At 38.3% G+C, this 1,011,843-nt stretch overlaps 6 protein-coding genes and 3 long non-coding RNA genes across 16 annotated transcripts; 4 read left to right on the forward strand and 5 right to left on the reverse strand.

The window, feature by feature from the left end:
* The first annotated feature begins 73,840 nt into the window (after positions 1-73,840).
* On the forward strand, positions 73,841-579,193 carry GALNTL6 (polypeptide N-acetylgalactosaminyltransferase like 6). 4 transcript variants are annotated; one of them, XM_039551174.1, is made up of 16 exons: positions 73,841-74,074; positions 238,050-238,158; positions 259,003-259,141; positions 276,093-276,259; positions 439,067-439,252; positions 446,577-446,760; positions 477,581-477,698; positions 484,498-484,605; positions 497,695-497,916; positions 504,924-505,040; positions 510,976-511,125; positions 517,010-521,944; positions 527,775-527,929; positions 529,266-529,360; positions 571,569-571,654; positions 579,142-579,193. In XM_039551174.1, the coding sequence occupies exons 1-12, from the start codon at positions 73,937-73,939 to the stop codon at positions 517,175-517,177; spliced, it is 1,806 nt and encodes a 601-aa protein (XP_039407108.1). In that variant the 5' UTR covers positions 73,841-73,936; the 3' UTR covers positions 517,178-521,944; positions 527,775-527,929; positions 529,266-529,360; positions 571,569-571,654; positions 579,142-579,193. The 4 variants fall into 4 exon arrangements, with proteins under 4 accessions (XP_039407108.1, XP_039407107.1, XP_039407106.1 ...); XM_039551173.1 differs by lacking the exons at positions 571,569-571,654; positions 579,142-579,193 and adding exons at positions 535,143-535,267; positions 545,398-546,842; XM_039551172.1 differs by lacking the exons at positions 571,569-571,654; positions 579,142-579,193 and adding exons at positions 542,254-542,377; positions 545,398-546,842.
* On the reverse strand, positions 475,972-517,014 carry LOC109144932. Its single transcript, XR_002045990.2, has 6 exons — positions 516,386-517,014; positions 512,340-512,451; positions 496,375-496,452; positions 480,360-480,391; positions 477,960-478,109; positions 475,972-476,819 (listed from the first exon to the last, which is right to left on the reverse strand). It is a non-coding gene; the product is annotated as an uncharacterized LOC109144932 (long non-coding RNA).
* LOC109144931 lies at positions 544,559-549,043 on the reverse strand. Of its 2 annotated transcripts, none has more exons than XR_002045988.3 (2): positions 548,668-549,043; positions 544,559-546,996 (listed from the first exon to the last, which is right to left on the reverse strand). It is a non-coding gene; the product is annotated as an uncharacterized LOC109144931 (long non-coding RNA). The 2 variants fall into 2 exon arrangements; XR_002045987.3 differs by having other exon boundaries at positions 544,559-547,010; positions 548,668-549,040.
* On the forward strand, positions 547,965-619,756 carry GALNT7 (polypeptide N-acetylgalactosaminyltransferase 7). The gene is given in 13 exon segments (XM_039551171.1): positions 547,965-548,033; positions 548,035-548,091; positions 579,142-579,596; positions 594,459-594,625; positions 600,414-600,544; positions 600,778-600,857; positions 603,047-603,229; positions 606,796-606,913; positions 608,787-608,909; positions 610,976-611,194; positions 613,329-613,427; positions 614,688-614,816; positions 617,520-619,756. Coding segments are annotated over 13 exon segments (1,968 nt in total). The 3' UTR covers positions 617,658-619,756.
* A 9,581-nt stretch (positions 619,757-629,337) lies between these two features.
* HMGB2 (high mobility group box 2) lies at positions 629,338-631,719 on the reverse strand. 2 transcript variants are annotated; one of them, XM_039551178.1, is made up of 5 exons: positions 631,628-631,719; positions 630,949-631,119; positions 630,636-630,781; positions 630,368-630,542; positions 629,338-629,881 (listed from the first exon to the last, which is right to left on the reverse strand). In XM_039551178.1, exons 2-5 carry the CDS (start codon positions 631,096-631,098, stop codon positions 629,726-629,728), a joined length of 627 nt encoding a protein of 208 aa, XP_039407112.1. In that variant the 5' UTR covers positions 631,099-631,119; positions 631,628-631,719; the 3' UTR covers positions 629,338-629,725. The 2 variants fall into 2 exon arrangements, with proteins under 2 accessions (XP_039407112.1, XP_039407110.1); XM_039551176.1 differs by having other exon boundaries at positions 631,551-631,684.
* Positions 631,720-644,142: 12,423 nt separating this feature from the next.
* SAP30 (Sin3A associated protein 30) lies at positions 644,143-651,172 on the forward strand. The gene is made up of 4 exons (XM_039550974.1): positions 644,143-644,716; positions 645,963-646,085; positions 648,696-648,794; positions 650,838-651,172. The coding sequence occupies exons 1-4, from the start codon at positions 644,414-644,416 to the stop codon at positions 650,958-650,960; spliced, it is 648 nt and encodes a 215-aa protein (XP_039406908.1). The 5' UTR covers positions 644,143-644,413; the 3' UTR covers positions 650,961-651,172.
* Positions 651,173-653,791: 2,619 nt separating this feature from the next.
* SCRG1 (stimulator of chondrogenesis 1) lies at positions 653,792-660,956 on the reverse strand. Of its 2 annotated transcripts, none has more exons than XM_010401442.4 (3): positions 660,802-660,956; positions 656,115-656,753; positions 653,792-654,602 (listed from the first exon to the last, which is right to left on the reverse strand). In XM_010401442.4, the coding sequence occupies exons 2-3, from the start codon at positions 656,348-656,350 to the stop codon at positions 654,548-654,550; spliced, it is 291 nt and encodes a 96-aa protein (XP_010399744.3). In that variant the 5' UTR covers positions 656,351-656,753; positions 660,802-660,956; the 3' UTR covers positions 653,792-654,547. The 2 variants fall into 2 exon arrangements, with proteins under 2 accessions (XP_010399744.3, XP_010399746.3); XM_010401444.4 differs by having other exon boundaries at positions 656,115-656,377; positions 660,802-660,955.
* Positions 660,957-739,840: 78,884 nt separating this feature from the next.
* On the reverse strand, positions 739,841-742,242 carry HAND2 (heart and neural crest derivatives expressed 2). The gene is made up of 2 exons (XM_039551627.1): positions 741,669-742,242; positions 739,841-740,649 (listed from the first exon to the last, which is right to left on the reverse strand). Exons 1-2 carry the CDS (start codon positions 742,221-742,223, stop codon positions 740,551-740,553), a joined length of 654 nt encoding a protein of 217 aa, XP_039407561.1. The 5' UTR covers positions 742,224-742,242; the 3' UTR covers positions 739,841-740,550.
* On the forward strand, positions 741,681-748,993 carry LOC109144885. Of its 2 annotated transcripts, none has more exons than XR_005601856.1 (4): positions 741,681-741,773; positions 743,683-743,775; positions 747,898-748,047; positions 748,855-748,993. It is a non-coding gene; the product is annotated as an uncharacterized LOC109144885 (long non-coding RNA). The 2 variants fall into 2 exon arrangements; XR_002045926.2 differs by lacking the exon at positions 741,681-741,773 and adding an exon at positions 742,892-743,255.
* Positions 748,994-1,011,843: the final 262,850 nt, after the last annotated feature.

A 1,011,843-nucleotide genomic window follows, 5' to 3' on the forward strand; every position in this document is an offset into this window, starting at 1 on the left:
TCCTTTCAGTATGGGCAAGGAATATTTTAAGATAGATTGTCACTTTCCTTTCTGGCAGAATTCAACTTATGAATACAAATGGCCTCTCTATCTAGTTTGCTAATAGTAAAAGGCTAGAGGATGCCTTTGCACCCACTGCTGGCTGAAAAAGAACATGCATGATGAGGAGGTCACAGGCTGCTTCGGGGTATGATGTTTCATGTGGAAACAGTTAAATTTATAAGTTTGACTGATATCAGTTCCTGGTTGATACACCACAGCTCAGACCTTCATTCGTGTGCATTCTTCCTTAGGTTCACTTCTTCTCAGGAATTTATTTATTTTCTGAGCTCAGTCATGTCTTTTTACTCTCAGGCTTTCAGTAAGCCTTCTACTTCACTTGTGCTTGAAGTAAAAATTTTCTTCAATATTTCAGGAGTCCTACAGTGTTTCTACTGTCCTATTAAACTTCAGGTGCTGGGGAGGTTGGCCTTTATATTTTGGGGTGGGTTTTTTTCAGTCAAAATGTAAGCCTTCCTCTTCTGTATGATTTTTGAAATTTTCCCCAGTGTCTGAGGAAAAAAATCTTCCAGACAGCTTCAAGCTTCTTACTCTTTCTTTTCAACTCTGTACACAACACATACAAAAGTTTCTGTCTCAGCCTTTTTTTTCCCTCTTTGGAAATAAAGTCTTCAGAAACACTGCCTTTTTTTTTGCTTGCCATCTAGTTGTCTTAAACACTCTTTCATTTGAAGTATCTAGGTAGAGCCGAGTCTAATAGAAATGTCTATTTTTTTTTATTTGCTTTCAGGTAAGACTTGATTATCCCATGATGTCTTGCATTAAAGTTTGAACAATAAAGGATGATGCTGTCTACACACTGAGCACTGTGTGCTAAGGTAGATGTCTAAGGATTTGATGTGCCTGATGTGCAAACCTTTCTGAGATCCTCATGAACGTCACATACCTTCTGTGTCCCCAGTTCAGAAAGCATGCTAGGAAACTACACATAGCATGAACTCAGCAATGCTGCAGCAGTGTGATTAGACTGTGAGTCCTGTATTGGGAAAAGTGATCTTTTAATTGCTGATTTGAATTCAGAAATTACACAGAAAAGCATTGTACCAGGTGTTTTAGACTGTGAAATTAAGAGAGGAGCATCTGCCAACTACTGAAATAAAAATGGGCCATTCTTATGCCTGTAGTTTTACTGAAAAAGGTATGTTATCGATTTCACAACATTGCCATGCTGACTCCTGTGTACATAAACTCTAACTCAAAATATCACCAATTAGAATCAGGACATAGACACAGACAGTTAGTTATCTCATATAACCTTCTTCAGGAGAATGGATTTTGGCAGGTCAGTACACCTAAAATTGTTCTGTGGTAAACCCCTGGTTTTGTGAAAGTGATCTGTTCCATAAAGTTTAAGTCGTCATTATTAGTCATGTCACTTTCTTGGTTGGTGATCAGCTGCCAAATGTTGGAGTGACATATATTCATCTCTGGGAAGTGAGACGAGTCAGTTTGGGTGAACTGGATGCTCTGCTTTTCTTCAATTGCTTTAAATCAGGAAATCAATGACTATAAGAAAAAGCTCAGAAAATGCTTCTGAGACAACCATTTTCTCCAGAAAGGGCAGTGAGTGATGCATGCACCTGCAGCAGAATCCAAGTTCATGCAGCTCCTGGCAAAAGGAACTCCAGAGCCTGGCAAGTTCAGTGTCTGCCTAGGGTCATGAAAGATGTTTTCAGGCCTTTATGTAGGCATTTAGTCCTGTATTTCCTGGCTTTGTGCTCTGTGAACTCATAATGGGTAGCACAGAGTTTAACTTCACTCTGTGAGTCCTCCTAACTCTGTCTGGTTATGTTGCATACCTTGCTGTCACATATCTTTTCAGACTCTTTTCAGGCATCCAAGCTGATGACACCTAGGCAGTCACAGCTCCACCTTGCTCAGAATTTTACTGGGAGCCCCATTATTGGTGGTACTTCACATAATTTTGATATTCTGAAAATGGTGAAAAAAGTAATGGTTTCAGTACAGAGGAAGAAGGATCAAGTTTACAGGTAGAGAGGAAGCACTGGAAAATCCTGGAGATTTCATGTAAATATTCAACACATTTTGGATCCCAAATTAATAGCTGATAATCAAATGATTAGATTGTATTCAGTTTAAGTAAAATTTTTTAAATAGTGCAAAGTTTCTAAAATACTAAGCAAAGAATTTTATTCAGACATTAGATTTTTTGAAAAAGGAAAACAACTTTCAGTGCAGACACTCTGGAAAACATAGTAAAAAATAAATAAATCATATCATCATGAAAAAAAGAAACAATACTAAAGGAACATTTAATTTCCTTATGTATACACAAAGAAAGAACCCATACTGCTTTAATCTGGGGTTGGATTGGTTTCAGTTGGCTCCAGTGATGTATCAGGACACAATTATTTGCGACAGATATGAATTTCTTGTAGGTATTTTATATAAAAACACAGAGAAGTGACAAGAAACCTAATAGGTATTTGGACCACAGCAGAAGTTTAATCTAGCTTTGAACCACATTTAGTTCTGTAGGAGTGTACTGCACTCATCCCTGGATGAGATTTAGTTATTTTGTGCACAGATTATGATATCACCACAATAAGCATGACAAATGCTCCAATTTGAGCAGGAATCCTGTCTGAATGTTAAAGATCACCTTCTAGGCATGCCTCTGGATTTCTAATTTCCTAACCATACTCATTATGAAAAATATATGAGACATCAGCAAATCCATTTTTTAATAAAGAGCAGGAAAAGCATCCAATTAAAATTCTCTGAGAGAAAGGATTTTAGCCTATAAACACTCAGATGCATGTGCATCCACACAGACCCTTTCTCCATTCCAAAATTTTTAACTGTTTTGTGTCCCTCTCCAGTAAAAGCTCCTCATGGGGGTCCTGACCAATAGTGTGTTTTGTCAGGTGCTCATAAAAGTATTTACTGTACCATCTCTGTAGATCAAGCAGGTCTAGTCTGAAAAATTGAGTTCAATGTAACATGGTGAAATGTGGAGATATTTTCTGACAGCAAAAATTTTTTCACATGATATGCAGGTGAAAAATTTATAGTTTTTCATCGGGTCTCAAATGTATATAACCTAATCTTCTTCCAGCTCAAGAATGGTGATCACTTCTGAAGATTTACAGAGAAATGAGAAGAGGAGGTAACATAAAGAAAATAGAAAAATATTTTGCATGTTTGAGTTTATTTTTGAGGCAATACAAAAGACATTAAAGGACTTGTAAAAGTTCTCAAATATGGCATCACAAGGCACTGCTGAGACCTATGATTAGTGATTGTGGCCTAAAAACATCCTTAATCTGAGCATACTTGTTATTTTTTTAATATGCATACCTACCTTGCTGAGATTTTCCTTTTGTAATTTGTTTTTACACTTTCATATTTTGTGAAATTATTCCATAGCTTGAGTCTGAGGTAGAGGTCTTATTTTGATCCACTGTTGCTTGTTCACTGTTATTTTAAACATTATTATTTTCCTTGTGTATAACAGCTTTTTCTTATAAAATACCTGTCTGTAATAAGAAGGTTCTACTGAAGTTGAAAAACTTTAATGAAAATTTGAACTGTGATACACTGGCTGATGACCTGGAGTGTGAGCTGGGCTGTGTGGTCTTCTTTATGGTAAGGTGAGTTATAAAACCTAATTTATTTTTTTAACATATTGTCATTAAAGATTTTGCAAAATTTCTCTTAAGATTACTTGCACAAACCTGGTTATCCTGTGCAAAATTCAGCCCAGTTCCACAAACCACTACTTTCTTTTGGCTAAGTTCATATGGTACACAAAATGATACCTTTATGTGTACACTACATAACTTGTATTTTCATTTTTTAAATTACTTTGATTAGCTATTTGGTGGAAATTAAGATTTGGTGGAACTGACCAGAAGCAAGATGATTCTAACAGAAAAGTTAAACTGTAGTACCTATTTAGTAATAACTGTAAACTTATTTATTAATAAAAGTAAATTTTTTATAATTGGAAATGATCAGTGTGTTTCATGTAATCTGGCAGGAAATGTCTCTGCACCCACAGGGCTACTTAAGTTCAAAACTAATTTGGTAATTTTCCAGCTGGAAATTACAATAAATTAAGGTCATTTCTCCAAGCAATGACAAAAACAGTAAGTAGTGGAGCTCCTTCCTTTATGTGGAATTACATAAGTAGAATTAGAGCCTACTTAATTACATCTATTGTTGAATGTTTTGATCAGACATTTAAATACCTGCATCAGGACTCACAATCACATTTCTCTTTGCTGAGCTGGAAACATTAAACCCCCAAGCAATCAGGGCAGGCATATCTGTTCTGCACAAAAGGACATAGGAGAATACTGGCTAACTAATAAAGATACAAAGGGGAAAAAAAAAGGTGAAAAAGTGCCAAGGCCTACATATTGCGGATTTTTACATTTCATTTAAAATATATAATGTCTATTGATGTTGATGTCTATTTTTATACCTTGCCATTACAGTTTGTGTTTTATTATTTTCAAAAAGTATAAAGGCCTAGGAAATAAGGGTAAGTAGGTGTTTTTCCTTCTTATTTCTGCACATCTCCATGTAATTTTGCAAGATATACTGTATCCTCAAAGGAGAGGCTGATCATTGCAAAGTACTTTGTGGGGCAACACAGTTAGATTGTCTTTATCTTCTCTGAACATCAAAAATGACATTATGTAAATACACTCACCTTCTAATTTGACTACATGCAAAAAATCCTTTTGGTACTCAAAATTTGCTTCTTGCTACTTTTCCTTTACATCATCTTTAATCAACCATCAAAGTTATTCAGTGTCACAAACCCAGGTTTTTGGAAATAAATGTGTAGTCCTTAAGTATCTACAGTCCTTGATATGTTTTGCATGTGTCATGGTAGCCCGAGTATGACTTTTGAGATTTGCTCAGGTTTTCTGATAGTAGTACTGCACTAAGAAAGCTGATTTAACTCGAGGCCACTGTGTCTCTTCTAAAAGAACAAACAGAAGACTTTTGGGGGAATTTTTCGCCTTCAGTTTACTCAGTACCTTAGTTTTGTACTCCACAATCCCTTGTCTTCTTTCTTATTTAAGGCAATAAGAATAGAAAATATTTTCTCTTGGGGCTTGGAGAGGTCAAAAGGAAAGACCACAGTGCACTGTCCAGATGAGATTTTGTAGAATTCATTCAGGCTATTAGGCCTCAGACACTAAATCCACAAATATATGTGAAATTCGTGTTTTTCATGTTTAAAATCTTTGGCCTATTAGATAAACAGGGATGCAATAAGTTGACTCGAGAAATGCAAAGAAGGACTACATTCAGATGGATTAGCTGGAAAAGCCTGTGCAAACTGTAGTTGATGTTGACAAGTGAACTACGGAGTCTGAGTTTTATTGAATTTTGTTCAGTTAAATAATGTATGAAAGTGACAGAAGGAAATATATTAAACTTATACATATGGATGTTACAGTCATGCATGAACATTTTGGACATAAAAAGCTACTTAATCATCTTTCTCAGATAATAATGTTTGATGTTGTTCTCAGAAGCACTTTAAATATAAGCAGATAGTATTAATAAAGCAATAGAATTGAATTTTAACAGGAATTTTAGCTAAGTTCATGAATATTCATCCAGGTAACTTCTGCCTCTGGACTAGACAGCCGTGATTTTCAATGCCTGCATAGCATGACCATAGTCCTGACTAGTCAATTAAAACCTTATTATTCACAACAAAAGGTGAATAAACCAAGACCTCCTACATGGATACAAGTCTCTACTGTTGTAAGAAACATTCGATTTTTTGTAGACAAAATTGGAAGTTTCTGAACAGTAATTACGCTTTTGTGTTATAATTGGACAAATAAGGTTGAAAATGCTTTCCTATTTATATTCTGTAGAACAGTGATGAGTGAGATACACTAAAAGTACATGAAATCAATTTCTCTTACTTATTTCACATGGAATTTTATGTTTCATTGTATATTTATAATTAGACTTTTTGAATATGCAAATGATACGAGTGAAAAAATGATCAATTTTAAAAAACACATAATTATAGTAATATTTAAAAACTTTAAAAATATTTATACTCCTACTATATGTCATTATCAGTGAGTGAAATGCTGGGTTTCAGAAAATGGAAAATCCATTCATTGTGCAAAGATTATAAAAGACTCTACATTTACTTAATCCTTGCTTAAGGGTTTGCAAATTCACTCTCTATTTTATCTCACTGGTGAGATACTTCTTTATTGAAAGAAGAAAGGCTTGCCATTGGCTTCAGCAGAAACCAGAATTTTTCCCCATGAAGTGCAGAGTATTGTAGATATATCATTTATTTTCCCAATAGGGTGCTTATTATAAGGTATTAGAGAACTTTCTCCAGATCTGTAATCAAATAAATTTTACCCCATCAGTATAAAATATCATAATGACATTCTGAATTCCAGGAACTAAATTCTTATTTAAGAAGGATTGAGCCAATATATTCAAGTATCAGGAATTTTAAAATGCTGTGACTGTGTTTCGGAATCCATTTCAAACACAGGTGGACTTACCTCTCTTTTCAGATTCAGTTCAACTCCCCTTATCTGGCTGAGTGGTCCCATCTATCTGGAAATTTCCACAGGATTTCACATGAATCCCTGTCTTGTCTCTCATAGGGTTTTTACGTCAGCGGTGCTACTTAGTTTGAATCTCAGTACTCAGCAGCTGGCACCTGAGTAGAAATGTTAAGAAACACTAACATACATGTCAAAACAGATTTGATTTAAGGTGCATGTAAATTAGTAATACTTTTAAAGTGATGACTGTGTGCTTTTGAGGCATATTGTTTTACAATTGAAAAGGTTATATTTTGTGTTTCTGCATACAAAGCATGCATCAGTCTCCTCTAACAGGCTCATTTGAAAGCTTAGCTAAATACAATTAGATTGTAGCTTTCTTAATAATGAACTGTGCTTTGCTGTGAGACTAGTCCTTTCCTTACTCAGATATAAAGGCATGCTTGAACTTAAGGAAATGCTTTATAACATGGCAGTAGTCATGGTTCACTTTATCTCACTTTAATTTAAGTGAGGATTGGAAGGGTTTCTGTACTGATTGTATAGATTTTATGGGAATGCTAAAATATAAACAAATTATTAAAAGGAGCATTTGCTTATTATATATTGGTGGTCTGAAACCAAGCATCACGTGCCTGAATGGTTGGTTTATGTTCAAAGTTGCTGATCATGGAGATGATTTTAAAATTCTGGCAATAAAATAAAGGAAAGGTTAGAATACTTGTTGCACTTTCCCCCTCCTTTCAGTATTTCATTATTAAAGTGCTCCTGACAGAAGTAGCTTTTCCATTATGTTTCTGTGAATATGCCTCCTTTAGGACAGACCTTTTCAGTCTTGAAAGGCAGAGAAAAAAATTTAAAGAATCAGAAGATCTCAGAAAGATCTTACCCCTGCTAACTCTGTATATCATAAAGTGTAAAACTGATACTTCACTTTAACCATCTGTTAGTGTTTCTATTGCAGCAGCGTCCCTCGAGTGTCTGATCAGTGATTCCTCTGTGCTAGACATTTTACCCCATCGTACAATACAATCCTTCCTCCAACAGCTTATGATCTTATGATCTAAGGTCCTACTCTTGCAATGGATCCCAGTAGCCAAATGGAGCACAGAAAAGCCTAAAGAAAAGCCTGTAATATCCAAATTCATGGACCTTTGATTGCAGAATTGTAAAAGCAATAAGCAGTGCTAGCAGCAATAGGGAAGAAAAATTTCAAGCTCCTTTTGTTAGTTCATAACAAGGACCCCATTCAGCAGTGTCTGGTGTGCCAACTAGCAGACTAGGTCAGAGTACTTTATGCAATTTCATTATAAACCCTGCTATTGAGAAATTTATAAGACTGCTATAAAACTTCACTCAGGGCTGATCAGTGCCAAAGGACATTCCTTTCCCACTCAAAAATAACATGTGGCTGCTGTTGATAAATGATAGGGTTGCAAAAGTGGAGACAAAGAGAAATTTGCAAAGGCATAAATTGGGGTTGGACACCCATTCTCCCTGTCTTGGAATAGCAGCCAATAAATTCAAAACAAGGAGAAGCAAAAAACTTTTACACAATTCCTGTGTAACAAAGCATAAATTTTGATTAATAGGAGGAAGTAGCAATGGAAATTTTCCTGCATAAATTTTTTCCCCCTCAACCGGAAATCCTGATTTCAACTCTGTCTTTTAAAATTGTAATTAGAATTTGGATTATGCTCTTTTGGTGATTGAAACTTTAAAAGGACAAGTTGCTAGAGTTTCAAAATTATCTTCTATAACTTCTCCTTCATATAATTTTATACCTGCCCATATTGTCATTTTAACAACTTCCTGCTGTGATAAATTGTAATGACTATCTGCCCATGATCACCTGTCAGCTATAAAATATTGCAATATACATTTTGAAATTGGACAAATTAATCTTTACGTGATGGACTTTTTCACTGTCTTATTTCTTATATACCTCTGTAATATTTCTTCTTCTAAATTTGACTGCCTTTTAATTAATAAAATTAGGTAAGAAGAGTTAGACAAAGGAAATTAAATTTCAGGTTGCCAAAGGACAAAGAGTTTGAGCAATATACACAAAAAGAATGGCAAATCAGAGTTCTTGTTGCACCTCTGTTCTTCAAGGATTTAGAGATAATAAAGGTTATAAAATCTGTTAAATTTTTTTCTGTTTTAGAATGAATAGTGCATATGCACAGTATTATTAAGTGTGTATTGGCTGGATATGTTTTCCCCTTTCCATCAACAACACTCTAATTTGTAGAAAGGTGCAGTTGGTCCTCACTGACTTGGATATAACAGACTCCCTCTAAGCACTCTGCCTCCTCTCCAAGAACAAATTTATCTTGTGCTTTTGCAGCACGTTCTTAACCCAGGCACATGAAAAGAAATGGTAACTCCAGACGTGAACAAAAGGAAAAGGTGATGTTTAGGAAAAGCTCTTTCTGACTATTAGTCTAAAATGAACAACTGAACAATACCTCTCTTAACCACTCTGCTGGTTTTAACTTCCTTTCTTTTCTCTGGTGTTTCAACTCTCTATGATGGAAGATTAAGAGAATGTTGCTTGTGGAAGACAATTTAGTAAAACGGAATGAATGCAGACATATCACTGTTATCTAAGTTCTTGTAATACAGCTAGGGGATGGGATGCTTTGGCAAATTACCTCCAGCCTTCTGAGTCCTTACGTTTTGTGGAAACACACTGACTAACAGGGTACAGAACATCTACCTTCTCCCTCTAAAATCCTCTGACATTGAAAGAAAATTCCATAGAATTGCCTCTGGAGAAGACATAAATTATGTCCAGATAAATAAAATTTCTTGAGACATCTTCTAGTTGGAGTTAAACTGCTGTCCAGGTCAAACTGGGAATTAAAACCAGCCTTGTACCCCATATCACATGACAGAGTTTAGTACAAAGTTCCTAATTAATTTTAGAAGAGAACAAAGGACCTGTTAGAAAGGTGAGGTTAGTCTTACCTAATTTAGAATTGTGATATCTCACTGTTCTCAGATATATATTCTATACATGAGGAATAAAGGAGGAATAACATTGTTGGATTTTCCTATACTTTTCATTCATAATTTCATACATACATTTATATATATTAAAAAGTATTATGTGTGCTGTGTGTAGAGATGTTTTGTTGTGATGTGGGAAATCTGCTTTTCATAGTAATAAATGGTGGCAGGAATTTTTTCTCCCATGTATCATATGGCACTGAAATATGAGGAGCATGATTTTGCAGGAGAATAACAGTTTTAACTATATTACATGTTTAAAATCCCAACTGAACATAATATAACTTTACTAGCTCATTTCTCCTGAGGCATCAACACCATTTATCACTACTACTTCCATCTGGCATGTCTGAACTATCACGATCAGCATTTTATGGGGAAATGAAAGCATTCAATATGGTCTCTCTTCTCTAATGCTCTTAGGTCAGATACCATACTGCTGCAGGGAGCGAAGATGCGCTTTTATCACACACTTGGGAGACATCCATTTGACATACTTTATATTTTTCTAGGCTAAGACCAGCCAAGCTTTTCCTTATTTGCACTGACCTGGCATGGGGTCATTTGCTGTAATAACAATATAAAATTAATTTCAGGTTTTTTATACTGCAGTGTTACAGGTTTGGCACATACAGGCAAATATTTGGGGGCTGAATCCCAAACTCTAGTACAGTTTTTGCAAATCTTAGAAAGGCAGTGGAATCTCTTGCCCAACGAGTTTTTCCCCCAGAAAATGCTGCATGTGGTTTTCTTAGCTGAGGTCTTTCTGAACAGGTGTTAATTGCTCTTATTTTCTCATGGACTGTGGGCTGATAATTAAGTGCTTCTGGTAGTTTCAATTTAAAACTTGAATTCCATTGAGTAAAAATACGTGGCTGTTCCTTTTTACACCACAAATTCATGAGTCTGTCAATTTCTAAGCCTCAGTAAACCATCATGTGAGAAGCAGTGTTAGCACAAATATGTTTTATCACCAGCTCCTTCACAGCCATTTGTGATCATTTTAAGATAGAGAAGGAATTATGGAATAAAATATTAGTCTATAACTCTTCACAGATCACACCATAATCCTTAAATTCTTTAGAATTCCCCCTAATAACATATACCTACTTACATAATTTCAAACTCCATTTTTCAGTGCAACATTAAAATAAAGACATCCTTTTTATTAACATCATATAGGCCATGAAAAAACACAGGTAAATTTAGTGTAACAGGATGTGGTGAGTACATGGGAGGTTATGGATAAATTTTGCTCTTAGCATTGCTTTTTATTGCCTCGTGCTTTTTGTTGATTGGAAATTATTGCATTAAGGCAAAGCATCTTCCAAAAATTGTCATTTATATGATCACCCTCATCTCTCAAATTTCTCTTTCACTCTTGTTTAGTATTGCAACTGAACCAAGTCTTGTCATCATCTGCTGTAAAATGGCTAATCAGGTATGTCTTGCACAGGATTGTGGCTGTATTTCTTTTACATATGTAAGCACTGATTATGTCAGCTAAAAGCAGCTCTTCTTTACATAAATCCAGGTCCATCTTATGTTAGTGCATAGCTAATACCAAGTTGGGGCCTGAACTCAAATTCCATAATTGCACTCTACCAGAAAATCTGGAAGTATATACATGGAAGACTGGTGGTTTTTCTAAATTCCTTGTCTCTACAGAGAAACCTGACTTAAGCATCCTATTTTAGGGGTTTGCATAAAGGGGTTTGAGCAGAGGAAGAACCTCTCTCAGCCCAGGTTAACACTTGTGAGCAAGAGGGAAACCGTTCCAAACCCACAAGTTCTCTGGTGACCTCTCAGCTGCATTCCACTCCTCCAGGTGGTGGCACACGACTCCACTCCTGCCTTATGATATTCTGCTTGCTGGGAGAAAGGAATCCCAAAGTGTGACCCCACTGTCAGTGGGAGCATCCAGGGGACCAGGAGCCTGAAATGAACCACTACATACCAGCTTTCCAGTGTGGATAGTTTTGATGGTGTCCAGGTTTGACCTTTCCTTCCATATTTCTCTTCCATGTAGTTCAGGTATTGTATCACTAAGGTCAAAATTCTTCATTTTTCTTCTTGGAAAGAAGAAAAATGGTCACTTACACTCAGATCAGAAATCCAGTTAGAAAAACCTCATTTTGAAAGGTAAAATTTAGAGATGGCTTTGAAATCAAGTGCTTAGTGTTCGTTCAATAGCACACAGATGCCATGCCAACCTTGAGGAGAAAATGACAATCACAAAGCACTAAAATCAGTTATGAACTCTAAACTCAGCTGTGTTAATTCAGCTAGTCCTCTAATACAGACATTTAGTTTACTCTTAGATAACAGATAATTCCAGAAGAGAGGCAAAACCGACAGGCCCTGACTATTGCTACAACTTCTGTTAATAGAATGAAAATTACTTCTTATATATTAGAATTATGATACCAAAACCAAATATATTTACAGTATCACAACTGTTCTGCACAATTTTTTAAAACATCCCTATCTGTTAATACTGAAGAGCTGAATAACCTACTGCCTAGCTATTAATACTTCCAAATAGCTTTTCACAGTTTCTGGAAACATACATTTCAGTATCTGTTGAAGGAATTAAAATTAGCAGAGCTTTGGAGAATTAAACCTAACTGACTAGGATACCAAAAAGTCCTGAAGGAATGATTCTCCACAGGTTTGCAAAATACTGTTGGAAACCTCTGGAAAATAACTAATCACATGGGGTTTTCTCTAGCTTCACATATGCTTTTATACTCTTCCCAAGAGATAAACAAGTTTTATACACTCTCTAAAGGGAAGAAGTAATGGCTTGACTTATCTATATTTGTTTTTTAAAATCTCAGGCTTGGAGTTCTTTGAGCAGTCAAAACAAAATGAAAATTCTAAAAATCAAAAATCAGAGTTCTTAAATTTCTAACATCCCATTCAAAAACAGGTGTTTGTGTGACAGCCAGTGACAGAACTGTAACTGCTTTAGGCATTCAATCAAAAGCAGATACTTATTATAATAAAAAAACCCTGGAATTCAGCACAAATATCTTCTATTTGACAAGAAAAGATTGGTGTAATAGTGTATACAAAACTAATTCATCAGTAGAATAATTATCATTTTTATACTGATTTCTATTTTCTTCCCAGTGGTTTTATGTGACTTATATACAGGAATCATTTTGCTGTGAATTATTGTTTTGAGCTATCATCTCCCTGAAGGCTTTCAAAGTTTTGTTTGACATGTCTTTATCACCCTTCAAGCATACTTATTGAATATTCATTTTCTTTTGTTTGTTTGAGTTTTTTTAGATGCAAATAAGTAATACATTGAGAAAAACTACAGAAATTACCACAGAATAGCATGCAGACTTAAGTGAAAAGTGCTTGTACTTTAAAAGTTTTTGTTTAATCTGAGTTCATGTACCACTTACCTAATATACAAGATACTGCTCTAAATCCCCTGTCCTCAGGCAGAACTGAAATGTCAGTTGATGATTGGTGCAATATTACAGCTTTTGACTGGATGGAAATGGAATGTGTCTATAAATCTACCTGCTAAGAAGATGACACCAGCAGTTAACTTGGGGGTTTGCTATCCTTATTTGGAAATCGCATGTCACATTAAAGACATCTATAAATCTAAATTTCAAATGCCTATCAAATTACATGCTGTTCCACAGAAGCATCAACAAGAGCTTATTTTTCACTATTTTATAGTATCTAACCAATGCCGTTTTATTGCAGAAAATGTGCATCACAAACAAGATGAGACAAGCTAAGCAAACTTCTCAAAATCTAGGACATGGCATTCACTCTCTGTGTGTGTTCTACCCTTTGAATAAGCCCGAATGAAATCCATTATGTCATCACTGTTCAATGAGGCTAGAGAAAGCAAAAACATTAGCATCACTGAACTGTCAAAAAGAAGACCTTGTTGCCAGCGTTGAGTTTGAAGAACAGAAGGGAAAGTTTTGCACAGGATCACCAGTTTTGCCTAGTAGAGGCATGCTCAAGATGTGGGCCAAAAATGTTTCTGGCACCACAGCTTAAAGGACATATTTCACAGCATGTTCATGTCTCAATATTTCCTAGGTTTTTATCATGTTTCAGAGCAGTATATGGTGGAGAGATGGTACAGGACAGGAACCACCTCTAAAATCAGTCAAAGCAAGGCTGTGTCCATCACTTCGCTTCAAAAGTAGTTTTTTTAATTACAGACAATATCAGTTAACAGAAAATACAGTTTATAATTCTCTGTTTAAAACATGCTGCAGCAAATAACAGACAGTACTATCAAAGTGTCAGTAATAAAATGTCACTGCATACCTGCACTTCAAGATCTTTTCATTGGGCTTCTGATTGTTGTCAGTGAAGCTAATAGCTTATATTAAAAGCACGTTTAGAAATACAAATCAAAACACAGGATTGTTTGTAGAAGCAAGGTTCTTTTTAATTAATGCACTGGGACAGTTCCCACAGCAAGGTGCCATAACTCTCTCCATTACCGTGAACATACTTTGGTGTTCATTTATTGGAAAAAGCTTTGGCTAATAAAGAATAATTATTTGGAGAGATTGAACCTAGATTGTTCTTCAGAGGTTTTCCCTGTGAAATGAAAATGTTACCATTTTCTTGCTTTCATTCTTTGTTTTCCTTATGTAAAATACATGTAAAACATTTATACAGTGAGATTATATGGTTCTAGATTTTTTGATTGAACACCTGTCACACAAATTACCTTACTTCAAGAAATGTGAAATGCTTTTCTTGCAAAGGGAAGTTGATATCTGCAAAAATGGTTGCAAAAGAATTTTCCAAAGAATCTGAGTCTCTGTGTAAATACTGAAAATACCAGCAAACCACTGTGAAATTTAGAATTCATATGGCACAGCATTGCCAGCTGGTTGAGGGACATGATTGTCCTGCTATGCTCTGTGCTGGTGCAGCCTCACCTCAAGTCCTGTGTGCAGTTCTGGGTGCCACAATATAAGAAAAATATAAAGTTATTAGAGAGAGTTCAGAGGGGACAATGAGGATGGTGAAGGGTCTAGAGGTGAAGCTATATAAGGAGCATCTGAGTTCAATTGGTCTGTTCAGCCTGGAGAAGAGGAGACTGAGGGGAGACCTCATGGCAGTCTGCAACTTGTGAGGGGAAGAGGAGGGACAGGCACTGATCTCTGCTCTGTGGTGACAGTGACAGGATCTGAGGGAATGGTCTGATGCTGAGTCAGGGGGGATTTAGTTTGGATATCAGGAAAAGGTTCTTCACCCAGAGGGTGTTTGGGCACTGGAACAGGTTCCCCAGGGAAGTGGTCACAGCACCAGCCTGACAGAGTTCAAGTGTTTGGACGATGCCCTTGGGCACATGATGTGACTGTTAGGGTGGTTGTGTGCAGGGCTGGGAGTTGGACTCAATGATCCTTGAGGGTCCCTTCCAACTCAGCATATTCTGTGATTCTATGATCTCATTATAACAATGCTGATCTAGTGAAAAGTAAGAAAATGGTTCAATATTATTTATTTTGTCTCTAAGAGAAACTGAAAACCTGATTTTGAAAGTCAATTCTTAAAAGCACTGAACAGCACAGATACTAGTTTTCCATAGTTTCATTCACCTTCTTTCTGTTCTTGCAAACTTCTCCATTCCAGATAACATTTCCCATATTTGCTGTAGTTAATGTGTCTCCTGAGGTTGGATATGTATTCAACTATTCCCACCTACTTCATAAAGCCTACAATTAAGGCTATATCTCATTTTTAAAACTCATCTATTCTTTGAAAGAATTTTGAGCTTCTACTAATCAGCAAATGTAGCAAAATAGTTGGTACATTACCTTTGCACAGAGAATAGAATGTCAGTTAAATATGACAACTTGGACCAATTTTGTTTCACCTTTCGTAAAATCTTTTATAAAATGCTATTCTTTGATTGCTTCCACTTATATCTTCTCTCATGTGACTTCTTTTCTGTTCTTCTCAGTCTTTCCTTTTTGCTGCTGCTTCTCACCTTCTTTCAGATTTCTACTGTTGCTTTTTTGCTGGGTTTCTGTTGAAATATTTGGTGTTCATAATCTTTTGGATTAAAAACTTACCATGGACATAGATTAGTTAATATTTGCAATATTGATAGATCATGATGCAATTACAATGCTGAGAATTCTTGGCAAAATTTATGTAAGATAATTGTTTATCTAATGTACTTAACAAACTGTTACTTAACTGACAGGTCTTGGAGGCTTTACTTCCAAATCTGTATGTTATCCATATTGTCAATAACAAAGACAAAACTCAAATTAACAAACAAGATCATGTAGTTAGATAGTTAGACCTAAAAACTGCAGATCAAAACAGTAGGTAGTACCTTGCTGTTTCTTTAACTAAGTAGGCATCCAGATAGTAGTAGAGCTGTGAAAATCCACGGATTTAATTATTCCAGAGCTGCTAAACAGTCTTGAAGAGGAGCCATAGATTTTGTTGTCCTTGAAAAGGTATGATCATGAAAACTAGAAATAAACTAGACATAAAACTGGAAAAGTTGACATAAATTTTAAACAGCTAAGTGAAAGTAATACTCTTAAAGGCCAACATAGAAGGATAATTATTCATGTTGCTCAGTTCATCATTTAATATGTTTGTGTAGGGAAGTTAGGGTGCAAATAGATTTACATCTTTTAAATCATGACCACAGATTTACACCTTAGCTATCCAGTAGCAGAAATAATGTTCCTTTTGTTTTATACAGGTCTAGAACTCTGACCTTACAGGTCTAGAACTCTGACCTTGCTTAGGGTTGTGGAATTCAAAACTGAATATCTAATACCTTTAGCTTCAAAGGTTTGATATCTGAAAAAGAGCTCTGTATAAATCCACGCTAAGTTTTATAGAGGCACTGGAACTACTTTGCTGAAATGAAGAAGATAAGCCATGAGTCCTGAGCTCGGCACAGAGACAGCAATGTGAAAATACTAAGAAAGTAATTTGAGTAAAAGAAGATAGTAGCGAAAATAATTAATTAGAGAAAAAATTAAAGAAATAGGGAAGAAAAAAACCCATAAACTACAGTATATCTTCAATATGCACAGGTGAAGAGCATGCTACTTAAAAGAAACCAAGTGGGTTTTAATACACTCTATGTACTTAACATTTTTAAGTCTCATAAAAGAGACCAAGTATAAACATATGCTGCAAAAGTTTGAGAAGTATGGCACTGCACATATAAATGAAATTTTTTTATATGTCAGAAGTTTTAATCATTCTGACAGAGTCAAGCTTGTGCTGAGACCTTACAATTTCTTCCCTAGTTCTGGTTTCATAAGTAAAGCTCATAATGTAGAATGTTGTTTGATGGGCATGAAATTATGTTTGTGGTCAAGTGTGGTTGTTCTACCATCACAACCTAACAGTGAAAAAGGCTCAAAGTAATAAAAGAATGATTGGCTACAGTTGTATTATCAGAGTGAGCTGAATTTGACATTCCTAATTTATAGGGAAAAAGCAACCAAATGTGTGTTTCAATGCTTACAGAAATTTTTATGGCAAATTGGGAATTTCAATGCTTGTAATAGATGCTGGTGTTAGATAAACTGAGAAATTATAGACACGTTAAGACTCAGAGTAAGACTGGAGAAGAAAAAAATACCTGAAATCACTTGTGCTTAGTGACAAGCCTATTAGTAATAGAATTTTTTTTGTAGGGGTATGACAAAAAGTAGTCACTTTGAAATTCATAAGCAAAGTAATTTCTAAAACAGGGAAAAAGCAACATGTTGAATTTCAATTTATTTAGTTAGAAGACTGGCAAGAAGAGAGTGGATGCATTACCCAAAAGGTAAATTATCATTTTAGAATGGGGGATTTTTAATATGCAGTTTTATTTCCCCTCCCTATTTCAGAAAAGGTCGGTGTTCCTGAACACGCCTTGTAAGACAGCTGAGACTCTCACCCTCATTGCCTGAAAGTGATTGTGCATCTCTTGACAGCAGTATGAGTGACAGACAGCATTATGTATTTCAGAGGTTAAATGGCATTAATAAATTCAGTCAGTGGGTAGATTACAAGTATTTCAAATTACACAATAGGGTTCTGTAAAGTGTTGCCTTCTTTGCCTGGAAAATAGTGACGTGAAATTAAAACTCACATGGTCAACAAGTGCCCTAAATGCCTTAATTCCATTCAAACCTCATATTTTTGGCTGGTTAGATTTTTTCTAGTACCTTGATTTGTTTAGGGAATGTGAGCATGAAGCCACAGAAACTCATGGATAACTCATGGGTCAAACTGATCATCAGTTAGCAGGTACATTTCTTCCAAGTATGTTGGATCCAAACTGATTTTCTACTGAGAGACAAATGTCATAATATATGAGATCCAAGACCTTACTAAACCATAATAAAAGCAAAAACCCCATAAGATAGAGGTCTTTGATAGCAGCAAAGCATTCATCTCTCTGGGGGTGATTAATTAAATTTCTTTAAGGTTATTTCTTCCTACATTCCTGCCCACTGTAAGATGTAGACAGGGAGGATTTAAAGCAGCATTTTCTTCTGTGTAGACCCCTGTGAGGTCTCCCCGTGAGCTGCTCCTCAGCTCAGGAAACGGCCAGACTTCTCCAGGCTTGTAGAAATGGAGTCAAACTCATGGCTAAGTTAGCCTGACTTCTACTCCTTGCATTCTCAAGAAGATGGATGGATGAGCTAATTCATGCATTCTACTAGAGATTTAGGTTTTGACAGAGTGCATTACACACAGCTGTGGTGTCTCATCAAAGCTAGTCCCCTTCTCTGTTCTGCATAAACCATTCTCTACTACGACTTCACTCAATTCCCCAGTCATCCTTCTCTTCCTTTCTACCTGATGCAGAGAAGTGTGATGTGTTAATTAGGTAATTAACACATCTTCTTTGTAATTAACATGGCCTTCTCTTTACCCTGGCTACCCACACCATAAAGGATGATGTCAGGTAGATCAATTTACAGCAATCTAAGCTGTTTACAAGCACATAGGCAGCTTAAAACAAAGCTTTTAAGGTATCTTAAAAGGGCCTCAATTGGGAAAAAAGAAGTTTCATTAGCACCTACTGAAGTAGCAAAAAAAGGCATTTTCATTAGGATAACATCTATGTTTTACTCTCAAATGCCCAGCTGGTGAAAAGCTGAGGAGCGTTTTCTGGAAAAAAAATTGGGAAATGCTCCCACTGGGCAGAAACAGGGAAATGGAAGGGTGCAGGTTCAGGGAAAACATTTCCTGACAGCAAGCTTTGGGTGAGGCATTAGTCATTCTCTCCTGCTTGGAGCATGATGCTTTGTGTAGGTGAGTCTCCTGGGGGAAAGAGTGATTAAGGAGCAAGCAGTTTTCAAGGTTAGACTATTTGACTTATTCTATTTGGTTCAGCTAGGTATTATGATGGAGAGATTTTATTTTTAATTTGTATGGTTGTGAATATAACAAACTTTTAAACAACTAGGGCTAAATCAAAAAAGAGAGTTATGTATTGTTAAAAAATACTGTTAGTGCCTTACCTTTAAGTCATTGATCTCCTGAGTGGAAAACAAAACCTGAGAGGAACTTTTCAGTATAGACATGTATATTATATCCATTCCCTCTCCAGAGCGTACCTGTCAGACCTACCTATCAGAGTAGGCTCAAAGTTTTAATTTTCTCTACTGTGGAACTCTGATGTGGAACATTTTGTTGACAGTTCTCCTTTAAAAAGAAACATTAAAGACAGGGAAAGGGGGAGGGATGAGCCAAACAACCCAGTAATTACAATTCTGTGATATCAATTGTAGCTGATTACTGTGAGAAGTCTAGTGTGTAGTATTTTACATATCTTACACAGTTAATGTTTCATGAAAATATATAAATAGTCTTGCCACCTAGAGCTTCCCTTTACAGGTAAGTTACTTTTTTCTTTTTCTTCCACGGTTGTATATGGGTTTTTTGTTTGTTTTGGGTTTGGCCTTTTTTTTGTTGTTCTATTTTTAGACTCACTAACAACTGAGTTGCTACAGGAAGTTTCTTGATAATATTTTTCCAAGCAATTTTTAGAAGAATTAAGACACCTCTAATAACTTGACTTTATGGGTAGCTTTATTCTGAAGGCATTCTGTGAACACTTTCAAGTGGCAAGAATCACAGGGGCAGGGAAAAAACCCAATTTTTTTTATATGGTATTAGGTTTAGGAGGGAGGTTGTATGATCTGTCTACTCAACACTATCAGGACTGAGGTTTTGTGGAAATACACTGAAGAAAAACTTTCAGCTCTTGAGAACTTATTGAGTTAAAGAAGTGGAGGCAGCAATGACAATTGGAAGTGTTCTAAGTGTGCTGAGGTAGATAAACAGGACCTTCTAGAATTATAAATTCTGAAATAAGTCTCTGTCTTCTGTCTAATTTGTGCTTCAGATGCTGAAGTCTTATTTTAAATCAAGATTCTAAAGCTTAGGTAGGAGTGGTATAAAATAATTCTATATTGCTTGGGTGCAGTGAAGAACAGACTGAGTTGAGTTTAAAAAGGCTTTCAGAAAGCTTTTTCAGCTTATGTCTAGAATTCGAACAGTGTTCAAATGCAATGTAGTAATTAACTCATCCTCAAATTAGGTGATTCTGCAGATCTTTTCTAAAGATAAAGTTCTTTCTATTGGAAATGAAATGTTAGGAGCATTCTCTTGCGTGCAGTGCACACATGGCATGAAGGATGCAGTCCATGTGTTGCTGTGTGACTCACAGGGAAAAAGGTCCTCAGTGCAAGGGAATGCAGTCAGTTGATCCTGATTTTTAAATTTGCGTTCATTTGCTCTAGCTGCTCTTCTGAAAACATGATCAACTTAAAATTAGTGCTCAAGTCACCTTTAACAGATTTGTGTACTTAGCTGAAGGAAAGCAAAACCCCAAGACATTTTTCACTTTGTTCTGTTGCAGTAATCTGTCTTGGCCAGTGTAAGACTGAGCCTGTAGACGTTATGTGTGGTCTTATCTACAGAACTAGTTAGAATGGGAACAAAGTCTGTCAGAAATCACTTTGCATAACTCCAAACTTTGCTAGTTCCAGAACAAATACAAAGTGTCTTTTTGAGATATGTCATCAGGAACGGATGTTAATGAGCCCAGACAATCAGTGTGCTGCAGGACCAGACGACCATCCCTTGTAATTGTAGGGGATGGGCTTGTTCAAGCATGCACAGATAATGTTCTCTGGGTGGCTTTTGAAAGTGCATCTGTGTGACTCTGAAGCTCCTTACCAGCTCTGGGAACCATGGCAGTGAGAGCTGCTGTCTTAGGAGATGTGTGCACCAGCTTTTGATATCGACTCCTTTGTTAGGGTGGATCTGTACCTTTGAATCCTAGCTAAGGGCTGGCTGCCTCCAGACAGGAAAAAATTGGGTTCCCAGTGTTCATCTAGGGATGCTCCCTGCCTCACACCTCTTCTTGGGTGTTCTTCAATCCACTTTAAAGCAGCATTAGGAATTTTCATTCATATGGGAGCAAACAAATGTTCATTGAAGACAGCAGTGGCCTTTCATCTGTACTACCTGCTGCCTTTACAGTCAGCATCCAAACATGCAGCACTTGAGAATGAAGTTCTCTGAAAGTCTTACAGTTATTGGGTTTTTTTTTCAAGAACATTACTGTTCCAAAACAAAGGGAAGATATGACAAGCATGGATAGTTATGTATGTCTAAGTTAAAAAATTGTGACCAATAAAGAGTGAAATAAACTGCATGTTATATGCTGGGCAACAGCCAATTAAATCACCCCTGATTATTCCTGACATCAGCCTCAGGGATTCCCTCTTTTCTCCTGAACTCTGTGCTCTATGAAGAATTTGCAAAATAAAAAAAATTGCCAACTGCTATTCAAATGATAAGTGGTGCATGCCAATTACATTTTATATGGTGATTAATTAAAAATATCCATGCAAATGTCTAATTTAAGAGTCACTCAATTCAGTAAGTCTTCAGACGCTGCCTAGCTGCCCTAGGCATTCGGTGGTTAGGCAATTTATTCAAGCTTTCAAAATATTCTCAGAATGTCTAAGATAACGAAGCTGCTTGAAAAAGTTCCAGCTAACTTGGAATATATAAACAGAGGTTTCAGAGCAGTAAAATAGCACTGCATATATTTGCACTTTTTAGACAAAGTACTCTGTGTATACATAAAAATAGACCAGGAAAGGAATAATAGAGATCCTAAATAATATGAATATTTAGCTTCACGGCACATAGCAGACTAGTTCACAGATTATCTCAGGAGCAGAAGAAAATTAAATATAATCTTATATCTAACTTCTTTGCATAGAAAGACTTTGATTCTCATGTAGATGGGGTCTTTGCTTTATTTACACATATACATAGCTTTATCAGGAGAGCCATTTCATAACTGTGATTTGGTTCAAATATACTGAGCATTAATTCATGGAGTATGCAATTTACAGAACAGATTACAATGGCCTGTCATATGGAAGAATAAAATATACAATATGAAGAACATTTTCAGAAAGTAATTAATAAAAAAGAGGTATAATTTACTTTTTTTGCTAATAGAAAAATAATGTTAATACCTGAATTGCTATTTTGTGATCTGATTCTATATGACTATTTTTTTGGTAGAATTTTTATTGAATTTGGTCAATAAATAACAAAAACAAGCAAAGAAGGAATGTGTCCAAGAAAACTCCTGCATTTAATTTCATGTTTCTGCTTAAGTAGAAAGCGGTAATCCAATGAATATTACCAAAATTCTTCCTAGACAAAATGCTTGATGTTTTTGTATCATGCAAGAGAATTTATGCTGTCCCACAGCATCCTATTCCCAAAACTTACCTTTCTAATTTTAAGTCTCTCTAAAAGAAACCGAAATATTTTTCACTGGGGTGAATGAGCCTTGGATTATGACAAATGGTCTTAAGACCATCCTCTGCACTGGAGCAGCTTCACTCCAGTAAAGGAATAACCAATACAGCCATCTTGGGGAAGAGAATTATGTAAAGGCTTTAGCCATGTAATTCTGGGCCAGTTGAAAACTGTTTCATCTCTGAAACTTTTTTGTTAAATTTTATGTTTACAGCAAATTAGTCTGCAGGAATATTCTGGTACTAAACCAGAAGAATTTAGATCTATAACTGCTGCCTATTCTGATCTGTAACCAAATGTACTTATTTTTCCATGCATTAGGGATATACCTACTGCTCTCCAAAGATTCCACTTCTAAAAAATTAATTCAGCAATAACAGGCACTCTGAGACTGTTCTGTTTCGCTACAGAAAGCCATAAATGGTCTTTAAAGCCTCTGTCTCTGCAGACACTCCTACCTGCACACACTTTACAAACAGAAAAGTAAAATTAATTATTTGTAGTATTAATTATGAAGAATTATTACAGGTTTTATAAATAGCAGGTTTTTTTGCCGCATACAGTGAAACAATATTGAACACGATATCTGAGATTATATAATGAAACTTTTCTATAAAAGGAGTTTTATACACAGAATAAATATTTTACTTTTGAATGTTTAAATAGTTTACTTTTTAAACACATCACATAGCAGCTGCATAGAATTGTGAATAATAGAGATGGAAAAGACAATGTGTTCGGGTCTTTATTATTTATCCTTTGTTCATACAAATTGGTTACCTGTTTTTTAAAAAAATAAGTCGTTGGGGTTTTTTTTTAGTTTCAAATGACTAGAATTTCAACTGATGGAATGCAGGTTGCTTTCTACTGGCAACACCCATTGTAGGTGCATCAACACTGGATGCATGAGTCTAACGAACTCCCTCTTTGTACATCCAGCAATTATGTTTGGTGTCTGTTATTCTGCTAGCATCCCCAGTTTAAAGGAGGTTTTTCAGTTTACTAATGATCTGCCAGTGGAGGTGTCTGGAGTAGTTTGAGACTTTACTAGGTGATATTTCAAATACTGCACTAATTACAGAGAAGTATTCAATAATCGCTGTCGTCTCAAAGTATTCTCTAGTCTCAAATGAAGTTACTTCATGGAGATAAATTTCCCAGTTTTCATAAGGAGTGCATTTAATCCATAATTTCTTTAACTTCAGATGAGGTGCCAGAATATATATTTATAGCATTCTCCAGATTTGCAAATACAACTCAGACCCAGTTTTTGGACTCTTAATGATCAAAAACTGTTTTTTGCAGTGGCTGTTTTTCCAATATAAATTAGCTGTATAAAAATATCCTAGATCTCACAAGTAGCCCAATAATTAGAAGAGATTCCTTGTTTCTCCAAATTTTTTCTCTACATTTGAATAAGAAACTAAATTAGAATTTTTTTTAAAAAAATCTGTAGAATAATAAAATAAGAGGGAAAATTTAATACATACCTTCAGCAAAATATTCTATCACTCTCCCATGTTTTGACCAAATACTCCACTCTGAAAGTGCACCAGATGTGTTACACCATAATGTTAGTCAGAATAAGTTATGACCTTAGGTCAAAATATGTGCTCATCAATTGAAAATCTGCAGTGTGTAAACCAGAGTATATCTACCATTTCTCTTTTCTCATGCATTTTTGGACAGTCACAGGAACTTTTATTACTTCAGGATCATAAGTATGATTTATTTCCACTTGATATCTGTCAGATTGACTCTCAGCATGGAAATTATTTCCTGGGAAGCTCAAAAAGTCAATTGAACCATTGCAGAGAACCAACAAAGTAAGGATCAGAGTTGCTCCTTCTGTCAGAGCACTATATATTCAACATTAATAAGGCCTGTTTCACATTGGTCAGCAACACAAAAAGACCAGGTTAGGAACACAAAGCAGTCAGTGAATCAAAAGCATCAATGTCTTGTCTTTCAGCTGCTCTCTCTTTGTTGAAACAGTGACAAAAGACAATGCTTAGACTGCTCCGAACCCATGCCTGTGTAGTCCAGAAGTCCATGACTTCCCTCTCTCATCCTGCCAGCGCCTGCTTCCACGCCATTCTGGTAGCCCCTACAGGTGTGGTTCCACCCAGGCTTGGTGTGGGCAAACACAGGCAGCCAGTCTGTGTAAGAGTGACTGCACTGGGCAGATGGGAACCCCATTTGTCCCAGGCATTGTCTCCTGTGTGTGCATGACACTACATTTAACTTGCAGGACAATACCATTCAACCAAGTTGCTAATTCCGATGAGCCCTAAAAACTGCTGTTAGTCAAAGTACTATTTCAACTGCCTGACTGTGACTGATCTTTTTCTTTTTTTTTTTGGCAAATTTTAAAATTAGAATTAAATGGGAATCTGGCTAATAGGATATCTTACTGAGCTTGTTCTCCCTTTTCTTTCAGAGTATGCAAATTTTACACATCTGTTAACATATAAAGAGTGTAAAGAAAAATAGGTGTTTATATTTCAGAACATTAATGATCACTCTATCTCTTTGTAATTCTTTTGTTCCATATTTTATCCTCAGAATCAGTTCAGAAAAATTTTAATGGGAAAACTGAATGTAAAAAATTCTACAGAGAAAAATACCTAAACATTTTGTAAGCTCATTTGCCCTTTTCACAGATCCTGTTACCATAACAACTTGAACTGTCACTATAGTAATATTCTTTTATTATGAAACACAGTATTTTTTTTTGTATGCAAAGTATTTTTGTAAATATCTTGACCTCCAAAATTAAAATTATTTAAAACATTTTCTGGAACGTATTTTGCAGTTTCATAGGACAGTACATGCAAGGGATAATTTTGAAAAAAATATAGTTTGATTTCTATTTAGGAAAAAACAAAAAGCTTCTCCTAAGAATTAAATGAAATTTTACATACTTATATTGTGAGGTCTTTACTATCTCCCTACAAATTTACTTTTCTACTCCCTTAATTTGTTGGCTTATGAAAAACAGAAAATGTAAAGATATTTTTAAAAGCTTATTTTTGCTTTTCATGTTTCTCTTCTCACCTTTATAAGAATGATGAGTGATAAGTGTTACTTAAAAGCTGATAATTTCTTTTTATATATGTACGAACCTAAGGATCAAAAAAAAAAAGTGTTTAAAAATATCTTCAATTTAAAAAACAAACCAACACTATAGTAAAATAGTAATATATGAATTTAATTTATATAAATAATAGAATATACATTATTTCATAGCATATGTAATTTATAAATATTAACAGCTTTCCCCTTCTTATACGGCTTTTATAGGTTCTGAGAGAAAAGTCTAAATTTTCTGGATCCAAATAATGTATTGTAAGTATATTATATTTTTCTACCAGCTTCTGTTTACTTTTCCCATTGCAGTTTCCAATTTTTTTCCCTTTGTGAAATTTTGTCTTGCTTCTTCTGTGTAATGAGAAGCTGGTGCCCAGCTCTCACACTAGGTCTCCAAGGATAGAAGACTATACTCTAAAGAGAACCTTGGCAAATAAATCAAAGCAGTTAAAAGTTAGGTTCTTTAGAGCAAGCTGTGTTTTTAAAAAACAAACAAAAACATAAAAAACCCCACCTGAAACAATAGAAGTGACGTTTTCAGAGAGATGCTATTTTTAAGCAAGGCATTTTAAATAATTTGTATATAAACTCCATCAGAATTCTAGTGTTTGTTAAAAAGAAAATTGGATCAGGAGGTCGATAACGCAAATTAGGTATTTTCATTTCATCAGGTCTGATTGTATTTCTGATATCTATTGCTAGACTAATCTTTTCCCTACAGGTGTGCCCTGCCTGAGGGCCACTTGTTTTGAAGATGCTGTCCTCAGAGGTGAGAGGAGTGGAGAACTGCACGTGTTTCCCCCATTACAACCTGCCCCTGAAGGCAAGGGTAGCTCAAGTCTTGTTAATAGATTCCCTGCTGCAGATGAGAGTGAAACAAAACTGAATGATCAGTGCTTATAAATATATATATATTTATTTTAGAACAGTTTGGTTGCAATGGAAACAACGTATGTAGCCATTTTGGTTATTATCTATAGAAGTACCGCAATATGAAAGCCTAAAAATAACACTTAAGAAAATGTATAAGGAAAAGAAAGCATAAGACTAGAAAAATATCACCACCTGAAGATCCAGTGACGAGACTTGATTGTTGCAATATTGATGTCTGTTCATCAAAGTGCTGATCACTGTCCTGATCCTTCAGGGGTGGGGAAAGCCCACAAAACATAGAGTTCAATGGTTAATTTAAGTTCAGATTTACGTGGGAATGCCCAAGTACCTCCCCAAAGGGGGAGTTCTATGATGTCTGTCACAACAGATCTGTTAGAACATTGGGATCATGCATGGTCCTCTGGTGAGGAACGTTAAGATCAAAAACTTCTTTAGAAGGCAATATAATTAAGCTGTTGTAAGATGGAATTTTGTTGCAGTGGGGATTACTGTAACACACATATGTCAAACCAGGAATCCCGTGGAAAGGAAATATATATGGACAGACAGATTCTTGGTAGATGTTTCAGAGATGTTTATTTCTCCAGCCGCATGGCCGGAGCTCTGCCCAGGAACTGTTCCAGTCACGGGACCAAGGGTCCTTCTGCCCGCGCAGGGAACACAAACCAACCAATGGGAACGAGGCTGAGCAGGGGCAGGGAAACCCCGTGTCTGTGCCCTCAGGGCCCCTCTCCCAGGGCTACACAGCGGGGGAGGAGACCCCGACAGAATTTGAGGCAATTTGGTGCTTGAATTTTGTACTTGAACTGCTGGAAAACTCAGCCAACTCCTGATTCAGATGTCTTCCTTCCTAGTGTTAGTGATTACAAGTGGTGCAAGGTTAGAAGTGTTGGTATATTTTCTCTGTGACATCATGTAGAGACTGCAGGATATCTTTGTTCTGGTGTCCAGTATCTCAACATTGAAGTTTTCTGGTACTGAACATCTGTTTTAGATGACACTTGCTGCTTTAGCATAGCCAAAGCTGTATCCTCCATAATGAAGCCACTAAGCTTGTTCATTTATCTCTTGTTCATATGCAACTCTTTTCTTGGATTTTGTGTGGAAGACTACAGTCATTCATCAGACACTCTTTATCTGAGCAAATTTCCACTTCTCTTGTTATGAATGTATTGACCTACGTGTATGTAACATTGTGAAGAATGCTGGACGTCATTTTTTAATGCATTTTAATGCCATAATTGCGAAATCTACAAGAGTGTACATTTTCTATAAAGAAAGCCTGTAATTTATACACGTCACGAAGAATTTCCAAATGACATTGTTATTTTCTGTTCACACATTTAGCGTCTTTTTTCATGTTGTACAGTCTTTTACAAAATATACACACTTTCAGTAATTGCACTGATAAAACACCAAAAGGACTTCCAGTACTGTATTTTGCTATTTTTCATTTTCATCTTACCATTATTATCTCATTTCTCATTGCTGTCTAGTCTGATACTACGTAATAGGTTGTCAGGACAGAGTGGAAGTTTTCAGGTAGGTATGAGACCGTTTTTATTCATATTATTTAACTCTACGAGAGTATATCTGCTGTATAGACACTTGGCAGTATGTGTGTATAATACATTATTAGTTATATATATAGAAATTCATAGTGGGGATAACACCCTGTGTCTATATAGTGTTCTATTCCTATATAACATCATAGATAAACTCCTGGAACAGTACTACAGTTGTAAATTTATGGTCACAACATAGACATTCTGAAGCAGTTACACTGATAGGTCTTAGTTTTAATAATGTGAAAATTCATCTTTTACATGTTGAGAGCAAAAGTTGAAGAGTAGCTGCTCTACTACCTTTTCTGATAAATTGTTGTAAGAGAGGTATTAAGCCTTTAGTTTTAATGTTTACATTAGGGGGTATGCTACATTCAAGAAGGGTTTAAATAGTGTATATCTGTAAAATATTTTTATGCCTTGAGAGGGCCTGGATCATATTCAATGTCAGTTACTCATATCCAGGAATATTTCACTTTTGTTACTGGAAACAATGAGGGAGTTCTTACATCAACAAAAATTAACTTACCTAATAAATTACGGGAAAAATCAAGTCACCTCTATAAGATCAAGCTCTGATACTAGGGTATAGTCTGTACAGAACTGTGGTTTACTCCCAATTTTGTCTTGTGCCCAAGCTGTTGGAATACAAAATTGTGCTTACGATGCTGTAGGGGAAAATTTGTGTGCAGGAGCCAAAAAGCACTCCTGCTTGTAGAAGCCAGGCAGATGTACAACTAGCCCAAGCTTGCCACTGTATATTTCTTCTGTCCTTGCAGCAACATCAAATGATCAACATCATGCAGAAAATCTTAAACCCTGGAGGGGTTCCAGTACTGGGTTTGCAAAGGGTGGTAAGATGCTTAAGTCAGCCTGTGCTCGGGTGGAACAGTTTGGCTGCTCTGGATGAAACTAGATGTCATTCTGCTACTAATATAGGTGCCTGGAGCAGGGCTTAGGGCAAATGCTATGCTGTAACCTGTTTTTTAACATATATAACTCCTAAATTTTTGTGTTTAATGAGTGGAGTGAACATTTATAAGACAAAGTAGATTGACTTGATTTTTGTGTACTGTCATCCACTTATTTCCTTAACAACGTTTGTGTGGAAGGAATCTTCTGGGTTCCCCCTTTTTTTTCCACATCTTGTTTTGCACTTGGGATACTGTAGTAATGCTGTTTACAAGTCTGTGCTGTCCTTTGCATCTGAGATACTAAAAATGCTAATTAATGGGCTTTCTTTTCAGTCCCACCTTTCTCTTCATTTGAAAGTGTTCTGCAAGCCTGCCAGAACAGTCATGCATTACTTGACAAATATGTGCATTAAGAATTAGCTTGTATTTTCAGGGTAAGTTTGGAAAAAAAATGTTTATGTTATGAACTTCCTAAATACAGTTAAGTAATTTTTTGGGTCTTATTTTGCTCTCTTACCATGCCCATTCACAGGCTTCAATGAAAAACCTACTTATAAGTAAGGCTGTACAATTAATTCACTACATTATTTTAAGTGTGAAGGGGAAAATATGTAAATTTGTTGGGCTTTATAGGTAATCATAGGATTTTTCTACAAATAGAACTAAATGGTTACACCTAAAATGAATCCCAAATTTCAAGTTCTAAAAATTATGTTTTATCTTGCAGTGCTAGTGGAACTAGAGACCCAGAGCATTAAATTTAGTACCATAAAATTCCACTTAGACATCTGAATTTAAAAATACAGTGCATTACTACTCAAATCTTGATACCAGAATAAGTAGTATGAAGGCAGTAGGTGATTTCACACTCCTCAGAAAGACCTAACACTTGTCCAGGTAGTCTGTGGAAGAGAACAAAATGTCCCATCACATTATAAATATTACAGTTGTGAGGGTCTTGGGGCACTGGTGTCAAACCACGGGTGTCCTGGTTTGATCCACAAGAGAGTTAATTTTCTTTCTGGTAGCTGGTATGGTACTCTGTTTTGGATTTATTTTTACCTTGTTACACTAAAATTAAAATGATGACACTATTTAATTCATTATCCAGGTTACCGTGAGAGTCATCATTTCATAGAATGGTTTGGATTGGAAGGGACCTTAAAGATCGCCTTGTCCCAGTCCTCCCAACGTGGACAGGGACACCTTCCACTAGGCCAGGTTGCTGAAAGCCCCATCCAACCTGGCCTTCAACATTTCCAGGGACGGGGCATTCATTTCTTGGGCAAGCGGTTCTAGAACCTCACCAGCTCACAGTAAAGAATTTCTTCTTAATATCTAATCTCAACCTGCCCTCTTTCAGTTTTAGGCCGATATTCCTTGTCCGATCCGTACCTGCCCATGTCAAAAATCCCTCTCCAGCTTTCTTCTGCAGGCTGAACAACCCCAATTCTGTCAACCTGCCCTCATATTGGAGATATTTCATCCCTCGTTTTCTCCTGTTCTTAAAAACGACATCCTTGAATGCTAGACTAAATTATACTCCAATTCTACTTCTGTGTATTTCCCAATAAAATTTTTAAAAAATTAGTTAAGTCACTTCAGCTACTCTTTCTTATGCCAATATTAACTAGTGCCCAGTATGGCCAAGTTTATCTCTTTTGACAATTAAGAAGTGTATCTACAAGTCTACATTATGTGGTATTTTATTACCTTACTAAAATTTTTTTAATATAATGTCTATCCAGCTTTAGGCAACTTAAAATAACACTTCTAGAACCACCTTGCTGAATTTAAGAAATTCAGTTTCCCATGTAATAGTGCCCATAGGTGACTAACTAAAGATTACCTGAAGCTAAAATGATGGAGGAGAACTGCTAAATCCTAAATCTTTTACAGTTATATAGACCTTCAGCCATCCAAAACAACCCTTTAAGGGGCTAATCTCAAACAGCATAAGCTTGCCTTTGATTTCTGAAGGCAGAGCATATTTGGAAAGGGTGAATAGTCTTAAAATGCTTGTTGAGAATCAGAGATAAATTAGAGTTTAAGGATTGCCTTAGAAGTGGATCATTGTGAGAAGGGAATAGGATGAAAGTTACCTTTGTGATATTGACATACAAGGAAGAATTCATAAAAATAAAGTATACTTGAATAATTTTGAACTAATTTGAATAATACTAAATTGGAAAGAGGGCCTAACAGTAAGAATTTGATACAAATAAACTCTCAAATTTTCATTACTCACATCCTTGATTCCCAATGATTCTTAGCTCTCTAAAATACAATGAGTAAGTAATGACAGCTCAATTTCATGCTCTTCAGCAGTAGTAGCTGGGTCTTACTCAAAAATGAGAAAGCTGGAAGCCCAAATCATTCCAAAGTTCCCCCTGCAACAGTGACTGTGCATTTACATTACTGTTCATGTTTTCTGTTGAGAGCCAACAACCCATTCAGTGCCTTCTGCAGCACAAGTGTTTTATTTTTAAAAGATTAATGGTTCTGCAGAGTGGTAACACACATAATTAGGAAGCTTGTATTCCCACATTTAACCTGATTCAATGCCCTTCACTTGAAAGAAATGTAGAATTTGGCATTCTAGTTGAGTTCTGTCAAAACATGAATCAAAAGCAGTTTAGTTATAAAAGAAAGTAGAATGAAAGCAAGACCAAAATTAGCTTGATCTAGTTAGAATCAAAGGCACCTTTTCTTCAGTAAGACAGGTGAAATTATGAAGAACAGTGATATAATTGTTGAATGTGGAAAAATTAGGAACAGCATCACATAAGGAAGGCTATGGCTAATGGCAGCATTTATGATAGGTACTTGAAAGGTAATGGAGCCTGCAGTGGTTAGCATGGCAATAAGCTAAAGCTAAGCCATTATATTCAAAATACTATGTAACGGTAACCAGCAGGTACCCATAAATTATAAGATTACTGCACAGAATATTTAGAGCTGTCTGAATAGCTGTTTCTTGTTTAACCATAAGAAACACAAACTACAAACACACCAGAGAGCATCAAGTGTAACTATAACTTTTCTTCATATTTGTATTTTCTTTGATTCATGTGATGGCTTTTATTTCCCCATTAATGTTTTACTTTTCCCCATTAAGACTATGTTTGCAATTAAATTGGTCCTGATTATGTCTGAAACCAGGAATTGTAAAGGAATACAAATATGATATGGTATGCAGAAGTTTAGCATATTTCATCCAAGAGTTTTGGTTGAAATATGGGTTATAACAACTTGTTATAAAACTTGTGTTAATCTTTTTTCTTTTACTACTATTCATCCCTGAGACTACTTTAATGATTGAAAAGTAATTCTAACAGTGCGAAAAATATTTAGTTCATGTAAAGATTTCAGAGTAGTGCATGTATGTGAGGAAAAAGAAGGGGGAAAGCATCCTGTGAAAAACCAGGACGCAGTAAGTAAAATACAGATATCATGGGAGGTAAAGTATCTAGCAAATTGTAGGGACAAGAAATTTGGGGTTAATAAACATGCAGACAAAATTCTTAGCTAGTTCTAGAAGTTCCAAGGGGAACTAGCATCTTTCTAAGTAATAATAATTTCTTTAATAATGTGCTTGAGTAAATTGCCAAGAAGTGCAAAACATTACGTTATGCACAAATATAAGGATATTGAAAAGATATCAAAAAGCAAATTCCCTTTGAGAAAGGTTTTCCTAGTTTTTATGGGTAGAATAATGATCTTGAAAACACAGATGATTCCTCTCCCCTCTGCTGGTGAGATATGTCTGGAGTGCTCTGTTCAGGTCTCCTCACTAGGAAAAAGTGAAGCCAGTCTAGCAAAGCACATGAAGATGATTAAGGTCTTGCAGCACCTTTCATAAGAGGAGATGCTGAGAGAGCTGGGACTGCTCAGCCTGGAGAAAAAAGGCTCAGGCTTATCCATGTGTACAAATACCTGAGGGCAAGATGGGGAGGGAAGCAAAGACAACAGATGGTATTTACTATGGCCTGTTTTTATGAGTACCCCTAATGGATGTTGCACAAGAAAGTTAGGAGTCTTGGTAGATGTATGCAGCTCAATTTAAATAATTAAATAATTACAGATAGTGTAAAAGTTACATATATGATTAGGAAGAAAATGTTTGTATGATTAGGTTAGTGAATGTGAAAAGGAAGAGTTCTGAAAATTTCTTCTGTGTAAGAAAATGTGCCATGATAAAAAATAAAATAAATTGTGTACAACCTCTTCTGCTGCAGAAATAACAGATTGGAGTGGGCATAGTCTTCATACATTGAATTCTTGCTGATGTCTGCCATCTCTGTAGTAAATACTCTGGTAAGGCATAGGGAGAGGGAAGGAAAAAAGCTGGTGAGTATTAACAATGTTTGGCAAACCTTCATGAAAGGTATGATAATGGCAATTATGATACAAATATCTACAGCAGTGGAAGAGTTCAATGGATCTCTGATAATAAATATAATTTGTAAGAAGTCCAGAATGGACATTGACTGTAATCTGTGTCCTAGAAGGGTTTTGTTTCCTTTTTTTTTAAACCAACCATGCTTACATTAGTAGTTTACACACTAATTACTCACAGGTCTTGCATATTTCTTGACCCAGCTACTACATGATTCAATTGTATTCTATTACAGAGCATGAGGCTATATTGTATTACTGCTTGTTATGGGATCATATTTTTAGTTCTTGTCAAGATGCATTATTCAAACAGTAACACTCACACAATTTTTCAGTGTAAAACAGCTCCCACATTTATGTTATTTTCTCAAGACCGTAGGTTTGGATAGCAATCTTGATTCACAGAAGAGGTTTCCAGCTGAAATGTGCTGTCCTAAGGAGAAATGGCATGTGAAGGCTTTTATATTTTCAGCTGCTTGACTAGAGTGCTGCTTTTAGATCATTAGACTCTGCTGACAGAAAGGTACAGCAGTACCTTTTCGTCAATTTAAAAGTTTGCTTTACAGGCACATAGTGTTTCTTCAGCTTGCTTACTAAGTGAAGCTCTTCCTAAATAGTATGACAATCCTTCAATGCTTTCAGTAAAACAAAAAGCAAGGAAACCTTGGAAGCCCACAGAAACACCTGTAGAATGAGCTAACAATCTTTCTGGCTATCAGTTGAGGACAATGTATGGTAAGGTGAACTTGGGCATGTGCTGAAAAACTAAAACAATAGTCTGGAATGGTGGTGCAATCTAAAAATCTGATACACAACAGGATCAAAACTAGATAATTTATATATGTTATTTAGTGATTGTTATACCTTTCAGTATTTACTTATCACATAACACAGAAGAGGATTTTTTTACCATACCCCACAGGAGAAAATACTTGAATATGACTTGTTAAAATTGACCTTTACTTACACATTGTGACTTTTACATGACAGTATTATGATAAACTGACTCTAGCTTCAGATTTATTACTCAACCCTGACCTTTGGTTATATTAGAATATTGCTTTCAACCAAACTAAATAATAATGTCTCTGTGAATGTAAGGAACTGGCAGATCCGAGATGTCAATTGCCAGCTCAGTTTTCCTTTCACCTGGGAGTACAGCATGTCACCGTGCTTTATTGATCTAAGAGTCATTAGAGTTCAGTGTTACAAGTCTTCAGTTTTCCACACAGAGCAGTACAGTGCTCTGTAAAAGGGATGAAGCATGAACTGGAGCATGGCTCCAGTTGAGACTGGTCAAAATCTGGAATGTTTATTTCATCAGAAATAAGTATAGTGATTTTGATTTTTTCTTTTCTAAGTTGGAACATGCAGCCAAAATATCTTTGGAAAGATATTCAAAATGATACTTCCAAAATGATTAGTGCAGAGTATTTAGTATACTGGAAAAAAGCCTGTTCTTGAGATTTAAGTGCTTAGTTTTGATGTTACTGGAACACTTCAAGCAATAGCATTGTTGCAACTACATTGCACTCCTATTTAGTATGGCATACTAAAATATTTCAATTTCATGATTTAATGTAATATTCAAAATGAAAGATACCATTATATTTCAAATTGACTTCTTGAAAACTTTTTTCCTATATGTCAGTGAAGTAGATAGATTCTGCTGATATGTTTTGATTTATTAAAATCAGTATCCATTGTTAAAAAGTGTTTAGATAGTCAAAAAAATTTCAATCTGCTGTAAACTAGAGCATAACAATGAATAAAAGCACCTTCTTGCGACTTCCACTCATGATGCTTCAGAAGAATTAATGTAATGGAATGTCTTTCGGGTGGTGCAGCAGCTTCACGTGGGCTTGCTTTTCAGATAGGGACTGAAGTCAGTAGGATTCTTTCTTTAGAAAGGACTATGATTATAATCCCAGAGAAAGTTGCATTATCAAAATAATAATTCATTTGTGTAACGTGTACATAAAGATTAAAGAGCATGACATACTAGTTTTGTTATGCTATTGGTGCTGGGATTCTTCCAGATACCAAAGCATATCTCTGCTGGCATTCAGGCCTCAGCCAATTTTTAAGCATAGAATCATAGAACAGTTTGTGTTGGAAGGGACCTTGAAGATCATAAAATTCCAACCTCGTTGACATGGGTAGGGACACCTCCCACTATACCAGGCTGCTCAGAGGCCCATTCAACCTGGCCTTGAACAGTTCCAGGGATGGAGCATCCCTGATAAGGACAGTAGAACACGACAGCATTTTACTCATTTGATAAGGATAGTAGAACAGCACAACCTCTACTCTTCTCAAGGACAGTAGAACACAACAGCACCGCTTTGGAGAAATAAATAAAGGATGCAACTTAAGCAAACAGAAATCATGCAAAATGCAAGCAGGGTGCCTGCTCAGCTCTGCAAGGCTGACAAAGCAGAAGGTATATGGAATGACAATATTGAGCTCACTCAAATGCAGGGGTCAAGGAACACTCGCCTAAAAAGGACTCTAGAGGTTGAAGACAGACCCCCAAAGAACCACACAAGGACTTCTGAGTTATGGGCCAGACTTCTGTCTTAAGGGTGTGACTATGTAAAATAAAGTCAAGGAAGTGGGGTAGCTAGTGAGTATGTAACCAACGTGTATGATAAAAACTCTGTTCCAACACTTGTCGCACATGAATGGAGGAGGGATCCCCCAAGTGGCCAGCACGCTGTAATAAAGAACGCCTGCTTTCTAATACTCAAAACTGTTAGAAAGCTTCTATCCAGCTGGTTTTGGTATCACCACAACCTCCCTGGGCAACCTGTTCCAGTCCCTCACCACCCTCACAGTAAAGAATTTTGTCTATATATCTAAGCTAAGTTTCCTGTCTTTCAGCTGACCATCACTACAGTTCCTGATGAAGAGTCCCTCTCTGGGTTTCTTCAGACACTGGAAGGTTGCTATGAGGTCTCCACCCAACCTTCTCTTCTCCAGGTAGAACAACTCCAACTCTCTGAGTCTGTCTTCATAGCAAAGCTGCTCTAATCCTCTTATCAACTTCATTGCCTCTTCTGGACTTGCTCCAAATGTTCCATGTCCTTCTCATGTTGGGGACACCAGAACTGTACATATATTCATAAAGCTGTTTGCTATTGCATCTTACAACAGCCTGTCATATACTTCTGCCTACTCTGTTTCTGCATGGATGTCTTCTCTACCCAAATTATTTTTAAAGCTTTTGCATTTATTGAATATGTAACTTAAGTATGTAGGTATCCATAATATAGATATATTTTAACAATATTTTAACAATATGTTTTCTAGAAGACATATCATTGAATTGTTTTATTTGTTCAGTGACATTTAATTAACAGTGAAAAAAGAAAGAATTTCTCCAGAGATTAGCAGTATATATTTTTGTGGTTTAATATTTTCTTCAAATGAATTACATATTGGTGGGGTGTTTAATATTTTAGACAGTGTTGTGTGATTATTTTAAGAGTACATTCTTTCTTTCTTGCTCAGGGTGGATAAAAACATACTTTAAAGCTACCAGAGCAACTTAATAAGAATGGAGGTGATAAGTGAAATAAAAACCACTGATACTGTCTTACGAATAGCAATCTCCTTCAAATTCACATTTGTTAAAACCTAATTTTGTAATTAGTATAGTTCAATACATACTTAGGTACTGTACATAATGTTTTATGCTTCTAAACTTCATCTAAAAAATTCGCTAGTAGTCATTGAACCATCACAAAGAGGTCTCCAGTAACCTTGCTTTAAAATCAGAACAGTTTACAACTGATACAGGATTTTATTAGTTTGATGGCAGCAACAAGGTTACCTTTAAAATATTTGTGTTAAAACAAATGTGTTTTCTGGAAAAAAATTCAGTATGTGATGCATTGAAAACAGCCATCAGTCAGCAAAATGGTCGTAGAAAAGATTCCAACAACTCTTGTTCACTTTATTTGACTGATCTGGTAAGGCCCGTATACCAGAACCAGTTTGTTATTCTAAGAGCTCTAACCTTCCTCTCACTTTAGGAAAAAAATTTTAAAAAATCAGTTGTCATTTTCAGCTCTTTAGAAGACTCTGCATCTTATTTCAGAAAGCAAATACTTGTTCCTATTATGATGGAGGAAATAAAAATGCAACTTCTGTCTAGAAGTTACTGCTTAGCTTATTTCTACTTTATGAGCGTTTCTTCCCCCTGACTGAGAACGCAGCTTAATTGCTCAATAAAAGGGTAAGGTTTTAAGACAAAAAATCTACTATAAAATTAAATGAGATTTAAAAAATGTATGCTAAACAATGTGTCAGTTCATTGCACCAGAGGTGGTGGCTTTGAGAGCAGAGAATTAGTGGGTCAGATTCATTAAAGCTGTATTGATGTCATACGAAGTTGAGGGAGCATTTTGTCCTAAGTTTACAACATACTCAAATTCAGAAAAACTGACACAAAAATCTTGTGGAAATGATCACTACTGGGAATATGAGGTCTTTATTCACAGATAACCACATCTTCCCAAATGAAAGAAAATTCAGATTGCAACACTTTGTTGTTAGGGGACTTTGGGCTCTGTGGTGTTTTTTTCTGCGAATTTCATTTATTGGGCAGTGACAAGGTAGAAAAATTGAATTCTCCCTGTGTGCTCTGCTATTCAAAATTAATGAGAAAATACTGTAAAGCCTAGATTTTAAAGCTCCTGAGACGAGAATGTCGGAGATGCACCACAGGGGAAGGATTTTTGCCTGTAGCATTCGTAGAGATTCACAGATTTGCGAATAAAGCCAGTGCCTGACAGTTCGAGAAGATGGCACTCAGCAGAAACTCCTGTCAGCTATTGCCTTCACCTCACGAGGCACTTGGTATTTCTGTGCTGGAAGAAATGCTCCGGCTCTTTAACCTCCAAACCATAACCAGGGCATGTTTTCATATCGATTTCAGCACCCTGTCAAATAAGAGCAGCTTTTCAGAGACTGTGACCAAAGAGTGGTCAAAGCGACTGGTCCACGACTGGGGTCTAGACAAGGTTCTCCCCTTGCTCTGCTTGTGGAGGAGATGGACACTCCTGGTTCAGGTGGGACTTTGGTGGCAGGAGGCCATGACCCCTGGCAGGCTGTCAGCAGGGAGCAGCAGTGCAGAGAGCAGACCTTGAGAAAGAATTGATGAGACAAGTTGAGGTCAAGCAGAAGCTTCCAGTTTCATTTTGATATAAAATCAGAAAACCTGGGGGTGATTGATATTGTGAGGTTTTTTAGAATTACTTATATATACCAAAGCAAATCAGGGGTTTTATAAGCCAATGTGATATTAAATTTTAAATTATAAATCCTTTCCATAATCCTTGCCAGGATTAAAGCATATCAGTGAGTGAAATATTATGGACATTTTTACACATATTTGCTTTCAGTTTTTTAATATATATTTCATTGTCTGCTAAATCCTTGCACCACTAGAGAGCCTAAAATAGCTTGCTTCTAAAGCTGAAGCCAAACAGACTTCATTATAGTAGAAATGGCATAGTTTATTCTTCATTATTATTTTTTGTTTCACTGTTAAACTTTGTACCTCATAGCTTTCTGTCTGCCACTTATCTTTGTTCTGCAGGCTAGAGAAGAAGGAATTCCATACTAGTAAATCCAAATTGATTAACAAGTTAAACTCACTGGCCCTACCATCATTCTCAACCAGGGAGAAAGGACATTTTCTTACAGGTTGCACCCTTGAGTCTCAGTTATACTTGCTGTCAGAGAAGTACAAATCTTGCTGTCAGAATCTCTCACAGTTCTCATAATCTGTTATTAAAATTCCGTTTTGTGGGTATTTCATGAAATTAGGGATTTCCTCCTTGATGAATGGTTACATCATAACACACAGCTGAGCAGAAGGTGGCACAAATTTTGAGTCATGGACTGATTGAGGAGGAAACATTTACCAGTAAGGAACACTTATCTGGACTTTGGTTACTCTGTTTGATGCCTCTGTTCTTCTGAGATTAATTCTGTTTTCATATGGCCTCTGAATATTTGTAGGGATAAAAATACTTGCATAAAGCATGTGGAAAAATTCCTCTTCAAGTAATGGAAAAGAAGAAAAAGATCCCGCTTGGAAAAGCTCTGGGTAATGAAAACTGTTGACGTTTCTCTCCAAAAAGAGAAAGATTAGATCCTATTTTATCTGTTGCAACCTTGTAAAATGCCAGTAAAAGTAAGCTGGAGTTTCAATTCATGTTTACAGTTCCTCTAACATACCTTTCATACCTGAAAGAAAATAAAAAATAGTTATTTTCATTTATGCTTTTTAGAAACAGTGACTTTGAACATGGAAAAATTAATTATCTGGTGTTGCAGTTCCAGAGCAGAGAAGTGTTGCTGACTTGCATGGGAGTTCTCAGATTGCCGCTGAAAAATTTAATTTTGGATTGATCTGATGCTTTTTCTCCTTCTAAATGTTTCATTTTATGTATAAAAAAGGTGATGACACTCATTTTTCTAGCTATTTCTAGAACTTCAGAAGAACCCAAAACCATCTTTCTTGCTTTGTTTTAGAATCTGGAACCTTTCATTAAAAAAAAGAAGTCCTGATATCCGGACAGTACATATTACGAACATTATGTGGAAGTTAAAACTATTATGTCCATTTTTAAAACTATATGCTTTCAGTTTTCTATGTATATATTTTTTTGTCAAACCCTTGCATCACCAAAAAGAGCCTAAAATACCTTCAGGTCTATGTAGGCCAAATATTTTCCTTCTCTGTTCAACAGTCCCTAGTTGGACCAGGGGCTTTTAATAGCTCTTGATAATTGATTATATAAAATGAAATAGTTTATTTTTCCAACTGGAATTGTAGCCAGATGCTTATTTTTTGCTTAATTTTCCATGATTTTTTACATATTTTTGTGAGTCAAGGTAGTTAAATATTTATTAGTGCAATAAGATATGATTGTAATATAGGCATCTGAGTAAGAGGTGTATGCCTTCCTCCATAGAACTTTTATTAAGAAATGCTCTATGATTCTCTGAATAATTAATCATTGACAATTTCAAATTTTTTAAAATAATATTTAAGTAACTCAGTGTTTTACCAAAGAATCCTTTCACCCACTTTGATATTCCCAAGTCTTTTAATTGCTTGGCACACCGAGAAAGCTTCACAGCAACTGATTAAGGTTGTGGATGACTTAAAACATTGTGGGAATTACCTTCTATCCTGATAAAATCATATGGTACGTAATGCACTCATTCATTTTGAATAAACTTTCAAAATTTGAAGTTAGTTGGCACTGATTCTCCCACAATGTCATTTTCTGAAGCAGCCTCAGTCTGAAGCAGTCTGCCATGCTTTTTGCTGCATAAATTATAAAGTTGTAATTTGACGTTTTATTTCATTTTAGAAAATATCAACCGCCAGTTGGAAGGAGCCCTACTGTTCTTCAGTATATGTGGGACCCAGCAGACAGAAGTGAAGAAAGTTTTTTATGTTGCTCTGCCAAGACTTGGTCAGTCAATGAAGCAGGCAAAATATTGAAGAGGTATCCACCTTCACACTAGAACAGAGAGAGATAATTCTTTGTTCTTGGTTGCTGTATTTTATGTAATTACAAGATATTTTTTCAATCATTCTGGATGCATTCAAGTTGTAAGTGGCTCAGGATGCACATAGTGAATTATTAAAATGTTGGCCTATACTGGAAGCTTTATGAGCTGTTCTGCCTCCTGATTTGTTAGAGGAAGATGAAACCCCATAAAAGTCAAGCTGAAAGCTACAAAAAAACATTAATGCTTTGTTTTTCCTATTTATGAAGCACTGAACTGTAGAGTACTCTAATGATAGCTTGTATTAATTTTAACAAACTTGAAAATCTTGCTGACTAGTCTAACATTTAGGTGCTTTTTCATTCTGTTTCTCATCAACCTTTAGCTTTTTTGCTGGAGGCGCCACATTTGTTAAGTTAGTGTAAATAGATAATTACAAACAGTGGTAAAATGAAACACCACCACTGGTAAAGCTGAGAGGCTTTTAAAAGTTTCATCCCACTCAGATACAAAAAAATTAATTTAAATTAAAATATATGGATTGTGAACATATCCATTTTATTAACAAAAACCTCTTTTTTTTTGTGTGTGTGTGTGCTGCTTTTTAAATAGCTTCAATTCTCTTAGAAAATATAGAAAACATTCTGTTTCCTAAAACTAGCATTTTCTGGCTCTTGTTTTCTACTTACACATGAACAGTGGAATTTGCCTTCAGAAACTACCCATGGGATTTTGGGGGAAAAAAAAGTAATGCCTCTTCTCAGAGATTGGTCTTTAACTGAAGGTTAAACTGTGTAGTTGAAACCCAGGTGATCCCAAGTTGTCTGTTGGAGGTGATCTTTAGCCTTTTGTAAGCAGGGCTTTATTTTGCAAAGACACAGGGGATGTGTTGTAGGGGAAGTGGGTTATAATGCCTGATGTGTTGTACTGGAGACCTGAAGAAGAGAGTACTAAAGAGGGAATAGTAAGTGTTAAGAGAATAGCATGGGCACAGCAAGTGCCTCCTTCGCAGTTAAGTTCAGGACATGAAAAAACCTGCTGTTGGTTCATTTGGAACATTAACCTGCAGCTGCACCTAGTGATGCTGCTTCAAACTTTATTTATGTCTAGTCAGAATACTCTTTATATATGTGCTGTAAACACTACAGCTCTAAATGCTTTCTTTGGCCTTTGTTCTATATTCCATTATCCTGTGTGAAATTCATCCTGGGAGCAGACATTGGGCACAACATTACATGAGACTCAATGAAGTTGTCATATTAAAATTAAATGGGATGTGGACTATGTGCTGGCCCTTTTCCAAGGATGAATTTTACCATTTTTGGCATGAATTTCTGATTTCTTCCTTTGTAAAAGGTTCTCTCTTTCTGTTAAGGTGTCCTTATGCTCCTTAGAAATTAATACATATTTTAGTCCTTTATTAAAAATGTGACAAGAATACTGGGAACAAGGTTTGCTTTTCTATACTTTTATCTTAGTGAGACTAGTTGCAGAAAAGGAAAAAGAAGGAAATACACATTCACTGGCGCTTCATAAATATTATTTGTAAATAATATTCTCAAAATCATATTCTTCCTTTTTTTTTCCTGTCCCGTTTTAAGATCAGCATATGCCCCAGGGGACCTTACAAAAATTTTAAATATCTTATGACAACTTTTTTTTATTTCCATGGTATGCAAAAGAGTAATCAATATTGCAGCAATGTAGTTCTTTGATCCCCTGACTTTATTATGCATGGAGAATGCATATTGCATCCACAGGTGTTCACTAAGCTTGTCTTCATATGATTCTTGATAAAAGTAAGAATAATAGCCTGTCCTAAATCTGCAGACAGGGATGTATTTTATAATAATCATTTTCTAAACATCAAGTTACAGAATTTGCTTTTAGTCTGCTTAGCGCTGACCTATCAATACTTGTGTATTATAATTTAATTAATTTTATGTTTTTTTCAATTATTATGGTAATTTTTAAAGACTTTTTTTCACACAAAAAGTGTGTATGCAAGTACTTACGCATATTCAATTTTCTGTATGCTTCATGGAGGTCACATTTCCAAGCAGAGCAGATAGCTCAGGAAAAAAATTCCTACACATAAACACACACTCAGGCACAAGTGCTATATGTATGACATAGTTTATTCTGAGAGAAACAGAGATCAAGTATATTGAGTGAAAGGGAAATTTTTAGACAAAAGAAAAAAATACTTTAGTTGTTGTCCTTGCATTAAGATGAGAAACAGTAACCATATGCAGGTTTCCAGGGATATTAAAATAGACTAGTGTTAGAACTGTGTAAGCAAATGTGAATTGTAGTATAGGAATAAAGCATATGGCAAAGTGGTTGAATAGCTTATTGCAAGAGTTGTAAACTGATTTCAATTTAGGTCAGTTATTGACATTCCCCAGACCTCAACCATAGCTTCAACAATCCTTCTTTAGCAATATTCTTCATTTGCCTCAAATATGGTGTATTGTTAATTTTTTTTTAAAAGAGGAAAAATGTCCTTGCATTTTCAAAGTAGTTTTAAGATGTAAAAACAAAAAGGAAGTGCTTTATATCAAGCTAAATAAATGACTGAAAAAAGAGATGGTTGATTCTTTCCAACTTCTTTCTTATGCCACAGCTTCAAAGTGTGATTAACTGGTTGTTACACTCTGTAATAAATATGCTTCAACTGAAGAAGTGTTCAATTGGCTGTTAACACTTTAAATTAATCAGTGTGTACCTCACAGCCAGCTAGAATTCATTTTTGTGACTGTAAAGTGCCATCTCTGTCATCTTCTAGTACAACATATATACACACTATTCTCTACAATACCTTTAAAATAGCTCTGAAGTGATCTCCAGGGACCATACTTGTCATGAGATAATTACTGTCCTGTGCTATATGAAACTCTTGACTGCTCTTCCTGTTTTAGGATATCCCAGGAGAATAATCACTGTATAACAATGTCTTTTCTATTGTGATTTAATATCTTACGATGATTGACAAAGCAGTCAAAGATGAAATTAATTTATCTTGTACCAGTAGTTTCTTGGCACAGTTTGAAGCAAAAAGACATTGGGTAATGCTGCTCAGAAGTGTACTAGTCCTCCTTTCTGAAAGCAGGCTTCAGCTACCTACATTTAAAAAAGTATGAAACATGACATCTGGTAAATTCATTTTTCTCAACCACTTTTTGTAATCAGGTTTAAGATCTCACTGGATACTTCCTAGCTGAACATGCACAAAGCATAGCTGCTGACATGGTTATTAGATCTTTACATACATATGGGGTATATAAACACACAGGTGGAGAAGATGCTGATATTCAGCACCTGAGCAATTCACAGTTTGGGTCTTATTGGGGTTAGGTCACCACTTCCAGATGGGGTTGGGTTGTGCAAAGGTAATCCAGATCCCCGAATACAGGAGGAAGTAAATCAGGAAAAACTGTGCAGGCTGACTTCACTGAGCAGTGAGGGAGAGGGAAATTGCTGAGGAAACCTCTGTGGTTATGTGTACCCTTTTCCTGGGAGAATGGTACAACTCCTTCTCCTAGGCTCTCCAAGGGATGGGATATACATCTTGGTCAGACTAAAACTTGGAACACAGCTTGTGGGGCTAAAAAGCTGCTGTTTCTGGCCGCTTGTTACCAGCACTACGGTTCAGGGTTTTCATGGAACAGTATTTCACCTCGCTCCCCTCCCAGCCTCTGTGGTGCCTAGGTCCCAGAACAGCATCTTCTCATTCAGGGGGCAAAGTCTGCTAATTTTTGTAAGTTTCTCTGACTTATGTCAGTAACAAGACATGGTATTTTGAAAGGAAAAGGGAGCCAGGTCAGGGGCAGCTTGGAAAGCAGAGGAGGAAAAGAAAAAGCATTCAGAAATCCAAATTAGTATTTTAGTTATCAAAGGAAGGATGACTGCTTCTTAAAGATAGGAGTTTAGTTTTGTGAATGTTTTTGTGACTACATGTTCTTTTGAAATATATGCACCCCTTTTCACGAAAAAAAGAGTAACAAAACCCCAAAACTGATGCCTTAATTTATATTTCTTATATAATGCAGCAAGGAAGCATATGAAAAGAAGGCTGTAAACCATTTAAATCATTGTTTGACTTATTATGAGAAAAAAAGTAGTTATGTGAGAATTTCTGATTCCTCACTCTCCAGCTGAAAGAGAAAAAAAATAATATACCACTGATTCATGACGCAATTCTTGATTTGCCCTTAAGATATTTATGAAACTATTATCTTTATTTCCCCTTTTTCTTCTCATATTATTTGATTTGTGTGAAAATTAATAGAAGAAATTACATACACAAAAGCAGTCCATAACTGCTGCATACTCAAATTGATAAATGTGAACCATACCCAGTGTGATATTTAACAGAAATGAAAATATGAAGGTACTAAAGTTATATCTCTTTTTTTTTCTCTTCATTGGTTCTGTTATTAAATGAAAGGAAATCTGAATATTATGTATCTTGACAATGGACTCTTACATAGTGAAACGCCATTAAGTGTTATTAAAATGTGAGTTATTCTTGTAATTGAAATTTTTTTCAACACTAAAACAGTGATTGATGTACATAATATTCACTTGATAATTCACAGAAAATATAGTAACAGTAAATTTCTAAAAGCAATTAAGTTGTCTTTTGTTAACATCGAAATTACAAGCAAAGAATACTTATTAAATTAATAGAAGTGATGCATATATAATTTAGATTGAGGTAGAAACTAATATAAACTGAATTAAAACATATTTTTACATATAATAAGCTTCTAGTAATACTTCTGCTTGCCTAGACAGGCAACCACAAGCTCAATCTAAACACCTTAATGCAGAAGGGAAAATATATTTTAGGTTAAGCAATGCTAAGTTAATGGTTGTACTCAACAGTCTTAGAGGGCTTTCCCAACCTTAATGATTCTGTATCACTGAAAAACTCATCACAGGCAGGAAGTTTTATAAGTGGAAAAGCCAGCCCAGTGCTTCTTTCTTTCATGCTTTAGCAGAGTGGTTTCTCGGTTTTCTATGCAGAAAATAAGAACTTTTTGCCACCTTATTGTTATCTTGGTCTTCATCTGTATAAGATCATAAAGATCATAAAGAAGGTCTCAGATGCTATGGTAACAGTGACTTATGAGCCTGACGAATCACTAAAAACCACTTTATCATTTGAATAAAATGAAAAATATATTTGCTTGTAGAGACAAAATTAAAAGAAGGCAGAAAAAGCCTGGAAGGATGATGGGCACAAAGCAAAGAAAAGCACAGCATGTAAGTGAAACACTGTTGTGGTGACATGCAATGAAGACTTTTATAGATAATCAAAAAAAGTGACTTCCAGAATCACCTTAAAAGCAGGAATTATATAAAGCCTTCCCATTGTGGTCAATTTGCCATACTTTGGCAATGCATGTTTTGTGGTTGTTATATACTTTACAGAAAAAATGTTTAGAAAAGACTCTTTTAAATTATTTTTACCACTGGTTTTTGTGATTATTTTGTGACTATTCTTGATCATAAAGACTGAATGCTCAGTCTGTGAGGCAAAATATATAGTAAGTATACTTCAGAAATCTCTGAAATTGAGGTGAAATATGTCCCTGCCCATGGCAGGGGCACTGGAATTAGATATCTTTAAGATCCCTCCTAACCCAGTCCATTCAATGACTCTATGATGATTCTATGAAAAGCTTCATTCTTACTGCCATAATCCAAAGTTTCATTACCTCTTTATAGGTTATAAAAGAGAGGCTTTTTGTGCTTTTGGGAACTTAGACTTCTTAGAATCCAATTATTGGGAGATCAGTGAAGTATCATGTGCCAAATATTTCTCTAATGTTGCTAGTTTAGTATTGTTTCTTGGAGAGAAAATTCCATGTGTGAAAGCAAAGCACTTTCTTTCAAACACTGTAGTTGTTTGAAGCTATTCAAAGTTTATACCCTAGCTTAGTCAAATTTTCCTAGACAACTTCCTAAAGTGTGTGTCTAAGTAAATGATGTATCTGTTGTGTGCATAGGTAGGCATGTTATTTCTAGGTAAATAGTGGCACTGAAGTCCTGCTCTGTTTCCTTCCGGAATTCCGAATAATCTTCCTAAAGCAGTGTTTTCTATCCATGCTCAGGCTTTTGGCATAATGAGTAAGAGAACCAAAGTGCAGGAAAGGATTTGCATAAAAGAGATCAGAGACTCTAGGTTTCTATGACTTATTCCAAAATACTCCACATTAATTTACCCAGATGAAGTGATAACAACAGGAGTTTTGCCATTGTTCATTGGGATCAAGGCTTCTCACCAAACCACTGCCCATAATTCAATGGCACAGCATCGGCAGCAGAAAAAGGCCAGCCTTTTCTCCACATATGACTTGCCTGCATCTTTGCTTTCTACTGCTTTGCAAAATAAGCGAAATATGCACACCTGAGCATCCAGCTGTTACTGTTGGCAAGCCTCCACTTGCACGAACTATAGAGGCGCAGGGTTACAAACTAACACCATCATGATGGGAAAGTGGTTCCTGTGTTCTTTTTTTATTATTATTCCAAGTTTCTTCAAGTGTAGCAAAGCATAAAACTATGTTTTTGTTCTTTCCAGGATGGCAGGACTGACCTTCAACCAATTGCTTAAGGTACTCTGCAGAGTCTGATGTGCTCCACACTGCATGATTTGATGGGAAGGAAGCCTACCTCTACAGGAGGGCATTTAGAAAGTAAGATAAAGCAGCACTCTGAAAGGAACAGCAGCAGGATATATCTCAAAATATTATCAAAGGACAACTGTTTTCTTAAAGGGCAGCACCCTCTATTGCAGAGGTAATATATTTGCATTGCAACACTTTTAGAAGGTATGTGATTTTCAGTGTGGTGTCATGGCATTCAGACAAAATGCCACACAAAAAAAGAAGTATTTATAACCTATTGTATGTTTTTAAAACCTGCCTGAAAGTGTGTCTGCCACTATGAAGTACTTCAGCAATTTAAAGAGAAGTTCTGCAGCTTTCTCACCCAAACAAAAAAAAATACTTCTTTCCCCTTTAAAGGAAAGGACACAGATAAGTATTAGAAGTAATGGCTGGAACTTTAACTATAGATGTTGCATAGGGAAGACATGGTAACAGCACATTATAGAAAATATTTCTTTCCAGTCTCATTTATTTTCTTCAGAATGTATTTCTGAAGGGACCATTAGGGTCTTAGATGTAAATGTCAGGAACAATATTTTTAAAGAAAGAATTCATAAAACTTACTTAAAACTGAATTTTGATAGTTACACACAGACTGTCATACAATATTTCAGAGTGCTTTTATAAGATGTTGGAATGTTCTATGATTATCATACTTGAATGTATAACATCAAGACTGAAGGCAAAGGAATGTCAGAAGAAATACATTATGAGAATAAAAATTACATAAAACTAGCCTTCTAAATAAGTAACAGTCAGGCATGGCAGTGGCAAATGTCAAAACACATAATGATTATCATGTTCAAATTCATATCTGAATTCTGCTACCGAGCAACTGTGCCATGAACCCTGTACCTTGTCTGAATGTTACATAATCTCTCCCTCAGATTTAGCCAAAATTGTTTGCATTACTAGGCATTAATTGTAACATGATAAAATGAACATAAACATCTAAATTTAAATGACCTGCATGCTAGGTGTCCTGTTTAAAGAAAAAGCTAACACTCTCTCCCCCACAAAGTAAAAACCCACCTCCCACTTAATAAAAAATATATCCATGACTAGATTTATTAAAAATGTTAACTGAATTATCCAGTTATTGACAAACACATTCTGACTTCAAAATTCAACTAAAAGTATAGGATATCAGCTCTTAACTGTCCTGGTTTATCTGAGCATGATTTGCCTTAGCATCCTCTTCTGCTGAAGTGCTGTAGCATTAGAAATGTAGCAATACAGTTGCTGATAGTCCTACTTGTCAGAGCAACAGTCCTCCGCTGCTGAATGCCATCTCTGACCAGTCACAGGTGCACAGGGAAAGCATATTGAACATATATCTAGAGTAGATGCATGATCCTTCAGTGCTTCCTCCAAAAGTCAATAATTTATATTTTATTATAATTTTTTCTCCCATATCATGTACACTAAATTTTGATGGATGTTTTTTTATTACTTCTTTAATCATTTCTTAACCCATTTTGGTTACTGATAAATGCCATGACAAAGTTATATAATTAACAATTGTTATTTTCTTTCACTTGCTTTAAATCTGTTGCTTGATAGTTTAAGGGCATCAAATAGTTCAGGTGTTTCAGCATGAAAAAGTAAATAGATTTTTTTTCCACTTAATTCAGAGCCTTCATAAGCCCATAGGGCTCAATCAGATTCTCTCCAAGCCACCCCTTTTTCAAAGTGGATAATAAATTGCTGCCTATATATTTTTATATGGAAGTTACTCAATGGTTTGCCTCATCACCTTTTGTTTGATGTCTAGGGGTTTTCTTTTAAATTAGTAATTGAAGTGTGTGTAACAGAATTTATCAATTTTCTTTGTGCATTGTTGCAGAATAACCTAAATTCCTCTAGGAAGCTGAAATTCCAGCAGTGATCTTCCTTTTCTCTGGCAGTAAAGCTGATTGAAAGTATAACTAATCTACTTAACATGCTGGCAATTTCACATTGAAATATTGAGCAAATATCACATGATCTGTCTGATTTATTACTATTCCATTTATTGATCTCTTATTGAAAATGATTTATTAGCATGTCTGACTGAAACAATTCCTCAGACTTATCTCCTTTAAGGAATGCTCTGTGTACGAGCTTCCCTTAGCTTCTCCATATTGAAATGCTCAAGTTTTCTGTGATGGTTTTTTCTTCCCATAGCATTCTTTTCTGTACCTACAGATCCATTCACTTAAAATCACAGATCTTTGGCAAAGGAGTGAAAGGCCATACAGCTATTGGGACGATTCTATGCTTATGAAAAGTCTGTAAAATTATTCATACCCTTGGACTATTTACTAAGACATTCCTCAAATCTTTTATTTGTCCTGCATTGTTAATGGTTTCATATTTATGTTATGAAAGGTAATGATTCTCCTGGCCTGATTTACTTGTAACTTTCTTATCTCTGATTTATTTTTGCTGTAAGGTCCTCCTCTTTCATTATAAATGGCCCCTTTTTTCAGAGATGGGGCCTTTTACATAGGCTTTTGCTGCAATATTATTTTTATTCTGATTGCCTAGTGTGGTGCCTTGATCTATTTTCCATTATCTATTTTACCCTGTCAGCTGCTCTTTTTGATTTCCTTTTTTTTCAAGCTTCTCATTTTTATATACCACTGCTAATTGAAGGCAAGCAACTATGAATAGTTGATACTGTTTCTCTCTGTTCTATAAGCATATAGGTGACCGTCACAAAGTCACTGTTTGATTTGAACCAAATCCCATCCTTGACCCAGAACTAAATCAGGTTGGTTTTTCTCTCTTTTTGCAAGTTCTGAAAGAAGTTGCTGTGAGTAGCAGTCATATATGATATAAAAAACATGTACTTTAATTTATATACCATCTGATGTTAGTCCACTTTGGATTATATTTTCATTTTTGGTTTTATTGACCATTTGGAACAAGACATACATTAAGCTGTCTAACTGAGGCTTTCTTCTGACTTAAAAATAGATCAATCAAACTTCTGATCCTGTTTACTTATATACAGTGAACTGTAGTTACTATTGAAATACATCCCGGAATTACTTTGGGAACCTTAAGTTCTAAAGGGTTAAGGGAAAACTAGTCCACAGACAAGGAATGAAAAGAGACTGGTTTTTAAACAGGGAAGGAAGAAATTTCTTCCATAAACTGAAGAATTTGATATCAGGACAACACTTTCAGGCCCATGGTGTGATTCTTGGGGTGTTCTGTGCAGGGCCAGGAGTTGGACTCAATGATCCTTATGGGTCCCCTCCAACTCAGCGTATTCTGTGATTCTGTGATTCTAAGAGATGCTTGAAGATTGAAGCAAATTTCACAAAAGAGCAGACATAGGGATATCCCACAGAGGAACTGTGGAGTTCTGCAAGAGCGAAATAAAATTGCCTACAGAGAATAATGGTGAATATTGTAAACCTTACTGGGTTACACAATAATCAAAATCTCCTTTTTCTCCCCAAACTGCAGGATAGAAAATTGTTTGTATTGGGAGAAATACAAGCTGGCAATTGTGCTTTAATTTAGACTTTTGCCATGTGGTGTATTTTGTAATTTCATGTGACAGGGTTTCAAGATAAATTGAAGAAATAAGTATTTTCCCAGATTACTAAGGTTGTGCTGACCCTGTGCATTTGCTACATTAGACTTGTACTAGACTAGACTCCAGTACTCCTTCTCTGAAATGGCAAACATAACCATGGTACTCCATACAAAATTCCATTGTAAATGAAATGCTAAACTAAAGTACTCACTGTGAATTGCCTATCCATGTAATCTGTGAATTCCTTTCAATAATCCATAAAAGGAAACAGACCATGCTATGTTAAAGGTTTTTGCTGTATCTCAATGAGCGCAGCTCTGCAGTTGCACTTATTCACTCTGGGAAAATTTGTTAATGCTTCAAGTGAAGAAAGCATCTTATCCTTGTAGTCCAGATCTCCAAGACTGAGAGAAAAAGATGTTCCTGTAGTTGTTCAGACAAAATAGTCTCCCTCTTTGACAGAAAATCCCAGAATGAATAGTTGAAGTTCGGGGAATAGCATGGCACTACTGAACAGGGAAGAAATGGAAAGCGTATCATGTCATTCTGATTTACACCATACCATAAACACATGTTTCATATGAAAAAACTCTGCACAGTGAAATGGTTACTTTGAGGCCTTTCTTTCGACTTGATGTACTCAGAACTCTCTTGATGCCATGCTTCAGGCAGTGTTACTATGGAACATACAAGTGCCATAATCCCGCCCCTCCAAAGAACACAACCAGGCTAGTTCATTAGAAAAGGGATCTCTTGTAAAGCTGGTGTCAGACCTTAGAGCTGCTCTATATACTAGTCAGCCTTAGTCACTGAGGTCTACTCAAGTGTTTACAGTGAACTACAAAAAAATTTACAGGATCATTGTGAGAGAGAAAAAAACAATCTTTGTCTTCAAAAATGCTGACAGTGTCATAATACAGAAAGACATGTAAGGGTGCTTTATAATCCATATCAGAGGAAGATTTCAGCATTGCTGATATCTTAGTACAGCTGCATAAGAAGAAACAGTCAAAAGAATAAAATTACATGGCTGAGATTCAAATATGCTCATAAAGCACAGAGTTTGGATGCTCAGTGAGCTTTGTAGCCCCAGTAATTCTCACTTGTGTAGTATCAGATGCCTTAGGCACTCCTGTCCTATGATAACATCTTGTTAGCAAGCAGCAGACCCCAGCAGAAACAAAGGCTTAGGGCAGCTCTGCCTAACTGCCCATGAACTCCTGTTTCATTACAATTCTGCCTAACAAGAGACCCGGTTACTAATTTAATTTGTAGAAGAGAAAACTCTGGCAAATTAAAAGCAGCAAACATTCCCAAGTGATTTGCTGCAAAGTAGAATAAATGAGTAACTGCTTTAAAGGAATCATATTGCATTAATTTTACATAACAGCAAGAGTAGTTGGGTTTTTTCCTCGTTTGTGGGTGAAATTGTGTAGTTTGAAAAGATCCATTATTGGAAGTATTGGTATTAAAGGGGGTTTATAGAAAATACTTGATTATAGAAGTCCTTGATGCAAAAGTTGTGATTTAAACAGTATTATCAGTGTCAGGGTACAAACAAGCAACCATTGCCTTACTCAAAAATTGCTTCAGAGTTCAGGAGAGAAATGTATTTGGAAAACAGTAGGAAGATTTTAATGCTTAACATCCTTACAACACAATTACAAAGTATGAGAAATATTTCTCACATGGATGTCTCACAGTCTAGTGAAATAATTGCTCTAGCAACCAGATTCAAGATCAAACAACCTGGGCATACTCAAAGTATATTTTGCTGTTGTTTTCCCCATATGAGTTTTACAAGACATTGTAACAAGAGTTAACTGCAATAGAAGAAATTAAACAGATGAAAACTGGAACAGATGGGTCTATTCTAGGTTTTGACAGATAGAAGAATTTGAGAATCCAAGGTGCCTTGACCTATTTTGTGGGGTCAGAGCTAAGGCAAAAGTTCTCAATAATTCTTGAAATAGCAACAGAAATACAGAAAAAGGAGGACTTCCAGCTATAATGCTAGATAGAATGAAACATTTCTCTTAGCAGCAGCATGCTGTGCTCTTAGTCATCATTCATTCTCCACCATCTTAATGCTTTTCTCTGCCATTTCCATCACTCTTCTGTAAGCAAAATAAAACAAATGTGTCAATTTTCACATAGAAATTTCTTCTTTTGGTGCTCAGCATCACTGACTGTTTTATTTTCCTTTCCCTTCAAAAACTTATTTCCCGTTAAAGCTAAGATAAAGCTTAAGTTGTAAAACTTATTCCCCTCCTGGTTTTAAAAGCAGTTTATTAATCTTTACTCACCTTAGAAGTGTCACTACAGTGTAGTGCTTAATTTACATTAATAATCCCAATTACTTCATTTTGTTCCTGTTGTGGGCCTGAAAACCAAATAGACACCTATAATCACATGTCTGATGAGTCCATTTGGTATTCCATCCTGCAACAGGAACCAGATTAACTAATTTGGATTATTTATGCAAGTTAAACATGTAGGTATTTTCTGGACAAATAGTTAACTGTACTTAACTGTTTCTCACAGTCTGTAGAAATAACTAAAGTGAATTGTGATTATTTTATAATTTCTAAAAATCATGGAAGCAAAACACAAGTTCCTTCCTCAGAGGCTGTTTAGGATCCTAGTACTTGTAAGGTGGTAGGCATTACTTTATGGCCAAATAGCTGTAGAGCAGCAGGATTGTTCAGACATGCATATTTCTATTTACTATGGTTATTGTAACACAAGAGTAGAACAGTGAGAGTTGATGGTATCTATTTTTAATATAGCCTTCTTGATAACCATTACCCACGAGAGGGAGCTGATCTAGAAATGATTGAAAAATAGTTTAATTGTTAATTTTGGTTTCAAGATATTATTCTTCCTCACCTTCAGCCTAAGGAATAGGGATGTTTTAGAAGTATGTGTACTGAAGTGAAAGATCAATCTTAATAGATGAAGCATGCCTTTTTATAACCATGTGTCATGCTTTTATCCTTTTTATAAACAACTTTCAATCCTAGAGTTCATGAGAAAAGCTAATGTGCAGGGCTCTGTGCCAATCTAAGGGCATAGTTATTAAGGTATGATATTAATGGAAATGACCCCTGTCAGTAAGACAGACTAGGCTTGCTTCTGAAGCCTACCTGGTCTTTACCAGTTTTATATTTCAGTTGTTCCCTTAGGCCCATCTGTGCACTGGCACATAAAGTTACAGAATTAAAGGAATGTAAATTCTACCAGTAAAAGTATTCCTATAAGTAAAGTAAGTTAAAAAGTTCAAACTTGATCAAAATTTGTTGAACCAATGACTTCAGAATACTAAAGACTCTTTTCTAAACGTTAGACTGGACTCTGAAAGAATCTTTCACTATTGGACTAATTTGATCTCTTGTTTCGTGGATATGGTATCTTCCTTTTTCTTTTCTTTACTTCCTAGTGCTCTGGAAGAATCCTTCCAGTTTATGGATAAATTTTATTATATTTAGTTATAATTAAAATCTAGTCTTAGGAATAACCCTATGAATCCTTAAATTTAAATAAATGTATAATCTTATCTTAAGTTGCTCACCTTTACACCAATTATTTCTGAAATCATCACTTTTAAGAGGAAATTACAAAGCAACTTAGGTCAGGTCCACAGTTTTTAAATTGCAACTATTTTTCTTGGTCACCCTTTGGATTATTATTTCAGGTATGTGTAAATTAATAGGTATTTTTAAAAAATTAGTTGCTGGGAGTGTTTGAATTTGCTTGGTTTTCCATTGAAAGCAAACAATCATGTTTAAGGTAATTTTAGAGTTTTCGCTTCACACTTGAGGTGGACTCCATATCTTTAGGACAAACTGAAACAGCCCTTAGAAAATATTACTGTGTATATAAATTTCAAAGTTCCATGTATGTAAAACAGAAGTAGAGTAACTAGGTGCACTTTACAGTATCTATTTTATCTGTCTCACTCACAAAGAAATATAATTACCTATCTCTAGAGTACTATGAAAAAGGACAAAACCCAAAATTCTTTGAGAGAAATACCTTAACATCCTGGGACTAAATTTCTTGGCTTGAATGATAAAACAGTAGTATCTTATTTCCTAAGGTTATATAAAATAGTAATATATTCTAAATGTTTTGATGCTTTATTATCTACAGAAAATCAGTATTTTTTACAAGCTGCTGCTGACATTCATCAGTTGTTCATCCACATTCTGCTTCAAAGCCAGTGAATGTATTTTTACCTAAGATCTTTTGTATCAGTCAACAGATTAAATGTAATTTATTGAGATTGAGTTTGAGGCAGATTTCTGAGTCAACTTGCCAGCTGCATCGTTTTGAAAATCTACAGGTAGCTGCAGTGAGAGGCATTTAGAACTTCCAATAAGCTTAAATCTAAACGATCAGCAGCATGCCTGGGGCTGTGGTGAAAAACTAGGGCAGATTCACTGCCTTAGAAGCCAATAAAGGCAAGTTTGCTACATGCTACAGCTACTGGCAAGGGAGCACATCCATTCAGTACCTGCCGTGGTTCAAGCTCCATTGAGCTTCTTCTGGGCAGCTCATCAGATAGCCCTGAAGGAGAGTTTAAATTTTAGTTAAGTCCAAAGAAAAATCAAACAAATGTTTTGTGCCTTGAAGCATATAGATAGAAAGAAATTTTATATATTGCATAAAGCAGATACAGATTCATATATGCTTTGCATAATTTAATAAGTTAATCTTCTGCTTAGCTGACAAAGGGAATGCCAGCAAGCCTGACACCACAGCTTTTTTCACCACCCTAGCAGTAGATGGAGGCACTTTGGATGCACTGTGATGTGAAGTGTTCTTTCCTGGGAGCATCCTTAGTGGTCACAGTTCCTAAGAGTCCCAATCTTAGGAACAGTGGATTTTGGTCTTTAAACATAAATTTATAATAAGAGTTATGATTACATTTACAGTTGTAATTTCCACTTTAATTTCTTTTCTGCCTTGATTCATCTTATAAATTCTAGGTAAAGCTTCCACATTGGGAAAGATCATCAAAGCATGTGCTTTGATGCAGGTGACCCCCATCATAATGGCCTTCTTAAATTGGGACCGGTTGTCCCAGCTTCACACCAGATTATCAGCAAAGTATACAATTTCTGCCTTAGGCTTTCTTACCAAGAATTGTCCTTTAATTTAATTTAGCATTATCAGCTCATGACATGGTATTCCAGAGAGAAATGTCATGTTTTAGACACAAGCTGTGATTTTTAAAAATATTATTTGTCTTGCCTTTTTCTATATTCAACAGCAGAGATAAAACTGCATCAAAATAATGTGGGTTTGTTTTTTTTTTTTCATTGCAACTGGTCAAATTAGAAAGGTTACTGAGGCACTTACAGCAGAAGGATATTTCAGGAAAAGGAAATTTCCTTTTTCTATTATTTTTCATAGAGACAACTTTCTCTGAAGTGTTATTAGAGGTGAAGAAAGAAAAAGAATTGGAAGGAACTGAAATTCTTCTGGAAAGCAGTTTCTAAGTTACTGTGGAGGAAGGGTTTTTGAAGCCTCCCACAAAATTGAAGTTTCTCTCCAAAAGTTGTGTCTGCTCATTCAGATTTGAGAAAACTGAGATATGCCTGAAACCTTGAAATCTTAAAAGAAGAGAAGATGTTTTATTTTCTCAGCACAGAGAAAAGCTATAGATGTTTCACAGAGATATAAAGGGGGAAAAGAATATTCTGAGACTGAGGCAATTTAATCAATATATTCTCTAAGGGAAATTACAAAGTGATTAAGAACGTTAAGCAGACCCAGGGCATACAGCCAGGGATTTATCTCCTCTAATAAGTAAGACAAGAGAAGGGGCTATTGCAACGATATTATTCAAAGTTTCACTGAATGCAGGTATTATTGGAACATTTGGCCTGACCTTTATAGTAACTGGTCCTTCTCTTTCGCCAAGATACCCTGTACTGAATCAAAAAAATATTCCTGAATAAAGCATGTCTCCCAGAAAAACAGCAGGTGTGTCCCAATCCTATTAATTAAAGCATGGTAATGCTTAATCCCACTCATTGTTGAAAATGCATGTACTTTCTCATATGAGTTTCTGTGATTTTAGATTTCCAGTGCCTATTTCTTAATCTTGTCCTTTTTAAGTGTCATGCAGTGTTTTCACCCTGTGAAGATACTTAAGCACTACTTGAATTACCACTACTGCTGGTGGGGGCAAATGGGAAAAAACCAGCAGTTGCAAGGTCACTCACTGCAAGGTGTTAGTTTGCCATGTCCACTAGAAAATACACCTAATTACTCACCAATACATTTGTTGTGGTGACATTTAAATCTTCTTACTAACATTAGTTAAGCCCATTCTACCATGCATTTTTCATAATGCCTCTAAATTCCTTTATCAGATATCTGTATCCTGTATATGTTAAGTTTATATTAATTTATCTTCTGTTTCCCTCTCACTTTTTTCTTATACTGTTAAGTACTGTCCTCACGTTGTGCTGGACCAGGACACACTTTGGATGTCATTCTCACCTCGATATTGTTACCACATGATTCTTGCTGTCTAGCAGCCATCTTATTTTAAAACAGTTTCCAAATTTCTTTTGACATCTTTCTCTTTAAATATTGTTCTCTAACTCATTTGACTTACCATGACCTTATTTTGGGGGAAATCACTCCTTTGGAAATCTGTGTATTAACATAATTCTTAGTGTCTGGGACTATATTCTTTTTCCTTATGGAGAAATAGGTGGGCAGCTGCATTATTACTGTTGGTCTGTAGGGTTCAAAAAAATATCCACTTCTGTTATTATTAATCTTTAGTCAACATAATGATGTCCAAATTATAATAGAATTGCAGTTAAAACAATGTCTCTTGAGCTCGAACGTTATAGTTTTTTATTTAGCATTGCTATAATTGTCCTGTTTGCTATCCTACATGCTTTAATCAAACTATTTCCCAAAATCCAATTTTACTTTATGCACGTCAGAAAAACAGTTAAGAATTACTTTATCTTGGTACTGTTTTCAATTATTTTTATCATCGTTCTTAATTACCACGGTTTCCTATAAATGTTTTTTAAAACTCTGTATCTTCAGTGATTCATATGCATTAAGGTTTTGCACTATCAGTACGTGATTTAGGTACAGGTTTTTCACGTACAGAGGGAGTCCCTCTTTTTTTACCACCTTCTTTGTCTTGGTTAGCAGCATTTCGGTGACTTTTTAACATCGCACTAATCTGACTTGTTCTCACAGATTTCGGGCAACTCCTTGGCTCTTCTCATGAGTCATAACAATACTTTTCCTTAGCAAAACGACTGGCAATGGATCCATAGGCAGTTTTATATTCTTTGTCAGCTCAGCTGAACTTGTTTGCAATATGCTGAGTAGATGTTTGCATGACAGTTGTCATCTCAGCACCCTTTTCTCCCTGTTTCTGATACAACAGCCTCCTTGAGATCCAGCTAGTCTCTGAGACCACTGGTTCATAATCATAATCAGTGGAAATGCAGCCTGATCTCATTGGCTAGCCTCCTTCCTTATGGGGATGTGGCACACTCTTTTGCAAAAACAAATCTTACACTTTGCACCAGTTATGCAAATAGTAGCATGTGTGTAGCACTCACAATAACGAATCGTGCTGCAATAAAAACTTTGCTAATATCCTGAAATCTTCTGCTATTGAAGTGGACTCTGGCAAAAGTATGTCATTAGAGGCAGCATACAATTTTAGAATCTCATGCAATTTAGCATTGCATTTTTACTTTTGCTGTAGGCAATTAGCACAGTATCTTGTACTTACTCCCGCCAGCCTTCACTCTCTCCTTAGCTGTAGCAATGCTTCCAGCTTTTTATCTCCCACCTCTGAAATACTGCGTAAGTAGATGCATCTCTTAACTGAAGGGCTTGCAAATTAGAAAGGTATCTTTCAGTTCAAACAGTACTTCTCAAGATTGATCTTACTTCAGAGCTTACTTAACCTCTAACACTAAGACAAATGGAAATTCACTACTAACTTGCAATGTATGTTTCAACGGCTAGCGTTCCCTCAAAATTAAATGAATGTTTTCAATGAATGGAGATGGACTGGGTATGATAGACCAACAGCTGTGTATGAAAATGTACTCTGTTAACATTCTGTATCTACCTCTGAATAGCAAGCACCCGTTCCAAAACGGGTACAGGATGTGCATGCCCATTGCATATGCAACATAAAACTGGATATTCTCCCTAATTGCTAGGATACTGAATGACTGGCACACACACAAACAAACACAACCCGTTTTAATAGCTCATTTGCTTTTATAAGTATTTTTAAAGGTCATAGCCCTGAAAATTCTATCTCCAGAAAGTAGCAGAAGTGACACGCTGTTGCCACTCTTAAATGAGAAATAAATGTCATTGCTAGAGTGTTAATTACCAATGAGGATACTGTCAGAGAAACATGGGAGGATGCTGTTAATTCTTTACATCAGCCAGGCAAAACCTGGGCAATGTCAAAGGAATCTTCTGAATCTTCTCCAGATATTACTAGGAATTGAAACCTGGGCTCCTCAACTGAGTGTGCTCTGTGCTTGCTTCAGAACAATAAGTAACCCACTGTAGCCAGAAAGAAGTGAGTTCTTCTGATAACATAATTTTTATAAATTTTCAAAGTGAAGGTTCACAAAGCCATAAAAGTGTACGGCCCTGTGCAACAAGAAGCAGCCCTCTCTCTCAAATGCTTTTAATTGGTTTAAGAGACTGTCCTCCTATGCCTGCACTAAATAGGTTGAACTGTCTGTGACACTCAGTGGTTTGTCCAGATTAGTAACTTGGCATCTGAACTCTGTTCCCACTAATTCAAAAGCAATGTAGTAAACTGCTAGGGCATTTTCTTTTGGGCATCCCAAATGTGACATGAAGAAATGCATTAGGAATCACCTATTCTCCTTCTAAGGATGATCTATCCTGAACTGGACATGGGGAGCAGATTCAAGCTTCACTCATGACCTTAGTTTTGATGCTTTTTTATTTTTCTTTAAATAACTGTACATCACTAATACAAAAACAACCTATAATTGTTTTAATTTTGTCATTATTTTTTGCTCATATTATTTTAATGTGTATCTGAACACTAAAGTCTATAACACTTAAAAAGTAATAATTTCAAAGAACAAAACAGCTTTCAGTTTTGAAAATGAGATTAATGCTTCAGTAAAAACTGATGTATATGGTTCTTTGTATTTTAAAATATGCTTGTGAATAGGAAAAAAAAAATTGCTTTACGAAGCTAATTTTGGGATGATACTTTAGTAAATGAATGACTTATGCACTTCATCTCAATTAAGATGTTTTATACTGAATGATAATTTTCTTTGGCATAGGAAGGTATTTATCTAAAATCAAAGATGCTGATTGTCCCCAGGACACTTGATTATAGTCTGAAATCTTTGTGGAATGGCTTTGTTTGTATTATTTCTTTTCTGAAATGGAAATTTCCCCCTTGCTGTGACATACTTATGATATAATCTACACTCAGCAGCAATGAAACTTGATGACTGGCACTCTACAAAAACAACTAGCTATTTCAGTTAATGAAACAGACTTCCTGACACACTTCAGTTGCAGCTTAGTTTAAGAAATCGCTTTTCTGTAGGGTATACTGGAACTAAGTTACCCTGTAGGAAGCTGGATGCTCTCACACTTACATTACGTTTCTGATTCTCTCTCAGCAGTAAGTGCAAAGCTCATGCTTTTGGCTCCACCATGGAGCTACCAATTGTAACTGCAACTGCACTGTTGACACTCATCATACCACTTGAATCTTAAACTTAAATGTCTTTGTATTACTATCTCTACCCTACCTATGTATAGTATAACTTCAGAGTCACAAGATTTTAAAGCACATGATGCTTTACTGAGAAATACTTACTAAGAGTAGAAAGGCTGCTAAGCTATCAAAAGTTATGTTTGCAAGTTAATGCATTTTCAAGACATTATTTAGAAATACAAACATGACCAAAAAAAAATCTTTTAAATTATCAGTGAAGAAGCTGTTTTAGTACATTCCTATTCATCAAACAGCTCTAACTTTCTAAAGTTCTTTAACCGCACCATCACTTTCCTATGCTTATGAACTTTTGCTAGTCACAAAAATATGATTGCTTACTAATCTGTCTCAGTATATATATATCAAAACTGTAGAATTCTGGTCTGCTTTGGTGAAGATTTTTCTTGTTTCCCTCTTGAAAGCTTTTATATATGATTTATTTAATGTTTCATACTGTGTTGTTTCCACATTAGCCACAGCTATTAAATTCTATTGCTATCTTCCACAAAGGGAAGTCCTTCCTCCCATGCCTTTAAGAAAAATACCTTTGAAAAATAACCTTTAATGCAATTTGAAATACAACAAAATGATCACACGTACTGACATGCCGCATACTACTCATCCCCTAGTATTCCCTCAAACGAGGACACAGCACAGTTCACATTGTTAGGCTCACTGTATCTGAGACAGAGGCAACTGAGACAGCAGTTATTAGCCTTAGGACATGCTTTGTGTGTATGGGAAGGATTCATCAGTTGTTCTACCTGATACAGATTTGGGTGTGGACTAACTAAGGAGGATTACGAACCAAGCCTGCCCATGATCACCATATTTCAAAACAGATTCTTCTGCTCCAAAATATTGGCAACTCATGCATGAGTCACTTTATGAAGTTCAATTTTTCAGAACTTGAAGCATTTTGTGACTATGTCATATGAATAAAATAGAAGTATGTAAAGTCTAGTTTCACCTTACTTCAGTCACCCTCTTTCTAAAGTAGGCTCTCTGAGAGATCATTTTCTGAAACTTACTGGCAAGCAGTGTTTTGCTGAACTTTAGTGGAGCTTTGGCCATGCATAGTGTCTGACATTCCAGCCATGATAAAACACAGTATTTGAGACCTTTTTAAACTGGGAACTTTATGAGGTGGATTCCTACCAAAAGTAGAATTTTCATGTTTGAATTTATCATGATATACACTGAGGAACTTTGACACTTTACAACTTAGCATCAGTGTCCTTCTACAGTGACACTGACCAAAACTACTCAGGCTGTGGATGCAGCTTTCCTGGTTCAGAAATAAGCAAACAAACTAACATCTAAAGAGCTATTTTGTCTTCTGATTCTGGACCTTTGATCTGAATCAGCTAGAGACGAAATAGTAGACTTGTGTGACTCAGTACATAGTAAGTGACCCAAAAAGAAGAAGCAGCATTGTTTCTTCCCTTAAAAGGCACTTTGACCCTTGGTTCAATAGGGTTTCAGTTGGGCAGAAAAAATACTTCTTTCTGTGCTATACCTGCTCCCCCTTCTTTTCATTTAGCAGCTGATTTGTCAAAGGGACTAAGCCATCACAACTTTGAATTGTAAGAATTCTCAAAAGGATCCAGTTTAGAAATACTAATTCTTAAAAGAACAATTGGAAAACTAGGTAAGAAAGTACTCCTGGCTCTTGAAGGGCAATACAGAATTTGGAGACTTTCAGACAGAGATGAGAGTAGCATTAATCAAACAGCTGCAACAAGTTTTAAATAAAATTAAGTTGCTTTCCTCTAATTCTTGATGAAATTTTAGTCTAATAGCCAAATTTTCAGTCCCAATTTTCATGATTTTTTTTTTCTGGACATTTTATATATGATATTTTCCCAAACTACACTCCACTCAGTTTCGCTTTTATTATTCAAGTCCCCAAGTTATTCTATTTTTTCCTATATGCCTAAACTTCTCCTTTATTTCTGATGACTCTCAAAATGTCATTTGCATATACCTCTTTTTGTGCCAAGATTTAACATCATATTCAGCAGCATTTTTACCACAACTGATGCTTGATCAGCCTCTACAAGAGCTGAATTTTACACAGTGAAGATAGGTTTATGAAAAAAAAAAAAAAAGGAAATTTATATCTCAATTATAATCTGAAATAGGGCATACCCCCTAAAGATGTAAGTATATTTCTCAGTTACCTTGATAGAATACAGTCAGAGGTTCAAGAATAGAGATAAAGGAAAAACAAAATGCCAAACAACTCATGCCAGTAATAAAAAGTGCTTCTAAATAGAGGCCTATATACAGTTGGCTCCCCTTTTCTTTCACAAAAACATTTCATATGGGATATGGGTGAAATTTTTTTGAATAAACTATTGACCAACACCACACTGACCAATGACTGACTGATACCATGAAGATTTTTTGCCTTTTCTTTTATACTGCTGTTATACCTTTTTTACAACTTCTGTATTCTTAGTGCTTTTAGCCTACATTCTTGGACTTGTTTGTCAAGCTAAGAGACTAAACATTTTAGAAGCTTCGTAGCTAGGGATCAGTGCGCCCCAGACCCCAAGGTCCTCTCCAGAACACATTCTGTAAACCAAGATAGAACCATCCAGGGCAAGGCTCCTTGGGGAGGGGGGCTCACTTGAGCCTCTCATTGGGGAATCTTTGATAGATATGCTAATTAGTAAAACCTATAATGTTATACCAGATCTTTTGGGGTGGGCATTCTTTTTGTGGGGTGCATTTCGATGCATATGACCTGGATGTGTGCACCTAAGGATCCTTAAAATAAATACCAAGGTAAAATCCCTTTTCCCCTTCTATCCATGCATGACTCTTGATTTTAAGACCAGGAAAAGGCATCATGACATAGTGTTACATTATTAATAATAAAACTAGGTAAGCTTGAGGTAAGCTTTCCTTTCTTGGAATTATTTTCCCCTTGTCTTCTGCACTGACAAACAGGTAGGTGTAGTCTTTCTGAAAATTAGGTAGTATAGATGTGCCTCTATAATGATATTTATGCAATTATTTTTGTTAAACCTACCAAGAAAATCACTCACAGCAGCAAAAGCACTTTTTCTACATGCTGTCTGTGAGCATCTCCCCCAAAACATACGTCTCTGCTATGATTTTTTTATACTTTTCAAGGTGTTCAAAAACTGTGATAAAGTAGCTTTTTAAGTGCAGATGAATCAAGATGGCCAAAAACTATGTATTAAAAGTCGTTGGAACACAGGTACAGAAGAATCTTTCGTGTGAAAGCAGGGGTGATGGTTACAAACCAGACTTGTGTGAAAACAGGTCCTTAGTTGCAGTGGCCTCGGTCAGCAATTACATGGTAACAGCAATAAGCAGGTTCATTGACTCACACAAAATGGCAGTTCCATCCTCACTCAAAACCACACATAAGCAGTGCTTAGAAAACTCTTTAAACACTGAGAGATTCCCCCCCCTCCCCCCTTTATCATCAATAAAATTTGTGTCTCTCTGCAAGATATAAGAGTATGTGTCATTGTTATTCATGGAAACTGTCAGGCTTTTTAACTCTGCTGAGAAACAAGAAGAGTGAATGACAGATGGGGCCCGCTCTCTTGGCAAGGAAGTTCTCTGCTAGCAGAATGCCATACTATGAGTCCTGAAAGAGAGAAGAGATGACAATTTAACTTGTTCTTATACATAACCGCCATCTGAAGAGAGGCATTTCATGTGAAGTAGCCTGATTTGTCATATTAACTCCTATATATATAGGCTGATGCTGTCTTCAGTCTTAGCCTTAGATGCCAAATGGTCTTTAAAAGCTCGAAACATTTATATTAGGTGTAATACCACGAATGAAAGCTGCTTTTCCCAAAGGCTGGAAAGCATTAACTCAAGTGTGGAACCTTGAGAACATGAGCCTGAAGATTTTATAAGAAACTTCAATAGTCGTACCTATTGCTGAGGTGTTCAAACTGTAGTGACTCTTTATCTTGCTTAGTATGATATGCTTTCCCATGCTTATTATATGCTCTTCGGGTCAGAAACATGAATCAAGGGTAATAAACTCCAATATTACACATGTACATTCACCATGTGCCAAGGTCCTCAATGCAAGGTCGTGCAAAGCACGGGAAGGATATAAGTGAAAACTCCTCAACTAAGCATGTGTGTGTGGGAAAACAGGTGGGCAGGAGAAGAAGGCTGATGGCTGAAAGGAAAAACTGAAAAATAAAATTAATTTTGGGGAGCAAAAGCCCTCGTATTCATCAAAATGGAGTACTTTCTTTGAACTTTGTTTAAAAAGGTCTTAAGGTTTTTTGCCATTTCAAATTTTAAAAGTTCCTTTACAATGTTCATATTTTAGTTTTTTGTTTTCAGTTTGGTGGAGTGGGGTTTCTGTTGTTTTTTGTTTTTAACCAATCCATTTCCTTCCACATGAACTCAAATTCAGAATTATTTCCCCATTGGGTAGAATCTATAATTGCAACAGAAAGTTTCTTCTTTTTTTTTTTTCCTTTCTCCTCTAGTATGTATGAAATTGCAGATGTATGTACTTGGAAAAAGTTCTAGAGATTTTAGGATTTACTACTTGACAGACTTCATTAATAACTTCATAAAGAGCTCTTAATATTAGCTATTCTTAAATTTACCGTTAACTTCAGAATGAATGTTTTTTGAAAATCCATTTGGCTCTATTCTTAGCTATTTTTTATACTTGAACATGTAATGATTGTTTTGATATTGGACTAAAGGACTAAAATTAGCTCCCCAAGGTATGAAGGGTCTTCAGTATCTTAGTTATAAAAAAATGTTTCTTCTAAGTAATGAGGTGGGGAATTTTCTGAATTACATTTATTAGGATGGGACAATACCATGGAAATATGTCTCTCTTTCAGAATGTTAGCTTTTAAAAAAAAATAAGTTTGCCAAGCCATACAAACAAGTACTGGTTTTTTACCTTTAGCCTGATTAACCTCTCATTTGCTCCTGATTGCTGTAGCTAAAACGAAGGTGTTCTTGCTGTCACTTTTAGTAAAAACCTCAAGCCATATGAATGTGTTCAAGAGCTGTAACTCTGAAGTGATAGGACCAGACAAAATGCTTATTGATTTACATTGCAGCAGAGGATGTTATTGGCTTTCCCTATGTACATTTCAGTGTTGTCTATGCACTATCAGCTCTCAAGTAAAGTTACTGCAGTTCCAGCAGCTGGTGCTGCTTCCGATCTTACGGAGGCAAAAATTTTCTCTGCCCTCAGTTTCTTCATAGTTATTAGCTAGTCTTTTATTCAGCTTATGAGAACACTCCCCCCACCAAAAAAAACCCACAAAAAATTACCCCCCCCCCAGATTATTTAAATTTAGGACCACTTAGATACATGTAACATTTTTTTTTACATCTGATAGTCATTAATACTGTATTTTCTCACCTTTGAGCTAATATGAAACTCATTGAAATTAAACCATTTTGTTAAAAATTTTTTAGCAGCTTTTGATTAAACTCTTTGGCTAGTTTCACCCTTACTTCCTTCATAATATTCGGTGATGTCTGTATCTCTTCTGTTTGATCCTTTAATGTATTCTGAGTCCTACTACAGTGGAATATCCTATGAACCTGAATGGAGTCTGAGACTGAAAAGACAGCTTGTGATGTCTGAATTGCAATATCTGAAAAAGCCTTCCAGTTCTTTTGATGGCTATTCTGAAATATGAATAACAACTTCCATGAGAAATACAAAATATATGGTTAGTAAGACCATAGATCAACCTGACAGTAGCTATTGGTAATAAAGGTACTAGTAAGCATTTTTTCTGAGTGGCATTCTAGTCCTTTATGTTCTGCCTTGGCTTATCTCTCCTTTTCAGCATTTGCATGAAAAATGTCAAAGATGTTAATCACAGAAAAGCAGAAAAAGCTTACTAATATCCCTTACAAAAATACTTTCTAATATAAAGTACTTATCTTGAGCCTTGTTTCTTTCAGCATTTATTTTCTTACTTGAATATGGTGGAATCAATATTGCAAATCACATTCACACAGCTCATCAGAAATCACTGGATTTGGTGATTATAATTTTAAATAAAATGAAATTTTCTCCTTAATGATGGAGCACTACGCAGTCATTAGAACACAGGTTATGTAATTGCTGGGTTGCACCCAAAATGAAAGACCATCATCTTGCTTTCTGTGCCATCTATTATGCCTTTCTACAGTATATGATGGAATTCAATGAACTAATGTTGTAGAAATGTGCTGCTTCTTATTTGCCTCATGTTTTTATATACATGTATAGTAGAAATTTGCAGTGATGGAACTAGAGCTGTCAGCATTATGATCTTCATTTAAATTCTCTTTGACAGTTTCTTCATCTACAAATGCAGAAAGTATTTATACAGCATTCATTGTCCTAGGTATAATTCACAGGAATTGTCAACCATTGGTAAGGTAGGGAAATACTACATGTCATTTTGAACTCTAAGTAGCAAACCAACATTTTAGTGTGCCCACTTCTCAAGCTGTTGAGCTCTGTCTTCAGCTCTGGCACAATAGGGAGAGAAAAAGATGCAGGCCATTACAGTGTTTGAGGTGACATGAGGTCTCTGTGCAAGTCACTAAAGTGATTTTTTTCAGGCCTCAAAGACATGTAATGTACCCTAGGGAATGGCAGGAACATGACAGGGGTTTGGGGTCCGTGATGCTCAGCAAACTGGGAGTGCTTGAGGATGACAGAGGTATGAACAACCTGGTGCCGTCTCACCCACTCATCCTTACATATTTTTAACTGAAATAAATGATTCCCAGTGCAGGACCCAGGGTTTGTCCAGCCCAGCATCAGCCCAAAACAAAACAGAAGGCAAATGAGCAACTAAGAAATGTGGAGCTCCCTCTAGCCCATTCTGCTCTCCTATTTATCAGTGTAGACCTCTCCAAAGCTTGTTGGTGATGGCTCTAGTGAAAAATCGGAACTGAAGATGACATCTGTTACCTTTTTGTATATTCTGCATATTGGTGAGATGAGATTCAGTCTTGTTAAGGAAGCTTTGCAGAATTTACTGTTTTATTTCCAGTAATACGATGTTATTTTAGATCCAGCCTGGATCAGTTAGTGTGATAAAACTGTGAAGGCTCTGTGTGTTATCAGACAAAGGAGAATCCTGTGTGTTAAAACAGTAAAGTTGATGTGAGGCCTTACTAGATACTTGGAAAATGTATAGCAAGGATTCTGACATGGGACAGCAAGAAGACCAAAAAGGAGGGCTGGTCTTCAGAAAACCAAAATGCTTTTCCTAACTATCACGGAGCTGAGATTTTTCTGTTCTTGTAAAGCTAATGCTTCTGTTTGTTGAAAAAGATGATCTAAAAGAAGATAACTTTTTCTCATCCAAAATTCTGCAAATGCCATGTTCCTGTACCATATTTAGGTCCAAATTACTGTGGATTTGTGTGAAAGGAAGAATGAGCAACTATTTTTCCTGACATCAGTGTTTTATGATTACTGAGCTATTTAGAAATATTTGACATTGTACTGATTTTCTCTCCCAAAATAAACTTTTCTGATTACCCTTGCATTTCAGTGATTTCTTTTGTGAAGTAGTGAATCTGCAGCTTGTGAGGTAACTGCCAAAAAGTCTGATCCATCAGCATTTTTGTTTGCTTTCTTGAGTTTCTAGTGGCACAGCAACAATGAAGAAGCAATCATCCATCATCCAGCTAGTCAAACAGAACAAAGTTCTGAAAGTGGAAATAATTCATGGTGTTGTCATTATGCATTTAAATTCTATGTGACTTTTACTGGAGTTTTTCTTCAGAATTTTAACCAAACTTTATAATTCTGGAATAGGAATGATGCTATTTTCTAAATGCCAAAGGTTTGGGGGTGGGATGGGACACACAACTTCCCCAATAATATTTTCATATAATTTAGGTTTTTTATTTTTATAAAACTTTTTTTTTAAGGTAATGGACTTTAAGAGTACTACGACTAGAAAATTTCCACTAGTTAATAAGAAGCCGTCTTCAGATTTACATATGCTTCAATTTTAATAAATGTTTTTAGTATACTTTTCAAGTAAATTTTCTGTCTCTATGCAATAATGACAAACCTAGTAACTCAAAATACAAAAGCCAAAATCCAAAAATCTTGATAAAAGGAACTTCTCTCGAATTTGCTCTGGGAACTGAATTTCTTGATTTCCTATATGCATAGGAGGGTTCCTTGCTTTCCCTTTCAGCTGAAATTCTCAGTTGACTTTGAGAGCAAGAGTTTGATTCCAAGAAAACCCCAACAAATGAGAATTACAAAACATATTCCCACAGTTAGCAGCAGTACAAATATGTGATGAGGATTTTGAAACTTGATGACAAAACTGGAGACAGAGGAGGACCAAATGACTTAGAAAGAGAAAGTCAATAAAAAAATGTTATATGCATTGTTACTAATAGCCAGAGTCTACATATAAAAGAGCATTTCATTTTTTGGGGTGAATATGTTGAAAATTTTCTCTTCAGAATATATTGAAAATAAAGGTTCTCTGTGGGAGTCTGGAGGATCTCGAATTTTGAACTTTTGTAAGAGTACTTTTGTTTCATGTCGAATTTCCATTTCTACTATGCTATCAGCATCATGGCTTTCTCTTGAGGTTTAAGTGATCTTAAGACAAGTGATGGAGAGAGAGGGTGTGAGGTGCTCTGAGAGACCCTTGGATGTCTGAGGATGAAAACCAGGTGTGATAAAGCACATCAGCCCCCTAAATACCAGAATCGCCAATTGTTTGCAACTCTGTTTCAGATCAGAGTTGTATTAGCAAAAGGACAGATCCCCTTGCCCTTCTTCCTGCCTTTGAGGATGGTTTGCAATGCTCTCTCCCACTAAGCAGATTGAAAAAAATCATGGGAACAGATCTGATCATTTTACATCCTGAGTTACCTGGAGGTAAATACTATAATGAAAGCAAACTCCCACTCCATTACCTTTAGACACTCTTTTTATATGGCAATATTATAGATGGTTAATCATCATTTTACTAGATTCATCCTCTGCTTAGAGCACATCAACCTCTGATGTTTGTAACAGTGAATGTGAAGGTGGGTACTTGTCTTTCATGTGAGGGCAGAGTTTTGCTTCTGCAATAAATGCACTGAATAGTGGATTTCCTGCATGAGGAGAATTGATTAGCCGTGAGCTGGAGTCTCTTTCGAGTAATTCTAAACATAAAGAGTTTTCTGTGATCTCAGAAAATTTACCTTGGAGGACTTCAGCTTTTCGGTTGGAAATGCATGGCTGAACAGCTTTGTAGTTCTTATCTCTGTTAAGGTATTTTACACTCTTATTTTCCACCCTAGGTCATATCAGAAATCTTGGCAGAAGTTTTGTCTTAGGTGAACATGGAAGAGGGAAAATGAAAATATGTCCCCAATACACTAAGTTGTGGAGCCAACATGTGCATGGTTTCAGGATGCAGCTCTTTCATTATTTATCATTTATAGCTTGAGATTTCAAACATCAAATACTTGAAGGTTTGAACATATTCCCATGAAGAAACTGTATATTCTGCAGCTCCACTGCAAGTTCTTCTAGGGCAAGCATAAGTTATTGCCGCATGTCTTGTTGTATATTTCCAGCTTTTAACTCACACAACAGTGATGTTTTCTTTTTCCTTCCTTCAACTAGCTTAGTGCTTTAAAAATTCAGCACTGCCTAATAGGGCTAGGTGGCTTAAGACTATGTGAAAAAATATTTGCTGTAAAATATGCCTTTAATTCTTTACAAAGCAGACATGAATTTTCCAGTTGTGGCCCATGACCCTTACTACAAAATTTTTCTCAGGATTCAGGAAATTAAATTGAATTTCATCTCTCGAGAGTCAATGTCTGCATTCACTTCAACCTTCAGAGGCAGACATAACTGGCAAGCTGTGGAATTCCAGATGCAACCTCTCCTAAATCTTTCCTGCCAGTAGTCTTACTTTTTCTACACAATTATTATATGATCTCATAGCAATCATTTCTATACTTAGGATGGTTTTAGCTATTATGCTTTTTGCACTGAGTGGAAGAACATCAGGGCTGAATGTCTTCAGACAAAAAGGCAGCTGAATCAAAATTTCCAATATGCTTGGTAAATTTCCTAACTCTGGATGATGAACTAAAAAAGTAAGTGGAATTTCTGACAAGACCAATGCCCTTAGGTTTTTTGAGTATTTTAATCTTTGGATGGATTCATCTCTTGAATATAAACCCAAAGTTTTAAAATTCAGTTAAACCGAATAATTTGTTCGTTAGATGCAACAATAAAAAAGTGTAAATGCTTGCATAGACTTTTTGGTGACTTTGTGTAACATTGTTATAGCCTGGCAGGGGTGAAAAGGAACCAATGAATCCTTTATCACCAAGACAATAGAACAAGCCTTGCACATGACAATCTTCTAAGCAAGATTAGTTTACTTAGGTATGTCAAGTTGTCTGGAAACTACAGAGAGAGTAAAGTATCCATGGCATTCCCTTAAATGTAGGAACATACATTTTACAGAGCTCTGTGAGGAACTAAAGTTCTTGCTAACAGTCTGGATTGCAGAATTGAACAAATTTTGTACATTTGTATATGACAGGAAGATCGGCTTAAATTCAAAGTGTTTTTGACCAACTGGATAAATATTTTGGAAAAAAAAGTTATATTCAATAGAGACAGTACAAAAGGGAGAAATACTCAGTCATAGAAATATGAACAAAAGATTAGGTGATCTTGAGGGAAACAAAACCAACCAGAGCTTAAATTTTATCAAAAAGTGGTACTGCTGTTACAACCAAAGCTTGCATTCCATATGAAAACATGGAAAAAGAGTACACACTGTGACGTGCATGATTATCCTTCTTTCCTTATAAACAATTACAAGATCCCAAGTAGCTTATTTGCTCCAGCTTTGGACTTCAAATGAGATACAAATCAGTTGAAGACAGTCCTGATGAAGGCAAGAGCATACATCAGCTCTTGAGATGTCCTGGAGTGCCTAAAGAACAGTTTCTGGAAGTGGGCTTTACCTATGTAAAGACTGAAAGCAATACTCTGCTTGCTGTCCCTTTGGCAGCTAGTGTAATACTCTGGAATCACAGCAAGGAAGGTTCAGGTTGTACGTTAAGGAACAGTTTGACACACCAAGTCAAAACAGATTGCCTGAGGAGGCTGGAGTGGTGCTATCGCTGGAGGACTTCAGAATGGGTTAGACAAACACTTGTCAAGAATGGCACACATGTAGTTGATAGTACCTTGGGGCAGAGCCATGGAGGAGCTGACCTCACAAGGTCCCTTCCAGTCCTACTTTTACGTAAAGAGCATTATGCTATTTCCTCCCACCCCACCTTCATCGTTCAGAGTTTCCCTGTTCTGCTTTCAAGCTTTCCCTTATCGCCAGCTACTCCCCTAAAAACAACCTTTCTACTGCCCCTTTTACTATTTTATGCATATGTAAAAACTGGTTTTTTGAACAAGACAGTTCTGTGGATGGACAAGACTGATCTCATCCATGGAAAAGGACGGGACTATTTCTCACCATTTGTAGCTATGTACTGTGGTTACAGAAAGAAAATTCTTACTGCAGGATTAAGACCTAGACATTCAGAAATATTTTAGTCACCAACAGAAACAGGAACTGTGGCTGAAGTGACAGCTTTCTGTATGCAGGGCGGAAAAAAAGGAAGGGGTAGTTTTATTTTTCAGTCTTCATTCTGGACACACCAACATTACGTGTTTGGTACACATTTTCCCACTGTTTGATGTGACAAAGCTGAAAGGGCATTAGGTCCTAGTAAGTTTAACCTGAGCATCTTCCTGTTTTGCTGAGAGGAGTTAGTTTGAGAAGATAAGGTAATTGCACTGCGTAGTCAGAATGAGCAGCTGAACTCAGACCAGAAGTCCAAACGGGTCCGACTGCAACATGCTGGGTACAAATTGACAGCGCTTTGAACATCTCCCTCCCTCGGTGCTGCTACCGAAGTGGGGAGTGACCTCAGCCCCCGCGGTTCGGGGAAGGCTGCAGTTGCTCAGGTTGCGGCCGGGCGGGCTCGGGAAAGGCGGCGCTGCGAGGGGAGTCCGGGGACACCCCGGCAGGTGAGCGCCCCAGCACCACCTGGCGCAGCGAGCCGGGGGCCCGGGCAGGGAGCCGCCCGCGGGCTCTCCGCGCGGTTCCCCCCGCATTTCACGTAGCGCCGTGGAGGACGGACCGGAACGGGAATTGCAAGCCCCGTCCCCTATGCACGGCGGCGGCAGAACCAGCAGCAGCAGCACCGCCCGGCTCCGGCCCGCGGGCCCCGCACCGGGCTGTCGCTCACCGCCTCGCCCGCCGGGGGGAACGGCGCGGAGCCAGGGGATGGGATGAGGCGGCCGGGATGAGGGGGCGCGGTGGGGCGGGCCCGACACCGCCCGCCCCCGGCCCGGCCGGCGCACGTGGTGGCGGGGGGTGCGGGCCGCCCCTCCCTGCCCGCCTCCCCGGCGCGGAGGGACGCGTTGTGCCGCGGCGCCGGCATCAGCCTTCTTCTCCTGTTTTTTGGGGTTTTTTTTTGAACTCTTGCTTAGCAAATTGCGCGTGATGAGCTCATGATGCCGCGCCCCCCCGCCCGGGCCGGGGCAGGCAGGGGGACGTGAGGCGGGCGGGCGCGGCCAGCAGCGGGGGCTCCGCGCGGCCGGGAGGAGGGGGAGCTGTCGGTCCCACGCTGTTTACTGGACTCGGGTTGTGAGGCTTTTCCCTCCTTCTGTTTTTAAATATATATATATATGTATATTTATTTATTTATTTATTTTTTGCCCCTCTCCCGCTGTGTGGCGGGTTGTTTGCCGCTCTGTTCGCAGGTGGATCCATGAGCTCCCCCAAGAGCGGCACCGCCGCCGCGCAGCGCCGCGCCGGGGCGGGGGGAGCGGCCGCCAGGTTCGGCCCCGCTGCCGCTGCGGGGGGCGGCCCCGCCCGGGCTCCGGGTGGGCAGGCGTGAGGCGGGCGAAGTTTCTGCGCGGTGCCGGGCTCTTCCGAGGGACTGCGGGCAGGGAAGAACCTGGCCCCGCGGTGCTGCGGGAGTTGACACCGCCGCCGCCGCCAGCAGAGCAGCCCGGCTTTGGCCATGAAGAGGAAACAGAAGAGGTTTCTGCAAATGACGCTGCTCTTCACCGCGGCTCTGATTTTCCTGCCCGACATCGGCCTCTGGTCTCTCTACAAGGAGAAGCACCTGGTGAAGCCGCCCGAAGCCGCCGAACCGCAGGTAGGTGCGAAGCCGCCCGGGAGCACAGCCCCGCGCCGGGCGGAGGGAGGCAGCCGCCCCTCGGGGCACGGCCCCGGCTCTCGCCCCCTGCGGGGCTGCGGGGGGCCCGGCGCCGGCCGAGGGCGCGGAGCGGAGCGGGAGCGGCGGCACGTGTGCTTGTCCTACCGCCGCGCCGGAGAGAGAAAGTTGTGGGAGCATCTGAGTCTGCCGGGCTGGGCTTCCCCGGGAAGGGCAAGGGGTGAGCAGGCACAGAGGCCGCCTCTGAAATTAGGAGGACGTGGGATTTTGTGTGCTGCGTTGGTGACCTGAGGGTGATGCTGGGCTCTCATTTTCATTACAAGAAGTGGAGGTTTTACCGCAACTTTTGTTTGTCTGCCTGCCTGCAATACTTCTCGAACTGGTGTGTGGCTGTAGGTTCGCTGAAATTGCTTGGGGTCCGTGTAGATGTCTTACCACCGAGATTTTTTGTTTCCTTTTCTGTTGTAAATTCTACAGAAGTGACTGGCAGTGTTTTTTCTCTCTGAGTATTACTATTGTGACTTGATGCGGCGACGCTGTGTGTAACTGCTTGTCAGACTGATATCACAAAGAACTTTCAAATATTTTCAGCTTATAGTTTCCTTAATCGCTATTATTAATAAGAGCAGTTGACATAAGATGTTGTTTGCTTGAGTTATTCTTCAGCTTGCTGGGTTTATGTATGGCTCATAAATCACAGTATGACCTGCATTAAGTGAAGTTTAGTTTTAGGGAGTTGTTGTAATGCACTTCTTTATAACCCTGCCTGTAATTTACCAAAGTTTGTGTTTGTTCTGTTCAACAGTACAATGTTCCTACACTGTAATTGTCAGTATAATTTAAATGTAGCATGAATGTTTCATAGATTATCGGTAGAGAAATTACAGGATTGTATGATCTTTTAGCTTGTTTACCACTTACATTGCCTTAACGTTAGAGTGTATTAGATGGCATCATTTATCATTTTAGTCTATTAGTAGCCTTCATTTCAAGGGTCATCACCCATGTATGTAATGCACTTTCCACATACTAAACGTGTTTAAGTCAATGGCTTCAATTGGGCAATAACTTATTTGATTCTTTGTTAATAAGGGTATCCATTACAGGAGTTAGTCCTCCAAAGTATCATAACTTTCGCTAATGAAATATGCTGAATATTACTAGAGGAGGAAGTTAAGTGTAGCTTCTTAATTTGAAGCTTACTTTATGTTTCTGTGGGTTTTAAAATGCAGTTAGTTGTCAGGTGCTAAGATTTAGTTGGAAGTAATTTCTGCTGAAAGAAAATTATACATGATCATAAGTGTCTGTCATTAGTTTACAAGGTCCACACTGCAGTCTTTGTAGTTTCTAATTTACTTTGTGACTTAGGAAGGCTAAGGTATTCAATGCAAATAATGATTTCCATGTGCGCATGGCTCTTTAGAATACACATGCCTTGATGTAAGATGAAATTTCTAATGTTCAAGAGTGCACTCTAAGTAGAGCATGATTGAATAACACTGAAAGGGAGATAACTTTTTTTTTTAAGAAAAAAAAGGTTCTGGATAAAGTGATGTAAGAAATAAACAGCTAAGCATATGTGAAGGACTAGCGAGGCTTGCTAATGAGACCCCAGAAAATTTTACATTGTAAGTTTTCTGAAAAGGTCTTTTTACTAGCTTCCCTTTTTCTCCCCTTTTTTTTTCCCCCTTCCCTTTTCTCCCAGTCTGAATACTAATTGAGCAGTAAGGGGACTGTTTAATGGAAAAACAATAAAAATGAGCAGTGAAACTTTGAACCTTACAGTTGACTCTAATGTAATTCTGTTATCATTGTAAGTATTGAAATCATGTTGGCAATGTCATTACCCAGTAAGGATGGAAGGTTGAAGTACAGACAAGTAATGCAATTAGGGTACTTATGTCTTTTGATGTGCACATTATAACCCAAAATACTTACAAGGAACAGGGATTGAAATATGAGTTTGAGTTCAACTCCCTGAAATATAAAGAAAATTTTAAGACTTCTTTGCGACTGCCCTAGAAATGAGGTCATACTAGAAAAGACTGCATTAGAAATAGTATCATAGTAGAAATGTAGCTTCTTTTTCTCCTATTAAGTTAGTAGCAGATGCAAGAATTTAAACACTCAGCACAGTTATTCTTTGCCCTTGAGGTGTTCAATTTCTTGATACTTAGTGTGACTTGACACAAGTTTAGAGGTCAGTCCCACTGAAACTGCAGCAGACTTTTCTTATATATTCTAAGATCATGTTAGGTTACAAAGGTATGTGTGTAGAGTCAGCACATCATGCTAGTGACGTACAGTCGGACTGCTGTGGTGTGTCCTGACCACTGGAGAGAGCCAGAGTTGTCTGTGACTTCAATAATTTAGTTACAGGCTGAACTAGTTTTGCTCTCATGGGTAAAATGAGTGTCTAGTTGGTATTCTGACCTTGACAGTAATGTTTATAAATGTGGTGTCTTGTTTTAAGAACAGTTAAATTCATGTTATAGATCATCAGGTGGTTTTGAGGAGATGTCATGGTGAAATGATGTTTTGACTACTTATAAATTAGGCTTTCCCATTCATTGGTGAAACAAACATCCCCAAACTTCCCTGTGAATGAGGGCTCTGTCAGCCTCTCCCACCACCTCAGCTGCTTGCCACAGCACTGGAGTGAAGGAGGGATGGCAGTGTGATGGAGGAGGTATTGATCTCCTGACAGCAGTAAGCAGGGAAGCTGTTCAAAAGCAGTCCACAATGCAAAAACAGTCTGTTTCTATCAATGGTAGAACAGTGTCCCCTGGGGACTGTGTCATTTCCAGCGCCTAGAAGAGGCACTTGTGTTCTTTACTGCTATCTAGAAATTCTCATATGATGAACTAAGTTGACTTTATTTCCATGAAAATTGTGCTGCAATAAGTTACATAAGAATTTTTTTCATTGTGCAGATTCTGTCTCTGAACAGAGAAGCTCTTCTTTACAAAAAATTAAAAAATGAGAAAATGATACAACTATGATTTCAGACAACGTTAAAGATTTTGATCACTTTACATTAATTCTATAAAAATTATTAATCTCTATGAAACTTTGTTTCATATAAACTTTTTAAAGCTGTCATGTTTACACTTGAGAACTTGATAGGCTTGATTTTTATATTTTGCTTATTGTTATTTACTTTTGGTTTATCATATTATTTAAAGTGGAGCTTCAAGGGTAAAGGTATATATAAAGGTTCTGAATTATGTGGTGCAACAAGATTTCCATAAGATATAGTTTGTCATAAGTGGTAGACATGAGGAAAAAAAATATACTCAATTTCTAGTTTAATCTTTCTAAGACTGCCTTCCTTGCTATCCTGTGGGAATAAGGGAAATTGAATAGGGTATTTTTATTGCCTTTGTAAAAAAAAGTCTTAAAAATTCCTTTACACATTATTGTGTCCTTGAGTTTTGATTACAGTTTTTACAGTTAGTTTAACTTTAGAGGGTGAGTTTGTTTGTTTTTGTTTTGTCATTGAGATATTATGTATGTGATAAAAGTGTCTTGTCTGATCTTTTGATAAAATTCCAAGACTGGGTTCTTTGGATACGAAGTTATGCTGATAAAACTTTTAATTTCAGTTTTGTTTTCTGTGGAGGAAAAGCAACAATTTAGTGCAACGAGTAGGATGTAATCCTGGTCCAAACCTGATTATCTCATGCTATCTAAACTTAGTGCTCCTTTATTTGGCTACAGTAAGGCTTTACCTTTGTCTGTTCATACACTGTCAGTATATGAAGCATAACTTAATGTAAAAGTACCAAATTTCTTGCAGCAGTTTTCCAGTGTCTGTAATGTAGGTATTGTGATTTGTTTCTTTCTGTTCATATGGGAGGCCAGTGTGGGTGGTGACTGAAAGTCTAGTGAGCTAGCCCCTTATATATTTCAGCTTCATTTTGTATTTTTTTTCATTCATTTGTCACATCCCTGCTTCCTGGTGTCAAATCTCCTCACTTAAAATTGGATTGAACAGCAGCACCTCTTAGTCACAGATGCTCTGTAATACTTACAGGTGTATTACTGAAATGCTTTATGATGTGTAAAGTAAGGAAAGAAGGTGGATTTCTGGCTTCGTTTCACATATACACTGGGGCAGTGAGGTGCGCTGCTTTAACCTCCTGACTGAGGCACTTTTCCTGAGGAAACGAAACTGGTGATGATGTTGGCCCTTTTTTATTTTGATGTGTGCACAGTGTCCAGATCAAAGAGCAAAAGTGGTGCTGTGAGGGGGAAATGTTGTTCCGTGGGATAGTCATGGAACTCTCTTTCCATTGTCCTGTGAAGCCTGTACTTCTATCTGGTTAGCCCCAAGATTACACCTTTCCCATGGGATAGTGAGGTATGGATTTGAATGAACTCCTTAGGATAAGGAGAACTTAGTCCTTACAAATCCTAGGCCTCTATTGTAGTTGGCAAACAGGCACAAAATTGACTTACTAAGCCTGGTGGTTATGAAAGTACTGACTTTGTCTTCTGAATCCAGAAAGCAACTTCAGCCTCAATTCTGTCTTGCAAACAGTCATTAGCTTCTGAAGTCTGTGAAAGAAGTGAAAGAATAAATTTACCCAAGAATGCAATGTTTCCTACACAGCACACAGGTTCTGAAAATAATAAATTTTCCAGGACAGTTAACTCTGTTAACTCACTATTGGTGCCAGCAAAGTACAAAGCTTGGGTTGAATTCTGTTTCTGGTACATAAAAGCAGTATCTTGAGAGCAAAACTTTCTTCTCCTGCCCCCCTCCTTTAGCTGTATTTCCCTTGCTTTTCTGGTTGATTTCAACAGCTGCAAAATCTTGTACAAAATATAGTTTGGTTAGGACACAAATACGCACCTTTCTTTTATTACACTGTTAGGACACTGTCAGTTACTTATGCATTTAGTTCCACTGTCTCAATTATTTACCTTTGCTTTCACCACAAACTTACGAGGCAGGAGAGTTTTGTTTCTTTTTAGCAAAGAGGTAAATAAAGTATAGAGTGACAAACAGGCTCAAGTCTACAAAAGTAGCTGCTTGACTGTTGCTGACATTTATTTGTACTATTTTGGGTGAGTACCTGTCAGACCCTAAAAAATACTGATAATATGAAGCCTTACTTTCTCTGCTCAGTTTCTATGCATGTGCTGTTCCAAGCAAGTCCTCGTTTCTCTCCTCAGAGCAGCAGCTGGGACCTGGTGTGTTCAATCCCCTTTTATTCTGTGGCCCTGTTCATTGCTGTGCTGATTGCTGTGCTGGTGTTTCAGGTCCAAGAGTCCCCACACGTGGCATGACAAAACAGACCTTAGTGCCTTAAAATGCAGAGCATTGGCAACCTGAGATTGCCCTTTAGGTGTTTTAACTCACACAGTTAACACTTATGTAATTCAGTTCTTTTACCTAAATTGTTCATGTATAATTTCATTCCCTTGTATCTACTGAGGATAATATCATTTGAGTTCTAAAACCTTTGTTACTTTATTGCCAAAAATAGTACTGTATCTTAAAACAGTATGCTTCTGTTGTATTCAGTATGCCAGAGGGAGCCCTCCTGTGGTTAATTTAATACCTATCAATTTTCAGGAGTGTTACTAAATAGAGTGTATCTTACAGGATAAAATAGACTGGTTTCTATATTTGATTTTCTTTCTGTTTAACTCAGCATTTGTAATGCATTTCAGCTAATTTATTGTGCACAGTCATTTTGGATTAGTCCAAATCAAAACACAAGATCAAGAAACCTCAGTTCATGCCGACACTTGGACTTGTGGAAAGAATACTGTGATGAAGGGGATTCCATGGCCTTATTGAAGCAGTGGGGTGCAAAACTGCTCAGTTATTAAGGGGGAATACCCAAGCTGTGTTTTGTCCCCTCACTGGGACATGATGCTCAGTTCTTTCCTAAACTTCCTCATCTCCCTGTGCAGGGAATTTCTCTTGTGTTTCGCTGTGGAGAATCACAGTGGTACTATAGGTACCTGGTCAGGAGCCAGACTGCACTGTATGTACTGTGTGTGTAGGCAGGTTTCTGTTCACATAAAGAACAATTCAGCTTTTCTTCTGTTTTTAATGCTCAGACAGGTAACTTATGGTCTTTGTTTAGCAATATGCTGCTGCAGACATTTATAGCAATTGACTGCAGCAAGACTGTGTGTGTGCTAACAATTTTGATGGATTTGGGCCAGGAGTAGACATCTTGGCTACTTTAAATTAGTCTGAAAAAAATTAATTCATAAATCAACAAGTTAAATGCAATGCAACTCAGGAATCCCAAGCTAAAAATTCTGCATGTATTGTAAATGCTCCTCATGGTCTAAAGACTAAATTGCCCTGACTGAAAGAAATAGCAGTCCCATTCTTTTAATAGTTTCTTTAAAATGTGAAAAGGCTTCATTAGGAGATGGCAATGTTCTGAAACTTCTTTCTAAAAATTCCAGTGTGTCATGTTTTAACCTTAGCAGGCAACTGAGCACCACACCACTGCACTCTCACTCCCATCTAAGTGGGATGGAGGAGAGAATCCAAAGGGTAAAAGTGAGAAAACTTGTGGGTTGAGGTAAAGACAGTTTAATAGGTAAAGCAAAAGACCCACACACAAGCAAAAACCAGAATCAATTCTCCACTTCCCCTGGGCAGGCAGGTGTTCAGCCTTCTCCAGGAAAGTCAGGCTCCGTCATGCATAACGGGTACTTGAGAAGACAAATGCCATCACTCCTCTTGTCACCTCTTCCTTCTTCCTTCAGTTTTATTGTGACTCTGATGCCATATGGTAAGCATATCCCATTGGTTAGTGGTTTTCAGCTGTATCTTCTCCCAACTTCTTGTACACCCCCAGCCTCCTCAGTGGCAGGGAACTACAAGAAGCAGAAAAGGCATTGACCCTGTGTAAGGCCTCCTGAGCAACAACAAAAGCATCCTTGTGTTATCAGCACTGTTTCCAGCACAAATAAAAAATACAGGCCCCTACCAGCTACTGTGAAGAAAATTAATTTTATCCCATCTGCAATCAGCACATAATGTAAACAGGTTTTTAAGGTAAAGCTCTGTAATAATTAATTGATTTCAACCTGATTTTGACAATTGTCACATTTGGGAGGGTTTCACTGGATGATATACTTCTCTAGGTAGTCTTACTCAAAATATGTCTTCAACAGAGAAATAAATCCTTTCCCTCTTCATAAGAAACAGCTTGGGAGAGACCTGCTTGTGATGGTTTGCTCAAGAGGTAAAGAAGAGGAAGCAAATCTATTGCAGGGATTTAACAGGACTTCATGCTTATTTTTCAAATTCTTTACCTTAATTTCCATGATTTTCACACATTTTTCTATAACATGGCTCCAAGTCTATGCAAACACCCGGTGATTCAAGTCAGCTATTTAATCATCTGTCTTGGGGTGACTTCATGATGTTGTATCCCGCGTCACTGCCCAGAAAGTAATTATGTGCCTTTCTATGCCTTTAAACTGACCCTGAGAAGAGAAAAAACCCGACCAAAACTTTCAAAGCAGTTTGCAGTGTTTCAAGGACACACAGAGATAGAGACAGTTGTGTGCTGCTGTGGGGAGAGAGAGGAGCGGAGGAAGCACTGCTTGCTTTACAGCCAGCTTTCGGCCAGGTTTTTTCAGCTCCTTTTTCTCCAGAGAGAGACAGAGTTGAACTTTGCTTTCCTGGGACTTTGGTTTCTTTTTCTCCTCTTCTTTTTTGGACTGTTTCAACATCAGAATACATTGGGAGGACTTTCCACTGAGGCCTTGGCCCTGGAGGTGGGCCCACCACCCCCGTCCCAGCTCCAAGGAGGGGGAGAGAGTTCTACGGAAGGACTCTGAAATTTTCCCAGGTTTCTCTCAGCAGAGCGAGCGGTTTTATTATTTAGCATTATTATCCTTTTACTGTGTGTTTGTTAAATAAATAGTTTTTATCTCTTTCACTTTCCTTTGAGGAAAATTCATTTTTTCCTGAACCTGGTGGAGGAGGGATGGTTGTAACCTGCCTTCTCTCAGAGGATATATTTCCAAATTTGTCCAAGCCAGCACATTACCAAACTAATAACAAAGAGAATTGCAGGAAGAAAAATTATGAAGTGTATGTCCAGCTAACATAGAAATATGTAGGCCACAACATCCCACTCTTTTCTGGATGCTTGTATTCCGCAGGGTCAGAGCTGTCATGTTTCTGTTTGAGGTCATGTTTCACAGGAACAATGTTTCCTTATGCTGTCATTTTAAGATCTCTTGGCAGATCCTGTTGAAGGAATTTCTTATGATCTCTTTCTCTGGTCAAATCCTGTTTATTGAACACCTCTGCCCTTAGGAAGCAGTCACTAGCTGAAATATGAGGCTTTCTAGTCACATGTGGATTTAACAGATAACTAGAGCATCACTTTCCCCACTGTCACGTCCAGCTGTTGGTTACCTTCCCATGCCAGAAATTTTCAGCCAAATCCCTGATGACGGGACACAATGGTATTTGACAGATGCTTCATTGGATCATCTGAAACCACCTCCACAACAGTATAAGCCTATCTACCAGACTTTTCTCTGAAGAAGATGAAGAATATTTTTGTGTCATCTGCAGAGCCATGTGAACAGTCACTCCCCTGAGAACTGCAGCAACAAGAAGTTTGGAGATTGGTGCCATCTGGCAGTACTATGAATGTGCAGTGCCATGAAACTTGTCATGTTTGTTTCACCTGAGAGCTACCATGTCCAGTGCAGTTTTCTGTGAGTTGCCAATTGTTGTTTTTTGTTTGTTTCTTTTTATGCTAAATTTAAAGTGCAAATTGGATATGGTAGACTGGAAAATCTGGCCTGTGTGACTTAAATGTTACATTGATCAGTGATAAACCATTGATTCTGTGCTTAAGAAGCAATGGCAATTGAACAATTTTCTTCTTTGCTACACAGTGGTTTATGACAGCATGTGATACTGCTGAGAGGTTTAGCTAGGCAGAGTAATTATCTAAACTAGAATTTTGTCAGGACACCAGTATTAGTACAGGGTGCTTTAGAAATTGAATTGCTCGCTGAAGTGTGTAAGTGTAGATTTATCAGATTAACTTAAAGTGCTCATTTGCTTAAAGAAGCATAATTTTTCATACTTGTACTTAGAATAACAGATGCGTTTATTTAGAAAATTTTAGCCTGTTTACTTATTTTTGCTCTCTGAAAATAGTTTTCTATAAATTAAGTACTAGGAGAAGGCAAATATTTAGGACAAATAACATTTTATAGCAGTCTGTGTATGACAAGTTCCATTTATAGATGAAAATGGGGAAGAGGAAGGACTCCTTGTGTCTCTGTTTAGAGCCAATATCTGGGAAATACAGGCCCTGCAGTGTTACCAGCTCCTCTACTGTGAGATAAATATTTTATCCCATATGTTTTTGCCTCACTGTGATTAAAATCTCACAATTTTGCATTAGATGAAACAATTTTCTGCCACAAGCAGTTTGTCTTTCTGTTTTGTCATCCAGTCCCTGGGCTAAAACTTGCAGTTGTAATGTAACTTCTGGGTAAACTTTGTGTAACTTTGCTGAAGCTTTGTGGTTGTGTCCAAGTGGGCAAGGTCAAACTGTGCACATGGACTTGAGAGGTGAGACATTCCCACCCACGAGAGATAGCTCCAGCAGATACTGGCAACTGAAATCTCTACTGTACAGATTAACTTCACCTTTGGCAAAATTTTGCTTGTCCCTGGCAAAGCCTGTATAGATGCAGTAGTAGTTAGCCAGAGCTAGATAACTTGAGGAGAGACTGTAAATTGCACCAAATGTAGTGCTGAAGCACCATCCTTCAGTGGTTCTCCAGTTCTGAATCCTCAGTCTTGAACAGAATTAATACATGGTTTAATGCAATAGTTGACTTTTTTGATATATTTTTTTTTAATATGAGAGCACAATGCCTAATGTGGTTTTTCAGCTTTTGTTTTCAACATAGCAGCACACTTCCATCTCTTGCCTCTTTTTCTCTTTATTTGCTTTTTCTTGGGGGAAACCCCCCACATTTCAGATTATTTAATGGTTTTGATATCTCAGTTCCTGGGAAAATTACTATATTGGATTGAGTTGTGGAAATTTTTAGATTGCTTTTTCTATAGAGCAGTAATTTCACATTAGCATGGAGAATGCACTTAAAAGACACATTAATGCCATCCAACAAGCAATATATTTCTATTTTTCTCAGACTCTGATAAATGACTACATTTTGAGCTTTGTTATGGGTACAAAATGAATGACAGGCTTGAACGGATGTTGTTTTTCCAAAATTGCTCAGTATAAACTAAAGTGACATTCAAATTGCTGATCAAATTTTACAATTATAACACCAGTATAAAAATGTAAATTCAGAACTTTTATGATATTGAAATTCTCCACTAAAGTTACAGAATCATTAAAGACACAACATAGATGAAAGCAAAAAATACTTGTGATGGCTCTAAAAATTAGCATGAAACTAAAAAAATGACATAAAAAAGCCTCACAGCAAAATATTCCTGCAGTATATGTAACCTGTGTTTCACATCAGATTAAATCTTTTCCAGCATCCTTGGGCATCCTTGACATAATTCCCAATAATGGTGAAGCAGTGGGTATTTCTCCAAGCATATGGAGATGCTCCTCCATGGAGGTCAGACTTTATTTTGAGTGATATTGCTTGAACTATATAGCCTGAGAGGAGTGTGGTTTCATATCTATTTTCCCTAAAGTAATCAATTTAAGAAATAGAAGCCCAATGAAAGTGTAGCCAGAACATTTATATTAGCCTATGCTTTGCTAACATGAAAGTGAAGTTATGTTCAGCTCCACCAACCGCTTGTACTAATGGATTTTGAAAACTGCCATTTTTAGCAATGTAGACAGACATGCCATGTGAACAAGAAGTGCTTCAGAGGACAGGAAACTTCTGGAATTCCATAGGGAAAGCAGGAAAGCTGCAGAGGGATGGGGAATAAATTTGACTAGAAACACAGTCCGTTACCTTCTGTAATCTTTCCCTGTCTTTCCTGTCTGCTTGCTCCCTGAGGAGATGGTGCACCAAGAGCAGTAAAGATGCTGAGAGGTTGTTTAAACCATTCATACACAAAGTGTTGAGAGAAACTACTTGACAAAGAGTTATTAATGTGAGACTTACTTTCTATAAAACTGAGGTGGTTTCTCAGCAAAATTCTATGTGCTGTAGCGTGTGTGCAGATCCCACAACAGTGCAGTCACTGAAGTTAAAAGGTGTTTTCTTTGAAGCAACTTCAGTATGAACATGTGAGAGACATTTTTCTTCAAATGCTCAAGACTCACAACAGATGTCTCCATCAGAAGTAATGAAGAAAAAATGCATTTTATATTGGGAACAAGGAAATGGAGATGGCATCATGCTGAGCAGCAACCTGCTTCTGCATCTGGAATGGATGTGAATGACAGATGAACATGGGAGATTCTTCTGGTTTCAGCTGAGACAATTTAGAGTAACTTTCTTCCCAGTGGCTGGTATGGGGCTGTGTTTTGGATTTGTGCTGAACACAGGGCTGACAATATAGAGATGTTTCTGTTACTGCTGAGCAGGGCTAACACAGAGCCAAGGCCTTTTCTCCCTTTCATACTGCCATGCTGAGGAGGCAGGTGGGGGCTCCTGGGAGGTTGGGAGGGGACACAGCCAGAACGGGTGACCCAAACTGACCAAAGGGATATTCCAGCCCAAATGACATCATGCTCAGTATGTATGGAGGGAAGAAAGAGGAAGTGGAGCAACATTTGGAGTGATGGTGTTTGTCTTCCCAAGTCATCATTACATGTGATGGGGCCCTGCTCCCCTGGAGATGGCTGAACACCTGCCTGCCCGTGGGAAGCAGTGAATTCATTCCTTGTTTTGGTTTGCTTGCGTGCGTGACTTTTGCGGTCTCTATAAACTGTCTTTATTTCAACCCATGAGTTCTCTGGCTTTTACCCTTCTGATTCTCTCCTTGATCCTACTGGTGGGGGAATGAGAGAGCAGTTGTGTGGGGCTTGGCTGCTGGCTGGGGTTAAACCACGACAGTCCTTTTTGGTGAGCCAGACAGGAGCTGAACCATTGAGTTAGTGTCAGATTTGACTGGGATGTATTAGATTGAATTTATATCCCTTAGTGGTAGCTGGTAGTGAACTGGCTCCTGTGCTTGCCATGGGCTTGCTTTACTTACTGTATGTTAGAATATAGTGCTTGTTAGTGGCTGCTTTTTGCTTTTGCTGCTTGTTGTAGAGCTGCACTGTTTACTACCTGACTGAATTGTTCCTGGGAACATTTTAATAGCAGCCATGGCCATGTGGCTGGCCTGGAAGATGGCCAGGGTGTTGCTGCTGTTTTCTGTGCTGCTGTACTGGACAGGCTGGAACTCCAGTGTGAACCTGAGTTGAAGGGCCTGTGATGTGTGAGTGAGTCCATGATAGAGCAGCAGCCCATGGACGACCCCACCCCAGAGCAGGTGGATGCCTGAACGAAACTGTGACATGTGACCCTGTGAGATGCCTGTGATGGAGAAGGTTTGCTGTCAGGACTTGTCACCTCATGGGGGACCAACACTGGAGCAGTTTGTGAAGAACTGTGGCCTGTGGGAAGGACCCATGTTGGAGAAGTTCAAGGAGGACTGTCTCTTGTGGGTGGGACCTCAGACTGGAGTGGGGGAAGTAAAGATTACTGTGCAGACCATGGTGAATCAGGCTGTCCCCCAGCAGCCCATGGAGAGCTGTGATATGGACTATATGAATGGTGGACTCTAGCAGGAACCCCTTGTTGTTAGCCAGGCTGGAGGAATTCATTGCAATGGGTGTGCCTTTTAATTGTTGTAAGCCATGGTTTGTGTTACAGGAATTACTATAACAGGAAGCACCCGAACTAATGTAGGAAAAACAAGTTAATATCCTGGAGATGGCTGAACACCTGTCTGCTCATGGGAAGCAGTGAATTAATTCCTTGTTCTGGTTCGCTTGTGTGCATGACTTTTGCTTTTCCTACTAAACTGTCTTTATCTCAACCCATGAGCTCTTTTTTATCCTTCCAGCTCTCTACCTGATCCCACTGGTGGGGGAGTGGTCGAGTGGCTGTGTGGGGCTTGGCTGTTGGCAAGGGTTAAACCGCAACAGAGAACAAGGCCAAGACTGTGCACTTCGTAACGCCTTCAAAGACATAGATTTTGGAAAAACTTGCCACTTCCTTGTGTTGTGGAAATGTTTGTTCTGTTATAAAGTAAAATCTTTCTGAATTAAGTTTAAAACTAAAATTCAGTGAAACTTGAAACCCTTCTTCAATGCATTTTAAAGAAATTGCTAGTCGAATAGGTTGTTCAAAGATAGTTGTTAGTGTGGGTTTTGAGTTTTTCCTTTTACTTATATGTATACACACATACATATGTGCACTTGTGTATGTTTGTTTATGGGCAGAAGGTGAAGAGACCATCTTTGCTTCCTAGAGGGAGAGGAAATTTATTTTTCTTAGTGTAACATGCCAGCAATCTTGAGAGGAACGGAATAATTTTGTGAAAAACATCGTGCAAATACATGGAGAAGCATATGTTAATGACTATAAATTCGGTACAACCTACATTGCCTTTGGCATTTTTAAGTGGGGGTGGTGGTTAATAAATTTGGAGTCTTTTGTTTTGGTCTCTTGTCCCTCTTTAAAAACAGATTGTATGTGGGCTGACTTTACATTCAGTTTTTGAACAGCCATAACTTTCAACAATTTACTGAATGTTTTTTCCTTCTCTACTTGAGAAGTCTTGAAATCTGTAGTAAATAGTGATGTCTCATTTCATTTATGCCCTTGATTATTTCCAGTCTTTCCTGTTAGTCATGTCTACTCTTTAGAGAGTGGACTCACATACAGATTTTTTTTTATTTAGGAAACCATAGACAAGATTGTTCAAAAATACTTGCCCAAGGCTGCCATCCTTATAATATACTTTCCTGATCTGCTGGCCTCCTGGCATGTGTGATTTAAAATCAAACAACTGACCTTCTCTTCCATTTAGTAACCTTCTTCATATCGCAGATTGATCTCCAATTTACTCATCTGGTTGTTCAAGAGACCAGATACTATATTTTAATGATAGCGGAGAAGCTGGCAGAATGTTAGAATGGAAGTGATAGGAAGGAAACATGAAAGTAATGAAAATATACACCAAGGAAAATAATAAGGAAAATATATCCCATCAAATATATATATATATATATATATTTATATTTATATTTATATATATATATATTCTTGAACTTCTAAGCTGTGTTGCTGTCATGTTTCCTATGCCTTCTCTTTCATGTTCTAATCTGCATGTCTGGCATATTTTTCTCTTTCATGTTCTAATCTGCATGTCTGGCATATTTTGCTATCATATTATTATTTTTTTAAATGCATACTAACTGCAACCTTGCTTCTCTGTTTTAATTTATTGTAGCATATTAGTAAAGCTGCTTTGGAATACCCTGGATTAATGATGCATTTAAATTGTTTTAAAATGACCCTGGGCTAGGTCAGTTATTGAAGTAATGCCAGTGAGGAATATTTTATTTTGATTGCAGTAAGCTCTTAGTTTTATGTTGACTGGATCGTATAAACATGACCTGTGGGCTTTTAATGTTGTAGTGAATTGGAAACATGTGAATAAAGCATGCTTTATATTTGCATGGAGCAAACTAAGTCTCCTTCTTGAGAGGAGATTCTATCTTGTTTTCTTTTGTTGTACATGGGGTCACCTTTTTGTGCAAGTACTCTGAGAATACAGGGCACTTACATCTTTTTGATACAAAGGGAAGGCACAGTGAGGTGTAGGTGCTGCTTATGGCACGTTAGGCCTCACTGCAATCACCCCTTCTATATTCCCCCAAGTTTACACAGATCCATGGTACTATACCTGTACTCACCCTTTCTCTGCAGCCTGAAGGGTGGTGCAGTGGGAGAATTCTATGATACTGGTTATTTCCCAAAACTTCATTTGTAAAAGCAGTGCATTTAATTTTTTCTTGTAAAATTCCCAGCCTTAATTATTGCAATATTTCTTTTCCTTTTTGGAAGTGTAGTGTTACTTGCTGTGTTCTGCTTTAGAATTGAGTTAGAATGAGGGCTTATTATATATTTTTCAAAATGCGGGGATGTGGTTTTTCTCATCCCCAACATGTTTCTATGTTTTAATCTAATCTGCTTTTCTCTGTGAAACTGCACTGTAGTTGCTCTGCTAGATTCCAAGATGATGGGCAGCTTATGCTGCAAATTTAAAAAACAAACAAAAATCAGCTCTATATAACAAAATTTTAGTGGCACAAATTATGTCAATAAAACTAGTATCGACCGGTCTTCAACGATATTGGACTTCACAGGTTTGGCAGTGCTTGGGAAGCTTGACTTGCTCATGAAGTATTACAAGTAACTTTAGGCTGTGGCTGTTGTTTTTTGTTAAATAGGTTTTCTGGAAGAGGACCTGAAAACTGACTGCAGTCATGGCCTGAAAGTGCACCTATACCAAATGTTTAGACGTTTGCTTAAAATAAACAGGCAATACACTTGTCCAGAACAATGTTTTCAAATAGTTTAGTGGCCTATTAACTGTTTAAAGAGGGATAAAGCCAGTTTCTAATATGTTTCATACCTAGGAAACAGAGGCATAAAAAAATCATCTGTGCATTCAATGGCCAGTGTTTCACTATACATTATAGTGAAAAGATTTTATGTGATGGAATAGAGAGAAAATAAGGAAGTGGGAAGTTTGGGGTAGAATATGAGCAGAGTTTTGCTGCTGTATTTCAGGATCTCTCCATATAATCTTCTTTCTTTGTCTAGCCCTCTAAAGAAAAATGTGGATAAATTATAAAATAATGTTTATAGGGAAGTAAATAATCCTAGATTTACATATGCAGCAATAACTTTTGACACAGTAATTGCTACTCAGGAAGGAGCTCTTGATGCTTATATTAGTTTTATGAAAATGTTAGCTTTCATTTCAAAGAGAATAACATTGTTATGACTACTGCATAAATTCATTGTGTACTCTCAAATATTCTACAATTCTTGCAATCATAATCATCACAGATGGGATAGAAAAGATAACCTATTAAGGGAGACCACATTAAGTAAAGGCTTCATTGTTGTATGACTGATGAGAGGTCAGAGAATATGATAGGGGTACCTGAGAAAAGAGTAACATGGAAAAGATATGCAGGCATCACTTTATTGACTCTTTCTTTCAATAGAAATAATAGCATCAAATTTGATACTGTACTGATATCAAAACAAGTGGCAGGTAGAGGTCTGTGTACAATATATCATTAAGCTGTGGAGCTTTCTGATCCGGGGATTTTGGATGTTAAAAGCTTACATGGCTTTGAGAAACAATTGCATACATTCATGGAGGAAGAATACATTGGGGATAAAGACGGTGCCTCTGGCTTGCAGTGTCATTGAACCATCAGTTGCTGGCATCTGGAAGGATGTTGTAGGGAAGTTAAGTGGTTTGTTTGCCATGTATTTATATCTTTTTGTAGGATATGCTGTTGTTCGCTGTCAAAAACAGTTAGCTAGATGGACCTTTTTTGTGTAACTTAAAAAAGTCATTCTTAAACTAATAATGCGTAAGTTAAAGTCATCCACAGTAGTTGCTGATGGGAAATCAAGTTGTGGAACGGGAGCTGATTTTGAATGAGTTTCTTGATGACAGAGAATGTTCTGGTAAGCCAGAAAGAGTAGTATTGCCAGACAGGTTCAGTGTTGCTGCTCCACAATGAATTTGAGGTGTGGCACACTGAGAAAGCACATACCCTAGATTAAGTGTAACTGTAATAATATGCATTTTTCTATTATAAATGCATATCTTGGTGTATGAGTTAATATCTGAGGGAGATTAAAGATACAATTTCAATGTTTAAAACTTCAGTGGATACTTACAGGGGCACTTATCTCCATCCTCTGTTACCTGCTAGCAGTAGAATCCTAGAGTGTTCTGTGTAATTAGTTTGCTTTTACTTTTTATGCAACTTTTTCTCTATTCGAAATAATGTTAAATTATTCCTCCTCAGGTTGAAATGTTGAACATGGGCATGTTGAATATGGTAAAGTGTCATAAGAACACCTTCGGCCTGAGATCTTGGTATTGTTCAATATATGTGAAACAGCTTGGAGGGATTGTGGGTTTTGATTTCTGGTATTTTGTTTAATATTGAAGGAAAATATTTTCTTAAATCTATACATTGCATACAAAGAGGAGATTATGACCTTAAAATACTCACATTACTCTGAGAAATATCTACAGAACTGTGCATTCATTACCGTATAACCTGAACTCTTAGGTTCATAGATACGAAAGTGATAGTTTGCTATTTACAAAAGGTCCCCATTTTCCTGGTATTGAACTTTGTTTGATGTCAAGGTTATGTTTTTGATTTCAGTATGAATAAAATCTACCAGGAATGTGTATCTTAACCATACAGGACTAAAGAAAATATCTTTTCTCTTTTCTCCCCCCCCACCTCAGTAGAGATTACTTACAGGAAACCTTATTCATTAGGGTGCTATATGCTGTACTTGTCAGGGATTTGCCAGGTACTTACCAGAACAGTACTTAATAGTTTGCTGAGAGTAACTGGTGAAGATAAAAGCTCATCTCTTTTTTGCTTTCTTTTCTTTTTTTTACTTTTTTTTTTTTAAGTTGATAGCATAATGTGAAGTTGCTAATGCAAAATAGTACATCTAAGATGGAAAAGGTGTTTTTAAAGAATGACAGAGTCCTTCAGCTTGGAAAGATGTTTAAGATCACTGAGTAAACCATTAACCCAGCACTGCCAAGTCCACCGCTAAACCATGTCCCTAAGTGCCACATCTACATTTCTTTTAAATACCTCCAGGGATGGTGGTTCCACATTTCCCTGGGCAGCTTGTTGCAATGCTTGATGACTGTTTTAGTGAAGAAATTTTTCCCGATATCCAATATAAACCTCCCCTGGTGCAATTTGAGGTCATTTCCTCTTGTCATAGGAAGAGGAACTCCTGCTTGTTAGCTGGGAGAAGAGACCAACTCAACCCCTTGTCTACAGCCTCCTTTCAGGCAACTGTAGAGAGTGATAATGTCTCTCCCAGACTTCCTACAGGCTAAACAATCCCAGCTCCCTCAGCTGCTCTTTGGAAGACTTGTGCTCCAGACCCTTCAGCAGCTTTGTTGCCTGTCTGTGGACACACTGTAGCACCTGAATGTCTTTCCTGCAATGAGGAGCCCAGAACTGGACATATCAGTTGAGGTGTCACCAGAGTACCAAGGGACAATCACTGCCCTGGTCCTGCTGGCCACACTGTTTCAAATAGAAGCCAGGATTGGCCTTCTTGGCTACCTGGGCACAGCTGGCTCATGTCAACCAGCATCCCCAGGTCCTTTTCCACTGGGCAGCTTTCCAGCCACTCTTCCCCAAGCCTGAAACGGTGCATGGGGTATTCATGATCCAAGTGCAGTACTCAGCAATCTCCTAGAACTTAGTTTTAGAATCATAGAATGGGTTGGGTTGGAAGGTACCTTAAAGATCATCTTGTTTCAATGTCCTTGCCATAGGCAGGAACACTTCCACTTACCCAGGTTGCTCAGAGCCCCATCCAACCTCACCTTGAGCATTTCCAGGGATAGAACATTGTTGCTCTGAAAAATTTCTTCCTTATATCTGTTGTGGTTGAACAGCAGCGAGCAACTAGGAACCACACAGCTGCTTGCTTTCTTCCCTCTTGATGGGATAGGGAAGAGAATTGGATGAGTAAAACAGGGAAAACTCAAGGGTTGAGACAACTGCAGTTTAAGAAATGATACAGAAGCTGTGCGTATAGACAAGGCAAAACAGGGAGTTCAGCTGGGAACAGCCTGGGAAAACAGGGCTTCATCTCATGTAAAAAACACCATCACTCCAAATGTTCCTGCCCGCCTTCCTCCTTTTGCCCCCAGCTTTGTATGCTGAGCATGGTGCTGTTGCTTGTTATGTTATGAAATACCCCTTTGGTCAGTGTGAATCAGCTGTCCCACCTCTGTCCCCTCCCAACTCCTTGTGCACCTCCAGCTTCCTTGGGTGGTGGGACAGTACGAGAAGCAGGAAAGGCCTTGACTCTGTGTAAGCCCTGCTCAGCAATAATGAAAACATTCCTGTGTTATCAACGTTGTTTTCAGCACAAATCCAAAACTTAGCTCCACACCAACTACTAGGAAGAAAGTTAACTCTATCCCAACCTAAACCTGGACATACCTAATCTAAATCTATACTCTTTCAGTTTATAACTGTTGTCACTTGTCTTATCATTACATGCCTTTGTAAAAAGTCCCTCTCTGGTTCTCTTGTAGGCCCCCTTTAGGTACTGGAAAGTTGCTATAAGGTCTCCCCAGAGTCTTCTCCAGGCTGAACAACCTCAATTCTCTCATCCTGTCATCATAGGAGAGGTGCTCCAGCCTGTGATCATTTTTATGACCCTCCTCTGGACTCCAGCAAGTTCATGTCCTCCTTATGTTGAGGGCCCCAGAGCTGGACTCAGTACTCCAGATAGTCTCAACAGAGCAGAGTAGAGGGTCAGAATTGCTTCCCTTGGCCTGCCGGCCATGCTTCTTGTGATGTAGCCGAAAATTTGGTTGGCTTTCTGCACTATAGGTGCACATTGCTGGCTCATGGCAAGCTTCTTGTCAACCAACATCTCCAAATCCTTGTCCTCAGGTCTACTATCAACTGATTCTCTGCCCAACCTGTATTTGTACTTGGGATTGCTTTCAAGATCCTTCTGGATGCACCACACCAGGTTGGTGGTGTTGGCAAACTTGCTGAGAGTGTGCTCAATCCCACTGTCCATGTTGCCTACAAAGATGTTAAATGGCACCTTGTCTTGATACTGACCCCTGAGGAATGCTGCTTGTCACCATTCTCTGTTTGAACATTGTACCTTTGACCACAACTCTTTCCATCCATCCATCCAATTCTTTATCCACTGAGTGGTCTATCCATAAAATCCGTATCTCTTCAGTTTGGAGACAAGAATTTCACGCAGGACAGTGTGAAATGCTTTGTGCAAGTCCAGAACCATTGCATACTTGCTAAAATCTGCTCCTAGACTGCACTTCTGTGTATGATACAGAATTTTTTAAAATTTCTATCTTTCTTAAATACATGCCTACTATGTAGTCCCAGCTCTTACACACAAGTTGCAGTATGATCCAGTCAACTGTACTGTTGATCAGGTGTTAGGGCTTGAATTTAAAATCTATACAAGTTCTTGTAGAGTATTTAATCAAGATCAACAGGATTTTGAAAAAAACAGACTTCATTGGCATAATCCCCATTGCCAGAGTAAAGCTTCTGTTGCCTTCAATGGGAACTGAGTTTTGTAATCAGTGCTGTCAGTCACCATCTGGACTGACACAATTTTGCCATAGAGAGAGTCCGTCTTTTCTGGGATGCCATCTGTTAGGCAGTTTCTTCTGACTTGTTTGCAGTATCAACCTTTGTACCTTCTTTCATGTTCTCTTTTGTGCTCCAAGCAACCTCTCAAATCCTCATTCCCCCTGCTGTTTTCAAAATATGTTTTTGAACACCAGTGAATACAATGAAGTACCCTAGCAATAATGTCTGTTACTAAACCCTTGGCAACATCACGATCATCCAAAGAAAATCTGTTAGGAGACTAAGGCTTGGAAGGCGTTGATCCCAAACCCTTTTCTTATCCCTAAAAGTGATATTTCAAAGCAGTGGCTGGGGGAGAAGTTTAAACCACTGATTACTTTGAGTCTTTGCTGTGGACTAAAGAAATCAGTTAGTATGACAGCTAACCTACTAATATCTTACAAAAGTATCAGCTCTTGTAGGTTTAAAAATAAGATCAAGTAGCATTAATCTAATGGTATAACTGTTTTTCAAAGGCTTTTATTCAGTAAAGCCAGATTTATGAATTCTTAAAAAAAAAGTAATTTTGAGCTAATGGTTTCTCACAGTCCTGCACGCAGTGTTCTCACCTGACACAGTTAAATGCCAAGAATTTATTTGGCACTTCATAAGCAAATGGAATAAAAAGTGTGAATCCAAAACCTTTCAGTTTGAGAGAAAAAACAAAAGAATATATTAGAAATAATAATTACATAAGGGGTGCATCTTCTTAATAAAATAAAGAACAGTAGTTGCCATGTGGTTTCATTAATGAATTTTAAATATATTCACGCATGGAGGAGATGTCTGTGTATCTGAACAGCAGCCTTTCTTTCAAGTCATTTGAGGGTTGTGATTTTTCTGAACAAAATTTGAGTGAACTCTTCTTGGTTTATGAATTTGATTTGAACTGTAAGCAAGGATGATTCAGAGTTTCAAAGAGATAGAAGCAGTTACTTTCATAGTAGCAGCGTCTTTTAGTGTGTCTGTATATATCTATCTATCTCTGAATCTCTAAAAAAACCACCCACCGAAGTCTTTCACATTTTGGTCTACCTGTAGATAGCCTACGAGTAGAAACAAACCAATTGATGTGTTCAGACTGTATTCATTCTCCAGGAACAGCCCTGGCTATTTCAAAGGTGAGAAAATGTGGCAACAGACAATTATGTAACAGATAACGCAAATAGATTTTACAGGATCAACCTTGCCAACACCTTACGATGATGTATTTGCTTATGGTTATTTTGCATAAAAATTAGTAGTAGAATACTGTGTTGGAAAAGTATAACTACATTGCAGTGTAATTAAAAGCTGATACACAATATCTGTAGATACTCTCATTTGTTTAAATATATTGAAATGAGAATAAGCAATATTATTTCTGGGAAGCTAAGCCGGCATAAGATACCTTCCTTTTTCCCAAATATGAAATCTATTTCTTGCTGGGAAATAGTGTGAATGACCAAATATTGTCATGTTCCCTGATGACTGAGACTCTCTTCACGACTCTTCAGTCTCTCCATTTGTGATGTCTAGTTTTTATTTCATCTTTGTGTGATTAGCTTCCCTTATTTTTAAGATGCATCTGGGAGGTCTTCCTCTGAGAAGCAGTTCTCAATTGCAGATGAACGTTTCACACAAGAACCAGATGATCAATGATTATTGTGTGACTGATGTTACTGCTGAGCTTTACCTTACAATGGTTTCTTGAAGGCTTTTTCCTTTCTGGTAGATGCTACAGAGAGCTGGCTATATACAAACTGGTTTTTTCTCCTAGGATAAGATAGTTGTGTTTATTTTTCATTTCCACATGTATGGTGTTATTCTTCTACTGTTCCTCCTTTAGAGGAAAGTGAAGAAATGAGTCTGACAGAAAACTTAGAGAGGTTTTTCATCCACATTAGTGACACTGAAGTATTTTTCAGTCTTACATTAAATTTTCAAGGTTACCCAAGCAATCAATCTGGACTATTTCTGCTGTGGAAAATGGTCTGTTTCCTTCATTTTCCTTTTCCTTCTAAGCAGACAAATAGATGGGAGGGAAAATAAATTATCATTTGAACTTTGTCACTAAATTTACTTGAGGCGTCTTTCTGTGGAACAATAGTATGTGGGAGCGAGCATGAAAAATCTGGCTGCAGTATATCAGCTTTCAGCAGCTCTGGTAGGTTACCACACTCATATTTTTCAAGGCGAAGCTCCAGAAGGTCCTAATCTGACTTTTTTTCGGTCCGTCTCAGAATTTTCCTGATTCAGTTCAAGCACTCTTAGCTGAAATGGGGAAAAAAATTAAAGTCTGTGAAAAAACCACTGTCCTGTTGTCACCCAACTGCCTCCTTCTCCCCAGTCAAATTGCACAGGCTGGGGTCTGCCCTCATTCAAGTGGCCTATGAGCTTCTGATGTCAAAACCTACGTAGAAGGAGCACATTTGTCATCAGGTTTTCTTTCCAGGCAGTAAAATGTTTACAGTTAAGATGCTGCTTGAAATTGTCATAAAGCAGTGCATGGAAGTTTTTCACATGTGCCAGAAAGATTTGTTGTGGCTTCAGACTTTGTTGGATGTTTCTGAGTGATCTCTTGAAGTGCATTTTATCAGTATGGGGGCTTTCATTACACTTATTTGGGGACACAATTCCATAATTTTATCACTTTTCGTAGGCTAGGTGCTGAGCAGTTAAGAGCCATGATTCAGTCTTCCTGCAAAAGCAGCTGATTTCTAACACCTTCTATGATACGGTAATCAATTATACATGTAGTCATCAGGGAATTGTAAAAACACAAGTCATTTGATAGTGAGGGATCATACCTAAAGCTGACTGAGCTTCTTCATGTTGTTTAGTATTGTGCTGTGTCTTAGAAGTTCTCTGAAGCAGAGGTCTCCCAAGGAAAGTTCCCCACTTTTTAAAAATTAGGAACTAGGTAAATATTATTACTACTACTTAAATTTACTCTGTAAAAATTTTAATAAATATTGATTATCTTTTGTGTGTAATTATTATATTTAATTTGTAACTTTTTGCCTTTTTCGATTTATTTATAGTGAATAATCACAGTATATTTACAAAATATGAACTTCTCTGTTGGGTAAACTGGTTTTTTTATTTGTCTCATCAGCATCAGCCCTTCTCCAGCCCTGTCTAGTAAGAGGTGTTAGAGAGTATTTTTTTTTTTTTTTAATTCCTGGGATGGATGGTTATGGAATATCATGCTCACAGGGAAAATTATTTCTTCCTAATCCTTGTCAGTTAGTGGTTGGCTTATTTCCTGTAGTCTGAAGACTTATAGCCCATATTCTAGTTCATACAGTACTTCATTTTAGTTGACTTCAAGTTTTGTTCATTACTGACTTCTAGTTTGGCAATGTTATTATTCTTTATTGTCTGCACTTGGACAAAATCAGTCAAGAAACCATCATTCTAACAGAAAACTGTGACCAATTGCTTTAAAAATAAATGATACTTGCACTGACACAAGAGAGAAAAAAACATTCATTAAAACTCATGTTGGAGAACTCTCATCACTCTTTTCCGATTGCATTTGACATTGCCTGAAAGACTGTTATATATTATGTTTATTTTTAGAGACTATTGTTCTCTTTAAATCTGCTCTACAACCTGAGGAAAGCAGTAATGCTTTCGAACAGAAGTTTACAGAAGCAAGACATTGCATCCTTCTGTTGTAGTAAGGGGCTATTCCATGAAATACCTCTTTTAAATAAGTTTAACTTCGGCAAGGAAAGAAAAACCCCAAAATATAAGGAGAATCAGAGGCTGCTTTAGGGCATACAGACTGAAAACCTATGCACTTTTTCTCAAGAACATAATAACATTTGTAAGTGAGACCTTTAGCACGTCATGCTCTTTTTAGTAATTTCTTTTGAAGTGCTGAAAAGGCAAACTACTTTCATTTAGTTTACTTTTTACCTCAAAATTGGCCTACTCTTCTACTCAATATTCTGCTCATGTATGTAGCTCATACAAAACTAATGTTGTATTACACAAGAAAGACACTGACCTGTTGGAATGAGACCAGAGGAGGCCACTAATTTGATCAGAGGGATGGGACACCTCTCCAACAAAGACAGAATGAGAGAGTTTGGGCTGTTCAGCCTGGTGAAGAGAAGCCTTCAGAGAGACATTATGGCACCTTCCAGTAACTAGAGGGGTTCCAGTAACTCCCATACAAGTGGGCTGGAGAGGGACTTTTCACAAGGGTATGTAGTGACAAAACAAGGGGGAATGGCTTCAAACTGAAGAAGAGTAGATTTATACTAGACATTAGGATGATGCTCTTTCCTGTGAGGGTGGTGAGACCCCGTAACAGGTTGCCCAGAGAAGTTGTGGACTCCTTATCTCTGGAGGTGTTTAAGGCCAGGCTGAATATGGCTTTGAACAACCTGGTCTGGTGGGAGGCATCCGTGCCCATGGCAGTGAGGTTGGAACAAGAGGATCTTTAAGGTCCCTTCCAACCCAAACTGTTCTGAGATTCTATGATAATCACACACTTGGAAAGGCAAATATCTTTTCAGGGTTAAATGAATTGAAATATGTTTCATTTCATTTTTTAAGGAATTTAATATAAGCCAATAAGAAAATGACAAGTTATTTTGGTTTTATCATTGACTAAAGCTAAAACAGAGCCAGTTTCAATTAGAGCATATTTAAATATACTGAAAAAGGATATGGTATAACCAGACAAATTGTAAACAACCGCTTTCCTGCATTTTTCAAACTGGTAAACAGATTCAAGGAAAGCCACATATTTTGTGTGTGCTTGCCTCAATTTCTTTGTTCTCCTCAGTGTTTTGATAGTTCCTTTGCATGGAAAAAATACCAGTTTAAAAACTGCACTAGCTATTGCAGTAGCCTTGTTTCTCCTTTCAGGTTCCTTGTGGGTTTATCCCATACAGTAAACATTAAATGGAGTACAGGGTTGTGGCTTTCAGGGGCTGTGACTTCACCTTTGCAATCCTTTCTTTTCAGTCCTCAAGACTGACTTTTGGTCAGGTGACACAGAACACATCATCCTATTTACCTGTAAAACACACCAGGCTTCTCTCTTTTCCCTTTAATACCAGAGCATCTTGTGTTGCTTTCACCTGAAATGAACATTTGTAGGGAAAAAGAGATCCGTGACTAAATAAAAATTCAGAAAGTAAAGCTGTCATTATATATTCTACATTGCTGAAACAGATAACACATTAGAACAGCTGCCAAATTACCTGTAATGAACATCTACACAATAGAAGACAATCTGCATACTGATGAAATTGTGATTAACACCTATTAACAGGATGGAATTTGTCAATGAAAAAGTAAAGATGATTCAGTGCAATATTCAGAAAGAATTGCTGTCTGTGAAGCTTCCTGATTTTGGCGCATATTATTTTTAGATTGTTGTTGGAAATCTGCTAATGGTTTGAAAACATGCTTTGAAAAACTGTGTTCATAGCTGCTAAGAAAAGGAAATGTGTTGCAAAATGATGCTTTAATGGAAAAAGTAGTGGGTCTGTCTTTCTTGGTTTTTGCCCCACCCCCACTCAGTGGTCCCCACTTCTGTCTGAGTTAAATGACAAGAATTAAACCATCAGAATTTTTTTTTGGCATGTCAGGTCTCAAATCACCATGGAACTGTCTGTCTGGATTGTTTCTCTCTTTCCTTATTTTATTCTGCATTCAAGCTCTATAAAATTTGCTGTAGTAACCTATGATAGGAGGATACAATAATTACTGTAATACCAACCCTGTTAATACCCCTGGAATAATATAGAGAGCACATGGACTGCTCTGTAGAATAGTTAAGTTTGTTTTTTTAATGCTCCCAAAATCTAAGGAGATAAGCAGGGACGATGCATAGAGTATTACAATTACTTCTCAAGTAGAATGTGGGACTTCATGGCACAAAAGTCAGCTTTGAAACCTGTCTTGGGTTTTAACCAGCTGGGAACCCTAGGTTGGTGTCTCAGCTCTGGTAATGCCGTAGAAACTTATGAAACTATGATGATGACTCTATGAAATCCACTTTTGGAATTTGTGAGTTTGTCCTTTGATTTCTTTGGCTTAAGGCTTGATCCGAAAAGAGGTCTGAATGTTCAAAGTGCTGAGCTTTTTAACACATAGTGCTTAAAGAAAGTTCAAAGTGATCCAGAAGCCTGTTTCACCCTCAGGGTTAAGTATCTTGATCATATGCTTACTTGTGACCTACATGACTTAAAGAGCGGGGGAATGAGCCTGCATGCAAGTAGCTGGAAAAAATGCTGCTCAAGGCTGCTCAGCATGTGAATCCTTCATGGCATCCTTCTTAAGAAGCCAAGCTGAGGGGAGGTATCAACAGCTTTCCTCAGTGGTGACCGTGCAACTGTATTTTAGCATCCTTTATCTGGAGGAGATGTAGTGGCAGGTTTTTTTTGTCTTTTTTTTCTTTCCTTAGCATTTTTCTCTCAGACATTAACATAGCAATGAGAGCATGTGTAAATTCAGGTTCAGTTCCCTCCTTTGCCTGAAGGGAGCTAAGGGTCAGTTTTCATCTCTCTGGAGAGAGAAACTACAATTTTTCAGGCAATTTTGAGGTAAGAATGCTCACTTTTCTCCCTTCTGAGGGTACACATGAAGAGAATTCATCATTTGTTGGTTATCATCCAGGGACACTATGTTATTGCACTGTCTTGTCTCTCAAGTGGCTTAACTTTCAGTTAGCTCAGTATCCACATTACCTAACTGGTTGAAGAAACAGGGACTACTGATCAACTTCCACACAGGCTGTGGGAGTGAGGGGTTCAGTGCAGCTAGGTTAGCTGCTGAGCAGTTGAGAGGTAAGTGGGTTTCTGAACTAAGGAAGGCTTCAGATGAGGTCCTGAGTTCTGGAAATACAGTATCAAATCTCTTAGGCTTGCAACAAAAAATTTAGCTTGCTTACCGGGTTTTGTGAAATAGTAGGTATCAACAAAGCCTGTCCTAGAATACCCTCGCTGTGTTCTACTGAGACATCTCGTGTCAAGAGTTCCTAGTTACTTTTCTTTCTTGCAGTGTATTTTGTCAGATACTTTTTTAGACTCATTCATTGACAAAAAAGGGCTTGTCAAATCTTGTCATCATGGTTTAGAAAATGAATAAATTTAGTAATTTATTTGAAGATTAGTCAGTCTCTATGATAGTCTACTATGTTCTGCCAGCAGAGTAGCATCATTAGTCAGATTTGGTCTTTGTTTCATCTGTGTAATCCCTGCCAATGCTAACAGAGGCATACCACTGTAGCTAAGACGAATAACTTGAGCCAGAAAATGTAAAACCAAAATTCATATGCAGAGAACTATTATAGCAATGGTTTTTTTAATCATTAAATACTATTTAAACAGTGGTGGGGATCTTGGTTGATTTAAGAATGTGGCACGTTTTTTTCTTTTTTGTTTTTTTTTCCCTAATTCCGGGGACATGACAACTGGCAGAACTCATGTGTGGCTCTGATAAGACATCGGAGATAACTAACTTGGGGTTTTGGGCTTTTTTGGTGTATACATCTATCAGTATCACTGAAGCTCAGAAACTGGAAAAATGTATTTTATTAAGTTAGAAATATCTGAAATGTTTATAAGGGACAGGGAAGAGCTGAGTCTGATGTTATGTTATTAGACAAAATTGTATTGATGTAGTTCTTACATTTTTTTATAGATAGACATTTTAAATGTACAAAGAAAAAATATTCCCTGAAGTCAATAGGCACCCCTGTTAAAGGAAGATGAGTTGAACTTTATATATCTCCAGAGCTGTTCTGTGAAAATGAAGGCTGATGTTTTTAGGACTTCAAGAATTTTAAAACCTGGAGATCTCTATTTAATATGTGTAAAATCTCTTAAAGAGGCAAAGAGCATAATGTGGGGCACTTAAAAGCATCCAGCTCTGTAACTCAGCTATTCTAATGCTACCAATATATATATATATGAACTGTGTAGAATCTGCTGCCTCTTGTTTGTATGAGATGTACTTCCCTTGCACTGAACCAGTGACAGGACCTTGATGATCCCTAAAGCCTTGGTAACTAAAATCCCATTGAGATTGTTGTGAGGTTACTCAGGGAGAAAATTGGAGGCCACACCTCAAATGCTGTGTTCAGTTTTGGGCCGCTGCTACAAGAAATGATCGTGAGGCACCAGAACGTGTATGGAAAAGGGCAACAGAGCTGGAACACAAGTCTTGTAAGGAGTGGCTGAGGGAGCTGGGGGTGTTTAGGCTGGAGAAAAGAAGGCTCAGGGGGACTGCACAGTTTGGTGGGGATGGTGACCGCTGGCTGAGTTGCAAGCTGCTGGCTGTAGCTAAGCCTGCCCCTCCCCTCAGAAGGCCAATTAATCTCTGAGCAATGCCTTGTGCTTTAGCTGCTATGCTTTTATCATTAACCTACGATGGGAACCATTTCAGAAATGGAATAATGGGATTCGTGTCTTCTATATAACTTCTTTGGTAGTACTTGAAGGAACAACCTTAAGTATCATAATTTCTACAAACATATACATTGAAATGTAATAAAGTTTCAGACCAACCACAGAAAGCTACTGTGTCATCAAGGTTACTGCTCAAGTTTACTATTTTCTGGTTAGAATCTGAATAACATGCAATAAAGCAGTGTAGTTGTTTGGAAAATAATGTAAAACAATGGAATATGAGATTCATCCAGCAAATGGAGATAAGCATATTGCAGAGAAAGTGATTGATTTGGGGTTTTTCTAAGTGCTTTCAAGTTCGGTTCTCAAGGTGATTTTACATTATTGAAACTTTTCTACCTATTTTTCAAGGACCAAAGGATTCAATATTCTTATGCTGTGGGGTGTTTCTTGAGATTTTTTTTTTTGTTGTTTCATTTTTGCTTTAATCCACATTTTAAACATAAGGCACCAATTTTCCTGTGTGTTGTTTGGATTTTGGCTTGGTTTGGTTTTTAACCTTGTGTTGTCATTTTTGTGCTTTTAAAGTGGGAATAAAATTCTATCAGAATAGAACAGGAGTGTTTCACATATGCTTTACACCTGGCTCAGAAGGTATAAATCTTAACATACAGTACATACCATGGTCTTATTCTTCATTCTTGACCAGAATTTTTTTTCTTTTTTTTTTTTTTTCTTTTTTTTAGTGGGAAATAGAGCAACTTCAAATGTTTTTCTGTTTATTGCTGCAGGGAATTGCCAGATAAATGTTAACTTGTTTATAACTATAGTGGTAGGCCTTCACTTTTTGCTCAAATGAAAATTCACATATTTTAAAAATAAATAAAATCCAATCTGATCTAGGCATAGTTTCTTACGTTTGTTTTTGTAATGAAATAAACATGATGTGGAAATACACACAATCTACACTTAATTTCCATGCCATGATTTCATATATAGATATTTTGTCTGTTTGCACTGTGTGCTGACAAAACCAGAGCCATTAGAGATCAACTATAGACTTAACACCGGGATTTCATCAAATTTGAGGAATTTGATAAATTCAGATACTGCTGTTAGAACCCAATGCAATAGTGTTAGTTTTCTTTTTTCTTTTAATCCTCTTAATCCTCCTGTAAGGATAATATGGGAGTATTGCAATAATTTTTCTTCCTGTAGTATCTGACTATCTAGACAGACTAACCCTGAAATGTTACTCACAGTGTTACCTTTTGGAAGGCAGCAGCTGGTATTTTCTTCTCTCCTACAGGCTATGACAGTCTATTGCCAGATTGGGGTATTGTGTCTCTTGTTTTCAGATGGATTTGGCTAATCCATGAGTTTTCTGCTCTGGTGTCTGTCACCTCTTTGTAGCAGTAATCCCTCTACACCCATCTGTGCAGAAGTAAGAGGTTGTTCAGGTATTGGAGTGAGGAGGAAACAAAATAGCAGGTTGGATTAAGTGTAATTCACAAATTAATATGAAATGAAAAAATCTACCTGATAAAGAAACCTGTCTGGTGGAGAAGAGCACAGAAGGGGAGGGGATGTAACTGCTAAGAGCAGACATGGGTAAATTTTAACTTTGGTCCTTAACATGTCAGTAGTTTGCAATAAAAATAAAGGGTGGGAAGAATGCCATCTCTGTCTACAACCAAATATACTCCTTGCTCTTAAAAAAAAAAAAAAAAAAAAAAAAAGTATGATCTCATAAACCTTGTAGAACAAAATATAATAATCCATTTCTGCTTTGGAGAGTAACTTCTGAGCTGTATTTAAGTCCATGACTTGTAGAAATTGTAAACAAAATCATATATTTCAGGAAACCAAAGTGAATTCACTCCATTGCTATTGCTGATTGATTAGAAATAGTGTAAAGGATACAGAAAACTCATTATTTTAGGCTTTTTGTATTACCACACAGTGCAAGGCAATAAATTAATCAAAATAGTTCTGAGGAAAGTCCAAGACCTGCATTTACCTATTTGGAATGTATTTTCTAATGTAATTCTGTGTTGCTAAAGCAGCTTACTATACTGGATTCTCATGTGAAAAAATAAGTCATTATTTGTTGAGCTATACATGTTACTAAATAAAAACTCATACACTTTAGTTTCACTTATTTTATAATTTCATGTTTTAATATAAAGTCAGAGTTTATGCAGCTGAAGTTAGTAACTGAAGTTTTGCTTATCCTTAATGATTTCCTATACTTGTTTTTCTGTGGATTTTTTCCTCTTCTAATTTTGTAATGAACTTGACAGCTTTAGAGAAAGTTACACCATTCTTTAGCACACAGGGTTCAAATGCTTTTTTTGTCTTCTAAAAAAAGTTCCTTTAAACTCTGTTTTTGTATTATTAGCATTATTAATACTGTGTAGTACTTGAAGAATTGAGTGTCCTTTGTCATTATAACTCTGTTAAGATTGAGACACAAAAACTATTTTGTCTTGCAAATCTTCTATTGATGGAAAAAATCAACTTGTTTGTAGGAGTATTTCAGTGTATTTCATATCCTTCTCTCATGGATTATTTAATTACAGTAATATGTCAAAGATTTATATTTTTTTTAGAATGCCGTGGGAGAAAGAGTGGTCAGCATCATAGCTACTTGTCTTCTACTCCTTTGACTCTGCTCTCAGAACACTATCATAAATGGCTTGAGTTGAAAGGGTCCTTGAAACATCACCAAGTTCCAAACCCCCTGCTGTGGGCAGGGACACCTTCCACTAGACCACACTGCTCAGAGCCCCATCCAGCCTGGCCTGCAACACTTCCAGGGATGGGGCATCCACAACTTCACTGGATAACCTGTTCCAGTGCCTCACTGCCCTCACAAAAAGGAACTTCTTCCAGGTATCTGATTGAAACCTACTTTCAGTTTCTATTTTCAGGTCATTCTCCCTTCTCCTATTGCTAGATACCCTTGTGAAAAGTCCCTCTCCAGCTTTCTTGTAGGTTCCCTTCAGATACTGAAGGAAGGCTGCAGTTGGGTCACCTGGAAGCCTTCTCTTCTCCAGGCTGAACAACCCAGTTCTCTCAGCCTTTCCTCACAGGTGTAGTGGTTTGGTCCAAAATACTCATTACTGTTTATCTGCTGTGAGATAAGAATTAGGAGAAATGCAAAGCAGGCACCAAACTTGAAAGAATATAAAGAAGTTTATTAACAGACCTAAAAGAAGAAAAAAAAAAATTATACCACCTTCAGAACTCTCCTCCTCCCCCCACCTTCCTCCCTTCTCCCACTGACAATGTGAAAAGACAACCCTTAAGATGTTCAGTCTGTTTACCACTACCATAATAACCTTGTTCAGTCCATTTAGAAAGAGAAGTCTCTTCTTGCTCATGCTATGAAAACATTATCACAACGAGACAGCCACCCACTTCCAAATATTGTTCAGTCCATTTAGGAAGAGGAGTCTCTCTGCCTGCGTGTGGGTCCTTTCCCCCGACTTGCAGCTTTTCCCGCAACTGCTTTCGAGGGTCCACTCTTGAAGTTTTTTGGGGTACAATTTTAAGGTTGAGCCGTTCAGAAACAAAAACAGAGGCCCTTCTCCTTCCCTGGGAGCAAAGGGTCTTCATCATCTTCATCGTTAGGACTATCTCTGAGAGCATCTCTAGGAACTGAGGTTTTCTCCTTTCCCATTTGGAGCAAAAGTCCTCATCTGGTTCATCTCTACGGACTGAGGTTTTCTCCTTTCCCATTTGGAGCAAAAGTCCTCATCTGGTTCATCTCTACGGACTGAGGTTTTCTCCTTTCCCATTTGGAGCAAAAGTCCTCATCTGGTTCATCTCTACGGACTGAGGTTTTCTCCTTTCCCATTTGGAGCAAAAGTCCTCATCTGGTTCATCTCTCCCTGTCCAAACTTCTCATGAAATTACAGCTGCGTCAGCATCTGCCTATCTCAGCGCAGGTGCTTTTGCTCACGAGTTGAACACTCCACCCCCCATATCTTCATGAAATTACAACAGGATACTCTGATATATCATAGCTTCACAACAGAATTTCAGCTTTAAGCATCTCCTCTCTCTCTTCCCTCAGGTTTTCAGCTCTTCACAGCAATAAAAGGGTTAATCTCACCTCGGCCTTGCAGCTTTGCAGCTGGAATGTTGAATTTTTCTTATTGCAGTGGAGAGGGGGGAGAGCCGAGCCGCTCCGGCTGCCCACGGCAAGGCAGTGGGGGGGGTTCCATGGCTGGAACAGGTCCATGGCTTCAGGATGGCCGTGGCCCGGCCCGGCCTGGCCCAAGCAGGGCCTGGCTGGGCCCACTGGGCCCTGCTCGGGCCCCGCAGCCACCTGTCCCAGCGCCGGAAACGAGAGAGAGCTTGGAGGGGGAGTTTGCCTATTCTTAAATGTGGATCACAGAGGTGATCACAACTTTAAGTGGCTTAGAGAATTGTCCATATCCAAACTGGCCAGCTGATAGGTTCTTTCAGTTCCCAGAGGAAACTGTAAGCACCCCTTAGCAAGGACGTCCCTTCCGGGACTATGCTTGCTAACCTATGACAACAGGAGAGGTGCTCCATCCCTCTGATCACCCTGGTGGCCTCCTCTGGACTACTCCAACAGGTCCATGTCCTTCCTGTGATGGAGACCCAGAGCTGGATGAAGCCCTATAGGTGGGGTCTCACCAGAGTAGCACAGAGGGACAGAATCCCCTCCCTCTCCCTGCTGGCCACATTGCTTTTGATACAGCCCAGGACACATTTGGCTTTCTGGGCTGCAAGTGCACATGGTCAGGTCATGTCCAACCTCTCATCCACCAACATCCCCAAGCCCTTCTGGGCAGGGCTGCTTTCCATTTGTGCATCTCCCAGCCTGAGTTGATGCATAGAAATATATGCATATATATATATACAGATAAATATATACACAGAGATAAATATATATACACATTCCTGTTGAAATGGAATTCAGTGGCTCTACAAACATTTAACCATATGTGTGGGTTTCCATATGATCAGTCTAAAGGGCTTCTTATTGAATTTATGACTTGAATGAAAGATTGATCAAAAGGGGTATAAAGACCAGTAAACCTTGCTGAATGTAATTTCCAACACAACTGTTCAGAGGCATTTTGTTTCACATTTTCTCAGAGTTTAAAATAATAATAACATTTAAAAAGCAATTAAGATGTCACTATCCTTCCCTTCAATCTGGCCCAAATTTCTGAACTCATGTTCTGTTTGCTCAGCTTGGCTCACTGGTCATTAATGCTCCATGAAACATAAAAACCATTTGGCAAAGGTCTCTATGGGGTAATTCGAAATTAACCTATGTGAACTAAAGTTTGCTTATTCTATATTGCAGATTTTGGGGGTTTTACTGATTATGAGGCTGCAGACTTGTTGCTGCATTGCAGTTCTGAGTAAATGCTACTCTGGAAATATGCCGATAAAATTATGAACTTATTAAAATAACTTACTGATTTATGTAATTTATACAGGTTTTTTATTGCTTTAGTGTTGAATGTTAAATTTTCCTGCAGTCGCACATGTTTTAATATATTCTACTTGCCTCAAAAATGTTTCTTGTTGCATGCGTATTAGGCAGGTGGCAAAAGACATTTTTAAACCATGGTTCAGGGTACTTCACAACTGCCTCTGGAGAAAAATCTAAAATACTTTAGACTTACTTTCGCTGATGATGTTTTACTGAGCTCATGAAACATGAGTTACATAGGACCTGCACAGATGTATCCCTACACCATTTCAACAATCCCTCCTCTTGTTTTTGTATTTTTCCATGTTTTAACAAAATGATTTGCCAGTGTTGAATCCTAGATTTCATAGTCTGAGATTCTAGTGTTTAGCTGGGAATTAATTAATTTGGTTGGCTTCTGACAACTCTGTGTAATCACTGGTATTTTTAAGTATTAATCTTGTTAGGTGTCACCCTGACTGTGGTACCTGGCTATGGATAATTTCCTGTACTGTTCTAATGGAAATAGTTGTGCTGACAGTGTTTCAGTGCAAGCCCAACTCAATCCTATAGTTATGGGCTGCCCTGAAGGTAGAAAGTCTCTTTCAAAAGTAGGAAGTCAGCTGTCAGGAATATGGCTTTGATGAGAAAGTGCTGACTCAATAACTTGTGGCTGTTGATCACCTCCTGGAGAAACAGAAGGGAGTGTGTGTCTTGTGGGCTCCCTGTTGAGGTGACAAGGAGCAGAGGTGTTTGGGGGCATTAATCCACAGCACGTCATCAACCATACAGAACTGTGGAAAACAGGATCTCTACCTGAAACTATCCATGAAGGTGTTTGGACTATGTGCGATGGTGTGCCAAGCAAAAGAAACATCTGAAGTTAGGCACATGCAACAACCAAGATAATTTAAATCAGGTATGAAATATCAACACCAGCTTGAATAATCAGCAAGATGTGAATTTCCTTTCTGCAGACAACACAGTAGTTGGGGATACATAAACCCCATTTCAAATAAAACAGACTCTTTCTCAAGTGCAGGAGCTTGAGTTAGCCCATAAGTGCACTTCTGTTGGAAGACAATATATACTGTAGAATAAATATTATGGAAGCATTTCATCAAATGAGTCCTGAGTGGGTTAAATTGGCAGTTTTTACAGGTTTCTCCTTTTTAAGTATGACAGCACTGAATATATTTTGCACAGCTATCAATGTACTGTCACTGCACGTTTACTTTTTAAACAAAACCTTATTCCTGAAAATTACTCAGCGCTGGGGACTAAGTCTTTAACTCTGCTCTATAGCTTGAAATCATCCTGGCACTACAAAGAAATTTTTACATTGTTTTAATTGGACCCATGTAATTTTTTTTTGCTGTGATTCTATATCAGTGCTTAAGAGCTCATCACTGGTGTGTCCCTCACCTGTCAGAGAGTTGTAGTGGTTTAATCATTGGCAACAGAATAATGCACTTAAATTTGAAGATGCAAATGCAGTTAGGGTAGAATAATGAGTCAGTTCCTGAATTGTGTAGACAGGAGCAGCACTGTTGACTTCAGCAGACCTGTGCCTTTATACATCAATTGAGAATTTGACTCAAACCCTGACTAATGAACTCATTTAACTCCTGTGACTCAGAAATATGACTTTTTTCTCTAACTATAGCTTAAAGGGCAAGCTGTGTTTAAGCAGATTTAATTAACCTGTCTAAATTAAATCATCAGACTAATAGGTATTCCTGTTCACTTAGGGATGAGACAGAATCATTGTATTTTCTAATTAAGAACGAAAAGCTGTGTGCCCATTTTAAATATGTAGTGTTTGGATTGGAAGGGGAGATTTGGAAAGGAAAAGGAAGTTATCTGAACACTTAATACAAAAGAACTTGGCCAGGAAGGAAATATAAGCATTGCTGGTCATTACTCCAAGATAACAAGTGAATTAGAGAATATGCTTTTATTTCGTATATTTTGCAGTGGTTTTTTGTGAGGGCTTGCACACCTGGTGCAAATTTACATCTCATTCAATTTCTGTTGTTCTCCTTGCAAGAACTGAAACTGTGGGAAGACTGGGTTTAAGTTTATTTCTTTCAAGAGAGCTCTGATTCATCTCACTTCCTCCTCCAGCTTAAATAAAACATTTGTGGTGCTTTATTAAAGCACATGCGATTTTTCTTGCCATCTTCCCTGCTGGCCTTTGTTTTCTTTCCCTACTCTCCTCAGTTCCCTGTGCCTGACAGCTCAGGGTCTCCTTGTCTCCTCTACTGAACTCTACCACCTGCTTCTGTGCCCTTATGTGTTTTACCAGTTTTAGAGCTTCCATAGCATTTCTCTGAATCATGGGGAAATTCTCTCTTCACTCCTCTCCCCTATGGATCTTTGTTATCCCTTCAATTTCTGTTGTCTCTCTCTTTCTCCCCCTTCCCCCAAAGTACTGTTGTCTCTCGCTTTCTCCCCCTTCCCCCAAAACCATCATCATCATCATCATCTCCTCTGTGAGATGAAGTGATATTGGAAATGCTGTCTCTGTCTTGTTCCTGGTTGTTCTTGGGTCATTTCTTTGCCTCTGGGTCCCTCTGTGTGCTCTGACCTTGTTACAGCTACTGCTCTTCCTACTGTTATTCCTTTCCAGGATGCTCTGGAACTACTAGAAAGGATATTTAGGACAACACAGATTAGGCACATGAGCAAATCTTGATGATGCTGTTCCTTTATAAGCTGATAATAATCATCCTGATCAGAAAAGTATGCTGTCTTTGGCCTCCATTGTCACTATCTCTTGTGTTTGCATTTTTGTTACATGATGCCAATCTGAATTTCTGCTTTTTAGAGCCACTTTTCCTTTGTTGGATCCCTGTTTGCCATGGAGCAGTGGGAGGACTTCTCTGTTCTCTTCATTTCTCTCAGCTGGTGAGATTGATCTTATTGTACTGAAATTTGCTGTATTGAGGGCTTTCTGGAGGATATATTCTTTACAGTTTGTTAGCAACTGAAAAAGTAGGAGTTTGAATGAGCTTTAAAATAATGAATAATCCTGTACCCCTCTCATTCTCTGTATCATTAACGATTTTTAGAGATTTTCCACATCTGTATCTTTTCTCCTCAGTCATTATCTTCCCAAGCTGAAGAATCCCAGTCTATTTAATCTTGCCTTTTAAGAAGGAAAGTTGTGTGCTTGTTATCATCTCTTCCCAGCACTACTATAGTTTATGAAATTTCATGCATCCTTCAAAATGTAGTTAGACCTTGATCTACACAGCAGCAAAGTAATGTTCGTGTATTACCTTTCTAATAATTCTTGTCATTCTGTGTTCTTGAATACCTGCTGAGCACTGTCTGTAGTATGTACTTCACTTTTCCCTGGCACATATGACTTGTAATTTTGGGCAATAACTGAAGAGAATGGGCTAGTGCACTGACAATTTAGTAGGTAAAAATGCAAACCATGGCATTTGGGTAAAATACTGCAATGAATTGACTGGTATAACTGAGTTTGAGTATATATGTATATTTACATATATATATCTATATATCTCTAAATATATATCAGATAACGAATTAGAGATTGCTGTGATGGGAGTGCTTTAGAAGACTGATGTATCAGGCCAGTTCTACACTTTTTAAACTTTACTAAACTAGGCAAACACTAAGCACACCTGTTAAAAGTTTCTTGTACATTATGAATCTTTGCCCGTGTTCAATGTAGTCAGCCCTTAAAGTGTGCTTTCTGTGTAAGTTGGGAGTATACAACACTGTGCTGGTGCACCAGGAGATGACAAATGCTGCTTGCATGAACATCGCTAGTGTCAGCCAAGACAGCTTTAGGTTTTCCCACCTTCCCATTCCACTCTTTGACTTTTCACAGCAGGTCTGCAGGAAGTTTTCATTTCTCACTCTGAATCATAAAGAGGTGCTTGTCAGAGGGAAATAGTGGAAGATGGGTGGCTCAGAAGAGCACTCAGGAACTCAGAGGCAGTTGATCTTTGGATCGTTGTGACCTGACCCTACTTATGGCAACATGTCTAGAAAGATTCTATTTTGCTTTGGTGTCCTGTGAGTCCTTACAGTCCTCTGCTCTGTTAGTGGTAGATCATGTGAATCAATTCACCCAAAACCATGGAGAGAAGTTCTCTCTGTGTTTGGAGCATCAACTCTCAACTCAGCAGTCATTTAAGGCCAGCAGGCACTGGTTGTATGGTTTGTGGTGGCCGATACTAACTTTCTTAACAATAATGGCTGTTAATCCTGGAAAATTTTTGCGAATTCCAAGTTTTTGAGATTTAACAACATGAAAAAACTCCCCATTGAATTACTGGTACAATTGCTAGTGTTAGAAGAATTTTGCTTGAGGTGAAGAACCAAACTAAAGAAAGCCAAACTTATGCCGTGACTGATCTTCAGTTACTGTAGTTTGTAATTTCAAGCTAAGGGAGCTATAAAAGTTTATACTAGCTGAGAAACTCCTTAATTTTTTAAAGTACATTCATAGCACTAAGTTCTGTAAATATAGCATTTCAGCAGCCAGGAATAAGAATAGTGTAAGTTGATTCTCTGTACTAAACAGGTTAAACCTGCTCAGTGGGAATTCTGAATGTGATGAGCACTTCAGAATAAAAATCATATTTAGGGACTTTAGGCATGAAATCAAAATAATTTGGCTGTGTTTCTTGATGTACACACACACACATATGTATATTCTCTGCCTCTTTCTCTCATTGTATTCAGTTGCATCATCTAACCTGCAGCATTTTACCCAAATTGCGTGGTTTGCATCTGCAAACTTAAAACTGTCAAAATGTATTTGCAAATAATATGTCCATATATATGCAGAAATAGATGTCTTCCAGTAAAGATGCAAGGCTGTATTATAAATTCTTGCTAAATTCTTACCAGTACACAAGAATTACTGTATACAGAATTTTACATATGCACTTGAGAACTGAAGCTTTTAAAGTTAAAAGAAGAGAAAGCCAGGGGGTGGGAGGGAGAGAAATAAAGAAGAAGCACTAGCAGATTGGCAATAATACTTAATAATGCATTTAAAAATTTCACAAATTTTGTAATGGGAAAAATGATACTTTTTTCATTCAAAATGGAGAGAATTCAAAAAAGTGAGTTTAAAGCAACAGCTAATGGTCTGTGGCATACTCTCAGACTTGCAAGAAAGAGACTGATGTTGCTGTGACTTAAAATGTTGCTGGTTGCGGTTTGAAATACTTATTTGAGTATACAAATATTTGAGTTCAAAACAATTGTTTAGAAAAACATAATGTCAATTTTCTACTTTCTACAAAATCAACATAAAATTTTCCCTGAAAAATACAAAAATGAGCTTCTTGGAAAGCATTTTGAAAACTCCCATTTAAAGTTATATTTTTTTATATCTGTTTCATTATGCATCTTTACAAAGCCATTAATTAGGTGCACATGTAGCCATTTTCAAACTCCTTTAATACTGTCAAATTGGTATTGAGATACTTTTACTTGTGTATAGAGCTTATCTGTAGGTTATTCTGATTACAGTGTAAATTTTGTTGTTGGCATCAGAATTACTGTGAGGAGGGAGAGTTACCTGCTACAAATACTGTTAATTCTACTAATGCTGTTCTAATTTTCCACTTTTTTTTCCTATAGTCACATAGCACAAGCTCCAAAGCATCTGTACATTGTAATCACAAATGTTTGCAAAAAATTGATAATATGGAAGTACATCTGAAAATTACATGCACAAATTCTCTATTCATGATACTGATAAGCTGCTAGAACTGTATCATACTAATAATTTCATTGCAACATCGTGATGCTTCATAACTATGAAAAACTTAATTTTCTTGTAAAGTAAGGGACTAGAAATTGAAATTAAACCATATTCTACACAGATACATAAGGTGTTTTATCTCAAGCTTAAGAATTCTTTTAAAAAGGGCACATTGCCTGGAAGTGTCAGTTGAAAAAAGAACAAACCTAGTCTCACGAAATTATTAAATAATTGCAATCTGCTGATGTGATTCTGTAGGAAAAAGGCATGTGTGACTGCAATTTTATAAGGAAAGGGTAATGGAAGTGCTTCCACAACCCTACACATTGCTGACAGCATTGTATTCCTGAATGATGAATGTAAACATGTGCTGAGGGACCTCCTGTGTGACCAGAGGAGAGGAGGTGGAGCCCACGGGAGTAGATTAAAAGATCCTCTTGTGTTTTGTCGTTTTTGTCATTGAGGAAGACAAAAAAAACCCCACTACATCAAAAAGCCACAACCCACCTGCAAACATCCAGCACAGCTGCAGACTCCAAAAAGTTACAAATTGCTCAGGAGCAGATCGAGTTGAAAATGTGAAGGAGGTCGTTAAATATAAAAATCATGCAGAAATAATCTATCAGAGCAATAATTAAGGGATGAAGAATCCTTGAAGACTATGTTGACTAGTTTATGAAGTAGACTAAGCAGTTGTTGAAGTAATAGGCAGCAGGAGTCAGTGTCTTCAGGGATTCGCTGCTGTTTCTCACCTACAAAATACTTAGTTTTATTGAAAACGTACTCAAAATTTACTCCAAAAACTAGAGAGATCACAAATTCTAAAGGGCTTATTTATTTAATATTAAAGATTTGAGTTGGACAACAACTCAAAATACAAACTATTTATATTTTTGAATGACTTTCTAAGTCAGTGGTTTGGAGCTTTGTATTGTAATGCTCTGGATGCTTCTAATGCTGCAATGTTGTGGAAGTTCAGGGTGTCAGCCTCTTGCTTGGTTGTACTTTCTTTCATTTCTGATTTGGCTTGATTTAATTATGTTAGGTTTCTTTGAAACTGCCAAGTTACTCTGTGTGATAATACGGGTCTCTTATGCATAGGGGGTTGCAGACTTTGCATAAGTATTCAGAAAGGGAATTTTAATAAGCAGATTTACTATGTGTACCAGGAAATAATAGTTTACAACCTAATACCAACCAACTGTGTTTCAGGACACAGCTAGTGAATTAGATGTCAGCACTTGCATATTTCAGTGATGGTTATGTACTTTTTAAGAAGTCTTCTAAGCTCTTACATGCTGTTTAAATACTTAATTATTACAGGAAATCTGCCTCCTGGTTTTTAAATCTATTCACTGTCATTAAGAAAAGTCAGAAAAGGGGAGGACAGTTTGCTAGCAGTCTAAATCACAGAAATTAATTTATAAGAAATAGTCTAGGGTGTTTTTGTCATAAAAGATTCAGCCTGTTTTCTGAAGCTGACAATGTCATTCTGACATAAATACCTCATTAAAATGTTTCCACATTTATTATGTGAAAGGACCCCTCATACAAGTTTCAGGTCTCTTAAAGGGTGCCGGAAGGCATCCAAAGTTGGCTGTTTCTGGCTTGTGTAGACAGGGGAAGCAACAACAAAGCTTGGGCTGTGGCTGTGACGGCTTCATTCTGGTGTGGGCATTGCAGCACCAGTGATGCTCATACGGTTGATCCTAAACATTGATACACCCTTGTGTGCTGTAATGGTTGAAGCATCTTTATACCCAGTAAAAACAATGTTGTTATTGCTGATAACTGTGCCTCATGAGAAGAGGTATTCAGATAAACGTGCAGGGCCTAGCCCTGGCCTTTTGTTAGGCTCATTATCAACTAATTATGATGACTTGCTGTGCAGAGTGTTGTGGTGGCACTTGCTGCGAGGATGATGTACAGCCTAGGGGCTGGGGTAGCAGCAAAGGCTTTGAAAGCATGAGCATAAGAAGACCCTGTGCCCTGCTGATGGGCAGTGAAAAGAGCATCCTGGAGATCCAGGAAGAGGTTGGTCTTGTTTAAGGATATTAGCCAAGCCAAGTAGTGTGAGGCAGTTTCTGTGCCCTGGAAAAGAAGCACCTGGTGAGCACCTTGCAGCAGGTGGTATGGGCCAAGGGTTGGCGATTTTCTGCAAATTCAAATGTCTGACAAAAGGACAAGATTGCAAGTGCAAGTGTGAGAGGGGGCTGATCCACCTATTGACTCTCTCTCATCCCTTCTGGATGAGCTCTTTTCAGTCTGTGTGTTTTGCCTGTGAGGGTTGAGGCCATCAAAACTAAGGTGACCATCAGCTCAGTGGAATCAGAATGTATGTCCAAAAATCCCGCTCCAAAACCTTTCTTCTATGGTCTTAAAGTGAATGTGTAATGTCTCTTCATTGATAGTGTCATGTTTGTGTGAGCTCTCTAATACATCCACATTGCACCTTACTGACAGAATATCCTTAGCTCATATATTGCAAGTTGTGTTTGGCAGATTTTTGTTTATATCAAGCCCTGGGTTGCAGAGTAGCAGAGGAAGTCTGAAATTCAACAAGGACAAATGCAGGGTTCTTTACCTGGAGAGGAATAACCCCAGGCACCAGTACAGGCTGGGGGCTGAGCTGCCAGAAAGCAGCTTGTGGAGAAGGACATGGGAGTCCTGGTGGACACCAAGCTGTCCATGAGCCAGCAGTGTGACCTTGTGGCCAAGACCTGGGGTGCATTAGGAAGAAAATTCCAGCAGGTCAAGGGAGGTGATCCTGCACCTCTACTCAGCCCTGGTGAGGCCTCACCTGGACTGCTGTGTCCAGTTGTGGGCTCCTCAGGACAAGAGAGACATGGAGCTTGTGGAGCACATCCAGTGAAGGGTGACAAAGATGATTGAGGGACTGTAGTATCTCTCTTATGAGGAAAGGCTGAGGGAGCTGGATCTGTTCAACTGCGAGGGGACCTCATCAATGTCTGTCGGTATGTGAAGGGAGGGTGTCAGACGATGGAGCCAGGCTCTGCTCAGTGGTGCCAAGCAACAGGATAAGAGCAATGGGCAGAAGCTGATGCACAGGAAGTTCCACCTGAACACGAGGAAGAACTTCTTTACTGCACAGGTAAATGAGCACTGCAACAGATTGTCCAGAGAAGTTGTGGAGTCTCCCTCGCTGGAGATATTCAGAAACCATTGGGATGCAATCTTGTACCTTGTGCTCTGGGATGACTGTACTTGAGGGAGATCAGATGACCCCTGTGGTCCCTGCCAGCATTACCCATTCTGTGATTCTGTGATTGTGGGGGCACAGACACATCTGTTAGAGCAAGCTACACTGTAGTAGGCTGTAATAGGCATACGTGGGAAGTGCATGACTGAGGAATGGCATGCACAAAATGCAATATATACAAGTGTGCCGTAGGATTGACTTTGACATTCTGCAGAGTGCTTTGTTCTGGTCTAATACTTGTAACTGCAATGTGGAGCCTTTTTCCTGTCGGGCACTGACTACTGATCATTGCTTTCTGGCTACTAGCTGCAGGGAGGTGCCAGATCCAGTCTAGCTTCCAGCGGGAAAAACCTAGTTTGTGTGTAGAGAATTGCAATTCCAGAGGTGAAGATACTCCAAATCACTAATGATTACTCAACAACTTCCTTCTTTTTTTTTTTTTAACCATACTTTGTTCTATTTTCAATCATTTCCCTGTCCTAGATTATAGAATTGAGAGAGGGCTATTTTTCAGCATGACTGAGAACCAGTTCATATTACTATAGGGAGTCTGACTAATTTGTAAGCGAGAAGCAGGAGTGATCTGAAAGTTTCAAGAAAACAGAGTACTTTTTCTTCATGAGTTACTGAATATAAAAGACTGATTATGACTTCTGCTTTTGTGGAGGACAGAACTCATCATCACAACACTACCAACACCATCAATCTGAACAACCAGACAATTTAAAAATATTCTGTCATAGCTTGTGGTTGTGTAGTTGTTCAGCTCCTTTCTCTAGAGTGAAATAATCTAATGCAGTATTGAAACTGCCACCAAGAATTGTTAATGTATAATTTATCTTTGCAATTAAAAAGCATTTTTAACCAAGTGTCACAACACAGTGACAAGTAAATTAGGCTGTGATTTACATTACAGTACTTTGCAACTTGATTTAGTGTCACCCTGGAGGAACTGACAAACAGCCCCAGTGGAGTAAGACAGTGCTTTCAGTAAAGAATGAATTCATTTCCCATGTGTTAGCAAGGATTGAAAGATAGTTGCTGCCTGGTATTGAAACAATGATTCATATTTTTTGTTTGTTTTCTAGCATGTCAAGCAATACAATAGCAAAAATTTCTAGACTGAAAGAATACTTGGGTCAGACACAGTGACTGATAACTCAGTGTTTTTATAAAATAAGGCTTAATTAAGCTTTTTTCTTTTCTTGTTATAGTAAGAAAGGAAGATGAATCTGGTTATTTTTATATTTTCCTAAATTGGGAGCTCTGGAATTTCAGAATATGAAAACCATGAAGAAGAAGTCAGGTTAAATATTGCTAAATATAGTGCACCAAAGATAATTTAAGTAAAACACAATGCCATTTGATTTAGAAAAAAGACCAGTCTCTCCAAAATCATCAGTAATATCAAATCTTCACTACATTAGTATTTTGGGATATCATTCACTTTTGGTCTGGGACACTTCATTGTATTCATGTCTTAACTTCTTTCCAGTGAGACAGTACCATTATGGAAAATAAGTGTGAAGCTATAATGATGGTGGGATTTTTGTTGAGAGAAAAAGACTTATACAGTGAGCTAAATGAGTAATTAATTATTCTTATTAACTACAGTTAGCAGTTTCTATGGAAACTATATGAACAGGGTTAGAGTGAGGTTTACCAGTTTGTTCCAACTGTACTTGATTTGCTCATCACTAACTTGATAGTTACTGGAAGTTGCTGAATGAACTTCTCATTCCTGGCAATGTGAGAACTGTTCTTGCAGTCTGTGGGATAGTCACAGTCATTAGAGGTGGTTAAGCAAAACCATTCCTGCAGTGGGAAGGAATCATATAATCATAGAATATCCTGAGTTGGTAGGGACCCACATCATGAAGACATCCACAAGGAACTTGCGGCTGAATGAATATTGTGAGATATTTTCATAATGGTCCATCCTTTAATCCACAGTCACAGAGATTTTTCTCCTCAGGTCCCTTTAGATTCTCTTCAAGAATGGTGAAAAAATGAGAACAGATCAATATCATCCAAACAGTTGCAAACAAGTTAAAAAAGGTAACACTATTTCCACATTCTAAGTGCAGTAACTGCCTTTCACAGTGACTTATCACAGTGGATATCCATATACAAACTCACAGCAGCAGAGTGAACTGGTGAGTAGGAGCTCTGAGGGCAAGCTGTGACCTGCTTACTCTAAGGTCACGAACTCACAAGAGCCAGCAAGAAAAGTGTTTTTCACAGTTTACAGAAGTTAGTTTCCCCACTGTTTTTTTCAAATCAGAGTCTGAGCAAGTGGTGTCAATTTTGGCAAAAAGTGTAATCCTTTGTATGACAAAGTGATTTGGCATTACTGTGACTTGGTCTCAAGTGCCAGCTATTGCTGTACAAAATATAGGTAACAAGAAGACGAGTCTAGCACCCAGGGGTAGTTCAAGAGCATCTTCTTCTTGATGGGTTATTCCCATTGCTCTTATTCACCTGCGGTAGCCTTATTGCCTTAATAAAGTGTCCTCAAGGATACTGAAAGAAATAGACTAATTTGGAAGAAATTACATGGAAGTTTTTTTCCCCATGGAATATTAATTCAGCCCTAAATACAAATTCTTAGCTATGACTTATAAGGTCTTGTTAGGCAAATGTCTTGTCCGCAGGAAGAAGAGTGGTAGCAGGAAGGCAAGATATCAATTGTGAGAAGGCAGTTATTATTATTATTATTATTGGTAAAGCTCAGGTGTAGTAGCTTCATTTCCTGATTTCTCAGGCTGAAGGCTTGAGTACTTGGCACTCATAAGGTGATGTGTGCCTTGGTGTTGTCTGCTCCAGATCACTGTAAGCCAGAAATAAAAGCAGCACAGAGTGAATTTTCCTTCTTGAGGAAATTTATTTCTGTTCTGCTCCTGCTGTTAGTGGAGTCAATAACAGGACTGACTTCAGAGCTGGAAGTTGAATCATCTTTGGTCTTTGCTATACAAAAGTCAGGGAGCAGAACAATGATAAGACTGGAGCAAGAAGCATTTATTTTATACTGACATGCCTCTATTAGGAGGGCTATGCACTCTGTCACAGTGAAGAAGGAAAACCCTTCTCTGACCTGTCCAAAAAGAAAATCCCTAATCTTCTGCACTCTTTCAAGGTCTTGGAAGGTACTGATTTTCAAAAAGTTTTTCTTCACCTCCCCATGCCTTCCACCTTTGAATTCTCATAAGATTCTTTTTTGTATGTTGATGACCTAATAAATATATTGTAAAGATGTTAACAGAAATTGAACAGTGCCTATTTGCTGCCTTTTTTAAATTGATCAAATTAAAGTAATAGAGGTATAAATCCAGATGTGTGGCAAGCTTTGTAAAGTGAGAGCTTCATACTGAAAAGCTGGATTGACTAATAACTGTTCTTTCCCAGTTCTGCTATTAGAAAAATATATTTTCTACTAAAAAGAAAGTAGGTAAGTCCTCCTTTCAAAAGCTGTGAATTACTGTTGAGTGCACAGGAGCTAAGGTTGATGTTGCTGATTTTTATAGATGTGACTTGAAAGGTAGCCAGACTTTTGGATTTTCTCTGCTTCAGGTAATGAGTAACCTGCACTCATCTTGATTTGTGCCCTCCTTTCTTTTTCTCCATGGCATAGGTCAGTATTACAGAAAACCTCTTTTATATCCGTCTAAAGTGATTGTATTATGTGATTGATTTATGCATGAAATATGTCTGTGTTATTGTCCAATGCAAGACAGATTATAGAAGGGACGTTACCTGAATGTGCATTGTTTTCTCAAGGTACCTAATAATATCTTTGCAGTGCTAATGCCACAATGTGAAAAAGAAGAATAGGGGTAGCAAGCACTATAGAGAAAAGGCAAATCTTGTAGTTTGTCTTAAGTATTGAATAGAGGAGCTGCTAGCAAGCCAAGCCGAGGAAAGGGACTGATTTATTTACCTGTTTTGTGTGTGACATAGAGACACAGATATTTGTGGACTTAGATTTAGCACTGTACTTACAAAAATAAAATATAGGAGATATTTAAAGTTAATCTAGTTGAAACTAGCTGGGTGCACAAATGGGTGTCTCCATTCCTTTATCCCTGCCTTTCTCCAAAGATCTGAGAACTAGTAAGAATTAACTGCTTGGAGCTGGGCTCCATACTTTCCATAAGATTGTGTGTGGTTTATATGTTTATATGCAAAATAACCTGGTTATCTACTGTGATTTACTTTATGAGTTTAACTCATTTTCTGGTGCAGTTAGGGTGGATTAGAAACAGAAAAGAGGCAGTGGGAAGGGAGAAAAAGTAAAAGTGGTGGGGCAGGAGACTTCAGGAGAAAGGTGATATGACAGTAGCAGGAAAGAATCCTTCCTTAAAAAGGAAAGTGTTTACTACCAGTGAAAAGCTAAAGGTGCCTGGAACTGAAGGAGAGTGTAAAAAAAGCAAATCACAGTGCCTTTTGAATTTTCTGCTACAAAGGAGGTTACAGGACCTTTGTCATAGGACGTGGTGAAGGAAGAAGGAAGCAAAAGGAAGGTGAGGGAATTTGCTCTCGGAGGTGCTTTACTTGTTTCTGTTTAGTGTTTTAAAATATACACTAAATACACTACTTGCACTGTTACCATTATTGTTACAACCAACAATAATCGAGAGGCAGGTTTCTGTGATATATTTTTTCCAAACCAATTTGGGAAGGTGATAGAAGAAACAGGCATTTAAGAATTAAGAAACAAAATATTTTTGCAAAGTATATTAAAGCATGTATAATTTCCAAGGCAGTTTATGTAATTGATTGTATCACACACTGGTAATTTTGACTTAACCTCAGCTTGAGTAAACTAGAATGCACAATCTTTCCTTAAAAATGTTTAGATTATTCTTAAATTATAGGGACATTTGCAACAACGTTTGCATATAATAGGAGCTTAACTTATAATAGACATACTGTGAATATCTTGTTGCTTTATGTAATGATATACCCTTAGAGCTGTTTCATATGTGGTTAACTCTAGGGAATTTGAAGGCATTTAAGTTTGTACAATGTAAAGATAGATGAAAAAAGGAAAGGGTCTGCCTTGTTAGTATGTTTATTTTAGTAGGAAACAGCATAATGGTAGTGATTTGGAGAGGACAAAAATTGGTAACTGTTGGGATAAACTGTGGGATAATTTCTTTAACTAGGAAATTGATATTAGATGGGATGAAATTGTGCTTCTGTACTCTCAAATTCAGTTTGTTTCTATGTTCTAGTCTTTCAGTCTTACCCAAGTAAACATCTTTTGTCCTAAAATTTCTTGGCATACTCTTATGGCATGCAGTGAAAGTCCTCAGCACTGTGTTGTAAATGCACTGACAAGCTGCACCACAGCCTTCAGAGTGCGTGAAGTACATTGAATTGAAGAGCACAAAATTACATCTTGGCTCCCAGCTGGGGCCAAGAAGCAGCCAGGAAGGTTTTTCTGGGAGCAGTGTGCCTGTGAGCCACCCTGGCCTGAGAAGCCTCTTAGTTCTACTACCAGAGATTGTTGGGTGTGAAAACATTCAACGAGGTAGACACATCTCGGAAAGATCTGTGATGTAATCTGTTTGATTTTAAAATGGAGCAGAGTAGAGACTTGTTCTCAAAACCAGCAGCTGGTGTTCAGCATGGAGTTGGAAACTACCAGCACAGCAAAGCCCAAGTAAAATGTCTGCTGTCTCTCAGCTGATAGCAGTGCCTGTCTGGATGAACTTTTTTTTCATCTACTTCCATCCAGCTCAGAGAAGAGCTGCAGAAAGTGTATGTTAAAACAATCTGACATTTTGTAAAGCAGAGCAGAACTGAAACAGGCAGGAAATAGGAGTCACTTTTTGTAGGAAAATACAGAAGTATACAAATGAGCATTCAGGGACACATCTTACTGGGAAACTAACTGCAAGTAGTAACACAGAGAAAATGTTTGTCTGTGTGAAAGAGCAGTATTGTGTATTTTCAAGACCCAAGCTTACAATTACCTTTGTTATGCAATCAAAATCATGCTTTTCTTATTGGCATTCCTTCTAATTGTTGAGAATTTATTGTTTTGTTAGATTGTAATAGTGTATCTGAAATCTCAGAGTGGTACTTCCAGCATTTGCCAGTTTATATTGAGAAGTAGCTGCAGCATTTCATTCCCTTTTTGGTCCCCATTTCTCCTTCCTTTTTCTCCATTTATCTTTCTGGAGAAAACCATGGTAGATTTTGTATTTATGTACTAGATATGATTATGTTCAGCTGTGATCATAACATCCCAGCCAAAAGAGTCCATGATGTTCAGTGCCACGGGGGAGGAATGAGACAGGGATGATTCTAGCTGTTGTGGAACTGAAACTCAAAAGATAGAAACATTTAATGTATAAGATGTCTGCGATAGATATTAATGTTGGTGTATATAAATCTAGTAATTATTTTGTTTGTAAATACATTTTATTTTAGCTAAGAGAAATAAGAAAGAAAAGTGCTAATGGGAGGCATGCAATAAAACTATCTGATCTTGAATTAATATTTTTTTTAATATGCTGTAATATTCTACTAGTTGTAGTTTGGTTGCAGAATTGCAAGTTCCAGCCATATAAAAGATTATGACAACCCTAACAGTTTAAACAATTCACTTTCAATTAAAAAAAATATTCCAGAGAGATAAAAAATTGCAGACAAACACTTAAGACACCTGTATCAGTTTTTAAGTTGTATAAAATGCTGTAATTTTACTGACTTCAGGATTAATTCTAATGTGTTGAGAAACTTGTCTCTTTGAATCTTCAGTAATTTATCATACTAGCTGAGTTCAGGGAAAATTGCTGTTAAATTCCACAAACCTGAAAGAAAAACTGTAGTGGAAAAGAATATTCACATGAATGTTTACAATAATGGACATTTAACATCCTGTTCATGAACAAAAATGTTTATTGATGCAGTTTATATAATGGAATTGTATTTTAAAACTCAAAAGGACTTCAGAAACTGCTTAAGGAGAGACTGAGCAGGTTATGGTGGACCTTCTTAGGAGGAGGAATTCTTCAGTGTTTGGTCTTTCAGTAGCAGCTTCTTTAAAGATTCATGTGCTTTTGCAATATAATTTTTGATACACCATATTAAAAAAGCTGTGGTTGTAAAGCCTATCACTGAATCAAATCCCTACCATGAATACCATTACAGAACTTCTCTTTTTCCCCCTGAAATTCCAGTAAGTGATATATATGATGCTGATTGCTCCCTTCCAAAGAGACAAACAGGAGAGTTGTTGGACTCAGAGAAAACCTGTTTGAAGCATGGGAATATTTTGTGTGAATCCTCCTACACTGAAAGCAGACCCAGTGAGCATTAGCCAGAGATGCTGTGTGGTATAAAATGCTGTATGTGGAAGACTCAGTAAACAAAGCAGGGACATTAAAATGGTCAGTGAAATACGCAGCTTACAGGCTGGAAAAGGGACTACATCAATAAGAATAAAGTGGGTTTTTTCTTTCATAGAAAAATTAAGTAAAGTGTACAAGTGAAAACACTCGGAATGTCCAACAAAAGCACACAATTTTGTATGCCTCCGTGAAGTATTTTTCATGCAGTTTTGTCATTTTTATAGTTTTATAGTCAGTGGCTAAACAATGTAGTCCCTGGAGCTTTTAGAGGGATTTATTTTATCCTAAGGAATGATTAGGTCTGATAGTCAACAGAGGAAAGGAAGAAACAAGCAGATTATTGCATCTGTTCTTTGTAATCTGGATTACACAGAAACACCAATGGAAAGCATTGGAGTAATGGAGGAAGTAAGTATGTTCTATGTAGACACTTAGAAGTGAGTCAAACAACTCATAATAAAATCTTGTAGGCTGTAAACTATTTAAAAAAATAGAAATAGAAGAAAAATCCCTGACTTTGCAGATAAGGCAGTTGTTCTGGATGCTGTGATAATAAAAGATGATCTGCAGGAGGGGGAGTAACAGCAGTGCATTAATGAGCTCTGAAGGAGAGAGAATGGCAAAAAGAATTGTTAACTTACTGTTGCACAGATGTAGGACTTTTAATTGGGGCTGCATTGAATACTTTCAAGGACAGTGAGTAAGGGTTTAATTATTGGTTTTATGAAGACATCAACTGGGATGCCTCAACAGTTTTATTTTGAATATCATCCCTGCAATTTTGTGCAATTGATAGCATTCTGTCTTTCTTCCTTGATCTTTTCATGGTCATGTCACTTCTTTCAGAGTGTAAAAGGCCAGCTGGGGGAGACAGACTCCTGGTGTAATTAAACATACCATTTTTTTGTGTACAGATATTGTTGCAGTTCTGTGAGAATATGAAGTTACATTGTTGCACAGACTGCAAAACCAAACAAATAAAGAACCCCAAGCCAGACAGTGCCTAGCCTCCATGATTAATAGCAAAGGAATAGAGTTCTGAAACTGTAATCCATAAATCTGACCTGCTCATTGTTGAAAATGTCTTAAAACTTCTGGCTTGACTTGAGGGTCAGTGAGAGAGATTTGGATGGGAATCCCAATAAGAATTGGATTCCTTATTTCTGGTGGCCATCATTTTACAGGTTTTTAGAGAAAATCAGCAGAGATGCAATTGCACAGTGCTCCCAGTAATAGCTAAAAATACAACCTTCATGTTGGGAGAGAGAAGGAAAAATAAAATCTCTGCAAACCATAATCTTTATCCCAAAAGAATATAAGAGGTTTGCATGCTGTGAATACATCAACTATGTATGCTAATGCAACACTATCAGTACAGTGATCTCTAGCATTATTGAAGTACATTCCACATTTTGGGCTTATCTAAATTTGTTAATTAAATACTGCATTTAAAATCTGAAAAAGTATATTTTCTGTGCATTAAGGTCTAACAAGTGTGACACACTGCTTATCTTCTAGTCATCAGCAATTTGTCTTAAAGCAAATTGTAATGGAAGTCTCTGCTCTTTCCTGAGTACTTTGAAAGGGGACTTTAAAAATAGAAGCTGGAAGCTGTAGCTAGAGCAACTGGTAAAAGCAGCAAGGAACACCTGAAGAAGTTTTGTCAAATGTGGTATTTCAAAGTTCGTATTTGTCATCGTAACCAGGAATGCCAGATCTTTAACTTTTCTAAATATTAGTAGCTGCAGAGACTTGGACAGATAACAGTAGATTTTTCCTTCATAATAAGGTTCTTTAGATGTGCATACTTTTTCACTTGAAGAAAATCCCAGTGACATCCACTAGCATACAGCTGGTCCATGTGCCATTTGGCAGCAGGAGCTCTTTGAGATTCACACCTGATGAAGCACTTCAAAGCCCACTTACCTCTAAGCACAGGATTTTGATCCAGTGATTTCAAAATGAGACAGTGCATCAATTTTGATAAAATGAGGCGTGAGAAGATTTAAGTTTAAAAAACAGAAGTAGAAAAAAAGAACTTACCTACTATTCAGGTTCTGAAAGAGGCTCCTTCCAGAGCTTTGGTCTGGATGTGAGCAATGCACCACTGCTGCAGCTGAGAGGGATCCGAAGTTGTATTTGCTGTGTATTGCAAAGAAAACAAAAACTTTTGTGTGTTGTTTGTAAAATTCCAAATCTTTCTCCAATGTTTTTTCATTTTAACCTAGTGATAAGGGCAGATCTGTAGCACAGGAGTGTTACAACTTGAACAAGTTCAAAGCTATGTCCTACTTGATTAAGACAAGAATTATTTCCCTCAGCAACCCACCTAAAATGTCAGATACTTGGGTTGATACTGCCCAAGTAACTAAATATAACTGACATCAGTAATTATGATTGGAGATTAATAATGATGTGTAACAGAAACTGCTTCTGGGTTTGAAGTTGCATCTACCTTGCTTGTTTTATGGTGTGGTTTGGAGCCACCAGTTCATTTGGCTCTAACTCTGGTGGTTTTGGCCCATACTGTGTAAACCTCCCTGAGTGGGAACAGCAAAGACCAAAGTCTTCCCCAGATGAAAAACCATGATCACAGATCTTAAGGACAGAGAGAATTATTTCAGGCACAACACCAAACAATTGCATGAGGCATCATGACTGTAAACCTGTCATTTCATAGCAGGATTTGTATACTGTGTATGGTTTCCAAAGTGGCTGGAGAGAAAGAAGGCCATTACAGAAGATCTGTGATAGTGAAAACACTTGCTGAGTACCACTGAGTGGGATGGATGTTTTCCATTAATGGAGTTCAGTCTTTGTATGATAAAGAAATTACTCTGCCAACACTGAAATTATGTATCCAACTACTCTAAAGTGACCATTAGAGTTCCTTGTTAATTGAAGCCAGTGGAGATACACAAAACAATGAAGTTACTCATGTATGGGAGGATTTGCGTATCAAATATATAACGTCAGTGTTGGGGTGTTTTTTCTAAAAAAAAAAAAATCAATAATTCCCTGGTATATGTGTACTTTATAAGAAAAAAGATGTAATTGTGCAAAGTCAGGTGAAGGTATTTTGGTTCTAAAGTACCACAGAATAATCTGATCTAATCAGACAAAGTAATTTGTGGCATAAGGAATTTTTGTCTAGAGAAATTAAAATCTATTTCAGAGGTACTACTTGCTTGAAGATAATTTAAAAAGAAACCTCATACACACCACAGTTATCTAGCAAAATTTTAGAAATATAAAGCCAAATTTTCTTAAAGTTTCCATTATCTTTCTAACGTTGCTGATGATGTAATGTGTCTTCCTGCCAAATGGCCAGGGTTTACCCAGATGGATGTGCACAGCTGTTCACTCTGTAGGTAGTGACCTTCAGCGCAGAGGTATTTCAAACCCTCACAGATGTTTGTTTCATGACTATGCTGTGGAAATATGAAGTGCAAAAGGCAGATTTTTAACTAGAAAGTACCATCACAATCTTACAGCATTCCAGAGAAAACTTTGGAAAACATTTTTCCAGCATTTTAAACGACTAATTAATTAAATCAGCTAATGGAAATGATATTGAATTATTTCTTAGTAAATTTATTTAATTCATTTTAGTGGAAATAAAATGGTGTGGATAAAAGCATATATAATTATTAATGAATGCTACTGCAGTTAAAATCCTCTCTTCAAATGGGATATACTGTGTGTCTTAAATAAGATTTATTCTTAAGAAAATTTCTTCTTTTCCTGACATAGGATAGAATTGTTTGTGTCATTGCTTAGATCTGTCATTTTTATAACTAGATAACTTTGACGGACTTTGGCATTTTTGTTGTAAATTGATACATATGCATATCAGCCATCTTCCTAAAATGAAGTGCCAAGAACATCAGCTTTGAAACAGCAGAGACAGATTAGTGTATAAAGTAGGAATCTTTACAGTCCTTTCTAATATAGGCTTTTAAATGATTTGTAATGCTCCTTCTATATTATCAGCTATAGGAAAAACACATCTCTGGCAAAGTTTTAAAAAAGTTTTTATGAATCACCCTCTTCTGTATACACGTATCTACATTCAGTGGTAAACATACTGTTTTCTAACATGTTCTGAAACTGAAATTGAAAGTAGTTATTGCATCAAGGTATTGCTTAGGAACACAAGAAAATTACATTTTAAAAAAGCTACCCATGCTTAAGTGGAAGTAATGTATATTCCCTTATTCACAGGTGATTTAAACACATAAGATCCACATCCTTAGAGAATTAAATCTTGATTTTTAAATTCAGCTTGGGAGCCTAAGTCTATCTGAATAATGGAAAACAAGATCATATGTAAATCAGTAGGAGTCACCATTTTAAGTGCTTCCATTTGTATTTATAAATACTTTTCTGTATTTTATCTAAACCATATACATTTATCTTAAAATTTACTGAAAGAATGTGTATGTTTGGTAGCTTATAAATACACCTTTACAAATCTGAAATCATGTTAACTGATTTAATATGAAATTTTTATTCAGTTCTTGCTAATGGTTAATACAGTATGTTATAAGATCTCATCATTCTCTTCTGTGTAAAACTGAGCCATGCAATTTTCAGTGTGAGAGTTTAAATTATGAATTTCATCAGTTGATTACAAATTATTGCTAAAATGATTTTTTATAACCATCTATTTCTTACATTTTTAATTTTCTCAAATTGCTGGGTTCTTGCAATAAATTTCATAGGAGCCTTAAATGCCACTTGAAGCAGCTGTTCTTCCAGAGTACTGATGCTCCTTCTTGCAAGTTTGTTCTATTCTATTCTATTCTATCTCTGCTTAAACTTGTGTGTTGCTCAGTCCCATTATTTTAAAAGAATATGGCAAAGTGGACTGCTTTAAAATTGGAGAGTTCCCAAAGTTGCCTATTGTTGAGGAAAATAATGGGAAAATGATATTATGATGTCCCTTATTGGTTTTATATTTGATAAGCAGAAAAATAACCGTGATAAAGGTTTCATACTGCTGGCAACTGTTATCCCTAGGGCAAGATTGGCATGGCTGGTATCTTATATGCAGGCGTACAAGATTTGTTATCTAAGAAATATCATTGCCAAATGAGGCCTAAGATACAGTGAGGGCATCACCAGTGTTGCCATTCAGCTATAGAACAGAACAGTTATAGGATATTGTGTTCAATCTTAATTAACAGTGCCTTCAATTAGACCTGAGATTTGGTTGCATAAATGGCAAAATCTTCACTAGGTAGAGACATCAAATAGAGAAGGGTTTTCTATTCTGGGTTCAGATGCTTGTCTTTTATGTGCAGTTCTATTAATTTTCAGTAGTAGTAATTACTACTAAAATAAGGTGAGAAAAAGTGGCCATTTTAGTTATTTGTATTGTGGGTATGTGTTCCTAATTATGTGTATGTATACATCAAAATGATAGAGTTTATGAATTTGAGTAACTGCACGTTTTATTATGTGATATACATTATGTTTTACATTTTATTATATAAAAAATTTAAATAATTTAAAATTATATAATAATGCAAATAATTACGTAATACTTAACATTATTAAACTATTATAACTCTTTTGATAATATAAATATTGGTTTGCTACTGATACTAAAGTGTTCCTTACCTTTAGCGGATACAGCTGTAGTTGTTACCTGTTGTATTGCCTGGTAGAAAAAGAATGAATAAAATAAATGCAAGCAAAAGATTCTCAGGCCCAGAGTAAGTTTTGCGTGTTCAGACTGCAGTTCCAGTAAAGAGAGTGACATCTTGAGAATGGAAGCATAATGGCAACATGGATATAGTTTGGTGGATACTCCTGAAACAAAAAAATCCAAAGGTCTGAGGTGCCAGATTACCTAGGAGGTAGAGTAACCAAGGGTCATAAATTCAATGCTTAAAAGCCATCTGGAACACAGGAAGTTGAATGTCAATATAGGAGAAAGTGTGATATTCTTCATTACTTGGCTTGAGCACACTGTGTATGATGAAAGTTTTAACAGGAGACTGGGCTATTGCATTACCATCAGTTTTCAAGCAAGAATGTCATTCTAGGTATTTGTAAGTGAGGGCATAAACTCAAAATTACTGTGTAAAGAATTAATGTTTTCTGCTGTTTCAAAGCATATTTGTATTGTGTTTTGTTTTCAGCAGTGTCTCTTTTCATACACTTTTTCCTTAACGAAATTCTCTCTTCTGTGATAATGATTTGGTGAACAGAACTCCTAAACTTGACAAAGTCACGCTGGTACCCTAGAAGAATGGGTCAAAAAATTAGAATTTTTGGTATTTTCAGGATAACTTAAGGTAGTTTCTTTCATCTTTCTGGAAGCACCCAGAGATGATATTAAAGATTTCCCCTCTAGCTTTCGAAGTGCTTGTGGGGGATTCAGAAGAACATGGTGCTGACCCAGTTCTCTTAAGGTGATTTGTAGCTTCAAAGGAGATGTGCCTCACTGCTTTTCCTTTCGAAGTATAGGTGAGCTGAGGTCAACTGTCCTTTGAGCCCCCACAGTTGCCAAGAAGAACCCAAGGTGCTGTCTGCCTGATCTGGCCTCTTTGACCAAGCACTCCTGCCCGTCTTTGTGAATACATCTGAGAGTTGCCTTTGTGTAGTGTCTGTGTTGTATTTGTTAGTTAAATGGGTGTTAATATCTTAAACTGTTAAGCAAAAAATTGTTTTCTTTTGCCTTTCTTCCTTGCCCAATATCTGAAGAATTACATCCGTCAAGACCATACCAGTGTCCTGACCAATTAAGTGCTAGACAGTAATTCTGTTTAAACATAAATATATAAATACATATGTCAAGAATGTTTCCTTTCTTAAATAGGGAATTTATTTCCTCAATGTTTTATTCTGATTTAGAGTTACAAGTCTTTGTTCCTAGGTTAGTAACTGCTTTAGGCCCTAGGCTAAAAATGAGATATGCGCCTTTTTTTAACGTTTGAAAAGACTGGCGTATTGTACAATTTAAAAAGAAAAAAAATAAGGAAGTTCTATGAAAAACTGTGGTGTAAGCCTTGACCTTAAAAGCATAGTGTATAAATTATTTCAAAATTGGAGACTTAAAACCCCCCAAAATTCCTGTCAAAACTATATGCAACTTAAGCGGCAGACTGTTGGGCAATTTTAGATAAAATATAGCTATATCTTTGAGTAATCTTAAAGAGGTATTGGTTGTAAAGAGAGGAAGGCAGTGTATTAGAAGTTACTTTACCACACAGTTAAGTGTTCTTTCTCCAGAGATTAATGCAAAGTATTTGATTAGGGAAAATTTCATTTCTGTGGTAGATCACTTGTTTACACATTACTGAAACAGTCTTGTCCTTGAGCTTATTCCATTCAGTCAGAGCTCTCAAAGTCAGCAAGGTGGCTCACAACAGCTTGCAGAGGTGGGATGTTACGTGTAAATCCAGATGACCTAAATTACCCAGATCTGCACTTCACCTTTTTTTCTTTATTGACTGCCTGTAAGTCTCCAGAACCAAAGGCCTTGGGACCATAAATAGAATTCAGACTATCTGAGCCTGAGCTTTTGTTCTCAAGACAAAATGAGATTCATTGCATACACCAATTGGTGTTCATGTCCTTTAACTGATGTTCCTCATACACATGAATTTCACCCTTTAAAAATGCATTAGTGTCTTCAGTTCTCAAACGAGAGGTTTTTATCCTGAATTTTTGGGCTTTCTTTAAATAGCTCGATGCTAAACTTGTAGTAAGTAGGGAAAATTCTGCTTTCATCCAGTCTCATGTAACTTTTTTTTGGTAAATAAATAGCACTGAGAGAATACAGAAGCTGTGCCCCAAACAGACAACACATTCAATAGGGAAACTTGAGATACCTAATCTATCTACACATCACTTTTATTATCCCTTTATTTATTGTTTTTTTGTGGAGAATCTTGTGATTACCTGCATAAGAAGTCATATTCATTTTGCGTAGTCATGCCTGTGAATTCTCTCTTGAAAATAGCAGAGGAGTTGTTACACTGTTTTATATTTTAACTTACAGTGATCTTTTGAAAGGAGTTTACAGTCCTGGCTTTTGCACCAGGAGTAAAGTATTTAGGGGAAAAAAACCTGCACTTTCCAAAATACTTTGTTAAAAACAATTCTATGATCTCTCATTGGGCAAATGAAGAAAAGACTGAAGGCAGAATACTGCACAAGTTGCAAACTTCTTTTTAATTTCAGTGTTTAATTGCAATATGGTCTGGTTTTGTTATTATTATTTTACCCATGAGAACTCCTATGGTTAAAAAAATCATAATCACAGAATAGATACCCTTTCCTTTGTCTCTTTTACCTATCTGTCAATTAAAATTTAACTGAAATGGGCAAGAGTTTTTGCTCATTTTTTGTACTGTGTTATTTATTGTTAAAATGGTTTAGCATTTAACTTTGATGCTTCCCATTATTTTTTTTCCTCTCCCTCTTGAGATAGTACACTAGCAGTGGTTTTTGTTACCTTTCAGAGGATGCTCTGGAAAAGCCAGAAAGGTTCCAGCTTTGCTTTGGTCTCACGTCACATTGCATGACGTAGATAGTTCAGTTGCAAAAAGTATCATCTTTCTTAGATCTTTTTTGTCTGAAAACCAGTTCTTGGGATCAGAATTTTGCACCAATTAAGCTTAGAGCCTGAACCAGCCAGGAAGAAGACATGATTAAGCCAAGTGAGTTGGAAGTAGACTAACATATGTTATCATATGATAGTAGACATGTATATAAGTACCAGCATGTGCCCTGGTGGTGCCCACTGACAGGATGAGGAGCAGTGACTGTAAACTAAACCACAAGAAGTTTCACCTCAACATGAGCAAGAACTTCTTTACATTGAGGGTGGCAGAGCACTGGAACAGGCTGTCCAGGGGGGTCGTGGAGTCTCCCACTCTGGAGACATTCAAACCCCACCAGGACACATTCCTGTGTCATGTGCTCCAGGTGACCCTGCCTTGGCAGGGGGTTGGACTGGATGATCTCCAGAGGTTCCTCCCAACCATGTCAATTTTGTGATTCTGTGGTAATTTCTCTTTTTTTTCCCCTCTCCATACTCTTCTAAAACAAAACTCTATGTGTTATCTTTTTTATATCTGTAAGGTTGCTGTGCCTTACCCTTTGTTCCAGTAGTTTATCCATGTCCTTTTCCACAGGCTCAGTTGGTGAAAATGTGCTTATGGAACAGCCTTTGAAAGAGAAACGATGGTGATGTCTTGCATCACCTGACAGATGAAAAAGCAACAATGGAGAAATGAAGTAATCTCTTGCTGCTCCTCTTGCATCCTTACAGGAGAGCCAAGCAGAAATCAGTCCCATGTTAGTATTTGATTTCTCTTTATGTTGTAGTGGATAGGAGCAGATGTTTCTTGACTGAATACAGGTGAGATGAAAAAATACCTTTTTTTTCTCATACACTTGCAGTAAATACTGTCTTAATCTGCATTAAACTGCTGACATTAAAAAAATGTCTTTTACTTACCATGTATCAACTGTGACAAAGTATGCCAGAATCTCTTCCAGAGATTCCAATCAATGAAAGGCTTTCATATAGTTATTTTTAAAACTATGGTGCTCTAAAACAGTATTAATAACATAGGAAAATAATTTTATTTCCTGCTTCATCTTACAGAATGTTTCTTTCTAACATGGGGAAATAAAGAACTTCTAAAAATGAGTTACTGTGTTTTTTACAAGCAATAATACATAATTCTAGATATGTGTGTAGTGGATGCTACGAGGAGATAACATTTATGTTGATAGAAGAGTAGCAGGAAAACAAACATGCCTTGCCTTCCAAAGGTGCATGGAGACCTTTTTCTGAAAATTTCCAGTAAAAATCTTTGATCCTCAGATAGGAATAAAAGGGAGGTTTATGCCCAGTGTCTGTGTAATCTTTGCTGTAAGATCAGCAAAAGTCAAGAGTACAAAAATTAAAGCACGGTTAATAACCAAAGAGAAATGCAATGAATTGGTAGCATGAAGGCAAAGACAGAGAATATGAATAAAGATTAAATATTTTAAAACATAGGCTTAAAATGCTGTATTAATTAGAAATTGCTTAATCTCACTTTGGACCTAACTTACTCAAATTCTGTTCTTCTACTTCAATACTAATATATATATAATATATATAAAATATAGCAAGGTAAGAGTTAAGCTTTGTCAATACGGTTGGATGATTGACTATAAATGGAAAGGGAATGATGAGAAGTTCACTTTATTAATCTCCCATTATCTTTTTGTCTATTATAATGTAATGTCTTTGCCTTCTAGTGTTCCTAACAGTAGAGGATTATTAATACCTCCTCACTGAATAGAGCTGAAAAATTGGTCATATGCTTTTATTTTCCTATTGAATGCTTGTTTCCAAATAAATCTGCTGCAGAAGGACAATTGTTGTGAATCAGCAACTGCTATTATTACAAAATAGAGACTGTTGGTGACTCTGAAGAGAGAGTTTTCTAGTCTTTGTGTATGCATAAGTGTTTTTTCTGAATAGTTAAAATCTAGACATTTGGTGTTTTCATTTGGATCTTCCAGTTGGTCTCTTGTATTCATACTAGACTTACTATAATGCAGAGGAAATCTACACAAATACGTAAGAACAAATCATCTTCTTCAGTGGCTTGCAGATAGGATCTGGTCTTTCTCATCAAAGTCACTGACTATACTTAGAGGTATACTAAAACTAAAAAAACCCTGGAGCAAATATGGAATTTAAATTCACATCTTTTGTTCTTGTTGCCTTAGTGAGTTTGTTCCACAAAAAGATGCATGGTCTGAGCTCTCAGCTGGTGACAGCTTTCATAAAGAAGCTCTGGCTAAGAGTCATATAATTGGAGCTTTTACAAGAGGATTTGCTTTTCTCTCTGTGTGGCAACCCCACAATAACTAGTAGCAGGTAGAGAGCACCCTGCGAAGGTTCATGATCAATGAAGAGCAGCTGAACAAGGCAGCCCAAAGCCAGCAGGCTTGTTAAAACCTTTCAAAGGCAAAATCTGTCCTGCATGGGAAACAGCTGGTAAATGGAATGCCTTGTTTGTATGAAGATCTCCTGTTACACGGCTTTTCAAAGAAAGGGAAATGCTTTGGTGGCAGAATGGTCATGGAGAATTTTTTGGCATTGTTTGTAGGTTAAAACTCAAGAAAAGCTGAAAAAAATGAAATTAACATTAAAAAAAAAAGAGATTTAAGGAATGTTTTAGTAATAATAGATATGTAGGGGTAATATGTGAAATAATGATTCGATGTTTCTTAAATGTGTAATAAACCATAGGTATTTTAAAACAATGAAATTAATCACGTTTATTACAGCAATACTCAGTGAGTTATGTAGTTTTGTAGCTCTGTAATTCTCATCCCACCATAACTATAAACACAATAGTATATGCAGAGAAAGATGAGAGATAGAGACTATATAATGTACAATAGTGTGATTATTACACGTTTGAGGACTGCTGGGGACCAGAAAAGCCTGTTGTAAGTTGTCATGCAGAAGTTTTAGGGATGAGAGGCTGTGTTTTATACCAGTGATAAGGGCGCAAAATACTCTTCCTTTATCTTCCAAGTACTTCCATGACCTGTGTCAACAATATTGATGATAACTATGTCATTTCAAAAGGAAAAAGAGAATGCTAAATAAATGTGTGGCACAACTGGATATATTAAATGATTATACTTACAATAAAACTATTTGGTGTTTTCAGTACTAGCCTCAGTTTTATCTTGACCCCTGGTGGTTAGCTAAGTCATGATATTTCTTCTCCTTGAAAGAACATGTATGTTCACAAAACGTTCAGAGAGGAATCATGAGACTTTTCTGTTATTTATTTTCTGGAGAATTTGGACTGCTACTCTTTCATAGCTTGTTCACTGAGAAATAAGTTATTTTATGAAACACATGCACTTAGGCATTTTATGTGTACACACATTAATTCCCCATTATTTCTTGGATTTCTAACTGCAGTGCTTTCTATGTTCACTGCACTGATATTTTTGCAGAGCCAAGCCTATAATTCTGGTTAGCTTCAATGTTATAATGAAAGGTATAGTTTTTGTTGGTGGTTTTACTGTTGTTTCTTCCTTCCCAAATGTAGAAGTCCTGAAGAAAAAAATAGAGCTGTAGATTTTTTGTTTTTCTTACTTGCTTTTTTCTTTCTTTTCCTTTTCCATTTCCCTACCACTTCGGTCTCTGTTTCTTGTAGAATCAAAGCTAGAGCTAATCTTTGACTGAAATTGGTTTGTCTTTCCTAAGAAAATAAGACTTTTTCTTTTCACTGCTCCGACCTGCCTGGGTAGATAGGTCAACATTTATTTCACAGTAATTTTATTTTGAAACACAAAAAAAAGGTTTTCTGAGAAAATTATTTTTCCACAAAAGCAATGAATTAAAAGAAAAAAAAAAGAATACCTAACAAAATATGCAGTAGACATTATATGTACTTTGCAACTTCTATCTTCTTTTGCATATGATTCTTGGTGTGGTTTTGTGTGTGTAAAATTGCAAATGTGATACAAATAAATGCTACATACATACTGGAAAAATCCAATAATATTGGTGTAGTGATTACAGACACTGTTTTAAAGGGATGAATTAGGTATCTCCTTTTACCTTTATGCTCCCAAATATTTATTTTTTGCTTTGAATAACCAAAATTTAAATTAAACCATTTTGACAGGATAAAATATCATCTCTTCCTCTGCCTGTTCTTTGTTGTGTCTTAAAACTTCTACCTAACTAGGTCAGAAATTTCTGTCATATTCCATGTGAATTTTCCATGCAGTAAACTTTCTTTGTGGTGGGTGAGAATTTGAACAAAGAACAGACGTAAGATCAGCCTACCTCTGTGGAAAGATTTTGTATCATCGAAGCAAAATAGTTGAGGATGTGGCTCACAGTTACTAAGAGACTTTGTTGTGGTTTTTTTTTTATTGGTCTCAGGCAGCTCCATCACTGTGTTATATAAATGAACATGCCATGTTTAGTAGTAGTAAAACAGATGGATGTAGAATTTTTATCGAAATGGGCTGTATCAGGATCGAAGTTGTGTAGAATACCTTAGGCTAAGAACCTTCTTGTTCCTTTGTAACTGCATATGCAAATATGTATTCTCCAATATGTTTCTCTTCCAGCAGCTGGATTTTTTTTTTTGCCTTTATGTACAAATCATTGACTAAGAAAACATCAAAATACTGAGATGTGTGGAAAAAATACTGTGTACTATAAACATCTATACTGACAAGATTTACGTATAATCACTGTGAGAAATTTTGTTTATATTTTTTAAGGAATAGCTTTTGAGCAATTTACTTACCTACAGCAATGAATCAATAAATGTATTACATCTGTGAACAGATTTTGAAGTGTTCACTTGAACATAAAAAAATCTCATAGAAGTCATTATGTTCTGATACTGTAACATATCTTGAAAATTTTACACAAAATGTTCTTAATATAATCAGAAATGTTCACTGTAGTCACAAAAAGAATTGATGCTAATTTAGAAATTCAGTAATTTTCCCATGTAATGTCTGTGAATGGTTGAGGTTACATTTATAAGTATATAAAGTTTTTGGAAACAAGTTTATTTATGTAACTTTGGCTGAGTTCTGTGCATGTGTAGGCTGTGTTCTTTTAAACATGATGTTGTGCTTTGTGTTTACAAATGATTATTGCTCTCTCTGCTCTGCCCATAGTAATTCTATGATTCCATGGAGTTCATTAATAGAGTAACAGGAGTAGTGCCTGGTGTAGAAATATGTAAAAATAACTTCATTTCATCTGATTTATTTTTTTAATCCTTACACAGAAAACTATATTGTTCCACATATATGCATCCTAGGCTATAACATGTCTTTCTCTCCTCAGGAGGTTCCTTGATTTATTGTTGTAGAACTAATTTGTTGGAAAAAGAAATTCAAGCTTCAAATGTAGTGTTATTCCAGGTGAAATGCTGTGCATTTGACAAAGACAATAATCTTTGAGCATCAGAATTATTATTCTTTTTCATTTCCCTAGACCTTGTAATATTCTGGTTTCCAAATCACAGATGACAGTGTCTTTTTACCACTAGTATTAGTTCTTTATTACAAAACAGTATACACAAGGTGATGCAAAGTCATTGTAGCAACTTGAAGTCCCAAAATCTACTTTCGTCTTGTCTCATCTGGCAGACAAGACAGAGACAGGAGCAAGACTCCTATGTGATGCTGAGCTGTGTTAGCAAATCCCAGCTTGGAGTTAAAGTGTAAATGCGTGTATTCATAAAAGTCTTATGTATACTTTAGAAAGTGATTTAGGAACAAGTAAACTCCAAAATACAGTGCCATCTGCACAGTCTAAAACATTAAAGTGAAGAATCTTGTAAACATTGTATAAATCACAGTATGTGCAGGTTTCAACCTGGATTTAAGCTATGCCGATTTTTTTTTTCATAAATTTGCCAAATTAAAAGAAATATACGATTTTTTCAAAAAGCAGTGAGCTGGTCACTAATCCCTCTATTACCTATTGTGGATTCCAAAGATGTGAGATTTTGTTTTAAAAGTTTTTTCCCTGTTTTATCTGGCAATTCTCCACAAGAAAAAAATTTAATTTTGAATTAATATAAATTTTGCAGGGCACTGGGTAGAATGCCAGGGAGCTGATTACAAAGATATCCATAAAAGAAAAATACCAGTCTCATAATTCTGTAGTGATTACCTAAGCATTAGTGACTGCTGCACACTGTGTAGCAGCACAAGTGTGAATACTCTTTAAAAATTTTGTTGACTTCAACGTGACAGTTTTATTCTCACATTAGTAAATTGTCTCAAGAGTGCTGCCTTTTTCACATCTAGAAATTCAGTTGTCATTAACAGAACAAATGTTACATTGCAGGCATACTCTTAGCAACAACTGAGAGAGCAAAATCTCCATGTGCCTAAAGCTGCAGAGGAGCCTGCGTGCCTGGCTACTGAATAACTGAAAATGCTTTCTTGTAAATATTTCACTGTTGTTTATCAGGGCAGATGAAATCAGTTTCCCTTATTCCTCACACCCACCCAAGCCCCAGAATCCTGTGGTACGTGGTCTCCAAAAGACAAATAAGGGTACTTTTCATTATTAGTGACAATTTGTGGCTGCAGACAAGCTTTCCTCATCTAATTCCTGTTGATTTTTGTTCTTGACCTTTGCTGCTGTGCCTGCTGAATGGGCATCTAAACTCTGGTTCATTCCAGTGGACCAGATGCCATAAGGTACATCCCTCTTTTCATGATTAGGCTTAGTTTTTTTAAAAGTACCGCCATTTGGGTTGTAGCGGCTTTCTTACCTCCTGTGCCATAGAAAGGTCTCTAGAAATGACCAAAATATGACTCCTTTTTTCCCTGCTCCCCTCTGTTGGTGGGTATTTGGTCTCTCCCAGCTGACAGCAGAGTACCATCCACATGGTTCCTCCTGGAGGAGGTAGGGCTTTCACTACCCAGCTCCCTGTTATCTCCCAGATGCTTTGTATTTCAGTGTCAAGATAAGTCAGTTCTTTTGTAGGGCAGAGAAAGGTTCAAATGAAACATGATTAATTTCTATTGGTGGCGGCCAACTCATTACAACACACTCAATAGGATTATAGAACCGTTCCTTTCATACTAAATCAAACCAATGCTCCAGCCATTTTTAGTGTTCACAGTGGTTTTGATCTAGATATGGCTAGTACAAATGCAGAAACCTAGTGAACAATTAAAAACCAGCACATCTGAAACCTCTGTGAAACTATGTAGTCAGATTTGAGCCTCCTTATTTGTATTAATTTTTAAGTACCATTGTTTGTTCTTCTTTTTGTGTGTGGTTGGGGGGGGTGGGGGGGGGGGGAGTTGTCAGATTTTATTTTGTGGTGTTCTTTTTTAAGCTGGGGGGAGAAGAGTTCTTTTCCATGGGAAAGAACTGAGTATTTCCTTCTCCCCATCTTGTTTGTGACAGCATTGCAAGGAAAGTAAGGTTAGGAATAAAATACAATTTCTGTGAAAGTGACAGTACATTGGAAGGATATTTTATTTCTTTTGAACCAATAGGAGACATAAACAAAAAAGTAAATGCTGCTTTGAATCAGCCTATGGTACTTGTCTTCTGAAATAAAACTTTTGCAATAAAGTCTTTTTATTTGTTCTGGCATTACATATTTCTTCAATTTGAAACTAAAATAAGTAGCATATATGCCAGTGGATTCAGTACTGAAATACTGAAAAATTATAACTGAGATTAGAAAATATATGGTATGTTTATCAATGGTTAGAATCCTTAGGTTTGCTAACATAGACTTTTTTTCTTTGAATAAAAGAGTTTTAAAACATGTTCATTCATTTAAATTTGCTGATAATATCAATTCAGAATGCCTAAGTCTTTCATTTGCATGGAAGAATGCATGAGAATATTAGTTTTGGAATGCACTTTTTAAAAAACATGCTCAGTTTCTAAATGTGCTTTCCTCGGTGGAGTATCAGCAGTGATTAAAGCCTGTGTGTGCGTATTTGCGTGTGTTCCTTTGCATCTAGGGAGCAGTTATCCAGTTTGTGAGGAGGACTAATTCCAAAATATGTGTCTGGAGCAGCAAGATTCTTCTCTCCTGTAGACTAGAAACTGGTTTGACTTCTCTGTAAACTGCTTTTCCCTTTGAAGGCTTTGCTTCTTTGTTGTTGTTGTGAGTTGCTGCCAGAACCACTGTGTAGAGACAACCCTTCCCCAAGAGCGTGTGTTGTTGTGAATGTTTGCTTTTTGCATGACATCTGCCATTTCAGTGGCACTTGATGCTATCTCAGGTTCAGCAGGCTATCCAAATATCTCCGTATCTTCAACTACAAATTTAGGAGCAATTTTGTCCTTAAATGAAAATTAGAGTTTGCTTGCACCGTTTTCTAAATTGGTCGGTGTGCAAGGTAGTAAAAGGAGATAGGAACCCAGGCCTGTAATGTAAGGGTAGTCCTTAAATCTTAGAAGTTAGGGCTGCTCAGAAGATTTATTTTGTGATTTTTATTTTACTACTTCTGTGGATGTTGATATTTGAAAATGTTATCTGTTTCTTACAGATATCTTTTCTTCAAAGATAAGAATACTGATTTAATATCATTGGCATAGACAGAAGTCATATAAATATATTTATATACTTTATATTACCGTTATTTATAATGCAGGGAAAGCTTTTTGAGAACTAAAGTGTCATAATGCCTCTAAAATAGATAATGAAGGGAACACAGATAAAGAAAATTGTTATTACTATCCTTTCAAAAATAAAATAGATTGTGATCTCTGAATGAAGATTTCAAGGTTTGTTCATGTTATTTTATGGTATGTTCTTTTTTACAGACCTTTTTAAATCCTGTAACTTTATGTCATATATCATAAACTAAATCATTTACCTACTGCATACTTGTGTGCTAATCTTGGAAAATGAGGAACACTGCCAAAATATCTAAGGATATTTTTCCTCTATGTTCTTTTAGCAGACAAAATAGGTATAATTTAGAATGGATCAATTTCCTGGTTGTATTTGAAAGTCTTTACAGAAAACTAATAATTTTCCTTTTTTTCTCCCCCCTGTTTTGTTGTTTGTTTGTTTGTTTGTTTGAAATAAAACAGCTCTAAATGCTTTGTTGCTGTTGTGTTTTGGTGGCAGAGGTGCAGTGGAGCAGATGTCTCCACATCAGTATCAAGTTCTGCTGTAGAGGCTGTAGTTTGCTTATTTCTCTTACTAATGGAAGTAAGCAGGGCTGTAGGTCAAAATTTTATTCTTCAGAGTCAACTTTTTTTATGGCATCCTTATTATCGTTAAAATCTACCACTATTACTATTTCAAAATGTTGTCAAACAGCATTGATTACTTGGTAACTTGGATTAATTCCTTGTCAAAGCAGTGTTTGGTTTCGAGTAATTTGTTAGGATTTCATAACTTCTTTATCGTGACCCCACTACTGTTTTTTTCCCTGCAGTTTTAGGAAACCTAAATGGCAGCAGATCAGCAGTTACTCAGTTATGACCCTAACTAAAATGTGCTATGCAAGATGATATTGATGATTTACAGTTGACTTCTTATTTACTAAGTGTAGTGATAAATGTGTTCAGTCTTTTTTTCCCTCTAAAAGTGAAAAATTGCTAACATGAAGGGATAAATTCATTTATCTTATGTTTTGTTGGAGTTTTTTTCATGGTTTTTCTGTGTGTATGTGTGTGGTAGTGGTGGGTTTTGGGTTTTATTTTTGTAAAGAATTCTCTTTCCAATTCAATGTTAAAGTTCCTCTGCATTCACTTCTACTTACTTCACTGGTTTATGTGGATCGTTTTTTACCCTCTTAACATTAAGATGCCTGTATGGAAAATAGGAGAAATCTTTATGATAAGTTCTTTTTTTCATTGAAAGAAAAGCAACTTGCAGAAACTCTTAAAAGTGGAATGTAAAGTTAAGTTTCTTACATGGGAATGCTGCATCTGAGGGGCCCTAGAGTAACCTTCTGTAATCTGAAAGCTTTTGTTTTTTAGAATACCTGGGGGGAAAAAAAAAAAATAGAAGTTTCTACAAAACATAAGGCCTTTTAATGAATTTTTACTACTATCCAATATTTAGTAACCCTTTAAGAGCCTTCTAGGAATGTTTCCTTCAAGTTCAACTTTCTAAGAACAGGCACCATCCTTGTCTTCAGCTCAGTGGCAAAGAAGAAATAGTATTTATCTTCTTTACTGAGAAGTCCTTTAACTGTACTGTTCATTGATTAAAGTCTCTTCAATGGTCCATCTGCTGAGATTTCCTGAAACACTTTGAATCTACGAAATAGAATGGATTTCACAGTTCATGTGGTGTCTGAGAAAGTATTTTGTCATTGGCTGGTAGTTTTTTTCTGTTACTCTAAGGGTGCTCTCCTATAGTTTGCATTATGAGAAAGAATAAATAGCTCATTAGCTTTTTTATAAGATTCATGATTTCTGTAGCCTGCTAAGCAGAAGAATCTTGAAGCCATTCTCGGCAGCTTTTCATGTCTTTGATCACCTTTGTTACCTTCCTTTATACAAGGTTTTGAGCTTAATTTTAGTTTAGTCACGTGTTTCTGAGATTGGGTTGCCATCAGTTACATAGTTTGTGGCATAATATTTTATTCTCTATTCCTTTATAATAACTCCAGAAGTTTTTTATCCTTTTGGCTTCTACTGAAAAGATATTACAATTTCTGGTTTTTTCTAAGAGATAGTAAAAAATTTACAACTTATCATAAAACTATCATAACTATGTTATCAACACTCAATTTTGTTTCTTGTTTTATCAACCCCTCTTTTCAATTTACCTATAGTTTTCTTTATTATGAATAATTTCAAATCATTATTAAACTTTGATGATTGATGTTATACCTTCCTTCTTCATATCCTTTGTTGAACTTACTGAAGAATGCGGAGCTCAAGACAGATGCTGTAAAACTTATGAATACTGCATGTTGTGGAAAGGTGGAAAGGACCATAGATTCTTCTCTCTACTTTCCCATCACTAATATATAATCTTCCATAAATTCTTTTTAAATTTTATTTCATGATAAGTTAGTTTCTTTAAGAAATTTTGAAAAATTAAAATAATTTTGGGAATTCTCCAGTAAGACGAACCTATTCTTTCTGTAATGTTCTACTTTGAAGAATCCAAATACATCTGTCAAAGACAACTTTCTTCGAGCCAGTACTTACTATACAGCATTATATAAAATACCACCTGATGTGCTTTTCTGGTGGATGAAATTTACCTTTACCAGTCCTTTAAGTTATTGATTTTGTTTAGAAGATATTTAGTAAATTGTTTTACATTGCTGTGTAATATGCACATGGTGTAATGACTGATAGAGGTAGTACTGCATTTCTGCTTTCTAGAGGTTTCTGTCTGCTGGCCATGTATTTGCCTAACAAGGCCAAGAACCAACATTGTGACTTGACAGTTCTAGATAAATGCTGTGGTGAGGTGTCCTACTCCATCAGTGTCTCCAGTGAATTATACCAATGCCAATATAATCATTCTCATCTTCAGTACCTCAGTGAAGACAAATAGGTTCTCAGAGCTAACCTGCAAAAATGTATGTCATGTAGGTTCTGTGTGTGACTACTTGAGTGCCTTTCGTGGTCCTGATGTGGTGTTGCTAAAATAATGTGTGAAATCATTTGGGTATATATATGTACTTGTTATATTATTGGGTGTTAAAGGACAGTGGTTATAACCAGTCATTACAAGAAAACCCTCCACAGAATGTAAAAGACTGTGAATGATAAAGAAATCCTCTTAAAAGCATGAAAACACCTAACACAATATAAGTAAAGAATTGTCAGGCTCATGGTTAGACTTGCCAGCAGGAATAAACTCCTTTAACCTAATAAAACATTAATATCTCCTTCTCATCAACATTAAAGTATGAATAATTGAAAACTGTAGATTGTCATCATCCTGTAACAGGAAAAATATTTTCTGTTTCTTTGTTAGTAAATAGGATTACAATAATTTTTCTAGATTTTTTTCATTTCTCTTCATCTGAGGTGCTCAGCATAGTTCTCTCCTGTCTCAGTGCAGCTTTTTTTGTTTTAATAGAAGCTGTAAACCAGTGTGACTAAGGACATAGCCTGAAGCTTACAGTTTCTGTAGCTCATTACTATTCTTTAGCAGCAAACATGCGTATAACATAAAGCAGGTGTATTTCCTGTTTCACTGCATATCTGCTTTATCTGGCATCCTACAGCTAAAGACAGCTTCACAGAAAAGACCATTGAGTGGATATATTTGGAAATGTATAATTTAAATTATTATTCTGAATACCGTAAATGTGTAGATCAGAACAAATAATTTTCGTGTATGCTATGTTTGTTGAGAGAGTGTTCTACATACAGATGGTCTGATATTTTAATCACTTGGGGCCACATTCAGTCAAAAATATAGACAGACTGTGCCATATTTGGATAGCAGATTAAGGCAGACTTTCTAACTTGTTCAGGTAGCCATAGCAAGAGAGACAGTGAAGCACTGTGCCTTGCATGTCAAAGAGAGAAATTGTGTTTGCCAGAATTTGTGAGAATCATCTTTAATCTTGTAATTCATAACAATATTGCTCATCCTGAAATATCTGGAACCATTCTATGCAGAGTTGTTAAAACTCAGCCTATGGAAATGTCACACAGACACTGAATTTCTGATTTTCTTTATAGGCAAAGTCACGTATAATTAAAACTGCAAGCTCATTTTAGTGCTATTGTTCTAGTTCAGCATTTTTCACTGCTAAGAGCATTTGCTGTCTTCACAGCTTTTGGTTTTTGGCTTAATTCAAAAAATGTTATGTGAGTCTCAGCAAACTATGTCAAATATATATATCGTTACCAGTTGGAAATCCTTTAACTTAATTAACTTAGTGCATTTTACTCAGGTCTTCACACAGAGCTTTTCACTTTTTGCCGCTCGTTGTATGAGACAGCATTTATTAGGTCAAATGATACCTGGGGACATACAGAGGGACAGTAAAGTTGTAAACTGGGAAGAAGCTCGCTCTAGCCCACACTGTATGGATGTTGCTTCAGGATCCTAGGTACTAACTGATGAGCCAGAAAATCCTGCTTCTGGTGATCCTGGAAATCTCCAGGTTCAAATCACTGTGGTGTCTACAGAAATTCCAGCACTGCAACAGAAATCTTGAGGTCAAAGAGGATCACGCTGTATTTGGGAAGATGAGAAGATCAAGATAAGTTTCGGAAAGCAAGGAAAGTTTCTTTATGTTTCTGAGAGATGTAGCAGTAGTAACAATTTGGGTGAGAATAATTTGCTGATGTTAGCAGACTTCCTTTAAATCACAGGACTGAGGGAATTTTCCAAAATATTACACTAAACCTGTTGCCAGAGGGAAAAGAAAACCAATTATTTTGTTTTGGTTTTTTTAAATTATGATTTTTAAATTATTTTACATTTCAGGACCTGGAGTGGGTGGTAATTTGATGGTTGGGTGTGTGGGTTGAGGACGTGTGTTTTGTGGACTTTTTGTTTCTTTGGGTGGTGGGGGTTTTTTATTCATGTCTTGGATAATGTAGAAAGTATGTTTGTGAACTGGCTAATGTAATACTATATGAGAAATAAAGTTCTGCATTAGGGATATCTTGACATTACTGGAATTTTAAATATGTGTGCTTTATATGTTTATGCAAAAAGTACAGCTTTTGCTTTGTGAGGTGTTCTTCCCCTGTTAAAAGAAACTACAATATTCATACTCTATGGTACTTGAAGCAGCTTGGAAGAGCAATAGAAGGGAGATGGGTTAATGCTAATGATTAATGCTAATCATCAGCAGGAAATAAAATAACGTGACAGGGGAGAAACACACGGAGGAAGCCGGACAAGAGGATTAGCATGGGATACAGTGTGCTTGCAGTTTTTGCCAGCCCAAATGGTACAAGATGGAAATCTGTCTCCCTGAACTGTGAAAGAGAATAAAAAAGATATAACTGTGTATAAATGCTACCTTTCCCACTTGAGATAGATTGTCTGTGTGTAACAGAGGCCATAGAGACAAGAATTATGTAAAAAAGTTCTTTATCATTTTGAGAACGGAGTGATTGGTAGAATAATTACTTTGCAAAGGGCAGTGAAATGAACACTGGGGAAACAGATGTTATAGCAGTAATCTGTTGGGAGTCCAGAAACTCTTTAGAGTGTGAGCAATAATCCATTGGAAATGACTGAGAAAAAGCTGTAATTGTATTGCAACACTCACTGAGGAACTACACACAGATTTCTCAGTTATTTTCTCAAGTGTTGTCAAAATTTAGCAGTACAGTATCTTCTGTATAAGGTATATTTCAATTTGATAATGAGCTGCTAGTTTCTCTAAATGACCCCAACAGAGAATGCTGTGTTAGGTATCAACAGGTGAACAAGTTTCAGGATTTTACATAGCAATGTGTGATAATTCAGATAACACCTGTAAACAAGGAAAAAAATCCAATAAGTAGATTGTGTGTGAAGGGGTATTTTTATTTTCTTCCCTGGTGAACACTTGAGGTTTTGGTCTTCTGTAACGAGGACAACTAACTTCAGATGCAAAAATTCAGAAAAAACTTAAAATTTTGCTCTGAAATTATTTCATTACTGCTTCAGGACTGGAGGCCTAGACTTCGAAGAGAGTGTGTTGCAAACCCCAAAGCTGAACTCAAATATACTGCAATACTTCTGTTGTAGCTCAACTACTGTTTAGCAGTAACAATAACAACTTTAAAAATATTTTTATTTCTTGATATGACAGAATAATCCAAAACAATTGTTGCTTGGTAATTCTAATCTGTTGCTCATTTTAAGTGTTTTCCTGCTTTTTAGCATGTTCAGTAATTGCTCAAAGCCAAAAGCAGCAGTCCTGTGTCTGAAGCACATGAACTGGTCTGTGTTAAGTGCAGTAGGCTTCCCCGTTCTTGGCAGAAATAGTCCTCCGTGTCTTCTTTTCCCACTTAAAAATATTTATAATTAATAATGATCAATATTTGTATGTCAAAGACTCTTCATACCCTTGGTTTGAAAGACCGAAGCCTGCAACACTGTATAAACTTTCAGGACTCCCAAAACATTAGTCCCTGTTGGCAAAGGCCAATTAATCTGGCAGTTTTCCTTGATGTCTTGTAAATCTTGTAATCTGAGGGAGATTAGTTGAAAAACTACCAGTTTGTTGATTTCTTTCCCTGCCTTTTTATGGAACTAGAGAATTGTTTTGTAACTCTTCATGGTAGATGTCTGGATGAGTGAGGACTGCATGTCTGTGACACCTCTGCTGTTTGCAGCTGTGGTATTGAAATGGGACAGTGACATATTTTTAGCACTTGGTAGCAATTACGGGCACCTTAATTTATATATATAACTTTCTATAAATAAAATAGAAAATAGAAAAAAGCTTCTCGTTTTCCCTCTGCTGTGTTCAGCACCTTCATGACAGAAACTATGTGGGTTTGAGCCTAGTACTGACTTTTCCTTTCTCTTGCAAATCTTGCCTTTTTCCATTTTTTAAAATGTATCTTTTGTTTCAAGCAAATCTTATATTAGTAAGATTATTACCAGTTCTTAACATTTCTGCTTGCCCATGGCTATTCACTCCTAATATTGCTGCACCTGGCACATATGGGCCTCTGTGTCAGTCTAAGCAGAAAAGAATAAACTCCTCATATCCATTCACTGATAAACTCTTAATTTTCTGTTGCAATATATGTCTAGTCCTCTGTGAAGAACTTCACTGGACTAATGTTACTTTTCTTATCGTTTTTGCTAGTGCTGTACTTGCTTTGCTGTGTTTTCACGTTCAGTTTTTGATCCTTGCAAATATGAGAACACATTGCCATTGTTTGCACTTTCTTCCAAATTTGAGCACTGCTTATATGCTGAGACTTGTTTCCCTTGCTGCAGTTCATGTTCCTTGTCATACATGAGCTGTTTTTTGGGTCTTTTTGGTTTGAATGTAGATTTTTAACTCTACTTGCTTTTCTTTCTCAGGAATATTTTTTGCAGTACTTTGCATTATAGGTCCATAACATTGCACATAGCACAGTGAGGTTTCTGTCAGCTTCTTCATACACATTAAGCAAGAACTAGTGGTGTAAACTGTTGCAAAGGAAAGTAATGTGGATTGTACTTTTGTGTGATTTTCCAGAAACAGTTTCAGACTTTGCCTATTTGTATGCTATTACTCCAGAACAGTTTTTTTTTTTTTTTTTTTTACAAATCCTATAAACTTTTTGCCCATAGCCTTCTCTTGTCTCATTGGGTCTCAAGTTGCTTATAAAATTAGAAAATGTCAGCACACTTGTCTGGCACATTCTGATAGACACATACTGGCATTATGTGTCAAAAACTTTCTGAGTGTTGTGGTCCGGAACAGTCTGGTCGTGTTTCATGTACTTGGTAGTCTGGAAGATTTTTAGGCAGATGGCAGTATTTCTGAAATTTGACACATTCTTAACATGTTACTTTTAAGTTAACGGATACCTTATTGCCCATTAATAAAAAAAAAAAAAAAGAAAGAAAAAGAAAAAAGTGCTGTGTTCATTGAGAAGTAGCATTATCTTTTTACTAGTGCCCAGTAATAATCTGAAATGCTATGTGAATTTGCTTTTTTTCCGTAGAAATTTCTGTTCTTTCAGACACACTTTTATTTAATATTCTTATTGAACACTGTTTCAGCTTTCTCTCTATTTCCAGAAATTGCGTAGAGTCATGAAGCTTGACTTAATAGTGCCTATAATCTAATCTGCCTATCATGATTTCTGCATAAGACAGGAACAAGTTCCAGCAACTAGTTTAAATGTCCCAAGCCTTGTAATAGTGCTCTTCTTGCCTTATATTCTAAGTGATCGCAGGGTCAGAAGTATAAATTGTTTTAGTTTGCAGAGAGGTTGTTGCTTAGACACATGCCAGTTTTTGCATGGTAATGAGGCAATTTGTTGTTGTATGTTAATCTGTTACTTTCTATTTTAAAAGTATAATGAATGCTTGATAGGTTGAAATAAATTTGCATAAACTGTTACGGGTCAAATTCATGGATCTTCTTTCTGAGTTTGTAATGAGACATGAAAATTCTACTGAGACATTCTAAACGAAAGAGTTTCTTAATATGATGCTGTGAATATAGCTGTGAAATGTGTTATGAGAAATGGAACAAAAAGAGAACAGGAAAGTTTTTCTCTAATAAGAGATTTTTAAAAACAAACAGCCAACCTTCCTTTCTTCTCTGACTCAATCCAAACTCCACTGAAGTCACCTTTGAAACAAAATCAGCAATGGAGAGAACAATTGGGAATTTTATAATTTTTTTTTTTAAGCTTTTATTAGCTTATGATGTGAGACAGGGAAGACATCTACAATATTTCAGTCAACAGACAGAGGAATTTGCTGACTTAATGTAGAGAAAGGGCCAAGGCATGGCTTAGAGCACTGGCACCCACAATGTGGTGTTGCTTATGTCAGCTACCAGTGCATCAACAAAACTCAGGGCTTAGAATGGCTGGTCACCACTGCCAAATTTTTTTGGAAATGGCTGTATTGATTTGAGTGTTTGGAGAGATCTGTTAGTTTTGGGGGCAGAGAATGATGTCTCACCAGGTTTACTTACCAGTGTAGATACAGGTTAAAGGAGGGACTGCAAATCAAAAAATCACCTCATCTTTGTTCATCTTTATTAGCTAATGGTGAATTTATGTATTTCCTGTTCTAGTTTAGTGTACACAGTGAAAATACTGGTTTCTGTGGACTGAATTTAAGACTTGGACCTGTCTCTGAATTTAGCTTGTAATTTCTGAAAGATGTTGCTCACAGCATTATGTGCTTAAGCAACCTATTGTAACAGAGAGACTAAGAAAATGTAGGTATACAGTATTTTTTAAAGTGATGAGCAATAGCATAAAAGATAATAATTTCTGTTATAAAAGACTGTTCCAATGATATCAATCAAATTCTTTAATTTCGTAAGTATTGATAGAACAGTAATTTATTTCAAAATTAAGATGTACTGAGAGATGATGCAAAGTGAATGAATGATATCAGAAAACCCGAGTTACTGGCCAGTTTTCCAGAAGCTCTCTTGAAAAAAGAACTGCTGAATCCATGCTGTCATCTCCTCTCAATGATGCCTGGTGTGCCAGCACAGCTAAAAGAGTACATTTATCTCCCTACACCTCATTTGAATCCCTTATTAATGCTGACATCTGTTCAAATCTTAATTACCACATTACCACAAATAGTCCCTTGTCAAATCTAACCTAATTTAAAAATAGCTCAAAAACACAAGTGCAAAATGTGTCTCTATGTAATACAATGATGTTTTATTAATAAAGTAAATGGATACATCATTTGCATAGTATCAAACCCATCAAGATTACAAAAGTTTTTATTCAGTTAATGGCAATTTTTTGTCATGACAACTTATATTGCTGATAACTTTTGTATATATGAAAACTGACTCAAATGCATTATACTTGGAAAGAGGATCCATTATCTTCCTAGAAAAACCTTTTTGTATGATATACAGTTGTTTTGTAGTTATGTGTCTCTAGCTGACACATTTACAGAACTGCAGACATTGTTATTGAAAAAAAACCCCAAACCACCAAGACTGAAGTATTTTTGTGCCATTCTTATGATACCTATATATTGAGCACATCAGTGCATGTTTGAAATGAGTAACTGAGTAGCAGAACCAGAATGTTAGAGTATTTCCCCTTGACAAAAAAGAAAACAGTAAATCAATGGCCTTTTCCTGATGCACATGTTTTCAGATGCATTGAAAGACCTTAAAGGTCATTACCAGGTGTATGTAGCTCCAGATGTGCCTACCAAACGTTATCACACTTTTTATTTTTCTCAATTATATTGTTTGAGCCTTTGCACAGTATCGTGGCCTTTACCTATCAGGTGAAGTGGCAAAATCTTGGACAGTCAAAATCCCAGCAAAATCAAAGTTTGCTCCTTAGGGTTATGTAGATGAATTATAGTGCTTTCAGGTGCCTCTAAACCCTTGATCAGCTGTAAAAGAGATGTAAAAAATCTCAAAGATGTGTTAGGCTAAGGATAAGGAGTGCCTTCTGGTATGCTGCTCATCTGCTTGTAACTAAACAAAAACCAAAAAATGTGAAATGAACAGGGGGAAGTATATATATATTTATATATATATATCTGGACTTTCTACGTGGCATTTAGAGATTGGATACCAAGGCTAGCATCCAATCTGGGATTGTTCAGTAGCATCTCACCCCAGCTGTTGAAAAAATAAGAGCTGTATCTGAAGCTTATAAATTGCCCTTGCTACTTGGGGGTCATTGCTTTCGTGAAAAGTTTTGAGGCAAAAAACTTTTGTGTTTTTAAACACATAAGCACTCTTAATGACTTTTCTGATTATTCAGTCTTTCCTCCTAAATATGTTCAATATTTGTATCTTGCCATTGTGTAAGTTTCTACATACATATATCTTTTTGTGAAAGTAGTGTACTGGAAGCAACATAGTGCTATGGTACTGTAAAGAGGTAAACAGAGGTAACGTTTATTGTGCAGTTTGAAGCAAGCTGTACCAGCATTAAAGATTGTGCCCTCTGATTGCATAAATTTTATTCCCCCAAAATGCAAGTTTTAATCGTTGTACTTTAATTTAAATGTAAAGCACAAATGGAGTGTTACGTTGACCTTCAAGTTTATGCATACATTTGTATTTAGTTTGCAATCTGAGAACACTCATGCATCCTTATAATGACTTAAGTGAAAAATATCTTCAGGTAACCTTGTGAAGAAAAGGAAAAGCTAAGCTTAGGTCTTACATTTCCAGTTCTCTACAATATGTTTTAACTTCATCTTCCAGCTGACTGTTAGAGGACTTAGAGGATGATGTTTTCTTGGAAGCTTTTTAAAACCGAGATCATGTCTTTCGAGAGATCTGATGAATGTTGGTATTGAGATAATCTATTGTGTATTGAGAAGGAGTTTTATCTGCTGACTTATCAAACATCAATAACACTGATTTTTTTTCAGTAATGCCTTTTGTGAATAAAAACTTGCAGGAATCTTGGAAAGTTTTGAATGAGACAAATCAATGAGCTGAAAAATCAAATAATGCCTTCCACCTAAAACTTACGGTTTCTTGATTTATTAGAAATATGAAGTTATGACTAAAGCAAGCAGCTGAATCTTCTCTTTTTTCATCTCTAGTGTCAATAAAAAAGGAACACATTCTCTTAATTTTCTCAAACTCTTGAGTGTACTGGACAGCAATGATTTTAAAATAGCTAAAGGAGTACAGATCTGCTGAATGTAAAGTGATGTATCTCAATCAGCTCTTTTTGTAATGCAAACAAGCATTTTCTTTTATTTTTTCATATCTTTTTGTTCTGCAGAAATTAATTTATGTCTATGATCCATGCTAATTCCTCCAAAAAAGTCACAAAACTCTGCTCTCTCACTCTCCAGAGAAAGGGACCGAAGGGTGGTGCATGCTAGAGAAACATCGTATCCTTACTCTTGGGAAGCCTGATCCATGCTCAATTAAATGCTATTTCTTCTGGCTCAACATTCCTTTGTTCTAGACTACAGGTGTACAAATGACACCCGGGGTATTGGGTGATGAATTTTGCTTTGTTTATTCTAGCACAGTTTACCACCACCATACATCATCGTCTGAGCAGAACTCTCATCTAGTGCCGAATGGTTTACCCACAACTAACGAGTAACATCTGTGAGGCTCAAGCAGAAGCAGCTGATGCTTACAGTCCATTTTGGATTACCAAACCTTTATTATGTATAATCTCATGATAGCAAAAAAATCCACTGACCTCTCTAGTCCACAGCTGGCTGCTGGGGGAAAATAATCTGTTTTCACATTGAAATGCAGCAGGTTTTTGATAGCCAGTGGAAACAGAATGTTCAGTGATGCACAGATTAAGAGTTTAAAATTTCCAATATATGTCTAGGTAATTGCTTGCTTTTCCCTCTCAGAAGCAAGTGAGTAAGGCAAGAATCATGCAATCTGTACAAAATTGTTTTCTAATTGTTGAGCCTCAGAATATACCCCCAAGTCTCAATCCCTTCTAATTTCTGTCACCTTGCATCTGCTTTCTTAGTCCTGTCAAGAGCATTTAAGAGCGATGCTTTTTATCAGTCACAACTTGCTGTCTGTATCATGAGTGCTCAGATCAATGCCATGTACTTTACCTCCAGAGGAGATCAATGTATTTTATGCTTAAAACTGAGTGTGCCATCAACACTTTTGTTTTAGAAATGGTAATATAAGCCTGAAGCACTGAGGACCTGGCTGGCTGAAGGCTTAGGCTCTTGAAACGAGCAGCAAGTCTGCTGCTGTAATTGTAGTGTGTTGTTTCTGATTGTTATGTCTGTTGGGTGGGTTGCCTTAAATGTGTGTTCCTTTTCCCATCTTTTCATGTGTCAATCTCAGAAATTTGGAGGGGCTTTAAAAACAAAGTGGGATCCAGTAAATGTGTAGATGACATTCAGTGACTTTTGATGTGTTAAAAAGGACGTGAATTTCTAAAATGGAAAATGGATCTTTAGCTTTTCTTTCCCATCAGTGAAATATTTTGGTATCCTGGTCCTGTTCACTCACTTCTACAAATACTACATAGAGTTTCATATCACTATATTGAGAAATACAGTCTACATGTCTCAGCAACTAATTGATTGATTATCTTCTCATCTACAGTGATCAGAATTGATGATGTATGAAGTCAAGTTCTGAATATATGTTTTTCAAGATTGGCTATCCAAAGTTTACTGAAATGGTTAGAGCTGATCATTGCAGTCCCGTGAACAAGAACAGGTTGCAGAGTCTGCTTTCCTGAGGAACAAGTGCTTTCTCAAGAGCTTGTTTCAGATCCATCATATTATAGGTCTTAAAAATTAGAATGCCTAGATGACTAATAGTAAAGCTTGCTCTTCCACTAACAAATTAGTACAGCAGTTGTATGGTCTGCACACACTTTAGGGACATAAATTTACTATATTTGTGAGTATGATGCACCTCATTGGTCATGACTTTTCTGTAGAGGTGTCCTCAGCTGGTGGAAATGCTTATGTGACCCAGTTGATTGATTTCTGAGTTAGTATCTCTACGCAGGGGCACGAAATACCTCTTGCTCCTCCTTCTCTCATGATGTTCACCTCTGTGTACCATATTGAAAAGACTGTCTGATTTTAGTCCTGGCAGTGATCTGTTTCCCTTAAATTTATGTTCTATCCTGGTGTCTTGGGTAATGTAATAGCACAAACATTCCCATCTCAGTCTTCAACCACGAAGCTCATGTTACTGGAATTACATTTCTGAAAGGACTGCTCATTCAGCATTGCCTACTGCAAAAATAAGAATAATTCAAACTAATCATTCTTTGTTATTTGACTGTTAGTTTGATTTGATACCACCTGCCCATATTCATAATTTCTCCGCATTTGGCTTCTTTTCTAGGTATGTTTCTTATGTGTCTTTCCAATTCAGTGCTTTCCCAGTGCTGGCAAATATGCAGTCTCTAATTCTCATTCTTTTCTATAAAGGGAATATCTATTAATTCATCACAGAGGTACAGTTGTGTCTGGCTTCTCAAATGGGTATTGCTTTTCCTTGAATATAGAGAATGTGCATTCTAAATTCTTGTACACTGATGGGATCTTTTTTTTTTCTTTAATATGTTCATTGAATCCCATCTTCTGTGTTTCAGATTTTTTTCCTGATTATCTACCTACCTGTGCACATGCATAATTGTAATTTATAGGTGTTCATTCATAAATATCTACACCTATGTAGGGATTTTTTTCTGGTTCAAAACAGTGCTCTACGTATTCCATCTCTGCTTTGCCATAGTTTTTTCTTTGACTGCCTCTGGTCTTGTCAGCCTTGGCAGTTCTTTTTAGCCTTTAAACAACATCCTTAGGCATAGATAGGGACAGAGATCTTCCACAAATTCAGATTATATTTCGCTAATGGAGCATCTGTGTATTGTTTCTGTTCATGAATTTTTGTCTGTACTTAAAAGGCTGGATTTTCTTTTCTTGTATCTCTGAAAGATGTTCCTCTTTGACATTACAGTAAGCAAATAACCTCAGATTGGAAAGCAGCATCAGATTCATATGCCAAGAAGAAGTTTTCCCCCTTAGGCATCAGATTCCTATTTGCTGCTGTCAAAGACAAAGTAAAGTGTTGGTCTTCCATGCAGTTGTATATATAAGCTTATTTCTTGAAACAAAAGAGGAAACAAATTTTTTAAAATATTCTTAGTAATGTAGTACTAACACTCATTTGACCAGTTTTGACAAAAAAATCAGTGTTTAGTGTCTCTTGGAGCTGGATATACCATGTTTTCAGTATAGATCAAATCCAACTCTTTTTTCTAAACCTCTGAGAAAAAAATCCTGCGTTTCATAGCCAAAACCATTTAGCTCTATATTCTCTTTCCATATGTAGAACACAAGTTTTAAGTCATTATTATTAATACTAATCACTGAATGTTTAAGTATTGCTATTCTTGAGTAAGTGTACAAATATTTAAAAGAAACATGGAAGAAGTAGCTTAGTTAAAAATGCTTTTACTTAGGGAAAAATAGGTACACCAAAGCATTTTTACATGTGGTATTTTTCATGACCAATTAAAAAAAATATTTTTTTGATTGCTACAGTGTATATATTTTTTATTCCATGTAGAATATATTAGAATTAGTGGTACAGGAAAGCATATGGTTTATCTCTACTAAATCTAATCTAAATGTCGACTAAAATCTAACTTTTTTAAAGTTAGGCTATCACGATTACTGTTTAAATTTCTGTAGCTTCAATATGCAGACAGCACTATCAAGCTAATGTTCATTTCCCTAGTGATATGATGAAAGGTTGTTTATGTTAAAATGTAAATAATTTGCTAGAACAGCATCACTGTATGGACTGAATAAACTTAATTATATGCAGACATTTTTTTGTTTTCATGCCTTTCTTAATGATATGAAATATTTTCTGAATTCTGTTTTATTTTAGAGAATATTTATGTTTCATATAAGGATCCAAGTAATGGCACTTTTGCCATTTTTCTCTCTTCTGTTTGGCCATGATTAAGCAGATCTGCATCTTATACAACTGTTTTAGTTGTCTTTGGGCAAAAAACTACTATTTACTGACTTTATTGGTCTGTGATGCCTCATACTCTACATACTGAAAGTGGGAAGAAAACTTCTGTAGTTGTCAGCATTCATAAGCAAGGTCAAGTAGTATATCTCCCTCCTCCTGTGTCCAAGGTGTTCTGTCTCATGGGAGGTCACAAAATAATTTTTGACAGTTTAGAATGGATGAAGAGAGTTTTTTTGTCCAGCCTGCAGGTAATATGTGTTCTTTTCAACATAATTGTGATGCTTGTCTGTGTCCCTAAGCACATGGTCACTCTTAGCTCCACTTGAAAAATGGTATTTGTCCATCATAGGAAGCTTTTTTCTTTTGCTGAGGGTGACATTGCTAAGTGTACTCCACTGAATATAAACACAGTAAATTACAAAAAAAGTTAGTAACCTTTTTTTTTTTTAATCTGTAATTTATGCTAATCTGTTTTCCTGGTTCTCAGAACATTGTTTCGTTCCATCACAGGAAAAAGTACTCAATTCTAGATGTAAACTTATGTTTACAAGTTTAGTAAATAGCAACTCCTAACTTCTTTTGGACATTAAGTGTGTGAAAAATTTACTCTTCCCTGACATAGACAAATAGAGTGCCCATAGCACAGCTCTGAGGGTGCAGAGTTTCCCATTTAAATTTGCACCCGTTGTTTACAGTGAGCACTTTACTTGAGGTAGATTGCATCATCTCATAGATAACGGCAACGGAACTGGTGAAGGGTCTGGAGCACAAGTCTTATGAGGACCAGCTGAGGGAACTGGGGTTGTTTAGCCTGGAGAAAAGGAGGCTCAGGGGAGACCTTACTGCTCTCTACAACTGCCTGAAAGGAAGGTATAGCCAGGTGGAGGTTAGCCTCTTCTCCCAAGCAGCCAGAGGCGGGATGAGAGGATAGAGCCTGAAGCTGAGCCAGGGGAGGTTCAGGTTGGACATCAGGAAGAATTTCTCTGTGGAAAGGGGTTGTTAAACATTGGAATGGGCTGCCCAGGAAGGTGGTGGAGTCACTATCGCTGGAAGCATTCAGGAAACAACTGGGTGTGGCACTGTAGTGGTTTGGTCCAAAACACTCATTACCGTTTATTAGTGCTGTAGTCTAGTTGTCAGGGTGGTGATTATTTAAGGGTTGGACTCAATGATCTTGGAGATGTTTTCCAGCCTAAATGATTCTGTGATGATTCTGTATTCCTACCTTTTTATGACAGCCATTGCATTTGACATTTTTACTGTGCTGCCCGAAGAAAAAGAACCATTTCTGTTATGCTTTGATTTCATTACCTGCGTTATTTTAAAGAATAAATGTAAATTGTGGTTCAGTTGTTGGAGTATGCCACAGCTGACAGCATTTAATTCCGTGCTCCTGTTTTTTCATCACATAAGCAGTAGCTGAATTATTTTGTTGACATTCTCTTTATATTTACATTTATTTAAAAATCAATAAAGAAGCCATATTAGGTAATTTTTTTTTTTTTTTTACCGTGTGCTTTTTTTTTCTGTAATCCTGACTACGCTGACATTTCTCCTAGGAAGACAAAAAAACAACAACAAAAATTCTGTATGTTCCTTGTTAGTTTGCAGCAATGTTGGTTAAGGTATTTATTAGTGAATTTGTTAGGAAGGCTTTATGTAGATGATAGAATTGCTTATACCATCGAAGTCAGTTAAGTCTGAAGACTTGAAAGCTGGGAAAACTTTGTGAAGTTTTACATAAACTCTATTCATAACTGTTTTGTAATAACTGTCTGAAACAGTATGGAGAGTGTGTAATAGAGATTTGTTTTAAAACTCTAAAGCCTAAATTATATTTGTAACTAACCCACATCATACTGTCAAAAGAAGGGGTTTTTTTTCTCTTAACAGTGACCTTCTATGTTTTAACTAGCTTTTTCTTCAGCTAACTTATTTTTATAGAATAACATTAAAATGTAGGGACTAATTCTTTTTTTAACTTACACCATTTTGATTCCATTAGCTGGCAACAGAATTTGGTCACTGGTGTTTCAGAAACATGTATCACAATTAAATGCTTTTTCTCAGGGCAATGTGTTTTCAGGAAATTGATTTTTGAGTTACACAGTGAACATGGTAAATCTGGGAAGCCTTTATATGCTACTAGTGCTATTTATTATCTGTCAGATAGGGAATGGACTTCCATGTTTTGGAATGAAGTCAGCCTTTGCTTCCTGATTGAAGAGAACCTGGATATAGGCATTCAAAAGCATAGTAGCAGTCACCCTGGGGTAAATCTTTCAGGCTGGTGCTTGTGCTTATACTGGTGTATGGCTGAGAAATACCAGAGAAAAATTGCTTTATCTTCCTTTTTCTTCTGGATCAATAGGAGCAGACTAAAAGAAAGCACATTAATGCCTGTTTCCATTATAACTAGGAAACAGCACAGAACATTGCTGTTTGTTTTGGCAGTAGTTTTTGGCAGCTATGAATAACCACGTAGCTACCACTCACTGATTGAAGGTGTTTTATGTCACATAGGAACTGACATTTTTGGAGCTTATTTTATTGTGTTTATTATACCTGTTATATCACGACAACTAAGTAAGTGGGAAGACAAAGAAAGTAAAGTATGTTCAGTTGAATCAACTGGAGAATTCAGCACCATGCTATTTGGTCATATCTTCAACTACCAAGAAAAAAGTTGAAATCTTCTGGTTTGAAATATTTCTGACAATAGTTTCTCATGTATAGGAAACAGAAGTACTTCAGATAATCACTATTTCAGATGTTTAACTTGAAAAAGCAAAAAAATATGTTTGTCTTTGCTTTAGGATTAGAACATGTTTTACTCAAAGTTCTTCACAAAGTGTCTGTTTAGGCTTGTTGTTCTGCCTTTCACACATTTTTGTTGTCATTACTTTTTTCCTAATTGCCAGCTGTATTTGCTAACCACCCTATCAGGCTTCAGGCTTTCATTAATTTCTGGTTCTTTTTTTTATTATTATTTTTATTTTTTTTATTATTAGGCAGAAACTTTCTTGTACCAGTATTTCATTGATTTTAGAAAGTTCTCTGAAAGTATCCAGTTTGTTTTTTACTGAATCTCACAATGTGTTAGGCTTGTTGGTTTCTCGTGATGCAGACACCTTTTAAAAAACTTGTGGGATGTGAGTAAATGATCAGTTTTGATTTGCCTGTGTGCAGTTCTTTATATGATGCCTTGTATAAAAAGGAAGTTCTCAAGCTGTTCAGGTAATGGTCTGTTTACTCTGAAAGTGATAGTGAATTAGATACTTCATGAACAGAAACTATATTAAATGTACTGGAAGTTCTTACCATAACCAAAGGTGTGGGAAAGAAAGGTAAGAGAGGAGCCTGGAGTGGTCAGCAGGAATTTCAGATGCTAGTCTGGATCTCTGTGGGTGGTAGATGTTTCTTGAAGGTCTAGAGATGGCTTACTGAATAAGTCACCATGCAGTGCAGCATGTGAAATCCTGAGCTGACTTCTTAGTAACTGGTAATGCAAAACATTAAAGATCAGTATACTAATTGTTCTGGAATTATTTTTACTTAAATGCTGCTACATGGAGGAATACCAGCAAAGAGACTAAGCTAGATCAAACCCAAGTGCAGTCTTTGAGTTTAAACCTTACCACATTTCTGGTTTCAAGTTATTTATTGCTTTCTGTCAGTTTATACATCTTGTTCCTAATTACAGCCAGCTATTAAGATTAATGCTTACCTGGAGCAAGCAGTATTTGCCAGATTACCTTTTGTTTTGTCTGCCTGATGGATGTGCCGAAAAGAGAAGGTTTACAGGATTCCCCCTCAGAAGCAGGGAAGATTGATCAACTGTAATGATAAGAACAGCAGCATCGTTTTGGCTTTACCAGGGGATAAAAGCTTATCAAAATGATATAGCTAAGCAAAAGTGAAAAACAATTAGTCAGTGACTGTAGTTTTTCTGCAGGGATTATGTTAACCTTTAATCACCTGATTAAATTTCTGTTTCATACATCTGTAGAAAATGGAAAAATGTGCGTTATTTTTTTTTTACTACTTGGGCTATTATTTTTTAGCATTATCTTTTAATTTATTTTACTAACAGATTGTTACTTGCATTCCTAAAGTAGAGAACATTTGCAGTCATCTCAGAACAATAAACACATACTAAGCTCAGTGACTTACACCACAAGTTGAGTCAGAGGAGTTTTAAAATCTACCCCAGGGTAGATGCAAAAAAGCTTTCAGGGTGCTTTTTAATCCTAGACCTGTGAAATTTGATGTTTCCTTACTTTGGTAGGCTCTTTATGTATACAGAGGTCTGTCTTTCCTCCTTTTATATGAAGAGATACATAGTCTGTAAGAGGACAGTAATGCTGGTTTATTCAGTTAGGTTATATTTTACTTTAATTATGTCTGAAGTTGAGCTAAAGTGATTAAAAATCTGTTAGTGTATTCTTCAAGCTAAGAGATACCTTTATCTTAAAAACAAAAACCAAAACCCTACAGTTAAATAATCTGATTAAGTAATTATGTGCAGTCATAGCTCTCCCTCCCTCCCTCCCTCCCTCCCTCTTTTCCAAATGTTGTTATTGGTACAACTGAAAGACTGAAATCAAGTAATGGCTCAATCCTCTTGAAAAGCTGCATCAATTACCCCTTTGCCTATAAATTTTCATGAGGGTGGGTGTGGTTGTCGCGCTGATGCACATGGGTAGCACTCCAGTGACCATAACAGGTTTTTATTAGGATTTGGCTGGCTGCCCACAGTGCTCTTTGGGCAATGTGGGATTCCTGTATCAGAGAGACAAGCAGCCCCCATGAGGACAGGCACTCTGATACTGCAGCATAGAGATGGCCGTGTTAGCAAAATCAGAAAAGCTACCTGTGCAAGGGGGTTTGAAGCGGAGAGATGGAACAGTGGTGGTGTGTGTTGCTCGTCAGCCTGATGCAAATGCTGAGATACTCGAGATGTTTCAGGCAAAGATATTTCAGACTGTCCTGTGCAGGAAGCACCAAGGGTCAGTTGATTTTACTGCTTCATGATTCATGGCATTTCAGTTCAGGAACTCTTAGGTCTCAAGAAGAAATAGTCTGCAAAGTGGAGTAGGAGGCTAATTACCACTGCCAAGGTAGTAGTCCTTGTCCCATTTATTGGAAAGTGGAGGTTCCCAAAAATCTTGCAGTTGTCATTACTGATCTAATATCCTGTCCAATTAATTTTCTTGATTTCTTTGAAAATATTCTGTACTCTTCTTTTAGATCACAAAGCACTTACTCCCCTAAAAGTACCTTGACATTACTTGCAAATTTTAATGAGTCATAAATAAAAGTACTGAATAATATTCTGTTGTATTCCATAAGGAACCATTTGCAATGAGTTCCCACTCTGCATAATACATGAAAGACTTTGTTAATTAATTGCCCACCCTGTTTTCTAAAGGTTTTTCCCAACACATCTCAAGACTTGCTGGGCAGCTATTTTCAGCTGTGTCCCTTATCAAACACACACTTGGGTAACTGAAGCTTCCCATTCACACTAAGTCTGGAATTTTGCATGCTTCTGTTCTATCATTTCACCCACACTGCCTTTGTAGATGATCCATATTAGAACCTTATTATGAATTGTATGTATCTACTTAAATATGGCCAACTAAACTGCCTTTCTAAAAAAAATGAACATGTAACACGTGTAGGACAGGCAAAGGTTATTTTTCTGATTGTTGTCACTTCAAATTTATACGCTCTTTGGAGATTGTATTTTAAAAACACTAGTTTGTTGAAAGTATAATAACTAAAATTCTGAATATTTAAAGAATCTTCCATCTGGAGAGTAAATGGAGAAAACAGTTAGAAAAAATGCGAATCTTTCTCTATAAATTACCCCCAAATAAAGCTGTCATCTAAATTTAATGCTTTTTATTTCTTTGTAAGACTTCATATTAACCATGTATCTTTGTATTGTAGTGGGGATCCTCAAGTAGAATAATCTATTAAATGGAAAGCCATGTGTTGGCTTGGTGATAAGACATTGTTTTATTTAACCCACTTTGCTATAAATATTATATATATGTATCTTAAAACTGAAACAAGTTATGTAATAAACTACTAAAAAAAATGAGACTTCAGAAAAGGCTGAAAAAAGCTTTTGAGAATTTATTCCAGCAACTATTCTGTCAACAAATGTTCTTAATAAAAACTATTGTTCTGCATTGTTCCTTTTTGTTGTCCTTTGTTTTTTCTCCCAAAGCTAAATATGCCAGGCATTGTAATGAATTCATTACACATAGATGTCAGAATTGGCTTTGGTTCTTCACATTTGCTAACAGGTAATGAGCTAGAACAATTGGCAATCTATGCAGATTTCTTACTGTGAAGGCAGTTTCTTTAATTTGAACAGATGACCTGAGGACAGGGTCCATTAGCATAACCATAGTTGGTGTGCAAAGGGGTATTTAGCAAGAGGAGTTTCTTAGCATTTTTCCTTTCCTTTCGTTTGACAGAAATAGATGACATTTGATTTTGCAATTACTTAAAGCCAAGAACACTTTTGTCAAGGACAGTGTTTCGGTAACAGAAAACCCTAAATAATCTTGACACCAAAATCCAGAAGTATGAATTTTTCATGTGGAGTGTCTTTACTGGTAAGCTGTATAATGATCATCCCACAATATACCACAAATAAGTTGCTTTTTGACTTAAAATAGTAAATACCAATTACAGAGCATAGGGATCAGAACCCGGAGTGTGGCACTGTCTTTTAAATATAATTCTGTAGGCAATGTAGACTAATTCATTTGCATCCTTCCCAGGCATTATTTCCCTAAATTTTCACCTGCAGTCATCTTCATAATGTTCTATTTATTTTTCACTGTTATGTAACTACAAGGATTTTTATCTCATAATTCCATCTATCCAGTTTTGTTTTGTTGAGATTGAATACCATTTTTTAAATAGCATTGAAGATACCTGGAGTCACATTTTGTACTTGAAGGGTCAAAACCTGGTGTGTGCATTACACATTGCAAGGAGTATAAACATGGCTATTAGGATAATTTGTTAAGTGCTGACAACATGACATAAAACAGGAAGACATGGTCCGTGTTGTAAAACATCTTGTAAGGGTTAATTGCTGCCTCTGGCTAAGCAGGAATGTAAATGGGGAAAAAAAACTCCTACAAGTCACAGTAGTTAAAAGCTTCCTTGGGTGGTATATATCAGGCTTTGGTGTAAGTGTTTGGGTAGCACAAAGATAAATAGAGGAAAAAAAAGAAAGAATTGTAAGGAAAAGAACAGAACCACAACAATCTGAAGGATTGTGAAGTTTTTGTGCCAAACCCTGTATTGTATTTTCCTGGTTTCTAGGTGCCCTACATGAGTTCCTAACCTCTGCCTGTAAGCTGTGGTGCTGCTTCCATTGCCTTGTTTGTTCCATAATTTTATGTAGGAAAGTAAAACAATGGAAGAAAGTCAATACATTTTGCTTCCCATGCTGTATAAATGTTAGGACTGTGCGTGTCATCCTGTCCATGCTAACCTCCAAGCTTAGCTGTCCTGACGGAGTGTAAAAAAGGGGGCACTCTGTCTTTGCTGTCCGTTGTAAGGACTTAGAACATTTTGCTAAATGAGCATAAGGGAGTACGTTGTAATGCTGAAAAACATTGTAAGAAGACAAACTGTCTGTCTTCAATTAGTTCCTCTATCAGTGAAGTACTAATGTAGAAGGTGATGAAAGAGGATCTAATTCACTCACACAAGCCTAAAACTTACGTCTGAAGACATTTTCATAAAGCCTGGCTAGTTTCAGTTCTTAAGAAGTGCTACTTGCAGGAAAAATGGCCACTCTCTTTGTAAGCAGGGGTATTTGAAGATTGATGAAATATGTTTTAAAATGGAAGCAAAAACTTTTCATGAAGTCACAGTTTTAAATCCAGTACACTGAATCTTGTTCCATTTTATTCAAGTTTTTCTCACATTCCTTTGACCTATAATAAGTTTTTCTTCTCAAATAGAATTTTGAGTGGTCTCTGTGCTTTCTCTGCTGGCTCCTGAAGGCTTGTTTGCACCCAGCAAATAATTCCAAGGTTTCCATTTCTTCCCCTTTCTTGCTCACATGAAGCAAAAAAATCTGTTCACATACCCATGTTCATGTCAAAGTTTAAAAGGAAGAAAACCTTTTGCTTCCATCTCTTACTGTCCTGAATTTTCTTTTCTTCTTTCCAGAACTATTCTTTTTATCAACTTATTCCTGATTTTAAAATTTCCTGGATATGCTGGAACAACAGAAGACGTTTATTTTTATAAAAGAAAACCTGGAATTACATGTGCTACAGATGGAATGCCTGATTTAAAACTCCATCTCATTCAAACATCTTGATTTAGCAACCTTAATATCAAATGAAGTCCAAAGTAGAGACAGGTGCTAACTAACCATTCATCTGCTCAAACACAGTGGATAAAGTGGAAAAAATTACTAGATACATGCGCTTCAGTTCTGAACAAATGGGGAGACTCAAGTAAAACACTGGACTTCATGAGAGTGTTAATAATCACTTGATAAGAGAAATGAAACTTTCTGCATTTCAGCAAAAACCACCAAAGAAATCAATAAGAAAGTAATTGTGATCAAAATGAACTCTATAGAAAATAAGCTTCCTATGCATTTGTCTGTGGTTTGGGGTTTTTTAATTTGTTTGTTTTTGTTTCAACTGTGTCCCCATTGTGTTTTTTCAGATCTGAATTTATTACTGCTTTGAAACAATTTGGTTTTTTAATTTGTGGCCTAGCCAGCCACATTTCTTCTGATAACATAGTGTTTTCTGCACAACCAGAGGTGCCAAAGATTTATCACAGATAAAATAACGGAATGGATCTTGTAATTTCTGTTGGGTTCTTACAGTGGTAAAACACATTATCATTGAGGTGGTAGTCTATATTCTCCATACAGCCTTTGCAAATTTTCTAGTAATAATGTTAAAAATAGATTACTATTTTCTGCCTTCCGTGATGGTGATGAGATGTTGAAATGATGATCTTTTTACTGAGATAGGCTGAGACACCTGCTTCAGTTAGCTGTGGATGACTCATTTGTTTTTGTGTTTGGGTTTTTTTGTTTGTTTGTTTGGTTGGTTTGGTTTGGTCTGTTTTTTTTAATCAACTTTGAAAATGAAGGAAGGACTATTGCTGATAAATTGTTTAGATAGACATTCAGAAAGGCTTATTGGAAGCTCATATCTTTCTAGCAATATTCTCATGAATATAGAATTTGGTAAGAAAAAAGCAGAGACTATTTATTTATTTATTCCTACTGTGTTATGAGATGCAATAATTGCTTATCTCAACCCAAAGTTTAAACCCAGATCTTACGTTGAAAGAAGGTGAAGCAGTTACTCTACTTTTTGCTCTGCTGGTGGTAATAGGAATTATGCTGTCAACAAACTAAGGACAGATAGCAGTACTTAGGTGTGAAAACAAGCTGTCATTTCTCTAGGTCTTTATTTAGTGCATAATCACAGAAGGTCTGTTGTAAGGAGATTACAGAACTCTGTAAATGAAGCTAGAGAACATGCGAAAAGAATTGCCATCTCTACACCAACTGTTAAAGGAAGTTTAAGGTAGCTTGTCTTGCATAATTTTCAAAAAATGAAATGAACATAAGAAAGTCATAAGAAAGATTATTCAGTCAGCTGGCAGAAGATTTGCTGGAAAAAATGATTAGACTACTAATTCACCTGCAGGATAATTTTGTAAACAACATCCTGTGAAAGTGGTTGATCTACCTCACCAATTTTTTAAAAATAAACTGCCTCAGGAAGCAGTCGTGAGTAATGCAAAATGGTGTAGCAAAACTGTAAATTATTTTTTTTTAATACAGAGATTACTAGAGCTGTCGTACCAAAGTGCACTGCATGGAATTGACTCATGGTGGTAATTAACAAATGTAGCAACTAAGTGTGTGGCCATCAGTCATCCTAAAGAATTAAAGAAAAATCAATTAACAATTTAATTAAAAGTCATTTGATGACCTCAGTTATTCTGTTTAAGTAAGATCATAAATTCACTTCCCAGTTTAGAATTTAGACCAATTATTTAATTAAAATGCCAATGAAATATTGACCTGGTTAAACCTTTATTCTAGGTGTTTTAGATATAGATTATCAAATTATCTTAACGGCTGCTTATCCCATGGGAGATGAGCAGTAGTGTGCCTTTTATTTTATAAAATAGTTTTACTGCTGGTGAATTATTCTATAATACAGACAACAGAAGGTTGCTCAGGCTATTTTTGTCTGTTACGCAAATTTTTAGCTGTTATGTGATGGCTAGTTTTCTTTTCCTCACCTACAGTCCATGTGCGTTTTCTTTCCCTTTCTTCTGATGAGAAGGCACACTGAAAGTGAATTTAATATTTTTTGGCATTTCTTTTCAAAATGTCTTTGCTGCTGTGGGTTGTCCTTTCCTTATTTACAAGAGGAATTTCTTGATTGAGTTCTGTCTCTTGTCTGCGGGAATTTCTGTTTTCCTAGATTCAGGTTTTGAATCGGCAAGATGGTGTTAGCACTCAGTTTAGTCATCTAGGTTGTTTTTTAAAGGCAAATAAATTAATTTTAAATTGAATGTTTTACCGTTTAAAAATATAAATTAGTCAGCTAGTGTGGTTTTCTTGATTGGTTTTTAACTTAATTTTTTTAAAAAACTTTTGTGGAGCTCCAGACTTTCCTATTGCACTTCCATCTGCCCATACTTCTACTAGTAGAGGTTAAAAAATATTTAATGTAAAAAGAAGCATTAAAACTTAATAATCTTTAAATGCTTTCATATCTTGAGCAAAGAAAATGGAGAAGAAAAATACAGTCTATAAAACAAAACAGTATGTTAGCAGTCCTGTTTTGCCACTGGCATACTTAAGATAGTGGGGGATCTAATATGAAAGAAATAATTACCACCTTCTCTGCCTCTGCATTCTGCCCTGGCCACAGAAGCATCTGCAGTAATGAACATGTATTTCCCCATTTCTGAAGTACAGGTTCTTGATTACAGAAGGTTATCAGCATTATCACCAGTTGTCATGGATGGAAAGAGAGGAACTTGATGTAATTAATTTCCTAGGTGTCACTTGGTGCTGGGACAAGCACAAACCTGTCAAGCAGAAATGGGGCATCCAAGCTAACAGCAGCCAGTTAACAGTTAGCAGTGGGTCTTTGACACTGTAAAATGTACTGTGAAACTTGGAGTGATCTTCATGCATCTCTCTTGAGTAAATGTCAGTTAATCTTCCTTTGTATGCATATGTTGAGATATTTCTAACAGGCCCTGCTCATCAACAATCATGGAGGAGGAGAAGTAGAACTTGGGCTCATGATCATCTACATTTTAAGTGTCCCTTTTTGCCAGCCAAAGCAGTATGAAGGTTCTGGTTTTGGTAGTGGTCATCATTAGGATGTTGGAGGACATGGACTCAGTGTAATGCTTGCTAAATTACTTGGAAAAATCCCTGAATCAATAATACAAATAGACCATCGAGGTCAGTGCTCCATCTTCCCTTGTGCCTCGAAGGTGATGGAAGTATGCAGTCCTACTGCACAGCTCCTGTGTGGACAGGCACTCTGTCCCTGCCCATCGTTCCACACGTAGCATGTTTTAAGTAGAAAGAAGGCAGTTACCACAATGTCAGTTTTACCACTCCCTTTGCTGACACAAGTACCAAATTTTTTTTTGAGACTTATATTGCGAAACAAGCTTGAACTATTTTTACAAAGCTCTAAAGGCACCAACTGATACCTGTGAGGGCTTACACTAGAAAATTAGTAATTTGAACAGTGTTTGGGTTTTTTCCTTATATGGAAGTTATTCATTAAACTGACCTTTGAGTTTAGACTGTTAAAAATGGGGAAGATGCATAATGTCGTATCTTACTCACTGACCTACTGAAGGTCACATTAAATATTTTCTGTGAGCAAATAGAAACATTACTGAATGAGTGTCCTGGTCTTTGAGGACTAGGAGCCTCTATCCTTCAATCCATGAAAGCAAAGTTAACATTCATATCTCTCCTTTTGTACATTGCATTTGTATACAAAGTCCAACAGGTATCAGAATATACAGCCAGAGAGCTAATGGGTTTTTTTCTTTTAACCGAAGTCAATAGGAGTGTAAAATTTTGTGAGAGTTGAATTATAAACAGTATATATGGACATACACAGTGCACTCAGTAGTTGTGCTACAGAGTATATAAGATACCTATGCCATGGTGCATTTACTACTTCAGATAAGTTGCTATTACATCATGATGTCCTAACTAAATCTTGCCCACAGTATATGTAGTTTTAATGTACAAAAATATACTTGAAATGTGGTTAAATTGGTTATCATGTGCTTTGGAGCATTTTGCGTCCTCTTGTCTGTCAGTATGTCTTATGGATGTGCTCACCTTTGAACACCTTTAAACATCTTGTTTCTTTTAAGCAATCATAGTCAGCTGTTACTTGTCCATTTTTATTTCACTTGTAGACCTTTATATTGCACCTTGTCATTATGTGCTGCTTTACAATTTATTTTATAACACTCAACTATAAGACAAGGTCTGTATCTTTCGGTTTTTTGCACTAATCCAAAATGATGTACTGCCTGATTTAATAGACCAGGTCATGAGCCAGACTTGGTTCTGCTAGCTGGAGTTTATTTTTGCTGCTATAAAATGTGCATTTATTCCCTTCCTTTTTTTTCTCTGCCTCTAAATGTGCTGATTTTGTGATTTGTCCTTTTCATTTTGACTGAAATGTTAGGTTTAAAGCTAATCTTACTATAAGAATACAAACTCAGTTTTTCTTTTATGATTTTTTAACTTTAATTCTATTCTGCTCTTGGATGATTGAAATGTGATTTTTTTTCTCTTTTTTTTTCTCTGTCTAGACCCTGTTGCTCTAAGTTGTTTTAACAAGTGTCTGGTTAAAGTTGACTAAAGATACAGTGTTGTATGTGATTTTTATGGGGGTGCTTTGATGGTTGTTTCTACTCTTTGCTCAGTTGTTAAGTATATTTTACTTGGTTCTGTTAGTTTCATGTTGACTCTTGCAAACTGAGTTCTCACAGACGTTGGAAATTGCATTAGGTTCTTCTAGCTGAGGCGTCTGTAGCACTAAAGACTGCAACCCACCAGTTCTGCTGACCAGCAATGGTTCTGAACTAGTTTCTCTGTCATCTAGACCAGTAACAGTACTGGGAGCAAAACATAGCAATACTTTATCATTGGAAGAACACAAATTCCTTGTTGCTGCATGTCATTTGCCCTAAGTTAAATAGACAAAGGTCTATTTATGCAAATTATCATAAGACATAAGTCCGTAAGTACCTGGTACTGCAGCATATTGACTACCAGGAAGTGGAGTCCTACCTCTGCCTCATTTCCTGATTCACCCCCTCCTATTCTGAGGCTGTTTGTGTATTATACTGCTCAAAATGTAATGAAAACTTTCCCCCAAAAAATTAGCTTTCCCAAATGCAGTTGTAAATCCTTTTATCTCTAAATTACTTAAATTTGGGGATTTTTTGGTGTTTGTAGCTTTGTTGTACTGAGCATCTTTTCCTCAGTTTCCTGAGGTTGTGAAAACAGTGTGTTCTCTTCTAAACCATGTCCAAACAGAGTTTAAAACTTTTGGGTTTCCATGGATCACAGTTTTTTAGGTCTTTTTTTGTTGGTTTTTCGGGTTTTTTTTAAAAATATGTCAAGAAATTATAAATATATTTAGCAAAGTTAGTTTTAGGCAGTTTTTTCATAAAATTGGGTGATTCTAGGAGTCAGAGACTAACAGAGAACCTCTAGTACATTCCTTGGAGATAAGAATTGTTATTATTTTAGTAATTTTCTATGCCATTTCCTTACTTATGAACCTTTCCATCACTCCTGATGGAGTCTGCATGTATCTTATTTTGAACAGCTTTTGTTCTGTTTTAAGCTTAATCTTAGCTATTTATGTGTATTCATACATTTCTTCATCATCTCACAATATAAAAGAAGGGGATTTATTTGTTACATGATCTTCTACATTTCTTTATATTCCTTTTACCACTGCTTTAAACTTTAATTTTGTAAAGTATTTTAGTGTATGCTCTCTGTGAAAGATGTAATATTTTATTAAATTTTATTTTTCTCTTTAAGTTTGTGAAGACATCCTGTTAAGTGTAGTAAATTGTTTTAATGTATGGCCATGACTATTAAAAATAATGCGGGAATATAAACCACCAGGAACATATATTTATAGCGAAAAGTTTGGTGATAATTTTCATACTGCGTGATGAATGTTTCAGGATGTAAGTGATAGTGATTTCTAAGTGATAAATCTCTCAGGTTTTATAAAGGCTAAGAGCAAAACTTTTGCATCAAAAGCTGTCATTCTCTTCTGGTACAGCTATTTGTTAAGGCAGCCTGGAAAATAAGTCTTTCTTTATAATGACATCTGAAGTTTCACAGCATGATTATTTTTATCAGTATTTCATTCTCTGAACAGACCTATGCTAAAGGTAGTTTATCTAGCTTCAGCCTTACATGGAGATCATTAGTGTGGCAAAAAACTGACAACGTGGAAAAATTATCTGAGCTGTGGATTGTATTTCCACCACATATTGAGAGAGGGGTGACAAAAGCTTTGCCTTCCCACTGCAGTTTTCCTTGAAGTGCATGTGAATTTTATTAATCTGACGGTTCATTATATACTTTTTACATCATCCTTCCTATAAGATAATACATATGAAAATTTGGACGTATTTAAAGTATGTATGCTATAAGTAGAACTTTTCTAGATGAAGTTTTGACCTTGAAAAATTCTAGAACCAGTAGGGCTTTGTTACACAAAGGCCACTGCTCTTGCCATTAATCATAGCAGACTGTGCCTACGGCTATTGTTGCCTTTTCCAAGTGAATTATTAAAGATATAGGAACATGAGGAGTATTTATTGCAGATGATTTTATCAAGCCAAAAGGGCAGGAGTCATTTGTATGGCAAAAGGGATGTTTTTCCTGTCTGCATTTACAGTAGGCCTCCAACTTAGTGCTTTTAGAACATATCGGCTTAAAATCAATCTACTATTAAAGGAGGATTTGATAAACCAATTACTGAATATTAGTGTCTTCATTCACAAAAGTATCTTCAGCATCCTTTATTCCAATCCATGTCATCTGAAATCTCCTTGCATATTTAAGCAGTTCTCTCTTCTATTCCTCTGTATTTTTGGAAGCATACAGGACGGCATCACAAACTCCTATGGGCTATTTGTTAGATAAAGAAACAAATACTTGGCTGCCTTTTTATCTTAATTAAATCATCATTGATGGAATGATGTATTGATTTATAGCTCACAGACATGCCAGGATCTTGAGGTTTTAAGTTCAAATGCTAAAAATACTTTTTAAAAACAAAATGAAAATTGAATAGCGATATTACTTCCCCAAAACCCTCATTGTTCTCTTTCTGCTGGGTTTAATTAGTTGAACCAAAGCCAGAAGAAAAGAAAAAAGTATAATCAGCAGTCATAAGAAATACGTCATTTGTATGGCACATAAATATAGGTAGTGAAGAACTGCTGAGATAGTCAAACTGTAGCCCCTTAATGATGCCTGCCCCAGTCGCTGAACAGGTGGATAGGATTTTCCTGGAGAAGGTGTTCATGAGAATGCTGGATGCTGTACTATGGTGCACCAATTAGGAATTTCCAGTAAATTTGCAGAATTCCGTTAACTGGAAATTTCTAATTGGTGCATACAATGTCTATTGCCATTCAGAATGGAGCATTGTAATTTGAGACTGACTGACAGGAGTTCCTGTGAAACAACTGCTTGTTTTATGTATGTCTGAAGAGACTTATTTGCTTATTCATCCTCAGGTGTTGCTTATTCAGTCTCAGTTCAGAATTAGACTTGAGTAAAAGTACATCATGGGGCAGAGGGAAGACAGGTTCCTTCAGAAAGTTCCAGAACAGGATGGTACCACAGCAGTGAATTGATTCCTACAGGTAAGACTGGAGAAACTTTGAAAGCCATCACCACTCAAAGTGTTTCTCTTTCTTTGAGCTTGAAGAGTCAAGAGGTAAATGAGTGCAAGTGCTAACTACATCGTTCTGTTGTGTACCTCTTGAACATGTTCAGATGGCCTATGGATGACACTTTCATCTTTATATGTGCATAAAAACATAAATATAGATACTTATATGTTACATTATTTCTATCCTTCCATTTTAGTTGATTGAATGCCATCAGTTCCACAATTTTGTGGAATGCTGTTTTTGTTAGTCAGTCCTTGTTATCAGTCTAGGGATGCAAATGTTCCCCAAAGCATATTTATAATGCACTTTTTGTCAATGTCAAACCAGTAGGGTTTTAAACTTACCATATATGCTAAACAATTAATTGCATAGCTACTCACAGATTATGTGTATACAAGGATGCACCAATGATGTGACCTGACAGAGAAAGATTCTACCAGGGTGTACTCTTGTAGCATGGCAAATTAAGTTTTGAGAATTTTTGTGCCACAGTTACCAGCTTTATTCAGCCATCTGAAATTTAGTGCTTGGGTCTATTAGAGGATTGCAAGTGAGAAGGTGTGTCACGTCTTTGAAATGAACTTTGAAAAAATAGTATTAGAATATTCTTCGTACTTACCAATACAGTGGCTGCTAAGGCATAGATACTCTTTGCTTTCTTTGTGTCAGAGTAGAACTTGGGTTTGAAAAGTTTGTTGTGTGCAGTGTCTCACATAAGTTCAGTTCCCTTTTTTAAGGTGTCTTTACTCTCAGTGTTTGGCTAACTTAGGAAGGTTTTTTTTATGTTGTCAGTATGAAATCAAAGCTTATTTCTCTCGAATATTGCTACTAATGTAAAACATGCTTTCAAGAAAAGCATGTGGTTTTTTTCTCACTGGAAAAAGTGAAAAACTTGTTCTTATTTTCAAGGTGATAATTTATACATAAGGTGCTGTAAACAGATACTTATTTTGCATATAATAACTTGTGGATTTTCTTTTAATCTGAAAACCCAATTAAATGTTGGCCAGATAAGCTGCTAAACCCTCTTATGGATAAACATGATTTAAATTATTCCATACCTTCCTCTGAGAAGAAGAATGAAGAAAACAAATTTATTTGTACCTAGAAAGAGGACTGAAATGAAACATTACAATACAGACTTGAAAGGAGATTATAATGATTTTATACATTCGTAATATTTTAAACTGGATTTTTTCAATTGTTCAGTATTTTCGCTTTTACGGTTTTTACAGGCTTTCAGTGAATCCTTTTACTAAATGAGGACAGTACACAGTGTTGGATGAAAAATGAGAATGCTGTTTTTCTGACGGTAAAAAACAAAGGAACATTAGAGAACTTTTGTTTCTCTCACAGTATTACTTTATGAGCTCCTCTTTCAAAGGAGTCTAAACACACTAAATTTGAGAGCTTGCAACAGTGTGTAGTCTATTCCAGAGCTTTATTAGATTTTTTTCTCCTGGTCTAACTGTGCCTCTTGCAGCAGTTTAAGACTGTTTCTTCTTGACCTGTTCATCAGATATGTTTCTGCTTTACATGTTTTAAAATTGCTCTCAAATTGCAGCTCAGCTTTTATTTGTATATGAGGGCATTAGTGTGGGTATGAGAATAAATTAATGATGACATTATCCAGAACAACGAACAGTAGCACAAAGATGGTGACAGTGATTAGAGATGGTATTTTGAAGCCTGCTCTTGGGCCCTTGGTGGGATGGTCTGAGGTCCCTTGGAAGAATTCCTGTTTTCCAGGGTGCTTCCAGGCATGCTTGAAGTCCAGGGAATAATGTCAGTCTTATTTAGTATTTCAGGTTTCAGCAAGTAAATTTAGACTACACAAGCTGCCTGCATGGGCATGACCAGCAGGGCACTGTCAAGCAGTTTGCTGCTGCTTTCAGGGCCAGGCACATGCATTTCATGCTTCTAAATGTGAATTTGACAGGGATTTAAAGTGTATTCAATGTGTGAGTGACGAAGCAGACAACCAGATTGTTAGCAAATTGCTTGTGAGTATATAGATCAGATAATGGTATTACAGGTCCTGCTATTGTATTTACTCCTAATATATATTAGTTGATCTGTTTAGGCATATAAACCAGGCAGACTCAATTAATACCTTTTTTATATTATTAAAACTGGGGGGAAGGTCTAGTATTTCTGAAATACTTTGCAGGTTGAGGCCAGCAAGTATGTTCTGTGATGAGAATTTTGCTCATCCAAAATGGGAGAACCAAAATATAGATAAAGGTGAGTCTGAACTAAAAAGTAAAAAAGTCCCCTCCTCTTCTTGTATCCTGTGGTGGATTTTGATTGTAAAAAAACAGTAGATTTTTTACAGAACTAATTTAATGACTTAAGTGTCATGGTTAGAAGATATGAAAAAGAGCTGCACTAGAATGCTCTCTCAGCAGAGAATTCCATTATAAATAAAAATATGCACTTGGCTTAGGTAAGTATATATATCAATATTAACAGGCGTTTAAAATTTTGACTTTAATATGTTTCATAAATTTCTTTCCGCCAAAGATGGAAGTCTGTAAGCCACTAGTAATGCTTTTGAAGCAAAGTAATACAGAAAATATAGTATAGTACTCCCAGAAGATGAAGGTGTGAATTTTCCCATACATCATCTTAATGGCAACATTTTCTACAAAATGACATGGGGCACTCCTTTCATATTTCATGACTTTTATTTGCCCAGCTTCAAAATGCCAAATGTGCCAGTGAACAGCACTTTAATATTCATGGCTTTCTGGGATGGCTTTGACAGTTGTCAGCTAGAAAAATGGCTTAATTAGAAGGAGTATGACTTGTGGTTTCTTCTTCATACTCAGCCACATACACAAACATGCAACATATAAGTCCACGTTTGTCTTCTACAGAAAATATAATTCACAGATGGGAGTGTTCTTGTCCTATCACACTTGACTATGTTGATTGAAAATGCATTTTCATTTATTATAATTGCTGGAATAATACCTTTGAGGATAATATATTCTAATCCAGGGGGAAAAAAGTCCTGATTAGCATTGAAACTGATGATTTAAAATTGTAAATATGAGTAAAACAGTATTATCATTAATTTATGTTATCAAAGAGGCAAATAGAAAGCTAAACTAAAGGCAGATATTTTCCAGACAGCTGAGTAATTTGTGCAAGAAACAGATTTTTGAAGAGATTAAAGAAGAAGCCAGAGTGTTTGGAAACAACAAAAGTTCTGAAAAACAACAAAAGGTGGGGGATGATGTTCATAGTGTGTTGTTAACAGCAGGAAAGCATAACAGGAAGCTAAAAAAAAGCTTCAGAAATTAATTGGACTAGTATGTAAGAAAAATCAAATGTAGTGGCACAACACGTTGTTCTTAGAGGAGGAAACAGAGTGGACCTAAGACTTATCCTAGTGGATGAAGGCCTGAGCAGTTTGGAGTTTTTATAACTTTACACACACTCTCAAGAATAAGAAAAAGACTGTCAGTATGAAAACTTGGAAAGTATATATAATATCAACTCCTTCTAGTTTGTCAAGTGCTCACTAAAAGCGAGGTGTGAACATGTGTGTTAAAGAAAATGCGTTGTTTAGATTGCCCCAGAAGTGCTTGATATAAATTAAGTATGAAAATGTAGGAAGCTAAGAATCTAAGCATCTTTAAGGAAAACATTAAGTGATCAGATAAAGTCAGAAATAGTGTATTTTGTAAACGACAGTATAAAAAACAGGCAGGAAGTTCTTTTTTAATTCTGGCACAAAATTCTAAGAAGGATCCTGAGTTTCATGGGTGTGTAAGTAGAATGACAAGACTTTAGAGTCTCTCATATAACTTTATTTAAAGGTATACAGCCAGATGGGAAAGTGTACCGTCTCTCATTAATATAACTTAACTCTCTTTCAATGAAGCAGAAATTTCCATGTTTGAATTCTATATGGATTCTTTTGCCCTTGGAACTCTGGTTCTATCAAAACTTAATGCAAACTGAAAAACCTGGTTTTTTTTTTTAAAGTAGATCTTAGTTTAGTTTTAATTAACAGGTTAGATTCAAACATGAACAGGATTTGGATATTTATTACTAGAATTTCATGAGTTCCACTGTCCAGCTCAAGCCAACAGCTAACTACTTTAAACTGTTGCAATTAATGAAATTTTTTCTCTTTATCTGAACCACAAGTTAGAGGAATTTTTTTCAGTTTAGGTCTCAACAAGAATCAAGATCCCAAGGCAGTGCAGATTTTATGATCCAAATTGCACTGAAAATAATGAGATGTATACAATTTAAAGTTGTTCTTGGCCCAGGCTGTGATTCTATTTCACCAGTGCCTCTAACAGTGTGCTGTACAGAGGTGGTTTTTTTCTGTCTGCATTTTATTCCGTGCTTGAGTTCGTCTGCATGCCGCTCGTGGATTCCCACTTAAGAAATTCTGTGAAATCATGTGTATAAACTGCAGATGCTGTACACTGCAGGCAAATTGCAAAATGGGACATCCTTATCAGTTCTTGACCAAAAATATTTTCTCCACTAAATTCACAATGAAATTTCTATAGTCAAAAATGCACCATTGTAATTTTTCACTACTACTAGTAGTAGTATATCTGAAGGTAATATGAATTTAGATTTGTTATATAGTGAATTTTTCATGATTTCTTGTTCTTTACTGCTGTGTAAGTATTTTTATTTGATGTTAGATCCTGAGCAGTGGAGATACGCATGCTCATGACTAAGTGCTTTGCTACAGTGAGAGCTATGTAGAGCTAACTTCATCCAAGACCTGTTTCTGAAAAATAAATAACATCTCCAAATCCCTCTGTAGTCAGGGAAGCACTTAAAAATTTATTTAAAATACCCAGCTTTCTTAGCAGTCAATGGAAAGGTACAGCATCTGAATTAAGTCTTGAATTCTGAACACAAGGTTTAGGCTTGATATGACAGAGAATCAATCATGAACTTCCTCTTCAGTTGCAAAATCTGCAAAACAAAAATCTGATTTTTTGATTATATCAGCAGTGAAATCTGTGGCAGTAGACATTAATCTGTACAGTAATTCAGGCTTGTCTGGGTTACTCTATAGTAATTTATTTCCCTTTTAGATACTTTAGGAATCTAATACATGTTTTGGTAGCTTCTAGAAATGTTTTGGCTTTTTATTATGCTTATTCCCTGTAAAAAATGTCTTTTTGAAGAAAGTAATTTGATTTGTAGCACCTGTTTTACCATTAGAAAACTTGTACTTGAATGCATGCATTGTTGTCAGTGCTACAGATAATAAAATCTTGAGAGAGAGGGACAGCAGGGGATTAATTACTTTTATTAAGAAATGAGCATGAAGTTTGATAAATAATGATGAGGGTAGCCATGAAGTGTTACTATACTGACTTACTGTTTCCATTCATCAGTAATTATTGGCTTTTTCTGGACTTAAATACTGATCTTCTATATACTTTTGTTCATGTGTATATAAATTCAAATGAACTTCCATTAACTTCAAAAGAGTTCTCATAAAATTATATATTCATAAGCTTTGTAGAAGTGGCATTTCAGATTATTAATATTCTAGATAGAAACCAGGGAATTAATTCCACCTGGCATTAGCTGAAATAAAACCATAGATTTCCGTGGTACTGAAGTGATTTGTGTCACCTGATTTTTTTTTCCTTAGAAGTTTTTAGATTTGGTGATTATAAAAATTTGGATTCAGTCAGTCAGTATTAGCAATATTCAAGGTCAGTTTTGCCACACGCAGAGATGGAAAGTCAAGGAGATGACACAGATACTGAGGTGACTGTGTTTATCTCGGCCTCCCAAGTATGCAAGTACCCTGCCTTTTTCATGTAACACAGCATTACGTTTCATAAGTAATATTTTCTGTTCCAGAGTAATTTTTTTTTAATATTGCAATTCTGTAGTTGCTGTTGTCTGATGTGAGATAATCAAGACATTTTTCAGTGCTGTGGGACTTTTAAGTAAGGAATACTAATTGGGCTCTTTCATCATCTGTATGAGGAATAGGTCGCTAGAGAATATAACATTCTCAGGTGACATGCCATTATACAACAGGGACATCTCTGAAAAATTTTTTGACATGGCAGTATTTCCAAACCTGATTTGTGCATAGCTGTAGTCAAATCTATTGTATTCCAGCACAGCTAGTAAATCTGCCATCAGTCTGTCAGTCACATCAGTAAAGCTCCCTTTTTTCAGGTGTCAGTCCGTAAATCTTTCATTGTATTTATTGATTGAGCCACAGATTATTTCACCTTTGACCTTCAGAACAGCAAGAATTTGTTTTTTCATCAAAAAGAATGTTAGAATTAAATTACAATAACATATGATGAAAAAATCTGCATCCTGTTTACATATACTAGCCTTGATGTAATTTATGTTATTTGTTTCTCTTGTGAATAAAATTAGCAAACTGTGGGAATTTTTCATGAATTTACAAGTGATTTTGTTGCAACAAGTGTTATATTTCAGTGGAAACTCTTGAAGCTTAAACTATAATCTAGCATGTTCCATTTAGAGCATGTAGTAGTATATTTTCAGAAAACAGCACAAAAATGAGTGGAGGAAAGATGGAACTTGCTGCTGTATTGTGATGTATGCCCTAAAAACTCATGAAAGTGAAAAATGCACTGGACTTTTGCTCATTTTTAATTGCTAATTTTAGTGTAACTAGAATCAGTTACAATAACCATGAATTAAAGGGGGAAAAAAGGCTGCACCAGTTAGCTGTGAATCAAAAATATCAAAAAGCTGTACTTTGAGAGCAGTTGGTCAGAGCAGTGACATTTTCAGTAATGTACATTGCCCATATGGCTCTATAATTTTCTGTCAAGCTTCTGTCTGTCTTTACTGCATCATAGACTTGGTCAAGTTTGGTATTACAGGATTTTGACCAGATCTTAAATTTTAGCTTATTTTACAGTGAAGTAGAACTCATGGAAGGAGCGGATTTGATTTTTTCAATGAAAGGCTTAATTTGTGTATAGCTATTTTTGGGTTGTTGTGTTGTTTTATACAAGACTATATTATGTTATTAACGTTAGTTAAGAAAAAGACAATGAAACACATAGGAAACATGAAATTTTAGGAACATATACCACAGGCAGGTCCTTTTCCATATTATTTGTCCATCTTACTAAGAATCTTCCATATTATTAAGAAAAAAACATTTGTTTGAATGTATTAATTTGAATATTAGCAAGCAATAATAGATAATGAGTCATGCTATTGAATGGAGCACTAACATTACAGTGAGACGAGTCGTCAAGTACAGTCTTCACCAGGGGCGGTTTTTGACCTTTTGTATAATGATGAGTTTGTTAAAATTGGATGGATGTGAGAATGCAGATTACAAAGGGAAAATTGCAGTTTGTGTGTGTTCATTTTCTGTTCCTTGGCAGCATCAGGAAGGGTTCTTGGAAAGTATCTAAAATGTTAGTAGGTCTGAAGTCCATGAAGATGAGAAGATGGACTTTAGGAAGTGGGGTGAAGATGTAAATCCAAGCCAATACCTTTTATTTGACAATGTGCTGAGACACTCAATAAAATTGCACAAAAAATAATGAGGTTTCAGTTTATGATGTTTGAGAAGGTTGTGCTGAACACTCAGCAGAGAACTTTGAATTCCAAATTTGGAGTTTAAATAATAATATTGGTCGTATATACTTTGCCTATGCAGTGTTTTCCTCACATCTGAAATACGTGTCTATCCTTCTTTAGAAAGATGTGGTACAGTTTATATGTGCTGTGACTCAGTAAAGTACTGAGAATGCAGTACTTTGATAATTGAAATAAATAATTTCAATTATTTATTGAGGTCCTCAGTCTTGATGGACTCCTCAAAGTCACATCTCTTGGCTCTTGTTTCACCTGCTCTGCAGTCCTTGTCTCCACTTCAGCCATCTCTGGTCCCCATTGCACCACTCTCTGATGTCCTCCATCCCCTCAGAGCCTCCCCTTTGATTATTCATTGCTTTTCAATGCCCATTAATTGCTTTGGTTCTCTGGCACAGTCATCCAAAGCAGTCTGCCAGCATCTCCCTCTTTTCTAACTTTAGTTCCCCAAAAGTTGCATTGGCCTTTCCTAGCTCTTTCAGATCTTCCTGAAACTGTTGGGACGTCCCTATTACTGCAGATGTATCATCCCTATTGCAAGGACACTCTCTGTCACCTTCATGCAGAGAAGTTTTTATGTGGCTGTCACCAAATTAAATTCATAGTAATTGGCAAGTAGAAAATAGAAAAAAAATCCAGTAAGAGATCTTACAGCATCTCTGCTTTCTTGCCTTACCTGCATGACTATTTTTTAATTAGTGCAGTATGAAAAGTTTCTAGTACATTCTGACTTAGTTTATTTCTTTCAGGTTGTATCCCAACATTGTAGCTAGTTTAACAGTAAATCTCTAGAAAAGCCCACTACCTATCTATGTACTTACCTGTTTGTATCTCTGTATTTTCAGTTAATTCATCTAGACTGTTCATGATTATTAAGTGGCCGTACTTGTTAGCAGGGCAAAAGTTAAGCATATAAGTAATAAACAAGGAGATATGCAAGAAATAAGGTAGGAGTAGAGGTATAATTTAGAAATTTATCATAAAGCCCAGATCCTGTCATTATGCTGAAGAATTAAATGGAAAGGTCAATACTTTAATATTCTCTTTGCCTCATCACATATGCCATTAAATGTCAGGACTTTACTAATGTGCATATTAAACTCATCTCCTATATTTTTGGTCTCTCAGTCTTTGTCAGGGGCTGTTGTTTTCCCAAAGTGGCAGAAGACAGTCCATTGTTTTAAGGGTTCCAATAGAAAGTGTACTTGGGGAGTTTTGGAGTGGAAGATGAGTCACAGGTTTTGTGTGATTGTAAAACCCTTGCTAGGGACAGTGTTTCACAACATCATTGCACTGAGCTTAAGCATGGCAGGGGTGCCTGCTGTCCTCCTCTGCTACTCACTGTCTTTGTTTAATTGACTGACCCACCAGCTGCTGTTCCTCAGTTGCTGTGTTCCCTGAAGCTCTCTATTGATTTTCTGGTAAGAAAAAGTTCTCTGAGACAGCTGCACTTGAATCTAGCTTGGTCTTTCAGGTTTTGGACTTTGCTTTTGATTAATTTGAATTTGTCTGTTTAAACAAGACATGTCTGTGGTCTTCTCTCGCAATGGATATATATATATATATATATAAATATATTAAACAGTTATGGTGGCTTAAAACATTCATTAAAATTAAAATTGAGATAGAGTATACATTTATTATATAAACAAAAGGAAGGTGCATACCACGGGGTAAATAAAAAATGTGTCAAAAAGATGTATTAGTGGAATTTTATTTAGCTTTTTTTATTACTCCATAACCTGGAAAAGAAATTCAAAATCTCTAAAGGAAAGCAACTGTTGAATGAATTGTTTAATGAATTACATAAAAAACCCTATATGTTGTTTTCATAAGAATAAATTGATCGATTTTTTGCTCATTTGTAGATTGTAGCCTGATGCTTTTATAACCAAAAATGAAATTATATTTTTCATTAATTTGTAAATTCCTTGGTAAAGGAAGTTCTTAATATTAATAATATATTTTCAGGAAATAAAAACATTTTGAACAGTTGGATTTAATTTTATTAGTTAAGTGGTTCACCTCTCTTCATCTACATGGAATGGAAAAGTGCATGGCTGGCTTTGGCTCTGAAAGTATCTCCATTCACAGGTGTCTAGCGCCTCTAGATCGAGAAGGCATTCAGGGTTAGACGCGTCCAGTTTGCGTGTGTGAAAGACTTTGTTCCTTATCAGTCCACACGTCAATTTTTCCCAAATTGCTAAAGATTTGGAAAAGTCCAAATCTGTGGAAAACCTTCCTCTGCCATCTCATGAACACTTTATTCTAGTCAGGGCTGGAACACATGATTTCTCAAACCAGCATTGCAGGTTATCTCCTGGTGTGAAATCAGTTGTGTATCTAGGCCTTTAGATCAATAGAGAGTCTGAGCAGGGCAGTAGAGTTACTGATAGAGGGCAACCCAGATTAAATTAAATCAGGACACGTTCAATTAGGTTTAGTAGAGACATTTGGAGAGAACATAGCATGGAAAAGAGCAGGAGAATTGTGACAGCATATTACTGCTGACAGCTGATATGCACGTTAAGTGTCTTTTAGATCTGCCTACAGAAACATTATTTATTGGTGCCTGGGCTGAGTTTTTCGTGTGTGTATGGGGTGCAGTAGTAGTATAATTGCATATAAAAGCAAACAGTAATCTAACATTAGTAGAGTAGCTGTATGTAAAACACTTGGTTGTTTCAAAGACACAAGTCTAGGAAGCCTGTCAAACAGTTCGGCCTTTCTCAAGCATAAAGCTCTGAGGAACAGGACAGAATTACTTTATCTGAAACTCTAAAACTACATATAATATTTCAAAATAAATGAACAGAACAGAATGCAGCAACTGAAGTATTTGTTTGAATAGAGGGATGGAGTCTAGCCAAGAGTTTTTTTTAAAAAGAGAGCTTATGACAAAATTGTCCCATTGGCACTGGGAGTGATTCTAGAGAGAAGAATTCCTTGTCTCTCAGTTGTGCACTGTCTGCTACAAATTCTGTTTTGATTTTAGAAACTCACACGTCATACTAATTTAAAATGTAGTAGATTAGATGGAGAAAGAAACCGAATACTAACAGATGATGATTATCCTTTTTTCAGTTTGTTTGTTTGTTTTATTTTGTGTTATGTTTGGGGGTTTTTTTGTACTTCAAAGCTTGTAAACTAAGCCACTATATTATGTTATCATGTGTTTAAAGCCTGTTTAGTCATCAGTGGTGGGTGCTGTGGGATATTCAGTGGATATAAATACCAGCTTACTGACAGATTGAAATTTGGGTTTTGGGCTCCCGGCCTCATCTGAGTTCCAGTCTCAGGAGTACTTTCAACTTCAGCCTCCCTGGCAGTGTTTTCCCTTTTACTCCTTGACACCCTTACTGCTTCGTGGTCTGTCTGGTAAAGCAGTCTTGCCCTCAGTGGCAAGCTGCCACAGGCAAATTAGACATGGCCTTGGGTAAATGATGCTCAAATAAATTCTGTTACAGAGTTCTACATCAAATAATTGCAACCCCATCTGTTTTTCCCAATAGCATATTTCTGAATTTGTTGACGGTAAAAATCAAAATCCAAAAGAATTAGGATGATACAAAATAATCTTCTTTCATCCTGTTTGCTGCTGCAAGGAAAAGCTCTGATCCTGCCCTCCAGCTGCTGCACAGCACACTGCTATCAGCTGGAAATGGAGGTATGATCTGTATTTTACATATTAGCATCATATATGTGATAGACAATCCTTGGTATGTTGCTAAGATTCTCCTGAGGCTCTTGTTTCCCTGCTAGGTTTATCAGCCCTTGTTTTTTAACCAACCTCTTGGAAAACAATTAATGCCAAGCAGCAATAAGCTACATCTGTAAACTCTGCTGACAGTAAGAGCAGGAAGCTTGGACTTCAGCTTTTCATTTCAGAAATTTTATTCTGCAAATAATAATGCACAAAGTTGCTTCTTTTTTGCAGAGTGATTTTAAAGCTACTCCTCAAGAGATTCGAAATGCAGGTTAAACATTTGCAAGATTGTTCGTTATCTACAGAATTTTTGATTGGAGACTCCCTGGCCTGCACCACATGTGAAAATATTGAAAAATTAGCTAGATATTTTTGAATTATTAGCTCCACAGAGAAAAAAGCCCTGATGTCTGAAGTGTACACTGCTCACAGCTAGAAAGCAATTCAGTGTGATAAGTGTAAGTGTGAAATGAATATGAAAAGATTAATGAAAATAATGGGAAAGTTTAGGAGCAGCATTGGGTTTAAATTTTTTCTGGGTAAAAAATGTGTAATTATAAGTACTATAATCTTTTTTTGCTATAATTACATTCTAAAAATTAGAAGATAATTAGTGCTAAGGAGCATTCCCTTTTATCCATTTCTTGCTACATGCTTTTTACAACATTCTGAAGTCATTACATGCAGTGAAATACTGCATTTAAAATGTGTAATCCAGAGTATTCGAACCTCTGTGTTTTTCATGAGCTGAAAACAAGAAAGGACATTTTTCCTGCTTGTAAAGCCAAAAGGAAGGGTCTTGCATTACATGTTTTCTCCTGAACATTGATTTTTTTGGGGTGGTCTGTACGTAGAGTTCTTTAGTGGGTCCAATGTAAGGAATTGTTCAAGTTCTGAAATATAGCCAGGTCCTCTGTGAATCCTGCTCACCAATGTATGTAGCTATATCCAGTGTACATACCTATAAGGTGCCATCTCTGTTACCAGCAGGAGAAAAGATCATTCAGAGTTAAATCCTGATTGAATTTGAGCACTGAAATCTCCTTATCCTTTTTCCTTTCTCTGAATTGGAGCAGCATTTGCTCTGTTTTCCAATTTTGTAAATTAAAATTATCAATCACAACTGAATTTTCTTCTGAAGAGTTATAGTCAGAAATAGCAAATTCAGACTCAGATACCTAGGAGTGCTTCATGTTTCACTGCTAGTGATGTCACTGGAAACTCATTTTGGCAATGTTCCAGACGTGGTGTTATGACATTAAATATTTTAAATACTAGAAGGTTGAAATAAATTTAGCAATACTTAAAATTATACAGTCAGTCGTGTTATTCAGTATATTACTTTGAATTAGGTTATATAGTATTAATATAGTATTAATATAGTGTAATTAGTCCAAAGGAGTTGCTAACTATGATTTCTCTTAGTAGAAGAGAAAAAGTAAGCAGACTGGTTAAAGCTTCAAGAGGAAAAATATGTGTGCTTCTTGCTGATCAGAAAAAAAGCACATGTTAGAAGAATATGATGTTTCGAATTCAGAAAGTACTATGCTTTATTCACTTGCTACATTGCATGAAAGCTTAGAAATTTACGTATCTATACACTTTTTTTTTTTTGAGTTTTAACAGAACTGGAATTTATGCTTTGCTCTGTTACTTTTTCCTGGATATGTCTGGAAGCTGAGCTTGACCATAAGATTTAGAAGTCTGAAAAGAAGGAGAACGATTTATCTCTCAACCCCAACTTCAAGTCTTTCTGACAGTTAGATGTAATACTTTACACCTCACTAAGTGATTGTCGAGTGGAGGCACTGACATCTGAGACTACAAAGACTAAAATATTCATGCATATTAAAAATACAGAATGTAAGGAATAGTGCTCTCAACTCACATTCACTGCTAGGAGTTAAGGCGAATATATTAATCATATCTTTGATATCTCTCTGTACCTTCATTCACTTGCCCAAAACCAATGATACAACATGCAGCTTTAGAGCAAGTTTTCATCTTCATTTTGAATGCTGATCATGTTGGGAAAAGAAGGCAGAAAATCTCAATTTAAAATTTCTAGTATTCATCCAAGTCTCTTTGAAAATGATCTTTTAAAAGAAGGAGAAAGAAATTGATTTTGTGTTCTTTATTGTTTTAAAGTAATTATTACAATCATTTTTCTCTCTTCGCTTTGGCAAATTAGAAAATTTCACACAACATCATGATTAGATGGAGCCATTTAGCATTGGCATATCTGCTCCTCAAAAAAAGTCATATATACGGGAATTGTATCAATCTGAAGAAGGCTTCTTTCAAAAATAGCTGTTGCACAGGGGAAAAGCTATTCTTTCTGTTCTGTTTTCTTATTTCTGCACACCTTTAGTGTATTTTTGGAAATAAAGAACCAATATTTGTTCCATTTCTTTCTTTACTTTTAAACAGGCAGTGGGGCAAGTAAGGCAATGTACAGTACAAACTGTACCAGAGCTATAATTTCTGCTAACTATTGTTCTACTGCCCCAATAGAAATCTTCTTTTCTGAATATTCCTCTAAAGTGGTAATACTTTCAGTTCTGTAAGCTCTTGTAGTGCTTTTGAAATGCTTTACAATTTAGTATGCTTGTGGGAAGCTTCCATATGCTTCTGTGCGAAGGAGCTGGAGTAAAGTGGGAAAGAAGGAAAGACATTTTTCTGTCCTCACTTTGGAATCTATGGTTTTAGCTTAATGAGAGAACAAACAAAGCCTGGGATCCACAAAGACAAAAAGCATTCATCTGAAATGGTACTTCAAGTATAAAGAAAATATAAATCAAATTTTTGTTTATTTCAGAAAGTTATATTTCTTTGCCATATCCGTGATTGAATAGAGAGGCAAATAATTACTTTTTGATTTGTAGGATCAGCAATTTTGCTTTTTATAAAACTGTTACTTTTTTTCATGTCTGGTTTGTGAATCCAGTTATCTCCTGGGTTTGTGCAAATGTCAGGTTTCAGAATGAATTATACGTGAATGGCTTAGATATACCAAAGAAATGCATTAATTCAGCTATATTGAATATTTCTCTTGTATTTCAAGTCAGTCACTGCCCAGTCAGTTGTTTAATCAATTTTTTTACCTTTTAACCACAGATAATAAGGTATCATTTTTGGTCATAGTATATGCAGTTTAAACAGTTGTAAAAGGGAAACAGAGGAGGGTAAATTTATTTAGTTTGGAAAAGTGTATTTTCCAGATTGTGCTGGTTTCATCTGGGGTAATTATCTTCTTAGTAGCTAGTGTGGGACTATGTTCTGGATTTGTGCTGGAAGCAGCGTTGAAAATTCAGGGATGTTTTAGTTATTGCTGAGCAGGGCTTTCACAGAGCCAAGGCCTTTCCTGGTCCTCACCCACCCACCAGTGAGGAGACTGGGGCTGCACAAGGAGTTGGGAGGGGACGCCGCTGGGACAGCTGATCCCAACTGACCAAAGTGAGAGTCCATACCATATGGCATATCCTGCATTTTTCAGTTGGTAGTGACCAGTCTTTCATTTATATCATGTGTCTGTCTTGGGTTTTATTTATCTCCTTTTTTCCCCTGCTATTTTCATTTTCATTTGGTTTTATTATTATCATCATCATCATCATCATTTACTATCATCACCATGTACTATTACTGTTTTCATTCTTTCAGCTGTTAAACCGTTCTTATTGCAATGCATGAGTTTTCTCCCTTTTACCCTTTGATTCTCTCCCTCATCCCACTGAGGGGAGCAGTGAGTGAGCTCAGTTGCCAGCTGGATTTACACCATGACAGTTACACACATAACTGACTCCCAGCAAATGTAAGGCGACATTAATTTTTATTTGTTTTGTGCAGAACAGAAAGATGCTGAGCTTGACAGCATGATAAATTCCTTGGTGCCCTTCCCTTTCTTTGATGAATCCTTGAAAACTGGTACCTAGATTTAGTGTTGTTGACATCAAGTTAGACTAATAATTAAAAAACAAAACAAAACAAATAAAACCTTTATGCAAGTAATTTACTATAATTCTGAAAATTGAGACAACACTTACATTCAACTGAAATATCCATGACTAAATAGGAAACATTCTATTTTGGTTAGAAAACTAGGAAAATACATTAATATATTACTCAGTGGAGTAGAAAAAAAAATCAATACATATAAATGAATTACAAAATGAATAACACTCTATAAAGAAAAAGAGCCATGCCACAATTATACTCTGACACAAATTTTTTAAAAAAGTGATAAATTAACTCCACATTTTTGAATAGAACCTTGTGGTAAGCATAGAAATCTAGAAATGTCTCTCTGTTGACTTTATTCCAAATACAAGAGAAAACAATACCATTTTCACCTGGAACATCATCTTTTACTTCACAGCACATTTTTTTTCTATACCAAGTGTCCTTGGTATTTTCTTGCTCTTGTTTTAGTTTTCAAGGAATCATAGATGAATGATTATCACAGGGTTGGGGACTTTTTTTTAATTGTTTGCTGTTGTTTTGCATTGAATTTCTGTCCCAATAAGTAGGAAGATTTTCAAAATATTAAGCAGTTTCTGATATTTTGTGACTAGCAGAGGAGCTCTGAGAGATGAACAGGAATAGCAACAAAGCCTAGATTAAAATCATGAGATTGGTAAAACTATATAAATGGGACTTTTAAAAAGCAGATTCTGATGTTACCACTTGACATTGCAAACACAATTTTAAAATACTATTTTACAACTTCTGATATTTAAGGACCATAAAAATACTTATTTTAGTATACATGATTTTTGCCAGATAATTCTGTAGTGCTCTTTATTATATATCAAATTGACTTTCCCAAAGAAGTTTTAATTGTGGCTTGAAAAGTTTCTGTTGAAAAGTTAAATCAGTACTTGAGAAATAAAAGAAAATTACTACTAATATTATCTGTGCAATTTCTAGTTGTGCTTCTAAGATGTTTTCAGGGGTAATTATAGTCTCTCAGCCAGTTACATTGTGAGCAGTGCTGTCTCTTACAGAAATGGGCTAAAATTCTAGAGCCCGGGTGTGATGTAAACCTTTAGTTTCATGTTCATGTTCATATAAAAGTGATTATCTTTCTATCATCTGACTTAGTGTTATAGAACATGTTTGGACTGTGAAAGTAATTTAAAACAAACAAACAAAAACCCAAGAGGTTATATTATTTCCACTGCTGAAGTAGTAACTGCACTGTAAGTTTACTAAGTGAGACTCAATGACAGCACATTCTGTAATAACCATCCTGAGAGATGCAGTTTCTTTGTGATTCATGCTCTGTCAATGCGGTCATTTCATGCACTTCTCCCTTATAAATCCTCTCCAAAACCACTTGTCTTGATTGGCAAACTGATTAGTTTCAGATTTTAAGATGTAAGTTTGTGACTGTTGGTAAATGTAACTAAGAAAAACCGTAAATATTCTTCAGTTAGAACATTGCCTTGAATGCCTCAGCAGTTTTTATAAGGTTATTTCCATTCCTTGTTTTGAAGTTATTTAAACTACATAGAGTTAGGCTTTTTGTTGTTGGTATTTCTTTCTCTGTATGACCAGTAAAAGAAAATCTGTGGGGCTTTTTTTCATTTTGTAAGTGGTCTTTAAGTTCTTTCTTATCGTTCTCACATAGATTAAAGTTCTTGGTAGAGTTCACAATTTCTTTTTTTATGGGCTTAGATTTCTTGAATTTCTTTTTTTCATGAAAACAAGCATGGCACAGGATGCATGGAACATCCCATATGATATTTGATCTCTGTATTGTAAAAAGCTACAAGACAAGATTTATAACTATGAAATAGTGTCTCTTACCCCAAAACATGTATACAGGTCAACATGAGTTGATGTCATGGTGTCGATGGGCCCATGACACCATTTTCCTCATTCTTAATTTTAAGTTGGAGCAAAAAGAGCTGGAGGAGGGACCAGATCCTCCAAGATATTTAAAAACATGTTTCCTTCTTTAGTCACCTGCCTCTTGGATTGAACTCTGATCCTGAAATTCTTAGTCAAACTACAACCAGTGTCAGAAAACTAATTAAGGCCAGATGAAGAGTCCAGCTAACCTTCTAACCAATGCCTCATTCGCTTTAAATAGTCACCGACATTTGGCTGTCAAAATTACTATAATTCAATTAAAATAATCAACATGGGTATTTACATTTATTCCCAGATAGAGCTTGTTACTTCATTTCACGTTAATGAAAACAGTTGCATGATTAATGTTACTGTGTGTCATTTTGTCATACTGCTGTACTCCCCAGAAACAGGACTGACCCTGCATAATACACAGCCTTTTGTTCTTTTCCATGTTTTGTTTTCCCCCATGTTTCCAACAACTTCACGTGTCTTGGAAGAGCCCTTTTTTTTTAATAGTTGCACCCTCCATAATTCAGTACTTGCATTTGTGGATGATAGGGTTGGAAGGAAGGTATCATTGAATCATCAGTTCCAATGGCTTTGAAGTTATTTATGACTTTCTACAGAATACTCATTAGACTACCCCTCTGCCTCTCTCCAGGTCTTTCATGAACACTTTCCAAGATGGTGACCCGGTTGCCTTTCTTTCAGCAAAGCAACCCAATTAGCCTCACTAAATGTGCTTGCATTTATTTAGGCTTGTTTTTCTTTTCATACTTCAAGGGCCATTTCTTCATGTGCTGACAGTAACTACTTTTCATTGTTTTCATTAGCTCTCCTTATGTACTCATAAAAAATTACTATACTCTTTCAATAGTATTTTTTTTTCTAGTGTATATTAATTTGCTCTAATTTTGATCATGCTTATTACTCTTGCATTACAGAATAACTCTGTACTGTTCTGCATTCTTGCTATCACACTAATGCAACCGTACAGATTAGCAACATATTTACAGTATTGTGTGTTTATCTGTATCAATACATCAGAAAGTTAATTGCCCCACTAAAACTGGCGGTACAGCCTCTCCATGTACAATCTCTAGCATACAGTGCTAGTTTTGTAACTCTGTTCACATTCAGTATATTATATTTCTCATATATTTTCATGCAGTACTTTCCCCTAATCAGTATTTTCTGTGGTTCATATGTGGTCCCGTAGAGTTTTTCCTCTCTAAGTGTATCTCAATAAAGTCTCACTCAAATGATTGTAGCATTTATCCAGTTATATTATGTCTTTAGTCAACATGTTAACCACTTTAAAGTGTTTTCTCTTCCTAATTCTTGAAAAAATTTTGATTTCACCTTACCCTTCCTTACTCCACCTTCTTTGTATTCGACAGAGCACTGGTTAAGACATAGTCTTGCTTTTTATCATCTCTATAATAATGCTGTGCATTTTTCAGATGTTATTTTGTACTGTTTTTCAAATTCAGGGATTGCTTCTTCCTCTGGTTGTGTGACGTGATGTGGCAATATATATTGCCATAAATGTAGTGATTGTTGATTTCTGTGGCTATGGTTTTGGTTATACAAGCACTTCTTAGGGTCTTACTAAGACATAGAGTACGGAGTATGGATTTGCAAAATGTTTTATCTCTATAATGCCTTCGTAAACCTTCCTATTAATAGAAACTCTTAGTGTAGAGGGGAAAGGAAGGACTGCAGCTGCTGGCATCCTGAAGTAGCCAGTCTAATTAGGGTGAGGGTGTCAGCAGCACAGCACATGCAGAGGTGTTCCAAGCAGCAGTGATTTTGTGGGCTGAACATTTAAATAAGATCTGCTTTCACTCTGCTTTGACACTTGACATTGAATCAGCTTTGCTTTCTGTGTGCTCTCCTCTTCAGCTGCACTGTGCATCGGAGCTGGGTTAGATGTCTGGCAGTGTTGCCACCTGTTTCATGTCACTCTATTTTTTCTCCAGCAACTCTTCAGTACAGTGTAAGAGAGCTCTTGAGTCTGTTTAAGAATATAATTTGGGCTCTTTTGCTAGTAATCAGTGACATATTTCAATTGTAAATACAGTACAAACAGATAGAGTTGTTTATCTTCCTAAGGAGGAAATGGAAGTCCATTAACATAATCATAAGGCTTTTTAATATCTGCAGCTACAGTGTCATCACTGGACATGGCAGGAAGTGCTTTTCTATTCTACACATGTCTTGCCCGATCTTTTTCTCAGCCTTACCAACACAAATGTAAAGTTTCTACAACAGTTACTTAAGCCACTGAAAATATCCCAGCTGAAGTCAGCTAGATAGCAAAATAGTGATTGAGGCATACAGAACTGAATAATGGTGTAAGCTTATACCAATAACAGATCATTGTATTGTGAAACACTTTGAGGTGGTATGCAGAGGACCCAATTGCTGTATTTTTGTTGTATTAGATACTTTTACTTGGATCATTAATTGACAGTTATGATATTGGAACTTGAGGAAGAAAAGGTAAACTGCTGAAAAACCAGAATATTTAGTTTATCTTCTGAATAAAAATAAAGCATTATGTTATTATAGTGCATTATCAGTGCATAATTGATCTCTAACTGACGATTTTTTTTTTTTTCTCTTTTAAAGTTTGGCAAGGTAACAGCTCTCCTTGGATGGTTATATTATAGAGTCATCACAGAATGGTTTGAGCTGGCAGCGCCCTTAAAGATCATCTAGTTCCAAACCCCTGCCATGGTCAGGGGTGTCACCCATTAGATCAGATTGCCTGGGGCCCCATCCAACCTGGCCTGATCAATTCCAGGGGTGGGGCATCCACTGCTTCTCTGGAACTTGTTTTGTTGTCCCACTACCGTATGAGTGAAGAATTTCTTCCTAATATCTAATCTAAATATCCCTTCTTTTAGTTTAAAACTATTCACCCTTGTTTTATCGCATACGATGTGTCACACACTGTACAACACAGAAGTAAATGTTAAAGTAGGTCTCTCTCTGTAGTTTGCTAAGTGTAAAGAAAGAGATGCAAAATCCCCATATTCATGTTTCTTACAGAGTTTATGTCAAGGATTCAATTATTCCTGTTATTTCCAATAGAATAATCTATGAAGAAGTATTTAGTCTTAAAAAAGTAATGAATTATATTACTACTTAATTTAATGTGACATAGATTACAGTAGGCCAATAAATCATATGCGTCCTTAGATGGGCTTTGAAACATTTTATGGCCAAGACCAGGATATAAATTGAAAAACTGACATACCATTTTAGAATAATGATACAGCTGCAGCAGGGAGAGAGATGGCCAAGGATAAAGAGGCAGACTCATTTTCTGAGGTAATTGCGCCTGTGCTTCTCTCATGGTTTTTGACATTGCAAGAGTGAGGCCTTAGAAAGTGACTTCAGTATATTGCCAGTGTTCTTGTCTGGGACAGGGAAGGTGCAAACCTGGAGTCACGTGTCTTATGAAGTAACGGTTATTATAGAAAATATTTTTATTAATTAATTATGGATTTTTAGTTTACCAAGAAGCTGTAGGCAGTAAATAAAAAATACTTTAGGTCTAATTATCCAACTCTTTTTTGCTAATTGTTTTTGTGTCTTTGACTGATCAAGTGGTTTCCTTCTCACACAGTTCTTAGCTCATTTTTTTTTTCTCTTTCCTCTATCCTTTTTGAGGTTCAAGTTCTTTTACGACATTACAGGTTATCTTTAGTTTCAGGTATTTTTGATCAAAAATCAAATTTTTTGCTTAAGAAACTTGTACCTTGTGTTTTATCATTTTTGAAGAAGAGCCTTTCTTGTCTTCTGTAGCTGTGAATCAGTTGAATGAGTATTAAATCAGAACATTTATTCAGGCCTTTTATCTTTTTTTCAGTCCTAAGAATATTTGAATCATTGAGTATGTCACCAGACATGATATATGAGATTACTATGGAGCTATGAGCCATTTTAAAAGTACCAATATTGTAGGAGATACTAATGATAATCATTATGTTTAATAAGATGACCATGTAAAGGTAATGTGTGTACAATTTTATTTGCCTTGGAGAACAGTTTAAATGCAGATGAGCAACACAACCTACTCACATTTGAAATATGTAAGTGGGGTTGCACTATATTCAGACTTAGGAGAAGGTATCAATATGGCATGACTGTTAGTATCTAATTTAGCAGGCTAAATTGCCTCACTAATCTCCCTAGGATCTCGTCAAAGTGTATGAGAGAACATGGCTTCTCCAGAGAGCAATTCTTTACCAACAGCCTAATTTAAGGTGCCGAATTGTCCTCTGGAGAAGCTTATTGCTCTCCTTTGAATAAGCCAGGAGCTTGGTTAATAACTGCTAATTATTTATCATCATGCTAAGGTACATATCAAAACAGGAAATCAGAATGTGTATGAAAAGTTGACCTAGTTATGCCACTTTGGGAAGGTCTGTAATTTCAGGTGAAATGGCTCACTTTGGTCTCTTTTTTCTATAACTCCAGACTTCTTGTTGAGTTTCAGGAAAATAAATGCTTACAATTATTTTTACCAGAATATAAGGTATGAAAACAGGCCTCACATCAGGAAATCACAAGAGAACTTCACATAGGTGTTCGACTAAACTGATGGAGGAAGACCAGAAGCAGATTGAAAGAGGCTGTTTAAAAGACCTCATCAATCTACAAATTCCTGGGTGTTACCACGGTGTATCTTGCAAAGCCTGAGAGGCATGCCATCCCCTCCCTGAACTGTCTTTCAAAGGCAGTCTGTGCAAGAGATGCAGAGGCAGCAGCACAGTCATAAATATTACCTTCCTGAAGGAAAGTGTCTTTCCTGAGACCCCATAAATAGCAACTGCCAAGCTGCAGACCGAGAACTCGTCTCAGGAGTTCCACAGCTGTTGCCTTGTAACTAGCAGAAGCTGTAGTGTTGGTGTGGGGATTTTGTTGATTTGCCTTGGAACTGCATGATGGTTGCATTAACTGAAATTTTCAGAAAATCTTTAAATTGATGTAATAATTATAGGTCATTTTCTGCTTGGTAGGTAATTGTTTACTGAACATATGCAAGTTCATATAGATACAACATACAACATACATACAACAAGTGAATGAGCTCATCAGACAAACATGAGGTGAGCTCAGTTTCCAGGCTTTTAAGCAGTACCGAGCTTCCAAAAGCCAGAACAAGTGTCTTGAGGTTGAGCCAGTTCATGGCCTTGTAGGACCTCCTAAATTGAATTTGATTGAATTTGAGCTAGCTCAACCTTCTGCTTAGACTGTTTCTCGAATTGGAGTAATGGTGTTAGAACTGTGAAGAGATTTATTATCCCTTCAGTTCTTCCATCTAATTAATTCTGGCCTAATTGTATCCACCAGACTCAAAAAAATTAAATGAAAAAAAGTAAAAAAAAAAAGGAAAACATAAATGGAATAATAATACAATACTAGAGAGTCTACCTTTTTTATTTTGTGGTTTGTTTGGAGTTTTTACAGTGGGTGAGAAGGGGGGTAGCTTTCATTTAAAATATCACCTAGGTTTTCCTGCCTGTTGTGAGTATCACTGTACTGTAGTCAGAATGTATGACTACCAGATTAGTTAGTCTCACCTGTTCTGCGTTTAATTGAGCTGGACTGAATCATTGGTGATGTAATGATTTTACAGATGTCTACATGAATTATACTGTCTTTATTAAACCTTATGTATTAATTTGTGTGGATTCACTGCTATTGCTCTTCATATTCATATGATACCACTCATGTATCAGTGAAGTAATTAGATAAAACCTCTGCTGATGAATTTACTGGTATGTTGATTTGATCTAGAGATTTCTAGCAGATATTTAATGTGTTAATAGCATGTCCTGTTCACTCTCTGAAAAATGAGAAGCTTCTTGAATAATATTTGTTTAGTTTGTGCAACACAAAAAAGCAGAGATACTGAAGCTCACTGAACTATTTTCAGACAGCACAAGATAATTGCATACAGCTGCAAGTTAGCAGCTGACACAGTACTCCACCTGGGTATTTATCACTCTGCTTGTAGTGTAGATAATTAAATAAAGCAGAAAAGATTACATAAAATTTCCCTCTTTTAGATTTCTAGGTTAATATAAGTTCTTACCGTCCTGTTAAGTAAATGCACTTAAAATTGAGGTATTGGGAGCAATGAAACAAAAAATTGTCTAATAATGATATAATTAGTGCCATCCTACATTGTTTTACGAGAAGATACTCTTCCTGATGTAGATGAATCATTTTGACATTATTATTTTGGCATGTTTTGCCTCAAATAGTCAGCTATGTTTTGTAATACAGAAAGTTTTATTTTCCTAATAAATCAAATACCACAACTTTCCTGTTGTCTAACTGCTACAATTTGAATTAATGAGTCCCAGTTCCTTATCACAATGCTTTAATTTACAGTTCTAACATGACCAATGACAGTAAAATGTTCTAGTGTATTATCTAGCAGTAAGTAAAACCTGTCAAAAAATCGATAAAAAGAACAGTGCTTAACAAAAGACATATGCCTCATAAATAATATGTCATGACAACTGGCAGCCCTAGTAACATATTTGAAGCAAAATGCTGAAAAAAGTAACCAACCATAAGGAGCTAATGGGTTATTTTTGCTAGAAATCTGTCATAGACTTCTCCTGTCACAATATTATTGCATTTGTGATAAAGCAAAAGGATTTGTACTGTGATTTTTCCAGCACACTATAGAAATCTCAATTAGCAAATATCATCTCACATTTATTTTTATGAAGAGAAAGTCTGTCATCCTATCACTAATCCTTTTCTATGTCAGTATTCCAGTAATATTAGTCCTCTGTCTTAACCTCAAATCTGGCTTGTTGTTTTCCAAACATACATGATGCACTTGTGCAAAAGGCACATTTAACTTATGAATCATTTGTTCAAATCATAAAACATCATTTTGGAAGAAACACATTCTGATCATTTGAAAATGACAGGTGAATGAATTTGAGAGAAATCTGTGTGTTTCACTTGAACTGACTAAATAACTTTCAAATCTCTTAATTCTAGTGTGAGGGTTTGGGTTTTTTTGTGGGTTTTGTTTGTTCGTTTGTTTTTTAATGAGTATGCTGGAAATATTTGTGGTGAATGGGCATATTTGCTTTAATGCAGCTTTTGATGATGAAGTGTAAAACTACAATAATAGCATGGAAGAGCCACACCACCACTACCCCCCTGAAAAAAACCACGCAAACCCCCAAGATCCTGTCTCCCCAAAGCAAGATATAAAGGTGTCCTGAAACACTAGTTCTAAAAGTAAGCTTTTAGGGAGATTTCACAGCAGGAGTTAATTGGCCACTGGAATGAAGCCCAATTTGATGTCATAGAAAACTTCAAATATGAAGGCCAAATAATTTTTATAGAGAAGATAATGAAGACATAATATAGGGGATAATGCAGTAGAAAATGGTAGAAAAGTAGTAATAAAATAGAATTACAAAGGGAGGCAATTTTGAGACTGTAATCTTGAACTGATTCAAAATTAGAAATTTAGTTAAAAAGGCAAGGGAGGAGGACAGAAAGCAAGAAGAGTCATGGTTCAGCATTAGCAGTTGCAGGAAGGGGAATGGATTATGGCACTGGTGATGGCAAAGAATTTTTGTGCTTTACTCTTAATTCTCATTTTTTTATCAGCTTTGTATTTAGCTGACAAATTTAAATGCAAGTCTTCCATGTGTTTTCTCATGCAAAGAAAGTGGAAAGAAAGCTTGTAACATAAGTACACAAGAGTTCCTGAGTACTTAATGGGCTGGTTTATTATAAGTTCAGTACTTGTCTAATTTATCTGCATTTACTCTGTGGGTGGCAGAAGAGCTATTATTAACTATTGTCTTCCAGTATTAACTTAGAAAAAAAAAAATCATGACATTTAAGTTAAAGCTGAGTCTTCGCTGATCTTAATACATTCATAGTTTTCCTTTGTTTCATTTGTGATTTTGCTGTACAAAGAATTCAATGCTCCTCTTACTGCTGGTGAATTGAAAGTGTGCTATTATCACATCAGCCTTACAGAGGCTGGTATGTGAAATAATGGTAGGAGTACAACATCACAGCCCTCCTGATGTGTGAGGTGCAGAAGTTGTGCTGTTTGCTAATTATATACCTTTTCTTTTGGGAATAGAGGTACTGAATAAGACCAGAAATGATAAATGGCATTGACTACCTGTATCACTTTGAGGTGAGCAGTGGGTCACAATTCAAACAGCAAAAGAGATCTCCTCTTCTTAAATAAGAAATTGTCCTTTAATGATAAGGGACATTATTTCTGTTATTTCAGAGGAGAGCCAAATGACACACTAGCTTCAAAGATTGTTCTGGATGCCTTTCAAATGTATCTGCTTCAGAAGTGCTGTCTGATAATTTTGGTGAATAGCCAATAGGTTTTGGATATGATTTCAGTGCTTCTGTGTATTTACCTAGGAAGCATACTGAGGAAAAATATATATTGAGAGAGAAGAGTAGTTTGGGTCAAGTGAATAATATAAAAAGGATCATCTCAGCACTCGAAGAGTCTGGTCTTCTGTGTCATTTGTGAAAAAACTCCAAGTAGACAGAAATTTGGAAAGTTTTAGTATATTTCTCCATTGATGAGAAAATATAAAATATGTGTAAGTTTTTGAATCCCCACTGATGAGAAAATATATGATGAATGGAAAAATATTTCCAGTAAAGTATCACCAAGTGTTACCTTGTGGCATTAGTAGGTCTAAGCATGGATCTCACACTGTTTATGATTTTCTGCTGTTATGGTCATAATATGGACGTTTGTCCTACTCAAAACATGATTATCTGTAGATCAGATGGGAATGTTCATTGTCTCTTTTGGGGTGGCACTGAGATTAATTATCTTCATTTTGACTTGTGCTAGGCCTGCATGTGTCTAATGTCACATCCCAGGAGTGCTTATTGGCACCTTCCACTAATATGAATGCAAGAAGCCTTGCACAATTCTCTGTGCCAGTGTTGGGAATCTAAATTAAAATATGCTCTCAGCAAGCAGTGCTGATATGTGGAAGAATATCTGTTTGCAATTTGGGCAGCATGAATGTTAGCCAAAGAAACCAGCTGTAGAAAACAAAAGAAAATAAAAGCACTTACTAAAAAATACAAAAATCATATTTAGAAGCCTCAAAGCACAGAGTCTAACCAAAGAAAGAGATTTATGATGTATCACTTTTAATTCTAATTTGCAGTCTGTTATTATGATATAATCTGTGGTTCTCTTCAGGGAACAGCAAACAGCATCTGGTAGCTCTTTGGATTCAATCCAAACTGCTTTGAAATAGATGTGAATACAGTAAAGTAGTGTGAAGAATAGGGTATTCACTTCTTTATATTCTGGTAAAGTTTACTGTTACGAATGCTGAGTTTAAAACTTAAGTGAGCTTCTTATTTCAGGTGCTATAATACTGTTTTGCAGTGTGAATGTGTTCTCAGCTGACCTTGAAGATTTCTATAAATTGGATAGCATAGAACTGTGGAGGCTGACTGAGCTTACCAGTCAGTCTTGAGCACTGTGCTGGAGTGACTGAACCGCTTTGAGGCTGTGTCTGCTTTAGGCTCACTGTCTCTTTGATGTCGTGCCTCAGCATCACAGCCAGGGAAGGCTGGCTGGACATGAGGCAGCATAACTGGGAAAGCCCACGGCAGCTGGCTGACTTCTGCAGCTATGGCAGCCTTTAAAGCCGACAGCTCAAACTCTGCTGAAAGAAAATACAGTGACCTTCTGCAGATCGATGTGAGCTGACTCCGTCAATCGTTTAGGCTGATGCAAAGACTTTGCTGCTGAGAATAACTGAAAACTCTTTGGCTGTGTTTGCAGAGTGCTGAATGCAAGCTGATGAATGCCATGTTTTCATTTTGGCCTTTATGGGTGGCCATCGGTGGCTAAGCTTATATCAACAAACAGTTTTGATAGCACAATAGGTGTTGCTGAGCACCCAGTGCCTAGTTTACTGTACTCCAGTGTGTTCACTCTGGAGTACCTCTAGACTGATTCCATGGACTAGCTGTGAGCTAGCAGAAGACCTGGAAAATCTCAGTTCTATGAGTTCTGAGCAGTTAGTTCCTATTTCTCCCCAAAAGCTGCCTAGATGTAGCCTAGAAGCACAAGCAGAGGAATACTACTTTGTAGGTGTACACAAATGCCACATTTTCCTTCCTTGCCTCCCTTGGTGTTTTAATAAAATATAATCACTTCCTTTGGAAAATTATATTACAATTTAATTAACCTAAGTGTTATGAAATGCCTTTTAATGTCCTGTTCAATTTCTTTAAATTGTGTCATACTTTTAATTATTTCTTATAATAATTTCATAGAAGTTCTCTGCTTTCTGTAAGATGACAGTGCTTAAATCTATATAAAAGATTTATCTTCTTCACCATATGTGATTATTTTCCATTTATAGTTATTTACTTTAAAAATATGAATAATGAGTAAGTGGTAAACAATTATATAAGAAATGTAATTATATACCAAGTAAAGGCAATTTTTTTTGTTTTAATAGTTTATTAATAGTTGCCTCACACAGCAATCCTAATTGCCATTTATTTGTCAGTGTGACGATCTCCAAAGACACTGGTGCCTGTACAGTGACCTGATGTGAGTGCCCAATATTGGGAGTAAGGTTCTTATGCTGAAATCCCTACACCTTGCTTTTATGTTCATAAGTTCCAGCCTGTGTGCTTAAAATATGTACCATATAATGCAAATCAAAGATTCATATATAATCCATTATAAGAGGGATGTATAGGATTTTTCAAGCCTTTTAGTGATATCTCTGTTCTCCAAAAGTCACATGAGTCATGAACATGAATAGAGGAACAGTTAAGCTGTTTACTGTGAAAATGCTTACAGCAGTGAGAATGTTAAATATATTCTCATAGTGAAGAAATGCAGAGAAGTGGTTATTTAATCATATGAAATGTTACAGAAGTGAAATAGTGAAAGACATAAAGAAAGAGCTTATTCTTAATGCTTTCAACAGTCAACTGCCTCAGAAATTTATAAAGGATTTTACCATCACCAGAATTATTTGATTACTTTTTGCTGAGGAGTTGGAGTTCCAAGCATGACATCCAAACTAAAGATTTCCTGAAGTTCGCCTTTACTTGTAATATGAGGAATAGTAAAATAATTTACTAGTTAAACCACACTTTTAATTTCCCATCAGCTTAAGATTTCTTAAACTAGGAAATGTTATAGATGAGTGCTATTTGTTGTCTCTTTTCAGGGAAGCAGAGTGACTCTGAATGCTAGCTTGTGACTACTGCAGTGATCTTGTAGGGACAAGACATTGATAGTTACATTTTTACTCCTAAAACCCACCCAACCACCCATATCAGGCTGAAAAGTGTAGTATTTCACTTTAATGCAGTGTGAGCCTATTTGTTCCAAAAAATCTATGAAAAATAGAACGGAGATTATTAATAAAGCAATTTTATTGCAAATTTGCATGCAGAACATTAGCAGTAGGAGCTAGAAGCTGCTGGATCTGTACCTTTGAAGTTTACCCAGTCACCCAAGCAGACATTGTTCTGAACTCTGTCAGAACATCTTGCATGGGGACTTCTGTAGGGTTCTTTTTTCTTTGAAGTTTGTTTTTTTGGGGGTTGGGTTTCTTTTTTTTTTGTTTTCTACATAAAAAGCATGTGTGCTTATAGTGTGCTATTACATTATGTATTATATAACCCCATGCTGAAATGAAAGTAAATCTTACCTGTGCCAAAGAAACCCAGTTGCTTATAATTTGGAAAATTATTTTTGTTTATTGCACACAAGCAGTATAAGATGTGATAGACTTAGTGGATTATTTTCTCCCTTTATTTCAAGTACTGTGAATTTCTGAGTGATACAGCAGGAATAGTTATGGCTCTTAGTGGTCTTCACCAGCATTTTAAGCTAAGCGTTTTGGGTTTTTGTTGCCCTTATAGCCAACTGTATTCTGGGCTGCATCCAAAGCAGTGTGGTTAACAAGTCGAAGGAGGGGATTCTGCCCCTCTGCTCTGCTCTTGTGAGACCCCACCTGGAGTGCTGTGTCCAGCTCTGGGCTCCCCAGTTATAAGAAGAACATGGAGCAAGTGCAGAGGAGGGCCACAAAGTTTGTCAACTTTATCAATCCAGAGGATTGGAGCAGCTTTGCTGTGAAGACAGGCTGAGAGAGCTGGGGCTGCTCAGCCTGGAGAAGAGAAAGTTGAGTGGTGACCTCACAGCAACCTTCCAGTATCTGAAGGAAGCCAGAGAAGGACTCTTCATCAGGAACAGTAGTGGTAGGACAAGGAGTAATGGGTACAAATTGAAAGAGGTGAAATTTAGGTTAGATATTAGGAAAAGATTCTTTACTGTGAGAGTGGGTAAGGCACTGGAACAGGTTGCTCAGGGAGGTTGTGGATGCCCCAGCCCAGGCAGTGTTCAAGGGCAGGTTGGATAAGGCTTTGAGCAACCTGGTCTAGTGGGAGGTGTCCCTGCCCATAGTAGGGAGGTTGGGACTAGATGATCTTTAAAATACATTCCAACATTCTATGATTCTGTGATTCTTTGAGAATTAAAAGCAACATTTTTATTTAGGTTAGCTGAAGGAACTGAGATAATTTAAGCAGATTAGTTGATGACATTATTATTAAACTCTTCAAATTCATTATTACAAGTATTGTTTGTCTGTAAAGCTTAAAGTGTTTAAGAGACAAATTTGCAAGAGGGATGCTGGTGCCTAAATGTCCCTGCAGACATCTAAATCAAGCATTTAAATGTCAATGTATTCATACCTCACCTGTCAAGTACTGCGAAGAAAACTCCTGTGGATTTTTAGTTTCAAATTCCATAGCTGTATAAGCTGATAATTTGCTTCTCCACAGCATTTTCATGGCTTACAAAATGTGACCCATGTGTTGAGCTGCAAGGAACCTTTGCACCAGCAGCCTTATTTGTGAAAACAGTGAATATGCAGCATGGATGCTCATGACTCTTTTTCCATGGCGATATGCAGATGATGTCCTAAAATGCGCTGATGAGCTTCCAGAAAAGATGGTGTAAAATGGTTTTACTTAAAATACTTTGCTGAAATATTTGAGAGACTGGAGTCACACTTCTTCCCTTTTTCCAAGGGTTTTACATTCAGGTTTTTATGTTAAACAATTGACTAGTCCTTTCAGAGACTTTCATGATGGAGCTGTTCTATTTAAAATTAAGTACTTAAATGCCTTTTAAGCCAGAGAGAAGAACTCTGTAATCTAGGGATTAAGGCAGCCCTTTGGGATGGGAAAGCAGCCTTTCAGATTCCACAACAATGAACATTTCACTATTCTAAATTAAGCATTCATAATAGCAGGGTCTTGAACTCAGTCCTGCATCCTCCCAAATGAATAACCTAATCATGGAGCTATGGCAATTCCTGTGTGCTTACTGTGATCCAGAGGGAATCTTGGGATTTCTTGTGGTGTGAGGGAGGTGTTCCACAGGAGCATAAGGATGAGTGCAGAGTCTGTTATCACAGCTGGCTGCGTCAGTCTTCTGAAAGTGGAGATCAAGTGGGCATCCTTTATTTGCAGGGGCTTTGAACCTGTGCTTTCTGTTATCTCATGTGTGCATTGTAACCAGGGAGCAACCGGGTAAAACAGCAGCTATGCCAAACGTGTTTTGAAAGAATTGATGCTGCTTAGTTTTCAGAAGGAAGCTCAGGACTCTTCTTCAGAAAATTTCAGAGTTACAAATAAAGGGAATATCTGCTGCCTTCTGCCAGAGGTGAGCTGCCTGTGGAAGTGAAAAAAACTTTTGTAGTGAATAGCTCTATGCTGAGTATTCTGACTGTACGAAACTACTTGCCTAGTCACATGCTTATATACAGATATATTAATCAATTAATTAATATTTTTATATATATGTACGCACACATATATGCATATATATACACGTGCATAAATTTGTAGCCTTGTGTAAAAACAGAGGTGTAATAGTGCATTCTGCAGTAGTTTTTTATAAAGAAAAAGTTATACATTATTTCTATATAAACTTCAGGTTTTGAAATACATTAAAAAAACCCCTTTATGTAATTTTCCCTATCATTAAAACCGGCAAATTAGTTAACTGAAATAATGATAATTGAAAATGATTTGGATGGCATAAGCGTGCGCTGCTTTGTTAAAATAATTGCAGTTCTTGGGCCAATTCTTTTAAATCTCTACTTGATTTTTAGTATTTTTGACAGAAGGTTCCTTTTGTCAGCTTTGACAATTAATATTGTAATAGAGCAATCTAGGGACTTCCCTGATTCAAGTCAAACAGTTTATACTCTAATACATTGTAGAATTTTTCACTTAATTACTGTAAGCAGAACTGATGAAATGTCTGTTAGGTTTGTTGAGTATTTCTCAATAGAATTTTTGATTTTAAGTGGCTTACGACACTACTAAGCATAAGGGATAATGGATGGAATTCCTAATGTAGAATATCTGCATCAGGCTGAATATTTGGAGATTTTTCAGGCTAAATGCATATTTCAGAAACCTCAAGTAGAGAAAACTATTTTTCTTATTTATACATATTATTTTACTTTAAATAGTCTTACTGTCCTACTTTGAAGCAGGAAGGTGAAACTACTCAGAGAAGGGGATTTTATCAAATCCATCCTTATTATCTGCTTCATAGGCCCAAAGTTGGACAAGTTTTAAAACTTTCAGTAATACCACTTTTTGCATTCCCAATGAAAATGTTTCAGTTCTTCCTAGGTAACTAGATTTGCTTGTCACTTAGCATTATTAACCTTTGCCATTTTATGGACTATCAGAGCAGAATCCTGTGGACTAGTATGTTGGGAACATATGTTGTCCGCTGAGGCAAGCTTAGAATTGAATGTGTAGCACACGAAGTCTGTGTCATGAGTGACATGGGAAAAGGAAGGGAGAAAATTGGGTACAAGATCTGGTAAGATTAGGAGATGAATGTAGGGGAAAGAACTGGTTTTACAAAGGAAGGGCACCAGAACAAAGAGAAGGAAAGTCTGGGAATAGAATTTGATCTGATTAATTTGATTTGGTGGTGATCACTGGGCTAGGTGAGGTATTTTGGAAACAGTGGAAGCAGGATTCAGTATAGAAATGAGGCAAATGACTTCATGGAGTCTTGATTTCACCTGCATTGCTGGAGATTACATTTGGAAGGTATTGTGAATTAATTCCTTGCAAGATCTGATCCAAAAACAGTCATTAGGCACTGAAGATCATTTGCATTCCAGACAATATGAAAAAACGTGTTTTAAGTTCAAGAATAATGTTGCCTCATAAGCAGGGCAACAGTAGACATGGAAAGGAATAGATAGAAGGGAAATTACTTTAACCTGATGAAATTTATCATCAGTCCTGCCAGTCCTGCTGTTGTCCCTGGAGCAGTTAGGGACCATTAATATTAGGTATGTAGTCAAATGTGTGGATGGTACCTTATTGATTGATGTCTTATTTGATTGGAGATGAGGCTGTAAATGTATTGGTATGACAGAGATAATGGCTACAAGGTGTAGTTCTTTCATCATGAATTTTGATTTCATAGAGGTAAAATGTCTATTTTCTTATTTGACTTTGGAGTAGAGATACACACTTGAAATTGATTATTTAGAATGTTAATGCTATGGGAATCTCAAAGTAGTTTAAAATAGGAAAAAACATCTGTCTGTGTTTCTGATTTCCCAGAGGAGGCAAGCATCTCTTTTCCTTGCCTAATTTCAGGGATAAGTTCTAGCAAAATTCTGTGTCATCAATAATAATTATTCATTGTCTTTAAATATAGTGAGGGCTTTGACAAATAATTTCACATCTAATCTACTTATTTCAAACTTAGCAACTGTAGTTCCTTAAGATATCATTGAAATACAGGATTCAGAGTGAGTGAGTTCATCTTTCTTCTTAACTTGAGAATGCTCATTCCCATGGCTTTCATCTGATAGAAGGTAAGCAATACCTTGATAAACCCATACTGCCATCACCTGGAAGCAAAACTGCATATTCCCTTGCTATGAAGAGGTGTGTGTGAATTGGGCCACTTCCCCTCTTGTCACCTGCTCCTGCAAGCTCAAGTGGTGAAGTTTTTATTTCTTGTGTATCTGAAGCCGTTCTCAATAAGGTTTGTACATTTCAAATAGTATGCATTGTACAAAAAGAAAGATACTTAATATATTTTCATAAAGTCTAGTTGTTAGTGAGGAGGTTTTAATCATGATTGATGATTAGCACTATTGACTTGTTGCAATACCCTAAATAATGCTGCCTGCCAAGACATCACAATCACCTTTGAATGTTTAGTGCATAGTCTTGTTTCTTAGTTGGGAAAAGTTGTTTTTTTTTTCCATAAAAGTTTCTTTTCCATAAAAAAGGTAAGAATAGCTTCTTTTCATTGTTTCTCTCTATTCCCTGTAAGTCCTTGGAAGATACTAACGTTGCACGTGTAGAAATTGAGGGCAAAATTGGTGCCTTTTGCATTGTAACATAAGATCTATTCTAAGTGTAGATTATGCTAAACTGCTAATTTTCAGTTACTTCATCATGAGGAAGTGTAATAATGCTTTATTTTGCAGTTTACAGGTTTAGACAAATTCTCTTTTTCTGCATTATTTCTGAGCCCTGAAAACTAGAATTTTTTTATAAATGAACTTTTGAAAATGACTTTTTTTTTTTTTTAAATGTGGAGGAAGCATTTCACAGTTGGCACAATTAATTTGTGAACAAGTCATAGGGTTTTTTTAAGAGATAAAATTAAAGATATTTGTACAGTCCGAATCATTAAAGATGGGACGGTATACTCAGATCCTAGAAGACAATTTAAGGTAAAATTATACTAAGGATGAGAAAAATTGAGTTTTTGAAAGAAAACTGCATGGATTACATGTTTCCTAGGGAGACTGTGAAATACCCACCTCTGGAGATACTGAAAAGCAATGTGGACATGGTCCTGGGCACCCTAATCTTGGTGACCCTTCTTGAGCAGGGGTTGGGCCAGATGATCTCCAGTGTTCCCTTCCAGTATTAGCCATTCTGTGAATCCGTGATAACCCTGTGGTAAGCCCGTATTGCTTAGAGGCTACATTTTTGACTGGATATGGTCCTTGGAAGTGAAAAAAGCAGGTGCAAAAACCCACCACATCTAGTTTTATTTATTTTTAATGATCTCGCTTAACCAATATTCATGGCTTTTATTTCCTTTTGCAAGAGTTCAGAGCACAGGTGAATCTAATTCCACATAAGGAATTAATCTCTCTACTCTGATTAGTCTTGATTTTCTCAGTGTCCTGCAAGTAAAACAAATGCAGCTGCAGCCAGACCTTGGCATTATTTGGAAAAAGATTTAGTTACTTTACAATTTATTTATTTTGGGAACTTGTACAGCTCGAGAGAATGGTAATTGGACACATAATCTATCACCATGAAATAACCAGTGTAAATAAGGTCACCATGATTAGTGATCAGAGGTTTTTTGGCATTCCATTGGAATAACTTTGTGAAATGAGATTGGTCTCAGTCCAGTTCACAGTTTCAATTTTGTTTCTTCACCTCAGGAAACATCAGCTTTTGCTGACAGTTTCCAGAGACAGATCAAGAACTTTTGCAGTCAGTCTGTTTGAGAGAAGAGTTGCAGGTGTAACATAGGTATGTTTTGATGCTGCCTGATGCTGTATCTGTATAAAGGTGTTTATTTCAGGGTCACTAAATTAGATGTTTCTGGGGTTGGTTTTTTTTAGGAATGTGTGTTACTAATTTTAAGCAAATATGTACCATTTTTAATGATGCCTTATCTTCATTTTTTTCTATTATAAAAAATCAATTCACTTTGAAACAGTTCAGTAGCCACTGTATTGTTAGCAGTGTTTAATTGCGCACACAAAGCTGATTGATATTCTGAGCTTCTCTGCTTTTTCTTCTGTTCTTTTAAAGGCTTTTGGAGATTTTTTTTTTTGTTTTTCTAATCATTAGATCCTGTCAAAAATTTTCAGTTAGTAAACCCTTGAATTAGTAAAAACCAAAACTCTGCATGGAAAAATTTCTAATTGCAGGGTGTGAATGAGCATGATTTTCCTTAGAATTTTGAGATTTTTTAAAATAAATAAATCTTCCATATGTACTGTGAGGCTGATGAAGTAATACATACCATGAAGGCTGGTGCGAGGCACAACTGTGGCAACTTATTGGATCAAATCTCCATTACTTCTCCCACACCATCTAATAATTCATCAACAGAGAAGTACAAATTTAATTTTTACTTGCCAGGGTCTCAAGTACCAGCTTGTACTGCTTTCCTGCTGCCAGCCATTCTAGAAAATAAAGTGGTGACATTTTTTTAACATTTATAGCAGTGAAAGACTGTAATTTACAAGTTATGCATAGGTAGTTTTTATTTTGGATTGGAACATAAGCGTATGAATAATGGTTGTTTTTAAACTAAATGGTCATGAAAAATTGAATTCATTTTGCATTTAGTTTGTTCATTTTGGGTAAGAAATTAAAAACCTAGAGGGTTCTGAGTTTGAAAAATGATGTTTAAAGGCTCATAAAAACAATAAGTAATTTCTTCTCCTCTCCAGATAGTATAATCTTCTCCTCCTGTAACCAAACATACTCATATGCCTCTCACTTCATTTCTTAGCATGTGATGGAGGCATTCATTCTTCAGCTAACACTTTCATCCTAGTTTGGACAAGTCTGCTGTGCTCATTTCAGTACTCACCTTTGTACCTTAAGAAACACATAGACATCTTTAAGAGTCATAAGATTTTTCCATGCAGACATAATAAACACTTGATTTGATGGAAGGGACATTATTGCAATATATTATACATCAAATTCATTGGTAATTGCAACTTATCTTGAGACCTTTTTATAGTAGAGTAAAAAAAATAAAAGCAAGGTAATTCTTCTCTTATGTATGGTAAGTATGAAATACTTTTAAGCTCTGTGCTGCTGATTCCATAAATATGTGCTGTGCAAACAAGATAACTGTTTGTATTGTTTTGGACTTTGTAGAAAGATAATTTCAAGGGCTAGTGAAAGCTCCTCCATTAAATATTTCTCCTCACCCTCAGTGTTAACATTTATGCCTACATCATGGACTGTGGCTTGGCAACTACATCAGCCAGTTCCCTCAGGACTATGGGATGAATCTCATCAGGTCCCATAGACTATGTACATTCAGGTTCCTCAAGTGGTAACTGATCTTTACTTACAGTGGGAAGCACTTTGCTCCCCCAGACCCCATCCTGCTGTTCATCCTCTCAAGAGGTGTGGGAAGAGAGGTTGCCGTTGAAGACAGAGTCAAAAAAGTTGTTGATTACCTCAGTCTTCTCATTATCCACTGTTCCCAGTTTACCATCATTGTTTATTGAGGGGTTAAGCCTTCTTTTACCTTCCTTTTCTGGCTGACAAACCTATAGAAGCACTTTGCATCCCTTGCCAGGTTCAGTTCCAGCTTCTCCTTGGCCTTCCTCACCCCTAAACAACCAAACTTCATCTCTGTACTATTTCCAGGTCACCTGTGCATGTGACCTCTGCCTGAGTGTTTACTTCTTTCCTTTCAGTTTGACTAGCAGTTCCCTATTCAATCATGACATACAAAGCCTCATAATTATTGTGCATAGGCATCTGTGGGGAGTGAGGTGGGTGAAGGATTTCACTTGCCACTCTGATAATGGACTACCCTCTATTTGCTCTGTTTCACCTGCCGCCTTTTCCTTGCTGGGGGATGGATAGAGGATCCCCTTGATCTTTAATTATTTCTGGTGCCTGCTCCTGTCTCAGGGAAGCTAGAGCTTGATTCCAGTAGCCCTTCTGATTCTGTAGTACTCTTTAACCTTTCTAACTCGTCCTGTAACTCTGCTGCTGGGTTAAGCAGGTCATCCACTTGGTCACTGACACAAGTGCTCTCTCGGCTACAACCCAGTGGAAGAAATAGGCTCTCCCTGCAGCCTTATACTAGGATGGCCACATGTGTTTTTGGGAGCTCTGTCTGGGCCACTAGCTCCTTTTGGTGAGCAGAGATGACTTGGCTCCCCTCTGAGTGGATACCATACCAGAGCTCCTCCCCAGAGGGTGGTGGCACCAACTGAGACTGGAGTGGGTAGGATATCCATATTCTGCACATGCGAATTGCCTGCTCCTGGTTGCTCACACTCCATGGGGGTGACTTATCTCCATGATGGGTCAGAGCTGCCTCTGAGGCACAGCTTCTTCACTGCCAGCTCAAGAGTAGGGGGTTGGGCCCATCTTTCTGTTCTAGTGTTGAGGTCTTGCTGGCTAGGAAAGCTCTCCTCCCTCCCTTGGTGGGATCCTCAGCTCCAGAGCACTTCTATCTGTGCAGGTTGCTTCAGAGTCTTCACTGAAGAAGATTTATGTTTAAGTAATAAATATAGCAATTGTGATGTGTTCAATGTTTTGGGGATAGAAGGAAGGAATCACACATATCTGCCAAAACATGTAAGTCTTTATTCACAGTGCTCAAGTGAATTACAACAGTTCGAGTCTATAACAACATAGCAAGAAACATTAATCCACTTCTCCATCTAGTAGTCTGTCTCCTGACTGCTATTATCCAGCTATATGATTATCCAGATTTTCAATATAGTGTGTAGGAGTGAAATACGGATTATTTAAGACATCAAGGCAGACTACTCAGAATTTTTTTTTTGGTGAGTCAAGTTGTAGCTCATATTGTATGATATTTGTGATTCAGTCATTGTAGATTTGAGAAAAAAGGTGATGGTCTTCATTTTCTTCAAGGGTTTGTTCATTTCTTTGGAAAGATAAGGCTTTTCTTTTAAGTCCTCAATGTGTGACAGTGTTGCAATTGAGCTTTGAAAAGAGAAAGTCAATACCATGCAGAATGAAGAGCTAAAAGGTCCCTGAGAAAAACTTTTTAAGTGTCTTCTTTGCCTAACTAGGCTACAGAAATCTCTGGGAATTGCTAGTTGGAAATATCTTCCCCAGGTAAGCTTCCTTTATGTTGCACTACACAGCAAAATAATGCCTGTAAAAGGATCACTGAAGTCCAGATAGCTTTAATTATTTTATTATTACTCTACTATTGAATTTGAAGAAAAGACTAACTTAAAAGTGACCTTAATACTTCATCCACCTTCAGGTAATTCTGGGTGTCTGTCTACTCACAGTTGTCTATTAAGTAAAAAAGGAAAAACCTGAGAAAGTAATTTTGGTGGCATTTCTTTGCTATATAATTTAAAATAAATTCTCTGTATCAGTGATCACTAAGAGTACATAATTAAGATAAAGCAGTTACTATACTTCTAGACATAAACCCCACACTTACATAAGCCCACACATACAGACAGTCCTCTCCTAATCAATGTCAGAAGCAGGGGAGGATGAAAAGCAAGACAGGTTTTTGTGGTAGCGGAAATAAGATGAGTAATAACAAGATTACTATTGAGAGATGCAGATTATTCTACAGGGGATCAGGCTGTGGGAGACAGAGAAGCAGCTCTGAGATAAAACTCCTTTTTATATTACTTGATGTGTACACAGTCACAGTGCAACTGTGTCACAGATTTTTTTATGTATAGCCTCCAAGCTGTAAATATGAAAGTAGTGTAAAGTGAAAAGTAAGTCTGGAGGATAAAATCACCTGTAGAGACGTATTCATCTAGCAGTGTATACCTTTTCTTTGATACGATAATGAAATTCTCTAATTTAGAATGAACACTAGAATAAAACATTATAATGGCTATCAAAATTATGAGGAACACTTCTGCTCTTAACATTTACCAGAGCTCAGTTGCACACAGTTCACCTACCAAGTGCCTCACGTCTCTTTTTTCTGCTTTCATCACAAGTATTTCTGATCTGCCTTTCAAGATAGCCTTTTTGTGGAGTCACATGGTACAAATGGACATTGTAGGCATTTCACAAGTAAATTACTTTGTCACTGGAGTCTGTGCTATTTGTCCAATATCTGTATTCTTATCTGTTTCAACAGCTGTGAACTGCTTGCATTCTTTAAAGTCTCCATGTTAATAAAGCAAAGCAGAGCACAGACTTAGCAATTGAGTATTCTACTGAGAAGCACTTTGTGCTGTTGTAAATTTTGCTTTTTTTAAATTGAAAAAGGAATGCTGAATAGAAGCTGCAGCTCTGTTTCTCAGAGGTGCTTTGGACTGTTGTCTACAGATGTTGTCTTTCAAGAGCCTTGAAATCCAGCTTTTGAATGTCAGTCTTCACCATAGCAGCTGCCTTATTTCTCTACACCCCAGTCTTTGCATTCGGTCACTTGTCGTGGTGTCTTCTGGTCTTACTGGTTTTGTTTTGCTCCTGGTGGTCAATTTCAACTCCATTCTTCAAAGAAACACACCATTTAAAAAGCAAAATGGGATATGTCCCTGTTGCTGCTCTGCTGCTGACATTTACCCAGTTCCCTATTATCAGCTCCTGAGTAAATGGTTGTTCAGAGTTGATGGCCGTGCTGGTAGGAAACATATTACTCCTGTACAGTGAAACTGTTAAGTGTAGAAAGCTCTTGATTCCTCTGTCACAGATTCCCAGACAGAGAATGTCTGCTGGCAGTCAAGCTTCTGATACAACATGGGTACTATAATTTGCAGAAAGAGTTTTGATCATAAATAGCTCTCATGTATTAAAATCAAATTCATAACTTGAGACAGGGTATCTTGAAAACTCCCATAAAAATTTTGCTTCTTTGGATATAGGAAATTAAGTTTTTAGAACTGAGTTAAATTGTTGCCTTTGGCAAAGTAATTTCAGTCATATTTTGTGGTTTTATTTTTTTTATTTATTCTGTGGTTTTAATTTATTTTCTTTTTTTAGGCTTGCCATAGTGGCCAAAAGTCCTATTCTTGAAGCATATTTTTCTGTTGTAGGTAGAGTAATGAAGGCTTCAAGGGCAGCTCTTGCATTCTGTTGTATCAACTTCACTACAAATGCTAAAACATTTGTGATACTGATGTTTCTTATTTTCTTCTTGTTGTCTATCATGATGAACTGTTTATACCAATTCTCAGTTGTTCATTGTGGCATTAATAACTGATTTTACATAATCTTGTTATTTCTGCAGAAAATGTAATATAAATACTTTATTGTTCATAAGACCCTGCAAGTAGTGTTGGAAGTTCTAATTATCACTATTGCAGTAAATAATTATAGTTCTAATTATAATCCAAAAGGTATATTTTGTTGTAAGAAGCTGATGTTGTAACACGAGAAATTTTTAGAGTTGTGGCTTACTTTGAAAGATTTAAAGAATATCACCAGTAGTCCCTGTAAACAACAAGGTTTACAATTAAGAAAATAATTGAAACCTGTGCCTCACAGAAAACCTAGTCCAATATCCATTTTCAGTAGCTTTATGGTGTCACTGTCTTAAGTTTTATTAGTATATAATCCCTAAAAATTACTGTCTTTTTTTTCCTCAGTTTGATAGACTGATGCTTCTTGCTGCTAATGTTAATAGGAATTAAGTATTAGAGTTTAAACTAGTGTTTTAGCCACTATCTTGGACAGGGCTGAAAAGAAATGGGAAGATACCTAGTGAAAGAATCTATAACAAACTTCTAATATTAATATAAGGGAATTCTTTCTCAACATAAAGGTCTCGAAGCATTCGGTAGTTCTCATTGTTTTCATTCTAACAAATGTAACTTTTCAGACTAGCCTGAATTTTAATATAAAGTTTTTACACAGAAAAGTGAAAAACATCTTGATGATCATAAAATCACTTTGAGATAAACAAATGAAATTTTTAAATCAAGAGACTCCAAAGTGCTAAATGTTGACCTTCCACAATAATTATGGAAAGGCATTATTTATTTTCATCACATAAAATCTGCATTAGATGGAATGGTGTGGATCATTCAGAAATTTGACAGCTAAGACTAGAAGCATTTTCTCGTGAGAGTACAGTAATGCTATCAGAGAAGGAAATAAGGCACCTGCAGAATTCTGATAAAGAAAATGGTATATATTGATGATTTTAAGTCTGTGGAAAAAGCTTGTCTAATCTATCTCAACAGCCACTAAAGCAGCTGAACTCATTATAGACAGGTTGACCTATGTTCTGTACAGCCTATTCAGTTCTCTATCTTTCAGGAATTTTTTTTAAAGGATTATGGATGTACTCTGTATTATATGCTTCAGTCTCAGCATCACTGAGTTTTTGGTACAGTGATTATGACCGAAAGACCTAAACAAAAAAATCTCAAGTGCAGTTTATCTCCTCCTATAATTCTTTAGACACTATAAAAAAAAAAAAAATTACTGCCCTTACACTAATGACTCACTCACCATTTGAATTTGCTCTGTCCACAGTTCTTATTACAATTGCTAGTGCATAATATTTACATTAATGGACATGCAAATAATAATATCAGAATTATGATGTGCGAAGCTGGTATGTTTTCAGTTTAAAATATGCTAGAGGTTGTTTCAGACAGGTCAAATTCTATCAGCCAGATATCATGTATTTCTCTTGTTTATCTTCTTAGGTATAAGCCCATGGGAATTTAGTCAACCACGGATAGGATCATGACATCCAGGTCTTATCTGGGTATCATATGAATAAATTAAATTAAATTAAGACATTTTGAATGACTATTTCAAATCTAGAATCCCCTTGATTAGATACATTTCAATTTTATGTTTCAGATTGCAGTGTAAGCAGTGTGATGTACAGCAGCAGAACAGAGCTGAAAAAAAATTGTTTTTGAAAGGTTAAAATGGTTCATTTTGACACTCCTGACCTCAAAGCATTTTGTGTTATAATTTTTTTAATTTTTTTTTTTCCATTTCAAGGAATCTGGAATTTCTTTTGTGTTATTTTGGGCAATGAATGGAGGAAAAAATGATCACCATGTCTATATGCATAGTCGTGTATTTTCACACATCAGTTGGAATATTCCTAAAGATGATGGCAGGAGCAGGAATAACAGTTTCTAGGTCAATGACAGAAAAATTTCAATTGGAAATAACATTTCCAAATGTTCTCACTTCTGTATTGGCAACGTGTAGGGCATATCCTTGTTTTCTTTTTCTCCCTTTTATTTCCACTTTGCTTTCTGGAGCATCCACTACATTTGGACTCCACCCTGGAACCTGATCTTCTCATCACTCTTATCACTATATTACAGGAGTGAATAATGCTTATGAGCACGTGGGAGCTGCTGAAGGTGTCCCTTCACTTTCTGTCACAATTAGCTGCTAGGTCCTGGTGTGCCTGAGAACCTGACAGGTGTCTGTCCTGAGACCTGAGCGTGTCCAGTGAACTGCATTCTGCTGCAGGATTTTATCATATTGGCAATAATAGTTCACTGTTCCCTGTTGACACCATATCAAATTAAAAATCTGACACAATGAAGGAATATGTTACTTAGCCTGTCTGTTTAGTCAAAACCACATACACAGAAATGCAATATGGACATGTATGGAAGCTGGTAGTGCAATTAATATATATTATACTCAAAGAGTAGATTGACAATTGCTTGCTCTTCTAGAAATACTCATTCTTTGCATTAGCAATATTCACACTTTTATTATCTTCCCAGTCCAAGTCTTTTTACAAGGACATGCAATGACAGGAAGGTGTAATGACTTTACAGTGACAGGGGATAGGTTTACATAAGGTTTTAGGAAGAAATTCCTTCTTGTGAGGGTGGTGAGGCACTGGAACAGAGAAGTTGTAGTTGCCTCAGCCCTGGAAGTGTTGAAGATCAGATTGGGTAGGACTTTGAGCAACCTAGTCTAGTGGAAGGTGTCCCTGCCCATGGCACGGGGGTTGGAATGAGATGGTCTTTAAATCCTTTCCAACCCAAACCATTCTGTGATATTTGAAAGGTCATGTGCTTGTCACAATTTATAAGATTTTTGGTAACACAAGAAAGCTCTAGTACTTCAGTTTTAAAATGCAGGGGTGCATCATCTAGTCTTGCAGAACTGTAATATGTATTTTATAATTCCATAAGCATTGATCATGTGTAGATTTTTGTTAGTTTACAGTTAAATATGCACTCCTTTAACAAAATTTACCAAAATGCAATGTGGTACTCTATAATAAGTAATTCACCGTGAAAAAAGGTCAGACATAATGTGAAAAATATTATATATATGCTATATATATCTTACATAGGTACATTATACGTGTGTATAATATATCTATGCAACAATCTGAAATAATTTGTTGCATTAGGGTGATATAGGTCTGTTATATAATTAATACACTTTTTTAAAGTATAAAGATGTTTTAAGAAATGAAGACAATGGTCATGTCAAATAAAGCTTTTGATCATAACTGTCATGTTTCAGTGCACATCCTCTGAATTCTGCTCTTTGTCTTTAAATATTACCAGATCCTGTGAAAGTGAGAGCACTAGTTTAGGTGTCCTGATACCTGCACAGGAATCCTGTGCTGCTATAAACTTTAGACACTCAGAGGTGTTCAAGACAATTTGGAGGAAGAGCAGGTGGAGAGGATGATAATTAGGGTTGTCACAGCCCAAAGTGGTATTAGCAAGCTAAGCTGTTTACATGTTTCCTCTTTAAAAACTACAAGTCTACTCTCTCAGTTACTTACTTTCTTGGCACATCTGAAAAATAACTGTAAGTAAATTCTTCTTACTCTAATTTAATTCAAAGAGGAAGAGAGGATTCCACAATATGATGTGATGTAGTGTTGCCCAATTTTAAGTAAAAGAAACATACTCTCATAGCTGAAATTTAACCTGGCTTGAGGAAGGACAAAAGTGATGAAAAACAAACTTTGACCAGAACTCCAGAGGCCATGTGAGGGAAGCAGCAATAATATATGGCAATTTGAAATTCATCATTCGAAACAAGTCCATCCATGTGACAGCCTGGCCTAAAACCACATGGTCACAGGGCTGTTGGTCTGAACGGTTCCAAAATCCTCAGCCTAAGGAGAGAAGCATTAGGTGTTTCTGCTCAGAGTTTCTGGCCACTGTTGTAATCTTGGGATTCTGGTCCAACATCTTTCCTTTAAACAAACTGACTGGAATGTTTCAATTCTGAAACACGTGGTTTGGGTCTCCCATGTATCTCCACCCCATTGTCACTCATCCACACATTCCCTCAGCATTTGATAGCACTCAGGCATCAAGTTTAACCCATTCATGGATACAATAGATAGCAAACAGTGTTGGCACAGCAGAGGAATCTTATAGATGTAGCCAATTTTAAAAACACTTGGAGAAAAGTACTTGAAATTGGGCTGAGAAGACACTTTGCCTATTATTTTTCAGTATGTGACATGAATACATGACATATGGTGTCAGTAAAAAACATCCTCTTTTAAAAGGAATCTGTTTCCATAAGTTCAGCTGGAAATTCAACTCTCTTTCCTTAGTCCTACTCCTCCCATCTGTGCAAAGAAAATGTACTGCTCTAGGGAACAGATGGAGTCAGTGGCTCTACTTTGTTGTGCTGTGGGCTCCACATTTGGGATTAGTCACATTCCCTGAGTAGGGGAGTGTAAGATAGCATGCAATGTTATGTGAGTTTATTAGATATTCAGCATATAAGAAAAAAAATAGAGTTCTGAGTGCTATTAATCAAGCTTCGTTCTGGCCTACCAATTTCTCTTTCTGGATGCATTTGAAATTTCATAATATCTGCCTAAATGCTATACCTATGTTTGTGCTCATAATTTTCCTTAGTTTTGCTTTTTAATTACATATCTGCTCTGGAAAAAGAAAGTCGACAACTGTTCTAGAAATAAAAAATGCATCCATTGCAATTTGGCTTAAAAAATACTTGCAGTCTCAGAAAGCACAGTATTCACCATGCAGAAATTAGTTTCAAGAAGGATTGGTGATCAAAAGAGTCCTTTTCAGATTGTTGAACAAGGATAGTTTCAAAAGTTGTAGGAACAAATGCATAAGGAAAGTGTGTGGATGGTATCACAGATGTAACATTCATCCCTTGGGTGCAGTTGAAGTTTTTGTGAGAGTTTGCTATGAAACTTGATTGAAATTTGCTATTTAGAGGAGCCACAAAGGAAACATGAAAAAACTTTCAAGAGTATATGAGTCATCAGTTACCTGTGTTCCAGTACTACTGTTGTCAAGAGAAGACTTAGGCTTTCTTATTGCAACTATGAAGTTATTTTAAGATAAACTTCTACATCTTCTGAGTTTGGCTTACGTATTATATTGAATTAAAAACATTTAAAAAAAATCTTTTCTTTTGTAGAAAAAAATACATTTACTTTTTCAGTGGAATAAACTTCCACTTTTTTTAGAGCAGATGGCTTAATTTTTCTATAAAATAAAATAAGGAACATGGGCTTTGCAAAAAAAGATCAGGGGCTCACTTTATTAAATAAACTTTTTCTCGATTCTTATGGCATGCACTACTCAGTGTCACTTCAGAGATGCTCTTTAGCAAAACCTTTTAAGGGTGAAGTCATTACGTTGAGGTTACATTCACCACTGTTGACACTTGTGTAAGCCATCCAAGAACGTGACAGGCATTTAATAACTTGTCAATACTTTACCTGTGACAGCTACTTGCAGGTTATATGTTCTTGAAACATAGGTCACATTTTTCCAAAGGCAACTGTAATGCGAAATTACGGTTACAACTTTAATACAGATGTGTATAGACACGTGTCTATTACACTAAGCTGTGAGAATTAAGCAGAAAATAATAAGGTGGTATCTAGAATCAGAAACCATGAAGATTTTCTTCTGTCTGCATACATTTTTGACTGTATAGTAGCTGTACTACTTAGGTATTTGTGATTAAATTGTTATCATATGACATTTGCTGGTATTGGGTATGGTAAGTAAGAGGAAGGTATAGGAAACACCTTTGGCACTTTAAATTCTCTCTACTTTCAGTAAATAAGTACCTGAGCTATGTAGTTATATTTAAGTGATAGACAATGTAGGCTTTATTCCTATGTCTACAAAGACCGTTTTATAGATTTCATTCTTTTTACCATTTTAGATAATATTGCTGTGTCTCTTATGTGTATTTACTGTACAGAATTGAAATGTACCAACTGATGATGCAAACCTTATGAACTAACTGCAGTAATGAAAATTTGTTTGTGTGCTGCTTGGTGCTTTACTACACACTACAATAATGCCTCTAGTGTCTTCAGCAGGCATTTTGAGGGTTTGATATTACTAAGATTAAAAATGAAATTTAGGAGACTTACAGATAATGTATTTACAATTTTTTTCATTAAGTCAGTTCATTATATTTCGTAGATACGGAAGAGTTTTAGTCTTTTTCTATTTTTTTTAGGTTTTTTCTAACATGTAAATATTGGAACAGAGAAATTGGATGATGCAATTTAACAGCTGATGTTTGACTGGTTTGCATTAACATTTTGTCCGAGCTGTGCTTTTATTGCATGTAATACCCCATATTATTGACACGTCCATGAACGGTGACGAACTGTCACAGAGTGGCCAGCATCCTAACTGTGCAGCTCCTGGTTTCCAAAGCAAGACATCTGGGTGGAAAGCACTGGATGTGAATTGATGAGTAAGATATAATCACTGCAGAAATTTATGTGGGCTAGTTGGTACAGGACGAAAGCATAACAGGGACTTTTCTAATGGCTCTCTGTTATGAAAAGCCATGTTTCTTTGCCTAAAAGTACTCCCAAGCACTTTTAAAAGTTAGTGCAGATATAGCTTGTCAGCTTTCATTATCTGCAATCCACTCTGTCAGACTATTACCCTTTTAAAAGCAAAAAATTACATCATTTATCAGTGCTTTCATATAGTGCCTCATTTATTAGTATGTCTGTTATCTGGACCTTTCTGATAGATGACAGGGTTTTTTTCAGTACTGATTTTCAGAGTTATATGTGGTGCAAATGAGTTTTCTTCATGATTTTCTCTTCCCTTGTTGATTTTATTTTTATCATTTTTCCCCCTTTCTATGACTGAGATGTGTTGTGGCAAGCATATTCTGTCATGTCTGGTCTTTCTTTTGCTTTTTAGTACATAGTACTGCTTGACTGTAGCCTTGTATTTTCCTCAAAGAAAGACTGCTGTTTATGGCATTTCTTTTCAGGTACATTAATTTAATTGGATGCATTATGGCCTGAGCGGTGTGGTGTTTCTCTTGTAAATGACTCATTTTGGGTCCAGAAGTCAGCTGCCTGTGTGGTTTCACCAGAGGTGCTTTGAGGAAGCCTCTGGGTCACCATAAACTCAGGTGCCTCACAAGCCACAGAAAATTGACCTCCATCTGTTGTTCCCCTGATTTAGTTCAGGCCAGGCTTAGCGCACTCCTGAGGTAACGCTGAACAAGCCACTTGAGCAGATGGTCTGCTCTGGGCCCTGCTGGGCGTCGGGTTTATCCCGCAGAGCCCCATGTGCATGGATGGCTCCCGGGCCTCCAGAACAGCTTTCTGGAGACAGCTTGTGACCTTCCTTAGTTTCCAGTCACCAGGGTGATCCTGTGGTGGTGGTTGGGTGGCCCCAGCTGTTAACTTTTTAGCTGACTTTACTTCACATTATGTAACGATTAATTAATTAAGTCATTATTATGCTAAGTATTAATTACCATTATATAACAACCCACTTAGTGATTTATATTTCTGGATAATGTACCTCCAGCTTTTTGGTGAGTTACATATTTTTAAAGGTACCCTCAGGCCTTTTGAACTTGGGAAAGCGAGTAATATTGTTGGTGCAGGACTGGCCAGAAGCAGAAAGAGCCCAGCCATAGGCCCGGGCTGCTCTTTAGGGTCCTGGTGGCACGGCCAAGCCAGGCCACCAGCACACAAGTGTGATGGCCAGGATCAGGCCTAGCGAGGAGAGCCAGGGTGAGATGCAGCCTAGATGGCCAGGCAGGAGCACAGGGATGTGCAGGCTGCCTGTGGGTTGGGGACTGGCCCCAGGCCCATGGATGGGCCTGGTTTGTCCATGGTGGTCACTTAGGTAAGGTCTAGGTCTCCCTGAAAAGACCCTACAGGGGAAGATGTGGCAGTCTGACAACATTTTTCAGTATTAAAAGTGCCTTACATAGTGCAGTTTCCTAATGTATCAATTCATTCTAACTGTGAAACATTTAAAGATGACTGTAATGTGATTATTGCCACCAAGTCACACCTTAGTAACTAAAATACAGTATTTGTGAAAAATATTTCAATATAGCATTTGTAATGATCACATTATGGTTGTCTGATTACTGTTTTGAGAACCACAATTTTTCAGATAATATAAATTCATTGAAAAAATGAATAAAAGATAAAAGCTATATATAAATAAAAATTCAAATGAAATTCTTCCAAAAGATTTTTCTGCAGTGAGTTTTCCATTTCCACATGTGCATTAGCTGCAGGAACCTGGTGATCAATCAAAGGATGAGCCCATCCTTTAAAGAGATGTAGAAACCATAATTGGATGAAAAACAAGTTAAACCCAGTTGCTGCAGAAACTGAATGAGTCTTGGGTTGAATGAATTGCTTTATTTGAATTTTTATTGAATGAATTGCTTAAGTTTCACTTGCTACAGAGACTGATATTAGACAGAGATTATTTTTCATCTCAGAAGAAACTTAACAATAACTGAAGGGGGTTTTGCCCCCTGTGGTATGATAAGGACAAGGTTATAACTTTTCCTAAAGCTCTTAATTCCTCTTCAAATCAATTTAAGGAGAACTATTCCCACTCTTAGTGAGAATTGTGTGTTGAACTGGAATTGGGTGACAGAAACATTAAAAGAAACTGTTCTTAAATTATTTATGTGTGGTACTAAATGCAGACAATCTGACAGAGGAATACCTGAGCATAGATGAATGACAAGTACTGCCTTAATCAGTACTGAATGGTAGTGAATATAGAGCAACTTATGCGGATGAAACTGTGGGCACAGGACTGGTGCATGCTTATATTACAAAAGGTCTATGATAGAGGACTTCTCCAAGTCAGGACATGTCATGGGGAAGATTTTGCAGTGCCCAAGTGATGCACTTTCTGTTGGGTTTGCATGTGCAGTATGGTCTTGATAGAGGCAATCAGTGAAATGCAGACCTGACAAAGGGTTGTATCATGCACATATTCTCCAGGAAGAGCAGAGCGACATGAGGCCTTTACTGACAGTGTAGTTTGGTGTCATCACCTTTGTCATCAGGGCCATGTCCATGTGAATGAGATAAAGAGGTACTGGGGAGGCAGGAATCTGTGGGTCTGCTTGACTGTATAAACTGCATGATTAATGATTTGTATGAGGAAAATTGTGTCTTAAAAAATTTCCAGACCGATTATAAGAAAAATCAGCAAACTAAAGAGTTACTTCTGATTTAAGGATAGTGTATGATATTTTGTTTGGAGACAAATCGAAAACTTAAGGTTTTTTCCCCATCTTTTCAGGGACATGGAACCTCTTCTATTGATCCATAGAGCTGAGTATTTGTTCAAGCATTAGCAACTAAATTCCTGTTGTCTCTTTCTGCTTAGAACTGACAAAGAGCAAGGAAAAGACTACTGCCTTGACTTTGTTTCATTGTTGTCCCTAATATAAAATATTAAACATTCTCTTCTTGATTTTAATCCCCAAGTGGTTTGGAGATTACCCAAGCTCTTTCATTAGGTCTTCAAATACCAATTCTCATTAGTCCATGGATCTCAGTCTAAACACTGGTCTTCCTTTTATGTTGCCTCAGAGTAGCACAAGGTAAACTTCTATGAAATAATGTAACTACTCCTTAATTACAAATGAAATCTTCTTTGTGATGACTGATTCTTTAATTTAGCACTAGTTAGGTTCATAGTGCACGTAGTTTTCCATGCTGAATAATATTGTCTCATTGCCTATATTTCTCTCCTCATTTGCTTTAATTGTAAACCCATTTGGGCAAAAACTAGGTTTTTCTGCTGAGCACTGTAGGCTTATGATTCTTAACTAGGGATGTTAGACACTGCCCTAGTGAAGTATCTACAATAAAACTTTAATTGCACTATTCTTGATAATACTGCTGACAGTTTGTCCATGGTAAAAGCTTAATAAGATTTGCTTGCATTGTGAAATTCTGTTTAAAAAGAAATCTTCTGTTTGGTAGATTTGCAGGTAATATGAATGCAGAGGTGGTGGTGTTTAATTTAGTAACAGAACTAATTCCTTTTGTTTTCTTTCTGTTAACACGGTTCATGCTGAGCACAGTTAAGAGCACAATTTCAGTTTATTCCTTCTCCTTCACCCTGACTGAGTTTGATAATTCACCTGCAATAAGAGGTTTAACAGGCTTCGCCGTTCTAAACTCAGGGAGGCACTTGACTGTGCACAGGTGTTTCTGGGGGCTCAGATTTTGCAGCTCAGAAAATTACTTAGAGGAAAATTCTGTCAGAGCTTTGTTTCATCTAGGGTTCATGGTGACCTGATCAGCTTTACGTAAGTGATGAGCTTCTTCAAATGGCTTTATCTAAGATCTAATGGTACAGATACTGATATCTATCTTTTGAAGACACATATATTGGTGACTGTAAGTACAGTGATAAATGCTGTAATATAATAAAAAGACCTTATTATATATCTATCTCTAAATATCATTCTAAGATATTTTACAAATTACTATTGAGCTGTTCATATTTTATTGTATGGTATGTGCGCCAAGACACTGTATCTATCGGAGGGATAATAGGAAAGACATCTATCAGAGTGATAATAGAACATTTAGAAGTGAAAATTCTCAGCTAAATTGATACTATTGATAGCCTTCAGAATGGACTGTGCTAGGCATCATATGCTTGTAACTGATTTTACAGACTTACGTCCTTGAATACAACCTGGAAAAACACTTTTAGTTGCTAGATAAAGTTAGGGAGATCTGTGGCTTTCAGTTTTGTTTTTTATCTATGGAACATGTAGTGTTGAATTTTGCCTCACTATATTTCTGTCAAATGTGCTGCACTATGCCTCTAAATAATTCCCAGGTTGTTTTTTATTTTGTAACTAGAAGCTTTTGTATGCAGGGTGGGGGAAAGGAATAGGGAGGGGTTGTGTGTATGAATAAGTGATAGAGGAAGAAAGATAAATTATAAATGTACAAAAAATAAGCTGGCGCTTGGTTGACCTATGATCTTTTGCTCTCCTGTTTATTCTTAGATATTTCTTTCCTTGTATTTTGTGTATGCTGTCATGCAATCAGGGCATATTACTTAACCTTTCCACGTAATCCCTGTGTGCCTGGGTTTTTGCGTTACTATGTTTATATCTGTAGACATTGAAGTCTCCAGAAAAGTAGGCATGGGAGGAACAAGGGAGATCTGGATGCAGCTATTACTATGATTTTGTTTGTGCTTTTGAATTCTTCAGTTTAAGGTTGGGCATCTTCCTCTACAAGTTGTTCTCAAGACTCTCAAGAAATATTTGTCATCTCTCAGTTTGAATATTATACATTAATAGAACTGTGTATTTAATTGCTTCCCATTTCTTTGTGTTTTGCATGAAAAGTCTGCTGATGAAAATGTGTATACAGTTCTTAATAGCCCCTTTAAAATCAGGTTTGCTTGAATTACTATTTTTCTTCTGTTGTATGTTCTGGTTTATGGTAGTTCTGTGGTTTTGACCTTTATTAGCTTCCCTTGTGAACTTTCTTTCTCTGTATACGAGCTCAGTCATAGCTCTCTGATGTTTCACTTTAATATCTCTGTACCTGAAACCTCATTAATGTTTAATATTCATAGATGAAAAGTGAAATTTAATGTCTCCATGGATTCTAATATATATTAAACTGACAATTTAATGGGTTTCCTTTTTGGCTCCTCCCCAGATCTGAGAAATTGTAAAGTTCAGATTTTTTTGAGTATTGAAATATCTAGCTAAGAGAAAAGGGGGACTAATAATATTAATCCCTGTAATTGTAACAGTCATCAGTAAAAAGTCAGTTTTTAAAGAACAGCTACTTCATGGTGGTAGCTGTGATAATATAATTTTTCGTCTGTGTCTATGTGGTAATAATGGCCCTGCTTGTAAAGAGAATTGGTGTTTTAGGGAGCCCTGGAGTTTGCCTTAGAGCCACTGAAGCATAGGTGGATATCAGTTCTGCTGGGGAGCATAAGGACACTGAGTTCAGCCAAGGTAGTGTGAAGGGAATAAGAGTGTTTTATGTTTATGCATAGAGACTTTGCAAAGACAGAAGGGAGACTCTCCTAAGCTCTCAGCCAGGCCTGGTGGAAGCCAGCCTGCAGGCAGATGTGAGCCTGCTGGGATGAAAGGTTCTGCAGGGCCAGGGTTAACTGGTGCCTCAGCTGTGACCCAGCAGGAGGCTGTAGGATTCTCTGCTGCCTGGAGTTTGCTGGCAACCCACACTCAGACGGGGTCATCAAAAGGGTCTGTCACACCTTGCTGCACCTGTTCTCAGGGGTGAGAGCTATGGGAAGTGTAGTAACTTTTCTCCTCTGCCATGTTTTTTGCAGCATTTAGTGGCTCTTGAGCACAGACTTTGCATTAATTCCTCAGTGCAATGCCACAGGACGGTCTGAAGTACAAGATGTTTAGATATAGTAAATAACATTAGCATTTTCAAACTTAAAAGGTAACATCTGTAGGAGTTGTGGGTACCAATGAAAATTAGGATGACTATATTAATTTATCTAAACACAAATTTAAATAATTAGCTTTGGACATGGGATAAGGTCCTAGTTCTTAGAAAACGGAAGGTCTTAACTCAGGAAGTGAGCTCACATTGGAAAAGTATTATTATTTTGCATTTTAAGGAAGAATTTTTCAAAATCTATACAAATAGTCCAGAGCAAAGGTATATATAGACTCTTCTTCCCAAAGGACTATGATAATTAATTTTAATGCTCATCTTTGTTTGCTTTTGTGGTTTTTTTTTAAAAAAAAAGATTTTATGTCTAAAATGTTTGCTCATAGCTCCAGACCTATAAATTTGGTGTCTATATACTACAGGGGGGAAAACAAAGTGTGAGAAAAATTGAAGGTCAGATCTTTGAAGCTACATTTGAGTTACAGTAACTTGCTCAATGATGTGTAACCTTCATTTCCTACCAAAAGAGTGGGAGACGAGGAATTGGAAATTAAAACTCAGTGTATCAATCAAAGCTGTTCACCTTACTTTAATATGCTATTCACATTCTGGCTGTTGATAAAATTAGATTTAACTAATCACAGTACTCCTTTTAGTGAAATATACTGTGATTGGTTTTGTGACTGAAAACTATTGGCATAAAAAAGAAAGTCTTAAATGGTATTATACAGAGGAGATCATCAGTTTGTCCAATATCAAAATTTTTGGTTCAGAGAAAAAAAAAGAGGTCATTGCTTGAATTTGAACCTTTCATAAGTCTTCTTCCACTCCTGTTCTTATTTTCCCACATGGGGATGAATTTCTTTGCATATGTGAATCCTTTAAATATGCTCTCACGGCCAGGGGAAAACTCAGCATTCATTCAGGCACAACCAGAAATACAAGACGTTTGATCATAATTGCTAGTAGTTTGGTAATTTTAAGTATATGAATCCTGTTGAATTTCAGTGTCTTTCTAGGTTTATAACATTCTTTAATCTTGACTACCTTAATTATTTCCAAACATTTCAGTCATTTGTCCATTTTAATTAGGAGAATTCACTGCTGCTTCATAAAATAGTGTCAGACTGGATTGGAAGTATGAAGTATTTGTGAGGCACAACATGGGTATGCTAGGCTATTTTATTTTCAGAGGGGGAAAAAAGCCTGTTACAGTAAATAACTTAAACTTGCTTATTTTTAGGAAATGTAGCCTCCTGGCACTTGTCTTAGTTCTTTGTCCATTTAGTAATCATGTTTCTTGTTGGTTTGTTTGGGGATTTTTAATAAGCATTTTATACTTGCTATTCTTAGCTTTATCCAATTACTAACAAAGTAATGCTGTTCTCAAAGTTTCATATATTTCAGGGTCAGCAACAAGAGCTAAGAAGAAGTTGAAAAAATAAGAACATTTAATCTAGGAGGGAAAATAATTTTCATGTCCATGAAATGTTGCTTCTGGAAAGGAAATATGTTATTCCTGTCCCTGGTGAAAAGAACAAAGAAATGAAAGGCTTAAATTATGGCAAGTAATGCAGGTTAGATGAAAGAGGAAATTTCCTAATTGCAAGATTAATGAAGTAATGAAGGAAATTGCCTTGAGTGCTTGTGCAATCTCTACTATTGGAAATCTGCAAGGGCAGATGTAGTTTAGGCATACCCAGTCCAGATTTGAGGTGGGTTAAGATTATATCTCAAAGAAACTTCCAGATACATTTTTATGATTCTGCAACTGATTGTTGAGCTTCACAAAAAATCCTTTAAATTTTCTGTAGTCGTCAGTTTATTTTGGTGTTTCAATGAAAGCTGACATGACAAGGTAGCAACAGGAACTGACATAATACCTAAGTATTATGATGCTTCAGTATCAATTTACCTGTTCTTGCAATTAACTGGATTCATTTACATGTGAGCCAAATCTAATCTTGTTTAATATGTTAAGATATTTCTTATAAAATTTTGTTATTGTTCCATTTCTAGAAAGTAAGAGTGAAAAACTTTGTCTCTCATGAAAGAAGTATATTAAACAGTGCTATTTTATGAAATCTCCCTCAATTTACTTAAATTTTAGAGTTAGCCATTAAAAGGTATAAGCATGGGAATAGCTTGACTTAAAAACTCCTACAAGAAAGGAAATGACTGGGGGACTGAGAATGAAACAAGCATGGAGCTAAGTCAGATTGAGAAAGCATGATGAGACCTAAACAAATAATAAAGTGAAAATCCCAAAAAACTAAAAACTATTAATGGTAGTAAAAAGAGGTATGGTGCAGACTGGAAAAAAAATGCAGTAAATACGCAGTCTGACTTTACGTCGGGAAGTGAAAAAATGTCTTTAGCTCAGAGCTTAGGAACTGTTTTAAGAAGTTGAGTCTCAGACTTCATGATTGTCTGTGAACACGTACAACCACCAAAATTTTTAGTTCCTTTAGCTGCAAGCTTCATCACACTGGAAGAACTAGGAAGACTGTCTTTGGTCTCAGTAAATCTGCATTGAGTTCACACAAAGCACAGAAATTGTCATGCTTCCAAAGACCTTGCAAGAGGTCCCCTTATCAGCTTCGTGTTGTCTTAAGATGACTGAACAAGAATGTAAACCTGTCAGTCATGTTTAATCGGCTTGTTTTCTGCAGCAGCCTGAGGACTTTGTTTGAAAATCTCTTAGACAATGGAAATTACTATCCAGCACCCACATAAGAAAAGAATTCTGAGAGGTTGAGTAATAACGCGTAAGCTGCAGCACCAGAAGCCTGCTGCTAAGAGTTTTTTTCTCTCATTTGGGCTGATTAGTTTAAGGTCTTCCTTAAAGTGCAGGATGATAATTCTTTTCCAACATGGGTTCATTGCTTTAGTTAACTAAACATTGGGGTTTTTCTCTTAAATCCAGTGCAACATAAACTACAAATTATAAAATGGGTTGTTAAAGCCAAAATCTTGAGTATTCTGCAAATAGGTGCCTATGGAACATGAATTTTGTTGTGGCATAGATCAGCAAGAAATTTTAAAAATACAATTCAAACAAATCCCTCTGCTATTTCTAAAAATATTCAGACAACTACATAAAATATAAAGTCACTGTATTTTACCTGTATGCAGGGATGTTTCATTGTATGGTGATGTAACTGTACAGATTATAATTTAAAGCTCATTAAAATACTTGTTAAAAAATCTATTATTTTTCTTTTTGAACAATTAAAAAATGTACTCATAGAATACTATTAGCTTCTACAAATATTTGGAGGGGCCAAATTAAGTTCTACATTATACTGTAGTCAAAAATATAGAATATGCTATCTCATTGCTGCATAAACTGATTTTTTGTAGCAAATTTTTAAGTAGTGCTAAAACGTTCCAGGTAGCAAATTTGATACAAGTTAGTTTCTGCACCTGACCTTTCTCTTACAATGTTTCTACTCTAATAGAATGTGAAAAAACAAAAAAATAGCCATTTCTATTGAATATATTGATCAGCTTGAGTTATTTAAGAAAAGCAGTAATAACTGGTAGAAATCTTTTTTCTAATATTACTGTGTCTGCTGGATCAGTGGTTTCAGATTTGCTGCAAAGCTGTTATCAGTTGTACCACAGAGATTTGAACAGTGTCACAGTCATGAAGCAACTTGTATTTTTATAAGAAAGAGGTCAACCAGAAGAGAAAAAAAAATGGAAAATGCTCCTGAAATTATTCTTGTTACCTCATGAAGCAACACATAAGTTGAATTTTACTCAAAAGGGATAACCTAACTGTAGTGAACATTCCTTACTGTTTATAAAATCTGTTACCTAAGAGAGAATGTGCTTCTAGTAAGAGAAATGCAAAGGCAAATTACTTCAGAAGTTATCATAAGGAAATAAGATTTTTAATCACCACTGAATAGATAAAGCAGGAAATGTATTCCTGCTTAAAACACCTTACACTTCAATCCTGCAAAAACACTTTTTGTGTTAAGTTAGTGCTGTAGCCAACACAAAACAGCGTGACACTTAGCATAGTGAAAACTAAAGACATTTTTCTAAACTTCAGGAAAAACATGTATGTGAAGAGTCTATTAACAAAAAGCACTATCATATCTTTATTATTCAGCCTTTTAGAAATTACAAAATTAGTAATGATCTGGTTCTTTCCATGAACATAGGGTTTTGATTTTCAGGATTTGCTGTTTTGTTTTGTTTCGGATTTGTTTTGGGTTTTTAGGGAGAAGAAGGCTGTTTATATAAAAGAACATACTTAAAACTTTCTGTATCCATGTTGCATATGGTTAAACACCTCAGAAACCTAGCATATAATAAACTCTTCCAGGAGTCACTCGAAGCAATTGTTTATATTGTTCATCAGAATGGTCTTACAGATCTTTTTTGGTTCAAAACCAACTAATACTGGCAAAAATCCTGCTGAGACTCTTCAAATCCCTTTCAGGTCTTTTGATGTTAAAAACAATTTCTGAAAAAGGTAGTTATTAAAAAAAATGCAGCATTAACACAATTTCAGGTATGATTTTTAAACTTCCTGAAAATGAACAGTCAAATATGGATGCAGGCTCTTCTGCAAGCTGACCCTGTTGTGCTGTCAAAGTAGTCCTCAGTTGAAAAAGAAAACCTGGAGAAGCAGCACATGGTCAGCATGGTCACCATGGTTTCTTTAGGTCCATCATAGACACTCATGTTACTTGAGTTTGGTTTCTTTTCTTCGAATTGGAAATGAGACGAGTGAAAATAAAACAAGAAAAGGTGGGTTTAGGTGTTTTAGTTATTGAGCAAATCTATCAGCAGCTTAGGTCAGCAGGAAGAAGGAGATGGGAGTTGCTTGGTCTGAGGAATATTTTTTTAATTATTGTTATTTTTTTTTTTCTTTATTATCCCTTAAGTCTAGACTCTGCCTCCTATCCTACAGTCAGTTCAAATTGTGTCATTTGGGAAGCCAAGGTTCACTGCCAGACTTTGTAGGTCACCTTTGGCAATTCACGATGTTTCACATTCAACAGATGTGGAGTCCAAACTCCTCTGCAGTTCCGTGCTCATGTTTTAACTTAATTTTTTTGCTGCAGTTTTGTGACCTGAAATATATAACCATAGTGCAGCAGTAACAGCTTTTTATACCTGTCTATAAAAGTCTCTGTAATGAAATGCCTGGGGAGCTTGGCATTTTCTAAATAACATTATTAACAGCTTTGATTTGGAATTGATGGCATGATGCTACTGGGTTGTCCAGGGTATTCTAGAATCTACAAGCACAAAAAGTCTGATATAAGTGTTTTGAAAATGAAATAACCTTGAGTCATTCAGGTGTCGCAGACTAAATCAAGTGCTGCCCTTTTTTTGGTGTGCTGGTCTAATTATTTCTACTAATGTAAATGTCAGTGCAATGAACGCTTATATGCTGTGGCATAACAAATAAGTGGCACAGGAAATCTGAGCATATGAAGAAACTCATCATGTCCTAAAGTTTCTATTATATGTCTTCAAGCCAAGGATTTGGAAAACAATTCAGATTTACAGTTCTTAAAATGTTTTGAAAGTACATAAAAATGGAGTAAAAATAAAAATAAAAGGCAGTAATTATATGTCAGTGTATTTTTATTTTTTCATTCTTTTTGAAAGATTTTTTGAAATATTCTAGATTTAGAGCCTTTACCACCTTCTCTTGATAGGAAATAGTAGTTCTCTACGTTTTACTGACTAACCTTGTCTTCATCATCAGAGCCTTTCCAATGGGCAGCAATTTTGGCAGGCAGTGGCTGCCCAGCAGGGGTGCAGGACCAATGGGAGCTGTCAGTAGATGGCATGGAGAGGTGGGTGTCCCCTTGTGCAGGGCAGCTGCTGCCCATCCCAAAGCCTGCCACTGCATGTACTGCAGCCCCTGCTCCCCACCTAGAGGAACAGAATCCCAGAGAAGGATCCTGACAGGAAACATGTATCCTGGAGCCTAAAAACTATTGGCTGATATTTTTAGGCCGTACAATGCCTGTTCCTGCTATCTTTAGGAAAGATTCATGATAGATCCAAATTGCTACATGTGGTACTTTCATTTTACGGTGATGGGAGCTTCACAGGCACTTAAGGGCTGTATTGTACCTGTTTCACTATGTGTGGTACTTATACACAGATTTCAGTTCCGATATGGGGCCTTTTTTGGTTTTTACTCTGATACTGAAGAGATACAGGAAAGGAGAGCAACCCAGGCAGTGTTCAGAGCTTAAGCATAAAGGTGTAGAGATGAGATAGTGTGATGCTTGGGTTTTATACCTCTTCCGTAGATCAGACTGCCTTGCATCAGGCACATCCTTAGGGGACATAATATTTTGGTTGTCATCTCTAATATCCTCACCCAGTCACTGTACCAGAATGGATTTTGCTTGAGCGCTTCAGGTTTGGCTGCCATAGTGCTAAGATTTCATTTTGATGGTCTTGTGCTAGAATGTACCATAATCAGAAAAAGGGGAAATCTTTCAAAATGAATACTTTTCATGACTCTTCCAGCCACTGGGAAGGAAGCTTCATGGGCATGTCTGTCTTCATATACTTCTGATAATACAAGACAGAAACTTGGTAAATGAACATATTGTGATTTTGCAGCTGATTTATGATTCAGTGTTCATATTTATATATATTTATGATGAACGTATATTCAGTGACACCATTCTTTAGAAAGTTATCCTTAATTTTATTTTGATAAATGAATTAATTTAATTGCTCAATGAGTTCTGATTCTTTTGTTATTGTTTTTTTTGATCAGAGTAGTTGGTCGGAGCTTAGAGTCCTGAGAATGATCTGTATTAGAAGGATACAAGAAAAGTAGTGAATTATGTGTTTTACACAACACTGTTTACAAACACTATACAGAAGCTTTTATTCCAATAACAGAGGAATCAAACAGTGGTTATTTTTATGCTTCTCTTGAAATATCCCCAAAGGTGTCTAAGCTCAGTACTTTTTCACTGCCTTTATTTCCCGTGCATTATCTTTTCCTGAGTCTGAACAAGTGCTTATGTCTAAATAAGATTAGTTCCTAAAATTCATTAAACAATTTGAAGTGGTTATGCTGATCATCATATGATGTTTTGATAGTGCAGTATTCAGTTATACACTGATGTTTAGTAAAATATCCCTAGAGCCAGTGAGCAAATCTTCATGCTCAAAGTGAATCTGTAATTTCTGTAATTATATCTTTTTTTTTTTAAAAAAGTGTATTTCCATTGAAATATCTTCTTCTCTTGCCTAAGTCCCCTCTAATTGTATGCTTCCACAGAGTGAATTTAGAAATAAATGAATTATTCAATGAAGGAACTTGTTTCTTAGTTCAAGCTTTCAAATGTCAAAGTAGAGAAGCTTTTTTTTCCTCTCTGAGGGATCTAATAGTCTGTGAGTGAGTTTTTGGTAATTGTGCTATTTTTTGTGCTTATCATATTCTCTGTAATTGAACCAGATGTTGAGTCTTCTCTGGAGGAGAAGAGTCTTCTGAGTTTATTTAGTACTGTATCAGTCTTGCATCCCAAAAGATTTGAGGTTAATGTGAAAATGAAATAGTAAGGCAGATGCTGTATGTAATGTTCCTGTAGGTGGATAATCCCTTTTGGACTGAAACACTTAAAAATGTGTAACTCAAAGGTGCATACTACATGTAACAAATGGCTGGATGATAAATTATTGTAGGATTTTTTTGACAGTCGGTCAAAAGCCAACACTTTGTATGCAATGGTATATTTGCCATTATAATAGTAGTGCAATGATGAAAATAGTTCATGAGTTCAAGAGGCTTAGGGCTGTAGAAGCAGACTGCACTATTTGTGGGTGACTTACAGAATTTTTTTGTAGGGGAAAACCCTGAGTATGTTTCAGCTACTCAGCTGAGCTGGTTTCTCACCCATACATATTGATATGTCAGTAAAGAGTACGTGTAAGCTTTGCTTTTGTGTTAGGTTGAGGTACTGGGGGAAGCAGGGGCAGGTGTGCCTGAGTCTTCTCCTTTCTCTTATCTTGGTTTCCACCAGGAAGAAGCCTTACTTCATGTGTTGGAAGGAACCATAATGTTCTGAAGACATGCTTTCCATTTCTAAGGCCCTTACATATACCAAAAGAGTATTGTTGCTCTTACAGTTACAGGCACATGGAGAACTAACACTTCCACACTGTTTGTGGAGTGTTGCTGCCATTTAAGTACATTAAACCCTAGGATGTGCAAATAGCAAATGTATATTTCCAGAATACCATATCTCCTATGATGTATGGTTCGATAATTTTCCTAGACAGAGATTAATAATACTTGATAAATTTTTCTTTTATGGGTTGGAACCCAACCCTATTTGTTTATTTGTTTAAACACCTAAAACCATTTTTGTGCTGAATTCATTATGCATTTTGTAGCATAAATTTATTAATTTTTTGGTCTGATTATTTATACATTACCCCTAAAATGAAGAATTTCTTTTGTTGCCTTCTTTAGCATTCGTTAGCACAACTTGCATGTCGTGGTTGATTTTATTTCACTTGAGTCCCTCCGTTTACGGTTAAATATGTGTTCAGCAAAAGTTCAGTGTCACATTCAGCTACTCAAAACTTGTCTTCCTGAAATGGGATGTAGAATTGTATGGGCTTTCTTGTATGTACTTACAAGTAGCAACACTTGGTTGTTATATATCCAGCCATAACACCAGAGAGTCAGCCTGTGTATGACTAAATCAGAGCTGCCTCTAGCTTGATGCAAAGTAGTTTAAATTGTCAAGGTAGCAAAAAAGGTGGAGAACTGAGAAAGAAAAGTATGTAGGCAGAAGACAAATGCTAGAGTAAGAATACTGCATTATTTTTCCTTTTTTTTTTCTTTCCCTTCTTCAACAGCTAGAAATGCTTTAGAAATGGGAGCTCTTCCAGTCATTATCATCTGGATAAAAGAGGCATGTGAGCATACAGAGTTTTACAATGGAGCCTTTTAGCAGTTTTAAAACATTCCAGAAACTGTATTTTAAGGTCTTTCAAAATGCAATTTGTTTTCCTTTAGGCAGAAGTGAAATGGAGAAACCCATTTTCTCAAGTGCTTTTGTATCTTGTTGAACAATAGAGCAACTTGGAAAAAAAAGAAAAAAAAATCCTTCAGTTGCCGACAAGGGAGATATTTAGTTGAGAGTCTGAAGGCAGTTTAGATTTCTTCAGAGCTAAAGAACTTGCACTGCAAAACTCTTGCTCTTCCCAGAGAGTTCGGCTGTGCAACTTGACATCCCTTTCTAAGCCCTGTTTCATGCTGACTGCAGAGGTGGAACTAGTGTGTACACAGAGGGAATTTAATGAAGTCCAGTCCCTGTAGGGGTCACCACTGAATACTGGTCTTACAAAGTGACGTGCTAGAGCGTTCCATTGAATTCCCCTTACACTGAAAGGATGTTAGAGCTGAAAAATCACCATGGTATGATATCAGGGAGTTAAGGGATTCACTAAAAAGAAATACCAACAATCCAAACAATACTCTCAGTTGTTAAAGAGGAACTTCTAACGGCACCAACACTATGGTTTGTTTCCTGTTTCCTCTTAGGGCAATGTTACCCTTCCAAAATATGAGCCATAGCAAGACTACAATTAGATTTTTGTGTATTATACTATATTTGGATTTATATTTATCCTTTTGCTATATTAATTTTAGTAGATATATTTATTTAGCTATATTATGCTTGCAAGAGAGTCTCCTGCTACATTTGACTTCTAAATGCTATCAGGTAAAGTAACTACATGTAATTAATATTTTTAAAGAGTAGTGGCATGAAAATGCAAATAGACAACAGGAAGCCAGCTGTAAACTCTACTGTTCAGCTTTCTTTCAGTGTCCTGCAAACTTGCCATTTAAATAACTACTTTTAGGGACAGAAGCCAGCACAGGAATAAAGGGTAACAAAAGTAAAGTTTATCCTGCTTTTGATAGTTTCAATAGTCTTGCATTTTTGGAGCCAAGTGATTCACACCAGCTGTACCCATACTGAGAAAGGTACAAATTTAATTGAAGGGAATCTGTCTGGGCCTAACTTTTAAAGAACCATTTACTGCTTCAGAGTAGATTATTTTAGGAATTTGTGCTTAAGAATCATGATTAATGCTGTTGCAGCCTATGTTCTACCTTATGTTTCTGACCTTAAAACCCAAGCAATTTAATATTATTATTAGAATATTAGCCTTGTTTGAACTCAAAAATCATTTAAATTAATGAGTTCATTTTATTGACATTAAAGGTTAGATATTTTGATAACCTGACATATTTTTATCAGGATGTGTTAAGTTCTTCAATTCTTCCACGTGAACCTCTGATTTTTATCATGTTAAAATATGACAACAGTGTTTTCTTGGAATATGTCTGCAAAAGTGGTAATAGAAGAATAAACAAACTAGATTGCATTTTGACATTATGTAACATAAGTTACCTTTAATACTGAAACTTAGAAACGTAGGCCATGCTAGCAGAGTGTGAAGGATTTTTCTCAGTATCTCAGGGATGTACTGGAGAGCACTGAGCTCACAACACTTTGCCCTAAATATCCAGGCTTCTCAGCTGTTCCAAAGCAGGTATTTTCAGCATGAATCTTTGTCAGCCAGGATTTCTAGCATCCTTTGCTTGAAGGTAACCAGCCATGCCTGGCATTCCTCACTTCTTGCTTACAAATCCAAAAGCCTTTGATCCTCAGTTTTAAGGATGGCTTAGCAAGCAGATCTGCACCTTGTAGCTTGGCAAATACTTGTCTATCCTAGAAAAAAGAAATCCGAACTGAGTATGCTAGGACAATTTCACTTGGAGCCAGTGAGTGTCATCCAGTTTTGTGCAGCAAGTAGTGTAAAATCAGTAAGAGAATATGGGTGATTCCAGTGTTCATTGAGTTTACAAAGTTCATACATCACTGTTACATAGGCATGAGATTTTTGTAGGCCTTTCAGTATTTCCTTGTAGAAGGCTGATCAGATGTTGCATCCCTGGAACTTCTTTTCGAGTGTCTTTTCTCATAACTTTGATAACATTTCTAGCATGCATTATATATGTGCCTTTTGTTCTGGACAACTTACTGACTTAAACCTGTAATTAGCAGAGCTAGAGTTTTCATGTTATTCCTATGCAGCAATGAATCATTTCCTCCCATTCCTCAGCACAGATACAGCAGATCATCTTCTTTGCTTGTCAAAATTTTGTCCATTTCTTTTACTACATATTTTTGAAAGTTAAGCATTTAGAAAAAGGTTAACTTTATTTGAACTGCTTCCTGTGGATCTACATTTCATGTACTCCTAATGGTACATTCTGATTCTTAATTTTCGTAAAAATACTAGCTTTTGGCAGAACAAATCAAGGGGGAGGAAAAAAAAAAAATCTCTAGGAAGATAATCTTGCTTAGAAGCAAAAAGCAGTTCTTAGCTTTACCCAGGAATTTGGAGTTTGGAAAGGGGAAGTCAGCTTACCAACTAGACATTATATGGGGGTTTCTTTTCTGGGTATTCTGTGGGGATAGGGCGGTGGAGGTAGTGTGTTTTTGGGGTATTTTTCTCCTTATCACTTACCGTGAAGATCTACAGGATTTGAAAGTGCTTTGAGAGTCTCTTTGCTCTGTGCCTTTGATGCAGTCCTTTGACCTTGTGTCAATAGCAATAACTTAGTAGCAGCAAACTTAGAAAAAAATTAAAGGGCAGCATTTCAAAGTGCAGAGTAACTATAAATCCAAGTTTGAACAAGTGATAGTTTAAGGAAAAAATCAAAGTCCTTCATGTGTTGAAGAATAAGACATTTTTGAAACCTGTTCAGTTCTAGTGTTCTGTTTAAATCTCTATGAGCTTCTTGCCAAGCAGTCGTATCAGAACACTGCTGAAAAGAGAAATGTTAAGCATGAGTTGTTTGATGTACTTCAATTAATTGTTTGTCAAGAACTAAATTCACTGTTTTCTCACAGTATTTAGAAAAATAGTTTCATTTACCACAGTAAAGTTTCAATATTTGCATTGAATAAACTGAATGTTTTATTTGCTACTGCCATATTATGAGGGTTCCTCTAATAACATGAACCACATATGTGTGTATATATCATTTGTTTGTTTATTTACTGTTTTCACAGACACTTCCTTTGGGGCTGGGAGATGGACAGCTCTTTACCTGGACTGATGGCCTGAAAAGGAAGGACTGGCATGATTATGAAAGCATTCAAAAAGATGCTATGCGTTCAGGTATACATGAGTTCAGAGCACATTAAAATGGTTTGTTTATTCATTCTTTCTCTCTATGGCAATTTTTTCTTTTAAGTCCTTTAGAAGATATTCCTAAAAAGTTTTTTTTTTGATTGCAGCAATGTCATGAGGACATCGTGTTCTGAATTGAGAGGTCAGACCAAGCACAAATACCTTATCTCTGAAAGTAGCCATGTGACAATGTGTTTCATGCTAGTAACTATATAATGATTGTACATGGGCAAAAATATTATCAACAAATTATTTTTTGTGTTGAAATCAGTTGTCAGACTGTGACCAAATAGAAACAGAGTGTTGGTCTGCAAAAGGGCATACAACTAAAGCCAAACTGTCCTTAAATTAATGAACAAAACCTGAGCTCAGTACCTATAGCTGCCAAGAACCTTTGACACTTTTGCCGTTGTCAAACTCCAATCCTTTAGTCTTGCTAAAGCAACTTCATCTCATTCTGGCAGTCTACAATTATTTGAAAATGGGAGAAAATTGTGCTTGCAAATACACTGAAGGACACTTTGTTACGGTAAGTAATGTAATTTTAATGTACCTTTACGTGCTGCATCCCATACATGCAGAGAGTGTGGTTTGTGTTCCTCTTTCTGTCACCAAAGCATGTTCAGATTTTAATTCTTCTTTTGTAACATAATGTACAGCTATTCAATGTAATATGAATTAAATTAGAAGGAAGGAAGAGAAACAGCAGTTGAATTACACCTTAATCAGTGATTGAAAGTCATTATTCTACAAAGGCCAATCTACTATTGTAAAACAAATTAGGCTGTCTTGATCCCACTGTCTTGAGACAGCCAAAACCTCCCCCAAAATATCTCTATAACTGAATCTGACAGATTCATAAGTCTTGGTAAGTACTTAATTTTGCAGGAGCATAAACTACTAAAATATTGCAAGTGTATGTTAATTTTGTAAGCTATTTTTCCCTTTCTCTTTTGAATCTTGATCTTCTTAACTAAAGAAATTATCCTTTCCTCCTACGTCTGCTTAGGAGGTAAAAAAGATGGGGAGGGGAAGGAAATTATTCTAGGCAATTTAGTAGTTGTCAGATCAATAATTGCTGTGTTCCAAATTGCTAAATGTAAAATCACAAATATGCAAGAGAGAATGTACAAAATAAAAGCAGCATATAAGTGGAAACTTGTACATATGTGGGGAATATCCTGTTAGAGTGGACCTTTTTGAGGGCTGTGCATTGATGCTTTGGCAGTGTACTTTTAATTTCTAAATATGTAATGTGGACCCCGTATGTTTTGGACAATAACAGTAATACTTATGATTGTCTGATGGATAGCTTAAAGCATTGCCCATGTAATGCAAGCCATTGCATGGAGTAGCTGAGAAACTGAAAAAAACATGTTATGTGGCTTTGTAATTCCCAGTCCTAAACCTAACATGATAACTGTAGTAGTATGTGAATATTAAGAAATTCTGACTTTTATTTTTTCTTTATTTTACCGTTTGCTGAGTTTGACGTTTTAGAGATATCTTTTAAATAATTTATATTTGTCAACATTATTCAACAGATTAAAATAACTTTTAATGCTCTTTGTAAATCACAATATGGTAATACATATGCAAAGCTAGAGCATCTCAATGCACTTTTTTAGGACATACTATGTGATTTCTCTTCCTAATAACATTAGCTGAAATACACTATTAGTTGAAAATCTATCTGAAAGCATGATGTGAAAGGGCTTGTTGGGACATTTCAGGAAAGGCAGTCAATGCTTGTTGTACAGAAAAGAAGAAAGGACTGAAGTATTTTTTTAATTCAGCCTGCCTGTTTATCTGTAAAGCTTACGATTTCCTAAGTACTGGGAATGGGAATTTCATAATTTCTAATTATGGAGAGGTACGAGTTTCTTCATGACTACTACTGTTTCATGGTCAAATATTTTGATCCCTTTTCATTCCACCAATTAAAACCTATGTTTTTGAATTTGAATGGTCTCTCCTCTTGAAGTCAAGGAATAAAGCCTTTTGCAAGACATGCAGAGGAGAAAGGAATTATTTCTATTTATTGCAAGTGTTTTAGCTCATCTTTTTTGTCTCTAAAATTACAAATGATCTGGCATATAAATCCTGAAATGAGCTTGTGTTGCTTTTGGTTTTGCAGGGCTGTGTTGGAACACCTGCGGTTCAAATCTGCATTTATGGTGTTTCTATTGTTACTTCACATTCTGTTAGCATGGTGATGCTACTTGAGAAGGTACTTGAAGTGAATGATGGAATGGCAAGGCTTTACACGTAGCCATAACTTAATTTAAAAGCACTTGTAAAGACTTCCAAACCAGTTCTAATAATATTAGTTGGTTAATCTTGATAAAAGAATTCAAGAAGACAAGAGAGGGAAATGCTGTTGGGTTGCAGAAGTACTAATTGTTATACTGTTGATGGAACAGTGAAGCTATCCATTTAGTTGCTGGTTATCCAAGCCCTGATTTACTCAGTGTCAGAAAGGAATGTATAATGACTTAAATATACTACTTACCCGTACAGAATAGATGTAGTGAAATGAATATTAAGTTATTTAATCAACCCAATTGCTTCCATTCTTCTCTGAATATTACTCTGTCATTAGCTCAAAACCAGTGACTGAAATATAGGAAAATGAAAGCAAAAGTTAACCTTAAAAAAGGTAATTCCTAACTAAACAATTGTGATAGATACTTTGGAAGGAATTCCTTCCATTTTCTAAAGTGAGCCATTAAGTCAATCAGATATTACAATGGAGGGGGAGGGAACAAAATAAGCTAATCAGAGAAACTGACTTTATTGGAGTTGATAAGTCATGCCAGCTTTTTGACAAGAAATCAGAATTGAAAATAAGACCTCTTTCTATTAGTTTCTTTTCCTTTGGGAATACAACTGATGACATGCCTTGATGAAGAATATGCTTCATTTGCATTAAAAATATGAGAACTGTAAACAAATGCAAATCCTACATCTGTCAGTTTTTGTTTTGGTAAGTAATAAACAATGTCTCTGTGTATGAGAAGAGCACTCTTGCGTTGGAGTTCAGAGTGGTGGGTGCACCCTACATGAATGCAGCCTGCGTAGTAATGGCCCAGGTAGCTCCTGGTGTGTGTATTAGCCCAGCTACACAATGCCTGTTGTGTCAGGGCACTGTAAATCTGCGTGCATCTCTACAGAGAGTAGACATCCTGGATGCTGAAGCCCCTGGCATTTCCATGAATCAGCTACTGTAGCTGATTCTTTGTTTTATCAGAGATTTCCCTACTTCAGTTGTCTAGGGAGGACTCTGAGGTCATTTCTACCAAGACGTTCATTTCAGGGGCATGGCAGCTTCTGTGGCACTGATAGCACTGGTTTTCAATGGTTTCTGTGCAGAACCCAGAGTCTGAGATCCCTGAATGCTCCCATGATGAAATTCACAGCAGAGAGCTATGAAAGCCTAAGGTAGTAATTCAGAATCATCCATGAGAAGACATTACATTGGTTTCACTTCTATCTTTATGTCCTGAGTAGTGAGACTAAAAGTCCTCAAGAATCAATGTCATTGTTCTTCCATTTCTGAAAGTTATTTTATCAATTTCACTCCAGAAATTCTCAGCTCTATCATCAATTACAAGCAGTAGCAGTAATGATGAATTACAACCCTTCTCAGATAAGAGGAAGGATTCATATGTATAATTCTTGGGCTTTTAAAGAAATGCAGATTGAATGTTTATATTTAAATATAGTGCTATTTCTGATCATGATAACCTATTTCTAACCACAAGTGATAACTTTTCCAAAGTAAAGTACTACAAAAGGGTAACCAAGGGAATAGAAAAAGAGAAAAAAAAGAGGTTTTATTTCTGAAAGCATTTTATCAATTCTATCGGGGATGTTAATAGCCTATAAGATACATGTAGAAAGACTGCATACTAAAAGTGGTTTTGGGTTTTTTTTTTCAATATTTATTCTTTAAAAGCAATTCTTTTAATTTTTCCTTTATAATGCTTTGCAGGCATTTTTGTCTGATTGCATGTGTATGCTGAAATGATTATTTCGATGAGGTGGATTGAAAATTTAGTGTAATAAGCTAATTTCTGAGAGAATGGTAAAATGTAAGGAGCTGTATAAATATAAATTTATAGAAACCTTTGTCTTCAAAAGAAATTGGCTAAGAAATAGAATAAGTGACTTCCGAGATATGTCTGTCAATACTTTTATGTTTGACTGTTGAGCCATTTTGGTCTTGTCTGCTAACAAGATCTCAAAGGAAAAACCTTTTAGAATGTACCGTAACACCCAGTGGCTATTCCAGCAGTTACTGAGCAATTTGCAGTCTTTGTTCCTCCTATTTGTATATTTAAATAGCATGTGGAAGCCTTATGGGGAGGGAAGGAATGAAGGTTGTAATTCTTTCCTGTATTCGGTACTGTCTTTACCTTTCTGCTGCTTCAAAATGTTACCTTAACTGGGAGAAGGGGATTTTAAAGATCTTGACCTTTACATGCCTCAGTGCAGGCATTTCGTAGAGGTTAGTTCTATAAACAAACAGACAGTATGTTCTATAGTTCTACAAACAAACACTCATTCAGATTACTTTTATGAACAAGCTAAGCAGAGATATTGAAAAATAAGTGACCTGTACATATTTGTGATGACAATGGAAATAGATTGGAGCTCTGTATTCTTGGGGTAGAATGTCAAAAGAAGGCAAAAGACATGAGCACTTTTGTGCAGCAGTAACAAATAGTGAACACCTGAAATTTGACTTCAGTGTCAGTTAAAGAAATTGTGCACTGGTGATCCTTTTCCATCACTTCTGTTCAAGTACTTGGTTAATCCTTATAATAATTTTGAATAGGGCCCGTTCTTAAATTCAGAAGAAATTGTCAAGGCAAAGCCTAGTGCCAGACTGTTTCTAGAAGATACAAGGCAGTGTGATACAGAAAGCAACATTAATTGTAATTTCCTATTGTTTATGAAAAAAATTAGCTCTGTGATACTTATACAGATAAATGTAATAAAAGTTGTGCAGGAAAAAAATGTATACTAAAACACTGATTTACTTATGCCATATTTCATATGGAATTATACACTGGGAATTTTGTCAGCACCTTATATATTAAACAAGTTTACTAAATTTAATTTAGGTCTCTGAACTTGCAATTCCTTTAGAAAGAATTTGAGAATTTGCAGTATAATTGGAACTGTAGTGGTAGCCAAGGTCTCAATAAACAGTCATAACCTAATTGTTCATAGCATTAATCATGAATATGCTTCATGCAGTTTACAATGCATTGTTTGTAAAAGAGAAAAATGTTTGTCAGTTTATCTTAATGTAAGTCTGACATGATTAAAAAATTCTAAACTGTAATGTTAATCACAGCTTGTCAAGGAGACAGCACATAAAGGATGTGTAATATGAAAGATGGATGCAATCTACTGCAGTTACATGAAGTGTTTCACATATTAAAATGTATTTGCTCTGTAAATAAAGTGCTGCAGACTGTGATCTGATTCTACCACTCTTAATGGTCTGGATGTCCTATTGAAAACAGTGAGATCAGCCTGGAGCTGGGTGCCAAGCACAATAAAACTATTATACTCTTAGATAATTACTTGGAAAGAGAATTTTTTTTTCCAGTGGTGCCTTTTCCAGAAGTTTAAACTCTGATAGGTAGAAAATATGGTTTGGTGTTTTGGTTTTTCATCACAAGGTTTTCTCTGGGTAACTACAGAGTGGCTTCCTCTGATTGTGAAATGGCGTTATTTAAGTGATAGCTGGGGTACACACTCTCACTGGATCTCAAGTTACAACTTTATATTACGCTGCAGAGAAGCTAGGAAGTGTAAAGCTGCAGCTGTACAGAATTGGTCAGAAAACTGTGTACATGATAGAATTCTTGCCACTTAAATCTTGCCACTCTAGAAAGAGTTTATAGGTGGCTGTAAGTCAGAACCAAGCTTCTATTTTAAAGCACAATACCTCTGTTGCCATGGCCAGATATGAGGCCCTTTTTGTGGTTGAAGTAAATGTGATTCTTTGCCAGTCCTTCCCTGTTCCCCCACCACACACACACACACACACACACACACACACACACACACACTCACTTTGGAAACTCATCAGTTAAACCACCTAAATGTAATTGGTAAGCTAATTTCTAAGAGCTACCAGAGCAACTGAGGAAGAGGAAGCACAGTTCATAATATGACTCCTACTATTTAGAACACTGAAAATTATCTTCTGTATACTTTTTTGTGCTGGGCATTGGCATGTTGATTTTTACCATGATAGGCAGAAAGAAAACTGTATTTCCAGAAACTTGGCAAGAAATATTTATGACTCTCACTGTATCAGTGATACGTATTCTTGAATGAAACTAGTATCCAAAATTCAAGAAGTGCTCTCCTAGAAAAAATATTAAAGTTGCTACATTTTCATCTTTCTCTATGTTTTCATCTGTTCAGGGATATGTGGTTTCAAAAATCCTTAACAAACCAAAGTTTGCTCTCTAGTACCTTCTCCCGTTGTATTTGAAAGTTGATATGAGTGCTCACACCGTTTTAAAAAGAAAAAAAGAAACAAGCCAAAGCAAAAATAAAATTTAAATAAAACAATAAGAAGCAGATGCCATCTGGTTGTGATAGTCCCAAGTCTAGTATTACCTATTCTGCAAAGTGGTGAAGACCTGTCTTCATGGACTTAGATCAATATTAGTGATCAAGAGCTGATATTGGTGAATGTATTTAATGTGTAATACTTGGGAGTTTAATAGAGTTGCTTCCTGAAAAAAAAGGAAACTTGACTTTAGAAGTTTTGTGTTTTGGAGATTTTTTGGCAGGGAGGGGTATGAGAGGACGTCTCAGCTAAAACGGATCTTTTAATTTTGCACTTGCAGTCTCGAATGATGGTTTCGTTTTTGGCTCTGTTAGTCATCTTTCTCTTTGTGCTTAAATGTTTTCAGGGCTATCTTAAGTAATATTTAGTAGGAGTTTATCTGTAGGTGCTTGGCTGGTTTAGTTTTATGTTTGGTTGATTTTTTAAAGAGAGATATGTTTTGCAGTAATTCTGGAAAGGGAATTTTATCTGGACAGTCTTCAAAAACGTGGCTCATTTGGAGAGAGAGTTTGGAATGAACAAACAGCTTAGAGATCTTCAGGCTAGACCTGTCTGTGTGTAAGGAGGATGAGATCTCTATAGACCATCTAAATTAGGCTCATTGTCTCTTGTGATGGGTGTAAAAATGATCAAGTTTGTCAGTTCAGGGCAATTATTGATTGACTCAGTGGAACAAAGAAACGTCACTTAGTTTGCTGTGAAAACTCAAATACACAGCAGAAGGAAATGAATTCTGATTAAACTGTAGTAAAAGAGCTTGAACAAGTACTTGGCAGCAATTATAGCCTATCAAGATCATATTTTTCAATTCAGATGCAATGAGAAAATGGAATTTTTCCTACTACTTTTATGTCATCTTTTAATTTTAAAACGTGCAATGAACTGCTGTCAACCAGCTTTAAAGTCCATCTCTTTTAAAGATTTAAGAAAGACATTCCTGTAGCTTCAATCTAGGTCAAAACCCTTATGAACGTCAATTTTAAAGGTTTGGCAAATGAGCAAGACTCTTTCTTGGCCTAATCTACATTATAATTTTGGGGAATTTGCTGTCAGTGTTGTATGCTAGTGCCACATATTGCTTGCACCCTGGTCAGTAACCTTGCATGTTACAGACTTCATCGTTGAGAATGATCACCATTATAATTACAAGCACACCATTCCAAAGACAGTAGAAAGCTCTCACTCTAAAATTCACTACTTGCTTTCCTTAACATTGCAATTGTTAAGGTTCTTCAAAAATTATGTATAACGTGTTCCTGTATGATACTCTATATGTGCTTTCATTTGACTTGATGCAGTAAACTTAATTATTATCATGTATAGAAAATACAGTTTAGCAGAAGACTTAGTTACATTCACAAAAAACATTTTTGGAGTATTGTTTTAGCCTTTTGGTCTTCAAAAAGACAACATGATGTTTGGATTCCTAAAAAAAATAAAACCCAATAAATAGTGCCTACTTTCCTGTCATAGCTTCTTTCTTTTGAGGATATGAATTAAGTTTGCAAGTACAAAAGTCTAGTATAGTTATCTCAATGCAGTTTATGACTGAAATATGTGTAAGGTGACTTTCTTTCTTTTCCTTCCTGTTTTCATTAAACAAGCTGACAGAGGAAAATTATTGGACTAGTGAAACCATTTGTCTGACATCCAGTGAATATATGTGAAAAGGCAGAGATGTATGATTGTTTTGCTATAATTTGCTTTATAGACACTAGCTCATCAAACAATGCCCTGTAATCACTGCTTCTCAAGGAACAGAGCTACCTTTTGGATGTAATTATGTGACACAAAGTTGTCTGCCCTGCATGCTTGCAGTGAAGTGGTGTCTGGGGGAATCCATCCTCCTCCTAATATAAAGAAAGTAAAAAAAGAAACTGCAGTTCTAAGAGTGACATTTTGTTCTGCCAACCTCTGTGAAAGTTCTGCTGTCTACAAGGTAAAAATGAACTTTTTTTTTAGGCAATCTTCAGTAAAGGTTCTGCAGGTGATGTTGAAATGGGAATAGTAAAACTTGTCAGGAAATTCAGTGGAAAAATGCTTAGATTAAAAAAAAGTTAAAAAATCAAGATGCATATCTAAGGGTCATTATAAGTATTCTTAAAATATGGAAACAGTCTTTCTCTTGAAATTTCTCATGAAATGGTTTACGTTTTTATGTTTTTAAAAGATAGCTGAAATAATTTCAGGTTACCCTGACCATTACTTCTATTTTACGCGCTAATTAATTGGATAGCTTGTATGTGTTTTGGAAACTACTGTTAATGTATATGAGGTTACTGATACTTTTAGTTGCTCCTTGCATTTTTATTCCATGCCAGTTTACAAAAGGTGAGACTGATCAGAAACACAGTGGGTACTGGTATATAAAGTGGGGAAGGAGTAGTCTCCAGAGGGCAAGTTGCAGACACTAAAAGGATACTGATTCTATTGTCATCCCAGATCTCCTTTCTGAGCAACCCTGGTTATTGAATACTTCAAGGATTTTTTAATTGAGAGACCAAATATTCTGCTGCTAATCTATTTCTAATATTGTCACAGGAAAAGAAAAGAAGCCTCTAAATAAATAACGTTTTAGTTTATTTGGATTTTCTTTCTATATATTTTGTTCCCAGCTTTTACTGAAGTGGTTATACTGGAAAGAAGCCCAGACTTCATATGCTTCACAAAAAGAGTGAAAGCTGTGAGTAGTTAAAGTTCTGGAGGGCTGACGTTTTAATTAGCTGCTATTAATGAGTAAGTTAAGCACATTACTAACATACTGCCACTTCAGTATGGTATTGAAATGACTTTTTTCTCCCAGTTTAGACAATGACCAACATTTTAAATTCTGTAAGAAACTGTGATACAGATCATGTTTTCATGTTTTTTTTCTTTTTTGGAGACTTCTGAAGTCATACGCAGAAGTTTTGAGACCCTGAGCGTTTCTTGGCAATAAGTTAATTTTTCCCCAATTCAGCTCTGTTTTGCCCATCACAGCAGTTGGTGAGTGATCTCTCCCTGCCCTTATCTCAACCCACAAGCCTTTTATTATATTTTGTCTCCCCTGTCCAGCTGAGGAGGGGAGTGATGGAGTTGCTTTGCTGAGTACCTGGCGTCCAGCCAGGGTGAACTCACCATAGTAGAACATCAATTCTTTATCCAGTCCAAGTCCTTTGTCATAATTTCTCTCACTATTGTGAAGATGTTGGTTTACTATTTAAGCAAGTACAGGAAAAGTTAAATTAAACATATGCAGAAACACTTTCTCTAAGTTAAATCATGTGACATGCAGGGATGAATTAATAGCAACAAAATAGACAAACTAAGTGGGGTTTTTTCCTCTCTGGAAAATGTGAGGTATGAGGTATGATGATTTCTTTCTGCTTTTCTAGTTTTAAATGTACTTGACAACTTAAATGGTGGAATTTCTTGTAATGCATCTGAAACTTTACGTCCTACTCCTCTGTTACCTGTGGTTATGGAGGGCTAGGGAATTGTGTATGCTTGTTCTCTTAACATGGTTGCTAAAGATCTTTCTCCTCAAAAACCAGATTTATTGAGGGGCTTTTAATCATACAGCCATAAGTAGAATTCAGAGTTACTGTGTGCTGCATAAATACATCATAAATATGCATAATGGAATTTAACATTTTTTAAATTTTCTCAGTGAGAAAGAAATTTTTATGGACTTTCTTCATATACACCTGAAATTTCAAGCTGTGCACATGTGAGACTTTGTGTTGGTACTTGACATTTTTTTCTGTGTGTGATAAAATTAGAAAGTATTGTTTTGGTTCACAAACAAAATTTATAATTTGAATGTCTATCCTTTAATAATACTAGTTGAGTTCTGTCATTTATATAAGATTTGGGGAAAAAAAAGACTGTAATTTTAAAATTTTGGCCTTCAAAATACATTTTATTTGCTTCCTTTAACCCAGATATCAACAAAATTAAAAAAAAAACCCAGCAAGTACTTTTGGCTGAATCCCGACATCAGTTTTCAACAACTTAACTTATTCAAAGAAGTTCCCAATGGACATATTGGGTTCCTACTGAATTATGCATAAATGTGGCCTTAGGATAAATGTTTAGTTGTGTTCTGTAAGTGATGAGTTGTCCTTTTGAATGGAAAATATTTTAAACTAATTAGTTTAAAATTTGTTCAGATCCTGGCTGAGGTGGCTCATGAGGTCTCCACTTCTGCCTCTGCCTGATTTGACAGCATATATTGACTGGAAATTTCAGTTGACTTTGGTACAGGAAGTTTGCTCAAATTTGTGTCAGGCATTGAAAAATAGTTAGCATTAATTAGACTTGTATTTTTCAGAAAGATGTGAATCAATGGCAAGGGAGGAAAAGGGCTGTGTAGAGCTCTGCTCATAGCAGGTCAAACATTAACTTTAGCTCCCCTTACTACAGAAATGTCAGTCAGTTGTAAGACTTTTTAAAATAAAGAATGCATTTTAAACCACAGACTGAATGATAAAAGGCAATACGAATGATTGCAGTGTTAGTATCTTTTAAAAGAAGAAGGAAAGGCAGTAGCTGGGTAGTGTGGTACTAGTGAGTATATGGAGCAGTATATGTAGTATTAAAAGTTTTCAGAAGAGTAATGTGTCTGATTTTCTGAATGAAAACATGAAAAAGAGAAGAGCACTGAGATTCAAAGTGTTACTTTGGGTGTGATAGAACAAAATGCATTTTGTTCTAAGTAAAGCAGAAAGACTGATGCAGGCCAGTCCCAAGAATATGACATCACTTGTTTCAGTTTTTTATGTGGGTTTATATTGCTTACCTTGATGTTAATTCTTGCATCTCCGAATTTGTAGGGGTGCCGGCTTTTTATATTAACACAGGTAATTATTTGCATACTCAGCTTATAATGTATAAATCTCAATGGACCTGAAAAGGCAATAAACCACTTACGTACTATCTGTGAAACTTGCCCTGAGTTTGCAAACGCTGCTTGCTCATTGTCATTCTTCTCAGATTTACGGAAGGAATAAGTTTGTCCTTGTCACTGAGTCACCATGTGGGGAATCAGATGGCTTAGTTCTGCTTCTTGGGTCTGCCTCAAACTTTAACTGTGAATATTTACTATCTCCATATGTAAGAATGGTTATAATTTTTATATATATATATATATATATATATACACATTTTTTGTTGTTGTTTTCTAGGGGTGTTCGTGGTTTGTTTTGTTTTGGGGTTTTTTTGTAGGGGTCATGCAGGCTAAATCCAAATTTACTGGGAGCTGTGACAGCTCCTATGTTCTCTGGAGGATATACGTCATAGAATAATGCTTCATGTACAAGAGTGACTACACTGTTGTACACTGTTGACTCACGCATAGCTAAATTCATTTTTTACAGGTTATTCCATCTTCTTCGTGTGACAGCCACAAAGCCAGCTTCTGGAGCTAGTTTAGGTTGAATTAATGAAAAAAAAAGGCAAAAAAAAGATTTCATATTAAGAAATTTGTTCCATGGAACATCCTATTTGTTTTCCTGTGATGATATACAGTAAACAGCACATGGTTATAATATGTCTTAGAATGAAGAAAAATAGAGAAGCAGGGATAACTCTTACATTAATTACAGCTGTTATCACCCTATCATTTTGTATTTTGGGGTTTTCTGAAACGCTACCTGTGCAACTGTAATTCTGCATTATTTTGTGGGTCTGTTTGGTTCCTGTACCTAACCCTGTTAGGGACACTTTAGTTTGAGCTTTTTCAAGATATCAGCTTGACCGTACACATTAATAACACCATCTGGCACTAGAGACTATTGGAATGCCATTCTTGAGGCATTTTGTGTGACTGAAACAAACACCTTACCATTATTAGTACATTTTTTTTTTCAGGTCGTGTTCCATAGTACATACTTTTTATCCTGAGAGATCCTTCTGTTACTAAATAAACTGTGAAGCCTTTTTTATGGTTGAATTCTATTTCTCACACTCTTGCTCATTCAGTATTTGGCTCTGATTAATAGTATACAGCCAGTCTGTTCTAATGTTAAATGAAAAAAACATTCTGGTGGCTGTGGCGTTTGGTGATAAGTAGTTAGACTAAACAGAAGATGTACTGTGCATCCCTTGGCTACAGAGTTATGATTAGATTCAGCTCAGCCTGCAGAATACTACTGAGGATATTGCTTCTCTGCTGCAGTGATAGAGAAATTCATATCAAAACAGCATGTGTTGCTGCTTATCTTGCATTGTACCCTGTGGCATTCTAAATACACTGGACAAAATACCAAATTGTATTGGTCTGGTTTTTTCTTTTATTTTTGCTAGACTTATTAAAGTGGAAATGGGGGGAGTAGAATGAGTCTTTCCACCCAGCAAGCCACTGTAGTACTTGCAGCAAGTTTTAAAAGCCATATCTTTTAAGAAAAATTCTATTGCTTATTTTCGTGAAATGCTTATTCGGACAGTTGACTTTTCAGGGTTCATATGCAGTCATTCTTCTGCTAAAATAAACCAATCCCACTGGTTTATCTCATTATATATTTTAAAGCATTCACTTACCCCCCCCCCCCCGCCGTATTTTAACTCTGCAATATATATGTTGGAAATTTAGAGGCTGCATTTTAATGTTTCAAATGAATGAAAAATTTGAGGGGTACTTTACTCTAATGTTCCATAAAGCACAGACTATAAGATTTAGAAATTAATTATTAATTAATTGAAAATTATTAATTGAAAAAATCCACATATTTAAGGTAAACCACAGTTTCTTGTTTTTATATCACTCACTTCATATTGGTTATTTGAAAGTTGTAAGATACAGAGTTGGATTTTTCCAATGGTTACCTGTATAATGCCATTTTTCTGCTAGGACACCACTGCCAACAGCAAAGGCCAGGTTGCATTTTAAAGTGACATCTAGTAAAATGCCTAGATACCTGCAAGAATTAATCTCCAGAGCACTGAGCTAATTATTTCTTCTTGAAAATTAATTAACTCAGCAAACATTATTTTATGACAGATAAACAGGTAACATATAAGAGCAAATTCCTGAAGTATAACAATAATAATTTTGCAATCCACTTCGTCAAGGCAGCAGCTGGGCCAGCTGATTGTTCCCCACTCCTGAGCCAAAGCCTGCCTTACTCTTGGGAGCTGTGGAGTCCTGCAAGGCAACAAGCCCCAGCTGAATTTTCCAGAGCTTTGTGCTGCAACCTGGGGCTTTTGACACTCTGCCAGATGTTGCTGTTGCTTGCTCCACTTGGTACACTCATTCACTCTTCTGCTCATTGCCACTACTGCATTTTTGTGGTGCTCAGCCTGACCACTGTCACTTTGTATCATTTCCTCTTGTTTCATATTTAAAAAAATGCACATGAAGTGCTAACATGTCTGTGATATATACAGAATATTGGTAATCAGCTTCTCGTGCTTCATGGAGTCTTAAAAAAAAAAAAATCTAGTGCCATTTTTTCCTTGCAGTCTGACACAGAAGTTATGATCTTAAATTAACATGAAGAGTTGGCCCAGGCCTATTGAGTCTGTGGAAATCTGGAAATTATATTTAATACAGTTACAAGGCTGCAATTTACTTTTTTTTTCCACTTGGATATTTTTATAGAAATGCTACTCAAACATCTGTAAAATAAGTACATTTCAGAACTTCCTATTTGTCCCTCTCATTTCCTCTCTCTTCAGGAACTACTCTTCCTTTACCTACTTCCTACCGACTCTGGGTTGAGGAATGGCAGAACACATCACTGCTATAAGTAGAGATTTCATTCTGTGTTAGTAACAGGTTCCTTTCATTTTCATCTCATGTGAATGATAAGCAAGCAATACTCCAAAGATCCAACTACAGTACAATATGAATGTACTCTTCTAAATTTTTTTAAGGAGCATGTTCTTCTCTGTTGGTTCTTTTGTTTGGTTGATTGGAGGGTTTTTTGGTTGCTTGTTCTTGTGGTTTGATTGTTCTGTTGAGGTATTTTTGTTTAGTTCTGGCAGTCAAAATACGAAATTTAAAGTTACATGTTTTTTCTCCCTTTTTCTCCCAACCTATGCTATTTGTATAAAGACATTCCTGAAGAGAGAAGCAATTTAGTTCATATTTCTCCTGCCAATATCGTATTACTGTAGCAGCAATCCAGAGAGGACAAAGCCTCATATTTGCTCCCAATAACATCTCTATACCATTTACCAAGGACTACGTGATCCTTGGAGAGAAAACCTGTATGTACTACTGTCATCTGAAGATAGATAAAATAGTAGGGACTTTAATACTTTCTAACAGAAAACTGAGTGAATTTTTGATTGTTGTTTTCTGTAGTAGTTCAATATTGAAACTGTAATAAATAAATTTTGTTATATATTTGTAAAGAAATAATTTATTCTTCCTTAAAAATTTATTGTTCAGGATTTCCTTGACAAGGTTTTTGGATAAGTAAGATTTGATTACTTCTGTAATGCTAAGAAAAAGCCTTTTATATTGCCTCAGATCTTTACAGAGTTATGTAATAAATAATTAAAAGTGTTGTAAATCTTACTGCAGTGCCTTTTTAAGCTGCTAAAAGGTAGAGTAGTGATAAAATAATTTTTAAAAGATACTTTTGATCCTATTTCCATTGATGTAAAATCAAATAAATTCCTTTCCTATAATATAAATTAAGGTAATGAAATTGTTCAACTGAGTGAGATACTCTGAGAAGTTTAGGAAAAGTAGAATAAGTTTGAGATAAATATACTTCTGTTTCTGATGCAAGTTTTATGGACTCTGAGGGAAGCTATATTCAGTTCTTTTATTTCTCATAGTGCTCATAATGTTGGGATCCACCTTAATAGATGACCAGAGTTGTATCGATCATCTCTCAGAGTCATGGTATCATTTGTTGCATGCCTATACATGGATCCCACAGTTCTCTGGATTGCGTATGCCGTTGTTTTACTACTCATACAGTTAGAAAAATGTTCGTTACTTTCAACCTGAAAGCCATTTTATATACATATAAATATACACCTACAAATTATCTGCAACTTGGGTAGTTCCATTTGATATGAAGGGAATTACTTTAATGTGAGACATGCAGTTTTAATTCTGTCTCCGTAACAAATTGCCAAAGATCCTTCATGCATTTATTAAAGTTTTAATCCATTTTATTGGAAATTAACATAAATGTGCAAAACCACAAAAGGCACTTTCTCAAAACAAGCAATTCCCTTTCTAGTATGAAAGGAGAAGGTGATTTCCACACCCTGCCCTCCTGTGAGGAAAAGGAATGCAATTATTTTGTTTGTACTCAAATGGAAATTCACTTCCAAAAAAGCAGAATGTGCTGGGAGTTTGAGTTGCAAATCTGTTTTACTTATCTAAAGAATATGAAGTTGATCTTCACAGTGAGAGATGGGAGACTTGTATACAACTGTGCATTAGGAAAACTTCAGTAATTATGTAAAAGATACCACAGATTGCTTTAGAGTTTTTGCCCTCTGCCTTGGCCAGTTGCCATATCAGAGATGAAAAAAGTTGTGTGAAAGTTTAGGTGTCAAAATGACATAAGATCTCCGAGTCAAATATTTTTAATCTGTTGCTGATCTTTATTTCCCATTTTACTTCTCACACTCTTTCTTTGAGGCTGATGTGTGATTGCATTCATTTGGAATTTGTGTTTTCTCTGTCTACCTTTGCTAAGAAGTATACTCACTCTCCCCTCATGGGGCTTCAGTTCTGTGTAGAAAGATTGCTCTAGAAAGATCTGTTCTCACTGTGAGAACTTCCATGGGAGAGGATGGGGTTGGAGTTCATGTGTGATGAGCGCAGATGAGCTGTGCTAGATTCTCAGTGGAATATTTAGAGATAATTCCTCGTATATAATTTAAAGAATGGCAGAATTAACTTATCCAAAATAATAAAATGCGCTATAAGTAAGAAGACTTACTTATTTGTAGGTTCATGTATTAAAACAGACTGCTTGCATGTACTAAAGCATTTAGCACATGGAGAATTCTTATTCTCTACTGCAAATGGTTTAGGGTTAAAGGATGCTTGAATGCTTGAATTAAAGGCTATGCTTAAATACTTCTGTGAATTATAGTCTTGGCTTGGTGTAGCTGTGTAGTCATGCCTGAGTAAACTAATAGCAGTGAGTATAAACAGTAAATAATTCAGAGTTGTACACAGTTCTTCCCCACAGACACTGAATGGCTGATGTTCTTTATCCACGTGGTTTCCTGTGTTAAGATGTCAAGCAATTGCTTAACTTCTTGAACTTACATGGCAAAGCCAATCTTTTTTACCATGCCTATTGAATTATAAAGAATGTTAATCTGAATTATAAAAGCAAAACTCCAAAAGAAAACCCAGAACACCCTGAAATGAGAACCTGTTGCCGTGTGTTTTCTTGTTTATAATTTTAAGCAAGTTCCCCTATCCATTGCATATGGAAGTAGTGCAGAACTCCTCTTGTGTTGCTTATTCAAATTGATTTACAGTTGATCTATTTTGATAGCAATACCCCTGTTCTCTTGATAATTATAGTACCTAGCAACTATACCAATGTGGCTGTTCTGCAATTTGACTTTTGTACTGAGTTTACAGAATGGTTTTTATTTTCTTGTTTCACTTTAATCATCTTCCCTTTGTACCATCTGTTGAACAAGAGGGCTTCTTCTTCTTCTACTGTACCTGCATAATATATAAGCAGAAGATGCTTAACTGAGGTGTCCTTGAACTATCAGATATCACAAGTTGTCAAGCATAGAACTGAAAATCTTTAGGATGTGTTATACAGTGTATGGTTTCCTAGGAGATAGGAACATCCCTGAGTAGGGCTAAAAAAGTCTGTACAGAGTATCTAATACTTGGCCAAGCCAGTACTTTATCTTGATGTCTCTAATATCTTACTTAACCTTTTCTTTATCTGCATATCTATGGAGAAGCATTTTAAGATGGTGTATGAAAACTCTTACAATAACATAGTACTAAGCAATTCAGGGATGTTAACTCCAAAACCATCATAGTGCCTTAAGAGGAAAACCTAGCATATTTTCATACTTGCTTACATTGATTACTGTAATCAATCAGACTAGTAATTCTGTAATCACAAAGGTAAGACAGCACTGTGTGAATGAAACTGCTGTAAGGCTTCCCATGCAGTGGAACATTCTGATGGGATTTTTGGGCCCAGGTTGAATACATGTGTCATTCTTATTATTGGGTTTCTCCCTTCCTGAAAAATCAAAATCCTGAACTAAAACTTCTGATTGTCCTTAGTTCATGAGGTTATTTTTACTGCAATTGTAAACCAGCCTCAGAGAGTTAGTATCAAGTCTTAGTGCTGGATTGATTTTATCCATCACATTTGGTTGAATCCCCTTTTAGATGTAAAGAGGCCAAAAAATTCACCATTGGGCTTTTTTACTCTCAGTTCCTACAGTACTTTATAGCCTTGTTACACTTTCTGTATTGCTATTTTGCCTTCAGACAGAAGAGACAATATAAGAGGGCTTATATCTGTCTATCAATAAATTTAAAGCAGTCGTCTGTAACCAGTAATGGGAAATTATACTTAGTCATGGTCCTTTGCACCAGAATTTTACTCTTGCTGCATTGTGAGGTTTCCCGTTTTTATCCTGGCATTTAGGTCCACATCCAAACCATTGTGCAGTAATAGAAATTACTGTCTGACACGTAGGAAGGTAAATCCTCCTAAAAAAAAAGAGTTTTCTGTGCTTAGGATGTTTTTTTAATGCTGACAAGACTCATACATGGCACTTTTGTCTACAAAGGGAATCCTTCAAGTCTAATGATCACCCAAAAGTCTTACTTAATTTTTTTTTAACACTTATCTTCTGACCTCTGTATTTCTCTCCTTCCAAGGTCATTCATAAGGAATAGTCTCTTTTTACCTTAGCTCTTTTAGAGAAATTAGCAAACTGCTTCCAGCTGGATCTGATAGATGGCTCGCCTAGCTAATGATCCTTAGCTAATCAGGAGGAACTGCAGGGTGAGAGAGCAAGCACACAAAAAGCTGGGAGAAATAGTCACAACATTTATAAAAGGGCACAAGCCGCTGTTTATACTCTACATGTGTATTTTAATAAAGTGTTAGGAAAGAGTCATGCTTCACACATTCTAGTGCACCTCATGGCTGAGCTGTACTGCATAAGTGCAAAAGCAATTTGGTCAGATCCTTACACAGCATGATAGAAGAAAGTTCTGCCCATTCCTGAGTTGCTCTAGATAACAACCATGATATCTATGCTTTTGGCTTATGCACAGTGATAGTGCTCCATATTTGGTGGGAAAGAATGGGAGACGGGTTTAAAAATGCTTGTCTTCAGTCTCACTAGCAAGGGACATTATGAAGAAAACTCTACTCTTATGAAAAATATTCATCTCCTGAAGACCCAAATGGACTCATTTAAGAAAAGCAAAGCAAGAATCCACCTCTCTTTGTACAGGGTGAATAGCTGGAATACACAGGAAATCTTATAGAAAAAAGAAAAAATTATTTGCAATAGTATCTTTTAACCATTTATTTCAGAATTTTCACAGTGTTAGCAACTACCTGGATAAATCTCTTACCGGTTAAAATATTTACTTTTGGTCTAATTAGGATATATGCTGAAAGAGAAGGGCTAAAATTTCTATGTCTTGAGGGTTGAATGACATTAGCTTAGTGTTACTTTATTATGAATCATATTTGATACAATTGTACCATTGAACTTTGAGTAGTACTTTGACTCATTAGCTGCTTTTTTAGAATCATAGCTCCTCCCCATTATTAGCATGAAATCATAACGATTCACATAGAAGCTTAGTCTCAGATATTGCATTATGTTAGTATGTTGCATACATTTGGGGATAAAAATGGCAAAATACCTGTTAGGAATGGAATAGCATAAACAGAAAGTGTTTCATGATACAAATTAATTTTCCCTCCTTGTAAGTAACATTATTTGTTTTCATTAAGAATTTAAATGAAATTAAATATGCACAAGTTTTGGAATAAGAAAAATTACTATTTTAGCTGAAAAAAGTCTAAAATTGAGTCACTACAGCACCTTTAGTTGTGTATTCTGTGTTTTTAATGTCTTGTGCAGTGTGAAATAGAGCACTGACAAAGGCTTACGGGCTTTAAGAATACCACTGGATGTTTCTCTCAGCTTCTGGTTGCTTTGCTCTTCATCCACTCCTGTAGCTGCTCCTAATTAGCTGAGGATCACATGCCCTTGGTCACTTATTGAATTCAGCTGATTAATTTCTCTGTAAGGGCCCAGGTAAAAGGAGGTATTTTCTTAAGAGGGAGCCTGAAGGTAGAAGGACAGAGAGGTTATAACGTGATCCATGAGATATAAAGGAAAGCATATCTTCTTGAGAACCTGAGTAGGCTTGAAGGGTTTTGCAACTCTGAAAAGTAGATCCTCTGCAAAAATGGGAAGAGTAAAAGTAGTTGAGAGAATTGAAGGCTTTTATATTCTGATTTTCTTTGAAGTGTTTTTATTTGTTCTCTGCTCTCTCACTGGAAGAGGTAGAGGTATAGTAGCCTGAGGTGGGTACTAAGGAAGCTGAGTGAACGATGATGAGAATTAACTTGGGAATAAAAACCTGGAATAGAAAGTCTGTGCTTTGCCAGGGAATAAGCAGATGATTTCTTTGGGGAAGCACAAAGTGACCAGTTTCTGAAACCAGCTCCACAGTGCTGTGACATTAGAAACACTGAGTACATCTGTCTTATCCCTGGGAGTGCAAGGGTATTCCAGGAGCCTAGAGCAAAATGTCTGGTTTCCTTGCTGTTTCTTCTGGAAAGTTGGATGCCATAAACTTCAGTGCTAAAGTTGTAGTCTGAAAACATGAGCATGTGGTAGGGGTGCTATAATGTAAAGTAACTCAGTAACTGGGTTCCTCGTACTGATTGAAAGGCATATTGCTGATCCATTTGTTCATAATTTTTTTATGAAAGAGAAAGGTCTTAGCTTAATTTATAATTGAATTTTTTCTGTATAAGATGGCTTTAACCGGATTGTGTGTCTGGAAAGAGGAAAGTTAGATGAATTGGGTGAATTCAGAGTGACTTCTGAGCCTCGTTATTTGTACCTACTTTCTGGTTTTGTATTGGAAATAACAGGTTTGTTGCTAAAGACAGTGCGAGAAGTTTCTTTGAGGTGTTCCAGGCACAGTGTACAAATTGAAGCTCAGTGTAACTTTTTTTTTGTTGTCATAGTACATTTTTTGCTGTCAGTTTGAGGCAAATAATTGTTTTGTTTTGTTACAGGGAAAGGTGAACATGGAAAACCATACCCTCTTACAGAGGAAGACCATGATGATTCTGCTTATAGGGAAAATGGCTTCAACATATTTGTTAGCAACAATATAGCACTGGAACGATCCCTGCCGGACATCCGCCATCCCAAGTATGTAAACTGTTTCCTGGACTATTTAATTTTTAAGATTTTATCTTTGTATATCTCTAAAGCAGTTGTTTTCAGGAAGGTAAAACATGAACCCTCAGTCAACAAAAACAATTATTTCTTTAAATAGGAAGTGGAAAATTTACAACCATTGTTAAATCATTTACTCTGTCTTTTAATGTCACTTCTTATCTGATTAGTAACACATTAAGACTATAGAAGGCCTCTTTTCATTACAGAATGATTTTTATTAAATTTCTGTCTAATGAATTGTGCTAAAAAGCATTCACATGTTTCTCATGTTCTCATTTGATTAATAGCTGCAGGTCTTTGGGCTGGGGAGCAGAGTTGTATACAGTTTTTGTCTGTGTTTGCAAAATGTTTCTTCTGTTTTATTATGTAAAAAGTTAAAACAATCCAATAGCTGCAGGTTGCAGGGTGCTTATAATCAGCTGATTTATGTAGTTTAGAATTATGTAAAAACAGAATGTGCACGAGGCACAGGCAGAATTTGAGGACACTGGATGATGGTATTGTTCCCTAACAGCACTAATATAACACAGAGAAATGGGATAAAGGTTATTCTGGAAAATAACCGCCGAGCTAAAAATCATCATACAGCAAACCTAACTTGCTTTTCATGTTCTTTAATTTTTGGCTCCCTTATACAAAGAGTCAAGCTTCCTATCTGTGACAGGAAAAGGGACACTTTTGCCTTTCTAGGCTCCAGGCTCTTGTCCTCTAGAGCCATTCTGAACTCTGGAGAGAGAGCTGATTTGATTTGTCTCCTTACCTGGCATTTTCCCCCTGTTTTAATTGGATGTTATGCAGCTAGTGTATGGGAGAAAGGTACAGGAGTGAAGAAAATATACTTGTGAAAAATCTCTGTGACTGTTTGTATTTTTCTTTAGATACAATTCTCTCTATTATACAATGTTTCACATTAAGATATCTTCTCATTTCTTAACTTATTTTGGTATAAAAAGTTTTTAGAGAACAGAGCAGAACTTCTTGGCAGAAGTTCTCAGTTCAGGGAGAAGAGAAATATCATGGCAACTAACACTACTTTTTCTGTCAAATGTGCAACTTTTTCAAAGAATGAATAGTATATAAATGTTTGCGTAGTAAGAGTTTAAAAAAATTGACAGCGGAGGAATTAACCTTTTGTTAGAAATGTTTCTAATTTAATTTTAATTGTTAATTGTAAAATTTAATTGTTGCATTGTTTGGAGAAAAAAACTGTTTCAATTTGTATACATTAGTATTGTTTGCATAAAATTAAGTAAAAAGAAAGATATTGTTATAACAAGCTGTATGTTTTATATAAGTTCTTTGCTTTCTGCTTTGCCAAATTACCAGAAATTATATGATGAGTGCTTCCAAGAAGCTCGAGTTTTAATGTACAGCTGTATGGCTTTGAAGCTGTGGTAGATTACATTGTTGGTATAATAAATATGTTCATCTGGCAACCTCCTCTGTTAGCGAAACTGCAGAGGACAGTTACTAAACACAAAAGGAAGCTGTCAGGTTTATCATCCCTTTGTGGTTTTGTACATTGGTCTTTTGGCAACCTCTTTCCTACCTGCTGCTGTCCTCACAGTCCCTGACATTTCCATGCATGTCCCCAGAAGTGATGTGTTGTCAGAAGCGGCATATTAGGAACGAGTCAGTGCCACACCAGCCTTTCTCTGCCCTCTTTTCCCCAGGACAAATCTTTTTGTGGCTTGCACCTAAAGGTCTCATTTGGGAAGCTTGTATCCTTAGATGCCTGCATTGCTTCCATGTTCCGAACAGGTGGCTTCCTGTGGCGTTCAGTGAAATCTCGTATGGGGGATGTTTTAGTAGTGTCCTGGCTGAACTGACTTGAGTCATGTCCTGCTAACCTTCCATATGTTAAACACTCATAACACAAGTAGCCCATTAGTTAATTGACTGTATCACCATCTAAAGGTAAAGAGAAAAAAAAGGTTCTTGTGCTATAATTGCCTACTAAGTAGTGCATCAGTTAAGGTGACAAAACTGGGCTCAATACTTCTGATGGCTATACCTTGAAGTGTATTTATTGAACTTCCAAGAGACATTAAGTCTCACAATGCTTTCTGACCTACTGTTAGAAACAAGCACATCTCTTGGCTGCTGTGTGTTAAATATGGCCAGTCTCAAACTGCGCTTTACTTTTGTAAATGTCTTTCTTCAGAAGTGTGTGTGAAATGTGGAGTAGTTCACACGTTATTGTGCTGGTTTTGGCTGGGGTAGAGTTAATTTTCTTCATGAATTTGCATGTCATCCGTGCTAGAGGCTGGGACTAAACCATGGCAGTAATAAAGTTGCTTTCAGAGAAACTACTGGAAAATTAGGTAATTTCTCTCCAAGAAAAGGGTGCTCTTCAGTAGCATTATAGTAGATATATCAGGTATGGTGTAGCAGGCAGGTCTGGTTTGAGCATTATAAAGGGTTTGGCATTGTGGAGCTTCTAACTGCTTTGAGGCTTTTAAGTGCCATCTTATGCATGTTTGTGAGAGATACTAGTTATTATAAAGTTTGAGTTTTGATCCTCTGTTTCTATTTAGTGTATGCCATTTGCACAGGGAAAATGGTCCTCCTCTGCTGAAGACTGGTTTCCTGAAAACACTATCTATCATGTGTTTTATAGAACCAAATAGAACGGTTTTATTGCCGTCAGTAGAGAAAATTCACAAAATAAACCTTCAAATGCAACAAAACTGAGTGGTAAATCCTGTAATTTGAAAAAAACTTCCTTAAATCAAAAGAGCAGCTGCAGTAGTTTCTACATGCCTCTAAAATAACTTCAAAAATATTTTATTCCAAAGTCAAACCAAAGAAATTTTAAGAACCACTTCCAAGTGTTTGGTTTTCTGGGAAGTATGCAAAGACAGCAGAAAAAACTTTCCCTTTTTAATCCAAATAAACTTTCTCTTTCTGAGTCTGTTTGGAAATTGGGCTCAGGATTTGCAAATAACACCTTCTGGCAGGGGGATGGGTAGAGCTAAACAAATGTTTAGATGATTGAGCTCTTAGAAATTCAGGTTTTCAAAATTTTTAAATAATATTCTTATGTTTTTCCTGTGATGTTTAAAATACTTCAGCAAGATGTTATGAATGAGTCGTCTTTCCTTTTTGAGACAGAAAAATGTGTGTGCTGTAAAAAAAATCCATAGAGAAATGAAACAGTTAATTTCTGTTTTAAGGCTGACTTGACCTTTCCTGCATCCTCAATATGTTTTTTTTGCATCCCTCTAGTGTCTCCTATGTCTTTTTTCCATCTCTCATAGCTGTGCTCAAAGAGTATTTTTTCCATTTTTGAGTAGTCTTTGATGTTTTGTTTCTGCCCCACTCTTGTGAGAAAGCCTTGGCACAATGGGTGCCAAGGTTTATTAGCTAATTCTCTGTTCTCTGCCCACAGTCACCGCTGTCTTTAAGTTTAAACAAAGAAACAATCAAACAAAACTTTTTTTTTACCCCCCAAATTCTAAATAACATTCTGAAAGAGGCTTACCACCTCATTTTATTGGGTTTCAGGACTGATTTAGTGAAAGTAAGAGTTCTGGTCACCCTAAGTGAAAGGTAGCATTGAGTTTTGGGTACTATTCAGAGAAAGCGATGGAATTAATATTTAGGGGTTATAAATTTTGTACCAATATAAGAAATGTTTCAAAACCCACAAGAAGGGTGTTTTCATTCATTTCTTTTTTCACCTGCTTCATGCTACTTTCTGTGGTTTAGAATACAACAAACCTTCTAATGCTAGGGAAAAAGTTGGCAGTACTATTTTCTATTGTAGAAAGAGAAATGCTACTTATTCTAACATTGAATGTACCGGTTAAAATTAATTCTTATCTTCTCCACATTATCAAATATTCTGCTATTAATACCTGTTTTGTTCAAACAAACAAAAATGAATCTGACTTGCATTTTGAATAGCATTCTAAATGTGATTTTAATGAGGCTTGGGGAAAGGATTGCAATCACTAGTCTGAACAGTGAGCATGTATTTTGTGATCTATCCTGTTTCAAGCTCTTAAGTTTTTGTATACTAGACAATCCATTTTTAAGCCTTTCATTATTGAATCAAGGAATTCAAGTTAGTCCCTGATACCAATACAGTTGCAAGCTTTATAGTTTAAAATATTTTGTTTGGTATGTTTGTATATCTTAATTTCAACAGCAGGTCTCCTTTTATCTAAAATTTGTAGATTAATTGCTGCTAACCATGTCCTGGAGCGCATCAAGCACAGCCTTGAGAGCCAGACAAGGGGGGGGGATTGTCCCACTCTGTGCTGGTGCAGCCTCTCCTCGAGTCCTGTGTACAGTTTTGGGCACCACAATATAAGAGGGATAAAAAGCTACTGGAGAGCATCCAGAGGAGTATCATGAAGATGAAGGATCTAGAGGCATATGAGGGGTGACTGAGGTCACTTGGTCTGTTCAGCCTGGAGGAGACAGAGTGGAGACCTCATTGCAGCCTTCCTCGTGAGGGGAAGAGGAGGGGCAGGCACTGATCTCTCTTCTGTGGTTACCAGTGACAGGACCCTAAGGAATGGCATGAAGCTGAGTCAGGGAAGGTTTAGGTTGGATATTAGATAAAGGTGTTTTTTACCCAGAGGGTAGTTGGGCACTAGAACAGGCTCCCCAGGGAAGTGGTCACAGCACCAAACCTGACAGAGTTCAAGAAATGTTTGAAAAAATGCTCTAAGGCAAATTTTGTGATTCTTGGGGCTGTCCTGTGCAGGGCCTTGATGATCCTTGTGAATCCCTTGCAGCTCAAGCTATTCTATGACTTGGCTAGTCTTAGATCAGGTGTGCAAATCATTCCCAGCTTGCCTGAGTGATCTATCACAAGAAATCCCATCCTTTTAAGGTTTCCCTGGGCATAGATAGATTCATTTGGTAATGAAGTTCTTACCATTTTGTTGTGCATCAAGAATGTCCAACCTGATTCCTGTAATTTCTGGTTTTTAAAAGCCTGTGTGGGCTGGAGTCAGTGTTTCTAATCCTTTTTTGCTGGTCTTGCTCTTGCTATGTGAAGGACTGGCCCTTCATTGTCACTCCCAGCAGTGTTTCTTTTTAGAAGTCTGAACTATGTTCATTTTTCTTAGGCATTAAATTTTTCACAACCCTCAGAAGAAATGCATTTTCATAATCAAAGAAATAAGAGGGTTTAGCTAAGGGCTGTTAAATCTTCTGTGTCCTGAACACTAATGAGGTTTTATTTCTTTCTAATAACAAACCCAAATTTCATTCCATGGGTTCTGCATATCTGAAACTCTCCTTTTCAGTAGCAGAAGCTGAGAGAATGCCTGAGTGCCTCTCTCAAAACATTTGAATGCAGTGTGGTTGGCCTCCATTGTATTTTTAAAAGAGGCTAAAGTGAATATGTAATGGGATTTCTCCAGGCAGTATGTTTTTTGATTGACTCCATTTTTGTGTTTCTTAAAGTAGTTGTACTTAAACCATAATGATGTTTTAGTACACTTTGCAAAAACTAGACTCGTGGGAAAGGGATATGGTTAGATACATAGGCAGTAGTACCTATCTGAATCCCCTAAAAAAGTAGTTATTGCATTGTATTTAGTTACTTTCTTTTTATAAAAACAGTGCATTTGTCACAATCTAGCCTATGTATGTCTTATGTCCATAAGACTAAAATTTTAAAGTTTGTCTTTAATCCAATACTCCAAGATAAATTTGAATTAATTCTCTCAGCAGTCTGAAACACAGACTTGGGTTGTCCTGCCTTGCTAAAAAAAAAAAAAAAAAAATTTGACTAAATAATTTAAGTATGCTGAACTTACAAATATTTAAGAAGTCTTATGGAAGTAGTTGTTTGTATCGCTCTTCTGTTGAATTTTTGATCATATGGTGGAAGAAACAAAGACAGTAGAAGGTTTTTTCTAGTTCTCATTCATTTTGGGTAATCAAAGATGTCTTCAGACACACATGTTGCATTGCTTCATGCCACTGATTACTAGTATTAGCTTAACTTTTTATCTGGACACAGAGCAACTGTTTAAACTCAAGTTGTGTTTTTAGTGGGTGGGTAGTGGAAAAGCTGGAGATAATTACTGTGCTTTTCAAACTGTTTTGTGTAGTTACTGAATAATATAGTGAAAGTGAAAAGTCATGCAGTCCAAAACACAATAGGCAATGACCCTGTTTCCAAGCCTGACCTGATTGTTCTCTGCAATTGCTTCACGGCATCCCATTTGAAGTGCAGGTCCTCAAAATAGGATCAGGAATGTATTATACCCGAGAAAACCTATAGCTTTCTGTCTCTGTCATGCCTGCTGTCACTTTCTCTGCAGGATGTGTATTGATAGTAACAAATAACATGGAATAATTCCCAAGTGCTTTCTGGGTGCTTGTGTGTCTTTTTTTTTTTTTTTTTTTTTTTTTTTAAGGGCAGCAACAGCAAAAATGTGGCTGAAGATTGATGATTCCTCTTCCATCCTTTTATTGAGAAATAGGCTGCAGTGTTAAATAGGCCAGTGAGGAGAGTCCAAGCCTGATGGGTCTGTTTCTCTTTACTGAAAATTATTTGATAAAAGAAATAATCTGTTTATACACATGGGGAAAAGTAGTTCTTCTGCATTTAGCTGCCTTGCATGTTACTTAGAATCCAGTAAATCCTCCCACGCCACTGAGAAAATAGCAAGCTGCAGTAAACATAACTGTGAAATCTAAACTTAATGGGAACAGGAATTCTGAAGCATAATTACCCTCCAGCCAGTTCTGTACATCTGGGATAGCCAAGTCTATTAGCATTTGGCAATGATTAAAGCTTTTAACTGTCATATAATACAATAGCAAAATTGGAAAGTACATCCAGCTTTGCTAAGATTTGTGAGAAATGTGAGATGTTCTGGGGTTTTGTATCTTTGAAGTTCATAGGTGAAAGTGATGATATATGTTGTTAATATAGTAATTTTATGAAGAGCCTCTGTACACCGTACTAAGCCAGCAGTACATTCTCAGTGGCAGCACAATTAGCTGTTGCACCTCATGTAATAAGGAAAGCAGATGTGCAGCAATGCTGGATTGGAAAAGCAACTTCTATTTTGCCTGATTTGATTGTGAGTAACCTTCTTGAGCTCCAATTTTCTGAAGGCGGTGCTGGCCACAGGACGTGGTACTAGAGAACTTACTGATCTTGTTGGCACATGTGGTTCATGAGGCCCAACAGCTTTTTCACAGCATTTGCTCCTTTGTCTACCAGCTGTGATTTTGGTATTATAGACCCTGGTCAGACCTATATTGCCTGTTATATCTTTTATTGTGTACACTTGATGGTGTTGAGAGAGGTGTAAGCCTGACCACGTATTGCAGTGAAAGGGAGTGGTGAAGAGGTTTAGGTAGATCACAGAAAGACTATCTTTGAAAATTATTTTATGCTTAAGCAAACTGGACATAGTAACTCCATAGGCCTGATGGGATGTACCCATGAATGCTGAAGGAACCGATGTCTATTTGAGGCACCTCTCAATGGTCTTTGAATGATCACAGCAACTGAGAGAAGTACCTGAGGACTGATTCAAAACTGGGAGGACTGGTTGAGCTTCCAGAGGGTTCCTAGAATATAAAGGGAATATAGATGGGATACCTTTGGAATATAAGGCCAAGTGGTAAAAAGATAACTAGGATTTCTGAAACAGAAGTTAAAGGGTAGTTGAATGTCACAGTTTGGTTTGTTCCTGAAGTAGTATGCTTTAAAATGCACTTTGAAGTGACAAAAACCTGAATTCTGATCCTCTTTCTTCTTCCACCAGGAAAATGACCTTAGACTCAAAATAGAGGCTTTTTATTGATCATGTTGTGGTCTGCCTTACTTCTGAGACACCATCAGATAAGCATGCTAGGTTTGGATGAATTAATTTTGAATACATTTTTATTTCTCTGATCTGCTCTTGCAAAAAAAAAAAAAAAGTGGTTGGAGGGTGTTTGTATTAAATAATGTATGTATTAAATAAATTCTGCTGTCTGTTATTTTTGAATTCATAGGTAACAAAGTGCAAGGTTTAAGCTAAAATATAATTAGCGTACTAGGATGCTTTCTGATGTGCACTTGCTAATGAGGAATTTTGAGATGGTATAAAATGATTACATGTATTATTTCCCAAGCCTCCTAGACTTAATACATATAGGTGAGTAGATAAGTTTATTAAAGCATATTAATATATTTTTTGAAAAATTTATAACATCTTTCCATAAGTGATGATGATTTTAGAACTCACTGTATTGTGAAACAAAACATTGCAAACATAAACATGCTTTGTGTCAATATGGTTTATCTGATTCTTAGACTCTTCCCTTGGTTAGAGGAACTTTTTGGTTTGAAGGACAACGTGAGGCAAACTCACAGACTTTGATTTCTTCAGAGACACACAGTGCTGCTGAAGAGACTGTATATGACAAGCCAAAATGAGGCAATTTGACATAAAGCAACAAGCACCTAATTCAGCTCCATCAGTTCTGATGAATTCCATGCTGACGGAAGTCTACATAGAGCACAGGATTTTGCCTTCTTAGTTCCCAAGACATGCTGATAGTGCCTTTAATAGCAATTTCACAAACAATTTCTACTGTACAATTTAATCTTTTTTCTTCTTTTTCGTGAAAATAGCATTAATGCTTTGGAGAAGGTTTACTTGTTCTAGTAAAGCGTTGTGACATTTATTGAGGCCTATACCCAGTAATGCCTGCTTTCTCCCCAGCTGTGAGTCACTGTGAAAATAAAGATTACTTTCCCTGCCATCAACTCACGCCTAGGCTAATTTCACAGCCTTGTCAGATGGCAGGAGAAATTACTGGTTATCACTACTTAATCAGGCTCTGTTGACAAGACTAGATTGGAACAGAAACATGGTGTGACTGAAGCTTGTTGCTGTAAATTGAATACTTGAACATGCTAAGACAATTACTATGTAAATTTCACTGGGAAATGTTTTGTCCTGGTAGCTTATGGAGGTCTTGTCAGTACCTGGGAGCCCACTGGGTGCTGTAGTTTCTTTTAACAACGGGAAGGAAAGGGTCAGATCTCAAAAAGCAGCTTAGCTAAGAGAGCAAGAGTTGATGAAGCCAGTAGGGAAAAAAAGGTTGAAAATCTTTCTGTTTTGCTTTAACTTTCTCTGGCACTTCCTGTAAGAGGAGAAAATTAGTGGTGGGCTACTTTTATGATCCAGAAAGTGCCATAGTTGGCTGCTACCTTGTTTCCTAAATGCAGCAAAGGGATGTCTGTGAGACACTTAACTTCTCCTCTGTTATTATCTATCAGAGCAATTTTCAAGGTTGTTGATGTGTTTGGAAGGCACGGAGCCTGGTAACTGACCACAGCATTGCTACTGGTATCCCTTAGTGTGCTTAAAACATTGTTGATATATCTACAGGGTCAATCAAATTGCTGCTTTTATGAATCAGCTTGTGCTGTCAAGTGGCTGGAATGCTGCCAGCACTGCTCTCCTTTCTCATCATTTTAGAAGCCTGTATTCTTTCATTTTGTCTTCTACAGAGGCAGTGTATTTCTGCATGTTTCTGTTAACTGTGAAGCTGTAAAGATGGAGGGTTTGGAAGTTCTGCATCTTTTCTTAAGCTCGTATGATGTTTAGGCCATCTTTTCCCCCCCACATATAAAGTTATCAGTGAATTAAACAGGAACTACTCCTGTTCCTTGAAGTAAAAGGATGCTGTTATTGGTACCCAGTAGAGTAAGCTAACCTAGAAAATGAAATCATGATAGTCTTAGCATTTATAATAGTGAGTAAGAAAGAAGTGTAATTATAACTTCTTTTCACATCTTCACTTTTTATGAATAGTCCTCTTTTCAAGTTGTATTTTAAAAGTGCTGGCTGCAGATATCTTCATGGTGTTTCTGGGACATCTCTTTTTCTTCCTCAGGCAGGTTAATATTTCAGGAATAGAGGAACCTCTTGCTATTCTCTTAACCTTTTAAAAGTCTCCCTGCAACCTTGAAGCCAACTTTAAAATTGTTTTGTTCAAAAACTTGGTTTTGATTCTTGTTTCAAACAAGCGGAAGAGTTCTGTATCCTAAAGGAATAATTAAGTCAATATTGAGTGTTTTAAACCAAGGGTGTGACTGTGTATTACTTTTATGAATAAGCCTTTAACTGCTGGAACCAAGTGCCAAGCTCCAAAAATAAACTGTAGGAGCAGCATGCCAAGTACAAGCTGATAGAAAGTTCCACTTTATCAGTTATGTGCATTTAAAATTTTTTACTATAGAAATTGTTTACAAATAACTTCTACTTTACCTTTTTTAAAGAACTTGGGTTTCATAAGTAACCATTTTCTGGTGACTGTGGCAGGTGTGCATAATAAACAGTACTGTGCAGCTTTCGGAATTCAGTTTTTCAAAACAGTAATAAATTACAAAATTGAATCATAAGTGTGATTAGTGCTTAATAAGTATCTTAATAAGTGCTTAATTAGTATCTAATAGGAGGGAGAGAGGAAGGAGATTGTTTGGACAGAGATTGATTTTCAAAGCAGTTACAGCTTCAAAATGTGGAAACAGCTTGTAGACTGGTAGATAGGGCCTCTGTTTGTAAAAATCTCACCCAGTAGTCTCTGAGGGACTAATTTAATGATGTAGTGATAATCTTTGATAGGAAATACTAGATATTAAGTTCTGAAATATCATAGAAAGAGAGACTAAATTGGTCGAGGACAGCGATATTTGAAAGCAAAATTCAAGGTTCATAACTTTTGATTCATTGTAATCTTGAAAATGACATTGTATCTGACTCATCAGCAAATTCATCATTTGATGCCAGTTTTTGGTTGTGGTTTTTTTTTTTTTTAACACAAGTGTTAACATTTATAAAATATTTTTTTGCAAAGTCCACATGGCTAGTGTTATTTAATAATTCTGAGTATTTGTGCAGGGGCAGTGCATAATGCCGCTTGCATGTCCTCTTCTAAACTCCCTTTGTTCTGAATGGTAATGTAATAACTTCAGTAAGAAAATACATGTGTGAGCTACTTAACTAGCAGGATGACTGTTGCTTATCATGGTTATTTTCTTGCTGAGTGTGTCTACTGAGGCATTTCAGACATAACACAGAATGTATTCTGACATTTAAGACTTCAATAAATAAGCTTGAAGAAATCTATTATTTATGCCAAGAAATTTTCCATTTTTTTAACCTTAGCTACTGAACCTATTATTCAGCACTGTTCCATGAATAAGTGCTAGTGTGCTGCACTAAAATAATGTTATGTTTAAATGCAATAAAAGAGGCATCTTTAGGAAAGCTTCTGGTGTACATTACTAAGGCCAATCTGTAGTATTCTATTAAGGCTATGCAGAAAATGTTTCTGCTGAGTAGGAGCTCTTTTCTAGTTTCAATTGTCAGCTTCTTCACCTCCTTGAATAATACTCCTACCATGAGTCCTAGTTGCTTCTTCATATACTGTTGCTTCTTCATCCCCTTGTCCCCTCCCAACTTGTTGATTCAGGCATTCGGATACTGCCCTCTGAATATAAATGACCTTGCTTTCCAAAGGGCTTAAAATAATCTCTGTGGCGGCAGCCATTTATTTGTTTTGAAAAGTACAACCAAAAGACTGGTAGTTACTTGACTGAACTCTTTCTGAAAAGTTCTGCATTTTTAAGCGTCTAGGATGAGTGCATTGTATAAAAATACAAAAATTTCAAAGTATATGCTTTCTTTAAATTAGAGTTCACCTAGCAAACACAATGGACATCCTCTTCCTGGTTTGCCTTTGTAACAGGACCAGCATGCAGTTGGATCATACTATAGAAGCAAATTATTTTGGTTTAATAGTTAACTTGCTCTATGGAATAATGATAAGCTATTTTTTTTCTATTGTTTTGTGTGATCAAATGTGTCACTGTGAAATTCCGCAATAAGCTGGATTCCCAGTCTCCAATAAGGAAAGTATTGGTAAGGGATTCCATAAGATGAACTGAAGATGATCAGTAGTATAGGCAGTATAGTCTTGAGCACTGAAAGCCACTGTCTTTTAAAGGTCAGGAGAAGAGTTGGCATGTTACTTGCATATGATGAGACTGTGTGGTGAAAGAACAAGAGAGATAACATGCCCATATGTTGCTGGATTCCAGTCTGGCTGTGAAATGGGCAAGCTGATTGAACTCACCAGCCTAGTCTGGCAGCCTGTAGAGCTAGGAATAATCCCAAAATCACCCTGTGGAGTAGACTGGGGGTTTGGGTCTATTCAGTTAGGATGTATTGCAGGATGTGCAGATGTTTACTGTTATACCACACTGGGTGCTGGTGGTGTAGCATGGCACATACCTAGAGTTATGAACATAGGTGTGAGCTAAGCTGACTGATCAGCATGTTTTGGAATACTTTGTGGAAGATGGCATCAAACCTTGAGCACTAAAACTTCCAGTTCTGTAAGTGATCACTTACCAACCACTTAAGAGGAAGCAGCATTAGTCCTGTAGCTGAACAAGGTAAGCTGAGGAAGAGGTAGTGTGAGGTTTCTGAGAAAAGTGAATGAGTGGTGTCTCAAACATTAAACATTAAAAGTACTGCTGGACTGAGCTACTTGGTTATGTAAAGAAACACAAGTATGGAGGTAAGGATAAAAGTGATGAAAAATATAACAAAACCAGTGGAAGACTAGTCAAATAATGTGATGTCCTCTTAGCATCCGTAAGTATTTATCCTCTTATCAGTATGGGAATGATGAGCATACATACACAGCCAGAGCTGATTACAGAAAACACTTTCATGGAAATTATTATGATCAAAGCCAAAGTGAAAAATCAGTTTGGTATACTAATTTCAGGTAGGCTGATTCGGTTTTCTGCCCTCAATCCCAAAATTATAAAATATCATGGCAAGTTTCTCTTCTGAAACTTCATGTGTTTTTATACTGTGTTTATACTAATATATATTTCATTCAAACAAGCCATTTTACAATATATGCAGAATGAGTTAACAGAGTCAAATGACCTGTCTTCATCTTCATTTGCTATTTAATTCAGTCTTGTTAGTGCAGGGTTCTCATATGTTACTTTAAAAGTTAATCCAGTTTAAAGTGCCACTAGGGCAAAAACTAGTCCTGATGGAAACAAGCTAAAAGTAGCAAATAATACATTACCATTAAAATTATTTTGAAAGACTTAGTATGTGTACCCATTTTTCAATTCACCACTGATTTTTTTTCTTTTTTAATTCCTCAGTCAAAATAGAATGTGACACTAAAGCTCTTCAGTAATACATTTGCCTTTATCAATCGAGCTGTGATTTCATAATCAAAAGGAGAGCTTAAAGTTGATTGACATCAACTATGTATCAATCTTTTCTGTGCTGAGTTATGTCTTGGAGCAAACCCTTAATTACTTCACTGAAACTGGCTGAACTGCCTATCTGTCCATCTTAAATCTACTAACCTTTTTTGAGTATTGATTTTAGGATTTATTTCCAGGCCTCTATGGATTTCCTAGTATTTCAAGCCTCAGTGAATATCAGTGGACACTTGAATGGCTTGGACACATTTTTCTGCCATTCAAACTACTTGAATGATACTTACTGTCCACATAGAGCCTACATTCATCTAAAGTGTGCAAGTAATTTGCAGTGTCTTTATGTGGAGGATGACAATTGGAGGTCATGTGTGCAAGTACTAAAATTTGCTAAATTGATACAAGTTCGACAGAATTTTCCACTAAAATTTTGAGGCTCTGGGAAAAGGTACAATTTTGCTCAATAGCCTTTTAAATATTCCTATAGGTAGTCAGTTCAGTTTCATTTAACATGTATATCATAATTCAGAAGGTTTTACCTAATGTATATGAGATTATGGTAATCTCTTATACATAGCGTTTTTCCTTTCTACAGCAAACCTTGCTTTATATTTTATTTTAATAAATTCTGGTAAGATTGCATTCTTCAGGAAGCATGAAAGAATCTTGAATTGCAATTTTTCATTACGTTGGAGACTCAAGAATTTCCCTTTTAAAACAAGAAGCAATGTCTTTAGCTTCTAAGTAGTCTTTTTGCAGTCAGGGTATTTGGCATCACTTCTAAAACTCAGGATATAAAGAAGCACACTCAAGGGCTTTGAACAAATGCTGCATGCATTATATATGTTTATTCTCATAAACATATATAGGTTTATTCTCACGGTACATCCAGTGTCTCAGCTGCAGAGGTCTGACTGCATCTTTGTTGCAATTCATGGGCGTTTCCCGAGCATTCCAGCTATTCATCAGGTCTGCCCTGCAGCCCATCACAGCACAGGGCTAGCTGCACTCTGCTGTGGACAATGTTGAATAGAACTTCATATAGAACATACTTCATGTTACGCTTTTTAAAATAGTGACCTTCTGTTATAGTTAGAGTCTCATGTCAGAGAACAAGGGGCTAAAAATGAGCAGAATTCCACTTGCTGAAGAAAGGCAAGTAAGCACTACTATAAAACCTAGCAGACTGTCTTTAACAGTAGAAAATGATGCAATTTAAGGTTTTATTTCTATAAATTTGAAATCTGACCAGGTTTTTTTTATAAAAGCAGAAAAGGACATTTTGGTGCTTTGTGGTTCTTACTAGAAATCAATTCACATATAGCCAGATACCTTTGCAATGGCAATCAAGAGTAAATGTAAATGAGGATGAAAGGTCAAAGTTGAATGATGGAGAAATGTTAAGATGGTGTAAGATGCTTTCCTCTTCTAAGTGTGGCTCTGTTTTGGAGCAATCTGTTCGGCAGGAAGAATTGAATAGTTTTAAACTAAATCCATCAATGTTGCTTCTCTTTCTCATCACTTAAGAATATGTAATTACTCTGAAACTGTCAATGAGACTATCCAAATCCAACGACCTTCCTCATCCTTACACACGTAAGGTTACAATATTAACCATGCAAATACACACATTTCAGTACAGGTGCTTTCAAAAGGTATACTGTCATACTGGAAAGGTGACTTTTTAAAAAATGTCATTCTGATGTGTTTGGGTGTTTCGAGTATTTTTTTTCCTCTTGCCCTTTGGAAGTTGTTAGTCTGACATATGTGGGGTTCTCTTGCTTGGTATTGTGCGGTGTTTTTTGGTTCTTTTGGTTTTTTTGGCTTGGGATTTTATGGAGGTAGAAACTTACTAGTTGTAAAATCATAATTACTGGGAGTTGAAAATGCTAAAGGGAGCAACTTTTGCTTTCAAAAATCATGTGAGAATTACATGTATGTCTGGTAGTTACAGTTGTTCTAGTCCAAGAAGCATCCCTGTTGGCAAATGGCTGGCAACAGTAGGTGTTGGTTTGGTAGGCGTTATTCTTAATTGGTCAACTGAAACAGCTATGTATTAATAGGCTTCATTTGTTGTACTTCTTCCAACAGATAAGAAAAAGAATTTCTACTGAATTCTCTTTCTGCAGCAGATTTTCTTTTTCTCACAAAACATTCAAATATACATACTTAGACTTTTCTGCCCCTAGATAATGAGCACTTGTTTTTCCAGAACTTCACATTCTTGCAAAGCAGCTCTCCTTTTTCCAGTGTGCATGTATGTTTTACCAGCAAGCTGCTTATTAAAAAGTTTCCACAGTTATTATTTCTGAAAATGGCTTGTCACTAAATTAATTCTCACTATGTTTAAGGAAGAAAAGTCTGAACTACAAATTTAAATCTTAATTTTTTAAGAGAGCATCTAAAAGCTAGTTAGTTTATTTGCAGGTACGTAACAGTTAATATTTTGCAAATACAGCTGTAGTACCTAAGAGTTTTTATTTCTTTAGAACACTTCATCAGTGTGGTAGCCGTACAGTGTATTGGTAAATATTGATTTCTAAGTGACATTTATAAAGAGAAAATCCAAACTAAGCTGCAAATATATGTAAATTAAAATTATATCCTCTAGCAGTGTTTGATATGTGTAGTTATACTTTCTGACAAGGAGCAAAGATATCTATACTTTTTTTTTTAACCTAGAATTTGCAGGTCTAAACTTTTAATTTTGTTTGTTTATTGCAAAGATGACAGGTTTCTGCTCTAGGGATACCTTTATCATGATGTGACTTTCTTTTGAGGAATGAGAAATCATTCAGTTACTGTGTCCCCAGAGGTGAAAATGCCAGGCTTTGTTAATAACAGAGGAATGTGTCCCTTTTTTCTCTTTTTCAACAAAACATGAAAGATGAGGTCCTATCAGTTACAGTAATCTAAACATTTGTCATAAAATATTTTTGGATATTAGGAGACACTGATTTGCATGACCATTATTTGAACGTTTTGTTTTTTTCGTTCTGAAATGTGTAAATAACTCAATATTGAAAACAGCCGGGTTAAGCACTGATATTCCATAGCTGCTGTGTAATTAAGATGTTGAAAATACAGCGCTTCCCTTTCAAAGATGAAAGGTTGTTTACATTTCCTTGTTTATGAGTCTGCATTTCCAGGACTGTGCATTGTTTTATCTCTATATTTAATAGGAGCAGTCATTTTGGATCTGTAGATGTGGAGTTGTATTTGTGGTTGTTGTTGTTTTTCATATTGTAAGCTCATATCACCCAGGATAATACTGAGATGTTTTCTAGAGTTTTTCTTTGTAGACCAAACGATCATTTCAGATTAGCTTCATATTATGCTTCAGAGTTCTTTTTGATAAGAGGATTTGGTTTTTGGAAATGATGTCGTAGAAGATATGTCATCTGTCATACTGCAGGAAAAAGTTTTCAGTAAAGGAAAAGAATTCCAGCCAGTTAGATTTTTTTCACTCATTCCGCTTAAATTTTGTTATTGTTCCAGTTTACTCAGTATTGTAAGCAGTGTGTTTTAAACAATCCAGTTATTTTCACATGAAGATACTGCTTGATTGCACTGTTCAATTTTATGCCAGAAACCATGTTGGTTGAATTGCCCAAATGGATGACAGCATATGCCAACTGAGATTTTCAGTATGCTTATACAATTACTTTCTTGCCTCTCCAGCTGTAAGCACAAGGTGTACTTGGAAACACTACCAAACACCAGCATCATTATCCCGTTTCATAATGAAGGCTGGACTTCGCTCTTGCGCACCATCCACAGCATCATCAACCGCACTCCAGACAGCCTCATCGCAGAGATAATTCTGGTGGATGACTTCAGTGACAGAGGTAAGGCCCAGCTGGTTTTGTTTTAACTTGAAACTTATAAATGCAGTGTGGTCCATACAGGAAGCAAAAGCAGGAGACCTGGACTGCTTGCCTTGATGTACTGTTTGATTGTTAGCAGGAATAAACATTTATAAGAGGCTTTTGTTTTGCTTGGCATGAATACTGAAATTCGTGTCAAAGGGAAGAGAGACTGTGAACTGTTCATTAACCCTTCTTAATGTTGTATTTTGAAGGTTGTTACTGAAATACTGCAAATTTTAATATTTCCTCATCTTTTCCCTACATTTCTCTTTTGCTCTGAAAAATGTATCAACTTTGACCATGTTGGATCCAACGAATTAGCTTTTGATCCTGGAATTTTACTGATCTAGGCAGATTCACATACTAGTATAAAATAACCATACAGAGAAATGAGGCTCTTTTGAATAGAATGTGAAAAAAATGCTTTAGAATAGTTGATCAAAGTTTACATAATTTATATATATAGTAAAATTAAGAAAACCTTATTCACTTAATGTCATATGCTACCATTACTTCTTGAATGCAGCACAAAAAATGAATGCCTCAAGTTCCCTAAATGAATTTTAACAGTTCTTTAGGTAAAATTCCTCCATGATAAGGATATGGAACTGGGAAAGAGGGGTTTTTTTAAAATTTCAGTTATGTCTTAGAAGTTTAAGCATGAAAACCTTTGACTTTGGTGTTTTGGGGGATGGGTTTTCTGTTTCTGTTGAAACATCAGTTTCTGGTGTGTATGTGAGCTTTGTTCTCAGTAGATTAATAGACAGTAAAAGAGAGAATTGTACCCTTTGCTAATGTTTTGCTTAAAACCTTTATCTCAGCAACTTAGAGGAATAGATTTCTGACCTGCTGTTTTAAGAAGCCCCTGGGTGAGTGAGAGAAATATTAGTGGAGTGCTGCAGTAGCAGAATCATTTTTGTAAGATCTTTTTTTAGCTTGATATCTCAGGGTTTAGAAAGATAAATGCTGCACGCATCTATCTTGCCCTCTCATATCTGCTGGTTTACTTGCAATATGTCCTTTGATGAACTGCCTCTCGATCTGTAATGCAATTTAAGTGAAATTGTAAAGTGAATACAGTTCTGACTATTCTATGTTTATGGAATCTAGACCACAGATGAGAGTTTTTGAAACCAGACCTGTAAAACAGCACAACCAGGCTGTTTCTGCAGGCTAACAATTTCCTAGCAGTAAACAACTCATGGGGAAGTCTGTAAGTTGGTTTTATGAGGTATCTGACAAGTAAAGAAGCTTTTTTCTTTCTTTCTCTGTTGGGGTTTTTTTTTGTTTGGTTGGTTGGTTTTGGGCTTTTTTCTGAAATAGCAGCTATTGTGGCTATGCTTGCTCAATATGGTAATACTGTAGCATTTTTAAATTAAGATCATAGTTGCTGTTGTTGATACATTTTTAAATATGTTAGTGTTTTGTAAAGCTTACCTACTTCCAGGTTATTAGAAGAAGAGTTGATGCCAGTAAACAGGCTGTTGCTCTTTCTTGCATGCTCTTAGTTTCTGCTGGTTGCTGGAAGTAATATTAATTGCTATAACACTATACAAATCTCCAGAGTCTTCTTCATTTCCAGTTATATAATGCTATCTGACTTTTCAGTGAAACAGTTTTCAGCTGGAAGTGGTTCATATAGCATAGAAATGTTTTACAAAAGTGTTTAATGTATGTTTGAAAAAGTGGAAGAAATTTACAAAGCAAACTTGTATGAGTAAGCTGGGCCTGGAAGTGCAGTGCCAGTAGAATGATTCGCTTCTGTTTATCAATGTTATTAAAATAAAGATCAGAAATGGGCTTGTGAATGGTTGCCGGTTTTGAACTTGAGCATATTTGGCACTGTATGTTCTAAGAAGAGAGAACACACAAGAAAAATCTGCTGCAGTCTCTACTCTGAATTCAGTAACATTGACTTATAAGTTAGTTGAATCATTTTGTACGCTTGAAGTTGGTTTAATTCATGTATTTGTGATCCTCTAAACTTTATTTAACTGCGACTATATTGTGTTTTTAACTAATGCAAACATAAATACTGAAATACACTGAAAAAACTTTTGATAACAAATGATGAAAATGTTTTAGTGAACAGCTAGATACCAAGAGTTTTCTGGTTTGCCTGCAGAATTACTTGTATGCCTTCATTTTATTCATATTCACTCCTTTGGCTTTTATGATCAAAACCTTTAGATAGTTCATGCATAATATTCAGAATAAATTACAACATTTAGATGTTATAAAAGTAAAAGGACAGCTTCACATCTTTAAATAGCAATATAATGCAGACTAAAGGCTTGGTATTAAGAGGGAGGTAAGCAAATGTTATGAAACTTGGAAATGAAATATTTGGTTATGGACAGATTTAGTATAAAAGACTACGTGAATATTAGAAGTCATCTGTGACAGAAAGAAATGTCGATTTAAGAATAGGTACACAGAGTTGCAAGATTTCTTTATTCATATAACTTATAGAGAGTGCTTATATTTAGAAATGGTGAAGCAATGGGTTGGAGAAAAATGTCTGATTTAGTGGAACTCCATTTCAACAAAAATAACAGCTTTGATTTATATTGTAAACACAAATGGACGAATGTTGGTGTACTGGTGAGATGAAAGGGGACTGAATCTAGAGTTCATAGGTGCTCTAATACATGTAGAATAAATACATGGTCATTTAACAAGCTCTGTAAAGGAGAGGCAAATAATAGACTTCTATTTAGCTTGCCTTAGAAAGCCGCGGATACAATAAGGGTGCAATTTAATGATGTACATATTTTTGCGTACTAAAGCATGCAAAGTATTTCTGATTTGTGATGGATTTGGGATTGCAAATCCAGAACCTGATTCATGTAAGCCCTGTATTTCAAACTCAAAGACCCATCAGCTTCAGTGTCATGGAAAATGAACCTTTATATTGGAGATACCAACACATCTGTGTCAGGTATCTGCAGTGGCTTTGTGTGCAGCTCTGGTTTTGTGACCCTGATTTCTGGGAAAATGAGCCTTGTGGAAAGTGACTTTTTTTTCTGGGAGAGTTTTGGTGTTTGTGTGAGGGTTGTTTGAAATGGAAGGTGGGGAGGATTGGGAATAAGGTTTTACTTTAGAGATAGGGTGTTTCTTCTTGACCTAGCTTGCTCTGAAGTCAGCAGATCCCTGAAAAGGGGCAAGAAGCAGAATGTGGGCAACGGTTTCAAAGGAAAGGGGAAATTGAAAAAGACAGCAAATTTTCATTGGTTCAGTTATGGAACAGCTTGCATTTACAGAAGAATAATAACTATAATTAATGTTTTAAAACTTTGGGGAAACATAGATTTGCATAATTCATTAGTTAAACAGTTCATGTAGGTTGCCAGTATTTGATGTATTTGTACATCAACCTTTATTTCTTTTGGTGTTTTAATTACTTTATTAGCATAATCAGACCTCTAAACTGTTACTAACACAGTATATGCCCATGAATGTAAAGCTGACTTACCAAGCATTCTGACATTACCCCGTAGTTCTTGAACCGGTATAGCACCTATTAGAAGAAAAAATAAACAGTGCCACAGCCAACAAATTTATTAGCAGTAACAATTATTTGGCAGTATTTTAGTTTGAAAAAAACCCTCAGATTTGCCAAGGGAAAAAAAAAATGAAAACTTAGTAGCCAGCAGCTTCTTCTTCAAGTAGTTCCTGTCACTGGCAATGAACTGGGGGTTTTTTTGGTAGAAAATGACAAACTAGGAAATTTTCCTTCATGTTGATGAGCCAGTCCCTTCTCATTTTTCTGTCTATTATGTTCTCTGGTATCTGTCCCCTTGCTTAGGTCTGTTTTCTGGGCCACTAGTCATTTGAGAGTATCATAGTGTCCCCTATCAGTTACCATATGGTTTGTGTCAGACCTCTGAATAGCCCAGATTAATAACATGGAGGTCAGAGTGCAAAAGCAACCTGTAACTACTTCATCAGAGCTTTAGTTGGTTGATGAACTTCAGTGCCAGTAATGTGCTTTTTTCCTGTGAACATGGAAGAAGACCTGATGTATGACTGGGGTGCTTTTTAAACTGTAGTTCTGTAAACTACACTGGTCATATTATACAGTAATGGAAGAATAAGGGAAGAGAGTTTGTGCTAAAAGCAGAGCAACTCTATCACACTATCAGATTGCACCACTTTCCACTGAAGGAATACATGCTGTTGCATGAAGCTGAACTTACCTGTATTTTGTTTCTAGACAGTTTATGTAACATAATTGAGATTCAAGTGTATCGATGCTTGGCTTCAGTTCATGGCTAGATACAACTTTCTGATTAAATGAAAGTGGAATTGTATTGTATAAATGTCTTGTTGTAGGAAACCTCTGCTATAGACAGAAACTCTCAGTATGATGAAAGCTCATATCTCCAAAAATTGCTGTTAGGCATAGCTCATGTAAGGCCTTATTGGCAAGAAAGTAAGGATGAATCCACATATAAATCTATTAGGTTTGTAGATGAATAGCTATACCTGAAACACACAGCCTTACCAGCTGGGAAGCCTGTTGCTGCAGACAAGTAATTATACAAAGGTAAAGAGATGTTTTCTGCTTACTAAAGAATTTGCAGTGGCTTCACACTTGCTTAATGCAGCATCCTGGAACCCAGAGTGACCCCAGCAACTTGAATTGCACTGTACATATCACTGGTAGCATAAGCAAAACTTTATAGGAGCAGAGTTAAATACAGCAAAGTTTTCAAGTAATGTTGACCTTCATATTGACATATTACTACATCATGTGTAATACTCAGGAAAAAAAAAAATCTTAACTTTTAACCCTATATGAAGGTCAGTCTGATTTTTAAAGAGATTTAAAAGAAAAAAAGGAAAAGGTCAAATAGAAAATGAAACAAATTCAGTTTCAAGATGTCTATATTGACTAGAGATCTAACTAAATGCAGTATTTACATTTTTATACTTGTGATATTGAGCTATAAAATGCCTCATTCATTTCCTCTACAGTGCACTCAGTGATTTGAATTTCATGAAATTTGGGACTTGCTTCTGGTCAAAAAAAAAAAAATACTATCACTGTAACAAGTACAACTTAAAAGATCTGTGCTTAGGTTGGAATAAACTGATTTGAATCTGTAATACCAAGTTTTCTGTTCTTCACTGTACATTCCCAATTTTGATTGTTTAACATTATAAATTCTGTTGTGGAGTTTTTCTTCTGAAATGATGGAGTACAAGATTTTACATTCAGCTTCTTGATGTACCTCACAATAGCAGTTTCATTACTGAAGGCATTTTGATTTGACAGAACGGCTTTACCAGTGGGAAAAGAAAGGGTTGTCCTGAGGCTGGTGAGAGTTCAGCTCAGAAGAATAATGGTCATTTTGAAGGCAACTGTACCTCATCTCAAAATGCATTTTATTTGCTCGAGTAAAAGTATTGTCATGTTGTGAGAAAGGCGAGAGGTGGGAAGAACTTCAAACAATTGAAGTTTTACACTTTACCTAGACAGAATTAATTGAGAATGTGTCTGTTGTGGGATAAATTTAGGATTATACCCACATCCTAATGTATACAGGGAATTCAAATACAACTTGGCTGTAAAAATGAAAACTCCAGTGACAAAACATTAGTATACAAACAAATTTTTATTTTTCACATAGTTGATCAAATTGATTATAATAGATAAGTAATTTCACTTTTGAGTACTTGTGGAGTCAGAATACAGAGTTTTTGTTTCCACAAGCTCTATATTGCTCAGTCTATCTTTAGCTGCCCACCCTATGGACTGCTTGATGGGTGTGCATTGTGCCTACACACTGCATCCCTTTGGTCTGTGAACATGCGAGGAATTTTTGAGATGGGAACCAGTGAGCAGCCTGTACTTAGCAAGATTGTGTTCTCTGGGTGTCAGCTTCTGAAACTGTTATGCCATGCTTGTATTGAGTATGGTTCGTGAGATACCTGAAGTAAGTCTCAGTTTAAAACAGTGTAGTCACTCTGAGTAATCTTGAAATACTGGAAGCACATTTATTCATGTGGCAAATTTTCTACTGTGCATCTCAGCTTTGATTTACATTTCCTTAGGGTTTAAAATAATGTAATTTCAGCCATAATTCAATTTAAATTCCTCATGTGGAATACTCAAGTTTGATCTTGCAAACAGAAAGGAAAATTTTTAAATCTGCATAAACATTGGTTTCTACATCGGCTTTTCTCTGAAACATCAGCTGTTTACTTTCCCCTTGAAAAAGCATTAATACATTGCAGTAATAGACTAAACAACTTGACAAGAGACTTGAACAATTATCTCACAATTATCTTTTTCTGCTTCAGTTAATGAACTATGGAAAAGATGCACATTAGTTTCTGAAAAATTTGAAAAGATGTTGGTTTTATACCTCATTTCCCTACATTTCTTTTTTCTTTTATAAGTTTCTTTTAAACTTTTTATTTTCTTTTATAAGCTTTGAGAATTCTTTTTGTCTTATTTGCATTATGCAATTCTTAGCTAGGATTCTAAATGTATTACTTCTACAACTTCACTGAGTAGTGTAATGGAGATGGTAACTAATTTTTACGTCTTCGAATGATATGTCTCCTGAATATTCACGATTAAAACCTGCAGACCGGTGATCTAGGATGGAAACTGAAGTCTGTTGCTTTGGACTTTTTGCAAACATTCCATCTGGTCAGATCCAAACTGATCAAATGTTCTGTTCTGGGTGGTTCTTTGTTATTAGGAATGAGGAGAACAGGCCTGAGATCTTCTAAAGTATTGTTTTTATAAGCTTGTCAACTAGGTTTTGCCATAGTATCAACAGAAAGGATTCTTGCCAAATATTAGTTGCCTCTTATTTAGAAAATTTCCTTTAATTTAAAATTGAAATTTATTCATGATCCTTTTCATGCATGGGTATTGTTTCAATGTTATCTTTAAATAACTCATTATCTTCTCATTGTACACAAAAAGAGATAGCAACTTTCAGGTTTCAAAGTTCATTGCAGTTTAATAAAGTGTAATAAAGTGTAATAAAGCTTTCGAATTAACATCCTAGTAATCTTTCCAAAAATGGTGCTTTGTTACAGTCAAGGTTGCCTTAATTGCAATATTTGAGTTCACCTACATAGACTTTAAAAATATACTTCACCTTTCTTGAATGTAGACTTTCAAGTAAGCTTGTAATCACCAAGGAATAGTATTGTCCATAGTTACATTTTATGCATCTTAGAGAAAATAATTTTAGAAAATCTTTTACCGCATTTTACTGTATTATAAATGTGTTTTGTTTTGTCCTTTTTTCCTGTTTGCAAATCATGGGTGAACCTTATTTTCCTGTTCCTTCTCTGATACTTCACATAAAGTAAGAGGGGGGAAAAAAATGTGGGTGGTATAAGGAAAGCTGTGAAATTATCAAAGCAGGAAATTATGATTGTCACTCATAAGAGAATTTTAAACCCAGAATTCTGGTAGTAAAACACTGTGTTTTACTAAAAGGTCTGTAAAAGTCCTTACAGTCAGATACGGGGTATCAATACTATCTAATAGTTTCCCTGGGAGATGAGTGGGAGAACATTGATTTGGTTGCTAACCTAAGGCCTTTTTTTTTCCCCCCAAACTACATGCCTTTGTCTTTTCTAGACTGATTCTTATATGTAGGATTGCTAGTGAGTGTTTAGTTTTTAAATCTTAACACATCCTAAAGAAAGAAGAAAAATCCTGTAATGAGGTTAGCAAATGAATGCCTTCAAAGCTTTATACATGAAGAACAAAGGTTTGTCCTGCCCTTTTATTTTTGATAACCCTGACAAAATCAGACATGTTTAAAGAGTTCTAATAGGTGTTCTGACCTTGTTTCACTGATGTAGTAAAACAGTTAATAATTTCCATTAAAGTTCTGGTATATTCTATTTCTGTGAAAGTAAGTGAATAAAAGCCTACAGAATATTTTCTTAGACTATTGGGAGTTGAAATTAATCTATATTAATTTAATCTTGATGCTTTTCTTTTGAGATAACCCAGTAATAATTTGACAGCATTTGTTTCTGATGCTTCTTTCCTGGATAATGGCAAGCAGTTCCACCATCATTTTTATTTATTTTATTTATTCATTCTGAATAAATGAAGGCCTTGTTTCCAAAAGCATCTCTTTGTTTAGTGTTGTATATGTTTATGCAGATTTTTGTTTTGTGCAGTTGAAAATCAAAAGTGTACTTATGCATGTTTGTTCGTTGCTCTTCAGTGTCTCACAGGAAGAATTTGTGACATATGGAATTGTCAAGTTACAAATCTTCTTGGACAAAAATGCAATCATAATTTCGATTAACTTGAAAGGGAATGTTGTTGCTCTCAGAAATCGCTATCCAGACATTCAGTCAACTTTGGGGGCTTTTCTGTGTGTGCTGATTTCCCAAATTGAGCTCATGCGTCTTTCAGACAGATGGGCAATTTTATGAAGCTTATAAATGGCTGAAAGCTTTAATGGCTCTGTCATGCGCAGTTTGTTTTTTAAATGCTACTGATTTGTGAACAAAGCATTAATAACTTGTATCGAGCAATTATAAAGGATTCATTTTAATAGGACTGGGTCAAACCATGTTTTCTAAATTAGAATAAGTTCCATATGCAGTGGAAAATTTTGATAAAGAAGAGTGCCAGAAGCAAGATGATTTGGTACATGCAAAGAGCTTTTAGCATTCTCCTCTGCCTTCCCAAGTTACAGGTATAAACTCATTTTACTTGGGGTGGTGGTTTTCTTTTTCCCCTTTTTATCCAGTTGTATGTTTATGCATTATGAGAGCGAGTACACACTTTGGTTTTTGCAGCTTTGCAGGGCTGCTGCATAATTGAGAGACACAGCACAGAGAGGCAAACAAACACATTGATTTCATTTATGGTCAGTGACCTAGCAACCTTTGTTCACCTGCTGTAGGAATCCCCATAACTGCCCTCCCCACAAATTCAAGAAATATGCATTAGGATAACAATGAGAGAGTGTGTCATGAAAGCAGAATGCACTACACAATATGGAAAATTCTAACCATTTAGAACAGGCGATTGCTGGGGATTTTGCTTTTATGTGGTATAGAAAACCCTTCTTACCACACTGGTAAAATGTACTGCAAACATGTGCATGGCATTCAGGGATGAAGACTTTCCAGTCTGTGCTGATTTCTGGCTTTCAAATCTTGAGTGAGTGTTGCTATTGTCAGAAAGGTGGGGGGGAGGGGGGGTGGGAGTTGGGCAGATTTTGGTTTTGTTTGTTCTGGTTTTCTAACATATGTAATCTAACTTCTCCTACTGTTACATCAGGATATTTTTCTACAATATTTCCTATCTTTATTTTTTTTACTAGGGACCTAATAATTCTTTAATAGGTAGAAATCTCAGCAAATGTAGAAGAGGATGTCTGCCTAAGGTCTCTTTTTTCCCTTCATTTGAAGGGCATAATACTGAATTTAGAAAAAAGAGTTTACAGTCTTTGTAAAAGGTGCTGTTTATGCACAGCTATCAAAATAGCAAACTTACTCCATTAGATTTAGCAGGATAAGCATGAGTTTGCTGTCTTACTCCATTCCTTCCTCATTTAATCACAGAAGAGACACAGTTTAATTGTTATTTGTGGTACTCTATTTCTAGTCAACAAGGAAATCTGCTCATGTTTGTAAATATTCTAACTTTACAAAGTTTCTTTTTAAAAATGTTATACATTTTAAAATGTTATAAACATATATAAAAATGTTCTAGTGGACAGTGATGATGCTTTAAAACATGTTTCAAGTATAATTGATTCATTGAGGAGAATTTGAAAAAAATTTGTTCAAAGGTCTTACTGCAATAGGCTTGCATAAAGCAGTTCCTGGTGTGAAGAAAGATAGATGTCCTATGTACAAGCAAATGTGATGTCATTGAAGACAGTATCCTTTAACACTACAAAGCAATACAGAACAGATGTTAGTCTTGTTCTTGAGTGGTTTACTTGTTGCAGCTTTTAACTCTAGAAAGCAATGACAGATTATCCTAATGAATGGAAAAAATGAAATTAATCCATGCTACATTTGAGTCTAAAGCTATTCCAGTTCTTTAATGTGTTTGTAAACACTAGATGAAGTGCTTGCTTCTTATCTGCAAACCTCATTGTTTTAGTTTTGTATTGGGAGTTTGATATTAATGATAAGAAGCAAGCTTTGTGCTACAAACTGTAATAATACATGAACACAGCATTGAAGTGTACTATGGGCCAAATTCCAATATGTGCATCTAGTCAGTGTGTTATGGACCTTATGTATCCTTTTTTTAAAATAATTCCTGGTTGTGTTTTTTTTCTTTGAAGGAAAGTTAAACACGTTCTTAGTCAGTGAGTGACAATCTTTGTGCCAGCTGTGAATGTAAGGGTGTGAAACGTAAAATAGGTTGATGGTGCCAATTATGCTGGAGCCCCTTTTTTTTGTGTGTACTCCTGAAGTATGGGTGATTACATTTTGAAGGAAATTGATGATTATTACTTCTGAACTGAATTGATTATTTCTGTAGAGTCTTGTAATTGTTGCTAGTTCAGGTAATCTAACTGAATTTAGAGCTTCAGCAAGAACTGTGAGCTAATTTCTTTTTTTCTTTCTCATGTCCCATGATCATTTTAGTTTTTTAAAGTGCAATCTGTTTCAACTTGGTTTCTTTCATGGAGTAGGTGTGGAGTTAAGCTGTACCTAACAAATGTCATATTTTTTTTAAATGCTATGTCTTGATTATGAGTGACAGTGAAATAATATTTATAAAAATTCAACTTAAAGCAAATTTCCTTTATTTCAATGGGGTAGAGTTTGGGAGCACTTCAAAGAAGTCTGAAAATCTGGAAAGTATATGCCATTATTAAATGATAAACTATTCTAGCACACTTGTTGGTCATGGTGTCATCTTTGTTTTTTATATGTACAATCACTTGCATTTTGCTGTGCTGTAGTGGGCTTTGTTTGTCCTTGGGTACTTTTAGAGTTCATGTAGTAGAAGGGATGAGCTTGTCCTAGTATAAATCAATTATGTTGACAGAAAAAGTATCTGTGATTAAGTTGCTTGTATCACTTTTAGACTGTCTAATTAAGCTGGCATATACTGAGCCGAATTTTAGCAACATGCTTTAGGTAAAAAAAAAAAAAAAAAAGGATCCTGTCATGTGCCCAAGAACAGTTGACTCCCCAACAAGCCCACCTGTTCCCCACCTCACCCCCAAGATCTGCATTCCATACATGAAATGTTTGAAAAGATGTGGCACAGTCATTTCACTTTCAGTTTATTCCCCAAACAGTTTTTCTTTAGGCAGATGATATTTTATTTCAGGATGGAATCACCTTCTATTCCAACATACTGGTTGCTTCACAGTGGTTTCTCTGTGGTGTGAAAATTGTAGTTTGTGTGGCACTCCCACATTACTGAAGCAGCAGCGTGAGCTGTGAGGTAAGTTGGTGGTACAGCGATTTAACTGCACACTATTTGGTATGAAATAATTTTTAACTCTAAGGTGTCAGTCTAGCCTACCTTGCTATTTTAAGTTGTACTGCAGATGCATATGTGGGTTTTTGGTCATGCATCCTTGCAGTGTTTCTGTAAAGCTGCTTAAATGCATATGCATTCTTGTTGTTAAAAGGTAAATACAAAAGAGGTAGCAGAATCCTGCAAGCAGAGTTACATCCCTGTTTGTATATAAGAGACAAGTAGTGGAAGAAAAACAGTTTTTCTGTTTCCTGTCTTCAGTCTCCTCCCTCAGGCTGTGTTTAGCATCATGGGGAGCAGATTTTCTCGATTCTTCTAGATTTTTGTCCAAAATACAGTGTCCCTGAAGCTGTAAACCACTTCAGAACTATGGAATGTGATACCAAATCCCAGGGAACCTGAATGATTCCAGGTTTCAGTAGCTGCGAAAAAAGAATAGAGATGATGGTGAAGTTATTATTGAAAAAATGTCTATTGATGGGATCTTGATCAATACAATCTGCAGGGAGCTGAGGGACAGGAATGAGAATTTGTTTTGCAGGAAACAGAGAGGAGGATCATAGCAGAAAAGGATGATTGACAGAAAAAAATCGAGATGAGAAACATAATTCTGATGCATTTATTTTAAAATTTGGGGTGCATCTGCCTTGCTAGTTTTATCTCTCTGCATAAGGTTGTGTTTTAAGATGAATCAGCTGTATTTTTCTTAATTTCTCACTGTAGAATCAGAGGGCTGGAACACCTATCTTATGAAGACCGGTTTAGAGGGGTTGTTCAGCCTGTAGAAGGGAAGACCCTGCAGACACCTTAGAGCAACCTTCCAGTACCTAAACAGGCATACAAGAGTGTTGGAGAGGGACTTTTTACCTGGGCATGTAGTGATAGGACAAAGGGGAATGGCTTTCAACTGAAAGAGGGTAGGGCTAGATGTTCTTTTGGGAAGGAATTCCTTCTGTGAGGGTGATGAGGCACTGGAACAGGTGGCCCAACAGTTGTGAATGCCCCATTTCTGGAAGTGTTGAAGGCCAGGATAGATGGGGCTTAGAGCAACCTGGTCTAGTGGAAGGTGTCCCTGCCCATGGCAGGAGGGTTGGAACTGGATGATCTTTAAGGTTGCTTCCAGCTCAAACCATTCTATGATTAATCAGGTATCAATCACACATCTAAAAGCAAGTTCCCATCTGCTGTAAAGGTAAAAGCAGTTTTTCTGAGTATATTTATACACAAATACTAATACTAGAATTCTTCTTGTCTGCTTTAGATAGCTGGACAGAGGTTTGGAATGAAATGGTTATCCTAGTTTTCTAATTAGTATGTATACATGTGTATACATGTTGTGTATACATGTTGTTGGTACAATATTTCTAACATATTGTTAGAAGTATATGTATATACAGAGTGTCAATGGAATTACTTAAGTATTAGATATAAATATAAGCAATGTAGTAAATTCAGTATTCACCAGAGATATATTTCAGAAAAACAAGTCAAGAACTTTGAGCAATGTTGGTTGTCTGACAGTAGCATGCTCAGTTATTTGACTGTTTTATTCAAAGCCATTTTGTGAAAAGTATTATCTAATGCTTTCTGAATCGTTCAAAGAGCATCTTGCCATAAAAAGATTCTTATTGAATGTTCAAATCCAACTTTGTGGATTGCTGTCAGATATATATGCTATTTATCTCTCTTGCTTTTAGAATTATTACACAAGGAAACCAGTAATATTCGTTTTATGGAAATTGTTCTTGAATTCAATTACTCTTTTTTTGGTTTGTCAATGTATAAAATAAAGTGTTTAATGTGTGTATTTTTTGAGAGAATGAGTTGTTCTAAAGTTGCTAAAATGAGCATGCCCCTTCTGTGGCATGCCAGTTCTCTCCTGTAAATGAGTTACAGAAATGCACTGTGTGAAGAAACGCATTAAGGCTTTGAGCAACACAATTCACAGAATCACAGAATGGGTGGGACCACAGTGGGTCATCTGTTCCAACCTCCCTGCTCAAGCAGGGTCATCCTAGGGCACACGGCACAGGATTGCATCCCGACAGCTGTTGAATAGTCTCCCTCCATTCCAGTGAGGGAGACTCCACAACCTCCCTGGGCAATCTGTTCCGGTGCTCAGTCACCCTCACAGTAAAGTTCTTCCTCATATTCAGGTGGAACTTTCTGTGCATCAGTTTCTGCCCGTTACCTCTTGTCCTATTGCTCAGCACCACTGAGCAAAGCCTGGCTCCATCCTCTCACACCCTCCCTTCAGATACCAACAGACATTAATGAAGCTCCCCCTCAACTGTCCCTTCTTGAGGCTCAACAGTCTCAGCACTTGCTTTTAGCCACCTTCATAAGAAATTTTACTGAAGAGTAATGAATCAGGTATTTGGTGTTTTCTTTCATGTTTGTATTTGGGTTTGAGTGGCAAGGTTTTGGTAGTGGGAGTAGCTACAGGGGTATTTTTGGGAAGAAGCTGCCAGAAGTTTCCCCTAGGTTCAACAGAGCCAATGCCAGCTGGCTCCAAGATGGACATGCCAGCTGACTTCCAAGATGGACATGCCACTGGCCAAGGCTTAGCCCATCAATTCTGGTGGTAGCACCCCTGGGATAACAGATTTAAGTAACTGCAACAGCAATTTCAGCCAGAGAAAAGAGAAGTGAGAATATGTGGGAGAAACAGTTCTGCAGACATCAAAGTCAGGGAAGAAGGAAGGGCAGGAGGTGCTCCAGGTGCCAGAGGTGAGATTCTCTTGCAGCCCGTGGTGCAGATCATGGTGAGGCAGCTGTGCCCCTGAAGCCCATGGAGGTCATGGAGGAGTAGAGGTCCACCAAAAGGAGCCCCACCATAAAGCAGGGGAATGGCGAAGGGTGCTGTAACACAGTGGGAAGCACGTGCTGGAGCATGGTGCTGTCAGGGCCCATGGAGAGAGGAACCCACACTGGGGCAGGTTTACTGGCAGGACTTGTGACCCCATGGGGGACCCATACTGGTGCAGTCTGTTCCCAAAGGATTCCATCCCATGGAAGGGACCCATGCTGAAGCAGTTTCTGAAGAACTGAAGTCTATGAGAAGGACTCAGCTTGGGGGAGGTTGGTGGAGGAGTGTCTCCCATGGGAGGGACCACACAGTGGAATGGGGGAAGAGTATGAGAAGTCTTCCCCGTGAGCAGGAAGGAGTGAGTGGCTGAGACAAAGCTGATTGTGCAGCCTCCATTCCCTGTCTCCCTGTGGCACGTAGGAGGAGGAGGTAGAGAAAATCAGGACTGAAGTTGAATCTGGGAAGGGAGGAGTTGGGGGAAGGTGTTTTAAGATTTGGTTTTATTTTCTCATTTTCCTACTCTGGTTTGCTTGGTAATAAATTAAACTAATTTCTAAAAATTGAATGAGTTTTGCTCATGAGAGTAATTGGTGAGTGATTTCTCCCAGTCGTTACCTTGACCCATGAGCTTTTCATTATGTTTTCTCTGCCCTTTCCAGCTGAGGAAGGAAGTGATAGAGGCTTTGATGGGCACCTGGTGTCCTGCCAGGGTCAACCCACTATTATTTAAATAGAACTGAGTTGCTACAGGACCAAGGTCAGTACCTCTGACGAGGAGTTTAACAGCTGCCTTGCCATGTGTCACAAAAGCGATGGTTGGCTGGCTGGCACCCAGAAGTGGCCAAGCATAGTGAATGCAGAAGGAAATGGAGTAATGCGGTTCATAATAATGACCTGGAAATCTGATTTTCCTTCTTTGTGTAAGACTCAGAAAATGCAGGGGCTAATTAAAATACTTAGACTAAGCCATGAAAAGTCAAAGAGATGCAAAGCAGCTCATTTCTGGGTCTCTGATGAAGCAGCTCTGGGGTGATATAAAACACTGTTCTTCACTGTTTTTCTGCATGGCTTTAGGGGACTAGTAGTTGTCAAGGAGAATTGGAGTGATTGATGTGTTAAGGTAAAAAGCCAGTGATGTAATCTTTGTCCCAGAAGGCATGTTGTTCCGTGGTATATTTCCTGTTTTACAGAGAAAGGCTTAGAGTAGATTGATTATGTATGAGAAAGAGTAAGCTAGAAGAATTAGCCAAGAGAGTATAGTAGTTATCAAGACAGTTTCCTTTTGAAATTGAAAAAAAAAAAATCTGTGCATGTGATGATAATGAAAAGCAAATAACCTTAGGTGAAACATAAGTGAGGAATTTATTGTGTGGAAACAAGAAATAAACTGTCTTTGTAATCATTGCAATAGGAACGTGTTTCCAGCTATGTATGGGTTTGTCTAATGCTTGTCTCTTTTCTGTCGGGCAGCTTTGTAGGGAACACTGTTGGATAAGATGGCATCTAGAAAAAAGCATTAAGATGGTATTGTTACTTTCATGTTGTGTATTTTACCATTTTAATTCTAATTTCATCATTTATATGGATTATATCCTGGATATGTGCAAAGGCATCTAATGCAGCATCATGACTTTCATCCTGTGTTCTCTGAGTTCATATGGCTAACTGGCTGTGTTCCAAGATTCATTTGGGAGTTTAAAAAAGAAAAACTTGGTATTTGAAGAAAAAAATAGCCAATAATACATCTCATTGAGTCTTATGTTGATTGCATGGTTTCTTTCTGTTTATGTCAGTGGGCTTCTGTTAGAAAATGCATCTTAATTTTATGCTGAAAGCTAGTGAGTGATGACTGCTTTTGATAAATTGTATTTGCTGTCTGATGAGTACAGCTAAGCACTATGGCTCTGTTGGTTTAGGAAAGATAGAATTGAGAAAAAAGTGAAGTAGAAGAAAAAATTAAATGTAATTAATTTCTGGGAAACAGATTTAGAAGCTCTCCCTTTTCTGTTGAGCAATCTGGTATAAGAAACTTATTTTTAATTGGGTCGTGTCTTAGAGGGAGAGAGGATTTTTATACCTTAGTCCTGTTTTCAGCTTTTTTGTCTTTAAGATCTGTCTTGATTTTCTTCTCTTGATATTGGACATCTCTGAGCATATTTAACTCCAAAGTCATTCTTGTCTGTATGGTGTTTTGATATCATGCAGTTACTTTGCCAGAGTAATAATCTAACTGTATTTTGTCTATTTTCAAATAATTTTTCAACCGGGAAGCAAACAATGTCTTATCTAATTGAGGAGAATGAACTTAGCCTCCTTAAAATTCCTGTTGATTTGTATGACAGTCTCATACCAAAGAAAGCATCTCATTTACTAGTTAGCTCAGAAGTACCTCTAGCCAGCTGGAATGCTAACCCAGCAGATAAGATGATGCATTTGAGAAGCTTCATACCAAGCGAGTATCGCTGCTGTTGGTACCCAGCGATATTCCACAGAATATCACAGGCACAGAACATCTTATGTTAACATCATATTATTGTTAACATAATATGAGCTGGGAAAAGAGATTTGCTGTGGGAACATTCTCATGTGGGCCTCAAGATTTGCATTCATTTATGCTTGTTTTGTGTTTTAAACTTGTACGCGGTTCCCTGGCGCTCTGATCGGATCTCTTGCCTTGCCAGCAGATTATCACACAGCAATTGAATACATTCCGTTTGTGGTGTCTCAAAGCACACGTTAATGACTCCAATGTTTGAACAGTAAGACAAATGTTGGTTGGCTGTGGGATGCAAGGAAAACAAGATGTGTGTAAAGTGTGGTGTACTCTAGTGCTATAACACAAACAATGAATAATGAGCAAAGTTTAAATTGTTTTTGCATAATTTGTTGTAGAAGTTTAGTATCTTCCCATTATGCTCGTATTCTGTTACTCTTGAATACCCACTGTCTTGGAAATACAGCTCTTAGGCAAATGATCAAGTATTTCTCTGTTCTTTATGTTTTAATGGCCACTTCAATTTTAACTTCTGCTTTAATTTCCTGTTCTGTGGATGTTGCAAGCCTTAAGAGAAGTATTTTGGGTGGGCACGTCTCAGGAAAGTAGCTACAGGAGCTAAGGCAAGACATATATTTTTCTTAAGCCTACATTGAGCACAATTAAGGCATTTAGGTATATTTTCCCTACAGTTTATAATACCTTGAGGCTCACTATACTGCTGTTACAGTAACTATGTAAGTCCCATGTTCTAGAAAAAAGTTAACAGCATAAATGCTTTTATACTGATAAAACTGCCCACACTGAAGTGAAACAATCTTCTAAATGGCTTTCCTTAACTGTTTAATGCAGGATCAACATTGAGGTGAATCACTGGGAGGTCAACAATCCTAATGTGAAGTGGAAGGTCAGCAGCTTTGTAGAGCAAGTTGTTTCCCTAACTTGGCTGGCCTTATTGGCATTATATTAATGATTTATTTCAGATTATATCTAGCCTCAGCATAAAAGTTGGGCTTGAAAAGAATTTGATAAATCATTAAAATAGTGGACTACGACTGAAGAGTTAAAGTGGTTAAGTTATTTTGGTCACAGAACCGTAGTTGGGCACCTATTTGGTTATAATAGAATTATTCAACTATCTGCTTAATCTTTCCATAAAGTGAAGGGTGCTACCAAGAGTGACACTTCAGGTTACATTGACAATACTGGTCAATATACCAGTATTGCAGTATACCATAAATTAGATTAGGAAGAAAGAAAGAGGGCCTCCATTTGGTGCACTTGATCATTAAAGCCAATCATAATTTTTTCAATGTTTCCTCACTCATTATGAAAGTCCCTTTGTGTTTTGGTTTTTTTTTTTCTAAAAAGTGGTGCATTGCAGCCAGAATGTAAAATGCAGATGGTGGAGATCAACAGGAAGGAGTTATGTGGGATAGGAAAAAGGGAACCAATTATTCAGAATGCTCTCCTATTTCCCAGTGTCCCAATAAAGGTTTCACCACAGGCTCTGCTCACTTCTCCCTTTCTTGCCAGCACTTCCCCAGATTTGTTTCTTGATGCTGACAGTCAGTCTGGGACTGTCTTGTGGTGTGATGGACTCTAGTGTTTTTTAGTATCAGGCACAAATTGTTCCCAGTGTGACAATAAATTATTTGTGTGTTTTCAGTGTTCCTAATTGCTGCTTTTGCAGCCTTTCCTCAGTATTGTCAGGGGTGATTTAAGCTGACTGTAGGTGATGACTGAAGCAAGAAAGTGAAAAAGTAAAGGAGGAAAAAGGCATAAGGAATTCTTGACATTGCTTAACTTCCATCTCAGGCCATTATGGTTACTTAAAACATCATCTTAACTTTTAAAGCACATACCTTTATGGCAATTAATTATATTTAGTGGATGACATGGTATATTTTATATTCATATTATATTGCAGTCTTCATATTATACTGTGATTTGTAATGTGTCGCTCTTTTAAACACTGAACAAGAAACTATACAGCATCTACCAGACTTCTAAGATACAGATCAAGTATAATTTCTGCATTAAATGTGGTCACATGTCTAGAGCATGCTGCTATGGCATTGAACAACCCATTTGCCTTGGGAGCTGAATGTTGATTTTAGCTGTTCAAACACTAGAGTCTTTTGCTGTTAACCTGTTTTGCCTTCCTTTCTTGAAAGTTACGTTCTCTGTGCAGTTTCTAAACCTTTGTCCTTATATCCAAGAGTGTCCTCATTTTGGTTTTTGGTTGGGACTGTTTGTTTTTATTTTAATCTGTAATGATGTTACAATGGTGCATGTGAAGATGGAGTGCCAAGGGCTTCTCTGACTTAACCAAGTTACAGAGGAGAAGAAAGCAGTTTTTTGAATAAAATACAGGTTTTACTCCTTTCTGGTCCTATCTGCTCCTTAACACTGCTGCAATAACGCTACAGATTGAGACAGTCTTTAACTTGTATGTGTTTGCGTAGATATTGTGGTAACTAAGCAGGGTGTGTAGGCAAAATTAAAACAGAAAATCTTATCAGAAGTCTGTATTCAGCACAGATATGGGCACAGTTGTCTTGCCTACCCTCTGATTTAGTTAAGCCTAATTGCTCTTCTATCTCAGAATTGATTCTTAACTCGAATCTGGCTTTTAATGTTTTTAAAGAAATTATCTACTTAAACTTAGAGCACAGCATCTGTATTCATCTTACATTTTTTGAGATACTTTGTGTTCTAGGTAGTTCTTAACTGCCCGTTAATAACAGCAGCAAAATTGTCTCAATTATTCCAGAAAAGGCAGAAATTATGAAATTATGACACAAGGAAAATATTTTTTTTTTAAACTTACTACTAAACTACTGTTGAGATTGCATTTTAAGTATTTCTTCAAAATGTTTTTAGATGCAGTCAAGTATCTAGCAAGTGAACAGATGCACATCCTGCAGCAGCAAGGTAAAATAAAAAAAAAGAAATGCCAATGGCCCCTTTAGGGCTGAGTTTCTTTAGTTATTTTATCCTGTCATATGATTCTTCAGTCAGCTGCAGGCTCTCTGAGACGAGAACTATTTTGAGGAGATGTGTTTCTCTGTGTGTCTAGTAGGGTTTCAACTCAACTGATGCATGTAGAAATTACTACAAAGCACATTGAAAATATAAAGAAATGGATTGCCTCATAAACAATATTAATTGTGTCTTTTAAAGGTAACTAGTAGCAATACCTCGATATTAAAGAATGCTTCAGTCTGAATGAAGCTTCCCATTATGTGAGGCAGGTATGCATTTCTCTTCATGAATTATTTAATTCCTTTCTCATTTTGCATAACAGGTGGTACCTTCTTGGAAATGCTTATAGTTTTCTATGGAAATAGCTTGCAAAATGTTCTAACACTATATATTCCCAAAACTATGGTATTCCAAGTGGGAAATGATCATTTAAAATAGTAAACTGTTCAAGTTTCATGCTAATGTTCGCTATTAATACCATGTTTTTGAGTGAGTTCCTAAAATTTCCTTCTGGAGCATGAATGTCAATGTGTAAGCCAATCAGTCTCAGTACTTCTCAGAGCACTCTTGTTAGAGCTGGATCATGGTTTGGAAACTTCAATTAATTTCAATTAATTCCCCATTCAGCTGTGTACAGACTTTAATTCCTGGACTCCTTAGATCAGTGAGTTTTGCTCATTTTGTCTTGTCATTTCCTAGGATAAATCATCATGACCCAGGCAACCAAATTTATTCCAGTTATGAAACATGAGTTAAACTTAAATTTTGGAGGTGAAAATCAGTAGTGTATATCAAAGCATCATGCCACCTCCCTCCCTAGTTAGCAGTTTTATTTGCACTCTGAAGATGGCAACCAAAAGTGCTAATGCAAATTACTGTCTTTATGATATGAAACTGGGAGAGAATTACTTTAATTTTGACAGGAAACTGTGAGAGATAAAGAGTGGAAACATAGTATCACACTGGTGACATTTTGCAAGAGACCTTGGAGAAACTTCTGTATGTTTGAAAAAAGCAGCTTAAACCTTCTGGGTGAACTTACCTGGAAAGTAAAGATTGGAAAGAAGCAGGCCAGCTCTCTTTGAAACTGAACAAAAGTTGCATAAAAAAAAAGGTGCTAGGAAATGCACTTATAACTCAGTATCCCTTTTATTTGATAAAGAATACAGCACAAAATAAAAACAGATTTTTAACATGTGTGTGTTTATATTTTTTCTACTACTTTTACATCTGTCCTTGGATAGATAGCATTTTCATGATAAGCACACAATATACGCACATTATTTTTATTATATAAAGCTCTTCGCTCTGTAACATTTTTCTCAGTCTTTTGTTGTGTGTCCCTAGGTCCACTTAGAACTATTTGTATTTCTACTTGAACTCATATTTACTGAGACGTAAAAAAAATCAGGGCAGCAAACTGTTCTCTTTTAATAGTTATGTTGGGATTGCATAGATACTTTTTACTGTTTTTGGAAGTCTTTTTGATTTTGAAAGTAGTAATATCTTTATTGGTAGTCATAATGATTTTGTGTAATTTATATATGTCTTTGTATATATTAAATAAACCTATTTTCTCACATTAATTGATTTTAAAGTATGTTATCATCCCCACTAATCTGCCTGCATTAGGCTCTAGTTAAAAGCAAAATAAACAGTCCCTTTTCCCCTCACACCCACCTTGTAATTTTTTGTCTTTTGTAAATCTCAAATATGCAAATTTATGATCTGCCAGGTCTGGTTGGATTGCCTAAACACAGCTGAATATTTTCCACTGTGCATATTCTGATGTATTAGTGGCTTAATTAACGAAGTTGTGTGCAGAAGTCTCTAGACTGTACTTCTACAAAACAGCTTTAGTAGCAGATTGCTTATATGAAATACTTAGGAAGTTTTTAAGACAAATTTTTTCAGGAACTCAGTATTATTACATATGGATTTTAAAGAAAGCATACTCTCACAAAGGTATTAAGTTGATTCTTTTTCATACTGGGTTTTTAAAAGGTTCTGAAATGTTTGCTTCTTGCCTGAGGAATGTTATAACAACTTGTAGTGAAGCGAATTTATCAAGAGCTGTTATATTTGTGACAAGCACACAAAAATAGCAAATGCAAATACAGATTTTTTAAGTCATACAAATATTTCTTTCCTGGGTGATTTATATCTTTAAAACTACCTAGAATCAAGTGTCTAAATGCTCATGAGATGAAAAGAATAGAGATTTTCTCAATGATGTAATAGTCACCACCCAGTGTAAAATTAAAAGTGTAAGCTTATGTTGTCATCATTATCATTATAGTATTTTTCTTGAATTTTGTAAAATATTTGTCCCCTCAAAATTGGTCTTTCTAGCACACTGTCAAGATCAGCTATTCCATATATTTTGTACTAATCTGAACAGTATACTCAGAACTTGAATTTTGTTCAAAACGGGTTGTTGTGCATATCAGACCTTAAATGAACACATTAAAACAATTGGTGACTTCACTTTTCCACTTGCGTTTATCCTTTACAGTACAACATGACAAATGATAAATGAGGCTCTCTTCAGTGCTAGATGCAGTGTTCAATTTGACTTTACTGTGATTATCTAATCTAAAAATTATAAAAACGAGTACTAACCAGATTTATAGGTAGCAAAAAGTATTATTACTTGCAGTAGATCTTAAAGTTACTCTGAAGTAACTGAAAAACTAAAAAACCCCTATGTTTTCCCCTTTTGAATGTCCTCAGAAAATCAGCAATCTTTATACAATTTCTTGTTCTATTTTTGCTGTTGATGTGACTGGATCCCATTGGCTAAAAATAAGTTATCCATCATTAAAGTGGTACTGGATATCTGGGACAGTTATTTCTTAGTTCTGATGGAATACAGGTGTTACCATACAGTCAGAGCAATGCTCTGCATCCCCTTCCCACAAGGCTAATACATTCTTGAGAGAGTAGAACAGGCCAAAAAAGGAACAATGCTTACATTAAATACTTGCTCAACAATCTGAGGCTTAGTAACTCTTTAAGGCTGAAGTATTGATTTCTTTATTTTTAGAACTTGATACCTTTTCCTTCTAGATACTTATGTCATTATTTTGATCAATGCTTCATGGCACTGAGTTCTGTTTTTTTATATGCATGTGGTGTAAAACAAGTACCTGTTTAGTTCAGTTGCTTTCGTACTAGCCAGTTCTTCCAAAACGAGAATCAGAAAACAAAAGCAGGGTTATTTTGTCTGTCATTCATGATTTCACACGTAAGGCTTACCTTCCGTCTTCAGTCATCTCTTTTCTATACTGAAAAGTGCTGGTGTGCCTACCATTCCTATCATTCCTTTTTTCAGAAGTACTTATTTCTAACATCTCTTTTTTTTTTCTTTTGCTGTTTTTATCTGTCTTGTATCTTGGGTGGCAGCAGAGAGTGCTGTAGATAATACTAAAGATTCAGGCACACAACAGATTTGAGTGGATTTATATATTCTTTGCATTCTGATTCTTATTTTGATCACTAGTGAACATTAAGACCTTCTTTCCATTGAGATGTCTATTTATATCTACTGTCAATATTTTTTTGTGTATAGTAGTTGTCAGCTCAGTCCAACACCTATTTGAAGTTAGCCTTTTCTTTCCCATGTGACTTATTTTGTTATCTACATTGAAATCCATCTGCCATCCAGTTATTGATGAAGGAATGTAGTCTTTTTTACTAGGCTTTTTGTCAGCAAAAGGATTGTCATTTTACTATTAACTCCTTTCTGAATCATATGTGTATACGTTGAAAAGCAGTCCTTAAATAGGTATTTGTGGAATTTGTGTTGTCTTTGATGTGAAAACTAGCATTTGCCTACCATTAATCTTGTGATTAGGCAATAATCCTTTCATGAAAGGAATTTTCCCTCCCTAACAGTTCAGTTGGTTTCTGTTTGGTGAAAACAACCTATAGATTCTATAGTATGATGTATTATCCGTATGTGCATTGTTTTCTGGTTTTTTGTTCCACTTTCTGTCAGTTTTCTTGATACTGGTGTCAGACTTTAGGAGCTATAGTTTCCCAGATCCTGCAAACATACTCTTCTGAATTACTGAGCCTATATTTGCTGCCTTTTTTTTTCTAGTGTCCAAATGTTAATTGATAGTTATGGGCTGGAGCTGCAATTCAGCCATTTTATGTTAAGGTTCCCTGAAATTCCACAGAGGATAGTGTCTGCTTTTGACATTCTGATACTGACTGTGTTATGACTGTTTTATAGCTTCTTCTAGTAGTGATGAATTTTGAGACAGATCTTCTACCATATCTGTGGTAAGTGGGAGTTGTAATGTGAAAATCACCACAAACTCTTTTACAGTGGATGTGGATGCTGCTGAACATGCAAAGATTTCTGCTCTTTTCATGTCTGATTGGTTTTATACAGTAGCCTCAATTTTTGGCAAGCTTCCCTCTTTGGAAAATAATTTATTATTAAGCACATATACTTTTGCAAGCTGTTCCTCAACATCTTTTTTTCTTTTTTGTCCTACCCATGTGAGGTAGGACACTCAATTTGCTAGTCATGAGGGTTTTTTGAACCATTTAGATTTGACTTGAGTATAACCATATTTTAAATAGGCTTTGATGATCAGGTGAACTTCTTCTCATTGTCTCTTTTTCTAAATTGTTGTGCATTTATTGCTTGAAAACAAGTGTAGATCATTTCAAACAATACAAAAACTGCCAAATCCAAAAATTCCTCAGTGCTTCAGGGGTGCTTTTTATAGTTTCAGATGCTCCTCTTAACATTCTCTTACTGAACTTTTTATGTTGATGTTATTCTTATTTGTCTGCCTTCCTTAAGTCCTATACAAAAATATAGAATATAGGAAATTTCAAAATCTGCATGGAAGTTGCATTGTTATTCACAACACACTGAATATTGCTTAGGATAAAGTGAAAATTCTGGTTTTTTCATTTAGTTTACTTCAATGTGTGCTAATGTTTTTTTTTTGTCATTATGGTTTTTTGTTATTATTTTTTTCATTATGAATTAGTCTTGTGTCCTGACCTGAACTTTATATAAATAACATTGGTAATGAAGTCATTGCTAATTTAGTAGTGTTTCCTAATCACAAATATTTAAATACCCACTAGCATGTCAGTCATTGAGGTCACCGTTTAAATTGTAGCACGGTACTATTTTACCCTGATCAGACCACAAATGTCAGTCTATATTTACTGTCTGCCAAATTGCCCAGCCCAAAAAAAACCCCAAAACAAAACACAAAAAATTACCAACTAACCAACCAAAAAAGAAAAAAAAATCCAAAAGACCCCCACCAAGCCAACAAAACAAAAAGAAACCCACCAGCATAATAAAGGAATTTTTGCTGCACAGTTGGATGCTAGCTTGAAAAATATGGAGAGGGTTTGAGCTGTCCAGTTACACTGATAAATTGCTTCTTGTGGCCCTTTCTTTAATATTAATGAAAAATAAGTGGTTTAGTGATGCTCAGCAGCTCAAATCATTATCGGTCAATATAATTTGGTTTGGGATTTTTTTTTTTTTTTTCCAAATAGGATCTTTATGCATATGAACTGTAAGTACTGAGCTACTTGACATCTCTTCTGGCCAACACAATCCCAAATCCCCACAGGATGTAGTAGCCCTGCCATGTAAAGGAGGGTGCCAAAACAGAGTGGAAAAGGTGATTATCCCTCATTGCTGCAGTGTATGTATCAAGCTGGCTCATAATAGCAAATACTGGACTTGTTATGGTCCTCCTCAGCGTCTGTCAATATAGTATCTTCCAGGCATTCAGATTTCTAGTTGATCCATTTGAGTAGTGTAATATAAATCGTTACACCAGACTTTTCCTCCTAAGCAGGCTGTCTTCAAGGGGTTTTTCCACACGTTATGATCTGTCTGCCTTTCTAATGTTTGTTGAATGGTTTTGCTTCTTAATGTTAATATGTGTCTTTTAAACAATTGAACATAAACCCAGCATTGCATTTTTCTGTATACTGTTACAACTTAGCCCCAGGTGATCATGGTATGGAAGAACTCCTGTTGATTAACCACTCCATTTAGGTGTTTTTGTGACATTGAAACACTTGAATTTGTATTGAAACAAACATTGAAACAGTTGAATTCATCCTCTGTTGCTTTTACTCATCCAAGAGATTGACATGAAGTCATGTACCTAGAAAGGAGACATTTCTAAAATGTTTTATGAAATGTAAAAAGCAAAAATTATGTTTACTTTTATTAATGATGTGCAAAACCAAAGGCATAGTTAATAGCTCTCTGCTCCTTTTGAATAGGCTTAAGTCTTCAGTGCTGACTGAAGAATAAATCATGAGAAAGCAGAGGTTGGCCCCCTTGACTATATCCTCACTGCAATTTTAAGTGATTTTTATATGTATCATTAGGTGTTATCAACATGGAAACTTCAGCTTATGGAGGGTTTGTGGCATATAAATCTTGGCTCCTTTTTTAATTGCAAAGAATTTTGACTATTATGTAGCTGATCTTGCAAAATCAAAAATATTCAGTACTTTAATTATGCTTACTTTATTTAAGTGCTAAAGGCCACAGCAGGCCTGCAATTGCTAGCATGCTAACAGCATATAATACAGCCAATTGCAAACAGCAGTCTAATTTGTTGATTTCAACTGAGGTGTAATTATATTGCTTCATTTGCTGAGCAAATCATATGAGAGCTTCTCTAAATCAGCCTGATTGTGTAATGAAGAGCTAATTACAAACAGCAGTGTTCTTGCAGTAAATTTATGGTGACTACTAATGCCAGGTTGGCACCACTATGACAATGGCTCATTAGTACATTTACAAAAGCAACAGTGGAATTCTGCCCAAAGCACAGCAACTGTTCCCTATTTCAGGAGATGAGAGGGATTAACTCTCTCCCTTCCATTGTTACTACTTCAAAGAACAAACAAAAGCACCACAAAGCGCCACACTTGTCACTCCTTCTTGGAAGGAATTATACACTTCTAGAAAAGTCTGCCATAAGACAGAATGACTTGGAAAGAATTTTTCCTAACATTAAGGGCATGTAGACTTGGAAAACGTTACTTGACCAGAGACTGCATTAGTGACAAGTGGAGGTCTGGTTTGAGCTTTTGCAATTTCACTTTTTCCCTTGTACCTTTGCAGCATGAAGTCAAGGATTGTCTTGGCACTCCTAAGGCTGAAAGAGAATTTCTGAGGGAGAATTATTTTTGTGTCAGCCCTGTGATTAAAGATTTTTTAAATTATTAAAGATTCTTAGATTTCTGTAATTTAACATTTTTTCTGTTTAAGTTATAATTGGTGGTGACCTGATACAGGTTCTTTTATTTAATTCTAAATTATGTTTACTGTCAGATCAACCAACTCAAGTAGAAAGATGAACTGGTCACCATAAAAATTCACAGCACAGGATAACTTCTCTAGTCTTTCTGAAGTTTCCATTAATCTTTTGGGTTTTATTAATTTCTTTGAATTCCATGAAGCATACATTCTTATAGGTACTTTCAAGCAATTGGAATAATTTATTTCTGAATTAGATGTGTGTAATTGCCTGTTCGATTTTAAGCCTGACACCCATAGTAGATTGAATGCTGTTTTACACAAAGGCTTCTAATCTATTAAATGGTGCACTGGGACTGATTTCCTATGAAATTGTCTGAATTACTTTTTCTCTTGGCACAATAGCACAGAATAAATTTCTTCTTCTATATCTCCCTCTTGCTTTCTTTCTCCTGTAACACAGAAAAATGAATTTGTGGCCTCTTTTTATTTCTTCTCTAATTCTGTTAAGTTACAGGTGACCCTTAATGAATGGTTCGAATTGGACAGCCACCCCAAATACAGAAATATGGATTCATTAGATCACAACAATGGACTTGAGTTTATAGGAAGCAGGCTTCCTTGAAAAATATTTCATATTTAAGTCCAAAAAAGTGATGGGTTTTTTTGCCCCACAGGCACCAAAGTGGCTGTTTGCTCTTATGCCTTTGAGTTTTGGCTGGTTTTGAAGCTTGTACATAGCACGAAGACAGTCCAGACTAAATTTCTAGATAAAAACTTTGTGGTCGGTAGGGAATTTGTGGAGAAAGATTATAACAAAGCTACTAGGAATAATACACTAGTCACTGGTAGTTATTGACATGGGCATGCATATTTTGAAATTCCAGAAAGGAAATGAATACATGCAAGTTTCGTCTAAGTGTACATTTGTTAGGCATGGGGAACACCTTGTAAATGCTGGGGGTTTTTTTGTTTTTTTTTTAAACGGTGGTTTGCCTCAGTCTTGTGAAGTATATATTCTCAAGGAGATACTATAGACACTCTCTTTTCTGACACTATATTCTGACATAAAATCTGTTTCACTAAACAGGTCTTCTGCTCCAAAACTAATATATTAATAGGTGTTAGTAAGACTATCAAAGGAACCATATTTTTATGATTTATGAGACATAGCCGAAATATTGCAGCAGGGAATATAAGTTATTTTTGTATTTCCTTAATTGTTTGTCCTCTAGAGAATATGGGAAGGGGAGGTTGCAAAGACACAGCGAAAATTATTTTCCACATTTGTTTTCCCAGTTTTCAGACTAATATACAAAATAATTTTAACAGAACCCTGTCATATTCAGGGAAGTTTGCTCTTTGGATGAAGACTGGTCTCTAACGTAGAGGTGGCTTCCAGTTTTCTTTTTAGCTTTTGGATTTGCAGGCTAGTCTTCTTATGCACAATTTCAAAGAGCACATAGTTGCCTACTTCTTCCCTTGATCTTCCTAAACAAGATTTGTGTTAGAGAGATACCTTCCATAAATTATTCTCTTACTTTGATTTCCCATTAATATGAATTTTAAAGTTAAGTTTAAAACAAATTATTCCTTCGAGTGGCTTAGGAGAATGGAACAGAAGAGCAAACCACCTCAAAATGGGCTGGTGCCTGAGGAATATGCATGAATTTTTGTCTAGTTTCTCATAAAAGATAAGTATTATCACTTTGTTCCCTCTGGTATTTGCATTTATCACTTTTTGTTATTGTGCTATATGAACTCTATATCATATTTCCTCTGAGGAAAGAATCCTGGGTTTTTCTGGTTTTGGAAAATAAAATAGATATATCTCCATCATGCTCTCTCTTTTTAACTCCCTTTGTTTCTTGGGTTTTTGTTGGTTTTTTTTAAGCAAAACAACAAAAAAACCCTCAAACAAACAAAAAAACCGTGACAAAACCAAACTCAAATCACAAAAACACATACACAAAAGAAACCACATCCCCACAGCAAATAGAAGTTTGTTGCCTATATAAATTTAGTAAAAAGTGGTTTGAGTTAGAGCAAATGTAAAACATTCAAACACAAGCCTGTAGCATTAAGAACTGTGTGAAAAATCATTAAATAGGATGAGATGGCATTATATAGGGAAAACACAGAAAATACTTTCATTATGAAATTCTCATGTGAACCAGCTCAGATAAATTTGATCTTGCAGAAGTTAGCATGAAAATATTGTTGAGAGTCAGAATTAGTATTATGGTACTCTAGTTCCCTATGCCTCATCTGTACCATATCTTAATTGTGCTGTTCTGTATTGCTTACTTTTAAAACGTCTTAGTTTTTTTGCTTATGATACCCTCTTGGATGTACTTTACAAATGTGGTGTTTGGTTTGCTACTGAAGGAAAAATGGAATGACATGGCAAGGTTGATTAACGATTTGGCCCACAGAGCAGGATTCATTTATTCCAAAGTCATAGTAACTCAATTGACTGGAGATGATGAACAGATGTAAGCTGCAGATTTATTCATGCATGTTTCTGGGGCAACTATTCCATTTTAAAAGTATTGATGTAGATGATGGATGATTACGGAATTTTTTTTAGGAATGCTGATACTATTTTTTGTGTTGCAGCACTTCACAAATTCAGTAATGTCTGATTTTTGTCATCAGGGAATTAAATTCTTTGTTTGATTCTTGAAATAACATGAGAAATATTTTCCAAGAGTGTTTGAAGTGTATTTGAGACATAGGAAGTAGAAGATATGAGTGATTGTAGAAGTCTTTGTTTGGATATGGTTTGCAAATGAACATATATGTATGTACACATGATGCATGCATTTGTAAGACACATATTCTAGATTGTGTAATACCATTTAATTCCAACTGTCTTTTTCGATAATAAGTAGGTATCTTGCTTAGTAATTTCATTTAAACAGTGATTAAATGATTCATTAGAACAAGTGTCTCATTTTGGTTAACAGATTGCTAATTGTTCGGACTGAAATCATCTTGCACCCATGATCCTTTTGTGGGCCTGTTTGGTTTGAGGTCTCCTGAAGCTACCTGTATTTGAGTGTTACCTACATGTTTTCAAGTCTTGTGTTTATCCTTTAATTGTGCATTTGATAGCTGATGTATTAAAGGATAAGGAGCAACAACTTATTTCAGTTTATCACTTCATTAAACCCTCTTAATTCTATCCAAAATCATGCCATTTACCCAGATTTCATGCTACTAGTGTCCTAGTCCTTGTCTCAATAGTACTTACTGCTATTCCATATTGTTAGCTGAATCAGTTTTCTGGGAATTCTTAATAAAATAGCAGTCCCAGTTTGGCATATCCCAGTTAAGCCAAGTATTTTGTAGCAGTGTCATACACCTGTGCAGCAGTTCTTTTGAAGCCTTTTACAATCACGTTTCAAACAGCTCCTGAAATGGTAGAGGGCAGGTAATAACTGAGCTTGTAGACAGTGCAGATTAAGGACAAGAGGAGAAAGTTTCAACAGTTGTGTTAAAGCAAACGTTATTTTAGCATGCAGTACCAGCTCTTCAACATCAGCTTAATTTAGCCAGTGCTGAAGTTTTAGAACCTACCTGAAAACCTTTAGAATAAGTGATCTAAGACTTTGTCATTAAAAGACTGACTCATTTACCTGTTCCATTCACCAAAACCTGTACTGGTCTCCCTTGAAGGAGAGGAAATTTCACTTTATTTGAGAAGCTGCTTTGCTTTGAGACTTTTTTGTGGTATTGCAAATATGCTATTAGCACATCTTTTGGTGTTACTGAAGTACTAAAAGCACCACTGAAGTACTAATAGCTTTTCACTCAGTTCAAGTTGCCATCTTCAAAAGGAACATTGTCTGGATTTTGCTTCACATACCCCCATCGTTCACAGATACTGACAATAGCCTGACAACTGGCTGTTTCATCCTTATTTCTTTGAAAGTGCTTGTTTATTTCCTCCGTCTAGAACTCTATAGATGAATATTAATAACGATTGGAAATGGAGATATGTTCATGCAACCTCTTAGAAGAGAAAGTTATTTATATTTGTGCCAATATCTGGTTGAAAATGATAGAAATGTCTATCATAAAGGCTTTTCTTTTGCCTAGAATCTAAGAAATGTTTTTCTTACTAATGTGAAAAAAGAAAGGGTTTTGAGAATACTTCAGACTTAAGTATAAAGTATACTTAAAAGTGTAAGTATATAATCTCCAAAGAGCCAAGCCCATTGCATGAGTTTTGATAGCCTGATAGTCATTTGCAGGTTTTGTTGGGGTTTTTTTAATGATATGTGTATCATAGTGGTATTAAAGCTTTCTTCCCATTCCAGAAATAGTAATGGATCACTCACACCAAAATGTCTCCGCTGAAAACCATCACTGAAATGAGCAGCTGAAAACAATGTGGAAGTGTCCAATTTGCACAGTTTAGGAAACTTAGGATTTTATAGTTAGTGAAAACTCGTACTGACAAAAGAGCAAGAGAAAGAAGAGGAGGAAATTGGGTTTTTCATTATCAGTTTGTGTTGCAGCTGCAACAAAATGAGTTCTCCAAGGAAATCTGATATTTGTAAGTGGAATTCAGGTAGGGCCCAGAAACTCCCACTTGTCTGTAGTGTCACTTTCAAGTTTTTATGGTATTTTCCCTAAAGCAGAAAGGTAATGTGTTACCAAGATCATAAGGATAGACCTTGGGGTAAAGGGGCCCAGAACTTTTTGGGTGAGCTGTTAGTTTACCCTTTAGGAAGTAAAAGGGAAAATTACATACAAGTGAAAGGGAACAGATAAGCATTAAAAAAAAAAAAAAAAAAAAAAAAGGCTGCCAATGCAACATTCTGTGCATGAATTTTACATAAGTTTAAAAATAATACAGCTGGAGTGGTGACATGTAAATATGTTGCTTTTCTGAAACATGAATAAAAAATTACGTAGTCATATCCACAGGCCATATATATCAGATTCCTGTCTTAATGTATGAGAGGAGAAAAAAGGCAGTTGTCAAACTATCATTTTCTCTTGGAGTATATGAAATGCAATTGAAATTATGGTATGCATGTAGGAAAATATTAAGTAGAAGGTGCTGGTTTGCTTTTTTTTTAATGGAATGGTAATTTATTAAAGGATTTGTATCAAGGACTTGTTGATATGACAAACAGTACGATGGGTTTCAAGTGTTACAAAGATAATACTCTTTAGTCACAGTTCCATGCTGTTAGATATCTGATGTGGTTTTGCTGTAGTGTATTCGGTGCTGGCTCCAGAGCATAAATATTAAAATATACCTAAACTTCAGTAAGAAACTGAATCATATCAAATATGTTTTGAGCATGCTTTTCATGAATTTTCTAATAAGTTGATTTGCTGATGAAAATCTTTAAAAATCTTCCTTGATTTCTCTTCTTAAAGGCATCTTAAACTATAATTCTCGGGAAACTATAAGTGGTACTTGCACCATTGCTGATTTGAAGCTTATTATTTTTGACTTTGAGTATTTCAATGAACCCGTTAGCAAGCAGAAATTAGTTGCCTAAGTTAATTGGCCCATTGTTATTCGAAAGTTATGCATTGGAGTCTTGATTAGTTCACAAATACTGCATGAACATACTAAGGGAAATAACAGATCAGTTGCAACCTTTCAGAACATTTTTGATGTTAGTTTGGTGGCATATCTAAAAATAATAAATGTATCTCTAACCATGCAAAAGTACCACATTTCTTAATTACAGAGATTACTGTCAAATGTTCTAAAATCCAATGGCCAATATTTTTAAATATACCAGTTGTCCTCTAGAATCTTCAGTCATTCAGTATAGCCTTGAAGTGTGACTTTATACCACTGTATTATTTTTTCATCAAACATCAGAATAGATCATGGGCAAAAAACTTTTTCTGACAGACGTCAGTTCAATGAGAATTCAATACAGTGCTACCTAAATTTAATTTTAAAGGAGCTAATATGGTAAAAGCTGCTGAAATGGAAATTGATTTTCTGTTTTTCTCTTGTTTGGCAGTGATGTTGATCAAAGAGATCCCAGTAGTGGTTTACATTTGCACACCCTTTTCGTGGTGTGCTTGTAAGAGTTTTCTCTAACAGCGTGCACTTCAAACTACTGGTGAGAACTACTTTCCTGGGGAGGCCAGGATTACCTGAATTCTGCAGATAGGGACTGGAGGCACAGTCACAGTTTCTCTGAGATTGCCAAGTATCAGTAACGGGAGAAAGAATAGAAGCCTGGTTCTCTCAGTTCTTGAAACCTTTTAAAAAAAAGTCCAGTCCTGTTTTACAAATTGCATTGTTTTGAATCCTCTCATGGCAAATTGCTGGCTTGAGAGTCTTGGTATCTGATTCTACAGCATAGGCAGACTCTTCCTACAAATAATATACCTTCCTATCCTTTTCTTTCTTCTGATACAATATTTTTTAAAAAAGAAAAAAATTCTCATTTAATGTTTTGCCGTAAGTGAACATAATTTTTCTTTACTATTAGAATTGTCTGCCTTTATTTTCAGGTAAACTCAAATGCTACATTATTTTAATATAAGTAAATTAGGCAAGATGTTTTTCCATTTGGGCAGACCTACTCAGTGCCTGTCATCATGCAGCTCTGTTCATTGGAGCTTTAGGAAACTCCCATTTACAAGTCTCGGGGAAAAAAACCAAAATCTGCAAACGGACTTGGTTGGGCAAGCAGTTACTGGAAACATGAAAAGTTTCAATTCTTTGTAGTATCCAACTTGTGTGCAAGTCATCTGGAGACAGACAAATCTTTGTGTCTAGAACAGGAGATAAACCGTACTGGGTGTCAGTATTGCCTGTTTCCAAGACTCACCATAGATTGCATTACATCTTTGGAAATACCATTCAATTTTTTTTTTCTTACCTGTACAGTAGGATAGTATTTACTTTTTAAGCCCTTGGAGGGCAAGTGAGCAGTAGGCAGAAAATTCTCAAGGCATTTGAATTCGTGTTCTTTCCTTGTTGGTCGCACTAACAAGTATTCCTTTACCTGTCTGCAAATTTTGGTTTCACACTTTGAAGATTAATTTAACTCACAGCAGAATTACAAAGGCAGATAACTTAAATGTGACAACATGTAAATGTTCTCATATGAGAAACCCTGCCCTTGACTCTCACGTTTCTTAAGCTACATGATAGTTTAGTGGTGAATACTTAGAGCCATCTGTGAAGATGGCATGTGGCCCATTTCTAATAGGTGCCAAATAAACATGTTCTTAGATGGTAATCTTGTGCAATACTGCAAATGCTATCTCAGCTACAGAAAGGTCATGCCTTGTGACAGCTTTGCCAAGCATCTCTTTACACTTTGTGATACTTGTTGACACTAACAGGCCAGAAAAAGATGATATTTCTTAACAGTGAAAGTAGGCACCTGTGCCTGCCCACAAGGAAAATATAATTGTAGGAGTGACCTTGAACGACAGAATTCGTTAGAAAACTAACATCCGAAACTTCTGTAGCAATTCTGTATTATTAGCCTAATTCCAGGGTGCATTAGGAAATTAAAGAACCGGGCACAAATTTCAAAAACTTCTCAAAGACATTGATAACTGGAAATGAAAACAGTGCTTCCTCCGACAAACTGTCATTGCTGGGTTTTGGTGTTGCAGTTAGATGAAAAGAGATATTACAGATTTGCCATTTGTCATGATGCTTAGTCATCTTTATTACAGCCAGCTTAATTAGACTCTTTATTCAGCTCAGAAAAGTTGTAACCTTTGGAAAATATCTAATTGATAAAGTGAAACTTTCTGCTTTGTGTTTTCTTAGTGCTTTTTTTTTCCTTTTAAATGTCTGCCTGCCTTTTATCATGTCTCAGAGAATTGCTTAGTGTCGTCTGCTGTAGTTTTCATTGCATTTCAGTGCACAAGCTTACTAATAAGGTGTATTTAAAACATTGAATTATCATAATATAGAAGCCTTTAAAGAACTTTTTATCTTATGTATTTTTTTTTTAAATAGGCAAAACCCCACAGTAGATGTGGTTAGTATTTGGAAATTGTTGTTCCATGAAGAAATAATGTATGTTTGAGCAGCTCTATCTAAAATTTTGACCATATTTTGTCATTTCAGAATTAATCAGAAAGTTTTTCATACTAATTCCCTCTTTAGAACCTTAATAAAAATTCACGCGTGTTTTTACCCAGAAATTGTCTTAGGTAGAGTGACTCTGAAGAGTGCCATTTTAATTGATAATTTCTCTATGCAGCATTAACATCATCACTCTTACATTAGAGTTCCACTTCCTTTTTCTTTTTTTTTCTCTATTGTAAAAGAATATAAGATTTTATAAATAATTGTGAAAGGATGTAAGATTTTAGAAATAATTCTCTTATGATCTTACTACTCCCCACTGCATATGCACATTTTACCATGGCTGAAGTACCGGAAGAAAGGATTAATTTATTTAACTTGATAATCCGGAAGAGAATGATCTAACTCACAAAATGATGGACTGGTAGAATAATTCAAATCCAACTTGTGCAACTTAATCATAAATCTGAGTGAAAGATAAATTCCTTTTTATCTTTGACAGAAAAAAAAAAAAATCTCTCTTCCAAATTGGTTCAGTTCTGAGAAGTGAAAATTTGCAGTATAAAAAGGAATGAATTTATTCATTATTTGTGAAAGTTTCTTCCTTAACTGTACTGATGATCCCAAGTTGTCTTTTCATAGCTGGGAGGTATTTGTATGGGTGTTGCAAGATCTGCTCTTATTTTTCAGCAGAGGACATGATTATGGTCAATATAAGCAGTACTACTAGTGACATAAACTGCAAGGGCATAATCTGTACCATCTGTGAATATCAGCAACAATAACAGAACATCTCTGCAGTGGTATGCAGTTAAGGTATTGTCGTCAGTATTTAGTACTAAATTGTTTCATTTGACCTCAGTTACTAGAACAATTTATGTTACTCAAATACAGCAGGCAGAATTGGTTCAAATCTGCTTTAGAGAAGGCCCACAACTAGCACAGAAGTTGTAGTTTATGCTGATGAAACACAAGTATAAAAGAAGCCTTAATGTGGATTTGTTGTGGACTGGTTCTTGCAGCAGCATTTGATGTTCAAGGAGGGTGGTCTCTGCAAACAGCACTGAGTTTGAATTCAAGCAACTCTGGGCAGTTGTGGCTTTTGCCACTGACCTGTTGTATATGCTTCTTTGGTCACAGCATTTTACCTCTTCAATGGCCATTCTTTTGGATGAAATTGTATGTTAATGGGCAGGGACTGTTTATTCCTGTGTACAGTGCCTGGTACAACACTTCTCCAACTTGATTAGTTCCACCTTATGTGTTGCTATAATGGACCCTCCTCACACCCCCATCCACCCAAAACGTTTTGTAAGTCTAACTGATTTTTGGAGGTTTTGTTTGTTTGTTTGTTTTTGGCTTTTTTTGTTACTTTTATTAATCTCCAGTGATGGTACCACATTGTTCAAGGATTTAAATTTAGAGAATTAATTTTATGAAACAGTGTTTCTGTTCTTTCTTCATACTGATTTGACATGTAAGTTGGAAATTGACTTTTATTTTTATACGTATAACGAAAGTTCTAGTACAACGTGGTATGAGTATAATAAATACTTGAGCACTTAAGTGTTACTAAATATGTAATGAATGAGATATGATGAAAACTGATATTTAAACTTTTTTTTTTATTCTTTAGGGTGTTGTTTGGTATGTTGTCCATGTATGTGGCTCTATCCACATTCTATTTAGTAGAGTCTTCAATCTAGCACTGTTAAAAAACATTTGTCCTTTTCAAAAAGTACTACTCGTTCAGAGGATTGACATACAGACTTTGAGATCATATCTCTAAGTATATGATCAGAATTAAAGCCAGATTTCACTTAGCGTTGCTTCTTTTTGTCTTCACTCTTATTTCACCACCATTCCATCCTGGTCAGCAGCTCTGAAAAATAATTTTTTTTTCAATCTCTAATGTAGTTATTTTCCCCCCAAGGAGACACTACATTTAAGAGTTAATTAGTTTCCTCACAAATGTACATGTCAATAAAGTTATTATTATTAAAATCATAAAAATTATGTCAATCTTACAGATCTGGAATACTTCTGAACATGTATTCATCACATGCAAATTTCATTGGTATACAGATCATCTGCACTTCAGTTCTTTGACAAGACAATATGCTAAGACAGGGATGATTTCCAAAAACAACAACAAAAAAGACAAGGTCATGTTTAAAGAAACAAAAAAGTGAAATATTAACTGGTGCCAGCCTGAGGAGCTCTTTTGCTGTTTGGGCTCTTCTTTTCTTCTATCACTTTTGTTTCATGGTTCTAGTTTTCATTTGGGTAATTTTGGAAGTGCTATTAAGTAGCTTGCCTGTGTACATGTGCTGCTAATAACAGGAGGCCTGGTCCAGTAATGAATAACTTAGCTACAAGTAGAATATATGAGGGAAGAAATGCACCAACAGGAAGCAAGCAGCAATTTAGCAGAAATTTGGGTGTGCCAAGTGCATTTAAATTCCAAATTTCTATTTTTTTCAAATACAATTTTTCAGGAAATTCAGGGTTGTGTGTGGAAAAATGTTATCCAGTATGTGTGTCCTACTATATCATGAACATACATCAGCAGCATGTCTGGTGGCATGGGTGACTGATCCTTATTCTCTGTAGTGGAATAGTGTTGAAATATTTCGACCTTAAAAATGAGTTTAGGAATGGAACAAGTATGTGTGTTTTCTATAAGTGATACTAATGTTGACTCCTGTACACTACTTTCTTTTGCATGGGATTAAGCTATTTTATTTTTCTACTTTATTCCTGGTCTAAATATGTCTGAGGTTGACACCAGTTCACAGTTCATGTTGCTACACTTAAGTAGAGTTTTAGATAGGAATCATCTCCACCCTGGCTGAAAGTGTCAAGATATGATTTGCAGTTTAAAAACACATAAATGATAGTTGCATAAATTAGTAACTCATAGGTGAAACTACTCTTGTATGTGCAACTGTGCTTACAGTGATTCTCAGTGGCACTATTCAAAATAGTAAGGTGTGTGCAGCTCCATATGGTTTTGCTCCATAATGTATTTTTGCTATTGGAAGATGGAATAGAGCATGTGCCTGTTGAATCTAGTGACAAGTAAATGCTGTGAGGGAACCTAAGCAGGTTTGGTTGCACAACTTCAGTTTAAAAACACTTTGGCTATATGTAGGAATGACCTTGAAAAACAAATGAGTTCTTTGCAACAAGGCAGTTCACAAAGGACAGATGTGTTCCTGTTTCTTTTAAAAAAATATTCAACTTAATCAATTTAGGATAAGGAAAACTTGCTTATATGGAAGCCTCAAAAAATGTATGTAGGTATCCTAAGTGTGTCACCTACACGTATATATGAGACACAGAGTAAAACTAAAGCAGACGATGAGTCAAACAAAAAAAAAGTATAGTACCAAAAATGATGCAAATTACTATTTCCTCCAGTTCTAACTTGTAACAACTGAGAAGAAATAAAAACACATTCCTCTGTACACAGCCAAAAGCATTAGAAAACCTCCAATTGTGTTGGATTTTTTTTTTTCTTTTCAGAGGGAAACCATATGGAGTATCTTTTATATCACTGATTTTCAAGCATAAATGACACTTATAAAATTATACGACTTTAGTTCCCTTTTTATATATATCTGTAAATTGCCTTTCATTGTTTAAGCTGTAACTGCCAAATAGTTATAGCATGTAATTTATTAGGTGTATTTAAAGAGTTTTATATTTGTTCTAAATTCTTTAAAAGAGAGGTGACTGAATGCTATGGGCATTTTCCCAGTATTTTGATTGAATTTTCTGAAGTACTTTATTACTGTCTCACTTTCAGTGGCAAGCTTCCCTGGTAGTCCAGTAGCATCTCTCTTGGACAGCAGAGCTGGCCAGACACCCCTAATAATTGTTGCAGTCATGTGTGCCAAAAAACCTACTCATATTATAACTATGTACTTTGGAGGGGGATAATTTAGTGGTATCAGCTCATAGCTATGTAAGTTAAATTAATGCAAAAGAAAAAGCAAATACTCAAAGTTTAAATTTTTTACTTTGGTTTTATAAACATACGCTTTCCTTTTATGAAGTGTGATTCTGAGATTTATTGGGATTTTTTAGTTCATTTTTTTAAAGTTTTACTCTTAATTTTTAATTTTATTGACCAAGCAAGCAACAGCAAGATAATGCAACAGGAGTACAAAGGCCATAGCTGTTACTATTGAGCTGTAGTCATAGATTATGATGGCACCGACTTTTATTTCAGTCTCACAGGGTTATTTTCCTGCAGCAACACTTTAAGGAAGGGATGTGGCATTTTTCAAAAGCAGGAAGAATTTAATTTTTTTTTTTTCTAAGAATACATTCAAAATTGTATCAATTAATTTTTTATTAATTTGTCTTATTGTTCAAATCACTTAAGCTTTTAAAGTAAGTGTCGCATTTCAGGATGATGCATCCTGGTTTCTACCAGGACAGGATTATTTTTCTGCAGTAGCTGGGAAAGGGATGGCTGAGGCCCTGATGTTATTCTACAACACCTCATGTCATGGTCTCTCTCTTCCAGGGAAAAGGGGTTCCCAGTCGGTGTTGGTTTATTGTGTGGTCTTTCCATGTAAATAATTTGTCTTATACCTCTTGTTACTGATGTTGTTGCTATTACTGTTTGTTTTCTTACCTCTTTTCAGTAGATTGCTCTTATCACTACCTGTGATCTTCACCTTTAATGCCTCCAATTCTCAAATTCATCCTGCCTAGCAGGAAGGGGAATAGAGAGAGCAGCATGTGGTTTGGGAGAGTCTCAGTGAGGGCACTGAATTCAGGAGTGCCATTCCTAAACCATGACATGTTTGCATAGAATTCTCATTTAGAACAACTGCTCTTACTATTCCTTATTCTAACTGAATTCCTGTAATTTCTCATGCATTTTTTAATGTACTGAAATATAATTTGGCATTTGTCTGTTTCAAATGTAGTTATAAGCATGTCTTCATGATAAGTAGGTATCACAAAGTCCAAGCTTACCTGCCAGTAATTGTGTGTTTGCACATCCTCACATGAATGTATGAGGGGAATATATGTAGCACCCATTCTTTAATAAGGTTTATGTATTTTGTACAATAGAGAATATCAGTTGAATCTAATAGAAGCTGGTTTCTAAACAAACCAAAGGAAGGGTGGTTTTTTTATGAAACACAAGTCATGCAGCTATATGATGTAGTGAGCAGTTCTGTGTTTGGTACTGTGTAAATAGGAAAATTCCTTCAAACTACCTTTAACAAAAATGGTTAGTCTCAAAGAACACTGTATTGTGTATATTTGCCCTATTTTTTTCTTTGCTTTTTCCTGGACAGTTCTTTATGGCTTTTGAAGACAAAATAGTTAAGTCAAGGTGTGGATTAATTCTGTACACATGTTCTTACATTGCGCCATGAGCCATAAGCGAGTTTGCTTTTTGAAAGTAAATTGTTGCCTTCTTCCTTGCTTCCTAGTTTTATTCACAGTCTGAAGTATTTTTAAAAGGTTCTTTCCACCAAAAATGCTTGTAAAAGTTCAGTATTTAATTTTGATATGAATGGAAGCACTGTACTAAAAGGAAGTTGATTAGAAAATCAAGGTTCTTGTAATAGCTGTTAGGAATGTGTAAAAAATATACAAATAAAATTTGAAATACTTACACAATATACCTCACTTGAAGAGTGTAGTATAGATCTGAATTTTACTTGAATAAACTTCTAATGGAGTCCAGAGGGCTGTTCCTGACTCTCTGGTAAAGTGTAAGTTACAAAGGTCAAAACCTTTAAATAGACTAATTGAAAGTAACTAAAACCAAATTTGTTTAGCTATAGAATGGCAGATAGACCTTTAGGTCCATCAGAAGAGTAATATGTAAAATGCTGTTTTAATTTTAAAGTGATGAGTTTGTGCACCTATATTTTACTTTTTCTTGTCTATGAGATTTCAGCAGCCTACATTTTCATTATGATTTACACTGTGATTGTAGTTGTAAAGTGTGCTCAGGCTTAATGAGTACAATGAACCTTATGGAATAACTGATGTAGCTATTAGGAAAAGAAAGTACCCTTCTGAGTAATACAAATCTGAGTTAATCTGAAGAAAAATTTTAATCTTCCCTGTGCTTGCTGGGAGAATAAGAGATTCTTCTGGAAGTGATGGTGAAAGGAAGCATTTGATAGTTTTATACCCTTTTAAAAGGTGGGGTAATTTTTTTGGAGTATAAAATGGGTAAGAAATAGATAAAATTTTAAGAGCTCTTTTGATCATTTAAAAAGAGATTCAACATCAGAATCAAGTGTATTAAATTTCAGTGAGGAAAGCTTTCTTCTTGGAATAACCACTTGGTGCCATAACAAGCCTTAACAGGGTCCCAACAAAAAACTTCTAAGAGAACTGCTTCAGGCAGATGTTTCATGGTGCATTAGCTAAACCAATAGTTTAGGATCTGATGGCCTCAGTTACTGAAGAAACACTGGATTTAGAGTCAGCTATGTAGACAACTTATCAAAAGAGAGAAGGTACACTGACTTACTACTATTCATATCCTCACATATTCAAATCTTACAACTTGAATTTTATTGAAAGGGTTGTTATGATGGGTAAATCTGAATGGATAGTTCCATTTTGTTACTGATTTTTTACTAAATCAGGGAGTTGGAAAATCACCTTGAGAACATTTTTTTAAATTGAAAACATGAGCAAAACATTACATAAAATTGGCTTCTTTACATAAAACATTTAATTTCACAGGAAGGAAAATACTCCTTTTCACTCTTACAGCAACAAAAGTAAACTCCAAATCAAGATAACTGTTGCATTTCAAGTATCTTAAATGAAAATTTTCACTTCAATTTTTATTTGTTTAATCAGAAGAATTTACTAAATTTCACATGAACATCTCTTTAACCAAGATATATTGCTCAGCAAAGAAATTACTTTCTAAATTTTTTGAGATGTGATATTGAATCTGATTTAGTTATGAGTGCTGACATGTTAACAGCTACCATCTGCTATGTGTAGATTGAAAAATACAAAATAGAATAGTTAATAATATACCCTTGTCATATCACAGGATATGTGCTAATTTGTCTATTCCATGGTTAGAGTAGAAAAGTCATTCATATTTCTCACACACAGAGTTTGACATTCCATAGATGATTACTGTCTCCTGCCAATGCCAGTTTTTCTATCAATAATTTGCTCTTTTTAAGGGTTGTTTCTAATTTTATATGTGGAATGGTAGTAGCAAATTACTGGATACACCTGCTTAACTAATTACTTCTTTCTAAATTCTATTATCTGGGCCTGCAATTGATTGTGAGCAAAAATAAATTTGAGGACCAAGACTGTCACTGAAAAATTAGCAATTGCGGCTTAAAACGTTTAAACATATTCTTTCCATGTGAAGAGTTGTTAATCATGTTGTGCCACTTAAGTTAATTATGGACTACGCTTGGAAATAAGACTAGAGGGGAAAATTTTTTTTACCATAGAGAGATATGCAGGCTGTGGCACTGACAAACTGCTCATGTCCCATTCGTGTGAGTCTCCTTTTGTCAGACCTGCAGATGCTCTCGAACCAGAGCTGTGCAGGAATCTGTTGAGAATAAAAGAGCATAATTCCAAAGGGTAGGATGAAGTGTTTGGGATTTAGTGGCCTGTTTTACTTTCTATGTGCTTAATTCGGTGTGTTGTATTTCTATTCTATAAATGTTTAAAATCTGGGATGTACATTTGGATTTCTTCCCTGGCTGCTTGAGGCAGGCCTGTCAATAGACTGCATCACAATTACAATGAGTGATATCACTGACATTACTAAATTTTGCTAATTTCCTCCTTTCCCTGTTTGCACATGACTTGTGCCATATAAGCTCTTTCCTCTGCCCAGCTTGTGTTCCCAAGGATCTGCAAAGGGAGAGTGTTGTCTGTAATCCTAGAAGTAAGTTGCACAGTCTGGACTGAAGTTTGAGGCCAAATGAACACTTTCAATATCAGCATCTACGTTTATCACATTCCAAAGACCACAAATAATTCTGTAATTATGGAAACAAATATGAAATTTGTTTCAGAAGCAAATGGGATAGGGAGAGAATATATATTCCCATATTTCTCTGCTAATAGGCTATTTACTAATTTTTCAGCAACAGTGTTAATTAATGTCAGGATACTTTTTGTTAGGCTGACCCACCCCGAACGTCGGTGTAGACAACAGCCACGTTGTCTGAGTTGTTATTTGAAGTACTTCAGTGCAATATAGTAAAATAAGATCTGTGCAGAGTCTGTTCTCATTGGCAGTGGTATGGAAAGATTGTCTCCAAATTTTTTTACTGCTTCTAAGAAAATTATATTCTCTCACGTAAGGTCAAGTAGTTTATTATTTTTTCTATTTTACTGAGTAGTTTTTCTATTTTACTGAGTTGTTTTATTTAGTTTCTCTTTTTTTTCTTTCTCATTCTTTCATATAAATTTAATGATTTCTCTAAAATTTTGTTTGTTTAACATTGTGAGTTGTTCTTGAATAAGGTTTTCACATTTCTTGAGTGGTTTTGGTCAATATCAACAAATTCACTTACAATTATCTATTCCCCCACATTTAAACATGAATGAAAACATGGCATGGAAAACCACCAAAGTGCTTTCTTTGCAGTTGTATTGAATGCTTCTGGACTAACACCACAGGTTTAAGCCTTCTTAAAATGAGACTATTCAAATCTCACTTGAACAGTTATGTGAGCTGTAATACTAGTGACTATTGAAAAGACATCAGTTATAAAACATTCTGGTCAGAAATGTTGCTGCTGCTAATGAAAATTAATTAAAGAATTTCCAGATTTTAAAATTCAAGTCAATTTCAGTACTTGAATTAGTCAAAATAATTGTGTAACTTCTACAGTGGGTTCTTGGTTTTGGTAAGTTCACCTTAAATAAATACCTTCATTGGTAGACAAAGGATAGTGATTTCTAGTTATTTGTTACAAACATTATTTTGACATGTTTATTGAACATCTTATTGAATTTTGATTGCCTAGCAGATTTGTAATGAATTGCATAGCATGAGTCATTGGCTTATATTTACAGCTGTAATATACTACTTAAAATTCAGCCTCTTCATAAACAATTTCATTTAATAATTCTGTTTGGTATATGAGTCAGCAATGAACTGCAAGAACTTACCTATTGCCTGTCAAAAGCATGCTTTTATAGAGCAAGAAAATAAAAATGTGAGGTTTTTCTCTATTTGGGTGAAGGGCAAAAGCTAATTTCATTATGACTGACTTACACTATTAAATAAAGAATATATCATATTGGGAAAATGGCAAGGCCAGGTAAGCAAGAATTTAATTTGGGGCTTTTTTATCTCATTATATTGTGTGCCTAAACTTAATGAAGAAAAGCTCTCCTCTTGTTTTAGATTGACTTTTGATCTATGTGTATAACAGCCTGTTCCCAACAATAACTTACCAGCCTTTGAGTTACTACAAAATTTCATGGCCTCATTGACCTTTGACCAAATATACTGTTCATGTGTTGCTAGTAAATCCTTCAGTGATAATTTTTCAGTGGGTAAAATTCCATCAGGCAAACTTATATTCTGGGAACTTTACAGAGAGTCCCTGTTTGTGCAGAAAAGGTAGAGCAACTGAGGTATCAAATGGAAAAGGAAGGGAGTTGACAGCTGCAGTAGCAGACCTGGAGAGAGACCACTGTGCATCACACAGATTTGTGTAGGAGAAAAGCAGCTAACCTCCTGCTTTGGTAGCCAAAGTGCCTTGGTAGCCAGATCTGCCCACATTGGCTCTTTGTTTCAGGCACTGCAGATCTCACCCAGCAGTTAGAGTCAATGCTAAAAAGTAAAAGTGTTCTGTCCTGTTGTTACAGGATCTCTCTTCTAAGCTCTGAAATAAAAAAAAAAAACTTACTGTAAAGAACTAAGAATTTTACCAGGAAGCACTTTGTCAGTATGGTATTGATTCTGAGTTCTAGTTCATATACCTTCTTTCTGGATGGAAGAAGGAATTTTGCTGCACATTTCAGGTGTCACAAATTTGACTTCTATTGCTGTATATATTCCAATTTTTTCAGCTCTAGAATAAGTAGTAGCAGCAGGCTGCTTGTTGACCTTGAGAAACAGTCTCCTAGTGTTTTTCTGTATCTGTAAATGTTCTTTAGAAAATTCCACGTCTTTATTATTTTGGCAGTAATGGCTCCTGAAAAAAGAAACATTGTGTTTGCAGTTACCACTTCTTTCCTTTGTAATGTGTTAAGGAAACTTCCCTGTCTGGCCATGCAGGATCCACTCTGTCAGTCACTCTCATGCCACCTGAGGTGGGACCAAGGTCTCTCTGCAGGTACTCACCCCACACTCACACTGCTGTCATACCTAGTGCTTTTGCTGAGCTTGAGTAATTCTTTAAAGAGCTCTTTCTATTGCAGATTTAGAAATAAGGTTTAGAAAGGAATAATACCCAAGTATTTGTGTGTAATATCCAAGTATTTCCGGGGAAGAAGGAAGCAGTAGCTTCATCTTGGTCATTTGCTGCGGCAGTAGCACTTGTCTTTCGAATGTGCTTCGGCAGCTACTTTGAGAGTCAACACACATCAAGTGAGTGGCTGGAAAGCAGAGGAAGGCATTATCCTGCTTCTCAGGATGGTGACACACTCAAGGCTGTCTCTACTAATTACTGCAACTCAGAGTCAGAGTGGGGCTTAGTTGCCTCACACTGCTATAGTAGGAAAAGGCTTTGGCTCTGTTAGCATTGTCTTCTCTAGGTCTGGGCTAGAGAATAGCAAAAATAGCAGGGCACGAGTAGAGTTAAAAGCTTGGATTTCTTCCGCATTCTAGGGTCTTTTGAATGACATGCAGCCCAGAAGAGAAAGTGACCTAAGTGCCGGGTTGTGACAGTCTGGGGGGGAAGGGAACAAAAGAGCATTCCATAGAGAAAAGGGTATAATATTTCATTTCCTATAGCAAATCTGTAAAGGTGAGAATTTGCTTGACCCTTTGCCGTGTCAGTCAACCATATAATGACTTTTAAAAGTCTGGTGGCTGGGAAGCCTCAACTATTACTGCTGTTTCACTGTTGGTAACAAATTGCAACCAGAGGCTGCTAAATTGTCTCTCTAAATGCTTTGAGTAGGAAATCTACGTGACAGCCTTTTGCTGCTTCCATACAAAGAAAGCTTCCAGCCCTGGACAGCTTAGAAGTTTGGTAGTTCCTGCAGGGAGCAAGTTTAAAATTTTAAAAAATAATAATCTTGGAGTTTTTTCCTCCTGTGCCAGACTTTGCAATGCACACGAGTCTTTATATATGTTTGTTTGGATTAGTTGATTATTTATATGAATTGATACTGCTAGATTTCATTCTACATACCGGTAGTTTTGCACTCCATGGGCAAATGGAAAAGGATTACAAGAGGTCTCTCTCTGGCACTCTGTGTATTTGCTGCATAAATTACCCCAGTTAAAATATCAAGAGTTTCTCTAAAGAATCTCTTATTTTCCCACATATGGATGAATCCTTCTGAGGTAGATATTTTACGGATGTCTGAAAATATAGAACATGCATTTTCATGCACACGGTGCACATGGCAATTAATTGTTACATAAAGGCAAACTTTGGAGCTGTTATTTGAAAATTTGGTTTTAGATGACTTACATTAATACTTTTCCAAACACAAGCCTGAAAGCAAACAGAACTTCTAGACTGCTTGACTAGGGAATACTTGTGGTCTTCTCAAACAGTGGGGGCTTCTTTTTTTTTAATAGACATTTATGTAGCCAGTATTTAATATAGTATGTGTTGTGCTTCTTTATTTCTTCTATGCTAGGAGGTTCTTCACAGAAGTGATTTAGTGAAAACTTCCTCACTATGCTGTGCTTTCATTACTTGTTAGTCACCTGGTCAAACAGAGTAGAGGTTTATAGAACATTATCTTCGTGTGCTAGCTGAGCATTGTATTTACCAGATTCTCTTTAATTGGGGCAGATTCTGAACTAAAAATCTGATGCGCCTTTGTTTCGACATGCTGCTGTCTGAGTCCTTGTTTTTGGATCTTTGCATATCTGTTGACAACTAACTGGTCCATTTGAATCAAATTCCCTGAATGCTAAATTCTGGCAATTCTTTCTTTCCCAGTCCTTTGGGAGTAAAGAAGAAAATTTATTTTCCTACAGGGTCTGTCTTTCCAGTTTCTGATACATAATCTAGTAAATACAGCTCACTTTAATATACTTATTCAGCCTAACCCTTCTGAGAGAGTGTTTCATGTCAAATAGAATTAGAGATGCACCAGACTCTTAATTTGAGGCCTCAGTTTGGCACAGAAATTACCCTTTCATCCTTTCATGTGTGAAATTGAAGGTTCCCTGCTGGCTTAACTCAGCCCTTAACAGCTGAGCACTTGGCCACAGTGCTGAAGGTGTGAGTAGCTTTCCAGAAATACTTCCCCCCTATGCCTGTTAATCTGGGGGGACTATGAGTGAGGCAGCATGGCATGTGCCTGTTGCAGAGTTCTATAGAGTCCTGCTGTCACCTAAAGAAAAAGCTGAGCTATATACATCTCAGTAGATCTTTTCCCTTTGTAATGATTATTTGTACCAGAGATATGTATTCAGAGGTCTGAGTATTTCCAAATACATCTGTTTGATAAAGATTATAAAATGAGAAAGTAAGTAAATTAATTATTGTAGTTATATTTGAGTACCGTAAAATTCTCCAGTTGTCAGTACCGGCAACTGACAGCCCGTATGTGGTAGTCTGTTTTGTGCCAAGTGTATTATTTGCATCAGTGTGAAAGATCAATAGGTACAATTGCTTAATACTGTGAATATCTATTTAACAAACTAAGAAATATTTTCTTTATTCATAGTAACAAATCACAGAGTCACAGAATTTTTGGAGTTGGAAGGGACCTCTGGAGATCATCTGGTCCAAACCCCTGCTAAAGCAGGTTTATCTAGAACAAGTTGCCTAGGATCTCTGGGCAGCCTGTTCCAGTGCTCTGTCACCTTCAAAGCAAAGTGTTCCTGATATTGAGATAGAACTTCTGTATTTCACGCTGTGCCCACTGCCCCTTATCCTGTTGCTGTGCACCACTTAAAAAGTCTGGCCCATCCTCTTCACATCTGCTCTTAAGATACTTGTATGCACGGATAAGATCTCCTCCTCTCCAAGCAAACAGGACCAGTTCTGTCAGCTTTTCTGCATAAGAGGTTCTCCAGTCTCCCAATAATACCTTTAACCCTCCTTTATATGGACAGAATGTTTTTCCAGTGTGCCTGTTCCTTCTGTGAAATTTTTTGGCGATGGTTGCCCACCCTTTTCTTGGTTCAGTCAGGTTTGGGTTTTTTTCACGTATGATCTAAATCAAAACCCTGCCTACCGCTGGGAAGGGTCAGTCTCTCAAAAGAAAGCACTGTTTGCCAGCTCTGCTAGTACTACAGCAAAGACATTCCTTCAAAGCATCGTATCAGCTAAATGATTTGTCCTCATATTCTTGTACTCTCATTGACACATTCTTACTTATAGACTGTGACGTTCTATTTGAAACTAATTTGTACATAACTATTTTAGGTGGAAGTGATCTGTACTCTCCTCATCTTGTTCCTTCTTTTTAAACGTGGTGGCGATGTGGCTAGAAAGCCAAAGATTATCCATCCCAGATTTCCTACATTCAAGTAATAGTCTAAGAGGCTTTAGAAAAAGGTAAGCAACAATCTTACACAGCAATATGCAGTGATCATAGTTAAGGGAGCATCTCTTTTTCTAAAAACTACTATCATTATAAAATACATTTGTGTCTTTCATGCAAATATGTAAAGTAGCAACGTACAATGAGGTCAAAGGTAAGATTTTGAAAACTTTTAGTTGGGAGGAAGCCCTAGCCAAATTGAATGTTTTATTAAATACTTAAAATATGATAGTACGCCTTTGGGGGAAAAAGTATTTTGTGTAGCACAGTTCTGCAAGGTGTGAAGAATTCACCAACTATAAGGTTGGCTCAATAGTAAAGGACCAAGGTTTGATTCAGGTTTTAGTAACTCTGTAAAGAAGTAGTAAACTACATGTAATTGTTAAAACGCCTTACATTTTTTGGGAGGTTTTGGGGTTTTTTTTCCCCAGAAGACAAATATCAAGAGCTTCAAAACATAAAACAAGAATCAACTGCTGCCATCCTTCATCTTTGAGATTAGAAATGTAATGAGCCTCAGGATGAAATCTGAACTGTTGCATTGGTTTAACTGTATTAAGATATACCATTAAAGAATATGTTCTACTAAAACTCATAAACGTAAGTGGTGGTTTTATGAAGTCAGTGGTTGTATACAAAATATCTTTTAGACTAATTAATAAATTACAAGAATAAAATTCTATGCAGGGCAATTTCTTGAGCCCTGGAGATCATATTGTAACTTTTTCATTGTTAAAATTTAAAAAGCATACATTACTTGATCTGGGTCAGTGCATGCTCAACATGTGAAGTGCTGAATGGCCAGAATTCTAAGATGTCTGAATATCTTATATATTGATATCTGAATGGCCAGAATTCTAAGATGTCTGAATATCTTAGATATTGATATCTGAATGGCCAGAATTCTAATAATTACTGAATTCCACTAACATGTGAAGGCTTTTATTGATTGCATTGTCCTTCCCTCAGGCTGTGTTGAAGCATGAGTTGTATTCTAAAAGGCTGACAAATGAATTCTCAATTTTCATTCAAATTGAAAAATTTTCCTCATTTTATTTGGTGTAAGCAGTTGCCCATCTTTAAGCCTTATTATAGGCTTAAAACATATATTATCTCCTGCAGATTAAAATTTCTTGGCCTGCCTTCATGTATGGGCCATTTTAATGATGCCTCAGGTGATTTTACTGGATGAAGGCATTAATGTCACAAGTTTATTTGACCTTTGGCACTTTACCATGTCGTAAATCAAGTCTCTCCTGATGGGAGAGAATTTGCTGAAAGTCCTTGCAAGGAGTTGCAAAGATAAACCGAGACCTTACCTTGAGTTTCAATGCTTCCGATAGTTGTTTATTAAGTCTTATCAGAGGAACAGAGCCACTAGCGTGACCCAGGTACAGCATAGAAGGAAGAAAAGTAGGAGTGAGGCTAATTATTAAGATTTACACAGCCTTTTAAAGATATTTTTAACCAATAGTTGCTAAAAACGTACATTATTTTCACTTTCCTGCCAATTATTCAGTAACACAACTAGGAACTGCGGAATTTTCCATTCACTCATTCCAAACCACTTTTACTGCAGCATATGGAGTAGCAGAAGAAGGAGAAGAAGGTCTAGAGAACAACAACAATCCTCCATTTTCATATTTTTTACTCTTATCTATTTACTACAAAGAGAAGCCTAAAATCTCTAAATTTTCACCCAGTGACAATCTTACATAGTAGTCTATCACCTAATTCACACCACTGTATTTTCTAGTTCTTGTCTGACTGTTGGTAATTTTTTCCAAGGTTTGAAGCTAAAACAGTGTTGTTCAGGGGGGTACAAACCCTTAAAAACAGGCAGAGAAATATTGTCGGCACTCTGGGTTCCTACAACCTCTACCCAAACTGGCAGGAGAGTGGAGTAAATGAGAGGTGGTTCCATTTGTACATACGTCCAGTCTGGTTTTTTATTTTCAGATTGACTACAGCAACCCTATATGAGCAGGAGTTCCACTCCAAACTGAAGCAACGTTTTAGAGTTTGGAATTTGGGTTTTGGTTGTTGGTTGGGTTTTTGTGTTTGTTTGGGTTTTTTTTCCTAGTCTGAAGTGTATTTAATATTAGGCTATATACAAATTAAGTCTTGTTTCCTTGCACTTGTTTGGATGTTTAAGTCCTTGTTGGCATAAGTTTTAGTGGAATTTTAGTAAGTTGTCAATGCAACTTTTCTAAGTGAAAGTTAGAAGTTGTAGAATTTTATCAGCTAAAAAATAGTATTTATAAAGTGCATAAAAAGTATATGAGAAAATATGACGACTTATTTTTACTTAAAATCTGTGAAATCCTTACAGTTTGCTTAGTGCTTGAAAATTTTTAGTCTTTAGTCTAGCCAAGCCTTCTACTCTTAACTTCCAGGAGCAATTTTCTTTGGAGTCATAGTACTATTCATGTGCCTGAAATTACATCTGTGCTTAAAGGATTTCTGAGTCAATGAAATGATCAAAGATGTAAGCAATTGGTTATTATTTCTTTTTCTCCTTTTTCTCTCTGTTCACTAGAACCTAGTGTAAATCATTTTATTGAAACCGATAATGGAGACATAGATGACAAAAAGTTATATATTCCTGCACTGAGAAGAAGCTTATAGTGTAAGAAAAATAGTTGTCAGTGTCCATCAAGCTCTGGTTCTAGAGACTAATGTCTTTGAAAACCCTTTTTCTGAAAAGATCAGACTACTGAATGCATAATGGTTAGCAAAAAAAAAATTCTAACTTGCACATCTTCTAAAATATGAACACTACATTGTTTAAAATGCAGATAACCCAGATATTCATGGTATTATTTTGGCATTTCTATTAATTGTGACACTGTACTTTTTGAGGGAGGAAGGAGAGGAGATTTGCTACCTGTGGGACCATATACACCTTTTTGTCTATTGATACATTTTTGCTTTTATTGTTGTTTTTTTTCACTGCAATGACAAAATGGTAAGTCCATGAGTTTTAGTGCCTGCAAGAAGTGTCACAAAAACTTGTCATAGTACCACATCTGACTCAAAATTTGATCTGTTTTAGAATGAGATAGGAGTGTGGCTTCAGTCTGGTGTTTAGTGTATGTATTTATTATTTGTTTAAATATAGTAACTGAAAGACTGTTTAAAACTTAAGTGTCAAATCCTTTATACATTTATGTAAATATCCCAGGCTTCACTTAAAATTGTGTGTCTGTATTTGAAGCAGGCTCCTTCTTATATTTGACTATATTTTAATGTTTTTATGTGTATGAGATAAATAATCTTTTCTTATATCGTAGAACTGTAATGGAAAACAATGAAGCTTCAGGTAATGGCAAAAAAAGGGCTTTTTTTAGAGAGTTCCTCAGCTCTCTTTTTTTTCTTTTTTTGTAAATACAGGTCCATGAACTGTAGTCATCAATACCTTTTTTTTTTAGTTCTCTATCAGAGACTAATAAGGCAGAATGATGTTTGAAGTAAGGAGTTTTCACTTTTTACTTTTATATGCACTTTTTTTTTATTGCTCCCTTTGAATAGTGTGGACAATGGCATTTATAACAATTGGCTAGAGTTACTAAATGATTAGCTGGCCAGTCTTCAGACTCTGGATTTTTACTATTCAAAACTGGCAGAATTTTTCAAATCTACTTCTCTGGTTTTTGTGCTTTCATAAAGACACACTTTCCATTAACACAGTGTAGATTTTGTAAAAGCAATTTGGAAGCTCCACCCCCCCCCAAAAAAAAAAAAAAGCTTAAAATGTAATGACATTTCTGCCTAAATAGCTTTTGAATGTACTGATTTATTTCTGTATATTAAATGTGAGTATGTTGCATTTAATTTTTTGGGAGGTTCACTGGCATTTATTTATATTTTTTTTTATTTCTTAAAGATTGCAGTAAGTGTCATGGAAAAGAATCTGGCAGACATCCAGAGACACTTTGAGTAAATTTAGTCTTCCAATTAAGTGCAGCCTTCTTAGCCCTCTGTATTGTCCTTGGAAAGCGTGTTTTCTTCCTTAAAGCAAGAAAATCATTAAACTGTGCTGCACAGGAGAGTAGGAGATACTGAGAGCCAGGCAGTGAGCATTCAGAATTTAAAAGATTTTTTTTTTTCTTCCCATTAAACATTCTATTTTTTAACTTCTCTGTGTGTGCTAAACAATTGGAAACTGTTCTCACCTGACAGGATGAAAAGAGTTCACTGACTTAATGCACAGATCTCTCAGTTTTGCAGAGTGAGCATTCATCTGTTATTAGCTACATGTGTAATCTTAGGGACCAAAACAAAAATTCATTTAGTGTGAGGATGCTGGCAGGACCAGGAACACATTATAACTACACATGGCAATGCTTCCAAAGCTGTTAGAAATATTATCTCATTGGACTAATATCCAAGACTTGTAAAATCTTTATTTACTAGATCTTTCATCTGGCATGCTGTGGGGTGAGAGACAGTTCAGTACTGAAACTCCTGTCCAGTGAGAAATGTATAAAAGAGTAATTGATGGACTGACCTGAGTAAAAAGTGCTTTGCAATTTTTAACACAGTTTGCAGAACAAATGATACTTCTAGTAAACGTTTTTGGCTCAAACTTAATTGTGTAAGGAGGGAAAAATTGTGAAAGATCCTTGCTTTCATCATTTATGGGAAAGCAGCCAGAAGAAATGACACTATCAGTATCTCTAGATTAATGGAACTGGCTGAATAGGTAGGCTGTTCTTCTTCCTTTATTGGGTGAGCTGATATTTGAGGTACTGAACATTATGGTGCATTTTGTCAGTTTTATGCTTGTGGCTCCCTGTGGAAAAAAAATAAATCAGTAAATATTTTCTGTTCAACAGTCAGAAAACTTTGAAGAATGAATTGAAGGAGTAAATACCTCTTCTTAATAAATGCTCTTGTTTTATATTTTTCCTTCTACTTCTCTTTCCAAATTCATTTGCTTCCTATTGTTTGGGTGGTTTGCTTTTGTTGGTTGGTTGGTTTGGCTTTTTGGGTTTTTTGTTAATCACCTTGATTCCATTTTTTTTTTTTTTTTTAATACTGGGTTAATGATTTAGCCTGTGTACCACAGAATAGCAGAACAGTAGAAATGGTCTTTTAGCTTCTAATGTTTTTCATAATTAATGCTGTTCATATAATGTAATCAATATAATTAAAAGTCATTTGAGTGAGATCTTTGGTTTTAACCCAAGTAAGTTTTGAATTAAATAAGGAGAAAAATATTTCTAGAGCATTTATATAAACTTGTATGTGATTTCTATAGCTCTTAAATAATCATGTGATAATAATCCTAGTACCTCAATTATATGAAAAATGGTCACCATTAAAATCTTTTCTTTCTTGATGCTTTGAGTTTTACCTCTGAGATATGTAGGTGTTGGGGTGCAGGCTGGCAGGAATTGGTCAGCTGGTGCCAGCCTAGAGATTTGAATCCCTAGGGGTATGCTGGTTGCTCAGCCACTTTTTCAGATATTTTTGTCATGAGCAAGTCTGTTCAGAACTTCTTTGCATCATCATGGTCACAGCCAGGTTCTCGATTTTCAGCTTTGATTTCCTTTGCACCTGATAAGCCTGATTTAGATGGCAGTGAAAACTATTGGGTCAGCATCATCTTAAAGGTTAGGTATTTTAACAGTATTGTCAAGCAGAAGATAAGCTCAGTGAATTGTCTTGATTCCTAGTGAACAGCTATACAAGTGCTAATTAAATTCTGCATAGTGCATATGCTTGTAAAGGGACAGGGGCTTGTGGTTCAGGAATCCTGGTGCTGTCTGATCAGACCAACAGACCAGATGTTACCTGATAACATCTGTCACACTAGATAAAGCCTGCAGTTGTTTTGTTTCTATATTCAGTCCTTTAGCACATGCACAGTCTGCTATCAGGAGGTGAGTTGCTTTGCCCAGCCTGCAGTGCAGTGCACACCCCTGAGGTTCTGTTGAATGAACTAGATGGTGGACTAATGGATTAACACAGTGACATTTCAGCAGGGAAATGGGCCGTTTGACCTGTCTTTTGAAAATTTCAGCTATTTTGTTGATTAAATCTGTTATGTATATTCAAAGAGAAGATGAGGAATTCCTTTCGCATATGTACTGTCATTTCACTCAGTTTAAACTGCAGAATTTGGGCATTCTTTCTGTGTGTTTGCAGTAAATGGAGATATAGTCATTGCAGGGTGAGCATGCTTTAATTTTTTCAGTTATTCAACTCTGGTACTCTGAAATTACACAGAAGCTGTGTGGAAGGATAGAGGAAGATGTAAAAATAATGCAAAAGAAATTTTTTTCTGCTTTGCAGTCTCACTAGCTTACAGAAGACCAAGTCTTTGTGAATGGAAATGTCCATGACTGTACATCTGTGCAGTCTATGACAGGAATTCAGGAACAGAAAAGTAGTTTAAAAATGAGCACAGCAATACAACAACTGCAATTTCCCTACTTCTAACTTTCTCTTCCTCTGTTGATATTACCCCTGATGTGAAAAATTTGGTGAAAATATGTACAGTTCAGATGAGGGAGAGCAGAATGGTGGAAAGTGGAATTTATTTCCAACTGTAGATAGTGCATCTTTCTGCAAATTCACATCTTTATATGAAAATGTTTATACACAGTGCATAAACTGATACATTTTCAAAGGCAGTCTCATCTCCGTATGCAAGGCAATAAAAAAACCACCCAATGATTGCATCCTGTGAGGGGATTGTCAGTGTTCTATTCTGACAAGTCTGTGTGTTTGTGTGTGTTTGCATATGTACGCTCTACTCATTTAAAGTATTTTTCAAATACGAACTAAATTCCACTGAATCCTCAGTTAGTTTTGCTTTTCTAGGAAGATAGTTGATAGAGCTTTACCATCTTGTTTCTGGGAGAAATTCATCTGACGTGTCACCATATTTAACACATCTGGGAGCAGGCACCCTCACCTGATATACTATTTAATTCTAATGGGTCAGTGGAGTTACAGCAGTACTTATAGATCAGCTTTAAATAAACTATAAAACGGCTCTTCTTCCTTTCCTGAGAATTTCTGTACCATTTTTCCATTCATCTTTCTTGTGGTTAGCCAATACAGTATCACATACCTAAAACATTTTACAGGTAATTAATATTTTTTAGAAGTTTATATAAATGGTTATGCTCTAATTGGTGCTTTCTGAATATCCAGTAAATTCACAGAAATTTTAAGGCAACGTTGGGAATAAGAATCTGTTTTGATATATTTTGCTGTTCAGGCCTGCCTCTGTTCCAAGAGGAGACAATTCTGATGTATTGTCCCCATTTTTTATCAGAATTATTTCTTCATTGATGTTCATCTGTGTTTAGTTTATTGCAACTGAGAATGGAATTCAACCTTGTTATTGTGGGTGTCTGAACAAAATTATTGCATTTTTTCATGGTTTTTTTTTAATTATTGGGGCCAATTCTATGTAAATTGTGAGTGAAGTACCTTGACTTTTAACTCACTAAGATTCAACAGGAAAGTACAATTTTTCCAGAAATTTTACAATTGAAGTATAAAATTTCTCTTCTGTCCTCTTTTATGAAACACACAAAAAAACAACCTACTGTTAATGAAGATAGTAGCATGGCTGTGAATATAGAGAAGTCCTCAAAAATAAATAAAAGAGAGGTCAGTGAAAGAGGTAAAAAGTTTTTAATATTAATATTAGCTTCAGTTTCTTGATTTAAAAAATAAACCACCTTAGATTATTGTGTTTGCTTTATTAGCTGTGCCTCAATGCTTGTAAGATCGTAGGGATGGGTCTGAAGAAAGCCACCTGTGGGAGAGTAAATGGAAGCAAATGAGGCTCACACACTTGGAACTGGAGAACTATTCACAAATGGGACAAGTGTGTTTACCAGTGTGTGTGACTGAGTCTGCTGTGTTTTCTGCTTGTGTGGTGCTTGTTTGCTGCCTCCCTCAGTGGCTTCTCCACTGCAGAAGGTTCTCAAGCAGCCAGACAGAAAGCAGCAGCAGCAAACCTCCCTTTGGAAAGTCACCACTGCTCATAGCACAACTTACCGCACAAAAATCCTTAGTGACATGTTTTCAATGTTCTCATGTATCTCATTATGTTCCAGAAATAACTGGAAAATTAAGTAAAACACTGTACTAATTCTATTCTGTGTCAGAGAATCCCATGACAATGGAAACCACCTGCTGTTTCTTGGGATTGGGAAGTTGGAAACAGTCTAGAAAGCCATGCCAACTGGAAAAGGAGGCTCTTCAAAAAAACTGAAAAAATTTGTAGCTACAAAAATAAAAGAAAAAAAATCCAAAAGCTTTTTGCTATATCCCTTTCCCTGAAAGCCAGCCTCTAGTATCCAAAAGTTCAGTAATAGAGAGGAGAAAAGGAGAGAACTGTTGTAGTGTGAGGTTTAGTTTAGCAAGCTGGAGCTTTCCCTGGGAGCTCAGCGGGGCTGCTTAGGGCAGGGCAGCCATTCTGTCCTCCCGTAGTCCATTTCGGACAGCTCTGCAGTTTTGCTCCGGCAGCTATCAGCTCTACAGCACAGTGACGGCGAAGGAGGCGAGAAGGGTCTCGCTGTGAGGGTTTTAGAGGATCTTTAATGGTTACATCTCGTCCCAGCAATCCCCAGAGGCAGAGAGACCTCATGTTCTGGGTGCGGGGTGCTTTTGTCAGGGGCTCAGGGGCAGTACCTGGGTGGAGTTGGGGTACAGGAACCCATTGGGAGAGCCCGAGGGAGTGGCCACAGCTAAGGCAGTCGAGAGCAGGGGGGAACAATATGGGATAGGAAAAGCATGGTGTAAACCAAGAAAACCACAGAAAACCACAAGTAACCCTGTGTATCAGATTGCATATAGTTTGCATTTTCCCGTAGGCCATCAAGGGTAGGCCCATTTTCAGTTTCTGTTACAGAAAATGAGCAAGTGCCATACGTTCTGTAGAGCTGAAGATCCTCCCGTGCCCCTCTGGAGTCAGAGCTGACAGCCTGTCCTGCTGTTTTCCTGTGTTGCCTCCTCTCTGGAGTGAGTGTGCATGTCCTCCTGAAGCAGAGCAGAGACATGGCTCTCCCACTGGGAGTCTATTACCATATTGCCCTATATTGTCTTCATTTCTGATGATGTTCTGTTCAGACTGACACCGCCTACTGTGAAACAAGGTGCTCTGTTCTCCACAGCACCTTTCTTGTGGGATTCCCATCTTCACAAGTATAATGTTCCAGGAGGTGATATTCCCCTATTTCTAATGGGTTTTGCTTTTCACTTTTAAGTGCCTGAAGCTTGATACTGTTTCATCTTCTGAAGCGTACATAAAACTGAAAGTAAGCAGCTTTAGCCCTTCTTTCTTTTCCACCCATGTCTAAACCATTCTTCATGAATTCTCTGTATAAATCTTGTAAGGTTAGTCACCAAGAGCCCCAATCTGTTTTATACCTCATTGCAATATATTCACTATTTTTCTCGTGAAAGCCCTTTTATATATGTTCTAGTAGATTTCCTGTAGCATTTGTGTGTTTATGGGGAGGTTCTGATTCCTTTCCAGATTTTTTTTTTCTCCCCTTCTTGCTTCTAAGGTATTGCATGCTTTTCTGAATGTTTTATTTTGTTGGTTCTTTATTCCTTTCCTATGATAACCTAAGCCTTTTTCTTCTTGGATTTTTAGCATTTCAGCTTTCACTATAACTATATTCTTACAAGAAACCAAAGGTGAGATCAAATATGTTTCAGTGCCTAGCAGAATCTGCAAGTATTTGCATCTGCTCTTGAGTGCTAATATTTGTGGGGAAAAAAAAATTGGTTAAATGATTGCTGTAATACTGTCAAATCCATGATTTCAAGTCAGCTTTAAGGTATGTGTTTTCTTCTTTGATGATTTCCTACACGTACTTGCAGATATGTAACTACTATTTGCACCAGATACCATGTATTTACTAAAACTGAGTTCTCAAACATGGCCTCTTGCTCAGATTATGTACATATATTTAGGAGGGCCTGTGCAATCATTTAAAATATTGACATATGAAATGAAGCTTTTATTGAAAATGTTTTTATTGTGGTTCTGTCCTTATTTTGTATTTTTCTTTTTTCTTTTTTCTTCTTTTTTTTTTTTAATCCTCAACACAAATCTTGCTTACAGCTATTTTCTTAGTTTTCATATCCAAACTTTATTCTAGCCAATTCCCTGCTGCAGAGTCTTAGTAAACATCAGTCTGATCTGGGGTATCCTACATTGTACTTCACAATTGTCTTCAAATCTTTCTTTGATGCATATAAATCTTATGATGCTGTTGCTCATGAACAGCTGTGAAGTGCCCGGTCTTCCTTGACTGTGAATGAATCCAAATCCCTTGTTTCTTAATTTTATGTTGCTACAGCTGTGTGCTTGTTTTTCTACTTTAAAAAAAAAAGTGTATATGTATGTATGTCTCCCTTTATATAGAGGGAAAGCAAGAACAGAAGTTACTTCTACGTCATAAGGTATTATTGTTGTGAAAAGTTTGTGGATATCAGGCAGTGCTCATTACAAGAGATCCTAGAACATCGTGTCAAATAACCTTGCTAAAATTCACTTTTTCTACAGTGTCTCATCCAGTGGGCAGTTAAATCTGTTTAAGAACAAAACTGAAATGTTTGCAATATTTTTCTATTGGCAAACTTGTGGTTATTTCTCATCTTTTATAGGTGCCTATGGTTTTTTCTCTTCTTTATGGTGTGGCACTTTTTTTTTTTTTTTAATTTGCGCTAATTTTTTTTTTTAGGGATCAAATCTATTTGGACTAGTCTATAAATTCTCAGGTTCTCAATTGTTCTTGCATTTTATAAAGATAGGTGGCATTCCTGCCCTCTTCCAGCCTTCTGGGATTCTCATCCTCCTTCACTTCACAATAATGTTGTAGAGTTTGCTTCAGGTGCTTACTTAGTGTAGTGAGTTTCATCCACTGCTCTGGGCTGGGCCTTTTGTCCTTATGATTAATCTGGTTGAGTAGTAATACTACATAATTTATTGTTCTTACAAATACTCTCTTTTGATTCAAGTCTCCTTAAGTCATGAAGACCTCCTTAAGGCAGTTACATTATGTCCCTAATACCACAGTGTCATTCCCACATCAGGTTAGTTTTTCAGGAATGTTCCTTTCTAGCAACTTTCATCCTTGCTTGATGTCTGTGGTTTTCTCAGCAACCCTGTTTTGTAAAACTATGCCACGACGTTCCTCCTGATGCTGTCTCCAGTGCTGTGCTTTTGCCTCTGGTGATATTTGAGTGAAGCCCCACTCAGTGGAGCAATCTGAGTCTGCAGCACATAATGCAGCACAGCAGAAAATGGTTTGCAGGAGGAAACAGTAGGTGCTGACGAGCTAAAATCTGCACTGTTATTGTTAGAAGGAGTTACTGAGGACTGGTTTGGGTTGGAAGGGACCTTAAAGATCATCTAGTTCCAGGCTCCCTGCCACAGGCAGGGATGCCTCCCACTACTCTAGGTTGCTCAATGCCTCATCCAACTTGGCCTTGAACCTGGCCAGGGATGGGGCATCCACAGCTTCTCTGGGCAACCTGTTACAGTGTCTCGTCACCCTCACAGTAAAGAATTAAAAATTACCTAACTAGTCCTGGTTTATACAGCTATGTGCAAAAGAAGACAGTGAAAAAAAATTATGGTATTTCTCATTGTCTTGATATAGGAATAGAGAGAGATTTTAAAAGTTGACTGGGCTGAGGGCATAAAAGGAAAAAAAATTGCACTTTATCCTATGAAGTATAATTGCAACGTGGAACTCATTCTTTCAAGATACTGTAAATGTGCAAAACTGTCATTAGGTGAGGTCATACAGACCAGGTTTATTGATTACTGAGAAAAATTACATTCCAGATGCAATTTAGCCTATGGTTTCCCCACAGCTATGGAAGCATTACTGTGGAGGGATTGCTGTATACCTAGCTCTTTCCTTTTGATACTCTGCTACTGAGCAATGGAAGAAGTGTGGCAGTGCACCATAGTGCTTTCCTCTGGTCATGGGCTGGAGCAGTTTTGCATTCAGTGAAACCTGGATGAAAGTGAGCCAGAGCTGGTCCCTGGCAGATGGCCACACCAATTTCAGGTATCAGGACTGGCATTTCAGCACTGCAGTCAGGCACCTCTTGGACTCCCCAGAAAGGCTTAGAAACACCAAACTCTAAAGTCAGTTTGTAATTTCTACCCGAATTTGTGCATTTGCTATGTGACAGAAGCAATTCAAATTTCCTTAACAGGAACCATTTTTATGGTATAGGTATCTGTCTGCTTGGGTAGTAGCAGACTTAATCTTCTGAATTCAGAGGAGTTGAGATAAAAGGATTACATTCCAGCAAACAGATAATTTGTTTACTGATCTCTTTGGTGTTTAGAAAGGTTGAACATGTAGGTGAATGTATTTTTGCTGTTAAATGATTCTATACAGCTTTTAAGAGGTCTGGTATGAATAGCTAAGACTTCATTTATAGCTCCACTGAAACTTTGCAAAAGCATCTTCAATATACATGGTGAAAATGTAATAGACAAAAAAATTTGTTAAGTCTTTAGTCATAGGCATAAAATGGTTTTCCACACTTGAAATGTGTCCCACTAGGCCTATAGAATGTTTTTATTGCTTTTTCTCCACCCCCCAATTCCTGTATAGTTGTTAGTGGTGTCATTGTACATGCTCTAGTATTTATTATAGTGCAGAAGGCCTTTTTGAATGGTGTAGGAAGAAAAGCATCGGCTTCTTTTGATTTAAATGAAACATGAATGCCTCAAAGAGGGACAAACACAGCATGTTGATGCCAAAGTCATGCTGCCTTCAAAACATTATCTTAACACATTTAGAACTCTTTAGTTCTAAAAGTGTTTCCTACAGAAGATAGGTAAGACATTTCGCCAGCACAACTGGTGAAATAGTCTTACAACTATTTTTCTTTGACTTTGTTCAGGAGGACCATTAACTTTAATTGTAATTCCACTGTCATCTCTTATAAACATTTTTCCCAATTGAAAGACAAAAATACATCAATATTGTATAGCTATAGTAACTTCTCATAACCAATAATGCCATTAGACTGTGTATAGACTTACTTACTATAACCTATAATGATATTACAGTGGTGTAGGCAGGGTCTTTTACATCAGGCAAGCCAAACATTAGCTATAGAATATGTTCTTGATTCTGAATTCAAAATAATGTCCCAACTCATGGTAAATTTTTATCCTTTAAAGTGACGTAGGAAAAATATTATTCCCATGTTATTTAGCAGGTTAATGCAATTGTTATTATTTTCCCATACTGTTGATTTCCAGATACATTAGTTATGGAAAGAAATACTTTAGTCTTGTCTTCCAGAGGTATTCTAAGTCCACATGAAAATCCGTCCCAGGTTACTGTTATTTAGCCAACTATGTATGCAAATGCACTATTCTATATATTTATTCCGTGTGCTTTGATGTTGTTTGCTTTGTTTCAGCTTTCCCTTAACAAATCTGTTCAGAAATAGGTTTCTTTCAAAGGGGTTTGGGACACAACTACAGTAAACAGAAATCCATAAAGTTGCCTTTTACTGTAATTGTTTCATTTTCCCAATCCTCCTGAGATTATTTTGCTTGTGCATTTCTCATAGTCACAAATTTGATTATTCTACTACAGTGATTTACTTTAAGAAAATTATTATAACCTCTTCAAAACTCTCAGCTGTGAGCCATAACTCCCTGAACTGCTGTTTTACTTTCCAAGCATTATAAATGCATTTCCCTAGTTCCTCCATATGGAAGTCATCTCATAGTGAAGCGTCATTTTCCCAGTGGATTGGAGGCATAGAGTAATAATAAGTGCAAATAGTAAATATTTTTAAGACTTGCAGTACAACAATCACAGAATGCCACCCCATTTATGCGAAATACTCAAATCGTAGCTTTGTAATTTAAACTTCAAATACTGAGTGTGCAGTGTTGTGTGTCAAATGGGTTCAGAGCTATGTAACTTGCTGATAGAACTTCATAAATACAAACTCGGTAACTTTATGGATCACTTTTTGGACCATAAAATTCAGTACTGAAGATGTAGGAAAACTACAAGAGAGATGCACACTGCATCAGGGAATATTCCAAATTTTAATGAATAATACAGCTGTGTTGCATAACTGTAAGTACAAAAGGCAAGCAGCAGGCTGGAAATGTATACTCATTTTGCTGCATATACTTCATCAGATACTTAATGAATACCTTTAAAGTGCTTTAAATCGCAGGTGTTTCAAATATTAATTTGTAATTGCTTCAAATATTGTATTTTTGAACACTACGTAGCTCTATTATTTGATTACAGTATTTAAAATGTATATGCAGTCAATTTTTTCATCATATGCATGTGGAGGATTCTTTACCCAGCTTTCTGTAAAAATTCTGAACCATGATTTCTAGAGTGATGAAAATTCTGCAAAGGAGAAAATTTTTTAAAAATGGTAAATGTACACTTGGCACAGGCACACAGGTGTATGCTTTGTGTGTCTAAAGTCCCCATCTTTTTATTATACCTATGAAGAAAAATATATTGTTCTTATTTTTCTTGGATTTAGTTTAAGCATCTTTAAATTTGGTTTCTGTTACTAAGAAAAAAGTTAACATGTGAGAACAAAGATGTCAAAGGGTGAATGCTCTTTATAGTAGGACGTACTAAGTTCTCATCACCTTTTCGTCATCTCTTGTGAATATAAGTGTTTTGAAGGTGGTTAAGGTAATAAATTTATACAGGGTTATATTTTGCTGAATGTTGCATTCAAATGTGAATTGGCAAAACAAATATGTAGCTTAGATAGAAAAACAATGCATTTTTGAGAGAACCAAATCTGAAATGGAGACACTCGAGGATTTTCAGAAGACTGTATGCTCTCTTGAAAGAGGAAGTCAAAAAGATAAAACAATCTTACTTGTTTAAACAAAGTAGAAGAAAAAAGATATCATTTATCATAGGTTGAAGATTTTAGTTACTGTACAAAACTGTTTTACCAGGCCTTGCTTTAAGACTGCCATGCCAACGGATTTCTCACCACTATCATTTAGACAGTAACAGGCAAAAAAATTCTGGATCTAAAGTTTTGACCAGCTATAAGAGTCAAGACAGCATCCTCTGAATAATCACATCTGACTAAAGAATAAAATAAAAATTATGTTAGGCTGGTTCTCCACTCTAGAACACTCTACTGATTAATTCTTGTACATTTGTCCTTGGCTACTGAGAATTGGAGAACAGCCTCATTACAAGGGTAAGAGTTTGCATAAGCAAGCACCACAAAACCATTGTCGCGTGAGTTTGTTTCAAGGCTGCTTTACTGTAGGCAGTGACTGTAATGTTACATGTTATCTAAGCTACTGCCTGAATTTGGTGAGAAATCTGTTGGCACTTGCAATCAGCAGTTGGTCCTTTTGTCTCCCTCTTTGTCATCCTGAAGGCCTGAACCTGACTTCTGATATTACACTGCTTCATCATTTTGTGACAAAATTTAGTTTCATCCCAAAAAAGTTGTGTTTTATGGATCTTACTCCTTTTTATTACTTAGTATACTCATCTTGTAAGCATGTAGTATTACTTACCCAGTTTAGTTTTTATTTTCACCATTCTTGAGGAGACATGTTTCTGTTAACTGATTCCTAGTCCTTGTTGCTTCTAGCATGAGTAGCATCTGATTTCATATCATGTTATTCTTTCATGCACCTAGATGTGCCTACAGTACAAATTTGTGGCACTAGGCATTAGGCGTCTCACTGACCTTGATGTCAAAGAGCAGCTCCAGGCTAAATGAACTTGCTTAGTTTGTCAGCCTTGAACTGCTGCCTTTCAAGCCTCTACAATATGGCAGTTGAGGGAAACAGAAGGTATTGGGTGAGACTTAGAAAAAAGAACAATGGTACTGTACAAGCTGAAATAGGGAACCCTGAAGATAGGTCAAAGTAAAATAGAAGGGGGAAAGGGCTGTTAGATAACTAATGTTGGCATCCTTTGCAGATCTAAATTAAGTTATCATTAGTAACCTGCATGCTGAGCATTTACATTATGTTCACAATTGAGATGTCCTGAAAAGTAATATCCTTTGGATTTTAGTGTTCTTGGAAAAAGAAATACTAAAATGTTTATTATTCTCAGTTGGCAGGGTCCAAGGAAATGCAGGGATTGACCATTCAAGTCGAGAACAAAATAATTATAGGCCTGCTTTGAGGCCTTGTTTGAGTGAGTTGCATAAATGTCCATGTTGGAGTCATATAAATGCAAATGCTAAATGAACTTTCACTGCACATACCTGCATCTTGTCAGGGTATGTTAATGCAGAATGATTACTGCTAAGCTTTTCACTCTCCGCCTCCTGTTTATGTGTATTCTGGGAACGTTAAAGCAATTGATAATCTTGCTGCCATGTACTGTCTTTGTGGATAGGTTGCTCAGCTGCATCAGATACTTATTAAATAATACAGTGATTATTTAATTTGAAATTTTTTAAGCCATTATGTTAGCCACATAAATTGTAGCTTGATGCACATGAGTTTGTGAATAATTAGGTGCTGTAGGAGCTGCCTGAAAATGTGGGTGAGCAGTCTGTGTTGTTCCTTTAAACACAGGCAGCTTGAAAAGCAGATGGAATTGTGTTCTCATGATGTTTAAGGACTTTAAGAGCACTGCATATCACCAACATCTGGAGACCAATTACTGAAGAGTGTCCATAGGGGTCCTGCCTCAGGGTTTTTAGTTGGATGAATAATATATAAACTCTATAGTTTCCCACAGAGAGCAACTGGAGCAGTATCAGAAGCCTTACAGGAGTTGAGCTGAAAATTAAATAGCACAGGATTTAAAATGAAGCAGTTTTGCTTTTACATGCAAAGTTGAATACTGTGTATTAGTTACATCAATTCTGATTTATTTTTTTAGCCTTTATCATTTTGGAATCTTGCTTTTTCTAATTTTAGCACACATGTATTTGAAGGGCTTAGCAAAACACTGTAAGGCTTATGCAATTACTTCAAGAACTAAATTTTCTTTTGAAAAAGCAGTGGAAATTAATATATACATCATTCTTTTTATAATACAGCATTATTGTATGCAAGCCATATTCAGATTTTATTTGATCTGTTGTTGTGTCTGGTTTTAGGTTTGCTTTTTACAACCAGAAACAGTTGCAAAATGGCATATCCACTACTATTCATCCACTACTATTCAAAACCCTCTTTCAACTCATGATACATCCCTTGAAATTCGTATCTCTGTCTTCTGTTTAAATTTACTTGAAAGCAAAATACATTTGAAAAGGAAATAAAAAGATCTGAATAGAGATTCTTGGGTCTGAGAATAAATTTGTCTTTTTCTTAATTATAATAGAAATTCTTCTCAACTGATTTGTTTCAATACAGGTACCAGTCAAAATTCATTAAGTGGGTACTTTAGAGCTGAAGAATACATTACTTGAAGAGCACTACTGAGACCTATGCAGAAGAAAACAAATGAGAGCGTAGCTTTTATTAAAAACAACAAAAAGAGCCCTAAACCAACCAACCAGAAAACCCCCCAGTATCCTCATTGGTACTATGATTGTTTTAGTTAGCACTTCCACCAGATATTTTAGGTAATTTAGAAAGCTCAGTGCCCTGAATTTTTAATTGTGGTAGTAATCTTCATGAGACAAATGTTCCTACCAACTTCAGTGTAACTATTCAGCTGAATATGCAGCTGAATCACAGAATGGAAGGGACCACTGGAGGTCATCTGGTCCAGCCTCTCTGCTCAAGCAGGGTCATCCTAGAGCACATGGCACAGGTTGTGTCCAAATGGTTTTCAAATATCTCCAGTGAAGGAGACTCCACAACCTCTCTGGGCTATCTGTTCTGGTGCTCAGTCACCCTCACAGTAAAGAAGTTCTTGCTCATGTTCAGGTGGAACTTTGTGTGCATCAGCTTCTGCCCATTGCCTCTTGTCCTATTGCTTGGCACTACCAAGCACAGTGTGGCTCCATCCTCTTGGCACCCTCCCTTCAGATACTTACAGACATTTCAGTCTTCTCCAGGCTAAACAGGGCCAGCTCCCTTAGGCCTTTTCTTATATGAGGAAATAAACTGAAGCATTTGCAGGTTCGATCATTACACCAAAATCTTCAATATGAAATGAAGGGGAAAAGGTAGCAGTAGAATCATGTTCTGGGAGAAAAGGATCAGGATGTATTTGGAAGCTATGTGTTTTATTATGTTGATCAATTTGCTATTTAGAGCTTCTGAAAAACAAATTCAGCTAACCCTCCAAAGGAATAGGAAGTGCTATATTATCAGTAAAGTAATTATTGGCATGCAGTGGAATGCTAGAGCCACAATAAGAATTAGGGTGTAGTTGTGTCAAATTACATATCAAACTGTACTGAAGGTATGTAAATTATCCTGCTTTTTATCCATGAAACTACCCATGTTGTAAAGGGAAACAAAAATGGCTACCAGGACTGAGTATTTGCCTAAACTGAACCTGGCTAATATCAGAGTTAAAGTTGTACTTTAAATGAGATTAAAGCAGTCCCTTGGCTTTGACTGTTCCAAAACCTGTATACTTATTTGAATAGACTCGAGTTGTTCATGTGCATCATTGCTCTCTAGAGCTGGTAATCTGATTCTGATGATGTTTGAAAAAGTCGTTCACCATCTCTTCTCAGTTTTAATTTGCAGCCTCTGTTTTCAGTCATGAGCATTGTATCTAGTCTGAGTGATACCAGGTCATCCTTGGTCTGGTCATAGTTGGTGCTCTGGGCTACTGCTTCTTTGTGAAAACCATCTCAAGGTAATTGACCTTGAAGTATAATGTATAATGCTAAACTTTGTGCTTCCAAGTTTGCTGGGAGAGTTTAAAAGGCAAAAAACCATTTGGTTGGTCACAGCAATAGAAGTGAAAAAGGATTTAGACTGCATAGAGTAGCAGGGGAAAAAATGACAGTATGTGTTGGAGGAGGGTACTGAAAAACAGTGAAAAAGAAAAAAGGCTTTCAGGTGCCACCTCAAAAAAAAAATTTTTTTTATCGGTGCTTCCATTACAAAGGTAGCCTAAGGACTATAGGTCAGTCTCCAAATTATTTTTTTTTAATCTTGTCTGTTCTTCAGCTCTTAGTTCTGAGTGTCCAATATTGGTTGACATCTGAGCTATGGAAACCACTAAGAATTGGCCAGGATGTCTAAGATGACTCAGGAAAAATGAATGAACCAACAAAGTCATTGCAAAGTCAGTTAAGATATCACAGCTGTCGCTGTGAGGGAATAAAAACAGGGCGAGAAGGGAATTTCAGGGGTGCTGATTTGTGTGTTGTTGGGTTGTGGTTTGCTGGTTTTATTGTAACTGAGAAAACTGCAGACTTTAAAATAACCAAAACCTGATGTATGTGGAAATAGCATACCTTGGTAACTTCCATTATGCTTCCAGACCATGCAGGTGAACTGAATTGAAATCCCTGAGTGCACAGAATTATGTGATGCAGGTACAAACTGTCTCTGTGATGTCACTCCTGAGCCTGCAATCTCGAGTGATGCTGCTGCAAAGCAATACAACAGCTTAGAAGGATTTCTGCTTCTACAGATGCCATAAAAGAGTACAGAGAGAATGCAAATGATCCTCATAAGACAATCACTATTCAGTGTCTGGCTTAGATCAGGAGTGGGGGGAGTGGGGGAGCTGCAGGTTTCTGCTGCCTGCATGCAGGGATTTAGCATTCCCTCTCAGGGAAGATTGTACCTAAGATGTTTCTTTTCCTTATCCATTGGTCAACCTGAGAGATTGCAGCCGAATATGCCACTTTTCTTCTGGGCAACTTTAAGCAAGATGAAAGCTTTGTGGGCTCAGCATAGCAAGTCCATAAAATGAGAAGTGTGTAAAAATAGTCAGTAATAAGGCATGTTTGATCCCTCAAGACACAAAGGCATAGGTCTCCTAAGCTGATGCATTGAATTCTTCCACTCTTTGCTATAATATACTTAGATCTCTTGCAATGACTGTTGGATTGGATTTAGCTACATGTGGGAATGGAAATGCATGCACCAAAATAAAAGTACACAATAAAAGGATACAGCACATCATTTGAATGCGTTTGTTTCTACTTATGCCGTCACTTTTACAGTGCCATTGCAATTCCTGAGAATAGGAGATGAAATTATACCTGGTTTAGTGTGTTGTCTTAGTAACACTGTTACTTAGTGTTAAACTCCGTGTTTCTGCTCCCTGCCCTTCTGTCTGTGAGCACTGGCTTACACTACCTTACACAGCAGTTGAATATAAAAGATATAAGCCTTGCCTCTGCAACTTCATGTGCTCTTTTTAGTATCAGATAAACTTGAGAAACTATCAATTAAACATAATTCTTATCCTAATTTGTTGAATATGATTGCTTTGTTGTCTCTCAGTTTCTGCATAACTGAAATGCATTTCCTACATTTTGCAGAAAATCATACCTTATCAACTTTCTTTTCTCTAAAGCTGTACTTGACTCAACTAATAAAACTATTAGTTAATTTACAAAAACAAAAACTTTTCTAACAGTAGTAGAAAAAATTGAAGAAATGTAATTTGATTTCAGTTATGGACTTTATAGTATTGAAAATTACAAAAACTACTTCTTGATTTGCAAATTAAACAACTTAATGGACCCATTTGGAGAAAGTAGGTATCAACACTGGAAAAATTAATCTCTTTTTTTCCTTTCTTTCTTTCTTTTTTTTTTTTTTTCCTTTTTTTAGGAAAGCATGATTTGATGTATTCCAGTAAGTTGAGAGATGTTTGTTTCATGTTCTGGCTCTCAGCCTCTGGAGAGCTTGCTTTTTCAGCAGCCTGTAGTGATAGGCAGAGCTGTCAAGACTCTGATTTTCATCTCCTTTCAGCTTCAGTCTGGATACTTCCTTTGAAAGTTTCACAAAACATTAAAAACTTGTTTCCTCTGGTATTTCTCAACATTTCTTCAACATGTCTGCACACATTTCAAATAGATATCACTTTCTCAAATCCCTCTCTAAACTGTTTGGGTCTTTTAGGACTATTTTTGAGGAATCTCTAATGCTAAAAGTTTAAAATGCAAAGGCAGTCTGTAAATACTAATCTCAATGGATGTTTTTTGGTTAGAAAAAAAAAAACCTGCATGGTTTAGTTATTTTTTTCTCTTGTACATGCAAGAGGAATTTTTTGAGTAAAATAATTTGTATTTACATGTATGTGTATATAAATCACAGTTTAGATTAGGTATGAAGAATGAAGTCTCCACTGAAAGGGTTGCCAAGTACTGGAACAGGTTGTCCAGGGAAGTGGTTGAGTCACCATCCCTAGAGGAATTTAAAAGCTGTTTCGATGTGGCACTTAGGGATATGGTTTACTGGTGGACTTGGCGTTGCTGGGTTGGATTCAATGATCTTAGAGCTCTTTTCCAACCTAAATGATTTTTAATCCTATTTTTTCATCTTTTTTAGTGGATGTAAGTAGAATTAAGAACCACATCTTTGCATTAACTGCTATGTTCTAGTTCAAATGAAAGGTTGCTTGAAAAAAATTATTCAGCAGATTTTAAATCACAAATTAATTCTATTATTAAATATGTTGCAGTTTTACCCCTTTAAGGTCTATTTAGCTTTTTAAAGCTGGTTTAGCATCTTAAAGAAACAAGAGTTTCAGCTGCTTTATGTAGCATATGTATGGTTGTACTCCATAGTCATGCAATGTTTACAGAATGTAGTATTTTATTAAAATATCTGTTAAATGCTTTTTTCTTTTCTGCCTGTTGTTCTGCCAAGAGATATTTAGTCAAAAGCTGTCATCTTTCCAGCAAACTAGCTCCTTTGTCTGATTTATTCTTTGTTACGCGAATGTGGCATTGTGACTGCTCAGCTGTTTCCCAGGAGGTGAACTGTGATGTTTCATGCAATTGCACAGTTCTCTCCTTATTTTTGGTGCCATATTAAAGCAGAGTGGTCACAGAAGGAAGAACTTCTCTTTGACCAGAGAGATACCCTGCAGGCTACTTTGATAAAGAAATTACCTTTTTTTTTTTTTTTTTTTTACCGTCTACCGCAGTGTGGCAGTAGTTCTTTTTGATTCCATGTGCTGGTCCTGCCCTCTGTTGCAAAACTTAGGTATTTGCTATGCAATATCCATCTGATACTTTTCAACAGATTCCAACTCTTGTGCCACTGATTGTGATGAGATTCCAGGAGCATTATAGTACAGATATGATCTTTCAGCATCCAGAGAATTGTCCTCCTTCCCTTTGAATGGATATTCAGTGCAAAATATTCTTATTTATTCAATGGGTAACCATGACTGATACCTCTGACGGGATTTTCTTGGGACACACTCCCTGGAATTTCTACTGGAAGTCACTAGTTTCAGGTTTCAGTTGCATCCCTCTATATTCTTTCTTCAGGCTCTTCATTGTTGTTTCCTTCATTTCACCATTCTGTCTTGGTGGTGGTAACAATGGTCACAACCATATCTCCCTCTACCGGCTGATTTAACTTTCCTTTTTTATTTACTACTTGTTCTAGCCTTATGCAAGTGTGACCTCAAGATGCAGTATTATTATTGTAAGGATATTGATGGAAGTAACTAGACTGTTTTGTCAGCAGCCATGAAGACAGTAATACTGCTTTGTCTTCAGAATAGCCATGGAATATGGTACCTGCAAGATGGAAAGATTTTGTGGGAGTTTTCCTCTTAGTTTGGACAGCTGGTATACAGCACTGGGCCTGATGACTGAGTGTGTACTGGTATTACTCGTTAAGTGAGGAAAGTTTATCAAGAGGATGCAGGTCTTCTTACAGAAAATAGCCTCTGAATCCAGGGAGTTCACAGAAGCTGATTTGCAAAATTCATTAACAGAAAAACTAACTGGAAGTCAGCTGGAGGGTTATGATCGTTTCTCAAGCTATGTTGTAGCTCAGGCACTGGAGGGTGAAGGGACAAGAGAATTGCTTATGTCTGGGTGGTGTGAATCACGTAGCACCTCAAGCTGTACTACCAGTGATTGAGGTAAATAAGTTCAGCTACATGGGTGGATAAGATTTTCTGACAGCTCCAGAAATGAAAGGTTTCTTAAAGGAAAAGTAGCAGTAAATTATCTCAGTAAATTTCTACAAAGCTTTGAAAAGTTCCGTAACTCTCCTCAAAAGGGAGGGAGGGATGGAGGAGGGAATTAAAATTGTTATCTAAGAAACTGGCACTGTACAATAGTCAAAGATCTGATGAATAAATACTCTTTGTCGTCTCTCATTTTGGTGACTTCTTCAAAGAGAGACAGTGTAGTTAATTCTTAGATATTAAAAATGAACCAGCTACAGAAAATAGATAGCATTTTAAAAATGCCCTCTGATGTTCTGCTGACTAAAAGATGAAGCTATGCTGACTAAAATTAATCCTTTGCAGAGTGCCTAGAGTTTTAGTGCATGTCTAAAATTCTGATGCAGTCTTCATATCTACATAGTATTTACCATAAGGATGAAGTTTCCCTCAATTCCTTGAGTTATAACATCATAGTTTACGGATTTTAAGATTTTTTCTTTTTGTCCTCCTTAGTATTGTTTAATGCACTGATACCAGCTTAGAGATATAGCTGAAAGCAGGCAATATTGACTGAAAGGTTAACTCTGAAATAGTGGCCATAAAAGTATATTAGGAAAGGAGCTGAGCAAACAAAATGGAGACATTGTTATGCCCTTAATGTACCTTTGATCCAGCTGCAAGTTGAATCCTGTGTGGGATGTTCTCATTTCAAAAGTGGCAGAGCCGAATGGGGGTATTTTTGTAGAAGAGTAGAGTGAATGCTCAATGATACGAAATTGCTTTGCTGCAAGTGTCGCAGATGCTAAATGATTGTATTGATTTGAGAGACTGAAAAATTAAGGCAAATTCATTGAGGTTTCATAAATATGTAGGCAAGCCCTTCACCTCAGGACACCGAGGTTGACACTTGTAGAAGCGGAGAGAGGAATGGAAAGATATAATGGCAAATTCGTCTGTTCTTATATGCTTTAGAAATTACCTATCAATCTCTCAGAAGATGCTGGGCTAACTAAACCCACAAAGGACTTCTACTCCACACTGATTCAAGATAAAAATGAAGCTGAGAAATTACCCACGTTAAAATTCCTTTTACAATAAAATAAAATATGAGTGATAGACAATAAAATCCAGGTTTAGAAACTTTCACACAGCTGCGTTAGGCTGGTGATGTAACCCTGCCTTAGAGCACTTACATACCCTCTCTGAAGTAAACAAAATTTTTACTAGTTCATAACTGCAGAGTTATTCAACTTTTTTTTCCCAAGGAAAATAATTTCTAAAGATATGGTCTGACTAGACAGAATATGGATCAGTAAGTAAGTATTTAATGGGAGAGGAATATTTATGGGAAAAGAGATGCTGTTAAGAAAGTGAAAGGGATTGATCTTAACAGAAAGCCATTTTTATGTTTTCCTACTGTGTTTGTGGTATCATGGTGAAGATTTACTGTTAAATGACCATCATATTAATTTATTATGAGAACGCTTACATTTAATTATTTGGGACTGAATTCTGCTGCTCACAAATAGAAATCTGGAGATTGGTCTCAAATTATTGAAGGTATGCTCCAAGGTAATCAAGGTCCACTTTTGACCCTCTTTTTTTCTTGGGAAAAAGAGTTTAATAAAATAATCAAAAACAGAATTTTAGACTACCCAAGTAATGAAAATAATAACCTATTCTTTAAAAGATGAAAAAGTTCATATGTAGTGGGTCTCAGCCTTTCATTGCCACCTTCTCCTTTTATTTCCACAGCAGAAATCATAGACAAGTTAGTCTTCAGAAGTCTGGTCCCTTTCCAGTTCTGTGGGGATATATCCCACTTGTGCGTAATTAGCAGTATTGTCATGGTAATTTTTTCTTTTGGTCCAGGATCTACTGCAAAGCCCCCATAATTTCCCCAATGCCAGGCTTAAATGTTGAGACCAATTGTAATTTATTTATTGCTCCTTCTGAGTTTATACTGTAGTTGTGTACAGAACATGTTAATCATTATAAAAACAGAAAGACTGTTCTTGCCTCAGGACTTTTTTGTTTGTCTTTCAGATCATGACTTGACTGACATTTACAGATTCTGTAACAAAGCTGCTAATTTAATTTTTGGCGTTTGTTAGCCAAGGGAAGGAAAATAATTTCTGCTGTGAAAACAACATAGAAAGTCTTCATAATTTTTTTAGTTAAGTGTTTCCCCTTTGAAAAATAAGGTTTTCTGAAAGTCAGTAATTTCTTCTGTGAAGAGTCATAGCTGCCATTAAACACTTCAACAGGGTAACAATAGAGGGAAAAAAAAGTGACTTCAAAACCATTTTCATTTTCACTTTCCCTTGCATCACAGTTTACTCTTGGACATTAAAATGGTTCTGACCTGTTCTCAGATTTCAGGATTGCAAATATTTTTAATTTCTTTTAGCTTTGATAAACAGTTTTGAAGTTGTTCAAAGAACTCAGTCTCTAATTATCTCTGCATCTCCTTTTTTTTTTTTTTTTTTGGTTGCTTTACTTAGCTTTGCTAAACAGGCAAATATAAATAAGAAAGAAATTATGAAGCATTTGAACAACACTTGTACACAGCATAATGCCTTGAAAACTTTGTAACAAAGACATATCAAAGAGTAGTCCCTATTTTAAGACTTGGGAAATCTGGAGGGTTTTACAATATGTTAATGGAAACAGGAGTTCCAACTAAGTTTAAATAAAGTCTAATTAAAGTTTAATGACTGTAGAAAATTTTGCTAAGTGTTGTGCTGTGTATGTGTGCTGTGACAATGCATGCTATTGTGAATTAGTTGGCAGAACACAGGCTTTTAGAGCTTGCACCCACAGCTTTCATAAAACTTTCTTTTGATTTTGCCAGTCTTGCATATCTTTGAAAAGCATGCGCAGTTTGAAATGAGAGCATTGTAATCTTGTGCCCAGACTGAACAAACTGTTCTGCTTTTAGTTGCAGTCCCTTATTTCCTTTGTACATTCAGTATATTTGTAGCACCTTGACTCTGCAAAAGCATTTTGCTGCAGATGTTGCTCATAGTTTGCAGTTAATTTTAAACCCATAGCAGATCTAAAAATGTTGAACTATTAACAACAAAAGCAGTACTTTGAAGAATACCACTATTATGAAGAGTACTGCAGGCTCTCCTAAGGGTGCCTCCTAAAAGACTGTAAATGCCTCAAGATGCAGAAGGGCCTCAGTTAAAGCTCATCTACACTGTATCAAACCCCAACAGCTCTGCAGCTCCCTTTTTACTTGTAAAACAATTACTTTCTTGTAAAACCATAGTAAGTAGCTAAAAAAAATCTAGAGAAAAAATGGAATAGATGTTTAGTTTTAACTACACATTTTGTAGATATTAGATATAATTCAAAAAATTCAACATTTGTATTAATGACTAAAATATATAGCTATGAGATGTGTCTCTTCTCAAATGTACTTTATATGGGAGTAAAAAGATGTTTCAGAATTTTTTTAATCTCTTTTTAAGTGTTACTTCCTTCACATTAATTACTCTTTCTATTTCTGTCACCCCACTGCAAACACTTCTTAGGCCTTTGAAGGACTGAAGAAATTTACGTTTACAATTTGGGGGGAAAAACCCAATCTTTTAGCACAAACAGACCTTTGGCAGGTTTAGCACATCTGTAACAGCTGTTATAATTTGCCATAATTTTTTATGCAACATCATACAGAAAAGGCCATAACTCCCATCTCTAAATACAACTGGCATATTTCTTCCTGCTTCTCCTGCTGTGGACTGCCAATTATCAAGAGTGAGTAATGAAAGAGTGAAGGCTTTGGAGCAGCCAATTCTCAGAACCATTAGCTTTCTTTTATATTCAAGCCTAATTCCAGGAATGTGCTATATGAGAAATAAGACATATCATGTCATTTCAGGATAATACCATGTAATTTTGGGGGTAATAAAGAATTCATTTCTGGAGAGAGAAGTGATCTGATATGGAAAAGTTCAATTTTGTTCTCTCCAGAGAGCTTTATCTCTTCAGATGTGACCTTGTATAATTAAATATATTCCAAATATCAAAAGAAATGACAGGAAAGCAGACAATAGAGTTCTCTATTTTATGTAGAAATGAAATGAAATTATATGAAGCAGTCAGTGTAATATAAGATGAAATAGATTGCTACTATTCATTGTTTCCAGTGGAATTCCTGCTGTTTGATTTTATTCATTACATCTTCATGAGAAGGCAATCATATTGTATCTTTGTGACTAGTTTAAGCTTCACACTTAATTGCATTAATTACAAAAGTACTGGCAAGAATCAGTACTTAATTGCTGTTATTACTTGAATATAAAAAAGAGGTGGTGCCCACTATACAAGAGGTTACAGATTTCACACATGAAATATTAGGTGCCTGGAGGCTACAGTTCTGATCCTTAAAAGAATACATGTTTGATCAAAGAGGATCTAAATCCCTTTTTTATTCCAACAAAAAATTTAAAATATTCCAAAACAAATACAATAATTTCCAAACCACCTATTTATCCTAAAATCAACCGACCTCACTAGTCTTAAGGCAGAAAGTTTTGGCTGTTAAGAGATGACAGGCTCAGACGCACAAATTGCTATTGCATGAATGTGTCTGGTAATATAAAGACAAGCTGGAGTTTGCTCATCATGTTTTTAAATGTGGTTTTTAATAGTTTTATTACAGTCCCTGTAATGAAGGAAAGTGACAAAAAGATAATGTCTGGTCATATGTTAACTGCTAAAAAGGAGTGAGAATGGCTGAAAATATTTTTTCTAAAACCAGTGTGCATCCTCTGTTGTATTCTCACATTTCACATTCAGTCTTTTCAAGCTGTTACTTAATTATAGAGGTTAATGGTGTTCAGCAAATATTTTTTATTGTAGTATTTGTGGTTGCTTTCGGAATAGAGGCATAGGGTTCTTTCTTGAGCTCCTCCAATTCAGGGGAGCCTTGTAGCGCCCCAGGGGGGGAAATAATAAGCATGCTGTGTCCTCGCCCCATGTTTCCCCTGCTTGCAGAGTGGTAGGCTTGTCCTTGGGGCACCCAGGCATGCTGCTCCTGAATGAGCAGGTGCTTTGCAGGTGGCAGTGTGGATTCACAGAGTCTGTGTTACAGAATGCGCTGAAGTTCAGCCTGCACTCTGACGTGCTCTCTGGAAGGGATGGCAAACATAAATTTTGAAAATGTTTCCTTTAGCTCTGATTTTACAGCTTTGGCACTGGTAATGTCAGATGCTATCTAGAAAATATATAGTAGATGAAACTCCTTGCAATGAATTGGCCCTAGAGCTTTCTTTATGAGTGGTGTCATTTTAAAGCAGTAACATAAAGTAACATGGCAACTTTTATTCTATAAGTTGAACCTGGTAGAAAATTAGATTTAGATTTCTATTCACTTAGGGTACTTGTGGTTAATGGCATTTCAATACTCACTGAAAAGGCAATTTTAGCGACTTGGGGTCTGAGGTATAATAATAATAATACAGCAAGGTGACTCAGTGTTGAGGTGGACTTTCTGGTTCGTTCCCAGCATATGAAATGTTAAGGAATTTAAGGCTTGAGCATAACAATTTTTAATTGTTTTCTGTATGATTTGCTATAACAAGAAGTGTGCCTGTTTCAGTATAAAGTGGGGTAGAGTTTTGGGGTTTTTTTCTGTAGTATTGATTATATCTTGCCCTACACTCTGGGGGAGGGAAATAATGTGTTGAAGAAAGTCTGTCTCAGAACAGTACCTTATTTTAAAGATAAACTCATGTTTTATGCCGCACTAAAGGTAAGATAGACCACATTCTTGTGGAAAGCAGCTTCTGGAAGGTCCACAGGAAGATGGACCACTAAAATATCTTTGAACAGAAAGGTTTCTATATATTCTCTACTCTGGCCCAGTAACCTTATACTCTACAAAAAAAGGACAGTTTTTCCATAATGTTATTTATTTTGAGAAAGAATATTTTAGAACGGAATGCAAAGGAGAGGCATTTTGAGTTGATTGTTTTTGCTAGTGTCTCAGCTGTTGAGACAGCCTCTGTGTTCAAAAGCAAGTTTCTTGTATTGTCTCCTGCAAGTGTTCTTCTGTAGGTATGATCAAAACCAAGGCCAGAACAGGAAACAATTTCATTTTCCAGGCCCAAATACACAGCTATCTTAATTCTCTCTTGTAATTTGAGAATCTAGTATGTCAAGAAGTCAAGGGGAGGAAGAGTTTTGAAGCAAGATAGGCAGTTTTGATGTAACTTCAAAATTGGTGTGGCATTCATTACCTTTTGAACTATACTACATCCCTTGTGAAAATCGTGCTTCACAGATGTTTTTGCCCATTTCAGTGTATACTTTTGCTGGGCTTTTGTAACTGATGTACATCTCAATTCAAGTCAAAAAAGTTTGTTGTCCTTCTAACTCTAGTAAAAGTTAATTTTATTGAAGTTGCCAATTCATGTATTTTTGTACTGCTAAAATATTCATTTTTATTCTGTAAATTGCAGTTTTGCATTTCAGTTGATTCTAAAATTACATGATTAATTTACTGTTTATTTTTTCAAAGTGCAAATTGCAACTGGGTATCTGAACATGAATTATGGAAATGTACATTCAGTTTAATATAAAAGCTCCTAGTTTAAGCTTATTAATTTCACTAATATGGTGCAGTAGCAGCTACAGATATGAATTTGTTTGAAATGCTTTAAGACTTACTCATATTAAAGCTCCTAGGAATTTAAGTAGTGGTTTTTGCTCCCTCAAGGGTGCCAAATATGTAGAATAAAAACATATGAGATGAATACACCAAGACACTGTTATTTGATGGTTGGTAGTCAAATATTCAGGGATTGGAAGTCAAGAGTTTCATACAGATACATACATAGTTTCAATTTGTATATTATTTCTTCCAAAGGAAAGGTAGTTGGTAATGTGACCCCAGATTTCTATAAAAGATAAAAGCAAAATCAAAAGATTTTTGAATTATGGCTTAAATGAATGGCTGCTGCCAGCAGGATAGGGATCTGATAATGCATGTCATACATTTCCCTGTCCGTTCCTGTGTGTTGCCACAAAATGACTGGATAATGATAGCGAAGGACTTGCAAAGATGATGACCGGTGTTACATTTATTTTTACATCATAGCAGTGCAAATATATGCATGAAATTGTAGTAGTCTTTGGCAAAACAACCTCAGTAACTGCCCTTTTTTAGCTTTTCATTCATACCTCTGTGTACGCCTGTTATGCCTTCAGTGATGTTGGTATCTGAAAAAATTGCAGTTATTATGAAAAAGTTATTCTAACAGCACTCAGATGTAATCCTGCACTGTTATGTGCACGTGCATAAGTAGAAAGAAAGGAACGGATTTCATTCAAGGAGTTTTAAGTGATACTTTTTTATAAAGAAATATTTAAAATAAGAAAAAAAAAAACTCACTAATTTTTGTGTTGCTGGTATCTGAAAAAGGTAGATGAATGTTTTCAATGGATATATTATCTTCACTGTAAGTTTACTTATATAAATCAAAACAGGTTTTTAGCTACTTACAATTCAGAAATGCTATTTGTTTGTTCTCCCTTTCTCTTTTCCTGTTCTTATTTTCTTTCCTAAATAAATGTGTATGCATGGAGAACCTTTTTATGTGTGGTGGGGCAATAAATCTCTAGACATACGTATGTAGCTGTCACCGAGTTCCTTGTGAAGTGATGGCCTAAGAATGAAAGGCATGGAGACCACACATGTACATGTCTGGTATGTGCAGCATCTTCTGTGAAAGATCCAGATGAGTCCTAACTCTAGTTTTACACTTTAGGAGTTCTCAAGGATAAGCATGACCAACACTGTAATGATCCAAGTGTGATCTTCTGTACAAGTTAATCCAAATATTATTCTTTGTTTTAGGAACTGTAAAATGGCACAATGGCACAGACTACATTTGTAAAATGCTTATCTTGAGAAAGGGTTTTTTGAATATTCACTAAAGCTGTGATCACAAGGAATATAAAGAAGAAAAAGTGAAGGGAAGCTCCAAGGAATTTAGCAGCTAAAATCTACATGTCTAGGGAATATATGCAAAGTTGAAAAGACTGCCATAAGAATGACAAACCCCAAACTTCTGCACAAGCTACACCCTCATCTGTCAAATTTCAGTTATCTGTTGTGAAAACAAAGTTTCTCAACAATATTTTTTTCCCCTTGCTTTTTTTCCAAAATGAAGATGCTGAGAATTGTCTTTCAGCAAAGAAATATTTTTTTCCTAGCTATTCAGAAGCTGTCGAGCCATTTTCTGAGGTTACTCTGATGATTAGAAAACAAAAATAAATCTTCATTTAAGACCATGACATGGAAGATTTCAGGACTAATCATTAAGTTTTTGTAAGGTTGACATAGTGAAAATAGACCTATAACAAGGAATTGTTGATTTTCAATGAGCATAATTATCATCACTACAATTTTCTCGATATTCAATAATTACAAAGCACCTCCAGTGTGTACTGACCACTTTCTAACAGCCATGTAGTAGGTCCACAATGGATTAGTATGGTACCTTTTCTTTTTAAAGGTAGATAATGTATGAAATATATAATTTATGGGATTACCAACAAAGGGATTTTGTAAAAATAGCCAGTAGAAGGGGCAAATTTTTTTCAACTCCTTGTACTTTGACTTACCTATACAGTCATGATGATGTGTTGAGCAAAGAATCAAGTTTCTTGAACATTGTTTTTCCATGGCAATTCATATTTAGTAATTTATTTACAAATGCAAAATAAGACAAGGTTTTACTGCTACTATTTCTCATTCTCTTTAGAAAGCAGCATACAATCTCTAGTATCAGAAGAGGAAAAAAATGGGAAAAAAAGTTAAATTAGTTCAGAATAACTGTATTCATGAACAGCCTTAACCTTAAATAAAAATGCCTAACTAACTGAAACCTTGGATCATACTACATATAATAGAACAGGAAAAAAAGAAGAAACAAAAAAACCTTTTCATTTTGATTAATATTTTTCTTTGATCTTTCCTTTTGAAAGGCAAAGCAATTTTTAGTGCCAGCATTATTGTTCCCATTACCCACAGTTCTCTAGTGACTCTTTTCTCATGGGTTCCTAAGAAATGCCTTGATACATATCTCACAAGTTTTCAGAGTAGGGTAGAAGAGTGAAAATTAGTAACATTCTGATCATTTTGAAAATACTGTGTTTTGAAGTGCCTTTTTCTTTGGTCTTCACCATTATGTCCCTTATTTCTCAGGGAGTTTCAGTAAGTCTCATATGAAACATGAGACTCTTCCAACTAGATAGTGGTGAACCATGACATATTAAAGGTTTTGTTTTAATGAAAATTTTCCAGTATTTACTTAATAGAAGAGCTAAACCAAGGATGTACGCTTGTACTAACCACTTTAGTATTTCTAACTGTTTAGGTATGACTTAGTCCTCAAAGTATGATCTTAAGGATGAATAAAACTAATTAACCTCAATGTCTTAAAAATCATCTGGTCCTATAACAACAAAGATTCTTTCATTTCTGAGCACTACACATGGATAAACCCCATTAAATAATATAAGACTGCAGCATTTAGTACATCATCTTTTTTTTAACAAAGAGAAGCAAACCAGTCATAGAAGGACAAATGACAGCAATGCTGATGTTTCACAGGGCTAATTATTTGCTTTTAAAAGTGTTTCTCTGCAGCATTTTAGAAGGGAAAAGGAGATTACTCTGAATGTTTGCTCTGATAAAAAATGTATATTGTTAACTCTGAAGATTATGCACAGGAGTGCCTTTTCCAGTTTGTAGCACAAGCTGTTTAGGTGTCAGTATTTATCAAGGTTGTCAATCCTGTGTTGATTTGAAGAGCTGCAGGATCTTGGTAAATTTATAGAAAGTCTATCATGTTTCAGTCAGGGTTCTAAATTTTGCATAGCCAAACTACTTATTGTCATTGTCCTTGACTAATGCATTCTTCACACCAGCAAAAATCCGTAAGACTTGGTAAAAGTGGTTGTGCCAGTCTTAAAGCAATCCCCATGGGCTGTCTTAAAGAAACTGAGAGAAGCTCACTTGAAATTCTAAACTTGTGCCTCCTTCTGACTTCCATTGCTGTGTTCAGACCAAAACATCTCTTTATTTAGCCAACCATGCAATAAGGAAGTATTACAAGTTCTCTGTTTAGTTGAGATGATTGCCAGATACTGTATTTGGAGGAGAGTTTAAAACTTGGAGCTAAGCAGCTTCTTTGTTCGCTGCAATGCTTTGGGGTTTTTTTTGCTTTACGTGGTATTTTGAAAGACATTAAAGAGTAAGGAGTCACAAATTGTGCTGTATGAAATCAAAAGGATAAATGTTTATTCATAAATATTTTTATATGGAAAGGAATAAAAAATGTCATTTCCATATCAACTACCTACATTTTTTGAGTTTTTGAAAGTGTTCACCAGTACTAGGTTTTTAGGTTTGTTGTAATAGGATTTTACTTCTTGCAATGTAAGGTTTTCCCAGGTGTAGTTTACCTGTGCTTTTGTTTCCTTCTGCATATCTCTGAATGCTTCTGTAGAGTTTTTTTAGACATGTTTCTCATGTAGTAGTTCTGACTGGAGACAGTACTGTGATGCAGAAACCATTTATGTTCAGCAGCTCTGTCAGTGCATGGGATGATTTTCTTGGCTGTGGGCACGAGCACATGCAACAATCAGACAAGCCTATTTGAAATAGCTTTCTTTCAAGAAGAAAAATATGTTTAAAAATTCTCCACATTTATTTTCCTAAAGGTCTTACTAGTCTGTAATATTTGGCTGAACAGACTTGCTTTCAGTTAACCTTTCAGTAAATTGTCAGTCTTCCCTTGCTCTTCTCCCTGATCCTAGTACCCTACTGTGTCTAGAGAGTATTACTTTGTAAACCTCTGTGTTCTTTTGATGTCTGTTGTGCTTCAACTGTCTCTGAAAAAGCAGTCTTTTTCTTTACAGAATTATTTCTTAGCTCTCTTTTAGAATTTGCAAGGATCTGACTTATCCTGAACACTTCATTTCTATCTTTGTACCAGACCTCAAGCCAAACTAATATATATATATATGTTTAGTAATATATAAATGAATATATGTGTATATATTTAGTAACGTATGCACCTATATAGCATCACCTGATGCATGAATAAGCAATTCTATAGTTCTTAACTCTTGTTGAATATATTTAGGCTAAAATTACTTTATTAACTGTTAGCTTTGAAGCTTTGAGCTCATTCTGCATCTTGACAGAATAGTTTGAGCAAAATTGTTTCAGTTTCTAAGGTGAAGTACTGCCATGCAGAAACTAGAAAGATAAAATCATTATTCTTTGTTGTGTACTGATATCCTGACCTGTATTAAATCATAGATTATATTCTCACTTTACATAAATAAGAACAATTTTGTTTATTTCAGTCTATCCATATGGATTAATTCCAGCTGTGGTTCTGTTCCAGTAAATTCCTCTTCAGCTTGCAAGTGTGTAAGTTTGAACTATTATAAAATACACAATGGCTAGGTATTATTCCAGAGGCTCAGATTCCTCAGAGTAATGAAAGAGAAAAGCTATTCCCTAAAGGATGTTACTAAGCATTTCTGTAACTTCAGTATATGAAACAAAAAATAGCTACATCATTATTGGCTAATTATGGCCATTACTAAGAGCACTAAATACAATGATTCTGCTACCTTATTTGTACCTTGCTGCTTTCCCACCAAAAATGATTCTTTTGGCAGAGTTGATAAAGGTGATTAGGGAGAGTAATTTCCATTTCTCTAAATTCAATAAAAGCAATTTTTAGCTGCCATCTTGGTACTTCTTTAATCTCCCACATATTAAGAAGTTTTCCTGGCTCTCAAAGATGTGTCTTCAGAGACTCTATAACTGCCATCTTCAGCATATTAAGGGGAATTAACAGTTTGACATTTTCTGAATATTCCACAAAAATAATTGCTACTGTAATGCATAGCACCCTAGTATCCAGGATTTACAATTTGCTGCTGTGATGGAATGTCCTGATATTATTCATTGGAATTTTACTTAACACAAATAAAATTAAGATGAAAGGTGTTTATTAATGTACAAAATCCAAAGTGAACTAAGTACAGTTTAATGAAGGAGATAAAACCATAGTTAATTCACTTGCACCAAAAGTAAAAACCTCTTGTGGCCGCTTGCTCCTTCCTCCATGCAACAGACAATTCATGTAATCAGGAATTCAACCCTGGAACAATTCTTTTAGCTTCTAGTTTTTGGAGGGAAGAATCAAATTCCAGTTTTCCTCCTGAAGAAGAATGCTGATCGTTCAGTGGTCTCTTCCTATATTCTGTATATAATATTCTGTAAAGTTAAGTTACACATTAAGCTATAATCCCCAATTTTTCATGTTGAATCAATTCTTGTGTGTAAAATGTTAACTGAGTTAAAAGAAATAGCGTATCAGAAGAACATCGCTTACAATTTTCCTCTCGTATCGCTCTGGAGTTTTGGTTTGGTTTTGTTTGTTTGGGGTTTTTTTGACTGTGAATATACATGGTCAGGTGAGTAAGATATGGGTCTGTGTCACTTCTTTGCTTTACCTGAACCCAGTAGATTGTGCTTGACAATATCTGCCTTTCTTGAGTTTCTTACGCATTGTCAAGATAAGGAAAAGTAAGACCTCTGTTCCCTCTACACTGCTCCTGATGTCTAGCACATCCAATTAAATCAAAGACTATAAACCCAGGAGTTTAAAATTGTTCTGTCTTCTCTTCTTCGTCAGAAGATACTTTTAGAAATTGCTAATTGGCAAATATTTCAAAGGCTGTCATGACACATCGAGTGGAATCTGGGTCTGTAAAGGGGTCTGCTCTTTTAGGGCATGTATTTCCTTCCCCTTGCTGGATTTCACATCTCTTGTTTCCAGTTACTCAACACCATAGATAGGGAATGTTTCACTGATGTGAATTACTCAACATCTATAGATTTTGGTTATTAGTACCAAATTCTCCAAAATGCATAGAGTTAAGAATTCTAAAGGCTGGCAGTGGGATATTTGGTATATAATCTAAGAAAAAAATCTAATTTGTACACTGTAAATGAAGAGATTTGCAAACAGGCTAAAAACCAGACCTTCTCTTGTGAAAGGCAGTCAGTCCTGTATTATTTACCATTCTGGTTATAAGTGCTTCTCACTGATGAAAAGATGCCGCTAATCTTCTCAGAGGCATCTATTGTTATGAAGCAAGGATACCTGCTATCAAAATTTTTAAAAAATGTTTTTAATGAACAAAACTTGAAAGCAGATTTGACAGGACTATATTTTTCTTTTTTTTTTTTTATTCTAAAGTAGATGCTTAAATGTCTGCTGTAGCACAAACAGGAAAAACAAGATGAAGCACTTTTTTGCCCTAATTATTTCTGTTTTCATTTTTCATCTTCATTATTGGAAGAAACAAAGAACTACAAGTTTCCAGGACTTTAATTGCTGTTTATTAACTAGTACATCTAGCAGGAAGATTACAGGATTGTGTAAAGTCATTCCTGTAAATTTTTGATTGTGAATCAAATGCAGTATCCACTCTTGGAAGTGACCAAAACTACCAGTGGCCAGTTTTTCATGGCAAAAGGGTGGTTGCATTGCAAGACAGATTCTGAAAACTAATTTTATACCTCTTGATACTATGAAGATTTAAGTTAGAGCATCTTTGGTTCCAGTGAAATTATTTTCTTTAATACTTATTTTTACTTTAATAGTCAGTACATATCAATATTATTATATTTGCTCTCTCTTGCATATAAAAGATGCTTTGATAAAAACAAAGTACTTTATTAATGAATTCATTGGTGAAAGGAAGAAAAGCCAGAGAGGTGACTCTAAAGTCTCCTGTGGTTCATAGTAATTACTGTAACCTAAAGTCCTGCATGTGTAAGTGCTTATGCACTTCTGCTGAGTATTCCATGTTAATTAATTGGGGATAAGATCTTTGACCTTATCCCTTTTCATCTTCTTGTGAGTTTGATATATTATTAGTGATTGTTTTAAACACTGAAAGACTCTTTGGCTCACATAACTCAAATACACTACACAGGAGCTTTAAAAGTGTTTAAAGGCTACTTACCACATAAATTGACTCATTAAGGAGTATTACAGTCTTAATATACAATTAACATTCAAGTCAGATGATGAAACTGCTTTTTTCACTGGCTTGTATTTCAATCTACTATTTTCCTCATGTTTTCCAATGCCACTAGGTAAGCAAAAATGCTGCATTAATTGGAGCTGTATTTGGGCAGATGATGTTTAATGATAGCTTCGATGTCAAGTATTAGTGTTGTGAACTAGTTAGCCTTTCTTTTGAAATGAACAGTTTTTTTCTTTTAAATCCTGCCCCAATATTCATGAAATACAGAATCTGAATTTCCCAGAGCCATAGACTGAATCTTCTCAAATTAAAGCTTCCAAGGAAGAGGATGCAAAGTGCTTTCCAGATGGTGGATCACATCTTTACAGTGTAGATAATCTTTCAAGGGATGCAAAATAAGTAAGATAAAAAACTTTAAACTATCATGTATATTTATTTGAAATGTCCTCTCAATAATCAAGTATGCATTTATTCATGTTATGCAAGTTGTTAGTGGTTTTGGGATGACCCCTCTCTTACCTGGAGAATGAGAGATATTGTGTTATTTTTGTTTTATACCGAAAGATTTCAGGACTATAGTAATTTATGAAGATCTGCAAGATGATGTTTTAAAAGATAACTAAACCCTAAATACAGGAAGCCAGGCAAATAAACTTTTTTCCCCCTTTTGATTTGCATGGCTTAAGAATGCTAAGGATTAAGCTGCAATCAGACAAGATGGTAATCTTCTAAATTCTATTTTGTTAAGTCCTTCAATAAGTATTACATATATAATATTGTGTTCTTGTTGCAAATTATTTTCTTGGGATGGAGAATAGTGTAGGGTACTCCTCAGAACAAGAAGGTGTGCAGTTTTGTAATGAGGTAGAGAAGCTCACAGTGTTTTTTTGAAGGGAAGAAAACAGTCTCTTTCCTTTTTTTATCTCTTTCCATGTTTACAGTGCCACTGTTGAGTAATCAAAGTTATCTGGAAGTCAGTGTTGTTACTCTGCAAAATGGTTTAAGCATTTTCATGACTGATTATTTGGTCCGAATTTCGTGTGAAATAGGCCTTGTTTGTTTTTTCCACCTAAATCTTCCACTGACAGCACTGCTTAATCAAGGGAATTGCTGTTATTGAAACTTGGCTAATAAGAAGGGTCTAGTACCAGCAGTTACTCTCTGTCCTGCCAATAATCCTCAAGCCGTATTTGTAGCTGGACTCTCTCAGTATTTTTAGATACACTTAAGTAGCTAAAAATTAGCTGAAAGGAAAGAAAAATGCTGAAGATAACTTGTTGTGCCCAATCTAATATATATGATGTAACAGAGTAAGCGTGGTACACGCTTCCTTCAAGGTCAGGTATTGCCAGTAACCATAGTAAATGTTGGATCAGAAGGAACAAGAGACTATTTCAAGGAACTTTGACTTGAAATTTCAGTGGTTTTGGTGGAGGGGAAAAAAAAATACCTCATAATGCTTGTGTCAAAGGCAAGCTCATGATGTGACATCACTGCAGCTCTAGTACATAAGCTTCTGTGGATAAACACTGAACTAATCCACAAGATAAATGCCAGAATTGCAAATCTAATTACATACATAAATACTAAGAAAAAAAAAATTGTTCAAAGGTAGTAAATTCAAAAGTGACACAGTGGGAATTTCTCAATGGATTACATGTCTCAGAGTACATTAATTATATTCTCGATTTTTCACATTAGACCTGTGTAAGTGGGCTTAATTACAATTCTCTGGGAAGAGATTTTGCTAGGTTATTCAAAAGCAACAAGAGTCACAGAACCTAAGGTTCTCTGAAGTCTGGATATGTAAGTTGACTTCAGTTTCATTTTATAATGGGCAGTAAAAGATGTTTTTTATAGAGGTGGAATAACAGAACAAAAGCAAAAATTATTTATTCTAATTGTTGCTATATAAAATTTTACCTTTGGCAAAGCTTGAAGAGCTTTACCTTTTTCAAAGATTGAAAAGTTCTGTGAAAATATTTTTTTAATTTGAAATTAGAAATCAGTGTTTAAAAGATTTAAAAGTTAAATAGCTGAGATGCATCAAAAAGGCTCATATTTGTTCATATGCCCCAAAGAAAAAAGGGCCATTGCTTTGCAATTTTTATATGTGCAGTGCTGCTTATGAACTTTTTACTGTCAAAATGACTTTGAGTTCTGAATGCTTGCTTATGTCTAAGCCCACAGAAACCAGGTTTGATACCATAATTTTCACATGACAAAATAAAGATGTAAATTAGGAGAATAAAAGGGAAAGAGAGAAATACTTTTTGAAGGAGATAATTATTATAGGAACCTCTATTGGTCTACATATAGAGTTGTATCAGTAGTCTTGGGGAAAGAAAACAAACCCCAGACAGTTTTCATACTTGTTTCAGGAAAATGGTACTTATCTACCCCAGAAGGAGACTGTGAATATTAAATACTTAATGTATTTGATAAGCTTAGAAGGTGAAAAGGGAATTAAGAGTACTAGGTTTTAAGGATACATTTTAAGATGCCTAGTAAAATTGCCTGGTGTCTAACTATTAAGTAAAATAACCAAAAGAGCTGTATTTTGTTGTAGTAATTCAGTATTTTTTGTACATTAGTAATAATAAATTCCTATTTATGCTAGACTTTTACAATCACTTTAGTAATATGGGGCTTCCTTGTATGGTCTTTGATTTAATCTTATTGATCTTTATAGGATGTTTTAAGAAACTGGGAAGTAACCCCTCTGATGAATTCACTGAAGAGATTCCCTTAAGTGGTTTTGCATTCTTAAAACGTAATGTTATTCCCTGTGCTGTCTTGTCAATGTAGGAAGTCTGTGGGTTGATGATGTACAATTGCTGGCATAGTTTATAAGCAAAAAATTTTTAAGCCTCTGTTCTTACTTGATTTGTTCTGTCCTGCTTCTATACATTTTTTCATATTTTTATTTCTCAGAGGCTTGGTAGTAGAAATTTGCTGCAGAAAATTTGATGCAATGTGATGTTGCAGCTACCTGAGCTACTTGCTCAAAGCAGAGGAAAATTAAAAAAAGAAAAAAAGGCATTATAACAGAGTGTCAGGAATACTGGTTGATGGGGAAAAGGGTGGGAGAATGTGACAGCATCAGGCTGATTCCAACAGGGTGGTTTCAAGGATGAAGAGTATTTGTTACAGAAGTATAAGCAGAGTCTGGCTGTCCAAGCTGTCTCTCCAGCCCTCTTCCAGTTTCCTGAAGCCTTTTTACTTGTAAAAAATGGCATAGGACTCATCCCCATGACAGAAAATTCTTTTCTGCAAATTGAACTGAGGAATGTTGAAGTGGTTCTGGCAGCTACTGAGACTTGTATAAGGATCCAGCTTTCAGATTAGTGCCTGGCACTCAAACTGAAAAGCAGCATAAGAAATGCACCTCCAACCAATTGGATGGCACTGTGTTATATTTTTTCTTTCAAATATTTGAGGTTCACTACTGTAGCACTTCTTAAAGTTAGTTTTAAAATGTGGGTCTGTTGTTTCAGTAGTAAATGCATTTGGAAAAAAGCAATCAAGGAGAGTATGTTGTGGTTGGTGGCAGGGAGAGGGAAGATTCATTCACCAGAAATATTGCTATGTTCCAAACTGAAAGAATGTTACTATTATAATAGTTTAGTTAGGATTACAAGGCCCTGGATCACATTTCTTATACTTGAAATTAAGTATTCCTCTCCCTGGAGGGGGAGTATTTAATGGATTATGTCAGTGTGGCAACCTTGTACATGTGTAACCCTGTCTTCAGCCAGAAAGTGAGTGGTGTTTCTTGTTACAGACATATACAATAAGTTTCAAGAAGCAATAGGAAGTCTCAGGTCTTGATTGCTATTGATCAGCTAATGACAGAAAGGATTTTATGTCTAAGCAGTCTCCACTTTTCATGTGATATCAGACAGGTGTGCTTAGGTCCTTTTCCTTTTTGAATAAGCAGTCTTGCTTAGCAGCATCTTTTCTTCGGGAATCTATCTCTGAAGCTGTTTATGTAAAAGAAAAAAAAACAGTGTCTATTTTCTAGGGAATGTTTATTAACACCTGTTTGGTTATAATACTAGGGGTTTGCAGTCAATATTATTTAACATGGACTTTTCCTGTATAAAGAATGTCTTCATGTGAACAGCCAATTTTTGTGCTGTCAGAGCAAACTATTCGAGTATAATTAACATGGTACAAATATATAATCATATAGTATGTATTACTTTGTGAGATGCAAAACATCTGGGTTTTCTTCTACAGCTGTAGAAGACTGTTAACCAGATACCTGTGATGACTTCAGTTTTGGTGGACTTGCCACAAAGACTTAGTTCTTTGATTGTCTTAAAAGTCTTCATCCTTTTTTATGTAGATTTCCTTTGTTAGCTAGAGAGCTCTCAGGTTGCTTCTCTAGGGCAAGCAAAATACAAATTTCTGTCAGACTCACCTCTGCAAGGAATCAATCTTGCTATTTTGGGCCATAGTGCTGTCAGATATTTCTGACCCTTTTTAGAATTGTTCCATGTCTGTAGTCATGTTCTACAGATTGTAATCTTCTGATTACCTTATACCACATTGAAAGTGATTATATGAGGTTTTTTAGGTACAGAATACTATCCAAGTGGAAAAAAAGGCTTTTAAGGACAAGAGCAAATGTTGTGACCTGGTTATAGCACCTGAAGAATCTTGCTGACATCTCAAATATTAGCCATCCATCATATTCCCTACAATTTCTCCTCATATATTTGTTGGTAGTACAAAGTGTTCCATCCTTTATTTTTAAACACAGAAGCCTATCAACTCTTACTGCTATGAATCAATTCTTTAACTCAGCCATCTAGCAAAAGCATATACATACCACATTGTTGCTCTCACCAACAACCTCTACTGATTTTTGCCCTAACTTGCTCATTGTAAAATTACTGCTTGATGCAATGTTACCTCCGTACTCAGTTACTCAACTGTTGAGATTGTTGGGTATCAGTAACGTGTAGATACCTCCAGAAGCTGGGAAGACTTAAATTCTATCAGCAGTTCATTTCTGTTTGTCTTTTTGAGTTTGTAGTGCTTGATTTGTGTTCACGTTTTGCACATTTAGGAATGCATGTGTCAGCAACTTACAATGAACATATCCAATTGCCACAGCAATTGTGAAGGGAATACACTTTTTAAACAGCGTATCAGGAGTGCTATCTTGATTTTAGAACTTGGGCCTCATCAGCAAGGTATTCCCCAGAAGACAATAAAACAAAACATGTTTCAGGAGAATCAGAGACAAGAGTAATTCTGTTCACGTCTTCAAATGAACTGATTCGTAGTATGTTTTAGGATTTGGAGGGGAGGCAAAAGGCATCATAGTAAACAGGTCAAATGTAATGAAATGTTGAGAAATAAAATGTGGGCATGAATAAGAAGCACAGTTCTTCATCCCTCAAAATAAAAGCTACGTAATTAAATCCAATTATTTATGCTATGAGGGGAGGATAGGATTAAATTTCTGATTGGTACCAAAAATGCAAAATCATAGTAATTAGACTCATGTTCTCAATATTAAAATCTGGTTGTTATTCTCTGATAATATTAGCATTCTCATATGCTTAGCTGTGCTTCAGTAAGGTTTATTTTCTACCATTAGACTACCCTATGTATCTGCTCTCCAAAGTTTTAATAGATTAATTATATTTTAGTCATGCAGTAGTCCATACTTGTGTGGCCTAATAAAACATCTCCACTGCTAATACAGACAGGTAATTAATAGTAATATTTACACATGAAAATAAATTATTCTTTGAACTGTATACACAGAAAGGGTTCCACGCAGAGGCTGGAGGCAACAACTGCTTTATGGGCAGCTGCCACTAATGGACTGACTGAGGCAGTGATGGGTGTGTCTGTCAGAGGAAGCTCTTGGCACACAAAGTGACAGCAAGGCTGCTGCACTCTGGAGTTTAGAAATGGAAAAAATTAGTCCTCACCATATAGAAAGGCAACTGGGTTGTCAGCTGTCTGATACTAAATACTGGGAGTCTTGTAGTTCTTGGTGAGTTAGTTCAGTGTTTGCAAAGCAGTACATTTGATGTTGTATCCTGTCAGGAGCTAACTAATTATTTTCTGTGAGGATCTGCTGTGTGGGTGGATCACCTCTGATCCTTTCGCTGTTTCTGCTGTGAATCTCTGCAGATTAAAATACAGACTATGCTGAGACCCCTACAAAATACCTGTCTTTCCTCTACTGTGATGTTGATAATTTAATTGGTCCAACTAGGTGTGCTATTTTATGAGCCAGCTGTGCCCAGGTGGCCAAGAAGGCCAATGGCGTCCTAGCCTGTATCAGCAATAGTGTGGCCAGCAGGACCAGGGCAGTGACTGTCCCTCTGTACTCAGCACTGGTGAGGCCACACATCAAGTCCTGTGTCCGGTTCTGGGCCTCTCACTACAAGAAGGGCATTGAGGTGAGGAGCATGTCCAGAGAAGGGCAATGGAGCTGGTGAATGGTCTGGAGCACAAGTCTTACAAGGAGCAACTGAGGGAGCTGGGGTCGTTTAGCCTGGAGAAAAGGAGGCTGAGGGGAGACCTTGTTGCTCTCTACAACTGCCTAAAAGGGGTCAGTATCTTTTTCCAGGTGAAAAGTGTCAGGACAAGGGGAAATGGCTTCAAATTGTGCCGGGGAAGGCTTAGACTGGATATTAGGATAAATTTCACTGAAAAGGTGGTCAAGTGCTACAGTGTGGATACTGTAACACGCCTATATCAAACCAGGAGTCCCGTGGAAAGGAAATATATATGGACAGACAGATTCTTGGTAGATGTTTCAGAGATGTTTATTTCTCCAGCCGCATGGCCGGGGCTCTGCCCAGGAACTGTTCCAGTCACGGGCCCAAGGGTCCTTCTGCCCGCGCAGGGAACACAAACCAACCACTGGGAACGAGGCTGAGCAGGGACAGGGAAACCCCGTGTCTGTGCCCTCAGGGCCCCTCTGCCAGGGCTACACAGCGGGGGAGGAGACCCCAACAGTCAAGCATCATAACAGGCTGCCCAGGGAAGTGTTTGAGTTACTGTCCCTGGAGGTATTTAAAAGATGTGTAGATGTTGCACTTAGGGCCTATGTTTAGTGGTGGACTTGGCATTGCTGGGTTCACAGTTGAACTCGATGATCTTAGAGGTTTTTTCCAACCTAAACAGTTCTGTGTTTCTACTATTGTTATTATCCTCTTGTTCCTTTTTGGCTTATCCATAAGCTGCAGAGCGTTGTATTATGTGCACTTTGTGTGGCAGTGCCAGTGTTTATAGAGATGAGTCTCAGTGAAACCCTACCTATAGATTCATGTGCTTTTGCATACATTTTGCTTCTTTCCCCCCCTTTAGAACACACTGAAGGGTTGAAATGTATAACGGGGTTGATACTCAGAAAGTTTTGTGTAACCTTTGCTTCACTTAGCAAAGCTTTTAAACATAATGCACTCTTTTGGACAGAGTCCTCCAATCTGGCTCTAATCTGTCAAGGGGCAAAGGGCCCCATACCTTGATACACATTCTTTTTGAGAAATGCCACATAACTTCCCGTAGTTTGTATGAGACTGTGAGCAGTGGAATATTGCAGTAAACAATCCTGCTTCAGGTTTTGTTTAAGATTTAATTGAATTATTTATGTATGATTTGCTAGGTAACGTCATTCTCTGTGTCTAGCAGCTCCCTGATTCTGCTGGACAGATAATGAAAATTTTTTCCTTTCTCTGCATTTCCAAAGTATTTCAGAGTTTCAAGAAAACAAAAATCTGGAGTACCAAGAAACCTGTAAATTAGTTTATCTTCTCATCAGTAATGTATTCTGCTGTGCATTAATAGTTTTTTTCTAGTCATAAAGATTCTGTTGCTATTCTTCTGGGCTTTTTTTCTGAATTCATAGGCTTCTCTTTTTCCTTGCATGATTCTTTTTATTGCTTTATTGTCTAGATTTTTCTCTGTGTGTCTTCTACATTGTATTTTAAGCTCCTAAAGTAAGTGGTTGCCATTTTGTATTCTTTCTAAGTGCTTTAAACCTTTCTGTTCTGAGGAGGAATTCACTGCCATGCTAAGGTCTCTGCTTTCCATAGTCAGTGTAAGACAATACTCCCAGTGGCCCTGCTTGTAGGAAGTGTGAAATGAGAAACTGGCAAGTAGTGCTCTGTTGGGATGCAGTTATTACTCTTTGGATCATGGATGATTAATGAGATTTGGGTCTAGAAATGAATATTATCATAATCTGATCTCTCTTGTATACTTGTACGCCATATACCTGTAGTTTTTCATAAATCATGCTCTCAGCAGCACTAGTGCAGCTAGAATGTATTTCCTCTCCCCCTGTACTGAAAATGTCAATTTCAGGCTAAAAGACTTGCTGTGTAATGAGACCTCTACAGAAGAGAACAAAACTTGTTTGAAGAGTTAATCTCTGACTGCCAGTGTGTCCTTATTATCATCCAGAGCAGTGATTGATTCTTCTAGGAGTTTAGAGAGAAAGTAATGCCAGTATGATTTCTAGTAGTTGTGCAATTAATATGGTGATGTGTTATATTTTGTGCCTGCATAACTTTGTATGCTCTTGTTCAAAGTTTTTGTGTAGCTGGCATTTTTCTTTTGTGTTTGTTTAATTTGAGCCTATTGATTTCTCTGAGTAAGAAGGGTTTTCCTGTCTGAAAATCAGGACGGGGACAACGTTTATCTTCTTGTGCTAACCCTATGTTGCAGAAGTTTTTGATATTTGGCTTCTCTGGCTTTTATAATGCTGAGATCTCTGCAGGGTTTCTAAAGCTCTTGTCACTTTCTTTCTCCTTTCTTTAAAGCTACGAAGAGATAAAACAGAGAGTAATTGCTGCCATAATTACTGAAATTGTTTACACAGCTATACTATTTGTCAAATTTCATTCTGCTTAAAAATGGTTCTTTATAGATCCATTTCACCAAGCATCAATAAAGAATAAGGACAATTAAAATTGAATTTTAATGCAAATGTGGCCTTTTCCCTATTCTGCATGAACGCACATTTATCAGGCTCATAAACTCTCCTGTTGACAGCATACCATTGAAATAACCAAGAAACAGCCATACTGTTATTGTTTCATGAGCCTTTGATACCAAGATTCATTTCCCTCCAGAAAAAGATTGCGAAAGGTCAGTAACATGTCATAGGAGTCTGTTCCAAAACAGCTTGGGGACATATTTGCCTAGATTTGCAAACTCTGCAACCCTGGTGGGCCAGATCCGTGCAGTGACTTGTTTGAACAAGCATTTAACATAAAAGTGATCCAATCCTTCATTCACATATTCCATTATTACTGAAAAGTTGGGATTATTTAATCACAAAGTGGTTAGGTTGGAAGAGACCTCTCGAGATACCTCATTCAGTGCTGTGGCTGAGCTTTAATACTTGTATTGCTTTTATTAATGAATTAAATCTATGCCAACTACTTAAAAAAGGACTGAAAGAAAATTAAGTTTTCTGTTTATTTTTTAGGACTATGCCTTTAAGTAAGATTCTTTGCAACCTAAAAAATTATTGGATCAACCCCCACTGACTAAGAATACTAAAATATATTTTAAAATTCTGCAATGGGGAAATGTAGTTGTTTAAATTTTAAGCCACGCTGTATAGACTTATATGTAAAAGCTGAATGTTTATTTATACACAGTAAATACCCTAAAATGAGGCATCTGAAAGGCAAATTATGAGTGACAAGACTCATTTGATGTTGGGAAAATTCAGTCATATTCTCACTCTGAGATGTAATAATAACTTCTGTGAATTCTAAAATCATAAGGGATATTTAATGCATTGATGTGTGATACGCATAGCAGAAAGTGGACAAGTATCAGTCTTGTTGAGATTGTACTACCAGGCAATTCTTTAATGTGAAGGGAGAGTAGAGGTTAGAATGAGCAGGACAGTTTGTGACTGAGCAGCTGTTGAGTTCCCAGAACAAGCCTACAGCTCTAGGTCAGAAGCACATGCTGTGCAAGTTAAGGCAGAACTGATAAGAAATCGAATGGTACTTTCACCTTTCCAAAGTATGGCTTTATTTTTTTAAAAAGCTTTACTCCTTAATGACAATCATTATAATTATTGCACTCTTTTTCCTTTTCCCTGTTTTCAAGTTGAGGCTGGTAGTGGCTGCTTTGGATTTGGATTTTGTAATTGTTGTTAAACTTTGTGATTAAAAGCAAGAAAAACTTGAAATCATGAGCATTTTATTAGATTTAATGAGCATTTTCTGCTGTGTTATTTCTATACAGCTAAGTGTAGGCATGTTTTGGTTAGAAGAACAAACATCTGAGTTGGTCATATATAGATATGATGTGTGATCCTTCCAGTAATAACAATAAACATGTAAAAAAGTATTAGTCTCATTCCAGTAATGATACTGCTTAATAGATTTTCGTGACAAGCATCATCATCATATTTTTACAGAAAATTTTGAACTGTTGTCATCTGAAACAATGTGTTCACATTGACCTGTTTGCCCACAAGATATGGATGCTAAGCAGTAAGACTGTACTTATTACATGTGAGCCCCCATGGTTGATTTGGGTAGGGTAGAGCACATTCAGAATTCTGAATGTGTTGGCCATGAGCAATTGTTATTGTTAGTGTTTCTCTGCAATGATACACTTTACAAAATCCCCAGTACTAAAGAGAGATTCTCCTTGGAGCTTGAAACAGCCTATTTATGCACACACTGAAGCTGAAGAAGGAAGGAGAAAACACTGTATCCCTAAATTTTTCCTGGTAAAATAAAAGCTGCCTTTTTCAGTTGTTTCATAAAGTGGTTATTGCTGTGGACAGAGTGGATGAAAGTGTATCTACATGTGGGAATTACAGACATGGGCCCATTTAATTTTTTCTATACCTAAAGAACAAAATTACAAAATCCTTTCCCTACTTTCAGAGAGAACTTGTACATTTTCCCATCACTTTTGACAGTTGTTTCATTTTTGATAGAAGTTCCTCACATCAGCTTCCTATTTCGTTCCTCTTTTGCTTTGTAAACCCTTTGTTTGGATCTATAGAAACAGCATAAAATTCTACTGCTGAAAAAATGTGATGGAGGATAAAGGATCGTTTGATCTCACAAGATGAAAAGCATTTGTAAGTCCGGAAATCTTTTATGTGTTTTGAACACCAAAATGTCACCCTATTACAACACAATATATCATTTAGCCCATTGGGAAGAAAAATCTATAACTTTATTACATAGCTATTGGAGTAGTAGACTTTTTTCAATGGATTCCAGTGGATTTGAATGGGATTTTTTAATGAATAATTGCTCCACCTGTGTGAGTGAAGTTAATAAAGCCCTCAAGCATTCAGGTTCAGGCAAATTGTACTTTTTGAATCCAAACTGCCTCCAAAAAACAAACCCCACAATGTAAGGATACACAAGTGAAGTGATGTAGGAAGAAGGTTGGGGTTTTTTATCAGTAGATATACAGACAAAAAAAGGTGACGGTTAAAAAACAGCATCAGGAGAAAATTCATGTGGTTAACTTCAGTTGGTTTCGTGGAGATCATGGAGGCTGAAAGCCAGTGCAGGCTATAAGGGCTGGGTGTGCTGCTTGGTAGAGGTAAGGTGATCATTATTGGAAGGTTAGAATGTTTTATGAAGACAGCCTGAGATGTCCTGATGAGGACATGTAAATTCTTTGTGTTAGTTTTATAGTATTTAGTGAAATTTCACTGATGACATGTGCCAAAATTTGCTTGATGCTTTTGTTACAGGCTTTAGTAAAGATTCCAAATTGAACTGCTATTGCATATTTTTGTTCAGTAATCTAAATGAAAATACTAGTTATAAAAATATTGCCAGTTGTTGTTATTGTTCCCAGAGTCCTATTCATTTGCATCCTTCTGAATCCCAGTTACAAAGCTAATAGATTTGCTACCAGGGGACATTAATTAGGGGTGGCACTACTTTAGTTCTGTACACATTTCTATTCAGTCGTCTTTATTGTAACTTGATTACTTTTCATTCGATGCTAAAACTGCATTATAGCAAATTACCATAGCATAGCTTCTGATATCATTTTCTCAAAAATTAAAATACTTGTTATCAGTAGACTTGGGTTAATTTAAATCATTAATCATGCTGGATTTCATTATTCTCTGGAGGAATGCTTCAGGAATCACTAACAGCCCAGGACTGCTGGGCTGTCATCATTAAATATGAGCTACCTGTGCTTTGAATAACATAGAAAGAATTGTATTATCATGTTGGAGGAACCAGATGTCATTTTTTTTAAATTATGGAAAATATTTTTAATGGGTTTTATTTAGTTTGCAAGTTTCCACTTAGTAGCTTACCTGGCATAGGAATAATTGCTGTAATGTTTAATGATTTGATTATTTGTACACCTTAATTTGATCAGCTCTGAGTTGGATACAGCATTGATTTTTATTCATTGTACTAATAGCAATTAGTACAATAAATATAGCACTTTCTAGTCAATGCATTCAATATCTCTTGAAGTTTTTAAGCCTAATAGAACCTTTAGTCGGGAGAATTTTATTTCAGACTGTGACTTAGCTGCTAACAGAAGTGTTACAGACCAGCCCAGAGGGTCTCTCCTTCAGAAACACTGCTCATGTAGACATAACACAAACCAGTGGGACCTTGCTGGGCCCCCACTGCCTTTCGCAGTGATTTTCAGCCAGGTCCACTTGGAACCTTTTAGGGCAGATTAATAATGCTTGCATAGTGATTGGTTCTACAGGTGGATTGTCCTATACATAATTTGATAGCTAAGTCATTTTCCCTAAGAAGATAAAATACAGTTCTGTTTTGAGCTCTTTGCCTGGATCATTATCTAGTCATCTTTATATTCTTCTTCACAGTGTTCTGAGATAGGCAAGCACCCTAGCCCTGTTATAAGTGTGGTGATTATGAAATATAGTGAAATCTAACTTTGATTCAGTATTAAATTTTTCAGACCACAGTGGTTATCTGCCCTGGCTCTATAAATCTTCTCTTATATTTAGACTACAAACCTTTCTGCTGAATGCAGGTGGAAAATTTGGCAGTTTGCAGAGTAATGTAAAATGCCATATTGATCAGGAAATCACTTCAGAAAGATAAGAGCCATGACTCACCAAACATCAACCCTTTTTCTACATCTTTAGCGCTGTGGATGCCACTTCAGATTGTTTAAGTTGGAAGCATTTTCTTTAAAGAAATTAAAGAAAATTAAAGAAATTTTCTTTTAAAGAAACGTCATCCCACTTGACTATGCTCGGGCTCACATCATGAAGTGTTCCTGCTCTGAATCAGCTTACCTTTGCAACCTGGTTCTCTGCAAACCCATCACAGACTTAGAGAAGGGGGGAGGTTGGAATGGACCTCTGGAAGTCATCTTGTCCAAACTGAGGCAGGCACAACTAGAGTAAGTTGCCCAAGACTGTCAGTTTTTAAATATCTCCAAGGGTGGTGACTCCAATTAGCTGATCATTATGGGGAAAAACTGGTGAACTAAAGGCAACAAAATAAAAGTATATAAAGCAAAGAGTTTCAATAAGTAGCCAGTTCTATGACAAAAATAGTATCCTAATTATAAAGTGAAAATAGAGCCTAAAAATATGTTCTCTAGGATCATGGAAAAGAGAAATTATATTACTGCACCGTAGAGATTATGGGCTTCCCATAAATTTATTATATGGGAACTAACAGTCTGGATTCCAGGTCAAATTCCGCATCTTGTTTGTAATTGTGGCTTTTGTTATATAATTCTTTTTTGTCATAAAATTTTTAATTTAAATTGTCCTTTAAAAGTACTTAATTTCTAGGGAATTCAAAGCTCTTATGTGGGCACAAGGCTATTCTTTAAAGTCTTTATTCTAAATGTCAGAGTAAACACTGGTTTCTTATGTGTGGAAGCAGGTGGGAAAGAAATGGGCTTCTCCAAAAACCCTGTAATGGTGTTCATTCTTCCATTAAATAGACAGGAGAGAATAAAATTTATAATATTCATAGAATCACAGAGTGGTTTGGATTGGAGGGGACCCTAAAGATCATCAAGTTCCAGCAGCCCTCCTGTGAGCAGGAATACAGTAGACCAGGTTTCTCAGAGCCTCATCCAGCCAAGTCTTGAACACCTCCAGGGATAGCTTCTCTGGGAAACCTGTTCCAATGCCTCATCACTCTCACAGGAAATAATATTTTCTTAATATCTAATCCAAACGTACTCTCTTCCAGTTTGCAGCCATTCCCTTTTGTCCTGTAACTACATTACCTTGTAAATAGTCTCCCTCAATATTCCTTATAGGCTCCCTTTAGGTATTGGAGGGCCACAATTAGGTCACCCCCAAAGCCTTCTCTTTTCCATGTGGAAAAAAACCCAATTCTGTCAGCCTTTCCTCATAGGAGAAGTATTCCATCCCTTTAATCTACTTGGTAGCCTCCTCTCGACCTGCTCCAACAGGTTGGTGTCCTTCCTGTGCTGGGACCCCAGAGCTGGTTGCAGCGCTGCAGGTGGGGTCTCACCAGAGTGGAGCAGAGGGACAGAATCCTCTCCCTCTCCCTTCAGCCCACATTGCTTTGAATGTAGCCCAGGATGTGTTTGACTTTCTGGGATGCAAGTGCACATGGCCAGGTCATGCTCAGCCTCTCCTCCACCAACACCCCCCAGTCCATCTCCCCTAAGCTGCTCTCAACCTGTTCACCCCCCAGCCTGTGCTGCTACCGGGGGTCGCCCCAACCCAGGTGCAAAACCTCACACTTGGTCTTGTTAAACCTCAAGAGATTCCCATGGGCCCACTTCTGGAGCTTGTCCAGGTCCCTCTGGATGGTGCTCTGTCATTCAGGAGTGTCAACAGCACCACTTAGCTTGGTGTCATCTGCAGATTTGCTGAGGGTGCACTTGATCCCTTCTCTATGATATTAATGAAGATACTAATTAATACTGTTCCCAATTTGGACCCCTGAGAGATATCACTTATCCCTAGTGTCCATTGGGACTCTGCATTGTTGACCACTACTTTCTGCATGCAATCATCCAACTGATTCCTTATCCAGCTAACAGCCCACCCATCAAATTCTTCTCTCTCAGAGAGAGGGATGTTATGGGGGACAGTGTCAAAGGCTTTACAGAAGTTCAGATAAATGACATCTGTAGCCCTTCCCCTGTCCACCCCATCACAGAAGGCCACTGGGTTGGTCAGGCAGGACTTGCTCTTGGTGAAGCCCTGCTGGCTGTCTCAAATTACCTCATCTTCAAGCTGAGTAAAATGATTCTTCAAATCATCGTCAGTTATAACAGATTATTTGATAAAATTTTATATATCATTTCAACAATTTTTTTTCATAACAGTTTTCAGATATCTGATGTCTGGTTAGAAGAATAACAATTTTATTTTTTCTTTCAGCAAAATTAAAAGTAATTCAGGTCTGCTACATCTCTCTGCTCATAATTTTGATAACTTCTGTGGACTTGATCAATAGTTTTCAGACTTTCTGGTCATGTAGTGCTTCTGAATTTCAATACCAAACCAATGGTTTTACAGGGAGCTTTTCTATTTGAAAGATGTGTCCACGATCTGGTAAAGAATTCAGCTATTTTGTAGACAAAGTTTTAATATGTTTCTGTTTATTTTTGAAAGATGGACAAGAACATCCTCTGATACTCCAGTTTCAATTCTGATTTTAGCAGAGGGAGGCCAGGGAGTCGTACTGTAACTATTCTCTAAAGTGTTTAGCAAAGCAGTCTTTTTCACCCCCAGTATGGGATTATGTGATATATATATATAGGCATTAAGTCCCTTCCCAGGAGCAATGGGGGAACTAGGAAGGAAATTCATATCCAGACATCAGAAGCTTTTGGTTAATGGGGCTCTGAACAAAGTTCCTCTCTCCCTTTTCTTTAAGCTTTGGTGCAGTCATAGTGTTCTTGAGGTTTTCTTTCATACTACTTTTCATATCTTCAATTTAAATAAAGACGTAATTTGGAAGGAAATAATTTGAAAGTAATTTTCTTTAAGCAATATTATTCTCACTCCTTTTTAATGTTCTCTTTGTAGTTTTCTGTCCTCTGTTAATAATTTTTTTTCCACACAACCAATAAAGCATGCAGTAAATCTCTAATTGTTCTGTCTTCTGTTTCTCTTTCTTTTATGAAAAATCATGGAATTTTAGAGGTGTCTGTTTTATTGCTTTTCCATTCTTCTGCTTGCTATCTAAAACATGAATAATGATGGATCTTTCACCACAATGGGTTTTCACTACCTATTGAATTGAGTCTTTCATTTTTTGATGTTCATGCCATCATCTTTCTGCCAGACATGACACAATTCTTAACGGCAGATATGCACATAGATTCCTGAATGAGAAAATGGTGCTGTATGTATGACCAAAGTGTTGTTCAGTGGTAAAAGAAATACTCTCTATATATTCTAATAGCAGAATCACCTACTATTTCTGCCTCAAACGCTGTCTAACTTTTTCTCAAATATGTACCTTTTGTTTTTTTAAAGGGAAAATGGAGTAGTATGTGTGGTGATTAACAGGAGAGTTTAACTCCTTAAGTGATCTCTGTGATATCATGGATAGGCATTCATCCCTCGATACAGAAGGGCAACACTTTCTCTTCCTTCTTCAAATTTCTTCTGTAAGATGGCAGGACAGTCTTTAAGCACTGATGCTTCAAGCTGGAGCTACCATCTCCTACCACTGTTTGTGTTGGGTAGAAATTGAATTGGTAGGTTTGGTTTGGCCCATCTATGTCAATAAAGGATGCTTTAGTACTCTTAATCAGAGATATGCAAAACATTGGGTAAACCCCATTCCCATATGAGTAAGCATTCCCATGTGAGAAACATTACCAATTTTTGTCTTAATGGAAAAATCTATCTTCTATGTTGTGAGGCCCATGAAGAACAGAAATGCTGTTTATTACTGTGTCCTTTTTGGCTTGCCTTTTTTTTTTTTTTTGTAAGCACTTTTAGCATGTCTTTTCAGCACACTGATCATATGAGCAAAATTTTCTGCTTAAACATCCACAGAATGACAGCTGAATGTGATGTCAACTTAATTTTGCCTTCATTTATTTGAACAAAAGTATGTGGAAAAGTTGGTGTGCACTGTTTCTCAAAAGTACGGAGATGATACTCTGCAATGGTCATTCAATGGAAGGCTGCTTATGTTTCAGGGAAGTTTAACTGCCCCTTAACTTTGTATCGAAATGAAAGAATCTAAAATATAGATTTTAAGGGATATATTGCACTGAGACAAAAATCTGTAACCTGGTCCTTTGAGAGGTGCTATGTCAAATTGTTTTAATCTTAAGCAGTAGTCTTAAAATAACCGTATGGGCTACAATTCTGAGTAAAATGGGGGAAGCATTGTCAGCATTGTAAACTTAATTAGGTGGGTGATGTGGATCAATTTGTTCTGTCCTTGACTTTCTGCTTCTGTTAGAATTCTGGAAGATCATTAGTCACCTCTGGGATGTATTTGATTAATAGGCTTGGTTAAACAAAAGAGGTGAGGTCAAGCGTGATCGGAAACTGTGAAAAATGTGTATCCCAGTGGGCTTTTCACTTTCCAAATTACAAATGAGGGAAAGTGCCTTCTCTCTTTTGATTCTGATTAATTTAATTGGGTTTTGTCATAATGATAGCCTGCAAGAGCTTAGTTTTGCCTGTTTTATGCTATACTGCCATGTTTAAAAGTAGTATGTTAAAGCTTGTACTATTAGCATGCATGTTAAGGAATGATAAACTTAAATGACAGTTCTAAAACTAGTGTACAATACAGGTTCTTTAACCTAGAATAAGACAGGGAAGTGCACATCTTTCTGATTACTTTTTTAGCTTTGAAGATAATGGTGTACACTTTATTTTGTATCTGTGTAATTTCAGGCAGAAGATAATACAGCCAATTCACATTCCATTATCTATGTGCATACATTTATTATGTACCAGAGCAGAAGCTATTGGCTGGTTTTTACAAATGGTGATGTTATGGTGGTTTAGAAAGAGTGAAAATTAATATATATATTAACTGTTAATAATCTCTGTATTGTTCTACTCCCCTTGCTCTTCAGTCCTTGCTCCTTCAAAATTTGTCAAACAGATCATTTATTTCAAGCAATGATGTAAAGCAGAAATTACAAACATACCTGTAATACTATAGGTTGCTTATCAGTGGCTCTGTGGTTTTTTCTGTTGCTCCTATTTTCTTCTTCAGGTCCACTGGTTTGTGCAGATTAAGCATGTACAGCTTAAAGATGCTATTTCTGTCTACTTAGCTCCCCATGAGATGAAAGCAATGAGTTTAATTGTCTTTATTTCTGTGCAATTCACAATTAGTTTTATAATCTATACTGAGCATGTCTGTGTCTTATAAATCCAATCCATAACTCTCATTTTTCTGATGGTGGCAGTGAGTCCCTGGAGATAAAATATGACTTAATTTCCTTATTATAACATCCTTTTCATCCTCTAAATTACTTCTGTCCTAAAAAATGCTGCCAATTCATGTAGCAGGTTAGCAGTAGCTGTACCTTAATCTGCAACTTTGGTATCATTCTATTTAATTAATAACAAGTCATATTCTGTTTATTAGGCTCCAAAGATTTTGTCTTGTAAAAGAGCTAGTTTTGACTTTTTATTGGAATTTTTGTTTACAAAATTTTGACAGTTACATCAAATGCTTTACCCGTAAAGCTTACTTGGTTTTCATCTTTTCAGTGCTTACTTACTCAGTCAGCATGTGTTTGCTTGTACCTTAAAGATCTTTACCAATTCCTTTAATAAAAAGAACTTATTACTGAGTTAATTTTACTGCATTTGCTTTGGTTTCCCCTAAACAAATTAGTTTAATTTTCATTAACAAATGAAATTCAGTGTAATTATATATATTTACCATAACTGTTTCCTTTATTGATAGACTTCACAAAATCTTCCATTTCCAACTCCATCTGCTGCTTATGAAACAAAAGCAACAACATATTTTCTCTTAAACAGTTACATCAAAAAAAGAAGATGTGCAAGAAACTATTTGAAGCTGAGTGTAGGGATTTTATTAAGTCAATACATAATTTCCCAGAGTTGTTCAGTTATTATGGACATGTGGGCAAATACTGTAGACATATTATGGACACTCTGACCTGTGCAGACATTGAGTCATTGTACAGTCAGATTTACAAAAACAGAATGTAGTTTGAGTGCCACCAAAGGAAAAAATGCCATAAATACAACAATAAGCAGCCATCAGGTCTCAATCTAATGGATATGAGAAAATCTTTGGTTTTCAGCCAAGTTGTATTATTGGCTTACATTTAGGTACTAATAATTTAGCATCTAAATTACTATAAACTTAAGTGGCCATCACTTTTAGTAAATTTTTCTTGGTTTTATACATGGAGAATCAGATGGGGCAAAATCCTGGTGAAGAAAAGGCTCCCATTCATTTGATAAATGGGCTGTTTTCCAACTGCCACATCAGTGGAAAGAGAATTTAAATTTACTTCTGGGAAAGTAATGTTACAGGACAAGAAAAGATAGGTTTTTTCATAGACGCTTTTTAAGATGTTTTTCAAATATGTGTAGCGCTGGTTTTCAGACTTTTGCTGCAGCAGATGGGTGCAGGTTCATTGGGCCCAAGTATTGCCCAAACTCCTCTTACAGATTCTTCTGTGATTCTTCATGGCTAACCATTGACTTTATCATCAGCAAACTAATGTCACCGTGCATTTTAGCCCTTGGTTTTCTGGTTATTTTTTAATATATGGAATGGTATAGGTTCTAGGACACACTATGGCAAACTTTCACTGTCAGTCTCCTGGCAGAAATAAGCTTTTTATTTTGCCCTCAATAGGACGTATTTCAGTCACAGCATATTTATACATGTCAAGTGTTTCATCTTACATTGTGACTTACTAAATTCCTCAAAAACATCTTGGAATTCCAGTGGGACTATATTAGTTAGACCACCCTTACCTCAGTGCACAGATGTCTGAAATTTTGGCAGGGCAGGATTTCCTTCTGCTGGAGTCATGCTGACTTTCTGAATTTATCCTGGTGAGGTGTCCTTCAGTCATACATTCTCATAATTTGCTACTGAAGCCTGTAATTCCCAAGATGTTCTTTGAAGTCCTCTCTGAAAATTTGTAGCTGAATAAGAGAATTTGAAGATGGACAGCTTTTTAAAGTCTGTCTTTTCCACAAAGTAGGCAACTTTCATAGCTTTTCTTACAAACAGAGCTAATAGTGTTATAGTTGTGCTGGTCTGAGGCATTCGTGGGGTAAAAACCAGGTCTTTTCAATAAAAAAATCTGAATAAATCATTGAACTCCTGCTTTTATGGTGACCTAATATGTAAGCATTTATTAGCCTTACTGCAGACTCTGTGTAATTGTATACACACACATATATCTGAAGGTATACATGTATATTACATAATTACATGTGGCATATAAGTGTGTAATATATTATATAGTATGTAACTATACCTACATAAAAGGATATATTTGTGGCTGTGCATTTACATTTGAATGTGCATGTTTATTTAAACTTCTATTTAACTTGTTGTAGCACAGTAGGTTTTTCTTGCCATGTCATAGACAAAAAAAGCAATTTTTTATTATGCTGGGTGTTGGAATACTGACCCATGTAAGTCACATGCAAGTATAAAGGCTAAATCTGAGCCCTTTTAAGACCTTGAAAATTAGGGACCACAGAAAAAAATCTTTTCCCCTTACTGCTGAAATGGAATGCACTGCCTCTGATTGTTAAATTCTTTGTATCACTTTATTGCCAAGTGAAGGTCAAGTCATAGATAGAGCATTACCATAATACCTCTTTGTAGTACCTAATTAGGAAGCACATTGCTTCTGTTAACCACACGTTCATCATCGACTCCATGCAAACAGTAGCAGCTCTCTCTACTCCAGTTTTGGTTGCTATGTAATAATAATGTTAATATAATATATTATATATATATTATATATATATATAGTATTATATATATATAAAATATATTAATGTTAATATAATATAATGTAAAAAATAAGGGAGCTATTACTGTACCTATATATAGAGATAGAGATAAATATAACTTTTAAAGCCTTTAAGCAAACTTCAAATACTGCAGCACTGAGTTTCTTTTTCTTTTTTTTTTTTTTCCCTTAATCCCTGTCTTGTAATTACAGGAAGATTTGTAGGAATTATAAAACATATTGTTTATTTGTTTCTTTCTTTATTTTTAAGGAAATAATATGGACTAAGTGCTATTGTGAGTGCCATCCAAGTCAAACTGATAAAATTTGTTTTTAAAGATATTATAATTCATGTATCCCCATGCATTCTTTTCTCATAACAATCTAGTGCCTTTGCACATTTCTTTCACTTTTTGTTACCCGTAAATTAACTTTGGAGAAAATATGAAATGAGAGAGGAAAAAAAAAGAGGGGAAAAAAGGGGGGCAGGGGGAAAGGCATCATTGATTGCCTTTATACTTCCAAAAGATCAGATGCCTCTAGTTTTAAGGTATTCATCAAAAACTTTCTGTAATACCCAACAAGGAAATGAATTGAAATAAACTGAGGAATCTCACAGTGTTCAGCTCCTGCATGTAAGTTCAAAAATTTGGACATGCTTATGAAGCCACAGGATTTCAGGTATGCTGAAAGTGCAGAGAATCATACACTTCACTTATCTAAGCAAATCTACAGAATCTGTCATTTAGAAAGTAGATTATTTGAAATTATAGAGAAGAAATCTGTTAAGTCCTGCAACACATTCCTTTAGTCCACAAGTATTATTAGAATAATTGAGAGAGGAATTATTTCTGACCGTTTTACGTACTGAAATGTGAGATTTGATCACCATTGTTAAAATAGTTTTCACAGCTACAAATGTAGCTGGAAGTCAAAACCTGCTGGGTGGTTCTTCCAGTCTGGGAAAAACCAGCTTTCTCCACTGTTCTCCCTGCAGTCAACCGCCGGCTCCCTTAAAACCTCTTGTTTAGTCTGGGCTGTCCATCATGTGGTGCTTTGTTCTTAAATTGGCTCTTGAGTAGATGTACATGGAAAAGTGTTTCCAGGTGGTTGCAGAGATAGGTGCTTTCCTTGATAGCATATAATAGAAATTAAGCTAATGGGTTGCATGTGTCTCTTCTGAGCCTGAATATAAATGCATGGTTTCCACGTCACTACCTTAAAAATTTATTTTAAGTATTTTTATGCCTGCATATTTATGAATGCAGGTACTTTTTATGTAGAAAGTCAGTGTACTTCAGGGAAAGCCTGTGGAACATCATAGCCATTCCACTTGTAAGTTAAAACTGAGAGTTGAGGTGCTTTAATTTAGGGTAAAAAAAATAGATCTTACACTTCAAGTGGATTAAGGTTTGATTTTAGTAAGAATTTAATTTTTAAGATAAAATTATGTGACATTTCTGTTGTGTAAGGCGATATGATCATATATTGATTAAAAAAATCTGACTTGATGCTTGTGCTTAAAGAAGTTTTTATTGACTTAGTGAGTGCTAGTCTCTAAGAGTCTTAAAGAGAAAGGTGGTGCAGTCTGCAAACAGAGCAGTTAGCTTTGAATGTTGTTTCTGGCCTTTTCACTTAGCCTAGAAGTATAATTAGCAATTTCCTCTCTGCTAGTGTACAGCTTCAATAGGAAATCATATATGTAAAATTCTTTGGTTTATACGTTATTATGAAACATTTTTAAGAGCTTTAGAGAATATTATATACACAGAAGAGAGACATATTTTTATCCATTTGTAAAAAGAAAGGGGACAGACACAGAAAAATGAAGAATGAAAGACGATCAGCATAAATAGTGTCTTACTCTGTATACCATTGTTAAACACAGGAATTAACATTGTAGGTATTTTGCGTAGTTTCTTTGTACTAGGGCATACCACAGATGATTATTACTGCTCTTCTTAAGCTCAGAAAACTTCTGTAGTTTGACATCATCAGTTAAATCTCCCTTCACGGAAGTGGTTGCTTCTTTCGAAATTGTCTGGCCATATTGGGTTATAATCTTACTAGAGCAGTAACTCAAGTAACAATAATTGAAATATTAATATTTGTAGCATTTTTAATTTGATAAGTTCTAGTGAATTTCTTGCTCTGATGTGTCTAAGCTTACACAGAAAAGAATATTGGGTCCGTTTTTTTTTTCTTTTTTTGAAAACTAAATCCTTCCTTTCCTAAATAGACCAGAATAGTGTGAAATATATTGGCAATAATATATAAAAGAGTATGCCATGTTTTTCATGCTGTTGTATCTTCAACCATGTATTCCTTGGCATATCAAACAGTTGAAATGATGCAGTGCCAGAATTTTATCCACAGCCTATAGCTAGAACCTTTTTAAGAGAAATCACTCATAAATCAACACATATAGAAGAATCAGTCTTGGCCATAATGATATCACTTTTGGATATCTTGATTATTAACAGCAGAACACGATGTATTACCCTACAAGCTATTTTACTGATTACAGTTCACATGCAAATCTGTGTCATAAATTTTGGAAGCCATGTACCTTTCTGCAGATGTTATCAATGATGAATCCTGTTCACTTATTAAATGATGATAAATGGTGTAACATTTCATTGTCACACATTTATGAAGGATTTCCACAATAAGAATGAAGACTATGGACAGCATATCTTTAGGAGAATATGAGTATGTTCATGGGTTGATTGAATTTGTATTAAAAGATGCATACAGCCCATTGTATGCAGTGTTCTTCAGAGTGCTTTCATATTTCTCTGGAATTTTTCCTCCAATGCCTAATGGCTGTGAAACTGAACTTGTAGTCTTGGAATAGAAAAAATACATAGGAATCAGTCCTCTAAAAGTCAAAGATCTTCATCGTAGAACATGTCAAATTACTTACACAAGAGAAATTTTGTCAAAGATGTATTAATAACAGAGAAGTTTCAGTCATTAGAAGAGAGCTTATTTAATTACTGTGGTTTACCATTTCTTGTGAGGTGAACCCATGAGTGGTATTTAGAGACCTCATTCCACAGGTTTCTTGTTTTTCTGAAATACTGGCATACTTCTGTCAAAGTGCAACCATCTGGTTTAGAACTTGCACAACCTCACCATCTTTACTGTAGGCACAGTAATTACAAGTCATTTCCTGGCTGAGTATGTGCCTATTGAGTACATATTGATAAAGAAGTGGTGGGGGTTCAGAGTAAAGTTTCACAGTATAATTTTATTAAGAATGAATGAGATGTGTGCTTTTTGCAATGCAGTATTCAGAATGGTTCTGAACAGTTTCAAGCTGGCACTGTCTTCTTGCTTTATCATGCTGATTCACCACTCAGTGCTGTCATTTATTTTATAAAAATGGAAAACTCTTCAATAAAGCATCTTTAAAATACAGCAACAGCAATAGAAAACCACTTTTTGTTTATCTTTTTACCCAGTTCATTAGATTGCAACTAAATACGTTAGAGGAGATGGTATGAATTTCTGTATGCATATTCTCATTTTGTAATTTTGCATCTGCAGTTTTTAGTGAAAAATTACAAGAATATAATATAGCTACTAAAGATGTTGCCTATGATGTAGGGAGCCCTTAAATAAGTAGGGAGCACTTAGAGATGTTACTCCTGATGGAACCAGTTGAGAGCAGTTAGGTCATTGAATGGCAAATCCACTTTGTAAACAAGCACAAGTTGCTCTTAATGCTACAAAACTGCCTGGAGACATCTTTTTTTCTTTAAAATCTGTCTCATTTTAGCCTGCCACTCACATGTGATTAAGTTTCAACTTACGAGTGTATGTCACAAAAAGCATCCATATACAGTTTTCCCTGCGGCAGAATTTTTCTTATAAAACCCCAACATTTTGTCCTAATTATTTATATTTCCATTAAAAAACAATTCTCTGGCTATCTCTGGGAGAATAGAAGGTGATGCTTCAAAGGGCCAATTCATTAGGTGTAAACAAATATGCCTACCTTTGTTTTCTGGCTGTAGCAGACCATAGAGCTAAATGCTCCTGGCTGTCTCTTCCATAAAGCATGTGTATCTATTTTTAACAGAATTGAATCCACAAGGGACATAAACAGGAGGAATATTTTCTGAACAACCAAATTATTGACTTTTTGAGGTGCCTGTTGCCTCTACCTGCTTTCCTTTGAAGTAGTGCAAAGGAAAGAGGTAGGCTCAGAAGGCAACCGTCTCCTCAGCTTGCTGGAGAACACTAAAAACAAGTAAAGAGTGGTAACACAAGCCTCAAAGCAGCCTTTTGATGTCAGACTTATGAGAACCCTACTTTGTGTGACTGAATTTGCTCTAGACTACTGAAGGGTGAAATAGTAGATAGTGCCTAACCCCATCAAAAGGTGTCCTATTGTTCACCTGCTGACTTCAGTTCTAAATTCTGAGAATGAAGCTTCAGCCTAAATACAAAGTAATGGTCAGAATTTTAACAATACATCATAGTTCAGAATTCAATTTTTCTTTGTCACCTTAAGAAACAGCCATGGTCACTGTAACAGTTTCTAAGTTTCGAAGTTTGCAAGTGTGTTTATGATGATAACCATAATTCATTCCCTCAAGGATCATAAAAAGAGACATGATTTTTAAAAATTATTAGGCTACACTCAAATTCTAAGCGTTGGAGTCTTAAGTGTATAGAACCTATGGACTCAGCATCTAAAGAAGCTGCCTTCCCTAAATGATTCGTTGTGAATTATTCACTCTGCTGTCAGCTATCAGTTGTTCCCTAAAGCTGAGGGATTATGCCAACTACTTTGGTATGTCTTCCTTTATCTAATTGCATTTCTTTGCCCTTTCTTACAAAGTGTTTTCATTCACCTCTCAGTTCTACTGGATGGTTGTTCCAGTAGCAAGGACTGTCAATGACTGTGGTTAGTAATTATGCTGATGTGGGCAGACAATCCATCATAGTGGATTTTGCATGTGGCGCCTGATAATTAATCATGGGGCCATGGTGCAGAAACTACACAGCAGAGTAGAAATTTGTCTTTTAAAGGCCAGTTCAGGGTTGATATATAAAGAATAATGAGCCCATAGCTAGTAACTCCTGTTTACCAATCAATCTTCCTATTTTGCCTTTTAAACTTTTCTGTAGGATTTGATTAAATCACCCATGGAAGTGATAATAATAGCTCAATAGAAAAAATGGCACATTTAAAGATTTCATTTTTTATACTCTGGGGTGTTATTTTTTTTGTTTCCATCAAGTACATAGTAAGAGGAGTTAAATACTTGATAGATTAGAAACTGGATATATTAGTTTTAGCACCAGGTAAAGAGGGAGAAGTCTGTGCAAGTTTGGAAGGTCTTGTTGCTATACACAAGACAGAGTAGCCCCCATAAGATCAACAAAAAATGCCTGAAAAGAGCATGAATATTTGTGATCTTGCTTTGGCATTGCACGTGGAGATAACTGACGTTCTGCCAAGGTATCTCCACTCAGGTTCATTGAAAATGTTCTTGCTTCCAAGGATTCAGTATCTTGGCTGTAGGTTATTGTATGAAAACCATTAAGAAGCATGAAGTGCTTTTAGGCTTGTTCCATGAGCTTGCCTAGTACTGACTACGGTGGGGTTGTTCCCACAGACATTATAGTCCAGTGTTTCCATAAGGATAGGATGCCTCAGCCACACTGTAGATAGCTGAGGAGAATAGATTGTACTTATCTGCAGTAATAAAGGTTTATGGAGATTCAGAGCAAAAATGAAGGGGAAAAGCCAGCATTCATTTTTGGCACTTGACAGTAGCATCTCACAGCCTCTCTTTGAAAATTTTATTATATTATTATATTATATTTTGATCAAAATGTAATATTAATGCATATCATGCAATCCAGCTATTTACATGAAAACACAACAGCCTCTCAGAAGTGCTTTTGGGCAAAATTCAATGTACCCATATGTATGTTAATTATTAACACAGTATCATTTACAAGGATTGTCTACTCTGCTTCTTAGACAATTTCTAAACACACACATTTTGTGTCAGGTATTTCACTCAATGCAAAGCCCTGTGTTCATTGTTTCATTATTGTTTAAATCTCCTCTTTAAGTGTCAGAGTTCACACAATGTTTATGACCCTTACTGTCTCTGTTTTGAGTGATAATTGTATTAATCTACTAATTTATTTTTTCATCCTCTCTCTTTTCTGTTCCAGTGATATCTTTCATAATTTCAGCACATTATACCACAACATCATTTGCTGTTTGGGTTGCTTCTTAACTTTTCTGTTACAACTGTTCTCAAGCTTTTTTACTCAGATTCTGGATGCTTGAAATCCATCTTGGTTATTAACTAGATTTCTGTAATACTGACATATTCTATATTAAATAGTAATTATTTTGATGAACTAGGACCTTTTTAGAGATACTGTTGCCTGACAATGAGAAAATAGTGAATTTTGTCTAGTGGACTCTGGATAAAATTTTCCCTCTGAACTTTTGTGCAGCTGCTGCCTGTTGTTGAGCTAGTCACTTTCCTCTCTGTGTTTGTCTCGTGGTCTGTAAACTGTGGCAAGACTAGCCTCATTTTTGACAATTCTAAAAATTAAGTGTTCTTGATTTTGCTATTATTTAGGCATCCTAGGCAAGAATAGTAGAATTTTCCATGAAAATGATTTAGCAGAGATAAGACCCTAATTAAAGATCTGTCATCAAGAAGATGAAAGATTAGAGAAAGGTGCCTGTTTTACCATTTTACCAGAAATGCAAGGATCTATCATATAGCCTGAGAGCTTAATCCAATCAAAAGCACTGCTCAGTCAGCAGAAAGATCTGTGAGAAAGTACAGGAGAAAACAGGGGAAAGTGAAATCAGGATTTTTTCTGATGAGGAGGCACACATCTGGATTTGATTGTAAAAACAGAACTTTTAATACTGAAAACTACAATGATGCATTTAGTTTTGTCATCATACATGGTGAGGTTCTGTATATGAAGAAATAACTCTTTTTATCATGAGAGCCGAGATTGGTTCTCTGTCATTTTTTCTCCTTTGTCCTAAACTTCGCAGAAAGAATTCAAGGAAGAAAAGAGATCATCTCTCCCAGTAGTTTGTTACTCCTTTTTACAGTTTGCTTAGTGCCACTTGTAGTTCTAGTGGTTTTTCTCTTTCTTGCTCTTTTTTCTATCAATTAATGATTTGTCTATATCTAAAGTATGATCATCATCCCCTGAAATTTCTTTCTTTTTTTCTTTCTTTTTTTTTTTTTTAATTTTACAAGAGAAACATCATTTTCACATTTAGGTTTCATAACATTTCAGTTTTCCTCTGCAATTAAAAAAGGCCTGATACCTAGTAAAACATTGTTGAAATTGTCAGTGCACTTCCTATAACCATGTTAAATGGCTAACACAGTGGTGGTGTTAGCGATTCACTTACTGGCAGCCTTTAAAACAAAACAGAACAACAAAAAAAAAACCAATAAAAGTGAAGCAAGAGAAAGGGGAAAAAATAAGGGGCAAGGAACAACACCTTACTCATTTTATTGTTCTCTTCAGTAGGAATTGCATCATATGATTAAATTATTTTCCTGTCCTGACATAAAAATGAGATAAGTAATAAAGTAGTGCCATCATATCTACTGACTTCATTCTTTTTACAAACCATGAAAAATAGTATTAAATTAAATGTGTGATAAAAATTAAAATGCACAAGTAAAAACCTCACTGACGAGCATTTTTTGATCTCACAAGCAGTTATGCTCTAAGGACAGCTTTAAAAGTTGCAAAACCAAGATGCATTTTAATTAAGGCAAAGATATCTGTAAAACAAAGGGACTGCAGAGCTGAAATGGTCTGTAAAAGTATTGTGTAAAATATTGACATCTTACATGACTTGCAGCTACTACACTGCACGTTTATCCCTTCCCTTTGCATTTTCCTTTGCTTTGCCTGAAGCACCAGTCCATCTCTCCATACAGTCAGTCTCTCCATTGTATCTTTTCACAAACCTACAGCTATCTGAAAAGGACCTCCTTTTCTCTTGTCTCATCTCCATCTTTTCTTGTTTCCTCATTTAAATCATTAGGACTAGCATAAGAAAAAGAGTGATAGTGACTGTCAAGTATTCAAAAAGATTTTATTTCTCTTACTGTTTTAAAAGACCAAGGATATGGGTAAGTATCCCAAGATGAAGGACAGGAAATATAGAAGCAGCAGAACTTGGCACAAATACCAGAGGTTGTCTGGTTTATATCATTAAGTTTTGCAGGTTGCTAAAACTTCTCTCAAATTCCTGTGTCTGTCGTTTATATGCTGTTGGGCAAAACCATTAAAATAATAGCCACAGTTTGAGGGGTGCAGATGTCACCCAAGAAGATTGTTTCCTGACCCGTCATCTGATTGCATTGTGAAGTTACCATTGTGTATCTCAGTACTTGAGCAGATGCCAAGAAGTGACTCTATCACAGGCAGCCATAAAGCAACAGGATTTAAAATGCATCAGACTGACCTGCATGAAGCTCCATTAATTGAAGTTGATACACTGTAAACTGGCAAACAGAATGACGCTGATTAAATGCTAAGGTTAAAAATGTATGAGTTGGCATAGCAGTTACCATTAAAATGTAATAAAGACAGCAGTCTCAATGTTTTGAGACTAACAAATAACAGTTTTGGCTGCACTGTTAGAATTAGATTTGTAAAGACCCAGCAAGTTCCTGTAGCCTTGTATTGTAGGAGTTAAAAATTTGTATGAAGACACTAAGCATGAACATTAGTGGTAGAGAATGTGTTAGTAATGCCTCATAATTTTTGACCCCCCAAAATTCTACATTTCTCCTAAGTCACTGAAGTGCTGCCTACCACTGTGCTAAAAGTATTAGCACAAATGAAAGATCAGTATAAAATAACCCATAGAAACAGAATTCTCAGCTGTATTTGCCATGGACAAATGTGTTCTTTGGGTGTAGCAGAAAGGTCTAATACTTATTGCATCCTCTTGCTCAGTATTTCTCAATGACTATGTCCGCAGTGTCAGTTTTTAAAGGTCTGCTGTATTATTTACTTGTGAGGTGTTTTTTCTCCACAGTATCTGCTGTAAATCAGTGCTATCAAACCTGTGATCCATTTAAGTATGGCGGTTCTGTTTACACTATTTTTATTATTAAGAGCTGTGTCCATATTTTTTCGGGTGGTTGAAAGAGGTGATGCTGGATTTACAGATGTGTAAGATGAGGCAATAGTTATAAGTGAGAAGGGCTTTGGAGCTAGACGCTCGTCAGAGGGGCAGAAAGGGACTAGCAAGTTGATGCAGCAATGAGGCACAAAGAAATTGAGTCACGTGTCCAGTAAAAGATGTAGTCAGGTGAATATCTAGTTTCAAAGGTCCCCGAAATCTTTAGGCTTTTAAGGGTGGTTTCCAAGCTTCAGTAACAGTTTTACTTGGTGGGGAGGTCTAAAGGAGAGCAAACAAAATGCTTTTGAGTTGGATCAAAAGAAAACTGGTTTGAACAGATCACCTCCTGTGACCACTGCAGGATCCAAAGGTAGAAGTACCGTGTGTTTCTAGGAACTGCTTTGCAGGAAGGAAAATGAAAAGGAATTTTCTTCATGCTTTGGGTTGAGAAAAATGGCAGCATATTAGTTGTAGGAAGAACATTGTGATGAATAACTTTTGTAGACCGGGAGAGACAGATTTGAAAACTTTACTGCTTCTTTTCCTTACCCTGCAGAGTTTCTAGGACTTGAGCATGAAATTTGGTATGTGAGTTGGTTAAGAGCCAGCTTCTGATCTTTAAGTCAGTTCCTAAGAATTTGGGAAGAATGAGGTGGAAATCAAAGGTTAGAAAGGGCCATTTGACCTGGCTCCTGTCTTCTTTATTTCCTCCAAGTAGAATATGCTGCATGTAATTTCTGAAGATTTTTAAGTAGCAATAGTTGAGTCCAACTCAGAAATTGAGGGGGTTTCTTTTTTTTTTTCCCCATAAAGGAGTATTAGAAAACAACTATTTTAGCAACAAACTTGGAAAGGGCATGTTTCCAGGATAAAGAAAATTAAGCGTTTCAGGGGAGAAAGAACTGCTCATGTTTTCTACAGCTTGCCCCCATTTGAGGACATTTCTGACAGTAGTATTTACATTTATGCCATATTTCTTTGATGCTTATCAAATTTTCCCAGCAAATTGACATATCTGTGGATGTTGTTCTGGGGACGGTAGGAGTCTGTTCATTATCTACCAGGATTTCCTGCTTTTTCAGAAATAATATAGAGGAGTCATGATTGCATGTGACACCACCATCTGGGGAAGTTAAGGAAGATTATTGATTGTCCTGTAAAAACATGGTTGAAATGGTAAAATGTGTCTCTAGAACGTAGGTTTTCACTTGGGCAGAAAATACTTATAAATACCAAAAAAAAATACAGGGGCAAGTATCATTTCAGATGCAGCTCTGTTTCAATTGCTGCTAAAAATCTATGAAAAGAAGCAAGGAAAAAAAAAAGGAAAAAGAAAAACAGACGCAAACAACTAATACTTACTAGATTTCTTCCTGAAAGCCTAAAAAGTATGGGGCGGGGTGTGGTGATGGTGATGTATGTATTCAGCTTTCAAGTTGTATCAAAATTCTAGCTATATAGAATCATAGGATTCTTTAGTGTGAATAGACCTTTAAGGTTATCGAGTCCAGCCCTTACCTAGCACAGCCAAGTCCACCACTAAACCGTGTCGCTAAGTGCCACATCTACCCATCTTTACCTTCAGGCATAGTGACACAAATGCTTCCCTGGGAAGCCTGTTACAATGCTTGACCACCTTTCTGTGAAGAAGTTCTTTCTAATATTCACTGTAAACCTCTCCTGGCATAACTTGAGGCCATTTCTTCTTGTCCCATCCCTTGTGACTTGGGAGAAAAGACCAACCCCCACATGGCTACAGCCTCCTTTCAGGCAGTTGTAGACAATGATAAGGTGTCCCCTGAGCCTTGTTTTGTCCAGAAAACAACCCCAGCTCCCTCAGCCACTCCTTACAAGACTTGTGCCCCAGACCCTTCACCAGCTCGGTTGCCATTCTCGGGACACTCTTCAGACCTTCAATGTCCTTCTCGTAGTGAGGAGCCTAAAACTTAACGCAGGATTTGAGGTGTGGCCTCACCAGTGCTGAGTACAGAGGGGCAATCCTTTCCCTGGTCCTGCTGGCCACACTATTGCTGGTACAGACCAGGATGCCATTGGCCTTCTCGACCACCTGGGCACACTGCTAGTCTGGAGTTAAACCATGATAAAACTATGAAATTAAAAGGTTGATATTTCCCTCAGTTTTCACAGAATGAATTACAATGGACATTTGTCCTTTGGGCAGTCAGAGCACAGCATGCTTTGACTCTTTTCTGATAAATGCTAATACTGTGCATATCATTTTTTTCTGCAGCCTGTAGAGCCTGTTTGCCATTTAAAATAATGTTTTTAGTGGCAACGTGTATGTATGACCCAGAAGTTAGTTTAATTAGCCTTTGTGCAGCAGGTTCATTTGAAACTAAAATTATGGTATAATCCAGTACACTTAAACAAACTAAGTGCGTACAAATGGCTTTATAATCAAATAATTAATTGAAGACTCTTATGGACATTGATTAAGTGAGATAAGTGTACAGAAAGCACAGGCAAATGCCAGAGAAGAGCCTATAATCAGCACTCCAAATGTTTTTTTTATGAGTTTTCCATTAACTCAAAGTAAACTTCATGATTACTTGATGATTAGGGAAGCACTTAAGTTTGATACCATACTATACTGGAGGGAAGTCCACTAAATAAACTGGGCTTGCTAAGCAAGTGGAATATTGACAATAAGTTTTCAAGACATCAAAACAATGGTGTAAAGATATGTGACTGCTGTCCTCTATGAAAAGAAACCTGCTTTTGTATGCACACGTGTAGTCACACTTGGAAAAAAAGCATTTGGGTACAAAGCCATTACATTGAAGACACTAGACAGAGGGAAATTCCATACTTGGTGTGATCCCAGCTGTTAAGTACGGGGATTCTGTTGTCACGTTAGAGATGTTTACTTTCTTGGGACACTTCCAGTTACAGGCTGACAAGAAAGTGATTGATTTTGTATGGAAGTCAGAAATAATTGAGCTTTGACAGAGTTTCTTCAAAAGATTTAGAACTACAAGAATTTTATTTCTTTTCTGAAACAGAATGAAGTGCAAGTATTTTGTGAACTCACTAATAGTATGTGTCACATATGTCCTCATTGTATCTTGCAGGTTCTTGCCATTGTCAGGTGGGTTTACTGCTTTGTGTTTAAAAAATCAACAGAGATCAATCTAATTATGCATTATCCCTCAGACTTAAATAAATATTTGTCAGGATTAAAGAGAAAAGCCGACCTCTGCACAAAGGAAAAAAAAATTGCCATTCATTTCTAATTATTAAGACAGAGTAAAGCAAATTTTTGTCTGCAAGTATTAATATGTTCTTCTGGAAATCGCATAATACAATTTAATTCATAAATCTGACAGTTCTGAAGCAGAAAACCTTTTACATTCTGTAAATAAATAATTGAATTAATGGATAACTGAATTAATTACACTTTCCTGTGAATAAAATACTACTAAAAGAGAGGACGTTTGGGCAGCTGATTATATTATTGACTCTAACAGCTTTCATGCTTAATTTTGGCACATTTCTGATCGTCTGTACATCACTGCTTTTCCTTAGCTAAAAAATTATCAGCTTCCCTGATCTCCAGCCATGCCGTTAGGAGTAATTCTCTAATGCTTATAAAAGCAAAATGGCATAAAAATAAATAAATAAACAAGATAGTCTTTACCTGGATTTCCCTAATCTGATTTACAACACAGCTGCATAAATGCTTGTGCTAGCATGAGAGGAACAAGTTCAAGTGATGGGGTGAAAGGGTGAGCAAATTGCGTATTTTGGAGCTACCAGCTTAAAGTGTTTATGAAACATCATCTTTAATGGATCTTAGGGCCCATGTATACACAAAGAGGAATTGCAGCCTGTTTTAATCATACATGAGCAGTTCTAGCTGAAAAGGAAAACTCACCATGACTTCAAAACAAGCAAGGTTTTTAACTCACCTGAAAAATAGAATTGCTTCAGCTGTTCCCCATCACAATCATACAACTCAAGCTTAAATATGCTTAATAGGATACAAACTCTTCACAAGTACTTGTCAATTCCCAGATTTGGAAGCTTTTTTTTTTTCACTTTTCTAAGAATCAGAAGGTAATTGAGTATTTCTAATTGTGAAGATTCTGCAATCTGTGTGGTCAGGTATTCAATCCATTAACCACTACTTTGACAGAAACAAAACTGACAATCAAGTGTAAGATTTATGTATCTTGGTAAATCTTTCCAGGCTTATCATGTCAGTGATTTGAGAGAATTGCTTCAGATCATTTTTATACAGTCTGACTTGTTCCCTTGTTTGAAAATAACACCTTTTCCAGGGTTGATGTCTCTGCCTGCAGGTTGTCATTTCTGGGGATATAGCAACATTCAGTAGTTACCATGAAAGAAAGCTGAGGTTGGCTTTATGCAAGTAATTCTGTAACTGTGTCACGTAACTGACAGCCTGCAATACTATTAAAAACAGTAGTGTAATAATAATTCGTTCACACGGGAAAAAAATAAAACAAGTAAACAAACTTGTAAATTTAGAAGAGACAAATAATTCAAAAGGGATTTAATTAGATAGGAATTTAGAAGTTCATTTAACTAGTATTTCTTTATTAAGTCATTGAATTTTCACATTAAATTGTTCTGTTACTGCAGGCATTCTTCTGTCTCTGTCACCTGAATCAAAATGGAGTGGAGGTCTGTCTTTGCTTCTAAAACATTCCAAGTGAAATCCTTCAGGTGCTGAATCTCTTTTGCCAGGATTCCAGTATGAAGAGTTGTCTTTTAACTGTCCCACTCCTCCAGTGTGTTAAGGTGTGGCAAGCTGGGTGTTCAGAAGTTTGAGAACAACTGTAGTTGCAATTAAGATGGCTGCAATGTGTTATTCGTGCTGTAGTAGCGGCTGAACCGAGAGGGACTTAGGAATTCTGTCAGACAGGAATCTAGTTCTCCACGGAAAGTCTCAATGTGAGCTCAGGTGCTTGCGCCTTTTCTTGCCCCGAATTCTGCAGCAGATCCAAACGTGGTCTGACAAGGCACTAGAACTTTGCTTTGCAATATGTACACACGAGCACGGCCTACAAAACCTCTCTTAGGTGTTCTGTATTTCTGTGGTCTGAAAATGGGAGTTATAAAGACGCATAATGGGCTGGCTTTGCTTCCACACTATGTTAAGATACATTGCTTTTCCTATACCATTTTATACAGCAGGTGTGCAGTACTTTCTTTTTATGAGGAGAAAAACTAGTCTCACTTTTCTTACAGTTTTGGAGGGGGAATTTGTGTCTACTTTTGTCGGCAGTTATTGACAAAATAATTACAGTCTCCATTAATAGAAAAAAGTATTCTGTACCCATATCTCATAGCTGAAGAAACTGTAACTAGTCTCATTCTAGGATTTTGAAAGAGAAAGGGAATAAATATAATTAATGAATTAATCTTCTTACTTTTGTTAATGTGTAGATGCATTCAGAATATCAAGAAAGATTTTGTAGGAGCATGTGCAACTAACTGTTTTCCATTTACCAACTCCAAGCTTGATTACATATAATCTCAGCTTGATTGCGTGTGGAAAAAATGGATTTTTCTCCTATAAATTCTGGAATTGATACCACTCTGTATTAAGCAGGGCAGAAAACCCAACATAATTGGGAATAATGTCAGAAGATCCATTGATGTAGATGGCTGTTTCCACTTATTTTTAAAGTGATACCTGAAGTATTTGTGGCAAGAGGTGTAGCTGTAAGCTGAACAGTGCCAGACACTTGTATGAATATTACAGCGCTGTGATCTAGATGAATAAACACTTTGAATTTGTAGGAGGGTTCCTGGTACAGCTTTAACCTGAGACACCCAGCCATATGAAACAGTTCCCAGGTATGGTTTGGGAGGTACCCAGGACCACGACTATTCCTGTTATGCAGTTTTGAGGGTTGTTGTGATGGTTTGATAGGTTCAAACAGTTTAACAATGTTGCAGTGGGGATACTGCAACACGCATATATCAAACCAGGAGTCCCGTGGAAAGGAAATATATATGGACAGACAGATTCTTGATAGCTGTTTCAGAGATGTTTATTTCTCCAGCCGCATGGCCGGAGCTCTGCCCAGGAACTGTTCCAGTCACGGGCCCAAGGGTCCTTCTGCCCGCGCAGGGAACACAAACCAACCAATGGGAACGAGGCTGAGCAGGGGCAGGGAAGCCCCGTGTCTGTGCCCTCAGGGCCCCTCTCCCAGGGCTACACGGCGGGGGAGGGACCCCAACATAATAATAACATAGTTGTCACCAACTGTTTGCTGACCCGATGGCAAAATTTTGCAGTGTTTCATTAGTATAGATCCAGACTGTGAGCTCTATGTCACACTGAGCCTTGTTTTACCTACCTGCTGCCTAAGCTCCTGTACAATTTAGCCATGCTAAACCAACAGATGTCCTCAGGTGCTTGAAGCTCCACCTAAGGCCCTGCTTTCAACTTTGAAGTGAAGGCAGAGGTGGATCTGCTCATGACTTTGTCACACGTTGGATGCAGTCCACTGGGACTACGTTCCCATTCCAGATTTCTGCAGTCATGACAACTCTGGTAATAACCAAAAACCAGGCAGGGAGGATCAGGGAAAAACTCTAACAGGAACTGTTCTAGCCATAGTCTGTGCCATCAGTGGGAGTAAGTCACATAAACTTCCATGGCTCCACCTTGTTCTTTTTCATCTCTGTCAGTCCATTGCCATGAACTCCAATGCAAACTTGCAGCTGAATAGCATTAGAATCAGCACAATTCTGATTGTATGCATAGCAGTATATAGATGTCTTGATATCCAAGTTCAGTTTGCCCTAGAAGAGGAACATTCCTACTGTTTTAGACATGGAAGAGAAAATCACTGAGTAACTTTTGTGAACTGTATTATGTAAAGTGTCTTGTTAAATGGTATGAACTATCTCTTCTGCTCCTAAAACCACTGTTTTATTCCCCTGAATGTGAACTTTTCTGTAGTCCCTTCACTATGATGTTGGAACATGTAACAGTTATTAATCAATGCATTCACCCAACATCCTAATCAAGTAGAATTAAATAAAAACAACTTGGGTTTCAAGAGCAGGAATTTAGCAGCAGAGATCACATGATTTATTGAAAGTGACAGAATCTGCCAAAGTACCAAAGCAGAAACCAGCACAAACTATTGTGACGTGCAGTAGACAGATATACAAATACACATATATTATAAATCAATTTTCTAGTCTAGAAGGATAGCTAGTATTTAATAAGATTGCAGCTGTCATTGCAACTGGAAGTCAGCTGAACTTTTTGTAGCAGTTACAAATACAGATATCTCAGTTCCTTACTGTGATGTGTCTGGTGTGATGGTTTGTTGCAGTCAAATGCAGGGGTGTGTCTGTTCTCTGAGACTCCAGTGTGTAAATCCATAGCCAGTCATGGAGAGCAGGATTGGAAGGTTAGTCCTGAAACCATCTTGTCTATCGCCCATTTCAAGACAGAGGATGCTTGTGTGCTTGTCCCTGCTGAGAGATGTTAGCCTAACTTGCCAGTGTGGTGCTCCCAGAATCACCTAGGCTTGCTTGTTCTCTGCTTGCTTCCCATTTCAATATTCCCAATTTCCCATTCAGTATTTCTAGACTGAATCTACTCTGTTGCTCTTTAAACACATTCCTTCTTCTCTTATGTGCCATGGGTAAAAAGAAAGAGCATTCTTTTCCAATTTTAGTTTCAATTAATATAATCATTCCTCATGTTTCCTAGGCCCCTTATTGTTCTTGTTTATGTTTTCTGGAGCCAGTTCAGTTGGCAGATACTGGTCACAATGAGTGGTGTGCAAGAGTGAGCTCAGCATTTTACCTCAGATTGTGTCAATGCTGAAGGCAGCTTATGGATTTCTTCTCCTTATTTTGAAGACTAACGTTTATACAAGTCTTATATGCTTATATTTTTTCACCACTATAATGATTGTCTTTTCATAATAATTTAATCTTATTTACTTATCTTCTGATCTACTATGAATCAGAGAATTGCTTAAGGAACTACTAGATGAAGGAAAATGTTTCCCATCCAGTCTTCGTACAACTGCTTATTTGCCTCTTAATGTTGGAGGCTTTTCTTTGTCGAGTGAAATCCCTTTTTCTTCAGATCATCTCTCCAGTTTGCCCAGATAACTTTGACTTCTAATCCCATAGTTGCATAATATTTTTAGCATTTTTAGGGCCCTGTCATGTAAAATTTATCTGATATGCTATTGAATAAACAGTATGATCTTTTCCAGATCTTAATGGAAAAAAATACAGCAAATTCAGGACAGATTGTGTCAAATCCACATATGATATCTCTTTCTATTTTAGAAAGTGAATGATTGGCAGTGAAGGAAAAAAAAAGTTTTACTATGTATAATTTTCAGTGGCTAAAAAAAAGTATGTAAAGCAAGATGCACATTAGTAAAAGGTGTGTGTTTCAAGTTCAGTTCATTTAACCTTCTTTAACTTAAACAAACTGTTCTGTATGAATTTGAAAGGTGTGATAGAAATGAATGACAAGTATCTGGCTCTAAAATTCAGTATTTGTTAGTTAAGTGCTCGTATATAGTCTGAGTTTGTCATTTTTCCCTAATAGGACAATTTCATGTTTTTAATTTTTCATTGCAGTTCCTTTCTGAGGCCTGATTTTAGGCCATAGAAATTGTATATTGAAAACTGAGGGGAAATAAGGAGGTAGTGGGACTTCTTTGTGGTCTCTAGAATCAGGAACCATGTACAGGCCATGAAGTAATCTGAAAACTTTGAAGGTACACAGAGGAGCTTGAATAGCATAAAGGTACTTTTTTATTAACTAGTCCAGTGAAAGTCTAATTTCCCCTGCTGATAATTTTTTTAGTAAGTTCCAGTGTTATCCTGGCCTCAATTTTGGTCAGAGGAAGACCTCGTGAATTTCTCATGTTGAAAACAAGCAAATGATGCCAGGGAGAACCAAAGTTTAATAACAGATGCAAGTTTTAATATGATAAAAAGATAAAGAACTCCTAAGGTATTTGTTCATTTAGCCCAAGACTCCATTACCACTGAAGATGATTATGTGCTGTGCTACCTGTTCAGTCTGAGACAGGAACAGAGCAGTTTAATCATTCTGAACTCTTAAATCTGTGTTTCCTCCTGCAGACTGGACAAACTGCTTGAGAGAGTGGGAGGCTTTTTTCTTTGGCTAGCAGCTACAGAGAGCAAGGAATGTCAGAATTCGTTCATTTCCTTAGGCTGTGAGGAAGCATCTGAGGACAACAAATTCTGTCACATATTCACAAGCTCACAAATAAAGAAATCCCTGGTTTTCTCTGTAAAGACAGCAACTGTATATTTTTATACCCATAAATAGAGCTGTGAGTATACTCACTGATTGCTTTATCTGATTGCTGTCTTTAGCATATATCTAAAGAAAAAAAAAATGCCCTGAGGATCTGGCATTAAAAGTAGTTAAAATGCCTTTTGATGTTTATATCTAGAGATAAATATGAAATGGCACTCTCAGTCATAGAATATCTTGCTGCTGTTTTCCCTGTACCACATACTTTTCACCTGCATTCAGTCAGTTGTGGAGAGATTCCATTTAAATTCAGTGGAAGGATGTAGAAGCAGGTGTGCCAGAGGAAGCCTGCACAACTTCCCCAGATGCAGAGGAGCCACTGAGGACTTGTGTACAGCAGGGAGGATTTGTGTTTTACCTAGTGGCTCATGGGGCTTACAGGAAATGACTGTTCTGATCTGCAAATTAGTTTTCTAATGCAAAAACTTGCCCAAAGAAAGGTCTCCTAAAACTGGGAAGAATCAGGAGATTACAGACTAAGGGGTTTATTCTGTCCCACTAAGCTCTTATAAAGAGCATGTAGCAGCTCCTGGACCATCACTTGCTGCCCTAGAGTGTTTTTCCACTGTAAACTGGAAGAAATGGGAGCTGTTTTTTCTCTAGTGACTTAAAAAGGATTGTTTTTTGCTTTCAGTCAGATCAAATTACAGTAGTTGTGAAATTTCTTATGCAGCCTTCTGGGAAGAAAAGAAGCTTTAAATGGTAAATCTGTAAACCTTACAGATTTTTTTAGGCTGACCAAGCACAAAGCAAATCACTCATGCAGGGGAAGTTGTTGGATACCTATACAGACATGATTTATGATGTATTTTTTTCTAATATGGTTTTATGAAGAAAATGTCTTCACTTTCCTTAGCCATCTATTCCAACGCTTTATGAGAAAGCTTTTGCTACAGTCCAATGTTAATTTACCTTGCTGCAAGCAGTTAGGCCCATTTTGTTCTATCTCATCTACCATGAATTTGAGATGGTCTTTTCCTTTACAAACAGCTTCTTATGTACCTGGACTCCTGCCGTTCCCTTCAGTGCAGATGTCTAAGGCAGCTCATGACCTTTTCAAACAAACTCCACATATCTGAAATTTTGCCAAATTCTGGAAGGACTTCTAGCTCAACTCTGTTGGTGACCAGTGAACAACTTCTCATATGTTTTTGTGCTTGGGGTTCACTCTTCCTAGTGCTTCACTTTCCCCTCACACTACCCCATAATGTATCTATGAGTGATAAAGCCTTCCATTTGAATAACCTTTGTATCACTTCTTTTATGAACTATTGAACTATAAAAGGACTTGCACATATTAGGTGCTGAATCTCAGTCTTTTCTAAGTGCGAGCATACTCTTCTGTTCCAGGCCAATATCTGTTAGGAAGATGATTTTCAACCTTAGCATCTGTGGATTTATCAACCCTTTTCCAGAAAGAATTCATCTGGGAAAATATGGTGTGAAACATTAAATTTTAAGGAAAATACAGTATTTCAAAATATCACCAAAGAAAAATTTCCTACATTACTATAATACCTTCACAGCCAGAGGTATAGCTCACTTTTTTTCTGATATATGAGGTTTTACAAGATCTTTCTTCATTTTCATCCAGTGGTGTTGCAGTTCTGAATGATAAACCCAGCTTATTAGAGTACTGAAGGACTTTGAGCATTCAATTACACTGAAGATTCCTTGCCTGTGTTTGAACCTCTCTTTGAGACATAAATGATCAGAAAGAGCTGAAAGCAAGTGTGCTACTTTACTAACATTAACGGCAATTTCGTAGTTTCATTTGAGCACAAATCAGAACAAATAAGTGTTTCCTTTATGTTCTATGAAAATATAAATGGTTTCCCCCTTAATATTGCACTGTCATTAAGTCTCTGTGTATTTTTGTGAAGTTGCACAAGCAGAGGCATGAACCTTCAGTTCACTGCAACAACAGAGGAAAATCTTTCTTCTTTAGCAAGAAATTATTACAAAAAGTTTAACAATCTTTATAGATGGTAGAACTAGCTGGGCAGAATTGACAGCAGTCTGGGAGTTTCTAGTTTTGTCCTCAAACAAACACAACTTGCAAGCTAAAGATAGTACCAAGAAAAAAAAAAAATACATGGGGAGAGAACTGATTGGGAAAAATCCTGTATTTCACACAGCACTGCATGTATCACTCCTTTAGCAAGTGAGTCTCTAAGAGACTTTTATGGGTGAGACTTTTGTAAAACTTGCCAGACTATAAACTGAGTTTTCGCTTTGATTTAAGGAATAATTTCACTTTGATTTGTGCTGTAATACATGTTAGAGGAAAGTGAGCTGTTTTAAAAATTGAGATTAAACTTGTAATGTTTACCTGCAAAATGAGCAAAATTCAAAACGCAGCCAATCATGTTTGCTGCAGTTAATCTACATGATACGTATGGGATAAGTTAATCCCAGAGTCTTGGTGGCCCTTTCAATAGGTGATGGCATTTGAAATGCACTTTAGAGGTTCACTTTAATTTGAAACATTTTTAAGGGTTGGAGGTTTTTTGGGGGGGGTGGGATAATTTTGGGTAAAAACTGATTTTGAACTGAATTTTAGCAACCAGTTTCTACTTCAGTGCCACTATTTGAAACAAATTCTTCTTTGAAAACAGAGAACACTTGGAAGCAAGTCCAAGACACACAGGTGGTGGCAGAAGTAAAACCAGCAGTCTTCTTCAGTACTGATATGGTGTGCTATGTTACTAATTCTGATGTTTTTCAATAACACTACAAACCTGAATTCACACTATGAATCACCTGACACAACACTTTTGTCCCCATGCCCACCTACCACTCACTAGTACAGTTTGTGAGTTAACTATATTTTCTTGGTTCAGTTCTGTTGTAAGAATTGCTTACATGAGAATGACAGCTTCAACTGATTATGGCTTTGGAAGCTTTTTTGTGCTGTCTTCAGTTACTATGATATTGTTGGTTTTGTTCTTGACTTTACTGACATATTTTTGTTTATGAAGAACATAGCTTTTAAAATGAGATCAATAATCAGTCAGCTTAAGAAGCTATCTGCTTACTCGATGTCTGTTTACTCCTGTATGGAGCAGGAACATGAGATGCCTCCTTACACAGACCAGGATGATTTTAAGGATGAGATATCAGGTTTGCTGTAGATGAAATGTATACTGTGAAACAAGCTGAAATTTAAAAAAAAGAAAAAAAGTTAAAACTAAAAAAAAAAAAATTAAAAATTTAAAAAAAAAAAAAAGGCACAGAGATGGGCAGAGAACTGTTGGCAATTCAACAAAGGCAAATGCAGGGTCCTGCACCTGAGGAGGAATAACCCCAGGCACCAGTACAGGCTGGGGGCTGAGCTGCCAGAAAGCAGCTCTGTGGAGAAGGACCTGGGGGTCCTGGTGGACACCAAGCTGTCCATGAGCCAGCAGTGTGACCTTGTGGCCAAGAGGCCAATGGTGACCTGGGGTGCATTAGGCAGAACATTCCAGCAGGTCAAGGGAGGTGATCCTGCACCTCTACTCAGCCCTGGTGAGGCTTCACCTGGACTGCTGTGTCCAGTTCTGGGCTCCCCAGTATAAAAGAGACATGGAGCTCCTGGAGAGGGTCCAGTGGAGGGCGATGAAGGTGATTAAGGGACTGGAGCATCTCTCTTAGGAGGAAAGGCTGAGGGAGCTGGGCCTGTTCAGACTCAAGAAAAGGCAACTGAGAGGTGACTTCATCAATATCTTTCATTATCTGAAGGGAGGGTGTCAGAGGATGGAGCCAGGCTCTGCTCAGTCATGCTGAGCAATAGGACAAGAGGCAATGGGCAGAAACTGATGCACAGGAAGTTCCACCTGAACATGAGAAAGAACTTCTTTACTGTGCAGGTGACTCAGCAGCAGAACAGATTGCCCAGGGAGGTTGTGGAGTCTCCATCACTGGAGATATTCAAGAACCATCTGCACACAGTCCTGTCCCATGTGCTCTGGGATGACCCTGCTTGAGCGGGGAGGTTGGACCAGATGACCCACTGTGGCCCCTTCCAACCTTCCACATGCTGTGATTCTCTGGTTCTGTAATGGCTAAGATGTAGTTTGTTCTTTGCCGTTGGCCACTGTTGCTGTCTCGTTTCTGAGATTAAATAATTAGCATTCATGCATTGTATTGTACCATCACCTCACTCATCATTTTCTTTTATGTTCCACCAAAGTGACATTTTGTATTGGAGACATTAAATATCTCTAGCTGAGCTTGAATATCTGCTTATTACTTAGTTTTAGTAGCACTGTGCTATACTCTGAAGAGCAGGATATATTCTTCTTGGAGTTATGAGAAACTTAACATAGATTATTTTTTCATTGCGGTTATTCAGACCCTAAGAGCTTTTGAGTTCATGGGGAGTGAGCATAATTGAAAACATAGAAGTCAAAGTTTTCAGCTTTCAGGTGTATATCATTTTTGTATAAATCATATCAATCCATTAATGAATTTCAGTAAATTTCTTTTGAAGATTCCACATAAGAGTTATGAGTTAAAGCAGGTGACTTCTCATGGATTTGGATTTATTTGCATATACTTCACAGGGTCACAATGTCTGTGCTATTCGTTTTTGTAGGAATTTGCACAGCCAGTTCCTTTAATAGGCTTTGTGTCCATATGTTGTGCAGGAGGAATCAGGAAGAGTATTTTAAGAGAGTGATGTCCATAAAATGTGTTTGACAGTACTATATAACTATCATTTTCTTATTTCTTTTTGTTCTGTGTTGCTGGTCTTGGATCAGTGGCACAAAGTACTTGTTTTTAGAGTGGTCTATTGCAGATGAAAATGATGAACCAAAGTGAATGGCTAGCAAAATAAAATGTTATATTAAGCCTGAGCTGACTCAGTACTTCCTGTTGTCTTTATACTGAGATCCTGAGCTGCTGCCACTTGGTAGCTTCCACAGTGTTCCTTCTGCATCTCAAAGTTTTGTTAAAAGCACAGTCTTTGTAGTTACAGGAAAATCAGATTTTAGCGGAATGGCAAGCAGTAAAACAGGGGGAAAGGGCTACCAGAAACATTATCCAAGCTAATTATTTGTTTGTTTATAACTCAAAGTGTTGAAAACACCATGACAAGCTTTTAATTACTGCTGTGGAACATGGACTTAATGGACCAATGAGGGCAAATGGCTACTAGAATAACCAGTTTTCTGTAGTGCACTGTCATTTCTTGTCACAGTAGTCTAATCAGTACCATGCAAAATAATTCAGAAAAAAATGTCATTGTAATCTTGAACAGAACTGTAAAACTGCTTTCTTGTGTGTGGTCACATAGCTGATGATTTCATCTATTCATTCTTGCTAGCTATGAAAAGCCAAGGCAGCTGTGAATGATTGAACAGTATTTATTGTATTGCAATTCAGCAGAATTACTTCTCTAAACACAGCCAGCCCAGCAAATAGGTTGGTAGAGATTCTTTGGCTCATATCTGCAGAATTGCATTAATAAATAATATATTGGGGAGGGGAGCATAAACTAGGATGAAAATGTAAGGTTATTCCATATTGTAGGAAATAACCTCTCCAGGGGTGAGTATGGTAATTTTTAAACATGCTATATGGTTAAATTATCCCTCCTGAGGGTAAAGCCCTTTAAGATAGATGGAGACACAAAGACCCTGTCAGCATCCTTTGTAGATACTTGGAGAGTGCTTCCTCTGTCCTTGTTGAGGCGTTTAATGACTGCAATGTTTATGTGTATACATGTCCTCACAGTCAGGGATTGCTGCTGTTAAGTGGCATTCCAAAGAATCAGCATACAGCCCTCTGCTTCCAGTAGGAAACTTCTATTAAAGGGATTTTGTGATATCCCTTCATTACCTTGGGCAGGCTGCAAGAGCCTGTTTGCATGGCTTTGGCAAGAACTGTTCAGATATTTCTCTTGGAGTTACATGCTTTCTTGCAAACAATAGGAAAGGCCAAGACCATTCTTTTAAACTGTGGTAAATGTGGGGTAAAAATGATGCCATTATACTTGACAGAGGAAGGGAAATTTAGTGAGTTATCAGTACGTAGCGTAGTTTCCCTATGGAAGTTTTTATTCCACTGACTGGTTGTATATTTTATCCAGTGGATATTTTATTATGCAATATTGACAGTAGGGTGTGAAATAGAGACCCTTTATCAGGCAAAGTGAATCTTTGCCATATAGCTGGATATAGCATGTGCAAGCTCACACACATGCACACAGATATGCACAGTGCTGGGAGCCTTGAAAAATGTGTTACTGGCTATTTAGGTGCTGCAAATGTTCAGGTGGATTCGAAGGACTGTAGTCCTAGACAGACACACATACTTTACAAAGGAGTTTTTGTGGCTCTCTTCTTATTATTCATTTTTATACATCAAGACCAAAGATCTTTTTGTACATTGGTTGTCTAAATGTGATAGTGGCTTGTTCAATTAACTATGTGTATATTGTTCACAAAAATATTTGGGAAGTATCCATGTATTCAGTATTCTTTAGTCTCACAGTAGTGGATATATATTTTTAATCCTACCTCCCAGTTTATCATTCTCAAGCAATCGTGTGGCCCATGCTATCAAAATTAATTTTTTCTTCCATAGGTACTTTTAAGGAAATTTTTCTGTGCAGTTAAATCATTCTAAAATTCAAATCATTATCATAAAAGCAATGAATTAAAAGACTTGCAATCTCACATCATCAAAATGGATATAAGCCAATATTTCTCCCTTTGAAAGGCCTCTTGGCATGAGTCTGGTGGATTTCTTGAACACTTTATAAATATAGCTTACGGCCAAGTGTGGTTTACAGCTTTGAAAGCTAACTGAAGTAAATTTGTTGGACTGAGGTGTTAGGTACGACATTTGTTTAGAGCCAAAATGTTGTTGTCTATGGTTTTCAACAGTTTATATTTTTATTTATGGGAAGGAGACTTCATGCTATGCAAGGTGTTAGTCTGAAGCTTGTACTGATGAAGATCATCTCACTGCTGTTTATGAAGACAAGAGCATGGAACACCAGATCTTTTCCAGCACCCAGAGGGCAGCTAGACTTTTTGAGGTTTTGTTTCCTTTTTGAAATCCTGATTCTTCACTCTTAGGTTCATAACTCAAGTATCTCCTAATTACCAGCAGCTGATTTCTTGACAGGAAGCTGCAGCCTTACCTTTACTTCAGTGTTGGGCATCTCCCTTAGGAGACATCACAAGGAGGGTTTGATGTTTCCTGTCTTCCCGGGAAGATAACAGTTGTTTCCCTAGTGTAACTCAAAATCATGCTAAGTCTCTGGCTAGCATTTTTGCAATGTCGACACAGGAAATTTTAGAAGATCCCTGTCTGAACTCCCACTAGTTATTTCAGTTCAAATGATGATGAGCTGTGTTGGTGAAGTTTGCCTTATTAAAAAATACCAAATAATTTCACAGAAAATTAGTAAAATCTTCTTGCTATTTCCTTAGCCAGCAAAAAATATTACTGGGTATAAACTGCTGTCAGACTGTATTACAGTATCCCACAGCCATAGGGAGGAGAGGAGAGATCCAACAGGCAGGAGTTGTGCAGCAAGATTGATTTATTTAATTATTTTACAAAATCTTTTATAGACCTTTTTTCTTCATAGTCTAATTGGTCAAAGGATCAGCCACCCCTTGGGGTTATTGGCTAAAATCCTAAAACATCCATTGTCAAAATATTTTTCTACTGTACCATAAACAAAGCTCTGCAAGGTCGCAGGTGTTCATAGTTTATAGAACTCTGCTAATATCTTCTGTGAGAGAGAAAAGTATCTCACGGGACTGGAAAGAAGCAAGAACAATTCTTGCTAGCCGCAATATTGTATTCACAAGACTGCTTCTCCCACTGCACCAGCTGCTTATTGTCACACCACTGATGGTATCAGAGTCACCAGAGGAACCTATAGTTGACTCTGCTGCATCTGCCACATCTGTGTCACCTGTGCACTCACCACTGGAAATGTACACTAGCCAGAATAGTGCTGGCTTTGGCTCTCCACTGCAGGACTCACATGCATGAGGTGTGTTGTAGTGACTGAGCTCAATCTTATCTGATGCTGCCCTAATTCTAAAAAGCCCAACCCAAACTAACATAAGTTAGTTAAAGAACCTCTCCATTTTAACCATCTTCAAATAAACATACACAAACAGATCTGTGGCGTACATCCTGTCATTCTGTACCAAAGGCACTTGTCCTCAGCTTTCTGCCCTCCTTCATTCCCTCGCCTATCAAATCCTTGCTTTGCATCTTTTTTTTTGCTTCTTTTCCTGACTTTGTCAGAATCAAAATAAGCCTATTGCCCCAGCTGTCACTAGCTGCTGTGCTCTCCAACCCTAACCGTGCTTTCTCATTGCTGCTTCTAAGGCTGTTGGTGACAGAAGGAGCATGTGTTCTCTCCTTGACACCATTGATAAATCTGTTGCAGAACATACAGTAAGTCTGAAACATATCCATAGTGATGGGGTATCAGAAAGTTTCTGTAGGGCCTCTACTGCCTTGAGTTCACTCCTCTGTCATAGACCAAAATCCCACTCATGACATGCACTGAGCATTTTCTTGTACTGAAAGGCATAGTGCCTGAGAGAGACCACAGTGTGCCAGTGATGTAGCTGACAACTCCTCTTTAGACAGTTAAGCAACTGAGGCCCATGCTCATCTTGAAATACTTAAACTCATTATAATGCTTAAAGAGTAGAGGAGTTCTGGTGTTTCTGAACTCTGCAGTGGTTTGAGGTGTAGCTTGAGAGACTTGGGTTTCAGCAGGCCAGATACATCCAGTGTGAACCAAAAGCTGTACAGCAATTGTGGTCATAGCATTAAGCCCACACAAGCACAATTCTGTTGTGCAGAAATAGTGTCTGTTTGGAGCTGGATAGTGTAAGGTCTGTGTGCAAAGTGGCCTGAGCAAATGTACACCAAGTCTCCCATGTAGACACATAAACCTTCTGAGTGAATCTCAGTTTAAAAAGCCACTGTATTTTTAGGCTTTTCAGGTTAACTTCCAGTAGCTGGTCTTGAAGTCTGTCCACTAGAATGAGCGTGAACCAGGCTCTCTCCTGTTGATTCTCATTATTTATCTTGGCTTTCCCCTTGCGTTGTTTGGATGAGCAAGGAGGTCTTGACCACTCAGCAGAAGGGGATATGATCTCATTTATACTGCTGCATCTTCTGGCTTAGATTCGAAGAAGTTATTAGATGGCAGGACTTTGGGCACTGTAGTTGATCTAGATTTATGTTAGAGTACAGTGTATGAAAATCTGGTCTGTTTTATTTAAGAGTCATAAAATTACAGGCATTAGCCTTACTAACTTGGGAATATTTGATTTTGTGTGATTTTTTGATAGAAATGTCTGTACTCTCAATTACACATAGCAGTTTTCCCTGTCTCCTCTGTACCTCTCCATTGAGTAATGTGCCGTAAAATATTTCTTAAGCTGCTTGAGAAAACCACTTTTTAATCTTGAGAAGCAATTCCTCTGGAGTTTAAGAAGAAAATTCAACACTGAGTTACGTGAATATAAATCTAGGTTAACTTTACTATTTTCTGTTACCTGCATTGTAATGATATAACCAAAGGCAAAAATTTTTCTGAAGCATTTTTGAAAGTCAATTTTAACCTCTCTCAGAACACTATTTTATATACGGTTGTTGGCACATCATTCATCAATCATGTTATACAATGCTCTGATAGAGTCATCACAGATTTTCCCTAGCTTGCACACTATTTTCTTTCCCAATATTAAAACATATATGTGATTTATGCTAGAAAATATATTGAGAAATGCTACATGCCACGGATGGGTGTACATGTTGAAAAGGCACTTTACCTCATTTCTCCCTTTCATCCTACCTCAAAAACCAGGACATATTTCAAGCTGCCCTCATGAGCTTTCCTGCAACCTTCCACATTGCTTAATTGTGTTTAGTAACCATGAATGCTATGCAGTGTCATAAAGGCTGAACATCGTTTGCTCAGCCAGAACCTGGAATACATTTAACAACATATTGAGAATGAAGTCATATCAATTCAAATGTTTAGCATCTATGCATATTAAATGGCTGTTAGTAGAATCATCAAAATCAATACTTCATTTGTGTCTCAGGATGTGACTCCACTGGAGTTTCATTCATTCCTTGTCTAATTATCCCTAATCTGCTGCTCCACATGCTCAGCAAGTGAAGCAATTGAGATAATAAAGTTGTATTAAGGCGACTCTGGCAATAATGCAAGTGTTTTGGGTAATAGAAGAATTTTGTTCATTTTGTTGCTTAGTAACAAAAATACTGCAAATAGGTTGTGAGAAAAAAATTGAATTTTTAGTCAGGTATTCATATTTATAGCTCATGATTAATGTTGCTGCTCAGTTTTGACAAGACACTGTGTTTATATTTTGAATCTGCAGTAAATAAGTGGAAAAGCCACTTGTCTTGAAATGGTATTTTTGTATTTCTTCTTTAAGATCCCAAAATAAGTGGCAAATAAGATTTTGTTTAACAGAAAAATTATTTTAAATTTTATGTATATGTTTTTTTTCTTCACCTTAGGGAACCCCAAGTATAGTTTTAAAAACTTCTGCTGTTCTTTTCTTAGGCTAGGCAGGAGACCATCTAATCTGTGTGAGTTCTGGCAAGAGAGGTCTGTAGAGTATATAGAGCAAGTGCATATGCATAACTTTCTGTACCATGAGAACATCCATGTACTGTGAGACCGCCTTTATTTGCCTTTGGGTCCCTCATGCTGCATACAGAGTAGGCACAGGAATTTGTAGCTTTGTACAACTTCTACTTCTTTGTTTGTATGATGGGAGAGGTTTTTTTAACCCAGACCCAGTCAGAAGCTCAGAAATGTACTGTAGGACGTCAGCAGCAGTTTTGTTGAGAAGAGCCCAACACAGTGCTTCAGTAAGAGAGTAGAGCAGGCAGTACTAATTTCCACAGAATATAACGATTACCTACATAATAAGCATAATATTTTTTTAGAATACTACTAGCCTATTATGCACGTGAGCTCATGTGTGCGTTTTTTTACAGCCTTGGCCTCACGAGGTAAAATCAGTTTCTGAATTGTAATCCTGACTTCTGTACTTAGTGGGATGGCCAAGGGTACCATAGAGCATATACGCCCCTTGACCATAAGAATTACTGCAGGGTATGTTTGTGTAAAAGATCTGAAATATGAATAAGGAGATAGAAATCTTTGTCTTGAGTTGGAGGAGGTTTGCTATTGATTTCGATAAAATGACTTTACCTGAGATTTGAGAGTTTCAGACAATTTCCCACACTTAGATAGCATTATGAAAAGCTTGTAGTGGATGTTATTTGTGAGTTTTTCCATTATAAATGACTGGGCTGGAGGTCATTTTCAGCATGTGCCGTTCTTCAGGCGGTCCTGGGAAGGGCCAGAAGTATGTCTAAATCATTTGCTGTTGCTGCTCATCCCAAAGTAGCTTAGTGTAACATATTTTCAAGTTGTTTCACTCAGTAGCCATAGAATTACAGAATCATCAGAGTTGGAAGAGGTCTTCAAGATCATCGAGTCCAACCACCAACCCAGCGCCACCATAATCACCCCTAAACCATATCCCCAGATGCCAGACACCTCTTGAACACCTCCAGTGACTCCACTGTCTCCCTGAGCAGCTTATTCCAAAGCCAAACCACTCTTTCACTGAACATTTTTCTTCTAATATCTGATCTGAACCTTCCCTGGTGAAACTTAAGGCCATTTCCTCTTGTCTTTTCTCTTGAGACATGGCAGAAGGGACTGAACCGAACCTCATTACAACCTCCTTTCAGCAGAGAGCAGCGGGGCCCTCCCTGAGCCTCCTCTAGGTTGAACAACGCCAGCTCCCTCAATTGCTCCTCATAGCACTTGTGCTCCAGACCCTTCACCATCTCCGTTGCCCTTCTCTGGACACAGTACAGCACTTCAATGTCCTTTTTGAATGGAGGGGCCCAAAACTGAACGCAGGGTTTGAGGTGCAGCCTCACCAGTGCAAGTGTAATGGGACAATCACTGCCCTAGTCCTGTTGGCCACGCGATTCTTGATACAGGCCAGGATGCCATTGGCCATCTTGGCCATCTGGGCACAGCTGGCTCATATTCAGTTGGCTGTCGACCAGCACCACCAAGTCCCTGACTGCTGAGCAGCTCTCAAGTCACCCTTCTCCCAGCCTGTAGCACTGCCCAGGGTTGTAGTGACCCAAGGGCAGGACCCAGCACTTGGCCTTATTGAACATCATACTGTTGTCCTCAGCCCATCAATCCAGCCTGTACAGACCTCTCTGTAGAGCATTTCTGCCCTCCAGCAGATCAACAGGTTGAAAATAACTTGTTCCACTTATTATAGTGTCTGGTAATGGTGGCATTGCTACTCTTAATCTCAGAATTATGACAGCCAGAAAACACAATAATCTAACCCCCAGGTATTCTAATAATATGTACTTCTAATGAACAGTCAGTATTTTGAGAGCCACATTCACTCTTTCTAAATGCTGTTGATTAATAAAGCATGTGCTGAAGTATGCTAGAAATTTGAATGTAAGTTTTTTGGGGGGGTAGGTTATGAACAGTTCACTTTCGAATTGTAGTTATTTGTGATAGTATTTTAAGCAATATTATTTATTTCCATTTTATCTCTAATGATCGTTAAATAATGATTCGTAGTAGAAAAAATTCAAGAGGCAAAAAAGCAAACTTTAGTTTATTGTCTTTCAAGGCACCCTGGCTTAGTAATGACAGCAAAGCGTAGGCAGCATTGATCTTGAATGTTAACTGTCTTTCTGTAAAAGGCAAAACATTTCAAAGCTGCTGAGTTCCTTCAGCATTTCTGGGAAGCCCAGATTGTTAGTGCCCACAGTAAAAGCTCTGAAATGTTTACTCTTTCCTAAAGGTCAGTCAAAAATAATTATTATAGAGAAACTAGTGCTACTGAAGCAAAGATAAGACATTTATTTTTGTAGAATAGGTATTATCAGCATTATTCCAGGGCTTCCTGCCTTACCAAGAATTCAGTTGTGATGAATTTTCATGATATTGCAGTTTTAGAAAAAAATACTTAATTATGAAACATTATGGTTCTTGGATTAAATTGTTGAAATTTCATGTTTTCTATGAGAGGTCCACTGCTGGAGGACTAAACGTCAAAGTTTCACACTTGGGTAAATCTTAAGCATTCAAAGTAAATCCCAAAAGCCACCTTCTTATTTGGTTTTCAAATCAATTTGCATTTTAAGTACATTTGATAACATCCAATTACCATAAGCTTTGAGGCAAACTTGTCTTTTTTTTTTTTCTTTTTTTTTTTTTTTTTGTACTTACACTATTTCCTTATATTTTGTCTTGTTTCTTTAAAATATGCTGTGAGGGTAGGATTTAAGTAGTGATTTCAGTAGCTTGTAACGTGTAAACATACACATCAGACATGGTTTATATAGCAAGATGCTGAATTTCTTTTATTTCCAGTTAGTTGGGAGGTGGACTAACTGTGAAATGCTGTTATAACGACAAGTGCAGAGAAAACTAAGATGTGCTGCCCCAAAGGTGTGGAAGAAGGGGCATCAGTATTAGTGTAACTACAAGAGGATAGTTCCTTTTTGGGAGCTGGCTGTATCAAGTAGTGATTGTGTTCTTCATGTTCATTGTGTGGTTTATGACCATCCTTGAAACAAATTTGCATGGTATTTATTTTGTCTGTAAAATATTGCTAAGCCAATATCTATAGCAGATACTCATAAACTTGAATCACCAGCCCATCTGTTCAAAGACTGGTTTTCTTATGCATATTTCTGTTTCTATTTATTTTAACTTACTCAAGGATGGAACTTCCCTTGCTAACATTGGTAGCAAAGTATCTTTAAATCTAATAGGTCCATATTCAATCCTTGAAGTTTTTGTGTGCTGCTTAAATTATTCACAGCAATATTCATGCAAAGTCTTTCACATCTATAAATGTTTGAGCTATTGTGATTTAGCAAGTACTGAATTTCTCTTCATTATTTTTCTATTTTTTCAAAGTGGAAGGAAAGAATTACATTGTTTAAATACAAGAATCATGAGTCATCTTCTACAGGTCACTTCAGGACTCTGTTACCTAAGAAATTAAAAATACAGTGTTTTGGTATCTTTGAAACCTAGGAGGCTTTTTTTGCAAGTATGTGTTGCTAAGTGCCTTGGACATATATCACTTCAAATTACAGACTGCTGACTTGAATTCATCCTGCTCACTTCCCTAAAGTGAGATTACTTTTTTTTAATATTTTATTTATGTAACATTTTCTATTAGTCCTGATGACCTAATTGAAAAAAAGCTGTATTCATTATATTGCCTGCTTTAATGGAAGATTTGATCTGTATGCAAACTTCTGTTTCCCCTGTACTCTTAGACTGTCACAGGTACATAACACTGATATTTGGAATTCTCATGTAAACATAATTTTCCTAAAGCATCAGAGAGTCTCTTGCCATGAGTGGTGTTAGGTAACTAAATTACCTGTGTGCTATTTAAAAGTATTTACATGAAGAGAGTGAAAAGAAAGGACACTACCAGCAACAACAGCTTTAACCATTTTCTTCCTCTTTCTTGTTTTTGGGTTTTGTGTCCTCTCATATTTTCAGACTCCTTCCTTAGCATAAAATAATGGTTGGTAGGAACTTGGTGAAACTTGCTCTCCTCTTCTCAGAAGCTGTCTTCTCATAAATTAGAAATTAAACTGTATCTCTGTTCTTTTGGAATAACATTAATAGCTCCTGACACTGTGTATGCTACATATTTTAAATTACCTATTCTTGTATCAATATACTGAAAGAGCTTCTCAGAATTGATTTCTCATGACATTCAATCAATATATGACTCATCATACCCATTAACCTGTTCTCTAATCACTCACCTGAGCACTAGACTATGAAACTCTTCTGCTAACTTGAGTAAGAATGTTGAAGAAATATCTCTGAAAGCTTACCATTGGGTTTGATTTTTGTTTGTTTTCTTAGTCTTATCACTGACTGTAAGCTTCTAAAAAGCATTTTAACTTTAAACAATAAGGTCCTATTTACCAGAGACTATCCAAATTACTAAAGTAATTGAACGTAAATATCTGCAGCTTTAAGTCTCTTCATGGTTGTCTCAATATAGATGAGCCTGCAAGATCACACCAGATTTTCCAAGTATTGTAGTAATAGACAATGTTTCATATACTCTTTCTTGTAAGCAAACATTCTATTCATCGCTCATAAGACCTTGTTAGGTGTAGTTGGACATAAATTGTAATGTTCTAGTATACAAATGAAAGTGTAGATAATTGTGTGATATCTATAGTACAGAGTGCAAATATAAGTGTAAAGTGTAAAAGTTTAAATTAGCAAGAGAAAACCACCAAACTTTCTGTGAATCCCAAGTTAATGTGCTACTAAAGCTTCTAGCTCATACATTCCCATATTCTGTATATGCTATGCATGATATATACAAGCTATTTAAGACATTTTTCAAACTTTGAAGGATGTGTGGTTTGGGCATTTTAACTCAATGCAAGGAATTGCTGCTGGGATAAATGTAGTATTCCCTGAAATTATTAATATCTTCTGCTATCATTACAGAGAATGTAAGGATTTATGTTCATTATAAACACCATTACAATTATCATCCTGTATGATCAGCAGCAGCAGCAGCATTTTCTTGTCCTATATCCAGCTCAAACATCATATATCTCTGTCCTCTAGGGTCTAAGTCTTCCCCTTTCAGACTCGTATCATGACTGAAGTTATGAAGTCCATTTGTTCAGTCCACAAGCTAGTCTAATTTTGCAAATGTGAGGGGGGAAATATTTCATTATGGAACTAAATATGTAGGGGGGAGGGGAAGAAAAATAAGTGAGTCTCTGTAGAAAACTTAGCAGATTTGGGCTGAAGTAGGCTACAAATCACATCCCAAAAGAGCCTTATATAGCAAAGAAGGTTTTGCACAATCAAATTTGTAGCTAATTCAGTATTTGTGCCCACAATGAATAAGTACCTATTGTGTCAGTGCTTAAACATTTGCATCGTGCTTGAATTTTTAATGGGTAATACCTCTACTTTAAATCTCTTTATTATATGCACTGTATCAGTGCCAAGGTTTATTCTTAGTTCACTTTTTTCTTGTTCTGATCCTTTTTTCCAAAAGTGAGTTCCTAACGCATAGGGCATAATATAATAGTGAAGGTTGTACCTCAAATCATTAGACTCACAAGTTTTCATCAATACACATCAGTAATTTGGGGAACCAATCTAAACTGTCATATAGGGAAACATTCTATGTTCATTAATCTTAGTCCAGTTCAAACTTAGAGTACTGCTTTATTTGTTTACTTGTTTTTCCAAGCAGGATGGAAAATGCAAAATTCAAATTCATATTGATATTTTGAATTCTTCATGGACCAATGTTCAGAAATAACAACCACTGGAATTTTTATTAGTTAAAACTAGTTTCATTTGCTAGACTTGGTATGATCTTAAATTCAGCCTTTGCAGCCAGCCAGGGTCAAATAGATTTCAGAGTTCCTGGCATCCCTAGACTCATAAAGATATGAGTGCATGGCTGACTTGATCCTGATTTCACTGCCTGGACATGTAGCTACTGCCCCCTGGGCTCTGGTTTCCACCCACCCATGCAGGGGCTGCAGAAGGCTGGTTCAAAATAGGGAAGAGGGTAGGACAGACCAGAATCGGAGTCATCCTCCACACAACCTGACTTTCAGCAACCTGAGTATCAGTGAGCCACAAATGCTGATATAACATGGTAATTACTTTACTAAGGCTAAATTGGCCAGAAGAACTTACTTACTGTTTTTTCAAGTCTAAAAGGGCCTAATGACAAAAAGTCATTTTGCTACTTAAATTGCCTTGTACTACATTAGGTGCATCAATAGGAACTTTGTCAGAGTTAAAGCTGTTGGATCAAATTGTTAATTTGTGCAGATATTGAGACAACTTTGCTTACTCCTGACCAAAGAGTTTCTTCAATGTGTACATGCAATTTTAGTCTGACAGTAAGGTGTGTTAAAGCAGAGGTAAAATGTGCAGTCCTGCACTTTAAATATCAGAGGCTATAAAAACGTCCTTTCTGTGGCATATGAAATGCAGCTCTTTTGTTGAAATTTGTCTCAAAACTTGCTGAATAGTTTTTGGTCACCACAACTTGGTTATGGTCAGCCAGAGGAAAAAAAAAAAAATTTCTGTTAATTTTCTACCTCTTTCCCCTGTTTTTGCTACTGAATAAGTGCCAACAAAATACCCTTTACTGGCTGGTGTCTTAACAATCCATAAAGAGTTCCAGAAAAACGTCTTCACAGTGTCAATCAGAGTGATAATAATCTCAATAACACATGCAGCTAGCTTGGAAGCTGATGATAAATTCTGAATGTCATGAGTCATGGAGTGATAATTATCTAATGAAGAGCATCTTCTAAGATTTTGCTTGGGATGTGTGGATTAACATTCTTCTTTTGAGGTTTGTGAAGATCATGGATCACTTCTCTTTTTATATTTTTTGGCGGCAATGAACTTCTTCCATATTATTAGTATTACTGGATGGTATTACCCAGTAAAATTTGCAAACTTATGTGAAAAATTACAAAGCCTTTTCTGTACATGCTGAACATTTCTGACTGTAATATGTCCTCACTGTCTTCATCTGCCTGAAGCTGTTGGCGTGCAAGCTTTATTTCTACTTGTTTAACTACAAAGTAGTTAAAAAAAAACCTGCAAATGAGTTTGCATGTGAGGGAACATGAGATTTTTAGTAATTACCAATGACCAAAATGTTTTGTTCATAAAGGAAGATAATTCTAAAGCATAGGTGATTTGGAATGTCATAATGCCATCAAATTAAGAGCAACACTCAAATTTCTAGGTTTGCTCACCAAACCTTTCCTCCTTACCTGAGTTACAGTGTTTTGGTTAGTCAGCACTTATGCACTGCTTTTAAGCCATTGTATGGTGATAAATATTGCTCACTAATTATATCCAATTCCATTTTTCTGGTAACTTTTACAAATGAACTTGTTGAAGAAAAATTGCAGGAAGTGAGGTCAGAATGTTTTTACCTCTTATGCTTTTTTGTCATTAATGAGAGTTTTAAAAGTATTTAAATACTTATCTCTCATTTTTACCACAGACCGCTCAATGCTTGAAGAGCTTTAGGATTCGGGCCGTTATTTAACAACTAGTTTATCTGACATGGTTATTGCTTGTTAAAGGATTTTCTGCATTTAGTTCAGCCATATTTTTTTAATGAGAACTTACAAATGTAAACAAGGAAACTTTTCTAAAAGCCCCTGACTGACTACCATTATCCTCTCCTTTGAGATAAAAAGGCAGAGGTATCTTTAAAGATTAAATAAATGGCAGCTCTTTTCCTAGTGCTCTGCAACATGTGGCTGAGCTGTGAAAATTTTACATTATGTAGAAAAATCTTCCTGCCTAGTGTGTGCAATTCATAGCGGTCTGAAGGTTTTAGTGTGAGGAATTGTTTCTAAAGCGTATCTTCATAACTTATCCTTGCACAGATGAATTGTGCAGAGTAAAAAGAACATGAATCTTTCCGTGAGGTCTTTTTGAAAGCAGTCTTTGCAGTTTCCCTTCAGCAAGAGCGTTTATAGATTATACTTGGGGAGAAATTTTCAGTTCTAAAAGACAGTAATTTAATTGCTGCCGCAGGGCATACAATTCCATGCTTCCTGTAAGCATTGATCTGTGCTAACAGCAGTCACAGTTTTCGAACTGTACATTGTCCCACAGAAAGGTCGGATTCAAGAGCAGGTGTTCATGTGGCAATTACAGGGGAAAATGCAGCAACCAGGTAGAAGGCAAGTCATTTAAATGACATGAAAAATGAGGAAATATAGATCAGTGATAAAGAAAAAAAAAAAAAATTAAAAAATAAATCCAAAGCCTAGACACATATATATGTGATTGGTCATATGCTGTGTTGTTTCAAACTGGGATGTATAACAGAAAGAAAACAAATAAACAAGTCGTTCTTTATACAGAATTTTCATGACTGACGACAGAAAAATCTGAGAGAAATGATGCTGTTAATCGGATGACTGTTTGTGCTTTGCTATATTAGCTGAAGTTTTCCAGGAGAAGTTCAGTGCAAGGTAACTCTTTTTAAAACGACACATATTCACCCTGGGTTTGTTTTCAGAAAAAAATCAGAACATTCATAAAAATTAATTGGATGTTTAAAAGTGTATGTGGCAGTACTATAAAATATTAAATGGAGTGACAAGTCCTGGAGAGTCTTTTTAGTTTGGGCACTTTAGTAAGTCTTACATGACATGAAATACATGCTGTCATTCCATTGCTGAATAACAAAGTCTTTCACAAAGCTACCGATAGTAACCATTCTCCATTTTTACTAAGGCAGTCACCTTTTCACTCAGAAATATGAAAAGGAAATTAAATTTAGCTTATAATAATGAAAAATAACTAGTGTTGTCTGTCTTTTTCCCTATAACAGTGCCCACAGTCTAATTTTATTCTTTAATTTCATGTAACCATAGCTATAATGGCAATAATATAGAGCGTGTGACAATATATGAATACATAGTTAACTGACTTTTAGAATCCCTCTCCATTTTTTTTGCAATCAATCCATTTTTGCTCAGGAAGAGAGACTATGAAGAAATGTGAAACCCGTAGGAAAAAACAAGACTAAATAAATCAGAAGCATACAATAGATTCAGAGTTCCATTTGTTCTCTACAGATATGTTCGAAATGTAGGCAAAGTTTGGGACAAACAAACAAACTGGGCTTCATTGCAAAAAGAAGTGAAACTTTCTGTAGCCTGACAATTAATTTGGTGAAAACTCCAAAGTGAATAGAAATACTTAGAAAAACTCGGTCATGGTATTAAATTGGCTCCTACCAAATAAATAGTCCTAAGTTTAAGTATTTGTTTTCAGCTTTAGCCACCTGCGAAGGTAATTTGTTCACTTTTGTTGACTAACCAGTCACCAGAGTGAAGACGGGAGCTTCACAAAGAGTGAATTTCCCATCTGCTGTCACCTCCCATCATCGTGTATTTACACACACAGGTAGAATGTCTGTATTGCTACTTGGGGGCAATGTCTTAAAGACTTTGTGCTGCCCTATGCAGTCCTTAGACTGCAGTGGCTCAATGGAGTCAGAAATTTCCCTGCTTTGCCAGCAGTTCTTAAAGCTCCTCTTGGTAGTGACCTTGAGCCCTTCACACTCCTCAGAAATGAGTTCCAGGAAAAGTGAAATGAGGCAGGGACTGAACTGAGGTCCCACAGTACCGTAGCAGCTCTGGTGAAAAGCAGCTCACAGAGAGTTTGTACCTGGCTAGCTGAGGTTTAGGGAAGCTCATCTGAGCCATCAAATATGGAGATGGTTTTATATTTTTATATCTACCTCCCGTTATTTTGTATATGCTGAAGTTTTCCCTGTATAGTTTGCAAATTACCTGTGTTATATCAAAGTCCTTTTCAGAAGATCTTGGCTTAAAACAAAGTGCATTTTCATAAACTTGATAAATGTATAAAGAATTGCTTGTGTGTGTAAAGCTTCCTCAGTCTTATGGCAGATACTGAATCTTTACATTAACAAGCCCTAAGTCCCATGGTAAACTGTTGTGTGATGAAACAGATAGCTCTGGTGTTTGGAGGCTGCAAAGGGCCTTAAAAGTAAAAACAGTATTGACATTGACGAATAGATGAAATACTGGCCTTGCTGACTTAGTTGCTTTCAAGGTATTCTGCAGAGTTTTGCTGGAGTAGTTGCTAAACGAAACACACAGTAGGGTTATTGAAACAAGATACTATGAGAAGTTTCTAGGACATGTTCAAAGGAAACCGAAATATTTTTTATTCTCTCACATTCAGTGAGATCCTTCCAAAAGCATGGTGTGTGTTGTTATATATACAATTTATATACAATTTTGATAAACAAAAGAGCACATGTTTGTATCCAAGAATTAAAATGTACTGTTGATCTAATGCTTTAATTGCCTAATCAGAATGTCTCAGTCATTTAACTTAGTGCAATTTAAATTGTATTTACACTTATGTAAATTATCTAATTATTCCTTGTTGTTATTAATGATGATATTAAAGTAGTTTTAAGCCAGCATCTTTTTATCTACCCTTTTCTCTAGTGATATGCTCACACTCCCTATGTGTTGCTCCACTGAGTTGAGTTTTTGCCAGCAGGAGTACGAAGTAGAGAATGAGGGCTTCTTCCTCCCAGGCCTGATTACTTAGGTTTTTTAATCCTTCTCTGTAGATGCTATGATTTCCTTTAACAGAGAGAACCGTGCAACTATACACAACTAAACAAAATGCAAAAAAAAATTGACTGAATATAAATCTGATAATGTAACTAAAGCTTAGAAACACAGAATGAGCAGCAGCCAACTTCCCACCAGTAATTGTGGTATTACAGTGTGGTAGTTTAAACTTAGTTCGATGGACAGGTTGCTAAACAAACAAAAAAGTTGGTACCATCTCTGCGATTTACATATTTGAAGGAAGAGCAAGGGCGGGAAGTTCCTTTTGTTCCTGTTTCCCCCCCCCAGGGGTGGCGAAGGGGGGGCCTCCGGGCCCTGTCCTGCAGCAGGCCTGAGCCCCCCAGCGTGGCAGCGCGGGGCCGAGCCACCAGGGAAAACCGTCCTGGCTCGGCAGGCAGCCGTGACCAGCCTTAAACAACCGCGCAGCCAGAACCGCGGGACTTGGCTTCTGGGCCCAGCGGGCCCCTTCCACACAGCCAGCGCGGTTCACGTCAAACTGAGCAAAAACATCATGCAGCCAGCAACAAGAGACATGGCGAGTTTTCCCCCCAGTGGAGCCCAGACAAGAGACAAGATCAACTTCTTAGCCACAGCTTAACAGGCACCAGCTTTCCTCCAGGTCAGAGAGAAAGGAAAAGTGAGATCATGTAAGATGAAGCCAACATGGCGGCGCCAAGGTCAGTAAAGGAAGGGAAGGAGAGCAGGCACTCCAGTGCCAGAGCTGAAAATTCTCCTTGCAAGCCATGGTGAAGATTATAATACAGCAATTTGTTTTCCCTATAGTTCATAAGATGAGGTACATGGGGGGATGTAGAAATCCATACGCAGTTCATGAAAAATACTCACGCCAGAGTATATAGATGCGGTGAAAGACTTTGAGAAGAGAGCCTGTACTTCCAGGCTGGAATAGCTCATCCTTAAAAGACTAAACCCCATGTTATTTATGACCCATGATGGCAGTGGGGGAAGACTGCAAAATTCATGGGAGGGATTTTTCTTTTTTTTACTGCAGCAGATTCCAGGTGGACTGTTGTTTGTGAAAGTTTGAACCACGCTAGAGAAGTTCGCAGAGAGCTATCTCCTGTGGCAAGGATCCCATGGCACAGCAAAAGAAATTCTTTCCCTTAAACATAGAAAGACTCTTAAGAAATGAAACACTGACCAAACTCCATGTTTGTTTCCTTTGCGCGGGTTGGTGGAAAGAGGGAGCTACTGGAAGAGAAAGGTGTTCTGGAAGCTTGCTTTAATTTCTCATTATTTCTTTTAATTCTGTTAGTAATAAATTTTCTTTATACTTGCAGGAAACGAAGCCCACTCCTTTTGTTTTTGGGATTTTATAAATTTAATAAGGGACAATAGGGGACAGAGGTCATTTAAAGCAAAGGACAGTGCTGGGTGCTTAGCTCATAGCCACAGGCACTCACACAAATTTCCCAGTTATATGCTTTAACATCATGCATATTAATAAACTACAATGCATATGCATAGTTCTTCTGTGAACTAATTCACTTTTTTTTTTTTTTTTTTTTTTTGGAAGGGATTAACTTAGTTCCTCCCCGGTCTGGCTTTTAGAGCATGCGTATTATGATGTGAGGGTCTTCGGGGGTCTTCTCTGATAAAGGCTCAGGTCTTCACATCTTGAACGTTGCAACTTTGTCTTTGGAGCATGCACAGTTGTGGTGTACCTAGGTCTTTCTGGGTCTAACCGGTTTGAATTCCATTCTCATTAGCACATCCTGCTGCTTCTCTTATCTTGTCTATTTTTGAGATTATCCACCTGGCTTTCTGTTTATTTAAGCATTAAGCGATTAGTTAACCATATACTACCTATTACATTGTATAAAAAGTTATAATTCAAATTATATAGGGATCTTATAACTCAAGCTATATAATCATCTTGTAACTTTAATCCTAGTTATAATGTTAATTAGTAAATATCTGCATAGCAAAGTTATTCTTAACATGCATATAATTTTCCTAACATATTCCGATACATAATATTTGTTATATTTCACTACCCACGAAAGCCAGTGCTATAATAGCTGTTTATCACATACTGTAACTGTTTAAGTGTGGACCTGTTTTGCCTTGAAGTTTTTTCCGTTTCCTAAATAATCCTTATTTCACCTTACGAAAATAAAGTTTTAATTTCCCCTTCTCTGCTCAATTATAGCAGAGGCAAGTAAAGAAATAATTTTTTCATGGGGCTTGGTGCCTAACCAGCGTCTGGGGAAAGCTAGATGATAATCATCAGCTCTTTAAGCAAGTTGCAGGTGTGGTCTATGTTTCTTATGTATTTTTACAGATACAGCAAATCAAGATAGGATAAGTCCAAGACACAGCACAAGTCCCATGTCCTGATGTGTTTAATTTTTTTATAAAAACTGAGGTCTATTGCTAGCGCCTGGCCATGCCAAATGGAATGGTCCACAGAGCTACAATATAAATGAGTCCTTCAATCCTTGATTCCCTTGGAACCAAAATTTACACTTGTGTAGAACTCTTGCTTTAAAAAGTTGTCTGGTAATCTTAATAAATGGAGCACATCACCTTCATACCAAGGGAAATTTCCCATTAAGGGAGTCTCTTATCCTAGAGAGAATTTCCTCTTGACAAAGGGAATGTGTGTCAGTGAAAGAAACCAGCTAGCATGTTGTATCCTGCTTCTGAACATTTCCAGCTGTTCTTTTGGAAATCGGGTTCTTTTGTCTGAGTTTTAAGTATTTTCCCTTTGGCTCCGTGCCGCAAGGTGAACCAAATTACAAGATGTATTGCTGAAATACAGTGTGCCCTTTACAGCAGAACTAAAAGCCCAGCCCTACAGCAGAATGATAGGCTGGTATGAATAGAAGTCATATCCATATCATAATATTGGTAGTTATTTTTATTTTACCTTTTACTTATGTGCTATCAGCTGGTTTGGGGTTCATAGTGTTCCTGTATTCAGCTTTGCCCACTGTGTTATTAACTCCCCTGTTATTTTTCTGTTGCTCTGACTTCCTTTAAGCTGCTTCCAATAAAATATGAACACAGAAACTTCACTCTAGAAAGAATTCAGAGCTCCAACTCTCAAGTAGCTTTGAAATTAAGCTAAACATGTTTCTTGGGGTGTAAGTGCTGTGACAGTTTGTGTTCCAGAGTCTGATAAGCATCTACCATTCCAGATGATGATAAATAGATCTAGGAATGTCTTAGCTAATCAGAAAATTTAGTCTATTTTTTTCCCCATTTTTCTTTAATTTCTAAAAATTCACTAGAGGAGAACAGTTGCAAAACTGGTACATGGGTCAATGGTGGCAGTTTCTCTGCTTTTACCTATACCTATTCCATTTGTTACCTACTTGTTCTTCTTGTGCCTAAGCTATGCCCTCACAAGAAACAGAAAAGAAACAAACTTTGGGGAATAAGTTATAAAAAATTAAACAAAACCTGAAAATAAAAAAGAGAGATGTGATTGCAACATTTCCATGGGAAAACCTCCCAGCTCTACAGATGAAACTACAGCTAAATGAAAAAATACCTGTGTTTTTGCAGGAAAGCCCTTGCTGGAGCTGCCATAGAGATGAGTAACTTGATTGTTAGAAAGATACTGCTGCTTGTGTAATTCTGAGTAGCTGGAGAAAGTTATCTCTAGGTAGCACAGTACCTCTCTTGAAATGTGACTCATACAATGAAAAGCTTTTCCACAGAGAATATTTTCTGCCTTGATTTATTTTTGCATTGCACTTAGCGTGCTTACTGCAGTAAAGCTTCACGTGGCTGGTTTTCAACTTACAGTGCAGAGGACACATAGACTAAAAAAAAAAAATGTTTACAGGGAATGGAAGTAACTTTCCCACTTCTTTTGTTACACCTTTTTTTAAAAACAAAACCTTGGTCTGCTAAAGGTGGGAAACCTCACACTGGCACAAAACTGGGGAGAAGTGTAAGTGACACATGGTGTTTCATGAACCATGCTTCCAGTTCAGTGAAAAGGTGGTGGTGAGGGGAGGATTCATATAGTTCTGGTCAGGACCAGTGGGACTTCTTGGATCAGTCAAGATATTGACAGTCTACTGAATGCTCAGTAAAAAGCACTTTAAAATGAAAATTATACAATCTTTCATTTTTCTATCCAGATATTTCTTAAATTCAGGTATTTCTATTATGGATTTAAATGGTTATTTTTTTATATGTCAAGAAAATATGAAATACAAAGGTTATGTCCTTTATTGAATCCATAATATGCGGTTTTAACAGTAATAAAGGTGTGAAAATTGTGTTCAGAATTACAGCATTTTGTCCATCTTTAAGGATTGGTAAAATGCTGTAAAGTAGGTGTAACTATTCCAGTTTTGAAATGGCTTTGCACTTTCTAAGAGCAATAAGACATGTTCATGGTAATGATTTATTTCTCACTTGATACCAGCTAGTCCATTAATCCTTTCCTTATGAAAGATTTAAAAAGATCACTAGGACAATACTGTGTTTATACAAGTAAAATGTATATCCAGATGTAGCAAGCCCTGTGTTTGAATCTGGATTCATGTGGCTGTCTATAGGAAGGCTCGGTTTTCCAGAGATTAATACCAGTCCATGCCATCCTTATTCGTTGTATGCACAGATGACTATATTACCATAAGCTTTGTTGCCATGTAAACTGAAAAATACTAGGTTATATCCTCTGTCTTTTGATGTTGCAAGACAGCTGTTTGAGTGAGGGAAAGTGGTGAAGGAATATTCAAAATAAGATTTATAGAAATGTATGGGTGTAGTCTGAGCCTAATCCTTTTGTCATTGTGTGAAAGCTTCCCGGAGCTTGGATCTGGTAGTTATTATTCAATATAATATTTATTTATTTAATTAGTTAAACTTTAGGTCTTAGATGTTAATTTAATATTCAATCTATCTTTCTGTTTCTTAGCCTTAATGAGGCAACATGCCAGACTAAAGAGAATGTGAAGCGCATTAGTGATACTGCAGAACAGTTGTGACAACTGAGAGAGATAGGAAAAGACAGGTTGATTCAATGTTTAAAACAAAGGGAGAAAAACATAACAAAGAAAAGAAAGAACTTGATGTCTTTCTTTCCAAAGCTTGATTTATGTAGCAGCTCATTTATTTATTCTTTTTCTTGTTTTAAATAAAAAGTAAAAAGCAGATCACATATCTATGATACAACATGGGGTTCTTGTTTGATTAATAGCTCACAGTGATGTTAGAAGATGCCTAATTATGCATCAGTGTTTGCCTCATTATGTAGAGGAACATCATCATAGCAGATAGTCTGTGAACAGAGAATGGTTTCCTTTTTGATAATTAATTCTCCTGCTTCAAAGTATGTAACCCAAACAACTCTTTCCCTGTAAGTTTTCAATAGACCTAATTTTGGAAGCAAACTGTTGCAAATAATGAAAGGGGGCAAACAAGGTACCTGACCTAATCTAAAAAACATGACTTAAATTGATTGCTTTTCTTTGCCAGGAGGTTTTCAGAGAACTTCCATGGACTGCAGCTTTCTGAAAATCTCTTCAGCAATAATAACTCCATCTTCTTTCACTGTGCTCCTCAACATTGCAGTGAGTGCAAAGGTTATACTACTAACAGGGCTAACTTCCGCAGTTAAATGATTGAAACAGTTTTGAGAACTACAGTTCTAGCTTAGTAAAAAACAGAAACTTTTTAGTTTCAAAGTTTCAGAAGAAGGGTTGTATGTCCACTCTGGGCAAAATTGAAAAAGGGAAAAACTCTTGAAATAACAGCTAAGAAAAGAAAATGTTTGGATGATGAAATGCAGCAATTGAGAGAAGGAACTGGATACTTCCTTCAACAATAAGTGTTCTTGAAGCTTATAAAGGCCTGCATTCCACCTGTAAAAAAAAGTCTAGTATTGCCAGGTGCTTTGTTATAGGAAATAAAATTCAGGAGATACAAAGGATGATTGGAAATTTATGGCTCCATGCTGCTGGCATTTGCACTGCTAGGAATTTAAGGCCTCTTTCAGTAGGTCAGAGAGAACTCATTGAGTATCTACATGTTTTATCCTGTTGCACTGTGCAGAGCTTAGGTAAATTCATCACTCCACAGGAAAGATTTGGTACCTCAGAACTCCAGTTCCTCTGTCAGAGAGGGCATTTTTAAACAGAAAAATATTGATACAAAAGTTGGAAGACAAGATCAACTTCTTGTTAAAATATCAAATTTCAAAGACAGTAAATAAGATATTGCCCACAATCTATTTTGTATTTTGAAATCTGAGTTTCAAGGCATATTTCAAGGACTTCTCTTTGAAAGCATATTTCAAGGACTTCTCTTATTTACATCAAAAATCCTGTGCACTAGGGGGAAAAAAACACTAAATTCTTGAGGAAAAGGACTAACTTCAAGCTGACCATTAACCTGTAATGGTTAACACATAAAATGGAAAAGAACTACAGAAGTATAGCTCTTTCAGTTAGTCAGGAGGTTATTCAAAGATCCTGTGAGTAGATGGCCATATTCCAATATCTTTAGGTTAGTCAGGCCTAAGTTTGCAACACGTTAGAATGTCAGTAGAATTACTCTGGGAAATAAGTGTTCAATGTGGGGACCTGTACCGGAGTCTGATGCCACTTAAAAATTACATGTGTTCTGTGAATTCTATTTCCAGTCTTCCCAAGGGACAGTGTTATGGTCCTCTGCAAATATAAGATCCCTGCCATCCTCACAGTGGTGTTTTACCAGTTCTCCAATACAATCTGTCCTTGGCATTTGAGAGGTTAAAAAGAGAGGAATGAGGGAAAACTCTTCTCTGAAGACAACACCTATTGCAAAAGTCAGTGGTATATTTTGGAGGAAGAACTAAAAGTATGTCACAGATAGTTTCAGGCAAAACAGAGAAAATGTCAGTCTAAAGACAGGTCTCGAAATCTGCAAGGCTCTTTGTAGTGTTAAAAATACCTTGCAAAAGGAAGTGCTGCTTGACAGGTCATCATTTACAATTTTTAAGAATCAATATTGTCAGGATGCAAAATTGTGACTGTGAAAGAAAGAGGATGGCATTTGTGACTAATGTATTGATCTCAAGGAAAGTTTCTCTTTCATGGATTCACTTCCAAATAACCTTCTAATTGGCCTTGCAGCCTGGAAGAAATCTTACAATGTACTTCCCTTGAGGACGAGTTACTGTATAAATACCTCTGTAGTAAACAGACCTGTTAAAAATAATCAAATTTTAACTCAGCAAGGTCACTCTTTTGACAGGTCTGTGCTACGTAACTGTGTTCAGAGAATGATCTATAAAGGCAGCTGTACATTTCTGCATTATCTTACTGTTTACTGAAATGGTTTCCCTTATAGGTAATCTAGTAGTCCAAACTCTTGCTCGAGCTGTAGCCGTAGTAACATTCATTGAATTAGAGGTGTAAGAAAAACAAGTGTGTGCATTCACAGTAAAGTCTCTGTTGTAAAAAAAATTTGTTCATTAAAAAAGCTTTTGCAACCTCCTCTGCCTTCTTTCTCATCCCCTGGGTGGGCAGTATGTCCCTGAGCACACTTGTATGGGTCACATGAAGTTCAGGGCTACCAAGATGATACCAGGAAGAAATTCCTCCCAGTTTGGTTGAACTTTTTTCCATCAGCCATGCTGCTGTTGTGGTAAAGCTATTCCAGGGAGCAAAACGTTCTGCAAAGTGCCATTCAAAGTGAATAGTATGGTTTCTTTTCACCCTTGAGGCCAGGCACTGTACTTGCAGTGCTCTCAACCCATACAGTTAGCAGGAGGACACGCAGAGGGGAATGTGGCTTTTGTTTCCTGTTTGTGCACTGAGAGCTCTCTCCTGTTTAATCTGCTGGGTCATTAATTGGCTCAGTTTCTTGATCACATTCCAAGTCAGGCAATTACTATATTTGCCTTGCAGCCAAAATAATTTCCTGTTAATTAATTTTTACTTTCCATTTAAGACTGCTCTGCTGTATATTCTTAACCAACATCCTTATCCAGCATAAGGTGGTTGCATTTTATAATGTGTCTATCCTCTGGTGGACAAAGTTATTCATCCATGTATTACAGATTGCAAACTGTTTTGGTACAATGGGTGGAACAGAGCTATAAAAAATAACGTATTTACTCACTTTTTTTCAAAGCTAATATTGGGGGACCATTATAGGTAACCCAAAATAGGTACAGGCACATATGGGAAGAAGCAGGTCATAGGGCTTCTCAGGCAGTTTCAAAATTCTTTTCTGAACATGGGCATTGAAAGAATGTGAACGGCCTGAGTATATAAAAGATAATTGCTTTAAAATTAGATACAAAGAAAATTCAAAGAAAGAGTAATTGTCTGTAAATGTTCTACTTTAAAAGATATATTTATTTTGGGGAGATACATTTAATTGTCATGGCTGCAAAGACAGGCTAAAAAAGCAGAGGTGGATACCAAGGCTTGGGGGTTTTTAATTGGTTTAATTTTGTCCATTAACCAGATAAGATCAATTGATAAGGAGTAAGTGCTTAAGTTATTTCTGCCTCCTTTTTAACATATAAAATACATTAATCATTGATAAATACCTGAAAGAGTTTAACTGTGATATGAAAATAAGATTTTGGTAATTTTCTTACTTTGGAGGCTTTCAGATGATGAATAATGATTACATCATTTAGTCTATGGGTAAAAGGTAGTCCCACCTTTCTCCCAGCTGGAGATCCCTTTCTCTGAGCTAGACTGATGTGAGCACAGCAAATGGAAGAGTCTGCCATCAGCTGTAGAAAAGACATGTTACCATACTACAATGCCATTGAGGGTATCAAGAACTACCTCATACAACTGGCAGCTGGGGTAAATCCATAAAAAAAAATCTTTCACTGTGTCCTTAGAAGAAAAGAAAATTTGGAGCTGCGTCAGTGCTCCCAACAAACTGTCAAGCCAGCCCTAGCTGCTTATGAGGTGGCTTGACTTACTGTGCTGCATTACTGCTACCTAAAAATGAAGTGTTTCACTCCTTTTCCTGTTCAAAAATCTAGAATGGAAAAGTACCTCAAGAGTTTAATGATGCTTCAGTGACATCTGTGTAAGCAGTCACCACACCTAATATTTAGGTGTTCAATTCCCTGAACACTCACTTTGTTGACAAAGGCGCTTCTCTGCTGGTGACAGAATGGGTGGTAAGTCACAATTACCTGGGCTCAGGGAAGTGGAACAAAGAGGTACCAGGATCTCTGCATATCTCTATTGAATGGAGCTATAGTTGGAGAAGTCTCAGCAAACCCAGTTTGCCTTAGAGATTCTGCAGTCCCAGTCACTCCTTTCATGACTGTATGAAAGCTCACGCACAACAAAACAGATTTGTTAGAGTTTACCTTAAGTCTGTCCTGAATGAAATCAAGCTGTATTCATCTGCTCTGTTCAGCCTCTTGCTCTTAGTAATGCTAACCTTTTCGGGTTGTGGCAAAAGAATGTGCATTTACTATGGAGTTTGGAGATTCTTTCAACTTTAACAGGCTGTAGTTGAAATCAAAATGAGGGTGCTGTCTGGGAGTTCATAGTCATTGATGTGCAAGAAATGAACAGAACTATTGCACATTCAGGATACTCTCCATAGCCTTGTACTATGTCATGCAAGGACTTTGAGTCATTACTAACATCAGAAAAAGAAACTGCATTTTAGCTTGACTCATTTTTAATATCAGAAAAAAGAGATTGCATTTTAGCTTGACTCAAGCCAGTTAACCCAGACATCACAGCCAAAACAAGTTTCTAAGTGTTTGGCACAAGTGTCTGTGTAAGTAAGTACATAGTGATCTCAAGTGATCTTAGTCTTAGCTGTGCAAAACTGTTTGGAAAGAATGGGTTATCTAGTGCTAAAATAAGATTGCTCTTAGCCAATTGCTATTAAGTGGCTATTAATTTTGCTCTTATTTATCAGTCTGTATCAGAACTTACTGTACCCAATAGCTTCCACACTACCTGTCTGCTTCTGGAACTTGCTGTTGTCTAGAGTGGCTATGGATCAGATGCTAAAATCTGTTTGGCAGAAAACTTCCTCATCCTTCCTCCAGATTTCCTTAGTCAGGACTAATTGGCAGAATAGCTTAGGTAAGTACTGGGGTCAATGCTAGTCACTGATAACTTGTGTGATGAGATAGTGTGCCCTCAGCAAATATGTGGATGATACAAACATGGAGAAAGTGATTGACACATCAAATAATACAGGAAGCTCTAGGATTGGGCAAAATAAATTTCATGCAGTTCAACAAGGAGTGATAGATTCTGCACCTAGGTGAATAACCCCATGTACCATTAAAGATGCAAACTGGCTAGCTGGTGTGGTGTAAAGGACCTGCAAAGGTCATAGTGGATGCCAAGTGAATAGGAGAAAGTGATGGCCTTGTTATTACCAGGAAGGCAAAATGGATTGGGCTACACTAGGATGAGAGTAAGCAGATAAAATTAAATTTTGCTTTTTACCATGTTGGTTCTGCACAGAGCTGTAATTCTGCATCCAGTTTTGGGCTCTGCAGTCCTCTTCAAGGACTACAGCTGGAGTCAGCTTAGCTGAGGACTGGCAGGACTGTCATCGGCCAAAAGTATGTGACCTTTGAGAAGAGACTGAGAAACCTGGGCTTGTTTAGTCTGGCAAAGAAGCATCTAAATGGTGATCTAACATTTGCCCACAGTAACTTGAATGGGAATTGCAGAGATGACAAAGCTAAATTACTCCTGCTACTGTCAGATGGTATAAGAGGACACAACCCCAGGGTGCAGCTTGGAAGATTCAGTCTGGACTTTAGAATAGACTTATTAGTGAGAAGGGTAGTGCAGCAGTGAATTAGTTTACCCAGAGTTATAACCCGGGGACTTGTCCTTGTAGTCTTTGACTTGGCTATGAAAAGTGGCAGCTGCCTGGTATGGACTGTGCAACCATTCTGTGTTCAACTAGCACTTCCAACCAACCTTCTGCAAATAATAAACTTAAAGGGAAACTGGAAGAAAGGAAAATTATGTACCCAAATTTGTAGGCTCACCTTGTATTGTCTGTTCAGACTGATTTGCTTTTATGGTAGCAGACATGCAGTCAGTGAAAGTAAAAAGAATGACAGTGCACTGCAGAGGGCTGTCTTGTCAATTGCAGCAGAAAGCAAATAATAACTGAAAAACCATAGGCCCCTCAGTTTCCTTTATGTATTTTCTGTCAAGCTTAAGTCAGTCATCCAAAGATTAAGCTGTTCTGGTTCAAGGTTTCAGGAAATGAAAGGAGGATGTCCTTGCTAATTTTACCTGGGAAGATAATCCCATCTTGCAGAAAGGGAAATAATAAGGTGGTAGAGGCTCTTCTCACTATGAGAGCCATGGATGGTGCATAAGTGTTCTTGCAGGTTTGTCTGTGCATATTAACACACAGCTCTTTGTTGCTGGCCAGAGAGTAAAAAAGATAGAGAAAAATCTTGATCTGGCCTCAAAAAAGCTGGCCTCGTGGCTCTTGCAAGGCAAAATAGCCGTTTTACTGCTTTAATTTTCACCAAGACAGATAGTCACTTATGTATTATTTTCCTGACCTAAGGCCATGGACTAATATAGTTTTGGCCACATTGCTTCCTCCCATATGCCTGTGCTGAGATAACAGGAGAGGCCAGTATATCTTTTCTACTTCTGTAAGGTTTTCTTGGACTATTTTCATATGGTTCATGTTGGGAATGGCAGAGCAAAGAATTACATACCTCTCAGCCAATTCAGATTAGAAATAAACAGATTTAGTTCAAATTGTTTATCCAAGCATTTAGCAGACTCTGTTGCTGCTCTTAAACATTTGATAATTTGTGGGTCAGTGATCCTTAACAGAAATTGTTAGTACTTTTGGGCAGAAATTTGAGGTGCTAGATGTGGAGAAGGGCTCTGTTACAGGCAAAGATTTGGGGTGGACTTGCCTGGCCGGCCAGAAGTGGGCCTTAACAGAAGACTTTATTTTCTTTGTATTTTCCTTCCTTTTTCATGGTCCATACTGCAGTCAAGCACATCCTGAAAACCAGCTCTAGCTTTCACACAAACTTTTAAGTCTCCCTTACCAATAACCTTGGAGGAACATTTCTTTTCACACAGCAACATGGGTACTAATGTGATAATGAAATACCATCTGTATGCATCCCAACATGAGAGAAGAATTTCAGTTCTGCCTTTTACTACTATGTGATTTTTTTCCTGACAAAGACAGAACCCTGATTTCCAATTTATTTCTGGGCACCAAATTAAGTAAATGGGTACTCTGCTTGAGTAGATCCTTAGTTATTATGACCAAGCAACTGTGTCTCTGCTATTATTTTAGAAAAACTTCTCCAGACTTTAAATGAAGACAGAGGAGGCAGAACAATTACAATGGAGAATTTGTTTACAGGCTGTCACTAGAAGAGACATAATGCCTCCCTTTATCATCACTTGTCAGAGCAGTGACAGCCTGTAAACAGCCTGCCCGTGCATTATTCTTTATTTGTCACCACTTGTGCCAGCTCTTGCCCTAGCAGGTGCCTGGCATGTGTCAAACTTATGATTCATGGATTCATTTGATCAGCACTGTAAAGAAAAGTATGATGTATTTTCTTTTAAATTACAAATTAGATATTTGGTCCCCATATCTAATGAAAGGGGCTTTGGCTTCTTTATATGCAAAAGGTACCATTTATAGATTACTCTAGAATTTAAATATTGGCTTCTCTCTCATGCCCAATTCTGAAAGTGGAATTTATGTAATACTACAGAATATAAATTAAACCATCCTACCACCCTTTTCTATTGTCATGGCAAATCTGTTCAAACTGTTTCTTTTGGTAGTGAATGGGCAGAATGTGTTGTCCTCTGGACATTTGAATGTCTTTTTATTACAGGTTGCTGTCTATTTTACACACTGCGTTATAATTTCTTTCAAATAATTTCTCTAGAATTATAGTTTTGTGCTGACATTGATTCATGCATGTTTACTTGTGCACTTCAGTGTGCTTACTAGTAAATGTATATGTGTAACGTAGAGGGTTTGTGTGTGAGATCCTTCTTCTGGAGATAATATTAGCAACTAAGTAGTTGAGATCTGTGAGAAAATGCAGTTGTACTAGGAAATAAAATATTTGGTGTTCTGTGAGGGAAATTTATGGAGTTCTGTGAAAAGGGGCACTTTATTCTAATAGATTTGGCAAATTACAAGATTTAAAAAGTAAAAAAAAAAAGATTTAAAATTTAAGAGACCTGTTTCCCGTGTTTGCAAGGAATCCAAAGTAATGAAAGAACAGTATGAACTACCATTGATTTCATGGATTTCAAGCTCCAATACAACTGATGACAATCAAATCATATTATTCAACTCTATTGTTATTCAGCAATTGATATAAGAACAGAAAAGAATGTATCGTAATTTGATACTTCACGTCATTCCTTGCTGAAGTGTTTTCCCAAGAAGATAGGCACTCAGCTTTCAGAATTTGCTCACTGAAAGATGTGTAAGGAATGAAATAATTCCTTTGTATGAGATTGAATTTCAGTGAAAAGGGTGCATTTGTATGAGTTCATTTAAACATCAGTGGTGGCCGTATTCAAACTGCCTGTTGTAAGGGGCTTACCCTAACCATTGTGACACCAGCTAGGGAAGGTCCAACTCACATGTGCCTACAGGCAACAGAGAGCCTACCAACACCACAAACAATTTGAATTGTCCAAGTAAGGCTCCTGCTTCTCTCCATCAGAGTGTTTAGGTGCTTTCTTGGTATCTGCCTTCACCCACAAAGAGGGAAACTACCTAGAAAAAGCAAAGAGTAAAAAAGCAATTGTGTCTGACACATAATGAAATTCAGAGCTATGTAGTAGCTGGTCAGCTCCTCTGGTCAGCTTAGAGCCTCATCAGTGAACCCATCTGTGAGGGCAGGCAGGTGACGATGGGGCATTTGTACTATAGCCAAGGCTTTTAGTGGTTGCTTCCACAGCTGGAGAGGTGTGTTCTGGCTGAGTAGCCCAATTCTTTTTGGCGCGTGTCTGTACAATGTGCAGCAATGTGGTCTTGCTCTTGGTGCTGGGTCCCTACGCACTATTCAGTGCAAACAAACTGAAGACTTGTGGATGGAGGAGGAGAAGGGTTAGGTGACCTTAGAGAACTGCAGGAAATTTCTGGTGTCTGAGGACTCACAGAACCTACGGTACCTAACTGATTAGATTTGATTTACTTTGGAAATATGTAATAACCTGTCACTTTGGAGCTTTTTCATTTTTCATGGCTATTAGATGGTACGATTTACAATACAGAAAAAAATCCAGACTGACAGCCCTAACAGACTTTCTTATATTACTTGCAAGATCTTTGTATCTTTGTTTTTAAGGTCTATTTCCCTTCTTCTATATTCCTGCACTATGGGAATAGTCTCAATGGAGCTCATAAAAACAGAAAAACAGTTCAATAAATACACACTTTAAACAGTCTTGCCTGTGGGCACAAAATGATCCAGGGCTTGAATTAACCTCAGTTCAGTCACAAAACTGAATTGTAGCTAGTACCTAAAATGAGTCAGAGTAGCACACAGGCCTTGTCCTGTGAATGTGGTTGGTCATACAAAACCCACCATTCAAGACACAGGACATCTCTTGACATTGTTACTGTTGGGGGATTGTGTTGGGGTTTTATTGGGTATGTAAACAGTGAAACGGGATGGAAAAAGGGATACTTCTTTCCATCTTATTTCAGAATTTAATGTGTATTCTACAGTCAACCACAGAGTAGAAGACAAAAACATTCTATATGTATCTGAAGGTCATTCTTTTTTTTTTTTTGCCTCAGACTTGGCTTTCCTCTCTTGACCTAGTACTTCTTCCAGGGAGTACTTCTCATGACTCAGGATGTCTCCACAGTGTTGAGTTTCTCCTCCCAGAAGCCCTCTGTTCTGTTATCTTTGCAGGCTGATGTTCCCAGTCCCTCTTCTGTGCTAGGGTGCATCAGGATTCCTCGGTACAGAGGACCATCCCATGTAATACTCTTCCACTAAATACACATAAATACGCATCAGTGTTCTACTTCTTCCTAATCTGCAGGTATCTTTGGAAAGTCTTATGTGTTTGTCAGCTAGGAAAAAAACAAGATGAAAAGAAACATGTGCACGGAGCTCTATTTCACTGGATCTTAATTTTTTTTTCAGGATCCTGTTTTGCACTGTGAGTGTTGTGACTTGCTTGCTCATTGACCTGAATTTGTGTGTCACCATTATATACTCCAGGATACTTCTAAATGGAAATCCTTTTGGCTTGTCCACAGCAAAATTCTTGCAATCTGTAATGATTTAAGGACAGGAACAAGGCCTGGTGTCCATAAAAGTACAAAGAATTAGTAGCCAATATCAGAAACAAGCATAACTTGACAAAGCCATTTCAGTGAGACTTAGCTTGCAAACCCTAGCATCACTAAATGTAGCTTATCAGCAGTTTTACTTATCAGAGACTAAGCTTTTCTCTCCCTTTTTCCCTGATGAATGAAATTATCATGTTTTTCCAAAGTAATGAGTGTCAAGCTGAGGTGTTATAGCAAAGACAAAAGATCAGGATTTGTCTTGTAGATGTGTTTAGGAAGAGGCAAAACTGTGGGGTGTTTTTTTGTTGTTGGATTTTCTTATGAATCTTGGCGTGCATTTCTTATCAGAAGAAAAAATGTTCCCAAAGATGATGTTTTGCGATACAAACAACCAGATTTTGCAGATCAGAGAACTTATCAACTACTCTAAATTTGCACCTTAATTTTATTAGAAATTCAGCTGTCTATGTGCTGTCATGCTGGTATCCAACTATTAAAATCTTTCTTCATTTTCCATTACAAAAGCAATCTCATCCTGCTATTTTTATTTTTTAAAATTTATTTCCATGCATATTTCTTCATAATAAGTTGATATAGGAAACTGACTTGGAAAGGACACTTTATAAAATGACACGCCAGAGTGTTATATGGCCCTGGGCTGCAGGAGCCAGAGAATGGATGAATATCCTGCAGCTCTTTTGGCCATTGTATCGTGGATGGCAGGTTGCCAGTAGCAACTGCAGCAGAGTGTCAGTGTCTTCCTCTGTGTGATAAAACAGAGAATATTTGCACTTTCTGAACTATCTCAGGAGGATTTGTGGCAGAGTTTGGAGGACTTGAAGTGACAAGAGATGGAAGTAGATAAGCTCCTTGCAGGTTGTACACCAACCTGTCCTTCTGTAGGCTCCTCCAGACCTGGCACCACTGACGCTTTTTTGCCCTTCTTTCTAGAGCATTTGAAAGAGAAGCTGGAGGAATACATGGTCCGTTTTGCCAAGGTGAGGATTGTGCGTACCAAGAAACGAGAAGGGCTCATTCGGACAAGGCTGCTAGGAGCCTCGCTGGCTAGAGGAGAAGTCTTGACATTTCTGGATTCCCACTGCGAAGTCAACGTGAATTGGCTGCCTCCCTTGCTTAGTAAGTGCATGAGCGTTCATCAGACATTAAAATCAGAACATGCAACCAACAATTGAAGCTATGTCCTACAGTAAGCAGGACATACACTTTACCAAAGTGTTTGCAGTTCTGCTGCAGTGTCTGAAGTGTCAGTATGAGAGAGAACTCCAAGAAATGTGAGAAGTTGCATTTTGTTTCTTGAGACTAAAGGACTAGTAAAATCTTGCAGTATTGCTTTAGCTTACTATAGTTACAATTTATTTTATTATTACTACTACTAAATACACCACTAAATCTAGTATTATGCTATGTCCTTACTATACACCTGAAAGTTTTGTTATGCAGGTATTGCACTCCTTCCTAGTTTTCTACATTGCATTAAAACAGCTTTTGCTGTAAATATATCCAAGGCCTCAGTGTTAAATCCAATAGCAACAGCATTCACAACAGGAAGCTCAGAAAGAATGATTTGCTATTGACTGCTTTGCTGGATTCCAGCTGCAGCCAGCAAAGCTCCATTAGTTAAAGGAATGGAAAGAATCAATTGTTGTAGTCTAGGATTTCACTTCAGGAAACAATATTCTCTTTTCTACACGCCTGACTACATGCAAAGTATATATGCTTTGCAAAGTGAGTGCTTTCTGCTACCATAACTAACGGAAATTTCTGAGTTGCCTAATAAAGAAATTTGTAATAATTTTAAAAGTCTGCACTAAGTACACAAAAGGTTATGGTTTCACTAATTAATGGTTATTGTTTCTAGATTTTTGTTGTTAGGACTCTTGGGCCACACAGTAAGCTGATGAAGCATTTGCAGCAAGATGTGCTGTTCTGATAATGAGCTATCAGTAGAGACCAAGAAAAGTCCTGATAACTAGCTTCTCTTCAGATCAGTAACAAGATAATCCACAAAATTCCAAATTTTTTTCCTTTCTGGCTTCCATATCAAATCATGCATGCAGTCTTTCCCTTTGTTAGCCCTTTGCCCTCAGTTACAACATCTGCATTTTAAAAATAACCTCCATGTCTTCATGTGAAGCACAAATGGCATAAAGGAGCAGAGAGAAATACAAGTTTCAACTAGCCTTCTACATGCAGCCCCAAAAAGTAGCCATTAAACACTCATGAGTACTCTATGTGTACAGCCACCTTTCCTTTGCCTTCTGATTTTGTCCCACTGCACAAAATACATTGCCACAAATTTTAAAAATCTCAAGAAGTTTCTCACTCATGTCCTTTGAGGTCTTTTGCTAGGTTACAGCTTTAACCCTTCAATTTTGCAAACTTAAACACAAGAAAATTGCAAGTTGCAGAAACAGTTCCTTTTCTTGCTTTCTCATCTGAAAGGAATAATATTATCATTAAGATTGGAATAGACCTGCAAGACCATCAGGTTCAATCTTTGATCTAATACCATGACCAGTAAACAAAATCCCAAAGTGCTACGTCCACTCATTTTTTGAATACTTCTAGGGATGGTGAGCCCACCACTTCCCTGGGCAGCCTGTCTCAATGCTTAATTACTCTTTCAGTGAGGAAATTTTTCCTAATCTCCAATCTGAACCTCCCCTGGTGCAACTTGAGGCCAGTTCCCCTTGTCCTATCACTGGGAGAAGAGACTGACCCCCACCTTACCACAACCCCTCCTTTCAAGCAGTTGTAGAGAGGCTCAGGTCTTCCCTGAGCCTCCTTTTCTCCAGGCTAAACAACCCCAGCACCCTCAGTTGCTCCTCATAGGACCTGTGCTCCAGACCCTCCACCAGCTCCATTGCCCTTCTCTGGACATGCTCCAGCGCCTCAATGTCTTTCCTGTACTGAAGGGCCCAGAACTGGACACAGCACTTGATGTGCAGCCTCACCAGCACTGAGTACAGAGGGACAGTCACTGCTCTGGTTCTGCTGGCCACACTTATTGCTGGTACAGGCCAGGATGCCATTGGCCTTCTTGGCCACCTGGGCACAGCTGGCTCATGTTCAGATGCTGCCAACCAGCACCTCCAAGTTCTTTTCCTCTGGGCAGCTTTCTAGATGTGCATCTGTAAGCCTTTAGTGCTGCATGGAGTTATGAGCCAAGCGCCTCAGTCCTTGATCCAGCCTATCCAGATCCCTCTATAGAGCCTTCCTGCCCTCCAGCAGGTTGACACTCCCATCCAACTTGGTGTCATCTGCAACCTGGCTGAGGGTGCACTTAATCTCCTTCTAGATCATCAATAAAGATGTTCAAAAGTACTGGCCCCAACAGCACTTCCAATCTTCCACCAGCTGGATTTAACTTCATTCACCACCATTCTCCAGGCTGGCCATCTGGCCACTTTTTTATCCAGTGAAGAGTCCACCTGTCTAAGCTGCCAGCTTCTCCAGGACAATGCTGTGAGAGACAGTATCAAAGGCTTTACTGAAGACCAGGTAGCAATGTCCACAGCCCTTCCCCAGATCCACTAGGCAGGGTACCTGCTTATAGAAGGAGATCATGTTAGGCAGGCAGGATCAGACTTTCATAAACCTGTCCTGGCTGGGCCTGATCCCGTAGCCTGTGTGAAATCAAGATAATCTGTTCCATACATCTGGCCAGATTTCACCCTGTAAAAACTGAAAAATAAATAGAATGGCAATTAAGGATTCATAATGGCAGCCAGGTTGCAGTTGGATATTGAACCCTAAGCCTCAAACCAGAAAACCGGAAAGATGAGAGCAACTTTATCAGTGCCCCTTAGTTCTCAAGAGGGATGAGATCTTTCTCATTCCACATACAGTAGAATACCTGTAGATAGCCAACCATCCAGAGGACCTGGAAATGAATCTTGAGGAATACTGAAGCCCAGAATCAAATCTGCTTTATTTTGAAAGAAAAAGTAGAGCATTATGTGAAAGACAAATAGAAAATGAGCACACCTCTAGTATATTTTCCCTGTGCCCTGTTTTTCTAAAGGGATTAGAGAACTTTCTTATAAACTTCAGATGGCAAATATTTACTGTACTGAAATCAGATGCCACCTGGCTGCTAATAATAGTAAAGTTAGTGTATGTTTTCGAGTGTTTATCTGAAGTTATATCTTGTATTCACTCAGCACTGCACGTGACTGAAAGTCATTCAGGGAAACCACAACACAGGACATGTTGAGTGTTTATTGCTTTGAAGCTGCCCTGTTCTAGCTCTGATTGTATCTGCCATGTGTAGTGCAAAATCCTTAACAAGTACATGGTTCAGCCCTGCTCTGGACTGTCAGTCTTTCCTGAGAGGGCCAGTGGTTTCCACTGTTCCAAACCAGGTTTTGTTCAACATGAGACCTTGAAAGTTAGAGGCTGGGGATGGGGATGAGGAAACCAAGAGCCATCTCTTGAAGATGGTTCTCAGAGCTATTTAGGTATCTAACTTATATTTTCAGAATTGGCTATCAGCTTTTAGACGGAAGGAAGACTGTTATTTCGGTACTTGCAGGGTATCTAAATGGCTTTGTGGAGCTGAGCCACAATTGTTTTAAGTTACGGTCCTTTGTTCCGTTTTGTTTTGTACTGGTTTGGCCAAATTTAGAAATATATCCCCTGAGAGAAGGCACAACCACCCCTCCCCCACCAGGTTCGGGAAAAAATAAATTTTCCTCAAAGGAAAGTGAAGGAGATAAAACTATTTCTTTACCAAACACACAGGAAAAGGAAAATAATGCTAAATAATAAAATCTCTTGCTGTGGAGAAAAAACCTGGGAAAAAGTGTTAAGAGTCCTCCCTTTAGTCTCCTCAGAGCTGGGGCTTGGCCCAGGGCCAGGCCCTCTGTGCCCAGTGGAAAGTCCTCCTGATGTGCTCTGATATTAAAGCAGTCCAGTAGAAAAGGGAGAAAATCCGAAATTCCAGGGAAGGAAAAGCAAAGTTCAACTCTCAGTCTCTCTCCGGAAAAAAGGAAACTGAAGAAAACTGGCCAAAATCTCACTGGAAAGCAGCAAGCTGGGTGCCTCCTCACTCCCCTGCTATCTCTGTGTGACCTTGAACAAGCTGCAAACTGCTTTGAAAAAGTTTTGCTCAGTTTAGAGGCATAGAAAGGCACAAAGTTTATTTCTGGGCATAAAGCAGCGACATGGGATACACATCATAAAGTCACCCCAGGACATGTTTTCTTAAAAATGGGTGTAAAATGCCCTTATTTTCTTTAAGTTTTATTTAGTTTATTTCTTTAGCTTAAATGGGCTCTTACGACACTCTGAGATACTAGAGAGTTTTGACTTATGCTCACTGTGTAGGCAGCTGTAGTGATGTAAAAAGGCTGGCAAACACAGCTGTTTGTTGTCACTCCTCAGCAGAAGGAAAGATGTGACTTGGGCTCCAGCACTTGACAGTTTAGTGCAGTGTGAAGACACAATTATTGCAGTTAAGAAACTGAGTGGCAAACAGGAAAGGTGCAGGCACCTTTTCCTTCTGCTAATGTTGCTGCAGGAGTAGTAAGAGGAGAGATGGACAGTAGATCAGCAGTAACATAGGCTACCATAACTGGGTTTTTTAAAACAGATTCCTTTCCTGACCAAGAATTAAAAATGTATCATGATCAAGTTATGCTTAACAAGTTATCAAAACATCTTCTTGTTATCCATCTTCACAACATGTATATGATGTATTGCTTGACAGTGAGGAAACTGAGGGCACAACTACTTATGGAAACTCAGAAAACAAGAGATAATTTGCTGAGTTACTCAAATGTTGTCACTATCTGTGATCACATATTTAAGGAGAACAATAAAAATATTTGCATTGAAAAATTACAAAAATAAGACTATTTGCAATTTGGCATTGTTACTTTATCCAGCCCAATTTGAAACAAGCACCTGAAATTAAAGGGGTACCTCTTTGTCATAAAGGTAAAACCTGCATTTCTGAGACAGTGACTCATCCATATTGAAAACTTCTGTTTATTGCCATATATGCTTACTCTGCTTGATCCAAAAAGTGCTGAATTGAAATATGTATGTATATATTGGTTAAAATTGCTAGGGAGAGAGCTCTGAGCCATGTTCCCTCTTGTTCCCATGCTTTCCCTCAAATATGCAAGATTTTTGAATGTACAGTGATGCTTATCTCTTTGTTCTTCCCTTTAACTGAAGTCTTTATGCACTGAAATAATGCATGGATATTTTTAAACCAGTAGGAATCTGTAAGGGGATGAGGAGTAAAGGCAGTGGAAGAGAAACTGTAAAGCATTTCTGCTGTGGCTTTCAGTGTCTGGCATTAGGAGCAGGTGGAGGAAAGAGCAGTGGCTGATAAAGGCAGCAGCATGTTTGCATACTGGCATGTGATACCACCACACTTGTGAAATGTAAGCTAGCCCTACAGCCTTTTCTTTCTGTTTCCTAAATTCATATTGGGGATACATTTAAGCCTAAGTAGTATGTATGTAAAATTCATTATTTTAGGCATACTGAAAGAAACATTGAGGCTGCAAGTTTGGTTACTCTGTCTTTTGGTGTGCACAACTACAAACACCATGGTTTCATAAGAAATCAAGATCTTCCAGTGGTTCCTTATCTCTAAAACATTTTGGGGACTGAGAAGTTCTGCAGAAACACACTAAAACAGGCAGGTAAGCATCATCATACTTGCAGAATTCTTGAGAGTTGCAGAAATTAAGACTGGGCTTGAGCTTGAGAATTGCTCAAATAAATTTCCCTCTGACCAACTCTGCGTGAGACTTGGAGCTTCAAATCCTTCAGTGTATTTAAAGACTGCAGCATTTAAAGATGAAGAGAAGGATACTAAAGCATTATGAGTCTACCTTTGACCTGCTCCAGACAAATCAATCCCATTTAGTTTCTCTCCTCCAATCAGTTTAGAAGGGGGGTTCAGAGACAGATTGTTATAAGCCCTGTAACTATTAGGAGGGCCATCACAGGAAAGAGATTATGTAAAAGTGACTCTATATAATGATCACAGATAACACTATACAGTGTGCCAGTGAATGTAATTATATTTGGCAATAGCAACAGTAACGCAGCCATTATCTCTGGGATGAGTTTCCTAGAATTTTGTGAGAGCCTGTGCTTTAAATTTATTTCACTATTAAAGGACAAGGATGTAAAAACCTGCTGAACTTCCAGTCACAGTAATTTCTCACTAGCAGCATTGATCCCTGATTTGGACAGTGTTTCTAAACTTAAGCTACTGAGAATAAATATAAAGATTCAGATGTTTTGTGAAAATAATCTTTTTTTCTTAATTGCAGTCCCTCAGAAGCATGGAAGCAGAATCTCTATTATTAATCATTATACCAGTACCACCTGCCTTCTTATCTAAGTGTTCAAGCCACACTCAGCCCTCTGATTATTTTTAGGGTATTATCAAGCATCAGTGAAATCTAAGCAACAAAACCAAAAAACAAGTTTGCCCCATAGGCCCTAAAATGTACTAAATAATGTAAAGGATCTAAGCTGCCATTCAGAGAAAAAGCTTTATTATACTTGGAATTTTAAGATTTTCATTTTTTTTGAGGGTTCATAGGTAGTTCTTTATTGTCCTTTCATGTCAACACAGCTACAGGTTTTCTCTGTACTTCCTCATTTCAAACCATTAGTCTTCTGCCTAGTTCTTGATGTTGGCCTATCTTCTTTACATGTCTTTCTTTTCAGAGGAGCTTTATGGGATTAAGCAATAGGATTCACCAAAGCAGACTCAGGCCCACCTGAGCTTATGCTAGAGATGGGAATTTGATTTAGCCTCACAGTTCTAATTTTATTTTTTTTAAAAGCAAAACTAAACTCCTTTCTTTAGAAAGCAGGTAAGAATAATACTGTGGAGCCTTCTTTATAACTCAAAGATTGCTACAAAAAAAAGGACACAAGCTCTGTTTTGCTCTTTGTGTTGGAGTTTCCCTTTAATTTGAAACATTTGATCTCAAAGCTGATGCACACTACAGCCACAGGAACAGTGACTGAATGGTTGCAAGGGCCGAGATTCACATTTAGGAATAAATCTCTCTCGCAGGGGCTTCCCATACACACTCCCCACAGATGAAGGTGTATTTTTACCATTTTTTTGCTGGCTTGTTCCGTTCTGACAGACTGGGGACAGCTCAGAGTAGCAGTGTGAGAGAGATACAGTTGACTGGACTCCTAGGGGTCTCACAGGGATATACTTCCCTTTAAAAAACCATAAATACTTCTAATCATTGCCCAACTGCATTAATTCTACTTTAAATAAGGGTTTGATACAGATTTGAAAAATGAAATTATGGGGGGGAGGGGGGAGCCATAGGGCACAAAGCAAACAATCTTCAAACATCAGAAACCTGTGGGATTCACTTTGCAGTAATATGATAGATGGCTTGACTAGACATGCCGTTTCCTATTTTCTACTTTCATTTTTCAGACCAGATTGCACTTAACCACAAAACCATCGTGTGTCCTATGATCGATGTCATTGACCACAATCACTTTGGCTACGAGGCACAGGCGGGGGATGCCATGCGAGGAGCTTTTGACTGGGAAATGTACTACAAAAGAATACCGATTCCTCCAGAGCTCCAGAGAGCTGATCCCAGCGACCCCTTTGAGTAAGTAGCGATAAAGGGGAGAGTGGGAACATGAAGAAGGGCAAGCAAAAAATGTAACTGTAGCAGAATCCAAGCCCAGACATTTCCATGTAGGCCACTTTCTGCTAATGAAAGGTAATTGAAAAAAACAGCTTTTCTACACGTTTATAAAACCTGAAAACTAGGAAAAAGATCGAGGCAACAATTTGCAGAATTCACAAGCTGTGCCTGGAAACACGACCTGGCTCAGTGATTGTACATAAAAGAAACAGGCACACACTTGTAGTAAAGTATTGGCATCGGACAAGAAGTGATTGCAATTACAGGTATTCTGTTTATTTCACAGAAACTTTATTTAATGTTTTATTTGCGAGATTGATGCTATATATGCATCAGCAGTTGAGTCCACATTATGCCAGCAGATGCTTTGTTTATAACTGGTGATATGGCTGCTGTATATGCAGTGCTGTAACTTAAACATAGAGCTGTCAAATCTGAACAGTGTCAAGATGATTTGTAAATAGTTTTAGATAAGACAGCCTCTGATTGTAGAGATCATCTCATTCACAGGAATGATCTCCTTTTCACAAAGGTACATCCTTTTTTCTTATCTTTTCTTATAATTATTCTCATGTAAGGATCATCTAGGATTAATCCTTATCAAAAGAGAAAGGACAGACAGACAGACATGGTTCTAATGTGGGAAAGTCTCCAGGTCTCTCACGCAGGCACATCCTAGCAGGCCTGCCAGCGGGGCAGGCTCTGACACTCACTAGCCCTGGCTGAACCTCCGCACTTTAGGTTATGGCGGTTTGAAACGTCAGCATATTCCCCTTCCCAAAGCAAAACCTGGAAACAATAGCAACAGAAGAACTGTGTCTCTGACCCAGACTCTGCACTGTTTTGAAGTAATGAATCTAATTCATGCAGAAGTTGACCCTAATATCCAGGGAATGACCAGCTCTGTAGAGGGAGGAGTAGGTAACTGTGACATTTGTGGGCTTATTTTCACTATTCTACTTGTTCCTTTCTAGTTATCTCCATGCAGTCTTCATCTTGCATTAGTGTAAGTGCCGATGAAGTACTTTACATCAGGTGCCAGTGTGACCACTTGTTACTGATCGAGTGGGAGCTTCAGGCAAGCCCTGCCTTAGCCTCAGATTTTTGGCAGCAGCTTAAATTTAGGTGGCCCGCACCTAAAATCGCTCTGGCCTGCAAGTTCTAAGGATGGCAGAACAGGTTTATTATAAAATGAGTTATTTATTGAATAGACCGGCAATAACAGACAAAAGGCTTTAAACATAGTTACTTACTACACAGCATAAAACAAAAAGAACTAGTAGATTACATAAAATAGTGCACAATATTGTGGTACCTTTATCAAAGCTAGCAAAGAACTGGTATAGATTAGGAGTCAATGTAATTTACCGTTAAAATAACGATAGTGTACAGAGTCCTTTCACTCAGCTCCCAGGAGAGTAACCACAAAGTAGGCATCCCAGCTTTGGGAGGAAAGCCCCACATATTTCCAAGGAACATGCAGAAGATTTCTGCTTTGTGATGGTTTGGTGTAGCTTTTGTAGTTTGTAAAGTGAACTGTCAGTCAGAAATTTCAGCTTATCTTTCCACATCTCAGCAAGATTTATACAGCAAGATATCTATTGACAGCTGGAAGCATTACTTTCATGGCACCAAAATAACTCACTACAAGACAAGCTGTCCTGATTGAGTTATTTCATCAATTAGCAAGCTCTTGTGAGGGACGAGATGCCCTGAGTTATTTCACCAGCTAACAAGCAACAGATAAGCTCTTGTGAGGGGCGAGATGCCCTGCTACATCACTCCACAACATAGATGCAGCTAGTGCAATCACATAACACTCCAGAGTTGCTAAAGCTTTCATTGCTCTAAGTCTTCTTGGTGCTCTGAGCAGTTGTAGTTCCTTGGCACTTACTGAAAGTAACCACTGTATAACTTGGTTCAGCATTCAAAGTTTGTGTATAAGTAGAACTTCTCTATTGCCAGCAAAGCTACAGCATTGCCTACCAGCTGTTTCACATTTGCCGTTTGTAGTATGCATCTTGTAGTATCTTGTCTCAAAGACAAGAGGCCTGATGAGGGATCACTCATAGGAAAATTTCCAGAAAGAGGAGGTTTTGTGCAGTACAGAACAGTGTGGTGCTTTTGCATGAACTGCTGTTCCCGTCAGCATGGCAGCAGTGGATACCCACCTTGCCCTGCCAGCTTAAGACACAGGTAGATAAATGGCTTCTTAAGGAACAACATATAGGACAATGCAGCCTATAAATCTCTTGTAATCTGAGTAGTTGTCAGGTGGAAAGGCTTCCCAGTGCTTACACAAATCAGTGAGTCTTCCTTTGTTTTCCCCATAACAGGATGCACATCAGAGCGATGCAGCTGGAAAAGCAGCATTGTGCATGGAACCATCCTGTCTGTCCCCACACGTGCCAGCAGGACTGAGCTAGGACAATATACTTGCTTCAAAGTACCCTCTGGCAAATGGGAATAGAAATGTTTTAAACAATCAGTATGAATTTTGCTTAGGGGAGAAATTGTTTTCTGATTCAAAGTCAGTACTGCTTCTCTCCTAGGGCCTTCTCTGCTGAGACCTCAGGTTTTTAATACCTTCCTTACAACAAATACAGTAAACATTGCAAACCATTTTACCTATCAGTAACTTAATTGACCAAGACAGCTTCTATGGAATTAAAGATATAGAACAGTTTTCCTTTAAGTACATAGACACTGAAACTAGAAATTGCTTCAGCCAGCACCATAATTATTATGCTACTATTTTGTAAGCAGTAGGGAGATTTTTTTTTTTTATTTAGGTTAAATATTTTACTGTTGGTATCGTAATAGTTTTATTTCTTGCCAGCAGAGTCAGATCTGAGATGATCCCTAATGAACTGGAAAATTGCCAGCATTTTTAGTAAACACCAGTAAATAATGGATACATGATCCAAAAAGTGTGCTGATGAGTTCTTCCCCTCACTTAAAATGCCAACACAGTATATGTGTGAAGTAGAAAAGGTCACATCAGCCTAAGAAATAATGGACGTAAAACCAGATCAAACTACAGAAGACCTAAGAGCAGTTGTTGTATCATCTGCATGGTACATCTGCTTTCCGTCTGCACATGATCAAAGCACTGCTGCAGCAGACACCAGCAGCGTGTTCGCAGCCGACACAACCAACAGAAGTGCTGGCAGGTAGGCTTGTGGTATGACAGGAGCACGGGGCTTACTAAGCTCCAGTGCCAGCTCAGCTAGTGTTCTGGAATTGATCTTTTCCCATGTTTTAATTTTTTTAAATTGTATTCCACTGTGGTCAGTTTTGACCAGGTACTCTCCCATTGGATGCCATCTATCTCAACAGTCTTCCAGTTTAAAATCCCTCTTGACGTTCTCATCCATTTGTGGTGTGCGTGTAGTCATGGTTTATTGTTCCTATACCTGCAGTGCCACTTGGGGTGGCATCTCCATCTTTTGCTGTGACAGGACTTGGAGCTTCACTGCAGGTCTGAGGTTTTTCTGATGTACACTCTCACCCATTGTCAGGCCCTCTGCGGTTATTCACAACAAGTAGCTTTATGCCAAGATTTGGCTTGATGTTCATGACTTTAGGACTGTAAAACACTCTCAAAATCTTCCAGTGTCAAATTCAGGTACAGATGATGTACTAGCACTAACTGGGGAGTCACATGACAAATTCGTAACTGCACTTGGATCAGGCAGCATTCATCCACAAATTTTATCAGTTTGGTTCACATATAGTTTGTCATTGGCCACACCGAATTTCCCATAGGTTTCACTGAACCAAACTACAGCCATATAAAATGTATTTTCAGTCAAAACTCCCATGTGAATTATTGGATATTTTTCTATGCCCATTGTAGCGTATAGGAAAGTTTAACAACTATTCCATAATTGGATCTCGTGTAGCTTTTAAGAGTAGCAATTTTTTGGAAAGATCTGTGGGAATATTTTTCAGGATATATTGAATCTGTATAGGCATGGAAGCTGGACTTCTCCCCTAATAAGGTTCCCTTCTCATCCAGACACTAAGTCTGTGAGCTCCTTGACTACCCTTTTTCATGTGCCACAGAAACAACAGAAGTTTTATATTGCATTCAACTGATCTGTTACAGTTGCAGATCATCACAGTGACTGTAGTGATTTTTGTCTGGCAATTTGTGTACAATTACCCGAATATACTCTGAAGGGTGCTTCATGCTATTTTCCTCTGCTGCATCCAGGGTTGTGCAAACTCAAATTGGTGTTCTTACGCATGGTGGGAAATGGTCAGACAATTGTGGAATCATGATCATGTCACAATGATGCTCGCTGTCTTGATCCCAGGATGAGTGATCATTCAGCAGAATTGGAGATGACTTGGGACATTTTCTTCTAGTCCATAAGCAGGGAGGACCAGAGATGTTTATCTGCTTTGTGGCAAGGGTCATCTTGGCTTATCATCTCCTGCTGATTTGTTCCTCAGTCACGGCACAGGTTTGAGAGCATGCCCTTACAGGACATGTAGATTTGGGACATAAGAGCGTGCTCCTCTGTGGGTGTTTCCATGGTGCAGGCACTCTGGTCTCCAAGTGGAGTTTGCCTAACCCAAGCAATCGCCACTTAAACTAATAGGATAACCTTGTTACTATAATGGACTGTGATATACAGCATGTCAGTTTATATGATTTAATAGCCTGTCTGAGCTAAAAGCTCTGTGGAAGTTCAAAGTGGAGGTTTGATATGCTCAGGCCCGACGGGGATGACTGCTCTTTATTTCCTGGCAGCACTTACATTACATCAATTCATGTTATCACATGCCTGATCTGAAAACTGGCATCAGTGTCCATTCATGCCAGCATGAATGAGAATGAGACAAGAAAACATCAGTTCAACTCAAAAAACTATTTGGAAGGGGCTCCAGAGCTCCTTAGAGCAGTTTTATGATGGTGTAACTTTATGATGCAGGAAGGAGAGAAAGGCGCAGGTGAGACCTAACAACGTTGCTATTGAATTGCAACTCAAGATGGAAAATTTAACCAACGAGAGGAGTGTTGTGCTATTCACTGGGTGCCAAGACTCCTAGCACCTATCTGAGGAAGTTAGAAGTGTTTTGGTGTGTGGCCACTCCCTACTCTCCAAGAGTTCTTTGCCTTCCAGTGTAGAGCTGTGATCTCCAGACCTTGCTGAAGTGAGACAAAGCTGGAGAGTCATGTAACTCCAGCAAAGGACTAGGACAGTGGTTTTGCAAATACTGAGCTATTCAAGCAAGTAGAAACAACTTTGTAACATCTGACATTTTAGTTCCTATATGTAGGTTCAGGGTGGGTCGGACGGTCGGGACGGACGGAGACAGACGGTCGGTGACGAGAGATCTCTATAAGCAGATCTTGGAACATGCGGTTTATTGCAAAGGGCGTGGGTATAGGGGCACTGCTTAGAGCTGCAGCTGGCAGCTCTGAGCAGGCCCAAGAGAGCAAGAGAGTAAGCGAGTAAGTAAGGAGAGAGAGAGAGAGAGAGAGTGTAAGAGTGTGCGAAGAGTAAGAGGAATGAGAGTGAAGAAGAAGTAGTAAGAGTGTGTAAGAGTGGAATCGTGAAGTCCTGGTTACAATACAATAAATCATCTTCTGTACTGAATATTCTAATTGTCACTAACCAATCTAATACAAGATACAAATCCTATAGCATTTACATACAGCCTATAAGAGTTCTTCTATTACCATAGAGTGTTACATCTTAACTTCTAAAAACTACTCTTTGGACCCCTTCTGCTGAGCTACTAGGGTCTGCTCTGACCCTTGGACCTGTTTGCAAGCAGAGGGTATTGTTCAATCAAGAGGGGATTACCTTCAGTCGGCCATACCATTGTTTTCCAGTTGTTCAGTAACTAAGATTTGGTATTTCAAAAGTGGCTTTCATTTCGATGTTGCCTTTAGTTTTCATATTCCCAAAATCTTTTGTCAGGCAATCATATTTATAAGGCTTTCCTGTTTCATCTTCCCCAACACCTATACTCAGTTGCCTATTTATAATATAGAAATAGAATCACTCCACCATCCCAAGGCTCTCACAGTAGTAGGAGCCACTTATGTTTAATGGATGTACTTTTGGGTAAAATTTTGGACATGCTCAAGGGATAAAATTGGGTGATCGGTACATTTTTCTTTTCCTTTGCATCACAGACTCTCAACCTTGAATGTAATTTATGACCCTAATGTAGTTAGTTGTGTGTAAGAGTGGAAGGTTACTTGTCATTTTCTGTTGAATTGCATATCTAAAATCACATTATTATTTTGCAAACTATCATCAGGATGCTCTTTTATTTGAATTTGATGCCCTCTCAGAAATGCTCTTTTTCTGCAGCTCCTTACTTTCAGTATTTAAATACATACTTTTTACAACATGTTGGTGCAAAGAAAGTCTTTGCTAAGACTGCATTTCAAATCTGACAAGTACTTTTACAATTTTATTATCATTTTCTGAGGTTCAGAAAGTGCTTTGGACAATGATTTCTGTTCTATAGCTCCCAATGCTTTATAGTCTATGTCTTTTATGGCTGATTTCTGCCTATAAACATATTCATAAAACCTCTCACAACCAGAAACAATCATCTATTTTTTTAAAGCCTGGGTATAATCTTCTGTTTTGAACTGTGCTAGAGGAATGTTTTATGCAAAGACATTATTCTACAGTGAAGCAGTCTCCAACCGGTGTGAGTTTGTGTAAGTTACGGTCTTGATTTATTGTTTTCACAAGCTATGGTCTGTAAAAGACTGTTAGTGGAGATAACAATAGTGTATATAAAAATAGCTTTTACAAATTGTCATCCACCCATGGCTCTTTGAAATCTCAGAATTTTTTTCAATGAAAAATGCCGACACTAACACAGAATTTGTGAGTATGTATTTGCTCATTTTGAATCATTTTCTCCTGCCTTTGATAGGATTTCAGTGTAGAAGTTCTGTACAACCAGTACACTTTCTCTGAGGACCAGTGCAGAAGAGAACTCTCTATAGAGTGTAACTTGTAAGGAAAAAACAAAAAAAACCCAAAAAAACCAAAACAACAAAACAAAACAACAAAACAAACCCCCCAAAAACATCAACAAGGATTAAAATCTGCTGCTGATTTAATTTATTTTTCAATCAAAGAAATCAATCACTAATCAAGTTCTCCATGCTTGTTGAATTGGGTAGATTCAGATTTGATACACAACTTTTCACTGAAATGGTCATAGTGGCTCATGCCACCCAAGACAAAAGAGTACTAATTTTGTTCCTAATGCCTGAACTTGTATTTCCAATTTTATTTAATACTTGGGGCATCATATTCAGTATAAAAATGTAAACATCTTGAATGTAATGCTTCTAGAGCTGTTAGCCTGCTACTTCACAAGTATTAACTTTGGAGCTTGACTGTCTATATGCCCATATGCTGGGGCAGATTCATAGAATAGGTCACCAAAACTACCAGTAATTATAAAATTAAGTAGCTTCTGGGCATGATTTTAATATGTCTCTACATAAAAAAGACTAGGATGGTGGCCAAGAAGAAGACAGAGATATGTTGCTCAGTACATACAGGTGAGCTATTTAAAACTATCACCATACTGTTGATACAGATGGCTTAGCTTTAAAATTATAGAATCACATCTTAACAGTTTTCCATAAAGAAAAATAAATCACCTTTTTAAAGCAATTATTTCTATTCTTAATTATATGTTTTTAAGCCATTTTCTCTAGAACTTTCATGCAGAATTTGCTGACACCTATTGGTTCTAAGAAAGAGGAAACCAACACCCTTCTCTTCCATTTTATAGTGTTTGTCAGCATAAATTTGTGAGTGACCTCTGCATCCACTTTGTTGTTGTGGTTTATTTAAAGAATTATCTATTTCTATTTCTGTCTAAAACCTCAATCTAGTGCTGCAGTTGCTTCCAACAGAAGAAAGAACAAAGACTGGACCAATAAATTTTATGGGATCACTCAGCCAAACCACTTTCAAATCTGTACATTGATGCAAGTTCCAGATATGCTCATTGGCCCAGGTTTATTAATACTCTTTAGCATCTGTCCAGTTTAAGCAGCTGGGGTTGGGTGGAATGTGTGTGTCGTTCACCCCTTGGTCTGCAGGGTCTGCAGAGTCTGCAGGAGCTCCACCTGTATCACAGTGCTTTTCCTCCAGTGCCCATGGTTCTTTTTTTCAGAGGCAGTGATCAACTAAGCATGACATAGAAGCATCTTCACCTGCCAATATATACCTTCTGATTTTTTTGACTCTGCATGGCATAATTCTGATTGTCCAGCTATCTTGGTGTAGCCCTGAGGTGATGAGATTTTTCTGGCTTCCACTCTGAAAAAATTAGGCTGCTAATGCAATGTGTTCTGGAAGCATGAAAAAGGAAGAGATGGGAAAGAAATTTGTGAATACAGCCAATGTTTCAGTACTGTTCTTACAATAGTCAATCAGAAACTTTCCTGCCACGGCTTTAACCCCTTCAAATTTTAAATCATGTACACTGTACAATGGGAGCAGACCTTTTAAGTACTTGAGGACATGTCAGATAAGTTCGGTGTTCATTTTCAAGTAAATTATGTTCTTTTCTTCAGTCTCTCTTAATATATAATGTTTCCTAGATCTCTGATGATTACCTTTGCTCCTCTGTGGACTGTTTCCATCCTGAGAGCGTACAGCACCAGCCAAAGCCTTACCATTGCCTGGCAGAATAGATGGGTGACTCTGCCTCTCTCAGACTACGTTCCTGTTTACATTTCCTTGACAGTATTGATTCATGCCAGGCTCGTGCTCTGGTGTAACCTCCACATCATTTTCTGCAGAACTGGTATCTAGCCAAGTGTTCATCATCCTCCTCTTGTAATTCTGATTTTACATGTGTAAAGGCAAGGCATTTATCTTTATATCTATTTCAAGTGCCATGTCCAAAAGGGTGATCTGTCTTCATTACCTGTAAATCAGTGTGATATTTTGTATCTGCACGTTTGGAATTTTATCTTTTTTTCCTTTCTTTACTTCACTTCTCCAATTTGCTAAGATTTTTTAATTCTGATTTTAAAAAATAGAGGGTTCTCCAGTTGTTTTCAGCCTATTGCAATGTTACTTGAGCTTTAATTGAGGTTTGTGCAAATAGCAAATTCTGTTCTAAATCCTGATTATAAATTATAATAATGTCTGTTTAGTCTATGCCAGAAATCAAGACATGCAGAGTCCCTGACTTTCCAACAATCCATTTTCTCAGCCAGGAATGCAGCATGTACCACAATGTGGCCCTTGCAAATTTGTCAGCTTCCTGCTAAGCAAACCTTTATAAAATGGTACCAAAGAATTCCTCCACATCCTGTAGATGGCATCAGGTTTACAGCGCAATGACAGCTTGCTTTTCAGGTCCAGTTCCAGCCTTGAGGTCAAGATACAGGACTTCATGGGCACATGTTCCAATCTGATCCAGTTATGCACAGAGCCCTCCACTCCATGGAGCTGCTGAATTGCACCATGCAGATTTTAATGCAACACTGAACTGAATCAGATGCAGGACAATGTCTGCAGATGATCTCAAGACAATTTCCATTTTGATTTTGGATTATAGGATATCAGCAGGTTTTGCATCTCTGTGACAGCAGTAGTGTACCTTTCATATTTCTGCAGTTTTTATCCCAGGCAGTTTATCTGTGAATCAGATCTGTCATCTCAGACTTGAGTGAGAAAAGTGAATACATATTTTGTTTACCGTCTTAGGAGAGTTCAGTATAGATATTGACCTGATGAGGACCTTATTCTGAATTATCCCCAGACAAACCAGCATCTGTTTCATTTTCATGTAAGTAACCAAAATATCATCATTCTAGCTGGAAGACAAGTTTTTGTCAAGAGGCAAAGGTAAATGCCTCCTGCAACCTGTGAAGTAAAAATTATGATAAACACTCTGAAATTTGCTGTGTTAATTTATTTATAAAATGCTATGCATGTCTCTTGATAGACCAGGAAAAAATGAGACTCAAAAGAGTTGACATCGGTTCTTCCATGAACTGCCAAGACAGTATCCCTTTGTCAGGGAACAAGATTCATGTATCAGCTTTACTCATTTCTAAATGCACCTCTTTTGTTTGTGGGAAAACAGCACAGAGATGTCTCTTCAAGGGAATTATTTGGAAAATCAACCCCTCTGGTGTTTTCTCTTTTTAAGATGGTGTATCAGTGTTATTTTCAGTGCTGGAGAGGCACTGTAAGCATGAAAGTCCATTTGCCCCCTACAGAGAACGAGATGCCTGCAAGGAGAGAGGAGATCCCGTTCCCTCCACTCTCCTTGTTCTCCAGCAGAAAATTTAGCTGATGCTGCAGAATTTCCCTGGATTTTTTGTGCTAGGGCAAGTAACCACTCTGTTTTCCCATGAGTGCAAATGACCTGTGGACATGCAGTGAATTGGGAGTGTAGACATGGTGGTAAGTCAGGAAGAGCACAGTGGGAGAACAGTAACAACAATTTTCCTTTTCAAAGCACTGCAAACATGCAAAGGAGCTCTCAAAACACCCAGGGAAAAGGTAAACAGCAGGGAAGAAAGTAGTTTGGAGGAGTGTTTTCAGACCACTGTTTTGAAGAGATTCCCAGAGGACCGTGAAGGAGAGTAAACCCTAAGCTCTCAGTCCACAGGAAATGTTTCAAGTCCCCAGCTCTCTGCTTTGCAGTAGGTTTTAATGCCTAGCCTGTCATGTAGTGATTCTTTTGACAGAATGACAGTTTAAACAGCAAAGCTGTTCAAAGCACAGTCTTTGTTCCTGACTTGTTCAAAGGGCATTCAGGGAAGACGAATACTTCTTTGTTAGTCATATATATGCATATAATTAGTTGATACGGCTTAATCATATGGGCCCTGTTATTTCAGGGGTGTTTTCATTTGACCTTAAACCAAACAGTGTAACCAAACCAAAGAATTTATTGTAAACATTGAATATAAACTATATTGCCTTAATTTTTACACTTATCTTAGTGCATTTGCTTGCATTTCCATTTCTGCTACATATAGGGATATTATTATTCTATAGCAGAGTAATGCTAAGAGACATTATTGTGTTTTTTGTAAATCACAAGGTATTATTGCTAGTGCAACCAATTTCCAGTATGAGTTCCTATAATGGTAATTTAATAGAGTAATAAATTTTTAATGCCAAGACAGAGTATTGTGACTGTCTTAATGGAAGTGGTAATACTTTAAAAACATTTGTTTTTTCCATATGTACTGGAAGGTAATAACATGCTCATAATTTCTGTAGGCATGAAAGGACTCAGAACTTATCAAAATGTGAGTATTGGAATGTCTGGGACCGACTACATTTTTTTATACTGCCATGTTTTTTAATGTGGTATAACAGGATACTGATCAAGCTTTTTTAAAACACTTGAATTTACATATTTGTGTATTAGAAATTATGTTTTTCCATCACCTATTTAGCTTTTTGCCTTATTACTTTCATTAATAGCCTGTTGGATATGAAAGTTTCCTAAGCTCTGCAGGCACAGCTGGCCATAGGCTGTAAGAGAAGGAGGGCTGATAGATGGGCTTTAACTGCAGACAGATTTCATCTGTCTCATCTAATACTTATTAAGAAATCTAACGTCGGTTAAATTGTATTATACAAACCTTCAATTGTATCAAGGACTGCCAAATAGTTGTTTTCTGCATTTACTGGACTTATATCTCCACCTACTGGCTGGTAGGACAAAGTGCCTTTAAAATATTAATGTAAATTAAATCCAAGTAGTGTTTTTGCCTGTAAAAGCTTTTCTTATTCATTTATAGCCACAATTTTCAGGTGAGGTTTGTTTGAAGTTGTTTGGCCACCTATATAATGAAGCCACTGATTTTAAAGCCGTTGACCTATGCATATTAGTTTAGGCCTTAATAATGAAAACATGACAAAATTTTAAAATCAGGAAAAAATATCTATCTGCTTGTCTATCTGTCTTTCAGTGAGAATGCATGAGTACATCCAATAGCCACCTGTACAGTACACCTATAGAAAGTTATTCCTGTGTAACTCAATATTAGTAGTATAGCAAGAATGATATCAGCAGAGAAATAATTTTTAAAAAGACAAACAGAAAAATATCTTGTAGAGAAGCACTTAGGTGACCCATCAGGTGATTATCAGTATTATTGCTGCATCCAGAAGGAAAAAAAAGGCAAAGGAAAAAAAATCCCATTGTCAGTTTAGAAGTTAGCAAAAAGAACAGGCTGAAATTTGGTAAGAAAAAGTTCAAAGTTGAGGTGGACTGCTAATGAGAATTTCTTTTAGAATAGTGTCATCCATTTGTAGCCAGAAATGAAGAGAAAAGCTATTTGTAGAAGCTGATGATCATAGATAACAATGACTTTCCAGTGTGATAACAGCTGTGAAAAGGACAAATGCAATCCTGGAATTTATTTTGCCTGTAGCCTTTGGCCATGGTTACAAAATATTTCCAAATCCCAGCTGACCCTACTCCTTTTCCTTACAAGTCAGGATATCATCTCTTTACACCCTCAGATGGATTCTGTCATGCTTCTCTTGTCTTTGAGACACTACAACTTCATCCTCATTTCCAGAGAGAGAATGTGAGAACATTAAATAGACACAAAATAAGAGCACAAGGGGTTCTTTCATACCTTAGTTTTCTCCAAAGATTTTGCTTTCTTATTCTTTAGGATGGGACATTCACCTGTGAAAGCTGATGTCATGTCCTGTCTGCTACCACCTTAAAATCTTTCAACTAGCATTTCTACTTAATTTCCATTTCATTAGTTTAATTTAAGTTTCTGGCTTCAGAAAGCTTCCTACTGAAAACACACTAGTGCAATCCTAGCTATTGTGAGGAACCTTAAGTATACAATCTGCCTAGAAGTCATAGAAAGAATAAATACAGTACTGTGCATGGTGAAACTAGAAATCTGCTGCTTGGGCTGAATAATAGTAACTCTCACACACACCTTTCGTTTTACAGAGATAGGTTTAGATCCAGATACCACATCAGGTGCATCTACAAAAAAGTCATATGAGCCACTTAGAATTAAATATCTTTTTCTGTAGAAGTTTGTGTTAAGCAGTGCTAGAATTCAGATGCTAAATGATGTGGGTTTCTTTTGAACTTTTCTTTCTCTGGGCAATTTCTTCAAATAGTTACAATAGTAACACAAAATAGGAGCATGCCCTGAATGAAAAGTAGCTATTACCCAGCTGGAACAGAAATTTTCCCAAAATGTGGAAGATAACTGAAAGAAAATTGAGAGGTACTTTGCTTTATATCTGTAAACAATAGGCACCAGCAGAAACCTTAATTACCTAGTGAGACAACCTCTGTAGTTCTCAAGATAGCTGATTTTTGAATGCTTTCATTTGACTAAAATAGAAAAGTTAATTATGAAACTTAAATCAATTTGTGATTTTCTGCCTGTTGTGACATTCTGGACATAATAGAAAATCAAAAATACCCTGAGAGCAGAATTGAAGCAGAAGGATGTGGAGTTTGACCCATAAAGAGGGAAAACCAGCAGGACTAGAGGGCTTCCTGCAGCTTGACAGCAACAGAGACCATGTCTCAGATCTCTGAAAATGCTGGGCTTTCTGGAATTTAATTGAACATACCTAAGCAGTGAGGGTGTTTAAAAATATTTGACATGTCAGATAATTCCTGGTCTATTGCTAAAGAGAACTGACATTCTGTTTCAATCTTCATTTCGTTGGCCTTCTGCAGCCTCTTCGTAAAATACAAGCTCTATCTTCCTCTGGTTGTTCTGACACAGCTCTAAGTTTATTTTCACATCTCCATTTTGAAAAATGCAGGCCAGATTTGTATGCAGCATCATACAGCATGCAATCCTCAGCTGCTGAGCTAGCTATATCTGTTGGAAAGATCTTTACTAAAGTTGTGTTTGCCCTTTCCAAAGCTTATCTGTTGCTTGTTTCTTCCATCCCTGAACAATCTGACCTTGCATATCTCAGAGACTTGGGGCAGCTATTCTTGCAAGTGTTCAATTGATCCAGTCATGGCTCTGATGAGGTAACGGACACAAGCTGTATAGAAGAGCAGCAAGATGAGATGTACTCGAAAGATTCCCTGAGAACTTTGATGTTGCTTTTCCAATACTTAAATCCATTTTTATTCAATAAGCATTGTCTTTTTTTTTCACTTCCATTTCTAATGAAGCCTGAAATTAGCACAGCTTTTTGGTTTCCTCTCTTATTTGCAACATCATTGATAGTAGTAGCATAGCAGTAGGAAGAGTTATTGTAAAGCTGGAGGTAGAGATCAGAAGTATTTTGGATAGGTCCTGTATGTTGGGAAGAGGAGTGTTGTGAGTTATTTGCTCTGTCCCGATATAACTAGTACTTAATATATCTACATTTAAAATGCACTTTGTCTAGGGGAGAGGCAGTCCATGTGAATCTTAGTTAAATTTTGAACTCCTTGGTGTCATCACATTACCTTAACAGAGATCCTGTTTTAATAAAAAGCTGACGTAAATGCACTATTTTCTTTTAGGGATTTAATTTTCATGTTGTGATTTGCATGTGTAACAGCATGAAAAAAACCTACCTTTTTAAGGGAGGAACTATAGCAGCTGATTATTCTAAAATTTCTGAAGCCCATAGATGAGCATATGCTACTGGTGAACAAGATTTTAGTAAGCAAATTTAACAAGTTGAAAGTGTGACAGGGATGACTAGCATTTTGATATTCAAAATGAACCTTGAAATTTCTGGTGTCTTGTATATTTGCTGTTTGTGTGAATAAGCTTGGTGTTAGCCATAAGTCAGTGTCTGTTAATATTTATGTTGGACAATTCTGCCTTTCTGAGCCTTTTCGTCTCTCTCTGGGTTTTGTCTCTATAAGAGTGATGTTAACACTATACACATCCTACCAGACATATAATAGTAATGGGAAAAGTAAACTTAGGTGTCCTCAATTCATTTTTCAAAGTTATGTAATTCAGTCTGAAGAATGCAGTGCTTTGGAGAGTCTCTTGTTGGGACACAGAAAACAATAGCTGGAGCAGTAGAGGCTCGTCTCAGTGCCAGAGGCAGGGCTGGTCACTGACGTGCTGTCAGATTTATTAGCTGGAACAGAACCTTGGGGATTTTCATGAGAGCTTTCCCTTCTGCACATTGATATTCCTTATTTCTGAGTTAATCAGCATTGCTGGTGCTTCGCCAGAGAGTGTCTCTGGAGCATAATTAGCTAAAAAATGGGTAAAAACAGGAAAAAAGAAATGTCCCAGTTATATATTCATTGTTTTGTGAGTCCTTGAATAGCAGTTTAAAATACCAACTATAGTTCACAGGAACCTGCAAGCCAGAGCTGGAAAACTCTGGAAAAGATATCCTAGTCTCAGTCAAATTAATACCAAAACTCCTATGGTATGAAACAGGGCAAAAGTTAAACCTTTTAAGACATGTAAAAACAGACAGACACAAACTAATGCTGATATATGACCTATCCTACATCTACCTCATTTTTAAGAGAAATGGAAGGACAGTCCCTTTTTCCATGTATTAAATACTTTGGTTGTTCTTTTCCATGCCTTACCATTTTTTGAAATTAATGTGGTTCTTACTGAGATAATAATGAGACTATTTGGCTAGGGTTTGATCTACTACTTTTATTGCTGGAGCTGAGTTTTTCCAAAAAAAGGAATGATGCTTCAGGATTGGGAGCTTGGTAAGCTTTTGATTAGGTGTGCAGGTGCTTTAATTTTTTTTCATGGTAACTCAGATTATTCCCAGCTGGTTTCCTTTCAGTAAAAATAGGCTGATTTAGTTTGAAGAGCACTGTCTTTCTTGACAATGATTGGGACTCTCTAACCCATGGCAAAAGTTACTATGAGGTATGCAGAATACATAAGCTCTGTCTTTGCCATGGCTGAGGTATGTGGAAGAAATAGGCTTTCCTGCTGGTCCTTGGTCAGCGCCAAGCGAACCCACTTTGGATTTTCCTTTGGAAGACAGATGTTTGTGTGAGATGGCTGCTGGCTAAAATGAACCCTTGAAAGTCTCTGAAAAAACAATCTACGCACTTCTTGGGATTGAATCAAAATGTTAAGAAATGAAGTGAGAAAATTATTTTGTTAATTTCATGTGCACTTAATTAAAAGAAATTACTTCTTTCTTTGACCTTTCACAAGGAGTTTTTAAAGAGGGTCTTTCTTAAAAGCCTTTATTTGCATCACAAGTTTGAGTGTTATAAAAGCATCCTACTGAAGTAGAAAGATATTAATATTGAATTTAATAGATGAAGCACAGAACAAGTGACTTACCAGAAAGCCTTCACACAGAATTACCCACAGAGGACACTGTTGAGACCAAATCTTGCTATCATATCTTAGGCCTTCTTCCCCCATTTTCTCCAGCTGTTAGCTTTCTTTATAACTTAATTAATTTTAATTAACCAGTTAGTTATCTCTGGCAGAAATAATTAGAAAAAAAGTCAAGAATTTCCTAAAATATTTTTGGACAAATAGTTGTCATGTATATAAATTGAAAGAAATAACATGAAAATAAATTTCACCAATATTTAAGGTCAGCTAGAATACCAGGTAACTTGGTTGACTGTTCACAACAAATACAGCTCAAATATGGAACTTCTGATCCATGAAGGTAAATTTCAAAATATTATTAATGAAATAATTTTGTGTGGCAAAGATGCTCAGAGAAAAGTGCACGCAAATATTTTATAAACCTAAGAAATAAGCTGATTTCAACAAGGAAAGTGTTTTGAATTTGAGATTTCTGAATGTAAATGTCATTGTTATTGCAAATAAATGAGAAGAATCAGAAACGCTGGCAAAAAGTCAAACGTTTTGTTAGAGTTCTTATGTTTTATCATTGTCAGAAGTAAGCTTGATTCCTGAGTAAAAAAATCCTGGAGGACAGGCTTACAGCCAAATTAGCCATCCATCCATGTTTGTTACCTGCAGGAGTGATATCAGAGTTGGCTCCAGGGACACTCCAGCTGGTGTTCTCCAAATGAAATACTGAGTGTCATCAGTCTGAGTGCACCTTGCAGACACACTTTTCTGCCCTGAAGGTAGGGCTAACACACTCTGGTAATAACAACAACAAGCAGGGGAGATGAGCCAGGAAAAACTTGTTTGAGATGAATTTGTGCTGTCTGTGGCTTCCCCAGATTCTTCCAGAACTGGAGTGATTGTGTGACTCTGATTTCAAGCACCCAGAAGCCTGCAGAGCTGGGGCGTCATTGCAGGCGCCAATGACACTACTGGGTACAGTGTGAGTGGAAAAGGTGGGCATATTCTTCTGGGTCTCAGAGGCAGCCTAAAATTCAGAATGCTCTCAGGAGCACTCTACCGGGTACAGCAGATGCAGGGATTACCCCAGTGATTGGTAAATCTGATCTAGCATGAGGAGGAGGATTTGTGTGGTATGCAAGGTGTTATATATGCTTGCTATGAAGTTTTGGGACAGGCAAGAGACAAGTTTATCGACTCACTCTGGATGAGGGAAGAACAGACAAGAAAAGGATGATGGTAGATGCTATAGAATACTTAATCTGTGTTTAAACCACCTAATTCAGGGGTGGTTATGGTGGCATTAGGTTGATGATTAAACTAGATCTTGAAGGGCTCTTCCAACCTTGATGATTCAGCACTGAAAAGCAAAGAGTGCCATGGCTGAGGAGAAATTTAAAGTATAAATGCAAATAGCTAGTGTTAGCACTGTGACAGGAAAGGATGAAAGTGTTATATTGTTAAATAAAGTTCCATTTTCATTGTGTGATGTGTTAACATGCATAGAAGTTGCAGGTAGATATTCCAGCCTGTGTATCGGCCACAGATGCATTGCTGTGTCCAGATTTGACCACCATTATCTGGGAACCATGGAATAGTTGTTTGGAGGCTCCAGATGAACTTCAGAGAGGACTGAGAGGACATTGTATCTTTCTGATATAGAATAGTCATTAAAGAGGATAGTGTTGAGTTGTTCCCATGGAGACTCGGGCAGGTTTTCACAGTTGTAGCATTGTCCCCCGCTTTGTTTATTTACTGAAGTTTGCATCAGGCAAAGGCAGTCTGTGACATGGTCAAGGAGAAAACTTTGGCTGAAGTTCATCAGCCCTTAATATCTTACAGAGGACTGTATAAAACTTCAGTGGCAGTGGTGGTTTACTTGTGTACAATTAATATTTTGCTATGAAAATATCTTTTCCACAGACAAAGAAAAGTGCTTAGTGATTTCTTGAACTCTCCAGCTCAGTCAAGGGACTTAATTTAGTAACTGAGATGGAGGGAGGAGTGTTGTTAATTTACTGATGTACTTCATTTATGTGTTTTTTTCCTAAGAGGGAAACATAGCATAATAATTAAACCTTTTGTGATAAACTTTGCAAGGCTTCCAATAACTGGAAATGTTTAACTTGGAAAAGTTTTATTTTAAGATTTATAATACTGTAAAGCAATTCAAAGAAAAATGCAAACAATATATTCAAAGTTAACATTTGGGACACATGTGAAATCATATTTCAAAGGAATTTTTAAATGTAGCTTCCTCCATAGTAGCCCTGAAAACATTTTATTCAGTATTATAGGTCAGTATAGAGGCCCAGCTAGAGTGCTTTAGTGACTGAAGAAAGCCCTCCTCATGTATCAGTTTCTAAACAAACATCTTTTTTGCAAGAATTCGTATTTCAAAGGATTTTTTACAGCAGACAAGCCATGCACTTCCTGAAAATGGATTATTTCTATGTTTTACTAGTTACTAAAATAGATGGTATGCTCAATTCTTGTTAGAAAATATATTTAAAAGATCTTACATTAGTGTCCACCTGGAGTACAAATTAGCTGTGCTTCATCGATAGAGCTGTAGCTGGAAAACTGAACTGAAAATTTTTCATGCAAGGAAAAAAAGTTCTTGATTATATTCCTTTCTCTGAAACTGGAGCTTATTACATACATTATTTGTCAAGAATATGATACATATTTCTTGCTGCATATTTGGCTGTTGGCTTTTGTCTTGATGATGAAATACATACACAGAGGCTCTGAGTGGATCTTGACAGTGGAGTGAACTTCATTATTCCACAGAGAGGTGAAGGAATATTGGCTCGGTTGTGCAGTGTTCATCATGTGGATGCCATTGCTCATAGCAACGGGAGTTTGTGGAGAATGACATTATTCATTTGGAGTTTGCCTGGCACCCATCTTTATTATTAGTGCACAGCAAATAATGTGATGATCTTGAAGAACTACCAGGAATGCATACATGGATCTTGTGCTTCTACCATGTGCTTTCAGAGTTGTTCAATTTGCTGAAACAAAAATAGGAAGACTTTTTTCACTGTCTCCTAATTTTCTTCTTAGTCATCACTTCAGATGGCACCTGTCTGTAATGAGAATCTGTGTCCTACAGCAGACAGGGTGTGTCTTTACAAACTTTAAAAACCCCAAGCAGGTGGTGCATCTCTTGCATCCATTGCTCTCTGACTTAAATCCCCCAGGAAGTGAAATCAAATCTCTAGGTGGATCCCTCCCCTGTGATGCAGGAAGAGGAAGGTTGCTTTGTGTGTTGCTTCTGCATGGGGATTTGGAGTATGCTGAGTTTTCTCCTTGGAATACACAGGTGTATAAACCACTCCTAGATTAATGGGAAGGTATCTAAAGGGTATTGCTACCGACAGGGTGATGTATGGAGAAAGAAAACTGCTAATGCAGAGCATGCTGTGTCAGATTTGCTTGAAACTCTTCTCCCTGCTCTGGAAAGAGAAGCAATGAAGACAAAATTCTGACCTCTGTGAAGCTCATTCTTTTTCTGAGAAAATGTACTTAGTCTTTCTTTTTTGCTATTATTCTTTGTCAAGAAGTTGTACCTTCCAGGTAGAGCAGATTTGGGCTTCCAGGAATAGTTGCACCTGCAAGTGATTGAAAGATGTTGTCAGGAATCCACTTCACCTAAGCCCAAAACACAGTTTAGTTGTGACCATATCACTTTTCTGCCTCTGTGGAGAGATTAAGCCTCATCACTAGAAAACAAAGTAAGTTATGAATGGAGTTCTTTTAGCAATACATGAAAGCAAATTTTTTCCCTTTGGCTTGTTTGCTTTCCCACTCACTCCTAATATTAATCGTTAATGGAATAACATCCTGTGTAATTACAGTGGAAGCATGGTATATTTTAAAATATAGTTACGAGGAGAAAATATCTGTAATGTTCTGTTTCATTTTCTCTTCATTTATAAGCAATAACATCCAGAAGAATAGGATCCTGTGTATAGCTTCAGAATGAAAGCTTTAAAAGCAATTCTGTTAATGCTAATAATTTCAATCTTGGACCTGCAGTTCTGTGTTTCATAATGTACTTATTTGTGTTTTGCAATTTATTGCATGTTTAAGAAGGTTCATGCATAATATTCTTCCTTTAAATCTTTCATTAGTTTTTTTTCTTGCCAGCAGAACATGGCTGAATGCTCATGCACAGCAGCTGCTTTACAACCATAACTCTTTCGTGTTATTGCTGGTAATGACAGCCAACATTTACTGTGTGTATTAAGTTAGGTTGTGTTGTTGTATAACGGAAGTTTTTAGGAAAATATTTTCACAAACGTAGGACAACAAATATCAGACTGAGCTAATTACTTTTCTTATCTACACTTTCTATGGGCTCTCTTCTCTTCTTCTAGCTGGAGATGAGTGGTTTGAAAATGTGTTCTCTAGCAAAATAGTCAGCTTTATTATCTTGGTCTTTATGGCATCATAGTTCTCAATTCTGTTTAGCTGGTAGTGAGGAATTATTTTTATTTACAAAAATAAGTGGCAGGAGTGAAACCTGCTGGTGAGATCGATGCTCCCCAGTTCATACCAGCTGCAGAGAGAAGGATCCCTTGACAGTTTTTCAGGGAACCTGGCAAAGTTTCCTAGGTGGGGAGTTGGGGAATGAGCTATAGGACAGGGTCGAAGCCAAGTATTCAGAGGGCTCAGATCAAGAGATCAAAAAGCAAGAAGGTCATGGTAACACTGTAGACACATGTCATCAGAAGACTTCTATCCTTTGGAGGTGTACAGATTTTATTCAATCAGCATAATCTATGCTGACCCTGGCCACCAAATAACAGATGATAGTCTCAAAGACTAAGGGTAGATTACTGCAGCATAAACAGAGGTGATGTAAGTATGTGCAGGGCTAAAGTAATGTCCCATGGTGAGGAGTTTTTGGACGGATGGAGCGGTTTGACTCCTTGGGGGAAACAGGTGATCTGCAGCCTGAAGGCCATCCGTGTGCTGACACCAAGTCGGGACTAACAGCAGCACTTCAGCCTCTCGCTGGGATTCAATTCGCAACCCCAAGGACAGCCTCCACCTTTGAAGCTGAGAAGCTGGGGAAAAGTGAGGACTCAAGGCCTTAAGTGGACACTGAGTCATCTTTGAATCTGCATTTGAAGTCTTTCTCAGAGGAGCTAAGAAACCCGTTGAATCAGAAGCCCTCTTTGCCTAGTCTGTAAAATGATAACAGCGTTACCAATTCCTCCTATAAATACCATCTACTTAATGAGACTATCTGTCAGTAACTGTCTAGATGATATTGACACCTTAGGTTTTAACTTTTATATTTTTCAAATTCTGTACTGCTTAGTGTCTAACTCTGAAGTTTCTTGTAGCCTGTTAATTTCTGCTCTCTCATGCTAGGTATATGTAACATAGCCTTTCAGGGTCTACGCTTCAAGAACACCCAGACAGTCCTAGGCCCAAAAAGTATAAACCAAAGAGCCTCTAAGGGGGGAAAGCAGAGGGGAACTTACATCATTAAACTGAAGCTTTAATTGGAGAATTAACCCTGATATGCAAATGAACCAAACCTATAAAGGTGTGAAGAACTCGTGACCTGTCGTCCATCTTGGGGTCCATCTTGGCAATAGCCTGTGGCTTCCAGGGTGTACCTTTGAAGGCCTTTCAAATAAATATCTACCTTTATTCCCTTACTCCTGTCTAGTCTCTGTTTTTAGGTGGCCTCTCAAGGCATCAATATAGACCCCATTTTTTTGTGGTGTTTGATGGGGTGAATGATGGAGAAGGTCAAGTGAAATTACAGTTTCACTGGGGTCAGTAGCTGCCATTTCTGGCAAAGATTGTTCTGATTGTGTGTAATTAAGGATTTGCTTTTTCTGTTGTGTTTTTTTGTGTTGGTTTTTGGTGGGTTTGGGGGTGGGGTTTTTTTGTAACCTCTTAACAATAAAGCCTGTCTAGGTTAGATTAGCTCGGTTGGTTAGAGCACATTGCTAATAATACTAAGGTTGTGGGTTTGATCCCTGTACAGGCCATTTACTTGTGGGTCCCTTCCAACTCAGAAGATCCTGTGATCTTCTCACCACTTGCAAGAGTTCTTATTACTGTTCGGTGTACCTTCTTGCCAGTTCAGGATTTGATACACCTTATTTTGTGCTTTCTAATTTAATTATGAAGTGATAGAACTATCTCTAGCACATTTTTGTAAATGATTTGGGCATTATTGATTGCCCAAATCAATTTCTCCAAATCTTGAGATGTTTCCTAAAATAACCATAGCACTTATTTTATCCATATACTATTAGTCTAGATAAATTAAAAAGAATATTTTTTCCTGGAAGCAAGTTGAGACAGAAGTCTTAGGGTTTGAGTTAATGCAGTTGCATTGCTTATATGTTATTATTTTCAGTTCTGAATTTTTTCTTGCAGTATTTTCATTATAGATATCTATAGGTTAGGGTGATCCCTCTTGATCCATGTGCTATTACATGGCAGGCAGTGGGACAGTGCTGGCATAAGAGTATCTGGGCTGTGTGAGCTTCCGGATGCAGGAGGGAAAAAGCTTGCAAGGCAGCTGCGGTCTCTGTTGGTGAGTCACCTAAAGGCCAGCAATGTACCCAGTCCAGCCTGATCCCATATCATCTCCCTTTATCCTGCTTTTGAATTACTCCCAGAGGTCCCTTTCTGCTTGCTGTTCTCAGAAATGTATCCTGTACCTTCCAGCTAGTAGAGAATTTTAGTGTGCAACTCCTTGTGTGAAGGAGGTTGGCTGTCTCACTGGTGGAGGTACTGGTGTGAGGACTTGCACTATGTAGGGATTCTCATTCCTGACTCTGAGATCAGTATGGTTTGCTCAGCAGTTTCCCCTATGGCCTGTACAAATTAGCAGAACTCCAGGGCAAACTGATTATCTGCATTTGCCTTTAAAGTCAGGTGCAGAGTTCATACACACAGCTTAATTTCAGTGCAATTGATAAACCAGGATGGTTCATTTCTCTGGTTTTCTACAGCCTGTTCATTTACGACATCAAATTAAAAGCAGATGCTATCATGGGACAATCAAGTGCTCGGCCTCATCAGTTTTCAGCTCCTCTATCTTCCATTAAGAAGTACTTTACAATGTTTTTTCTGTCAGTTCTATATTTGAAAAACTGCTTTCACGGCTTCACAGTTTTTACAAGAAAATATTCTTGTGCTTCAGGTGCAGACTGGGAGAAATCTAATGCCTGCTTCCCCATTACCCTCCATAATAGAGTAACATAGCAAATTATAGAGCTTTAATAAATGTCAGTGATGCATCTAAGAGAACATTTCCAGGATCCCAGAATACCTTTGGCTGGATATTAGCCTCTTCAGGCATAATTTTTTTTGCCTTCTTAAAACTTAATGACAATGTTCACGAAAACTTTGACCACTGGCAAATGGATGACCCACTTTTTGTAGCAATGGCACAGCTACACAAGCTCCAGTCTCCCTCCCTGTCAGCATGGAATCTCTTCAGGCTTCTGCATTAATCCCCAAAGACAGGCATAAATGAAATATTGAAATTACCTTTTTTCCCCACTTCCTGCTTGCGTTTGAGGCCATGTGTGTGCATGAGGGTAGAGTGGGGGCAGTTGCTGGCAGTATTGTGGAAGAACTGATCAAAGGAACAACGTTCATCCACATCCTCAGCTCCATGGCAGATCACAGCTGCATCATTAACTGTGTGTCTCATCTAGTTAGCCTAGTGTGAGAGCTCTGTCTGCTTGAGTCAGTCACCAGGGGCAGCTCGTAACACCTTGAAGAAAAGCCAATTTCATCAGGATGCTAGGCAGCAGTATTTTTAGAGACTGCACTAAAAAAGCAGGAGAAGGTCATTGTAACTATACTTCCACTTATTCAAAATCTTTGTAACTCAGAAATGTTCTGGAAATAACCTTCACTAACTATTCAGTCTGATCTGGTGTGTGAACAGTGGCAGGAACAAAAAGGAAAACCCACTGAAACTCCAGGTGCCATTTCCTGGCAGTGCTTCAATACTAACACTTCTCATTTGCCCACCTGAATCATTCAGTGTTACACAAACAAAGCCGGAGCCTGAAATACTGCAGGAGATCCCGAACAAGCAAAGGCTTCTCTTCTGTGTGTAGTTTGTGATGGTGACTGCAATTCAGCTGCCTTTTTGGTCTTTTTTCGAAGTTCCCAACTGCTACAAATATGCACGTGGTGACGTCACTTCTACACCTTATGTACAAAGCTATTTTGGGTGGGCTGTGATGTCCTTAAATCTACTTTAATCTGCAATAAGTACATAATGTTTTAGAGTTCTAGAAAGCATAGAGCTATAATAATCCAAATAACTTAGACAAAATCACCTGTAACTTTTGACAGCTTCAGACTCTTCAGACTCTTACCTGATTGGATTTGTAGTAATTCATCTAAAAATCTGCCTTGGGAGGACAAAGTCTCACTTAAAGGACTATTTTGGAAATAAGAACCTATTTTCAGGCCATTGGTTATGTTTCAAAAGGAATCATTTATTATCTTTAATGAAATTGAAAATTTCTCCTTGAGTTTAAACTTTGCTTATGATGCTATACTGGGCTTAAGTAAATTAATAAAGCAAAAGTAAGCCCTGGAAGATAATTCTCTGGATTATATCTGTCTAAAGAGGGGAAGAAAATATTGGATAGTAATTCTGTTCAGATACTGCCCCCATATGTTCTGAGAGAACTTCCTCGAAGATAGTGATGGGATTTAATGAACTGTTGTTATTCATAGAAACATAGAATCAAACTGAAGCTCAGCAAAAGCCAGGAAGCCTAAAGTTTCTATTTTAGGGACAGTTGATAGTATTTTGCCTCCAAACTATCTTTAGTTCTACATTTAATTTTCAAATATTATATTTTCAAGGGACAACTATGAATGAAGATAATACATATCAATATGAAAAGGTGCTAAACTGACAGAGTTGTTTCAAATTGTGTTTAGAGGTTGTTTTTGTTTTCTCCAGCAGTTCTTACATCCCACTAATAGATTGAAGGATTTTTTGCTGCTGTTGAACTCCGTGTGTCCAAGATCCATCCCTCCTCATGACATGAATATGGCTCAGCTGAAGTGCTGCTCTCAGCTCTGCTTTCTTGCTTTTGCAGCACACAGGCTTCAATCGTGTGTGTATGCTTGTGCATTGGATTTGTCTCTTTAGTATGACTTCCAGCTGCTTTTTTGCTCCTCGGTTTTATCCTCCTGAACACCTTTGCCTGCAGGACATTACCAGAAGCTTTCATTTACTTTTTGCTTCAGGATGCTCGTTTTTTGCTGACCCACCTGTTCAGTTTGAGTGCTGTAGATCTCCTCTAGTTATAATTCAGATAGATTTCCCTTGGATTATGAGAGGTAATTGTAAAAAGGGGAAGCCTTTTCTTCAGAGTCTTCCATCTCTACCCAACTCACCTCTTTTACAGCTTCATTAATTTTCTAAGTATGAGAGAAAAGGCTAAAAGGGCCTCATCACCCCCATAAGGGCTCATTGCTTTTTTACATTTTTTTAATGAAGTTTAGCAATGTGGTAAGAAAAATAAACATGTGTGATGAAATTACAGTGAAAACTTCTATAAACTGAAAGTCAAGCACTTTTAGAGGTTTCTTTGTAGCTGAGTCTCCACAGCTTTCTGGCTCACCATTTGAAGAATGGGGTTTTATCTTAATATTTCCCAAACAAAAATCTAGTTTAAAAATTGAATATGATTATAGACAGACTTTGGAGTTAATTTTAAATAATACAACTTGGCTGCTACATGTTGCAGCACAATGATCATTTGAACTAGTAGCTGACACACATTTATCTAGGGTAAAAGTTGTTCAGAAAAAGGGACACTTGAGTTAAAAAAGAAAGAGTAACTGCCATAGGCTAATGTCACAGAGACAGGTTTTACTTTCTGAATGTTGATGATTTTATAAACATTGAAATGAGTCATGTTGTTAGAATGGATAAGAGATAAAACAATGCCTTACAGAAATACTAACTATAAAAGAGTTGATACATTTAAAAATACATTTTAATTACATTTGATTAGAGAATTAAATATATAAATGAGTCCACTTTTTTTTTTATTTCTTGAGGAATTCAGGAGCACTTACCAATATTCATTTCAGCTACATCGATATCTTTTCCTATGCTCCATATAGAAACTGTCTTTAGCTGGAGGAGCCTCTAAGTTTTTATTTTTGTCATTTAGTTTCTTAACCTACATCACTTTCTTGCCATCTGATCAACTCATCTTAATTTCAGTTTGGTTTACTTCTGTATTCACTCCCTCTGAGTGGCCAAGTCTGTCACTTACATAACACATACATAAATTTTAATTTTTAGTTTTATCAGAACTTTTATCTAGGATTAGTGTCAGCTTTAAGAAGTTTTGATGCAGTATCAGGAATCACTGCAGAGAGGACCTGGAGCAGTCACCAGTGAAACAAGGTAACTGAATTTATTCCCTCTCCTGAGGTGCCTTCATGTGGTTATCACTAGGGTGAAGAGACACTTCTTAGCTTAGCAAGACATTGAAATTCATTATAAAAAATGCAGAAACCTAGCTCAAAGCTGCATTCAGTAGGTCACCACCAGTCATTTCTGGGGCTGCTGCTGTGCCAGCAGCAACATGGCCCCTTTCCTCCTTTTCCATTACATCCCTGACTCCCTGAATTCAGTAGTCAGGACCGAGTCCTGATTCCTGTTGCGGGCTGACATTGGCCTTGTTTTTGTGTAACGTGCCAGTGGGTTTGGCACTGAAGGTCAGTTTGTTTGGTGTATCCTGCACGAGATGGACTCCTCTCTCCAGCATTTGTCTGTCTCTGTTCAGTAGTTCAGCACAGAGCCTTTAATCAGTCTGGATTATACAGAGAGGTGCAGAGTGCAATATGTGCCATTCCCTGGATATGATTATAATGGCCAAATTTCAGCTGTTTTGGGGAGGTGGTTCCTATCAGTGTACCTACTGTGCATGTCGTCTAGCACAAGTACTTTCCCATTTTCATTTCCCTCATTTGCTTTCTGCAGGCTATCAAAGCTCCTCTTCCCTTTTCACAAATCCTTTAGTTCCACTGTATGTATCACTCTTGCAGTGTAATTATTCTAAACCCTGCTATGCAGTTTGCTTGTTTGCAATGTACCACATTTGTTTCTAATGTAAGTAACTTCACATTCCTTTGAAGTTCATTCATTTTTCTCTTACCTTGAAAATTCATAGATGAGATTATCTTTCCTTCCTCTGCATGCTAATTGCAAGCAGTTATAAAATCTTTGCTGGCTATAGTTTGAGCTACTGCTAAACTTCTTTTAATGTACTCTTTTGTTTGTGAGCTATCTTTTCACATTAAGTATTTGTCTGCCTTTTTCTCAGTCTATCTTTTTTTGCAAAACAAGTTTTCTGGGGTCTAGGGGATGGGTTTCACACTTTAACTAAATCAAATTCTTGTTCTGTCTCATCACAGCAAGCTTTGACCAGTTGGGCCATTTTTCAATCAGCTAGCTTTTACTTCCAGTATTGTTCTTCCAGGTATAGTCAATGAGTCTGTGCAGTAGTTCTCATGTGGAAGGTCTTTACAAATATTTTTAAGTTTAGCAACCTTACCCTTCCAGCTTTTCTAATGTGTTTGGAGTCTTTGTCCTTTTAATGTTTTGATCGTAAGCACTTTACAGCTTTCCACTGTAATTACTCACATAATATTATGCTATAATAGTTCAAGTCTGATTGTTTAAGTATCTGAGTAGGACATTTCATGAAAAAAATACTTCTACAAACATAGCTTTGTACTTGACATTTCTATACTGAAGCCATTAAACAAGAGATTAATTCTTCTCCTTTGGGCTCAGTGCAGTTCTTTGATCTGTGTAAGTGATCCTATTGATACATAAGGACTTTTCATATCAGCCATGATTGCAATACTGGACTCTTGTCTTCATATTTTGGAGACAATTTAAGGCCTGTTCAGCAGTAGCTGCTTGTGGTATGGAGTGGAATTCATGCTGTGCCAAGTGCTCAGTTTCACACAGCTTATTACTAATTCCACTCTAATGAAAACCAAAAGGCCATCCTGCTTTTCCTCTTCATTGCTCTTCCTACAAAACAACAAATGTCAGAACATCTTGTGGAATAGGAATTAATGGGGCAACATTACATTCAATTTCTTCTCCTTTTTTTCAAGGAAATGCAAAAATTATGAGTTTGCTACTGTTCCAGTCATCAGGTAGTTTTTTTAATTGCAATAAATGTTCTGAACATTCACATCCAAATAACAAGGGGTTTGATTGCTCAGTATTTATCACTAGAAAAAATCTGTAGATTGAAATATAATTTGTAAATATTTGCCAATTATTTTGCAATTTTAAGACTCTGATTTTGTTCATCTTCCATCTGATTTTTCTGCGGCATTTGCCTTTTTTATAGGTCATTCACTGTACTGAGAGAAATGCTTCGGAAAGATCTTGTATCTATGAGAATTAGAGAAATCCTGCATTTTCCCAGTGATTTCTGGGACTACATTTCTTCTGTCAGTAGCAATTTAGTTACAAGCATTCTCTATGTAAGTCCTTCTTTATAAAAGGACAATATGTTTTGATTATTTAGAACCTGAAGTCAAAAAGAACAGGTTGTAATTAGATTTACTTTGGTAGGAATTGAAAATGTATTGTAGTAGTCAGAATCCCCTGGGGAAGGTTTCTAATAAAATCTCTGTTGAATTTATTCATATGTGGAAATACAGTCAATATTGAAATACGAAATGTCAATAAAAGTAAAAAAGTATTAGCATTCAGTGTATGTTACAGTACACAGCCTTGCCAGTTCGGATATTTTTTTGCAAAGCTTTGTTTCTCAAAGCTTCTATGTGCTTTTAAAAATGTAATCTCTAAAGGAAAATGAAATTAGTCTGTAAGAGTCATGAAAATGGGTAGTTTAATTTTTTTTTTAGTTTATTTTTTTTTTTAAACTACCATATAGAAGTGAAAGGAAAATTATCCATGTTTCTCATTACCATGAATGCAAAGCAAGGGATCATCTTCTAACATTCATGCGTGGGGATTCACCGGGTGCCTGATGGTGGCAGAGACCACTCAGCTGTTTGCTTGCTATTTTATCATCTCTACTGCCTTGGATAAAAGACAGCAGTATAAAAAAGTGTTAAGACAGAGAAAATACAGCAGAAAGTTCCATTAACATGATGTCCTCTTCAGTAAACTTCTAACTTATGCATGGATTCCTGAAATATTTACCAGTCCCAAGTTCACTGCCAAATCCTAAATCAGTGGTGCAGGGGGAAGTTTTTATTTTCCAGTTAGGACTTCAGGGATGATACCATCTGCATCCAGTGCCCCAAACAAACCACCAGCAGTAATTCAAAACAAAATGCCCCAGGATGGAATAATTTTTCCTAGGGGCTTCACTGTTACAAGGCACGGGACATAAGATCCATTTTCATGTCTGCTCTCTGGTAAGGGAACATTGACTGGGAGCCATCCAGGTCTCCCAAGGCTTTGTCTTTTCTCTCTCTCTGACCAGCCATCAGCATGACTGTGTTCCTTCTGGCCTCTTGCTCTAAAACTCATAAGGCCTGTGTTGATCTGCATTGATGGAATTTCATAGTTGGGTTGGACTTCCTTAAGCATGTTGTTAATCCTCCTGTTCAGCATGGATACCCGCCAAAATTTCAAGGAATCAGTGAGCAGCATTTGAATCCTGAGAGCTGTCAATATATTCACTGCATTAGGAACATGGTCTTCTTGGCACTGAAAGAAAAGAGAAAATACATACTTTCCAGTACAAAATTCCTGCTTATAAATTTACAATATGTTTTTGTCATTATTCTCTAACAGTAACTTTAAATATCACATTTGTTTTCTATATTGTCTGTGAAAAAGACTGAGTTGATTGAAGCAAATTCCACATATTTATTCATGGAATAAATGGAAACATGGGAAACACAGCAAGTTATTTGTCTATAAGTCACATTACCACTGTGAGAAACATTTGAAGAGTTTTAAATGCTTAGGAAAGGAGATGTTTAACTCCCACAGCTTCTCTTCAGCCATCCTCTTTCACCTTTCTGCCTTTCTCTAGCCAGCACCTATGAGACTGAAATGAATTGAAAACTTTTGCTCACTTTCAAATGCAAGTTATTTCACATGGAATACTGAGACTCATTAAGTACTTTGGCAGGTTTCCAGAGTCCCTTTCTCTGTTACTTAGCAACAAACAGAACTTTGGAGGGGGCTGTTGTTTTTTGGGTTTTGTTTTGTTGGGATTTTTTTAAAAAAGGAGTTTGTGCATGACTGTCTACCATTCTCTAGATCTAACACATTTTCTGTTTCTCATCTAGACCCCCTTTTTGGATGAGTAACGGTAAATATTGTTTGGTTACACTACTGTTTGTCTATGCCTTTCATAGCTTCGCATTTCAAACAGCATTCACACAAACACACCCAGAGGCACATGCACACATGGTCCAAACATCTTCACTATTGTTTGTGTTGCTTTATTCATCCTTCAGGTCTCCTGTAATGGCTGGAGGTCTATTTGCCGTTAACCGGAAATGGTTTTGGGAGCTGGGAGGCTATGATCCAGGATTAGAAATATGGGGAGGAGAGCAGTATGAAATCTCCTTCAAGGTAAGTCATCGAGCCACGTTATAGAATACTTCCTTGCTGGTGTTATCACAATGCTTTTATTCATCTGGGCTTCTGTCTTTTAACTAAAATTAATTTAATACAATACTTTTTTCATTAGGAATTCCCACTGTGCCATAAACATATGCTCCAGAAGCCATAAAAAATGACACTGAATGCAGTTCCCTCTGAAAATGTGGTAGCTTACCACTGTCAAAGAATGAAGTTCCACTTTTTGCCTTTCATCAAGTCTTCTCCACTTACCTTTGCTCAGATGCTGTGTTTGTGCTCAAGTGTTGAGCTCAGTTCAACAAGCCAACAGAGAACTAATCCAGCAAAAAAGAAAATGACATAATTTTTCTGTCCATATCAACAAATTTAATCATCTCTGGGCATAGGGTCTCCTGGAGTGAGCTAGAGAAAATGGGTGGAAATAGAGAAAGTCATAGGAAGAAAGACTCCTTTCAATAGCAGAGGATCACTAGAGCAGCTCAGCTGCCATGAGCTGTTGTCTGCAGGCCAGCTGTTCCAAAGCAGATTTTTTTAAATTGCATTTAAATTATTGTAATGACATATGGGGAGTTTTTAAATACTCAGGTTATGTATAACCAGACACATTATAGTATACCTTCATATCCTGTATGTGGACATGTGTATTGAAATCAATTACTTAGTATTTACATATAGAGCTGAAAGTCTTGTTACTTTCTACATGCAGAACAGGCATTTATATTAGTTTGCTGAGGACTAACATGTCTAATTTTGAAAACTTAATTTATTTTTTAGTATACCCAAGGACATAAGAATTTTACCTCATGGTCTCTACATGCAAAGTTTTTCAAGGACTTGATAGCTTCGTGACATAGATAATTTGAGTCAAATGTATTTGGATAAAGCTTGGAACTGAAATTACAATTCAAATTTCACTCCAGGATCTTTCCAGCCTTCTTCCAAACTCTGTCAGTTTAAAGCTCTTTAAATAAACTTAGCATGTCAGCCATGACTAATATCAGGTATCTTGCTGAATCTGAGTTATCAGCTGCAATTAAAACAGTGCTGTGGCCATTCTGTTGAATGAAATGTACAGTGTTACCCAACACTGGGTTTCCAGGCTGTCTTTACAGGAGTTACTAAGAACAGCAAAATGTTTTGCATTAACTGGCTTACTCTCATGTTTCTCAAAATCATTTTTATACCTCAGCAAAATTAAACAGGAAGGCAGGGGAAACTCAATAGCTAGACCATATGTTTAGAATATAATGATTTACCTTCTGTCCATTTAGATTGTTTCAGAGGCAAGTATAAGTAGTTACTTGTAGCTGTCACAATGGTCTCTGACAGATCACCCATGATTTTATTATCCTATTTCAAATATTTCTTATCATCACAAAGAATATACTTGTTGTTCTCTCCAGACTTTGTATAAAAACCATGGTAACACAACTGGAAATTGAAATACCAGATTGTCCCAGTGTATTTTGTTCAAGTGAGAGATTTTTTTTTTTGGAGGCAGCTGTGTCACACTGGTCCTCGTTTCAGTCATATCTCTGGATCTATCTCATTAGTATATAATGACCTTAGGGTCCCTGTCCTTTCTTACTAGTGTTAAAAGAAGAAAAAAATCATCCTTAGAAATGACTGCCAAATAGGAGTAAATTCCTATTGGAAGAATTTAAGAGATGTAAATTTTAAAAAGAAGATTGCTGTTTGGTTTGGAATAACAAAAAAAAATGGAGAAAAATCACAGAGGTGGAAGACAGAAACAGAAAGGACTGGGTTTTATTATGTCAGAATCACCACTATCAGCTTGGGAAAGGTTTCTGCTTCAGCAGGTTCTACTGTAGCTATAGATTCAGTCATCTTAAAACTTATTTAAATAAGGACAAGTTAGCAAGACAGTTCAATTTACCAGATTTTCTCACAAAACTTGGTAGGATGGTGGACTTGCAAATTGTTACAAAGTCAGTGAAAGTCAGTGAAAAAGCCAGACAACCAGACTGGTTCTGTTTCCTTGGCTTCACTTGAGTGATTCTGAAATGACAATTTACTCTTTCTTAGAGCATCCACATCTACGGCCTGTGGAAGTGTTTTCGGATGGGTGCCCTGTGTTGATGCCAAATCTTATATTAATTTGCTTGGCAAAAAATTATTTGGAGTATTCTGGATGGTGACGTAGCCACAAACTGCGTGTCAGAATATGACCTCTTCATTAAATAGTTTCTTAGATTAATTTTTACGTAAGAAGGTGTTCAGGATTTTTTTTTTTTTTTTTTTTTTGCAACATCAGCATCAATTTTTATAATTAAAAAGGTGTATGACATCTTGGTGACAGACTCTTCGGTGTGTGCTAGACTTGTGAAAGCTGGCAAAACACCAGAGCTCACCTGATTAATAGCATCTCTTCACAATAACAAGGAAAGCTACCATTTGGGAAATCCTGAATTTAAATGTCAGACAGGCACAGTTTATGTAGTAATCACCACAACACAGAGTAGCAAAAGATACTAATGTCCTGTGTTTCCTGAAGATCCTTGTGATTGACCTTGGCTGTATGCCAGGTACCCAGCAAAGCTGCTCTAACACACCACTCTTCACTTGAAAAAGGGAAAGGAAATATAATAAAAGGCTCATGGATCAAGATAAGGAGAGGGAAAGATAACTCACCAGTTACCGTCATGGGCAAAGCTGACCTGGACCTGGGGAAAAAATATTTTATTACCAATCAAATCAGAGTAGGTCAATGAGAAATAAACCCAAATCTTAAAACACCTCTACCCATCCCTCCCTTCTTCTCAAGCTTAGCTTCACTCCCTATTTTCTCTACGTCCTCACTCTCAGGGGAATGGGAAATTGGGGCTACGGTCAGTTCATCGCATGTTGTCTCTGCTGCTCCTTCCTCCTCAGAGGGAGGACTCATCACTCTTCACCTGTTCCAGCATGAGGTCCTCCAGGGGCAGCAGGTAGATCTCTGTGATCTCTGCTCCACCATGAACCTTTCAGGGGCTGCAGGGGCACAGCTGCCTCACCGTGGTTTTCACCACAGTCTGCAAGGGAATCTCTGCTCCAGCACCTGGAGCACCTCCTCCCCCTCCTTCTTCCCTGAGCTTGATGTCTGCAGGGCTGATGCTCTCACATATTCTCACTCCTCTCTCTGACTAAAATTGCATGGTAACTTTTCCCTCTTCTTAAATCTGTTATCCCAGACGTGTTACTGCTATCACTGATGGCCTTATACAGGGGCATATCAATTCTGGAGCCAGCTGCCATTTGCCATGTTGAGCCTGAGGGAAACTTCCGGCAGCTTCTCACAGAAGCCACCCCTATTGCCCCCTGCTACCAAAACCCAGCCACGCAAACCCAATGCAATCCTTCGCACTGGACATTCCTTAGGCATCGTTAATCATACCTTAACAAAAATTCTAATGGTGATCCCCTAGCCTCTTGAAATAGTCACCTGTATCTACAGTTGTTTTTTCCTTATCCATGCCAATACATCTTCCAAATTCTCTTCATCCCTGTTTTCCAAAACACACTTCCAAGTTCATTAAACCCTTTCTTTTTCATCATTATCCTCATAATCATTATTAATTCTCTCCACAGCTGTCAATCTTGGCAGGAGATAGGGAGTGGAGAGCATTACCACTTGTCAGTGCAATTGTAATCTATATGAAGGACTGACAAATGTGGAATATTGCCAGTTTTCTCAGAATTTTAGAGGTGCTGGTGCGTATTGTTGAAATACCCACAGTCATCAATTCCCAGTTTACATGGTAGGGTTTTAATATTTCCTGACAGGAAATCCCACTGCACCTCCAATAATTGGTTTTGCAATTTGCGAACCCATTGACTGTAGATTTGCAGTCAGTGATCCTATTTTTCAAGTTTTTTTTTCATTTAGCTAAATGGTCTCACTGCATGTAAAAGTTCACAGGAAAACATTGTTCTTTCTTCTTTTCTACAACTGCCAAATCTGTTCTTTTGGCTTATATTTCAAGAAGAGTGACCACAAAATGCCATCAAAATTTTATATTCTTACTTTCTACAACTTTTTCAGCTCCACAGATCTAATACATTTCTCCTGTTTGTAGTCCATCCCTCCTGCACAATATGAAGAGCACCAAGTTGTTGCCTTTGCATGATATACTTTAGATTCCTCTTCCACCAGTTTACTGTTTGTATTTTCCATTCATTTCAATGTCTCTCACTGTTGTCTGTTTTGTTACTGACTCTCAGCAGCAGTGTATTTCTCAATTAGTTTTGAAGCCTGATCCAAAGTCCATTCAGTACCCTCTAAATCCTTTGCATGATTCGCTGTATGTTTATGTTTCTTTTCCCCGGTGACACATCCTCCACTGCTCAAAAAGCAGGAGTCTCTTACTACAGTAATTATGATTACATTGTAGCATATAGGTTGGAATCTCAGTCTTTCATGCACAGTATTGCATTTTCCACATAGTCTCCAGGCGGGATCACTCATAAACCAGAGAGATAAGGTGGGGGAACCACAAGAGAAGGCAGAATTCAATTTAAAAGACAAAGAGGCCATGTGAAAAGAGAGTGATTCACCCAAAATCCCACAGGAGCTGTAGAACAGAGCCAAAAAATGCATCTGTGACATCTAAACTCCAGTCAGGAACAAAGCCACATAACCACAGCTTAATTTCTTTTAAAGCTTGTGTTAATGCCTGCCTTTTGCTTTCAACCATCCCTATAAAGTGTTTTGCAACATTCTGTTGGAAGGAGCCATATAAAGATAAATTGCGAGATAGTCTCTAGTTGACACATAAACTACTCTTTTGATCTTTCCAAGCTGAAATTGCATTATTTTGGTTTCATCTTTGTTTTTTTTACCTCAGCTGCAGACCAGATTCATTGCTTTTGTAAGAAGGAGACATTAACGATCCTGAGAGTTTCATTGCTTCTGATATAATTTTTCCAAATGTCCCACACCACCTGAATTCCTTTCATGGTGTACTGAAGGTCTGTAATACTTAACACGGAAGTCATTTTCCAATTTCTTGCATTTAGGGCATGTGACATAAAAGTGCACATTTTAAAGACAAAGTTGCCACAACTGATCTTCTCAGAAAAAATACAAAAAATGCTTTTAATACCATTCTGAAGCTGAAAGATAAACAGGAACAGCTGCTAAATGTCCTTCAAGGCAGCCCAAGATTCATTTCAATTATCCTGCACAGCATACCTCAGGTGCAGCACAGCATTTTCAGGTTTTATATCTATCAAGTATAAGCCTAACACAGTGTTATTTCTCCTACTTGTTATTGCCTCAGCATATCTGACTGGAGTTTTTTCTAATTTTTTTTCTCCTTTTTTTTTTTTTAACTGTTACCCTTCTGCTTTAGAGGAAATGCAGTGTATGTCTACTGCAGCTCTCATTGCCTCAGTTAAAGTAATACTGGCCTATATATGTGTATATATATATATAATTTCTGCTTTCTTGTCTTTTAAATTTGTTCTGGGGCTGCCCTTTGAGTCACATTGCTATGCTGTCCATTCTTCAAAGGCTAAGAAGACTTGATTAATCATGGTAATAATTTGTCTAGCCTTTGAAATGACACCTTCATTTAAAAAACGGGAACAAATAATAAACATAGGTGTGCACTTTCATTGGTGCTCTGGGTTGTTTGAAGACAGCCACAGAGAGGAAATTCCCACTAAAAAAAAGTACAAATGATGTAACATACAAAGGAAATATTGTTAGAAAAGCAAATAACGTTATTTTAACACTTTTGGTTTTATGATATTTTCCTATGTTTATGCATGTGTTTTCCAGTGAGTTAGCTATCATGAGATGAAACAGGTGAGGATTTCAAGGTTTACGTAAGAGGCAAATTTTAAAAAATGGTTTTTTTCAAAGAAAATGATCTTCATGTCCACATGGCATGACTACATGCAAGATTGCGCTGGGCACTAATGAGCTATTTTGGCATGGAGGCAGAGCATTCATTTGGGTCTCCATTCCCAATCCAGCAGTAAACTTCCTCCCTGAGAAGGACTGTACGCACTAGGAGAGTAGATGACATGTCCAAAGGCACCTAGCCAGAGCTCCTATGCCTTAGTCAATTCTGTGATGGGAGGTAGTAAGCAGCAGCTTCCCAAGTAGGTCTCAACTCTACGTGACTGCACATGGGTGTTCATGGAATTTAAGGACAAAGCCCCACTTTCAGTGGTTTCAAGCCTTCCTTAGACATTTACATAAGTATATTTAGGTTTGCCCTGTAATGAGGTTAGATCCTCAAGCATTTCATTATCAGGTCTCAGTGGGATGCTGTGGCTAACTGCTAGGGGACTGTAAGGGCTGATACACAAATGATCCACAAGAAGCAGCTACCGAAATCACATTGTGATTCAAGCCTTCACTCTAACCCCTATTTTCTCTATTCACAGTGTGAATAGCACAGTCAGTCAGGGGCTGAGTTCCAGGACCAGGCAGATATACCCACTATAAGACAAACAGGCAAGCACAACGAAAGTGGCCAAACTTAAAGTCCCTTCAAACCCAAACCATTCTATTCTGTTCTATTCTGTTTTGTTCTATTCTATTTTATTCTGTTCTATATATTTTATAATTTTATTTTGAACATACTCTGCTTTTGCACAGTGAGATTCTGGATGTGACAGTCTGCCATGTTACCAGCATGCCAAGAAGGCCACCATGACTGTGGGAGGGGTCAGCATAGAATGCTGTGTTATTTTCACATACACATGAGATAAAGTGCTTTTTTTTGCCTCGTTTGTTATCAGGAATCATTTTTTCACTTGCTTTCTGTCTGCTTTCCAGGTGTGGATGTGTGGAGGTGGCATGTATGATGTTCCATGCTCTCGAGTTGGACATATCTACAGGAAGTATGTCCCGTATAAAGTCCCCTCTGGAACCAGTCTAGCACGGGTGAGTAATTGGGTCTTGCTGTTTTCCATTTTCATGCATTATCAGTCTCTTCATTCCTTGCGAACCAGTTTCCAGTAAACTATTAAAATGGAAAATGAATGTTTCTTTATTTTTCTGAAATGAGATGTGCAATTACTGCAGTTACTCTGCCTTTCAGAGATAAGACTGCCAAGAATAAAATGGAAGCTTAAAATTACAGGGTTGGACGTCTCAGCACAGAAGCACGTTTCATGCTGATTCAAAAGAACCTAGGAATAACCTAAGGCTTGCGGTTCTCAAATTGTACAGTGTTGTCAGTCATAGTTTTTATAAGCAGGACCAATTTGAATGCACATTTTCTTATCAGTCAGCAGAACAGGCAGAATCTCATGGAAGGGATGTTTTCTGAGGCAAAAGGCCTGAATAACAATTATTTGAGTGACTGTCTGGTGACCTCTAGACATTTCTCAGACTACTGAACACATCCATACCTATGAGGGGCTTTTTGCTCAAGAGAAAATGTTCTGTAACTTTCTGGAGATGTTCACAGGATGTCAAAAATGGGAGATGAAGGGCACAGATGTAGCTTCCAGGAAGATACTAGTATTTATTCATGCTTGAGTTAAATCTTTTCTGGTTTAGAGGATTTTTTTTTTTCTTTTAATAAAATGGCATTAATATTAAAGTCTGCATATTGCCATAGGGTAATATTTTATGAATCATAGTTTTTTTCTTAATAATGAAAATGTGTTATGAATAGAAGAATGAATTTCTTGCTTTGAGGGGGAGATATCCTTGGTTTCAGCACCACAGGACAAGGCTTTCTGTACTAACTGCAGCAGAAAATAGAGGCTGCCTGTGCTGCCTGCCTGACAGCTGGCTAGACAGAAAGAAAAATTTGCCTTAACAGGGTATCAGTGCAGACACTGGGACACACAATTCAGTAATGGGATTAGTGGTAGGGGCAGGAACTGTATTGACTAAATTGTGTGATTAATATCTTCCCTCAGTATAGCTCTGTGTCCTGTCAGAGTTGCCCCACCTGAATTACACTGCTTCATTTATGACATTCCCTGCAAAAATCACACACAACTCCAAATAAGAAATTCAAACTTCAGTGTTTGTTTTCTTCTGTTATATCACATAGTACCTCATTAGAGAATATGCTGTCTCATGCACTACCTGCAGGAGCAAAATACAATAATTTCTATTTGTACTACTGGCATCTTGCATGGTTCAGCACTTAACTGGCTTTCATGGTGGCACTGTGAGTGCTTAGAACCATCAGGTACACGCAGCCTGCAGCCTCCCTGTACTATTTATTTTAGCTTGATTTCAATAAATCACTCATTGAAATATTACTGAAAAACATTTCCAGTTATAAAAATGGTATCTCTGCCCATGCACAGACTGATCACCCTATAACTTATGGGAAAAGATCTAGTGGTGAGTCTTATCCTTCCATTCAAAAAATGGATAGTTTTCTTCTGTGTTGTGGCAGTCCAAAACATGATACTTAGGTAAATTTGTGACACACAGTTATCACTCAAAGGAACTTTAAATTCTCAGATTCACAGCTTCTTTCCAGTACAGTATTCTTTACATTGCATTAAGGCTACCAAGAGCACTAGAGCTCTGTATGTTTTGGTGTTTGGGGCTATTTCAATAACTAGCCCAGGAAGAGAATATTTTCCTTGACCCATCATATTGTGTGTAATTTTAAATCTAAAAATATTCTCTTTCTCTCATCCTTGCCAGAAAAAGAAAATCAAGGACAGATTAATCTTCAGTGTGTCAGCCCCAAATGGAGCTGTTAGCCAAAGTATTATTAGGCAACTATTCACAGGAGTGGCCTAGATATTTGAACCGTCTTTGCATTATTCTCCAAATGTTTTATCATCCAAAGACTATAATCTACAACTTACGAGTTTTTAATCTGAAACTTCCTTCTAGTTCAAATATATAATGAATAACACACTCAAGAATATTTGAAAATATTATCCCCACTGCCAGAAGCAGTACTTTTCACTACTAAGTAGTTTCCACAAAGGTTTTTACTAAATCCTTTTCCACCTTCTGCTGTTTAAAGGAGCATGCCCAAGATGCAGTTCACAAAAGAATGAGCCCTAGAAGGCCCAACTGTGATTATATAAATGATAGCAAGAGGCCTTTATTCATCGAGGGGGAATTTCCCCTTGTGCAGATATTGCATAAAAAGTTGACAGATTTTCCCATCCTATTCCTCAGCACCTGCTCAAGGGATATGGGGACTGGAATTAGGAAGAGAACAGAGCTTCCAGACAAATTCAGGTACAGCCCAAATGCTCATGCCATGGGTTTCCTTTTAAGCTGTTTCAACTCATGTTTACCCTTAAAAAATAATCTTTAAAGTGAGCATTTTACCTTCCCTTGGGATTTCACCTCTCTTTATCTTTTAGCAGTGAGTTCCAACACACAGTTTCAGCCAGCTACGTAACACTTGACAAATCTCAGTATCTGTTTAGAGAACTGTGACCTGTCATGAGAATCGTGTGTGCTTTGAGCAATCAGAGACCTGTCAAAAACTTTGTTGCACCTCCCCATCACTAAATAATCATTAGTGTACTACACACAATAGTATGGATCATGACATCAACTTTCTGCATCCTTCTTATCTGTCACTCAAAATCTGGAAAGCTTGTGCATATTTGTTGCTGCCACATCCCACATAAATTGAAAAGCATACACATATGAAACACTGTTAGTAAAATTGTTTGGTGGTGCAGAGCAAAATTAAGGCTAGCCGTAAACATGCATAGTAGATTTATAAATAGATTTTGACAATCAAATGTAGATTAAAAGACTGAATATTTTTGTTTGAAGATGTCTTAAGATGTTGCTGCTTGCCAAAAGCAGTCAGTGTTCAATTCACAGGCAACTGCACCTAAAGAAATAGTAATAGGCATGCAGATGTCAACACTGATTCCACTTTATAACCTGGAAGCACTACATAATTATTCATTCATTCCAAACCTGTCAATCTCTGCACAAAACTGCAGTGACTAGTAACTAATTTTGCTTGTTTATTTTAGGTAAGGCATGTTTAGAAAGCAAACCCCCAGGTCCTAAAAACTGCCGAATTGTTTTACTGGATTATTGTAGTTGCTTTTTGCATTTCTGATTGTTGCTTCCCTTTTAACAATTCTAGCAAAGCCATTTACTTTTAGCCAGTTACCTATGAAATTAGACTTCAGAATATTCTTAGAATTTTCTTCGAGATGTATCTTAATTTATTATTTATTTTCTTTAGTTTCCTATTGCCTTTTAGGGTGGTTTTTTTTCTATTTGTGGTTCTAGAAAAGCCATAAGAAATATATCAATAAAATCTCACTGTTCCATAGGATATGCAGAGATTAACTCAGTTTCAAAATATATCTAGAGAATTTCTTTTTCTTGCAGGTATTTTTCACCTCATTTTAGCATTAACTACAGAACATTAGCTCATTAGGCCTTTTTGACAGGAAGGGCAATCCCACTGAAGTTCAAATTGAATGCTAACCCAGCAGGGTGGTGAATCCTAACCTTAAATTGAATTCCTCCTTGCCTGCCAGGACATTGGATCCCACAGCACAGTGATCCTCTGACCCATCAGGCACATGCACAGTGGCATTTCTCTCATTACACAGTGTCACTGAATTGGAACCTGCACGAGTTCGGGTGCAGGAATTCAACTGGTAAAGGTGGGCTCAGATTCCCACCTGAACCACTGGCTCAGCCTTTTTGTGTGGCTCCAAAAGGGATCTTCAAAGCAAATTATTGTAACTATACCATCTGGTGCTCTGATCACATTTGCATTTTTGTCAGAGCTTCCTTTAATATGATGACTGTTTTGGTCTATTTTTTTCCATATGCAAACAATATTTGGGAGTTTCTTAAATTTTATATTCTGTTTCCAGGAAGATTAAAGAACCAGGAGAAGCAGTTAGTAATGGCTACATTTTCTCGTGGCTGGAGTGCGAATGGATAGATGTGGCATGCTGTTCAGAGAGCACTGCTGGCACTTTTGCAATCACCTCTGTAGCACAAAAGACTGTAGCAAAAAGTCAGTTATGATTCAGCAACCACAGTTAGCAGGTGCAACATCAGCTAAGAACTGGCACATTATTTAGGAATCAAGCAAGAATCACCTTCTTAGAGAACAGCACAGCTATAACTATGATTATTACACAGTACAGCTGTTGTTTTCACTGTTACATTTTTCATTAAGAGATTTATAAATTCATCATTAAAATTAATTAAACCAAGATCTCAAACAGAGTACTTACCAAAGAAAATATTTAAATTATTGTCCTTGACTTTGACAAGGCTCTTGACACTGTCTCGCACAATATCATCATAGGCAAACTCAAGGAGAGTTGGTTAGATGAGTGGACAGTGAGGTGGATAGAGGGCTGGCTCTATGAGGAGGAATGGCAGATCCCAGAGGGTTGTAATCAGTGGCAGAGGGGGTCTAGTTGGAGGATTGTCGCTGTCACTGGGCCCAGTATTGTTTAACTTATTCATTCATTCAAAATTACTTGAATGAAGAGGCAGATGCCTCCTCAGCAAGTTCAGTGATGACACAAAGCTGGGAGGAGTGGCCGATACCCCAGAGGGCTCTGCAGCCCTTCAGAGGGACCTTGGCAGATTGGAGAGATGGGCAGAGAGGAACCAGCTGGAATTCAACAAAGGCAAATGCAGGGTCCTGGGGAGGAATAACCTCAGGCACCAGCACAGGCTGGGGACAACCTGCAGGGAAGCAGCTCTGTGGAGAAGGACCTGGGGGTCCTGGTGGACACCAAGCTGTCCATGAGCCAACAGTGTGACCTTGTGGCCAAGAGGCCAATGGTGACCTGGGGTGCGTTAGGAAGAAAATTCCAGCAGGTCAAGGAATGTGATCCTGCCCCTTTCTCAGCCCTGGTGAGGCCTCACCTGGACTGCTGTGTCCAGTTCTGGGCTCCCCAGTACAAGAGAGACATGGAGCTCCTGTTGAGAGGTCAGTAAAAATGATTAAGGAATTGGAGCATCTCTCTTACAAGGAAAGGCGAAGGAAGCTGGGCCTGTTTAAGCTTGAGAAGGGACAACTGCAAGGTGACCTCATCAATATCTGTCATTATCTGAAGGGAGGGTGTCAGCGGATGGAGCCAGGCTCTGCTCAGTGGTGCCAAGCAATAGGATAAGAGTAATGGGCAGAAGCTGATGCACAGGAAGTTCCACCTGAATACGAGGAAGAACTTCTTTACTGTGAGGGTGAGTGAACACTGGAACAGATTGCCCAGGGAGGTTGTGGAGTCTCCCTCATTGGAGATGTTCAAGAACCATCTGCACACAGTCCTGTCCCATGTGCTCTGGGATGACCCTGCTTGAGGGAGGTTGGACCAGATGACCCACTGTGGTCCCTTCCAACCTTACCCATTCTGTGATTCTTTGGTCTTCTAATCCTTGAATACAAAAAAAGTCAAAGTAATTTTTGTGGGTTTTTTATTCTATGTTTTCTCCAATCTGAATAGAAGTTTTGCTTTTAAGTAAATTAATACAATGGGATAGACAACTTAGCTATCCAAAAAGATCACGAAGAAGATAGAGAACTAGGTATTTTTGGACAATAAGTACATCAAAGTGGTGGTAGCTACTTCTCAGGATTTACTCCACAGGCTAGAAAGTTACAAGGCCAAAGAAATCTGTTGGAAGTCAAACCCCTGAACTCTTCCAGGCTTAGCTGCAGGGATGAGCTATGGTCTGTATGGGTCTACAAAGCAAGCATGGCAGCAGCCAACAAATTTGTGGAGATGTTCTTATAGTGTCACTCTGTGTTCCACAGCTCCCTCACAGCCACAGAGCTGGGGGCAGGCAGCATCCTCACCAGGACGGGAAACATCCCAGCCCCCAAACCCTGCAGGATGACTTTATGTGAGCAAGAGGTGTAGATTTTCCAATTAATGTATCCTAAATTACTGTTTTCATGTGCCTGGTGGAGATGCAAACTTTTATAGAGAGAATGAAATCCTGTTTGTTTTCAGATGACATCTGTGGAATTTCAGTTCTAGGTATTTGCAGACTACTGGCTTAGAATAAATAGTCTCTTGCTTCTCTGCCAGTTGTGCTAACTCTTAGAAGATTTATTTATATACAACACCAGCTTTGTCATCTAGTTAGAATACTGTCTTCCATGCAGACACATTTCTTTTATGCCTGCAGACATCTCTTTATTTGGTTGGGTTTTGCTGGTTTGGGGGGTTTTTTTACAGAAATATTTCTGATATGAAACCCATTTAAGTTTTAAACACAGTTAGGTGTAAAGAACCAAAGTAAGATAGCCAAGACAGGGAAATATTGACAAGCAGTAGCACTGCATAAATTAAAAGGGGGTTAGGGGAGAAGAGGAAAGGTATGAAACCCCACACTGAGGCTTAACTGATGTGGGCAGGTTAAGTATTAAGACCTGAACATCACAAGACTGTGGTTAGTGTCCAGGAAATGTTTTATTGTTTTTCCACTGTAGAAATACACAGAAATGGTAAACGTTGTGTTCTGACACTGATGGAAGGACCTTTGCACAAAACTGCAGGTACCGTTTTTCTCCTTGTGAGTGCTCTGGAGTTTTGTACCCTGCTGCTTCTGGCATATTAATCCATACTGGTTGGATGAGCTCCTCCAGTCATACTTTGTTCTCTTCTCTGTGATGATTCATTGTAATGTTATGCTACCCATATTCCAGAGGAACATAAAGTAGAGTTGTCTTGACTGGATAGATCCCAATGCACTTTTTAAATACATTTTGTGTAAAACAAACTGTATATTATATTATTCCCAGCCAAATTAAATACAGCTGCTTCCAGAGGTAAACAGGGCACCCATTTTGAAGTAGCAACGATACTGTGGTTCACAAAACAAAAATAGAAAAATTTGAATTAGGAAGATGATGTAGGTGAGGTGAAAATAATCCCACTGGAATTTTACTAGGAAGAATAAGAGATTAATATGTCAGTTGTTGCAGAGATTGTTGTGTTATTCTTGGCAAGTAAACAGTAATGTCCCCTCTTACACCTCACAACCAAAATACAGTTGGGCCTCAGACATGCTGTGGTGATTCGTATTTGATTGGCATAACTGAAAGTGATTTTTGATGTCCTGGCTCATGTGACAAATACTAGCTGGTGACATCCAGCTTCCTGGAAAATGTTCCAATTAAATGCAGGACAATAGGAACTCATAACAGGTTTCAAGTGTTCCAGTAGTAGTTTAATATTGACAAAAGTAAAGTCTATTGATTGAGATCAGGGTCAGTTTCATGCAGTGAGATAGACACAAAAGCAGAAAAAACAGTTTGTACAGGTGAAGTGAAACAAACAATAGAACCATTGTGCTCCTTTAGTGACACCTGATAAAAATCTTTAGAACATCTAGAGGAACTAAGAACAGGAATTACATTGTTGTGTTAGTTCAGCTGCTGCATCTAAAATGTTAATGGAAAAGATGCACCTAGAGGATGGAGGTGCACTGGCTTGCAGTATGCCTTGGGAGCTCTCTTCTAAGTGCTGTCACCTTAAGCCAGCACACCAGCCAGTTACAAAATGAGGAACTACCCCTCTCATATCAGGGACTAATCCAGTTAAACCTTGCTTAAAGCTAATATTCATGGACCTGTCCTGTGTCATGTCCCTGCCTCACCCTGCTGTTCCATTCTCATGGCCAGCGTCTGCTTTCTTCTCAATGACTAATATCACGTCTCTTGAAAATGACAGGTGATCTTACACACTTAGAAAGAAGGGACAATCATTTGATCACAGAGATGAATCTACCCTACTCACTGAACAAAATGGCCCATGAAAAATTTTCTTTTTTTCAAGTGCAGAAGTCCTCATTTATCTCTCTCTCTCTCCAGTCAAGTTGATTTAAACTCTTTTATTGAAGTCCAGTATGCTGGCTTTGGCTGGGATAGAGTTAATTAACTTGAGAGTAGTTAGTATAGGGCTGTGTTTTAGATTAGTGATGGAAACTGTAATCACCATAGAGATGCCTTCCTTATTGCTGAGCAGGGCTGGCATAGGATCAAGGCCTTTTCTGCTCCTCACACCACCCCCCAGCAAGCAGGGTGAGGAGCTGGGAAGAGACACAGCCAGGACAGTTGATTGCAACTGACCACAGGGATAATCCATATCATATGACATCAGGCTCAGTATATAAAGCTGAGGAAAGGGGGGACATTTAGAGTGATGGTGCTTGTCCTCCCAAGTTGCCACTAGGCTTGAGGGAGCCCTGCTCTCCTGGAGATGACTGAACACCTGCCTGCCCATGGGAAGTGGTGAGTGGCTTTGCTTGTGTGCACAGTTTTTTTTTCCCTGTTAAACTGTCTTTATCTCAACTCTTGAGTTCTCTCACTTTCACTCTTCGGATTCTCTCTCACACCCCTTTTTGTGGGGACTGAGTAAGTGGCTGTGTGGTGCTTACTTGTCACCTGAGGTCAAACCATGACATCCATGTATCAGTGACATTGTAATTTACTGTTTTGTAAATAAAAATTAAAAAAAACACCAAAGCAAAATCACAGTCTTAAATGTGTGAGCTCATATAAACTTAAATAAAACTCATCTAAATGTAAGCCCAGTGGTAAAGAATTTACCAGAGAGTAAAATTGTAACAGTGATTAAAATTATATCAAGAATGTGTAAATGAGCAACTGATGACAGCTGATGACTCAGTGTGGTTGCTCTCACTGTTGTATTCATCTCGCAGCTTCTTTGTGACAGCTGTTACAACCTTACATATAGAAATATGCATCTACTGAAATACCATTGGGACTTACTTATCCTCATACAGAAATTTTTCACTGAAAATGACAAAAGAGAGAACAAATTGTCATTGGTCTTCTTGGATAGGTCCTGAAATACTCTTCAGATGTCCATCTAGAGTCCCTATGACTTCTTTATTTTGTGTGTCAATTCATGTAACTAATTAATATTTAATTGATCTTCATTTAATTGTTTTTATTTAATTTTTTTTTTCCTTTTTTTCCTATTAAGAGTAACCAATCTGGACATCTGTAGCCTTGCAATGAATTTGTCAACCAAGCTAAGCTACGCCATTTTCAGCTGTAGAAACATGTTGTCAAGCATTGGAACAGGCTGCCCGGGGAAGTGGTTGAGTCACCGTCCCTGGAGGTATTTAAAAGACATGTAGATGTGGCACTTAGGGACATGATTTAGTGGTGGACTTGGCAGTGCTGGGTTAACAGTTGGACTCAATGATCTTTGAGGTCGGTTCGAATCTAAATGATTCTATGATTCTATTTTTCATTTTTTCCTTTCCACATGCATTTACATGAGATGTTCAGATTGAATCCAAGCAAGAGTGGTCTACCACAAAGATATGCCGAAACTGATTCTTTCTGTAGTGATATTTGATGCCATTTGAGAAACTCGCATTTAAAGGAGTTTTCTGTAGAAGATTACATAAATAGTAACAGGAGACAGAAATCAAGAAGATTCAAATCTAATTCTTGTTTGTTCTAAATTATTTGAAGATTAGTTTCACTGTGAAACTTAACTGTCTCATGATGATGAAAACAAAAGAGTGCTTAAATGATGCTGTAAGATGTTCACAAAATGTGACCTAGTCTGGTAGGCTCTTAAAGTTCTTTGACACACAAGTTCTGTGGCAGTATACACACACAGAGTAAAATCATATCAAAGTCAAGATTGGGTAGCTATTCAAAACCACTCCCACTTGTGGGGCTTATATGACATGCTCGGATTGTATCTAGCCTCACCTAAGGGTCAGGCAAGGAGGAAGTGACCATCCTCCTTCCTCCATCCACTCTGTCAAGACATCCACTGAGATTATGGGAATGGCAACTCTGGAAGACTCATAAAGGACTTGAAATCACATCCTTACCTTACAGTAAGTAATTTGATTGGTAGGCCTTAAAGTGGTCAGAGATGAGGGCTCTCATTTTGGTTGTGCTCCTCAGATAGGATGAGTAAAAGCCCTGCAGCTCCCTGCCATAATTTGCAGAGAAGAGTTATGATCCTAAGAGGTTCTCTGCAACTTATAATGCTGCTATACAGCCACAGAATGGGGATTTTCAGCTTACAAGTTCACCCATCTCATCTTGGACAGCTTGTATTTTTGCTCCAGGAACATGCTGGGTTAGCACATTCTAAATAAGAGTGCAAATGATGTTTGCCTTTTTTGTGCAAGGTTGCACCAGACCAGCTTTCAGTACAGCAGCTCTTCCTGACTGCATTCAATTCAAGTATGGGGAGTTTTACTACTAGTCTGGACACAATTATGTTAAAAGAACGTATGGTGATTGCTGAACTTGTATAGTGGTAATAAGGCTAAGAAATGCTAGCCCAGGCTAACTGGGGTCAACAAACCTCTTTAAAACTAAGTTGTTTAGATGCTGAGTGCTTGCTTCAGAAACAGCTTCTCACTACTCCAGAGCATAGTGTTCCTTTTGGTCATGTTCATAGTCTGGAGATTTAGAGCTAGCAAATCAAGAGTTTGTATATTTAAAAAAAAAATATATTGGAATTAAAAGGGCTGCCTCATAAGGGTTTGGCTTATGACATCGATGTATAAACATAGTAAGGATAATAAACAATTTCATTACAGGCAATTTTTAGCATGTGATGGAAAGAATGGTTTTGGAAGAACAGGGAAGCAAAGTTTTAAATAGGTTTGTCCGAAGTGTCCTACCTGATACTTGGGGAATGGTGGAAAGAACTGCCTTTCTTTAATACAATGTTTCGGTGGATTTACACATAAACACACACAAAACCCAGTTATAAAGGTGTTATTAGAAAACAAAAAATTTTTGACTGGTGAATTAGAATTTTGAGTTAGTCACCAGGTATAATATCAAGATTTTTGTTGGACTTATGTTTTATCAGTAACAATCATCTAAAGCAGAATGCAGTCTTTTAGAGCAGCCAAGTAGCTAAAGAAAAAAGTCCATCAGAGACTACTCTTAATATTGGTGGGGTGAGCTGCTGCAAGAGTTAACCTGAATACTTTTATTGTATGGCTCTTTTTACAGTATGGTTTTTACATATGAAAATAGCCTATCAGATAAAATGATTGCAAAAAAAATATTTTACAGAACAGTCCTAAACTGCATTGGCATGATAGCAAATGAGGTATACAGCATTGCAGTGAAAGATACGCTAGAAATCACACGTATTTTCATTATTTTGGCTTTTTGTTTAATGTTCCTAATCATATTTTTTTGCCTCATGTACAAAACCTCATCACATAGTCTTTTTACTTGTTAGAAAATTTCTGTATTACAAGTTTTCTGCCAGAAAGGTGACTTTGTCATTTAGATGATATTCTTGAATTTTTTCTGGTTTTCTTTGTCCTACCCAGTTCTTGAATTCTAATTTCTTGTAAAGTTATTTAGGTTTTCATGACATTACAACACAAGTCAAACTTATTTGGAGCACAAGCCATTTTTGAATAGGGATATATGAGTGTTGTGAATTCTTACACTGCTTTAATGTTACTTGCTTTATCCCTGCAGGTTTTAACATACTTGCTTCACAGAGAGAAAGCACATAGAAACTTACCTTGCAGTGTCAGCTAAAAGTACTTCCTTTGTTCTGTGTCTTGCTGTCTTTGTATTCAGATAAGCCTTATTAGTTCAGAGACATTTAGTTTATGTGGATTAATAAAATTCAGGGAAGGAATTTTCCAGTGAATCTTGAAGGCAAGTCAGAGTATGAATCCGGCTTACTTAGATGCAGAGGATGTTCTGAAAAGAAACATTACCTTATGTTGATGATAATCAGATGTATGTTGTCCTCCAGCTTATTACAGAGTGAATCTCAGCATTTCGCAGTTAGTGTTCTATAAAAAGAATATTATAAAACTTGATTATCTTGTTTTTACAAACAAAGCAATAAGAACACCCTAGTGTCTCAATGCTATCCAGGGAGATGTTGCTTTGTTGGTGGGATAAAAGGTTATTGGGCAGCTGTGGCAATACAGAATAGACTCAGCCCATACTCCTCTACAGCATCTGCATATAAATTTGTGTGGCTTGAGCTGCAGGAGGAATTTTAAAAACAAACAAAAATACAGAAAAAAATGCCCCCTTCTTGGTGGTAAATAACAACAAAATATTTCACTTCAGTCTACCCAGAATTTTTCTTTGCAATGGTATTTGTTTTATTTTGTAATTTGAGGCAGTTAATTTAATTAATTATAATTTGAATAAATTCTTATGCAGCAAAATAGATAATTCTGTTTCCTATAAAATGCCAACAAAAATAAACTTTGTGGAACACAAGCCAGAACTGGGTTTCACAGAACCTAAATAGTCTTAGATATCTTCATCGGGTGAGTGAGTGCAGAAAGCCACAGGTTGTTGTACCTATGCCAGGTGTTTTGCTTCAAGTATATTCCGTTTGAGGGATATGTGCTATGCCTTGCACAGAACTCAGTAGCATGGCAGCACAGCAAACCTTCCAGCTCCAGCCCACAGGTTGTGCAAAACCAGCTGTGAGATGGGGCACAGCACGCTCATGGCTGCTTGCCCCCAAACATGCACATGTAAGACCTGACCCTAAAATTTAGGTAGGAATTGCTTGGTGACTAAGCGGTATCATGACAGATTGAAATTCAGATGCCTTTTAAATGCAAAGTGAAATATATCAGAAGGAATAATTTGAACCATTCTTCCACATTAGGAGGTCTGAACTAAGAGGGAAGAAACAGGTACCAATGTAAGCAGCTGAAAGAAAATTTCTGTTCAACATCCATCATTAATCAAAAATTCATATGAAGAATATGCATAAGGAATATGAAGGAAAGTAAGATGTTCAACAGACAGAAGACTGTCTCTCACAGAGCCAGCAGGGAAGCAGGGTACTTAATACTCTGTAGTGTCTGCTCAACACTGTAATGAAGATAGCATATGGTTACTGGAACTTTTCCAGGTTTTAAGACTGAGAAATGAGACCAGCTAAGCTTAAAAGTTGTGTGGAAGGCTGATTTCTTGTTTTGTTTTGTTTAAAATTTTCCCTATTATGAGTGTCAACCACTCAAAGCATGAAGAAATTAATGTTTGCTCTTTTTTGTGCCACGCAGAACCTGAAGCGAGTGGCAGAGACATGGATGGATGAGTTTGCAGAATACATTTACCAGCGACGGCCTGAGTACAGACATCTCTCAACTGGTGACATCTCTGCCCAGAAGGAGCTGCGCAAGCACCTTAAGTGTAAAGATTTCAAGTGGTTCATGGCTGCAGTGGCTTGGGATGTCCCCAAATACTACCCTCCTGTGGAGCCTCCACCTGCTGCATGGGGGGAGGTGAGGAATAGATCAGATTTAAATGAGTCTAACGTTTTAGATTGTGGGAAATTAAAATTATTAAATCAGAGTAAACCTGGTGGTAAGTAGTGTTATTAAGGAAGTTCACAGTGGTTGAAGCAATCCCTGAACTATCCATTAAAATGAGAAACTGCCATGTCTTAGAACTATCACCGTTGCTTTTGTAACTCATTACAACTTTGTGTGTACGGGGCATACGATGTAGGCATAATGAGGACAAGAATGAGGAAAAGAGCACTCATTACTGTATGTCGCAAGAAGATCTTAGATTCAGAGAGTCACCTTAGTAAAAAGGAAGTCTGAAGTCAATGCTTGGGGGTTTTTGCATATCTACTTGAATACCTCCTCCTGTCCTTACAAGGACAATTGCGTGCAGATGGAGTTCAGTTTGCTGACATGTGAAATGTGACAAGCAAGGCCTGGATACTTTCCTTTTAAAATGATTGATTTTTCTCAGCTGTTCTCTGCATTCTGTAGGTGCTGTCATCACTGAGTACTAGTAGCAGACAAATACAATTTCTCCATTGATGGATGAGGGGAGGGAGAGACCACAAAAGAGAAGCCAGTATCTGAGCATCACTCCAGAACAGGGGGTGAGCAAACAGCCAGCTGCAAATCTTCACCTGTGATCAAAGATGTTCTGCTTTCAGACCTCTCTGAAGAGCAGAGCTGTAGCAAACCTTGCTTTGACAGTTTGTTTTGTGCAGAAGAATTGAGAACACAAGTAGTGCACGGAGAGGAAATTACTTCCTTAGTTGCACTGAAAAATTGCTGTGACCTTTGCCCCCAAGAACTACAGCAGCTTCACTCCGTGGATAGGTTGTGTGCAGCGGGCTTTTTCCTCTCAGTTCATTAAGATACATAAAGAAGGCTTCACTCCTCCAATGTATTGTGTTGCTTTTTTAAAAACCATAGGAATATCTGTACTGTGAGTCCTAGCCTTCTCTGATTTTTCAGATGTTCTTGCAGCTCTCAGAAAATAACTGTCGTGTTTGAAACCAAAGTATGAAGTTGAAACTTTGACCAAAACATTTGGTAAGATCAGACTCAAGTCTGCATATTCCCAGTGGTCAAGACTGGACCATAGACTTCTAAACATAGGTTCCTCTACTATTCCCCAGAATTTCTTTTTAGAAAAGCAAATTACCTCATAGTGAAATTTTTAAAATAACTTTCTGTGGTACTAGCAATCCTTAATTCTTCTTTATAAACTATCAGTTACAGAAAAACTCCAATTATATGTGTCTTACTGTTTGCTACTTCTTGGCAGTAATGAATTCCTTTGTTGTTAAAGCTTCTTCTTTTTGGTGCTGCTACCCACTTTATGAGATTAATGTGTACCAAGTGGTAAGGAATTTATCAGTAGAAGTCAGACTGGATCAGATTGCTATGACTGCTACTGTGATCTTCCTTCACTATCTTCCACATGTATACATGCATTGTATACATACATACACTGGAGGACTGTGATCAGATGTGTAATTTCTCTGGCCAGCTGGATGATCCTTAACCTCAATCAAGAGGGTCTAAGAGGAGGAGCTTGTGATTCAGGTATTCATTTTTTTCATAGCAATATTAATATAATCTTTGCATAAACCCAAGTATTTTTAGAAGTAAATCAAAGATCATATCAGTGGTGTGAGGTCTGTGCCTTAAAAGCATTTACTAAGTTCTTAGGAAGGACATGAAGACCAAAGATTTTCTTTTTTGTCTAAAACATACTTTCACTAAAATAACAAGAAGAGAGCTTTCAGCCCTGCTACTCTTGTTTTTCCTGAGACTGTCCCATTCCTGTGCAGTTTTAATTAATTTGTTGGCACTTGCGAGGACCTTGGAAAAACTTGAAGGTCAATGTCTGTGAGAATCTGAAAGACGGAAGCAGGCTGTAATGTTACTGCTTTGTAAAAATCACTCAGCTCTAGAAACCTTGCTGATTATACACACCAAAAGTCTGTGCCAACACTGACTCATTTAGTACCCTATTTGGAAATACTTTACATCTGCTTGCCTATGCCAGTCTGAGAAAGAGTAAACAATGAAGTACTCAGACAAGTTTGGCTCTAGTATTTTGATATCTAGCTAGTAAAAGCATGTGGTGTGAAAGCAGACGTCTCATAAACAGCCTCTGCTCAACTCCTCTTTTTTTACAAACACATTTATTTAAAATCCGACTCTTACATTTCTTGACAAAATCTGTTTTTGATGGAAAAGAAGGACATTTGGAAAACAAAAAGCAATCTTTTTTACTACACTTGTCATGGCCTTATCTCTTATGTGTGTTTGTGCCTTTTGTCCTTGTAGCTGGCAGGGTGTATGTTCCCTTGATAATCTGTTCTACCTTGTAACATCTGAAATATGTGCAGTAGAGCAATGTAATAGCAAATCCAGACAGATTAAGGTTAGTGAGACTGTCAGTTCTGTGTTTGAGTGAAGTAACTGCACTCTTTTCCACTGTGGAAAAGAGGAAAGTGTTCAATTAGGTTTTGTTCTTACTCTTTTGAATATATTGGGAAGTCTGGTGCCAGTTGAAAACAGTAATACCCATCCCATGGTCTTTCTAAGACAGAATAATTTATTTGTAATGTGTATTTGAAGTTCTACTACGTAAAACAATAGATGTGAATTGGACACCAGGTGTTTTCTTAGGAAGTACTCATGAATCTACAAGCTGTGATCCAGCACAAACATATTGTGTATATTGTGCAAATATCACAGCTTCCAATACCTTTAAAACCACATTTTACTGTAAATCAATCATATAATATCAGACATTGTCATTTATTTTAGATTTCATGAGTCCTGTAATCAAGGTGATGCAAAAAAAAGTTGTTTTACTGAGTCAAAAGGGAATTATTTAAGCTTGGTTTCACTTGCTGTTACATGAACTTCAGTAATTTAATGAGGAAGTGTCTCAGTCACTGCAGCATTGCTAAGCTGTAGGACCTGAAAGCACTCCTTTCTCGGCCCCAAATTCATGGATTTTACAGAACTGTTTTACAGCACTGACATGAAAATGTTGCACATAGTCAAGTGGCACATTTGAAAAAAGATTAAAGCCTAAGAACTCACTACCTTCTCTTTTGGTTATTTTCCTTTTTTTAAAATGTGTCATACTCATACCCTTAATGAGTCAATCTGAGCCCAGAAAGTGTCACATATCTGTTGTACAAAAGTGATACAACCCCACCCTGCACAGACTGAGTGCTGCACAGCTGCACAGATGGACTGTTCAAAGTCTTTTATCAGGATCAGTATCACACTGAATGACAGTCCCCTGTTTCTTCAGTGAGGTCTTTGGCAGTGTTTGACTTCTTTACCTTTGACTTTTTCTTTTTTATGGCGTACACAAAGGATAAATACTTCTAAAATTACTGTGTATCAGTTGACAGGAGAAGTGGCTCATTTTTCCATATTGAATCCATAGATATTGATGGCCGTAGGGTTATCTGAGAATGTAAGCAGTGCACTAAAACTGGCTGTAAGCGCTGCTCAAACAAAAAAAAGTAACATAAATGAATATTGCTAATGTCTTCTAAGAGTTAAAGCCATTTTCATATTGAGGGATTAAATCAGATATAGGGAAAGTATTATATAAACTGATAGCACCGAGGTGCTTCTGTTGTTACTGTTTCCCTAAGGATTGTTCTAAAACCATCTCCACAGTTACTGTTCACAGATGACCATATTGAACATACACTTGTCTTTAGATTGCTACACTTTCCCTCTTTCTGCTTTTGACATAGACAGTTTCATGTCATGATGAGCATGCAGGGGAGCTCCCAGAACGCCTGGGAATTTACCTCTCCTGCTGGGGCTCACCCCTCCCTGGCTCCATGAAGGCTGAGTTGTCCCTGGGTGACAGCCTGGCTCCAGTGCAGGCAGGGCAAAGCTGCAGGAGCCAGGACATCACCCACTACCTCAACAGCAAATCTTGCAGGAACTCACTTGCCTGGGAAAAGTTGTAGAGTTTTAGAATTATCAAAGAATGTTGGTCAAAATAACTGCTGGGCGCTGGGAAGCTATATTCTCTATGCTTCTACACCTCATCTGCTCTCTGTAAGGACTACAGTGTCCATAGTCTCAAAGTGAGTTAGGATGGCATTTCAAGAACTAAGTATGTGTAATGACTTACAGACAGTGTCCTGTGCTTGTGCCAGAATTTATTTAATTCTGAAACAGCCTTTAATATCACCACTAACCATTCTTGTCAGTCCATACGTGGGAGCCCTTGGAAGCACACTTTCCCTGTACGTTTATCTGTGTGTACAAATGATGGCATTTGAGGTTGAGCAAGTAAGTTTTGTATGTAGCAACTCAATGCTCTACCTGCATGGCTGATAAAATCTGTCTCCTGTTCATCCTTGGTCTTACAGCTGCACAAATATGAATGTTGGAAATGTGTTAGGATCACTAGCTATTTGTTTTCTAGTTGTAACTCATAACCTCAAAAATCCTAAATCCATTATGTTGTGTGACTGGAGACAAGGCAGTTCAAATGCATATTGGTGTATAAATGAGGGGGAAAAAAAGTCCCTGTGCTTCTGCTTTCCCTCCTTTGTCCATGGAAGCATCTTACGGGATTTGCAGGCTGTGTGGTGCTGATACTTGGCAGAACATTCCCTGTGGCTCTGGCTCTGGCATGATGGCTCAGTTCAGTTTCTGGCAACTGCCAAGGCCACACAGAAGCGCCAGAGAACAAAAGCACAGACTTGACTGAAATGCCTTATTACAAAAAGAGAACAAAAATCAAATCACAACCCTTCTGCAGCTGAAAGGATGAAACAGAAAAAGGATGAGCTAACATGTAAGCTGCAAACAAACAGAGGAAAAACTAACTCAAGCAAACCTTTCAGGAGCAGAGGGAAGAGGGGAGGAAATAAAGAACGTGAGAGAGATTCCAGCAGTGAAGGAACTAAATGTAGTTTCAGCTCAAGCCTTTTCCAGAAATGGACTGAACACATTTACTGCACAGTCCAAATGACGAAGACTGGGATGGAGCGATGCCATCGAGACAAAATTATGAAAGCCTTTTAATGCAGTAAGCATTAATTGGACATGGAGCATATTCACTGTCATTTTACAATTCTGAATCACATAAATATACCCAATTATTAATGGCAATTGTTAGCAGTTCCATTTTAATTAACTTGCATGCTGTAAGAACTGAACTGATGTATCATTTAATTTTCTATTAGACCAGAAATCTTTATCTATACAATTGAAATTTAAGTGCATTGAGTAATGATTGAATGTTCTCAAAAAAAAATTATACTTGATGTAGGTATTTCACATGAAACTTTAAAAATATGACATTAAATTCTATTCCACTCATTATTCTTTCCTGCCTCTTTTGCTGGATGATATGAAAATGAAGGTTGTTGAGAACTAATTACCTTTCATCTTTTTTACTGTGGGGCTGCCCAGTGCTGGATTTCTGCATCTGGTTGTGTGTATAAACAGCTAGTGTTTTACCTCATCCTTAGCAATTTTTATTGTATTGAAAATAGAAAAAATATCCTAGGACTGGGCTGGTCCAAGTTTTAAAACAAGTGCTTCTCTGAGCTCTTGTGAAGGATCCAAGGTTTCTGGAGGCAGTTGCTCAAACTGATGCTCTCCCATCTTCTGCCCAGTCTGCTCTTTTCTAAGATAACCTCCTAAAACCTTTCCTGAAGGTAAAGTTTTTTACATTTTCTCCACTACCTGTTGCTTTCCCATCTGTGTAAATCTTTCTTTCTCATGGTTAATAGATTGGATCCCACTCCTCTAGGGTCAGAAAAAGAGCAGAGTAGCTCTGGCATACAGAAGTATTTCCCCTCCTTGCAGTGTTTTGTGCAATGCTGAGAAGTTTTCCGTCCTTAGGATGTGTATGAGGTATGCAGTGGCGATATGTACATTTGTCTGGCATATTATGGCAACAGCAGTGACTTCTAAAGTATTTTTCATGAAAAAACACAAATGACTACTCAATTGTATCTCCATCCAGCATCTAGCTTTCTTTTAAAAAGGATAAAAGTAGCATCCAGAATGTCAAAATGTGCACTGGTTTCTATATATTATACATATAGAATTTGTACGTGTTTCCATGCACTTTGATTACTCAGTTTCTGTTTATCTCATTGAGAGGGTAAGTTTTTTTAAGAAATCCTTTTCATTGTGGAGGTGTCTAAAGGATTTTTAACTAGCCCAACTAAGGTACTCAAGGTGAAGTGTGCAACTATTTGCAAAACAAATTTAGGATTTTGCTCTTTTTGGTGGCAGTGGGCAAATATTTTCAACCCAGTGTTTCAAAGAAAATATACCTGTCAACAGTAGTACATAACTGGTATGATTGATAGTCACAGATTAGTTATTACTCACTTGCTTCAGCCTCAAGAACAAGATTTTCCTTTTAAGAACAAGTTACACTGCAGCGTTTGCAGCAGGCATGCAGAAGGAACCTCCATGGGTTAGCATAAGTTTCAGTGCAGATTTGTTAAGTACTTTTTCATTTTATGCACTTCAGGGCGTAATGTGTGACCTTATCTACAATGGTGTTATTGTGTCAAAGTAAGAGCATGGATTGGAACAGGGCATGCCTGAATTTTTAATGCATACTGCTGCTCCCATGCCTGGGACGGACTCATACAATCAGTTCCTTCTAATACTGTTGATCTCTCTTGCTGTCATAGGAAGGAAGAAGCAGTCAGATAAGCTTTGAACTTCTCGGACTTTTTTTCTTTTCATTTTTTTGCATGAATATATTTCATAAGACCTACCTTTCATTTGTTAAGCAAAATATTTCAAACTTTGATTCTTCTGAAGCTGCTCCTAAAAAGAGTAGTTTATTCCAGGACATGGCTCTCTACCCTGTAAAAAGTAATACCTACCAGTTTTATGTAACCAATGGTCAATCTCAAGTCCTTCCGAGCTAAATTCCTAACCCCTGACACTGAAAGCTCTTTTCTGCAGCCCAGTTTAATGGAAAACGTTGCTGTTTGGTCTTGCAGATTCGAAATGTGGCAGCCAACCTCTGTGTGGACAGCAAACATGGAGCCACGGGGACGGAGCTGAGGCTGGACATCTGTGTGAAGGACGGCTCAGAACGAACGTGGTCACATGAACAGGTATTTTAATGGTGGAAAGAGAAAATCAGGGTAACATTGCTGCTTCTCTTTTCCAGCTTTTAAACATTTTTCTGAGGGTTTCTCCTTTTCTTAAGGTAAAACCGAATGTAGAAATAATTTGTGAATTATTACTGACCTTAATGGCTTTTATAAAGTACTCCTTAACATAACCTCAGAAATTCCAACAGCCACTTGGGCTGTCTTCACTTCCAAAAGGAATTTCAATGCCCAGAGAGCTTTTTTGAGGCCCCATTCTCTCCAACTGTGTCATGAAAACATGCTGATTTTGGTTTAGTTACCTGTAAATATTTTAAATATAGTACCAGGCCTTGTACAGCTCCAGTCATTGTCTGTTTTTATGCTTTCATCTCAATAAGCATTTTAAACAAATACGAGGTATAAGCGAGATAAATGGGTAAAAGCAAGCAAAAAAACATTTCAAAAGACAAGGAATTATAAAGGCTCAATATTATAAAGGCTTATTTAGGTTGGCTGGGTAGAAAAATATTAGTTCTCAGGAGTATGGAGGAAAAGAGCTCTGATTTTTACTCACTGTGAGTGGCATAGGAAAGGGATCATGACTCACAGGCCATGGGTCTGGCCAATGTGACCAAAGAGGATCCAGATGAAAAGTACAACCTAACCGTTTATTAGCAAATTTAGTGAGCAATGGCTTTCACAAGAAAAGGCCCCAGATTAGTAAAAGGTTCCTAATGCTGAGGAGAAAAATTGACCTGGCAATCACACATGGCACTTTGTAAAAACTTAAAAGCTCAGGAGAGAGGAGTTCTGAGGGGTATTTGAAGTGCTGAGGTCAAAAAATCATGCTCTGAGGATACTGAGAAATGCAGGAGGAGAGCTGGAAGTGCATGAAACTGAGAAGCTGAAGGATTATCTCAATTTAGGAAGTGCCAACATGGCAAAAAAGGAAGTTGCTGAAAGAAGACTTCTTTAGATAGCTACCAAAGATACTGCATGGGGATAGGGTGCTAAGACTAGATAAATACAATTCTGTTTTGTTTCTGGAAGACATACAGTAATTCAAGGAGTTAATTGAAGGAAGCTGTAGGGTCCAGACTAGACCATCACAATGTTCTCTGGCTTTAAAATCTGCAAAGCTGCAAACCCTCCTCAAGAAGGGAGGGGGGAATGCTGAGGCTGCCAGAGATGAGAAAGGAGGAAAAAAAGTCAGATGAAAAGATGAGAGAAAAAATAAAAGTTAGCAGAGAAAAAGGAGGCTTGAAATATCCTTTGCAAGAATAAAGGCTTGAACAAAGGGGAAATGACACAAAGGGAGAAAGGATGTTAGGGAGGAATCCGTGTTTCAGCGTGCTCCAGGGTGCTGCAGCGTTTGGGATCAGACTGGATATAAAGGTCTTATTACTCTGTACTAAGGCCACAAAGTGACTTCATTAGAACCAGTAGTGAAGCTGGCACGAAGGGAGTTCAACCAGCCAGCTCCTCAGATCCCAGAACCAGAGCTGGGAAGCCTCAAGCACTTCGGTGCTTGACGTGTGCCCCAGGCACAGCACGAATTCTGTCTGCCGGGCTGATGGGGAACAGCGCATATCCTCGCACTGCCGGAGAGCGTGGAAACCTTCCCGGGAGCACCTCATCCCTGGGGCGGTGCGGCTGCGGTGCGGCGGGCGGGCGGCAGGGGGCAGCGCGGCCCAGCGGAACGCGCCTGCCGCGGGACCGGCGTGCCGCCCTCAAGGGCTGCGGCCCTCACGGCCCGCGCCCCTCGCGGCCCTCGCGGCCCGCGCCCCTCGCGGCCAGCCCTGCCGCTGCTGTGGCACTCGTCTGTGGGGCGTCAAACCCCGGGCCGGCCCCACAGAGCTCCTCTTCCTTCTTTGTATCTCATGGAATTTGTAGCCTCCATGAGTTCTGTATACACCAGTAGAAACTAGCAGTATTAATGGAAGTATCAAGTTTATTATCTTATTTCGAGTAGCATGGATTGACAATGAGCTGGACTTGCAACTTTCGGTATAAATTTACAGAGTTTGGTGGCAGGCTATAGTAGCTTGATGTGACCAGTGCAACAGGCGTCAGTGCTAGACAGAGATGATCCTTTGTGCCACTTGATTCATGTCATGTTTCCAGGCCAGGAATTAAAAGCTTACAGTGTCAGCCACCATGCCAGGGGCACAGCCGTTTAGCAGACCCCAGGAGAGGAAGACGACCTTCCACCTCAGCGCTGTGCAAGCCCCTCTGGGCAAACAGCAGTCAAAAGGTTTGTGGGGCACTTGCAGGCTTTCTGGTAAACAGGAGATGGGTGAGAAGTGTGGATGTGTCACTATGGTTTCCAAAAACTTCCCCAAAATTAAGAACCGGAGGGGAAGAAAAGGAGCAGGAGGCCCCTTTATGTCATATGGCACTGCAGTCTTCCACCTCTGTCTTCCTAGAGCTAACTTTTGGCTTCAGGGGAAACAGGGGCTCTGTTGGACTGATAACTAACAGCAAACAAAAGTGGCAGGCACCACTGTCTCTTACCAAGTTCCCCAGCCTTGCCAGGGAATAGGTGGACAGGCACCATCTCTTAACATGGCTCAGCAAGTGCCCAGCTCTTTCTTCTCTACTTGGAGGTATAGTTCAAGCGAGAGCCCAGCTCTGAAACATGGCATTTCATCTTTGGGTGGGGGTACATGCTGTCCCCTCAAGTGCAATGGCACAGCCAAAGCACAGCACCAGCTGACGGACTCCAGCCAGACAGCGAGTAATAGAGCAATGTTGCCAGGCTGGAAAGCATTAACGGCATCAAAAGGGCCTTTGTTCCAAAGACAGTCCCAGGGCAATGGCTTTCAGGCAATCATTCTTCAGGTCCTGTGCCAATTAGAAATGAAGCTGGAAAGCTGTATTTTCCCAGTTACTGCATGACAGGGCTCAGCTACATGAAAAGGCAAAGCATGAGGGCTGAGGGGTTGCTTGATTGGAAATGCAGAGGATGGGGCTATGTTTTACAGACTCTGGTGTGAGAGAAGGCAAAAGAGGAGAATGAGCATCCACTGAGCCAGGACAGAGGGTTTCTTAGGTCCAGCAGGGAACAGTGAACAGCAACCCTGTGTGTTGCAGGTGAAGAATCAGCCTGCTGTTTGTTAATAATGTATCTGGGAATTTCGGCACAGCCTTGTTTCAAATCAACAAGCAGTCAGAAATGAATGAAGTACAGAAAGGGTACAAAAAGGCTCAGCCATTCCTTGTAAAATCTGCCACAGTTTGTTCCTAACAACGGAACAATGAAATCCAAAGTGACAAGTGGTGGCAAAGCAGAGCATTATATACTCTGGGCTCCAGCTAATAACATGTAGCATTGTTGGACATTATGCAGTGGAGAGATAATATTTATATTGGCCAGATGCAGTGCTAACTGGAGGAAAATTGCTGTTTAGAAGAGGAAATCTTAGAATTATGAGATTAGAAAGACTGTACAACTTCATGTTGTGTCTGTAATTGCAAGATCTTAATACTAATTGGGTGCATAGAGAAGTATAACCTTTTTTATGATTTTTTTTTCTCTTCTCTCTCTTAGTCCTAAAACTGAGTTCCTGCCCTTAACAAGGCTGGTTTTATAACAGTATCACTAGAGAGAAGACATACTTGTTGATTAAAAATAAAACTGTTAAAAAAAAAAAAAAAGGGAGGATAAAGAAGGAGGAAAAAGAATCTAAGCTAGTCTAAACATTGAGATCTAGTATTACACAGATCCTAGTTTTCACTGGAAGGGAATAAAAACCCCCTACTGCTACCATGTCTTGACTTGCAAACAGGACACAGCCCTGGCAGTCTTCAAAAACCACAGAGGAGTGGAAAGAGCAAAGGGGTAGTCTGGATCAGTATGATCTGATTTAAAGCCTGGCTTGAGCTCTTTCAGGTGTACCGATGCATTCAGTGGGGTAGTAGTCCTCAGGCCAAGGTCCAGAGAGCAGCAAGAATTGGCCCCTCAGCTCACCACTCATGCACAGAATGAGAAATCTGGTGAGCCACCCACTGGGAAAGATGAGGATGGTCTTGAAATAGGATCTCTCTCTGCAGTAGTAGTAATGAGAGTTGAGAATATCACAGAAGCACTGTTCCAAACCATTCCTCTAGGTATTTGTTATTCATCACTTTGAACTCTAGGTTTATTACATGTCTGTAGAAAGGTAAAGGATAAGATAAAAAAAATGGCTTTTGTTGGCTTTTTGCTAAAGGAAAATTGTCTCAGGCTTCTCTTTTTCTAAAGAAACAGCAACATAGCTTTTTCTGTACCAAATCTTACTTCTGTCTTTGCTGGTGAAATGATAAGTTATTGTAGGAAGTCCATGATGATGCTTCAAAGAAACAGGAGGAAAAGTGGAAAAAGATTTAACCTTTTGAAAAGCAGAAATTGCTCTGAAAATGAGGTTAAAGCTGTCCACTGCATTTTACTGCAGATAAAGGTAACGTGTACTCGGGGAGATAGAAGAAATAAGCAGGACACAGAGACAGATTAGGAAAACACTCTCTAGAAAACCATTAATACAGATATAAATAGGGAGTAACAGCAGCTAACATAGAAAACAAGGGCTTACAATAAGATACAGAACAAAAAAGGTAAATATTCAGATATATGCTTGTATCGGGCGCCTACAAGGCAAGAGTGACAGTAATGCCTTTCAAATGTGGTATTCAGAGGATGGTACAGCACTGAAGATGCAGTGTTTTTAAGAGGTGTTTCTTTTAGGAAAACCATGGAAAGAAGGTTACTATAGCAATGAAAAGGTTAAAATCTGGGAACCACCACAGAATTATTCAGGATCAGACCCACACGATATTTATTAAGCTTCAATTTGTAGCCGGTTCTGTCAGGGAATGTACACACTGGAGGAGCAGGGTGCTAGATAAGGGCCAAAAGAAACCTGAGATGAGCTGTTGGAGGCAGTCTGAGCTCAGTATGGGGAGCTGAACTCAGTATGGGAAGCTGCTTCTCTGCATAATGAGCCTGCATGCAGTTCCACATGAACTGTCTCAGCTGAACAGTTTCTACTAGCAAAGTTTGCTCATTTAAAGACAGCTTCACTTTCTCAGTGTTACATCTTTTTTTTTCTATGGAAAATCAAAAGTCATGCAGAAAGCCAAAGAATAGCACTCACTTAAAAAAAGATTAAAAAAAAAAAAAAAAAAGAAAAGAACCTCACCACTCTTGACAGAGCTTCTAGGTAGTAATTTACAACCTGCAACCTCTTTTCTGCAAGGATTGGTCGGTGGAAAGGAAAATGCACTCCACGTCTTTAAATTTGATGCTGTCAGACCTGTCACCTTCATCTGATGATTGAAAGACTGCAGTGTCACAGCATCACGTCAGACAGCTGGTGTCTAATTGAGAAGGATTCCTCTGTTAACTGTGACCCTCCATGACTCCTCTCAGGCAGCGAGAAAAAGGGCTTTGACAAGCTGCCTGTAGCTCACAGGTTTCACAGCAGAAAGATGAAGCTCATTTGACGTGTTGTTTGGGGAAAAAAGACAGTTGAGAGAGACGATGGTAACAGTGTCCCCTATAAACAGAAGGAAACTGCTCATTAAACATGGGAAAGAGGCTATGATGGGAAGATCTCTAGCCAGCTTGTTCAGATCCAAATGAGAGCTAAAGGAACATCACTGGCAGGGGCTTTCTGAGTCCTGGATAGCTGAAATCCTACAGGTGCTGCTTTAACTGGGTTAACTAAAGGCTTTAATACAGCATATCCCCTCTCTGTGTCACTAGAGATTAGGGATTGTGCCTTCCTGGGGTATATTCCACATGGCCACTGGGGCACTTTAATTAAGGCAGTTGGCATTGCTGAATTGTACACAGGCAGGACCTCGATTAACCGGCATCTGGGGTGTGCGAAAAGGGAATCTTGCATTAAGCTTTGTGTGTTGTTTTAAACGTTTTTCACTAATAATATATCATTGTATTGCCTGACTGTTTTCCTAGCTCTTCACCTTTGGTTGGAGAGAAGACATCCGCCCTGGGGAGCCACTTCACACCAGGAAGTTCTGCTTCGATGCCATCTCGCACAGTAGCCCTGTCACACTGTATGACTGTCATGGGATGAAGGGAAACCAGCACTGGAGCTATAGGAAGGTCAGACTCACTGTGGGGCATCTTGAAGGTTCAGACTGCCTTGAGCCTGTATTCAGTTTAGCACAGGCTTGTGTTTTCCCATCAAAGAAGTTTCGTTTTAAAATCCACCACATCCTATTCCAATTTAATTTTGTGGTAATCTCTCTAGAATATGTTCCTTTTGAGCATTAGATATTTAGGTCAAATTTAAATGAAAATGGATCTGATCCAGCTCAGAGGGTGTCTGTATTGGATCTGTTCCCTGAAAGGTGTTTTACCATTCTGGCGCTTCAAGATGCTTGTGTCATTTTAGCAGAGGCACTGTTGGAAATATTTTCATCCAATGTGACAGCAGCAAGACATGCTGCTCATGAGTTAAATGTTATTACTTTACTACATTTTAAAGATTACATGTGGCAGAAAAATCGCCCTCAAAAAAACAAAACAAACAAAAAAATACACCCAACCCAACATTAAAAGCACTGCTGTAAGCCCAAAGAAGGCAGTTTAGGAACTAAAGATAAGCAGCTTAGATACTACTTTGATCTGCTGAATTTCAGCCCATTTTTATAAATCACTGGAAACGGGAGGTCAAACTAAAAACCCTGTCAGAGCTTCAGTTAGTAAAAAGTCCTGGTAACACTACTGATTTTTTATTGTTGTTGTTGTTATTAGGGTTTTTTAATGGTTTATCAGCAAGTTGCCTTGATTAAAGATTTCACTAATAAACTCTGTATTCCATCCAGGGTAAGGATTTCTCTGAAGCACTGAGGATTCCTCTCACACATGGTTCAGTTTTCTTTGACCAGTGTGCCTTGCCCTTCACCTTCCTTCAGCTGAGGCTGATGTATCAGGAATTTTTTGCCAGATAAACCTCAATACTGTTTTCTAATTTGAAAATATATATAGTAGAAAACTAATTCAGAACCATTAAAAATAGGTTTGTCCTGGCACTTTTTCTGGGTGCCTACTTATTAGCTTGTGCCCTTTTACCTTATTTGTGTTGCAAATGGAGGTCCACTATAAGATTTTCCAGAAGTGTAATCCCTTTGAAAGTAAGGTATTACCTGTAAGAAAGTTAGAATGTATGGGGCAGATATTTAGAGGATATAAATTGTGGTGGTTGTATTGCTGCCTATCTGACTTTATAATGCCATAATAATTCCTTCTTGCTTCAAAACCCTTCCAACTTATCTTTTTGCCTACCCAAGCTGCAAATCAAAAAGCTTTCGTACCTTTAGCACTTCATTGTTGCTTAATGTAGCTGGTTCATAAAACAAAATGCAGGTCTGTAGCTACCCTCTGTAAGGCTCATCACCTTTGATGAGGACAGGGTGTAGCAGGTATCTAAAGAAAAAATGACATTTGGAAAAAATACGCAGTGTAAGTTTTATTAAATTCTCTGCACAGCTTCATTTTTGATTTCCAGAAGGCTGACAGGGCTCGTATAAAAATTCTCAATGCAAGACAGGCATTTCCATCTCAGCAAGAAACACCACAAAGTTTTGTTACAATGGAAGTACTGACACGTTCTTAACTGTAATCCCAACCTGACAGCAAGCTGCTCAATTTGCGTAAACCTTCAAGTTAAGAAACTGCATTGGAATAATAGAACTATGTATACATGGTTTTCTTTAGGCTTAGTTTTAGTTTGCTACACAGTAAGTATTTTTTTAATGTTTCCTCTAGTCTATTTCCTCAGATAAAGGACAGATTTATATTAGAGATTTCTGGTAGTATAGCTATACCTCCAAAAACCTTGTATATGATATAATCCTTTTCCAGCTTTGAAAGCATCTTGGCAATAGAAGTTTTACTGTTTTCCCCCTGACAAAACAAAACCTGGTCTGTACTAGAGCCCTTTACCTAGGGAATGCCATGCTACTGAACCTGCACCCTAAATAAATACGAATAATAATGTGGTTGAGAAATAAGTGTTTCCTTTTGAAAAACAGAGAGCAGGTCAGCCACTCTCTTCTGTTCTCTGTGCCACTTATAGACACTGTAGCTACCTAATGGTCATGTCAAATCCTGCCAAAATTCTTCTCATACTTTAGGAGAAATCACCTTGCTAGTCAATGTCTTATAAGACGCCTAATATGAAGCATTTCTTACTATGTCATACTATTTCTATAAAACTAGAAGATAAGAGGTTTTTACTCATTTAAAGATGAGTCTCTCCTCATGATCATTTGCATCCTTGAGCCACTGATATAAAGTTATGGCTGTGAATTGATTACATACTGCTGCAAATGCAATTTGAAGCCAGGCACTATTTTCAGATTCCATATTCTTATTACATAGAAATCCTAACAACCTGGGTTTGGGTCCTGGCGAATAAAAACAGCTTAAATATTTTAGTGGCAAGTAGAATACATTAATATTTTACTTTGGGTAAGGAGTGCTCTTCTGGAAAAAATTTACAGCCTATCCCCATTACGTGCACTTTGTTCCTCATTGCAGTGCCATCTCAGAGCTAGCAAACCACATTCTTTTCAGATGAATGAAGCCTAACCCTAAAACCACCACTAATAAACATGTGTCAAAAAACTGTTCTTATTCCCATACTGCTTAAACTACATCTGGGCAGCTATTTGAAAGTCTAGTAAGTCTGCAATATTAAGTAATCAATTTTCTTAGGACCAGTCTGAAATACTGGTCTTCAGCCAAGTATACCTTTGAGAAAACCCTGCAAGGAGCAATGGAGCAGAATAAATTCAAGCAGTACTGTTGTGGGTTGTAAATAGAAGAATGTGAGTATAATGCCAGGACAAAAAATATTGGCACCATATCAGTGGTAATGTAAGATATTAGACAGATAGATGTAGATAATCTTTAATTATAAGATATTTGGGAGAATGACTTTAGCTTCCCAAGCTAAAGCCATTTCTTTGACTCTGTTTGATATTCCTAAGCATGCCAGAGCCAATGATGAGCAGTGCCTACAAATTTCTGTTCCTCTTAGTGAAGGAATATGCCTCTGGTTTTCAATGTAGCATCATTCTGGGCTGACAGGTAGTGCATTGGTTCTGATAAGGTATGATTCAGTTTATGTGCCACAGGCCCACTGCTGCTATTTGTAGAGCAGAAGTATCCAACAGAGGCCTGATTTAGTAGGTCTTTAAAAAGAAACAATTGTGCAAAATCAATTTCATTATATGGTAATTCTACCCTGAGCCTAGTGATTATGATAGATGCTAGACTGACAGCATCAAAAACTGTGCCCAGAAGACAGGGGTTTGCTCATAGTCTCCTGACAGCTTCTGGGACAAACTGTAAGAGTCACTTCACTTGTCACACAGGAGGTGCATAGAATATTCCCTCAGACAACCGAAGACATGGCATTGTGATAGTGGCTTTTATCCTATGGCGTCAGTCCTGCTGAAGCTGCACTGGAGCTACCAACTAATCTCAGATAAACTACCACAGCCACCAGCTGATAATGACTTCCAGTTGCTCTTGACATTGGCCATAGTTATAGCAGTGACCTATAAGAAATGAAAGGCTCTGTGTCTCATTACCAATCCCCCTGAACTGTCAAGACCAATTATCTTATGGAGGAGTTTCTCCTTCTGCAAATAATCTTCAGGCTGGCTTTCATGCAGAAGGAAAAAAATTACTCTGCTGTTTTCAGATGTTATAAATGTCTCTACAATAGTGCTTGTGGTTTCTCAATAGTGGTGTAAAGAGGAATTTATGTATTTCTCTTGTAAGTTCCTCTCTGGGATGCACACAACTGTTACCCCTTGAAGTCTTGAGCTTGTTTCCATTGAATCCATAAGACTAACAGGCTTTGACCTTAAATCAGCATAAGCTTGAGATGATAAATTAATAGGCCTTTATATATAGCTGAGTCAGCCAGAATTTTTTCCAGAGTGGTAACTCTGTCCATATTCTTAAAAGACACTCTTCTTTCCTAATAACCAGACTCTCTAAATAAAAGCACCAATAATGCTTCACTCAAAAAGTGCCTGCCTGTGATATTTCTGTAAGAAAGACCACCAGCTTTCTGGAAAGGCTGGAGTGTTTTTCATAGCAAGCTTTTAGTGCTGAAGCTGTTTCCTTTCTTCTTGTACCAGCTATCGTATTAAAGCTTCTAGTATTCCGACTTTGGCTTTGTAATAGCTTGGCTGGCCCCCATGCCCAGCTATACTGCAAAGAAAACCACACACCCCTTTCATTCAAGGTCCCACGTCAGGCAGGGTGGCCATGGCACCGTCACTGTGTCCTGATTTTGAGTAGTGCCACTCCGTCAAGCTTTTATTAGGACAGGAGGATCTGGCAAGGTGCAGATGCGTGCCTGCACCACCCCAAAGGGTGCCTGGCAGTTCTTGCAAGCCCACCTCCTCCTAGCAGGGACACAATAGCCCTTTGTACATAGTACAGTTACCCCCTTCTTGCAAGCTGAAGTATCCTCCCTGCTCTACTTGTAGGACATGAGGCAAAGGCCTCTACTTATTTGGTTTGGTCCTGTCAGCTTTGATGGCATCCCTCTGAATTTCAATCTGGTGGGGGGGGTGTGTGTTCATCCACTGGTTTTGGGGAAAGGCCAGTGCTGGAGGTAAAACACAGTATGAAAGTCAGATGTAACACCATCCCTGTTAGCCAGAGCACAAGGTACTTTTGACTTTGTTCTTTATTGCCTATATTAATTTTTAAAAAAGGCATTGTACTTTATCATTTTTTCACAAACCACAAATCAATGAATTTCATCTTTCCTAAATTAAAAAAAAAACCCTTGATTTTTCAAAGTGGTTTTAAATAGCCACTGTTTCTGTTTGTTTTCCTACTTTTTTTTTTAATGTGGGGTATTTTTAGTTAAAGAGAAGTTTCTATGGTTGTTGCTGAGCGCCCAGAGTACTTGTGTGAGTTTTTAATCAGTTGCAATTTGACAAGTAGATTTTTTTTCCCTCTCAACCTGGGCAAGCAGGCACATCCTGCATTAGTATTAAAATATTGGCAGGGTATCACTGGCATGGAGGGGAAAAGCCTGAATGTGGTTTACCAAGAGTAATCTGAAATTTATTTCAACAGATGCAGTATAGTCCCTGGAAACTTTCAAACCATCTAATGACTCCCACATCTGTCTTTCTCAAAACACTTGCCTACATGAACTAAGTATATTGAAACTACCTAACTCACACATACTCAACTGAGTAGTTTCTGCTTTAACAAAGATTCGCAGCCAGGTTACTTAGTATTCACTCCAGTTGTGTGAAGTAAAATTAATAAAACTAATCATCGTAAATACACTTTTTAAAGCAACTTAATCCATGCTTACCCTCCCAAAATCTCCATATGGAGCTAAATCAGTGTTAGGATTTCCATCTTAGTAGGAGAAAGAGCGTATTTCAGTGCTAGTCTTAGCGAGGCCACAGGCAAAGTCTGCATTGAATGGGATGAGAACATTAATCCTGTGTCCATCTGTCCACCACTTCAGTTAATAATTCTTTTTTAACATCTTCACCAAGTTGAAGATTTTACAGCTCCCCCTGCCAAGAAACACAACACTGTCAAGAACAAGACTTCATTAAAAAAAACCCAAACAGATGCATTTTTCAGATTCAGACATTTAAATGGGCTCCAAGCAAATACATGGTATGCCAAGATATTAAAAGACGTTCTATTTTTTCATTATATTATGCCGTTGTTAGTCAAAGACCAGGTGGTGTCTCCCTCTTTCTTGAATCCCCATTTTCTTAAAGGATAATAGCCCAATAGAAGAAAATAGTCCTTTCTCTACAGCTTTCTAATAATAGCTGTAGTTATTACACAGGGTTAGTGCACAGAGACCACAAAATCATTTCAAACAGGGCTGTGTTAATCCATGTTCTGTAAAATGAGAACATCTCCAATGATTTGGCATTTGCTACTTAATTCTATTTTTTTTTTTTCATTCCTGTAGGACAAAACTTTGTTCCATCCGGTAAGCAGCAGCTGCATAGATTGCAACCCAGCTGAGAAGAAGATTTTCATGAACAGATGTGATCCTTTGTCTGAAACTCAACAGTGGACTTTTGAACATATTAATATGACCGTTTTAGAAAAATTTAACAGCAAGGCCAGTTCCTAGAAGGAAAAAAAAGGAAAAATGAACACACCTATTTACGTAGAGACTGCAGACTACATTTTCGCCAGCATCTGGGTCAAAGGAGTCAGGAATTAAATTTCCTAGATCCAGGGAATCTGTTCTGAGGATTAAGAAAAAGCTACAGCAAGAGCCAGCAGGCTGTCCTTGTGGATATACAGTATCTGGAGAACTTGGCCAAGAGCCTCACCGGATGCTGCTGAGAACTTCAGGCTGAAAATTCCCTTGCTGGTCAAGGGAAAAACTTTGTTTAAAAACTGTTTAAAAGTACTCCAAGTTAATAAAGTAAAACAAAACTCTAGAGTTTCTCAGGTCAAATCCTGCTGTAGTGAGTAGCTCAGAACAGATGCTATAATTTGGGATGGGTTTATGGTGTGCATGACGCCTACAGGAACCTTAAGAAATCCCAGGTTTTAGAATTAAACATGCTGGTAGAAGAATAACGGTGTCCCAGCACTCCCTAGACAAGATATATGCTCTGTTGACATTCTCTTAATAAAAGGTTGGGTTAAGCAGGTTTAACCCTCAGAACTGCTGCAATTAAATACCTCCCTTTTACATTCCATTCATTACCAAAATAGGAATGGTAGAAATCTTAGGGTCTAGAATTACACTGTAGTGAAGCATGAAATAAACTGTATGGTTTTGCCCTCACACTTCCCCCCTTCAGGAAAAATAAAGCAAAGCAATTAAATTTCTATATACGATATATTTAGCAATCGTGATTCAAATCCCATTGTCACACAACGTGAGATTTTTTTTTAGTGACAAATAAAACAGCAGCAGCTGCAGCATAATGGAAGGCTTGTGGACTAGCTATCTTTTCTAAAGGTAGAATCCTTACCAACATATAAATTAAATGGAAAATAGTCTGGGGAAAAAATTCAGGAGGAGAGTGGGAAATAATTGCATATTGCATGCTGAACTAGGTTAGTCAAATTAATACTGGTATGCTGCCATCACCTAAAAGCATGTTGACTCCCTGCAGTGCAGCTTAAAAGATCTTGCAGTGCTCTTGACACATAGGAGTGGAGAGAAAAATTGACAGGAAATCAGTTGGGTGGTTTCAGAGTTTTTGAAATCTGTGGTGGAAATCATGTGAACTTTCCAGAGTGCATAAGTGAATGGTATTGTAGATGTCATGAGGGAGGAAACAAGAAATGCAAGCAAGTCACACATTACAGTATTTTGGTACTTTAGGCACAGGCACCATTCAGGGTAACACAGACTTCCATCACACTGATGATCATGATGGGTCCCTCAGACCCATCAAGCTGTTGGAGAGATAGGCCTCTAAAATGTCTTAGGGAGGGTCTCTGTGGTTCTTCTCAGTTCATACCGATGTGTGGAACATGACTGATAACTTTGAGATTGTTCAAGGTAAGAGTGAGTATAAATTCATATCAAGTACATATGTGGCTTTTGCTTGAAAGATGAATCCACAGATGAAAGCACCATAAATGCAGATAGATCACATCCTCTGTGCCGTAACTCCTTTCAGATTCCAAAAATAACATTTGTAATTAAGTTGCTTATTTTGATTGCTGGTGAGGTGGCTGACTAACCAGAATACTGATGTGCAATCTACCCTGTTTTAAGGGAGTGGAGTGACTGTGTTTTGTTTATTTCTCCTTAAGCTCTGCTTATGCACAAAGAGCATTGATTGCATCCAGAGGATGGTTCTAGTACCAGTGTGCTATTTTATGGCAGCATCTTGTAGTGGCAGGTCATATGAAAGTTTTATGAGGGGGATGAGGTCCTGTAGCATTCAGGATGCGTGCACTTGGGAAATTGTGAAATTTTCAATATATTGAGCAATTGCTGCAAGTTATTGAAGAGATCTTTCAAATAATTTAAAAGGATGTGTTCATAGAATTCTCATTTTATGATTTTAAAATAAGTGAGCTTGTTTAGGTATTGTTGAAATTTAATTTGAAGATATGGTATGCTGGGGAACAGAAGCAGTAAGGTTTATGGCATGAGGATACTTCAGGTTTGTTCAGCTGTCAGTACAAAGAACCAGCCTAGCCACTGCAAGCTTTCCCAGACAGGGTGCTCACAGAATCATTTATTTGCAGCCTGATCATGAGGAAAGAGGGTTTGGGAAAAGAAGAAAATGGCTGCCTCAAATATAAATGCAGCCCTCAAGCTGCTGATTGTAACTGGCCCCAAACTGTCAGTCCTGGAAGCAACCCTGTATGCCCAAAATAGAGAGGCAAAGGAGGATTGCTAAACCAGAACAGATTGGTAGGGTTATATCGTTCCGTGTCTGACTGCATCTCAGTGGTCTGTTTTTGAGATGTCTGATGGGAACTAGGCTTCTGTTAGGGCAAAGAAATTCTATGCCTTTTACAGCCCTTGTTGAGTCATATTGCACAGCACTTTACACTGCCAAAGGAAGCCTTCCACTTGCTTGTAGCTGATCACAAATTGTATACTCTAGCAGCCCTTGTCAGAAAACAATCCATATGACTAATAGTCAGGTGTTGTGGGGAAAGAGAACAGTCCTTGCACAAGACTCCTCCAACAAGAGTTTTATTAATAATAAATGATCATCGCTACCTTTCAGTTAAAGTCTGTCTTGGGTGTTCTCCAAAGTTTTCCACTGATAAGAGTATTTTGTTACTAATTTTTCTTTAATTCTTCCTGCAGCCATATCTTTTCCACCCAATAAACTTCTGAACAATTTGATAGGTTGGAGAGATGTATCTTCCTCTCATACTTCTCCAGGAGCATTTAACTCTAGCACACATTTCTTCAAAAGACTATGAAATTTCTTCACAGAATTTTTTTAAAGTACCAGGTAGTTCTGGACATAATTTAAACATAATGCACAGGTGGCATTAACTGATGTGGGCTCATCATTTCAGTGGAGCTATACTGATTTCCCCAACTAATGACTTGCTTCATGTTTTTTCAATTAATTATTTTATGGCTTTAATCAAGATGTCTGAAAAGAAGATCTTTGTATCTTTAGGAGTTCAGTAACATATACCCTAAATGTTTTCCATTTAAGGTTATCTAGACTTTTTTTTTTTGGCCAGCAAACTACTACAACTGGAGAGGGGAACTGGAAGAACTGAAATAAACTCCAAGTGTAACTAAAACTCTAAAATCACACATCTTTCCCTGTGTGTATTCCAGAATTAAACTAAACAGAGGCCTTGGGGGACAGGGCTCAAAGGAGAGAGGAGGAGCTGGGAAACAAAGCCTTTTATGTGTGGGAGAGCAGTCTTGTTGCAGACATGACAAGACTTCACTTTTCATTGGCCACAGTCTTACTTCAGAAAAATGAGATTGCTTTAGAGCAAATGTTTCTGCAACAATATGGATATTTTAATGATATAATGCATTATTCCTGAGTGTTATCCATATGAATAAATGGTCTCTAGCTGGTGAACTAAGTCTGCCTCATGATAAAGACAGACTAAGCTTGAAAGGAAGCTGACAAGCATTTGACAACCTTTGATTACTGGCAATTTACCAGGCATCAATGTCTCCAGTGACCTTAATGAAATCTTACACCACAGAGGATCATAGAAGAAACGTGTATGAACAGCTTGACCAAATTGATTAGACAGGTTGTACTTCTGCAGGAGTGGATGTTACCTTTTTTAAAAAAAAACAATAATAATCACAATTCATTTGCATTTTTACAGATAACTTCTGCAAGGGACTGAGTGAGGGGGACCCTTTTAGCCTGCCTGGATGGATTGGGGATGGAGCATTTTATGAAGGAGCATTTTAGGGAAGCTTTCAGTGTGGCTGATGCCAGGGGTGCATCCATTTGCTATTTAAGGAGCACCTGTAATGCTGTTAACCCAGTGCATTTCAAGAGACAATACGTTTAAAAAAAGTGGTTTTATTTTTCTTTTCTAATCCATCAAGGTTGTTAGGGAAATAATTTCAAAGCCCTTGAAAACAAAACAAGCTGATCAGAAGTAACTTTTTTATAGTTGGTATTAGTATTATAATGTTCATTTATTCCTTTGTTTAACCCCCTTCCAAATCTGTTCCATATCCTCTTAAAAAGAGCATGAGGGTCCAAGAGTGCTTTTACATAACATTTTCAGGATTTTGTCCTGTCTGAAAATCTAGAAAAGCCTTTAAAAAATTAGGAAATATAAACCAAAAGGTAAGAAACAAACCCAAAGAAAACTACCTGTTATGTCTAGTGTACCAAGAGATTTTACTAAACTTGTGCTAAAATAGTATCTTTAGACTGGAAAATTATAGATGAATAAGTAATAGAGTAATTAAATCTTTAGTGTGTAGTGCTTTCTATTTAAGATTTTTAATTCTTTAAAAAATGTAGTGAATTTGTGTGGTTAGTTGCTGATAGGTTGGTTTTTTTAACCACATGTAAGACATAAATCTGTTCTTAGGTCTGAAATATTTCTCTCCTCATATTTCCTTGTTATAATTCTGAATGCACTGGATTTAAGAAGATCCAAACACATGAAAAATACCTCTAAAAGGTAAGAAACATATGTAAAAATAAATAATGAGAAAGTTTAGCTAGAGATGTTCAGAGAAATGCATAACGTTTCCAAAGCTTCAGCAGCATTCAGAAAATACATTTGCTCTGTGCAGTGGTTTTCTGTTCTTTCAGTGTATCATTAATATCACTGGAACTACTCCTGGGGCAGGACTTCTGGAACTGGTGTTACCAGCATTTGGACAGCATGGTGCCAGAGGGAGAAAAACATAGGAAGAGCATCTGAAAAAATTGTGTTCAAACACTGAAGTCTGGTATGCCTTAAGATATTCCTTGTTTATAAGGTTCGTGTTATCTTAGTATTTTGTTCTTTTTTTACAGGACCTGGCAGTGCAGTAGGTGCTTCAGTAGGCCTTATGAAAACAATGCAGATAACAGGGGAACAAAGAGGACGTGGGTTAAAACAATAATAATTTGTGGTTACCTAAAGATGTGTTTACCACAGCACTGTCCAGCAGGTTAATTATACAAAAGAGAAGTTTGCATGTTTTGTGTGGCCACTTTGTTAGGTGCCCAGCTTCACAGAATAGATGAATGAGAAGGAGCCTTGCCAAGTGGGCCAGCAGAAAAGCTTGTACTCAGTAAAAGATGTAGAAAAACTCAATGATCCATTTTAGAGAAGCAGATGAATAAGACATTGAGATAGATATCAGGGAAAGTATACAGAATGTGAGGGGAGCTGCAGTGAGGCAAGTCTGGTGAATGATACTATCTTAAAGATACTAAAACATAGGAAAGGAAAACTCGGTCCTCATTAACCTTAGTCCTCATCAATCTTAGCAGGATCCCTAATACTGTCAAAGTATTAGTTGATTTAATTAACTTAATCCTTCATCTTTCCTACTAAATGACTCAACCTGGAAAGAACCACAGTCCAAGCAAATTTCTGTTGATCACTCTGGAGCATCTAATCGGCAAAAGATACCACTAGGCACAGTTTAGTCAAAAACCCCAACTGGCACCCGAACTAAAACAATATTATCAGCCCAAAAGATCTGCAGGTCTCTGGCATCCCTCCATGAAAAAAGATTTCACTTGCCTAAAGGAGTGGTTGATGGTAATGATCCTAGATTAAGATCAAGAATTTTGAGCTTTCAAGGAGGTGAAAGGCCAAATGCTGAGATTAGGAGTTGGCAGTTTAATTGAGAGAGGAAGGAGGAAGTAGGTGGTAAAAGGGAAAAAGTAGGAATCAGGTTTAATTCCACGTATGAAGGAAGTATGACCTACAAGGGTCAGCCACTGATAATTTTGGATACCTCTTCATTGCAGGGCTTGCATGTTTATCTCCATCACAAATATTCAGGATTTGAGAGGCAATCAAGTCGTCTTGCAAGGACTTAAATTTAGAATAAAGAGAACTGCCCAATCTGAAATGTATTGATTGTGAAATATGTGATAACAACAGAGAAAAGCTTTGCTGGACCCCAAGCTTTTTATGAGTTTTCCACCAAAGGTATGAGTGTGTGTTCCTGAGGGTACTCTTTGGATAATATGTAGAAGCAGAACATTATGGTCCACTGTTTTACCTCAGTTTCTTATTTCTCTCTATCTCAGGCTTTTTTGAAAGAAGGGAAGTGTTTAGCTAAATTTTCCTAGGAAACGTCAACTTGGATTGGTGTGAAGTAGCTCTGCCTACTCCCTTTGCGGATCAAGATAACAAGTCTTCTCTTTGGACATCACATACAGCTCTTAAAAAAAAGAACATTGTGGCTCTGCCTTCATGGCTCCTTGCAGCCTTCACCTCTTTTAGGCATTTCAGTTATTTTACAGATTTTTTTTCCTATTTGGTGTTTCTTCCCTTCTGCTGACTCCCTATCTGGTTCTCTTTCTTCCCACCTTTCTGGTCTGTGCCAGAGGTGTTTCTGCTGTTGCAGATCCCTTTCCTTTCCAGATAAGAGCGAGTAAAGCTGCTTTGATCTTGACTTGGCAGAGCCACAAGCCAAGATCTTGCCTCGGGGTAGCTGGCTTGTTCTAGCAGAGGGATGGGGAGGAGAAAGGCACCTGAGGAGAAGGGAGAAGTTCTGTTGTTATGGGCCAGTCTCACTACAGCTTTTGTCCATGGAAGAGTTATAGCTCATAGCACAGACAGACAAACATCTTTGAGGGAAAATGTTGCATTGGTGACCTACTTTCTCATCTGTTTTCAAAATTCAGTGCTGCCCAGAGAGGGGAATATGTAAGAACAGGAAGCATTTTTTTCAGTGGATATACTTTGTACAAATGTTTAGAAGCAGCTGAACTTCTTCTTGACTTCAAGTTTTTAACTTTTGATTATCCCTATTGAGCTAACATAGATACAAGAAACTGAGTAGAATTATTTTTAAAAGTGGTTTGTATAAGCCACCAAGGGGTTATAACAACTTTAACTGAAGGCATTATTCCAAATCTGAAGTGGATGTGTAATCTGTGATGAGTATAGGTTAACTTCTAGTCAAGCTGCAAAGAGTCAGAGGGGCTTTATTTACAAAAGGAGAGAGATTGTCCAATGTGCAGCAGCCTTTTGCTTACAGATGTACAGGGCTCTACTTTATTCCCCAGTATATCAGCAAAATCAATATCTATAATGATTCCCATTATCAAAGCAACATTTGCAGAGGTGGCAGTAAACCACCACCTTTTCCTTCCTACTAGAAGAGAATCCTTTCACTGGTTTCCTGTATGCCTTTATGGACCCCCAGAGTAATTTATTGTAACCTGAACATATGGATAAAAGTTATACCCTGTCCCTTCACTAAAGAAGTTCCTAGGCAACCAGAGTACTGGTGTAAAGGCTGTAAAAATGCTCTGTCCAAAGGATTGTCAGACAAGCAACAGGGATTTCATACAAAAGAAAAATAAGACCCCCTAAATGGACATGATCTGGCCATGTGCAATGAAAGCCAACTTTGTTTTGGGCTGCATCTGATGCAGTGTGGCCAGCAGGGCGAGGGAGGGGATTCTGCCCTTCTGCTCTGTCAAGACCCCACCTGCAGTGCTGCATCCAGCTCTGGGGTCCCCAGCACAGGGAGGACATGGACCTGCTGGAGTGAGTGCAGAGCAGGGTCACCAAGTTAATTAGAAGGATGGAACACCTCTCCTGTGAGGAAAGGCTGAGAGAATTGGGATTTTCCAGCCTGGGAAAGAGAAGGCTAAATTCTTTACTGTGAGGATGGTAAGGTACTGGAATGGGTTTCCCAGAGAAACTGTGGGTCCCCCATCCCTGGAAGTGTTGAAGGCCAGGTTGGATGGGGTTTTGAACAACCTGGTCTGATGGAAGGTGTCCCTGTCCATAGCAGGGCAGTTGGAATGATATGGTCTTTGAGGTCCCTTCCAACCCAAACCACTCCATGATTCTAAAGTTTGTTTTCCTTTATTCCTGTCATATCAGCCTCCAAATTGCAGCTACTGCTCTACATCGAAACATGTCATGGTAATTTATACCTGGAAGGATTATGATGCATCAGGCCTCTGCTGCCAGTTTTTTCTACAGATCTGCAGCATGGCTATATAAACCTGTTCTTTGGCGTTGGAGATTGTTCTGCACAGTGTTATTCTGGCAACGGTTACATTCCTTCTAACTTTGGCAGGACCTGCAGTTTTCCACCTCACACTCTGTTCATATTGCCCAGCTTTCCAGGTAATGTGGTTCATTGCGCATCTCCCAGCAGCAGTCCAGTCGACATACACACACATACACACACACACATATGGTTAACAAGTGCTAAGTAGCAAAATAGAAATATGTGATCCCTTCTGAGCCTCTGAGATGCTTCTACTTATCAATTAGTCTTTCTGATGATCAGAGTATTTTCCAGGCATCTCTGTGAATAAACACACTTTCCTGCAGGTATCCTGCAAAATATCCATTTCTCTCGCTTTTCTGAGAGTCTGGAATTACAGCCTTCACTTGCTGTTAAACAACATTCAGGACAAAACATTTCCTGGCAATTCAACTATTATCAACTATATATAAAGGGCCAAGAAGAACTGGAGACAACTTTGTGTAATCCCTGTCCAGTGTCCCAGTAGACAAGACAGCCAGTAATTAGCTGGGCTGATAGGCAGCCAGTAGAGATCAATCAACAAGTAAGATGGAGTTGTCTAATTTTCTGTGAATCAAGGTCAAATTATTTGGTTATTGTGATTTAGGAAATACAGCTCTCTAAAAAAATGGGGAAAATATTTTCAGATGTGTGCATTTGAAGTATTATACAATAGACTACAATTACTAATATATACATTATAATAAGTAAAATGAAAACATACACTTCTGTGCTGACTAGTCTGAGATAGTTGGCTTAGATGTTACTAAACAACAGCTGTAGAAACTTTGACCAACCTGCTGATGCATTAATATAATGTTTTCAGGACATGCTTAAAGGATTTACAGAGAGCACATGCCTGTAAATTTCTGGACTGTAAGTAAGAAGCTGAACTATGGAATAAAAATTATACACCTGTCCTATTTTATATTTGGATGTATTATGTTACAGAATACAAAGTAAAAGATTGCTGAACAGCAGTTTCAAAAGAATTACCATGATCTGAATGAATAAATACCTCTCAGAAGCTACAGCATAAAATTTTCAGTTTGTTGTACATCTCCTGCTACACTGGGTGGGTGAAGAACCGGACAAGGCCAACCAGCTGCAGGGCTGCCCAGGGCCATACGGCTGCTCCCATTCCTGCAGCTCTGGCCATGCCAACTGTGTAATATCAACAGAAGGAGAAAACAAAGTCCTCTTCTTTAACAAAGAGCACTGTTAGCTCTGGCAATACTGTAAATCATGTCTTGAATGGCCACCTAGATAAGAGAAATAAAGAAGTGAGGACAAAACAGTTGTACCCACTTAATGTCCTTAAATGACAAGTAAGGAAGCATTGAAAAAGTTTGTGAGGACTTGATTTCAGTAAAAAGTCATGTAAGTCAAGATTTATTTGTTCCTCACCAAAAAAAACCACCAATAAAGCAACAAAAAAAAAACCCTAGAAACTCCCAGCACCACTAGTCCTTCTTCTACCTACAGCTGATAAGACATAAAATACATCATCTTCATAAAGAGGATTAACTGCAAAAGTTTAAGAGTAATATAGAAGAACAATATTAGTCAATCAATCATCTTCAAAGACTAAGGAAGAAAGAGTTGATTATTACATATTGTTTATCTTTAAAGAAATTATTTTTCTTTTTTTTTAATTTGTTTCTCTTTACTTATACTTTCTCTTTACTATAACTTAGTTTTATGCATATGCATACACTCCAGTTCTTCAGTTCTGTACATCTATCCTAAAACCTTCTAATCTAAATGAGTTGATTAAATCCATCCCTGATATCTACTGCATATGGCAGAGTTGTGGTAGGATTTAAGTGGACACAATCTAATTTTTATTTATTTCTGAGGGAGCAGTTAAAGTGAACACTGCTTCCAAAGACCTCTTAACATCAAAACTAGCAAAACTAAGAGAACTATAAGCATGCATTGAAAATGTGACTCCTTCTTGTCTAGAGAGCTTAAAAGGATACCATAGCCAAATGCAAACTGAAGACAGCCCAATCAGGAAAAAAAATTATTATTTTCTACTTAACCTTTCCACTTAAACTGTTTGGGACTAATTTCTTACAGGCGATTCTCCTGAACAAACCTTGGTAAATATCTTCCCACTGAAACAGTGATTATAACAACAAAACAAATTACAAGTCAGGGGGATTTGAGAATAACAAAAACTTCTATCAAGTCCCTAAAGAGACTGGAATCATTAACATTACAGCCACGACCCTTGGCAAGAGAACAACTGGGAACAAAGAAGAATTATTATTAAAAGAACAATAAAGTGCTTTAGATACATCAAGATCAATTAGCCATTAGTTTTAATGTAGCCTAAAGTTAAAAGCCATAAAACAACAGAGAATTTTCCCATTTGCATCATTTAAAGTTCACAGCCCAAGGAAAATACCATGTATAAAGAAACCAGAGAGCCTTCTGTGAATTGTGTGTCAATTATCTAATTACCTTTGATAACATCAGATGCTAACTTTCAAGGAAAAATCTTTAAAGAGCTCTTGCAGGTACAGATGTATTAGGAGAGTAATAAGACTTGTTGCAGGGAGAAGAGATGGAACTGCATCTTGCTCTGAAATGAATGTCCTGTCCCTGGTTGCAAGAACTAGTGAGAGACAAGAGTTACACAGCGGTTACTGGAGCATGTTTATCAACTCCAAATGCAGCTTCTCCGCTTGGGAAGAGGGACCGGGAGACTAGGTGAGTTTCTGCTTTGACTTTTACTTCAAGGCTGAGATGCTGCCATGTATCCCTGATAGTCAAGAAGGAGAGAATCCAAGCCCAGCTCCTACCTCCTGACCTCTCTCCCTCCTCTGCAGTGTCTGTGCATGGGGAAGGGCGAGAGCAGTTTGTCATCCTCCTGCCTGGGCAGCTCCTTGCAGAGGTAGCAGAGCTCTCTGACAGAGGAGTCAGCAACAATATCTCAGCCTACAGACACGGCTCCACCTTAGGGCTTGCATAGAGAGCTGCCCTTGAATTCCCATCATGAAAAGCCTGTGCACCACCAGCTTGGGCAATAGCTCTGTACATTAACTGCTCAATGGTGGTGCTTACATCCCTCGTTCCCCAGCTGGTAATTCCCCACACCAGTTGGAGGAGTGTTGCTTGTCTGCACAATGGGAGTTCTTTGAGGTCTGGACAACATGCAGCCCCAGCCAGGTGAGAAGGAGATGTGTCTGCACATCTCCTGGTCAGGACCAATATCTCCCCTCTGATTTTTGAAGGGAAATTGTAGTGATTTCTTCAGCTGGAAGCCTTGGTGAGTAGATGGCAGGAGAGGGTGTCTGGTGGGATGTTTTATTTGAATGATTACTCTAATTAGCTCTTTTGTTTTGCTTTTAAGATGAGAGGAAAAAACACAGGGGGTTTTAATACTGTTTTTCTCTTCTGCCTAAGTGATTCTCAAGTGACATTCACTGTTTTAGTTAAACATGCCTCATGATTTAGAACTGGTAATTTCTACTTCAGGGAAATGCCAGGGTAAACTTTTATTTTGGCAGGGGGAAGAAAAACTGATAAGTAGAAAGATAGTGTCTCCTAACAGACAGAGAAGTGGGAAGAGTTCAGAAAGTGCAGCTGGGGGGACTAACCCCAGTAGTAGCACCTGCAAACTAATCCTTCACAGCCCTTTGCCAAAGAGGTTGGCTCTGTGGCTACCGCCTGAACTAGAGAAGATGTGCACTCTATCTGGATTACTTGGTTACTGTCATCTCCTTGGTGCTTCTCAGAACTCCTATGGAGAGCAGGAAACCAGTCATCATTGGACATCCCCCTGAAGTGCCTCCTTAGGCCACCCCACATGCTTCAGGTGATCCAGGGGGGTCCATGCTGGCACCACCAGCACAGCAGATTGCAGTCGGGGGCAGGAAGTGCCAGCTCCTCATCAATCCTACGCAGCAACAAACCATGTCAAAGATTATATAAAGCCTTTACAGGTACATGCTCAGGGTTAGGGTTTGTTTGGCTGTTTCACTTGGGCTCTTGTTTGTACCTCCTCCTTAGTGACCAGCTGTGCCTTCTCCATTTTCTTTACAAGAAACCTGCATTTGCAGCTTTTTAAGAAGGTATGACCCTGACTGTCCAAGGACTGGGATACACAGATGACACGAGACCACACCAACCAAAAATCAGGTCAGTGATTAAACTTTTTGATGTTGGCAAGTCAAGTGTGAGTATCAGAAGGGACCTCGTGAAGTCATTTGCAGTTGTAGACCAGAGGGCAAGGACTGTCTATTTAACTCTTTCTGAGATTGCAGCTTGTGGGAGGGGAGAGTGGGGAGACACAGCTTTTCTGTTAAGAAATATGTATGTTGGTTTAGGAGCTGCCACATTCTTATGTCCAGTAAATTAAAAGCAACAATGATAAATTTAATGTCCTGTGTGCTAGCTACTTTTGGTGTAGCGAATATTGCTGGACTTCTGTTCCATGGGAAAAAACCTTTCTCTTGCATTAACTCTTCACCTGACCCATTACTGAGATAATCTTCAGCTAGTTTACACCTAAAGGCTGGAGCTGTGATGATTCTCAGAACAGTCTTGTCAATGCATATGTGATGAAATTAAGGAAAGTCTAGCCATGAATAAGGCTGGATGTTTCCAGTTCCCCTGAGAGCTCCCATCAAACACAACTATTTCCCTTCTAAAGCACATGTTTGAAGAAGGGAAACAATATTTTTCTATTTTTTGCCTGCTGGAATATTCTTTACTTGGTGTCTGAGCACAGTGGTAGCATATACAAATATTGCTGCTCATTTTCTAAAAACGTGTTACTATATCAGTAATAAAGAAAACAGTTTGCATTTCAGACAAAGAGACAACAGTATATCACAAAATATTTACTCTGCCCAGAAGACCAGCAATTTACAGACTATTTAACAGCAGTTTGTGTATGCATTAAAGATTACATCTTTTTTATAACTCAGGTTTTTATTTGTGTGCTAAGTAGTTTTCTGTAAGTAAAAGGATTAGACTTTGTATGGCATCCTTGAATTTATATTCTGTGAAAAGCAGTAGTGATTTAGATCTGAGTTTTTATGGTATCTGGTATGTAAGGTGTGTTTAGCTTCTTGTGGATGTTTTTTAGATTTTTTTTTTTAATAGATCATAGTCTTTATTTGCTTTTCTGGAGAGAACCAACATAAGCTTATAAGTGTTCTACTTTTAAGCAAGGTACAAAACCTAACCTCTTTGTTACTTTAGTAGTCTTACACCATTTGCTAGCATTCACCAAACAAGAACACTTTCACTGAGAATGGATCTTGGTCCTTCTCTTTTCGCTGGTTTTCTTGAAAAAACCCAAAACAACAATAAAAACAACAACACAATACCCAACAACAAAAAACCCAAACAAAAAAAACAAGATTATGGAGAAGTGAGGGGAGATATCAGCAGGGAGCAGAGAAGGGCTAGGAGGAGCCCAGTCAGTGCTTAGCCCTGGGGCAGACTCTTGGTCCTTCTGTGTCCTGTGAGCTGAGTGAACCAGCACAAGGGAATTTTGTACTGATGTCATTAGAGTGCATCTGGTCACAAAACTGTACTGCAGGCCTCTCTCTAAGCTTTATTGATTGTAATGGTGACAGCTGCATGCAAGGGTCAAATATGAGCTTGCATGGAGATGTTCCCATCTGCAAAGCCAAACCCCAGTGAAGGTTCTATGGCTCTGCAGTGCTGGATGGTTTGTGAACAGCTGCTGCTCACGTGGAGGGGGCAAGAAGTCTGCTAATTCTTAATGAAATACGATTTACAAGGAGAATGCCTATTGGCACTTGGCTTCTCCCCAAAAAGATGGAGCTGCTGTAACTCCCCTTACAGAGTATACTACTGTTTTGAAGCACGTGTTCTCAGGCCACAGTGAAGTTAACTATAGAAGAGCTCCTAAAGTGGACCTTTTGCGTGACAAAATTCACAAAGAATTTGCTCCATAAATGACATAGCTACCTATCTGTAGCAAAATATGCCATGTCAGATAACCCAGGCAGCATCTATATATTCTCACCTAGTTGCTCTATTATTTGTGGCAATGATGCCTCAGAAGAAATCCCCCAACCCTTTTGACTGGAGCTGGGGCCCTGGCTCCCACTGCCATGGCAACAGAAGTGCTGCCTGCTGAAAAAGGCAGCTGAGTCCAGAAAAGGTCACCAGAGTCCTTTAGAAACCCTGGGAAACTTTATCCTCAAAGAAAGAGGAAAAGGCACAAGTCTGAAGCTGGAAAGACAAAATAGTTTGCCAATGGCAAGCATACAAAATTTCCAGTTTATCCCATAAAGCATATTTTTAATGTGTTTTTGTTGACTTTGGGGCTATTTAAGCACTTTGCATGGTTGTAGGGGGGATTGGAGGGTGACAGGGCTTGGGGAGCAAGGATGGGATGATTGTGGTTTTTCTCAGTTGTCACAGCTAGAATTTATTTACAAAGCTGTAAGGACTGAGACCTTATGGAAAAAGCCCCAAAGGTGCAAGAGCTGGCACAAAAATGAGAAAATATCTTGCCTTTGGCTTCTTTTCTGCACTGTCCCACTCCAGCATTTGGCAGAGCAGATATAAAACACAGCGTGCTGCTTTTGGGAGTGCTTTACAGTACCAGATCTGGGGTTCTCAAACACAGCTTGGTCCAGGATGTCACAACTTGTGACATCCTGGAGTTGTAGGAACCTTTGGATCCATTTACCAGTTCCAGGCAGGATCATCATCTGAGTGGAAAGCTTTTTAAAGAATTGCAATTCTTAAAGCATCCTTTCATGCTTAAGGCTGTATATGACTGCAGGAGTTCACTCTTGCATGCTTAAAGCATTTGTGTAATGCTTCCTTAAACCTGTAAAAACTATATCTGACAACAACTATGTTGTGAAGAAAAGCATTTTTTCCCCAAGAAAAGGTATATTAAGGCTGCTGGGGTTAATGCAGAGAGAAGGTGAATGCACAGCAGCAAAGGCAGCCTGGCTCACTGACCTGAAACGTTGCGCTGGCCAAGGACCAAAAGCCTGACTCCGGTCGCCTTTTCTTTGCCTCCCCTAAAGCAGCCATGCCAAGTCATATCACTGGGCAGCAAAATGAAGCAAAAAAAAAAAAGATGCCACCACCACACCCCTCCCAAAACCCTCTGTATTTAAAGGGGATAAGCTCAAAGGTGCTGGATGGGAATATGTATTGAGGATTCAGACACATCCTTGGTACTGCAACCTTCTCTACTCCTAGTGCATGCTAAGCAATGAGGTGATTCTGAATGCAGAAGATGGTTTTTTCTTCTAAATGAAAACACTTTAAGATACTTACAAATTCTTGGTGTGACAGATTGTAAAAAAAATGTAAAGGATTTAAAAAATAAGTATAAAAGCATAGTTGGTACAAGGAATAGATAAGAATGAAGCTTTCTAAACATTTCAATGGGTGGAATTACTCAACAGCTCTTAATTTTTTTTATATTCTTTACTTTTTTACCTGTCTTTCATGTCTATGCATGTTATTCTTGTAACCTTAACATTTTCCAGGGTCTGTAAAAGTCTGCAGCTAACAGTTCTGGTTATGTTTTTCTTCAGCAAACAGTTAATTCCAATGAATGGGTATTGCTGTTTTAATTATGGAAAAGTCAATATACTTATGCAGCTTTGGGCAGCATGACAGGCGCAGCACAAGCCTTAGTACCTTGGTTATCAAATTACTTAGGCATATGTATAACTTTATGATAACAGGGTCATCACAAAATGACTATCACATAATTCCTGAGGAAAGTGGAAAGGAAATGAGGCCATGTGTGAAAACCTATACATGTACTAGATCACTTTTTTTTTTTTTGCCTCTGTCCCTTCTAGAAGACTTGCATAGCATTCTTATTCTCCAATTCTTCATAATTATGTTTCCCATAGCTCATGATTATTGGCAGCAGCTAACCAAAAAGCTGCTGATGGGGCAAAACCGTGGCACTCAAAATCTGGTGATATCTTGAGGCAGCAGTAGCACAATATGCATTTTTGGCATGCAAGGGACTTCAGCGCATGCTTTGACTAGCTCATAAGAAAACAGCAGGATGAGATGTGGTTTCATTGTGCTGGGGAGGTGAAGGAAAAAAAAAAGTAATAATACATGGCTGTATCCTGGATTGCATCAGGAAGTTGGATTTCAGGTTGACAAATGTCCCACAGCACCCAGGGAGGGCACACTCAGCAGCAGGTGTGGTGGAGGAGTGCCGGGCTGGCCTCAGGCAATGCAAATACTCGAGGACCAGCCAGTGCAATCAGTGAAGCCACCTCACCCTGTTTGGCATGCTGATATACCTGTGCTACAGCATCACTGCGAAGGCAAACAAAGATATCCGAGGTTAGACTCGGCAAATACAGCCCAAATCACCAGGTCAGGCATACTGCAGGCAATAGTTACCTGTGAGGTAGGCTTACTTGTCATGAAACTTGATGGGAAATAATAACAGAAAGTTTAGCGGACTATGAAATGCCAGGAACAATTGTCTGCAAAAGCCAGGCATTTTAGATTACCATTTTGGGCATTGCTAACTCGAGAAATGTGGCACATGAGTCTACCATTTTTGATTGGACTGAAGCTTTCCATAAGATATCTACAAGCTGCTGCCACTTATCAGTGGAAATATGGTCAGGAAAGAAAGAGAATGAGTTGCCTGTTAAAGAAATACGTAGTGCAAATATTTTATGCACACAAATGTTAAGTGCAGAGAGGAGGCAAATTGGACAAAAACTGCAGCATATATCAGCTGCTGCTAAGGCTGACACAGCCTCAGGTATAAAGTTGCATGTTAAGGATAGATGTTCGCAACATCCTCAAGCACAATAAGTAACTTGAAAGAAAAGGGTAACTCTGCTGTAAAGGATCCATGCTCCGAGCACAGTGTTTACAAGCCAGCAGCACAAAAAACCTGATTTTTTGAAAATCTTTTAACTCTAAAGAGTAAATCTTTATAGCAGTGCAGGGGAGTCATGCCCACAAATCTCATTATTCTAAAAGCTGCTTAGAAACTTTAGCCCTTAGAGTCAACATACCACAATGCATTCAGAAGTACAATTTCAAAGAGTTACAAATGCTTCTAACAATTAGCTAATTAAAAAAAAAAAAAGAAAAAGAAAGAAGGAGAAGAAAAATTAGGATTTAAAGGGATTTACAAGGAAATAATTGGGGGAGGGGTGTTATATGTAAAGAAGGAGGTAATTGAAAGGGATTGAGAGGAGTACAGTAGGAAGTGGATGTGGTTAAGGAATTCACAAGATTAGTTAAAGAAAAGCCTGGTAAAACTGGAAGTAAGAAGTTAAATCCTGGCACAAATGAATATAGTTTCTTTGATGTATTTCGAGCTGCATGATTTATACATACTCAACATCTAGCCTGTGGACCTTAAGAATGATTGGGCAAAAATAGTGATGAAAGCTTATTAAAATACTACCCAAAAAAGCAGTATGCAGAATTTGATGCACAAAAAGTTCTTATATTCTCAGAGATTAAATACCCAGTCAATGGTCCTGAATAGATGCAGGTATTTCAGCCTCAGGAGTCTTACAGAATTAACAGTATTAACAGTAATAAAAGCTGTGACTTGCTATGCAAGCTGGTTTATTGAAAACAAAAATTGTCACAGGATTCATTACTGCTTTAGAAATGGATTGTGAGTTCGAAACTCATTTTCAAATGTCTTCATAACAAAGCATTCACCTGATATGAATGCTAAAATTGGGGTGGATGAGGGCAATTTGAGGTGATGAGTAAAGCTCTGGCACGCAAATTATATGGATTCTAATTAGTGCAGATACACCTTTTGAAATTCCTGTGGGGTTTTTGTATCTATAGAAAACATATTGAAATCCCAGATAAGTAGGTTGTGTGTGTGTGTGTGCATGCCTGAGGTCTCAACTTCTTCCAGGATTAAGAGACTGCAAATACCTGCCCCATCCTGTAGGTGCTCTAATAACAGCCTGGACTGGCCTGTGCTAGGCAATTGAGCAAACACAGGACAAGGATACACAACAGACAGCGTACCAAGCAAAAAGACAACAGAGAAAGATAAAGAAAGAGCTGAACCAGGTGAGCATAACAGTACCCAAACTTTGTACTCCTTTCCAAGCCTGCAGAGCTCCTAGGATCTTTTTGCATTTTGCATAGTGAAATTTCAAAACCAGAAGGCAAGGTAAATTCTGTCCTGATGTTAAGCAGAACCATTTCTAAGATGACTCCTATTTCATTTTCCTTGCTTCAGAGAGCCAGTGGCATGTTCAGAGCACTGTCAGCATTCAGGAAGAATAGAGAAGCACTGAGAGTTTCATGCTCTTAAAAATAAACATTGTCAGCAGGATATATAAAATAATGTATTGAATTTGAAACACAGCATCACAGGAGAATGATGAAAACCAGATGCATCTGCTAAGGATTTCTGGACAGATCAATTTACATAATGATACTTTATTTTAGAAGTTGGACAGGACAGCACTTCAGATCTGAGGTAACCAACAATGGACACCACCAGGCCTTTATTATGTCAAAAGAAAAAGAGTAGCTCTTAATTTTGTTTTTTTTTTTTACCTTGGTTCAAAGCTTATCATGATGCTCATGCCCAGAAATCCTGAGCTTAGACTTGGTGGAAAATTGGGTTTGTTCAGACAACTATGTGAAGATTTGTCAGCTTGCTTTCTGCCAGTTCTTTAGAGCTCAGGTTTTGGCACACAATACAAGGATTGTTGTAATGAGGGCATGTGCTGTTATGCAGAGCTGAGGAACCTCAACGTCATAAACTTAGGCAGGGTGCAGGTATTTGTTGAGGACTTGGGCTGTCAGAAGCTCTTGAACCATGACATCCATTTGCTGAATGAGTCTGCCCATTGTTTGTGTTTTATACCAAGTCTCAGATTTCACCCGCGACAGACTGCTATTACCCAAAGTGCTGGAGGCTTGTTTGATCACTGTGAGAAGCTCCTCCTACACCTGCAAGTAGAAGGAAGAAGGCTGTGACACCAGCTTTAGAAAGGTCTAGCTTTTTCTTAGTCTGAGCAACAAGTGTAAATGCTGATGCTGTTGCTGATCCTTTCCATGCACCATGGTGCAGGGTGAAACACTTGTCTTCCTAATGGCGATTATTGTGGATAATTAAATGGAGAGAATCATTTAACTATACACAGGTAATTGACCAGGAAGCTGGGATCCTTGTATCAGGAGCTTCATGAGGAATTCAGAATGTATAAAACAATATTTGCTTTTTTGGTTTTATTGTTTTTTGGGGGGCTTTTTTTGAGGGAGAGGAAGGAATGACAGACTAACAAAAGGGCAGTAAAAGGAAAGGAAGAATTAGGTGAAAGCTTTTAATGGTCAGAGAGGACACTATTATGATATGAAGCAATTTCTAGCATTTAAGGCATACAATGAACTGTTTTAATTTTTCAACAACAATGCAAGTTGTGCAGGCACTCATAAAAACTTAAAAGCTCTTTTTAAGGTAATAGCATGCATTTTACATGTACTGTATGTACTTACTCTCTCAGAGAGTGCAAGTTATTTATCATTCTTGTCTAAGTTAATAGTGCATCTCTGTCTGGATTGCAAAGTTTAATTAACTTCTGTAGGTGTTACAAGGAAAATTATTCCTAGCTGAGTCCAAAAAACACATTTTCTTTTTCTCTCCCTCTCTCTATCTCATCAAGATGCTATCACGAAGACTATAGATAACTCCAACAACTGTAACTTTTGCTCTGCTACTTAAGGCTGATGAGTTTGAGATGCTGGTCACAAAAAAGGTGGTGAAAATTTAGAAGCCTCGTGGGCATTGTACATGATGGGGAATGACATGGTTAGAGGGCATTTTGGGGTCTTCATCTTGGTACCACCACCAAACCACGGTTTGTTCAGAGTTTGAACTGAGCAATGAAGCACAAGAAGGGGTAAATCTCCAAAGCAAAAGGACAAAGATGCTATAATCTCTCAATAATGGTACTCTGTCCCACACCATCAAGCTTATTTTGGTATCTTACTTAAGGCATAGCATTAGGAAGCTTATCACAGTTAAAAGCACTAGTAGAAATCTACTTCATCCTTCTGCTCTGAATTGAGCTGCATGACCAAAATTCGGGCAGAGCCACACATGCCTAAAGGACTCTTAGATACAGCCAGACATGTGGGCCATGACAAAAAAGATGAGAATCATAAACCTTGGTAGAAGAGAAATGTGAATTGTGAGGGCTTACACTAAGCTGGAGTGTTTTTAATATCACATCACCAGCTGGTGTGCATTTTTCACCTGTCAAAATGACATTATTTTTTACCTATCTATGAGTTCATGCTAAGACACTAAATGCAAGACAGCAGGATTTGGCACTTTCACTGCATTGGCTATGGATTGCAGGACACCTATGGTACTTCTGCTGCAGGTGCACTCATCCTACATCTCAGAAAATCTGCTTTCCTGCTTGTAATATGAGCTAAAACATAAGATGACTTCTCAAATGCATGTGCTAAATATGTCAATGACCCACAACTGCACATCTGAAGGGCAGGTAAATCTTAACTCAGACAAAACTCATGACCGATACTGATTTGACTATTTTTCTAGTGACGTTTAAAAAAAAAAAAAAAAAAAAAAGAAGTTTTGCTGTATGCATTTTTTAGTGTGTTAGTAATGAGCATTTATGAATAGCATTTCCTGCTTTAGTAATCAACTTACATGGGAAAGAAAAATGAGTATGTGAAAAATCTGCATCTTATTTACATTTTTAATATTACATAATTCTGAAGGTATCAGTAGAAGCATTTAAAGGAAGGTTTTGACAACAGTCCTATACAAAATGCAGTGAAAATCGTTTTGATGTTTAAATAAAGGAGATTGCAAGGACATAATTTGAGAATGTGGAAGGTGGAGTTAAAAAACATACCTCACCCACTACAAAAATGACTGGGCTTTTCTTTGCCTGTGTTTTAAAGTGCATATTAATAGATCTCCAATAACAGGTATTTCTTGTTCTGCAAGTAGTAAGTTGTCTTGTCATCAGGTATAAGAAAAAGTCAACTGGCTTTTTGCACAGATGAATGCATGTTTACAGAGCACTGATTCCAAAAATCACAATACTTCACCCACGATATACTAATGTGGCACTGCTTGAGACACCCAGCACCTTGCACAATTGCATATAAATTTTGCATTGCTAATGAATGCTCTGTTTTTAGGGCTGTGATTCTGTGCTTCACTGTTGTGACACACAGAACACAGATGCAGTATATCCTTAGTTCAGTAAGTGCTCTGGGTTATTTTTCAGTGGCCACCAGTTGCGTATAGACTGCTCCACAGTGCTGGCTTGTCTTGATTTAAACACCTCCCGGAGCTGTTACGTGTCTTTGCAAACTGTTTATGCAATTCTAGTAATGGCAGACTGCAGGCTGCAGTTTAAAGTGCAAAAATACAATTTAGTTCCTTAACTTGTGCTGATCTCCATTGGCTTTTAGGTGGAATTTTTATTGTATTTTTTAGATCTTTTGTCCTTTTTGACCTTAGTTTGATTAAGCACTTTGTACTCACATTTGGCTTAGAAAAAGTATGTGATTCTTTTGAATAGCAGCATCAAACTTGGAGATGAGACGGCTGGTAAATTTCATCCTTAAAACAATTGGGGTTGAAATCTTGGTGCTGTTTAAATCTGGCAGCATTCCAGTAATTTCAACTGAAGCTATTTACCTCTACTAAATACTTTACATCCTAAGGGCTCTGTCAGTTGTTGCATAAACATTATGTAGTTAGACAATGAATAAAACCACTCCCATTTGCCTTTAGAAACGGGAAAATCTTCACCTAAGGTAAAATCTTTGCTGCCAGGTTTCTGAGGGAGAAGCTGACAGAGGTAATCCAGCAGTGATGGAATATTCTGGGATTAATTAGACGTGGCCTAGATACACACTACAGAGTATCAGAGCTGACCTAAATGTCAGGAGGAACAGTGCCTCTACCTCCTGCTGTCTGCTAATCAGCCCTGACACCAAAGATGTAGCAGGGCAAGTTTGGAGAGACTGTTTGGATAAAACCTGAAAGAGAGGCAAATTGTTACACTCATTTTCAGTCATATTGTAAGTCTGCTTATTTAAATCTAAAATGTTTTGAAGACATGTTCGCTTCCTGTGCCTTGGAGGCTAGTAAGAAGTCATCCAGATTTTTCAAGCAGTTAGCCAACAGTCTGCAAAAGTCCTGCTGTAAATCACCATGCTTTAATTGAATATGAAGTTTTCCTATCACTTCTGCTTTGTCCCAAAGCACCATTTGCGGGGAAAAAGAAAAACAATTAATTACACAGATGCTGTGTTAATTTTTGGACATATACAAATGTCAGAGTTGTTGATACTAAATCAGGAGCTAAATAAACTTCACTTTGGCCTAAGGTTTACTGGAGCAGCTTTCATTACTCAAAGGATCAGTGAATGGGAATAAATCAGTGGTTCTTCAGTTTAATTTGAAATAATATTAATTGTATTAGTCTTCTGCTCTATAAGTATGCTTTTCAAGTTGAAATGAGTGATTTTTAATTTTTTTTTTTAAGGACAAAACTGTAAATCAACCTTTTCCCACTTATTCTGTAAACTCTAACATCTAAACCTAAGGGATGTCCCTGATTTGATCAAGCTAATCAGAAGAAAGATTTAGTTAAGCCAGAGTAAAAATAGAAGTACAGTTTAGAGAGCTGCTTCTTGCTAATTGCACACACCTGAGAATTTAGAAAAGTTTTTAATTGTACTACTCAGCCAACTAGTTTTTAAATCTTTGCAGTTTGTCATGGATTCACCCCAGCCAGCAGCCAAGCCCCACACAGCCTCTCACTCACTTCCCCACCAGTGGGATCAGAGAGGGAATCGGAAGGGTAAAAGCCAGAGAACTATGGACTGAGATAAAAACAGTTTAAGAGAGAAAGCAAAAGCTGTGCACACAAGCAAAGCAAAACAAGGAATGGGCAGGCAGGTGTTCAGCCATCTCCAGGAGAGCAGGGCCCCATCACACCTAACGGTGACTTGGGAAGAAAAACACCATCACTCCAAATGTACCTCCCTTTCTCCCTCTTCCCCCACTTTACATACTGAGCATGATGTCATATGGTCTGAAGGTCAGTTTGGGTCACCTGTTCTGGCTGTGTCCCCTCCCAGCTTCCCAGGCACCTCCAGTCTCCTCCCCAGTGTGCCAGTATGAAAGGCAGAAAGGGCCTTGGCTCTGTGCCCTGCTCAGCAATAACAAATTCATCCCCACATTATCAACACTGTGTTCAGCACAAATCCAAAACACAGCCCCATACCAGCTACTGGGAAGAAAATAACTCCACCCCAGCCAAAACCAGCACACTGTTATATATTAGAAAAAGGGGGTGAATGGCAGTGAGCTGAGAGATCTGGAAACCTGCAGTATTTGAAGATGGATGAGATCCTGCCATTATCACTCTTACTTGTCACAGGTGACTGAAAAGCAGTGGAGTTTGGCTTGCCAAGATGATGACTTTATTACAATTCTTCACTTTCATTTCATTGTCTTTTTGGCATGTCTAATAATTTTTTCTCTTAAGTTGGTTGGATTTGGGGAGTTGGGTTTGTTTGGGATTTTTTTGGTTTGGTTTGGTTTTGGTTTTTCTTGTTTAGCTCTCAGTTTGGGAAAAAGATGGAAAACATACTTTAAAAAAAAGTATTTAAAGAATTATCCATATTCATACCTGAGCTAAAACTATAAAAGTTGAAAATCACTTAATTCATACCAAGTAGGGATATCTGTCTGTAGCTTTGGACATGAGAAAAGGGAAAAACTTCCACAGAATTCTGCACCTCCATGGTGTACTAAAGCCCTTATGAAATCTTTTTCATTATGATTATATTTAGTAGAAGACTTGAATGTGTGCAGTGTTATGATACAACAGCTGCTATTGCCTGCAATTCCCACAAAACATGCATTTTGTAACGGAATCATTTCACTGAATTACTAATAAATACAACTTGGTGTCAGACGATACATAACAGAAATAATCTACTGTTTGAGAATTTCTCTCCAAATGGCAGCTCACTAAGAAAAGAGGCTGCTCAGCATTGTGGTGTTTATTTCCAACCACCAATAACATCAAGCTTACAGTTTATGAAATCTGCAAAGAGTTAAGAAAGCTCGGAGCTGCCTAGCAATGCTTTTGTGATTCACTGCTACTACGACCCTTAACTTCCAGTTACCAATTTGTGATATATACCACAAACTTTATATGGCTAACGACAGTAGTCTTGCCATCATTCTCTGTTTCAGACAGCATTCCCATTCCCCAGGAATCCAGGGACTCCAGTGTGCAAATCAGAGTCTGGCAGAACTCTGCAATGTTATTCAGTGCATAAATCTATCTACTGGATTGGTCTTTTCCAGTAATTATTAATGGACCTTTTATGCATTGATGTAAAATGAGGCAGGCCACTCTTTCTCAAACAGTGACTAAGCTAAGGAACAAAAAGCATATACAGGTTTTTGCATCTAGTAACTGTTGTACATCCACACTTTTCCATGTAACCAATTTTGAGTGTCTTTTTTTATTTCTCTGTGAAACTTCATAAGGCTTTATCTTGTGCAGATATGACATGTTGGCTTTATTTAACTTTTCTAATGCTTTACAAATGCTTCATGTCTTCAGCAGTTAGGTCGTGTTTAATTTTGAACAACATGGCAGAATATATCCTGAAAAGAAATCTGTCAAAATTATTGCAGATTAATAGCTGATAAATGATACTGAATTGTTAATACCCATGTTTCCAGTTATTTTCTAAACTGTCAAAAGTTTATCACTAAATAATAAACTTCCAAAGAAATACAAAAATCTAATTAATTTACAATTGTAAAATTTCCCAGTTTTTCTCTCAAAGGCACTGTGGTTCTTGTTCAGACTGACAATTTCCTCAAATTAACTCGACTAATTTACTATATTTGAAAAGTCTTTTAGAAAAATAACTCAGCATCTGAAATTGTGGGTGTTTACAACATTCATTTTTTTCAGCATAACAGAAATTGCAGCAATCTATTTCAGTTTTCTCTGCCCTAGATTCAGGAAATGATGCAAGTTAATTTCTGTTTGAAATGCTCAGAAGTATAGCACCTTGGAAAGGGAAATTTTCCAGACCTGAGATTGTATGACTACTCATACTTTTGTCTGGCTCAAAATACAGGTGAGAGTGTCTTTGAAAAGTAATTTAAAATATATATTTTACTTTTTAAATGGCAAAACCGTGCTTAGAATCATCCCAATTCTTCTCATACTTAAATGAAACGCCCACGTAACAGACCATCCCATCCACTATTTTAATGAGATCTAAATCTGTCAAGGATTGTCAACACTCATCAGTGTGGATATTTTGAGGACTTAGAGGTGCAAAAGAAGTTAATTTTTTTTAGACAAAAGCAGTATTAATAATACAATATAGTTCATAAACATTGAGTGGTACTCATTAACAGAAAGGACAGCTGGAAAAAAAATCATTTTACATTCCAATCTTCAGGACATTGGTAGAATCCAGACCCGTACCAAATAATGAGCTTGCTTACTGTTGCTGTGTGGGAAAAGAGACGAGGAGCTAGAGGTGATACTGCAGGAATAAAACAGACTAAGTAGGCATGACAGGAGTATGGGGGCTAAATGTAATGACAGGAGCTTCATAACACACTCTTCATAAAAGTGACAGGAAAAGCAAAGGAGGCGAACAGCACTCTGTCAAAAGCATCTATTCAAATGCTGAAGTACTGAAGGATAATGTTTTGGTAGGACATGTATGGCTAAACTGCTGGCTTAAAAAAAAGAAAGATAATTGAGAATTACAGGAAGAATGGTACTAAAGACTAGAGATCATGAACACAAAACAGTGAAGATTAAGCAATCATAGTCTAAGTTGCAAAAGCATATATTAAGTACTCCCTAGAGGCACTTATTTGATTAAAGTACTTTTAAAACAATCTCAGAAATTAAGAAGAATTTAAAACCCTGTACTTCAGTCCCTTTTTGTCAGCTCTGAGGTTAAATATACACACACTGTAAATATTATGGGCATAACTTTATATTCATCATAATGTATGCCAAACTCTGCCCTTTGTATTATTCCTAGCAGGGACCACCTCATTAAGCCAGGATCTCAATCCAAATCCTTCGGTGCTGGGGATGATGTCAGAAGGGAGTATGAACTTAACATAAAGTAAGGGAGATCTGGCCAGGCGTCTTCAGTCACACACTGAGTTCCCACCTTCTCAGATGAAAACTAGGGAAGCTATGTCTTGGATTCCACCAGGACATCCCAGGACTCCAATATGCAGTACTAATAAACCTGCTGTAGGGCTAGTACACTGCACGAGCTTTCCGTAAGTGCCAATGGCCAGCTCGCCTTAGATCCAAAGTAACAGTGGGAAAACAGCAAAGGCTTTATTCAGTGACAACCATCTAAATGCAAGGTCAGGATAGGAAAAGAGATTAAATGGAGCTGGAAGGTTTCACTGGAGCAAAGGTGTTGCTTGTGTTGAGACTATTCCATTTAGGAAGGCAAGTTACTTTCTGCCAGCTGGCATCTTCCAACACTTGCCTTAATCAAGGCATGACCAAGTTTGCTGTTATATGAAGCCTAGAGAGTATCATGTAGCAAAATACTGCACTTAATGAAGTGCTGGTAGTTATATCTGGAAATATCTAAGGAAAGTGTAACTGAGGCCTAGAATCCATTTGTCATGGTTTAACCCCAGCTGGCAGCTAAGCACCACACCACCTCTCACTCACCCATCCCCAGCAGAATGTGGGAGAGAACTGGAAGGGGAAAACTGAGAAAACTTTTGGGTTGAGATAAAGACATTTAAATAAGTAAAGGAAAAGCCATGCACACAAGCAAAGCAAAAAAAGGAATTCATTCACCGCTTCCCATGGGCAGCCAGGTGTTCAGCCATCTCCAGGAAAGCCAGGTTCCATCACACCTAATGGTGACTTGGGAAGAAAAACACCATCACTCCAAATGTCCCCCCCCCTTCCTCCTTCTTCCCCCAGCTTTATATATTGAGCATGATGTCATATGGTCTGGAATATCCCTTTGATCAGTGGGGGACAGCTGTCCCAACTGCGTCCTCTCCCAATTCCTTGTGTACCCCCAGTCTCCTCTCTGGTGGGATGGGGTGAGGAGCACAAAAGGCCTTGATTCTGGGCAAGCCCTGCTCAGCAACAACCAAAACATCCCGGTGTTATCCTTTCCAGAGCAAAACCAAAATATAGCCCCATACCAGCTATGATGAAGATAAATTCTACCCCAGCCAAAACCAGTACACCATTGCTAATTTCAAAGAAACTGTTTACATGACAAAAGAAAAAAAAACCAGTTGTGTTTTGTGCTCTCTGCACTCAGTAGAAAGAAAATTTGGTCTCTGAATTGCAGATTTTACAATGATTGTCTATTGACAGAAGAAAACCCTCAAATGAGCAAAATGTGAGGTTTTATGTACAGTGAAGACTTTACAGCAGCTTGTTGTATTATGGAACATTGTAACACATGACTTTCACCTTGAGTGGTAAAAAAGTCTGTAGGAATTTTCTTTCAGGCATTGTGTTATGAACAAGCAGAGAGTTTTATTATGGCCAGATATTCAGGACAAGAGCTGAGGAATATATCCACATCCAAACAATTCTCCCATGCAAGCAACAACTGCATGAGGTTTTGACATTTGTTAGTGACGCTGCTCCAGACACCATCCCCCAAATCCCCAGCAATAAGGCAACTGCATGGCTTAGGGGATTGGTAATCGGATACCTCACCTCCAGGTCATCGTAGGTCTCTGGTTCAAGAGCAGCAAGGCTTTGTAATGACTTAAATGCCATTGCATATTTATTTGGAGAAGTGAGCGTATGATTTCTGTGTAACAAGCAGTAGATGTCCACATATAGATACAAACATTGTGACAGTTGCCAGCCTGTTTGAAACATTTGAGTGACTGAGTATCAGTCTAACAGAGATTGATTAATAATAGTTGGAATTGTGTTTTGTTTTAATGCTGCCCATATAGTAAGAGAATCATGGTGTATGTATGTATATGTGTATACATATATAATGTATTTATTCTACTTTTATATATACTTATATTTTTATATATAAATTTATATTTACTTACATTTTGTGACTGAGTGAGACAAAAGTCTGTGTGTAACCCTGCCTCTTTTTCTCTCCAGGTTGTAAAAGACTTTGAAACATGGTTTTGAATAGTACTGGAGGCAATCCAAAGACAAATTTAATTTGAATTTTTTGTCTTAGCTGATACAAATTCAACAAGAGCGAAAATATGTTCTGTAGGTCTTCTTATGCACCTTACTACATAGGAGAAACTGTAAGTGCAGAATTTGAAACTTAAGCACATCCTTAATGAGGATACAACTGAAATAAAACTACTTCCAAGGTCAGTATTAATCCAATACTTCTGGAGTCAGACTGCATGGCCTGTGCATGAGAAGAAAAAAGGTAGATGATGCTCCCTGATGAGGGACCAGGACAGGCAGGTATAATGGTCAAACAGAAACATGACGCCTTCTCCAATCTCCTGCCATTGGTGGTTCCAGCAGAGAGAGGGGCTGGCTGGCATGAACACCCTGTCCATTGACCCGTACTGCCTCCCAGTGGGCATCGGCTACTTCTCTTTCGGGATAAAATGCAGGGGGGTTTAAAATGCCTGGTACAGAAGCCATTGTCCTCGGATAGCTAATGGGGGAGGTCACTGACAGCAAGACTTTGGGTATCTAAAACCACAACGACAAAATTCTTGCTCATCTTCCAAGTGTGTAGCTCTCTGTGAAATCACGGATGCATGGTTTACCTTTGCCTATGTTCATGCAGAACATACACCTCCGTAAGAAAAAAAAACCCCAAACCGGTTTCAGCCGGCAGCCTTACAAATGTGAGTTCTCATCATATCAACTTGCACACAGAGGGCTCTGTCCCCGCCACTCTCAGCTCTGAGGAGCAGCAGCAGAGTGGTATCACATCCCATGGCTGTACCCTCCATGCAGTGCTATGAGTAACTTTTTTTTTCTTCTCACTTTTTTTGAATGTGCTGAGAGCAACAGCACAGGACATTAAAATGGGATGCCAAAAATGAAGAATGAAACAACATGAGGAAAGAGCACTGTTTGCTGCAGTAAGGTCTCCACAAAGGAGTGAAGGAAGAGTTGGGGAAACGCTTTTGTACTTCTTTGACAGCCTACAGACTTTCACAGTTTACAGCCTCAACTTGCCTGTTCCTTCTGGGCTCAGCAAGACAAGAGATCCGTTCAGAGCTGGGCACCTCAACTCTATGTGTTAACTCAACTCTAACCCAAAAAACCCCTAACAATCCCTCCCAGCCTTGTGCAGATGTTGTTACCTACCTGAAAACAGTCACCTGAATCTTTGTTTTGGGATATTTGTGTGGTTGCTGCAACTTCAGACAGGGAGCGGGCTTTGGGGAAAACAGTTCTGTGCTCCTGTGGAAGTCACAGACACTTGTAAGGATTAGAGCTGTTGCCCGTGCCTTAAACTTTGCATTTGTCTATGTCTCATACCTTGATCTTACAGAATGGGGAAGAAAAAGACACCACTCAGTGCTGTAGCACAAGTTTCATGAATAAACAAAGCCTTCTGTGTCTAGGTGTGTCCAACTACAAAGGTCACTTAGGTGTGGGGGTTTTTTTTCCTCCAAAGTTATCCTGTTCAGGGTGTAATATCCTGTTTCGTTGCTGCAGTCCTTGTCGTTGAAAGTCAATGTTCAGGATCCATGCATCTGATATCCTCCCAGTGCCCTTAAGAAATAGAACTGAAAAACATTAGAGCAAGGGGATAGTACTGAATACACAGAAAAGGCAAAAGTAGTATTATATTGGAAGTACTGGTTTTGCATCACTCTGGTTTTTGGAGAGCTTGCATTATCAGGTTTCTGTGTGTGTACGCACGTGTGACATTCCTTCAAAGAAGGAAATAGGATGCCTAACTTTCAGTGCAGAAAATTAGTAACAAAATAACGCACAAGCTACGGGGCTGATACCATCTCTGTAATCTTGTGCTTAATCTGCTATCCCCAAGAAAAATCTGTTGACTTTCCAGTTCTACTCTGCCCAGGCTGCACACAACAATTAATGGGCCTGCGTTACCCTACGCCTATGAAAGCCCCTAAAGTTAAACGTCTGCACCTTAATTTTTACAAATCGGTGCCCAAGCAGCGCTGCCCACCCAACTGGGAAAGCCCAAGCCCCACTCGAGGTGTCCTACTGCTCCCCCGTTTCCCCGGAGGGCTGCATGCGCTGCTGGCCGCAGCCGCGGTCCGGGCGGGAGCAGGTGCACGGGAGCGCACGCCCGGCGCGGTGCCGGGGCGGGGGCAGGAGCGAGCGGCGGCCCGGGGCGAGGCGCTCCCGCCCCGGTGCGGGGCGGCCACGTGGAACCGCGGCTCCCGCGGCGGCCACTTCCTGCTCCGCATCACCCCGGCCGCTGCGCCCGGCGGGGAGGCAAGCGCGCAGCCCGCAGCCTACCGGGGCGGCGCGGGGGAGGGAGAAAAAAAGAGGGGGGGGGAAAGAAAAAAAAAAAGTTTGTACGTGCGGCGGCGGCGGCAAGAGGACAGCCTCCGCAGGCGGGCGGCTGCCGGAGAGCAGCGGCGGCCGGGGGAGGCGGGGGAGCGGCGGCGGGGCCGTGCCGTGCCGTGGGGGACGGAAGGCGGCCGGTGCGCGGGGCCGGGCGCTGCGTGCGCGGCGGCGGGAGGCAGAGGGCGGGCGGGAGGATGCGGCTGAAGCTGGGCTTCCTGCTGCGCGCCGTGCTGCTGGCGGGCAGCTTCTTGGGGCTGCTGCTGGCTTTGGTCCTCGCTGTCGCCCCGCGCCGAGGAGCCGGATCTCCCGGGACGGACGCGGGTGAGTGCGCGGCCGCGCCGGGGCGGGCGCGACGGAGCGGGTGCGGGGCCGCCGCCCGGGATGTGACCGGCGGCGGCTGCGGGCGGGCGGGGGGCGGCTGCCCGGGCCTGCGGCCTGCGGAGCCTTGCAGGCCCGAGAGGGGAGTGCGGAGCGGCGGGGGCCGGCCCCATCCGGCCCCCGGAGCCGGCGTCCCTGCCCGGGCGGCGCCGCGCCCTGGGGCTGCCCGCGGCGGGGCCCGGGGGCGCCGCGTTCCGAGGGAGCCCGGGCGGCCGAGCCCGGCCGGTGTCCGGTCCGCGCCGCCCCGCCCGGCCCGGGGCCGCGCAGCCCCCCCGCCCGCCGGGAGCGCGCCGCCGGTGTCCGCCGCCGGCGCGGTGGTGCGGGCAGAGTCCCGCCGGGGCCCTTCCCTCCCGGGACCTCCCCGCCGGCGCTGCCCTGGGCACCCGAAACGCGTGGGATGGTCTTCCCTTCGGGGGTTTTCCGTCCCTAAATAACGGCGCCGATGTCTCCTGCGTAAGTGTCCTGCCAGGGTCCCCTAGAGCTTCAACAAAGGGTGCAGGTGTTCCCTCGCCAACTCACCTAGCTGCCGCGGATCGGCTTCCCGACGCTTTACTAACCAAAGGGCAGGTTTGGCCAAGGAGAAGCAGCAGATCAGGTAATTTAAGAACAGCTCACGGAAAACCAAAAGGCGCCGGATTTATCCAGGTGGTGGTGCAGGTCTCCCACGCCGAAATGGTGGGAGCACAGATGATATGCGAGGTGGGCAGCGCTTCAGCTCACTTCCAGAAATGCTTCAGGAGGTCAGACGGACAAATCTGCAGTACGAGTCTTGCCATGGCCTTGTATTAGTCAGGTGAAAATAATCTGACCCTTTGACACCAGGGTCTTAGAAGGAGTCAAAGTAATTCTTCCGTTTTCACCAGCTGTTTTAGAGCTCAGGAAAGGAGATCGGCTTGAAGTAAGATTAGCCAAGATTAAAATAATCTTGGTAAAGTCATAAAATTTTCCAGTGATTATCTTAAAAAGGAATCTTTTATGATGTGTTCATTAATGATCTTGGATCTCTCTAGTGGGCTGCTTTGGATAATTGTGTAAGGAAAGTGAGTTGACAGAACTCGTTTTCAAAAACTGGGGATGGCTTTGGACTCCTTCAGCAGGTGCTCTGCCTTCTGAAGCCGTTACAGTTTGCTGTATCTTGGCAGTTAGTGCTGAGATAATAGGCCATAGTGGTTTTTTTGGAGATGAGCAGTTTATTAAGTGGTGAAGTTTCTGTAATCTGTTCTAGACACAACGTGGGATTTTCTGTGTGTGGAAAAACCTTCAGGAATTTATTTGTATACCTCCAAACAAATGTCAGGCTGTAGACATTTTGCATCAAAACCAGTCAAATTACTTTTCCTGCTCAGGAAAGGACTGTAAACAGACATGCAAAGTGACAATCTCAGAGGGAAAAAATTGTGGTTGCATTGCTGTGTAGGGCAGCGACCATCATCAGATGCTTGTTCTGGGATGACAACTGAAGTATTGTAGCCCTAGTGTGTGTGTGCTGTATCAGCTTAGGTGCTGTAATGCATTATGTTGTCCTTTCTCATGAGCCTAAAGGGTTTTGCTGGGATACTTTTGAGCTGAACCCTTGTATCACTTCCATTCACATGTGAGGTCTAATTCAGAAGCCTTTTTTAGCTGGTTTGCGTACCAGTAAAGGAATTGCAAGAGCTTTTACAGTCCTGCCTCTGATAAAGCAGCATTCTGTCTTGATTACCTGGTCTTGACCTGAGGAGGAAATGTCCATGACAGCCATCTCAGGAAATAATTCAGTCTTTGTTGAGAACAAATACAATTATATTAAGTAAACACTTTCAAAGATGAAATCTAAACAGAATACCTGGTTCATTAGCTAGATCAGCTGTTTACTTGCCATTGTGATATATATGAGAGTAACACATGCTGCTTCATAATTTTCTGAGAAACATTATTGTTGTTACTAAATTCATGTTTTGGGTTGGAGTGCTTTCCACCTCGGAAGCTGCTCAGGTAAGGGATATGAGTTAAACAGCAATGACTGTGTTTCCTACTAGCGGTGCTCCGGCATATTTCTGGGAAGCTGTCAGAGCCCAAGAACATGTCTGGAGGTTAGTTGCTGCATACCCTGCATCGTGTTAGGAGAGGCAGAGCTGACCCCGTGAGCTGGGCTTGTATCTTGGAGTGTGCTCCCTGCAACACCTGGGAACAGACTGTGCCCTGGTACAGCTTCAGCATAAGGGAAGTAGGAGTTTAATCTTAACTGCTCCTGATAAATGCAGTGGTATGCACTTTGTTCAGTCATAGAAATGTGTGTATTTGCTCTGTTGTTATTTGCCCAGAAGTTTGTTAAGCTAAAGATGACAGATAAATCTTCTTCCTGTATAACACCATCCTCCCTTTTCTTGCACTAAAAGCTCTAGCCAACAAATATGAAATTCCTTGTCAGACAGTACCAGCTTAAAATAGAATTTTGCTTTTTTAGCTTTTTTTTTTTTTTTTTTAACTTCAGGCAGTACCCTTTTCTTCTCTACATTGTAACTGGGCATTTTTTAATAGCACCAAGCATTACAGATGCAAAGATGAAAAGATTTGCTGTGTCGTTCTTTTTTACGTTTATAACCTTTAATGTTTTCCTGCTCACAGCAGCAGACAATGGGTAATACAGAAGATCTTTTAATGTTATAACTATGTACCTTTAAAAAAATTATCCTTTCAAATATTGTGTTACCTTTCTTTCTGCTGATTTAAAAGATTTCAGAAGTCTTTTGGAAACTAAAAATTATTAATTTACAGAGAGTTTTCAAAATAAAAATGAAAGAGGAGAAGTGGTTGTTTAGAAAGGAAATGAGAACAAAGTGGTAATAACAGTAATACAGATAGTTGGAGATAACGCCTTTCTTTCTAATAGAAGACTCCCACTGACACATATGCAGAAGTTGGGAGGACAGAACTGTTCTCTGGGTAACCCAACTGTGGAACTTCCTCCAAGAATACATTTGAGGAAGAAGGGCTTGTGGGATTTGGAGTGAGAGGTTAAGTATTCATTTGCACTATCAGAAATCTCTAAAGACAGTAAACTAACTCTGATCCTTAAGAACTTCCAGTTTCCAATCTAAATCAAATAGAAACAATGAAAATATATTAAGGTCTGTTTTCAGAGTCTTAAGTGCACATCTGCTTTCGTGTAAGTAAGGATACCTGATAGTATCTGATAGTGATACCTCACTCTCTGATAGTGAGGATTGCAAGGCTACCAAATATTTAGGCAGGGACTTTGTTTATGGCTGTGAGAAAAAATTAGGTCGAATCATTGATTTGATTACCATGTTGTGTCTTTTGGATGTTTTCTGATACCTTCTGGTCTTCTGGATCAAGAGGTCACAGTTCTGGAGCCAGCAGGGAATGATTGAGAATCATAGAATCACAGAATATGCTGAGTTGGAAGGGACCCATCAGGATCATCAATTCCAACTCCTGGTCTTGCGCGGGACACCCAGGAATCACGCCATGTTCAATCACACCACTGAGGCTATTCATTGTAACAAGATTGCTGTAGGGATCCCAGCTATAGTATTTGTTGGTCTCCAGCGAGACGTGTTGCTAATGATCGGCCTCAGAGGTACAGCCTTAAAGCTGGTGTTGTCAAGGAGTAGGTAGTACAGCAGGCAGAACCAATGGGCTGAAACAGTAAAGAAAGATTTGTTACTGAAAAGTTGAAAGCTTATTTAAAGGAGTAAATGTACTGTAGGTGAACTTTAACTCTCCAAATTTGACCAGTTACAAATAACCCTATTCATTTGTCCATATGAAGAACAGTATGGAAGAGTGTCCAGTGTGTTCCTAGAGTGCAGAGGGAGATTGGTAAGGTAGTAAAAGATTTGCTGGAAGTGTGTGCCCAACCTTGCACAAGGCAGAAATGTAGTGATGAGATTGTTAAACCCACAAAATATATTCCATAGTCTGTCCTGTTCACATGTGCAATGAGGAGAGCTTCCTGAAAACTTGGCACAGGCTGCTTGGCCTTATGTCTGGGAATGTGATGCTTCAGATTTGAAGCATTACAGTAATTTCAGTATTTTCCTTAGTCACTGCACCTGAGCCACCAATGGACTTGCCATATATTGAGGGCATTTGATTTTCTGTGTCTGTAAGTGACATGATTTTACTGGGATTTTGTTTAGGTCTTACTTGTATATCAGTAGTTCTCAGACTTTCTGGGCTGTGTTGCAAGTGTTTCTTCCTGTGCATACGTAGTTGGACAGCAACTGTCCCCTTCCTCCTACCACCCCTGAAAGTATGCACATCTCTGGTACCAGATGTGCTTAACAGGAGCTTGTGAGGTCGGTCTCCCACCCTTAGACATTTATACTCCCATCTCCCCACCAGGACAGCTGGCTGCCAGATGTCATGGCAGCCATGCCAGAGTGAGGGAAGAGTGGTTGCCCTTGGATAGGGAGAGAAGGCTTTGCTGCATGCCCTGGTCAGGTTGCAATTCTAGCACATCCCTCTGGTTCAGGAAACCAGATGATGATCTTGCAGTCTTGCAGCTGTGGCTGTGGGCCTTCACCAACTGCCAAGTTTAAACATTACAATTCCCACATGGCCAATAGAAGGTGGAGAATTTATGATGTGGAGGCAGAAGCTTTAGAAAAAAAGAAGAAATAAAAGCTGAATGGACATTTTCTGAGCTTTCTGGTGACACGCCTTCTCCCCCACTTTAAGAACTGCTAATATCCTGTATACCTTGGCTGGATTGTCACTGAGATCTTAATGACAAGTTGCAGACTGAACTTGAAGTGTTATTGTGGTTTAAATTAGATTCTTTGTATGGAAATCCCAGAGGAAATTGTTCACTTTCCCTCTAAGGAATAAGTGTGCTTAGAACAGAAACTGAGACACAGGAATTTGAAGTTGATATCATTACTGAAGGAAAGGTGGGAATTGAAATAAGATAATAAATCTGATGTAACAGGGACAGTGGTGTTCAGTAATGAAGGGATTCGAGTTTTCTGAACTTGGTAAAAACATGATACATGGTGCTACACAAATGATTAAATGACAAACTAATCTCTCTCCAATTGCTTTGTATAGTTATCTACATGTTGGTCACGTTTTTCACTGGTTTGCCTTTCTGTAACTGAGTGACACCAACACAAAGGACACTGCATCAGGTCTGCTACTCTGGCATTATCTGAAAGCTGAGCACAATCATTCATCACCTGGGTATGAAAAGCTCTGTACAGGTGCAGGGCTAGACATAGCCGCACTGCCTTCTACAATCAAAGCTGTAGTAAGTCACTACTTCTTGTGTGACATTCACCAGAAATTAACACCTTGGCAAACTCTTCGCGCTCAACAAGTTTGGTTTGAAGACCATGTGCAGTGAGGTAGTGAGCTTGCTATAGCCAAAGTATTGCTATTGCAGAAAGTAACCATCACTCCTTACAGTAATCTTTTGTGTTGCTAGCAATAATAATAGGCAAAATGTTTTGAGATATTAAATGATAATTTTTTTTACTATGTGCTTTTATCTAAATTTGCTTTGAAAAAGCTTGTAAAAATCTCTTACCCTTGGGAGGGTATAAAAACCCCAATCCCTATCATAGTAAAAGGGAAATCATTTGATAAGTGCTTCCAGTTATGTTGCAGAATCAATGACCACAGAGCAAATAATGTGAAGAATTGGGAAAAAAAAGAAAGCCTACACGATACCTACAATTTAGTATACATGTATAGATTGTATTAAAAATCTCTCAAACTCTCTCATCATTAAAAACCCTTGTATTAAGTTAGGTACAGAACTCATTATTATCTCAAGACTATTAATTATGTATATGTCTAATCCTCTTTAAGGAGCAGTTTTGCACCATTATGTGCATGACAATATTCCTTTTGTCCTATTTTAGCCCCAAGTGTTACCATTTGTGAATAATATAAAAGAACTGAACAGCTGAAAAATCAAAGACCTTAAGCTAAGACTGGCATTTGCTTTTCAAGAATCCCATTGCAGGAGAAGAGGGATCTAGAGTATCTAGGGGACATTTGGCAGGATTGTCAGCATAGGATGAAAGGTGACTTTGCACACTTAGGTAAGATAATTCAACAAAAGCTTAGCAGTTGTGTCTGTTTTGGGAATCACACAGGTAAATCTATTAATTTATTGCAGTACCTAATGAATAAGCTGTGAGTAAGATCACAGAAATTGGGATCAACACCGTGGACTTGGTAGGCTGTAATTTGGTTTTTTGGGGGGGGGAAAAACCAAAACAGAAGTGGTAATTTGTGCTACTTAGTGGCCAAATAGTGGGGCATTGAAAATAGCATGTAATAATGTAATAAATTCCTCTTTTAAATAAAATTCTAGGTAATAGTTAACTTTTGGTTTTAAAGCTGGTGGATATGACTGGCTAAGCTGAAGTAGTAGAAATTCTGATGTTAGTAAATTTAGTATTGCAACAGAGTCATTGGGTCATCAGGATGACAGCATTATCCAGAGGTAGATATGTGGATTTTTCTCCACTTGGCCAAGCAGCATTCACCTTCCCTAACCCAAGCTCAGCAGAGTTAAAATTGCTTGTATTGAGCTGACGTTCTTTAATGAAAAATGACAGCGTCTTTGTCCTATTTTTGTCAGATATTAAATCAGCATTACAGGAGACTGCCAAGTGGAAATAGGACAGGATAAGCTGTTACATTAATAGGTTTGACTTCTACCTGGGGGGGCAGGGAGGATCCTTTTTACAGTAACTAGGCCATATAATCTGAGAGGACTTTAAGTCTGGCAACAGTTACATTTAATTACTAGATTGACTCTGTAAGTATGGAAAACAAATGTCTACTCTGGATGATTAGTTTAAAATTAGCAACATAGAATCACAGAGTATTCTGAGTTGTAGGGGACACACAAGGATGATTGAGTCCAACTCCCAGTCCTGCACAGCACTATCCCAGAGAGTCACACCATGTGCCCGAGAGCGTTGTCTAAACTCTTGAACTCTGTCAGGTTGGTGCTGTGACCACTTCCCTGGAGAGCCTGTTCCCCAACCACCCTCTGGGTGAAGAACCTTTTCCCAGCATCCAACCTAAACCTCCCCTGATACAGCATCAGGCCGTTTCTTTGGGTCCTGTCACTGTCACCACAGAGAAGAGATCAGTGCCTGCCCCTCCTCTTCCCCTTGTGAGGAAGTTGTAACTGCAGTGAGGTCTCCCCTCAGTCTCCTCTCCAGGCTGAACAGACCAAGTGACCTCAGCTGCTCCTTATACAGCTTCTGCTCAAGGCCCTTCACCACCTTTGTGGCCATCCTTTGGGTCTTCTCTAGTAGTTTAGTGTCTTTCTTGTGTTCAGTGCCCAAAACTGCACACCATATTCAAGGTGGGGCTGCCCCAGTGCAGGACAATCCCCCCCCTTGCCCAGGTGGTGATGCTGTGCCTGATGCCCATCAGGATGGTATTACGGAATACATATAGTGCATGTAGCTCTGTGCTGCTGCAGTTGGAGCTGCAAGCTGGGCTCTGGGGGGCAGAGGTGCCCCAGGCAAGAGGCTGGGAACTGCCATCCTTTGTACAACAAAGAGCCCAAGGGCCTGGTGACTGGACACCGGGAGGCACAGCAGGAGGCTGTATGTACATCCAGGTTTGCCCCACCCAGATGCTTTTCCAGCTATGTGTTGGATATTTTGTCCAGATGGATACTGAGAGATGGTATCAAAAGCTTTAGTGAAATCCTAAAAGATTACATTGACTGGCTTCCCTCGATCAACTACTTGGGTTACCTTGTCATAAAAGGAAATCAGATTTGACAAGCAGGGTTTCCCCTCGTGAAGTAGTGCTGGCTGTGACCAATGACTGCGTTGTCTTTCAGGTGTTTTACAATAGCTCCCAGAATAATCCTCTCCATAACTTTACCGGTCACTGAAGTGAGACTGACAGACATGTAGTTTCTAGGGTCCTCCGTGCCCTTTTTGAAAATTGGAACATTGTTAGTCAACTTCCAGTTAACTGGGATATTTACAGATTCCCAAGACCTTTCAAAAATCATCCAGAGAGTCCTTGTGATGATATAACCAGGTCTTTTAGGTATTCTCAGATGAATCCCATCAAGTCCCATAAATTTATATGGATCCAGCTGGAGCAGCAGATTCCTCAGAACTTCAGGGTCAACTGGGAGTTCAGCATTTTCATAACTGTGAAGGTTCAGTGTTGAAGACAGAGGCGAAGAAAGCATTAAACATCTCCACCTTGTCAATATCCTTGATGTGACGTGACTGTCCTCATCCTGTAACAGGCTGATGTCATTTCTGCACTGCCTTTTAACAATGTATTTTTAAAAAATCTTTTTGTTGTCCCCCACAGTTCTGGTCAGCTTCATCTTCAATTGAGCTCATGCTGGTCCAAATGCCATGTCCTCCATCAGTTTTCTTTAAGATTTTTGTGAATCAGAGGGAATTTATCTTGCTTGAAACTGCCCTTAGCAGTCCACCTCTGCCCCACAGTGCATTAGGTTAGACACAGTTTTGATGAGTGAGGTTTCCTTCCCCATTACTAAGTGCAGTGCTCAGGTGATGCATTCAGGAAGGAAGATGTCCCCAGAAAAGGGGAGCAGCTAGCAGCATGCATGTCCTCACAACCTGTGCTACTGTTTAGGCTTGGATTTGGGGGTTTTCTGGCTTTTCACTTAATACAGGCTGTAGCAGAAAAAAATAAACTGAGTGGGCTTCTATAAACTTAAACAAAAGGTTTAAGATTGTGCTTTATGGCAGATTAGGATTTATCAGTTTGATTGTAGCCTCCTCCTCTGTGAAGGAGCTTGTGGAGAAGATACGTGCTTTTGTGGAAAAAGAGTATTTTAATAGCTGTACAAAGTTATGGAGGAGAAGGCTGATACTTGTATTCTACCTTTGCTTTTCGAATAAGCCTCCTTATTGTGTTCCCCTTGCTTGGGATCAAACAATTTTGAAATGTTTGCTTACTGAAAAAGGCCTGAAATTTGAAAAACCCGAGTTCTTTGCTTAGTGTGAGCTGTTTTTGAAATATGTTGGTGCTTTCCTACAGGTGCATTATATAGCACAAAATTCCTGAAATTTCTGAAAATCCATGGTCTTCCCATGTGGGTATAAAATACTTTTCTTACCAGGCTGCATACAGACTTTATTACTGAGACAAAAATGGCTACTTTTTGTAATTCAGAGACGACGCTTTAAAAAGAATTGCATTAATCAGAAGTTAAGCATGCTTCTCCCTGCATAAGCACACCTCTTTGCAGAGAAAACAAATTCCCTTTTTATTTTTTCGCTCTGTTGTAATAAACGAATTGCTTGCTGCTCTATGGTGGCCTGTGCTTCTTTTAAGTTTCTCTTACCATGTGTTCCTGAATCCCTCATTCTAATCCTTGAATGCAGTAACATTTTTTAGTATTGCTCTTGCTTTCCTAAGCTACAATGTATTTTCCTTTGATTTCCTTGTGGAACGTTCCGTTGCAATTAGCAGCAGTCAGCACTGATGTGTGAACCTCTGAGCTGCAGGAGAGAATTGAAGGAACGTATAAAGCAAAGACACTATACTGGTTTACATGTTGTTTACATGTGGAAAACTTGCCTTACAGGTGACAGTCTCAAAATAGAACTGTTAATGAAATTAAAGAATAAGCAGATGGTGCTCAGCCCACAAAATTTCTTATTTTTGTTGTCTTTTAAGAAATTGGCAGTGAAAATGGTTCAACAAGAAGTGTTCTGACTTGAGTTGATTTTTTAATAAGGCAGAAAAGTATTATTTAGATACTATGTTTCAGAAAAAAATACAATCTTTTTAATGAAATTGAATATAGTCTTTTTCATATTCAAACATTTTTGCCACAATTTGGGGATTAAAATTTTCTTTGGTTTTAACCTGGTAAAATATTTTCTTTTTAGGCATTAATAAATGAACCAAGGGCCAAAGCATAGCACCCCATTTTATTTCTCAGTTCCTGCCTTTATGGATTTGAGATATTTAAGCAATGTCTTTCTTTTGAGTTATTTAATAGGAATTCTAGCTATGGCAGAGAAAGTATTTACCATTTTAAATTTGCTGTAGAAGATGCCTCATCTGTAATAACGTTTTGAAGCAAAACCATAAAAAAAAGTAACCAAGATACCTCTTTTAAAAAGTTCCTTTTTTTTCCTATTGAAGGAGGAGGATCAAGAAAGACAATATTAAGCTAATGGGTTCTTCAGAGAAGATTAATTGTTCTCTGCATGCTTTAGTCTTGAAACAAGTTTTGCTACACTTTCAGTTAAATGAGGCCTTGAAGTCAGCTCTTCAAGGCTTGTAATGTATTGCTTTTATTGGACTGCTTCCTCTGCTCTGGCTCTGCTATTCCATCTTCCACAGTACTATTCTAACATTTCAAAGTCTATGAGAAGCTTTAAACTGCAGCTATGAAATATGTTGGGTTTTTTCTCACCTCTTCCATGTTTTCTACCCTTATTTCCCTCCCCTCTATGAAGTATGTTCCGCCTGCACAGAGCCAAGACCTTCACTAGTGATAGCGTGAATCAGTATCTCAGTAAACGGCAGAGATGGAAAGGTGTGGTACGTGGGGTTTTGTTGTTTGCTTCTTTGATGGAATATGAGATTCTAGCGATAGTAAATGCATCCCCTACCTCTAAACACAGAGTTCTTAGCCAAGAGCCCTCAAATCCAGAAGGATGCTGCATGGGTTTCCTGTGCCTCAGCTCCTCCTTGTGGGTGAGAAGAATCTCCTGCTGCCTTTTGGATAGCTGTTGGGAGATCTTCAACTCCAAATTCTGATATTTGAATCGATGTAAGTGAGGTACTCCTACAGCATGAGATATACCAGGTGAGTAAAGTGGTCTCGAGTACTCTCTGTAGAGTTATTCCAGCCATAGGTGTCTGAAGTAAGACTGTGAATTAGTTCCTTGGATGCGTGTGTGTGGTCTTGGTGAGTCTTCTGTCCCTCCTTGTGTTTTCTTAAATAGTTGTTATTTTTTTATTTATGTAAACACTACAGGAAAGTTTGGGCTAAGAAAGGCCAAGAAGTGTTAACTTGACAGTGAGGCTGTGAAGCTCTTTGAGCAGGTCCAGGCATAATGTCATCCTTCAGGGTCATCTGCAGAAAAAACCATCCTCAAGGAGAGCAGCTATCCATGACGCAGGAATCAAGTCTGGGAGAAGACTTTGATGCCAAATGTGGGGTAGATGGTTACTCTGGCCCAACTTTGGCAGTGGGTGATGAGACCCTTGAGTGCTCATTGACAGAGCAGTGAGTAGGTGTCCAAATTGTCAAAGTCATTGCCATTATTTTGTGTAGAGAAATGGGGGGAGAAATCTCTGCAAGATGCAGAGTTTCTGTCTTAGAGAGCAAGCTTGCCTTTTGCATGAATAGTCACATCAGTCACCTCTCAGGGAGTTAACAAGTTTTGCTCCCATTATTATCTTCTACCAAGACTGGTGATGACAGGGGAGTTGTCAAGCTGTTGTGATAAAAGGGAGCAGACTGCCAGGATAGTTCATGTAGCTTTTAATCTTTGTGTATGCCTGAGGGGCCTTGGGAAAAGGATGGCAGGGAGCAGGCTGGATTAATTTTTCTGGATGAAATGGATACGTCCTGGGGGTTGGCCTACTTTAAAAATAATTAGAATTCTTTGAAATCTGTTGTCCTTGAGCACACTTCATCTGTCCTATGTCCCCTTTTCTCCGATTCTCATATGCCTAGATCTTGTGGTTGAGAGATGCCTTGTGCCTCTTTGGGAGGCATTTGTTTTGATAATATTTCCCAGGGGTGCATAATTTCTAAATCAAAGCTGACTTGCATGTATGTGTGTGGTGAAATGCACACTAGGACTGCAGGTAATCAGAGGTACCCAGTTTTGCTCTTAAGATGAGAACAGAGACGCTGCTCGACTTAAAGTAAGGTGTGTGAGACACTGATTCTCAGTTCTGAACATTTATATTTACTGCAAACAAGGATGTGGTTTTCTTCTTTAAAATAAACTTTAAAAAATAATCCTATATGTTTGCATCAGGTGACAGAGGTATGGTTGGATCCTTACAAGGAGCCTTGATGGTGATCATTGATTGCAGCCAGCACAACTCCACGTTAGTGTAGCAAGATGCATTGGTCTTGGTCATATCTTGGTTTTTTCGTGTTCTTATTCCAATCTCATCCTCAGCTGAAGGATGAATACCTCATTTCCTCTATTTCTTTTTTTTTCCTGCTCATTTTGGTTTTTTCATCATTCATTCTTTGTGGGAATTTGGGGAGTTAATTAGGCTTATTGTCACAACCTCCTGTTCAACAGCTTAAGAGTTTTCTTGCATTGCAGTAAGGTTTTAAGTGACATGGATATCTAGAAGTAAGGAAGAAAGATAAATGGTCAGACTACTCCTCTTGACTTTTTAATAGTTTGGCCAATATATCTTCCAATGGGTTTGTCACAGGATATAACATGTGAAGGGTTTTATGCGAGAAATGAGTTCTCATTTTAAACTCTACAATCCATGTCTATGATAAAAGAAGACTTCACTGCCTTAAATATTAAGCACCAGTATTTTAATGATAGACTTGGACAGTTAGCATTGCTGCAAAGGAGAGGCAGATTGAACAGGTTTTATCTTGTATAATATTTGCAAGAATTTATTCTGTACTGATAACTTGTCAAAATCCTGTTTGCAGTCTAATCCCAGCAATCATAATTTTTCAGGAATGGCTTCACAGCTGTTAATTTCTAAGAAACAGACAGAACTTTTATTTATAATTTGGTTTATCTAGCAACCATAATGTACTACTTAATGTTACCAAAAGCATAATGTTGTAAGCAGAATTCATTACAATTTCTATGTTGATGCTTTAAAAACATATTTTATTAACTTAACTAAATAATCTTGACTCTGATGCCTTAAAACGTTCATTGGTGAGAATGCTTTTGCATGTCAGAAATAATTGTTTGGGTTTTTTTCCTTGTTTTACTCTCCGAGCTGAGATTTCTTTATTGCAGAGCATCATATTTTTTGTATATTTACTAAAATGCATGGCATGGGCATTTATTTAAAGCCAAGTATTACTGATGAGGAAGTTAAGATTTTGGATATTCTGTAAGTCACTTTGGCTTTACAAGTGGAAACTTTTCAGCAGTGTATATTTAGTAGATATATTCATAGCCTAGCACCAAACCCCAACAACTTTCCTGTAGGAAGTCCATTTTCTGCCCTACATGCATTTATTAATTCTGTAACGCCTTAATGTTCCTTAACTGGCTTTATACTGTATGGGCTATAACACTCAAAGAAACTTTAAACTGCATGAAAAAGACCAGTTTTGGCAACTCAGATGTTTTATAACTGGTGCTGATTTTATCCCAATCCATGTTAGCCTCCATGATGTTCTTTTACCTTAATATGTTTGCTTTTAAAGTTCTGGTTTCTTAACTTGTCTGCAGACTAAAGATATGCCAGCACTAGACTGACACATTCCCTAATACGGTTTTTTATCTAGCTGTAGTGGCATAAAAGATTGGCTACAAGGGTGAGAATGTACATGGAAGGAAGTTCTGCCTGACATTTGGGTGCACTTTCTAAGGAAAGGGTAGTTTGGACACCTAGAAATATGTGTTCAAATCATCATGCTGTGAAAAGTCACCAGTTCTTTATATATTTTATACATTTTGATGAAAACTCTATTGATATCTTATGTATTTTAATGAAGACTCTATTGAGACTCAGAGCTTTCCTGAAAAGGGAGAAGTGCCCTCTCCTAGTGGAGGGCAACTGCTGGTTATGCACGTCTTCCCTCTCCTCCACGAATTTAAGAACATGCAGTTGTCTCCTTAGTTCTGTAGTAAGAAAGAAAATAATCCTATGTTTGTAGATTTGGTTTGAAAGAAGAAAGGGAGATTCATATCACTAAGAATATTTAACAGAAACATACTTTGTTGTGTAGAGCACAACAGTGTTCCTGCATTACCATTAATACCACAGGAATTCCTGGGAGAGCAGTTGTGGGCTTCTGGGGAAGAGGAACAGCACCCCTCACCCAGACCACTCAAAATAATCTGTTTTACTGTTGTGGGCTTCTCCTACTTGGATTATTTCTGATACAGGATCTGGGTGTGGTGGCTCAGTAAACCACACAAGTCACACACGCAAGTCTGCTTTTTTTTTCTGATGTTCTTAATACACCATGAGTATCTGACCCTAAATGCATTAGGGACGTAAGTGTGCTGCCTTTTGTGCCTCTGCTTTCTCAGCACAGCAAGCAGTTCTCCAAAAGAGTATAAATGTTTAGGGAGAAGAACTTGGTGGTGAAGGTTTGTCCATGTTTGTTTTGTTCACCATAGAATGGTTTGGATTGGAAGTCACTTTAAAAATCATCTGGTACCAACCCCCCTGCCATGGGAAGGGATACCTTCCACAGGACCAGTTTGTTTAAAGCCCCATCCAACTTGTCCTTCAACTGTTCCAGGGATGGGGCATCCACAACTTCTCTGGGCAACCTGTTCCACTGCCTCACCACCCTCACAGTAAAGAATTAATTCCCCGTATCTAATTTAAACTGACCCTCCCTGAGTTTGATGCCATTCCCACTTGTCCTTGTAAGAAGTCCCCTCTCCCTGTCTCCTGTAGACCCCTTTAGGTAATGGAAGGCTGCTCTAAGGCCGTCCCAAGGCCTTCTCTTTTCCAGGCTGAACAACCCCAAGTGTCTAAGCCTGCCTTCATAGGAGAGCTGCTCCAGCCCTCTGGCCCTGCTCTGGACTCAGTATTGTGTTGTAATTGAGTTGTGTAGTCTTGCTTTAAAGGTACAAAAGAAGCAAACCCTCTCGAGTCAGGCAGCTGCTGTCCTGCCATTCTGCTTGTTCTTGTTCTCTCTGATGTCCCTCAGAGGTGCTGAGGGGGCTCTGAGGATGGGCACTGCTGGTGGGAGCAGGGCTGGGCGGCCCTTGAGCCCTCTGTGTGCCTGTGCACAGCTAATGGTTGTAGACAGCTGGAGAGGCAGCAGTGTTGTCTGTGTTTTGCTACTTCCAGGCACTCTGTTTTTCAGCTACCCCTCGCTTCCAGCAGCTTCCCTCCTGCCCCACTCCTGTTTTGAAACAGCTCAGCACTGGTGTTTACCCTGCTGATGGATGCCAAATTCATTTGGCTTGCTCATGCAGCTGTCTGTGGGGAGCCCTTGATCCAGCTCAGCGTGCGGGTGTAAAGGTGCTCGCGTTGGCACACAGACAGGACAAAAATGCATGGTGTAGAAGTACACTGACTGCAAAAATGTAACCATCCCACTCCATAACATCAGCCTGATATATCCAGCACCTATCAGACAGAGGTTTATATCCAAAACAAATTAGCAAAACCAAATATTTAAAGGCAACTCATCTGCAGCAGCTAAAAGATACAGTTTTCATAAATCTTCTGCAAGAACTAGGTGCATCTTGTAATTCATATTTCTGCTGTTCCACAGTTCTCATTACAGACGAGATGGAAAATATCCCCTTCAGGTTTTGCTGTATATCTGCAGTGATGGGAAGATAAACATCCCTGTAATGCATCAATGTTGACACTCAGAAGCCTTCCAAACTTTGGTTTTTAAATCAAATGGGAAAGTTAGCTTTGAGCCTCTTCACTTGGTAGGGAGAATGGGCAAGTGTTTATTTGTGTTTTTTTTCCTTTGCTGCATCTTATATAAATCTGACATCCTTTACAAATCTGCAGTTGCAGATATACTGTCAGGTATTATAGAACTGGAAGTGCTATACCAAACAAAAGGAAAATATGCTATTTCCAGGTAAAACACTATGTCTGAAGCAACAGCTAAAGAGATGCATGGAGTTACGCTGTTCCTGTTCTGTTGAAATTATTAAAAATGGAAAGCTGCATAGTAGCGTATTTTTAAGCTGTTACTTTTTTTAATTGAAGTGAATTGAAAAGTCAAAAGCTCCAGGTTTTGGTGGAATTTTTGTATTGTTTGTGTATTTGTTTTGCTTTATTTTTATCATTTACTGGGAGTGTTTAGTGGGATAGTGACTCAATCTGGTTTTCTCTATCTTAACTTACAGTATTTGTCCAAGTCTATGTGAGATGGTAATATATTGAGAAAATGTTGATTTGCATAACTTGCATATCACAGTTTTAAACAGAGCATATACTTCTTATGTTTTGCTGTTGTCATTTGTGTGTAAGAACTTTTGAAAAGAAAGCACCTCATCCCAAAAGGCAACTGATTATTGACAACTGTAGTATTGGCATGGTTGACAACCATGGGAATGCATTGTCTCTTACAGAAGGAGCTCTTTTATATTGCTTTTCCTTACCATTTTCAATATAAGAGTTTTGCAGGTTATTGAACAGTAGCAAAACACAGTGGATTTTTTGTGTGTATGTGTATTTTGATTAGAGTATCATCCTTGTGGATTTTAGGTTCTTTTGCTGATTCTGTTTTGATGTACAGTAAACAGTTCTATACTGTTTACTGTCCTGTCCTGGTACATTTGCCAGTTCATCCTTCTGTGGTATTTGATGGCTGATGTATGTAGCTTCTCTCTTATACTGGAGATTGAAACACTGACAATTTTCTTCTTTTGCCATTCTTCCTCTTGGGAGGCACTGTCTCTCTCCCCAGTCAGACTAAAGTATGAACTGCCTTACTGACTCTTCGTTTTCCAGCTGCAGGCCAGATTTTGCTGTTAGAGACAACAGACTCTCTTTCCCAGGGACTGCAGAGGGCTTTTGAATTGAGTTTTCTGACAGGCTTTAACAAAATTGTCTTTGTTCAAAGTTGAAGTGCAAGGCTAGCACGTAAAGGTCTCGATTCAGTGAACTGTGTTCCAATTTAAACACCCATTTAATGAACTAGATAGATCATAAGTAGACTTTGTAATGTCTCTTCCATGTTAGATGCAGTAAGTGAAGGACACAGTTTTCATAAATGCAGCTATTAGCAGCCCCATTTGAAACCCACAAGTAGTGCACATGCTTAGGGCTTGTGGAAGTCACTCCAGATGGAAACAGCATTACTGGGGTGATTATACCCTGAGGAAAGGCTCGCTGTCATTTTGAGATCAATTTTTAGCCAATGTTCCATTCTCAGTATTTACACGGAGAGTCCGAATTGCCAGAACTTCAGATTTCATAACAAAAATGTTTACAGGAAGTGAGCATTTGTTGAGAAGATTGTGTTGTTTCAGAGAAATACCTGTTGCTGTGCTGTTTGGATGGTGAGGGTATCCTGCAGACAGAGGCACCGTGCTAAGAAAACTGACTTCCATGTTTTCCAAGCAAGAAGGAGCCTCATGTGTCTTTCTTTGTGTGTGCTGTACGCCCATTAATTTGAACAGTGGAGTGCTGCAGTCCCATTGCTAAGGAGACAGTGCAGACAGGAGAAGTAGTTCATTTGCATCTTCTCCAGATGTGTGGTCAGAAATGCCAGCCATAGTGTACCTGATCTGGAAACAAAAAGTCACGTTAAAAGTCTCTTCAGGATCTGACAGATGTAAGGAGGTCCCTCAGAAGATGTTCAGGACTAGAAGTTAATCCTTGGTACCGTGTTAAGAGAAGGCAGTGGGATGTCAGTTCCCAAAGTTGGTTTGGAGAGTAATGTTTTGATCGTTAGTTTCATATAGCTTCAAGTTTATATTGTGGCACCACCATGGATCATAACAAACTAAATGTCAAGGCAGGCAATTACTTGAAGTTCAGGTGCAGCATGTCTGCCTTTTTGATTGGCCCCATGGCCTCAAGGTGCCCACGGTGGCTTCCATGCTCCAAATAAAAGATACTGCGTGGCAAGGTGCACACAACAGACAAATGTGCAAAGCTGGAAGCATAGAGAACAGGCTGGTTTAGTGGAGTCCATTTAAGGGAGTTTGTGGATTATATCATAGCATTCTTGCTGGCTATCTAAAAATTGCAGATACCCTGGCTCTGCTAATACATTATGTGGCTTCTAAAACAAAGCTGTAAGATAGATTTTGATATTCATCATGTTTACTTCACAGCAGAACAAACAATACCACTAGTTGTATATGTCACAGAAAGAATAGTCTATTTTCCAAGATTGATTTGTCTGTTCAATAAGTCGGTTTTTACTAGTTTAGTGTTGTTGCAGATATTTTTTCCTTTTTTATGCTTCGAATGCATGTACTGTGTTGATTTTTTGGGGGATTTTTAAATATTTGATGCAGATAAGAACTTACCTTACCTCAATGGTTCAGTAGACTATAACTAATTTATTGGCAAAATAACTAATTTATTGGCACACATTCTCCTATGTAGGAAAGACCAGGAATGAAGGGCCAAGAAAAAATGAGATCAAATAGCAGAGAACACAATTGATAACAAGTTATTTCCCTTTTGTTATCTAGTCAAGCAGTACACAAGGTAATTATATAGATACCCTGAATTTTTGAAATCTTTTGGGAGCTCAGATGAAACTTGCAGAAGCAGGTTTTAGACTATATGTATAATTTGCATACAATGCACTTCTTGGCTTTAGCTGGCTGTTTCATTGAAGAAGCTTTCAAAATGGTAGGGTTGATCAAATTCTAAAAAGCAATTTAAAGAAAAAGACAGAAATAGACTATGGTAAAGCTTGAGAATGGTGACAATATTTCAAAATAAATGAAAATCTAATCATGCGGTTTGCTCCTTAATAGCAAGAAATATGAAATGAGATTGACGTATCTGTCTTTAAAAATTGAGGCAGACAAGATACATCACAGAAAACTGCATCCCTTGATCAAGCATGTCCATTAGTGATGGATTTATTGTATTGTAAATGTCATTTACTTGCTGAGTTATATAAAAGAAATGCATGATTTTTAAATATCCATCTGTCCCAGATGATTGAGAAACAAGAATGAAGTTCTTCTGCAGGCTTGAACCAGTGCAGTGTTCATAGCTGATGCCTGCAGGGCCGGAGAAGCTGGCCTCAGCCACTTAGAACGTGACAACTGATGATAGTTTTTGTTTCTTTCTGAGGCTGTTTCTGAAAAATAATAGAAGTTGGATTTTATCAATAGCAAAGTTATGGATTATATATTGTAACTCCTTTAATTCAAAGCGAATGCTTGTGTTGTGATTTAACCCCAGCCAGCAGCCAAGGCCCCCACAGCCGCTCACTCACTTCCCCACCAGCGGGATTGGGGAGAGAATTGGAAGAGTAAAAGGCAGAGAACTCATGGGTTGAAATAAAGACAGTTTAATAGGGAAAGCAAAAGCCGTGCACACAAGCAAAGCTAAACGAGCAATTCTTTCACTGCTTCCCATGGGCAGGCTGGTGTTCAGCCATCTGCAGGAGAGCAGAGCCCCATCACATGTGACAGTGACTTCCCTTCCTTCTTCTTCCCCCCTCTTTCTATCCTGAACATGATGCCATATGATCTGGAATATCCCTTTGGTCAGTTTGGGTCACCTGTTCTGTGTCCCCTCCCAACCTCCCGTGCACCCCCAGTCTCCTCCCCAGCATGGCAGTGTGAAAGGGAGAAAAGGCCTTGGCTCTGTGTTAGCCCTGCTCAGCAATAACAGAAACATCTCTGTGTTATCAGCCCTGTGTTCAGCACAAATCCAAAACACAGCCCCATAACAGCCACTGGGAAGAAAATTAACTCTACCCCAGCTAAAACCAGCACAGCTTGTTTTCACCTGCTTATCTCTACAACTTAAAATTGAATTACTTAAATTTTGGTGGTTTCAGTCCAAAAGAAACAGTTTTATCTATTTCTTTCTTCAATTTACAGAAAACATTCCTAAAATGGGCTTGGTCTTGGTAAAATTAAAAGCCTTGCTCCTTCCTCGTCCACTGTGTAATAGTGCTACACAGGAAAAGGAGAATAATTTTTCCTTTTGGAAGGAAATGAAGCTGGACAGAGGACATCTTAGAAGTTCTTGAAAATCCCTAATGTTCGTATGAATAAACATGAGTTCTATTTTTAGGATCTCATTGAAACATATGCATAACATGAAGGATATTCGTAGAGCGGAAACAGAATGTGGAAGGAACAATGACTCAACTAGAAAGGTCACAAGCTTCATTTAATGTTGACGTGTAGTGATGAGAACAAATCTTGTATTGAAGCTCTTGAGTGATGCTGTATTTTAAAGCCTTTCACCTTGGAGGGCACAGCTTCCCAGGAAAAAAAAAAGATGAATGAGGTTTTTGGGATGGGAAGGAGATGTTTGTCACTGCTGAACTATTAAGGGCTGTGGAATAAAGTTCCTAGCAATTGCAGCAAAGCACTGAGTGTAAGTGTAGTACTGGCTGAGACCAGCTGCCAGGCACAGGTACAAGGTGATGTGGCTGAAGATACGCAGGGTGCAGAAGTGAAATGAGAAACTACCAGACAAAATGGCCAAGTGATAGAGGTGTTAGTGTTCTGGATTATGGCAATGTTGCAGCAAACTATTTCATTCTCATGTCTTCTTTCTCTCTTTTATCTTCCATTTGATTGTAAAAACTACGGGAATTGTTTGCCAAGCACTTGACAGTGTACGCATGTGGCAGCAGTAGAGTAATACTATAGAAAGAGTAAACCTACATGGATCAGCATATACTACTTGCTAAGACATCAGTACAACACTATTTTCAGGTATTCAGGCTATTTTTCCTCTTTGTTTTTATTAATTGTTAAAGTTGCATAGTCTTGTGGATCTTGGGGATCTTGGGAAGGAGGTAATTTAAGCTTCTAAGAAGTGTGTGAGTACTATTTTAGTAATCTACATTACTAAAAAAAAAGTCCTCTTCTGCTAGCCTCTCTTTACAATGCAAAGACAGTAAAAAAAAGAATGGTTTTTTTTAATGAAGAGGGTAAGAAATACTCCAAGAGTCATGAAATCTGAAATCTGGGGGCCTTTTTACATCTTACAGTCAGCTCTGGTAGAGATGGGGTCTCATGCAATTGGCCATTTTGTTCTTAATACTCATAAGTTTATGCATTTAAGTTTTAAGTTTATCCAGTTAAGCATTCGTAAAATCCCTCTAAAAAGAAAAGTTGTGGACAGTTGTCTAATTATGGTATGTATCCCTTTTTCTTCTTGCATCATAGGCCAGAAAGGTGTTAGTTAGTCAAAGTATTATGAAGCAATTTTCTATAGCTCAGGTATGTTTCTGATTAAACATTGTTTTCAAAATCTGATTGTATTGCTCCAAGCCACATAGCCCTGTGGTCCTCCTAATCACTTGGAGGAAGGAGACAGGATAAAAACACCCTGCACTTTGGGCCATCATTGCTGCAGTCCATTTTTCAGAAGAGATTTCCTGAGGAAAAAAGGTTTAACTTTTTAGGCAATACGTGTTGGCCTTTCTGTGAGTAGTGGCACCTTGACATCTCCTAAGACTTGATGTGGAGACCGGCTTCAGGAAAAGAAGGAAAACTGAAACTGATTGGGTCGTCCCAAGACTAGACAAGAAACTAGACTTTGTCTTGGAAGGACGGGTCAGGGTCTGATGGGCTTTGCTTACCTGGGACAGATTTTCTCCCTGGTGCTGCAGTAGAAGAGCTGTGCCCCAGGGTTCAGTGCTCTCCTCCTCTTTGGCCTCTTTGTGGGGGTTGGCTGTAAGAACAGAATTTTGAACAACTAAAATACAATAAAATGTTAAATGGCTGAATTTAGCATGAGATTAGTCAACTGGCATACAAATTAGTTTGGGGTTTTTTTTACATTTGTGTGGAGTCTCATCTATGATACAGTAACCCATATGGTGCATTTGAGGGTAACTATAATGAACAGGTGCTTTTTTGTTGGCTTGGAGGCCTGAGTCACTGCAGTCTCTGTTTAAGAATGAATTAATGTGGGTGATACTCTACAGAAGTTCGTAGTTGAAATGCCATGCTAATGACAATGTAGACTGCAGTATGTAGAAATTTATCTGTTGGGCACAGAGAGAAGGAAGGTTATGGATATTTGAAGAGCAGTTGGTGGCAGACTGTTCTACAGTCAGTGGGTCAGCTGGTGGTTTATTAGATCAGTCTTAAGTGCTTAACCTAAACTGACTTACCTTGTGTGATGTACAGTATTTGTCTTTCCTCGATTTGTGTCACGAAGAGAGCCAGGATCAGTGCAGGCAGGTCTCTTGTGGTCGGGTTCCTTGGGACCAGACAAATTGCACTTGCATGCAACAAAAAAAGCCATTTAATTAGCAAGGAGCAAAAACACACCTGAAAATACGCAGTATATAGGGAGATACTTGCTTTTATGCTTTTTTATTTGTGTTCTGTCCCACTTGATCAAGACCAGGTTGGATGGGGCTTTGAGCAACCTGGTCTAGTAGAAGGTGCCCCTGCCCATGGCAGGGAGGCTGGAAGTGAGAGATCTTTTAGGTTCCTTCCAACCCAAACCATTGTATGTTTCTATGATTACTTCAGCTTTCTTTTACTGAAAATGTTGATTGGTCTAGTTGTAATAAACTTGTAATCAATTCTTGCTGTTCTGAGTTTAAAAGGTTTTCTGCCATCTTTAGTGTGCTGTCTGTAAGGAGAGGATTTAAGAGGCTTTGGACCATACTTGTGTCTTATCAAGGATCCTCTAACAACTTTTCTGTTACTCCACAGCAAGCAGCTGCAGATACAGTTTTGTGTTCTTTTTATTGCACAGGTTACTAGTGCCAACATGTTTTCATTTCTAGAACATGGGAGAGACTAAAATACATCCCCTTAGGTAATGCAGCAGCTTCATTTACGATTCAGTTTAAGAATCTTTCTGTTACTTGAAAGTGATTGTAATCTTAATGATAAGAGGCTATTTTGCTGGCTTTGAAACTAGGCTTAAGTTACAAAGTCAAGGACAGATTTCTTTGATATCAGTTTATTCAGGTATTTATCTGAGTCTTTCTATTTTAAATCTTATTAATTACTGTCCAGATTACATGGTGCTCTCCATACTCACAAGGAGAGGTACATTGAGAGGCACAAGCGCAGTAGGTTTACATTCGATATTAGGGAAAAACTCTTTCCTGTGAAGGTGGTAAGGCACTGGAACAGGTTGCCCAGGGAAGTTGTGCGCACCCCATCCCTGGAGGTGTTCAAGGCCAGGCTGGATGTAGTTCCAAGCAACCTGATCTAGTGGAAAGTGCCCCTGCCCATGGCAGGAGGGTTGGAACTAGATGGTCTTCAAGGTCCCCTCTCAACCCAAACCATTCTATAAGTCTACGACTGCTTGTGGTTAACTCTGCAAAGTTCTTGGGCATAAGTGGGGGCTTTGAGTGAAATGGACCTTTGTCAAGGCTTCCTTAACACACCATGACTACAGATGGGACCAGGGGTAGTGTCACCATAACCAGGAATGGCAGGATGGGATGTGTAAAAGCTGAGTAAGAGTTGAATCTCAGGCAATGAGGAAGGAGATTGGTCAGTTTAAGTTTAAGTTCAATATTCTCCAAGCACTGAGTGCTAGTGACAGTGAGGACAATAAGACTGCTATTTTTTACAGTAATTTGTTCTGAAGCACTCAGTGTCTTTATTTTTACTTGCTTTCAGTCAGGCAGAGTCTAATTGAGAAACTGCTTGCGCACAGGAATTCCAGGAGTACTGCATCTTTCCTAAGGAGGAATCATGTAAAATAGGTAAGGTACAGGCCATGTTCTCTCTGCCATTTTTTGTACTCTTAAATCTCTCTGAAGGTGAGAGAGAGAAGTTGGCAAGTTTTGGGTGGCCAATGGCATCCCTTGTGAGAGACTGAGTCTGGCACAAAGCACTCTGGCCAGGCCTCTGGGTAGTCTCTGCTTTCAATGAAGGTATCTAAACTTCTCAAAGTAAAGGAATTAACTCAGTCTGGACCAGATGCATATGAGTGTGACAATTGCATTTGTAGAAAATCCAGACTCCAGGAGAGACATAGCCAGCAGGAAGTTCTGGGGGAGCAGTGTCATTGGAAAAGGGAGTGAAGAGCAAGGAGAGGGGGTAAAGCAGTGCAAGTTGAAAGAGCAATTGTGGCAGGATTGCATTACTTTGCATGAGTTTTAAATGATACGTGCACAGCAAGGCCAAAGAGGATGACGGAAGTATCATTAGGTGCCCTGACAAGTGAAAGATCATATCACAACGGAACAATTTCATTTAAATGGGCTACTTAGATGGGTATTGTACTGACATCCAAATGTGGATACATATCTTTAAACAAGTTATTCTGCAAGTAAACAGGTAAAACTCAGGATTGATTATGCTCCCTTCTGTTAGCCAAATAACCAGGGAATCAGGTTATTCAACTGAAAATAAGTATCCTTCCTTCTTCCATAGGATTTGTTATCTGAGGGCTTCCATAGATTAATACCAGTTTCTGTGCCTTGTGAATGACCGTGTGAAATGTTGGCTGCAGACCATGGCAGTATGCAGCATTGGCCTGAAGCCGCTGTCCTAGATGAATGCTTTTGCTGTGACAAAGTAGATGGTATCCAAGAAGACAGGAAGAGCTAGTTGGCCTTCTTGCCCAGGAAACTCATTCAAAAAATGAAATAAATTTGATAAACTAAGGCTTATCTTCTTCGGCATCTTTCTTGAACTCACAGGTTCAAACACCAGCCGAGATGACCTCAGATATTGTTTGGTTTTTGACTCATTACTAGATAACAGGAGGTTGTTTTAGTCCATTATTTGGAATCAGTGATACAGAGACTCATGTAGATTAATGCAAGTCAGTCAGAACTTGAATGCTAAATTCTGTCAAACTCCTTCATCATAGCAGAACACTGAGCTGTTAACAATTTCACATCTTTACAAACAGTTCCTCTCCTTTACTATGTGCCCTTCTTAGTTTTGGATGTGCCACTTGCTTTTCCACAAGCAATGCTCTCAAATCTCAGGAATGTCAGCTGTAAAATAGAATAAAATTGTTGATCTTTCTCCCCACTAAATTGTTTCGCCTTGGCTAGCACAGGTAATTTTGGGGCTCAAAAGTCCTGCTACTTTGTTATTCTGTCAGCGGGCTGAGCCAACATTAATGGCTGTGGTCTGCTGATATCTACTGAAAACTCAGTGACTTCTGTACTGCAGAAGTGTATGTACTAGTGATTGTCCTGTTCTGCCTTATCAGACAGGACATAGGAAGTGAGTGGGAAAGGGATTTCGCTCCCTGCAGATGACTAGCAGTTTTATTACAGGTATCTATTCCTGGCAAAACTTTTCATCTCAGGGAGGTGCTTGGGATCTGAGAGAAGCCAAGCTGGATAAAGGATGGTGCAGGGCATTGAATAGTATATCACGTCAGTCAGCTTGATAGATGCTGTGAAATCTAGGAAACAGGTGAAGGAGGAAGTTGCCCTGCTGGTTTTTTTAGTTAAATTTCATGAAAAGAAGAAATCAAAACCAACCCACAACATTTTATTTTCCATTCCTCAGGTATAGGTGGGAGTACAAAACACATTAGTATAGAAATGCTGCTCAACACACATTTCTCCAAAGCTGCTTGTGGCCCTTGCACCTCACTTACACTTCACGGTTATGTATTTTTTAATAAGTAGAACATACATATATGTGAATATGCATATAGTGTAATGCTTGCTTGTTTATATCATCACAATTATTTTTAATTGTTTGGACTTTGTGATTCATAAGTGGCCTCTGGCCAAGTTTTGTGCTGAACACTCCAAAAAATAATAGATGTGGTCGTTGTCTTATAGGATTACTTGCTTTTTGGAGATGCCATCACAGCAATGTGTCTGTGGTACAAAGCTGTATAGTCATGGTAGTTCTATGTACCAAAACTTATTCCAGGGTGGTAGATATGAATTGGTCTTGTTTAAATTTGTTTTGTTTCCCCCAGGATGTTTAAGGGGGCAGAAATCTACTATGGAGAGGTAGCACTGGTTGCATAATGGACTTTCATATTGTCAGTTTATGTCCAAATTAAGGGCAGCTATGAACATAAGAATATAGCTTACAAATTTATATTTTCTTGGAACTGCTGGTGACAAATACCATCAACAGCATGGTTTCTCACGTGGGTTGCACAAAGCATGCAGTGGAGGAATTTAGCAATCTGTTAGTTTTACAAACATGCATTTTTAAACTTCAGAAGTTTTCTCTAACTTAGTGTAAAATTGTATTTATCTCTGTGTTTGTGCAGTTCCCATAAATGATCTAAGTATGCATTCCATCACCTTTGGAGTGCCTCTGAAGTACACTGAGAGGAGTCATAGCAGGATAGAGACTGTTTTGCCCAGGCACTGTGACAGCAAATGGCCCTTTCAAGCCAGATGACTTGAATGTCATTGCTCATATCTGACAAAAGAACTCGTGGTCCAGCTTCAGCCCTAATTTAGTCAACAGGATTGCCTTGTGATGAAATTGCTTGATAGAAGGTTTGGCAAAATATGATTTAGAGGCAGTGCTGCATGTGGAGCTTAAAACAGACTTTTTTTGTGCAAAAGTTGTAGTGATTGAAAAGGTTTCTTTTTTTTTAATTTTTTTTTTTTTAAGTGATAGCCGAAGGGCCATAGATCTTTATCCTTGTTTGGGAAGCTGGGTGTTTTTCCATTTGTGTGTGCTTCTGGTCTGCAGCTGGTCCTGCAGTGGGTATAATTCCTAGTTGCTCGAATGGAGGCTACTATGGCAGGGGTGGGAGGTGGGAGGTCTAATGGGATGGAACCCTTTAAGAGTCAGACAACTGTGTTGAGGCAATCATTGCTTGTTTTACTTCTTCTGAAGTTCTCAAGTGAAAATTCTGAAGCAAATCCACTTTTTTAACATCAATTTTTTTTCAGACATTATTTCATAGACAGTTTTAGGGAGTTGCCATTCTTGAACTAGTTACTGAAGAAAAGCAGATTATGCAACTTTCACATTGGCAGTTTTATTGCCAGCTACAACTCCAGCCCTCCTACCAGATGACAGTTCTTGCAGCTTTATTAAGACCTCTCACGGTTTTTCCTTTTACTTTGTGTAATTTATAGGCATATTTTCAAAGGGAAACAGTTATGTTTTCTATACCTTCAACTGCATTCCTGTCTTCTGCAATAAGGCACCTAAATTGTGAAGTAAAATGACAATGAATAACCCCCATTTTTTTATTTACAAGTCAGGTAGTGACTGTATTTATGTCACGTCACTGTTTTGGAAACACCCATTGCAGTTACTCATACATATTTCCCTAAGGAGTAAAAAAAACATTCAAAAAATAAAGAAGCATGCAGCAAACTGGATCTAGAAAACTGGTAGGAAATCCTAGGTCCAGCCCTATGGAAAAAAATAATGATCTGTGGAAAAAACTTTTTTCTGTATTATGTGTCCTTTTTATAAAGATGTAATGAGATTTTGTTGGTTTTGTTATTTGTCTTTAGATGTGAGAGAATATGCAGTTTTTGCTTCTCTCCCCTCATTTTTGGACAGCATAGAAGTGCTGTTTTCAGATGTATGTTGTGCTCACTTCTGCTGAGCCCTCCCTTCACCTTGCTGTTATTATCTTTTTCAAAGCTTTTTAAATAATTTTCAGATCATCTTGTTTTGCCACTTTAGAAAGGTTGTTGTGGTTTATATTTTTATATGCATGCCTTCCAGTTTGACTGTTGTTGTATGACTACTTTTACCTGAGCCAAACTTGTAATCAGTGAGGAACAATGATTAAAAATTATTTCAGATTTTTGATATTTTTGATATGTCATTATTTTTTTTTTAAGAGCGTGTGGATCATAATTCATAAAAGAGAGAGGAAGCTCTAGAAGTTCCTAACTAAGACATTGTGGTTTATAAGATGACTGAAGTAGTTCTTTGATTGTGGTTTGACTTTGCTTTTTTTCCAGACAGTATTTGGGAAATTCTTGTCTCAGTTATCTGTGGAGAAATGAATAACATCCAGTAGCTGTTGTCTGCACCATGCACTTAAACACTGCTAGTTCCACTTCTGGTTTTTTAACTGTCCACAAAATGCTGAGATTAAGTTAATTTTGTTCATAGCATCCCATATGATTGCTGTGTTTTAGGTGTGTGTCCAGGGGTATGGAGGAAGGAGTGAGCAGCTGTGTCATGCTGAGGTTTGCAGAAGGTTAACCCACAAGTGCCTTCTATCTTATTTGTCCTCTGTGCATAGATATTGGGGTCAATGAGTGTGTCTGTGTGTTAGAGTATAATTTCCTTGTTTTAGGAAATATTTTTCTAGGCCAGCACATATGGAATATATTTGGTGCGTAGAAGGGAACTGCAAATAAATGCATTATAATGCAAATTGTGCATACCAGTTATAATGAGGCTAAGTGTAATACAGGATAAGTCATAGGTCTGACAGCAGCAAAATAAACAAGTTTCTTTCAGAAGTGTTATGCTTCAGTCAAAGAATTGGCTAAGTGGAAGCTCATAATTGTTTTATAGGTAATGGAAGTGGAATGAAAGATTATTTAATTCCGCACAATAATAAGTAATGAGGGGAATAAGAAAGTCCTGTCTGATGGAGACTAATGATCCAGGGTGATGACTGAGCGTGGCAGTGTGCAAACCTGGCTACTTTAGATGCTGCCTTCCCTTTGGACTTCAAGCATCTACAGCTGTTTAATTCAAATTTTCATAAGGTTTCTCCCAGCCCTTTTACTGTCCCCCTATGGACCTGTCATCTGTCTCAGTTAACAGTGGGTTTCCATTTGGTTTATCCATCACTTTCATGATTTTTTAAACTTCAGTTATATATCCCTAAGCCATCACATCTCCAAACTGCGGAGTCTTGGAGATGAAAGATGAGTGGCCTTTCTGGTCTTTCATCTCAAGATACCTTTCTACCTTCTCCTTGATTCTGGTCACCCAACTCTGTACTTTCTCTGACTCCTTTTGAGATGTGGAGACCAGAACTAAATATTACTGAATACATAAATGCATGAAATTTTATGTAGTCAAAATTATGCTCTCTTTAAGCATCCTTCCTATGATGCTGTCTGTTTTGCTGGCTTTTATAGCTTCCTCCGCACTCAGAGCAGGAATTAGATGCAAGCTGAGAGCTCAGCAGTGTTCTGACAGTCTAGTGGCAAAGCCTTCCTTTTGATTTCTAGGTTTAAGTGTGAGATGATGCTCTCTTCAAAAGTCCTCTCAGGGCTTTATTTAGATCCATGGCAGCCTTCTACTTGCTTGCAAAATGTGCCTTTTCACATGCCCTTAAACTTCCCTTTTTTAACACAGACTTCTGAGTTCCTCAAAAAATGATGATGGAATATCAGAATAATGTAACTCCTCTGCATGTTGTATGTCCTCCCTGTTTAAACTATCACAGAGAACTCAGGAAGTTTCTTGAATAAACTCTTTATTTTGAATTGGAGCCAGTCTGACTCCCATTGTTACCATGTTAACCTAGAAATATTCTATACTGTATTTTTCTTAATTTCTGAAGGTTTTTTATGTGGATTGATGTGAGGAAAATAGTGTAAAGTAGTAGGAAGTGTTGTGTGGTTTAATTAAACATGGACATGCGTCAGCACTGTACCCTTGTTGCAGTAAAGGCAGAGTGCGTAATGGGTGGATGCCCTAGAAAGAACTTAGCTGTCTGGAGTTCTGTGTGTGGTTTCTCCTCCCACACTGCCCCAACACGGGAGAGATGTTAACAGATGCAGAGGACCCAGAAAAGACCTGCTAGAGAGGCTGGGTTTGGCTGGAGAAAAGTCTAATGGGGAATTTAATTGCATCTTTTCACCCTAAAAAGAGAAGTTGCAGAGAAAATGGAAATAAATTCTTGTGATGGGTGCAGACTGAAAGGAAAAGATGCAACATGAGAAACTTCTGCTGAGATATGAGGAAAAAAACTTCACTGTGAGATGGGTCAAGCAACTGGAACAGGTTGTCCTGAGAAACTGGACAAAGGGATGTGACTGGACAAGCCTCTGAGAAACCCCATCTAACTGTGAACTTGCCTTCAGCAGGTTTGATTAGGTGACATCCTTCTGATCTCAAATTTTTTTTGATTCTGAGACATTGCTAAAATGTGTGTTGTTTCCTGCAGATTTCTGAATGATCTAACATTTGTCCTGCTTACAAGTAAACAATTTTAGCAGGAAATCTGAACCTTCAGCAATGTTTCCCTAATCATACTTGGACAGTAGTACTGAAAAAAGCAGTGAGTGTGTGTTTTGGAGCGCTTTCATGGGTGGTGCTGTTGTATTCTGGAGACTTCACACTCAGACACTTCAAAGCCTTTCTGTCTATTTCTTCCAAAATCACACACCCTTGTTCTAACCATACCAACCTCGCTGATCACTGAAAATGCTGAGCAGTTTTCAAAATCCTAGCCTTTCTTCTCAGTGAGAACTTCAAATCTCCTGGTGGGGAGAGAGGGAGGAGTGCAGTGAAATTGTTTTAAACAAGGATGCTAGAGATGCCAGTGGCTGTGGCAATTCTCTTCACCCCAGTACTGCCTCCCCAGGCAGGTCTGCCTGTGTCCATGCAGCTGATCTCATTTCTGCCTGTTGTTCCCAATGCCATCAGTGTCACCTCCCAGCTGTAAATAAACTGTTGCAGCAGAGGGAGCTTGGTGGGAGTGAGTTGGGGGGTGCAGGGGGGTTTGTGGAGGGTAGGGACTATATGTGGCTCGCAGCTGCCGCAGATGTGTGTGCCAGATTACTCGTAGTTACAGCAGTCTTTCCCATCTGAGGCTGTATCTAGCAACCACTGAGACCCTGCTGAGCTCTGAGCCACAAGTGCACATAGAAACCCCAGAAACAGCCCCTGTCTGTCCAACAGTGGGACCAAGGCCGCTGTGCTCTGGAGTGTGGCACTGTCTGCCTCCATGTCACCTTCTCCTTCATAAAACGCTCTGTCAGTGCCCCCTGCATATCAGTTTGAACTACAGCTTGAACTACATTCAAGTTAACGTGTCCTACATGGGTATTTGGTCTTTGGGAATGCTTTGGGCATTCAGTCATTTCCAGGACCAACTCACCGAGGTAAGTGTGGACGACGGCTGGTGATGTTCTCCAGTGGTCAGTAGCCTTAGTAAAACGTGTTCATTCAGCCTCTCAGCAGAGACTTCTCAATACTTGCTCAACATATATTTGGTACCAACTCTTAGTGCATTAAGCTACTGGATGTAAATAAAAAAAGGATCATCAATTGACATGGTCTGCTGTTTCTCTATGTGTGTATATAGGATGACAAAGAAGCCAACAGACCCCTGCCAAACAAAGGAGACCACGGACTAGGAAATGAGAAGTTCAAACCTGTGGTACCTTGGCCTCATGTTGAAGGTGTGGAAGTGGACTTGGAATCCATTCGAAGGAAAAATAAGGCCAAAAATGAACTAAATCATCATGGTGTTGATAACAAGCAGCAAAACATCATCCAGAGGCAGTATCTCACATTTAAACCTCAGACATTTGTATACCCAGATCCTGTGTTACGACCTGGAGTCCTTGGTAATTTTGAACCCAAAGAGCCTGAGCCTCATGGAGTTGCTGGTGGCCCTGGAGAGGAAGCAAAGCCATATGTTTTAGGACCAGATTACAAAGAATCCATTCAAGCCAGCATTAAAGAGTTTGGGTTTAATATGGTGGCAAGTGATATGATCTCACTAGATCGGAGCGTTAATGACTTGCGTCAAGAAGAGTAAGCAAACCTTCTGTTTTCTCTTAGCTCTGTTTTTATGGGATTCAGTTATTTGCTTTCCATATATCTGAGTTGATGCTTAAAATATTATTTATTAGGCCTCTTAAGGCTTCTTGTACTGAAGGTATGAGTGCTATACTATTAACACGTTTCCATATATTCTTCTTAATGCTGTTGCAATGATTCCTTTCATGAATACTTAAGCTATAGTGATTTATCTCTGAAGTAATCTGTTTTAGTGTCTAATTGCATGTATCTGCATGTTCCATGTCTAGCCAAAGTCTTTGTTGTCATATCTTTTCTTAATCCATAAGTTCTTAAGATTTGTCTTCAGGAAGGAAGGATTATCTTTATTAGACATCCCTATGCTTAGTTAGTTTATTCAGTTTTGATTTACCCCAATGCTTTTAAAATGGACCATAAATAAAGAGAGAACAGAAACAAAGAAATACTGTTCTCTTTAAATAACACTGCCTAATTACCTGCAGTAACAGAAGTATGGATCTGCCACAGTGCTTGTTGGAATAGTTTTCTAAGAGTTTCTCTCAGCATTTGTTCTAAAGAGGGAACAAATCTTAGAAAATACATTAGTTTACTTGCTGAAAGGGTGTCTACTTTGTTGTGGGAAAATTCTGGAAAGTCGCTAACATTTGTTCAAGAATTACTAACAGGTTTACACAGTCTATTCTAACTTTTGATATATGTTGAAGCCAATTTTGCTCTCAGGTTAATCTGCATTTGATATAATTTTCCATGTTAAATATCAGCTAGGGACAGGCTTCTGTGCAAACTGATTTAATGGTAGGGTATTTTTTTTTGGTTTTTGGGTTTTTGGTTGGGGTTTTGTAGGCAGTGTATGAATTTAGATATTAAGTACTTTGCAATTTTCACTTCCCCCTCATCCCCAGCAATGGGGATCCCTGGACTGGGTGCCTATCTCCGGGCTATATGTGTCCAGCTGTGGTAAATAATCTGTTGGTGGTTTATTGACTGGTTACTGGGGCTCTGCTAGGGGCTTTTATGATGGTGTTTTTTTCATTTTGCAAGGTAGGAGAGAACTGACCAGCTGTGAGTCTGACTCATACCCATGCATGTACAGCTGCTTGAATTTACTGCATGGTGTGCACTCATTGAAAGCAAATTAAGCACATGGAGTGCAGCATTTCACTTCCTTTGTGCTGTGTTTCTCAGGTGACTTACTAAAGGTTTCCACTTGCTGGCAGTCAGAGGAGAGGACCATGCCTGTCTGCTGCTGGTGGCAAGGAAGTGCCAGCTGTCCTGGGGCTTCCCTTTGTTTCTCTTTCTTTGCTGTGCTCAGAAGTTGGTCCTTCATACTAAAGAGATTTTTCTGAAAGGGAAGAAATGGTCTGGGTAACCTGTGTAGGTCAGCATTTTCTTTTTAGGAGGTTATTCCCTAAACACTGCTTCTTCTGCTGAGGCATTTGCAGCCACTGGGATCCCTTTTGTAGGAGGCAACAGGACTAAGAAAACTTGAAGAAAAAACATTTTCCTGTCAGGTGTTGTGATTAACTGAGCAGGGTGGAGCTGCTTGTTGCCTGCTATTGCCAGGAGCTCATTTTGGCAGAACAGGCTTTGGCCCTGCCTTCTCTAGAGAGAGGAAAGGAAAGAGGTGGAAGCACACTCCTTCCTTGCCCTTCACTCTGTAGGAGTGAAGCAAGGACAGCAAAGTGGAAGATGGCAATGTGTCACATGCGGGTGGAATGGGCTGCCTCTGCCCAGGTGAGCTGCCAGATCTTAGGCAGCAGAACTCAAGTACTCCCTCCCCTTCATTTTTACTCGAGGTGAAGGGCATCAGAGAGCATATGTATCTGCCAAGTAGTTCCATACCTGTAGCTTCCTGAAGTAATTTTGGCATAATCTCAGAATTTGTCTTCTGGTCTGAAGGACATTAATAAATAGATATTTTGAAAAATTATTAAATACTTTGAGGAAGAGGAGGGACAGCCGTGAAAAGATGAATTTTAGAAACTGTTCTCTTAAAGCACAGCTGCAGATAAGCCTTCGTGGAGGTCAAAGCCAGCTGCTCAAATCAAAGTTAGGTTTTAGTATTTAATGTTCTAAGCAAGTAAACAGAACAGCATGAAAAAACAATGTGAACAAAAGGTATCTTTCAGACAACATTATATCACTTATTTTATGTACTGAATACTTGGGATGCTTGCAATTCCCTAAATAGGTTAAAGGTTTATAGCTTCTGTGTCTCTCCTGGGAACAGCAGAAGAGAGGGGGAGCAATGTGAGATTGGCTGATATTGCTGTATGCTTTCAGGCTTCCACATGCTCTCTTTGCTGCTTATCCCCCAATACCAGCGAGAAATGCAGCAAAAGGTAGCAGATTACCTATTGGATGCACCATTTATTTTCCTCCCACTGATCTGTTTAAAAAGACCAGAAGCCTTTGTGGTTGATAAGGCCAGCCAACATTCACTTTTATCCTACCAAAGAGCAATATAGTGATATTTTTTTGGTTAGTAGTATGTTTGCATTGCTAAGTGAGGAAGATCTTTCTGGTAAAGACTGGGTTGTTCGTTCATAGAGAGATAGACCTCCCTTCAGCCCTCTCTTTCTTCAAGCATCAGAACTTTTAAGCGTTACCCTGTGCAGTCAGGTTTGTTCAGTGAAGTATGCCAAATGCTTTCCCAGGCTGTGCTAGCAAGAGTGAAATACTGCTGCAAGAACTCTCAGCTTAAAAGCCATGTAGCCTCAGGGCTTGTCCCTGCTGGAGGGAGAAGAAGGAAGAAATGCCAATAAAAGGAGATTCAATTCTGCTATGTTTGGATTTGACTTTGTAGTCTGACATGTTGCCAGGATGATTTGCCAGCTGCCTTTATTGATTCAGTAGGAACTTTGCTGGTGATTCTGGGCAGTCTCAGCTGCTGTAAAAAGCCTTAACTCTTGCTGCATCCTGTAGAGAGGAATGACATGGGATGGTGTGTTGAAGATTTTTGTCAGGTACATCAGAATATTTCTGCTTTGCCGCTTACTCTTGGCTTATGGATTTTAACCAATATATTTCAGTGTTGATGCCCAGCACTTGTGTTGACATACAACAAGTCATAAGTTTGGTTAAACAAAATCAAGAATATATGGGTATATGTTTAAAAGTCAGTGCACAAAATTGAAAAGATGGCTCATCTCACTGCGGTCTTTCAGCACTCCGCAAGAGAGCCGGGGGAACATAAACTGGGTTATGGTAGAGAAATACCTGTTTTCCACCTTGTTTCTAGCTGCAAAGAAGTAGAGCAGGCTTAGCAGGCCCTGCCTAAGCCTCTATACAGTAGCTGGAAGAAAACTGTTTCTTTAAACTTGGTGATTTTTACCTTTTTTGGATCTATTTTTATCATCTTGATAGGTGGCAGCTGTTTAAGAGCAGTCATTTATATTGAATTTTATATGTTATCACTGTTTCCTAGCAGACCTGCAATAAAATTAATGTTAGCTTTTGGGAAGAAGAATATTAATTTTATTGCTCCCTGAATTCTACTTTTTTGTAATCAGGAGTCTGCACAGAGGTAGAGCTGAAGTAAAATTAGAGTGATAAATTTTCTGGATTATTTTGGATCCAAGATAAGGAAATAAATATTTCCATGCTAAGGAAATAAAAAAGGGATCTAGGTTTGAGGATGAATGCCATCGAGTAACAAGGTATGTTCTCTCAAAAAAAAGCCCCAAGAGATCACTGTGGGGAATCACTGCTAGGAATAACAAGAATTGAGTTGTTTAACCAGTATAATGATCCACTTGCCCAGAGTAACTGAAAATAAAATTTAACTTAAAAAATGCATCTATGCTGGGTCTGACCAGTGAATGTTTTTCTTGACAACTTTAGCTCTGGCCAAAAACATACGCTAGTGAGAAAAAGTAAAAGAATGGATAAGCTTCATTCCTGGCAACCAGTGCACTGGGACACTTGAGCCAAAAATTGCAATGCGGTTGTCATGCTTCATAGACGGCTTTCTGTGCACAGACTTGTCTTTTGAATGCATTTATAGTCTTGAAATTAATGACATCCTGAGTCAGTGGCTGCAGAATGTGGTGCTTGTTTTAACCTCTCCTCCCAGATATGGATACTGTTACGTACCTCTGTGTCTCTGCTGCCCTGTGCTATGGGAATATCAGAGACCTCTCCATGAAGTTGCTATATAAATGTTTCATGTTCCATCCTTATTATTCCTGCTATTTTATTTCCCTTTTCATTAACTCTGAGCTAAAATTCTGAAAGACCTATTTGCATTTGACTCCAAGATTTTTAATTTTTTTTTTCCTCCTGGTGGTAATGCACTGAGTATATGCACTGAGTGGTCTAACACTCCATATACAATCATTTGCACTTGCACTGAGCTCTCCTGCTGGCTCATTTCCTTGACAGAGTTCTTGAATTATTCTGCAGCTGTTTATAGTCATTTTAATTGCAGCTACCAAGAACTTCCTTATTGTTCAGGAATGACCTGGAAGAGGAGTTGGACTGCTCAGCTGCCAGCACAGACATTTATGCTGCTTACAGTCTCAAACACACTTAAAATTTGGAATTAATAGACTTTAGCAGTTATTAGCCTAAGAAATCTGCCATACTTTGATGAAGAACTATGCCTGTAAAGAAAGCAAAGAACCTCATCAAATACTTTGGAAAGTCAGTTACTGTATTAATAGCCTCACTCATGTCCACATAATTTTTGATTTCTTCAAAAGATGATAATATTTTTCTGTGGCATGGCTTTTTTTCCACAAAAGCTGTGTCTATGGTTTACTAATTTTGTTATTTATTACTAGCTTCTATTCAACACAGAAGTAGGACTTAGTGCTCTGCAGTTCTTTAGCTTCCCAGAGCCCTTTGATAAAAAATTGGTGTCATGTGTTCCTCTGTTTGATAACGAGACTGGAGTCAGCAATACTTACACTCTACAATAGTTTGTCAGTTTATGTTGCATTGTTTGGGAAATACTGGGTTTATTAAAAATAAAAAAAAGGCCATGAGGCTATTCATGGCAGAAAATTCTAGTAGAAGCTATCATGCAGATTATCTGAAGATAGGAGTATTTAGTAGGAAGTATCACTGTGTACTTGCCCTTTTTTTATTCTCTTCGTCGGGTATCTGGTGTTGGGCACTGCTAAGAGTTCAACGGAAATGCTTAATTTGGCCTTCCTGCTTCTGAAGTGGTCTCTTGTCATTTTGATTGTGTATCAGCCCAACAGACTTTCTGGCAGGCATCCTACTTCTGGTGCTTGAAAAAAATATTTCAATAGCAGCTTTCATGCTTCAGTAAGCTATTTCTCAAACTTGGGTTTTGGGGTTTTTTGGTTATTTTTTTTACTTGATCTTATTATTTACATGCACTTAGCTTGAATTAATGCTCATTTTTGTTTCCCTTGTTTGGACACCACTCTGTGCTTTTAAAGAATGTATGTCTTACTGCTAATAGCATCTGGTTTTTAATCATGCTGTCTTTCCCTTCTTCACAGTTCCCTTTTTCAAAAGGAGGTGTCTCCTGCCTGTGTCTTCTGTCCTGTCAGGTGCTCTGATTCTTCCATACACGTCACAGTGTCTTTCTTGGACAACCAGTAGTTCTGTGTAGTTCTATTGATGGCTTCCCCTTATCCTTATGCTAGACAATCCCTGACACACTTAAACTCTAGTAAACTGTCTCTGATTTATTCTAGCAGAAGGCAGTCTTTCATGGACTAAAGTTAACTAAAGTTAATCAGTTCCAAAAATTTCACCCGCTGCTAATGAATTCAAGGTCATCATTTCCTGGATCCTGCTTCTTGAAGGTGGGCAAGAATTTGTTTTAGTCAGTCCTCAGGAACTGCTGTCAAGCACCAGGACCTTGTAAATATGGTAGAGCATGATCTCACAATGACATCACAAGCTTCCTCAGTGCCCTCTGGTGCCATCCATCCAGTCCCATGGACTTGTGCCATGTTTATCCCCTTTGCTGTGATACATCCAGGGAGGTGGTCCCTGGCTCACCTCTGTGGCGGATATTCCTTCCCTTCTGCAGGCTGCCCCTAGACTCAGGGACATAGGAGGTGTGACAGCAAACCTTACAAGTAAACAGTGAAGAAAATCAGATGTTGAGTGTCTGGGTCTTTTATGTGTCCTTTGACACTAAATTTCATTTCTTTTATCAGTATATTCATGTTTTCTTTAGTTTTTCTTTAGCCTACAAGCTCTTCTCGTTGCCCTTTCCATCTTACGGATTTGAACTCCACAAAGCTTTGTCTTTACTTCTCTCTTTGTGGGCTCAGGCAATATTTTACTCCTTCTTTACTCCTTCTAGGTAGCCAGTCCATGCCTCTACCTTCCCTCCTCTACCTTCTGGCATTCTTGGTGCAGCCAGGTGGGTTTTCTGCCATGCCTGTTCAACTTACTTCATATGGGAATGGATGGCTCCTGTGTTTTGGGGAGGTTGTCCTCAAAGATGCCATTCCTTGGCCCTTTTTGACAAAGTTGTAGCACCCAACCCAATTAACTTCTTATGGCAAATATAAGGAAACATGTAAATAACGCATGGAAGAGTCAAAAAGGGAGAGAAAACTGCCTGATGGACAAAACCAGTGATGACTACAGATGTAGAGCTCTGGGAAGAGTCTGGTGTATGGCTCACAGGAGCTGCACCTGGTTATACAAGACCAAAGCAGTGCAAGATGTTCCAAGGAATCTGTATTTCTAAAAAATACATATCCATGATGCATTAGTTGCAGTAGCCTCTTTTTATACTTCTAGCTCAAAACCACTTAGAATCAATGTAGGTTTTCCTTTATGAATTCCACTTTCACAGTAGAACGCTCCAGTCCACACCTGCCATTTTCATTCCTGTATTTTTCTGGGTTTGAGCCATGCTAATTGCACTTTTGAAGTCAAGAAGCATTCTCTTACAGTATATTTTAAATGGTGCACTGTGGAACTCCCTGTTTCTCCTATTAACAAACTTGCACTACTGTAGAGCCCTTGAGCCAGGGATGTTCTTAGTGCCGATCAGATTTCATGCCAGCGTAATTAACTGTGTTGGCTGAAAGAAAGGATTAGAGCTCAACATGCTTTGCTCAGGCTTGATATGCTGTTGTTATCCAACCCATGGAAGAATTGCTTACAAGTTATTCTTACTGACCCAGAAGGTTTTAGTCTTGTGACTTTATTTAAGCTAGCTGTTTTTTGACAGCTTCTTTTGACAAGTGTTGAAGGAATTTTATCTGGAATAGTTTGACTGGGAGAGGAAACATCATTAATGTTTATGGCATGAGACAAATTAATCTCTTGATGGATTTTTTTTTCAGTATGACAATAAATAACTGCTGTCTACTCGTCACAGTGAGCCAGAATTTCAGCTGCATCACCCACACACATCTGTCAGTATGATCACGGCAGAATAAATATTTTTAAGTGTTTTTTCCTTCTGCGGATTATCCAGTTTGAGTTTTCCTTTATAAGGACATTATTGCTGTTACAGGGCATAGCCCCTGGGCCGTACAAATTTGTACTTGAATAATTGGATCTGTTGCCACAGGTCACCTTTGACTTCAAACAGAACAACTGACAATGAGCCTTTGTTGAAAAACCTGAAAAGGTAACTCTTCCTTGCTTGAGTACAGTGTTGTGTGCATAGAGAAATGTATTTTTGGACAACTGTTCTTGCAGCTCATTTTATAAAACGAAAGGGAATGAGAATTGGCTTGTTTTTAAAAATTGCACGTGTAGTTTTAAAGGGTGTTGGTTTTATTTTTCAATTAATTTTAGCATAAAGAGAGGAGGGAATTCTTGCCAAAAATAGACTTCTAACTTTACTAAGAATGCGTACATGCAGAGCTGTGTGATAGTAAGACAGAGCTGTTAGTAAAGATGCTTTTCCTATCATAGTTTGATGGTGACAGCTTGGACCCTTTGTGTGGTCCAAATGCTATTAAAAATACTGAATTGTATAGAAAATGGTTAGTGCTGGACTGGAGTAAAAAAGAACCAAAATCTTTAGTTGTAACTAGTTACTCAGGGTATAAAATAAGGCCGATGAGTCTTGGCTCCCCATTAGAAATGGACAGTCTTATCTGGGCAAAAAACATGAATTTAATATGTTCTCTTCCAGTAAGTAGTTACTTGTCCAGTCAATCTTGTTGTAGTTAAGAAGGTTGAATAGAAAGGCTCTGGAGTGGAGCCTGCTTTCTTCAGGAATGTGATTAGTTCCTTAATTATAGCACTTTACAAATTACATATTTGATACTGTTACAAGAAAAAGGATTTCAATAATTACTTTTGGTATCTGTATCATTGGAAATGAGCCATTAGGGACTTGGTTTCATTTTACGTGGTACCTTGGGAAAATCTTTTATTCCAATGCCACATCATACTCTGGAACTGTTCTGTAACAAAGAAAACTAGTTCTATAGTGTGCACATAAATTTTTGTGCCCCTCAGTGAGAGCTGGGGTTGAGAATCAGGTGAATTATAGTGGTCACACTAAATCAGGAGGGCTAGCTTTCCACTGCAGATTATCAGCTGCCTTACTGCCAGCAAGATTCCTGGAGGGAAAAAAAAATGATGTTTAAATTGTAATTAGCATGTATTGTGAGAGCATCTCATGTGGTCAGGAGATATTTGAATTCCAGGCATTGGCCTTAAAGCAAAACCCAGCATTTTCTGTTAACATTTCAGGTCCCAGTAGTGAAAACTACAGAGAAAATGGGTCCTTTGTCTCTTTAGTGTTGGCTGCTAGCATTTCAAATGTTAAGTTCTGAGGGAGAAATAATTCACCCAAAGAGTACAAAGAGGTTGACAGAGGCACCAGGTGTGTTATCTGTAGTTGGATTTACTTACCTCTCTGTGTACACACATGAAATGAGATGACCAAGCTCTGAACATGACCTCTTACTCAACAAAAACATATATATAGCACAGCACCTGGAGTATATTTAAATTGTGTCTTAAACCTTGACTTCAGTGAAGGGGCAGAGAAGAGTGTGAGCGACTTCCTGCAGCTGTTTGTGTAACCCTCCAGGTGCCGGCTTGCAGCATAGAAATTCTGGGGCATGAGGAGGAATCATTTTGCCAAATGAGTTGTAATCTGAATGTGAAACCAAAAAATGAAATGCACTTCTTATGCTCTGTCTTGTTGCTGTGTAACCAGATTGTGCTTTGCTAGAGTATTCAAATAAATGTGCATGATACAAGTTATAATGGAGTCCAGATGAGCATGGGTAGGAGAACTTCAAGGTTCAACATCTAATGAGCAAGGCATGGTGGAAATACAGTATTTCTGAGAGACTGAGCTCACTGCCTCAGGCTTCTTTCTAGTTGTTTATTACATTAGGTAAAGCCTGTAAAAGTTTGATAAATCCAAAATTAGGCACAACCTCCCTGCAATACCCACAGTGTGTCACCAGACTGCAGAAGGCCTCTAGAACTGTGAGGTCTTCTTCCCTTCAAACCAAAACAGGAAAGCAGAGGGCTTTTGCTCCATCTGGCTGTATGGGAGTTTCCCCTTCCCTGAGGAAGGGAATTTATTTTAGCCACCTAGCTGCCCCAGCTTTCCTGCCCTGTGGTGTTTATTGCTTCAATTTTTTCAGTGTCGGATAAGTGATAGTATGGGCAAGAATCTTGTGATTAGAAGAATTGTGAAGGTTATTGCTTTAATTCTCCTCTTACCCCTAAGGTCGGGTTTCTATGCAAACCTTGCCCTGGATTTGGATTGTGATGCTTTCAGAGGTATGGTAGATGTAGCTTTTGCTTCCAAGGGCACTAATGATAAAATGTAGCCACATAGCCTTGCAAGTTACTTCAGGAATGGAAATGGGCAAAGCTTGTAGCTATTTTAAAAATAGCAAATGCTGTTTCAGTGTAGGTTTAAGCTGCTTGGTAGTGTGTAATAGAGGTTTTGATGCTGTCTGCAGAAGGGAATAAAACATTTATTCAGCTGATCAGTCTGTGCTTCTTGGGTTGTCTGTTTACTTCTCTTCCAGAACCCCTATTTTGTAAGTTGACTGCTGTAATCTTCTGTTGATGTTGCGGGTGCATAAAAGTACCCTGCAAGGCTTCATAGGTACCAAAGACTGGCTTCACAGGTACCAAATCCAGTATTAGCATTAGATTTACTTAGTTGTATCCTAACAAAGAAATGCCCAGTTCTGTGATCTGTTTCTGTCTATTCTGTCTACTCTAAACTTAGGCAATGGTCCTTCCGTCAAGCAGCCAGTCTCAGCTATGACCTTGGTGATGTCACCCATACAGATGAGCAAACAGCTGAAGGTGTTTTGTGAAAAAAAAAAAAAATTCCCATCCATCTTCCTAGGGGTTAGATTCAGTTTACTGCAGTAGTCATAATAAATTGGTGATTTAAAATAAAAAGGAGCCCTGAATTCAGTATTAAAAATATGTAAACAGCATGCTGTCAGCTGAATGCCTATCTCCTTGTAAGACAAGAACAGGACTTACTAGAAAAGGAAACTGAAACTGAAAACAGATCTCCTGACTTATTTTTGGGATTTGCTTGTGCTGGACTCTTTCAAAGAGTTGAAAAAAATGCATGCACTATAAAGCAATTATAATAGGTCATAATACAACTATGAATCTCATACCACTTTAAACGTGAAATAAAATTTAAAATACAATTTAAAGTTGTGAACAGTTATATATAAATGGAGAAGAGAAATTCCATTTTTTAATGTTGGTTACGATTTCAGGATAAATACTAATTTGAGACCTTCAGCTTTGTACTGATTCAGGGCCCTTATCTTGCAACACTGATTAGCTTCTCAGGAGCTTCTTTGGCTGCTGGAGTGGTTACAGGAATGGGATGGCAGCTGCCTGCCCTCTTGGAGGAATCTGGGCTGGTACATTTTGGTCTTAGCACACAAGTACAGTGCTTTAAAATCCAGAGGGTACTGATGTGTCCTTGATATGTGCAGGTGCAAGTTAGAGAGCTGACCCAGGGGTGGAGAGTCATGATAAGCAGCCATGATACCTCTTCTTCTGGAGCTCAGGTGCTGGTATACTGGGAAAGCTAGGGATTCAGCGTGACAGGAGAAACACTTCTGTTGGCTCCAGATCTTAAACTGCCCTCTATCTGATGGGGCTCACCCTTAAATTGCTGTCAAGGTGCTCTCCTTTTTCAGCTCTTGCGTTTTTGTTGGTGGTTGAATTACTCTTCCAGGAGAAGAAGACTGAACTTCTGGCTTTTTTTTAGCCTGAGGAAATTTGAATCTATACCTGCATCTTCGGGGGTAGCTAGCAGGGAGTCTGTACAGTCATCCCAGCCTTGGACCAAGTACCCACACTCACAACTGTGGGGCCCCAGGCCATCCTGAGAGCGAGCCGATGAACAGAGTACAAAGCTGTAAGAGCAGAAATTTCCCCAAGCCAAGGAGCACTCCAGGCCAGATGCTCAGCTTCTTGTGCAGAGGGTCTCCTGTAAAAGTGCTCCTCTCTGCTGTGGCTGGTGCCCAGGGATAAGGGGACCTTGACATGCTGCAGGCTCCAGCAGGGCTGTTCCCTCCAGGGGTGGAGAGGGAGTAGAACTAATTCACATCCTAAGTATGCAGGCTAATAGACAGAAAAAACATTACTCACCCTGTTTCTCAATTGGATCACAACTGTGCCTTCTGAAAGGTTTCATCTTGCTTCAATGATGAGTCAGTCCTGTTTTTCCTCAGTAGTACCAGTGCTGATTGGGGAATGGAAAGTTTTTATTCATGGACTGATCTGAAGATGTTGTTTATTTTACCCATGAGTTCCCCAAGGAAAGGGGACACAAACAGAGCAGCTCTTCCCTGCAGCACTGCCCAAGGAAGATGTTGCCAGCCCTTCGTAGATCTGTGCACACTTGTTCCTCTTTCCCCATACAATTACTCTTTACAGGGCTCAGGAAAAATGATGTGAAGTGTCTAGAGGCAAGCCTGGCTTAAGGATACTACCTTGTCATTCCTGCATATCTGCTGCAATGTGCCATCCTCTCAGCCATATCAATAAGAATTCAAAGATCTTTTTTAAGTGAATTTTTTTATTAATTTGGTGCATAGAGTATTGCCACAGCTGGCCTGCAGGCTACACCTGAAAGGGCACTGTGCTAGTATGTGGGCAGGACCGCACCCAGGGGATGAAGCTAGACCCTCTTTGTCACAGACCCTTCTGTACTTTGAATCTGCTTGTGCCCATTTTCAATAGCTTGCAGCTTTTGCCTAAACATTCATATCTACTTCACCCTCTCTTTTGAAAATGAAGAAAGTTCCTGGAAATTCAGTCATACTTTTTCCTTTTTTGGTGCCTAAAATCTACAGGGAAACCTGTGCTGTAAAATTCAGCTTCAAACATAAGGAAAATGCACTTATCATTTCTTGGTATGTGGTTTGCCAACCACTGGATGTCAGTGCTGCTCCACTGAGGAAATGGTCCACTGAGGAAAGCTTTCCCTGCTTCCTTCCCTATGAATGTGAAGGAGATGTGAGCTGAGACTTCTGGCTTTTGTCACTCAAATACCTGAGCAACATTCACATTTATTGAAAAAAACCTGCCAGGGAGATTAAAACGTTTATTAATTGCACGTATCTAAAACAACTACTATATTTCAAACCTCTGATTCTCAGTTCAAGATGAGGAAGAAGACTGTGCATGGGAGTTACTGCAGTCTGTCAGAATTTATAGTCTTGATGAGTTGGTCTGTGAACTGTCTAATAAGTGAAATAAAGTGTCTGGAAAAAACTGGAAGCATGATCTTATGTAAATGTAGTGCTTCACTGCTTGCAAATGGCACATTTAGCAACACCCGATTTGAGGAGATTTAAGTTGGCTTTGTAACAAAAAGCCTGTCTAGACCTCTGGGTTTGTGTTTTTAAAATGTATTAAATACAGATCAAAAAATGCTTATGAATTGTTCGTAGATGTATTGTTCAATCCAGACTTTTGTAATAGGTTCGACTTTTTTAAATTATGCAAAGTTTCTTGCTGTCCTTCATTCTTACGCTCTTCTCCATTTTATTCCTAAATATGACTAAGCCATACTGCAGGAAGTGGGAGAAATAAGCAACCAAAAGATTTGGGTTCTTTTTCAAGGTTTTCTTTGTTTTTGTCCTTGAAGGCAGTCTGAAACATTGTAGCTATCTCTCTTTTTATTCGGAAATAAGCAAAAAAGTTTCCTAGCTAAACTGCTGCAGGTGCAAGTCAGGAGCGCAGTGCAAGCTGCATCAGCTACTGCCTTCTCCTTTGAGACAAAAGGTGCTATTCTGCTACCTTTTACACAGAGCCCTTGAGTGGCATTCAGCTGGTCTGCTGGTCTTTTTGAAAGTATAACACCCTGTTTTCCTCCATTTGTACATAACCATATCACCAAAATTAACGCTGAGAACATATGTGTGAAGCAACACTGTTCTGTTATAAACCTATTATTAAACATATTAAATCTTCCTTTTACACTGCCTACTTAACCCACCTAGGTAGGATATCCATTTTGTCTCTGCAGATGGCTAGGCAAGTTGTTGACAGCTTAAACACTTGTGCTACCAATGGAAGTACTGCAATGTGTAATCAGCTGGAATCTTTGAGAGGGATCTGTGGAAGGAAGGCCAGCATCCGTGGCCTGAACTTTTTAAACAGCCAGTCTAGCACTTTTTTGTTGGTACCTATGATTAGCTGCAGCTACTTCAGGCATAAAAGCTATCGAGCTGAGCGATTTTAGTCAGTAAATTGTACTTTTAGAGATTGTCCTGCTTCAGACATTGCTTACAGCACTCCTAAGAAAAGAAATGCCTTATTAGATAAAATTTTGTTATAGTCTGTTTTGATTCTGTAATTTTCTTCTCCCACAGGAACAAAATTAATAGTATGTTTCTACCAATGTCTTTTATTTTCTGTGAGGTGAGAAATGCCTATTGATGCTGTTCCCTGAAAATAAGTGAAATGTATCCTTCACTAGAGAAACTCTTTAAATACCTATGGATCTGTTATGTGAGTTCTTTCCAAATTTAACTGAATGTAGTTTTGGAAACTCTGGTGATCTCTGATGATTAAGGTAATTATTTTTAAAAACAGCGATGTTTCTGTTCACTTGAGCTTTTTATTGTATAAAGAGAACTATAACTATGGAAGTTTGTGCATCTGTAAGTTTAGAAGCTTTTGTTTGTCACTAAAAATTCTTAATACATGATAGCTGCCTTTGAAAAGTCAGAATCTCTCTAGTAGAGACTTTATTTGCTGAAAGATGAAAAAAGGAAGGATTTTTCCCATTGAAATCAAAAGTGCTATGTCTCTATGTTTGATGATAGGAATTGTGTTATTATAGTTGGAAAAGGAGCAGAGATCCTGTAGGGAAACTTCAAGTTAAGGAAATACTTGGACAGGTTGTAATGAGGGAGACTGTGAACAGTCTCACTTAGGGATGCAACCGGGTAAATGGACATTACAATTGCAAATTAAATCCAGTGTTGATAAAAGTGATTAAGAGGTATTGGAAAGTGTGGAAGGTATCAGAAGTACTCATATTGCTTGTTTCTAAATCATCTCTAACCCCTCAGTAAAAAAGACCCGAGTCGTCTGCACTATTTTTGTTTGGTTTTTTTAACTCTCTCTTTTCTTGTATTTTTTTTTTTCTCCATGTGTTTTCATATCTTTCAAGGAAGGAGCCCACTGAAATTGGACCAGGTCTGAAACTTGTGCTTGACACGGTCTATTTTTTTTTTTATTTTTATTTATTTTTATTTTTATCTGTATCTGTGATGCACTTAAGCTGTATTACCTTTTGTATCCTGTCTCTCTTAAATCTGAAGGAAAGCTGTCAGGGAAGATTTCATTTGCACAAGGAAGGATGCTGTTAAGCAGTTCTGTAAATCAGCATGTGAAAACTAATAAAATCAACTCTTTTTACAGATGCAAATACTGGCATTATGATGATAACCTGCTCACCTCCAGCGTTGTCATCGTCTTCCATAATGAAGGATGGTCCACACTCATGAGGACAGTCCACAGTGTCATTAAGAGAACACCAAGAAAATACTTGGCAGAAATTGTTCTGATTGATGATTTTAGCAACAAAGGTACATTTGGAATATTAACACATTCCTTGTAGAAAAGGAAGGGTTTTTGTTTTCCTGAAATAGTTTTTCTTTTGATTTATTATCTGCCATGGTTTGAGTTGACTATGGAAGAAAAGATTGCTTCTTCACAGTTCTGTACCACAGTTTTTGGGCAGTATATAGAAGAAAGCTGGGATACCTAGTATCTCTCTTAGCTCTTGTGAAAACAAGTAGTTTGAAGAGTATCAAAGGAGTCTGAGTTAAGCCTGTTAGGAGTAATTCCTTTCTTTATTGCAAATAGGAATCCAGATGTCTCTTTTTTTTAACTACAATAAAAATCTACCTAGACTATCAAATTATTCTGATGAATTTTCAATATGTTTTACATTTCTAACATCCTTTTTTAATTAAACATCACATTAAGCTGCTTATTGATTCTTATTAAGGGGGAGAAGCTTTTAAGAATTTAAATACATTTTAATTTCTGCCTTTCTTTGAGTCCTGCATATCAACATAATTCCAAAGATTTTCTTTTTCCTTTAAAACTTACATTCTGATCTTGGTTTGTGGGCAGGATGCATGTACTTGTATTTGTGATTCTTACAAGCATACACTGGGGGTTTTTGCCTTTCATGGTGGTATCGTCACTGTTAATGCAGTACAAGGCTGAATACAGAGAGGAACTGAAAGTGGTATCCTAGGGATATAAGTTGATTGAGACGGAGGAAATCGGACTGATTTTAAACTTTACACAAATTTCAAAATAGTGTATCAAAGTTGCATGTTTGTAAGATTTTGTTGCAGCATAGTTCTTGAATAGAAGTTGACAGAGAAAAAGAGTAGACAGATAAATAAAAACATCGTTCTGATTGTGTGGGAAGACAGTCTCTTCTAGACAATGTTGATCATGGCTTTGAGCACAGGCAAGTTTGGTCAACAGCACAGGATACCCTCATCTTTGTTTTCGTAATAGCTGAGTTGTGTAGTGGCACAGAAAACAGATGACTGTTCTGAAACTCTCCTTTTTATTAAGTGATCTGGGCCTCACCCAGCTCCAGTCTCATGGTAGTTATTTTCCATGGGTATATTCACTACAAATTTTAAAATGAACTCATCACATAGTTGAGGTTGCCTTTTTTAAGTCACTATAAAAATAGTTATTGTATGTGATTTTTTGCGTCATACCTGTAGATAGGTAGATATCATTTTCAGTTTGTTTTAACAGGAGAGGGAAAGTTACCTATATTATAAACTGGACTGGTTTTGGCTTAGTCTAATAAAGATACTGAATGCTAAATTATAGTCTTCTGTATCCTTTAACAGCTGTTGAGAATTTGGCTTAGATATACACACATGCTATAAACCAAAAATATCTTCTCTCCTAAGGGATATAATTTTAATAATTCAGTCAGCAGACATATGCTGTGTTTTTGCTTTTCAGCTAGGCTCATAGCTTTCCTTCAGAGCTGTTCAAGGATTGACTTAGCTGTATAAAGTAACTGTGACACTGATTGTGTCTAGAAAACTTCCCAGATTTTTTACTAATGATAGGTCTCAATACTTGGGTTTCACATGACTTGCAGCTGACTCTGTGCCATGTATATGTAGTTCATGGAATGAGTTTGTCTGGCATAACAACTTGTACTAGTTTTCCAATATATGACATTTCTTAAACAAAAGCAGTATTTTTAAAGATTTTTTTTTTAAAAAATACGAAACTTTTGTACTTTCTGCTCATAAATGAATGATTAGCAGACACAGCTAGCCTGGACCTAAGATCCAGCAGACCCTTGCCTCTATATCTCTCACACTTTAATTTCCCAGATAACTTTCTTAGATCAGAAAATTCAATAAAGAAAGCTCGAGGTGCAGTTTTCTCAGGTATGAGTGACTGGTAAGACAAGCATGGACTGGAATTGCTCTGAACACCTTGCTGCAATTGCACTAGTTCACTATAATAATTCTTCAAACTGCTTTAGGCTATTACTTGGTAAATATAATTAACTTAATTTCAATAATTCAAATTATGTTCTAGATGAAAAATGGCCAAGAGAGCAGGATCTTGCTCTACTTCTTTCTCCCCAGAGAGAAGGATGAACTAGTATGGGCTGCAAAGCATGCCAAGCTGCCTGAAGAATTCTCCAGTTGTTAGGAGAGATGCAAAATACAAACACTCTTGATCACAGCAGAGCTGCTGGTAGCTTTTTGCATTTTCAAGAAGAAGAGCCGTGCTGACAGCACAGATACAGGATTTTCTTCTTCCCCACCTACTTTCAGGCTGCACACTTCATATCTGCCTTTCCACCTAGCAAAGACCACCTTACACTCTTGTAGCCCAGTGCTGAGTGACACATGTGCTGGACTGGGTAGATGTTTGCACATGCTCAATGTGACCATCCTTATTTCTTAGCTGCCACCCTCTCAAGTGATATGAAATTAAAATGGAGCACAGCAGTTGAAAACACTTCTAAAGGCTGACTCCTAAAAAGCCCTGCCTGTCCTTATGAGAAATCCTCTTTCATCAGGAGGGAGTTACAGCTTCATAGAAGCTTATATATGTTATGTCTTACAGGGAGGAACAGTTGCAATGCTTGGAAAATGTCCTTTTTATTATAATTCTTAGCATAAAGTCAGGTGGGAGCCATCTTTTTGCTGGATGACAATCTTTCCTTAATCTCTTCTGCAAACAGCAGGGTTCGACTGTGGAGAACTGTGCAGAGATATGAGCTGAATTCTACTCTGGCGTTTTTTTCTTTGTCAGAGCACAAAGGGAACAGTAACAAGAAGATTGCCAAGCTAATTGAATGATTCTATCTCCATTTTCTATGGAGACCTCTGTATTAATTCATGTTAGAGTACAAGAAATGTTGCAGCAATTTCTACCAGAGTGTCAATGAGGCCAGGCTGTTACAAACAGGGTTTCTTTTCCCCTGTTTTTTTCTGTATTCTCAATAGAAGCAGTTTATTCTTCTGTGAGTGCTAGCTGTGTGAAGAAAACAGCTGTTCTAGAAGGGCAGTGAGAATTCATAAAACTGTATTTTCTAAAGCTTCCTACAATTACAGTTGAGTGTATAGGTCTCCAACACTTGTTACGTATTTGGGCACCAGCTTGCTTGTTTTCTGAAGCATAGAGGCCAAAATCAGCTGGGACTTCTTTTGTAGCCTGTGCACCTGTAAAGGGTGGCTGTGAAGTAAAAATACCAGTGTTCCTGGTAGCATTTAATGGCTTTGTCTACCTTTTGTGTTTACTTGTATGTTCTTTATTGTTACCTGTTACTGATGCAGCATCCCATGAGACAAGGGGAAGTAATGAGCATAGGCAGATAGCAGTATTTTTATTAACCTGTGTAATGGTGCTTGCCATGGGGAAACTGAGGCATTAATCAGTGCTTGTGTTAGAGCTGAGAGCCCCACTTTAATAGTATTACAGTACAGGGTACTCAGAGGCAGGAGGCAGCTGCTCTAGGAAGATACCTCTGATACCACTTTTCTAGTCCTCAAACTGATGTCCATGAGTTGAAGGGGGAAAAAAGCCTGCTTTCCTCCTCTTCCCCCCTTGTAATCTGCAGTGCCTAAGATCGCTGGGAGAGACCATGTGTATTTAAAAGACACTGATTCATGCTTTAATCATGCACTCAGACCTGAGAGAGGAACTCAAACAGGGGAAGGCCAGATTGTGATTATAATATTTTGAGAGGTAAAATATACATTTCTGAACAAAAACCAGATTGCTGTAAGGCTGTTGACAGATGTCATAAATACACATTCTAGGTGAACAAAATTTAATGCTGGCCAAACAGTATTTTTATCTGTAAAAGTATCAGGATTTTGTACACTACTGTCATGCAGGCTTTGTAATATGGGAAGGAGGAAAATTTCAGCTTTCCTGTGGGAAATAGCACTTGCTGCTAACCCTGGCATGGTTTCAGATAATGGACTGCAAAGTCCTGACACTGGTACTGTAGAAAAGCTTTACACAATCAATATGACAGGTTTTTACAGCTCCCTGTGAGCCTTACATAGTTGAACATTTGATAACTAAAACATTTGGCCTCATAGGCAGGAGAGCTGGAAATAACTTCAGGTTTTAAATCTTTAAAACATTCCTGACAGTCCTTCTGTAACACATACTTGGAATTTGCAGCATAAATAATGGTGTGGTATAAAGATTCTCTTAGTACCACTTCGGTATGACCTCAAAATTCTGTTGATTTTATCCTATAAAAATTTATATCACAGCTATCATATCATATATTCTCTATTTATTACATGGCATATTCTTCTATACAGCATATATGATAAAATTGTTCTTTCTCTAGTTTGACATTTGTATATCCTTGAAGTTTTCCTAATGCACAAGGATGTACAAAAGAAATTGTAAATGTGTGTGGGAAAGGAGAATGCATAAAACTTGGTTGAGAAAACTTTTTCTTTTATAAAGGTGGAGAGGAAGGATAATATGAGTATCAAGAGATAGTGATTTCAAAAGATTGTTTCTTTGGTAGAATTGCTGAATTTTCGATATTGGAAACTTCACTTCCAAGAAACACCATTTCCTTTTCAATTACATGTAGCTTTTGTTCAAACTATTTTTTTAATACTGCTGACAAGGATATAAAACATATGGAAACATAAGTTGCAGAAGTCTCCAGACTTCATCATTTTCATTCAGGTTGCAGAAAACGTTTCTGCTGAAGTAACCTAATGGCATGTTGCTGCTGAAAGGGACATCCTTCTGCTTCTACCTCTACATGTCCCCCCTCCTGTTAGATCAGCACAGGCATGGCATCTATCAGCCCCTCGGAGCTGGTGCAAAGCAAACCAGTGCATGGATGCCTCAGCTGTAGATTAGGTGGCTTATTTTGGTTCCTGACAGAGAGAAACTGAAGCTGTGGGCAATTCTTTTGAGCCTTTGAGTATAAAAATAGATTTTTAACAAACACCAGTAGCTAAATCAGCGTAGCCACAAACAGCAGGCGCCTGATTACCAGCCATTCTGCCTTCATGAGTTTTCTCAACAGAATCATCTGGGCAAAAATGTTAAGCAGCACTAGAATTCGTTTCTCAAATTGTGTGGTAGGAATGTGGTTTCCAGAGAAGTTTGGCAAAGACAAATACAAATCTGCAAATACAAATCTGAAACCATTTAAGCATAGCTCATCTTAATTCTTGTGCGGTGACTCGTTCCTTTACAGATAGAAGTCCCTTTGGCTAAAGGTTTGTTGTCTCCTCAGTATGATGCACTGCTGGCCCTCCAATTATTCTCATTAATTTCATTAGAAGATTATCATAGGACCTCCACAAGAGGGAACAGGTCTAGATGAAGGAGGGCAATAATTTGAGCATGGTAAGATTCTGCCTCAGGTTTCCAGATTATTAATAGACTGACAGAAAATTTTGTGAGGCAGAAAGTGAGTCAAGGGAAATGTTTAACTGAAAAGTGGTGCCTTCAGCTGTACGTGTGACATCATCTGATGAGGAAAGACTTTGTGCTGAAGTACAAACTTCTCTGGCTGCTTGGAATACAGATGAAAACCTAAAAGCCATGTGATAGGTTGAAGTGACTGGGAGTTGTACACCCAGCTCCCTGTGGTGTGGCCAACCACTGCAGCTGCCTTTTCTTCAGATGTGCCAGACACAAACCTGTGCCATGAGGTCAGTGGTCTTGATCTCCTCAGTTTTAATGTTTGTGAGTGGTTGAATTAAAGGTTCTTGTAAATTTCTGTAGATATTTTTGGGGTTATATTAAGAGTACAAAACACTTTGTTATTAGACCTCAACGAATTTTTTTTTCTTTGTTATCTGATAGCACACTTACAAGAGAGGCTGGATGACTATATTAAGCAGTGGAATGGTCTTGTAAAGGTATTTCGAAATGAGAGGAGAGAAGGTTTAATCCAAGCTAGAAGCATTGGAGCCCAGAAGGCTAAACTTGGACAGGTAGGAGCCAGTTCACACACAAGTCTGTCTCTTTTTCTTTTTTGGGGGAAAAGGTTGTGGTGGTTTCAATAGACATGTGGGAATTATTGATACTGTTTTAAGAAGAGATTAATTTTACTAATTTAGTCTTCATTTTCTTGTTTAAAATATGAATGTATCTCAATGTAAATAAGATTAATTAAATCATGCTGTTGTATACAGAAATATAAGTTCCTTTTTTTTTTTTTTCAAAGGTTTTGGTTTACCTTGATGCCCATTGTGAAGTGGGAATTAATTGGTATGCGCCACTTATAGCTCCTATATCTAAGGACAGGTAATGTTCCCCTGTTATTTCCAGTGTCTGGCCTTTTAGGAAGAAAAGGTCACAGTAACAATCTTCACTTTTCAAACTACAGTCAGTATGTTTTATATCTATATCAAACTATATCAATATTTTTTGCATGATGATTATTTTTTTTCCCAGCATAGAAGATACATAATGAGGAAGGAATATAGTCAGGCAAATTAATCTCCAGATAGTTTATTTTAGTAGGCATACTGAATATTTTGTCTAATGTAGATTATAAATAACTCGTCTTTCACAATGATCTGAGGCACCAATATAGAAATGTTCCATTCTAGCTGAATAAGGAGCATGAATGAACAAAACAATTTTAAAAACTGTGGCTTTTGGTAGAGAAAAAGCAGCAATAAATGTTTTGATTTAATGGGAGTTTAAAGCCCCTGTGATCTCAAGAGTTTGTAACTTTCTCATCTTTGGTCTTGATATATGGTCTTATTTGTTTCCTCTGAAGTGCTTTGGAGCGTTGTCTGTAGCAAAGCGAGGCCAGGCTTGAGCCTGTCTCTGCCACAAGCCCAGGCACTTGCTAGGGGTCTGTGGTGGAAGTGCCTGCACTGTGAGGGGGGATCTGCCAGAGGTGACAGAGGAGAGAGATCCCCGGGGGTTTCATTTCTTCCAGCTGTTGAAATGCTGTTGTTGCTGTGCACTACGGCACTCTTAGCTTGTGGGGTCAGTGATATGTGTGTTTAGGAAACCATGTGCATGTTTAAACTCTTTAATCCCATAAAATAGCTGCTTAATCCTAAAAACTATTTGTTAACCTGCCATGCTACCAGAATTCCCTTGAAGAATTGGGTTTTGTGTGTTTTAAAGGCTGTAACTCAATCAATTCTCTATTTGGGCCAGGATACTAGAGAGAAGATGGAAATGCTTGTGTGCTCCCATTGAGTATGTATTACTGTTTTACACAAGAAAGACTGGTGAGAACAGGGAGCTTTAGGGGCATCCTCCAGCACTGCCCATAAAGGTGAAGGCTGCAGGAGGACCAGAGATGCTGAGGCACACAGTGCCAGCAGACAGTGCTTGGCAGCCTCTGTCCATGCCCTGGTGCCCACGGTGCAGCCTGCTGCTGCTTCTGCCTCAAAGAACAGCATAGTGTTAACATTTCTCTTCCCCCACCTTCTCTATCTCTTGAGGCTTCATTTAGAAAGGTGGAAGTGCCCCAGCCTGGGTCACTGGGAAACTCATTGGAAAAATGTGGAGAGAAAAGCAAGATAATGTTTTTACCTTGGTGAATATTGTGCATGATAGATCGCAGTGAGGAGTGTATTGCAAACCAAACAGGAAGAATTCTACTGAAGACTGCTTCTAGGAAAGCACTAGTAATGTTTGTTTATCCTTAGAGGTTGGGTTTTCAGGGCATTTGAATAGGACAGTATAATGGAAATCTGTGTTAACACTAGTAAAAGCTAAGAGTTTATCTTACTTGTTGGCAGCTAAGATCTGATACGAATAGAAATTACAGGAAATAATAATATGTGAGAACCCTGGCCCTCTGAGGGCTCCTCTGTTGCCTCCAGCAGTGCTTTATTAGAAGACCAATGTCAAGAAGTCCACATAAAGGAAAATGTACTGATAAACAAATTGATATATTAGCATCTCAGACCTAATTTTTCTGTTTTCAGAACATCTTAAAGCAATGTAAAGAAAAGACCATCTCTTTTTTCTTCTAATGAGGCTTCATTTTTTAATAGTATGTTTACAAGTGACTTTTTATATACACTGCTCTATAAACTTAATTAATGGTGTAAATTTCAGATTAGAGAGATTACTCTTCTGAAATTGTATTTTGCTCTTTCTTTCCCTTCTATAAATGTTTCAGAACTACATGTACTGTACCTCTAATAGATTACATAGATGGGAATGATTATTCCATTGAGCCACAACAAGGTGGGGATGAAGATGGTTTTGCCAGAGGGGCCTGGGACTGGAGTTTGCTATGGAAACGAATTCCGTTAAGCCACAAGGAAAAGTCCAAACGAAAACATAAAACTGAGCCTTATCGGTAAAGAGAGCTGTTTACATACTGTGAATCCTAACGAATAATTTTCTAAACCCTGTCATTTTTCCCTCCCCCCCTCTCTCCCCATGAACCACGGCCGGTGCACGTGTGCCACGCGGGCCCTTGCCCATACCCGCACCTGCCGCGCGCCGCCCTGCAGAACCACATGCACTGTGCCGCTTATAGATGTCATAGATGGCAACACTTTTAAGATTGTGCCACAAGGGGGTGGTGACGAAGATGGGTTTGCTAGAGGAGCGTGGGATTGGAGTATGCTATGGAAGAGGGTTCCCTTGACCAAGAGAGAGAAGGAAAGCAGAAAGACAAAAACTGAACCGTATCGGTAATCACTAAATCACTTACCCCTTTCTTTTTTTTTCTGAAGTCAATATTGATCCACTAAAACTTGCATGTACTTCTAGCCTGAACACCTTCACGTTTCTAACTACACTACTGCTTTGTTTAGTCAGACCTGTTTGCCACAACTGACTATTTGCTCAAAATATCTTTGCTACCTTGTGTTGCCTCTCCATTCCTGTTCTTGTGTGGTTAATAGGGTGCACATTAGAATGACTGGGTTCTGTTTGGCAAAATAAAATATTGTATAACTTTGTTGCCAGGGAAAACTTTAATTAGCTATGATAGTTTTTTAAAGTACTGTTGGAAACAACAGTGCTTGTTTAACCATTTGGTTTGAAATAATGAGCATGCTGTAAGTATTTATAATAGACAGTAATGCATAAAATCTGTAGCCTGATGTCATGGCCTGATGCATGCATACAGCTGGAGGATTATGCATGTGTATCAAAAAAATCCCTTTTGTCATATTTCTCCCACTTGCTTCACAATGGATCACATCTGACAAAGAAGCATACTGTATAAAAATCTTGGCTAGATATTTTCTAAGCATTTTAATATAATACACAAAAAAAAAAAAAGAAGGCAGAAAGATAAAAACAGCACCTTTTATTGTGGGAAAACTCCAATAATTTTCACAGAGTTTCTGCCTTTTCATTATGCTTTTTAGTGGGGTATGTTTTCTTCCCAGAAAACAAAAACTGCCTAGAAACCCTAGCTTAGAAACTAGGGTTTCTGGATGGCTTTTCAAGACTGGGAGACGGTGGTTCTGCTGGTTTTTATTACTTTCCCCTTCACACTTACTTAACTAATCATGTTACTACATTTGAAAGCAATCTTCACATCTTCAGAATCTAATGTCTTCTATTGCTTGTATATATGATTTAAACATTGTAAGAACTGATGCTGGTAATTCCCTATCCCCACCCATGATTGTTCTTTGCTAAAATGGCAACACATGCAAGCAAGTTATGAAGCTTTGATCTTTATGTATACAGTTTAAAGAATACCATTTTCTGATGAGGCTGTCCACATTGGAACTTTAATACTCACTTAGAGGGGGATAAACTATTTCAAACATTGCTGTAGTGTTCTGTGTTTACCATCCAAACAGGTCTTAAAATCGTTTAAACTCTTCCCAGAAACACAGAACACATGTTCTCAGAATGTTTTAAAAGATTACTTTATTTTTAATAATACCTTCGGAGTTACAATGCTTCCTTTAAAAAGAGACATGCCCTGCATCTGTTTGTGTCCAGGCTGTGTGCATTTTCTTGCAGCAATACCAAGGCAAGTAAGACCAAGTAAAAGTCTTGCTGAAACCATAGCCAGGATTGCTTAGTTTAAAAAGAAAACAAAAAGATCTTCAACAGTTTAAAGCACAGAGACAAAGTTTTTGTAACGTGGGAATTGCCCCAGGACTGAATCCTTCCTTCAGTAAGAGTGCTTACCTCTTGGTATCCTATAAAGTAAACTACTGAGCTTATGTGGGTTTTACTGTGTTCTTTAACACACTTGGCAGCATGTTGGAGGCCAAGACTGAAACTTCAGTATCTGAGGCTTCTACACTTGCCAAGTCTTTATGGTGTTGAGGAAAACCAAAAGTGCAGGAAAGCCACAGGACTGTGCTATGTGAAGTGCTTCCCCTGTGTCTTCTGGCTTCTTAACCTTTGAACCCTCGGGATAAAAAAGCAGCATTGGAGGAAAATACAGTAGGCAGCAAGTAGAAAGGGACCTGTGGCAGTACCTTGGCATGTGATCACCTAATTTGGACAGCAACCAAACTGATAATTAATTATGCTTAGAGTCAGTGGCTGCGTTTCTGTTGCCCAGCCTCTGCTACGCAGAAAGGGGTATATGTTGAACCGTACAGGTTACTTTTTCTTAAGCAGTTCTACAGATGTTTATCTAATAGACTGAATAGTGCTAGAAATGACCCATCTCAATAATGTGGTGATGCAGGAGTATTTCACTTGTGTCTTAATTGGCTCACCAGGGTTATCTCTTGGATCCTCCTTTCAGTGCTGCAGATCATCTGAAGTCAGAAAGAATTCACTTTTTCCTTACAATTTCTTTTTTAAATTGTCAACTTAGTAAGGACTCCAGAGTGTATCCATTAAGGTTTTAGTATATTTATTGATACTTAGATGAAAAATCCTTGCTATATGCACTGGAAATGGCTTAATGTATCTATCTTTCTATTTCAGTGTGAGCAAGCTACCAAAGAATTTTAGTTAGAATCGTTCTGCAAAAATGCTCTGTCGTGCTTTAACCCCAGCCCACAGCCAAGCACCACGCAGCTGCTTGCTTGTGCCCCCACCAGTTGGATTGGAGAGAAAATCAGAAGGGTAAAAAGCTGGAAAACTCAGGAGTTGAGATAAAGACATTTTAATCAGAAAAGCAAAAGCCACACACACAGACAAAGCAAAACAAGGAATGAATTCACTGCTTCCCACAGGCAGGCAGGTGTTCAGCCATCTCCAGGAGAGCAGGGCCCCATCACATGTAATGGTGACTTGGGAAGACAAATGCCATCATTCCAAACATTCCCCCTTCTTCCCCAAACTTTCATGTATTGAGCATGATGCCATATGATCTGGAATATCCCTTTGGTCAGTTTGGGTCACCTGTTCTGGCTGTGTCCCCTCCCAACCTCCCGTGCACCCCCAGTCTCCTCCCCAGCATGGCAGTGTGAAAGGGAGAAAAGGCCTTGGCTCTGTGTTAGCCCTGCTCAGCAATAACAGAAACATCTCTGTGTTATCAGCCCTGTGTTCAGCACAAATCCAAAACACAGCCCCATACCAGCCACTGGGAAGAAAATTAACTCCACCCCGGCCAAAACCAGCACACGCTCTAATCCAATCCACAGCATCTTTTTGACATATTAAAACTTGCTAATTGAATCATGTCATATGGGAAGGGATTTACAAAGTCATTAAAACAAAAAGGGTAAAAAAGAATACTAAACCAAAATGGAAACCTTGTACTACTTTATCTAGGCCCTCTTTAAAATTTTACTGAGTATAACGTAAAGTGTCTCCTATGGCAATAGTCTAAAAAGAGCTAGAAGATTAGAAAGCTGGAAAAAGTCTGTTCCTTGTTTAATAGACAATATGTTTCAATGTGGCAGCTCCTCAGAACATAAACCTGTTTGCAGTTTCATGTTATCTCAAAAACTAGAACAACTTTTAAGAGAGAAACATCTCACCACACTGATTCTCATCTTGTTCTTTATTGTTTTAACAGAAGGATGTTGACTGGCTGAATGGAAAATTCGGACCCAGATTTTCTATCATCAAATTCGTTAATTAAATAAATTAATTTTTGAAGAAAACCCACAACATAACAAAAACTGTGACTTCAGTAAAAATTATATAGATGCCACTTCAGAAAATTGCTGCAAGCTGATGACAAAGCTTTATGATTTTTCAGTGTATTGCCATTTACCTGATCTTTACTGTATGTTAACAGAATTGCTTTCTTAGCTAATGCTTTCTCTGAGTGCTGTTGTATCCCTTTGGCAGAATGAGTTACACTGTCTTCCTCTTTCAGGTCGCCTGCAATGGCTGGTGGATTGTTTGCCATTGAACGTGATTTCTTCTTTGAACTGGGTCTCTATGATCCAGGGCTTCAAATCTGGGGTGGTGAAAATTTTGAAATTTCCTACAAGGTAACACCAATATTTGAAAACTAATATAATTTCATAGATTTTTTTTTTCCTGTAAATACCTCTGTTTGGAGTTTAGACCTCTTCCCCATGGAGCCCAGGTGAGAGATGACGTGACAGAAATGTGTCTCCCCAGTGTTTCCTTGTGGCCTTTGGGACAGAAGTGTTCAGGGAGGTGGCCTCGTGCTGAGACACAAATGATGCATAATCTAGATTTTGTAAATGGTTTGGGATTGCACCCCTGACTGCCCAAATATCTAGTATGAAACCAGACTGGCAGATATGATGGGAGGAAATGGAAGGTTCTCATAGTGATATAGAAAAATGTTGTTTCTAATGAAAGCAATGATAGAGAACAAGTAGTCTTCAGTTTATGCATGTGTGCTTGGAAAGTATATAATGGTGCAACAAAAAGTAATTTGCTTCCTCCCTGCCATTTTTATGAGTGAAAAATTATATACTTTTCAGAATTTCAAGAACTTCTTTACAAGAGAAGCCTTCATAATTGAAATACTAACTGCATAATTCATAATCACTGAGGAGGACTTTATTTTCACTGCTAGGCATGTGCATGCTCTTCAGTTTGCAGGAAACTAAGATGATCATCATTGGCTTATTGTAGCTTCAGTATTTGTAATGCCACAAGTGGCAGACAGCAGGAATCGGTCCCAATTAACAGACAAAAGTGAAGATGTCTAATATCCTCAGCAGCAATCTGTGAAATCGTAGCTGGATTTTACAAAAAGTACATTCAGAGCTCCCTTAGTTACTCTTGCCCTTCATGAGTTAGAGGAAAGCTCTGAGTGCACTTGCTCAGCTGGAAATCCATATGCAAAGGGTAGTTATTGAGGATGTTACGCACACGGGGCCTTTATCCATGTAATTCTCCATCTTAGATCAAAATCAGGATTGAAATTACTTACAGTAGTTCTGTAACTGAAATGCTTGTTGTGTAGAGACCTACAAACTGGTTCCATGTCGGTCACAACCAATCTTCAGAAGAACTAAACATTTATCAGCCTTGCTTGCTGACTCCTAGATAGCAAATAAAATTAATGCCTTGCATATCTGAGGAGGGTTTTTTGATTAAACTTAACAAAATTAATATCATGATGCAATAAGGAAAATAATATATTCTGCCCATCTTTCCTTATACTGTAAATCATATTTTTGATCTGGAATTTGGACTAATTTGAAACATTCCCAAAGTTAGCCTAAATTTGGATTTGATGCTACCATTAAATTTCTCCAAACTATGAGCAACTAAATTCTGATTTAATATGTTTTCTTTTCCCCATTAAGGAATTATCCAAAGATATGTGGGAGGGAGGGAATTTCGGAATGGTAATATATTTTACCCTTTTTTTTATTTTCGGCTACTATAGTCAAATAAATATCTGTTTCTACTTCGAGCAATGGGTTACCTAAGACATCCTTATCTCCTACTAATCTTTATTAAGAAAAACCTAAATGCGAATGGGCATCTAGCCAAAACCCATCTTCGTGATGGCATGTGAACTACTTTAATAAAATCAAAATATCATTAATTCTGTCATAATAAAAATTACCCAGATTTTGTGCACTCGTTCTTTACTGTTGTTCTAAAATAGTGATGGAATGAGATGCCCAACTTTTTAAAAAGCTTCTTAAAAAATTATTTTAGTTGAGTAACTTCCTGGCTGAGTTGAAGGTGTATTCAGTATACCTTTAATTTCAAAGACCTATTTTCTTTATGCTTACATCTGAAGCAAAAAATACGTAAATATATGATAGTCAGTAAGGTACGAAATGTAGCTGACATTTCTTCCATAATTTATTATGTCTGTCTTAAATTTCTGTGCATATATATTAATAATACCTTTGTACTAACTTGTAGATCTGGCAGTGTGGGGGAAAACTGCTTTTTGTTCCCTGTTCTCGTGTTGGACACATCTATCGTCTCCAGGGCTGGCAAGGAAATCCACCCCCTGTGTACGTTGGGTCTTCTCCTACACTAAAGGTACAGTTTTGAAGCAACCTTGAAGGTGGTTTTTGATTTCAGATAAGAACAGTTTTAGATAAATTTGTTTAAATTATCAGTAACAATTTAGAGGGGACTTCATCCAAAGCTATTTAGGATCTACAGCTCAGCTGATCATCCCCACAGGAGAGAAATCTTTGTGCTAATCCCACTGTTATTAAGAGAAGAGAATCCTGAAACCCATCTTCTGGCTCTAAAGCATTAAATCTAAAGCCTTAGATCATACCCCACTATCTTTGAGGTACAAGTCCATTTCCTGTTACTTAATGTCAGCACCTCAAGTCTTTGCTGCACTGTGCCCAAGTAAGTATGAACAACTCTAGTAACTATAGCACGGTCCTGCAGATGAACATCATGGGCTTGAAATCCCCCTTAATTTTGATGAAGATGGGCATGATCCTAGGCCAAGTTAGTGAATTCTGTAATCTAGCATCTCTCACACTTTTGTGTCTGCATTTTTTAGTTAAGGAGTAGTAAATGACACCTGGGAAGATGGCATGCTCTGCACTACATCATAAGGGTTGGTAACTCCTCAGATACACTGCAGGTTCTAGAAGTGTTACTCAAGCCCCAAGATTAAAATTAGACATCAGTTCCAGAAAAGAAATGAGCCAGCTCTCTATAAGAGAGAATTTAAATCAAGAAAAACTGGTTTGTATCAGGTTCATCTACCAGCAGGAAGAGAGACAACCCTCCTACTAGGTTTTTCTATTGCCCAGTGTAAGCTTTCTCTTGTGCCCTGTTTTGGCATTGGTAGATCCCGTTCCTAAAGACCCAGCTCTTTGTAAATTCCAATCCCAGAGCAATCTTCCTAGACATCACAATCTATGACAATGACTACCTGTAGGGTTATAGAGTATAGCTTGGGCCAAGCTAGCAGTTAGTTCCAAAGGCAATATCCCAGCCTAGCTGAGTGGTAAAACACTAACCTGGCATACGCACCCCACACCCCCCCAAAAAAAAAGTCACTTATTAGTAACATGAATTGATTAACATTTTGATGAAACAAGGACTAGGACCAGTACAAGGGAGCCCAGGGGGACATATCTGGGAATAGAGACAGAGCAGTGTGCAATAGGATAGCAAATGTTACGTGTATTGCTCAGTGCAGGCAAGATGCTTGTTTGCCTCGTCTGAAATGGTAAAAACCATTTCAGTCTTCTGAAAAGCTGATCAAAAATATTTACTGCATATCTTAACACCTTACATGAGTCTTCTGGTCTGCTTACTGAAGGCAAAAGAACACTGCTGAGTGTTCTTAAATATTAAGTTACTTCTCTGTACAAGCCAGGATATAGAAATAGGTTTTTCCCCTCTTCAGGCACCCTCCTATCCTCACAGTAGATGTCATTTTTTTATAGCTTTGTTCAATTTATGCTGGATGTGGATTAAAGTAAAAGTCACAATAATTTGTGCCTTTAGTCAGATCTGTTAAGATTGTTACGCCACCAGGTCGTTAACACTGGAAGAATGGGACAAAGTGAGGTGTGCATCTAGATGTGTACAGGTAATACAGAGATAAGAGCCATGGAAGAGGATGAGAGGAAAGATGTGAGGGAGAGGCTTGTTACCAAGTGAGATATCCAGTTTTCCCCCTTCTCCAAATAGCTGACCCATTTAAGACTGGGTTTTTTCCCTGTTAGTGGACCAATGCATATCATTCTCTGCATTAAAAAACTGTAGAAGGTGAATAGAAACCATGAATCACCATTCTGGTAGCAACAAATGAATGCAACATTTTATTGCACCCATAACTGAAAAGACTTTATTTTCAAATAAAGAGTCTCTAACCTTAGAAAAGACTTTGCACTCTCATTAAGCAGCCCAGTTTAATTTGCTGGCTTCAGTCCTAAACTGTCATTTGAAAATAATATTCACGTGTCTTGTATAGTCTAGTGATAGTGAAAATAATTAGTGCTATATAGTAGTCGCATGCTGTCACTTTTTAAGAGGATAAATCCTTAAATTTCTGTTACTAACAAGGAGTTGCTTCTGGCCTGTTTATGTGTGCTTTGAGGTGGCAGCAGTGTTTTTATTCTTCACAGAACTATGTCAGAGTTATAGAAGTGTGGTGGGACGAATACAAAGATTACTTCTATGCCAGCCGGCCAGAGACAAAGGCACTACCCTATGGAGATATATCCGAGCTGAAAAAATTCCGTGAAGATCACAACTGCAAAAGTTTTAAGTGGTTTATGGAAGAAATAGCATATGATATAACTTCATATTATCCCTTACCACCCAAAAACGTGGACTGGGGAGAGGTAGGTACAGCACATAACTCCTATGTATTTTAGGAGCTTTTTTTAAAAAATTGTGAATTCAAAAGGAAGCAATTATTACTTGACATGTGGCTATTTGATTACTTCTATACTAAATGACATGATACTAACCAGAGAGCTATAATGATATAACCCCGGGAAAAAAATTGTATCTAACTTTTGACTTTTTAGATTAGTTCCACAGGTCCTTGAAGGATTATTTTTCTAGCCCTGTCCAAAGCACTTTTTTCCATAATTGGAATTTAGGTTTTCTCGAAAGAAAAAAGTATGTATCCTGCCTGTAGGAGTATTGGTGAAGATTAACAGGTGAAAATATCAAGTGAAGGCCTAGAGAAGAGATCCCAAAATCTGGGTGGAGAACATTCTGCCTGCGTTTGCTAGACTGGGATGTACTCATATATGCCCAGCCTCAGTGAATCCCTTATTTGTGTGTAATAATTTGATATGATTCTGTAACCATCGTTTCCAGCATTAGTGCATATAAGTATGACTTCACTAAAATAAGAATGTGGTTACAAATGTGGCACTTTGAGTGGTTGACAGAGAGAGTTGGCATATCACAGATGAGTGCAGGACACCTCACTGAACTCTGCCTGTCTCCTTCTGGCATTTAGCCTACACCATGGACAGCACTTACTGCAGGTCTCCTGCCTGCGTTCAGATTTTTTTTCCCCCCTCTGTGATTGGTTCCAGCCTTGCCCTTGTCTCTCCTATTAATTTCACTTTTGCAGATTGTTGAGGCAAAATCAGAAAATCTTATTGCTAGCTGAGGAGACCTCCTGTGTCCCACCCAATTTAGCAACCTTCTTTCCCAAGATGCGATGGATATAATCTGTGGCTTTGTAACTTTAAAAGTGCATTAGAAAATACAGATCTATGCTGTCTCCTATCACCAAGAAAGTGCCATCTCTTAATTTCTTAGGAGAATTAGTGATACAGAGCATGTTCCCGGTGAAAGGGGGTACATATAATCATTTATCTGAGGGACCAGGTGAACAATGCCACCTTGATTTCTCACCTAATAGCTAGCACAAAGCATCAGCTACTATATGAGCCTTAGACCTCCTCTGGAATCTACATAAAGGGTTTGGCAGGTACACTATATATTACTATTCACCAAGGTGAAAGCGTCTGAAGAGCATAAAATAATACTGGCAACCTTGCAGGAAATCATCCACGATAAAAGCAAGTGGGTCTGGTGAAGCAACAGGAAATTTCTAAGTTCAGAGACTTCCCTGAAGTTTTCTTCAACTCTTCTTCACAGGCTGCTAGTTATCTTACATCTGAGAAATCTTGTTCCCCCTCCCCCCATTTGTAGCACCACACTGATTGCGTTGCCAAACTATAGGGTATAAAAGTACGGGGTTTGTCTTCCCTAACACTCCCTGGAAGAGTCTAAGCTTAGTCCTCCAGACTTTATATACCATTACAAAGAGGAAAGAGGCTCTGGCAAAGAAAATAAGTCTGGAAAAAATGTTATTTGTGTCATAAAGTCTTTGTAAAGCTTGTTGGCTCTTCTGAGAAGGGAGTGAGATAATCAGCACTTGAGACATACTTTATGACAGGGCTTCTGTTCTTTATCCCTGTGCATGTGTCTGCCCCTCATCAATTTTTTTTTTTTTCTGTGTAATTGCTGCTGCAGAAGGTCCATCTGAGCAGCTGGGTCAGTGGGCTGTGCCTGGCTGTGGGTAATTACTGCTGTGCATAACTTCTCTGCAGCTCATTTCTCTTCATCCACAAGATGAGAGCAACTTAGCTGAGCTCCTGAGCTTGTTTGTGAAGATCTGGGAGATGGAACATGCTCTGATAGGAGATTGAATACATTAAAATACTTGAAAGTCCTATATTTTGCTGTTATTAATTTGGAATTGAGCTTTGCAACTCTAGCTTTATGAGCATACTCTGACTCATGGAAGAGCCTGCAAATTAGCATGGGGAGGTTGAAGCTCCATCTCCCGGAACAGATAACATCAGTATTTAAATTTCATACACAGGTTTGTCTAATCTTTCTGTCAGATACCTGTTTCTGGTTTGAGAGATAAGTGAGAATTTTCTGAGCTCCTTAGCACTTATTTTTCCCTTGAGACTAACTTAGAGTGCATAACCTGTTTTCCAGATTAGAGGCTTTGAAACCTCTTACTGCATCGACAGCATGGGGCACACCAACGGTGGCTTTGTTGAGCTTGGGCCGTGCCACAGAATGGGAGGAAATCAGGTAAGGAGCTTGGAGGCAAGCCTGAAGGAGGATTCCTTGCTACAGATTGATAACAGGCAGGTTTTCTGTTCAGCCTGTACATGAAGTCACCTAGGTGCCAGCTACAATGGTGGGAAATTAGGGTTTTCCGTAAGCATACTGACATTGCTAAAGTACAGCAGTCTGAAAATACCATATCAAACATAAATGGTATGGAATGAAATGCAAATTCATAATCTGTTCTTCAGAGAAACAGGTACATGAAGAAGCAAGAGTATCACTGCCTTAGAATAACTTCATCTCTCAGCATTGCTCCTGATTCACCACTTACCTTTACTTAATAATTAATCCTTACTCACTTTGAATCAATTATTTCACAAAGTTGTTTTGCTCTAAGTATAAAACACTTTCATGCAGTAACTCATCTCCCACCACATGAGAGAAGAAACTGAACAGAAGTTTGTCTCTGCTTCATTTACAAATTAGATGTATTAGATGGTTGCAATCCAGGCTTTTATTGCGTTTGACCTGTATCTTCACAAACCTACCCACTCTACCACACAAACATGCTGTTTTGTCTTTGTAGCTTCTTTTCTGGTTGGGAATTTTTTCAGAATTTAAAGTCCTTATTTAAGCCAATGTAAACTTAAATCAGGCAGTCATTGCAACTGTAAAATTACATGTAGGATGATGTTTTCTGAAATCCTACGTGCATTAGCTCTTAGTAGCCCCTGGAGATGTCTCTTTTATTCTGATATTTAATGAAAAGGTTACCTAAACTACTTTTTCTGCACACGATACACAAAAAACCCTGTAGCAATTATTCTGTAAGAAGTAGCTAGGATAATCTTTTGGTATCTGGATGCATTAGACTGATTTCCTCCATGGATAAAATGCCAAAGTTTTAGTGTCTTCACATGAAATTACTGTCCAGGACCAAAGACTTGCTATCAGACTTTTATAAAGATAATGGATTGTTCAGCCATCAAATCATACAAAGGTTTGTAATCAAACACTTTCAGAAGTCTCCTGAATCCCTTGGCCATTTTTTGTCTTTCTGGTGAAGTTTCTTCATCTTCTAAGTCCTACAGGAAAGTTATCCATTAAATTTAGTATTGTGATAGTAATTGTGTTATGCAAAATAAAGAACCCTCCTGAAAGACAGGTGTAATAAAACCAGAAAATGTTTTGAATGTTGCAGTTTTGTTGTATTTTCAGTGCTTCTAAAATGCTCATTGAGTCAACTGTTATAAAAATGTTTGGGGTTTTTTTTTCTGTTAGCTTTTCCGAATCAATGAAGCCAATCAACTCATGCAGTACGATCAGTGCTTAACTAAAGGATCAGATGGATCCAAAATTATGATTACCCACTGTAATCAGAATGAATACAAGGAGTGGCAGTTCTTCAAGGTATGCAACAGATATATGGAAGAAAATAGATTTTTAGATTTCATACTGGTTTTTTGCACCTTTTAAAAATTGTTTTGTGTATATCTGAAATTAAAGATCTATGACAAGGTTAACTGAATCTAGTAGAGTAAATTGCTAATGGCAGATTCTCAGAAATACATGCTTGCTAGAAAAACTTCCTCTAGTGAAGGATGCTTCTGTGTAGCAGTTCTAGTTGCTGTTTTCTGTAGCAAAATCTTTAAGAAAAATCCCATGAGGCTACATATGTTGCCACAGGTATGTTACGAGTTAGCACTTGTCTCAGAGGAAGCAGAGAGCGTGTCCACGACCAGTGACAGAGTTTATAAAATCTTTTAGTGCCATCACCCTCTCTGCTTGTATGCTCTGTATCAAGAAAGTTTCTTTATCTCATATATGCTGTGAGAAGATGGCTTAAATGCTGGAGTGCATTTAGAAGCTAGGGTCAGTATTAGGTCTAATTTTGGGCAGTCTAAATTGAAGTGTTTCTCTGTTTAAAGACAGAAGATATTTTTAAGCCTACATAGAGTCCGGTAAAAGTAAGATTACTCTGCCTCTCTGTGTTGTCTTTGTCTTCTTCAGTATTTCATTTCCTGTTCATTAGCCATTTTCTGATAACAATAACATGCTCTGTTCTTCATCCTGGGTGTGGTGCTGTTATAATGCTATTGCAAAATCTGTAAATTTTTAATAAGGACTTGGCTGATATACATGTGAGGGCTGCTGCAGTGTATTTAGTCATTACATCTGTAAGTCCTCTATTCATAGAAGTTTTGTGTTACTTTAAAAAATGTCTGAGTTTCTATTTCTGTTTGTCTCCTAAAAAAGTGAGACTGAATAGTCTAGGGGTGATGTTATCCTTGGATATAGCCACACATAACTTGGTTCTACATCTAAAAAACTATTCTGTGTCAATTTTTATTCAGCCTATCTAGCACATTGCGTATTTATTAATTCATTTGCTGGTTATCTGGATTCTTTGTTGTTTGTCTGAAATATGCAGGCACAGTTGAGTGCAGTGAAATCTGGTTGTTATCCTTTAAGCCACTCCACATTTTCTGGTGTTTGCATAGAGCTAGGAAATAACAGGTACCATAATACCATTTTCACCCAGCTCAGCTTCCTTGTTCTGGATAGACAGACGAATTTCTTTAAACCTGAAATGTAAAAATCAATAAGCAGTGGCAGATAAGTGCCAACTTCAGCTTTAATATTGGAATAATACATAGCAGTTTTTAACTCTCCAGCCATTCTAGTGTGTCCCAGCATGTTACTTGGCTTCTCTCTAAGAACTTCATTTATGCAAGATCTATTTCCTCTACACTAGTACCAGTTGTGTAATTGTTTGCTTATTACCTCAAGTTATAAGGAAGCCCAGTAAGCACAGTCGGGGCTGTAGAACAAAACACTGACTGGTTTCTAGAAGGGAAAAAAAGGGAGGGTGAGAATGAAAGGACCACCAAGGGTGTGTAGAAATTGGGCACACTGCTGTGCAGTACAGAGGGTATAACTGTTTCCCCTAATGATGAAGGTGTAAGGAATGAAACACGTATGGACTGCTGAAAAATGTTGTGGCCTTGTGTAAATTAAGGCTGCTAGGAGATTTTATCTGTTTGGTCAGTTGGTTGTCTCTGCAACAAACAGTGTGCCAGTTTGGTGAGTGTAACGTGCTGCTTGAGCACTGAGCAGTAGCAGGGCCTCAGTGCCTGTAAGCAAACGTTGAGAACAGGGCTGCTGGTGGTCTGCCTGTTGCTTTTGTTTAGACATCCATTTTTCTCTCCAGTTAGAGGACCTCCATATCTGGCCACACAGCAGGAGCCAGGTATTGATCTGAACCAACATTTGGCTGTGCACATGTGTGTGGGGGTGATGGAGAAGGTCCCGTGCTGAGGGTATCTGTGCGCACAGGGCAGGGCTGCAGAGCCCCAGCCCAGCCACAGTGCCATGGGCTTGCTTCTGCTCCCTTCCCCTCCACACTGGGTCCAATCAGTCAGTGAATCAGGGCTGCATCTGGCACACAGGGTCAGCAAGCAGGACGGGAGCCACAGGCCAAATGCAGGAGACTTGAGCATGGGAGCTTTCTGGGTTTGGAAGGAGCCAGATGTGCAAGCGTCAGCCTGAGTGTGCCTGACAGAATAGGTTTGCACTTTTTTAGGCAGACTCCTGTTGCTCCAGAAGCCAGACTTAACTCTCATATTCTTTATTCTTCCTTCTTCCAGCCAAACAGGGAGCCAAGTTAGTACTTTTTTACCTCTCTGTGGTTAATGTTGGTGTTGTGCAGCTGCTTTCTGTGAGGGCTTACTGGAGGAGAATCTGCCCAGCGAAGTCCTCATAGAGCTGTCCTCAAGAGTTAATCTTTTAGTTTGGTTACAGGATGCATGAAAAGGCTTAGAAGCATTTTAGATAGAGCTTTGCTAATTTTCTTAGCAGTTTGTTGCCTACAAGAAATGGGAGGCATCTCAAGGGGATCTACAAGAACCAAAGATTTCATATGAAGGCTGCAAAGTGCTAGGTTTAACAAATAGTAAAATGAGTATAGAAACGATCGGTTCTGGGACGCTGAAACCTGGTTTTTTAAAATAGCTATATTGTAGATGTAAAGAAAATGTTAAAAAAAACCCAAACAAACAAAAATAAACCCAACACAAAAACCCAACACATTTTCCTGGTGGTTTTGTCTTTCAGAATCTGCACAGATTTACTCACATTCCGTCAGGGAAGTGCTTGGATCGCTCCGAAGTCCTCCATCAAATTTTCATTTCAGAGTGTGACTCCAGTAAAACAACACAAAAATGGGAAATGAACAACATCCTTAGTGTGTAGACAGACAAAACCTACCTACTGACGCATTCATTTGTGCAGGACTGGAAATAGCCTGAAAACTGCTGCAGTTATTAACTTTGTACAGCTGTTAGCCTCCTGGCTTGGATGAAGGACATAAAGGAACTGTGATTATTACAATAACATTATCATCCGCAGTTAATGTTTACAGAACTGCTTTACCTTAAACTCTGTAGATGTTTACATCTTTTTGTTTCAAGATGTTGGTAAATTAATGTGCTGTTAGCTATGGTTCGTAGGAACATAGTTAAAAGCGTTGTCGTCTTCTTTGGGATTACACTCAGGGGTCTGAAGGCAGTTTTTTTACACACACTTGAAAAGGTTGGAGTAACCAGATTTTCATAGAACTTGGTGATTATCAACCTGTTGTATATTTTTATTTAATTTTACATCTTACTAAGCACTGCCACAGGTTATTAGCCAGGGTGGCCTTCTCTCACAGTCATGCTGCTTTTTTGGAAGATGAATTTCAACATATTTAGTGCCTCTTTCATTTCTCTCTTTCACAAGGAAAGCATTTGTTGGAAATTTACAGCGGGTTGTTCTGAGCTGTCACCAGGGGTAGGGACCAACTGTACCACCCTATGTAATTACTGTGTTAACAAAGACAAATTTCTATTGCCAGTTTGGCTGCTCTACTTCGACTGAATGCTTGGTACAGTGGAAGGAAGACTGTCGAGGTTAGTGCTAATGAGGTACAATTTGATGGAGATAAGCACCCTCAGAAATCCAGTTAATTTATAAGCACTAACTTGCTTATTTAAACCATGCCTTATATAAAAATAATTAAAATAAACAACAACAAAAAAGCTGCACTATTATGTAAAACTTGGAAAGAATCAAATACTTCATCTATATTGCAATTTTGAATGGAAATCACTTAGTTTTAATCAAAACTAAAGCTTTTAATTAGGAAAAAACATCCAGCTTCCTAACACATCTGTGTAATTTGTCACAAGGACATCTGTCAGCCAGTTTGGATGTCAGATTTAGATTCAAAAGGAGAAATGGAAATCCTGAAACCACACTTGTTCCTACTAATTTTCTTCTTATTTCTGTCATTTGCAACTTCTCCAGAGGGATTACAAACACAAAAAACCAACTGCTTGGTGCTATAGTGTACAGAGTAGAATGTGAAGAAGTTGTTTCTAAAAATGTTCTGGAAAGGAGTTGGTGCAAACTCCCTTAGGAATATAAATATTTACTCTGAATGAATAGAGAGATGGAGGGAAAACGACTTATCCTCACTTCCTTTGTTCAGATTTTGTGACTTAAATGTTGACATCAGTGTACTGATTTAATAACAGTTATCCCTATAACTTGTCACACAATTAGGTATGACTAAGTACTTCCCTGGAGTCTAGAATAGCATTGCATGCAGCTCCCATTGATGTTAACATGGGTTATGTATCATAGTTGGTGACAGAGTTTGATCTTTATAGGGCTGTCTGCACTGATCTATTAGTTTGGCATCTTTCCTAGTTTCTTTACACTTCTCATCTATCCTTTCAGAGCTATGAAAAACAGAAAATAAAGGAGGGAGAAACTGGAAAAAAAAAAAAAGAAAAAGGTTTTGTACCGGTACTTGTTCCTTGTGTGTGCGAAAACTGACTCCATTTGTGTGTTGGGTAGATTAATTTAATCATACAACTATGCATAAGAGAAAGAATGGTGGCACATCAACTGTGCGGGTGTGCGTTTGAAATGGGTATTATGTGCAATTCATTGAAAGCTGATGCTGTGTGTGGATATGAATCTGTATGTGAGACTGAAACCTTACAAAACATGAGATCATAAGAAGCTGTTGCTGTAATGACTTTTTCCTACTATAGCCAGCTTGGAAAAAAATAATTCCCATATTCTTGCTTTGTAAGTTGATGATAATATCACTATGCATTTCTACATATTTTATAAATTTGATTTATGCAGATTTTGATACACTGTATGTTTCTGTAGAAATTGTATAAATCTTTAAAAAATTTATTAGGGATAAATCTGGGAAACCTATGTATATCTTACTCATGGGTTGCTTGTTTTTTAGGTGAAGTAAATAAAATATTTGAATTTTTTGTTTTACTATACTTTTACAGAGTAAAAATGGATTATTATCTTTATAGAAACCCCTTATCTCAAAATCTAGACAACTTCAATGTTACAAACTTACAAATATTAAAAGTGGTTTATTTTAGGTTTTATCTAGGTACCTTTTGCTGCATTTGTGGGGACTCAGGTTTTTTTCCAGTGAAATAAAAAATTTAATTCCCACTGAGAACTGTCACATGGACATATTTGGATTTTTGTATCACCTGCCCTGATATAATTAGGTGGATTTAATATGCTCATAGGAAATGAACTTGAGAGTAGAACCAAAGGTCAGGACTAGTTTGTAGTGTTTTTACTGTACCTTAATTCATTTGTTTCCACCAAGATACATGTTTCAATCAAACTTTATTTTTTCCTGAGGAGGTTCCTTAGCAAAGGAGTATTAATTACAATCAGGGCATGAAAGACACAAGTTCTAATAGCAAACTTTAGTGCTGAAATCTGCTGGGCTTTTTTTACAAATGGAATTCTTGCTTCCCAGCGATATCTGTCAGTGCATTTTTGTGTATTCAGTTTTCAAAAGGCTCTTTTGACAAAACCCTGGATTGATAGCACAGGCAAATTATGTAGGCAACACCCTTTTATGTATGGAAACAGGGACCAATAGGAAGGAGGGGATGTCTTTCTTTATCAGCAGAGATCCTGGCACCAGGAGAACCTACAGCAGACTTTGGGCAGTACCAAAGACACTGTCCCCACTGATGGCATCCTAGAATCAATGCATTCTCTTTCCCTAATGCCAGCCAATCTCCTTTACTACTGTCTGCTTCTTCCATACCATTTGCCTCCAAACTGCAGTCCCTAAAGCCAAAAATTATCAACTTGCTGCTCTAAAACTAGATCAAGAAACTTGATCTTGAGATCTATTACACCATGCCAGAGATGTTAAAATTTTATGCTTATCTCTGATCTGTGAGCCTTCTCACAAGAAACAGCAAAACGTACCACTGCCCGTAAAAACACAAAAGGTGCTTTGGTAGATTTTGATGTCTATAAAGCACAATTTTCCTTTTACTTTAAAAAACATCAAATTGTGCAAGACTCTATGGAGGCAAAGTAATAAGGGGAGTTTAAGAACATGAAGAAGAAATTATCTACACCATTGAACACAAACTTTGTTTCTGTAAAAGCATTTATTGTTTATTCCCTGCTGGTGAGCTTAGATCCATCAATTGTAATAGGTGAAAAGAAATTACTCAAGGGAAAACAAATTGGCAGTGTTTCTGTTTCTGGTTGTTCTCACTGCTATGAAAGGCATGAGAATACTAGCTCTTGCTGTGTTCCGAAATCTTATCATGCTTACTTCTATGAGAATAATCCTGGAGAAATGTCAGTGGTTATCTTCCAGGCTAATATGTACTTTCAGGGAACATCAGAAGTGGTTGCCAGCATGTGGTCCTCTGGCTGTTGACTTTACTTACCCTGCAAGCCTACTCTGAACTCCTGCAGTGTTGGAATAGTAAATTGTGTAGCTTGGTTGGGACTGTATAAAAGAACTCTCTATGTAGAACAAATCTAGTTAGAAAAAGTGATAGGCTGTAAAAAAATGTAGGTGATTTTGGCTCCCTTGGGTTTTGAATAAAACCCAAAACATAAACTGTAAGTGACCCCTGAAGTCTGAAACCAGTTTGGCCCTCCTGTCACTGGGAGCCTCACTCGCTGCTGCCTCAGGTGTGTGCATTGGTGTGAGCTGCCTCCCTCATCGCACCCTCAGCTGTGGGAACTGCTGTGGAGCCCAGAAAAGTGGGAAGAGGTATTTGTGTGGATTTTACATCTCAGTTACGCAGGTAATGGTTAGTAACCTTTGTTTTTTAAAATCCTAAAAACTTAACCCATTCTTCCTATGGAGGAACTAATGAAGTGTTCTCCATTACCATGTAACATGGGGCCTGGCAATATTAAAACTAAGGTGTCTGCACAACCCTCAGGGTTTTTACCACATTGCACTGCTCTGTAGCTTTTCTGAACAACAGTGTGGATGGAGACTCTCGAGCAAAGTAGTGGCATATGGTCTGTGGTGGCTGATGGTCTGATGGGTCTGAACTGACTGATGAAAAATGCACATTCCTTCAGTCAACAGGTCAATTGAAGGTGACAAGCATCCAAGTCTGTACGGAGGAGTTAGAGCTGCTCAAACACCAAGATGAGAAGGTATGTTTGCATGTTAGAGCCTTACTTGTTCTTACTAATATGCTTCACAGAGAAGAAAGACAATTGTTTTAGCTACAAGAACAGTGTCCTCCGAAGTGGAGTGCAGCTAAAGCAGGGCTGAGGGCTGGGTGTGTCCAGCAGCTCTTGTGAATGCTGTGGTTCAGTGTGAAGGCAGAGCTGCCTCCGGTGATCTAACATTCAAACAACTCCATGATGTCTCTTGTGCAAAACTAATGTCTCCTGCACAGAAAAAGAAGCAGAAAGGTGGGAGAAGCAGCATAGCTCTAACTCATAATAATAATTTAAAAACCCCCTAATGCCTGAGATGAGCATGATGGCAATAGCAGCCTTCTGGCTGAACATCCCAGGGAAAGGGAAAATGAATGGAGAGATGATATTTTACTTCCCTGGAAAGGGCTGCTGGTGGCAGTGTGTGTCAGCTAAGAAGGCAGCATGCCCAGACAGTTGTTAAAGTACAGCCTTCAGATGAAGAAGCACGGCTTGGAATGGGCTTTCTGAATCACGTGAAGGCACTAAAGTGGAAACAGGAATCAAAATACAGCCTTTCATCTTGAAATTTGTGGGAGGATTTCCCCAGGAAAATAATGTAGGCCAGTATCTTTCAAGAAGCCCTGACATTAGACAGCAGTAGGTCTTTGGGTACAGTGTCTTCTGAATCATCTGTGTATGTGGGTGCATGTTCCCTGAGTTAGACCTGCCACAAGAAGCAGCATTAGCACTTGTGGGAAGCAGCTGGGCCAGATCCATGGAGACTGGAACTGGCATTCCTGAGGGCTGTTGGTAAAAATGCCCCTCTGGAAGCTGTGCTTCCATACAGCCAGGGACTTTGTCCCACTGTGTCATTCTGTGCAGGAGACCCCAAGCCCCGCCTGGCAATGGAAGCCTTGCCAGCCTGAGCCTGCAGGATGACTGTGGCACCTTGCCAGAGCCCTCAAGGTCATCACAATTGCCCAACAGGCAGCTACAAATGCAGTTTTTGTGTTTTTATTTCTGAGACAACAGAAACTGTGAAGGAAAGTGGAACTGGATGAAAGTTAGAAGCCTGCTGGAAGATTCTTGTGAGTTCATAAGAAGTGGAGATTCGGGAAAAGCTGACCAGGAGAAAAAGCATGTCCAACTCTGGAAGGGCTTCTAGTCATGCTGCTCTTTCAGTTGCGCTGAGAAATCCACTGAAGTCCTTCCTGTCCTGAAGATGCCAAGGAACCTCTAGAGACAGAACCTCTAGAGCTAATCAACCTGGCAATGGAAAGGAAAGCTGTCTGTCCTGCCATCTGGGAGAGAAGGTAAGATGGTGTGGGGTATTGCTGAGGAAAACAGTTCTGTAACCCTGTAGCAGAGTGGGGTCTGGTTACTACTCATATTAAGGCTATTGAGGATAAAGTAATATTGAATGGGCCGTTTCCAGTTGGAGATAAGAAACACTCCTACTTTTTTTTCCCCTGTGACATTATCCCATTATTTTCCAAGTTGTCATGAGAAAAATGGTGTCCATGCTCCAGAATTATCATGACCCTTTGTCTCTGATGGACAGGCTGAAAAATATTTTGAGTTAGGATAAGAAATGAACGTAACATTAAAACATAAAGCACATGCAAGATCAGATCAAAAGTCCAGGTAGCACAGCAGCCTATCTCACTCAGAGGTCAGAAGGATCTATGTGGTCAAAGAGTGCAGGGAAGAGTGAAAGGATGCTGCAAGAATACTTGTCTAACCTTGTCTCTGCTTCTGGCATTGCATAATTCAAGCACTTTCTGACTAGAGACGGCATTTCTATTTAATAGTCTAGAATTTACCCAACTGCTGCTTCAATCTAGGCAGACTTTAGTCACGTCTGATTTATGCAAAAAGTTTTAAGGTTTCTGAAGAGGCATGCTGGCTCTGCAGTGCACTTCTCTGCTGTGACAAATCAGTGAGCTATAGGTGAATTGTGAAGGCTTGTTCAAGGTCTTAATTCCTGAAGGAGTAGTCAGTGCTAGGTCCATGCAGAGTTCAGCCAGGCAGGAGTTGGGGTCAAGGTAGCAGCACTGACAATAACATCATCAACCACTCATTTTTCAAAGGGCTTTTCAGAATGTTGTGGTCTTGTCCATAGAAACACCCTCCCTCCAGCACTGCTGAAAGAATGATTCATGGGTACAAACTTTACCATTAGATATTTGGGCCAGGAAATACTGACAGTAGCCAAACAACTTACAGGTGGAACACTGGATCTGCTGGCTATAAAGATTTTTCTGGTGAGTGACTTCATGTTCAGTCCTGAGGCTGAGTGGGATAGTTGATTTCAGGATGTCAGGACAATCAGAGCAATGTACAGGTTCACTCACTAATTGGTGCTGGCCTGTGACAATTAAGTAATTTGAGGAATTTGTGTAGGGAGTAATCTTTTTTACCAGGTAGATCTGAATCTTATGATATTCCACAGTTAGGAGACTTAATGCATCCCTGAAGGGCTGTGTGCATTGGAGAATGCAGCAGTGAGCTCGACATCTGGGCTGTTATGTGATTCTTGACACTGGATTCAAATAGGATCATGGAAAAGCAGATGGGTTGTGATGCAGCTCATACCAGAGGCCCAGCAATTTCTGGGAATGCAGAGCTTGCTGGTAAAACACTTAGATATTTCAAGATGCAGGAAGAAATAGAAGCCAAAATGAGAAAACAAACAGAAAAAAATCTATGCTAAGGCAAGTGAAGTGGGATCAGCGACAGTAACCACCACAGCAAATAATCCATCACTGAATATGTACTAGATTATGTACCAGTGTTAAAGACCAGATGCCTATGATACACTGTGAGGAAAAAGTTCAATACATCATTGGCTAATCAAAGGTAAAACTCCTATTTAATTTTTTTTATTTATTTATTTTCTCTCCACAATCATTTGCAACTTCATTAGTGTTATAGGAGTTTTAAAGCCTGTCTGTACTGAAGTCAGTTCCCACGTCTGTAGCTGTTCTAATCAAGACACATGCAAACACACACACATGCACGCACGCATGCATAGTCACAATTTTCCAGACCATAGGTTTTGCTTTGGAAAAATAAGACCAACTTTGTAAATAGGCTTTGTTCCTCGATGATCTAAGAAAAAGGAAACCTTTTATTCCTCTAGGAAGATGATAAGGCAATACTGAATATATATTTTGCTTGAAACATTTTTACCTGATAATGCCTAACATGCTATTTGCTTTTCTAGCAAACATTCATTGTCTTCACAGAATTATCTGTTACAGCTCCAGCATCTCCTCAAGACTAATGTAATATTACCCTGTATTACCCATGACATGAATGTTAGGCCTGCTTTTTCCCCTTCACGTGTGGTAGGGGAGCACATATTAACGTGTAATACAATTTGTACTTACACCATATTTCACCCGCTGGTTTTACTGTTCCGTCACTTCAGGCTGCAGGCTGACTTTGCAGATCTTCACTGCTAGCTCTTGTTATTCATCCAAGACCTTCAATGGTGACTTATTTCTTTTATGAGAAGTAGACCAGAAAAGCTCAAGTAGACCAAAACTACCTGATCTCCTTTACCTTAACGTTCATAGATTTCTTTGAAGAATATTTACAGCTCTATGGAACAGGATTTCCTCTTGTGAAATCGCAAGTTCTATTTAGCCATTTGTCCAGCAACTCTCAGCTGTACTGTGGCTCCTACCAACTTGCCATATGGACATTACTGGTCTGAAGCTCTCTGCACCTCCACAGAATATTTTCTAAAAATTAGTGTCATGTTTGTGACCTTCCATTCCTCTAGCACTTAAGACAGTTTTAAGTGAAAAAAAAATATAAAGTATGGTTCAAAGTTCAGCCATTTCATTGCTTGAGTTCCCTTAGAATTCTTGGATGAATACCATCTGTCCTGTCATTTTGTTTCAAGACCTTTTACACTTGGATTTGAGACAGATGCTTCACCATGCCTCTTCTATTAAAAAAAAATTGTCATGAAAACTGCCTGAAGCTCCTCTACAAGGTTAAAAAAGTTTTCTTGTAGGCATTGCTACTATATCTTGAGCATCCATTGTCCCTAGGACAGTTTGGTAGCCCTCTTGGTTCTGAGGATGCCCAGACTTTGGATGAGTTAATTTTCTTCCTTGTAGCTGGTACAGTGCTGGGAATTGGATTTAGGGTGAGGATAATGTTGATAATGCACTGATGGTTTAGTTGTTGCTGAGCAGTATTTACACTTAGTCAAGGACTTACTTCTCAGCTTCTCATGCTGCCCTGCCAGTGAGGAGGCTGGGGGTGCACAAGAAGCTGGAAGGGGACACAGCTGGGGCAGGTGACCCCCACGACTGACCAAAGGGGTATTCCATACCATATGGATCAGCATATAACCAGGGTGAAAGCTGGCTGAGAGATACTCTTTGGGAACTGGCTGGGCATCATTTGGTTGTTTTTCATTTGCATCACTTAATTTATTTCTCTTTTTGTTACCTACCTTTTCATTACAATTTATTCATTTATTATGATATTATTTCAGTTATTAAACTGCTTCTATCTCAAGGCATGAGTTTTCTTACTTTTACCGTTCCAATTCTCTCCCCCATCTCACTGTGTGGGGGATGTGTGGGGCTTGGTTGCTGGTTGGAGTTCTACCATGACAGATGTGTTTGAAACGTATTTGTCTGTTTTCTCATATTGCTGTGATGCTCTTTTGCTTTGCCACATTGCTGTGTCTGGCCTGTTGATGTGCGGGGTTTTTTCTGGCTTACTGGTTTAGAAATAACTTGAACTTTCTAAACACTGCTTTCCTACATTTGTTATTCTCTCATTCTTCCTCTTTTTCCACCTCAGACTTATTTTTGGTGGTCTTTTGCTCTGCTTTACTGTGTGGGATGTCTTTATGCTGGATGTCTAGTGCAATGTGAGCGTTCTCACAATGCCTGCAACCATTTGGGGCATCCTTTTTAGTTTTAGTTTTAGACCTCCAAGTTCACCTCCAGTGAGTTATTTCATAAGTTTGTCTATATTGAACACTGATGTGAAAAACTAATTTAGCTTTTCTTCTGTGGCCTTATCTTTTCCAAACATTCCCCTTACACTTTGATTACCTATTAGTCCTTTCCAGCAAGTGCTCACAGATGGGCATTACATGAACTCCCTGACCTGACACATCATACTTTTTAAAGCTTAATTTGAAAGCAGTTATTTTCATGTACTCTTTTCCATTTGCCTTTATATTGAACATCCTTCTTACCAAAAGGACAAAATATGCTTTTTTAAAAAACGCTAATTATCTTTAGTCATGACATCGTTCTCAGTTGATAGATCAGCCTGATACAGAGCGTTTGGTGTGCACACAAAGTGATCTGTGTCATGATGTGGGACAGGCTATAGAGCAGTGCAGCAGCCTGTTTTTCACAATAAAGATCTCTCCAGCAGTCAGGATATATTTGTGAATGAGATCATGAACAAAAGTAACCCACAGGCACTGTTTCACAGAGCATTGTTAGGACGTGCAACACAAGAGTGCCAACATTAGGCAATTCTGCAGTGATCTGTGCAGAAGTTGTGCTGAAGCTAAATTAGCCAATTAGTGTTTAAATGAAATAGAATCCAAAAGCTATTTTAGCTCACTGAGAAAAATATTAGAAGAGCTCCCTTATTCTGAATTATCTCAAGATGTGTTCTTATTCTGACACAGTATTTAAAATTCTGCAACCTGTGCAACTTGTGGGACACCTGAAAGGTTATATTTTGTTCCAATTAAAAAAAAAAAACAACCAAACAAAAAACCCCAAAACATTTCAAATAATCAAATTGGTCAATTTACTCTGACTTTACTCCTCCACTGCAGAAGATTTAAATAATCCTATCAGAAAGACTTCTTGAAGCATCACTGTTCTGCACAGGGAGAGAATGCTAGAACTGAGAGGAGGTGATGGTGCATTTCTACGGGGAAATCTGAACAGGATATGGTAACAAGACCAGAATAATCTTGGATACACACTATAGCAGGGAATTGCCTCTAGATGGAAGAATTTTTGAGTAAAGGATACAGGTGCTGTAGGACTGCAAATTCTACAGCAAAAATGTTCTTGAGCACTGGAGGTGCTGTGCACAGAACCACTGCCTCCCACTTCCAATTTAAGCCTGTGGCTTCCCGAAAGCTGAGCCTGAAAAATGGAGCCATTGATCCCACCTGTGCCAAGTTATCTCTGGCAGGTGCAACATGTAAAACAGCAGCTAATCCTTCTGACGCTACTTACGTATCTCAGGGGTAGGGTGGGGAGAAAAAGCAACTCTAGGCTTCTAAGGCTCTCAAAGACTAACACCTACTCCAGTATAAAAATGTTTGAATTGCCCTTACAGTTACATAGTATATTCTTTAAGTATGGAAATTAAGTGTTTTTCTTGTTTCAGAAAGTGCTGTTATCATTGACCTACCCAGTGACATTTACCATAGTAAAGTCCTGGAAACACTTTTTATCTTACACATAATACAATGATGGGACACAAACATATTTCATAAGCTAGTGGACAATAGGGAGGCATTTTAAACAAAATCTTGGAAGCCTGCCCTTAATATAACTTTTTAGACATTACACGTTTCAGGGCTGGACTTTCAAGGGCTAATAAAAGGTATTTCCTGGTATTTAGCTCAACAAATTAAGCTATTTAGTTTAGCTGTAGGATCTCAAATTCCCCAGTTGAAAATATTGTTAGGGATCTAGATTTAAGCCTTTAAATACACTAAACTAAAATAAAAAGTGAAAACCAAGAAACAGTGTAACTGGTGCTACTGTTACAGCCATGAACAGGAACATATCAGGTGCACTTGTTCTTTATAAATGCCTTCTCTTTCTGCAGGAATCTACTGGCATGTGTGGAGGTAACATTCCAACATCTTTCATGCTGTTCTGCAAACTGTGTATTTTATGAGAAGCCACTAATTCTGGAGCCAGGGGGAGAGGGAAGGAGTAGGCAACATCTGGGAAGACATGCCTCTAACCACATCTGTCTTATAGCTAAGGCCAGTGACCCTGAGCTCTGCAAGAGAAAGTTCCAAAAATTCACTCACTGTCGGCTACTATGCCAGAACAAAGTCCTGTGCCTTCAGCAGTCCGGGGAAAGAAAATAATCCAAGAGTGATTACCAAGAACTTCGCTATTTAATAGGTTTTTGGTTTCTAACCAAAAGGTAACACAAGCAAATGCTACTGCAAGGAAAGCATCAGTTGCAACTCATGGCAGTGGATGTGGGAGAGGAAATCAGTTAAAGGAGTTTAAGTGGCCGCAAAAACTCCAAGAGTCAATCCTTAAGGGACTTGCCAGTTTTGCAGTAACAGCAGGAGCCCAAGAACACCGCAAAGCGCTTTCCCACACAGGATCCCAGCTTTCTGGGGGTGCCCAGCCTCTCAGAAACATCATGAATACAAAAATAATCATGTACAACATTTTATTACAAAACTGTTAAAAAAGTAATACAATGCAACAAAATACTACAAAATAGAAGATCAGCTATTAAGCTACCTTTGTTTTACTTAGCTAAAAAGAAACACCTGGCTATCAGTCACTGAATTTCAACAAAACCATTAAATATGCAGAAACAGCAGAAACATCCAACAATTTTTTTTCTCAAACCAAACTGTAGCAGCCCTTGGCTACTGCTTACATTATAAATTGGAAGTCTCCCTACAAGGAACCACATTACCTATACACAATTCTGTACAGATTTTTATACCGACGCTAACAATGAGCTGCACTTGAGTTCACATTCTTAGCAAAATATTGGATTTTGAGCATAAATCTTTACAGCAGGACATTCATTTATTCTTCATCCTCATCTTCTTCCTCCTCTTCCTCTTCTTCTTCCTCTTCCTCCTCCTCCTCCTCTGGTTCTGCTTTCTTTTTAGACCCTGCAGGCCTACCTGGGCCCTTTTTTCCTGCATCACTCTTGCTCTTGGCACGATATGCTGCAATATCCTGCAAAAAAAGTGCTGTTAAGTTGCTAGCAATAGAACACTGAAGACAAATTTGTACTATGGTATTTCAATACAACTGCACTGCACAGATCAAACACAGTGCATGCAAACCAGCAGGATTTCCACCTTGGGACTTTCATGCTTACATCTTTAGGCAAAAGAGCATTCAATGCAGACAGTTTTAAGAATTTTATGACCACAGTGCTTTGGAGTCTGACTGTATTTATTTTAGCAAGCAGGTGACCTGTTTTCTGGTAGTGAGGCATCTTACTGGTAAAATCTCTAGACATGCAAAACCCACATCCAGGTTCCCTGTAAGGATTCCAGATACCTGCCCCAGCATACCTTTCCATGTGTTCTAAAGCCTGACAGAGATTGACGTAAGCATTAAGAATTATAAACCCCATACGCTTTGGGTGCAAGACACAAGCCACATATTTACAGTGAGCTCCACAACTTTACTATTGTTTTATTGCTTTTACTGTACCTTTTCATACTTCTCCTTTAGTTTTGCAGCCTTCTGTTCATATGGCTGTTTATCTTTGGCCGACTGTTCGGACCACATTTCACCTAATTTCTTTGCTGTATCTCCAATAGACAAGCCAGGATGATCATTTTTGATTTTCGGACGGTGTTCAGAACAGAAAAGGAAGAATGCTGATCTACATCGAGAGACAGTGATTAAAGTTAAATATCAAACAATTAGAACTAATACTTTTTTCTGTGTGGGGGGAGGGGGTTCTAGAAACACTCACGGTGGTCTTTTAGGAGCGTTGGGGTCCTTTTTCTTTCCCTTTTTCTCGCCTTTGGGAGGAACATAGTTTTTCATCTCCCGGTCATAACGAGCTTTGTCTCCTTTAGCCATTTCTTCAAACTTTCCTTTTTCCTTGCTTGACATTGTCTGTGGACACACAGAGGGGAAAGAAGAGTCTGGATGAGATAAAGCAGCTACTGACCCACTAATGCCTAAGCAGCAGCTGCTACCAGGGATCTTTTCCCAGCAGCCCGCAGCAGGGGCGGGGGCTGGCCGGGCAAGGGCTCAGCACGGCTCGGCCCGGCCCCGCTCACCTTCCACCGCTCTGAGCACTTCCGCGAGAACTCAGCGAAGTTGACGGACGAGTCCGGGTGCTTCTTCTTGTGCTCCTCGCGGCACGTCTGCACGAAGTAGGCGTACGAGGACATCTTGCCCCGCGGCTTATTGGGGTCGCCTTTGCCCATGGCGAGGTCGGCGGCGGGTCCCTGCGGGGGGAGGTGGGTGGGGAGGCGGTGTGGGGCGGGGCCGCGCCTCAGGCCGTTCCCGCCTCTCGCCCGCCGGCGCCTTCCCGCCCCAGCGCGCCCGACCCCGCCCCCGCCGCAGCCCCTCTCCCCGCGCCCCCCCGCCGGGGCCGCAGCACCTTCCGCCGCCAGGCGCCTCTCCCCGCCCCCCGCGACGGCTGCAGCGGGCAGCCCGCCCGGCCCCGCCGCCCGTGCCCCAGCCCGCCCCGCCGGGGCCGGAGCGGCCGCCGCCCTCCCGGCCCCACCCGCCCGCCAGGAATCCTCCCCTCAGCCCCGGGCGCGCCGCCCGCCGTCGGAGCCCCTCGCTGCCTCTGCGCCCAGGATCGCCGCTACCGTCCCCTCCTTCCCGCTCTCCCTCCGTCTCTCCCGGCGCGCTCACGCTGCGCGGGCCTTGCCTGGCTGAGCGGAGCGGGCGGCGCGGGCTCTGCTCCCTCAGGTGCTGCTGCCGAATGGTGCCCGGCCGCGCACTTACCGCCTCTTGTTTTCCGCGGCACTGCCCGCCACAGCAACCCGACCCGCGGCGCCCGGGGACCCGCCCCCCGCCGCAGCCGATTGGCTGCCGCGCCGGTTCAAACTGCCCGAAGCTCCGCCCCTTGGCGCGGAGGCCGGCCGGGATTGGCCGCGTGCCGCTCTGACGTCAGAAGCCGAGCAACTCCCGAGCTAGGTCGAGCGCGAGGGGGTCGTTGGCGCTCATACCCGTTGGAACCGGTTGGGGTGAGGAGAGTGGGGGGGCGGGGCAGGGCGGAGCGCGCTGGGCGGCGATTGGGGGAGAGGGACGGTTTAAAAAACCGCGGGGGCCCTCGCCATTGGCTGGCGGCGGCTGCGGCCGATCTGATTGGGCGGAGCGCGCGCGCTGCGGCGTGGTTTAAAAATACAAAGCGAGCGGGCCCGGCGGCGGGCTGGGTTGTGCGTCGGGTCCCTCAGCGCTGCCTCCCCCGGCTCGGGGGCGGCCGGGGCCAGCAGCGCCGCCTTCCATCCCTCCCTCCGTCCTTCTCTCCATGGGGCGGGGGTCTGGCGGGCAGCAGCCGTTGGCTGTAAAGCTGGACTGAAAGTTGGGTTTCGGCGCCTAAGCTAACCCGTTCCTGGAAGCCCCTCCTGCTCCCCTCTCCCAGGCTGGAGGGGTTTTGGGGTTGCTTGTGAGAGGTGGGTTCCCCCACTCACACCCGGGCTCTCTGTAAAGTGCAAGCCGCAGCAAGGGAAAGCCTGGGGCCCAATCTCGGTCGAACTGAGGTTTTAGTGCAAACCACGCCTGTGGTTTGCATTAGTGCTTTCAAGTGCACCGCTAGCTGTGAATCTGGCCCGTTGGGTTTGGGGAGAAAGTTTCCACACAGTCACTTATTTTACTGTGATGTGACCCCAGACTACATGATACAGCTTTTGCTGATGTTGGTTTTCTTCTGTCTGATTATCTTCATCCAATTCTCTACTTTGGGTAAATATTCTTAGTAATTTAATTGGTTTTTAACACTCTTGTTTTTTCAGGTGTAGTTTATAGCCCTGGTGAAAAGCAGGTTATGACTTTGTTTACTGAAGATGAGATACCTTCAGTAGAGCTTTAATCACATTAACCTTTCTCAATGGTAAGAAAAAACAAATCAAGCTTTGAGACAGCAGTACAAATCCCTAAGCTATGTGAGAGTATTGGGTAGCTGCAGGTGTGAGAGTGGTCAATGTCTTGATCTCCAGTCTCCCCATTCACAGTTGCTCAGTATAAGAACTTATTAGGTACAGTTTTTCAAGCCTTTTTTCTTCAGTTCACTAATGTGGTAGTAAATGCCTTCTTTATCCCTGTTTCATTTTAAGCTTTGTATATTTGCCTAAACTACAGTCCTAAAAGCCAAAAACCACTACAGAAGGGGGTAATTGGGAGGTAAACTGACACAGCAACCCGCAGATATGCATTCCCTCTGCAGATGTCAAAGCCTTCACAAGCCAGTTATCCACAATCTTGTATCAGTTCACTTATGTGGCTATTACTTTTGATAGTGTTTAACATAGAAATAAAGCTTAGTCTTCATTACCATCTAAAATAAACATTTACATGGGGGATGGTTTGTTATTACTGTAAACCATTCCACTGCTTCTCTGTAGCAAATTAATGTTTCAGTTCTACAGTACTGAGTTCTATGTAAGTCTATCCAATTTGCAAAGAGTTATTTTAATTTGTCATGTGGCTTTAAATATGCCTTAACTTCATATTTTACATGGAAAGTGCTATTTTGTTTGGTGAGTTAAGCTGCCAGATGGGTCAGTTGTTTACTTTGTGGTAAACCATGTCTTGATGACAGCTTCTTGTGTTTTCTAGTTAATAAAGCAGTTTTGTAAAAGATGGTAGAATTTTGCAATACAGGTGTGTACTGATTGAATCGGAGTACAACCATTGGTATCTCTGGTGTAAAACCATTCCTTGCCTGCCAGACTGACCTAGACACACTCTGTCAGTTATTGGAGGGGAAAAAAAAAACCCCAACACTTTAGTTTTATTAAATTTTCACTCTTTTAACATATATATACCAAGTTCATGGAAAAAAAAATACTTTGGAACAGCCTTTGGAAAGTTTGTGATATAATCACAGTAAGGCTTTTACTGTTGCTTCTGTTTTTATATCTGCTCTAAAAATACGAAGAAAATGATTGTGGAAAAGCAGGTGGGTTGAGAAAGTGTAATTACTGCTATGGGAAAAAAGGAGATCTGCCTTTCAAATGATTTAATCAAATGTTTTAAGAAAGAAATTAGGTTCTTTAAATTTTCTTACCTGGAAAAGAAAGCTTTTGTACACTTAAATTGATCCATACAGTGTTACATCATGCTGTCTCATACAGCACAGGACACATAAGAAACCAAACAGTTGTACTCCTTAACATCTGTCTGTCCTCCAACAAGGAAGGCAGTATTGAGAATTTTCCATGCTTGAACATGATACTGGAAGCTTCCCACAGCAGTGCCAATGCTGAAAGCCCCGCACAAGAATGCTGATGTTAGAAACTTGTCATTCCCAAAGCCGTGCCTTCCTCCCACCACCCTCGTGCCTGGAAAAGCACTTCTCTGCTTCCACAATAAGCTGTCACTGTTTTTCATTGTGCCACGCTGTTGCTTTTCAGACAAAAACACAATTTCTGTCTCCAGAGATTCAGCCACTGTTACTCTTCTAAAGCAGTGATCTATGCAGCATTGACTTTGGTCGGTACGCGTGGTTAATTTATTAACCACATGTGCATGACAGTTGTGGGGAAGAAGCATAAACTCTGGGACTTGGAGTTTACTTCTGTGTGAATAATTCTGCTCATGAGATGACTCTTAGGTTTTATAGCTCCCTAGCTTTGAGCCCTTCTGAGTTTCTAATCTGCTCCACAATTTGGGGCGCTATTGTTAACTCAGCTTAATCTTCAATTAACTGCAAGTGAGGAGAGATAAGCAATGAGGCTAGAAATGCTGGATAGAAGGTAGAGAAAAGACCAGATGGGTGAGACCAGGTTACAGAGCTGAGAAATGGATTTAAAGAAAAGTATGTCACGGACAACAAAAATGTGTGATGGGAGTGATACTGCTTTCTATCATACTGTGTCTCTTGGCTTCTGTGGGCAGCTTCTAGAGTTTTTCTGGATAGTGGTGTCAGTGTAGACAAAGCAAGGGAAGAAAGTAACAAAGGCCTTTTATTTGAATTAAATCATCAGTGGATCCATTACAACAGTATCTGTTCAGCTGAGGAGATTGCAAACTACAGTTGCATGACAACTCTGACCAAACTTTCATTCTGGTGCATTTATGTAGTGATGCTGTTGGTTTTAATTCAGTCAGTTGGATAAAGAAGTTCTACTGTCACTTCCCAGAAAATCTCCTACTATCCAAATTCCTGTATGGAGTATGCCTTAATTTAGCCTAATGGCAGTAAAATTCTGCTTTGGAAAGTTATCACTCTTGATTGATAGACAATTTCTTCTTCTGGACCTGAAAAGTCAGTGGATGAATAACGAAAGTGAGTTACAACTGCTCTCGATTTTAATCTAACCTAACTTTGCTAATAGGAATCAAAGATGTTGAAAGAAAGCAAATTTAGCTTTAATCAGCAGGTTTTTTGTTACAGAAAAAAAGATTAAAATTCAAGACACAAAAAACATTTAAGTAGGTCACTGCTTTGAAAACCCTTTTAATGTGAATTACGAAGTCTGCAGACAGCAACAATGTTTTTGGTCTATTTTATGTGAGCATTTCTCACTATATATATGGTGGGAGCTGTAGGATGAAAATCAAAATCAAAACTACTTAAGCTACTGCTTACCTAAATTCAACACAAAACTTATTTTATTGTAGTGTTCCAGTTATAAGCAGTTATTTTCTTTGATAATAACTTTGATAAAAACACATATAACTGCTGCTGCCCAAAAGTTTACAAAACTGGTGTTTGTGTCAATATCTTAAAGAATTTCATTTAAGATAATGTATTAGAACGTTCCCCATTTTTTCTGGTGTTGTTTAACATGTGAGTAATATGTATGTTGTAAAAATGAAATATATTTACCCTTTAAACATTAGTTTTATTATGTGGGCTATTGTAAAGCCTGCATAACCAGTTAAGCGGCTCATAGGCAAATGTGGCTGTGTTAGTTACACCAGGCTGGGTTTGTCTGAAAGCTCAGGAGCTTATTTCGACTTTGTGCTGTGTACCCAATACCTAAAACAAAGGCAGCCTGCATGAGACACTATCCGGGACAGCTGCAGAGCAAAGGCTGAAACTGCAGTTGTCATATGATAAGAAATAAATACAGCAAATCTCTTCTTGTACCAACACAGATAATATTAGGAACAGTAGTAATTCCTGAGCACAATAATTGTTACCTGAACTTTTTCAGTCTTGATTTGACAGTAACTTTTTTTGCATTGGGTTTACAAACTTTTAACATTTTTTTTATCTTTTTGCTTTTCTATTCACCTTGCTTTCACTCACTTTCTTGTTTACATTCAAAGTAATACTTATACAACATTTTCCCCTCAATATATTTTAAAAATTTCTTTGTTTTGCTATACTGCTAATCCCTTTTTACAGGTATGAGAAGAAAGCAGCATTTGTCTTTATCTATTGGATAGTTTCACAGGCAGCTTAGAGGGGCTTTAAAATGTCCTAATTTAGCCCTAATTTACAGTAAGAATACAGTTTAAACGGGTAAAAAAAGTTTCTATTCTTCTATCCCCACCCCCAAACTCTTCCAGCATCAGTAAACATTGGTACTTTGCCTGAAACATATACACAACTTACTCTTAAGAAATGAAATTCAATTGCCAATAAAATTATTCTGTCATTTGTGAGTTGGAGAGTATAGTTTGAGGACTTTTTTTTCTCCTTCTAAGCAGTAAGATAAAGGGTTGGACTGCCTCGGGAGGTGTGACATCCAGTGAGCAGATCCAAAGAGCCTGTAGTCACAGTCCAGCTTCTGAATAGTGATGTGTGACACTAGCTGCTGGTGCTTCTCCTGCCAGAATGAAGTACCTGTCAACCCATGCTACCTTATGATTATTGATACATTTCTACACAGCAAACTAGAATGCTTTGTTCGTACCCTTGCCCAGTCCGGGGGACTGTTTCCTTCTGTGGTCATTAGGGCTAGAAACTTAAAATGAGGCTGAACCTGACAGTAGAAGCTGTCACTGCAGCTCTAAAGTCTCCTGGGAAAGAGAAAGAATAGTTGGAGTTGACAAGGCTGTGTGTCATGGGCTGCAAGAGGAAGGAGCCAGCAGAGATAAGCAGGTTTGGCCGGTAACAACGAGGTCCCTCCTAAGCACCGTGATATTCATCAACACACTGGTCTGTGTCTTGCATCCAGGTACTGGAAAAGCTTAAATTAATTTCAATGGGTCTCATTAAACTTAAATGGGTCTCAAGTGTTGGTTGTGTGGTGTGCATCCTGTGCTGTTGTTAAGGTAGACATTGGGAGAACAATTTATTCTGTTACTTCCGGCACCTAGTGCTGTGATATGTGTCATAGAAATGACCACAGGATACATAGGTAATCTGAGACTAGAAAGAAAATGCTCGTGAAGTTTTGAAATTGTTGATTGAATCATCAGTCTCATTTTTAGTCATGGATCCCATGGGATTTTCCAGCAACTGCTGATATAAATGTATAGTTTCTCTACAGCACCCTGTTGCATACTCTATACTTCAAAAGTACTTTATAGTAACAGGGGAGGTTGTTTCACAGCTATTATGCTACTAGAAAATGTGTCTGCCTGTAATACCAGTCAAAAGCTAATGCTTCTCTTCCAGAGCCCCAGTTCTCATGGAAAAAAAAAAATCTTGAAGTTTGATAATAAACCTGTGGGCCGATGGTTAATCCTCATCATTTAGTGTGACCGTGTGTGAAGTTAAGTAGAAGCTCTCCCTAACTACTGGCAGGGATAAGCACCTACTGCAAATGAAAAAGAATCAGGGAGCGGCACAGTTCTGCATTTGAAGAAATAAACACAGAAATTTCAAGTTGTTCCCTGTCAAAGATAGGTTTGCTTATTCAAAGCTAAGGAGAAACTAAATAGCAGCCCAAAACATGTCTTTTCCAGTTTTTAAAAGTTGAAAAACATCTGTATCTGTAAATGCTCAACTTCAATGTAAGCCTTTAAGAGAGAAACCACCTTGATGAATACACTCCAGTTCCTAGGCTTGACCATGTTGTGAGATTTTTATTTTGCTACACTTTATACTAATAATTAGACTTTATATGATGTTAATTATGGTAATATGTACAAATACTAAAAGCAGAGAACTCTCATTCTCATTTTCTAGTAGCTGAAAGTTTACTTTGTAAAGATATGATTCGTTTTTGAACAGATTTTCATTATGTAATTAGAAACACAGATAATCACACAACAAAGAGGTGAAAGTTAAGAGGTAAAATATCTGTATTATTATTTTCCTAATTCTGACATAATTTACAAGATCCTGCTCCAGCAGTCACTTCTGGAGAGAGGTAAGGGTGTTTTTTTTAGTGCCTGTGAATAGCTATAATAGCAAAGTTGGGTCTCATTTGTGGTGTTTATATAGTTAATAAATATTAACAACCAAATACTTGGATAAAGGCAAAAAAAAAACCAAAACACCAACTTCTAAACCCATATTTGTTTAAAACCTTTAATGTTGAGACTTGAGGGTGAGGGTCTCTTTTTGTGTTCTATGGTTTACAGCATGTCCTTCAGCAGATTCAGATACACCTTTGCAACTGTAAAGGCTAGAAGTTTTATCAGTATGATAAAGTCATACTGATATAATATCACACTTTATCAGAGTGAGACTCTAATATTAATCTTTCAAGTGAGGAAATTGAGAGCATCAAAGATGAACAGCAATATCTATTAAAGAAGCAATGCTTTTGATCAGCTGCTGTGTATTGAATGTGACTAATAGCAGTAGGTACTATTCAAACATAGGAACATAGTACATTCTGCCTGGTGGCCATTTTTTGTGACAAACTTTGCAAAACATTTTAGCTGATCCTCTTCCCATAATACTTCTCAGGTAAGCATTTATTGTCAAGTGATATCAGCAAAAACCAGCTGCAGTTCTGAATTATTGTTATACTTGAGTTTATTGGAATGTAAGCCAATCTATGTCTTTTACCCAGGAGCTCTGCAGGAGGTCAGGAAAGCATTTAAACCCCAAACACACATGTAATTGTATTGATTTTATTTGTATAAAAATATGTAATTTTACTGATTTTATTTGTATTAAAATGTCTGCATTAATATCAGACTATTTTGTTTTTATTGAGGGAATCCAAGTATCTAACTGATGGTTCAGTGGAGGAAGTGTTCACCTGCTCCCAAGGGGCACTTAAAATTTGCTGTTGACTTCAACAAGAGCTAAGTCAGACCTAGAGATGGTTATAACTGTACTGCAAAGACAGGGGCACTCAAAGAGGCTTCAGGGCTACAGAACTTTCCTATTTTTCTTTCTGTAAAAGGAATCCATATCAGAAGAAGACATGATGGTGTAACAGAGCCCTGTAGTTTCCAGGATCCTCTGACAAAACCGTGAAGATGGTGTAGTATGTGTTATACAAAGCAAGAACCAAGTGGTTAAAGCCCTTGTCAAATCTGAATTTCTGTAATAAGAAAGGCTGTAGTACAGAGTATATAGAGTGCTTTTTGTGGTATCAAGAGTGCATTAGAGACCAGCAAAATTTGCTGAAAAGATATGACAGTTTATCTTACAGGGAAAAAATCTGAGCAAGTTTTTTATTTCATTCCAAGGGATTGAAAAATAATTCTTAAGCAATATCCTACATTTGTCTGTTACTAGTAGTTAAGTTTTTATTGCATAACACAAAACCTCTAGGGGTGATACTTTTCTACAATATGTTCCAGATAGCTGCATTACATTTCAGAAGAGCATGAACGATGATTTAGTGGGGTCTCTTTCTAACTGTGTGATCTCATATCACATGAAACAAAATGTTACTCAAAGCAACCTGGATGAACAAGTGATCAGTGACTGTGAAACAAGGAGATGGAGGTGCACTTTGGTGAGTGGGATCTTCTGGGGAGGAGGAGCAGTGTTGAAATTGAGGGGTACCTAAGGCAAAGCTGGAGATTGGCATCTCTGCTTCTGTGCAGTCATTGTGTTTGAGCTCTCTCTCCTAACTCATCCTTCGTTGTTTAAGTCCACCAACAAACAATTTGTCAAGTACATTTAACAAAGAACATAACGGTTTCTGTATTTTTGCATGGAAGAACGAAGTCTTCTATCAGAAGATCCTTTGATGCCCCCAGTAACTAATGGCTTATTCTGAAAGTGAATTGGCACAAACCATTACAAGGACTATATAACAAAACTTTAAAGCTTTTACAGTACGTGGGTTTATCAGTTTTAATCCTGTAAACCCTAAATTATTCTTAAAATAAAATGTGTAGTTTTGGACCTTCTTTACCGCTTTAAACCTTTTAATAAAAGCCTGTGTTATATAAACCCTTTCATACATCTTGAGTTTCCATTGTACAAGGCTGAATGCTTAGAAAAGCAAGACTGGCTTCAGCTGGGTTCAGACCTGGAAATAACTGGTTAAAGTTATGATTTTTTTCTTCTATTACTGCATTTCTTGAATCATATACAATAAGGTCTATGTGTACTAATACAGATTAAGTTTTGTTATATGATTAAGTATCTGAAATTATATTTTAACTATCCTAGCCTAAAACCTGTAAAGAAGTAAAAAAAATACAGTCTGTAGGCAAGTTCCAATATTCCTATGCTTTGGGCTCTATGCTTTAACAAATTTGGACAATAAAATTGAAGCAGAGCAACAGGCAGTAGCAGGTTAGGTGGTGCTGGAGTGGAAAAGGAAAATGAGATATCAAAAAACAGAAAAAAGAAAAGGAAAAATAAAAAGAATAGCATTTTGTCTCTGGTAAGGAAGGAGAGATTTGGTCACTGTTCTTTATCACAGACCATGAATGCCTGTTGAGTAGGTTGCTTTTTTATTAAAACCACCAGCATGTGTGGTGGAATTTGCAGAATTTTTCAAGTGTTTTAAAGGAATCTATTTTTCACTGAAATAGTTACAATACATAACATAAGAAAATGTGTGTTTGCTGAGAAAAAATGTATACCAATAGTTTTCCTTATTATTCCTTTTGCAAACAGGATAATTTCAGGTGCTGCACACAAGTGCACTAAAGTACACTTGGACTTCAAGTGAATGGTACCTGCTGGGGAAGGGAATATTCCTCCCCAGCTGAACTTTATCCCATGGAAATGCATACAAAGTTGCAAGCCACCTTCCTCTTCCAGGACTGATTACTAGTGATGCGTTTGCAATGTGCTTGCAATATATCCAAGGTGATGCATCTGATTATCATTCTTCTCTCTCAAATTACAAAACACATCAATCAAAAGCTAACAGGAGCTGGGACATATGGCATCTCAGAGAAGCACAAGCTGCTGGGCTCCCACCTGTGCCTGGCCTGCCTCGGTGCCAGAGGGGGCACTGAGTCCCGCTGAGTTCAGAGCCTGGGAGCTGTGAATTCAGGCAGACTTTTTGGGATGCTGCAGTTCCTGCTCTTTCTGCATGCCACATACAAGTCATGCATGCTGTGTTCTTGGCACCCACAGGGGATATAGATTACTGCTGCCTTCTGTACTGCTCAGTTCCACTGTCAGTCCTAGTGACATGTCATGTACAGGGTAGCTGGTTTGGAGCTGCTGTTTCCTTTGAACTGATTTAATTTTTGAAGTTTAATCTGTATATGGTTGCAATGGTGCATGTTTTTATGTTTATTTAAAACATCTCCACATACATGGTTTATTTATAGCTGAACAATTATGCTAGCCACTACTAGAGCTGATGTTATAAAATCTTAATTTTAGACAACATAGTCCACAATGATTTTTCTTTCTATTTCATGGGGCCCAAGCTTTCATGAAAGTTAGCAAACCCTTTTTGTAGTAAGCTTCATACTGCCTGATAAGCCCATCTAGCTGCAGCTCTTTGTATTTTTCATCCCACATATGATGCAAGATTAAAAGGGACGTGATTTCTTTGTTACTGTAAGCAGGCATTCATACCAAATGAGGTGGTCATCCCCCTGCACCAGTCACACGGTCCTGCCCTTCTACTGCACCATCCTGTGTGCTGGGGCATCCTGCAGCTGAGCGGTAAAGCAGATCAGGATTAAATTTAAATGATTTTTCTTGTTGCTAGTCTAGTTGTAACCCAATATAGTTAGCTGTGCAGCCACAGAAATGTTTTTTATGGCCACAAAGAAGCACATGGCACAGGTGTGAAAATGAGCAGTTTACAGCAGAAGCAGAACCAAGTCCCACGATTCTCTTATCATGATCTAATCATGAAACTATGATACTACTTTACTTGAAATTACACTTATAAATTAGCATCTTGGCAAGCACGGCTGGGTAACATAATCAGGCTTTTAACTGCTCCCAAACCGTACAAAGAGGGTCAGAAACATTTAAAATGCACAAGTGATCTTTCCATCAAACCAAACCACAGCAGCCGGACCCAGACTGGCGTATTTTATGCTCACAGTAACGTCAAATCCATCTGAAAAAAAAAACCAAAGGGACCTCAAAAGACAGTCTGAAAGTCTAGAAATTGTTATTCATGACCCAGATTTCCACTGAAGAATTCCTGGAACTCACCCTTGTCCCACTTTTCTCAGTTTATGCTTCCTATATTCTCAGATTTTAAGGTGTGCTATGATTGGTATTGGGGGTTTTGTTCTCTTTTATCTTAACATTATTACATTTTTTTAAAGTTTGAAATCACAAGAAACTCAAAAAGTGAGTTAAACCTTTGCTGCCTGAGATTGCGCAGCAGCAGAGCGTGGAACTAAACCTAGGCAGTACACAGTCTTCAGCTTGGCTGATAACAAAAGCGGAATTCAGTATTTTTTCCAACTCTCCTCCTATTTCCCTCTCGAATCACTAAAAGGTGCCTTGTGGATAACTGCTGTGACATTTTGCTCAGTTTAGCTTCAGTTACTGTATCCTCCATTCAGTTGCGACAGTGGGACCTACCCTTATTCTCTAATACCACGTTACGCAATCAGATTAAGGAGCCATCTGCGGCACAAACTGAAACTGCTCTATAATCGTGTTCCCGGCTCACGCAGAACTTTGGCTTACGCAGGATCTGTGTCTCCTTGAATTATTCACCGGCCTCCCTGCTACTCCTTCTTCAAGCTGGAAACGCACAGCAAGCGATACGGTCAAATATTTCAGCGATTAAATCATTGGGCTTTGAGTATGCTCAGCTCAGATGCCGTTTCCGAGATTTAAAGGGATATTTGCGGTAGTTCAAAGGGAAAGCAAAACCTCTCCTCCTTCCTTGCGCGTCCTTTGAATGTGCTTGAAAGGACAGTAGATCTGAGCTTGCTGCTTTTGCCACTCTGCTGTCAACAGCTGAATTGTTAAATGATTTAATGCCAACGCATGTCTTACGTAGCTTTGTAAAGCCTCAAAACTAAAAATACCTGCTTTTATCAAGTATTCTCAGTGTCTATTTTACCTAGTCGTGTGCACAGCAAGGTCTTGGTTCATCATTAGCGAATATAATTCTGCATTCTCACTCTTTTCTGTTGTTACAGTCACCTTTACTAACAAAAAGTCCTTTTAAATGACAAAACTGGAAACTCGCACTGTAAGTTGCCTTTGTCTTCAGAGGGCTTTGCCACAGGAACGCAGGACGGAGCCCTGACTACGTGCGTTGTAAAAGCAGCTCTAACAAAGGACTGAGCTTTGTTTGTTTTCTGCCGAGAGAGACACAGCCGGCGGCTGCGCTGCGGCTCCCGGAGAGCTCCCTCCTGCCGGCGGAGGGGCAGCAGCGCCCGGAGAGAGCCTGCTCGCCCTCTCCGGCCGACGGGAGCCGCTGCCCAGCCATGGCCGACAGTAAGCGGAGAAGAAAGGAGGCAGGGAGGGAAGAGGCAAAGATGGAAGGCAGGAGATAGACGATCCGGAACGAGCAGCCCGAGCAGTGCTGGCTTCGGCTAAAACACTAGAGCGAGAACAAGTGGACAGGAGGGAGCTGCTGCGGCACAGCGAGGCGCCGCCGAGGGCCGGGAGGAGGCAGCCGGCCCCGCGTCGCTGGGAGCGCGGGTACGCGCTCGGCCGTGCCAGCGGTAGCTCCGACCCGCGACACCCTCCGGGGCCGCCCTTTCACACCGCACGGACGCGCCGCTGGGGAGGCACGGGAAGGGGGGGGAAAGAGAGGCTGATGCACAGGGCTTTTTAAAGGTGGGCTGAGCCTCTGCTGCTGCTACCGCGCAGCGGGCCCGGCCTCCAGACGGGAGGAAAAGAGCGGAAAAAAGAAGCGGCTCCCGTAGTGCATCCTGCACCCCGCCGATGCCGCGGCCGCGCCGGCCGGGACAGGAACTGCGCTTCCCGTGGGGCCGCGCGCGGCAGCCGGCATGCGCGGCGGGCGGGGCGGGGCGGGGCGGGGCGGCAGGTTGCTGTTGTTACATAGGAAACAGCTGAAGAGTCTCCACATGACAGGGGGGGAAGGAGGAAGTGGGGTGGCCCGCGGGGCTCCGCCGCCGCCGCTCCGGTAGTCGCGGGGCTCGGCCGGCGGCTGCTGGCGGGGAGAGTCCTTTCCGCAGCGCGTGGGCTGACCGCCCTTGAGGGTGGACTGGCGCCCCGGTGCCGCCGCTGAAGGGAGGCAGGCAGGGAGCGGGGGAGCACCCCGCCGGGCCGCGGCGCCTCGCCGGGGAAGTTTGGTGCGGGGCGGGATCCCGCCGGCTGCGGCGGTGGCGCCGGGTATGAACGGCTTCGCCCCCGAGGAGGTGACCCAGCGCGGGGCAGACCCCGCCGCCGCGGCGGTGGTGAGCAATGCGGGCTCCGCCGTGGAGGTGCCGCCGCCGCCAGCGCCGCCGGGGCTGGGTCCGGCCGCCGCCGCGGGCTCGGCGGGCGGCGGGTGCGCGGGCGGCCCCGGGGCCGGGCAGCTGTGCTGCCTGCGGGAGGAGGGCGAGCGGTGCGGCCGCGCTGCCGGCAACGCCAGCTTCAGCAAGCGGATCCAGAAGAGCATTTCGCAGAAGAAGGTGAAGATCGAGCTGGACAAGAGCGTAAGTTCGCGAGGGGAGGACGCGCCAGGGCAGCCGGTGGGACGGGCGGACAAAAGCGGCCGGTGGGTCGCTGCATTTGTGGCTTAGTTGGTTGGGGGACTTTTAATCAAGTTTAGTGGGGGAGGAGGGGTGTTTGGCGGCGGGGAAGTGTTCGTAGCACGGCCGAGTTTGGCTGGCACGGCAGGAGCACTGCGTGAAAGTCCTCTCCCTGCGGGCGGGGGGTAGCGCCCGCCTGCTCCTGGGGTCCCCTGTAACCCCAAGAGCCGGGGCATCGGCTGCGTGTGCCCCCCTGTAGCCGGAGCGGGGGTAAGCGTGGCCGGGAAGCGCCGCTGCTCGCCGGAGCGGAGCCTGCATGGCTCCCGGCGCGCTAGTTTGTCTGTGTTGCTGGCGAGGGCCGCGCTCGCTGCCCCGCCTCGTGTTGCAGCGCTGCACGTCTCCCGTGCCGCTTTATCTTCCGCTCGGCAGCCATCGGGCCCCGCGCAACGCGGCTCGGCACGGCTGGGCAGGGCGCGGGGGGCGGCCGCTTTCCAGCGGGGTGGGATGCCCGGCAGCTGGGAGAGCGCCCGCCCTCGCTGGGTGCCGGGAGGGCAAGGCGGGCTGCGGCGTGGAGCTGCCGGCGGGAGCGCCCCGCGCCCGGGCCGGGGCTGCGTGCGCCCCCAGGGACCCCGGCCCGGCTCTCCAGGCCGGTCCCTAGCGCTGCTTCGTGCTCTCATTGCCCTTAAAGCACGCGGACCTGGGGATTCCGGGCTGGTACGCGCCGAGACCTCCCAAAGCGTGCAGATCCCTACGAAAGGGAAACTTGTAAAAAAGAAAGAAAGTAAAAATAAGTGTGTTGCGTGACCACGCCGGGTAGCGGAAGTAAAACAAGGAGGGGAGGATATAGCTGGGGAAACGAGAGCCGTCTCTTAGCCCTGCAGAGAACAACTGAAAGCTTGTTTTTTGTTTGCGTGCTGCCTGGCCCCCGCGGTGCGATGCGCGGCCGGAGGGAGGGAGGGCAGTGCTCGCGTGGCTCCGCAGCCTGGCACTGCTGCATCGGCCGATTGCAGCATTTCAGCGAGCTCGGGGCCCAGCCGGTGGCAGCGATCTGCAGCGCGGCACACTCTCCATTTAGAAGAAGCCAGTAGTAAAGCTTCCTCAACTCAGTTAATGTGGCTGTGATTGCTGAAGGGTTGTCTATGTACGTGCGCTTTAGTCAGTGTGATGCACTGCATGGATTTGATTGAAAGACACCGTTTTATTCTTCTAGGCAAGACATCTGTACATTTGTGACTTCCACAAAAATTTAATTCAGAGTGTGAGAAATAGAAGAAAGAGGAAAGGCAGCGATGATGATGGTGACTCACCAGTGCAAGACATCGACACTCCGGAGGTAGCTAAATGATTGTGTTTTGTTTTTTTTCGAGTTGTTTTGTTAAGCTTCTCAATGACACCGAGTCTGCACCAATAGCACTCTCCCACTTTTACAGCTTTCCTTATATGTGGGAAAGGCAAGATTCTTGATTCTCTCAGTTCTTAATATAACAGAATTTAACTGAATTTTGTGGCATGTTTTCTGATTAAATGGTGCAGAGTAGAATGAACGAGAGTCTCTATTTTTAAGTGTCTGATGGTTCTCTCAGAAATCTGCTGTTTTCATCTTTCTCCTCAGTGATTCCTCTCCTCCCTAGTGCTTTGCCACATACCGTCAAACTCTTATCTTTTGCAGGAACTGACAACCTGAAGGGGATTGCATATAGTGCTTGGGATATAAATGCTTCTCTGTCCTGTCCCTCCAAACTTTTCTTTTGTGCTAAATGCTTTGCAGATGGCTCTTGGCAATTGCTCCATTGCCTTAGTCATGTTAAACACTGAAAGTTTAATGATGGTAGCTTTGTTTCTGCCCCACTGTGGGGGAAGAGCCATTTGGGGAGCTATGCTATGAAGGAGTGGAGTAGAGAAATACGGTGTCTTTTCAACCTGTTTTCTCCACTGCACACCAGTGAAATCTCACCCATTAAAATAAGGGAACTAAAGCATTCAACTTTTTTCATAGTGTAATGGGTCGGTCTTGAACATAAGGCTCTCTTTTTCTTATACATGCTCTGGGTTATTTCTGCTACAGCGTTGCTTAGCAGGTGCTCCTCAGTGTGTTAATTTTGAGCAGAGGCTGTCATGCCTACGTGGTCCCTTCTGAGAGGGATTGTTAAAACATTCTTCAGAAATTGCTCTGTAAGTGTTAATTTAATGGCATCCTTATGGTCAGCATATGCATATAACAGCAACATAAGAGAGGAAACTTTGCATGGGAGTCTGTGCCTTTAGGCACAGGGCTCCAATCTGAAGGCTCTGGCTAAGAGGATTTTAGGAGATTGAAAGTAGTTTGATGCTGGGTAGTGTTGTCTGTCTGTTAAATATCTGGAATTGTTTCTTGGGAAGTTGTGTCTAAAACTAGTGCTGTGTGTGACTTCAGGTAGCTCTCTGACACTGGGTAATTGCAGCTCTCCTGGAAGCCTGTTTTGTTTTCTTATGCCAGGATTATGAAGCATGTCACAGCTGACGGATATCTCCAGAACGAGAAAACAAGCTTTTTTGCTTAACAGTATTATTATAAAAAAGAAAACTGGGAACTGTTTTTGGGGAGCGTCAGCTGGCCCTTTGGGCAAGGGCAGTATGTTCATTCCTTGTAATTACTGTATGCCTTAGATGCCTGTTTGCCCTTGACTACCTTTATTTTCAATTATTATCCAATTTGCTAAGGAAAAAAGTATCATTCTTCTGGTGATTTGTAAGGCTCTCCCATTTGTATCTCAATCATGACCATCTTTGCTGGTTAGAAGTGATTCCTACAGGAGGGGAAGAAACTCCTGCAGTACTGGTAGCTTCTGGGGCTTGGTGAAAAGTTGCTGCTACTCCTTTGTGTGATGGATGCTGTGACTTGGGAAGTGGAGTTTAATGCCATGTAAACTTTAGAAACACCAAAGGATACCATCCTTTGTCATGCAAGGTGGCCTCACCTCAAGTCTGGCCAGGTTGCCAAGTATGCAGTAGTATTGCTGTTTTAAGTATTTTGGAGTGAGGCTGTTAAATTAATTTAAAGCAAAAGTGAATGCCTTCATCAATCTTTATTGCAGTGAGTTTGGAAAATACTATTGTAATTGCAACTGATCTAGTAGAATTTCTCATTCAGCCTGCTTTCTGAGCTTGCTCTCCCACTCAGTCATCTGATTAAGCTCTCTTAGGTTGTCAGGGAGGATGGGAGGGTAAGCTGTTGCTGGGAGAAGTGACTGATCAGAGTACACAGGATTCAAAACTGGCAGAGTACTGGATTAAGGCTGTATATTTGTATCCCTGAGAGGACCTTGTGTAATTCTCTGAACTGTTGACTCACTGAGAAAGAGTTTCGGACGTTTATGCCCATGCACACAGTTCCTGCATTTTGTTTGTGTATCAGGGATGTGTTTGGAGAGCAAGAGTGGTTTACTCACCTCGAGTCAAGAAAACTTGTGCTCTAGACTTTGTCCTGATTCTAATATGTGCTCTTCCATGGTGCAGATGTGCTGTGTCTTGCCTGTAATCTGCATAAGATTTAATGGCTGAAATCACAATACAGGGGCCTCCTTTGAATCAGCATCTTCATAGATGTTACATGAAAGTTGTTACTGGACTTTGTGTTATCATGCTGGAACTGGGAAGCAAACAAAAAACCCAGAACTGCTTAAAGTACAATAATGAGTTCTGAATACTGTCTACAGCTAAAGGGAGGTAGAGCCATGCTTGGATACAACAAAACGCTCTCAAACTGAGCTGGGCTATTTTCCTTTCTGCTGGAAGGTGCAGGGTGGAGTTTTGTTTTTTGTCAAAATGACATCTGCTGAGCTGACTGTTTACACTTGCGTATCTGTGAGATTCCAAAACGTTTTTGCGAGGCAAACTATTAATGACTGAATCTTTTTCAGTTATATTAGATTGTTTTCTTCCCCTTCCCCCTCTTTTCTTCTAGGTTGATTTATATCAGTTACAAGTAAACACACTTCGAAGGTACAAAAGACACTTCAAGCTACAGACCAGACCGGGACTTAACAAAGCACAGCTTGTTGAAGTATGTATGAGTGTTTCCCATAATAGAAAATGCAACTTGCTATGGCATGTGGTTTTCTATACACTGTGATCCTTGCATAAAGTGCCTATATAATCTGGGTTTTAGGAGAACAAAAGGGAGCTGCTTATCTAGCTTCCTTCATTGGTCACAGCTCCCGAGCCAAGTAGATCAAAAGTAAAAGCTCTTTCCAGAGGAGGGACCCTTAACTCCCAAAAGGAGGGTGTTCTGCTTAAAAACACAGTGTTAAGCTGGAACAGTAAGATGATCTGCATGCCCCTAAATATCATAGAATCATGGGTTTATTCTGTCTGTGCATCTATCACAGCTTCACCTGAAATGTCCTGCTAAAAAAAAGCTAGAAACTGAGAGGTGTCAGTGAAGTTCTGGTAAGGTTCAGACTTTGCTTTAAAAAGCTAGTTACTGCAACCATAGGTTTCTGTATATGTAAAGTACAGAAACCTGAAAAAACATGATGCTATTGATAATGAATTCTGTTAAAACCCCTGGAATCTGCTGTCAGAAAACTGGAATTTTATGGAATTAGGGTTTTTCTTATTACTGTTTCTAAACATGCTGATGCTGCATGCCAGTACAGCTGTATGTTAGCATCTTTGCTTCACATGAGTGCAATTTTAAAGGAATTCTTTTGTGCTGCAAAGGTGCAGTCACAGCATATTGGTAAGTGGAAGAGCTGGTGATCCTAACAGGAAGGTATAGCTACTGATTTTTCACTTTTGTGCAGTGATACATTCAGCTGTATTTAAGTGCAGACACTTTTTTCATCTCTCCCTTAATCTGTGTGGATTAAAAGCAAGGCTCTTAAAGGTGTGGGTGATCTCGAAGCTGAACTGTGAAAGAGTAGTCCTGCTGCCACTAAGTGTAAGAATGCAAAATCAGTCTTTCATTTTTCTCATATGTAGGTTAGTTCTCGAATTAGCAGGACTGTGATTTGAAGAAGCACAAGCAGTTTTTATTCTGCAAAACTGGTGTTTCTAAGAGTCTGGTTTAGGTGCATTGCACATGATACTTGCACTAGATTATTCCTATGCTGCATGGTGAGCACGGGCAAAGCTGCTTCTGCCACATGCTTGATTTGACTGACCTGCAGGTATTTGTGAGCCATAGCCACAGAGCTTCCTTAGTATACAGTGCATTTGATTCCTTGTAATCTGTTCTAACGCACCAGAGACACTGCTCTGGCTGTTACTGAAAGTCCACTTCAAATGACTTTGTCAAACTGTTTCTCTGTGAATGTTTTTGGAGGTAGAGTTTAGAAAGCTGCTTTTTTAGATAGGCTAAACATTTATTCTTCTATCCTGTGGTACTTAAATGAGCAGTCCCATGTTTTTCACTTCATAATTTTAATCTATCAATCTGGCAAAAAGCCAGAGAATAGACTCAGCCAGTTACAATATTTTGCAACTTTCTTTTAAAGCTGGTGTTCATTTTGATGAAGGGAAAGGCTTCTGAAATGACAAGTGATTCAATAACTGCTTACAGATTGTCATATTTCAATGGTTACAGCATGGTAAATTTTCATAGATAGCTGTTTTGAAGAGCTGAATGTTCAATTATAATTCTCTGATATTCTTGTGTTGTGTTGATGTTTCTGTACGTGATTTGATGGAGACACACACCACCTCCCAAGCTGAGAGGAGAACAGCAGCCTCTTGTTACTGTGCTGTCACTGTTGATATTCTGTAGTCATCACCTGTTACATTCAAGCTTTAACTGAGCAGATGAAATTATAGTCCCATGGTGGTTGTGATAGCTTTGAGGGCTTTTTCCCCTGAAAGACCTCTGGACTTTTTACTTTGTAAATTAGGGGTACAATCTGCTACATTTAGTTCACAGTTATCAGTAAAATGATTCCTGTTTACCTTTTCTATGACTACTAAAGACTTCAGAAAAGAGGCAACATTTCCCTTTTTTGTAAGCTTCTTAATCAGTCTTTTAAACTTTATTGTAGTAGATTTAAATTTGAATCTTCCGTTTTTGCATGTAAGAGTGATTATTTAATTTCCTTGTATTCTTCCTTTATAGATAATTGGCTGCCATTTTAGGACAATTCCAGTGAATGAAAAGGACACCTTAACGTACTTCATCTACTCAGTGAAGAATGACAAGAACAAACCAGATCTAAAGATGGATAGTGGGGTTCATTAGGCAGAAAAGGTTGGGACTGAGACTTAGGCTGCAAAGCAAAAGACTGAGGTTTTGTTGATATGCAAAAGCTTTCTTTGTAACTTTTTCTCCTGAGAGAGTTTGTCTGTCTTATTTTTCATAACCTTGCTGATTTGTTTGAAAACCATCTCTTATGAAACAAATTTCCTCAGCAAAAGTATTTTAAATAAATATCACTGATATTGTTGCTCAAACGGGTGTGTCTGTAATTTTAGTGAGTTGGACATGATGATCCTGACGGGTCCTATGCAACTCAGCATATTCTATGATTCTATGATACTTGCACCTAGCAGTTAAGCTTTGATGAACTATGTAATAATATTAAAATATTTTTCAATTAAAATGTACCTAGGATATATTTATAAATTTACCTCAAGTGCTCATGATTGAATGCCTTTAAAAAAAAAAAGTTGTAGCAGACTTGGCAGTAGGTTCTTTTTCCTAAGGTAAAAGGCTTTAAGTGTCACTTCTGTTCTTAGCTGGGCAGAAATGGCTGAATAACAGGGGTTTTTTTTTTACCCTTGGGAAACAAGAATTGGTGGAGGATTTTCTGATATGTTTATTCATTTTGTCATTGCTGAGATACATGCTTCCAAGCACTGAGGCCTTCCTGCTCCTGTATTAAAATGGAAAAAAATGCAGCTCTCAAATTTCAAAGCTGTAAGTACAGATGAAGGGACTGCTGCAGCTTACTGTGCTGAGAAATCCTTCGATTTGGTAAGAAATCCTTTACCTGCTGATTTCTCCATTTGTCTGCATGGACTGCTGCTAAGAACTTAATTGGAGAACGAGAGTTGAGTCTGTGTGGGGTCAGTACAGTCTCTTCTAACAGGCACACTGTTTCTTTTTCATTGCATGCATTAGCTCAGGCCTGTTTAAAAGGAACGACCCCCTCTCAATAAACCCAAACCTTATGGTAACATGTGAGAGTAATATCCAGGAATACTTAGGCTTTTGATTGCTTGTCTTAGAAAATTCTGATGTTGAAGGTGGTATTAAGAATGACTTGTTGTATTGTCACCTTTTGTGCCAGTCTAAATGTGTGGTGTATGGCATATGATTTCTTTCTGCTTAAACCTGTGCACATAGGATGAAGAAAAAGCTGAGGAAAAATAGTTTTCATCTTAAAGCTGAGGAAGACATGGCTTCAGCTTGTTCAGTTAGCATTCATTGCAACTCCTAGCCTTATCAGATGTTATAAGCTTTTTCTTAATTTGGGAAAAATGAAAAAGCAGTATGTCTATGATCCAATCTGCTTGATGTTAATCTTTTGAGTTTTTTTGAAAATTACTACTCTGCTGGCATCACTACAACTAAGATGCTTCACTTTGCTTTTTTGGACCTGTGACGCTTGCATAGAATTGAATGATGATAAACCCTAACCTCAAGCTGGCTGCCTTCCCAGTGTCTCTCAGTGGTATGATTTCTTTCACTTGTAGTGCTTTATGTATTTCCACAATATGGTTCTGCAGTGCTGGCCTAAGTTCAAGACAGTGATATCTAGCTAGTGACATCTATAATTGGTGCTCCTTTGAAGATACGTTTTCGTGCCCATTTCACTACAGGGACTGTAAATTTGCTAAATAATCATTTGCACACATTCTGCTTCTTACCTTCACAGTGCAAGTTGCATAAAAAGCCAGGGAACCTAGTCATGGATAGGACATCTGAAGGATAAAGACTTTTTCTCTGAGTGCATGACAGAGTCATGTCTCACCTAGGCCTGGCAGTACCTGTAGAAGAAGCTGTGTGAGGGAAGGAGGGCGGGGGAGAAACAAAAGCAAGTTTCTATGGAAAGTCAGTCTTAAAGCAATAGCTTAAGTGACCCTATCTTGCTGCATGTGGAAAGTGGCAACATTTTGCTCCAGTGGATTGTATATTTTCCAGGAGTCATAGAAGAGAGGTGTAACTGAAAGCCGCTAACTTTAGTGCCCAGCTTTGTATCTGCCTTAAATCTTTTTGCTACTACTGCTTTGCAAAGCTGTGAATGCCAGGCATATGCAATGTGCTTCTTGTAGAAACTAGATGGCACAAACAACAGAAATTATGTACCCTAGAGGATTATAGAGGACTTGGCACAAGAGAACATGCCATAAGCTTTTTTAGCAGAGCACTGACTTTGGGTATTTTTGCTGAGTTGCCAGATTTATGGGGTTTATTTTACTATCAATTGACTATTTGATGGGAAGCCCAAATGACTCTAATCTACTTGAATAATCACACAAATGAGGCTTAAAAAGCCTGGTGACACAAACTGTTTAACAGTCAGTAGGGCAAAAATAGTACACGCAGATTTACTTGAAACATTTAGTACTAGCTGTGTATAATCACCCCCTCACTCAGTATCCAGCCCTTGTTTACTAACAGGAAGAAAAACAGTCATGATGATATTTCATACTGACATATGAAGTAAGCCTGGTAAACTGGTGGTAGCTGTTTGGGCTAATGTGTAAGATTATTAGGTGAACAGTGGACTTTCTGGGTAGAAAAGACTGCACAGTTCCTTTGATACTGCACACTTTCCATGTGACTGACTTGATAGCTAAAGAGTTTGTGTGCAAGGCAGCAAGTCAGGCTTGCTGCCTGTAAACCTGGCTTGTTCAGGTGACTCTGCTTAAAATTATGTGGTTACCTCTCAACACCTGCCAATACAGATTGCAGCATAAGAGAAAAATGGCCAAAAAATCATGTCTCTGTATCTATTTCCTAGATCACAATGCCTCTTTAATATTGAGATGATTATCTCTGTGTTTTCTCTTCTGTAGCTATTCCCTTACAGGCCTAGCCTAAAAATAAAAAACCAGCATTTTAACTTAATTTTGGGGTACTGTATTTCAAACAAAGCTTGATTAAAGTATCTGCTGTTCTGATATTTAAAATGTTCAGTGTTAAGATTAAGCAGTTTGAGGGTTTACAAATTGCATAGTCAAGGCAGGTGACCAGTTAGACATATAAGATCTAAGTGTGCTTTTGTACTGTCAGTTTTACTTTATTTTTTTTATTCCAGTAAAATACCTTCAAATATGGAAATACATGCCTTTTGTATGTGCATGTATTTTAAGATGGCTAAATAGAACAGGGTAGCCTGTCTGCAAAAGTGCCAATGACTGAATGCCTTCAGCTTAAAACAGCATTAAAAGTGTGATGGCAATAATGCTGTAGGAAGCTGCGCTGCCATAAGTTGCTATGAGAGTCATGTTCCTAACAACATGAAGGTTTAGGCTTGAAGTTTCTTTGTCCAAACTAGTTAAGGATATTGTGCTGAGTAAGAAGAGTTATGCTTTTTGCTGGGGGATGCATATTACGATACATTAAGAGCTTGTACAGTCTGTTAAACCATGGAAATGGCTTTATGGAATTAGGTCAGCCACCAGATTTGAAAAGAAAACTTATGTATTTGATATTCCATAAAGGTATAGAAAGGAAATTCTTTCTACAGTGTAAAGTGAGGCAGTCACTTGTGGTTAGAAAGGAAGTTTTTTTTGTTGGTGGTAGTTTTGTTTTTCCCCTTGGAAACATTTTTACATGATCGTAGAATGATGTCTGTTATCTTCGCTTGCAGACTTAAATCATTGAGTGTTGCAGGGGATCACGAAAGATATCGTTGGTCCAAAGAAAATATCCCTGAAAGATAGGATCACATATTTAAACAATTAGTTCATTGGTTTATTAGAGCTTTAACATGCCATGCATTTCCCACTGTGGATATTTTTTAGCGTATATTGTGATATATGTGGGATTACTGTGTTTGTCCTTCCAGCAATATAAATGCAATTGCAGATCTGGATGAAGATACTGCGTTTCTACCTCTGTTGGCCTGGTGTGGAAGCAATGACAAAATTTTCTGTCGCTGACCGGGTTGCCAGAACTCCACCCTGGTATTTTAGCTTTGAGAAAATAAACTTACCTAATAGATTATATAACCAAAATAAAGGACTTTGGCATGTGCACACATACTGTTTTAGTGCAGTTTGTCCTGAGAGCACAGATGCAAGGCAGATCTTGTGTACCTCAGGATGGTGGAAGGAGTACTTTCTTCTGTATTTGTATCAAAGGAAGAGGCTTTATTGTGCTGCTCAAAGGTTGAAGCTAGAGACCCAAAGTGTGCTTCAGGGTGAGGACACCATATCTGGTTTTAGGGAAAGTGAAAGATGAAAAGCTTAACTTAAACCCTGCTCTCAGTTTGAATGTGAGATTTTTTGCTTTAGAAGTCTTTCCCACTTCGTTCAGCTTGAGTCCCCTACAAGAGTGCTGAAAAGTTGCCTTTATTGGATTTTAGGGGACTTGAGAAATGAGTGTTAAGAGGAGCACATGTAAAAAATTATTTTTGCTCACCTATAAAATGCCATCACATTTTAGTGCTTCTGAAGTATTAATAAGTTTTGAACTGTTGATATTTCTAAACCAAATCTACTGAAGAAAAGATACTGCTGAAAAGCTGAATGAAATAATACCTTGTAATACATTTTAATACTTGAAACCAGTATGGGCTGATGGTGTTTGTTTAACTCAATTGTGTTCTTTCTCTATAGCAACAGCAAGACCCCCATGTTCAGTGAGAACTTCACTGTTCAGCTTTGTCAGCAGTGCAAACAAGCCGGGGAAGTGTTGATGTTCTTGGGCTAAATCTTTGCCTTGCCTTATGCAAGTATTTGTGAACCTCTGTGCCCCTCCTTTGCTTTTCTGCTTTTAACAGCTATCTTTACAGAGTTATTTGTTCAACTGACATATGTGCATGCAGTTTAGAATAGCAATGCAGTTCTCTTCCATGGAACAGAAATCAAGTAGTTTTGGTTTTGGTCCTGAAAATATCTTCATTGCAAAATGCTGTGAATAAGGATTTGATGTAGTTATGCTTAGTTTGGATGAAACAGAGGTGTCAAAGTTGGGTGATGCTGAAGTCCCTGTTAATAGGACAGGGAGGCTAACAAAATACACTAAGCAAGTCCTAGCTGAACCCCTGAAACACAAATCCTCAAAACTGACAGTAACAGAAAATTTGTTATATCTTGATATAATTTCACACCATCTGAAGTGATGAATTTCTTTAAAATGATAGCTTATTCCACCTGTGGAAACTGTAAATAGATGGAAATATAATGGGCAGTTGTTTACATGAAGTGAGTGTGGTCTTACTTTGGGCAGCAGAGCAATTCATTCAAGTTGCAGAAACAGATCACCTCACAGCCCTTCCCTTCCCAAAAGTGATCTTGCAGACCGTCGTCGACGTGTCGGAGGTTCTCCTGGCCTTCGGGGATGGTGTGGCAGCTGTACTCCTTGAGGGCCCTCTTGTAACAGGAAGGGCGCTGGGAAGGCACCGCGGGGGTGCCCAGGAGAGTGCTCAGCAGCAGCAGCACCAAGACCATCTTCATTTTTGCCAAGCTTGCCGCTGCAGGGTGCTAAAGAGAAATGAGGTACGTGACACAGGAATTGCGGCTGAACAGACCTCTTTCCCTGATTTGCTTTCTGCCTTGCATTTTTCTTCCCTGTGAAGTTTTGGACACTTGAGCCTGAGTGCTGGAGAGTTTTCTCCTAGGAGGTAAATAATATTGCAGCAGAATTGATATTCATTACTTTCTGTACAACCTTGGGAATCCTTTCATTGGGAATTGAGGCTTCTGATGCTGGCAATTTTGTTGTTTCTTTGGCCTCTCACCTTGAGAAAATTGCTTTGAGCTGGCTGTGTTTTCTCGGTGGTGTAAATGATTGTATCGATTGCTCCCAAACCGGGGGAAAATGTCTGGGTGTGTGTCCTTGCCTTCCTGGCCACTTTGCCTGTCAAAACAAGAGTCACTCATGTAAAATAAATAGTATCCTTCCCCATCAAAGTTGTGGAAAAACTGCTTGCTGATTGAATCCTGTGTGATGGCTTGTGTGAGAAACTGAGGCATTAAGCAGCCGAGGAAGCCAAAGCTGTCTGCAGTGCTGCCGAGTGCCGCTGTCCTGGGCCCGTGTATGATACAGCATTATGGAGAATCTTCTTTATTGGGATTTTTTAGTACTGTAGGCTGCTTAGTTGAGTCTTGCTACTGGAGGTCGTTATGGTTTAATTGGCTTTTTAAAAGGTGGTATAAATGATCCCTTGCAAAACTCTCCTGCTGGCAACTAGGCTTTCCATCATTTTGTTTAATGTCAGCTCTGCTGTTCTGTGCTGCTTTCCACAGTCTGACCGTGACACAAAGCTTTGAATCCTTGAACTTGCATTCACTTTTAAATTAGCCTTTTGAACAACATTTCAACTGAGCTTTTATTGGTATTAGGAGAGAGAGTGGGGTTTTTTACCTTTCCTCACGTTCAAATAAAATGGGTCTGTTATCTTAAATTAAGTAGGAATTCTGCTCTGAAAATGAACCTAAAGAATGACCTGCTCTGCCCAGCACTCTCCCTGGGTGCTCATTACTGTTTTTGTGTTAGACTTAAGGACGACTTTGCTGTCCTTCATCCTGTTGGCACTTTGGAATTGATGCCCTGACACAATGTTATGGGCCAGCCCTGGTGTTCCTTGTGGGGCTGCAGGTTAGAATGCTCTAGGCTAACCCAAAAATAACAAGGTGCAAAGCAATGTCTAATCAAGGCTATCAAAGGTGAATTTAAGATGGCAGAGCTATTATCTAGATAAGGAAAAAATGAGGTATGCCAGTTATAGAAGTGACTATAATATGGGTTACTTTGTAAAAATCTTGAGATCACCCTTGAAAAACAAACAGTTAATTTTTAAATATATAAATCTACAGTATTTCTTAGTCATTTTTTTCTTGTGTAGTTTTCTTGTCACCACAGCTATCTTGCTTATCTTCCATTTTTTCAGCCAATGAATAACATGCCATGTAAGAAAATCTGGGAATTTAGATTCGTATTAGGGATAAAATACAACATCTCCAAGGTTTGTGGTTATTTATTTTTATATTTAAACTTGGGGTTTTTTGAACATCAGTAGCCAAATATTAAAAAGTGTCCAATATATTAAAGAACGTGAGTGAAATGAGAATAAGCTCTTCTGTGTTTTTTTGGATTCTGTTGTAGAAGCAAAATTCATGGAATAATTCCTTTTAGTTTCCATGAACTTGTACGGGAACTTTTGAGTAGAAGACTCACGTAAACTACTAGTAATGGAGCCTTGGGGATCTATTTTTAATTACCTCAGAGTGCAGTATTGAATAACATATTGTCTTTATTAGTTTTAGACCTCAAACTACTACTCAAATAAAGTAAACATTGTTCTAACCTTGCCTGTTGGTTTTTAGACTTAATAATACAGATTCTTCTCTCATATTTATGGGTTTTATTTTGTAGGAGTATAAACACTATAGTTATGAGGGTTCTGCTCGGAGATGTCTAATGCTTAAAGAGAACAAATCTGTTTATACTATACCAAGATAAATGCCAGTGTCAGGGAGTACAATTTAATCTTCTGTTCAAATAATTGAGCTTAATTAAGTATTTAATGGAAGAAAATTTCCATGAAAGAGGAAATTAGGAAGCAGGGGGTTTATGCCTTTGTTTCTTGTGACTGGATTATTCTGTGTTTTTCTACTGTGGATGAGGGCATTCATGATATCTTTCTCTTGTGTACTTTTTTTTAAAATTTCTAATAATTCAGGTGATCTTTCCCTACCTGGAGTTCAATTGAAATGCTCATTGGAATCTGATAGGCCAGCTGCCTATCTCCTCAAAGTTTGTAGGAATTCACTTTGTCCTGAAAATAGGCACATTCTCTTTATGCTGTCAGATTGCTAGAGTCAAAAATCATGACCTACAGTTTTTAAGGTGATTCTGTAACTCACTACTTGCCTTGAAAAATAATAGGATCTTGCAGTGCAATCGTAGTGCATCATCAGGAGGGTTTCTATGGGTGGGTGGCAAAATCAGTATTAGCAAAGTCAGCATGCTGGAGAGCTAGGGATAACTGACCAGTTATGAATCTTACCAATGAGAAACATTGTTATTACTCAGAAAAAATATTGTAATTTTGCTTCTGCTTAAATATTTCCTCTGGGTTGGTTTTTTTTTTTTTCAGATCATAACCAAACAGAAACTTTTAGACAAAAGACCTTTCTTCAAAAGGGTATTTTTTTTCCTGGGGGAGAACCGTCCCTATTTGCAGATGAAAGATTGCCAAGGAGCTGAAGTGTTTCATCAGCTGCCTGCACAGGATCGATGCTGGTAAACTCAGCAGGTCTTTCAGATGCAGCATCTCTGTCTGACAAACTGCTGCAACTTCTTTTCCCGAGTGCGGTTGAAGAGAGAGTCTTCTCTCAAAAAACAAGTCAGGAAAATGGACAAATTCAATCACTAAAGTGGCTCAAAGGCTCACTCATTGCCAGCAAGCGTCTTCTTACAGTTCTTTATTTTATAAAACCTTCTGAAAAGATAGCAATGCCAGGCATGCTAAGCCTGACCAGCTTGCTATATCAAGATTGTATAATTTCAAATTCTAGAAGGAGTAAAGCCATCTAAAAATACTGAAAATGAGCTCCTTGCATTTGTTTAAGTTCTTTTCAGTTAATTATTTTGATTACTTTGACATAGTGTAAGTAAGGTTTGAGACTAAATGCACCTGAGAATACAAGTGCTTTGAAATAGTTTGGAGCTTTTTCTAAAGGAAAATGGTTCGTTTGAGAATATGCATGATGAGTCAGGAATTAGTGCTGTCTCTGCTTGTTCAGCTGAGAGTGTTTGAATTATCTTGCCAGCCAATTTGGCACCATCTGGTCTTTGGATCTGCTAGATGCAGAGGTAATCAGAAAAGACCAAAGAGAAAGCCCCAAATCTCAGCCTCCTTGTCCAGGAACAACAGGGTAATAGTTCATGAGAAGTGATGCCCTTTAAATGTCACACAGGACCAGTAGGAGCTCAGGTGTTAGAAATACGGGAAACTGAGGAATGACACAAAATGTGTATTTTGGCACTGCTAGAGATCCTGTGTGGCTGGGAAAATAGAAATATTTACAGGTTGGTCTATCAGCCATTAAAAAATATCAATCCTTCACTAAATATACCCTTCTTTCCCCCTTAAGTAGGCTGTATTTCTAGTTGCCTAATGTTGAAAACAAGAAATACATTAATTGGTACACTTTTGGTGTATGATCTTTTCCAGTCTGTCCAGTGGCATGTGCCAGGTTAACAAGTTGCACTTAAAAAGCAAATATATATTAAAATTGTTTCACTTATTCAAAAAGAAATGTATTTTAGTGTTTGTTTGTCAAGTTTGCCTTTCGCAAACACCTGTAAGATGCCGAGTATTTAATATTTTGTGTTAGTGCTTAATAGTTAGGTTTATTAGTGCATTACTAAAAATCATTACACAAGAGCTGCATAACTGATAATATTATGAAGAATTTTTTCCATTAAAAAAAAATTCTTAAATCTATTTTGCTTGAACAGTTGGTGCACTGTAAGGATAGCAGCTATTCCACTGAGGATGAATTCACTGAATTACTGCTTTGTAGTTATCATCAATACCATGATTCTTTCCAGAAACTGAGTTCTCATTAAACCCCATTTAGTTTTCTTTAAGACAGCAATTCTTTGTGGAGACACCTCTCTCCATATTATATTGAGCACTGGAAGGCAATATATTATGTTTAGTGACTTCAGATGTTAATATGTAGTATCCAACTTTGGAGAAAAGCAAGATAGTAAAAGAATTATTTTGAGCTGGATCACAGCCATTCAACTGTCTTGAATGGTACCTCTTGCCTGCAATGTAACAGCTTCTCCCAAATCACCTTCTGCATGTTCCCATATGTATTTCTAATTCTGTACTCTGTAACTAGAAGGAGCAGAACAAGTAGACAAGGATAATTTCAGGAGCGAAACGTACCTTTATCTTCTGGTTCGCTCCCTTCCACTTTCTTGGCAGCTGTATCCTTTTAGATGTACCCAGAGAGAGCTAGAGCTGGTGGGGATGAGAAGAGAGAGGGAGGGCTGATGGGAGATGCTGTACAAACAGCCTTTTGTTTGTCCTGACTTCTGCCTGTGACTGGCCAGCGCTGTTCTCCAGCAGTGGGTCAGAGGATGGGCTTCAGGAGCCACCTCTTGCAGTCACTGCCAGCCTAGTCTTGGGGCAAAAATTTAACATAGCCCCTCCAGCAGGAAACAATTAGTTCATCCAGGATCTGACGTGAAGGTGTCTCCTCAAAAAGCAAAGCATAACATCCAGAAAAAGAGAAGAGGAAGGATCCTGTGGAATAACTGTGTCTTGCTTGTGGAGCGTGAGCAGGCTGGTGGAAATGGGAAGGAGCAGTTTTCTGGGGTTGCACAGCCAGAAAAACATGGTTTCTAGACAGATGCCTTATTTTGCATTTGGTGGACAAGAGCAGGCCTACTCAACAATTTCATGCAGTACTTTAATTTTTGGCTTTGGGATCCTTTCAGTTTTCTGAAACTGACATAAAAAAAAACCCCTTAATTATTTTAGCCAGATTTCTAGTACGTACTCCATGCCATGCATCAAGTTCTTTACTGAACAAGTGTTTAATCAAGAGGTAAAGCATTATGTTGAACAGTATTTCAGAAAAAATTATTTTAGACTAATTCCAGATTAATCAAATAATCTGGTACCATAAAAGCACATAGCAAGGTTTTTAAATGGAATTGAAATATTATGTACTAATGAGAAAATAGTCTTGAGGGTGAAGCATGTGTGCTCATATTTCTGTTGCAATTTGATCCTCGTTCTATTGTAGCCATCCTGGATCTATTTTGCGATGGGAATAGAGAAGGATGATTGTTGAGCTGTAATTCTTATATTTTTCTTGTGTGTGTTGTTTTGATTCTGATGTTGTGTTGTAGGAGTTTTGTTTTCTCTGTCTATTGGGCTGCTTCCAGCTCAGAGGTTTCTTAGGAGTGCAAAAAGATGCCTCTGCTCAGCCGGTTCGGTTTACAATTTGATGTCTTGGTGCTTGTTCAGTTTGATTTATTGTTTGCCAGAAGCGAGCTAGGGCCGCTGTAAGAAGTGCATATCCCATGTTCTGCTGCCTCAGCAAAGAGAGGGGGTAAATGGCACAGTCGTTTAGAAGCAAACCTTTGGAAACTGAGCCTACCTACTCATGGCAGTCCCATCCAGCAGGGTGTTTTCCCCCTCTCTGCTGGAGATGGGCAGCTGGGATGGAGAGAGCAGGGTGCATGACTGTACCTCTGCCTCTAATTCTGGTTAGAAACGTGAGGAAGGACATTTTTTGCCACTGTGGTTACGTGCACACAGCAACTTAAAAGGGGAGGGAGGAGATAGCTGCAGGCAGCAGCTGTCAGAACAGGACAGCCTTGCCTTTTCAGGGTGACAAAATGCCTGGTGCTCCCTCTGCCTTGCTACAGAAATTCTTTTCTGGTGCAGAGCCTGGCCACAGCGTTCCGTGCCTTAAATGAGATTATCGTAATGCGTCTGGGAGTACGTGGTGTTCCAGGGCAGCATTCTCGCTGCAAGGAGGGAGGAGGCTGCAAGCCTGGTGCGGATGTACAGCAGCAGGGGACTGGCTATATATAAGCAGGGATAAAACTTGGAGAAGGGAGTGAGAGCATATTGTGCTGAAGCTCTGGATTTGAATGCCTTCTTAGTTACTTGCAAATAAATTTTGGTCTGAATAATTTGAAGTTTTTATCAGAAGGTGTAATAAAAGTGTATTAGGATTATTGCCTTGCTTTCTGTTTCAGTTTTCTTGTGTTTTCCACGGAATATATGTGTTTTCAGAACAAGTTTTCAGAGCCCTGTTTGGACAGCAGTCCAGTGAACTGATAGTTTTGTATATAAAGTGAAGTGTGTGAGGGATTGTTTTCTTCAGGAGATGTCTTGCTGCATTTTGAGAAAAGACAGTTCTAACAAAGTTGGTGTTTTGCTGGTGATTTGTTTTGCTCTCCTCCATAGTTCCATGTACAATGTTTTCAGTCACCGAAAACTTTCAGGACCAAGATAAAGTTTTCTCCCTTGTGATGCTGCTACAGAGTAGAGACTGAGAAGCAAAATGGGATTTGAAGGAAGCAAAAGTTTTGGGGAATTTCATCAGCGAAGTGCAACCCAAGAGGTAGTTGCTAAGGCTGCTGTAGAACAACTCTAAGGAGTTAAAAGTGAGGAATGCGAAATGCATTGAAGGGCTGGGGAGCCTGCAATGGGAGAAAGCAAACTTGATAGCAGGTACTTCCAGATTTTACCTTCTTTTCCCTTTCTCCACTTTGCACCTGACCCATTGTCCTGAATATGTTTCTATACTGGCTCTGTCTCACTCCTTGTCTCCAGCCCTGATGGCCTTTCCTTTATTTTTGGTTTCCTTGGGCCTTTCTGCTCCAGCACTGCATCCCCAGCGGGCTCAGCAGCCGGTGTCTGGCACAGGCTGGCGGGGTGCCAGCTGTGACAGAGGGCTTTTGAAAATGGCAGAAGCTTTTTTGTTCCCTACAGTGGCATCTGGGATCTACAGAAGAACCGTAAGGAAATCATGCTTTTTTGCCCTCCTTCATCTGTGTAGAGAGAGTAATCCTGAACTGTGTTTGACTCATTTTATTTAAAGACGCTCTTTTAAATGTACATGCATCCCTGAAGAGGTACGGCATCATTAGAGGTAAGATGCAAAGTAGAGCTACTTTGGGGGGCTTTTTTCACTTCCCCAGGCTGAAGTCAGCAAGAAGTGATGGCCCATGAGGAGGCAGTGGCAGATGGAGGCAGGAGGGGGTGTGACAAGGTAGCAGCAGCAATCTGTAAGAGGAAAGTAGTTTTCAAAAGAGACTGGCCCCTGGTAGGGTGAGACGGAAGAAAGAAAAGGCATCATTGAAATTCAGCTGCAAAAGCATGGCTACCTCTGACATATAGCATTATTCTAGACTAAATTTGTGTAACATGCCCTGGGAAAATGATCTTTTTCTTTTTTTTTTTTCTTTTTTTTTTAAGTACCCAGTGCACTCTAAAATGTGCTTTGCATTTTTAACATGAGCCACACAGGTTTAGCTTTTTGCTGTCAACAAAAACCACTTTGCATCTTATTTGTATCCTTGATACCAACACTAAGCTCTTTGCAGGCTGACAGTGAGAAATAGTGATACATCTCCACTCACATTAAATCTTCTTAAAAGATACCACTTTACCTTTGAGTTAACTGGCTCATTCATATGTAGAGCTCATATGAGGAGATCCATAAGGAGCCTCAGAACCTGATTTTGGCAGATGATGCAGTCTAAAACTGTACTTGAAGATTATAAAAGAATGTAAGTGGTGTAGGGATGCATAAAGACCTTGGAGACATAATGCCAGTAGTAATGACAGTGCCAGCAGAGCTAAGATATTAACTTCTGTCATCATTTGTTACAGGATCACAGTGGGTAGGGGACCTTGGATTAAATCATCAGCACAATGGGTTTTAAAGCAAAGATAAAAATCTCATGTGTTCCTTTTGCAAATATACATAAGTGTAAAACAAGTGTATCTCTCATGTTATACACCTCATGTCACATTTTTCATCACTTAAAATTTATTATGTCAGTCAGAAAATGTATTTGGAAACAGTTTTTTGTGCTTTTATTTTTTATAATTTTAGTTTTGTCCTTTGTTCTCTTGATGGGTTTTTTTAAAGAAAATGTGCTGTTAAATACTCTACAATGGCCTTTGTGATTCTTGCATCTGATAATTTGTTTTATACCCTGTACTTGTGTTAGCCTGGGGGATTCATCTGAGTTTCCTGGAACACTGTTCATTGTTTGTTCTGTACAGTAGTTCTTGTTCATCCAACATTTCTTCTGTTTCTTGTCTTCGTTTGTTGAGCACTGCTTTACTTTCCAGGAGCTGTTTTCTGTGGAGTTCTAGAGCCCCTTTGTTTCCTCTCTCTCTGATTTTTGGCTTCCTGGTTTTACTGTCATTTTTCACAACTTTTTCTGCAGGCTGCAATCTGTGCTTGGTTAAAATAGGTGACCCAAAGTACTGGGCTAATCAAAGGTGTCTTTTAGTGTATTTCCTCAGGTCAATGGTCTCTTGGCATGTTCAGGCTGTTGCTGTTTTTTTCTATGAAGGCAGAGAGGATGCAGTATACTCAGAACCTGCTGATGTTAAGAACTATCAATTCCAGACAGGCCAAATGAGTCAATGTTGTAAGTGTGTGTATATATAGTTTGGTATCTCAAGCTGGCAAATGAGTCTGAACGTACTATTGAAAAATTATTTTAAATTGAGAAACTATGCCCAGCCATCACAGATATTGCTTGTCTGATACCTAGAAATCCATGCCTGCTCTGATTCTCTAATGCTTCAGGATGTTAATGGGTTTTGTTTGGTCCTGTTTTTTACTGTTCAGCTAGGAATCAGCTATTGATACTTAATACCTGGCACCTGGCCTTGAAGGTGTGGAGTATTCTGCAACTGCTGAAGTATTCTGCCTGGTGCCAGAAGTCTGAGAGAAAACCAAGAAATACCTCTGCCTCTATCATCTGTGTTAGTTTCTGTCTAGTTAAAGAAAATAAAAATGAAAATAAAAACAAAGCCTGCAAACTTAATTATAAGGTTCGACTTAGTTTTCTTTAATCACCACCACCAAAAGCATTATGGCTACTGCACTGACTTTTGAGTCCTGGACCACACTGCTGCCTTTTGCCTGCCAGGGTAGCTGTGACCCTCCACAGAGCTGCTTGCTGGGCGCTCAGCTCTGGGGTGTTGCAGCGATACCATAAAGGCTTGTCCAGCCTTCAGACTTTCACCCCAGCTGTACAGCCAGCAGAGACCTGAAAGGTATCAAGTGTGACTGTGTGAGGCAAAAGCATCTTTGCCAGCAGGTTGGCCAACCTAGGGAGGACAGCTCTAAAAAGGAACAAGAGGGGAAGAAGATGGCACCCCACAACTGAGTGAGGAAGCAGTGGTAACCTCGGGAAACCTGCAAAAGAATCAGGAGCAGAGAGAGAGGATACCATGCAGCTAATGGTTAGGCTGCCACTTAAGGGGGCTGGAGAAATAGGCTGTCAGGAACACCATGATGCTCAACAAAAGCAAATGTAAGGTCCTGTATGTGAGGAAGAATGACCCCATGCACTACAACAGGCTGTGCTTGGAACACAGCTTTGGGGAGAGTAGGATCTGAGGGTCCTGGATTGCACCAAGCAGTGGACCCTTGCAGAAAAAAAGGCCAGCAGGCTCCTGGCCTGCATGAGGAGGAGGAGTGATGCCAGCAAGCTGGGGTGGTGATCCTTCCCTCCTTCACTGGTGAGACACATGTAGAATTCTGGGTCCAGATCTGAGTGACCTAGTGTGAAAGGACTGTGGATGCACTGGAGTGAAACTGGTGAAGGGCCACAAAGGTGATTAAGGGACTGGAGCATCTATTGTACAAAGAGTCTGGAAGAGCTGGGACTCTTCAGCCTGGAGAAAGGAAGCCAAGGAGCGATCTTGTGTGTGTCTCTGTCCCTCTGTCTAAAAATACCTGGTGGGGGTTGGGCAAAGAAGAAGGAGCCAGACTTTTCTTAGTCTTGAACACAGGAGATTCCACCTCAAAATCTAAAGAACTTTTTTTATCTGTGAGGAAGGTAAAACAGTGACCACAGAGACTGTGGAGGTCTCCTTAGAAAAATTAAAACCCCAGCTGAATACAGGCTAGACCAAACTGCTGTAGCTGACCCTGCTTGAGCGGGAGAGTTGAACTACTTGGTCTCCAGAGGTCCCTTTCAACCTCCTCCACTCTGTGATTTCAGCCCCTCGCTCAAATGAAAATCAGTGAGCAGTGCAGCATAGGCTCTGAGCTGTAATCGCCCATACTGAGTGCACCACCTTGAGTGAGCTTCTGTAATTGTGGTTTTACAAAGCAAATCTTTTATTTGCAGACTCCCTATCTGTCCCCATCACTTTTTGTCAGGTCACAGCCCAGATGCCCTGGAAGAAGAGCAACTTCCCTGTGCTGTGGTAAGTGATTGTGTATTGCCACCATTTGTTTCTGAAAATTAAGCATGAATAGACAGTTTAGTTTCCTTAGCAGCCTCTGATGAGGGATTTTTGCCAAAAGCCTTCTGAAAACTGCAGATGCTGTGATAGAGGCTGAATGACTCTTAGCACTTAGTCACAGTTCATCTCACAGTGACGTTCTTCCACCTGCTTTACCTGCCAGGAATAGTTTTGGGGTATAAAAGCTGAAAGGTCTTTTGCCTTTGAGTCTCAACAGAACTTCTTCATTTGTTGATAGGTAATAATGAGGTCATTTTAGATGTTTATTGACAGGGAAAGGATTTGTTTTTCTAATAACTAACACAGAGTAATAGTTACAGTTCTTAAGTATTCGCCTCATTTTTGCAAAGCTGTCCCTCTGGCCTCCTTCATCCAAGGAACTATTACCTTTCGCTTCAATAACATGGTCCCTTGTAATTTCAAATTGCTTTGCGAAGGTTTTGTACCTGTAAAGGGCTGTATCTCCTGAGCAGAACTGCAGCTATTCTTTTCCAGGTCTTTATGAATTCTACAGCTACTGATAGCAAATGCTACCAACTTTAGGGATAATACAAAATGGCTAGCAAATCCACTGGTGTTAATAGAGCTAATGGTGTCTGTGGTGTTTTGTATCTCATGAGATGAAGAGCGTGGAGACTTGTTAATTACACCTATGTATGAACCCCAAATGAAGCCCCACACAAGGAATTTAGAGGTTTCACCCAAACATTACTGCTTCTGGCAGACACTGCAGTCTGCAGCCCTTTGAAACATGCTTTGGCTCTCAGGCAGACATGGCTCTTATCAGAGGATGGAAATGAAGAGAGGAACATCTCTACAGTCTGCAGCATTCTCCATGTGAAGTGAGACAGCTTGCTTTGCTGCTGGAAGGGCTGTGTTCAGTATGCTGTGTGTCCTAGGCAAAATACTGCCTGTTTCCTTAATGTAATGAATGAAGGGGAATTTTACTGAAATCTCTTTTAAATCCAGACTTTTATTCTGCACTCAAAAGAAGACAAAACTTTAGTGTCTTATGTGTACAAGCTATAGATTGATTTCAAAACTGACATTGAGGAAGAGTGCTCCCTGGACTTTTGGGTAACAAAACCGCAAATCACAGTTGAAACCTTTTTTTTAATGATATTAGACTTGACACTTAACAGAGACAAATAACATGGTCTTATTTGTAACATATGTCAGTGCAGCTGATTTTTACTCAGCTTTAACTACTAAAGGAGACCACTTACTGTTGTAGTTTACTATCATCATAATCCAGAAAAATCCACAAAGGATGTTATTAGTGGAAAAATGAATTTCATCTAATAAATCTTTATTTCTGAGCAGAAGCTGAACAGGGATGATAATTATTCTCTCACTGGGGTATACAACTTGCAATGAATACTTTTTACATTGTTCCCTAGGTCACTACAGTGAAGTGTCTTACTCTTCTGATATTATTTTATTTTTCAATACTTATATATGCTAATTCAATAGGAAAACAAGTCATAAAATGATGTCTTCATATGCCTTTTTTGGTGATCCTCAAGTCAATAAAGAGTATATTTTGGTTTCCATGAGCAACAGTCTTGATAGCTCCTTCAAGGATACTTAAGTGACTACTTCATTGTTGCATGTTTCTTGTCATCACTGTAGATAGTTTGCAGAGCTTTTAACTTTGCATTCAGATTTCTTATCTTACGGTATATCTGTTTTTCAAGGTTTGAAAATAATACACATCTTTACAAGAGACCTTGTATGCAGTACAACATATATATACATGTGTATATATAGGTTCTCACCTGCTTCTTATGCAGTCTTCCTTGGTCACCGCAATGACTGAGAATTTAATCCAAAGCATTGTCAGAAATACTTTCCAGACTGTCCCTGCTTAAATGGAGACTGAAATGCATCATGTTCAGAATATCTAAAACTGAGTTACTACTTTATAATCTTTACACAGCCTCTTCATTGTATTAGCAAGACCTGACAGTTGAGTGTTAGGTAAACATTATGCACCCCTTCAATATAGAACTAGTAGAGTTCAGCATGTTTTGACAGTAAGTTGCCCAAGAAAAAGGACAACTTTGCATAAAGCAAAAGCAACGAAGCAATTTACTGTTGTCTTCAGCAACCTTGGCACTCATTAAGCTTAAGCTATACCCAACACATGGAAAATAAAAAAATGATTTGATCTGTGTGTATTTATGTAAATATTTATACAAAACTAATATTTTCTATATGTTGCCCTAAGCCTGCTCACCACCAAATTAATCAGGTCTTATTACAGAGGATTACAGAATGGTTAAGGTTGGAAGGGACCACAGTGGCTTATCTAGTCCAGCTTTCCTGCCCAAGCAGGGTCATTCTAGAGCACATTGCCTTTCTCCTTAAAATATTTCATCACTATATTTGCAAGGCACCTCTATAGGAGTAAACTATCAAAACAGTTTCATCTGATTTTTGTGTATATATCTTAGCATAAAAATTTAATTGCCTGTATGACATACATTTGCAGCAGAGTTCCCACTAGATTATTAACATTTTGTGGCTTTTTTTTGGTTTATGATTTCTATTTTAATAGTTCAGAAACAATAGCAGGTAAGTTTTTCTGTCCATAGGGTGACAACCCAAGCGTGAGCATTCTTCACATTTCTTGAGGCATGCTCATTAGGGAGAGAGCTGGTTAACCAGTTCAAAAGGTTACCCAGTCTCTGTTTCCTACATATTTTTATTGGTTTTGTTGTGCTGGAATGGGACCGTCTCCCAGGGATTCACAACTCAAGTGAAAATGATTATTTGAGTTGTACTTCCTTTTAACCCCTCTTGCCAATGCTGTTCCTTGCTGTTGAACTTGTATAGTTCTGAGTCAGTGATATGAGATTGCTTTTGTCAGTACCAGCACATTAGTATGCACAATTCAGGGACTGGTTTTGTGCCCTGAAATGTAAGCTGTCACTAAAAGAGCTTGTATCATTTGGCAAACCTGTCCTTGAAAATAACTGGCATGCAAAGCAGCAAATTGACATCTAGGTGGTGAATATTCACCATTTATAAAGTCACCATGAGAAGTTCGTGCTTGAAAGCTGTTTGCATTAAATATCTTGGGTTTGCTTTCTCACCAATTTAATAAACATAGGAAAGCTTACTTAAATCCTAGTCCTCATTCTGCCAGTTCTAGAGGGCTTTTAGTTATCCAATAGGAATGTAGTTTGTTCTTAATTGTATTCTATAAAGATGGGTTTACTGAAAAGTGTGAAGACTCTCGTGAGTCTTTGAATAATCCTGCAGTGTTTATTGCAATGCTCTTTTCTTTGCTTGCCTTCTCCATGGTAGATCTAACCTAATTATGACTTAATAAGTTCTCCTGTTGGATAAGGATTCATTTCTGCTCTCATGTTACTTGTTGATGAGCCTGAATTAATGTGTAAAACAAACCTAAGCATAGTTGATTTGCTAATATTTCTAATCTTTGTTTGCTATTCCAGTTCTCTCACTGTCTTATCACATGTAAAGCTCAGACAACACCACCCAGACCCCCAAGGCATTTAAAATGTAAAAGTATGAATGCTGTTCACAGCACACTATATAGCAGCATTCAAAAGGTGGATTCTGAGGAGGAATAAATCAGCCTTGGAGTGACCACAACTTATCCCTAGCTGGTCACACTTAATCACTATATAGGTAAGTATTTTTCTAAAAAAGTCGCTTTGGTAACCATCACATACTCCTTTGGGCTTTTATTTTCCTAGTTTATGCTTTGAAGAGGTTGTTTTGGCACTGGGATTTGTCTTAAATTTAAACCCCAAGGCTTGGTTCTGCTTGGGGTGGCTAATGGATGAGGGGAATAATGTTTCCCCATACCAGCTCACTGGAACTGTCTGCCCTTGGTCTGTTATCATTGTTAAAAGTATGGAAGACATGTATGGGAGGGGAGATCAGGATGCTGAGGAACTTCCTTCCTTGATGTCTTTCCTGAAGAAATGAGATTTCTAACCAAAAAAGGGGTTGTGAATAAAGATTAGTCTGTAAAGTGTAAAGTGTAATGTAGTTGCCTGATGATGGAGAAGGTGTTCCTGCACAAGATTAAAAGCTGGAGTAAGACTACACAGTTCAGGAAGATATAAAGTCTGTATCCATCACGTGAGATCTTATGGATTTAGGGGTTTTTGGGGCTCTCAGAGCTAGTTTTGTGCATATGTTATTAAGCATCAGTCTCTTGAAAATTAGTTGGGTTTGTTTACAAAGAAAAATGAGAAGTTCTAGCAAGATTCTGTAGAAGATAAAGTAATTTTTAGTTTTAGGAGGCAAACACAGTATCATTGTCTTTGAAAGTGTCTAAGTTCACATAATAAGCGAGAACGTGGTCTTGTCACATTCATGCAAGTAGCTCTCTGAGAAAAGTTCTTTATTTGTTTTGCTTGAACTCTTCCTTCAAGCTTTGTAGAAATATGCCCTTGATCTTTTATCAGAGGAATCTCATCCTTAGTTCTCTATATTGTGCAATTGGTGTCCGATCTTGCAACCTTTTACTCATGTAAGCAATATTTGCTTATTTTAATTTGTCATTTATGGAACTATGTGTGGATGGAGGAAGAGCAGAATTTGTTTGTTGGTGAGCCAGGCAGTTTCAGAGTAGGTAAGTGGGAGATTGGGCTAGTAAGGAAAATAGATTCTTGAAACTTTTTCACCCTGTCAAAAGTAAAAATATAACCTAATATAACCTATGATTTGCTTTAGATATTAATGACCAATGTAGGAAAATAAAACTGCCACAGAAGAAAAAGCTATCATTTAATGAAGCTGGTGTCCAATTTCTTATACCCATCATCATCACCCTGAACAGTGATCCTGACCTGCAGGTATTAAGTCTGAAGTTTGCAGGATTGCATCACTCCTTCCATCCTTCCTGAACCTCTGCTTGAGGGAAGGAAGTCACAGCAGTGTGCTTTGTCTCTTCAGACACCCATAATGCTACTGAATTTGGGAAGGATGCCAATTCTGCTGTTTAAGAACACAAAATTCAAGAGTCCTGCCTGATTACTCATTAAGATAGAAAACATTTTTTCAAGTTCATGGCCTAGTTGAAGGTCTGAAGACATCTATCTTGCAGAGATTCTGATAGGTGTGATTTAAATTGTACACCAGCAATGTAAATCAGAAAGGAAAGAGGAGGCAGCACAGGAAACACACCGCAGAAATTGTACCTCTACGTGAGAAGGCAGTGAATGAGGTTTATATAATCAGCTTTGGACAACTTCATCTTCAAAATGCAGTGATAAGTATTAAAATGCAGAACTGGCTTTCCTTACTGAAGTTTTTAAACAGGATGTTTGACTTTATTCAAAATTAATTCTCCTTTAAAACTATTTTTATTAGTGAAAGCCTGACTTGAACACAACCTTTTTAGCTGATCAGACAGGTGGCTCATATGTGACTTTGTGCTGGTTCTTTGCTTGTTCTGACAGTGCTAACCACACCCCAAACTTTCCAGTGCCTGGAGAATTTACATTGGGATCACTGTGAACCTATCCATAGGGTTAGTTTGTTAGCACAATGGCCATACAGCGTGTGTGTATAGTACAAACATCCATATTTTTAGAGATAATACCACTGCCCAGCCCTCCCTGTTGCTCTGCCCTGAGGCAATGGGGACTTGTAGCCTGTGAGAGCTGATACCCATAGGTCGTGTTTTCATCCTGAGAGAGAGCAACACTCGGCAGGGATATCCATGCTTCATCTGCTGGACAGTCTCTAACAGCACCTTGAATTTCTTTTACTGTCAGAACCTGGGGAGGCTTCAGGGTTAAGTCTCTGCTTATGAGTTTATGAGCAACCTCTGGAAGATGTGAATATTTAAATTCTTATCATTCCCCTTTGCATCCCGCAAAGGAAATGAAGTTAAATAATTGGCATGGGATTGAGCACCTGCAGCATGTAAAAGACAATAATTAAAATAACTGTATTAACCTTGTGTAATCAGGTTTTCCTTTCCCTTAGTTTGGAAAATCACCTACGGCAGTACTGTAGCTCCTCAACAGCTTACATGGTGGTGTTCGAGTGTGCTTTTCTTGTGCACACACACAGAGTCCAACCAGAATAACTTTATTCATTATATCAATTTTAAAAAGCAGAGATGCTTTGGGATTTTCACCGGAGAGGTTTCTAAAACTTCATAGCAAAAGACATTGAATGCCTGGTCTAGCTTGTTAGCTCTTCTTCGAGCTGGACAAATGCAGTCTGTGGCTTCCAAAAGTCCCTTCCAATAGTTTCATGGTTCTGTGAAACACCACAGTGTGATGCCTTCATATCAGGTACAGTTACAGTGCTTCTAAAATTATAACTGATTTTGAAAATGTTGAAAAAAGGGGTCTACAACTTGCTCACAAGGGGAGGTGGAGGGGCAGGCAGCAATATCTTCTTTCAATAGGACCTGAGGGAACAGCATGAAGCTGTGTCAGGGGAGGTTTAAGTTGGATATTAGGAAAGGGTTCTTCACCCAGAGGGTGGTTGGGCACTGGATCAGGCTCCCCAGGGAAGTGGTCACAGCACCAAGCCTGACAGAGTTCAAGAAGTGTTTGAACAATGCTCTCAGGCACAGGGCGTGACACTTGTGGCTGCTGTGTGCAGGGTCGTGAGTTGGACTCTGTTCCTTGTGGGTCCTTTCCAACTCAGTTTATTCTATGGTAAAAGTAAACCAGCCAGTTCATCTTGCTGTGCCATTGGTCTTCTGAGCAATATCCTGCAGGGGAGAAAGCATCACCCTTTTTTGTGCTCATGACCCGTTTTTGTGCCCAGCATGTAAAGTTTGTACGTGGGATATTGCAAAGAGTGGTCTGGATGCCCAAAGTGCAGGGTAAAAATCATGTCTGCTGGTTGTCCAGCATGTGCCATGTGAGCTTACATGCTCCAAACCCATGATTTCTCCTTCCCCAAAGTACTGGCCTTGCTCTTGTTGGTGTGTTATGATCTGATTGAGCAGTGTTATCAAATGGTGGTGGCAAGGAGAGTCCCACTCAGAAACCTGGTGACTTTGTAGCAGTTAATTAGGAATATGTTTTTGTTGTGAGCTGCTGAGATAGTTACTGCTGTCAGTAACAGTCGGTCCCTGAGTGAGGATCTGCACAGGCAGGTAAAGCTGGGAGTACCTGTCTGCCCCCCATCTCTCCCCATCGCCATTTAGATGGAGGCATTGCTTTTGATGAACTCACCCCAGATTCATCCTGAGGTTTTGTTGGGGTTTTGTGTTTGGTTGGTTTTTGGTTTGGTTTGGGTTTGCTTGTTTGGCTGGGGGGTTTTGTTTGTGTCTTTGGATTTTTCGTCTGTTTTTTACACTATCACACATTTCTGTGAGACCTTTTCACCAATTTGCAAAAAAAAAAAAAAAACCAAAAAACCAACCAAAAAACCCAAGAAACAAAACAAACGAAACCGAGCCACACTGTTGAAACTTGTTATTTGGTGCCACCTGGTGTTTAAGTGACCGGCCTGAGGAGGGACCCGTGCCTGAGCGGAGCGGGCTCCTGGGTTCGCTGCACGGGCAGACGCCGTGGCGTGCGGCTCTAGGCTGGAGCTCCGGCTGGGCTGGGCTGGACGGTGGGCAAACGCGCTCGGAACGGGGAACCTCGCTCATCCTGAGCAGCTTTGTGAGCGGGTGCTTTCCTGCGGGGGAGGCGGTCGGTCTGCGCTGGAATTCGCCGGGCCAGACGGCAGAGGGCATTAGTGAATGCCTTAAGCATCGCGGCTTGCTGAATTTCTCTGGTGGTGTAAATGTATGTACCCTTTTCCGTCAACCTTTTTTCCCCTCTTTTTTAGCGTGATGATGGCTATGTTTGTCATTAATTCCTACATGCTTTGTTTTAATTTCTGCATATTTCTTTTATATACCTCCTGTATAAATATAAAGCAAAATATTGCTCACAAACCCAGGTCTACTCTGCCTGAGGGGATGGGAACCTACTGAGCTGAAAAAGATAAAAAGTTAGGCATGTGGTTGAGAAAGTCTAAGCTTCACGAAGAGTAGAAAAAAGCTCAAGGCTGTTTTTCCCTCCTTACTGCTCGGTTATGGCAAAAAGAGTCAACTGAGACATCCTTTTGATGGGAGTATTGCTGGGTTTACCAGACCCCGTGGACTGCCTTTTTAAATCTGTAAGACTGATCAAAAGAAAATGCTCAGCTACTCTAATCCTTTATGGGCATGTTTCACTCTTGTACTATTTAATTTCTGATAGTCAAGTTCAGGACTGAACTAATTTACTCCTGGCATGAAGCCTGGGATGTAACATGCCAAAGAGCAGTATATAATAACTACAATTGGATGGAGGAGTGTAGGTCAGCACATGTTTCACACCACTCCTTTTACTACTGGAGTCATGGGGTAAAATCTACTCTTTTTGCCAACTTTGGTGAAGGTGTAAATGCACATGCACAATGTAATGGCTTTAAATCTTGGATTCCTACTTGTATGCACCAGATGGATCTTGTATAAATGTTCCACTTTACAGCATGTTAGCATTTGCTAGTAGTTAGCTGGAGGTTATAGCTGCCAGACTCCTCTGTGGCAGTTTCCAGGCTTAAAAAAAAAAAGGCAAAAAGAGAAAACACAAACAGAGAAAACAATCACCCACACAAGAGGGAATGTTAGAATAATAGATAAAACAGTTTTAAGAATTGCATGTACCTGTGTTTGTTCATGAACCGTATTTGATTTGGCTCGTCCTGATTTGAACTACATGGGGCACATGAATATTAGGAATTTTTAAAAATGCTGCCCTGATTTATCAGTAGTGATTTTAAAAGTCTTAAAATGTTTATGTATTGTACACAGGAGTATATTTATCTTAGGATATATATATATGTGTGTGTGTGTACATATTTTTCTTAAAAACAATTCTGGAACCTAGATATATCCCAAATTATTTTAACAATAATTTAATTTGATTGTATAGGTCAGAAGTCTTTTTCAGCCTATGCACTGCCATATATAAATTGCATTTGTGCTATCTGAATTTGTTACATGCTTTTGTCTTTGCTAACTGGACGTCTAACTCTTCCAGACTACATCTTTAAGGCATGATAATATGTGTTTTAGTAGGCCATGAATTCTTGCCTCAAGTCCAAGTTTGATCTTCTCTATACCTCAGGCATATATTAATGGTCTAGTAAAATATGCTTTAGAGTGCCTACTTTTTGTATTTCTGCATTTCTCTTTGCTTTTCATTTTCCTTTGGAATTAAATATGTAATTGCTGGGGGGGGGGAAAAAAAAGACAAAAGAAGGTTCCAAAAACACAGAAGAAAAATTCACCAGTTCTATAATGCACATATTTAAAACCTAAAATACTGGCTGGACAATTGTTAAAAACAGGGCAAAGCCAGGCCTTTCTTGGCTGGCTTCTTTCTCTTCTTTCTACTGCCTAATTCTCACTTCCTCCCATGATTTCTTGTAGTCCAACCAACAAGCACATTTTTGTCCTAATGAAAAGCGTGTCAACACTTCTGTTTCAACATTACTATTGCAGGTGTATAATAAGAGGAACATGATGCTGCTTCAGTGACTTCCAGGAGGATTTCCTCACACTGACACAGAAGGACAGTGCGGTGCTGTTAGTCCTGCCAAGTGTGAGGGACATCTTCATGCCTCACTCTCTCCCCTGAGTGTGTCGGAAGTTCAAAGCCTTGGTATAATCTGGCTGCAACCCTGAACAGCCAGCGCCTCCAGGCATGGAGAGGAGCATGTTTGATGCCCCCCTGAAAGTCAGTGGCTGCAAAATTCCCCCTGCCTTGCACCAAAAGCATTGGAAGTCACACTCCTGGGCTCCTACATCTCAAAGTACAACACATGGGCCCTGTTTATGTGCTCATTTTAACTTAAGCAGGCACTTGCTTTGGGAGATTAGTCTGGCAAGACCTGTGTCTGTCCTCTGCTGAACCTGGACAGTACCACTCTTGGCAATTGGCTCTCAGGTGATGCCAATTTGTAGCATTGTGATTTCCTTCCACTACAAGGTCATGTTCAAAATCTTTTGTTGTGAGGGAAATTTTTTTTTCCTTAAGTTCCTCCTGTACATGAAGAAGAAAACACTCATGTCTGTGATCATAGCCAAATGTCACAACTGCCTCTGTCACCTTTTTCTGCAAGATCTTGCCACTACGCCTGCATTTAACTTCAGATAATGGTCTCATGCAGTATTTATAGATGAGAATGGCACATTTTAAAAAATGTAGTTAAAAACGTCTGGAAATTTAATAGTTGCACTTCCCACCATGGAAAGCACATTTGCAGGAACACTAATTGTTACCAATAGCTCTAATTGCCAGTCTTTATCATTAAACTTTGCCTTGGGTCAGCCTTTCACTCTGCCCGATTATTAAATAGGGATTAAGAGGCTGTTGCCGGCATTAACTTTGGACTCATGAGGCATCGCTGTTCCCAAATACTCTGCACTTTATCTGAGCGAGCTTCAGCAGCAGAGCACTTTTCTTGAAACTTCCATTAGTGACCGGCTCTCAGAGGGACCGAGGGCTGTAATTGGATTATTGCTTCCCGCTGGATGCGGAGGATACAGGCTTCTGCTTGTCTCACGCTGCCGCCGGGTCCCTCCCTGCTCCCTTCAACAGCTGAGGTATTGTTGGATGGCCGCAGCCTGGGGGCCGTGTCCTTTTGTGCTGTGAGGGCTCGCATTCCCTCGTGCTTGCCAACGGCGTGTCCCTACCGGAATGTTCGGTGGAACATTTTAAGCTTTGGAAGTGTTCTCTTCTGAGCTCACCATCCTGGCCAGGATTGATATATGTGGGAGAAGAGAGCTTTAAAATGCCTTTGGATGCGGTTTCCTAAAAGCTTATTTACCGTATGAATTGTTAAAAAAAGTAAAAACGAAATGTGTGTATCATGCACAGTTTCCAGGCACATCTTACCGATAAAATAAAAGTCTTTCCTGCCTGTTGAATTTATGGCTGAGATAGCCAGATTACTAGAAACACTTATGTGTTTAATCTTTTCATGTTTTGAGCGGGAGAAGGTAAGGCAAGGAAAATGCCATGGAATTGCTTTTTATTTTGTGGAGACTGTAAATTCTGTTATGGAAAATGTAATAAAGAAACAACTTAAACAAAAAGAGTGGCTGTGTGAAATCACAAAATTTCCATTGGGTGAAAACAAATCCTAACTTTATGTACATTTCCCTGGAGAGATGTAATGTGAATGCTTACAGCTGTTTTTAGTTTCTTATTCCCTGATTAGGTTTAAATTAAAGGAAGGATGTCATATTGAATTATGAAGAATTACTTATTCTGTGTATTTTGGTTTATACGTACTTTCTATCACAGTCTCGCTGTGGCACTTGCAAGGACCTATTGAACATGTGCACACAAATAATATTAAAAGTGAACTGGCTGCAGTGTAGTGGTTCTGACAGAGAAATATGTAGAGCTCTCACATCTCCCTTCCTGGTGCCTCCACCACGAAGGGAAAACTACTTTGCCATGCTGAGCCTTCCCCTCCAAGACAGGTTGGTTGCTAGCTGAGAAACAGAGGCTGTGTCTTACTGAGACCTCACCTGCAGCACCCTCCGCTCCCAGGGGTCCTGCTGAGGGACCAGCAGCCCAGAACAACTTTTCCAGCCCAGATCACAGAGGACAAATTCACTAAGATAGCGTATCCAAGGCTGAATGATACCTGGAGCAAGCTGAGCAGGAGGGGAGAAGGGAACGCCTCAACCATCCGTGCCATTCCTAAATGCAGGCTCTTTACTTTATGTCTGCTTTCAGCAAGCATTCAGGCAATCCAGCAGCCCAGAGGTTTGAAATTCACTCTCTGGGGAGATTTATGTCTTTCTTCCAAAGGGAAATGCTTTTTTGCTGGAGAAGATGGTATTATATGACTTTCCTAAGTAGTCACAGCTATATGGTACTGCTCAAACTGGGTGCAGATTTGGTTCTGGTACAGATGAAAAGATTAAAAGAACTTGGTTCAAACAACTGGCACACTCAAAGGCTTTGTGTGATTGTGTGCAAAGACAAAAAACAAATTGTAAACTGGTTTTAAACCATTCCAAGGGATCCTTCCATTATAATTTTTCTAGCAAATTATCAGCTCTGCAGTAGTTGTAAGACATAAAGGATTCATTAATAAAAACTACTCTGGTAAATATATGTATATATGAATAAAAAGCACATATATTTTTAAAATAGAGTATGAAAAAAATAAAACTATATGAATTGGACAGAAAAAGTGCTGATCTGAGTGATGGTGTTTACAGAACTATGCTGTGTACTGCAGCACACCATTTGGGGTTGGGATCAAAGGGGAAGAAGTCTTGCAGGAGTTCTGTGCCTGATGGGGTTATCTGTATTTTGCACAAGTGAGCGAACAGCTTGCTAGCACAGCCTCTGCAGAGCAAGATGCATTAATGTAATCTAGAGATGCAAAGAAAATGCTGTCTTGCTGCAGCTGGAAATCATGCTCCTCTTAGATGTGCACAGAACTGAACATCCCATCTAGGTCTTTGTGCTGCTGTAATTGACTCCTTTTTCATTCTCTGGAAGAGGTTGTTTATACCATGCTACGTTTTTTAGTGGAGGACAAGGAGTCTGCTGCTGACCCGCAGGGCAATTGCAACAAAAAAGGTGGGATAATATTTTGAGAAGTGGGATTCTCAAAGCTGGCAGGTAAGGGAAAAGGAGGATGGAAACAAGGGTGTGAGAAGCAGTTTTGCTGTGAGCCTCTGGGCATCCTGGGGAGAAGCAACTCTCAGGTATGTTTGCCTTGGCTTTCACTGGGCTTCCCCAAATGCTCTGTCCCCCCAGTCCCAACAAACATTAACTCCCCCTCCTTTAAAGACGGAGTATTTGGGCCAGGTGTGCTGCTGGGGACGGGGAGACCACACCTGGGAAGGCAAACAGAGGCATAGTGTGGTGGTGGGGGGTTCTGCAGCTGGTTCTAGAGCATCCTGGTGGCTGAGTTCTCCCTACATGCGTCAGAGCCTGGGGAGGAAGAGGAGACTGTGAAGCAGCACGTGGGATGAGAAAGCTGCTGATTGCCACTGAGCTTTTTGAGAGACACTGCCTTAAGAAAAAGAAAAATAATCATGGCACTGTTATCCAGCAGAGGTATATGGCCATATCCTTATAATTAATTATGTGACTTATGGAGTTAATCTCCTGTCCTACCAGTCTCTCTAGAATAGAAAGAAGTTAAAACTCTTCGATGTGCTTAGAGACATCTAATCTGATGACCCCTTCAGTGACCATCAGTGCAGCCCCTGGTTTTCATCATCCCGAGTAAAGAACAATCTGAACATGATGACAATTTGCCAGTCACAGTGTGTAACACTACTTCTAATTCTCTTCAGTCAAGTCCATCTTTAGGTTTGACTTATGCCACAAGGCACTGGGAGCTACACAGCTTCTGCAGGGGCCAGCAGCTGCTTCATGGTGCTTATCCTCTAGGAACTGAGTATGTCTAGGTGTGTAAGCTGTCGTGCCTTAGCAATGTCTTATGCATCAGGTCTTTCTTGTCTGCTAGTCTAAAGACATTTGGATATCTGTAGTCTCCAGCAACACCTTTGCATAGAAATAAAAATAAAAACAAAAATAAAAATGAAAACAAAAATAAAAATGGATTTAAACAGGCTGTTGCTTTTATTCTTGGAGAAAGGGTGATCAGCAAATCACATTCGCACCCAGAAATTTCCAGATTCGTCGTGCTTTATCACTGTACGTATCCCATCTGATATTGACTCAGAATATTTCTGTAGCGTTTTCTCTTCTGTAACATGGAGACAAAAGAGACATCTGCTTCTCAAAGTTACATTGTAAAATTAAATACCTTTCTGTTCTGAAGCACTTTAATGCAATATGAACAGGAGCCATAAAAGTACCTCAAACTGAGTGAAAGGATATTTTATTACACACATTTTAGAAAAAAAGCCCCTGCAGAATAGACAATGGATACTTCATCAGTTTTTGTACCTTCCTTTTTAAATCAGTTATGAGAGATATAAATTTGTAACTTCACTACATCAATGCTTTTTTTTTCTTTCATCCTCTTTATATATCTATAACTTATTGGAGCTTCCATGTCTCCTTTCAGTCAGATTACCTTTTCCTATGTTTTGCTAAGTAAATTGAATATCCTTGAACAATACCACTCTTTAGTCAGTCAAGTCACTGATTTATTTCAGCTGTGTAAAACTGACACATTTTCAAGTTCCCAGCATACACATTGCCACCCATATCATGTTTTGTCTGCACACAGCAAACGCAACTGGATTAAAGTTGCTAGTACCACAGCAACTCTTAATTCTTTTGGATCATTGAGTAGAACTCTGGCCTTTCTCATGCTCAGGAAGAGGGCAGTGGGAAAGAATGAATAAAACAGGTGGTTGCTCTACACACACTCATGTGCAAAAAAAAAAGTTAAAAAAATTTCTCTCTGCTTTTGAAACCTGGGTTTGTTCCTGCATGTTCTTGACTGAGATAGAGACCAAGAAGGATGTCACTCCTGTCTGTAGGCTGTAGGTCCCTGCAGTCCCTAGTCTCAAAAAGGGAAAACAGAAACAAATTTTCCAGTACCAACTACTCAATTACACCCTTGCTGTCAGGCGAGGTGTTCCATGAAGTGGGTTGGTGTGTTTTGGACATGTCACTGAGTGATGTATTTAATCAAGAACACCTTGCAGTTGTGAGCCTTGTTATTTTTTCTTTTCCCCTTTTTTCCTTTTTTCCCCTCTTTTTTATTCTTCTCTCTTTTTTCTTTTTCTGTCCCTCTTTCCTCTGTTCTCTCACCCCTTTTTTGCTTTTTCCTCTCTCTCTCTCTCTCTCTCCTGAATAGCTGAATCTATTGACAAGTAAATCCCCTCCTTCAATTACTTTAATATGCTTTCATACCATGTTTGCTCCACTTTATTTCTCAGCTTTGTTATTTCCACTCCCCAGTAAAATCTATCACCTCTGAGTGAGTTATTTGCTTTTCTGGACTGCAGCAAATACCACCCACTCTGTTAAGGTCAGGCTCCAGCTCCTTGACTTTTCTATTGTTCCGTCCCTTCCTTACCCACTCTGTCATTGCAGTACGACAGCTCCAGCTGGGAGGGCAGGGAAATCACTCCCTCAAGAGCAGTTTATCACAGCAATAAATGTTATGTGTTTTACTAGGATGCCATCAAAGTTCACCATCACACCATCATGCTGAAGTAGAAACAATTGTTTCTTTTATTCATCTATTATATATACTTTATTGGGTATGTGTCTGTATCCTGCAGCGATCAGCCTCCTGAAGGTACAAGGCAGTACTTCTAACTTCTGCTGTGTTGTGAAAATTACAGAATTTGCAGTGAGAAGCATCATAATATTTTTAATTAATTACTGCTTCTCAGTTTTCTTCCTGTTCTCCCTACTGCCTGGGTTTTAATTACTTTGCTCACATAGGCGTCTCCAAAGTCACGTCATTAAACAGTATTCATGGCCTTTACATTTCTTTCAGGTTATTTGCTTCTTTTTATTGTACTGCCTGTGCCAGCTCTGTTAACTTCAAAGCATAAGAAGCCTGAAATTTTTGTGATTGCAACTGGTACTCAGCAGAATCTGGCCAGTCATCTGAATTGATCTGTCATTCGTGAAACTAAATACTTTAATTATTTTTTTTTTTTAGATACAAGAGAGAAAAGTGAAACCTTTGTGCTTACATTCCCTACCCCCTCTTCCTACTAAATATTGATATTTCCTCAGCCAAGAGAGCTTAATAAAAACTGAGAATAGACTTTACTACATTAATTTCATCCAGTAGAATTGCTTGTAGCAATATGAAAACAAGTTGTTGAATGTGTGACAGAGTAATTCACTGAGCGCCAACGGAAATTGCTAAAAACAAAAAGAAATTTGTTATACTCTAAGCTCTCACTGACATATGAGAGCTCCAATATTCTGTTGGGAAAATGGTCAGCAGCCTTGCACTGACATATGTTACGTATCTCTATTCCCTGAAATGCAGGTTTGGATTGACTGAAATTATCTGAGGCTTTAGGTTAAATTCCTAGCAATGTTTTCAGACAAGAACATGGAGGAAACACTTGAACACTTGAAAAGCCAGAATATTTCAACATTTTTCTAGAGAAACTCCTTTAATTTTTCTTTTTTTGGGGGTTTGTTTAACTTTTTTTCTTCAGAACACCGTGTGTCGAAATCTGGCTCAATTTAGTTAAGGGAAGAGAAAGCAACACCCAAGCCTAGTGTTTGGAGCATCTCTTCCTCTCTCTCCTCTCAGGCAGAAGGGATGGCAGCTCCTCTCACTCCCACTGTTTGCCCTCTCCTGCCACTGCCACTGCAGTTACCTACAATGATCATTGCAGAGACAGCACTGTGGCTGCCAGTGCTCCTAGGGGCCTATTTCACCATGAAATAGAGGCTCAAAGTCAAGCTAAAACACAGCCAGCACCTCTTAAAATTACTTCACTGGGGACTTTTGTAAAGACAGATCAGAAATTCAGTGATAGGGCTTCATCCCCCTGTCCCCAGTGTCAGACTAGGTACCCTTGAGAAAACTAGATACTCTGCTTATATACTGCTGGGATCTTAGTTTTGGGACCACTGTATGGCTTATTTCATTTTATGTTATACAGGAATGACATCTGCAGACAAATTGGAGAAAACTTTTCTTTGACTAATGAACCTTATCATGTATATTGAGTCTGCAAGAAGAAGAAAGGAAGATGTATCACTGGGGGATGGGACTCAGCTTCAAAGAGGTAAATATCAAGTGCAAAAGCAGTGGATCATTAAATGAGATGATACAGCAGGGCTGTTCCTATTGGTGTCCACAGCTGTTTTCCTTCTGCTGGTATGACCAGTGTTCACTTATTGGTGCCTGATTCAGCTGCATTAAAAGCTTTTGATCAAAAGGCAAAGAAGGACATATTTTCCTGCTGCATATTTTCCCAGGTTTGAGGGGTTTTTTCAGGTGGAGATAGATATATTTGGCCACAAATATTGTAGAAAGGTTGTGTCCTTGCCTCTATGGGCTTTAAAGAAAGAATACTGACTGAGGGTTAACTGTTCGGTTACTCAAAAAAAGTGTAAATTCTTGAGCCCAGGAGCAGTGTTTCCTAAGTGCATTCCTATTAGGATATAATGTGACTTCCCACCTTCCCTTGGCTGTGGAGCACTGACATGTAGTTCCAGAACCCAGTCAGGGTTTAGGGCTGTTTTCTGATGGGTAGTTTGGTGGTCAGCAGTTAGAACAAGAGCTGAATGAGGCTTTTCAGGTGACTTAGTTCAACATTTGCATGGCACTGACTTGGGTCATTTAAAGGTTTCCATGGGTTCAGTCAGCTTCAGGCAGCCCAGGCTTTGTACTCCACCAAACTCCAGAGCTAGGGTTTCAGAGCTAGAAACAGGAGATCCAGAAAGCACTGCACTTTTTCCACCTGGCTTCCACCTCCTTATTTTGAAGACCAAACACTGCCTCCATGTTGGGATATGCATTTATTTCAGGGCCCCTGAGAGTACTGGAGCCTGTGTACTGCCAGCCCCTGGAGGGGAAGGAGTTTCCTTTGCCTGCTGCTATTATCCCTGGTTTTATCTAAGGCTGGAATGCATCTGCACATTGTTAGGGTGTTATTCCTAATTTTTATCTCTTGGCTTGCCTTCAGTTCTAACTCAGCCACTGACCAAAGGTAGTAACATATAAGCTGGCACTGATGGCAAGAGTACAATCACTTTGACATATTGTGATAGGTTCCTCTGGCCTTTGAGTGCCTGCAGAGTTAGTGCAGTTTTATATGGAAAAAAAAATACAAACAAAGAATGGATTTATTTATTGTAGCCAGCTGAGACCAGAGTCGAAGAGAAAGCCTCTTATCCATCTCAGCCAACTCAAAAAGGGATATTATAATACAGCACATCAGCAAAGCTTGGCAGTAAAGGCATAAATGGTTGTGGGCCAGGTCTAATGCCTTCCAAGGTCATCAAAAATTATTTAACTTCAATTTTGGTTCACATGGTCAGGTCCCAGAGACCAATAGCTTAATGATTCTGGGAATATGCAGGCACTCTTCTAGTCAGCTGACTCGTATTTAATTTGAAGTGTTGCCTCTGGTCAAGGGAGTGACTATGGCTTCCTGTGTTGAAAAGCTTTTCACATCCTTTCCCTGTGTAACAAGAACTGTTCAATAAAATTGGGTTCTTCCTGCCATTACCTTTTAGAGCTGTGTTACATCACATCCAAGGTAGCTCACTATTTTGAACTCCAAAATTAAAAGCAAACAAACAAACAGATTATATAAAGCCTTGAGAAGCCTGTAGTCCTTTTGCATAGCTATTCTATCTGCAGCTCAGACCTCTGACTCCTCAATATGAGCATGTTTGGTTAAAAGAGTAGGGTCCAAATGATAGATGGAATGGCTGCATCATATCTTGGGAAAACATTTTAAAGGGTGTTTTGTTTCTGTGAGCACATTTGGGGTTTGATGTAATAGAGCTTGCAAGAGTTGATATAGAGGAAATTATTGCTTCTCAATAAAATTCTCCATTTTTATTGGCTCGCATACAGAGAATGGCAGCCAGCTGATAAAATACTTGGTGGAATTTTCTTTCCATCTAGCCATGTGCTGCTCTACAGCTATGAAGTGTGTCCTTTTTATAATTGGGCAAAATTATGATAGTTTGAAAGCATTTCGTGTTTATCATACTATTCTTTATGTGGAAGTCTGCATATTTTGTGCTTTAACTAAAATTTTGTCTTTTAAACCTGCTGGCTGTGATAGTAAAGTAAAAAACCCATAAAAATAATAATATAAATCTCTTGTCTCTGTCAGATACCTACAGGCAAACTAAGATGTATATTCTGCAAAAGCATTTTTAGCTTCTCACATGCTATTTGGATTCCCTATAGAACGTCTAGTTAAGGAGATATAGATATATGTATACATACATATATACATAATACAGCTTTGTAAGACAGAAACTGTAAACAACATTTGCAAAATATTACTTCATCAGGGCCATGAAAATCTAGAAAACAGATCAGCTCTACTATCTTCCCCAAGATAAACACAGACTTTCTCACAAATTTAAACTCCGCAGCGTTACTTGCATCCTTAACTTTCCAGAATGGAAATTCTTCCATTTCCTACTCATTTAGTTACTGGAAAGTATGAAACTTTTTATCACATTAAACTGTAGGTGGGTTTTTTTTGTTCCTAAGGGGCAATTTGATTCCTAAGTGTAAAGGCCAGAAGAGGACCTAGCTGGCAGTGTTTTAAGTGTCTGCTCTCTGGAACAATTGCCAGGATGTGCACAGAGAAAGCTGGGTTGCCCTAGGAGAGAAGCCTCTGCAATGAGAATTACTCAGAACTACCCACACACAGAGCACCAGGGATCTTAAACCTTGTCCCTTCTGCAGTATGGGAGAGGCTCCCCTGTGCATGGCATCCACAGGTACTTCAAGGGACATCTCCAACAACAAGGGTTAAGAGTCCCTTTTCTACCCAAGACACCAAAGAGCACTCTCCTGGTGGGTAATTGTGAAGGCACCGAAAAGCACCATCTGGGAGTTTTCACTGTCGCTTGTGAGGAATCAAAGCCTGGTAACAGGGTAGGTTGTATTTTTGTGGGCTTCCTGCAGCATCTTATCTGGGCACTAATTTCTCTGGGCACTAATTTCTCTGGATGCTAGTTTCTCTGCCTGGTTAACAGGTGAGCTGAGTCCTCCTGCAATCCTGGCAGATGTAGCTGCCAGGGAATTGTAAAAATAAAAAAAAGTAGGAAGCCAGTTGAGCTTGATGCTACAGGGCTCAATCGAGCAAATATTGCAGAATAACAGTTTTGTACCTAAATTGCAATGTATCACCTGAACTCTGCTTTCCATGCTATTTCCATGCTGCCCTCCCATTTCAGTGACATTTTGGCTAGAATTCAGCAGGGGCTAGGCTCAGCTGAGTAAAAACTGCAAGGCAAAGCGGTTCAATGCTGTTCAGATCTGGCCTGATAAGTTGTAGGGTTCCAGGGTATTAATGTATTATATCTGCTTTCTGGGCAAGCTTCAGCCGAGCAAGGGATCTAAGAGTGGGAACTGAGGTGTCTAAGCCCATTTCTTGGCTCTGACCTGTCCACTACTTTTGTACTAGTGATAGGCTCAGTCTACCTACTTCTCTGCCACTGGAAATTTACAAACTGCCTCAGCTTTCTCATCATTATCCAGTTTGGTTTGCTGTTCACAGGATGCTTCCTCTGGAAACTTCTGTTGACTAGCTCCAAGGTGGAGAGGAAACCACACGAAGATGATAGCAATCAGTTTCACATTGCTTGTAGAGTACATCATGACTGGTCTGTCCCTGTCATACATGAAATCCCTATTTGTGCTTGGTCTTTGCATATTAAGTGCTTTAATTAATTAATTTTGAGTTAAATATTTTTAGATTAAATCTTAAAATTAACCCATCAGCCCAGGTACAAAAATCCAGTTCCATTATCAGTGTTTTCAATTGTTTAAAGTAGTTTATTAAGAGAGTTGCTTCCTTTTCAAACTTCAAACCACCTATACACCATAAGAGCTACCTTTCCTGTGTTTACTGTATACTTTTACAAGTGTTTTGAGGTGTGTTGGGTGTATTTTAATACTTTTTTGTAGGTGTTTTCACTTGCATTCTGATTCCAAGGCCAAAAAAAAACCCCACCCAGTCTAATAGCCAGCAGCTATTTTTAGCCACAAAGCCATTACTCTGCAGGCAAGTTCCATGGCAACCTGAATACCTGAATTTTAATGAAGGCATTGTAGCTCCCTTATCTCAACTAATACCACCCCCCTGACAACGATGAGCCATTGGTGGACGGAGATGATCCATCAAAGGGAAAGCACCAATCGCTTTGGACCGAAGGGGCGGGCTGTGGGTGGACTGGGGGGGCGGAGCAAAGACACTATGAAGAGGATGAAGCAGAGAGGCGGGGCCTCTTTTTCCTCTCTCTCTCTGCAGGCCAGCTGTGGTAGAGGTCGGTGCTGGGCATTCAAAGCCTTACCCCTTTTTAAGGGGCTTTTAGTAATTTTTTTAAAGTCAGCCCAGCACTGCAAGTTCTTTTTCTCTACCTGAGGTCTAGTGCTGTCTCAGCCAGAAGATCTCAAATCCCTGCGCTCCTGGGGCATACCATCTACTGAGCCGTAGGCTCCCAAATTTTTATATTTTTCTAATTTCTGTAATTTTTCAATTTTTCTGTTTTCAATAAATTAATCTTTTTAAGAGTTGTCTCATTTCTCACAGTCCTCATAACCATGGAAGAGGCAAATCCTCTGACTGCTCTGGCAGAGGCTGGAAAAGAGTACAGCAATGGGGGAGAGCTTTAGTCATGAAAACCATTTCCTTTAATGTGCAGCATCCTCTCCACAGAAGCCCTGAGGGACACGTTGATGTGTTGGCATGTTTCCAGCTGGTGGGTGTGATTCACCTGACTCGCCCCCTGAAGTGTGTCCACATAACATCCACACATTATGTACATAAATCAGCTTTCACCTGAAGAATGGGAGTTCTTTGTTGTCAAATGAATGTGAGCCATGAAGAACCTGCAAAGTGTATTATAGTAGTCCTGAATGGTTGTCAGATTTCCAGAGGGTTACTCTGTTATCTGGAAATGTCTCGTTGTTCAGTTCCTAGAGTTTTCCAGGCCTAAAGTCTCCTTGTCTGAATTTTCAAACATAATTGTCACCAGAGACAGCTGGCACAGAAAATAATGCCATGAAAGAATCAAGTGACACAGCATTTTTGCAAAACCTTTTACAAATCTGTATTAAAACCAGTCTTTTATTTCTTATTAAATTAGCATCATACTATGCTGAAATTTTTATGCACTAGTTGAAGAGTTACAGTTAAATGATGTTATGACTCATTATGGCAATATGCAGCAGCATTGACCCACACTTGTCTCCCAGTCCTCCAAATCTTATCCATTCCACACTTGGTTTACCACAAAAATGGCCTGCATTACTATAAGCTTAAAACAAGAGGACACACTTTAACATTGATTCAGTGTTTCAAATGCACAGTGATGGTTTAGTTAACAGGAAGCAGATTCAAGCCTGCTCCAGACACACTGGCAATTAGGCATATATCAGTTCTCCATTCTGCCAGAGCACGGAGAGAAAGGAGATATCCTTTCTCTGGAGCGTGGAGAGAACCAATTATGGATCTTATGAAGTATTTAAATGGAAATACTAGATTTTTGAGTAAATGAACTGTAATAATGAAATTCATTTCTGTGGTGCCCACTGCTGGTAATCACTTCCTAACAGGAAGGTATAAAGAAGATAGAGTCCTCTTCTCGGATGTGCAGAGCAGAGGGCAAGAGACACAAACTGGAAAACAGGAAATCCCAAATCAGTATAAGGAGCTGTCAGACCCTGGAGCAGGCTGTGCAATCCCTGTCTTAGGAGATACTGAAAACCTGGCTGGACAAAGTGTTGACTACCTGCTCGAACAACCTTCTTTGAGCAGGAGGATGTTCTAGGTGAATGCCTGAGGTCCCTTCCAACCTACACATTCCTCAAATTGCATGTGTGTGAGAACTGTGTGTCCTGCAGTACTATAGCAGTGGGAGGCTCGTTGCAGGCACCATTCAGTGAAGAAAGGGAAGAAGCAATGTTCCTTCAAATGGAGTTTTCTGGAATATACCTGAACAATCTGCTGGAGAGGAAAGGGAGATGACTTGGTCAGATCAGTGTTGGTTTCTGCACAATCCTGTTGTTTTGGGGAGGGTTTTTTACATTTTAAATATTTTTATTAATGAACATATTCTTCCCTCTGCCTCCTTTAGTGAGGTCTAAACTAGAAGTAAACATATATTTTTAATGCATGTAGTCACAGGGACAAAAAACTATGTCACATATGTTTGCTAAGAAGATCCAGCTACAGCAAGAGACCAAGTAACTGTTGTGAAAAGACACATGAACATGGTAAGAAGGCAAGAAGTTGCAAGATGTGCAAATAGAAGAGACTGCCATAGGTAGTAAAGACTCAGTGATGCTTGTTATTGCCTTTGCATTTCTACAGTGTTTGCTACAGCAGAGTTCAAGAGCCAATGGCACAGTCACTGAGCAATTGTGTGGTGGTTGCTGTTGACCACAGAATCACAGAGTATCCTGAGCTGGAAGGGACTCACAAGGATCGTTGAGTCCATCTCCTGGCCCTGCACACAGCAGCCACAAGAGTCACACCATGTGCCCGAGAGCCTTGTCCTAATGCTTCTGGAACTCTCTCGGGCTTGATGCCGTGACCACTTCCCTGGAGAGCCTGTTCCAGTGCCCAACCACCCTCTGGGTGAAGAACCTTTTTCTAATATCTGACTTAAACCTCCCCTGACACAGCATCAGACTATTCCTTTGGGTCCTGTCACTGTCACCACAGAGAAGAGATCAGTGCCTGCCCCTCCTCTTCCCCTTGTGAGGAAGTTGTAACTGCAATGAGGTCTCCCCTCAGTCTCCTCCTCTCCAGGCTGAACAGACCAAGTGACCTCAGCTGCTCCTCATATGGGTTCCCCTCAAGGCCCTTTGAACATTCAAATGATTCCAGCAGATTGTCAGGAAAGTTTAGACAGTGGAAGTAGACAATGTGATTTTTTAGAGCAATAAGTAGTATTTTAGTAATTGCTTTCAGAGTGAGTTCTAAAAGATGGCTTGTGACTGCTCATACAGGGTGTATTTCTCATGTTACTCTTATTGGAAGGAGCCACGGTTTGAGGCATTGGTGAGGTACTTCTGTGGCTTGGCTGATGACTGTCATTCATTTCTTCCATAGGTTTGGGTTAATATCACTGGATGGCTTCAAGCAAGCCTCCTTAAAACAGTGCTTCTGACAATAACTGAAACACATACAAAAATGGGCATTTAAAAATTATTATAATCCTAGTAATGTAAAGAGCACTGCTTTCTTCTTTTTTTTTTCTTCAGATTCACATTCACAAGTGTATAGAGATGTCATTTATGTCCTAGACACATTAATTTCTGATTTTTTTCCTTTAACTCTCTTAATTGGAAGAAAGTATGTTGCTGCTGATTTATGAACTCTTCAGAAGTGCCAGGGATCATTTTAAATGTACACAGCTGCTCTGCAGTAGTTTAACTTGGCAGATAGTATTAAACCATTGAATTGTGTCATTTATTTGTGTATGCACACAATAAGTTCCTTGTGCAGGTTCTTCAGAAAAAGTCTCAATGTTGATTCGGAAATGTGGCCTAAAAATAACCTAGCCCCATGATTTATTGTTTTGGTGCTTGTCTCCAAACAGTACATCTACAATGAAGAATGAGATACCGTGTATACCCCAGATAAGGCAACGGAATGGAAACCATCCGTAAGAGGAGCTATAGACCGAGGTCTAAAATGGAAAAGTTCCCAGGGTGAACAAGCAAGACACACATTGGGAATCAACTCCTGTTGTTGGTATTTGGGAATGCTGCAACTTATTTCTTTGCTAGGCAAGGGACTGTATGATGTTGTGTAATGAGAAAGAGCAGCAGCCGTGACAGCAGTATCACTGGTTGTAATGGAGTATAAATCAGGGCAGTTTACTCTGTCATTCCATTCAGGGCATCATAAAAGTAACGCCCGTCATCTGGAAAAAATCTCAACTCAGAGAATAATATAATGCATTTTGCATGCACCCTATAGAATGTATAAAATCCTACAGTACCAGAAAATAAAACACTTAGAAATTGAGTCTTTATACTAAGGGGTGACATCTGCAAATATATTCTACAATCAATACTATGTGACTCGATTTATGTCTTAAACTATTCTGTGAGGGGAAAAAAATAGTAGCACTATAGATTCTATTATAGCTCTAAAAAATAACTTTTTAGGCCATGATACTAATCTCTTTGATCCACATCATTTAATGTATTGGAAAGCAGAAGAAGTTCCCTTATTCCTCCTTTGGCTGTAAAATGGACTGAAAACAGCCTTCAGGGAATTGTAGATTCAGTTACATCCTTGACAAGAGAACCTAATGGGCAGCGTTTAAAGACTGATTGATAGGCATCATCTCCTGATGATCATAGCAGAACTTTTTAGGCTGCTGATTGCAAGCACAGACATTCTGGAAAGCAAAATTTATGCCTGCCAGGCTTTTTGCCGTGTTTGTCTCTTCTTTTCTTTCCTCCCCTCAAACCAGATTTCAGCGATCAGACCTGGAAGTCAGTAACAATGGCCAAAAAACCTGAGCCAAGACTATTATCAGGCACATAAGTTTCAAATATTTTTCTTTGGTAAATGGACTAAAAGACAGAAATTTAAAATGAAATAGAAGGTAAGTTTGTCCTAAAGCTCTAGAAAATGATGAAACTTTTGCACATTGGAAGCTTTAGGAACTACAGGAACTTCAGAAGGTGGGTGCAAAATTAGTTATTCATGATGATTCAGTTCTGTCGTCTGCCTCTGTCACAAAGTTTCCGTGTGCTCTGGGAAGGTACGACATGGAAAATGAGTTGTTTTCAGGAGGTCATGAAATTTCTGTCATTTTGTTATGAACGGCTGTGAAGCAGAGATTTATTTTTTATGCAGGGTCAGTGCTGGCAATGTCTGATGAAATGGAAATATCAGTCAGATTTCTCTTTTTGTTCCTTGCCTACTGAGGTGGAAACTTGGTGCTACCTGTGAGGCAGTTGTGGAACCACCCACCTGTCTTAGTCAATATGCCTGTGTAAAGGAGCTCAGACCCTATCAGGGTGCAGAACTGGAGCACCCTGAGTCTTCTGCTCTCAAGAAACTGGGCTACTTTGCTACCGCTCAGAGTGTTAAAGCAGAAAGTATTATCAGTGATCCAAGTGAAGAATCTGAACACTGTTGTCTTGTTGTCTTCCACAACCCCAGGCCTCAATGCAAATAAATAAGGCCCATGTGCTAACACTGGATACAGGTTCTCTGGACTGTGGCAACTGGGTTGCACATTTATGAGCTGGTGGGCAAAATGCTGGAGAGATGACTCAGGCCATCTAATTCATATGGGACTTTTTGGTCCCATTCATCCTTCCTGCTAGCGTGGTACAAACCACAAATCTGGTCTGCAGTGGCTTTGGGACTGCTACTTCTCCATTGCAGTGAGAGTTTGGGTTTTTTTGGAGCACACATTGTGCTTTGGAGAACAGAAGAGGTTTTTTCTTAAGGCAACAGGAAAGGAAATAAATGTTGATGCAAGTAACAGAGCAGATAAGAATTGTCTTGGTAGATTGGTCTTCTGTTGTTAAAACCTCTACTTTAAGCTGGACCATCACAGTGTAAGGCATTTTAGACAATACTTTTTTGGGGGGATAATTAATACACCTTTATGTTGACATTGCCCATAGTTATCTAATTTTAACATTAAAGTATAGAGAGAAATATTGGAATTGTTCTCTATGCATCACCTCACTGCTACACAAGCCCAGCACAATGAGCAGAACAATAGCAATAATCAGCTTACCAAAGGTGCAGCTAGAGCCCTACTAAAATGTTGGAGGATTAAATCTTTATAATTGTTACAAACAGTATTTTCAAAGCAAGCTTGTTACTAGGCCAGTGGTGCAGATACTCCATGAATGGTATCTTGTTCTTTCTTCATGAGTTAAAGTTGTGTACCACAGTCTCAGGAACCAGTCATCAAACAAGTCCCAGAAAGCACCTTTAAACCTGAACAGGACTAAAGTTTCTTTTTGTGGGATGTCAGGTTTACAGCCCTGGCAGTAATGGCACACTGATAACTTGTAGCTAAATGAATAAAGCCCTTATCTAGAACTAACTTTTCTGTGTTCGATGGGCTGGCCTGGGATATGGATGGAGCATAGTTATACCACAGACTAGAAAGAACTGCAAAAGCCAATCCTTCAAGAGAGCTTGGTCTTGGGTAATTATTCTTAAGGAAAATTATTCCGAGAAGAGCTAGTTATCTCTCTTCTTCAGTCTTAGAAGGCAGATGACAGTGTTATTCCCTTTACCAAAGATATATTCCACCTTTGTATCAGTGAAAATCCACATTAACAAGGATAAGAAGGCTTAAAACACCTTCTCCTTTTTTTCATCTCCCTTATGGACAACCTTATAAAAGGGCATATAAGGCACAGGATGTAGCCTTACTCTTCATAAATCCTTCTGGTTCTTCAGCAGTGTGATCTGAATAGCTTTTGGTGTGTTTGAAATGCAAAGGCAGATTTTGCTGCCTTAACTTGCTTCTAACTCTGAATGACAAAGACTCTCTTGCTGGTACTGAATAGGGACACACTTTTGACTGTGATTCCAAAGCCTGGAATTCCAAATTCCACTTTGTTTTAAACACCTTTCACCAGTCTGAATTAACTGGATTAATTAAAGAAAATATATGCCCTAACATCCTAAAATATTTTGAAAATTCTCTTCTTTGGTCTTTCAAATAACAATAATAGTAATAATTTTTAAATCTCAGCTTTTGCATGCAAACCAACAAAACAAAAATGTTATTTCTTGTGCAGAAGTGAGAAAAATCAAATGTTCATGTCTTGGGAGGGTGTTAATGTTCTAATTTGTGTGAGACTATATTTCTGGCAATTTTTATTAGGAAGAAACTGAGGGTACAAGAGGCAAATAGTAAGACCCTGACCTTGAGAGTGTTTTGAAAATGCAGTTAGTGCTGCAGAGACTCTGTCGTGTCCACCCAGAGATATCAGATGCAGATCAGTGGAGTCCAGCACTCAAATCCTGCCTATCAGCTGGATGTGTGATCTAGAAAATGATGGAGAAAACCTGTAAACCAACTATCAGCTTAGAAACCACAATATCTTCAGATGTTAGGATAAGTAAAAAGTTATATTTTTGACAATAAATATTGATACTCTTATTTTTTTTTAGATGAGTATTTTAAAGAAGGAAAGAAACCAGTGCAATTGTCATCCCTGCTGAGCAGAACCTTACTTCCCTGACCACTAGAAAAAACCTTGCCTGCTAAGGGCTGGTTCACTGAGTATTTCTGAATATGGGCATACAATGTTTTTATAATGAAACATAAAACCAGGCAAAACCCCTCCTGGGTTCAGCTTTTTTTAATGAGCTGGAAGTTCAGATTTGAGTTTACCAAAGATTGATGATTACTGGAGATAAATTTGTGGTTCAGGTTTGAAACATAATTCTCTGTGTGCTAAAACACACAAGCATGGCAGACATAAACTATTCAAGTAGGGAACTTGAAATACTGAGCTATTTCTAGGGCAAATACCTATAAAACCTCATTTTTCCTCTTCTTATTTTCTGTTCAACTGTATGTGAGAGGACACAAAATTTTCACAAAATTGGAATTGTGGTAACTACAGATAAAATAAATTGCTCTCCTCCAAAAGGCTTCCCCCAGGTGTGTTTGAAAGGTCAGGTTAGAACCTTCTCAGCATTGCATAGTCTAAATTAGTCCTGAACAAGAATCATACATTAATCAAAATGAATGAAAGTTTTCCTTTAGCTGGAGTGATGAGCCCTGTGGTTTGGGAGCAGAAGGATGTGATTACTGCTCATCAGGCTATATCCAGACCAAAATCTGCTCTGTTACACTGGTGTAAACCAGCAATAACTCAGCTAGGTATTGGGATTTATAGCACCATGCACTGGAAGTCAGAAACTGATCCACCTCAAAAAACAGTCTTGGAAATTAACTTTCACTGATCATTTTAACTTAAGTAGTACTATTGCAATTCTTCTGATAATTAATCCAGAAACCCTTTTGGTAGGCACACTGGACAAACAAATGCAGATCCATTCAGGGCACTGGGGGACAGAGGGATTACTCTAAATTTTAAATGCCACACTTGGACCCTTTCATGGACTTTCCCAGCTCCAGAAGGGCAACCTCTGAAAATCCTGCAGTCCCTTGTCCTACTGCTGTCCTTTCTACCCTGTCTGTAAAACAAGCCTCTTAGACCTGCTTCTCAGAATGGTAAGATGACTCAGGCAGTAAAGTTCAGCAGAAAAGCATCATCTGACAATACCTGTGACACTGCCTTCAGGATCCAGCACTACAACCCCAAAGCCATAGAAAACTGGATGGGCTGGAGCTTGGTCCACTGCACAGTCCTGAGACACAGGTGAGGGGTATGGTCTCATGAGTCAAATAGCAGCTAAATGTTGTGTTAGCATAACAATGTTATTTATCAACACTGTGTTAATAACTATTTCAAAAATTAGAACTCTTTTTAACACCTGATGCTCAGTGGTTTAAATATATATGCTGGATCACTGTCAGGGCACAGCTGAAAACGATCTTCTTGAACTACATTTTGGGGAAGCAAAGTCTGTGGAGAGCTGCTGCGTTGCCATCAGTGGTGCAGCACACCTCATGGGAGGCTGCGTACCTGTGCTGGAACACTCTTAGCTTCCCTGAGAGAGCAGGCCTCCAGCTGGGGAGCCTTCAGCTTCATTGTAGCTGGCCAAAGCTTGAGACTTGTTATCGTCAGAAAAATTTGCACAGACTCATTTCAGCATAAGTGTCAGAACTTCACACCCCTTCTTGAACCCTCCTTTTGTTTTCCTCCAGGTATTCCCTGTAGGAGCTGTGGGTGGAGGGATTCCTTAGGCAATCTGGCTGTTCCCAGCAGGCAGCAAGAGGCAGCTAACACCTCTGGAGGGACTGGAGGTGTGCTCCCCCAGCGAAGACGGAGAGTACGTGCTCACCTACATATCTTCAGCTGTAATGCTGTTCTGCTGGAGCTGCCATTGGAGATTAGCAGTATCAAATAAAAAAGACAGCAAAATCAGATTTGGACAAATTTTATTAGCTATTACTTATTTGTTAGTTTGTTGTGTCTAGTACCACACGTGAGCCAGAAGAGTGGCGTGTGTTTTGCAGTAAGACACTCATGCAGGACTGACACAATTATTGAACGTGGCTTTTAATAACAATAAAATTAGAAAGAAGTTTAATGAATGTAAGTCCTTTCTTAAATATTTCCTTAAAGTATGTTGATTTAGCTATAGACAAATCATACATATATGTAATTTATTATATTTTTACATATATATCTATGAAATTAGGAATAACAAGATACAGTCATTCAAAATAATTTGAACTTTCCCTTTTTCATGTTTTTGCCCTCATTAGATTCCAAAAAACTGGACATTCCTTTCCCTTTATTTCTGTGAAATTATAAAATATAAGTCAATAATCCAGCAATCCTGGATTTAAATTCCTTGTTAAGCAGATTAATTCTTTATTCTTAAAATAAAATAAAAGAAAAGCTGAGACGTAAGAATTGCAAATAGTAGCTGTATTATTCAAGTGCTGGCAGCTGCTCTTTTCCCAGGAGTCTTGTGGTGCTGGATGTTTCTCAATGGTACTCCTATAAGCTGTTCACGTTTCATTTTGAGCCTTGGCTTTGCAGCTCTTTTTCCTCCTGAGTTAGATTTGAATGGATTGCTGATGTTAGTGAGAGTTGTGGGTCACTTCCTAGGCTGCTCTGGAAGTTGAAGATTGCCTGCTGATGAGCAGAATTTTTAAAAAATTAGAATATTCTTGTCCTCTAGTATCATATAGTTGTAGGTGGTTCTTCTTTACTTTTTTTATGGTTGTTGCAGAGGAGATGGAAAGAGGTTTGCAGATGTGAGAAGTAAATATTGTGTAACCTGCCCCAGTGCATGGCTACACACTGGTTAACTTGTATAAATTAACCCAGGATGACATTGCTGTGACTGTGGGGCCTCTGTCCTCTGGGTAGCTGGTTTCCTTCTCCCACAACCCAGCAATCTTTTCTCTTTTTTATAGATAACACTAAACTTTGTGCTACGTTCCACAAAATAATCTCCATCTTCCAGACACGTCAACAACTTTCCATTCTCCATCTCTTACTTCATTGTGGCCAAATGCCTTGCAGTAGATGAATAATGGGTTTATTCTTCCTTTGACTAGGTACCTTTATGTTATCTCTTGGAATATTTTTGCTTTGCAGGCTGGCACCAAAACAAATTTAAAAACATTAATGGAACTTCAAAATAAGCCACCTACTCTTGGAAACCTTGCTAGCAACTTGGTCTGCTTTATTTTGTTCATAATGTATTTTAAGATGTTTATTTTGGAAATGAGAACAGTGACCAATTCCAGCTTTCATGGCTCTCGTTAGTTTATTGCATCTAAAAATGACCACGGAAACTCAAATGAATTTCTAAGTACAATATTATGGTTCTACACAACTGTTTGGAATGAGGTCAGAGGCATGGCTTCCAAGCAAGCTGACTCCTTGCTTTGGTCCTTACCCTGCCATTTACACGAGTGGAAAAACTCCATACCGCAACACTCTGGCTGGGGGTGCACGCCCACTTTGAGCAGACTCTGGCCCATAATTGCTTATCTGAGCAGAGTGAAACTTCTGTGCTGAGAGTAAGGAAAGATAGGAACTCTCTGGAGTCACCCCCTGTCCCCTGACAGGTACATTTGGGGGAGTTCAGGTCAATGCCAGCTTTGGAGTAAGTGCTGGCCCAACTTTCCATAAGTCCCTCATCACACTTTTTTCTAGAAGCGAATCCCTTCATTAAACTAGCATTTGAGGGAAGCAGCATATGTTACTGGTGTCCTTCCAGAAGTGGAGAGCAACTTGTGGGTCTGTTTTTTGGAGGTAAGATCAGAGCTGGGCATGAACCATCAGATCTGCCAGCTACTCCTTATACAGCCATCCCTAGGCCAGGAAAAGGTGCTCTGGCTTTGTGCTATCAAAACATCCTCCTGGGAGGCTCTGTTTCACTGGCATCTGTGTCCTGAGAGCCAGTGAAAAGAAAGCTGGATCCCCTTCATGAGGTTTTTGTTGTTCCCACTGTTACTATGATAATTTTCATATTTTGAATGCAGTCCAAGAACATTTTGCGTCTTCCCTTTTACTACAGATATGAACAGCTGTTTGAAAAGAAACTGATAAATAGATGAGATCTTGTATGTTTTCCAAGCATTCGCTTAACTACAATGACTGCATTGGGAAAAAGCGGTTTCTGGACTGAGATTTGATTCGTAAATAGCCAAATTATGCAAACATTTGATTTATGATCCAGTGGGTAGTAATTTATTCAGTATCATGGGACTAGACTGCTAGTCTTGTATTCATTATTGATATACATAGTTAAAGGAAAATTAAGAGAATTTTCTTCAGGAAGTTCTCTGTTCAAAGAGAAATCTCGGGCTTGCTTTGTACCATTGATAATTTATAATTCCCCTGGAAAAACATAATTTTCACCTTGGGTTGATTCTCAACCCTTTCACTTTGGCAGCTGAAATTCCCACTGATGTCTGTGATTTGTGGGGACCAAATTTCATCCATGTATATAACCAAATTTAGGGGCACGAGTTGAGCTAGTTTTGGCTGGGACTGAGTTAATTTTCTTCATGGTAGCTAGTATAGGGCGAGGTTTTGGATTTTTCCTGGAAAGTGTTGATAACACAGTGATGTTTTAGTTATTGCTGAGCAGGGCTTGCACAGTCAAGGCCTTTTCTGCTTCTCACCCCACTCTGACAGTGAGGAGGTTGGGGGTGCACAAGGACTTGGGAGGGTACACAGCCAGGACAGCTGACCTGCACTGACCAAAGGATATTCTAGACCGTGTGGTGTCCGAGCACATAAAGCTGTGTGAAGGAGGAGGAAGGGAGGGACATTTGCAGTGATAGCATTTGTCTTCCCAAGTCACCATTACATGTGATGGGGCCCTGCTGTCCTGGAGATGGCTGAACACCTGCCTGCCCATGGGAAGCAGTGAATTCATTCCTTGTTTGGTTTTGCTTATCTGCACAGCTTTTGCTTTATTTATTTATTAAACTGTCTTTATCTCGACCCACAGGTTTTCTCACTTTTATCCTTCTCACCTCTCCCTCATTCTACCAGGAGCAAGTAGACGAGTGACTGTGTAGGGCTTAGTTGCCAGCCAGGATAAAACCATGATACAGGTGTAGAAGAAATCTATTTAATTCCTAATGAGAACTAAGAGCTCCTTTCCATCTGTTGTCAAGGAGGTTGTTTCTCCTTCTCCAACAACTAGTCCAGAATGATGTAGTCTTTAAAGAAAAATTCCAGCAGAGGTATTCAATCTGGAGTTATTTGTCAAATTAGTCATGATACTTGTTTGTAAGTAGTAACAAATGGAAAACTTCATGTTACATGCTAGAAGGAAAAATAGGCTAAATAATTCTTGAGCAATGTTCAGATGTCAGGCAGGAAATCACGCTCACATGGGACCATATCATGTTGCACACCTTTTTGGGGCTCTTTACTGAGAAAGGATTTCTGTTTCTTCTTAAAATATTGGAAGGGTTGTAGTAGAGAGGTGAGAGGATGCCTTTAGCTCTGGTGTCTACTGAGGCCAAACTCAGGCAAGACTGATTCCTGAGCACAGTACAATCTGGGACTGACTGGACTGAGTGGATTTGGGGTGTAGCCTCACTGGAAGTGGACCACCTGAGCCTGACACATTCCAGGGGACTTTGTGGAGTGTCCTGCAGTGATGTAGGTGAAAAATATCTGTGACACAAATGCACAAGCTGTACCGTGAGCATTGCCAGGAGATTTTGCTTAGGACTAAGAGCAGGTTTTTGATACCCACAACAGCAGATAAGAAAGAGGGTGATACACAAGAGCACCCACATGTTATGTCAGGTGGAGCAGAAAGGGTGCTGTACATGTCTCCATTTGAAAATGGAGCTGAGTCTGAAAGTAAAAGTTGGCAGGGTACTGAGGTAACCAAACATTTCTGGGGCCCCATGGGGTACTTGCACTGTGACTGGCAAGTGTGGGCCTGCAGGGCTGCTGCCAAGCCCAGCCAGCCAAAGGACAGGCTGTGGCTCCAGGAGCCCTACTGTGCCTCCAGGGTTCAAATCCTCCAGCAGTGTCAGCAGCACATGGAAATACATGCTATGGAGATTATTTGTGTTGGTTTGCTTTTGGCTCAGACAATGGCCCAGGCTAGGACTGCTATTTTAGCCACCGAGTCTCAGTCTGCCATGGGTATCAGGCTGGCAGGGAGGAGGGAGCCATCCCAGTCAGTGCTGCTGCTGTGTGCCCCAATGCCCATCCTGCCTTTGGGCAAGGAGCTCAAGTCAGAGAAGGTGGGACAGCCAAGCATGTCAAGTACACCAAGGAGGCTTGGGGAGAAAAGGCAAATGGGAGCTTAATTTTTCAGTCCAGCTGTGGGTTGAGGAAGAGAGGAAACTTATCCCTTCCCCTGTGACAATGTATATGGATTTATTTTACATTAGACAGGAACCTGACTTTCCCCTTGGCTATCACCAGACTGATGATGCCAGCACACTCCTGTCAACTTGGGGAAGGAGTTTGGCATCCCAAACTGCAGAACAGCTGAGTTTTAGCTGAGAGTCGGGTAAGTGTCCCATTAGTCTGGTGTTTTGGGGATACTTGTAAGAGGGTGGACGTTGTCAGGCTGCAGATAGACCAGACACTGTATCACCCAGTTCCAGACCAAGTGCTCTGAGGGGGGAAGTTAGAAAAAAACAAGCTGATGCAAACACTTCTGAGTTTCTGAGCTGAACTCACTGCTGCCAGGGGATGATAAGCATGCTGAGGGTAAGCTTAAGGAGCCAGGACCTTCAAGACATTAACGAACATCTCAGCTCAGTCAAGAAAGGATATTATCAGCACAACCTTTGCTACCTCTGTTAAGACTGTGATTCAGTTATAGACGTCTATAATATAAATTTCTAAATCTGAATTATCTTTTTAGAGTCCCTTTAGAGCAGTTTGAAAGAAATATGCACTTTTAAGGAGTGGTCAATTTCTCTCAAAAGGACCCAAACATCTGTGTGATGACCCATGTCATCTGTGGATGACACAGATTTGCATCAAAGAAGAAGGACCCTTAATTGATTACCTTATATCTGTATATGATTTTTTGTCCTGACTTGCTGTGCTGAACATAAATGCTTATGGTAACACTGAGGGACATGGAATCCATGGAGAACTTAATCCTGAAGCAGTTGCTCAGTCTGAACAGGGCCACTTTAGTTAAAGACTTCCCAATAGCAAAGCATCATGTGAATATCTGTGATTGTAAAGCAATGTGATTATTCAGTGCAAGCCTGGATAGAGGCTGAAAATGCAAGATCAAATACCCATCAATGACAAGTCAGCTAGACAGGCCAAAGGAACTTTTCCCTAAACTTTTCATTTCAAACACAGACTTCTTAGGGCCTGTTTCCCTAGATGTGTGCAGGAAGTTGCACACCTGCTCTGCCCATGCTTGTAGCTGCTTGACAAGGGTCAGTTCTGGAAGCCCTTTAACACCACAGCAAAGTCACATTCCTCAGGTTTCCTTAGATCTCTGCTGTGGACGCTAGAACGCCAGTCCCTTGATCAGATTTAGTGGCTAACTTTAAACTATTCCCTCCTTCCCTTCCTCCCTCCCTCCCTTTTCCTTCCTTCCTCCTTCCCTCTTTCCTCCCTTCCCACTTTTCTCCCTTCTTCTCTCACACCTCTCCTTCTCTTCCCACCTGCCTTTCTCTGTGTAACCCAAACAATTTAAAACAATATATTGATTTTTTTCATTACAAATAAATAAAGGATGGTTCTGTTTTTTTACCTCGTGCTTCTGCGCAGTACCTATATCATTCATCCATTCTGTGTGACTTCTGTTTTTCCTTAAGGGAAGCGAGTTATGTGTCTGTGCAGCAACCATTGTATCCATCTTCATAGACAATTTTTATTGAAATAAAACACCTTTTAGCACAGCAACAACCTTACCATAGAAGCAACCCTATAACAATGAATTTTTTAGGTAAAGGAGCACATTCTAGCTTCTAAACATTAATAACATGAAAAGAAACAGAGAAAGGACATACCTATTCCCCAAGAGGATATTTAGAAGAATGATATACGAGTAGTGATGCAAATACAAATAATGTGCAGAAAGGAATGAAGACAAAGAAGAAAAAAAAAAACCAATTGTTTGAATTGCATACAGCTCTTACTACCGTGCTACTTTTCTTGCTTGAAGAATTTCATATTGAATTGATGTTTCTTCCCATTTCATAGGATGCATGGACTACAAATTACTTTATGAGTGATCTCGACTCCCTTCATGTTGTCATCAAACCTACAAAACTGTTGGGGCAGAACAGCTTTGCTCAGTTTATATTGAAGCATTAAGTATATACTGAGCCTCTGAAGCCATAGGTTCTCTCCCTGCTTCACCATTAGTCCAGTGCATGACCACTTCACAATATCTGTGCTGCATTTTCCCATCTGTAGATTGGGGATAACAAAATTACTTGCTTTCTACAAAAGTAATAAAAATAAACAAATTTTTAAAGCTAGCAAAAGACCCTATGAAAACATGTATTTTATTTTGGTGTTAAAAAAAAAGAAAAACCCCTCGGATTACAACAGCTAATAGCAACAAATTATTTCTAGGAGCAAAATACATCTTTGTGCGACTGAAGAGTCCACATTTACAGCTTTTTGAAAGACACGAGTTTGCATGTGGACAGTGCTTGAATGTTGCCTTTTCACTTAAAAAAGGCTTTAGCATTATTCAGTAATTCAGGAAGTGAATCAAGTATAAAGGTGTCAGAGTGAAAATTTCAGAGGAAGTGACACAAAGGTCATTAGCCACACCAAAAGTAATCAAGCCAAAATTCTTGAAACCAAATTTTTTCCTGTGGAGAAGATAATGTACAAGGACTGATTTCTTACCCATTGAATTGTTTTGAGCAGAGATGTTTTTTGCTTTCTTGCCTTCCCAAAATTTGGACAGACTTGGTCGAAGTGAGAATTGAACTTGATTTCCGGCTCTGAATTTGCAGCTACTCTCAAGCAAACACATACAAAAATAAGCTGATTTGTTCCTGTATCTCCATTTTGCAGCCTAGTGTTCAGTTCAACCCACAGCCACAAAAAAGAGCTTCCACTCTTTCTGAAAGTATGCCAAAGAATAATGTACATGGCAACAAGTTAGCTTCACTCTTCATCTTCAAAGCACTCATCCAGCCTCCACAGCTAGTCCACTTATATTTGTCACAACTTTCTACTGCAGGCAAAATTGATCCTCTCAGTTTATTTGTGTCACAAACTGCTCTCTGTGAACTGGGTTTATGCTGTTAGAAAATATGAAGTACCCAGAGTGTATAAGCAAAGCTGGACCTTACATGGTATCTTAGGATGCTTTTACTTATTCAAATAACCCTTGTGCAAGACTCAGCTGACTTTAAATCTCTGGGTAAAAGTAGGGAATAAAAGTGTTGCTTTGTAAATCTCCGCAAATTACTTCTTCACCAAGGTGCAGAGCTTTCTAACCTCTGTTGGCTGGAGACTGTGGTCAGAGTTGAAATTGCTTAAGCAATTGTAATCTTGATTAATATGTGAACTGAGCACCTCTGCCTGGCTCTCACCTGACCTGGCACTAAGAACCACCTGGGCTCTGGCCATTGGACCGGGCCAAGGAAAGTGAGCCAGCTCCAACTGGAAGTTGGTGGGGTGGAGTACATTGGAAACTGCTTAAAGAGAAAATGATTCTTTAATGGGAAAAGTGTGATTTTTCCAAGTAATTTGACCCAAGTGGAAACAAAGCTTGTCAGAGACTGTATTACGTGAAAATGTTTGCAGAATGATGTCAGTGTGTTAGCACTGTTAACAGACAGTTGGAGCTTTATTCGCAAAAAGGGCACATTTTCACTGCATTTAGTAGATGCATAAATGAGACTTTCTGTGCACAAGTGAACTCCATGAAAATACAGCCCTTCCATTTTGAGGAAAAAGATATTTTTTGCATAGATGGGCCAAATTATTTTGTGGCACTCTGAATGAAGGTTATCAAAGGGCCTTCCAAGGTTTCTTCTTGGATATGAGTCCCTCTGAGCAAAGGTACAGGAAGAAGATTGGAACACAGGCTCGAAGGGACTTCCCAAGGATCAGGTGTAGCCCACTGCTCTCATTGTGGTGGCTCAGGTCACAGACCCTCCTACCTCTGCCTCCTGTATCCCTGGCACTTATTTAGGGAAATGTGTAAGAAGCAAGGAATGTAAGAAGTGATTCGTTCTCAGACATACTGCTGCACCTCTGACAGTCTCCACAGCAACCACATCACACTATCTGCTCCATAAGACAATTGGAAAAATGTGGTTTGTTGGGTGTTACCAGACCTTGTAGCTCAGTGACCTTTTCTGCTGGAGATGATAAACTCAAAGACCGTGCGGACAAGCAGCAAGCACAGGGTGAGAGAATTGGAGGCATGTTTTGCAGAATCTGGGAAGCCTGGAGTCATTCTCAAGCTTGGAGGCAGGCAGCCAGTTCTCAATAAAATTTGGGGGATGCTCAGCCATCTATTTACACGTGAGTGGGAGTCTATGAGTGCTGGATTCACAGTGCTGGGTAAGGGGATGCAGAGGTTACTTGGTTGGCTACTGTCTCAGTCACTTCTTTCAGTGCTCCTACTGTTCTTTGCCTCAAAACCAACACTAAGGAGCCTGTGGAGGAATTCTTCCAGGAAAATCTTCAGTAAAGCCTTTTAATTTTCTGAGCTGGCCCTTGTTCCTCCCTTTGGGAATGAGGAATGAATATTGCCTGTATCATTTTCAGCTTGCTGCCATCAGTTTCTGTGGAATAAAACAATCCCCTTTCCCCTCTGCTCCAACTTTTCTGAAAAGAAATGATATACAATCTGCAGGTGGTCTGTGGGATGGTCCCTTGCCGGTGATTTCATTTTTGTTGCGGTGCAATACATTGCTATTGTTATTTGCACATCTTCAGTAGTAACATGCTAGGAAAATACAGATATTTTTATTAGAACAGGCTGAAGCATCTTAGCATTTGGGAATGATTTGGCTTTATGGTACTTGCTGTTCCACAGTTTCAGTGTACACGTGTGCAAACACATCTACAACAGAAGGTAAAATGTACTTCTCCAGCATAATTTCTATGGTGTCCCATACAGGTTCCTATCCTGCACTGTTCACTGGTGTCTGGAGCCTGATGCAGTAGTGATGTGACTAACAGCTGTCATGAGTTTTGTTCTGGAGGAAAGTGTGTGTAGCAGATTTAGATCCCTCCTTAATGCACATGTATTTCATTTAAAAGTCTAAAAAAAAAAAAAAATCAACATGTTCTTACCCTCACTGTTTAATTAGTTCTTATTGTATTCATAACCCATTTCCACTTCATTATTCATAGCTGTCAGTTCACTTTTTTCCTTTCCTTGTTTAATTACAATTGTTTAAGAGAAATCAGAGCTAGGCAAGGGTGCCTGACTCCAGGCTTGGGGACCAAATTCGTACTGCATAGGTCAAGTACAGTATAGGCAGCTGCAATGAAAGCTGATCTCTAATAATCTGCCACAAGTTATGATTAAGGGGGAAAAAAACCAAGTAAAACTGCCTCTGAACCAATTTCTCCAGCCAAATTTCTTCTTCCTTGGTTTGACTTGTGCCAATCGATACCTTGGTTCAGTGCATCAGGACAGTGGAGGAGAACCTTGGCTCCCTGCTCTCCTCAGATCTTCCTGAAAGACAGTATAAAATAAGTGGAAGTCAAACAGAGACCTGCAGAGCAACCTCTTGGCAGAAATCATGAGCCAACAGGCTTCTGACAAAAGCCAAATCTCTTTACTTGTATCTCTGTGCTTGTTGATCTGGGGCACAACACTCATGAAGGTTGGAAGTCTGCTTCCCTGGAGAGAGGACCCTGAATATGGCAGTGGTGATTGCCCAGAATCTTCACAGGAGCTGGCTCTGTTTCACTTCTTTGCTTTGTTTGCCAGGCATTTGGGGAGACCCTGTCAGGAATACCCAGGTGAGATTTCTGCCTGTTTCATTAGGAGCAGCTGGTTCAGATGCTGGGCTCACACTGTGCCACCAGAGCCTGTGCCTTGGAGCTCAGTGGGCAACAGACCAGAGGAGGCAGCCAGTGACAGGGCTATGGGAGTGATGGTGAAAGGTCCTTGGGCTGGGGGAGTTTCCCCACCTTTCATTCACTCTGGGGCACTGAAAGGTGTTTCCAGACAGGGCAGCCTGCAAGGTGCTCTTAGTCATTGATAACATGATGAGAAGCTGTAAGCACAGACAGCTGGGGACAGAAAGGCAAGACCAGCCTCTCAGGGTGTCCTCCAGAGAGAAAGAGTCTCCTCCTCTGTTACTGCAGAGGAACAAAGACAGTGGGTTTGCTGGATTGCATGTTGTGTGCAGGGGCTGGGAGGGAGGGAGAACAACGTGCAAAAATACACGTGGGAGAGGACAACCATTGCACTGCATGCAGCTCACTCGATCCTCCCAGGGAGCAGCCCACACTACTTTGCTGCCCATTTCCAAGTCCAGTTGACTGACCAGTGAAATTGCCTGTGCTGTACCACATATCTCTGTGGTATTGCAGCAGCTGAGGAAAACATCCCTAGTGAGGAATCTTTAGGAAGGAGAAAATGAAAGTAGTTAAAATCTGAATGTGCCTAGTCAGGTCATATTGTCAAAGTTTTATGGAGGGATAAGGGCGGCAAGAGCTTATTGGCATAGGAGAAGTTTGGAGGATTTAGGGGGCGACCAGGATTTAAATATTTTCTTTTGACTTTGAGCTCCTCAATACCAACAAGTCTCTAGAAACAGCACATTTCTTTGACCTCAAAAAATCAATGAAACTGTTACCATTGTAAAGAGCTAAACTAGGACATTATTTGGCTTGTGTATTTTACAGTGAACACTTGTTTTTGTGCCTTCTGCACTGGCATAATTGGGCCACTGTTCAGGTGCATATTGCTCTTCAGGAAGGACACATAAGCATGTGTTTAAGACCTATGAAATCACCAGCCTTTTTTGCCTTTCCTAAATCAACAGGACTTAAGCATGTGCCTAAAGTGCTTTTTCCGAACTGGGGCCTTAAAGAGCTGAGTTAGCTTATCCACCTTCTTATTTAAAAGATGGATGTGGAAAATTTCCCAGATTATACATCTGCTCTTCCAATTTACATTGCGGAGGGTAAGGCTGAGTACAGAGGGAGCAGAAAAGGGGAAAGAAAAGTAAAAACAATCCTGAACTGGCTGCCTGGCAAAAAGAAAGTGAAACAGCTGCCTGCCAGATTGGGAGGGTTGCATACTGTGTGCACTGTGGCAGGGCCATCTGCACACCAGGCTTGCACCAGGTGCTGTATTTAGAATAGAAGGAGAGCCTGTAGGGAGAAAGCAAACCAGTTTACACTCAAGGGGTGTCTAACTTTTCAGTCTAACCTTGCTGTTTGGCTTCCATCTGACACATTCCTTGCTTTTCCCCTGCAAGCGGTTGCAATGGTAATAGTCACGGAGAGGAATGATGGGTTGAGGAAGGCATCTGCCTTGGTTTTGCTTTTTCTTCCCAGCACTGTGTCTTACCAGAGCATGGAAACACAAAGAGAACTCCTGGCATTTGAAGATGTGACATTTGGGGTGCCCCACAGACAAAAAGATTCTTCTGCTACAAACTCGGCCTTTTTGGAGGAGTGACACCTCCTGGGGGTGGCAATGCAGTTCAGGTTTGAGGAGCAAAGGCAGCTCTGTGCCTGTGGTTGTGCACGCACTGCCCACAGCTTGCACCTTGGTGCCCCTGCCTGGGGGTTCTGCATTCCCTGCATCCATGCTGCCTGCATGGCCCAGGTGTGCCAGTCTCCCTGCAGTGGTAGGGAGGACACGTTCAGTCCAGCGGTCACACCATTGTGTGGGTCAAGATTCTAGTGAACAAGATGCCACAGACACAATCTTTGATACTCCAGCTTTGACCCTGATGTGCTTCTCATTCCAGACAGTTTCAGTGAAAGCTTTATTTGTTAACTGTCACTGTACTTCCACCCCCATTCCTGAAAATTTTCTTTCAATGCAATGAGGATTTGGTTACTTTTTCACTGAGGCTGAGGCAAAATAAAGTGGGGACCAATCTCAATTATGCCATAGTCAGTCTGAGTTCAATGCAAGCATGACAGGACAAAATTTAGTGACCCACAGTATGTACAAGAATGACACTCTGACAACTCCTCTGCCCTTAAGCCTGGGGCATTTGTGAGCCTTATCTTGGCTGCTAGGCCATCCTTCTCTTCCTTTACTTGTGCTTTACTTCCTTCCTATAAGTTTTAAAACTTTATCTGAACCTAGGCTGTTCTTTACATCACACACTCCTCTCTTTGATTTCAAAGATGGAAGGGAAGTTATTTAAAAATAGGCTCCATCATAGACAGCATTCTGGCAATTAGGCACGGAGCTAGACCTCGTAAGTACATCTGCAACTCTGAGGGAGGTCAGCATGGTTTAATTTTCGAGGAAGAGAAGAAAATCAAACTGTTTTGCCATTTGTCTGGAGAAAGCCAGAGATTCCTTTGTACAAATTTCTTCATTTTGTTACACAGTTTTGGATTTTGTATTCAGTTCTCCATTTACTCTGACGATGTAGTAGGTATGAAACGGAATCCCAGGGAAGAACACTCAGGGCTGATGGGGCTGGGTGGCTGGCTGGCATGGTGTGGCTGCATTTATACAGTTCCCAAAGAGTGACCAGAGTGTTGCTCTGAAGACACTTCTCTATTTGAAGCCAAGAGGAAACTGCCGACCTGATCTTTTATTAAATATCAGTTGAACACAATCTCTTATTGCTCTTTTAATTATGCTGACTATGCACTGGGCCTGGCTTTCTTTTTGATGCAATATAAATCACTGAAATCAATGAATGTGCTTCTCCATCCTTTGCAGTAGCAATGGATTGTGGAGGAGCCAGAAATTTCAGGTGGTAGGCTTTTACACCTGGCACAGATCACTTGGGAGGGTACTGTTCAAGGACAAGCTTTGCCACCAGTCTGCAGTTTGACCCATAGGACAAATCAGCTCATCTTTTGTGCCTTCGTTTCTCATCTGCAACATAGCATTAAGTGCTTTGCAATCAAAGATGGAAAAGCTCCATAAAACAGACATAGATTGTTATTACTTTGCACATGGCACAAGCAGCAAAGAATCAGTCCCAGGGAAACAGCGGAGGTGAGAGCAACACATGGCTATCTGTGCGTCATTAGCACTCCCCAGAGCCCCTGGTAGTCCCAAAGCTCATAAACGGCAATATGAATGTTTCAAAAGTAACTTTTTAAAAAATGTAAAAGGCTACTTTAATTAAACAAACATAGCTTTTCTCTTAGATCATAACCTTGGATCTCAATAAGTATGTTGGGAATTCAGAAGCATTTCAAATAATTTAAAAAAATAAAGAGAGAGAATGATGTTCTTTTATAGTTGGCAATTTTACAGGCTTCTTGTATTAAACCAGATTTTCATTTTTTTTTAAAGCAAGCTGTAAAGCTTTTGTAATAAGATATTAAAAAGTGTTTAGCATGCTGGATCATCAATAGCAATGCTTGAATTCAGACTTTAAGACTTTAAAAAAAAGCAAATTTATATATAAAGTTGCTTTACCTGCTTCCTTTTTTGTTTGAAAGAAGAGGATATTACAAAAATAAAGGTATTGTGTGTCAATTTGATATTCAGTCTGAATAATAAATAGAAAATTTGATCTTACTTCTTCATTGTTTAATCTACTGCCATCCCCAATGTGAAGACAATGAGAGCTTGGGTTTGTGGTGTAGGCTCAGTCTGAGATGGCACAGTGACTTACAGCAAGTGGGGGAGAGCAGAGTGCCTGGTGCCACGGGAAGGTAGCCATGGATTGGCAGACCCAGCTCCCCATGGTGGTGATCTTGTAGGGCTGGGGCAGCACCATGTGGCCAGGCTACCAGAATGACACCCAGCACAGGGCAGGCCCGGCACATGGCTTTTCTTGTTATGGCATCAGCATAGAACATCTTGGGAACCAGAGGAATTCCACTTTGTCACCACCCCATAGCTCCTTTCCTCCCAGATCTAGATCTGCTGCTGCCAGTCCCTTAAAAATAACAATGGTCAGAGGATGCTTGTTTCTTTGTCTCCCACTGGAGCCACATGGTAGGCCTTTCTGTCTCTTGGGATCACTGAATAACATGAGACAAAGATCCTTTTGTTGCAGGCAGTAAGGCCCTGTCATCTGCAATTGTTTTCCTAATTTTTATCTGCTTAAAAGTTGTCAGACTGCATCCTTTGCTGTGGAGACCTGTGCAGTATGTGTGGACACTAAATACAACATTTCTGTGGGCTTCCCTAACCCGTAAGGCTTCAGGTCTGCACAACACACAGGCAGGAGTGTTCCATTAATAATGTTGATATTTTTCAGGTGACCAGTAGAAGTAAGAGGCTTGTCAATGTGGCACTTATTTCCGGTTTAATTTTGGCTGAGAACTCTTCTTGTGTGTCCAATATGCTTCCAACTGTGTGGAAATTGAGGTGACTTATTTAGTGCCTGTCTTGACATGGCAAAATCTCCTAATTATAAAGTCCAATTTTAATAGCTTACTTAATACCTACTGTTAAGATGTCCAGAGACCTCTCATTACAGGCACCAAGATATTGCAATCAGATTTGGATTATCCTGAAGGGTTTTGTTGCCCAGGCCATTGCTCCACTGTCTTCCCCATCATGTACTGTACTAGTTTGAAAACAAACTAGTGAGAGACACCAAGTCAGAATAACAGGAAGGGAAGTAAAAGAAGGAAAAAAACAAACAAAAAATAAAGGCAGAAACAGACAGAGTTAAACTGACAGAGTCAGGATACAACCTGATAACTTGTTAATCAGGGTGGTGGTAGCAGTCCAGTAGAATGGTGGCTGCAGTCCTCCTGAAGTGGTGACCCTGTAGAAAAAGGGTCTGCTCTTCCTCAGAAGGTCCAGTGGTGGCTGTGTAGCTCCTGTCCTCTGGAAATCCAGTGGAAGGGTTGTCTCTGGTGTTCAGAATCTCAGATTATATCCAGGATGGAATGCTTGGTTCCTCCCCCTGGGTGGAGCATCTCACAATGGGGTAATGAGTCATGAGGCCAAGTGTTGATGAGGCTCATTAACAGAAGATAGTCTGGAGGGAGTTATCTCTGAGTCATGCGGCAGGACAATGATGGGCCATTAACAGAAAGACAGTCTGGGGGGAGGAGGCAAGGAAACACTGCCCCACCTGATTTCAACAGCTCATGAGGATGGTAATAGAATACACTGCAACCCAGGACAATGTACCTCCCCTCCTTCATCAAGAGAGGCTTATGAATCATGATGCATGGGACATTTTTAAAGCTTGAACATCAGCTTCGGGGGAGTTTATGCCTCTCTCCTGCTGGAAATCTGCTGTTCAGGGCACAGATCTTTTTGCTCATCTTCAGTCATCAGTGCTTGTTGGTCACTGCCCATCTCACAGCCACTGCAGCAGCTGGGTTTAAGAGAGCAGTGACACTGCCTAGATAGGAATACATCTGCATTGCGTGTTTGCTGAAGAGCTCTAAAGAAGCTCATTTATAAAAGTCAGCATGTTGGTAAATGGTAGCTTGCTCATGAATGACAACAAAAAATCTGGATCTACAAGTCACTACAAATTATTTACTGTGTCCAGATTCATTTGCAACAATGGGCTTGGGTGCAAGAAAACCTTGAACTATGGCCAGAGATCCCTTCTTTTGTTGTTAGCAGTTGCATCTGCTGCTCCTTTCTTCTAGTGCTGCACAGATTTTTAATGCCTAGAATGTGTTCCCAATTTGATTGTATTTACATATCTGTCTATAGCTTTACTGAAAATACCAGTCCTACTCTTCATCACATTTCCATGCTGTGTTAGGGTTTTGTTTGGATCATGTCACTTCTCTTGTGCCTGGAAAATTTGGCTTCCTGTGAGCTTTTGGAATTTGACTTCTTCCTTTATATAACCAGAGGGGTATTTAAAATTTTTTTCTCTTTTTTTTTTCCTCCTTTTTTTCTTTTCCTTTGTAGTTCTCTTTTCAGTCTACTAAGAAAACCAAGGATGTGTACAGCACACCCTCTGGCCTGCCGTGTTTAATTCAGATGTAGGCTCAGTATGAAAAATGTACGCAAGATTTTGCATAATGATTGAAGTGGGTGCAAGCCATGCTCCACAGCTCAGGGTTCTGAAGGAACCATCATGGAGATGCAGAAAGTGGCAATGAGTCATGTCTGAAGCAAATCCAATCCAACCGAACAGAAAGAAATCTAAACCTGTTGCATCTGACAATTTAATGTTTGATTGCTGTGCTCAGAGCTAGTGTCACCTCATGCAGACTCCTGGCCAACGCCTTCCCAATAGTGAGTGCTGCTGGTTGCAAGCTAGCGCTCAGGAAATGTGATGATTCAGTGTCCCCCAAGGCTAGCCTGTGCCTCATTAAGAGATAAAATCCAGAAGCCTAGCACTCATGTTAAGTACAAGGTTGTGCGCTGATATCTGACATGGGTAGAGCAATGAAATCTCTCCCACGGGCCTCGGAGCTGCAGCCCCTGTGTGCTGGTGACCCCCGAGGCAGAGGTGCCTGTGCCATGCACTGCCCACCTCCTCCCAGTTCTGTGCAATACTACTTACCCAAGATTCATGTAAAAGATATATAACTGTATCCAACTGATGGGATTTTTCCCATGTTTCACCACAGAGATTATGAAGTAAAGGTAGATTAATTTTTAAAATATATTGTCAACATTTTTTCACATTAAAAATCAACATATTATACTGCATCTCATTCCTTTGAAGTTTAAATAGAAACTCAGAGTTTTCCAAGTTCGAAAAAAGCCATCCTGCTTCTATGGTTGAACAGATCTGTTGCATCAATTTACCATGGACATCCACTTGATTTAGTTGAAATAACACTTATAAAGTAATAAATGTTTAGTTTAAGAGAATGCTTAATGAGCAAAGTTTATTACTTACTGGAAAATCATTGAAATTGAAAGCCACACATATTTACATAAAGTATGTGGCATCTGAAAGAAATCCAAAGAATTTTGTTATTAATTTCCTGTGTTGTTTACATGTGTTAGAGCTATGTTTATTCCAGAAGAATCACTCACCAGGAGTGATAGAAATCAAAGTGCAAACTGGTTTATTTTTCTCAGTAACTTATTAAGAACAGCATCAGTTTATTGTGTTAGATAGATGATATGCAACAGACACAGATATTTTTCTTCAAGTATATATGCACTAAATGAGAAAATAAAGCAAAGAAATGTGCAGTCAAGTGAGTTTTTTATTAAACTAAATAAAATAAAAGATTAAATACCATTTTTGCGATCTTGAATTTTTTCTATTACTTCCAAAAGGTATTGAATAAGTCACAACACATTTTACAGTGCAATATTTAGTGTATGTTTCAATAACCATATCCTTATACAACGAAGTACTAATCGAGATAATAGAAACATCAAGTGTTTCATTATGCTTTCTTAAGAACATATGAATTAAAAAATCAATATAAAATTGCCTTCACAAATCAAAGACAGTAGAGATTATAAAGTCTTCTTTTAAAGCTGGAAAGAGACGTATTTTTATGGCAAGTTATGATATGTTAAAATAATTTCTCATTTTTCACATTCGGTGTGAAAACTCTCCTGCATATTTCATAACCTCAGACCATCTCCTCTTAATTTTGCCTTGTCTGTAGAAAGCAGCTGGCTTTTTAAACCAGCTATGAAGGAAGTTATTCAAGTTCTTTCCTTAGCTCCCAGTCCTAATTCCTCAGTCCTTAACTCTGCAGAATCTTCCTCGAAGGGAGTTTTGCTATAGACTAAATGCAACAGTGTAGGACTTGTTTGATCCACTTGTGGGCCTGGAACAAAAGAAAAGAGAGAATAAGGAGTGTGTGGCTTTTCCAAGAGTGAATACTGTAAGCCTTGGAACCAGCAGTAGCTTGTTTTAGTAAAGGCAGATATGGCAAGGATTGAATCCTTGAAGAGTGAGTGAGTCTTCTAACACCCGATAAATAGGTTATATTTGTGTTTTACTGTGCAATATGTGGAATCCCTCTTCATCATCTGCCAAATGTTTCTGCATTTGGAGTTTGTCTTGCAGCAGCTCAGATACTTCAACAATTTAAGCATGGAGTCCTCACACCACCAGTGTAAGTGCAAGCAATCCCTCTGCTACCAAGGGAATGGCCAAGTGGTCCAGTCTCTGCATGTGCAAGTGAGACATGGCGGGGATGATGCACCTGCCCTCCCGGGAGAGCTTGTAAGCTCTGCTCCCAGTGAGAAATAAGGATTTCAGTCCTGCCTGGGGGAGACGAGCCAGAGCAAGCTTCACAGCAGAGGCACTGGGGCTCCAGATCCCCACTGGGGGCTGTGTGTGCCTCCTTGGAGCAGTCTCTGTGGCACCCCTCTGCAGAGGGAGCAGACTTGCAGCTTTCAGCCCTACTGCCCTCCAAACCCAACTCTGCTGTGGGAGGTTTAACACTTACTTAATGAGGACTATGTGTGTGCATACATATGGATGTGTGTATATCTGTCTACACATACACACAATATAAATTAACTAAACATGTTACTAGGATACATCAGGAAAACCACATCCAAACAAAGAGTTCAATATGGAAAAAGCTATTAAAAGATCCCAGCATTTTACTTGTTGTGTATAGGAATAAATACAATTACAGGACACCAATTTTATATTTTGTTCTTTTCCTGATGGCATTTACAAGAGGTGCTGCCTTCTGGGGTTAAAAGAAAGATTGCAAATGAACAAAAACAATTCCAATCTTTGCAAATAACATGATGTTCACAATTTAACTGCCCACCTCAGGAAAACTTGGTGATGAGCTCCATAGTTAAGTGTATCAGCCTTTTTTTAAATGTCCAAGAGGCCTCAACAGGACCCTGAGCTCTGCCTATAGAGCTTTGAAAAGAAATGCAGGCAAGAACAATTTTTGTGCTCAAGATCAGAATACCCTCACATAAGCTCAGTGCTGAAAGACGAAGATAGGCATGAAGTTTACAATCTCCTTTTCATCACAACATTCATTAAGGCTGTCTAGTTAGCCTAACTAATTTTACTCCTTCATCTTAAATGCAAAGACACACAATCAGAGGACACACACATTGCAGGGCTCAGTGTTGGCATGCACCAGCCTGAAGCAGTGCTCAGGATGGAGGAGACCAGGAGATACTCTTGCAGCCCTAGAGTGAGGACAGCCCCATTTTGCCAGGGCTCTCCCACAGCCCATAAGAAGATCACAATGCACCAGGATGTGGCAAATTAGCCAGCTGGCAAATACTCCTTGCTAAGTCAAGGAATTGAACCAGACATGTTTTCCCTGCCACAGTTGCCTATTTATGTCTTGTAATGTTCTATGTAGAGATGGTCTGGTTCTGAATACCCTGCTGCCTTCTGTACGGTTTCGCTCAAACTCTGGACCCTACATATAATACCATGAAGACAGCAAATCAGTCAAGGTACCAGAACTGTGCAAGCCAGGTTTCTACAGGAACAAAAAGACCTGGGCAGTTAAAATCATTTCAGAAAAGAAAAATGTGTTGCAAATGTAGACTCTTAGCAGTCAGTGATCCAGGCCTGCCTGTGACTTCCCTGGGCACCACACCTGGACCCAGTCCAATGCCTCGATGACTTGATGCTGTAAGACCTGGCACATCCGCTGTATTTGGGCTGGTAATGTGCAACTTTTCTGGGCTATACCAAATGCCCTGTCCCCAGACACTCTGAAGTGTTAGGGCATGTAATTAAGTGCTAATTTAAATGACACTAGTCATGTAACTAAAACATTTTTTTTCTAGTCATGATTTTCCAAACTGAAATTCCTCTTGGAACTGACTTTGAAGTCAGTAACAAGCCTCCCATTGGGTTTAATGCAAACAGAATCGGCCCTCACTGGAGTTTTTAGTGGAGCAGAGAAAAATATTTTTCCTGTTAAAAGATTTTCCTATTAGTACAAACACATAAAAGACTTCTCAGAGTTATAGTGTTAAATATTTTAATGTCTTGCCAAACCTCATCAATTCTCATTGTTTAGCAAAAATGGCACTGACATTCTGAGTTGCTGGCTATGGCATTTTCTGCATATTAAGATCAATAATATGCTTTCCAAGGAATAAAGGGTTGTCTAATGAAAAAAGTCTTTTAAAAGTCAGGACAATTCCAACTGCTATGAATGATTATAAATTATGTGGTTATTTTTATGGGGGTGGGGTAGGGGGTGATTAAGGACTTGGGCACATGAACCATACTTCCCCACTTCCTTTCCTTACCAGAAATTGTACTTCCCAAAACCTCCCCTTATTAGCAGCTATGTGAATTCCAGGTTTGGCTGCCACTGTAAGGCACTAAGTTTTCTGTTTTAGCACCACCTCTGGGTTCTTGAAATATTAATTGGAATAAATGTCTTTGACAGGCTCTACTGACATGTACAGAAGGAAGATTTGGTTCAAATCTCTCAAAAGTTGTTCTTTTTGAACCTCATGCTCTACTCCATATTCAAGCAGCCTCGGCAAGTATTAGGTGCATGGGCTTGGTGCTTTGAGTTCCTTCATTCCAAGCAATACAGATGCACATTCAAAGGCCCCCTCACCTGCGCTGAGTTTGGCCTGGCTCCACAAAGACTGTACCTGAGGCCAGACTAAACATGAATGACTTTGTTTCTCAGATGTTAAGGGCAACATGAGCTCTGAAGAAGGAACCTAGGGAGGGTAGGGAGCCATGGTGAGGGCATGGAAACATCTGTGGGTGGCAGAGGAGATGGCTGCACAGAGCCTGCAGGATGTGTCCTCGAGGACAGGTGTCTGATGTGTGTGCACTCCCTGGGCACTCCAGCTGCAGTTAGCTCATGCCAATGATGCCTCCGCAAGTAACACCCTGCTCTGATGCTTTTGAAGACGTGTTTCCAGCCACATGGGCACAGCTACGCACTGTCCTTACCCAGGACCAAAAAGTCCATCACCACTTTATGCAACCCAAAGAAAGCAGTCCAGTTTCAACCTTTTCCAAAGCATTGGCTGCTTCAGACTGACATAAAGGAGGCTTAAAACCCTCCCTTCTTCTTTCCGTTGGGAACAAAATCTTCCATCACTTTCCTGCAAATATCTCAGCATTGCCTAGGTCTGTAAGGAATGTCTGCCCAGCTCAATGGCTTTGTCTTTTCTTGCATTGGGGTGGTGGAAAATAAATCTTTTTAACCAGAAACTGAAGAATACTTTTATATATATATAGATATGAGGCTCTGGGGACCTTATTCAGTTCCTTAGGGGGGTTAAACTTCTCCTTCTCACTCTCTGTAACAGTATACTGATGTCTGGGTAGAAGCTCTTCTGGTGTTGCCACAGGAGAAGGGAGAAGGGAAGAGGGACTGAATCATCAATCATGATATGGAGATTAGAGTAGCGTCAAGAGAAAGATAACTATTTTTTGTCCCTATCCTTTGGATGCCTGATATTATGTAAGACACCCACCATGGTTATGGGAAACGTGGCTGTGAATTCCCTAAAGCAGAGAGATGAAGAAGATGGACATTGCTAGCTCCTTCAGTCCCTCCGTGACTAACAACCTGCTCTGAGAAATGGGGCTGCTGGTGCCACTGTGTTCCATGCAGATCCGTTTGTGTGAGCACGGGTTACATGTGCACTGCCAGAACAGGCTCCTTCAGGGAGGAGACATGCTTTGTCTGCGTATCCTGATGGGATTAGGTGCAAGATACGCACTTAGCCCTGTCAAGACCAAAAGGCTTCAGTGCATGTGCAGAGCAGAACTTCAGGCATCTTAGTGGCTTTCCTGGTGCCGGGGGAGTTACTTGGTAAAGACACGATGATATGAAAAAGATAGTCTAAATTTAAGCACCAGATTTCCACCCAGTCCCCAGTGTTGTTCTGTTTGTGAGCTGGGCTCGTGTCCCAGTTAAGTAATAGGAGCTTCCTAGGTGTAGACGGTATGAAGGATTGCAGTGGCTCTTTCTAAATGCTGTGTCTTGGAACCTCTGCAAGAACTTAAAGGTTTTTTTCTAGATTTGTTATGGCAATGAGAAATAAGTACACACACACATATGTAGCATTTATTGTAGTGTACTGCAGTATGTTCATTGATGCACACAAACATATTGCTCTTTTCTTTGTAACCTCTCAATATAACATGGTGTGAATGAATGAAAAATTTTTTAAAAATATATAGAAATAGTCATTAAAATGTGTTGCAAATTCCTAGCTTCCTCCTAAATCAGAACCTTATTTAATTTATCACCTTAATTGTTTATAAGATTTTTTTGAATCCTCATGCAGAACCAAATGGTCTTAATTCCATTTACCATCTCCTATCTGCTCTCCAACAGTCCAGAGCCATAAAATCCTTTTCCATTTCCCATTACAACCTATGTCAGATGGCTCTATGTCTGTGACTCCAGACCTTGGCTGATCACAGGGCAGGTCACATGCAGTCATTAATCAGGGGTAAAGGAATATCCATCAGGTTCTTGGACTTGAGGTGGAGATATTTGCTGTGTTTGGCTGAGCTAGATGTTGGCTGGAGTGATGTAGATGCAAAGCAGGTGAGATATTGATTGCAAGGGATGAGTTTGGAAGTGGACTTTGCGTTGATACCTAATTTGTACAGGAAAGTAGCAGGAGATGAGTTAAATCTCCAGAGGGCCAAAAAGATAATTAAAACCACCCCTGAATGACAATGGCTACTAACTAGCTGCAAGTCACTGCATCCCCGTGAAGGAAAAAAAGGAAACCAGCAGCTGCCCAGGCCCACTTTGAGAAACTGTATGTATGCTGTACGTATTCACAGCTTATCTCTATAGGTCCCTGCTGCTTCTCTATGGTCCTGTGAGGATGCTGGGGAGCCAGGTCTGATAGGGCAGAAAAACGCCAGGAAACACGTTTTGACAGAAGAGGCTTGCAAGCCTCCCATGTGTGCTCCACATTGCCTATCGCGTGCCCTTTGATGTCGGGTTTGGCTCGTGGGAAGGCGTGAGGCCAGATCCTCATGCTGGGACAGACAGTGCCAGCCCCACACACCGATCGCAGTGACAGATGACACCCTACAACCCCAGGTGAGGATCCAACCCTTCCCCGGCACACAAGGCAGCCTTTTACGTTTTTTCCTTCCTTTTAAATCATTTTTCTTACCCTTTTTCTCACTCCCTTTTTTCTCTTTTTATTTTTATTTCCCTTTTAAATTTTTCTTTCTTTTAACATTTTTTTTTAAATTTTTTTCCTTCTTGTGTTTTTCTTTTGTCTTGTATTTTTCTTTTTTTTTCTTCTTTACTTTTTTTTTGTTGTTGCTGTTGTTGTTTTTTAAAGTATTTTGGGGGATTTTTTTGCTTTTTTTTTTTTTTTTTTTCTCTCTAATGACTAGGAGTTTGCTGTGTTTCTCGCTGCAAATGCCGTTGTTTCCTCCCCGAGTGAAGCACGGGCTCAAATTGCTGCCTTCCTGGTAGAGAGGGGGAGGCAGCCGTGCCCGGCGGGGAGCCCTCCTGGCCGCTGCTTGGCCTCGTACCTGCTCGTACCTGGCCTGAAACGCAATCCCCACCTTCCCGCGGAAAGGAAGCGCTGCTCAGCAGCTCTGAGCTTCCAGCTCCCTCACTGCAGGGGCTCGGCAGCTCCCTCTGCCTTGCTCTGTGCCCGCTCTCGACTCTTCGTGCAAGACACCGACGGGAAAATATTAATAGTCAAAACGGTGGGGTTCCTCTCTCTCTCCCTCTCCTCTCCTCTCCTCTCCTCTCCTCTCTCTCTCCTCTCCTCTCCTCTCCTCTCCTCTCCTCTCCTCTCTTCTCTCTCCTCTCCTTTCTCTCCTCCTCTCCTTTCCTCTCCTCTCTCTCTCTCCTCTCTCTCTCCTCTCTCTCCCTCCTCTCCTCTCCTCTCCTCTCCTCTCCTCTCTCTCTCCTCCTCTCCTCTCCTCTCCTCTCTCTCTCCTCTCCTCCTCCTCCCTCTCCTTCTCTCTCTCCCTCTCCTCTTCCTCCTCTCTCCTCTCCTCTTCCTCTCCTCCCTCTCCCCTCTCCTCTCCTCTTCTTCCTTCCTCTCCTCTCCTCTCCTCTCCTCTCCTCTCTTCTCCTTTTTCCCTTGGGTTTGGATTTTTTTTTCCTTTCTTTTATTCTTTTACCTAAGTGAATGAAATATTTTTTCTGATATGTTGCACGGTGACTTCATAGAACATTATTAAAGGAGGGATGGACGTATGCATTTATCCATGATTTTTGTACACCGCAACACACAGGTATAGGAGATAAGGAAAAAAAATCGGCAAATGCCTGTGCTTTTATAAGGAGGTTTTTGAAAGCTGTGGACTGTGCCAAGATGATTTTGGAAACGAATTTGAGGCACTTGAGTAAGTTTGGCAAAAAAGAACGCGAAGGAAAACCGGCCTCGCCTCTACGCAGTGCACCGAGGAGAGAACTCATCTCGTTTGCCTACTGTCAGCTGGGAGCTCTCTCCTTCGCACTTTCTTTCTTTATTTTTTCTTGAAGCCTGAGCGGGGGCTTTGGTCTCTGCTCGTAACTCCAGACACCTCTTGCCTTCTCTGATAAATAGTCAGCTCTCTGCCGGGAAGCGCCTGAGGTGACCCCGTGCTGTCTCTCAAACCAGGCACTCGTGTCTCACTGCCCCACCTCGCCCGAGCACGGGGCAGCGTCAGGGAAATCCTGTCCATTTCCCACGGGGTCAGGGGCGGGGGGCGGTGCCACAGCTCAGCCCTGGCAGACCCCTCCGCCAGCTCCACATCCAAAGGACACTGTTATCTCACCATATCGCGTGTCCCACCCTGCCGTATCAGCAAACCGGAGTAGTTCAGTAAAGTTCCCACCTGCATTTATGCATACATGTTGATATGTGTTACGTATATATCGTATATTTGTGTATGATTTTGTATTTTTAATACATAAAATGTATATTTAAATAGTCCTCAGTTTGTGTTTCTTGCTTGCAAGCGCATGAAACGAAGGGAAATTGCGGGACTAGCTCATTGTTCTTTAAAAATGTAACTAAAACAATCTAATATATATTCGACTGTAATAATTTAACATGAATTTAACACGAAGCACCTGGGGCAGGGAGTGGGAAGGGGGATGTGTTTGATCCCATCGCTGCTGCTCTCTGAGCTGTGGGGAGGGTGCGACATTCGGCTTTAAACACGAGCATCCCCTCGGGCGGCTCGGTTCCTTCCCATCCTGCCTGTACCGCTTTCGATGCGGGCGCCAGCATAGTCCCCTCCCCGCTCCCGGGAAGGAGAACAGGAAAGCGAATGTGCCCTGCGGGACGGGGGCTGGGGGGGGCAATGGGTCATACGGGAGCCTGCATCTCGCTGGTGCCGCGCCACCTGCCCCGCGTAAGGCGCGAGTTGGCAGCCACGGGCAGCGAGCGGTGACAGCTGCCCGCGGGTCACAGCTGCTGGAAAGGCCCGCCCTGGCCACCCGGCTGCTGTGTCCGCCGCTGTCCTGCTCGGGACCCAATGTTCTCAACCTCGTCTGGCATATGCAAAGAGCATCCTTTCCCTGAAGGTCCCCCTAGCTCTTGGCTTGGGAGTCCACGTGCTATTTGAATAAACGCTACCAAGGAGATGAAACGCTCTCGTCGTCGGGGAGGGTAGGGTTTACCCCTAGCCCAGGGCTCCGGCCAGCAGCAGCCCGGGAGGAGAGACCCTTGGTAGTTACAGCCGAGCAGTGGTTACATGGCTTATGTAGTACACCCCACCGCAGGTCCCCCAGTTTTGACAGGACTTAGAGTCCTGGCGAGGCCTGAGGAACGTGACGGGAGGACGTGGCCCTATCTATTGCGGACATCCGCCCTGCTGAGATGGGCGAGAGCGTGGAGCGCCCGGATCCCCAGGCGCAGCGGGCTGGGTGGACGCGGGGAGGCCCGGGAGCTGGAGACCAGCGGGCGATGGGGAGGCTCGCTGAGGTGTTCCTGCCGTCGGGGAGAGTGTCGGCCGCCCGATCTCGTCAGGAAAGCAAGGAGAGGGGGGAGACAGGCCACTATGCGAGCACAGCCCTTGAGATGTAACCCGGGTGAGGCCCCGCCGGGCCGGCCCCAGGAACGGTAGCAAGAGGCTGCAGCCCGCCTGGGGGACTGTGCGTGTCCTGGGTAGGGACAGGGAAGCAGGGGAAATCGCGTCCCACGCGTGAGAATCAGCCTCTCATTCCCGCCTGGAAATGAGCCTGTGCCTCGGGAGCTGCCCCGGCACCGCACCCGCAGTTTCTCCCGTGCGGCACACTCCGTAGCCAGCCCGCAGGGCATTTTCCGACGGTGAGGGAAAAGCCAAATCAGGGTTGTGGAGAGTTCCGCCAAGTGCATATTACCGATGGATTTCCCTTTCCCGCCACAAGATTTTAACGGGTTTTGAACGGAGAGAAAACCCGGAGCTGAGGGATGCTGCTAAGCTTACAAGGCTGAGAGTATTCGCCGGGGGCTGGGGACGGTATATCTAAAGGTACATCCCGCACACTTGGTGCCCACCGACCTGGTGTCTCGACCTTCCCTGGAATTACTGCAAATTAAAGGTCGATTATGAGCTGAGGGGTGCAAGAGGAAGCACATCCCTGTGCCTGGAGGGCTGGAGGGGAGCACGGCAGCGCTGGACTCCAGAGATGCTCTCACTTTACGCCGGGGCCAAGTCCTTTGTTTTCTGAAGACAGACACGCCGGACAAATCCCTTCAGGGTCTGAATGACAGCCTACATGTCGCACTGCTTGGAAGGCTGGGTACAGCCGGCCTGACGGCCGAACATTGCAGAATTAGGTTTTCTGGGTGAATTTTGTACTTCTCGGAGTCAAGTACTCTTGCTGCGAGCGGGGAAGACCCCAGTCGAGAGGTTTTCCTGGGGACGGTGTTTCGAGGTTTGGAAAGGAGTGGCAAGAAATGTCACCGGGCATTTTCCAGCCATTACTTCAGTGGGAAAATAGGACGGGAAATGCTCCCCCGATCGGCTCTTTCCTGCGGTGTGCGTTCGGTTATCGCATCGTCCCTGTGAGCTCAGGGAAAAAGAGGCCCTCTCCCTGCCCTTGGCCTTGCGGGATGAGTGGAGGCCGTGGGGCGAGGTCAGCTACCCGCCGGAGAGGAGCGGCTGCTGCCCTCTGCCCGCCTCAGGGGCTCCGGCTGCCGGCTGGGGCGGGCCGGGGCGGTACCGGCTGCCGGCGACCGTGATGGGCGGTGGCTGAAAGGTTCGAGGCTTAACCACACTCGAAAAATAGCCCCCATCAAAAAAAAAAAAAAAAAAAGAAAAAAAAAAAGAAAAAAAAAGAAAAAAAAATTTAGTCCGTCAGCTACAGGCAAGATCCCTTCTGGTTTTGATACACACACCCCCCGCTCTCCTCAGCCTTTAGTGGCTTCCCTGCCGCCCGAAGGTGCTGGTTGCAGAGCCCAGGCCGCATAGCTGACCCCCAGCCAGCTCTCCACGCCGAGAGACTGGCATCTGAAATATTACCCAGGGAGTTGGAGCGGCTCCGGCAGTATCGCCCCGCTCTTCCCCAAAAGGTATCCAGGGAATCCTTCCCCTCCCTTGCCCGCCGAAGCCCTTTCAAAGAAAGTCAGCCCGGTGTGTTAGCCTAAGTACGAAGCATCCGAGGAATTTCCAGCGGGGAAACGAGCCTTTCCGCGGGCTGGCGGCGCTTCCCCGTCCTGCCCCGGGGCTGCGGACCGCCAGGCGCAGCCCCTGGCGGGGCGTACCTTTAGGCATGGAAGCGTTTAGCGGTTTCGGCGGTATTAACTCCTAACAGGGTGTGAAAAGTATTGGGGATTGAAAAAGCTGTGGGAAAGTGGATTCTTTCCAAGTCAGGCGGGCTGGAGCTTTCCTCTGCTCTACTGGCGGACACCTTGCGCTGCTCCTGGCGCAGGGCCCCCCGAGGAGCCCCTTCCCGGCGGCTGGGAGCCAGACAGCCCGGCAGGTGCGATGCCCCTCGCGACTTGACGGAGAGCTTTTATAGGTGGAAAACACGGCGTCGCGTTTTGCCACCAGCCTGCTCACCCCTGTCGCCCTGCCAGCTCCATGTCGCTGGGCGCGGGAGATGCCGCTCGGTGGTGGCTCTTCAGAAGGGTCCCTGGCTCGCCAGGCAAGGTCTTCCCGTCTTCTTTTGCTCCGGGAGCGGAGGCTGGGCCCTGCTCTGCCTCCAGCCGCACGGCCCCACACCCCTGTGTTCTTTTCATCGCAGCCCCGCCGCCGCAAGCGGCTCAGCGGCGTAAGCACCGCCGGGCTCGCAGAGGCACCCGGACAAAAGGACTCTTCTCCCAAAAACTTCTTGTCGGGTTTTTTCCCTCTTTTTAATTTTTCACTAGTACATCCGGGTTTTTTTAAGTGTGAACGGTCCGAAAAATGACCACGGTACAAATATTTCAGACCTGATCAAACTGAATCAGCCGTTAACACTTGATCTAATTAAAGCGGATATTCACACCGCTGGCCCGGCCTCCCCGAAGGAGTATTACGATATGTAACCTGTGTCCGCCTTCACACTCTACCTTCTCGCGGGGGGGAGGTAGGGGGGAAAACATCGAGGTTTGGAAAAAAATCTTAAACCTCGGGGACAAAAAGACAAGAATAATGATGATGATGATGATAATGATAATGACATTGATGATGAAGATGATAACAATAACAATAATAATATGTTGTTGTTTCTCCTCGCCATAGAAGACAGCGAATGGCCAAGAATTATCTTCTGGTAACCTGCTCTCGCCCTGACCACGGCTGCCCCGGGGAGAGCGGGCAGCTGCAGGCTCCGGTGCTGCCGGCCTGCCTCTGTCGCCGCCCGGCCTCCCGCTCGCCAGCGCCGCCCCTTGGGTCGGAGGCCGGCGGGGCCCGGTGGTGGTACCCGGGTGGCGGGGCGGTGAAACCCCGCCAGGAAGGAGTCTTCAAGGGCTCCCCGGTAGGGAGCGGTGCGGGGCAAGCCGCTGGAGGGGGAACCGAGCGCCTCATCGCTTACCTGGCTTAGGCAAAAGATACAAAAAGAAAAACCCTTCTCGGGAAAAAAATAAATACAAATCCTCCTCAAGTACTCCCGGAGTCGCGTCCCGAGTGATGCACTTGGCCAGCGGAGGAGAAAGGCACCGGCGGCAGCTGTTCCGCCGAGCAGGGCGGGAGCAGCCGCAGCGTCTGGCTCGCTCTGCGGTTCCGAGGAACCCCGAGATAAAATGACGGGCTCCTTCTGTGGAGAAATCAATTTCTAAGCATCAGAGAGAGGTTTTAAACAAATAAATTAAAAAAAAAAAAAAAAGCTCCCCTCCGACCTGTGATTGAGGGACAGTTAAAAATAATTGCCCGTGTTAAGAGACAGGAGACCAGGTTACAGGGAAAACTACCTTCTTTCAAAGCCCGCTAATGGCCATACGATTCATTAGGTTACTTAATCCTAATAACCTTGCTAGCATCAGTCCCGGTGACCCAGCCCATTAAGCACCACCAGCTAAACCCTATAAAACAGGCAAGGGGAATGTCCAACATCTGAGCACATTTATTAGCATTATGTTCCTGAGATAACATGCCCCCGGCTGCCCTGCATACTGCTGCGGGCAGGTTGGGGAAAGAGGGAGCTCTGTTTTCGGAAGGGCTGAGCACAGGACCAGGACTTCGTCGGACGGGTGGCTGGTCCCACCGTCACTGTCACACACGGTCTCCCGTTCTCTCTGCTTTCCACCCCCGGCCCCCGTCTCTGCAGACAAACAATAGCTACATTTGTGGAGAGCATTTTTTCCTTCTGATTAAACCCAGGCCAACCAATGGCAGCCAGAACGAAACAAAACGCAGAGAGTAACATTTCTATCATAAACGGGAGTTAACAACTTTAAAAAAAAAAAAAAAAAAAAAAGGGGGGGTGGGGGTGTGAGAAAAAAAGACTCCCTTACACCGAAACGTGCAAGTGAGTCATTGCGGTATCACCCTCCGTGAAGGAGTCGGCTGAGGGGGAGACAGGGAAAAGGGAAGTGAGGGAAGCTGCAAGGCCGGTTCCTCCCGTGCCTTCCAGAGCTGCAGACAAACCGGGCGCCTCCCCGGTATTTCCCTGCCAGGATGAGGTCTCTGTAATTTACGACACGCGAGTTGTTACAGCATTTGCCGCTGCTCAGAGTGGGGCTGGTCAGGGCGCCGGCACATGCAAGCGATTAGAAGAGCGAGACCTCTCCCAGCGCGGCTACCACCTCCTTCCTCCGGCCCTCTCCGAGCAGGCAGATCCATTCCGCTCCCGGCTGGGGAGGGCTCCCCGCGGCCAGAGTGAAATCCCTCCCAGGATCTGCAGGGGAGCAAACCGTCTTCAGACTCTGATTCTCTACAATCCCCCTACCAACATTTCTTAATTTTTCCTCTCCATTTCTAAGGAAGAATGCGCCCAGAGGCAGCGGGATGGCGTTGTTCGCACGCTGCCCCCGCATTAAGAGATGCCGGCCCGGGGTTCCCGGCGGGGCTGCCGGCGGACACCGGTCCCAGGCTCCCACTGCTGCCCACCCAGGCAGCAGCGAAGGGGCGGGTGGCAGGAGCCGCCGGGATAATACCCGGTTGAGTTGAAGGTGATCAGGCAGCGTTCAGCCTCCACAAGGAGCTGACACGATCCCTCGTTATTTTCGCAATAGTTTTAACACGCTGGCAGAGATGAAAGAAAGAACAGCGGCGGGGAGGGAACCGCAGCGCCCTGCCGAGCTGCCCATTCCCGGTGCTGTCTGCTCTGCGGAGGGTTTGCCGGTGATTAACCCTGAGGGCTGATCCTGCCAGCCCTTCTCCCCGGGAGCAGTGACCGCGACGTTCGCCGGGGTGCCAGGGGCACCGACTGCTGCCCCGCAGTGGGGCTGGGGGGGGAGGTGCGCCCTGCGCCCCGTCCCACACCTCCACAACTGACAGCGATCCTGCTGTTAAACGCTTTTGTCTTTTTTGTTGTTGTTGTTTGGTTTTCCTCAAGGGCTATTTTAACTCATTAAATGTTGCTCTGGCTTGGAACTTGTCATAACAGAAGCCTGCTTTATTTATTGGGTTATTTATTTCTTTTACCAGCAACAATATCCCGAACACAGTCCAGTTGAAAGAAGGAGTTTCCAAAAACAAGGGGGGAAAAAAGGGCGGGTGAAGGTGAGGGGAGGGGGGGGCGGGGTGTGGGGGGGTGGTTTGCGTAAAAGAGAGAGAAGAAAAGAGAGGGAAAAGAAGGAGAGGGTGGGAGAGCAAGACGGGGAGAAAGCGAGAGATAAAGAGGAAAATCTAGAAGAAAACAAGAAGGAGGGGAGAAACAAGAAATGGAAAGAAAACAAGAAACCAAGAGAAAACAAGAACGCAAGCAAGAAAGAATGACAGAAAGAAAGAAAGAAAGAAACCCACACATGCCAGCTTTTCAAAATTAAAACAAGAAGCCCCGAAGTATTCATTTTGGTATTAATATTATTTAACATTAAAAACTCCGGGAACTTCAAACAAACTTCTTGCAGGGAAAAGAAAGAGAAAAGAACTATTCTCTGGAAACCATTTGTTCACAGCTCGAACTGTGCCTTTTTGGCTTAGAAACAAAACTCGAGACGCCCAACCCTGTCCCTCCTCCCCCCAGCATATATCTTTTCAGCACACATTTTAAAATAAATATCCTTACGAGTCTTTCCAGAATGCCTCCTTGTTATGAATTGATAGGATACAACATACCCCAGCTGTGTGCCTGGAAGTTGGGATTTAGCCCTTTAAATGCCAGGACAACATCTGCGGGGAAAATAATTAGGGCAGCTTCGCCCCCTCCACTGGGTGCTGCCGGCGGGGGCGGGGGGGCCGCGCCGCCCGTGCGCGGGAGGTGAGCGGGAGCTCCGCGGGCACCCGGCACGCCGCTGCACCCCCGGATGCCGCGGCAGCCCCGCGGAGCAGCAGGCGGCCACTCGGTGGTCTGGGTGCAGATAACCCCAGGAAAGAGCACCCAAGAAGGCAGAGGAGAAAATGGTACTTTTTCTGACTCTCCCTGCAAGCTCTTTTAATTTTACCATGCTTTTTGTCCTACTGCTCAGCAAGCCAAAATATAAAGAAGATTCAGAATCTAATTTCCATAGAATTAAATAAAATATGGAAAAGGTTGCCAGGAGTCTCCTTGGAGGTGTCCTGCTTGGGAAACACGGGCCGAACCTGCATGTTTTTCGTCCCAACATAAAATTAATTAAACCTAGAAGATATTTTCGAGGACGTTTACTTAGTAAAGTTTTCCTGTAGCTATTTTGTCCGAGAAGAGTGTTTAACACAAAAAAAAAAAAAAAAAAAAAAAAAAAAAAAAAAAAAAAAAAAATCGCAGGAAGCACTTACAGTGTGATCTTATGTTTAAGGGTTTACAACAGGTGTCAGAGCTCTCTTCGGGGAGAAGGAAATACATATATACATACATATACACACACACACACACACACACGTGTGTGTGTGTGTGTAAACCGTTATTTAAAATGACCACTTCGCTTTGAACAAACAGACAAAGAACAATCAAAAGAAAGATGTTACCGTTTTAAACATCTTCTGTGTTAATACATCTTACACTCAGAATATATTATGTGACTTTATCATGTTTCAATCTCTATTCTCTTGTCGCTTTTAATGAGATTTTTACTGAGATGTACGCTTTTAGTCTTACGTTTGGGCACGTCTTCTTAGGGTTGGACAAGTGAAAAATACCTTTGTTTTCAAAAATAAGAGAGACGAGCGAGTACTGGCATTGTGAATGACGTAAGACTATGGACATATATTACAATGATCGGTCATCACAAATAAAAAAGTATGATGAAGCGCACGCTTGAGGTGATATACCTCTAGAAAATGAGTTACAGTTAGTTATTGTCCCTTCTCGCCTCCCTGTATCCAGCACTATATTACCTCTTCTCAGCCAAGAGCGGGGGGGAAAATAAATTTAAAAAAAAAACCGAACTCGTTGTCCTTCGGGGAACACCATCTCTAACAGTTGTCTTACAGAGGAGGAGCTAGTGACCAAAAAAAAAACCCTGAGGAGTGAGCCCTTAATCCAAGGTGACGCACAGCTTTTTAATCCATGCCCCCATATATATGTTTATGTCCACGTATTTCTACAGCTTCTGCTTAATGCACCAGCAGCGTGTTACTCTGGGAGAGGGAGTACATGTCAAATCCTCACAGATCTAGTGATTTTAGGTTGCCGCTTGTTTTGGGGAAGCTCCAGAAAATATAAAAACTGTGTGTGGGGATAATTTTTCCATTCGTTTAACACCCCCCCGCTCGGTGAGCGCAGACGCCCGCCGCGCCAGGTACGGGCAGGGCAGAGGGAAGGGGCTCGGAGGCGGGCAGCCCCGGGATCCCGGGCCACCGCCTCCTCCCGCCGGGGCTGTGCGTGGGATGTGCCCGAGGAACTCCCGCCAGGGCACTGTCCGGCACTCCCTGCCCCGGCCGCGGTGCGCAGGGAAGGGGCACACCCCCGCCTGCAGAAGCCTGCGCTCCAAACCACGGGTTTGTCTCCCCTCCCTTTCACCCCCGGGACTCCCACCAGAGTCAAGCCAGAACGGGTTTCCTGAAGGCAAACTGCCTTTTTCAGAGCCCTTTAAATCCCAGCCCAGCCCCAGGATACAGTGCACACCAGGATGCTGTACCAAAGATGCCAAGGCAGCCCCGACGCGGGAAGTGCGGTGGATTCAAGGAGAGGGAGCAGTGAAATACTGAAAGTACTCGCAGCTGGCAGATCACCGCAGTACCCATGGCAGGGGGGGCTCCGGCGAAGACAGGGGGTCCAGCCCCTGGGTTGCTGCCCGCGGCCACCGCACACGCCCCGGCCAGTGCGGCCGCGGAGCTCCGGCGACGGAGAGCCTCCCTTTTTTTTTTCCTTTTTTTTAAAAATTTCCCCAGAAAGTGCGGAATTCACTCGCAGGAAACGGCAGCAGGGTGACGAGAGGGTGCCCTGCCCCTACGCTCGCCCAGCCGTGCCCCGGCCAGAGCAGCTCCCCGAGCCTGCCTGCACCTCCCCGCGGATGGATGTGCTTCATGCCCTTGTCGTGCATGGAAACCCAGGCCATCCTGCGAACGACGTGTTGCCTAAATAAAGATAAAACGTGCTATACATCACAGGCTTTCCCGGTTATTCTCAATGACTTGTCGATTCCTTCCCCCTCCCCATCCATCCCCCTACCCCCCTTCCCCCCCACTCCCCCCCCCCCGGCACACGTGCAATGATAGAAAATGGTTTTTAAATGACGAAGGGTCACGTAGAGCCATCCTGATCGTTTAGTAAAAATAACAGAGCTATTATAGAGCCGAAGGAAGGAGCCAGGGAGTTCACCCACACAAGGCTCCAATACCGCGCCTCGACTGAACGCACACACAGAGGCAAATGTATGTGTGATATATATTCACATACATATATATGCAGCGGCACCGTCCCATGTGAGCCTCAGGACTCTCTCATTAGACCGTAAATACGTGCACAGATGACAGTGAGCGCTCCTGTATGGAGGGAGGGGAGGACGCGGAAGGGCTGCTTGTGTCTTTGGGATGAAAATGTACATAAAGCCTTTTATGAGAGCTCGGGAGACAGCAGTTGCTCACTAACATACTTTTTTTTTTTTCCATCTCTTTTGCCGAAAACTGGAAATAATTAAATTCTTTAAAGGTTTACTTTTGAAACCGTGGCTGGAGAAAACTATGATTCAGGTGTAAATAATTACCAAAGTCATGAAAGCAGCAACTGCTACATGTGGTTTATTCATTGCTTGCCTTTTTTTTCCCCTTTTTTTTTTAATCGTTTGATCATTTTCATCCCTAACTGTCTGCCAAATTCACATATTTGTAATTTACTAAACTTTATCGTTCCTACCAGGATAGGGATGTTGTACATTAGTTACCAGACCCGTCCTGCCCTAGCCCAGTGAAGAAGCCTGGCTGGAACAAACTGAATGCTCCTCAAGAAGGGATAACGCTATTACCCCGGTATTAGAACTGAATAAAAGATGCTCCCCCTTTCATAAACGCTACCAGACCCACTCGACTTCAGACTCCGGAGAAGAAATGAATTATTAAAGGAAAGAAATTGTTTAAACACAATAGCTACTTGGCTAAATGAAAGCAATCCCTGGGGCAAGACTAACAGCGTTTGGCCAGAGAGCACGATAATAGAAGTATCCGTTCAATGAAAACCTTAGAGAAATAGGAGAAACGTGGATGTATAACACACAGCATATAAAAAAAAGCCCAGGATTTACTTCATGCCTGTTTTCTTCAGCCAGCTCCTACTTTTTCTTTTTTTTTCCTTTTTTTTTTCTTTTGCCTACACTATAACTTCAAGCCATTTGACTCTTCAAACAATCACGGTGGAAAAAGGCAGGAAACCGAACTTTTTTTTTGCCTGTGTCGTATTTAAAAAAAAAAAAATTTGCATAGTAAGCCACCAGTTGAACATGTTCTGGTGTTGTAAAAGTGTTTTTTATCAGGCTGTAAATTACTGCCACTCTGACAGAGCAGCCGGAAATGTAAATCACACCGTAGAGCTGAAGTTATGAAAAAGTTTGTTCCCTTTTCTGCATCCCAGGAAGATCTCAGGGCTGTTGGATTGGGAAGGGAGGGGAAAGGCTTGTTTACTATTTTCCTTCTTCGCCAAACTGTTGGCTCCACGGTGCCTGGGACTTTGATGAGAAAGAATGGACAATGTGCAGAGTCCCTTCCTATGACACCCAGGCCACCGCCACTTGGGAGGTCCTTTGGCCTAATGTAACCACAGCTAACTGCTCCCAACAGGAGGCTCTGTGGATCAGGCAGGGTCACAATTATACTTCTGCTAAAGGCAAGAGTTGCCTTAAAAAAAAAAAAAAAAAAGACAAAAAAAAAAAAAGACAAAGGGGGGAAGGAGGTAGGCAAGCAGTTGAATGAAAGCCTTTAGATTCATTTGGGGAAGGAAAGACCGAGAGAGGAGCTAGTTGAAACCGTTTCCAAGAGGCATGAACAGAATGAGGTTGCATCCATCCAGAGGGAAATTTTGGGGAACGAGGTCCGGGGCACTTCACACGGGGTTACTCCGACCCCAGGGCTGCCACGCCAAATCGCCCGTCGGGAGCAGCGGACCTTCCCCGCAGTCCTGCAAAGTGTTTTGAGGACTCATCCACGGACGGGAGTCCTCCTTGGTGCCATACATTGCATGGACATTGCTCCTCTAAGGCGGGGAGGAGAGGGCTACACAATCACGGTCCACAACGAGCCCTCAAACATCACCCATTTGCGCGGAGGGGGAGAAGAGCTCCAGGAGGAGACACTGCAGCCGATCGGCCTCTGATTTTGGCAGTCGGGGGGCATCAATATTTTAGGGAGGTGGGAGGACAGGAATGTTGAAATTCATTATATGTCTCGAAGAGGAGGATGACTTTCCAGAGCTGTTAAAACACGAGCCTCTTGCATTTACGTGAAGAGGTGAAAAAAAAGCTGGGAGGAGGGAAGAGGGGGGATCTCCCTACCTCCGCCGCTTACCGGGACAGCAGCTGCCGGCCCCTGTGGGTTTGCAGTCGGCCCGTCCTCCCGGCTCCCGGCTAGCCGGCCGGGTGTGCTCCCAGCGCCCGCCGGCTACCCTTCCTCTACTCCTCCCTCTCTTCCTCCCGTCCCCCGTTTAATGTTCCCAGATTCACGCCGCTTCGCTACCATCCCCGGTAGCCCGAGCCCCTCCGGGTCGGGGGCTTTGGGCGGATCCGAGTGCTGCCTCCCGCCGCAGCGGGCGGGGCACGGCGAGGGGTCTTGTCTTGTCTCCCCATTCCCACCCTGTCCCCGCGTCTGGGACAAGGGGACACCTCAGCCACCCAGCTTCGGGCAGCTCCTTTCAGGCAGCGAGATCCGACCGGGAGAGGAGGGACCGGCTCTGGGGATCAGTTCGGCCGCTGGCCTCGGCCCCGCTCCCCGCCACCCCCCGCTTACCTGGACCACGGTCCCCGTGTTCGGCGACGGGTTCTCAGCAGGACGAGGGTGAGAGGGCCCCCGGGTGCACAAGGGCATGGCATGGCCCCCCGCGCACCCCAGAGAGATCCGGCGAGAGGAAGAGAGAGGGAGGAGAGAGGAAAAGCCTTTTTTCCCCCCTTTCTCTCCCCGTTTGAGCCGAAGTGACCCGCAGTATCTGGAGAAGGTTTTTGAAGACGTTTGGGAGGGAGGGAGAGAGTTTTCTGCTGAGAAACTCAATCTGCCATACAGTAGCGACTGCATCTGGGATCTGTCACCGCTGACAGCACCACAGGGCACAGACATGATCTTCCGCACAACACTGCAACTCCCCAAAATACCCTCCTCGCTCCCAAGGTATCTGCCGGCTTGCATCGCACTCCTTCGCCAAAAGGGGGAAAGCAACCTGAGCCCCCGCAAATAAATACACCGAGAGGAAGGCAAGAGAGAGCAACCCTGTCTCCCCCTTCCTCTCCGCGATGCTGAACGCTCGGCCGCCGAGGGCGCAAGGCGAGAGGCGATGTCATGCTCTGAGGGCGCAAAAGCCATAAATGTAGGCTCTCGCGCCGCGAGATTCTCGGGAATGACTTTAATGAATAATTTCGGAGACAGTTATGGCTTTAGGTAATTACTGCGCGGCTCTATGAAAACCAGATTTGGGAGAGAGGTAGTCAAGGCCAAGCCGTGTGCTTCGGCTCGCCCCTGCCAGACCGCTCCAGACATCACCTCCCCCCATCGCCGCCCGACCCCCGGGCGTCCCCGGCCTCCTGCACCCCCCCAGCTGCCGGGGTCCTCCTTTGGGCAGCGCTGCCAGCAACTTTGCGAACGCTAGAGGCTTGTCGGGGGAGCACCTAATATTATTATTTTTTTAAATCTCTTCCGCCTCCTGTATTCTCTGGCAGAACATTTCATTATCTTTTAGGCCAGTTTTAGAAAACTTCTCTGGGTTTGCACACGTATTTATCTTTTAAAGAGGTTCATTATACGCAGCTGTTGCAGCCTAAATCCACATATGGCATACAAATAGGGACCCCTATAGGAGAGTCGGCCTCTCTATTACCCCCACATGTTTGTTCAATAGACCGGACGGCAAAACGATTCCACTGCTCTGCACCAAAATAGAATTGTACATTTTTCTCCCGAGTCCTTTGGGCAACGCAGGGGCTTGTTTCTGCTTTGAACAGCCTCCACGGTTAGCAAATGAAGGGCTCCGAGATGCGGGCCCGCTGATCCCCATTGTTTCGCTAACACATTACTGCTGTTCCCAGAAGGCCGCTCCAGGGGCAGCGGGCCCTCGGCCCCAGCCCTGCGGCTTGCAGAGCCCTGCGCCTTGCCCACGCAGTCCGCAGGGTACGGGCCGCTCTCCGCCAGGATCCGCACGGCCTCTGTCGGCGGGGAGGCGGCTCCAGCCTCAGGACAGGGGAGTCCCCGGGGACACCCCTGCCACAGAGCCGTCACCAGTCAGAGGTCTGCCATAAAGGGCAGAAATAGGATTTTGCTGGGATTTTTTTTCGGTTAGGGCTTGTTTCGCAGCTTTTTTTTTTTTTTTTCTGTAACAATTTTTTTTAAATTCGCTTACTCTCTCCCGACCCCCTGGGTCGGTGGCTGTGGTGGGAAGCCGAGCTCACAGCATACCGTTTGCACTGATTCAGAAAGGAAATGTTCCTTTTCCTTTCGAGATTACAGATAGACACAGAGGAGCGTTGCGGTATCTTAGGGGGGTTATTTTATTTTATTCTGCTGGAACAAAGAAATTGAAGTATTTTAAAAATTATTTTTAGGGTCACACAGGGCTTTGTTTTTCTTTTCTCCCTCCTCCTGGCAAGCATGTTTTACCGCGAGAATTTAATCCTTCAGATAAATTGTCTAACATTATCTTTTTCCTCTGGAGACGAGATGAACAGCTTTCTCATCCACCCCCCCGTCCCTCCTTCCTGGTAGTAGCACTGATTGTAATGTACAGCTGGACAAGTGTCAGCCGTCCAAGACTGCGAACAGCCAGTGGAGGCTTAAGTTGTATTTATTCAATTATTACTTTTTTTATCTCCTTGAGGGAAAAAAATAGAGTGATACGAAACATAAAAAATCGTAAAGTAAGAAGTTTGTCAAAATAAGCGCATCAAACGTGGTCTTGGGTCCCGCTGAGCCAAGGCTTCCACGCTGGCTGTTCAGCGTTACCGTCAGCCAGCCCCAGCTCTCAATTAGAGGCGATTCATTAGGATTTAATAGCAGGTGCAAAGCCATCTCCTTGCCAGCAGCACTGCCGTTTGGGTAGGGAATCGTCTGGTTTTAGAGCGGCCTCCAACTCTCCCGGCTCGTTCTAAACCTGGCTACCACTTTGGATAACGGGGTGTCGGCGCGCCTGCGACTGCCCGCGTGTAAGCGTTGCACTTTGTTTGGCTAATTTCTCCCTGCCGACATAAGGTGGAAATCTGCCTGGCTCGATATTTATTTTGGAAGACAGCGCTGTGGGCGAATGCGCCGGGAGAAATCGGGCTGAGATAAAGCAAGCGCTGGGCCGGGGGCTGGGGGGAGCGGGGTGGGTGGGGGGAGTAACCCCTCCCGCGGAATACACCGCTTTTGCTTTCTCAAAGTCCCAAACAGACAAATAAACAAACAACCTCGGCGGCAAACTCAGAGGAGCCGGAGCCTTCGGGGTTCAAAACCCGGGCCGTGCCGAGGAGCCCCGGGGCTGGAGTGCCGCGTCCCACTGCACCCGCATCCCAGCTGGCGGCCGCGGCCGGGCCGGGGCTTGGAAAGCGTCGCCGTGATTACACCCAAGTGGAGAGCAGGATGGCTCCGAGCCGTCTGATCTGACGTCAACATGTCTCTAGCTCCTCGCTGCAAGATAGAGGCAGCAGAGCCGGGGGAGGGACGGCTCTAATCATTCCCAGATGTCTCTAATAGCAGATATAAAGACTTATATAGTGTCTGAGAATAAATTTGTAATCAATGCTCTAAAATCGCATCATCAAAGCAATGGTATTTCTGGAGGAAAATGGGATTGGGGGGAGGGAAAACTGAGGAAGAGGGAGACACACACCGCGCTGGTTTGGGAGGGGAAGAGGCAGGCACAGGGAACCTCCGAAATCCGCTGGCCCCGCGCATCACCCGGCTTTGCTAGAATTTATGTGAATATATAATTCAGATAACAACTCTGCTTTACGCTCCGTTGTATGTGACAAGCTGACACAGCTGAACAGTAATTGGCTAATTAGAAATAGAAAAGATGGAAACTGGTTTGCAAAGACACATATTTCATGGCCCGCAGGAAAAAAACTCCCAAATTAAAAATATATAAAACATTGATAAGCCCCTCGTTACAGCAGAGGGGATTATGTCTGTAGGCGTGCGGAATGCGTTTCCTTCCCATCGCTACTTGGAGATTTCTTCTGGGTGTATTTGTGAGTCGCTGGGCGAGTACGTGTGAAAAAGGAGGATTAAGGTTAAGTTTCCAAGCGCAAAAGGAGGATATTTTGCTTAGGGGTTTTATTATTAACCTTCTCTCCCCATCTCCCTGCCCTCCTTTCAAGTTCATGCTGTCTCCACGGCATCCCGTAGTACTGTTTTATATCCCGCGAATTTGCCCGCGTATGGCCCGGCGCTCGTTCTAGAGGTGTCTTTGGCTTGGCCGAGAGGCCCCGTTGCAGCTCTTTGACAACGATATCAAACTAGAAATAATTATTGCAATAATCTTTTGAGGCAAAGAAGAGGTCCTGGGAACCACGGGGGAGAGGGGGAGTATGTGTAAAAAAAAACAAACCCAGACCACAACATAAAGCAAAACGAAGGAAAAAAAGCCCCACCACATTTTTTCTCTTTTGCTTGCAGGAGTGCAGGTATGGCATACACATCCGATAGCAATGAGGTCCCGCATGTTGCAGGGTCCCCCAAAACTCAGTACTGCCAGCAGCCGATAGGCTCACTGCCAGCAGCGGAGCACAGAGCCGGCCCCTCGCTGCGTCCCTGCTTTCCAAAACCCGGACGAGCTCTGAAATTCCACGCTGCTGTCTGCCTCGGGGCCCCCAGGGGACACGGAGCCACTGGGGAGGTCCTCGCCTCCCTGCGAGAGGGCGACCGTGCTGTTTCGGGCCTGCAGCCGGGCCCACACCCCGGGGAACCGAGGGGCCGCTCCCTGGGAGGGAAGGGGAGGAGGGACGTCACCCGGAGGAGTTTTGTCGCTCTTCCTTTTCAAGGGCAGAAAAAAATTTAAAATGCTATGTTCTCTTGAGAGGGAGCGGAGAGTCTTGCTCCCCCAGCCACGAAACGAGGCGACGAGCCTAAGACACGGGTCTGTAAGTCAATCAGGGGACAGGGGCTTCAGCGACCCGGCTGCTCTCCCCCGGCCCCCTGCCCTCCCTTCTCTCTTCCTCCCTGCACCCACAGAGAAATGTTGCAGAGTGGGAAAGGCTGCTATGCCTCCTCCTTCGTGCCTTAAACCTCGGTAAAAGCTCCCAAAAATATTTTGGCCCCGAGGAATTACCGGACAGGTCGACGGGATGCCGATGCCCCCGGGTGCGGGCAGGATGCAGAGCGCAGCGCTCTGCTGTTATCAGGCCTTGGCTCCGCCGGCGGAGAGCTGAGGCCAGGGCACTGACATCCCCATCTACCATCAATTTACCTTCTGCTTCCCCATTTAGCTTTTAACGTCAAAACCTACATTTTTGTCGGCTCCGGCCTGTCTAGGGCTCCTGTGATTTAGCTGCAGGAATGGCTGCTCCTGAGAAAATAGCAACATCCTCATTAGTGAGCAATTAAAAGAGATCCTCCTTAGCGGATTCAGAGGGGGTCCCAGTTCTGATAAACTGACTCTACAAAACCGAAAAATTATTCATGGGGAAATATCGGACAGGCTATTCGGAGACTGGATATCGGAGCCGCCCGCCAGCCCTACCGCGCATCACTCGGGGGAGAATTGCAACCCGGTGACTCGGTTGAGGGAATCTACAGAGAACCTGCCCATGATGTGCAGCACCGCAGCACTCGCAGCCACCCCTCACCCCTTTTATTTTTTCCTGTGCCGCTATAAAAAAATAAAAATTGTTTGAGCAGGGAACCCAGAGTGCGAGAAGCTCCAGTTCATCAGCTGCGCAACTAATAGGCAAGGAAAAGCAAACAAGGGGGCAGATTCTTCTCTCCAAGTGTTATAAACAGAGGCAAGTGTCTGTAAACACAGACCCATGCTGGAGAGCAGAGCCGAGCTGCCTGACCCGACGGGAGGGAGGGCACATCACTTTTGTCTGGTTGTTGTAACCCCGCAACCTTCCCACTGTCAGCAGGGGCGGCGAAACGGCATAGGGGCTCCCTTATCTTTTTATGGGCAATTGCACATCTACCTACGCTTACTGCTGGGTCTCGTTGGGAACCACTTCCTTAGGCGCGGTGACATGGGAAGGCCGGCAGGTAAGCAGCCCTGGACCTGGAGAGAAAGCCAGCTTGGTTTAAGTTGAGATGATTGGAGTAAAAGTACAAAATACGAGCCCTAATTTTATTATGGAAAAGGTGGGAAACCTTTCCCTTAATCAGGAATGGACAAAAAATACCTAGACCATCTTTCTTATGTGAATTTAATTTAATTCCTTTAATTTTTTTCCTTGCGCGCCTGCGATGCAGAAGGATGCCACGCATTTCCCAGCACGGAAGTCTTGCAGCTCGCCCTGGTACTGGGGAGCAGAAAAGTCGCCAGACTGGCCCCGGGACCCTTGTAAAGGAGTCGATAGACGGGGCGAAATATATAAAGAAAGAGAGATCCTGCTGGGGAGGCAATGAACGTACTAAAGAGACCCAGAGCATGGGCTGCTGCAGTTTGCAGCTGGATAAAAAAGGTTAAAAATAATTATACTCGCTGTGGCGTACTGGAAACGTGCAACCCAGGAGAGTTTTAGGAACCACAAAGCTAATATTAAGTTCACCGTAGCTCATTGTAAATCTTACATATTCCCTACAGCACACCCTTCCCACCCACCCGCAAATCCCTTGCCTTGTTCACTCTTTCTTCCTTGACGTAAAATTACCTGCTACATAATCACTCTGAACAAAGCTCACCAGCCTCCCTCGCCTGCCTCCGGCCCCTCTCCGGGAAGCCGCCCCCGCTCCGGGCCCGCGCCTGGCACCGCCGCGGCCCGGGCTCCGGCAGCACGAAAACCGCGCATCTCTGCTATTCCTGACCCGCCCGGGGTTTGCACCCTTGTCCATTTCCCGTTCGCAGTAGGTCTCCTGCATGGAGAACACCACCACAAGGAATTCCTGTTCAGCTGAACTGCCGGTTTCTGTTCAACACTCACAGGGCTGAGAGATCACTCCCTCCCTCTACCCCTCCTTTCATTCAGTCACTTGTTTAAAAATAAAATTAGGAGCCATCTTTATAATTTAGTTTACTTCCGAATATTTTAAATATTATGAAAAAAAAGCCATAAACAACGCTGTTATTCAAAACATTTTGAGGTATAAAACATAAAAAGATTTGGATTTTCTTTTTCTCCTTTTTCTTTTTTTTTTCTTTTGTTTTGTAAAAAACACACACAGTGGTTTATTGAGTACTTACAACGTTTACACCTTCAATATTAATTAGATTCCACTTTTTCCCTTACGGACGGAAGTGCACATAACCAATAACTGTTGAAAACATCTTCAAATACCGAACGACCACAACAAAATTACAACACTAAATACCGAGTCAATCGAAACATTGGTGCAACTGCTTCTGTTGAAATATAGCTTTATAATCCCATGAATATTTATATCCAAAAGGCCAAGTATTAAAGATACACTTCACATACACACTAATGCCAGGGAGGGATTTTTTTCCTTCTCTATGATTCTGTTTTCCCCACGTGTTTTATACAGAGCAAATAACATTCACAAAACATTTAGAGACATTACCCCTTACCAAGCTGGAGTTTCCTCTTCATATATGGAATGCTTTTTCCCTCTCCTTCAAATATCCACATTTTGGGGGGTTGGGGGAGAAATTGCACATAAATAAACTGGATGATTCCAAATACAAAGAGTCCTCAGAGGAGAGCTCACTACCGAGACTAAGAGGACGGCTCCTCCAGTCCTGCCGTGCTCACTGCTTGAGCTCCAAAGCCCAGACATGCTGCGGCCAGCCAGTCCTCCCTTTGGTTTTCTTATCGTTGCTGCTAACTGTGCTTTTCAAGATTTCGTTCTGGGGAGACACGATGCGAGGGGAGAGAGAGAAACAGAAGGGGGAGAGGGGAGAAAAAAAGGTTAGATATATTCCTCCACTTTCTAAGTCGCATCTGCTTTGCTTCGAGTTCGAAAACTACGACGAGACTCGAGCTCATCGAGGCCTGCGGGCTTCAAGAGACATAACGGGGACCTCCATGGGATCTCGCCGCGGGCGAAGCCGCCGCCCGTGGGAGCAGCCTCGCGTGGTGCGCGACCGCCCGCGGGCCCCGGCGGAGGCCGATTCCCGCTCCGTGCCACCCCGCTGCTCTGCCGCGGCCGGAGCGCAGGGCTGGAGGCTGAGAGGCGCCAGTCATCCACGGGGATTACGAAAAGGCCCCCCCTAAACCATCCCCTCCCTGATTGCGGGGAGAAGCTGGGCACCGGCATGTACCAGGGCAAAATATCGGACTTGCGGCCACGAATATATGCGGGAATCAATCACACGCGAGCACGCCACGGGGCCTACACGAAATTGGGCTTGCGCTGCCTCGCCTAAGCAGACTCTCCCGCTAAAAATCAAAAAAGTTGAAACGCCGAGTGCAGAGACGGGAAAGCCTCTCGCTGCGAACCTCGTACTTGCCGAGGGTTTAAAGCTGGGCTGGGCTTAGCAGGTAATCATGCCTCCAGATTTTCTTTTTAAGAGAGCGGAGGCTTGCCTCCTGCGAGATCACGGTTTGGGATACGGGACAAGCAGCAGCCCGGGAAATAACCTCCCCGGGGGCCCCTAATGTGGCAGCCTTTTCCCCGCGGCTGCTCTCAACCACCGGGTCGGATCCGGACGCTGACGGCCGCCCGCGGCTGTGCACTGTCCCGCTTTTGGCCCGCAGCTACGGCCAGGGACCGGTGGGACCGAGGTGTCCCCTATGGACATCCCCCGGCGACTCTGGCCAGCGAGGCGCCGGGTGGGCTCGGATGGGGCACCGGCGGGCGACCGAGCAGCCTCCCCTCCGCGGCTCCCCCGCCCCGTCCCGCCCCGTCCCGTTCCGAAGCACTGACCAGCTCTTTCTTCCTCTTCTCTTCCTTCACGTCTGTCTTCTTGATCTCAGCCTTGAAAGCCTCCGCCTCCCCGTTCTGGTCGTCCTTCGCCAGCAGGTCCATGAGGTAGGCGATGTAGCTGGTGGCCAGACGGAGGGTTTTGATCTTGGAGAGCTTGGTGTCGGCGGGCACGTTGGGGATGCACTCCCTCAGCTCCGCGAAGGCGCTGTTGATGCTCTGAGTCCTGCGCCGCTCCTTGCGGTTCGCCGTGCCCCTGCGTTTCACCGGCCGGGGCCCCCCGAGCCCGGGCGGGCCGTTCCCGGGAGGCACCCCCCCGTAATGGGAGTGGTCCATGCCCGGCGCCCCGTTGGCGTACTCAGGGCTGTAGGACAGAGCCATGCTGTAGTCGGGGGGGGACATCTCCGGGTGGCTGCTGATGAGCCAGCCGTGGAAGTAGGGGTTCTCCTCGTGGCCACAGCGGGTGGCGGCGGCGGCAGCGGCAGCGGCGGCGGCAGCGAAAGGGTAGCCCTCATGGTGCACCACCGGGTGGTGGGGGAAGCCGCCCACTAGACTCATCCCCGCTCCCTAGAGCACCCCACCCCACCCCCCGGGCCCCAAAACAAAGGTTTCCCCTCCCCGCCCGCCCCCACCCCCGTCGCAGCGGCGGGAGATGCTGCCCGCCGCTCACCCCTCAGCACTGCCCCGCTGCCCGCTGCCTCTCCATAGGGCGCTGCTGCAAAGTCCCCGCGGGTGCCCGAGCGATCCCCCTCCCCGGGCGCCGCCGCCGCCGCTCATGCGTTGTGCCTCCACCTCCTCCTCCTCCTCGCCCGGGGCCGGGTCTTCGAGGAAGCGCGCACAAAAAAAAAAAAAAAACCAAAAAAAACCAACCAAAAAAAAAGCTATGGAGAGATGTCGACCAAAAACAAAATGGCTTGGCTTCCCAGCCTGGGATCTTCCTCTCCTCTTGCTTCCCTGCGCTCTCGCCAAGTCCGCCGCGGCCCGGCCGGGTGGTACTTACACGCGGGCCCCCCTCCATGCGCCCCGGGCTCGGGGCGGGCGGGCGGGCGGCGCTGGCTCTGCCCTGCGCGGCAGCGGGGCCGTCAGTGCTGGGCGGGCGCTCGCATCGCTGCCCGCCGCGCCGCGCAGCTCAGCGCCCCGGCGCTCCTCTGCGGCATCCGCGCCGCTCGGCCGGGCGCGGCGGCGGCGGGCGACGGCGGGGCTCGGCGCGGCGCGGGGCACTGGCAGGGCTCCCCGGCCCGATCTCCATGTACAGCTACATGTTTAGGGCCGCTCGGGTTAATATATGTCGTCAGAAGCGGCGGCCGCCAATGGCCGGGGCGGAGGCGGAGCCCACCGCCCTCCGCAATAAAACTTTTTGATGTTCGCTCTGCTAATTGCCGAGCTCCTCTTTTAGGATTGGCTGCCCCTCCGCATCCCTAATGTAATTAAAACAAGGGGGGAAAAATTATCATGGAGGCAGAGGTTAATGCAAGTGTTTAGCAGATGCCTTATAGTAAAATCTGCATTAAAAAATTTGAAAAAAACCCAAACAACAAAACCCCCCCTACAAACTCATTAAAACTTAAATATCGGATAATCTCAAACCAGGTACAGTATGGATCCAAGAAGTTTCTTGGCAAAAGTCTATGTGAGAGCTTGATAGGCTCGGAGGTTGCTTTGGCAAAGTGTTTTGTGCCGGTCCGGTAGAGGAACAAATAAAACCGGCTTTGGAGGGCACTTCATCGATGCCCGATTGTAACAGGCCTGCCCCAGCAGCGCTCCGGCTTATATTTGTATTGCTGGTTCATACACACCACCAGATCACTAGTTTCCGTAAGGAGGGAGGCGAAGCTGCTCTGCCTTGCCTGTCACCAGACTTGCGACCCGGGTTCGCATGGGCTGGCTCCGACTGCGCGCCTGCTGACTGACCGAGGGAGCGGAGCGCTCGGGACTTGGAGGGGGATGGTATTTTCTTCCAGAAAGAATAGTTTTGAGACATTAACAGTAAGTTCGACTCTAACTGATTCTTTTCCAGCTTGCTGCCTACGCCTATGCACCTCCACCAGCCTTCACCCGAGTGACTTATGTGCCTCAAATCGGTTTTATGCTTCTCTAACTGGTACTATCGGTAAGTAACCGAATATTTTTTACAGCATGTTCCGAGCTAATTTTCTAGCTTCTACTAACAAATGTATAAATATTTCTCAGCATTCCTGCTTCTGCAATAAAAAAGACCAGCATCTGCAGAAAGCAGGTTTAGTTATCGAAAGGGAGCAGTTAAATGTTCGCTTAACGGCCAGGCCAAGGACGAAATCTCCTGTAGCTATTTAGGTGCTTTGCTTTGGTAAGCTTGAAGATATTACAAAAGAAAAATGAATCTCAAGCTGTAACTCATGGATAGCTGGGAGGCGAGGTGCATTTGTTGTCATCCTCAAATGGAGCCGAGCATTACTAAATAGCTGCGAAATACCAAATAGCCACCCTTATTTGTGCTGGCTGATGCCTAGGCTGATTCGGCGTATATTACAATGCCGTTCTACAATATAGGCAGTGTGGAAAACTGTGTCAACAGGAGCGGAGAGGTCATAAATTAAAGAAAGAGAAAGATAGAGATGGAGGAGTCGGCGAAAGAAGGCAGCAAGAACTCTGGTCCAATTTCTGCAGCAGCTTAATGCGCTCTCCGGCCCCTCTGCAGAGGCTGTGGGGGTTCCTCGGGGGAAGCTCTGGGTGGTGGGAAGAGGGCGAAAAGCAACTCAATGCTCGGGGAGAGGAGGCAGGCTGAGCTCGGGCGGTTCCGGCGTGGAGAGGACTGCCGACAGTGCACGGCGGCTTGTTGGGGCCCGGGGGCTTTGCCAGTGGGTCTGCGGGCTCTCGGCAGGGAGTGCCCTGCAGGGAGTGGACGGTCTCCGCGGATGAGGCCGTCCGCCAAGGAGCAGCCTGCTGCGGTACCAGGGAGCTGGCCTCGTCGGAGAGCTGCTAAAGGCGAAGCAAAATGCCGGCCCCGCGGTTCGGCAGGACGGGGAGCGTAGAGTCGGACCTAGAGAGGAGACGTGCACGGAGCGCAGACACGCAGGGGTATGTTTTTATAGGCAAATACACATATGCGTGAGCGTCTGGGTGTAAACTGAGTACGAAAACGAAAAACTAGTCCAGATGTAGAATTGATGTACATACACATACATCTCACATGTACGCACGCATGCTTGTAACCAACTGATGAATATCTGTTATCTATATATGGACAAGCAGAATCCTATATATTGTGTTATCCTAAGGAAATAATGTGTCTGCAGCGTGGATTTTTAAATGTAAGGAAGGCCGTGGGCAGACCGTGCAGGCAGAGCCCTGGAGGGGCCAGGCAGAGTGTCCCTGCGGCTCGGGATGGGATGTCTGCAGGGCGCAGCCTGGAAATCCACCCAGTTTCTGCAGCGGTTCTCCAGTTTTGTTTTGCTGCTATATATTCTTGATGGGAAGAAGAAGTGGACATTGTCAAGGCCGGAAAGTTATACTGGCTTGCAAACGGGCGTGTGTTTCTTTACATTCTCCCTGTTTGTGTACGAGCTTTCCGATACACCGCAGGTTAGACTGCAGCTGTGACGGTCTCTGTGACAAGACATTACGGCCACTCCGATAACATCTCCAATGATGAAGGAAACGGAAAACACGAGACAGAGAAAAAGTAATAAAATATACAGGAGATATCTATCAGAACACCAGTCTCCAAAGCTAGCATCATGATTGCTTAATTAACTTTGGAGAAAGAGGGTCTCTAGATAAAGCACCCAGAAGGATCTTATATATACATATTTTCCTCCTATCCCAGCAGATATTTATGAGTTTTATAAAGCGAGTTTTAAAGCAAATGCAACTCTCGTGCCCTCCCTCAGCTGTTAAATATTCAGGATTCCGATAATGGGTTGTAGCCTTTTCTTTTTGATCCACGAGTTGAAAAACGCTGCAGCTCAAAGTACCTTTCCCAATACGATACTCAAATTCTACTAAAAAGCACCAGCATTTTGCCAATCTTACACTTATTGATTTGATTAGATTTTTTTTTGTGCACAAATCATATGCTGGGAAAAAAAAAAAACAAACAAGAAAAAAACCCAGAAAATAAAAAGAAACCCTAGTCTTATGTCACTTTTTTTCCCTGCCAAAATAGTTGCATGTAAGGCGGCGATTTATCTGGACTCTGCTGCCAAACAGGACTCTCCTAGCTTGCGGTAATAAATAAAATTTGGTGGAGACTTTGCCGAGGCTGGTATTCTCTACCCGCTTTCTAAAATTTATTTTATTTTTTCTGGAGTTGGTATGTGGGGCTGTATGGGTAGGTTTTGCCCCGCGGTTGCTGCCTGTCCAGCCCCGCAGCCGTCCGCGGGGCCGAGCGGGAGGAAGGGGCTGCCCTTGCCCCCCGGTGGGTGCCCCGCGACGCCCGGGGAGCGGGGGCAGGAGCCCGCGGCGGGGGGTGGCGGGCCGGGCGCCCGCTCAGAGCCGCCGGGGCCACCCGCTGCCCTGCCCCGGCGCTCAGTCGCCGCCGGGCCGCTTATCGCCAGGTCACTTCTCTCCTCCCGGCCAAGAGTAGGGTGGGAGTTGGGATAACAGAACAATAGAGCTGTGCTCCCCCCTCCTCCCCCCGGGCTTGTGTGAATTAAGCTAAATTGCAAATTAACCTAATTTCTCCGAATCAGTCGGGGAAAACCGTATGGAAACGGGGAAGAGATGCCGACGCTGGGTGGTCGGAAACCCACATCTGCTGGGGACTCCGGGGCTGGCTGACTGGGAACACTGCAGCCACACCGGGCCAGGCTCTGTGAGGAGCAGGCCAGGGGCAGAGAGGCGCCTCACCGGTGCCTAGGCTGCGAGCCCACTCATTTGCTTCTTTACCGCACCTTCCTTTTGAGGAGGGTCCGAAATCGGTGGGACGATTATGGGGACAGGGCAGCGGCGGGAGCCGCAGTCACCACTGAAGTGCCTGGTACCGACGCCAGACCTACCCACCCCTGCTCCGTGCAGCAGCTCCGGGATCTCCCTTCATAATTTTCATTAAAGCAAAGAAACAATCAGACAAACGAAAGCACCCCAAGGGCACCCCGTCCTTTGCTTTTGAGGCGCTGCCCTGGCCGGGCAGCCCCCTCGGCATCTCTCCTTCCCGCAGCTCCCTAAGTGCCGGGGTACCGATTTCCTCTCCTTTCGCCCGGCTGCCCACCACATCACTCAACCGCCCGGTGCACGGCTTGAAAAGCCGAGACGGGTTTGAATTTATAGAGTGCATGATGTCATTGACCCGGGACCAAACGTATCAGAAAGGGGTATCATTCTAGGATGGATTTGGGGATGCCAGAGCATCGCGTGTCCCAGGGGTGCCACGCGTCCTCTATCCGGGCAGTCGCTTAGGAATTCGTGAAAGAACACAAACACGCAAGAAAAGGGATTTTTGAAAAGACGCACGGAGAAATATGATTTGGAGGTCAACCTGTCAGTGCGGGTTAATGAAAAGGACTTCTGCCTAATGGGTCTGGCTTGCACCCTCTCTTGTGCTTACACAACCTGAATTGCAATGCCCAGGGCAGAGGGCGGGATCGGGCCCAGCAGGCCCGAATTAATCGCTGCCCTTGGAGGTGGAGGAACCCTGGTTTACATTACTATTATCGGTAATGAACGCCCACATATTTCAGGCATGATAATCTCCCAGCCGTGTGTATACAGAAAAAAAAAACCAAAAACCAAAAAGACAAAACCAAAAACCGAAAAGAAAAGAAAAAAAGAAAAAAAGGAAGGAGAAAAGATCGGGGATGAGAAAAACTCAAGACACTGACCATTTCGTAAGTCACAATGATTGGCAGTAAGTGCAGGACCCTACGCGTTTTACCACTGCATGTGCAAGCAATTATTCAAGGATTGCTTATATTTGTGACTGAAGATCCAGAGTTGCATTTAGACCCTGGACAGGAATCAGGGAAAGAAAAGCAAAACATTGCGAATTCCAACCAAGACCCCTTCTTTGTCAGAAGAATGGTAGTAAAGACCTTACAAAATTCTACAGTGTCTCTATTTATTGGAATTGTTACATAGATCTCCTGTACATGCACATGTATAAACACGCACACGCATGCAGACAAACACACTGTTTTTCCACTTAATATTTGTTTGTATTCCCGGGAAAGAGCATCTTAAGCTGCTCTTGAGCTCGATGCTGATGAAATAGCTCGCGAATGTAATTGCCTTCATTAACGAATATTTTGTCCTCCAGCATCTGAAGTTCAGACGGTGGAGGAAGAAGAAGGCTAGGCTGCCATCGTTTTGTGTTTGGGTTGACAAAAATCAACACTTCTATTGTCATTCTTCATGGAAAGTCTCCATTTAAAGAGGCTGGGGTTTAAGAAGCCTTCATAGATCAAAGGTAACCTCGCTTGGCTTAAGAGAGAAGTCCCTCTGGAACAGTGAAAATTAGCTGCAATTTGGCCCTAACTACACGCCCCAAAATGTCGGTGTCGTCCTGCTGGTGTCCCCCGCGCCGTATACCTGCTGCACTGCACCCCGCTCCCGCTTGCCCGGGATCGGCTGCAGCACACGGGCTTGTCCGAAAATTCAGCAGCTGAGTCCTACAAATGTCGGCTGCACACTTGTTGCAAGCATCAGCCCGTACCGCAATTCCTATATGCGTATCTCGGTGTAATTGATCTGGCTGAGTGAGGTCTTTTTGGTAATTTGGATACACCAAGTCTCCAGTTAATGACATATAATCAGCCTTTAGGTCACTTGGTCATTCTCTTATTACAAACCCCTCCTGCTCTCTCTGATCTCCTTTCAAACTAAATTTCACACAAACAAATAAAGCAAGACAGGGACAAGTCCTTAAAATGCAAGAGTGAAATATTGGAGAATTGCTCGTGGGGAACTATAAACATTTTAAAAAGAAAAAACCGAAAAGATAGGACAGAACATCTTATCGAGAAAGAGAGCATTGTGTACAAAACATGGAGGGAAAACCGGTCTGGCTTGTGTTAAACGTGACATAAAATTAAAATAAAATAATTACAAACAGAAACAGCATAATGTAAACAGAATACAGGAGGAGACTTTACTAGAAACGCATGGCCGCGTACCGTAATTTGTTCGTGCAGATGATACAACCTATCTGTGGACACACAAAATGTTTGTTTGCTGCGCTTTAGCAAGAAGTAAATTTCTTTACTCTTCTTTTCAGGAAAGTTAAGAAGCCGGAAAATGGAGAATTGAGTGTCATGTGCCTCCCCAGATCTGCAGGGAAACGGAGCAGCGGCCAAAAGGAGCGGGTGTAAATGCGACAACAAAAATAAATACTTTATATCACCGTGCAGAACTTATTTTACTAAGTCAACACTTTTTTTTTCTGCAGCTCACCTTTTCTTTCCTCTAGGGAGAGACAATGCTCACTTTTTATTAGGTGTTCCCTAAAAGTTTATTTTGATCCCCGTCCAGGTGTGTATGTATATGTATGTGTATGTATGTATATATATATAAAATATATAAAAAAGTATATACATATATACATATGTATATAATCAACAGGCTAAGGGTCATGTATGAGCAGAGGCTGGTGCGGTGACCGGGAAGAAGGGTGATCAGATGCTCTAGGTGAGATCTCAGGGCCCTACAGGCTGCAGGCAGCTCATTGCAAACCGAGTCCCGTTTTCGGAGCTAAAGTCGATTTATAAAATCGAGAGAGGGGAGATATCAACGTCGTTCAAGTCTTAGCGCTTTGAGAAAGCAGCCTGCAGAAGAGGACTGCGATCTACACTCCCTCACAGGCATTAGCGCCTTTCAAAATATTATCGACATTTTTACCAGCGGTCTCTCATTCGTGTGTAATACGGGGCTCAGACAGGCGCTAATTGAGCACGTAGCGCGTGCGAGGTTGCGAGAATGAGTGTCGGGGCAGGCTCACACAGCAACAGAAATGGGAGCGATAGAAGGAGAGGAGTGTCACAGGCCCCCGCGCAGTGCGTGTTGGTGTGACACATCTCGTTATTAGTTCAATACATTCCCGGTCTTTTCGGGATTTCTAAAGTTGTTGGTGTTTCCTTTTTTTTTTTTTTTTTTTTTTTCCACCACCCGCCCTTGGGCTACTGGATTGAAGCATCAGCCCGTAGCCACACGGGGATTCGACTCAGTACATCAAAAGGCGCTGCTCTCCTCTTGGGGCTCATGCTCGGGGACACGGGCCGCCCCTCTGGGAGCCGCCGGGGATGTTCAGTCCCGCCCCGGCACTGCCCGGGCGGGGCCGCCGGCACCCCTCCCGCCGGTGCTGGAAATGCCCAAGGCCGAGGGGAGGCGGCGGGCTGGCCCCCGCCCATCGCACCTCTCGGCGGCGGGCGGCCCCGGCGGAGCCCCGCGGGCGGTGCCGCGCCCGGGAGGAGCCCCGGCGGGCTGGGGGCGGCTGGAAAGGGTTAAGCGCTTCCCCTCCTCCTGCTGCAGCCCCCTGAATGCCACTGCTTTCCTCTAGAGGTCTCATTAGGGAAACCCTAACTGCTATTTTCAACGTTTCCTCAATCAAGCGCCTTTAAATAGAGCTCCACAAACAAATTGGCGGCAAAAAGCGCAGATCTTGTCACGGGCGAGGCCGATTCAATATTTCACCCTTGTTTGCTTTGTAATTACAGCCTGGCTTGTGGCTACCTGCACGCTAGGGCCAGTTCCCCTTGCCAGCCCCCCCCGTCCGCCCCTCCCGTTCCGCGTCTGTCGTACAGCCCCGCGGACACCTTTCCCTGGGCTGGGAATTGAGCGGGACCGCCCGCGGGAGCCACTGAGCGAGTGGTCTCGGGTCAAAACTCAAAAATTGCACAGAATCTCCCCTGCTAAATGCTGAGGGCTTTTTTTTTTTTTTTTTTTTTTTAAATTTGTTTAATTTTTCAAAAATATTTTTGCTGTTTGTTGCAACGTCTGCTCTGAGGCCACGAGCTTTCCAACAGAAGGGATTTTCCCCAAGCACCGCCTTGCCCTCTCATGACGGGGTCAGGGACCAGGCAGCGGCCCGCCTGTCCCCACGCACGGCAGTCCGAGTGGTTGATCTGCGGGCTTCGCTCCCTCTGTCTCTGTTAAACTGCTCTTATGATTTGTTATATTTTCCACAGCTGATTGTTCTTGTTTGACTGTTGTACAGAGCCGCTTTAAATCTTCGACAGGAAGAATAAAAGTTAAAACTGCTTAGACGGGCTGGTGCGGGTCCGCCTCGGTCACTGCACAACGACCCCTCTGCACACATCAGGTCTCGATAAGCCTCGTTCCTGCGGCTCGGGGCAGCGGCATCAACACAGATCGGAGCTAATTCGATTATGTCTGAAAGCCGGAGTGTAACAGAGAAGAATTTGGCCTTTATGAACTAAGCTGCTGTATTTGCTTTGCTGTAAACCGACGAGAATATTTTATGATGGAGGGGAACAGTGCAACACAAAAGGGAAATATGACAATAAATCTCTTTTTATGGATTCTCTTTAGCAGCAAAACACAAGGATTCAACGGTTTTATGACTCAACTATTTTGCAGGTACATCTAAAGATACCTACATAGAAAAGAATAACCTGTATTCCATCTCACAGCCCCCCTCTGAAACACAGAAATCCATCCCTGTGCCCCTCAGTTCACTGATGAAATTCTCTGAGATTTTCATGGGAGCAATGCTGGCTCAAGAGTTTACATCTGACCACTGCACAGATACGCTTCGATTATTTATGGTGCCACTGGCATTACCCTTTCATAGTTTACTGATACACAAAACTTTTGGTCAGAAGTAATGCTCCACCTTCCATCTCAGAATGAGCACATTGGGCTGTTTTCTTTCTAGTTACTGCAACACTATTAAGACTTGAGATAATTTATGCATCCATTGAGCTAAATTACAGCTTTAGTTTTCAAGACTTTTTTTTAAGGAATGATTTTCATGCTAAAATAAAGATAGGTACTTCAGGGGGAGGATTTCCAAGTGGCTAAGGGTGTAATGCTCCTTGAAGTAAGCACAGGTTCTGTATATAAATCCCTTTGAGGATTTAAACCCTGGATGTTTTTTCAGAGTCATGTTCCACTGTAAAAAACCCCATTCAATCCATTCATACATGCTCAAACTGCTTTGTACAATGCAAGTATATTTGCATCTAAGGTGCTAAGCATATTTTTTATCAGTCTCCATGTCTTGTTTATGTCCTTTCTTGTGATCAAGTTCTGATATTGGTTACCCTGAGCACCTAGATCCAGGTTTAGGTCCCCTAGAGATCAAGGAATAGCTAGTAGGTCCAAAGGTCTGCTGCTGGGCTGCAGTGATTTGGAAGTGTGGATTTTGAAACACTTGCTTCACATACCACACAGTGCCGAGCTTTTCCTCTCTGAGCACGCACACATGCACGCAGCACGGCACTTTAACACACTGGTCACTTGCAGCCTGACAGCAATGAGAGCAGAATGCAGATGCAGCATATGCAGTTGAACGTTAAACATAATCTTTTAAAAGAAGTCCTTTTAGTTGAACTTTTTTCTCAGATACAGCTAAATGAAAGTCACACTGCTTTTTATTCCTCCGCGTGTTGTCTTTTTTTTTTTTTTTAATAGAAAAGGCAAGTGGATTCAGAGCCCTGATTTTATTAAGAAAGGTTGTAGAACAATCAGTTCAGATATGTCAATCCAAATATGTGTGGAACAACGTCTACAAGTGACATCCATGGGAAAAAGAAAGATCACAAAAACTCACAAATACAAACCTCATCAGTACAAGTTGCTCTGCTTAAGCCAGCTTTTCATCAGAGTGGCACCTATTTGTATGAATTGAAGTTTTGCATGTGCCTTCTGCTGGTGGAAAAAATTTGTAGATAGTCAAGCTATCTTGTCTACCGTTACCAGTTACCCTTGCTTAGGGAGGCAGACCACAGTGCAGACTGGTTTTACTGTTTTTCACTGAGCAAAGTAGCCTGGACTGAGCTCCATTCTGTTGCACTAAAGGACTGCAAACACGTTTTTGCAGTCACTTCAAGGACGTCACCACTAGCCTGCAGTCTGCAATACAGACAGAGTAGTGGGAAAAGTGAGTACTGCATATGCATATACCTTTTTTTACCTGGAGTCCAGGGACTCTGCCCTGCATACCCTGGAGCCCACAAAGGGCTTCCCCTCGCTCCTTTTGTGTGCTATTCATAAAGATATGTCCTAGTTTGTAAGAACAGTACATGCCCATTTTGTGTGATATGTACATGCACACATCTGGGCTGCATGTGTGGAAAAGCAAAGGCACACACTACAAAAAATTTTACATGTGCAATTTTCCAAGTATGAGTCTATGGGTCTATAGTATGGCATATCTACAGTGCAGAAAATGACATTCTTCAGCACAGGAAGGCATTTTAAGCGGCTCCAGAGAAAAAAAGCAGAATTGTTCTTGGTAGCACAGTTAGTAGCAGTTTACTTCTCCTGGTTGCTCCTGATGTTTTCTGCAAACCCACTGTGATGGAGCGTTACTCCCAAACAGCAATCACTGAGTGATCAGAATATTTCAGATATTCATTTCTATAGGCTGATGTTATTAAAATTAAAAACATCTGCTTTGAGGAATGCAGATTTTCTGGATGTAAATACTTCTCTACTCCCACAGTAATTTCAGCTACTCAGGGAAACAAAATGTAATGCTAAACAGTCGTTGTATTGTTTGACACAGTAGCAAATGGAACAATGTTGCTCTTAATGATGCTGTTGTTCACTGGACAATTGAAATTGGATAAAGGCTTTCATCTGGGAACACTTTTCTAATACCTCTGTAGGTAATGGGAGTCCTATTGCCCTGCATACTGGGCAAGGTTCACCCCCATCTCGCCAAGACAGCTCCTGAAGAGAGGAGTTTGTGCCTGCAATAGGCTTTCAAGTGCTTGTCTGTTATCAGTTCACTGACACAGTTTTGCAGCTGAGGAGAGTGGAGAATGGAGCCCCAGCTGCCTGTGTTTCAGATGCTATCGCCTAATCCTGATTAAAGGCACTGTGGGTTAGAAATTCCTCTGTAAAGCCACGTGAGAGAAATCTTCTCCCTTTTGCACTCCCCTTAAAAATCATTGGGAATATCTTCAATACTTGTGTTAACTTCTCTTACATTGAAGCTAAACTGGGCATACTTGTTCAAGAATGAGTAATGATGTGTATTGTCTACCACACAGCACACTGATTGCTGCGCTAAGGACATAAGTGCAACCAACATCAAAGGTGGAGTTGCACCGAATACTGCCGTATTTCCATGAGATACTTTGTCGCTTTTGCTAGTCAGGCTAACCCTAAATAGAGAAAAACCACCAGATGGGGGGTTGCAAATAGGAAGTCAATTCTGATGACACGGAGTAAAGAAAAACAGAAGATAATCCAGGGGAGGACATTTCCCCAAACTACACAAAGGTGGTGCACGACTAAGAAAGCATTATGTGACGGGAGTGTGCATGGTGCTACCCAGAATAATAGCAGTTAAAGTCCTTTTCTTACTCAGATTCCTTAGGAATCTGACGCTGGGTTAATCTGGGTGTATCAGAAATTATGTATAAGTGGAGACTTAGACAAAACATCCGTTAGTGTAAACTAAGTAAAAAAACCCCAAATACCTCTATGCCTATCCATCTTTTAAAAATAATTCAAATACTTTTCTGCATTGTGAAGAATTGATTCTTCCTTTGGATAGTACGTAAGAGACTATGGAGACAGGTTCTCTTCCAGTGGTCTGGAAGACATCCAGGCCGTTTAAAATCCTGATTGTCACTACACCTTCCCAAGGTTGCTGTCAAGAGGAAATCTGATATTTGAAGGATGTACGCTATGAACTTATTTATAAGAAGAAACCAAGATTTTAAATTTTAATGTTGTTTATATCCTATACAAGCTGATAAACACATAAACACATACCTGGATACATATATATAGGAATCCGAAAAAACCCCAAAATCTAGACATTTCCTTTCAGTAGTTACATCTTAACCAGTGTTCTAGTTCAAAAGACATGTTAGGATCTGGCAGGATTAGCAATATGTGCAAACCATACAACTCTTGAAAAACATCTGATGCTGCTGCCTTAGGGTTCTCATGGATCATTGTCTTTGTGGAGGCAGGTATCTTCATTACATCCAGCCACATGGAGTTTCACTAAGTAACACTTGCATGGACTACTTCAGATATCAGTAACTGTAGAAATCTATATGATCTGTTCCTTCAAAACTGTAGACTAAAATAATGAGAAAAATAAAGTAAAATCCATACACTACATCTGGCTTGAAGCAAATGCTTATGGAAAGGGAACAGCTGATTATGAGACAAATGTATTTGTTATATTTGTGTCTATGAACACTGGTTGCTTTTCTTGTTTGGACTAAGAAGTGTTGCCAGTGGACTATAGCTTAGATACTTGCTCTGAGGACAGGTGATCCATGTTTTCTTCCTTGATATATGAAGAACAGAACAAGAGTTGCCAGGCAAAACTCCACTGTTGAAATCTGGAGATAGGTCTGAAATAACACATGAACACACAGATTCATTGCAGTCATGAGGATGTGACCTAGGAGGACAGATTCAATAAAAAAATATAGATACATTTTTAAAAAAGTTCGAAAAGTTTTTTTCAGAGACTTAAAAATACTGCAATTAAAACTATTATTAAACTAGATTAAATGAAGCGGAAGTTTGCTTTCAGGCTTCAGAGCCAAGAATGTTCTTTGTGCCTCTATCCATTTTTGTGCTCTGTGTACCCTGTGCTGTTTACACAAGGATTATCTTGTTTATTTTACAGATATTATGCTTCATAGAAACTAATCAAGAGAATATTTCTTTTTTTTATGACAAAAAGTGGATGTCGACCTGATCAAGTTGCTTTCATACAACATTCTTGGGTTTGTGATAGTGTGATGTTTAATAAAGTGTTTATAAAGTCAGATATAATAGTTTATCAGATCTTGGGCAGTCATAATAACAAAACTGCCCTTACCCTGAGTGTTATGTACCCTACTTTTTAATTTACAACACAGCACTTTCTAAATTACTTCATAAACTAAGGAAGTTGACTACTAAAGAATCAATGTTGTAAGAACTAAGAAATATTTTCCTAAATATTTTTTCTGTTACTTAGTCTCCATACAAGTCTTTAGTAATAATTTGGACTCAGACAAACACTGCACTCCCTGTAGCACGCAACACATGCATGCTGTGAGATATTTTCCTGCAGTACAATCTATTAAAATCTCCAGTGGAAGAGACTTTTCAGCCTAAAATACTACATGTCTAAAATGCTACCCTGCACAAGCAATCGGATAAAGTGAAGGGAAAAGACCAAAAGAAAGCTGAAGATTTTACAGTGGGAATCTAATGGAACAATTCAAGTGGGAGTTAATAGTTTATGAGACCATGAATAGACAATGGAGCCTTTCACTTCTGTGTTGCTAGTCCAAGTCCCCACCAACTGATGTCAAGTCTGTTTGGTGGATTCTCTGTAACAGCATGCGTACAGGCTTCTTGAGCAGGAAACAAAGTCTGTGCCAATGAGTCCAGTCTTCCTCTCTGCTGAAGGACCTGCCCTGGGAAATCCATCTGGCAAACAGCAGAAGACCTGGGTATGCATCCCAACGTAATACTAGCCTCTCCCCACTCTTCCTCAAATTTCACAGTCTTGTTATTCCCTAAGGACAGTCTGTCTGGTGTTGCGTGGAAAAGATAGAGGAGATAGACGTTAAAAGGCAATGTCTTGGGGTGACCGTTATTTGTAACTCTTGACTGATTTTTGGTCTGCAAATAGGCAACTGCCTTCTTGATAGTCTAGCATTTACTTAATCCTCATACTGTAAGCAACTTCTGCAGTTATTCCTGACATGCATTTCTAGATAAAAGACATCCTTATGGCCACTATGAAATCATCATCCAATTTCAGTTTCACCTTCCATGGAGTTTACACTTTACCCTCTATACAGTTAAGACAGAAAAGTATCATTCATACCTACTTATATTGCTCATTTTGCCACTTTTAAGGAGCATAAATAAACATCAAATTCACATTCCTCTGGAAGCAGGTGTATCTTCTATCTGGGCAAATCTAGTCCTTGTATTTCTAACAAGCAGTCTGAATGCACAAAACTGACATCACTCTTCTCAAAAAGAAATGTGAATTTTAATTCTTGACCAGGCTTTGATTTGAGAAAAGTGCAGAAATTACACTCTGCTGGAGTGTTCTCTCAAAAAAAAACAACCAGCCAACCAACCAACCAAAAACAAAAAAAATCACCAAAAAGAAAAAACCCAAACAAACCAAACCCAAACTGATAGTGTACAAGGATCAAGGATTCCTTACACATCTAAGAATTTCTTGTCAGATTGCAAGAGGTCTAGGAAGGATGAGTGATTTATCTCCTTATTTCTAGTTTTAGAGAAGATTTATGGCAGTCCAAGGGAATTATTTGATATCAGAGAGAAGCAGCAGAGAAAGAATAAGGTTAAACATGATATAGGTAGACTAACATTTTTCATCCAGAAGACTTGATAAAGCATGTTCCTAAAGGGTTTTGCAGGAGACCATCAAATACATCTGATCTACCAAATGATTTTGCAGAAAGTAAGGATTGTACTCAAGAATCTATCAGGGTGAGGAGCTAGCTACTTGGTTTCTTGCAATCATGTTTCCATGGATTCACGTCACTTTGTTACCAGCAGATACACTGAAATGTAAGAAGCAGCACTACATGGCTTCTCTGAGGAGGGACTCCAAAACACCAGGTATATGAAGAGGTGTTTTTCTTATCCTCCATGGAAAGATATGCAATTGAAAAGCTGCAGACTTGGAATATATTAATAGATAATTTCTTGAAAGCACACTTATACTTCGAAGTTTTGCTTTCCCAAGTTTATATAATCTTGTCAGAATAATATCGGTATTTCCCCATTCTACATCTACAGTTAATGTTGCAACAGAATGATTATTCCAGAACATTTCTAGCAGAAAATACCTGTGATAATCAAAACGCTTCAATTCTAGATAGAAAATGGATAGGATGAATTCCAGGACAAAACTGCATTTGTCTTAGACTTCTTAAGCAATAGGTGTTCTTACCTACCGGCAGGTTAGAAAACGTAGGCAACAGATGCATTTTTCCTAATGGGGAACATTGAGAAGAAAACTGCAGAGGATTTGGTAGCAACTTTGAAGTTTTGTGTGGAAATTTATCATGGTGTTCTGTTTCCTTTACTTTAAGAACTGAGGGGATAGAGTAGCAGAGCAGGTTGTGCGTGAGGCATCATCAGTTGAACAGATGCCACGATGGTAGAGAAGAAGGTGGCATTTGGAAGTGGGTAGAGTGTGACAATTTGGAATTTAAAGAATGTGATCTGAGGATGCAAAAGAGAGAAATTAAGAATTTTGGCGAAAGCGAAACTTATAATTAAAGTGTAACCTAAAAGGAGCAGAAAAGAATAGATTTATTGAGTGGTAGTGAGATTATAGACTTTGAAGGGAGAGTTGGACATAGAAACTGAGACAAAAAAAAGGAACAGGAAGTAAGAATAAAGAGAGAAAAGAGCAAAGACAGAAGACTGAAGAAAGAGGTAAAAATACTACAGGGAAAGGACAGGAAAAAATTAGATAAGATCTGAAACATGGGAAGAGGATATGTGTTAAACCTGGAAGAGCTAGGGGAAGTGACTGAAGAGCTGGAAGTAAGGCTTAAGCTGCTCGTGCCTGGGATGTACCCTGTAGGAGTGGATTGGGCAAGCCTGCTCACATCAGTGCCTGCCACGGGGCACTGAGCCCCTGGTCTCTGTATCCACCTGGTTACTTGTGTTCCAGCTCAATGGCAGCTACTTTGCAGCATTTCCTATTGAAGTCTGGTTGGCCCTTGCTGTAAATTCTATCAGTTCTGTGGTTGCTCTAATAAGGTCGCCACTGCGGACACCAAAGACCATTCCCAACCTGAGAACCACACATCCATAATCTGGCTTCTGTTTTTTGATGATGCCCTGAAACTGGTATTAGTGATGAAGTAGAAAATCACCACTTCTACTCCTTCTGTGGGCCCCCTTCCTAATCCCAGTGGTGTAACTCCTCAGTCCTTGAGTCAACCACCACCATAGCTGTGCTGTTGGCTCAGAGTAGTCACAGAGCCATTAAAAAATGTGCCCGATATAAGCATTTAACATTTCTTGTGGCTGCCTGATCTCGTGGAAGGTGGTCCCTCTTCAGCTACATGCATCTTTGCTGTCTCTCACATGAAATCAAACAGTACCAGCAGGTCTTCCCATCAGTGCCTCCTACTCACCATGCAGAGTCTTTGCTAGCTTCCTGGGCAGTGGCACAAAGATGTTCAATGACCTCTGGGCACTGCAGATATAACCACTGACTGTAACTCAAGCACAGACATCCTGCCAGGCAAGTTCAGTCCTTCACCTGAGATGCTAGTTTTTGTCAAGATGAGAAAGTTAATCTGTGGAAGAGGCAGAGTTTTCTTGGAGGAGACTTCTCTGAGAGGTTTTTCCCTGGAGCAAGATTTTTCCACAGTTTTCACAGTTACAAAGTCTGTCAGAAAGGTGAACTCACCAGCTCCAGCATGTAAAATTTTCTTCCAGTTTTTCTCCTTCAGATCTAACCCTTTAATACATGTAGAAACAAAAATAGCATAAAAAAAACTTCTGGTGAAAAGTTTAATGCACACAGGAGACAGGATGAAAATGACTTGGTCTTTTGGACAACAAAATTGTTAGCTTGGGACACTCCAGTTCTGCTCCAGAGGTTCTCTGCCATTTTGAACAAGGTGTGTCACTTTGGGAAAGCCAAAATACGAGTGCCTAAATCCTCAAGTCAGTATTTATCAACCTGGAAATCATTCTTAGTTTATAATTAGTTGGAGCTCTGAACAAGTGCTGTAGGTATTTATTTGAATGGAATGGTTGGCAATCCTTCCATTGACTTTATAAAATCACATATTTTTCAGAAATGTCATCCAGACTAGGAAAAAACCAGCCTTCTTCACTAACTGAGGTGGTATTTGGACCATGGAGATGGGGGCAGAGGTTCACTTATCCCAGGGTGAGGAAAGAGGTGCAAGTGTTCAAGAGAAGACTGTGAACTTCAGGGACAACTTTGTAAAATTAGGCTTTGTAGTCTAAGGACTACCAAACAGTTGGATTTCCTGAACACATTCTCTTTTTCAGCCCAGAAACATTATCTGGGCAGATGTTAATATATTTATACATTTGTTACAATTTCAAGCTGTTTGGAAGCTGCGGCAGGTCAGATGCTCTGCCCAGGATGCTCTACAACAGGTTGTGTACAGCCTGGTGATAACCACAAGACTGCAAGAACCCTCATAGTCAGGCCAACACTTTAAGAGAGCATCATATTTATTATGCGCATATGATGAAGTCACCGCATGCCTGCACAGTAAGACTTGCACTTCTGGGGATTGTCTAATGGACCTACTGCCCATGTGCTGCCCAGTCCCTGGGAACATTAACAGAAAAGCCTCTGTAAGTCAGATTTACTGTGAATATGCAGAGCAATGAAATGCTGCATGTGCAACAGGACGTGTTGCTTCCTGAAGTGTGGGGTGGAGTGCACATACGCTGCACAGATTTCTCATGCTGAAATATGGGGTTTCTATACTGGCCAAACACTCAAGTCTTGATGAGGGGCAAAATTTTAAGATCTGTTATGCACGAATGCCACAAGGAATTTGCTGCTTGGCATGGTGCTTCTGTCGACCTTGTTGCAAGGTGCTTCATGTGCACTGAGAAAAAGATGTTCAGTGCCTGACTCATACTGTCAGATTCCTCTATCAGGCAGGCATTACAGCTATAGGAGATGAGGAGTTTGTGTTACTCTGTGACATTAATCCATTTATGGCTAAATTTCCCATCTGAATAGGAATATATGGGTTCATGATAACAAGGATGACTAATAAAAATGCTCTTAATGTAAATAAAGATTATGAGTCTTTCAGATTTTGTACTGAGTAGGCACTATGCAAATTATTTTTATTCCAAGAACAGCAACAACCCCTGAAAATTTGAGAATACCTTTATGGTAATCCTCAATCCCTTATAAGGCAGCATTTGGTTACAATTAAAGAGAAAGTCTCAAACTACTAATTCTTACCTTCCTGAACTTCAGACAAAAAGGAATCCTGATGTGAGCCTCATCAGCATATTTGTTTTACAAAAGCAAAACAAAATTAATGAAAATTTTTAAGCCCAAGCCATCCCAACTTTTGGTCACTTTCAGTTTCAATACAATTCACTATTTCAGTTTTATTATTTTTGTGCCCACAGAAGAAAAATGTGAGCAGACTACAAGTTAGGTTGAGTCTTTGAGGTTGAGCTGAGGTCAGTGAAAAATTGATAGCAACTTTTGAGAAGAAAAAAATCATCAAAGCTAAAGGAAGTTTCTCAAAGTGGGATTTAATAGCAGCTATCATATTGCCTTCAATGGCTTGACCATTCTTCTGCAGCTGTTTTATTTTAAAAGATTTCACCCCCATCCCACATGTATAGGCCTATACACTGACCTAAGTACGCGCATCCAAGTACTTTGGTCACTCATGATAACTATAAACCCTTCAGTGAACTACCAGAAAGGTAGTTCAAATGGAAATGGTGAAATTCAATATAGCGTTTAACTAAGTCACTGTCTAAGGTTAAGCCCAAGGAGCAATTAGTAACACTGGAAGGGGAGACAAATATATTAATTAGTATGCAGACACCAGGTATGTGACTTTTCTGGAAGCTGAAAAATAACCACAGTGGTATTTCACTGTGAGTGGAGCAAATGAGTCTATTCAAATATACAGTTTTACTCATTTCTACCTATGTGTGTGTGTGTGTGCAAAACCCCCTAGCTGCAGATTCAGGTACAAAAGAAAAATTAAAAGGCAAGAGGGTAAGTTTAGCTGGTAGTCCTGCTGCCATGTCTAATCACAGGTAGGGTCAAGTTCTCAAAAAAGTCCTGTGTAGCAGGTGACCAAGCTCCATTGACTCTTGGGGTGGACCAGATTTCTGACTTAATATGGACTTTTTGAAAACTGATTTTGTGTGTTATGAAAGCCATAACTGAGGGCCTTATCTGTATCTCATACAAAAGTATCACCTTTTATAACAGTAAGCATAGTTTAAGTAAGACAGAGGGAGATTATCAGGATAATGAAATGATGGAAAGTGTGTGTGTGCAAATGGACAACAATGGGTCCATATATATATTTATCATGGAATATTTCCATTGCTATATATTTTGAACTTCCTCAAAAGATTGTCAAGCAGCATTCCTTAATCACAGTGGAGGATAAGGAAAACTTAAAATTCACATTTGATTAACTAAAAAAATGTTACTATTTACTATTTATTTATTCTCTCCCTTTGATACAAAAAAATAACAATAGTTTTGATGCAGTCTTGCACAAGAAACTAGGATGGCCCAGTGTCTACCATAAAGCTGAGGCTAAAAGATCTGAGAAATGACCTCTTCACTACAGACTGACAGACCTCCGAGATTTTTTTTTCATTGTGCAGTGCCTCCTTTTACAGCCAAATGTTTATTAGTAGCAACAATGAAAAATTAATTTCTAACTGGTATTTTCTCATCCCTTGCTTATTCTCCACTTCAAACTGCACTTCTACAAAGCCGGCCGTTAGTTTATGCTTTAAAGTGGGAATTTTAGTGTTTTGTGAAAAGCAAACAAATTGTAGAGTCATTGTAGAGAGAATGGTATACCAACAAATGGACAGATACCCTCAAGGCTAAATTTTTTCCAGTGCATTATTGTTTCTTCCTGCACATACAAGTGAGCTGCTGGCATGTGTTGGAAAATCTGTGAAACATCTGACCTGTCTCCAAGCTTTCCATGTAAGTGAATTTATAAATTGTCTGAAACACCTTGAGATTTCCTCATGATCACTGTATATTTGAGGAGCCACTGATTGCTACTATCTGCAGTCATCTGCAACCACTGAATAGTCAAGACTGGAAAAGCTTATGGAGGTCTGTAGCCCAAACTCTGTGTCAAAGCAGAGTGAACTATGGGGGCAGAACAGGATGCTCAGGGCTTTGTCCACTTGGGCCTGAAAACTCTTGAGAACTGACTGCACATCCTCTTTGCTCAATGTATTCCACTGCTTAACTTTCTTCGTATCTTTTCCCCCCACAATATCCAGAACATCCTGTGCTTCAGTCCTGTTCAAGAAACAGTTTTGGTGGCCTTTTGCTGGACAGATGTGTGTTCATTGGCTGTGCCATTTCTCTGTATGCTGCTTTCTCCTGTTTATTTCTGAACGGTCACTGGTAAGATCTACCAGCTGAACTTGAATACATTGATCAGGCTAAACTAATTTGAGAGATGTTTTTTCTTCTTTCACCTGCCTTGTGCTTCTGCCAATTGCTCAGCTGCTGATCTAGCCAGCTTATTCTCACTCAGAACCCAGAACATAACAATTTAGAGGGTACTAGGAAACACCATTATCATTCAGTTTGTTAAATGATGATTGTGACTGAGGTAAACAAAATCATTAATTTCCATCATAATAGCTTTTCTATTCTTACAACGTAAGAAGAGGAGTATCTAACAAAGTGGTGGAAGTGTTATATTTTTGTTCACTTTTTATTCTGCTTTACAGCTAGTAGAAAGGTACTTTACTGTAGCTGAACTTTTCCTTCACTCTGGATGGAAGCAGGCTCAACTTGCTGGTTGGTATTTTGTGTAGTGTCAGGCATTACAGAAGAGACCACTGAGTGTTGTCAGAAAGGACACTTAGATCTAGGTAGTGTAGGCATCTCTCACACTCTGTAAGTACAGTAGATATATTCCCCAAACTAAACCGTCACCTGAGACAATCGATATCAGAATTGGTATATTTGGCCTTATTTTTAACAGGACGAATGATTAATGATGCTAGGGAAAATATGAGCTTAACTCTGTTTAATTGGAACTAAATGAATCTGTTTATTCACAGAAGTGATTTTTAAGAAGCTCAGAACAAAAAGTCCCAGTTGATAAAATAATAAACTCTTTTTCCCCTTTTGCCATGGAATATAAAAAATATGGAAGAGCTTTGCGTGAGGCACTGAATGTGTGGAAACCACATTGAGTAGAATCTTCCAACCTGTAATCTAGCACTTAAGCTTTGATTTATCTTTCTTTTTCAATTCTCATGCATTTGAGGAGTGCATTAATGTCAGAAAACCTTAGGTAGTAAAGCCACCACTTCCCTCTTTGTGAAATCCTGTTTCTAGTATAAGACTACTGGTTCTTCATCTTCACTCAGTAGTTTACTCATAACCTCTCTAACTTGGTTTCTGTAAAATAAACCATTCAAGTTAATGCTTAATGCTTCATTATTTTAAAATTACCTTGCTATATATTAGTTCTTCTGTTCAGATATTTGTTACTGTTTGTAAAGAGATTTACAGGTTAAGATGTTTTTAGAAGTCATATATATAAATACCAGAGGGACCTACTTTGTGACTTGAAGTCTGACTAATAAAATCAGAGATTTGAATGCACAAGAAACACAGTTATTTAAAAGCTGAGACATTATGAAGTAATGATATTTTCTTTGATATCTGTTTCTGAAATAATAAAAGATATCTCACCTTGGTTTATAGGTCTATTTGACAATCACAGTGATAGCCACTAGTATTATCCTTTTAGTGCTTTCAGCTATTTGCAGGGCTTTTATGAAGTTTTAAAAATAGTATCTTGTGGTTGTTCACAACTGAACAGCAAACTGCCTGTGTGATAGTTATCTGTGTTTAAAGATAAAACTGTGAAGTTATTAAGCTACATTTATCTAAACAGCCCAAGAAGATGACATAGATTTAAAGGTGCAGCCCAAGATCAAAGAACACAATAAATGATGCAGGAAATAACAATTTAAACGGGAAAATTTCTGTACGGCAAAAGCTCATTTGTTAATATGAAGTCTGGTTTTAAGACGAAGAAGAGACATAATTTATAATAGAGCTTTTGAAAAGAAAATTTTTTTCTGTGAAAGTTGTTCTATATCAGACTTGTAATTTTGTAGAAGTAGGATTCTGTCACAGTTTTTCACTCCAGTTTCTAAGGCACTGCGAACCTGCTCTAACAGCCACTGATAACCAGAAGGTGACATCAAGCCTTTTGGATGGGGTTCCCTGGAAGTTCAAGGCTGTTTTCCCTTTGCTTTGCTAAAGGCTGGGGAGCTGCCCTGCTTTTCTGCTCTCCTGCCTACTGGTTTCTAGGGATGAGAGCATGCCAGCACGGTGGAGGGCTATCTAAAAGCTTGGTAGTGTCAGACCGACCAGCATCTTTTTACTGGAGAAACAACAGCATTCAGAGAGCAAGAAGAGACATCCAGATATGGTATGCTACAGTATTAGTCTATTCTTGGGCAAGATGACCCACCACCCCTCCACTGAAAGAGAAATGAACACTTCTTAAGGTCTAGATGGAAAGTATTCAAAATATTTTAAGGTCTTGGAGAACCTGAACTGTCTTTCTCATGTGGCCTGACAAAAATTCTTTCACTTCTTCAGCTTTTAGAAATGTGATGAATTTGTATCTGTACATGTTTTCTGTTTTTTGGCATATATTAGTGGCATTTCAGGTATGTTATGATAATTGAGCACAAAAAGACATACACAAATGCTTATGCTTACTTCTCCTAGGCTAGTTACAAGCTTGCCTTCTCTCCATTGTCCTTCACCTCTTGTGAACCCAAGGATGAAAATCCAATGAGAAGTTATTAGGCTATGCTTATCTACCAACAAATAGAAACACTGGTTATTTACTTTTCCTGAGTTTTAATCACTGTCTGAATTACCCTGGCTTGTTGTATATACTGCTGAGGTTCTTAATGTACTCAAAGGAATTTCTTTTCAGCATTAATTTTAGCTCAGGATTTTTTAATACACTGCTCAATCTGTTGCCAGTTTTGTGTCTGTTGTTATGCTGTCCCTGGGCCTAGGTAATTTTCTTTTTCCTTAACAAAAGATGTTTTTCTGTTTCTCTACAGCTGGAACAGTTTTGGGACAATAACTGCTTTTCTTCATATATCTGTAAAATACAATGTAAATTTGGCACTGGCTGTAATAAATGTATGACATTCTACTGGCAAGAGATAGGATGATTTTTCCTGGAACCACTATTCTCCTATGACAGATCAAATGCACTAAGGTTCTCCCATGTCTTTGAACCTGCCATTCTGATGTATATCAGTACCATTTGGGAACTCTTTATCTGTGCTAGTAATTGTTTAATGTTTCGCTGACTGAGATTTACAGTGTTTTAATATTAGAAAACAGTAAAATATTTGCAGAAATAAATTGGCAATTCTGTTAAAATCCAGATGGCTCATCAGGCCAGCTGGGTGAAGGCATGTCAGTCTGGTAGGAAGTGACACAGATGGGATTGCTGTATGTAGCACAGTGTCCTTTAATCACAGAATCACAGAATCATTAAGGTTGGAAAAGACCTCCAAGATGATGGAGCCCAACCTTTGACTGATCAGCAGCATGTCAAATAACCATGGCACTAAGTGTCACATCCAGTCATTTCTTGAACACTTTCCAGGATGGTAACTCCACCACCTCCCTGGGCAGTCTGTTCCAATGTCTGACCACCCTAACAGTGAAGAAATTCATCCTGATGTCCCATCTGAACCTCCTCTAGCACAGCTTGAGGCCATTTTGTCTTGTCCTGTTGCTTGTTTCTTGGGAGAAGAGCCCAATGCCCACCTGGCTTAACCTCCTTTCAGAGAGTTGTAGAGTCTCCCTGAGCCTCCTTTTCTCCAGGCTAAACGAATTCAGCTCCCCCAGCTGCTCCTCTCTAGACCCTCCCCCATTTCATTTGGTGCTTCTCTGGACATGCTCCAGCCCCTCAATGTCTTTCTTGAAGTGGTGGGCCCAGAACTGGACACAGGATTCGAGGCTTCACCAGTGGCTTCACGAGTTGTGGCTTCACCGGTGCCAGGTATGGGGAACAATCACTGCCCTGGTCCTTCTGGCTACACTATTGCTGATACAGGCCAGGATGCCACTGGCCTTCTTGCCCCCCTGGGCATACACTGGCTCATGTTCAGACAGCTGTTGGCCAGCACCTTGTCTGCTGGGCCACTCTTCCCCTGGTCTATAGCTCTGCCTGGGGTTGCTACAACTGAAGTGCAGAATTCAGCACTTTGCCTTGTTGAACCTCAGACAATTTGCCTCAGCCCATCAGTCCAGCTTGTCCAGATCCCTTTGCAGCAGACCAACACCCCTGCTCAGCTTAGGGTGAACTTACTGAGGGTGCCCTTGATCCCCTTGTCCAGATCAATGTTAAAGATATTTAACAAGAAACTTGTGACTGGCCACCAATTGGATGTAACTCCATTCATCACCGCTCTCTGGGCCTGGCCATCCAGCCAGTTTTTAACCCAGTGGTGACTGTACCTGTCCAATGTTTGACTGCATCATACATCTTGATGTCCAAGAATCAATTTATTCATGCAATACCTGAAAAGGGTTTTCTGTAGGAATTTGGAGACTAACCTTTGTACATGCTTCAGGATCCATAGAGAGATTCATTAAGAACAAGAGCATATGTTTAGATCAAGAACATACTTAGGGTAATGGACAAAGGAAAAGAAATAAAAAATACAAGTTTAACTTAAATGTGGATACAACATATCTAGAAGAAAGATACTAGACCTTCCAGTTGTTTTCAGAGGTGGCAGCGACCTCGCTTTCTGCAAGAGCGATCTCCCAGTTCTTACAGTGATTATTGTGATTTCACCTGCTTGGAAGTTAACAGCATGAAATTGTTACTGCTGCAACTCTCTGCTCTATAATTGGGTACATCTGCCATTTGTTTCAGTATTAATCTAAATACTTCTGGGCTTTAGTTTTGTGCAGTTATCAGAAGAACTACATAAAATACAATTGAAGTCCCATTCTTCTCATACTTCTGTTTTCCCTTTGTAGAATTATCTTCTTTCTTAGCCTAACGTGGATATTATTTGCAGTTAGTTTCCCCAAAAGTTTAATATGTAGCCCAATTTTTTATTTCAAGTACAAAACCTACTTTTGAAATACAGATAACCAACTCCCCATCTCAAAATATACCACCTCCCTCGACTTCTACTGTCCATTTAGTCTGTTTTTCTTCAAAATAATTTTGCTTCACACATTCTGTAGGTAAGCTTTAATTTGCATTATGTAAAAGCTGTTTGTAATAACTCCAATTGCCTTAGCATGTCGGTATATTATTATACCACTTCAAGCAGAAAATGTTTTTGTCTTCCTCCAGACTACTACAGAAGTTAATAATGCATCCCCATTTTCTGTTTTTAAATAATGGCTTAATAAGGTTGGATAAAAGGCCCGATAAAACAGATGGTCTTGGATGAGATCCTAAGTGTGTCAAGTCTGATCTGTTTGGCTATAAGAAGGAGTACAATGTACAGCCATAATGAATCCACTGAGAGCGCTTAGCAGGAGGAACAGAGGTCTTGGATACTTAATAACAATAAGAGCAAAAGTACTTGTGTAGGACAAGTTCTTTTTTTTTTAACTACAGTAATTTTCTACATGATTATAAAGGAAGAGTAAAGGACTTAAGGCAGGATTGATGACAGCTGGTAAGGGCTAAAAAGGGAAGTGGGAACACGCTTGTGAGTATAAGTAAACAAAAATGATACCAAAGTTACGCTGTCAGTGAAGAGCCTTGATACGCTCAAATACGAATGGCTGTTGAATGCAAAAACCAAAACAAGAGCAATTCCTGATGAAGAGGAAGGAACAATGTGCACAATATGGAAGAGAATATCTTAGGAGAGAAAAAAAATGAAGAAGAAAGAGAAATATTCCTTCTACTAAGTATTTGTTTCCTGTTAGGTAATAACCTCCTCCAGGTCTATTTCAATGAAATTCTGAGCAACACAAAACATTTTTCAAATGTTCAAACACTCTGCAAAGCTATAACTACAGAATACACTCTCAGGCTTCTCATGCAAGTTTTACAGTTCCATTGCACAAAAGTTACTGAGATGTAGGTATGGCTGTATGTAGCAATGGGTGTATTTATTTGTCATTCAGTTTTTACTATTAGACCCTTGAAATACACTACACCTAAGCAATATTTTATAGTGTTCCTAAAATTAACTTTTGTTGAATGTGATATACCAGATTTATTTTCTTGTTTTAAACCAAACATGGCAGAATCACAACTACCATGAAATGGAAACAAACTTTGTTGAAATTGATTCTGTAAGTAGAACAAGATTTTTTTAATGCAGGTATTATTGCAGGACTAAGCCAGCTGCAAGTGTTAGGGGAAAATTAGTAGAGTGCTTCAAGAGAAAAGTAATGAGTGTAGCCTGCAAAATATTTTCCTCTAGCACCATGCTAAGGGAAATTAGTAACCTCCTTCATTCGACTTATTTGGAAGAAATGCTGATTTTAAGGGAAATGCCTAGAAACCAAATTTTCAAAAAGACATTTTGTGTCTTTAAAACATCTGATATTTCACCTCTTGCATAGGAAGGAAAGAGCTGAGGTGAACTTGCAAGCAATGAGATAGACTCTAAGAGCTATTCACTATTAGACTTATACAATTTATGAAGTTTTCTGTATTAAATGAATAACCAGTATATTTCTTACTGCTTTGATAATAAAGAAATAATTTGTCTCTTCCTTTTAAAAAGTGCTGTCTTTTTTTCCTCCCTGTACAACAAATCTTGAAGAGGTAGTTAAAGCATCAACACCTGTTAGAGAAAATGGAAAGAATACATCACTTGAAATCTTGGAAACATTTCAGCAGTATGTTTGTTTCAGAATAAATTAAGACCTCTGAACTAATCTTCAGATGAAAAGAGGTTCATATACGTCTTTAATTAGATCATGTTATTGGAACACAATATTGTGATAAAGAAGATTTAATAAAGCATTTTGTCTTTTTATTACTTTTGTTTCATGCAACATATCTCCTTATCCAAGCAAGATGTTTGACTTCAAAGGAAGTGCTATCCACCCTCCCTTTGCTCAATAAATAACTCCCAGAGGAGTAAAAACAGTATATGTTTGTAACTTTGCTGATGCTGCTGAGTGGTGAGAAGATCAATCATTGTCGTTCTTTTCTGTAGCTGTTGGTCTAAGATGAATCTCTTCCTTAAAGAAATTTCTGTATAATTTGGTGTGTGTCATTAACCCCTCACCTGCATGAGAGAGCGCCTTAATAATAAAATTAAATCAAGTGATTTCTATTGCTGGAGAACTTTCATCTGAGTGGGGGATGACCCTGTGCAGAGAGCCTGTTCAAAATTCATGCTAATAAAGGGACTGAAAGGTAGCTGAAGAAGTGAGTTGGATGTATGGTCAGAAAGTGACTACCAACTTATTTTTCTTTGCTATTAATATGTTGACTGTGCTATTGATATGACAAAACAGCCTTTCTCTTCTATTGTCAAAGAAACAAAGCCAAAGTGTTTTCAGAAAGAAAGATTAGACTCCAAAGTTGCCAATGCTAAAGTTAACTTGACAAGATATCTCAGTTTATGCTGTAAAGACTAAAAGAAGCCAGAAAAAACAGAAGGCTGGATGGTGTCTGAAGAGGCAAGTATTTCACCTTTTGCTGCAAGATGTTTTCATCTGTCAAACCCAGCATTCCTGGCAGTGGCTTGTATTTTCACAGATTTCCAGAGATTATTCCTTTCTTCTACAGGACATTTATTTCAGTATTTATTTCTTTCTTGTTGTTCCCAAACCTTCGCTGAGTCTTCTGCCACTGCTACTGGAGCTCATTTTGTGTTCTAGTTACTGTCAACATGGAGAATGGTTTATTCTTTTCTTCTTTATGTCTGCCTTCTACGTATTTGATTAACATGTTTCTGCTTAGCATTCTTTTCTCTACACCAGTATCAAGAAAGCTAACCTTTTTATTTTTAATTACTATTATTACACTTCTTAAATGTCTAATGTGTTTTTCTGGCACTTTAATTAAAGTGTACTTGTATTTCTTGAAATAGTGTAGCTAAGACTAGACATAGTAGGGCAACTAGACCTCTCCTGCAGTGAGCAGAATTGAAGATTTACCTCACCTATCTTATAGCCTGCATGTTTGTTAATATCTCCTACTAGCTCTTTTCTTTCTGTTAATGGTAATTTGATAATGATGGTTTATGTTCAATCTGTGTTCCACAATAACCAGGAAATCATTCTATAAAAGGTTATCCCAATCTTGGATATTGCCTTCTTATTATGCAATTGATTACCCTGAAAAGTGTAAAAGCTTTTTTTCCCCTGACCATGTCTTCAATTTATCAAGATAATTTTGAATTCCAGTCTTGCCCTTCCATCTGCATTGAGTTCTTGGTAGCTTGATGTCATCTTCTGTGTATAAAATGTATGCATGAAGTGTATGTATATTCTTTAGCTAATAATGTGGATAATTCATGAAGGATTGACAAGAATCAATTCCTGGATGGATCTCTTCAGAATTCCACTTGATCCACCTTTCTGTTTGCAAAATGAACTATTGATAACTATTCTGTGGTAACCATTTCCCAGCCACTGAAACCTAAAAGTCAGGAATGTGAGGAAATGAACATTGATCTGCCAAGTGATTAATGAAAACTTCCAGATAAAGTGGTTTGAAAATATACTCTGTAAAAAGCTCAAACTGAAGATTTTTCATACTCAGATTTTATTTCTCTGCCCTGCAGTTCCCCAGGGCTTGCGTGGAACTTTGAAGATTTGGCTAATTTTTTGTTCATACCATCATTTGTGGAATGGAAAAATATGCAGTAGGTATAAACCTGTGGTTGCCATCGGGGGTTTTTCAGTCTAAATTAGGAACAAGATTGCGTCTGAGAGAGATACATGATGTCAGACAAACAAGAGTGAAAGAAGATTATGAGCTAGTTGTTTTGAAATTGTGATTTTCCATTCTTTCTTTTACAGTTTGCTTTTAAACAATGTAGAATTTGGCAGGGTTCTTTCTGAGGGAGTGTGTGCTTTGGCAGTGGATTTCAAGGCAGAAACAGGATGGAAGAATGAAATTACCATTTACGATTGAACTAGAATTAGAGGAAGAAGGGGTAAATTCTGCTTTTAGTTGTTTTAGTGGGAATTTCAGACCTTGTATTGGTATGCAACAACCTTCTATTTTAAACTCCTGTGTCACTTCATGTTGCTTAAATTAAAACTCCTATTGAATTTTAATTTACCTGTAATCCTCAGAATCTATTGCAATAAGGCAAACCTTTTTGAAGGCATCATTGTGTGCTGGTTTTCCTCTTTTATTCATCTTGTTTTAATATAGTTTGCTTTTCACTTTGCATTTTAACAAGCTTGCTCTTCAGTTTTAATTTGTGATCGCCCCCAAATGGAAGTTTATTTTATTTTAGTGTTTCTTTCACAACTAGTCTGAACTTACATCTGGCTTTAAAGAAATATTTACATAGAAATAACACAAAATTGCATGGTGTAAATGTAGTGCCATTCAACTATGTAAATAGCAGCAACGATGTTTAATTGATTATATAACTCTGGCAAAATGTGAACATTGCTTGGTTTTTTTCCAGTTGCTTTATCCTTGAACTTTATGATACAAATGAAGAGCACTAATTGATATTGGAAGTTACAGCTTGAAGTGCGTTCTCAAAACTATACTTCACATGTAGAAATGTATTCTGCAAATGCCTGTTCTCCTGTTTCCATTGTCTTCAAGATATTCGTATTTATTTATATGAATTTACTTATAGCTAGTCATCACAGTGCAAAGTCATGCACTACTGTACATAAAACCAAACAGGTAGAGCCCCTCTACCCAGCCCTTTCAAAGTCGTGTGCTGAAATAGCAAAAGTTTCAAGACGCAGATGATTCTGTGACCATTTTTTGAATAACTTGTTTGCATCTACCAAATTTAAGGAAGGATAAAGCCCCAGGATTACAGCTGAAGGGAAAGTTGGTCAAACTTCAACAAAAAGAAGTAAAGTCTGGACTTCTGTCAGGGAGTGAAGACTGTTATCTTCTTCTGAGGTCACTTTAGGCACCAAAGTCTAAATTTTTGAAGACAGCAGGGCCCGTACTGTGAGAGGCGATTACTACCCTAAGCACTGTGATCCAGAGTACTATCTCTGCTTTTAATTGAAGGTTTCACCCATTAGTTTTACCTTGCTGAAAAGCATATCCACCTCTTTGACCTGGGAGGGTCTTTCGTTGCACAGGACTGGCAATCAGACTTCTTTTTCTGTCTGTCTGCACTCATGTCTCATCACTGCTGTGATTCATGGCATGATTTTCACAGCTTCAAAGGAAAGTTTAGAGACATCTGAAGGCAGTGAAGTGTGGAGCTGTCAGGTTAGGCAGCTCCATTATGGACGAGGAAGAAAAAAATTAGGGAAGGAGAAGAACAAGGGCAAAGTGTGTCAGTCCATACTTGTTCCCCTTACCACTCCTCTTCTTTGATGGATGCGGCCACCACCTTTCCCAGCAGGCTCTACCAATGACACTGGCAGCCATGTCAAGGCATTCTGTCTGCTTTTGTTATGAATTAAACATGGGGAAGGATCAGAACACAGAACAAGACTACAAATGGAAAGCTCACAGGGCAGGATAGGGCACCCATCCCTACCAGGGCTCATGGATTTCCATCCAAAACAGCTTTCTGGTGAGGCTGATTAGTCCAAGGGCAGAACGCCAGCAGAATATTTAGGAGGCATTTACATACTTTCCTATATATGCTCAAATTTTGTGCCTAAACCTATTTGCATTCTTACCTCCTATTTTTGGTGAGAAAGAGAACTTGCTGATTAGAAAGTTACCTCAGAAATATTACTTCATTTCTAAACCTTTCTTTTTTCTTTAATTCATGGTCCTCTTGTATTCAGCTTTACAGTATTCTGTCATCTTCATACTATCATCTTCATTGCACGTTGGAAAGCTGTTCATTAGGCTTTCAGCTGCTACCATACTAAGTGACACAGCTCAACTGTTGTAGGCACAGAATTACTGCTGGAAAGAAAATGCCAATGTGTGCTTTGTCCAGTTGATTTAGAGCAGGGGAAAAGACACTGGGTAGGGCAGTGCAGCACCACAATTATTAACAAACTTTAACAATTATTGCATTTTTTCCCCCCTCATGATTATTTGCTTTGATGTTTACATGAACAAACATCACGCTGTTAATTGTCCTTCAATTAAACCTACATGGAAGCTGTGGCCAGAGAAACACACAGACCCATTACACAATCTCCACACTGAGCCACCATTTTCCAGGGGATGTTCTAACAAAGAACATTTCCTGAAAGATGGCTTTTTAAAGTGAAAATCAATATTCATAACTTTTTATAATTGAATGAGAAATTTTGTCAGGATAAACTAATTCTGAACATTATAATTACCTTATCAGGGCACTTTACTACTATTTAACAAATAAAACATAGTAGTGCTACTAACTTTTTTGCTGTATCAAATATGGAAAATCCATGCCTCCACTCCACAAAAATAGTGTAAGACAAGATTTAAGATTTAAGATTTGGTTGGAGATGAGGAGATGAAGCAAAGACCAATAGATATCTTAAGCAAAAAAATAGAATAAATCAGAAATGAAAGATATGTTAATCTTATCAAATCATGCAGCTTGGTCATGAAAATATGGTTGCTACATAACCACACTAGCTTCCAGTTTTGTCTTTTACATGCTACATGGGGAAAACCTGCTAAGTAATTGGTAAAGAAAACGAATTATTAATTTAAAGTAATATTAAGCAATTTTGAGCAATGAATATTGTTTAAATCAATCACATCTATTTTGTAGATTAATTTTAAAGGTAAAATTGAATTGTGTCAAATTATTTTCACCTATTACTTACTCATATCTAGCTAAAATTTATCAGCCATGATATTCTTTCAAAGTAGAAGCTATACTAACACTTAAAAACTATTAAAACTCTAAGATGCTCGCAGATGCTCTGATTCTGAACATCTATGCCCAATCGTTTCTACCTTTTCTACAAGGTTTTTCTTTTATGGCTTTTTTTTTTTTTTCCTTTCTGACCTTCTATATAGCTAGAGACAGAAAAAAACGTGTTCAGGGACATTAAAATGTTGTTTTTGTTAAGATTATTGACTTTAGCCCAGAGAAGCAAGCCCATTCAAAGTTAAGACTGTAACTTGATGTTTGACCAGTGCAATTGTACATTAATAGAGCAGAAACTATAAAAAGGAGTGGTTTCCCAAGCCTGATGAATCTTTCAGAAAATGGAATCCTAACAGGGTAAATCAGGGTAAAGTTACACATTTTCCTTAATTTCTTTCAGCTTTTCTAGCATTTGTCAATCTTTGCATTATTTGAAGAGTAATTAAATTTATAGATGATTTTAAACCATGTGTTTAAAAAACAGCATGTCTGTGTGGATGTTATTAGTTTGGGTAAATGCAGATAATTCTGCACGTCAAAGACAATTAACACATATCCTGTGGTCTTAATTACCAGGTTCAAGGAAATTCTGCCCAGAAGAAATTTTAGTAAAACCTCATGGAAAGTTAAAGGCCCCTGCCCTACAATTAAAAGGGGAAGGTAATGGACCCCTACTTTTTTTGGTGATTGACTGTAAACCTTGTTTTAAGGGACTGTTCTAAGAGGATAAGATTAAAGCAGCCAAGAATAAAAAGAGTTTCTTTCAGTTGTGAATGTTTCTACATCCCTCAGTTACTCTTACAGAAAACCCCAGAACCTTAAAAATAAATGTAGGTAATGTCACACTAAGCCTTACACACGAAGAACAGGCAGGAGAGGCGCCAAATATAGGTCAGGCACATTTGTACTTGGACTGCATGAAAAGTCTTTTCTTTCTGTGTGTTACACATGTAGATAAGTCACTTTATATACCTGTTCCAGAATAAGCAGTCCATTTCTCATAGGCCCTTGAAAAAAATTAAATCATTAACTGACATCAAAAGAAAACAATCTAGAATACCTCTTCTCTGGCTAATATTTTTTTAGCCCACTGTCAATAATTAATCCTTAAGAGTGCAGAGAAGACATCTTAACAACTGAATCTTAACTTTTAAGCCAAGAGCCAACTGGACTGTTACCAGGCCTTTTTCCTGTTGTTGAGAAACTGTGCTCTAACCTACGGTAGGATGATGCCAGTCCCAGGAGTTCAGCTCCACTGCTGCACAGGGTTCTGTTCTGCTTATTTTGCCTTATGTTAGAAATCTAACCAAGAAAATGCCATGCTGGTGACCCTGGCCAGCCTGGAAGAGCTGAATATCAGACAGGGCAATGACAAAAATTTTCAGCCTGAATTGCTTTATAGTGAAGGGAGATGAGGTCAGGATGTTTGGAGAAAGCTTTAGGTAGTCACATGGTAAAATGGAGGGATTGGACTTGAGTTTTGGGCTAGGATTTGCCCGAGAAAGCTGTACAAGAGAAAGAACATGAGGGAAAAATTACTGAGGATGTAACGGAATAAGCAAGAGAAATGACAAAGCTAGGGGGGAATGTAGAGATGGAACATATCTACTTTTGCTGGAAGCAAGGGAAGCGTGCTGCATGGCACCCACATCAAACTTGATCCCATGAACTGCTCTGCCCACAATTAGCTCCTACTGCTTTTCCAGCAGCCACCTAGCATCCTGATCAACTTCATTCTGTCTGAGTGCATGCAGACCCATCCCTTCAACCCTGGGATTTCTCTGTGTTGTTGCCACACCGGTCGATGCAAGTGTGCAGGGCTCAGGGGGAACAGCACAGTCTGATCAGCATTACCAAGCCTGAAAGTGAAGGGCAGGACAGGGACATTGGAGAGGTCAGGAGCACAGTGGCTCAGAGCTATGTCTCTTCGACTTCTGTACATGTGCTGATGGTTTCTTGAGAGGGAAAAGGCTGGTGCCTTGTTCCTGAGCAGCTGCCACTGATTGCTCTGCCCAGAATGCCAGGCAGAGGGCAAACAGCCACTATTAGCTAAAGTTAGGGTGCATTCAAGGGGGAACTTTTGTCTGAGAAGAAACTCTGTGATCCACAGTGGAGTTAGTGCTGGCTAGATTGAGGACTCTTCAGAATTAGGCTGTGCTCAAAGCAGGGTTTCTCAACCTCTGAGAGATGAGATATCTAATCCTCCTGATTTCTGTCATGAGAACTAAAGACAGCCTTGGTCTTGAATTGAGTCTCATTGTGGATTTTTCTTCTTGCAAGAAAAGAGGAGAAAGTGAGGAAAGCATTGTTACTCAGCTGTGAGGGATAAGAGTGAAGGAAGTTTCAAGAAGGTCAAACATTCAAGAATGAGAAGTTTTTTCCACATCTTGAAGGCAGCAGAGATTTCAGTAAAAAGGAGTGGGATCTGATGAAGGAAAGGTTTTTACTCACTTTAACAAGAGCAATAAAGAGGACAGAAGCTAGATCAACATGCTATCAATGTTAATGCCTAGTGCAAGTTTAATGGCCTCTCAGGAATATATTTCTACCACGTAGATTTTTTCTTTGGACACAGCCCAAAGGTGAGCTCAGCTCCTCGTACCATACAAGGATAAAGCCTTCACTGGATATTTTACATCTACACCATCAGACAAAAAAAAAAAAAAAAGGAAAACCTTATGGTTTCAGGGGAATGAATTAGAGGCTTTGATGACATTGAAAGTAAAGCAGTAGCCTTTCCATTATGCTTAAACAAGAAAATAAAACAAACAAAAAGAAAGGCAACATCAACCTTCATTGATGAATAGTACAGGTGTTTTTCACTTCTGGTTTTTTATAAGCTAATTGTATGTGTTATGCCTATGTGCCCAATTTATTGGTGTGAATCTCCCTGTTGAAAAATTCATGACTTGTATGAGAGCAATAGGTGTTTGTACTTCCCAGTTTAGCCCCAAAGCACTGTATGCACACAATTGCATAAAGCTCACTTTACAAATCCAGCCTGCCAGCTGCCAGCCAGCTTCTATGGGCTTTCTGCAATGTCAGTGGCACTCACCAATAAAAATTGTCAGGAAGAAAAAAAATGGTGCTATCAACCAGCTATACCATCGCCTACAAAACAATGGCAACAAATGTCATGAGTAGAGCAGTGGAAACATATTTATGGTTTATTTCATATAGACCCACATTTTTCTTCAAGTGAATGCATATTGCTGTGAAATCTCTGTGTAGAGGTGTTAGAGGAGTGAACTGAAAGCACAGCAAATAGCAAATCTGCTGGGCTATGTAGACTCTCTTTCAAATGTGCTCTTTTTAAGAGCTCTGCTTGCACATACTTTATCATCAGGATTTGTGCTAAGGATGTGTACCCTTTAAAGACTAGTTGCTAGTGAAGGCATAAAGTCAGTCTTAAAATCTATTAGTTTTGTTTGTGCTGAAAGCATATATTTGCCATTCAGGTACAATGCTCCATTTGTATAGCTTTCAGCAAATGTGCTGTCACATAGTCAGCATAATGATTAAGGGCACTTTGAGAAGCTTACCACCTTTGCTTGTAGAGGCGGGGTACCTTGACCTGCAAAAAACCCAAGTGGTACACTTAATAAATATATCATTTGCTAGATGAGTCCATCCATGGTTGTTTTATTTATAATTCATTGTTATTAGAACATTTCTACAATGAATGCTTGAGTTAACTATTAGCTCTCCCTTAACTCTATTTTGAAGTACTCATTGGTGAAATGAGAGAGAGAACAGCTTAATTGATTGTCCTGTTCCTATGAGAGGAAAATGTTTGAATGGAGAGTGTAATTTTGAAAATCAAGGCTTTAGTGTGAAAGACACAGTATTACATAATCTCAGGTGCTTTGTAAACCACTTTCTTCCAACAGAACTGAATGAGAAATGAAATGCTTGTTCTGAACCTTGTAGATCATAATGGTTAGTTCCACACAAACTAATCTCTCATTTCCCATATTTAAAGTGAACACTGCTGTATTAATTTCCAAATAATTATAAATATTCTGGCAATAAACAGATTAGAATCTTTGAAGCAGTGATTTCTGTGGTAACATTTAGTTATAGAAAAAGATTAAGTGCAAAAGTATAGGGAAGCATCTTTTTCAAGGATACTTGAAAGCTGGGATACAATAAAGAACTCATGAGCTTGAAGTGGTTTAGCTTTGAGACTCAGTGAGATTTGCTCAATTACCAATCGACTGCTACCTCATTTTTACTGATTGGAAAACACTTCCCCCTTGAATACCCAAAGTAGCTATAGAAGCTTCTGGGATTCAGGCATGGTCAAAATTTAAAGGTTGATTTTCTTCCAAATTTTTTATTATGCGTCAAGCTTTCAAATAGAAGGCAGCATGCTACACATGTGATGACAACCAAACAATGCATTTTTCACAGAAATAGATGGCTGGTAGTCTCCATGTGTCTAAATATCAGTCAGAGCAAAGGCAGGCTAAGTAATGGTAGAACTGGTAATGACTGCTGGTGTCTCATGCATATCTCAAATCAACAACGACAGAGGCAGTATAAAATCAATTTATGAACCACATTCCTCTTGGGAGCTACATTTCAAGCCATAATTTCATCTAAACTGTTTATCGGCTGCTTTTATTTAATGCATGAAGTGTCAAAAATTTTCTTTGACATTAGGCTTGTTATTGTCTTTTGATTTATGTATTAAAGGAAAACATAAAAAATGCAAAAATTGTTTAGTGGATTTGTGTTTGAAAAAATATTGGAAACATTTGCTACAGTGGTAAAGTTACTCATACAGTAGTAAAAAAGTTAAGAAATTAGTCATGAACGTTTAAATCTTAAATAGCTTAGGACAGAGAAGATGGGAGCTATAAAAATTTTTACTGTCCGAGGCCCCTTTTGCAAATAGAAATGTTTATGTTGTGGAGACATTCATGACCATATCTATGCAAAAAAATAGCTGGGCAAGGCTTTCAGAGTTGGGAATGGAAAACATTCCTTGGTAGGTGTGCATGAAGGCATAAATAACTTCAGTGAGCCTGCCTCCTCCAAACAAAACATGTCAAAACAGCAGGTAATCCCAACTACAAGCCAAACTCCTATGGATGATATTTCCCATACAGCTGCATTTGTAATAGGCTTTTACTGCAATTGCCCTTGAAGGCTGGACATAAAGAAGAGTATAAACAGCTTTAGGCTTCATCAACTGAATATATGAAATATGTGAAATATGGATCTGGAGGGAGAAACTCTCTCAGTTCCCATCTCCTCTCATAATGCTTAGCAGGAACTTTTCCCAGATCAGATGCACTTCCCTGAAGATGGGGGACACTCACCCTGAAGATATGAAGGGGAACAACCTGCTACAGATCTCCGTAAGCAGAGACAAAAGACCGTATCATTTTGGGATGATGGGGTAAATGTGTGGAAGGAGGTGACTGTTGTCAAGTCCCATCATGTGTTATGGGCAAGCTGGGCAGTGATTCACTTAGAGCTTTGCTGGAACTGGCTGGAGAGCTGCTGCACTTAGCAAGACTTGATGTAGGACAATGGATTCATACAGCACACAAAAGTCAGGCTGAAACGGGGGAGGACAACTTGAGCATTCAGGAGCATCTTGTACTACATGTTCAGCTCATCCTTGGAATATTGAAGCACCTGTTTTCTATGTTTCTTTTGGTTAAGAGTTTTTCACCTTGGCATGTTTTTCCTACAAACGTATAACCCACAAGTACAAGAGTGTAAAGAACAGCCAAAAAGTGAACTTGTTTTCGTACCATCTGTAATCATTAGAGGTAAATAACATCAAACACCAGCAGGACTTATATTTAACACTTGTGCAAACTGGGATGTAAGGGAAAATTATAGTGAGCTGTCTGATATTAGTGATTACATAGAATTTACCTGGCTTTTATTTTCACATTCTGGTGTACCTTACAGATAACAAGTGAAGAAAGCCTGTGTTTAGCAGCCTGTTTTGCTTGTCTTGGTTTTCAAACCGCCTGCATGAAAAAGAATATCATTGTTGACCCAGAGAGTGTATATATTACACAATTATCATATGCAAATGATTCAGTTAACATAATAGCTTCTAAGTTGACACATATTTTGTCACTTCATACTGTAGGTTTACTGGTCCTCAGCCTACATGGAATTACATCTGCATATTTGGTCATTATCAGCCTTTGAAACAAGAGTGATTTCAGGCTCAGACCCCCTGTGAATAGATCTCTGAGATGACTCATAGATGGAAGAACTGCTAATCAGTAAGGTTAGCAGCTGCAATAGACTGCAAATGAAAGTATGTTTTAATTATATTTTATGCTCACCTTGTGTGTCTTTCAGCTTATCTCTGTTCTTTTTATTTGTGAAGGGAGGCTCTCTGGGAACTGGGAGATATTCACTCGCACCCTGTGAATAGAACTGGTCTGAAAACTCATAAAGCCTGATGGGTTTGTGCAGCTCCTAAAGCCCTCTATCCTGTGAAAGCACATTTTTAATGAATTTGCTGGATCCAGCAGGTTGTGCTCATTTAGCAGAGGAGAAACCCACTAAACCACTAAACACCAATTCAATTTCATTTACTTACTAGGAAATGAGAGTTTTTACAAATAGGCATTGAGCTTTTTTTTTTTTAAAAGATGCATAAATTCTACCTTTCCACATGGCTTTTAGGATCTTTTGAAATGCTTCAATTCTTTTTCTGATGTAGGCACTAAATGCAAGAGTCTTTTGCAATCCAAAAGAGGCTTAGAGTGTAAATGAGAGAGGTTCTGGCTGTGTTTGGGAAATTTATCTCTTCCCTTTTCTATAGATTTCCCAGTTCTATGCTGTACTTGCAATGAGACTTCTCATGAGGCATTTATTATCAATATTCTCTTAATCCAAGCCTGTCAGTAAAAGCCCCAACAACCCCCAAAACAAATAGGACACAGAGAAGTGACTTGCCAGGTGAAGGCACGGGTTTCTTTTTCTCTGTAAAGACTAAGATGTTTCACACTTAAATGTCTTTATACTAAGCAATATCATATATAACTAGATATTAGTGCCCTTTATTTAGTACTGTAGCTGGCTGCATGCTTAAAGGGATGTATACATCTAGACACTATGTTTGAGCCCTAACTTTTTATGCAGATTTTCAGGAGAATATAATCTAGTAGACATGAAAAAGGGTCTAAGGCTGGTCTCATAACAGCTGTATTTGACCACACTGGATATGACTCCCCACCTTTCAGGCCTCCATATTTTAAAAATAGATTTGTTAAAACTGATCACATATGTTAAACCAGCCTAAACTGAATCAGTACTTTTGGCCTTAGAAGTCTGGTGCAACTGCAGTTGTGGAGTGTTGCTGATGAGTGCACACACACATAATTGTATTTGGTACATATTATGAATGACAGAAGTGAGGAAAAACACTCCTTACTTTCCAGTTTTTAATGGGCTCTGATGTAATGTAATTTTCTTTTAAAAATCAAAGATCTGTGAATGTCTTTGGCAAGCATGGTGTTTCGGGCAGGAGCTTGCAGTACAAATGGAAAAGGATGGCATCAGGCTTTCACCAGCAAATTAAAGGCACAGCATTAAGTGCCTAAGTCGCAAGTATGTATTGTCTTTAACAGGAAGGTATGTGGCATGGAATATCCTTTCAGGTCATTTGGAAAAAATATTCTTTTCAATTGAGGAAATGCATTTTATAACAATTTAAAAATCACAGCTATTGAATACAAATCAAAACAGTGAGCTCAAATTAGAACAGCAAATTCTTTGGGGAAATTAATCAGAACACCATTAAATAAAGGTATTAAGTTATAAGCAACTCACAAGTCAAAATTTTTATGGCTGAAAAATTTTACTTTGTAAAATGCTGACCTGGCAGTTCAACAAGTTTAATGGAAAAATAAATGTTTTGCTGACTTTCTGTAAAAATGTAGGAAAATATGTTGTAAAAACCCAAAATCTTTGCAAGCTATTTTGTGAAAAAGTCCTATATTCACGTTGGTTTTTTTCTTCTTCAAGCTTTCAAACTCATGCAAATCCACAGGCTAGAAATATAGTCTATTACTGAGCTCAGAATTAATGAAATGCATTCATTAATTCCTTAATTTTACTGTGTTTTTCATCAACTCCTTGTATTTAGGTAGTCTCAAAGCTGTGCCTTTTCCGTCTTGGCGCTATGAAACAGCAAAAGGACCAGAAAGCTGAACTGCTGCAGCTCAGTGTGTGATCTTAATGTGTCTGCAAACAACAAGAAGAGAAACACAGTTTTCTCCAGAGTACTATTTGGTGTTGAAGTGATTTAGGTCTGGAAAATCAATCTGTTCATCCTTCTGGACAATTTCTGAAACAAATATTTAGCAAGATTTATAGTGTTGTACATATGCAGGCCAAAGGATTCCACTGGAAGGCAGATTTTTGTAATACCATATAATCAACTACTCAATAAGATGTTTTATTGTTTTGGTTTTTTTTTTCTGTGTAATAAATGCAATTCTGCAACATGTTTTAAGGTCATATAAATATAACAAATCATTCAACTTTTCATTTCTTCTGTAACTAGATGATTTTATATTATCCTGTTTATAGAATAGATACAAAAACACTGGAGGCCTATAGATGAAAGCAAACAAACAAAAACCTAAATGAAACACCTCCCCTTACATGAACTTTAATTACTGAAATTTCATTTTCATCTTAGTCATTTGAACCCATTAAAGTGTAGACTTTTCAGAAATGCCTAAATAACCTAAGTTCAGCTGAAATGTTAGCACATAAATATCATGGGAAAAGAAGGTTTAAGAATGAAAATCATTAAGGTTGTTTTCAATATGTTAAGGCTATTTGCTTGTTGTTAATAGTACTCGTAGTTTACTCCAATCACATTGTCTAGGAGTATTGTTGCACAGTGGAATGCCCTAGCACACTTCCTCTCAAGTATCGTCTGAAAGCCTTTACACTTGTGCAGGAGATGAGAGAAAATTGATAAATGCACATGTGTGTAGCCAGCAGCCTGGTTCTGGAGGGGGGGGTGAAGTTTGCAATCGCCATTGTGCAGACTGAGAACATAGGTGGAGACTCGGACAGGGAAATCCTGCCAGGTGTGAGGAGCTGCACAAGAAAGGCTTCAAGGCTTTAATTTTAAAATGCAAGTGGTTAATGAGACTCAGGGCAACCTTAGTGTCTTGGGCAAGCAGGAGCCTCAAGGGCTTATACGCACTTACACAAACACAAGAAAAGAACGTCCAAAAGCTTATTGTCCACTTCTGAGGGCAGTGAGGTCTGATCTTTTTTAGTTTGGCTTATGCTGGTCACTTGCAGTCTCCTCAGGTAAGGATTTCAGCTGCTGCAAAGTGGAGAGGAGGAAGCAGGCGAGCTAGGCTGAGCCCATGCACAGCCCTAAGCAGAGACCCCCAACCTGCTGATGGCACCTTTTGCAGCAACAGAAGCTACAGCAAATCTGCATGTGTAGCAGTCAGACTTATTTTTCAAAACACAAACTCAGGACACTTTTGTATCAGTAATTTTTAGGGCTGTGGAGTACTCAGGTGTTCTGCATTCAGCTTACTCTGATCAGCTTTGTGGGGACTGGGAATATCCCTCACATGGGATCTGGTTTTGAAAGCCCTCAAAGCTATCCCCATCCCTGATGTGGTCATGCCTGTCTCTCCCTTCAGTGGCAAACTGCAAGACACCTCCACCACCCCTGACTTCGATGCTAAACCCTTGTTGCCTTGCAAGGCATGGTGCATCTCAGGCTCAGGTTAGATTGAAGCATGGGCTCAGAATGTCTAACAGGAAATTTACAGGGGGAGAAGGGAGAGGAAATACTTTATAACTAGGCAGTTGTGAAAAAAAATTTAATTGCTACGAGTTTCTCTTAATTTATGGCAAAAATTTTCATGTAGCTATAAATTGGAATGTACTCAGTATTTCAAAGGTAAAATGTGCAGCATTATAATGAATAGAAGAGACAATCCTGGCAAAATTAAGATATATCTGCATCCAGACATCTCCATTCTCTGTATTTTGACAACAGCAGTGAAGCCAGTCAGGGGCCAAGACACCAGTGTACAGAAGAAGCATGAAAATGTCTGCTAGAGGTATTGCTGACCAGAAGTTTGTTTTGAAGCCAGGGAAAATAATTATTGCATCTGATCAACTCCTAAAAATGGTTAGAACAAGCCACTTGGAAGAAAGTTTATTCTCCCTGCTCTGGACCTAGTGCTTTAGTTTAAAAAAAGAAAAAAGATAAAAGAACAAAGAATGCAAAATTTCTTTGAAAAACAGTGGGCTTTATAAACAATTCTTGAAACTCTTGTTAACCATAGAAGAGCCCAAATGGTTTTTTGAGCCTTAGAATCACTTCTCAGTCTTAAGCATCAGGTGAATGAAAGAGCAATCCCTTCCTCAATTTTGAATTTATTACTTTTGTTTTCACTGAACCTCCTCTAGCTATTATATCATATGAGACTAGACCGAAAGATCTTTTTAGTTGATCTTATTGATGTTTTTTCCAGCATCTTTCTATGATCTTTTAATAACACAAAAAATTTTGCCAGTTCCTCCTTATATGAGAGTTTTCCTGCAAACAGCAGCACTTAGAATAGTTAATGAACGCATTCTAGTTCTTCAATAGCCTTTAAAAATGTTTTGAACATATTGCTCATGTTACTACAGTCACTGAACACCATAATCATAATCATGAATATTGTTATCTCAGAAAAGTCCATGTTCTCTTGTAAGCTGTTGTGCATCTGTACAAGCAGGGTATTCACTCTTTTGATCACATTGGCTCAGCTGGAACAATCTTTATGCAATACCATCCTTTTCTCTTTTAATTAAAATAAGCTAATAATCCTAAAGAGTGGAAGAATCAGCTGAATTTTTCACTTTATAATCAGTAGAAAAGTTTTTCCTGTGTTTTGTGTCCTCAACTTAAGGCAATTAATAGCAGAATCAACTAGATGCAGTGAGAAAACACAGCTCTTTGCCATTAAGCAAATAGATCGATTTATTTATATCTGAATAGTAATATTTTGGAAACTTTTCTTGGTCTATCTCTGTCTTGGAGCAGCTCTCTCCCTGTAGCTGCCCAAGCAATACATCTTCTTGGTGGTTTTTCTTATTTATTGTGACCAACCACAATCTTTTTTCTGCAATTGTTTCAGCAAGAGTACAACTGAACTGAATAAATTGAGTCTTCATTTTTGATAATGTTGGTTATTCTTCTTCAACATGCATCTGAGATATATTTCGGTCTTCCTTTTTCATCACCAGAAACTCTGGAGATTCACCAGAGATATTTGGTAAACGCTTCTATTGCTTCCTATTCAGCTGCATCTGTTTCTCCTGATCTACAGCCACAAATTGCTCTGGGGAACTTCTTTACCAGGCAAACCTTTCTATCTTTTGAAATACTATGCTCCTCCCACATTTTTTTAAACTTAGATGTCCCTAGGTGGTGCATGGAGATATGGCAAGTTAGTGTCAATTTTTATACAAATGGTGTTATTGTTTTCTTTGTTTACTTGTCAATTTTGAAAGTAAAGTTTTGCTTTTTCACAAAGAATTGGTATTTTTCTGTTGCACTGATATTTGTTGTACCTCTGTTTCTCTTTGTGTCGCTTTCTGTGAGTTGATGCAGCTATTGGAGGCATGAAATGAAGTGTACAGGTTTTCCTTGGCCATTCGGTTTCCATGAATAATCACTTGCCAGTTATTTTCTGCTCCCAGCGTTGCTTATTTTCGGTTATACACACGTCAGTAGGTCAGACCCTGCTGGCTGGATAGCTCACCACTGAGTAATGCCACTCATTACACACACTGTCATCTTTGGTAGCACAGAGATGGCCATGCGGCTGCAGAGCTATTTGTATAAACTGAAGCTACAACGAAAGGCATTCAAATACATTCTGGAGGTGAAAAGACAGATGTAAATTCAGGCTCTTTTCCAACAGAGTGCATAAGCAGGTACTTAAGTTTAAGCCAACTGGTTGTAAGTGTGTGCTTCTCCCCTAGGGGTATCAAAACCTCAGTAGTGTTTTGATAGGGTTAATAGCTAATTTTCAAATATGCTGAACCTTCATTAAATTTGTTGAAGTAAACAGAAGCTGCATATGATCAGAGAGTATTGAGGCAGAACAAGTCCCACCAAGGGGAGAGAAACATTCTGCTCTGCTTGCCAGAACATCAGGATTTTGAGAAAATAGGTTTGTTTTTAACTTGGAACCCTCTTTTCTGCAAATAATATAACCAATTCATGCTGACAGCAGACAAGCAACTTAAATTGTAGATGAACTTCAATGTCATGCACACATATTGCTATATTTATGGATTGTTTTAAAAATGCTCATAGTAGGAGAATTGAGAAGCAAATGCATGCGTGTGGATTGCAGCAGTTGGTCAGAAAGCAACCATATGATTGGCAATTTTCCAGGGAGACCTGAATGGGGCAAGTTCCATTTATGTGATCTAAATCCACTGGTCGCATTCAGGAGGGATTAACATCTGTTAAAAGTATTATGTTTATCATGCAGGTGTTTCAATATTTGTATTTATTATGTGTTGCAGCAACAGTCTCTGAGAAAACATTCATATAACAATCTGGTCGTTTTATTGTCTGAATCTGTCAGGATAGTCATTTTCTTACTCCAACATTGTGATCCCCTTGCAAGCTGTAAACTATTTAATGAAGTGAGTATATGGAGAAAGATGACAGACTTTCAAACTTTTAGAAGACAGTTTTACATCAGTGACATTAGGTTTTACACTTGGGATTGTTCCTAATACATGTATGGCAAAAATGTTGAATTAGTTTGAAAATTTCCAGAATTCCAACGTATTCCCTTGTGCAGTTCTCTATTTGACGTAGCATTCATTTTTTTCAATAAACAATACACATACATTCCAATATTAATGGAAATAAATATTGCATAAAGTGCCTCATAGAAGGGGTAATTATATCTGACTTTGAAGAACTTTGCTTCATGTGTCTATAATGCTTTTACAGCTCAAAAAGTAACTTTGCAGATATTGTGCCTTGCAGGAAAGGCTGTTGCCTGTTTAAAAAAAAAAGAAAAAAAGAAGATAAAATTCAAAAGCTAGACATCTGCTGATTTGCATTGCAGTGTAATGTGACACTGCCAGTAACACAGACAAAACAGCTATGTTAAAAATTTTAAGGGAGCAAAATCAAGTGCTCAAACCCATGAGGAAATACAACAGTTTAGGTCATCTGTGTGATCTTAATTTGGTCCCCTTGAGTGATGAAGTCTTTATTATATTATCATGGATGTTTTTGTTCACAGGACCTCTTGAATCTGATCCAGCTCATACTGGAGCTAATGGAAATATTTTCATTGACTTCAGTGAGTTTCAGGCTGGGTTCCAAATGGCCACTTTTTTTCCTTATTTAAACCCATATTTCTTGAATAACATAGGTGTATATAATGACAAAGTTTATCTGGTGAATAAGACACAATCCTTGTCCTGAAAAATTTATAAAGGCCCTGTTCATATAATGAAGAGGAGGTGATTCATTCCTGTTGCCTAAATGGATTGCTATTTTGCTCTGATTAATCCACAAAATGTAAGTTTATTTCTATATGGAGTTCACTGCTTTACCAAAACAAAACAAATCAACCAAACTAAAGAGAAAAAAAGCGGCACCAAACTAAGTTTTTTGTTTGAGCAAATAATTTGTACCAAGGTCAAAGACAACACAGTTCAGCTGTAAATGGTCTTCAGTGGTGACTGATTATGAAAAAGTTATGAAGTAGAGCTGAAGAAACAGGCGGGTTTTTTTCCCTTTAAACATTTGTAGATCAATAGATTAAATAAATTATAATGACTACTTTGGAAAGATAATTTTCAGTAATAAATATCCAGCTGAAATTGATATTTAAGTCGGGTATGATCCAGCAGGAAATGACAGAATTACTGTCAAAGATTGAGACGGGATGAGATTTGTACCAGTCATTTCTGTTAGAGAAGCTCTTCAATGTGTGTGCCAGTTTGCAGGGATGGAATATCAGCCAACTTATGATCATACTGGTCCTAAAATTGGCCAGGCATTAGTTGCAATTAAATTACTTGCCTTCAATTATTAGAACTGCATTGAAATCACTGTCCCCAAGAACACACTTCCATTTCCCACGCTGTATGCTGAGAACTAAGATGATTTAATATGTCACCATCTCACCATAACATATCCCCTTATATATTCTTTCAGATGATTTACATTTATTTCCATTGAGGCCTTCAGAGAAGCATGATCACAATTTATTTTCTATTTTCCATCAGCAATTTAACTTACTGCATTCAGTCCTCATTCAGTAGGACTCTTTCCTGACCATCCAGGTCTTCCAAAAATATCAACAGCAACAGCATTCATTTCTTTTTAACTTTTGCATTTATTGGTCCTATCGTCAAAAGCATATGACTGAAATGTTTATATGTATTATGTGCTTATAATTTTATTCTTTCTTTTGGCCTTCTGAATAAGTAACATCTGTTACCACTGATGGAAAATATCCTCTGGGCCACAGAGGAATCACAGTCACATGTTCCCGCTGGAACAGCCGGTGTGAATCAGCAGTAAGATAGACTCATCACTCTGCACCTAACAGATATAACATCAAAATGGAGCCAAGACATTCCTGTCCAAAGTGGGAGGTAACAGCCTATCCTCTAACTTGAAAAGAGAAGCCTCAAACCATTTCCCAAGTGCTTGCAGCCGAAGAGGCAGCGCTTACTTAGTATGATTCACTGTAAACTTCACATTTTCATCAGCATTATCCTCCCTGATTAATATAGGGAACAATGAGGCCCATAAGCTAACTGTAATAACAACAAAGACAAAGGGATTCAGGAATACAGAGTGCACAGCATGAGAGACCCATGAGCCCACATGTTTTTTGGATCTAAATGGTGGCTTTGGAGTACTTATCAACATTTTTCATTCACAGCAGGTCTAAAATTTCAAAGACCTCTAAAATAGTATGCAATGTATTGGTCATTGCCCAAGGGGGCTGGAACAAGCAATCAGCTAAATACTAGCTTGTCTGATGCTGATGTCGGAGAAACAAAAAGAAAATTTTGGTCTGCGAAGGGGCAAAATTTCTCCTCTTTTGGAAAAATGACCCAGGATCTTTCATACATGGTATCCAGAACCACTCTCTTGAGTACAAAATAAGTGTCAGTCTCTTACTGAGAGTTGTGTTCTAAATGTAGTGTGCATTGAGTGCAATGCACACTAGTGAATGAGGTAGTAACCAAGTGTTTTGGTTTATGTTTGTACAATGTCTAACACACAGCTGGAGCACTTTACCAGGTCAGGTTCCTCAGGTAAGCCATGCATACTCTAAGCCTCTCATTTGGGTAGTAATTGAAGCATAAGTTATTATTTTGGTTTCAGAAAACATTTTGAAAGACCCATGGTGAAAGGCTGTTTCAAGGGAATCTATATGAGATTGGACCTTTGAGTCATTTGCAGAGAAGACATCTATTTGTGCAGACTCATTCATGTAGATCACAGATGACCAATAAGAAAAGATTATATATATAAATATCTATCTGCATGTCAGATATAATTCATAGAGAGTCTCTATTTCTTTGTAAAGATTTAGGTGCATTATATTACTTAATAAAATCTGTAAAATATTATGGTATCCAAACAGAATGATGAACAATTTATCTAGTGTATTCCAAGTCTATAAATGCAGCAACCCCTTCTGTGCCATTTGTGTGCATTTGTGCAGATTTCTTCATTTCACTTGGTATAGATAATAATCTTTCATTAATTTATGTAATTATTTTTAAATATTTTTTTCTACCTCTCTTTCTTCCCACCTTTCTTCAGTATTTATCTCAAATGTAACCATTTGGTTGAAGAACATCCGGAGTGTATACAGTGAAAATGAACAAACAAATATGAATTCGATTAAGCCAAATTGAATCACTAAGTGCCATAAGTCATTTTACCTGACTCTTTCTAATATCATTTATATTGCAGAGAAAGAAAGGCTTAAAGAATATAAAACAAATTTCTCAACACTGAATCAGTGTAGGAAACCTAGGTTGCTTCCCTAGAAGTGTTTGGCTTTGGTTCGTTACATACTTGTACTAATTTTCCCTTGCTATTATCTCTTGAGCAGTATCATAGCAGCATATTTTGCATGGTAGTAAATTATCACAAATGGAGAGATGCAATGTATGACTAAAAATAATGCCCACATTTTGCACAGCTGTTGAGTTTTAACTGAAAAGCTTAAGCAGCTCTTCAGAGAGTCAAAACATCTGATCTGTAAGGTGCTATCCACCTTTGCTTTCAGTGGGAGTTGAGGACATACAGTTCTCCAGAGACCTGACACCTATAGAGGATATTATAGAAGTCAAGTAACTGCCATGCGATAGTGTGGCTCCTCCAATAAGGAATGGATTGTTTAACACCGACAAAGTGGAGTGAGTAACCAGCTATCAGAGACATTTTTGACATAGAGCCATAAAGTGGGAAGCGGCATGCCATTTTAGCAGGCATTAATGCAGCAGGCAGACTGCTCTAATGATCTATAGATAAAGCAGAAAAAATGTCTTCCTGGCTTAAGTGAATTATTGTTGCCATTACAGATGATAGCATGACATGGGAGGAAAGGTAGTGCTACTTTAAAATGGAGTATTCCTCCCGCACACTCATCATGAGCTCCAGCTAGAAACTGGAGTAAGACAAACACAACTTTCTTCTGTCCAAGTTTGACGTTACATCCACACAAAAGGAAAAGATAACTTTTTTACCTGGAAAAAAATCCAGGCAGCCTCTATAATACCTGCAGTTTTTCTTTCCCTGAAGCCAGATGCAAATAGGAAAGCTTTCGTAAAAATATCTACCTGTGTTTTATCTGCTTTCTAGTAGAAATTGTGGTTCTGTTGTGTTGGGAACAGCACAACAAGAAGTTTTATAATTTATTACTCTTTAACAATCAAATGGTTGGCTCTTTGTTTTCTTGTTTTGTCCTCAAAATGCATCTTTTAAGTCATATCGTCTCAGTTGAAATTAGGAATTCAATTATATGACCGTAGGTTAGGCAACAATGTAATGAGGTATCCATTGTAGTCTCCTGCAGAAAGAAGGGGGAAAAAAAGCAGGGTCATCCATGAGATTGGACCAGGTTACCCCGGGTTTATCCAGCTGAGTCTTGAAAACACTCAAGGATGAAGCCCATACAACCTCTTTGGAAACATGTTCCTGGCTGCCTGTGGCCAATGGGATTATTTTGACTGGGGTTTTTTTGACTATGAGTTAAGACTTAGGAGTGATAGCTTTGCCTTCCGTATTGCTAACTGGAGTGATGAGATTGTCACGAAAAAATAGTTTTATAAGACTGAGGAAGACGTTGAAGCAACATGGCTTGATCGTACATGGCTGAGAGAAGATTGAGCTGACTTTGCTTTTGTTGACATTCTTTTTTTGACTGAGTTGTTAGCACCATAAAATCTACCAAAAAATTTATCTCTACTCCAAGCCTTTCTGCCCTCCTGTGTTTTTTCCATGCTTTGTCTTTTCTAAAAAGTATGTTTGCCATTTGGAAATAGTGAAGAGGAAGGTGGGCTTGGTGGGTTTCTGATACACAGATCATCTATTCAAAGTCCCACTCTTAGGACTTTCCATTCACTTAGATTTCACTCTCAGTTGTAGGCCAGAAAAACACACAAAGGATAGAACTTTTTTCTATTTATTGGATAGATACTCCCTTCAGTACTTAAAAAGTCTGAATAATAAGCCTTTTCCTCTCTCCAGAGGTGTTCTGAGGGTGCAATTACATGATGTTCTAAGTGCCAGCAGATGTACCCCTAGGCACCAGCTCATGTCCTCTGCTGGCTACATTCTCCTGTTCCATTTCTTCACATGTCTGTTGAGGTTTCTCCCTGTTATAGGACGTCTGTGTTGCTTGTCTAGTTTGAAAAAATCTGTTTTCCCAGTGTTTGTGTGTGTAAATTTCTCTTTTAATTGTAATCAAATACAGAAAGTTTGAAGTGTTGTATTTAAATAGATCAAAACTCAAGGTCTTGGACTGGGTGTTTAAGACTGTTAAAATACCCCAATCATTTTAATGTTTGTGTCCCTAAAATTTAATTTTATAATTCAAAAGGCTATGGATTTTCTTAATTTGAAAAATATGGATGAAAAGAGTAATTCCCTTGTCTTCGGCCTGCTTTCTTAACCTAGAGATCAGTTCAGTAAATCATATGAAGTGCCCCTCAGCACTTTTCCAACATTTTACAGTGCTTCATTACTGCAGATAAATGTAGTTATAGTTCACATAATACGAACACAGAATTCTTGTGCAGGTACTTAATTGAAGCGGATAAATTTTTACGCAGCAGTACTTTGTTCCTCCTAAATCTTTAGTAGTCTATGGGTAATAATATAAGTGGTAGTAGTGCTAGGTGAACTTTTTTAATGAAAAGAAAAAATACTCCACTTTGTTTTGTGTTTTCTCGCTCTGACAACAAATGAAATGAAGGAGGCTTATATTCCAAGAAATTATAAAGGGCTAAAAAAACATAGATCTCCATAAAGAAACAACATTTGTAAGTTTTATGGTTAAATCAGCCATTGCTTTGCTGACCAATAAAATGGAAAATGTGTGCTTTTATAGGTTTATAAAAAAGGCAAACTCCAGTTGCATGAAAAATAACTTTCACCGATTGAGTACAGGTGGTGACTTGTTTAAACTCTGAAGATGTAAAGGCTTAGTATGCATGACTGAAAAAGGGAACATGGCACAATAAAAAGTCTTCCTTTCTTTACTCATCAATCCTTTGGGTATTCCATGTCAAATAAATGTTACAACAATTTACAGTAAAAGTATACAGTGGAAGTGCCAACGTTAACACTTCTTAGGATTGGACAAGGTCCAAATTTTTCACACCAATATTTAATGTGAAGTAAAATGTCTTTTCCATTGGAAGTGTCAGCTGTAACATGCTTTCCTATATTTGGCAACATGCTCATGTGAAGTATAAAGTCAAATGCACATGATGTTCCTTTTATTTCAACCATGATAAATTGTGTTCATTTGTTTAAGTGCAAGTGGCAGTTTTAGTGTTCCTACTATAAATTTTGGTTAGCTTCTATTGACATGCTGTATTAAACTTAAGAAAAACAAATTACACTTCACCCATTTTAATTGACTAAATGTGTCAGAAACACAATAAGTATAACATGAAGGGTCAGAGTCTCAGACTTCACCATAATGGGTGTCATGGCAAGGATCCAGGTTTTTGTGCATTTCATTTTTCATAAAGTTTTAGTATGAGGCGTACGTTTAACATTCACTTCCACTTCAGATTTGTAGCTTAAAAAAAAAAAAATCTCATGTTCTATTCCCATTGCACTCACTGGTAATATTGTTAAAATTTCTGTTTTGGTTTTTTTTTTTAAGGTGATACTGCTGATGAATATAGATGAACCGTTATAAACATAAAATTTCAAAATTTAGTTTGGTATTTGAAGGAATGAATTCATGATTTATGTGGTATAAATGGATTTGTGTCAAAACCCATGCTTGAGACCATGGTTAGGAATCCCTGAGACCAATTTTCTAAATAGACAAGTGAGGTTGAGTGCCAGATGAAACTTGGCATGCCCCATTCCCAAAGGAATTGAATGGAGCCTGCCACTTTTAATGCCTGAATTTCATGCTAAAGAATCGATGTCTATTTTTGTCTTCTGGAAATCTTTACCTGTTTTCTGGATTTTAACAACTGAAAATAAGGGAAACCACTAATAGATTGTATGAGTATTGGCAGAATGCCCCTAAGCACTGAAATACCTTTATGGAGTTTAAGCCATTTGAGTGTCTCAGTGTGGAGTCATTCTTATGAATTGTGAGCAAGGGATCAGCACTTGTTCCAAGTGCCAGAATACTTTTTTCTTTTGCTCTCATTGATGCATAAGCCTGCACCCACTGGAAGAGTTTTGTTCTCAGCCTGAATCTCTGTCTGGTTAGCTGTACCAAGGTGGAATGGCCAGAGAGCAGACAGGCTCAGACTGCATGTAGGAATTTCAGCAGGGTTTATCAGCTTTCTTGGGTTTCCAGCAAATCCTTTCAACTACCTTCATCTTCTGGTGAGCAGCATGAAGAGGATGTCATGTGCTGCCAGATACTGACAGACTGAACTCACATGGACAGCACCGTCTTTCTGCTTTGTACATTTACATCTGGTGAACTCCTGACATGGCTATGCAATGGCAGGCGAAACCTTTTCCTGCTCCTGCTTGTTCTCGTTTGTTTTGCGGCTGGTGGCATAAAGACATTCCTCTGCTGGGCAGTAGCAGAGCCTGCCTCAAATGTCAGTGGTAAAAAAGATGGGTGGAGATATACACTGGAATTATCCAAAAATAAAAAGCAAAATTTTCAACTGCAATGTGTGTGTTTTTAGCCTTCAGTGTATCCTACCTTCTGGAAATTTGATAAGATGTAGGAACTCCAAAATTTTTAAGGAAGAATTAAGAGGTGCCAGAAGAGCTGGGACCTATTTGAATGCTGTTTATTTCTACTTCCCTAAAGAAGGGGAAGCAGCTGGGAGCAGATCCCTCACCCTGAGGGTGGTGCTGGTCTTAGTCTCTCTGCGGAACAGGAATGAGAAGGAGCGCCGGGCTGCCAGCCTGACTGCTGCCAGCGTGGTTGCATACTTATGCACAGAGAGCAAGGTGCTTGAAGAGTGTCCAGGAGCAACCTGAGTCTTCAGCCTGTACTAGAAAACCGAGTCCAAACCCTTCCAGAAGGAGTCCAATGAGACAACTGGGCCTTATCTCTCTGAAAAGGTGATTTATTCTCATATTTGCAGCCTTCTGCACTTGTGCTGAACAATGTTCCTTTACTCACAGTTTTGCACTTGTATCCTGTTGTAGGCACTTCCACAGTAAGTCAGCTCCTAACATGCAGCATGTGGAACATTTCTTAATTTTTGAATTTTCGATGCAAAAGATTGCTTTTTTATTCAGAGGCACCTGGCTGTATCCATCCAACTAGAAAGTGTTAACATGGGTGTCTTTTGTTTCAAGGTAAATTTTATTTGCCTTTGAGGGTTTTATGATCCTGTCACAACTTAAACAACTCATTTCATAAAGGTATTTTTAGCTACCAGGAAAGGCTATGCATTCCTCAAGACTGAAAATACATCAGCTGGGATCATATATATACACTATCCCAGAGGGAACTTAAAACTTTCTTCATGAGAGACTGGATGACAAAAACTCTCCAAAAGTTATAGTTCAGGAGGTAGGAAATCGAACTAAGTCTGTGAATATTGTCAACAGAACAGGCAGTGCCGTCTGTAGCTCCATTTTCACACCACTTTTACTGTAGAATCACAAAATATTCTGTTTTCAATATGATTTTGCCAAGCTATTCACAGAATTCTTCTTTGTTGCTGGTTTGGGTTTTTGTCTTTTTTTTCACCTATGGTGGAATATACATCTTCAGACAGTTTGCCCTATGAAAAAAAAAAAGAAAAAAAAAAGAAAAAAAGAAAAAAAGTTTGTTGAAAATCTCTACTGTAACCAACCTATACAGCCTTAAAATTTGGAAAAGAAAAATATTGCATCTGCTGCTCAGAAAGTGCCTTTTACTGGATTTCTAATGATATGCCTAGCCTTGGCCAAGCTAAGCACATTCAACACCTTCCACTGCAGCAACAGCATCAAAGAAACACTATCTGCTTGGATCCCCCCTTAGAGTTTAGCAGTTAATTTGTTGAGTATTTCTTTGGAGCTGAGCATGCTCCAGGCCAGAGCTGGCAGGCTGACAGTTTTCCCTGGAACTGCAAAATCTGGCTATTGTGGGACAATGTGAGTATGGGGACTGGAAGCAGAGACTACCTCACTAGTTTTCTTTCCATTCATACTTAGGCAGTGTAAAGAAAATAGAATAAATTCATGGCAATGAAAAGGAGAACCCATCTGGGTGTAATAGACTGCAAAGGTACAGAGGGCAGGACTGGGAGCTGATACTGTAAAGAAAACCTTTGTTTTTACTATATAGTTAAAATTATTCAATCATGCACAAGCCAAAAAAAGGAAAAATAAAAATTTGTACACGGCAATTGAATTGTGGTGATTCCTCTCTTCTGGTGCTTCACTTTCCTTGAATTGTTCCTTTAAGGTTTCTTGTGTATGTGTTTTATATTTTACCTTTCTTGTGGATATATACAAATAGAAATTGCCATTTATTGCTATAAGAAGATATTAATATTATACTATCACACAATAATAATATCACAATAAATAATATGGCATTTGAGATTTTGACAGGTATAGGATCCATGGGCTGCAGCAGACGTTCATAAATTTAACCAGAAGATTTCTATATGTATCAGAATTGGATCAGAAAGATACAATTACCTGAAAGATCATTCTCATATTACAGTAGGAAAACAATGATTAAAACAAGCAATTGTTTCTCTCAAAAGCACCAGCTGAAGGATATTTGTCTCATATGTTGCTTTGCAGAAAATTTACTTTGTTTCTGCCTCTCAAATTTGAAAATAGGATATATATCCAATTTTGATAGCAATGTTATTTTATTACCAAGACCTCTGAAAATGTCAGCCTAGGACTATAAGTGGGATATCTTAATAGTTTTGAAAATCATAATACAGTTTTATTTTTTCATGGAATGGCCAATTACCAATTTTATGGAGAACTGATATATACATAACTATTTCCTTTGAAACAGTCCTGGCTTTATGGTACTCTTAGCGCCAACACTGTGCTGCAGAAGTCTCTGCCCTCCAATAAAGCACAGTACTTACTACAAGAAACGGTGTTATCAGATTACAGAAACCAAGTGCCAGGGAGATAAACAGGTTCACTTGCAATCCAACTCTTACAGAGAAACACTGGTGTCTCAAAAGCTCAAAAAATTATTTTGGCAATCCAGAGTGAAAGAAACATGACAAATAGTCGGTGCCACTGGAGCGCTCTCTGACACTGATAATACAGATTTCCACATTTCTCCTTCACTTCAAGGTTAAAGGCAAAACCCATCTGGATTTGACTGAAGTCACATTCCTGCTGTGTTTAATATAGCTTCACCACTATAAAATTCTTGAAAATATTCTGCATTGTAATCTAGGTGTTTCTATGGGGTGTGTCTCCTGAGTTTTCTCTAAGAGATATTGTGAGAAACACTCACCGCTACTCACCAAGACTGTGCATCCATATCATACATACTCCCCTCGTAATTCTCTGCACTGTCTGTTAGAGCGCAGTGTTTTTCTGTTATTTAATAAATAAAGTCAGTCAGCTTTGACAGTCTTGGAGGTTCTCCATACCAATCCTTACTGCTAAAGCTTGTTCATCACCGGAAGGTAAACTTTCTTGGTTCCTCATACAATTATCAACCAATTTCCACAGAGTTTTTCATCCTACAGCATCCTTTTTTTTCCTACATACAGTCTAGCAAAGCATCGAAAGTGCCCTCACTCACTCGCACACACAAACACTGCTCTGCGTGTAATTGAGAAGTAGCATCTTCATATACATTTTGGTGTGAGTATAGAAATTATTTCTTTTCATATTTATCTGTTCTTTCCTCTGCTTTGGATCTTATTATGGGTCCTGATCTCACCTTGACACTAGCTATACAAATGTACATCTTTTCCTGCCAATAACATTCAATTATGAAACTGTAGTCCCCAGAAAATAAACAAAGATTTCCATTAATCTAGAAAATATTCTTCCAAGTAACTGGTAGAACACTCCATAGATCTCTTATAGTCAGATGCAGTAACTGGTGATCTGCACAATATTCTTCTCTTAGATCAAGAGTGTGTCTGTATTTTAGTGTTGATTTTCTTTTCTCCTTTTATACGTGAAATCAAAAGGCATCTTTACCTTTTATATTTGAATACAGTAAACCCTGTGTATAAACACTGGATAAACTATACAAAAGAATGATTTTTTCCTTCCTTAATATCTGCATAAAATATTTTAAAACTTAGAAAAATTAATAACTCTTGTGTTCTTAATAGAATAAGTATCACAAAAGTACTAAAAACTAAATAGATGACAAATTTATCAGAGGCATATAGGAAGAAATATGAAAATTTCTTCAACTACAAGCTTTAAAGCAAGTAAATGGAGGTTGCATATGGCATCACTGCACAACAGAAACAGCTACGCTCCTTCTGGCTGCCCAAGAGATGCAATCCACATCTTTAAATAAAGTTGTTGATGCACTGAGGAATTTGGACAGGGAAATGCAAGAATGCTGCTTATGGCAGTATCGGCTCCAGCCCCTTTGGAAATCTGTCAATAAAATATTATTGCAATGAACCTGCATGGACTTAACTGGACGTGCCTGAGATTTAGCAGGGATTGGTACATAGACAGTGGCTACTGCAGGTCTATGAACTTCTTCCACATTTCTGGGAGACCAGTTTTTCTAACAAGCTTACACCACTAAAAACCCAAACACACATCAACAGGAATGAATGATCTTCATTCACTCAAATAGTTATCCTACAGTGGGAGCCACTTCAAGATTCTTGAGGTACGAGAAGCTTTCATGGGTATTTATATCAAATTGCTAAGTGGTTTATTATAGAAAGAAGACTCAAGTTTTTTTCTTATTATGTATGTTATTAATTTATAGAGTACTGCTGTTGTGGCAGTGCTGAACATCATGGATAATTCTTGCTCCAAAGAATTAACTAGAAGGAGCTGAAAATATGTTCCGGCTTGGAACATTTGCCACATCAGGGAAATTAATGAAGTTTGTAGGTATTTATTACTGAAAGCAGGCCAGAGTGAACTTAACAGGTTTGATAAGCCATGAATAGAGGAGAACTGTAGGTGTGCCTAACTCACGTGCCTTGTGGCAGCATTCACATCAGACAGCTCCCACGAGATTGCCTGGAAAGTGCTCATCAGACTTTGCAGGTTGGAAGCATTGATGCAGATGAGGGACCCATAAGTTAGTCTCAGATATCCAGACATGTTTTTCAATCCACCCAGCTGCAGTTGCTTTTCTCTGGGAAGAATGATATAGTTTAATAGGGCAATGTACAGAGATACAAAAGCCAACTAGTTTGGGTATAGCTACTAGACACTGCCATGGGTAACTGGGCATCACAAATTTCTGTGGGAATGCTTTGGTGGAAATCTGTGTTCAAGGAGCTCATTTGTTCATGTATAGTGGTCATTTGCTCGCAATTTTCATATGTTCAACAGCCCAGCTGAGTTATTTAGGCTCTTTTTTTTTTAGTGTACCAGATGTCTAGAATGTACAAAAAACCAGACAAACTCTCCTTCAATTAAATAAAATTCCTAGAACAAAAAGGAGGATTTGTCCACCAAATAGAAGTAGTATGATAATCCAGTTTACAGCAGGTACGGTGACATGGACTAGATATTCAGGTCTGCAGGTTCTTTATCTCACTCAAAACTATCAAGGACCTGAAAGCTTTTTGACAAAATCTGGCACAGTGCCACAAAATTTCAGTTTTGATAAACTGCTGTCTTTCTAGTAAAACAAGGTTACATTGGAAAATTCCTGACTCACTAGATTAGTCTAAACAGATGCTGACAATATGGTTCAAACGTACGGGTTATGGAGGAAGACAGGGCAAAATTCAATTTGTATTTGGACTCTAATCCCACACTAAGAAATGTGTAGCCTCACTCCTGAGCACTGGTAGAGCCTTGATGTGGGATTCAGGTCATGGCCATGGTCAGTTACGACTGAAATTCTTCCCAGAAGAAATTTGTAGCGGCCTTGGTATAATTCTGCCATCACATTCTCACCTCTGCCGTGTGAGCGAAGGCATTCAGTGTGTGCCTTTTACCATATCTGCCCTGGCCGCAGACATGACAGTGTATCTGGCAAAGTTGCAGGCCAGATGTACGACTCTTTAGCTTTCCTTTTGGGATATTTGGCAGGGCTTCAGTGATGTAACAGTGTACTGCCTTCTAAACCTTGATGCACATGACAGACCAAGACTAATGGTTTCCTTTAAATCTGGGGCTGAATACCACTGTTGGCTTTGAAAATTCCAAGAAATGTAATTTCACTTTAGATCACTATAAATTTATAAGCTGTTGTATGGTGAAGGAGTAATCTCATGGGAAATGAGCATAAACCTATTATATTTTCATTTACAATCTGTTTTCACCATTGACTTAATCCACATTTACTGTTGTGTAATTTGATTATGCATTATAGAGCACCATAAAACAAAATTAGGTATGTATCAAAGTATCCATTTTCCTGGTCTTGTTGAATTACTCATTTCCTTTGTTTAAAATCTTGGGTCCTTTCTATCTAACTCAAACAAAGACAGTCTGTGTGTTTACTGTCATCCACCTGAAAAGCTACATAGCAATTTCTTTTATTTTCTTTTTTCTTTTCATTAATGTCTCTTTTCTGCAAGAAAAGAAAAGATAATAGAAGAAATGAGGAATAGAAAGAAAAATGGAAATAAATATTTAAATAAATTTAGTATATTAATCTGATTTGAAGGTGGCTTTTTTATGCTCCGCACCTTTCTTTTTATTTGATTGGGTAATAGCTAAACACGAAGACTCCCCACCAGAGCTCAAGTCTACAAAACACACAAAAAAAATACTGACCTATACAGTGTAACCCAGTTCCTTGAGCCTGTCTCAGAGGTGTGGAATGATCAGGGGTTTGGGAAGAGGCAGTTAAGAAGGCCTTAAATTTGGCATGCATGCAGTTTTGGAGTAAAACCATATTTTAGAGTATGATGTGGATTTTTGTGTCTTTTCTGCATGGATGGTCATTCTGAAATCTGGAATTCCTTACTGTCACACACTGATAGCTTCTGTGTTTTGTGAATTAGAGAAAATAGTCTATAGAAATGGCTACTTTTTATGTACCTCACTACCTGGTGGTCAAATAGTTTTTCTGCATTTAAAAAATATTGTTTTTGAAAATTATTACATCTGGTAAACCATTAACCCTGGAAGTCAGCTGCTTGAAAATGAGCTCATTGATCAGCATAAAGTAAATTAAATATGTGATGTTTCACATAGTCCTCAGATAGTTGGCTGGTATTTCACAGCAGCTGCAGTTGCAAAGGACTGACAAGAATTTAATGTTAGCATTATGGTTTTGCAAACAGCATTTCAGCTTGGTCAGCTGCACCAGTTTTATAGCAAAAATCAAATATCATGGTGTTTATCACTATTTTTAAAAATTTGCTGAAGCCTGTGCAACATCAAATGATGTGATTGTACAGAATATTTTGCATGCACCAATGTACCAGGAGAGAAATAAAGGATAAAGCGAAGAATATAATTGCAAAGAAGAGATTTTATTTATTAAAAGCATTGTACTTTCTTTGTGACTGTTCAAAATGGATATAAAAAGATTAAAAAAAAAGAAAAATTCTAGCAAGTTTTCTATTTAGCAACTTGCTTTAACCTACTTTGATAATAACATAATGTTCAAGCACAGAGGAAAAAAGGGGAAAGGTCTTGGAAGTTATATTGATAAACTATGTGTGGATCCCACAGCTGGCATAAAATATCTTGTTTGGGCTGTAAAAATATATTAGTATGTCATGTTATCTTCATAAATTCTTCCAACACATAAGGTGGGTAGTGTCCCCCCAAATCCCAGGACTCATTACCATTTCTGCCCGCTCTTACCATTCATCAGCCTCTTTGTCATACAGAGCAGGCGCGCGGTTGGGGCCCGGGCATTACGGTTCTGGAGGGGTAGATACTGAGTGAGTTATTAGCTGTGGCAGACAGCCCTGCTCCCAAACACTCCTGAGAAGGTTCTTCACTTAGGCAAGCAACAATTATGATGGCATTCCCAACCTGGGGAATGCCAGAAAGTTCTGAATAGAGCCTGTGGGTTTCAGTTTTCCCTTTACAATGGCTCTGATTAGACATTAATCATGATTTCCAGAGCTTTCCAAAGTTCACCAAAGAAGTTCGAGCATTTAGGACATTCACAGGTGTTTGTATTTCACTAAGGCAATCCAATTTACATGTTATTCTTGTCTGTAAGAAAGTTATAAATTCTATTTCTGTGTGAAAAGTTATAATCTGAAACCCCAAGAAACTGAGAATTTGTATCTCTGGCTCAACATGAGACAGGAAGGAAACCTGTAAATTAAGAGATGAATTATATTTCTTTTCACAGTTGTATGAACTTAGAAGCACCACAACATTTTCCTTTTCATCTCCTTTTTAAATTTTGTGTTTCCCAAATTTACACATTTAAAAATATCTCTATTTAAGATAACTGTCTGTTTGTTCTAATATTTACTGTCTGTTTGCTCTAATGATGAACATTTGATGTATTTAAAATTAAACTATTATTTTTTCTTACTATTTGGAGGCAGGGAAAATGGAACTCTTTTCCAGACAGCTAATTCCAGATTAAAAATTAATTAGGTATTATTTAAAAGTGTTATTGATTGATTTTGACAGATAAAGCCTGAGTAGTCTAGGTATGTGCCAATCATATTTTCAAATGACTTAGGAAGTAAATCAGTTTTAGCAGGAAATTAACTAACTTGGGCCTGTAGTAATGTTAAGATTTAAAACTCCTCTTTTTTATTTAGGATTTCACTGATCTGGTATGATGAAGTGACATTTGCTTTTAGTCAAATCAGCTTTGCTGTTTGTTTCACTGCAGCACTAAATCTTGCAATGCTAACACTGGTGACAACTTTTCGTTTTCTGTTTAATACACTACACATTGTAAACAGCAAGACAAGGACTTGAAGCAGGAGCCCCACAGAGGAATTTTTAGTTAAAATGTCTTTGCTTTCGTATTTTCAGAAAAGTGCTTAAATTATGTATTCATTCTTATGTTCTGTTCTTATAAATGAAGTTTTTATTTAAGCTACTTCAAGTGGTCTGCGGTTTAGATTATCAGTATAGGATATATATATAGATGGGAAAATACCCAAGAAATGTGATGATAAAATTAAGAATAGTAGTTTAAAAAGAAAACATGGGTCAGTTTATGAGACTATATCCTAGAAAGGCATTCCCTTTGATAGCAAAGGAAATTTCCGCCTCAACTTTGATGCATAACTCTCAGTAGAGCACATATAAATATTGGTCATTTTCAAAGCACATCATACATCACACAACTGCAGTTTTCATATCCATTTTTACATATTTCGGTTCTAATTTGGTGTCCTTCCACTTCCAAACAAAGACAAAAGAAATACCTACATTATGTTTCCCACATACGATTCTCCTGAGCTATGAAGTTTGCTGGTAGAAGGGAGTAGAAACAAGTTCAGATGCTTATGAAAAATACTTTCCATTGCACAACAACTGAGGAAAGCTTTACACCGATGCTTTTGCTTAATATGAAGAATTTTTGCATGAAATCAGCATGATCGGTCTGGAAAAATGCAGGCCCACGTTCGTCTCAAAAGGCAATGTAGGTCTTGTAACTGCGCTCTCCCAATGGTTTTCTTGCCTTTTCCAGTAAGCACCACGGGCAGTATGCTGTACTTGCCCTCTCTTTGCTCCGGTGACAAGCAGTTTTGGAGAGAGTGCAAAGTATCTTGTACATATTCCTACTCCTGTCCTGGCAGTGGCGACGTGGAAAGCCTTGATGTCAGCCTTTCTACTGATGCTGCAGCCTAGGCTACAGGTAATTCTCTCCATGGAATTTTATATAACTCCCTGCATTAAGTGATGGTCTAAATCTCTAGTGATAACTGGTGTTCCTAGACCTCAAATGCTGCAGATAGCAGATATTATGGGCTCTTGCTTCTTAGGAGGTAATTTTTCAATCACACTAATTTTTTTAACCATAGCAATTATTACAAGTTATTTAATTTTTTTCCCCCATTACTTTTTTTCCCACCAAAGTACTTTACGGGGACTTACAAAATAGTTGGAAAATATCTTTCAAAGCTAGACTCTATAATCACATTGAAAGGAAACAAATCTTTCTCACTCTTTTCATATTGGATTATGTCAAAGATTAGCTTCGATTTAAGCAACGTTGTACGAAGTTTTGCAAAGGATTTTCTTTTTAAACTACAACCATATGTTTTACTCCATTGAAACAGCTTACATATTGAGTATATGAGATTGATTGATGGCATTTGCTCCAGTCATTTCACTAGTCATTTATTCATTTAAGGTTAGGTTAAGGATGTTTATTAAATGATTAGCAAAGCAACTCATTGATCATTGTTCCCTGTTTCTGGCTGGAAGCAACTGAGAAGCAATGATTTTAAAGAAAAAATATACTAGCTTTTTATAACATGAATATACAGGGATATTAATTATTGTTCTGCAACTTCTTTATCGTAAGTACTTATAACAAATACATTACAGTTTTCCCTAAAAAAACATCCCAAACAAGGCTATAGAATGGTCACTGGCCCAACAGCAGCCTAATCCCACATCTCCCTCTTTCCTCTGTTTCTCACTCACCAAAACAGATTGTAGTACACATCACCCTAGTTTTCAGTTTTCTTCATTGGCACACTGTTGAATATTTAAAGTTGCCCTCTTTCTATATAATTTGAGGAAATGGATCCACGATGCTGAAGATGCCACCTTGCCTCACGAAGCTGCAGCCTCCCTCCTGATGCTCTCCCTCTCAGTTTCTCAGCAATTGAGCTTTCTCTGTCCTTAGCAATGTTTGCAACAGCTTGGAGCTTGGTCTTTCCTGGCAGACTGCCTGAGACAACAAAATTCCTTTTTCCAGGAAGGAAGAGCAACATGGGGAATTGTTATTTTCAGGTCATATGTAGATACTGCTTTCTCTGATTCTGGTCTTCCACAAAGCAAAAGTAGTTGAGTAAAGGGGAAGGGAAGGGAAGGGAAGGGAAGGGAAGGGAAGGGAAGGGAAGGGAAGGGAAGGGAAGGGAAGGGAAGGGAAGGGAAGGGAAAGGGGAAGGCAAAAGGAAAAGGGAAGGGGAAGTGGAAGGGGAAGGGGAAGGGGAAGGGGAAGGGAAAGTGGAAGGGGAAGGGGAAGGGAATGGGAAGGGCAGGAAAAAAACCAGAAGTAAAAATAAGTCCTCTAAGGAGGATGGAGACATTATAATATCTTCAACCATCCTACATAAATGTTCTGTGAAACAGATTTAAGGTAATGCCTGAGTAGGGCTGAGGAAGTCAAAAAGGGGAGGGATCAAACATGCACAGGGAGTGTCTGCATGGCTGAATGGTAGGGAGTGAGGAGAAAAGACTGGGTTTTGATCACACCAGTGGGTTATGGTTTCAGGACTATGTGTCCAACTCAAGTCTTCATGGATACTGAAGCTCACTGCAATGGCTGGACTGAAGTCCACAAATGCTAGCTATATTTCTGACCATGAAGTTTTATGCACTTATAGACCAATCAACCTGACTTCCATGTCCTGAAAATACCAGAATCAATAATATCTGTAAGCAGAAATAGAAGTACAAAATTATAAGAAGCAGCTTGTAAGGATTTGTCAAGAATAAATACTGTCAAGAAATATTAATCAGATTCCTTCTGCTAATGACAGTGAATAGGAAGGAGCACTAGATATTATACAGATTTACTATAGTAAAGTCTTTGGCATGATCTCAAGTGCTGTTCTAAAAGCAGTGAAACATGGAGGAACTGAAGCTGTTATCAGGTGGGTGAACAGCGGATGAGCTATCCTGTGGGAATAGTCATCAGAGCAGTCCTGTTTTGTTTAAAGAATTTAGATTTGCAGAGTTTCATGGAAAAGTTTGAGAGCCAGGGACCAGTTTTGAAGTCTACCTTGTCCAGTGCTTTGGGTGGTTGCAGGCTGACCTAGGCAAAGAGTCGGGAAAGTCCCATCCTATTGTTAGAAGGTAACGGCAAAAATAGTTTGAGACAGGCCGTGCTCCTTGTATATAACTGTGGGTTGTGTTTGTTGGGACTACCAAACAACTTGCCTTTCAGGGTGCTTCAAGGACTTTTAGAATAAATAGAGGAATCTTTATATAGTGTCCATGTGGGTATATTTGGGGAAGTTCAAAGCTGGCACACAGGGCTGCTAGATGAGACCTAAGTGTACTTCAGCAGGAGAGGAAGATGCTCAGGTGGCCCTCAGCAGTGCATTTGTGGCCTAAAGCTCAGCTTCTGCATAGGGCAGACCTTCACAGAACAGGATTCAAACGTTAGGGAAATAATATTACAATGGGAATTAATCCTTTAGTTTCACAAGTATCTTATCCACCTCAAAATAATGTTTGTGTGAACTGCTGTATGAAGAGCACATACACTCCCTACAAACATAAAAACCAGACTAATTTGCGTCAGAGGAATTTTGCATTTATTTTCAGAATAAATAGGATTTTATTATATATGATATTTGAACTCCAAATTGTTTCACAGAGAAGTAGCTTTTACCAAATAGAAAATAAATGTGAGGGAAAGATTCTTTTCCATGTCTATTCAAATCTGTTTAATACATGCTTATTCATGTAGTAGCTATGTTGATAGTTGATGCATGTAAATAATGATGAAAATAAGGAAAGAACAGTCCAGTGAAGGACTGCCAAATATTTAGTCTACCTACTCCAAAAAAGCAAGTGTAGCTACTATATTTGCATACATAGCAATGTGCATTTTGATGTTTTGAAAAACTCATTTACAGTGTTTATAAAATTTGGGATTTTGTAATCAGAAAGAAAACAAAGGTATAACACCTTCCAATGCACTGAAGGGAGTGTACAAATTTTACATTTTAAGTTACTAGTAATAAGTAGTTTGTTAGTTTATTGAGGAATGTTTAAGGATAGAGGAAATGAATAAGCATGAAGTACAGCTGGTATATTAAAAGGGAACTTACATGACAACTGCCAAATACCCTGCAGCAAAGAGGTTTAATAAAACAAATAGAAAAAACACCAGGATGCTTTCTTTATTGCAGCATTATTAAAGTGTAATAAAGAAATCAAACACACTACAAACAAAGTAAACTAAAATGCTGATCTTATATTATTGAACTGTTAATAAATCCTACTGGTGGTTTCCTGTTAAATGCAAATGGATCTGTGAGCAGCAAGTAACAACTCATCTAAAATAGTTGGTGTAGATCCTATTGAAGATAATGTCTTCCAGGAAGTAAACACTATAAAATGATGAGGAAAAAAATCAAACTAATTTGATGGCCTATTTGATGCAGCTAGTGGGGAACCTAAACAGCACATTAGACTTTGGGTTTACTACTCTGTGAGGACTTCAGCACCACCAATAAACTGGGTGTGAATTCTGGGTGATAGCTTCTAATCAATCCAGTATTACTCCCTGCATCATTAAGGGCTTGACCCAGGTGAATGTAGCCACCATGGCTGCCAGACCACACTAAATTAAAAAAAAAATAAACTCCGTGGGCCACTGGGGACCTGCAGCTACAGAAGCTTCTTGTGACTCCAAGAGCAATATTTCCCCTGGTAACCACAGAATGCTGGATGGAGAACTAACCAGCTCAGCTGCAGAGCCCAAACCTGCTCATTTGATTGCTGGGCTGGACCTGGAGCACACTTTTCAGAGTGCTGCTATGGGTCCATACTGAAAGCAGCTAGAGAAAGCCAGGACTTGCTAACATGGCTGTGTCTTGTGCGTCACACAACAAATGAGCAGCAGATCTGAAAACAGAATTCACTAAATCCTGCCTCCTAATCCCATCCTTCAAACAGAAAAATAAAGTGAAAAAAGCCTTCTCCCTGTAGATACTGGCCAAATCCATTTGTGCTTTGTTATAACTCCATTGTTCCATGGTATCAGGAAATCTTATAATCTGTGGGCACATGGGTAGTTTATAAATTTAAAAATTTGGTTGACATTCAATCCTTTCCAGGATTTGAACTCAATTCAAGCGCATTTCCACGAATGTCTTTGCCTGAAACTTTTACAGAAGGCTCACAGCTACAGGTTTGGCCATTAAAGATACATTTCTGTGTTAAACAAAGTTTTGTCCCTATTAAAATTGACAGCCAGGTCCATATGTTCCATAAAATAATGGAAAGGGTCATTGTGAACAATGTTGCAATGGATCCCAAAGTTCTCATAACCCTTTGGAGTGTGCTTTCATAGTAAATTCACAGGAACCTTTCAAAGAATACTGCTTTGCAGCTCAGTCTTACCTCTCACTTGCACAGAGCAGAAAACCCAGTCAAATCCAAATTTTCACCACATTTTCTTATACAGGATTCCAAATATGATGGATTGCTTGCCACTTTGAGAAGGCAGAAAACAACTTTTCTGTCAGGTTGGGTTAGGAGTTTGCATTCAGTCTAATCCAGTATTTCTTGATAGTCCATCTAGTGTCCGTCCTCTGCCTTCTACTTTACTGTTTCTTCTTTTCTCAGCATCTAAGCTCAAATTCTCCCTCATTCTCATCTAATGTGGAAGGTGACCTAATGATGGTAATAGAGATTTTGAGAAAAAGTTGGAGCATTTTTTATTTGTAAGGAAAACTGGCTGCTGTCAATCCAATTTAGAAATCTCTGATTCCTGCCCTTTTTCTTGCCTGGACATTATGCAGCCATGGTAAATTGAGTAGTTGCAGTGCTAGCTGACTGGCTTTTCACGCATTTAGTTAGCAGTAGAACATGTCCAAGATTTCAATAAAGGATACAGTTTATGTACAGTTTGCTAGACTGGAAACGATATTATTCCTTTTCATCTGAAGATCTAGGATTCATTATACATATTCATATGCAAGAGCATTGCTGTCACAAGTTCTGACAGAAAATATAAGATGTTAGAAGAACATACCTGAGTAATCAGTGATAGATTGCATCCTGCATTTTTCCAAATCAGAGCAATCGGTACAGCAGCCAGCCTGAAGGTGACATCTCAGTAGTTCATTTAACCATGCATATATATCTAATCTAATTAAAACATCTTTGAACTTTAATGCTTTGGGTAACAACATTTTTACTATGTGCACTGACAACTTAATATGCTGCACTCTTATCAGCTCTTGTGGGCAAGGTGAAAGTAGCTTCCAGCATCACTTGGAACTGCAGCTGCTGCACAAATTTGTGCCTTTACTCTTCTGTAACTTCTGAAAACAAGCTCCAAGATGATACTAAAAGTATAGACCAATAAAGTTCCAAGACTTTATCTTAAAGGACAAACATGTTTTGTTAGGAATGAAAAACAAATTATTTCCATGTTGCCACGTATACTTGGATTTTTTTTCCTGAGGGTTCATGGAGTTCTTTCCTGTGATCAGAGGTAGCATTTTACTATGAACTTCTTGCTAGCTATCCCTCTTTTAATCAGTTTTCTTCCGGTGCAAAGTTTCTCTAGGCTTGGCTGAGCAGAGAGAGTTGCCTTGTGAAGAACACCCTTTGTTGTTGGGGAAGATGAAACAGGAAAGCCTTATAAATATGATTGCCTGATGAAAGTTTTTGGGAATATGAAAACTATAAGCGACATCGAAATGAGGGCCACCTTTGAGATACCAGGTCTTAGTTACTGAACAACTGGAAAACAATGGTATGGCCGACTGAAGGTAATCCCCTCTTGATTGAACAATACCCTCTGCTTGCAAGCAGGTCCAAGGGTCAGAGCAGACCCTACTAGCTCAGCACAAGGGGTCCAAAGAGTAGTTTTTAGGAGTTAAGATGTAACACTCTATGGTAATATAAGAACTCTTATAGGCTGTATGTAAATGCTATAGGATTTGTATCTTGTATTAGATTGGCTAGTGAAAATTAGAATATTCAGTACAGAAGATGATTTATTGTATTGTAAGGAGGACTTCTGCCCTTACCCCCTTACTTACTTCCTCTCCGCTCACTCTCACTCCACTCTTACCTACTTGCTCTTACTTTTACACTCTTGCTCTCTTGGGCCTGCTCCGAGCTGAGTCTGGCAGCTCTAAGCAGTGCCCCTGTACCCACGCCCTTTGCAATAAACCGCATGTTCCAAGATCTGACTTCAGAGATCTCTCGTCACCGTCCGTCCTGACTGTCCGACCCACCCCAAGCTCCTACATTTGTGCTTATTGCTTTTCCAAGCAAAGGCAGTCAAGTGCAGAATGTGGCATTGTCAGCTACTGCTTCCACCATGCTACTTGTTCTCTCAATGCTGCTTTGCTTACACTGGAAATAGTGCTATGGTCTCCTGCTTCTCTACCTTCTCAAGAAGACAGGTATGGATGATTCTTCTTCTCACCAATGTGGGGGAAGAAGGCAGCCTTAGGCTTGTCCTCATCTTCTGCTATTGAATGCTAACAAGCGCAGAAACTCCTTCAGGTTCTCTATCCTAGATCCACTCCTAAACTGCTGGATTAACTGCCATGTATTTATTGTCATACATGACCTGCTGTACATCGTAATTCAGTCTACCTTCTTTTTTGTCATTGTTTTGCCATTTTTATTTGGTGGAAGTTTTTTTTGCTGCTGATACTGAAATATTTGAGATAATTCTGTTTTCTCAACTGCTAGTGACTTGTTTTCTTCTCTGTAACCTCTCAGCAGCTTTCCACACAAAAAAAGTTGTTAAATTGCCTACTCTCTTCTTCCAGGAAATTATCCTCCACCATCTTAGATAATCAGGAGCCTGTAGCAGCCCAGACATATTAAAAATTAGCGATTTACTGTAGCCAACGCTACGTGATTATAGTATTTTAGCAGCTAGCGCATTTCTTTTGTGTGTTAAATGTAACAAAGGCCTATTGTGTTCAATGTGGGAAAGCAAATAATTTTTAAAATGTGATTAATTGTGTAAGTATGGACCTTTTAAGTACATGTGGCAAGCCCTATGCTATGGGAATGGCACTTACTGCTCTCTCAGCATGAGTCTGACGAAGTAAACAAAAAGTTAAAATACAGCCGATAGTCTCCCTGGCATTCATTAACATAGCACAGAAAGCAGAAACTAGCCACATTTTATATAAAAAGACTCTAGAAATCTGTGTCTACTTACATTAACATTAGCCAATTGGTGGGTGCCAACTATGCACATAGCATGTTTTATTTATAGGTCTATATAGTAGTCAAAAACATTCTATCATGGAAATGTGTTATTCATTAATTCATATTTTGCTCAGCCTTACTTTACTTCTTGAACCCATCCAGGTGTTTTTTAAATGATGAGGTTAATTTAATACCAGACAGCTTTCGCATTCACCCTATTTTTCAATTCCATATAACTAAATATTCCTCCTAATTTTGTCTATTATTTACCTAATTACCTCACATGTAATGCAAACTAGAGTTTCGTTGTGTTTTTATGACAAAATTCCACACAATGCTAAAAAATAAAGGCGGAATAAATGGTCAACTTACTGAACAGAGTATTTGACATTAACTTTTTCTCAAACATCCATTCTTTATATCAACTGGAATGGCAAAGACTACAATAGATATATGCTTCTGGAGCCTAATTAGTTTTAAAGTGTTCATTTAAAATGTTTAAAATGTTCATTTTAGCCTACTGTTTAAAAGCTTCGTAAGAGATCTAGTCATACGTTGCAGAACATAGATCATATCAAATGACCTCAACAAAACCAGCAACATGCAATGTGTATATGCTTTCAGTAAAAGAGCTTTATAGGTTTCCATGACTTAACCTATGGGGTTTAAGGGAGTTTAAGGAGGAAAAACAAAACCCTTTTCTTGTTGGTTCCTTTTATCTTAAATGGGAATGTGAGCTTGGCATAATCTAATTTTAATCTTGAGGAAAAATTAAAACAAAGTTAAACCAGGAACAATATATCAACACTAAAATGCTGTCAATTATTGCTTGTCATGTACATCAGTCATATAGGTCCTTTATGAATAGCCATAAAGCAACTTCTTCCATTTGCAAGGCACACAACCTTTGCCATTCAGTGATGTATGTAAATACTGGTGTCAAAGCACCTGAAACACCATCACTGGGGAGAGAGAGAGAAATCTCACTGCCATTAAGACACACAGTCCTTCAGCCTCTGAAGAAAAATAACAGTTAAGCCAGCAATAACTTTTTATAATTAGACTTGATAATAGAGAAAATGTCAACATTGGAAATAATTTCTGCTGGGGAGCAGAGTGTTAAAATAGGGTCAAAGGCTTTTGAAGAAAATCTGTGAGTTTTTGCTTATCTCCTTGAAACACAGAACTATTTTTAAGCCTTGCAGGACAAGTCAGTTGTTTCCTGTTAGATGTTTTTATTTTCTTTAAATTTATATTTGGATTTAATTTAATTTTTTTTTTTTAAACTAATGACCATTTTGTCATGTCTTCTACATGTTTCATTTCCGAGATAGACTGAAAAGTTATGTTTCTCCTCTTCTGTGGAAACTATAAATTTTCAACCACTTACAATATCCTTCCCGAGGTTCACAGCCCCACGCAAATGTATCCTATTTAGTGGAATATTACAGCATTTTAGAAGGTTTTCAGGTATAGCCAATATTTCCTGAGATTCTCTGCAGGCTTTCCAGAAGGATTTCAGAGGATACAACTAGGCATTTGGAAGGATAAACAGAACAAGTTCAGTTCTGCAGCACCCTGTTTAAAATCTTGGATGTCGTGTTTCACAGTCCAACTTTTAGAAGTCTCCAAGAATGGTATCACCTGTCTTTTTTCTTGTATGATTCTTACTGTAATAATATTAAAAAAATACCAGGCCAATTTTAGCACTTTGTATTTCCTTGGGATGTATGCAATTTAAAGGCTCATCTCCTCAGACTTACCCAGCTGTAGCAGCAGTTGTTATCGTGGTTCTAGAGTTTCTAGATGGGAAGGCTGCAGCTGCTCATGTATTTAGAAAAGACAAAATCACAGTCATATTCTACAAAATGAGTCTAGGTTAAGTCTGAAGGTCCTATTGGTCAGACTGAGGGACAGCTGAAGAAAGCCAGAGAGTTTAGATAGAAACATTGCCTTGGGTGAAACCTTCTTGTTAGAAACTTACCCTGGCTTTATCAGCTGCCTGAAGCCTTGAGTGAAGGACCCTCTGCTACTCCAGTGAAAAACACTTTCTTTAGCAGTGTTTCCCTATAAATAATAGTGGTTATAGCCATTTGCCAAGCACTCACTTTACAAGTCATGAAAAGCATTTGAGTCTAGCATGCAATTTAGGCAGAGATTAGGTTTCCATGTCCAAAACAACCAACCTTAATCATTACACATCCTACGTTTTCCTATTATTCATGTCTACATGGATCATAACCTTAGTCAAATTGAGCCTATCTCTAAAACAGTTTAGGACATCTGGAAGTCCCTTGAGAGCCCTGGTGTCTTACACACTGGCAGAGGAATCCCAAAACACTTTGTCAGCAGCAGCAGACTTAGCACAAAGCAGAGCACCAGAGCCACTTTCGCTAAGTAAAATAATTTCAGAAAGAGTAACCCTTCACTGTTTGCATGATTAGTGACTGTTAGTGATTAAAGCCCTTTCCCAGGAAGAGGGAGGCTTGATTTCAGCTCCCTTGCCCAGTCCAAGACATCCAGACTTCCTTCTGTCAGGAGAAAGGGAAAGTCATGCCTGCAGTGTCAAAAAAAAAAAAGCATACTTCTGGTGCAGAATTGTGACAAATTTGCAACAAGTTAGAAAGAAAACCAAGAGCAAATACTTCCTTGTTAGGGCATATTACTGAAATGGGAGCTACCTGATGACAGTCGTCCTTGTCGTTAAACAGTGCTGCTGTTCAAGACAATTTGTGAAAGAGAAAATAGTTCTAAATGCTGCTGAGGCTATTGCTGTTCAAAGTCCACCATGTTTAGTCTATTCAAAAACAAACACTGAGGATATATCCAGAATTTGCATCAGTGTTTCTTCTTCCAGTAGGAGGGTGGTCATAGATACATGCAGAAGGGCAAAATAGTCTTTTTGCACAGAAAGGGGTGAGAAAAAGGTAGTACTTTTCCTGTCTCAGGTTACCTGCTGTGTGTAATTTTGAACCTGATACCCCAAGAGAGATGAGCCTTGTATAATACGTATATCCAGTATTTTTCTAACAGGTGTTTAAAACAGAATTAGCAAGTGGGAGTCCTTCAAGACGCATATGTAATTACTGAATTTTAGATCCAATCAGAGTTTGGTTTCCCCTATTGCCTGAAGATATCCTTTTGTGAAGTCAGCCATACCAAATAAAGATGATAATAAAGTGGATGAATCTTCTGGGAGCTGGTAAAACCCTGTCTTCAACAATGGTGATTCATGTACACAAGGAGCACCCATATAAGATGGTTACACTGCCCTCTGTGTTTTGCCCGATGTTCCTCAGTAACATCTACTGGCAATGCTGAATCATCCATAATATACATGCAAACAGTTAAGCTGCGGGTGTTTTTCAGGTTCTACCACACTGAGATTCTGAGGACTCCCCCCAATTCAGTTTCTGATTGTTTACAATCTCCTGCTGTGCCTGCAATATGTTTGAATTGAACTTAAAACACATAAATCTGCCTTCAAAGGCAGCTTGGGAGGCAAAAGTGTGGCTAGGGAATTTTAAATGGAAGGGACAAGCAATGGCTACAAAGAGCTCAGTTTTTAGTAGTAGGTGTTGCAGTTTGTTCCAATTACAGCACGCATTAGAGTGTGAAATGTTCATGCCAATCTAGTAAAAGGAAAAAGTACACGCAATGCTGAAATTAACACCTTTGTAATTACAGACAAGCTTCTTTACTACTACCCAGCAAGTGCAGCTGAGGCAGGTTTAGAGAAAAGCAGACACAAGGGATTGTGGGAGAGAAAATGTGACTTTTTCAATCTGACTTGATAATTGGAACCTTCCTTGACAGCCAGATAAAATAATTTGCATTTCTGAGGAAAAGAATTTAAGAGTGCACTACATCTAAGAGTGTACTATACCTATACTTGCCTCACCGAAAGCAAGACAAAAAGGGTTTTTTTTTACAATTGGCTTCTTTCCCTCATATACCATTGAAATCACAGAGCTATACATTTGGCATTCTTCAACATAATTTATAGTTCTTTTTGCGAGTCAAGCCAGTAACAGACTATCACAGAGGCAAACATGCCTTTCATTTGCATTAAGTGAGTTGTCTCAGACTCATGGCAAAATGAATAGCTGAATATCCCCCAATAATCCCAGTCCCTTACTATGCATACACATTCTCAGTGACTCATCCAGGAAAATATCACTGAGTGTGTCTTTTAATTTTATTCATGTTTCCACTATAACCCTGCAGAGGCTTCTTAGTGATTGTAAGATTATTTTAGTTAGCTTCACTTGCCAAACAGATCTTTCCCCACTTTATTATATCATCATTATTATTTCTACTATATAGGAAGTATATTGCTGCATGTCATGTATCAAAACATTACTAATGCCATTAAGACAATGCCAAGACTAGTCATGTGATATGCATGAAAAGGCAACTCAGTTCTTCAGAGAGCCTTGAACATTACCTGACCAATTTCTGTGGAACTAGTTTTGCATGTGCATGCCAAAGCCAGAAACAGACATCCTGCCCACGACAGAAGAAGGAACCTCTCTCTTCTGAAATAAAGCCTGAGAAGCAGACACACCACCTTGTATTGAGGATCTTTTGAAAAAGCAGCATGCTCTCATCCAAATGCTTTTTAGACATTGTCAGCTTCGGAATAGACACTTCCATGGAAGATATAACTTGACAAGGTTTATGCAGAGAAAACTTTTGACACAGCTGTAACTTTTTGCTTGCATAGGTTTTTTTTTTTTGCAAAAAGGGGAGAAAACCAGAGTCATTCATTTATATCTCAAAGGACAGAAATGAGGTCGCTGTCAGCCATGATTCTGATATTTCCTAACACTTTAAACCTTGCCTCTGCAACTTTATGATCCCTTTGACAACGTATCTTCCTGCAATTTAATGAGAAATCTCTTCATAGCATGTCCTCTCTCTCTCTAGGTCTCTAAGTCGAGATATTTCCATCTGCTTGTGTAGGTAACTGAGGGCACTAAAGTTATGATCTTAACTGCTGATTTTTTTTTTTTTTGGTGGTACATCTGAAAGTAAAATACTAAACCAAAATGTTTTAATTTTTACTCCTTCTTTTGTCTAGTTCATATTTTCTGGTAATCATAATAGACTACATAGTAAACAAGAAATGGATTTGTAGCTTTTAATATTGACTATCACTATTAGCAGCACCCCAACTATAATTATAATCTAGGAAGAATTAGTGTTTGGTCTTCCCTTACTGCAGTTCATGTTACTTTTCATTTGTATATCTTAGCAGAAAATATAGTGTATCTAGTCACCATAGGAACACATTCCCCATCTGCTCTACTATCACATTTTTTCCCCTTGACTTCTGTAGATTGCAGTCCTCTCTACTATGTTGTCAAGATATGTAGGGGCCAATTTCCTCCCCATCTAAAAGGAGTTATAACAGACATGAAAGCAGTCCTGTTTCTTAACTCTTGGAATTCCATGTCTTTTCATGTACACAAGACTTTCAGCAGCATACCTGCAAACCAGTTCCTCCTTTTCTAGCCTTTCTAGCAATGTGGCTTTTGAAGAAAGTGGGCTGGGAACTGTGTCAAATGTTTTTTAAGGAAAAATGCAGAGTGTTTTTGCTAAAGTTTATGTCCCATTATGCACCATGAGCTCCCCTCTGCCCAAGCCATATGGCTCATCATTAGAGTCACATGCTGTGGTGCAATGGGAGAGAGTTTGCCAAGAAGCCTGGCCCATATGAAAGCCTGGGAACTGGGGGGCACTGCTCAGATTCCCATGAGACACAATAGGCTGAAACAGCTTAATGTCGAACTGACTTGAAACACAGAGTTTGGGTTCAGTTCAAGAAAATAAAACATTTTGATTTAGTAAGTCAAAAATAAACATAGACATTTCCAAATTGAGTTATTTTGCAACATTGCATTAAAAAAAATGGTGATATTTCAACTTTTTGTTCCTTTTCTAAGGAAAATTATATTGAAATACTGGTTTTGCCTGTGGGATATTTTCTGTTCCCAGAGGAAAAAATAGCTTATACAAAACAACAAAATAATTCAGTCAGTCATATCTATGTATTGTATCCAGTGCTTTTGTTGGTAATTTTTAAAAATTTAAAATGCAATGAGAATTGGTGTACATACATAAGGAGAAGGGGATAAAAACAGTTTTCTGAGTTATTGGAATGTGAAAAATACTTATGCTACATCCATGAAAGTCAATTAGATAACTTGAATTTAAAAATGAAAAAGTTTTTATAGAGAGACACAATATAACCACAGGAATAAATTCACTCATTTAAAATTTTGGATTTGGTTCAGACAAGTTCTGGTCTGCTCTTGTAAAGGAAGCTAAGATAATTTTAATTGTTTATTAGGTTCAGGAATATGGAAATACCAGCCTGAATTTTCATTTCAGGCTGATTGAAAATCAGCCTCTGCTATCACAGTAATCATACTGTACTTTTTTCTTGCATGAGTTAATGAAGCTCGATCTTAAAACTATTTAGTTTTTGCTCCTACTAATCCTAATTGGACAGTAACCCTTTTCTGCTACAAACCACTTTGCAGAAAGCCACAATTTATTAATGATTAATATTCACAAAATATTATTGTAATTATATACCTTCAGCAAAATAATTTTCTCCCTCTGGTGTTCCCCTTCCTGATAAAATGAAGTTTCCAGCACTTGTTCTCCCCAGGTTTTTTTCCCATCTGCTACATATTTGCTTCTACTTTCATGCCCTCATTCGCATTCAGGCATTTTCCTCTGGCTCCCACGTTCAGAACCGCTCTCACAGTGACACCCTGAAGAACCAGTTGGTTGGTTCTACACCAGGTCTTCATTATATTTGTTCCCTCTGCTCTATCTTGTTGCCTCTTTTCTTTCTTACTGCTGAACAACATTTTACTGCATGGTAATCTGGACCAGGACCTGGTGAAATGAGGGACTGTCCCTTCCAGGCTTAGATTCCTTAAGCATTCCTCAGTGACCTTCCCAATTTGCTCTGACTCCAAGGCTACATGTCTGCTCTTGAGGCCTGGCTTTACTGAGAAAGTTCATGGTAACATAAGCTGAATCCATCTTTATACTTTCTTCAGGGCTGGCTGCCTTTCAAATTTGTATCTCACACTCCCCCAAAATGCATGCCAGAGTCTCTCCTATTTATTCCACATCCAGGTAAGATAAAGAGTTGCTTTCACCAGCAAAGAACATTTAAACTTTTCTCAGTTTAAGTAATTTTAATATTATTAATCGGATTAACTCCTGGCAGGTTTTTCTTGCAAATGCAGTGCGTCTCTATGGAAATGCAAAATGGCATGGAAAACTGAATATTGAACACACATAGTAAAAAATCATTTAAAATGCTATTGAGGAACATTTACTATTCTTATACAGAGAAGTTATTCATGGGTAAATCCATATAATTTACAAAGCTAACACTTGCAAGACCACTCCAAAGACTTGGATAGTTATGTTTTCCTAGCTTTTAACAGGATTTAACTATTTTGGCACACTATTCAAAAGTGCCTGTCACCCGGCTTGGATCAGGAGTGTACTTTTGCAGCAAATTTATCCCCACTCAACAGGACTTCAGTTCACACCATAGAGTACTCTGGAAGTGAATAGAAGTAGATCCTGAAGCTGGAAACAGGAAGATGTTCCCTAGGAGTCCTCATGACTGACCTTCAGCAGCTGGCAGGGATTTGGCCCCAAGATCAGGCTAACATGAGCCAGAGTGACACGTATTGAGCAGCACCTCTGTCTCCCTCCACATCTGCTCCTATCAGGACGCAGTAGTTGCTACTGAAGACAGAGCCTCAGCATCTCATGTTGTGTGCTTTGCTATCTTAGATGCTTTGCACCCTTACTTGTAATCAAATGAAGCTCTAAGACCAGGTATAACCACTTTCCCATTTTGAAACCTTGGGCAGGAACTAGTACTTTCTTTTTTGGCCCAGTTTTTCCAACAAAGAACAGATGTGGCTGACTATTTAAATTACTCAATATGCAGCCCCAGAAAAGTCGATAAAGCTCTTTCAAGACTTTGGATATTTAACTTATTCATACATATTTGTTCATACAACATTTTGTTCCAATCATAACATTGAGACTTTTTGTATTTTATGTGCCTGTTCAAATCATAACATATTCCTTACTTGGAGTAGAGGCTGAATTGAAAAAACAGAACATAAAGGGACACGTGGAAGCAAAATTATTTGGTTGTCAAATGTATTGGATCATCTCACCTGTCCAAATTTCTGCTTGTTGAAAGGTTTATTCTAAAAGTTGCTGTTCAGTTTTCACCCTTTTTGAAATCAATTAAGAGCTGAACTCAGCAGGATCACCATGCTCAGACCCTTACTGGTGAATAGCAGATTCCCTAATGCCTATGTATATTGCAATTATCCTTGTTTCTATGATTATACTATGTCATCATCAGCTGTCCAGGACAAGATCCTTATTAGGTTAATAGCAGAACTTAAAGGGGTCAGGGTGCCCTTTTTGGCATGTTTCACACACCCTGTGCTTTTGTGGAAAAATGAATTCACTAAGAGAAAGTTATTCATTGATCATAATTAAACAGCCACCCCAAATTTTCCCATGTTTAGTTTATAGTCATAGTCTCGAGATTACTTGTAATCCTGTTTTTTTTTCTTTTGTGTGCTTGCTTGCTACTGAGTGAAATGTTATTGCTGTCAGATATAATTTGGAATAAGCTATTAAACTTCTGCAACTTTGGCACAGAATTCTCCCAATTAATGTGAATAGAAGCAGCTCATCCAACAAAAAACTCTCAAACACTTCTGTCTATAACATTTTAAATAGTTAAATTAACCTAACATTGGCTCTACTCCAGCTGGTGCTAATGGTGGAGATAAACTATGCTTAACACCATGTGAAGAATCTTGTTTTTTCTGCACCGAATCTTCACCATTCTTACATCAGGTATCTGAGATAGAAAATTGAGGATTTAAAATTCTTTCTAGACTTTCCACATTTATATAACAGAGTAATTAGAAATATGAGGGAAAGCAGGATTAGGTTGTGAGAGCTTTCAGTGAATTGCAGTGTTTTCTCATTTCTGACTCCTTACAACAGATGTGTCAAAAATTGTTAAGTGAAGCTTTTCCTGGTGTTTACAAAATGCTTATTTTCTATCAAGTCTAAAAATGCAAAACCAAAAGGATAAATATTTGCATTCCATTAAAGGCAGTCTAAATAATTTAGTCAATGGAAAAGCACATTATTGTCTATATTTTTTTCTTTTTATTTTTTTTTCCTGCGTTTTAATTTTTATTGTTTAATGCTATCTCTCTTAATTATTCTGCTAACTCCAGATTGGCATGGTTCAAGAAAAAATGCTATCACCAAATTTTGGACATCTCAGCATTGCTGTTTGGCCCAGCTCTTAGTCTCGTAGTTGCAGGGAGTTTTGCAGTTGGATTACACTGTGGCCACTTTTCCCCCTGGTTGCCTGAGCATTAACTGTCCCAGTTGCATCTTGTCCACCCATCACAGCCCTTCAGCCATTGCTGGACCCTGGCATCACCATCTCTGCTTTCAGTGTTCAATAAGTCAAGGTCAGGTTTGCTCTTTGAGCATTAGTCACATGCATCATCAATACCTTTCCTTATGCAATTATACATATTATATATATAATATATATAAAAAGATATATATTATATATAATATATATGGTTATTTTCTAAGTCCAAAAGTAAGAAATAATAAAACAAACAAACAAATGAAGAATAATGATGGAAGAAGCTATAGCATGAGATATATCTGTAGTAGATATAAACTCCTTTTAACCTAAAACCTGATTGGTTCTGTTTGTCAGAATTCTGTTCTGTTGTCAGAATAATTGGATGGAAGTAAAACACCTTCTGCAAAGTGGAAGCTTTTCAAAAGGAAATCCAGCATGCTATTAGAAACATTCCTACTTGTAAAATCAAAATTTAATATACAGTTTTGGGGTAGATTTCATTTAAAGTAAAATAGTTTATTATGTTGGAAAAAAAAAACCCCACTTCTTTTTTAAATTCAATTATACATTAAGTTTCACGTACCCAAAGTCTGTAGGACCTCACAGGACTTGTAGAAATGGCAGCATAGGTTTTTCTCTTCCTTCTCTGTGAAACAGACAGGTAGAGCAGAAAAAACACTCATGCTCATTGTATTCAAGTGTCTTCCCAAAGGCTTCATAAACCATGATATTTCTCCTTATTCAGGTAGAGCACTTCTATGCTGCCAATCCTGTGTAAATCTTAAAAATGCCTGCCTGTTGCTAGCTTTATGAAAGCTTGATGGTGAGTATTCTGACACATGGCCTACTCCTGACATGGCAGATGTCTCACTTTTTGCTGGTTTAACACGCATAATTCACATCCATAGCCATCTCTTGAACTCATTGCTACCAGGTGTGTTGCAAGAGGTTGTTAGGGCATAATACCAATATTTTGGTGATAGGCTATGTGCACCTCATTGCTGAATGCCATATAAGGCTCATGTGCATACAAATGTTTTTTCAAAGTACATAAAACTTTGTTTACTTCTATGGGTTGATGATGATGTAATTTTAAAATTTATTTATTTGGACCAAAATATAATTTGCACATTCAAAGGTACCAGTAGAGAAATAAAATGAACCCTTTTTACTTATTTTTAGTTCCAGTTCTGCTCCAAAGGACTCTAACAATTACATGAAGAATTCCAATGATATGTGAGCTATAAAAAATAATTGCTCACTCACCCTTGAAAAACAATTTACTCTTAAAGAAAACAATTCCTTACAAGAACAAGCAACTGAAATTTTCAAATGAGATTTCCTGGACTTAGCAGGGTTGGTACATTGAACTCTCTTCCTCTGACAAAAGTGCTAAATGTCCAGGAAGCCCCAAATAACTGGAAACGAACTCTGGACACTGGTCTGACATCTTATCTAAAAATTGGCATCATCATTAGAATGACTATGATCTTTCAAGTTCTTATGGGAAAAAGTTTACCACTAGAAACGCCAGCATAGTTTATGTGCCTTTTTTTGCAATTTCTAAAAGAAGAACTGTGTCAACTTGATGTTAGGCTTGATGTTGATGCTTACCAGAGAACAGGTTAACATTACAATTAGCTTTGTAAAACGCACAAAAAATTTTAGGCAATTCAGGTGAAATATAGGTGGCAAAAGTGGTTTGATGGTTTACAATGAAACTCCTTCACTTGTTCCACAATGATTTTCTTAAATGTGTATCTTAGGAAAATCAAAATAATGTCTGTACTTTTTTAAAGTCTGCTTAATGCAAAGGTATTACATTAAGTTTCACACCAGTGTGATCTCTTGTCATGAAATATTATATTTATAATTAGCTTTTCAATTAGTCCCAAATGTCTTTGCTTTATTAAATTTGTCTCTTAATGACATATTTTGATTAGCATTCAAAAAATAGACTATCCCCATAAACTAATCAAAGGCCTGACTAGCTCCTCAATGAAATACATGTAGTACAATCCAATGCCTAACATTAAAAAATCTGACAAAATACTATGGAGCTGGCCATTCTGTTATCATGTCTCATTTTCCAGCAACTATCAAAATATGCACTTGATGAGTTATTTAAGTTCACTGTCTGGTCAGCAACAGAATTACTATGAAATTCATTATTAATAATACACTGTAAATATTATGACTACTAAAAAAGATAGATATATTACACTGTCAGACTTGTAGGAGAAGATGTACACTCTTCCTGAAGACATTTTCTGACCTGAAACCAGAAGTTACTCTCTCTAGTCTCACGCACAGCGTGTTTGATCTGTTGTCACATACACATGTAGATTTCTACCCTGTAGGAGTATCTATTTGATATGGATACTTCATCTCTGTACTCCTGAAAGGGAAGATACTCGCTTATATTGTCTGCTACTTAAAACCTGCAAATAGTTTTGACCTACACGCACAGAGAAATGGTTAAATCAGAAATAAAGACATAGCTACAATTTTTACATAAGCAATCCACCTTCCAAGCAGCTAGGCATAGTGTGACTGTTTCAATATTTAGGAGTTGTGACATAAGCCAGGAAGTTTAAAACATTCTCAGTGCTTTGTTTTACATGGTATAATTCAGGGCATTATAGCAGACAAAGTCTTTACAGTACTGTGGTGCTTACTGATGCTAGAGGGATACATTCTGAGTGGTTTTTTCCCCCCAAGATATGTTTGAAAAAGTGTCTGAGTAATTGCACCATTACTTCAGTAAAGGCTTTGCTTCTGATTATTAGAGTTTAAAACACAATTCAGTGTCTAAATGAGTATTCTCTTTGGCTGCTATGCATCATCTGGAAAGATGTGAATTTTTGGAATGGCTCAGCAACAAACCCAGTCTTAGTCAGTAAGGTCTTTTCCTTGGGATCATTTGTGAAGGCTAGAAAGCTATGTTCACACCCAGAGAACAACATAGTTCAACACATGAAGAAAATAAACAGACCCTCCATCTTCAGCCCAGTCCCATGACCTCTGTGTACAGAGCTTAACCTTCCAAAAGGCATTCAACTTCGTTGGGTCACTGGAGGAGGGGTGAAGATGTCCTGCTTACTGGAAAATGCCACTGTGACCAGGGAAATCTTTTGTGAGACGATATCCTGATGCAAGTATTTACCTTTGTGCCATTTACCTATGTTATTTAATGCCAAAGCTCAAGAAATAACACTCCCTTTGGGGAAAGAATTATTCATCGAGTGCTACTTGTTCAGTCACTTTTGATAGAGTTGCAGTGCCATACTTCAGAGATTAAAAGGGAGGTGAAGGGCCTCAAGAAGCATAGGATTTGAGTTTTGAAAAAAAAATAAAATTACAAGCATTAGAAATTAAAAGCTCATTTAAATTAGGAACTGTAAGCACTTTAAACTGCAACGCAAAATGTATCTTTTGTGTAACACAGGGTAGTAACAGATACCTGTGATGCAGTGGAAAGATCTGCTAAACATGAATGTCATTTTTACCACTGGAGATCTGGGTTGAAATTCCCACTAGAGAATACCTTTATAGATCTCATTTTAGCATATTGTAGTCATGCCATTATAAAACCATCAAATGCAATTTGGCACAGCATGATACTTAAATGGTGGCCTGAAATTAACAGACTGAATTACTCTCTACAGGCAGCCAAGGTTATTTATAAATTGGAATTTGGATAACTAGGTGAAGGGCCTAACTGAATTCTGTGCTTTTATACTCCCAATTTCTGTTTTCTGTGCTTTGAAATATTTTTTTCAGTCATCCTTTAGTTGAACTTCCAGAATATTTAATCACTTAAAATGGGAGTAAAACTGAAAGCAGGATGCTGTATTAGGTATCTACAAGAGACAGTGTTTTCACATTTGTAAACTATCTTGTAAAAAGTTTTAATTAAAAGAGCTACATCTTGGCATCTGTGAGGTCTAGTGCAATTAGTTGCTTTAAACTGCATTTTCTTGTCTTGCTGCCAATTAAGCAAAACTTGTGTGCAAGAGTAATGGTTGCCTCAGTGACAAAATCAGAACATGCTAAATAATGTGATTAAACTTGTTAAAAGCCAAAATAAACACTTATAATTATCTCAGGAAAACCTGCATAGCCAAGTGAGAGCTCTATAAAGTGAAACTCTGCATCCATAATTTCAGACTTTCCTACACAATAGATCATAGTTAAAGATCTGTTAACAGACCTCTGACTGCTGAACTGGGCAGCTTGTGGTTTTCTTCTAAACCTATTGGCATAATGTGGATTTATGCAAGAGGTGCAAATTGGAAGTTGTCCGCTATTGGAGCCATTGGCAGAACAGAAATCATACTGTAGGGTTAGCAGCATGAAGTACATTGCTTTGAAATTACACAGCAGGGTTTCAGCTTGTTGCTCCGCTTGCCTTTAAGACCAAGGTCTTACACTGTCTGGCCATGATTAAAATCAAAGTGTAGGCCTCTTTGCTGGGTGCCAGTAAATGAAGGTGAAAAACAGAAACAATCTGGATTCTTAATTATTTTAAAATGCAACATAGGCAAAAAACTAAGATGAAAGCATTTGTTACTAATCTATCCTAATTATTCCACATAAAATGATTTCCTAAAGAGGTCTATATCTTGAGATAGTTACTTTCTATGAGTATGCAAAATCTTTTTTTACCATATAGCATCTTTTACTTAAACCCAAGCCTGTGTACAGAAAACAAGAACTGACAAAGAGTATAAATGGTAAGCTTATTTATATTCAGGTTTATGGGTACATCAAGCCTTGAAATACACCAAGAGACCACACTGAATTTACTGAAAATTGAATGACCACTACTAGCTTGGTCCACTAGTAAAAAAGTGCACATTTTGAAATGCTCCATTCTGCTGCCATACTACGAAGATAAATGTAGGCATGTACATGTTGGCAAGTGGGATCAGAGAAAAAAAGATGTGACTATAGAAGATAAAGATACGGTAGCAGCATAGGAGCCCTCAGTATAAATTCAAGGCTCTCTGAGAATCTCATTCTTGTTTCAGTCACTGTTGTAACATTTCAAGTAAAATCATAGCAAAATAATGGCATTTGACAGAAAGTCAATGCTAAAAGTGAGCACTGTGAGGGCTATCTACACTACTGACAGTTTTACCATAGGTGAACAAGGGACTTTTTCTTAACTTGTCAGCATATTCCAAAGCACTTACTGTCAGGATATTTTTCCTAATCAGCTCTTGGAGGTCTTACTGATAGACAGACCTCTTGACTGAAATGAAGATGCTGCATATCTGGAGATAGTCAAGGACAAGCATTAAAGCTGATGTGCAAATTACTTACCCACTTTAACTTTGGAATTTTTTAACATGCAATCTTTTGATTTAGACTACAGTGCTTGGAAGTCACCTTTTTAGCCTCATATGAAATACACCATATTTTTCCTAGTCTAGGCTTCTTGTTCATGGTGCCTTTTCTCTCAGAAGACAAATGCATGCTTTCCAGGTTACTAACACAAGAAATATATTGGGTGTTAAGGGAATCATGGATTCATGCAGTCACTTTGAAATGTATTGTATTTTGCCTGTTCTTTAAAAAAATTTTTAATGCATTTTGAGTACTTTTTTTCTTAATAATTAAAAGCCCATTTAATGTCATTCATCTTGTTAAGTCCTAGACAATTACTTACAAACAAAATTTTCCATGCCTTTAAATCTACAGCAAAGAGAGGGAGATGTTTCTTTCATGCACTAGATTAGAGCGGTCCCTGAAGTTAAATTTATTCCTAACTCACAACCACAGGTATGTGACCTACTAAAGCCAGTTCTATTAACTGGGCTTGTGTCTGGAACAACTCTGGCAAGACCATATCAGGCAACGATGGTGAGAACTGGAAAGGTGAGCTCCTTGCTCACTGCCTTGCTGGGAGCACAGAGTTCACTGCTTGCTCACTACCATACTCAAATACAGACATATATTTAAGACCACCAGGGGTAAGAAATTAAGAGCAGTATTACTGCCTCAAGTTTCTACTTCTTTAGGAAAACCCTTGTCATCTTTTCCTATTTTGCCCTTTTCCCTTTTAAAAAATCTCATTACTGTTAAGAAACCACATTGTTTGGATTTTGCCCAGTGTCCAAGTACGTTTTGCACATACTGTGGCAAATTTAGCCACATAAAAATCGGTGCTCTGTCTTAACTTCTAATGTATATCATGCAATGCTCCACTGGAGAGTTTTAAAGTGACTTAAAGAAATACATTTCCCATCTTTGAAAGTTGTAAAAGCTCCAAATAATTTATAAATGGAATTAAAAAATAGGTAGACAAAATCCCTACTAATGCTAGTGAAGCTTTTTTTCTGCAAAACACTCCTTTCACTTACAAGACAGACATGCAGTTCTTCACTATAATATTGCAGCTCTGGTGCTAACAGTAGAAATTTTAGTGAAAGAATCACCCTGCCCACCACTGCTGCCAGTAGTGCCAAGAACTGATGCAATGCTGGTGCAAGAAATTCATCGACAGACAGGATTTTAATGACTGCATGGTATCAACAGCCTCTTTGCACAGCTGCTGCCATGAGAACATGAGGGATAAAAAAGCAAGCCCAAGCGGAAGCACTGTCAGGAAGGAGGTGCTCACTTCACATCACAGTCCATCAGAAAGGAAGGTGAAAGAAAACAGCTGTGAAGAACAGACCTATTTAATGCAAATTCTGTGAGGATAATATTGAGCACTTCTTTTTGAATTATTTCTCCATTCCTCTCTTTCTTCAAGTCCCTTGTGGCAATCTGTCTTAAGGTAAGGAGGGATCTGCGAGTTAAGACTTAGGTGTTTCTCCTGCTGTGCCTTCTCTGCAAAATACTTTTCCTAAGTTTTAAATATCATTCTTCTCCCTGTGCTTGGACCATACTCCCTCTGAGACAAGCACCTGTCTCTTCTTCCTCCTCTTCCAACTTTTTCCACACTCTGCAGATTGCATCCAGTAGATTCACTGGTAGATCAACCCCACAGAACCCATTAGAAGTTGTTCCTGAAAGGGAACCCCTTACATTGTTACAGCCTGCTGCCTCCTTGCAATATTGACTGAACCCAATGTGCAGGCACAAAATGCCATTTTTATAGGTGTATAAATCTCGGAAAGACTTTTTTTTGGGGCTTGTGATCTGATGGCTGGACACTCAGAACTTTGCAATACAATGGTGAGAGCAAAACTGGCATTCCTTCTTCACGTGTTGTTTCGCTTCACATAACCCAACTCCAGAAGTAATGTATTCTCAGTGAAATTAATGTGTCTTATACAAAACAGCTAATTCTAGCTGCAAAACCCTGGCAATTAAATCTCAACTACAAGTTAAATAATCAAACAATTAAAAACATAAAAGAAGCCAAGGGCAAAATAGTGAATTTGTCCCTAAGAGTACTATTATATTACATTATGAGTGATGGGGCCACTGAGCCCTGCTATCCTTTGCATCACAGTCTTGGCCTCTACCCTTGGAAAATTCACTGAATATTTCATCCTCAATATTTATAGGACAAGGTTAAAATACTCATCCTAGTGTGATATGAAGATCATTAATACTTAAAAAAAATATTTTAGGTTATAAATGGGAAAAGAAAGAAAAATTAAATAGAAATTATTCCTAAACCCATATGGAGTATGCAATATCGGGTGAATAAAAATAAATGTTGCCAATACATTTTCATGCTCTTTAGGAGAATTTCAAAATTAATGATAAAATGAAATAAAGTAGCTTAACATGCATTATCTTAGCTCAAGTACTTAGTAAAGTCTCATGGCCCATAATTTGAAAACATAATTGAACCTTTTATGTAAATGGATAATGTTAAATGGCAAAATATCTAACTGTCCAAGCCAATGGAAGGATCAGGGTAAGAGCTGTTTTTAATTAACATCTTAGTGGTTTGGAAAATGGAGTAAAGATCATATTAACTAGATTTGATGATGATGTTGCACTGAAATATCTTGCCAAAAGTAAAGCCAGAGAAAATACAATGTACCAGAGAGGTTAAACAAATATGGCAAGGGAAGCAAACTCTCAACCTGGAGGAAAAAATAGCAAGTTAGCATTAGATAAAAAAGATAAAACATACATGGGAGAGAAAGCAATGGAAGTGAGCAATTCCTTTGGTTCAGGCCAAAATCATGTTAGACTTGTGGTTTCAGCAAGATCAGACATCAGTGGAGTAGTCTTACTTGGTCTGTCTTCGGCCACGGCAGGTGCAAAGGAAAGTGCCTCTCTCTGACCACAGTCTTGCATCAGTAAAAATTGATAGAGTGTTTACAATGAATTTCAATGAATAAAAGTTGAAACACTACATCGTGCTGCTAACCCCAGGTATTGAAGACTCATGATTCAGGCTCTCTCCTCATCTTCTTTATTGCAAGTTTTAAAAAGCACCACATTTTAAAAGTAGGAAGCACTGTGATTCTTCTGCATTTGGAAACATTAAGCATTGCATTTTAAGGTTTTCAGTGTGGGAGAGGGCTAGTGAAAAAACCCAAATCTTTGTTATTGTTGGTTTTGTTCCCAGAGATGGAAAAAAAAAGCTGAAATTTGCTCTTTCCATGCAATTGCAGGAGTTGGTGCCTTAAAATAAACAAGTACTATGAGATTAATGATGAAATCATTGGATCTTGCAAGAGTACAGTATCTTGCAAACTGTGGCATTCTGGCACTCACTTGTAGGCACTATGACTGAAGGATGGTGATTCACCTATGAGAATTTTCAAGAAAGTAACTAAATTAAGATGAAAGGCAATCTTATTCCAAAGGTCTCCTGGTAAAGTGGCTGTTATTGAGCTGTTTCTGTGCAGTGCTATGGCAGATGCTGACAGAGGTCAGAAACATCTTCTGTATCTGGTTGCTCAGTTTAAGGATTCCCTAAAGAAGCCCAGCTCTGGCTGAATCTTAGAGCAGACTTTGAATTTGTTGCAAAACCATTCTTTATGCAGCATGCTGCAGCTCAGAAGAGCTCAGGAAATGTGTTTAATCCACTTCATATCTGGACATTATTAAATATTATTACCATCTTTTCATTTGATTGGAAAACTGAAGTGGACTGGTATTGATGTCACCAGTGGTAGTAACGGGATTAAAATGCAAAACAGAGACAACACTGAAGTTCTATGTCCAAGTTAATGTTTATAATTAAAGCTGAATTTTGGCACAGTGCTGTTGAAAATTTAGGACTCTGCTTTGTTTTTGTGCAGCACACTCTATTTATGCAAATGAACACCTCCTCTTTGTTTTCAAATAGCCTAAATTTCTGATCTGCTCTTCCCTCAACAGCCACTGCTGCAAATCAGAGCTGAAAACATCTATGCAAGTAGCTGATTCTGTCCACCTCTTCTCAAGTATTTGCAACTCCTTGTACAAGTAATAAATTAGAAGCTATTTTTTAATGTAAAATGCCTCTTACTCCAGCATGAGGGAGAGCTGTTAAAAGATGTTACATAACCCCCTCCAAAATAAAACTATCTGAAACCAAAGCAGATTTAGAAACAAATCTAGTTTGTGTAAATTAAAATCAAGAAAAAGATTAAGACGCACTTGTTGGTGACTAAAAGACAAAGACAATTTAAAAATTTAAAGGATATGAGGGTATAGAAAGGACAGAGGCAAAGGTTAAATTTAAATTCGAGTTACGATGGGCTTGTGTTGCCTGTAATATTCTGATTCTTTATATTATTTTAAAAAAGCATAAATAAATAGTTTTATAGATCAACCTTTATTTTTAAAATATGTAAAATAATCTAAAAAAAAATTATTTTACCAGAACAATAATAAAAAAAGTCTACTCATGAATTTTTTTTTTTTATTTTGGAGAAAATGTATCAACATTAAATGACCTAGTAAAATAGAAAAGGACCTACAGCTTCATGTTTTAAAGAATTTTTAAGCAGAATCTACTTTGAATCACCTGTGTCTAGGAGGACAGAAGAAAGTGGACATCAATACACAGGTAGAATTTATGTGCAGCTTCTCAAAGCACAGCAAGAAGGGAAGACTGAGAACAGACACACAATTTACATCCTTGAGCAGCCTCATCCCAGAGGCAGAGTGGCTGTATTCCAGATGCCTAAACCTCAAGGCTGAGGGAGTTATGCAGATTGTAACTCAAGTGTCTTTAGCCTTATTTGAATAAGGCAGTGAAACACTTATGCTTCTATAATGTCCAACACTGTAGAGAGATGTGCTAGACAAGCAAAAATTCTTACTTTAACATTGTTTTTAAATTCCATTAACTTGTGCTTAAAAGAAACACAAATCCACCCTTCTAATACGAAATATATATAGTTTCAAAAACCTAATGTGCAAATATTGTCCCCTAATCTCTTTATAGTAAAATCAGAGTCTTAAATGCAAAACCACATTTAGACAGGCCAAAAATTTTAAGCAACTCACAGAAATAAAAAAATTCTAGTAGTGAAAACTCCTTCCAGCGAATTCAAAGAAAAAAACCTTTCAAAAAGAATCTGAGAATGTTGGATGATCTTGATATAAAAGCACCTGTCTAGGAAAATCCCAATCACTGTGAGAAGCAAAGTGAATTCCTTGCACTAGTATTCGTTACAGAAGAGACTATACACACAATTTGTGCTTTACTGAAGAAGAGTCTGAAGAATTATCTCCAGCTGAAACATGAGTTGAAGTGGTCTGTTCTGTAGTGGTAAACTAAGGAAGAATAATTTTTCAGTACCTTAATAGTACTTCCAGGAGTGTCAAAGATAGGAAAATGCTATGCTGGTAATTGAGAAGTGTTAATTATTGCTTAAATTTCCTTCAAAACTGTTGTGGTTTAGGAATGGCCAGCTTTGTGCTGGCCCCTCTCCCTGAGACTTTCCCAAAACCAGATGCTGCTCACTCTCCACACCCTTGCCCCTTTCCTGCTCTGGAGATGAAGTTGAGAATTGAAGGGACAAAAAGGCAAAATTTATGGATTGAGGTAAGAATAATCTACTGGAAACAGCAGTGAGATGAGAAAATGAACAGTAACTGCAACAATATCAATAACAAAAGGTTTAAGACAATGAAACGATGTGTAAGGAAAGCCCAGGACAAATACTGACCGGCTCTTCCCCACCACACCATGCTTTCTCCTGGCTGGAAAAAGGAACGCCTTTCTTACGTGAAGTGAGAGAGTGCCTTTTCCCAGCCCCTGGCAATGGCATAAGATGGTATCAAATAGCAGCCGTGTTTTGGTCACACCCATTGGGCACAGCCACTGCAGCCCAGAGGCCCTGGGAGCAGGGGATCTCGTGGGCTCAGCCTCTCTGGCCACTGGGAATAGAGATGTGTGCCACTGCACATGACTTCTGTAAAGAAATTACCTCTGTCCTGGCCGGATCTAGAACAGATACTAAGAGAACATGACACAAATCTTTGCTATCCCACCAGATACTAAACAGAATTTTGTTTCTGGATGTCTTTATGTAAGCCTAGATAAATTGATAGAGAACATATAGGAATATGATACTCAGATATGATGTGTTGGGGAAGAGTTGGTAAGATTTGCAGGTGTAGATATGATTGGCAAGAGCAATAAGGTTCTTCGAAAGAATGATTTACCATGTCAATGAGGGTAAATCCAGCTTGTACAGTGTAGCTGGGCTTTCACTCCAGCTGTGTCCTTATATAGTAAAAGGGAAGGACTCAGTGACAACTGAGTGACAACTGTTTAAATGATAAGAAACAAAGGATAGGAATAAGTGGTCATTTTTTTCCTGTGAGGAGTGTTAGAAATATTCTCCCTTAGGGCTCCATATTGATCCCTCCACTGCTAAAATGGTCAGGAAGATGGCCAAGTACAAGTGTAACAGTTTGCAGGTGACATGGAATTATTTTAGAAGAACAGTAGACATAGTGGGGCTAGTAGGCATAGGGCTACCGTGGATTTGCCAGAGTTTAAGTAAATATACACATTTAATTTCTGTGATATGGTTCAGTTCTTTAAGGTGCAACAGTTTGGTCATTGCTGTAAATCCTCTGTTGTCAAGAACTCCAGGAAAAAAGAATTACTGCAGGATAATCATTATTTCAGTAACACCCCTGAAATGTTAGCATACAGCAGTATAAACCCAGGTATCTGGAGCAGTTTAAAGAGGAGTTACAGAATATTTTTGTTTTTCTTAAAAAAGAACATGTGTATTGTTCTCTCATAGGCTGTGTTCAATGCAGAGGCTACAACAGGATAAACAGGAGGGAAATATTGTATTATGAATCTAACAAAAGTTTTTAAGCAGATAACTTCTTAAAGTTATTAAGAAGTAAGGAATAAAGTGATCTGAAAGGCATCTTGTTTTCTTGAAAATATTGCTGTGTGAACACAAGATAAATTGAGTTAAATCCCTTGGGAATTAACACGGAGCTTGTGAGTTTTCTGACATATTTCTCCCATGCATGGAATCTCTATTTTCAAGGGATATTTGATTAAAAACGCATTTTGTAACATAAATGCAACACCCTGGTAATTCTTGAAAATAAAATAATCATTTATATGCCTCTATTTACTTCACTGGAAAAGCACAGAAGACTAGAGTGCTAATGATTAATGTTCTTAAGGAGACAGATAACTAAATAATGACAATGGAAAATTGTGCTATTTTATGAAGAACCTGTGAAGAGAAAAAATATTCACCAACTATTATTGAGATCAAATGTATACAATGATATATTAGGTCTTGGAGATGAGAAGCCAGTAAAAAATCTGCACATGGATACAGAAAACAATTTAATCTGAAAAGAAAGATCCAACAAAAAATGTCAAGCTGCCAGAGCTTTTCCACTGCCTGTCTGATGGTGCTCCATCCTGAGAGCTCCATTTCCAGTCCCTTTCTCACAACCTCTCACCAAGTGCAATGCCATCAGGGGAAGTGAGAAACCACAACATCCAGTCCTATAAACTTTCACTTTTAGCACCCGCAGCCCTACAAAATGTGACAAAGAGAAGAATTTCCCATTAATGGTTGAAGTTGGGCTCTTAAAATTGTTTTTACACTTTGCATTCAAACACAAGATTATGGTACATTCAAGGGCAATTTGCATGCCATTAAGTATTCATTATTCAATACTGTGACTGGCTTTCATGTGGTTTGTCACAAGAATAGGTATATTCTACTGTCCCTACACCAGTTTGAGCTGGGTATAATTTCCTTCTTATATAGCAAATAATCCTTCTCCTCATGAAAGCTTATTAGTGATGTTCATGAATGGTGGATAAGCCCACGAGCTCTGTGCAAATCTACAGTCCTGGGTGTCATGTCTGGGCAGCCTGGTGTGCAAGCTGAGCCTACCTGTGCATACAGACCTGTTTGGAGTACTGCTAAATCTTAAACCCTTTTTTGGCTTATATCAGTTTAACACTGCTTTTGCAAAGTAGTTCTGTAGCCAAAAATGTGGGAAAAAAATTATGTGTAGAGGGTAATGTGTTCATTCTAACTGGATTTATGCAAACCCATGCAAAACCTATGTTATGTCTACTGACACTGTGGAAAAAAGACAAAAATACACTCCAGCTGTCTGATAAGTTCAGGGCCAAAGTCTCTCCTTCTATTCTGACACAAATGTCATCCGCTGAGGTTAATGGGACTGGGGGGCTTACACTATAGGGTCCTTAATTGTTTCTTGGCGGGCTAGCACTTGCTATCAATACACATACAGACAGTATTAAAATAGATGTGTCATATCAGTATGATCAGCTAAATGATAAACAATACCCTGGCATTAGCTCTGAATAGAGAAAGAGATCTTAGTGTGCAATCAGGGAAAGTAATTGTTAGAAATGTAACGATTGCACGTAGCCCCTTGATGAATTACTGAGCATCAAGAACAAGCCTAGTATGATTTTATGGGCTGTAAGCCAGCAATTGGGTAGCAAGACTAAAAGTCCTTCTGAAAGTTTTAAGTAGCTTTAGACTTTCAGATGAGGATGAATTATTTATTGTGGTGTTTTCATCTATCTTTTTTGATAGCTTTTACATTTTGGTTCTGAAATTAACAATTCAGCTAGTAGTGTCAACATGTAGCTAATTAAAACCGACACATAGCTTATCAGAAAGGGTGTGCTGTATTAGAATCAGCTGAACTTTTCTATGGTGACTTCTGTAATAGGTCTGAGATCATTGTACGAAAGCATGAGATAATGCCACCGCTGCAGTAAACTGCAAATTCTCTGGACTAAATGTAGGGCAATCCATTAAAAGACCCAGCAAAATACTGCAGGCAAATGATATAAATAATACACAAGTCAGCTTAGATCTTTGTTAGGCATGAGTTTTCTTCAATTCATAATTAAGCATGTAAAGACTTTTGGAGTTTTGCATGAGCTCTAATTTTACCTTTGCAATAAAAAACATCAATGTGTATTACTTATAACAAAAAAGAAAAATTTCAGGAAATGTAACTGAGGTACCCATGAAAGAAAATAAAGACTTGTCATATTTATTACAGTCATTTAATCACCTTAAAAACTCTCAAATCCCATAAAATCCAATTTTATGGGTTCCTTCACTTATGGAAAGATGGCCATCTTATAGGTAGATTAATTGCTCTCTTTTTCTCCTTCTTTTAGCTTTTCAACCATGTTTTTAGGCTTTCTTGGAAAGGCAGAAGCAGAATACCTATGTCAAACTATTGCAATATTCTTATTACAGATGAGACAAGTCTACTTTTCCCTATGGAAATACTAGCTTTTGGCCAGATTCATTTGGAATTATGATCAACCTGAAGTATAATTCCTTTTTTTTACACTTAGTTCCAGGCTATGACCTCATTAGGGTATATCGTATGAAATCAGAGAGATATGAATGTTGAGCAATTGCTCTGGCATTCAAATCTATGAAAATCATCTGTTAGTCTGATACTCTCATGCAGATTGCTCAAACTCTCTCACAGATGTCATTCTTTACGTCAGATATACACATCAGTTTATATTTTGACTTTATTTAAAAGTCCAGATTTCTGAGGTCTCTCTTTACATCCTGTTTCAGTGAATGGAAATAGTTTGTCGGCTCAGTGGTCTCAGTTTCTTCCACTTCCTCACTTGTCACTGAATGTGAGATGTTGAGCTGGCATTAAGTCTCTAACTCATGACTGCTCCACAGCTGCTTCCTTCCTATGGATCCGGGCTGCTGCTGCAGCGGTAGGCTAAGTGCCTGAATCCCTTCTCCTCCCCCCAGCAGAAGTTGAGGACATGCTACCACTGAGATGCATGGATGAAGTAGGGACAAGAATGTGGCTGGACTCATTAGATCCCATGGATGAGAATTTTTGATTGGTTTTACTGTCCTGGCAGCTGTGGATTGCCAGGGCAACAAGGAGCCGCACTGGCTATAAACATTGCTGAATGCTGCCAGCTTGGTATGTATCACTCTGATTTAGCGCCAGAGGAGGAATCATTTCTAAAACAGAGGAGTTTTGTTTAATGTTTTGCAAGTTTCAGGACTGCTTCTTCTTTTCAAATTTTTTTAGGTTCTCATGCGTGAACACTTCTATACTGCAACAGAGCAAATGAACTTGTCAGGGTTATTCCAGTGGGTCAAAAAGGCAGGACCTTAAAACTATAAGAAATGGACCATTTCCTCCAAAACTCTGTAAGAACTTCTGAAAAAGAGATATTCACCCTGTCATATACCACTAACAGCCACACCACTCCATGGGGCTGTGATTTCTTTGAAACATGACATGGAAGGGCACCGATAAAAATGATGCAGCAGAGGAAAGCCTGCACCACAAATACAGTCTAATCTGGAAAGGAAACTACTGGCTCTAGTCCTACAGGGCTCAGCAAACAAAACTTCCACTGAAGTTACAAGAGAAAAAACACCTTTTCCCAAGTGGGCATGCTTTTTTACACCAGCAAAAATGTGTCTCTGAACATGTATATTATATGCTCATTACATTCATCCTACATCCTACTGGGCAGAATATACCTAACAGAAATTTAAGCAAGAGGAATAAACTATTTTAGCGCATTTCTTTTTTACTGTTTTCTTTTTCTTTCATGATACAAAGTTGTGATTTCATGTGAAAAAAAATAAATCAGAAGATTAGTGGAAAATACAATCTTTCTGAAGAGGATATATAAGGTAAGCTTAACCTGGGTGTCTGATGTTTAGCTTACAGAATACAAAAAGACAGAGAATTTCAATTAAGATTTAAGTTGACTTTTTAAAGTGTTACAGAAGTCTAATGACTACTCTGCATAAATTACTTCCAGATGCTGACCTGCTTGAAAATGGTGGGATAGGACAATTCCATGTTGTAATCAGCACCTGTAACAGGTGAGATAACTCCAAAATTTGTTTCAAGAAATTCAAATATATGATTTTTTTTAACGTGGAGGAGAAACATAATAAAATCTGAATTTTTTCATGAGCAATTTTCTTGAAGTAATTCTGTAGGGCTTTTCACATCCTAGAGAAATATTTCATCTAATTTTTGTGGTCACAAAGTAGAGTAAACCCCCCCCCCAAAAAAAGTACAACCCTTGAGAGCTGTGGTTTTAAATTTGCAGAGATGAAGAATGAAAACAATTAATATTTTGTTATTCCCTTTGTTTTACTTTTCGAATAACTTCTTGCAATGAACCAAACAAACTCAATTCCAGAGCACAGGCCTCGGTGTGCTGAGCTCATCTACAATAGACCCTGTTGGGAGAACTTTACCAATTATAATTGTGCTTCTGATCAATGTCCTGCAAGTGCACTTGACTGATTTCTTCAGAGACTGGGAACCAGATGTGAGAATGATATCCATAACAAACAACGCCAGAAAAACAATGTTTATCATAATCAAAGAGTAAAATCACCATTTGAAGGTTGTATCCGCTCCAAGGCAGATTTTAGAGGCCAACAAAGCTGAGGTGCTAAGGATGCTAGGGAATAAAGGCTTCCTTGCTTGTGAAGGGACTTATTTCTCATTTTTCATTTCTGTTTGTAATCGTTGTCATTTTTGTTTCTCATGCTTTGGATGAAAAAGGTGACTTTTATATTTATTAGAACTGGGTTTCAATAAACATTATGCAATATGGTAGACCAGGGAATGATTTATTGATAATTTGTCACTTATATTTATGGAAGTGTAGACCCTGGAGCCCTAGGGCTGGTAAATCATATTATGCAGCTACAAATGTTTTTTTATTCTTTGCTGCCAAAAGTGCACCATGTAAACTGATTGCCTCACCAAACCCCTGGGGCCTGATAATGATGCACTTGCTAATACAAAAGCAGGAGGGGTGAGTAGAAGACAACTAATTATAAGTTTATTTTTGTTTCAATATGTTTGCCATTTAATCTGGAGTTCCATAAACAACAGATTGATGAAATATAATTAGGAGGAAGATTACTGTTTAATGAGGCAAAAGATTGGGAAAGAATGTAAATGGAGCAGTGGGCTGTGCAGAGTTTTTAGCTGTTTATTATTGTACAGCTGTAAGGCACTTTCACACAGTTCCCAGATGGAAGCAGCTGTTAGCTCTTCGCCATTAGGAAAAAGGAGGTTCATAGTTCATTTTTATCCACTTGTTCCAGCCTAGTAATGTTCACTACAGCACTTCACCAAGTCACAACTCTCAGCTACGGCTGAGACTGTCAGGATGGGCACCCTGTCTTCATTTGCCACTTTGCCATTCACTTATCACATCTGGCAACCTCTCAAGCAACAAGCTGTTCCACTCCTTGTAATATGTTTATCTTCCATGGTGATGTCAGCAAAAGTCAGCAAATCTAATATTCATGCTCAAACAGATTTGTTGGTGCTCTTTGTTTATAAGAAAGAGCTCTATATCACCCCTGCAGCTGCTTCCTCTTCACCAGGCTTTGTTTTTGTACAGTGCTCTTCTGATAGGCCTTGGGAGCAGTACAAAGCATGGGCCCATCTGACTTAACAGTGTGGTGTTTTTTGTTTTTTTTGTTTTTTTTTTTTAATATGAGAGAACTCCATCCCATGCCTCTTTTTTTCCACAGCATGTTATGAAGCCTACATTTTCCCCTCAGCTAGTCAAGGGCTCATACACAGGACAGAATATAAAAGGCAAATAAAAGAGGCGTTTCTTTAAAAAGCAGTCACTGGGAAAGAAAAAAGTAGGCAGACTTTCAAAAATGAATACTACAGTAACACTTCTCTTGTAGCAGTTAAACAATTCCACATTATAGGCCAAGATATCCACTGCCCTGCACAGGCATTTACATTAGTGCAAAGTGAGTGTAAATCTTTACTATTTCAGACAGATTGTATGTTATATTTGGTGCCAAGGTATTGCACATGCTACAGGGAATTAGAGAATTTGGTGCTTGTTTTTGTAATAATTTATACATTTCACTCTTTTCATTTCACAGTGTTTGGAGCTATCTCAGATACTTTCTATGGCATATTGTGTTTGGGCATATATAAATTTATATTTCTGACGTATGCTATGCATTACAGTACTACCAGTCAAGGCAAAGGCAGAGTGTTTATTCCAGGCTGGCATTGGCCATAATGTTTGTGAATAGTTTCTCAATCTGGATGAGGTATGTTCTTCTTCATTAGTTTCTGTTTTGAGATTAGAATTCTAAATTTTCTTTTAGACTACTTCACCATTTATTCAGATGTTTGGCTGGAGTTTCATTCCAATTCCACAATTTATTTGTTCCCAGCACAGGATAAATTTGGAGATCTGGCTTTAACTAGGTGGCAGTTGTGACACTTCCCTTTCCACTAATATAGACCAGTCTGGTTCTAAATCTCTCTCTCTCTTTTTTTCTTTTTTAAGGAAAAACCAAGAGTATTGCTTTAAGTATTGAATTAAATTCTGGTATCTTTATATTATTTTGCTATTGGCTGCCAAAGGACAATTTATTTAACAGTTTCCAAAACACCTTTCATCATTAATATACATTACATTCTTAAAATTTAACATTTAGGAGAATCTCAGGAGTAGAATTATATCCTGATCTGTAAAAAAAATATAGACATAATACAAAAAATTCCGGCAGTATAAAGTAGCTTTTTTAGTTATTTTAAATTGTACCACTATCAGCAGGCCACCCACATGCTTAATCTAGAAGAATCACCTCTAGGCTATGAGAAAGTTTCTGTGGCCCCAGAAAACTTGGCTATTTCACTGACAAGGATGCCAGTTAAAGCCAATTATGGCAGAGAATTTTATGTTCCAAACAGCTGTCCGGTTGGAGTTAGGCTAAGACCACCAAGTTATTTCACGTGTCACAAACAGCTATCTGATTGGTTAAATAAAGATGCATATATATTTTTATGAATAGAAGTGGAAGGTTTAATTTGCTTTTGTTTGTGGGGTCTTATTTATTGCTTGAAAGTGTTTGGATGCCTGCTGGGTATTTGTGAAAAAGTCTTGCAAAAGCTGCATGTATTTCACCTGCAGTTCAGGAACAGAGGTACAGTGTTGTGGTTAAGGCTAACCAAAGCAGAAAAATTGAACTGGAGCAAGATAAGAAAACTACTGCCAAGGTTGTGGACCAAAACTTAAAACCCACTTACCCAACTAAAAACACCAGCTGGTATTTATATATATATTGTGTGTATGTATGTGTTTATTTAATATTAAGGAACCATTTATGCTCAAAAATTTTGCCTCCTGTTTAGGTATGCTACTAAAAATTACAGCAGTTTAAATTACTTCCTTACCTGCTCTTTAATGCCTGTTTTCTCTTGTTTGATTAGTTCATGCACCTAGAGAACTTTCCTATGTGTGGTTTTTACTGTTTCCCCTGTTTGGCCAGTCTGTTTTCCCATCCTGTCTTTAACATGAAAGCCCTACACAGCAACTTAGGAGAGAAAAGCACATTTAAATTTCAAAATTATTTCTTTTACAGAAAAAGAAAGATGCAACAGCAAAACTGGAAATGCTAGCAAAAGAAGTCCAAGTTAGCCTGAGTGTCTGCATCTCTATCTAACTTCTAGAAGAAGAGCTTTGTCAGTCTGAAAGTCACAGCATCACTTCAAGACACTGATCCCAAAATTCCTGAATTAGTAGATCACATCCATATTTCTCATTAGACTAATAACATTACTAAACATTTATTATCCAGCCAATATTTATGAATTTTCTTTTAAAACATCCTAAAATTTCTAAAGTAAATTGCTTGCCCATGGCATAGAATTAAAGCTCCACGAGGTTATATTTATCTACTTCCCAGCTCCATTATAAAAAATCAAAAAGATTTGCTGCAAAATATTTGATTGTCTTTAGTATCAGTGCTTTCATATATTTGCTTTCTCTCACAGGACATCTATATTCCGCTTCTTCTCCTTGTCTCACTGAATCTTTTGCTTACTTCTTTTCCTTCAGACAGCTTACTTTTTTCTTCACCTTCTCCATCCTTCCTCTCACTTTTAAATTACTCCTCTGTTATCACCTGACTCATTCATGTCTTGTCAGTCTGCTGTTTTCACATCCGAAACTTGCTCATGGTTTCAAAACAATATTATATACATCTTATTCCTCTTATGTCCTTATAATCTTCCATGTTTTTCTGTTCTGCTCCTTTCCAGTCACCAATATTCTGCCTTCCTGCTGTTTATTTTCTCTTAGATATTTTTTTGGTTTTATTACTAATTATCCCTGTTCTATTGTCAATAGGATTTTCACAATGTCAGTCCTTTACCTGTCTTTTCTTCTCCTCATCCATCCAAAATCTTGATACAGTAATTTAGTTTATCTTATGTTTTCCCAGATTACCCAGAAGTTCTGGTTTTGTCCTCAGTCAATCAACTTCTTTCTCAAGCCTTTCTCAAACGTCATCACTTGTCCAAGGAATTTCCAAAATTTCATTTTGCCTTTTAATTGACTTGTAAAATCAGTGAACAAATCCCTGAAAATAGAGCATTTAGCTAGGGTAGCACATTTAAGAACAAGTAACAGGATGTTCTACATTGCTGCATAGATAATAAAATCTTCCATAAGCCCTGAATTGTTTTTTCTTCTTTGTAGTAAAAATGATCTTCTATGTGAAGACACTCCAACATATCAAATTCTTAGAAAATAAAATATTTTTTTTCTGCCATAATTTCCTCAGCTGCTTTTTTTATTTCCAACTGGTCTAGTATGCCAGGTAGTGTGGTTCTTTTTTGCAAATAAGCTAGAGGCAGTATCTAAATCAAAAGCAGTATATCTAATAAAAAATATCTTTATATATTTATAAAAAATTCCTTCCCTTTTTATATCTTGTTATTGCTAACAATTAACAGCCAAGAGCAAGATTTCTGTGATATGAGGCAATTGTGCTATATGAAACCAATAATTAAAATGGTGATTTATTACCTCATTCGAGAAAGTAGAGTTGTGATAAGAAGCACAAGAAAAGATTTTCTACAATTCTGTTTTTCCCTGTGTTAAATTTCTGCAATATGGGAGTGGTTGCATGGATCCTAGTGAGAAAGTTCATCTCCAGGATGCCACTTGGCTGGAAATAACTTTTATAACCCTCTAGCCTGTTCTTTAGGATAGCATAATAGAAAGAACTGACTTAATCATTAGGTTCCTTTCAAATCCATTAAATACATTTGAGACTTAATATATCTTTTAGAAGAGCACCTACAGTAAAGACCATTAGTAATGGAAAAGCCACTACCCCCCCAGTTAACCTGAACTTGACCAAAAGGTAGACCTCCTGTGGAGGCAGTCTTAACCAGATGAACAAAGTGTGTGAAACATGCTAGTTTACAGTGAAGCTGCAAGAAGTTTCCCAAAACTAAGTGGGAATAAGTTTTCCGCTCTAAAAATTTCACAAGAGATTTTTTAAAATTTTGTGGGCTTGAACATATACCGACACATGGTAGCTATCAACTGGAAGGCATGGGTCTGATATGCCTTTGATAAGAAAAGAATAAAAGAGACCAGGAAAGAGAAGAGAAGGAAGAGTTACAGGCTTTTCCTTGATTACAAACCTCCACTCACTCAAAAATCCCCACAAGAACCCAAAGATACTTTTAGCTTAACAGCTTAAAAAGACATACAAAAGCTCTGTCTAAGCATTTCAGATGAACACTAAAATAGTCTGGGTGTATAGTTCACCTGTTACTTTAGGCCGTACTTTGCAGTATGATAATCAAACTTAGCAAATCACTATACCATGGCCATCAATAAGGACACACAGGTTTTAAAACCCACCAGAAATGGAGAGTCTCTATGTATGTGCCTCAATATCTGCCACTTGGCCTTAAGGCCATTTCGAGTCCTCAAGTAAACTGATATTTATCACCTCATAAAAAAGCTGTGTACACCTGAGTAGAGGAAAAAAGTGACATTTGTTGGTGGTTTGTATGGAGGATCAGATTACCTTTCTTAAAAGTAAGAAAGATCTTCCTCTAAGTGTTTAGAAGGAGAAGGAGGAAGGGTGGCATTGCAAGAATCTTTGTTTTGGAGGTGTTAAAAAAAGAAAAGGGTTTGTACAGCTGCAAGCAAGCATACTGTTTTATAAAATTGCACAGACTTGCATTGCTTCTTAGTGAATTAAAAGATTTACAGTACACACCTGAGAAAAGTTATAGCTACTCTGCACTTACCCTCCAGGTACCTGGTGTCTTTTTGACTGTCACGTGCTCACAAAATCTCTCTCTGAATATGCCCAGATGCATGTAATGGGTCTGCTTTCTTTAAGGCCAAACAAGAAGGCAATGAGTTGCACAGTCTGCTCTGCTTTGTTTTCCTCAAATGAAATATGATTTTAAACCTAAATGCTGAAATGGCACCAAATATTTAAAATATTTTATAGTTGGTGAGGTTTTCCACAGTGCCGGTTTGTTTTCCATTCCTCCCATGACATCTCACAACTCTAAGTGCTCAATGACAGCCTGTAGAGGTTTCGCCATAATCCACCTTTATCCATTAACAGACACTCAATCACTAAAGTGCTTACTAGACTAAACATATTTATCCAACCAAATCACACTTTACAATGCAATGCTGCCAATCAGACCCCAGCTATTAACGAGGAACTGCTTTAAGGGGATTTTGGTGTTTGTGCTGTGAAGAGCATGCTTACCTCCAACAAACCACTAAACCAAATTAACATAGCTGTATCCTCATAAAAGAAACCAGATATCCTGTTGTGAAAATAGAAAGCTTGGTAGGACAGGGCTCCTTTGATGGCTAACAGTGTGGCAGACGAAGGCTTCAGACTACAAATCTGGTTACCACAGGCTCATTACAAAACCCTAGCATTAAGCTTTTGCTGACTTTAAAAACAAAATAAAAATTTATCATTTGGGTAACTCAGTAAGTCATCAACTTACTAAGTTACTATTATAATTGCAATAAGTGCTGTAATTGTTGGATAAGGCTCCTTAATTCTAATTGCTCCTTTGTCCAAGATCATGTTGTAAAAATGCTTGCATTAGCCAAAATAAAATCCAAGAGACACAAATGTGGTAGTAATAATAATTCTTTTTATTAGCCTGGAAAAGAGGAAGAGAACAAAGCTTTAAAAAGACTTCAAAGTTCTGACCAAGAGAAAAAAAATCTAAAATCGGAGAAACATGCGTACACTCTGCCCTTTTATTAGACTCATACAGACTAAGTGCCATCACCACAACTCAGAGCTTGACAGCATTTCTTTCCCAGGCAGCAGGAAAAGTTACACCATCCATGTTGCAGGGCTAATTTAAGTTCTCTGTCAAAAACTACATAAACCAGTCCTGTATATTCTCACTAGGAAGCCCTAATAGTTTTAGACTTATTGGTATTATACATCCTTTAAATCCCAATATTTTAAAGCTGGATTTGACATTTGCTGGGACTTGGTGTATTTTCCCTCCATTTAACCATAGCTAAAAGAAAGGTTTAAAGTTTTCAACTCTGAGGTAAGTGACTCATGAAAATTAATGTTTTTAAGAAACACTTATCAGTTTAAAAATGCATATATATCCTTCTTTACTCCCAAATAGCTTTAGCTCTGTTATTGAAATATGTATTTCCAATCCTTCACTGCTTATCAAAAATAATGAGCACTTTCTTTTTTATTAGCTTTTATAAACACTTCTGGGGAAAATTTTATGAGCAGCTAGAACAAGTTTTACTTCTTGCAGAGAAGGCTTCATGCTGGAATCATATCCAAAATGAGCAAACCACAACATGAACAGATTTTCCAAAAATCACTAGAGCAGACTTCTAAGTTAGAGTTGGAAACATGTAAAGTACAAATTAGATTGTCATGTAACAGAGTAGTACAGCTTTGTATGGTAGAGCCATGAACCATGTTCCACCACAATATGTATCCATCTCCATTATTTCTGTAGTCTACATGTGGTCTGAACAGTTATAAACAGTACAAAAATTTGCAAAATAAAGTTTTCTAAGTTTGTGCATAGGAACGTTAATACATGTTTTTATATGAAAGAAACCAATGCAGGTTTTCAATGCATAATTATACCACTTAGAAAGGGAAAAGCATCATAATACTAGAAGTACAAGAAGAAAAGAACAAATTCCAATACAAATTAAGAACAGGAATTACTGTAGACCACAATGAATATCAGCATTTAGAAAATACTTGTTGCGGTTCATAAGAAGTACAGGTATTCACGCCTTTGCTTCATACACATGTTAATACATTTTATATTCTGTATTGTATATATCTGCCACATAAAGCAATGAAAATACACACAGAAAGCTGTCAGGAGTTTTCTCCTGGTTAAATGAGAAAGCAATGTTAATAACTGTAATGCTGCCAATATGGTCCTGTACCACTGATTTCAAACAATTTTTTGTTCCATGGAACATGAATTTCTCAATGTTCCACTTAGTTATTTTTAATCGGTGTTCTGTTTTGAAAGGTACCACATGTAGCATATTGAAACTTTTCAGCTAGCAGAAAGTGAAGAATAGTGTAAACACCAGGACAACAAAATATTTCATTCTTTCATAACTTTGTTACTTAAGTAAAAAACACAACCACATTATTAAAGCATTTTACTTGAATCCTCACTTAATGCATAGAGATGTTAATGAAATGCATGCCAGCTTCCTGAGCACACAGGGGAGGGAACAGCTAATCTGTTGAATTACATGATGCAACTCATACCTGTAATGTGCACAAGTAGCAACAGAATACTGCCCATAGTTCAAAGTACCATGCCCCCAACTTCCTTGTACAAGGGCAGTATTATGCCTTTTCAATAGTGACGCATGAAAGTGTCAAACTTCCCATTTATTTTCCAGTTGTGTCTTTAAATAGACATAATACATCCAGCCAGATTGCCTATATTTTCCACCACATGGCCAGCACTGCTTGATTTGTCTTCTGGAAATTAGATGATTCATTTTTTTAAAGCTGCTCCACTGGAAGGCTTTTCCAAATGTTACCCACTATTGATAAACTGCACAGCATTATATTTGCAGCAGGTAGAGTAAATAAGAAAGTGAAAAATTTGTAGCTGCCTCTAAACATCTTTGACCAATTCATAAATAAAATATTTTCTGTAAAAGACTTTAAACTTAAATCAATTTCAGGACTTCTAAATCCCTAAAAAAAAAAAAAATCTAAATTAATATATGATGTATATGTTTACCCAAAGATGGATAACATTAGATCATATATTGGAATTATTTTCTTCAGGCTGAAGATAGAATCAGAAAATATCAATTAGATACTATATTACCAATAGCATGATAGGTCTTGCAAATACAAGCCTCTTTTATAGTTTCTGCTTTATTCATTTCCACAGTACAGGTGTCATCATGGCATGTTGGCCAATAAACCTGTAGCACAAGCTCAGATGCTCCTGTTAAGCTTGTTTACTGTATGAAGCCTTTTTAGTGTATTTAATACAGCTTTACACTCCACTGAAAATCTTCAAAGTCATTGCATCTATTCTTTGTGTCCTTAAAATGCTGTTACCATCAGGACATTTTTCTGCTGGTAATTGGCATAATATGAGAAGATAATGATAATATCAATTCTTCATTATCCAGGCCAATATAGGGAAAAAAGTAGGCAGCAGAGGCAGTATTTGACATTATGGGGACTGCTATAACTGATCACGGGGATCAGGTCTTTTGGGGTTATCAGGTCCTACTTGGTACTATTTGTGCTGGGCCACAGCTTTCTCTGGCAGAGACATCCATGTATATCTGTGGTTTGTGCCTTATCTCTCCAAACACAGAAGGGTTCATTATCTGTAACAGAGCAGAGTATGCTTGTGATGACAACTATGGACTGGCTCAGGGCTGGCTTCTCTACAGGCTCATAAGGTCTATATATACCTACACATATGTGTCTGAATACCTATAAAAAACCTGCTAGCCTAAACTGGCTGGCCAAGAGGAGAAAGCACTTGCTGGCTGGCTGAGAGATCAGTCAAGACACATTCTCTTGGCTACCCCAAACTTGTTTCTTTCTACTTTCATGCTCAAGCAAATTGGTCAGAAAACTTTGCATCAAGTAACCGTATTTCAGGGTACTTGAAGGACGAGGTTACTCTCCTTTCTGGGTAAACCCATGGGGACACCAGTAGGTTTTCTCTGTTTGATAGAAATATTTTAAAAAGAAGGTGTTTTCTTAACAAACCATAAATACTGTCTCTCTTTTATTATGTTAAATAGCATAACAAATGTCTGGTTAATAAGTTGATATCTTTAGTCAAATGTTTTGTTAATTATTTAGCCAAGGTACTGCTGCTGTCTGAAAAGAGGCTCCAGAAAGCAGTATTATCATAACAGACAGATAGCGTCTAATCTGCTATTTGGTAGAAACGTTTCACGTAAGAAACCTTCAAACTCTATTTTTCCTCTTTCTAAAACATTAAGGAAGGATGATAAACAGTTTATTATCACCTGCCCTTCTCAGTCTACAACTGAATCTAGAAATGTATGGCATTCCCTCCACAGTTGAATGGCAAATGGATCCTAAAATAAACTGTGCTTTACCTCAAGTGGATGTTACAGGCACATATGGATGGAACATACTGTTCCTCTATGCTTTAGTTAAGCTTTATAGGAAAGTACTTAAGAAGGAAAATTCACAGCGATAGTGAAATATATGTTCCAACTAGAATGCACATAAACAGTGCCTTTTAAAATTTCATCAGTCTGACTTGTCAAATTTTGACATAATATAATGCATTCAAGATTTTATAAACCAAATAAGTCAGTGTGACACCAAAAAGGGAGACATTTGGAAGTCACAACTGCAATATCTAAAAATATGTACACTGTTCAGTACAACAACTGTACCTTGTAGAGTGGTTTGATATTCATTGCTTTTTTCCTTTACATATACAAAAATATGTAGTTTCAGTTTAGACGTATTCTAATTCAACTATGTTAGAAGACCAGTGAGAGAAATGTATATTCCATTTGCATTGACACAGGAAGGGAAGAAATGGTTGTTTGGCCATATAGTATGCGTTTCAGACGCATTTGTTTTACTATCTGGTGTCTGAGGGAAGGGCTGCTGCATTCTCACTGTTGTGACAAACTTGAGCTTCAACTTTTTACTCAAAAATTTGCAGTTTTAATAGAGTCTGGAACATTTCTTCCCCCCACCCCTCGTCCCTTCCTCATGAGCCTGAATATCTACAATATGCAGTTTTCTGGACAATTCTGAGTCAAAACAATTTTATCTCAAAAAAGTCAAGTTTGGGAAAAAGAATCATATATTTCCAGAATGTTGAACAGAAACTGATGCCTGTTCCTTTCTCACAGTAAAGGTCTCATGTGGCAGGAAGAATTTTCCTAAGCAGAGATGGGCTAACTACACATAGACATCTGTATTTAAAATATATAGATAGATTGATTGGTATATTTCTCTCAGTACTTCAATTTGAGTCCATGAGAAAGTCCAGAGAGATCTGGCTAGTCAAGTCAGGCTTCGTTGGGCTCAAAAATTGTGCTATATCTCTGTGGGAAAACACAATGCACCTATTAATTAAAAAACCCCAAAACGTTTGACAAGTCATTGCTGTTATAACTCTGTTCCCTGACTGTTTCACACTATTGCTGCATCAGTCACATACAGGCTTCATAACATTATGTGATGTTGATCAGGATGATGTCCATTTGTCTCACAAGCAGCTTGCATTTAGTAGCTACTGCGTTTTTATGTAGTGATGCGCTGTTCTTTCTTTCCCAGATCATATCCCACAAAATTCATCTTCAGGTACTGACTTCTTCTTTCCTCTTCCATATTTATTTTAGAAGTTGGAAGTATTAAAAAAAAGTAATTCCTCTTCTAGATACTAAATCCCTGATAAACTTGCATGAAATTTTAAGTCTCATATCTTTTTCTGCTGTGAAAAAAAAAATGAAACTATAATTTACATAAGTTTAAGTGTGAACATTTCTTTACCAATGGAAGACCAAACCTTATTATTTTTTGTTCAGTTTGTTTGTTCCAAAATAATATTTATCTGGTTGCCTGTTTCATAATCCTCTACTGAAAGGTCAAAGATTAAAACTAAGCATGCTTGTCCTGTGCCCTCAAACCAAGCATAGCAGACAACCTCCGTTGTCTTGGTTTCCTGCTACTCAGTGTTTGGCAGACACTGATTACGAATAACACCCTGAGCAGTTATCTCTATATGGGATGTTTCTAACTCAAATGTCATAACCAATGAGTCACCATGAGTAAGAGAAATAAGATTACCTTTTAAAATAAATTCACAGTAATCCTTTTCTTAAATGTCATGGCTAACAACTCATTATTTTGCATGACATGCAACTTTGAAGTAAAACCCACTTGTGAATGTACAGTGACCTGGTATTTCCATGATGAAGAAAGGAGTGGGTTGCTTTTTCCATAGTCCTTTATTCTGCACATTATGGAGCTCAGAGCTCTTTGCCACGCAGACCTAAATTCAAGAGTATAAGTACACTGCCATTTCTTTCACACATTTCTTTTTTTTTTTTTCTTTCACAACACTTGATAGATGGAGAGGAAATAAGTCAGACTATTGAAAATTTGAAAGCTTTAAAATAAAATAGTAAGCAAAGACTTTTCCAGTAGGTGGGGCAATACAAATGAAAGGTGGGTCCCCCAAGAGTCACAAACATGGAAGGTTATACCAGAGGAAATGGCCAAGATTGGATAAGCTGGCTGAACAGAGAGAAACAATATCAGAGACATAGGCTAAATAGTTCCACAAAGAAGAATGCAAAGGGAATTTTGAATTGGTGATAAAGAACCTATTATCTAAGTTTCTGTAATTAACTGATGTTACTATGAATATAAAATGAAAAAAATAAGGAATCCAATGGAATCACTAGCATTCAAATAAGTGTTTTGAGGGGAAAGCTTAGAGACATAGAAATTCACTTAGAGTGGTGAATTTTGGGCAAGATCTGAATCTGTTTACAGGAATGGCAGTATTATTATAGAGACTAACACTCTGTGCTTATGAAAATCTCATAGACTTATTACTCCATTTAGCCAATTTTTTATGTGCAATAATTTGTGTTGTTTCTGTGTCTGCCACAGTTTTGCAGACCTCAGTGACAGATGCATGCTGGCATCTAAGCCCAGGTCCAACTGCAAGCTCAGAGGTGCTATCAGCTTCTATGCTTCATGCTCAGGGTGAGCAAAGCATCCATCCAGCACCAGAGCAGCTTTGGGGCACAGCTGTGCTCCCCGGTAGGATCCTGCTCTGCTCCGACATTGTGGGCGCCTGCCTGGAAAGTCTTATGCAACTTGTGAACCTTATGTTCCTTATCTCAGAAACGTGCATATTTGAAACTTAAAAGGGGTTGAAATCCTTGTCTGCTATTTTCACCACACAAATATGCTGGAGGGGCAAACAGTTTTTTGTTCCCTGTAGTACTAAAGTGTACACACAGATTTGTGGAATGGATGTGGGTCTAGGACTGGGAAAGTCCTTCAGTCTAATCCCACCTACAGACAAGCTTTATCATATTTTTTGCTTAGATAGCTGCCTGAAAAAGATTACTTCGAATGGACAAACATTCTTTCCATTTTTTCAGACAGTCTCAGGAAGTTTTCTGTGAAAACCTGAACTTTTAAGTTGAAATCTCTCCAGGAAATGTAGATCTTCTGACCAACTTTAGGCTTCCTTCCCCATCACATAGTGATCACAAAGTAGGCTTTGTTTTGTTTGTTTGTTTTCAGTTTTGTTTTGGTTTTGATTTTTTTTGGTGTGTTTTTATATCCTCAGGATGCAAAGCTCTTGAACACTTTATCCATTTTTGAAGATATACATGTCTAAAAATTTTACAAAACTTTACAAGTAACAGGTTTAGTGGACAATCTATGAAGGATCATCGAGTCCAACTCCTGACCCTGTGCAGATACCCCAAGAATCACACCCTGACTATGGGGCAAGCAGTTCCAGAAACAGCTAACTGTCATCATCAGGAGTAAAGATTTCCCCATTATTTATGAAACTGAACTATTTTTCTCTTTCAGTTCAGTTTTAAAGCACTTGTCACACCACTTGTTCTCTTTCAGTCATGCCCAAACACCACAGAATGTAGGAAGTGCTCTACTGAGTTAATTTAGTGGTCCACCCAGCGTTGTGTTCTGCTTCAAAAAGTAGCAATATGGGGTATTTAAGAAGAGATTGCAAGGCTGACTGCTTCATGCAATTCTTTTAACTTGTGCTTCTCCAGCATTCATGATTGATGCATTCGGGATATTAGAGGGAGCATTTTTGGCAGTCATTTTTGGATCCATTTATGGACCCATTTTTTTCTAATAAATTTGTTGGACCTCTTCTATTGCTTTCCTCCACAATATCCTTGGACAATAGGCTCCAAAATTTCCTGATCTGCTGAGAAAATGACCACTTTTTTGCCTGTTTTAAAACAACTTTATACTAGTTTCATGGATGTTGCTGATCCTTATCCAGAATGACCAGCTGAATAAAAATTCTCTGCTTAGCTCACAATACATAAATGACTTTGGGAGCCCAAATCATATTCGTCTTCAGGCTCTTTTCCTCTACATTGTAGATTACTAGCTATGGATAGTCTTGCCTCCAAGGGTCCCATCTTCTTAGCCCTTCTTTTGTTGCCCTTCTGCCTAACACTTTTAATTACAGTGCACTTTTTCTCAGGTTATAAATATCAGAAACAAACACAGAACTGGCACTAACGGATGTCTTTCTCATGAATTTGTGAAAGGTTGGGATTTGAGCTGTACATATCAGTGACTGCAGAAGACCTGCTCTTTCCCCATCTGGCACTCAGCAATGGGACAGCAGGTTGGTGCACAGCAAATATGAATCCTTGGCACCTCATTCAAAAAAGCTTCTCCAGAACAATTACAAAGTTTCCATGAACAAGTTTTTCTCCTTATTTTTAAGAGAGTAATTTGATTAATTCTCTTTCCCTTTGTATGTTTAAAGAATATACAGTAACTCAATCAGACAATTAAGTTTCTTTAAAAGTATTTTAAGGCAGTAAAACAACTCTGCAACTCATTGCACTGGTACAATTAAGACCAGGCCCAATTATTTCAAACCTTAAACAAATGCAAAACACATTTAGAGTTGGGAAGCCTGTACTATCAGTGGTCTCTGCAAAAATTATAGCTAAATGTTTCTGATTATATTAGTTTAGCATTTTCGTGAAGTCATTCAATGGCCAAGTCTACACACAGTATTTCCTTTTAGGAAGCTAACAGATTCTGTTTCCAATTCAAATGAGAATGTTTCCAGCCTATGCAGCACTGACTCCAACCACCTCCGTGGAGACTGCGTGTGCTTTATCTTTGTGTGATTTATTGTATGACACCGAGCAACAGCGGACATTCAGGCCCCAATACTGCAAACCATTCCTCAGGGTCACATCTCTACATTCACACAGAGATTCAGAGAGCAAACTGTCCCTTCAAAAGGAAGTTTTTGTAGATGTGAGTTCAAGTCAACCCAAAAGTCAGATGGAACCCTGTAATCCAGTATTAAGAGATGTTCAGTGAGCAAGAAATTTGAGATAAATTACTCATAAATGGTATGTTTCACCTTTTCTCAAAATCTGGGACTTCAGTTTGTCCCCAGTTTGTAGCCTCTCAAACCAGCAAGGGTTCAATTTTTCCTGCTATATGTATTATCCCTTTTAATCAAGCACTAACGTTCATCTATTTTCTCTCTACTGAAAGGCTATTAAAGTTCCTCTGTTTCAGCAGACTTATTCCTGGTCTAAGCATCTCTTGACTTCCTTTCTCAGTCAGAAACTTGTAAACTGTGCCTTCCAAAGAGGAAGAAAATATTGTCTTAATCCAGATTTAGAGAACCTATGCTGATTAAGCCTCAATGAAGTCCTACTGGACTGGGGACAAGATTGTTGCACGCTCAATCGTGTCAGACAGTCAAGAAAAAAGGGAAGATTTTGACCCCTATATCTAATAGTATGAAACTAAATGCAGTTTTTTAAGGTGCCTTAAATAAGCTAGGCTTTCCAAGGAAAGTAAAGTTTAACTTGCCCATTAAAGAGATCTGTTGAAAAAGTCAGTTAAATAAATGTCAGATGATCCTGTTACTTAGACTATTAAAATGCCTTTTGTTCATGGTTCTGCACTGTAGAGAAATTAATTTTGTAAGAAAAAACTTGAATTTTGCATATCCTCGTTTTATTGATATAAGAAACAGGAATGCACCTTCCACAAGAAATGAAGACTTATTTAAACTTAGGTGGTTTTTAGTTTTTTTTAAAATTTTATTTTTTAATTTCCATACTCTTTTGTTTTGACAGCAGAAGTCTTCCCACGTACTGTAATAAACAGGAAACAGAGCAAAGGAAATTTGCAAATCAGTAAAGCCAATGCTAAAATGTTCTTTCAATAAGAAAGAGAAGTATTTTGCTACAATATATTTGAAGTGAAAGCATTCCCATTAATCCCTAGTGACTTTTGAAAGCTACTCGATTTCCTTGCTGCTGCTCTGCCTGAATCCTGCCCTGTCTAATGTAGTGAGAGAAGCCTGGAAACTCAGCTGCTTGTCGCTGAGCATGGCCACAGCCTGCCTCTGAGGGCTTTCTAACGCCCTGCCCTGCACTAGCCAACAGACTGTTAAAGCTGAAGATGCCAGATCCACCTGTACTTCATACTAGAGCAGCTGTTAGGGAAAGTGAAAAAAAAGGGGCTTAATTTATGTTTATAAATGCAACAAAGCCAAATGTGAGGAGATCAGAATGTTATGGAATTAAATTTCCCTACAGAACATGACAATGAAAAGATAGTCATCCTGGAAGAAAATCTTTATTTACTTGATGCATCCAGACAATGTGAATCCTCTTTCCAGTACCCAGCCAATTGGCTGACATAAGTAGTGCTTAGAATAGCTCTCAGGGAACGTTAGAGAACAGGGTCTTTCTTTTATGTTATTTATTATCTATGTTGGCTGATCTTCAATATTTTCATCATCTTCATAGTGATTGTGTTTCCTTCCAGTGTCTCTTACCACCCTTGGGGACTCTTAAACATTTATGTCTGCACTCAACAGGAGAAATTGAAGATTTTGTACGTGACTTCAAGCTAAATCCTAGGGTAATGTATTATTAGGGAAATCATGACATTCTGGCGGATCTGCCAATTTTATTTGCAAGGAGAACTATGGAAAAATTTTACTTGCTGCAGTCAAGAGGCAGATGTGCACAGTAACACAATAAAGTGTAAGGCAAGTATTTAACAAATCATGTAATTGTTTGCACTTCTGGCTTCTGTAGATTGCTGTTGGCATATCAGCATTTGGACCCTTGAATTAAAAGGGAGACTGGTAGTCTTATCTCAAAGATACCACACTTATTTTCCCTCTAGCAATCTAAAATTTCAAAAGACAAATGATAAGCGTAAACCAGAATTATCAGAGAAACCTGATTTTTAGTATGTAGGTACTCAACACTTTTTTGAGACTATCAGCTGTTTTGAGGGCAGGGATTTGGGTTATCCATTAGTCACATTTCTAAAAATATTTGGCATCACCTATTACCTTACCCATGAGCAACTCCAAGGAGGCAAATCGGCCTTTTTTTTTAAAGAAATGGCTTTAAGAGTAGGTAGTTAACTTGGAGTTGTTACCAGCCTATTAGGAAGTATAATATGGGATTTGTCACCAGTGAAATATGATTATTACCCAACTATGATATATTTTTCTACATGCCTATTCATTTATGAAACACATTTTACTCATCACAGTTGCACTCCAGCTTGTAATTTCTTGTGTTACATGACAGAATTTAGTGTTCCATTAAAATACTAAGTCATTGTCTTTCAATCAAACTTTTTACAACCAACCCAATAGTGTTACTATATTCCTTTAGATCATCTAATGACACTATCTATAGCAAAGAGTTAGAAAATACAGTTTATTTTTAGCTGATAACAAGTGCCTAAAAGCTCCACAGTAACTCTCAAATTAACTCAAAAGATTTAATTTTATTCCAAATTAATCTCAAACAACTAAAAAAATAAGTACTTGTGCGTTGGCTACCCTCTATGACCTAGTGAGAGTTCTACTGACAGATTGCTCTGATTTCAGACAAGCCCAGGACAGTCTGAGAACTGTGGGATCACAAGCCCCTACCTTATTTTTTCTGCCATTGTGAGTCATAAATGCCTTCAATCATTTTAGCCCTGATGCAATGCATTCAGTGGGAGTCATCCTATTAAGTTTAGTGGGATTACAATACAACTTGGAAGTTAGAGAAAAAAGATTCCATGTTTCCTTTGACAAACCATAATACAAGTAAAAAAGTAATTTAAACTCTAGTGCTGGATGAAACAGGAAATACAGGAGATTGAGCATAATTTGATTTTTTTCTATTTTTTCGCAAATATTTCTGTCACAGAAAAGATACAATTTTTCCCTGTAATCTATCAGCAACTTGGCAAGGACGTTGTGCTCCAGACTTCTCTGGAGCCTAAATAACATTTTAAAAGGAGTTTAAAGAGTTTCAGGAGTACAAGAGTAATGAGAAGTTAAATCTGTGCAAAAACTCATTAGTGCTTACACAATATATTTAATGGAGCAAAAAAATAATACTATGCACTAAAAAAATAATGTGCGCTGATCTGATCATTGTAAAGGGGAAAAGTTAATATTTCAGGATCCGATAACTTTAAAATCTTTTAAATCTAAATATGTGGCTGTATATGAATGAATGCTTTCAAGCAGGCTGGATTTTCAGGTAATCAATTTGCATCTCTCACAGAAAATGCTTTCTCAAGGTCCTCTGAAGTGTCTTCTACTTTTGACCTTTAACATCTTTGCATTACAGAATTTATTTAAAGGCACTCATGAAGAAGTAGAATGAGCATTCAGTGCATGCTTTTATTACCTTTCTTTACCAGAAATTCTTTAAAATTTATTTTCTCAGATTTTGTACTATTTTCCTCTCCACCACTTCTTCATCTCTACTGTCAGAAGGCTGGATCACTTGAACACTTTCCAAAAACTTTCAGTTCATAGTTTCAACTGCCTGGGAAAGACAGTGCTTTGAAGACTTTATATTGGTTTTATTATTTCATTATTTCAATTTAAATTACAGCTTCTGATTCACGGTCATAGGTTTAGAAGGATTAATATGCAAGTTCATCTTTCTATTACCTGTCAACAAAACTTAGTTAATTTGTTGTGAGGTGAGTGTCCTCCACTATCAGCTCTTGAGAATATTTCTGGGAATTACATTGGTGGTTTTTCAGTCTTAATTATTCTACTTACATAGCTCATCTTTGTCATTAAGTACTGTGTAAGTATTTACTTATAATTTTATGCCATATACAGAAAATAATTTAAAAATGATTGTCTCAAAATGGTATTTAGAGAAGAAAAAATCACAAATAAGCTGTTATATCTCTTGTCTATTCCATCTTTACACTGGGTTCACATTTTAAAAGCAAGGTTCTAGTTTTCCACAGACTTGTCTTGCTACAGATACAACACAAATTAGAACAATAAACTGTTTGTGTTTTATGATAAGATAAAGACCTTTTCCTGAGGTTTTGTTTTGGGGTAAAAATATTTTGCAGTACTGATAACTCAGGGTGAACCATTTTGTTATTTTCCTTCGTCTGAACCCAGCTGCAGCAATATTTAGACTGACTCAAGAACCTAGTTAACTCTCAGCTGTCTTGAAATAAGAAACTTGTGCTTGCACTTGTATCAGTTTCACCAGCCAAATGTAGGAAACCAGGAGTTTTCCTGCTTTTAGCCTATGAAGCACCTTTTTACAAACCAATCAACATTTCCCATGGAGAAAGTAGATAAGCTTATTTTCAGACCTGTTAATCCTGTGTGCATATTGTGATCTATACTGGTGCTGTGCTCAGCACAGAAGATCAAGAGCACAATATTAATGTACTATTTTCCTTGTGCATGAAATACATTTCTTCTCCTCTACTGTCCATTAACCTAGACTGTAAAGAGCAAATATTTTTCTGTGTAGTGGAAATGCTTCCCTGGGTAGGCATGCTTTCTAAAATGATTTGGGTACTGTTATTGAATACCAACGCACAAAGTCTGGAAACTCTAACTTTGTGATGGTTAGAAGTAATTTCCATAAAGAAATACTGCTGTAGACACTTAACTTTTGAAACAAAAACAATACCTCAGAAAACGTTTTGTGGTTTTTTTAAAACTGAAGAAACTAAATGTATATGGCCCAAGTTTTTCTTTCTTTTGCTATTCAGCTGTAATATTGTATGAGCTTAAACATGTTTTTGTAGTATGATATATTAGAGAAAATGTCTAACTTGTTCTTTTCTATGCAGACTGAAAAGCTGCTCAAACAGGATTTGATCTGATTTCTCTCCAATTAAAATAGAATGCAAATAGCTGAAATTTCTTGAACAATGTAAACAACAACAGTAAGGGTACTATTAAAAATATCTGGTTGTAATTTTAGCTTTTAAAACTCTGCTTTTAATTTTTCCCTTCATGCCACTGGCAAAAATGAAAGTTTCTCTCTTTATAGGGACAAATAAACAAGAATGCAATAAAAATAAGAAAAGATATCTCTTCACATATTTTGACTTATATTTTTAGCCTAATTTCTTACTTCAAGACAACTGCTGCCTAATAATTCACCATCTCAGTCCTTGCCTTACTTGTTTCATGTAACTACTTTCTTACTTTAAAACCTAACAAGGAATGAACTTTTTAAAGTTGCGTAACAGTAAAAATATCCTCAGGATGCTCTCCAGACCTCCCTTGGAGAAAGAGGCAAACTCACTCTGCCCCTGCTGACAGTACCTAGGACAGTGAAATCTGTGTCCCGTCTTTAGGAAGCCAGTGACACATAATGAAGTCTATTATGATTATTTGTCATATTTTCAGTTCCCACCACCATACTTAGTATTGTCTGAAAAAGGTGATCAAAAGTTTCACGTTATAAACCTTCAGTTTCTCAGCTGAGATAGGTAAGAAAGAGATTTTGTGGATGGAGTAATCAAAGGTGAGTAAGCATGTTTATGCAGTGACTTATCATAAATAAGCTTGTTCTTTCCATTCTCAAGTTTATACAAGGAGTTGTCCTGGTGTTTAGAACTTACTGTAGACTGGAAAGGTTCTTCCTGAATTTTAAGCTTTCACAGTCCTTCTTCTTTTAAAAAAAACAAAATTCCCTAGCCCTAAATGATTACAGGTTTGTTAGAAGTACTATTAACTCTCTGCAGTCTCAAACATGAAAAAATGAAAGTTGTTCAGGTCAGTTTTGAGGAAGAAGGAAAGCTAAGATTGTTTGAAGGACAAAAGAATCAATTAAAAGCAGTTTTAGTCTAGGCTTTTATAGAGACCTGCAAAAATGCTGCAAATTATGAGATAACAATAGATTCTCTTACTTTGAAAACCTCAGGATTCCTCACAGTAATTTCTGTAACTAAAGGGACAAGAAGCTTCAAAAATTTTAAAATTTATTTTACAATTAGAAATTTAGACCATGGAGACATGCAATAATAGCATAGTTTATCTGTTTACCAACAACAACACAGTTATGAAGAAATTTTTATTGTGGAATTTTTATATTTTTTCCCGTCTAGAGTAATAGTGTTAGTGATGATTTAAATTAAAAGAATAAATTCCCCGATCATAGTTGAAAATACTGCTTCCAGTATTTTACGAGAATTTAAATCAGTGCAAAAACTCATTAGTGTATATGCAATGTATTTAATGGAGCAAAAAAATAATACTATGCACTAAAAAAATAATGTGAGCAGATGTTATCGTTGTAAAGTGGAAAAATGAATATTTCAAGATCAGATAACTTTAAAATCTTTTAAATCTAAATATCAACCTCTGTGTCTGAGTTCTTCTGGGAAAAGACATCAATATTTATTGCTGGAGCAATTTGCTAAATATAATAGGCAAAAATTTTCTGTTTATGTTTTGTGGAGATTTGATTGGTACCAGAGAGACCCAGGTTCAGCAAAAGAGGGAATTCAGATCTTAATTGCTAAATATATCAAGGCTGTGTCTTTTCAGTCACCTGCTGTGTACCAACACGAAAAAAGGAGAGATAAAACAGTTTGAGGAAAAAGTCTTTTCAGTCGTTTTTATATTACTTTTAAGTTGTGTGTATTGTGTATCATGAAGGAAATCTTCAGAATTCAAATATATGTGAATATGGTTGATACCATTACTTTTCATTTATAGTTTTTAAAATATTCCTCTGGTTACTGACATTTTGAGCAACAATATGCTGTTATTTTTAAGTCTTTTTCCATAAGAATCAGTGAAAAGGAAGAAGTTTTCAAGTTCAGTAAGACAAGAGGAATAAAAGTTCAAAAATAAAGTGACATTTCTGGTGTGTTTTACTCTCTCTTTTGGATGCACATTGTATAGTTGAACATTTCACTATTACGCTGACAATGTTCAAAGAAAGTTTAGACATTTTTTCTATAGATAAGTTTATATAGATAATATTCCAGTTTAGTCAATCTGTGGTAAGAGAATAGGAAATGAATTCTTAAAAACCTCCAAAGAACTTTTACATCATCCAGACTGATGAGCTCACCAGTCAGGTCAGTAATGCATGCTACTTGAGTGGCACATGATTGTAAATAAAAGTATTCAATGTTTGAAGAGATTTTAACTGATGATTGGTAAGGCTAATATCAAGGCTTCTTTTAATTGTCATTCCACTGTAATCCCTGTTTTTTACCATCTTCCAGGTTATCTGGTCTTGAAAATAAGTTCCTTGCAGCTGAGCTTTGAACTTTTCATTTTGCTCCACAAGACACTTAGCAAGTGAGTCAAACTACTAATGCCATGCTACATTCTTCTTCCATGTTCTGGACTGTAATCCCACTCACTGGCCACGTGCACCAATTTTGTAAATTCAGTATTATGTTTAAATCCCAGTGAGATGACTCAAGTTATTCAAACATAAATCTTTCTAAGACTGGGGCCTAAGGCTGTGTAGTCCCAGGGCAGGAAAAGGTTTTAGCTTTTCTTCTAAAGGACCAAGCTCACTGTCAGACATAACAAATAAATAATACAGTGGAAACATCATTATCTGAATTGCAAGCCTATTTTTACAAAAGTGTCATATTCCCTAGTGGTTGAAACATTATTCCAGGCTAGACCAAACTTGAGTTTGCATTTCAACATTACATATCATAGCATAGCCAAATACTATGTAATTCATCCAGGAATCAGGAATCCATGAATTCCTATTTACCATTAAAACCAGCATAGCTTTTTTTTTTTTTTTTCAAGTAAGGAATTAAGATTATATCATTTCCTTTCCATGAATATAGTGAATATAGCATAAAAACAGAAAAGCTCTACTTAACGTCAAATACTGCCTTTCATTTTTATAAGGGCTCTGATGTGCTCTGGCCTAATTTTACACTGATAGCTCCTACTCCCCTGTATTCAGCTGCTCATAGTACCTGAAGTTAATTACCAGGCATGTTCTCATGCTTACATGCGCAGGTTACCTCTGCAGTAACACTTGAGATCAGCCCAGCAGTGGACACCCTTTCCAGGTAAGTGAAAACTGCAAAACCCTGTAGATTTCTGAGTCTCTTTTTTAAGTGTTTCACTTCCTGAACTGTAAGAAATTCTGTCAGGGGATTGAAAGAGTATCATATGTTGCTGAAGAGGACTATTCCTCTCCTGTAAGATGTGATCTGCTACACCACTCTCACCAACAGGTTTTTGTCCAACTTATTCTGAGAAAACTCAAATAGTGGAGACTCTGCTCCAACCCTGTGGAGTAAGCTTCACAGTCTTCACGACTAAAGATTCTTCTTTCATGTCTAACCAAACTTTTTCCTTTGTTTTTAAATGTTAGTAATTATATACTATTTTCACACTGTATTTTGTTTCCTTTTCCAGGCATGCCAAACCTTTGACATTTTTTATCCAAGAACAAGGCTGCAGCAACTAACAATAAAGCAGTTAAAGGCTAGGTGATTCAACTCTCTGGAATCTTAAAACTGCATATCAAAAATGTTTTGTCTCTCATCCTTTGATATACTTTGTTGGGCAGCACTGAAAATATGGGTATGAGGGTTCCATGTGCTCAAGTTCCTCATCACCAACAACCACCGATATTCCTTGTTTGTACTTAATTTCTAAACCCCTTTTTTCCTAATCAAAATATTACCTCAAATTATTCCTATACAAAATTATTCTTAATAATCTTAACTTTTTTGTCCAACTCTGTCTACAGGTACCAGCTGGACATTCCTCTCAAGTACCCTGTTTGTGTTCCTGCTCCCCAGCTACCTGACAATGAACTCCTTGTTACCAGTCATTTAGTCAAGAAGAAAAGGAACATGGAAAGGAAATGGATTTTGTGTTGTGACTCCAGAGCAACAAACCCAGGTCTTCAGTGATGTGATGTAAAAACCAGAACTAAATGAAACCCTCCAACATTGCTAATTTTGTCAACCCATTCCTCTTTCTGGACAGTGTTATCCAGAGAAGCCCCATGTGTTGTTTCTTTTCCTGTCCTAAGAGCAATTCTGCAGATACTCCCATAGATCACCTTTCTCTCCTCTTCATCACCAGAACTGAGAGCTGGAAGCCCAGCATCTCTTTGTCACACAGCATCCAATTTTTCAGCTGAGAGTCACCATCCCCATCCAGTTGAGGTGGAGGCCTGAGTTGTCATGAAGGAAAGCACTGGTTCAGCATTTGGGTATTGCCCAAGTACATACTGTGAATCACTCTCTCTTTCACCATTGGTCTACTCCAGCTTATATTTCTGTCCTGGTTACATTTCTGATGCAAGTATTCCTGTCAGTCCTTACCCCCTTTCATCCATCACATACTTCTCTCTCTTCATTTTCCATGACGTTTATTCTAGACAGGGACTACTCTTTAATTACTCCTCCTGGGACCCAGTTGCTGTTCATTTTTACCTTGTTTCCTCTTGGTTCAGACAATGAAACTGGTGGTCAGACCTAAATGGTAGCACAGAATGTGTTGTATTGACCACTTGGATGGAAGTGACTGCTCAGTGAGCAGAACGTGGGTGAACTGGGTCCACCAGCTCTTTCTGCTCTCAGGTATGTCCTACTTCCTTCTTGTAGGAGTTACCTTCCATTCCTTCAGAACAGGTGGAATTCATGGATTCTGTTTCTAAATATGCTTGTTAGTGGAAATATGATTATTGTCAAAACAGTAAAACATACAAAATTCAGGTCTATGAAACATGCAACAAAAAAACAGAGAAGGGGACAGCACAAAACAGACTGAAGCCTTCAGGACAGTGACTTGCTTAGTCAATAGATGGAGGCAGCATTACCTAAGACAGCTCTGCTATTAGCAGTTTGAAAGTCTCTGCACCCTTTGAGCCAGTTTGGAAGGAAAACTTATACCAACTCTCATTTCATAATAGTGTTTGCTATGTATGCAAATAACGTATGCAATCAACAACAAAAAAATCTAGTTTAAGGATCTAGTGAGACTTAGCAAGCAGAAGGTCTCTTAGCAACAAAACCCCATAACTAATGTGAAGCAGCTGTGGTAATTTTAGAAAATGGCTCAAACTGTTGAAAAGCCATTAGGAAGCTGATATATAGAGAATAAAAGGAACCACTCAGCTTTAAAAAGATTTCCCAATATGGAGTGTTATGTTATTTTATAACCAAATCTTAGTCATCCAAAGTTTACATGCCACAAAATTCTATTTATGACTATGTGGCTGGACTTTCTACAAGTAGCTGGAATTCCATCACATACCTGAAATTCCCCCTGAAAAAAGAAATGGCCAATGGCTAAGCACATATTCTTCAGTGGTAAAGGTGCAACTGCTATGTTTTAGCGAGATCAATGCCACTTATGGCTTGATTTATTATATGTGCTTGGAATGGGATCCTAAATAATTGGAATCAATTTCTTTAATCCTGTAACTTTCAGTCTCTACTGGAAATAATGAAAGCCATTTGGTTTTGGTAAGGCTTTACATATGGCTGATTGTCAGACATTACCTAACAAGCTTTTTAACTTATTTGACTGCTTCTTTAATTGGAAATATCCAGTAGCTTGACGAATGACATATTTTAAAAACTGTAACTGGAGCAAAAAATTAGAGGTGTCAGGAATAACAGATTTTATTGGTTTACTCTTCAGGCTGCTACTGATTGATGAAATAATAATGATATTTTATTACCTATATTTATTATTATACTGTGGTCTCAAAGTAGCCTAAAACTTCAGGCAGGGAAAAATCTGTTCTCAGTCAGTATGTCAGCTGGCTCCTACTAGATTCAAGTAGACTAAAATACTATTTTCAATAAAGGCCAAAGGTTATAAGGGTAAAGAATATTTTTTAGGCAATCTTCATTAGACAGAAAAAACTATACAAGCTGAGTTGGATGGGCTTTCAGATATTCAAGAGTCCCAGGTAAAAGTGGAGGAAGCTGCATAATTCATCTGTGTGTGCAAGGTGAGAAACTGATGTGTGCAATCTGGGCACATCAGGCTTATGGTTTTTGAGTCAACCCTTGCCAGCAGGTCTGACAGCACAGCAGAAGACCAAGATTCACTCCCACGCAGCTCCCATTTGCTTACATTTAAAATACCTGTACTTGGAGATTTGATCTCAAAGGATTGTGGGCAACCTCTATTTATCAAGCCATATCTTCGTCCTAGCAGAGGGATGACTTTCAGAGAAGCTGCCTTAATGGACACAGAGGTAAGATATATGCTAGATATGCTATGGTATTAATGATAGCTATTAGGAAATCACATATGTAATCAACTTTATTCAAATTAAGTTTTGAGGGAAATCACTGGAAAAGCAGCAACAAAATTTAGTATGAGCAGATGATAAAAGCAGTTTCCGGCTCTGACATCTACCAAGTAAGGAGCCCAAAGATTAGCATTATTTATAAAAAAATGCAAAAGTATTCAGGTTTCGAAGATATCTGAATTCTTGAAATCTCAGTAAGTTGCTTTTAGTATTCTTCAGTAAACAACAGGGAAAGCTCTACCTTTTTAGTATCATATTCATGTCTGCCTTTTTAGATTTTCTGTTTTATAGCTACTGATGTTAAATTGAGGATGGACTGTTGCAGAACAAGTGATAAAACACAGAAGAGACCATACAAAGACTTCAAAATCTCATGGTTTAAGCCACTTCTAATTGGACTGACTCATACAGTCTCTTTTATCTGTTATATGATAATAAGTTTAGTAAAGTAAAAAAAAATCAAGATTACTAGAAAAATAAATTAAATCTAGCAAAAGTTATGAGATTATACTGAAACTGTGTATTTAGTGGCTTTGACTCAAAGCTGGAAGGAAATTGATAACACTGGCAAAGCTTCACTTTTGGCTCTAAGCCAGTTTAGAAACCAAAAGAAGTCAAGTAAACTAAAAAGAAAATATCTTTCCAGGAATGTCCATAAAACTCAAGCTATCAGGATTCACATACCTGATATGAGACATCTTCAACTCTATTTATTTATTAAGTTAATAACTTTTAAAAAAAATATAATAGAATAATTTATGACCTGCATATTGTAAAATATGCGGTGAACAATTATTGTGCCTAAATCACTCTTATAAAAACTAACTTATTATACAGTGGACAAATTTTTGATGAAATTTTCTGCAAATGTAAATTGCACAATTACATAAATGAAATACAGGGAGCATCACCTGTGGTAATGTGATAACCTCAGGGAAGAGGTGTAATTCCTGTTTAGCTACTCTTTGTTTAAAAGTTAGTTCCAATTTCCAAGCTTACTGGCAAGAAATACTTGATGATTGTTCTTAAACTCAATCAAAACTCAATGCAGCTATTTGATGTGGCTGATAAGTCTTTATTAAAAGTAAAATACTTTTGTTTATTTAAAGTGACCTGCTATATCTGGCAGTGATTCATGCAAAAATATAATTTTTTGTTTACATTTTTAACAATGTGCAAAACCTACTGCTCACTATCAAATGACAGTGCAGTCATCTTTACAACAAAGCCAGGTAGGCAAAAGCAAACTGTAATACCATTTAGAAGCCTCCTGAAATATATATTTTCTCTTACCACTGTCTTTCCTAGGCTGTATTTCTTGCCAGCTAATTTCCATTTATCTCATACAGCTATTACTTTCTTTAAAATAATTCAATACAATTTTTCTGTATGTTTCTTTAAAATCTTCTTTCAATCTACCATCCTTTGCTCTTTCTCCTTCAGTACCATACAGATGGATTTCCCAGGCTAAAAAAGCAGGCTATCTTGGATTTTACTTGTCTCTTGTGCTTGTGTCAGTTTTATTTTATTCTGAGTTTAGTAATCCATCTTTTATCTTACCAATATAAATAATTATCATCAAGTTACAAAAACTACTGCGTGTGTTAAGGCCAAGTTTGTTAAGTATTCGCATTTTTTTGAAAAGTCAGGCTCTTTGGAACATATTCAGCAAAACACTTAGAGTTCTCAAGAAGACAATCTGCAAGTGCCTTGAAGCCCACTTCTGTGATATACAATACTAAATCTCAGCAACCACTACTTAAACTGATATCCTTTCACAGACAGGAAACCATCACAGGATGAAACTGTCATACTTGGCTGCTAATTAGCTAACTTTTGGAGTAGTGTAATTTGAGAGTAATAATAGAATAAGAGGTCTCTTTCAGTACTCCTGAGTGATGTATTGACTTGAAATTGTGCCACTGGCCTAACCGCATGCTTTGGAAATGTATTCAGAACAGTCTTGTGGAGAACCAATACTGTGTTTACAACATACTAATGAATTATTTATTTATAGCAAAGCTACAAGATGCTCAACTGGGAACTCAGAGTCCACATTCATCCATGAATTCAAACTTCATAGGAGTTTTATGTGATAATACCCCTACCATTTCAGTGATCTTATTCTCTATGATATCATCCTTCTGTATGTAGTATTTCACATAGATATTCTGTCTTTAGAGGTCTGATTTAAGAGTCCAGCCTCTCTTATACTCAGTGGGCAAAGTCTTTCCAAATTGAACTGTGGATCAATAAAGTAGGGTTCTGCTTTGAATGACTATCTGGAAAAATACTGTGCCCATCTGTAAATTAAATGGAGGCTTATTAGCCATCTTTAGTTACTGTTGTGAATATCAACCAATGTTAATCTTTACTCTGGTCTTGTTATTTCTTATATATGTTATATAAAAGTTTCAGAAGATTTAAATGATATTTACTTTCCATTAATGGGCCTGCAAGACCATGTTACAAGCCTCTAGGGACAGGGAGGTTGGGTGTTTGTTTCTAATACCAGCAAGGGAATTACCTGTATGAAGGATGGACTGAACCTCCTTAATGCCATTTTAACATTTAACTGATTTCTCAATTTTGACTGCTCAGAGTGAGACCTTCAAGACGGCTTCTTTAGCTAAAATTACAAAATACATCATGACAAAGAGTACTTTAAAGAATTTATCCAGCTGACTTTTAACTCTGTTTTAATATGCTACTGATATGTCTTAATTTGTGAATGAAGAAAATTATGAGATCTATAAATCAAATGGGAGAGTGGATACGCAGTCCAAACTGACAATTTGATTAATATGAATTAGTACAAGTCTAGTCTAGTACTTCATTAGTTCATGTCAGCAATGATAAAAAACATTAATGATGATACTGGAAAGCTGAACTTTTAAAGTTCTAACTCAAGTATTGTGCATGCTACAAAATAGCCTTGTTGACCCTCAAATCCTAGCTGTAGCAGATGTTTATTTGGGAGGGAGCTCTATATAAGTCAAATAGTGCTTTCAGAGACCTTAATGATATTATCATTCTTAGTTTTTAATGAAAAAATAATCAGTTTTGTTAAGCTGGTACCAGGTAGATGTAATATAATCCTGTCTCTGGGTCTTGGAAAGGGAATGAACTGCTCAGGGACTGCTGTAGGAATTACCGAAAGGACTTACAGAAAAAGTTCAGCATGTGAAAGTCTTGGTCCCAAGTTCATAGCTCTTATGAAGAGAAAATTCCTATCACCAGAACCTGATAGAATCACATTTAGGGAGAAACATAAGGAGCAATCAATCAAATAATTACATTTTAGATTATGAAGTGGTCTATGTGTCAAGACTAATACTCTAAAATGGATCTGTTGGCGCAGTAGCAACAATTACAGAATAGCGTGTAGGAGGTAAGAAGCTTCTTTATTGCTTTCACATAATAAAATACATAGGGTGACAGTTTGAGAATTCAAGATCATTTGTAAAGAAATTCAACTCTATGCTACTAGTCCAGTAAGATGATAAGAGTATAGAAGACAATGGCAAACTTTGTAAATGAGAGAAATACATGTGAGGTTACTATGGCAGGAGTTGGATTTCCATGTTGACAGTGACAGTATTCATCTTTTCATCATGGCTGTGCTGGGTCTGAATGTGGGAGAGACATTCAAATGTAGTCATCGGCCAAAGAGACAGCCCAAGGATTAAATGAGATGGAAAAGAAATGTGCTTCATGAAAATTTCATGGGAAAGAAGCCACATTTTTTGGGAGAAGAGAGCTCCCCATACCATGGAATTGTTATAATTTCTTGATTTCCATCTTCTAGAACCCTTGTGAGGACACCTTGTCAATCTTGCACAGTCTCACCACTGACATTGGTGGCCACTAATAGGAATAACCAAAGTGAGACTTCATTTCCTAAGGAGATATAGTAATGATGATTTGTCCTTTTTTTCCCCAGGACTCAGTTCCTGTAATTGGTGCTGCACAGAGTGACTACTTGCATCTGTGCAGGGTTCTGCTTGAGCCACAAATTCTCTGCAGGGTCACAGTGATGTCACCTGTCAGGCTGTCTGGTAAAGGCTGAAGCAGTACTCTACAAAATGTACAAGTGTGTACACAAACACTTGTACCTTTAAATTTGTCTAATATGGAAGCTGAAATCAAAACATTTGCAGGTTTATGTCCAAGTTCTCGAGTCATTGCTCTTCAGTAAATGTTAAAATGCTGTGAATAAAGTGAATGTGAACAGCAGTATAAATGAAGTATAAAAAAATCTAATCTTGTTGGCAACAAAACTATAATCCCCTGATTTCAGTGGGCTGATCCGTAATTCTGATCTGATTAAAACGTAATAATCCCACGTTCATGGAGAGGACTTCAGCTCAAAATCTGAAGAGCTAAACCTTAGAGTTTATTGCTTACATTTTTGCTTGCAGGTTTATTTTATGAGTGTGTTATTTTCATTTTTTGCAAAATCCTTTTTCTTATGTGCTACTGTACTAACTAAAGTAAATACATCTTATATGGAGTCACTTCAGAGTGTTTTTTTGTTGTTGGTAGTGTGGTTGATTTTTTTAATCGGTGCAGTATTACATTATTTGATATAACAAAAATAAACCAAAGATTTTCCTTCCAGAAACCCACTTCAGTATGCTTAGAGATATATAAAGGGTTAGCCTTAGGCTTTTATGATGTGGAAGTAAAAATTAATAGCTAAGTGGTATGTTATACTTTGTCTAAAAAGCTCATTTAATTTTATGGTATGGGGTTTGCATCTGTTTTCTTTTTTCCAATGATATTTTACAAAGTTTTGTGCCACAGCTTTCAAAGTCACTTATATAACACAAAAAGCACTTTAAAAACACGTAAAGAGCTATTGTGGCAAAAGAATAAAGAATTTCCTCATGTTCTCTAGTAAGTATCCTGTTAAGTATCCTGTATGTTGTGGAGAGTTCCTTCATCATAGAGGGTGGTCCACTGGTAACGTACAAAAAAAGGATAGTGTACAAAAATTAAATTATTATTTGACCCCACATCATTATATGCCACATAACTAATTAAAGCACACTTTAACAATGTACTCTTAATGTGCCGGCTGTTACTTGCATGACTCACTCATCTTTCACAAAGAATAAGTGATTTGTATTAGATGAGAGTTGCTAAGGATGTTTTTGGGGCTAGCAATTGCTGTCATTGCTATGTTAAATCACAGGCCCTAGCCTGGGATAGAAAGAGACAGGCTTATCTTGAGCCAGGAAAACAGCACCACAGGACTGATAGCTCTGACTTAGGGCCTTGTTTAAAAAGTTATGACTCAGTGCAAGCAGCCAAGGATCCTTAGCCTTCCTCAGTTCACTCCAAAGCAGCCATTAAGGGCCCTAATGTTCAGGTTGCGTGCCTCACTCTGATTATTTTTGGGAAGTTGATCACAGCAAGCCCTTTTTTTCCTAATAAGCATTCATCTTCATTTACTGGATGAAGGGAGCTCTTAGTGAAAGCTTTATACATGGTGCGGGATAATGGTAATTTCTGCCAAGCTCTGTAACTGTATGTGTGCATGGACTGTGAGCTTCTCTTTTCCTTCTTTGAGTTGTAAAGTGAAAAGCACATATCATAATAGCTCTCCCAGATACAAGTACTAGCAAATTACAGATATGGATAGTAATTTGTGAGGGGATGAAGCTTTTGGTCTAAATCAGCAATTAGTGATGCTAAAAGTATAACATACAAGAGCATAGAACATATAAGAGAATCTTATGCAAAAATACCAAATTTTTAGAAACTGCAGAAGGTTAATTCCTTTTTTTTTATAGGAACTCTTTTCCATACTGCCTCATTCTTACAGTCAGACTTGCTCAGGAGCATGCATGAGGATAATGCAGGGACACATTGCAAAAATGACCTTAGATAACTTGTTTATGCTTCAGAACATAATAATTTAAAACTCTAGGAGAGCTAGTGATCCTTGGGAATTGTGAGAATGATGTTTATTTTCCTCATGAAGTCTTGATTCCCAATTCAATAGTATTGTGAGATATCTGAATTTAATAGCTTTCTAGTCTGGGACTGAATGTTGGTTACTTGAGCATTATAAGACAGCATCATTTGGAGAGAAAAAAAATCATAGATAAGGGGATAAAATTCAAATTTTAAAGGGGAAATGAAAGTTGTCCTGAAGTTATTCAATCCCTTCAGCCCCAAAGTGATATTTTAACAGACAAGATGGCAAATATAGCAGAGATAGAAGACAGAGTACACCATTTTGCACATAGAATACAAGCTGATACCTACTTATTTACATGTGAGAATATGTAGCTATTCTAAAGCAAAAGCAAATGGATTGTCAGGGTGATTATAGTGTCAAGCATGCAGAAGTTTGTGAATTCAACACTAAAATTGCTTAACTCTGTCCCTCGAAAGTATGAGTCACCAAAAGGCTCCTACACTTTTAAACAGTGGGATATGATATGTCAGAGAAGATGGTACTGTCTAAGGGGCAAAGATCTGAAACATTAGGCATAGTAAGATACGCAAGCCTGATTGTGAAAATATTAAAAAAAAAAAAAAATTTACATGAAAAATGAAAATACCCAGTGCTACTGAAGTACTGCTGAAGCTATAATTGAAATTAATTAATGTTTCCAGCATGTAATTTACTAATACAAAATATTTTCTGTTTAATAGAAAGTAAGCTCTCTGAGTACTTTCTTATGGGCATTAAAAAATACATTAACATGTGAAAGGGCAGTAATAAAATATGTTCTCCCCCTCTCTCATCACCGACCTGCAAGCAAACACACACAGTCTAAAAACTTGCTTGAGGTGTCCAAACTGGTAAAAACATGAAAACAGTTTTTTCAATATGAGGACAGTAGCTAACATTTTTAAAGGGAAAAAAATCTTTGTTTCTTTCTACAGAAATTTGTTTTGCTCGTATTTTTCCCCAACCCAAAACAAATCTGTGTCTTTATTTTTCTGCATTCTATTTTCTTCTCTCTCTCTTCCATTTTCCCCAAAATAATGGGCTCGCAAGAGGAAATATAGAAAGGTTCTAATTAAAGGGGAAATTACCACTGTTAAAAATGATTTTTCACTTCCATGTCTGTTGCATAGTTTATGTATTCTCTTATAAAAATAGAAGAAGGAGATAAGAAACTTTCACAAGACATCCAATTATTTGAAGGATATAACTTCCTCTAAAAAAAGAACAACCAATGAACCAAAGACCCTTGTGAAACTGGACTATCCGAAATACATAAATTCCTAGCCCCATGGTTAATCTAGTCTTCCTTTTGCCCGTCTTTAAAGTCCTTATATCTTGCTCTTCTCTTTTGATTTCTAGCATGGGTCTTTAGCTTTCACTTTTCCCTGGAGGTGTCCATACTGATGTAATTAAATGGATTAAGGGGGCTTTTTCTGCATAACTTTCCAGAGGCTCTACAAGGCGGTCTCAGACCAGCATGTGCTAGGTTCCTTTCAAATTCTGGAACACAAATTCTGGAAGATGCACTATCTTCAAGTGGGTAAGCAGAGAAGGAGATCAGCTCTGAGCCTCATAAAGTAACAGAAAATTCTGAAATGCATATATTATGTGCATTAAACCCTCAGTAGCAGCTCTTGTACTCTATGGATTTGCTCCAACAGAGCTGTGTCACTTGCAAAGTTACCCAAATGCAATCTTTTAAAAGGGGACAATAACTCCAGTCTAGGTGGTATGTCCTAAATTCAGCTCTTCTCTCTCTGCTCAGCACTACAATCTAAAGTTGTCCTCTGAAGCAGAGAACAGAACTGGTTCTCTTGTAGTTTTCACAGACTTAGCTCCTGCCAGCACATTTTCCTTGATATAAAATTTGTCAGCAGGTGTGCAATTTGAGGACGTGACATGCTTCCTGCCATGTGATGACTATCCTAGTATCTTTTATTGTCTATCACATAAGTCTGTGTTGACTCACTGCAAAACCAGAGAAAAAACCTCAACCTAATCCTGGTGCTAAGAGGTTTGGGCCTGTACCTTGTTCTGTGGTGTGCCCAACTGCTGTTGGTATTTTATCTTTTAGTTAGCAAGCTAGATTCTGGTCTACTGCACTTCTGTTTATGAAAATGCAGGTGATGGCAGAGGTTATGTTAATAGGAAATAACCACAAGGAAGGAATTCCAAAATAAATTTGTAGCATTTTTACTTGCATCTCTATACGCGTGTTTTGTCTCATTCAGTGTTTTTTCCACTACGTCTTTCAGAAAGCTACAAGATCAAAAGACCAAACTGATATGAACTTGTTGAAAACGAACATATAATTTCTGGCCACAAGCCAGAATGTCAACTTCAGCAAAAACTGAGGGGGAGGGTAAGAGACAGAAGAAAGAAAATAGGACTAGAAGACATTTTCATTAATTTTAGAAAGACTCCTTTAGGAGGAGCCCATGATGGATAACAGGAAAAACCGTACAGCAATAACACTCAGGGAACAATTACATCTATAGAAGTTATGTGTACTGTACGGCAAACAGTGACAGAAATTAAACAAAAGCTTCAGGTCAGTGTTAAGTATGAAATGAGAAGGCAGTCATGGCCACTTTTCAACACGTTCTTGAACTGGATACTAAGTAGGTTAGATGAATTGGAAGACATGACTTTGGATGATCTAGAGCTAAACTCCTTAGCCCTCTGATAAAAACGTGCAAGTGTCAGACATGCTTGACCCATGCTTGGTACTCTTTATTGCATTGGACTTCGGTCAATTCAGACTCATAGATGCCAAGATGACAAAGCAGATGAAATTCAGTAAAGTAATAAATCCTTTCAATGTTGAAATGCAGCTGTGGTGAGTCTGTAAGCAAATTCTTACATGCATTTAGCAGCATCAAGTGCCAATGACTCCTCATGAACTGTGAGCAGCTGAATTGGAGACAGTTGGAGGAAGAAAGAGGGCAGTTTTCTGAAAAATGAAAGATGTAAAATGGAATTATTTGCGATTGTACAATGGAAAGGGGATTTAAAGGTCAGTGTTTAGTACTGGTTACACCTGAAAAGAATGGCATGGGCAGTATCTACTGCTAAAAAGAGAGAGGATAAAATGCAACAGAAAGGCACATAGAAGTGCAGTCAAGATCAGTTTGAGACAAGAATTAACCACTTAGGTCGGGGTTTATTACATAGTATCAAATTTGGGCTTAATGGAAGAAATTGTCCTCAATGAGAATGACCAGCAAAGCTACAAAGATTTAACAAAGATTAAAAGATATAACTAATTTAATAGATAAATTGATGTATATTTGAAACTCTGTAAGAAGATAACCCTGATTCTTGCTGTTTTTTCCTATTTTGGGGAAACTATAGATACAGAGCATTACTAATAAGCAGATTCTAGCATTTTTGAGCTGCAAGAAGTTGTTCAACTACACAGAGACTTATTTTTTGCAACATTTTTCAGGAAGACACTGACCACAACATTCTTCCAGGCCCTTTGGTTCTTAGTTATTGCGGAAAAGCATTCTAATGTGGGTGTTTTATATTTCAGCTTGCTACCCTTCCCTCTTCTGTTCCTTAATTCTCTTCATGCCTCATTTCTTTGCCTGTTTTCCTGGCAGAAATTTCATTGTTTGCATCAACCACATTATGAACTGCTTGAACAATCTTCAAAATGTGGCAGAAATGGTGTCTTCTGGAGCACAGATCACAGAATAAGCAGGTTCTAGCATCAGATCTTGAAAGATCTTACTGCTGAAGTTCTCAGATATAAGGTTGTTTAGTGAAATGAGGTTGTCTTTCAACCCATCAAAAGAGGCATAGGTGGATATATGCAAGTTTTAGGGAGCTCCCTGTGGGGTTCTGTTTTAACCTATTCTGATAGTGATGTAGGAAAGAAATGAGCTACATAGTGTATATAACAGATGTTTAATTGCATCTGGGGAAACATTCATTATGAATATCATTCACACCGTACTTTACCTGTTCCTCTGGTGAACACCTGTGTGTTAGTAGTGCATGTGGTGGTAATGTGAGAAACTCTCACTACCAGCCTTTTAAATTTTACTATTCCCTCTTTTTAAAAATGTGCTAAATTAGATACAGAAACAAAGAAACACACCTAAATAAACAAAGGAACATAAGGAACATGAGCAATACCACACTGCCAGAAGGAGCAGGTGGAAATGTAACTTTAAGGGCCATTAAAACACTGTGAAATTTTTCAGTGTGTCACAATTACAGGAACACCTGGGTCAAATAAATTAGGACTAATCCATTGGGGGTGTTCTTTACAGTCTACTCTGGTCTCAGAATGGCTTGACCCTAACCTGTCATTTTGAACCAAAAAAAGAACAAATTACAAGACAAAAGCTTGCCAGTTCAGGTGGCTGCTGTCAAGGTAATCCATTCATTTCTATTAGACTACAAAGATGACAGGGAAAGAGTATAGATAAGGAAAAGTCTCCATGGGCCTTAAAGACGAAATTCAATATGTATATATGTTTGACTAGAGTGTGAAGCTTGATAAAGGCCCTACCTCTGATTTCTATTTAATTTCAATCATAATGAATGAAGAACTGATGTATATATAAAGAAAAGTTTGTATATGAGAGATACTTTGTGAACATTATTTAAAAACTAGATTAAGCTTTTTGATTTCTGAAGGCTGAGAAAACATTCTGGTCAAAGAATATATTTGTATCTTATGTCCCATAGGAACATCTGCTGACCTTTGCTCCTTGGAAAGGAAAAGGAATCAGTAGATATAAACTATGCCAGGAGACAGGGAAAGTTGAAGACTTTCTATACTATGTGTATATGTACTACATGTACCTCATACACTAGTCTGACCATCAGAAACATTCTAACCTCCAATTTTCTTGCCAAGAACTAGTGGACTATTTTGGGTTCCTTTACCTTCATTTTATCCCCCATGGCAGAGGATCGGACTTCCCTTGGACCTAAAGGAAAGTCAAGAGAAATGTCAGAAACTGTTTTCCACTCCTTAAAATTCTGCTGAAGATACTGTTTTCATCTTTAGAAAAGTGATGATTAGTTAGGAGAACAATCACCTTTGTACATTTTTTTCAAGACTTTTTGCCAAGAAATCTGTTGCAGGATAATTTTTTAAGGGCACAAAGCTTGGTTTAATTAAAGGCTTAACAATAGTTAAAAAGCAACCCCAAATATCACAGTGGCTATATGTATATTAAGTGTACTCTAATATCCTACTGTATTAGGTAATAGGAGTTTCAACAACTATAGAATTAATACAATAACTATCATTCTAGCACTCACACACATTAATCTTACCTAAAATGATAATAAAAAATGTAAAAGCAAACCAGTTTCAAATCTGTGGATTCTGAAAGCAGAAGCATATTAAAAGCCAAACAAGAAATGGTGATTTCTTTGCTGAATGGTATACAAAAGTCTCAACAAACAAATAGAAGAATGCCTGGAAACATGTTGAACGTAATTTATAAAATTTTAATATATATCTAAGGAAATTTGAAGAACATAAATTCAACCTTTTTAATAACTATGCCAGCACTTAAAACAAAGGACCTTTTAAAACAAGAGTTTCTCCTTTTTTATAAGGGTTCTCCTCCCTGTTAGATTTAGGCAGCAATATGTCTGCTTCTGAAAACAGATCATCTAAAATTTATTATTCTAATCTACATAGAAGGAGTCCTAATAACACAAATAAACTGAATTGTAGTACTTTGAGACATTGATTAATTGCAGTTGAAATGAAAGAAAGAGAAGACTGTACCAAGTGAAACAGCATTATCATGTTCTTTACTTCAAGCTAAAAAATTGAGCTGTTCTTAGCAGGATGTGATTATTATCTCTTTAGAAAGACCAGAAAATTACTTTCGGTAAAATGTGGGCAAGGTCAAAGGATGACCCCTGACTTGAACAGAAGCAGAACCCAAATTCAAATAATCCTTGTTTCAAAACACAGTCCTTTGAAGACTGGTGTTTACGAAGGGATGGACAGTTGAAGATGAGCTTCAAAAACAAACCGAATCCATAAAGGATCTAAATGGTACATCAGGAATCTAAAGCCTGCTTTATCTAATGTGAAGTCTTTCAGAAGTTCATTTAATTATAGGCAGAAGTCCACCAGTTTCTACTGGAAATCTAAAGAAACATCAAAGTCTTGATCTAAAAAACTACTCATGTCATTTCTCCTGTACCTGTCTTAAATGTGGATTTGCTAGGCTTTTCTTGCCAGTAGAAGAGAAATCTCTTTTGATTTCTTAAGGATATTTGTCTAGATCATATTTGACAAGGTTTTGCATCAGTTTAAATTTTTATGCAGTGTTATAACTACAAAAATTTAGATGAATAATATATTCACATATGTTCAGCACCCACAACAAATTAATCTGAACTAGGATACAAACGTTTGTAGAATGCACAAGATTATACATTAGCTTGATTAGCTTTACTTCAAGATTAAAAGAAAATATTTTCATGGCACAGAATTTTCCTATGACCTATACATAGAAGAATATCATAAATGTTGATCTTGCAACATTAGAAATTGAAAAAATGTTAGAATAAGGAACTGCACATAAGAGGACAGTTTTACCAAAAATGGGATTTTAGTGCATTGGATCTGCTGTAATTTTGGAACTTGCACAGAAATATTCTATTCCCAGGGAAGTGGCCATGGCACCAAGAAGCATTTGGACAGCACTCTTATCACATGGTGTGCTTCTTGGGGTGGTCCTGTGCAGGCCCAGGAGCTGGACTTTGATGATCCTAACATGTCCTTTCTAACTCAGGATATGCTTGGATTCTATGTTTATAAATTAGGCAGAATTTCCATTTTAACTTTGATGCATGAATCAGTTCATGGGTGTTTTTACACAACCCTAACAGAATAGGTTTTTTAGATAGAACCCAAAATTAAGTCAGCTGAGAATCCTTATGAAGTGGGTACATATAACCTGAAAGAGTTTCCTTGTAAAAACTTGACTTTAAATATTTGACATAGAGTTCCAGAAATAAATCCACAAAGATAAATGAATTTGTATAAAATTTAGTACAGTTAGCAGATATATATGCATCTTTTGCATAGTTTCCCTGCTACTGTTGTTTCTAGCAGCTTTCCTTGTGGGGGTTGAATCTAGAAAGAAAAGGAAATTCTGACTGACCTCACTCAGCAACAGTGACATTTTCTACAAGTCCCAGTGTTAGTAAACAGCAATCAAGGCCCGCTTGGTCAAAACATGCCTTTTGTTTTAGCTCTGAACAGAGGCACTAAACTACCTATGAGAACTCAGGTACATGTCAATTTTTTCCATTAATGGAAATAGAAACTTAGGGTTCTTGGAAAGACTTAAAAGATTCAACCACTTAGAGCTGGAATTGTAGAACTTGATGTTAGATCAAGTTCTAGTAGATGTAGAACATCTTGATCTGTTAACAAACAGCTTTTGGGAATAGCATATCCTTTAATCTCAGTGTTTCCAGCAAGGAGGGTCCCACACTGACTGTGGTGGAATGGTCAAATGGCAGGAAATAGATTAAGGCAAGAACAGAACAGACACTGCAGACTTTTATATGCAGTGGATTTAATCTGAGAACTATCTTGCAAATGCAGAGACCAACTCTTTAGCTGCTACTGATATCACCTTAGTGAGTCTCTAATGCCTCTGAGCAAACCATGCTGATTTGCATCAGCTGACAGAACCCACGATCACTTTTATTTCTGCAAATTGTTCAGATGGATAAGGTTCATGCTTTTCTTTAGGTTCACTGAGTGTTTAATTCTAGTGGGGAGAGGAAGGAAATTTGGAGAGATTTTGACAAAGGCCAAATTAAATTTCTTTTTCTAAGCAGAGTTCTATATCTATTTATGCTGGCCAGACCAGATGAGATACCAAATGAAGCAGACCTCTGTTGGATTGCTTGGCTACAAAACATACAAAGTGTGGAAACACAAGCAAATGAAGAAGTTACATATGAAATGTTAGTGCAAGTCCTACCAAATTGAAAATCTCAAGAAATATGGACTGAAAGTTTAATATCTGAGTCTAAACAATTTGATCTTTTAATATCTTTTCAGTTATTTCAGAAAAAAAGCCTATTATGATACTGTAGGACACAAATTTCAGGAACTGTGTACTCCCCATGCACAACTGGAACACTTCTGATGGATAGGATAAAGGATGAAAATGCAGAAGATGGGAGTTCAGTTTAAGGCCAAAGGGCCAACATTGTCATGGAAATAGAAACTGAGGAGAGCATATCAGGTAAGGTGCTGTTTAGTGAGAGGGATGGGGAGAAGAATTAGGGACTGAAAACAGTTTCTAAGAGAATTGAGGAAAGGAAGGGTAAGAGAAATTTGAAGCCAAGACATGTTAATAAAGGAAATTCACATAGGACCTGAAAAAAACCCCAGTAGTAAAGAGGAAGCTATGTTAATTTAAAATGGAAAGCCACAGTGAGAAAATTGTTATGTTTTGTCACAATCACGAAAAACCAGAGCAAACCAACATGACAACACTGTACAGTGGTACAGGAGTTGGTATAGATTTTGGCTGCCTTGAAAAACAATTTTTCTTCTTAACCTACTGTGTTTTTTTAATAAAATCTTTCTAGGACTATTCTACAGCAAAGCACAGAGTATTTTCTTTTACTATAATGGCAACGATAGTGCTTGAGAATTGGCCATAGTTTAGTGATTATGAGTTTAAATCATTTGCACTGAAATGCAGACATTTGTATTTCCTAGTTGTCAAATCGAGTGGCTGCTGGTAAATGCTGTGAAGACAGCTATGAAGTCTGTCAAGTTATAACTGTTATATTAAAAATGCTCTGATGGAATATGATTGTTTACCCATTGTTTAATGGATAATAAAAATGCTGGTACTCCCAGAAACTATTAAAATAATGAAAATTAATGGAGATTTTCAGATATTTAAAGAGTGTGTAGGAAAAGCAAAATGCTAATTAAACCAGCTTCATGCTATTTATGCATACACCTGTGAATTTATTTATTATTTTGGCTGTTTAGTTTAATATTTGCAAAGGCTGCGGTTTTAGTATAAGTGAGAGTTAAGTGCTCCTGCATGTCTTTTAGCCAGATCTTTAGGTATGAAGTTATCTACAGGAATAAGTCATTGAAGACATTGTTAATGTTTAACTTCAAAGGGATAGAATGAGCAGGATGAAGAGAACTAAAGCACTGTGTTCAGTCATAAAGGAGATTTTATCTCCTCTCCTGCTTCTCTTCCATTCCACCATGGCTATCCCTAACCTGTTTCCTAAAGTGTGCAGTAGCCCCTTGCAGGAAGCTGCAGGCGCAAAGGAGCAGGAGTGGAAGGAACCATGTTTCCCCAAAGGAGCTACACTGTCACTAATACTGCATGAAGAGCTGCAAAAAAGAGAGTAATAATCTGTGTCCATGCTGGCTGTGGCAAGAGTGAGCAGACCTGAAATTCAGACAGGAAGATTCATTCCCAGTCACCAGGTAGTGAGTTTGGAGGAGTTAATCACAAAAAGACATGATATAGGGAAATTCTGGGCATCCCAGCTCTGGAGGGTCTTTAGATACAAGCCAAACAAACATTTTCAAGAATAACACAGCTAGAGATGACCATGTCCTGGGGCATGAGATAGACCAGATGACTTTTCAAGTCCCCTTCCCAGTCTATTTTTCTGTGACTGTAGCTGTTCTGACTCACCTCTTGTACAGAGAGTATCTGTTGTAGTACTGGCTATTAAGCTGTAATACCCAATTTTCCATCACTGAAGAGGCTGATCATTCCTTATTCTGGTAAATTGAACAAGACCAGAAACTATTTTTCTGTTTCACATTCACAAGAATGTCACTAACAGCAGTAACTTCCAGCAGAACATCATGTGTCTGCCAAGGAACAAGTGTGTGAGTCTCTACCTATTTCTTATATTGATATATTTTCACACAGTCTTATTCCTCCAAATTGAGACAGTAAAAGCTCCAATAGCTACAAATAATAATGTTTGTTCTGAAAGCCAGGCAATAAACCTTTAACAAACAATGTCACTGTAACCCTTAAATAGTAATTGTACTGCCTAAGGCGTCTGATAAAGGATCCTAGTGTTCTTGCTATATTGTGCCAGGCAGATACATCAATCAAACTCCATAATGGACTAAATTGGAAAATAAGGTAGTGGGAATAAACAGTTCTAAAAAGAGGTGAAACTTTGTGACAAGCAGCCCTAACAGACCAATCTTGATTCTAAACATAGAAGCAATTTTAGGTCTTCTCTGGAGGCAGAGGACAATTATTGACTAAACAAATAAACTAGTGTCTCAATACCTCAGGCATTCTCTAAAGTTAGTTTGAAAGGGTTTTGAGTTCTGAACAGTAAAGTTTCAGGGACATTGTAGCTTGACCCATTACCTTTCATTGAAATATATATGGACATCCTTTTAGATAATCCATATACTAAAGTGGAATAGAATGAGAAAACTGGAATGTGTTATGATTTTAGAACCAATTCTTCTGCCAACAAAAATAACTAGATCTGAACTAAGATTAAATATGCATGTCAGGCAATGAATTTGACTCTAGATGAAGACTGCAAACTTAAGGCTCTTAAGTTCAATAAAAAACCTGAACTTCAGATTCTATTGGGAATGTTTATTTTAATCTGTATGGCAAAAGCAGACTTATTTGCCCATTTATATTCTACTGTGCTGAGGGCCTCTTTGCCTCATAGGTGAACATGGAATCCAGAGCCTACAGGCTCATGCTTGCATTCATACTTGCACCATGTACTGAATGGAATCATACGATGCCAGAGGAAAAAGGGAGTTCCCCAAGTTTTTTCTCCATGGGAAGTGGTTATTCAGACTCTGAGAACAATTTTAAATGTCACAAGGATTTAGGTTTCTCTGAAATAACTTAGCCTCTGTTGTAACTTGGAGTTGAATTTTACTCACCCCCTCTTCCAAGATTAACTGAAGACATTTTCTGTAAGGATTGGCCAAGATACAAAATTCAAATAAACTGCTCATGTGAATATAATCTGCATGGTCCTCATGGCAGTATGATTTTAATAAAGTCTTTAAGCTAATTCATAATCTCATATACGTTGCTTCACTATTCTGTAACATTCCATCTAATATGATTTTACTTCAAATGCAAAGCTGCATTAGCATATACTTGTGGAGCAGTTGCAGTATTTTTTATGCAGTATCACATTATTGCAGTGGTATGATTTGGTAATTTGCATTTGAGAACAACCTGGCTGATAAGCAGCTGTTCAATTCTGATGTTGTTCTTTATCAGAGGAATTTAAAGAAGCTCTCCAACTCACAGTGTAACACCCTGCTTAAACATTTACCTCTGCCTGAAGAGGTGCTGCCCAGTCACATTGTAATACCGTTTTACACACAGATAACATTATGCTTTTTGTGCAGATATATACAAGCAGCTTGAAAAACAGGACTGTTATCTTCCTTCTCTACCAAACGAAGTTTGGGTAGGTTGAATTTTATTATTATTTAAATTTTTCTGATTTTTGGTTTGTGTAATTGTGTTTTCTTGGAAGCTTTCTTCTTCTTCCTTCTTGCTCCTTCTGGTGTTAGTACCATGAATTTAGTTTTTTAGCAATTTCCATTGTTTCTTCTGCTGTTCAGTAGAGATGCTTTCATGTCTTACTGTCATCATGTTGTTATAGTATTTTGTATAATACAAGGAATGCAAGTTGCCTTTTAATTGATTTTTCTTTTTTTTTTTTTTTACTTTCTGGTTTAATTGGTTTTATTTTCTTACTGGCATTGTTCTAAAATTTCATATCTACATTTCTGCTTTCTCTATCATTATTTTAACAGCGTGAAATATATTAACAAGATTAGACTGAGGGGACATGACTTATAGGAACGAGTACCCTTTCCATGCACATTCTTGTTGGATTTCTATTGAGTGAACACATCAGTTCAAAACAAAAAAAAAAGAGAAAAAGAGAAAAATAAAATTGTATTATTTCTATTTTCCAACTCTAGGAAATATCCATCTACATTAAAACTGAAAAAGACCACACTGTATTAGAATTACCAAGCAGTACAATATCTAAGACTGTAAAATCCAGCCATACTAGAGCAAAACAAGAGCCATGTAACCAGGTTCTGGAAAGAGTATGAAAATGGCAGGTCTCGATGGTATTTGTAGCTCACCAAGCAGCTCAGTTCAAAAGATTTAAAATTTGTAATAAATGGGAAATCCAAGATTTCTCACTCAAAAATTATCCAGTAGTCATGCAAAATTTTCCATATGATTTTGAGGGAATTTTTTGTATAATCACCTATATTTAATTTTGCTATAAACATGAAAAGATAATAGCAATGCAAGGTTAATTTATCTGCAGACTAAAATACTGTTTACTTTAATAATCTATACATAGGACATCTTCTAAACTCCATTACTTACGGCTGAGAAAAGTTTTTGTTTGACGAAGTTTAGTTAGATTAAAAAGTGGATTTGAACATTGTGGAGATTGAAATTCAGTTTTCAAATGTTTTGACATTTCTTTTCACAGACTTTGAAAGTACAAAGGCACATAGCCTGGAAAAGGAATAAAAGTTTGCCTCGTGTAACCTCATGAGTTTCTCAAGTATTTTTAAGGGAAGTGAGTCTAGGTCTAATTTTATTCCTAGAGGTTTGTTCATCTGTAACATTAATTACCTGGTTACGATATAGACAACTGCTAAAGATCTGCATGAATAAGTAGCAGTATCAAATTCCACTCCTCCATATAGACTGTCTTTCCTTCTATGTGAACAGTATCTAATAGCGTGCTACCATCTTGTGAAATGCTATTGCAGCAGGGCACAAATCTTCCTGTTCCTTGAGAATGGCAGGGCTAAGGAATATATCATGAATTTAGAAGTTAGTCTTGGTGTGAATTTTGCTAAAACATACGTGTGATGTATGTTGATTCTTCTGATCAATCAAGTAATTGATCTGGCATGAAGGAGGTTAACATTTCCACCTAGCCATGATCACTTAAACCTCTTTTGCATCTATGCAGAGTAAGCAGTCTGGGAGACCCTGTGGCAAAACCGTTGTCAGCTCCAGGCTGATAAAGCATTTAGCACTTGTCAGTTACTGGAAGAAAGCTGGGTAATAGTATATAAGTCAAGCACAATACTTTGGCCTAAAGATACTCAAAGGGATTAAGTTTCACTGCCTTTTTTCTTTTTGAAAAATAACACTATTAAAGTGATTTTGATAAAGATTAAAAAGAAAACCAGGAACTTTATCTCCAGAATTGTAATGCATATTTATGCTTTATTACAGATATATTAGGACTATGTAAAGTACATGTTTTTTTACAGTTGAATCCTGTCATTTCTCTTATACTCTCCTGTTCTTGAAAATTTTGCAGGGTCTACTAAATGAAGTGACAAATTACATGCATGTATTCAGTGTATTTCTCTGGATTTTCTTCATCTCCCACTTTTCTTTAAATCTCTATCGTAATTTCTGAAACATGCAAACAACTCCTGATGAGTCCTGAATATTTTCAAATTGATAGTTCTAGTTTTAACTAATTATTTAAACTATTTTTATGATGATTGGTGTCACATGTTGGGTGTGGATCTGTCCATTGTAAGCAATTAATTGTGGATTATTCACTTAGTTGAATCAGAGGACCCCCATTTCACAAAGGAATTGGCTCATGGTGGACTGTGGACCTTACATATTATACATAAAGCTCTTTTTCTTGGAGATTTGCCTATACTCCCCATCAGCTGATGTACTTGCAGATGTACAAAGGCATGCCTCTCACAGATTTCATATGCTGTGACTTTAGGGAGATTTCCTTCTTTTGCAAGCATTGCTATTTTAATCTGTCCACCAAACACAAGGAAGTTTAGGGAACACTTGTGTCTACAGCCACCAAGTTATCTGTGGGATGGAAGAGACCCCTTCTTCCCTCTACAGCTTCCTTCTTACCATGGTTACATAATGTGCAGCCAGGAAACCCACCACAAAAGTTAAAAAAGAAAGAACTGACAAAAGGTAAAGGTTTGCTTCATCTTGCCTACAAAGCACTTTTCCCCCTTGCTGTCTACACAGTCTCTCCCACCCCCACTTTCTGCAGCAAATGAACCTGCAGTCATCGTGTCCCTTTCTTTCATTTTCTTCCACCTCAGTTCCCCATAAATGATACCAGAGAAACAAACCCTGCCTTCCCAGATTTGGGAAATCTTTGATAATCTTGCTTTTGGTGATCTTCAGTGGTATTTGATCCCCCTAAAGATTTTTCATCAGTTGTACAGATAGACCTGGCTAACAATTTTAAGTTCTTTGTCAAACAGATATTTTTTCTCAATTCACTCATTTCTTACAAATTACTCAAGGCACAGTCACTTTTCTATCAAATTTTGTGGGGATGCTTGGTCCTGTCAGGCTATGTTCATGTTAGCGAGCAGTAGGATCAAACAGGAACAGATCTGAGGGTTGGGATATTTAGCCATATATTGTTGGTGCAAGTTTACTTCAGACTAGGTCTAATTTAGGAGGCGAGCAGAACCCTAGAAGAGTTGGGAATATATACTTTGAGGAAGCACAGACTCTTCCCTTCATCCACTATAATGGCTTTTTCCAGGTTCAAACACTGTCTTCATTGTAAGGTAAAAAAAAAGCTTGAAACATTAACAAAACTGAAGAGAACACCCCATTACTGTGTCCTCTCATTGATCTGTGTGCTAAGAAGCCTGAAATTTCTATTGAGCCTCGAGTAAAAAAGGGAGCAGAAAATGCTCCTTTCAGTCCTTAAGAGACAGAAGTTTGGGGACAGAGGTGTTAATTGAAGACAGCCAATGTAGGAAGCAGTGCAGTCACTGAAGAAAGCTCTGAAGGACTGTGCTCTGTGGTGAGAAAGTGGCTCCTTACTCTTCCTCATGCCCACTCTTGTTTTCGAGACACCTGACTTGAGTCTCTGAGGTCATCTTTGCTGAAGTGGTAAGTGCCCACACGTTTCTGAAGCTGGTGGGAGTTTGTCTTTGAAGGTACAAGCTGCAGGGAATGTTACTTTTCCTATGTTAGGAAAAGGGGAAATGTCAGCTAGGCTGCTCTTATGTGTAGCAGCTGTTTATAGATTTCCTAAAATCAAATACCTGAGAACCAAAATATATCAGTTTAGATAGCCATCCACTATATCTTTAAGGAAAATTTTGTTATTTTTCAGTTTTCCCCTCCTTGTTCCTCTTTGAATTCTTTCCTCCTTTTCTTTCCACTTTCATGGGGTGAAGTCTCCAACAAGACTGTGTGTTCCTCAACACTGCAATCTGGGACTCTATAATAAAGCAACCTTTTCTTACTTCTCTTGTTTTGCTCAGAAAGCCTGTGCTGCAGAGGAAGATGGGAATAGCAAGATTACGGAATACAGCTGCCTGAGGTATTATGGTAGTATTTCATTACTGAAGTATTTTAATTGCGAGCCAAAATATTTCAGATTTTGTTTACTTTTGAAGTTGAAATTTTCCACTGTTTAATTTCCCTAAATAGATTTAATGTTATGCAGTCAGAAAATGGTCCGAGATATCTCACACTGGACATCCAAAATTAATTTAGGTATTTTTCCTGGTTTTGCCATTTTATTGGTCTTAACAATAGACAATAATAATAGAACATCACCATTAAGAAGACTTGCAAAACTTAAGTAATGTTAAAGTGTGTGGTACTAGAGTAACAATTGTTTGAAAATCTGTTGTAAAAGCAGAAATATGTTTAAATAAGTTTGCTGAAGGATCATAATTCTGGAACTGAAGAGGATTTTGGTTAGAATTTATGTATGTATTCAATTCAGGAAAATTTTAATTTCTTGTTACAGGTATTAGGATTTTGTAATACTGCAGAAAGAGCATCACAAATAGAATACAAGTACTACTGCTGAAAATATTATACAGCATCTTTATTCAGGAGCTTTTCAGTAAGCATAAAAAAAGCTTTCTACATGCTTGTTCCAGAATACTATTGTTCTTCACATATAAAATGCTACAGTATGTGTTAACAACTAGTGTGACCTTTAGCAAGTTTATACCTGGATTTCACTGCTTCCAAGGTAGTGGTGGGGAGGAATAAGCAATCAGCTAAACTTTTTAGCTTTTTTTAGTGCTGTCAGGTCAAAAGTATTATCACACTGGTCTTCCTTGGGATACTGATCTGCCCATGCTGATGCACTCCCAGGTTTGGATTGCAGTGACAATGAGGTTTAGGGCAATGTCATAGCTGCTCATGTACACAAGTGACATAACCCAATCAAGATACCCCTGGTGACTCAAGAAATTTAAAGTCTGGTGATGAAATAACTCTCAGTTTTGTAAATATCACTGTTTTCCACAGTGGCACACGCTTGTCTTTTACCGTGGAGTATTAATGATATGTATTCTTTTGTCAGAATTGCCTTAAATGTGTCTGTGAGGGATCTTTACTGTATGTGTTTGCAGTGCTTGCTCCCTTGTCAGTTAGAGGAGACACTGCAGCTTAGTAGGCTCATGCACAGATTTTTATAGGATGTCAGAACAAAATGATTTTTTATTGATGAAGGGTCAAACAAGTTGTGCTTTTTGTTATGTCACACTAAACAATATGAGGAGCATGTTAAAAAAGCTCACTAGAAGGCAAAGACTAGGAGAAATGATTTAAAGCTACATTATCCTGTTTCTAATTCCTTTTCTTTCTTCCTGCGGAAATGTAATTGCGAGAGGCTGGGAGAAAGGATTGAAGCATTGGCTTCTATGTCAGCCTTGAAGAGAGTCATAAAGTCTCTTTTATGGGTTTCTCTCTAGGCTACTTCTACTTTTCCAAATTAGAGGAGACAAAATGACAATCTTACCTAGCTCTGATCTTACATCTTAATTTGAAAACTCAGCAGCAATATCGGTGCCCAACTTTAGGGGATATGAGGAAATATTTTTGAATTTAAACAATTTCCCATTGACCTGCAATAAAGGCCCTTTTTACAATTGTCTGCACATTGCTTTAAAGACTTCCTCTCCCCCAATTTTATAGGTGCTGATAATAAATATTCTGGATATCTAATGTCTGTCTCAGTTAAGCTGTCTGGTAGATCCTAGATATAGAAATCAAATATGCATCTGGAAGATTCAAAATGTAAGTTATGCTGAAATTTTTCTGAATTGGGCACAGCAAACATAAATCATAAATCTGTAAAGCAGGTGAAGATTTTTTTTCATCATAATTTGCTGAGGACTAGCTCTGCCTGTTTTATGTATTTTGAATAATTTTTAACTAATGTCTTTATGTTTTAAGCCCCAGAAACCTTACAGTACTGTGTATCACCTATTCCTTAGCATTTCCTGGCATCACTTAATAAAATCCCTGTAGCTGCAGCATGCTGCTGGTGCTGGTGTACATTGGTCATGACCTGGAAGGACCACCCACTCCTGTAAAAGAGAGGGTGAGTCTGTCTCTATGCTAATTCGATTTTAGACCTCCTTTGAAGAAAAAGTATGTGTGTCCTTCAGTCAGCTTCACTCTGGGCTGAGCTACTTCTGTGGTGCAAGTTTAGGTCTTCAGGAGCCATTTATAGCTGCGTGCACAAGGCAGAGGGTATTTTGTGTGTGTAGGTGAGAAGGAGAAGGGAGTACATTTATTTGTACTTTTGTTTTCTTTTTGACTTGAAGAAACCCAAGATATTTTGCCACTTGTATTTGAAAAAGTATTAAAGAAAAATAAAAGCATTAGTATTAGCAAAATGAATTTTTAGTTAATGAGATGTAATTGATCACTGTGAAAGAAAAAAAGTAATATCCTATTACATAAAAATATATGTGTATTTTTTAAAGGTCTAAATCATTTTTTGCCAAAAAAACCCCACCCACTTGCAATTAAGAATGAAAAATGCAGCAAGTCAACAAAGAGAAAATAAATTTATTGAAGTGAATTTGCAAATCACAGTTAGTTGAGCCACAAACAAAGCAGCAAATAAAGGAAATAATGTGGTAATTGGAACCCTTATCCCTTATTGGCATAGATTATGGCTTGCTATCTTTTAGCAGTATTAAATCATTGCATGTGAATGTTGCCAAAAAAACTCTTCATTTCCTTTTAGTGACTTCTTACTGCCCTCAGTTGAAGTTTAATAGAAAAGGAAGGACATGATGTAGTTTTAATGACAGGAAACCCATGGCTTCCAAATGAATAAATTCCATCACTGGCTGCCACAAAGTGTGCTAATTATTTCCTTTGATAAATTAAAAGCCGTAAAAGTCCAAAGTATATAACATGTGGTTTACAGTTATAGTCTGCCTGTCTGCATTATTGAAAGTTCATATAAACCTCGTTATTTTAATTTAATAAACATTATAATTATTTTTTACACCAGTAGGCTATATAGAAAGCATATGTTGAAGACAAATTTGTCTGACAGAAGGGTAAATAGTCCACAAACGCAATAAGCAAGGAGCATGATGTGTCATGTGTCATGATAACTTGGGTTTCTTATGATGCTTTTAAATGAGCACATGCTTATGTTTTTAGCTTTATAAACAAGAGACTAGTGACTAGCTTTATCCTGTAAATGAGTATCTCATTCTGCAAGGTGTGCTTGGATGAACGACACAGTCCCTTGCATTTTACAAGAGAGTCTGAGAAAACTTGGGAAAAGTCTAGGGAAATGTGGAGAGGGAAATTGAGGTTTTAGAATAAACATTGCAGGGCAAAAGAAAAAAAATCCCATTTTATTTAAAGAATTAAAGATGTCCAACAGTGATCCAACAGTGATGTAAAATAACCAGGCATGGTTTGCTGCTGTTTGGTTTGTTTAATCTTTTTTAAATTTTTTTTTTTTTTCAGAAAAGACCATATCCAATGACATAATGAGAGCCTGAATATTTTTAATGACTCTTGTATTAATGACATTTGGGCCTGCTCAATATGTCATGGGATTAGATCTTTACCTTAATGCAAAAAACCCCAAAACAAAACAAAGACTGAAGAAACTGAAGAATGAGAAACAAAGCCAGTTTTTACAGGTTATGAAAGTTCATTTTGGCTTATTGTTCTAAAGCATTACACAGTAAAAGAAATATGTTACAGTGTCAACTCTTTTGCTGTGTCCTGATCTAATACACCTGACTACAACTGTAAACTGACTCAAATGCACTTATAAGTAAAAAAGTAGTCAGCTGGGCTACATGACTAATTTTGCTAAGTGTGTTCATTTGGTAATGAGACTAGGAGTTTCTGGAGACACAAGACAGAAATGGCATGCCAGAACAGAGGGCATAGGTTCACACAGCAGATACCTGGAACCAGCAGGAGGATGAACAGAACTAGGTCTGACAGAACCAGGAAAAGGCAAAAGACAGGCGAACTATTGTGCTCTCTCAATTTTAAGATGCATGTTGAGAAAGCAATCACAGCTACTGATTAAAATGGCAGGAACAAGAGCATGTAATGTTTTACCACTGCATCTGATACAATGAGGAGGTGGGTGTGCACAGGTATCTGTGCCTTGCTGTGGGGCAGCTGCAGCTCCCAAATGACTGTCTCTGTGTTCGACTGATCATCAAATGGGTGATGCTACAGCTCATATTGGAGAGCGTATTTGTGCTGCTGATTGCACTATATTGTTCCTAGCTCAAATCAAACCCTATTGATCAGTATAAATGTACAACTGGCCTGTCTTGGTTGTGCTGGAAGTAGCTTTTCTGCACATAGGTAGAGACCTCTGCCTGTGTATGTCTATGACCAATTCAGTAGTTCAGTGCAAAATTAAGAATGTATCTCTCTGGTTCGTAGAGGTGTATGCTTAAACTTCCTGAAGCAAATTCAGACTTCCATGTTCTACAGGGATGAAGTCAGTGGAATTGTATCAAATTGTAATGATGCTGACTTGGTGCTGTAAGGATTTGATATTTCAGCTAGAACTTTACAGTTTTAGAATGATTGACACTTCATCATGTTATGGTGAAATCTGTAAATCTCTGGGAGAAAAGAGAAAAATGGAAAAATAAAGTACCTGACTTTACGAGAAAGTACTTGAGTCAACTTCTGAGAAAAGTTATTTTGCCTTTTGGTGAACTGACATGGAAACATGTTTATATTCTTGTTTGATGTGCTGGCACTTTTCTGCTGTTTCATTGTTACATGGTAACATGAAAAATGATTTCAAGGAAATAGGGTAAGAAGTTTTCTGAATACTTTCTTTTTAGCTGAAAGGGAGGTTGAGAAAGAACTGGGGGAGGTATTTTAATATTCTTGCAGAAGTAATTGGTGTTGCAAGGAAATGTAGGAGGGTGAGTTCTTCCACATTGCAATATAACAGAGCCTCAGGAGTACTTAAATGTACCATGCATTATACTTGAGGTATACTTAATTGCAAAGAGTTAAATAAAGTTTACTGAAAATACCAAATTTATAGTAACACTTGCAAGAATATCACCTTGAAGAAGGGTACTCCCTTTACCTCTGGATGTCACTACTTCTCTGTAATAATAAACCTATTAAAAATAGAATAAAGGACTATTAACAGCATAGAAAGGTCAAATCAAATGCAAAGTAAAAATATCATAGTAAACTGTGACTAGATTCTAGTATACAAATTACAGTTGGCTAACAATTAAAGGACCTGTCATAGACTTGCTATGTTTGTGATACAAAATTTGAGAGACACATAGTAGTACTTTTTTGGTTTTGATAATAAAGACATATTTGTGTCTACTTGGAAAATGCTAACACACATTGATCAGGCAAAAAAATTCTGTTCCTTTCCTCTTCCTTCTTCTTCTTTTTTTTTCGTAATTAGTGGCAAGAAGATAAGATTACTCCTTCCTTAGAGATTATTTGCTTCATTGATTTTTCCTTCTGTAGTCATAATAAATCTGCTTATAACTGAAAATTACTTACAACAGACAGCTATCCATATTTTTATAGTATCTTGCTGTAAGAATAGTTAACTTTTTTAGAAATGCCATTGTGAAACTGTCTGTAGAGACCAAAATACATTGTAAAATTTTTCTTGAAAATACTAATGGAAATTAAACATCTGATTAACATTAGCAGTGTGGAGTAGAAATATTTTGTTTTAAGCACTTTCATTGTCTCCTTAGTATTTCTTCTTGTAGTTGTTCTTCAGTTAATGATGTGTATTTGTGTCCTAAATATTATAGGATTTTTGTCTTTGATAATACATTTTCACATTTAGAATTTTGTGAACTGCATTCGTACCATGTGCAGAAAAACTGTTGTCTGTGAGTTGTGTTGAAGTATAAGAAAAATAAGGGCTTCTGTATAGTCTTGGAATTCAAATGCAACAGTGATGGACATAATATTGAAGGAGCAGCTAGATGGGGAAAGGTAAGGTTGCTGTGAAAATCCTGTCTTACAATTTATCGGAGGTTAAAGGGCCTAAGAGAGCTGAAAAGGAGTATGATCAAATGGATATATATCCTGTCACTTCCTGGCTTCTCAGTCAAAAGCAAATAGGAGTTACCTCTGTGAAAACTTACGGCATTTGACTATGAGAAACAGGAGGAGGAGGGGCTGTGGTTTCTTCATATACCTGCAGGAGGTCAATGCAAGTGACAGTGATGAAATTCTCTCCTTGAATTTTCAGGGCTGTTTACAGCTCATATGATACAACACCACAGCATGTGTGACTGAGGATATGACACAAGACCTCTCTGATGTTCTGGGTTAATATAAATGTGTGTTCAAATGTTTTATTTTGCTTAGGCACCAGGAGAGTTCTTGATTTAAAGACTACAAATCAAATGCTCTTCCTTACTCTAAGCATGTCATTGGCATTCCCTGGGGAGTCAGTTGTGGCTTCTTGGTTTCAGGTTAGGAAGAAGCAGCAATTTTTTGGGGGGGCAGTGTGACTACTTCTGTCTTATTTAAAGGGCACAGAGCAGGGAGGTGGCAAGACTGGTGTGTTTCACAACAGAGGTCCCCTGCCAAAAGGAAAGATGATTATTTTAAAGTTGGTCTTGATGCATTATTGCTGCTTGGCAGAACAGGATAGCACACTATTTTCTCATTTCTAGGTGTCACGGCCAACACAGGCCAGTGTAAAGCTGTAGATGTAATTACCACTAGAAGAATGTTAAATGACTGAATTTGTTGAAATTTGGTGTTTCTTATTGTCACAAATGTTTTATCTGCTTTTATCAGATTTCTATTTCTATTGAGGGAGCTAAATAATGTTGTTATGATATATAATGTTTTCATTGCCATCAGGTGGGAAAGCATGAGGGTTAAATATCAAATGAGTTGCTTGAAGCTCTAATTTGAAATCCCATCAGGGTGACTTGTTTACTAGCATTAATAGTTAACTAGTGCACAGCCTTTAAATTACTGCTTATTACAGAGGTGCTGTTCACACCACTGTGCTTAAGGACCTGTCAGCATTTCCAGTGGAAAGCTCAGTTAACAAAGGCTTATGACTTTGTCATGAATATTTGCTCTGAAACTTGCCAAATGTCATCTCAGGTTAGAAACAGATTATTTCCTTCATTGGAGACTGCTTGACTGGAGTGGGGAATAAATTAGTTTTCAAATTATTTTGAATGTTATAAGAGCTGCCTGAAATATTTCCCCCCTACCATACTCTACTGTATTTAAAATAATGCAAGTGAGGAGGATTCTGGGGCTTTGGGGTAAGGAAGGGGTAATAGAGTAAAAAAAAATGAACATAAAAGTTGGTTTTTTGTAGCTTTGCAGTGAATTCTGTGGTGGTAACAATGCACACTGACATATTTCTCCAGCTTTTGCAAAATGTTGTTGAAACTTTGGCTGTTAGAATCTTGGTGTTTTGATACTTCAATCTACTTCTTTATATTGACCTTTTTAATTTCATGTATTTAACCTAGCAATTGAAGTGACTTGGGTTGGTTCTTAGCTGTCCATCGATATTTTTGTAGCCTCAGACCTGTAATATAGACTAACTTGGGTCTCATTGTCCCATCCCCTTGGCTGCCTACTAATCCCTATGGTCTGGTCAGATGCTGGGGATGTGAGAGCTGTTCCAAGACCTCAGCTTCAGTGCTGTAAATGACACTCAGAATTCTCAGATTGAAGCACTGTTATTTTTGGTGAATTTCCTCTTGCTTTTCAGAAAATAGTTGCTTTCTTATGCCTTTCATTGCTACTGATCTATATTCAAGAAATACTTTCTCCAGAACACAATTCAGAGCTTTTAATGGTGGACTGTTTTATGAAGGGATGACTTTGATTTTACTGTTGATACAATGGAGGATGTTTCTTTCCTTTAGTTTTGCTTTTATTTTTCATTTTCCTTGAACAATAAATGTACCTAGACTCCAATATTTTAAACTCTGTTAAATTGTTGATTTTTTTCAGTTTGAGTTACCTGAAAGCTTCATGACTCAAATTAGTGTCTTCCTTGATGCCATGTGTTATACTGTACTAAAACTGGGCAGATAACCGATTCAAACTTTCAAAGGATTTTAATTTCCTTCCTTCCTTCCTTCCTTCCTTCCTTCCTTCCTTCCTTCCTTCCTTCCTTCCTTCCTTCCTTCCTTCCTTCCTTCCTTCCTTTTATATTTTCAGAACTCACATTGTACACACATAAAAAGATTACTGTTTTGGGGATTTCAATGCACATTTTTGACAGATCTGTAAATCTGCATTTTGAGAATGAGTTGATTATGCTGCAGTTCCATATGGTTATCTTCAGCTCCATGGTTTGTGATGCATTTTTTTGCTGGAAAGTATTCAGGTTTTGAGGTACAATATTTCCACAGCACTATTATTCATGCTTTCTTGTTCACAGCTACAGTGTGTTTTATTCAGCTTATGTCTCTTGCTGTCTGCTTGTAGGTGTTAGCCAGGAAAAAAGATGCACACGCTAACAGGTTTTTTTTTTCCTGGAAGAAATATACAAGCATAAATTTCACAAAAGAGGTTTTTATTTACGGAGGGACAGCATCCATTGCAAGTAAATGTAATTTTATCTCTGTATTTTGCAAAGGACTGAAAAAAGATAATGGAATAAATATGTATGCAAACTCACCTAATAATCACTCAGAAATCTGAGTGAAACATCAGGGTGAAAACAAAGTCTAAAGGAAAGTAAATATGAAAAATTAGTTTTGACATCTGACAGGAACTGGTATGTAAGTTGGGGAAAGGCAAAGTCAGATTCAAAAGTAGGGCGTAAGAAAAGACTGAATTAACAGGCCCATAGCCCTGAATATGTTGGGGTTTTTTGGCATAAGAATCATTGCAGGGGCAGGAAGATCAGACAGAAGATTTCAAGTGTTATTTATTATTTTTTATGTAATAAGATAAGCAAGAAATAGAAAATAAGTTGGAAAAGCACAATTCTTCCTCCATGTTATACATTCTTTAAACTGAACAGGAATACTCCAAGCTTATAGTAAACCAAGTTGACTGTGGATCAAATGTAGATTATTAAACCTGAAAAGCAGAATAAAAATGAACTCTAGGATATTGCAATGGAGGCTTAAAAGGAGGTGGAAGACCATTCTAAGGTAAAGATGCTCTGAAGTGTCAGGGCTGTTGGTGAAGAACCCCATTGTTCATCAATATTATAATCTATGATTATGGGAATATTATTTTAACCCCTTGCCTTCACCGTGAACATCTGTGTAGAATTCCTTCCCTGGGCTTCTGAACACATCATGCACACTCATGTTGCCCCTGATCTGAGAGCAAAGCTAACAATGTTGATTCATTGTTGTGGTGATTATGCTCAATTCAGAAAAAAAATTAGCCTTGAAAAAAAGTAAATTTATTTTCCTTCGAAATCTTTGTACCACATGCAGATGTTAATTATTTCCTATACGATTTCTGTCATTTAGGTGAAGAATCCATGTGTGCCTTCCATGACCCCAAGTAGGTTGTTAGCTGCAATAGAGAAACAGGACTTCAGAAGGAGTTGCTAACCTTCCCTGACTGGCCTGTCAGCCAGAGAATGATACAGAGCACCTTCAAAAGGTCCCCTAAGTAATGAGCACTAAGGAGGGTTATAATGGGCCCATCATTAGCTCCAGCTAATATTTTGACCTAATGCCCACATATACTACAGGTGTCATGCAGGGCCACCATCGGATTAATCCGCAGGATATTTTGTGGCTATATGATGACAACACATTTCTTCAGCATGTTTCCTGACGTGTAAACCTTTATATATGTATTTTATAAAATGCAAATAAATCATGACCTCTTGCATAATTTTTTTAATTCTTTCCTTAACCTCAGTCACCTACAGTGACCAATGAAGCCAAGTACGTAGCCATATCAAAGAAAAAATAAATGGCAGGGCATTAAAAGTTTGCCCTCTAACAAGGATGTAACAAAATGTAAATCCAGCTACTAGAGAAACTCGTCCTTTCTCCTATTTTGTGTTCTTTCTTTTAACTGTTTTTTTTTTTGTTTTGTTTTGACTTTTTTTGTGTGCGTGTTTTGTGTTTTTTCCTCCTCCAAATCCTGTTACTACTTGCAGTTTTGAAGAGGATGAAGACCTGTGCACTCCACTTCTGCAAGTGTGTTTTTGGGTCTCCTGTAAACTTATTCCCTGCCTCCCATGGAGAGTTTACTTTTGTGATAAATAGCTTTTTTACACCTTTCTCTAATATGTTTGGTTTTTATTTTGCTACACTTACTCACTTGGTCCTACAAAATGTTGGACATTCTTGCCTTCTTACTTGATAGTTAAGGATCCTAGTAATTGTGTTTGTTAAGGATCTACCTTCTCAGAAGTTACAGCTCTGCTTCCTCCTGTTTTGGTAGTTTCTTTACATCATTTCCTAAGAAATAGCAGTCACTTTGTAAGATGAACTGAGTGAATGTTTATATCATTTATATTCTCAACCAGATTTAGGAACAAATTCATCTGATTGCATTTGCCTGCACTCCTCTCAGCATGGCATAGAGAGTTAAATTTTACTAACCTGTGCAGTCAAACTGCTGAGTGAACTTCATGTGACTGTAATTTGAAAGTCATATTGTAGAATACATCAAATATAAAAAGACAATTCATACAGTATTTGTCCAATAATACCAAAGAGACAATGACACTTTATGATCATCTAATTTAGTAATAGGATATTTAATATAAGAAAGGACAATATTTGACTGATAAGTACTTTTAAATTCTTTGCACAATCACTTTTCCCCTTACCCCCTCCCCGCTCCCTGCCCCATCCCCTGCTCCATGGTTTTGTATTCTCATATTGCTTATATCAAAAACACTTGAATCCAAAATGCTGGGTGTTATTTAAACTTGATGAAGGAACAAGGATTTTTCACTCATGCTCAAGCATCAGTTAATTAAAGCAAAAATGTCTAATAAGATGGTAAAAACATAAGTTCTTTTATAATGACACAAACTGAGCTAAAATTTCAACTTAGCTTAATAAGTGGAAAGCCTATGCTCAGATTCACTGAAGTACAAAGTGCAGACTATATATTTGTGTGTGTGCTCATACAGATTATTATTTTTTTTAAATTATGTATCTGTAAATGAACACAAGTTACTTTTTTCTCTGGGCAGGAACTAGTTAAGAGACAGCACAGACTTCACAAAGAAATGTTAGATGTTGGTTTAAAACCGAAGTACTAAAGCTTACTGTGTTTATGAATACCTTTATAATAATTTAAGTTAACTATGCACATTTGATGCTGAAATACTGCTAAAAAGGGATTCTACATCACTCTGCCAATTTAGATAACTCATTAAAGGCCCTATTATTTTGGGGATTTGGATAATGTTAAACTCTAAAAGGCCACAGCAAATAATTTCATTCATTGAGAAACAGCACTTAACAGAAAAGAGAAGAGAAAAGAAAGTATTTTGGATGACATTTAACTTGACTTCATTTGGGCACGAGACCTTGAAATTCTCATATGGGCTTACTGAATACAAATCAATGTTTTGCTGGGTTTTATTTATTTTTTTCTTCCTTTCTCAATGGGCTATTTTCAGGGACATTCAAGCAATCTTAGTGCAGTCTTTTTTTTTCTTAAAAGAAAAAGAATGAAAACTTTTCTTGAGACAAAGATATTCAGTCCTTAGAATGATAAAGTCTGGTCAATCCATGTTTGTTGTTTCTTTCTCTATTGCCACTAAAAATAAATCCTTCAGGAGAACATTTCTTTAGCTCACTTTTTCATTATTTCCAGAGGCAAAAGCTGGCAAGGCAATTTATAATTCAATTTTTGCTAAATCCACAACACCTAATATATATGTCAGACATTTCAACGGCAGGGTACTTTGGGGATAGGTGATAAATTGTACTGATTATAAGTGCAAGCTGTTCTTCTAAAATATCATATCCAAAAGAAGGCAAGTATTATTAGGAGAATGTAATGTATCTTTAGAATGTCCAGAAACATAAGAGATAATCACTTCATGTGAATATATTTTCCCTTGAGTTTTACAGCTCAATATTAAGGATTTACCATGGTTTTGATAGCACTCATCTGAATGGAGGGACCATCATAAGTTGGTAGTCTTTCAGCAGCCACATAGCTCTTAGGCCTGCAATAACTCATTTCTCCCAAAAAAGAGCTTTACTATGAAACCTGAAACATGGTCATAATAATTTTCTGATTATGTTGGGGTATGTGAAAAGTCTAAATATTATTCTATGGTATAATCTCTCCTGATCTTTTGAACAACTTTTCAGTGTTTCCAGGTATTTTCCTGTGGGGTACACATGGCTAATAGTTTATCAATACTGCTGAGAAAAACCAAAAATTTTCTTTATAATAATCTTGGTTGTTAAAATAATCTGCAAATGGGGAAAAAGGTACTACATCTTGGGAATTTTCCTCTCAGTTTCTGCTTTTTTAAACCAAAAATCTGTTAGTATTACAAAGATGAGATCAACATATCAACAGCTACAAACGCTTAGAACCAAAAAATGGGCAAATGTAAATGGGTGGCTGAGATTTTGGGAGTCATAGAAACCTTTTCTATTTTATGTTGTTGGTCTGAATTCAGCTTGGTTAATTTTGACTTAGCTGCTCAGCAGATGCTCCTTGTTTGTCTTGCCAACCATAATTTGTATCCTGATCAGACTCTCTGAGGAACAGACTGATTTTGTGACATTTTTTAAAATCAGTTTAGTACTCATCCTATACTCTCATCCTGTTTTAGGCATATTTCCTGTTCTTTGACTTTTCAGGAGGTCATTTTCTTGCTTTAAAGGCAGGCACTTACTATTTTTTCTAAAACAGAAAAAAATCACCTTAAAGAAAAGAAAATAAAATTACAAATTTTATGTGCATCTAAGATTAAATAAAGTGTCAGTAATAAAACCAATAAAGCTTAGAGTAGAAAAAGACAGTTCCAAAAGCTCCCATTCTTTCTAGTTTCTATTTGTCTGCTACTTTTATTTCTCAGTTTCTTTCAAATTGTGTCTTAAATCTTCTCTAGAAGTTCTCCTTATTTTATATAGTATCAGCAACCTTTTGTGGACTCAAGTGCTTCAATTCTCCTTGCCCTCAAACTCTTAGTTTTTGTATCATCCAAAGTTATTTAATGAAGAAGATGAACAAAAGTGGAAAACAAATGATCACTCATGAGCCAGACCAGCTTAGTGTGCACACTTGTCTGAAAGACTGATGAGATAATACCTGCAAAAGAATGGTCTGCTCTGACAGGAAAAGGAGAACCAATGTATCCAGAACACCCAATAGCTCATCTGGCAGTAAACGAGAGGTCAAAATGTCACTCTTCCAGCCCTGCCCCTTGTGGTGTTAGAAATTTATGAAAGAAGTCCCACTATCTACTCAATAGTATTATAGGCATTCTTACAGCATAGATGGGAAATTACAAGTGGGTGGAAGTATGGATAGCAAAAATATATTCTCAAAGGAAAAATGAAACAAAGTTGGAGAAAGATTGAAAAATACACTGCAAGGAAGTCAGTGGGAAATAGATACTCTTTAGTGAGAGGCAGGGAGAGATACTTCAAGATATTTGAAGAAATAGCAAAGAAAAAATGAGGAAGAATCACAAAAGTGTCCGCCCTCTTATTTTAGTCTTTTCCTTTGAGATTCAAAAATAATTCCCTAAAAAAGGGGATAAGTGTAGCTGAGAATTGCTTGCTCATGATTGATGATATGATGCAGGCACGGTTTCTTTTTGGCTACTTTTCTTGGGCAAAGAAGGACACTGTGTTATAATACCCTTCTAGATAAAGACATGCTGAAATTTGTAAGGCTGTTAGTTGAACCTAATCTCACACTGGTAAAAGCTGTTACTACAGCAAGTCAGATTGAATCAGCTATTAATAATGCAAAGATGTCATTACTTCCCAAAAGAGATTCTCAGCACAGCTTGTAGGAGAGATTAATATTTTTCACGTTATTAGAAGCAGACATAGAAGGGGACATTGTCTATTATATGAGTAGCAAGGTTTTTGTTTTTTTCTGAAGAGAGTTTGAAAGGGCAAAGAAAAGATTCAGACTAGAGAAGTTAAATAATCAATTTTTTCTCATAATTTTCTATCAGATAAATTAAAATTTGGGCTTCCATTAATGCAAAATTCCTATTATGGATACATTCTTGGCCTTGAAGAGGATGGTGGAGAAGAAGGTAATTTTTTCAGAGGCAATGTTTATTTTTGAACATATTTGCCTATGCCTTGGCAACACATTAATGGACTTGTTAGAGTCCTTATGATTTTAACGGGACAGAATTGAGGCTGGCATGTAAATATACTCAAGCCACTGTAAAAAGCATAGTCCTTAACCTTCTGGAATAAGAGAAGACCTTGGGTGTAGATGCAGGCTTTTTATGGTTTTTCTCATTCTTGAGGATTTTTTGTGTTTTTATTTTTTTTCCCCCACCTTTTTTTTTTGGTGGGGAAGGACTTATTATTTAGTTGGTGGATATTGGGGACTGCATCTTATATCTTCTACTCTTGTGTATGAATTTGAACACAAACATTTATAATTTGAACCACTGATATAATATTTCTGAAACTTCTCTTGCTGACAGGGTTGAAAAAGACAGAAGGTTGTATGGTCGCGTGAGTCTCAGGGACCTTGAAGACAGGTAAAGCATAAACTTGATATTGGAATATAGGTAACTATTTTCAAAATAAATACAAATAGAACTCCTACTGAACATTATGCTTGTTAAGTGGACTGTTAAAAATGTTACTAACCCTTTACATGTGAGATTCAGAAAGACAATTTCAGACTTCACTCTGAGGCCAGCCTTCAGCTAGTCCCCTAGTTATGAGAGTCTGTTTCTATACACTCCCTAAAATAAGAATAATTGAATAAGGATCCACTTATTTTATCTCTTTTTCATAGCAATCAAGAGAGTTGAGCTTTGACTTTCAAAAGATTTTGCAGAAACATCCTGTTGGGTGCATGTGCTCTTAAAGAGGTAATACGGTATAGGAAGCAACAGGTGAAGAAGACCAGCATCTGAGCAGTGTGATGTAAATGCCAAGAAGCCACTAAAGTATCCTTTGGTCTTTACATACTTTTCTGGAAGAAAAGAATGGACATAGAGTCTGGATCAGCCTTGTATTCTCTAAATCTGGAGAGATGTATATCTCATCTCAAAAAATGTGACAAAATGTTAATGAAAGAAAGCTCTTCAAGTGATGTCATAGGCCTGAAAACATATGGTAGGATCAAAAAAGTAAAATTAAGTTTTTCTTAAATTACTTCAAGGTAAATGTGATTTGTTTTTTAATCAGTTCAAAGGCTTCTGTGAGAGATATTCCTCCTGGCTTTCTTATTACTACTGAAAGTTGAGGAATAAACAGGAATTGTACCCATTTGAACACGGAAAATCAGGAACTTCCGTATAAGATGGTCCCACTGTTTTGTTACAAAAACCAGGTATTTAAGGTTGACATTTTTTCAAGAAACATTTCAGAGTCTGCTGTCACTGAGAGGGTGCAAAGAGGGAAAGATAACAAGACTGTGATTAATTTTATAACGCCGAGGAAATTTTAGCGAAGTTAAAATAAATAGAGACCTTGGGCAAATGGAAATCAAACTTTCAATTACTCTAAAATAGATTCTGGCTCATTCAATCTAGCTGACACTTTGATGTGTTTAAATCCTTGCAGACGCTATGTAAGAACTGAATCCAGGCCAACTATACCCACTCTGCTCTCGCAAATGCAGAAGCAGTGGTATCTCGACAGTAAGAGGAGCAGCTCTTTCAATAAGGAAATTTGTAGATATAACATGAGCAACGGCTATCATTAAAAGTCAAATTACTACTTTTAGATGTTGGTGAAGGTTATCAGAAGGCAAATATAGCACATTAGATTATGCAACCTACTTTCAGGATTTTGCTCTGTTTTCCTGTTTAAAACAAAATCCATGTTGTAAAAGAAGAAAAAAGGCAGTGAACATAGTATTTATTTTACTGTACTTCAATAGTAATTTCATAATCAGAGGTATCTATAAAAGTATAAACATTTCCCATTCCTACAATCAGTCTCCTAAAACTGCACATCCATCACAGTAGTCTTACAATAAGCAACAAAACAAATAGTTTGTGTATCAAGGTATTTACAAGATAAGATTAACAATAAAGTTTGTGCTCTCAACAAATTTTTCTGCTGTGAACTGGACACAAAAAAGTCAGGAAACATGAGGAAACCCGAAGACAGTATAATTCTAGCACTTGGTTTTAATTAAAAGCTTTTTCTAGACCTTAAGCCACATGTTACTTGTATATATTATCAGGATACAGGAAAGAAGAGAAATTTCACTGAAGCTTGTTAACCCAATATGAAAGGCAGTTCTGTTAAGAGAAGGAGACCAAACAGTAAAGGAAGGGAGGGGGAGGGCTGTGAAATGCAGGTGAAATTCTTTCAGTGAAATCAGAATGATGGCACTTTGTAGCATGAGATTCCAAAAAATGACCAGAGGCTCTGTAACAAGAAATTAATCCATTTTTATTTTCATAACATATTCCCTGGAATGTGTAAAACATCAGAAAGGCCACTTATTAGATATAAAAAACCATTGAACAATTTAAAATTCAATTTTTCCTGAAGAAAAAAAGTAATGCTTTCCCAAACGAAGGTCCTGTGTAACGTGAGGGTTTTTTTAGCTTTTTATGTCTACACAGTCAGTGAAGTTCAGTGTTAGTATCCCAAGCTGAATTTTCTGACTGGAAAGAAAGTAAAAAAAGATTTAAAAATTCTATCATTCATTCAGAGTATCATGGCACTGTAACTTATTCTATAAATATTCCACTATACAATGCAGGATTGTAGCCAAATAAAGCACTCTCCGATGGATTTGGAAGTAGATAGGAAGGTGGATCAGCTGAAAAAAATTGTTATCTGAAAAAGGATTGACTTCCAAGGCTGCTTGTGAAACAGCTTTAGCAATGAAATATGTGTTAGAACAAGAAAGGAAAACCACCAGATGACAAAATGGGATGGATAAAGTGCCTGACACAACAAAACAAAAAGCTTTCCTTAAAACTCCATTGTCATAACATATTCCTCCGCTGGGTCCATGAACAAAACATTTCCCAGGAAGTGCAGTGCAAGAGCAGAAGGTCGATGAAAGTTATAGATGGGGAAGCAAATGCAGCTGAGAGGTTCAGAACGGGGTATAGAGCACAGAGCTGCGAGCCAGAGCAGTTCTGAACGCTGTGCTGAGCGCAGGATGGGGAAGTGCACAAGAACAAGCATATTCTGGGACTGAGCCGAGCTGAGTACAGCTGAAGTGTTCTTACAGACAAGCTGCTTTAGGAAAAAAAATGATGTCACTCTTTTTACATTGCAAAAATGTAGGCTAGCATACCCTCCTGATGGGGAGTGCAGATACAGTGATAGGGCCAGGAGAGCTATGCTTGAGGTTAACTGAATGCCTAACATGTGTGTCCAAGTGGGAGGAAACTGTGGTGAGACAAGAAATGAGAGAAATAATTCATTTAGTGTCTGGCATGATGACTGTGAATTTCTTTAAAGACAATTTCTTTATATTGTGTAGGTTTGTGGGCTTTTGTGTCTTTCTTTATTGCCGCTGGAAAGAAGTACATCTTCTTGCTAGGACTAAATTATGATCACTTCATTTTTGTGACTATTAATCAAGAGAAGTCATTTGCAAGCCTTTCCCAGCCACATATCCTTTGAGGGTTTTGAAAGCTATAGAATGCAGTTTGTTATCTGTCACTGCGAGGCCGTGCCAAGTTCCATGATGCAGTGAAAGCAAAGTCATACACTGCAGCTGACACTTTCCCACTGACCTCAGCTCATTGCACTGCATAAACAGAAGCTATTACAAGTCAATATGGTTCTTGGAGTGGGGCTATGCTGAAAGGAGTGCAAGAAAGCTTTCCACGTTTCTGCAAGGTTCAAAGTGAGCAATGTGCTTTTTCTGTCACATCAGCAGACAAGGCTGTCATATCCTCAGTTCACCTCATAAATAATAGGCATAGAGGACAGTTGTATAAGGCTGCAGTTCAGAGGGGTTGTAATCTGACAGCAGACATGCTCACCTTTAGCCATGCTTAATGGTTGCTGTGTTTCACTTTATTACTGCCTGCTTGGTGTATCAACACCCAGGCTTGTAGGCAAGGCCTTGCCAGGGGAAGCCATTGGGCAAAGGACAAAAAAAAATTTTTGGGCAAAGCCTGGCAGCTTCTGAGAGAAGACACAAATCTGGGAGCAGGTCACCAGGCTTGGGGACCTGCCACAAACCTTTTCTGGGTTAGTGGCAGCTGTCAGGGAAGGGGATTGAAAGGAATTGGCTGTGGTCTCCAGGGAGCCACCTCCAGTCTGGAGGTGGTGGTGGGCAGAGGGTTGCTTTGTTTCCTGCCCCATCCCCGGAGGTAAATGTGAAGGACTGGAGAAATAAAGCAGGGATTTATTGGGAGGGAGCAGATTTACTAGGAACTGGTGGGCAGGGAAGCATTAACCTTCTGCTCCCTCTCCAAGCTGATCGGATGGTGGTGGGGCGCACAGCTCCTGCCCCTGCCTGTCTTTCTCTCAGCGTCCTCAGAACAGGCAGTGAGGCCATGGCACCCTGTATGGGGGCATTTCATTTCCTTCCTTTCCCCCCTGATCTGCCAACGTAAACAACTGCCTACTTTCACCTAAACTGAAAACCAGATCTGCCTCTAATCACGTTGGGTGACTGTTGACATGTGTAGAGTTTGATATTTTGATAATATTATACGTCTGTGATAATACTTCATTGCAGTTATGTCCTTGGCTATAATTCTTTCAACACAGTCACTTTTGTACTGCCCTTTGAGTTACAGGAAATCAGTGTAAGGCCAGATTTTTCTCTGATGGTCATATTACAATTCAGAATATTTAGAATTAATCAGCATTTGATATACCTTTGAGAAAGAGCAAGCAATGCATTTATTTCTCTTGTTTTTCTTCTAAAGGAAATTGTGGATGTGTTTGGGAAAAAGGGGAGAAGACTTTTTCCCCCTGCCCAGATTTGCTTGTAATTTGAAACCATTACTGGTGTGTTGTCATATAATATTGTACTCCTCCATTTTACAGACTCTTTACAGTTATTTCCCTGATTGCTTGCCTGCACAGAAGAGATCATTAAACTATGACTTGAAAATTAGCATGCCAATCAGCAGTTTATACTATGAATCTGTGAGGGTTTGTTCTTTGCATATAGAAAGAAGTGTATGTTTGTGCTTTTAGTTTAATCTCTACTAAATAATATGTCTTGTGATTTGTTCTTAGATTTTGAGTGATCAAAAACCTTAGCTTTCCACGTCTTTCACAGATGGTAAATTCTCTGTGTATGTTTTATCAATAGTTTGAAATCTCATAAATGCTCTAGTGGAGACAATATAATATTTCATCATCTACCAAAATGAAAGTTTAAGCATTGTTTAAAAAAGAATTTCATGACTTGTAAAATCTTTCAGAATATTTCTGAGAGTTTCTTGAAATAAAATTTTCCTTTGGATCAATAAATTAAAACATTTCATTTAGATAAGCATGAAATGTATTGTGTTGCTATTAACCAGTTTTTATTAATCATATAAAGTAAGTTTAAATTGGCTCTAGAAGAGAAATATGTTACTTAAAAATAGTTACACTATTTTTGAGACTAAATAATAGTATTTTCAAAGTTGCTCAATGTTTTCTAGAAATTTGTTCTGAAGACCATGGGGACAAACTGCTAACTGCCTTTGTTTTGTTTCCTAAAAACAGAAAATTAGACCAATGAAAATATATTTCTGCAAGGAAGGTAGATATCAAGTGCTTTTAAGGTGGATTTTATGCCCAGACTAAAATGGCATTTTTTGTAGTTGAATATTATTTCTATAAAGTTTTCAGGAAGAAGTTCCTAACATATCTCTAGCATCCAGGATGTTGAAGAGATTAATATTTTGAGTCTGCTAAAGCACACACCTGGTGCATCTTCCTGCCTTTAATCCTGAGCCCTTAGGATTCTAGGCAACATGAATGTGCCTCTTTTCCTGTTGCTGATAATTGAAGATAGGGGGTGAACAAATCTATGCAGGAGCAACTGGGAATGTGCTGGCTTAATCCTTAATGAGAATTGTAAGAATGTTTTTCTTGTGCAATCTTATCATTAGACTGTCATCAGTAGTCAAGACAACAATATAATCCTGTTAGAGGTAGTCAAGATTATGGCCTTTCTTGGTTCATTTAGATTCACTTCACTACTGTTGTTTGGCCTCAAGGCAGGGTTATTTCGATGTCTCCAGATGGCACAGTGTCTGCCAACCTGCAGAACACGCAAGCTCAAGTACCTCCTTGTACATAGAGTTCAGTTTAACTCTTCGTCATGCAAAGAGGATGCCTCTATATTATACTTTAGTGATTCTCTCTTCCAGCAGAAATGTGGGAGCTGTTCCCTTACCATGTGTAAATGTGTCTCTGGTGAAGGTCTGCATCTGGAGTCCCACTGTCGCTGATATGAAGCTATTCGTCTCAGGTCTAAAGAGGGTCTGAAGATGCATGCCCAAACATTGCCCACAACTCCACAGTATCTCTACAAGATCTCTGTAAACCCCTAAATTCAGATGAGTGTCTCCTCTCTTACAGCAATTTGCACTGTGAGAAGGTACCTGGAGGTTTGAGATAAGGTTGAAAGCCTCTTATTTTTTATATTAACATGATCTGTTTCATCTTTTTGTTTTAATTTCTAGTTTTGTGTGGAGTAAGAATGAGTTATAGAGACAGACACTGACTCTGCAGGAGCAAGAATGGACGTTTTGGAAGTGGAGGACACGAGGACTGAGAGTGAAACCTGAGAAAAACTGCTGTTATTCTTCTTGCTGGCCTAGCTGTGTTTAACCAAAGGGGAAAAGAATTGATATAAGAAACAGGCAGGAACAGACAGCTGCTGTCTTTCCCATGAGTACCCAAAACTCCTGAGCTTTTTGTGTCTCCCTCACGTTTTTATTTTACTCAGCCTGAATTTTTTTCCCAGCAGATGTTAAAACCAGTCTTTTGCTTGCAAGAAGTTTTGCTTTGATGATTCATTATAGTCTGAAAAAAAGTTCCAAATCAGCTGTTAGATAAGCAAAGAGTAAAGCAGTGTTTGGAGTAAAGCAATGTTGGGAGAATATAGCTGACAGAATAGTAACCTGGCTGATTACAAGGTTAGGTGCTGGTGTTTCACTTACTAAGCTAAATATTCACAATCTCTTTTGCACTTAGGTGTCCAAACTATAGATGTATATTTTCTTTCTCAATGAACTTTTCATCCTTTTACTGATATTCATTCTTTTTATTCAATTAACCCAGAAAGAAAGCTTCTGGCAAGGCCAGTCAGCTGTTGTCTGCTGAAAAGAGACACACAAATCTTGTCACATAGCTTTTATTTCTATGGTCAGGAACCCTCAGGCTTATTATTAAGGCAACTTAGGCTTGTGTGGAACTTTGCTGTCTCCTGCACACTCTGAAACAAGATTACGTGATGGAGAAGATCAATTTACTGAGAACATTTAAGCTCAGAATATTAAGCTTTTTGTGCAATCACATCTTCTCTCTAGCTGTGTGGCAGAAAAGCTAGCCACAAGATCCTTGACAAATTAGATATTACCACATCTAACTGTGTATATTTAAGCTTATCAAACTGAATCGTTGCATTGTGACTGTGCTCTTACACAGACAAGGACTCCATTTAATAAATGCAGTGCCATTTAATAGTAATTAATCACCCAACTAAAATGTCACATTAAGGTCAAAGAGACCAGAAGACAAAAAGAAGAGAACATTAAATTCAGCTGACAAACATAGGAAAAGAGAATATAGAGCCAAAGAAAGTTCTGGGACATTGGCACTGGTAAAACGTTTAATCCAAACTTCTTTACTTTCCGTTCAGTTCAGAAATAATCACATTCACTTGGTTCAAAGCAAGGTCATTTTTGTAACTTTTAAATGAAATTTCCTCATTGCGTGTGCAGTGACAGTCCATTGCAAGCTTGGAATTGTTGGTGTATTTTACAGATGTTATGTTCTCAGTATTTGCTGTTTCCTTCCTCCCTGTTTCTCTCCTTTTTTCTTTGCTATTATGACATTCTTCGTTTGTGTGGAATTTTCCTCAACAGATCCTGAACGCAAGCACCCTAGAAAGTCTCAAGTTTTAGGAGTTTGCAGTGCAGAATTTGATTTCACATTACTACTGTGCAATGCTTTAGCTTTTTTCATGGTTTAATAATTCAACATCAACAAAACCAAAAAGAAGTTGTTCAGTTAAATAAGAGGATTATTTGCTTTCAATGTTTCTACTAACAGAAAATCTACATAGGAAGCTCTGTTTCAGAGGAAGCATATTTATCATCTGCAGAAACAAATATGTATGGGGTTATACTAAAAGTGGAATACTACAGAAAAGGGAAAACTCCATTGTTAAACCACTTCTTCAAAATTGTGTTAATCAATTTCAATATAAGTGTATGAACAGGTTTGTACTTGTGGTCCTCTGCGTATATGTTTGCATTATTTCTCAGAGTTTCTTTTTCTTTTCCTTTCTTTTATAAAGTATAGAAGTAGGCAATCACTATCCACTTTTAAAACATATATTTTGAAAGGCTAAATATACTGGTTTCTGTGCATGAAGAAACGAGCTAGTAAAATACAGTCAAGGATGAAAATATGCTATTGTCAGCAGACATTACAAAATTCAGACAAATGGCTTCTAAATAGACTTGTTTTTTAAAACATCTATCATTTCTCCTTCCTGTTCGAGAGTTCTCAGTTTTATGTCCAAGGATTTTTGTATTAGCATTGTGAAAAAGAGTAATTCTTCAAAAATTACTCTATATTTGGCAAGATCTGTCTTTATAACTTCTGCGTCAGTCCAAAGAATTTTGGCCTTTCCAAAGGTTAAATATTATCTTTCAAAGTTGTGTAATTCTGGCTTTGTCAGGAAATGTCTTCATTTTTTATAATAACCTTTTCTTTCCTTACCTTTAATGTCAAAAAAGTTCACATATGAATGCTCAAACTCATGATATTGAATTATTTGGCACTAATTTCTCATATTTAGATGCATGATAAATATTAACTTGGTACTGGTCATGGCTGTGACACATCCAGAGAGACAATTTCATGTGTGAAGTGAAATAATACTTTGTGGTGCTGGTTATTGAACATTGATCTACATTTTAGTTTTTAATGAAGGTTTTGATGATGCAAAACTCAGGAATTCTGATGGTAACATCTGAATTGCCTTTACAGGCTTTGTAGAATAAAAATTACCATTCTCTTTCAGTTGTCTGTGTTTGTGCTGATTTCCAGAAGAGCACAGTTCACAGTATTTCCACTAAGCTTCTGTGACAATCCTATAGACATGACCCTATTTCTTACTCAGCCTTGACAGTCCTCCAAGAAGAGCATGTTTGACAGTATAGGTTAAAATATTATTTTGTTTATTTCATAACTCAGTGGTTTCCAAACTGTGGTCTGCATTCCAGCCTAGAGGGCCGTGTTTAGTAGTGCTTGGCTGGTCTGTGGTCTGCAGCAGATCCTGTGGTGAGCTAGGCCTCCATCAGGAAGAACATTTTCTGGCCATTACCACAGCCTCTTCCAAACTGTGTGATCCATAGCCCCTGGAACACAGCGGGCTTCCTACGTTAGACATTTTGCATGAATGAATAAACTGCAGAGGAAAAAATGATAGGGACATGTTCTCATGAAACATGTAAGTGAGAGGAATTCAAGTCGCCTGGACAACCTGGACACTAGAGATTTATGACTTTGGGTGGTCACATCTAAAATGTATTTTCACTTCTTGTGCTTTTTTTTTAAATTGAAAACAACAAAAAAGCCCCATCTTAGAGTCAGTTCTGTCGTGTGGAATGGTGTAAGATACCAACAGATGTCATAGGCAGATTTTTTTCCAAACCTAGTTTGTGCTGTGTTTAAACAAACGAACAGTTGGCCTCATAGCAGTTGGTAGCTGTAGTAGAAGGCGATTTGTGGTTATTTGGGCTATTTTCAGCAGCTAGAGGAAAGCCAGTCATTTTTATAAGCACAATTCACAGCTTAGAGCAGAGGTAGTTTGGAAACTTCTATCTAAAGTAGAACATTCACCAACATTTCCAACCTTCTGTTCTGGTTCTGTTCCCTTTTCTTGTCTTTCCTTGGCATCCCTACAGTGGCACTCTCCCTCTACCTCTACTTGTGTCTTGCATTCGTCCTTTCATACACTCTGGCTTTGGCCCTTCTCTTTTTGACTTCAACTTTGGTCTCTGCCTTTGGTTCCCTTCTCACCCTCTTTCCCTCCCTCTCTCATCTTTGCAACTCCTATAAACTTGCTGCATTTCCAAATATGCCTTCTACTTGTCCTGGCTGTGCAGGCCATGCCTTTTACTCCATTGCCTCTCTGCCTGGAGTGCGCTGAGAGTGGAAGAGCTTTGCTCTCATCTCTGTCCTTTCCAGAGACCACTCCCTTGCTATCTGTTCCTTCAAAATATTCCTTGTTCAGCTCCTTGTAGCTCTAGATTGAAACATGCTCTTCTGACAGACTTCTTGGGGACTAACTAATTATTTTATGTACACTCTGAGCATGTACAATGTGTGCTTTTGTGGAGCCTTTTGGTTAAATATAGGTGCAAGTATGTTGCTGTTGCCTTGGTAACCTTGTCAAAGTACACTGCTATATAAACAAGTAAGCAAAGAAGAGAATATCTTTCTTTACATCCCAGGTGTTTAAAACAAATTTAGAAAATGTTTCTTTGTGAAAAAAGAGTTAGTAAGCAAAATTTCGTTATAAAATGTACATTCTTTTGCCAGAAGGTTTGGCTCCATTGTATATAACACTGTTTAGTGTGTACATTTGCATTATTTTTGCACAACTGTGTGGGTGCAACATTGTGTCTTCACTTTCCACCTGTGATTTGCTTGTGTTCAGCACATCGTTTTCCATGGAGTTGTTACCAGAAGATGGGTGTTTCAAAACCTGAAGAAATATGGAGTAGTTTGCTGTTTAAATGAAGTGACATAGCTTGACTCACTATAGCCAAAGGATGGGAAAAAATGAACACTTTTAAAACAAATTCAGGTTTAGTTACAAAAAACCCCACAAGTCTTGTGCTAGTGTCTGTCAAACCCACCTGCATTTGACACTCCTTTTGATAGTGACATAAACGCACCTTTAGAGTTGCCTCACTTTAAATACCTAAGAAATTGCTGCAGTAGATCTCAAGGGAGAAATAAATCACTGATCTAAATGAGAATTTCATCCTCACCAAGTGTTTGCATGAGGCTGATTATGTCAGTGTAGTCCTATAACTAGCAAAAACTGGGGGCTCCCCTGTCCAAACTCATACCCTCCACATGAGCAAGGCCCAGTTTAAATGAGTTTTGTTTTACGAGCTGAACTTAATGCAAATATAACTGTGACACAATGAATTGGGACAAATACTTTTAAAATCCCCACACATATAGCAACCTCTGTGTAACACAGGGAGAGAAGTCTGCTGGCTTGTGTGGGTGGATGAATATGCCCTCAATACAGTCCTGTCCTGAGCCGTGGGTGATACTGGTGCCTTTGAAAGCCTTGCTCCCATGATGAGGCTCACAGGGAGTCAAAGCAAACACTGTACATTACGTATACATACATATATGCATAAAGGCTGTACATTCCGGTCACAAAACAGAGGAAGCAGGCAGTGTTGATGAAGTCCCTTTTTTTTCCAAAATACTTGCCCGCCTCCTGAGCAATGCCATAAGGAGCTTACCGTGTTGAGGATCCCTCACCCCCTCAAGGGGACAGCATTCCCCGGCCTGTGCCTGCACTGCAACATGCTGGGTGTCTTTTATTTGTTTTCTTTCCTGGTGATACTACCCCTCTCGGAGCAGACGCTTTAGTGAGATGGATCGCACTCAGGTAACTGGCAGTTCAAGGAAGTCCTTCCCTGGGTTGTTTACACCAAGGCGTTTTAGAGCAGCCATTTAGCTTCCACCCTGTCCCACCCCGCTGACCAGCTGTAAGTGTAAAGGCCGCCAGTGGGCCTGCAGGTCGCTGATAAACTAAACCCCCATTTGGCAGGCAAGGAAGCCAGAATGATAAGGATGTTGATTTATGTTTTATCTGTCACTACATTTTCAGTAAAGTTGGGCAGTGAGCCTTAACGAAGCGAAGGCTGTTATCACCTCTCCTTAGCCCTTTAAGTGCAGCAGGCTCTTTGGTGTCTCTCGCTGAATGCCGCTTTGTTAATTGCGACGGTAAACAGGACACAGCGCTGACCATCACCGTGTTTTGCTCAGGCAGCACTTACCACAAAACCACTGGATTTAGGGAAGGAGTCTGAGTCCAGGGGGAGTCACACATAAAAGAGGGTTCGTAGAAGTACTCAGCATTTCCTGGACTTGTTTCTATCATTTAAAATGTATTGCATACCTTGAAGTGAATGTAATGGCTGGCTTAATTGGAGATAACTTCACTGAAGTGGCCGTAGTTACCATTTATGTCAGCACTGAATGTGCCCTTTAACGCTGTGCCCCTCAGGTATGGCTGCTCAACATAGGAAAAACCTGACAATGTTCATTACCGGTGAAATAAATGTTGTGAATTATATGTATGATTAGGTACCATTTTCCCCTCATTTTGGATATGTGAGCGCTATTTTTCTGAAAGCATTGTAAGATTTTACACATTATATTTAATGGCAAACACATTTTTAGTTTTGTGAAGCACCACATGCTTTTTGGGGCCAGAAGAAGTGCCCACGGAGCAGAGGGTGGAAAGAGCTGGGAGAGAAATGCAAGCAGTAAAATATTAAAGTATTCTGGCAAAACCAGAACACGGAAAATCTGAAAAACTCCACCCATAGCAATTCTTGTTACATCCTATGCGGAAGGTTAAAAATATAGATTTGTCTTTTCCCTTGTCCCCTTTTGGTTTCTTTTCCTTTTTTTCTTCTTTCTCTCCCTCTCCCCAAATATTTCACCTTACCTTTCAAGTCTGTCATTGTAGTTCTTTCTAAACAAATCTAGAAAGAGAAAAAGGAGCTAGTTCCTGCTTCAGGTCAGTGGGAACTTTGCCATTGACTTTAAATAGGTCCAGAAGCGGGCCCAGCAGAGCATTTTATAGCTTCCTTTATTTATCTTAGGTTTTATTTTGAGCAATGTGTCTTTTGTATGACTGCATTATTTCCACAGTGAACACCATAATGATGGCCTCATATACATTATTATATACACACGTACTGAACAAAGCATTATTGATAGTTATGCTCTTTTAAACAAGAGTAAAAGACAGTTATGAAAGTACAGCACAAGGATACTTTTATGGTGCAGATTCAGTACAGCAGTAGTGTTCACAAGTCTGTACTTGATGTTACTCCATACCAATTTTCAAGAAATCTATTGATTAGTGAGAAACAGGTGATTAAAAAGAAGTAATTAACACTTTAGTCTAAGAAGGCAGGCCTGCAGTTTCTTAGGTTTTGTAAATGATGCCCATAGCTGATCTATTCTTCCTGAGAGAAATGGAAGAACAAATCACTATTCTCCAACTGGAATACAGCAGGAGCTGTACTGAAATGTTTGTGCTTAATATCGCTAGGCTAATGGGCCAAGGATAACAATGCAAGGTTTGGCAGAAATCTGGCTGATAACCAGCTGGGATATCAGCTATGGAGTGTGCTGGCCATTTGTTACACAAGATTTAGATGAACAGATGATGGAAGGGACTCCTTCTGTTTTTTGTTGATGACAGTTATGATTCTTGGCTTCTTTGCAAAGCTGTCTCCAAGGAATCCCCAAAGGGCCATCTCATGCATAGAGATAATTTATCACAATTACCAATGTAGTGTATCAAAACCATACCAACAATGCAAATACAAGAAATGAAGATGATTTTGCTGTAAAAATGGCTGCTGCCATGAATTAGAACCACCAGCCTCTCTCTCTCCTGTCAAAAAATAAGGTAGACTCCCAGCTGGATAAAAGCTTCAGTTCACAGAGATCTGGCAATGAGGGTGGATCAAAGGCATATTTTTCTCTCACAATCATTACGAGAGATCCTCCCGATCAGCTGTACTTTGGACAGACTAGCCTGAGAGTGCAGCACCTCTTTCACCCAAGCCAAAAGGGCCAGCTGAACTGTGCAGGTATGTTGCAGGAACCAGAAAACGTCATTGTGGCATCCACTCCCTTCAGCTATCTGAAGTTAAAAATCAATTTTCCTTCTGGTTAGTATAGTTACACTACTTGTAGGGCAGCTTTGATGCTGCTGGGTTTGTATTCCACAAAAAGTTACAGCAGCTGTCTGGAGAACATATAACCTATTTACTTCTGGTTGTCACGGAAAGAAATCTACTGCTAGGCAAAACAGAAGCATTTATGGAAACCCATGGGTGAGGACAGGCTGAAGAACTTACAGCAACTGAAGTCCTACCCTCTAAACAGAGGCACACAGACAGTGCCCTGCGTGCAGGGTGAAATAGCAGCTCATGGCAACATACACAGTGGGATAGGTGCTTGCACCCAAAAATCTTTCTGAGGATGAAAAAAACTGTAGTCATTAGTTACCATGAAAATATACTGTTGGCAACCAATTGTCACTCTAGCAACCTCAAGAGAAGAAACAATGGCTTGCTGAATGAGCAGCCCTGGCTGCAGCGTAATAGTCTAGTATATTTGTTAGACTGGAGCTGAGTATGAAATTTTATAAATATAATGTATTTTTTTAATTGATAAATTTCCCACAAGCTATCATGGCTGATCTACAGTATATTTGCTTTCCCAGGTATTTGCTGAAAGCTTTCTGCAAACATATCTTCAGTGCTCATGATAAATTTGCCTGCACGCATAATTTTCTAGTGTTCTTATTATTTATTTGTGTCAGAACAAATAAATCTCTAAGGATTTGGATCTTACAAAAATATATAATGTGGAAATGCCATATATTCTTGCACCAGCTCTAGTGTCTGTTTTTGCAAGCTTTCCTACCATTAAACTGAATATTCATGGAAAATAGATTGAGAAAGGGTGTCAATAACACTGAAATAAATACAGTATTTTATTCAAGTGATTATCCAGGAACAGTTTTGGGCCACTTTCCCAATTCTTATTAAAAATAATAAAAAAAATGAGAGAAAGAAGTCCTCTCATCCATTTATGAGTTATGTCACTTTAAAAGTTGCTATATTCCATTACACAGTCCCCCACCCACTTGTTTGCCCAAATACAGCTTGCTACTAGATGGATCCAGAGCAGCTGCCTTGCCCCAGAACAGCTGCTGGTGCTCTATATTTGCAGCTTCCTCTTGCTCTCTGATGCTCCATAAAACTGTTTATATTCCCTGTAAAAGTATTTTCACTCTGTTTGCTTAGTGACCATGCACCACAAATATTCTCTTTACCGCTAACAATCATGAAATGAAAATGTTTACAAAACTTTATTTAGTGCCAGTACCTAATAAACTATAGAAATGCTCTGAAGTGAATGTGTGTATGCAGTGTGTGTATGCATGTATGAATGAAGTATTTACCTAATTTTTCTGTGCCGCAGAGAGGTGGTGATGTACTTCTACCAGCACTACTCCAAGATTGCATGCATTTGGTGTCTACTGCCTGGTTTTATAATTCTTTGAAGCTTATTTATGGTCTGTGGAAGAACTGGCATGTGAACTAGGCTAACTATTTTTGCAGCTTTTTTTTTGAGCCTTGGCCATATCTATTCAAGATCATGTGTTTATGCCACATCAATGCAAACTTCTTGCTTTTCCTACCTCAGATCAGGTATCTGAGCTAGTTTGCCCTGCACTGCTTTGATGCTACCCATCATAAACCGTTTGCACATTTCTCCCTGCATTGTTTCAACCTGATGTGTTCTGAAAGAGGAATTGTACCACACCTTTTATTAAGGTGACACATTTAAAAACATTCAATTCAATATTAGGAGGACAATTGTTTGCCTTTGAAGGATCTCTGCTTCGTAAGAGGGAATCAGCACATTTTAGTTAATTGAGTTAATTGCTACTACCCCAAGAGTTTGAGGTAGACTTGTTTGATTTTCTGTTTGCAGCTGCCTTGTCTTTCTCAGATGATACACAGGGTGGCTGAGCAACACTTGGTAGCTTTCATCCATTCCTTTGCTACTTTCATTTTGCATCTCACACACAGGATGCATCTCCAATGCCAAATCCTCTTTATCACACTCACAAAAACAGGCTGTGATGTGTTGCCAGCAGGAACAAAGTGCAATGGGCTAAAGGCTTGGAAGGGAAAGCTTTGCTTCTGCACAAAAAATTGTTCATACCCAGCAGCAGCAGGATTTGCTCTCTGCTGATCTGCTTTCAAGGCAGGGTAGGATTTAGGCAGAACCACCACAGCACCCTGTCTCTCTGAACTTCAGGGACTGAGAAGCGGATACTTTACCTGATTCAGGAATTTTTAAAGCATGTAGTTTGTCTTAGAATATTTATTGTTTCTCTTCTGATCATGAAATCCATGACTACTGTCAGCATAGTAGCTGTATTTCTTTTATGCCTAAACCTTGTTCCCACGGTTTGTGTGTGTTACAGAGATTCTTTGGTTGAGTCCTTTTTACTCATATATAAATGAATAATAATATATAGATGGATTCTGTATTCTTATACATTCTGATAATCACGTAAAAGGGATTTTTTCTATTATTATGATTTTTTTCTGTTTAATAATTTATTTACCACTGCAAACCTAGGACATAACTCAGAAGCCTTCAATTGAGTGCAGAGTTTCAGTTCCTTTTCCTGCCCTCATCAAGTGCAGGAACCAGCATTACACAGAGACAGACAGGAAAAATTTTATTTCAAAAATACATCTCTGTTGCCTCCTGCATTACAAGAATCTCACACCCAAAAAATTAGAGACCTTTACCTTGAATAGCAGTTAACAGTCAGTCTAAAGAGGAACCAAAAATGTTGCTTGCCTCCACTAACAGCACTGCCAGAAGCACTGCCAGACCTTATGCTCTCTTAACTGGATCTCAAAACCCAGCTAATATATAAACCCAGATAATAATAAGCTATGTTCTGACAGATGACTTTGGGCTGAAAGAGTTTGCAACAAGACAGCACACAATATACTTTTTTCCTGGGATCTCTGTAGCTGAGCCATTCTTAAAATTGCATTTGTGGTGCGGAGACTTTTGAGCCTTCAGAACAAAATCTTTCAAAATGTTCATGAAACTTGCCTCTATATGTCTTTGACCATAAATACCTTCCATTTCAAACAGTATTTGATTTCAGTATCTCTTGACAGTGAAGATGTTCTTTCTCTTTGAGGGATTAAAGACACCGCACCTGCTCCTCTTCCTCCTTTTATAGCACAAAAATAGATAATATGTAATACTTTTACCTGGTATTCTTCCACAACATTCATGTTACAGCAGGTACCTCTATAATTCAATTAAGATACCACAGAGTGGCTTCTGTGCACTGAGGAACAGGGTTTGTGTTTCTGTGAGTTCCCCTTTGTCTTTGGGAAAGTAGCCAGAGCTACCTCATGCACCCTAAATTTAGAGGGGTCTTTGTTTGTCTAAAGCAGTTCAGAATATCCGATACTATAAAATGTGTAGGAGAGATGGTTTTATCTCTTAAGCATCCTTATCCATAGCTTCAGGAATAACTAACTTTTCCTTTAAATCTGTAGACTGCACATGTTTTAGATTAGTTTCATTTGTGTTTTTGTAGGTTTTATGAGTTTTTTTAAAATAATTTTCCTGTTTTCTGAGTAAATTATATGAAACATCTGCCCTAAATTTAATCTATCAAGCTCATAAAGGGAAAAGGCAGACGTTTTATGAGTGATATTATAAAATTTAGATAATTATCTTGTTTGTTTTAGCAGTTTCTATTTTGGTCTCTGTACAGTATTCTTCCATTAAAAGACCATTTTTACATGGTATACTGGTCAAGAAGAACAGCCAGTGATCACATAAAATGTACTTTTAATAGTGGTCCTGTTAATCAGTAATATTCTATGTTATTTTTAACTGAACTGTACTCATCGTGCAAGCATAAACCTAATCTCAAACCTGTTATATGCTTCTGAGATTAAAAAAGGAAGAAAAGTCTCTGTATAGACAGCATGGAATTCTTGTAGCCTTCACTAGCTATCCAACTTATGCAAGTTCAAGTAGGATATATAAAATATGTCTAGAACAATGAAAGACGGTAGCCTTTCCCACTGCCATCTGCATCAGTTCAGTGAGGTTTTGCCATCCTGTATCTACCATAAGTACAAATCTTTTTAATGGAAGGTGGAAAATTATTCTGGGGAGACATCATCATGTGCACGCCTGTTCTTATCTCCTTTGCTAGGCATCTGCCACTGTCTGCTGTCAAAGACAGTATCCTGTGCTAGTGTAAACCTCTGGTATGCCCTGATGTGGCTATCCTTGCTGCTCATGTGCTTATTCCTGCCTTTTATTTTGGATTTTTTTTTTGGTTTTGTTTTTGTTTCATTTTGTTTTGTTCCAAAGCAGCTACTTCCACTAACTTTGCAGGATAGAACCAAATATAGGATCAAAAACCAATGAAAAAGTATTTTATTTAAGAGAAATACGGATGATTTAGCTTCAAAAAAAAAAAAAAAAAACAAAACCAAAACAACGCACTCTTGTAGTCATCTGAGAGAATACTCACCAAACAAACCTTCTTGGAGTTGTAAGTGATCTTCCTTCTCTCAGAGCTGGATCACAACCTTTCAAAGCTTGCATGGATTCATAATAATATTTTGATTATGTTGTTATGTTGGTCAGACCTCACTTCTTCTGGGCAGTATTTGGATGACACTTGCTCCATCTCATTTTATGCCTTCTTTAAACTCTTCTAAGTGAAGTATAAATTGCTATTGCTCTTTTAGTTCACATATTTTCTTTCCTGATTTCCACAGTACTTTCCTCAGTCAATGCATGCTCAGCCTGCCTCCTGAAACTCCGTGCAGATCAGGAGGTCCCACACGTGTCCAGTGAAAGTAGGATCTGTGCTGGCCTAATGGGAAAGAACAGTCCTTTTTGGCTTCAAAAATTTTTGCATGTTCTGTAAAAAAGGACAAAAAAGTGTTTGAAAAACAAATGCCCCACAGAAATGTAGAAAATTTGTTTTTTTGGTTAGCAATGTGAAATCAGTGCATCTTTCTGAGGGCTATTTATGTGGCAGAGGAGCTGAGAGGGGAAGGTAAGAGAAGCATGCATGTTATTTTTCAGTGGAAAGAGTCTGCATTTTTTCCCCCCACTATATATCAGTGGATAGAGAATTCATTCATTTGGAACTTACTAAGTGGTGCCAGAAGGCAACAGAAAATAATAGCAGTGCTAAAGGCTTAGCTGTATGAATGATATGTAGTTTGTGCCCAGAATCTATTACAGTTCATTGGAACTTCAGGGTTTAAAAGACAGATTCTTCAGACTTTTCTGTTAAGCCAAACTCTATCCCAACAAGGCTCCAGGGTCACTGGTTAAAATTCAAAGTCTCCCTTATGGGAAGAATATGCTGTAGCATGCATTCATAGTCCCTGTTCTCATACTAGGTAGGAGTAACTGAGTTATTCTTTGAAAATATCTGGATGTTTTTTCTTGCTTTCTATTTGAAGATTCCTGCTTTCCACACAGTCATCCATGATAGATTTCTACTGAAATTTTTTTCAAATTTTTCAATTTTTTTCTGACCACTCAAAGCCCTAAATTCAGGATTTTGTTTGTTAACTTCTCTTTGTTGTCTTTGCTGTTATTCCTGCTCCCCAGCTGCATAAAGACAACACTTTTCCTTCCTGATCAGTAGTTTAAATGGAATAAGCACTACAGACCAAACAGAGAGGTCTGTGACCACATCAGGCTCTCACTACAAGCCAGTACCACAGGTTCATGGGGAATTTAGACCTCATGAACCCAGAGTGCCAGTGAGAGGCACTCCTGATCTTCCTGCTTTGCCAGCAACCCCCACCCTAAGTCCTGGCATCCTGGTCCAGTGGCACACGCATTCAGAGAGCTGTGCATGCTGCTCTGGCTTGTCCTGCAGCCCATTTCCCTTACCTGCACTACAGGGGCTGGGAGGAGCAGTGCAGACTGGCCTGGGCATTTTGTTTCTCGTCAGCAGAGGCAGTCTGCTATCTTAAACCAGCCATGTGTCAGTGGGCTGAGTAACAGGAAAATGCAGCTGCCTGCCTCAGGATGTGGCTACTTGCAGTTTTGCTCCATTACAGTAATTTCTGGTAGCTGGCTTTGGTATTTATCTCCTCTAGGAAAGTGTCTATGACCAGTCATTTGAACTTTAATTTTTAACCAAGCTGTACTGCTGTGTTGGTGTGGCCTGCTTCCAGCATCATCAGAATCCCTGAGAAATCAGTGGGCTTTCCAGTACTTCACAATGAAAAAGTCATGCTTGCCTGTAATCCCATGCTGGGAGTAAGACAACTAACTTAACTGCATATGAGAAACAGCAAGGGGCACTTTTACCTCAGAAGCCAGGGAAGGAAAGGGAGTTTAAGTGACAGAAGACTTTGGGGCTTCTGTTTCATCGCAATGTGAGTGGAGCCAGAGGGCAAATGCTTCCCTCCTGCTCAGTCTCATTATTTTGCCCTCTGTATATCCCACCAGCCCACTGTTGTCCAGAGCAGGGAAGGGAAACACACACTTCTGGGACCTAGAAGGAGAGCTGACTGTCTCCCTCTTCTCCTCTATGTGTGAATCTGGTATAAGCCAAATCAAAGTGCAAAATTAAAATATTTTCTCCTTTATATGTTTTCCATAATACCATTTCTTTGAGGATTCAAAATGCCAGAAAGGATTGCCCATGTTTCATCTGGTTAGCTTGCATGCTGATTGATGACTTTGATAATATGTGTAGTTTAATGATATTTACACTGTTTGTCCAGCTAGGTATATTAAAAGAATGTTGAGAAAATAGTAGACGTGCTAAAATCCTACGGTAACAGCTCATACATTAGTGGTGTTTTGTTGCGAACAAAGTCATTTTTCAGCCAAGTCATAAAGTAGCCTAAAAACAAGTGTGGCACTGTTTGCTTCAAATGAGACTGTTGCCATGTGACCACCATTCATCTGACATCATTACTGACATAGCTTTCGTTAGTATGATATCTGATTAAGGCTCCCAGCCGTAGTGGAGCCAGACTAAGTAGTCTGAGTGAGGTGGCTGAGGAAAGTTAATGTGTCAATGTTACTATTGGGCAAGAGCCTCTGCTCAAAGTTTCTTTTGGAGAATGAGGATAGAAATGGCTGATGGTCTTTCTAATGGGAATCTTCTGAAAATATTTGAAGATCTGGTAGTAATTAAAGATGTGCTGAACTCCAAAGAGAGATGTAATCAGTTCAGCAAAACATAAAGATACCATTTCTGTGTGAGGAAATGCAAATACGGAGAAGAATTAAAAAAAGAAAAAAGAAAATAAGCTAGGAAATACAATTAATCACACGTTTGCAGAAACCAATGCATTAAATCTCTGTGTAGCATGTGAATATATTTCTGGCTTGTACATGTAAATAAACAATCAGCCTTTTTTTAGGTCTAAATTTCTCTTTAATTAAAAAAAAATTATAAGCTTAAGGAATTCTCGTTACCTGAAGAGAAGACAGTTTTCAACAGGTACAGTGAAAAAAAATTTGCAGTGTCTGTCTGAGATGGGATAAATTCCACTATTTCTACTTTGGCTTTTGAAATCCACAAAGATTACCACAGTATCTGGTAATTTGGAAAACATACTGACTAGCCTGCTGTTTTTTGAAAGCATATGGACTAGCCTGAAAAAATAACTCAACATAATTTTCTTTATCACTGTGAATGGAATGATGAAATAATTTCTTTTGGTAATTCCATTTCTTAAGTCTGCTATTAATCTGTGCCCCAATTTTGGTTTTGAACAAGGAACTTCTGCTATTGTTGTTCATTTTTCCTTTTAAAATTAGAATATGGTAGGATATTTTCCTTGCACAGGTGCCTTAATGCTTGATATATCTATTATACTTTGAAGAGCTGTGGGACTAAGATCCACCTTAGACTGATATGGGACTCATATCCATAACTAAGACCTCCAGAGTGCTAGAAGCATTACCTTCTCATACCTGATGCTCAAGTGATTTGGGAACATTTATATTGTCAAGGGTGGCAGGGAAGCATAAACCTTATTTAGTTTTAGTTTTAGTGGGAAGTGTGATTCCAGTGCCCAGATCTCTTTGGGAAAGAATTTAAGTAATGTACTGTCAAAGAGAGGAATTAAGGGTCTGACATTGGAAAGAGGTAGCACTCACCAAAGAGTAGGTTACATATAGTTTTAACAAGCACTTTTAGGTCATGGAAATCTTTCATTCTGATGCTAAATGATGGTCTTACCCATAGTATCTGGGCACTGACTTTGGCTAGAAGACCAAAAGTCAGCAGTTCAGGAGGTGTACTGCATTTGCATGAAATTTTTTCATAAAAGCACAGTTGTTGGCACCATCGAGTGGTACAGGCCATGGCAAATTCAAAAAGGGAAAATACCAAAGGATACAGCTTCAAGTAAAATTGTTCAGATGAGCCTTATGTTTTATTGTGCAAATATACCTGAAGAAGAGTAGAGCCTATTTCTAAGAAATACTAAAATATTCTTGGTATGGGTTACTCACCCACACTCAAAATCTTTAATGGTCTAAATTCTGTATCATTTGGTTTGTGGCCAGCCAATGGGAAATATTAAGATTTCATGGGGGATTAAGTTGGTGAAATTTGAACATTAATTCTCCAATAGAACCAGTGAAATGAACTGATAGACTTATACATTGAGCTACAGTTTATTTTCACAAGAAAATGTAGTAGAATCTGCCCTATCTTCACTTAGCTTGTAAAAATTTAATAAAATATATTTGTTTCTGCTCAAAGGAATAATGATAAAATCATTTTGAAATTGTTAGAAAAATGCTGGCTATTAATCAGCTACAGACTTTTAAATGACTGTTCATGTACATTTAATCTTCTTCTCCTTTAATTAGAAAAGGTTGTAATGTGATAGATCCATTTGACATTAGACTCAGCAACACATTACTTAGATGAAATCACACTTAAGAGTACTGCAGACTGGATCTGAGTAGCTCAGCTGATAAGGCACTGGTTTGTCATCTACAAGACAACAGTTCAAGACTTCTCTGATTTCTTAAGTCAAATTAATTTAGTTATGTCAGCTATGCTGCCATAAGATGATAATCCAAGCTGCATGGATGCCTGGCATACTATTACCTTCTTTGGCTAGATTGAAACTCTGTCAGAAACACTGGGGGTAGCTAGAATTCGTGGCAGGTGTGGTGAAAAAAAATGGAACATGTGAATTTCAAGAATTATAAAATAACTGTCAATATATAATTGCTCCCTTGATTCAACCAGTCTATGTTTTTTCATTTCCTGTAAGACCCAGAGTGAAACATGTCAAACTCACTTGAACTCTGTCTGGACCTAGCATCTGTCTATTAGGTTTACTTAAAATAACCCCTCAACAATCACACTGGAACCCCCACCTCACTGCCTTCTCTGTGCAGGGCTCTAGCATGCATTATTGTCGTGACTCAGCAGAGGAATTGGTCACTTTGTGTGTTTCTGGGCTCAACCAGCAAGTTGCAAACCATTTCTCTGAAGACACGCAGTCTCCACTGAAAAACTCTCTCTTCTAGGGTGCCTATTTCCTCCATGAATTTCCACAGTGACAGTAAATCTTTACAGGAGAGATATGAGGATAAGAGAGCCTAAATGCTTACAGAGAAAACATAAACATTCTTGGGCAAAAGTGACTCACTCAGTGAGAGATAAAGAGGCTGGAATTTTCCTAAGGAAATATCTTATTAACTTATGTTTTATGTCTGTATCTCTGTCAGAAAAAAGCTGTCATTCCCTCTACTTCTTCAATAACTTCCATTTCAGCCAAAATTTTGCAGAAGGAGAAAAGATGAAAATACCTCCCAGTTTTGTCAAAATATGTGGCTGGGTAGGAAACAAAATCTTTTATCAGTCCCACTGCTAAAAAAAAATTTAGTATAAGCCTTCAGAATATCCACTTATGAAAGTATTGCTGTGAAGGTTCTGCAACACATATGCTCACTGTACTGCTAGCACTATGCATAGATTTCCATCCCAAAGTAAGTCTGCTGTTTTGTAAATGTCTATGAGAACATGTTGACAGAAATCAGCATAAAAGAAGAACAAAATAATTCTGATACTGGAATGAACTGCCCAAATTTATGTAACATTGCGGAGGTCTGGAAACACTGATATCATTCAGTAATCTTAAATTTGAAACTAGTGATGCTAAAATAACATCCCTCCCTATTTTAATGCCAAGAGAAGGTATTTAAGCTTGTTGCAAAAGATTAGGATATCAGAGACAGAAAGAGAGGTGCAAATAAAAGTTTGGAAGTAGTGTTGACTGTAGAGATTCTATTTAGTGTACTTCAAGCAAGGCAACAGATAGCTCAGTTTGAAGATAACTGATCTCCTGAAAGTGTGCCACTGTCATGCTATTTCCAAGAGACCTTTTGCTGTGGAGGTATGTAATTGAATTTCTTACTCACTATTAAGAAGTATGCTTAACATTAGTCTTCTCATGCAAGTTCTACATCCATATCTCAATTACAGGATTTACTGAGCTGGTAGCATCTCTTCAGTTTTTTTCAATAGCCTCAGTGATGATCATATTTCTCAGGAATGATTGTCCACAATCCTTCAGAGCTTGTAAAACTTTTACATTTATCATAGAGCAAATAATCTGGTAAGCAGCCAAGCCTTCTTTTTCCATCAAAGAATACTAAAAAGAATCCAGTTCCTGGAATCTGATGCAAATGTGTTTTCCGTGAACTGCTGTGTATCCATGCACAGTATAGAAAATGACATCAGAGAAGTTATTTAATGAGTACAATATTGTTGTTTCTCCCCCTCCCTCCACTAGAATTCTACATATCAAGTTTTCCAACACACATATGCTTTTTCTAATGACTTGAAATACTTTCCTAATGATTAAATTCTGCTTAGCTGTAGTAGATTCTTCCAGAATTTTATAAGCCAATATAATGTATGCATCTGATGATAGGCTATAAACATTCATTTTTAGGTCACTAAAACCAATGCTTGGAAAACTGGGCTGTCCGTGACCAACTTTGTTTAACAGTTTGTGTGATAGTCATTCCTAAAATTCTATCTTGTGACTCAAGAAAGACATTTGGCAGTGCATAAGTGCTGTCCAAGATGCCCAGCTACTCGGAACTCCGATGTCAAATTTTGCATTTCCAGAGTACTTCTGAGTCATGAAGAATATTTTTTGCCTTGAAGTTCAGTAGGCTGCTTAACCTCAAGAAGGAACTTCTTGAAGTTTTGAGAGGTGGAAATCAATTATATAATGTGAAAGTAGTGTTTTCATGCTGGTAGTGATTTCTGGTTCCTATACTTTTCAATAACTCCCAGACACAAAAAAATGGGGTAATTTTTTTAGTGTGAAGCAGAAGGCAACTGTCTGGCACTTTATATCTCAGAAGCTTCAGGAGATAACTGGTATCCTCACATGCAGGTGACTGAATAAAGACCAGCTAGGCCAAAGACAAATAATGATGTGAACAGGGTACCATCTCCAGTGCAACTTCTGTGGTGAAGCAATCAACCACACAGTTGTTCATTAGCATGTGAAGTTATCAGCTGTGCTGCATGTGGAACATGGAATATGGTGCTGTCCCTGTCAGCATCTTCTGTGCTCTTTGGTGTCTCACTTCACAGTCAGTACCAAAAAGTTTGGTGCTGCTGCAAAATTAGGCAACTACACTTCATACACAGACTGACAGAGGTTTGACCTTCCTAAGTCATCTTCCCACAGCTGCTGACAAGGAACACAAATTTATACATTGTGTGGGACTTTCTTTTCTGCTGACCCACAAACTTAACAAGCTGAAGCATTTGCTATAAAATCACCTTATTTATTGTATAGTTTTCATTTGTTCCTAATGTCAAGAAGACATGACACAGAGTGGTGAAGGAGACCTTAGCATGGAGATCATTGGGCTCTGTGTCAACTTCCATCCCTCCCAAAACAATTTATTTATTTGTCTCTGTAGGGATTAGGAGAAACTTTCAGGACTTTGTCAGACAGGGATGCCACAGGAACTGTGCATTTATTCTGCAGCCTGAGAAGCCAACCTTGCCCAGGTTCCTGGCCATTCATCAGAGTTCACATCTCTATGCCTAGTGGTGCCCTTCACCAGATCTTTCTCGCAGTACTCCTGTACGTGTGCCAAGAATCCCGTACATAAATGATATCCCAGCTTCCATCTGTTACAGAAGTAGGATGTTCATCTTCAGTATCTCCCTCCTTTTTTATTCTGGTCACCAAGTTGCTAGTTCTTCTGACATCTTGACTCTGGATCACTTTACTTATAAATTTTTTTCTGTTTTCCATTGAGTCTTCCTGCTCTGTTCTCTGTGTCCTTGCCTTTTTTTCATGTTTCCAAATCCACTTTCATTGCTTCCTCTTTACCCCACATCCGCCATTGCTTTGTTGCCTGCTGTTTCTGTCTTCCTGCATTGAAGCTTTTGTTTCTTCCCACAGGCTGCTCTGGAAAACTCTTTTTATTTTTTCAGTAGACTCTCAGCCATTATCTGCTTACACATAAGACTAATTTGCTGCCTTTGAGGTATGCAGGCAGTAGAAAGTAGCAATACTAGAATTAAACAGTCTGGAGAGACTAGCTGTTCCCTAAGCAAGGTTTTTCTTGTGTTTTAAATTGCATGAAAGTCAAAGCATCTGTGTCTATGGGTTTCTGGAACACTTTGGCACTTATCAGCTGAAGCACTCCCTGGCTGTCATCTTATAAAAAGAGCAGTTGGGGCTGGTGTTGGATTTTGTTTTACCATGCCATTCAGAAGCTAATGGCGCTTGATCAGGGAGAGAGGAAAAAAAAATTAAGTGTTATGGACATTTTGTGGAAGTTTTTGAATGTTGTATAATTTTCTTATATGAGCAGTGAGGGTTTTTTTTGCAGACTTTTACTGATATGTACAGACTCCATTAAAATATGCAGTTTCTCAAACTCGAAACCAGAATGGTTCATAGTCACTTACTGATATTTCAAAGTTCTTTCTTAAATTTGGTACTTTGAATCTCCAAAGGAAAGAACCATGCAAAAGGTTTAAAAAACCCAGCAACAAAGCTCAAAGTGAAAACCTGAACTTAGTATTTTGTTTTCAACATTACTACTTGTAATGTTGCATTGTTTGGGATATCTTGGCATTGTGGTGTAGTTTTCCCATATTTCAGATGACACCATGCATAAAGAGTTCTGCGCAGATCATCTTTATTGTACAACTGTCTAAATCCAGCTTACACCTTGAATCTCAAAAACAAATAAAGGAGATCTGGAAAATATTCAGAGAGGGGGGACACAGTTGTATCAAAGCAAAGAAAGTCTTACCTGGAAAAAAATGTATTTTGGGAGAGAAATAGAACTGGGGAGGCAGAACATGAAAGAGGCCAAAAACTTGAGACTAGCATGGAGAAGTTAAAAAGATATCAGTAGTTTGTTATTTCTCTGAATATTGCAACTAAGGATCACCAAAGCAAACAGAGAAGAGGTTCTTAGTGCAGATGGATAGATCAGCTGAGAACTCTTTACCAAAGAATGTAGCAGATGCTAAAAAAGTCTGTGGTTTGTGGAGAAGTTTGACATATTAATGAAGCAACTATTTGGTGTGACTATACATACAGAAATGATTTCTTAGCTAATCCCTTAATTAAAAAAAAATAAGCAGATTCTGAAGGTATCTTCATTTTCAGAAGATTTTTAAGGTGCTCCACTCTTGGAGACCAGGTGTCCTGTAGGGATTATAAGTATTGTATGTAATACTATTTTCTTGTCATTTCTCACTTTGTAGAATTGTCTGACAGGTGATTTTTGCTTGTTCTAGAAACCACATATTTACTTACCAATTAAAAAAAATTTCTTGTATTGCAAATATTGTAATGTGGAGGCTGAAGGCAAGAAAAAAACGGGGAACAAGAGTGCTACAGTTTGTACGGATTTATTACTATGCATGACTTGATACTTCAAAAGTTCTTGCTTTCTTCTGACTGTCCTTTCTTGGCGGTCATATTTTAACAGCTTGGTTGAAATTGTCCATTTTATTGGCTCTTTTGAATGACAGATATTTAACATCCATTGCCAAAGTCATGTATTTGAGAACTTTTTGAATAGAAGCAAAAATGTGGCTATGTCCCAGAAATGCAGAATACTGTTTGTGAGTAAAAGCCCAAGTTGAGGGATCTACAGATACAACTGCTGGGAGGGTTTTTCCTGTTCTAGTTCTCAAGGCAGAATTGGCAAGACACAACAGCGGGACTCTGGTAAGGAAAACAGATTGCAGTCTTTTAATCTCTGGGAGCTCTCGAAGAACTCAATCACTCAGAAAAATTTGCCCTAGAACTTAGTGTGTACTTATTATCTATTTTACTGCTCTGTTCAGTTTTGTTTTAATGAGTCCTGTTAGATAACATGAAGTCTGGTAGCAGTGTTAGATTTCCTTTGAAGCAAGTTTAATTTTCATCTTGATCTTTTACATTTTGCCTGCTTTTGGCTTTAGAGCATATAGCCAAAATCTTTTTTCTGTGTCCACTTTCTTAACATTTTTTTTAGGATATGGAAAAAATTGAGAAGAAAGTTACTGCAAAAAAAATTAACAGAACATAATACAGAAAGGTATACTGGGGTCAAGGGAGATACTTTTCCTAACCTAACAAATTTAATACTCATATAGGTAAAAAAACCAACTGTACTAGTTTCTTCATTACTAAAAGATATGTATCTATAGACTTTAAAATGATCAGCCATTCTTAATTTAGTTTTTCAACAGCAAGCTAACATAGAACAAAAACCTAAAGGAGCTCAAGACAGCTTTACTTCTTGCAATACTTTTCCTTACCCCTGGGAAGACCAAAAGAAAAATAAAAATGTAAAGTCTGTGTGTGTCCTTTTCTCTCTTGAAACCTATTTTGAATTTGGGCCAATATGGGTATGGAATTTGGGTGCCAGCTCAAAGTTTTAGTTAACTGTAGACCCCATTACTAATCTGCCCTGTGTAACTTGCCACAATCCTGAACTAGGTCTGTGTGTAGATGAGGAAAATGAAGCTGGCAGAAAGATAGGTCAAGAGATGGCAAAAATCACGTGTAATTGTCTCCAGTGTGCACGATTGGACCTCAGAACAACACTGAGAAGAAAGTTGCAATGACAAAGCCAGCAGGCCCTCACGGGGTGAACAAAGTCTCAAAATGCCTGTAAGTTTTGGGAGGCAAAGGTCATAGGAGCAATATTGGGCCACTCCAAGCCTATGTTATAAACTGTCAATAAAGAGCTCTTGTGCAGGGCAGGCCTCATGTTTTCTCTGCCTATGTTTGTTTTTCCCCAGCACCCCATCAATTCACAGTGCAGGGTTAATAAAAATCCACACAAGTCTCAAGGTGTTTCCTTTAAACTTCTTTGGAGGTTGTGTGGATAGACAATAACACACATCTGACTGCGTGCTCAGACCTCTAGTGGTCCGTGCTTTTTTTGCAGTGCTTTTTGACACACACTGCACATATCTGGCATGATTAAACTGTAGGGCTGTGTTTTTTAATGAAGTTTATCTGGACCAAAATTTTGCATGTAACATAAATCGTAAGAATCTCTCACAGGAAGGAGACCTGAATCATCTTGGCCACACTGCCAGCATATCTAATCAAATTTATCACTGCATGACACTGACTAAACCCCAGGTCTGGTAAAAGAGAAGATGGAGCTCTTCTGCCTGATCTTCCTGGACCTCAATTCATTTTTATTCAACTTTTTAAAAGGATATCTATGACCTATAATCTCATTTTGTCTTCTTAGACATCTTCTGGCTGTCTTCGGATTCCACAACATTTTACAAAATTGTGTTTGGGTTGAAAATTCATATTAATAGAAAGGTTGAAAGAGGAAAAGACTAATACCTTGGAATCACAGCAGCTATTCATCAAGTTTAATTGCCATCAGGTCTACTTAAAAGATAGCTGGTTGACCTACACTGCATTGCACAGTAAAAGAGTATTATATGGAAAATACCAAAAAGAGAATTATTTTAGCAGGTGCGCACTGATTTGTGGTTGAGCTAATTTCTAATGTAATGAGAGAAGTTCCTGTGTTTTGTTTGGGTTTTTTTCATAACAATCTGAAAAAAGATACTCTTTTACAGGTCAGTTTTACCAAGGACTTCTGTGACTATAAAAAATTTCTGTACATAAATTCTGTACATAAAGATTGATGCTGTTCAAATGTGGGTATATTTTGCAACCCACTACATTCAGGTACAGATAGAACAACTGAAAATTATTTGATCAGTCGTCTGTCAGCTCCAAAGGTTCTGTAATGTTTTATCTCCAGTTCTAGTAATTTCAAAGGTCATATGATTATTTTAAAGAAAAAGCAGCTAAAGCAGAGTGTCAGGAAGTGAGATAAAGAAAATCCTTTTATGTTTGAAAATATAGCCTTATCTTAAAGCTCACTTTTCATGTAAAAACAAGGCCAGCTCTGAAAGGAACAAACAATATTTTGTTTTGTAAAGGAAGCAAATACAGTTGGTGCATTTTTTTAGTAGAATGCAAGCATGTTTTTTTCTATAATTGTCAGTCCTTCACCTATCATAACAACTGTGGGTTTATATATATATGTGTGTATATATATGTATGTTTGGGGTGTTTTTAAAATTTATTTATTTTCCCCCATGAATAGCCTTACCTTTGTGTGATGAAAATGTCATTAATGAAAGAGAACTAGACCTGAAGTTCCAGGACAGACTTTGCTACAGACAAGACATCTCATCACTGGAGTCAGAAATTATCCTCATGAAGAGGAAGTTTTAATAAATCAGAACTAATAAGATCATGACTGATAAAATTATCCAGACTTCTTTATGAGTAAGAGTATCCATTTCTCACAATTGATCACAACATATTTATTCTACAGGAGAGTATTATCCTTTTTTAGGTTTTAACATTATTACAACCTGACCTTAAGAAGCTAACACTATGCCACCAACCCAAGCATCACAGTTTATTTCTGATGTTACTGGAAATAGCAGACAAATTATGAGTTATCATTAACATTATGGGTGGTGAAATATCAGAACCAAATGCAGGCTACTGAACATAATCCCAAACCTCATATCCTGACTAATCAGCAATTACCACAGCAGCACCAAGTTTTGGCTAAAAAGCCAATTAAAAGATTTGATATTTTCATGGTTTGGAATTTATCATAAATTTGAAATACAGACCAGGCCAACTGAAAAGTCAAATACATGTTTACAAATTTTGTATCATAGGTTTATTGTAATAAAGCTATCTTAAAGCAATTTAGCTTACTTTATTAAAAAAAACTTTTAATTTTTTTTATTTATTCAGGATATTTATTGGCTGCAGAGTTGCTCTTAGATGTTTCTGTGTACTAATTGCTGAAACCTCCTCTTCATCTTCTTATGCTTTTCATTTCACATAACTTTTGCAAGAGAGGAATTAGAGTCCTGGCAGCGTGACAAGAAGTGTGACATTCAGGAGAGGAAAAGATATTTCTGTTAACCTCCTGCATGAGGCATTAATAGTAATCCCCTTTAAAAATCTTGAGATTTACCTAGGCTGCTTAACAGAAGTCTGTCTTTAGGATAAAAAATACATAAATAAGTGTAAACCAATTAACATGCAAACAGAACCCCTAAAAACACCTTGCTAGACAAAGACTAATAGGACTCATCTCTGATGTATCATGCTCTCAAGACAGCATGGTACCTTAGTTGCTTTTTAACACATATCCTCATCTGAAAGCAAAGTCATTCTTGGGATTTAAATGTCTATTTTTGCAGCCCTTCAGTCTTTTCTGGTTTAACCTCATATATTCAGTCACAAAACCCCCATGCAACACTGCAGGCTGATGGAAGAGCATGTGGGAAGCTGCCCAGCAGAAGAGGACTTGGCGGTGCTGGTCAACAGCAGCTGAACAAGTGCCAGCTGTGCCCAGGTGGTCAAGAAGGCAAATAGCATCCTGGCTGGTATCAAAAATAATGTGGCCAGCAGGGCAGTGATTTTCCCCCTGTACTTGGCATTGGTGAGGCCAAATGTTGAATCCCATGTTCAGCTGTGGGCCTCTCACTGCAAGAAAGACATTGAGGGACTGGAGGGTGTCCAGAGGATGGCAGTGAAGCTGGTGAAGGGACTTATGAGGAGCAGCTGAGGAAGCTGGTGTTGTTTAGCCTGGAGAAAAGGAGGCTCTGGGGGCCTCATCACTCTCTGCTATCACCTGAGAGGAGGCTGTAGCCAGGTGGAGGTTGGATCTTTCTCCCAGGCAGCAAGTGACAGAAGGAGAGGATATAGCCTCAAGCTGCATGAGAGGAGGTTCAGGTTGGACATCAAGTAGAATTTCTTCACAGAAAGGGTTAAACATTGGAGCAAACTTTACAGGGATGTGGTGAAGTCACCATCCCTGGAAGTGCTCAAGAAATGACTGAACATGGCACTTTAGTGCCACAGTCTAGTTAACGGGGTCAAAGGTTAGACTCGATGATCTTAGAGGTCCTTTCCAACCTAAATAATTCTGTGATTCCATCATATTTCATATTTTTTCAACATTAATGTACTGAATAATGAAATATATAATATAGTATATCTGTCAAATGAGAACGGTCTACAGAATTCTTGGTCATCTATACACAGTCTGAAGGGTGGTAGCATTGACATCTTTGAGAACTTGTGTAGGAAAATAAAGGTTGTCCTACAGTGCCTGTTTATGCCCTACTGCAAAGGTACAAATGTAGTCAAAAGTACAGAGAACTGTGCAATTCCTATTTGCATATCTATTTTGTTTCCAGATTGTTTTCTTCTAATGACTCTTTATATCAGTAGAAATCGTTGCATTTTTACATATTCCAATCATTGATTCATTGGCAATGGTTCCAGTTTAATTGCTTCCATTCTACAAAAATATTCTGGAAATATTTGGTAGCATATCACAATAAGTAATTTAGTGAATTAGAATATTTTTCTGTGAAATTCTCACATACTTTTAACAAATATATCTACCATCAGACAAACTTTTCTTTACTTACATGAAAAATAAGTCACAGAAAAAATGCTGGACTTTTAAAATAATTTACTGAAAGACTAATAATGAAGGAATATTATCAGACATTACAACCACAGAATTATAAATAACCAATAAGTGGAGAGAGTTATTTTGAGTCATTTCATTGACTTGAAAAGAATTTTCTATTAACCTTGATAGTAAATTCCGTCACCAATTTTTGATTCCTCTGGAGGAATACATTTAGATGAAGAAATAAGGGCTACCTATTTAATGAATTATCCATTACTAATTATTCCCTCAAATCCAGTCATCAGGTCAAACTTTTTTTTTATTGTCTGTCAAGAGCTTTAAAATGTTTAACGTGTGAAGAGGAAGAATTATGTTTCGTTGGGGGAAAAAACAATGCCAAAACATTTCTGCAGCAAACAGTATCCAATCTTTCAAATTGCTCAAGTCTATCAAATACTTAATTGCTCCTTTTTTTAGGTTAGTTATTTTCCTACAGCAGGAAAGTGTATAGAATATAATTCTCTCTCAAAAAGAAACAAACTTTTTAACCACTGGTATTGACAGCAATGTCCTATTTCTTCCATTGACACATATGGGAAAGGTAAAGCCTTATTTCTATACAGAGTTTCTGCTTTTTGCATTGGATATACTATGTAAGATGCATAGCTCAAAGCTTCCTTTTTTATTCAAAATAATGGGAAATTTTCCACCTAGGTTAAATGGAAATCAATATGGTCCACGAAGTTTTAAACTAGGGACTAGGAAAATGATTTGGCTAAAATAAAACTGACCTGAAGACTTATGTGAGACTTAAACAAAACCTTGTAGTTTGAAAAAATTTGACTTAAAATAGTCTGCAAATTTAATAAGTCATCATGGTAGGGAAATACAATTTTTGTCTATTCTATAAGGCCTATACTCCTATTTTGGGGATCTCGAGCTGGTTCAGATAATCATCCAGATTTTTAGATGCTTATTTAATTGAACCTCTAAACCTTTTGACTTTGCCCATCTCCAATTTAAAAATCCTCTCTGGGAAAATTATCCAGATGTAAGTTCTACAAAAGCACACCTGGCAAAACAACATCTGCCTGACAATGACTTAGTGAGCCTCAGTAAAGGCTGACATATGTGCATATGCAATTGGACCTTATACCAACAAAGTGTTTTACATATTAGTGTACACTAGGGAGTCCTGAACCCTGACAGAAAAATATGATGGCTTTTACACTTTAAATTACAGTGAAGCTGTATCCACAGATGGTGCAGGTACAACACATGCTCTTATACAGCTGGCAGGTAAGGGGAGGTCATTTCCATAATAGCCTCTTCCAGATTTCTAGTGTTTGCTTCAATGCAGTTGCAATTTGAGATCAGCATTCTGAGTGGAGTTAGTTCCAGCTGCTGATATAATGCTGGCTGAAAGTTCCAGTACCAATGAAGAGGCTTCTGTTGATGCTTACAGATGACAAAATATCATTCCCTCTCCTTTATTACAGCATTTCTTTTGTAAGGTATATGGGGTACAGTTTGCTGTGGTTTGGTCAGAGACAGGCACTGAGTAAGTTAACAGAGTTTCTCTGAGATTAGTCAGCTGGAGAACTCACAGAGCCATTCCTATGTGCCAAATGGCCATGCGTTGAAGATAGGAAAAGTAAATCTTACACAGTCAGATTCTTGCAAACTAACAAAGGAGATTTAATTCTGAAGGAAAAAGAACTGAAACATAGCCTGTTCTCTTATGCTGACCTTTGTCTTAAAACTATAACGAAAATTCCAAGAAATATTTATACTTGGCCAAATTCTGAGAACAGGACATGGCCCAGCTGGCCATCAGCATCTGAGTGTGGAATAGAAGGACATTTATGTTCATGAGACAGCAGCAGTGCTGCTCTTCTTGCTTCAGAGCTGCAGAAGACCTCTGACTAAGGCAGGATTTGTTAATCTTTTCTCAATGAAAAATGCAGTGCATTCCTCTGGATAATGAGCCTCACTTATAGTCCTTCTCTTTCTCAACCTGTCCAAGAACTTTATGTTTTGTGAGAGTTGTGCATTATAGAGTTCAGTCTTAGAGGGCCAAACCAGTACCGCTTTTAGAAGGGCAGGTCTGAACTTTTATCAAGGTGGCTTCAGAGGATAAATGGCCAGGGATAAAAGTTGTCTGTGAGAGTTAGGAAAATCCTCTGCCTACTTCTAGTAGGCCTAATCTAAGCCCAGAGTCTGCTCATCCATTTTTAAAGTAACCCTTTCCTTCCTCTTGTTTTGGCATCTGCAGCTCATGGAAATGTTCTCCCGTTTCCAGACAGCAACGGGTGGTTGTGCCATAGCATAGGATTTACAGGGAATAGTTTCAAAGCAAAGTTGTATAGCCTAGTGACTAGGAAAAAAATGAGCCAGAAGCGTAAATTTACAGAGTCTGCAGTAGAGGGACATTAGGTTCTACTGGAAGAACATAATGAAAATCATTCCCCTCTTTCCAAGCTGTTTATATTGTCTTTATGTTGTCTTTAAACTATTTTACTTGGGCATGAATCTGTTGGTGTCCAAAGCCTACACTGGACAGCTGCCTCTTCCAAACCATTTCCAATGCAACCTTGTGTCTCGGCACCTTGCTACTTCTCAGCTCACTTCTGTACTATAGACTTTTCCAAAAGCTTGGGTCAGTCAGGCGTATGATAAGGTGTGACTCAAGTTTTGGACAATGGTGTCACCAGAGATAAGGGCTGTCAAGGTGTACAGTTGTCTCCTTAGCAAAGGCACTGCTCCTAATACTGTGCATCACACTCACCCCCCTCTTTCCTGCATTCACCGATGCGTTCTTTTTAGATGTTGAAAATTCTGAAGTCCAAATTCTTTTCCTGGAAAGAGGTATACATATTGACTAGATGCAGGTTAGACTACATCTGCATCTGGCATCAAATAGCCTCTTGGGATCTGACCTTAGAGACCAAGGCCAAATCTTTTAATGAGAACCTAGGCAGTGTCTTACAGCAGCAAAATTACTTGTTGGGAGGTTTGTATAACACCTACCAAAGTAAATTTCCATCAAGTTGTGGCATTTACACACTTCAGCAGCACACCTTTTATTTTTTTCTCTTTGAATGGGTAATTAGTTTTTTTAAAAATTTCACTGATAGAACAAAAGTTCTGTAAATCATTAGATTTTCATAGGTATTAGAAATAACTGAATAACTTCAGAATAATATCCCACTGTCAAAGATCAAATACAAATCTGACACAAGCCTAGAGGAAGGACCCAGCCAAAAGCTTCTCCATTTTAGTAGAAAGCTCCAAATCTGAATGAATAGTCTGAATAGACTGAAATATTGGTCCATTCTTTCATGAGCAATGAAGATTTCAAAGATTGTCAGTACAGCTTCTGGGAAAATCTAATAATTGTTAAATCATCATTAATCTTATTAAGTGAGATAATGAAAAACAGTGAAAATTGAGGAGAAAGTAGGGCTAACAAACTGAGACTAATCATGTAATTTGCAAGCTTTATCCTGGATTTGTTCAACCCAGAGAAAAGAAAAGTAGAGAATGAGAATTTCAGATGTAGACTAGAAATTCCAAATTTCTATCCTGCTGCAGTGTAGGACAGCATAGCTTAAGCTGGCTGAAAAGCACACAGAAGTTGGATAGAACGATTGCTGAACACAGTGTAAAAGGTTATTTGAGACCTCAGTAAAGGACATTTGCCCAGCAGGAAATACCTCATTATTTTGGGCACGTGAGTTAATTACAGTAAGGACAGAATGCTTATAAATATAGGTGGACAGAACTACCAGTTTGCCTTTCTCACATACGATTGTAGCAGGAGCCTCAGCTAAACAAGGCTTGAAGAAGTATCTTGTAGCACTGACAGCCCCGATACTGCTGGGACTACAAAGGTTTTGTGTCACTAAGCAGTGACACAGCTATTAGCACATGGGCTGAAATACTGCTGGCTTTGGGGGTCTCAGTACTTTGTCAAGAGGGATCAAAAGAATTTGTTAAGGACTGAGAAGCTGCTGGGTTTTTTCCAGGCTTGGGAGAAACCAGATGATGTGATTGCCCATGAGACTGGAGAATGAGAAACCTGAATTGATTGGACAGGACGATGTCAATTAAGCATATGGGAATGTATTTGTTGTGCTCAACTATATGCATTTACATTTAAATAATTGGACATCAGTGCAACATTTTAAAGAATGGATACTAGAAAATCTAGACTCCAGAATGTTCTAATTAAAGTTATTTTAAATAGGACTTACAAAGTTTATATTTTAAAATGTTTCCTGTGTTGACTGCAAGATCATTTTCCAGAGATTTCTTTATGGTAAACTTGAGATTTAATCCTGTATTTTACTTTTTGAAATACTGTAAAGCAATGGATCCCCAGGCTCTGTTTCATCAAGAAGTAAAGGTGACGTGCAGAAAAAAAGAGCTGTAATAATTGTGCATAATATAATCTCATGACTCCTCCACCATTTCTATCATACCACAGATATTTCTGGATACTGTCACAGCATCTATGGAACCATATTCCAGCTGTTCTCAGACTTTCCCATTTCTGGAAGCCTGCCCCTCCCTCAGCTCCAACCACAAATGTCCACATAAGAGAAATCCAGTCATTCTCCAAGAGGTCAGTCAAAGACTAACCAGAAATTACTCCAGAATGTCTCTGTTATTTTTTCACTTCCATCTAAAAAGCTTTAGAATCACAAAGTCAGACACGAATTCATAACTTCAAAGCAAGACACCAACATTTTTGTGAGCTAGCCCTGATAGAATTGTGTGTAAAGGTCTTTCCCAAAGTTACCAAGGTCTTTAGCACAAGTATGTCCAAGCTGCAAATCAGGACATCAAAATATGCAAAGCCCTACATTTTAATAGGTCACAAAACCCCCCAAAATAAAGGAATGAACAGGTTTTCTGTTCCCTTTAAAATTTAGGCAACTTGCTTGATGACAATCAACAGTCCTGTCACTTTCAGATGTCACCAGCTATCTCTTGCTGCTGCTTTGCTTCAGGTTTGAAGTTCCATCTACTCTTTGCTCTTTTTTGGTTTGAAAAAAACCTTCCTACTATGGTGTCTAAATACTTGGGAAAACATTTTCAAAAGACTCAAAAACGTATTCAGGATACTTCAGATTTTGTTTAAAAAGAAAGAAAAAGGAATAAAGCTTCAGAGTCCTGTTGAAGATTTGTTTATCTGTGTATGTTTGATTCCTCATGTCTTTAAACTCAACTCTAGTATACAGAACTCCACCGGATTCTAATTTCCAATAACTTTTAGTGAGTTTATAACCTAGTTCATTTTTACGCATTACATGCTAAGCTTACCTTTATGTTGATCAGTAGAACATGTGCTATGTTGCTTAGATATGTGCATGTAGAATGTTTGTGTGTGTACCCACAAATTAAAAAAAAAGAAAAAAAGGATAAAAAATTAAACTACTAAAACTGAACTGTGTTCAGGTAAGTAATTTACCCTACTCCCTAGTCTACCCTAGTCTATTTTTTTTCAGTTGTTTTTTGTATGGTAAAAAATCTGATTTTGTTGCAGGATTTTTTGAAAGTTTGCTACAAGAGCACAGGATTTAACTAATTAATGCAAAATAGCAAAAAACCCTAACCCAACACAAACCAAAACCCAAAACCCCCAGACTGGTTCCTGGAAACATTAATGTGCACTAGTTACACACTAGATTTTAGGCTTGTCTACTGCAGGGAGCATTTTAGCTTGTACATTTCAGTTCTGGACTGTCTTTCAAGAAAATGTCTAAATTTTCTTGTTTTCAAAACTTTTCTTATGCTTCAAATTGTTTTGATTCTTATTCAAGTTTTTCTGATTGTGTTCAAAAGGATGACTGTTATCCATCTAAAAAGAAAATATTTCAAAATCTGTTAAGCTCATCATTATACACTATTGAATAAAGTATAGGGATTGTCACAAGGGTTTAAAGCAAACGATTATCATTATCATTGTAACAGAGAGATAAAAACTAGGCAGCCTTCATTATACAAGGCACAGAAAATCAATCAATTTCTCCATTATCATGCTACTGAGAAGCATACTAAATGCAGCTTATTAGGAAGAGTCATTCTCATCCCTAAAGTAAAAAGACAAGAATAGAATCAAAAGGGGATACAGATAAGGGGAATTATTTTCCTATGCAATTAGCAGTGTTATTCCCTTTTGCAAGATGACTTTGTAGCCAGGAGTTCATGACAAGTTTTTTCCTTAAGAGATTTTTTGGCTATATAAAACATCCTGTGTACTCAGGGCTAAAATAACAAGAGATTTGCAACTCTTTGACTGCTGGTCTTCAGATCAGTTCTGAAAAATAACATAGATTTTAAAATCCCTTTTCTTCTAGAGGTCTTTTTCTACAGCAGGCTTTCTACATCAAATTTATTTTCTCTTTTTTCCAGAATATCAATACTGGCCTTTAAAAGGAAAGTATTTCTAAACCAGACAATCTAGGGGAGAGAGATTCAGCATGACAAGCTCCTTACAGTATGATCAATAGCTTTGTGTAGAAAAACTACATAAATAAAGTCTAGGATCAGGAGTAATATTACTGGGAGGATTACTAAAATGATCATGATATTTAGAGGTTTCATTTTGCTGCTTTTTGGGCCAAAAATTAATCTTTGTCCAAAGACCTTGATGAATGATACTGGGGCAATGAACAGACAAGCAGATATGTGAACAATTATGGTTGCTTGCAGAAGGTGCTTTGAGTTTTTATTTGCTGTGGCAGTATTTTTCTTTATTTCCATGACAATAAAAAACAAGATAGTACCTAAAAATTTGCTTTAAAATTTTTTCTTGTACTAAATAGACAATGGAAGAGAGTAATGGTTATTTTCCACGTGGATAATCCAGGATTAGAAAAGGTGTAGGGGTACTGACCTATTGTTCATTCATTTCAAATAAATAAACTTTTCTGTATAATTCCTTATTTGTTTTCATGTCTCAACTGTTTGTGTTTAACTGCTAAAATGAAATCAGTAGAAGGTGTTTGTAACAAAATGCCAGGGTCTCAATAATACATATCTAGAGAGGGATGAACACAGGGAGTCTGTGTACTCATGACTGAGTTACACAAAGGATGAGCTGAATCATACAGCGCTAATAGGGAAAGAACTCTCTTAATAATAAATCTGGGAAAGCAGTGCCTAATTTACATAGGAATAAATGGAAGTGGGATATATGACTACTGAAAGGTGATAACGAGCTGTGTTGAGGTCTCTCCTCACATGTCCCTCTCATCTTGGTAAGCCAGCCCATCTGTTCCAGTACAGACTGAAGGCATTGGAGTATGAGAGCTTCTTGATTTGCCTCCCAGGCTGGTCCTTATAAAAGGCAGCTCCAGTGACGTCATAAAATCCTTGGGATGTGGGGCTTTAAAAAGATTGTCAAAGTTATGTTTGGGTCAGTCAAAATAAAGAAGCTACTCTAAAGCCACTCTTGTGGACTGGGAAAATTGCCACACTGCTCATGGTGTTAGGTGGACTGTCTTGAAAGAAGACATAGAATGCAGAATCATGTGGTGCTTTCATCAGCAAGCAACGTTTGGTGCATATTTTTCCTAAATCCAGCCTTTGGGTAACAGATAATTGTCGAATGCATTTAATTTTGGACACATTCTATATTTACTTCCAATAACTGCCCTGTGAGACTCATTAATGCTTTAAAGCTTCCTATTAAATGGAAACCTCACAGTACTTTCTTTCTAATAAAATAAACTGAAATGTGAAAATATTTTCTGTTTGTTTTTTAATAATGAATGTGTGTCTCAAAAAATTACTCTTAATTTGTTGGATTATTTTAGTTTTATGTCCTTTCACAGGCATGTAGATGAATAATGAAAAAAAGTGCAATAAAAGCAAACAATAATTATTCATGCTGACCTGAGGCATTTAAAGAAGTAGAAGAAAGTCTAAAGAAACAGATTTCCTATAGTGCTACTTTCTTAAGTATACTAAGGTAATTAGCTTTAAGAGGAGATAATTTCAGTTCACTGAGGGTGCTCTTTTAAGTCTTTCTGGGAAATTTGGATTTTCCACTGATAGTAGTTTTAACATGTCACACTGGAGCCAGAGTGAATTAAAGTGAAGAGCTGCATAGTCTAAACAAATAGTCCTTCCCATGATCAGAAGCCTGACAACATAACAGCATAAATTATGTCACATGCCCACAAGTAATGCAGGAACAATTAAAAAAATAATAGCAAAACCTCACTGCAATCCATAAACAATATGTGATGCCTTTTATTGAGCTAAGTTTTTAAGCTGTCTAATTTTCCAATTTATCATGTTGCATTCTTACCGGTCTTAAAAAAATAAACAACAAACCTTCCCTGTTCTGGGAGCTATTATTTCTTCTGATTAAATGGTGACATAGCAATTCTCCAAGAAAATAACTGGCTAAATCCTCAAAACCATCAACGAAAAACAGAACAATTTCAGTTCTTATCTCATTTTGAAGGATAGTTAGGATAGATACAATATATTTGTTTGCGGATATGGATATTTTAGTAACTTATTTTACATATTGAAAATTCCTATTTTAATCTAATTTGTGGTTCCTCTGCATTTCTCCTCTACAACCATTCTTTAATTTCCTTCCACGCTACTTTCTAACTAAATAAGAAATTAAAGCCTTTTATTACTCCTTGCTGCAAGGATCTCTCCCTCTTTGGCATGGTTATTATTTTCATGATTGAATGTCCTCAATATGGGCAATTGTAGATGGAGAATTCAAGCACAAACCAGTTGAGGGCTCTGTCTCAGCAAACAAATAATCTGACACTGTTTCGGACATTGCTGCCTCCCTCACTCTACACAGGTGTGTGCTGCTATCCTTCTGTGAGATCCTTGCGCTCCCCTAGAGAGGTTACATTTGACCTCTTTTAGTTCCCAATCTTCAGTGGCACCTTCAGATAATATCTGGAAGGTGAAGCTTAGATGCAGGCAATATGTGGCAGCACACCCAGCTGACATCCTTGCAAGCAGATGCCATTCCTCCCACTATGCTTTTGTTAGCCCTCCAGTAGTGACTTCTACTCAACATCAGCTACAACAGGAACGGAGAAAAGACTTTTCACCTTTTTTTTTTCTTTTTTTTTTCTTTCAAGTGTATGCTGCTACAGATTTTTCTTGTTTAAGATGTGTTCTTTGGTTGCACTTTTGACCAAGTGTAAGTTAAATGATGAAGTTGATGGCGACGCCTCTCATGTTCTGTCCCGTTCTTTGTACCTACAGACAAGAGGCACTTGATAATGACAGTACCTTGATGACTGCCCTAACTGGATGGTGAGAAGAAGGATAGGTTTTCTCCTATCTGAATAGAATTCAAAGATTACTGTGTAGGACACATGCTTCTCAACATGAAATCATCCAGCAGGACACTGCAGATAAGAAAGGGTATTAGATCTTCTCCCATATCACCTTGTCCTTTCCCAGCCCCAGTTTTCAGATGTACTGTTTTCAGAGATATTGTTTGCTGATCACATATGCATGGTCAACTACAGCTGCCAAAAGTGCTTTAACAATTCAGACCAAAGGCTGCAGAGGTGTCATTAGAAACTACATAGAGAAAGAGATACCACAGTACATGAATTTCTAGTTGATGATGTAGATACTGTTCTCAAAATTGCCTGGCCTGCTACACAGCCAAAAAACTTTGGTACTCAGATTTTCCAAAGTACCAGCATTACAGAGGCAAAGTTTAGAGTCTTCTATTAATCTGTTTTTTATCATTATTCTTCATATATATTAAGGATGTATTTCACTGTTTTGCTGACTCAGACTTTTATTTTTCTTATTACACCTGCAAGAAATTATTATTTATCTCTTCTAATAAAAATGGAATTTGGAAAGGATAAATGAGAGGTGAAGATTCTTACCTCACCTAAAGAAACAGTAAGCTCTTCAGTAGGTCCTTGTTGTTTTCCCTCTCTATGAAAATCATTGTAAGCAACATTAGGCAATGTTAATTGTATGTTGGTATGGCTCCATACCAATCTTGGCAGGCATTTTTCAAAGAGGGAACTAAAATATTAAAAGTCTAAGTGAATTAGGTGCCCATTCCATTTTAGAATGACCTGAGCATTAGGAGCAAACATGTTACCCGGATTCCTAAAATCAAGACCAGATGCCTTTCTAAATACTATGCTGTAATTCAACCATATTTTTATTGGACACAGTACAGGAATTACAGGGAGAAATTCCATGGTTTCTGTTATGTAAGAAGTCAGACTACATGATGGCACGATCCCTTATGTCACTAAAATCTCTGAATAACTGAAGATGAAATCATATCTGAGTTGCTCAAATTTCACTTCCTGGGTTCTTGTGGTTTCATAATTTCACTCAATCTCCAGCCATTGAAGTAGGTTCTGGGGAAAACTTTGTAGGCATAATTTGTATTTTCAATGTAACAATCAGGGAAAACCCTCAAAAGTTTAGGAAAACCTTCCTGTGAAATTTCCGCCATGTTTTATGTGTTTATTCCACTTCAGGATTGAGCTCGAGGGAATGCGTATCTATGTTTTTGCATTCACTCTAATGCTGTTATCACCAGGCAATAAATATGGGAATTTATGCTGGGTTGGTATCTTAAGCATCAGCTTTATCAGCAAAATCAAAATACTGATAAAAAGAAATAGAATCTATTTCTGAAATAGGACTTCCATGAATCTACAAATGATAATGCCTACTGAAAACCAGAGGCCTTTCTCATATTCTCAGGTTCACTTATGATGGAATTCACAAATTTTCTTTTGAGTGTGGAAAATACCTTCTCATTTTCAGCACACTAGAAGCCAAGTATTTAAGAGTCCAAGTGTGTTGAAACTTTTGAAGAACTCTAATGTCAGTAAAACCTCTGCATGTTAAACCACTCTGAACTATAAAATGAGTTTTAAATGTCTTTCCTGTTAGGCAGGATCACTTCAAGGAAAGAAAATTGTAAATCAGTCCTGTCTAATGGAAGACTCAAGAACCAAAAAACCCCCACCACCTTACCAAAAAACAGCCCAGAGCAATCAGCTTCAGGGGGAAATGGAAGGAAACAATAGTCATGCCTTGACCTCAGGATTGTTTTTTCCTTCGTGTCTGTGAAGTCATTAGAAAACTCTGGTACCCTCTGCTGGCCAAGCAATAAATCTGTATCACCGGAGCCAAGATGACATTCCCACAGATGCTGACATGTAGCAAGTGAGCAGCTTAGAAGCAAGAGCCACGTTGACTTGCATCCTCTTAAAGAGCAAAACAAAAAACCCATGAAACATCATATGAGAAAGTGTTAGTCAGGAAAAAGCTTCAGGCTACCCAGAGAATGCTATAAAAAAAGGTCTAACTAAAATATTTAATGCTAGCTTTTTATTAAAGCATTTTTGAAATATTAAGCCTCTACCTAAGGATGTTTGTTAGATTTTCAGAGTCTATTGTAGCAGTGCTATATAATGACTGCAAATTTGCTTGTGTTGTGTTCCTCTTACCTTTCAAATCAGGACTCACTGCTGCTAAACAGAGGGAGCATGGCGCATCTAGTGCACTGCTTCAACATCTAAAAAGTGCATATGCATATTTCTTTGAAATGGAGTGATACCCTCTGTTACATGAGCTCACCTCTAAGCAGATATCAGTGAGGCTGGAACTTTGTTTTATCCATTTAAAATAATGTGTATTTGGTGCCTTACAGTTCAGGAGGTTAAAAAGGTAAATGGTTTCATGTATACCATAGGCCTCTGCTAAAAAGAGGACAATAATGATGAGCCAGACACTTTCTCAGAGGTGGAAAGTAACTAGTTAGAATAGTTAATCTTTTGAGATGCATCCCCGGTATTAAGTGGATTCTTCTCATTCAGCTGAAGGCGCAACAGCTGGATTCTCTCATCCCTGACTGGGGCGGTCTTGTTAGTGTAGGATGACCTCTGGAGCACTAACACAGATAATACTGGCACCTCTCTCCACTCTAATCAACTACCAGTCTGAGCAATTCTACAGGAGATGGGGGCATTAAGGCCATATTATTCTAAACAAAATTCATTGATGGTAGCAGAGTATTGTGACAGCAAAAGACAGATTTTACCTTTCCCACCAAACGTTTTTAGGGCTAAATTTGTGGAATGGTCTATAAAAACAACACAGCTCCATATTTTCTCCCTTTTCTTAAAGTCATATTTTGCAAAACTAGACTATTTGTGTCAAGTATGTCTAAGCTAAGACTCACAGTTTTACTGCCATATATAAAACTGTTCACTGCAAACACACATAGTTAATGTGCTCTCTCTTCATCTCTTTCCACACAGATTAGAGCTGGCAGGAAATTTTTGGGCATTTAGCTGGAATGTGAAAGGCTCAGGTTCAAATTACTGTTCTGTCCCGCCCTGTTTCAGAGCAAGGCATTGAAAAAAGATCTCCTAGATCTGAACTGACTACTCTCGTGGCTGGACCAGTGCTGTTTTGGTGATGAAGCCCTTGTATTTTGACCATTTTTAAAGCGGTTTGATTAAAAACTGACCTCTTCTCATGATGTACCTCAACTTTCACTGAAAATATTTCCATTTGTAAGGTTTTCAGTCATAGCTAATATAGCTAGTTATACATGAAAAGAAAAAAAAGACAACAAAGCTATCAGTAGTTATGAAAAAGCAAGATGAAGGTAGCTAACATTGTTGAAAGGGATTAATATGCAACACAGGCATTTAGTGTCCCGTATCACACTACTTGCAGAGCACAGGCATGCTGTTGATAAAAATGCACCAGGGCACCACATGCAAAATACAATATATTGATTTTATAGGCAGCAACAATTCTGTTTATCCTTAGCATTTATATATAATTTATTAGAAAAATTACCAACACCCACACTGTTGACTAATTTGAGCCTTCCACTGTGCTTGTCCTTTTGCAGGTATAACAAATGCCCTCTGAGTCCTTGGGATAATGAAATGCTGCTGCCTTGTGCCAGGGCAATATAGAGGTGCTGGGTTTGGTTGTGTTTGAAAGTGGCTTCAGTTGTGTTTGGGAGTGTTCACCTCTGAAATTCAGATCCTACAGCTAAAAGCACAACAGAAATTAAGGTCTTCATCTGAATTAAGAGTGTTTACATTTAGTTTAATGTCAGTGGGGAGAAATAGGGTGTCATTTATTCCCCAAAATAAATATTAATTACTTGACAAATCCTACCTTTGATTTTCCCTGTCAAATGTGGAAAGAACAGTGATCAGCTGTCAAAAATTTGGGGTGCTTACTTGCCCACAGCCCTTCATGCCAAGATGGGAATAAGACCCAAATCTCCAGGGTAGATTTGCGTAATTGGAGTAAACATTGTGTTGTGCTCTCTGTTGACAATTTTAATACAACAACTCCATGCTTTATCTGTCTTGCAGATGCAGGTCTCTGTTGGGAGGCAAATGAATTACTCAGTGTTTGAAACAAGAGTACAAAGCATCCATGCAATTGAGGACTATGCCATGACAAATACAGTCATGGAGGTCAAATGCAGTGTTTCTTTGTTGTGGGTGGAATGTCGTAGGAGAAGTGGTAATGTTGTATAACTTCTTAAGCTTTTAAAGGATCATTGAAAATGAAAGCCTGATCCTTTAGAAGTTAATCAATGCTACTGGACTTCTTTAGTAATATACCATAGTCCTTCATCCTTTGAACTAATTTATTAGTTAGCAGATGGAGGGGAGGTGTCATCCTGTTTGTGAATCACTAAAGAAGGTTTCTTAAAGTTTTAATTTTCATAGGTTTTGGTAGAAAGTAATAGGATTTTAAGGTTCAAGAACTCACCTGGTCTTAGAGTGAAAGTTTGTTGGGAGGTGGGAGGGGAGTGAAGAAAGGCAGACTGTGATTCTGACACAGCTTTCAGCAGAGAACACAAAGGTTAACAGAATCAGTGAGGTTTTAATTTCAGTTAAAAAAAAAGTCTTAAAAAAAGGAAGAAAATATAATTATCATGGAAATGATCACTAACTTGGTCCTTAGGACTTATTGGGCCCTCAGTTTCAGTCCCTTATCTGTCTGATATATACCTGGCCTGTAATCCTGATGTCCCATATCCCATAGGAGTTTGTCTGCAGCAAAGAAATTCTTGTTCTTCCTGTAAATTCTTTCAAACCCATCATAAGTTCTGCAGCCTTCCCACTCTGCAGCTTAGAAAGATCATGTTTTGATTGCAGATTGCTTAGGGCTTGTAGGTGATGTGGTGGTTTTGGATCTTTTGCCCCTTCCCTTTCTCTCTGATTTTGCCCATCTCCTTCTCCCTGTGATTTCCTCTACTGTTCCTATTTCTTGTATTAACCCCATCCAAGTGTTTTGTTCTTCCCATTGTCCCCTGAAACCCTTGCAATGTGTTTTCCTGATTGAAGGCTGTCAGCAGGGGGAGCATCAACAGCACAGGAGACTCCCACCGGGGCTACTGGGTCTTCGTGGAGGAAAGGAATCAGACTTGCAGAACCTTAAAGACAGAAATTTGGCCATTATGTGTATATCAAAGATAGTTGCATGACCAGAAATGTTAACTCATATGTAAAATTAGTGAGCTCTTTATATTTAAATGGAAAGAAAATGCCAGCCTACATACATGTCAGAGTTGCCATAAAGAAAAAAGAGCAATATGGGAAAAGTAGGATTGTGCTTGAGGTCTTTCTCCAATTTATTTCAAATTACTTACTTTAGATATTCACCTTTTTTTGTTGCATTCCTTGTCCAGCATGTCTCTTGAGAGTGAATTAGTTCTTTGCTGGAGAATTTCAAGGCTAATAAATTATGTTAATATTGACCAAATGAAAAATAAACCAATTTTGATTATGCTGGCATTGAAGGAAAACAACTTGGGCAATCTTTACTGTCTGGACATGCTGTATCCTTGGCTGATTCTTTCCTTTCGTGAGTCATTGTTTTCTGGTAAATGCTGATTACTGCCCCATGTGCATTTGTGAAAATTTCATCAGACTAGGCTGCAGTTAGTGCAAACATCAATACGCTATCAACACCTGCCAAAATAAAAATGGTACATCCTGGATTCTACATTAAGAATCCAGAGTTAACGCATATAACACAATATATGAATACTTCTATAAAATTATCATAAAATATTTTAACACAAAAAATTATGGTAGCTAGAGAATTAGATATATATATACACACATATATATAGAAAAAAGAAAAAAGCAAGTAAAATTCACTGTAAGGATGTTACAAGGAGATATATGTTTGATGGTGTTGGTGCACATTTTTATTATTGCCTAGTGGGTAGGGTGTTGTTCTACATTTAGTTTCCCCTTAAACTTGCAGAACTTTCATTTATCACCCCCAGAAGAAGGCCTGTCCTGTCTAAGGAAACTCAGTGATGCTCTTGTCTCAGACCAGCAGTGAATGTTCAGGACCAAGACCAGGGACAGATCAGAAGAGAACTGGCGTTAGGGCTTACAGCTGATGCCAGCCTCATTGCCTCTCAAAAGAGATGGCAAGATCCCTTTTTCCTCACCACAATTGTTTTCTGATCCCCTGAAGCTAGAACCACACAAGGCTTCCAGAGCTTTGGTATTGGCAAAGCAGACTGTGGGACTGTGATTGTTTTGGTACCAGGAGATGATGCAGGTAGGTGCCAGCTGACTGATGTGGGTAGAGACCTTTGCCTGTGTTTACATCCCACCCTAAGTGCTTCTTGTAGCACAACATTAGAACATTCCACAGTTTAAAAAAATACTTATCCATTTGGTTTTATAAATCCAGAAGTACTGCTCTTTCCTACAGAAGAACAGAAGCACATAAAGTAGTATATGATCACGCAGGAAGACTCTGGTAAAGCAAAGCCTTGAATTTTTCCCTTCTGTGTCCTAAGGCAGACCCTTAGCAAACGGATCCTCTTTCTTTGCCTGTGCTTGATATTTTTCTAGCAAATATTGTGATTTTCTTTTCTCCTGGGATGTTCTTCTACAACATATGTATGTCTTCAGCTCTGCAAGTTAAGTAGGTACAGTATTTCATGCAGTAAACCAATTGGTATATATAGTATTCCTATGTTTAAAGTGCCTTTGAAGACTCGTCCAAAGCTCACTGAAGCCAGTGACATCTTTGTTTAATTTCAATGGAATATGAATCAGGATGTGGATTGAAAGAGAAAATGTGGTCCTGCTTCTGCACTGAGAATTAGTGCAGGCATCCTTGAAAGTATAGGACATTATTTGGTTGTAGACATAATGAGAGCATATGGGATCATGGTCTTAACAGAAATAGTTGTTTCAAACTTTCTGAAGTGTGCACTATAGTCTGAAGCAATACCTGTCTGAACAAAACTTCAGTATACAGATATCTTCTCTGAAAAAAGAGATCTCTTCACCAAATTTCCTTCTATTTTGAATTCAATGAAACTGGAGAGAAAATATTTCTATTTAAAGTAGATTTAGAAGAATATAGTAATCTACAAAAACATTGTAAATCAAATTAAAATAACAGCCTGTTTTGCTTAATATAACAATGCTTTCATTTGGCCAAGAGCTGTTATTCATGGAATCATAGGATAATTTGTGTTGAAAGACACCTTTCATGGTCTACTAATCCAATGCCCCTGCAATGAGCAGGGACATCTTCAACCAGATCAGGCTTCTCAGAGCCCCATCCAACCTGACCTTGAATGTTTGCAGGGATGGAGCATCCACCACCTCTCAGGACAACATGTTCAGTGTTTAACCACTCTCACTGTCAAAAATTAGTTCCATTTTTCTTGTCTGAATCTACCCTCTTTTAGTTTAAAACCAATATCCCCTCTCCTATTTCAGCAGACCTTGCTAAAAGGTTGGTCCATATCTTTCTTACCTTTAATTACTGAAAAGCCATAATAAGGTCTCCCTGGAGCCTGCTCTCCTCCAGGCTGGGCAGTCCCAATTCTCTCACCCTGCCTTTAGAAGAGAGGTGCTCCTTTGATCATTTTTGTGACCCTCTGGATTTGCTGCAACAGGTCCACATTCTTCTAATGCTGGGATCCCAGAGAGCTTTTAGAACAATTATAAAGTTTTCATGGGTCAATTTTTGAACTGTTTTTAGAATAAAAATGGAGGAAAACCCCATGTGCTTTAAAGTAATAGAGGTGTGAAAAAAACCCACAATTTGTCAATGTATTGTTATTATTAACAGGTTTGTTTACTTTTAAAAAAACCCGTGCCTTTCAGAGATGCCAATTTTCTTAATTTTTTTTAATCTGTTAAAATGTGTTATTTTTGAAAAATAATTTTCAAGTGAAAAGAAAAATTATAGCTTCCATTTCAACTTCATCACAATCTTTGGAAATTTAAATTTAAAGTATCTGTTTTTCAAAATTTATTTACTGTAAATTGTAATACAGGATATCAAATTTGACACAAATTGTTTTGTTTTGACCTTAAACAATTTTTCTAGAGAAGGGAAGAAAATGTTCACTACTCTGGAGAGTGAATACATGATGGGCTACAATGAAGTGTGCTCACTAAAACCACAAACCTTTCAGCTTCTGGCAGCAATTCACTCCTGATAAATACAAGATGAGTCCATTGCACTGTGAGTGCAATAGTGCTGTGAGACTGAAGAATCAGCTTTGAATTGAAAAACACTCGAATGTGAGTGAGACATTTGCTGATGAGATGGGATCAGACAGAGCTAGTATTTTCCTTGTAAGCCTTCAGTATCATCTGAAGCCTGTACTGTTGTAGACTTATCTCTGGTGGAACAGCACTCTACTTTCACTGTAAATTTGCATATGGAGACAACAAAAATTGCAACAAAGAGAAAGCAAATATATTTCTAGTAAACTATAGACTTCTCTCAAACACTTCCTGCTGTCTTCAGAACAAACTCAAAATGTCATTGTTTTCTTGGCCATTAAGTCTTTTGAACAATTGCCCATCTATCTCAGCAATCAGCAATCAGCCTATTGTTACTGAGGAAATACCCTTCAAGAAGCATATTAGGGACATCATTTCAGTAATTATTTTGTATGGAATAATTACTGTTTTGTTTCATTAGTGGCTTTCTGATTCTAATCAGACATTTATTTTTCACATTCCATAAAAAAGGTTGCACAGCATATGTTAAAGGAATTGTGTGTGTACCATATGGCTAAGAATAATAAATGCCGTATAAAATAGGGAGAATGAAAGAGGAAGAATAATGTAATATAATAGATAATGAACTCAGCTACGTTATATGATTTCATCATTATGAGGATGCAAAGATGAAGGAGCACACAGGGTTTTAAACCCCAGTGATGTTCACTTTCAGTATTCTAAACTGAAATTGCTTTTCCCTCATACTGATCAGATGCCTCTGTAGCCATGAAATGACAAAGAAGGAAGGCTTAATTCTTGTATAGAATAGTAGTGTTTAACTCCAGTTTCAAGTGAGGTAAAGCACATTCAGGCCAAGTATGTGGAACTGGAATCACTATGGAGACAGGCCTGTGATGTGTGGGCATTGGAGTAGATTTTCTGTATTGCAAAACAGCATTCTGATAATTTCTAAGTAGCACATACTCTGTCTTATGCTAAAAAAATGAAGGCTCCAAAATAAACTTAAACAGTCCTTTTAGAACTTCGCTGGACTTCAGGAAGAGAATTTTCACATTGTTCTAGTCATACGCTATTAGGGTTTGAAGTCAGTAAGAATCTTCAGCTCAAATCACTAGAATGAAGGGCTGAAATAAAAGTGTTTTGATTTCCTAACCAATACCCACAATTTTTAAAATGTGTTCTGGGAAATAAAATGCTTGGTGGATGATAGCGTGAGATATGAAAAGGACAATTCAAGCCATAACTTAGCACAAATTGTTACCTGATATTAGACCTATTATTTGGAGTTTGGCTGATTCTGTGATCAAAATCCCAGATAGTAGTGAAGTTTTCAGACTTCGTATTAATAGTGAAATGTGCATTTGTCTGGGCTGCTCTGAATCAATAGAAATGTGAACAAGTTATCTGAATGTAAGATGAATCAGAGCTAACTACCTTGATCCACACACAGCCTTATCCTAATAGTGCCACATTTCATAGGCATGTTAATGTTGAAAGTTAAACACACTGAATGCTCACGCTTCTAGCATGTGCATTATAGAGTCAGGGCTGTACATCATATACTGTCTGTAACCTTGCTTACAAGGATTATAACTTACGATTGTTACAGCTGCAAGTTATTTATACCAATACCTAAAAACTGTGCTCATTAGGCTCCTAACCCGCGTCTCTCCCTGAAAAGCGTATTATCATAGTTGGCAATATCAATAATTTTACTTAAAGTAAGTAATACAGCCCTGCCTTGATTTCATGATTTAAAAGTAGTTACTGAGAACCCTTGAGTTCTTAACATATAATTTAGGGTCAGCTAAATGTACACAAGACCTCACTTATTGGAGAATCAGAGGTGTATAAATCCATATTAGTTTTTCTTTCCAACTTTTGTTTCAAGTGTAGCTGGTAGATTTATTGCTTGACTGTGCTTCAGTAGTCTGACTCCCTGTGGTGATTTCCAAAAGTCTGCAGGCAGGAGTATACCCTTACTGTTGCAGAAGATTATGACATCATGGATGTTAAAATGAGAATGAATGATGTGGTTAGTCATGCATTCAACATATTACTAGAGAGGGGGTTATATGGAAACATGGCCTTTCTGTCAGGTAGAATAAATGACATATATAATTTGTTTTGTCCTTCTCTTAAAAGAACAGGCGAAAGGAGATAATCTGTCTTAATAAGGGCATGCTTAGAGTATCAACCAACAAGAAAGTAATATATTCTTAAACATCCATATGTGATCCCCTTATTAAGTTAGGATGTTGAGCTAAATTTAAGGTATCAATATATAAATCAGTCAGTCAGTTAAATTAGCCAGTTTTATACTGATAAATGGGAGTTAATAAAGCAATTACTTCTTTCTGAACCATAAGGCTCTGGTTTCCAAATCAGTTGTATGAGTTATGGATTACTGACATAATTTACAAGTTTTCATTTACATGACTTATATCCTCGATTTCTGAGGAATTAGTCCTTTATTGTATTAAAGGCACAACAAAACAGCATTCGCGTAACATTATGGTTGGAGGAAAGCAACAAAACTCTCTGACTTCTCAATTTATGGTGACAGTGTTCCTTACTCTAGCTGCTGTTGTTCTTAACATACAGAGAGTTAAGGACAGAATTGTTGCCATAATATTGAAGGTCATGACTTTCCAATGTGTGTGTCACGACCTGTGTTCTATACCTGTTGAGTTTTGCCTTTCTTTCTCTCAATTCTGTAAGTACACACCACTAGCAGGCAGCTCTGCACCTATGTTGGCCATTTGCTATGAAGGAGGTGGTATTAAAACTTGTCAGTGTATTGCCACATAACCTTCACGTTTTCTATTTTTATGAGGCTCAGCTTTGTATAGGTTGACATCATTGAAGGATTGGAAATGATTACAATGTGAGCAAGGTCAATCTTATATAGGGTGTGCTGTAAATAAATTTTCATTTTAATTTCTCACACGCTTTTCTCCTTTTAATGCTTACTGCCTGGTATTTATCTTATTATTCTATAAGTACAGATAGAATATATAAGATAGAGGTAAGCTGTCTCTTGGGCCACACAGGTCTTGAAGAGTTGCACATACTAGCCAAAGTCAGGTAGAATTTGCTAGAGTCAATCAGTTCTTTACAAAGAAGTTCTAAAATTCAAGAAAGGTAATGGTTTTCAGATTAAACAATTTACTATCCTCTACCATGTTACTCATTAAGACTACAGTAGCAGCAATGGTAATAGCTGTTATGAGAGAGAGCAATAAGAACATTTAAGGAAGACTTCACGATGCATGCTGATGGTGTCTGTGCAGCCCAGTTCATTCAGTGTTTCAAAAAAGAACCCCCAAAAACCAACCAACCAACCGAAAAAAACAAACCCAAAAATCAATAAAATCATATTCAGTTTGAAAATACAATTTTTCTCATGAAAAGATTGGTTGTGATGAAAAGCTGAGAAATCAAACCTGGCCATGTAGCACCTGAGACATCCCAGATAAAAGTAAGGAATGTATAAGAAGGTAGACAAAAAACTCAGGTAGAAACAAGGGAACCAATAGCCTGTTGTAGCAGAATTCTCAGAAGAAAAGACCCCCGTGAACAGTAGAAGATTTATGTGGCCAAGAGTAGCATTGCCCTGAGATCTGGCCTAAATGGCAGACTCCATTTTACAGACTAGCAGAATTAACAAGAATCTGGTGAAAGAGTAACTCTAGTCTTCTTATTTACTTTGTTATGCTTGCGTCACAGACAGTCCAGAAACTGGATTAGCACTAAGTGTGGGATGAACAATTTAAGAGATTGTCTTTCATCTCCCCAGTGTATCTCCCCATTCAAATATCAACAGCTAATAGATAGGCAAGGCTTACAAATCTGTCTTAATGGCATGATCAGTGCTGCTGTGTGATGCGGAGCCAGTAAACTTAGTCACTCACTACAAAGAAATTATTTTAATTAATAAAAAGAATCTTCCTATGACAAGAATTTTATTTTTTCCTCACTGAAAATATAAATATTTACTCCCATAATTATTATACACTGGTATCTGCCCAGTGCATCATATATTTTAAAGCTCAGAGTCCAAGCTCCAACCATTAATGATCCAAACAATAACTCATGACAGAGGCAGTCAGGTGGTCATCTCCCTGGTATGTGCTGGAGACTAAGTATTGTTTTCAGATGTCAAACTGTATAATAATGCTTCTAAGGAAATATCATAATGGGTTTCTTTAATTTTACCAAATTATCCTCAAGCCTTATGTAATTGGATAATATCTATTATATTAAACAGCGTTGACCAGAGCAATTTGACCTGCACTACTGCCATTAATATTATTGCAAGGCATCAATAAATCTTCCAGTTATAGGCAGATAGGTGTTACCTATCACATGCCTGGCTAACAGAAACATAAATGGATTTACTGTCTAATAGGATATATTCATAATAAAATGTCAAAGCATCTTAATAAACTTAATTAAAAAGGCCAAGTTTTGATAGACCCAACAGGAGCTGGAACCAAACTATTCCAGTGCTGACTCAGGAGCAGCCAAACTACTTCCATTTATGCACCTTTCTTTCTGGCCTCAATGAAAATGAAAGTTATTTAATTATTTAAAAGAAGTGGCATTTTGGCAGAATTTCACGTTTCCCTTCAGTCATCCATAAATTTATGAGATTTTAGATAACAGAACTTCCCTTAATATACCTTCCAGGATGCTAAAGAAAAGCTGTTTGTTTATGGTATACGGAGCTATGCCAGATCTGGCTAGTCTGGATGCAAGATTTTTCGAGCTTTTGATCTGCAGGCTCTGGTTTCCAGAATGTTGAGATCCATGTTAAAAAGGAATCTGGTGTACAGAGTCTGTTCATTGCATTGCCACAATTATAAAACAGAACCAGATAAAAAGACTGATAAGGGTGGATTAAATGTATGGAACAATGGCTGCAAGAACGCTGACCAAAAGGACAATGGTCTATGTAGAGGAGGTATTAAAAAAATCAAGAAGTAAGTGGAAGAGGTGAATTTAAGCTCTTTATTTATTTTTCTTCACACGAGAACTCAGCACATGAAAACAGTGTCAAGAGAAGGCCTTTTTCTCTCCCCACATAACTGAACGGTGGTCACAGAGTATTGTGGTACTGAGTTGTTAGCCACAGAGTGCTATTGAAAGCAAAATACAAAAGCATTTGGAATCCAAAAGTACTAAACGAATTCCTGGAAGATGGATCCATCAGTGACTTTCAAACCTGTAGGAAAATGCTCAGTGATTGCTAAAAGCTGAGAGATTGTATCAGATTGTTCCATAATTGTTTTTTATATCCCTACATGACCACTGTTGGGGATGGGATACTGGGCTATACAAGCCATTGTGTCCATGAACCTTTTGACGCGCTTAATTGTCAAGGACTTAAGGAAAGGGAAAATTCTCATCAGTTATTATTGATTATTACCTCATCTCCTTAAACTGTCCTCCAGACCAGCTCTCCTTCTTACTCTTCTGTGCTTCCTTCCTTTCCTCCATTTTCTTCTTGTCATAGACATTTAGCATTATTATTAGGAGGTACTGCAGATGGAAGGAACCTAATTCCTGTGTATTGACTATTGATATTCTGTATGGCCACTCCTGGACTCTAGAGACTTTTCCTTCAGCATAACTATTTAACATGTGTATATTGCTGCCACGTCCATTTTGTTGACCAGATAAGAACTAGATTTTTCATACCTGATTGTTCTGAGCTAGATTAATTGTTTGTATGTAACTTTCTGTTCTATTTAGCATAGAGGACAATGGTTCTAAATGACCATGACAGTTAACGTAAGCAAAAACCAAAATGCTTTTGGTTTTGAAAAACAAAGAAAAGTAGATAAAATTCAGTTTGCATGTACTTAATATTCTCCAAAATGTTGCAGGTTGAACAAAAGGCTGATTTTAATAAATGGTTCCAGCTCTGAGGCCACTTGTAAATTCCTTTGAGATGATTAGACTGGCAGTTTAGCATCTATCATTCAAGATAGACTAGCATAGTAATGATCACAAATAACTCATCACACATCCCTGCTACAGCTCTTTGTCCGGTATGGTTCATAATGCTGATGTTCAGCTCCTCCAGGTGAATTTGTTGGAATAAATCTCAGGGAATAAGAATATAATTCTCTTATACGTGTTAAAGAACACAGTCTGATGGGTTTTATTTTTGATGTGTGTTTTTAGTTTATATTTTTGCCTCGGAGGTTGTATTCTTAGACCTCGTGCACAAAGCTGGAGAAACTGCAGAAAAACTTCCTAGCCTCCAAAGATGTAATGGAAAACAACCTTATACACTCATCCTTTGTTTGGATTACCATGAGACATTTTGTAATGGCACAACCAATGTAAACTGTTTTGGAAAATTTCAGCCATCTGGACTAGTGTAAACCACCCCTGCTCATGGCAGAAGGGATGGACCTCCATGATCTTCATTGTCTGTTCCAACCCAAGGCATTCTAATATTCTGTGATTCTCTTCCCTCTCCCTGGAGAGGCTTGGGAGCCCCTCTTTTTGACTGTGCAGCATTGTTCCCTCCATGGAACTCATTGACCAGTGCAGGCAGACACCCTTCCCTCTGGAGCTAGCGCTTTGTGGCATGGCTGTACAGGCCATGCAGGTGCCAGGAAGGTGCAAGATCCCAGAGGGATTTTCCTTCTGCATGCCTATAGTGGACCCTCAGGTCCTGTTTTTGTCACCTCTGCTGAATCTCCACCCTCCAGGGAAGATTTATATTCTTTTGACATCGAAGAGTTAAACAAGGGAAAAAAAGACTTTAACGCTGCCCTGTAAAAGTCATGTTTTGCTGGCAAACAGCAGCAAACTTGCTAGGCTTTCTTCATTAGAGCCTTGCCATTTAAGCCATCAGCGTCATTTTGTAAGGACATCAAACATGTGTACACCAGATGCCTGCAACGCAGAGCAGCTCTAAGGACCTGACTCAACTTAACAATAATCTGCGGACAGCGGGTGTGAACCTGAGCTGGGCCAACACCTCATCAGACTGCATGGCTAATTGATTTCAAAATTAGAGTTGGTATTTCTGAACAATAATCTTAAAAGGCAGCAATAAAATACATCAGAATCCTTTGAGCTAGCCAAGCTTTCATCCAAATGGCTTATTACAAAGGGCTGGCACACCTGAACTTTGGCATAGACAAATAAATCCCAAAACAGTAAATGGAAACCACATTTGGCACTGGAGGTTTGTCAAGAGAAGTTTGTAGTCATCAGGAAACAAGATTTTGGATTTTTTTTCCTTAGTGGCAGGAAGTAATTCACTGGATGTATTTTATTCCAACTGCTGTGATTTATGCAATGAAAATATAGGTAGTGTTGAAGAGAATGCTCTTTTTTTTCAAATTTTTTTTTAAACATTTCACAATCTTCAGGATCCCAGAAGTGCTAAAAGCACAGGAAGGGTTACAGTTATCCCAACAGTGATAACTTAATTGCATCTGTCGGCCTCCCTCTTTGAACTTTGAACTGCTGTTTTGTGGCATCATGATCCAAAAGGATTTAGATCTGACTTTTGTGTGGCTACAATAAATTATACCCAAGTATCTGAGCAATGCCTGGAATCTTATCTTCAAGGCAGGATGAGGCATCTCACTTAAGGGATGGTATAAATTTGGAATACAAATCTCTTTGGGTACTAGCATTTCAGATGAGATAGAAAAGATTGCTTTTTCCTCTGCAATAGTTTGAATTATAAGAAAATTAAGAATATATAAATAAAATCATTAATTTCTTTAAACATGTCCTGAAAAAATGGCTCCTCAGAACTGCTTCAAAATGGGACCAAACCAGTCTTTGTAGTCAGAGGCTGATCTGTGCAGTACCTGAAATCCATTTCCATTTGACATCTCCATTGTTTATAAACAATTTTATACATTTGAATTTGATGGCTAAAGATGTTGCAGTCTAGAGGCAATCGCAGCTTACATTATTAATTGGTCTAGGTGAAATGTTACTCACTTCTTGATTACTAGCTTTGTGTTTAAATATTAATGGTTAAGTTTTACTGTTCTGAAAGTCTTGGGTTGAGTTTGTGGTAACTGAGATAGTTCTCTTCATGGTTTTGAGTAATTCTGATCTGTACCATTAATGTTAATGTTAGTATGGTCTCAAACTTGGCTCAAAATATGAGTCTTGATGGCATGCATTATATCTTCATAAACAGTCTTAAGATGACTACAGAGTTATTTATACATTACTATGCCAAGGGATATAAGCAGTCTTTTCACTATGCATCAGCTTTAGTCAGTTCAAAATATTGTCTTTTCTTTTGGTTTATGTCTAATTACAACTTTCAGGCATGGCCTGATTCTCATCTCACTTACAATGTGAGTTTCCAGATGTATCCCTGGATTTTCACAGGGTTATTCATAACGAAAAAATTGGTCTGTGATATGCCAACTTTCTGATTATCCAGGGCCCAATTCAGTTATACATGTTTAAAACAAGCCTAATTCTATTAGCTGCCAATCTGTAGTGCTGTGAGAGGATAATCAGACCTTGTAGATTCATCTTGCCCTTATGAAAAATTTTGCGACGCACATTATTTTCAATCTTGCCAATATGTAATTGTGTCTCCTGTGGGCCAGACATGTGAGAACACCTTTTAGTCATGTACTGTATTTTAGCCATGATTAATTTTAGAAACGTTTTCAGTTGCACAGGTTTGGGGTATGTGGGGCAATTCACATTTTTACCCATTAAATAACTGCAAAAGTTACTCTTCTCACTATTTCAGTCTAGTAAAGTGTGCTGAAACAATGGAGGGTTTTTTGTAAAATACCTCATATTATGGGCAGTTTTTGGTACAATAGCTCAGGCTTCTCACATCCATACACATATTGACTTAGCATCCAATTACTTAGCCATTAATGTTCATTAAATGGTTTGGTTTTTAAAATAATGTATAAATTTAACTAAATGTGTTATGTGCAAATAAATATGAATAGGACAGATTCAGACATCTCCTACTCAAATACCCCAATTCAGCAAGGGTTGCAGAGGTGCAAATGAGGACAGATTTACCTCAAAATTTTTGCATTGCTCACAATGAAACTTCCCTTTGCATGTGTAGCATAAAATCAAGGACTCGTTTTTTGTAAAGGGGAGAAAGAGATTGACATTTGTAACTTAATTCCAGCACATGGCTCTTCATGTTTTCCTCCTACTTCTACAAGTATTCATATGTAAAGCAAAAGAATACATCAAAGTGACACAAACAGAATAACAAGAGTCTGTCTACAAAGTCCTGTGCCAGCTGGTTCTCTTACATGGTTTAGATTAGAGTCCAGAGAGTACTAAGGCTGGACCACCACAGGAGAAAGAGCTGGGGACACTGCAAGTGTTCCCATGCACAGTAATAGACAAACACCTGGGTCAAATTAATCTAGGCTTATCCACTGTGAAAATTCACAGGGTTTAATGGCTTTCCTTACCTGTGAAGGGGTGGTCTACTTGTAGGACTTCTGTACGGAATCTGATGCAGAGCGGCAGATTGCAGATTTTTGTGTGTTAAAGGTCAAAATCTGTAGTAAGAGGCAAACAGGTGGGAGTTAACATGCAACAAACAGAAAAATACAGCAAAGATAGGAATTCCTCAGTTTTCATTAATTTTTTCATTTTGAAAAGCAACAGAGATGTTATTGTATCAAGTTCCAAGAGGAAACTATATTTACTGGTTGTGAGGAAAAATAGAAAACTACATTCCTGCTGTGTGCTACAGGATTATTTTATTCTAGAGAAAGATGGTAAACTTATGATGGTTGCATTTCTGCGGAACTACTTTAAAAGCTTTTCCCCTGTTTGTCTCTTAGGCTACTCTATGCGCACTCTGCATTATAAGAAAGTTTTCTATTTTCTCAAAGTTTGTTCACTCTCTATCTTCCTTTCATGTCAAAATACAGAGCAGGATTTGCTGTACTTAAATCTTCTTCAACTAGGACACAACAGAACCAATGAGAGGGGATATGGACCCACTCATTTTCAAAATAAACTTGGCTGTATCACATAGTTTTAAGAATATGCTTCAAATACCTCATTAGTCCCATTAGCTGTCATGCATAACAAGAGGTAATCAGCAGGTTTCCTAGATCTAATGCTGCAGTTAAAATAGCTTTGGATTAGGGTTTGTTTGTTTGCTTTATCCATGCATTAGTCTTTGATAACAATGCTACAAACACGACTGTGCTTGTCTTCTATATGGAGATGGATGAACTGGCTTTCTCTGAAACAAGACCAGGAATTCAGCAAGATAACATGAGGGAAATCAGAAAGTAACTGGAATTTTTAGAGGGCTTCTTCTACACTGTTAATACCTCCTAAGGTTTTTTTACTGCTAGCTGGAGCAGCTTCCTGGCTTCGTGGTTACATTGCTGAAAAACCAGGGGGTATCCCTATGTTTTCAGTTAGCTCCTCCAACAATATAAAATGTTTTAATGTGGTCCACCATGGCTAACAGAAAGCTGTTGTTGTGTAATGTTATTGCCTTATCTGTAGTGATAAAGCCACAGTCTTGTTGCTTTAGGAAGCCAGTTGCCTTATCACTACAGGTAAAGCAAAAGTCTTTCCAGTAAGTTTGAATGCTTATTAAATATTATACTTTGACATTGGAATACCTATTTCTCTGTCAGTAATTAGGACATAAGATTTCGTTTTTGTTTCCAGTTTTAAATAAGCCCATCAACCTATCAATACAAAAAGTAGAAACGAGGCAAAGGGACAGAACAGCTGTAAAAAAGAGTAATCTCCATTATTAATTTGGAGGATAGGCAGGAATGGCTAAACAAATATGTTAGGCTTTGGAAGAATAAAGATTTGTGGATTGTCAAATATTATAACTTAATAAAACTCAACCCCCAACTTGAATACTTAAATCTGTAATTGCATATAGAAACACATAATGTCCATAATGATTAATGAATGTATATTTGTCCAGAAACTGACCCCTAAGGAGAGCACTAAAGGACCCTGATACCATTGTTGGAGTATAGGAAATTTGTGAAGAAGGAGAATTTTATGATTCCTAGTCAGGGGAGAGGAGAACACTAAGAAAGGCCTACAACCTGACAAGCACTGCAGATCAATATTAACTACTCTCACTATGGCAGTCAGTTGAGGTGATGTGATGGCCCACTGGGAAGAGAATGGAAGAGTCTGCAAATGTATAGCTAAAAACATCAGTATGTTGGTTTTTTGCTTGATTTCTAGGCCTTGACCCTTACAAAGTTGCAAATAAAAATCCCAAAGGAACAGGATGAAGAAATGACAATGGTTGTGGAGAAAAAAATTTGTAAAACTCAAAATAACATTAAGGGATATGATATATGGGTACACCACATGAATAAAACATTACCTTGGCCTGGAGTTCTTTCCTTTTTTTTACCAGATGTTGCTATGCTAAATCATATGGGTAGTATCAGAATACATAATACACAAGGCACAGACTGTTAAAGGCAATGATGATATAATATTAATCCTTCTGGTACTTCTCCAGTGTGTCTGTTTGGCTCTACTCGCATTGAGTTCATGCTGATGGCAGTCTAAGAGATATTGAGGAAAGTGAAAGCTGCATGTCTCCCCATCAACAACTACCTGTGACACAGAGTGGCCTGACCTCTCAAAACAATGTCAGCAAGCTGCTGGTCCAAAGGAAAGCATCCATCTCATAGAAAGACAGTGGCTTAACAAGCCTGCTAATGACTTTTTACTTGGATCAGAAGGGCAAAATTGCAATTTAGATACCTACAAATTAATAGTTTATGTTCCACCAAATATTTCTAGCTACAGTAAAATATCTGTGCTAATTTAAGACATCTGAAGATGCTGATGGCAGTGATGAAACAAGACAAAGAAAGACATTATATTTTGAAAGTGGAGTAATGTAGAAAGAGACAATAATAATAACACCAAGTTATCTGATGTGTAGTATGAAGAAAATAACATCAAGAATAAATATGCTGATTAATATGCCTAATTCTAACCATATTATTTTCAGGATTCATTTAAATTTTCTGGTTACCACTTTATCTCTCTTGTTGTGGAGATTAATCTATGCCATTTTTCTTCTTTTATAGCCTTATTTTTCCTTCTTTGTCCAGCATTATCAAACCATGACACAAATTCAGTTATGATGTTGTGATGCCAAACCTGTGGTCCTGGCAAAATGTATCATGCAGCATATCTAGGTAAGTGAATTAAAAAAGCATCTGAGCAGGTATCTGGTGTGTGTCACCGTTCATTCTTCCATAATAAACTATGTTCTTATTCTCATTCATTTGTCAATCACAGTAACTAAAGGTTATTATATGCTGTATGTACGTGACACCAGCAATTTGCAAAGTCTGTTGGAAAGAAAATCAGGTTAGAATGACAGAGTGAGAAATTAAGCAGAAGTCTGATGTAATTAGCTATAACAATCAGTGCTCTAATTTCTGATTTATTGTTTCCTGTTTTCCTGCTGCTTTCAGTCCATGCATACTGTATGTGCTTCATATAGGTCAAACAATTGTCTTATCAGTCCTGGCAAACCAAGAGGTCAGAGTTAACAATATTTATTTAAACATGCAGGATGCTTCCCACTGCAATTAGGAAATAACTATTACTAATAGATCTTTGGTGCTGTTTCCTCATTTATAAGACTTTGTAAAGACATAAAGGCAATAGGGAATTCAGATTCAGGCTTCTTCATAAATATATCTTGCAGATAGATTTACTTGACTAGTACCATTCTTGTTTGTTGAACTGACCACACTGAATCCTGCCAAAAGACAACATGACAACAAAATATCATTACGAAATATTTGCATATACATATATAAATTTAATAACAATGGGCATGTGGCATTATGTGATGCCAGATCTCAAAAAATAAAAGGCTATCCAAGTCTTGGTCCCTCTCAAATCGATGAGAGCTTTGCTCCTGACTGTGATAGGATTCCGACTTGGCCCTATAAATTTGTTCTGGCTGCCTTTTTCACATTGTACAGAATTCAAGGTCTTTGGATGAGCAATCCCTTTTCATAATCCAAGACTGAGCATAATTTACTCACACAGTTCTTGCAATTCCAGTAGGAATTCACATGACTGCTTGTTTTGATTTGAAATATGCATAGTAAATTGTGCATCTCACATATTTACTGTATGCATTGAACTCTTCAGTTAACAGACACACTTTCATAAAAAGTGAGTCTAGGAGAAATGCTTAGAGGTCATGTAGTCTGGTGTCCAAAGTATTCCTAAAAATAAACTAGTACTAAAACATTCTTGACAGCCTGGCCTAGTCTATTCTTTAAAAATTCCAGAAACAGAGATCCCACAACCTCCTCATGTAATCTGTTCCACTACCTACTCCAGTACTCTTATGGAGAGATAATAGCAGAAAAGTTCTAAGCTAAATACTCTTGCTGTTGCAAATTAATCCAATTATTTTCATTTCTATAGCAGATGTAGGGAGTAATTTATTCTTTGTAATAATCTTTTACATATTATGTCATATTTCTTATTAGTCTTTCTTTCCTCTAAAACTATTAATTTTTAGCTCTTGTTCCTTGAAATTCACATTTACTTGATGTCTGATCATCTGTTTTGCTCTGTGCTGAGCCTTGCCCAATTTTGACAGAGAAGTTGCAAAACTTGGTGCTGTATGTACAGCTCTTGTGTTTACACTTCACATTGTGGTACTTCCTTTATTGAAGAGTTAAGACACCTCTGACTCGTGATACACTATAACATCCAGATCCTTTTCTGTAGGGCTGCTATCTAGGCAAGACATTTCTCAGAGAGTATTTGTGAAGCTGATTGTTCCTACTTAAATATTTTATTTGTCTTGATTGGATTGCTTTCTATTTATTATAGCTTCAACCTCCCATTTGTCTTCCTTATTTTGAATTCTAACCTTGTCCTCAAAATGCTTGCACTCCTCCCAGCTTGCTATCATATAAGAATTTAATAAACTTACTGCCTGTTGTACTTCCCAGGGCATTAATGAAATGACTGCACAGTATCAGACTCCAGACAGATTTTAGTAGAACTCCAGTTGATACAGCCTTTCAGCATATTGTTTTCCAGTCTCTTCTGCACCCTTGTTACAGAGGTGTAAGTAAAGAAGTTATTTTCCTGTTTGTTTGGGGTTTTTTTCCAATGAGGTCAATATTTATGCAAAGCAGCATTTACTGTTTAATAAGTGAAGATGCAGTACGTTGTTTTTGACTGTTATTTTCACTGGTTAATCTTTTCAGTACTTAGCAATAGATGCTTTGTTAGTTTTTCAACTGTCTGAAGTCAGGCTAGCTGACATGGTTCATTGGCTCTCCTTTTCCCCACTTTTAGGAATAAGCAGTTTATTTGTCTCTTTTTTTGGTGCACCAGAACCTTGACCTCTGCAGGTTCTCTAATTTCTAATGACTCGAATGATTTCTAATGAGTCTAAGTTTGTTTCACCTTTAGATATCTTTGTTAAGTCCTATGTAACTCACTGCAGACTGGAGTTTAACCCTGTTGCTTTCAATGCTAACCACACAATTTGTAATCTCAGGTCACTATTTTTTTTCTGTGAACCACGAACCAAAAGAATATTAAACATTTTGTCCATCTTGGCATTATCTAGCACTGCTGACAGTACTGTTGGCTTTTTATCCCTGTTGACGACCAGGCTAATTTATTGCTTAGAAAATTTATTTTTGTGGAGAGAAGCCACCTGTTCAGAAATTCTGGGCAACATCCATCCATGAGGGCAAGTTCTGAAGTCATCTGTCCAAGGCCCAGGGCAGTGCTGGAAAAGGGTCATGACTGCAGCATATAACAGCAGTAAATTTAAGATACGGATAATGTAAAAGAATTAGATTCTATGAGGTTCTATAAGATTCAGTGACATCTTCTGCCTACAGAGTTGTGTGACATTACCAAAGGGTGCATGAGAATGGAGGGCAAAGGAGGGATAAAAACGAAGAACATAAATGTGAATTAGATTGCTTATATTATTTTCAGGAAATGTCACAAAATCGCTTCCCATTTCCCATCCTCCTGACATTTGAGAGAAGCGTGGAGTTTTTCTTAGGAAACTTTTGCTTTCAGGATGGGTACCTGTCCATGGAGCAGTTGTGTTTGGTAGATTGCAGCACATGTTCATGAGATTTCTATAGATACCTTGAATGATGGGGTCTGGATGCCCATCCCCATCCCTGGGCTGAGATGTGAGCCTGAACCTCAGACTGGAGCATGATCTGAGTGTGCACTGGGAAATCCACACCAGGGAAGAGGGAACTGTCGTTCCTTCCAGTCTGTACAGTGAAGGAGGCAAGGCTCCAAAGCACAAGAGACTCACAGTTTAGACAGAAATATAACAGCAAATTAAAGCAGTGCTTAGATTCTTTTTCTGCTTTTCTTCTTTAGCTTCTATTCTAATGGGTGTTGTCTTCAAGCATTTCTGTTTGTTTCGGAGTTTCTACTTGTTTCTGATTTACTGTAACTACTTGGAATGCTTATGATTTTGGAAACTTTACTTACTATTATTACCTATTTTTCTTGCATATCAAAGCACATTGTAAACAGGAAGAGCCTAATTCATTGCTATTCACACGTCAAAGTTTGGGTAGAAAGCAACAGCACAACCAGAACTTAGTTCTCAAACGTGTGTGTGGAAAGGTGTTGTAGGAAAATATCACTTATGTGTTACTTTGCTGGTTATCATTCAAGGATACAGGAAAATATCTTAAAAGTTCTTGGGATCACAAAATAAACCACTGTAAGAGCCAATTTACTGCTGAACAATTTGTATTTTTTGTTTTACAAATTAACATCTTGGCCAAATATTCAGCTAGCATCAATCATCATAGCTTCCCAAAATCCAGTTTATACCGCCTTACAGTAGATGAAGATAGCTGTAGGGTATCATAAAAACAAAAGACACAGTGATTAAAAGTTTGTGGCTGATAATAATTGTCCAGAATACTAATACTAAATATTAGTTTAATTTTCTACAATTTCAGGAAAATGTGAACCCAACAGCATTATAGTCTGCAACCATCCTAATACTTATATCCACCAAACTTCTAGTGGACTAGTTTTTCTACTTTTTTCCCCTCAAAGTAGTTCATCTTACTTATTTGCTTCAAGATATTGATGCTAATTTTCTTTGTCAGTTAATCTGAGGGTAGAAAATATAACTTGGGCTCAGTCCTCCTTGTTTGATAATTTAATACCAATATTATTTACGTTATTAGTTTTACTGGTAAATCAAGAAGCAAGTTGCCGGAATACAGCTGTGACCCCAGGGCAGGAACTTTCTGCCGGCTGTCACCTTCTGACAGTTTGGGCTGTTAATTACCTCCAACAGTTGGAGCACAAGCACCTCTGTGTCTGCCAGCTGGCAGCCTCTGCCTCGCACTGGCAGCCTGAGATTTAAAACCTGTAACAAAAGGCTGTTATGTAAACAGTTTATTGTATGATACACAATGGCAGCAGTAGACCGACACTGGGAATCAAAGGTACTCTCTGCAATCATGAGTAGTTAGGGCTGGAAAGGACGCAAGATCCTGCTTGCCTCTTTCCATCAGTCAGCAGAAAAAACATGAAGTCCAAAGTGAAACAGCCTGAGCTGAGGCTTCTCAGACTCTGCATACTGAGATCTAAGTGTCTGAATTGTTGCTGTACTGTTGAACTATACCAATTACTTTAACATGTGAGAATTAAAGACTTTAATTGCCTGGTGACACACCAGTCACCAGCCCAGAGAAACTGTAAAAATCATCTCTGAGGTTTCCTTCTCAGAAAACAAATGCAGACTTCACAAGTGCATTCTCAGGTCCTCTCATTTAAGGACTCATTCCCTGAAGTGGTACAGATGTCCCCTGGAGATTTAGCTGGTATGTATCTGGGAAAGAGCTCATGATTACACTTCTGAGGGAACAGTGTCAGCATGCTGTATATAAAACTTGAGCTGCTCAGAAGTGTGAGAAGCAGGTTCCTTATTCCTAATTCACGAAAGGATCTCTTTATAGTCATAATGGCTCAAAGCATGCAGATAAACCAGTGCTGGAGCCAGACAATGGGAAATCCCCCAAAAGTGGCTTGCAATTCGGCTTCTGGAAGTTATTTTATGTCTTGTCAATCGTTTAAGTTTAGAAAACAGAACCACCCTAAGCAAGAGGAAGGTGCCTAAACCCGTTTGTTAGCTTCAGGTGAGTGGTTAGAGCACTTACAGAGGGGCAGAACTGGATTGCCATCCAACGCAAACCTGAGAAGATTCAAGCCCCCATCTCACTTGTCTGGAGAGTAGCCTGAAAATTTCCAGGTGAGCTTGGACCACCAGAGATCTAGAATTGCAGAACTGATGAAATCAAACAAGAGCAAGCTCATTTAGACCCGGATGAGCTGTGGACCGGGATGAGACATCCATGCCTGGCAGGGAGGTGCTCTGGATCACATCCTTATTCTCTGTAATGTTCGAGTATTTTATATGCTGGCTGCTTGGTGCAATAAGCACAGTGTTTCTGTAAAAGAAATTTGTGTAATTTTAAAGACCTGAAGTAACAACAAAATAATGAGTTATCTCTCAATTTCCAATTGTGTGCATATAAATTTGAATTCAATAAATGTATGTAAGGAATATTCCCTACTATTAGGTTTGCATATCCAATATAAGAGTGTTCAGACATCTGTTATCTCTCTATCATGCTTACATAAAGGACATTAATGCTGATGGTAAGTAAAATGTTCTTGGGGCCTTTAAATGGTATCATCAGAACAGAAGAAATAATTCTTTAAGAATCAAGTCAAGCAGTAAGCTTTGCTTTCAGAATTTGAAATAAGTGAAAAAGAAACTTGTAACAAAATTATTTCATGTGAAAAATTTTTATGTGATCATTATAGAGCATCCTTTTTCTCTCTCTTACTAGGTTTTACTCAGAGTCAAAATAAATCAATCACATCTTGATTTAAATATTATTTCTTATTAAATTTGTTCTAAGAAACTCTGCAGTTTATGTCCTTTGAGACAGCTCCTAGAGAGAAGGAGCAACTCTTGGGGAAAAAAGCTACTATAAACCAGCAATTTTTGCAGTAGAAGTGAGCCTGAGTTCCCTTATGTAGATAGAGTTCTCTGTATTTTCAAGTGTTTTGTCTACATAATCTTTTAGATAGACTAGAGTACAGAATTTGCTTTTCAATATATTTCAGATCAGGCGTGGAACGCTCTACCTCCTCCATCCCTTGCAGACAAAGGGAAGTTGGAACTAGCATAATGCTGTTCAGCAAAAGAGAAGGATAACTACCAACTTATCAAAAATTAACAATAGTAGCCCAAGTACCACCCATCTTGTGTGCTGACTTCCAAATAAGTCTAAGCTTCCCAGGCCAGAGACGTCCACATAACTTTTAAAATGGAAACATCTGGAAATGGCTTTTACATCACTGTGGAACATGCAATTTCATTCCTATACTTGCAATTTGTGTCTTACTGTTATTTCAAAGCTACATGCTTAATGAGGTTTAATCTCACAATATCCTTTTAGAGCAAATGACAGAGGCAGGATGTACCAAATTGTGATTTTGACTACAATGGAACTTCCCAGTATTTACAGCAGTATGAAGAGGAACAAAGTTTGATCCAGTGACTTCACACAGGCATAACACTGGGAGGATTCCTAAAATGGGTATGTATTTTGAAATTTGAAATTTAATGTAAAGAAAAAGTAGCTTTAAATTGGTGTTTTGCATTATTTATACATATGAATTATTGCTCATAAATTCTCTTTACATTGCTATTGAAGGATGCTTTGAAAACAATGTACAGAAATTAAACCAATTGCCAATGTAAATAAAACCAGCCTTCAACACTGGCGGAGCTGAGGAAATGTCCATTTCTTCGAATTCTCCTCTCTAAAGTAGTGGCAAACCTTTTAACAGTTCCCATTCCTGCAGGCAATTCTCCTCTCATGGTTAACTGCTTCACTGCTGGCCCAGCAGTCACATCTGCCCTGTGTTGCCATAGCACATTGGTGCTCCTTGAAGCTGGGGAATTGCCAGCAAGAGATACCTGGTATCTATCACCAGCAGTCAAGCTATCTGATGGCTGACTGGAGCAAAGCCATTTTAAAGTTATATTACAAACATTTTCTATGGTTTTCACAGATCTGAAGCACCCTGACAGTATTCCTTTTTCTTTTTTTTTCATTTAAATAGACTTCTATTTTATTTAGCAGTTAGAATGGAAAATATAAAAAATAAGTCAGCATGGTTCTTCTTGTTATATTTGAAAATATTATTTAAAATATTTTCTTGAAAGGATATTTTTTCAGCAAGTCTCTTTTCTTCTAGGCCTTTTATTTGTAATAATGATTTAAATATAATTTCTTTTGCTTAAAGATTTTTACATACCCTTAACCTTTCCAAAATATATTTGATTTGATTTCTGCTAGAGCATTTACATGAGAAAACCTTTACTGTTACTTAGGCTGTCTCACTGGAAAAATTCAAAGTATTTTATAATTATTTTTTTCTTTTTCATAAAACAACCAGATATCACAGTCAATTTCACAGATACAGAGCTGAGTTTTTAAGTTGTTCTGATATTTGAGCTCTTTCAATTGCTTAAAATGTCAAGTTTCCCATTTCCATTCACACAATTTATTTTTCCTTGCAGGCTCTTTTTTTACTGATGGCACACACCCCTCCCCCATTCCCATTTTTTTTGCCTAGTGTTCCTTTCAGGTGGATCTTGGAACACATTTGCTATATTCCTGTTTCATACTGACCACTCCATATAGCTAATTTTGTGCCTGTGAATGATCCCACCTAACTCAATTGCTTTGCCCTGCTTATGATGCAGAATCCTGAGTGCAGGGAGCCCACGTGCTCCTGGGCACTCAGTGTCCAAAGCCCAACATAATCTGTTGAGTGACAGCCCTGCAGTGTGAATGAGCCCGGTGGTCGGATGATCTTGTCTGACAAAATCATAAAATTCTACGCTTGAGTGTGGAGATGTAGCCTGCAGAAGAGGGATACTTTATATTGCCCCTTTTTTTAAAAAAAGTGATTTCCAGTACCATAGAGCAGAGGGAAATGAAGGAGGGAGAAGTTCAGGAGGAAGAGGCATTGCTCAGGCTTTCTTTGATCTGCTCCAGTTGAAGCTTTTCTGACCCAGGCAGACAGATCAAAGAAAGAAGCCAGAATACAGAGCACTTGAGTCAGTTCATGACTGTAGAAAATACTGCCCCAAAAGTGCTTCTTTTTTAGTTTGGAAATATGCTTGCCTTACATATAAACTGTTGTGGCACTTATTACTAAAACCAGATGATCACAAACTATTGATTATTTTATATACCTCTGTCAGGAAGGCATTAGCTATATAGTGCCTCAGATAAAAAAACTGTGACTGGTACATGGAGAGTGCAATAAAACTAACAGAAACAAACGATAACAAATTGCACATCTATTTTATTTCTAAATATGTCTTTGCTTAAGGAGATTCTAATTTCAAATCTTCAGTAATCCAGTGATTAGTAAAAGACTTCCTTTGAACATTAGTAAACCCTAACTCTCTTAATAATTCAGTGACGGGCAGCAAACAACTGCTGTATTACCCTCTTCTTCAATCTGCAGTACTGAGCGGCCTTTACAGAGTAGAGAGGTATCAGCAAATAAGGACTAAATCCTGGTTGCAGTATAAGCTATGTGCTGCCTGCTTTATAGCCATAATCAGACCACTTTCTGCCCCAAAGATGCCTCTAACAAGGGCTGGCCCTTGTGATTAACTTCCCGCACTGTGAGCACTGATTGAGCTCCACTGACTCTTCACAGGCCTCGTTGGGATTTCTCACAGTGTTTGCACACCAAGTGCACGACATGCCTTCCGCACCAGCCCCAGCAACAAGCCCTTTTGCTGAAAAGTCACAATAGCCTTGTTTATGTGGTTTTCTCCTTTTTTTCCATGCTGGAGCTGATGGGCAGCAGCAGAGGGGCTGAATGCTGTTTCCTTCTCTGAGACAGAGAGAAGGGTGCCATCTACTGAGGCACTCACATCTCCTCCTGCATCCCACAGGCTTTTCACACAAACCTCTTAGCCAAACTGGAAAGCTCATAAGACCAAAGTAAATCCATGAATTTGATGAAACTCATTAAAAGACATTTCAGGAAGAGCTGCATTTGTTCGAATTACTATGTTATTCCATTTGCTGTGTGCTAAGTGAGAGGGAGCAGCCTTATGATGAACAAGGACATGATGCAAAAGATCATTTTGGCACATGTGCTTTAAAATAACACAGTTCATCGTGAAAGCCTGCTATTTACATGCTTATAGGACAGGATGAATTGAATAGTTATTGTGTAGTCATTTGGGTTGTTAACTCTGAATTTAAACTGTATTTTTATAGAATCTGGAGTTTCTATTAATCCTTTTTTAAAATCTGCTTCATGCCGATAGTTATACAGCTATTATCATTTTATGGCATGCGCGGAACCCCAGACCCATTATTTGAAAATAGATTACAGAGTAATTTCTGCTAATACTTTTATCTGATAGTATAAAATCCATCACTGTGATATTTTATGTAGCAATGATCACAAATAAACAAATATTTTTGTCTTGTAGGACCATCTTTGAAAATTGTCTTCTAGTACTTCGGTCAGTAAGTTTGTTTCAAAAGCCAGATCTGTATTTTGCAGAACAGACTCGTTTCATTATCTGATGGTATCTGTCTTCTTTAATGAGAAAAGTGCACTAAAGACACCAGAGAGACAGAGCAAATACCTTCATATGTGACTGTGAGTAAATCACCGTCTGTGTGTAAGCCCAACACATGCTTTCTGTTCATAATCCACAGGGGAGTGTACTAATCATGCATTTTTACTGCAGCTCTGTGTATCCAAACATTTGACCAGGTAAAATTATTGGAGATGTCAGGGAAAAAGATATATTTGCTGTTCTTACTTTCACCTCATCTTAGAACATAAAACCCTGTAAATAAAAGCTAATCTTGGCAAATCATGTAGAAAAAGTCAAAATCAAGTTGTCAAAGCAATAAACAGTCCAATACAGCTGACAGGTTTCTTTGTTACAAAATAATATACAAGTCAGTTGTAAAAAAGATAGGCTGAGACCTAAATGTACTGTTTTTGAAACAAGTATGAAAAGTTCTTGCTCTTGGGAACCTATACAATTGAGCCATGATAAAGTACAAAAGGAATTTTTTTGATTATTTTCCACCTAAGCATGTCTCATCAGCCTACCACGATCTAAGAATATATTGCAGTCTGATAGCAAAACAGAGAGGAGCATCAGCAATTATTTGTACTGGCTTTGGGGGATTTTTAAAATTTTATCAGTGAATGACAATTGTGATTGAAAACACTTCATGTTGGTGTTGTTTGTGCCTTTTCCATTCTTATCACCAGATTGCGAAATAAATGATAGAATAAAACCAGACAAAAATAAATTTTCAAGTGCAGATGTAAATGTTATGAGTGTATGGTATCAAGAAGTATTTATGGCATATCAAATTGTTCTCCCATGTTTTTGGATAGATTTTACAATCAACAGGTTAAGTTAACAGAAGCTGTGAATTATATGTGAAAGGTATTTATAAACAACAGTCAAATTTATGCATGCAGGAAGATACTGAGAAGTTTCAATAACACTGTCACCAGGTCTACAGTCTTTCTCCTCCCACTTACTACTATTTTCAAGATAGATAAATCTGTAACCAGGTATATGAGTAATATTAATCTAAGCTTCCAAATAAAACAAAGCACTGCATCTGTTATTCCAGAGGCCACACACTTGTAAAAGTACTTTTCTTTGTAAGTTTCTGATCTTCCTAGAGTGTTGTTGTTCCTTTAATGCAGCCGAGAAAGGTTCAAAATATTTAAAGCCAAATTCATGTTTCTGACAGATTCTGCAATTTAATTTAGAGGCAGTATAGTTTAAGTGTTTCTTGGTGTTTGATATCATTACCTATGACTTTGCCATAGGTGATTGAATACTGTATTGGGAAAAAGCATTAAAGAAATAAGAATTGAGCATACCTGTTAAAAATTTAGGTGGGTGCTTTTTGTTTTTCATGCTTACTTTTCTATTATTGTAATTTACAGGTTTTCTGAGCTCATGGAAGTGCTGTTGTGACAGTCACTGGACAGATATACAACAAAAGGCAGTACTTATTCAATGCACCTTGTAATGATTCATTGCCTTTCTTTTTTTTGTTTTTCTAATGTTGTCTGCCCCAAAACTGTGAAGAATCGTCACAGATTTAATGGAGTCTATTTGGGCTACTTCTAAAAAAAGATGACAAGATACAATATTTTGACCACTACCAAGTGATATTTTTAATAAGTTGCTATAAATTTGTTGATAAGCAGAAAATAATCAAGAAAATATTGCCTTCAAATTTCCTAGATAAATGTGAGCAATATGCATGTGAACTTTGAAACCTATTGCACACATAGAGTGTTATGAATCATGAACTACAATATTTTAACTCCAGCTTTTATATTCAGTCATTGTTTGGCTTGAACACAGAGTTGAGGCACTCCATACTTTACTTTTTGTATATTTAAGAAAAGGGAGAGATGGCAAGAGTATACTTATCCACCTCCCCTTTTTAGGGATGATCAGTTAATGCTGCTGTAACACTTTAAAGATAGGCTTTCCAGAACTTATATATGATTAGACATTTATACAGATAATAAAGCATTCATACTTACCTAAGATAAGATACAAGGGATTTAAAATACTCAAGCTTCCTGGCATAACTAGGTGGTTGAGATTAAAAGGGAAACTTTTTTTCTACAGGCGGGTTATCACTTAGGGTATTACTTTTGGTGGTTGTGGGGTAGTTTGCATGTTACTTTGAAGTATCACACACTGTTGGCTGGAACAAGATACTAGTTTAAGCAAACTGCTGGCCTCAACAAGGATGGCAGGTCTTAGCCTTGTGTGTTTCTAGATCCTCATTGCCTGGTGGAGATGAACCCTTTACTTTCTGAGTACGTCTTACTGGAGTACAACATACCTGTCTTTGGCTACACCACATGGCCAAGGCATGTCCCACCTTGCCAAGCCCTTAGGTATTTCAGTTTATCATATTTGTTGACAAAATTTAAAACCTTGTGGTTCTGATTTGGTTCAGTGGACATAATTGCAATAAGAAAAGCCTTACTAGCTAAAAACTCTCAAAGTAAGCCAAGCTGCTTTGACAGAATTAGAAAGTAATGAAATAATTCTGGTGACAGACTTGGGGTGGGGCCATCCCCACCAACAGAACAAGAACAGTGCACCCAAGTATTGCATAGATACGGATACAAGAGTACCACAACCCAAGCTGAGGTATACTGCTACTCTCCTCTAGCCATTGCCCATCCATTTTGGGGGAATAGATGAAACCCCAGCAGATTGTCAGGGAAGACTTTAGGCCGCCTTGTGTCACTGCAATGCCTGTGAGTTAGTCATTGCCATCATGGTGCTGGAATAGGTAAAGCAGAATCTGTCAGAAAGCAGTTTGCTAAGACATAGTAAAATAGTAATATTGATGCCAGAATAAAGTCCTTTCTGGGCTATTTTAAGAAAGTGTAAAACCAAAGCAATATATATAGGCTTACTGAGAAATAAGAACGTTCCTCCTTAAGAAAATGCTATTTACAGCACTGCATATTTTTAAATTTTGATTGTTTTTTAAAATTTTGCATCTTTTTTGGAGGCAGTTTACATTTTTAAATACACACAACTATATGCAGTGCGTGTGTGGTATGTGTGCATGTGTTTAGGCAATAACTAGCCGAAATTCACACGTTTAATTTTTTTAAACTTGCTTATCAGACAGCATGTCGCATTTAATTTTTATTCAGTTCATAGTTTCTGTTTTACTGCCTTGTTATATTTTCAAGTTCACTGGGTATTACTCTCTCCACCCTTTTCTTCCCTTTTGTTGTATATTTGTTATATATAAATACACACACATATATATACAGAGAGAAGAAAAGAATTGCTCTGGGGAAATCTTGAAACCCTTTTCCTTCCCTAAACAGCAACAAGGGATTTACATTTATAAATAGGGAGCTGGGGGCCAACAGGGAGAACGCTAACACACAACATCAGTGAAGTTACACAGATAAATTTTTCAGTTCTTTTATCTAGTAAACATCCTAATGATCAACATCAAAGGCTGAAGTAAGAAGCCGTTCTCTTTTGTGCCAGATTGAGAAAGAGTGGGCTCTTTTACATCTCATTTGGGAGATATGAGGAGCCTTTGAATGGATCATTGCTTTTTATGGGTAGTAATGAGGTGAGAAGTATTCTAGTGTGTGGCACAGGCCTTCATTAAAAGCGTGAAACAGAATGGCTTATGGTTAAAAGGAGTAATTTGTTCTAACATACTTGCTAAATTGTGCTGTAACCATGCCAGGTCACTGGACTACATTTTCCATAGGATTTCCGAATGCATTTGTGTGTAATTATTCTGCCTATACAGAGTTGAGGGATTTTTTCCAATGACTTGTGCTAACTAGCTGACAACACTCATTCCTTTACTGGAAACTTCTCTAAATGTTATATTTTAAGAGGTGTGGAAGAGCCCAGATTCTTTTGCTCAAGCCTATATTTCCTCAAAAAATTAAGAACCAGCACAGCACAAAATAAGTGTAACTGATCCAAAGTCATGACAAAAAATCAGGGAGCCATCCTCACAGTCTTCCCCCTCAGTCTGACAGGATTTTATCAGAGAGGCCCACGCAAACCAAGGCAACCAAGCTGCTATGTACTGCTGTCTCTCAAGCAGCACATTTGAGCAGCCTAGTTTCCCAAAGAACTGCTTAGCCACTTCTCACATCACAGTCGACAAGTGGCGATGGTTGTCACTCTGGAAAATCAGCCACTCGTATTGAGCTGCTGCTGACAAACATGCTAGTAATTATGCAGGAGTACAGACACCACAATGTGCAAATGCTTTTCCAATTCTTGCTCCTGTCATGCTTAAAAAGACAGGTAGCTTCTACCTGGAGTACAAATTTCTGGTCAGGTAATTTTTCAGAGGAGAGAAAGAGGTATAATCCCTGGGAAGTACACTCCTGAATGTATTACATTCAGTGTAATGCATTACACTGGCAAAGGACAATAGGAATCCTTTTTTCAGCAAAATACTGGTAGCCAATCTTTAGGCATTAAACCCACAGCCAATCTTTAGGCATTAAACCCACCCAGTCTGCTGAAGATTATGTATCTAGTTGGTGGCATGATATGGAAGAGAGTGGAGACTACAGCCTTCCCCTGCTCCAGTCACCACCTTTGCACGACCTCTCTGCTTGCTCCGTTGTCCCAGCACCAATGGAGAAACTGGATTTAATCCTTGCCCTGCAAAAAATGACAGTTCTGAGTTTTGATGTAACATAGGAGTAAGAGCTGATCAGATGATTTCTCTTCTAAGCTTCTTTAGAAGGAAGTGCTAAGGTGTTAAAATAAAAACGACAGAAATTATCAGTTTTAGTTTGTGTCTTTTATAACAAACAAACAAAAACCAAAACCTCCTCAATATGTCATTTTTCTCCTTTTTTTTTGTTTCCTATTTTAGGACAAATATCAGTATCTAAAAATAATAAAAACCCTACTAAAGTGTTTTCATTAACTCAAGCCAAGCTTTTGTTCTGAATGCACATTGAAGAAAATTTATGAGATTTCAACTTTTTGCTCTGAGTCAGTCAAGGAAAGTGTTTGAAATCTCAAAACCATCTCATTCCCAGCTTTGAACTAAGGGAAGGGACAGGACTGTGCCTGTATGTGTGTGTGCATGTGTGTTTGGCAGCAATCAAAATATGAGAGCAGTGCTTAGAGCCATATGCTTCCTCAGAAACTGATGAAAGTCGCATGTGTATATAACTGATGGAGAATTTGTCCCATAATGTTAAGACAGCTGTGTTAAGTACAGTTGTTTCTTTAAATCAGCTTACTATTTCTTTCTGTACAAGTCAAGAAAGGCTAGTCCATTTTAACATATTCACATGAATGAAAAAGTAGAGAAGTTTGCGAAGAATATGTGAAATCAAGTCCTTTTACCATTTCCGTTTGTCTTCTGAGCAGCAGACACTTAGAAACCTGAGAAACAGATGAATTTCTCCACATATTTTCTAACCATATTGTGAAACATAGGAGGCTTCAATGTTTAATGCCCATCAGTAAGTGCTGGGGTCATTCCTCATAATCCTATTCACAATATTTTGTTTAAAAATGTTAGTGACAATGATTTAAATTACTTATTTTAATGATGTGAAAAAAACTAGAATAAAGCAGAGAAGTACAGTCTGCTTTAGTTAAACAGCCACTGCCATGAAAGTGATGTATATATGATTGTGTGTATGTATACATGCAAGTATAGTGTATATACATTATTATTATATATGTGTATATATTATTATATAATGTATATACACTACACTGTTTGAACAAGCAACAATATACAGTCTTAGATTTTCCTATATATGTTACATTGTTTTTCCTAGCTTTTTCAGGCAGAGAGATTAAATGTCAAGAAAAAGATGGGGTAGTATGTCAATAGACATCTGGAAATTGTAAGAGTTCAAGCAGTGACTATATTTTCTCCTTGACTGCAAGTGAGGAAACTCATCTGGTTTCTTACAACAATGAGGTGAGCTCAGGTTGTTGTGAAGGTTTTTAAAGGATGCCTCAGACAAATGTCAGCTACTTTTTTATTGGGAAGGTCTGAATGTCCTGACATTGAAAGATCTTTATGCCATGTTGATCATGAATGCATATATCCACGCATGCTAAAGTTAAGGTATCAATAGAGATTGTCAATTATCTTGTATTATGAATCATGTTTTAACATATATTTTGGCACTGATGATTGCTCTATTGTTTTAAATAGTGTTTAAAATTAGATCTCTGTTTTTTAGTGACATCTTGGAATTTAGGTCTGCAAAGCCAGCATTTGCCATCTTGCAAACACTACAGAGTTTGTGCTACAGCTACAAATTAAATGTATTTTAAACCAAAACCGACTTGAATATAATGCCACTTGGCTGCCAGTGTTGTCTGATCTTCCCCTTTCTCCAGCTTCATCTCCAGACTGGCACTGTCACCATTTGCTTGAAGGAGTTCTGTGAATAATTGCTGAATTAATAACTGCTTAAAAGGAGGAGAAAATAACGATGAACAAAATGAAATCACTTGAAACTATTTGGGAAACAGGAAAATTAAAAACTCCATTGATATGACTACCAGGAGATAAAATCTTAACCACAGTTTGAAGCTCTGGAGTCAGGTTTATTCATAGAAGATATGAAGAGCTAGAAAATGTTGGTCTCAGTCCTGCCCAGATCTTCCTGATATTATTACATTTATTTTTGTTACACAGAAATGAAGGCTTTTAATTCTGTAAAGGACTCACAGATTCTGATAATGGGACTGTAAATGCTGTGATTAATGCCCTCTTTATTAGCAATTATTTAAAAAGCAGCAATACAAGTGTTGTAAAAAGAGTAAGCCTTGCCCTGTGCCTCAGTTTCTCTTTACAGCATGTAAATCATCAGATTCCTATGTCTGAGCTTCACAGAGTTCAAATGGCTTGATGTTATTCAAACCCTTTATTAACAGACAGAATCTGAAAGGATGAAAGTTGTGTGTATAGATAGATGTTTTGTGCAATAAGGTCATAAATTACTCCAAATCTTTCTTGATTAATCTTGAGTCAAATTATCTTTAATCATTTGTCGAGATATTTCTTGCTTCATGAAACATAGCAGTGACGATAAAAAAAAACCCTAATGCATTATCAAAAGAGAAAAAGTTTTACTGTGAGATGCTTCTCTGTGCTGTTTTTAGGAATTGATGTCAAGGTCCCATTATCCCTATTTACTTATAAAGCATCACACAGAGGAAGAACATATATGTCTACAATATTTATCTCAGACAGTTCCATTACAACCAAAATCCTGCTGCTTTCCTCCTGTTACACAGTCCTGCTCACAATCCAGAATCAATCTATCATTCAGGAAGAAACTACAGAAGAGAGGTATACATCCCCTTCTCATTCCTCTGATCGTATACAGGACTGGATTTCTAAATTATGTTACTTTTTTTGCCCAGCAGAGGTTCCTCTAGAAGACAATTGCATTTCTGTAAGGTGACTGATCACAAACTTTGGTTGAAAGTTTTATTTGCCTTCTTCCCATGTCTCCTGCCTTCAGACACAGGGCAAATCTTTAGCTGGCAGACCAGGCTTTATTCAGGCTGTCCAGGGCTCCTTTTTGGGCTTTGGGCCCCAGTGCTGTGGCATGACACCTTCAGGGAAGTACAGCCTTGCCTTGCATAAAGTTCCATGCACTACCAGAATATTTGATTTACTCACCCATCTCTGAAAGGCCTGAGTATGTGCTCAAAAGATCAGTTAGCCAGTAAAACTTTTTACAGGTACAACAAATCTTGTAGACTTTGGATTAGAAGTTGCACTTCTCGCCCTCATCCACCATGCAGGTGTGTGGGGCACACCCAAGCTAAGAGCTGTGCAGGTGTGGAGTTACATTAACTCCATCAGGCTCTTTTGCTCCATGATGTATGTTTATGAACCTTAGCGACCTGCTGAGACAGTAGGGAGAAAGGATAAGGGAACTCCAACCAGAATGAGCACGTTAGTGCTTTTAACCATAAAAAGATCTCTATCCTAGTACTAAACTTTTTGGAAATTACAGAATCTTGTTTGGCATAAATAAATTCCATTCATCCCTTCTGAAAGCCTGTCTTGTAAATAGGATGTTTCTCTGTTAAGTTTAAGATTAAACCTAAGCCTGTTGCTGAGCACTCAGGGGTGCCAGAGGCTAGAGCTGGGCAGACAACTGACTTGACCACAGCAATTTCCCTCTTAATCTGCCCCAGGGTGAGATCTCAGCTCTTTGAATGGAAGCTGCGGGTCAGGAAGCCTCCCTCAAATGTCTGTGCTTAAAAATACATCTAAAGCAAACAAACCTAGGTGACTTTGCACATAGATAGTGATGAAATTTCACCAGTGTGTTATTCCTCTCATTAGAATCCCCAAATAAGGAAGTGCAATGAAACAAATAAGTCGTAGAACTAACTAAAAATGTGAAATGGAAATATAGCTACAAGAAAAGGAAATAATTCAAAAGGAATAATTTTCCAAAACAATTGTTCAGTTACCAAATGAAAATTATAAAGTGAAAGTCAGTGAAAGGGGAAATTATTGCTGCTCTTTTTACCTTTTTTTTTTTTTTAGGTCTTTTATATCATTTTATACCAGTGCACTGATCTGACATAGAGCAGAGCCATATAAACAGTTGCATTAGCACAGTTGGGCAGGCAATAAATTGGAACTAGGGTCGAGAAAGTAGATGAAACCAGGAAAAACATGGACATTTATTTCACATTTTGCCGTTGAATTAATTAATTGAGACCAAATCTGTGCTTCACAGGGGTTTTACTTCCTGTTCTGGGTTTATGCAGATTTCAAAGCACCAGTGCAAAAGAAGACTTCCTGGTAATGGCACTTGGTCTGACTGTACCCTATAGCAGTGGGGGACAGCAGGGATACAGTCCAGAATACTGTGAAGAAAATCTACGACATGCCATGTAGCACTTTGACCTACTGAAAGTGAAACACATGGGCTGCTGCTTAAATTGCCATTTCCCATAAAGGCATCACTATTCCAATGTGTTTGCTACTATTTTTTCTTTTTAAATGCCTAGAGGAAATTAATTTTTGTAAAAATGACAGCTAGGCCTGACCCTCCATCTTTAAGCTCCTACTTGAGCCTTAGAGATCCAGCACATATGGTACAGTATGTTGCATCCAGCTGCTAATTGGACTCCCTGCAAACATGACTACTAAGGTCAACTGAATCAAATAAAGACAGCTCAAGCTTTAAATCCAAGGGATATATGACCTTCTGCTGATTGCACACAGGTCCCTTTGCTACTGGTGAGAATAAAATGGATTTATTCAGAAACAATAGGCTCCTATCCAGCTTTGATATTATTTATAATATTTCTTATATTATTATCCACTTATAAGTGCATTTGGAGTTATACATTAGAAAGTGCAAGGTCCACTCAGACACCTCAAAACAAAATTATATGTACTTGGATTGTGTATCATATAATCCATACTGAATTTGTTCTTAAATTTCTGTTTCACTTCCTCTTAGTACATACAGATAAAAATTGAGAGTAAAATAAGAAAACTAGAAATTGTAATATTTTAAAATGTAATAGAATATTAGAAATCTTATCCCTTCTGTATTGTGAGAACATATTTCAAGCAGTACTGTGTTGATCTTGCTGATGCTGTCATAAACTGATAGAATACTACCTTTAGCAAGCTTAGGGGAGGCAAGACAAAGCTTAGGAGAATCCTACAGCACTGCCTAATAACAAAAGTCTTCTAATGTATATGAAATCTTGCCAGTGGCCAAATAGTGTGTTTGTGTTTTAGCCTGTTACTTTATGAACATCCTGCCAGCAGAGCGTGAACCTTGCGTCTATCTTAAGCTTGACTATCAAAGTCAACAGAGAACCTCCTGTTGCTCCCAAATATCTGTATTAATAAACTGTGTAAACAAAACTTTTGCGGATACCTCACTGGGTCTGAAGTCTTATGGAGCTGTTGCTGATTAAGGAGTCTCTTTACTTAACATTTGTCTTTCACATTTATTTTTCAAAGTATTTCCGTAACAGACCAATGTGACTGAAGTTTCCTGACCCTCTGCCAATCACAATATAACCTTCAAAGGAAAGAGATAACCTCCCACTGAAGTAAGATACGAAGAAATGTTCTTCAGAAGAAAGTCCAGTAAAATTCAAATAGGGAGTGCAAAACTGGAACTGGTTTAGAGAGCCAAATACTGAGATTAATTTAACTCTTTAACTAGTTAGTCCTGTAGCAAAGGGGCTGATGTAAATCAGAGTTCTACTTATCCAGCCATGCTGCAGGGAGCAAAAGCAGGGTGAGATAAGACCTTCTGTGGCAGACACTTTGAAAGGCAGTGAGAAGCAAGGATCTTTCAGCCAGGACTGCTTGATGTTTGTCAAATGGGAAGAGCTGAGATAAGCAGGACTTTATTTGCACTATAACTGAGTGAGCAGTGAAGCTTTGGTCCCTTGAGGTATTCTGATACACCGGTATTTATTTCCATCCCAGATTGTAAAGAAATTTGGAACATCATGCTTTGTGGTTTACTGGGGTTTTTAGTCTTTTTCTGAATGAACAATTCCTAATGAATATTATTTTGAAAGAATGGATTATTTTGACTCCATTTGCTTATCAGGCTACATTGCCTCTTGAGCACGGTAACCTATATGCCTTGTCCCCAAATTCTTCTCATGTCCAGGTTTTCTGGTGGGATGACTTTTCATTTCAGACACTGATGTACTGTATCTAGGTCAAAGGGGTGAGAGAATATTAGAAAGTGTAGCAGGAATTGCTGCAGCATTGTCATATATGCTCTCACACCTATGACAGCCTATATGACAATGATGCATCTCCATTTATAACCTTCAGAGAAAGATGAAAACCTCCCCTGATTCAAGTGACCAAATCAGTGTTCTTTGGACGGGAATTCAATTAATAGAGAATAAAAATAATTTTTTTATGCTTCACACAATTTTCACTGAAAGGCTAATTTCCCCTGAGTACATTTTTTAATCTATGTTTCTCTTCCCTAGACATATAGCAAACTGATACTGTTTAATTGGTGAGATACTCAGCTAGCTTCAAGTGTTATAGTCAATAGTGTTGGCAAAACATCATTAGGGGCTTGGCCTATTTTCAACATTTATTTTTAACTTTTTGTTTGTTTGCTTGTGTTTGTGAATGGCATTTACATAACTCTTTAGAAACTTGACCTTTTGGACCGAAAGTTGAAACTCTTTGTCATTGTTACATGGGGGTCAATTTTTTTTTTAATTCTGAAATTTTTTTTTTTACTTCCGAAGGGAAACAGCTCAGAATCAGATGGTGGATGGTCCTTGCACAAAATATTGACGATGACATATTTTCTGGTTTTCAGTAACCTCCAGGAGCCTGTGTGTTCATTTAGAATATGTGTCTGCAAATATGGCTCACAACCTCACTATCTTCTTTGAGTGGAGGAAGATTAATTAGTCATCCCTGTTAAATACCACAATAACCCACCATTGTTTTAACCAGCATCAGCCTTGATTTACAGATGTGAAACCAAAGAAGAAACTGCTGCCCTTCTTGCCTAATATTTGATGTGTCTAAACATAATGCTGTATTCCTCTTCATGTATCAAATGCTATTTTATTTATATGGGTCCAGTTCTTGCTGAAGTTTGGAGGAGGAAGAATGAAGGGAGACTGTACAATAAATGAAAGTTCAGAAGTTAACAGTTATGATCATAGAATCATTATTATCTGAATAGATGTTTTTTCCACTGGTAGTCACATTTTATTTTTCACATTCTTCAATGATTGAATTCACCTAAATTTACCAACTTTGCACATAGATAGTGATGAAGATAAGACAAGTAAGAAGCTTGTCTTATTCTCTAACAGAAGATAACACAGATTTAATTGAGGCAACAAATACATTGTTATGACAAATGGTAAAAATTAATTGTTGTCCTTGAATTTTTTTTCTTTCCCAGCTTTCAAAAAGGCCACTTAATATTCTGTTTTGATATTAAACCCAAGGGAATATGCCATGAGAAAAGAGGAAGAAATTCCAGCTTGTATCTTTAAAGCTATGGAATGGTGTAAATTATTACAGTGGTTTCACATTTTCATGGGATCAAGGCAACAACAGTAAGCTCATAAAACAGATACCACTAATTATGCAGAGGAGAAGTCATAAAGTCACTGATGGAAGTATGTTTTATATTCATGAACACATCATTAAAATTTTAAGACACACTATCAAATTCTACATTTTAATACTACACCCAACAGCATTAAACCCTCCCAACAAGAAAATCAGATTGTTTAATGATTGTGTTTGTCACACAGGTTTCATATGTCTGCTGTTGATGCATACATAGTCTTTTCTGTTACTGGACAGCTTTTATCACTGGACAATTAAAAATTTTTTTTTTAATGCAGTTTGAAAACTAGATACAACAAAAAAGAAACAAAATCACCAAAATGTTAGGAATTTTTAATTGCAGAAATATTTAAATTTAGCCAATCACATAAAATGTTTTTATAGTGTTGTCAATTTGTTTTTACTTCTCTTGTATTTTATTTTAATGACAAAGACGTTTTAAAGTAACAGGATAGTGATTTAGGCAGGCTGCAACCCAGCACACAAATGTTAGGTATTTCAAAGGAATTTTTAAAGTAAACGTGTCTTTCATGTAGCCATTTAAGTCAAGGGCAAAATATAATGGGAGATATTTCAGGACTGCCTGCTTGGCTGAAACTCTTGGAAGACCAAGGAGTGTCCTGTATGACTTTCATTGCTGTCCTGGAGAGACTGAGGCCACTGTGAAAATACACATATGAAAGGTCCCAAATTCTCTGATATTGAAAGAGGTCCAACAGATGGTAAATAGATGTATCCTTGTCAAGACATCAATGGCACAAGTGACACTTTCAAATGTGGTTCTTGTGATCTACAAGCAAGGGTCCTAGTTTTGGCTTTGGACTAACAGATGAAATAGCTGTGCAGTTGCACATTCACACATGAAGCCCTTGCCCAACCCCTGGTGTGGACACACAGCCTCACTGCTCTGCTCTCCTGTGTTGCTTCTTACATCTGGGACCTCTAGAAATAACTACCTCTCTAGAAAGGCTAGGCACAGTCAAGGAAATTAAGAGTCAGTCTTATTTGCCAGCATTAGTAACTAAAAACTCAAATACTTAATGCTGCATTTAAAGGACATTTTTTTTAACATTTAACAGCAGACCAACTAGACCCTAAACTGGTCTAGCTCTAGTTAATTACTATATGACATTCAAGTACCAGCTAATACCATAGTTAAACATTTATCTGACAAAACTCAAGAGACAGCTTCAATTATTAATATAAATTTCTTAAAGTGAGTTCTGATAGGACTCAGTGAAGACTTCTGCCTAAAAAAATCAATGGCTAAATGTGGTCTAATATTATGTCTCTTCTAAACCTTTCTTCCTCCAGAGCCAATATTTGGCCTACACTATCTGCCAGCATCTTTTTAATGAGAAGCACACATCTAAAAGCTCTCACAGCTCTCAAAATTTAGGAGTAAATATTTTTAAATTAAAACCGTATGCTAAGCAGTGCAGATTTGCTGCTGCAGATGTTATTTTTGGCTGATTTTTTTTAACTGATTCATAACCAACGTACTTCAGTCTATTTTTTCCAAATTTATTAGTAGTATTCTGGATACCACAGCTATAGTGAAAGAAGTTAATAGAATAATATCTCAAGATATTTTAGGCAGTTTTCTACTTAGCAGCAAAGTCACAGCTAAAATTCTGTGAATAAGATGTATCCTCAGAACACTATAAATAGCAAAAGGGAGAAAAAGAGAAAATGGAGATAAAAGTCACTTAAACAGAATGGGACAAGAAGGACCATTTTGCATGAAATTCTACAAACCACCTTTCTCAGGAGACTCATACAATCGTCTGGCATTCAGTTTGCGATTGCTTTATGTAGTTTCTGCAAGTCAGAATACAGTCATGTCAGCTTTGGGCTTTTTTGTTGGTGGTGGTCCCACACTCATTATAATTATTTAGGATTCCTAACTATTTCTATTTGTAATGTTTATATTCATGCCTGATATCCCAGCATCATTCTTCCCTGAAAGAAACTGAAGTCTCTGGTGAAGGTCACAGAGTTTTCCACACTCTGCTAATTCTTAATTAATTCAGAATTAGTGGATCCTCTGGTTATGAGGGACCCTGTTGTCAGCCTTATTATAGTGACCAATGATTCATTAAAGAATGTATCATGTGTCTTTTCCATAAGTAGATCTAATTAGTCTTATTCCTTCAAATGTTGGTCATTCTTGGGATCTTGAAACCACACTATTTAGAAAAGTGAGTTTGTCTTTTGGCTGTGCATGGAAAAAGACTTTCATATTTTTTGGATTGCAAAAATCAGATCAACTCGGTTAACCATCAGAGTGGACAGTGCAGTGACAGAAGGCTTGAAACACAGAGCTGCTGTTCATGCCATTTACAATGATCTGTTCAGGTATTTTTCTTAGACATCAAAATTGCCAATTCTTAGTTCAAGCATGAACAAATCTTCTTTTTTAGCTCTATTTAAATAAGGTGAATGGGCTTTTACTCTGTGTGATTATGCTGTTCTTCCTGTTGTGAGGATCCGCTCTGTAAATAAGTATTTTTAATTTGCATACCATATAGGCTTAATATGGGACCAATTTTTAGCCCAAAACTTACTTAGAGAATTGAAATACCAAACAACTGTGACGCTGAATAAAAGAATTCTTTTAAGCAAGCCAAGAACTGTGAAATTTGAGAATGAGAAGCTCCTCAGCCACAGACATGAAAAGAAAATAATAGACTAAAATCAATTAATTATGCATGAGATTACAAAAGGAATCTGAACATAGGTTTAGAAAAGTGTCTGGACACTAAGGATCCAATCCACTAAACGTCCAAGAATTGTGTATACTACTCTGATAAGTAGTCCTACAACTACTAGAGAACTGATCAAGGCAGTAAATGGCAAAAACAGTTTTTGCAGGGTCAGGTCTTTTGGCAGAACTGCACAGGGTTTGCAGGTTTCCCATTTTTCTGTCTTGAAACATTTTTGTTTGAGGTCTTTCTGTTAAGTTTTGCCAATTATACCTTAGACCTACATAAGATACTTTACTATGTTCGATGCTGAAACAATAACTTCTCAAGTTTTCAAAACATCTTTAATTGCTAGAAAGCTGTAAAGTAGAAAAGCTAAGTTGTTATGGGGTTCTTACATATTTTTAAATTATTTCCCAAAAATTGTGGATGTTTTGCAGAGTGCCACATTTCTTTGAAAAGAAACAAACCTCAAACCTGCAGGTCATTCATTTTTATTGCCCTCTGGAACAAAACAGAAACATGCAAGCAATGGAAAATGTCAAAACCAACATTCTCATTGACTTGTTAAAAAAGTCCTGATATTTTGGTGAGAAAAGATTCAGGAAAAAACCCCACTTTTGACTGGCATGTTTACAGACTGTCATTCCACAACCAGAAGGATATGTATTTAAACCAGATAATCCCCTTTACTAAATCTAATAATGGCACCTTGCTAGAGACACTGGCTAATCAGTCAGCAACTAAATCTAGGCCTAATTTATGAGACAAACTTCATTAAATAAATTTTATATTGTATGCTGCGCAAAACCAAACTCAATAATTGGGATTAATTGCCACCTTCATCAGTTTTAGCAAGGTCAAGGATTAAGCAGGCTTGGAGAATTATCTGACCTTTCGTTGCAATTCTGCTTCCACTGAAATTTTTAGCTGTCAAATTCACAATAGTAGGTTTTACAGGAGGTTGCCACAAAACAGATTTTGATGCTGTATGGTATTATCCATGCCTCATTTTACCCAGCCATGAAATAGTGAGACATTAAGAAAATAGCTGCTTTGAAAGGCAATGTGAAAATAATGTTAAAGTGCAAGTTTTTCCATGTTTTGGTGGTTTTTGCTACAGATTAGGAACTAAAGCTGAAAAATCAATCACATGAAAAAGAGAAAAGATAAAACAAGCTTAAATTTTATGTTTATAGATAGAGAAGTTCTAAATATGAATTACTGAAAATTTCATCTAAAACCTTTTTCTGTGGTTTATCACTTCAACTTTTCATGAAAATGCCCCTAAACAAAATATTTTCAGCCAAAAACTTGTCTGGTTTTGGTTATTTGGGAGGAGGAGGTTGAGGAAGAATTAAGATTTTACAATATGGGTCTCGAAGTGCTCTTCTGCACTTGGTTATGTATATTTAAGACATATCTTCCTCCTGGCATGATTTTCAACACAATAATGGAGCAATGTTGAGAAACCCATGCCATTGCTCTTGACTTAAATTCCCAGAATTGTCAATCTGGCAGCTGTTGCAGTAAAATATTTACTTAATTTTTAAATTACAGACAATTATACAAAACTCTTCTCCATCAAAGGATTGGTTTCATTCCCCACCCTCCCCCTGAAGTCAATAGCAAAATGTCCTTTCTCACAGTGGGAAAAAGTGCCTTGGTTATGCTTACAGAAGAGCACTGTATGCTTGAAATCATATTTTTGCTTTCGCCTAGTACTATGATATTTGAGAAAGTATGTTAGAAATGGGGATGCTATAAATAGTAGCTATGAAGTCTTTGATGGTAAGCACAGTTCCTGCAGAGCATATATGATGACTATTTATGGAATGCTAAGAAATAAACATTCAATGATGGCTATTTGGTTTTGTAAAACTGTAAACTCCCATGACTTCAGATGACAAGAGTTTTTTCAGGTTAATTACTAATCCTTTTTTTCCTTTTTTTTTAATGAGAAAAAAGCAGCATTTTTCTAAATGAATGAAGATTGTAATTGTCAATCAATGAAACACAGTATGCCTCCTGTCGCCTTTTTCTTGCTGTCATCCCTTCAGCTATATGAGAATTACATTTTTTTACAACTGTTAACATGAAACAACATGGGATTGCTCTTATATGTCACTGGTTGGTGCCGTGAGTTTTTTGGCCAAATCACAGACAGATGGGCAGATGAATGCGATGCAAGCATGAATGAGCTCCCACTCATTTGATTTCAGATGGCAAGGTAAGCCTGTGTGTGTACATGTACATAATGTGCAATGCTTTTGTGTAGGCCCACATATGCACACGTTTTGTGACTGGTGTTTGGCCAGCAATGTCAGACAAAGAAGCGAGAGAGAGAGAACCTGAGTGCTTTTTCTGTATTTTATGCAGTTATTCACAAAAGTGTTTAGCTGTAAAAAGCTAAATCCAAATGCTTTTTCTTTTGCTAAGGTAGTTATTCATATGGGAAAAAAAAAGAAAGGGAAATAGACAAACCCAGCAACTTTTCTTTGATTTTACTGCAGGATGCATGCTCTTCTTGTGATGCCCACAGTGCTGTGGAGCAGCAGTGGACCTTGCCCCTTTTCGTAGTTAACTGGTGAAAAAGACTGTATCTGCTTATTCTCAGACATTAATACAGCTAAAGGAATAAGACATCAGAGGCCTGAAAATGAGAAGGTCTTTTTAAATTTACAAAGCATTTGCTCCTGAATCCACCTCAGCCAGTTTGGGGAAAGCGCTTTTGGCACCAAGTCACCCTTCAGGGAAAGACTGATAATGATCACTAGAGACATATTACGGGCTCCTGCCTCACTCACTTCAAAGGCCTTCTCTCTTAATCAACATTAAATCATCATTTTGCCTTGGATATAGGGACAGCTGTACACAATCTATTTGTTTTAAAACAGATTAGGAATGGGTTCTCTGCCAGAGTATAAGATGCATGATAAATGTACTTTAAAGCCGTAACTAGGAAAAAACATTGCTCCCTTCGTTAGTTAGATTCCAGTACTAGCTGAGAACTTACATTGTCCCAGGACTGGATCCTTCTTCGGTTGTTTGGCTGTCGCCAAGAGCACTCAGGCAATATGACAAGTTCAAAAAAAATCAAGTGTTTGTTGATCTTAGCCGTGTCTTCTGCCGAATTTTCCATGAAAAGCAATAGTCACAGGAAGTTGTATGAGATTGTCTAGATCTGCTTTCTTCTTCCTTTTTTTAAATTTCAGAGTTAAAAACCCTATTTCATCCACTGAAAGTCTCACAAGGTGACAACGAATGCCTTTTATTACCCAACTAAAAGTTGATGGCCAGATAGTTGTTAAATAATTAAGTGAAGGCCCTAAATTACAGGGGAAAGAAATCCCTTCTCTTGATCCATGCTGGAAATATATTTATATGGTTGCTAAACATCTCACTATAATCTGTTTTTCTTGCACAATACAAATGCACTGGAATGTGCAAATTTTAAAAGAAAAGTCTAGCAACTAGACATATTTCCAGAATAGGACAGTAGGTATTGGAAAGCAGTGGTTCCCAAAACAGATTTGGGAGTCAAAATGAGTACACAAAAGAATATCATTCCCAGAAGAACATTGTGATGAAATAAGCTACTCGGTTTTCGTATGTGCAGAGACAATATTGATCACGGAAGAATGGAATTAGTCCTATTTTCCACTTTAAAAAAAAGGTATTGAAAATTAAAGTATAAAAATTACAAAGAATATGTCTCACAATGTGAAACTTATAATGTTCAATCTGCTTTACTTTAAAAAAAAAAAACAACAACAAAAAGATTGACAGGCAAAGTGATCATATGATACTAGATCCTAAACAGAGAGAAAACAGTTTTTTTAATACTTCATATATTAGAGAAATGCAAAATGAATTTAAGAAAGTTTAAGCAAAATGAGACAAATTCAAATTAAAAATGAGGTCCAGCTTCTAAAAGGGACCAGTAGGAAAATCTATCAAATGAACTGGTGCTTTCTGCACTTGTTTCTTTTCTTGCTGTCCTTAAGCCAAAACCAGCCAACTTTTGGGGGGGCTGTGTCCTAGCAAAGCTTTAGCTGCTTTAATTCAAACTGCACTCCGCTCAGAAGAAGCTGAGTGAAATGCAGTGCCTTTCAAAGTTAAGAGTGGTATAACTAGACAGGGTGATCTAACAGCTCATCCTGAGCTCTAGCTTCTCTCACATGTCCCTGGTGCAAGCACAAGTGGCACTGCATGGCATTTTCACACATCTACCTTAACTGTGGGCATGAATCACAGGCCTGTGCATGTGAATTTACATGCCAGTGGATGTCACCAGTCACACAATCAGAACACATGCAAGGGATTTGGACTGTTGTGTCAACTCAGGGTGACAATAATTGCTATCTGTTTGGACACTTTTCTAAAGCCAAGAAAATAAATTATTAAACCCAAAATTTCATGTTTTGTATCTTTTCATGATAAATCACAATTTTGCCTTAAGCATAATTCTCTCTTTAAATAATCAAGACAAAGAATGAATGTCTGTTCTTGATACTCTTACGACCAAATTCAGAATATTCTACTCTAAAAGGTCTAACTGATTAATATTTCTTTCTTTTCATATATATATATATATATATATATATGAATGAATGTTCTATTTCATGATAAAGATGAAGAAGTTTGCCAGAAAACTTTAACCCAGTGCAGCAAGGCAGATACTACCACTGACTTCAATTTTCACACTGTGTTTATCACATGGTGAATAGGGATTAAATGAGAAATGTACCCTAAATTCTTTATGTAGGTGCTGTCATAAAGAATATTAGATTTCCAAGAAATTTCAGCCAGGCATGGGAATAAAGCAAGAAGGAAAGGCAAATAGATTCAATTTTAGTTAACAAGCAGTAGAGGGAATCAGCTGAGAGAAGGGAGATGGGGATATAAATGCAGTAAAAACTGGGTAAATTTTTGACAAAAAAAAGATTAAAGATTAAGAGGGGAAAATCCTAGTACATGGAGCAGAAGAAAACACACCGTGTGTGGAAAAACTGCATCTTATCTAGAAAAGGGCTTCACTTAGTAGAGCAGAGAGGGAATATTATACTGAATGAAGAGAGGCCCGTTCCTGTCCTGCCAGAGAACCCATTTTTCAGTGGATGAGAATGCTCCAGATGATCTAGCTAGTGAGCAGGATGCGAGGAAGGAAAAGCCATAGAAAATGAATCCTATGCATTTGAAAAACAACAGAATGCAAATCAAGGCAACATAAATTATAGAGAGGGAGTGAAAGTTACTCCAGGGGTTTTATCCCCCTGCCCCCACAGGATACAAGCTATTTCCTTTGAGTTTGCAATAGTAATTTCAAAATGCTACTCCTGGCACTGTCTGAGCCACATGTATTTTCAGCACTTGGCAAGAAGACATGTAGAAGACAGAGGTTGTTCCTTGGGAAAGGGAATTAGACTTCTTGCACTGTGACAGTAAATAATGCATTTCTCCACTGATGTCACCACTGCACAGACAACGGTAAATTTGGCATTTCCTAATTTTTTGCTCCTTGACTTTACTACCTAAAAAACTTTCTTTTTTTCATTGAGTAATTGTCCACATGGAGTCCATTTTTACTGTGCGCGTGCTCATGGCTAGCTCAGGCACAGGGAGCACGTACAGTCCAAGAATGGACTACATGTGCATAACACATTTCAAAGAAGTACAGTTCCTGAGAGGTAAATAACTCCTTACTAGTGTGCAATATTGAGTAAATTAAGAGGGGATTGCCTGACCATTGCCAATGCAAATTACTGATCTTTGATAAAGTACAGTGGATAGACAGGGTTCTGAGTTCTCAGCAAATGTGCACGACTAAGTAATTCTACAAAATAATTTGAGACAATTAATACTTTAATAGGACTGAAAAGTTATAGCCCTTTGTAAAGTACATCACACTGACTGAAGATTCCAAAATTAATTTCCAACAATGTCCACCAGTATACAATAGTTCTCAGATAACTATATCCTATTTTATATAAAAATGCTAAATGGTGTTCATAATTAACAGCAATGACAAGGGAAAAGGCTATGGCTTTCATTTATGAAAGCAGTTATAGGACATAGGAACAGCCATTCTGGATTAGATCAAAGCCCCCGCCTGTAACAGTGACCAGTAGCAGATGTTACAGGAATAAAAGAAAGACATTGCAACCCCTCCTTTTCTGTGCAATCAGACACTGTAAGTCTATACCACCAGGCTTTCCTGTGGAAGGGCATATATGCAAGAAGGTAGCAACTGGATGATATTTACCTGTTTATTTACAGAATTCTATTTTCCAGAATTCTGTTTCGTGCTGTGAAAGATTGCAGCCTCTTGCCAGAAGACCAAAAGAGATTATAAATATCACTGGTATTTTCTGACCAAATAATATCATCTTCAGAAAAGATATGGTATGCTGAATGGCAGGATCGAGCAAAAAAACCGAAGTTTAAATCTGAATTTGTTCCTATTATATCTAATGGACCTGCTGAGATTGCTGTGTTCAGTGTCAGGGTATAAAACTCACAGACCCAGCTAGATAAATGATGTTTATTAAGCAGGCAAATTACAACTTTGATTTTCAGTTTTATCTAGTATTAAAGGGAAAAGTAACACTCAATTTGAGAAGGAAAAATCACTTCAATTTTGTGTATTTTTAATTACCGAGTGTTGTCATTTCTTTCTTGTGGGAAGAGACACTGGTGTTAGCTACAGTTGAACATAAGAAATATGTTTCTAGTAGTTTATATATTTCTGGTCTTGCTTTGTCAGTAGCTATAATTTTGAAAAATTGGTAAACTTAAAACAATTCAGATTGATAGTTTTACTTTCAAGTAGTGACCAATGGCCGTCATCATGCAGTATCACATAGCCTGGAAACTCAAATATGTACCTGACAGATACAAATAAGAAAAAGGGAGGAATCTAAATCATGGCTAAACTGTATCTGGTTTGGATCTTGTTGCTCTTTTTAAGATCTGATTAAGAAAATCTGAGCAGGCAGGTTTGCTTATAGGAAGCTATTCTGCAAATTACAATGGGGAGGTCAGAGCCTCAAACTGTCATGAAGTTGCTTAAATTCATTGTTGTATCTGGGCACCAACTTAGAGACAATGTCAGGACTTGTGTGGAAACAAAGTGAATTAATGCTCATGTCTTTCAGTTTATGTGCCTCCCTAGATGAGAAAGGGTTAAGCATGAGTTAGGGATGCATGTGAAAATATATGGGTGAAGTAGGGAAAAAAAATTCTCTTCTAGCTTGAGCCACTCCATCTGTTCCCTTAATTCAGTGGCAGACCTTGATCAGACCCTGGGATCCGCTAGTCCCACACTTCATACAGCTTCTCTCTGTAAATTAAGTTGTTGGCCTGTGTTACTGAGGGTTTAGGAAGGTGAGTGATGACCTTGGTTTGAGTATGTTTGTATAGAAACATGTCACTGTAGGGTGATGTCTTTCCTCCAGGGACATAGGGCCCAATACTAACCATTTGTTAAGAAAATACCAAAGCTAAACATATCCAGTGTATGAAAGGATCCAACACCCTTGCCAAGTGTAACTTACACTCATTTTTGAAACATTGATGTACACAGTATTTTAAAGGTTATTTTTAGCACTTGTCTTTTAAACTGTTTCCCATCTGATGTTAACATCTTGCAACTTTCAAACTAATATGAGTTATTTTTATTATTAAAATGGGAAATGTCTTTAATATACTGTAGTATGGCAATATGTTTAATAAATATTTTTAAAAGGAGATATAAAATAGTATTTATTCTCAAGAATCAAGACATTCCAGAGAAGTCCCACAAAGTTTTCAAGTTCTGAGTTTCTTTACATAGCTAAGATTAAAAGTAAAATTTTAATGACAATATAGTTCTCCTTTATTCCCTCTTCCCTGCAGTATTTTCTCAGAATTGATCTACGTTCCTAAGTCCTGATGCATGCATGTTGCTGTTTGGAGAATCAGTTGTGGTTATTCAGTTGTCTGAGAAAGTTCTGTTAAATGACGTGAGTTCTCTTGCATTTTTTTTGAAATAACAAGGTAAGGAGTTCAGTCAAATCAGTAGTTTTCTTTAGCTTGTGAAGTTCACCAGAAAACACAAAGAGAAAAATTCAGATTAGAACCACAGTTTTCAAGCCAGGTAGTCTTAAATCTGAATTCCTAAATGTGGTTTTAGACTTGAACTTTAAGCATCTGAGCCTGAAGTTGTTGGCCTTGTTTAATATTCCTATTGAGGATTGATTAATGTATAGTCAGGATGTTTTTCCATACAGCCAGCCTGTAAATGTTACCTTTCTAAAGTTCAGGCCATACTTACTTGGTATATCTTGAAATAATTTATCTTCCTTCCCTGCACTTTTAAAATATTTCAGACTATTTTAGTTTGTGAAACTGTTGTGAAACTGATGATCTGGTGCTAAAGCTTCTCCCGGGTATGACGGGTAGCTGGAGCAGGGGACAGCCTTTTTTTAAACAGAAAAGGATGAAATTTTAGCCCCGTCAGAGTCAGTGGAAGCTTTGCTGCTGGCTTCCACATGGCCTGGATTTTACCCAGGTATCCACCTTTGGTCTCAAGTGATGTAAATCAAGCATGACTGCACCAAAGACTGTGAGGATGCAAAATGCAAGACTCATATGTGAAGGGAAATCAGCCCAGAGGAACTGCCAGAGGAACTATGAAAAGCTGGTCAAAGGAAAGTACCTGTATTAGAAGAGGTACATTAAATGTATTTTAACATTTTCTCCCTGCAAAATCTTCTCCAAATGTGTGTTTCAGGAAACACAGTCTACTATGTGAAACCAATCCTAATGGGTATATTATAAAAAGTAAACTATAAGAATGCTGTATATGTGGGATTTTAGCTCTTCCACAATAGCTAAAGAAGTTACCTAAAACTGACGATGAACTATTTCTAGGTGTCTTCTTTCCTCCACAGGTAAAAAATCTTTTTGTCATATCTGAACTTCTATAAATTCCCAAGTCTTGCTCACTCCAACATAAACAGAAAACCAACAACATATTTTAGTTGTTCTTCTATTGTAACTGTGCCCTTTAATTTTATCTATTTAAAGAACTGTATTAGATAGGAATGACAGTATAAAGAATGCACTCAAGATCTTTAGCTGAAAATAACCTTTATTTACAATAGATTTTTGGATAATTTTTTTTGGAAGCTGTCATTCCATTACTTTTCACATAAATCAAAGTAGAAAAGAAATGTATTTGAGAAGAAGTGGGAACTAAAGGTCATATCATTCAAGAAAAGGGGCATGTTTTACTTGGGCTAGCCCTGAAGAACAGAATGGAAGATTGGACAGATATCTGGAGAAATGTTCTGAATGTTTTCTGGGTGAGAAAACACTTTTAATTTAATAAATTAATAAACTTTTAAATAAACAGAATAAAACATTAAGAGCCTTTTGTTTTATACCTAGTGCAAAGAAGAAAATAACAAACCCTTTTAAGAGCAGCCAGGATATTATTCCAATAATAACTTCAAGAGATGCAAAAGCATGGTTAGAAGGCATTTAAGCAAAATGCTCTGCAGGAGTTGAGAGAAAACCACCTGTACACCTCTCCTTCAGGAACACAGCTCTATTTTGTGACAACTCTCAGACTCTAATGGAAAGAAATCAAAACCTTTAAAACCCTCTTAGCAGCAAAGAGGTCTCTAAATTTAAATTTAGGAAGGGTCTTATGAAATCCATAGTGCTGCCAGCCAAACTCCAGAGGTGTGTGCTGGAGCTGGTTATCAGTTTGATCTTAGTTTTAATTAACATGAGGGGCTGTGAGCTGCAGTAGTGGATAAGGTGGGCTCTGCTCTGACGAAGGTTTGCTTCCAAGCAGAGAAGCAGGTGGGTGGGTGGTCACCCCTGAAACTGCCTTAGCTTTGGCATCAAAACCCATAGAGTTCTATAGGGTTTCGCTCTACGGAGCTGATCAGAGCTCAGGTTTCCTTCACTATCCTACCTGCTGTGGGCTGTTTCTCTTTAACAGAAGGTTTTTTTAGCTTCTCTTCTTCAGAGAGAAGACATATACAGAAGTCTCCCACAAATTTGAAAGCTCCTCACCATTTGGGCCAGCAGAAAATGCCATAACCTGGCTAAAAATTGAAAACATCAGATGTTGGAAGATGTGCTGGATCTGCCAACACTTTTCCCATGACAAAACCTCCTATTTACCAGGGACTCTTCAAGTAGTCAGTCGGCATCCCTACCTGCAGAAAGAAGTTCCTCACCTGAGATCACTCCAATTGTCACACAGTTGGAGAATCTTTACATGGTAGTTGGACAACAGCTGCTCCTTCTGCTTCTCTGTTTCTTGCTCTGTTTCCTGCCATTGCTTTTTGCTGCCAGGTCTGAGGAAGAATGAAATCCTACTGGGACAGTGATTAAATATAAAACAATGAAGAACTACTTGAGTTTATTTCCCCTTACCCTTATTTCTCCAAGAGCTCTGGTAGAGAACAAAGTGAATGCAGCAAATGGGATAACAGGCTCTACATTTTGAAGCATTTTGAAAAGAAATGCTAATATAAAAGGTCAGCATTACCTTGCTCTTCTTTTTTCTTTCTTTGAGTTGTGTGAATTGGCATAATTCTAAGATTTTTTTTACAATATATTAGCTTATCTCATATAGTTACAATATATTAGCTTATCTTTTTACAATATATCAGCTTATCTCAGTTTAACACCCAGAAGCTTCCTTTCCTTAGGGTCAGTTACTTTGTGCTCCCAGACAGAGGAGAGGTTCATGGGCTGAACAAAAGCTGTTTATAGGTGACCCTTGAAGTGAATTTACAAGCCTGTTTGAAGACTTCAATGAGTTCTTGTCCACAAGAGCTCCTTGTGTGGCTTGTCGTCCACTTGTCAGATATGTGTATTTTTAAACTGATTGATGCAAATCTGAGAAAATGTTGCTTTCATGGGGTTTTTCTACTCTTTGTCTCAATAACCTATCAGTAAAGCAACATTTCTAGCATTCAGTTTATCATTATATTCATCACTTGTGCAGTAAATTTGATGAATAATTTTTTGCCTTGGTTAATACCAGGAGCCCTAGATGCTGTATCTTTCCATAACCACAAGACATGGGAAACCAGGGGGACTAAACAAAAAAATCAGTGGCAGGAAGGATATGTAAAAGGTCTTCTTGCATTGTGCTTATTAATGATAAATGTAGAGGAATACAAGAAAAACGAGTTACACCCTGAACACTGCAGACTTTATTCAAATATTTGGGAATAAAATGTTATACCTGTGTTTACTGCATCCCTTAACCTATTTTTGTTATTCATGTAAAGTATGCCTTACTCAGTTATGTCACCTTCATAGCCTCTCTAGAATTAATTTTTCTGGTAAAGAATAAAAAGTGTATGATTCTGTACCACTTGCAGACAGGAAAATAATGGTTTCAAATTTTAAACCAGATTTTCTTCATATGTATTTTAGTCACATTTTTAAGGGAGAGTCTGCAGATGTCAAGCTGTGTTCATTTGCATGTCTGTGAATATATTTCTATTTTACTAAGAGTTTAATTTTGCTTCTCAGTATTCCAAACAGTTAGGCAAAAATATTAATGAAAAAGATGTATTTCTATGTGAAACAAAAGGCATTTTAAACAGAAACCAGGCTGAGCTTTCAAAATCCAGATTTGGACTCAATTTTTTCAAAAGTTGATAATTTATTTTCCATTATCCTCTTTTAGGGATTAAATTAATGTGTGAAATTTTGACACAATTGACACCTGAGCTTGTCACACCAATTTCCCTGACTGGGGTATTTGTATTTGTGTTCTGATGAACTTCTTCTATAAGAAATTATGTTTCCTGGCAGGCTGTCTGAGTTTTTTCCACAGTGCATTTATTTTTTTGGAGACAATTTGTTGTGTCTGTTAAGACTCATTTAAGAAAACCCTCCAGCAGTGGAGTACCTAAAGAGCAGTTACTTTTCTGTTCTTTTCCTCTAGAATTGAATTCAAGGTGAATTTTAGTTTTATCACACTTTCCCTCCCCTGTCTGGCAATCCCCTGGAGAAATGCTGGCATCCAGGAACGTTAACATAGTAAGGTAACTCCAAGATCCCTCTGCTGCACAGTGAAGGGAGACACAGCAGAGGAGAATGAGTGAGAGCTGGGGAAGAAAGTGGTTTGGAGGGACAGAAACCAAATCAGCCTCCTCTCAGTTTCTTTTTCTGTCTTGGGGCACTACATATACAGATACCCCCCCTTCTCCTTGAAACAGGGAGGAAAAAAATGTAGGCTAAATCAAGAGAGCTGGTGGCCATCACCAAACCCAAAGCAGCACTTGGTCCTGCCCCTGCAGGCCTGGCACTTTAGGGTATCAGTTCCAATGCTCAGCAGCTGAACCACCATGATAATGGCAAGGAGGAGTTCATTGCAGTAGGTTTTGTTGCCCATACAGAAACAAATCCTGAAAATTGTATACAAGAGCAACATTAAAGGGATGTTAAAATTGAAAAATCTAGGCTTTGAAAATGGAAACACCGAACTTATGTGCTCATATTTTTCTACAATTTGAACTCCACACTCCTAATTGTGTTATAATGTGTCTCAGCATTAACATGTGACTTTTAGTTTTGCTAACTCACAAGTTTTGAAAGTTACTACCGTGAAATTTTTAGCATAGTGGTGAGGTCCACACATACAAACAAGGAACTTTCCAGCACAGAAACACTTGTGCTAAATTCAAAGCAATGACCTCTTCTTTTACGGTACTTTTTAAAATGTAACTTCAAAACTAATATGAAGACTAGTTTTCTTCTTAATTCCCCAGTAAGGGTCACCAAGATTTTGGACCTTGAGAAAAAAAAAATTAATACAATCAGAAGCTAATCCAATAGTAGTTTAAGTCTGTTAATGCTTTCCAAACTCAGAAAAGTAATAATTTCAGCCATCTGACTTCTATGGCGATGGCAGAGAGAAAAATTTATTAAGCACAACTGAAATTGTCACAAACTTTTCAATAATGCTGAAATTATAGTTGAAAATATTTTTTCTACCACAGGACATGTTAAATAATGACCTTGGGAGAAAATATGAAGATAAGTAGAAGAAATTAGCATAATACAACAATAAATCACTTGTTTCCTATTAATTTTACAGAAAATTGTACTGAAATTGTAGGTGGTTTAAGCACCAATATGAAATTTTGCTTGCTTCCTTTCGATTTAACACTTTCTTAGTTGAAATTAATAGCTGTCAAATAGCATAAAAAGTGAGGAGGAGTAGTTTATTTGAGGGGTTTCTATTGCCACCTAGTGGCTCCCAAGCCCTTCTCCTGCCCTGCGCACTACCGCGCACTAGCTCCTGTTCCCGAAAGCTTCTCAGTTGACAGGAGCAAATGTTTTTGTTAACTGATGAGAGAGAGAGGTGCAATTTTTTAAACTTTCTAGACATAAAAAAAAAAAAAAAGCATGAATTTAAATTTCCTCATTATGTGGACTAAAAAAAAAAAAAATTCTTTGAATAACTAAGATATTCCCCCAGCTGACATAAATTAAGAACCATACAGTAACTTAGTAATGAGCACTACTCTGAAAAAGAGAGGTTTATACAAATGTGCTTTTTGTTATTGCTGTTGTTTGAAACAGGTGATATGGACTTGATGTGATTCTGTCTTGCCTGAGTTTTAATCTCCTGAAGGTCTCGCTGATTGCTGTTGAATTGCTACATTTTTATCTCTGGAGAAAAACCTACTCATACTCTTATAAAAAGAAATAGAAGTTCATGTTGGTATGTTGAGATAAACTGTGAGAAATATAAAGTCTTCAGTCTTCTTTACTTTTTCTTGATAATGGTAAATATAAAAGATTTTCTGGGCTTTCACCCTTGCACAGTGACATCTGAGAGTTAAAATAGAAATGAGTAAGAGTCTCGATACCTCATACTTATGCCACTATAAAGTCTGAGGTTTCCCTGAAGCCAATGGAGGTACTCATGTCTATGGAGGTAAGACTTGCTGTAAATTAAATTAGGCTGAAACCCACAAACCTGAATGAAGTCCAGAAGCTTTTCATTGTACCTGGTCTCATGTGGATAGTACAGTACTGTAATGTAGATTATAATACATAACACCTGTATGTAAGAGCTCCTTGTATCAGAGTTTCGCTTCTCCATGAAACACTATTTCAAAATATGCTTCCTCTTGTGTTAAAAGCTTTCCTCCATAAAATTTGCAATTTTTTCTTTTTTTTTTTTTTTATATCTCAGTATAGGCTAAAAAATGTGATTTTATTTCTTGAAAGTTCTATTTTAGTGACAAGTAAAAATTGCAGGGATTAATTTTTGCCTTCACTGCTTCAACAGAAGTAGTGTGTTCTGAGTGATAACCACTCCTCCTTTTAAAATAAACCACACACTTTTGTCTTGGCAGACACTCAGCTCTAGAAGACTTATCTGCTTGTAAAGTTTTCCTTTGCATACGTGGTCACTCAGTTTAAACACATTTTAAAAGTATGGAGCAAACTACAGAATGGAAAAAAGTGTGAAGGCTTTGATATATATTCTATCTTTACTGTGTGAATATGCAGCTAACTTGCCTTTTCTGGTGAATGATTCATTCCCCTGGACTTGGTATGTTTTTCAGCCACAAGAATTGCCCATCTGAAACTTTGACTTCCTAAAAATGGAGGCTTTTCTGAAAATTTTTAATGCACAAACTGGCTGGGAAAAGGGCTGCTGGGAGCCTGACATGGAACTCAGAGACATGCATTAATTTTCACATTCAGACACAGCCTTCCTCTGTAACCTTGACCAGTTCACTTAGGCTCAGATTTTCAACACTTTTAAAACACTTTGAGAGGTACTTTTAAAATACTCTTCTGCCTCAGTTGCCCACCGATAAAATAGCATGCTCCACGGTAGCACTTGTATTCCCTGTCGTGTGCTTGTTTATGGAGGGAATTTAGGAAGAGCAAAGCACTTACCTGGCTTTTGTCTCTGCAAATCCCTCTGAAAGACTGAAACTTCTTGGAGGTTCAGCCTGTCCTCTCACAAGAGGATCTACCTCAGCTAAGACGAGGAGGCCCCGCACTGGGTTTAGACTTTGAGTCGCTGCCATGTTTCAAGCAGTAAAATAGAACAGGAAACCAATGTGAGTGGTCATTCTTCAAACTGAGTGTGGCTTATTCACACTGAAACTTCTAATTGCAGAATGAGCAATTGCAATGATTCTACCCTAAAAAATGAACACAGCTGATGGAAGAGACAGTACACTGCAGTGAGTGTATCAGGGCTGTCTGCCAATCCTGTACCCATGCTTGCTTGGCAGCTGCAGGACAGTAGCTAAGCTGATGTCCCTAGGAACAGTAGTATCTCCAGCAATTCCTGAGGGAAAGTAGAACCAGTAAGAACCATCAGGGGGTTGCAATTCCAGTTTTCTTACTTAAATGCAATTGATCTCTCTACCTAGATATATATGTATATACACAAACATTTCAATCAGGAAAAGGTAGTCAAAATTCCCGGTTCACAGGGAAAATTTTCAGTGTTCTCTTGCATTATTTCTTCAAGTGTTTCAAAGTTCATCACTCCTATAGGATATAGTAAGAAGATCAATTTAATATTAGATTTTTGCATATTGCGTCTTTTTTTTTTTAATTATCTCCAGAGACATTTTTTTCTGCTGAATGTCCTGGATATGCTAATGCAATAGCTATCTTTGAAGCACACTTTAAGTGGTTTGTTTATATCATATTTCAGCCATTTTTCTGAGTAAATTTAAACTCTGGGATTTTTTTTGGTTGGTTGTTTTTGGGGTTTTTTTCTTGTTTTGTTTTAGTTTTTTGGATTTTTTAAGTGGGAAACACATCTTCCAAATGCAATGGTATTTTTTCTTGATTAACACAAGAAAAAGACTTTATCAAGTTGTATGTTTAAATTCATCTGTTGTGTTTCAATATGGTGAAAAGTAAAAATACCTTAATTTTAGGAGTGGTAGTAGCCAACTGAAAAATTTTCCTGGTTAAAGACGGGAATCAATGGATATGTGAAGTTATTGTTACAGCTCAGTCATGTGCTGTTTTTCCCAAGTGCTCTGTGCTGCCAGATTAAACTGTGGTTTACAGGGTTAGGCACTTGTGCCAGGTAACTGCTATTCTTCTCCCACAGAGCAGTCACACTCCAGACAAATGTAAACTTTCCATGTGCAAGCATTGGAATGGCTCTGTTTAAGCAACAGAAGCCTAAGAAAAATTTCTGTAAGGACATAACATAGAAAAGCTCGACAGCTCACTGATGGGGTGAGAAGGTCACAGGGAAATGCTGGTCACTTGGATGCCTGAGATTGTAAATATCTTTCTGAAACGTTATGATGTTCTGTGTGTCTGCAGCGAGTGAGCAAAAAAGAGAACGAGGCATGTGGGAAAAGTTTGAAAAGTCTGATACAGAGAAGTAAGTGCTTCTAGTTGCTCTCCAACAGGCTCAGTGATTGATGATGGGTTTTTCTGCGTCTCTGGGCTGCAATGGGTGCAGATGGTCAGCACTGCAGCCCTCTGCGGTGAACTCAGGCAAGTTCAGGAGTTGTGCTTCTCTGCACAGCAGTATGACTGGGTCCTCTGCAGTCCTCAGCAGAAACCCCCTGGTACCGTAACCATACCATGTTGTGTTCTGCAAATATTTTCTTAATGGCTTAGGATATTCTGGAAAATGGGAAAGACTATTTTACTTAACACAAATAGGCATGATGATGGAATTTTGCTCTTCTGCTATCATTCGGGAAATTAAAATTAACACTATAGCAGCTTCTAAGATGCCTGTGCTATCAGTTGGCAGTGTGCAGTTTATCTTTTAGGTAGCTCTAGGGAACACAGTGTTTTTGTAGTTCATGGGGTTCTGCCTGGGATAGTCCCTGCTCAAAAAATGTATCAAGAGGAAGATGAAGGTCTGCTGCCTCACCATTGTGAGATCTGTTCATTGTCCTCACCATGACCGAGAGAATGGACAAATAAATGTTACCAGGCTTCAGGCCTCCACCACATCTTCTCTAAATACTGATGTAGAAGGACATGAAGTCACCCATCCAGCAAAGTGCATAATCTGAGCAGGCACATGAGTAACCCCTTTCCTCCTTAGTGAGGCAAAGCATGTGTTTAAATCCTATTAAAGCCTGTTGGACTTAAACACATACTTAAAGTTTGGTGAAGTTGAAAGGCAGAGGTGGAAAATGAAATTGAAGAAATGCGACTCTGCCTGCTGGTTTAACAAAGGACTGACTGTACGCTCGCTGTGTGTGGATTCTAGCTGAGGTGTTTTACTTACACAAATATCCTAATACAGACAGCTAATATCTACTGCAGAGGAGTGCCATGCTTCACAAGTAAATTAGGATTTAGTTAGATCCTAATTGCCTTCATTACCCAGATGATTTGCCAAAGTTACATGCTAGGCACAAGAATGTGTTTTTCCTTCCCCAAATTTTGGGCCCAGTGCAAGTATTTAGCAGAGAGAGAAATTTCAGTCTATTCTAATGATAGCTTGCATTTGGAACGTATATTTTCTGGAAACTCATCTCCAGGTAAATAAACTTTGCTAAAAAAGGCTCTCAAGAACCAAGCTTTAGAAAGAAAGTGAAGTGAAATCCCACACTCAGTGAAGAGATGTGTTACTGATTATTTGTTTTTAATAAATATTCTTAGGTTAAAAAAAAAACACACCAAAACCCCCCCAAACCAACACCATCCCTGATTTTTCACTGGTTGATGATTCTGAAACCCGCTCTGGGAACAGCAAGTCAAGCTGCTGAGGTGGGGAAAAAAAACACCACTGCTATCAGGCCCCCTGGGTTCTATACTGCTTTGCTCTCTGATGACACACAGTTCGTTTCCTGACCTCTGGAGAGATGACAGGGGAAAAACAAGAAAGAAAGAAAGAAAGCAACCCTTAATGCTAAGGAACGAATATGGAGTTCAACTTGAAATATAGGGAACAGAGTTTTTCAAAAGTTGTAGCTGTATTTAGCATCAGAGTTCATGAGATCCACATGTCCCATCTTCTTTTTCTACAGATCCCAGAGGGGAAAAAAACCCATTTATTCTGATAGCCTGGAAGGAAAAAAAATGTCTGTTCATCAATTTCCCCTTTTTTAAAGAGATAACCACTGACTCTACCCGTATGTTATCTTTATCCTGAGGCAGCAAATTTATCATAATTTATTCTGGTATATTCTAAATTTACCATGTTGATTACCACTGTATAAACAACGTCTGGCATTTGCCTCAGCCAAAGAATTGAGGCTGGCGCTGATTTGGAGTAGAGATCTGTGGAAGAGCTTCAATTTACTGAAGTGGCTGTAATATCAGTACAAACACCAGAGATAGATAGCTAAGGATATGGTGGTTTTAAAAGGAAAAAAATAAGGATTCTTCTCCTGTGTGATGCTAATGAGCCACTTACTGAAATGTATCTGTTTGGAGAGGGAAGTCCAAATGACACAAGGTTAAAAGACACTAGAAAGTGGTCTGGAGGAACAGCTGACTGACCTCCATCATGGAGAAGCTGCTCTTAATTCTTCAGTGGTTAAGGTTTAAGAAAATCTTTATGTAATTACTGCACACAAGTACGAGTAACATGAAAGGATTCTCATAAGGTTGGACTGAAACCAGTCCTAATCTTTGGGGACTAAAAAAAGAATTTAAAGGAGGACCAAAAAAAAGGGGAGAGACTGTCTTAACTAGAGATAAGTTTCTATTTACAGTAAAAAAAAGAATTATTTGATCAGATGGCCAAACAGCATATTTACTAAAAAATAGCTGAGACCCCCATGAAAGCAGATAGATGGGGCAAATTTTATGTCTGCTTCCTCATAGAATTACAGTGTGTTTCCTTCACAACTCTTCAATCATAATTCTAATTTCCATAGTAAATTATGATATTAAAATCAATTTATGTACCAAACTTTTAAATAACATGATGAGTTCTTTCATAAAATAGCATATTCAGGATTTAATTTGTTTTTACATCCTTGAAATCATGTTTGTCTGTTGTCCTGTGCATCATACTTATTCTAGAACACCACTTCAGCATTAAGATCTTGGGTGAACTGCGCCTGACTTTAATGAGGTTGAAAGAGCCTTATTGACCTCCCTGGCCAACTCTTCCTCATGGTTGTCTTTTCTTCATGTGAGAAATATTTGGTTCAATGGTATGTCTTCTCTTGTTACAAAAATACCTCCTCAAACCCCAAAAAACCACTCCCCCCACCCAAAAAAGAACTCCCAACAAAAAAACCCAAAAACAAAAAACAAAACCCCACCCAAAACTAACCAAACAAAAAACCAACCAAAAACCCTACATGAACTTGTCATTTTGGAGTTCTATCTTGTGTGCTGGCTGCTTAAAATGAAAAATTAGCTCCTGTTATGTGTGGAGTGTGCACTGTCATGATCTGTGTAAACACAAGAGCTTTCAGGCAAGAAGTGTGTGTACAAGCTTAGCAAATGCTTCTTTGGAAGCAACTTGGAAAGTCTGTCTAACATTCTGTGGTTTTGTTTGCAATTTTTTATCTTTGCTTAATATTGTTAAGGAAATTCAGACTTAAATGATGTTTCTGATTTTCTGAGCTAAGCTAGAAAGATAATTTCAAATTGTTTTCCTCCAACTTGGCACTTTCTACTGTTTCTGCTGTACTCTGCTCTTCTTCCCTTACAGAGTTTGCATAAATTTAGTATCAAGATAGGATTCCTTGCTAAAGAACAGCAAAGAAAATGGCTGAGGTTATTTACAGCAACATTAATAAATGTACTTTCCTCTGTTTTCAAAGACACAGTGCATCTCAAGGGGAATGTGGATGATAAATGTAACTTCTACACAAGGATATGGCATCAGAAAATTCCGTTTCCCCTTAGACCACAATTGCCCTGAGCTCACGTGTAACTTCAATTACTTCCTAAATGCATGACATTGGATGAAACTGGATTGAACAAAATCTTGCAGGACTAAATATTAGGATGCTTTTTTCATGTCTCAGCACTCGGTTGTGCCATTTCAGCCTCCATTCAGCATCTTTGATTCATGCTACCCACACAGAAGCAAACAGGTGTATCTTCTAAATGAGAACAATGGGAAAATATGAGGATCATATATAAATAAAATAAAATTCATAACAATTTTGAAGTCTCTTTTGTGCCAGTTACCATATGAGTAGCAAACTCAAAGGCTTGGCACAGGTAAGCACGCACGTCACCAGACCAGCAATATTTCATGGTTGTAGGTATGTACTCTGTTCCAAGATTTTACTTTGTTGGGATGTATAAAGTATGGTGTCTTTCCACATTAAATCCAAAGAAAGTTACTATTTTTGGTCTTTGCTCTTTACAGGATTGTATTCTGATATGGAGTGTTGTGCATGACACAGCAGTAGTATGAAATCTGATTTTTAGGGGATTTTTTCAGTACCTGTCAACCAGGAAATGAGAATATTATAAGAGCAGCTGAAATTTTATTTTCTTCTTTTTTCTTTTTTTAATCTGAATTATTTGATGGTGCACTAAAAGAAAGCCACAAAACCCTAAAACTGCAGGCCAGTTCAGCCTCCCACCTCTATGCCTATGTAAGGTAGGAAAGAAAACAAGAATTTTAGGACTCCACATCAGTACTGGGTGACTCCTTGGCCCTCTCTAACACAGATTTAAATATCTTCATTTGCAGTAGGAGAGAAGCCATTTGGGACAGCCAAAGGCAGCTGTGGGAGATGGTTATTAATCAGTCTGTGTAACTTTCTAGGGCAGTTTTACCGAAGTCTGTGCAGGAATGGAATGACTGTGATTTTTAGTCTGTGTGTTTGAAGCATGAATAAAAATGAGGGTGCATCTCTGCAAAGATAGTTACTTTATCCGGCCAAATAAAAATTACATTATTTTTGCTTTAAAGCAACAATACTCTGCATCCAGCAGGTACTGCAATGCCTGATATACCACAATATACTGTGATTCTTTTGCCCTTCTTTATCCCTGAATCTTTAACTTGGTATTCTGTAAAGTCAGCAGGTGCTGTGAAGACTCCTTCTGTCAGTCCTTTCCTGTGTTCTGTTCTGAGTGGTTTCTCTACACTTATAATCCCAAGTACATGTTTATAGGAATTGATTTTAACGGAGCAGTTTGAAATGTTAAATTTCTCTTAATGCCATCACAATCTCCTGGGACCTGAAGAAAGAGACATTTGCTCCTACTTGACACCTTTTGAATAATACTCTCCCTAAATACTGTGTTAACCAAGGAAAAATACAATACTACCTTCTAAATGGCTTGGAGGGCTTTTTGGCTGGAAGACAGAGATTGAGTCTTTGCTAATGTATTCTTAAAAGCCCAGTACTGTGAAATACAGTATTTTGCTGAGAGTACAGAACAAACACATTTTATGAGGAAAAGAAAGCTGTGCTAATCCATTCTGTGGTACAGGAGTTTCTTCTGTGGTTTTAGCTAAGCCATGTTATTTATAGGTCAATTTGGAAAGCAGTTTGAGATAATTCAGAACATTATGGTTTAAAAAGAATGGGTAAAAAATTGCATATATTTACATTCCATTTAATGTACTGTCATGTTTCTAGTAATGCCATTAAGAAAAAGCTAAAGTTCTTTCACAGAATATAATATGGCCTAAAAATAAGTATAATATTGTCTTGTAGTTTAGTAATTATTATAAAAAAGTGCTAGGCTTCTACAAAAGAATGCACTCTTTCTCTTCACAGACTGCAAGCTAGGAGACAGGTTGACAGAGAAGAGGAGTGCAGTACCAAATTTAAGACATAAAATAGAAATAGTCTCACTGCTTTGGATAAGGCTGCATAATAACTCGTTCAGGGACACAGATATGAGGTAGGAGCCTTTGCCTGCCTCACGTACACGCGGTGCTGGGTGAGATGCAAGCGGTGATCGTCGCTGCAGGGCAGAGCACGGCTACTGGCAGTACTGCTCGTGCTCCTCTGTGTGCATTGCTCTGGGAGTCTGGCTGAGTTCCTCTGGCCCAACTTTTAATGCAGACTCACCTTCGAGGGATGGCACTGCCCTCTCCCAGGAGTGCACTGGCCAGACTCTCAGCTGTGTGACAATGGCTCAGGAAAGAGACTAATCTTTCTGTGGACTGATTGCGGGTTTATTTTGGTATTGTGTTGGCATTATTTTTCCTAGGGAGGATGGGAAGGGTTAGGAGCTGAATAGAGAAGCTCTCCGAGAATAACTGAAGCCATAGCTCAGTGCAAAGTATTGAGGAATGTCTGCCAGAATATACGTTGAATGAAATACGCTGCAGAACGTGATATTACACGAAGAACTCCTAAACACATTGTTTAACTTGGAAGCAGAATAGATGTTCAAAGAATGGCTTACTCTCTTCATACAGTGTACAAGCCACCATGCTCTGAGGCACTGATGTGAAAATGGTGGAAGTGGTAATATCAGCATTTTGGGGAAGAAATTGTTACCAGAGTCAAGGAACATCATCTCTGTTTGTAACTAGAATTATGAGACCAAGAGCTGAGAGAAATGTCACAGCTGTCTCCTAGGAGACTGCTTTACAACATTCCAAAAAGGCATGGAGTTGATTTAGGCAACCGAACACTAATCTGGGTACTTCTAGTACGAATGGAACAGGGAGAAACCTGAAGATGCCATAAATAGAATTGGCAGTCAAACAGCCAACATTTCCTGTGAAAATTGCTCTTTATGTGAATGTTGGTTTCCCCACACCTGTTTTGCATTGCTGACATTTTTTTGGAAGTTTTTCTTTAAATTTGGTTGCTGAAGTTTAATCAGCTGAACTTCTCAACTGACTCAGCAGGGGGGACACAGGTTTTTGAAGGTAAGAGTTTGGTTTCCCAGAATAATATAACCGTGTCTGTTTAGTTTTGTCCATATATCGCAAGCTGTTTCCACTATGATGAGTCTAAACATAAAAAAAAAAAAAGAGAAAAAATTATCTAAGTCTGTTTATATTTTCAGCATTTAATTTAAACAAGGTATTATGATGTCCTTGAATCTAAAGGAAACTTTTGCTGCTTTGACACTGCAAAATGAGATGCTGTAAACTAACTGGATCATTTCCAGCTCTACCTTATGTGCCTGGGTTGGCCTAGAACCAGATTTTAATGTTACTATTGGGACTACATTTTCAAAGCAATAAACAATTAAACAGTAGCAATGTGGTGGTGAGGAAGTTTCTTTACTGTTAAACTTCAGTTGGCTCAGGTTTCTGTTTCCAGTGATTTTACAAGCAAACACTAAATTCGTTCTTTATTTTTTCCTTGGATGACTTACAACCAAAACAGAGCAGGTAAAGTTTAGTATCATAATTTTATAAAATAAAGTAAATTTTATTAATGATTTAATTCTGTGATTCTTTGTCAATTATACAGAACCAGACTTTTTCAATCAATGGTCTCTATACTACTATTTTTGTCATATTTTCTGTTGATGGAAATATAGGACCAAGACTACATACTATACAAGATCTCACTGAACTGTAAGTTTTATTAGTTTGATTGCTATGTACTGCAATAGTCATGGAGCAAATAATATAATAGTGAATGAGAAGAAAGCTTTGAGGGAATCTTTTTATGCACTATTCAGCACTGACTTTCACATTCTTGTAGATGTGGAATAGGAAAAAGTATATGAAAACCTTTCCCCATCCTATAATTTTGTGCATTCTTGGAGACTTAACATTCAAGTGTGTTACACACATTCAACTCAGATTTTCTCTGTCCTGAAACTCAAATGGAAAGCTCTATGCTTTCCAACATATTAAAATGTCAATAGGAGTGCTCTGTGTAGGTGCTCCATGGTGTCTGTGGTGTGCTAAATTTAACAATAACTTAATATCCAGTCAGAATAATGGATGGACTTGTTAGTGGAGAGAACTCACCCTTTAGTTAAAATTCCCAAAGGACAGACATAAGAGCAAAAAGACAGAAAAGCAAAAGAGCCAGAAAACCAAATTTCATTGGGAGGAAAAACCAAACTCAAAAGTCTTATCCTATACTTTGGATACACTGTTTAGTATCAGTGGATATGTTAGATAGTAATGGTGAGAATGCTGGAAATCCTGAGAAGCAGTGACTTTTGTTTGGTTGCTAATTTCTTTGATCTCCATTGGTTTCAGCAGTGTGGGCCTCCAGAAACGCGCGGTGTGTCAGCGGTGCTCCCAAAGCTGTGGTGCACGGATTGCTGCCCTGAGCTTCAGGATGGGCTGAGACTCTGTCTCTGCCTCACTAGAGGTCACAGACATAGTTGCTCTGAGGTGTCCTCCCCTAGTTGCAGTGCTTGTGTGACTATCACCCAAGGTATTTTATTTCCTGCTCTAGCCCTTTCTTACGCTTGATCCAGTGCCACGAAGTTGGAGCAAACTTCATTCTTGCACAGATGAAATAAAGCAATGCACATCCTTGTAAGCTGAGATCAAGACTGTCCCACAGGTAAAAATGGTGTAAAGTAATCCAGGAAGCCCTTTCCCTCCCCACTTCTAAGCAGGCTTTTTCTTGGTGCTGCTTTCCCAGACATTTTTTCAAAGCATTCAACTGTAGTGTCACATTTTAAATCCTTGTGCAGTTGATGTTCTTTCCACTGACTTTAAAGAGCTTTGGATCAGGCCCTAAGTAAATAATGAGAATTTCTTCTACCTTAATTTATGTTTAATTTCCAAACTAAGCAGTTATGTCTTTCATCTTTATTCTTAATATTTTTTCATGACTCTGCTTGTTATTTTAAGGAAGCAGTAATATATACAGCATCTATATACACAGACTGCAATATGTGTATACTGCCTGAAGTACAGTGGATTGTCTTGATGAAGGGATGAATATATAACTGTAAGAAGCCCTTTAGAGTTCATCCAGAATACATAGTTGCTTATTACATTGTAGCCTGGATTCAGTCAAAGGTGTATTTAATAGTAATTTAAGATTTTTCTTTTTTACCAGAGTAAATCATGATAAATGTTTTAGAAAATATGCATATTCCAGGAGGAAAAAAAGCACTCTGTTAGTATCCAGTTTGCTGCTTAAGACTGCAAAAATCAGGAAATGCTAATAGATGTTCAATAGCAAGTTAAAGAATAAAGCGAATTATCTCATCTACCAACCAACGGAAAGTTGTTCCCAGCTGTACATTTTCTAGTGCTCAGTCCCCAAACCAAGTGCTTTCAATTCCATTCCTGTGCACGTGTGCATTTCTGCGAGGGCTTTTCAGTACAAAATCACATCACACTAGCGATATTGGCTTCTCCTTTCCACTTTCCAAATTAACTGTTGTCTATGAATGATATCATCACTGGC

Source organism: Corvus cornix, chromosome 4, assembly GCF_000738735.6.
Source record: "Corvus cornix cornix isolate S_Up_H32 chromosome 4, ASM73873v5, whole genome shotgun sequence".
NCBI lineage: Eukaryota > Metazoa > Chordata > Aves > Passeriformes > Corvidae > Corvus > Corvus cornix.

Bases quoted from the DNA above. Each gene is read 5' to 3' on its own strand.
- SAP30 (XM_039550974.1), top strand. From the start codon at position 644,414: ATGAACGGCTTCGCCCCCGAGGAGGTGACCCAGCGCGGGGCAGACCCC. The intron at 644,717-645,962 runs GTAAGTTCGCGA...TTATTCTTCTAG, and splicing joins AGATCGAGCTGGACAAGAGC to GCAAGACATCTGTACATTTG. The intron at 646,086-648,695 runs GTAGCTAAATGA...CTTTTCTTCTAG, and splicing joins AAGACATCGACACTCCGGAG to GTTGATTTATATCAGTTACA.
- SCRG1 (XM_010401442.4), bottom strand. From the start codon at position 656,350: ATGAAGATGGTCTTGGTGCTGCTGCTGCTGAGCACTCTCCTGGGCACC. The intron at 654,603-656,114 runs GTAAGACCACAC...CCTATCTTTCAG, and splicing joins GAATTGCTCTGCTGCCCAAA to GGATATTTTCTTTGGACCAA.
- HMGB2 (XM_039551178.1), bottom strand. From the start codon at position 631,098: ATGGGCAAAGGCGACCCCAATAAGCCGCGGGGCAAGATGTCCTCGTAC. The intron at 630,782-630,948 runs GTGAGCGGGGCC...GTGTGTCCACAG, and splicing joins AGTGCTCAGAGCGGTGGAAG to ACAATGTCAAGCAAGGAAAA. The intron at 629,882-630,367 runs GTACAGTAAAAG...CTTTTTTTGCAG, and splicing joins TAAAGGAGAAGTATGAAAAG to GATATTGCAGCATATCGTGC.
- HAND2 (XM_039551627.1), bottom strand. From the start codon at position 742,223: ATGAGTCTAGTGGGCGGCTTCCCCCACCACCCGGTGGTGCACCATGAG. The intron at 740,650-741,668 runs GTCAGTGCTTCG...GTGTCTCCCCAG, and splicing joins AGAAGAGGAAGAAAGAGCTG to AACGAAATCTTGAAAAGCAC.
- GALNTL6 (XM_039551174.1), top strand. From the start codon at position 73,937: ATGAAGAGGAAACAGAAGAGGTTTCTGCAAATGACGCTGCTCTTCACC. The intron at 276,260-439,066 runs GTAAGGCCCAGC...CCTTCTTTCTAG, and splicing joins GGATGACTTCAGTGACAGAG to AGCATTTGAAAGAGAAGCTG. The intron at 505,041-510,975 runs GTATTTTAATGG...CTGTTTTCCTAG, and splicing joins GAACGTGGTCACATGAACAG to CTCTTCACCTTTGGTTGGAG.